The 1,117,821-nt window shown below is 42.3% G+C and overlaps 4 protein-coding genes and 1 pseudogene across 10 annotated transcripts; 3 read left to right on the top strand and 2 right to left on the bottom strand.

Moving 5' to 3' along the window:
* The first annotated feature begins 56,362 nt into the window (after nt 1-56,362).
* Nucleotides 56,363-58,154, top strand: LOC309550454 (annotated as a pseudogene). Its single transcript has 2 exons — nt 56,363-56,518; nt 57,648-58,154. The product of its transcript is annotated as an uncharacterized misc_RNA (transcript).
* A 358,503-nt stretch (nt 58,155-416,657) lies between these two features.
* DOCK10 (dedicator of cytokinesis 10) lies at nt 416,658-898,874 on the top strand. Of its 6 annotated transcripts, none has more exons than XM_082248984.1 (56): nt 416,658-416,805; nt 577,565-577,684; nt 634,341-634,430; nt 651,753-651,835; nt 653,808-653,880; nt 654,042-654,167; nt 654,347-654,481; nt 660,187-660,370; nt 661,650-661,738; nt 665,708-665,791; nt 668,603-668,749; nt 671,933-672,160; nt 673,159-673,281; nt 682,812-682,894; nt 684,450-684,572; nt 687,833-687,912; nt 689,396-689,583; nt 707,971-708,036; nt 709,736-709,828; nt 713,573-713,696; nt 713,895-714,016; nt 734,766-734,852; nt 734,935-735,027; nt 737,015-737,133; nt 742,625-742,694; nt 744,159-744,272; nt 744,921-744,992; nt 754,940-755,086; nt 758,859-758,942; nt 764,421-764,517; nt 764,635-764,679; nt 765,343-765,518; nt 765,687-765,803; nt 781,087-781,198; nt 784,874-784,992; nt 787,305-787,419; nt 787,503-787,569; nt 787,985-788,032; nt 792,104-792,196; nt 805,754-805,878; nt 808,030-808,142; nt 808,282-808,416; nt 811,143-811,325; nt 813,185-813,295; nt 817,411-817,626; nt 837,604-837,661; nt 841,276-841,374; nt 841,997-842,103; nt 847,877-847,999; nt 851,406-851,519; nt 869,108-869,254; nt 874,867-875,077; nt 878,460-878,650; nt 888,187-888,287; nt 894,985-895,123; nt 898,276-898,874. In XM_082248984.1, the coding sequence occupies exons 1-56, from the start codon at nt 416,704-416,706 to the stop codon at nt 898,390-898,392; spliced, it is 6,528 nt and encodes a 2,175-aa protein (XP_082105110.1). In that variant the 5' UTR covers nt 416,658-416,703; the 3' UTR covers nt 898,393-898,874. The 6 variants fall into 6 exon arrangements, with proteins under 6 accessions (XP_082105110.1, XP_082105112.1, XP_082105109.1 ...); XM_082248986.1 differs by lacking the exon at nt 416,658-416,805 and adding an exon at nt 490,295-490,575 and having other exon boundaries at nt 894,985-895,174; nt 898,276-898,395; XM_082248983.1 differs by lacking the exon at nt 416,658-416,805 and adding an exon at nt 490,298-490,575 and having other exon boundaries at nt 784,901-784,992.
* Nucleotides 898,875-933,000: 34,126 nt separating this feature from the next.
* Nucleotides 933,001-980,403, top strand: CCDC195 (coiled-coil domain containing 195). The gene is made up of 3 exons (XM_082248855.1): nt 933,001-933,349; nt 947,677-947,932; nt 979,988-980,403. The coding sequence occupies exons 1-3, from the start codon at nt 933,100-933,102 to the stop codon at nt 980,118-980,120; spliced, it is 639 nt and encodes a 212-aa protein (XP_082104981.1). The 5' UTR covers nt 933,001-933,099; the 3' UTR covers nt 980,121-980,403.
* LOC309550136 (BTB/POZ domain-containing protein 3) lies at nt 977,723-979,889 on the bottom strand (the record flags this gene model as incomplete). The annotated part of the gene is made up of 2 exons (XM_082250579.1): nt 977,723-978,601; nt 979,868-979,889. 2 exons carry the CDS (start codon nt 979,887-979,889, stop codon nt 977,736-977,738), a joined length of 888 nt encoding a protein of 295 aa, XP_082106705.1. The 3' UTR covers nt 977,723-977,735.
* A 16,138-nt stretch (nt 980,404-996,541) lies between the features above and the next one.
* On the bottom strand, nt 996,542-1,104,355 carry LOC309550966 (guanylate cyclase soluble subunit beta-2-like). The gene is made up of 16 exons (XM_082251380.1): nt 1,103,927-1,104,355; nt 1,098,049-1,098,122; nt 1,068,829-1,068,923; nt 1,061,379-1,061,539; nt 1,059,590-1,059,689; nt 1,059,102-1,059,274; nt 1,045,770-1,045,896; nt 1,044,600-1,044,703; nt 1,041,819-1,042,035; nt 1,038,242-1,038,562; nt 1,014,934-1,015,082; nt 1,014,657-1,014,803; nt 1,004,052-1,004,206; nt 1,001,352-1,001,569; nt 1,001,168-1,001,269; nt 996,542-997,093 (listed from the first exon to the last, which is right to left on the bottom strand). Exons 1-16 carry the CDS (start codon nt 1,103,927-1,103,929, stop codon nt 996,954-996,956), a joined length of 2,286 nt encoding a protein of 761 aa, XP_082107506.1. The 5' UTR covers nt 1,103,930-1,104,355; the 3' UTR covers nt 996,542-996,953.
* Nucleotides 1,104,356-1,117,821: the final 13,466 nt, after the last annotated feature.

The following is a 1,117,821-nucleotide window of genomic DNA, read 5'->3' as shown; positions in this document are numbered from 1 at the left end:
CTTCATATTACAAACCCCAAACTTTTTCTTTATTATACACTGAGCAATCTTTTCATACAAGACACCAGACAATCTCAACCTTTTTTTTTTTTTTTTTTTTTTTAGAACAAAAATCATTTTTAGGTTTCAGGAAACCAGGTTCTTTCACCCCTTCCTGACCAGGCTATCCTTTAGCACGGTTGCACTTTGAATGACAATTACTCATGCAGCACGGTACCCATATATGTTTTGGAGACAAATAGAGCTTTCTTTTAGTGTTATTTAATCACCACAGGGGTTTTTTTTTTTTTTTTGCTAAACAAAAAAAATTGGGAAAAAAAAACATTTTTCTTCATTTCTGTTATAGAATTTTGCAAATAAGTAATTTTTCTCCTTCACTGATGTGCGCTGATGAGGCAACAATGATGGGCACTGATAGGTTGCACTGATGGGTACTGATGAGACAGCACTGATGGGCACTGATAGGCTGCACTGATGGGTACTGGTAAGGTAGAACTGATGAGGTGGCACTAATATGTGCCACTAATGGGCACTGGTAGGAAACACTGGTGGGCACTGATAGGCAACAATGATGGGCACTAATAGGTGGCAGTAGGCAGCACTGGTGGACACTAACAGGTGGCGCTGATAGGCAGCACTAATAGGTGGCACTGATGGGCACTGATAGGCTGCACTGATGGGTACTGATGAGGCAGCACTGATGGGCACTGATAGGTACTGATAAGGCAGCACTGATGAAACAGCACTGATGAGGTGGCACTAATATGTGCCACTGATAGGCAGCACTGGTGGGCACTGATAGGCAACAATGATGGGCACTAATAGGTGGCAGTAGGCAGCACTGATGAACACTGACAGGTGGCGCTGACAGGCAGCACTAACAGGTGGCACTGATGGGCACTAATAGGCTGCACTGATGGGTACTGATAAGGCAGCACTGATGAGACAGCACTGATGAGCACTGATAGGCTGCACTGATGGGTACTGGTAAGGTAGCATTGATGAGGGGGCACTAATATGTGCCACTGATGGGCACTGATAGACATCACTGATGGGCACTGATAAGTGGCAATAGGGAGCACTGATGGGCACTGACAGGTGGCAATGATAGGCAGCACTAAAAGGTGCAACTGATGGGCACCGATAGGCAGCAATGATAAGCGGCACTTATAGGCATCACTGATAGGCACCGACAGGCAGCACTGATGGACACTGATTAAAAGCAATGATTGAAAGCACTGGGGGGCACTGGTTGGCAGTAGATTTTGGCACTTTTGGGGCTGAACTGATTATCACAATGTCCCCTGTGTGGATTTGCCAGTTATCAGCTCTCCTCTTCTCAAGCGCTGTCAGCATAAGAAGAGGAATACCAATAACCAGCAAATCCTGTTTACACTGTGATCAGCTGTAATTGGACACAGCTGATCACATGGTAAAGAGCCACTGTGATTGGCTCTTTACCCCGATCACAGGTCCCTGCCGAAGCACGTGAGAAACAGGGTCACGTCTATAGACGCCCTCCCAGCAATGTGCAACCGTCTTTTGGCTATAGCATGGTTGTGAAGAAGTTAAAAGAAAAGTATGTCTGAGCCTACCTTAAAGAAGAACTTTGTTAAAATGAATTAACACTTTGGTTAGTACTATGTAACATACAACAGAGTATTACGTAGAGGGGGGAGAAAGTGGGGGAGAGAGGGGGGTGAAAGAGAGCAAGAGAGAGAGAGAGAGACGGAGAGAGAGGGGAGATGAGAGATAGAAAGTGGGGGGATGAGAGAGAGGGGGGATGAGAGAGAAAGGGGATGAGAGAGAGGGGGTGAGAGATAGAGAGAGGGGGGATGAGAGAGAGGGGGGATGAGGGAGAGAGAGGTGGTGAGAGAGAAGGGGGGATGAGAGAGAGGGCTGAGAGAGGGGGTGCTGAGAGAGAGAGAGGGGGGGTTAGAGAGAGAGGGTGAGATATGGCTAAGAGATAGAGAGGGCTGAGAGAAAGACAGAGGGGATGGGAGAGAGAGGCCTGAGAGAGAGCAGAGAGAGAAAAAGGGCTGAGAGAGGGGGGGGGCTGAGAGAGAGGGGGGATGAGAGGGAGAGAGAAAGGGGGTGGGAGAAAGAGAGAGAGAGAGGTGATGAGAAAGGGAGGGGGGAGAGAGAGGGGATGAGAGAGAGGGAATGAGAGAGAGAGGGAACAAGAGAAAGAGAGAGAGGGGGGTGAGAGAGAGAGAGAGGGGTGAGCGAGAGAGAGTGGGGATAAGAGAGTGAGGGAGGGTGAGAGAGGGGGGGAGAGAGAGAGGGGAGTGAGATAGAGAGAGAGGGGATGAGATAGAGAGATAGGGGATGAGCTAGAGAGAGGTGGGATGAGAGAGAGGGGGGGGATAAAAGAGAGGTGGGGATGATAGATAGGGGGTGAGAGAGAGCGAGGGTGCGGGTGAGAGAGAGAGGATTATAGGGGGAGGGGATGAGAGAGAGAGGGGATGAGATAGAGAGAGAGAGAGGATGAGAGAGAGGGAGGGATGAGAGAGAGAGGGGTGAGTGGGGGGTGAGAGTGAATGAGAGAGAGAGGGTATGAGAGAGAGAGAAATGGGATGAGAGAGAGAGAGAGAGAGAGAGAGGTGGGTGAGAGAGAGAGGGGAGAAGGAAGAGAGAGGGGAAAGGGGATGAGAGAGAGGGGGAATGAGAGAGAGAGGGGATTAGAGAGAGGGGGTGAGAGAGAGAGAGAGAGAGGATGAGAGAGAGGAGGGGTGAGAGAGGGGAGAGAGAGATAGAGGAGGGATAAGAGAGAGAGAGAGAGAAAGGGGGGTGAGAGAGAGAGGGGGGATGAGATAGAGAGAGAGGGGATGAGATAGAGCGAGAGATGGGATTAGATAGAGAGAGAGGGGATGAGATAGAGTGAGAGATGGGATTAGATAGAGAGAGAGGTGAGATAGAGAGAGAGGGGGAATGAAAGAGAGAGGGGAGGGTGAGAGAGAGTGGGAATGAGAGAGAGAGAGGGGGTGAGAGAGAGAGGGGGGTGGGAGGGAGAGGGGATGAGAGAGAGGTGGTGAGAGAGAGAGAGGGGGGGTGAGAGAGAGAGGGGGATGATAGAGAGGGGGTGTGAGAGAGAGAGAGGTGAGTTAGAGAGAGGGGATGAGAGAGAGAGAGAGAGAGAGAAAGAAGGGGGATGTGAGAGAGAGAGAGGGGGAATGAGAGAGAGATGTGGGGATGAGAGAGAGGAGGGGATATGACAGAGAGAGAAGTGGGTGAGAGAGAGGGGGGTGAGAGAGAAAGGGAGGGAGAGGGGGATGAGAGAGAGATAGGATGAGAGAGAGATAGGATGAGAGAGAGAGGGGATGAGAGAGAGAGGGGGGGTGAGAGGGAGGGAGGTGGGGCTAAGTTAGAGAGAGGAAATGAGCAGAGATGTATAGTAACTAAGTAGAACTACTTCACTACTGTACTTAAGTACCGAAAGGCGGTATCTGTACTTTCCTAGAGTCACATTTTTTTCTTCACTTCTTTCTTTTTACTTCACTATATTTTTTCGATGATTTCAATACTTCTACACCAATATTTTTTTTTTGTGCTGCATAGTTACTCGTTACTATTATAAAAATTACCACTGCCAGAACAGTAGATGGCAGGTTTCATGAAGCTCAAAACGTGTATTATCAGCGCATACGAAAATAAATGCTACTGTATGCATAAATAAAAGCTGCATTTGAAATAATAAAAAACAATATGATGTTCAAACTTTCGACTTCTTTCTTTAATAACTACATAACACAGTACTTGTACTTTTACTTTCAGAACTTGAGTAGCAATTTTTTTTTCAAAACTACTGGTACTTTTACTTTCAGTACTTGAGTAGCAAAATTTAAAAAAAAACTACTTGCAATACTTAAGTACAAAAAATGTTGAATACTTTAGTACTTCTACTCAAGTCACTTTTTGATTGAGCACTTCCACTTCTACTCAAGTCACTTTTTGATCGAGCATTTGTACTTTTACTCAAGTATGGGTTTCGAGTACTTTATACAACTCTGGAAATGAGAGAGCGAGAGAAAGGGGGGTGAGAGAGGTGGGGATGAGAGAGGGGATGAGATAGAGAGAGAGATGGGATTAGAGAGAGAGGAGGGGAATGAGATAGAGAGAGAGGGGATGAGATAGAGAGAGAGAGGATGAGAGAGAGAGGGGATGAGAGAGAGAGGGGATGAGAGAGAGAGGGGGATGAGAGATAGAGGTGGGGATGAGAGAGAGGAGGGGAGATGAGAGAGATAATGGGATGAGAGAGATAGGGGGAGGAGAAAGAGGGGGGGCCGAGAGAAAGAGGGGGATGAGAGGAGGGAGAGAGAGTGAGGAGGGAGAGAGAAAGAAAGCGAGAGGGACTCGGAGGAGGGAAAGAAAGTGAGAGGGAGGACAGGAAGAAAGTGAGAGGGAGAAGGGAAAGAAAGTGAGAGGGAGGAGGGAAAGAAATGGGGAAGAGAGAGAGGATGGAGAGAGAGGGGAGAGAGAGAGAGAGAGAGAGAGAAGAAGAGAGTGAAAAGGAGGATGGGGAGAGAGAGGTTGGAGAGATAATGAGAAAGAGGGAGGGGAAAGAGAGGAAGAGAGAGAGGAGGGAGAGAGAGGGAGAGAGAGAGAGAGGGCAAAAGAGTGAGAGGGAGGGAGAAAGAGACAGGGAGACAGTGAGAGTGAGGAGAGGGAGAGTGAGGGGGAGGGAGAAACACAGACAGCACAAGGAGATGTCCACCACAGCACTGGATCACTACAGCCTGTCAGCCTTCCCCCTTTACAGATACACAATTACACGCCAGTTTTTATTCCAAATCATTCATGAGACAGATGCCTCAAGCTGGGATAGAATTTAAACATTCAAATTAGCTACACAGGATTGTCTAAGGGCATACATCCCAACTTTTGAACTTCAGAATGAGGACAACTAGAGTTGAAAAAGACATGCAGAGCATGTGGCTTAAGCCTAAACATGTTTAAAAAATTGGGGGATTCCGCGCTAATGGATGAAAGAAAGAATGGCTGCAGCCTACCTCAAAATATAGTGTGAAAGCTATATTCAGATATGTGATGGGTGGTGAGGTGGGTGGCGCTGCCAAATATAGTGTCTCAATCAGTAATGATGGTGAATCAGATACGGTATATCATTGAAAAAAACAATTTAAATATAAATAAATACAGTAAAACCAATGGCTAAAACAGTAAATATATGCACAATAATAAATAGTGAGTAGATGTAGTAAAAGTGACAGTGACCGTGTTAAATTGATATAAAATTTAAATAAATAGATATATATAAAAATGTATATATAAAAAAATTAATATATATGAATAAATACAGTAAATAAGGAACTAGGTGGGTTCCAAGTGGTAAAGTGTAGTGAAAAAATATTAATAAATAAATAAAATAATCAAGAATAGCGTGAGCAAACTATCTGGTTGCTAGGTGAAGCCAATTGATCAATTGGCAGAAAAAATACTGAATAAATAGTATAAAGTTACCTGAGAAAGAAAAAATCTCAGATGTGATAATACGATATAACAAGTGAATTAGTGGAGAAAAGTGAAAAAGCAAAAAAGGATACATAATATATACACATATAATTATATGTATAAATTGAATATAGGAAATCCAATAAAGCAGTCCATAACCAAATGTTATATATAGAAACGGATCCTAAGAAATGAAGGTGAAAATTCATAAGTGGTATGCAAGTGGTTGAGGCTTCAAGGGAAATTAGAAATGTGAATCCCGAGGTGGTCCAGGACGCAGGTGAGGAAACCAGTGCTCCCCTATCGATAATTCCCGCACTCACCAGAGGGAGGCACTCCCACAGCTGCTCCTGATGATGTCATTGATGATGAAATGCGTAGAGCGTGGTTACGTCAGTTCCACCTGAGTGAGACGCAGATCCGATCGCTGGAGCGCACAGCGTCCCGGTAGCTACCGCTATCGAGGGGTTTGCGGTCCCTATTACCTGTATACTCTGCCTATTGATTTTAGATGTGAGTACTTTGATTTACCGTATTTTCCAACGTATAAGACGACTTTTTATCCCAGGAAAATCTTCTCAAAAGTCGGGGGTCGTCTTATACGCCGGGTATCGTCTTATACGGCGGATGCTGGAGCCGAACTGGAGAATATGCGGTGGGGGAGTGAGAGCACTTCAGCTATGCTGCCACATGGACGGCCTAAGCTGACAGAGAACTCCCATCCAGGCTTCCCCGCCCCTACCTCCACCGCTGTCTAAGTTAAAAAGCCTGTGATTTGTTGTTGCTAGGGGCGGTCCTAGCAACCAATATGCCTGTTAAATGGAAAGTTGGACACTTCCTGCCTTATGATCGGACATGCTGCATCCTCTATCTGCTGTGTAAGGTAAGGGGGGGGGCTGTAAAGGGGACTGTGAAAGGGAGTAATGTGCAAGTAAGGGGGGGCAACTATAGAAGAGACTGGGATACAAGGAGGGGGACTGTGGAGGGGATTGGGATACAAGGAGGGGTACTGTGGAGGGGACTGGGATGCAAGGAGGGGGGTTGTGGAACATGGCAGCTCCCATGGGTTTATTGTTTTATCTTTCCTTTCAGCTTTAGAGTGAATTTGGAAAAGTTTAATCCACTTGCACTGTTTTATGCATACTCTATATTTTAACTGAAAAAGTTGGGGGGTCGTCTTATACGCCCAGTCGTCTTATACGCCGGAGAATACGGTATATTAATAAAATAGCAAAGCTTTTATGCAGTACTTCACTATATGGATTTCTTCTTCCTTACATTGTCTGGAACCTGTCTACACTATTGATGGATGCATTGCTTATATGAGGAGATACCATTTATATTACATTTATACATCTATGGGAAAATTGATTCGTGATTAACCCCTGAGGAGAGTGGAGAGTGGAGTGCGGGATTCGCCTTGGTCTACCCTAATACTTATACGCTGGTTACCCCTGTGGAGGTAATGTAGATAGCGAGGACCAATGCGCTACCAGGAGATAATATGACCTCAGAGAAGCTGGTTCAAGTGTGCATGGTATGAAACAACAGGTGTTAATGTGCAAATCCGCAAAAAAAGGAAGAAAAAGCAGCCAATTTTAATCAGTGTCCCCACTGTCAATAAATACTAAACAACCTAAAAAATCTGCGCTAATTCATAAAAAAACAATAAACTGCATCCGTACAGATGGACAAAAAATATAAAAAGTATAAAAATATACAATCTCCCAATAAATGCTGAATGGATTAAAATTGGTGAATAATACTGACTCAAACTGTGTAGTGATAGTGAAACAAAATTCAGCAATAGTTCTTAAAACGATAATCTACATCCGTGCAGATGGACAAATCTATATGTTGTGTTGTATAGTAAAAATAATGACTCCAAATGATGCTGAATGAGTTAAATAAGTGCAAGTGTTGATATATATAGTGATAATGAAACAAATGTCTCAATATGTGACGAAATGTTTCAATGATGTCAAAATAAATAAACAAGTGGATAATTATTGTGAATAAACAGTATAGGTGGAAAGAACACTTCTATTATTCCTACAAAAAAACAATCATATATCGACAAGGTGAAGAAAATGCTAAAAATCTATTTCAAATAAATCCAGATATATAAAGATCGTCCCAATATAAATATATATAAATTAAATGGATGCAAATGTGAAACAAATAAATATATTGCAAGATGTCCCAATCATGTGTAAAATAAATCGTGCTGAATTGTGAATATCCCAATCAATCCAAAATATGTTTCTATTATACGTAAAAATAACTGTGCAAAAAAAATATCCACTCTTATACACATAAAAATGCCGCAATAATCAATTTCAATAAAACCAAAATAAATATAATATCCCAGTGACATAAATATCCCAGTGACATTTGCTTCCATTTAATTTATATATATTTATATTGGGACACTCTTTATATATCTGGATTTATTTGAAATAGATTTTTAGCATTTTCTTCACCTTGTCGATATATGATTGTTTTTTTGTAGGAATAATAGAAGTGTTCTTTCCACCTATACTGTTTATTCACAATAATTATCCACTTGTTTATTTATTTTGACATCATTGAAACATTTCGTCACATATTGAGACATTTGTTTCATTATCACTATATATATCAACACTTGCACTTATTTAACTCATTCAGCATCATTTGGAGTCATTATTTTTACTATACAACACAACATATAGATTTGTCCATCTGCACGGATGTAGTTTATCGTTTTAAGAACTATTGCTGAATTTTGTTTCACTATCACTACACAGTTTGAGTCAGTATTATTCACCAATTTTAATCCATTCAGCATTTATTGGAAGATTGTATATTTTTATACTTTTTATATTTTTTGTCCATCTGTACGGATGCAGTTTATGGATTTTTTATGAATTAGCGCCCATTTTTTAGGTTTTTTACCCCTGTGGGGGTGCCTCCCTCTGGTGAGTGCGGGAATTATCGATAGGGGAGCACTGGTTTCCTCACCCGGCACCCGCGTCCTGGACCACCTCGGGATTCACATTCTCATCCACTTGCATACCACTTATGAACTTTTACCTTAATTTCTTAGGATCCGTTTCTATATATACTATTTGGTTATGGACTGCTTTATTGGATTTCCTATATCCAATTTATACATATAATTATATGTGTATATATTATATATCCTTTTTTGCTTTTTCACTTTTTTCCACTAATTCACTTGTTATATCGTATTATCACATCTGAGATTTTTTTTTTCTCAGGTCACTTTATACTATTTATTCAGTATTTTTTCTGCCAATTGATCAATTAGCTTCACCTAGCAACCAGCTAGTTTGCTCACGCTGTTCTTGATTATTTTATTTATTTATTAATATTTTTTCACTACACTTTACCACTTGGAACCCACCTAGTTCCTTATTTACTGTATTTATTCATATATATAATTTTTTATATATATAAATTTATATATATATATATATATATATATATATATATATATATATATATATATATATATATATATATTTATTTAAATTTTATATCAATTTAACACGGTCACTGTCACTTTTACTGCACCTACTCACTATTTATTATTGTGCATATATTTACTGTTTTAGCCATTGGTTTTACTGTATTTATTTATATTTAAATTGTTTTTTTTCAATGATATACCGTATCTGATTCACCATCATTACTGATTGAGACACTATATTTAGCAGCGCCACCCACTTCACTAGCCATCACTTAAGTCTAAACATAGTATAACCATTTGCCCTCTGGAAGATCTTACCCCCTTCATGACCGAGCCATTTTTTCCCATTCAGCACTGTGCTACTTTAGAGCAGTCATGACACAAATAGAGATTTGTTTTGGTGGTATTTAATCACCACTGTTTTTTTTTTTTTTTTTTTTTTTTTTTTTTTTTTTAGGAAATAAACAAGAAACTCTGAAAAAAAAATATTATTTCTGCTATAAAAAATAATCAGTTAAAAATTATTCATAAACTTCATAAATTTAGGCCAAAATGTATTCTGTTACATGCCCTTGGTAAAAAGAATGATGGATCATGGTGGTGGGGGGTGGGGGAGTAGAGTTGGTGGTGCTAAAGTGATAGATCATGGTGGTGGGGGGTGGATTGTGGGAGTAGAGCCAGTGGTGCTAGAGTGATGGATCATGGTGGTGGGGGGTGGGGTGTGGGAGTAGAGCCGGTGGTGCTAGAGTGATGGATTGTGGTGGTAGGGAGTGGGGTGGGGAAGTAGATCTGGTGGTGCTAGAGTGATGGATCATGGTGGTGGGGGGTGGGGTGGGGGAGTAGAGCTGGTGGTGGAAAAATGATGGATCATGGTGGTGGTGGGGTGGGGGAGTAGGGCCAGTGGTGGAAGAGTGATGGATCGTGGTGGTGGTGGGGTGGGGGAGTAGAGCCGTTGGTGGCAGAATGATGGATCATGGTGGTGGGGGGTGGGGTTGTAGAGCCAGTGGTGCTAGAGTGATGGATCATGGTGGTGAGGGGTGGGGGAATAGAGCTGGTGGTGCAAGAGTGATGAATCGGGATGGTGAGGGGTGGGGTGGGGGAGTAGAGCCGATGGTGCTAGAGTAATGGATTGTGGTGGTAGGGAGTGGGGTGGGGAAGTAGATCTGGTGGATGAAGCAGTCATGACACAAATAGAGATTTGTTTTGGTGGTATTTAATCACCACTGTTTTTTTTTTTTTTTTAGGAAATAAACTAGAAAATTCTGAAAACAAAAAAAATATTCTTTCTGCTATAAAACATAATCAGTTAAAAATTATTCATAAACTTCATAAATTTAGGCCAAAATGTATTCTGTTACATGCCCTTGGTAAAAAGAATGATGGATCATGGTGGTGGGGGGTGGGGGACTAGAGTTGGTGGTGCTAAAGTGATAGATCATGGTGGTGGGGGGTGGATTGTGGGAGTAGAGGCAGTGGTGCTAGAGTGATGGATCATGGTGGTAGGGGGTGGGGTGTGGGAGTAGACGCGGTGGTGCTAGAGTGATGGATCGTGGCGGTGGGGGGAGGGGGGAGTAGATCTGGTGGTGCTAGAGTGATGAATCGTGGTGGCGGGGGGTAAGGTGGGAGAGTAGAACCGGTGGTGCTAGAGTGATGGATCATGGTGGTTGGGGAGTAGAGCCGATGGCGCAAGAGGGATGTATTGTAGTGGTAGGGAGTGGGGTGGACTGGGGTCGGGAAGTAGATCCCGTGGTGCTAGAGTGATGGATCATGGTAATGGGGAGTGGGGGAGTAGAGCCGGTGGTGGAAAAGTGATAGATCGTGGCAGTGGGGGGTTTGGTGGGAGAGTAGAGCCTGTGGTGCTGGAGTGATGGATCGTGGTGGGGGTGGGGGGGAGTAGATTAGGTGGTGCTAGAGTGATGGATTGTGGTGGTAGGGAGTGGGGTGGGGAAGTAGATCTTGTGGTGCTAGAGTGATGGATCGTGGTGGTGGGGGGTGGGGTGGGGGAGTAGAGCCGGTGGTGGAAAAGTGATGGATCGTGGCAGTGGGGGGTTTGGTGGGAGAGTAGAGCCTGTGGTGCTGGAGTGATGGATCATGGTGGGGGGGGCGGGTGGGGGGGAGTCGATTAGGTGGTGCTAGAGTGATGGATTGTGGTGGTAGGGAGTGGGGTGGGGAAGTAGAAGTAGATGGGGGGGGGGTCAGGCCAGGGTGTGACACATCCTTAGCTCTGAGCCTCTGAGGGGTTCATGCTGGGACCTGTAGTCCTTCCCTTTTGGGGGGTCACATCTGCAGGTGTCATCTGCTGTGCTGTACCTTGTTTTATCCACGATCCTCTCCTCTCCTCTCTCACCTCTGCAGACGTGCTGTGTAATCCTGGCTCAGGGTAATACCTGGCGCCCTTTTCTAGGGGCATAAGATCACCCCTGCCCCCCAGCCGAGTCTGCCCCTGAAACACACAATTAGGGATGATCGAACGGTTCGGGACAACCATCGGTTCATTCCTATAACTGACACCAATGACCCTGCATTAAAGGCACTGTGTATTGCTCTGGCACTACATAAACAAAGACTTTTGAAGGACTCTGTTCTTGCTTAGTTGGATGTTTTGGATTATTTATGCAATTTATGCACTGTATTTATTTGCACTTTATGAAAGGAGGGTAACACCATCCCTGCGCTACTGAAATTGTAAGAAAAATAATCTGTTTTTTTTTTGTGATGAATTTTAATTTATGTATAGTTGTCACTGAGGCTTTATCAACTGTGCGATGTGAAAATCACCTGCAAGACGCACACTGCTATGCGACCCAAAGTTGTCGCTAAATAAAGCAGATGTGTGTGACGCAGAGTAGCAAGGCCATTTACAGTGGACTTAAAGCCTCAGTGACAAGTTAACGCCTGTTCTTGTTGTAAGCGTTAAGTCCACTGCAAAAGGCGTCACACACATCTGCTTTATTAGGAGCAAAAGAAAGGCGCGGTTAAGCAAAAAAGTCATTTTTGAAGGTTCGGCATGCTATAATTCTGGTTCTGGACATGCTACAGAGCTGAAACTTCACAGATACACTTTTAGACCCCCCAGACACCAAATCCAAAGAAATCTCATTTTTTTTTTCAATAATTTTTTCAAAAATTGGCTCTCTATCAAAAACGACAATTTTTAAGAACTTTTTTTGCCTGATTCATAGTCCCTGGGGCATGACCCAGAACCATAGGCACTTTTTAGGGGCATTTATTAGATTTTAGGGCTTCAAAATGGTGTTTTTTGATTCCCCAAGTTCAGGTCCCATTGATTTCAATGGGGTTCGGGAATCCGAACCGAACTTTCGGGAAATTCGGGTGTTCTGGTCGAACCAACGTTTTCAAAAGTTCGATCATCCCTACACACAATGTCCTGTACGTGGCCACATAGGCTAACACTGAACTGAGTTTCAAGGGATAAAAGTAAATATGCTGGATATATTCCAGTAAAAAAATACAAAATAAATATTCAGTCTAGGGTAGTGGGGAGTGTTAGATGTACTAGCAGATTTAAATACACTAACCAATTGAAGAGAAACTCCAGCACTTCAAACACACTTCAAAAGCAGAGACAGCAACAGTTTTGTTCCTTTTGGGATAAATGTTTTACATAAGGACCGCAGTCATTAGTAAATGGTTTGTCTCAACTCTCTAACTGCTATATCTGCAGGACAACTTACTGTCAGGATCACCAGGTAAAAAAAAAAAAAGGAAAGAAAGACTAAAAAAGAAAACGAATGCAGCCATCACATCTAAAACTTAGTAGACTACAATATAATACAATTGCTTTTGGGTCACAGCTGCAGCACAGAACTCTGAATTGACGTCGCACTCAGTGTGTTGTCAATTCAGAGCACAGTGCGCATGCGTCGGTGAGGTCACCAGCTGCTTCAAGTGTATATATCTCCTAAACACAATATATAATAAGGCTTACCTGTAGGTACAGTGAATGTTTCATTTACTGTACCTACAGGTAAGCCTTATTATAGTCTTAAATATAGATACAAGTTAAAAAGCAGAGCTTACTACCCCTTTAATAAGGAGGAACAAAAAAACTGGCAAACATTGGAGTTTTATTTTGTTATTACATGGTATTACAGGACTTTTGCAGTTTTAATCATGCATGCTATTTAAAAAAAAAAAAAAACAGAAATCAGTGAATATGTAGAAAGGAACCCACAGAAACCAAAGAAATCCTAATTTTCCCCAGTTTGGAGTAGGAAGAACAATGAAGATAAGTACTAACCGATTGTTCTGGTTTACCACTAACTCTCTACCTTATGAAATATGTCTAGATGTGTAAATTGTCCATGTTTATGGATTGTTTTGTGTCATATTATAAAGTTAGTTACAAAATTTGTTAAGTATGTCCCCCTGGAGGTTAAAATAAAAAAGCAGTTTTGGCTGCAATGCTCACCTTAAATAGATCTGTCACCCATAGTACCTCTCTTCGTGGTCCAAGGATGTCTCCAGTGTTCCAGGTTGAATGAAACCCACCACCACTGCCTGGAAAGACTTTGAGTACAGGATGCCATGGTTCCACCCACTGTGCATGGTGCCCTGCACTCACTGTGAATTGATGCAGAGGGTTGCCCTGATGTTCTCACCTCAGATGACAATGAAGACGACCCAGCATAGCATGTGACTGTCCAAAAGACTTAAAGCGGAGTTCCGGGCACAAAAACGATTTTTTTTTTGTGCCCCTCCGGTAGGTAGACCTCACCTGAAAAGGAATTGGATAGTTAGGTTTTTTTTTTTTTTTGTTTACTCACCTTGTAATTGAAGATCGAAGATACTCACCTCAGAGTACTTCCTCCCTCGGAGCCGCGGCTCACCCCGTCACTTCCTGTCTCGCTATGATTCCTGGGAGCTGAACGTCATAGCTCCCAGGAATCAATGCGACGGCCCCGGCCCCGCACATCATTTCCGGGTGACGCCGCATTCCCCTGCTAAACAGCTTCTGGGCATGCCCAGAAGCTGTGGAGGAATGCAGCGCCGCACCGGAAGTGACGAGAGGGGCCGGTGCGGCGCATTCTGGGACAAGAAGACGCGGAAGAAGACACAGAAGAGGACCGCGCCGGCTTCAGCTGCCCACAAGAGAGATGGAAACGCTGTGGAAGAAATTTTATAAGTAAGTATTTCTTCTAAAAGGTAAGTGCAAACCGGGACAGATCAGAGGCTAGCCATTGTGGAATGTGCTAGCCCTGACTGTCCCGGGGGTATGTTTAGTAAAAAATTACATCTGTGCCCGGAACTCCGCTTTAAAAAAATGTAAGAAGGAGTGGGGACACGGGGCCCCGAGTTAGGCTTTAACAAAAAGCCTATACCTAATACAGACTCAGTAATAAACATATAAAGTTATTAGCTGTGTCTGACTTTTATTTTCAATGGAACATATGGATCTGTAGTGCTTGTCCTGTGTTTGTGTGTGCTCAATTCAACATATTAGTGACTACACTTAACACACATTGTTCTAACAGTAGAGTTGATTTAGCAAAGGAGTAGAATGGTAACATAGTTACATGAAACTGTGGACAATTCATTTATGAAATCATTAACAAAAGAAAGTCCAGCATTGTTTTTAAAATGTTCCTGTTCATTATTTGCAATCATCCAGCCATGTGTAGGGAAAGTTAATATTTTTTAAAATCTGTACAGTATTGCAAATTTGAAGAGAACCCAGGTTCAATGGGCATAATTTAATGTGTTACTCCTTTATTAAACTGACTCCACTGAATCTTTCCCATCCACTTCCCTTGATTAAAGGAGCACTAAGGCTCGGCTCACACTGGGGCGGCTTCAAAGACGCCCGACTCAGAAGCCGCCCCGTAAAGTGCAACTTCAGCTAAGCTTGCAAATTACTTCTTTAATAGAAGTCAGTGCAAGCCGCTCTGAAGTCACCCCCAAGTAGAACCTTTTCCTAGTCATAGTAACTTGAGTCGCTCCAATTAGAACGGTTCCATTGCACTGAATGGAGAGCAACTTGTGACAAGTCACCCCAGTGTGAACCACGCTGAAGTATTAAAAAAGAGCATTATTCACTGACTCAAAACACTGTATAAGTATTTTCATTTATTTTTTTTCTTTGAAAATGTGTAAATATATCCTCAGCCCATCCCAGTTGCTGCAGCTGTTGTCTTTTAATATGTCCAGTTCTTTTTAACAGCCAGGAGTTGGGGGGATACTTCAGCTTCCCGCTAATTGCAAAAGTGAAAGAACACATTCTTGGCACCTTTTTGATATGCATGTTACAGTACATAGAAGAAACTGTTCACTGGATGGCATAGACTTTAGCTATGCATTCTGCCCATCAGTTGTTTGATTAAATTTTGACAGACTGTCACGCTCACCCCTATTGCAGGTGGTCAGACATTATAGCTGGCTTCTGTGTTTTTCACCTATAGCAGCCTGTTTTCCTATAAGGCAGGCCTACCAGTGTTCAGTTGCCCCCAAGACTTATACACATTGCAATAGGGCCAGGCTACTATGCTAGGGCATGCGCAAACTGAGCAAAGCAAACAGGTACTTGCAGTTGGCAGACAGGCAAGGTTCATAATAGTCAGAGTTAAAAACCGAAGTCAAAAGGCAGGCAGAGTTCAGAGAACAGTTTATATACCATTCTATGTCATCAACAAGGTACTCCAATCTAGAAAAACAGGGCAGACAAACAGATAGGTGGATCAGGTATTACACACACTATCACAAGCATGAAACTACAGGCTTGGCTGGCTTAAATCAGGTTTGGTTTTCACCCAGAGTCTGGCCACATCAATCACCTTGAAGGTGAACAGAGAGACAAGGAGAATGCCATAGCCAAAACCACAATGCTGGAACCAGCAGGCACGATGGAGCAGGAGCTCACATGTTCCTGACATTACCACACTCTGAGGAGGGGCTCCTGGACCCCTTGGAGCAAACTGGGAATCCGGTACAGGACCATTTGTGCAAATGTAACTGCAGCAGGGTGAGGCCAGGTTACAGAAACTGAGGGGAGGACTAAGGTGAGGAGAGGACTGAAAGTCCTGAAAATGAAAAAGCAGGAGGCTCAGTTGGTATGGACTGGACTGGACTGGAATAACTGATGCAGAGGCCAACTGGACCGCATCGGCAGGTGTAGAGACAGACTAGACTGTATTCACAGGTGTAGAGGCAGCAGGACTTGCAGACAAGTTAGCCTGGATGTGGGTCCAAGGGCATTTAGAGACAGGCATAGGTAGGGGTCAACCAGAGGGCTTGCTTTTGAGGACTTAGAGCGAGCACAGGTTTTGCAAGCTTTTATATAGGAACAGGAGTCCTTATAGAGAGGGCCCCCAAAGCCCATGAGAATCCAAAGAAAAAATATTAGCAATCCCAGGATGCCCAGCTGTCTTAGTGTCATGTGCTTCTATATGCACTTTAAGCCTTTTACCCAGAGGATAAATAGGTTGCACCAGGTTGCATGGGTTCCTCCTTCTGGAGAGGTTGAGAGGGCTCAGAAGGATCTGATGAAGGAGAAATAGGCAGTGTACTAAGAGGAAAAGAAACAAACCTCTGCACGCCTTTCCTGTAAACGCCTGTCTATATTGATGGCTAATTGCATGGCTTCATTCAATGACTTTGGTTCAGGGTAGTGTACTAAGGAAAGGAGTCTGTGGTGAAGTCTGATAAGCCTAACCTAAACTGCCTTCTTAAAGTTGGGTCATTCCAACCTAAGTCAGATGCCCAGCAGCGGAAATCAGAACCGTTCTGTTCAGTGGTGCATTTACCCTGACATAGGGACTTAAGGTTCGTTTCTGCTGAGTGGGCACAATCAGGAACATAATAGGGAAAATCCAGGATTTAAAAAATGCTTTGACTGAACATACAGTATGTTATATTCTGCTATTCACATAACATATATAAAAAGGGGCGATCACAGCAGTACTTCTTTTTTAGGCATGTATTATAGAATCCTTGTTCAGTTAAAGCAATACTAAACCAACAACAGTAAAATTAGTCTGTATATGCAGTAACCATGCTTGTTATACTCACTGTGGTACCTAAGGGATTTATCCTGCACATTGTGTAAAAAGGCTGCTTGATCCTGTCTTCTCTGATTCTTCACTTCTTCCACAGTCACCAAACCATCTCCTGATAAAACAGAGCCTTGGGGCAAGCTGAACATGCTCAGTTTGGTGAGTGTTGCTATAAAAAAATGTTTTGTCTTGGTAGAGTGCATGTGAACAGCACAGGGCCAATCAGCACTGTCCAGACAGAAGGTGAGGGGCTCTGCAGCCTCATAGGACAGTCAGAGAAAAATGAAAACTCCTACAAGACCAGTTATAGTAAATGCAGTACTTAGTAGGGTTGCACTTATACTTTAAAATACTATAGTCATTACAAATTAAGCTAACATGCAAACCTCTATTTTCCCAACAATCACTGATAAGGTAGTTCCTAAACCAAACACCCAGTTAGTGAGAAATACATTGTAGTCAGGGCATCCCAAAGCCTTCACATAATATAGCTTTCCTAGGAAGAACGCCTCTTGAATGTATCCATTTCCTCAGCACATGAAGCAACTTGCATTGTTGTTGATACTAAAATGATAGAATACCATGTAATCATGGTCATAAATGTCAAACAAGCATGCATGACATCTGAAGTACCAAAACTACTCAGCACTTTTCTGTTCCTTTTGTTTAAACAAATGATACAAAGAGATAATTCACTTTGAGACCCAAGTGGTGTAAAGAATTGAATCTGCTAATCCACCACACATTTCACATGATCATCTCCTTGCCATGATTTGAGAATGTGATCCAAGATTTAAAAATTTAAAATCATCATCTATATGGGATTTTTCAGGTTAATGATTAAAAAACAGGCAACTCTGTCCCGTCCTATCAAATGGAGAGCTTGTGCCATGGTGTCAGATCCCTTACCATAAGTATGAGTTATCCTACATAAAGTGGGAGACACTTTAAAGCACGTATTATACCATATGAGAAAACTGAAAGGTTACAAAGGGATATTGTTCTCTTGCCTTTGCATGAACAAAGGTAAATATGTGTATATGTATTTATATGCACAGATACTGTATATATATATATATACATATATATATATATATATATATATATATATATAATGTATGTGAAAATGTAAATCAAAGCTATTTGTACATTTTACTAAAAGCAAGCAGGCTGTTTACTTTGCAAGGGAACTTTCCCTTAGCTTAGTCAATGTGGTGAAGATTAACTTTGCAAAGGAAAATCAATCATGTGCAAGACAATAAAAAATAAAAAAATAAAAAAAGTATTTTTGCCTACATGGGATTAGATGTTGGACGTCAGCACAGCTTCACTTCACTCATTAAGCACTGGGGGAAAAATCTCTTGCAAAGTGAACAACCTATTTGTCTTTAGCAAATCAAACCTACTGTGTGTTTTTTTTTTTTTTTTTTTTACTTTTAAGTAGCTGATAAGCGCCCCTATATAGAAAGGTGCACCTGTATCTAAGTGTTTTCCTTTCTTTCATTAAATCGAAAGCACACAATAAACGAGGCTCTTTAGTTAATTGTAACTTAACTGTGGAACTATTTCTCAATAGAAACAGAGATGCTAATGTTGAACTGTTTTAGGAAGCCCCATAGAAGTGGCTGACTCTTTTCTTTCACACATCTCACAAAAGTCTAATAAATAGGTTAAACTCTTGCTTATGCCTGCTGTTTTAGCAAGTGCACAATCTTGGGAATCCTATTAAATATGTTGTCCCTAAACCCAATAAAATGCGTATGGTGTTTATGGTGTATTTTTACTGAGGGAAATATGGGGGCAGTCATTGCTGACCTTCTTCTAAGAAAACACATTTTGTGGCTGTGTCTAATGTTACTTTTTGATCACCTAATCTGGAACAAAGATGCTGATTAAAAAGTAACCATGATATCAGAATTCTAGATTTGCATACTTCTTCCAGATCACTGACTCAGAAAGTATTGAATCTGTTGCATCAGCATGACAAAAATAGCATTTTTATGTAGGAAGATTAGTAAGGCAGAGTTCAGTAACCAGGGCAACCAATCAGATCTTTGAATTCTGATTGACTGCTTCACTAAATAAGTCTAGTGGAGGACATAATGTTACTATGTAGCAGGACCATGGAACCACCTTTAAAAAATTATGCTAGTAGGGCATACTTAAGAGTCCAAATGGCATCGCCCTAAAGTTATTGTGTGAACCAGCCTGAAGCTTTATCAAACCCTGTTTTATTTTAATTATAATATTGCTTTCATTGGTAAATGTTGTGAACAATTCTGGCACCATACAAAGTGAAAATATATGCAGCTGTATGCAGCTGTGCATTATGAGGATTATCGCTTACCATTTTTCTACCACTGAATGGGCTATCATATCTGGAGACAAAACCCACGCAGATGGTTCTTTTTGTTGCAACAAAAGTTATAATAACTTGGCCTTTACTTGGTGTATTGAAAATACACAATTGTCCAAATTTCATTTATGGCGAGGAAAAGTGGAAGGGGAGGGGGGCTTTTAAGTAATGTTTCAAAGTCAGTAAAAAAAAAACAAAAGCAAAAAAAAAAATCATATAAATATTTTTCAGAATTAACTTTTTGTAAGCTATCTAAAGAACTATAAAGCCTTCTTTTAAAAAAGTTACATATGTGTCTCACATACATCATGGATCCAAAAAAGGAATTTACTTCTCATTTTAGGATAGTGGGTGAAGCATTCAAATCTTTACCTATTTGCACCTGTGGCCAACCGTACATCCATAACTGATCATGTTTAGCATGTGCTATTTAAAGGAACACCAAGGTTACCAAGATTTTCAAATTTTTTAAGCATTATGAATCAGGCGGGGAGGGGGGGGGGCCAAGGGCATATACATTCACGAGGGTGTACTTGACTGAGTTGATATCACAGATGACAATAATTTACCAGCCTTGATCATCCATTATTTCTTGATGAAGAGTGCATGAAACCGTGTCTCTAACAGCCACAAAAACTCCCCTAGCCGTTGGGTCCGCATTGGCTGTGAACACGTAAGGGAAGCTGCAGTGGGAGCACTGAAGGGGCTTCAGCTTGGAAAAATGCGTCTCTTGCACGCACAGGATGTCGCAACTATGCAAGACAGCCCCCTGCCACATTGACCTGCACTTGACGGGTGGTTCAAGCCCCTGACATTGATTGAGAGTATCTTCACTCCCATGTATAATTAGTGGGTTTAGTGCATGCAGCAGAATTATGCATAGTGTACTCACAGATTGTGGTTTGTGGTCTTCTGAAAGTTCCATGGATCAGGGCAGAGCGTGGAGATTCCCCGGCTGCAACATCAGGAAAGGCACGCAGTTCAGATGCTGCAGTATTACTGAGAGACCAGGAGATGAGGGCTGCGGTTTCAGGGAGAAAGAGAAACAAGGTGAACAACACAGAAGAAACAAAAGCAAGTAATACGTACACAGGGGTACGTGGGAGTCCATGTGCAGCAACATGCTGCTCAATCATACAACTGGGGGTAAGTGTGTGGCGAGCGGAGATGATCAGTCCCATCCTCAGGGGTTCCGCCAATGGGGCACTTTGGAGCAGTGCATGGACCCCATCATCCACAATTATTTATGAGCGCGGGAATTTTTATTCGTCACCCGGCACCACTCAGGTTCCAAGTGTGCAGGCGCTTGCTGGTTAGGATCCAAATCTTGAGGATCAGTGATAATATCCCAGGTTTTCAGGAGGGACAGACCCTTTTCTAGGGAGTCCACCAAATAGGTGGAACAATTGCGGGTAACAGTGAGTCTGGTAGGGAACCCCCATCTGTCCCTCGGGACATTGTCAGGCAGGTAGGACAGCATGGGAAGGCGATGAATCCTAACTATGGTCACATCCAAAGCCATAGCTTCAGGAATGAGAGATTGGAACAAGACCATAGCAAAGGTGTGGAGTTTCTCGACTCCGGGACCCCCCCCCCCTATTTTCAAATTGTTGCGTCTAGCCCTGTCCTCCATGTCTGCCATTTTGGCTTTTAATCTGTCCAGTTCATCCTGTCTGCTGTCATGCAAATCAGTCAACTCATTAATAGTGAAGGCAAAATCCCCCATTTTTGTTTCACTATGCTCCACTCTGCCTTAAGATCTTTGCCAAATCTATGCATACATGAGGCCAAGTCAGTTTGCAGGGAGCTTCTGAGGGACATGAGCATGTCCTTTAGTACTGTATCCAGCACTGGTTGGTTAGTAGTGGGGAAGTTGGTAATGGAGTCAGGGAGATCCCTGGTGTCCTCCCTGCAGGACTCTCCTCCATGCTGTCATATGTGTCCCCCATGCAGAATCTGGAGGTTTCTGGGCTCCCAGAGGTCAAAGTGGAGCTCTAAGTCCAGGGCATCCAGCCTGAATGGGGAGGGGAGGAGAATGGTCGGACCGCTGCTGGAGCTGACCGGTGCATTTGGCTGGAAACATGTGGCGGAGGAGAGAAGAAGGCCATTAGCTTCTGCAGTTTGCCAGCCTCCCTCAGCTTCTTGGACACGTTCCCCGGCATCTTCGGAGGTAAGTCGTCCATTTTTTGTGAAGATGGGGCCAGCTGATAGTTGGGATGGAGCCGGATTCTCCCCGTAGACGGCAGGGCAATGTCCTTACACGTCCAGCTCGGCTCGCTGCAGGCCACGCCCAGCATTATGAATTAGGATGTATTTTTAATTTGTAAGGTTTAATACTCAACTAATTATAACCCCTGCAATTGCTCTTGCTATCCCAGCAAGAGTACCTGTGCATTGAGATGGTTGTAAGCTCTTTATTGCTCCCTTTCTCATGTCACAGCTCTCTAATAGCAACACCTAGAGCTGGCAGCTGTGAGAACTCTGTTTAAAAATCAACTTCACATTTCTAAGTCAGATGTCTATAGCTGGGGAGTGAAGTCTGCCTGGTAACAGTTACATCATCTCTGATTTCCTGATTGGCTGGACCTTTGTTTTTCTATTGACAGTAAAGATGAATGAAAATTTATAATAATAGCAGCAAACATCACAGCCTCTACGCACAAGTACTGCTATATGAGATATCATAAAAAGTAAGACAAAGGCCACTTTAGGAAGAATTTTAGTATCCACTAAAATCACATTCGTCAGTGGGTAAAGCATAGCACAGAATACCATATGTAGGATATTTAGGGCCAGGTCAAATGGGCACAATAACTTCTTTTAATGCAAAAGTGTCTAAAGTAAATGTGTCTGAGTTGCTATAGCAGCAAGTGCAGGTTCTAGCTTTCATTTTTTTACATTTAAATGCAAGTTTTTGCCTTCTCTCCTTCCTTCCCTTTTCTTTCTTTCTTTCTTTCTTTCTTTCTTTCTTTCTTTCTTTCTTTCTTTCTTTCTTTCTTTCTTTCTTTCTTTCTTTCTTTCTTTCTTCCTTCCCCTATGGTGGGATACATGCTTCAATAAATTGATTTATTTTCTGATCAATCTCTTCTAATAGAATTTATTGTTCTACAGTGGATAGCCTTTTCGGTCAATTTGCCACCCGTGCGAAAGTGGATTTAGTTTGATAGTTAATGTACGATTGTAACTTATGATCGAAAATTATCAATAGTACCTCTGTTTCCATCTTGTAATTTAATAAACTGATTGCAATACAATTGTATTCATGAAAAAGGTATCACAGTGCCGCTGATCCATGTAAAATATTTCATAATATCCTGTCCTAGCCGATAATCGAAGCATGTGTAGCTACCAATAGGTTACTGTACTTCACCAATGGTCTTTGTTAAAGGAACCCACTAACGTAAAAAAGAGAGGGGTAGTTTATATCAACCTTCATTTTGTAACCTGCATTAAAAACATTTCAAATGTTATTGGCTGCATTTTCCATTACAACAGTTTTGGAAAACATCCCAATAATTTCAAAGGGGCCAAAATTATAACAATATATGGCACAAAGCCTAATGAAAATCAGTTCTTTCAGCATTCCATGGAGAAAAGCCGATCGACAAGCACATTATTTGTACTAAAATCTGAGTTGTTTTTGGTCATTAGCAGTAAAAATATAAATATTTGTGCAGCAATGTTGCCTTCAGTGTATTACGCTCTACTTCCTAAGACTCAAAATGTGTCCCTCATGCTGGCTGGTTCATGGCTTGGCAAAGACGGCCATCTGTTATAATGAGTTATTTAATCAAACACGTATAATTGACAGCAGGCCATTCCAAAGAGATTTTTTTTTTTTGTGTTCATCGAAGTCTGTTAAGCGTGACTGGCTAACTTGTGACATTGCATTACACTATGGTATGTCTTAATCTTTCATGGTATATTGACATCTTTAGCACTTTACTCATGTAAAGATTTGAAATAAATATGCTTGATTTCTTTGGAGGGTGTTTGTTCACATTTTTTTGGCAGTTTTATGCTGTGTCTGCGTTGGAAATATTCTAACACTCCAAGAACAGCTCCACTGTCTGCTGCCTGCAATGGAACTATAATTCATGAACACAACTGTTAGTCTATGAGCTAGATCACTGGCTAAAATTTCAAGTGTCAATTCATTTGGCAGGACTCTGTTCATGTAAATAGGCATACAGCTCTTTGAATTGTTTTCTTTAATTATGTGCAGTGTTGTTTAGGAGAAGTTCCTCTTATGTTACAAATTAATTAAAGTGTTACTAAACCCAGAACCCTGCATTCTCTATATCTGGTCTCCAACAGTACACAGAACACAGAAATGCAATTATTGTAGTAAATATAAACTGCTAAATACCTTTTCTCATCGGCTGTATATAGCAGTCTTGTGACTTCTATCAGTGTCTGGTTAAAGCTTGTAGGAGGAGTTTTCCTTCTCTTCTGACTGTCCTATGAGGCTGCAGGACCTCTAACCCTCTGTCTTAAAAGTGCTGATTGGCCCTGTGCTGCTCACATGCGCCCTCCCAAGAAAAAAAAAAGCTCTCCAGCAATACGCATCAAACTGAGCATGTGCAGAATGACTTCAAAGACTCTGTTTTATAAGGAGATGGATTGGGGAGAATTGAAGAAGGGAGGATCAGAGAAGACAGGATCAAACAGCCTTTTTACACAATGTGCAGGATTAACCCCTTAGGTTCTACAGTTAGTATAACAAGCATGCTTTACTGCATATGCACACTGATTTTACTGTTGTGGGTTTAGTAACACTTTAAGTACAACACAATAAACAGATAATAAAAAATAAATAACAAACTACTTAAAAAGTGTGCAAATCAATAACTTAGTAATAAGTCATATGCAATAATAATTCATAATAAAAGACTTAATACACAATATACATCAAAATTAGTGGTGAAGTTTCCATCACAGAACATATAATTAAAACATGTGCATGATAAAAGAGTAAGCCTAAAAAAAAAACATGTTTTCAAGTCCACTTCTGAAATCTTGAAAATAAGTGAAAATCTACATGCTAAAGTCCCAAACCACCTTGAAATCAAGTGCGCCAATTCCCTTACCAAATCGTATTGATCTCTAAAGTATAAGAGATCAACAGTGAGGAAACCATCTACTCAAGGGCCATAAAATGATATACTGCAGACTTTAGACTCTCCAGGGTACGCCACTGGTTATCCAAAGACCACTCCTCAGAATAGGGATAAATAGAGGAAAGAGCAAAGGACCAAAGAGTAGTATTGCTTAAAATAATATAAAAGCATCTCATAGACAAAAAACACCACATCAGCAGAACATCAGCAGGCATATAACATCATGATCCAATGGCTCCGCCCTATGCACGTTTTGTCTGTACAACAGACGTCTTTAAGGGATAGAAAAAGGGATTTTTTTTTTTAGATTTTCCTTGTGTCCAAAATATTTAAGTGCAGCATCACCCCTTTGCCCTAAGCACACTATTCTTTTTGGGTTTACCAACACAATAATTACATGATATCAACACTCTGCTATAACATGTTATGTTTTCCCTAAAGTATCTGTATATCCAATCACTACAATCTCATATAAGCTGTTCATGCAAGTTAACATAATTTCAAATTTCACTTTCAGTATTTTTAAATCAGCACTTTTATTTTAAGTTTTAGGTTTAGTTTTTTTTGGGTTTTTTTCACCAAAATGGATGCTACTTTGAAGAATGAGAAGTGTCCTTTGTGCTAGCAGGTGTTGAAATCTTCTGTCCTCTGCCCACAGAGGTAATCTTCTGGTTCTGTGAGGGTTAATAGGAGCTGTTGAACCTGTCTTAGGCCCTCCTTAAGAGTGCCAACTATGCCCACCCTTTCTGCTCTCCTCTATCATTCATAGAATCTGTACTAAAGCTTTCATCAATGAAAAGCGCTCTATGAATGTAGGATAAGTGGATGGATGAAAGGTCAACCTCCTCCATTCATAGGGTGCTTTTCATTATTCAACTATATAGTACAGCTTCTGTAAATGGGCGATAGAGCAGAAAAGGCAGGCATAGTTCGCACTCTTGTTGAGTGCCCATGATAGATCTTACTGCTCATATTAACCATTTGCCCACTGGCCACTTATACCCCCTTCCTAATCAGGCCATTTTCAGCTTTCAGCGCTCTCACACTTTAAATGACAATTACTCAATCATACAACACTGTACCCATATTAAATTTGTGTCCTTTTTTCACACAAATAGAGCTCTTTTTGGTGAGTGAGACTCCTCCACAGCCCCTGCATTTCCTCATGCATTGCTGCGGGCATGGTACAGGACATTCTCCTCTACCATGCCTGCAGCATTGCATCTCCTGTGCCATGCCTGTACCTACTGTGCCATGCCTATACCATCACATGTGCCATGCCTAAACCATCACCTGTGCCATGCCTATACCATCTCCTGTACCATGAACTGTGCCATGCCTATACCATCACCTGTGCCATGCCTATACCATCATCTGTGCCATGCCTGTACCATCACCTGTGGCATGCCTATATCATTGCCTGTGCCATGCCTGTGCCATCACCTGTGCCATGCCTGTACCATCTCCTGTACCATGACCTGTTCCATGCCTGTACCATCACCTGTGCCATGCCTATACCATCACCTGTGCCATGCCTGTGCCATGACCTGTGCCATCTCCTGTACCATGCCTGAACCATCTCCTATACCATGCCCACAGCCCTGCATCTCCTGTACCATGCCCACAGCCCCTGTTTTGTGTCTCGTGGTGGTCCAGTTTGGTCCAGTAGCTGCTGCATTTCCCAACCTAGGCTTATACTCGAGTCAATAAGTTTTCCAACTTATTTGTGGTAAAATTAGGGCCTCGGCTTATACTCGGGTCGGCTTATACTCGAGTATATATGGTATATTATTTGGTCTTTGTGAAGATAATAGAGTCAACAAGCTATGGTGCCAATCATTGACAAATTGATCACATCTGATGTATTGACGACCTGTTAAATTTCTTGAGACACTAACAAGCCAGACTGTACAAATTACCCCCAAATTACCCCTTTTTGGAAAGTACACAGTCAAAGGTATTTAGTAAGAGGCATGATGAGTCATTTTAAGTTGTAATTTTTTTTCCCACAATTCTTTGCGAAATTAAGACATTTTTTTCCCCACAAAATTGTCATATTAACAGGTTATTTTTCTCACATGGCATATGCATACTTGCAACTACACCCCAAAACACATTCTGCTACTCCTCCCGAGTATGGCGATACCACATGTGTGAGACTTTTTCACAGCCTAGTCACCTAGGCCTAATGAGACTTTTAAACATGTCATTTTTTTCCACATGTTTTCAGACAATGTGAAAATAAAAACGCATTTTTTACGCATTTTTTTTACTGGCGCTGATGAGGATCCACTGATAAGGTGGCACTGATGAGCACTCCCTGATGGGCACTGATGTGCACTATTGGGCTTTGATGAGCCCTAATAGGTTACTGTAGTAGCACTGTAGTGGCACTTATAAGCGCTGTAGTGGCACTGATGAGCACTGTAGTGGCACTAATGAGCACTCACTGATGGCACTGTAGGGCACTGATAGCACTTTAGGTCACTGATGAGCACTGATAAGCATGGCAATTGTGTGCACTGTAGGGCACTGATAAGCACTCACTGATAGGCACTGTAGGGCACTGATAAGCACTCACTGATGGGCACTGTAGGGCACCAATGGCACTGATGAGCACTGTAGTGGCACTGAATAGCACTGTTGTGGCACTGTATGGCACTGATGAGCAGTGTAGTGGCACTGATGAGCAGTGTAGTTGTACTGGTGAGCACTGTAGTGGCACCATAGGGCACTGATGAGCACTGTAGTGGCACCTTAGGGCACTGATGGGCACTGTAGTGATACTGATGGGCACTGTAGTGGCACTGAATAGCACTGTAGGGCACCAATGAGCACTGTAATGGTACTGATGGCACTGTAGGGCAATGATTATCACTGTAGTGGCACTGATGAGCACTGTATGGCACTGTAGGGGCACTGGTGGCACTGCAGGGTTATTGTAGGGACACTGTAGTGGCACTGATTGCATTGATGGCACTGTAGTGGCACTGATGACACTTTAAGAGCAATTATGGCACTGATGGGCACTGTAGTGGCACTGATGGCACTGTAGGAACACCAATGGCACTGTAGTGGCACTGTAGGAACACTGATGGCACTGTAGGAGCACTGATGGAATTGTGATGGCATTGTAGGAACACTGATGGAACTGTGATGACACTGTAGGAACACTGGGGGGGGGGGGGGAGCCGCACAGAATCATGGCAGCTCTCTGTGGTGTTTCTCTCTCCTCTCCTCCCACCAATACAGTGTGGGAGGAGAGGAGAGAAACCCTGCAGCAGTGTGAGCTGAACTGGCCATGATGCCAGTTTCTTGACAAGTGATTGCTCCATCATTGGATGGAGCGATCATGTGGTTAAGGGCTGCTGTGATTGACCCTTTACCCCAATCTGTGATGCGCTCGGTCCCGAGGACCCAGCCATCATGGACACTTCTGGCTACTGAGAAGCGGGAGCACAGGAGGACGTCATATGATGGCCTCCCAGAACTAGCCGGCTGCGCTGTAGTCGTCATTCGACTATAGCACGGTCTACAAGTGGTTAATCCACACAGCACTAGAAGATGACCTCTGTGGGACAGAGGATGGAAGATTTCAACTACAAGAGTACCCACCAGCATAAGGGACACTTCTCATTCAATGTAAGTACCATCCATTGTGCTGATTTTAAAATGAATGTATTTAAACTTTAAAATAATACCTGGTAATCTTGCCAGGGAGGTCCTGTTACAGGGTGCCGACAGTCTGTCCCTGTCTCCCAATGATGCTCCTTTGTTTCTACTCAGACTTTCAATAAAGACTTTAAATGAAATTGCTGTTTCAACACTTGTTATGCAGACATAATCCACTGTTGTCATCACCATCAATGAGCCCACCCTGGGATAAGTTATGCAGCCATTCCTAATGCATACGAATGTAAACATTATATGGCTACAAGGAAGCTGCAGGTAACCAGTAGCAATGAGATGCAACAAGGAATGAAAAAAGGTGAAAACTAGCATTTTATTAAAAAATTAGTTGCAATAGTTTATGATAAAATGGTACTTACAAAGTAAATGTCATTCAGTTTGGGTTTACATCTACTTTAGTGTAACTGATTTGTAAGATTTATAGTGTCCAGGACACATGCTTATAGCTTTAGCACCCATCAGAAAGGATTTCTTTTTTTGAGATACTTCGGTGTGCAGTTCTGCTATGTATTAGAAGTTCCCCTTACCTACCTGGATCAGAGTGTTTCCCAGGAAACTTCCATGCTGAGATGATACAGAAGGTCATCAGTTCAGGGAGGGATTTGCACAGTAAGATTTTACGTTGAAAAAAAAAAAAAAACGGTATGAAAGCAAGCAATTTACTTTTCAGTAGCTCTTTTTAAACATATATACTATATGGAATGGGTAGTGAGAGATTTTAAGAGCTTTTATAAGTGACAATGTCTTCACCCTTTCTGCTGCATTTTTGCTAAAAATTAAAAGAGAAGTGGGAGGGCTACATAACATAGAGCTTTGTGATATAATGAATTGTTACTGAAGAGGGTAAGTAGAGAAAGGCGCCAAGCAACCAATAGTGTAAAACCATTTAATGAGTAAACAAAAAACAAAATAATAGATTCAACTCACAGAGTTAACATTTAAGACTGTTGGTGCCAGGGTGGGCTATGTGAAGGATCTTAAACAAGATCGTGGGATGATACTTGCGGCTGAGTAAGGAGGCCTGACTAGCCTCAGAAACACGTTCCGAGTTTTGAGAGCTGTCATCCGGCTCCCTGCAGCTCATGGCCTCAGCATCATCTCGCCTGTCTCTACACGGCCATCGCTGCCGAAAGGACCAGCACACGATGGACCACCGTGGACCATCCCAGGACAGGATCCTTCACACAGCCCACCCTGGCACTGACAGTCTTAAATGTTACAATCAAAATATTACAGCACTTGCTCAAAAATTATGAATAACAACATAAGTGCCATATTATAGAATCAGTGAAAATACTACAAAGTCTTTCAAGATTGTCTTGTAAAATGCTCAAGTGCTCCAAACTCCAAAAAACAAAGTGCTGAAGTGCTTCATGTAAACATGCCGTGAGGTTTGCCACACTCCCCTCTTATATCCCCACTCACCAGAAATAATGAACCCACAGCTTTGCAGTCTGAGGGTCAACCAAGTTTGTATCTGGTGATATGGAATCCAGCTCGCTTAGCAATTAGATCGGGTCCCACCAACAGTCTTCAATGTTAACTCTGAGTTGAACCTGTTATTTTGTTTTTTTAAGTTTACTACTTTAAATGGTTTTACACTATTGTTCGTTTTGATTTACAAGTGAATTGTTACTGCCTGGGAACGTAGGTATTAGACATGTGCAATTCGTTTCATTACTAATCAAAATTTGGAGGAAATTTGTGGGTTTCGGAGATTCAGATGTATCCAAATGTCTGAATCACAGTAGTAACATATTTAAAATAATCTGAAATAAATTATAATGAAAACAACAAATTCATTTGGATCTATTTGTTTCATGCAAATGACATCATGCCATAGTTTGGGTCTTTTGTTAATATTTGAAGCATATAAAATAACGTAACAATATAACCAAAGATCCAAATTGATGTTGATCTATTCGATTTTTTTTCTAGTAAGATTAGCATTAATAATTTAATAAGATTCTTTTTGTATTGGGGTTGAGAGACCATTTGTTTATTTCGTATGTGTGTGGTCCAACAACCAGTCAGTTGGGAATGGGAAACCTAATTCAACTTAACAACATAACAAATACATATGTAATCATTTGGATTCATTTGTTTTATTCAGATGAGAGCAACACAGTAGTTTTTTTGTGATTTAAAGTCAATTTGTAATTGTCAGTCAGTTCCACAGTCTAATGCAATTCTTAGGCTTAAAACAAGTGGGGCCCAACTGTATTCATTCTGTTACGTCCAAAAAAAACCCCAAATAATTCTGAATATTTATATAGGAATGACTAATCTCCTGAAATTATGAACAGACACGTTAATACAGATATAGGCAATCTTCCAAAATACCAAAAGAATAACAGAACTTCCAAAAATATAAATCAATTTGGAACAATAAATATATACTCCTCCAAAATAACGAATCATTCTAAAACGAATTATTCTAACATAACAATTATGATGAAACAAAAAGACTTACATAATGAATGAAGCCAAAACAAAACAAATTTTTCTAACGTGCACATCTCCACATACGTGGAGGTATTTTTTTTCCCACCAGAAGCCTGCCATATTCAGCCATCTGAGAAACACTGGGGAAAAGTCTAGCATGTTGCTAGACTGGTAAAAGAAAGCAGTTCTCTAAACTACTGACCTAGGGTACTATGTGCCTATCTTGGTGTGGGCAACGGACTGCCTCATCTAAGCTGTCCTAGACTGTTCTGTCTATTCCTGCCTCCTATTGGCTTGTTTGTTAACAAAATACTGTGCACATAGGTAGGGCCGGGACAAGTGGTGGGCAGGTGGGCGCAGTGGCCCTGGGCATAGTGGTATTACGTGAGGTGGTAGGGCTCTGCATGGAGAGCTCCTACCTACAAGCTGACAGGAGTAGTGACAGCAGCTTCACTACTCCTGTCAGCTTAGTACTAAAGGGGACAACCAGATCTGGAGAGGAGGAGAGAGCAAGGAGGAGGTGCAGGTTGTGCTTCTCTCTCCCCTCTAGCTTCTCCTTTCTGCCACTGCAGCTCTCCTGGATCTTCACTGAGCACTGTTTGCTTACCCTCCCCCATCTCCTTCCAGCAAAAATTAGAGGACGGGTAAGCAAATTATGCACAGTGAGCAGTGCCAGTGGCTTCTCCAACAGCAGGCCTCGACACTGCGATCCTATAGCACTGCAGCAGCCGACATCTGTCCCTGCCTTCTGCCTGTCAAAACTGTTAAAGCGAGTAAAAAACATTCTCCTCTGAGTGATCTATGTGCATTTCAAGAATTTTAACAAACTTGCAGATTACTACCATTTGTTATTCTGAAGAAATCCCTGTTTTATTTTCTGTGTCCATGTAGGAAAGTGAGCCTAAGGCCCCTTTTACACATGCGGACCGTTTGTCCCTTTTTCATCCATCCGTTGATAGATGAAAAACGGACTTCTATGTATCTCTATGGAAAAATAAATGTCAATGGATGATCATCCATTCACATCCATTTACAGATCATGGCCCTATTTTTCTTCCATTAAAAAAAAAAAACGGATAGGACAAAAAAACATGTAAACGAATGAACGGTCTGTTTTTGCATGAATAAATGGCTCCGGGACTCTAGCGGTTAAGGACTCTAGGTAGGGGATGTAATAAAATGCATGAAAAACTGATGAAAAATGAAAAAACCTAACCTGTTTTTTTTCTTTAAAAAAAAAGTGACTGAACTGATGAAACGAACGGTCCGCACGTGTGAAGGGGGCCTAATAGGAGTGGTTTCATAATTATTTATCAGCTGCAGCACCTGCAGGGCACTAATGAGGACATTTTCTGGGCCTACATCCCTATAGACGTGATTTCCTATTGTGAGTATTGCACCAAAAATTGCATTTTTGTTGCAGCAGATGCCTGATATCTGACTTGTAGAAATAGAAAAACTCATATGGCTGAGGGAGTAATTGCCATCATCCCTTCTTTGAAATTTTCAATGTATGTCCTATTTTTATGAGATTTTTAACCACTTGCCGACCGCTGCAGGTACATATACTGCGGCGTTCAGCCCAGGCCAGGCAAAGTGACGTTCTGGTACGTCACTAGCCTGTCACCGGCTTGTGAGCCAATAGCGGGCGAGCACGCGCCCGCTGAGGCGCGCGGCCGCCCCGGCTCATTCCCTAAGAAGTCAGTGCGTGTGACCGGCGGACCCGATGTCCGCCGGTCACTCGCGATCATTCGCCGGGAAGGGAGAAAGGCAGGCGGCTAATGTAAACAAGCCGCCTGTCATTCTCCCCTGTGTAAAAATGGAGATCAGACGGTTCACCTATGTAGGACCGTTGATCTCTATTTTTACACTAGTAACCATGTCCCATCACAGTTAGAAACACGCCCCTAGGACACACTTAACCCCTCCCTTTCCAATACAGTTAACCCCTTCCCTGCCAGTGTCATTTTTACAGTAACAGTGCATATGTATAGCACTGATTACTGCAGTAATGTCACTGGTAACCCCAAAAGTGTCAAAAATGTCAGTCAAGGGTCCGATCTGTCTGCCACAATGTCGCAGTCCCACAAAAAAATCGCAGATAGCCGCCATTACTCGTTAAAAAAAACCACCAAAAATGACAAAAATCTTTCCCTTTGTTAGTAAACGCGATAACTTCTGCGCAAACCAAACAAAATACGCTTTTTGTGATTTTTTTTTACCAAACATATGTAGCATAAAACAAATTGGCCGAAAATGTTAAAAAATTTTAATTTTTACATTTTTTTGGGGAATTTCATATAAAAAAATTTGAAAAATATTGTTATTTTTGCAAAGATTACGCTCTTTTTTTGTTTATAGCGCATGATAAAAAAAAAAGCTCTGTTTGTGGAAAAAAAGGACGTCAAATTCGTTTAGGTACAGCGTCGCACGACCGCGCAATTGTCCGTTAAAGTCACGCAGTAAAAAATCACAAAAAAAACCCTGGTCAGGAAGGGGGTAAAATCTTCCGGGGCTTAAGTGGTTAAGGCAATTCAAACATCAATATATATTTAAAAAAATATATATTTTTTTTTTTTACTTAAAAGGTAGAAATATAAAAATAATTTTCCAAACTTCATGAGGTTTTTTGTATATACTATGACACGGGACACAATAACATCAATCATATGAAGCATCCAGATTGCATAAGAGTGGTATTCCCCAGCTACTGTACTTGCTGTTCAGTTCCATCATCAATTGAAAACAACTGGAGATGGTTCCCAATAGGTGGGGATATCCATGGATATCCCATGTCATTGTATATACAAAAAAACCTCATGAACTTTGGAAAATTGTTTTTATATTTCTACTTTTTAGTGAAAAAAATAAAAGATATTTTTTAAATATATATTGATGTTTGAATTGCCTTACAAACAAACAAAAATTGTAGATATCTAACTTGTATCTTAGTGTAGGCTTCTGGGAAAATCAGTAAGCCAATCACACAAGCAGGTAATTACGTTACTGGGGGGCGTTCTGTATACATTCTGTGTACAGAACATCTCCAGGTAGCCATATTGCATTGCATTTTCAGAAAATTACAGAGCTGCAGTTTGAAAAGGAAAGGTATGCGGCCCGGAACCCCAGGCAATGCTGCCCACTGCCCCCTGAAAATTTTTTTTTTTTTGCTGGGGAGGAAGGAAGTCAGATCGGGGGCACGCCCACAGCAGCTTTCATCTAACTGTAGGCAGAGGCTGCCTCGGAGGGGGGGGGGGGGTGTGAGCATGTGCAGTTTTTCTGACTCCTACCACCATGACCACTTCAAATCACTGAAGTGGTCATGGTGGTTAGAGTGTTCCTTAATATCTCTCAGAAGAAGTAAACCTCCATATACTGATTTCATTTCATTATCCTCTGGTTGTGTTAACCACTTCCCGCCCGCCCTATTACAAATTGACGGCGGGAATGTGGTTGTGTTATCCTGACCGGACGTCATATGACGGCGGCAGGATAACACCGCTCTGGGCACCCCCCGGGGGCGCGCAGAGCGGCGATCGGTGATGCGAGGTGTCAGTCTGACACCCTGCATCTCCGATCTCGGTAAAGAGCCTCTGACGGAGGCTCTTTACCATGTGATCAGCCGTGTCCAATCACGGCTGGTCACATAGTAAAACAGGAACAGCCGTTGATCGGCTTTCCTTAGTTCGTGCCTGACAGGCACGAGTAAAGGAGCGCCGATCGGCGGCTCCCCTGACAGGGGGGGGGGGGTCGGCACTGGTAATCAGATCATTGATTACCAGTGCAGACCCTCGGGGGGGGATGCCACTAGATCCACCAGGGATGCCCACTATGACCCCAGGGATGCCCACTATGACCCCAGGGATGCCCACTATGGCCACCAGGGATGGCAATCAGGGCTCAGGGAGCCCCCCATTGCCCTCCCCATCAGTGATGCCCACCAGTGTCCTCCCTATCAGTGCTGCCCACAAGTGCCCATCATTGCCATCCTTTAGTGTCGCCCACCAGTGCCCATTATTGCCCACCAGTGCCGCCTATCAGTGCCCATTAGTGCCCATCAGTGCTGCCCGTCAGTGCCGATCAGTGCCGCCCATCAGTGCCCACCAGTGCTGCCTGTCAGTGCCCATTAGTGCCCGTCAGTGCCACCTATCAGTGCCCGTCAGTGCCGCCTATCAGTGCCCATCAATGCCGCCTATCAGTGCCCAGCAGTGCCGCCTATCACTGCCCACCAATGCTGCATATCAGTGCTACCTATCAGTGCCACATATCAGTGCCTATCAGTGCCGCCTATCAGTGCCGCCTATCAGTGCCGCCTATCAGTGCCACCCCATCAGTGCCACCCCATCAGTGCCACCCCATCATTGCCTCCTCATCAGTGCCTGTCAGTGCAGTCTCATCAGTGCTCATCAGTGCAGGAAAAACTTATTTATTTACAAAATTGTATAACATAAACAAAAAAACTTTTTTTTTTTTTCAAACTTTTCTGTCTTTTTTTATTTGTTTAGCAAAAAGTAAAAATCGCACAGGTGATCAAATACCACCAAAAGAAAGCTCTATTTGTGGGGGGAAAATGATATAAATTTGGTGTAAGTACAGTGTTGCATGACCGCGCAATTGTCATTCAAAATGCAACAGCGCTAAAAGGGGAAAATTGGCCTGGGCGGGAAGGGAGGGAAGTGCCCTGTATTAAAGTGGTTAAATTAGTGCGGGCCCGAGAAAATTTCTCTACACTCAATGTGGCCCAGAGAAGCTAAAAGGTTGGACACCCATGGTATACACTGTATTATTTTTTCTTTATCTCCAATTTTTTTTCCCCCACGAGAGTGAAGTTACTCTTTGGGTCAACTTCCCCTAGGCTCCTCCTCAACTCTGACGTGCCACGTATTTGCCATGCTGCATCTGCCACATAATGCTTATACATTTGGGGAGGGACGCCATTGGCATCTTTACCCTGGGCGCTAGATGACCTTCCAACACTGTACATAGGTGTCTTTGTATACAAAGCATCCTGCATTATTCTTTTGACAAAGCATGGGGAGAGACATTTCACAGTATATCACAATATACAGTAGTAGATAAGTGGTGCTCAAACATTTTAACATTTCTCAAATGCCAATACCTGGAATGTATAACTTTTTAATTGTTTAAAACTTTCCTATGATAACACATTTCAATAGACTACATGAGGAATTGAGGACCCCACAATTTACTGCAGGACTAAGTGTGCAACTAATACTCTAGTTACCACTGCTGATCTCCTTCAGAAAATTCCACACTGTTATGCTTATCCTTTGGCTTTTAACCATTCTAGGTTGCTGACCCAGAAAAAGAATTCAGATCAAGTGATCTGACTTCACGTGCGGTACGCTTGCTTTAGATCAAAGGCTCAGAAAGAACTCAAACTGCAGTATCAGCCAGATAGCCAGGTAGCTATCTGTATTGCTCCTAATTCAACACATACTGTATTGCACTGAAAAACACCAGAACTAAAAGTTCCTGTGTGACCTCATCCCTGCAAGTCATATGTTTAGACACAAAGCTCCAGATTACAGCAATTCCCTTATCCAGAGATCCTAAGCTCCAGGTATTTCTGTGTAATCAATTCCTTGTAAATCAAAGACTGATATAACTCCTGACAAAGGTAATTTAGAAGAGACTGTGCTTGACTAAAGCACTTTAATTTTATTCAATATGCCTTGATGTCTCATCCCTTTAATTATTTACCAACAACAATATGCATACATAGTTCTCATGCTTAGATGTTATAGTAGTGTGTTAAATCACAATATATATTAATCATGCACCACAGTAATTCTGCATTTAAATATGTATTATTTTAACGGCCATAGCAGATAGACACTCATTAAGTGGACTTGCCGTGTTTCTTCGTTACACTTTAATCACACTTGAAAACAATCTTTCAATATAGCGACTATGCATTTACCAGATCAAATTACTAATTCGAGTTTTGGCATGATAGATACATTCAGGACCACTTTAAATAATAGGGGTTAGAGCCAAGATCACTCCACATCATTGTAAAACCAGATGTAATCCTTTGTAAAACCATTTGCACTCTCATAAAGTTATCTGTCATGCATAGATCTGGTCAAGCTTTAGGTCGTAATTCTTGTTTTTGGATTTTTCTTCTAAACAGAAAACATGCAACACTGATTTTACAGATATTTACCAGGGCTATGGTTTATAACTTCACCAGGAGAAGAATTTTAGAATAATCTGGAGCAGTTGTGCATGGCAACCAGACAGCTTCTATATAACTTAACAAGCTGAAGATAGAAACTGCTTGTATACCATGCACAGCTGCTCCAGATTTTGTCTGCTCTGGATTTAATAAAGTTCCGCTACTCCAATTTATCAAGGAGTATCGGGTGACTGATGGTAGGTGGCAGGGAAACAGAAGCAACCACAGACTTGGAGGAGGAGGGCTAGGATAAACACAGGTATAAGTGTCACTGGTGATAGGCCCATTAAAATCCCATAGTCATCTTTCTGCTGAATGAGACATCAGGCTTCCAAAATCAGCAATTTAATTGCTAAGAGTTGCCAATATAAATATACACTGATCAAAATTAAAAAACACAACACTTTTGTTTTTGCCCCCATTTTTCATGAGCTGAACTCAAAGATCTAAGACTTTTCCTATGTACACAAAAGACCAATTTCTCTCAAATATTGTTCACAAATCTGTCTAAATCTGTGTTAGTAAGCACTTCTCCTTTGCCGAGATAATTCATTCACCTCACAGGTGTGGCATATAAAGATGCTGAATAGACAGCATTATTATTGCACAGGTGTGCCTTAGGCTGGCCACAATAAAGGGCCACTCTAAAATGTGCAGTTTTATCACATAGCACAATGCCACAGATGTTGCAAGCTTTGAGGGAGTGTGCAATTGGCATGCATTCCATCCACCAGAGCTGTTGCCCGTGAATTGAATGATAATTTCTCTACCATAAGCAAAGGCGTTTAGGAGAATTTGCAGTACATCCAACCGGCCTCACAACCGCAGACCACGTGTAACCACACCAGCCCAGGACCTCCACATCCAGCATCTTCACCTCCAAGATCATCTGAGACCAGCCACCCGGACAGCTGCTGCAACAATCGGTTTGCATAACCAAAGAAATTCTGCACAAACTGTCAGAAACCGTCTCAGGGAAGCTCATCTGCATGCTTGTCGTCCTCATCGGGGTCCCGACCTGACTGCAGTTTGTCGTCGTAACAGACTTGAGTGGGAAAATGCTCACATTCGATGACGTCTGGCACTTTGGAGAGGTGTTCTCTTCACGGATAAATCCCGATTTTCACTGTAAAGGGCAGATGGCAGACAGCGTGTATGACGTTGTGTGGGTGAGCGGTTTGCTGATGTCAACACTGTGGATCAAGTGGCCCATGGTGGCACTAGGGTTATGGTATGGGCAGGCGTATGTTATGGACAAAGAACACAGGTGCATTTTATTGATTGCATTTCGAATGCACAGAGATACCGTTATGAGATCCTGAGGCCCATTTTTGTGCCATTCATCCACGATCATTACCTCATGTTGCAGCATGATAATGCATGGCCCCATGTTGCAAGGATCTGTACACAATTCCTGGAAGCTGAAAACATCCCAGTTCTTGCATGGCCAGCATACTCACCAGACATGTCACCCATTGAGCATGTTTGGGATGCTCTGGAGTGGCATAGACGACAGCGTGTTCCAGGTCCTGCCAATATCCAGCAACTTCACACAGCCATTGAAGAGAAGTAGACCAACATTCCACAGGCCAAAATCAACAACCTGATCAACAACTCTATTTGAAGGAGATATGTTGCACTGCGTTAGACAGTATATTTGTATAATGAACTTACAATGTTTTTTGTTCCCTTGTAGTGATGCTATGTACAAGGCATTTTAAGGCTCCTGAAGAAGCCACAGTTGTGGTGAAACATGTTGAGCGGATACCTTTGAACAATGACCCTATTCATTTATCATGTTGGTTTTAATAGCATGTGTCTTTTTAAACTTTTGATATATGAAATAAAAAGTTATTTTTAGATACAATGTCTAATTTTCTGTCTATGCGGACCTAAAAAGTCCCATTATGTGTTTTTCCCAAAAAATATTTACAATATCTGGGATGTGGTGCATTTAAACGTACTCTTGTATCTTCAGCAAATCTATTTTTACATTTGTTTCAGGTTACTGGTTTAGAAAGTCATGCAGTCAGATAAGCCAAACAACTAGCATTGAAGGAGGTAGCCTCTATCTTTCTTTCAGTACGGCTTTCCTTTCAAGCTAAAGAATAAAAACAGGTACTAGATGCTTCTAACTGAGGCTATGAAACTCATAACTATACAAATACACACAGTTCAAGGACACAGATCAAAGAAAACTGTTATGGTATTTAACAATTTTTGTTGTAGACGTAACAGCTGTTAGCACTCTTAAACATATTTCCTTGGATATAAGTTAATAAATAGAACAGGATGGATTAAAGTTAAACAAGATATGGTATTTACTGTATGTATTTTATTTATTTGACTAAGGAAATTTAGGACTGCAGCTCATATTCTAAAAGAAGGTTATCACTTCTTTTCAACCAAGGGTCTCTTTGCTTTGTAAAAAAACACATAGTAGGGATCCAACTTATCTTTTTAGTTATTGGCACATCAAAACTATACAAGCTCCATGAATAATTAAATTAAGTAAGTGTCTTTACTTTATTTAATCAGCTACATAACCTGTATAATTCATATGTGTCAGTCACTGGAAAGATGAGTTGGCAATCCTGCTAAGTGGCTGAGACATAAGCTGTTCTACATCCTCACAATACTGGCTACATTACCCTCTATTGCAGGGATCCTCAAACTAAGGCCCTCCAGCTGTTGCTGAACTACACATCCCATGAGGCATTGTAAAACTCTGACATTCACCAACATGACTAGGCATGATGGGAATTGTAGTTCCTGAACAACTGGAGGGCCATAGTTTGAAGACCCCTGCTCTATTGGATGGTCCCTATATGAATAAGCAGGGCTTTTTTTCAGCGGGAATGTGGGGGAATGCAGTTCAGGCACCTCCATTACCGAATGTACTGTATGTAATGGCAAGGGGTGCTGGAGGGTCTATGTCATGAACCTGGTAGAAGAGCCTGATATGCAGAGGAAGACCTCTCTTACACCTCTGACTCGGGGCCATTGATGGAGTAGACAGGTAGGGCAAGAGTGCAGAGTCACACGAGTGTCGTGGTCTTGCTAGCTGCTGAGCTTTTGGTAGAATGTTATGCCAGAGGACAGCAGATGCTCTGTGAACTGGAACAGGCCAGAACTAGGATGTAGTAAGCAGAAGAGCAGGACCCAGTGGCTAATGGACAGATGCTTGCAGCTGGGTAGTTCCGTGAGGACTGGAACACAGACAGGGTCAGACAAGGCAGGTCATACATGTGCAGTCAGATCAGGTACAGATGCGGAGATGGGAGACGAGTCAAATTACAAGCCGGGGTCAATGCAGGTGGAGAGCAGGAGTAGTCAGAACAAGCTGGGTCAAAAACTGGAACAGATGCAACAGAACAGGACAATCACGGAAACCCTGTAGACAAGAAAGCACTCATCCTCGGCACTGACGCAGTTAAAATAGCCTATTTGGTGCCATCATCTGTCACGGAATGCACTCTCACATCTATTTGCATTCCGGCGCACACTGGTACGCCTGCATGTACGTGGATGTGCCCATGCACCCATGCACCCATTTTAAGTGCAGCTCAAAAAACAGGAAGCTATCTGAGGGAGCCATCTTGCCTGATGGCAAGCCCTTCCAGACATTGCCCCCTCCCAATGGGCAGTCTTTGGCTGCCCAACTGGGCCAACATCTTTGGATGGAATCGATTGAATGCTTGCAAGCCCTTCCTGACAGTCTATTGATGCTGGCTGCTGGAATTCTGTTGTTGCTGGAGGGGATCTTTTTTGCATGGTAATCTATTGTTGCTGGGGAGATCTGTTGTTGCTGTTTGCTAAGGGGGGTGTACTTATGTTGCTGGGGGGTCAGTTGTTGCTGGAAGGGTTCTGCTGTTGAGGAAGGGATCTATTAAATCTTGCTGCTGGGAGATATGTTGTTGCTGCTCAAAGTCCATTGTTGCTGGGGGGAAATCTAATGTTACTGAGGGGGGGGGCGGGGTCTATTGCTATTGGCTGCAGGAGATCTATTTTTTGCTTTTCTTGTTATCATTAACAAATTCCATACAACTTACTTAGTACCACAAAATTATACTTGGCTCTCTATTCTCTAAAAGGGGTGGGATGAATCAGGAAATGGTGCTCTGAGGTGGGTAGGGGCGGAGACAAGAATTGACTAAGAAAGAGGGAGTTCCTGCACCTATTCTCTGAGAAAAAACCTTGTCAATAGGTCAAAGTCATACAGACTCTGGGTCTCACTTCTAAACAGTTTATATACAGCTATTTATTTAGAGGCCACTATTATAGGTGCTTATATAAATGGCATAGTGTATTTAACCACTTGCCGACTGCTCACATATACAGTACTGCGGCAAAGTGGCCCGTTAAGGTCTGGCGACGTAGACCCAGAGCCTCCACTCTCTCGGCGGCGCCCGCGCACCGCCGGAGGCTCGCTCCGGCTGTATTCAGACACAGCGGGAGTTGGGCCAGGGGAGGAGCGGTGGTGATCGTCGGGGATCGAGTGAGGAAATCAGCCCGCTTGTGTAAACAAAGCGGGCGGATCTCCTCTGTGGCAAACAGTGACAGATTACAGGATTCAGCATAGCTGAACCTCCGATCTGTGTCTGTGTCACACAATCCCCTCCCCCCACACATGTCAGTAAGCATGAGGCATACATTTAACCCCATGATCACCAACAGTGTTAGCCCCTTCCCTGCCAGTGTTATTATTGCAGTAACAGTGCATATTTATAGCACTGATTGCTGTATTAATGTCACTGGTACCCCCAAAAGTGTCAAAAATGTCAGTTAGGGGTGTGATCTGTCCGTCGCAATGTCGCAGTCCCACAAAAAAAATGGCAGATCGCCGCCATTACTAGTAAAAAAAAAATAAACAATAAAAATGACAAATCTTTCCCGTAGGTAGTAAATGCAATAACGTTTGCGCAAACCAATCAAAATATGCTTATTATGATTTTTTTTACCAAAAAATATGTAGCAGAAAACAAATTGGCCTAAAATGTTAAAAAATTTTGATTTATACATTTTTTATTTGGGAATGTTATACATCAGAATGTAAAAAATATAGTTTTTTTTTTTTTAATTGTTGCTCTTTTTTCAAAAATTTTAAATCGCACATGTGATCAAATACCATGAAAAGAAATCTCTATTTGTGGGGGAAAAAAAGGACATAAATTTAATTTGGGTACATCGTCGCGCAATTGTCCGTTAAACAACGCAGTGCCGAATCGCAAAATATAGCCTGGTCAGGAATGGGGTAAAATCTTCCGGTCTTTAAGCAGTTAAAAATATGCTCATTGAGAATTATTTTGTCAAAGACATGTAACTAAATACATTTTGGCTAAATATATGACAAAAATTGAATATATTGGATATTTTTAAACTGTCAAAGTAGAAAATGTCAATTATTTCACAAAATTTTTGCTATTTTTTTAATAAATTGCAAAAAATGAAAAGCGCAGAGGTGATCAAATACCACTAAAAGAACGCTCTGTTTGTGGGAAAGAAAGGACGTAAATTTCGTTTGGGTATGGCGTTGCATGACCGCGCAATTGTCAGTTAAAGTCTCACAGTGCCAAGTTGCAAAAAGTGGCCTAGACGTTGAGCAGGAAAATCCTCCGGGGCTAAAGTGGTTAAAATACACAGTACCCCATATCTGGGAACGTAGGTTATAACTCCTCTATTATGAAACTTTTCATGACAGTGCAACTGGAATGAACCCAGTGCAGGAATCTTTGTAAGTTATATTCAGGCAGGATAAAGCAAAGCCAAGGTTATTTACTGTCAGAATATGGTGCCGGAGGTTTGGGTTTGTGATCAAAGAAAAACGAAGGTTGGAGCATTTAGAACAAGTTTTTTGATTAGACAGTATTGAGATCAGTGTACCAGATCAGTGCAAAGATGGATACAATACAAACAGCTAGCAGCTAAGGAATTGTCGAACAGTTACCCTAGGTCAGTCATGAGTTACAAAAAATTGTGGACCTAGAAATCTTAGAATCAGTGGCATGGAAAGCATGCTTCCTGGGGCCAACTACATAAGCAGTGTTAATCACAAATTGGAAGAGATTTAAATAGGCTATGGGAGCAATTTTTTGGCTAAAGAAGAGACCCACTTCCCATTTCAGCCCTGGAAAACCAAGAGTTAAACATCTGAATTCCATGCAGGGTCATGACAATGAACCTTATCATGATAAGGTTAATATATAGCTACATTGTGAGAAACTCATTTTAATAATCTGTTTTTATACTAAAAATATAAAGATGCGTATGTGGATTCATAGCATGCAAAATATTTTGTCTGCAATGGTCATTTTTAAAGTCACAGTGCTAAAGGATGCTATATAATATCTATATGACTGTACATTTCACTCACCCAACCTAAGCACAATAGGCCTCACAATATTTTGGAAGAAGTTTCCTTCCTGCCAACACTGACCACAAACACAGTTTAATGGACATTTATTTCCTAGAGCAGAATTGCCATTTACTTTGGTAAGTAAATGATTCTTAGCTGGAACTACATTTGACAAAACTAAAACCTGCAGTATTAATTCTGTTTAACAACTTTGTTGCACCACCTTCTTGAGCTAATCACAATTAGCCTATTTTAAGAGACGTTTTCTGCAGGTGGGAAATGCAGCATAGCTGAATTTAAAAGTGTAGCTTTCCCATAAGAGACCGCACTCAGTGAAGAGGAAGGATTTCCATTATCATTTATTAGAGAGCTGTTTAATTCAAGTCTTTCAGAATGTTTTCCCACAAAGTGTTTCAGTGCATAAATATATACAGTATCTCACAAAAGTGAGTACACCCCTCACATTTTTGTAAATATTTTATTATATCTTTTCATGTGACAACACTAAAGAAATGACACTTTGCTACAATATAAAGTAGTGAGTGTACAGCTTGTATAACAGTGTAAATTTGCTGTCCCCTCAAAATAACTCAACACACAGCCAATAATGTCTAACCCGCTGGCAACAAAAGTGAGTACACCCCTAAGTGACAATGTCCAATTAGCCATTTTCCCTCTCTGGTGTCATGTGACTCGTTAGTGTTACAAGGTCTCGGGTGTGAATGGGGAGCAGGTGTGTTAAATGTGGTGTTATCACGCTCACTCTCTCATACTGGTCACTGAAAGTTCAACATGGCACCTCATGGAAAAGAACTCTCTAAGGATCTGAAAAAAGAATTGTTGCTCTACATAAAGATGGTGTCTAGGCTATACGAAGATTGCCAAGACCCTGAAATTGAGCTGCAGCATGGTGGCCAAGACCATACAGCGGTTTAACTACTTGCCTTCTGTGCACTTAAACACCCTTCCCATCCAGACCAATTTTTAGCTTTCAGTGCTCGCACGCTTTGAATGACAATTGCGCGGTCATGCTACACTGTACCCATATAAAATTTTTATCATTTTTTTCACACAAATAGAGCTTTCTTTTGGTGGCATTTAATCATCTCTGGGTTTTTTATTTTTTATAAAAAAATAAAGAAAAAAGACAGAAAATTTTGAAAAAAAAAAAGTTTTTCTTATTTTTTGCGAGTAAATTTTGAAAATAAATACATTTTTCTCCTTCGCTGATGTGCGCTGATGAGGCGGCACTGATGGGCACTGATAGGCTGCACTGATGGGCACTGATGAGGTGGTACTTATGGGCACTGATGAGGTGGCACTGATGAGGAGGTACTAATATGCCGCACTGATGAGCACTGATAGGCGGCACTGATGAGCACTGATAGGCGGCACTGCTGGGCACTGAGAGGTGGCACTGCTGGGCACTGAGAGGTGGCACTGACGGTCACTGAGAGGTGGCACTGACGGGCAGCACTGATGGGCACTGGCGGGCGGCACTGATGGGCACTGGCGGGCGGCACTGATGGGCACTGGCGGGTGGCACTGATGGGCACTGGCGGGTGGCACTGATGAGCACTGATGGGCGGCACTGATGAGCAGCACCATCAGTGCCCACACTCAGTGCCCATAGTGCTGCCAGTCAGTGCTCATCAGTGCCTAGATGAGCAGGCACTGATGGCACTGACTTGCAGCACTATGGGCACTGATTGTGTGCACTGATGGGGGGCACTGATGGTGGGCACTGTGGGCATTGAAGGTGTGTTTGGTGTACCTCTGGTAATCAGGGCACTGGTGATCGGTGCCCTGATTACTTTTTTCTGTGTCCCCGGCGCTGTGCAGCTCTCCCTCCTTCCTCACACGCAGGCTCTGTGTGAGGAAGGAGCGCCGGCGATGAGAGATGATCTCATATGTTTACATATGAGATCATCTCTCATTGGACGGCTTGATCACGTGGTGAATGGCCGCTGTGATTGGCCATTCACCACGATCTGTGATCGGCTGTGTCCAAGGGAGCACGCGGGGGGCGTGTCACTGGGAGGCCATTTAAAAACGGCCTCCCGAAAATTCGAGTCCGCGCTGCAGCCGTATATAGGCTGTAGCGCGGACGGCAGGAGGTTAACAGGACAGGTTCCGCTCAGAACAGGTCTCGCCATGGTCGACCAAAGAAGTTGCATGCACATGCAAATTTACACTGTTATACAAGCTGTACACTAACTACTTTACATTGTAGCAAAGTGTCATTTCTTCAGTGTTGTCATATGAAAAGATATAATAAAATGTTTACAAAAATGTGAGGGGTGTACTCACTTTTGTGAGATACTGTAAGTGCTACCTAAAGTGCCATCTCTTCACCACTACTCAGGACTGGTCATCCACCCCCACCAGAGCACCCTAATCTCTCTCTTTTTCCAGAAAACATTTATTGTGATCCCCAACTTAACATGTTTATCGTGTCTGGGGGTTGGTTTACAATCAAATTTCTCCTGCACGCAAATGGCATTGTGTTTCTTTTTCAAAACATTTGCTGAGCACATACAGATAAGAACAGTGTTAGAAATAATTACAATACATAAAAAATGATTTTAAAAAGTTGAAAGTTCTGCTAAATAACCAAAAATACCGGTATTCACCTTTTTGTCCTTGATAAACAGATAAAAACAGATGGAGTGTTTATTACAAAAATGTACCAAATACAAGTGTTTTATGTTCTTAAAAAAGAATTGTGAAAATGAGGCAAAATAGTAATTGGTGAGGTTAACCAATGCAGAACGATGCTGCTGAATTTTGTTTGGACATCTAGGATGCTTGATCTCTGGTCATAAAGAGGTTAGGGTTCATCCTAAAAAGACCTTTGGCTTGTGTATGCAGAAAGGCAAGTAGAATACTCATCTATATTAATAAAGTCCAGTCCCCGTATCCGTGGGATTGCGCTACTGCGCATGTGCCCCACGGAAAGCCATTGGGGACTTGGAGCACAGAGACTTCGCCCCGCCCTACTTTAGTCAGTTAGAGCAGGACTTCCCAAACTGTGGGTTGCAACCCACAGCCACATCTGTGTGGGTGGCCCCATAACAACTGCCTTTTCACCTTACGGTGATGAATTCTGTTATGAACAATAAAAGCCATTTAAGTGTTGTATTCAATGTACTTCATAATGCACATATATATTAAAGACTTTACATTTCATTCTGTACAATATATATATATATATATATATATATATATATATATATTAGAAAAGAATAAATACAGCATGGCACTTCAGCATATGATCAGCTCTGCAGTTCTGTGGATAATTTGCATAAACCACTCCCACCTACCAATCAGACAGTAGAAGTTATCTGCTCAGCAGCACACATAGGCTCTGTGTACACCATCGGGGTTACATAGCAGATAAGTAGAGAGAGAGAGTAGGAGGCGTCTCATTTTTCTGTGAAGCTGACATTTTTTTACTGTGTTTTATGATTGGACTGTATTGTTATACGGCGTATAGAAGTACAGGCTATAATGTACTCAGATTAAGTATTTGTTTTGATATATTTTTCATAAAAATAAAGTATATTAAAAAAAAAACTGTTTCTAGATGGGATATAAATCTGTATAAATATAAATCAGAATACACAAATGATCTATGCCTTAAAACAGGACTTCCCAAACTGTGGGTGGCGACCCACAGTTTGGGAAGTCCTGGTCTAAATATTAAAAAACAATTATATATATATATATATATTTTTATATGTAAATGGAAGAATTAAAAAAAAAAATAAATATATATATATATATTGTGAGGGATTACTCATTGGTAGGCGTATGGGTGACCCCTTTGGGGGTGCGTTTTCACAGAGAGATAGCCGAGCAGAGGTTGAAAACAAGACTGATTTATTCATGCAATTTACTTCACATAATTGCAAGCGTCAAAACAGCCAAAATAAAATAAAAGACAAAATAAATCCTTGCCTCTGTGGGCGGCTACCTTCTCACGCTGGAACCTACCTAAGAAGTCTTCCCAACCTACTGTTGGGCCGACACTGCTGATCCTACAGCAGACACTCAAATGTCCATTTGTTTGCTTTTCACACAGCACAAACATTGTCCATTGAACATGTCCCTTTGTTTTCTTTCACACAGCACATGTTCATTTATAACAGGATCCTTTACTCTTCAGATCCTTCACATTGAACACAGTTCATTTAACAGGTCCCTTTACTCTTCACACTCTTCACATGGAACACTTTGTCTTCTCACCTTTGAGACGTCTTCACTCGTGGTTACCCTCCTTAGCTTCACATCGCTGTAGGGGGTCTTCTCCCATGCTCACCAGCTTGTCGGGAGGCACACATCCGACTGTCCCCCTCTCCCAGCCCACACGGCGACAGGCGGCAACAGTCCTTCTCCCATGCCCACACGGCGTTGGGAGGCACACGTATGTCTGTCCTCCTCTTCCCAGCTCACACAGCGACAGGAGGCAGCACTCAATAGATTTTCTCTGGACAAATTATAGAGTCCTTGATCTCCTCATTCTGAACAGCTGAATGGTTTTCAACTTCCTGCTGGCTCTCTCTGCAGCCAACACCCTATAGTATCAGTGAACTTTCAAAGCAGGTGGGAATGTGTCTCCTCTCAGTGACTACATTCCCAGATTTACCTGACTTCCTGTCACATACCCCCCCCTCTTGTTTCAACCCTAGGGTTGGGACACATATTTCCAGGCACGCATGTGTCAGGCACTGCTGACTCACTGATAAGCCTCCTATTATCCTCAAGCTTCCGGATGAAACTGTTTTGTCATCTTCATTGACAGATTTCTCATAAATGCCACACAGTTTGTCTCTCATCTCATATACACATTCTTCAACTGCATTTTTGGCATCATTTTGCTCCTTCTCGTTTCTGTCATCTTCATTGACAGCTTTCTCATAAATGTCAGACAGCTTGTCCCTCATAACCGTCTGTCCAATCCACCATGGAGGACCGTGATCCATAGGCAACTCAATTGGGCTAGTCTTAATGTCTTCAACATTCTTAAGACGCCTCTCTCTGCAATCCATAAATGTTTTCCACAAAACTTTGAGAACCTTTGCTTCACTAAGCTTTGTTCCAAGTAGGGACTCTTGACAAATATCTCTGTGACTTGAGTTGCCTCTCCATACATCTGTACACAATCATTGACTTTTTGTTGTAAAAGGGAATGATCTTCCTTCTTGAGCTTTGCTTGCTCTAAGATGCTGTGCAGAGGATTTTCCAATTGAGACAACAGGCTGTCACACATTTCTTCAAAGTGACCCCTGTTCCTTTTCCCAGAGATATCAATATCATTCACCAAACATTTCATATTCATAGGCAGATCGGAAGCATTTGCACTCATCAACTTCTTAAACTTTTCGCCCTCCTGAGCGAGTCGCAGTAAAGGCCTACTATTTGATTTGATATTCAGTTTATATTTCTTGCCAAACTCTTCACAGAAGTAGTCAACCAGAACATCATCAACTTTCCTTACACCAACATAGGGGTTAAAGGCAACAACACAGTTGAACCCAGCGATCTGGGTGGTATCCATTATAGACCTCCTCTCTGCATCAGTGAAGAAGCATGGAACTGCAACACATTCTTTTACAGGTTTCTTCAATGCACTTTCTGCTGAACTATTTGACCGCTCAAGGTCACCTAGTTCTTTTTCTCTATCTGAATTCCACATGGAATGCATCTCAAGATCACGATCAAACTTCTGCCACCCGTCTTTCACCAGTTCCATTTTGGAAACACTCCCTGAAAGGCACTTATTCATTTGCTTCACGTTTTCACCAACAGCCTTAGTTTTCTCCACTAGGTTTTCAGCCTGAACTGAGAAATCACCACATTTCTTACTCAGCTCCTTTGTTTGCTGAAGTTCTAATGATACATTTTCCAATGCTTGAAGTTTTTGAAGGAACGGTTTATTCCAAAGGGGTGATTCAAGCCACATGTCGTCACATTTCTGAGGCTCACTCAGGACAGACCCCAAAACACTGATCCTTTTAAAAACTGCATCAGGCACACTATCCCCTCTTTGGGACAGATCCTCTGTTGCCTGGAATTCCTCTTCCAGTTCCTGCAACGGAATCTTCATCTCTTCTACTTGCTGTTCTAAGGCTCGCTTAGACTTTTCTAGCTCCTGAACGCTTTTCACAACATCATCCTTGGAGCTGACCAATTCTTCCATTTCTGTACGCAGCTGTTTAACACTTTCTAGTTCAGCCTTACACTCTAGAGCTTCCTCCAAAGAGCGAGCCAAGAACAGGGCTTTGCTCTCGTTATCACGCACCTCCGTTTCTGCACGTGCGCGTTCTTCTGCATATTTTGCAGACACAGTCTTCTCTTCACCAAGCATCTGAACAAACTTCTTTTTCACATCTTCAACACACTGTAATGAACCAACGCTTTCTTCCATGCGTTTTTTCATATCCGCTATCTGAGCTTGCAATGTTGCGACTTGCTCTGATAGGTTTTTCTTTGCTTCCGCCTCCTCTTTTAATTGTTCCAGGAAGCCATTTTTCTCATCTTCCATTTGTTTGAGCTTTGTGCTAAAACTCAGCCTTTGACACCTCTCTTCCTGTAAGAGTTCCTGCGTGTCTTGCAGCTGCGATTCCAAGATAGAAAAATCTTCCGCAATTTCTCTAGATTTTCTGTCTGCTTGAGAAAGCTGATTTGTAACATTGTCCAACTCAACCTGCAGTCGGTTTGCCTTCTCTGACAGCTTAGCACACAATCGGTCACCTTCTGACACCTTGACTTGCGATTCCAGAAGCTGTGCCTCTACTTTTTCCCTCTTATGTTCACAATCTCCTTTTCCCTGCATAAGAGCCTTCACCTCATTGGCTAGTTTCTGGGAATGAGACTGTAATTCTGCCACACAGGCTTCTTTCTCCTTTAACTGCTGCTGGAAACGTTGGGCTTCACCTTTCCAACTTTCACAGTCTGCACGTAATTCATCTACCACATTGCTCAAAGTGGTGAGCTCATACACAGTACTCAGTAATTTAGCCTCTCTTTCACTTTTCTCGTTGTCGCTGAGAGACAATGTCGCTTTCAGAGCAACATTCTGTTCCTGCGACTCCTGCAGGTCTATTTTTGTAACTTCCAAACACTGAAGACTTTTTTCCAGCTGATTACGCAACTCCAACATTTCACACATACTTTGCTTCTGCAAAGTCTGAATTTCAATTTCCTTTTCCATGAGGATGGTATCTTTCTCCTTTATAGTGTCTTGACATTTTTGCAACTCGACCAAAAGAAGAGCAGTGGATTCTTCCCACTGTAACACATGAGACTTGAGTAGTTCATTCATTTCCTGCAAGTTTCTATGCTCCATTTTAAGCAATTCCAAGGCTTGTTCCTTTTCTTCCATTTTCCGTTGCAAGGCATCCAACTCAGCCCTGCACACATACTCTGTTTCCTCCAAACCGATGGCCTCCATTGGCTGCTGGCGTCTCTGTTTCCAGCCTGCCATGCTCTCTTGATGAGCCTTTTGTTGAGCTGCAAAGCTCTGCTGAAAATCCGCATTTGCCTGCTGTTGAGCTGCATTTGCTTGCTGTTGAGCTGCATTTGATATAATCAGATGTTTCAACATCTCCTCCATTTTGAGTTTACTTTTCATCTGAGCACACTGCGTCTCCATAGCGGTTTCATCAGTGTTGCTAGGGACAACAACCTTCCTCTTTAGTAGACTCTCTTTAGGCATGGATGGGGCTGGTTCAGACGGCAACATCCCCTCCATCCATAGAATCCGGTCTCTCATTTCATCTATCTTTGCATTCTTCAGGCGTTTTGAACGCCCCATCTTCAATAACTCCACAAACAAATTTTTCACAGTCCAGCAAAAATTTTTCAGACCACTGTCTCTTTAACACATGTAGTTTTTCTCTCTCTCTTGCAAGATCTCTTTTCCTGCACACACAGTTTGTGCAGTCACTTGCACCAGACACAACAAAGTTCATCAAATAATTTTGAGACCGCTGTCTCTTTAAAACACTTTTTTTTTTTCTGTCAGGATCTTCTCTCCTGCACACATAGATTGTGCAATCTCATGCACCAGATAAAGTTCATCAAACATTTGCACTTCCTTGCAGGGATCTCTGCTTATGCCCACTGCATACCTCCACCATATGTGAGGGATTACTCATTGGTAGGCGTATGGGTGACCCCTTTGGGGGTGCGTTTTCACAGAGAGATAGCCGAGCAGAGGTTGAAAACAAGACTGATTTATTCATGCAATTTACTTCACATAATTGCAAGCGTCAAAACAGCCAAAATAAAATAAAAGACAAAATAAATCCTTGCCTCTGTGGGCGGCTACCTTCTCACGCTGGAACCTACCTAAGAAGTCTTCCCAACCTACTGTTGGGCCGACACTGCTGATCCTACAGCAGACACTCAAATGTCCATTTGTTTGCTTTTCACACAGCACAAACATTGTCCATTGAACATGTCCCTTTGTTTTCTTTCACACAGCACATGTTCATTTATAACAGGATCCTTTACTCTTCAGATCCTTCACATTGAACACAGTTCATTTAACAGGTCCCTTTACTCTTCACACTCTTCACATGGAACACTTTGTCTTCTCACCTTTGAGACGTCTTCACTCGTGGTTACCCTCCTTAGCTTCACATCGCTGTAGGGGGTCTTCTCCCATGCTCACCAGCTTGTCGGGAGGCACACATCCGACTGTCCCCCTCTCCCAGCCCACACGGCGACAGGCGGCAACAGTCCTTCTCCCATGCCCACACGGCGTTGGGAGGCACACGTATGTCTGTCCTCCTCTTCCCAGCTCACACAGCGACAGGAGGCAGCACTCAATAGATTTTCTCTGGACAAATTATAGAGTCCTTGATCTCCTCATTCTGAACAGCTGAATGGTTTTCAACTTCCTGCTGGCTCTCTCTGCAGCCAACACCCTATAGTATCAGTGAACTTTCAAAGCAGGTGGGAATGTGTCTCCTCTCAGTGACTACATTCCCAGATTTACCTGACTTCCTGTCACAATATATATATGTGTGTGTGTGTGTTTGTATATTATATATGAGAATATTGTCTGATTAGAGAACACAAACACAGCTCTTATCGGGGCACATTAAAGGGGACTCTGACCACATTATTAAAGGGGACTCTGACTGCAGAACATAGACACGCTATTAAAGGGACATTTATAAGCAAACTGACTTTAGTAGCAAAGTACACCTACAGAAAATCTGCGAGTGTGCTTGCGAAACCTTACAAAAAAAAATGGAAAGTAAAGACACGTTTTAAACGGGACATTTGCAAAATGAAAGACTGCAGACGTAAAACACGCCTGAATGAAATCTGCGACTGTAGGTGCATTACTGTAAAAAAAAAAAAAAAATCGCAGAACATAGACACGCTATTAAAGGGACATTTATAAGCAAACTGACTTTAGTAGCAAAGTACGCCTTACTGGAACAAGTCTGTTTTTACAAATGTTTGACCACATATGTTCTAGCGCCCGTTAATTTAACGGGCTTAAAGTCTAGTTAAATATAAATCTTTATTTCTCTTCTCTATTATTTTTAGAAGCTTTTCAAAAATTACAAACTGAATAAATTCTGTATAACCTTCTATATAAAAAAAAAAAACAAACACCATTGGAGCATTATGGCACTGTCCAAAACATGTATTTTGAAATGTACATAAATCATTAAAATAATATTTATTTTGGATTAATTCTCTCCAGACCAGTGATGGGAATAACGGTGTTACTAACGGCGTTACTTTTCTCAGTAATGAGTAATCAAATGAATTACTGTTTTCCCTGTTACAATGCTGTTACCATTACCGTATAAAATGTGGCGTTACTGACTCGTATAGGTTGTCTTTAGTAAAGAGCTCTCGTCTACCACTAGAGGGCAGTAGAAAACTATGTACCATCAATGCATATAAACGCATCTCTATGATCCCCCTCTGTCGAGAACAACATCCGCTGGTGACGTTATTTCCAGGTTCTCGGCCTTCCGCTGTTTGCTCCTCGGTCCTGGCATACAGCGCTTCTGGAGGCTGTTCTGGGTTCACCAAGAGCCACTAGACCAGGGGTGTCAAACTCAATTTCATGTCGGGCCGCATCAGCATTATGGCTGCCCTCAAAGGGCCGGTTATATCTGTAGGATTAGATGTCCAGAGCACCCCATGCCCCCTTACATGGGATGTCAAGAACCCCCCCCCCCCCACCATCAGAAGTCAAGAGTCACCCACACCCACTCTTCCTTACATCACAATGTACCTTGTTCTGCTGCAAGTAAGAAGATGCGGGTGGATCTGGGAAGAAGTGCAGGGTCTGGAGGAGAACCAGAGGGCTGGAGTCAGCTTCCAGATTGTGCTAAATGCTGTGACCAGGGGGGGCAGAGGCAAGGTGGTGTTGCGGCTACACAGAGAGGTGCAGGATCTGCAGGAGGAGTTCTGAACTCTCTGCTGCGGACTGCGAAGTAGTGGGGGGGGTGGCCAAAGATGAGCCTTTCTGCAGCTGCACAGAGGAGTGCAGGATCTGGCAAAGGAGTTCTGTCCTCTCAAGGTGGGGGCAGAGACAAGGGGGATGCCACAGCTGCATGAGAGGTGCGAGGGCCACATAAAATGGCCTGGGGGGCCGCATTCTGCCCGCGGGCCTTGTGTTTGACACCTGTGCACTAGACCCTCCCACAGCCATCAGGCCATATTGGCAAATAAGACTGCCGCCTGAATTGCGTAAATTTGGCCTCACAACATACAGCAGGTGCTTCATTCCACCATACCCTCCCTCCCCCAGCCATCAATGAGGCCATATTGGGAAATGAGACAGCCGCTGGATTGACTCAATTGGGCCTCACAACCTACAGCAGGTGCTTCATTCCACCATACCCTCCCTCCCACAGCCATCCATCAGGCCATATCATATTGGCAAATGAGAGAGCTGCGGGATTGCCTCTATTTTGGCCTCACAACCTACAGCAGGTTCTTCATTCCATCTCACGATCAGAGTGCATATCAAGGCTATGGCTATGTACCCATGTCATGGTGTGAACCAACTTTTTATGGTCTTAAAAAAAAACGCTCTTATGGAAGCTGTATCAACCCCAGCACCTGTACTGAACCATTATTATTACAAGTCCTTTGAGATAATTTTTGGTGCTACTGTTCAGTTCATACACACGCACAGACACAGTCTCACACATCGACGACCAGGAGTCAGAGCGATGGCAAATCCAACGAGTTCGAAGGTAGCTTTCGCAAACTGAAAGTATAAGCACTACTTTTCCCTCGTTGAGGTGAAAGGCAAGAATGTTTATGTAACGTACAACTTATGCACAGGGGGTAAAAGTCTCTCCACGTTGGTGGCAAGTAATTCAAATCTAATGAAGCACCTCACATCGTCACATGCCACCACAAAACTAGTGGCCAAGAACGCAGCTGATAACGTGAGCTCCACTATCAAAGGAGGAGATGGAGCCACAGCATCAAAGCAAATGTAACTTGATTTTTCACCACCGCAAACTCTTATAACTCAGACAGAATTTAACAAAATAATTTATAGATACATAATTAAGCAGATGCTGCTATTGTCGACAGTTGAGTCAGATTCTTTCCGGACAAGGACTGCGAAAATAGCCGCGAGACAGAGGGTAGGCCCGCCATGCAAAAATACTTTTTCAAAGTACGTAGATGCAGAGTATGCCAGAATGAATGCCAAACTCAAAAAGACCTTTGAACATGTAGAATATATTTCTACAACAGCCAATATTTGGACAGTACATAATAAAAGCTATCTTGGCGTAACCACGCATTGGATAAATCCAAACAGCAGGAAGCGAGGGAAAGCAGCACTAGCATGCAGAAGATTCAAGGGTCGCCAGACTCATTACATTATTGCAATTGAGCTTGACAACATTCACTCATCCCATAAAATGACATCAACTGTCACGGAAAATGACTCCAATTTCGTCAAGGCCTTTAAAAGATACCAGTCGAGGAGGAGGACACTGAGGATGATGAGGAGGAGGTGACTTTTTCCGACTTTAATGATGTAATGCAAAACAGTGGTGATGATGATGGTGGTGAAATTGTGATTATTTTGCCACCACATCAGAGGTGTGCTGCGCATACTTTAAACGCTCCAGATGACGTCATAGTGACGAAACACGTAGGGCGTGGCTTATTGCGTCAGTACGTCACTTCCAGTAGCGGTGGTTCAGACCGGTGGAACGCGGAAGTGGTACAGCCCAGCGGACCCTGCACGCTGAGAGTGAACTCCTACTATGTGAGTGGATATTACACCTGCTTTCATCTCACACATGCTATACTACGCAATGGAGGCTATTTTTTGTTGCAGCAAATGAGGGGAACTGAGCCAAACAAGACAAGGAGTGCGGTAAGCAATTACACCCAGTGGGGATCCACGGGTTGCTATTATCATACTGTATAAGTATCTTCCTGTACACTTGATACACTGGCTCACAACAAGCACCAAAACACTTTGTATTAACCACGTGGTGACACTATATGGTTTCATTGTATGCACTATATGCACTTTTATGATGGTATGATTTTAGTGCTAACATTGCATTGGTTTTAAGATGGATTGCTTTTAAAATGGGTTGGTTTTAAAACGCACGGCACATGTTTTAAACGCACAGCATATGTTTTAAAACGCATAGCACAGGTTTAAAACACAAGGTTTTAAAACACACAGTACACATTTTATCCTTTATGTTTAAAAACGCACAGCACACATTTTTCGGTGATAGCGCCTAGCACCAACAACTCTGCACTTTCCCATTACATACTGCCTCAGTGGCAGGTTGGCAGCAGCTCATCACCATTCCTAAAAACTACCACTATCAACATACTGAAAACTCCATAGCGCTGGCATTTACCCTCAACCCCCATACTTTAAACCTTGTTTCACCTAGTTTTGTACGGATGTTAACAAGTGGTTAATGTCAAAACCACAAACAAAAGCTATATACAAAAGCGCTAACACAAATGTACAGGCTTATGGAACATGGCTAGTCGTTCAACGGTAGCTGCAGACACCGGGGATGACATCATTTCAAAGAAGCTGCTGGTCCCTGGCAGTACAAGATGGAATACATTTTATGATGCCCTGGCTCAGATCTGTGAGATTCCTGGAGGTGAGCTGAACAACATCTCGTCCAAGTTTGGGATGACAGCCTTTTATAGAATGAGAACATCAGTTCATCAGGGAGTACTGTACTGTCATGAGGCCACTTACAGTAGCCTTAGACATTCTTCAGGGAGAAGACAACTGTTTCCATGGTACACTCCTACCCACACTGGAGACATTGGTTTTCAAGACCTTGGAACTGAAGAGTGGCCTGAAAATCCGAGTTGACCTTCCAGAGGCAGTTATCATGGTAAGGGCTTTAATTTATTTAAATATCTTTAACCAGTCACCCAAGAATTGCATTTGATTTATTTACCCCAAACTCCAAAGAAATGCTGGTAGGTTGGTTGGCTCCTGTCTAAATTGGCCCTAGCATGTGTATGAATCAATGTTAGAAAAGGCTTCCTTCGGGGACAACAGCCATGCAGACCAATTTGATGCATGGTGCGGCGTATGGTCTGAGCACTGACAGGCTGACCCCCCCACCCCTTCAACCTCTGCAGCAATGCTGGCAGCACTCATACGTCTATTTCCCAAAGACAACCTTTGGATATGATGCTGAGCACGTGCACTCAACTGCTTTGGTCAACCATGGCGAGGCCTGTTCTGAGTGGAACCTGTCCTGTTAAACTGCTGTATGGTCTTGGCCACCGTGCTGCAGCTCAGTTTTAGGGTCTTGGCAATCTTCTTATAGCCTAGGCCAGTGAGGGTCAACCTTGGCACCCCATATGTTTTGGAACTACATTTCCCTTGATGCTTAACTACACTGCAGAGTGCATGAGCATCATGGGAAATGTAGCTCCAAAACATCTGGGGTGCCAAGGTTCACCATCACTAGCCTAGGCCATCTTTATATAGAGCAGCAATTCTTTATTTCAGATCCTCAGAGCGTTCTTTGCCATGAGGTGCCATGTTGAACTTCCAGTGACCAGCATGAGAGAGTGAGAGTGATAATACCAAATTTAACACACCTGCTCCTCATTCACACTTGAGACCTTGTAACACTAATGAGTCACATGACACCGGGGAGGGAAAATGGCTAATTAGGCCCAATTTGGACATTTTCACTTAGGGGTGTACTCACTTTTGTTGCCAGCGGTGTAGACATTAATGGCTGTGTGTTGAGTTATTTTGAGGGGACAGCGAATTTACATTGTTATACAAGCTGTACACTCACTACTTTACATTGTAGCAAAGTGTCCTTTTCTTCAGTGTTGTCACATAAAAATATGTAATAAAATCTTCACAAAAATGTGAGGGATGTACTCACTTTTGTAAGATACTGTATATGCAAAGAGCTACATAAATTGACAGTGCTATATAAGTACCTGAAATAAAATAAATAAAATAATATGTTCTTTGCATTCTTATCTTTTCAGGCAATCAAAACAAGATTTGCAGAGGTGCTGGAAAGCGAGGATGTCTTGGCTGCTGTGACCCTTCCCAAGTTCAAACTACGTTGGCTTTGGACACAGATCAGGAAGGACAAGGCCAAGGCAAGTCTGCTGGCAGAGTGCCGGAAACTTGTCCTAGACCAAGACCAGGAAGCAAGTACCACTACCAGCACATCAACACGCCGCCTTAGCAGAGAACCAGCCAAAGAGGATGAGTTCTTTTGATTTGAGGAAGAGGATGCCACTTCTACTGGTGAAATTCAAGTCACAGATTATTTAAAATCAGGAGCACAAGAGATAGACTCTCTAAACGGATTTGCACTGATAAAGAAAATTTCACTCAGATATAATGCAGCCACTCTGTCCTGTGCCCCAGTAGAGAGACTCTTTAGTCTGGGGAAACTTGTTATCAATCCAAAGAGGAATAGGCTCTCTGACCACAAGTTTGAGAAGCTTCTGGTTTTGAGATACAACCACTGGTTCAATACTTAGGATGGATAGCTTGGATGGATGGGGAGAATGGAAGGATGCTATTGGTGGATGAATGAATGCATGGATGAGTGTTAGGAAGGAGTGTATTGATTGATTGATGAATGAATGAATGTTTAGGAGCTAAAGTTGGATTTATGTGGCAAATAATGACAATGATTTGAATAGAGGCAGAGGGGATTTCCACCCGGGTTTTTTTTTTATTTCTTCATTTTTTTCAGTAAGAAATAATAATAAAAATATACACTCTTTGGGCTCTTTCACACGGCCGCTCCGTGTGAAAGCTCCGCTGCGTGACTTTTTTTTTTGTGTCCGCATGTCATCCCATCCGTTTGCGGATGATATGCGGACATAATGTAAGTCTATGGACATTGCGGATGTCAGCGGAAGACACCGCTGACATCCGATTTTCCTTCCTTTGCGTTTTTTACACGGAGGAAAAATAGGGTTCTTTTCCGTTCCAAAAAAAACGGAACAGAACTGAAAGGAAGAAAATCGGATGTCAGCGGATGGTATTCCGCTGACATCCGCAATGCCATAGACTTACATTATGTCCGCAAATCATCCGCAAAAAAATAGGATGATTTGCGGACAAGCGCAGCGGCCGTGTGAAAGAGCCCTTTGTAGTGTAAATTAAAAATATGAAACTGATATATGTAAACAGGTAATAAATATTTTCATTACCTGTTTACATATATCAGTTTCATATTTTTAATTTTCACTACAAAGAGTGTATATATTCATTATTATTCTTTATTTTTGGTACATTGTTCAGTATTATTTTAAAATTCTTAAAGTAGGCTACAGTATGTCTACCAGTTGTGAAGTTGTGTGATGGTTTTATATTTTTATTTTGCACAACAAAGAGTGTATTTATATATTTTTTTTTATTTACTTATTTTTGGTACAGTTCTGAAGAAGCATAATTTATTGTTAGACTTGTTTGTTGGCCAGTTGTGGTCTGTGCAATAAATATTAAAAGTTCTAAACCATCTATTGTGTTTTATTGCTCCACTATAGTAATGATCATATTTAAAGAGGAAGTAAACACTCCTCTGCAACTTTTACCTATAGGTAAGCCTATGATAAGGTTTACCTATAGGTACTGTAAATATCTCCTAAACATGTACCGTTTAGGAGATATTTACCTTAAACATCACTGGCGCATGCACTCTGAAGGAACGGCCGCTGGTGCCGTTCCTTCAGAGCCCCGTGCCGTGACCGTCGGCTCCTCCCGGAAGACGGGCAACTGAACATGTCGCCCGTCATACAGGTAAGCGGGCGTCACGATGGGGGCTCGTTCTAAGGTAAGTATTTCATAATGAGCTAGTATGCTATGCATACTAGCTCATTATGTGTTTCTCTTTCAGGTTGGAAAAAAAAAATTAATGAGTTTACAACCTCTTTAAAATAATAAATGTGATAGGTGTCTCATTGTCCTGCAGCAACATTAAAAAAGTGTAGATTAGTGTACAATGTTTTATAATAATAATTGCTTCTATTTAGTATCCATTTAATTAATTTACCTTATTTAATATTGGGGGCATCCAATTTTTTTTTGACATATTTGATTTATTTTTTATTTTTTTTTTAAAGTAATGCAATAGTTATTTTCCCTGGTAATTAGTTACTTTTGTAATGATGTAACTCAGTTACTAACTCAGTTACTCTTTGTGAGAAGTATAACTAATTACTTTTTTTAAGTAACATGCCCAACACTGCTTCAGACCTCTAACACCTTATTAATATCCTGTTAGCTAGGCGTAAGGAAGCCCCACATTTGTCTCTTCCTGCATTGTCAGATCAGATGAAGAATGTTTTTCTATATTAATTAGTGCCCTCTGCAAACACTTTTCTTTTACATTTTACTAAGACTTTCTTTTTTACATATACTTTTTTAAAAAAATAGTACGTTTCTCAAACACTCCTGTACTACATTTCACATCATACTAACAAACAAGAAGGAAAAGGGTCACTATCCATCATGAAAAATACAACTTATTTAAAAACTAGTAATGTTTGATGGAAACAGCCAAAACAACAGTAATAGTTTACAAAAAAAAAAAGGAAGAGCCATCAAGGAGAAATAAAAGGAAAGAAAAACGCTGTGATAAAGACTACACAGGAACCTATTCTTACAATAAATGAGAAAGGGTGTATTATAAAACAATTCCTTGTATGCTGCTGTTTCTAAATTGAATCTATAGGCTCAGAATAGGAAAACAAAATGTATATATTTACTTTTTGCGTTTTTGCTCACCTTTCTTGCTCACCTACTCAATTACATAATCAACATTTTTACAATTTGTGAGCATTCCTTTAATTTGGATATTGAGATCCTTAAGGAAATGGCAATGATTCTTCTTTCTGAAGATGCTAGTTGACTGGCTGCCTTTAGCTCCAATACTTTCTGTGTAACTTGTAGGCAGGTGCAGTCCATATTCCCCAATGCAAGTGGCACTTGACCATAGTGGCAATGCAAATTGGGGAGGAAGTTGAGAGGCACAGTATTTGTTTCCTCTATGGCAGGGATCTCCAAACTATGGCCCTCCAGCTGTTGCGGAACTACACATCCCATGAGGCTTTGTAAATCTCTGACATTCACAGACATGACTAGGCATGATGGGAATTGTAGTTCCTGAACAACTGGAGGGACATAATTTGGAGACTCCTGCTCTATGGTTTCCTTGGTCCCAGGGAAGCAGCTATCCAACTGGATTCTGGTGCCCCATGTGACTTGGCACCCTTTATGCGAGTGTCTATCATAGGGACAGGTTCCCCATCTGTCAGTGACAGTGCTTAGAAGTATGGGAAGGTTCTGGAGAAGTAGAGTCAGCACATGGATTTTGTCTACCTCTTCCATGAAGCCTCCCCAGTGTGGACAGGCCAGGCTATATTCTGCTCGTTGTGGCAGGCGCTGTCGGCATCGCTAAGTCTCCTGACCCATATTTCCACTGCTGTACAGTTTGTGGGTGACTCAGGACGGGCATGCTCCGCTGAGCCTGTTTGTAGTTTTTGAACTTGTCTACGCTATATTGCTATTGCCAAATTTGGACTGTGTGTGCCCACTACCCAACACACCATGCTGCACCCAGCCCACAAACTGATTTGGAAAATGTGTGCAAATCAGAAATGTCAGATCTCTCTTTATATTTGGTTTAGGGACAGTGATTTGGAATAGCCTTCAATTCAGCATGACAGTCAGGCAACTAACATTTTTATAAGACAAGACAAGATGGTCGCCTCCAAGGTAGGAGGTCGGATGTAGATCTACCTAAGGTCATAAGAAATAATGTCTTTGGTCACCCTAAGTAATAGTCTTCTGCTGGGATCACCTCTTTTATGCAGGATATTATTTGTTTTACTGGTCCTTACCTGACTGAATGTGACAAATACACTCATGTGATATGACTGTATTTGTTACGATTATTGGAGAAACATTGTGGCCAAAACTATTCAAGGAAAAGCAACCTTTTTTCCAGAGCTGTCTATGGGCAGAGAACTACTGTGCCTAATGGTAAATCCAGCCCTGAGGATTATGCTGTTAATATTACCCAGGGACTCAAAGAACTGGCCTGAGTGAGGACTGTGCTGGATCCCAGAAAGGTTAATGTCCTTTTATTAAAAGTTAGCAGCTACAGTATTTGAATTTTTCTCTCTAGGGCAGGCATGTCCAACCTGCGGCCCGGGGGCTGCATGCGGCCCCGAACCACAGGCAATGCGGCCCACTGCCCCCTGACAATTGTTTTTTCTTTTTTGCTGGGGAGGAAGGAAGTCAAGTCGGGGGCACGGCCACAGAGGTTTCCAACTAACTTTAGGCAGAGGCTGCCTCGGAGGGGATCATCCACTAGTGTTAAATTAGTGCTGGGGGGGGGCACGGGGCAGCGCTGGAAGGGAGCAGCAGCGTTTTATTACTTATATACCTTAACTATAGTATATATTTTATATGCGGCCCGAGAAAAGTTCTCTACACTCAATGTGGCCCAGAGAAGCCAAAAGGTTGGACACCCATGCTCTAGGGTGAAGACCCTCTTTAATGAAAGCAGCTGACTAAATGAGTTGTGCAAAAAATGACTTTTTGAGGACAAATTAAATAACTATGATGTCCATCAATCTCTTTACTCAGTTTTAATACAATAGAAAAGAGGATTATGAGAAGGGATTAGACTTTGATAAATATCTTGTTTTTTAAGATATTTCACCCTATGAAGAAAGATTATTATTAAAGTGGAGGTGGATCCATGTGTGAAAAGTTTGCAAAGGCGTCTTCCTTACCTCTGCACTTACTGTAAGTACAAACTCAGTCCTCAGAGTAAAAGCTTGTTGTTGGACAGCTTTCCAGACAGTTGGGCATGGTACTGCATACATTCCAGCAGCTCTATAGACCACTATGTATGTATAACCCTGGTAAATCTTAGATGCTGCCTCACATTTGGCAGCTTTAGGCTTACATGTACTTACAGCTGTTAGAAATCTGAAGTGATGTCTCATTTCTGCACCCAATTAGCTCAAGAAAGCCCTGTTAAACATAGCTAGTGTACTGTTGTTTGCCAGCTATCCAAGCGCAAGCTTTTGACTTGAGTTATGCATTTCTGCTCTCAGTAATGCTGGCCAAACATGTATAGATTTTTGGACGAGAATGTTCTTAGAACATTCGTATGAAAATTCTTTGAACATTCCATAAATGGACAAAAGTCATTTGAAAATTGTCTTTTGCTTTTAACATTCATTTTAAAATGAATGTAATTTCTGAGCAATAACCACATACACTGCCCAAAAAATAGTTGACCGAGAACATTTTTTCTTCTTGCCCCTTTAAATTTTCCCATCACTGCAGTCGAAAACAGACATTAATTTGACCCCACTAATGATGCAGGATGCATACTTCGGATACATAAATGTCGGATGAATCTTAGATTGATATATATATATTTTTTGTAAAGAATTGCGCGAACTGATGGTGCTAAATAAATCCCATATAAAAATACTAATAGTCCACTTAAATATTTATTGAAAATATAAAATTATACAATTAGTACCTTAATGTGTCTTTACATCAGCTTCTGGTAATCCTCTGCAGCACTCAGACTGGGAAATGGAAGGATAGTGCTATTAGTTAATTATGTGTCTATTGCTCTGTATAGCATAGCGATGACAGTACGCTGCTGCTTCTTCATTGTCCTCTCAGTGGGCACTGGGCTACAGTAAGTGCTTAAAACGACCCTTCCATGGTGACCAAAAAAAAAAATCCAATATAACGTGCCCTTCAAATAAAGAGCTCTTATGCTCACATTTTCAGCCACCAATGTTGTGCTGCAGCCTTTGGCAGCCTGTATGGCATGCAACATTTTCGGGAGTGCCACCCCAGCTGTGCACCATGGTTCCATCCTCTGAACCTCTGAAGACAGTGCAGGACTTAGCAGTGATGTCAAGGTTAGAGGATTAAACCATGTGCATAGAGGGGTACACAGGCATCAAACATCTATATAAGTTTCAATTGCCAAAGAGACTGACGGAGGCTGCAGTGCTGGGATGGAGTATATGTATTATTATTATTATTATTATTATACAGAATTTATATAGCGCCAACAGTTTGCGCAGCGCTTTACAATGTGAGGGAAGACAATACGGTTACAATACAATTCAAAACAGGAGGAACTAGAGGGCCCTGCTCGTTAGAGCTTACAATCTAGAAGGGAGGGTCAAGTGAAACAAAAGGCAATAACCGTGGGGAATGGGCTGATGGAGAAAATGGAGGTATATTTGTTAGGTGTGGGTAGGATAGGCTTCTCTGAAAAGGAGGGTTTTCAGAGATCGCCTAAAAGCTAATAGAGTAGGAGATAATCGGACAGATAAGGGTAAGGAGTTCCATGGGATTGGAGAGGCTCTGGAAAAGTCCTGGAGGCGGGCATGGGAGGAGGTGACGAGGGAGCTAGAGAGCAGGAGGTTTTGAGAGGAATGAAGAGAGCGATTAGGTTGGTATTTTGAGACTAGGCTAGTGATGTAGCTAGGGGCTAAGCTGTGGATTGCTTTGTAAGATGTTGTAAGTATTTTGAATTTAATTCGTTGGGTGAGCGGAAGCCAGTGGAGGGCTTGACAGAGGAGCAGTAGACACTGAGCGATTGGTAAGGTGGATGAGTCTGGCGGCAGCATTCATGATGGATTCAAGGGGGCATAGCCTGTGTAGAGGTATGCCAACAAGAAGGGAATTGCAGTAGTCGAGGCGCGAGATGACCAGAGGGGGAACTAAGAGCTTTGTTGTGTCTTTGGTTAGAAAGGGGCGTATTTTGGAGATGTTGCGGAGGCTGAGGCGGCAAGATTTGGACAGCGATTGGATGTGGGGTTTGAAGGAGAGTTCAGAGTCCAGGACAACACCTAAGACCTTGGCATGCGGGGATGGGCTGATAGTAATGCCATCGATATTGACAGAGAAATCAGGGGAAGGGGCACGTGGTGGAGGAAAAATTATAAGCTCGGTTTTGGATGGATTGAGTTTGAGGAAGTGGTGAGACAGCCAGACCGATATATCTGATAGTAAATTAGTGATACGTGAGGAGAGGGAGAGAGCTGAGGGGTGGATAGATAGATTTGGGTATCGTCAGCGTAGAGATGGTATTGGAAGCCGTGGGAGGCTATCAACTGACCCAGAGAGGAGGGTTAGATTGAAAATAGGAGGGGTCCAAGAACAGAGCCTTGGGGGACCCAAACAGAGAAGGGAAGAGGAGAGGAGGAAGTAGAATTGTACATAACGCTAAAGGTGCGGTTGGATAAGTAGGAAGATAACCAGTGAAGAGTACAGTCACGGAGACCAAAGGCATGGAGTTTTTTGAGGAGGAGGGGATGGTCAACCGTATCAAAGGCAGCAGAAAGGTCCAGAAGTAGGAGTACAGAATAGTGTCCATTGGTTTTGGCCATTAGTAGATCGTTTGTCAATTTTAGGAGAGCAGTTTCAGTGGAGTGTTGAGGCCGAAATCCAGACTGAAGGGGATCAAGGAGGCTATTCTCGCCAAGGTGGTCGCACAGTCGGTTGAAGACTAGACGTTCGAGGAGTTTGGATGATAAGGGGAGCAAGGAAATAGGGCGTAGGTGGTTCAGATCAGTTGGGTCCAGTGAGGGCTTAAGTATGGGGCTGACTAGTGCATGTTTTAGAGAGTTTGGGAAGATGCCAGAAGAGAGGGAGAGATTGAAGATGTGGGTTAGAGAGGGTAGAATAGGGCCAGAAGGTGAACGTAGCATTTGCGAGGGAACAGGATACAGAGGGCAGGTTGTTAAGTGGACGTTAGCAAGTAGTTTAGCAACCTCATCTATAGTGGCGGGGTTGAATGAGGGAAGTAATGATCGCACCTGTGGGCATGAAGCATAAGGCATGGAAGGTATCTGAACAGCAATGATCTCCTTACGAATTGTATAAATCTTCTGTTTGAAGTGGTAGGCAATCTCCTGGGCAGTGACTGAGTCGGTGGGAGGGGGTAGTGGAGGACGGAGTAGAGAATTAAAGGTAGCGAAGAGTTGCCGGGGGCGTGATGAAAGGCTGTTAATGAGAGTGATAAATAGGTCTGTTTGGCAGTGTGGAGACTGGAATTGTATTTTTGGAGGGCAGATTTATATTGGTTGAAATCCTTCTGAGACCCAGTCTTACGCCATAGGCGCTCAAGAGCACGGCTATGCTTTTTCAGACTTCTAGTGTTATCTGTTTGCAAAGGTTGTATGACATGATGGACAGACTCCAAATTGGGGAATATAAATATCCACTAGGGATATACAATATAGGTATCCACGTCCCAAATAGATTAGAGAACAAGAAGGGAAATGGAGGGGCAGAGGGACTTTTATAGGGATACCGTCATCAAGACCAATAAATCAAAATATTGTATAAAAAAAGACAAATTTTATTAAAGACAAAAATATTCAATAAAAATTACTGTGTTGACAAACACAGATAATAAATGCACAAAACACAAAAACATAAAAAAAAAATAGTGAAGGGTCCCTTAGGGAGAAGCCGTGGTGACGTCACTTCCGGTCTACGGCCGAGACCGGAAGTATCGGAACGGACAGCATCGGCGGGACCCTTCACTATATTTCTGAATGCTTTCTTCACTCAACATTATTGTAGTGTACTTTTATTTGACTCATTAAACTTTATGGAATATACTACATTAAGAGAGTCCCCCATATCTTTCTCTGGTGAACGAGTATCCTAGGAACTCTGCACCTGTATTCACATACCGGAGGTCACTATAGAAGATAACTGCTTTAACCATTCAGTGTATCCATTTACTTGAGGAGTGCAGAGGGACCATCCTAGTCTCGCAGCGGATTGGAGATTGATCTAGAGGGTCTGCAGGTTGACCTATCATACCTGAAACGCTCTTTTGAGTGTTAATGGAGGTGAGCGGCCATTACACCTAATTGTGGATTCCAAGCTCACCAAAGTCTGCACTGGGTTGTCACCGGAAGTGTCCCGTGTCACTGCACTACATATGAACTTTCTATTTTTTGTCACTTTCTTTGCACTTTTTGCACCTATTTTTTGGGACTTTGTTACTTTGTTATTCATCTATTAGTGCTGTTCACAGCGTCTATTATATCCATCCAGCACTTTAAGATTAATTTATTGCCACTTTTTTGTATCTATATTGTTACTGGCACATGTTCTAAATCATCTCATATATTCACCGTGCAACTGAATGGTCGTAGTGGTTCACTTGTCATATGGCATTCACTCAGCTGCATTTTATCATTTACTTTATTTCCCTATATCTATCACCTTTTTTATCACTGAAAATAGGATTATCATCTTTTATTATTTATATGTTCTAAATCATCTCTTATATTCACCGTGCAACTGAATGGTCGTAGTGGTTCACTTTTCATACGGCATTCACTGAGCTGCATTTTATCATTTACTATATTTCCCTATATCTATCACCTTTTTTATCACTGAAAATAGGACCATTTTTTATTATTTATATTGATATTTATTTGGCACATTAGCACCTGATTGATCACTTTGGCACTTTACACATCATATTGTATTATTTTAGAAGATTTAAGAAGATATTTATATGTTTTACCCATGTATTAGTATTTATGGTTCACCGATTTTGGATATCTTGCGCTGATTCTCTCTTTCCTTTCAAACTATTTTTGTATGTGGTGACACTACAGAATTAGCCGCAGATTTCTGGTGCTCCATTATATCAATAGTTCTGTTCATCATTTCCGTTTCCTTTTTTCTATTGTTAGCGCATAGGTTCACCTTTATATATATTGAGATGGCGTAGGTTTCTGCGGGTAACTGTAAGTTAGCTGGAGGGAGAGGAGGTGGAGGAGAGGGAGAGAGTGAAACTAATAAGGTAGTGATCAGAGAGAGGGAAAGGATTGTTTGAAAGGTTGTGCGGAGTGCATAGGTGGGAGAAAACAAGGTCAAGAATATTGCCTTCAGAGTGAGTAGAAGCATGTATCCATTGCTTCAGGTCAAAGGAGGAGGTTAGACTGAGAAGTTTGGAAGTGGCAGGAGTGTTAGTATTAATAGGGATGTTGAAGTCGCCAAGAATGATTGTGGGGATTTCGGAAGAGAGAAAGTAGGGTAGCAAGGCAGAGAAGTCATCAAGAAAGGTCGATACTGGTCCAGGGGGGCAGTAGATCACAGCTATCCTTAGAGAAACAGGGGAGAAAAGACGAATGCAGTGTACCTCAAATGAGGAGAGGGACAGAGAGGGAGGTGGGTGAAGTACCTGAAAGGTGCTATGTAGGGCTAGAAGGATCCAGACACCCCCTCCCTTGCGTCCATTGGATCTAGGGGAGTGAGTCCATAGAAGACCACCTTGGGATAGGGCAGCTGAAGACGCAGTGTCGGATGTAGGAGTGCAGTTTGTAGGAGACAAGGGCCTCAGAAAAGGTGAGTGTAAGAAGTCATCTCCTGCAAGGCATATTTGTTTAATGTAAAAACACAAACCTTGATAAGCCGTGTTGGCAGAGGTGCCAAGATTACATACGTGTATTTATTTTAGTGGTGTCTCTGAAGTCAACATCAGTTCCTTGGTTAATACAGAAAGTTGCAGCACATTTAGTATAGTAAATTTAGTGCAAAAAAAAAATAAAGTAAAACAATGTAATTTATATTAATAATTCACTTTTTGAACTGTGCCCATTGGAGCGAATGCAGAACATTAGCAGTCTGTGGATATCAACTTTCCAAATATCAGTGGTGGAGAACCACAGATCAATAGATACAACTTATTTTAGGATTAGGGGCTACGCTCTGTCATAAATGGCCCAATCCAAAAAGGATAAAAATTAAGAATGTGCTAACTCTTAAAGCAATTGTAAAGTCTCTTTTTTTTATTTTTTAACAATAACATACCTGTTATACCTACCTGCTCACAGCAGCCCAGATCCTCCTCTTCTAGGGTCCCACTTTGGCTCTCCTGGCCCCTCCCTCCTGCTGAGTACCCCCACGGTAAAGAGCTTGTCCTGGGGGCACTCGAGCTGAGCCACAGCTCCATGTGTCCAGCCTTGGCTCCGCCCCTTTCTCTTCTCATTGGCTCACTGAGATTGATTGACACCAATGGTGCCCCGCTGCTGTCTCAGCCAATCAGGAGGGAAATTCTCATACTGCCAAGTCTCTCGTGCAACATCGCTGGATCGAGATTGGCTCAGGTTAGTATTAGTGGGGCTGAGGGGGGCTGCTGCACACAGAGGGTTTTTTATCTTAATGCATAGAATACTTTAGGATAAAATAACCTTCAGCTTTTACAACCACTTTAATCACTTACGGACCGCCCGCCGCAGTTTTACGTCGGTACTTAGACATTAAATACTGGGGTTATGGCAGCAGATAGCTGCCATAACCCCAGCATTTATTTAAACTGCGGGCGGGAGGTCCACCTGATCATAAGGGTGGTTTCCGCGGGGGATTTGCTGTGGGATCACCATTATGGTCGGCGGGAGAGGTGCCCCGCCGCTTTCCGGTAATTTTCCTGGCTTACTGGACCCGTCGGTAGCAGGGAAAACGATCCGGTCTGCTGTCCCCTCAGGCAGGAAGTGGAGTGGGGGCAAGATGGCCCTCACTCGACTCTATGGCCTCGCTTCCTAGCAACGGATCATGAAAAAAAATGACTTTTTTTTTAGTGTAGATTTGAGTTCTGAGGTCTTTTTGACCCCATATCTCACATTAAAGAGGTCCTGTTATGCTTATTTCTATTACAAGAGATGTTTACATTCCTTGTAATAGAAATAAAAGTGATCAAAAGATTTATTTTTTTAAAAAAAAAACAGTGGAAAAATAAAAAATAAAAGATAAAATAAATAGGGAAAAAAAAAATTAAAGCACCCCGTCCCTGTTAGCTCGCACGCAGAAGCGAACGCATACGCAATTCGTGCCCACATATGTAAATAGTGTTCAAACCACACATGCGAGGTATTGCCGTGATTGTTAGAGTGAGAGCAATAATTTGAGCCCTAGACCTCCTCTGTAAACCTGGTAACCTGTAGACATTTTTAAAGTGTCGCCTATGGGGATTTTTAAGTACCAATGTTTGTCACTATTCCACGAGCGTGCATAATTTTGAAGCATGACATGTTGGATATCTATTTACTTGGTGTAACATTATCTTTCACATTATAAAAAGAAATTGGGCTAACTTTACCTTTTTCTAATTTTTTAATTCAAAAAGTGTATTTTCTCAAAAATTTGCATTTGTAAGACCACTGCGCAAATACGGTGTGATAAAAAATATTGCAAAAATCTCCATTTTATTCTCTAGGGTCTCTGCTAAAAAAAAAATGTAATGTTTTGACGTTCCAAATAATTTTCTAGCAAAAAAAAAACTGATTTTAACTTTTAACTTTAAAGGCCCGGTCCAGAAGTGGTTAAGTGTAATAACCAATTTATTAGTTACAATAGATTATTGCACTTAGGGATTTGCACTTCTCCTTGCACTGTATATTGACAAATGAAACAACTAGTTCTTGTTCTTAAAGGAGTTGTAAAGTTTGAAGGTTTTTATCTTAATGCATTCTTTGCATTAAAAAAAACAACCTTCTGGGTGTATCAGCCCCCCCAGCACCTTCTAATACTTACCTGAGGTCCTTCTTTGTCCAGCGATGTCCACGAGTCCCTCGGCCATTGGGAACTCTGCCTCCCGTGGCTGTCAATCAAAGTCAGTTAGCCAATCAGGAGAGAGAGGGGGTAGGGCCGAATGGCAACTCTGTGTCTGAATGGACACATGGAGCTGCAGCTCAGCTCGTGTTCCCCCATAGCAAGCTGCTTGCTGTGAGGGCACTCGAAAGGAGGGAGGGGCCAGGAGCAGCAATGAGGGACCTAAGAAGAGGAGGATCCGGCCTGTCCTGTGCAAAACCAACTGCACAGAGGAGGTAAGTATAACATGTTTGATATTAAAAAAAAAAAAACAAAAAAAAAAAAAACGAGACTTTACAATCACTTTAAACCACAAACTTTAAAGTTGTTCCAAAGCCTAAAAATGTTTTACCTTAATGAAGTTTTTGCATTAAGGTAAAAAATGTTTAGTCATTAGCATCCCCCCTCACCCCCCCTTTTTACTTACTTGATCCCTCATTCGATCCAGCACTCTGCATGTCTGGAGCTCTTCTCTACCCTCACTTCTGGGTCTCACTGGCTTTGCTGGGGCACCAAGAGCCATTGGCTCCTAGTGCTGTCAATCAAAGCCAGTGACGCAGCAGCGGGGCTAGGGAGCAAGCACACACATGTGCCCCAATTGGAAGTGGCTTTCCATGGGGACACTGGATAGATACAAGGGGTCAGGAGCGCTGGCGGGGGACCTGAAAAGAGCAGGTAAGTATAGACATGTTTGGTAATTATTATTATTTTTTTTAATTTACGTTTACAATTGCTTTAAATTAAAAGTCAGGCTTTACAAAATGATGTTATAGCTTTTGGTATGTACTGAAAAAATACTTGTTTTGCTCTTTTGTAACAAATGGTTGATTGCTTAATAGGGATGATCGAACTTTTGAAAAGTTCGGTTTGACAAGAACACCTGAACTTCCAGAAAGTTCGGGTCCGGATTCGAGAACCCCATTGAAATCAATGGGACCCGAACTTCTGTAATCAAAAAACACCATTTTGAAGCCCTAAAACCCAATAAATGCCCCTAAAAAGTGCCTAGGGTTCTAGGTCATGCCCCAGGGACTATTAATCACACAAAAAAAGTTCTTAAAAATTGTCGTTTTTGATAGAGAGCCAATTATGGAAAAAATTATTGGGAAAAAAAATGAGATTTCTTTGGATTTAGTGTCTGGGGAGGGGGGGGGGGGGGTCTAAAAAGTGTACCTGTGAAGTTTCAGCTCTGTAGCATGTCCAGAACCAGAAAAAAAAGATAATTTTTCTTAGAATTTTTATTAGCGCAGGGATGGGGTTCTGCTCCTATTACACCTGTATGTGTGTATGTGTATATATACATATATGTGTGTGTGTATATATACCCCTATACAGAAGTTCAGATGTTATGCCTGCCTCCAAAGACGCCCAAAAAATGCCCAATAAACGCCTGCAACAACACAGGCATAACATCTGAACTTCTGTATAGGGGTATATATACACACACACACACACACATATATGTATATATACACATACACACATACAGGTGTGATAGGAGCGAAAATCCATCCCTGCAAATAATTTCATTAGCGCAGGGATGGGGTTCCGCTACTTTTACACCTATATGTGTGTATGTGTATATATACATATGTGTGTGTGTATATATATACCCCTACACAAAAGTTCAGATGTCATGCCTGCCTCCAAAGACGTCCACAAAAAAACCCAATAAACGCCTGCAACAAAAACGCCCAGGTGTGAAAGTAGCGGAGCCCCATCCCTGCTCTACTGCAATTCTAAGAAAAATGATCTTTTTCTTATGGCGGTCACCCTGACATGGATAAATTCGGTCATCCTGGCATACAAGGAGCGGAGCCCCATCCCTGCTCTACTGCAATTCTAAGACAAATTATCTTTTTTCTCTTCAGGTCACCCTGACATGGAAGAGTTTAGTCACCCTGGCATAGCAGTCAGAGTCAGTTCACCCTACACTACACTACGGTCACCCTGACACTTAACACTTTCCCTACAGAAAATAGATTATTGAATCTAACTATAGTGGTATATAGTACCCTAACTAAACTAGATATCCCTTTCCTCACACTAATAATTGCTAAATGACACTTTTGCAGCAGGAGTAACAGAACTGCTTCCACTCTCTTCCACAGCCCCTGTATTACAGTGCTAGAGATTTGGCGGGGCTATGTTATATACTGGGGGGCATATTCAATACTGATTGGCCTATGGACCCCCTAGTCACTCCAATCACATTCCTAGCATCCTCCTGCCCCCTCAATTGGCTTTTACTGATGTTTCTGGTCCAATCAAGGGCTTTTAAAGCCCAGTTCCTGTCCCATTGCATTTTTGGGCGGTTCTGGTTGCCGAATTCCAAACTTTTTCCGCAAAAAGTTTGGAATTCGGCGGAATTTCGAACAGTCAATGTTCGGGTCGAACTGATGGTCGACCCGAACCATTCGATCATCCCTATTGCTTAACCCACATATTACAAAGCTAGAAAAAACCTCATGGCCCCTGTATGAAGTAGCTCTAAAAGAACTGTCAGTTTTTTCCTCAGGAAAACCAGTTAGGTTTTCTTCTTTTGTTGCTATGACAGGTTAAAAAATAAAATGAAAGAAGAAAACACACGCTAGGCCTAGAAACTAGAGGGAGATACTCTCCTTTTGGGTTGTCTGTAATATTTTATCTAATAGACTCCAGGTGCCACTTCTTTAGATTAACTCTCTGACTCCTTAAATTAGATCTCTGATTATCATATTATGCATGTGACAGAGACAAAATCCATTACTGAGAACTGTTGAAAGGAAATATGTCTAGAGATATCTTCTGGGACTTCTAGCATATTCTGAACTAAAATCAGGAGCATGCACATCATTAAATAATGTACAGCCTCTGCCAGGCTATATTACCAGTCACCTAATCTATCAGTGGATTCCACATGTCTTCTGTCATACCTTGTACAAGAAAACAGACACTTTGTCACTTTTATCTAAGAGTTATAAAATATCTATATTTTATTTTACAGCTGTTATGCACAAGCACACTTTCTAAGCAGTATCATTCCTACATGACCTTGCATCAAATAACATCATTATTCAACAACATACATGTCCATTCTGTTAGTCAGTGATTGGTGTCTGCCACAATGGAATGGTATAGAATGGTATAGAATAATAACACAGTACAAGAATACAAGAATAATCAAGACTCCATAGAATGTGTTTGGAATAATGGTTGAGCTACATCGAAAAATGTACTCTTCAAAATGTTTTTACTAAGGCAACATAATGACAGTGCAAAGATACACCACAATTACTAGTAAGGAATAGATATGGCTAGAGCAAAAGTTTCTAAAAGCCCCATTGCAATAATCCGTTGGTTAAAAAAAAAAAAAAAAAACTGTATGTCTTGCCTCCATCAGTGCGCTCTTCCACTATGGCTTCTGCTATAAACCACAATGTATCTCTTAGTGAACTCCAACCTATAATTTTTTTGTTTTCAGGAGTGTATCCCTGGCAAACAAACATCCCTGGCATTGTCGCCAATTGTGTATTACTATATTCAACCGATATGTGGCAACCCAACTCATATAGTCAACACATATGTTGTACTGCGCAGGCACCAACTCTGACAACCACTGGTGCCTATGGTGCTTATGAATATAGAAACCTTTGTTGTTTTGCCAGGTTGCTTTCTCCGCATCCAACTCGCATGTCAGGAGAGTGGAGCCGTCCCAATGGAGCCGGTTCACACATCTCTGGGACACCTGCCGAGCGGTTTGCAGGAAATTCGTGTGTGTCTTCTGGCCCATTTCAGGTCCGAATTTATCCAAAAATTTGTGTACCAATTCGGACCTGAAATGGTGAACGGGACACACCTCCTGCTGTGAGATGTGAACCCAGCCTCAGTCTTTATCTTGCAGTGTAGGTTTACAATTGCACATTTGGAATATGTTCATATAGAGGAGCTGCACAAAGCTTCCAGGGCCAGACTAACTAGAGGTTTTTCCCAGGGAAAGGGAGAGGAGCAGACAGAGGCACCCTAAGTGTAAGGTATCTTCTTTTTTTTTCTTTTACTCAACTGGTAATACTGACAACATAAACGTTGCTGAAAGTATTAGACAGGCCATATTCAAATTCCAAGTTTCTTCAAAAATGTTGGTATTTGCATAGGATAAAGGATTACTGCAGCAGGTTGATGTGAGAACTCTGAAGATAAGATAAAGCACCAGAAAGAGGCTTATTTTATGTGCAAATGTCAGGTGTATGTAGAGGTTTTCCACTTTCAACAAAAAGTAAATCATGCATTCATAAGAAAAACAATGGCAACCACTCTAATGAGTTTAAAGCTATCTAAAAGAGGAAAAATGTATACTGTATATATACAGCACATATATCTCATACATAGCAACTATTCTTCAAATAGCTCAAATATCAAAGTCTTTTATAACAGCATGTTTCAACATTTGCCTACAAGCACTTTCAAAAGTATTAAGGTTACTTACTTAAACTTACTTGTGAAATATGTATTCTGCCCCCTTCTTTAGCTTCACTTATATTATCTAAGTCTGACCCTTTAGCTAGAGTATCAAAGGTCAAATATGATATGAGATCTGACAGTTACTAATATGTCCACTGCCTGACCTCACACAATAAGACCGAATTACTAAAGAAGTTGACAATATTCACAAAAAAAAATATTTATTATTTATTTAATTATTATAGTATTTGCACATGAATGGATTTCATATATTTGGATAAATACAATGAATATTCACACATGTTAACCACTTGCCTTCTGGGCACTTAAACCCCCTTCCCATCCAGACCAAATTTTAGCTTTCAGTGCTCTCACACTTTGAATGACAATTGCGCGGTCATGCTACACTGTACCCATATGAAATTTTTATTATTTTTTTCACACAAATAGAGCTTTCTTTTCGTGGTATTTAATCACCTCTGGGTTTTTTATTTTTTACAAAAAAAAAGAAAAAAGACAGAAAATTTTGAAAAAAAAAACGTTTTTCTTATTTTCTGCGAGTAAATTTTGAAAAGAAATACATTTTTCTCCTTCACTGATGTGCACTGATGAGGCGGCACTGATGGGCACTGATAGGCTGAACTGATGGGCACTGATGAGTTGGCACTTATGGGCACTGATGAGGTGGCACTGATGAGGAGGTACTAATATGCCGCACTGATGAGCACTGATAGGCAGCACTGATAGGCGGCACTGATAGGCGGCACTGCTGGGCACTGAGAGGTGGCACTGCTGGGCACTGAGAGGCGGCACTGCTGGGCACTGAGAGGCGGCACTGACGGGCGGCACTGATGGGCACTGACGGGCGGGACTGATGGGCACTGGCGGGTGGCACTGATTGACACTGACGGGTGGCACTGATGAGCACTGATGGGCAGCCCTGATGAGCACTGATGGGCAGCACCATCAGTGCCCACACTCAGTGCCCATAGTGCTGCCAGTCAGTGCTCATCAGTGCCTAGATGAGCAGGCACTGATGGGCACTGACTGGCAGCACTATGGGCACTGATTGTGGGCACTGATGGGGGGCACTGATGGCGGGCACTGTGGGCATTGATGGTGGGCAGTTAGTGTGTTTAGTGTACCTTTGTTGTAATCAGGGCACTGGTGATCAGTGCCCTGATTACATTTTTCTTTGTCCCCGACGGCTGATCGTCTCTCTCCTTCCTCACACTGCAGTCTCTGTGTGAGGAAGGAGCGCTGGCGATGAGAGATGATCTCATATGTTTACATATGAGATCATCTCTCATTGGACGGTCCGATCACATGGTGAATGGCCGCTGTGATTGGCCATTCACCACGATCTGTGATCGGCTGTGTCCAAGGGACGCGGCCGACACAGATTTCCCCCGATGCGCGCTCGCGGGAGCGCGCAGGGAGCCTGTGTCTGGGAGGCCGTTTAAAGACGGCCTCCCGAAAATGTGAGTCCGCGCTGCAGCCATACTTCGGCTACAGCGCGGATGTGAGGTGGTTAAGATTATTCGATTCTTTAGTAAATCAGCTTCACTATGTCCCAGTGTCTGAGTTCTATAGTTAAGAGGAATATGAACAATTACAGGATTATGTTGCATTGTATTGTTTATTAAAATGTCTTCGACTTTGGCCTTGCATGTCTTTATAATAATCAATAAATTATCAGTGCAACCAACTAGTGAAAAAAACCAAAGATGGTATAAACAATTGAAACAGCAAATTAATACTGGTGCAAATAAGTATACAAATATCAGTGCAATAATCCGCCTGCAAACACAAATTGTTTAACACCACACAAATAATATGCAAATACCTATAAAAGTGCTGCGCCAGAAATACTTAATCAATATATAAACAGGTGATATTGATGGTGTAATAAATATCAAAGGAGTCTAAAATAAAGTCCATAAGTGTCCAAATAAAGGTGAAAAGAAGAAACTACCAACAAGGTAGTAAAAAAAAAACAAAGGTGGTAAGAAAATCATAAAAATTTCTTCACAAACACTGCTGTGCATATATCCCACCACCGGCTAGATTGGTCTCTCACCTCAGCCACAGACCCATAAAGGGTCAAAGATCGCATATATCAGCTGTAGCAGCCTGGGGATTATCCTCTCCTAGCTCTCTCGGAAAGCCCACCATAGATCACTCAGGTGGGGATAGATGAACTCCAATCAAACTCAGAAATCCGTGTATATATATAAAAAAAGGGGACATATATAGTGCTCTCCGTCTGAATACCAATGTCTTTATTAGATATAGTAAAAGGTACTCACATTTAGCGGCACTCAGCAGTGCACGCAATGCAGACAGATACACATGCAGCTGGGACAAAGGGAAAGTACAACGTCAGGTACACAGGCTCCGCCCCCTATACGCATTACGTCAGAGCTAACCAAGACCCCTACTGAAGAAGTCGAAGGCTATATCTCCTTTAGGAGATATTTACATTTCATGCAGCCGATGACTTCATCGGCACATGTGCTCTGAAGAAACGGCCACCCATGCCATTTCTTCAGAGCCCTGTACCATGAACGGCAGCTCCCACGCGCGTGCGCGGGAGTGATGTCATCGCGCCTCCGGCCAATCAGATGGCTTAAGGATGCAAACCAGGAAGCAGGATGGCCAAACATGTCGGCCCTATCACCAGTGAGTGGGTGGCACTGCGGGGGCTTCGTTCTAAGGTAAGAATTTCATAACGAGCTGATATGTGATGCATACTAGCTCATTATGCCTTTGTCTTACAGGGTTTTTTTTTTTTTTTTCATTTTTTTTTTGTTGGGTTTACAACCTCTTTAAACTGAGCCAAAGACGCACTGCACCCCCATGCAATCCGCTCCGCAGCAGCCACGGAGATGTGAGAACCGGCTCCATTTAGAGCCGGTCACAATCTTCTGTCATGAGAGTTGGATGCGGAGTAACCCGCATCCAATTCGTATAAGTGTGAACCCAGCCTTACAGTTTACTTTCTTTAGAAAGCAGCCACAGCCTGAGTAACAAAGAGTGCCCCCTGCCAGCATGCTACTGCAAAGGGCCTTGCTCTCTGTGTGGAAGTAGCGGTCATTCTTTAGAGGTCTGACCCCTTTGCTGAGTCATAGCTAGAGCTCCTCAATCGGCATGGTGTGTACACTGCTGATCACAGAGCTATTGGTATGACTCAGCAGAGAGTGTGAGAGGCCATTGCTTTCATACACATAGAAATGGTCCTTCTAAGAATTTTGGCAAGGGATGGTTTTTCTCAATTCAGTTTAGGGGTGCTTTCCAAAGAAAACAAACTGTAAGACTTTTAACACTCTTTTTATGATGCACCTAGCATGTAGTGTATTTAGCTGATTTAAAATTAAAGGTAAATCTTCTTAAAAATGCTTTTAAAGTTATTTTAAATGCTGTGATTATAATAACAACAACAATAATTATAGTAATATACTACAATGATGTTGTTGGCAAGGGGGTACAACCTGACTCTGGATCCCATGAGCTTGCATACACACTGTCACAAGTTAGCCTGCATTTTCATGCCTGAGTATTCTTACCTCCTTGCTGCAGTGCTTTCCCTACCCTGATTCCTTTCACATGTGTGGTTTTGCTGTGCTCACCTATGGGCATCACCTGCTATTCTGTGGGCTTCCTTCCCTTCTATCACTTCCTGGCCCACCTTCCAGTGTTCTGGCCAATATAAGGCATGCTCAGTGTAACCAACATTGCCTGAGCAACTTCACAGTTCTCTGAGCTCCCGATCATTTTTTATTTTTGTACCCTGTGCCTGACTACCCATGTACTGACCCTGGCTTGGCTTACTGTCTGCTCTTGTTTGCTGCCCACCCTGACCTCAGTTGTCTACTGGATTTCCTGTTTTTTCATGCTGCTTGTACTCTGCACACATGAGTGGTTTATGCATCCTCTGCTGGGCATACCTGGGGGCAGCGATCTGGGTACAGCGTGTTGCAATTCCATTCCCACCATCAGGGACTCTGGTGAAGAAGCAGGCTGGGGCTTAGACTCCGAGCCCTGGGGAACCCCAAGTTGGTGATCTACAAGGGCTCACTACCACAGACACTTGACACACACACACACACAGTTAAAATATTCAGACATGTATTGTATGTTAGATGAAAAAGCTCTAGCTCTAGCTCTAACATGACAGTCTAAAACACTATACTAATTTATAGATTGTGATGTTCACTTTTTTCTCATGTCCTTAATTAACCTGTATCTAAAGAAAGGGCTTGTGACACGTTAACAGCATGCATGTTCGGCATTTTTAAAGAATTAGCATCTGATACAAGAAAATACAATCTGCAGCCTATCTATCCCTGTTCAATATATTATTTTAATGCATTTAGTGAATCTGAATATTTAAAAAATGTAAATGGATTTGCTTCTGCGGCCAGCTTTAAAATGAGATTTTCTGGCTGCTCTCCAAGTCTTTAATCATATTTCTAATGGAAATGTCATGGTGAAGCTTCAGTTGAGATGTAGACCACATGACCCCATGCTTAAAGCTATTTTTATAATGCATTCCCCTTTTTTGTTGAGAGCAGCAAATAAAATAAACATTATGATCATAATCGCTGCGTTAATACTGTAAAAACAAAGAGAAACATCAAGCATATTATGAATGAATCAGTCACTGTCTTCTTCTGGTGGAACCTGCAAAGGTGTAGCCTGTTCAAGGTGTCTCTTATCTCACAAATATACCACAGTGACTTCAAAGCAGGTGCAACCACTTCTGTGGAGGTGTGCTAGCTAAATAATACACACAATGGTTTTCATATAGGATTTTCATTTTTAGTAAATCATAATTGCCTATTTAAAAATAAAAAAAAGAATTTATAAAGCAGATAAAACAGTCATTTTATTTTAATGTTGGCCTATCACAACTGGTTATTTTCTATTTGAATTTAAAGTGGAACTGTCAGCAAAATAAACAAAATACATACAGTACTGTATCTGACACATTCTGTCACTAGCATTACCACAGCATTTTTATAGTTTAGTTTTATTAGTGGTTAATTCAGTCTTATTAGTGGTTGATTCAGTCAGTAGATCCATTATTTTTTTTTATTTGTTTTTTTATTTTTCTTTACAGGGTTTTAGTTCTGCACTGATATCACTTAACAGCATTGCTATTTTGTGATAGTCTAAGGTTGACCAGGCGTTATACATTTTTCTTGTACAATTTTCTTTTAAATTTACCAAAACCACATAATATGAGCTCAAACCTAGACACTTTCAATTTGTATACAATCAGGTAGGCTCTTGCACTACATAGTTGAAGGTAAATCTAAAGGAAATTGAGTAAGAAAATTGTATAATGCATTGCCAGCCTTAGATGGACATCATGTACGTTATAAGCTCAACTTCAGCTAACACTTTTTAAGCAATTGCAGCTACTTTTCTTTTTTTCCTTTATGTTGGAAAAAAGGTTTATCCATATGCAGTAGATAAAAGTTGACTGCTGTAAGTATCCTCTGCAACATTATATGGTTTGTTTGAACCCTGTAACTGTCACTTTTAATTGATAGCTTGAGCTTGAGCTCTCCTGGTCCTTCACCTCTCCAGTACATCTACACCTAAACATATTCTCATTTCAGAACCAGAACCAGTATTCAAGCCATACATTTAGATAGTCGATGATGTTTTTTTTCCAGTATCGAGAAACATATTTGGTTGTAATATACTCAGTTAATAAAGAAAGTTCAGTCGGCTGTTTCTTCTTTCTTAAAGAATTTCCTTTGTCAACATTAGTTGCAAATGTTGGTAATAAGAAACATATGGTTTTATTGTCTTCAATTAAACATTTTTTGTTTAATATCTAAAATGAGAATGCCCTGAGAGACATCACTAAACAATGGAAAAAGGACTGAAATTCATCCCTAAAGCATGGCAATCTTCATTCCTTACTGTCCTACCCTGCTATATCTTGTTCCATTTATGTGAACAAAGGAACTTTTCTTCATTGGATTCCGTGGTGGTGTGCGACCATTTTCTTCTTTAATGCTTCTCCTGGTGGTGAGCCGAGGTTCAGTACCCACCTTGAATCGTGGACTTTGACTAGCCTGAGCAGTGTTATCTCTCTTCAATCTTCATTCCTCAGTATAAAAGATTTAAACATTCATGTTTTGGAGATTCTGAGTTGGCACTTCTGAAGATAATCTTGCGTTGTGTTTTTTGTGTATTGAGGGAACAAGGGCCAACCAGTCCCTAAGAGGAAGGGAAGATTTGTTAGTAGAACCTATTGTATGTCAGCAGTCCCTCTACTAATAAGTGGCCCCTAGATATCAATCCCCCAGGGGAACGAGTAATGAGTATGGGGTATACTCCCCCCCCCCTAAAAAAAAGGCAATGTAAATAAACAGACACAAGCTTTTATTGCAAAATCCATTAAAAATGTACATAACATCCCCTAAGCAAAACAAACTGCTGGCTGATGATGTTGAACCGCTGCCACAATGACCTGCTGACTGATGATCTCACCTTGCAACCGCTGCAATATTACAGATCTCAGGCTGGCTGGGGTTTGTAAAGAAACTGGACAGGGATCTATCTTTGCAAATGTCATTGACCATTATGGTTATGACAATATCACCAGCTAGTTTCTTTAAAATTACCAGCTGGCTAGGAATCTGCCATCTTGTGGTGGTAGCACTTTTATAAGTCACTTTTAACTACTTCCATACAGGACAGTTACACCCCCTTCCTGCCCAGGCCAATTTTCAGCTTCCAGCGCTCTAACACTTTGAATGATAATTACTCAGTCATGCAACGCTGTACCCAATCAAATTTTTTATCATTTTTTTAACACAAATAGAGCTTTCTTTTGGTAGTGGTTTAATAACCACTGGGTTTTTTTATTTTTTGCGATATAAGTGAAAAAGGAGTGGATAATTTTGAAAAAAAAAAACATTTTGTTTTAGTTTCTATTATAAAATTTTGCAAATAAGTAATTTTTTTTCATAAATTTGGGCCAAAATGTATACTACTACATATCTTTGGTAAAAATAACCCAAATTAGTGGTTATTATTTAGTCTGTGTGAAAGTTATAGAGTCTACAAGCTATGGTGTCAATCATTGAAAAATGATCACATCTAATCACACCTGATGTATCGACGGCCTATCTCATTTCTTGAGGCCCTGAAATGTCAAGACAGTACAAAAAACCCAAATTACCCCTTTTTGGAAAGTAGACATTCCAGTGTATTTAGTAAGAGGCTTGATGAATTTTTTGAAGTTGTCATTTTTTCCCACAATTCTTGGGAAAATGAAAAAATTATATATATTTTTTTTTACACAAAATTCTCATAATAGCAAGTTATTTCTCACACACAGTATATGCATACTTGCAATTACACCCCAAAATACATTCTGCTACTCCTCTTGAGTATGGTGATACCACATGTGTGAGGCTTTTACACAGTCTGGCCACATACAGAGGCCCAACATTCAAGGAGCACGGTCAGGTGTTCTAGGAGCATAAATTACACATATAGTTTCCTAACGACCTATCACATTTATGAAGGCCCTGGAGCACCAGGACAATGTAATTACCCAGAAAATGACCCCATTTTGGAAAGCAAACACCCCAACATATGTTCTATGAGGCATAATGAGTCTTTTAAACATGTCATTTTTTTCCCACAAGTTTTTGGAAAATGTGGAAAGAAAATGAAAACATTTATTTTACACAAAGTTGTGGGTTCATAAGATATTTCTAACACATAGCATGTACATAGCAAAAATTACACCCTAAAATACATTCTGCTACTCCTCCTGAGTATGGCAATACCACATATGTGGGACTTTGTCACAGCATAGCCACATACAGAGGCGCAACATGCAAGGAGCAATGTCAGGTGTTCCAGGAGCATAGATTACACATATAATTTCCTAACGACCTATCACAACTTTGAAGGACCTGGAGCACCAGGACAAGGGAATAACCCACAAAATGACCCCATTTTGGAAAGCAAACACCCCAACGTATATTCTACAAAGCATAATAAGTCTTTTGAACATGTCATTTTTTTCCACAAGTTTTTGGAAAATTTGGAAAGAAAATGAAAGCGCATTTTTTTTTACACAAAGTTGTAAATTTATAAGATATTTCAAACACATAGCATGTACATAGCAAAAAATGACACCCCAAAATACATTCTGCTACTCCTCCTGAGTATGGCGATACCACATATGTGAGACTTTGTCACAGCATAGCCACATACAGAGGCCCAACATGCAAGGAGCACCGTCAGGTGTTCTAGGAGCATTAATTACACATATCATTTCATTACAACCAATCACACTTTTGAAGGCCCTGGAGCAGCAGGACAATGAAAACCCCCACAAAATGACCCCATTTTTTAAAGCAAACACCCCAACACATAATCTAGGAGGCATGGGCTGCAGATAGGTACTCAGGTACACTGATCAGCTTGAGAAAGGTACTTGGGTACGCTGATCGGCTTCAGAGAGGTACTTGGGTATTCTGATGGGCTAGAGACAGGTACTCGGGTAATCTGATGGGCTGCAGATAGATACCTCAGGCACTCTGGGTTGGACACAGGTACTTGGGTGCTCTGGGCTGGAGACAGGTACTTAGGTACCATGATGGGCTACAGAGAGGTACTCGGGCACTATAATGGGCTGCAGAGAGGTTTTTAGGGTACTCTGATGGGCTGGAGACAGGTACCCGGATACTTTGATGGGCAGGAGACAGGTACTCAGGTACTCTGTTGGGCTGCAGATAGGTACTCAGATACCCTGATGGGCTGGAGACAGGTACTCAGGTATTCTGATGGGCTGCAGATACTCTGAAGGGCTGGAGAGAGGTACTCGGGTACTCTTATGACAGGTACTCGGGTACTCTGATGGGCTGGTGACAGGTACTTGGGTTTTCTGATAACAGGTACTTGGGTACTCTGATGGGCAGGTGACAGGTACTTGGGTACGCTGATGACATGTTCTCGGGTACTCTGATGGGCTGCAGGGAGGTACTTGGGTATTCTGATGGGCTGTAGAGAGGTAATTGGGTTCTCTGATGGGCTGGAGACAGGTACTCGGGTACTCTGGGCTGGAGACAGGTACTTGGGTACTCTGATGGGATACAGAGAAGTACTCGGGTACTCTGATGGGCTGGTGACAGGTACTTGGTTACTCCAATGACAGGTTCTGATGACAGGTACTCGGGTACTCCGATGACAGGTACTCGGGTACTCCAATGACAGGTGCTCGGGTACTCCGATGACAGGTACTCGGGTACTCTGATGACAGGTACTCTAAGTACCCGAGTACCTGTCATCAGAGTACCCGAGTACATGTCATCAGAGTACCCGTCACCAGCCCATTAGAGTACCCAAGTACCTGTCATCAGAGTACCTGATGGACTGGTGACAGGTACTCGGGTACTCTGATGGGCTGGTGACAGGTACTTTGATGGGCTAGTGACAGGTACTTTGATGGGCTAGTGACAGTGTAGCATCACATTTTTCCTAGCATAGGCCCAGAAGAGTGCATTCAGCCACCCTCAGTACCAGGTCGCCCAGGAGGCACAAAAGGCAGATCCTGGGAGACAGGGCAACCGAGACCTGCATAACATCGTTGATCACCAAAAGCACCTGAGACCAGTTTGTGGAGAGTGCCGGGCAGGACCAGAAAATGTGGATAAAATCCCCCGGGTCCTGGCCACACCGCTAGCATCCTGGGGGATGGGAGGCATGGATTCTGTGGAGACGGTAGGGTGTGAGGTACGCTCTGTGAGCAATCTTGTACTATATGAGACAGTCCCTAAGAGATACCAGAATTGTGAACGGGAGCTTCCACACATTCACCCAGTCCTCCGGGTCCAAATCCGGGACATCCCAGGCCCACCGATTCTGGAGGCCAGAGAGTTCCAGAGAGGAGACCCGGAGGAGATGCACATAAAGAACAGAGACAGCCTTTTCTGAACAGTCGTAGTGCACGTCCCGCTCCAGATCCGGCTGCACCACCTGGGACCCCCCGGAGGGGAACTGGGTTCTGAAGGCATGGGAGAACTGCAGATAGCGAAATAAGTGGGACGAGGGGACATTGCTATTAGTAAGAAAGTGGGCAAATGAGGGGAAGGAGAGATCAACGGAAACATCAGAGATCTTTTTGATATTGTACCTGGTCCATTCCGCAGGATCTGGGAGATGAAACAAGTGTGACAGGGGATGGGATTAATCCATAGGGGAGCATTGGGGGAAACCGCGGTGCCTGGGTATTTTTCAAGCTGCAAACCGAGCTTCCACGCTCAAAGCGTTGTTTTCATGGAGATAGTTAGTGAGTACAGAGCCCTAGGACCCCTAAACCACCACCGCTGAGTTAGAGGTATCGGGAGCGAGCCACCAAACAGCCGTGACGTGCATAACAGGCAGAGGCCTCCTCCACAGCCCCCTCCAATGCAGACACAGTGGCAGATTGTTGAAGTTTGATCTCCTTGATGACTGACATATATTGCCCCCTCGTATAGGCCTTGAACACATCCCAGACTACGGGGGGGGGGAGAGGATGATCCAGTGTTAGAGTCCCAGTACGTGCGCATCACCGTAGGAATCTGAGCATTCAGACTGCTCCACCAACTGGGCACCCAGCCACCACAGGGAGCCACTACTAACACAGCCAGAGCTCAGGGTGACCAGTAGAGGGCTGTGGTCAGACAGACCACTAGGCAAATATATCACCGCCTCCACATCAGATAACTTAGCCGGGTTTGCAAAAGCATAGTCTATTCTAGAGGAAATCTTGTAGGAGGCTGAAAAACACGAATAAACCTTCTGCTCTGGGTACTTCCAGTGCCAGACCTCCATCACCCCTGCCGCTAGCGACCAATCAAGGAGGTCCACCGAGAAGTATTTGGGGGGGTGTAGGTCTGTCCAGATCAGGCAAGAGGATGGCGTTGAAGTCCCCCAGCAGAAGTAGCTTAGCAGGGCAATAAGGAGTAACCTTCTCCAGGATGGTGTACAGGACCTCTGATTGAAAGGGTGGGGGGACATAGATACCCACCACAATGTATTTCCTCTGCCACAGTGAGGACACCAAGATGACATATCTACCCATGGGGTCTGTGTGGACTGCATCCACCACGCAAGGGAATGACTTATTAAGTAAAACCGGCACCCCCTGGCATAACTAGAATAAGAAGCATGAAAGAGTCTCTGAACCCAGGGCCTTTTCAAAGAGTGCAACTTGCTGCCCACCAGGTGTGTCTCCTGCAGGATCAATATAGAGGGGTTATGAGACTTGATGTATTGGAAAAGGAGTGCCCTCTTGAATTTGGAGTTAAGGCCGAGGACATTCCAGGAAACAACCGAGAATGCCTGCGGGTTACGTGATGCCATAACGGTAGCACAGTGAAAGGGCAAAAGGGGAAGCGATGATACAGGACAGGGGCATCCAGTAAGCAGCAAAAAGGAAAATGCCTAGACATCAAGCAGTGAGCCACGTATGACTACATACAAAAAAAAAGAAACCAAAAACAGTCACACAGTGACCAAATAAGACAACCCAAGCACATTGTGTCTTCCCTGCTGGTTCCCAGCAACCCCCAAGAATGGAAGGGGGAAGCAAGGGAGCGGCCTATAAACAAAGCGCAAAAAAAAAGCTAGTAGCGGTGCCTGTGAGGCAGGTACCAGCTAGCAGAAGTGTCCAGCGGTCAGTCTCTGGTATCCCTGCAGGCTCAACCCCGCAGCGTGAGGGCGAGCGTGGAGCAGCGGAGAGGGGGAACAACAAAACAACAGGGGGGGGGGCAGCTGCAAGGTCCAATTCAGGGATATCCGGGGACAATATGGGCAAAAATAGAAAAGAGAAAAATGAAAAGAAAGCCGGGGTCCGGGGGGGGGGGGGAGAAGTGAGCGTCCAGGAGTTGAAGAAGGAGTCAGAAGTGTGGAATCCGGCACAGCTCCATAATGGTGGGATTCCTGAGGGGTGTGCTGGAAGAAGGTTCGGCAGTGGAGGAAAAACAGAGCAGGTAAGATAGGCATGAGTTCTTCAAAAAGGGGAATACGCAGGGGCCCAAGGTGTGAAGTTAAAGAAGAAGAGGGGCATGACAGTTAGAAATATACTTGCTTCAATCCGGTAAGTGAACAGGTGGTGGTAGAGAAAACCAGCAGGGAGGGACTTAACGGACATCAAGCCAGGAGGCTGCAGATTCAGGGGTGTCAAAGAATCTGGTGCGGTCCCCATCAATCATACGGAACCTGCTAGGGTACAGGAGGCTAAATTTGATGCCTTGATCCCTGAGCCATTTTCAGATATCGGTAAACTGGCGTCGCTTCTGCTGCACCTCCGGGAGTAACCTGGAAATAGCATAATCCTGGCATTCTCGAAGCGGAGGTCCTGCTTGGCGGGCACCACTGCCAAGATGCGGTCCCGATCCCTATAATTAAGCAGGCGGAGCAGGAACGGTCTTGGGGGAGCCCCCCGAATAGGGGGAGCCGGAGGGATCCTATGGGCTCTTTCCACCACAAAGGTAGAAGACATAGCAGGCAATTCCAACAGCGTGGTGAGGAAGGATTCTGCGAATTCAGCAGGCCTGTTGCCGTCCACCCGCCCACTCCGGCAGCCCCAGGATGCGGATGTTATTGTGCCGGAGGCGATTTTCGGTGTCAATGGCCTTGTCCTGGAGCGCCTTGACCTGCACCTGCAAGACGTGGAGGTCTCTGGAGTCAGCTCTGGCGGTGTCCTCCAGGTGGGAGATGCGGTCCTCCGCCTCCGACATACGAGAATGTAACTTGTCCAGGTCGTGCAGGATGAGGCTAATATCCGTGGCCAGGTAATCTATCTTGACCATGAGGGTGTCCCTGCAGGCCTGTATCACTGCCAGGATGTCCGATGGCGATGGATTCGACTGTCCGCTCGGGCCTGCATCCATTTGGGTGCTGGTAGACATAGCGGGAGGACAGGGCCTTGTGTCCAAGATGGCCGCCGGCAGACCCCGGGGACAGTGAGAGGTGCCTGAAGATTTAGAGGAGCACAGCTTCCCAGGAGACAGCAGAGGGACCCGCTGTGTACCGCTGGTCTTCTTGGAACCCAGGCTGGTAAAAGATGGGGTGCCGAGAGGGTAGGAGGAAGCCCAGATAACAGAAGGATAAAAGTAGGAATGGAGCACAAGCGCAGCACGTCTTCTCAGCTTCACATCCCGGCCACGCCCCCGCCCTTTTTGTTTTTAGAAAAAAAAAACATGCAAATCAGCCTTGAGAATCACTAGAAAAATAGCAAGGTTCAGCTCCCATAGATTATGATGGGGTTTGGTGCTATGTTTGGGATGTACAGACTTCCTGCTAGGTTTTGTCAAACCATCTGCAAAACAAACTTTGCCTGTTTGCTAATCCCTTCTTAGAATGTATATCTAGCTCTTATATTTTCTAGTTTTTTTTTCTTTATAGAATTTCATGTTTGTTTATACCCAACATGTTGTTTGGTGTTCTAGTTACTGTATATGTATTTATTTTCTTTTTCATAACTCATACTATTTATATAGTCTGTCTAATCTGTCTAATTCATATCTGTGAGTATGAAAAGTATTAATAGTTAAACTAGAGTTTAAGGTAACCATAATATTTTATGTATACTAGCAAAAAGTATGACAATTCAGGAAGGGTGAAAACTAGGGGTAATAGGGGCAGTATGTACAATAGAGGAGTGTAGAAGGTATGGCAGGGGCAGTATGTGCAGGATATGATTGTGTAGGGTACAGTGGCGGCCTGTGAATAGGGGCGCCAGGGCGCCGCCCCCTAAAAAAAATTAAAAATAAAAAAAATTACAAAAAGAACAATAAAGTTTAAAAAAAAAATCGCTTTTGCCGGCCTATGTGGTGGCTAGGGGGGGGGGGGGTTTACGACCCAGAAGAGGCGCCGATTGGCTGCCTTCTGGGGGCGTAACCTGGGCGCAGGTCATAGCGCTAGGACACCCCCACTTTCGTGATATCCTGGCTGTGATTGGTCCAGTCTCCAGCCTGGACCAATCATCATCCAGGACATCCCGCTGACGTTGCAATGGGGGCGGTGCAGGTGCGTGCATCAGTCACTCACTGTCACCTCCCGGTCACCTTCCCGCTGCCGCAGAGAGGAGTCTCGAGGAGAGGAGAAGCCGGCGCCGCTCACCTTCCCGCTGGTTCCCGCCGCCCGCCGCAGAGAAGAGGAGAGGCCGAGAGGGAGAAGCCGCTCACCTTCCCCCCGCAGCAGAAGAGGACGAAGTATCGAGGAGGGGGAGAAGCCGCCGCCGGGAGCCGAGCCGCCGCCAGGTAAGTGCATTGGATTGAAGGGAGCACGCACGATGGTCTCTGCATTGATTGGGGGACAATGCTGTGGCGCTCTGCAATCATCGGGGACAATGCTGTGGGCACTCTGCAATCATTGGGGACAATGCTGTGGTACTCTGCAATCATTGGGGACAATGCTGTGGCACTCTGCAATCATTGGGGACAATGCTATGGCACTCTGCAATCATTGGGGACAATGCTGTGGCACTCTGCAATCATTGGGGACAATGCTATGGCACTCTGCAATCATTGGGGACAATGCTATGGCACTCTGCAATCATTGGGGACAATGCTGTGGCACTCTGCAATCATTGGGGACAATGCTATGGCACTCTGCTATCATTGGGGACAATGCTATGGCACTCTGCAATCATTGGGGACAATGCTATGGCACTCTGCAATCATTGGGGACAATGCTGTGGCACTCTGCAATCATTGGGGGACAATGCTGTGGGCACTCTGCAATCATTGGGGACAATGCTGTGGCACTTTGCAATCATTGGGGAAAATGCTATGGCACTCTGCAATCATTGGGGGCAATGCTGTGGCACTCTGCAATCATTGGGGACAATGCTGTGGCACTCTGCAATGATTGGGGACAATGCTGTGGCGCTCTGCAATGATTGGGGACAATGCTGTGGCGCTCTGCAATGATTGGGCACAATGCTGTGGCGCTCTGCAGTGATTGGGGACAATGCTGTGGTGCTCTGCAGTGATTGGGGACAATGCTGTGGTGCTGCGGTGCTCTGCATTGAAAGGGGCTCGCACGCTGAACTCTGCATTGATGGGGGCACGGAACAGTGTTCATTGCATTGAAGGGGGCACAGCACAGTTGCATTGAAGGGGGCACGCATGCTGAACTCTGCATTGTGGGGGCACAGCACAGTGTTCATTGCATTGAAGGGGGCACAGCACAGTGTTTATTGCATTGAAGGGGGCACAGCACAGTGTTCATTGCATTGAAGGGGGCACAGCACAGTTGCATTGAAGGGGGCACGCACGCTGAACTCTGCATTGTGGGGGCACAGCACAGTGTTCATTGCATTGAAGGGGGCAAAGAACAGTGTTTATTGCATTGAAGGGGGCACAGCACAGTGTTTATTGCATTGAAGGGGTCACAGCACAGTGTTTATTGCATTGAAGGGGGCACAGCACATTGTTCATTGCATTGAAGGGGGCACAGCACAGTTGCATTGAAGGGGGCATGCACGCTGAACTCTGCATTGTGGGGGCACAGCACAGTGTTCATTGCACTGAAGGGGGCACACACGCTGAGCTCTGCATTAAAGGGGGCACGCACGCTGGTCACTACATTGAAGGGGGCATGTACGCTGGTCTCTGCATTGAAAGGGGGCATGTAAGCTGGTCTCTGCATTGAAAGGGGGCATGTACGCTGGTCACTGCATTGAAAGGGGGCATGTACGCTGGTCTCTGCATTGAAAGGGGGCATATACCATCTCCTGTACCATGACCTGTGACATGCCTATACCATATCTGTGCCATGCCTATACCATATCTGTGCCATCCCTATACCATCTCCTGTACCATCACCTGTGCCATGCCTGTACCATCACCTATGCCATGCCTATACCATCACCTGTGCCATGCCTGTACCATGACTTCAAATTCACGCAATTTCTTACTGCGTTTTTTGACGCGAAGCAATAACTATTACATTTTTCTTTTTGCGCCCCCCCCCCAAATATTTTGAGCACCAGCCGCCACTGGTAGGGTATGACAGGTTAGTATGTCCAAGAGAGGGGTATGGAACGTAAGATAAAGCCCATATATAGAAACATAGAAAAGTGATAGCAGAAAAAGAGCAGTCCATCTTGTCTGCCCCTTTTTGTTTGCTTTGTTTAATTTTGTTTTTCTTATTTTTTTTTTTGTTAACTTTATTGTCTGAGTATAGGTCTATGTTTGTCCCAAGCATGTTTGAAGCCATTTACTGTTGACTGTCTCACTACCTCAGCTGGTAGTTTATTCCGAGCATCAACTTCCCTTTCAGTAAAATAATACTTTCTAAGATTAGTTTTGAACTTCTCTCCACTTAGTTTAAGGTCATGTCTCCGTGTTCTTGAGTTTGGTTTCATATTGAAAAAACTTCCCTCCTGAACCCTATTCACCCCTTGATGTATATAAAGGTTTCATACAGACATCAAGTATGGGAGGACATGTTGGGATAGGATACATTTTTAAAGTTTTTATTTATTGTGATGAAAGGTTCTTTTTAAGGCCCCTTTCACACTTATGCGACACGATTTTACCACGATTTTGCAACGCGATTTTGACGCGACTTTGCCGCGATATTGACGCGATATTGAAAGCAATAGCTATGGCTATATACCTCAAAACGCATTAAAATCGCGCCAAAGTAGTGCAGGAACTACTTTGAAGTCGGTGCGACTTCAAAACGCACTGATATGAATGGGGCTCATTGAAAATAATGGAAAACGACTTGTCATGCGATTTTACAGTCCAAAATCGCGGGACAAGTCGCATTAGTGTGAAAGGGGCCTAAAGAGACATTGTAGGTTGTTTAGGCCCCTGATACTTCCTTCGTGAATAAATTACAGAGAGCCTTGAATTTATAATTAAGTGCCACTTGTTAATTCCCAGCTTTACCCGACCGAAAAAAAGAACCTAGAAGTGCTTAGCACTGATCATTTGGCTCTGTATGAGCAAAAGAGATTGGTGAATGGGAAGTCATTGATCTTCTCCTGCTTGGCATTCTGAAAGAGGCTTGCACTGCAAGGACTGCTCAGAAATTACATTGCACAGTCACTTTGTGTATGTAATATGCAAAGCAGAAATATTACTTTGAATGCAGGTCAGCTGTGTTTGATTTTGGTGCAATGACAGAGACAGAGAAGTTGTCTTGTGTAATTGCTGGGCAGTCTATAGGTGCATGGTGGCAGATTGTGTGAGGGAGAGTGTTTGGCTGAATTTGAGATAGTTATGGTGGCAGGGGAACAGTACGAGGAGGAGAAGAAGGAAGAGAAATTGATAATGGAAGCAGAATGCCCAAGTGGCAAAACAAAACTCAAACTTAGGCATTATCCTTAATGGGAAAGTGCAAGTATGTTATAAAAACAAAACTCTAACTTGGCTTTTATATCATTAAGGATAATCTGTAACAGGTTTATTGACCAGGAGTAATGATGAATAATATGCAAAGTGCTACAAAGCACAGCAACCAACCTGGGAATTTGCCATGTAGAATTATATTAATTCATAGTCAGAGTAAATTGTAGATCCAAAACAAACATCTTTGGACCTTAGTATGGACCCAAATGCATTGCTATACTACAAGTGTTATATTGTAAGGAAATCTTGAAACAAATGTAGTAGTTATATCGACCAAAACATTTCATATATCATTTACTAGAAAATAAAAGTGAGAATATGGATCCTACGTTATACAACGTTCAAATGTTAGCCCTAAATGCTCTGCTAAATTCTATGAGTCATACAGAGGGAACAGTGCTTAGTAAAATAAAGCTTGTTCACATAATAAAAGCTCCCATGAGTTTTTTTCTGGTTCTCAACCTGTGGCCTTTTATCACTTATCTGAGCCCCTGCAGACAGTAGTCTGTGGTGTTCTTCTTACTTAGGTGCTTACTGAAAAAAAAATCCTTAGACTGACTTCCAGTAGGTAAATGGTTTGGCTTTAATTTAATTTCACACTATCTTACTTTTTCTGTGCTGTCCCTCCTTTTCTCATTTGATGTTTTATTTCTTATGATCCTTTATTGGAATGGATGAATCTGCCCAGCTTTGATTCATGGGAGCTTTATCGAATTTTGCTTTAATTTTGCAAAACCTGAAATTAACAGAAAAACATACTGCAGTCTTTAGGGGGGGGGGGGGTGTTGATTCTAAATTATGGGGGCTCGATTCATCTAGGCCACACCCCAACAAGTGTTGCCCTGCCCCCAGGACTTAATCATGAAGGATGGAGCAAAACATGTTGAGGGCATTGCCTGGATGAATCACCCTGAAACTGCTTTTACCTGCTAACCACTCAGGCCAGTTGAGATGCGCGGCGGCTGGGCTATCTCTTCCTATTTCTGCAGTGTCCTTTGGGTCTGGACAAACCTTTCCCCAGCCAGCATCCTCACTAGTAAATGGCATCCAACTCATTGAAACCTGTCAGCCTGAGTGGGGGGCCCTAAGCATTTATCATGGGTCACACTTAGGAGTAAATAGATACAAATGTTATTCAGTGGCTAAATAGTATGTAAACAGCTTGATTAGACCATGATATAAGAGAGAGAGACAAGGATTGTTTTTCTTGAAATAAACATTATAGTGTATCATCTGAAGGACAATAGCCATACATATTTTTGAGTGTTTGACCACAAGAATAGGGCGCACATTTCAATGAACAGAGCAGTATTTTCCCTGCACCAAACACTAGAAATCTGGCAGCTGAGGTCCAGCTGCAGAAATATTGTGTTGCATCTTTACAGTGCTAAAGCACTAAAATTGGCCAAAGTCTTCAATGGTGCAATACAGGATTTACTCTGGGGTAAGATTAGATATTGGGCAGCTGAGGATCAGCTGTGGAAACATTGTCCGGCAAGTTTACAAAGCCAGAGCATTGGATCAGGCTGCAAGCTTTGTGGCACAATGCAGGATTTACTCTGCAGCTAACACTAGAGATTTGGCTGACAAATAAAAATATATAAAAAATCCATATGCAGCGCGAAAAATAAAAAGCAGTCCATAAATGTTAGTGAAAGGAAGAGAAGAGACTAACTTCAGTGTGAGATTGCAGCACACCACAGTGTAAAATTCTATTTCCTTACCAGAGGAACGAATAAAACAGGCATGTAACCAAGATCTGTGTGGCAGCACTAGCCTCAAACGCCAGGTGGATGTCTCCAAGCCGTAAGAACACCGAAGGGGAAACTTGCATCAATCACTTTTCAAATAGGACTCCAACCAAAGAAATCTGATATTCGGGTTCACTATGCTCACACTCATAGGGATGTTACCATCAATACAAAAATAAACTAGCACGTAGTGAAACCCGTAAGGGATGTTAAAACAATTTATTAGGATTGTACTTACATAAGCAGTTCAAAAACATGCATCCATTTTTTTAAAACCAGGAAATGCCGTGGCTAATAGAGTGTTTGTGTCTACAGGGACCTTCTCAAAAGATAGAGATTTGGCAGCTGAGGTCCAGCTGTGGAAACATTATGCAGCACCTTTACAGTGCCAAGTAACTTGTAATTCAAGACTGGTTCATTCTAATGAAAGTGAGCCTTTCTACACCACACTGGAGGACAGTCAGACTCTTCATAACTAGACCACCTGCTTCGCTAAAGACCACCTGCTTCACTGCGGCTGTACAGCACAACCACTCTGAGACAGAAAAGGCAGAAGTGCCCTGGCTCTAGATGATATGGAATGACCATCGCTATGTCCTGCAGAACCTACTTACCCCCTAGCCCCTACTATCTCCACATGCAAAACTTCTGCCTTTTACTTTAGGCCTGCCTGAATTTTTTAATAAAGTGGATTGACTAAATTTAATGAAAGCTATGACAATAGAGGGAATAAATATGTGGTGCTTTGGTGCACACTACTTTACTGCAACTGTGTGTGGTGACATGTTGTATACTGTGGATTTTGAAATAAAAAAGGCACAGCAACTACAGTTATTGCTGACACACACAAAAAAGTAATCCTGAAAAGGCAAATTGGGTCTCAGAGCTGTTAACAAGAGGGAGTACACAAGAATATTTAGCCAATCATACTGTAATCCACGGTATTTTATCACAATATAGCTCAGTATAGCACTATTAACTCCCTTATGCAGACAGTCAGCTCTCCTTACTCTACTCCAGCACACACTGACAAATGGCTGCTGGGAACCCACCCATCAAGCTAGAACATGACAAGCCCCCATTATTGGCCCTGCTAAGCTAGCTGACCTAAGTTCAAATGTTAAACAGTATATTATGGCTACAAAGAATTTGTTCATGTACAATAATTTGATGGTACCGTAAATTTCAAACACACTGGATTTGCCACAAACCCATGGTAGCACCAAACTGAAACTTCACCCATAATCTTTTAGAATTGGTCTTTTTAAGAGAAGTATCAAATGTGGAAACAGTAATTTTTTTAGAGTGTTGTAGGAACCACACACGAAGAAGCACTGATTTGTAAACAGGCTGTAATAGAAGTGATCTCTAGTATTCTCATAGAATGACTGTCTCCTCAACCATGTCTCTTGTCATTAAAAATTCTTATAGCATAAATAGATATCATAGGAAGTGGTGCGCTACTCAACTACTAATAAATAATCTCCAGTGATAACGTATTCATATAAAATATACAAGTTTCGACTTTTTGAATTGAATTACTGATATAAATTACTTTTTTGATGATATTCTAATTTTATGAGATGCACCTGTAATATCATCAATAATGTCCCCTATCATCCCTTCAAACATTTACAAACTTACAATAGTTTACATACTATTTAGGTAAGGCTAATTTAATTCACTTATTTTTTGATTGATCCAGGCAGCCTTGTTTAAGAGAGGATCGTTATTGCTTTTCAAGAAAAGTAGAATTATTAGGTCCCAGAGACAGAGCAATATGCATTTTCTTTTCCACCTACTGTATTTTATTGTGCACTGTTCTTTCATATAAGATTATATTTCCAGCTTTAAAGCCTCTATGGTGCAGTTTAGGTACAAAACCTTTCTTAACACATTTTCTTTCAAATAATTCTAGTTTGGGCACTTCCCGCCTGTAGGACGTCATATGACATTCTGGACTTTTAGTGGTTGTACCGGGATGATACCTGTATCTGCAGGCATCATCCCAGTATCAGAAATTTCAGCAGCCTATTCCCTAGAAATTATTTAAGTGGCTATTGAGCCACTTAATCAATTCTACAGGTGGCGGAAGGGGGTCTGGCACTGCCACTGCCACCTTTTTCAAGCTCTCCCGTTAGTTTGAAGAGCCCAGGAACCATCCGACTGGCAGCATCAGTTGCATTATAATGAGAGATAGGAAATGACTTTGTCCATCCCTCTCTGTGATGTCAGAAACCGAAAGCAACAATGATTTTGTCACTTTCAATTTTGGTTCTTTGTTGACCTGGCTGTTACCAGCCAATGAAGCAGCCGATCAGACCAATCTGTATCTGATTGGCTGCATTGGGGGTCAGAGGCGAGATTTGGGATCTAATAGACTCAGATCTTTCCATAAATAGGAACTGTCAGGGCCCATGCTTGGTTGTTCATCCCTTTGTGATAGCTATATTTAATAAAAATAAATAAAATAAATATGATTGTAAAAAAAGTTTTAAAAAGAATAAATATTAATAAAAAAAATAATTAAAGAGTTCCTATGCTCACTCATACATGCAAACCCATATGTAAGTCCCAAACGCATATGTAAACAGTGATCCCACCACACACGTAAGGTGTCCCCACAATTATCAGAGAGAGAGAGAGCAATAATTCTAGCTCCAGACCTCCTGCGTAACTCTAAAATGGTAACCTGTAAAGGATTTTAAAGCGTCACCTATAGAGATTTTTAGGTGCCGTAGTTTTGTGCCATTCTGCAGGCATATGCAATTTTAAAGCATGACATGTTAGGTATCTATTTACTTGGCATAACATCATCTTTTATTTTTTGCCCCCCAAAAATGGGTATTATATTGTGTTTGTGTGGAAAGAAATTTAGTCTTCAATGGTGCAATACAGGATTTACTCTGTGGTAAGATTAGATATTGGGCAGCTGAGGATCAGCTGTGGAAACATTGTCCGGCAAGTTTACAAAGCCAGAGCATTGGATCAGGCTGCAAGCTTTGTGGCACAATGCAGGATTTACTCTGCAGCAAACACTAGAGATGTGGCTGACAAATAAAAATATATAAAAAATCCATATGCAGCGCGAAAAATAAAAAGCAGTCCATAAATGTTAGTGAAAGGAAGAGAAGAGACCAACTTCAGTGTGAGATTGCAGCACACCACAGTGTAAAATTCTATTTCCTTACCAGAGGAACGAATAAAACAGGCATGTAACCAAGATCTGTGTGGCAGCACTAGCCTCAAACGCCAGGTGGATGTCTCCAAGCCGTAAGAACACCGAAGGGGAAACTTGCATCAATCACTTTTCAAATAGGACTCCAACCAAAGAAATCTGATATTCGGGTTCACTATGCTCACACTCATAGGGATGTTACCATCAATACAAAAATAAACTAGCACGTAGTGAAACCCGTAAGGAATGTTAAAACAATTTATTAGGATTGTACTTACATAAGCAGTTCAAAAACATGCATCCATTTTTTTAAAACCAGGAAATGCCGTGGCTAATAGAGTGCTTGTGTCTATAGGGACCTTCCCAAAAGATAGAGATTTGGCAGCTGAGGTCCAGCTGTGGAAACATTATGCAGCACCTTTACAGTGCCAAGTAACTTGTAATTCAAGACTGGTTCATTCTAATGAAAGTGAGCCTTTCTACACCACACTGGAGGACAGTCAGACTCTTCATAACTAGACCACCTGCTTCCCCCAGATACCACCTGCTTCACTGCGGCTGTACAGCACAACCACTCTGAGACAGAAAAGGCAGAAGTGCCCTGGCTCTAGATGATATGGAATGACCATCGCTATGTCCTGCAGAACCTACTTACCCCCTAGCCCCTACTATCTCCACATGCAAAACTTCTGCCTTTTACTTTAGGCCTGCCTGAATTTTTTAATAAAGTGGATTGACTAAATTCAATGAAAGCTATGACAATAGAGGGAATAAATATGTGGTGCTTTGGTGCACACTACTTTACTGCAACTGTGTGTGGTGACATGTTGCATACTGTGGAATTTGAAATAAAAAAGGCACAGCAACTACAGTTATTGCTGACACACACAAAAAAGTAATCCTGAAAAGGCAAATTGGGTCTCAGAGCTGTTAACAAGAGGGAGTACACAAGAATATTTAGCCAATCATACTGTAATCCACAGTATTTTATCACAATATAGCTCAGTATAGCACTATTAACTCCCTTATGCAGACAGTCAGCTCTCCTTACTCTACTCCAGCACACACTGACAAATGGCTGCTGGGAACCCACCCATCAAGCTAGAACATGACAAGCCCCCATTATTGGCCCTGCTAAGCTAGCTGACCTAAGTTCAAATGTTAAACAGTATATTATGGCTACAAAGAATTTGTTCATGTACAATAATTTGATGGTACCGTAAATTTCAAACACACTGGATTTGCCACAAACCCATGGTAGCACCAAACTGAAACTTCACCCATAATCTTTTAGAATTGTTCTTTTTAGGAGAAGTATCAAATGTGGAAACAGTAATTTTTTTAGAGTGTTGTAGGAACCACACATGAAGAAGCACTGATTTGTAAACAGGCTGTAATAGAAGTGATCTCTAGTATTCTCATAGAATGACTGTCTCCTCAACCATGTCTCTTGTCATTAAAAATTCTTATAGCATAAATAGATATCATAGGAAGTGGTGCGCTACTCAACTACTAATAAATAATCTCCAGTGATAACGTATTCATATAAAATATACAAGTTTCGACTTTTTGAATTGAATTACTGATATAAATTACTTTTTTGATGATATTCTAATTTTATGAGATGCACCTGTAATATCATCAATGCCAAAAGAACTTAATTTTTAAATTAAGCGTTTGTGAGGTACAGTATCAAATGCCAAAATCTAGAAATACTACATCCACAGGCCTTCCTCTATCCAATTTCCAGCTAAACTGCTCATAAAATATTAAAAGGTTGCTCTGGAAAGAACAGTCTTTCCAAAATCCATGTTGGTTACTACTAATCATACTATTTTCATTAGCAAATTCTTGGATAATGTCCCCTATCATCCCTTCAAACATTTACAAACTTACAATAGTTTACATACTATTTAGGTAAGGCTAATTTAATTCACTTATTTTTTGATTGATCCAGGCAGCCTTGTTTAAGAGAGGATCGTTATTGCTTTTCAAGAAAAGTAGAATTATTAGGTCCCAGAGACAGAGCAATATGCATTTTCTTTTCCACCTACTGTATTTTATTGTGCACTGTTCTTTCATATAAGATTATATTTCCAGCTTTAAAGCCTATATGGTGCAGTTTAGGTACAAAACCTTTCTTAACGCATTTTCTTTCAAATAATTCTAGTTTGGGCACTTCCCGCCTGTAGGACGTCATATGACATTCTGGACTTTTAGTGGTTGTACCGGGATGATACCTGTATCTGCAGGCATCATCCCAGTATCAGAAATTTCAGCAGCCTATTCCCTAGAAATTATTTAAGTGGCTATTGAGCCGCTTAATCAATTCTACAGGTGGCGGAAGTGGGTCTGGCACTGCCACTGCCACCTTTTTCAAGCTCTCCCGTTAGTTTGAAGAGCCCAGGAACCATCCGACTGGCAGCATCAGTTGCATTATAATAAGAGATAGGAAATGACATTGTCCATCCCTCTCTGTGATGTCAGAAACCGAAAGCAACAATGATTTTGTCACTTTCAATTTTGGTTCTTTGTTGACCTGGCTGTTACCAGCCAATGAAGCAGCCGATCAGACCAATCTGTATCTGATTGGCTGCATTGGGGGTCAGAGGCGAGATTTGGGATCTAATAGACTCAGATCTTTCCATAAATAGGAACTGTCAGGGCCCATGCTTGGTTGTTCATCCCTTTGTGATAGCTATATTTAATAAAAATAAATAAAATAAATATGATTGTAAAAAAAGTTTTAAAAAGAATAAATATTAATAAAAAAAATAATTAAAGAGTTCCTATGCTCACTCATACATGCAAACCCATATGTAAGTCCCAAACGCATATGTAAACAGTGATCCCACCACACAGGTAAGGTGTCCCCACAAACATCAGAGAGAGAGAGAGCAATAATTCTAGCTCCAGACCTCCTGCGTAACTCTAAAATGGTAACCTGTAAAGGATTTTAAAGCGTCACCTATAGAGATTTTTAGGTGCCGTAGTTTTGTGCCATTCTGCAGGCATATGCAATTTTAAAGCATGACATGTTAGGTATCTATTTACTTGGCATAACATCATCTTTTATTTTTTGCCCCCCAAAAATTGGTATTATATTGTGTTTGTGTGGAAAGAAATTTAGTATTTTTTCCAAAATGATTGTGCGTAAAAAATTGAAACAGCCACCATTTTATACTCTAGGTTCTCTGCTTTAAAAAAAAAATGTGTATTGAGTGTATTTACATCCAAATTGGAGGAAGGGTTTAGGAATTATAGCTCTTGAGAACAGCCATTCCCCCTTTTTTAAGGAATCAAAAGCTGTTTAATGGCCAGGTGTGGGCTACTCCTTCATTATTTCTTCATCAATTACGCAGGTAAAAATTCTGAAGTTGATTCTAAGTGTGGTATTTGCATTTGGAATATATTGCTGCGAGCCTACATCATGCATTGAAAGGAGCTGTCAATGCAAGTGAAACAGACCATTGTAAGGCTTTGAAAACAAAACAAATCCATCAGAGACATAGTAGCAACATTCGGAGTGGCCAAATTATTAGTTTGGTACATTCCGAGGAAAGAAGAATGCACTGGTGAGCTCAACAACATAAAAAGGCCTGAACTTCCACGGAAGACAACAGTGGTGTTCACAACATCCAGACAAGTGAAGGACACTCTGCAGAAGGTGGATGTATCATTGTCAATGTCTACAATTTAGGAGAAGACTTCACAAGAGCTAATAGAGAGGTTCACCACAAGGTGCAAACCATTGTTAAGCCTGAAGAATAGAAAAGCCAGATTACACTTTGCCAAAAAACATCTTAAAAAGCCAGACCAGTTGTGGAAAAGCATTCTTTGGATGGATGAAACTAAGAATAATCTGTATGAGAATGATGAAGACAAAAGTGTGGAGAAGGCTTGGAACAGCTTATGATCCAAAGCACATAACGTCATCTGTCAAACATTGTGGAGGGAGGGTGATGGCATGGGCATGCATGGCTTCCAGTGGCACTGGGTCATTGGTGTTTATGTATGATGGGACAGAAGACAGAAGCAGCCAGTTCAATTCTGCAGTGTTTAGAGATTATACTGTCAGCCCAGATTCAGCCAAATGCAGCAAAGTTAATTGGACGGCGCTTCACAGTACAGATGGACACACTGCAAAAGAAACCCAAGAGTTTTTGGAGGAAAATAAGTGCAATATTCTGCAATGGCTGAGTCTAGCACCTGATCTCAACCCAATTAAGCATCCATTTCACTTGCTGAAGTCAAAACTAAAGGCAAAAATACCCCAAACAAAGAACAACTGAGGACACCTGCAGTTAGAGCCTGGCAAGGAGGAAACCCAGCCTTTGGTAATGTCCATGGGTTCCAGACTTCAGTCAGTCATTGCCAGTAAAGGATTCTGAACAAAATATTAAAAATAAACATTTTATTTATGATGATATTAATGTGTCCAATTACATTTGAGCACCTAAAACTGGGGGACTGTGTATAAAAAGGGTTGCAGTTCCTAAAATTTGTACTTGATATTTATGTTCAACCCCTTGAATTAAAGCAGAAAGTCTGCACTTCAAATTCATTTGGATTGTTTTATTTTAACTTTATTCTGGTGGCATACAGAGTCTTTGTCCATATATATATGGACCTAACTGTATATAATCTTTGGGAGTTCTAAGTCATTTTCTTGCAAAATAATTGTTTTTTACAAGTATGAGCAAAATGTCAGAATCGGCCTAGGTGGGAATGGGAAGCATTCAAAAATGTGTTTCACCATCCCTTATTTCTACATTTGTTCACAATCTGTACTGTACATACAGTGCTTCCAACACTGTTGCATTTATGGTCCTATATGTAAACTCTTTGTATACAACATGGCTATGAGATTTCCACTTTAATGATGAATTCTATGTTTTTTGCTTTATAATAACAGAAAAAATTCTGAACAAGAAAAATGTGTTTCATTTAAGAACAATGAAGCATACACCTTGCACTACTAAGTGTGTTACAGGTTGTGTATTTTCTATAAAAATATGATATGTTATAAATATGTAATACAAATATATGATAAATATGTGAGTCAACAGGCCTTTATATGAACTAACTGGGAGAACACAACAGAAATATTCCGTTGTGTACATTGGAAGGTAAACTGGAGTTGTAGCTTTCATCTCATGTGACCCCCACAAAGGACTATTTGAGAGAAGATGAAATGTAACGTAAAATAAATGAATGGATGAAGGATTTAATGCATACACAAGTTCATGACATAATTTAATTTAAAATAGTATAATAGAATAAGTACCATAACATAACCAGGATATTTATGTTTTCCAGATCTGCCATGTCTGTACATCCTTTTCATAGCGTTTAAAACAAAATCAGTGATGGCAAAAAAAATATATTAATCCAGAAGCCAGCTGTCAGCTGCCTTTGGCCTTTGATCCCTGTCTTACAGAACATGGCATGATTTGATTTTAAAGCTGTTGCGCTTTTTCAGACTCTGGCTAAGCTTTGTAATAATTCATTGCAGATGTTTTGCCTCATTTAAGCCAGCCAGACAAATTATGTTATTGTGTTGCAATGATTCTGAACTGTGCTATTTTGGGACATCACTTTAAATAATTAATCTTTTGCCACACACTGAATACTGTAAATGGTATTTACTGCAGTTTAAAGAGATATTTCCTGAATTGCTTGCCATAGTTATAGCCTTTAGGTGTCTACTATTAAGCCATCAGATTCAAGATTAATGTCAAATAAAGGACAAATACACTTGGCTTAATCTTGGAGCTGTTTTTATGTTTATCAGGCTGTCGGAATAGTCCCACCATGCTGTTCGCTATACTATAAACATACATCAGCTACTGTTGATTGCATTTCCTCATAAATTTTTCATGAATGGAACATGCACATAGGAAAGCATACTGTAGAAGGTACATTTATTCTCTATGGCCACAGTTTTTTTTTTTTTTTTTTTGTCATAGAGTTACCAGCACCTTGTATAAAATATACATTACATACTGTGTATTGAATGTTTGCATGTAAAAAAAAACAAAACAAAACAAAAAAAAAAAACAGAAAAGCATTTCCAGCTGTAACAAATAAAAGCATAAAAGCAAATTATACTTTCAGTGATGGATTTGTCACCAGAACAAGAGATAATGGTAAATCCTTTAATAGGGACACCTGTTTTAGTGAGCACTGGCAAGGAGGGCCATTCCCCTCGCTTTGGGAGATTGCCTCCCACTTCCAGTTGCTATTTCAAAACAGGGAATGAAGGGAAATCTGCCCAATGGTACAAAGACAATAAAAAATAACCTGGCAAGGTATTTTGCAGTGCCACTTACCTCCTTGTTGTCCCTATAAAGGTTTTTAAACTTTCTCGACTCTGTCCAAAAAGGTTAAATTAAAGTTTTGGCTTTACGCACACTTTAAAATGCAAGCTCTCAGAGCACTTGGTTCCTTCACTGGACGCATTACCAGATGTAAATGCTACAGTTACATAGTTACATAGTTAGTGAGGTTGAAAAAAGACATCCGTCCATCCAGTTCAACCTATGATGTGTGTGTGTGTTTGCTGTTAACCGTACATTGTATACCCCTGTATGTTGTGGTCTTTAAAGCGGTTGTAAACCCTAGAATAAAAAAAAAAAAAACCTGCAAGACAAAGGCATAATGAGCTAGTATGCATCACATACTAGCCCATTATGTGTAACTTACCTTACAACGAAGCCCCGACACGGACCCCCGGACATCGCTGCGGGCGCTGCCATGATCCCTCGCCGTCTCTTCCGGGTTCGGCGGCTCCGGCGCGGTGATTGGCCGGAAGAGACGGCTCCGGCGCGATGATTGGCCGGAGCCGCGATTACGTCACTCCCGCGCATGCGCGCGGGAGTGATTTTCCGGCAAGCTCCCGGCAAATAAATTGAAGGTCTCCCCAGACCTTCAGAGCGCATGCGCCGCTCGCGCGAGCGGCTGCATGTACTGTAAATATCTCCTAAACCATGCCGGTTTAGGAGATATTATTTGTACCTACAGGTAAGCCTTATTATAGGCTTACCTGTAGGTAAAAGTGTCAAAAAGCACTATACTACCGCTTTAAGGTGCCCATCTAATAGTTTTTTGAAACTATCAATGCTCCCTGCTGATACGACTGCTTGTGGAAGAGAATTCCACATCCTTACCGCTCTTACAGTGAAGAACCCCTTACGTACCTTAAGGTTAAACCGCCTTTCCTCTAGTTTTAGTGAGTGGCCACGTGTCTTATTGTATTCCCTTTCTCATTACTATATAATCTGTGGTAATACATTCTTGTGTGCAGTTCCTATTTTGCTTTCCCGTTATGGATCACTTTTGAAAGGCATTTTGTAAACATTATCATGTAAAGTAGAGTTACATTTTTCCAACTCTCCTGGATTAGCTGGATTAGCCAGGATAGTCACACTTTATAGTTATCTGTCCCACCATGTCTGTGTCCCAGACTGTATGCCAGAAATCACAGCTTGAGGCACCTCCCAAGTGTTATCTCAGTTGCTTATCTTTTGGAGTTGAGCTGTAGGAGACCAATTAGTGTGTTGTGTGGGGTGTAGCTGGCCAATCAGTGTGTAGTGTGCAGCAGTGGAGATGTGTCAGAGCAGGTGTCAGGACTTGGTGTTTCCTGCTTTCCATAGCTTGTGTTGCCATGTGGGGGTCACTGTGTGATCGGTGATGAGTACCTAGCTTCCGCAAAATTGCTTAGGAGGACAGGTATGTAGACTGTCATTCCGTCATACTCTATATCCCTCCCAGTCATCTGGGAGGTGAGGCCATAGGGGGGAGAGGGAGAGTTGGACACAGAGTGTGGGGGGTTTACATAAGGGTCTTCAGGGGTATTATGTGGTTAGAGAAGGGGGTTTGGGAGTGCTATGTGTATTGTACTGGTGGAGGGAGGGAATTTTGTACTTTTCCACAAAGGAGCTGGAACTGTGCATTACACCCCCCAACCCCTGTAGTCTGTGCCTTACGTACTCTCGACCCCTACACCCTGCACCGTACGCACTTCTGCACTCTGTGTTATGTATCACTGACCCTTGTACTCTATGTGTTACACATCTATGACTCTTGCACTGTTGCATTACACACCCCTAACCCCTGTGCTGTGTGTTACACGCTCCTGACAATTGCAGTCTATGAGTTACATACACCTGACTCATGCATTTTGTACATGACATACCCCTGACTCCTGCATTCTGTGTGTTACACACCCCCGACACCAGCACTCTGTGTGTTACACACACCTGACCCATGAATTTTGTGCATTATTGTACTCTTGACCTGCACATTCTGTGCAATATGTACTATTGACCCATGTACCCTGTGCATTACGTACTCCTGATTGCTTTACTCTGTGCATTATGTTCTCCTAAACCTGGAACTCTATGCGTTAAGTTCTCATGACCACAGAATTCTGTGCATTACATACTCCTGAACTCTGCACTCTGCATTACACGCCCCTGACTCCTGCACTCAGAGTGTTACAGACCCCTGCACTTTTACACTAGATTTGTCATTTCATACTTCCCAGTGCTCATTGCTTCAACATTTGCTGGTTGCTAAGCAATCCCTGACAATTTTAATGAAATTCCATTTTAAGGTAGGCTCTGTAAAGTTTTAGCTCCCTGTCTATATTCTGTGTGCAAAAAAGCATATGTAATAGAAGTGTTTCTTTCTTTAACCCCTTAAGGAATGGAAGGTTTCACCCCCTTAATGACCAGGTCTTTTTTTGTGATACGGCACTGCGTTACTTTAACTGACAATTATGCGGTCGTGCAACGCTGTACCCAAATAAAATTTATGTCCTTTTTTCCCACAAATAAAGCTTTTTTTGGGTAGTATTTAATCACCTGGGCATTTTTTATTTTTTGCGCTATAAACAAAAAAAATTATTTTTTTTTACTTTCTGCTATCAAACATTCCCAACAAAAAAAAAAGTAAAAAAAATCGGAATTCATTAATTTAAGCCAATATGTATTCTGCTACATATTTTTGGTAAAAAAAATCCCAATAAGTGTATATTGATTGGCAAAAGCTATCACGTCTACAAACTATGGGATAGATTTATGACATTTTTATTTTTTTTTTATCTTTTTTTACTAGTAATGGCAGTGATCAGCAATTTTTAGCGGGACTGCGACATTGCGGCGGACAGATCGGACACCTAACTGACACTTTTGAGGGGACCAGTGACATTACTACAGTAATCAGTGCTAAAAATATGCACTGTTACTGTACTAATGACACCGGCAGGGAAGGGGTTAACACGAGGGGCGATAAAAGGGTTAAGTGTCTCCCTAGGGGGTGCTTTCTAACTGTCTGGGGATTTACTTACCAGATGAACACAGATACCTGTGTTCCTAAATAGGAGGAACACAGGATCCCTGTGTTGATGACTGACAGAACAGTGGTTGCCATGTTTACATCGGCAGACCGCCCTTCCATCTCCACGGGGAGCGATCGCGGGTGCCCGGTGGACATTGTGTCCCCTGGACCCACTGATTGGCTCCCTTTCTAGCCAATTGTGCATGCATGTGTCTCCAGTGGCGCACGCGTGCCCCCACTATCTGCTAAACTTAACGACGTACAGAGCCGACCTGCTGAAGTATAACTACGGTGGCTGATCGACAAGTGGTTAAAAATGATGTTGCTGAGGTTTATATGTGCCCGTGGAACTCTCATTTGTAGCACAGTGATTAAAGCATTTTATGGGGACAAGGGCTGTGACACTATACACTATATTGTCAAATAATATACTATATTGTCAAAAAAAACCGCTATAATACACTATATTGTCAAAAGTATTGGGATGCCTGCCTTTACACGCACATGAACTTTAATGGCATCCCAGTCTTAGTCTGTAGGGTTTAATATTGAGTTGGCCCACCCTTTCCAGCTATAACAGCTTCAACTCTTCTGGGAAGACTGTCCACAAGGTTTAGGGATGTGTATCTATGGGAATGTTTGACCAATCATTCAGAAGCGCATTTGTGAGGTCAGGCACTGATGTTGGACGAGAAGGCCTGGCTTGCAGTCTCTGCTCTATCTCATCCAAAAGTGTTCTATCAGGTTGACGTCAGGACTGGCCCAAATCATTTGGTGAAAGGGGGGATTATGGTGTTGTCAGGCGACAATAGTGGCAAAATTACATCGTGATTTGGCTGCCTTTGAAAGTAACAGGGATCGCAAGCGCGTCCCACATTTTGAAGCGATTCAGAATTGCATTGAGAATCACTGCGATTCTGCCTGTAATCTGGAACGCCATGGTGTGAACAGTGCCTCACTGTTAGATTTTCAGGAAAAGCTTTTAGAAAATACCCCCTTCTTCATAGGTCCAAGAAGGAGGTATAGATCATGATTTCGGTGCCATTGAAAGTAACAGGGATCGTAAGCGTGTCCTGTGTTTTGCGGCGATTCGGAATTGCATGGAGAATCGCTCCAATTCTGCCTGTAATCCAGAACGCCATGGTGTGAATGGTGCCCTACTTTTAGATCTTCAGGACAAGCTTTCTGAGTATACCCCCTTCTTCTAAGGTCCAAGAAGGAGGTATACTCCAAAAGCTTGTATTGAAATGTAACTGTTAGCCCCGGTTCACACTACTGCGTGTGCGGGGTTCGCATGTCATGTCGGAGCGCACTGCTCCGACATGACATGCGATCGGCTGTGCGGTGCAAGTTTAGCCATACAGTTTGTATGGCTAAATTCGCATCGCACCCGCAGCAAAGACGCACAGGAGGCATTTTTGCTGCCGCATCAGGATCGGATCGCACAGCGGTTCACACTTGTGCGATCCGATCCTGTGCGAACTGCACGATCGCACTGCGATATGCGATCAAACTGGGGGTGTCGTTAAGATTACATTGACACCCCCAGCGTATCGCATATGGCAGTGTGAACTGCCGGGGTTGCGTGTGCGATGCGGGAACAGGCTGCGAATTCGCAGCCTTCCCGCATCGCATATATGTGAACCGAGCCTTAGTCCCGGTTTACACTTGTGCGATGCGGGAAGGCTGCGAATTCGCAGCCTGTTCCCGCATCGCAAACGCACCCCTGGCAGTTCACACTGCCATATGCGATACGCAGGGGGTGTCAATTAAATGTTAACGACACCCCCAGTTTGATCGCATATCGCAGTGCGATCTGACAGTTCGCACAGGATCGGATCGCACAAGTGTGAACCGCTGTGCGATCCGATCCTGATGCGGCTGGAAAAAAGGGTCCTGTGCGTCTTTCGTGCGGGTGCAGTGCGAATTTCAGCCATACAAAGTGTATGGCTGAATTTGCATCCGCACATCCAATCGCATGTAATGAAGGAGCAGTGCGCTCCGAATTACATGCGATCGCCGCACTCGCAAGAGTGTGAACCGGCCCTTAGTGTGAATAAAAAAATGATCACAGACTGTACTCAACTGTTTTGTCCTTAATATGTTAAATCATTCTTTGCCGAAAATGGCTTGCATGACGCACAGCAAAGAAATATGTATCCAGAAATTTTTTGGAAATTTTGCCAACTATGCATTTAAAGAGGCACATGTGAGATGATTGAGGATGTACAAAGTAATAATGTCACTGTGCTTTCAATATTTGCATGCTGTCTGTGCACAAGAAGTCTGTTTTGTATAGGAATGTTTCTATTTGGTTGGCTTGGATAAAGAACTTTTAGCAACTGTTTACCAGAAACAAAGAGGTTGTCCACAGAAAGAAAGAGCCAAATCTAGGAATTGTCGTTACTTCAATGTCCTTGTGGAATAAGGGCTTGAAGTCCTTAGCACCATAGTAGATTTAGCTGTGGATTGTATGTAACCACAATTAGGACTGTTGTTTCTATTCCAGAAATGTGTCCCTTGGGTGTCCCAGTAGTTTGGTTAATAAAGCTATTGCTCAGTAAATGGAGCTGTCTATTTCTATCCTCAGGGGTTGAACAACTTTTCAGAGAGACCTCAGTGCTTAGGTTCTGTGGGAAAGCTACTCCAAAGATATTAGATGATCTAAAAATTCAGTCTTTTTTAGCCAGATTGGGTAAATGTTTTTGCGCAATGCGTGCAATTTCTCCAATGTACTGTCTGAGCTTAAACAACTTATTGCATACACTCACTGGGTGCTCAGTGGCTTACATTTTAGATGTGTATGAATGTTGGTCCATCATACAGGAATCTAATAAACTGGCAGTTTAGCCAAACAGACTTCTACATGGATGATTGACTCCTATAAGTCTACAAGCTCCATAGAATGGAGACTAAACTGTGCATGTGCAGACTATGGATGAAGAAGCTGGTGGAGGAATGTATACAATGCAGTAGCCCTTGGAATGTTATCAAGGTAAGTATAGCAATTTGGGGGTTTGCCGTTGTCTACATCCGCTTAGACGAGTGGGGGCATAGGGTAAGGAAAGTTTCCCTACTCTTTAACTGAGAAATTCCAAGTTTTAAAAACCTGAAAAATGTTCCCTTCTTTGATGATTCAAACAATTATATTACATGTAATGATATTATTTGATATGCCCTGTTTAGCTTGTGATGTACATAGCATACCCCAATCAATCTGGCCCATTGTTCCTTGCCTTCTTGAAATATACTAAAGCCTAGTACACACTAGTAATTTTTTTTTTCGTTCAATCCCGTGGGCTATCCGACGTTAGTACAGCTGTCTCTCCTGCTGTTCTAATGTGCTCTGACAGGGGGATCCCCCCCCCCCTCCAGAACACTTCGGTCAGCGCTCTTAACTTTTGGCTGAGAACACTGAGCAGGAGCTGATCAGCAGACCTTTTTCAGTCATGCCCCTTTGACAGAATGACAGCCAGTTTCTATTGATCCGGCCGATGCCGCCTGACATTCTGCCTGTGTGTACTAGGCTTAAAGTTGTGCAATATCCCAAACACCAAAACCATTTTTTAAACAGTTCATACAACTTTATTGGTTCTACTAAACACAACATCAACAACCAAACAATTACAAATGCAGCAAAAGATATTTACTGTAGCTCAGCTCATGCTAAAGTAGATGTAAACCCCATTCATGAAATTTGACCTGGGCAAATATAACTGTAGTGTTTACTTATCTCTCTCCAAAGCCCTAAGTCCCATGTCTTTCTGCTGCTCTGTTCCTCTGTTATAAGCGTGATAACGTCTGACAAGTTCTCCGACACAGGAGATAAAAGCAGCTTCCCAATGCTGCAGCAGTAAGAGAGGGGAATAGGCCAGTGATTGGCCACATCAGTGACCAAAATTATCCTCTTGCAGCAGAGGGAGATGCGATTACCTAACTACAGAGCTGGGAGTTAAGCTGCCCAGGGGCCAGTAGAGAGGAGGCCCACAGGATGAGGGAAGCAGATATGGCAGTAAGAGAAGTATTGAGTAGCTATGGGGAGGCACAAGCCAGGTGGAAAGTAGATATCCAGGCAGTCCCACAGTTGCCACTATAGAGATCCTCAGGACCAGGAGGGCAAGCAACAAAGTAGTTGGACACACACTGCCAGCTGGCGCAAAAGACAGCATGTCCTGCTCTTTACTTGCCCTTACCAGACCAGGACAGTATGAAATACTTCTCATGCTCCTTCATCCAGCCCACAAGGACCACCACTGAATAGTCAGTATCCATGTGGACAGATATCTGAGCAGCCTTTGACCACCCTCTTGCATGTTGAACAGTGTCTACACCTCTTTAGCAGCACTATTGCCTCTGGCTAAGGTTTCTTAAAGGGGACCTCTTCTTCATTTCACTGTCAAGAGTTTGGAACGCTTTGTGAAGAGACCTTTAAACTCTGATTACAAATACCTTCCTTAGAAGGATGAGCACTCTAGAATTGAGTTTAAAGAACCCCATAACCAGCAGATTCTGTGACAGGTTTACCCACTGGTCAGTGGTTACATAGTTACAGTTACATAGTTAGTCAGGTTGAAAAATACACAAGTCCATCCGGCTCAACCAATAAAAAATCAAAAAACAGTAAAAGACTAAGGCCGTTTAGGAGTAGTTGGGCGTTGTTTTTTTTTTCAGCAGCCCCTGAACACTCCTCTATGTTAGCTTATCTGTTCATGCATACTGAGTTTGTTATAGTTGTTTAGAGGCAGTTTCATTAGAGGCATTTTCTTGAAAGCAAAAAAATGCGTTTAGGATGGAAGTTTATAGGCATTGGAAACACCAAAAGCTTCTAACAGCTTGCAAGCATGTCTAGACGCGGTAGAAACGTTTATAAGCATTTTCTTTTATAGGCGTTTGCAATAGGAAAACATTGCTGACCATTTGCAATAGGGAGAGAGAGAGAGAGAGATCAGTAAAATCTGTTATCTGCAAAAACGCTTCCAAACTAAAACGCTCACGAACGCCGGTAAACATGGCATGTAAAAAACTGACGCTTTTTTAATTGTTTACTAGCTGTAAAGGTTCCAGCATTCTGAAGAATTTTTCAAACGTCCAGGGTACATGAGGCCTAAAAGTGTAGTTGAGCCCTATTCCTTTGACTCTATATTAAGGATATTTGTTGCACTCAAAGTCTTTTATTACTGCATTTAGTGTTATTCTCCACCATCTAATGCATTTGAGGCACATGTTGCCCAGAAAATGAACTTCATCCCTATCCTCGCCTGTGCACATTCGCATTTTGCTGCTGATAAAAATCTATTGCTTTTATTGCTGTCCAATGCTTCTCTGCAGGGCTTATTGCTATTCATTTTAATGAAACCCAAATATTGGTATTGCTGTGTTGGTGTATTGTCAGCTCCAGCTATAGGGCGAGTCATCACTGCAAATGGAAGGAAATTCCAGCATTTCCAAAAGCTCCTTCAGGGGTCAGTGCTGTACAAGCTACACCTTTTTCCCACTTTTTGGATAATAAGTTAAAGATCCTATAAAGGCCGAGGTTAAGTAATGTGTGAGTCAGGGATACACTGAGTGCATATAAGCAGACCTGTCTGTTCCTGAACTCACAGAAATCGGAATTAGACTGGACCTGTGAAACAGTAAGAAGAACTCAAGAGAGCTGATCTGTCAATGGAGCAAATCCGTATACAAATCCAGGGGTCAGTCAAATGGCTATGAGACATTCCTAGCCAGAAGGATAAAAATTCATTTGATGACCTTTGCTGCTGTACTGCCTATTTTTTTTTTTGGGGGGGGGAATGATGGATAACTGTTTACCATTCTTGTCTTGCGGCTTTGGCAATGTGTTTATATCAACGAAAGATAGTATTCGCATGGAGTTTGTATATGTTCTCTGTGTGTAAGGTCTTGCTGAAGCTGTGACTGGTGTGAATGGTTCTATGCACTCTGTAAAGCCCTGCACAGTATGTTGGCACAATATCAATATGGGAAATAAGCCAAATCAGGTTATGTTTTGAATGCTAAGAATGACAAGTAACTCTAAGTTTTTTTGTTAAGTTTCTGTGCTATGGTTTGACAGCAGAGTAAAATAAACTCACCATTTCAAGCAATTATTGTTACAGTGGCTCTCTGCTGACATCAAATAAATCAGCTAAAGGTTAAATGGCAGCAATGATGTAATCAGAATGGAGACTGTTTTTGTCTGCTGTCTAAAGGCAATTGAAATATTTAATATTACTATGACTGGGAACAAGGACATGTACAGTATAAAGATAAAGAGAGCATAATGCTCAGATTAAGGTTCTGTGAAATCCAAAACATCTCATCCAAAATATATAGTGACATGGGGCTTAAGGTTTTGAGGACAGAAAATAAAATTTGAAGGAGCAAATAAGCGTGGACCCTGACTTTGTTTCAATGTCATCTATAAATGAATACACTGCACACAGGAATCTATTCTTCTTAAAATATGGATTTTCAAGGAAATCGTCATGAGGAAAAAGCAAAGAAATCTGTGCATTTATTGGGGACTGAAGCTTGCAGACTATGATGTTATTATTCATTGCTGAACATAGTGGGGGGGGGGGGTTAATAAAATCAGAGCAGGCAGAATGTGGAGCAACTGGGCATCGCAAACCAATCAGCTTCTATCTTCAGCTTGTTCAGTTGAGCTTTGAAAATTAAAGACAGAACCTGATTGGTTGTCATGCATAGCTGTGCCAGTTTTGATCAATTTTCCTCAATGTATGTAACCCTAATCAGCCATATTCTTATTTAACAAAAGGCCAAAGGAACTACTATAGTGTGAGAAGATACAATCATTCTGAATTATGAATAATTATGTCTCCCTGACCAACCACTAGGAGTTTACTGCCAGTGACGCATGCTGGAGAAGGATGCAAATCTTTGGGGTGACATAGGAAAGCTCTGTTGCCTCTTAGACTGCTACCAAGAGAGGAGACTGTGAGTATGGGGTCAGTGTTTCCCAGGCATGCTGCCTCGGCAGGGCCTTTTCTAAAGGAGAGGCATGGATCAGAGGTCTAAGAATCTCTGGTTTCCAGGATTGGAGCACAAGGACTAAAGACTATACTGCTGAAGATTGTCCTGGAGTGCTAGGTAGAAGCTACTGCCAGAGTTCATTGCAAGGCATTCTTGAAACTCATTCAAGAGATAAGTGCGCAGCCTTAAAATTGCTATATAGTCTAAAGAGAATGTAAATTCTTGCTTAAAGGCAACTTTTCTCCATTGACTGTAGGTAGAGATTGGAGTCTGCAGTTTTGGTTGTTTTCAGGTACCCTGTGCCTCCTATGGTTTTCAATATCATTTTTGCGCTGGCGACACCCAAATCTATGACTCTACCCCTCAACTCACTCCATCAGTCTCCTCACGCATCACTAATTTACTGACTTACATATCAGTCTGGATGTCACACCACTTCCTCAAACTCAATCTATTCAAAACTGAACTCCTAATATTTCTTCCCCATGTGTCCCTCCCCCTGAATTCACCATCAAGATCAATGACACAACCATTAACCCATCCCCCCTGCCATGGTGCTAGGCGTAATCCTGAACTCTGGACTATCCTTTCCGCCCCACATCCAGTCACTGTCCAAATGTTGTGGAGGGTGCCCGAACCTCCACAACATTTTCAAAATATGACATTTTCTAACCAATGACAAAGCCTCTAATTCACTCTCTGGTCATCTGTTGCTTTGACCTTTACATAGGCTATCCCCCCCTCAGTCCGTCATGAATGCTATTCCGCCACCATACCAATGGTTAAGTGTCTGCTGACAATCTCTTCATTGGCTGCCATTCACCCAATTAATTAAATGCAAAATACTAGCAATAACATTCAAAACAATCCACAACTCGCCCCCCCCCCCCCCCCGCTACTTCACTAACCTCTCAAAGTACCAACCAAATCATTCTCTTTGTTCCCCACAAGACCTCCTGCTGTCTAGCTCTCTTGTCACCTCCTCCCATGCTCACCTCCAGCACTTTTCCGAGTTTCTCCCATCCTATGGATCTCCAATCTGTCCTGCTATCTCCTTCTCGCTCCACTTTTAAGCAATCCCTGAAAACCCTTCTCTTCAGAGAAGCCTATTGCACCTTCACCTAAATATGTGTAACACTACTCCTATTGAAGCTGCTGGTTATGGATTCCCCTGGGTTACCCATAGCAACAACTTGACAACGCAATGTATTCTAAGTGCTTGGCTCAGTCAGAAAACAGTCCAGGGGATTTGGTTTTTGTTGTTTTCTTTGAGAACTGGGATAGGAGAAGGGTGAGTGGGATACCCCAGCTGAATAAACTATGCACAATTTCTGGGACTTCTGGTTATAGCTAAATGCGGCAAGGCTGCTACTTCACTTTGCCACTATAGTGAAGTAGAAACTAAGTGAACTATGTTGTGAATCACTCTTCAGGGCCCTGCTTGGCATCCCCTTTTCCCTACTCTTCAGGGTTTTACACGGCACCCTCTTTACTCTGACACACTGTGTGAGCTGACCCTTTATCCTCTGACTTCACTGGAGTGGTCCCCCTTCCTGGGCAGACCCTTTGGCAAGTCCCTTGGTACTCATGGACACTGTTTTTCCTGGAAGACTCTGCCAGAAGCTCCACTGTCAGCTCAACAGGATCCTTTGTAGCTCAGCTCCACACCTGGTTCACTAGGCCGACTGCCTAAGACCACTTTTCTCTGACTGCAGGAGGAGAGACAGCCATCAGCCATAGATTCTGGGAGAGACTTGGCATCTAATGCGGCATTAAAAACATTTTGGAGATGCGGCAACATCCATTCCCCAGGGATACCATCATCCAACTTTATATTTGTACACATTGTTCACATTCATATAGCATAGATTATTTGAGTGCAATATACCAGTAAATAAAGAGTAACAGAAATAAATAGCAATAATAATACTACTGTCATTATTAATAAATGAGGGGAAGATAGATAGATAGATAGATAGATAGATAGATAGATAGATAGATAGATAGATAGATAGATAGATAGATAGATAGATAGATAGATAGATAGATAGATAGATAGATAGATAGATAGATAGATAGATAGATCGATCGATAGATCAGATACAGCTCTAAACCAGTGACACGGAGCCAGGTAAAGTAAGGTACACACTATAAGGGAACCGGAAGAAAAATGTAGTACGAGGAACAATTGTTCAATTTTTGTACATTGTAAATTCTCGTACTTGAACAGAACTAACAATTTTCGTTTAATGTGTACTGTTTTCGTACGAGAAAAATCAGATTCGAAAGACTGCACATGATCAGAAAAATGTTTTACAATATTTCCATCCTCGGTTTTCGACTTGTTGTGAAACATCAAGGAAACCTGGACAATCGTTTATCCGATTTTCTTATAGTGTGTACTCAGCTTAAGTGCTTAGGAATATGAGGGAGGATGGGTAGGACAGGTTGTGGAGGATTTTTTATCTTAATGCAGAAAATGCATTACCCCCTTTCCGCCCGCCCTATAGGCGATTGACGGCGGGAAGGTGGTTGCATTATCCTGACCGGACGTCATATGACGGTGGCAGGACTATGCGCTCTGCGAGCCCCCGGGGGGCGCGCAGAGCGGAGATTGGTGATACTGCGTGTCACTCCGACACACCGCATCTCTGATCTCGGTAAAGAGCCTTCCGACGTAGGCTCTTTACCATGTGACCAGCTGTGTCCAATCACAGCTGGCCACATAGTACACAGGAAGAGCCATTGATCGGCTTTCCTTAGTTCGTGCCTGACAGGCACGAGTAGAGGAGAGCCGATCTGCGCCTCTCCTGACGGGGGGGGGGTCTGCACTGGTAATCAGAGCATTGATTACCAGTGCAGACCCTTGGGGGGTGCCACTAGAACCACCAGGGATGCCCACCCATGACCCCAGGGATGCCCATCATGGACACCAGGGATGGCAATCAGGGCTCAGGGAGCCCGCCAGTATCCTCCCCATCAGTGCTGCCTGCCAGTGCCCTCCCCATCAGTGCTGCCACCAGTGCCCATCATTGCCATCTATCAGTGCCGCCCACCAGTGCCCATTATTGCCCACCAGTGCTGCCTATCAGTGCCCATTAGTGCCGTCCATAAGTGCTGATCAGTGCCACCTATCAGTGCCAATCAGTGTCACTTATCAGTGCCACTTATCAGTGCCCATCGGTGCTGCCTATCCATGTCCATCAGTGCCACCGATCAGTGCCCATCAATGCCACCTATCAATGCCCAGCAGTGCTGCCTATCAGTGCCCACCAAAGCTGCATATCAGTGCTACCTATCAGTGCCACATGTCAGTGCCCATCAGTGCTGTCTATCAGTGCTGCCTATCAGTACCGCATATTAGTGCCACCCCATCAGTGCTTCCTCATCAGTGCCTGTCAGTGCGGCCTCATCATTGCTCATCAGTGCAGGAAAAAACATATCTATTTACAAAATGACATAAATTTGGTTTAGGTACAGTGTTGCATGACCGCGCAATTGTCATTCAAAATGCAACAGCGCTAAAAGCTGAAAATTGGCCTGGACAGGAAGGGGGTGAAAGTGCCCGGTATTGAAGTTATTAAGGTAAAAAAACATTTAGACTTTAGTACTACATTTACACATAAATATAACTTCCCCCTAGAACAGGGTTTCTCAACCAGGGTTTGATGGAACCCTATGGTTCCCCCAGAGGTTGCTAGGGGTTCCTTGAGCAATAAGCAATTTCTGCACCTCAGATATGTTTCCACTGACATCACTGATCCTTTTTATCTTTCTCTAAGAGGGTAATTCTTCCCAATGACCACAAGTGTAAGGAGCATTCTTCCCACTGACCATCACACCAATGTATCATGAGTTGTAGATAAAGTCATTTTTAGCAGGGGTCCCCTGAGACCAGAAAGTTATTTCAAGGGTTCTTCTGTTTTGAAAAGGTTGAGAAAGGCTGTCCTAGAACTAGGCCTAAATGACAGCTTGCAAATTACCATTGATTCACAGTTTGGCTTTGCATAAGCATTGTTGATGTAGTACCTATACAAGCAACAATAGATGTTTGTCCTTAGGTCATTTGACAATCAAATAACTTTTGAACTACGTTTATAAAAACATAGGGTGGTATTAAAAACTATATATTTACATAGATCTAACAAACACATAACAAAATTCTCACTGCTTTAATCTTCAGTCATTATCATAAAATCAGCTCTATTAATTTAATGCAGAGGCTGCTTTATAATAACTATTGTAAAATGGCAGTTAGGGATATTATATTTTTTATAATGAAAAAGATTATTGAGCAGAAGTTGTCAGCAGAACCTAATCAGACTTCAGAGAAATGTTACAAGAATTTCCCCTGTGTAGACATTAAACCTGGACAGAGCTCTATTTGGAAAAGCCTTCATGTCATGCTATGTTTTCATGGTAAATTGAGTTAATAGGATAAATCAGTGGAGCATTCCAAGATTAAAACCACAGAGTAGCTGTATCCTTATGTTTGCCGGTCTAAGCAAGTGGCTACTTAATCTCCTGTCTGAGAAAATGTTAAAGTGACCCTGTAGAGAAAAAGAAAAATCAAACCAAGCCTGCCACCACGGACAGTCCTTTGTACTATACATAACTAGTTCCCTGCTGCCGTTTGGGATATTGGCCAATGCATCAACCTTACAGAAAGCACTGTGGCTCCCAGATCTAGTCTGGCCCTACTGGAATCACTTGGCACTATGCCCTTGTGGACCAGAGCGAGCTCCGACATCACTTCCTGTTCTCGAGCAGATAGACAGGATTTTTTTTTCTTAACCACTTAAAGACCAGGCCTATTTCTGAGATTTGTTGCTCACAAGTTAAAATCTTTTTTTTTTTTTTTGCTAGAAAATTACTTAGAGCCCCCAACATTATATAAACATATAATAAATGTATATATATATATATATATATATATATATATATATATATATATATGTGTGTGTGTGTGTATATATATATATATATATATATATATACAGTGCCTTGCGAAAGTATTCGGCCCCCTTGAACTTTGCAAGGAACACACCAGGCAGGTCCAAGATACTTTTGTGAAGAATAGTGCCAAGTAATTCCAGCCGGATTTGGATACAAAAACTTTCCAAAGCTTTAAACATCCCAAGGAGCACTGTGCAAGTGATAATATTGAAATGGAAGGAGTATCAGACCACTTTTTTTTGGGGTCTTTGGAGGCAGGCAAAACATCTGAACTTCTTTATAGGGGTATATATACACACACACTTATATGTATTTTACACATACACATATATAGGTGTGATAGGAGCGGAGACATGTTGGTGTTAATTATTTCATTAGCGCAAGTATAGTGTTCTGCTACTTTCACACCTATATATGTGTATGTGTATATATACATACATGTGTGTGTGTGTATATATACCCCTACACAGAAGTTCTGATGTTATGCCTGCCTCCAATAACCCCCAAAAAATGCCCAAAAAAACGCTTGCTACAAAACCGGCAAGGTGTGAAAATAGCGGAGCCATATCTCTGTTCTATATTAATTCTAATACAAACAACCTTTTTTTCTGGTTCTGGACATGCTACAGAGCTGAAACTTCACAGGCACACTTTTTAGACCCCCCCCCCCCCCCCCCCCAGACACTAAATCCAAAGAAATCTCATTTTTTTTTTCAATAATTTTTTCAATAATTGGCTCTCTATCAAAAATGACAATTTTTAAGAACTTTTTTTTGTGTGATTAATAGTCCCTGGGGCATGACCCAGAACCCTATGCACTTTTTAGGGGCATTTATTGGGTTTTAGGGCTTCAAAATGGTGTTTTTTGATTACCGAAGTTCAGGTCCCATTGATTTCAATGGGGTTCTGAAATCCGGGCCGAACTTTTTTGATTACCGAAGTTCGGGTGTTCTGGTTATCACATGAAAACTGACCGTCGACTCTAAAAAAAACGGTAGCGGAGTGATGACTCTAGCTCTAGCATCACCCCGGTACAACCACTTTCTCAAAATGACGTACAAGTATGGGATCTGCGGGAAGTGGTTAAAGTCAAAATTACATTTCTTTTTTGCTTTTAAGGGTAAATCAGAGATCTAAGGAAATCTGGGGTCTTTTTGACCCCAGATCTCTCAATAAAGAAGACCTGTCATGCTTATTTCTATTACTAGAGTTGGGCAAACGGTTCGGGTTGAGCAAAAGTTCAGCCTGTTCTCCCGTTCGGTGAGCACCCAAATTTGCAGGGCGTTCAGCTGGTATTTGCCCTGCAATACACTGCATGCTGCACAGTGCAATCTAAGCACTGATTGGGCAGATAAATAACATTTTTTTTTTTTTAAACGGCATGGGCCCTCCCAAATTCCATACCAGAGTCTTATCTGAGCATGCAGCCTGGCTTTTGTCTGCGGGCAAGGGGCTCATTGGAATTTGGAAGCCCCCTTTAACAAGGGGGCCCCTAGATCTCTCTCCCCATGTGAATGAATATGGGGTACATAGTACCCCTACCCATTCACCAAAAAGTGTAAAAATAAAAAAACTGGAGGCAGTTTTGCCAATTTCTTTAGTAAAAAATAATAACTGATGTAAATGCATCATCATCAACGACAACAACGCCAACGCCGAAAAAAAAAAAACAGTCCGCTGTCAACTAAGGCAAACTGCCAAATGCCTGGCTTGCCGTTTGACAGTTCTTAAAGCTAGGATCAGCAAGTGGTTTGAAGCAAATCCAAACAAAGTTTGGGGGAGGGGGGCTTCATGTAACAATAGGAATCTTGTGATACCTGCTATGGAGCATGTAAGGGTAGGGGCTAGGTGGGGTGCAGTTGGTCATCACAACCTCAGTTTTTCCCTCCTAGTTGGGCGCCAAGCAAGGGTCACATGAGAGGCCTACACCTGGGTAGGTTATTCTGGGCTATGCTGTACACTTTGTACAGGGTCACTTGCCTCATAAAGGGAGGTACTTTTACTGGAACAACCGACTGATCTCCAATAAACTCACTTGCCATTACTGTACATCACCATGGTCAGTTGTGCAATTAGGAGGGACACACAAAGACAATACCCTCTCCACCTGTCCAGCGTATCACTACTACCTTATACCCAGTAACTGTATGGGGTCCCGCTTTGCACCCAGCTTGCACTTCACCTAACTCTTTCTCTTCTGTACCCTGGTTGAAGGCCCTGGCTGTGCAAATTTGCTCCCATTGCTATGGGGGACGGATCGCTGTAGAAGGAGTGCCGACAACATCTCCCTCACTGCAGGAGGCTGTGTCACAATACAATAGCTCAGTGTGAAGAATTCCCCCATCCCCCTTGGGGGTATGGATGGGGAAATTGATTCTGTTTTTGTTTTTTGTTTAACCTGCTGATGGGGTCTTTAGTCTGTTTTTTTTTTTTTTTTCTCAACAGAAAAAGCTGTATATCAGATGTAGCAGTTAGAGGAATGGGACAAACCCTTTACCAATGACAGGGGTGCTTACAATGATCAGATTTTATTTATGTAAAACCTTTATTCCAAAAGGAAAAAAAAACTGTTTACTGTTTTAACTGATTATAAAGTGTGATCTGGAATTTGTCTTCAATTTGTTAGCAAGTTTTTACCGCTGCTTTTTTCTGGCAGCAGCACTGACATTTTTTAACCAGTTGCCGACTGCTCACAGTATATTTACTGCGGCAGTCAGCCCCGGCCAGGCAGAGTGACCTATGTCTACGTCACGCGCCTGTCAATTCTTTTTCGAGCCAATAGCGGGCGAGCGCGCGCCAGCCGAGGAGCGCGCCCGCCTCGGCTCATTCACAGAGGAGTGCGGGCGTGTGACCAGCGGACCCGATGTCCGCCGGTCACACTACGATCGCCGGTACAGCGGGAGAAAGACAGAGCGGCTTATGTAAACAAGCCGCCTGTCATTCTCCCCTGTGTAAAAATGAAGATCAGACGGTTCTACTATGTAGAACCGTTGATCTTTGTTTTTACACTAGGAGACCTGTCCCCCTACAGTTAGAATCATGCCCCTAGGACACACTTAACCCCTCCCTGTCCAATACAGTTAACCCCTTCCCTGCCAGTGTCATTTTTGCAGTAGCAGTGCATATATATAGCACTGATTACTGCAGTAATGTCACTGGTACCCCCAAAAGTGTCAAAAATGTCAGTCAAGGGTCCGATCTGTCCGCCGCAATGTCGCAGTACCGCCAAAAAAAATCACAGATCGCCGCCATTACTCGTTAAAAAAAAAAAACACCAAAAATGCCAAAAATCTTTCCCTTTGTTAGTAAACGCGATAACTTTTGCGCAAACCAATCAAAATACGCTTTTTGCGATTTTTTTTACCAAACATATGTAGCGTAAAACAATTTGGCCGAAAATGTTAAAAAATTTTGATTTTTACATTTTTTTGGGGGGGAATTTCATATAAAAAAAAGTGAAAAATATTGTTATTTTTGCAAAAATTACGCTCTTTTTTTTGTTTATAGCGCATGATCAAAAAATCGCACAGGTGATCAAATACCACCAAAAGAAAGCTCTGTTTGTGGGAAAAAAAGGAAGTGAAATTCGTTTAGGTACAGCATCGCACGACCGCGCAATTGTCCGTCAAATTCACGCAGTAAAAAATCGCAAAAAAAACCCTGGTCAGGAAGGGGGTAAAATCTTCTGAGGCTTAAGTGGTTAATTGTCCTGTGTGCATGAGACCTTAGTGTGGAAGAAGGAATCTGTTAATCTGTTAAGCTGACCATACACTATGCAATCTGATTGTATAATCTCTTTTAGTTTCACCAATATATGTCATATGAAGACAAATCTGAAAGTTTTTAATGAGTATCAAAGCAGGCAGGCCCTCATACTACATAATTGTTAGTAGATCTAAAAGAGGATTGCACAATTAGATTGTATATTGTGTGGTTCGCCGTAGATGGGTTGCCATATGGAGATGGTTAGGATGTATTGCGGAGGGCAGAGAGGATGGCGGGAGGATAGTGGTGGTACACCAAAATGCACCTTCTTCTGCATAGACAAAACTCCTTGCAACGACCCTTTCCATGTATGAGCATCTACTCCTTCCTGCCAGCATCTCATTGTTGATAATTGTTTATTTTTATCTTCTGAGGTTCGGAAGCCAGCAGATGATGGTATCCTGTATTTGCCTTCCTTCACCAGCCTCTGAGGGTATATTAGGACTAGGGTTGAGCGAACACCTAGATGTCCGTGTTCGACGGGTTCGGCCGAACTTTAAAAAAAAGTCCGGGTCCGTGTCCCGGACTTTTACCGAACTTTTCCCGGACACCGAACCCCATTGAAGTCAATGGGGACCCGAACTTTAAGGCACTAAAATGGCTCTAAAACACCAAAGGAAAGGGCTAGAGTGCTGCAAATGGCAGCAAAACGTAATTAAGAGCATGGCAAGTGCTCTGCAAACAAATGTGGATAGGGAAATAACTTAAAACAACAAAAAAAAACCAGAAAAATAAAACAATGTTCTTCTTCATCTCTGAAGGACGAGGCCCATATGGAGTAGGAGGGAGGTTGAGGTGGTGGTGGATGTGGCGGTGACATAGGCGTGCGCACAGGGTGTGCTGGGTGTGCCTGGGCACACCCTAATCACCTAGGGCACATAGCATTGCCAGTGAGGAGATGGGAAAGATCTCCCTGGGACCTGCTCTGCTCTATTTCTCCTTGCCTACAGGTACATGGCCCCGATACATTACTCTCCCTGCTGGCAAACACATGCATGTGTATTTCAACTTTGGGGTGCACACCTTAATGCAATAGGCTGCGCACACCTATGGGCGGTGTAGGTGGAAGCGGCGGTGGAGGAGGACCAGGGCCGGATTAACAGCATCATGGGCTTGGTGCTGAGGATTTTGAAGGGCCTTAAGGGCCGTGCCTTGCCATGCACCCAGAGGAGGAAGGGTGCAGCCATGCATGCCTAATTCAACATGGGATGCTGTCTCTGAAGCCCATAAACACATCCATGCATCGCCAACTGTCCCTCCTTGTCCGGCCTTCACGCTGTGTGGGGAGGTTCTGAGGGTGCTGCCTGGGGAAGCGAGCATAGAAGCTAGACTTCTGTGTTTATAAGTGACAGAAGAGCGGTAACAGTGAATATGGCCAACCCGGGGCCTATATAAAAGGTAGGGGCCTGGAGCTGCAGCTCCAATAGCCCCTACATTAATCTGGCCCTGAGGAGGAGGACGAGGTAGCCAACACTGCTTCTTTTCAAAAATTTTAAATGAGGGTACACCCCAAAAGAGTGAGAAAGAGCAAAAATGGAACAATGGGTGGGTAAGGTCGGTATCCATTGCTATTCTGCATAAGGTACGGAAAAGTCCCGTGGGATCCATGCCTGGTTCATTTTAATGAACGTGAGCTTGTCCACATTGTCTCTGGACAGGCGGCTGCGCTTGTCTGTTATAACGCCCCCAGCCGTGCTAAATACCCGTTCAGATAATACACTGGCTGCAGGGCACGCCAGCACCTCCAAGGCGTAAAGGGCAAGCTCAAGCCATGTGCCCAATTTGGAGACCCAGAAGTTGAAGGGGGCAGACCCGTCATTCACTACATGTAGGCGTGTGCACACATACTGCTCCACCATGTTGGTAAAATGCTGCCTCCTGCTAAGACGTTCCATCTGAGCTGCTGGTGCTGCTGTTTGTTGTGGCGTGCTGACAAAGCTTTTCCACATTTCGGCCATGCTAACCCTGCCTTCTGAGGTGCTGGCGGTGCCCTGGTTGCGTTGGCGACCTCCTCCTCCTCCTCCTCTGCCTTGTGCTTCCACTGTGGCCCCGCTGTCAGATGGGAATGCCAGCAGCATGGCGTCTACCAGAGTGCGCTTGTACTCGCGCATCTTGCGATCGCGCTCCAGTGAGTGAATTAAGGACGGTACGTTGTCCTTGTAACGGGGATCCAGCAGCGTGGCCACCCAGTAATCAGCACAAGTTAGAATGTGGGCAACTCGGCGGTCGTTGTGGAGACACTGCAGCATGTAATCGCTCATGTGTGCCAGGCTGCCCAGAGGCAACGAAAGGCTGTCCTCTGTGGGAGGTGTATCGTCCGTGTCCTCTGTATCCCCCCAGCCACGCACCAGTGATGGCCATGAGCTGGCCTGGGTGCCACCCTGCTGTGAACATGGTTCCATCTCCTCCTCCAGCTCCTCCTCCTCCTCATCCTCCTCATCCTCCAGAACTGTGCCCCTGCTGGACAATTGCGTCCCTGGCGTTTGCGTGTGCAGGAACCCACCCTCGGAGCCCCTTGCGAATGACTGCCCTGAAAGCCTTGGAAATGTTACCTCTTCATCCTCCTCCTCCTCCTCATCCTGTGCCACATCCTCTTCCATCATCGCCCGAATTGTTTTTTCAAGGAGGCATAGAAGTGGGATAGTTAAGCTGAGAACGGCGTCATTGCCACTGGCCATGTTGGTGGAGTACTCAAAACAGCGCAACAAGGCACACAGGTCTCGCATGGAGGCCCAGTTAAATTAAATAGCGGAATAGAAAATATGATCCAAAAAAAGTGTATGTATATCACACGTACACAACCACACTGGGCCCCAATTACTATTGTTTGTACCCCTAAAAGGCTAGATGAGGAGTAGGGGGAGTATGGAACAGGCAGCACCCTCAAACCTTCAGAAGTATGAGATGAACCCCAACAACTTGGAAAGGTGGATCTCTCTCACACGTACCGACACAGACTATCCCGCAATTCAATTGATCCTCAAAGGTTTTTATTGAATAGCGGAATAGGAAATATGATCAAAAAAAGTGTATGTATCTCGCACGTACACAACCACACTAGGCCCCAATTACTATTGTTTGTACCCCTAAAAGGCTAGATGAGGAGTAGGGGGGGTATGGAACAGGCAGCACCCTCAAACCTTCAGAAGTATGAGATGAACCCCAACAACTTGGAAAGGTGGATCTCTCTCACACGTACCGACACAGACTATCCCCCAATTTAACTGATCCCCAAAGGTTTTTGATTAAATAGCGGAATAGAAAATATGATCCAAAAAAAGTGTATGTATATCACACGTACACAACCACACTAGGCCCCAATTACTATTGTTTGTACCCCTAAAAGGCTAGATGAGGAGTAGGGGGGGTATGGAACAGGCAGCACCCTCAAACCTTCAGAAGTATGAGATGAACCCCAACAACTTGGAAAGGTGGATCTCTCTCACACGTACCGACACAGACTATCCCCCAATTTAACTGATCCCCAAAGGTTTTTGATTAAATAGCGGAATAGAAAATATGATCCCAAAAAAGTGTATGTATATCACACGTACACAACCACACTGGGCCCCAATTACTATTGTTTGTACCCCTAAAAGGCTAGATGAGGAGTAGGGGGAGTATGGAACAGGCAGCACCCTCAAACCTTCAGAAGTATGAGATGAACCCCAACAACTTGGAAAGGTGGATCTCTCTCACACGTACCAACACAGACTATCCCCCAATTTAACTGATCCCCAAAGGTTTTTGATTAAATAGCGGAATAGAAAATATGATCCAAAAAAAGTGTATGTATATCACACGTACACAACCACACTAGGCCCCAATTACTATTGTTTGTACCCCTAAAAGGCTAGATGAGGAGTAGGGGGAGTATGGAACAGGCAGCACCCTCAAACCTTCAGAAGTATGAGATGAACCCCAACAACTTGGAAAGGTGGATCTCTCTCACACGTACCGACACAGACTATCCCGCAATTCAATTGATCCTCAAAGGTTTTTATTGAATAGCGGAATAGGAAATATGATCAAAAAAAGTGTATGTATCTCGCACGTACACAACCACACTAGGCCCCAATTACTATTGTTTGTACCCCTAAAAGGCTAGATGAGGAGTAGGGGGGGTATGGAACAGGCAGCACCCTCAAACCTTCAGAAGTATGAGATGAACCCCAACAACTTGGAAAGGTGGATCTCTCTCACACGTACCGACACAGACTATCCCCCAATTTAACTGATCCCCAAAGGTTTTTGATTAAATAGCGGAATAGAAAATATGATCCCAAAAAAGTGTATGTATATCACACGTACACAACCACACTGGGCCCCAATTACTATTGTTTGTACCCCTAAAAGGCTGGATGAGGAGTAGGGGGAGTATGGAACAGGCAGCACCCTCAAACCTTCAGAAGTATGAGATGAACCCCAACAACTTGGAAAGGTGGATCTCTCTCACACGTACCGACACAGACTATCCCGCAATTCAATTGATCCTCAAAGGTTTTTATTGAATAGCGGAATAGGAAATATGATCAAAAAAAGTGTATGTATCTCGCACGTACACAACCACACTAGGCCCCAATTACTATTGTTTGTACCCCTAAAAGGCTAGATGAGGAGTAGGGGGGGTATGGAACAGGCAGCACCCTCAAACCTTCAGAAGTATGAGATGAACCCCAACAACTTGGAAAGGTGGATCTCTCTCACACGTACCGACACAGACTATCCCCCAATTTAACTGATCCCCAAAGGTTTTTGATTAAATAGCGGAATAGAAAATATGATCCAAAAAAAGTGTATGTATATCACACGTACACAACCACACTAGGCCCCAATTACTATTGTTTGTACCCCTAAAAGGCTAGATGAGGAGTAGGGGGGGTATGGAACAGGCAGCACCCTCAAACCTTCAGAAGTATGAGATGAACCCCAACAACTTGGAAAGGTGGATCTCTCTCACACGTACCAACACAGACTATCCCCCAATTTAACTGATCCCCAAAGGTTTTTGATTAAATAGCGGAATAGAAAATATGATCCCAAAAAAGTGTATGTATATCACACGTACACAACCACACTAGGCCCCAATTACTATTGTTTGTACCCCTAAAAGGCTAGGAGTAGGGGGAGTATGGAACAGGCAGCACCCTCAAACCTTCAGAAGTATGAGATGAACCCCAACAACTTGGAAAGGTGGATCTCTCTCACACGTACCAACACAGACTATCCCCCAATTTAACTGATCCCCAAAGGTTTTTGATTAAATAGCGGAATAGAAAATATGATCCCAAAAAAGTGTATGTATATCACACGTACACAACCACACTAGGCCCCAATTACTATTGTTTGTACCCCTAAAAGGCTAGGAGTAGGGGGAGTATGGAACAGGCAGCACCCTCAAACCTTCAGAAGTATGAGATGAACCCCAACAACTTGGAAAGGTGGATCTCTCTCACACGTACCAACACAGACTATCCCCCAATTTAACTGATCCCCAAAGGTTTTTGATTAAATAGCGGAATAGAAAATATGATCCCAAAAAAGTGTATGTATATCACACGTACACAACCACACTAGGCCCCAATTACTATTGTTTGTACCCCTAAAAGGCTAGGAGTAGGGGGAGTATGGAACAGGCAGCACCCTCAAACCTTCAGAAGTATGAGATGAACCCCAACAACTTGGAAAGGTGGATCTCTCTCACACGTACCAACACAGACTATCCCCCAATTTAACTGATCCCCAAAGGTTTTTGATTAAATAGCGGAATAGAAAATATGATCCCAAAAAAGTGTATGTATATCACACGTACACAACCCCACTAGGCCCCAATTACTATTGTTTGTACCCCTAAAAGGCTAGGAGTAGGGGGAGTATGGAACAGGCAGCACCCTCAAACCTTCAGAAGTATGAGATGAACCCCAACAACTTGGAAAGGTGGATCTCTCTCACACGTACCGACACAGACTATCCCGCAATTCAATTGATCCTCAAAGGTTTTTATTGAATAGCGGAATAGGAAATATGATCAAAAAAAGTGTATGTATCTCGCACGTACACAACCACACTAGGCCCCAATTACTATTGTTTGTACCCCTAAAAGGCTAGATGAGGAGTAGGGGGGGTATGGAACAGGCAGCACCCTCAAACCTTCAGAAGTATGAGATGAACCCCAACAACTTGGAAAGGTGGATCTCTCTCACACGTACCGACACAGACTATCCCCCAATTTAACTGATCCCCAAAGGTTTTTGATTAAATAGCGGAATAGAAAATATGATCCCAAAAAAGTGTATGTATATCACACGTACACAACCACACTAGGCCCCAATTACTATTGTTTGTACCCCTAAAAGGCTAGGAGTAGGGGGAGTATGGAACAGGCAGCACCCTCAAACCTTCAGAAGTATGAGATGAACCCCAACAACTTGGAAAGGTGGATCTCTCTCACACGTACCGACACAGACTATCCCGCAATTCAATTGATCCTCAAAGGTTTTTATTGAATAGCGGAATAGGAAATATGATCAAAAAAAGTGTATGTATCTCGCACGTACACAACCACACTAGGCCCCAATTACTATTGTTTGTACCCCTAAAAGGCTAGATGAGGAGTAGGGGGGGTATGGAACAGGCAGCACCCTCAAACCTTCAGAAGTATGAGATGAACCCCAACAACTTGGAAAGGTGGATCTCTCTCACACGTACCGACACAGACTATCCCCCAATTTAACTGATCCCCAAAGGTTTTTGATTAAATAGCGGAATAGAAAATATGATCCAAAAAAAGTGTATGTATATCACACGTACACAACCACACTAGGCCCCAATTACTATTGTTTGTACCCCTAAAAGGCTAGATGAGGAGTAGGGGGGGTATGGAACAGGCAGCACCCTCAAACCTTCAGAAGTATGAGATGAACCCCAACAACTTGGAAAGGTGGATCTCTCTCACACGTACCAACACAGACTATCCCCCAATTTAACTGATCCCCAAAGGTTTTTGATTAAATAGCGGAATAGAAAATATGATCCCAAAAAAGTGTATGTATATCACACGTACACAACCACACTAGGCCCCAATTACTATTGTTTGTACCCCTAAAAGGCTAGGAGTAGGGGGAGTATGGAACAGGCAGCACCCTCAAACCTTCAGAAGTATGAGATGAACCCCAACAACTTGGAAAGGTGGATCTCTCTCACACGTACCAACACAGACTATCCCCCAATTTAACTGATCCCCAAAGGTTTTTGATTAAATAGCGGAATAGAAAATATGATCCCAAAAAAGTGTATGTATATCACACGTACACAACCACACTAGGCCCCAATTACTATTGTTTGTACCCCTAAAAGGCTAGGAGTAGGGGGAGTATGGAACAGGCAGCACCCTCAAACCTTCAGAAGTATGAGATGAACCCCAACAACTTGGAAAGGTGGATCTCTCTCACACGTACCAACACAGACTATCCCCCAATTTAACTGATCCCCAAAGGTTTTTGATTAAATAGCGGAATAGAAAATATGATCCCAAAAAAGTGTATGTATATCACACGTACACAACCACACTAGGCCCCAATTACTATTGTTTGTACCCCTAAAAGGCTAGGAGTAGGGGGAGTATGGAACAGGCAGCACCCTCAAACCTTCAGAAGTATGAGATGAACCCCAACAACTTGGAAAGGTGGATCTCTCTCACACGTACCAACACAGACTATCCCCCAATTTAACTGATCCCCAAAGGTTTTTGATTAAATAGCGGAATAGAAAATATGATCCCAAAAAAGTGTATGTATATCACACGTACACAACCACACTAGGCCCCAATTACTATTGTTTGTACCCCTAAAAGGCTAGGAGTAGGGGGAGTATGGAACAGGCAGCACCCTCAAACCTTCAGAAGTATGAGATGAACCCCAACAACTTGGAAAGGTGGATCTCTCTCACACGTACCAACACAGACTATCCCCCAATTTAACTGATCCCCAAAGGTTTTTGATTAAATAGCGGAATAGAAAATATGATCCCAAAAAAGTGTATGTATATCACACGTACACAACCACACTAGGCCCCAATTACTATTGTTTGTACCCCTAAAAGGCTAGATGAGGAGTAGGGGGAGTATGGAACAGGCAGCACCCTCAAACCTTCAGAAGTATGAGATTGTGTTCACTGTACCCCACAAAGATTGAGTTCACTGCACCCCACAATGATTGTGTTCACTGCACCCCACAAAGATTGTGTTCACTGCACCTCACAAAGATTGTGTTCACTGTACCCCCCAAAGATTGTGTTCATTGCACCCCACAAAGATTCTGTTCACTGTACCCCACAAAGATTGTGTTCACTGCACCCCAAAAAGATTGTGTTCACTGCACCCCAAAAAGGATGTTGTTCACTGCACCCCAAAAAGGATGTTGTTCACTCCACCCCAAAAAGATTGTGTTCACTGCACCCCACAAAGATTGTGTTCACTGCACCCCAAAAAGATTGTGTTCACTGCACCCCAAAAATGATTTTGTTCACTGCACCCCAAAAAGGATTTTGTTCACTGCACCCCAAAAAGGATGTTGTTCACTCCACCCCAAAAAGATTGTGTTCACTGCACCCCAAAAAGATTGTGTTCACTGCACCCCACAAAGGATTTTGTTCACTGCACCCCAAAAAGATTGTGTTCACTGCACCCCAAAAAGGATGTTGTTCACTGCACCCCAAAAAGGATTTTGTTCACTGCACCCCAAAAAGATTGTGTTCACTGCACCCCACAAAGGATTTTGTTAACTGCACCCCACAAAGATTGTGTTCACTGCACACCAAAAAGGATTGTGTTCACTGCACCCCAAAAAGATTTTGTTCACTGCACCCCAAAAAGATTGTGTTCACTGCAGCCCAAAAAGATTGTGTTCACTGCAGCCCAAAAAGATTGTGTTCACTGCAGCCCAAAAAGATTGTGTTCACTGCAGCCCAAAAAGATTGTGTTCACTGCAGCTCACACACAGAAAAATGGATGTGGATCACTGACACCTGCCTATCTCCAATCCCACACCACACAGCAATATCGATTGTAGTTTGTAGAACACAGTTTCCCTAAAATTCAGCAGACTCTGTCCCTAACAGGATTGAGAAGAGATCGTAGATCAGGATTGAGTGCAGACCCCACCCCCCACACAGCAATATCGATTGTAGTTTGTAGAAGACACTGACCCTATAATTCAGCAGACTCTATCCCTAAAATGCCTACAACTCGCCCTGCCTAAACACTCCGACCTGTCCCTCAATTCTATCCGGACACAAATGGTTTTTTCCTGCCTATCTTTCCCTAATCAGCAGCCAGCACGTTGATGTGTGCTCTGTCCCTGAATCTAAGCAGCATAATGACGCCGCTGCGGCTGCCTCGAACTTATAAAGACTTGGTCACATGCTTCAGACGGCCAATCACAGCTACTGAGACATTTGCAGGCATGGCTGGGATGGCTTAAGGCACACCAGTTAAACGATTGTTGATTGGCTGTTGAAAGCCCGCCATGAAAAGAGCGCCAAAGCATGCAAAACCCGGAAATAAAACGACCGAACACGGATTTTTACCCGAACATACAGTAAAGTGTCCGTGTCCGTGTTCGGGTACAAAAAATCCAATTATTCGGTACGAACACGAATAATACAGTCCGTGTTCGCTCAACACTAATTAGGACTCATCCTACCATTAAGGATAGCTGGTACTTTGCATGGTTCCCAGCAACCTGGTTTTTGGGACCTGTGAATTCTGTGTCTGGATTTGAGTCCTTGTTCTTGGATTTTAGTTTTGGCTTCTATACTTATTTTTTTGCCTTTATTTCTGACTTGCACCATTTTCTTCCTGACGTCAGCCTTACATCCTTGGTTCTAGGTAATAATTTATTTACCGCCTACCTTACCTGAAAGCCACATGCCCCAGTTTTTGGATTTGCATATTGTGCGAATTCCTGACTATTTGGTGCTTTACATTGCTAGGCTGATACATCTTCAGGGGTCACTGTATTAGAAAGCAGAGAATGGTGGCATGGGGTTGTCACAGCAGAGACCTAACCTTAGTTGCTCCGGTAACAGGAGTACTGCAATCTTCTGGGACTTGACCAGCAATTGTTCCTTTGCACTTTTATTTTATATCCTAGCCTACAGCCTTATTATGTCATTTTTACTTCCTTACTTTAGTCCAGACGTATTGCAAACTATCAGTAGAGTGCACTATTGCTATTTTTCTACAGACATTTCTATATATCATTTTGTAAATTTACCCAAGATGACTGTAAATTTGCTTCACGGCCAAGTTTATTATGCTGTAATTATCTCTCACAGTGTGGTATCAGTACATCAACTAGCTGAACAGAAGTGGAGTTGTGTACTTGTTTATTCCCATCCATTAACTTTTGTGCCTTCCTATTGGGGAATTAAAATGTACTAATTGACATTGGCTAGGAAGTGGCTGAATTGCAGCTGTGATTGTTGTTCAAGGTAGCAATATGGTGTTCCATCTGAAATGTCTGTCAAATACAAGTATTTACTTGTTCAAACTTCTAAAATAATTATAGTTAAAAAAGCTATGAGCATATGTCTCTATCACTTTTCATGGAGATTTGTAGACATACAGTAAATTGAATGTTCACTTTCTGCTCTACGGCTATTGCTTATCTATGGTTAAATATAAAAAAAAGAAAAACAACCTAAAGAGACCTTGTGGTCAGACCATTCATTCCAGCAAAAATCTTTCCATAAGACTATAGGGTTGATTTACTAAAGGCAAATAGACTGTGCACTTTGCAAAGTGCAGTTGTACTCTGCAAGTGCAGTTGCAGCAGAGCTTAGTAAATGAGGTAAGGCTTCCCTTTGCAAAGAATAGTGATTGGCTCAGGCGTGTTCAGACCGAGCCTGCCAGGGAGCCGTCACTACACACCACCAATCATAGGCAGTGAGGCATTTCCCGGCCCGCAGCTGCACTTACACATGCTGCCTGTGATTGGCGGTGTGCAGGGACGGCTTCCTGGAGGGCACAATCAAAAAATGCCTATCCTCCTAGCTCCCGGGACACGCCGCCTCCTGCGTCATCACGCGGGAACGGCGTCACATCCCGTGCTGGTGGGAGACGCTCCGCCGGCTACGCTCCCGCCCTCTCTGATGACGCACATCCTGTGCGCGTCGGGTTTGGGCTGGGGGCGGGTGCGGCGAGCACTGCCCAGGGAGCCCACAGCTGTCAGGGGGCTGAGATGCAATCATAGTGATTGCGTTCACCCGACAGTTCCCCTATTTAGGCACCACTCCCAGCATGGATTACTTTGCACATCCATTGCTGGGAGAAGGTTTGCTGAGCGAGTATCTTGTTTAAGGTTAGTACATATTACCCTCAGGGTTTATTGCTCTCTAAAATTTTGGATATCACTTCATGATATTTGGGCAGTATATAAATCACTGTTCTTTTCTTTTCTCTAAACGTTCAACCATATGCCTAATAGAGGAATTGAACCTACCGACCGCTGGCCGTTTGATGTAGCGATCAGCGCTCGGTTAGGGCTTATATATATGGAGACAATCTCCCCTTTAAAACAAGTTATTTGCAATCTATTGATGCAACCCATTTAAAGGTATGTTTGGGAAAAAAACCCCCCCAGGTTATAATTAAATCTGGTAGGGGCCACATCCCTCTCTGTTTCATTCATTTGTTCTTCTGCATGCATTTGCATGACATGTTTACAGAACAAATTACTCTATTGATATATATCTATTTTCATTTACCCTTTGCAGCACAATGTGATTGGCCTCTGCCCATCTGATCAGGCTACAATTGGACTCCAGTTGTGACACTTGGCCCCCAGCCTGCACATTTTTCTTGGTCGCATGTCCATTGGCACTACCTTGGCCCTATACTTGCACCAAACCTTCCTCACACACAAAAAATTACTAGTTCCTGTGGGTGTTGTCAAAAAATCCGTGTTTTTACTCGTTGGCAAAACAATTCACTGGTGTTCATATTTCCACCAACCATGTAAATTTATTTTGCATCTCTCTTTTTTTTTGAATGGTCTCATTTGACATAATAAGTATATGTATGTACACAAAATATGTTATATCTATATTCCGCTGTTGTATTTCATGAACTGACAGTTGTCTGTTATGATACTTCTGCTTTTTCCAATACTTGCATAAATAACTATTTCCAGTACAGTCCCTGAAGAAGAGGTCTCCGCCTCGAAACGTCGGATCATACATGGAATAGTTGGTTGAGTGTATATGCACATCTTTTTATCTTCACCAGTTTTGCCCAAATTTTAATTGTACCCTCTACATTTTTGTATGTGTATTTTTCTATATTTTCATGTGTATTAATAAAATATATTATATTTAACAATTATACTTTTAACACAACTTTTTTGGAGTGACCTATAAAGTCCCACCCCTAGGGGAATTTCCAAATATGCTCCATTAATCGGGATGTGGCACTCATGTTTAGGAACATAGCGGGAACACACCTACAAATATCTATCAGAGTAAGGCCCCTTTCACACAAGGGAGTCCATCAGCGGACTCTGTTTTTCTTAGCGGGGGATCGATCCGCCGATCCACCGATCCCCCGCTGAGCAGGCGGGTGGCAGCTCTGTCTCTGCGCTGTGTGTGAAGACAGAGCTGTCAGGTCCCTGCTGTTCTCTATGGGGGAATCGGATGGGAACGAACCGCCTGTACGTTCTCATCCGATCCCATCCGATCCGATAAAAAAAATAGGGTTTCCATCTGTCCAGATTTGATGGACCGGATCGGATGGGATGTCAGCGGACATGTCTCCGCTGACATCCGATGCCCCATAGAGATGCATGGGGCATCCGTTCAGATCCGCCTGAAAAACTGACAGGCGTATCTGAACGGTCCGCATGTGTGAAATGGGCCTTACGGTATTGTCTTATTGATTGTATAAATACACCTACTAATTCTCTTTAGGCCCCTTTCACACATACGGATCGTTCATTTCATCAGTTTAGTCAGGTCAAAATGGATGAAGTATTCATCAGTTTTTCATCAATTTTTCATCCATTTTTCATCCATTTTTCATCTGTTTTTCATCCGTTTTTCTTCTGTGTTTCATCCGTTTTTTTTACATCCACTATCAATGCAAAAACTGATGAAAAATGGACCGTTTGTCAGTTTACATCTGTTTTTCGTCCAAACCCTTTTTTTAATGGAAGAAAAATAGGGCTTTCATCCATTCAAAAAAACGGATATTGACGGAAGCAGATGAAAACAGATGTAAAAGGATGATCATCCGTTTTCATCCGTTTTTCCATAGGAATGCACTGATGTCCCTTTTTCATCCATCAACGGATGGATGAAAAACGGACAAACGGTCCGTATGTGTGAAAGAAGCCTTATTTTGGGCTTTGTTTGGCCTAATATGATAAAAGATATAGTGCGCTCAACACAATCATAAATTGTAAACATGTAACATCTGGGTTGTCCCAAATATACAGTGGTCATCATACAGTGTAAAAACCATATGTCAAAGTTCTTTATGAAAAAAAAACTTATAATCTTTAACAGTTGCGAAAGAATATAAAGTCCTCCTATTGATCCAGATAATCTCAAATAGCCAAAGACCAAGCTTCCATCAATAGTGGATCTTCAATCTTAGCCTAATAAACTCTTTGAAATAACTCAAGGAGTGTCAGTGCTGGGTGAGTGAGGTGTCAGGTGTGCAGGGAAATCACAAACTAATTCAGTGGCTCCTTTGGAGGGAAGTGCTACTCTATGATCATTGAACTCCTTTAACTTGGGTCAATAATGGAATCTGAGAATGTAGATTTAGTGGCTGTTACGGAGACATGGTTTAATGAAAGAAATGACTGGGACATAACCATACCAGGGTACTCTTTATACAGAAGAGACAGAGTAGGCAAGAAAGGAGGAGGAGTGGCCCTGTATGTGAAAGATAGCATTAAATCTAACCTAATACAAGTTGGTGAGGCCAACATAGAGTCAGTTTGGGTTACGTTGCAGTTTGCTAATCATGCAGTAACTCGTGTAGGTGTGATATATAGACCACCTGGTCAAGTTAAAGAACTAGATGATCTACTAGTTGAAGAAATAGCTAAAATGACAATGAAAGGAGAAGTTATCATTATGGGAGATTTCAATCTTCCAGATATAAACTGGAAAACCAAAATAGCAAGTTCTACCAGGAGTACAGATATTCTAAATTCCCTACTGGGGTTGTCTCTGCAACAAGTGGTTGAGGAGCCAACCCGGAGGGAGGCCATTTTGGATCTGGTATTCACAAATGGGGATTCGGTATATGATGTCATTGTAGGCGAAACCTTGGGATCTAGTGATCACCAGTCAGTGTGGTTTAATATAAGAACTGTGAAAGAGTCACACCACACAAAAACAAAAGTTTTAGATTTTAGAAAAACAGACTTTTCAAAAATGAAATTAGTCATAAATGAGTCCTTATCAGACTGGAACGGATTACATGGAGTCCAGGAGAAATGGGACTACTTAAAAGGTGCATTATTGAAGGCAACAGAAAATTGCATTAGACTTGTCAGTAAAAGCAAAAAAAGGAAGAGACCACTGTGGTACTCAGCAGAAGTGGCCCAAATCATTAAAAATAAAAAGCTAGCATTTTGTAATTATAAAAAAACCCAGAGCAATGAAGATAAGGAAATCTACAAGATTAGGCAGAAAGAGGCCAAGCAAGTTATAAGAACTTCTAAAGCGCAGGCAGAAGAAAAACTAGCTCAGTCTATGAAAAAGGGGGATAAGACATTCTTCAGATATATAAATGAAAAAAGGAAATTAAAACAAGGAATAACTAAATTAAAAACAAAGGACGGAAGGTATGTAGAAGAAAATAAAGGGCTAGCTGACTGCCTTAATGAATACTTCTGTTCAGTTTTTACAGAAGAAAAAGAAGGAGAAGGACCTCCACTTGAAAGGATGACTAATGAATCATTTGATGCATGTGTCTTTACAGAGGAAGACATTCTAAGATTGCTGTCTAAAGTGAAGACAAATAAGTCACAGGGTCCTGATGGGATACACCCAAGATTATTAAAAGAGCTTAGTGGTGAGCTGGCAAAACCATTAACAGATCTATTTAACCAATCATTAGTAACAGGAGTCGTCCCGGAAGATTGGAAATTGGCAAATGTCGTGCCCATTCACAAGAAAGGTAGTAGGGAGGAATCGAGCAACTATAGACCAGTGAGTCTGACATCAATAGTAGGCAAATTAATGGAAACCCTATTAAAGGATAGGATTGTGGAACATCTTAAATCCCATGGATTGCAAGATGAAAAACAACATGGGTTTACTTCAGGGAGATCATGTCAAACAAATCTTATAGATTTTTTTGACTGGGTGACTAAAATAATAGACGGTGGAGGTGCAGTAGACATTGCATATCTAGATTTTAGTAAGGCTTTTGACACTGTCCCACATAGAAGACTTATCAATAAACTGCAGTCATTGAGCATGGACTCCCATATTGTTGAGTGGATTAGGCAGTGGCTGAGTGACAGACAACAGAGGGTTGTAGTCAATGGAGAACATTCAGAACAAGGTCATGTTACCAGTGGGGTACCTCAGGGATCTGTACTGGGACCAATTTTGTTTAATATCTTCATAAGTGATATTGCAAAAGGCCTCGATGGTAAGGTTTGTCTTTTTGCTGATGACACAAAGATATGTAACAGGGTTGATGTTCCTGGAGGGAAACGCCAAATGGAAAAGGATTTAGGAAAACTAGAAGAATGGTCAGAACTCTGGCAACTGAAATTTAATGTGGATAAGTGCAAGATAATGCACCTGGGGCGTAAAAACCCAAGGGCAGAATATAGAATATTTGACACAGTCCTGACCTCAGTATCTGAGGAAAGGGATTTAGGAGTAATTATTTCAGAAGACTTAAAGGTGGGAAGACAATGTAATAGAGCAGCACGAAATGCCAGCAGAATGCTTGGATGTATAGGGAGAGGTATAAGCAGTAGAAAGAGAGAAGTGCTTATGCCGCTGTACAGAACACTGGTGAGACCTCACTTGGAGTATTGTGCGCAGTACTGGAGGCCATATCTCCAGAAGGATATAGATACTCTAGAGAGAGTTCAGAGAAGAGCTACTAAACTAGTACATGGATTGCAGGAAAAAACTTACCAGGAAAGGATAAAGGACCTTAACATGTATAGCTTGGAAGAAAGAAGAGACAGAGGGGATATGATAGAAACATTTAAATACATAAAGGGAATCAACTCGGTAAAGGAGGAGAGCATATTTAAAAGAAGAAAAACTACCACAAGAGGACACAGTTTTAAATTAGAGGGGCAAAGGTTTAAAAGTAATATGAGGAAGTATTACTTTACTGAGAGAGTAGTGGATGCATGGAATAACCTTCCTGCAGAAGTGGTAGCTGCAAATACAGTGAAGGAGTTTAAGCATGCATGGGCTAGGCATAAGGCTATCCTTCATACAAGATAGGGCCAGGGACTATTCATAGGATTCAGATATATTGGGCAGACTAGATGGGCCAAATGGCTCTTATCTGCCGACACATTCTATGTTTCTATGTTTCTATGTTTAACCACAAAGATATTCAGTATTAGGTTATGTTTAGGCGATTCGATAAGCAAAACATGTCACCCATGCTCTTCTGACAAGTGTCAAGAACTTTCCTTGATTCTGTTTGTTGGATGATTTTATTGCATTAAAGATCTCGTAGTATTTGGTAGTGCGGTCATTCGTTTTTCATTGGAAGCGCTACACTATGATCATTGAACTCCTTTAACCACAAAGATATTCAGTATTAAGGTAGCAAAATTGGATTCTTACTTTGAAAAGACATTTGATTAAATAAATAGTCATTTATTTTTTCAAGTATAAGATAAAAGACAAACAATTCCTTGTGCAGGTTTAGCACAGCAAAGCACCCTCTGTTGGTTTTCTGATTTAAGCTTGGGATACAAAAGTCCAGACTTGCAGTGTAGAATATCCTGGGGCTTTCAGGACACTCTATAAATGTGCTTGCAGGCATCCAAATGAATCTGCTTTTGGTTTTAGATGTCAGTTTGTGTACAGCACTTTCATGTTTACAAATGATCCAACATTTTCTTTTACTCTCAGTAATCATGTTTCACACTTACCCCGCAGGCCGGTTTACACTGCTCTGCTGTGGTTTGGCTGCAGCGTGGGTGTATCTGCTATTTTTTGAGCATTTTACCAACAGTTTTAAGCCTCGTACACACGCAACGAATTTCCGCCGACCGGTCGTCCGTCTTTTGTCCAGAGTGGTGTCTGTTGGTTGGAATGTGCTCTAGACTGCACGCGAATTTTCCCACACAACAGAATTCTACTTCAGAAGTGATGTCATGTGTTGGATTGCTTTGTATGTGTTCTTTCATCTCTGAGCATGCCTAGTCTTGCTCATAAGATTTTTCCCCATCGAAATCTGTACTAATGAGACAAAAATCGGACGTGTTTTGACGGTCGACAAAAATGATATAGTCTGCACACCAGGATTTTTTCAGCCGAAAAGTCGGAGTCGGTTGTCGGAAGCATCATACTAACAAGCCGAAAATCGGCAGATCGGTCGTCGGACGAAAATTCCCGGCGGAATTACGACTCGTGTGTACGGGACTTTAGCTGCAGCTCCATAGACTTCAATTAGGTCATGCATTTTTTGCCATGTTTTCTGAAAGCGCACCAAAGATGCAGAATGCAAGGGTTTTGGTGTGCATTCAGAAAATGCAGCACAAATGCACAACCTAACAGAAGTCTTTGGGACCACAGCTAAAACTGCAGGTAACACATGCAAAATTCGTGGATACATCTGTGCTGCAGCCAAACTGCAGGGCAGCAGTGTGAACCAACCCTATCACTGTTTGAACCCTTAACATGTCCCCAAACATGCAATCTATGCATTAAAGTGGAACTCTAGTTAAAACTTTCACCCAACCCACACTGGTTAAACTTCATCCAGCTCTAAAACATGACCTAACGTCTAAAAGAACCCCATAATACCCAACCCCAACATTTAGGTATGTGTGTAGCACACCCCACGTAGGAGCCACTGGTGAAATGGGATCCCCCATCCTGCACAGCCAGAGTCAGAAAACAGTCAAGTACTTTGTTTTTTATTGAGGGGAAAAAACTTGGATGGGAAGTAAGGGTATTATGGGATGACTTCAGACAACTTCAGGGACAACTCTCCTATATACAGTCTATATACACTCCTTTCTCTTCCTGCAGCACTTCACTTGCTTACAAAGAACAGAATCAGCTGGGACACTTTTAATTAATCTGGCAAAGTAGTTAGCCAGATCAAAAAAAAGCCCTTTACAGGCAGGGACCCCGGGCCCCTTTGGTGGTGTAGCAAAGTCCAGTGTCTAGCTTAAAATCTTCTGGCTACTGATTCCAGCCCCACCTCTTCAAGTGCTGCCAGCCTGCCTGGCTGCAGCTGCTATTTTCACTGGCCTCCATGGCTACTTCAAACAGTCCTCCCAGACTGCACACTCACCAGCCCACCCAAGTGACTTCACCTGGAGAACTCCTGTACATGCTGACCCGCTCCTGCTGTCCTCTCCTTGCTCCGTGTCTCCAGGAAGGATATCCTCCATGTGTTGTAAAGGGTCCCTCCAGCACCTGAGCCCCAGGCCGGAGGTCACCCCCCCCCCCAGTCTAGGGGGCATTCTTAAAGACCACCGACAGCCTCCTCAGCATTCCTTCGCCATCTTACACCTAACTGCCCCTGCTGGAATGACTCATGAGTATTTAAGAGGTGCTCACCCCCTGCCATCCCACTCTGCTGGGGATTGGCTGGGGCTCTCATCAATACTCCAAGCAGCTCCTCCTAAACTCCACCCTCTACTTCTGGAAGCTTTGCCAGTGTTCCAGATAGTGGAGGGGGGGGGGGAGTGTTACCAGAGGGGCTGCTTGATGAGTTATCCAGCCTCCCTGAGTCACTCATCCCTGACCCAGGTTCAACCCAGGCTTGGCCAAGCCAACTTTACCTACACTAACGACTTTGTACACTTTCTAGCGCACTAGAGGGTGATATGTGTGTAAAGAGTGTTGAACTTCTGATAGATTTGTATTTCTGTCTTTGTCCCTGTAGGGATATTCGTTCTCTCTATTTGTCCTTGGGACCTTTCAAAGAAAAAAAGCTTGTGCAAAAAATTGTTTTTCTTTCAAATGCTCACATTGGGCCAACTTTGGGCACTTCCAGGACACACAGGTTACCCTACCCTGCCTCACCGCTGTCTTCAGGGAAATCTGGGTGCATGAAGTCCCATTATAATGCTTTTCTCACTATTGCAGAAGCACTGTCTGATGGAATTCCAACATCCAGCTCTCTCAAGTGGCGCAGTAACTTTACTAGCCCTCTTGGACGCATTGGAAGTCAGGCCAAAGTATACATTATTCTATTTATTTATTTATTTACAGTGGGTATAGAAAAGAATCACCCACTTCCCTTTAAAATAATCACATTTTGTTGCTCTGCAAACTTAAATGAAGACAGACACTGTTTTTGTTTTATCCAGCTGTATTTACTCAGTGCAACCTGTAACATCCAAGTGACAGATATAACACTAACATGTCAGAAAACAATACAAAAATTAAAAAACAGAATCACTGAATTGGAAAAAGGATCACCTCCTCCTAAAAATGGCTTGTAAACTCAACCTTCTGAATGGACAACAAAGTCTTTCGACTTTCAACTGTGATCAGCTGTGGTCATTTTGAGTAGCTCAGCATGAAAAGAGCTTTCCTGGAGTTGTTCAGTCCCTGGTAGTGCAACTGAAGCAAATAATCAACTATGGGTGGCAAGGCACTGTGAAAAGATATCCTGAATATAGTTGTGGACAAGCACAGGTAAGGAGATACCCACTGTACTTATTTTTTTTAAATAGTTTCAGAAATTGTAATAAATAAGTAGGCCTCATTCACAAAAAAAACAAGTGTTAGCTTGACTTTGCCAAAGTAGATTAAAAGAAATGAAAAAAAAAACGACACAGTGAGGAACTAATACAGTAAAAGGAAAAGGAAAAAAGAGAAAATAATCAATACCCTTTTAAACTTACTTTGTTTAAGCTTCTCTTTGAAAGAAAGACTCATTCTTCTAAATACATGCCTGCAGATAAAGCAGATAAAGATGGACGAACGGTTCGGCCCGAGCATGAGTTCAGGCCAAACAATTGCCTGTTTGGCGAACACCCGAATTTTCAGGGTGTTCGCTGAGTGTTCGCCCCGATGAACACCCTACATTACACTGAGCTCTGCACAGTTCATTCTGTGCCCTAATTGGGCAAAGCTTTGCCCAATCAGGGTGCAGAGTAAGCTGGTTGTTAAGGAGCAAGGCCGGGAAGCCAGCCACGGCATCCTTAATAACCGATGAGTCATCAGCTATCAATGGGTTTTCCTGCTGACAGCTGTAAAAAAAAAAGGTGATGGTAAAAAAAATAAAAATAAAGGAAAAATCAGCGTGGGGTCCCCCCAGTCCATATGGATTCGGACTCGTTAAAAAAAAACACCAAAAACGACAGAAATCTTTCCCTTAGTTAGTAAACGCAATAACTTTTGCGCAAACCAATCAAAATACGCTTATTGCGATTTTTGTTACCAAAAATATGTAGCAGAAAACAAATTGGCCTAAAATGATAAAAAAATTTGATTTTTACATTTTTTTTTGGGGGGGGGGGATTTCAGATAAAAAAATGTGAAAAATATTGTTATTTTTTCAAAATTGTCGCTCTTTTTTTGTTTATAGCACAAAAAGTAAAAATCGCACAGGTGATCAAATACCACCAAAATAAAGCTCTATTTGTGGGAAAAAAAGAACGTAAATTTTGTTTGGGTACGGTATTGCATGACCGCGCAATTGTCAGTTAAATTCGCACAGTGCCGAATCGCAAAAAGTGGCCCAGACGTAAGACAGCAAAATCCTCCGGTGGTAAAGTGGTTAAAATCCATACCAGACCCCAAAGGTCTGGTAAGGACTGGGGGAGGGGGGGGGGGCATGCCATTTTATTTCTTTACTTTTGTAATAGCTGGGTGCTGGCAATTGTAACTGCGAGTTATTGTAAATGGGATTTTACGTTTTTCTTTAGAAATGTCATTTTTGCTATAGGATGTTTTATGCATGCTACAGATGTGCCATTTTACAGGCACATTTAGGGAACCTCCCAAGCACTATATTTAAAGGAAGTTTTCATTTTTATTGTTGCACTTTAAGCATAAATAAAAACACTTCTCGTGAGAAAACTATCGCTTTTTTTTTTTATTATTGATATATGTCCCCTAGGGCAGTACCCAGACTCCCCGTACCCCTTTATGGCTAATTACTTGCACATAAGCAAAATGGGCACCTTTGATCTGTTTGGCTTCACTAGACTCCAATGGGGTTTGCCGTTCGAGTTAGAACATTTCCCCTGTTCCGGAGTTCTGCTGTGAACTGAACAGGGGGGTGTTCGGCCCATCAGTACCTGCAGACTTCTTCACCCGACTCACAGCATGCTTGTTCACTACGAGGTAGTGAACAAGCACGCTTGTGAGTCGTGTGAAACATGTCTACCATCACTTTTTCTGTACCTTGCATCCTTGTTCAATAAAGCCTTTCATCGTGAGCCATCGATTGGTGTGCGGCCATTTCTCTTGTATCCTGTTTGCGGTGGTGATCCGAGGTCCTGCACCCATGGCTGGCTGGGAAGTTCCAACTGCCTGAGCGGTGTACATCTCTTTCTCTCTGCCCTGCAGACTTCGTACCAGTCCTCTTTTTTTAGGTATACATCACTGTAGCTAGGGACAGAGGGATCAGACAGCTCTAGGTGATGCTCCACTGCATGCTTAAGTGTAGCCAAATTTAGTGTAGCCATTGTGCCCTGAAAACATACTGGAAATGGCTGTTTTGGCTTCTACATAATTTCCTCTATCATTTCCTAGTGATTTATTATATGCTATTTGGCTCCTCCAAAGTCTGTTCCTAGTGCTGTACAAAGGCATATCAAATGTTATACCCACTGTACTTATTTTTGCATTTACTTTTCAATGTCTTTTTAGGGAGCCATGACGGTACCAATCCAAGATCCGAGACAGATGACAGGCCTCGTAGTAGAACGTAGCATCTGGCAACGCCATGCCGCCACATAATTTGGGCATACGAAGAACCCGTAACGCCAAGCGCGGAGGGCCCCTGGTCCATAGGAACTCCCGGAACAGCGATTCACCTTCTTGAGAAAAGAAGACGGGATGGCTATGGGCAATGCCTGTAGTACGTAGAGAAGGCGAGGCATCACATTCATCTTGATAATATTGCAGCAGCCAAACCAGGAAAACCTCCCGCTCCGCCAGCCTTCCAGATCTCTCTTTATTTGGGCTAAAAGAGGAGGGAAGTTGTATTCTAAGATCCTACTCGGGCAATTCGGGAGAGAGATCCCCAGGTATCGAATATGGGACGAACCCCATTTGAAAGGGAAATCAGCTCTGAGGAGATTCGAGAGAGCGGACGGCAGCCCGACCGAAAGTGCTTCAGATTTCTGTTGGTTAATTTTATAGAACGACAGGGATTCATACACGCGAAACTCCCTCAGAAGATTGGGAAGTGAGGTAAGAGGCCTAGTGAGGAAGAAGAGGAGATCATCCGCATTTGCCGCCACTTTAGGGGATTCCGTTGTAGAAACTGACAGGCCAGCGATGTCAACATTAGCCCTCACTGAACGCAAGAAGGGTTCAAGGGTCAAAACAAAGATCAATGGGGAAAGTGGGCATCCCTGACGAGTCCCGTTAGTTATATCCAGGGGTTCCGAAAGAGAACCATTCACTCTGACCCGCGCCGAGGGCCTGGAGTAGATAGCCCGAATCCAGGATCAATGTCTTCTTAAAGCTTTTTGTATTGAATGGATGTTAAGTAGTGAGTACATCAGATCTTCCCCCATCATTTCCATTGAAGGTCAACTTTAGCCTTGTTTTCAAAACTCAAAGTAAAGTCCCCCAAATCCCTGCTCCTAAACTAAGTCCTAAAATTAAACTAACCCCTTGTTCTGTATATTCAATCTATCCTGAGCTGGTAACAGCCATACCAAATCGTATTACTTGTGCATCACAGTGCTGAAAGATACTGGCACCAAGCTGTCAGCACTGAGAACTAATGATCTGTACAAGTTGATGATAGATTTTGCAAAACTACAGTCTAGGTCGATTCAAATGACTTAGCTGGGCAAGACAAACCTCCTGAAAGAGTATGTGAACAAACGTATGGAGAAGCAGAAGCATGTAGTCTGATCTCCTGCAGTATTTCAGTGATTGCTAATGTTTGCCTGCTGAGTAAAAGCCTCAGTGTGAAAGGGTTATCATTTACAGGCAGGGAGTGTGAACTGCTTATTAAATGTGTGCTTACTTGCAGCATATGACTTTCTCCTTATGTTTCTGACAGCTTATAAACAATGAGAATAATTATAGAATTGAGCAGAAAAAATTATTTGAATAGTTTACGTAACACTATGCTACACACCATGCATATATAGACAGAAGCAAACTCTTCAATACACTGATATTATGCCTTGGTTGCGTCAGGCTAAGTAAATATAGTTCATCCTTACCCTGCTGCCCTATTCACTGGCCCCCCAGTGCCATCATGGTAAAAACAACCCCGGTCCTCATTTTGAATGCATTTGATCAGAGCAATGCTGATAGTTACGTAAGAACAAACATAAAAAAGGAAGATTTCTTGGGATTTACCAAGGTTGTAACTAAAATATTGTAATTGTTATGTTTTCTAATGAATGGACAAGCTAAATAGGTTTGGCTGGGCTTAGACACAGAGGAGCAGGTAAGTCAGACCAGGTGGCACATGGTAAGTCAGACAGGGCATTGAATCCGCAAATCCCAATCAGGAATAAAAAGCAATTTCCCTTACAGTATCCTCTAAAATCGAAAACCGCTGTAAAAATACAGGCAAGAACCAATTATTATGGGAACAGTCTGTCTTTTTTCACCTCAAGAAGATTATATCTTAAAACAGACAAGCAATAAAATTGTGCCACTGTGTGTTTCTATTTACCTCAAATCCTAGAAAGACGTCCTAGGTTTAGATCCTAGGTTTTATGTTTGCACCTCCGCCTGTTGTATAGCCTGGAGAGTGCATGGACAGTGTGTTGAATAGGACAGACTTGCTGAGTAGGCACCTGGAGATAGGGGATGTGTCAGCTGCAGTTTAGGTAATATTTTGAGAAAGAATTAGGGTGCAGGACAAGCTTTGACCAGGGCCACTCAGTCTGAAATCCCTAGTGTTCCAGCTGCTTCATAAGATGTAATGAGAAGTGCAGGGATCAGAATATCCTTCTGAGAAGAGGTGGGTCACGGAAATGCAAAAACATTTTCAAGGATGAGCAAATGTAATAGCTCAAGTCTAAATTTGCAGCAAATCCAGAAGATTCGCTTCCGTTGCTTCTGGTTGAATACACCAAAGAGAAGAAATAGTAAGCCAGCCCAAGTGCCCACAGAAGCCCCAGGCTCTCTAGTGGAATGGGAGAGACTGGGAATGGCAGTAGGTGGTGGTGGAAGGGGGACCCCTTCTGCTCCTTGTAAAAATGTTCGGCCTGCTGTATAGCCACTCAATCACTTTTACAAATACAGTAAGAGCATCGCTGCCACAAAAAAAGACAGCAGGATCATGGCTACAGCCTATGAAACCCAAGAATGTATGGGTATATCCTTTTCCTAGAAGTGGTAAAGTGGAATTAAACCAAAAAAAAAAAAACGTTGACAGGTAAGATTTTTATGACAGAAGAAACCCTACTGGTCCCCCTGCCTGCAGTGTTAATGTACACTAAGCAGATTTCCAGAAACTAGTGAGTATGTACACCCAATGAACTTCTCTTGTTTGCTCCCCAGGGTCTTGAAAACATAAAACATGAGTAAACATGCATGGAAGCATTCACTTTATGGGTTATGGTCAGGGCCGCTGATAGGGGGGGACCACTAGTCCTCCTGTAGGGGGCCCCAACAGCATGGGGAATTGGTGCGGTTGGGAGGGGGGGGCAATTACAGAAGGAAGCACTGTGCAGCTCTCTGCAGCAGCTGAAGCCAGTTTCTCCCCCTCCTGCCAGCTTTCAGCTGCTGCAGGGCGAGACACAGACACAGGGCATCGTTCCTGTAATTGCCTCTCGAACAGCAATCCCCCTCCCCATTCTGCCTGCTTCTGACCCCCCCCCCCTTCCCGTGCCTCCACAGCGCTGCTGGCTTCCCTGTCCTTTAAACATTTTTAACAATTGTAAAATAAAATAATTGTAAACATTTTTAACATTTAAAAAAAAAGTTATACTTTTTTTTTTTTTAATGTTAAAAACAATTAAAAAAGGGCTAATTCACACCAAATGGGTTCTCTTTTATGTTTTTGTCCGCTAATAATGATTTTCGTGTATTTTTTGTGAAAATATTGTCTTAATAAATTTAAGGGGGGGGGGGAACCTACCAGGTAGGCTGTATGGGGCCCTGTGATTTCTAATAGCAGCCATGATTATGGTAGAAAGGCGCTGAGGATGAGATGCATTGAACCACCTGTAATGAATCTCCGAGGTTTGAGTTATGTCAGTGGAATATGATGAACATGTGGAGGGATTACCTTGTGTGGTGTATGATGTGTACGTTTGAGAGTGCTCCTCTATGTGGCCATGTAGGAATCTGAGTGTTTGCAAGATGATGCGAGTATGGTAGCAAGTAGGATGTAGAGGTGTAATTTAGTGTTAAATGATGGTGCAGTGGAGGTGTCATGTGAAGGTAGCGTTGGACCACCTTCAAGATATAAAATATAGAGAAATTGAGCATTTGTAATTTGTCTCATGTCATACATCAATTAGTACAGAAAACCAGTGATGTTGTCCTCTTTTCCTTGTTCTTCCCATGGAGTTGTTCTCTCATCCCAACACAATCATTATTTCTGTGGATGCTTGTGTAGCACCCTACAGATAGGTGCTAGGTAAAACTATAGTGGGCCTTGTCTGCCTAACAGCAGGGCTGTGATTTATCTAGTCAGGGTGTCAGGGCTTCCAGATGTGCCTGCTGAGGGGAGAAGTATCCCCACTGGCTCCTGTGAGAGGCTTCTCATAGGGCAGTGTGGGAAGCAAAATCAGGGGACACGTCCCAGCTTGTAACTACCCTAGAAGGCAGATTATGCTGCAAGGGATTCTGGGAGTGAGTATAAGTTTGGGGGGAAGTGTGTGGCACGGTATCTTTGGTGGGAGCAGAGTCCCAGGAAGGAGAGTGCGGCTTTCTCTCCTCCTGTCTGAGGAAGGTGGATGTCTTAGGGTGTCGCCTGAGAATCCAGAGAGTGCTGAGTTGAGCTGAGGGGGATCCGGTGTGCCGAGAGCCTGCGGAGAGAGAGAGAGGGGTCCAGTCCCAGGAAAGCATACACAGGTCGTGAGTACTGCAGATTGCCCCTGGGGGTCTGCCTAGAGTCAGAGGGGACCACTCCGGAAGAGGTTCTGGGATCCAGTGTCAGCTAGCTGTAAAGGGGGTACCTAGGTTGAGGACCCTGAAGTTGTAAAGGGGGTACATAGTCAGTGGACTCTGAAGAGTTCAAGGAGTAAAGGGGGCACCTGCAGTCTGGGCCCTGAATTGTATCGCGTGTGCCAGTTACAGTGATAGATATTTAGAGTTCTACAAAATACTACCTCAAGCTGTGCCAGGCGGGGGAAAGTATTCAGAGACTTACACAGTGAAACAATGTCAGCAGTACTACAATTCTCAGTCTTGGATCTACTGGACTATATGTCGGGGATTCAACACTTCATCTATTATACAGAGTGTTCTCAGAGTCAGTGAGCGTTGGCTGGCGCCGGCTGGCGCGGGCTGGCACGGGCTGGCGTCAAGAGAGCGCCAGCGGGCATTTACAGGATCGAAGTCCCAATTGTAACTAGTTCAAGCCGAAAGGAGTATCCCACACATTCCCTTCTCACATCCCCTTAATTTATAATAAAAATCACAAACAAAGATGCCGGAGTTGTCACAGCTTCAGTTGTCACACCTGGGGACTCAGCTCACATGTGCTGGAGAGGATTCCGGTACTAATGGCAGACCCACATCAGGCCATAGGCCTAGAAATCTTGCTACACGTGCTATGGCTTTTTATATGGCTTTTTGTACTGGGATACTGGAATTTTCTAAGACTCTTTTTTTTCCCAGGATCGTACAACAGTGCTTGAGGTTTGGGCCCCTTTCATACACGGAGTCCGTCAGGCGGACTCTGTTTTTCTCAGCGGGATCGATCTGCCAATCCCCCACTGAGCAGGCCGATGACAGCTGTGTCTCTGCGCTGTGTGCGGAGACACAGCTGTCAGGTCCCCATTCTTCTCTATGGGGGAATCGGATGGGAACGGACCGTCTGATGAAATAGGTTTTCATCCGTCCAGATTTGACGGATCGGATGTCAGCGGACATGTCTCCGCTGACATCGCATGCCCCATAGAGATGCATGGGGCGTCCATTCAGATCCACCCAAAAAACTGACAGGCGGATCTGAACGGACTCCTTGTGTGAAAGGGGCCTTACTGTGGAAGTGATGTCTGAACAGAAGGAATTGTTCTGCCTCCATAGGAATATGTTCCTCTACATCTAGTTCAGTGGTTCTCAACTCCGGTCCTCGGGACCCACCAACAGGCCAGGTTTGCAAGATAACTAAATTACATCACAGGTGATCTCATTTGCTGCTCAGTGATTGCAGTATTCTAGTCTGCATCCCCCAAGGTAATACTTAAAATCTGGCCTGTTAGTGGGTCCCGAGGACCGGAATTGAGAACCACTGATCTAGTTCATTATTCCCATTGGAGGCATGCATACTATCTACACAACCTGCAAGGTTTCCCAATGTTCTAAAACATTATAAAACCCATATTTTCATTTAAATTCATTTTAATTAAATGTAATTTAAATAGAACTATTCTCCCCTTCCTTGTACTGCTGTTTTCCTCAAGCCTTTGGGAAAATTTCCTAAAACCAATAAAACTTTTGTGAAATAAAAAAAAAAGTATATATAGACAATCCTTTTTTTTTTATTAGTTTTGGATAAAATAGGGAATAGATAAAAACACTGTCAGGTTTTTTTGTTCTGTTTGTGAACAAAAAACAGTGAACATTGGGAAAATTTCCTTTTAGGTCAAGTCCCAAAGATGCAACAGGAAGTTAGAGGTATTTCCTAATGTGAGCAGATGCCCCCTCTTAGAGAGTTGTCCCCAAAACAGGTGTACCCATTGGAGGATTTCCTCTCATCTCTTGTTCTGAAGTCAACTTTAACATTTTGGATTTCCTCTCACTTTCTTTCTCAGTGTCAATGGTCAACATGACAAAGAGAGATGTAAATCTCCCCAAAGGGGACAAAGACATACTTAAAAACTAGACTTAGGAGCTAACTCTTTCTCACTAAGGAAAGTACATGCACTTTAATTAAATTAAACACAAAAAGGCTATCTGCCTTATTTCCATGACAGTCTTTAAAAACTGCAACTCATTAGTAGACATGCCTTCTCACTTTTCATGTACCAGATCCACTTGGCTGTTTAGCAATCACATTTAGATCTCTTTTAAATTGGTCTCGCAGGGATTTCCATCAGGTTTTCACATTGTTTACCAAACAAAATATATTTATATTAATATAAAATCTAGTAAAACAGAATGGGGAGGTTTTGAAATTTCTGTATCAATATCTCTTTTGGTATACCATATGGTTTAAAGTTATATAGTTATTATAGTTTAATTATAGTTATATCGTTTTTTAAAACATAGTGTTTTTTTTGTTTATAGATATACAGATAACTTTGTTTTTTAATAAATAGTTTCAGAAATTGTAATAAATGATTAGGCCTCATTCATACAAAAGCAAGCATTAGCTTGATTTTGCCAAAGTAGATAAAAAGAAAGAAAAAAAAAAAAAAACACAGGGAGGAACTAATACGGTATAGGGAAAAGGAAAAAAGAAGATAATCAATACCCTTTTTAACTTACTTACTTACTGTGCAACTTTAACTGACAATTGCGCGGTCGTGCGACGCCGTACCCAAACGAAATTTACGTCCTTTTTTTTCCCACAAACAGAGCTTTCTTTTGGTGGTATTTGATCACCTGTGCGATTTATACTTTTTGCGCTATAAACAAAAAAAGAGCGTTTATTTTGAAAAAATAACAATATTTTTAACATTTTTTTATATGAAATTCCCCCCCAAAAAAATGTAAAAATCAAAATTTTCTAACATTTTCGGCCAATTTGTTTTCTGCTACCTATGTTTGGTAAAAAAAATCGCAAAAAGCGTATTTTGATTGGTTTGCGCAAAAGTTATCGCGTTTACTAACAAAGGTAAAGATTTTTGTCATTTTTGGTGTTTTTTTTTAACGAGTAATGGCGGCGATCGGCGATTTTCTGCGGTACTGCGACATTGCGGCGGACAGATCGGACCCTTGACTGACATTTTTGACACTTTTGGGGGTACCAGTGACATTACTGCAGTAATCAGTGCTATACATATGCACTGTTACTGTAAAAATGACACTGGCAGGGAAGGGGTTAACTTTATTGGAGAGGGAGGGGTTAAGTGTGTCCTAGGGGCGTGTTTCTAACTGTGATGGGACATGTCTCCTATTGTAGCACGCGCTCGCCCGCTATTGGCTCAAAAGCCGGTGACAGGCTAGCGACGTAGATCTACGTCACTCTGCCTGGCCGGGGCTGACTGCCGCAGTAAATATACTGTGCGCAGTCGGCAAGCAGCTAAAGAGATGCAGGCCCAGCAGATTTCCTCATTAGTGCTCAGCAGCTGCACAGCTGACTGATAATTATGAAACCACTCCCATTAGACCCACTCAACACAGAGGAACAAACTGTGATTTCTGCAACAAATCTTGTAATAATCCTTGCAATGTACATAGATCACCCAGAGGGGAATGCTTTTTTCTTAACAAAAGTGGATTTACTCTTTAAGTGTAGCCACATTTAGTGTAGCCATTGTGCCCTGAAAACATGCTGGAAATTGTTGTTTTTGCTTCTACATTATTTCCTAGTGATTTATGGGCTATTTGGTTCCTCCAAAGTCAGTTCCTAGTGCTTTTTTAATGCATGTCAAATGCTATGGAAGTTCGTACACCATGTTCCCATTTACTTCAATGGAAGTGTTTGACAAGCATAGTGAGTTGTCATTTTCTGCCAAATGTTGCAAGCATAATGCAAAGCAATACAAACTCACGAATAATTTTAAATGCGTAATATATTGTTTGCTCTCAATGTAAAGTACAGGAATTGGCTTTGAAAGGCATTTGGAGAGTTTCAATAATATGAGCAAACACCTGTGCTTTAAGCCTGGGTGAACAAGGTCTAAGCCCCTGTTCACATTGGGCGTATATGACATGCAAATCGCATGCCAAATTGGAGCCTATTGCCCGCAACGGCACTGTCCGAATCGGTGTGACGCCGACTTTGCGGCACCGCACTGATTCCCAAAAGTAGTTTCTGTACTACTTTTAGTGCTTTTGGGGGCAATTTCATTAGACATCTGTGCAGGAATCCTCATAGATGTCTGTTAAATCGCCCCAGAACTTGCACTGACATGCGGCCTGCAGCTACAAGCATAGTCCCAACATATTTTTTCAGCCAGCGATTCCCTGTCATCTAAAAGGCATCCCAGAGGCTGATTGCTTTTACAGGCAGCCCTCTTCCACGGCCCACCAACACCTCTTCAGACTCTAAAAATTTGGGGGAGCATACCCATGTATTTCTAAAGCTGCTGCAGCTATGAACCAAAAGACATGTATATTAAAAAAGAATAGCGCGCAAATGCAAAAGAAATAACTACCAAATCTGAAGACAATCCATAAATAAAAATGGGGGTTTGGTCCCACCATATGGCCATATCGTGCTCAAGCCCACCACTGCGTCAAAGTACCCCATTATCAGTGGGTCCTACACTATCCATGAAAAAGAGATGAATCCAGCCTAACCCTTGGAGATAATACTCCTTGCTGGGAAGGATGTGCAAATGCACTACAGGGGACTCCTCCTATATCCACTTTATGGTGGACACTGATTGAGTACAGGTGTGTGTGGGGGGGTGGGGAGGGTTGCTCAACCTCGATAGTCTGGTCAGACCGAATACATAATAAACAGGCAAAAAATTTGGGGGAGCATACCCATGTATTTCTAAAGCTGCTGCAGCTATGAACCAAAAGACATGTATATTAAAAAAGAATAGCGCGCAAATGCAAAAGAAATTACTACCAAATCTGAAGACAATCCATAAATAAAAATGGGGGTTTGATCCCACCATATGGCCATATCGTGCTCAAGCCCACTACTGCGTCAAAGTACCCCATTATCAGTGGGTCCTACACTATCCATGAAAAAGAGATGAATCCAGCCCTTCTAACCCTTGGAGATAATACTCCTTGCTGGGAAGGATGTGCAAATGCACTACAGGGGACTCCTATATCCACTTTATGGTGGACACTGATTGAGTACAGGTGTGTGTGGGGGGGTGGGGAGGGTTGCTCAACCTCGATAGTCTGGTCAGACCGAATACATAATAAACAGGCAAAAAATTTGGGGGAGCATACCCATGTATTTCTAAAGCTGCTGCAGCTATGAACCAAAAGACATGTATATTAAAAAAGAATAGCTCGCAAATGCAAAAGAAATTACTACCAAATCTGAAGACAATCCATAAATAAAAATGGGGGTTTGGTCCCACCATATGGCCATATCGTGCTCAAGCCCACTACTGCGTCAAAGTACCCCATTATCAGTGGGTCCTACACTATCCATGAAAAAGAGATGAATCCAGCCCTTCTAACCCTTGGAGATAATACTCCTTGCTGGGAAGGATGTGCAAATGCACTACAGGGGACTCCTCCTATATCCACTTTATGGTGGACACTGATTGAGTACAGGTGTGTGTGGGGGGGTGGGGAGGGTTGCTCAACCTCGATAGTCTGGTCAGACCGAATACATAATAAACAGGCATTTGCGCGCTATTCTTTTTTAATATACATGTCTTTTGGTTCATAGCTGCAGCAGCTTTAGAAATACATGGGTATGCTCCCCCAAATTTTTTGCCTGTTTATTATGTATTCGGTCTGACCAGACTATCGAGGTTGAGCAACCCTCCCCACCCCCCCACACACACCTGTACTCAATCAGTGTCCACCATCAAGTGGATATAGGAGGAGTCCCCTGTAGTGCATTTGCACAGCTTTCCCAGCAAGGAGTATTATCTCCAAGGGTTAGAAAGACTGGATTCATCTCTTTTTCATGGATAGTGTAGGACCCACTGATAATGGGGTACTTTGACGCAGTAGTGGGCTTGAGCACGATATGGCCATATGGTGGGACCAAACCCCCATTTTTATTTATGGATTGTCTTCAGATTTGGTAGTTATTTCTTTTGCATTTGCGCGCTATTCTTTTTTAATATACCTCTTCAGACTCTCCCTGAAAATTATGATTTTTACATGTAAGAGAAGGGGAGGTGGGAAGTAGTTTAGTAGCTGACAACCTGTTCCCAAGCTTGGTGTAAAGTTGTACTTTTAGGGCAGTCAAGTTGATCCTGTTTATAAAACAGTGTTGGCGCTCCAGGTATTTTGGTAGGATGGGGCAAATTTAAAACCATATAAATGAATGACCATTAGTCCATAAACAAAGGTTCATTACTAAAGGATGAATAAACTCCAAGTGGGCTGATGGGTGGTATGCAGCAAGGCAAGCTCTTTGATAGAGTGAAGTCAACTCTGTAGATTAGGGTAAAAATGAAAGCAAGAAGAGCGCCTCTAAGTGCAGTAGTTTTAATGGACAAGAAGGTGAACAATAGCACACCCACATAGATAAAAGAAAAGGCTCATCGGATGGAGCAAAGCCCGATGGTAGACGTGGCGCGGTGTTGCCAGGATCCAAGATAATGAGGCCGAGATGACAGTGGGAGACAAGGAGGGTGTCGGCACTCTGTGTCTTCTGGGTAGGCTTTGTGTGGAAGCAGCTTGAGCTGCAGCGCCAAGGGTGCGTGACATCAACAGAGGGCGGAAGAGGGACACAACGCGTTTCAGAGCATGCGCGACGGCCCACGTGGGCATGCGCGCTTCTTTTTTCATTGATCCTGTTGATCCTGTTTGACAGACCTTGCTGTTTACTCCTGTGAGCTGGTTATCTAGTTCCACACTCAGTGTAGTGAAATCTGCATTGTTTTAGAGCAGAAAAGAGAGGCCTTATTTAGCCAAAATGTTTAACTTTGTAGTTACCAATCTTTTTCTATGATATGAGCCAAAACCAATACCTTGCTGTTTTATTTCCAAGAACTGACAATTTAGTTCTACAGCTAGGCTGATTAAACTGTATTGCCTGGGGAAAAACTATCTTTCTTGGGTAAAATACCTGGCCAGTTATAAGAACCATAACTTCTCAGCACTAAAGAAAAAGATTAGGTATTGGTTGTGCAATGCTTGTGCTTTTTGGGTTGGTGCTACTGAAAATTGTCGCCAAAAAAAAGGGATTGTTAGTCATGGACGCAGCCAAGTTAATACCGCTCATATTCAAAATGGTGATGATGAAGGTAGTGGCAGCAATAGCAGTAAGTAGACAGGCTCCTGCAGCACATGGCAGCTGTTCTCTATTAGGCTCATTAATATATGAAAGATGTCATCGATTTTGGAGTACGTGACTTCAGTCAATTTCAATTTCACAGTCATGATAATATGACATTGGGGTTGATTTAGTAAAGGCAAATAGGTTGTTTACTTTGCAAGGCTAGTTGCCCTTCCCATGGAGGGAAAAAGGGGGGAAAGTCAGTTTCAAGACCCCCCTTTTCCTCATGGGATTTCGGAGTCGGCAGTTTCAAGTTTCCCTAAAAGGTTTATGAGGTACCTGTTCCCTGATAGGCCAGTGGAGTCAGGTGTGTATGGGAATAATTCCAGAATCTGGGAAAGGTGACCCAGGATTGGTCTATTGGGTCACCTGACCCTTGTAAGATTCTGGAAATCCTGGAATTGCCTATGAAAAGGGGTTCTGGGCTTAGGTTTTTGCCAGTCAGAAGAAGGATTTTCCAAGTCAGCTCCCAGCCTTCCCATCCCTCATTGTGTCTTGTTATGTGGTGCGACCCCCCTTTCCATAAGAATGAGAATGGGGGGTAATTGATAAACTTTATTTAAAGTAAAGGATTTTAGGCTTGAGCCATAGTGGCTGGCCTGTGTTTGAAGTATTCTGTATTTTGAGGTGAAATGGATAAAGTATTCAGTAGTATGTTTAAATGGTTTAATTGTAATTTTGGTTAAATCCAATAAAAAAGCTGTAGCCATGATTTGTCCAAATAGGTAGTAGTGTGGTTTATGTATTATGCAAGTAGCCTGCCTCCTACAATACCCATGGAAATTATCCCAGGAGCTCAGTGAATGCATTGAAATTTCACTTTGCAAAAAGAACCCAATCATGTGCAAGGGAAATAAAAATAAAAAAAGACAGCATTTTTGCTTAAATATGATTGGATGATGGAAGGCAGCAGAGCTTCACCTCATTTACTAAGTTCTAGGAATAATTCCCTACAAAATGTAATTTCATTAGCAAAGTAAACTGTCTATTAGTCTTTAGTAAATCAACCCCATTGAGTCAAACCTATTGAGTCAGTACTCTGCTTAGATCTCCTTCTTAGGCCAAGCAGCCATGCTTTTGCAGCCTAGTGTATATTGTGCATTTTTTATAGTTAAAAACATCAACAACCTCAACATCAAAAGAGTAGAGGAGATAATCAAACTGAAGAGTAAAAATTCTTAATTTCCGAAGATGATGCACATGTTGTTATCAATGCACCATAGTCAGTATGCTTCCTGCCCTACATTACGTTCTATAAAGAGACAGGACTTCTCGAAGTGGGTATATATAGCATTTGAAGATTATACCCTTATGCTTTGTTCCAGTGACATCCAAAATATTTTTTTGTCCCAGTGATAGTGATCACAAATCAAACAAAATAATACTCTTCCTAGCAGAAACACAATAAAAACCTGATAGAGGATCTCACCCTTCACCACTCTATCCAAAGCTAAAAGAAAAACAAAGTGTGGGTCATAGCTAACACTTTAAGTTGCCCCAGACAAAACCACATCCTTTAAATCTGTTTGAGGTTTTTGCTTGAATTAGGGTATATCCAATGGAATCAGAATAAATACCATATGCATGATATTACTCTGCCTCCAGGCTGAAATAGTCTTAATATATTTTGGAAGATACTTTAAATATTTCATTGCTTAGATAGGAAGTGAAAATAAAATCAATATTTCAAAGCGCCTATTCGTATAAAGCGATAAAAATCTTTCTCGAGTCATGTGGAGTTTAAGACTGGTTTGAACTCAGCTGTATCTGTATATGGAAAAATGAATACTTCTTTAAATTTGTACATTTCAGATAAATATCATGAACATTACACCATGTTAGCACAGATTTATTCATGCTGCTAGACAAATTAATTTACCAGATCCCCCACATTTAAATTAATTCTCTTTTCCTCCCTGTGGTCATAGGATAAAGCATATTCCACATTAATGAAAGATAAATGTTAACAGTCAAGATACTACTGCAGTAGTCTGGTCAAGACCCAGACATACTAAACATTTTTTCTGTGAGGATGTATAAAGAAAAAGAACCATAAACAGACAGATGTCACACAGGTGGGCAGCAAAGGATCGGTCTCATGTTCATTTAGATCACCACATTGTTGGGTTATCATTTGTGCATGTGAAATAATTACCAGAGCACTATGGGTTATCTAAAAAGACAACATAAAGTAAAATACCCTAAATTCTGCAAAACTGGCTCTCACGAAAACTTAAGATGAAGCTGTTTAACAAAGAATAAATCACTGCTCTGAGGTGTTCACCTTTGAGGATACATTTGTAACTCTAACTGTTAAAGCGTAAATATGGGCAAAAATAAAAAAAAAACTGCCTATACTGTGCAGTCTGCCAGTAGCATTAACACAGTAGTATTAGCTTTCCTTAACCCCCCATCTCTTGCATGCAATTAAAGAGTTGGGTGGAAGCAATGCTCTGGAGGGGGGAGGGCAGGTGCAGGGTGTGAGTTAATGAGGTCAGCTAGTGAACTACTTCCTTCTAGCTGTTTAAGACCCCTTTCACACAGGCGGACCGTTCAGATCCGCCTGTCCGTTTTTTTGGCGGATCTGAACGGTCCCCCCATGCATCTCTATGGGGGATCGGATGTCAGCGGAGACATGTCTGCTGACATCCGATCCGATCCGTCAAATCTGGACGGATGAAAACCTATTTTCCATCCGTCCAGCGGATCGGATCGGATGAGAACGGACCGACAGTCCGTTCCCATCCGATTTCCCCCATAGAGATGCATGGGGAACTGACAGCTGTGTCTCCGCACACAGCGGGGAGACACAGCTGTCATCCTCCTGCTCAGCGGGGGATAGGCGGCTCGATCCCCCGCTGGGAAAAACGGAATCCGTCCTACAGACGGATAGTGTGAAAGGGACCTTAATCTCAAATACTGAATTTAAGGACATGTAATGGAGGAGTTTTCTACAGGAGACTGGAGGTGAGGCCTATCCTAGAAGATAGAGCTTTATCTTTTCTGCAACAGAGGTAAATTAATGGTATATTGTTACATAGGGAAGCTGAAATTTAGAAAAAAAAAAAAAGCGCACTTAGCTTTTACCTTTTTTAACTTCATTTAGCTGATTAAATTTGCACCCGTACAAAACTGAGAGACATGTTTACAAATGCCAGGAGCCTAGCTAACAAAATAAATTAATTGTAGCTGCTGATGCACAAGGAGGATTTCGACTTTGTGGGTATATCAGAAATAGGGTTTGACAGCTCACATGATTTGTCAGCTTCTATCCAGGGGTATTCATTGTATCGAAGGGACAGGGAGGGTAGAAGAAGAGAGGAGGTTTGCCTGCAAATGAAAATGATTTGATGACATTGCAAATAGGGAAAGGGGGAGGTGGAGTCCTTGTGGATGGAGCTTCAAGCGGTTAATTAATAGTGGGGATTTGCAACAGGCCTCCTTATCTGAAGGATGAGGAGGAGGTGGACCTCCTATCACAGTTTGAAATGGCAGCAAGGCAATGTCATCATAATGGGTAACTTCAGCTATCTGGATATTGGCTGGGTGGAGGGGACAGCTAACTCTTTAAAGGCCTGTCATTTCTTAAATATCTTACAGGACATCTTCATGTCCCAATGGGTGGATGCCCAAAATAGAGAGAATGCTTTTTTAGACCTACTAATTACAAATAACACAGATCTGATCGCAGATGTGGAGATACGGGACAACTTGGGAGCCAGCTACACCAGGATAATTACATTTAGCATAAATCATAGGAAAAGAAGGAACAAGGGTTGTATGAAAGCACTAAACTTCAAAAGAACCAATTTTTTAAACTGCGCTCAATACTACAAGATATTAAATGGTACCAAATCCTGGAAACATTGAACACTAAGGAAAAATGGGAGTGCTTTAGAAACATATTCAATAAAGGCATCATCCAGTGTATCCGAATGGGTAATAAATATAAAAGAGCAAAGGTTAAACCTGGGTGGCTAAACTTTAACGTCAAAAGACATAATAAAGAGAAAAAAATGGCCTTCAAGAAATATAAGGCCGAGGGGTCATTGTCAGCATTCCAACACTACAAGGAATGCAATAAGAAATGTAGGAATGCAATCAGGGCAGCTAAAATAGACCCCAAAAGGCACATAGCAGGGAAGAGTAAAAAAAAAAATAATCGCAGGACATTTTTTAAATATATCAACAGTAACAAAACAAAGTCAGAGCACATTAGCCCCATAAAGGATGATGATGGTTACAAATGACAAAGAGAAGGCAACTGTACTGAATGCTTTCTTCTCCTCAGTTTTTACACAGAAAAAGGATGGGCATAACAACCATGACTGTATTGTTAGTAACACATCACAGGATGTAACCTTGTGGCTAACAGAAGCTGGAGTTCAGAAAAGACTATAAAAGCTTAACACTAGGGTTGAGCGGACACCTAGATGTCCGTGTTCGACGGGTTCGGCCGAACTTTAAAAAAAAGTCCGGGTCCGTGTCCCGGACTTTTACCGAACTTTTCCCGGACACCGAACCCCATTGAAGTCAATGGGGACCCGAACTTTAAGGCACTAAAATGGCTCTAAAACACCAAAGGAAAGGGCTAGAGTGCTGCAAATGGCAGCAAAACGTAATTAAGAGCATGGCAAGTGCTCTGCAAACAAATGTGGATAGGGAAATAACTTAAAACAACAAAAAAAAAACAGAAAAATAAAACAATGTTCTTCTTCATCTCTGAAGGACGAGGCCCATATGGAGTAGGAGGGAGGTTGAGGTGGTGGTGGATGTGGCGGTGACATAGGCGTGCGCACAGGGTGTGCTGGGTGTGCCTGGGCACACCCTAATCACCTAGGGCACATAGCATTGCCAGTGAGGAGATGGGAAAGATCTCCCTGGGACCTGCTCTGCTCTATTTCTCCTTGCCTACAGGTACATGGCCCCGATACATTACTCTCCCTGCTGGCAAACACATGCATGTGTATTTCAACTTTGGGGTGCACACCTTAATGCAATAGGCTGCGCACACCTATGGGCGGTGTAGGTGGAAGCGGCGGTGGAGGAGGACCAGGGCCGGATTAACAGCATCATGGGCTTGGTGCTGAGGATTTTGAAGGGCCTTAAGGGCCGTGCCTTGCCATGCACCCAGAGGAGGAAGGGTGCAGCCATGCATGCCTAATTCAACATGGGATGCTGTCTCTGAAGCCCATAAACACATCCATGCATCGCCAACTGTCCCTCCTTGTCCGGCCTTCACGCTGTGTGGGGAGGTTCTGAGGGTGCTGCCTGGGGAAGCGAGCATAGAAGCCAGACTTCTGTGTTTACAAGTGACAGAAGAGCGGTAACAGTGAATATGGCCAACCCGGGGCCTATATAAAAGGTAGGGGCCTGGAGCTGCAGCTCCAATAGCCCCTACATTAATCTGGCCCTGAGGAGGAGGACGAGGTAGCCAACACTGCTTCTTTTCAAAAATTTTAAATGAGGGTACACCCCAAAAGAGTGAGAAAGAGCAAAAATGGAACAATGGGTGGGTAAGGTCGGTATCCATTGCTATTCTGCATAAGGTACGGAAAAGTCCCGTGGGATCCATGCCTGGTTCATTTTAATGAACGTGAGCTTGTCCACATTGTCTCTGGACAGGCGGCTGCGCTTGTCTGTTATAACGCCCCCAGCCGTGCTAAATACCCGTTCAGATAATACACTGGCTGCAGGGCACGCCAGCACCTCCAAGGCGTAAAGGGCAAGCTCAGGCCATGTGCCCAATTTGGAGACCCAGAAGTTGAAGGGGGCAGACCCGTCATTCACTACATGTAGGCGTGTGCACACATACTGCTCCACCATGTTGGTAAAATGCTGCCTCCTGCTAAGACGTTCCATCTGAGCTGCTGGTGCTGCTGTTTGTTGTGGCGTGCTGACAAAGCTTTTCCACATTTCGGCCATGCTAACCCTGCCTTCTGAGGTGCTGGCGGTGCCCTGGTTGCGTTGGCGACCTCCTCCTCCTCCTCCTCTGCCTTGTGCTTCCACTGTGGCCCCGCTGTCAGATGGGAATGCCAGCAGCATGGCGTCTACCAGCGTGCGCTTGTACTCGCGCATCTTGCGATCGCGCTCCAGTGAATGAACCCCAACAACTTGGAAAGGTGGATCTCTCTCACACGTACCAACACAGACTATCCCCCAATTTAACTGATCCCCAAAGGTTTTTGATTAAATAGCGGAATAGAAAATATGATCCAAAAAAAGTGTATGTATATCACACGTACACAACCACACTAGGCCCCAATTACTATTGTTTGTACCCCTAAAAGGCTAGATGAGGAGTAGGGGGGGTATGGAACAGGCAGCACCCTCAAATCTTCAGAAGTATGAGATGAACCCCAAAAACTTGGAAAGGTGGATCTCTCTCACACGTACCAACACAGACTATCCCCCAATTTAACTGATCCCCAAAGGTTTTTGATTAAATAGCGGAATAGAAAATATGATCCAAAAAAAGTGTATGTATATCACACGTACACAACCACACTAGGCCCCAATTACTATTGTTTGTACCCCTAAAAGGCTAGATGAGGAGTAGGGGGGGTATGGAACAGGCAGCACCCTCAAACCTTCAGAAGTATGAGATGAACCCCAACAACTTGGAAAGGTGGATCTCTCTCACACGTACCAACACAGACTATCCCCCAATTTAACTGATCCCCAAAGGTTTTTGATTAAATAGCGGAATAGAAAATATGATCCAAAAAAAGTGTATGTATATCACACGTACACAACCACACTAGGCCCCAATTACTATTGTTTGTACCCCTAAAAGGCTAGATGAGGAGTAGGGGGGGTATGGAACAGGCAGCACCCTCAAACCTTCAGAAGTATGAGATGAACCCCAACAACTTGGAAAGGTGGATCTCTCTCACACGTACCAACACAGACTATCCCCCAATTTAACTGATCCCCAAAGGTTTTTGATTAAATAGCGGAATAGAAAATATGATCCAAAAAAAGTGTATGTATATCACACGTACACAACCACACTAGGCCCCAATTACTATTGTTTGTACCCCTAAAAGGCTAGATGAGGAGTAGGGGGGGTATGGAACAGGCAGCACCCTCAAACCTTCAGAAGTATGAGATGAACCCCAAAAACTTGGAAAGGTGGATCTCTCTCACACGTACCAACACAGACTATCCCCCAATTTAACTGATCCCCAAAGGTTTTTGATTAAATAGCGGAATAGAAAATATGATCCAAAAAAAGTGTATGTATATCACACGTACACAACCACACTAGGCCCCAATTACTATTGTTTGTACCCCTAAAAGGCTAGGAGTAGGGGGAGTATGGAACAGGCAGCACCCTCAAACCTTCAGAAGTATAAGATGAACCCCAACAACTTGGAAAGGTGGATCTCTCTCACACGTACCAACACAGACTATCCCCCAATTTAACTGATCCCCAAAGGTTTTTGATTAAATAGCGGAATAGAAAATATGATCCAAAAAAAGTGTATGTATATCACACGTACACAACCACACTAGGCCCCAATTACTATTGTTTGTACCCCTAAAAGGCTAGATGAGGAGTAGGGGGAGTATGGAACAGGCAGCACCCTCAAACCTTCAGAAGTATGAGATGAACCCCAACAACTTGGAAAGGTGGATCTCTCTCACACGTACCAACACAGACTATCCCCCAATTTAACTGATCCCCAAAGGTTTTTGATTAAATAGCGGAATAGAAAATATGATCCAAAAAAAGTGTATGTATATCACACGTACACAACCACACTAGGCCCCAATTACTATTGTTTGTACCCCTAAAAGGCTAGATGAGGAGTAGGGGGGGTATGGAACAGGCAGCACCCTCAAACCTTCAGAAGTATGAGATGAACCCCAACAACTTGGAAAGGTGGATCTCTCTCACACGTACCAACACAGACTATCCCCCAATTTAACTGATCCCCAAAGGTTTTTGATTAAATAGCGGAATAGAAAATATGATCCAAAAAAAGTGTATGTATATCACACGTACACAACCACACTAGGCCCCAATTACTATTGTTTGTACCCCTAAAAGGCTAGATGAGGAGTAGGGGGGGTATGGAACAGGCAGCACCCTCAAACCTTCAGAAGTATGAGATGAACCCCAACAACTTGGAAAGGTGGATCTCTCTCACACGTACCAACACAGACTATCCCCCAATTTAACTGATCCCCAAAGGTTTTTGATTAAATAGCGGAATAGAAAATATGATCCAAAAAAAGTGTATGTATATCACACGTACACAACCACACTAGGCCCCAATTACTATTGTTTGTACCCCTAAAAGGCTAGATGAGGAGTAGGGGGGGTATGGAACAGGCAGCACCCTCAAATCTTCAGAAGTATGAGATGAACCCCAAAAACTTGGAAAGGTGGATCTCTCTCACACGTACCAACACAGACTATCCCCCAATTTAACTGATCCCCAAAGGTTTTTGATTAAATAGCGGAATAGAAAATATGATCCAAAAAAAGTGTATGTATATCACACGTACACAACCACACTAGGCCCCAATCACTATTGTTTGTACCCCTAAAAGGCTAGATGAGGAGTAGGGGGGGTATGGAACAGGCAGCACCCTCAAACCTTCAGAAGTATGAGATGAACCCCAACAACTTGGAAAGGTGGATCTCTCTCACACGTACCAACACAGACTATCCCCCAATTTAACTGATCCCCAAAGGTTTTTGATTAAATAGCGGAATAGAAAATATGATCCAAAAAAAGTGTATGTATATCACACGTACACAACCACACTAGGCCCCAATTACTATTGTTTGTACCCCTAAAAGGCTAGATGAGGAGTAGGGGGGGTATGGAACAGGCAGCACCCTCAAACCTTCAGAAGTATGAGATGAACCCCAACAACTTGGAAAGGTGGATCTCTCTCACACGTACCAACACAGACTATCCCCCAATTTAACTGATCCCCAAAGGTTTTTGATTAAATAGCGGAATAGAAAATATGATCCAAAAAAAGTGTATGTATATCACACGTACACAACCACACTGGGCCCCAATTACTATTGTTTGTACCCCTAAAAGGCTAGATGAGGAGTAGGGGGAGTATGGAACAGGCAGCACCCTCAAACCTTCAGAAGTATGAGATGAACCCCAACAACTTGGAAAGGTGGATCTCTCTCACACGTACCAACACAGACTATCCCCCAATTTAACTGATCCCCAAAGGTTTTTGATTAAATAGCGGAATAGAAAATATGATCCAAAAAAAGTGTATGTATATCACACGTACACAACCACACTGGGCCCCAATTACTATTGTTTGTACCCCTAAAAGGCTAGATGAGGAGTAGGGGGAGTATGGAACAGGCAGCACCCTCAAACCTTCAGAAGTATGAGATGAACCCCAAAAACTTGGAAAGGTGGATCTCTCTCACACGTACCAACACAGACTATCCCCCAATTTAACTGATCCCCAAAGGTTTTTGATTAAATAGCGGAATAGAAAATATGATCCAAAAAAAGTGTATGTATATCACACGTACACAACCACACTAGGCCCCAATTACTATTGTTTGTACCCCTAAAAGGCTAGATGAGGAGTAGGGGGGGTATGGAACAGGCAGCACCCTCAAACCTTCAGAAGTATGAGATGAACCCCAACAACTTGGAAAGGTGGATCTCTCTCACACGTACCAACACAGACTATCCCCCAATTTAACTGATCCCCAAAGGTTTTTGATTAAATAGCGGAATAGAAAATATGATCCAAAAAAAGTGTATGTATATCACACGTACACAACCACACTAGGCCCCAATTACTATTGTTTGTACCCCTAAAAGGCTAGGAGTAGGGGGAGTATGGAACAGGCAGCACCCTCAAACCTTCAGAAGTATGAGATGAACCCCAACAACTTGGAAAGGTGGATCTCTCTCACACGTACCAACACAGACTATCCCCCAATTTAACTGATCCCCAAAGGTTTTTGATTAAATAGCGGAATAGAAAATATGATCCAAAAAAAGTGTATGTATATCACACGTACACAACCACACTAGGCCCCAATTACTATTGTTTGTACCCCTAAAAGGCTAGATGAGGAGTAGGGGGAGTATGGAACAGGCAGCACCCTCAAATCTTCAGAAGTATGAGATTGTGTTCACTGTACCCCACAAAGATTGAGTTCACTGCACCCCACAATGATTGTGTTCACTGCACCCCACAAAGATTGTGTTCACTGCACCTCACAAAGATTGTGTTCACTGTACCCCCCAAAGATTGTGTTCACTGCACCCCACAAAGATTCTGTTCACTGTACCCCACAAAGATTGTGTTCACTGCACCCTAAAAGGATGTTGTTCACTGCACCCCACAAAGATTGTGTTCACTGCACCCTAAAAGGATGTTGTTCACTGCACCCCAAAAAGATTGTGTTCACTGTACCCCCCCAAAGATTGTGTTCACTGCACCCCACAAAGATTGTGTTCACTGCACCCCAAAAAGATTGTGTTCACTGTACCCCCCAAAGATTGTGTTCACTGCACCCCAAAAAGATTGTGTTCACTGTACCCCCCAAAGATTGTGTTCACTGCACCCCACAAAGATTCTGTTCACTGTACCCCACAAAGATTGTGTTCACTGCACCCCAAAAAGATTGTGTTCACTGTACCCCCCCAAAGATTGTGTTCACTGCACCCCACAAAGATTCTGTTCACTGCACCCCACAAAGGATTTTGTTCACTGCACCCCAAAAAGATTGTGTTCACTGCACCCCAAAAAGGATTTTGATCACTGCACCCCAAAAAGGATGTTGTTCACTGCACCCCAAAAATGATTTTGTTCACTCCACCCCAAAAAGATTGTGTTCACTGCACCCCACAAAGATTGTGTTCACTGCACCCCAAAAAGATTGTGTTCACTGTACCCCCCAAAGATTGTGTTCACTGCACCCCACAAAGATTCTGTTCACTGTACCCCACAAAGATTGTGTTCACTGCACCCCAAAAAGATTGTGTTCACTGCACCCCAAAAAGGATGTTGTTCACTGCACCCCAAAAAGGATGTTGTTCACTCCACCCCAAAAAGATTGTGTTCACTGCACCCCACAAAGATTGTGTTCACTGCACCCCAAAAAGATTGTGTTCACTGCACCCCAAAAATGATTTTGTTCACTGCACCCCAAAAAGGATTTTGTTCACTGCACCCCAAAAAGGATGTTGTTCACTCCACCCCAAAAAGATTGTGTTCACTGCGACCCCAAAAAGATTGTGTTCACTGCACCCCACAAAGGATTTTGTTCACTGCACCCCAAAAAGATTGTGTTCACTGCACCCCAAAAAGGATGTTGTTCACTGCACCCCAAAAAGGATTTTGTTCACTGCACCCCAAAAAGATTGTGTTCACTGCACCCCACAAAGGATTTTGTTCACTGCACCCCACAAAGATTGTGTTCACTGCACACCAAAAAGGATTGTGTTCACTGCACCCCAAAAAGATTTTGTTCACTGCACCCCAAAAAGATTGTGTTCACTGCAGCCCAAAAAGATTGTGTTCACTGCAGCCCAAAAAGATTGTGTTCACTGCAGCCCAAAAAGATTGTGTTCACTGCAGCCCAAAAAGATTGTGTTCACTGCAGCTCACACACAGAAAAATGGATGTGGATCACTGACACCTGCCTATCTCCAATCCCACACCACACAGCAATATCGATTGTAGTTTGTAGAACACAGTTTCCCTAAAATTCAGCAGACTCTGTCCCTAACAGGATTGAGAAGAGATCGTAGATCAGGATTGAGTGCAGATTCACCCCACCCCCCACACAGCAATATCGATTGTAGTTTGTAGAAGACACTGACCCTATAATTCAGCAGACTCTATCCCTAAAATGCCTACAACTCGCCCTGCCTAAACACTCCGACCTGTCCCTCAATTCTATCCGGACACAAATGGTTTTTTCCTGCCTATCTTTCCCTAATCAGCAGCCAGCACATTGATGTGTGCTCTGTCCCTTAGCTAAGCAGCAGAATGACGCTGCTGCGGCGGCTGCCTCGAACTTATAAAGACTTGGTCACATGCTTCAGACGGCCAATCACAGCTACTAAGACATTTGCAGGCATGGCTGGGATGGCTTAAGGCACACCAGTTAAACGATTGTTGATTGGCTGTTGAAAGCCCGCCATGAAAAGAGCGCCAAAGCATGCAAAACCCGGAAATAAAACGACCGAACACGGATTTTTACCCGAACATACAGTAAAGTGTCCGTGTCCGTGTTCGGGTAAAAAAAATCCAATTATTCGGTACGAACACGAATAATACAGTCCGTGTTCGCTCAACACTACTTAACACAAATAAATCACCAGGACTGGATGGCTTACACCCAAGAGTCCTCAAAGAACTCAGGTTATAGCTAGACCGCTATTCCTAATTTTCATGGACAGCATATTGAAGGAACAGTACCAGCTGAACGGCAAAGGGCCAACCTGGTACCAATATTCAAAAAAGGGCCGAAATATATACCTGGGAACTAGAGTCTAACATCAATGGTATGTAAATATAAGAAGGGATGATAAGGGACAATATCCAAGAATTTGCTCATGAATTTAGCAGGATACAGCATGGGTTTATGAAGGGTCATTTTTGCCAAACCATGTGGTGTATCTGGATTTTGCAAAAGCATTTGATACAGTCCCCCATAGATGCTTAATTCACAAACTGTGGTCTGTAGGCATGGACCATAGGCTTATGGATAGGAAACTGTTTAAAGAGGCGTGTCCAAAGGGTGGGGATAAATAATGAATACTCTGATTGGTCTGGAGTGGTAAGCGGGGTACCCCAAGGCTCTGTCTTGGGACCAATTCTGTTTAATTTTTTCATAAACGATTTAGAGGTTGGTATAACTAGCTCAATATCAGTGTTTGCTGATGACACAAAAATAAGCAGGGCAATTACTTCATAACAGGATGTAGAAACCTCACAGGAGGACCTGAATAAAATAATGGGGTGGGCAACTACATGGCAAATGAGCTTTAATGTTGAAAAATGTAAAATAATGCACTTGGGGGCTAAATAAGTGAATGCTAGGTACTCACTAGAGGGAGAACATTTGAGGGAATCCAGGATAGAAAAAGATCTTGGGGTCCTAGTAGATGACAGACTCAGCAATGACATGCAATACCAAGCTGCAGCAAGCAAAGCTAGCAAAATATTAGCATGCATAAAAAAGGGAATTTACTCCAGAGCTAAAACAATAATCCTGCCAATTTTTAAAACTCTGGTTTGGCCACATCTGGAGTATTCTGTCCAGTTCTGGTCACCAATCTTCAGGAGGGAGGTGCGGGAACTTGAGAGTCCAGAGAAGGTAAACAAAGTTGATAAGGGGGATGGAGGAAAAACCACAAGTTACGAGGAAAAACCACAAGCACTAAACGTATTCTCTCTGGAGTAGAGACGCTTGAGAGGAGTTATGATATCAATATAAAAATACCTCAATGGCAATTATGGCATAGGGAATAAACTATTTAGTCTCAGGGAGTGTAAAAAGACACAGGGCCACTCAATGAAACTGGAGGAGAAGCTGTTTAACCTTAAACTATGTTTTTCACAGGTTGAACTGGATGGACTGGTGTCTTTATTCAACCATTATTATATATATATATATATATATTTATACCAACTATGTAAAAATGAATTCAATCAGCAGCATTGTCACTCTTTAGGAACAGTAGTCGTAGATGTAAACTTGAAGACAAGTGCAGACTATTTTCTCCACTGCGGCGGCAATGCAGATGGAGGAGGAAGCCCAAAGAAGCTATAATTCTCTATGATTTCCTCGGTCACTCGGGTAGTGATCCTGTTGAATGCACATGCCCCACGTCACCCTGTTGGCCATCTAGAGGCTATTTAAGGCTGGGTTCACACATATGCAAATTGGATGTGGTGTGACGAGACCAACCTTGCCACATTGCATTGGAGGAGCCTGGTTGCCCGCCTGCTGCCTTTGGATTATGGACCGGCAGCTAAGGGGTTAATTTTACGGTGCAGAAGGATTTATTTCTCCCTTTCTGCACAGACGTTCGGTAGACTCTATCTACCGAACAAACAGCCCCTGGTTCTAATTCGTATGGATTTGGTGAATGCAGGGTGACCAGGAGGGTGGTGAACACTCACACTATGGTTTGGACTACTACAAATGGGACAGTCATATTCAAGAATAATGTCTCCCTTGTAATATGAAGATTTGTGTTTCCATTTGCCATGAGCTCTCTGAACAGGAAGTCAACTCCTAATATGGTCATCCCAGGAAGTTCTGAGGAGACAGACTGTCTAAGGTGGCTCCCCATTCACCTTTTGTCAGGTGTGCTAATGACCTGACCTGTTGTCTGCTAAGGGAGGTATTGACACTCAGAGTAATGTGTATTGAGGGTTTGTTAGGGAACCATTGTTCTGTGTCTGACTATAGTTTACATTGATTGCCCCCTGGGGCTTCTGTCTCCTTGCATTGGTCAAAGCTATCTGACCAATCACTGTTGACTCATTTTCAAGCCCTCATTTGCATGGGCTGCAGAGGACCTTATTGGGAACTGCAAGTACTTTACAATTGACCAATGGGAAAGCGGTTGTTGGGGGAAGGATGTTCCAATTTCTGTATAAAAGTGTGCTGTGTTCTTCCAATAAATGTTGTTCCTGTTTTACCCTCAACTCGGAGCTCTGTCTCGTTCTTGGGGGGATTCACTGTATGCTGTTGGAGACTGATTGCTAGGAGTGTAAGCTGATGTATGCTTTTCCTGTTCGTCTGCTAGCAGCTATTCGTGAGGTTCCAGGTTGGAGTGCTATTTTGTATCCAGTTCGGGAGTTTGATGTTCTGCAGTAGCTGTGCCTGTCTCTCAGAAAGGGGCATATCGCCTAAACAGATTTTAACCCCTTGTCTGCTGAAACGGTCCGTTACATGTGGGTTTCCCAGCATCCAATTCGCATGACAGGAGAGTGTGACTGGCTCTCAATGGAGCCGGGTTCACACACCTCTGGGGCAGCCACGGTCTGCACTGGAAAAGGGTCCTGTGCATCTTCTGGTCTGTTTCAGGTCCAAATTCACACTGCTGTAAGCTAGTGTGAACTCAGGCTAAGACTCTTGTCCCTGCGTTTTCTGTGCTTTATGCGAGTAGACAGGTTAGGGACACGTTCCCCGTATTATAGGGACAGTGGTAGCAGTAGGAAAAAGTTCTGGAGGAGTAAGGAGAGAGCAGGGCCTACCTCTACCTCTTCAGGAAGCTTCCCAGTTTGTGTGTGGACCAGTTAGGCTGCACTTCACTGCTCAAGGCAGATGCTGTCAGGCATCCCTGTCTCTAACTGCTGTCATCCTCTCCCTGCATGGAAATGGCTCTGGATAGGTGAGCTCTCTACTGGGCTTGTTGTGCAGTTGATTTACTGTTCAATACATTTTTCTTTGCAAATTGGGACACTGTGTTTGCTGACACCATACCCCGTTGTACCTATCCAACACACTTAGTTTTAAATTGACTTAAAAACAGGGACAAAAAAAAAAAAAAAAAGCTAAGCTACTACAGTTAACATTTTTATTTTCTATTTAGCATGTTTTTTTTTTTTTCTATTGGAAAAAAATTTAAACCATATGAATAAAATCAGACTTGTAAATAGCCCCAGCATAATTATTTGGTCTGTCCCAACTCCTTTTACTGCCACTTTTGCTGCATATGCTCCTGAATAATCCTGCTTTTTTTAGTGCCTTTTTGTAGCATGTTTTAGCACATTCTATGCGTGTTTTTTTATGTTTTTCATTGTTTCTTCATATGTTTTTATTTGCCATGCACTGCAGTGCACCAGCAGACACAGAAGAAATCACACTAGTGTGAACAGGGCCTTAACCAGTTCTGGACCGGAAGGATTTGCCCCCTTAATGACCAGGCCATTTTTTGTGATTTGGCACTGCGTTACTTTAATGAAAAATTGCGCAGTCGTGCGACGCTGTACCAAAATAAAATTGATGTCATTTTTTTTCCCACAAATAAAGCTTTTTTTTGGTGGTATTTGTTCACCTGTACAATTTTTATTTTTTTCGTGACAGTCCCGCAAAAAATCGCAGATTGCCGCTATTACTAGTAAAAAAAAAAAAAAACCAATAAAAATGACATAAATCTTTCCCATAGTTAGTAGACGTGATCGTTTTTGCGCAAACCAATAAAAATACGCTTATTGCAATTTTTTTTTTTTTTTACCAAAAATATGTAGCAGAAAACAAATTGGCATAAAATGTCAAAAAATTTAGATTTTTACATTTTCTTTTTTTGAGAATGTCATATAGCAGAATGTAAAAAATATTGTTTTGGTTTTTTTTTTCAAATTTGTCGCTCTTTTTTTGTTTATAGCGCAAAATATAAAAATTGCACAAGTGATCAAATACCACCAATAGAAAGCTCTATTTGTGGGAAAAAAGGACATCAATTTTATTTGGGTACAGCGTCACACGTCAACGCAATTATTTGTTAAAATAACGCAGTGCCGAGTCGCAAAATAGGGCCTGGTCAGGAAGGTGGCAAATCTTTCCTGTCATAAAGTGGTTAATGATTTGTCAAGGAATAAGCAGTTGCAATGTGTGTCTTTTACATTTGCCTGGAGTTAAGCTTTAAGGTTGTTCATAGTTTTATTTTCCAAAATGCATTTTCTAAAATTTCCTGTCCTCTCATCAGTCTCTTTTGCTCTCCTTATATTGCCTGTGCAGGCTATATCCTTTTATTTGAATAGGAAAATCAGCCCATACCTTGGTGCACAGCTGGCAAGCAGGCTTTTTTTCTTGCAGAACTTAGAGACAACAAGAACAATTGTTTATTCAATTGCTTCTTTTCTTCAGTTTTTAACAAGCGAAGACCTTGAACAGTCACAGTAAACCCACATTGCCCCTATTTCTTACGAAGCTCGAAGAAAAAAAATAAATTGTATCTAAATAACAAGCCAGCTACCATACATGAGTCTACTTGACCTGATCCTTCTTCCCATTGATTCTAAAAGATGTACTATTTTGTGTATTATCTGTAGGACTAAAACATTTAAAAAAAAGCCCTCTTTTTCCAGTTAATATTAACCAGTTCTGGACCGGAGGGATTTGCCCCCTTAATGACCAGGCCATTTTTTGCGATTTGGTACTGCGTTACTTTAACGGAAAATTGTGCAGGCGTGCAATGCTGAACTGATAAAAAATTGATGTTCTTTTTTTCTCACAATAGAGATTTCTTTTGGTGGTATTTGATCACCTGTGCGATTTTTATTTTTTGCGCTATAAACAAAAAAAGAGCTACAATTCTGAAAAAAAAAAAAAAAAAATTTCACATTCTGCTATATAACATTCCCCCCCCCCCCCAAAAAAAAAAAAATTAAATATCAAATCTTTTCATCCTTTTAGGCCAATAGGAGTATTTGATTGGTTTGCGCAAAGGTTATCGCGTCTACAAACTAGGGGAAAAATGTATGTCATTTTTATGTATTCATTTATTTTTTACTAGTAATGGCGGCGATCTGCGATTTTTAGCAGGACTGCAACATTGCGGCGGACAGATCAGACCCCTAACTTACTTTTTTTACACTTTTGGGGGGACCAGTGACATTACTACAGTAATCAGTGCTAAAATATGCACTGTTACTGTAATAATGACATTGGCAGGGAAGGGGTTAACCTGGTGATCAAGGTGTTAAATGCAAGCCTAGGGGTGTGTTTACTAACTGTGGGGGATTGGGCTTTTGAAATGACCATAGAGACCTGTGATCCTATTTAGAAGGATCACAGGCGCTCTGTGATCATTTCAGAGAGAGGAACGGTCAGCTATGTTTACAATAGCTGACCGTCCTTCTCTCTCAGCGAGGAGCGATCGCGGGTGGTGATTGCCGCTGGCCTCGTGCATCGGGACCCCTGCAGCTGAGTGGGGGCAGGAGCGCAGCACCAGACGCGTGACCAACGTACCCCTACATCGGTTTGCACAGGAGGGGGCTGCCTGCCTCAGTATAACTGCGGTGGGCAGTATGTAACTGGTTAATAAAGGTTGATTAACCCCTTCCTGCCCACTATCTGTATATAAATAGTTACGTAGCTGCCGACAGTGCAGATGGTGGCTCTCAGTCTGGCAGGTCTCCACTGGCGGGAACCAATCAGCATGGTAATCACTATGTCAAAATATATTTTCAGATAAATAATTTAAAAAACAATATTTAAAACAAATAAACAATTTTTTGCATTTTTATGCATTTGTAGGTCTATATTAACAAAAGAAACAGCACATGTTTTTTTTTTTTTAAACAGTGTTCCAGATAAAAAATGTTTTTGTCACGTATAATGACTATGGTGGCTAACAGAGGCCGGAGTCCAGAAAAGACTATAAAAGTTTAACACAAATAAATCTTAGGACTGGATGGCTTACACATGAGAGTCTTCAAAGAACTTAAACAGGTTACAGCCAGACCACTATTCCTAATATTTGTGGATAGCATATTGACAGGAATGGTTCTGGGCGATTGGAGAAAAGCCCATTTGGTACCAACTATAAAAAAGGGCAGAGACATATACCTGGAAACTTCAGGCCTTTTAGTCTAACATCAATGTATGTATGCCCATTGAAGGGGATGATAAGGAACTAAATTCAATAATTTTCTGATGAAAACAGTATCATTAGTAGTAATCAGCATGGGTTTATGAAGGGTTCTTCCTGCCAAACCAATCTGTTAACATTCTACGAGGAAGTGAGCTGCCATCTAGATAGGGGAAGGCCTCTGGATGTGGTGTATGTGGATTTTGCAAAAGCATTCGATGCAGTTCCCCATAAACGCTTAATCTACAAACTGTCTGAGGTCTGTTCTTGGATAAAAAACTTGTTACAGGGGCATGTCCAAAGGGTGGTGATAAATAACGTGTACTCAGACTGGTCTGGAGTGGTAAGTGGGGTACCCCAAGTCTCTGTCTTGTGATCAATTCTGTTGAATTTATTCATAAGTGATTTAGAATAAGCAGGATATAGAAATTTTACAGGAAGACCTGAATAAAATAATGGGGTGGGCAACTACATGGAAAATGAGATTTAATGTTGATAAATGTAAAGTGATGTACTTGAGGGCTAAAAACATAAATGCAAACTACTCACTAGGGGGGGATCCTCTGGGGGATCAAGGATGCAGAAAGATCTGGGGGCCTTAGTAGAAGACAGACTGAGCAATAGCATGCAATGTCAAGCTGCAGCTAGCAAAGCCGGCAGAAAAATAGCATGCATAAAAAAAAAGGAATTTACTCCAGAGATAAAACGATAATCCTGCCACTTTATAAAAATCTGGTTCGGCCACATGTTTAGCATTCCGCCCAGTTTTGGTCTCCAGCCCTCAGAAAAGATGTGCTGGAGCTGGAGAGAGTCCAGAAAAGAGAAACAAAATGAATAAGGGGACTGGAGGACTTAAATTACAATAGACTACAAGCACTAATTTTAGAAGATTTTAATAGAAATTAAAAGACGCTTGAGAGGAGATATCATAGCGATATACAAATACCCGATCCCAGCGTAGGAAAAAAACTATTCAGTCTCAGGTAGTGTAAGAGGATAAGAGTGTAAGAGGATAATGGGCCACACAATGAGATTGGGAGAGAAGCCGTTTAACCTTAAGCTGCGTTGGGGGTTTTTCACTGTCAGGGTGATAAAGATGTGGAATTCTCTTCCACAATTGGTGGTGTCAGCGGGGAGTATTGATATCTTTAAAAGACTCTTGAACTTGCATCTCAGTGAACACAACATACAGGGAAATGGGAAATGATTATCTACACTGACACACATACACCTACACAGGTTGAACTAGATGGACTATTGTCTTTATTACTAACCTTACCTACTATGTAATTATATGCAACTATGTAACAATGTCCTTAATAATAGATAAAAAAAATTAATAACATTATTATTGTCCAATTAACGGACACGTGCCCCTGCTATTAAATTTGGCTTGCAATTTGGCATACATTACCTCTAGAAATTAAAAGGTTAAAGTGTTAAGCTGGATACACACTATACAACATTTGTTGTTAGATTTCCTTTTGATTTACCTTTAACTATGTAGTGCAAGGGCCTGCCTGATTGCATACAAATTGAAGTGTTTAGATTTGACCTCATATTATATGGTTTTGGTAAGAAAGGAAAAAATCTAAAGACAATTGTATAGTGTGTATAGCCCTTTACTAAACCCACAACAGTAAAATCTGTCTGTAGATGCAGAATAGCATGCTTGTTATACTCACTGTGTAACTTAAGTGATTAATCCTCTGCATTGTGTAAAAAGGCTGTGTGATCTTGTATGCACAGATCCTCTCCCTCCTGCAATGTCACTTTGGACAAGTCCAGATAAGACACAGTAAGTGTAGATCAGCTGCACATGCTCAAAGAACACTTCCTGGTTTAAGCTAAGCTATTCAGGTCACATGGTATTAAAGTCACACATTTGTGTGTTTATACAGATCCTAAATGACAGCCCAATCCCTCCCTCCTCCTCCATGTCCAGTAACTGAAAAGGAACACACAGTGGGTGGGATGTCACATCTTAATTGATGGATGATTTGTTTTTCTTGGGAGGGTACATGTGATCAGCACAAGGCCAATCAGCACTGTCTAGACCTGTTCAGACAGAGAATTAAGGGTCTTGAAGCCTGATAGGACAATCGTGGGAGAAATGAAAACTTCTCCTAAACACTATCAACGCTCACTGATAAAAGTCACAAGCTTGCACTAATTGCTATATACCGCTGATGAGAATAGGTATTTATCAGTTTATATTTACTAAAATAATTGCATTTCCATGTTCTGTGTACTGTAGGAGACCAGATATAGTGAATGCAGGATCTGGGTTTAGTAACACTTTAATAAAAAGAGTTTCTTCTTCATTAGCCCCAAGCTGCAATTTGCAAACAGAGCTAAATTGGTGATCACAGAGACTCATCCCTTATTGGAGGGCCGGCCTGAAATTTCAGTCAGATGAAGCCAGTGCCAAGACAGACAGATGATGCTGTGTTGTCTTTTTAAATAACCCACGCTCTGAAAATCCTCTGTCATGCATTAAATTACTATTTATAAAATCAAGATTGCATATGTATTGCAAATTAAAACACAACTATAGCATAGCATGGATTTTTGGCGGTGTTGCTGGCAGCCATTAACATTCAGCAACCTGTCTGGCACTATCACCTACAGTCATTAAGAAAGGGTGCATTGCCATGGGTGGCACTGTGTCAATCCACAATCAAGAAAATAGCCAGTATTCCTTCAACACTTTTTATTAATAACAGAGGTTTTAGTTACATAAATTGAACATCCAACTATCGATGCTACTTACTCATGTGACATTCATACACAGTGTAGATATGGTTTAGTGACTTGCCGGTAAATTTGCTGGAAATGTGCACCTTGCTTTAACTAATTTTCAAATGGACTGTGCAACAGCTAGTCAGTAGACTTATTGCAGCAGGTGAACATTCTCATATTCATAAATGTTTATGTGTGCCTGTGTGTGCTCTGGGTGCATGTATGTTCCTGTGATCCACAAATCTCTCATCTTACCGATCACAGCGATCATTAGTACAAGAAGAGTAGTACTACTGTTTACATCATACACAACAGAAGAAAAGGAGAATAGAAAATTTTATGAATGAATCCCTTCATAAATCCTCCAGGCCGCATCTAAGAAGAGGTTTAAAAGGCCACCTACCAGCAATGCTGTGGAATTCTTTTGGAGATATTAAAAGTGCCAGCAACCAGCAATGATGGGGGAGGGGTTTAAAATTCCATTAGTCCCCACTGATTGTGGGGTTGTTTTCTTAATGTTGGGGGGGTAAAATTCCTCCAAATGCCAATGTTGGGGGACTTTTATGGTGGGGGGGGGGGTAACAGTGGGAGTAAACCCCATGGTTGATATTTAACTATAGGCAGGGATTTTTTTTCAGCAGGAACACTCCAGCACTGTATATAATGGCAAGAGGGCAAGGGGGGAAGCAGTTTTGGCACCTCCAGCACTGTATGTAATGGCAAGGGGTGCTGGAGTGTGCTGGAGGGTCTGTTGATTCTAGCTGCTGGGGGATCTATTGTTCCCGGAGGAGGGGTCTATTTTTGCATGATGGAGGTCTATTGTTGCTTTTGGGGGTGGGAAGGGTTAGTTGTTGCTGGAAGGAATCTACTATTAAGAGAGGGGTCTGTTCTTGCTGGCTGTTGGGGGACCTATTGTTCCTCAAGAGCATCTATTTTGGTGTGGCAGTCTATTATTGCTGGGACGATCTATTGTTGGTGGGGAAACTATTGTTGTTAGTTGGGTTTAAGTTGCTGGGGGGGGTCAGTAGTTGCTGGAAGGGATCTACTGTTAAGGAAGGGGTGTATTGTTGCTGGCTACTGGAGAATCTATTGATGCTGGGCTGTTGATTGAAATATAATGTTGCTGCCGTGGTCTATTGTTGTTGGGGTCCATTGTAGCTTGGGGTCTCTTGTTGCTAGGGGAATAATTTTTTGCTGGGAAGGATTTATTGCTGCTGGCTGCAAGGGATCTACTTTAGAGCTTTTCTTGTTAATATTAACAAATTCCATAGAAATTACTTATCACCACAAAAGGTTACTTGGTTCTCTATTCTCTAAAAGGGGCGGTACTGGGAGGTGGGTAGGGGGTGGAACCAAGGGTTGTTGCCCAGAGGTGGATAGGGGGCGAAGATAAGAAGTGACTCAGAAGGGGGGGAGAAAAAAAGCCCTGCCTATAGGTAAGCCTAAAAAAGGCTTACCTATGGGTACTGTAAAAATCTTCTAAACATGCACTGTTTAGGAGATATTTACTTGTAAATGGGCCTGTGATGTCATGGGTGCATGCGCTCTGAAGAAACAGCATACCCGTGGCGTTCCTTCAGAGTCCTGGGCTGTGAGTATCGGCTCCCGCGCACATGTGCAGGAGTGATGTAATCCCAGAGCAGCCAGCCAGATGGCTAGAAGACATGAACCCGGAAGGGAGACCGGGTGAAGATGGAAGCTGTGTCAGCAATGACAGCGTGTCGCTGGAGGGCTTTGATTTAAGTTATATGCATATTAGCACATTATAATGTCAGGTGGCACTCGCTGATCATTTAGTACACTGACAGAATGACAGTCTGTCTATGTAAACATAGCAGATTGTCATTCTGTCTGTACAGAAGGCATGGATCCTGTGTTTCTGTAAAGCAGAAACACTGGTCAATGTTTTCCACTAGTAAATGCACCTCCCCACTACAATGAAACATTAGCTAGGCACACAGCTAACCCTTTGAGCGCCTCCCCAGATGTTAACCCCTTCCCTGCCAGTGTCATTGATACAGTGACAGTGTATATTTTTAGCACTAACCACTGTAATAATGTCATTGGGCCCCAGAAAGTGTCAAAAGTGTCAGTTAGGTGTCCAATTTGTCCTCCAGAATACCGCAGCCCCGCTATAAGTCACTGATCGCCGTGATTACTAGTAAAAATAATAAATAAATAAAAAATCATATAAAATATCCCATAGTTTGTAGACAATTCCACATCCTTACTGCTCTGACTATAAAGAACCCTTTACGCAGTTTAAGGTTAAACCGATTCTCTTCTAATTTTAGGGAATGGCCACGTGTCTTTTTAAATTCCCTTTCGCTGAAAAGCTTGTTCCCTATGCTAGGGTCACTAGTACGATATTTGTACATTGATATAATATCCCCTCTCAAGCGTCTCCTATCCAGAGAGAATAAGTTCAATGCTTGTAGTCTTTCCTCATAACTGAAGTCCTCCATTCCCTTTATTAGCTTTGTTATCCTTCTCTGGACTCTCTCCACTTCCAGCACATCCTTCTTGAGGACCGGTGCCCGGAACTGAATGGCATACTCGAGATGCGGCCAGACCAGAGTCTTGTAGAGTGGAGAATTATGGTTTTACCTCAATATTTTGTGTGGCCACCATTATTTTCCAGCACTGCCTTAACCCTCTTGGGCATGGAGTTCACCAGAGCTTCACAGGTTGCCAATGGAGCCCTCTTCCACTCCTCCATGACGACATTCAAGAGCTGGTGGATGTTAGAAACCTTGCACTCCTCCACCTTCCGTGTGAGGATGCCCCACAGATGCTCAGTAGGGTTTAGGTCTGAAGACATGCTTGGTCAGTCCATCACTTTTACCCTCAGCTTCTTTAGCAAAGCAGTGGTGGTGTGTTTGCGGTTGTTATCATGTTGGAATACTGCCCTGCAGCCCAGTCTCCGGAGGGAGGGGATCATGCTCTGCTTCAGTATGTCACAGTACATGTTGGCATTCACGGTTCCCTCAATGAACTGTAGCTTCCTTCTGTGACGACAGCCATGCAGACCAATTTGATGCAGTGTGTGGCGTATGGTCTGAGCACTGACAGGCTGACTCCCCACCCCTTCAATCTCTGCAGCAATGCTGGCAGCACTCATACGACTATTTCCCAAAGACAACCTCTGGATATGACACTGAGCACATGCACTCAACACCTTTGGTCGACCATGGCTTGCTGAAATACTTTGCTACAATGTAAAGTTGTGAGTGTACAACTTGTATAACAGTATAAATTTGCACATGCACTCAACTTCTTTGGCTGACCATGGAGAGGCCTGTTCTGATTAAACCTGTCCTGTTAAACCGCTGTATGGTCTTGGCCACCATGCTGCATCTCAGTTTCAGGGTCTTGGCAATCTTCTTATAGGCTAGGCCATCTTTATGTAGAGCAACAATTCTTTTTTCAGATCCTCAGACAGTTGTTTGCCATAAGGTGCCATGTTGAACTTCCAGTGACCAGTATGAGAGATTGAGAGCGATAAAACCAAATCTAACACACCTGCTCCCCGTTCACACCTGAGACCTTGTAACACTAACAAGTCACATGGCATTGTGGAGGGAAAATGACTAATTGGGCAAAAGTTGGACATTTTAACTTAGGGGTGTACATAATTTTGTTGCCAGCAGTTTAGATATTAATGGCTGTGTGTTGAGTTATTTTGAGGGTACAGCAAATATACACTGTTATACAAGCTGTACACTCACTACTTTCAATTGCAGCAAAGTGTCATTTCTTCAGTGTTGTCACATGAAAAGATATAATAAAATATTTACAAAAATGTGAGGGGTGCACTCACTTTTGTGAGATACTGTATATTGGTGCCACGTTGGCTTTTATCCAATCAGCTGGTACCATTCCCAGTAGATTGTCCATAAAAATTAGGAACAAAGATCTGGCTATCACCTGGCTGAGTTCCTTACACCCTCGGGTGTAAGCCAGCTGGTCCCGGTGACTTATTTATGTTATGTTTTTCGAGTCTAGTTCTGAGTCTATCTTCTGTTAACCATAAGGGTGCTTCCTGTGTGTTATTAACATTAACATTACAGTCTAGGTTACTGTATCCCCCCCCCCCATTTCCTTTATGAAAACTGAGGAGAAGAATTTATTCACAACCTCTGCCTTCTCTCTGTCCTTTTTTTATCTGGATTCTCTTCATCATCCTTTGGGGGGGCCAATATGTTCTGGCCTCACTTTCTTACTATTTATATACTTAAAGAATTTCTTGGGTTTTTTTTTTTTTTTTTTTTTTACTCTCACTATGTGCTTTTCGTGTTCTATCTTAGTCACCTTGATTGCGCTCTTACATTTATTTTTGCATTATTTGTAATGCTAGAATGCTGCCAATGACCCATCAGCCTTGTATTTCTTGAAGGCCTTTACTTTTGTTTTTATATGCATTTTTAGTTTGGAGTTTAGCCACCCAGGGTTTATTTTAGCTCTTTTAAACCTAATCCCTGTCGGAATGCTCTGGCAAATGCCTTTATTTAGTATGTTCTTAAAGCACTCAGTGTACTTTGTTCCTAGGATTCTATCCCATTTAATATTATCTAGCATAGAGCGCAGTTTATGGAAGTTGGCTCTTTTGAAGTTCAATATCTTTGTATTACCCTTATGTTTCCTATTTCTGTGATTTATACTGAAACTAATTGACCTATGGTCACTATTTCCTAAGTTGCCCCTTATTTCTACATCCGCAATCAGGTCTGTATTATTCGTAATCAGTAGGTCCAGTAACGCATTGTTTCTCGTTTGTGCATTCACTGTCTGACCCATGAAATTGTCCTGCAAAACATTTAGGAAATGGAGAGCCTTAGAAGAATGCACTGTTCCTTCTGCCCAGTCTATATCTGGATAATTAAAATCCCCCATTATAATGACATTTGCTGTATCATGGGCGCTCTATGGTGTGCATTAGGCGGGTGGAACCCTCTGGCCACATTGAGAGACCAGGAGGGGAATATCCCCCTGTCTACCTGTCGTTGAGCTCCTGTGATTAGGATTATGTTCTATGCATTAAGACTGATTACTGCTAATCGGTGTTGTAAACCCCAACTCTGCTCATAATGATATTCTTTTTTTTTGTAATGTAAAACAACCCTATGTTCTCTAAAACTAATAAAAATTATTGGACATTATAATGACACTTCCCATCCTTGCCGTCATTCCAAGCTGTGATAGGAGGTCCGCCTCCCCCTCCCCCCTCTGATTGGGTGGCCCATAGCATACGCTCAATATTACTTTCCACTTAGTATCTTCCCTTTGAAGCTCTTCCCATAGGCATTACACCTCCTCCCTAGCTCCATTAGTGATATCGTCCCTCATATTTACTTGCACATCGTTCTTGAAATACAGGCATTTTTAACCCCTTTTTAACCCTCCCTATCTCTGCAATAAAGGCAATAACCCTGAATGGTTGCCAGCCAATCATAAGAGCTGTCAAATCAAGTCTCTGAAATTCCCAGAAAATCAAAATCATCCTCATACATTAGCAGCTCCAGTTCTCCCATCTTGTTAGCCAGACTTTTAGCATTAATATACAAACCTCATAATTTTGTCTGGTCCCATACTATACCCTTATTAGATATAATGAGGCTGCGTTTTGGATTTGTCATCTTATCTTCCTTGTTTTCGATCTCTGGTCATCCTACCTCTAATGCCCCCAATATGGCCTGCTGAACCTTGCTCCCCACAGCTCTACTTCTGGACCCTGCCCCTCATCAACTAGTTTAAGAGCCCATTCACATTAGCGCAACTTGTCAGGCTAGTCTGAATGGGCTCTAAAAAGCCCCTCTAACTTTTAGGCCCTCTTCTTTCCCAGTAGGGCTGCATCCTCCGCATTTAGGTGCAGTCCATCCCTTCTAAAGAGTCGGTAACCGACTGAAAAGTCCGCCCAGTTCTCCAGGAACCAGAACTGCTCCTTTCTACACCAGCTCCTACATCACTTGTTAATTTCCCTAATCTCCTGCTGCCTCTCTGGTGTGGCTCAAGGTACAGGTAGTATTTCCAAGAATGCTACCTTGGAGGTCCTACTCCTCAATTTAGCTCCTAAGTCCTTTTTGAGCAAACCATTCTATATACGCTTATTGTGATTTTTTTTACCAAAAATATGTAGCAGAATACATATTGGACTAAATTGGTGAAGACATTTGATTGTTTACATTTTTTTATTGGATGTGTTTTAGAGCAGAATGTAAACAATATTGTTTTTATTTTCAAAATTGTTGGTCATTCTTTGTTTACAGTGCAAAAACTGCAGTGTTAGCCCCCGTTCACACTGGGGCGACCTGTGAGGCGATCTGGTCGCCTCACAGGTCGCCGCAGGTTGTCTCCCATAGGGAAGCTGCGGACCCGTTCTGATAGGAGCGACACAAGTCGCTCCGACTCAGAAAAAGGGTCCGGAGCTTCTTTGGGGCGACCAGGAGGCGACCGCCATAGACTTCAATTGTCAGGGATACCACATGCAGGCATCCAGCAAGGGTGATCAGATCAGTTGGCTGCACCAAGGAATCAGGACCCAGATGGATAAAGATGTAAATAAGTTTATTAAGCAAAATGACACACTCCAATACCAACACCAGTGACCATAAACAAGTAAACAAAATATAAATGATAACAGTACAAAACCCCAATAGAACCTAACAAACTATATACAAAGGGATGGAGCAAACAATAGCAGGACAGGACAGGGACAGGAGACAAGGAAAGCAGGGAGCCAGGTACAGGAAGCAGGATGCAGGGATCAGGATACAGGTTTCAGGATGCAGGTTTCAGGATACAGGTTTCAGGATACAGGTTCAGACAGGGACACGGCTAGCAGAGAAAATACTGAAGCACTGAGCCTCAGTGAAGGGCGGGCTTATATTCCCTCAGCAGTCCTCCTCAGGTGCAGCTTAATTAAAAGAACAGTCCAGCTGCTGGGAGACACCCGCTGGTGGGCCCTGGAACTGCGCCCCTCAGTTCCAGGAACAACAGTGCCACCAGCAGGTGACCCTTGTAATGACACAGATCCTGACAGTTCCCCCCCTTTAAGGAGCGGCCTCCGGACGCTCCATTGTGCTTCTACCCCAAAAGTCCAAAAAGGTCTCCCCTCCATGTCTGCGGGTCTTCTAGCACTCTCTAGGCCAAAGTCCTTTAACTTGCCGGAAGGCGTGCCACCAGAGTCCAGCAATTGATCATGCGCCCCACCACCAGGGTCTGGAAGCCGTCTTGGCACCCCACAGGTCAAGTTCCTGAAGAGGCGTAACATTAGGGATACACCTGCCCTCATTGCAACACATGTCCCAACACTGGGACTGAAGGCAAGCTGGACATCAAGCAGGGGAGCGCCAGCGGCATGCAGGATATCCGGCAGTGGCACACCAGGCTGGGCAACAGACAGTGGCACATCAAACAGGGCGGCAGACCGTGGCTCAGCAGGCACTGGATCAGCAAACACTGGGTCAGCAGGCACCGGAACAGCAAGCACTGGGTCAGCGGGCACTGGAACGGCAAGCACTGGGTCAGCAGGCAAAGGATCAGCAGGCACAGGATCAGCAGACACATGATCAGCAGGCACAGGATCAGCAGGCACAGTAGTGGTCACCAGAACAGCGGGCACGGGATCAGCTGGCACTGGATCAGCGGGCTGAGTAAGAGACACCGGATCAGCAGGCACCAGAACAGCAGGCACTGGGTCAGCGGGCACTGGAACAGCAAGCACTGGGTCAGCAGACTGGGTAGTGGTCACCAGAACAGCGGGCACCAGAACAGCGGGCACTGGATCAGCAGGCTCAGTAGGAGGCACCGGATCAGCGGGCACTGGACCAGCAGGCATTAGAACAGCAGGCACTGGATCAGCAGGCTCAGTAGGAGGCACTGGATCAGTGGGCACTGGATCAGCAGGCTCAGTAGAAGGCACCAGATCAGCGGGCAATGTAACAGCAGGCACTGGATCAGCAGGCTCAGTAGGAGGCACCGGATCAGTGGGCACTGGAACAACAGGCATCAGAACAGCGGGCACTGGATCAGCAGGCTCAGTAGAAGGCACCGGATCAAAGGGCACTGGATCAGCAGGCTCAGTAGGAGGCACTGGATCAGAGGGCACCGGAATAGAAGGCACTGGATCAGCGGGCTCAGTAGGAGGCACCAGATCAGCGGGCACTGGAACAGCAGGCATCAGAACAGTGGGCACTGGATCAGCAGGCTCAGTAGGAGGCACCGGATCAGTGGGCACTGGATCAGAGGGCACTGGAACAACAGGCATCAGAACAGCGAAGACTGGATCAGCAGGCTCAAGTAGGAGGCACCGGATCAGTGGGCACTGGATCAACAGGCTCATTAAGAGGCAACAGATCAGCGGGCACTGGATCAGCAGGCATCAGAACAGCAGGCACTGGATCAGCAGGCTCAGTCGGAGGCACCAGACAAGCGGGCACTGTAACAGCAGGCATCAGAACAGTGGGCACTGGATCAGCAGGCTCAGTAGGAGGCACCGGATCAGTGGGCACTGGAACAACAGGCGTCAGAACAGCGGGCACTGGATCAGCGGGCTCAGTAGGAGGCAACGGATCAGTGGGCACTGGATCAACAGGCTCAGTAAGAGGCACCAGATCAGCGGGCACTGGATCAGCAGGCATCAGAACAGCAGGCACTGGATCAACAGGCTCAGTAAGAGGCACCAGATCAGCGGGCACTGGATCAGAAGGCATCAGAACAGCAGGCACTGGATCAGCAGGCTCAGTAGGAGGCACCAGATCAGCGGGCACTGTAACAGCAGGCATCAGAACAGTGGGCACTGGATCAGCAGGCTCAGTAGGAGGCACCAGATCAGTGGGCACTGGATCAGCGGGCACTGGAACAACAGGCATCAGAACAGCGGGCACTGGATCAGCAGGCTCAGTAGAAGGCAACGGATCAGTGGGCACTGGATCAGCAGGCTCAGTAGGAGGCACCGGATCAGCGGGCACCGGAACAGCAGGTACTGGATCAGCGGGCTCAGTAGGAGGCACCAGATCAGCGGGCACTGGAACAGCAGGCATCAGAACAGTGGGCACTGGATCAGCAGGCTCAGTAGGAGGCACCAGATCAGTGGGCACTGGATCAGCAGGCACTGGAACAACAGGCATCAGAACAGCGGGCACTGGATCAGCAGGCTCAGTAGGAGGCACCGGATCAGTGGGCACTGGATCAACAGGCTCAGTAGGAGGCACCAGATCAGCGGGCACTGGATCAGCAGGCTGGGTAACAGGTATAATTGTATGTGTTGGGAAAAATCTCCTTTTTTTTTTAGGTTTAGATACAGAAATCTTGCTAGTGGTTGCAGGGCTATGAATAGATTGTGAAGTAGATGGAAGAGAAATGGCAGTATTGGGAGATGGTGGAAAAGGAGAGACAGTTATAGAGGAGAATTTCTGAGAGGTTGCTAGAGGCAACAGAGTAGTAGAGGAAGTTTTCACAGAGTTAAATGCAGGAAAAGTGCAACTCGTTAAGCCAGGATATGAACAAGCAGTGGAAAGCAAACCATACCTAACTGCAGCTGTGGTTGCTACGGGTAACGGAGAGGATAAACTTTGAGAAAACTGGTGTCCAGAGGCAGAAGTGGATTGGTGTGAGTTAGCTGATGCTAAATTGGAAAGATCTGACCAGGTTTGCAATAAGGCCTGAACAAAACTCAATTTACAACCCCCTTGTCTGATTAGAGAATATACAGCATTCATGCAATCCAACAGGGCCTCTGGAGAATACACTGAATAATGTTCAATAAAATAGGGTTTATCATCTTCCAAGAGCCACACAAGAGATACCACCTGAGAGACACTAAAAGGAGGAGAATAATCATCACCACCCTTAGGGGTATTAGATAAAGCCAACTCTGCACAGAGCTGAATAAGTGGCTGAATCTCTTTGAACAAAACTCTGCCTTTGTCAACAAACGAGTGGGCCAGACGGATGCATTCCAACAACTGCTCGCTAGTGTAAGTTTTCAAAATTTGGCGACAATATTCCCTGTCTTCTGTTACAAGCAAAGAAAAATAAAAGACCTCCTCTGACTGCATCTTGCAACAACCAGAAAATTCCTAATTCCCAGGTGCAACCGATCTGATCGTTAGTGGCTTCAGTATTCTGTCAGGGATACCACATGCAGGCATCCAGCAAGGGTGATCAGATCAGTTGGCTGCACCAAGGAACCCAGATAGATAAAGATGTAAATAAGTTTATTAAGCAAAATGACACACTCCAATACCAACACCAGTGACCATAAACAAGTAAACAAAATATAAATGATAACAGTACAAAACCCCAATAGAACCTAACAAACTATATACAAAGGGATGGAGCAAACAATAGCAGGACAGGACAGGGACAGGAGACAAGGAAAGCAGGGAGCCAGGTACAGGAAGCAGGATGCAGGGATCAGGATACAGGTTTCAGGATGCAGGTTTCAGGATACAGGTTTCAGGATACAGGTTCAGACAGGGACACGGCTAGCAGAGAAAATACTGAAGCACTGAGCCTCAGTGAAGGGCGGGCTTATATTCCCTCAGCAGTCCTCCTCAGGTGCAGCTTAATTAAAAGAACAGTCCAGCTGCTGGGAGACACCCGCTGGTGGGCCCTGGAACTGCGCCCCTCAGTTCCAGGAACAACAGTGCCACCAGCAGGTGACCCATGTAATGACACAGATCCTGACATCAATGTTACGAAGTCCGTGGCGGCCGCTCCGAGGTAGCGGCGCGCTGCTCGCACCGCGACCTCGGAGGTCGCGGTGCGAAGTAGCGTCGCCCCAGTGTGAATGGGGGCTTATTCAAATATCACTACAAGAAAGCTCTATTTGTGGGAAAAAATTACATCAATTTTATTTAGGTACAGTGTCACGCAACTGGGCAATTGTCAATTAAAATAATGCAGTTTGTATCGCAAAATTACCTTATCATGAAAGGGTGTAAATCTTCCTGAGGTCAAGTTATTTTTTTTGGGGGGGGGTGACTAAAGTGTTTTGGGTTCATCCAAGACATCTAGCCTTCGCACATAATGTTCATCCTCTAGGATGGTCAGCTGGTTGTGACTCCTTGCAGCCTAGCCGATCCGAGCAGAAATTGGAGTGGGTACATGTCAAAACTAGGCACTCGCTCCCCACGAAAAAAAAATAAATTCAAATGTGGCAGAGAGAGGGTGAGGAGAAGGAAGAGCTGAACTTTCCCATTTGGGCAAAGTTACGCATTAGGTGTGTGATTTTTGAAGGCTAAGTGCACATTAACGTGGTATTAAATCAAAAAACTAAAATGTATTAAATTGCAGCTTACCAATTTTTAGATATTGTGGCTGCATTCGTTTTCTTTTTTCATTTTTTTCCTATACTTTCACCTGGTGATCCTGCCAAGTAGTAGGGTACTTGTTACCTTCCTTTAACATACCAAGCTGTCCAGACTTAGCAGCAATTAGAGGACTGAGACAAACAATTTAACACCGACAGTAGTGCTTATAATGTTTAGCTTTTATTCATTTATGTACAAGTTATAAAACTTTGATCTCAAAAGGAAAAAACTGTTGCTGTAACTGCGTATAAAGTGTTAGCTGGAGATTAGCTTCAATTTGTTAGCCATTTCTATCTGAATTGGAAGCTAAACACCAGCACTTTATACTCAGTTACAGCAACAGTTTATCTAACACTACCCTCTCCCCAGACTGACAATGTTGCTGCCCAAAGGTGTCTGCTTTACTACTTTATCCAGAATGCAGACATCCTAACACAGGAAATATGTTACTGGCCAGATCACCAGGTGATATAAAGAATAAAAACGCCTAAAAAAAGAAAAACTATGCAGACACCACATATAAGGATTGGTAAGCTACAATATGTTGCAGCCCAGAGGGGCCACTGGAAATAACCTAGGTCTCCCTTACTTGTCCAGAGGCTGCCAGGCCCAGGTACCAGTTCCCTAAGCACACCGACAAACATGGGCTAAGTCCTCAGGGGTGTCTTTATTTGAGTTTTTTTGCAGTAATTGAACAGGAGAGGGACGAGTTTGCAGAATACTCCAAAAACTCCACCAGTTACAACAGGAAAGACTCTTAAGCAAACATCCATTACCAGCATGCTTAAATATTGCTGGAGGTACAGGGAACACCAGTCTATCTGAGACTCTGTAAGAGCAGTCACAGATCTTGTAGCAACCTCTGGCATCTAACCCCCAAAGTACAGGCACTCCTGGTGTCCTGGGCAAAAGGGACCTATACACAATGTCTAAGGACAACTATCTCCAACCAGCTTCTATTCGACACTCTTCAGTGAAAAAGAAATACTTCTCCAGCCAAGCTCTCTCAGCGAAGTGCATTCTGAGGCCTGACAGCACCATCTCTTTAGTGTCACAGTCTGCCTCCCCGGGGCAACAGCCCGAGATGAACACCCTTCTAAACAAGCTCCCCAAACCTTTATCTTCCCCCCCAGCCATCTTCTGGATGCCCTATCCCAGGGATTGGCCGAGGTCAGATAAATATTCATAACTCAGTGGATGACCCTCCTGCTCTATTTTTGGAGACTTCTTCCAGAGGCAGACAGAAGAAATCAATCACCAAGCTTAGGGAAACCTGGCCAGGCCAAGAAAATAAAAATTGGCGCCCCACAAAAACTGGATTTATCCTCTCTGGAGTGCAACATACAGTGGGTACGGAAAGTATTCAGACCCCCTTAAATTTTTCACTCTTTGTTATATTGCAGCCATTTGCTAAAATCATTTTAGTTCATTCTTCTTCCTCATGAATGTACACTTAGCACCCCATACTGACAGAAAAACACAGAATTGTTGACATTGTTGCAGATTTATTAAAAAAGAAAAACTGAAATATCACATGGTCCTAAGTATTCAGACCCTTTGCTCAGTATTTAGTAGAAGCCCCCTTTTGATCTAATACAGCCAGGAGTCTTTTTGGGAAAGATGCAACAAGTCTTTCACACCTGGATTTGGGGATCCTCTGCCATTCCTCCTTGCAGATCCTCTCCAGTTCTGTCAGGTTGGATGGTAAACGTTGGTGGACAGCCATTTTTAGGTCTCTCCAGAGATGCTCAATTGGGTTTAAGTCAGGGCTCTGGCTGGGCCATTCAAGAACAGTCACGGAGTTGTTGTGAAGCCACTCCTTCGTTATTTTAGCTGTGTGCTTAGGGTCATTGTCTTGTTGGAAGGTAAACCTTCGGCCCAGTCTGAGGTCCAGAGCACTCTGGAGAAGTTTTTTGTCCAGGATATCCCTGTACTTGGCCGCATTCATCTTTCCCTCTATTGCAACCAGTCGTCCTGTCCCTGCAGCTGAAAAACACCCCCACAGCATGATGCTGCCACCACCATGCTTCACTGTTGGGACTGTATTGGACAGGTGATGAGCAGTGCCTGGTTTTCTCCACACATACCGCTTAGAATTAAGGCCAAAAAGTTCTATTTTGGTCTCATCGGACCAGAGAATCTTATTTCTCACCATCTTGGAGTCCTTCAGGTGTTTTTTTAGCAAACTCCATGCGGGCTTTCATGTGTCTTACACTGAGGAGAGGCTTCCGTCTGGCCACTCTGCCATAAAGCCCCGACTGGTGGAGGGCTGCAGTGATGGTTGATTTTCTACAACTTTCTCCCATCTCCTGACTGCATCTCTGAAGCTTAGCCACAGTGATCTTTGGGTTTACCTCTCTCACCAAGGCTCTTCTCCCCCGATAGCTCAGTTTGGCCGGACGGCCAGCTCTAGGAAGGGTTCTGGTCGTCCCAAACGTCTTCCATTTGAGGATTATGGAGGCCACTGTGCTCTTAGGAACCTTAAGTGCAGCAGAAATCTTTTTGTAACCATGGCCAGATCTGTGCCTTGCCACAATTCTGTCTCTGAGCTCTTCAGGCAGTTCCTTTGACCTCATGATTCTCATTTGCTCTGACATGCATTGTGATCTGGAAGGTCTTATATAGACAGGTGTGTGGCTTTCCTAATCAAGTCCAATCAGTATAATCAAACACAGCTGGACTCAAATGAAGGTGTAGAACCATCTCAAGGATGATCAGAAGAAATGGAAAGCACCTGAGTTAAATATATGAGTGTCACAGCAAAGGGTCTGAATACTTAGGACCATGTGATATTTCAGTTTTTCTTTTTTAATAAATCTGCAACAATGTCAACAATTCTGTGTTTTTCCGTCAATATGGGGAGCTGTGTGTAAATTCATGAGGAAGAAGAATGAACTTAAATGATTTTAGCAAATGGCTGCAATATAACAAAGAGTGAAAAATTTAAGGGGGTCTGAATACTTTCCGTACCCACTGTATCTATCCTAAAAAAATATATATAAAATTAATTTGAGTGCAGTGTTGTATGACCAATTAATTGTCTGAAAAACTATCACAGCACTGAAAACTAAAAAATGGCCCGAAAAGGAGGAGATGTGAAGTGGTTAAAAAGCTAGTTATTGATTTTGCTGAGACACACTAGAAGTCTTCATCTGCCTTTGTACTGTGCTGGTCTTCTGGTGTGTCTCTGCACCTTTAAGGAGGGATCTTTTACCTTTAGGCTTACCAGTCTTCAACTTATTTATTGCCATGTATGTCACAAGCTCTGTTAGATCCGACTTACAGTCTATTCACATGTAGCCAATCGTCTGCTACCACTTCTCCTTTGCCTAATATCTCTTGATCAAGTAGGATTTATACCCGGTAGAGAAGGAAGAGACAACAGCATAAAGGCCCTAAATCTCCACCACTGGCTCAACCACAATTCAAAACAAGGCTTCTTCCTCTCCCTCGTTTGACAGGTTGGCCTGGAACTATATACTGTAGATGCAGTTCTCTCATCCATTGGCCTGCCAACCCTAATGCAGTCATACATACTGTAAGAGCTCTATATTCTTCTCCTATGGCGAGAGTTCGAGTAAACGGCCATCTGTCAGACGCCATTCACCTCCATAATGGTACAAAACAGGGTTGTCCCTTTTCCCCATTACTCTTTGTCCTCACCCTTGAACCTCTATTAAACAAAATACGCATGAACCGCGATATTAGAGATATAACTATTAAGAACCAGACATACAAACTTGCGGCATTTGAGGATGACCTCCTACTTTTTCTAACTGACTCACATATTTCTCTACCAAACTTAAAAGACCTAAAATATTTCTAGATGTTCTCCAATTTAAAAAATGACCCACTCCAAATCTAATGCCTTTAACATAACGTTACCTCCTGCCACAGTTTCACAATGTCAAAAAACATTCCTTTTACCTGGGCAAAGGAATCAATAACTTATCTTGGAATAAAAATCCCAACGTCTTTATCGAACCTCTTCCAACTCAACTTTGCTCCAGTTTTAAAAGAAACAAAGACAGATCTAAAACACTGGAACTCTTAATATCTTGTGGTTTGGTAGAGCCTCTCTACTCAAAATGACTATCCTCCCTCGCTTTCTCTACCTGTTACAAGCCATTCCCATATGAATACCAACCTTTTTTTTTTCCTCCTTTTGTCAAGCATGTTCCTCTTTCATTTGGAGAGGCAAGCCTCCCAGAATTAAATTTGATCACCTTACCCTTCCGAAAAAGTAAAGGCGGAATTGCCCTAGCCGACCTTCGCCACTACTACTGGGCAACCCATCTTGCCAGAATAGTAGACTAGAACATACACCACAAGGTTAAGGACTGGGTTCCTTACCATGGTTACATTTACGGCATATTTATTCCAAAACTAAACTCCACCCATTGATTGGCCCTACATTGGAAGTCTTCTGCATCTCAACTAGAGTTACAAACCCAACTCCTTGGCTAGGACCTCTAGCCCTACTACGTTCTAACCCAGATTTCCCTCCTGGCACAAATGATAATTTTCTATATAGAGATCTGGCCTCACAGAGATGTATTGGCAGCCCACTTACTTTACAGAAGCTCTCTCTTCACACTAGATGCTCTTAATACCAAGTTAGCCCCCACTCTTTATCCAATTCTGGATACTCAAATTAAACATTTCTGGACCAGACCAGAGACTGTCCATCTTTGGAAGAGACCTCTTTCAACTCTTGAAGCTTTGTGTATCAAAATAACTCCCCAAAGACACATTATCTCTGTAGTTTATTTTTCTCTTTTTGAAGACTACTGCCCAGTACCTCATGTGTAGCGTGGGAACATGATCTAAACACAAAATTCACTGATCTAGAATGGGAATCTATTAGTTTCCACATACACAAGTGCAGATTTAAAATTCTCATGAGATGTTACAGAACTCCTGCTCTACGTAACAAATTCTTTAACTTGATCCTCAATAGATGTTGGCAATGTGACGCTGTTGAAGGATCAATGCTTTACACTTGGTGGTCGTGCCCTAAAATTCAAACGTTTTGGAAATTAGTCCATGACACCATACTTTCTGTCACCTCAATATTCTTATCTTTCCCTTAGTCTCTAGTGTGAAATTAAAAAATATAGAGGCCTCCCACACACGCAATTTAAACACTTAACCCCAATAATGCTTTATTTTGCCTATTACTGCTCTTGCGGAGAGAGAGTGAGTCTAGTACCCGTTCACCCCTTCTCCCTTTCCTGTACCCCCCCCCCCTAAATTCCCCCGCCCTCCTTTTCTCTTTTTTTTTTTACTCTCTACCTACTCTTCCTTCTACCCTTTTAATTATTGTTCTTCTTTTCATAAAATCTCCCTAAAAAAGTGTCACAGATCATAACTCTGTATTGGCACTAATTTACTAATTATATACTATGATCATTTTGGATTATAGAACAACTAATGATGCTGTTACCGACATGAATAAAACTGTTCTTTTGTTCACTTTTTCTTTTCTACTTCTCTAATAATTCATATGTCCCAAAGGACTATTGGTTACTTCATGTTGCATAAATGTCAAAATGCGAAATATGTTATTTGTATGTTTCATTGAATTCAATAATAAAATGTATGAAACAAGAGTCTATTCACATGATGAAATTCCATTAGCAAATTCCAGTGGGAAGAATCTGCTGATTCTTGCATCTGGAATGATAGGTGTGTTGCTATTCATGGCTGTTCACAGTTCCCTACAGCCAGCGCTCACCTGCAGTAATTGTGGTTGGACACTACCAGACTGCATCCAACCAGGATCATCTGTCCCTAACCACACTGATTACCTATGTATAGTTGAGGTCGCTGTCAGCCTGTCATTGCATTGTATGATATGGGCTAAATGGCCGCAGCCCTTCACAAACACCTGTCGTTCCAGATGCAGGAATCCACAGATTCTTGCCGCTGTAATTCACGGACTGTGCTATTTGCCCAAGTGAACGGACCATTAGGGACAACAGTATACAGACACAGTCTTCTATATACATGTGCAGATTTATACAACTAACACCTCCATTTCCAAGCAAAGTGTTAAAGGACTGCTGGCTAGTTCTTTGATTTTACCAATACAAATCTGAAAGGGTGAGCTGTTGGATTTGCTAAATGCAAATAGACTAATGCATATTAGTTGTGCATTCTATAATTTCATAGCAGAATTTGTTCATTTCCATAGAAGCGAAAGACAGTACAAATGTTGTTGTAACTCCCCAACAGATGCAAAGTGCTTGCAGCCCAGTTAAGGCTGCATTAATAATGCACATTTTAGTGGATTCTGGAATTAATGTACACAGCTTATTGCAGTATGTATATTCTGCCTAGTAACAGTCCAGAATGTAGGAATGAAAGAGGACAAAAAGGGAAAGTGCAAAGGAGATCAGTGAAGCGATGAGCCTGTAAGCAGAGCCGCCTGCCCTCCCCATGTGGCTGTTACTAGCTATAGTGCCTCTAGTAGGAAGATATCACTTACTGTAATAACACATGAAAGTGGTCTGTGTTATTAATGTGTCATTTCATTGTAAAATATTTTCTAGTCTAGGCCAGCTTCCAAAAATTTCATTACACTTCATTTTAATTGCAACTGATTTTTTTTTTTCTGTGATACATAAATTCTTTAAGAAGAAGACTCAAGATCACAATCCACAAGCTATGTAGATAAAGCAAAGGCTTTTTATTGCCTTTTTAATTGCACATTTCCAACCTGCAGTTGTTACTAGGGGCCCCCACTGTTGAAACAGGCAGTGTTCTCATCCTAATACAAACGTATACTTTTTCAGTATTGAGCAAAAAACATACTGTTTCAGTATTGAGCAAAAAACATAATAGGTAATTACATTAGGCTCAGTTTACAAAGCTTTAATGCAAGAATAAGAATTTTTATTTTAGCTACATGACTGGAATTTTGAAATCTCATTGGACTCTGCTGACAATAATACTAAATTTTAAAAAATAAGTCTTCTTGTCCTGGTGTGTTAGCTCTGTGAATTTTTATATGTGAATATTTTGTATTTTTTCTTCCTATGCAGTGGGCCTGTGCCTGCATTGCATGGGTTAACTGCTAATTTTGTCTAGGGGTGAACACAGATCCTATACCCACCCAATCCTTTGATTTTTGGAAATGGATCCAGTGGTGGGCTGTCCCTGAAGTCTTCAAGTCCAGAGCCAGCCTATGGGCGTGATGACGTCAGGAATATTCCACCACACAACATCGCTATATCGCAGGGGGGCAGGAGCCGCAGGGACTGGTCTTGCGTTGGAAGGATTGGAGGATTAGGTGAGTTTATCTCGACTCTCCAATTTCCTAGAAAATAACAAGCAGTTAACCCAGGTAAGGTGGGCACAGCCCCACTGCATGCGGAAAAAAAAATACTGGAGTTCAGCTTTAAGTGTTTATATGGGAAAAAAAAATGCAATGTAGTGGATGTGATGGATTTGTTTTGTGATTTAACCTGCCTGCATGATTACAGTACACTAAGAAAATAGCAAATGGAGATTCTTTCACCCCTCCGATAATGACCCTAATTATTAGATGTATGAACAGAATTTACCATTTACTACTATATCGTAGGGAGACATATTGATTTGGAAAATACAAATGGCAGTGTTGGTAAGATTTTACCTACTCTGCTTACTGTCAGACCATTGGTGTAACTAGAAATTAATGGGATCCATAGCAAAACTTCTAATGGGCCCCTTAACAGCAAGTGTTCTTGGTGCAAAACCCAGTGGTCAAAGTTCTTGGTTTTTAAACCAAGGAGGAAGGCAAAAAGGCAATAAGCAGTAGCTGCTCCCGAGTTAGAGGTTAGTAGAAGAGAAGAAAAAATGCTTTGTTTCAGTGTTTAAAGGGAATTAAACAATACCTTGGTGTTAGTGGTCAGTAGGAGGAAAACATTTAGAAAGAGGTAAGTTCCGCGCTAAGGTAAAGGAGAAGAAAAAGGCTGCAGCCTCCCTCAAATATAACCAGAGGTTATATCAGTAAATATGCAAAGAAGGGGGGGGGGGAATGGTGCTGCCTAGGGAGATTAGGAAGTCAGCAAGATGCTACAAAAATACAGCATATACAGTATATAATACAGGAGGAAAAAAATGCCCTGCTGTCAGTGGTCGATTAAAGAAAAAAATTCCCTGGCATCACTGGTCTGTAGAAGGAGAAAAACACTCTGATGCCAGTAGTCAGTAAGAGGAAAAATGCCTTGATGTCAGTGGTCAGTAAGAGAAAAAAAAATACTTTTCAGTGGTCTGTTTAGTAGCGTGAATAAAAAAGTCCATTTAGTCATCAGTAGGACGAAAAAAGCCTTGGCATTAGCATTAGTGAGCGGTAGGAGGAAAAAATGCTAAAACACTAGTATAGATGGAAGGAAAGTTATTAGGGATTTTGCAGAGGGCTTGGGGATTCTGTGAGTAGCTAGGGAGCATTGTGAGGGTCTTAGAAAAAAAAAAAGGGGCCACTGCAGGGGGCTGGGACTCTGCAGCAGACTAGGGGCATGGGGGGGGGGTTGTGCTACTTTGTAAGTAGGCTTAAGGGCCACTATGGGGGATTGAGGGTCTGCAGAAAGCTCTTGGAGCCTAGGGGGCTGTGGGGACCTAGGAGCTCTGCAGAGAGGCATGGTAAGAGATATACTGCTGTGGCTAGCAAGGGGTATTGTAAGGAGAAAGGGGTCTAGGAAGCACTGTGAAGGGCTAGGGGGAGAAAGTAGGGGAAACAGAACTTGCAGGGGACAGTGTGAGCAGATCCCCTTGACAGGTCATATGACTGGGAGTGGAAGTTTGGGACTTCATTCCTCGGTGGGTGCCCGTGCCTGCATTAATGTGTGGTCTGTAGCTGCTCTGTATTAGGGGAGGCATTTATCTACAATACCCCCCTCCCCCCCGAATGCCTGAAGAAACAGTGCCTGGGCACTGGAATGCCCAGTATTCCAACATCAACTAATGCGGCAGTGCAGGGTGTCCTTAAACCTAGGACACATAGCATTACACGTAGCATTTTTTAGCATATCACTTCCCGTATAAGGGGCCCCAACTAGTCTGAGTACCATAGCTACTGTGTGGGCTGCTATGGCGGTAGTTCCATAGACTATGGTGGTGGACCTTGTAAATAAATAAATGTTCCTTCTCCCAGCAGCAACAGTAATGCATATCCTTATCTAATATGTATGTGGAATGGGTATCAAATCCTTAAAGTGGAACTAAACCCATTAATTTAACAGTTACTCAAAATAGTTACATTAAAGGCATGCAGTGATTGAGTACTATCACAAATTGCTTGTGCGCGCAACCAAACTGTCAAGTTATCAAATGGCTGGTAGAAATGCAACAGTGGCCTTAGATATGTGTTTTGGATCATTTTCATGTTGAAAGTTGAAAAAAGTGCACAACGACCAAGGGCACAGAGTGATGGTAGCATCTACTTTTTCAAAATAGAGCAGTACATCCCATCTCATGAATTCATGATCCCATCAATAAAATGCAGCTTCCCGACACCAGCAGAACTCATGCAGCCCCACAGAAGGACACTGCCACCACCATGTTTCATTGCAGGTACCATTCATTTTTCTTTGTACTCCTCACCTTTGCGATGCCATACAGTTTTGAAGCAATCAGTTTCAAAAACATTTATCTTGGTCCCATCACTCCAGAGTACAGAGTCCCAGTGGTCTTTTTCTTTTTCAGCATGGGCCCTGGCAATTTCTAGGCAGGCTTCTTTTGTGCATGGGCTTTCCTTTGTGGACGACACCAATGCATGCCATTCCTCTGCAGTGTACGTTGTATTGTGTCATGGGAAACAACCACCCCAGTTTGGCTTTCTAATTCTTTAGCTAACTGCAGTGAACTTGCATGGCGATTTTCTTCAACCCCTCTCATCAGAAGATGCTCCTGTTGAGGTGTTAACTCCTGTGGAAGGACTGGCTGTCTGTGAGATGGTTGCAGTTCCATCTTAGTTAAATTTTTATATCACTTTTGCCACAGTATTCTGACTGATAAGTAAAGCTTTGCTGTCTTCTTATAGCCTTCACCTTTCTTGTGTAAAGAAATTATTTTCTTTCTTGGGCCTTTTGCCATTGCTGACACCATGAAATGGGAATCGTTTTTCTTTGTTAAGTAAGGCTAACCATACATTGTTTTCTTATTCGATTTCCTTTAGATTTACTATCAACTATGTAGTGCAAGGGCCTGCCTGATTGCATACAGAGTGAAAGTGTTTATGCTTGACCTCATATTATATGGTTTTGATAAATCTAAAGGAAAATTGTACGAAAAAAATTGTATAATGTATTGCCAGCCTAATGCCTTTTTATAATCAACTGTCTGCTGGACACCTGTTTAATGAATCATTAGACTCACCTGTAGTTGAATTCTTGTTACTTAGGATTTTTTTTTTGTCTAAAATTGAGCTTTTCTCCTAAGACTTTAATTGGGGTGTATTCATTTTTGCAACATGGTCTTGAATAAATTTGTTAGGAAAAATACTTTTTTGTGTGTGCAAATTAACAAATTTTGCTTGCAGTCAATGACCTGCTTTGTGGGAGTATTTTGTAGTATAGTGTCAAAAAGAAAAAGGTAATTCTGAAAGGAAAGTAAAGGTTTTCCGACAAATCTGTTGAGATATACTAATTTATGCTGAACACTATATATATATATATATATATATATATATATATATATATATATATATATATAAAATGTCACATTTGACTTTGTAAGAATATTTAATAATAATATCTCGTGCTCGTACTTCATTATGTCAGAATATTTATACTGCTCTGAATATATAGTCTACAGTAAGGAATATATATAAAATATTTATTCTCAAGACATGTATTCACAATAAATCATCAATCAAGAAGTGACACAAAAAGATAACTCTACATAACATACTAACTTCAAACAATCAATGCAATGTGATGTTTAGCTCAATAATGAAAGTGAAACTGAAACAAAGTGAAAGCAAAACGAAAGCAAGATTACCATTTCTCCAGGTATAGCATAAACCATAGGTAAGTGTTCTATATAAACAGATCACAATTTTCTGGGAATCGCATAGCCGAAAGTCATTCCACTGCAGATGGAATGAGAATAAGTCATGCAAAACGGAAGACTTAAATTGCAATAATGCACTAAATCTGAAATTAATAAAAATGTATAAAAACAAAAATCAGCTTTTTAGAGAAAAATCTACCATGGTTCATACGGCTGGGATTGTAATCTTATTACCCTTAAATATGCAATATATAACATATAAGGAAGGAAATAAACAATATTGAATAAAATCAAATAACACAGCAAAGTTATATTTACCACACTTAAGATGGCTGCTAGCTTCAAATGGTCGTTACCAGAGTCCTAAGATGGATGCCAGTGAGGGAGAAGTTTCGTTTGGCGTCCCTCAAATTTTCAGATGAATGATGGAGCAAGATGGAGTATGTCTAGATGAGTATATCGAGGGATGTAGTAGTGTGTGTGATGTATGTGTATTGTATGTTGGGCAAATGTAATGTGTCCTATCTCTCATCTGGGTTGTTCTTTTATATGGTATGAACAAAGGGCTATAAAAATTATAATAAGTTAAACCCAGAGGGATGAAACATTATCCCCATTGGTTGGGATATTCTATACCTTAACTGGTGAGGTCAGAGTCACACCTCTTCTGATAATTAACCCAATACTTGTATAATAAAATTAAAGGATGATTTCTCTATGTTCAAGACTAACTATAAAACACAACATAAAACTTTGTCCATACTCCCAGTGCATACATAAATGTCCATCTAATCTCCATCATTCACCCTGGCAAGTAATGCCATTTTAATAATTATATTTTTAATACAATATATATACTTATATTGGAAATATCTAAATTATCCCAAGACTGCATTTGGTATTATCTCCACAGGAGGCAGTATTGTACCGTTCATTAAATTTTGCATTTAATATACGTCACAACATACAATGGCCAACTATTAAAGATGACCTTTTTGACCTATGGCCAGTGAAAAGCCATTCATTATTTGAATTCTGCCATTACTGTCAGACATTTTGTCTGGCCTGTAGAATTTACGATACCTTGAACACTTAGACACAAACTTCTCTGAAATGAGGTAATTAGTGACGAGATACATATGTTCTTACACTTAATAGAAAGAATTCTAATTAAGATTACTACTGTAAGAGTATAAACCCAAAATGTGATATAACATTCCTAAATATATATGTATATGCCTTACATAATATAATGACATAATTATTGCTAATATCTTCTCACACATAATAATGAATCTTTAAAAACGTATATATAGTTCATTTTAAATGTCTGCTAGAGTATACTGGGGTATTGTCCATTGTTAAATAATTACAGACAGACTGGGATTACCATTATGTCTTATCTGAAGAGGTGTCTATGTAAATCTTATTTACGATCTTAAAAGAAATACAAAGACCTCTGTTGAAACTCTATTCTCTCTTGTAAGCTTGTAAGAGACATTTTGCAAATGAACATATATGAACTTTCATTCACCTTGAACAAAATGGACGCTGCACAGTTCAGAATCTTATATGCATAAGATGAAATATACATGGCTTTTTAAATCCATTTTTTTTAAATCACCAATAATCCCGACAAATTACTGATGTGATACTTAATTTCAATATATATAACATATAAATAGCCTTTATATATCTATACCATACATCACCCCCTCATATTTTTGTAAATATTTTATTATACCTTTTCATGTGACAACACTGAAGATATGACACTTTGCTACTGTCAGGATCTGTGTCATTACGTGGGTCACCTGCTGGTGGCACTGTTGTTCCTGGAACTGAGGGGCGCAGTTCCAGGGCCCACCAGCGGGTGTCTCCCAGCAGCTGGACTGTTCTTTTAATTAAGCTGCACCTGAGGAGGACTGCTGAGGGAATATAAGCCCGCCCTTCACTGAGGCTCAGTGCTTCAGTATTTTCTCTGCTAGCCGTGTCCCTGTCTGAAACCTGTATCCTGAAACCTGTATCCTGAAACCTGTATCCTGTATCCTGAAACCTGTATCCTGAAACCTGTATCCTGATCCTGAGTCCTGTTCCCTGCATCCTGCTTCCTTTACCTGGCTCCCTGCTTTCCTTGTCTCCTGTTCCTGTCCTGTCCTGCAATTGTTTGCTCCATCCCTTTGTATATAGTTTGTTAGGTTCTATTGTGGTTTTGTACTGTTATCATTTATATTTTGTTTACTTGTTTATGGTCACTGGTGTTGGTATTGGAGTGTGTCATTTTGCTTAATAAACTTATTTACATCTTTATCCATCTGGGTCCTGATTCCTTGGTGCAGCCAACTGATCTGATCACCCTTGCTGGATGCCTGCATGTGGTATCCCTGACAGAATACTGAAGCCACTAACGATCAGATCGGTTGCACCTGGGAATTAGGAATTTTCTGGTTGTTGCAAGATGCAGTCAGAGGAGGTCTTTTATTTTTCTTTGCTTGTAACAGAAGACAGGGAATATTGTCGCCAAATTTTGAAAACTTACACTAGCGAGCAGTTGTTGGAATGCATCCGTCTGGCCCACTCGTTTGTTGACAAAGGCAGAGTTTTGTTCAAAGAGATTCAGCCACTTATTCAGCTCTGTGCAGAGTTGGCTTTATCTAATACCCCTAAGGGTGGTGATGATTATTCTCCTCCTTTTAGTGTCTCTCAGGTGGTATCTCTTGTGTGGCTCTTGGAAGATGATAAACCCTATTTTATTGAACATTATTCAGTGTATTCTCCAGAGGCCCTGTTGGATTGCATGAATGCTGTATATTCTCTAATCAGACAAGGGGGTTGTAAATTGAGTTTTGTTCAGGCCTTACTGCAAACCTGGTCAGATCTTTCCAATTTAGCATCAGCTAACTCACACCAATCCACTTCTGCCTCTGGACACCAGTTTTCTCAAAGTTTCTCCTCTCCGTTACCCGTAGCAACCACAGCTGCAGTTAGGTATGGTTTGCTTTCCACTGCTTGTTCATATCCTGGCTTAACGAGTTGCACTTTTCCTGCATTTAACTCTGTGAAAACTTCCTCTACTACTCTGTTGCCCCTAGCAACCTCTCAGAAATTCTCCTCTGTAACTGTCTCTCCTTTTCCACCATCTCCCAATACTGCCATTTCGCTTCCATCTACTTCACAATCTATTCATAGCCCTGCAACCACTAGCAAGATTTCTGTATCTAAACCTAAAAAGAAAAGGAGATTTTTCCCAACACATACAATTATACCTGTTACCCAGCCTGCTGATCCAGTGCCCGCTGATCTGGTGCCTCCTACTGAGCCTGTTGATCCAGTGCCCACTGATCCGGTGCCTCCTACTGAGCCTGCTGATTTAGTGCCCGCTGTTCTGATGCCTGTTGTTCCAGTGCCTGCTGATCCAGTGCCCACTGATCCGGTGCCTCCTACTGAGCCTGCTGATCCAATGCCCACTGTTCTGATGCCTGCTGTTCCAGTGCCCGCTGATCTGGTGCCTCCTACTGAGCCCGCTGATCCAGTACCTGCTGTTCCAGTGCCCGCTGATCCGGTGCCTCCTACTGAGCCTGCTGATCCAGTGCCCACTGATCCGTTGCCTTCTACTGAGCCTGTTGATCCAGTGCCCGCTGTTCTGATGCCTGTTGTTCCAGTGCCCGCTGATCCAGTGCCCACTGATCCGGTGCCTCCTACTGAGCCTGCTGATCCAGTGCCCACTGTTCTGATGCCTGCTGTTACAGTGCCCGCTGATCTGGTGCCTCCTACTGAGCCTGCTGGTCAAGTGCCTGCTGTTCTGATGCCTGCTGATCCAGTGCCCGCTGATCTGGTGCCTCTAACTGAGCCTGTTGATCCAGTGCCCACTGATCCGGTGCCTCCTACTGAGCCTGCTGATCCAGTGCCCGCTGTTCTGATGCCTGTTGTTCCAGTGCCTGCTGATCCAGTGCCCACTGATCTGGTGCCTCCTACTGAGCCTGCTGATCCAGTGCCCACTGTTCTGATGCCTGCTGTTCCAGTGCCCGCTGATCTGGTGCCTTCTACTGAGCCCGCTGATCCAGTGCCTGCTGTTCCGGTGCCCGCTGATCCAGTGCCTCCTACTGAGCCTGCTGACCCAGTGCCCACTGATCCGGTACCTTCTACTGAGCCTGCTGATCCAGTGCCCGCTGTTCTGATGCCTGTTGTTCCAGTGCCCACTGATCCGGTGCCTCCTACTGAGCCTGCTGATCCAGTGCCCACTGTTCTGATGCCTGCTGTTACAGTGCCCGCTTGTCTGGTGCCTCCGACTGAGCCTGCTGATCCAGTGCCCGCTGATCTGGTGCCTCTTAATGAGCCTGTTGATCCAGTGCCCACTGATACGGTGCCTCCTACTGAGCCTGCTGATCCAGTGCTCGCTGTTCTGATGCCTGTTGTTCCAGTGCCCGCTGATCCAGTGCCCACTGATCCGGTGCCTCCTACTGAGCCTGCTGATCCAGTGCCCACTGTTCTGATGCCTGCTGTTCCAGTGCCCGCTGATCTGGTGCCTCCTACTGAGCCCGCTGATCCAGTGCCTTCTATTCCGGTGCCCGCTGATCCAGTGCCTCCTACTGAGCCTGCTGATCCAGTGCCCTTTGATCCGGTGCCTTCTACTGAGCCTGCTGATCCAGTGCCCGCTGTTCTGATGCCTGTTGTTCCAGTGCCCACTGATCCGGTGCCTCCTACTGAGCCTGCTGATCCAGTGCCTGCTGTTACATTGCCCGCTGATCTGGTGCCTTCTACGGAGCCTGCTGATCCAGTGCCCACTGATCCGGTGCCTCCTACTGAGCCTGCTGATCCAGTGCCTGCTGTTCTGATGCCTGCTGGTCCAGTGCCCGCTGATCCGGTGCCTCCTACTGAGCCTGCTGATCCAGTGCCCGCTGTTCTGGTGCCCGCTTTTCTGGTGACCACTACCCAGTCTGCTGACCCAGTGCTTGCTGTTCCAGTGCCCGCTGACCCAGTGCCTGCTGTTCCGGTGCCTGCTGATCCGGTGTCTCTTACTCAGCCCGCTGATCTGGTGCCAGCTGATCCCGTGCCCGCTGTTCTGGTGACCACTACTGTGCCTGCTGATCCTGTGCCTGCTGATCCTGTGCCTGCTGATCTTGTGCCTGCTGATCCTTTGCCTGTTGACCCAGTGCTTGCTGTTCCAGTGCCCGCTGACCCAGTGCTTGCTGTTCCGGTGCCTGCTGACCCAGTGTTTGCTGATCCAGTGCCTGCTGAGCCACGGTCTGCCGCCCTGTTTGATGTGCCACTGTCTGTTGCCCAGCCTGGTTTGCCACTGCCGGATATCCTGCATGCAGCTGGCGCTCCCCTGCTTGATGTCCAGCTTGCCTTCAGTCCCAGTGTTGGGACATGTGTTGCAATGAGGGCAGGTGTATCCCTAATGTTACGCCTCTTCAGGAACTTGACCTGTGGGGTGCCAAGACGGCTTCCAGACCCTGGTGGTGGGGCGCATGATCAATTGCTGGACTCTGGTGGCACGCCTTCCGGCAAGTTAAAGGACTTTGGCCTAGAGAGTGCTAGAAGACACGCAGACATGGAGGGGAGACCTTTTTGGACTTTCGGGGTAGAAGCACAATGGAGCGTCCGGAGGCCGCTCCTTAAAGGGGGGGAACTGTCAGGATCTGTGTCATTACGTGGGTCACCTGCTGGTGGCACTGTTGTTCCTGGAACTGAGGGGCGCAGTTCCAGGGCCCACCAGCGGGTGTCTCCCAGCAGCTGGACTGTTCTTTTAATTAAGCTGCACCTGAGGAGGACTGCTGAGGGAATATAAGCCCGCCCTTCACTGAGGCTCAGTGCTTCAGTATTTTCTCTGCTAGCCGTGTCCCTGTCTGAAACCTGTATCCTGAAACCTGTATCCTGAAACCTGTATCCTGTATCCTGAAACCTGTATCCTGAAACCTGTATCCTGATCCTGAGTCCTGTTCCCTGCATCCTGCTTCCTTTACCTGGCTCCCTGCTTTCCTTGTCTCCTGTTCCTGTCCTGTCCTGCAATTGTTTGCTCCATCCCTTTGTATATAGTTTGTTAGGTTCTATTGTGGTTTTGTACTGTTATCATTTATATTTTGTTTACTTGTTTATGGTCACTGGTGTTGGTATTGGAGTGTGTCATTTTGCTTAATAAACTTATTTACATCTTTATCCATCTGGGTCCTGATTCCTTGGTGCAGCCAACTGATCTGATCACCCTTGCTGGATGCCTGCATGTGGTATCCCTGACAGCTACAATGTAAAGTAGGGAGTGTACAGCTTGTATAACAGTGTAAATTTCTGTCCCCTCAAAATAACTCAACACACAGCCATTAATGTTTAAACCGCTGGCAACAAAAGTGAGTACACCACTAAGTGAATTGGGCCCAAAGTGTCAATGTTTTTTGTGGCCACCATAATTTTCCAGCACTGCTTTAACCCTCATGAGCATGGAGCTCACCAGAGCTTCACAGATTGCCACTGGAGTCCTCTTCCACTCCTCCATGATGACATCAGGGAGCTGGTGGATGTTAGAGACCTTGTGCTCCTTCACCTTCCGTTTGAGGACACCCCACAGATGCTCAATAGGGTTTCGGTCTGGAAACATGCTTGGCCAGTCCATCACCTTTACCCTCAGCTTCTTTAGCAAGGCAGTGGTTGTCTTGGAGGTGTGTTTGGGGTCATCTTCATGTTGGAATACTGCTCTGTGGCCCAGTCTCCGAAGGGAGGGGATCATGCTCTGCTTCAGTATGTCACAGTGCATGTTGGCATTTATGGTTCCCTCAATAAACTGTAGCTCGCCAGTGCCGGCAGCACTCATGCAGCCCCAGACCATGACACTCCCATCACCATGCTTTAATGTAGGCAAGACTCCATGTTGCTGCCACATACGCTTGACACCATCTGAACCAAATAGGTTTATCATAGTCTCATCAGACCACAGGACATGGTTCCAGTAATCCATGTCTTTAGTCTGCTTGTCTTCAGAAAACTGTTTGCAGGCATTCTTGTGCATCATCTTTAGAAAAGGCTTCCTTCTGGGATGACAGTCATACAGACCAATTTGATGCAGTGTGTGGTGTATGGTCTGCGCACTGACAGGCTGACCCCCCCCCCCCACACCCCTTTAGCCTCTGCAGCAATGATGGCAGCACTTATATGTCTATTTCCCAAAGACAACCTCTGAATATGTCGCTGAGCACATGTACTCAACCCCTTTGGTCGACCATGGCGAGGCCTGTTCTGAGTGGAACCTGTCTGTTCAACCACTGTATGGTCTTGGCCACCGTGCTGCAGTTCATTTTCAGGGCTTTGGCAATCTTCCTATAGCCTAGGCCATCTTTATGTAGAGCAACAATTCTTTTTCTCAGATCCTTAGAGAGTTCTTTGCCATGTGGTGCAATGTTGAACTTCCAGTGACCAGTATGATAGAGTGAGAGTGATAACACCAAATTTAACACACCTGCTCCTCATTTGCACCTCAGACCTTGTAACACTAACGAGTCACATGACACCGGGGAGGGAAAATGACTAAATGGGCCCAATTTGGACATTTTCATTTAGGGGTGTACTCACTTTTGTTACCAGTGGTTTAGACAATAATGGCTGTGTGTTGACTTATTTTGAGGGGACAGCAAATTTACACTGTTATACAAGCTGTACACTCACTACTTTACCTTGTAGCAAAGTGTAATTTCTTCAGTGTTGTCACATGAAAAGATATAATAAAATATTTACAAAAATGTGAGGGGTGTACTCACTTTTGTTAGATACTGTATATATATATATAATAATGGTTATTTATATGTTATATATATTGAAATGAAATATCACATCAGTAAGTGAAATGTGACATTTTAGGGAATTTTTTTTGCTCATAAAAGTTCCATTACTTCCTTTCGTAAGCTCATTATACAATCAAGGAGAATGAAATGAGCAAAATGCAATTTAGTAGCTTTTTGTTTACGCTTAATTATAATAATAGCACTCATTTCTAGGAGTGAAGTGGAATAGAACATTTAAAATTACAAAATATGAGAAGTAAATTATGAGTACTTCAATGAATTATGTACCTAACAAGTTACCACTATTCCAAAAAGGTTTTTTTGTTATATTTAGGAGCCAGTGGAAGTACAGTTTTGTCTCAGACAATTTTATTTGGAAGATTTGTATTTGTTTGTTAATTTTGCAATGTGCATTGCCTATGATCTCATGATCCCATTGCCTATCATCGCATCTCAAACAATGAAACAATTGTTCTTATGGACATAGACAGTAGCAAAATAGCCCACAATGGTGTACAGAGAATTGCATACAATGCACAAATAAAAATTATTATTTTTTTACTGTGTTTTCAGAAATTGCTTATGACTAATTACAGTTACAAGGTGATTTCTTAAATTATGGATACATATGATCACACAGGTTATGGGATTGATTTACTGAACAAATGATGTAAATAATGATGTCATGAATAGAAGGGAGCTTATTGCTCCTCATTTATTTAGTTATCTAAAATAAATCCTGTTCTGGTCATCCTGGTGCTCTTAACCTCCCTGGCGGTCTGATTAAGCCAGTATTTGTGAATGTCAAAGCGTTTTGCATGTAAATATGTTGTTTTATATTGTAGGCCTGTAATTCTTAGGAATAAAACAGTAAATGTGAATACAAATTATTAATAAATTATTTAATAAATTAAATAAATAAATTATTAATAAAAAATATTAATAAAAATAAAAGGAATAAAACAGTAAAAGTGCAGGCAGGGCACTGGCAAAGTGAAAACTGAGGTGAAATGGTTTGATACAGTAATGTAATCCTAACAGATTACAATGTATCATGCCATGTTTTGTGTACTTTTTTTTTCATTTTCCGCCTGCTTCTGCTCCCGGTCACGGCGCTCACAGGGAAGGAAACCCAGAAGATGGATGCCACCGTTCTATCAGAATACCGCTACCTATCAGACTCTGCAACTGGAAGTGACTTTCGGAAAGAAAACTTACTGCGCATGCGCCATGCGTTCCAACGTGGCTGCTATGAATTCCAATAGCTTTCCTAATGTGATAGAAAACAAAGCAGCTTCGGACATCTTCTTACACCCACGCAAGTCTTGAATTTTAGATTTATTTTACCATTAAACTGACCTTATAGACTGAATAACAAACAGTATTACATTTCTACTATTATTGTAATATAGTAAATTTAACGTTTAACATGCGGGTAGAAGGTGGCAATGTCCATCTTGGTACACCCCGCACTGCTCAGCCACAAACTGATTATATAGTGAAATAGACTATTTTACTTGGTTGTGGTGAAATAGTCTATTTCAGTATAAAAGGTGAGTTTATTGCAAAAAAAAAAGTCTGAAATTTAAGAGTTGCTTGGTTGTAAGAACATATCTGCTGCTGCTTCATGTTCTGTTACATTAGGAAAGCTATTGGAACGCACAGTGTCCATGTTGGAACACATGGCGCATGCGCAGTAAGTTTTCTCGGCCGTCACCTCTGGTTGCAGAATCTGATAGGTAACGGTATTTTGACAGAACGCCGGCATCGGCCGGAGGACATCAGGGGATCGTAGGGACAAGGTAAGTTTTACTACAGGGTAATCCTGAGTGTGGCTCGGGGTTACAGATATATTTACTGAAAATTAACCCCAAACCACACTCGGGATTACCGCCAGGGAGGTTAAGATCAATAGTGCAGCAACATGGGTCACAGAGGCCATGACTTTGGGGTCACAGCTCTGACCCTCAATGAATATATTCATCCTTTGTCTATTGCCTATGTTTATTTTTGGTGAATATATCACTTAAAGTGGCTTTCCTGCTCACATCTTTCTATAGTGAGCATGGCAAGTGTAAGGTAGGTTTTATAAATAGAAAGCAGACATTACTTCAGATTTTGCATTGATGCTTAAAACGAGTTTAGTTATGGCCTGTGTAAGGGATTAGCTCCGTAGCGGGGTGTGCAGGACCCCCTGAATAGGTCACAACACAGTGAAGTAGGCATGGACAGACAGCAGGATCTTTGTGAAAACAACAGTTGTTTCTGTGGTTTATTTACACGTCTGTGGTTATAAAGTGCAGGTTTTAAAACAGATAAAATAAAACACAACAGAAAATAAACCCTTGCCACTTTGGATGTCTAACTACAAAAACACAGGAACCTGATTACTTGTCCTGCCACAGCCTACTGCTGCCCAGACACTTGACGGTCACACAGAAATAGAACAAGACTTTTAGTCACACAGACTTTGTTCCACCCCTCAGAGGTATTGCTGCTCCCCAGTCTGCCATACACAGAGATCTGGTCTCAGGGTGGAGCCCCTTCCCCAAGCATCCTAGGAGTTTTAAAGAGCCCTGAGTGCTTTATCTGTTACACCTGAGCTTGTTATCCCTCATTGAGCCCAAACAGACTCACTACACAGCACGAACACAAAAGCAATCAGAGTACAGCATGAACCTGGGACAAATATATCTCCCATCCAAAGCACAACCAATAGTTTTCCTGGCTTCCTGTTATGCCTGATAAGGTGTAGCATTAGGCCCCTTTCACACATACGGTCCATTCAGTTCTTAAGTTCAGTCACGTCAAAATGTATCAGTTTTTCATCCGTTTTTCATCCATTTTTCATCCGTTTTTCATCAGTTGTTATCCGTTTTCACCCGTTTTTTGTCAGATGTTATCAGTTTTTCATCCGTTTTTCGTCAGTTGTTATCTGTTTTTCATCCGTTGTCATCCGTTTTTCATCCGTTGTCATCCGTTTTTTCATCCGTTTTTCATCGGTTGTAATCCATTTTTCGTCCAATCCGTTTTTTTGACGGATGAAATATAGGGCATTCATCCGTTCAAAAAAACGGACATTGACGGAAGCGGATGAAAATGGATGTTAACTGATGATCATCCGTTGTCATCCGTTTTTACATAGAGATACATTGATGTCGGTTTTTCATCCGTCAACGGATGGATGAAAAACGGACAAACGGACAGCATGTGTGAAAGGGGCCTAAACTGCAAGTCACATCTAAAATCTCATCACTGATGATACAATGGTAGTTTATATTAGGGGGCCATCTGGGCGGATGCCTGAGGTTCAGAACGCTCACATTCCCGATCAGTAAATCAAAGTTAGGGCCTTGGAACATATCCCAATGAACTTGAGAACACGTTTTTTATTGCATTTCCATATCACAGGTTATATTTTTAATTTGAAAATTATGTTTTTTTTTTTTAAGCGGATTAGTAGATACTAAAGTAAAAGTATAATTGCAGACAATTTGTTTTAGATTTTGAATAGAGTAGGGAATAATTAACATGTCTGTCATGTGTTAGTTGTGTGTGTGAGCCAAAAATACAAGACATTGGGGAACAATTAGCGCAATGACAGGAAAGCAGAAAACACAGTTTGATACAGTTTACCATTGGGGTAGAGCATCTCTAAGCTTGACCAAAAGACTGTCTATTTCATAAATTCAACCACAATAACTAGATCTGAAAGAAGGAGATTAGTCCACAGTATTCGTTGGTGTTCGTCTGCATTATTAATCTATCTGAAATAATAGGTAAGGAACCCTTGTTTAATCACTCTAGATCTCAGTTATCTTAGAATTCCAGTAAAGTATGTGAACTGGATTTTATGGAATTTCAGTTGAATGCTTTGAAGGTTTTCAAACAAGTCTTATTAACGGAAATCAATTCTGGCTACTTGAGCCTGAGTATTTTCTATGGAGATGTTGTCTGTTTTATTTCAGCCTCCCTGCATTTTCCAGTAACTGGAGCATAAATTTCACCTTTATAGAGTCAAGGGAATAATTTCAATTTACCTTTAGTCTGTTGGGTAATAGCACTAGAACATTTCTATAAATGCAGAAAAAAACAATATTTCAGAATATAATTGTCATGTCATAACTGCATAATAAAAAATTCTTTGCTGTTTCATTAAAATTGCAGTGATAATAAATACATTGTAAATTGGCTACTGGAGAAGGTACAGCACTTGCAATACGGTAATAAAATAAGATCTGTTCGATGGCTTAATAGCAGGCAGGAGGTTCATTTATTTATTTTTTCGTCATTAAAGAATTTTTATTAAAATTTCCTTTGCAGGAATTTCCTTTGCAGGAGTTTATTTAAATATGATTTTTTGTTTTTATTTACTAGTTATCATCCTCATTTTTTTAAAGTAAAATAATTTTTTTTTTTTTTATAATACGAGTTCATTCAATAAACAGTACAAGGATTAAAGCTTCCCACCTAGCGATTTGGTATCGTGGGCAAAATTCTGCACAAATCTATCTGCAATTTCATATTGAGCTAAAACCTTAGCAAAATGCACGACGTACTTAGGTGCCATTTATTTTTAACAAATGCGCATAGGGTAGTTCTCTGAATTAAATGGGCTGCCCTATGCACAGCACGCAGAAAAGCGTGTAAATGGCCCCCAAAAAATCGCAAGCAGGAACACACATCCCTGCTACATGAAATGTAAATGGGACCTAAGTGAAAACCAGTTTTTGACTAGTTACTATGGGTATGGCACTTAATGTTGATTTTCTAAATAAGCTCCACTTGTGTTATATGTACTTTGATAGACTATGCTTATTCTGCAGAGAACTCAATCACTATATTTAAAAATATCTGTTCTTCCAAAATGTATTTTTAAATTATATTTTATACAGAAGATACGAAAGGGGTGGTGTAAGATGTTATTAAAAACTAGCAAATAAGATAATGTCACATTTTATATGTAATTAGCTATGCGTAACAATCACAAAACTAAAATCTTGAGAAGGGAGGGGGAGAGAGAGAGAAAACTTCTAGAAAAGATTAAGCCCGCAAAACATGGGTCGAATTCCCGAAATAACTCGAATTTTGCACCATTAGTGAGCCACAGCAATGGGTGATTTGCGTGCAGCCATCAAATTTGAATGATCGGGCATGTTGTGGGGGCACCCAAGCCGAGCTACAGCTCGGCGTATCCATTCAGACATAGAGCTGTCATTAGGCCCCACCCCCTCTCCTGATTGGCCATCTAAGCTTGGTTGACAGCAGTGGGAGCCAATCAGGAGAGAGAGTCCTGGGTGGCTGAGACACTCGTGGACATCGCTGGATAGAGATGGGGCTCAGGTAAATTTTAACGGGTCTGAGGGGGGCTGCTGCACACAGAAGGCTTTAACCTTTATGCATAGAATGCATTAAAATAATAGAACTTCTGACTTTGCAAACCCTTTAGGTAGACCCGTGTAAATGAGGTACGATAGCACACACCTTTTTTGGAAGACCCAGCTAATGTCCTTGCATCCCTCCAGCTGTTAGCCTGGATTACCTAAGTTGCTCCGGACTTCAAGAAAGACTTACCTTCAATACATGTTCATTTTAACACTATGCCATTTTACTGAACCCATAGGTACTGAACCCCAGATATTTATAGAACTTTCAAAGCTGGCACCAATGATTCCTTAGTAAGCTGCATAATTAAATTCTGAAATCCCTCTTGTGGTTTTTGTGTTTACAAAGTCCGCAAACATTAAAAATCTGTATTCATTTATTGAACAAGATAAACTTGATATTATTACGGTAAGTTCAGTAGCATCAGAACATTTAGTTCCCTTCGTGTTTCTAAACCTTACTTTCCTGAGGTTCAAACACACAAATTTTGCAAATTGGAAATGTATGGTGATGTGAAAAAATTTGACAAAAATTATTGCTTTCAATTTGCCTGGAATTTCTGATTAATAAAATTGAAAGCTTCGATATATAAAGCTGCCTAAATGAATGAATTCATTTTTAACATATGAGTCATTGGGAGGAACTGCAGCATGGTGCAGAGGGATCAGGTATTCAATGCACATGAAGCGTGTAAAAATAAGTAGAAATCACTGCCAAATATTATCGTTACATGTATAAACCACACAGTAGCGTCACTAGGCGGGTGCGATGAGTGCGGTCCGCACCGGGTGACACCCGCCAGAGGGGTGACACCACCTAAGCCTGAACCTCCTCCCAACCTTTCTGAAATGCCCGCGGCGTGTGCGGGTTGTCTACACGCCGCGGGCAACACTTTGTATGTTGGCCGGTGTACTGCTGATATCCCCGGGATTTCTCTCCAGCTGCCAGTGCCTGCCCTGCAGTCTTCTCTTGTCACTGTCTGTGTGTACGGACTCACGGAGTACACTGAAGCCGCCCCTCCTCTTCTTGCTGTGAAGTTTACTTCCTATACACAGAGGAGGAGGGGGTAGGAGGCACAGCACGCTGCAGATATGGCATTCTCCATCAGGATAAGAGACTCTGGACGAGATAAATTGCAGGTAACCCTTGCTCTGCTGGCACATTATCACTGGAAGGGATCATCCATGTTCTTTTTAACTTCAAGAAAATTGAACTTCAACAGTATTTTACGTTTTAGGAGAGTGCTGCTGTAATATGTCTCCAGTCTCTTGTATACTACAGAAGCATGCTCCCAGTCTCCAACACCCCTGTATAATGTCCGCAGTCTCTCACCGTCTCCTGTACTATGTCCGCAGTCTCTCACCGTCTCCTGTATAATGTCCGCAGTCTCTGACCGTCTCCTGTATAATGTCCGCAGTCTCTGACCATCTCCTGTATAATGTCCGCAGTCTCTCCATGTTTCCTGTATCATGTCCGCAGTCTCTGACCGTCTCCTGTATAATGTCTGCAGTCTCTCACCGTCTCCTGTATAATGTCCGCAGTCTCTGACCGTCTCCTGTATCATGTCCGCAGTCTCTGACTGTCTCCTGTATAATGTCCGCAGTCTCTGACCGTCTCCTGTATAATGTCCGCAGTCTCTGACCGTCTCCTGTATAATGTCCGCAGTCTCTGACCGTCTCCTGTATAATGTCCGGCATCTCTGACAGTCTTTTGTATGATGTCCGCAGTCTCTGACATTCTCTTGTATCATGTCCGCAGTCTCTGACAGTCTCTTGTATTATTTCCACAGTCTCTGACCATCTCCGGTATCATGTCTGCAGTCTCTCACCATCTCCTGTATCATGTCTGTAGTGTCTGACCATCTCCTGTATCATGTCTGTAGTCTCTGACCATCTCCTGTATAATGTCTATAGTCTCTGACCATCTCCTGTATCATGTCTGCAGTCTCTGACCATCTCTTCTATTATTTCCACAGTCTCTGACCATCTCCTGTATCATGTCTGTAGTCTCTGACCATCTCTTGTATCATGTCTGCAGTCTCTGACCAACTCTTGTATCATGGCTGTAGTCTCTGACCATCTCTTGTATCATGTCTGCAGTCTCTGACCATCTCTTGTATCATGTCTGCAGTCTCTGACCATCTCTTGTATCATGTCTGCAGTCTCTGACCATCTCTTGTATGTGGGAGGAATTTTGCCCTTTCCTTACCCCTACACTGAGTTACACACCCCTGTCTCCTGCACTCTTTTTGTTTTGTACTCATTTTTTTTTTTATACATTACACACTCCTGGGCCCTGCGTTCTGTGCATTAGGTACTCCTGGGCCATGCTCTCTGTGTGTATCATGTACTCCTAAACCTGGCACTGGCTACAGCCCTCTGTGCATTACATTCATCTAAATCTTGAACCCATTGCATTACACACCCTGGACCCCTGCAGCCTGCACTATGTATCCTAAACCCTTCACTGGCTGCAGCACTCCCCAACTGCTCCTAGGGACTGAGCCATTAGGAAGTGCCTAACCTGCTATCCTGTAGGCCTTATTGACCCTTCGCAACCTGCTACAAAAAACTCCAACGCTGAGCTGCTGCCCGGCCCGAATATAGGGGTGGGGGGGGTGACACCATGTTTTACCGCACCAGGTGACACCAACCCTAGTGACGCCACTGAAACCACATACATATATAACCAAAATAAGTTGTGCAAAAAAAGTGTCACCATAAAAATAATCAAACAATAACTCAATGATAGCTGCACTCACGATATGTCCACAAAAACATTACCCAAAACGAATCAATCTAAAAGGCGTTTCACTATCCATATGAAGTGCATATGTTCATAATAGAACATTCAATCAAGTGAAGAATCAATGAAAAACAATGCTTATAAACATTCATATAGAATCCAATAAAGTTCTTCAGAAGAAAATAATTGCTCTTGTGCAGAAAGTTAATTGATACACATATGTATTAGCAAAATTCCATTCTCCAGCGTGAGTAAAACATTTCTTCACACCCAGAAAGTGCACACCCCACTCACAAGCCACTTACCAGCTACTATGACTCCAAGATAGGAGTCAGGCTGCACCTTATCCCAATAACCCCATGGAATGGATGGATATCTAGAGCCGAGATTCCAAGGTGGATTGTCACATACTGAGAGGGTCATCAATAGACTCAGTGAGCGGGAAAGACAAGGAAGAACCCATAGTGTAGTAATTCTAAGTTAAAAGCTTTTTAATGAAGATTAAAGCTACTTACAAACATGCAGAGATAAGACAACATCTAATACAGTCAATCACATGCAGGCACCCCAAGTAGGTGCAATAAGGTCACCGCTGTAGCTCCTGATGAACATTATCAAGGGATGCAGGATTTAGATTGATAAACCACATACGGTTACCTGAATACAGCATATAGAGACTCCATTGATGGCTGCCTTCAATGGGCAAGCATTGTATGTAGACTGCTATTGTTTTTTTTTATTTTTCAACTGCTAATTTGCTAATAAAATATGTTTAGATTAAAGTTATGTGATTTGTGGCAAGTATAAAAGACTCCTTGCATTATTGTATTTGGCATAGGAAGGGGCTTGTTGGCCCCTCACTGAGTGTTAATTAAATCTTGTGCTGATCGACACTTCTACTTTCATTAAAATCCTTCAAGAATTAGTTTAATCAGTGGTCACCTTCACCATCTGCATCATGTAATAACATAAATCCACATATATGGACGCAAGTTCATTTTATACAAACATAAGGTATTATTTCTTCTACTAGTCAGTTGCATTGATACTTTGTATGTGCACATCAAATATTATTTTTTTTTGTTTTTATTGTATTTTTAAAGGATTATTTTACAGTAATTACTTTGGATGGAGCTGTCAAATATATATTATACCATTCACTGCTTCCCTTTGACAATTGTGCTAATACATCTAACAGATGGAATACATCAAGTCACTGTTATTTTAGTAAAATCATTGCTATGATCAACCATGAACAGTTTTTCATTGTGCATTAGTGTGATAAGCATGAAATGTCTTGTTGATTAGTCAAACAAAGGCAAGCAGCAACTGTTAATCTCAGCAAAACAATATGCTGTTTAATGTAAATGTGGATGCTATAACAATATTGTCACAACACAATATGACGGGGTTACAAACAAAATGACAGGTAATAACATTACATCTTAAAAAGTCTACAGAGTCCCATTTGTGAATGACAGCATCAGTAGCATTGCAGACATTAGCTTTGGTATAGACTTACCCAAGTGTGATTTACTAAGTGCAATATATAGAGAGGCCTGAACAAAAAGATAATGCTGAATGTCAACCATTCTATGGTATATAAAAGATTATTGGCCTTTGTATAATGAAAGATCATTTGGATATTTTAAAGTGAATGCCAATTTATAGACAGTAATGGGAGAAAAATAAGAATTAGGGCAAATGACTTGTTCTCATTTGTAATTGTTGACATTAAATGAGCAGAACATTATTGAGAGGTTTGATAGTTGCAAAAAGTATAAAAAAAGAAACCAAGGTGCTAAAGTGTCTCAACCACTGATGAGTGAAATTGTCCCAACAGGTCCTGCTGCTATGAGATCCTACATGAGGATAGGAGCAAGCAATAAAAGACAGGTAAACACAACACGAGGACATTGTGGGTGATGTCAGAAATAATGTCAAAGGGTTTATGGGGGCGTGGCCTGACTGAGATGGAGTGAGGACGCACTCGCCTGGAGCTCCGCTTCCCCGAGCTTGGTACGTGTCTGTCACGGAACCATGAACCAGACGTACAACAACAGATAAGTGAAAATAAGAAAGCTTTATTGAAAAACAAGCTGTAAAGCAAAAGTCCAAACGGATGGCGAAACTGATGCAGAGTCTTTTGCGAAGCCAGGGGTCAGGAACCAGCAGGGTAGTCAGACGAAGCCAGGATCAGGAACCAGCAGGGTAGTCAGACGAAGCCAGGATCAGGAACCAGCAGGGTAGTCAGACGAAGCCAGGAACAGGAACCAGAAGCAGCAGCAGTCTTAGAAGCATGTGAACACAGGAGGACCAAGCAGGGAACTGAAGCCACAGACCTCCTATATATATGAGCTAGGCATCCAGCTCCTCCCAGTGGGAAGGAGGAGCCGCAGGGTGGGAGGCTACAAGAAACCCAGAAACCAAGATGGCCGCCAGCACATGTCAAATGAAGGAGAACAGCAGAAGGAAAGACCATGACAGTACCTCCCCCTCAAGGGCCCCTCCTCCGCGGAGTAAAGAACGGTTTCTGAGGGAAGCGTGCGTGGAAGGCTCGGAGCAAGGCAGGAGCATGGACATCTGCGGAGGGAACCCAGGAACGCTCCTCTGGACCATAACCACGCCAATGAACCAAAAACTGCACCCGACCACGGACCAGGCGTGAGTCCAGGATATTGCTCACCTCATACTCCTCACGATTGCCCACTCGGACCGGACGAGGCCGAGGAACCGAGGAAGTGAAACGATTACACACCAGTGGCTTCAACAGGGAGACATGAAACACGTTGGAGATCCGCATGCCAGGAGGAAGCGCAAGGGCATAGGCTACCGGGTTTACCCTGCGAAGCACTCGGAAGGGACCAACAAAGCGAGGCGCTAGCTTGGGAGTGGGCACTCGAAGGTTGAGGTTGCGGGTGGACAACCATACACGGTCTCCGGCCTGATAGGAAGGAGCAGGCACTCGTCTGCGATCAGCCTGGAGTCTCTGGCGCTGCGCAGAGACCTCAAGGGACCTCTGGATCTGTACCCAAGAAGCACGTAGGACGGAAAGGTGATCCTCCACAGCCGGAATATCCTGGGGAGAGAATACCTCCGGTAACACGGCAGGTTGGAACCCATAGTTGGCCATGAAGGGAGACGTCCCAGAGGAAGAGTTCACCGCCGTGTTCCTGGCAAACTCAGCCCAAGGCAGGAGGTCAACCCAATTGTCTTGGTGATCGGAGACATAGCAACGAAGGAATTGCTCCAAGGCCTGATTGGATTGTTCTGCGGCCCCATTGGACTGAGGGTGGTAGGCCGAGGAGAAGGAGAGATGAATCCCCAACTGGGAGCAAAAGGCGCGCCAGAACCTGGACACAAACTGACTCCCCCGATCCGACACAATCTCCTTGGGCAAACCGTGCAACCGGAAGACCTCCCTGGCAAAAATCGTGGCCAACTCCCGTGCAGAGGGTAACTTCTTGAGAGGAACACAGTGGCACATTTTGGAAAACCGATCCACAATCATGAGAATGACCGTATGGCCTCGGGATGCAGGGAGGTCCACAATGAAATCCATCCCCAGGTGTGACCATGGGCGCTCCCCGGTGGCTAAGGGTTGCAGAAGGCCCAACGGAAGGTGCCGAGGAGACTTACTCTGGGCGCAAACGGAGCATGCCGCTACATATGCGGCGATGTCGGAACGTAGGGAAGGCCACCAGAACAGACGTGAAACAGCCCAGGACAGCTGACTCTTTCCAGGATGCCCCGCGGTCTTGGAGTTATGGTAGGTTCGCAACAACCGAGTGCGCAACTCCTCAGGCACAAAACATCTGCCGTTGGGTCTCCCAGAGGGAGCACCAGATTGAGCCGCCAAAATCTGCTCACCCAGGGGAGAGGTCAGGCTGGTGCGAATGGCGGCCAGGATCTGATTCGGAGGTATGACCGAAGTCGGAATCGACTCCTCCCTGGACAGGTCGGAGTACTGCCGTGATAAGGCATCCGCCCTGATGTTCTTGGAACCGGGTAGGTAGGAGACCACGTAATTAAAACGTGACAAGAACAGAGCCCATCTGGCCTGACGTGGTGTCAATCTCTTGGCCTCAGAGAGGTAGGTCAGATTCTTGTGGTCCGTCAGGATGAGGACCGGAACCACCGAACCCTCGAGCAAGTGCCTCCATTCTTTAAGAGCCTGCACGATGGCCAATAACTCCCTGTCACCAATCTGGTAGTTGCACTCCGCGGAAGACAGTTTCCGGGAGTAAAACCCACAAGGAAGCAGAGGACCCTCTGGTGTTCTACGCTGAGACAGAAGGGCGCCTACTCCCGTCTCAGACGCGTCCACCTCGAGGACAAAGGGCAACCCAGGGTTGGGATGCGACAGAATCGGAGCTGACACAAAGGCGGACTTTAGAGCCTCAAAAGCTCGGATGGCCTCGGGCGGCCAGACCTGGGAATTACTGCCCTTCCTGGTCAGATCCGTGAGAGGCTTGGCTAGCATGGAAAAGTCCCTGATGAACTTCCGATAATAATTGGCGAAGCCCAAAAAGCGCTGCAGGGAGCGAAGACCACTGGGCTGGGGCCACTGTAAGACAGCCGAAACCTTCTCAGGATCCATGGAGAACCCCTCAGCGGAAATGATGTAACCTAAGAAGGTTACCTGGGATCGGTGAAATTCGCATTTCTCAAGCTTACCGAACAGCTTGTTCTCTCGTAACCGTTGCAACACTCGTTTGACATCCAGAATGTGGGTCTCCATGGACTCAGAATATACCAAGATGTCATCCAAATAGACCACCACACACTGCTGCAACAGGTCACGAAAAACATTGTTGATGAATTCCTGAAAGACTGCGGGCGCATTGCACCGCCCAAAGGGCATAACCAAGGATTCATAATGACCGGTCCTGGTGTTAAACGCGGTCTTCCACTCATCGCCCACCTTGATCCTTACGAGGTTATATGCCGCCCTCAGGTCGAGTTTGGTAAAGACCGTGGCCCCTTTAAGGCGATCGAACAGCTCGGAAATCAAGGGTATCGGGTAAGCGTTCTTGATCGTGATGCGATTGAGACCCCTGTAATCGATGCAAGGCCTCAACTCACCGCCCTTCTTTTTCACAAAGAAAAATCCAGCCCCTGCCGGGGACGAGGATTTGCGAATGTGTCCGCGTGAAAGCGCCTCCCTCACGTACTCCTCCATGGCCTCATTCTCCGCTACCGACAGTGGATAGACTTTGCCACGAGGAGGAACGGCACCAGATTGTAACTCGATGGCACAATCGTATGGGCGGTGCGGAGGTAGGGCAACCGCGCGCACCTTATCGAATACATCCCGGTACTCCTCGTATTCAGGGGGCAACAGAGAGTCCGAGGAAGTACACAGCAACTTGACAGGCCCATGGATGCAACTAGCCCCACACTGCGGTGACCACGAGAGGATCTCGGCCGATCTCCAATCGAAAATCGGATTATGCTTCTGGAGCCAGGGGTACCCCAAGACCACCGAGTAGTGTGGAGACGAAATAACCTGGAAGCAGACCAACTCTCTGTGGACGGCACCAATGGCTAACCCCACTGGAAGGGTCTCATGAGTCACGTGTGGCGGCAGAAGGGGTCTGCCGTCTATCGCCTCAAGAGCCAGAGGAGAACCTCGAGCCTGCAGAGGAATGGAATTGGCGGCAGCGAACACACTATCAATGAACAAACCACCAGCACCAGAGTCCACCAACGCCTGGGTCGTCACCGAGCCCCCGACCCAGGAGAGGACAACAGTGATCAGTGGTTTGTCAACACGGGAAACCGGGGACGAGGAGACTCCACCCAAGATCTGCCCCCGACAGGATCTCAGGTGCGAGCGTTTCCCGGACGGTTCGGACATGCCAACCGAAAATGCCCACCGAGACCACAGTACATGCATCGGCCCTCGCGTCTCCGGAGTACCCTCTCCCCCTCGGACAGGCGAGCAAACCCCAGCTGCATGGGTTCACCCCCAGACAAGTCATCCCCAGGAGGCGTGGGAGGAGAGGGAGGCACGGGTGGGACAACAAAGGTAGGCGCCAATCTGTTAGGAGGCCTCCGCAGACTCTCCTTAAAGGAAGGTCTCTCCCTGAGTCTGGTGTCAATCAAAATCAGGAAAGAAATAAGAGACTCGAGCTCCACTGGTAGGTCCTTAGCTGCAACCTCATCCTTCAAGGCATCCGAGAGACCATGAGAGAAAGCAGCGACCAGAGCCTCATTATTCCAGCCCACCTCTGCTGCCAGGGTACGAAACTCAATGGCGTATTCAGCTACGGATCGTGAACCCTGTCTGATGGACATAAGGAGCTTCGCAGCAGAGGCAGCACGAGCCGGCACATCGAATACCTTCCGAAGAGAAGCAACAAAACCGGAAAACTCGGCAACCACCGGATTGTTGTTCTCCCATAAAGGGCTGGCCCAGGCCAAGGCCTTGTCCGAGAGCAGCGAGATTAAGAAGCCCACCTTTGATCTCTCAGTAGGAAAGGCATGTGGCAGCAACTCGAAATAAATGCCCACCTGGTTAAGGAAACCTCGGCACTGAGTTGGCTCTCCCCCAAAGCGCTGTGGAAGGGGGGCAGAACCGGACATACCCCGAAACACCGCAGGCGCAACAACAGGTGTCGGGGTAGACTCTGGCGCAACAACCGGAGCGGCAGTAGGAGCGGGCCCAGGAGCGACAACCGACCCATCGGCAACGGGAGCGAAATGAGCCGTGCGTTCAAGCAGGGTTTGCAACGCCACGGCGAACTGACCCAACAGGTGATCCTGCTGATCAAGTCTGGCAACCAGCGAGGGTAGTGAGGATGGCCCTGTACCATCAGAACTCATGGCCTGTGGTACCGTGCGTTCAAGCAGGGTTTGCAACGCCACGGCGAACCGACCCAACAGGTGATCCTGCTGATCAAGTCTGGCAACCAGCGTGGGTAGCGAGGATGGCCCTGTACCGTCAGAATTCATGGCTTGGTCCTAATGTCACGGAACCATGAACCAGACGTACAACAACAGATAAGTGAAAATAAGAAAGCTTTATTGAAAAACAAGCTGTAAAGCAAAAGTCCAAACGGATGGCGAAACTGATGCAGAGTCTTTTGCGAAGCCAGGGGTCAGGAACCAGCAGGGTAGTCAGACGAAGCCAGGATCAGGAACCAGCAGGGTAGTCAGACGAAGCCAGGATCAGGAACCAGCAGGGTAGTCAGACTAAGCCAGGAACAGGAACCAGAAGCAGCAGCAGTCTTAGAAGCATGTGAACACAAAAGGACCAAGCAGGGAACTGAAGCCACAGACCTCCTATATATATGAGCTAGGCATCCAGCTCCTCCCAGTGGGAAGGAGGAGCCGCAGGGTGGGAGGCTACAAGAAACCCAGAAACCAAGATGGCCGCCAGCACATGTCAAACGAAGGAGAACAGCAGAAGGTAAGACCATGACAGTGTCCTGCGGCTAGCGTCTCTCCACTACTTACCCTCGCATGATGCCTGGGATGCGGCAACCGTCCTCACAACCCTCCGGGGGGGCAGCTGCTCACTTGGCAGACCTCCGCAGCCTCTTCTGGGCAGGTCCCGGTGATCACCCTGCCCCGGACAAGATGGTGGCGGGTCGCGGTGCATCCCGCACCTCGGGGCTCTTGGAGTGTACTTCTACAGCCGGGATTCCTTTGCTGCAAGTACAGGGAGGTAACTTAGACACTTCTCAGCGCTCAACCACAGACCTACCCCATCCTCTTGATCCAGGGGATCAGGAGGGAGACTGGGATTGGAAAGCCCATATTAGGGCCATCCCAACTAAACAGGAGATTATTAATCTATTACAACTACGGTTGAACATTCAGTGACACAGGCATTGGAGGGGCTGTGGGTGGATGTTGAGGCTCAGGGATACAGGGTGGTTGCTTTGGAATCTGAACAGGATTATTTGATTCAGACCCTGACAGTACTGAAAGAGACCTCCATGCAGCAGGAAGTGGCCCTGAATTCTCTCCTGGATCAACTGGATGACTATGAAAACCGGGACAGACGCCAAAATATTAGGCCCAAGGCCACTAAGACCCCAGATCTCAGGGCAACTGTGCAAGGCATATTTCGCCAGGTACTGGGTGACGGAGCCCCAGACCAAATAGAAATTGACCGAGTCCATAGGGCCTTATTTCCTCAACCTCAAGAAGGGGAATGACCCAGGGATGTGGTGTGTAAGCTGCATAAATACACTTTAAAAGAAGCCATCGTGGAAGCTGCCAGATTTTTACCTACTATTGACTTTGATGGAGCACAGCTCTCTTTATTTCCAGATCTTTCTCGTAGAACACTTATGCAGCGACGCTCTTTGCACCCCTTATTGGAGGCCCTTCGTTCATCACAAGTGGTTTATAGATGGGATTTTCCTTTCCGCCTTACAGCAACTAGGAAGGGCAAGATGGCTTTCATACGGAATAAAGATGATCTGCAACGCTTTTGTGAAATTTTGGCTATGCCTTTGATTGATTTTCCTGATTGGTGAATGCAGAGTGTCATTCCCATTCCCCAGAGGCATGAGAGGTGGCGGCAGGTTCCTGCTAAGTCGGGAAAACATAAAAAGAACTCACGTCAGGGGGCCCCCTGACCTGCTCAGGATTGATATCTACATTAATACTTGTTGAAATGTCTACACTGTTTTCATGATTATAGCTGTTTATTTGAGCATAACCCCCCCCCCCCCTATAGAGAGGTTTGGGTGGAGGGTTGAGGGTGGGGGTGTTGTTTTTTTTTCTTTTGTATCCTAGTGGCCAGGAGAGGGTCTAGAGACAGCTGCTGGACCTGGATCCTCCCCGTGGTCACCGCAGGACACGTTTTTACAGCTTATGTCATTCGCCTTTTTTAAGGCGTGTTGCTTAGTATTATGCTCGGGGTAGCACTGCTCCTCACTCCGTCCATTCAGACGCTGCCCCTCTGTAGGTGGCCCCGGTGCCTGGTTTTCCCCGGGGCTTGTTTTTGGGTAGCCCTTTTCTTTTTGGCTACGGGAAACATTACCTCAGGCATGTTACCTTTTAGTGGAGGCGTTTTTTGCCTCTCTTTTGTTTTTTGTTTTTTTTACTTTTTGTGTTTTGTTCTTTCTATTTTTTTTTACGTCCTGAGGCTTTACGATGGAGTGGTGGTGGGTGGAGTAATGTACCTTAGAAATTAATGATTATCAAGGATGGGATGGACTACCTCTTAATATTAATGAAGTTATTGTTAACTACTTATGGCCACCTCTTTACGAGTGACCTTGAAAAATGTGCGAGGATTATGTTCCCCTAACAAACGGGGGAGGATGTGGCAGAAATTGCGTCACTCACATTTTGATGTTATTTTCTTACAGGAGACGCATTTCAGTGCCTCCTTCACCCCCCACCTGCCTACTCAAATGTTTTCTCAGTGGTTTCATAGTGTATCCCCGATTACTAAAGGAAGGTGAGTGTCCATTGCCCTACATAAATGTTGCTCTTTTGCTTTGATGATCGTCCTGCAAGATACGGAGGGACGTTTTTTGTTTCTTAAGGGTGTCATTAATCGCCAATTGTATACCTTTGGCAATCTCTATGCACCCAATACTGGTACAGCTTCCTTCCTGTCCTCCACCTTGCGATAATTGGTGGGGTTTAGGGAGGGTATGGTAGTGCTGGGGGGGGGGACTTCTATGTGGTCTTGGACCAGGATTTGGATTCCTCCTCGGGTAACTCACCTCTATCTTTTAGAGCCCGTAAACATCTTAAGAAATTGCTTAAGTCTCTGCACTTGGTTGATTGTTGGCGGCTTTTAAACCCGAGTATCAGGGACTATAGCTTTTACTCGAATGTGCACGACATGTATTCCAGGCTGGATCTTATTTTAGTGGATTCATTTTATTTGGACTCGGTTGAGTCTTCCTCCATTGGGTCAATCACTCTTTCTGATCACGCTCCAGTCTCTCTCACTTTTAGGCCCCCCGGGGCTCATAGTGTACCACGGATTTGGCGACTAAATGAGAACCTTCTGGATGATCCCTCGGTTTTGGCGAGGATCACTATGGAGATTCGTGCCTATTTTGAGCTGAATTCATCCCCAGAAGTTGCACCATCTGCTATCTAGGCGGGACATAAGGCGGTGATCAGGGGGATTTTGATTTCTCAGGGAGCGAGGCTAAAAAAGCTGAGATAAAAGGAGGTTTCGGATCTACTGGAGAGGATCCATACCCTGGAATTGAAACATAAATGTGATTTAGCCCCGGGCTGATGCGTTGGAGCTCGGGTCTCTACGGGAGACACTGATGCAATGCCTGGACCGTAGAGCTCAGGGCAGACTCCGCTTTTGGGCTCATAGATATTACGAATATGGTAATAAATGTGGTAGACTCTTGGTGCGTATGTTGCAGAAGCGAACAGGGGCCCGCCACGTGCATGCTCCGGATACTACAGGGGGGGGTGAGTGGTTAGCTCCCCTCAAATAGTGAAGATTTTCAGTTCTTCTGTGAAAAACGATATCATCTCTCTAATTTGGGGGGGGGGGGGGGATAGATTGGCTAAGATTCTGGCTTAAATACAGGAATCTGGCCTTCCAAAGTTGCCGGCCGAGGTATTGGCTGACCTGGAGGTTCCGATCGCTGTTGATGAGGTAGAGAGGGTGGTGTCTTCTTTGCCTCTTGGGAAAAGCCCTGGACTGGATGGTTTTACAAACCAATATTATAAAATGTTGTTTACTGTCCTTGGCCCCCAATTATGTATGAACTTCAATACGATTACAAGAGATACCCCTCTGCCTCCAGAAGCTTTGTTGGCCCACATAGTTGTATTACCTAAGCATGGCAAGGATCTTCTCCATTGCGCCAACTACCGGTCTATCTCGCTCCTCAACGTGGAAGCCAAGATCATGGCCAAAATCCTGGCGTTGCGCCTCCAGGAACATATAGCCGCTATGATCCATCCGGACCAGGCCAGCTTTATGCCCAATCGATAGGCCCGAGATAACACCATTCGGGTCTTGCATGTTTTGCATTGGATACAGCGTGGTCCATTCTTGGGGCCCCGAGCCTCATCCTGTTGTTGGATGCTGAAAAGGCCTTCAACAGAGTTGACTGGCTCTATCTGTCGGAGGTCCTCGGGGCTCTGGGCTTGGGGGATCAGATGTTTGGCAGGATCTTGGCCTTCTATGCGAGTCCAGGAGTCAGGGTCAGGGTGAACGACCTCCTTTCGGACACCTTTGGTATTTTTAATGGTACAAGACAGGGCAGTCCCCTGTCCCCCTTGCTCTTTGCCCCGACCATGGAGCCGTTTTTGAGGAAGATTAGAGATACTCCCCATGTTGCCGGAATTAACCTGGAAAAGGTGGAACACAAAGTCTCGGCTTATGCCGATGATCTTTTATTTTATATAGCTCATCCCCAACTCTCTATCTGATTCGTGAACTGCGTTTATTAGGAGAAGTTTCTAATTTCTAATATTCTTCTATATCGGGGGGTTCACATCTCCTCAGATATGAAAGCTCATTAGATCATAACTATGGTGAATTGTTGACTCATATTATTTCGGATTTAGACTCATGGATGTCACACTCCCTGACCTGGTTCAGACGTATTAATGTTATCAAAATGACTATGTGTATGGGTGTGAATCTCACGCTGTCCTAAGAGGTGTAGGTGGAAATACCCATAATGCTGCGTGTACTATTTACTGTAAGCAACACAGTTGAAAGACAGAAAGAAATGGGGGGAAGTACCGCACTTCAAGGGAAATCTATATGATGTGTAATGATATTGAAATTGTATATGATAAATACTTGTGAAATTAAACTATTTAGCAATAAATAATAAATATGCACAGTGATATATATTAAATAATAACTTATATAATATCTTCTAAATAAATATATAAAAAAATCATTCCATGTACCAATAAATATTGAAGTGCTCAAATAAATACATATAGTGTTATACAGTATATCAAAAATAAATCAATAAATATATAAAATATATAAGGTGTGAAGATAAACTGTTCTTCAAATATATATAAGGTGCTTATGGTGATATTGTGTTCATATCAATTACATAAAAAATACATAAAAAATGAATAAATTTGCCAATAAAGTGTTCAGTGCAAATATAAACGGGTATATCTTTTTGTGTATTACACAACATGAAATAAAGTGCCCAGATCTATTAAAAGGTGCTCAAGTGTCCCAAAAAAAAACCAGATGAAACGTATAACGCTGATCTTCCTCTTCCTGGTGTCTCAATACAATTTCTTCCACCTTTACACCATGTGATATATGGGGTGCTCTTTGGTGCTCCTCACCTATGGGTGTGCTAAATGCTCACCTCAAGCTCTCAGGTAATGTGCCTCTAGATCTATATAAGATCTGATCTCTCCTCCTCTCCTTCTTTAAGTTGTGTATGGTGGGGGGATGGTGGTGTGCTTCGCCTTATCTGGATCAAGTTGGGGGCCCTCAGGTACTCCCTCGGATCTCAAAATAAGGGGCCAATATAGTGTAGTATTTTCAATCCAACAAATTTATTCAAAAAAATGTAACAACTCACATTAAAAGACTGTCGTTCTTAGCCGTTTGTAATCAGCCGCGGGACTTACTTCCGCATTCCGTACGTCACTTCCGGTGTTATGCCCTACGCCGTATCTCCTGACACTGGTTCCTGGACATTGAGAGATGATTTTTAGGAGATATTCCTCTGATTGGCCGATGGGCATTATTCATATGTTGCTATTATTGACTAATAGGCGCATAATCATGATTCTGGGTAGTTCTCCACTGGTACAATGGATTTGTCCGGTTGATTTTTTTCCCTTCCCTCCCTTCTCTAACCCTTCCCCCCCCCTTTTTTCCCATTCACGGGTGTATGTTACGATAGCACGAGGGAAATTTTTGGGAGATTTCTCCCCTTAATGATTAACAATAATTAACTATTAATTATTATCACAGGGTGTGTGTGGGGGGTTTGGGGTTGTTTTTTTTTTTCTTTTTGGAAGATTTCTCCCCTTAATGATTGACAATAATAATTACTAATTATTATCACAGGGTGTGTGTGTGTGTGGGGGGGGGGGGGTTGTAAGGTTCACAGAATTGGAACAAGAAGTTTTTGCGTTAAAACTGTGTGTTGGTGATTTCAGTGGTAGTCCCTTTTCCCTTTCCCAATTTTTCCGTCTCCCCCTTTTTTTTTTTTTTTCGAGTTAATTAATGTTTTATAGAGCCGGAAATGCCATATATGTATGCACAAATGTAAATTTCTACTTGTTGTTTTTTTTTTTCTTTGTTTTCCTTGTTCTATGTTTATATTTATTTCAGAAAATTAATACAAATATATAATAAAAAAGAGAAATAATGTCAAGGTTTGTACAGAAAAAAAAATATAGCCTACATTGTCCATTATGGGATTGATTCAGAGCCACACAGAACCCAATGAGAGTTGTGCGATGGTGGTGGCAGCACTATAATAAAAGTCAATGACTAATCTTGCTCTAAAGTCCAAGTAAGTGCTTTATTCAATAAAAAATAAAAATAAGTCCACAAAAAGGATTATAACACTTCAAACTAACACTTCGAACTATAATCACTATTAAAGCAGAACTATGCTGTATCTGAAGAGCACAAACCAATTCATTTTTATTTTCAAAGCACACTCACCCATCCATCCCTATCTCCATGCTGAGAAATCACTTTGAAAAACACCCCCTAGCTTTTCTGGCCTTGGCCATCTTTAGTAAGGGACGATGATTTATTTAGCATTTACTTCTTGGAATCTATCTGCCATTAGCTTAGACACACAGGCTGGAGGGTGTGCTTAGCTGGAAAAACCCCATCTCCCCTGCCGAAGACTCCTGGGATGTCTGACAGCATTTGCCTAGGCAAGGAAACCGAGGTAACTGAAGAAATGTAAAAAAAAAAAAAAAAAAAAAATTTAAATCAAGTAAACATAATACACATTCCTATATATTTGCTAATGCTAGCAGCATAATGATTAAAAATAGTCAAATATTTGAGAGTGAAGTTCTGCTTTAAGGTGCTTACTGTGGTATCTGCAATGTGCAGTGAGGAACCAGCATAATCTGTACTCTGTTAGAATAAGCAGGGAGGGCACAGCTGACGGGTATACAAAAAAAATCCACAACTGCAAAGAAGGATGGATGTAAGAGCATGCAAGCTGATAAAGACTGTCACTCTGGAGTGGAAGTATGTCACTGCTAGACAGGAAGTCTTCAAGCAGCCATGTTTCCGGAGTCCTCAGCACCATCAAGTACCAACAGACATGCACAGTCTCCATTATGACATATTTCAAGTCACTGCCTCTTCCTAAAATCCTCAAAGATCAATGTGTGGCTCTGGATCGATTCCATAGTGGACAATTGAGGCTATATGTTTTTTCTTTACAGACTTTGCCATTATTAAAGACATCACCTGCAAAGTCATTGTACTGAGTGTATGTGTCTTTTATTGTTGCAAAAAGCTTACAGCAAACCTATACTTTGCACCAAATAGGCAAAGTAGCAGATGTGCTAAAAACCTATCTGCAGAATTCAAATTCATAGAGACTGAAACTTGAAAAAAATCTTTGGGCATTCCGGTGGTAAATTGGGCAGCACCGAAACACATGGAAGATAATCATAGTCACCTTATGCAATGCTGAATTTGAGATTTAATATAAACAGTCTTTATGTATCACTATGACTTGATAAATAAATATCTGATCTTATTTGAAGACACGCTGGTGCAGAAATTGATCTTTTTTCTAAGGAGTTGACAATCTCTTTATTTTATACAACCATATCCTACTACCTCTATAAGCCCTCTAATGTGCCAGTCATCAGGCAATGAAAATGTTGAACTTGTGGGAAAGAAAATCTGGCCATCTTAGTCTCACAGCTGCATTCTTCCTTCATCATCTTAAGAACTGATTTATTAGTTTGACAGCTCAAGTCCTGCTATGCATTAATTTATGAATGATAGCTACACCATTTTCAAATGGAATGCACTGGCAGATGTGACATCACCGGGAGGAAGCGAGAGATGCATGTGTGTCGGATTGCATCAGACTACGCACTTAGAGCCTCCAGGTCCTTCTTCAGGCCTTTCCGGCTCTCACTTTCTCTTGACGATGTCACTTCTGCTGGTGCATTCCACACTGGCTGGAGTGGACTTCTTTGATCTGCAGGACATCCATGCAAATCTCCATCTCCTAGCTGTCCAGACCACCAAGTGGAGCCTGCAGGATGGAGGCGAGGAGCCGACCCTTACTACATGATGAGCAATTTTTCTGCTGATACTCTGTGAGTGTTTTTCATCTAGTGTGAATCATTTCTTAACTTTTAATACTGCGTTTAGGTGGCGCCTCCCCCCCTACTGTACTTTTATCTCAACAGAGCTGGTCACACTCTGAGGATGGATGCCACCATTACTCCAACCCATATCTATTATCCATGCGGAACTTTATGCACTTTATAGACCTTAAAACATTCTATGGACTGGGCCTTGTGCCCCATATATTTGAAAATTGCTTAAAGACTCTACTTATCAGCTGGGTACACACCCTCTGTGTGCCAGAATTCCCTGATCTCTTAAACAACATTTAAGCCCCTTATTAACCCTTGGTAAATCATAAATATTTTTCTCAACGCTATTCCTCAGTACTTTTTTTTATAGTTTGTCTTTTAATCATTTGTATGCAAACTGTTACATTAGCATTTATATGTGCTTGTATTGCCAAATTTAAAAAATGCTTTGTACCAGAAACATGATTCTAGGTACAAATCACAGTATAAAATTTGCACTTAATCGTTTTTTTTTTAACCCTAAAACGTCTGTTCAGCATTTCCGTTACTTCTTCATTCCCTTCCTTTAGCTTTTTTTTATACAGTTTTAAATTTTAGTTAGATTTTGTTGTGCCAAAATAAATAGCTTGGGGGGTGCACTTTGGTATCTTTGGCTTGGGTGCCTGAACACCTTGGGGTTGGTTTTCCAAAACTGGATAGTGCAACATCTGATGCAACTCTGCATAGAAACCAGTCAGTTTCCATGTTTTTAAGTCAAACCTAGTTGAAAAAGCTAAATTTAGAAGCTGATTGGCTACCATGCCCAGCTGCACCATATTTAGCATTATCCAGTTTTAGTAAATCAACCCCCTTGCCTTGGCACTGCTCCAGCACTTTCTCAAGTTTTCAAATTACTCCGGGAGACAAATCATTTTGTAAAATTGTTTGCAATGACCTGTGGTCTGTGGGAATGTCTCTGAAAGCCAACTAGGACCAAGGTAAGAACTTTCTATCTACGCTGCCATAAAAAGGCTGCTGCTTGACATAAGCTTCTCTTTTCATCTTGTGATTAGAACCCCCCTTAAGTGACTTGATTGACAACTGAGACTAGTTTCAGCAAGAAGACATTGTCTTTTTTCTGGCAATGATCCACACAAGTTGGAGTAATTAGCATGATCCATCATAACAAACTATTACGCACTGCACAAACTGTTAGCGCTATGCAAATCTGTATAATAATAATCAAGCATTGGTAGACATATCAGTCAACACCTACATCACAAATCATCCCTCCTTCTTCATGATTTTTTTTTTTTTTTTTTTTTACTATATACAGTGAGTTCAATAACACAGAGATGTATAATCCTTGTATAAAAAAAAAAAAAAAAAAACGCTGCACATGACCCTACCTTGAGTTTAAATAGGAACATTACCCATTAGTTAAATGCAATATTTAACAAGAAATAAAGATAAAAGAAAATAAACTGTCGTGATGACATAAATGGGTAGATATCTTTGAAATTAATTTAGTGGCTGCAGGTCTCTTGAGGCCAATGATTTTCAAAATGCTAAGTGTGAGCAAGGAGACTGAAGTCTATTGAATCATTACGTTTATCTTCCCAAGACATAATGATTTATATTTCTCTGACAAGCTCAACTTTGCATCTTCTCCCCTCCCATATGCTACATATGCTGATGACATTCTGTTCTATGTTTCTAATTCGAGAATACCACTACCAATAAAATATAATAAAAGATATGGAGAATTTTCACATTTAAAGATCAACCCTGTGAAATCTGATATTCTAAACATAAATATGAATAAGAAAGAAGAGATCTTCACAAAAATAATTCCCATTCTCTTGGGGGGGGGGGGGGGGGGTAGATCCAAAATACCTTGGAATAAATTTAACACCATCTACAAAGAACCTTTACCAGGCAAAATATATCCTATTTTTGAACAAAGTTAAAATGGAAATCAAAAAGGTAACAACTAGACCACTTTCTTGGATAGGACGAATAAACATGGTAAAAATGGCAATAGTGCCGAATATTCTTTATAAATTTCAGATGTTACCAATACACTTACCGCAGACTTATTTTAAAACACGAAATACATTGATAACAAAGTATATTTGGCATAACAAAAAAATCAAGAATTAAACTCTCAGTACTAAGTAGAGGGATATGACATGGGGATTTGGCTGCACCGCATATAAAAAGGTACTTTGATGCAGACAAAAATAGGTAGTAAAAAATGGGTAAAAATAGAAAACACATTGAATAATACACAGTTAAGTAATAGTATTTGGGTACCACAACAATATAGAGTATTAGATGTAGACACCCACAAATGGACTAAGAATATGTTTAGGGTATGGGATTCAATTTATAAACTAAAAAAAAAATGGGAATGATATGTTTATATCAGGAATTAAAACACAAGAAAGAATTAATGATATTAAATAATTGGCGGTATTTTCAGTTAAGATACTTTGTGTCAACATTACCTCAACCCATTGGATTAGATAAATACTTTTCTCCAATTAAACGCCTGGCCTGTGTAATTCCCAGACAAATTTGAAACATAATGTTTCACAAACCTATAAAATACTCACAGAGGTTACAGAGCCGAGAACACTGCCATTTATCAATAAATGGCAAAGAGAGTTGGGATCATGTTTAGAGGAGCAACAAATAAAGAAAGTTCTGAGTGTGGTTCATACCACAGCAGTAGATATCAATAAATATAGATTAACTATAAATGTCTAGCTAGGTGGTATATAATGCCGGTTAAAGCACAAAAATATCAGCCAAAGAAATCTTCAATATGTTGGAGAGGTTGTAATTTGGAGGGTACTATGGCGCATGTATGGTGGGAGTGCCCAAAGATGTGGAATTACTGGCAGAATGTAAGGCAATATATAAAGGAAATTACGGACATAGACATAGTCGATGATCTGTGGATTTTTCTATTCCATAATACAAAAAGTAAAAACAATATAAGAATACAGTGATGCCTTATCTAAAAAATACCGCAAAAGGGGTAATACCAAAAAAGTGCCTAGACCCTCAATGTCCTACAATGAAAGAATAGTTTAAAAGAATAGAATATATTCATAAACAGAATATCTAAGAAGCAGTAGAGAAGACCAGACAGAAACGTTTTTCACTGTATGGGAAAGATGTGGAGAATTTAAGAGAATGAGGAAATATGCTGAGATATCTAGCAAACAGGATACGAGGGAAGAAGGGAGGGGAGAAGAGGAGAAGTAGAGAAAAGAGAGAAAGGAATTAAATAATAGGGCACAATTTGGAAAAACAGGGGGTGGGGGGGAGGAGGAGGGTGTAATTAAGAGGGTTATATGTAAAAGTGTAGTTAAAAGCTATATGTAATATTTATTAACCTTTATGTATATGGAAAATCAAATAAAGGAAAAGTAAATAAAAAAAAAAAAACCTTGCATCTTCTAAATGAAATACAATTATTTCAAACCTGCCGTGTATTGCCCCTGTATCATGCCTTTATTTTAGCAAGAGACATATTAAAGATATACTAAAGTCAAAATTAAAATTCCAACTGCATTTAGTAAGCATGGGCTAAGATGTGGTGCACCATTTAATTTTGTAATTTTGTTGGTGATCTGATGACCTGAAAATCTCAATTTGGAAAATGTATTTCCAGAATCATCCACAATAGTAATTATGTTGCCTCTCATTAGAAGGAGACTGATTTTGTATCAAATTGTTGGTCCTAAACCTCCAATCTGACTCAAGCCTGCCTTAATAAGTTCAGTATAATTGGTTATGTAACAAACAGAGATAGAGAGAGTGGGGAAGCTGCAATTCAAAAACATAGGCCTCATTCACATGGAATGTACATACCCGTTAGCCCATGGAGGGCTGTGTTTACTAGCATAGAGATACACAGGTGCTCTGTGAATCCTCATACAGGCAGGCCCAATTGCTGGCAAGTGGGATGCAGCAGCTACACGGACAAGCTGCTGCTACCAATGTGGCATCCATGCGGGAGCGGATACATAACTCCGAACGCATCCACTCAACCTGTGAGGAGTTTCATTACATCTGGTTGGAGCAGATTAAATAGAACTCAGCTTAAGGAAAAAGGAGTGGTTTTCCTGTTTTAATCATAACTTAATTCAACTTTTTCTAATATTCCTACTCTCGTCTCCTTCTTGCATAATTACGTTACAGCATTTCCTCCAACGAAATACCTTTTTTACAAAAAAAAAATATTTACAGTGCTTTGCTCTCCCTCTTTCCCATCTCTTGCCTAGGCAAGGTTGACATACTGATGTGCCTCCTGTGATACCCACATCCAATATGCAATATTTTGCAATATTGTGAGCCTAAATAGATGACAGCTGCAGGCAGGAGAATCAGGAAATAGGGGTTGATCTCTGCATATAAACCAATCAGCATCTAGGTTATTTTTTGTCAAAGCTTAATTGAACAAGGTAAAGTTAGAAGCTGCCAAAACAGGTAACAGACCCTGATTTAAGAATTATAATAAGAAAGGAGCACCACGTCCCAAGTATTGCATAGAGAAAGGGAAATTTGGGGAGGGCGTTTGTTGGGGACTTTCTTAATAGGGTGCCATAATAAAACAATATAGGTTTGGAAACATATAATATAAAAAATATATAATTTTTATTAGAGAACACACAATTAAAAATATCCACTGTATTTCATCAGAGGAATCAGTGTCACAACAAATAATTTTGAAACTAATCTTTGTTGTGACACTGATTCCTCTGATGAAATACAGTGGATATTTTTAATTGTGTGTTCTCTAATAAAAATTATATATTTTTTATATTATATGTTTTCAAACCTATATTGTTTTATTATGGCACCCTATTAAGAAAGTCCCCAACAAACGCCCTCCCCAAATTTCCCTTTCTCTATGCAAAGTTAGAAGCTGGTTGGCTCCCATGCACAGCTGCACCATATGTTGCATTCTTCAGTTTTAGTAAATCAACCCCATAGTATAAAAAAAATGAATGAATCTACGCTTAGACTAAAAAATTGTTTATGACAGTGCAAAACTGCTAGCACAGGTTAATAGATAATAACCAATACAATGTATGCCAAAAAGCAAAAGTGTAGCACTAAACAATCAAAGAAAAAATATAAATACGAGTGATCAAACAAAGTCAATAGAAACAACATGCACAATTAACAGTACAAACGTAAATCCAAAAATAAGTGAACAAAAGTCCAAATAAGTGCTAAAGAAATAGGAAAAATGGTGATATCCCCAGAATAATGCCAGAAGATACAGCGGGATGAGTAGACCAGAAGATCCCCAGATCATCCAGTGGAGATAGTAATGAAGGTGGCAGCTTACCATGGGATGTTGGCTTTCAAATGAATGAAAAGCCAAAAAACGCCTCAGGGTATATAACCCAAACACATCCACATGGAAAATGGCAGCCTTGGTCACCCTTGGTTCCTGGCTTCCACAGTCCTCAGATGTGGTGACTGCATTAGTTCTCTTTTTTCAGGTTTCGCTTCTTTATTTTCACATGGTGATACTGCCAGTAACAAACTTCTCGTCCTTTCCACTTTTCCTGAGACTGTGACAAGTATGCTTATATTACTGTATCATTCTTTATATCCAGTAAGCAGGAAACCAGTCAGTGTAGAATGGTCACCAAGCTCCGGGTTTCCGGGATGAAGACATCCACAGCCGCCATATTCCTTCCTCTAGCCTGAACAAAGAGAACAAATGCAGGGAAATATGTCTCAGAGCTTAGTGAATGTGGTGAAATTTCCCTTCGCAAAAAATAAATACGTGCAGGGAAAAAAAAACATTTTTACTTACACGATTTGATAATCAGCAAAGCTTCACCTCATTCACTAAGCTCTGGGGCAAATCCCCTTGCCAGATGCAACTTCCCTTTCAAAGCGAACAGCCTATTTGCCTATCAACCACCAATAAGTGATGAAAGTAAAAACATTTGAAAATGTATACACCTTTTTAGGTTTTCTTTCAGGTCAGCCCCTGGCTAGAACCCACAACTATTTTAAATGTAGTTGGGTGCTCTGCCGGCTGTGTGCCCACTCTCCTTCATTCACCCCCCCCCCATCTACTGCACAGAGGACAGAGCAGGGTGTGTGGTTGAGAACGCCCGCTCGCCCCCTCTTTGATCATGTGTTAGTAAAGCAGCCATGTGTGCTGTAGGCTGCATGCTTTCTCTGTCTCCCCTTCTGCTTGATGTGCTGCTGTGTCATCCTCCTGCCTGCTCCTACTTCTCTCCCTTCTCCTTCCTCCTAGCAGTGGCAACAACCAATGAGTGGTTAGAAAACTGAGGACACAGGGGCTGCAATAGAGACTTCTCCTTACTAGCAGCCCATTAGCCATCCACTGCACACTCTTAAAGAGACAGCTTCATGTGCACCTTACAAATAGGGCCCCAACCATAGCCAGCTAATATTGACAATTAGACGCCAAGTACTTTATAGCCAGCAGGGTACCCCTTTGCTAGGAATGTATATACCCTCCCACCATTGAGGCTGTATGCATAGTGTGCACGCGAGAAGTTTTATTTTTCTGGTTAGTTACTGCTAATATATTTAACCCCGGATTACATTAGTTAAAATTTGGTTTAGCATTACTACAGTTCAGTTGGTTGCTATCCTATGGGTCAGACATTCATTGTCTATGTGGGTTCACACTATCTAGTACAGCATCTTTAGACCTGTTCAATTACCTGTTTATGGGTTCATGCATTGTCTGGCTGCCTTGCCATAATATATCTGTTAAATCTACCATCAAGTTGCCTGTGGCCTATTTTCTGTGTATTTTTTCTGTTTATATTATAGAGTGGTAGTAAACTAACCCTTAAGTTACACAGGTGTGAGCAGTCTCCAACATACAACCAGGTGTGGCTCCTTAAAAAGTCATGGCAGAACAGAGAACTCATCATCACAGCGGCTCTTGTGGGGTAAGCGCTACATGAATAAAAAAAGTTTTCATTTTATTTGGTTAACAGATTGAGCATAGCTCAAATCAAGCAACTGACTGAGGTCCCCAATTTAGAAATGAGGGAAATCACTTTTTTGTAAATGATAATTAAAAGGAATTACATTTTTCTGTATGAAAAACTAAGGTAGATGCCCTCTTAGAAGATCATTTTGGCTCTAATACACGAGTGCAGGAAGAAGAGAGGGGATTTAAATAGACAACCAAGGCTGCAGCAGTCAGATCTTGGTAATCATACAATATATGTGCAGTGGCATGTAGGGATCAGTTAGCTCTGCAGTAGCTCTGAGTTCATAGTTTGAGAGCCCACTCCCATACCTCCCAGCTTTTTGGGATGGCAACGAGGAACACCTTTTAGCAAAAGTATGTAGGCATAGGGCACATAATGAGTAGTTAAACCCACAAGTTGTTTTTTTTTACCACTACTATTCCTTTTATAGGCCTTTGAAGTTTACAAATGCAGCAATTTAGAAATTGGATGAAAGGCTTAGCACTGGGAAACACGTTTTGAAAGATAAATAGTGCATTTTATATACAGCTATATAGATCAGACCAAAATGAAGGATAAACGAGTGACAGAGGGACTTTGTTCCTTGAAATCAGGGACAGTTTGGTGCTAAGCACGCCTGTAAAGGTGGAATTGAGCAGTAATGACTAGGCCTCACTCCTAACCTAACCACATCCTAGTATTCCAGTGAGGCTTTATGAGTTATGTAAATGTCCTACACCTATAGCAAAGGCTTTGTTCAACTTTAGTCAGAACTGCATAATTTGTTTCTACAGACCCCGTTGCAAAGGGGATAGAAGCCAAAGACATTGTGCCCCTCCTAGAGATGACAACACGTTAACTCTCATTTATAAAACTGCCTCACTCTACCTCTAACTGTTGGACAGTAGAAACACTTACTTATGCAAAAAAAGGATAATATAATGCCAAAAGCAACAGTTTTGATCCTGTGAGGACGAGTTCAAGTGAGTTGCCTATGCTGCATCTAAATGTGTAAAAGTACAATTTTTTTTTGTAAAAGGCCCTCTAATTTTGAAACTGTTCTACAGCTCTCTATATATAGCAATAGAAAGTCTCAGCCAGCCTTTTTTTTTCCTACAGAATTCTTTGTGGTTGAGGATTTGTGTCACCCAGTTAATACAGCCTGAAGCAGAAACAAGTTCTAAATTATGTAAAGCAGAGAAGATGTTTGTGAAAGCTGATTATAGTCAGACTATTAACTACATAATGTAAAAGTAAAGGGTGTGCTAACATAAAGACAGTAAATAACAATGTGCTGAGAAACAACAGATCAATAAACCTAGATACAAGACCGATAACCTGATAGGGCTTTGGAAGGTATTTATTTGAGTTTCTGAAGAAGTGCACATATTTGAGCGGTGAAAATGTGTTTCTACAGATGTCCAATGGTTATTTTTTTTCCAGGTCATGGTAGCTAGAACTAGTTAGAAACATTCATCTAGACTTGTTAGCAATGTTGAAGATATTTTGCTGCTTGTTCAAGTGTTTGGCATGTGAGATACACCTTTATGAAGCCACTCTCTGCCTGCAACTCCCATACCACTCTCCTCCCATTCAGCCCTGATTGGCTGACAGGGCTGCGGCATCCTTCTTGCTTGGTAGCAGCCCAATGCTGCCTGTCCCTCCCATACAGCCCTGACTGGCCAGCAGCTCTGAGGCATTCTATTTGTACATCACAAGCCCCAGGCTTGTGATAGAGATTGCTACCTGGCTCCTGTACCCATGCCTTGCCTTGTTGTTCCTCTAATCCTAATCTTGCTGTTTTTGGATTCTCTTGTTGATGACCCTTTGCCTGGATAACAGAATACCCTCTGAATGCCACCTGCCCTAACCCTCACTTGGATAACTTATAGGCTATTGATTGCTGCCCTCTCTAACCCTTGCTTGGATGATGGACTCTGCATCTGCCCACTGCTACCCAGTCCTGACCACTGGACTCTAGCTCTGATCACTCCTGTATATGATATTTTCATTAATATTTTTCTGCATCGGGAGGCAATCTGACACCATATGTGAACTCTCCTCCTCTTTGCTGGTAAGCAACCTTGTCTTACGAATATAGCACTACAAGTCTTGGGGCATTCAGGTACTAGATGGCATACTAGCCTTAAAGTGATACTAAAAGTATTTCATCACTAATTCTCCTCTTCTTAGGTCCTCCGCTGGAGCTTCTGGCCCCTCCCTGCTGCTGAATGTCCCCAGAGCAAGTCAGAGAGAGAAAAAAATACCCTGCATAGGCACAAAAAAAAAAAGGGCTATTGCGTTGACAAAAAAAGAGGCATCGGGATACAATTGTAAGAAATTACTGTTCTGGTTTCCAGTCCTCAGAAAAGATGTATTGGAGCTGGAGAGAGTCCAGAGAAGGGCAACTAAACTAATTAGGGGATTGGGGGACCTTAATTATGAATAGTGTCTGCAATCGCTTGATTTATTCTCCCTGGAGAAGAGACGCCTGAGAAGGGACATGATAGCAATTTACAAATACCTCAATGGTGATCTCAGCATAGAAAAAAAAACAATTCAGTCGCAAAGATTGCATGAGGACACAAGGCCATACAATATGATTAGAGGAGAAGCATTTTAACCTCAGGCAACGCAGGGGGTTCTTTACTGTTAGGGCTACAAGATTGTGGAATTCTCTACCACAAAAGGTAGTTACTGCGGGAAGTATGGCTACTTTCAAAAGACTCTTGGACGTACATCTGAAGGATCAGAACATTAAGAGGTATGAGATATGATTGATTACAGCCACACACACCTACACAGGTTGAACTGGATGGGCTATTGTCTTTATTCAACCTCAACTACTATGTTCCACAATGGAAATGTTTCTCAATGAAAGCAAAGTTACTATAACCATCCCGGACAAAAAAAAAAAAAAATACTAGAACCACATCTATGCATGAAATCATGCTGACATTAAACAAAAAAACAGGACACTATACAACACAAAACAATATGGGCTATATGGGCTATGTTGACAGACACCTTACAGGTGTAGGCAAGATTGGGTAGATCATCAATATTATATGCTTTAAATCTGAGCTTCTTATGACCCCAGAGCAAGTCACTTGCTATGGAGGCACTCATGTGTTCTCACTCCTGAACCCTGATCTGTGTGTCCATGAGACACAAAAAGCATGGCTCAGCCCTGCCCCTGCTCCCTCCCTACTGTCTGTAATTGACAGCAGCAGTAGCCAATGGCTCGCACTGCTGTGTCTGACCCAATGAGGAGGAAGAGAGTCAGGAGAGCCCCTGCTCTCGTGCACATCACTGGATCAAGATCAGGCTCAGGTAAGTATAAGGGGGGGCTGGGGGGGAGCTAAACACAGAATGATTTTTACCTTCAAGCATAAAATGCATGAAGTTTAAAAAACCTGCCTTTAGAACTATTTTAAGGGAAAGGCGGCTGCTATAGTTTAAACTGCAATATGGTCATGTTATTTTTAAAGAATATGATATGAAACAGTGAACCTTGCACCATGCAGCTTTCCCAGCTTTTATAGGTGCCAGGACAATACCCCAGCAACTTAGCCACCCAGGTAGCTTGGGCACCCTAAACCAATTGCCACGGAAGGTGTCAATGCAGATGATGATTGTCCAAGAACATGATGGAAGGCATAAAAAGGTTTGCAAAACCACCCTCTTCTAATTACATAATCCACTCTTATGGTTTCACAAACTTTCACACCTCCCATCTTTTTCTTGGCCAATAAACAATAGTCTTGGCACATTCCACGTTATTGCATTAGGGGACTGAGCTACCCATGTGTCTCTGACAGTCAGAGCTGAAGAAGAAGCTTGGACAAGCAGAAAAATGTCCAGGCTCAATGGGACTAACTACTACAAGCTTGATGTTTCTACAGATTCTCAGTGTTCTGCACTAATTTCCTCAAAATGACTCTGGAGTCCATAGGCGTGCGCAGGGGGTGTGCCAGGTGTGCCTGGGCACACCCTAATCACTACGTGCAGTGTTGATTCCCCCTCTTGACCAGGATTTCCCCCCCCTGTTGTGCCTCCCCCCACAGCTCTGCTGGCTTCCCTTCTCTCCTCTCCTCCCAGCTGCTGCGAGTGATGTTTCAGAATGGAGAACAGGGGAAGGGGCTAGTAAATATGTAATTTACGGGCCCCTTCCTTTTTTAAATGAACACAGTGAACACACTCACTCACTGTGTCCATTCATAACTGAATCATAGTAAGCTGTGCTTACTATGCTTCAGTTTGTGAATGAACAGGAAGCCACTCAACACTGAGCACTTCCCATTTATTTGCTGCCCAGTGCAGCTAAAGCTGCAGAGAAAGATATGTGTTTGAGCTTTTGGGTGCACACCCTAATGCAATGGACTGCGCACACCTATGCTGGAGTCTATGCTACGTCAGATGTCACTGGCATGTGTGAAGACAAATCCTTCTGGTGTGAGGCCTAATGAGGGGGTCTGATTAGTGCCCACAAGGGTGGGTTAACTTACACATTAATTATGCAAATACAAAAACTTTGTTGGACAGCATACAGTTATCCCATGTCATCAAAAATTACAAATTTGTCATGCAATGCCAGCTTCTGCTGCAATCTAAGGATACAAGACTACTATACAAATAAACTGCTCTTCAGAATAGCCAACCTAGCAGCAAAGTTTACCTGTTGTGCCTAATGGGGTTGCCAGTGGTTGAATCTCTTCTCTTCAAAGTAGATTTAACCTGGAATCCCATGTGTGGGTATATCTAATAAGCACAATCCAAAACATTTGCTACAGTTTTAACTACTGTATATTGTTTCCGTCAGAAATATTCAGGAACTTTGCTGTGCTCAGAGGCTTATCAAACTATTGAATATTATATTGTATCATATCATAGCCTCAACATCTGTTTTAACATTTTATTAGTGGTTCTTCGCTGCTTACACATGGATTTAAAAAGACCCAGGACTATCTTTAATTATTATTTATTTGACTAGGACTTTCATCATCCTTCAGGATCACTTCTGTGTACTCTTACTGTTCTTTTATTTCTTTACATGAATTTGTTGCAGAACTGATTTTCTTTCACCACTGGGAGACTTCTGATAAAACCTCCATAATACACCCAGATTTACAATTCAACTTTCAAGATAATGATACTGGGGAGCGTCTGAGCACCAGCTGCGTCTATTGATCCTTACTTATCCTTATTGATCTTCGCTTGGTTCTTCCTCAGATGCCATTATTTTATCTTTTTTTTTGTACAATTAATGATCGTTCTTACTTAGTAGTTTTGTTGCTGTCTTCTGACCTTAGTCTTTTTACATAATTCGCAGTGAAATATTTAATACATTGTAACTGTGCATCTAAAGCATTAATGCTGAAGGAAACTGGCTAATGATAAGCATCCTATTAGTATGGATACCTACAGCTGAACATTACATACAGCTGAATCTGGAAGGATTTTTTTCCAAATCCCTAAGCCCTTGTTCACACCGGAGTGACTTGTCATGAGATTTGACAGGTCAAATCTCATGACAAGTCGCACCCTATTGTCGGCAATGGCACTGTTCAAATAGAAGTGACGCCGACTTTATGGTGCCGCATCGATTAAAAAAAATTGTTCCTGTACTAATTTTGGCAATTTCAGATGTGATTCGCATAAACATTTTCCAAGATGTCTTCCAATTCACACCTGAAGTCTCACTGACATGCGGCTTTGAAATCGTGCAATTTCAGATGAAGTCGCACTATTACAAAGCCAAATTCAATGCAAATGAGGACTATGGCCTGAAAATTAAGGAGTGACCCCCACCAAACTTTTTTGTTTATTAAGATCAGATAGTCCTCATTCACACTGGTACTCCTGTATTTAGCTTTTCTAAATGTAAAATAAGCCATCTGGGAAGTGCAAACCATTGTTATGCCTCTGAGATCCCTTTTTCCTTTGTTTAGATGTTCCTGTTTAAAGTGGTTGTAAACCTCAGACATGAGAAATGAAGCACATCCCTCTATAGCAGGGGTAGGCAAACTTTAAGGGGTGCAGATCTACCTGAACAACATGAAAATGATTAACGATCACTAGGGTTTGGCGCCCATTTTTTAAAGAATTTAACTACCAAGGCCTAACTAAATAGTAAGGAAAAAATGAAAACAATATAAAAAAACAAATGTAAAAATATAAACTAAGCCTACATTAACAGTGGACAGTGTCAGTCAGTAGAGTAGTGGTCAATGTCAGTAGAGCAGTAGACAGTACCAGTAGAGCAATGAATGGTGTCAGTAGGGCAGTGGATGGTATCAGTAGGGCAGTGGACGGTGCCAGGAGGGCAGTAGACAGTGTCAGTAAAGCAGTGGCTATGTCAGTAGGGCAGAAGTTTGGGTCAATAGGACAGTGAACGGTGTCAGTCAGTAGAGCAGTGGACGATGTCAGTCAGGCAGTATTTCCTTCTCTCTGTATACTGTATCTCCTTCTCCCTATATACTATATTTCCCTTTCTCTATATACTGTATCTCCCTCTCTATATACTGTATCTCCCTCTCTCTATATAATGTATCCTCTTCTCTCTATATACTGTAGCTCCCTCTCTCTTTGTACTGTATTTGCTCTCTCTCTCTCTCTCTCTCTATATATATATATATATATATATATATATATATATATATATATATATACTATATCTCCCTCTCTCTATATTCTGTATCTCCCTCTATATATACTGTATCCCTCTCTCTATATACTGCATTTCCCTCTCTCTATACTGTATTGCCTTCTCTCTATATGCTGTATCCCTCTCTCTATATACTGTATTTCCCTCTCTATATACTGTATCTCCCTCTCTCCATATAAACAAAAGGAGGTGTGGAGGTTGGATATGATGAAAGGAGTGATGAGTTAGTCTACCCTCATCCCTTAGCTAAATGGTGAACATATGCAAGGAAAAGGACCCCCTGGACAAGACTATAACGGGTACTGACTCATATGTATATCAAAAAATATGTATTTTTATTTTAACAAACAATATATACAAAAATTGGCAAATGGGCATGATAATACACAGTTGCACAATTAAAATGCTTTAAAAATGATGACTCTCTACAGTTCAGATAAGCTGTGACTAGGCCAACATGAAGGAACCTGAGGTATGGTACTGGATACCCTACGCGTTTCAAAGTAAATCTTCCTCAGGGGTCTTTTGACCGTGGTTCCAATTTTTATTATTTAAATATTCTATAAATAGATAGAGAGAAATATTAGTTTACAGTATATTATATATTGTCATTGCCGTTTGTTTTCAGGAAATGTCATTTTAACTGTTTCCATACACATACCATGTGTTGTGTCACAATTCTGAAAAGGTCGCCTTAGTTTAAAAATCGGTTGTTTGACACCACCAGGAGTAACATGCCAAGGGTTGTTCCAGAAGATCTCTCCATATACTGTATCTACCTCTCTCTCTATATACTGTATTTCCCTCTCTACATACTGTATCTCTCTCTCTCTCTCTATATATATATATATATATATATATATATATATACTGTCTCCCTCTCTCTATATACTGTATGTCCCTCTCTCTATATACTGTATCCCCCTCTATATATACTGTCTCCCTCTCTATATATACTGTATCTCCCTCTCTCTATATACTGTATCTCCCTCTATATATACTGTATCTCCCTCTCTTTATATACTGTATGACCCACCCTCTATATACTGTATCTCCCTCTTTCTATTTGATGTATTTCCTTTCTCTTTATATACTGTATCTCTCCTTCTCTAAATACTATCTCCCTCTCTTTATATACTGTACCTCTCTCTCTGTGTGCTGTATTTTCTGTCTCTCTATATACTGTATGTCTCTCTGTATATATACTGTATCTATCTCTCTATATACTGTATATCTCTCTATATACTGTATCTCTCTGTCTTTATATACTGTATTTCCCTATATATACTGTATCTCCCTCTCTCTATACACTGTATTTCCCTCTCTATGTGTAGTAGACCTCTCTCGGGACTCCCTGGGGCTCTCTCTGTACCTTTATTGTATTATTACCCATTATATAGGTGGATCCACACATGCACTTTTTTTGGGCATTCCCACGTGTCATGTTTAGGACAGACCATCAATTAGTAGTGCAGGAGCGATTTTTATAATCACACCACACCAAGCTGCATGGTACCATGGCAGGTGTGTTTGCCTGATGCATGCTAGTTTTGTTACGACTTAATAGCATGCATGCTTCTGCAGAAGGCAGTGCGTCTTAGTGTGGTGTGAGAAACATGTTCCCGCACCGCAGTTGGTATACACAAGCCCTTATGGTTGATAAACATAAACAACAGGTATCTTGTGGTTTCTTTTTTTAGCCCCTTCCCGTCACCACCCCCAGCTCTTTAAAATAATCTAAATGCCAGGAGGTGGTCATTATGATCATGTGACCCCTGTGATCACATGATCATAAGCTGCTGATTGCAAGTATGCATTCAGAGCTTCCTATGACATTTTGGTTACTGTGCTGGGAGTGGGATCCGTGCATAATATATAGACGCATTCCACTTCTGTATATGATAGCTTTCCGCTGTCATTGGTTCCTAAGGAATACACAGGTGCTTGCACCTGTGGAGTCCCTAGGAACCACTGATCATGGGGAATCCCTGCTCCTTTTAAGAAAAGGGGTGGTGATTGCAGTGACATCACTGACCGAACATGGCCACTGGCCACTGCATGAAGAGGATTTATGTGCAGTTATGAAAGCATATTGGATCTCACCTTTCAGCAATTCAGAACAGTCAAAGCAATAAAAAAAATGACTATGAAATGCTTGCTTGTATTTATAAATTCCAATGCAGGAATTAAAGTATTTAAATTCTAGAATCATGTTTTTATTAACCTTTAAGCTGGCTATAGACAGATTTCTATCTGTCAATGGGCAGGCTGGTTGTACTGAAGTTGACTAATCTATCAACTTCAGTACAACCAGCCTGTCGGGTTTTTTTCACCCGATCACTGCCAGCGGCTATAGCTGCCAGCAGTGATCATTATTTGCTGCTGGTGGGGAAGGCTCCCCACCAGCAGAACACAATAGTGCTGTGAGAGGGATTCCCCCATTAATGCTGCAATTTTCTTCCCTTCAACTTCTGTTTGAAGGAAAGAAATTTGCATAATGTATGGCCTGCCTTAGACACAGAAGGTTTATGAAACAATTGAATCCATCTACATCGTAATATAATACTATACCTTCACTGAGTATTTAATTAAAGGAAATCAGACCCTAAGAAATGCAATATTTTTAACTGATAATTCTGAAACATTGATGCTCCACATTTTATATCCCAGTACTCAGAGGCCAACCTGTAATCTCCAAAACAACTTCTCTTCTATATAAAACCTTATATAATGACTTTCTATGAGTACATGAAGGAAACTGTTATCTTTTTCAATGGATTATTTTACAACAAAATTAGTTATTTAAATTTTTCTACAGACTAAGAGTAAATTTATAGGAAATCAAGAAAAATAGATCCTTAATACACTGAGGGCTTTGTTCAAAGGTTGTTTGCACTCATGGTATTACTAATACCAGGAATAACTAATACCTCCCATCTGTTTCCTTTTCATAGTATAGAGTTTATTTTCATTCCTGTCTCTTGTCTACCCCTACCTATTAAATTCTAACTCCTATTTCCTAGCGTTACATAAAGATAAGCTTTTGTCATCTGCTGAGTTAGGTTGGTTATATACCATGTTATCAGACAGGATGACCAGACGTTATAGTTAAGAAGTGTGATGTACAGTATATCATGCTCTGCTTGAGATTTATGCTTTTCTGAAGACTTAATTTAAAATGCTCATAGCTACACACAGATCTGAGCACATCTGCAATATTATATATTTCTTCTCACCAAACCCCATATTTCATCTTCCTAAGCCCCCAGTTTGCTCTACCTTCTGCCTGCTATAAAAATGACTGCATAGAGGGTGGCCACATGCCCCATGCAGCAGCAACACATACATAAATGAAGTATCTGATGACAACTCAACACTGCTCCTGGAACATCTTCTTACTAAGCTCTGCTTCTTTATTTCTGGCTGGTACATATGATTGACTGCTAAGGTCTCATGCACACATTGCTGGAGAAGGCTGAGCTGGGCTGTGAGTGTCTATGGAAACACACAGCCAACCCAAGTGAGACTCTGCATAAGTGCCCCCATAGCAAGTGGCTTGCTATGACAGCACTCACAGAAGTGCTGATCGGATGATGGATGGATCTGGTTTTCCAGCATGCCCGTTCGACAGAAACCAGTCGTGAGGCCAGCTTCTGTAGAATAGACAGCTGTACACATGGGCCGATCGATTCCTGCCAGCTTAAGCCTTTTACAGTAAAATAGTTTGCATTGAGTGGCTACTAAAGGAACTTTCTGATTATCTTGCAACATTGATCCTTTTCATATGTTGGCCATAATGAGGGCTACAATAAATACTTAAAGTGATACTAAAGTCTTTTTTTCTTTAGTTAAAATTAAAAAACATGCTCTGTACAGTGGTTTTGGCACAGAGCAGCCCGGATCCTCCTCTTCACGGGTCCCTCACCGGCACTCCTGGCCCCCCTCCTGTTGAGGGCCCCCACAGGAAGCAGCTTGCTCTGAGTACACCTCAGCCAAGCTGCAACTCCCTGTGTCCATTCAGCCCGACCCCACCCCCTTTCTCTCCTCATTGGCTGACTGACTTTGATTGACAGCAGCGGGAGCCAATGGGGTCCTGGGCATTCGAGACACTCCTACAACATCGCTGGATGGGACTCAGGTAAGTATTAGGGGGGCTGAGGGGGGCTGCTACACACATAAGACTTTTTATATTAATGCATAGAATGCATTAATATAAAAAAACCTTCTGCCTTTACAATCACTTTAAGGGTCCCCGTCTAGGCTTTCAAGGTCTGATGAGCTGGATGCTGTTGACTAATGAGGGTGCAGGCTGAGAAAAGGTCTGTCCAGACCTAAAACAAACTGCAGAAATAGTAAGAGATAGACCGGCCACCACACACCTTGTCTAGCCATTTTGGTTAGCTGTTAATAGCAGCCTCAGCTTAATTATTCTGGGCTACGCCCCTAAAATGTTTGCCCATGATTAAGCCTCGTGGCGGGGCGAAACATGTTGAGGATGCCGCCTGGGTGAATCGAGCTGAGGTGGCTTTTACCTGCTAACCACTTGAGCCAGGTGATGTATGAGGCGGCTGGGCTATCTTTTCTAAACTTAGGGCTATTTCATTATTGCAGTGCTTTAATGAATGTGTTTTAACACATGCTCAAGAATAAACCAGTGTTTTGTAAAGCAGTAGAAATATTAATTTTTCTCTTGAATGTATGCCCTTTTTAATGCATAACAGTACTTTGCTAGCAGGCCAGTCTGATCTGGTCCAGTCTGGGACCTTGTATATGGGAGACCCTATATCATGATCATTTGAATGGGAAAATCTACATCCAATGTTAAAATTAAAAAGCCTATACCTACCATTTTCATTTTGCCACTGTCTCTGTGGGCATATTCTGCTGAATGTTCCATCCCCCCCCCCCCTATTTGGACTTTACAGATTTTTTTAGAATCTATCTTTAAAAATATCACCTCTCTCTTTTAGAAGCTAAATTATAGAACGCGTAGAGATGTGACTTTATATGCAACACAATCATTTTTACACTGTATAGTATGGATCTAAAGGAAATATCTTGAGATATAGTCATATAAATACTTACCAATATAAGTGTCAGAGAAGTCAGGTTCTTAGTGTAGATGGAGTTCCATGGCGCACGCATATGCGCATGCGCAGACCAGAAACTGGCCAGGCAGATGTTCATACTCATGGGTTACAAGTGAAGAAGCTGGCACCAAAGTTCATAGGACCATTTCCGGTAAGAAGAAAAATTAATGATGTTTCTTATTAGTTAACCTTACCAGAGTCCTTTAGAATCCACCCAGTGTTCCATGTATCCTTACTGAAACCTGCAGTGCCAGATCCATTCCCTGATCATAGATCGGGACCTCCCGCACCTGTAATTATTGATGGGGATGAGGAATTTGAGATTGAGGCTATCTTAGACTGCAGGAGGAGAAGGGGTCAGATACAGTATCTAATCAAATGGAAAGGGTATGGTCCAGAGGAGAATTCCTGGGAACCTGTAAATAATGTGCATACCACAGACTTGGTTTGTAGATAGAAAAAAGATAACACTATACAAGTGTATCTCCCCGCGCCTCGGAAAAGGTTTTGTTTAAATATAAGATAAAAATATAAAAATGTGTGTAATTAGTGAGATATAAATATAAAAATATATATTGTGTGGCAGCAGCTGTAGATTTAAAATGGATGATAGAAAAATAGCCTAGGCTATATACAGCGCTTGCCACAGAAAAACAATTAACTTAATGTATGTGAACAATGTTGAAAACTTATCTTTACAGTATAAGTGAAAATACAAATCAATTTAAACACATGAAAATTAATAAAAAGTTCCAAGGAATTGATATATAGATAAATAAGTCTTTTCCAGTGGTGATCAATATATGTGAATAAAATAAATGTAAAATTCGATAAATAAAGTCTTTTCAAGTGGTGATCAGGTGCAAAGTGATTCGTGCTCAATAAATAAAAGTTTGTGACTTTTGTGACGTGGATTTCTCTTTTCCCGTGGCTTGTGGTAGAAATAAATGACTTACCAGAATTGTTGGGTCCTATGTGCTGTATAGCACTAGGACCTACAGCGCTTGGAGGCCGTTCAGGCCGGATTGGGGATCCCCTTTGTGGATGATCCTGGTGGGATACAGGTTAGGTTCCTCCTTACCCAATCTCGATCCTTAGGATATGGGGTTAAAAGAAAGGCTCCAGATAGTGTATTATTGTTTTAAAAGTTTATTCATCAAATATTCATAAAAATCAGAGCGAATAAAGACTCAAACTCCAAGTTTGCAGGCAAAGAAAGCGCTTACAAACACCTCCTAGCAGAGTGGCGAGCGGAGTGTTCTGGCTTGCGTTCCACGTGGTGCGTAGCGTGCTGACGTGCGTTCCACAACCTTGACGCGTTTCGTCACTTCCTGTGATGTTTTCAAAAGGTAGGTACCTTAATAGTTTTTCTGCGGCAAGCGCTGTATATAGCCTAGGCTATTTTTCTATCAGACTTGATTTGTGCCTTCTTCCGCAGCTACCCACAGAAGAAGAACAAGATGGGCATTCAGGGGTTGCCCATAGGGAGGGGGCAATGTCAGGGAAGTCAGGTCCTTAGTGTAGATGGAGTTCAACAGCACGCTCATATGCGCTTGCGCAGACCAGTAACTGGCCAGGCAGATTTTTCTACTCGTGAGTTAGGGAGCGTGCACGGGCGTGCGCGCATGCGCACTAGCACATCAATGCATGCACCCGTCACTGATGCTCGCACCAGATGGGCTATTTAAACGGACCTTCTGTATGGACTTGTTGCTGTTTCGTCTGCAGCTTCTGTGTGTTATTCCTGATTCTGTGTGTCCTCTGATCTTGATTCAGCGTATCCCTAACCTGTGATTGTCTGCTTCATACCCTGACCCTGGCTTGTCTACTGGATTCCACTTCTGCCTCCTGATTTGGCTTTACTGTTCTCCTGGTACCGACTTGGCTTGTGACATGACCATCCTGATGTCTGCCGTCTATGTCTAATCTGCCCGACTATTACCAACCAGGCTTGTCTGACCCGGCATCCTGCTCATTCAGCCTGCTACAACTGTCAGTCCAACAAATCCTGCTTCCAGCTGCATTCTACAGTCTGCCAAGGTCCGTAGCAGCTCTTCCACTACCAGCCTGCTTGCTGCCACATCTACCTGCTGACTGCTGCCACGCAGACTACTGGATTGATTACAGCCTCAGGCACTCCTACCTCACCATGCTCCTGTGGCTCACTATCAGTGGCCCTCGAGCTGGAGCTGTACAAGAGGCCCTCCTCCACACGTCAGGCTCACCAACCAGGTACGTGACAATAGGGCAAAATGTATGAGGTGTTTTGTATAACACAATGTTCTAATTTGTCTTGTGTTTATCCCGAGTTCTTTTTTTAATTCTCAATTTTAATTTATGTAGTATGTGAAGCACTATGTGTAAATAAACTTTCGTATTTAAACAGTGTTTTTGTATATGGTGGATTCCCTGAGAGTGAAGCATCAGTCCAAAGTCCCATTTTCTTCTTTTTTTTTCTCTGTTTTGATATACTTTTTCAGTGATGTAGTGTATAAGTTATGCATCACACGCATTTATATTATTTTGCTAGCTTTTGTTAGCTGCCGCCTAGCACTGCATGCTATTTCTAAGTCTTTGATCTATTAGGAACTCCAGATCCTTTTCCATCACTGATTCTCTCTGGGGAGTCCATCCTAATGTGTATAATGCAAATGTATTTTTGGCACTCAAGTTCATAACTTTACATTTCTTAATTTTGAACATCATCTGCCATGAAGCTGCCTAACCCCCTTTTTTTGTCAAGGTCTTCCTGTAATCATGCTACCTCCTGTGCCTGTTCTGATTATTCTGACATTGTGAAGTAGTTTAGACGCTTCCCATTAGGTTTCCAGTTATTGACAAGAAGAGTTTCCTAACCTAACTGGCCAGAATCTAGCTGCCATCTAGCCCCATTGCACATTAGGTGTTTTTCTGACTATATGCCCCCAGTGACTATTTTTAATTAGCCATATCTTGCCTGGAATAATATAAATTCCAATACTGGGCTAAGCAATAAAATACTGTTGAAATATGTATTTACACACACGCATACATGTGTATGACGGGGTGAATTAGTATTCTTCCTTCTCAGGCTTCAGATACAGTTAAAGTAGTTGTAAAGCTCAGACATTAAATATAAACAAAGCACATCCTTCTATACTGTGTTTATATAGTGAATATAGTGAAGCGCTGCCTCTCTGAAGTGTATGTGTGAATTAACTGATCCCCGGAAGAAGTTACAACGCACGTGACGTAACGCATAGGGCAGAGACGGAGCAACCCGGAAGTGAACCGGAAGTGACGTTCACACTCATACGAGCAGAACGCTCGAGATACTTTTTTATGTCTACCTAAATACATTTTTGAAATTACTACACCATGAAAGTTTAATTTCTATCCCAATCTATGAGAGACATTGTGGATGGAGATATATAACGATCATACTGTATAGCGATAGGAGCTGTATCATATTGGCCATCTATTCCAAGGACTGCTCAAGGAATTTAATACATCCAACAAGCTGGTTACATGAAAAAATGAGGTGAGAGGCTACTGAGTACTATTTTTGGTGGCATTTTAAAGAAGACGACCATCACTCGCCACTGGTCATTATTGGTGAAGGGATTCACCTAATACATCTTTATTGGACATTATATACATTGTTTTATACACTTTTTTGCACTGCTGTATTTGGACTTTTCACTTGTATTTTTGTTAGATATTCACATTTTTTGATATGTTGGTCATATTATGACTAGTTTAAGCACTGTGATATGCGGATTCCTCATTCCACATACTTAATTTGTTTCACTTATTTATTATATGTGGCAATTTATTTGAATATATTACATAGTATACAGTCACTTATCTAAATTTCAGTTTGTGTTAATTCACACATACACTTCTGAGAGGCAGCGCTTCACTATATTCACTATATAAATACTGTACTTGCTAAGGATTAGCGGTTAAGTGATAGCAGCTACCTTATCTACACACACCTTTTTTATTTTATTTTGTGATAGTGCGAGAGGTAACTTTTTTCTACTTCTATACTGTGTACTTGCCAAAGCATTGAGTGTGATTTCTCTCTGCTGCCTTGTTCCTCTGCTATCTGCATAAGTCACTGCTGACAGCTTTTTCCAATTCCATGAGCTAATTGGTGAGGGAGGGAGGAGAGCTCCAGCACACAGCCTGTGATTAACAGCCATAGTTGTGCATGTTACCCATGTACTGTGAGGAGGGTGTGTGCCCCTTCCCTACAATCAGGGCTTAGAGCCCGCCCCTGATTTTTAGAGATGCTGTTTAAAATGTGTGCTTTGGAAGGCTGTAGAGAAGAGAGAGCTGCAGATAAACAGGTACAACTTATGTAGGAGAATGTGTTCCATCTCTGTGTTTCACCTGATGCACCCGCTACTCACCTAACTGGGTATACGTAAGGGTTTTCAAACACTTTAGGTGAGTGTAAGTGCCTGGCACTGGAACTTGCATAAACTCTGCAGGAGATGCTGATAACTACAGCATCTGAGGTCTGAATGGGGAGAACAAACGTGGGTTAATAACATTAAACCACCAAAGCTATACAGACTTCCTTTAACTCTGATCCTGCCACACTTAGTCCAAACAGTGCCCTGGCTGCTATCTGGCTAGCCTCACCCTAGAAATGGCCATGTGTGTAAATACGTTCTTCAGACAAAAAAAGTGGTTAACAATCTTGTCTTACAGCATTAGGGTTCAAATTAGTATCCCAGGTTGCTATCTGCATGAAATATGCTCTGTCTCAGTATCTGCTTGGAGTTTGTATGCTATTTCTCTGTATCTGCTTGGAGCTCTAATGTTCTCCTTCTGTATCTACTTGGAACTCCTATGTTCTCTTTCTTTTTTAGCTTGGGTTACCTCTCGTCAAAATCTTAATATACTTATTACTTAAGGACCTGTTCACACCATATGCATGGGCTGTGCTGCAATTTGCCTTAAGTCCTATAGGTTCAGTTCACACCACTCTGCACTGCAGTGGTGAACACTTAAAAAAGTAGGACACTGGAAAAAAGTAAACAGTGTGATGCGTCATTTACAGCGCATCAGCCCCACTCCCTTCTCAGAGCGCACCATCCACCGTGGTGTGACAGAATAAATAGATTTTGGTCAAAAGAGAAAGAAATAGAGACTGGGTAAGAGACAATTAGAAAAACTGAAAACAGAATAATCTATGATGACACAGAGTACCATAGAGGAAATCTCATCATATCTTAAATCACAAGGACCATGAAATCTTTGAGACGTACTGTACTCTACACGGTTAAAACTACCCTATTTTTTCTATAACAAGCTATGTTTTTTCAGTGTAGAAACCAATTGCATTTTTCTTTTACACAAATACTCCCAAGTTTGCTAAGCCTCTTTCCAGCATCAAGCAGATTCTTCCTTCAGCCACAGGGCTTTTCAGTCTCTCTGGCATTCATTTAGAAATTTAGGTCACTATACAAATTAGACATGCTGAAATCCTCACGATCCTTAAGTATTTAAACTTGCTCATACTTATATCAATTCTGCACTTAGGTAATTTCAGCTAGTAGAGAATTCCAGTGGTAAATTGTCTCCTTAAGAGGCAATTGAATGGCAGCTGCACCATTGATTTAGAGATTTGTGGTAAGTCACGGATGTTAACAATATATATGTATATATATTACTGTGCAAAAGTTTTAGGCAAAAATGCTGTCAATTAAAAATGATTTCAGAAAGAGAAGTGCTCATAGTTTATTTTTATCAATTAACAAATTGGAAAGTAAATGCACAGAGGAGAAATCCATTTTAAATCAATATTTGGTGTAGCAGCCCTTTGCCTCCAAAACAGCATCAGTTCTTCTAGGTACACTTGCACACAGTTTAAAAGGGAATCGGCAGGCAGGTTATTCCAAACATCTTGGAGGACTAACCACAGATCTTGGATGTAGGCTGCCTCAAATCCTTCTATCTCTTCATGTAATCCCAGACAGGCTTGATGATACTGAGATCAAAGCTCTCTGGGTGTAAAACTATAATTTCCAGGACTCCTTGTTGTTCTTGATATTGGTCTTGATATTGGTTGTATATTTGGGGTCGTTGTCCTGCTGCAGAATACTTTTCCAATTGCAAGCCTCCCTGATGGTATGGCATGATGAATAAGTATCCAGGATGGATAATGCCTGTATTTCTCAGCACTGAGTACTAGGGATCGACAGATTATCGGCAAGGGCGATATATCGAGGGCCAATATGCACTTTCCCCGATATATCGGAATCGGCCCCAGAATTTACCAATATTTTTGTGACGTCATTCTGCCTTCTTAGGCTGTCTCCCTCACCTTGGACAGCCTTGTCTGGAGTCAGGACTAGTCTTGCAGGAGTGCATCACAGCCATACACCCACCCACAGGCCCTGTACCAGCGAGCCAGCCACAGCACTATACCAGCGAGCCAGCCAGCCACCCATAGGCCCTGTACCAGCCAGCCACCCACAGGCCCTGTACCAGCCAGCCACATGCACTGTACGAACCAGCCACCCACAGGCACTGTACCAGCCAGCCACCCACATCCCCTGTGCCAGCCAGCCACTCACCACAGGGTGCCAGGCAGCCAGCCACCCATGACAGGGGGCCAGCCTGCCAGCCACCCACCATAGGATGCCAGACAGCCAGCCACCCAACACCACAGGGTGCCAGCCAGCCAGCCACCCACCACAGGGTGCCAGAAAGCCAGCCACCCATCACAGGGTGCCAGACAGCCAGCTACCCACCACAGGGTGCCAGCCAGCCACCCACCACCACAGGGTGCCAGCCAGCCAGCCACCCACCACAGGGTGCCAGCAAGCCAGCCACCCACCACAGGGTGCCAGCCAGCCACCCACCACAGGGTGCCAGACAGCCAGCCAGCCACCCACCACAGGGTGCCAGACAGCCAGCCACCCACAGGCCCTGTACCAGCCAGTCAGCCACCTACAGGCCCAATACCAGCCAGCCACAGGTACTGAACCAGTCAGCTGCCCACAGGCCCTGTACCAGTCAGCCACCCACCACAGGGTGCCAGGCAGCCAGCCACCCATGACAGGGGGCCAGCCTGCCAGCCACCCACCATAGGATGCCAGACAGCCAGCCACCCAACACCACAGGGTGCCAGCCAGCCACCCACCACAGGGTGCCAGAAAGCCAGCCACCCATCACAGGGTGCCAGACAGCCAGCTACCCACCACAGGGTGCCAGCCAGCCACCCACCACCACAGGGTGCCAGCCAGCCAGCCACCCACTTCAGGGTGTCAGCAAGCCAGCCACCCACCACAGGGTACAAGCCAGCCAGCCACCCACCACAGAGTGCCAGCAAGCCACCCACCACAGGGTGCCAGCTAGCCAGCCACCCACCACAGGGTGCACGCAAGCCAGCCATTAAGCATTAAACACAAATAAATATGTTCAGTACCAGATTTGTGTAAAAAATTGTCTTTATTTTTCAAAACTTTAAATGTACAAAATATCGGCCCATATTGGCCGATACCTATATGCGATGACCAAAATATTGGTATCGGCAACAAAAAAACGATATCAGTCGATCCCTACTGTGGACACCTATGATCCAGACTAAATCTCCAACTCCATTTGCAGAAATGCAGCCCCAAATTTGCAAGGAACCTCCACCATGCTTCATTGTTGCCTATAGACACTCATTATTGCACCTCTCTCCAGTCCTTTGGCCAACAAACTGCCTCCTGCTACAACCAAATATTTCAAATTTTGAGTCATCAGTCCAGAGCACCTGCTGCCATTTTTCTGCACCCCAGTTCCTAGGTTTTTATGTATAGCTGAGTCGCTTAGCCTTGTTTCCAAGTCAGAGCTATGGGTTTTTTTTAACGTAATTTTAAAGACCTCTGGCCAGCTCTTCTCCAGACAGTAGACAGGTGTACCTGGGTCCCACTGGTTTCTGGCAGTTCTGTATGGGTGGCACTGCTAGATGTCTTCCGATGTTAAAAGGAAGTAAGAATGACATGACTTTCTTAATTGCCCATATATACTGTACATTAGTTGCCAAAATATACATCATATACCTAGACATTTGAATTTACATGTTTTATATACATATTTATATTTTTACTTTTTACGCACTCTACAGACTAGCAGATGTGTCTCTCTATTTAGCAGATAAACTGTGGTGGTAATTTTGAGATAATCTGAAATCCATTGTTGGAAAGCTGCTGGGAGCAAATGAACCTATAGTGACAGAACGGTAGTCTGTTTGCAATGCTACATGCTAAATATTGGACACAAAAGGTAGCATATTAATGTCTCGGAGGTGGCTGCACATTTATATTTGAGTTAAAGGGGAGCTCCACCCAAAAGGGGAAGCTCTGCATATTTTCCTCCTCCCCCAGCCAACCCCCCCCCCCCCCTGCTGCCACATTTGGTACCTTTTGGGGGGAACGGGTACTTGGTTTTGACAGGTACCTACCCCCACTTCCACCTGATCTTGCCACGGCGAGGTCAGCAAGATGTTTGCCACCCCCCCCCCCCTTCCCCACTGCTGTGCCATTCACAAAGCACAGCGCGCTTCGCGCGTGCGCAGTAGGGAACCGGTTGTAAAGCCGCAAAGCTTCACTGCTGGTTTCCCTTAGTGGAGATGGCGACAACAGCACCCGACACCCGATTGAAAAATCGAATGGGGTGAAGACACTGCTGGATTTATGGATAGGTAAGTTTTCTAATATTAAAAGTCAGCAGCTACAGTATTTGTAGCTGCTGACTTTTCATTTTTTCTGGAGCCTGGAGCTCTACTTTAAAGCAGATCCATGGAAAACCTAACTACTCTTCAAAATGCTCCTACACCTCCCCAACACCCATTCTGGCTAACCTGTGTAAGAATGATGAATATATTTACCTATCTTTAGACCGCTCTGATCCAATCACGTGATCTCCTCTGTGTCAGCCAGCAGGGGCTGCAGGGGAGAGGAAGGGGCGCTCGACTACAGCTAGTAATGCCTGGGAATGGTGACATCATCCATTATTGGCACTCCCTCCTCTCCCCTGAAGTGGCCACTAGTTGAGGAAAGACACCGGGAAGACAGATCACATGGCTGAACCGGAGTGGCCTGAAAATAGCTTTGTATACAGATCTTTCTTACATAGGTTAGTCAGAAAATATGTTAGGATGTAACATTTTTTAGTAGTTAGGTTTTGCCTAAAATTCTACTTTAAGCTTTAAAAATATATTTCTGCAATAAAAAATAGAGACTTTAGACTATCTGCTTAGAATTTCAAGAGAAAATATAATAGTTTTGGTTTCATTTTTTTGAAGTTCCAAAATGTTTAAACTTAAGTTAATTTAGTTTATATATACCGTATATATTACAATATGTATGCACTCTTATTTAAGATTTAAAAATAAACATTAAACCACTTCCCATAGCAGCTGTGCACTGCATCACGTATATATGCATGATCCAACACTTTCGGGTAGGGTGCGCGTCACTACACACAACGGAAGCCCATAGGCAGGTGCCAGGTACTCGATGTCTGCCTGCACCCACCAATCGTCGGGCAGAGAGACAGAACTGCAATCTGCCTATGTAAACAAAGCAGATCACTGTTCTGATGGGGGGGATAGATTCTGTGTTCCTAAGGGTCCCTTAGTAAAGCACCACACACAGTACACATTAGGCACACATTTAACCCTTTGATCGCCCTAGATCTTTAACCCCTTCCCAGCCAATGTCATTAGTAAAGTGACATTTTTAGCACTGGTCACTGTATTAGTGTCACTGGTTCCCACAAAGTGTGTCAGATTGTCTGCGGCAATATCACAGTCCCGCTATAAGTCGCTGATCACCGTCATTACTAGTATGCAAAAAAAAATTAAAATTCCAATATATATATATATATATATCATAGTTTGTAAATACTTTAACTTTTGCACAAATATATGCTTATTGGATTTTTTTTTTACCAAAAATATGTAGCAGAATCCATATTGGGGTAATAATATGAAGAAATTAGATTGTTAAACAAAAAAAAAAAATGTATTGGCTGTTTTGCAGCAGAAAGTAAAATATAAAAATATTGGTTTTTTTTAGCAAAATTGCCAGTCTTTTTTTGTTTATAGCGCAAAAAAATAAAAACCGCAGAGGTGATCAAATACCACTTAAATAAAACTCTATTTGTGGGGAAAAAAATTAAAATGTTTTTTTATTCGGTACTGTGTTCACGACCGCGCAATTGTCAAGTAAAATATTGTGCCGTATAGCAAATAAATGGCCTGGTCATGAAAGGGGGTAAGAGGGTTAAATATGTCCCTAGGGGGTGCTTTCTAACTGTGTGGGGGATGGGCTTGCTGCATTAACACAGAGACCTGTGTTCCTAAATAAGAGGAACACAGGATCCCTGTGTTCCTAACTGACAGAACAGCGGTCTGCTGTGTTTACACCGGCAGACCGCCGTTCTGTTTCCACGGGGAGCGATCGCGGGTGCCACCAAATGTCACCAAAAGAAAGCTCTATTTGTGGGAAAAAAAGGGCATCAATTTTATTTGGATACAGCGTCGCACGATCATGCAATTTTCAGTTAAAGTAATGCAGTGTCGTATCTCAAAAAATGGCCTGGTCAATAAGGGGGAAAACCTTCCGGTCCAGAAGTGGTTAAAGTCCTTGTAAAATAATTTTATCTGCTCTGTAAATGGATTGTATAATGTCCAGTGTGTGTCTTTATGTAACATTGTAGAAAATACATGCGTTCCGCCGGAGCTCTTCTTTCCTGCTCCGAGCACTGCCGATGGAGATCCCTGCTGATGTCAGCCCAGCTCTGGGCACTGCAGAGGGAGAGGCCATTGATGTCAGCCAGCAATAAAAGGAGAGCTCCACCGGGTCACATAAGCACCCAGCAGCACTGTAAATAAGGTATTTTCTACAATCATGTTACATACAGACACACACTGGGCATTATATAATCATTTTACAGTGTGGATTACATGATTTTACAAGGATTTTAACTAGGGCTTATTTTCAGGGTAGGGCTTATATTGTAGCCATCCTAGAAAACAAAGATGTTGCAGAGTGCGATCACTGGGTGCAGCGGAGTCCATTCAGATCAGACATTGTGGAGTAAACAGGAACTGGCTTCTTTATTGGAACATAACACAGAAAGCAAAGGATATCACCTTCTCATTATGAGGAAAAACACAGACAGGAAGAAGTAACCAACAAGTACAGTACAGTGTACAGGAAAATGACAACACATCATAGAAATGCATAGCATATCACTGAGCATTAGCGAGAACTAGCGTCCTATTTGTGAACTGCAGTTAATCTGTAAAAGGCTAAGCTTTAAAGTTGTTGTATCTCCAACACCCTACTTCTCAACAGCTAAGGCTTAGTCTATTAAACCCATCTTCTTCGTAAGCCTTGAGTGCCTTTCAGCAGTCAGAGGCTTTGTAAGGATATCTGCTGTCATATCCTCGGTTGGGCAATAAAGTAACTCAAGAAGACCTTGCTCTTGAAGATCCCTAAGAAAGTGGAACTTCACATCAATGTGCTTGGTTCTTGAATTAACTCCTTCCATGCGTGCAAGTGCGAGACATCCTTGATTGTCCTCATAGATTTCTGTTGGTCCCAACTGTGGTTGACCCAAATCTGTTAATAGCTGTCTCAGCCATATAACTTCTTGACTTGCCTGCGCTGCAGCAACGTATTCTGCTTCAGTAGAGGACAGTGAAACAGATAGTTGCTTTTTACTAGTCCAACTGATGCCACCTCCTGACAGAAAAAATAAGTATCCACTGGTAGATTTCCTGTCGCTGGTGTCTCCTGCCCAATCAGCATCCACATATCCTGTTAAGGTGCTTTCATCGCTTGCTGGTAACTTTAACTTGTAGTGCGAAGTCCCTTTAAGATAGCGAATGACTCGCTTTACAGCATTCCAGTCCTTTTGACTTGGCATCAAAACCTTTCTGCATAGGATTCCAACAGTTGCTGCAATGTCCGGCCTTGTAGCAGTGGTAAGATACAGCAATTTCCCTATTGCCTTCCTGTATTGAGTATTAGTAGGTAATGGGTTATCTTGGCAATTCATCTCCTTTAGGTAGTTGGTTTCCATAGGAGACTTTACTGGTTTGGCGTCTTCCATTCCAAATGTTTCAATTATTTCTTGTATTTTGTGTCTTTGGTTCAGAAGAAAGCTGCCATCTTCCTCTCTCTCGATCTGAATGCCGAGGTAATTCTTTATGTTGCCAAGATCTTTGGTGTTGAAGTTCTGATTTAATTTTTCTAGGATTTCTGCTTCATCCTCTTCTTGCTCAAAACAAATCAGGATATCATCCACATAAATAAGCATATAGACCCATCTGTTTGCCAATTTCTTTGTGTATAAGCAGGGGTCTGCTTTACTCCTCAGAAAGTTTTGATGTGTAAGCACTTCATTTATTTTTATATTCCACACTCTGGCTGCTTGCTTTAGACCATATATACTCCTGCGAAGTTTGCAAACTAGGTCTGGCCTTTGTTCATCTTTGAACCCCGGCGGCTGTTCCATGTAAATCTCTTCTGTTAGCTCACCATGTAGAAACGCGGTTTTCACATCAAAATGTTTCACTTGCATTTTCCTTGTGACGGCTATTGTCAGTAAAGTCCTTATTGTAGTGTGCTTGACAACTGGTGCAAATGTCTCGTCATAGTCCTCTCCGTATTTTTGAGAATAGCCCTTGGCTACAAGCCTTGCTTTTATCCATTTACAGCCTATGGCTTTCCTTCCGGGTGGTAGTTCTGTAAGTGTCCATGTTTTAGTGTCATGCATGGATTTTATCTCTTCATCAGCAGCCTTTATCCATTTACTTGCTTCTTGTTCTGAAAGCTGAGATATTTCTTCCCAGGTTGCAGGTTCGTTGATACTGGCAGTACTTGCTTTGTATGAGAGACGTACAGGCGGTTTACCTTTGTTTTCTCTTGTTGAACGTCTCAGTTTTGTGTCTGAGCCTTCTTGTGTCTGCTCTTCAGCACTGGTAGAGTCTGCACTCACTTCAACTGTTTGTTCAGAAGTTACAGAGATGGGCTGGTCAATGTCAGTTTTCCCTTCTATTCTTGCTTCTACTGTTGTCATTACATTGTCTCTTAAATCTTCAACAAAAGTTATGCTGTTGCTAAGGGTAACCTTGTCTGTTTTGGGATCAAGGATTCTGTAACCTTTGACATTGTCACTGTCACTGTATCCAACAAAGATACCTTCAAATGCTCTGTTTTGGAGTTTGGTGCGTTTTTCTTCAAGTATGTAGATAAATACTTTGCATCCAAATACTCTTAGGTGTTTTACATTTGGCTTCTCATTGTGCCAAAGTTCATATAGAGTTTTCTCTATTGTTCTGGAAAGAAGTCTGTTCTGCAAATATGTAGCTGTCATAGCTGCTTCATCCCAGTATTTTTGTGGTAGTCCAGAGTCTGTCAGCATACATCTGATCATTTCAGTCAGAGTTCTGTTCTTTCTTTCAGCTACTCCATTTTGTTCTGGTGTATATGGGACTGTCTTTTGATGTTCTATTCCATTCTGTTTTAAGTACTCTTGTGTCTTATATCCTGTGAATTCACCTCCATTATCGCTCCGAAGTATGAGAGGCTTCCTCTGAAACTTGTTACTGGTCTTTATTATATAGTCTTGTAATTTGTCAAAAACTTCACTCTTGTGTTGCATTAGGTAGGTGACTGTGTATCTTGAATAGTCGTCTATGAAAGTCACTATGTACCTTTTGCCTCCAGGTGTAGGTGGGTTTAGGGGACCACATACGTCACTGTGAACTAAGTCAAGTGGTCTTGAAGCTCTCTTCTGGCTGACTTTGGGAAGTGTTGCTCTTGTAGCTTTGGATTTAATGCAACATTCACACTTAACAGTAACTGGACAAGGGGATATTGTTAGATCCCTTGTCAGATTCCTCCTCTGTAGTTCCTGTATGCATTCTGGGTGTCTGTGACCTAGACGTCTGTGCCATATATGTATACAGTCATTGTGCTTGTGTGTACATAGTCTCACCTTTTCCTTCACTGTGTCGAGGTGATATAGATGATTATCCAGCTTGGCACTTGCTACTGTCTGGTTGCCGTTTAGGATTGAACACTTGTCACCTTGGAATGTTACAGTGAGTCCTCTGGCTGTCAGACGCTTCACAGATAAGAGTCCTCCTTCTAGATTAGGAACATAAAGCACATCTTTCACTGGTATGGCTAGATTGTGTCCCGCATCATCAGGACATACAAGGGTTCCATGCCCATATCCTTCTGCATGTATTTTGCTTCCATCTGCAAGATAAATAGTTTCTTTGTTGTTCAGATCAAGTTCTGTGAAAAAACTTCTATTACTCGTCATGTGACTGGTTGCCCCCGAATCGATGCACCAGCCTTGACATTTATTGTTGCCTGTCACTTTAAATGTGGCATTCCAGTTTCCTTCCCATGGATCATTGATTATGGCTTTGACCTTTTCTTTAGCATAAGATGGACGCTGTCTTCTTTGCTCTGCTTTCCATACGGTACAGTCTTTCTTTATGTGTCCCTGTTTGTGACATCTGAAACACACTCTGGTCTCTTTCCTGTGTAACCTTGCGTCTGTAGCTTTAAGAGCGGTTCTGGTGTCGGTTTCTGTGGAGTCATGCACTAATTCCTTTCTTCTCTGATACTCATCTATCAGCCTGGTTTTTACAAATGCTAGCGTCAGATCTGTCTCAGGTCGTGTGTCTCTAGTGCATTGATCAGTGCAGTATATGTATCGGGCAAACTGCATAACAACATGGTTGCAGCGTGGCTGTCTTTTATATTCTCCCCAATTGATCTGAGTTGTGCAATCACTTCCAGCATTGCGTTTATGTGCTCCTGCATGTCCTGTTCTCTGCTAAGTCTCATTCTGTAAAGTTTCCGCAGTAGAAACAGCTTGCTGTTTAAACTGGATCTTTCATGCAGTCTATTTAGAATGTCCCACATGCCTTTCGCTGTGTCCTCATGGCGTATATGTATGAGCTGATCATCCTCCACTAGTAAGCTTATGGTGGCCCGTGCCTGTCTGTTTTTCTTGTCCCAGTCCTGATTATTGTCCTGTGGCCTCTCTGTGGTGGTAACCTCCCACAAGTCATCTCTAGATAATAGCATTTCCACTTTAAACTTCCATAGCTGATAATTGTCATTGTTCAGCTTGGCCACTGAGAGTTTAAGTTCTGAGTTTCCGGCCATTTTTCCCTCCTTTATATATGAACAGTCTTACTTGTCTAAAGGAGATGTCACTGGAAAGCTTCCTTATGTCGATCTCCGCATCAGTCACACTGTCTCCCGTTCAAGGCTTTGTTCTGCCTGGGCTGCACCTGGTCATTAGACTTTATCCGGATCCTGGGCCCATAACCTGTTGCAGAGTGCGATCACTGGGTGCAGCGAAGTCCATTGAGATCAGACATTGTGGAGTAAACAGGAACTGGCTTCTTTATTGGAACATAACACAGAAAGCAAAGGATATCACCTTCTTATTATGAGGAAAAACACAGACAGGAAGAAGTAACCAACAAGTACAGTACAGTGTACAGGAAAATGACAACACATCACAGAAATGCATAGCATATCACTGAGCATTAGCGACATCTAGCGTCCTATTTGTGAACTGCAGTTAATCTGTAATAGGCTAAGCTTTAAAGTTGTTGTATCTCCAACAAAAGATAGGTCTTATTTTCAGGGGGAAACATGGTATAAGTGTCTCCAATGCTGGGCTTTGTAGTTCTTCCCCATAGTTTCTTGGTTGCAGGTAAGGTATACTCATGTATGGTAATAAATGGCAGGGAAAAAAAAGGAATATAGCCTTATACTGTTTATTTAAAAATATATATATAAAATGTGGTATTCCACTCACATGGTATAAAATAATACAAGCATGAAAAACGGAACCGGAAGTGCCTCCTGTTATGGGGGTCCACAGCAGCTGGTGAGTGGGGGACCACACAGGAGGGGAGCATGGACTGTACTGTTTATGTTTACAGCACTTGGCACTTTAGGCACCATGGAAGTATAACTAAGAAGATCACTATTATTGATGGACAATTGTTGCATTATAATTATGTTTATTAATGTGTTTATGAAAAGATGACACACATTGTTATTACCACAAGGATTGATTAGTGGGCAGCGCTCTTTGCACATACACACATGAACATGTATTTTTATCAATGTGTACAAAGCTTGCTCAGTTATCATTAGAAGCTCACTGATTTTGCATTGATTAAAGAACCAGTGGAACCAAAGTGTTAAAAACTGCAAGAACTCTTAGTCCAATTGCTGACCTGTACATATTTTACTGCCGTAAAATATTGGGGCACTTATCACTGACATCAGTTTGTGCAGGGTGTGTGAGAGGTGATGGGGTTGATTTAAAGAATTTTCACTTAGTGAATGTGAAAGTAAAAATTCACTTTGCAAAATGTACCCAATCATGTGCAAGGAAAATAAGAAAATAGATTTATATTTGGTTAATTAAAAACAGCAAAACTTCACCTTATTCACTAAGCTGAGTAAATTTCTCTTTGCAAAGTGAGTTTTCAGTGTTTGAGGGGAAGTTTTTGATTTAAATTATTCAATTGTGCTAGCAAAAAATCTATTTTTAAAAAATATTTTCCATGCACAGGATTGGTAATCGTTTGTAAAGGGGATTTTTACTTTGTTTCAACTCAGTCGCTAATATAAGTGAAAATTCACTTTGAAATTGAACTGCGACTCAAGGTTAAAGTGTTACTGTCACTCCCCAAGACAGTACCAAGTGGACTCCTTCTGTTTCCTGCAGCTGTAATAATCTCCAATCTCTGTCCTGGTAAAATACTGCTAATAAATGTTGTGGCTCCGGGCTGGGCAGTACTGGCAACCAATAATGGTCTAGCTCTGCTTCAGCCAGTAAAATTCAGCCCTGGGTGCGATCAATGCAAATGATATACTCCATTTGCTAATAAAAATGTAAAAGTGAAGCGTTGAAACACATGCAAAACAGCCAATATGAATATATTAAAAGTCATACATGAATAATACATAACAGTTATATACAAGGTTATTAAATTCCTATAAATACAGGCGTCTTGCTTGAAAAAGCCAACATCAAAGAAAGTTTCACTAGCATCAACTCTTGCAAATCATTTAGGAAACAAGGTAAGGCAGAGGATATTGTGGCCCCAGAAAGATGCTTTACCTGATAATATGCCATTTTACCTACCTTCAATGAATCTAGCTGATTATTACTATAAATGCAGTCCTAAGTCACTGAAAGAAAATATGGAATGTATAAATATACATAAAGATAGGAAGCAAAGATAGACTTAATTAGTTACCTTATTTATTCATTTTATGTTAAGTGACGTAATGTTTTACGCCCCGATGGGATTCTATTAGGCCTTTATATTTTTGCATGCAGAATCACATCAAAAGCTTTATGTTTTCATTAACTCTTCAGGTCTTTGACAATCAGTGCACTGGCTGCCTTTTTTTTTTTACAGAGTAACATATAAAATATTAATTCTTCTTCATAAGAGCAGATTCTTCTCTCTTTGTTGGATATTTTTTTTTTTTTTTTAATATTATTATTATTTTTTTTATATCATTTGAAAAATGCAACAAAGATGCAAAGGAACACCCCACACTCGAAGGTAAGTAGAAACAGATGGTTAGGAAATCTTACTTTGGGAGGCCTGATTATTGGACTCCTCTAAAGCTGAGATGGAGGAACTTATCCACCAGGCCAGAGATACCCCTTCTAAATTCTACAAAACTTGGGCATGCTGGCTAAACTTCATAGACTGTATGGGGGAGAAGGATGGTCAACTTATCTACCCCTAATTAGGCCCTTCTCATATTATCTACCCCTCACTCCCCCACCCCCTTCCTTTGTCGGCCCCCCTAAGCCTAGTCCCCCCTTCCTTGCTTGGATAGACAGTCATAACCTCCCTATCCTCCCCTCTGACCGCCATCTCTTCTAGATACTATATCCATCATTTACCACTGGGATATTAACTAGTAGTCAATCAAAGAAAATAGAAACAGAGGAACTACTGTGTCCAGCATATAACACTAACCATAAGCATACAGATGCACACCCGTGTATTGTTGTAGTAATCTTGATAAAAGGAAAGCTTGCCACCTCGGGAGGACACACACTATGGATCATACAGGAATCCTTGAGAGACATTATTCCTCTCATTAATTCAAGATACTTTCCTTTTATCAAGATTACTACAAGGATATTGATTACCTCTACTCCTATATAATGCCCCCCCAGGGACCACCCGGGATCCTCGTGGGAACTAGTGGGGGATACCCACACGTTTGACAGTGTGACATCACATATACCTACCTTGTAGAATATAACCCGTTTACCATCCATCTGCGGATTCCTCTTCTCCTCCTCCCTTGGCTTTGGCAATTTATTTTTATACCAGTTGCAGCACTTCCTTGTTTGGATGCGCGACAACTTTTTAGATGTGGCTACATACGTCCCTATGAGCAACAAGAGTGTTTGAGATGAATTCCTACTGACCTGTGAGAAAGGCAAAGCCCAAAACGCGTCAACTCACTATATGGAACTCTCACGCTTCTCATCTTCTCTCATGAGTGATTTAATGTTACAGCCACATGTATTTAATTTGTAATTGTTCTTGTTTTTATTCTTTTCTACTATGTTATTGTTATTATATTGAATAAATTTATACTTGTTAATTATTTGAGTTAATACTTTTGATGGGGCATTGCCTTTAAAGTCCCCCTCCTAAGGAGAACCCATTTTTTATTTACATGTTCTTAGGGATGTCAGCAACACCCATCTAGACCCCTCAATCCGAACACCTAAATATAAATAAATATCTTTGTCACTGAAGTGATAGGGCAGTCACACCAGGAGGTAGCAGCCCACAACTCCAAGTAGAGTCAAAGACTTATCTGCGGAACCACCCAATCCAAACTAAGAACAACACACCAATTCCAGCATGATTCTTAGTTCAATAAACTACTTTAAACATTATCATTGCATACAGTGTATACTGTTATCACACTCCTATCTGTTTTTGGTAGATTCCCTTACATCAGCATCTCCACCATAAACCCAGCTGTGATATACAATATGAGATGTGCATGTTTCAACATGCAGCCTATGAAGCCAATTTGTTACACGTGATGAAAGTCCAAAACACCAAATTGTGAAATGTTAAATTGACAAGTATTGAATCACATCTATTTTTAGTATCCTGTAATTCTATTTATTTAAATTGCTGAGATACCTCCTTCTGAAACATTAAAGTGATGACCAATTTTGGATTCAGTAATATCCTTTACCATCAAATACAAATATCAAATATAAGAAATATTAGCTATAAAACACATCAACTGCTGCCCTAGTTTATTTATCATATTGTTCTATGAAACTTTTCCATAGTCTTAGCTATTATTCCTTTTTATTATATTTTGATTTAACAGTATTTAGAAGCTGGAGTTCTACCATCTGTCATGAAGTGTATACAGCCCCAAGAGATGCATTATACACTTGTCATGGAATAGGTCATCTATTAATCCCCTCCTGGGAATCCCTTTGACTTTAGTGGCTATTTTAGGAACATCATGATGATAAAATGCCTCTTAGATCATGAAAGTTGCCTCCAGCACATTCTATATGTACTGTACACTCAGCTTGGATCAGTCCAAATACATGTAAAAATAATTGGTCAGGATAACTTGTAGACTGGAGTGGCAGAACATGATGGGCTATGCATTACAATGAATCGAATACTGTAGTTATAAAACCCAATATCCCTTGCTTATTTAGAATACCATAATATTCTCGCAACAGGGGCCAGATACTAGATTCTTTATTATATAGATAATAAACCGGCTGTAAAAAATAATTTTTATTTTCCTTTAAAACATAATTGGTCTAAAATATGGGTAGAATGGACATTTAGGAAAGTTCTAGTACCATAATTACACAATACCAGCGGGGCTGGTTTTATACTGTCTACTCTCTCTCAGCTGGACCAGCAACCTTGTGCCACCTACTTTAGTCATAGTACAGATTAAGTCTCAAGATGTACACGGGTGCGCAGCCAGGCACAGATATGCGGTCTCCTGTTTTTCTGTGCATAACCCTGCGCAGATGCATATGCACATGCACAAACGCACACACACACTGGCGCAGGCCCGTCACTAATGTTGGCGCCAAAACTGCAAAAGTTTTTTTAGACAGTGCTGTCTGATCTACAGCTACAGAAGTTCCTGTGTTGACTTCTGTTATTGACCTGGCTTGCCCTGACCTTGCTTGAACGCTACCTGCCCTTACCTTGGCCTGTCTCTGGATTTATTCTGTATTCTATTCATCTAACCGTTTCTACGTTGTTGACTTCTACTTGTATCCTGACCATCCTCTGCCTGCCGTTTATGTCTGAATCTGTCTGTTTGTTGCTGACCTGGCTTGCATCCAGTTATCCACCCATCCTGCTCTGCATGCCACCTGGTTCCTGCTGGGTGCTGCCAATTCTTCCACAGCTGCTACCTACCAGCTGACTGTCAAGCACCTGCTGTCTGCCCCATCCGGCATCTGCTGTCTCTGCTGCCATCTGCTGTACCAGCGATCTGATCATTCTCTGGAGACACACCTGCTACCCACTGCCACGGCTGACAGACACCTTACAGGTGCTCATGCCTCGCTCTCGTGGTCACTGTCGCAACATCAGTGGTCTCAGAGCCGGGGCTGTACGGGAGGCCTCCCTCTACAAGTCAGGCTCTGCTACAAGGTACTTGGCAATTACATACACCAACAAATAAAACAAACACAGAATACAGAATGAAAACATATATATTAAGACTTGACTTACTATGACTCACAAAAACAGGGTATCCTTAGTCTCTTATCTGTATAGTGCCCCATATTGAGAGCATCTATATAGTGCTGTGCCTGTCTGTGGGTGTGCCAAATGTTTGGCACATTTTTTAAAACGAACAAATAAATAATTGTATATTATTTATTGTAGAGTGGATACCTCCTTACTATTTCTCCTGAAGAAATTAATTATCCATGAAACGCTTCAAGGTGTTTTGAGCCCAACATAGGTCTTGTTATATTTGTAACTATACTGTAAGGATTTTAATATTACTATTGTCTTCTCTACAGTATAGATGCAAACATGTCTGATTTGGAGGTGTTCTGTTTCACTTTTTGTAGTATCATTTTGAAAGTATAGTGCACTATTTTATGTGATGTTTCACAAAAATAAGATTATTTTGATCAGGAAATTCTAGATTTTATTATCTTAAAAAGGGCCCTCGGTAGAAGTCATGATGACGAAACGCATCAGAACGTGAGCACGGGGTCTCCTTGGATACCCTAGACGCCAAGCCGAACTTCCGGAACTCGCCGCCTACAGCCGTGTGGAGCAGAAAGGAAGCGGTGAGAGAGGCTCAGCGATCTAGATTAATTCATTTGTAATTACAGCCTGTGTTTTGTTCTCTAATGTAAGCAATGTAATGTATATTGAATCTAATGTAATGTATATTGAAGGGGATTGGGCTATTTGTGTATGTGGTTTTATTAATAAATACCAAAACATTATTACACTATTGGTCCCCCCGCTTTTCTTTTCTCTAACCAATGGATACACCTATGAGCATTATCAGAGAGCTGATGGAGGTGATTATTGAACCCATGTGAGAGGTATCAATCTTGAGAGGTGCACATGTGGATTTGTGCAGAAGAGAGGCATTGGAGAGGAGAGGAGTGAATCTGTGTTTACAAGGTGCTGTTTCTCTTTATTATCTGGTGAGAGCCCATTTCCTACGGGGGGAGCACACGCGGTGTGGTGGAGAATTGGAAATTGCTTTTCAAACACCGGGACATTATGAACTATCTTGAAAGCCACTTTAAATGAGGATAATAACAACAACATTATACTGAGAGACTTTATGCACATTTTTAATGCTAGTGTATGAACATATTTGTGGGTGATACATTATATGCATAGTACACTTGCGTTAATTTGTTTCACAGGCCCCACCGGGGGAGGAGTCCCAAGTGCTTAGCGACGCAATAGCGCTGCTGAGTGTCATTGATACCAGTGTGCATTGGACACTGGGGTGTTAATTACACTTTGTTTTATGTCTGTGTTTTTACAGTAGCTGCTGTTTATTTTAAATATACTGTTTTAAAGTTGTGCTATTAATATTGTTTTAATGCTGGGTGAATGTTTGCTAGTTCGCCAACAGGCAACTACTTTTTCTACATTAAACATCGTATTGATTAGTCCTTCTTTGGTTAAATATTTATGATGGATGTGGTATACAATACATAAGAGGCTGTTAACTAAGAATCCCCATGATGCTGCATTTATCTCATTAGAACTAGTTCCTTATGGGTCTATATGGATATTATGGCACCTGTTGACTTGACAAAATCCACAGGCAGTTTAATTCTTCAGTAAGAGACAGCATCTGAATCCAAGGTAAATTTACTGTATGTTTTTCCAATCCTTTGTAAGGTAAAAAAGGGCAATGACTCTGCACTGGTAAAACAAAATCATCTGTATAGCAGGGAAAATCAGAAAGTGTCTAACTAGAGACTGGCCTAAGAATATAACGAAGATGGGGTGTATGGTGTGGGGTGGGGGGTGGGTTGGCAAAGGAACATACCAAGCACACATAAACATAAATATGAGACCCTTTGCTGTAGCAGCACACACTCTATGCTAAAACATTATTCAGTATTAAAATGTTTCTTGCAGCCACTTGTAGCTGTGTGCTCTGCCACCTGTGTGCAGCTTTCTTTAACGCCCCCTCCCTCGCCAAGAACAGTAACAGCGCTAGGACTGCGCTGGTTATGTTACTCTCACCCTCCACTTCCCTGCTACACGTGGACCACCTTACAGAGTGACCCCAACAATAGATGGCTAATGTTCACAATTAGGCGCCAGGTACTTGTAGTGACTTCCAGGGGTACCCCTTTGTCAGGAACACATACACCTACCCAGTATTGGGGCTGTATGCGTAGTGTGCACACAAGGACCTTTATTTTTTTGGGTTAGTTGATGCCAATACTTTTAACACTGTTGCACCAGTTGTAATTTGGTTTAACATCACTACAGTTCAGTTGATTGCCATCTTGTGGATCAGAGCACACTTTATCTAGTACAGCAGCTTTAAACCTGTTCCTTGGCCTGTTTATTGAGTCACACATTGTTTAACTGCATTGGCATAATACATTCTTTCAGGCTACCATTCATTTGCTTTTGGCCTATTTTCTGTGCATTATTACTCACTAGCACACTAACTTTTAAAGTGGAAGTAAACCCTCCTATCGTTTTCAGCCAAGGAAGCGTCTATCTTGACCTCTGTTTAATTTTCAACTGCCATGATTCTGAACATGTGATCTGTTATGACACCAGCCATTGGATGGTTTGACAGTTTGGTTGAGAGCACAACCAATGTGACAGTTCCTTCAAGCATGCAGATAGGGATTTCTGACCCTATTATTTTATTTCCTGCTCCGCATATTTGTTCTGGATCAGTTATTAAGAAAGTATTGACGTAAAAACGTTAGCCTACCAGGCAACTAGCCATTTCCGAGAGTCAGCAATTCCAGCCCTTGTATTTCTCTTAGGAAAAAAATGCTATAAAGAAGAACTGTAGTGACAGTGATCTTTAAAAATACATCCTCATTAGTGTAGCACTCACATAAAATCAGTTGACTTTAGTCCCACTACCAATTATTTCATTGTGCGGCTCTATCCGGCGTGGCACTGCAAAGCCTTTGCATACCTCACAATTTTTGGAGATGGGAACAAGGGACACCTTTAAGCAAAAGGATGTAAGCATAAGACACACCCCTGCCATGCCCTTAAAGTGGTTGTAAACTCTCCCCTATAACTTTTGTACATATACATAATCATTAAGAGCACTGCTAGTCGCTGTATGTAGATGTCTGCTTACTTGCTCCATTGCCTTGTAATCTGTCTCGTTCTTTGTAGTGACATCACCTGCGCATGCACATTTCTCCCCAATTCACGGCAAGCTCTTTCTATTAAGAAGTGTGCAGTGTCTTTCAAATCTACAGACTACAGTCTCATTCAAACTTTCCTCATACACCCCATGTCCATGCATGAGATTGCAGAACAGACTAGCTGAAAGGGCGGAAGCACATTGCACTAAAGACTCGGAGGACAGTAGTTAAGATGGCCCTGGCTTATCACTGGAAGCACACATTTTAAAACATCTGGATTAAGTAAGGAACATGTGATTGGTGCTGAAATATAATACAGAATGTATTAGAATACCTTTACATACTGCCTTGTTTAAAAAGCAGCATTGCAGGGGGAGAGTTTACTTCCTCTTTAAAGGAGACTTATATCAATGCATTTCCATACCTCCCAGTTCTTTTGAGATAGGAACAAGGGACACCTATAAGAAAAAGTATGTAGGCATAGGGCACACCCCCTGCCACTCCTCTTAAAGAAGAGTAATACCAAAAAAAATGATTAGGTAAACCCACAAGTGCTTTTTTTTACCTCTACTATTCCTTTATACTGGCTTTTGAAAATTAACCACATCCCGCCCGCCCTATAGCAAATTGACGGCGGTGATGCAAGGTGTCAGTCTGACTCCCTGCATCTCCGATCTTGGTAAAGAGCCTACTGACGTAGGCTCTTTACCATGTGACCAGCCGTGTCCAATCACGACTGGACACATAGTAAACAGGAAGAGCCATTGATCGGCTTTCCTTAGTTCGTGCCTGACAGGCACGAGTAAAGGAGCGCCGATCGGCACTGGTAATCAGATCATTGATTACCAGTGCAGACCCTCGGGGGGGTGCCACTAGAACCACCAGGGATGCCCACCCATGACCCCAGGGATGCCCACCTATGACCCCAGGGAAGCCCACTATGGCCATCAGGGATGGCAATCAGGGCTCAGGGAGCCCCCCATTGCCCTCCCCTTCAGTGATGCCTGCCAGTGCCCTCCCTATCAGTGCTGCCCACCAGTGCCCATCATTGCCATCTATCAGTGTCGCCCACCAGTGCCCATTATTGCTCACCAGTGCCGCCTATCAGTGCCCATTAGTGCCCATCAGTGCCGCTCGTCAGTGCTGATCAGTGCCGCCTATCAGTGCCCATCAGTGCCCACCAGTGCCGCCTATCAGTGCCCATTAGCGCCCATCAGTGCCACATATCAGTGCCCATCAGTGCCACCTATCAGTGCCCATCAGTGCCGCCTATCAGTGCCCAGCAGTGCCACCTATCAGTGCCCACCAATGCTGCATATCAGTGCTACCTATCGGTGCCACATATTAGTGCCGCCTATCAGTGCCGCCTATCAGTGCCGCCTATCAGTGCCCCCCCATCAGTGCCACCCCATCAGTGCCTCCTCATCAGTGCCTGTCAGTGCAGTCTCATCAGTGCAGGAAAAAATTTATTTATTTACAAAATTGTATAACATAAACAAAAAAAATTTTTTTTTTCAAACGTTTCTGTATTTTTTTACTTTGTTTAGCAAAAAGGAAAAAACCCAGAGGTGATCAAATACCACCAAAAGAAAGCTCTATTTGTGGGGGGAAAATGACATAAATTTGGTGTAGGTACAGTGTTGCATGACCGCGCAATTGTCATTCAAAATGCAACAGCGCTAAAAGGGGAAAATTGGCCTGGGCAGGAAGGGGGTGAAAGTGCCCGGCATTGAAGTGGTTAAAAATGCAGCCATTTAGAAATTAGATGAAAGGTTTAGAATTGTGAAACACTTTTTGAAAGATAAATAGTGCATTTATATACAGCTGTAAAGATTAGACCAAAATGAGGGACAAATGAGAAGGACAGAGGGACAGTCCCACAAAATTAGGGACAGTTGGGAGCTAGGCATTTGTTGGAAGAACATCATGGCCTGGCCCTGTGTCTAGTTCCTTTGTCTGCTGCTCAGCCCATTCTTTCCTATGGTTGGTCTGTACTCATAGCAGCTTGCAGGCTTCTACGGAAGTGCAGAAAACCTATTGGAATTATTGTAGTGCACTAGGCACAGGACCTGGTCAGGATGTTTTATCTTGCAAAGGCTGTAAAGCTCAGGGCATGGCCACACAGTGAAAAACTCAAGAACAGAGTTGAAGGTTTGCAGTCTACACCAAGGGGGCTATCTGAAGGACAGCTTTATTTAGGAATTATATTAACTGGCATTGTTTCCCTGCTTTTGATATGCATTTGGAATGCATGTCAAATGCAGGTCAGCAATATCCCATTGACTTTAAAGGAGCATTACACATGGCAGCTGAGAGGCTGTGTTTGACCTACTTTGCATTGTTCTGCATTTCTTTGGCTGCAGCATCTTTTATTGAGGTGCATTTCAATTACAGGCAAAGCAGGTCAAACACACAGCCTTTTTTTTTGTCAAACACTGAGTTCCATTCAGACACACGATGTATGCATTTGAATGGAAAATGCAGCAATGAACAAGAATAGTCCTTCAACATAAGCCCTGTGGAGTGAAGATGTCCTTTCAGGTAAACTTTTTGTCTTTAACACAGCTGCAGTATGTGCCAAGTATAATTACTATCACAATGATGACACTTTGAATGGATGCCTACAACTGCTCCTTAGCAGCAAATTTTGAATGATGCCTGCAAAAAGAACTGTCTATTACTACATTCATTATTACTATCAAAATATGCAGTGTTTGCATTGCCCGCCGTATCCAAAATCCCAATTTAAAGATTAATAATAAAAAATAAACACTTGATATAGAATAGAAAAATGTACAGAAAGCAGGTCTGACATTTGCAAGAGTTGACATTTTTATTATATTTTGATTCCTTTGTCTGCATAAGTCAGCTTTAATGTGCTCTTCCAAAATGAGATCCTAACTAATGCTAAATGTGTAAAGCTCTTAATGCCTTCCTCCATCAGAAAAAATCTGACAGCTAGAAATAATCAAGAACTTCAAACAACATCTATATGAGTCATACACAGATTTTATTAGCTGCCCTCTATACTTTGATTCTTGACTTGAATCATATTGCTACTTGTATATTCTCATTTCCATACTACTTGCTTTGTCTGTGTCTTTTCATTCATGCTGAGTTGATACCACATATTTTCTACTCTGTTTTAGTAGTTAATTATTCATAAAAGACACGTACTGTAGTTCAAATGATTGGAATGTGACAGACTGCATTTGCATTTTTACCTAAATAGAATTTCCAAACTTACTATGATATTGGTGTTATATGGAATTTGCATTGTTTTGGAAAAGGGACATCAAATTTAGCTTACAACAACCAAGATGTTTTACACGTTTTAATAGAATGAGAAAGTAGACTACTGCTTGAATTTTTAAGTTTAAGTGTAGGAATCAAAAAATAAAAAATAAATACATACTCACCTCTATGGCTGCAACGTTGCTGTAATGCTGCAACTGCCCCAGCTCCAAGCCTGAGAACTGAGCAATCACATGACCTCTGATCGCTCAGTTCTCAAGTCTGCTCAGAGCAAAGAGCAGTAACTGTCAATCATTGGCTCTCTGCTCAGACCCCCCAGAGCTCACTGGGCACCAGGTCATCAAGGGGGCAGGAGTGGCTGGCTCTACCCTAAGAGGCTGAGCCAGCTGCCAATCAGGCATCTGGGTGCATCTTGACATTAGTGTCAAGATCCCTCCAGAGCCTGGAGCAGCTCTAGTACATCAAGAATCATATCACTGTTGCATTTGGCAGGCAGTGAAAAGAAACTCTAAATTCCTTAGCCTTCACCACCACTAGTACCATCACCACCACCTGTAGCTGCTCTGTTAACTAGCCACCACTATAATGTAATGTTCTTTAGCTTCAATGCACCAGAAGCAATATTAATTTTCCTAAGGCACCAGCCCTCCATCCAGAATTTCTTTTTTAAAATGTCATAATAACTAGTTTTGAAGACTTACTGACCTGTAGTCTAAAGTTAACCTGGCGGAACAAACATGGAGTTCAGAAATGGCAAATCACAGGTACAGAAATATTTATATAATCTTGATTAATGTTGTACATATCTATAAAATGTTCTGTTTGTTTTCATTGTTTGTAATACTGTTTTTACTCAGAATACACAGTGCTTATAGTTTTATTAATTATAGCAATAGAACAATGTTGTGTACAATCATCAGTTCATGGCATCATGATGTTGAATGGTTCTATGCTGCCAAACCAGTACAAAAGAGACAGCTTACTGTAAATGATGCACTTAATTTATTGTTCTGCTTCAGTGAAAAAAGTCTGTTTGGCCCAAGGCTACATTTTACTGTCAACTAGCTGTTCATTGTCTGCAGTCTCCCTCAGTTTATTGGTACAATAAAACTTAGTGCATGCCTTTTAAGCATTGCTCATAGGAGTGTAAGACAGATCATATATTGCCAATAGCAGTAGCTAAAACAGCATTATCCATCGATCTTTAAGTGTGTTATTTATAAAAACCTTTTTATTATACAAGCTACATTCACAAAGTTTTAATACGGAATAAGGATGTTCTTTCATTCATGTGCCTGGTGACTTCATTTTACAAATCTTATTGGACTGAAGATAAGGGTCCATTTACACTAATCAGATCTGTTGTGGTGTGTTAAACACAAGTGCATTAGCACACATGGGGGTTCATTTACTAGAACAGGGGAGTACAAAATCTGGTGCAGCCCTGAATAGAAACCAAATCAGCTTCCAGGTTTTTTGTCAAAGCTTAAAGTGATATAAATGTTATACTTACCTGCTCTGTGTAGTGGTTTTGCACAGAGCAGCCCTCGCCGTCACTCCTGGCCCCTCCCTTCTGCCGAGTGCCCCCACAGCAACCAGCTTGCTATGGGGGCACCTGAGCTGAGCCCCTGCTCTGTGTTTCCATTTAGACACAGAGCCGCTGTTCGGCTCTGCCCCCTCTCCTTATTGGCTCACTGACTTTGATTGACTGTCTCAGCCCATGAGGAGAGAGCGCCCCAGCCAGCCGAGACTCTCATGCAACATTGTTGGATTGAGATGAGGCTCAGGTAAGTAATAAGGGGGCTGGGGGGTTACAGCACACAGAAGGTGCTTTATCTTAATGCATAGAATGCATGCTGATTTTAGAACCACTTTAAATAAACAAGCCGAATAAGAAGCTGATTGGCTATCATGCCCAGCTGTACCAGATTTTGTACTCTCCAGTTTTAGTAAATCAACCCCGTTGTGTTGTACTGTGTTGCATGTTATCATGCATTCCAATGGGCTGCCTAAGTCACCACAACAGACCGAAAATCATGCAGAATTTTTGTCAGGGAAGTGCAATGCCGAGCACGGTAGGAATCTTTGGTTTGCCGTTCAGAATGAATGTAGCCTGCATTATCATGCACTGCCTCCTAGAATGTTATCTTTGGTGAATATTCTGTAGAGAAATATGCAAAATCATGTGTGAATATCTTTATGTGGATGTAGAAAAGCTTAAAGAGGAAGTAAACCCATTGATTTAACTGTCTCAGAAAACAGTTACCTTCCCAGCATGCCGGGATTGCTAACTGTTACATTTGCTTGTGCTGTCAACCAAACTGTCAAACCATTCAATGGCTGGTATCATAGCTGATCACATGTGCAGCATCATGGCAATTGAAGATTAATCACCTCTCACCCGGCCACTGTACATACTGTATACGGCCGGGTGGGAGTCTTGTCCTTCTGATCGGACGTTCCCGAACGTCCTGCAGAAGGAGCGAGATCGCGCATGCGCAGCAGCACAATCTCATTGTGCCTGTGTCCCTTGCAAACAAGTTTTGGCAGGAGGGCCCTGTGATTGGCCCTCCTGATCACATGAAGGCTGTGTCCAATCACAGCCATCATGTAATGTAAATACAGGCGTTGTAACGGCTTTGAACTCTTCTTCTCCTCACACAGATCCTGTCAGTGAGGAGAAGAAGACGATCTGTGCTGCAGCCAGGGGATGAGTGAGTTTTTCTAATTACTCACTGATCACAGGGGGGTCTGTGCTGGTAATCAGAACATTGATTACCAGTACAGCCCTGGGGGGGGGGGGGTGCCACTAGAGCCACCAGGGATGCCCACCCATGACCACCAGGGATGCCCACCATGGCCACCGGGGATGGCAATCAGGGCTCAGAGAGCCTGCCAGTGGTGCCCTCCCTATCAGTGCTGCCCCCCATTGCCATCTATCAGTGCTGTCCACCAGTGCCCATTATTGCCATCTATCAGTGCTGCCCACCAGTGCCCATTATTGCCCACCAGTGCTGCCTATCAGTGCCCATCAGTGCGATCAGTGATGCCTATCAGTGCTGATGATCAGTGCCCATCAGTGCCACCTATCAGTGCCCATCAGTTCTGCCTATCAGTGCCCATCAGCGCTGCCTATCAGTGCCCATCAATGCTGCATATCAGTGCTACCTATAAGTTCCACATATCAGTGCCCATCAGTGCTGCATATCAGTGCTACCTATCAGTGCCCATCAGTGCTGCATATCAGTGCCACCCCATCAGTGCCTCCTCATCATTGCCTGTCAGTGTGGCCTCATCAGTGCAGGAAAAAACGTATCTATTTACAAAATTTTATAACATAAACAAAAAAACTTTTTTTTTTTTAAACTTTTCAGTCTTTTTTTATTCGTGCACCAAAAAAGAAAAAAACTTGCGCTGATCAAATACCACCAAAAGAAAGCTCTATTTGTGGGGAAAAAATGACATAAATGTGGTTTAGGTACAGTGTTGCATGACCGCACAGTTGTCATTCAAAATGCAACAGCGCTAAAAGCTGAAAATTGGTCTGGGAAGGAAGGAGGTTTAAGTGCCCAGTATTGAGGTGGTTAAACAGAGGCCAAGATGGCAGCTTCCTTGGCTGAAAATGACAGGAGGGTTTACTTCCACTTTAAATCAAGGTGGCTAACTTTAACTTTCTAGAGAACTAAAAACTCTCTGCCAGTTATGATGCAGGCACTTGATAACTGATCAGTTGCTTCACATTGCATAGATTTTCTCCAAAGCTTGCATATTTTTTTTTAAGTCATTGTGTGGTATTTCTTTATTTACTGTACTTTAGGACTAAACAATGTTAATTTTCTTTTTATTTGAGTCAGTGGAGGCAAACCATTCCTCATCCATCTCTAGTTCATAGGGCTCTGTATAGTACAGCACAGCCTTTCCCAACCTTTTTATTCTAGCCACCTCCCATCCGCGCTGTAGCCGAAGTACGGCTGCAGCGCGGACTCACATTTTCGGGAGGCCGTCTTTAAACGGCCTCCCAGAAACAGTCTCCCCGCGCGCTCCCGCGTGCACGCATCGGGGAAAATCTGTGCCGGCCGTGTCCCTTGGACACAGCCAATCACAGATCGTGGTGAATGGCCAATCACAGCGGCCATTCACCACGTGATCGGACCGTCCAATGAGAGATGATCTCATATGTAAACATTTGAGATCATCTCTCATCGCCAGCTCTCCTTCCTCACACGGAGACTGCAGTGTGAGGAAGGAGAGAGCCGATCAGCCGTCGGGGACAAAGAAAAATGTAATCAGGGCACTGATCACCAGTGCCCTGATTACAACAAAGGTACACTAAACACACTAACTGCCCACCATCAATGCCCACAGTGCCCACAATCAGTGCCCATAGTGCTGCCAGTCAGTGCCCATCAGTGCCTGCTCATCTAGGCACTGATGAGCACTGACTGGCAGCACTATGGGCACTGAGTGTGGGCACTGATGGTGCTGCCCATCAGTGCCGCCTGCCAGTGCCCATCAGTGCCGCCTGCCAGTGCCCAGCAATGCCGCCTATAAGTGCGGCACATTAGTACCTCCTCATCAGTGCTACCTCATCAGTGCCCATCAGTGCAGCCTATCAGTGCCCATCAGTGCCGCCTCATCAGCGCACATCAGTGAAGGAGAAAAATGTATTTATTTTCAAAATTTACTCGCAGAAAATAAGAAAAACTTTTTTTTTTTTCAAAATTTTCTGTCTTTTTTTCTTTTTTTTTGTAAAAAATAAAAAACCCAGAGGTGATTAAATACCACCAAAAGAAAGCTCTATTTGTGTAAAAAAAATGATAAAAATTTCATATGGGTACAGTGTAGCATGACCGTGCAATTGTCATTCAAAGTGTGAGAGCACTGAAAGCTAAAAATTGTTCTGGATGGGAAGGGGGTTTAAGTGCACAGAAGGCAAGTGGTTAAAGTAACCTATATAAATAAATTCCAGGTCTTGAAAAAACCCTGCTAAAACCAATTCATTTGGGTTCAACATGAAGATGCCCTTTCATTTGATGGTCAGTGGGAAGAAATGTTACAACTGACACTGACCCCAGAACTATGTAGGCACCATCAATTAGGAGGTCAGTCAGCTGCAGATGAAAGAACCCCTACCAACTTCAGCAACTTGAGTATGGCTGATATAGAGAGTCAACTACAAAAGGGTATTCCAAAAGTAAGCAGCTACCAATGCAATATCACAATAGAAAGCTCAGCAGTGTTGTCAAAATAAAACTCATGGTGATGTGAGAAAACATGGAAATTATTGTTTAAAGTGGTATTGAAACTTCATGTTTTTAAAATAACAAACATCTTTTACTTACCTGCTCTGTGCTGTGGTTTTGCACAGAGCAGCTCCGATCCTCTTTTTGGGTCCCCTTCTTGCGCTCCTGGCTCCTCCCCAGGGCAGTGCCCCCAGAAAAAGCCCAATAGACACATAGAGCTGCGGCTCCCCCCCCCCCCGCCTCATTGGCTCACTGGCTGTGATTGACAGCAGTGGGAGCCAACGGGCTCCCGCTGCGCTCTCAGCCAATTCGAAGGGAGAGTCCCGAGACAGCTGTGGCTATCATGAACGTTGCTGGATCGGAGGGAGCTTAAGTAAGGCTTGGGGGGGGGGGGGGCTGCGCACACAAGGTTCAGCCTTTAGAAGGTTCAGTCTTTGGAACCACTTTAAATAAAATGGACCAAAAGCCATGATAGTTAAAATTCTTAAAGAGGTTGTAAACCAAAAAAAATTTTTTTTTTCTTTCCATCCTGAAAGAGAAAGACATAATGAGCTAGTATGCATCGCATACTAGCTCATTATCAAATACTTACCTTAGAACGAGCCCCCGCCGTACCGCTCGCTTACCTCTATGACGGGCGACATGTCCAATCGCCCGTCTTCTGGGATCGCGACATCCGGCCATCTGATTGGCGGGAGCCGACGGTGATGGCACGGGGCTCTGAAGGAATGGCACGAGCAGCCATTCCTTCAGAGCGCATGCGCCAGTGACGTCACTGGCTGCATGTAAGGTAAATATCTCCTAAACGGTACATGTTTAGGAGATATTTACAGTATCTATAGGTAAGCCTTATCATAGGCTTACCTATAGATACAAGTGTCAGAAGAGGGTTTACTTCCTCTTTAAGTAAATTTGTATTTTTTGGTAAAACAGTCTAGTTATACATGCCAAAATATAATAAATGTTTCTGATAAAATCTAAAAAAAAAAAAAAAGCCATGAAACAGTTAAAAAAGAAAAGCAATGTTTTGATAAATAATAATTATCATTTTTAATTCTTTATAATAATTATAATTATTATAAAGAGAATTGAGTGTGTTTCTCCATATTTGAACGCTGGCTGTCATTTTTCAATGACGTGAGCCTAAGTAGAACCCTTTGGCTCAAAACACATTTATGCCCAGATGTACAGGAGAATTTAGCAAGCATCAGCAGGGCAAGCTAAGCACCAGTTCTAGCACTAGTGCGTGCCGTTTAGATGCTTAGGAACTCCCCAATTTTGTTTTTATGGCTGTTTTTTAAAACCGTACAAAAGCAAAAGACTACATAAACAATTAAGACAGCCTGAACATCAAGCGACAGTGAACAAACAACAAACAAAGCCTCAGCCCAAGGCACACAGTAAAGCTCAGAGGTTAGTATATTTATATAGAAACCATACAACCTTCACATCTTTTTCAAGCTCTAGGTGTCATAAAAGTGCTCTATGATCTTGACACCCAATATTAGAGACCTTATACTGGGCCACCGTACCAAAGAGCCGGCACCAGAACTAGTACATGTTCACCGCGTCAGGGCAATGTATAAATGTCTTATATATAGCCCCAGAGTATCAGTGTCCAGCCAAATCAATATATAGAATGGAGGCTGTTAAGGGCCATTGAAATACTCCCAATTTTATCAGACACTGTAGAGGTACTCTTCGTCCATCCACCCCACACCTTCTTGAATTTATTGGGTATTCCCCTGCTGGCATAAGTGGCTTTATAAAAGGGAAGTGCTTTATTTACAAGTGCTTTCCATGCCTGAATGGTGAGGGGTGTAGGCTTTTTCCAGGAGAGAACTATCATCTTTCTAGCACAGTAAAAAAACAAAGTCAGTAGTGTACGTATTAGTCTTTTTGGAACTAGAGCATCAACTAATCCCAAGAGACACACTTCAATACTGGGCCTTACACAGAGTAGTAACCTCCTCTATGCATCCAGTGACTTCCGACCAGAACTTCTGTATGGCCACACATTCCCAAAATAGAAGTACTGGTCACTGGAGGGAAAGGCTTTAACCGCTTGCCGACAGCCGCACAACTATTTACTGTGGTGGTCAGCCCCGTACAGGCAAAGGACTAGGTCGCTAGCCTGTGAGCCTCTAGGGGGCGAGCTCGCGCCGCCGGAGGTACGCTCCCGCCCCCGCTCGTTCCCTAAGAAGTCCGCGCGTGTGACCGGCGGAACCGACGTCCGACGGCCACTTGCGATCTCCCCGTGGAGAGAGAGAAAGGCAGACGGCTGATGTAAACAAAGCCGCCTGTTATTCTCTCTGGTGTAAGAACAGAGATCATACGATCCTGCTATGTAGGATCGTATGTCTCTGTGCTTACATCACTAGCCACACCCCTTTACAGTTAGAAGCAACGCCCCTAGGGACACACTTAACCCCTGCATCACCAATAAAGTTAACCCCTTCCCTGCCAGTGTCATTTTTACAGTAACAGTGCATATGTACATATGTATAGCACTGATTACTGTAGTAATGTCACTGGTAACCCCAAAAGTGTCAAAAATGTCAGTCAAGGGTCCGATCTGTCCGCCGCAATGTCACAGTCCTGCAATAAAAATCGCAGATCGCCGCCATTACTCGTTAAAAAAAAAACCACCAAAAATGACAGAAATCTTTCCCTAAGTTAGTAAACGCAATAACTTTTGCGCAAACCAATCAAAATGCGCTTATTGCAATTTTTTTTTACCAAACATATGTAGCAGAAAACAAATTGGCCTAAAATGTTAAAAAATTTTGATTTTTACGTTTTTTTGGGGGAATTTCATATAAAAAATGTGAAAAATATTGTTATTTTTTCAAAATTGTCGCTCTTTTTTTGTTTATAGCGCAAAAAGTAAAAAATTGCACAGGTGATCAAATACCACCAAAAAAAAGCTCTGTTTGTGGGAAAAAAAGGACGTCAATTTCATTTGGGTACAGCGTCGCAAGACCGCGCAATTGTCCGTCAAAGTCATGCAGTGCCGAATCGCAAAATAGGGCCTGGTCAGGAAGGGGGTAAAATCTTCCGGGGCTTAAGTGGTTAATATACCGTCCCGCTGTAAGTGTCCCTGAATTTATTACACTATAGTTGGCACCTGGCTACTTCTTGAAGGTAGTACTAACATAGCCTGGAGGTATGTTTTGGGTCATTATCCTGCTGTAAAATAAGACCCCCTACCACGATTGTCCCAATACCTAAAAGAACGGCAGTAACATGCATAAATGATTATCATCCAATTGTCTGAACCCAATCATCATGAAGTATTTTGAGAGACTTGTATTATTACATATTAAGGTAAGCATTCCTGTTGATCTGGGTATAATTTTGCCTGTCATGCATACATCCAGAGACAATGCAGTTTCTATTGCTTTGCATACAGCTTTGACACATCTTGAGCACCCTAACACATATGTTAGGATGTCATTCGTTGATTTTAGTTTAGCGTTTAACATAGTAGTTCCTGTCAATTAGTAAAAAATGTAAATGCTTTGGGTGTATACCACTGCTGTGCTCATGGATTATGGATTTCCTAAGAAAACAGTGAGAATTGGAGATCAGGCATCTAATACTATAGGGTTGATTTACTAAAAGGAAAAAGACTGTGTACATGGCAAAGTTTCTCCAGAGCTTAGTAAATGAGCAGAAGCTCCACTAACTTCCATCATCCAATCATGTTCAAGCAAAACAATGTTTTCTTTTTTTTTAATTTTCCTTGTACATGATTGGGTACTCTTTGCAAAGTGAAGCCTTACCTCATTTACTAAGCTCTGGAGCCACCTCACTTGTAGAGTGCACAGTCTATTTGCCCTTAGTAAATCAAACCCTATATATCTGAATACAGGGGTGTGGGGAGGTGCAGCGTGGTGCCACAGCAGTGAACACACAGGGTCCAGTTGCAGAAACAGAAATGTATTGATGGTAAAGTCTACAAAGCATAACTACCTGGGGGGGAGACAACCCTACCGGGTGAACTTACCCCTTAAGCGAAGAGTTAAACAGTAGATCTCGGGTGCACCGACAGCATCTGTCTCGAGGGATGGAATGTGGCCTGTCTATTCTGAACCCAAACGGGGATGCTTCTAGTAAGGATGGCGTGTCCCTGCTCTTTCCCTACTCATCTGGTACCTCTCTCTGATGCTACTACTGTCCCTGACAGACAGGTGACCTGTATCCACACTACCCACATGTAAAATACTCTCCAAACCTAGGAATAAGGGTCTTAAAAAGACTCTGCCTGACTCAAGATGGCCTCCAGAGCCACATGGGGTGGCAGCATCCAATCAGTGACCGCTGTTCTCACTAAATACACAGGATTTATTTTATTTTCTTGTACCTCAACTTTCATCTTAGATGACATAGATCGTTCCTTTGACAGAGTGCAATGAGTGATCAGATAACAGCCTATGTGGATAGAACTATAGTATTAAAACAGGAGAAGTGTGTTCTGGGTTCAGTAAAGCTCACCATACACTATACAATCTGATTGTAGAAACTCCTTTAAATCTACCATCAGCTATGTAGTGCAAGGGCCTGCCTGATTGGATACAGAGTTATTGGCTGGATAGATTGTACTATGAATGATACAAGAGCTAGGTTAAACACTCACCTGCTTTCATGTGTCTCTCCCTGGATGAGTGAGACATTGTTTTCTTGTTAACACTGAACACGGCTTTGAAATTGTGCAGCTTCACCTGAACTTGCACAATTTCAAAGCTGCATTTCAGTATAAATTCAGGGGCGACTTGAAAGTCATCTGTGTAGGTTCATACACAGATGTCTATTGAAGTCGCCCTCTAAGTCACCAAAAGTAGTGCAGGAACTACTTTTGGAAATTGGTGCAGTGCCGCAAAGTCCGCGTCCAACCGATTGTCCAAAATCCGCGTCCAACTCTAATTGCTGGCAATAGGCTTCGATTTGACATGCGATTTGACCTGTCAAAATGCATGTCAAACTTCGCTCGCTGACAATTCTGCAACATTTTTAACAGCGAGGAAGAGACATCTCTCTGCCAAGGGAGCAGGGAGTGTTTTTTCTGTAGAAACAGGTAAATTGGTGGGTTTAGTTCTGCTTTAAGTCCTGGTTCACACCTGTGCAGGTGGCAGTTTGCATATTCCAGGTGCATTTTTTAATACACATTTTTGATCCATTGAAGTCTATGGAACCAGAAAAAGTCCCTGGCCCTTTCCATAAAATGCATAGATGTGAATGTGACCCATAGAAAACCATGTTAAATGGACTGTAGTGTGTTTCTGCAATACTAAAAATGCACAAAAAAATGCATCAGTGTGACCCAGGCCTAAAACTGAACTCCAGCTAACACTTTTTAGGCTTCATTCACACGGCTGTAAAAATGTTATGGTGTTGATTTGTAATAACACTTCTAGACTTTTATATTTGCTGTATTGATTCTTAATACATCCTAGAACATACATTTAAAGTCCCTTAGTGCCAGTTCACATATATGCTATGCGGGAACCCTGCCAATCCACTGTGGGTTCCCGCATCGCACTCGACTCACAGGCAGTTCACACTGCCATATGCGAATTGCTGGGAGTGTCAATACAAAGTTAATGACACCCCCAGATCAGTTCGCATATTGCAGTGCGAACTGTCAATTTGGACATGAATCGGATCGCATAGGTGTGAACACTCATGCAATCCGATTCCATAAAAAGGGTCCTGTGTGACTTTGGTTCGAATGCAAAGTGAATTCAGCCATACAATCTGTATGGCTGAATTCGCATTGCACAGACATCGCATGTGATTTGCATAGCAGTGCGCTGTGAATCACATGCGATGTCTGACATTGCATATGTGTGAACCGGCACTTAAAGTCCCTTATACTTCTATGGTTTCTGGTATTCCTAATCATCAGTAAAACACGTGTGTATAGATGCATTTAAATACATAAAGACGCGTACGTGTATGTAAATAGTTTTTTTTATATATTTTATTCTTCCCCTTTGTTTAGACATAATTTACATGCTTACAAACCCATATACATGCCTTTATTCCCATAAGCACATACAGCGCATGTTCTTAGATGCAGATTTCTGGATTTTGTGTTACGGATCTGAAAGCAGCTCATGTTTACTCACCTCTGTGAATGGCTCTGTTTGAAACAATGCAGCTGCATTCAGATCCGAAATGTAAAAAAATGCTTGTATATGCATATGTATTGTAACGAGGCCTTATGCAGTTACAGCAACAGTTTTTTTTTTTCTTTCCCTTTTGGGATAATGATTTTATATAAATAAATAAATTAATGCTGATCATTGTAAGCACTTCTGTCAGTGTTAAATGGTTTGCCTCAACCCTTTAACTGCCACTTTTGCTTGACAGCTTGGTCTATTAACCACATAACGACCGCCCACTGCAGATATCTGCTGCCATAACCCCGGTATTTAACGTCAAATTGCCAATGTAAAACTGTGGCAGGCGGTCCGGAAGTGATTAAAAGTCAACAGCTACACTTTTTGTAGCTGCTGACTTTTAACCACTTGCCGACTGCCGTCAGTAGATTTACTGCGGCAGTCAGCCCCTCACAGGCAAAGTGACGTATATTTACGTCACTAGCCTGTGAGGCTCTGGGGAGCGAGTGTGCGCCGGCGGCGGCGCGCTCCCGCGCGGTCACGGTCACTCGGCGATCGGCGGGGGAGAGGGAGAAAGGCAGGCAGCTTGTGTAAACAAGCTGCCTGTCATTCTCCCCTGTGTAGAAACACTGATCATACGGTTCTACTATGTAGGACCGTTGATCAGTGTAACTACAGCTCAAGCCACAGCCAATCACAGTTAGAATCACGCCCCTAGGGACACACACAGCCCCTCCCTCTCAAATAAAGTTAACCCCTTCACTGCCAGTGTATTTTTACAGTAACAGTGCATATATATAGCACTGATTACTGTAGAAATGTCACTGGTAACCCCAAAAGTGTCAAAAATGTCAGTCAATGGTCCGATCTGTCCGCCCCAATGTCGCAGTACCGCAAAAAAAATCGCAGATCGCCGCCATTACGCGTTAAAAAAAAACAACAAAAATGACAAATCGCTTTTTGCGATTTTTTTACCAAACATATGTAGCATAAAACAAATTGGCCAAAAATGTTAAAAAATGTTGATTTTTACTTTTTTTTGGGGGGGAATTTCATATAAAATGAAAAATATTGTTATTTTTGCAAAATTGACGCTCTTTTTTTGTTTATAGCGCGTGATCAAAAAATCGCACAGGTGATCAAATACCACCAAAAGAAAGCTCTGTTTGTGGGGAAAAAAAGGACATCAAATTCGTTTAGGTACAGCGTTGCACGACGCGCAATTGTCCGTTAAAGTCACGCAGTGCCGAATCGCAAAATACCCCCTGGTCTTTTAGCAGCCAAATCCTCCGGGGCTTAAGTGGTTAATAAACACAAAAACGTCTGGAACTCAGCTTTAATTGAACAAGGTGAAGGTAGAAGCGGATAGGCTACCATGCACAACTGCACCAGATTCGGAGTGCTCCCGTTTAAGGAGATCTACCCTATTGAGTCACATCTCTAAACAAAGAATCTGTAAAACATAACAATATTACAGTACATGGTAACTAATCCTGTAGTGTATGCAAACATGATATTATCTGAGGTTCGTTTCAAACCATATGCATTGGGTTGTGTGGAGCTCAGCCTTGAAAAAAAATAGGAAAAGCAATACTTTTTTTTGTCAATACAGCAGGTACAACACAGCACACAGCAACCCACTATAGTAAATAAAGGTCAATTCATTTTTTTTTTTTTTGTGACATTTTAATAAAGTTGAAAAAAAAAGTAGAGTGAACAAGGCTATGCATCATTTAGGACTGCTCCCTTCATAGTACACACCGGCACTTATGGTATAATGCAATCGCTGGTGTGATAGAACCCTAAAGGCCTGCCAGTTTGCAGTCTTCTCATACTGATGGAAGTTTAACATTTGACACCGTTCCCCACCAACGCTTACTGTACAAACGTAGGTACGTAGGTATGGACCATAGGGTGAGTACCTGGATTAAAAGCTGGCTGCAGGGGCGAGTCCAGAGAGTGGTGATAAATGGGGAGTACTTGGAATGGTCTGGTGTGGAAAGTGGGGTCCCCCAAGGATCTGTCCTGGGACCAATCCTATTTTATTTATTCATAAACAACCTAGAGGTTGGGATAAACAGCTCAAACCCCTGTATTTGCGGATGATACTAAATTAAGCAGGGCAATAACTTCTACACAGGATGTGGAAATCTTACAAGATGACCTGAACAAAATAATGGGGTGGGCATCTACATGGCAAATGAGGTTTAATGTTGAAAAATGTAAGGTAATGCACTTGGGTGCCAGAAATACAAAGCAAGTTACTCAATAGAGAGAGAGCCTTTGGAGAATCTAGGATGGAAAAGGACCTGGGGGTCCTAGTAGATGAAAAGCTCATCAATGGCCTGAAATGCCAAGCTGCTGCAAGCAAAGCCAACAGAATATTGGCATGTATAAAAAAGGGGATTCACTCAGATAAAATGATAATTCTCACACTCTACAAGACTCTGGTCCGGCCGCATCTGGAGTATGCCATCCAGTTCTGGGCACCGGTCCTCAGGAAGGATGTGATGGAACTGGAGAGAGTCCAGAGAAGGGCAACAAAGCTAATAAAGGGACTGGAAGATCTCAGCTATGAGGAAAGACTACAAGCACTGAACCTATTCTCTCTGGAGAAGAGACGCTTGAGAGGGTATATGATATCAATGTACAAATACTGAACTGGTGACCCTAGCATAGGGAACAAACTATTCAGTGAAAGGGAATATAAAAGGACTTGCGGCCATTCGCTAAAATTAGAAGAGAAGCGGTTTACCCTTAAACTACATAAAGGGTTCTTCACCATCAGAGCGGTAAGGATGTGGATACCACAAGCAGTCGTATCAGCAGGGAGCATCGATAGTTTCAAAAAACGATTAGATGGGCACCTTAGAGACCACAACATACAGGGGTATACAATGTACTATTGACATGAACACACACACTCTCTTCAGGGTGAACTGCATGGACTGATGTCTTTTTTTAACTATGTAAAATGTAACATTTATACAATTTTTGCTGGTAAAACTCTGAATACAGGTTTAGTTTCTCTAATATTTTATTTTGCGGGCAATAAATAACAGGTTGTATAGGTACAGGGACCAGTTGTAAGCTTTAATGACCTCACACAGAAGAAATGACCCGAGTACTGGATGCCTGGCCCAGCTCTGGTTGCTATGGGGATGACATCATATACAATTTTTCAGAGAAACACAGTGTGAAAGCCTTTGATTTTGCTGAAAAATGTGTAAGAAGATTATCATTTTGAGAATTTTAAGCAGTGTTGCTGTATTAAATATACTTTTGTGAATATGTGGTAAAAAATTAGTAATCAAATTGTTCAAGAGCAACTTTTTAAATATGTGAATTTCTAGTAATATTTTTTTTTCAAGTATGATCAAGACAAAATAGAAAGTCAAAGTGTATATTACTCTAAATAAGTTTGGGGTGGAGGAACTTGACTGGCCTGCACAGAGTCCTGACCTCAACCCGATAGAATACCTTTGGGATGAATCAGAGTGCAGAAAGAGAGCCAGGCCTTCTCCTCCAACATCAGTGTCTGACCTCATAAACAGGCTTCTGAAAGAATGGTAAAACATTCCCATAGACACACTCCTAAACCTTGTGGCCAGCCTTCCCAGAAGAGTTGAGGCTGTTATAGCTGCAAAGGGTGGGCCATCTCAATATTGAACCCTACGGACTAAGACTGGGATTCCATTAAAGTTCATGTGCGTGTAAAGGCAGGCATCCCAATACTTTTGGTAATATAGTGTATGCGGGGCAAGGTGGCTCTGCTGCGCAGGATCACATACCTAGTGCCTGCTCCTGTACTCCCGGAGCTAAGGTGCGTGCGCGCACTGCTGGCAGCCCGCTCCCGCTGTGATTATACACAGTGGGAGTTGATCGGCGGGTACACCAACACCCGCTGATGCTTCAGTACAGAGGCAGAATGGCGATCTGCCTATGTAAATAAGTCAGATCACTGTTCTGTCAGGACAGGAGGTATGTATCATGTGTCTCTGCAAAGCTGGGGCACCAATCTATGCCTTCCCCTAGTACAAGCATCTCCCCTACAGTAGTAAAACACTAGCTAGGCACACAGTTAACACTAAAATGTAACAGAGACTTTAGTTGACTAAAATGTAGGAGATGTTAGCCGACTAAAATATACTGGAGATTTTAGTCAACTAAAATATGACTAAAACTAAAACAATTCAGATGACTAAAATACGACTAAAACTAAAGTGGCATTTTAGTCAAAAGACTATGACTAATACTAAATCGAAATTTGATGTAAAAATTAACACTGATTAATCCTTGGGGGTTATCTCACACACTGGCAATGTTTTTGCAAAATATATTTAAATAAGGGGCATCACGTGCAAAGAGCTGTTTGATTTTCATGCTTTCAGACAGGGAATTCTATAAAAGGGGTCAGCTCCTGGCCTATGCCTGTCATGCAGGCCAAATACCCCGCAATCTAGAAAAAAACAAAAAAACCTAGCTTGTAGATGTTATAACTTTTGCGCATACCAATCAATATATTATTGGGATTTTTTTTTTTTTTTACCAAAAATATGTAGCAAAATACATATTGGCCTAAACTGGTGAAGAAATTCGATTTTTTTTAAGTTTTTTTTTTAGCAGAAAGTAAAAAATATAGTTTATTATTTTTTTTTTTTTTTAAATTGTCGGTCTTTTTTGTTTATAGCGCAAAAAATAAAAAAAAATGCAGAGGTGAACAAATACCACCAAAAGAAAGCTCTATTTGTGAGTAAAAAAGAACATTTTTTTTGGTACAGCGTTGCACAACCGCGCAATTGTCAGTTAAAATAGCGCAGTGCCATTTCACAAGAAAATGGCCTGGATATGAAGGGGGGGGGTAAATCTTCCCGAGGAGGATACCTGACTATAAATCTTCTGGAGCCCCAGATAGCAGTAAAAACCTACAGGGATTATAATCTTTCCCCATTATATTCAAATTTCTACACTTTATAGTGCATGTCTCCCAGGGATCAGGAGGTTATTATTTTTTCTACATAAGCTGCTCAGATGGTGTGCAGCAGTTGGTTGATTAAGCTGAGATGCATCCTTTTAGCCTAGGTTCTATGATATCATGTTTAATAACCAGGAGGCATCAGGTGTTAATACTTCTCCTGTCTTCATTATCCTCTATTACCTAAATCTTTTTCAACCTTGTAATAGCAAATTAGTTTTCTTGTCTTCTGTCACAGTTGAAGCATACATTTTTCAATCTGGTCATTAGGGGAGAAGAGACTAAAGGCCTGTACACATGATACGAAAATCAGAAGTAAAATTTCGTCCGACGAACGATCTGCCGATTTTCGGATTGTTAGTATAGTGCTTTCGACAGCCGATTACGAATGTTCAGATGACAAAATCTGGATGTGCAGGCTATAAAATTTTTATCGTACATCAACACAAAGTCCAATTTTTGTTTAATCAATACAGTTTTCGTCCGAAATAAATCGTAAGAGCAAGGCTAGGCATGCTCAGAAATGAAAGAACACATACAAAACAATTCAACACATTACATCGCTTCTGGAGTTGAATTCTGTCGTACGGGAATTTTCGTATGAAAGTAACCTCTTCACTTTCCATATGAGACTAGCATGCAACAAAATCGGACGCAAGATTGTTCGATAATCTGATTGTGTGTACAGGCTGGCCATACATGTTCAGTTCTCTTGTACAATTTTCTTTTAGATTTACCAAAAAACATATATTATGAGGTCAAACCTAAACAACTTTTAATTGTATCCAACTAGGCAGGCCCTGGTACTACATAGTTTAAGGTAAATCCCAAGGAAAATTGTACAAGAAAATTGAACATTTATGGTCAGCCTAATGGTGGCCATACCCGCTTCAATTTTATTTTCTGATAGATGTGCAATTCGATCAAAACAATCAAACTGGCAACTAATTGAATAGGTGTCGTTATGTCTCCAATCTTTTTAGATTCAATTTAGATCAGATTCAGTCAAGCTGAGTCAAACAGCTGGGGCATGCAATTACTGATTTTGCATTGGTTGGCAGCATTTAATGCTTTTATTCATTCAAGAAAGAGAAAAACAAAAACAAAGAGAAACTGACATTTCACATCAAAATAATTACATCACTACATAGTCATCAACAATCAGTCATGTCTCTCTCAGAAACAAAAAACAAAAGATAGGCATATAAACGCTCAAAAACAGTATATCTATATAAGCAGGATACTAAGATATTGTTCTTCATTATGCAATCTGACATACCAAACATTCAAAAATAATAAAACAAATTATACAATTCCTGCATTGATAATATTGTTCATTATGCCTTCCTTTTTCTCTCTTCTTTTCTTTTTTCCCTCCTCTTCCCTCCCCCTCCTCCCCTCCCCTTTATAACAAAAAAAAAAAGAAAGCAAAAAAAAAACAAGAAAGCAAAGAGAGAGAAAAAAAAAAAGAGGAGACACCCGGACCCCATTTAATGTGGAAGGGGGTTATAGATATGTAAATTGCTATTCTCCCATTTACCAGCCTATAGATTTCAGACTTGAGCCTTACCCTGACTAAGCATGTTTCGTCCTCTCTCTGAGAGGATGAAGGATTTCCAAAGGCCCCAAGTCTTCTCATACATTCCTTTTTTATGTAGTCTTGTGAATCATAAATCTTCCATTTTGTTAGTATCTTCAATTTTACATATACAGTCCCTAATAGTAGGTGGTAACTGAGGTTTCCATCTCAGTGGAATGCACAATTTAGCTGCATTTAATATATGATATACAACTGACGTTTTATATCCTCTGAGAGGGGTATCCGAAATGCATGCAATAGAAACAAAGCTGGGTCTATTGGGATCTCAAGGTCCGTAAATTCATGTGCCAGTTCTCGGACAGCCTCCCAAAATTCTCTTAGGGCTCTTTCACACAGGCGGTCCGATCAGATCCGCCTGTCAGTTTTTTAGGCGGATCTGATCGGATCCTCCATGCAGCTCTATGGGGCAGCGGGTATCAGCGGAGACACCTCCGCTGACACCCGCTGCCATCCGCATCCGATCCTGTGCTGAAATCTGGACGGATGGAAACCCTATTTTTCCATCGGCTCAGTAATCGGAGCGGATCGGATCTGATGAGAGCGGGCAGGCGGTCCGCTCTCATCCGATCCCCCATAGAGGGCAGCGGGTGCTGAGACACCTCCCTCTCCGCTCTGCAAGCGGAGACGGAGCTGTCATCCGCCGGCTCAGCGGGGATCGCGGATCGATCCCCGCTGAGCAACACGGATCCGCCTACGGAGGCGGACCGTGTGAAAGAGCCCTTCGTTTGGGGAAAGACCAAAAAATATGTAGGAGTGTTCCCTTCTGTACTCTTCTCCACATCTCCAGCAGCTATCTGAGACATGTGAATAGTATTTATGGAGAAGAGAAGGGACACGGTACCATCTTACCAAAATTTTATAATTGGTTTCTTGGGTTGTGGTACAGACAGGAATTTTCAATGCAAGATTATACATAGCCTGCATTTAATGCTTTTATTATGAATATGATTGTATTTCAGTCGATCAGATTATGAGACTGCATAGAGAAAACAGGGGTAAGAAATATTACTTGTGATTATATCTTCCAATTATTGATTGGAGCCCAATTACCCTTCTGTGGCATATTGATTGAATAGCTTGTACACTATAGATCAGTTATTCCTATTGGGAGAGATCAATGGGAAAAGAAACTGATCATTTATTAAAGCTTATGGACACATAAGGAAATGTTTACTCCTGCCTGCAGCAAATTGTTGACATCTCAGGCGACAAAGTTACAGGACCTAAAGCAATATTAAAAACAAACATTTATTATATTGCAGCTTACTAATTCCTAAACATAAAGGCTGCACGCGTTTTCTTTTTAAAAGGTTGAAATCTAAGTAAATTTAAACATTTATACTAGTTGCATTTAAACATTTAGAAAGGTTTATAAAAGTAGCACCCTCCTAGCTATGTGCTATGATTAGGTAGATTTAGTTCTCTCTCACAGTGTTCAGTGAAACTGTGTATTTGTTGTTGAGTAAATTTATCTTGTGTCACTGTAATCAGTGTGGCTGTAATTGTTGTGTTAGGTAAATTTAGTTGTGCTCACTGTAATCAGTGCAGCTGCATGTGATTAGTTAGGTCTGCTCAGTGTTTCAGCTGATGCTGGTTTGCCTGCTTCCTCTTCTTTCCAGAGAACAGTAGAATCCTAGAAACATAGGTGTGGGGCAGTGCAAATAGCAGCATAAATATTTATATAGCCCTGGTCAATCCCAGGGAGGGTGGCCCTGAAGGCTGCTGGGAATCCTGTAAATACTCAGAGACACAAAGCTACAGGGTCTTTGCCTGCAGAGGGGAAGTCCAACCTGAATGGCTTGCTGCCTTCCAGAGCAGTGCTGTCATGTGCTTGCTGTTCGTAAGTCCTCAGGTGGGTGACCTGGGGGCCTGGATGCTGAAGCATCAGAGAGCTGACTGATCTAGTCTGGTATCACAGGAGTAAGGTGTCACATGGAAGTTTGAAGGAGGCAACCAACTTTCCCCAGACATTTTGTGAGTACATACTGCTGAGAAATCTTAGAGACTTTTGAGCTGCTGCCACCCGTCTTGTGCTTGAGTGTCAGCTGTGTGTTTGACCAAAGAATACGCTAACTGATGTTCTGAAGAGCTTAGGCTATCTAATTCCTTCTAAAGAGACTCTTATTGCGCTAAAGGAAGAAGCTTGTGTGCTTTAACTGCTTCTTATACAGAAGAGCTCAGCCTATCTAGTTCTAGAAGAAGGGACTCTGCTCTTGTTGCTCGAAGGAAGAATCTTTTACCCTTTTAACTGCTTCTATTAGAAAGCCAAGTCCACAATTTGCGTGTGCAAGTACTTCTGGTTCAGCTTTACAAAAATGAGTTCATATTCTTGAACCTGTACATAGTTCTGTTTTTGGAGTATCCCACTCAATTCCCTCAACCCTATCCAAGTCTAAAAAATAAAAACAGCAAAAAGAAACCCCCTAGACTTGTTTTTGAGGAAAAGTGTGACTGTGCACGTGCATGTGACTGTGAACGTGTGCCTGGCTGTGGGGCAATCTACTGGAAAATTAACCTAGGCAATTTCCAGTGGCTTTTTTAGGGGTAGCACTACTTAAAAAATACAAAACTGCATGTGTTTGTGTTTTTAATTTTTGCCTGAAGTTCTGCTTTGATAACTAACACAGATAAGCTATATTATAAAGCTTTAAAGTATAACTAAAGGCCTAACTTTTTCTTTACTTTTGGATAAAGTAGAAAGGGATTAGAACACTTTTTAGGTTTTATTGCTACCTGTGCCCCCAATAAGGACATTCGCCCTCTCTATTTGTCCTGTTTATGGTTATCACTGAAAGTGAAAGTACAAGTAAATCCCAAATTTTGGGTTGTCCCCAGAAAAGTAATAGAGGGCATATCTTTTAATGGGGGAACTAGTTCTGATGGCCTGGGGGACCCCAAATTTCCCAAGGATTTCCTCTCACTTCCTGTTTCGGCTATGGGACAGAAAGTTAAGGTAAAACTCCCCAATGCGGCACGGATGGCAAAAAAAACCCAACAGGGTTTATAACCCTTCCTTACTCTATCCAAAATGGAAAAAAAAAGTTTTGCCTATAGTTCTACTTTAGGTGAAGCCATTTAAAAAAAAAAATAAACATGATATACTTACCTGCTCTGTGCAGAGGTATTGCAAAGAGCGATATAGATTCTTCTCTTCTCAGGTCCCCCGCCAGTGCTCCTGGCTTTTCCTCTCCTCTGTGTGCCACCATAGGAAGCAGCTTCCTATTGTACCATACCTGTGGGCTCAAATCTGAGCTGCACTGCCTGCGTTCATAGACACAGGCAGTGCAGCTCTTCCCCACCATCTGCTTCCTTGTCACAGGATATGACTGACAGCAGCGGGAGTCAGTGGCTCCTGCTGCTTCAGCAAAGACTGTGACTGCAGGGGGAACTGCTACAGAAGGGCACAGTGCTGGTTCGAGTAAGGGTTCAGACAGTGGCGCATCATCCACGTGTGCAGGGTGTTCACTAAACATGGGCCCAGAGGGGGGGGAGGGGCCCACTGTGCTCTGACCCACAATGCACCCATGGAAGGTCCATCCCTGGTTGGATGATCAGTGTGGTGTGGGGGCAGTTACAGGCATCGATCTCCCTGTATAGGTTTCAATGAAGCAGCTGACAGCCATGGGAGGGAGAGAAGGAGAATCGGAGAGGGAGAAGCTTCTCCTCTTTTCCCTCTCACAGCTGTCAGCTGCTTCATTGAAAGCTATACATGGAGATCAGTGTCTGTAACTACCCCCACCATCGCAAAGATCACCCCCACTGTCCCCCTGTGTCTTCCTCTGGCCCCATGTGTCCTCCTCCCTCCCCCCTGTGTCCTCCTATGTCCTCCTCCAGCCCCCCTGTGTCCTTCTCTGGCCTCCCCTGTGTCCTCCCCTGTGTCATTCTGCACTATGTAAGTTATCTCAGACTCTATTTCCCCACACCCCCTTTAAGACACATCCAATATTTAGCACAATTTTAACCACACCTATTTCTCATAACATGCGCCACATTTAGTTCTTTATCGGGGCCTAGGGCCCACATTTGATCTTGCACACCGGTCCACTTATTTCATGATAAGCCCCTGGGCTCATGTAAATATGAGGGAGGCGAGGGGCCGATACTGTAACCTAATCATTTTTTACCCTAATGCAGGGAATGCATTCAGGTAAAAATATTTAGGCTTTAGAACCACTTTAACCTCCTAGGCGTTAATCCCGAGCGTGACTCGGGGTTGATTTTTCATATCAGGAGCGGTAACCCCGAGTCACGCTCGGGGTGGATTGCAGAGAGCGCAGCGGTGTTCTCTTACCTTATCCTGGCGATCCAGCGATGATCTCTCATTGCTGAGATCGCCAGCCGAGAGTCCCGCCGCTCCTCCGTCCTCCGTTGGTGTGATCACTTCCTAGTTCCGTTCCCTGCAGCAGCAATGCTGCATGTGAGCGGAACTAGGGAGGGAAATTCAAAAAAAAAAAAAAAAAACGTTGCACAAAACACAAAACACATTTTATATTATATATATATATATATATATATATATATATGCATATATATATATATGCATATATATATATATATATATATATATATATATATATATATGCATATATGCATATATATATATATATATATATATATATATATATATGCGCATATATATATATATATATATATATATATATATATATACCGGTATATATATATATATATATATATATATATATATATGCATATATATATATGTATATATATATATATATATATATATATATGCACACACACACATATATATATATAAAATTATATTATTGATTCAATTATAATTCATGCGTTATATATTATATATATATATATATATATATATATATATATATATATATATATATATATATATATATATATATATATATATATATACACACATATATCTATATATAATATATAATGCATGAATTATAATCTAATCAATAATATAATTTTATTATATATATATTATATATTAAATAATAAAATAATATTATTGATTCGATTATAATTCACGTGTTTGTGTTTCAAATTTATCACATCTGTGGGATGTCTACTAGACTCTTGTTTTGGTCAGGTTTAAGTCAGTAATTACTAAGAATTGTAGGCCTATAATACATAACGCCAAATTTCCATGAAAACAATTGTACCGCTTTTGGTATGTAATTCCTGACAGAATCATACCGCCAGGGAGGTTAACCTCTTCTGGACTGCCCCACACACATATACTGCAGCAGAGTGGACCTCCTGCACAAAATCATGTACCTGGGTCTGGGGGGCGCATGTCCAATCACAGCAGGATCCAATCAGTGGGTCTGGCAGACTCGATGTTCGCCAGCACCCCGTGATCATTCTCAGGAGAGGCAGAACAGCAGTCTGCCTATGTAAACAAGGCAGATCACTGTTCTGTGAAAGGGGAAGATGGAGATCTTGTGTTTCTTTGATCGCCCCGATGTTAACCCCTTCCCAGCCAGTGTCATTAGTACAGTGACAGTGCATATTTTATTAGCACTGATCATTGTATTAGTTTCACTGATCCCCAAAAAGTGTCAAAAGTGTCAATTAGTGTCTGATTTGTCCGTTGCAATGTCGCAGTCTTGCTTAAAATCGCTGATTGCCACCATTACTAGTAAAACAAAAAAAATTCCATAAAAATATCCCAAAATTTGTAGACACTATAACTTTTGTGCAAACCAATCAGTATACGCTTACTGGGATTTTTTTTTTTTTTTTTTTTACCAAAAACAAAAAATGGCCTGGTCATGAAGGGGGTGAACCTTCTGGGGCTGAAGTGGTTAACCAATTTGTTATTGTTTATGGCAGCTTTTCTCACTTTTTGTAACATGGAGAACCCCTTGAAATAACTTTTCAGGCTCAGGGAACCCCTGCTAAAAATGACAATTACTACAACCCACTATACAGTAGTGTGATGGTCATTGGGAAGCACATTGCTTACATTTGCGGTTATTGGGAAGAATCTCCCCTTGCAGAAAGCTAAAATAAACATTGATGGCAGTGGGAACTTATCTGAGAGGAAGAAACTGTTGCTCAAGGGTACACCTATACACCTCTGGATGAACCCCAACGTTCCATGGAAACCTGCTTGAGAAAGGCTGATCTATACCACTATTTTTCAATAATTCTTTGTTAAATACACCCATTGACTGAGCAACTCAGGTGGTAAGATTTTGCTGTACTTATGATACTGCAGACCACTTAGATGTACAATTTAACTTAAGGAATGCACACATTTTTTTTAAAGGGCTTTCATTTTTCCAAGCACTTGCTTTTCAAGTATCTCTTTATTATTATATTAAACTTGAAGGGTGTATATTTACAGGTCCGGACATTTCAGCAAAAGTAGAGAGTCTAATGAACTACAGAGCTGGAATCCATTATATGACTGATGTATCAGTATGATGCTACTTAACGTACTGTATGAATTTCAAGCAAGAATGAAGATGTGACTCCCTTCTCTGTATGAAATGAGAAAATGTCTTTGTATTTCTGTAAGTCCAAATGCTAGGGTTCTTTGCTGCCAAAACAGGCCGGTTACCCATTTGTTCACAGTTTATTATAGTGCTTGCTATTCAGTATCCCAATACGTATAATTATCTTCTAGCTTCTTCACACATATTAATGCATTATGCATAGGCAAGTGCTTATTCATGCACTCTGCTAAAATGGTCAGTTAAAGACCAATTAACCTCATGATAGTTCCTATTACCTCAGTGACACCAAGACAGATATATGATAGCAATAATTTTACACTACTTTTTGTATGTTGGGTATAGTATAAGACATGATTTACACAGAGTTATATTAATAATCTGAATCAATTGTACTTCGTACAGTAGATTTTAGCACAAGACAGGAAGCTTTTAGCACCCAAAAAGGTAATTACAAGTCTGCAAAGGCTGTCAGTCTTAGAGATTAGGCTAGAGGCTAAGGTTGGGGGGGAGGGGGGGGGGGGTAGGACTTAGTAGGATAGGTTACATTTAAGGGTTATTTCAAGAGTACCGTTAAAGGGTTAATTAAGAGTACAGGGAGTGCAGAATTATTAGGCAAATGAGTATTTTTGAGGATTAATTTTATTATTGAACAACAACCATGTTCTCAATGAACCCAAAAAACTCATTAATATCAAAGCTGACTATTTTTGGAAGTAGTTTTTAGTTTGTTTTTAGTTTTAGCTATTTTAGGGGGATATCTGTGTGTGCAGGTGACTATTACTGTGCATAATTATTAGGCAACTTAACAAAAATCAAATATACAGTATACCCATTTCAATTATTTTTTTTCTACCAGTGAAACCAATATAACATCTCAACATTCACAAATATACATTTCTGACATTCAAAAACAAAACAAAAACAAATCAGTGACCAATATAGCCACCTTTCTTTGCAAGGACACTCAAAAGTCTGCCATCCATGGATTCTGTCAGTGTTTTGATCTGTTCACCATCAACATTGCGTGCAGCAGCAACCACAGCCTCCCAGACACTGTTCAGAGAAGTGTACTGTTTTCCCTCCTTGTAAATCTCACATTTGATGATGGACCACAGGTTCTCAATGGGGTTCAGATCAGGTGAACAAGGAGGCCATGTCATTAGCTTCTTTTATACCCTTTCTTGCCAGCCACGCTGTGGAGTACTTGGACGCGTGTGATGGAGCATTGTCCTGCATGAAAATCATGTTTTTCTTGAAGGATGCAGACTTCTTCCTGTACCACTGCTTGAAGAAGGTGTCTTCCAGAAACTGGCAGTAGGACTGGGAGTTGAGCTCGACTCCATCCTCAAACCGAAAAGGCCCCAGAAGCTCATCTTTGATGATACCAGCCCAACCCAGTACTCCACCTCCACCTTGCTGGCGTCTGAGTAGGACTGGAGCTCTCTTCCCTTTACCAATCCAGCCACGGGCCCATCCATCTGGCCCATCAAGACTCACTCTCATTTCATCAGTCCATAAAACCTTTGAAAAATCAGTCTTGAGGTAAATTCTTGGCCCAGTCTTGACGTTTCAGCTTGTGTGTCTTGTTCAGTGGTGGTCGTCTTTCAGCCTTTCTTACCTTGGCCATGTCTCTGAGTATTGCACACCTTGTGCTTTTGGGCACTCCAGTGATGTTGCAGCTCTGAAATATGGCCAAACTGGTGGCAAGTGGCATCTTGGCAGCTGCACGCTTGACTTTTCTCAGTTCATGGGCTGTTATTTTGCGCCTTGGTTTTTCCACACGCTTCTTGCGACCCTGTTGACTATTTTGAATGAAATGCTTGATTGTTCGATGATCACGCTTCAGAAGCTTTGCAATTTTAAGAGTGCTGAATCCCTCTGCAAGATATCTCACTATTTTTTACTTTTCTGAGCCTGTCAAGTGCTTCTTTTGACCCATTTTGCCCAAGGAAAGGAAGTTGCCTAATAATTATGCACACCTGATATAGGGTGTTGATGTCATTAGACCACACCCCTTCTCATTACAGAGATGCACATCACCTAATATGCTTAATTGGTAGTAGGCTTTCGAGCCTATACAGCTTGGAGTAAGACAACATGCATAAAGAGGATGATGTGGTCAAAATACTAATTTGCCTAATAATTCTGCACTCCCTGTATATGTTAATGCATAGGTTAAAGGTTAGGGTGAGTTCAAGTGTTAGTATGAGGTTAGTGATTAAGCATTGGGTTTATGTTAAAGAGACACTGTCACCATGTTACATATTAAATGGACAGTAAAGGTAGTTAATATACCAAAGGAGCACTAAATGTATATGGCTATTTGGATTACACATTGCTGTTGCTTTCAGTTTTATGCTCTTCATCATGTTCTGCAGAGTCACTGGGTGTGTTGCTATAGCTATTTACTAATTTATTCATAGCATAAATATATGGAATGAAGCATTTTTGCTTACCATGCATTGTTTTTATTAGCTAAGATTCCCCTATTTAAATGTTAATGAACTTGTTGGACTGGTTCATGAATCTCAGGACAGGAAGTGATGTAGGCTGGAATTAGGGAGAGGGAAAAGGACTAGAAAAACAGCCATGTGTTAGAGACCGAGGCATGTGGTTGTTTTGCAGGACTCCAAGAACCAAGGGGCAGTCTGGAGAGATTCTGAAAAAAAGGAAGAAGATGACATTACAAGGAAAAATCAAGTTCAGTAACTGTTTAGTGTATACCTATCACATACATTGTCCATGATCATTTGCTAGGAAGAATAGACAGTTTGTGCATGTGTATATGGTATGCATGTAAATAGGATTTAGAAAAAGGAAGGGATTTTGTGTATGCCAGTGAAAACCACAATCCAATGTATATAAAAATTACAAAGGGTTATTCTGTCATGCAGTAAAACAACACGTTTGTTTAAAACACCATTTTTGTAAAGGTATACAGAGAAAGGGAAAAATCCTTCAAGAATTTTAGAGCTTGTTACTTTCATACATAAATGAATAAATTCACAGGTGGTCAAACACAGGTGGTTTATTCCTTTATGTCTGAAAGTAACAAGCTCTGAACTACTAGAAGGATTTTTCCCTCTCTCTGTATACCTTTACAAAAATAGTGTTTTAGACCTGGTTCACACCTATGCATTTCTTTGTGCGTTTTCAGTTTTGCAGAAACACACTACACTCCATTTACCATGGTTTTTATATGGGTCAGGTTCACATCTGTGCATTTTATGGAAAGGGCCAGGGACCAGCAAGTTGTGTTTTTGGTTCTATAGACTTCAATGGATTAAAAACATGCATTTAAAAATGCAAAATGTGCCTGAAATATGCATCGACTGCAACCTGCATAGGTGTGAACCAGGCCTTAAACAAATGTGTTGCTTTTACAGTGCCTTGAAAAAGTATTCATACCCCTTGAAATGTTCCACATTTTTTCATGTTACAGCCAAAAAGTTAAATGTATTTTTTTTTTTTTGGAGGATTTTATGTGATAGACCAACATAAAGTGGCACATAATTGTTTAGTGAAAAGAAAATGATAAATGTTTTTCAGAATTGTTTACAAATAAATATGTGAAAAGTGTGGCGTGCATTTGTATTCAGCCCCCCTGAGTCAATACTTTATAGAACCATCTTTTGCAATTACAACTGCAAGCGTTTTTGGGTATGTCCCTACCAGCTTTGCACATATAGGCAGTGACATTTTTGTCCATTCTTCCTTGTAAAATAGCTCAAGCTCTGTCAGACTGGATGGAGAGCATCTTTGAACAGCATGTTTTAAGTCTTGCCACAGATTATCAATTGGTTTTAGGTCTGAATTTTGACTGGGCCATTCTAAAACATGAATATGCTTTGATCTGAACCATTCCATTGTAGCTCTGGCTTTATTTTTGGTGTTGTTGTCTTGCTAAAAGGTGAACCTCTGCCCCTGTCTCAAGATTTTTGCAGACTCTAACAGGTTTTCTTCTAAGATTGCCTTGTATTGGGCTCCATCAATCTTCTCATTAACTCTGACCAGCTCTGACCTTGCTGAAGAAAAGCATCCCCACAACATGATGCTGAAACCACCTTGTTTCACGGTGGGTGTGGTGTGTTCAGGATGATGTGCAGTGTTAGTCTTTCACCACACAAAGCATTTTGCTTTTAGCCCAAAAAAGTTAAATTTTGGTCTCATCTGACTACAGCACCTTCTTCCATGTTGTTGCTCTGTCCCCGACATGGCTTCTCACAAACTGCAAACGGGACTTCTTATGGCTTTCTTTCAACAATGGCTTTCTTTTTGCCACTCTTCCATAAAGGCCAGATTTGTGTAGTTTAAGATTGTAGGTGTATCAGAATAAGGGGGCTGAATAAAAATACACACTACACTTTTCACATATTTATTTGTAAAAAGTTTTGAAAAACATTTATGCTTTTTCCTTCTACTTCCCAATTATGTTCCACTTTGTGTTGGTCTATCATATAAAATCCCAATAACATACATTTACGTTGTTGGTTGTAACATGACAAAATGTGGAAAATTTCAAGGGGTGTGAATACTTTTTCCAGGCACTGTACTGCATGACAGAATACAATTTTGTAAAGTTTAAATACATTAGAGCGTGGTTCTCACTGACATACACAAAGTCCCTTCCTTTTTCTATATATTTGAGATGATGCCGATGTGAACCAAATTAACATAAGAATGCATGGCATATCGCCACTTACTTATATTGTATGCATATTGTGTAATACTTTGTAAGTTTTGTATTGTTTACTAAAACTGTATGTAGTTTGTGGGTACAGCATTTTTGTTTGGCAAAGCACATTAATACACTACAGAGGTTTTTTGATGCTTCCTTGCTTTTACTGCAACCCTAAACACAAAGCAAAACACCAGGGTCCACATGTTATGGTCCTTTTATGAAAAAAGGGTGACAGTGTGGAGCCTTCAGTGGCCCACAAAGTGTTTACTGCATATTGCAGCAGACGGAGCTCCATGATTGAAGGAGAAATCAGACATGCAACTTTGGCAGGCCATGTGACCGTGCTCTCCTTCCAGGTTTATTTCCCTCCTGTTCATTTTTATTGCACTCTGGGATTCCCCTCTGCTTATTCAGACCCATGGCTCAGTAAAGTGCACACTAAAAACATATTGTGGTGAATGAAAGTTGTCGCCCTATTTTTGGAAAAAAAAAAAAAAAAGAAAGTGGTCGCCCTAGGATGGGAGTTTTTTATTGGCAGGATCAACCAGATGTAATAAAAATAAAGAAAAAATAAAATGATTGTAGTCATCACATCAAAGAACTGCTAAGTTGCAATATATGATATTTTTGTTCTTGGGTTTAAATACTCCTTAACCCTTTTGCTGCCAATGATATAAGGCTTAAAGTGGAACTAAAGTTTCATTTTCACAGATTGCAAGCAGACAGGCTTTATTGCAGAAGAGGCATGCAATGTTTCTTTTGCAATAAAATAGACCTACCTTCTTTTTAGCAATGTACTCTGGCATGAAAACAGAGCTGCACATCTGCAGCTCATATTACATCACTGACATGATCCTTGTGTGCTGGGATCACCAACTCCCACACTGTGACGTCATCCCGTGCTGTATAATGAAGGCAGCCAAAGAACAGCAGGACAAAAGATGCTGATAAAGGCAAGGACCATTGAAGGAAAGGTAAGCTTAACTCTGCTTTAAGTAGCAGCAGCACCAACTTGTAAACAAATGTTAACAAGCTGATGGCTGCTATAGAAGCCTGTAATTTGTTTACATTTTCTCAGTGGACTGTTGGCTTTGTGGAAGTGATCCACTTCCACATGTGCTGTAACATGCATCCGGGCTCACCTGTCCCTCTTAGGTACCCAGGACCATCGTAGTGGGTGTCAGGATGGATAGCAGTGGAAGACCAGCAATCATCTGTTTGCTGATCAGTCCTAAGAAGAATGACGCTGGAAGCTATCAGAACTAATCACTTCTGTGTTCAGCACTGTCATTCCCTGGTCTCTATGGGTTAGTTTCAATTAACTTCAGCAAAGTGCAGGAGTGATATACTGTAATATACCCCGATGTCTCCTTAAAGAGAATCTGTCACCTACACCACAAACTGGTCCATGGATGAAGGAAAGAAAATCGCACTGTTTATGGCGGGGCAGTGGAAAAAAGAATCCTTTGTACATTGGTTTTCAATGGGAGGAATAATGTCCTATACATTGGTTGTCAGTGGGAGTAAAAAAAGTTATTTTAATTAAGGTTCAGAAGGGGAAAGAATGACTTTTCCATTAATGGTTAGTGAAAAGAATAGTGCATCCTTCCCATGACCACCAAGACAAATTCTTCCTTCCACTGAGCAGCAATATAACTTTGTCATCCCACTAACCACTGATAGAAGGAGCATTATTCCTCCCACTGATCACTAATGTAAGGAGCAAATCATACAATAGAGGTCAGATACAGAATATGCCTTGCAAAGGGTTAAACCGCTAAAAAAAAAACAAAAAAAAAAAACATTGGTGTCATGGGAGGAATGGATACTTAACTGCGAGAACAGCAGTCTCTTCCATTCAGTGTACCAACACTGTGGGCTCTACAGAGTGATTGAAGCACCAGACCTTGCTTTGTGCATTGGTGTCCAGTCATTTTGGAGCAGGAAGGGCCATCCCTAAACTGTTCCTACAAGTTTGAAAGCATGCAATAGTCCAAAATGTATTGGTATGCTGACACCTTAAGCATTCCCTTCACTGGAACTAAGGGGCCAAGCCCAACCCCTGAAAAACAGCCCCACACCATATTCCCCCCTCCACCAAATGATTTGGACCAGTGCACAAAGCAAGGTCCATAAAGACATTGATGAGCGAGTTTGGAGTGGAGGAACTTGACTGGCTTGCACTGAGCCCTACCTCAACCCGATAGAACATCTTTGGGATGAATTAGAGTGGAGACTGCGAGCCAGGCCTTCTTGTCCACATCAGTGGAAGAATGGTCAAACATTCACATAGACACACTCCTAAACCTTGTGGACAGCCTTCCCAGAAGAGTTGAAGCCGCTATAGCTGCAAAGGGTAGGCCAACTCAATACTGAACCCTTCGGACTAAGACTTAGATGCCATTAAACTTTGTGTGCATGTAAAGGCAGGTGTCACAATACTTTTGGTAATATAGTGTATGTGACTAGTGCATTAAGGTAAGGTATGCTAGGATTTGAACCAGAAAATTTTGCATATATGCAGTCAGTCAAGCTAGAATTATATTTTCTAAAGACTTGGAAAATAAATAGAAATCATGCCCCCATTCTTTCCACATTTAAAACTAATGCACAGGTTTTCTGACACATACAGTGATGTCATGTGATGTATGTACAATGATCTTCTGAAAAGTATAACCTATTTCTTCTAGTATTAGTCAGAACATAACAGAATAATATTACTGACTTTTTTGGTAAAGATAAAGTAGATATTAGCAAGTGTGACTGATTACCATAGCATGCACAAACATGCAGATTGTATTTCAATATTAACCATGATACACAAGCATCACTCACAAATAGATATCTCTAATATCAATATATTTGTTTTTATGGCCACATAGCGTTCTATAATTAAAATTCTGCTCTTCCTGTACAGATGTCCTATCTGTTTCATCAATGTACACAATCTATTTACATAAATGTCTAAAGGTCAATTCATAATGGTTATTGCTATATTTTAGTTGTATATTAGGGATATTCATCCATTTGAATATTATTAGTTGTCGGCTGTTTTGTTGCATGCAACTTATAATGTTGCTGTTCATGGATGCAGTATCAAGGCATTTTGAAGACCTAAAACCTAATTTCTTGGGAAGCTGCATCCACACTTCGGATTTTATCCTGCCCTTATCTCCCTATGGTGCCAATGCATCTACCAATTATTATAACTAAGAAAGGTTAGATGTTCTTTGATGATAATTTGGCCATGTAGCATGTCCCTCTATCAATATCCAGAATATATCTGCTTGGATACTAAATAACAGGGAGTGATAGATAATGCGATACTATTGGCACATCTATGAGGTTTTTATACAATCACTTTTATTGCACTCTATAACTGTATGATACATATGTTTGATGCAGGTGCCCAAGGTTCATATTTCTAAATTGGCCATTATTGTGAAGGGTCATGTCTGTTACTAATTAGTCATTATGCGACCATTATAAAGAAATTGGAAGAAATGGAGTTTGAGGAGGGGGGCTCTAATCTGCTACACATAGAATTCACGAGGGACCTCTTTAGAACAATTCATAGTGACTAGTATAATAAAACAGAAAATATCAGATTCCCTATCCTTTGGCTGGATTTTGTAAAAAAGAAAGGCATTGTGACTATTTTGGTGGGGGAAAGTAGGGTCAAACTGTCAATCTGTAACACAGATTTGATTCTCTTTTAAAATAATATCCTATTAAAGAGGATTATCAATTGTGAGACACAGAGCAGACCTTATGTTTTACCCTACTGAGCAAATATGGGAATTCAACTAGTAGTATGAGTAAACTTGTAAAAATTGCTGCAAGAGACCGTTTAGCTGCTCACTTTCCTTGATTGGTAGCAGACTCCCGAATCAGGGAGGGGGCCTCAGAGGGCCGTCAGGTTTTCTGGTGGATTTCAGTGGCATGCCACTTTAAAAACCAGGGGATTATGGGGTAATGATCCCCTCCTCTATCACGTGAGGGTCCTAATAAGAAAGTAGCATGTTTCTTTTATAGGTGCAGTCCAAATAGGAAAGTATAGTACTTTCTTATACCTTTACATAAATGCCCCTATCTAACTTATATTCATACTATATTGTTTTATATTGGCTTAAAATAATTCCGTTTTAGTAAATCCTCAGTTTAACATTTACCATCAAAAAGTTTAAATATTAAATTTGAAGGGTTAGACAGTATTGTTCAGGAAAAATAATTTGGTCTGTTAATGATAATGATAAAAGAGATTAGTGTGTTCCTCTCCATTTAACACAGTTTTGTCCCTGGGCAAATGTGACATCTAAAGTTAGGACAAACTCAGGACTGCTGTTCTATTTTACTAATCCTTGATTGCCACAGGGAATGCAGAATAATTGAATGCACTGCTGCCCCTTGCAACAAACTCTGGAAATAGTTTATAATGTTGATACACATGTACATATGATTATCTAAATGCAAATATTATTTTCTATGTATTGACTACAGTGGTGTACTTGCTTCCTAAGCTGAATATTGTATGTTGCTGTATCTGCTTGCTGTGCTTCATACTGTATATATCTAAATGCACAGAAGAATACAGGTAAACATTCCACAGTCAATTCAAATGTTTAAATGACCTAAAAACAACAGTGCCTCAGTGAAATTTGTGGGAATATCCCTCACAGAAGCCTGCTTAGTGTGTAGACATCATAAAAACATCAATGTCTAGGCGCCACAAAACTCTAACTTGTAGGGTACAATGGTCCATTCAATATTTATGCTGCTGCTGAAACCAACTGAGTCTGTAGTTGAAAACAAAATAACAAAATTAAGGATTGTGCACCAAGTTTAGGGTTGTATTATTATGAGCAAACTGGATAAGGATAATATAGTTGTTATTATGCTCTAATGCAGGGATCCTCAAACTTCAGACCTCCAGCTGTTGTGGAACTACACATCCCATGAGGCATTGTAAAACTCCGACATTCACAGACATAGCTAGGCATGATGGGAATTGTAGTTCCTGAACAACTGGAGGGCCGTAGTTTGAAGACCCCTGCTCTAATGTCTGTCCTAGATATGTGCACAAAGGCAAGCCCTATATGACCAGTGTCATTAACCACTCACTGGCTGGATAAACAACAATATGATATAAAAAATGTGTCATAACACTAAAATTGATAAAGGGTCCCAGGGAATCTACCTCAATCAGAAGCAATGCCTCCAAGATAGGTAATAAATGGCAAAAACATAAATCCACTCACATGAGGAAGAAAAAGAGACTCCCCAAAACTATACACCAGATGGTGCTGAGATGTTATGTTGGGCTACTGTACGCTATTATTTGTGGCCAATCAGGAAGGGAAGCCGGCACTGAGCTGTTAGGAAGGGGTGGAAGGTGTGGCAACTGCATGTCTAGCTCCGAATGCTGGCAGCGACAGTGCGCTCTCCCAAAAGCTGGAAGGTACATTACTGCCACAAATCAGGACAGCTTCCAGGTGTTGGGGATTGTCCATTCACCTCCAGGACAATGAGTTTTGAGGCCTACACCTCTTTGCCAAGCCCTGAAGTGGGGATGAAGAAAGGAAAAACATTTATAGGACAAGGTACTGCCAGGGGCGGAATGAGTGAGAGAGATAATGAAACTGCCCACAACACAACACCAGGGAACACTGTGTTGGGTAGAACCCCCTTCTAGAAGCCCACGGTGCTTCCCAATTCTTTTATGTAGGGTGCTTCTGGTACATCCCACATACAGCAATGTGCAGGAACATAGACAGAAAATTTGCTAAAACAACTGATAAATTGTCTAATCGGATAGGTTTGCCCCGCAGAGACATTTAATGGGGTTTTTCCATGTGGAATGATTTGACAAGTGAGGCAGTTGTACTTTTTACATTTAAAGATGCCTATTCTTTTGTCAAAAAAAGAGCGGATATCAGTTTTTTTGTTTTGACCTATAAATATGCTAGTGGGAACAATATTCTTTATCTATTTTTTTAATTTTTCACTTGTTATTATTATTTATATTTTGTTGTAATTATTGATCATAATATATGTTTTTTTTTTTTTTTGTTAAATTATGATTGTATCAGGTAAAACCTCAATCGATTAATATATATAAGATATACATATATATTTATTTTTAAATAAAACATTATCATAACAACAGCAACTTTTCTCGGTAACACATACTGGCTGTCTCCCAGGGACAGCAGTCTCAGGAGAACACACTTCTAAACAAGTCTTCCAAACATTTATTCTTCTCCCATAGCCACCTTCTGGGCTCCCCCTCTCAGGGATTGGCTGAAGTCAGATACATATTCATAACTTCAATGGTTGACCCTCCGACTCCAGATGGGAGCAACCAAGCACCAAGCTTAAGGAAACCTGACTAGACCTACAAAATAGACTGTTGCTCCACTGAACACAGCAGAGCCAAAACTAAATTTAGCCTAACCAGGGCAGGGCACTACATACTGTATATTTCCCCTCACTGTAGAAATGTGGATACCCCATCACTTTATTTCCTGTGATAATAACAACCAGGATAAATAGAAAAGGGGAATCTCCCCAGTGTAAACACAACAATAAAAAACTAGACAGGTGTTCTCACCCTTACACAATTTACCCAAAACTTAAATAAAATGCATTGTCAGTATATACAGTATATATATATATATATAAATGACAGATGGCATCCCAGTCTTGGTCCGTGGGGTTCAGTGTTAAGTTGGCCCACCCTTTGTAGCTGTGGCGGCTTCGACTATTCTGGGAGGGCTGTCCACGGGGTTTGGGAGTGTGTCTGTGGAAGTGTTTGACCATTCTTCCAGAAGCGCATTTGTGAGGTCAGACATAAAGACAAATGAGAGTCAAACTGTATAGGAATAACAATTTTTGGCCCTAGCTGAAAACAAAACAGTTAATATGTTGTCAGAGTGGGTAGATGGGATGAGCATTATGGCTGCCCGTCTGATCATAGGAGCTAGAGTAAGTTAAGTACAGGATTACAAGGGATGCAAGGAAGATCAGAACAAAATAAGAATGCAAACATGTAATGAAAACATTATTAGTGCCGTGTGCACAATGAGTGCAGTGTGCAATACATACAAAATATAATACAATAATATACAGGATGTACAAATTTCATTTACAATATATATATATATATATATATATATATATATATATATTTATATATATACTATCATATCATCATAGTATCATATATATAGTATCATATCATATCATTAGTATTATATATATACATATATAGTATCTCCCAAAAGTGAGTCACCCCTCACATTTTTGTAAATATTTTATTATATCTTTTCATGTGACAACACTGAAGAAATTACACTTTGCTACAATGTAAAGTAGTGAGTAGAAAAGGGTTATATACCAGCGCTATGGAGTTTCAGTACGTAGTTAGGCTAAATTAGTGGTGTGAGCTGCCTCCAACCTACCTCTGAGGTAGTAGATTAGAAAAACTTGCAAGAAATGTTGGGACCGGCGCTACCACTTTAAAATTGTGTTTATGCAGATGTGTGCTTCACACGTTATAAAAAGTGCATATAGTGCAACCAATAAATAGAAAGTGCTACGTGCTGTTAAAACATCAATAAATAATTTTAACCTGGGCTGTGCTCAGTGTGCCATATTAGAAATGTCATATATTAAACATATATACAAAGTGCCAAGTGCTAGTAATGCCAAGTACCACGTGTTGTGATCCGTGCTAAAAACAACAATATATGGCGTCGGTGGATGACCCACCAAAGACACCGCTGCTTACCGCACTCTTTAAGCCGATGCCTCGACACTTCTTGGTCACTGAAACAAAGGATAAGCCTCCATTGCGTAGCATATGTTGTGTATAGCGAAATAACTTAGCATCCACTCACAGTTTAGGGAGTTCACTGTCAGCTTGAAAGGTGTTCGCCGGGCCGCTTCCGCATTCCACCGGCTCAGACCACCGTTCCCGGAAGTACACAAACCACGCCCTACGCGTTTCGTCATACGACGTCATCTGGAGCGTGCCATCTGTCGCTACTCCCGGTCTTTTTATAGGCTGGGATGGCACCATCTTGGTGTACCTAATTCGAGACCGGACACGGCGGCCATCTTGGTACACCCCTCCCGTAGCCTAAATAATGTTTATTCATCATGTGAACTCCCTTCATGCTGTGTTTGCCGTACATATAAAACAATACTCTTTATTAAAACACTGGGTACGACTAAACATTAGCAAGTTAAAATGAAATTTAAAATTAATTTGTGCAAACAGTGATGTGTCTGGTTTAATCGGGGTGAACCGATAACCAGTAGTGCCGTGATTGTAAGAAATAGTAGATATTGGTTAAAATAGTTTTATTATGGTGACAAGGTGATCAAGTGATATGTATTGACTATACCTAATATATAAAATCGTGGGCCCATGTGTCTATGCAATTTGTGCTAGACTATGAAAAAAGTGCCCATACATGTAACAATTAGTCGGTGAGATAAAAATCGTGATGAAGCAAAAGGTATGTTTAAAATAAAATAGGAAAAAAAGTTTTTGGTAAGTCCATATGCTGTAATTAAAGTCCAGAATCCTCTTGATTTGTATATTTGAGCAGAGTCTCATATTTTATGGGCAAAAAATATTAAAATAAAAAATAAAAAATAAAAATGTATATTCATTATAAATTCCAGAAATTCCAGAAAAAAACAGGAGGACGTTAAATAAATGAACCATTGTAGTAGGACACTTAGAGATAGATGTTCTCATGAGACGAGGAAGTATACTTAAAAAGAAAAAAGGAGAAAAAATTGGGATAAAAAGTTCCAGACAGGATTTTTTCAAAAACTGGATTTTTGAAAACGAGGAGTTACGATTCAAGAGTTTTCATAAAAGGAGAACTAGTAAAAGGGCTTGGTTTGTATCAGAGGAGGATGTTTGAAATGGGTAATGCATTACTTAGATGCATATAAAACCAGGGATTAAAATTATTAAATTTTCTTAAAACCCCTTAAAACCCTTCTTAAACCTTCATAAAAGATTATGTATGAGGACCATTGGGAGGCTACATCAAAAACCCCCCTTGGTTGAGAGTTCAAATTTAAATAAAAATAAAAATTAAAAATTAAACAGTAAAAATTGAAAATTCCAAGGTTAAAAAAGAGGTGGTTTAAAAATCGGTAATGGAACAATTCAGATCAAAAACAGGAGGTTAGAAATCGGTAATGAAACAGTTCAGATCAATGTCGATGTTCAAGCCTTTGGGTTGGAGGGTCTGCATTTGGTATATCCACTTTGTTTCGTTCCTTGACACATCTATTTTCTTATTGCTTCCTCTCCAGTTATTCTTAATTTTATCAATGGCATAAAAAAACATTACCGTGGGGTCTTGGGAATGATGGAACTTGAAGTGTCGTGACAAACTGTGTTTGTCAAACCCCTTACGGATGTTCTTTACATGCTCCCTAATGCGGACAAATAGGGGTCTAGTGGTGCGGCCTACATACTGTAATTTACAGGGGCACTCCACCACATAGGTTACATGAGTACTCGTGCATGTAATGGTTTCCTTGATCTTATATATTTTTCCTGTGCTCTGTGCCATAAAGGACGTTTTTTTTCTTTTCTTTTCTTTGGACGTTTTGCAAGGCAGGCATTTTCCGCATCTGAAGAAACCCTTTAAGCTGGTTGGAAGATTTATTTTCTTAGGGGGGGTCAATGACGTTGTGCACCATCCGATTCCTCAGGTTTGGTGCTTTCCTGTATATGAAAGTGGGTTTTGGGGGGAGGATATCTTTAAGTGTTGTATCAGCTTGCAGGATTGGCTAGTGTTTTCTTACATTTTTTTCTAAGGCCTTATGCTGAGTGTTGTATCCTGTTAAAAACGCAAACTCAGTATTCTTATTCCCACTTGTTCTGTTTGGCACATCCTTTATCAGGTCTTCCCTATTCATTTGCTCCACTTTTTTCTTGATGTTAATCATCAAGAAACTGATTTTTAAACCTCCTCTTTTTTAACCTTGGAATTTTCAATTTTTACTGTTTAAATTTTAATTTTAATTTTTATTTAAATTTGAACTCTCAACCAAGGGGGGTTTTTGATGTAGCCTCCCAATGGTCCTCATACATAATCTTTTATGAAGGTTTAAGAAGGGTTTTAAGGGCTTTTAAGAAAATTTAATAATTTTAATCCCTGGTTTTATATGCATCTAAGTAATGCATTACCCATTTCAAACATCCTCCTCTGATACAAACCAAGCCCTTTTACTAGTTCTCCTTTTATGAAAACTCTTGAATCGTAACTCCTCGTTTTCAAAAATCCAGTTTTTGAAAAAATCCTGTCTGGAACTTTTTATCCCAATTTTTTCTCCTTTTTTCTTTTTAAGTATACTTCCTCGTCTCATGAGAACATCTATCTCTAAGTGTCCTACTACAATGGTTCATTTATTTAACGTCCTCCTGTTTTTTTCTGGAATTTCTGGAATTTATAATGAATATACATTTTTATTTTTTATTTTTTATTTTAATATTTTTTGCCCATAAAATATGAGACTCTGCTCAAATATACAAATCAAGAGGATTCTGGACTTTAATTACAGCATATGGACTTACCAAAAACTTTTTTTCCTATTTTATTTTATAACAATACATACCTTTTGCTTCATCACGATTTTTATCTCACCGACTAATTGTTACATGTATGGGCACTTTTTTCATAGTCTAGCACAAATTCCATAGACACATGGGCCCACGATTTTATATATTAAGTATAGTCAATACATATCACTTGATCACCTTGTCACCATAATAAAACTATTTTAACCAATATCTACTATTTCTTACAATCACGGCACTACTGGTTATCGGTTCACCCCGATTAAACCAGACACATCACTGTTTGCACAAATTAATTTTAAATTTCATTTTAACTTGCTAATGTTTAGTCGTACCCAGTGTTTTAATAAAGAGTATTGTTTTATATGTATGGCAAGCACAGCATGAAGGGAGTTCACATGATGAATAAACATTATTTAGGCTACGGGAGGGGTGTACCAAGATGGCCGCCGTGTCCGGTCTCGAATTAGGTACACCAAGATGGCGCCATCCCAGCCCATAAAAAGACCGGGAGTAGCGACAGATGGCACGCTCCAGATGACGTCGTATGACGAAACGCGTAGGGCGTGGTTTGTGTACGTCAATACGTCACTTCCGGGAACGGTGGTCTGAGCCGGTGGAACGCGGAAGCGGCCCGGCGAACACCTTTCAAGCTGACAGTGAACTCCCTAAACTGTGAGTGGATGCTAAGTTATTTCGCTATACACAACATATGCTACGCAAAAGTAGTGAGTGTACAGCTTGTATAACAGTGTAAATTTGCTGTCCCCTCAAAATAACTCAGCACACTGACATTAATGTCTAAACCTCTGTCAACAAAAGTGAGTACACCCCTAAGTGAGAATGTCCAAACTGGACCAAGATAGCCATTTTCCCGTAGTTGCTTTAGTTTACATAGAAACATAGAATGTGTCGGCAGATAAGAACCATTTGGCCCATCTAGTCTGCCCAATATATCTGAATCCTATGAATAGTCCCTGGCCCTAATTTATATGAAGGATAGCCTTATGCCTATCCCATGCATGCTTAAACTCCTTCACTGTATTTGCAGCTACCACTTCTGCAGGAAGGTTATTCCATGCATCCACTACTCTCTCAGTAAAGTAATACTTCCTCATATTACTTTTAAACCTTTGCCCCTCTAATTTAAAACTGTGTCCTCTTGTGGTAGTTTTTCTTCTTTTAAATATGCTCTCCTCCTTTACCGAGTTGATTCCCTTTATGTATTTAAAAGTTTCTATCATATCCCCTCTGTCTCTTCTTTCTTCCAAGCTATACATGTTAAGGTCCTTTAACCTTTCCTGGTAAGTTTTTTCCTGCAATCCATGTACTAGTTTAGTAGCTCTTCTCTGAACTCTCTCTAGAGTATCTATATCCTTCTGGAGATATGGCCTCCAGTACTGCGCACAATACTCCAAGTGAGGTCTCACCAGTGTTCTGTACAGCGGCATAAGCACTTCTCTCTTTCTACTGCTTATACCTCTCCCTATACATCCAAGCATTCTGCTGGCATTTCGTGCTGCTCTATTACATTGTCTTCCCACCTTTAAGTCTTCTGAAATAATTACTCCTAAATCCCTTTCCTCAGTTTAGTAGTGAAAGCCTGAGGTAGCCAGCGTCCTGAACACAGATTGTAAATAGATGGTTGATAAGCCATGTCCTTAACAATCGATGAGGCATCAGCTGTCAGTGGGGTTCCCCGCTGCCAGCTGAATGTAAAAAAAATAATAATTGCCGGCAATGAAAAATTAAGAAAAAAAAACCGGTGTGGGGTCCACCCTCAATCTATACTAGTCCCTTTTGGTCTGATATGGATTTTGATGGGAACGTTGAATGTTTTTATAAATGGCCCCCCAAAATGCATACCAGTCCTTTATCAAAGCATGCAGCCTGGCAGGTCAGGAAAGAGGGGGGGGGACAAGCGAGTGCCCCCCCCCCTGAACCATACCAGGTCATATGCCCTCAACATGAGGGGATGCTTTGGGGCAGGGGGGCTCTGCCCCCCAAAGCACCTTGTTCTCATGTTGATGGGGACAAGAGCCTCTTCCCTACAACCCTGGCCGGTGGTTGTGGGAGTCTGCGGGCAGGAGGTTTATTAGAATCTGGAAGCCCCATTGATCCTGGCCCTCCCATGTGAATAAGTATGGGGTACAAAGTACCCCTACTTATTCATCAAAAAACGTGTCGTGTAAAAAAAAGACAGTAGGCTGTTTTTGACAAGTGCTTTATTTAAAAAACAAAAATTAAAAAGATTAGGGCTGCAACTAACGATTATTTTTATAATCGATTAGTTGGCTGATTATTGTTTAGATTAATCGACTAATCGGATAAAAACCTCAACAAAAAAAAGGTTGGTGTATAATTAAGTTAATATTCTTGAATATCTATATGCAGTGGTAAATATAAATATCCAGCTACTGTATATAGTTGGATAATCAATCCACTCTGAGACAGATATATGTATTATTGGAGGTTTAAACTAAGGATTGACCGATTATTGGCAAGGCCGATATTGACTTTTGCCGATATATCTGTATATATCTGTATATCGGCCGGAAATGGCCGATATTGCCGATATTCCAAATATTGCTCATGGAAGGGTAAAATGATGTCAAATAGCATAATTCTGTTAACAAATGCTATTGAACATGCCACTCATATATGTACAAATTAAAGATATAAGCAATTCCACATTAGCAGATCTGCTGGCAGATCGGTATCTTTCACCCACTTGCCCTAAGTGATACCCGGGCGATACCGCTGTGTTCGGCATCCACTCAATACTGCTCTGTCTCTCACCCGCTCCATCACCCACCCACCCGATACCGATCCGCTTCTCACCCACTTGCCGTAAGTGACACCTGGGTGATACCGCTCCGTCCGGCATACGATGACGATCTCGGAGGTCACGTGGTCACGAGGCATTGCTCCTCACACATTCACATTGGTGAAATTCTCTGCCATCTACTGACATGTACGGACGGTGTACTAAGCTGTATGTGCGTTGCACTGTATTTTCTGATATGTAAACAAATAATGCATTCTGTATGCAGGACAACTAATCAGCTGACCGATTAATCAATTATGAAAATAGTTGACAACTATTTTCATAATCGATTAGTTGTCGATTAATCGATTAGTTGTTTCAGCCCTCAAAAAAATATCTCCCCCGTGTAGATCCATTGTAAATCATGATGTCGACCATCACGCCCGACCCGGAAAAACAAAATTCCACTCCCGACAAAGGCTTCTGCTGCCTGACAGTTCTTAAATACCTAGGGGGCAGTACCACCCAGTGATGTCATCGGGTGGCCCCGCATGTTTATTGACATGCATGTGTAATATGATCTTTATGGATGTCATCTCTGAGTTACAGCTACTGCAGATCTGTGACTGTAAATAAATATATATAGGTCATAAAATGCCAAGAAAATAAATATCCTGCACGTAAACACAATTCAGCTTTAGCAGGGTGCATGCATATAATTATATTCCCTAAAGGATTATAAAATGATACATAATTTTTTACATCACCCAATCCTACTCAATTATTAATAGCTCTGCAGATATGCGGTATTTATACAGTTAATGACTTTGAAGTAGTAATCAGCAGTCCAGTGAATAGTTCCTTCATTAAAATCCATGACTATAAAGTTAACCATTTAGTATCCAACATAGTCCTGCAAATCTCAGTTTAATCTATCAGTACATTGCAGCGATTTTGATGGCAGAAAAAGAATCTGAGAACCTGTAGTTTTAGTGAGTTTCATTAAAGTTTCCACAACTTCAGTTGTACTGCATCCATCCACCAGAGCAATCCTAAAATGTGAAAACCTGCACCCTAGTTCACACAACTAACCAATGGTTACCTTCAATGGTGTCTGCAGTTTGATCAGTAAATGCAGGGACAAAAGCAGCTGAAAGTATGTGCATATCTTGTCTTTACCTGTAAAACATAAAGGGTAATGCCACTTTTGTTGAAAAAAAAAACATTCCCCTGAGTGATCTATGTACATTACAAAGATTTTAACAAACTTCCTACCTTTTGCTATTCTGAAGAAATCACTGTGTGTTTGTCTGCGTCCATGTGGTAAGTGAATCTCATGGGAGTGGTTTCCTAATTATAAATCAGCTGCTGCACCTGCAGGGCTCTAATGAGAAAAACTGCAGGGTCTACATCCCTTTAGACATGACTTCCTATTGGGAGTATCTTACCAAAAATTAAATTTTTGTTGCAGGGGATGTCTGATTTCTGATTTGTATATTAGTGTAGACTTCTGGGAAAATTGGTGAGCCAGTCACACAAGCACGAAATTATGTTTCTGGGGTGTGGTCAGTACACATTCTGTGTATAGAAAAACTCCAGGTAGCCATATTGTATTGCATTTTACAGGAAATTACAGTGCTGCAGATTGAAAAGGAAAGGTTATTTTTAATAACGTTCAATTGCAATATGACTTGTGTCCTAATTGTATATGCTATATTTTTTTTTTCTTTGCTATTTTTTTCCCTTGAAAGTAGAGTTACCCTTTAAGTTTGTCTTCTTCACCTCTCCCACTTCCCAAGCCTTTCCTACTGGTCTTTTATTGTATTAGGTGCCCATATTGACCAATATGTAAGTGAAGAAGAGGGTGGGGCTTGGCTTGACATTAAAAGGTAAAGTCAAGATTATCATTTAACACCAACTGCATAAAGATAATTTTGACATGTAGATTTAATTGAAGATAAGCTCTTTTTATCATTTTTCATCATCCACTTAGTTTAAAATGGCTACGGCCTGGCTATAGACATTCAAGTAGTTAGATATTATTAACAAGTAGTAACTGTGCTTTAAAACACCTTAAACGGGAAGTATGGAAAAATCTCTACAATTAAAACGAAAAAAAAAAACTTATAGGAACTTTAACCCTTTCTCACCCCCCTCGAAAACAAAAATGAAAAGTTTGGGCTTTGGATATAATTTTAAAAAGGTTTAAACATTTAAGAGGAGTACAATAGATTGTGTGCCAGTTACAGTGTGGTACATCTCCCTCCAGTTGGGTTGGCATTCTTTCTGTATAGCTGCAATCAATGATGAAGAAGAGCAAAGCAATTGAGACTTATGCACAGTGGGACTATAAATACCCTTGCAATCACATCCAGCCTTTGTTACAACAGACAACACAAAAACCAGCAATAGTGTTCAACTAAAGAAACAATCATGATACGTTTGAATGGTATTCTAAGGTGTTTGATTCCTCTAAATAACCATTTCTGAAAATAAAGTATTTGTACATCCAGTATCAGAGGCATTGGATAACAATTATTTCCTGAAGATGGTCTTTCTATAGACTAGGAAATTGGAACAATCATTTCTTTTTATTGTGATCTATCAATATAATCAAACACATTTCTCTCTTCTGAATTTTGCATTCACTTCTTATATTAAAACATCAAGGATTCCTTGAAACAAAACAAGTCAATCACCCTGAATTTTACCAGGGTGTATTTCCTTTTTTTTATTCTTTTATTATTTTCGGTACTAAAACATACAAATTTTAAACATTAGAATAATGTTTTGTTTCTTTTTCTATAACATTAAAATGAAACAATGCCTATGGATAGTTCACATTTACCACATGCTGCCAGAGGTGGAGCACTTTGCAAACTCTCTCCTCTGTGGTGTCTGTTCATTTCAGGCACTGCTGGGCTAATGTTGGCCATATACGGAGCAATGTGTGATCAATCAAGGTAAAGGTAATAGTATACAAGCGGTCCATTACAAATTAAAATTTTGGCATTGATATTGTTTCACGCTGTTTAATCATCTCAAAATGTACAAAAAAATATGATCTGTTAGTCATAAATAAAATGATCTATTAAAATGACTGTATGATCTATATTACAAATGTTTCTCTATTACACATGCAGATATTTCTCCAGTTGATCAAACTAAATAGATCAAATGGTAAGCCTTTGGGCTGCAAATATTATTCAGGTAAATTAGTTTAGTCACATTAAAGGATCAATTGATTGATCAGAAGATACAGTACATGTGTGGCCATCATAAAACAGATCAAAATGAGTCAGGTGAGGGACTGCTAGCAACTGCTGAAATATTGGTGTGAGTGCAAACCAAAAGGGCAGTGCTGGGTTTTCATATTAGCACAGCAAGCTTTTCACTTTAATAAAAATGTACATTTTAATAAATGTTTCTTTGTAGAACAAATGTTACATAACAAATTTTGTTTTTTTTTATACACAAATAAACTTTATATACATATACATAAATCAAAAATAATAATATTAACCAAAAACTATGTGTTTCCTCTTAAAACATATGCCCACCCCCCCCCCCCCAAAAAAAAAATCCTTAAATTTCAAACCATCTATACAGTGCCTTGCGAAAGTATTCGGCCCCCTTGAACTTTGCGACCTTTTGCCACATTTCAGACTTCAAACATAAAGATATAAAACTGTAATTTTTTGTGAATAATCAACAACAAGTGGGACACAATCATGAAGTGGAACAAAATTTATTGGATATTTCAAACTTTGTTAACAAATAAAAAACTGAAAAATTGGGCGTGCAAAATTATTCAGCCCCTTTACTTTCAGTGCAGCAAACTCTCTCCAGAAGTTCAGTGAGGATCTCTGAATGATCCAATGTTGACCTAAATGACTAATGATGATAAATAGAATCCACCTGTGTGTAATCAAGTCTCCGTATAAATGCACCTGCACTGTGATAGTCTCAGAGGTCCATTTAAAGCGCAGAGAGCATCATGAAGAACAAAGAACACACCAGGCAGGTCCGAGATACTGTTGTGGAGAAGTTTAAAGCCAGATTTGGATACAAAAAGATTTCCCAAGCTTTAAACATCCCAAGGAGCACTGTGCAAGCGATAATATTAAAATGGAAGGAGTATCAGACCACTACAAATCAACGAAGACCTGGCCGTCTGTCACGGAACCATGAACCAGACGTACAACAACAGATAAGTGAAAATAAGAAAGCTTTATTGAAAAACAAGCTGTAAAGCAAAAGTCCAAACGGATGGCGAAACTGATGCAGAGTCTTTTGCGAAGCCAGGGGTCAGGAACCAGCAGGGTAGTCAGACGAAGCCAGGAACAGGAACCAGCAGGGTAGTCAGACGAAGCCAGGATCAGGAACCAGCAGGGTAGTCAGACGAAGCCAGGGACAGGAGCCAGAAGCAGCAGCAGTCTTAGAAGCATGTGAACACAGGAGGACCAAGCAGGGAACTGAAGCCACAGACCTCCTATATATATGAGCTAGGCATCCAGCTCCTCCCAGTGGAAAGGAGGAGCCGCAGGGTGGGAGGCTACAAGAAACCCAGAAACCAAGATGGCCGCCAGCACATGTCAAACGAAGGAAAACAGCAAGAAGGTAAGACCATGACAGTACCTCCCCCTCAAGGGCCCCCCCTTACGCGGAGTAAAGAACGGTTTCTGAGGGAAGCGTGCGTGGAAGGCTCGGAGCAAGGCAGGAGCATGGACATCTGCGGAGGGAACCCAGGAACGCTCCTCTGGACCATAACCACGCCAATGAACCAAAAACTGCACCCGACCGCGGGCCAGGCGTGAGTCCAAGATATTGCTCACCTCATACTCCTCACGATTGCCCACTCGGACCGGACGAGGCCGAGGAACCGAGGAAGTGAAACGATTACACACCAGTGGCTTCAACAGGGAGACATGAAACAGGTTGGAGATCCGCATGCCAGGAGGAAGCGCAAGGGCATAGGCTACCGGGTTTACCCTGCGAAGCACTCGGAAGGGACCAACAAAGCGAGGCGCCAGCTTGGGAGTGGGCACTCGAAGGTTGAGGTTGCGGGTGGACAACCATACACGGTCTCCGGCCTGGTAGGAAGGAGCAGGCGCTCGTCTGCGATCAGCCTGGAGTCTCTGGCGCTGCGCAGAGACCTCAAGGGACCTCTGGATCTGTACCCAAGAAGCACGTAGGACGGAAAGGTGATCCTCCACAGCCGGAATATCCTGGGGAGAGAATACCTCCGGTAACACGGCAGGTTGGAACCCATAGTTGGCCATGAAGGGAGACGTCCCAGAGGAAGAGTTCACCGCCATGTTCCTGGCAAACTCAGCCCAAGGCAGGAGGTCAACCCAATTGTCTTGGTGATCGGAGACATAGCAACGAAGGAATTGCTCCAAGGCCTGATTGGATCGTTCTGCGGCCCCATTGGACTGAGGGTGGTAGGCCGAGGAGAAGGAGAGATGAATCCCCAACTGGGAGCAAAAGGCGCGCCAGAACCTGGACACAAACTGACTCCCCCGATCCGACACAATCTCCTTGGGCAAACCGTGCAACCGGAAGACCTCCCTGGCAAAAATCGTGGCCAACTCCTGTGCAGAGGGTAACTTCTTGAGAGGAACACAGTGGCACATTTTGGAAAACCGATCCACAATCATGAGAATGACCGTATGGCCTCGGGATGCAGGGAGGTCCACAATGAAATCCATCCCCAGGTGTGACCATGGGCGCTCCCCGGTGGCTAAGGGTTGCAGAAGGCCCAACGGAAGGTGCCGAGGAGACTTACTCTGGGCACAAACGGAGCATGCCGCTACATATGCGGCGATGTCGGAACGTAGGGAAGGCCACCAGAACAGACGTGAAACAGCCCAGGACAGCTGATTCTTTCCAGGATGCCCCGCGGTCTTGGAGTTATGGTAGGTTCGCAACAACCGAGTGCGCAACTCCTCAGGCACAAAACATCTGCCGTTGGGTCTCCCAGAGGGAGCACCAGATTGAGCCGCCAAAATCTGCTCACCCAGGGGAGAGGTCAGGCTGGTGCGAATGGCGGCCAGGATCTGATTCGGAGGTATGACCGAAGTCGGAATCGACTCCTCCCTGGACAGGTCGGAGTACTGCCGTGATAAGGCATCCGCCCTGATGTTCTTGGAACCGGGTAGGTAGGAGACCACGTAATTAAAACGTGACAAGAACAGAGCCCATCTGGCCTGACGTGGTGTCAATCTCTTGGCCTCAGAGAGGTAGGTCAGATTCTTGTGGTCCGTCAGGATGAGGACCGGAACCACCGAACCCTCGAGCAAGTGCCTCCATTCTTTAAGAGCCTGCACGATGGCCAATAACTCCCTGTCACCAATCTGGTAGTTGCACTCCGCGGAAGACAGTTTCCGGGAGTAAAACCCACAAGGAAGCAGAGGACCCTCTGGTGTTCTACGCTGAGACAGAAGGGCGCCTACTCCCGTCTCAGACGCATCCACCTCGAGGACAAAGGGCAACCCAGGGTTGGGATGCGACAGAATCGGAGCTGACACACGGACTTTAGAGCCTCAAAAGCTCGGATGGCCTCGGGCGGCCAGACCTGGGAATTACTGCCCTTCCTGGTCAGATCCGTGAGAGGCTTGGCTAGCATGGAAAAGTCCCTGATGAACTTCCGATAATAATTGGCGAAGCCCAAAAAGCGCTGCAGGGAGCGAAGACCACTGGGCTGGGGCCACTGTAAGACAGCCGAAACCTTCTCAGGATCCATGGAGAACCCCTCAGCGGAAATGATGTAACCTAAGAAGGTTACCTGGGATCGGTGAAATTCGCATTTCTCAAGCTTGTTCTCTCGTAACCGTTGCAACACACGTTTGACATCCAGAATGTGGGTCTCCATGGACTCAGAATATACCAAGATGTCATCCAAATAGACCACCACACACTGCTGCAACAGGTCACGGAAAACATCGTTGATGAATTCCTGAAAGACTGCGGGCGCATTGCACAGCCCAAAGGGCATAACCAAGGATTCATAATGACCGGTCCTGGTGTTAAACGCGGTCTTCCACTCATCGCCCGCCTTGATCCTTACGAGGTTATATGCCGCCCTCAGGTCGAGTTTGGTAAAGACCGTGGCCCCTTTAAGGCGATCGAACAGCTCGGAAATCAAGGGTATCGGGTAAGCGTTCTTGATCGTGATGCGATTGAGACCCCTGTAATCGATGCAAGGCCTCAACTCACCGCCCTTCTTTTTCACAAAGAAAAATCCAGCCCCTGCCGGGGACGAGGATTTGCGAATGTGTCCGCGTGAAAGCGCCTCCCTCACGTACTCCTCCATGGCCTCATTCTCCGCTACCGACAGTGGATAGACCTTGCCACGAGGAGGAACGGCACCAGATTGTAACTCGATGGCACAATCGTATGGGCGGTGCGGAGGTAGGGCAACCGCGCGCACCTTATCGAATACATCCCGGTACTCCTCGTATTCAGGGGGCAACAGAGAGTCCGAGGAAGTACACAGCAACTTGACAGGCCCATGGATGCAACTAGCCCCACACTGCGGTGACCACGAGAGGATCTCGGCCGATCTCCAATCGAAAATCGGATTATGCTTCTGGAGCCAGGGGTACCCCAAGACCACCGAGTAGTGTGGAGACGAAATAACCTGGAAGCAGACCGACTCTCTGTGAACGGCACCAATGGCTAACCCCACTGGAAGGGTCTCGTGAGTCACGTGTGGCGGCAGAAGGGGTCTGCCGTCTATCGCCTCAAGAGCCAGAGGAGAACCTCGAGCCTGCAGAGGAATGGAATTGGCGGCAGCGAACACACTATCAATGAACAAACCACCAGCACCAGAGTCCACCAACGCCTGGGTCGTCACCGAGCCCCCGACCCAGGAGAGGACAACAGTGATCAGTGGTTTGTCAACACGGGAAACCGGGGACGAGGAAACTCCACCCAAGATCTGCCCCCGACAGGATCTCAGGTGCGAGCGTTTCCCGGACGGTTCGGACATGCCAACCGAAAATGCCCACCGAGACCACAGTACATGCATCGGCCCTCGCGTCTCCGGAGTACCCTCTCCCCCTCGGACAGGCGAGCAAACCCCAGCTGCATGGGTTCACCCCCAGACAAGTCATCCCCAGGAGGCGTGGGAGGAGAGGGAGGCACGGGTGGGACAACAAAGGTAGGAGCCAATCTGTTAGGAGGCCTCCGCAGACTCTCCTTAAAGGAAGGTCTCTCCCTGAGTCTGGTGTCAATCAAAATCAGGAAAGAAATAAGAGACTCGAGCTCCACTGGTAGGTCCTTAGCTGCAACCTCATCCTTCAAGGCATCCGAGAGACCATGAGAGAAAGCAGCGACCAGAGCCTCATTATTCCAGCCCACCTCTACTGCCAGGGTACGAAACTCAATGGCGTATTCAGCTACGGATCGTGAACCCTGTCTGATGGACATAAGGAGCTTCGCAGCAGAGGCAGCACGAGCCGGCACATCGAATACCCTCCGAAGAGAAGCAACAAAACCGGAAAACTCGGCAACCACCGGATTGTTGTTCTCCCATAAAGGGCTGGCCCAGGCCAAGGCCTTGTCCGAGAGCAACGAGATTAAGAAGCCCACCTTTGATCTCTCAGTAGGAAAGGCATGTGGCAGCAACTCGAAATAAATGCCCACCTGGTTAAGGAAACCTCGGCACTGAGTTGGCTCTCCCCCAAAGCGCTGTGGAAGGGGGGCAGAACCGGACATACCCCGAAACACCGCAGGCGCAACAACAGGTGTCGGGGTAGACTCTGGCGCAACAACCGGAGCGGCAGTAGGAGCGGGCCCAGGAGCGACAACCGACCCATCGGCAACGGGAGCGAAATGAGCCGTGCGTTCAAGCAGGGTTTGCAACGCCACGGCGAACTGGCCCAACAGGTGATCCTGCTGATCAAGTCTGGCAACCAGCGAGGGTAGTGAGGATGGCCCTGTACCGTCAGAATTCATGGCCTGTGGTACCGTGCGTTCAAGCAGGGTTTGCAACGCCACGGCGAACCGACCCAACAGGTGATCCTGCTGATCAAGTCTGGCAACCAGCGTGGGTAGCGAGGATGGCCCTGTACCGTCAGAATTCATGGCTTGGTCCTAATGTCACGGAACCATGAACCAGACGTACAACAACAGATAAGTGAAAATAAGAAAGCTTTATTGAAAAACAAGCTGTAAAGCAAAAGTCCAAACGGATGGCGAAACTGATGCAGAGTCTTTTGCGAAGCCAGGGGTCAGGAACCAGCAGGGTAGTCAGACGAAGCCAGGAACAGGAACCAGCAGGGTAGTCAGACGAAGCCAGGATCAGGAACCAGCAGGGTAGTCAGACGAAGCCAGGGACAGGAGCCAGAAGCAGCAGCAGTCTTAGAAGCATGTGAACACAGGAGGACCAAGCAGGGAACTGAAGCCACAGACCTCCTATATATATGAGCTAGGCATCCAGCTCCTCCCAGTGGAAAGGAGGAGCCGCAGGGTGGGAGGCTACAAGAAACCCAGAAACCAAGATGGCCGCCAGCACATGTCAAACGAAGGAAAACAGCAAGAAGGTAAGACCATGACACCGTCCCTCTAAACTTTCAGCTCATACAAGGAGAAAACTGATCAGAGATGCAGCCAAGAGGCCCGTGATCACTCTGGATGAACTGCAGAGATCTACAGCTGAGGTGGGAGACTCTGTCCATAGGACAACAATCAGTCATATACTGCACAAATCTGGCCTTTATGGAAGAGTGGCAAGAAGAAAGACATTTCTTAAAGATATCCATAAAAAGTGTCATTTAAAGTGTGCCACAAGCCACCTGGGAGACACACCAAACATGTGGAAGAAGGTGCTCTGGTCAGATGAAACCAAAATCAAACTTTTTGGCAACAATGCAAAACGTTATGTTTGGCGTAAAAGCAACACAGCTCATCACCCTGAACACACCATCCCCACTGTCAAACATGGTGGTTGCAGCATTATGGTTTGGGCCTGCTTTTCTTCAGCAGGGACAGGGAAGATGGTTAAAATGGATGGGAAGATGGATGGAGCCAAATACAGGACCATTCTGGAAGAAAACCTAATGAAGTCTGCAAAAGACCTGAGACTGGGACAGAGATTTGTCTTCCAACAAGTCAATGATCCAAAACATAAAGAAAAATCTACAATGGAATGGTTCACAAATAAACATATCCAGGTGTTAGAATGGCTAAGTCAAAGTCCAGACCTGAATCCAATCGAGAATCTGTGGAAAGAACTGAAAACTGCTGTTCACAAACGCTCTCCATCCAACCTCACCAAGCTCGAGCTGTTTTGCAAGGAGGAATTGGCAAAAAATTTCAGTCTCTCGATGTGCAAAACTGATAGAGACATACCCCAAGCGACTTACAGCTGTAATCGCAGCAAAAGGTGGCGCTACAAAGTATTAACTTAAGGGGGCTGAATAATTTTGCACGCCCAATTTTTCAGTTTTTTATTTGTTAAAAAACGTTGAAATATGCAATAAATTCCGTTCCACTTCATGATTGTGTCCCACTTGTTGTTGATTCTTCACAAAAAAATACAGTTTTATATCTTTATGTTTGAAGCCTGAAATGTGGCAAAAGGTCACAAAGTTCAAGGGGGCCGAATACTTTCGCAAGGCACTATAGCACACTTTACCAAAACCCATCAGCCTCCACACACACACACACACACACACACACACACACACACACACACTTTAGGGAGTTTTGGGGGTCCCTAAAGCTTCCAACCCTTAATATTTGACATATCAAACTCATGATACCAGTTCATAAAGACCCTAAAACTACCAAAATCCCCTGGTCCAGACAGACTTTCTTCTTATTGCTAACAGAAATGTTCTGATCTTTTAAACCCTCATCTAGTACTTTATTTTAACCACTTAATAGAATTATTGGGAATATCAGAATCAGGATGAAAATAAAGCCTTTATTAGTGTTATACCTAAATCCAACAAAGGCACAAAAGTAGTCACTAATCATAGACCAATATCCCTGATAAACTGCAATCTAAAATTCCTCACCAAAATCTTTGCTCTGCAGTTCAATTCCTTTTTGGAGCATACACAGCAACAAATCAGGCATTATTTGTTTTTGTCAGACAAATACATAGCAATAGCTTTAATGTCAGCTGTACATTTTCAGTGGGAATCCCAGTCCCTCAGAGAAGTCATGCTTTTGTCACTAGATCGAATGTGAATCCTGTGAATACATTTAAGGGGTTTGGTCCCCTCTTTCTTCATATGTTGAGGGCTTTATATGATACCCCCTTGGCACAAATATACAGTGGCTTGCGAAAGTATTTGGCCCCCTTGAACTTTGCGACCTTTGCCACATTTCAGGCTTCAAACATAAAGATATAAAACTGTATTTTTTTGTGAAGAATCAACAACAAGTGGGACACAATCATGAAGTGGAACGGAATTTATTGCATATTTCAAACTTTTTTAACAAATAAAAAACTGAAAAATTGGGCGTGCAAAATTATTCAGCCCCCTTAAGTTAATACTTTGTAGCGCCACCTTTTGCTGCGATTACAGCTGTAAGTCGCTTGGGGTATGTCTCTATCAGTTTTGCACATCGAGAGACTGAAATTTTTGCCCATTCCTTCTTGCAAAACAGGTCGAGCTCGGTGAGCTTGGATGGAGAGCGTTTGTGAACAGTAGTTTTCAGTTCTTTCCACAAATTCTCAATTGGATTCAGGTCTGGACTTTGACTTGGCCATTCTAACACTTGGATATGTTTATTTGTGAACCATTCCATTGTAGATTTTGCTTTATGTTTTGGATCATTGACTTGTTGGAAGACAAATCTCCGTCCCAGTCTCAGGTCTTTTGCAGACTCCATTAGGTTTTCTTCCAGAATGGTCCTGTATTTGGCTCCATCCATCTTCCCATCAATTTTAACCATCTTCCCTGTCCCTGCTGAAGAAAAGAAGGCCCAAACCATGATGCTGCCACCACCATGTTTGACAGTGGGGATGGTGTGTTCAGGGTGATGAGCTGTGTTGCTTTTACGCCAAACATAACGTTTTGCATTGTTGCCAAAAAGTTTGATTTTGGTTTCATCTGACCAGAGCACCTTCTTCCACATGTTTGGTGTGTCTCCCAGGTGGCTTGTGGCAAACTTTAAACAACACTTTTTATGGATATCTTTAAGAAATGGCTTTCTTCTTGCCACTCTTCCATAAATGCCAGATTTGTGCAGTATACGACTGATTGTTGTCCTATGGACAGAGTCTCCCACCTCAGCTGTAGATCTCTGCAGTTCATCCAGAGTGATCATGGGCCTCTTGGCTGCATCTCTGATCAGTCTTCTCCTTGTATGAGCTGAAAGTTTAGAAGGACGGCCAGGTCTTCGTAGATTTGCAGTGGTCTGATACTCCTTCCATTTCAATATTATCTCTTGCACAGTGCTCCTTGGGATGTTTAAAGCTTGGGAAATCTTTTTGTATCCAAATCCGGCTTTAAACTTCTCCACAATAGTATCTCGGACCTGCCTGGTGTGTTCCTTGTTCTTCATGATGCTCTCTGCGCTTTAAACTGACCTCTGAGACTATCACAGTGCAGGTACATTTATACGGAGACTTGATTACACACAGGTGGATTCTATATATCATCATTAGTCATTTATGTCAACATTGGATCATTCAGAGATCCTCACTGAACTTCTGGAGAGAGTTTGCTGCACTGAAAGTAAAGGGGCTGAATAATTTTGCACGCCCAATTTTTCCGTTTTTTATTTGTTAACAAAGTTTGAAATATCCAATAAATTTCGTTCCACTTCATGATTGTGTCCCACTTGTTGTTGATTATTCAAAAAAAAATTACAGTTTTATATCTTTATGTTTGAAGCCTGAAATGTGGCAAAAAGTCGCAAAGTTCAAGGGGGCCGAATACTTTCGCAAGGCACTTTATTTTAGAGGATACAAATCCTCATCTATTACCATTCAAAGGGGCAAGGGCTGGCTCAAGACATTGTGCTGCCTGGGTCCAAGAATGAAATGCTGCCCCACCCCCCCCATAAAAAAAGTATCACGCCCACCAAAAGGCCCCTACATCCATTATTTTATATTATGATAAGGAAAACTAAGATTAAATCTATCAGGAAGTCAGATTTACATGCAACAGCACCTTGTCTATATGCAAAATTATATGACATACCACCATGTTACCGCTCCCCCATCCTGGCACCCTAGGGCATGCATGGGTGCAGTGTGTGTCAGCACAGCCCTCAGGGCCCATGTGCAGTGAACAAGTTGCACCCGTGGATGTCACTAGTCACTGGGATAGGGCAATATAGGAGCTGACTAGGGCAGTATAGGGGAAGGCTAGGGTAGTATAGGGGCAGGCTAGGGTAGTATAGGGGCAGGCTTTGGTTGTATATGGACAGGCTAGGGTAGTATATAGACACACTAGGGTAATAAATGGATAGGCTAGGGCAGTATAGGGGCAGGCTATGGTAGTATATAGACAGGCAAGGGTAGTATATAGACAGGCTATGGTTGTATATGGACAGGCTAGGGTGTTATAGGGACAGGCTAGGGTAGTATATAGACACCCTAGCATAATAAATGGACAGGCTATGGCAATATAGGGGCAGGCTAGGGTAGTATATGGACAGGCAAGGGTAGTATATGGACAGGCTAGGGTAGTATATACACAGGTTATGACAGTATAGGGGTGGGCTAGGGTAGTATAGGGGCACACTAGGGTAGTATAATGGCAAGCTAGGGCTGTATAGTGATTTTTGAGCATGACAGGTTATGTAACATTTGGTCATCCAGCAGATCAGCAGCCACTACTAGAAAAAATGATGGACACCCTTTGTATCCTGCCACACAGAACTAACTTATTTTTACCTCCCTGTTGCTCTCTTCCAGTGTTCCCACAGTTTTCAGTGGCTAGCCTCATGCATGCACCAGAGCAGAGGAAGGTGGCCTGGCACAAGGCTAGCCGCACCCCCTCGTCCAGTTCCACCCAATAAAAATGCAAGCTGCGCCCGAACATCGGCTGCTGGCGAAGCCGGTGGGCAAGGGCTTTCATTGCTCTCTATCTCCTGGGGATACCCTGCCCCCAGCAGCACACACACCTGAGCTCTTCATGTGTGCTTGGGTGTTTAGCAGCCGGTGTTAGACTGTGTGTATACTATGAGTATACGTGTTGAGGGCAGCAAGGCGGCCTTTTTATAGGGCAGTGGAGCATTCCAGGGGCAGTTGTCACCCTGATCCAGGCCTCGGCCCAGTCTGCCCCTGGATGACCTACTAAACTGCTGGAAAAAATCTTGGTCGTCAATTTGCCGCCCTCTTAAAGTGCCACCTGTTTTCAATAGACTCAGCGGAACCCATGGTAAGGACAGCCCTAAAAGGCGCACTCGACAAGGCTGCCCATTATTCCCTTTCATTTTTGCTATAGCCTTGGAGCCCCTTGCAATCCCTATACATACTAAGCCAAACATAAAAGGGATTGTATGTGGCCAACAAAAACATAAATGTGCCTTTTTTACATATGATGTTCTTATGTACATTTCATCTCCACGATACCCAATCTTTTGCAACTACTACATAGCTGCTCAAAATTATCATGCTTGACACTAAAGCCTAGTACACACGGGTCGAATGTCAGGTAACATCAGACACATTAATAAAAAATGGTCGACATTCGGTCCGTATGTATGGCAGTCGGTCCAACAGAAGCCGGGCGTTTGGCCAACTTCTGTCGGACGAGCATACTGGAAAACCAGCAGCCGACCTGCTCCCGATCAGAGCTCTCAGCCAATGGCCAAGAGCACTGACCGGAGTGTTCTGGCAGGGGGGCCATCTCCCTGTCAGAACACAAAAGCTCAGCAGGGGAGATCACTGTACTAACATCAGATTGTTGGTACAGTGGCTCTGATCAGAGCAGTCAGCTTTTTTTTTGTTCAACCCAGCAGTGTGTACTAGGCTTAAATCAAAACAATACCGTAGCTTTAAACGTTAGCCCATCGCAAACCATTGTTGATCTGTTATGCAGCAATTTTAAATTCCAAAGGGCAACTAAATATATTCCTTACTAGGGGATTCATTTGACTCCATCTGTGAAGACTTTATACTCTAAAAAAAAAACTACCCAACTATCTCATTCATTCTGTTATATTACCCAAATTGCTTTATGTCTTTAGAACACTTCCCATAGAAATTTCTGGGAAGCAAGTTATAAAAGCTACAATATAAAATTATTAAATTTTTCTGTGCCCATAGAAAACTCTGGAGGTTAACGCTACCCAAAGCTTTATGGAATCCTTGGACTCCCTAATCTTCTAACATACCATCAATCTGCTCAGATATTGTAAAAGGACCACCCCGTAGGTTTTTATAGAAGCTTTATCGTGCCCTCTTGAATCTATTGAAGCTTTAACGTGGATCCCCAGTAAGTTGTACCCTTATATCGTATGTCCTACATTATCATACTCTCTTGCCAATTGGGACAGACAGAGAGCTAGGGGAAAACTTTCTTCTCCCCGCACTCCTTTAGCTCCCATCCTAAATAATCTAAAATTTACACATGGTTTACTTTCCGAGTCAGTTTTATTGGTAGACAAGTAAAGGCTTCTTTCAAATAGGGGACATTTTGAATGGAAATTATCTATTTACTTTGGATCACTATCATAACAAGTTACAAATTACAACTACCCCCAACAGAACTGTTCCGCTATCATCAAATAAAGTCTTATCTTCACACCAAACTCAAATGTTCAGCCTGTCCTTTATCATTGACAATGTCAGAGATATCCTAAAAATCGAGAGACTCAGATTCAGCTAAAGGTCATATTTCAATTCTGTATATCTCCAATTGGATTCAAACCATAAACTACCGTATACGCAACATTATATATATCAGACTGGTAGGACATATCTAACGATTCATCTAAAGTGTCCATCAATACAACTCTTATATTATCCAATTACAAAACATTGCTTTGATGGTAGCTGGTGCCTACTAGGGTTGACAAAATGCATTCAACAGCATCTTCTGACTGCTTCAGCCATTATGGGCACCATGTCCCACATATGGTGGCAGTGTCCCCACGTAACTAGGTTCTGAATTAGAATTTTCAATTTCATTTAGTCGGTTACGGGGGCACATGTTTCCAGATCTCCAAAAATTGCTTTTTTCCAGAAAATGGATACTGTAATCCCTAAAAAAGCCAAAAGACTAATCTATTATATTATATTGGCTGCAAGAATCAAAATTGCAAGATGTTGGATCAAGTCAATGGTGCTATTCAATTACATTAAACAAAAATTAGTTTGAGTATGGTTATTGGCAAACTCACATGCTCCCTTCAAATTAATCAAACTAAATTCAACAAGACAGAGGATCTTTAGATTTTATATTTGTCGGTGGATTAGAGAGGCATCAGGAAATCAATCATAAAGTCTGATTAAGAAATAACCCAAACCTCATCTCAAATGGTAAGCTTTACAGCTCCACTGTATTATAATTAGGGACAAATTGCAGCACCAATGGATGCTCTCGTTTCTAATATTCCCCTGAGCCACCCCAACCCATGAGTATCTAGTGCTGGGGTCACTTCCAGCAGCTTTTGCATCATGTTCCCGTGTATGCCTACCCAGACTTTTAGCAGCCATGTACTAAGAACATTTCTTTATGGTGTAGATTACAAGCCAATGGACCATTTTGTCATGGTAGCCTTTTTTTTTTTTATTGCCTGATAAATGAGAACTCTTTGCTCAATTTTATAGTGAATCAATTTAATTTGGGTACAATAAAGGACTCAGTAAAGGGCTATAAATGATCCTCAGCTGATTGAAACCTGATCTGCTACATGTCTGATCTGTCTAGATGCTTTTGGATGTTGCTCCGTGCATAATCTTTTCTATGTGACAGACATGTCGATGTCGCCATAGTTTCACTTGGAGGATAAAATTCTATTTTTAGAAACTAGGCAGCTGCCATTTTATCTATAATCCAAGAGGAAAACACTGACATACTGCACATTAAATAATCATTACTGTCCTACAAGTGTGCTACAAACTGCATTTTAAAGAAGAACTCCAGTGAAAAAAAGAATTTCTATTTTGTCCTTTTTATGCAGTAAATTATTTAGGAAATTCAAAATTACATTCACACAGTGCTACGTGCAGTAGAGTGTAATCCATCTTTGTATGAAATCTGTATTATCTTGTGCATTACCAACTCAGAAGTGCACATACAGGTTTCAGTAATAAGAATGGAAAAGGAAGGCAAGGATTGTTGACATGAACAGCAATTGGCAGTATGTCTGGATGTTTCATATGTGATATAGTGGAGCCAAATAACTTCTCGAGAGCTTGCATTTAAGCACTAAGTACTCTTTGCCAAAGCTTGTGTTTTAAGTCCAGTTGGGTGGTAACAGTGAACAGTGTAGGCAGGTGCCTACAAAGGGGTAATGTGTTTGCTGTGTATGCACTTGTTTTACCCTCACTGTGCTCATTTCCACATTTTAGTTGAGCCAGTGCGGGACCACATGTTACAATGTTGTATGTTTCCTGCGTCCTGGGGGTGACCCAAGAGCTAGAGGTAACCAGGCTTTAAAGGTTATAGTTTGTATCACCATTTTCAGCTGGGTTACTGCCCCTTACATGACTGGAAACAGTCGTTGGCATGGTGCCTGGTAAGGTGACAGGTTCTCCGGTAGCATGTCCAGTGTTACGGTTACTTTTCTAACTGTCCCTAGCTGTTACATAGCGGAATAGTGTTACAGAGAGCTATGGCCTGATCACTAGGTATGAAGGAACAAGAGTTAAGTGAGCATGTATGAGGTACATGGTATGTGCTCGGCGGGACCCTATTCTATTAACGGGAGCGAGGTAGCAGAGGTAGGCTGACTGGTGGAGTGGGCATAGGCTCTCCTAATGTAACACAAGCACCTTTTCAAGAGTGTAGAACATGGGACACTATCCTTTGAAGAACTCTGTATAACACTACACACAAATTGCTCATCTGTAAGTTCGAGGACCACCTTAATGTTTACATTTCACATGACCGTGGCCCTTGTCTGGTCCCTACACTGATGACCATGCCTTCAGGAAAGGTATAATCCCGGTTTTATAGAAACAAACCCTTCTTGCCACCTGCCATAGCCCAGAAGAACCCATCCTGGGGTAGGCCACCTGTGTGACCCACACTTGGTGCCCAAGGAGTGTAAAAATGCTTTATGTAACTTCTGCACCTTCATATACCCATTGGCTTTAGGAGTTATACATTTAACACTGTAGAAAAGGTGTTCATACAGGACAGAAAGTAACAGCATGTGCATGACGTTATTGCAGAGACCACACAAAGAATTCATGGTAGGTTTATTAAAAGTGATAACACTGTCCTGACTGAAGCAGGTATTCAAACTCATGAAACTAATGGGTAAGTGCAAACAAAACTCTTTATTTCTGTCATAGTATTTAATTGAGTCTGTCTGGCTTGTTAAGCATTACATACAAATCCTAGTAAATGATAGTTGCTGTGTATGTATAGTATGTATGGAGTGGACTGTATATCCTCCAAGACAGTCTAATACACAGCGTATCAATTGCTCATTGAAGTTTGTAATAAGCCCAGGCATATTAAACTGCTGATTTTAGGCTGAGCTCTTTCTGCACTGAAAACACATTTAGAACTGATGTGTACTCATTTTCAGCAACATTAATTTTCTATTAAATAGACCAAGTGTTGTCTCAACCATTTCACTGTGCAAGTCCCAAAAGATAATAGTTATTCTGCTTTATCGCTTGTGCATGTCCCTCTGTTCAAATGATAATTTAACCCAATACTGAATGGTGACGTCTTTGGTAGGAATAGAGATGGTCTAACGAAGAATGGGACCCTGGCCAATGTAGCAGCTATGTGCCTAACCCCCTGCACCAATCCCCTTCAAGTGATATTAATAAGGATTGCAGCAGACACAGACATGCCAACCCATTGGCATTGTCTGTACTGACATTGCTCATCCTATTAAAAAGCAACTGCCTCATCTTCTGTGAAGTGACAAGCAGGTTTACAGCTTTGCCCAATTATGCTATCCCTCTGATTTACTGCATTAACATGAAGGTTGCAGCTGGGTATCCCTGAACATCCATCTGGTCCCAAGCTCCTGTCTAGCTTGCCTTTCAATAGGGTCCCCAGAATTCTCCCCCCTTACATCAGGGTCCAGAGGGTTCCTTCCTTTACATCAGGATTCCCTACAGTCCCCCCACCCTATATATTAGAGTCTCCAGACCCCATTACACTAGAGTCCCCAGCGCTATTCCTTAAATCAGGGTTCTCAGGGCCACCCCTATACATCAGGGTCCACAGAGAGACCTGCACTACATGAAAGATATAAAATTTGTATAGTGTATAATATGATAATAAAATGTGTAGCAGGAATCCCGGCCGTTTTGATGCATATGGGTCCCCTTGGGTCACCGGTGCAACAAAAGTACCTTTGTGCATGTTTCTCCAAGTGTGAGCACTGAGACAATGACCAGTCCAGTATCTTTGGGTTTTTTATATTTATTGAGAACTTGGATGGGAGAAGGGAATGAGTGGCATACTCCTTTGGCTCAACTATGCACAATTTGCTAGGAACAACTGAAAATGCCGTTTGGCGCTGACTTAACGCTGGCTAAATGCCGGTCAACGCCAGTTGGCGCTGGTTAACGCTGGCTTGCCGCCTGTTAACTCCAAACTGACTTTGGACTGCTTTCTCACATAAAGAAGTCCTCTTGAGCTCCCTTAAGCACTCCTTGCTGAGGTATCTACTTGTACTACTGCTGCGCTGCTAAACACTTCAGGGCCCACACTGGCACCCTCTTTCTCTCACTTATCTTCAGGGCTTAGTCACTGGCACCCACTTTCTCTAAGCCTTTTCCACAGGTTAGCTGGCTCCCGGATCCCTCTGACCTTCTGGAGTGGTCCCCTCTCCTAGGCAGACCCCTGGGTGATTTTGAGTACTCACAATACTGTTCTTCCTGGAAACCTCTGCCCAGCAGCTCCACTCGGTCCACAGCACACTGGAACCCTCTCTGCAGCTCATCTCAACCTTCGTCCTCTAGGCCGACTGCCCAGGACACCCTCACTTGCACTGACAGGAGGAGAGACAGCTGTCACCCTCCTCCTGGGACTCTGCTTCCCACCAAAGAAGCCCTGTCACATGCTCCCCTCAGACTTATAGCCAATCCCAGTGTGCATTGCTGCAAACTCCGCCAAATGAGATAGCCATAAGCCCTGGTGTGCTATTGGCTAGGTTTCCTCCACTGTCCAATAAGAGCCCTCATCAGAAACAGTGGAGAGACTCCCCCGGCTCAACAGGTCACACCTGGAAGCATGTGACAGCCTAACTAAATGATCAGGCCCCCCTGATATGCAGACAGGGCCACCCATATGCTCTTTCCTAGCCCCTACCTAGGAGGGTGCTACAAATGTATTATCCAGACCTTCTTTTTGGTCTGTTATATTATTTATTTATTTATTACAGGTACTTATACAGTGCCATAAATTTACACAGTAATTTACATATATATTGCACATTCATATCAATTCCTGCCCTCAAGGATCTTACTGTTTAGTGTATCTAACTCAAAAAATGTAGCACTACTCCCTTGGGAGCTTCTGGTTCCCCTGGGTTACCATTAGCAACAGCATGGCAGTTCAACATTTTCCCAAGTGTTTTAGCTCAGTCAGGAAACAGTCCAGTAGCTTTGGTTTTTGTGTTTTTATTGAGAACTTGGGTAGGAGAAGGGAATGAGTGGGATACTCCAACTTATATAACTATACACAATCTGCTGGGACGACTGAATATTACTGAATGGGGCAAGGCCGCTGCTTCACCTTTTCAGTAGCTGTGAAGAAGTAGTTAATGAACTATTGAGATAAACTTGACTGTACTGTAGAACACTCTTCAGGGCCCTTCCTGGCACCCCCTTGTCCCTATTCTTCAGGGTTATCTATATGGCACCACCTTTACTGTAATACTCTCTGTGTGAGCTAGCTCCTTGATCCCCTGACTTCACTGGAGTGGTCCCCCTTCCTGGGCAGACCCTTAGGCAAATCTCCTGGTACTCACGGACACTGTTTTTCCTGAGAGACTCTGCCAGCAGCTCCACCGTCAGCACCCTGGATCCTCTGCAGCTCAGCTCCACACCCGGTTCACTAGGCCGACTGAGAAGACCACTTTCCTCTCGCTCTGCAGGAGGAGAGACAGCCGTCCACCTCTTCCTGGGACTCTGCTTCCCACAAAAGACGCCCTGTCACATGTCCCCTCAGTATTTATGATCAATCCCAGGATGCATTGCAGGAATGCCCTCCCACTGGGACTGTCATAAAACCTGATGTGTCACTGGCTGAGTTTCCTCCACTATCCAACAAGCTCACTCATTGGATGCAGTGGGGACACTCCCTCAGACCCAGTGAATCACACCTGGAAACATGTGACAGGCAAACTAATAGATCAGGCTCCCCTGAAAAGCAGCAGGAGAAATAGATGCTTATTCCTAGCACCTACCTAGGAGGGTGCTAGTGCTACACATACATACACATACTAGGACCGATTTAGACAGGAGCCAATTAACCTATTAGCATGCCTATGGCGTATGGGAGGAAACCTGAGTATTTATTTATTTATTACAGATAGAAAAATTGTTATTACAGATACTTATTTGGTGCCGTCAATTTGCGCAATGTTTTGCTTATATATTGTACATTTACATCGATCCCTGCCCTCAAAGAGCTTACAATCTGAGGTCCCTAACTCGCATTCATACATACTAGGGCCAAATTAGGCAGAAACCAATTAACCTACCAGCATGTCTTTAAAGTGTGGGAGGAAACCCACAAAAACACAGGGAGAACATGCAAAGTCCAAGCAGGTAGTGCCATAGCCAAAGGAAACTCATGCAGGCACAGGGAGAACATGCAAACTCCAGGCAGGTAGTGCCATACCCAGAGGAAACACATGTAGGCACAGGGAGAACATGCAAACTCCAGGCAGGTAGTGCCCTACCCAGAGGAAACTCATGCAGGTACAGGGAGAACATGAAAACTCCAGGCTGGTGGTGCCATAGCCAGAGGAAACCTATGCAGGCACAGAGATAACATGCAAACTCCAGGCAGGTAGTGCCATACCCAGAGGAAACACATGTAGGCACAGGGAGAACATACAAACTCCAGGCTGGTGGTGCTGTGGTTGGAATTTGAACTGACGACCCTAGTGCTGCTAGGCAGAAGTGCTACCCACTTAGCCACTGTGCTAAAATATTACAAATCCTGTAAATAAACATTATATTAACCACTTTACCACCAGAGGATTTTCCTGCTTTACGTCCAGGCCCCTTTTTGCGATTCGGCACTGTGCGACTTTAACTGACAATTGCGCGGTCATGCAACGCCGTACCCAAACGAAATTTATGTCCTTTTTCCCACAAACAGAGCTTTCTTTTGGTGGTATTTGATCACCTCTGCGCTTTTCATTTTTTGCGATATTAATTTAAAAAAAGCGACAATTTCGAAAAAATAACAATATTTTTCTACTTTGACAGTTAAAAAATATCCAATATATTCAATTTTTGTCATATGTTTGGGCCAAAATGTATTTAGCTACATGTCTTTGACAAGAAAATTCTCAATGAGCGTATTTTTAACCGCTTTAAGACCAGAAGATTTTACCCCATTCCTGACCAGGCCATATTTTGCAATTTGGCACTGCGTTAATTTAACCGACAATTGCACAATCGTGCAATGCTGTACCCAAATTAAATGTGTGTCCCTTTTTTCCCCACAAATAGAGCTTTCTTTTGGTGGTATTTGATCACCTGTGCGATTTTTACTTTTTGTGCTATAAACAAAAAAAGAGCGACAATTTTGAAATAATAACAATATTTTTCACATTTTGTTATATGAAATTCCCTAAAAAAATGTAAAAATCAAAATTTTTTAACATTTTAGGCCAATTTGTTTTCTGCTACATATTTTTGGTAAGAAAAAATCACAATAAGCGTATTTTGATTTTTTTGCGCAAAAGTTATCGCAGCTACTAACTCCGGGAAATTTTTGTCATTTTTATTGTTTTTTTTTTTAACTAGTAATGGCGGCGATCTGGCGGCGATCTGCGATTTTTTTTGCGGGACTGCGGCATTGGGGCGGACAGATGGGGCGGACCCTTGACTGACATTTTTGACACTTTTGGGGGTACCAGTGACATTTCTACAGTAATCAGTGCTATAAATATTCACTGTTACTGTAAAAATGACACTGGCAGGGAAGGGGTTAACTTTTATTGGTGATCAAGGGGTTAATGTATGCCTGGTGCTTACTGACGTGTGTGGGGGGAGGGGACTGTGTGACACAGGCACAGATCGCAGGTTTAGCTAAGCTGAACCCTGCAATCTGACCCTGCCTGTCACTTAGGAGATCCGCCCGCTTTGTTTACACAAGCGGGCGGATCTCCTCACTTGATTCCCGACGATCGGGGAAGAGCGCGGTGATCACCGCCGCTCCTCCCCTGGCCCAACTCCCGCGTGTGCCGCCCATAAGGGGAGGAGTCCAGCGACGTAGGTCTACGTCGCTGGACGATAACGAACCACTTTGCCACAGTACGCTCAATGTGAGCGGTCGGCAAGTGGTTAAAAAAGAAAATAAAGACTGTCCCTTTATTGAGAACCAGCTTGCATTAAAAAAAAAAACAACACAGAATTACTGTGTAGAGAACCAAGCATACCCAGTGATTGTAACCAGGTTTATTTTATTAACAATGAATTGAACATTTGTAAGTTTTCAGCATCCCAAAATGCAGAGATTTGTGTTTTCCTGCACATGATTGGGTTCTTGTAGTGGTTTGCTTCTCCAAGACTAAAATGAATGCTTTAGTATGAATCCCTGAGTGTCTGGCCAGCTCTGGCAATCATTCTGTGATTGCAGATAAGTTGTGTTGTTGAACCCAGCCAAGAGTTAAGTGTTTGCTAATTCTAAGCACAAGATTGTCCTATGAGTCCCTCTAGGGGTGAAACTGTGCTATTAACATCAGAACAGCGAAGGCTTGCAGGTGTTTAATCATTTTTTAAACCATATTACAATTTGAAAAGAATTCTAAAACACAGATATTTTTAATATGGGGTTCAGTTATTTCTTTATTATTTTTTTTAAATTGTTTTAGGTATATTATCTATCTGTTGGACTAGAATTGTCCTAAGATTCTTCTTGGGCACAGATGTACATAGCTTCTGTTTAGTATTTCACCCCCACTACCTTTCATCAAAAGGAAACTAAGGCCATTAAAAACTAAAAAGCCTTGAATTGAATGATTACAAATAACATAATGCAGGAAGTTGCACCTTGAGATAGTTCCTAGACTGCAGAATAACTGGTTGCCATGTGGTTTATCACATACACTGCCATTGCAAAGAATACTGAAACCTTTCCCCCAAACAGTTTATCCTGTAACCAGCCTTCATTACACCAGATCAGGCCAACATGCAATTTCTGTTAGATGCTAGATGCTACTTTTTCTGCTCTTGTCCATTACAAGTTACGTTTTTTTTTATTTTGGGGTACTGGGTGTAAAAACTGCACCTTTGACCAGACACCACTGTTTTAAGTAAATTAATGGACACACAGATCAGCTTTCATGCCAGAATTCTATATTCTCTAGGCCTCTTGGTAATGTTTAGGTTGTTTCACTGAACTAAATTACCATCATACAAGGGTCCATGCTGCATCTTTTAACCACTTCTGGACCGGAAGATTTCCCCCCTTATGCCCCGTACACACGTGCAGATTATCTGAAGACTTTTGTCTGCAGACTTACCTTTTCTATGTAGTGCAAGGGCCTGCCGGATTGCATACAAATTGAAAGTGTTTAGGTTTGACCTCATATTATATGGTTTTGGTAAGTCTGCAGACAAAAGTCTTCAGATAATCTGCACGTGTGTACGGGGCATTAATGACCAGGCCATTTTTTGCAATTCGGCACTGCGTTGATGTAACAAAAGATTGTTATGTGACGTTGTACCCAAATAAAATTGATGTCATTTTTTTCCCACAAATAGAGCTTTCTTTTGGTGGTATATGATCACCTCTGCGATTTTTATTTTTTGCGCTATAAACAAAAAAAACAATATTTTTTCACTTTCTGCTATACAACATTCCCAATAAAAAAACATTTAAAATCAAAAATTTTCATCATTTTAGGGCAATTTGTATTCTACTACATATTTTTGGTAACAAAAATCCCAATAAGTGTATATTGCTTTGTTTGCGCAAAAGTTATTGTGTCTGCAAACTAGAGGAAATATTTATGTAATTTTTATTTATTTATATATTTACTAGTAATGGCAGCAATCAGCGATTTTTAGCGGGACTGCGACATTGCGGCGGACAGATCGGACACCTAACTGGCATTTTTTACACTTTTTGGGGAGACCAGTGACATTACTACAGTAATCAGTATTAAAAATATGCACTGTCACTGTACTAATGACACTGGCAGGGAAGGGGTTAACACTAGGGGAAATCAAAGGGTTAAATGTGTCCCTAGGGGATGCTTTCTGTGTGGGGGATATACTTATGGACTGAACACAGGGACCTGTGATCCTAAATAGGAGAAACACAGGAGCCCTGTGTTCACTGCTGCCAGAACAGCAGTCTGCCGTGTCTACAACAGCAGACTGACATTCTGTCTCCACGGGCAGTGATCGTGGGTGCCTGGCGGACATCACGGCCGTCGGCCCTGCAGATCAGCTTCCTCTCTGGCCTGCACCCGCACAATTACTTCTGTGCAGCAAGGTACGGGTACATTGTTTCGCGGGAACCTGCCGACCTGCCGCCGTATATCTGCGGCAGCTGGTCAGCAAATGGTTAATGTGAAGATGTTTGAAGGTTTGGATTTATTTATTGTTGGTTCAAGTTACCTTTTCTGAGAATTTATGCCATTTGGATGACATGTCCAAATTACACACCCAAGGCTGAATGTACATAGCCTGCTATGAGTAATAGATTGCATTGTCCATCTACCTTGTCACAGGCAGGCCTTTGCACTCATACCTGGCCATCTTCTCCCGAGAATGCCCCCCAAAACAAACAAGCATCCTTACAGTTCCATAGTTGTATCTGTAGTTCTGTAGTGCTGCTACAGTCATTATATTTTCTGCACACTTGTGCAATTCTACCATATACTGTAACAATATTGTTTATAATATTTACAGCTAACATAGATTTAAAATAAAAAAAAAAAGTTTTGCCTAAAAATAATGTAGTAGAATAGGATCAGAGAGAAGTGAAGCCCCTGCACCCTAAACAACATAGTGAGAGCTACAAAAGGTGGACTACAAAATGTAAGTGAGCCTCATTGATCAAGAGAGTACACAAAGCTTGTAGAAACACAGGAAGGGTGTAACCAAAGTGTTCACTACATAAAAATGACTTCTCTTCAATAGTGTGATAAATAGATATCATATTAAAGGTACAATATGTCATACACACCATATACTGTTCACCCTTTAGAAGGCAATGCCGTATAACCTGAAATATTCTTTGCACACCATTTACAAAAACACTCAGGATTCACCACACAGTCTTGCAGCTTTGTGGTGAAGTGCAATGCAGTAGTAATCCATTCAATTAAATAGTGATTTGCATTAGTCGAAAGAGAAAGATAAATGTCACGGAAATATCTGTACTTATTTTTACTAGTTTAGTTTTTATGTGGTGGGGATGTTTGTGATGGGTGGTGAGCAGCTGGCAAAGCGCAATATGGGATTCAATAAAGCATTTACAACTATTTTCTGGTGGTAATTTCCGTTGGAACAGCCTGCACAGTTTAGCTAACATTACCCTCATGGGTGCCACATTCAGGTAGTTCTTACTGCTACTTTAAGAACCTGTTGTAATGGTAGAAAAATTCTAAGGACGGGTTCATGCATAGTGCAGTGACAAGAGTTTTACTGCACTGTAAGTTGCCTGTCACCACAAGGACACACAAAAAACACTGTTATCTATGTGTCCCATTCAGACTGCAATGCAGCCAGGAGATATGCTGCAATAAAACGCAGACATGTTGCATTTAACCACTTTACCACTAGAGCATTTTGCTGTCTTACGTCTGGGCCACTTTTTGCGATTCGGCGCTGTGCAAATTTAACTGACAATTGCGCGGTCGTGCGACGCCATACCCAAACAAAATTTACGTCCTTTTTTTCCCACAAACAGAGCTTTCTTTTGGTGGTATTTGATCACCTGTGTGATTTTTACTTTTTGTGCTATAAACAAAAAAAGAGCAAAAATTTTGAAAAAACAACAATATTTTTCACATTTTTTTTATATGAAATTCCCCCCAAAAAAATGTAAAAATCTAAATTTTTTTAAATTTTTGGCCAATTCGTTTTCTGCTACCTATGTTTGGTAAAAAAATTCACAATAAGCGTATTTTGATTGGTTTGCGCAAAAGTTATTGCGTTTACTAACAAAGGGAAAGATTTCTGTCATTTTTGGTGTTTTTTTTTAATGCGAAATGGCGGCGATCTGCGATTTTTTTTGCGGGACTGCGACATTGCGGCGCACAGATCAGACCCTTGACTGACATTTTTGACACTTTTGGGGGTACCAGTGACATTACTGCAGTAATCAGTGCTATATATATGCACTATTACTGTAAAAATGACACTGGCAGGGAAGGGGTTAATTTTATTGGAGAGAGAGGGGTTAATGTATGACTGGTGCTTACTGACGTGTGTGGGGGGAGGTGACTGAGTGACACAAGGACAGATCCAGGGTTCAGCTATGCTGAACCCTGCAATCTGACCCTGCCTGTCACTTGGGAGATCCGCCCGCTTGTGTTTACACAAGCAGGCGGATCTCCACGCTAGATCCCCGACGATCGGGGAAGAGCGGCGGCGATCGGCGCTGCTCCTCCCCTGGCCCGACTCCCGCTGTGATTGAATACAGCGATTGTGATTGTGATTGAATACAGCGGGAGCGAGCCTCCAACTGGAGGAGGAATAATTATGACACCTACAGCAAACAGGACCAATATGAATCACAATATGGTGGTGGTTATCGGTTCCAATCCTTAGTGGGAAGGGAAATATATCCTTATGATAAGGATAGGATCATAACTCAATATCCTGCTCCAACTCCTGTGAGGGGTTGTTGTACTGATTCTAGGCACAGTGGGGTTTATCAATCGTCCTCTGGAAAAAAATTTAATCAAATTTTCACAGGCCACCTCAGATTGTCCAAAGGGGCTACAATCCAAGTGGTGCACTAGAGGGGGGAGGAGAAGGAAGTCAAAAAAGAAGGAAAATGTGAATCATAGGGGAATCTTCAACCTTAGTGGGGTGACTAACTCAGGACGAACATGATGTTCTCAATAAGGGTTTCAAATTTGCGCCATCTAAAAGGCTTAACAAGTTTGAAACTTTCACTGATGTCCAAAAATACATTAGGAAATTCATGTCAAAAGGTACATATTGTCTAACCCTGTAAAAAATCAAGCTTCAGTTGATACAAATGTGAGACATTCTGGGCTATCCAATTCTTCATTATTTAACCCCCCGTAGGGCTTTATCTCTGTCCATTCCAGGATTTAAGGATCTTAAAGATCCTAAAGACCTTGAACTTAAAGATCTTGATTCACCTAAATATCCCATCGGGAGAAAATTCATGACATTGAAATAGGAGTTAGGCAAATATGTGAATGGAAGGATTTAATTGTCCGACCTGTGGACAAAGGAGGAGGCATAGTGAGGAAGCATACAATAAAGAGATGGCTAATATTTTATCGGATGATAACACTTATGTCCTTCCGGCCAATAACCCCATGCATAAATATGAAAAGGCACTTCAAGATTTGGTAAACAAAGGAAACAAGGAGTGTATATTAAATATATAAGATAAACCTTTTTTGGTTCCATCTTCTCTGCGAGTGCCAGTCATGTACTATCTACTGAAGGTACATAAGAACCCCAATATTCCTTCCCCCTATCATTAGTGGCATTCACTCGGTTACCTCGAGAATTGGAAAGTACACGCAGTAGATTAGTATTTGCAGCCTTTAGTATTTAAAACCCCTTTTTATTCAAGGGATTCTACTTCTACTTAGAACAATTGAGTGGAAAGATGGGTACATTTTGGCAACAGCTGATTCACATCTTCGTATAATGTCATCTCACATAGGCATGGATTGGAAGCGGTGAGACACTTTCTGGAAAGGGATAGTGATCTAGTTGTGACCCAAACTCAGTTCATTCTGGACTTACTCAGTTTTGCCATGAATCATAATTATTTCTGGTTAGGGAGCACTTATTACCTCCAAGATTGTGGCGTGGCAATGGGAGCCAAATTTGCACCGAGTATGGCCAATTTAATATGGCCAAGTGGGAGGAAAATATAATCCATGATAGCCAGGGCACCATATTGTTTTTTTGGGGTAAGTTCATTGAGGACATCCTCCTCCTATGAAATGGTAGTAGTGATACTGTACTAGAATTTATCTCCCACCTCAATAATAATGAGAGGGGTATCATATTACAGTTTAACGGAGGCTAGCACCCAGGGGGTGCACTTTCTGGATTTGGACATTAGGGTAACCAATGGCTCTCTTTCAACCATTAATTATTTCAGGGAGACTGATAGAAATCCATAAATAGAAAACATCAGTTGTCACCACTCATCATGGTTAAGAGGGGTTCCTAAAAGCCAATTTTTGAGGCATTGATGGAACTGTACCATGGTGGATGATTACTACTTACAGGCACAAGTCTTGAAACAGAGATTTCTGGAAGCAGCATTGGAGGACACTATTGTGAAAGTGGCGGGTAAGGATAGGGAACTGTTGCTATCCAGTAATTGGAATAGGCCCACTGAAACTGATCTCTTTAATTGTTCTTTAATTACCTCATACTCGGAACAACTTTGGGCAATAAAGCTTATTAGTAAATTTTAAAGAATGATGCCATACTGGGCCCTTGTTTACCTCAATGTCCCATGGTGGTATATAGAGGAGTATCATCCTTAAGAAATGTTATTGCCCCCACAGACATAGATTCCTTCATAAGAATTCAGTTGTTTCACGACTTGAAAGGTTTTTTCCCTTGTAAGAAGTGTGCTGTTTGCCAAATGAATTCTTTCAGGGGGAAAAAACTTACTAGCTTTCAGCCCTATGAAACACAAAATATTAATTAATTTATCACGTGCATGGTTAAGAATGGGGTGTATTTGATACAATGTTCTTGTGGGTATTATTATGTAGGGCGCATAGTGAGGATGTTGCAGAACAGACACAAGGAGCACATCGCCAATATTAGGTCTGGTTTTCTCATCACAGTGTACCTAAACAATTTACCAGGTGCCACAGTAGGAAACCTGCGGGCACACTTTTTATGGCCATTGATAAATATTCCCCCCACTGGAGGGATTTACTTCTTCTAATGAGTTTTTGTAAAAAGAAAAACATTTTTTTCTTCATTCATTTTTGGTACAATTTCGAATTCTTTGTTTTTCTCCATATATTGTTACTACTATATGAAATATTGGGGTTTATCTTTATCTATATCTTTTTATAAACTTTTGGTTTATCGAATCAGGCGATTTATATATATGAATTTTTCTATATATATATATATGTATTTTCTATATATGTTATAGACATTTTTCAATTTTATGGTGTTTAAATCATTATTAACATTATTGTAATCTTCTAATTATTCACAAGCTGTCTCTGTTGAGCATTTTGTATGGGTTACTTACTAATTTTTTACTCATAGGTTAACTATTTCTGGACCGGAAGGATTCGTCCCCCTTAATGACCAGGAAATTTTTTTGCGATTTGGCACGGCGTTATTTTAACTGATAATTGCGCAGTCGTGCGACGCTGTACCTAAATAAAATTGATGTCCTTTTTCCCCACAAATAGAGCTTTCTTTTGGTGGTATTTGATCACCTCTGCAATTTTTTATTTTTTGCACTATAAACAGAAAAAGAGCGACAATTCTGAAAAAAAAAAAAAAGATGTTTTTCACTTCCTGCTATATAACTTTCCCCCCCAAAAAAAGGTAAAATCTCTTTTTTTTAATAATTTTAGGCCAATATGTATTCTGCTACATAAGTTTACTTACCCTCTAAGCTGTTCTCTGGCTGGGTCCACTTCCACCACTGACGGGCTAACCACACCCCCTGCCCGAGTCCCGCCCAATCAGAATAACAACTAACCTAGCAGCAGCAGGCTCCGTCTCAGCAGGGAAGGATGCAGAGGGAGTGCTGGCCTGGATCACCTGGGGGGGGGGTGGTGGAGGGTGAAAGGAATCAGGTGGAGGTGGCGGCTTGTATATTTCTCATGGCAGCCTTGGTCTCCAGGCTCCTGAAGTGATATTATATGACCAGTGTCTAGGCATTGGTCCATCCACTGTGGGATCCCTGAACAGCATTTAATGCAAAACGAGCATTTCATGGCTTCATTCACACTTTTGAATTTAAGCCCCAGTTCACACTTGTGCGAGTGCCGGGTTCGCATGTAATGTCGGAGCGCACTGCTCCTTCATTACATGCGATCGGCTGTGCGGTGCGAGTTTAGCCATACACTTTGTATGGCTAAATTCGCACCGCAGCCGCAGCAAACACGCACAGGGACCCTTTTTGGAAGCCGCATCAGGATCGGATCGCACAGCGGTTCACACTTGTGCGATCCGATCCTGTGCGAACTGCACGATCGCACTGCGATATGCGATCAAACTGGGGGTGTCGTTAAGATTACATTGACACCCCCAGCGTATCGCATATGGCAGTGTGAACTGCCGGGGGTGCGTGTGCGATGCGGGAACCGGCTGCGGATTCGCAGCCTTCCCGCACTCGCATAAGTGTGAACCGGGGCTAAAGGCTAAGTTCACCTTTCCAATAAATTTCTCATGCACTCAAACATTTCCAGTAGATTAAAAATCACTGCGCAGCTTCTAAACAAGGAGTTTGTTTCAAATGTTATAACTATAGGTCATGAGCGTGTAGCATAGGCTTTACATGAATCGACTTCTGCAGAGATTATTTGATCCACCTGCATAATTCAGTCCAGGGCTATCCAAAATAATTTCTGGAAACTTAGGACATCATGCCTATCTACATTTTTTGCCCTTGCACTCAGGACTCCAGGGCTATCCAAAATAATTTTCCCCTAACTTAGTATCCTTCTTTTACTCCTGGTCCCTTGCGGGAGTTCGAACACGAAGACCAAAAAGTGACTGTGACGGTATTCACCGTCACTGGTAGTGAAAGACAGATACTTAATAGTTTGAATCGCTTCAGGTGGGACAGTAATATTTGTCAGCTTTTTGATTCTGAACATGTTCATCACATTGGATTCTGTTCCATGTCCTTCAATGTCAGAGACTGGCTTTCCCTATTGTTTGTGTATTGAGATAATGCATATTCCATGTACTTCAATGTAGGGGCGGACAGACTGTCATTGTCTGTTTTGAGATGGAATGTGTATTGTGTTAAGTCTGGCTTTCCCATTGTTAAATGTTAATGACCTCACATTGTTCTGTCTAGATGGCTAGATAATTAGTTCAGGTTAACTCTGTTTCTGTACACAATTTCATCTGCATATGATAATGTAATCAGGCAGAGGGGAGGGATTGGGTACACTGTATGGGAGTGACTGAGTGTAAACCTCTGTTTTTATTGGATTGTGCATTTCATATCCTGTTCCCACAAGGTCCACCTGGGCGGTAACCTTGTGGGGGAAAACTGTATAAAAGAGCAGCTGTACCATTAAACCTTGAGTTCTACTTCACCCTCAATGTAGAGTCATGTCTCTTATTGGGGGAATCTGCTACAAGGGATTGCTATGCTCTTCATACTCCCTTGAATAATCACTAAGCTCTTGTAAGAGCTTGTTCCTGTTCCTGCTTCACTCTCTGGGGAAAGAGAGGTTCACCCACTGGAACCTGGAGCCTTGTCGTAGGTTCAGGGTGGGTAGGAGATGGCACGATCCCAACCAAGCTGTGGCGGCTCGTGGGGTCTGCCGTGGTTATGGTGTCTGGTGGAGTGCTTGGGTCCTCGGGAAGCACAACGGAGGTACCCAGTTGGGGTGCCAGTTGATCCATTACAGTGGCCTCCTGACCAGTCTAGCTGGAGGTCTCCAGGTTCGAAATCAGTGATAAAATACATACATACTTAGGGCCATCACAGGCGGCACTAAAATAGCATCTCGTGTTCTCACCCTACCAATAGGAGAATAGAGTCAAATTAGTCTACACCATCTAGAAGCCCACTCCATAACTATCAACTCTGCTCTCTTCCTTGGGGAGGCTAAATGTTCTCAATAATAGGAATGTCCAGACCAGAAGAATGGTTAAACATTTGGTGCAAAACAAGCAAAGTGGTCCTATTCTTTAACATTACAAACAATGTTGCAGAACATCCTTCTCCCACAGTGTTAACAAATTAGAATTCTTCACCTTACAAATTATAGTTATCAGGGCGACAGTCTTAGTACCCACATTGGGAGTTACACAAAAAGTCCAGCATTTCTGACAAGTGTCCTGTATCCCATTCCCAATAGGTCTAATTGAGTAGCTTACATAGTGGCACAGATAGTCTTCACCCCAAAAGAAAAAATGGGACCTTTGTTTCTCAGGAGACCTAATCCATTCCCCACCCAACTAAACCCCTCTTACTAGGGCCCTAAATACTACCCTGGAAAATAATATGATGGGCATAGCAATTCCATAGCAATTTTCTGAGGGAGCCTTCCATAAAATGGACCTAAACCCCATTAATTACCATCTCTTCAAAGCCTACCAGAGAGACTCCTAGTGTGAGCAACAATGTCCAAATGTCAAGTAGCATTTTATTGAATTTGGCTGGCCAAACATTATACAATTTTCTAGTACAATTTTCCTTTATATTTACCTAAACCATATAGGACCTAAACACTTTCAATTGCTATACAATCAGGCAGGCCCTTGTGCTACATAGGTAAGGTAAATCTAAAGGAAAATGAACAAGAAAATGGTATAATGTATGTTATACTACATAGTTGTTGGTAGATGTAAAGGTGATTGTACAATCAGATTGCATAGTATTTGATTATCCTAAAGCTGGCCATACATGGATTGAAATTCATCTAATTCAGCAGGGACCAGACCTATTTTGATCCATGTATGGGCACTATGGTTGAACAGATGTCAATCCACGATTCGACTTGGTTTGTCTTACCGACCATTTCGAGGGAGAACCCTGATGAAAAATATATGCGCAAAAATGGCAAAAAATAATAAATAACGTTATTTATTATTTTTCCACATATATTTATTTATTTCTCCTGCAATAATAATACTATCATTATTGGGCTACTGCCATTGTTACTATTCGCAGTCGTATATGACAGTACTGTGAAGTGACGAGCGCCGTCTATTGCATGAACTTGCATAAAGGGGCACACACAGCCCGATTTGTTTACACTTATCCCTGACCTTTGCTCCTAGTGGGGTGGGACGGAGGGGGTGGGCGGTGCTGACTGGCTATATAACATCCTGAGAATGTATAGTGGGTCAGTGGTGATTATGGCTCTGAGGAAGAGGGCTCTCCCTTGAAACGCGTAAGAAACCAGGTCTTTGTGGACGCCATCACGCCATCCAGCAGTAGAGAAGTGTTCTGGAGGCGAGTGGTTCCCATTTCCTACATGCATGTACACATCCTATGTTTGTGAGAATAATTTACGCTACCCATTTCTATTTTAATAAACTTTTTAGTGGTAATGCACAAGGTCGGTGTGCCCTTCTCTTCTTGTTGTTGTCTTACAGTGTTTTTGGATACCCTTGGTCCTGAGGGGGCAGCAAGACCACCTTACCTGTGCTAAAAAGATCATTCAGACCATTCACCTTCCCGGACACCACTTGAGCGCAGGAGAGATACCGTTTATAGGACAGGAAGTTAAGGGAAACCTCCCCAAGGGCACACAAGTGGCAAAAAAAAAGAAAAAACTGATGGGGAGTTATTACCCTCCCGTAAGTCTCGTACACATGATGAGAATATCGAACGATCGTCTGTTTTTTTGGGGGGGTTTTTGCATGCTAGTCTCCTATCGAAAATAGAGAGGTTATTCAAGTTACGACAGAATACAGCTTCGGAAGTGATAAGTGTAAATGGGGGAATGACCAGTGCTATGGAGTGATGAAGGCAAATATACAGGTGTTAAAGCTGCCACCAACCAGCCCCTAAGAAATTAGGTGTCAACAATGTATAGGAGAAGATAAAAAGGTTGGAATCGGCGCTACCTGGTATTATAGATATGCCAAAAAGCTACAAGCTTGCTGTAATGCATATAGATAGCGAATCAAATGTGTAATAAATTAGTGCAGTATAAAGTGCAAAGTGCAAAGTGCAAACACTGGCAGAGACGATATTTGGGCTGAGTTATTTAAGCCCTGAGAAATGCTTAAAGTGCTGTGAAAATTCTAAAACTGATAAAATAAAGTGCAACATATAATTTATTGTGAGATACAAAATTGTGCACTAAAAACTTAATAATCTGAGTGGTAATACAATAAAATAAATAAAATAAAACCGTGCCACTAAGTGTGATGATAAAAGGGGGGGGAGAGAAAGCCCCCTCTATACAAAGAAATTGTGCTGGACTGATGTCCGTGATAGGTGAAATATACTGGAGGTGAGTATAGAGGGACACAGGTGCCTGTACCTGTAGTGTCCACTAGATGTAGCACTCACCCTTTTTTATCCACCTTAGAATAACAATGAATGGTATAAAAGTGGATAGGATTCCAAGTTAGGGGTGGATGGGGTCCAAACTGTGAGTGTTGAGCCGGGGTCCAGAGAATCCTCACGGATAGGCAGATCCCATCTAGGTGCTGTAACAGGACGTCAAGTAAATGTGACAGGAAGTCAGATAAATCTGTGAGTGTTGTCACAGATCGGAGATACAATTCACCAATTACTATAGGGTGTCGGCTGCAGAAGCCAGAAGAAATGTCTAAAGACGTTGAACAGACTTCAGCTGTTCAGAATGAGGAAATGAAGGCCTCTATAATTTGTCCAAAGGAAGTCTCAGGATTGCTGCCTCCGGAAGCTGTCTCCTGAAGCCGTGTGGGCTGGGAGAAGGAGGACAGTCAGACGTGTGCCTCCCGACAAGCTGTGTGAGCATGGGAGAAGACCCCCTGAAGTGATGTGCGCTAAGGAGGGTAACCAGTTGTGAAGACTTCTCAAAGGTGAGAAAACAAACTATTTCTATGTGGAAGAAATAAAGGATTGTTTGCCATGTGAAGGGACAAGCAAACAGACATTCTCATTGTGAAGAGTAAAGGGACCTGTTAAATGAACATGTGCTGTGTGAAGAGATAAAACATGGACTGTTGAGTATCCGCTGTAGGATAAGAAAGTCTGCCCAACAGTAGGTTGGGGACAGACTCTTAGGTAGGTTCCAGTGTGAGAAGGTAGCCGCCCACAGAGGCAAGGATTTATTTTGTCTTTTATTTTATTTTGCTGGTTTTGACGCTTGCAGTCTGGTGAAGAAAAAATGCATTAATAAACCAAACTGTTGTTTGCAAGCCCTTCTCGGCTATCTTCTTGTGAAAACGCACCCCCCCCCCCAAGGGGTCATCCACGCCTACCACCGAGCTAATCCCTCACAGTGCTCAAACACAGAAAGATCCCCATAGTGTAGTATATACTGTCAAAACATATAGCCAAGTAGTATTCACTCACGATTCAGGCTGATTGTTTCAGTGGGTAAATTGCAGCGCCAAGGTGCTTCCGCGTTCCTGTGGCTGGCAGACTGCAGACCGGAGTGACGTTAGACGTAGAGTACCACCCTACGTACGTTTCGTCATTGGACGTCTACTGGAGCGGTCCGATTTTAATAAACATTTTAGTGGTAATGCACAAGGTCGGTGCGCCCTTCTCTTCTTGTTGTTGTCTTACAGTGTTTTTGGATACCCTTGGTCCTGAGGGGGCAGCAAGACCACCTTACCTGTGCTAAAAAGATCATTCAGACCATTCACCTTCCCGCACACCACTTGAGCGCAGGAGAGATACTGTTTATGGGACAGGAAGTAAAGGGAAACCTCCCCAAGGGCACACAAGTGGCAAAAAAAAAAAAAGAAAAACTGATGGGGAGTTATTACCCTCCCATAAGCCTCGTTCACATGAATTAGAATATCGAACGATCGTCTGGTTTTTTGGGGGTTTTTTTCATGCTAGTCTCCTATCGAAAATAGAGAGGTTATTCAACTTACGACAGAATACAGCTTCGGAAGTGATGTAATGTGTTGTATTGTAATGTATTCTTTCGTTTCCGAGCATGCATAGTTTTGCTCTTCCGATTTTTTTCAGACAAAAATTGTACTGATTAAATGAAAGTCGTACAATCTGGTATCGTACGAGAAAACTTTTTGTGTTTGTCCCTTTGGATAATTTCAGATGAACGGTCGTAAACAGCTCTGTAAAGCTGTGTGCTAACGATCCGATTAGTTTACGATCCCTTTGAAAGCGGTATTTTTTTCGTCAGATTTTCTGATCATGTGTACTAGGCTTTACTCTATGCAAATGAAAAAAAAAAAAAAGTTTTGCCTTTATCTACACTATAAAGTGGTTGTAAACCACATATATAGCACATATATCTGTAGTGTTTACTTATCTATCTCCAAAGCTCTAAGTGTGGTTTCTCTCTGGTGCTTTGTTCCTCTGATATTACTTCTGAGAAGTTTTCCCAACACATGAGATAAAATTTGTGTCAGGAGGGAGGGGTAGGGAGAGCTCAGCAGACAGCTTGTCTATCCAGAACACAGTTATTCTGCTGTGTGGAGGGGGGGTGTGCCTTTCCTCCAATCAGCTCTTACACACTGTAACTGTAGCCTCTCCGCCCCCTCTTCTGTGCTCCTGACAGATGAAGAAAGATTTCACACTTTTCTTCCCTTTTGAAGGGTTGTAAACAAGAGAATACTGAAGATGAACAAGTAAAACCTATTCATCTCTGTGTTTCATCTGAGGCTGGGTATATGTGAGGGTTTACAACCACTTTAAGGGATATCAGAAATGCTTTATGCAGTCTTTCAAAGTGTATAAGTTCCTTCTTCTAGAGTGGACTAGCATGGTTCAACAGCAGCCTTACGGCACACCGGTGTGTCGCCAGAGGTCCTGAGGTGTGCTGCGGAATCATGGCAGAGCAAAGGGCTGTCAGATGAGCCCGATCTCCAGATCCCCCTACTGTACATTGGCACGGCGTGGAAGCTCCGTCAGCTTCAAAAGTGAAAGTACAGGGAGGGGTGAGTGTGCTGTGCTCTCTGCTTCCCCCTACAGTGCAGTACCCGGCTGAATGAGAAAAAGATACTGTGCTAGAATGTTTTAAAAGGGCTTTATACGTTTGTGTGTGTGTGCATGGGTTTTCATATGTGTGTGTGTGTTTCTGTACATGTGTGTATATGTGTGTGTGTGTGTGTGTATGTGTGTGCACATGTGTCTGCATTTGTGTACATGTGTGTCTGTATATGTGTGTGTGTACATGTGTCTGCCCCCCCCCCCCCAATCCTGTACTATTAGAAATGCTTTTCTTAGGGCTTGTTTGGATAGCAGCAAGGACTGCTGCTCCTCTGAAAAGCAATCCATGCTCCGATTGCTTTTCAGAGGCATTTGGCAGGTGGTAGAGAGGCAATATGTTGCCTCCTTGCCACCTGTTTTATGCAATGCACACAATTGCGGGGAAGTTGCAGTGCAGCCCCATTCACCCTGGGTATAGCTCTAGCTGCAGCCACAGCATGTGTACACACCCAGCTGCTGCCTCTGCAGCTAAAGAGGGAGAAGTTGGGGGTGGTAAAAACAGCTCAACCATGTGGTTTTACCACTCCTCCAACCTGACATGTGCACAAGCCCTTAGTTCACATCTGCATGACTGCGTGGTGCTTGTAGGGCAGCTAATTCATTTCAATGGGCTTTCCTACCCGCAGAAATGCAGGGAAAGAAGTCCCTGACCCTTTTTTTTAAATTACGCCACACCAAAAGCACCCCATGTTTTCCAATGTGTGGGGTACAATTAAGAATTATTGGCACCCCTAAAGAGCAGAGCATTTGTCTGTGTGTCAGGAACGAGTGCGATTTTTCGCATGTTCCGCGACATACAGTAACGTGAACCGAACCTTGGAGAGGGGTGCCTCAAGACCAAAAATACTTTTTTAAGGGCACCTGGACTGGGAGAAGGTTGAGAAACACTGTTCTACAGTATATGACTATGTTGCCTTTTTTAATACAACCTGTAAAAGATTATACAAAAAACAGTGGGGTAATACCATACTCAAAGCCTTTTAAATAATCCAACATATTATAAGCATTGCATGGCATTAGAGTTGTTAAAGCTAGGACTGTATGAAGTTTTCTTGCCTGGAAATACACTTTACCATAAAACCACGACCATTGTACATATTCATTGCTTCAGCTACCACAGGAAGTCAGCAGGAAGTGCTTAAATCACCTACTAAAATACTTAGAACTCATGAGAAATAGTATGCTGTAATTCCGCAGACAGTGCTGTAATCTTCAGATCATTAAATATGGTTGTCTGCATAATCTTTGCACGTGCAAACTAAAAGTTAGAAGTCCAGTGAAATCCAAACTATACTTAAAGCGGAGTTCCGGCCACGAACATTTTTTTTTTTCAATAAAAATACCCTCAGGACAGTCAGGGCTAATACATTCCACAATGGATAGCCTCTGTACTGTCCCGGGTCGCACTTACCTTTTAGAAGAAATACTTACCTTGAAAATTTCTCCTCCAGCGCTGCCATCTCGGATGTGGGCAGCTGAAGCCAGAGCGTCCTCTTCTGCGTCCTCTTCCGTGTCCTCTTTTCCCAGAATGCCCTGCACCGGCCATGCTCGTCACGTCAGTTCCGGTGCGGGCGCGTCATCCCTCCACAGATTCTGGGCATGCCCAGAAGCTGTTTAGCAGGGAATGATGCGCCCTCACCGGAACTGACGAGCGGGGCCGGTGCAGGCGCATTGATTCCTGGGAGCAATGATGTTCAGCTCCCAGGAATCAATGCAAAGAGGAAGTGACGGCGTGGGCCGCGCCCGCAGAGGGAGGAAGTGGAAGAAAGGTGAGTATATTTTTCTTCAATAACAAGGTAAGTAAACAAAAAAAAAAAAAATCTTAACTATCCATTTATTTTACAGGTGACCAAAAGCAAGCGGATGGCCCAAAATCCCTTCACCGGAGCGATCGTAGTGTGACCGGCGGACATCGGGTCCGCCGGTCACACTGTCATGGTCTTACCTTCTTGCTGTTCTCCTTCGTTTGACATGTGCTGGCGGCCATCTTGGTTTCTGGGTTTCTTGTAGCCTCCCACCCTGCGGCTCCTCCTTCCCACTGGGAGGAGCTGGATGCCTAGCTCATATATATAGGAGGTCTGTGGCTTCAGTTCCCTGCTTGGTCCTCCTGTGTTCACATGCTTCTAAGACTGCTGCTGCTTCTGGTTCCTGATCCTGGCTTCGTCTGACTACCCTGCTGGTTCCTGATCCTGGCTTCGTCTGACTACCCTGCTGGTTCCTGACCCCTGGCTTCGCAAAAGACTCTGCATCAGTTTCGCCATCCGTTTGGACTTTTGCTTTACAGCTTGTTTTTCAATAAAGCTTTCTTATTTTCACGTATCTGTTGTTGTACGTCTGGTTCATGGTTCCGTGACATTAGGACCAAGCCATGAATTCTGACGGTACAGGGCCATCCTCGCTACCCACGCTGGTTGCCAGACTTGATCAGCAGGATCACCTGTTGGGTCGGTTCGCCGTGGCGTTGCAAACCCTGCTTGAACGCACGGTACCACAGGCCATTAATTCTGACGGTACAGGGCCATCCTCACTACCCTCGCTGGTTGCCAGACTTGATCAGCAGGATCACCTGTTGGGTCAGTTCGCCGTGGCGTTGCAAACCCTGCTTGAACGCACGGCTCATTTCGCTCCCGTTGCCGATGGGTCGGTTGTCGCTCCTGGGCCCGCTCCTACTGCCGCTCCGGTTGTTGCGCCAGAGTCTACCCCGACACCTGTTGTTGCGCCTGCGGTGTTTCGGGGTATGTCCGGTTCTGCCCCCCTTCCACAGCGCTTTGGGGGAGAGCCAACTCAGTGCCGAGGTTTCCTTAACCAGGTGGGCATTTATTTCGAGTTGCTGCCACATGCCTTTCCTACTGAGAGATCAAAGGTGGGCTTCTTAATCTCGCTGCTCTCGGACAAGGCCTTGGCCTGGGCCAGCCCTTTATGGGAGAACAACAATCCGGTGGTTGCCGAGTTTTCCGGTTTTGTTGCTTCTCTTCGGAGGGTATTCGATGTGCCGGCTCGTGCTGCCTCTGCTGTGAAGCTCCTTATGTCCATCAGACAGGGTTCACGATCCGTAGCTGAATACGCCATTGAGTTTCGTACCCTGGCAGCAGAGGTGGGCTGGAATAATGAGGCTCTGGTCGCTGCTTTCTCTCATGGTCTCTCGGATGCCTTGAAGGATGAGGTTGCAGCTAAGGACCTACCAGTGGAGCTCCAGTCTCTTATTTCTTTCCTGATTTTGATTGACACCAGACTCAGGGAGAGACCTTCCTTTAAGGAGAGTCTGCGGAGGCCTCCTAACAGATTGGCGCCTACCTTTGTTGTCCCACCCGTGCCTCCCTCTCCTCCCACGCCTCCTGGGGATGACTTGTCTGGGGGTGAACCCATGCAGCTGGGGTTTGCTCGCCTGTCCGAGGGGGAGAGGGTACTCCGGAGACGCAAGGGCCGATGCATGTACTGTGGTCTCGGTGGGCATTTTCGGTTGGCATGTCCGAACCGTCCGGGAAACGCTCGCACCTGAGATCCTGTCGGGGGCAGATCTTGGGTGGAGTCTCCTCGTCCCCGGTTTCCCGTGTTGACAAACCACTGATCACTGTTGTCCTCTCCTGGGTCGGGGGCTCGGTGACGACCCAGGCGTTGGTGGACTCTGGTGCTGGTGGTTTGTTCATTGATAGTGTGTTCGCTGCCGCCAATTCCATTCCTCTGCAGGCTCGAGGTTCTCCTCTGGCTCTTGAGGCGATAGACGGCAGACCCCTTCTGCCACCACACGTGACTCATGAGACCCTTCCAGTGGGGTTAGCCATTGGTGCCGTCCACAGAGAGTCGGTCTGCTTCCAGGTTATTTCGTCTCCACACTACTCGGTGGTCTTGGGGTACCCCTGGCTCCAGAAGCATAATCCGATTTTCGATTGGAGATCGGCCGAGATCCTCTCGTGGTCACCGCAGTGTGGGGCTAGTTGCATCCATGGGCCTGTCAAGTTGCTGTGTACTTCCTCTGACTCTCTGTTGCCCCCTGAATACGAGGAGTACCGGGATGTATTCGATAAGGTGCGCGCGGTTGCCCTACCTCCGCACCGCCCATACGATTGTGCCATCGAGTTACAATCTGGTGCCGTTCCTCCTCGTGGCAAAGTCTATCCACTGTCGGTAGCGGAGAATGAGGCCATGGAGGAGTACGTGAGGGAGGCGCTTTCACGCGAACACATTCGCAAATCCTCGTCCCCGGCAGGGGCTGGATTTTTCTTTATGAAAAAGAAGGGCGGTGAGTTGAGGCCTTGCATCGATTACAGGGGTCTCAATCGCATCACGATCAAGAACGCTTACCCGATACCCTTGATTTCCGAGCTGTTCGATCGCCTTAAAGGGGCCACGGTCTTTACCAAACTCGACCTGAGGGCGGCATATAACCTCGTAAGGATCAAGGCGGGCGATGAGTGGAAGACCGCGTTTAACACCAGGACCGGTCATTATGAATCCTTGGTTATGCCCTTTGGGCTGTGCAATGCGCCCGCAGTCTTTCAGGAATTCATCAACGATGTTTTCCGTGACCTGTTGCAGCAGTGTGTGGTGGTCTATTTGGATGACATCTTGGTATATTCTGAGTCCATGGAGACCCACATTCTGGATGTCAAACGAGTGTTGCAATGGTTACGAGAGAACAAGCTGTTCGGTAAGCTTGAGAAATGCGAATTTCACCGATCCCAGGTAACCTTCTTAGGTTACATAATTTCCGCTGAGGGGTTCTCCATGGATCCTGAGAAGGTTTCGGCTGTCTTACAGTGGCCCCAGCCCAGTGGTCTTCGCTCCCTGCAGCGCTTTTTGGGCTTCGCCAATTATTATCGGAAGTTCATCAGGGACTTTTCCATGCTAGCCAAGCCTCTCACGGATCTGACCAGGAAGGGCAGTAATTCCCAGGTCTGGCCGCCCGAGGCCATCTGAGCTTTTGAGGCTGTCAGAGAAACAGCCATGCTGCAACTGGCGACTCTGCCAGTACTTCCAATGGCCGCAATGGACTCAGGCCATAGACTCATTGTCAGTGAAATGGCTGTGCTGCAAACTGGCAACTTTCCAGTACTTCCCATGGCCGCAATGGACTCAGGCCATAGACTAATTCACTGGCCTATAAAAGGGCTCTGCTCAGCCCATCAGATTGCTGGATTGTCTTCAGCTCTTCCTGTTTCCTGTGCATTGCTACTTCCTGGATTCCAGTTTGACCCGGCTTGTTCCTGACCTGTCTGCTCTCTCTCCTGGCTTTGACCCTCGGCTTCGTCTGACCATCCCTGCTCCAGTTTGGCTCTCCTGTTATCTGATCTCGGCTTGGCTCACGGACTTGCTTCCTGTCTACCTGCCCTCCAGTACCTGATCTTGGCTTCCCCACGGACTTGTCTGCTTCTGGCTTTCCTAACATACCTTTGGCTTGCACCTGTTGCAGCTTCCTGTGTTTGACCCCCGGCCGGTCTTACACCTACTGCCTGGTTGTTCCTGGTTCCTCCTTGGACTGTCCGGTGTATTCCTGCCCAGCACTCTGCTAGAGACCGCCTGTTCACCATCAGGACCCTGCTGGCAACCAGTGCTTCTGTGGGCGCTACACCCTCTGTCTCAACCCCAGGGGTGTGTCGCACTCAGCCGCAAGGGGAGCCCTCTCTGCATCTCGGCCTCGGATCAGGTACGTGACAGTACAATCCAGCCATGTCAGAGGCCGACAGAGGTGCTTCCCCAATTGAGGCTTTGTGCCAGCAAGTCACCGCCCTCACTCAGGCAGTGCAAAGACTCCAGGAGGGTTATTTCCAGTTGGAAGGTCGCCTGCAACACCTGGCCGTTTCGCCTCCTACAGACTCCAATAAATCGCCTGCCAGCACCTCTTCACCCCCGTTACAACAAGGACACGCTAGCTCCGCCCATTCCATGCTAGTCCCGCCTCCTGAACCACGAGTACCCACGCCTGAGCGATTTTCTGGATATCGAAAGAAGTTCAGGGCCTTTAAGAACGCCTGCTTGCTATACTTGGCCTTGCAACCCCGGACCTTTTCTCTGGACTCTGTGAAAGTGGGGTTCATCATCTCTTTGCTGTCTGAAGGACCCCAAACCTGGGCTCATAACTTAATGGAACAGAAGAGCCCTGTTCTGGACTCTGTGGACACATTCTTTGAGGCTATGGCTCAGCTTTACGACGACCCCCAGCGCACGGCCACCGCAGAGGTCGCCCTACACTCCCTGCTACAGGGCAAGCGCCCAGTGGAGGACTACACGGTTGAATTCCGTAAATGGTCCGCTGACACTGATTGGAATGAGGCTGCCCTCAAGTATCAGTTTCGCCAAGGACTTTCTGAGACATTAAAAGATGAGCTGGCTCGAGGGGAGACCCCCGCTACCCTTGAGGGTCTCATACAACTCGCCATTCAACTTGATAGACGTCTGCGGGAGCGACGCTCGGAGCGTCTCCAAACATTCCGGCCCACCTGCATGCTTCCCAAGATCTCTTCTGCTCCACCTGCACCTCCTGTCTCTTCCCCCATGGGAGCATCTGAAGGGGAACCTATGCAGCTGGGCCTGGTCCGTTCCTCCCTGACTCCTGATGAGAGACTACGTCGTCGGCAGGCCAACCTATGCCTCTACTGCGGCGGGGCTGGACATTTTCTTCGGAACTGCCCCGTGAGACCCAGTAAGCCTTACTCTCAGCCCCCATTTAACTGCCGAGTTTCTGAGCTTTCGCTCTCTCACCTTATTCTCCCGGTCTCCTTACAGGTGGCGGAAGGGGAGGTCCAACTTCGAGCCATCGTTGACTCTGGGGCCTGCAGCTGTTTTCTGGACATTTCTTTGGCCAAGAGACTCCATATTCCTCTTATCCCTAAGACACAAAGGCTCGAGGTCCATCTCGCCGATGGGTCCCTACCCAGTTCCGGACCAGTTATCCTAGAGACTGGACCCATCCTCACCACAGCAGACTCCGGTCATCAGGAGTTCATCCGTTTTGATGCCCTTTGTTCCCCCATGTTTCCCGTCATACTGGGACTTCCTTGGCTGCAAGCCCATAACCCCCAAATCGATTGGGCCAAGAAGGAACTCAACTTTTCTTCTGCCTACTGTCAGCAGCATTGCTTCCCTCAAAGACCTAGTGGGCCTGCTAGTTGCTTGTCTGTTCAACCAACACCTGAGCCACTCCTGGATATCCCACCTGCTTACCAGGACTTCAGGGACGTCTTTAACAAGAAAAAAGCCGAGGTCCTTCCTCCCCATCGGCCTTACGATTGCCCTATAGAAATGCTTCCCGGAGCCGAGATCCCGTTTGGAAGGATATTCCCCCTTTCTGAAAAGGAACTGGAGGCCCTACGGGTCTATATTGATGAAAATTTGAAAAAGGGGTTTATTCGCCCATCTTCTTCTCCTGCAGGTGCTGGTATATTCTTTGTGGAAAAGAAAGATGGCACCTTGAGACCCTGTGTGGACTATAGAGAGCTGAATAAGGTCACTATCAAAAACCGGTATCCGCTCCCCCTTGTCCCCGAACTCTTCCAGAGGTTCCGGACCGCCCAGCTCTTTACCAAGTTAGACCTGCGGGGAGCTTATAACCTTGTCCGGATACGGGAGGGAGATGAGTGGAAGACCGCATTCAGAACTCGTTTTGGACATTATGAATACCTTGTCATGCCCTTCGGCCTGTGTAATGCCCCAGCCACATTCCAGCACCTGGTAAATGATATCTTTCGGGAGTTTCTTGACCACTTCGTCATCGTATACCTTGACGATATCCTCATTTTTTCTGCCTCACTGGAACTCCATCGGGTTTACGTTAAAAAAGTCCTTTCTACCTTGAGAAAACACGGACTCTATGCCAAGGCAGAGAAGTGTGACTTTGAAAAGGGGTCCATTCAGTTTTTGGGACTCATTATTTCCACAGATGGGATCGCTATGGACCCACAAAAAGTGAAAGCGATCCTAGATTGGCCTGCTCCTTGTGACAAGAAAGGTGTTCAGAGATTCGTGGGCTTTTCTAATTTTTACAGGCGTTTTGTGAAAAATTTTTCTTCCATCATCTCCCCCATCACCCAGTTAACCCGCCATCAGTCCCGCTTTCTGTGGTCTCAGGAGGCCCAAGTGGCATTTGACAAACTTAAACAGCTGTTTATTTCTGCACCTGTCCTACAACACCCTGATCCGGCTCTGCCCTATGTGTTGGAGGTCGATGCCTCGGAAGTGGCCACCGGGGCAATCCTGTCGCAACGTCAAGGGCCCAAATCTCTCCTACATCCTGTGGCCTTCTTTTCTAGGAAAATGTCACCTCCGGAGAAGAATTATGACGTTGGCGACCGAGAACTGTTGGCCATTAAATTTGCACTAGAAGAGTGGAGATATCTATTGGAAGGAGCCACTCATCCTATTATGATCTTCACGGACCACAAGAACTTGGAGTACCTCAGGACTGCCAAACGGTTGAGACCCAGACAAGCCAGATGGGCGCTGTTTTTCTCCAGGTTTAACTTCCATATTTCTTATCGACCTGGCTCCAAGAATGGGAAAGCAGATGCTCTCTCCCGGATGTTTCCAGATACCCCAGAAACAGCAGAACCTGATACCATCCTTTCTGCCCATAATTTTCTCCTTATCCAGCCTGACCTGATGACGGCAATCCGACAGGCCTCAGCCCTTTGCTTGGATCCTGAAGTACCCTCCCTGAAAAAACAGGAAGGGTTGCTGTGGCATCAGGATAAAATATTTGTCCCTGCCCAAGTAAGACCTCAAGTTCTTAAAATATTTCATGACAGTAAACTTGCTGGGCATTTTGGGGTGCGGAAGACCTCGGAGCTTATCCAACGCTCTTTTTGGTGGCCCAACCTTGGGCAGGATTGCAAGGATTACATCGGCTCTTGTACCATCTGCCAACGTAACAAGGGGTCAAGTACCAAGACTTGGGGTTTGCTAAGACCACTTCCCATTCCTGAGCAACCCTGGAAAAACATATCTATGGACTTTATTGTTGAACTACCCCCTTCAGAAGGATTTTCCACCATCTTGGTGGTAGTGGATCGCCTTTCCAAAATGGCCCATTTTCTACCCATGGTTGGCACACCTTCAGCCCTGGACACAGCCAACATATTCATAAGGGAGATAGTCAGGCTACATGGCCTTCCAGATAACATTGTCTCAGATAGAGGAGTGCAATTTACCTCCAGGTTCTGGAGGGATCTCTGTAAATCCCTGTCCATTGAAGTTTCTCTTTCTTCTGCATACCATCCTCAGAGCAATGGGCAAACAGAGAGGACTAATCAAACTCTAGAACAATACTTACGATGCTTTTGCACCTGTTCCCAAGACGACTGGGTCTCGCTCCTCCCCTGTGCGGAATTTGCTTACAACAATTCTCTTCATGCATCCACCAACCAGTCCCCTTTCTGGGCAAATTATGGATTTCATCCCTCCTTTCTGCCTAACACCCTTCCGGAAGCATCAGTTCCTGCTGTCCAAGATCGGATCAGCTTCATTCAAACCAACTATCAAACCCTACAGGAAGCCATGCGTAAAGCCCAGGAGGACTATAAACGGTTTCATGACTGTAAAAGAAAGAAGGGTCCGAATCTCAAGATTGGAGACAAAGTCTGGCTGTCAGCCTTAAACCTTAAACTCTCATGCCCATCCAAGAAGCTCGGGCCAAGGTTCATTGGTCCGTTTGAAGTCAAGAGGGTGATCAATCCTGTGGCTTTTGAGCTGGCACTTCCCGACTCCTTTAAGGTACACCCAGTTTTTCACATCTCCTTGCTCAAACCAGTTGTCCCCAGTCCATTTCCTGGGAGAGACGAGCTACCTCCACCTCCTGTCTCAATCGAAGGGGAGACAGAATTTGAAGTTGAGTCCATACTGGATTGCCGAAAGAAAGGGAGACAAACTCAGTATCTTATTAAATGGAAAGGTTACCCCCCTGAAGACAATTCCTGGGAACCCGCTAGTAACCTTCATGCCCCCAGGCTGGTACAGGAATTCCACAGGAGATTCCCGGGAAGCGTGGCCCGGTTGGGCATCCGGAGGCTGCCCCTTGGGGGGGGGCACTGTCAGAGAAACAGCCATGCTGCAACTGGCGACTCTGCCAGTACTTCCAATGGCCGCAATGGACTCAGGCCATAGACTCATTGTCAGTGAAATGGCTGTGCTGCAAACTGGCAACTTTCCAGTACTTCCCATGGCCGCAATGGACTCAGGCCATAGACTAATTCACTGGCCTATAAAAGGGCTCTGCTCAGCCCATCAGATTGCTGGATTGTCTTCAGCTCTTCCTGTTTCCTGTGCATTGCTACTTCCTGGATTCCAGTTTGACCCGGCTTGTTCCTGACCTGTCTGCTCTCTCTCCTGGCTTTGACCCTCGGCTTCGTCTGACCATCCCTGCTCCAGTTTGGCTCTCCTGTTATCTGATCTCGGCTTGGCTCACGGACTTGCTTCCTGTCTACCTGCCCTCCAGTACCTGATCTTGGCTTCCCCACGGACTTGTCTGCTTCTGGCTTTCCTAACATACCTTTGGCTTGCACCTGTTGCAGCTTCCTGTGTTTGACCCCCGGCCGGTCTTACACCTACTGCCTGGTTGTTCCTGGTTCCTCCTTGGACTGTCCGGTGTATTCCTGCCCAGCACTCTGCTAGAGACCGCCTGTTCACCATCAGGACCCTGCTGGCAACCAGTGCTTCTGTGGGCGCTACACCCTCTGTCTCAACCCCAGGGGTGTGTCGCACTCAGCCGCAAGGGGAGCCCTCTCTGCATCTCGGCCTCGGATCAGGTACGTGACAGAGGCTCTAAAGTCCGCCTTTGTGTCAGCTCCGATTCTGTCGCATCCCAACCCTGGGTTGCCCTTTGTCCTCGAGGTGGACGCGTCTGAGACGGGAGTAGGCGCCCTTCTGTCTCAGCGTAGAACACCAGAGGGTCCTCTGCTTCCTTGTGGGTTTTACTCCCGGAAACTGTCTTCCGCGGAGTGCAACTAACAGATTGGTGACAGGGAGTTATTGGCCATCGTGCAGGCTCTTAAAGAATGGAGGCACTTGCTCGAGGGTTCGGTGGTTCCGGTCCTCATCCTGACGGACCACAAGAATCTGACCTACCTCTCTGAGGCCAAGAGATTGACACCACGTCAGGCCAGATGGGCTCTGTTCTTGTCACGTTTTAATTACGTGGTCTCCTACCTACCCGGTTCCAAGAACATCAGGGCGGATGCCTTATCACGGCAGTACTCCGACCTGTCCAGGGAGGAGTCGATTCCGACTTCGGTCATACCTCCGAATCAGATCCTGGCCGCCATTCGCACCAGCCTGACCTCTCCCCTGGGTGAGCAGATTTTGGCGGCTCAATCTGGTGCTCCCTCTGGGAGACCCAACGGCAGATGTTTTGTGCCTGAGGAGTTGCGCACTCGGTTGTTGCGAACCTACCACAACTCCAAGACCGCGGGGCATCCTGGAAAGAATCAGCTGTCCTGGGCTGTTTCACGTCTGTTCTGGTGGCCTTCCCTACGTTCCGACATCGCCGCATATGTAGCGGCATGCTCTGTTTGTGCCCAGAGTAAGTCTCCTCGGCACCTTCCGTTGGGCCTTCTGCAACCCTTAGCCACCGGGGAGCGCCCATGGTCACACCTGGGGATGGATTTCATTGTGGACCTCCCTGCATCCCGAGGCCATACGGTCATTCTCATGATTGTGGATCGGTTTTCCAAAATGTGCCACTGTGTTCCTCTCAAGAAGTTACCCTCTGCACAGGAGTTGGCCACGATTTTTGCCAGGGAGGTCTTCCGGTTGCACGGTTTGCCCAAGGAGATTGTGTCGGATCGGGGGAGTCAGTTTGTGTCCAGGTTCTGGTGCGCCTTTTGCTCCCAGTTGGGGATTCATCTCTCCTTCTCCTCGGCCTACCACCCTCAGTCCAATGGGGCCGCAGAACAATCCAATCAGGCCTTGGAGCAATTCCTTCGTTGCTATGTCTCCGATCACCAAGACAATTGGGTTGACCTCCTGCCTTGGGCTGAGTTTGCCAGGAACACAGCGGTGAACTCTTCCTCTGGGACGTCTCCCTTCATGGCCAACTATGGGTTCCAACCTGCCGTGTTACCGGAGGTATTCTCTCCCCAGGATATTCCGGCTGTGGAGGATCACCTTTCCGTCCTACGTGCTTCTTGGGTACAGATCCAGAGGTCCCTTGAGGTCTCTGCGCAGCGCCAGAGACTCCAGGCTGATCGCAGACGAGCGCCTGCTCCTTCCTACCAGGCCGGAGACCGTGTATGGTTGTCCACCCGCAACCTCAACCTTCGAGTGCCCACTCCCAAGCTGGCGCCTCGCTTTGTTGGTCCCTTCCGAGTGCTTCGCAGGGTAAATCCGGTAGCCTATGCCCTTGCGCTTCCTCCTGGCATGCGGATCTCCAATGTGTTTCATGTCTCCCTGTTGAAGCCACTGGTGTGTAATCGTTTCACTTCCTCGGTTCCTCGGCCTCGTCCGGTCCGAGTGGGCAATCGTGAGGAGTATGAGGTGAGCAATATCCTGGACTCACGCCTGGTCCGCGGTCGGGTGCAGTTTTTGGTTCATTGGCGTGGTTATGGTCCAGAGGAGCGTTCCTGGGTTCCCTCCGCAGATGTCCATGCTCCTGCCTTGCTCTGAGCCTTCCACGCACGCTTCCCTCAGAAACCGTTCTTTACTCCGCGGAGGAGGGGCCCTTGAGGGGGAGGTACTGTCATGGTCTTACCTTCTTGCTGTTCTCCTTCGTTTGACATGTGCTGGCGGCCATCTTGGATTCTGGGTTTCTTGTAGCCTCCCACCCTGCGGCTCCTCCTTCCCACTGGGAGGAGCTGGATGCCTAGCTCATATATATAGGAGGTCTGTGGCTTCAGTTCCCTGCTTGGTCCTCCTGTGTTCACATGCTTCTAAGACTGCTGCTGCTTCTGGTTCCTGATCCTGGCTTCGTCTGACTACCCTGCTGGTTCCTGATCCTGGCTTCGTCTGACTACCCTGCTGGTTCCTGACCCCTGGCTTCGCAAAAGACTCTGCATCAGTTTCGCCATCCATTTGGACTTTTGCTTTACAGCTTGTTTTTCAATAAAGCTTTCTTATTTTCACTTATCTGTTGTTGTACGTCTGGTTCATGGTTCCATGACACACACGCACTGACTTGTCAGTGAACGAGCCACGGCGGGCGCGCGCCCGCCCGCAATTGGCTCTCAAGTCAGTGACAGGCGAGTGACGTACCCATACGTCACTCTGCCTGGCCGGGGCTGACCGCCGCAGTATATAGTCGTGCGGCGTTCGGCAACCGGTTAAAGCGGAGTTCCGGGCCACAAAATCGACGTCGTGGGAAAAATAGGACGTCAAATTCGTTTAGGTACAGCATCGCACGACCGCGCAATTGTCCGTTAAAGTCACGCAGTAAAAAATCGCAAAAAAAACCCTGGTCTTTTAGCAGCCAAATCCTCTGGGGCTTAAGTGGTTAAAGAAGTTGTAAAAGTCAGAAGGTTTTTTATCCTAATGCATTCTTTGCATTAAGATAAAAAAAACCTTCCGTGTGCAGCAGCCCCCCTAATACTTACCTGAGCCCATCGCTCTCCAGCGATATCCACGAGTGTCTCGGCCGTCCGAGACACTCTCTCCTGATTGGCTGAGACACAGCAGTGAAGCCATTGGCTGCTGCTGCTGTCAATCAAAGTCAGTCAGCCAATCAGGAGAGAGAGGGGGAGGGGTCCGGGCCACAGCTCCCTGTCTGAATGTACACTGGAAGCTGTGACTCGGCGCAGGTGCCCCCATAGCAAGCTGCTTGCTGTTGGGGCACTCAAAAAGAGGGAGGGGCATTAAGATATAAAACCTTCTGACTTTACTATTACTTTAACCACTTAAGGGCCGCATGCTGCAGTTATACTGCGGCAGGAAGCCCCTCCTGCGCAAACCGACATAGGTATACTCGGCAGCGGGGACTCCGCTGCACGGGGCAGGCGGCTCTGATTGCCACCTGACACCCGCAATTGTTTTCCCGCTGACAGAGAAGGACGGGCAGCTGTTGTAAAAAATGTCAGTTAGGGGTCCGATCTGTCCACTGCAATGTCGCAGTCCCGCTAAAAATCGCAGATCGTTGCCATTACTAGTAAAAAAAAAAAAAAAACAATAAAAATGACATAAATCTTTCCCGTAGTTTGTAGACATGATAACTTTTGCGCAAACCAATCAAAATACACTTATTGCGATTTTTTTTTTACCAAAAATATGTAGCAGAAAAAAAATTGGCCTAAAATGTTAAAAAATTTTGATTTATACATTTTTTTTGGGAATGTTATATAGCAGAATGTGAAAAATATTGTTTTTAAATTTTTTGGGGAATGTTATATAGCAGAATGTGAAAAATATTGTTATTTTTTTTTGGGAATGTTATATAGCAGAAGGTGAAAAATATTGTTTTTTTTTTCTGCATTTTTTGGTTTATAGCACAAAAAATAAAAACCGCAGAAGTGACCAAATACCACAAAACGAAAGCTCTATTTTTGGGGAAAAAAGCACATCAATTTTATTTAGATACAGCATCGCACGACCGCGCAATTGTTAGTTAAAATAATGCAGTGCCGAATGGCAAAAAAATTTCCTGGTCATTAAGGGGCAAATCCTTCCGGGCCAAAAGTGGTTAAAAAATTCATTACAATTACCTAAACCAATTCAATTTTAGTCAACTAAAATGTAACAGAGATTTTAGTCGACTAAAATGTAGGAGATGTCAGTCGACTAAAATATACTGGAGATTTTAGTAGACTAAAATACAACTGAACTAAAACAACTGAAGCTAAAAATAAACAATTCAGATTATTCAAATACGACTAAAACTAAAGTGGCATTTTAGTCAAAAGACTATGACTAAAATGAAATCGAAATTTGACATAAATATTACCACTGAATAATCCTTGGGGGTTATCCCACACACTGGCAATTTTTTTGCAAAAGATATTCAAATAAGGGGCATCACTTGTAAACATCAGGCTCTGTACAGATGATCTTGCTCGTCTCTTCTTGCCTTTCAGAGAGCTGTATGATTTTCAGGCTTTCAGACAGGGAATTCTATAAAAGGGGTCAGCTCCTGGCCTATGCCGGTCATGCAGGCCAAATACCCCGCAATCTGGCTGGCTTGCTTTTTTCTGCTTTGAAAAACCTGCCAGTAGAATGGAATTAGTGATATATCTGAAGACGTCTACATGTACAATGGAAAAGAACAGAATTTGCCAGATATACACACCCTTGACAAACACAACTTCCAAAGAGTTTATAGCTTCAAATATTTAGGCTCCATTGTTAACAAGGAAAAGTAAGACCTCTTGCACATGGTACTGATTTTTGAGCATCTGCTTTTTTGAACATAATTTCAGGTGTTTTTGATGGGCATTTTGCATGTATTCGTGCGCAAAAGCGTTATTATGCAAAAGCATATTTGCGTGCAAGTGGTGCAAAATACTGATCAGGAAAGCAGATTTTTTCCATTTTCTTTTTACTAAAGACAAGGCAGCGATTGTTTATGTACCTGTGTGTACAGGCACATTGTAAACAATAGACTGCATTTCAGTGACGTATGGGTACGTCACTAGCCTGTGAGCCAATAGCGGGCGAGCGTGCGCCGTCGGAGGCGAGCGCGCGCCGTCGAAGGCGCGCTCCCGCTGGTTCCCTAACAAGTCCGCGCATGTGACCGGCGGACCCGATGTCCGCCGGTCACTCGCGATCGTCCGCCGTGAAGGGAGAAAGGCAGGCGGCTAATGTAAACAAAGTCGCCTGTCATTCTTCCCTGTGTAACAGCAGAGATCTAACGGTCCTGCTATGTAGGACCATTGATCTCTGCTGTTACATGTAAAGCCACATCCCTGCACAGTTAGAAACACGCCCCTAGGGACACACTTAACCCCTCCTTCCCCAATAAAGTTAAACCCTTCCCTGCCAGTGTCATTTTTACAGTAACAGTGCATATGTATAGCACTGATTACTGTAGTAATGTGACTGGTACCCCCAAAAGTGTCAAAAATGTCAGTCAAGGGTCCGATCTGTCTGCCGCAATGTCACAGTCCCGCAAAAAAAAATAGCAGATAGCCGCCATTACTCGTTTAAAAAAAAAACAAAAATGACAGAAATCTTTCCCTTAGTTAGTAAAAGCAATAACTTTTGCGCAAACCAATCAAATATCGCTTATTGTGATTTTTTTTTACCAAACATATGTAGCAGAAAACAAATTGGCCAAAAATATTAAAAAGTTTGATTTTTACATTTTGTTTGGGGAATTTCATATAAAAAATGTGAAAAATATTGTTATTTTTGCAAAATTGTCTCTCTTTTTTCATTTATAGCGCATGATTAAAAAATCGCACAGGTGATAAAATACCACCAAAAGAAAGCTCTGTTTGTGGGAAAAAAAGGACATTCCAAACCCCCAAACATAATCTAAGCCTTTAAGAACTGTGGCTACGCTATGGACATTCAAATACTAGGGCTCTTTCATAAGTTTCCGTACTTTTTTTTTTACTCTTCAATATTAAAAAGTGCAGAAACTTTTTGAAGACCCCTTGTATTTATATATTCCTACAGTCTCATTCACTCAGCAAAAAGTGCCCCCCTGCGGATTCATGTGGCAAGTATATTGTAGCTGGAATCCCAGGTACTTTGGACAGCGGCAGCAGTTCAGAGTGTACAATTGAATGACAGAGCCATGGCTTTCCACTGATTTAAAGTGGTAGTAAACTCCCATGGTTGATATTTACCTATAAGTAAGCCTATAATAAGGCTTACATATAGGTACAGTAAATTTCTCCTAAATGTGCACCGTTTAGGACAGTGGTTCTCAACTTCTGTCCTCAGGACCCACTAACTGGCCAGGTTTGCAAGACAACTAAAATACATCACAGGTGATATAATTTGTTGCTCAGTGATTGCAGTATTCTAGTCTGCATCTCCCCAAGGTAATACTTAAAATCTGGCCTGTTAGTGGGCCCCGAGGACCGGAGTTGAGAACCACTGGTTTAGGAGATATTTACTTGTGAATGGACCAGTGACGTCACCGGCGCATGCGCTCTGAAGGAACGGCCACCCGAGCCGCTCCTTCAGAGTCCTGTGCCGTGAATTGCGGCTCCCGGGCACAGAGCGGGAGTGATGTCATCATGGCGCAGCCAATCAGATGGACGGAGGACGCAAACCCGGAAGGAAGACAGGTGAAGATGGAAGCCCTGTCAGCATTGACAGTGCATCGCTGGAGGGCTTTGTTTTGAGTTTCACATAACGTGCTAGTATGCAATGCAACAAAAAAAAAAAAACATGGCAGTTTTCTACAGCTTTAATCTACTTGACACATGTATCAACACACCCAGCAGTTACTTGTGGTTAGGGACACAGATGAATGGGATCTAGACGCGCACAACTACAACTGTCCCTAATTGCTAGTACCCACTGGATGTGTAGATACCTGCAGATACATGCTTACAGTGGAGGAAAGTGGCAGTTTCCGTCTGTCAGCCATTCGGTTGTACAAGCTGAGCAGCTCCAGTTGATCAAAAAAAGCCCAGGTTCCCCGTCACAATTAACTGCAGTATATTTTCAGCAAGAACCCACAGGAGGGCACTTTTTACCTGTGTGAATGAGGCTTAAAAGGCAGTACATCAGCTATAAAGCAAGCAGTCACTCACTTATTAATGTAACAGCAATTGTTTTGGTGTTATTTATCCTCAAAGTTTACAGCATAAACACTTCCTTTCATTTTCAATGCTTCAGCTCATTTTGCTCCAGTAGTCTAAACTCAAATTTAACCACTTAAGCCCCAGAAGATTTTACCCCCTTCCTGACCAGGGGGTTTTTTTGCGATTTTTTACTGCGTGACTTTAACGGACAATTGCGCGGTCGTGCGACGCTGTACCTAAACGAATTTCACGTCCTTTTTTTTCCCACAAACAGAGCTTTCTTTTGGTGGTATTTGATCACCTGTGTGATTTTTTGATCATGCGCTAAAAACAAAAAAAGAGCGTAATTTTTGCAAAAATAACAATATTTTTCCCTTTTTTTTATATGAAATTCCCCCAAAAAAAAATGTAAAAATCAAATTTTTTTACATTTTCGGCCAATTTGTTTTACGCTACCTATGTTTGGTAAAAACAAAATCGCAAAAAAGTGAATTTTGATTGGTTTGCGCAAAAGTTATCGCGTTTACTAACAAAAGGGAAAGATTTTTGTCATTTTTGGTGTTTTTTTTTTAACGAGTAATGGCGGCGATCTGCGATTTTTTTGCGGTACTGCGACATTGCGGCGGACAGATCGGACCCTTGACTGACATTTTTGACACTTTTGGGGGTACCAGTGACATTACTGCAGTAATCAGTGCTATATATATGCACTGTTACTGCAAAAATGACACTGGCAGGGAAGGGGTTAACAGTATTGGACAGGGAGGGGTTAAGTGTGTCCTAGGGGCGTGCTTCTCACTGTAGTGGGACATTGCTATTGGTGTAAAAACAAAGATCAACGGTTCTACATAGTAGAACCGTCTGATCTTCATTTTTACACAGGGAGAACTGACAGGCGGCTTGTTTACATAAGCCGCTCTGTCTTTTTCCCGCTGTACCGGCGATCGTAGTGTGACCGGCGGACATCGGGTCCGCCAGTCACACTCCCGCACTCCTCCGTGAACGAGCCGAGGCGGGCGCGCGCCCGCTATTGGCTCTAGAAGGAGTGACAGGCGAGCGACGTAGACCTACGTCACTCTGCCTGGCCGGGGCTGACTGCCACAGTAAATATACTGTGCGCAGTCGGCAACCGGTTAAACACTTAACAAATTCATAAGAAAAGGGGAAAGAGCAGAGTGCCATATCCCAACTTGAACAACTTCTATTGTGAACTTTGAGGATTATTTGCTCCAATGTCCCTGCAGTTACAGAGTTGAGAGAGGACTTGTCTTAAAGTAATTGCAAAAGATTTTTTTTTTTTAAATAAAACAAGCATAGTATACTTTCCCTCTTTGTGCAATGCTTCTGGGTCCCCTGCCGGAACTCCTGGCTCCTGCCCACTATCAAGCCGCTTTCTAAGGGTGCACTTGTGCAAGCTCGATCCCAAGCCACACTGTGTGTGTCTGATGACACATACAGTGTGGCTTGGCCTCGCCCCCCTCTCCCTCGTCACTGCATTTGATTGACAGCAGCAGGAGCCAATGGATCCTGCTGTTCTCATACCTAGCTTGAGATCAGGCTTAGGTAAGTATTTAGGTAGAGCTGGAGGGGTAGCTGCACCTAAGGAGATAAGGCTGCATATACAGTGCCTTGCGAAAGTATTTTGCCCCCTTGAACTTTGCGACCTTTTGCCACATTTCAGGCTTCAAACATAAAGATATAAAACTGTAATTTTTTGTGAAGAATCAACAAGAAGTGGGACACAATCATGAAGTGGAACGAAATTTATTGGATATTTCAAACTTTTTTAACAAATAAAAAACTGAAAAATTGGGCGTGCAAAATTATTCAGCCCCTTTACTTTCAGTGCAGCAAACTCTCTCCAGAAGTTCAGTGAGGATCTCTGAATGATCCAATGTTGACCTAAATGACTAATGATGATAAATAGTGTTGAGCGAACACGGACTGTATTATTCGTGTTCGTACCGAATAATTGGATTTTTTGTACCCACGGACACGGACACTTTACTGTATGTTCGGGTAAAAATCCGTGTTCGGTCGTTTTATTTCCGGGTTTTGCATGCTTTGGCGCTCTTTTCATGGCGGGCTTTCAACAGCCAATCAACAATCGTTTAACTGGTGTGCCTTAAGCCATCCCAGCCATGCCTGCAAATGTCTCAGTAGCTGTGATTGGCCGTCTGAAGCATGTGACCAAGTCTTTATAAGTTCCAGGCAGCCGCAGCGTCTTCATTCTGCTGCTTAGATCAGGGACAGAGCACACATCAACGTGCTGGCTGCTGATTAGGGAAAGACAGGCAGGAAAAAACCATTTGTGTCCGGATAGAATTGAGGGACAGGTCGGAGTGTTTAGGCAGGGCGAGTTGTAGGCATTTTAGGGATAGAGTCTGCTGAATTATAGGGTCAGTGTCTTCTACAAACTACAATCGATATTGCTGTGTGGGGGGTGGGGTCTGCACTCAATCCTGATCTACGATCTCTTCTCAATCCTGTTAGGGAGAGGCTGCTGCTGAATTTTAGGGTCAGAGTGTTCTACAAACTACAATCGATATTGCTGTGTGGGGTCTGCACTTAGTCCCGATCTACGATCTCTTCTCAATCCTGTTAGGGAGAGGCTGCTGCTGAATTTTAGGGAAACTGTGTTCTACAAACTACAATCGATATTGCTGTGTGGTGTGGGATAGGAGATAGGCAGGTGTCAGTGATCCACATCCATTTTTCTGTGTGTGAGCTGCAGTGAACACAATCTTTTTGGGCTGCAGTGAACACAATCTTTTTGGGGTGCAGTGAACAACGTCCTTTTTGGGGTGCAGTGAACAAAATCTTTTTGGGGTGCAGTGAACAAAATCTTTTTGGGGTGCAGTGAACAACATCCTTTTTGGGGTGCAGTGAACACAATCTTTTTGGGGTGCAGTGAACAAAATCCTTTGTGGGGTGCAGTGAACACAATCTTTGTGGGGTGCAGTGAACACAATCTTTTTGGGGTGCAGTGAACAACATCCTTTTTGGGGTGCAGTGAACACAATCTTTGTGGGGTGCAGTGAACACAATCTTTTTGGGATGCAGTGAACAAAATCCTTTTTGGGGTGCAGTGAACACAATCTTTTTGGGGTGCAGTGAACAAAATCCTTTGTGGGGTGCAGTGAACACAATCTTTGTGGGGTGCAGTGAACACAATCTTTTTGGGGTGGAGTGAACAAAATCCTTTTTGGGGTGCAGTGAACAACATCCTTTTTGGGGTGCAGTGAACAAAATCCTTTTTGGGGTGCAGTGAACACAATCTTTTTGGGGTGCAGTGAACAAAATCCTTTGTGGGGTGCAGTGAACACAATCTTTGTGGGGTGCAGTGAACACAATCTTTTTGGGGTGCAGTGAACAAAATCCTTTTTGGGGTGCAGTGAACAACACCCTTTTTGGGGTGCAGTGAACAAAATCCTTTTTGGGGTGCAGTGAACACAATCTTTTTGGGGTGCAGTGAACAAAATCCTTTGTGGGGTGCAGTGAACACAATCTTTGTGGGGTACAGTGAACAGAATCTTTGTGGGGTGCAGTGAACACAATCTTTGGGGGGGTACAGTGAACACAATCTTTTTGGGGTGCAGTGAACAAAATCCTTTGTGGGGTGCAGTGAACACAATCTTTGGGGGGTACAGTGAACACAATCTTTTTGGGGTGCAGTGAACAAAATCCTTTGTGGGGTGCAGTGAACACAATCTTTGTGGGGTGCAGTGAACACAATCTTTTTGGGGTGCAGTGAACAAAATCCTTTTTGGGGTGCAGTGAACAACATCCTTTTTGGGGTGCAGTGAACACAATCTTTTTGGGGTGCAGTGAACAAAATCCTTTGTGGGGTGCAGTGAACACAATCTTTGTGGGGTACAGTGAACAGAATCTTTGTGGGGTGCAGTGAACACAATCTTTGGGGGGTACAGTGAACACAATCTTTTTGGGGTGCAGTGAACAAAATCCTTTGTGGGGTGCAGTGAACACAATCTTTGGGGGGTACAGTGAACACAATCTTTTTGGGGTGCAGTGAACAAAATCCTTTGTGGGGTGCAGTGAACACAATCTTTGTGGGGTGCAGTGAACACAATCTTTTTGGGGTGCAGTGAACAAAATCCTTTTTGGGGTGCAGTGAACAACATCCTTTTTGGGGTGCAGTGAACACAATCTTTTTGGGGTGCAGTGAACAAAATCCTTTGTGGGGTGCAGTGAACACAATCTTTGTGGGGTACAGGGAACAGAATCTTTGTGGGGTGCAGTGAACACAATCTTTGGGGGGTACAGTGAACACAATCTTTTTGGGGTGCAGTGAACAAAATCCTTTTAGGGTGCAGTGAACACAATCTTTGTGGGGTGCAGTGAACAAAATCCTTTTTGAGGTGCAGTGAACACAATCTTTGTGGGGTGCAGTGAACACAATCTTTGTGGGGTACAGTGAACACAATCTCATACTTCTGAAGATTTGAGGGTGCTGCCTGTTCCATACTCCTCCTCCTACTGCTCAACCATCCTTTTAGGGGTACAAACAATAGTAATTGGGGCCTAGTGTGGTGGTGTACGTGTGAGATACATACACTTTCTTTTTGATCATATTTTCTATTCCGCTATTCAATTAAAACCTTTGGGGATCAATTAAATTGCGTGATAGTCTGTGTCGGTACGTGTGAGATCCACCTTTCCAAGTTTTTGGGGTTCATCTCATACTTCTGAAGATTTGAGGGTGCTGCCTGTTCCATACTCCTCCTCCTACTGCTCAACCATCCTTTTAGGGGTACAAACAATAGTAATTGGGGCCTAGTGTGGTGGTGTACGTGTGAGATACATACACTTTCTTTTTAATCATATTTTCTATTCCGCTATTCAATTAAATCCTTTGGGGATCAATTAAATTGCGTGATAGTCTGTGTCGGTACGTGTGAGATCCACCTTTCCAAGTTTTTGGGGTTCATCTCATACTTCTGAAGATTTGAGGGTGCTGCCTGTTCCATACTCCTCCTCCTACACCTCAACCATCCTTTTAGGGGTACAAACAATAGTAATTGGGGCCTAGTGTGGTGGTGTACGTGTGAGATACATACACTTTCTTTTTGATCATATTTTCTATTCCGCTATTCAATTAAAACCTTTGGGGATCAATTAAATTGCGTGATAGTCTGTGTCGGTACGTGTGAGATCCACCTTTCCAAGTTTTTGGGGTTCATCTCATACTTCTGAAGATTTGAGGATGATGCCTGTTCCATACTCCTCCTCCTACTCCTCAACCATCCTTTTAGGGGTACAAACAATAGTAATTGGGGCCTAGTGTGGTGGTGTACGTGTGAGATACATACACTTTCTTTTTGATCATATTTTCTATTCCGCTATTCAATTAAAACCTTTGGGGATCAATTAAATTGCGTGATAGTCTGTGTCGGTACGTGTGAGATCCACCTTTCCAAGTTTTTGGGGTTCATCTCATACTTCTGAAGATTTGAGGGTGCTGCCTGTTCCATACTCCTCCTCCTACTCCTCAACCATCCTTTTAGGGGTACAAACAATAGTAATTGGGGCCTAGTGTGGTGGTGTACGTGTGAGATACATACACTTTCTTTTTGATCATATTTTCTATTCCGCTATTCAATTAAACCCTTTGGGGATCAATTAAATTGCGTGATAGTCTGTGTCGGTACGTGTGAGATCCACCTTTCCAAGTTTTTGGGGTTCATCTCATACTTCTGAAGATTTGAGGGTGCTGCCTGTTCCATACTCCTCCTCCTACTCCTCAACCATCCTTTTAGGGGTACAAACAATAGTAATTGGGGCCTAGTGTGGTGGTGTACGTGTGAGATACATACACTTTCTTTTTGATCATATTTTCTATTCCGCTATTCAATTAAAACCTTTGGGGATCAATTAAATTGCGTGATAGTCTGTGTCGGTACGTGTGAGATCCACCTTTCCAAGTTTTTGGGGTTCATCTCATACTTCTGAAGATTTGAGGGTGCTGCCTGTTCCATACTCCTCCTCCTACTGCTCAACCATCCTTTTAGGGGTACAAACAATAGTAATTGGGGCCTAGTGTGGTGGTGTACATGTGAGATACATACACTTTCTTTTTGATCATATTTTCTATTCCGCTATTCAATTAAATCCTTTGGGGATCAATTAAATTGCGTGATAGTCTGTGTCGGTACGTGTGAGATCCACCTTTCCAAGTTTTTGGGGTTCATCTCATACTTCTGAAGATTTGAGGGTGCTGCCTGTTCCATACTCCTCCTCCTACTGCTCAACCATCCTTTTAGGGGTACAAACAATAGTAATTGGGGCCTAGTGTGGTGGTGTACGTGTGAGATACATACACTTTCTTTTTGATCATATTTTCTATTCCGCTATTCAATTAAAACCTTTGGGGATCAATTAAATTGCGTGATAGTCTGTGTCGGTACGTGTGAGATCCACCTTTCCAAGTTTTTGGGGTTCATCTCATACTTCTGAAGATTTGAGGGTGCTGCCTGTTCCATACTCCTCCTCCTACTGCTCAACCATCCTTTTAGGGGTACAAACAATAGTAATTGGGGCCTAGTGTGGTGGTGTACATGTGAGATACATACACTTTCTTTTTGATCATATTTTCTATTCCGCTATTCAATTAAATCCTTTGGGGATCAATTAAATTGCGTGATAGTCTGTGTCGGTACGTGTGAGATCCACCTTTCCAAGTTTTTGGGGTTCATCTCATACTTCTGAAGATTTGAGGGTGCTGCCTGTTCCATACTCCTCCTCCTACTGCTCAACCATCCTTTTAGGGGTACAAACAATAGTAATTGGGGCCTAGTGTGGTGGTGTACGTGCGAGATACATACACTTTTTTTGATCATATTTCCTATTCCGCTATTCAATAAAAACCTTTGAGGATCAATTGAATTGCGGGATAGTCTGTGTCGGTACGTGTGAGATCCACCTTTCCAAGTTTTTGAGGTTCATCTCATACTTCTGAAGATTTGAGGGTGCTGCCTGTTCCATACTCCTCCTCCTACTGCTCAACCATCCTTTTAGGGGTACAAACAATAGTAATTGGGGCCTAGTGTGGTGGTGTACGTGTGAGATACATACACTTTCTTTTTGATCATATTTTCTATTCCGCTATTCAATTAAAACCTTTGGGGATCAATTAAATTGCGTGATAGTCTGTGTCGGTACGTGTGAGATCCACCTTTCCAAGTTTTTGGGGTTCATCTCATACTTCTGAAGATTTGAGGGTGCTGCCTGTTCCATACTCCTCCTCCTACTCCTAAACCATCCTTTTAGGGGTACAAACAATAGTAATTGGGGCCTAGTGTGGTGGTGTACGTGTGAGATACATACACTTTCTTTTTGATCATATTTTCTATTCCGCTATTCAATTAAAACCTTTGGGGATCAATTAAATTGCGTGATAGTCTGTGTCGGTACGTGTGAGATCCACCTTTCCAAGTTTTTGGGGTTCATCTCATACTTCTGAAGATTTGAGGGTGCTGCCTGTTCCATACTCCTCCTCCTACTGCTCAACCATCCTTTTAGGGGTACAAACAATAGTAATTGGGGCCTAGTGTGGTGGTGTACATGTGAGATACATACACTTTCTTTTTGATCATATTTTCTATTCCGCTATTCAATTAAATCCTTTGGGGATCAATTAAATTGCGTGATAGTCTGTGTCGGTACGTGTGAGATCCACCTTTCCAAGTTTTTGGGGTTCATCTCATACTTCTGAAGATTTGAGGGTGCTGCCTGTTCCATACTCCTCCTCCTACTGCTCAACCATCCTTTTAGGGGTACAAACAATAGTAATTGGGGCCTAGTGTGGTGGTGTACGTGTGAGATACATACACTTTCTTTTTGATCATATTTTCTATTCCGCTATTCAATTAAAACCTTTGGGGATCAATTAAATTGCGTGATAGTCTGTGTCGGTACGTGTGAGATCCACCTTTCCAAGTTTTTGGGGTTCATCTCATACTTCTGAAGATTTGAGGGTGCTGCCTGTTCCATACTCCTCCTCCTACTGCTCAACCATCCTTTTAGGGGTACAAACAATAGTAATTGGGGCCTAGTGTGGTGGTGTACATGTGAGATACATACACTTTCTTTTTGATCATATTTTCTATTCCGCTATTCAATTAAATCCTTTGGGGATCAATTAAATTGCGTGATAGTCTGTGTCGGTACGTGTGAGATCCACCTTTCCAAGTTTTTGGGGTTCATCTCATACTTCTGAAGATTTGAGGGTGCTGCCTGTTCCATACTCCTCCTCCTACTGCTCAACCATCCTTTTAGGGGTACAAACAATAGTAATTGGGGCCTAGTGTGGTGGTGTACGTGCGAGATACATACACTTTTTTTGATCATATTTCCTATTCCGCTATTCAATAAAAACCTTTGAGGATCAATTGAATTGCGGGATAGTCTGTGTCGGTACGTGTGAGATCCACCTTTCCAAGTTTTTGAGGTTCATCTCATACTTCTGAAGATTTGAGGGTGCTGCCTGTTCCATACTCCTCCTCCTACTGCTCAACCATCCTTTTAGGGGTACAAACAATAGTAATTGGGGCCTAGTGTGGTGGTGTACGTGTGAGATACATACACTTTCTTTTTGATCATATTTTCTATTCCGCTATTCAATTAAAACCTTTGGGGATCAATTAAATTGCGTGATAGTCTGTGTCGGTACGTGTGAGATCCACCTTTCCAAGTTTTTGGGGTTCATCTCATACTTCTGAAGATTTGAGGGTGCTGCCTGTTCCATACTCCTCCTCCTACTCCTAAACCATCCTTTTAGGGGTACAAACAATAGTAATTGGGGCCTAGTGTGGTGGTGTACGTGTGAGATACATACACTTTCTTTTTGATCATATTTTCTATTCCGCTATTCAATTAAAACCTTTGGGGATCAATTAAATTGCGTGATAGTCTGTGTCGGTACGTGTGAGATCCACCTTTCCAAGTTTTTGGGGTTCATCTCATACTTCTGAAGATTTGAGGGTGCTGCCTGTTCCATACTCCTCCTCCTACTGCTCAACCATCCTTTTAGGGGTACAAACAATAGTAATTGGGGCCTAGTGTGGTGGTGTACATGTGAGATACATACACTTTCTTTTTGATCATATTTTCTATTCCGCTATTCAATTAAATCCTTTGGGGATCAATTAAATTGCGTGATAGTCTGTGTCGGTACGTGTGAGATCCACCTTTCCAAGTTTTTGGGGTTCATCTCATACTTCTGAAGATTTGAGGGTGCTGCCTGTTCCATACTCCTCCTCCTACTGCTCAACCATCCTTTTAGGGGTACAAACAATAGTAATTGGGGCCTAGTGTGGTGGTGTACGTGTGAGATACATACACTTTCTTTTTGATCATATTTTCTATTCCGCTATTCAATTAAAACCTTTGGGGATCAATTAAATTGCGTGATAGTCTGTGTCGGTACGTGTGAGATCCACCTTTCCAAGATTTTGGGGTTCATCTCATACTTCTGAAGATTTGAGGGTGCTGCCTGTTCCATACTCCTCCTCCTACTGCTCAACCATCCTTTTAGGGGTACAAACAATAGTAATTGGGGCCTAGTGTGGTGGTGTACATGTGAGATACATACACTTTCTTTTTGATCATATTTTCTATTCCGCTATTCAATTAAATCCTTTGGGGATCAATTAAATTGCGTGATAGTCTGTGTCGGTACGTGTGAGATCCACCTTTCCAAGTTTTTGGGGTTCATCTCATACTTCTGAAGATTTGAGGGTGCTGCCTGTTCCATACTCCTCCTCCTACTGCTCAACCATCCTTTTAGGGGTACAAACAATAGTAATTGGGGCCTAGTGTGGTGGTGTACGTGCGAGATACATACACTTTTTTTGATCATATTTCCTATTCCGCTATTCAATAAAAACCTTTGAGGATCAATTGAATTGCGGGATAGTCTGTGTCGGTACGTGTGCGATCCACCTTTCCAAGTTTTTGAGGTTCATCTCATACTTCTGAAGATTTGAGGGTGCTGCCTGTTCCATACTCCTCCTCCTACTGCTCAACCATCCTTTTAGGGGTACAAACAATAGTAATTGGGGCCTAGTGTGGTGGTGTACGTGTGAGATACATACACTTTCTTTTTGATCATATTTTCTATTCCGCTATTCAATTAAAACCTTTGGGGATCAATTAAATTGCGTGATAGTCTGTGTCGGTACGTGTGAGATCCACCTTTCCAAGTTTTTGGGGTTCATCTCATACTTCTGAAGATTTGAGGGTGCTGCCTGTTCCATACTCCTCCTCCTACTCCTAAACCATCCTTTTAGGGGTACAAACAATAGTAATTGGGGCCTAGTGTGGTGGTGTACGTGTGAGATACATACACTTTCTTTTTGATCATATTTTCTATTCCGCTATTCAATTAAAACCTTTGGGGATCAATTAAATTGCGTGATAGTCTGTGTCGGTACGTGTGAGATCCACCTTTCCAAGTTTTTGGGGTTCATCTCATACTTCTGAAGATTTGAGGGTGCTGCCTGTTCCATACTCCTCCTCCTACTCCTCAACCATCCTTTTAGGGGTACAAACAATAGTAATTGGGGCCTAGTGTGGTGGTGTACGTGTGAGATACATACACTTTCTTTTTGATCATATTTTCTATTCCGCTATTCAATTAAAACCTTTGGGGATCAATTAAATTGCGTGATAGTCTGTGTCGGTACGTGTGAGATCCACCTTTCCAAGTTTTTGGGGTTCATCTCATACTTCTGAAGATTTGAGGATGATGCCTGTTCCATACTCCTCCTCCTACTCCTCAACCATCCTTTTAGGGGTACAAACAATAGTAATTGGGGCCTAGTGTGGTGGTGTACGTGTGAGATACATACACTTTCTTTTTGATCATATTTTCTATTCCGCTATTCAATTAAAACCTTTGGGGATCAATTAAATTGCGTGATAGTCTGTGTCGGTACGTGTGAGATCCACCTTTCCAAGTTTTTGGGGTTCATCTCATACTTCTGAAGATTTGAGGGTGCTGCCTGTTCCATACTCCTCCTCCTACTCCTAAACCATCCTTTTAGGGGTACAAACAATAGTAATTGGGGCCTAGTGTGGTGGTGTACGTGTGAGATACATACACTTTCTTTTTGATCATATTTTCTATTCCGCTATTCAATTAAAACCTTTGGGGATCAATTAAATTGCGTGATAGTCTGTGTCGGTACGTGTGAGATCCACCTTTCCAAGTTTTTGGGGTTCATCTCATACGTCTGAAGATTTGAGGGTGCTGCCTGTTCCATACTCCTCCTCCTACTCCTCAACCATCCTTTTAGGGGTACAAACAATAGTAATTGGGGCCTAATGTGGTGGTGTACGTGTGAGATACATACACTTTCTTTTTGATCATATTTTCTATTCCGCTATTCAATTAAACCCTTTGGGGATCAATTAAATTGCGTGATAGTCTGTGTCGGTACGTGTGAGATCCACCTTTCCAAGTTTTTGGGGTTCATCTCATACTTCTGAAGATTTGAGGGTGCTGCCTGTTCCATACTCCTCCTCCTACTCCTCAACCATCCTTTTAGGGGTACAAACAATAGTAATTGGGGCCTAGTGTGGTGGTGTACGTGTGAGATACATACACTTTCTTTTTGATCATATTTTCTATTCCGCTATTCAATTAAAACCTTTGGGGATCAATTAAATTGCGTGATAGTCTGTGTCGGTACGTGTGAGATCCACCTTTCCAAGTTTTTGGGGTTCATCTCATGCTTCTGAAGATTTGAGGGTGCTGCCTGTTCCATACTCCTCCTCCTACTGCTCAACCATCCTTTTAGGGGTACAAACAATAGTAATTGGGGCCTAGTGTGGTGGTGTACGTGTGAGAAACATACACTTTCTTTTTGATCATATTTTCTATTCCGCTATTCAATTAAAACCTTTGGGGATCAATTAAATTGCGTGATAGTCTGTGTCGGTACGTGTGAGATCCACCTTTCCAAGTTTTTGGGGTTCATCTCATACTTCTGAAGATTTGAGGGTGCTGCCTGTTCCATACTCCTCCTCCTACTCCTAAACCATCCTTTTAGGGGTACAAACAATAGTAATTGGGGCCTAGTGTGGTGGTGTACGTGTGAGATACATACACTTTCTTTTTGATCATATTTTCTATTCCGCTATTCAATTAAAACCTTTGGGGATCAATTAAATTGCGTGATAGTCTGTGTCGGTACGTGTGAGATCCACCTTTCCAAGTTTTTGGGGTTCATCTCATACTTCTGAAGATTTGAGGGTGCTGCCTGTTCCATACTCCTCCTCCTACTCCTCAACCATCCTTTTAGGGGTACAAACAATAGTAATTGGGGCCTAGTGTGGTGGTGTACGTGTGAGATACATACACATTCTTTTTGATCATATTTTCTATTCCGCTATTCAATTAAAACCTTTGGGGATCAATTAAATTGCGTGATAGTCTGTGTCGGTACGTGTGAGATCCACCTTTCCAAGTTTTTGGGGTTCATCTCATACTTCTGAAGATTTGAGGATGATGCCTGTTCCATACTCCTCCTCCTACTCCTCAACCATCCTTTTAGGGGTACAAACAATAGTAATTGGGGCCTAGTGTGGTGGTGTACGTGTGAGATACATACACTTTCTTTTTGATCATATTTTCTATTCCGCTATTCAATTAAAACCTTTGGGGATCAATTAAATTGCGTGATAGTCTGTGTCGGTACGTGTGAGATCCACCTTTCCAAGTTTTTGGGGTTCATCTCATACTTCTGAAGATTTGAGGGTGCTGCCTGTTCCATACTCCTCCTCCTACTCCTAAACCATCCTTTTAGGGGTACAAACAATAGTAATTGGGGCCTAGTGTGGTGGTGTACGTGTGAGATACATACACTTTCTTTTTGATCATATTTTCTATTCCGCTATTCAATTAAAACCTTTGGGGATCAATTAAATTGCGTGATAGTCTGTGTCGGTACGTGTGAGATCCACCTTTCCAAGTTTTTGGGGTTCATCTCATACGTCTGAAGATTTGAGGGTGCTGCCTGTTCCATACTCCTCCTCCTACTCCTCAACCATCCTTTTAGGGGTACAAACAATAGTAATTGGGGCCTAGTGTGGTGGTGTACGTGTGAGATACATACACTTTCTTTTTGATCATATTTTCTATTCCGCTATTCAATTAAACCCTTTGGGGATCAATTAAATTGCGTGATAGTCTGTGTCGGTACGTGTGAGATCCACCTTTCCAAGTTTTTGGGGTTCATCTCATACTTCTGAAGATTTGAGGGTGCTGCCTGTTCCATACTCCTCCTCCTACTCCTCAACCATCCTTTTAGGGGTACAAACAATAGTAATTGGGGCCTAGTGTGGTGGTGTACGTGTGAGATACATACACTTTCTTTTTGATCATATTTTCTATTCCGCTATTCAATTAAAACCTTTGGGGATCAATTAAATTGCGTGATAGTCTGTGTCGGTACGTGTGAGATCCACCTTTCCAAGTTTTTGGGGTTCATCTCATGCTTCTGAAGATTTGAGGGTGCTGCCTGTTCCATACTCCTCCTCCTACTGCTCAACCATCCTTTTAGGGGTACAAACAATAGTAATTGGGGCCTAGTGTGGTGGTGTACGTGTGAGAAACATACACTTTCTTTTTGATCATATTTTCTATTCCGCTATTCAATTAAAACCTTTGGGGATCAATTAAATTGCGTGATAGTCTGTGTCGGTACGTGTGAGATCCACCTTTCCAAGTTTTTGGGGTTCATCTCATACTTCTGAAGATTTGAGGGTGCTGCCTGTTCCATACTCCTCCTCCTACTGCTCAACCATCCTTTTAGGGGTACAAACAATAGTAATTGGGGCCTAGTGTGGTGGTGTACATGTGAGATACATACACTTTCTTTTTGATCATATTTTCTATTCCGCTATTCAATTAAAACCTTTGGGGATCAATTAAATTGCGTGATAGTCTGTGTCGGTACGTGTGAGATCCACCTTTCCAAGTTTTTGGGGTTCATCTCATGCTTCTGAAGATTTGAGGGTGCTGCCTGTTCCATACTCCTCCTCCTACTGCTCAACCATCCTTTTAGGGGTACAAACAATAGTAATTGGGGCCTAGTGTGGTGGTGTACGTGTGAGAAACATACACTTTCTTTTTGATCATATTTTCTATTCCGCTATTCAATTAAAACCTTTGGGGATCAATTAAATTGCGTGATAGTCTGTGTCGGTACGTGTGAGATCCACCTTTCCAAGTTTTTGGGGTTCATCTCATACTTCTGAAGATTTGAGGGTGCTGCCTGTTCCATACTCCTCCTCCTACTGCTCAACCATCCTTTTAGGGGTACAAACAATAGTAATTGGGGCCTAGTGTGGTGGTGTACATGTGAGATACATACACTTTCTTTTTGATCATATTTTCTATTCCGCTATTCAATTAAATCCTTTGGGGATCAATTAAATTGCGTGATAGTCTGTGTCGGTACGTGTGAGATCCACCTTTCCAAGTTTTTGGGGTTCATCTCATACTTCTGAAGATTTGAGGGTGCTGCCTGTTCCATACTCCTCCTCCTACTGCTCAACCATCCTTTTAGGGGTACAAACAATAGTAATTGGGGCCTAGTGTGGTGGTGTACGTGTGAGATACATACACTTTCTTTTTGATCATATTTTCTATTCCGCTATTCAATTAAAACCTTTGGGGATCAATTAAATTGCGTGATAGTCTGTGTCGGTACGTGTGAGATCCACCTTTCCAAGTTTTTGGGGTTCATCTCATACTTCTGAAGATTTGAGGGTGCTGCCTGTTCCATACTCCTCCTCCTACTGCTCAACCATCCTTTTAGGGGTACAAACAATAGTAATTGGGGCCTAGTGTGGTGGTGTACATGTGAGATACATACACTTTCTTTTTGATCATATTTTCTATTCCGCTATTCAATTAAATCCTTTGGGGATCAATTAAATTGCGTGATAGTCTGTGTCGGTACGTGTGAGATCCACCTTTCCAAGTTTTTGGGGTTCATCTCATACTTCTGAAGATTTGAGGGTGCTGCCTGTTCCATACTCCTCCTCCTACTGCTCAACCATCCTTTTAGGGGTACAAACAATAGTAATTGGGGCCTAGTGTGGTGGTGTACGTGCGAGATACATACACTTTTTTTGATCATATTTCCTATTCCGCTATTCAATAAAAACCTTTGAGGATCAATTGAATTGCGGGATAGTCTGTGTCGGTACGTGTGAGATCCACCTTTCCAAGTTTTTGAGGTTCATCTCATACTTCTGAAGATTTGAGGGTGCTGTCTGTTCCATACTCCTCCTACTCCTCATCCATCCTTTTAGGGGTAGAAACAATAGTAATTGGGGCCTAGTGTGGTTTTGTACGTGCGAGATACATACACTTTTTTGGATCATATTTCCTATTCCGCTATTCAATAAAAACCTTTCTAGGGCAAGATCTTAAATTACAGAAATATGAGGAGACCGTCAAATAAGGGCCGTGGCCTGGGTCGTGGTGCTGCTGGTAGAGCTCCTGTTGCAAGGAGAGGACGTGGTCGATCTGTGCCAGCTACACGCACAAGTGAAACACCTTCCTCAAGTGTGAGTAGGCGACAGAACCTGCATCAGTATTTGGTAGGGCATCATACGCCCCTAGAAGTGATGAGGCCAGAACAAGTGGAGACGATAGTAGATTGGTTTGCTGCTGACAGTGCCTCCAGTTCCTTCACATTGTCTCCCACCCAGTCTACTGCAGAAAGGTCACAGTTGGCACCTGCAGCCGATGTCCAACCGTCTTTCACCTCACCCCCTTGCAAATTAGGCAAGCAGTCTGAGCCCCAAGCCATACAGCAGTCTCTTCTTCTTTTTGATGACTCTGTCAGCAGGGTTTCCCAGGGCCATCCACCTAGCCCTGCCCCAGAAGTGGAAGAGATTGAGTGCAGCGATGCCCAACCACTTATTTCTCAAGATGAGTACATGCAAGGATCATCGCAGCACGTCTCCGATGATGACGAAACGCAGGTGCCAACTGCTGCGGCGTTCAGCATTGTGGAGACCGACAAGGAGGGCAGGGGTGAAGACTGGGTGGAAGATGATGTGGAGGACGATGAGGTCCTCGACCCCACATGGAATGAACGTCATGCAGGTGACCTGAGTAGTTTGGAGGAAGAGGCGGTGGTCGCACAGAGCCACCAGCACAGCAGAAGAGGGAGCAGGGTGCAGAAGCGGAGCGGCCGTGCCCTAGACACTACGCCCGCTACTGCCCAACGCAGCAAGGGAACGAGCGCACCAAAGTCAGCTCAAAGGAGTTCTCTAGCGTGTAAGTTCTTTAGAAAATGTGCTGATGACAGGACACGAGTGGTTTGCACCCTGTGCAATCAGAGCTTGAAGCGAGGCATAAACCTTCTCAACCTGAGCACAACCTGCATGATCAGGCATCTAAGTGCAAAGCACGAGCTGCAGTGGAGTACACACCTTCAAAACCAAGAAACGTCTCTGGCTCATCCTGCTTCCTCTTCTGCTGCAGTCTCGGCCGCTCCAGCCACATCTGTAGTGATACCGGCACCTGCCACCCCACAAACAGACGATCTGTCAGCAACACCACCACCTGGGTCACCAACAACCATCTCCACAATGTCCCGTGGAAGCGTTCAGCTTTCCATCTCCCAAACACTTGAGAGGAAGAGGAAGTACCCCCCTACCCACCCGCGATCCCTGGCCCTGAATGCCAGCATTTCAAAATTATTGGCCTTTGAAATGCTGTCATTCCGTCTGGTGGAGACGCACAGTTTTAAAAACCTTATGTCGGTGGCTGTCCCACAGTACGTCGTGCCCAGCCGCCACTACTTTTCCAGGCAAGCCATCCCTTCCCTGCACAACCAAGTGGGGGAAAAAATCAGGTGTGCACTGCGCAACGCCATCTGTGCCAAGGTCCACCTAACTACCGATACGTGGACCAGTAAGCACGGTCAGGGGCGTTATATCTCCCTGATAACGGCACACTGGGTAAATGCAGTGGCGGATGGGCCTGAGGCGGATAGCAATTTGGCGCATGTCCTTCCACCACCGAGGATTGCAGGGCGCTTCAGTTTGCCTCCTGTTCCTAACTCCTCCTACTCCGCTTCCTCATCCTCTACCGCCTCCTCATCCGGACAGCGTAACACCTTCACCACCAACTTCAGCACGGCCAGGGGTAAACGACAGCAGGCAGTTTTACAACTTGCCTGTTTGGGGGACAAACCACACACCGCGCAGGAGTTGTGGAGGAGCATGGAACAGCAGACAAATGAGTGGTTGCTGCCAGCGAGCCTCAAGCCCGGCCTGGTGGTGTGCGATAACGGGCGAAATCTCATAGCAGCTCTGGGCCTAGCCGGTTTGACGCACATCCCTTGCCTGGCGCATGTGCTGAATTTGGTGGTGCAGAGGTTCCTTAAAAACTACCCCGATATGTCAGAGCTGCTGCAGAAAGTGCGGGCCGTTTGTGCGCACTTTCGGCGTTCTCACCCTGCTGCTGCTCGCCTGGCAGTGCTGCAGCGTAACTTCGGCCTTCCCGCTCACCGCCTCATATGTGACGTGCCCACAAGGTGGAACTCCACCTTGCACATGCTGGAAAGCGAGCAGCAGCAGGCCATAGTGGAGTTTCAGCTGCAGCACGCACGTGTGAGTCGCTCTGCGGAACAGCACCACTTCACCACCAATAACTGGGCCTCCATGCGAGACCTGTGTGCCTTGTTGCGCTGTTTTGAGTACTCCACCAACATGGCCAGTGGCAATGACGCCGTTCTCAGCTTAACTATCCCACTTCTATGCCTCCTTGAAAAAACAATTCGGGCGATGATGGAAGAGGATGTGGCACAGGATGAGGAGGAGGAGAAGGATGAAGAGGTAACATTTCCAAGGCTTTCAGGGCAGTCATTCGCAAGGGGCTCCGAGGGTGGGTTCCTGCACACACAAACGCCAGGGACACAATTGTCCAGCAGGGGCACAGTTCTGGAGGATGAGGAGGATGAGGAGGAGGAGGAGCTGGAGGAGGAGATGGAACCATGTTCACAGCAGGGTGGCACCCAGGCCAGCTCATGGCCATCACTGGTGCGTGGCTGGGGGGATACAGAGGACACGGACGATACACCTCCCACAGAGGACAGCCTTTCGTTGCCTCTGGGCAGCCTGGCACACATGAGCGATTACATGCTGCAGTGTCTCCACAACGACCGCCGAGTTGCCCACATTCTAACTTGTGCTGATTACTGGGTGGCCACGCTGCTGGATCCCCGTTACAAGGACAACGTACCGTCCTTAATTCACTCACTGGAGCACGATCGCAAGATGCGCGAGTACAAGCGCACGCTGGTAGACGCCATGCTGCTGGCATTCCCATCTGACAGCGGGGCTGCAGTGGAAGCACAAGGCAGAGGAGGAGGAGGAGGAGGAGGAGGTCGCCAACGCAACCAGGGCACCGCCAGCACCTCAGAAGGCAGGGTTAGCATGGCCGAAATGTGGAAAAGCTTTGTCAGCACGCCACAACAAACAGCAGCACCAGCAGCTCAGATGGAACGTCTTAGCAGGAGGCAGCATTTTACCAACATGGTGGAGCAGTATGTGTGCACACGCCTACATGTAGTGAATGAGGGGTCTGCCCCCTTCAACTTCTGGGTCTCCAAATTGGGCACATGGCCTGAGCTTGCCCTTTACGCCTTGGAGGTGCTGGCGTGCCCTGCAGCCAGTGTATTATCTGAACGGGTATTTAGCACGGCTGGGGGCGTTATAACAGACAAGCGCAGCCGCCTGTCCAGAGACAATGTGGACAAGCTCACGTTCATTAAAATGAACCAGGCATGGATCCCACGGGACTTTTCCGTACCTTGTGCAGAATAGCAATGGATACCGACCTTACCCACCCATTGTTCCATTTTTGCTCTTTCTCACTCTTTTGGGGTGTACCCTCATTTAAAATTTGTGAAAAGAAGCAGTGTTGGCTACCTCGTCCTCCTCCTCAGGGCCAGATTAACGTAGGGGCTATTGGAGCTGCAGCTCCAGGCCCCTACCTTTTATATAGGCCCCGGGTTGGCCATATTCACTGTTACCGCTCTTCTGTCACTTGTAAACACAGAAGTCTGGCTTCTATGCTCGCTTCCCCAGGCAGCACCCTCAGAACCTCCCCACACAGCGCGAAGGCCGGACAAGGAGGGACAGTTGCCGATGCATGGATGTGTTTATGGGCTTCAGAGACGGCATCCCATGTTGAATTAGGCATGCATGGCTGCACCCTTCCTCCTCTGGGTGCATGGCAAGGCACGGCCCTTAAGGCCCTTCAAAATCCTCAGCACCAAGCCCATGATGCTCTTAATCCGGCCCTGGTCCTCCTCCACCGCCGCTTCCACCTACACCGCCCATAGGTGTGCGCAGCCTATTGCATTAAGGTGTGCACCCCAAAGTTGAAATACACATGCATGTGTTTGCCAGCAGGGAGAGTAATGTATCGGGGCCATGTACCTGTAGGCAAAGAGAAATAGAGCAGAGCAGGTCCGAGGGAGATCTTTCCCATCTCCTCACTGGCAATGCTATGTGCCCTAGGTGATTAGGGTGTGCCGAGGCACACCCGGCACACCCTGTGCGCATGCCTATGTCACCGCCACATCCACCACCACCTCAACCTCCCTCCTACTCCATATGGGCCTCGTCCTTCAGAGATGAAGAAGAACATTGTTTTATTTTTCTGTTTTTTTTTGTTGTTTTAAGTTATTTCCCTATCCACATTTGTTTGCAGAGCACTTGCCATGCTCTTAATTACGTTTTGCTGCCATTTGCAGCACTCTAGCCCTTTCCTTTGGTGTTTTAGAGCCATTTTAGTGCCTTAAAGTTCGGGTCCCCATTGACTTCAATGGGGTTCGGTGTCAGGGAAAAGTTCGGTAAAAGTCCGGGACACGGACCCGGACTTTTTTTTTAAGTTCGGCCGAACCCGTCGAACACGGACATCTAGGTGTCCGCTCAACCCTAATGATAAATAGAATCCACCAGTGTGTAATCAAGTCCCCGTATAAATGCACCTGCACTGTGATAGTCTCAGAGGTCCATTTAAAGCGCAGAGAGCATCATGAAGAACAAGGAACACACCAGGCAGGTCCGAGATACTGTTGTGGAGAAGTTTAAAGCCGGATTTGGATACAAAAATATTTCCCAAGCTTTAAACATCCCAAGGAGCACTGTGCAAGCCATAATATTGAAATGGAAGGAGTATCAGACCACTGCAAATCTACGAAGACCTGGCCGTCCCTCTAAACTTTCAGCTCATACAAGGAGAAGACTGATCAGAGATGCAGCCAAGAGGCCCATGATCACTCTGGATGAACTGCAGAGATCTACAGCTGAGGTGGGAGACTCTGTCCATAGGACAACAATCAGTCATATACTGCACAAATCTGGCCTTTATGGAAGAGTGGCAAGAAGAAAGCCATTTCTTAAAGATATCCATAAAAAATGTTGTTTAAAGTTTGCCACAAGCCACCTGGGAGACACACCAAACATGTGGAAGAAGGTGCTCTGGTCAGATGAAACCAAAATCGAACTTTTTGGCAACAATGCAAAACGTTATGTTTGGCGTAAAAGCAACACAGCTCATCACCCTGAACACACCATCCCCACTGTCAAACATGGTGGTGGCAGCATCATGGTTTGGGCCTGCTTTTCTTCAGCAGGGACAGGGAAGATGGTTAAAATTGATGGGAAGATGGATGGAGCCAATTACAGGACCATTCTGGAAGAAAACCTGATGGAGTCTGCAAAAGACCTGAGACTGGGACGGAGATTTGTCTTCCAACAAGACAATGATCCAAAACATACAGCAAAATCTACAATGGAATGGTTCACAAATAAACATATCCAGGTGTTAGAATGCAAAGTCAAAGTCCAGACCTGAATCCAATCGAGAATCTGTGGAAAGAACTGAAAACTGCTGTTCACAAACGCTCTCCATCCAACCTCACTGAGCTCGAGCTGTTTTGCAAGGAGGAATGGGCAAAAGTTTCAGTCTCTCCATGTGCAAAACTGATAGAGACATACCCCAAGCGACTTACAGCTGTAATCGCAGCAAAAGGTGGCGCTGCAAAGTATTAACTTAAGGGGGCTGAATCATTTTGCACGCCCAATTTTTCAGTTTTTTATTTCTTAAAAATGTTTATAATATCCAATAAATTTCATTCCACTTCATGATTGTGTCCCACTTGTTGTTGATTCTTCACAAAAAAATTACAGTTTTATATCTTTACTAGACATTAAGCCCGTTAAATTAACGGGCGCTAGAACATATGTGGTCAAAGATTTGTAAAAACAGACTTGTTCCAGTTAAGCGAGAGCCTCTGTTAGCTCTGTGTCCCTGTTGCCCTAACAACGTCGGGGACATGTGCAGAGCTGACTGAGCGGCTCTCGCTTATCTCGTTCTTTTTTTCTAACAATGCGAGAGCCGCATGATGTAGCCAGCTCTGCGCATAGCGTCCCTGTTGCCCTAGCGTCAGTCAAATGTCCTAGTGTGCATGCAGCGGCGCATGCGCACCAACGGGTCGGGCAGCGGGATCTCTTATAACAAATATCCATCCAATCTCCATGGCACACACTGCGCTGACCCGACACTGCACCGACCCGACAATCCGATCCCCATGCCACACACTGCGCCGACCCGACAATGAGACAGTGGGCGTGCGCGTGTGGGTAGAAAATAGGATTGTCCGATCGGCGCAGTGTGTGCCATGGATATGGGATGTATGTTTGTTATAAGAGATGGCGCTGCCCAATCCGTTGGTGCGCATGCACCCGCTCATGCGCAGTAGGACTTGTGCCTCAGCCCTTACGATGTTATCAAAATTCCCTACCTATTCTGCGCATGCGCAGTAAGACGTGTGATGCAACTACAGCTGACGAACCTGCACCGGAAATGACGTAGGTAGGGAAATCTGATGGGGTAAGGTTTTCTGACAGAACACCGGCCGCCAATGTTCCCTCTAATCTTTTACTGTGCTGAGCAAGTAAAAAATGTTCTGAGCGCAAACCTTTAGACTGAGCAATTGGGGGCGGGGGGGACGTCAATGCAGAGTGACCAGCGTGCCCCCAATCAATTGCAGAGTGCCCACAGCATTGCCCCCAATCAATTTCAGAGTGCCCACAGCATTGCCCCCAATCAATTGCAGAGGGCCCACAGCATTGCCCCCAATCAATTGCAGAGTGCCCACAGCATTGCCCCCAATCAATTGCAGAGTGCCACAGCATTGCCCCCAATCAATTGCAGAGTGCCCACAGCATTGCCCCTAATCAATGCAGAGTGCTCACAGCATTTCCCCCAATCAATGCAGAGTGCAACAGCATTGCCCCCAATCAATTGAAGAGTGCCACAGCATTGCCCCCAATCAATTGCAGAGTGCCACAGCATTGCCCCCAATCAATTTCAGAGTGCCACAGCAATGCCCCCAATAAATTGCAGAGTGCCCATAGCAATGCCCACAATGAATTGCAGAGTGCCACAGCAATGCCCCCAATCAATTGCAGAGTGCCCACAGCATTGCCCCCAATCAATGCAGACTGCAACACCATTGCCCCCAATCAATTGCAGAGTGCCACAGCAATGCCCTCAATCAATTGCAGAGTGCCCACAGCATTGCCCCCAATCAATGCAGAGTGCAACAGCATTGCCCCCAATCAATGCAGAGTGCAACAGCATTGCCCCCAATCAATTGCAGAGTGCCACAGCAATGCCCCCAATCAATTGCAGAGTGCCCACAGCATTGCCCCCAATCAATGCAGAGTGCCACAGCAATGCCCCCAATCAATTGCAGAGTGCCAACAGCATTGCCCCCAATCAATTGCAGAGTGCCCACAGCATTGCCCCCAATCAATTGCAGAGTGCCCACAGCATTGCCCCCAATCAATGCAGAGTGCCCACAGCATTTCCCCCAATTAATGCAGAGTGCCCACAGCATTGCCCCTAATCAATGCAGAGTGCAACAGCATCGCCCCAAATCAATTGCAGAGTGCCCACAGCAATGCCGCCAATCAATGCAGAGTGCCCACAGCAATGCCCCCAATCAATTGCAGAGTGCCCACAGCATTGCCCCCAATCAATTGCAGAGTGCCACAGCATTGCCCCCAATCAATTGCAGAGTGCCCACAGCATTGCCCCCAATCAATGCAGTATGCAACAGCATTGCCCCCAATCAATGCAGAGTGCAACAGCATTGCCCCCAATCAATTGCAGAGTGCCACAGCAATGCCCCCAATCAATTGCAGAGTGCAACAGCATTGCCCCCAATCAATTGCAGAGTGCCCACAGCATTGCCCCCAATCAATGCAGAGTGCAACAGCAATGCCCCCAATCAATTGCAGAGTGCCCACTGCATTGCCCCCAATCAATTGCAGAGTGCCCACAGCATTGCCCCCAATCAATGCAGAGTACCCACAGCATTGCCCCCAATCAATGCAGAGTGCAACAGCATTGCCCCCAATCAATTGCAGAGTGCCCACAGCAATGCCCCCAATCAATTGCAGAGTGCCACAGCAATGCCCCCAATCAATTGCAGAGTGCCCACAGCATTGCCCCCAATCAATGCAGAGTGCAACAGCAATGCCCCCAATCAATTGCAGAGTGCCCACAGCATTGCCCCCAATCAATGCAGAGTGCCACAGCAATGTCCCCAATCAATTGCAGAGTGCCCACAGCATTGCCCCCAATCAATGCAGAGTGCAACAGCATTGCCCCAAATCAATTGCAGAGTGCCACAGAGTGCAATCATTTTTAGGGTTATCACAGTGAATTTAAATATCCCATATGATAGCAATCTGTAGTGACAGGTACTCTTTTTTTAAAAAAAATTGGGGTCTTTTAGACTCTAGATCTCTCCTCTGACCTTAACGCATCTGACCACACCAAAATTCCAAAATTGGTGTGATAAAATACTTTCCCAATTTCCCAATGGCCCTGTTTATTTCTGACGAAACAGAAGTCATGAAATGCTCGTAGCTTCCGGTATCTTAGGCCATAGAGATGATTGGAGCCATTCTCATCTCCAATCAGCTCTGTGGTTAGATAATTGAACCACCGGCTGCACTCTTGGGTTAACCGGTGGGACAAGAGAGCGGAAGGCGGCGGTAGGGGGGGGAGTCCCCTCCCACTGCATGTAAAAGCAGTCTAGCGGCCAATTATCCGCTAGGATTGCTTTTACATGTAAGCCGACCGCTGGCTGTAAAAAACAATACCAAGGTGATGCCCAAATCTGCAGGCATCATCCAGGTATAACCACTCAAAGTCCAGCAACGTACCAGTACATTGCTGGTCCTTGTTTGACATATAGTGTAGGTTTTTTTTTTTTTCATGCAGCATGTGGGCTGAACAAAAAAAAGAGAACCTATCAGAAATCAGCACAGGAATAATGTGTAGTATTACTCATCATTAACCGCCCAAACAACCACCCACTGAATTTAATGATGGGTATACATGACAATATTCCACGTATACGTTAAGGTATTTTAACTGCAGTGGTGAAATCAGCCTACCACAGCTGCTGCCATCAGAGGTATCCATATATGCTGAGCGCAAATGCTGTTTGTGTCAGAATATATAAAATCAGTGTGGCAGCCGACGGGTACCTGCAAGAGAAACAGGTTAACGAAAGAATGAAAAACAAACAAAGTACAGTAAAAATAAAACCAAAGAATCCGCGCTTAGGATAAAAACTAAAGACCAAAATTGGCTGCAGCCCACTTCAAAAAATACAGTCCTAAAAAGGATGTATTAAATGTATATGTAAAAGAAAGGAAGTGTTTGGCGCTGCCAAATATAGGGTTGTGGACAGATAAATAGGGTGGGTTGTCTAATGGTGATTAGTCAATCTCTCTTATGGTGTGTGAAGTTGACCTTTAAAACCAAGTAATAGTGCAACTCAAAAGATCTAAGAAATCTTATTTGTGGCGTATATATATATATATATATGTGTGTGTGTCTACATATATAGCAGAACTACAATATGTCTCTATATATATGCTTCTGTGTGGAAAAGTGCAAAGTGCCAAAAAATTTGTGATATACTATACAAATTAAATATACAGTATATGAATGGATTCATAGAAAAAAATACCAAAGTGCAAAAGTGCTGTGTGCGACGGGTGTGTGTACCCAAGATAAATATTTGATAAATAAGTGAACTAAATAAAATATGTCCGTAATTGTATATAACTCCAATGCCCACTGCAAAGTAATATGGCATATAAGATAAATCAATAAAAATTACTTAATATGACAAATGGTGTCCAATGCAATAGTAAATGTGTGGTAATAAATGAACTGTCAAAGATTTAAATTCACATGTGGGTCAGTAATAAAATATAGTGCCAATACAACCTTCAGGCTACATTCACACCTGAGCGTAGCGTTTTTCGCGCGTTTTTTACCGCGATTTTACAGCGATTTTTACCGCGATTTTACCGCGATTTTTACCGCGATTTACAGGCGTTTTTTGTGCAGGCGTTTTTTGATTGAATAGATACCAATGGAAAACGCCTGTAATCTGCCCAAAAAGAAGCTGATGTACTTTTTTGAGCGTTGGGCGTTTTGTAAACAGCGTCAAAACGCTCAGATGTGAACAGGGGCAATTGAAATGAATAGGATTTGTCTTGTTGGGCGTTTTGAGAGCTGATCCTAGAGCAGAAAAACTCCCCAAAAAACGCCTAGATGTGAACGGAGCCTTAGTGCAATAAAACGTATACAAATAAATATATAAATAAATATATGAAACTTGCATGTAAATAAATATATAAATAAATATATGCAGATCCACAGTTCAATGAAAAGTGTAAACACAAGTATGTGAAGAAAGTCCAAAATTCTTATAATAGTGCAAAGTCCGTAAAGATATATATTTAGAGGTGCTCTTTTTTGTAGTGACCCAGGGTGCCGTGAGTGGGCGAAAGATAAGGTGCTCCCCCTCTCCTTAGGTCCCACGCTTACCAGAATCAAGTACCCCTACAGGGGTGGACCACGGATCGATATTGGGGATCGCTCCCATACACCGGCAATCTGGTCTCTGCTCGCTTCTGGTTTCCCCTAGTTCACTCGATCACGCTCCAGCTCAATAAACAGTGGCTTACAGCATCGGTATCAGGTGGAAGTAGCCAGAACAATCCAAAGGCATATATAAAAGAAAAATTGCTTCCAATAGTGAAGGATCGTTTTAAAATCCTTTATTAGGCACATAAAGACAAGTACTCACATAAAAAGCTTGATACTAGCGTATCCGTATGGTATAGGAGCCGCAACTTCCTCTCTTGTGGTGCTCGCTTGGAAACAGCGTGCGCTCCAACCGCCGGATGTGCGTCCCAAGCCTTCGGATCGATAGACGGAAGTGATGTGATTACGCTCTCGACGCGTTTCGTCACACTGACGTCATCTGGAGTAGCTTTTGGATTTTTTTTTTTTTTTTGTAAACACTTTTTTTTCTGTGAACTGCGATTTTCCAGCTTGGGTCTCTCAAAATGTCGATAGCCATCGAACATCTTTCGAGACCCTGTGTTTGTGTGCACTACACTATGTCGTGCTGTACCCTACATTAATACTCTACTAGTGTATGGTAGCGCTCAAAACATTCCCAGATGCAGAGACCAGGTTGGTCTGGACATCTGGGACAATAATAGCGGGTGTCACGCCTAAATCCGCGCCTGATACAGACACGACATCTTCTTTGGGGGTGTCTTTGGGTAGGGGTACGCGGGAGGACATGTGGAAAATGTCTCTCATGCAGCCGGCTCACTGCATCTGGAAGGGAAAGTTGGGCAGGCATACCTCCTGGGTACAGGTAGGCACTGATGATCGCTTCCTGGAATTCTTGGAGGGATCCAGTCCGTCCTGACACCCTGTATAGGACAAAGGCGTTCAGCATAGCCAATTGGAATAAATAAACAGACACTTTTTTGTACCAGCGTCTGGCTTTACGGGCAACTAAATACGGCGCCAAAAGCTGGTCGTTAAGGTTCACCCCTCCCATATTAAGGTTGTAGTCGTGGACACAGGGGTTTCTCCATAACGCCAGTTGCCGTAGGAATTTGGATCATCATGTCTGCGTGAAGGGAGGACAGAACGAAAACATCCCGTGTATCCCTCTACTTCACTGCAAGCAATTTGTCCGTTTTTAAGCAGGCTCTCTCCCCCCGACTAAGACAGGAATTTACAAGCCATTGGGGGAAGCCCCGGCGATTTGGTCGCACGGTGCCACATGCGCCAATTTGTAATTCAAGAAGGTGACTAAATAGTGGCACGCTTGTGTAGAAGTTGTCCACGTACAAATGGTACCCCTTTCCGGATAAGGGTGACACCAAGTCCCAAACTATCTTGCCGCTGCTCCCTATGTAGTCTGGGCAGTTGGGGGGCTCCACAGTGCTATCTTTTCCCTCATAGACCCGGAAACTAACTGTATAGCCTGTGGCCCTGTCACAGAGCTTGTACAGCTTGACCCCGTACTTGGTACGCTTGCTGGGGAGGTACTGTTTCATAGCAAGGCGGCCAGTAAACTTAATCAGGGACTCGTCAATGCAGACAACTTGTTCGGACGTAAACAAGGCTGCAAACCACTGATTGAAGTGGTCTATGAGGGGCTGAATTTTGTGGAGCCGATCATATTCAGGGTCTCCCCGAGGATGACAGATTTCATTGTTGCTGAAATGCATAAATCGCAGAATTTGCTTGTATCCCGCCCTGGACATGGAGGCAGAGTACATGAGCATATGGTGAAGTGGGCTAGTGGACCAATATAGCCGCAATTCACTCTGTTTGGTTATGCCCATATTGAGGGAAAGGCCCAGAAAGATTTTAAAATCGGGAACCGTTATAGGTTTCCAGCCGAATGGTCTGGCAAGGGGTGAATTTGGGTTGGCGGGGATAAATTGTTGTGCATATAAATTTGATTGATCCACAATAGATCTGAAAAGATCTTCCGTGAAGAACAGCTCAAAAAGGTTCAGGGGCATAAAACCACGTGGATTCCAGGTTGGGCAGTGAATGGGGGAAGTACTGGTGCTGTAGAATCAGTGGGTTGCCAATTGGGATATGCCAGCGCATCAGGGAGGGCACTATGGGCTCTACGGGCCTGTCTTTGAATACGCGGTGGCTGCGGGCCACTACTCGTGCTAGCCACCGCACCAGCTTCAACTGCACTTATGGGACTTGCCACGTCACCAAGTGTTACTGCAGTGCTGGTTGTACTAGGTCCAGGGTGTACTAGGCCGCTGGTGCTTGCCAGGCCACCAGAAGGATGAGCGGCACTAGTACCGACACTCTGCTCCATACGAGCACCCTGCGATTCCTGCATCTCAACAACTCCAGAATGGGGTCGGGTACGCCTGGGTCTAACAGGGATCCATCTGTCATCGGAGCTATCTGTCAGGGAGCTGCTGCTGTCATCGGGTTTGTATACTGACCCTGATTCTGCCAGTGAGGCTTCCCCATCGCTCTCATCTGACATGGTCAGTATACTGTAAGCCTCTGCACTACTGTACCAACGTTTGGACATTTTGGTAACTAAATTTACCGGTACAGTAGTGTGACTCAAAGGACTATTTCAAGTGCTACCAAAAAAAACTACTAATGCTAGCAGGGATCAGGCCTGACTCTGCTAACACAGCGGTTTTGTGTGTTGTGTTTTTTTGTAAGTGACAGTAATCTATTGATTACTACACTTACCTGGGTGGGGGTGGGGTGGGGTGGGCTGGGCAGAGGGGTTAAACGCAGGTGCTGGCAGGAATCAGTGCTGATAATGCAAACACCGTGTTTTGGGAACCCTAAACTATGGGGACGCTAGTATAGTTCTGATCAGATCAGATATTGATCTGTTCAAACTCTATACTAGTAATGGAAGTGTGTGTGTGTGTGTGTGCGGTAATCAAGGGGTTATTTCTAACTATGCGCCGGGGATCTGCGCTATCTTAGACTCACGCTAACACTAGCTAATGTCACCTGTGTCACTAATAATAGTGATCAGAAAAAAAACGGTACACTATAAAAGTGACACTGTGACAGGGCAATGAAGGGGCTAACTGGGGGTGATCAGGGGGGGGATAAGGGGGTTAAATCTTTATTGGGGGGTGGCGGGGACCCTAAACCTCCTTGGGACAGAAACGAACTCGCTAGCTCTAACTCACAATCACACTAATACAAAATACAGTAAAACAGTATATTACATGTGTATTAGTGTGCAATGTGACAGGGGGGAAGGGGTTAACTGGATGTGATCAGGGGGGGATCAGGGGGTTATATCTTTATTGGGAGGGGGTGGCGGGTATCCTAGGGATAAAAGGAACGACCGCAAGTGCTAAAGTTGGTCACAAGTCACACTTATACGGGTATATAGAAAATGCTATATACTATATACAGTGTGTGTTGTGACAGGGGGTGTAGGGGTGATCAGGGGGGGGATCAGGGGGTTAAATCTTAATTGGGGGGTGGCGGGGACCCTAAACCTCCTTGGGACAGAAACTAAGTCGCTAGCGCTAACTCAAGTCACAATCGCACTAATACAAAATACAGAAAAACAGTATATTACGTTTGCATTAGTGTGCAATGTGACAGGGGGGAGGGGTTAACTGGGGGTGATCGGGGGGGGGATCAGGGGGGGTGATGGGGTTAAATATCTATTGGGGGGTGGCGGGTATTTTAAGTGTAAAAGGGAGGGCCACAAGCGCTACACCTGGTCACAAATCACACTTATACGGGTATATAGGAAAATGCTACATACTGTATACAGTGTGTGTTGTGACAGGGGTGTAGGGGTTAACTGGGGGGGCGATCGGGGGTTAAGTGTGCCTATCTAAGTGTATGTGGGTGTGCTTGGTGCAGTACTTACAGTTAGATGTGCTCCCTCCTCTCGATGAATCCAAAAAGGATCATGGGAGGGGAGAGCACGTCTTTTCTGAGCCTGTGTTTACATTACACAGGCTCAGCATAGAATCTGATTGGGCAGGACTGATCAACAGGTCCAGACCAAAAATGATTTTTGGCCTGGACCTGATGACTGATCGGTTCTGAACCCAATCAGGTCATCAGCGGCGGCGGGGGCACGTGGGAGCGCGCCCCAGAGCGGCAGGGGCGCGTGGGAGCACGCCCCAGAGCAGCGGGAGCTAGCGACGTAGTACTACGTCACTTTGCCTGCACGGGACTTGACCGCCGCAGTAAATAGTCGTGCAGCGGTCGGCAAGTGGTTAAAAGGCTCTCTCCATGTATATATTGTATAGCAGATGTGTGCATATCAGAGGTGTAACTAGTACCTTCAGGGTCCCGGTGCAAGAAACCATGAAGGGCCCCCCGGACCCCTGGCGGGACCCCTTCCCTTCAAGCCTGGGGCTCTTCCCACTGATCCTGGGGCCCTTTACTCTCGTTGTGGGGCCCTTTATTACAGTCCCGCAGCTGGACCCTTTTATAAGTTCTGCAGTGGGCCCCCTTCCTGCCATCTTGGGGCCTCCCCACGGTGGTGGAATGCCAGGGCCCGGTCGCAAGTGTGACCTTTGCGATCCGGGAAGTTCACCCACTGGTGTCAGTAGTTTTTATTTTTTGGTATTGTAATTGTATTCTTTTTTATCATTTTATTTTATTTTTTTACAATGTCACTGACTATGACTCTGTCCATTCAGAAAAGGAAGGAGCTGGTAAATTACATATTTACCGACCCCTTCCTTGTTCTCTATTGTGACACATCCCCTGCAGTAGCCGGCAGAAGAGGGAATGGAGGAAGTCGGAAGGACAGTGAGGGGGGGGGAGGGGATCAGGGGAGCAGACAGGGGCCCAGAGACAGCAGAACACACGTGAACTGGATAGGATGAGTGGTGGGGGCAGCATAGAGATGAACCAATGTCCTCCATTTTCCTCCTGCATGCTGCCCCCGCCGCCCCCCCTATCCAGGTGTACGGGGAAGCCGCACAGGCCCCCTGGAGCATGGGGCCCGGTTGTAATTGCAACCCCTGTAGTTACACCCCTGGTACATATATTTTTTTTACATAATTTTTTTTTACATTTGTTCTTTTTCCCTTCTCCCCCTTTCCAAGTTAGAGGGATACTCCTAGATTTTTGGTAGGATTTTTGTAGGGAACATGGCTCATTTGGTGGGGGAGTGGATGTAGCAACCTCCTAGGTAGGTGCTAGGTAAAATATATGTATGGCTATGTTCTGCTTATCAGGAGAGCCTGATCTGTTAGTTTAGCCTGTCACATGTTTCCAAGTGTGATTCACTGGGTCTGAGGGAGTGTCCCCACTCTAGTCAATGAGGGAACTCATTGGACAGTGGAGGAAACCTAGCCAGTGACACACTTTGTTTTATGTCAGTTCCAGTGAGAGGGCATTCCTGCAATGCATCCTGGGATTGCACATAAATAGGAGGGGAGCAAGTGCCAGGGTGTCTTTGGGCGGGAAGCCAGGTCCCAGGAGGAGGGTGATGGCTGTCTCTCCTCCTGTTACTGAGGAAGGTGGTCCAGGCAGTTGGCCTAGGGACCAGGGGTTAAGCTGTGCTGCAGAAGGATCCAGTGTTCTGACCAAGTGGAGCTGCTGGGTAGAATACTTCTGGAAAAACAGTATGGTGAGTACTCAGGCATCTGCCCAGGGATCTGCCTAAGAGAGGGGACCACTCCAGAGAGCTCAAGGGGATCAAGGAGCCAGCATACCTGGATTGTTACAGTAAAGGGGGTGCCAAGTTGTAAAGATCTGAAGATTAGGGGTTAAAGGGGGCGCCAGGAAGGGCCCTGAAGTTGCTCAGCAGTGCAGTCTATTATTAAAGTCAGCTACCTCAGGATAGGAGTACCTTGGGAAGCTAATAGGACTCTTTCACAGTCAAAGGTGAAATGCAGTAAGCGGCCTAGCCGTGACTAGCTCAATCAGCGTTAACCAGCGTCAGTCAGCACTTTCTGTACAGTCCCTGCCTTTTTGTGCATAGTTCAGTTATTGGAGTATCCCACTCATCCCTTCTCCTATCCAGGTTACAAATAAAAGCACAAAAACCAAAGAAACTGGACTGGTCCTTGTCTAAGGTAAAAACACTTGGAAAATGTCAGAATGGTCTACTGTTGCTAATGGTAACCCAGCAGCTCCCATGGGAGTAGGGCTACACAGGGAATGCTTTCAAACTGTGCGAGATGGACTGACTGTAGGAAGAGAGAGATCGGTGTTATGGGCCATACACACTAAAAGATTTTCTGAAGACTTTTTCCTTTAGACTTACCAAAACCATATAATATGAGGTCAAACCTAAACACTCAATTTGTATGCAATCTGGCAGGCCCTTGCACTACATAGAAAAGGTAAATCTGAAGGATTAACTCTTCAGAAAATCTTATAGTGTGTATGGCCCTTTACTGATTAGTAGGAACACAAGATCTCTATCTTCCTATCTGACAGAACGGCGGTCCGCCTTGTTTACATAGGCAGACTGCCTTTCTGTCATTCTCCTGAACAATCGCGGGTGGCGGGTGGCCATCTCCGCCACCCGATCCGCTGATTGGCTCCCGCTGTGTCCAATCACAGCGGGAGCGCTGCTCCAGCGGCGCGCACACTCCCCCTTGAGCCCTTCTACCAAATCACATACAGGTATGTGATTATGCACTGAAGGGCCGCCCTGCCGCAGTAAATGTATGTGGTTAACTAGTACACACTCATATGGGTCTGCTCCTGCCCTGGGATGTGTGTATCCATAGACACATACAGACTGATCACCTCGGCTGTGCCCCAACTCCCTCCTCAAAGGATTTGACTGGCAGCAGCAGGAGTCTATGGCTCTCAAGAGTCTTTGGTGAGAGCTGGAAGAGAGAGCAGCAGTGCTGCAACTGGAGCAATGCTTGAGTGTAAGAGGTGTTCAGGGATGGATGGGACATTTTGAGTTCAGAACTACTTTAAAGCGGTATTAAACCCAAAATCGCATTGGAATTGCATCACAATAGTACAGGACCCGTTTCCAACATTGTCATTCTAAGTTGCATTGATGTGAAAAGGTACCGAAAACAATGTGATTTCCACTGCCATGTGATTCTGTGGGACTCAAGTCACATCTGAGCAAAGTTAGTGGGGTTTATTGGTAGAGTGCAGGCCCAGATCAAACCAGCAGCCCTTTCGGGGTCAGTGCTACACGTGGGGGCTCATCCGGGATCCTGTCACTCTACAAGCAAGCCCGCCCCCCTTCAGGCTACCTTGGACCCCGTCAAAGTAGTCCAGTGGTGCGAAGCAGAGGGGACACGCTCAGAAGCAAGCGTGGCCATTGAATTTCCAGGGAGCGACTGGGGAAAGAAACAAATTAAAGAGGTGGTACAAACATTGTCCCCGGACAGAAAGGCTTACGTGGTTGCAGTGAAACCGGATCCTGGGACCGACTGCACCTATGCACTGATAGAGTGGGGATAGGATGTCCCTGAAAATTTCCACGGTGCCAATGTAAAATTGTCTGAAAAGACAGAGTTTCACTTGACACATCCCAGCAAGCATGAAGGACACTCTCCCAGTCAGAAGCAGTTAGAAACTTTAGACAGGAAAGCAGGGGCTGCTGCTAAATCACTGGCAGAACGACAGCTGGCTGATCTAAAACGACAGTACCGTGACATACAGGAGAAGTTTCAAGAAACCTCCAGTATTATAGATGAACGTATTAATGGATTACGTGTCGGTTTGGAGGACCAGAGAGGTAGCCAGATAACACCCAACCCTGAGAAGGTGCTGAAGAAACGCACCCAGGGCCGCTTGCAGGAAGTAACCATCCGGAAGGATTTCCACATTGATGGCCAGATAGGAGAGAAGGGGCAGAAGGACAAACTGTCCTACACCAGCCTCGTACACCAAATAGAATTGGGGCTACAGAAAGGATATCTGGAATCGGAAATTCCGGAGATCTGTGACTACGGGATTGAGGAGTGACTATATCAAGCTACAATTGAAGCAGTATTTGGAAGATCCCTCAACTCCGGATGAGGTCCTCAATGAGAAAGTGAATGAAGCAGATAAGATGGAGATTGAGAGAGACCAAAAACAGAGGAAACTTCAAGCTTCTAGCACCACAAGTGCTAAAATACAGCAGATAGGTGTCCCCTCAGACACTCAGGAACTGAATGTACTGGCAGCAAGCGTTGAACAGGGATCATGGCTTTCACCTGTTCACAACCTACCCGTAAGTCAGACTGGACTGGAGAAGCTGTTCCAGACCCAGAAAGAAATACTGGAGATGATGACCATGCTGATGACTCGTCTGGTGAAACCCCAGACAGAAGAAGTCCCGCCACTCAAGGCTCCGGAGAATCCTACCATTAACCGCCCTATGAAACAAACACAGAGAATCTGCTTCAAATGTGGAGTGGTAGGACATCTCAGGCAAATGTGCCCAAGCCCAGTAACTGAGACAAAATCCAAACAGCCGGGGGGAAACTTCAGAGGGCCCCAGTGAAGGAGTCAACTGGGCGCCCGGTTGTAATAGCTAACTCCACACCAACTCATATGCCCCTGGCTGCTGGGGTCACCAACAAACCAGGACGCAAAAGTGAGAGACCCCCAAAACCAAAGGCGAAGGTACAAGCCACCAAGCAGGCTAAAGGTACTGCAATCAGTGGATTTCCCCCCAAGCTAGTGGGACCCTCCCCAATTGTCCCCATCCAAGTAGAAGAGATTTATACGAAAGCCCTGCTGGACACTGGAGCCCGAGTAACCTTGCTCTACAGGGATTTCTTTGACAGACATCTCAAGCACCTGCCGTTACAGAAATTGGAGGAACTAGAGATATGGGGATTAGGCACTCAGAACTTCCCATATGATGGTTACCTGCCGGTCAGACTCACTTTCGACCCAAGTACAGCAGGAGAGGCTGAGACTTTTGACACCTTGGCCATAGTGTGCCCTCGTCCCCCAGGGGCTGACAAAAATGCCCTCATCATTGGGACGAACACTGACTTAGTGAGGATGCTACTTGCACCACTTGTGCTGCAGAAGGGGACCCTCCCCACTAAAATACATCCAATGTTGGCCCAGACATACCGAGACCTTAGACAAGAGGAAGAGGCTCCTGAAGAGGGAGTGGGAAAAATCTGGCTCCTGAATAGGGAAAAGAGGTTAGTCCAGCTGGGTGAAGTAATCTGCCTGAGAGCCTCTGTCAAGTTAAGCTGGAAAAACCCAGGTCCTTTCATTGTCCTTGAAAATACAAGCCAGGAAGAAAAAAAAGGGTTAGAGCTTATCTCTGAAGTGTTGCCCACCAGAGTATTGAAGAGGACTCACGGCAAAGTTCCAGTCAGTGTCCGCAACGCGGCAGCTGTGCCAGTGAGGGTGCCAGCCAGACTACTGTTAGGACAGGTCAGCCCAGCAACTCCAGTCGCAGCATGACGGAAGGACCAGCAGCAGAAATCCCTGTAGAAGAATTCTGCCCAAAAATACGTCTCTTACCCCTGTATGGAGAGAAAGAGCTAAAGCTCAACTTCTGAAATGGAGGGCAGCCTTCTCAAAAAGTGAATTTGATGTGAGGTTGGCAAAGGGTACCCACCGAATTCGACTGGAGGAAGACAAGCCGTTTCGTGAAAGGGTCAGGCGAGTCCCATTGGGAGATCTGGAAGATTTGAGAGAGCAACTGGCCGAACTCAAGAGGACGGGCATTATCCGGGAGTCCAGGAGTCCTTATGCCTCCCCTATAGTGGTGGTCAGGACGAAGAACGGGTCCCTACGCCTATGTATCGATTACAGGACCCTGAACCGGAGGACCATTCCTGACCAGTACACCACACCTCGGATAGAGGATGCTCTGCAGAGCCTAGCAGGAGTGAAATGGTTCAGTAAGCTGGACTTAAAGAGTGGGTATTATCAGATCCCCATGTGCCCGAAGACAAAGAGAAGACCGCTTTTATCACCCCGGTGGGATTCTTTGAATTCAACCGGATACCGCAAGGCCTGTCTGGGGCCCCAGCAACTTTCCAGAGGTTGATGGAAAAGACAGTGGGTGACATGAACCTTCTTGAAGTACTAGTTTACCTGGATGACGTCATAGTGTTTGGAAGAATGTTGGAAGAGCACGAGGAACGCCTGGAGAAGGTCCTGAAGAGACTTCATGATGAAGGTCTGAAGCTCTCTATGGAAAAATGCCAGTTCTACCAGCCCTCAGTGAATTACCTGGGACACATTGTGTCTGAAGAGGGAGTGGCAACCGATCCCAAAAAGTTAGAAGCTGTCACTTCTTGGCCCAGGCCCACCAACGTGACTGAACTCAGGTCATTCTTAGGCTTCTGCTCGTACTACAGAAGGTTTGTGGAAGGGTTCGCTAAAATAGCCCACCCACTTACTGAGCTCCTAAAGAAACAGGAAGAAGTTAGTGTAAGCCCAGAGCAGTCAAGGAAGCCAAAAGAAGGGTCCAGAAGGAAGAAAGAGTCCATCCAGGACCAGTGGACTCCAGAATGCGAGGAAGCTTTCAGACAATTGAAGTGGAGCCTTACCACTGCCCCGGTATTGGCCTATGCAGACCCTGCCAAACCATACGAGTTGCATGTGGATGCCAGCCATGAAGGACTGGGAGGAGTGCTCTATCAAGAGCATGAAGGGCATCTGCGGCCGATCGCTTATGTGAGCAGAAATTTGACTCCTGCCGAAAGAAACTATCCAACTCACAAGCTTGAATTTCTGGCTCTGAAGTGGGCAGTGGTAGACAAGTTGAAGGACTACCTTTACGGTGCTGAATTTGTGGTTAAAACGGACAACAACCCCCTCACATATCTGCTCACCACTGCAAAGCTGGACGCCACCGGTCACAGGTGGTTAGCTGCTCACTCGGCATTTACCTTCAGCCTGAACTACAGACCAGGGGTTGGTAACCGAGATGCGGATGCTCTGTCAAGAAGGCCTCATGACCCCCAAAATCCCTCAGAAGACTGGACTAAACTTACTCCAGAAGGAGTAAGGGCCCTTTGGGAAGGGACCAGTCAATACAGGAAGAGTGGGGCCAGAGCTGAAGAAGTAGGAGTATCCTCAGCGGGAGTACCCAAGTGCTATTGCAACGTCTCCCAGGTTGTACAGAAGGGTCTCCCCAAGCTATCCAGAAAGGATCTCAGGAGAGATCAATAGGAAGATCCACTGTGTGGGCTGGTGCTGAAGGCATTGGAACATCAACAGTCTGATGTGCTGCAGAAGAGCCCCAAGAAGGAAGCCCGGCTGTTACTGAAAGAATGGGATCGGTTGCAGTTGCACCGAGGGGTGGTCTACCGAAGGGGCCCCTCTGATGGTCCAGAAGCGAAGTGGCAGCTGCTCCTGCCGGGAAAACACAGAGAGAGGGTACAGATTGCTTTACGATCACCATGGTCATTTGGGAGCCGAGAGGACTCTCCAACTAGTAAGGGACAGGTTCTACTGGCCTCACATGAGGAAAGAAGTGGAGAGTTACTGTCATTCCTGCCTCAGGTGCATACAACGAAAGACATTGCCCCAGAGGGCTGCCCCAATGGGCCATTTGGAGAGCCAGGGACCAATGGACCTGGTCTGCATAGACTTTCTTTGTTTGGAATCCGATCTGAGTGGGCAGGGGGACATCTTGGTGGTAACAGATCACTTTACCAGTTATGCCCAAGCATTTCCTACTAGAGACCAGCAAGCAACCACAGTAGCAAAGACTCTCATGGAGAAATTCTTTGTCCATTATGGCTTACCTAAATGGATACATTCGGACCAAGGAAGGGAGTTTGAGAGCAAATTGATAAAGAGACTGATGGATCTACTAGGCATACAAAAGTCCAGGACTACTCCTTATCACCCACAAGGGGACCCTCAACCGGAAAGGTTCAACAGGACTCTCCTGAATATGTTGGGGACGTTGACTGCAGAACAGAAACCCCATAGGAGTAGACACATTACTGCACTGGTTCATGCCTACAACAGTACCAAATGTGACGCAACTGGGTATTCCCCTTACAGATTAATGTTCGGCCGTGAAGCCCGATTACCAGTGGACCTGGTTTTGGTTCCTCCTTGGATCACACATCAGAGACCTCCCATAGAGGGTATGTGTACAGGCTGCGGAGGAGCCTGAAGATAGCTTACGAGCAGGCTCGAGCCACCACGAACTCCAGAAAGAACAGGAACAAGAGGAACTTCGACCTGAAAGTAAGAATTCAGGATCTTCAACCAGGTGACCGGGTTCTGCTAAAAAATCTAGGCATTCCGGGCAAGCATAAGTTGACGGATCGTTGGAGATCACAGCCCTACGTTGTGTGTAGGAAGCTACCAGGGCTCCCAGTGTATGAAATCAAGCCAGAAGGAAACACTGGGCCAGTAAAAACCTGGCATCGGAATCACCTTTTACCTCTCACAGAGGCAGTCAGGATAAACACAGAGGGGGAATCCCCATCCACTGATGTGTGGAGGCCAATAACCAGGTCTCAGCTTGCACCCTCTACAGATGAAGATGAGGAAGTGGACATGAGTTGGCTGTGGCCTCCGGAAGCTTCAGAAACAGATGCTGATATCTCTTCAGATGTAGAGGAGGATAATAACAGAACTCTCAGGGCAGAGGCCCCAGAATTTGTGCTGGCAACTCATCCTGCAAAAGAGCCCAGTACTCTTATTTACTCTCCATCTTTAGTCACTGAGAGGAGGGATGATGACATTTGTCAAAAAGGAATGGACACTCCGAAAGTGCAAAGAGCAAAGAGAGACATTCGCCCACCACGCAGGCTGACTTATGATACATTGGGTGAATGCTCTGAAGCATCTCAGTTTGTCAGCAAAAGAAACCTTGAACTGCCTGGTCCTTCTACTTTTGATTCAGTAGGGGACCGACCCACCTCACCCCTTGGCACATCTGTACCAGACACGGTAGTTTCAGCTGTGAGTGCACAGGATATCTTCCCATCATATGACAACTGGTGGGAAGCTCCTCTGTCTGTATTGTATGACCGTATAGAGGCTAAAATACTAGAGCTAGCAATTTGAACCTCTTTGGAGGACCAAAGAGATAAAGTAGGGGGAGTGTGTAGCGCTGATATCCTTTCTATATTGATGTGTGTCTGTATACTTTAATGGAACGTCAATGGACATTGCTATGTTTGAGTAGTTGGAGCCATCTAGTGACCAATATTGGTAATGCAGCTATGTTTTTTTTCTGAAAGAGACAGGAAGGGATTGTTGGCTTGGTGACCTACCCATGAACACCTTCTTGTGCAGGGCATGCTGGGTAGGGGATAATAGGGGCCGGAGCAGTCATTTTAGTTCTCTTGGTATCGTGTGGCCTGCCTGAGAGGACCTGTGGGGAGACGGTGGCCAGATTGCAGAGACCCAGAGACACTCATCCAAGCATCGGAGGACGGGATCCACCCAGTGGGGCTGAACAGAGCGATTGGTCCAGCTGATGGAGAAGCAAGTTTCAGTCACCGGACAAAAGTCACCACACAGAGCCTCTATCCAGTGGGTGAGCAGATCACGGCCCACAGTTTGTTAAATCTCACATGCAGTTAGACTCACATACAGGCCTCACTGGAAATTATAGTTCCACGAAGGAGCAGAGCAACTGATACTGAGAAGGCTTGAGGCCTATCTACCAAGAAATGTTTAAATAGTTGTTGCAGCTACACCAGAAGCATTTTCACTTCAATTTAATTCACCAAAACTGTGGATTACAAATCACAAGGAGCCACTTTAGCTAGCGAAGAAAAGAAGATCCAGGACTAAGTACTCCAAAAAGTGAGATCTCACACATAGCTTATAAAGTAGGGGGAGCTCCCAGGTATAGACATATATATATGTATACTGTTTCTTTCTAATTTTTTATATTGAAATCCATTGTTCTGTTGTATTATCCTGGAGTGACAATACAGGTGTTTTGTACTATGTTACATTGAATTGTTTTGCATTGCATCACAGCTGTGCCAAGGGGTTTGAGCAAAGTTAGTGGGGTTTATTGGTAGAGTGCAGGCCCAGATCAAACCAGCAGCCCTTTCGGGGGTCAGTGCTACACATACATAAATAAAAGCTGATCATTGTAAACACCCCTGGCAGTGGTAAATGGTTTGTCTCAACCCCTCTAACTGCTACATTTGCAGGACAGCTTTTTTCTGTAGTAAAACAACAGCCCTACTGGTAGTATCATCACGTGAAAATAAAGAAAAGAAAGCCTAGAAAACAAAACAATGTAGTCATCACATTTAGACTCGATTCACACTAGAGCGACTTGTCAGGCGACTTGTCAGGCTGACAAGTCGCGCTCCCTCGCGGTCCATTGACTGCTACAGGACCCGTTCTAATAGGAGCGATACAAGTCGCTCTGACTTAGAAAAAGGGTCCTGTACTACTTTGGGGCGACCTTCGGAGCAACTTGCATAGACTTCCATTATGTGAAGTCCGTGCAAGTCGCGCCGAAGTTGCGGTGCACGGGACTGCACAAGTCGCCCCCGAAGTATTACAGAGTCGTGCCGCCCCAGTGTGAACCAACTCTTAAGAATTGGTAAGCTGTGATATAATAAACATTTGCTTTTGGGTTTCATCATACTGCTTTAACCACTTCCTGCCTGTGCTATAGCCAAAAGACAGCCACAGCACAGGCTTACTTCGCAGGGAGGGCAGACAATGACGTCCTCCTGTAATCGCGCTGCCCGCACATCCCCTTCTCCCTGAGTCCTTTGGACAGATCGGGGTAAAGGGCAAATCACAGCAGCCATTTACCACGTGATCAGTTGTGTCCAATCACAGGTGATCACAAAGTGAACGCAAGCTGATTATCGGCTTTCCTTTCCTCACACTGACAGCGTGAGAAGAGAAGAGCACTGATAACTGATACCCAGATAATCAGGGCACTGAATATCAGTGCAGTTCCAACAGTGCCCACCCGTGCTGCCAATCAGTGCCCATCACAGTGTTGCCAATCAGTGCCCATCAGTGCTGCTAATCAGTGCCCATCAGTGTCACCTATCAGTGCTGCCTATAAGTGCTCATCAGTGCCACGTATTAGTGCCCATCAATGCCACCTATCAGTGCAGCCTCATCAGTGTCCACCAGTGCTGCCTCATCAATGCCCATCAGTACCACCTATCAGTGCCTTCCGATCAGTGCAGCCCATCAGTGCCCATCAGCGAAGGAGAAAAATTACCTCTTTGCAAAATTTTATAACAAACTACGAAAAGTTTTTTTTTTCAAAATGTTAAATATTTTTTCGTTTGTTTAACATGAAATAAAAAAATAAAAAAAACACAGTGGTGAATAAAAACCACCAAAGGAAAGCTCTATTTGTGAGTGCTGAAAGCTGAAAATTGACCTGCTGGTGAGGCAGGAAGGGGGTAAACGTACCCAGTAGGCAAGTGGGGTTTTATAGAAGAGGAGGTGTAGTGACCTTCAGAGCTTACAATCTGAAGGGTGACAGTTTATCATGTTTTCCATACAGTAAGTAAAAATAAACAATGAGGAGAAGTCAGCTGTGTTGGGAAGTTTCCAAGGCTGGGAAAGTTGTGTGTAGTCAGAGGAAGCCCCGGGGATTTCTCCTTCTTCACTGACTCCAGCAACTTTCTCTTCTTACACTGGATGAACTTTGTAACTAAGAGGAAGAATGACAGTTCCGCTTCCTTCACTATACAGCGCCGAGTATACAGGGCTCTGGAGGAGCTGCACCTGTCATCGCTCTCCTTTATTAAATGTCCCCTACAACCTCTACCACTGCACCCCATATCTGTCCTGTCCCCCACCTCTCTCCTGTCCCCCAGCAGCACCCATCCATTGCTCAGTCCTATCTGTCTTTCCTCGCTCCCTCCGTCCCGCCCCCTGCTCTGTGTCGGTGGTGCCTTCCCCCAGCACGCTGTCAGTTGTCCCGGTTTCACGCCCCCCCCCCCCCCCCCCCGGTGATCTGTGATGGAACCTGCCCGGAGGTTCACCAAGAGCCTCCTGAAGCCCGGGGTGGCCGCGGAGATGAGACAGAGCGCGTCCAAGGCGGTGCGACCCGATCAGCGCAGGGTGAGTGCTGGGGGCAGATACGGGGGGTTGGTGGTGGGCACTGGGCAGAGGCGTAACTAGAACTTTCAGGGCCCAGGTGCAAAAAATCATGAAGGGTCCCCCCCCAAACAAAGGCATGCTTTTTACACTTTTTTTTCACATTCTGCTATACAACATCCCCCCCCCCCCCCCAAAAAAAAATGAAAAGTCAATTTTTTTCATCATTTTAGCCCAATTTCTATTCTGCTACATAAAAAAAAAAAAATCGCAATAAGCGTATTTTAATTGGTTTGCGCAAAAGTTATCGCATCTACAAACTAGGGGAAAGATTTATGTCATTTTTTTTTTTTTTTTTACTAGTAATGGCGGCGATCTGTGATTTTTAGCAGGACTGCGACATTGGACAGATCGGACCCCTAACTGACATTTTTGACACTTTTTGGGGGACCAGTGAACTTACTACAGTAATCAGTGCTTAAAATATGCACTGTCACTGTACTGACATTGGCAGGGAAAGGGTTAACCTAGGGGTGATCAAGGGGTTAAATGTGAGCCTAGGGTAGTGTTTCTATCTGTGGGGGGAGTGGTTTTTGAAATGATCATAGAGACCTGTGATTCTATATAGAAGGATCACAGGCGCTCTGTGATCATTCCAGGGAGAAGAACGGTCAGCTGTGTTTACAACAGCAGACCGTCCTCTCTCAGCGGGGAACGATCACGGGTGATCAGCGGCTGCCGGCCCTGTGCATTGGCATCCCCGCTCGCCCCCTAGCACCAGGCGAGTGACTGACGTAGTATTATGTCGGTTTGCTACAGTAGACAGAAGTGGGGTTACTGATGAAGGGTGAGGGGGGAGTACTAATAAGGGCTAAAGTAGACAGAAGTGGGGGTACTGATGAGAGCTATGACAGAAGGTTGGGGGTAGATATTGATGAGGGACATGGCAGACAGAATTGGGATACTGATGAGGACTGTGAAAGAAGACTGGGGTATGATGGTACTATGGTAGACAGAACGGGGGGTACTGTTAAAGGGTTGGGGAAGTACTGATTGAAGGTATGGTAGACAGAAGTGGGGGTACTGATGAAGAGTGAGTACTGATGAGGGCTATGGTAGACAGAAGTGGAGGTACTGATAAAGATTAGGGGAGTACTGATGAGGGCTATGGTAGACAGAAGTGGAGGTACTGATAAAGATTAGGGGAGTACTGATGAGGGCTATGGTAGACAGAAGTGGAGGTACAGATAAAGATTAGGGGAGTACTGATGAGGGCTATGGTAGACAGAAGTGGAGGTACAGATAAAGATTAGGGGAGTACTGATGAGGGCTATGGTAGACAGAAGTGGAGGTACAGATAAAGATTAGGGGAGTACTGATGAGGGCTATGGTAGACAGAAGTGGAGGTACTGATAAAGATTAGGGGAGTACTGATGAGGGCTATGGTAGACAGAAGTGGAGGTACAGATAAAGATTAGGGGAGTACTGATGAGGGCTATGGTAGACAGAAGTGGAGGTACTGATAAAGATTAGGGGAGTACTGATGAGGGCTATGGTAGACAGAAGTGGAGGTACAGATAAAGATTAGGGGAGTACTGATGAGGGCTATGGTAGACAGAAGTGGAGGTACTGATAAAGATTAGGGGAGTACTGATGAGGGCTATGGTAGACAGAAGTGGAGGTACTGATAAAGATTAGGGGAGTACTGATGAGGGCTATGGTAGACAGAGGTGGGGTTACTGATGAAGGGTGAGGGGGGAGTACTAATGAGGGCTATGCTAGACAGAAGTGGGGGTACTGATGAGAGCTGTGACAGAAGGTTGGGGGTAGATATTGATGAGGACCATGGCAGACAGAATTGGGATACTGATGAGGGCTGTGAAAGAAGACTGGGGTATGATGGTACTATGGTAGACAGAATGGGGGGTAATGTTGAAGGTTGAGGGGGGAGTACCGATGAAGGCTATGGTAGAGAGAGGTGGGGCTACTGATGAAGGGTGAGGGGGACTGATGAGGGTTAGGGGGGTGAGTACTGATGGGGACTATAGTAGACAGAAGAGGGGGTACCGATGAAGGTTAGGGGGGTGAGTACTGATGGGGACTATAGTAGACAGAAGAGGGGGTACCGATGAAGGTTAGGGGGGTGAGTACTGATGGGGACTATAGTAGACAGAAGAGGGGGTACCGATGAAGGTTAGGGGGGTGAGTACTGATGGGGACTATAGTAGACAGAAGAGGGGGTACCGATGAAGGTTAGGGGGTGAGTACTGATGGGGACTATAGTAGACAGAAGAGGGGGTACTGATGAAGGTTAGGGGGGTGAGTACTGATGGGGACTATAGTAGACAGAAGAGGGGGTACTGATGAAGGTTAGGGGGGTGAGTACTGATGGGGACTATAGTAGACAGAAGAGGGGGTACTGATGAAGGTTAGGGGGGTGAGTACTGATGGGGACTATAGTAGACAGAAGAGGGGGTACTGATGAAGGTTAGGGGGGTGAGTACTGATGGGGACTATAGTAGACAGAAGAGGGGGTACTGATGAAGGTTAGGGGGGTGAGTACTGATGGGGACTATAGTAGACAGAAGATGGGGTACTGATGAAGGTTAGGGGGGTGAGTACTGATGGGGACTATAGTAGACAGAAGAGGGGGTACTGATGAAGGTTAGGGGGGTGAGTACTGATGGGGACTATAGTAGACAGAAGAGGGGGTACTGATGAAGGTTAGGGGGGTGAGTACTGATGGGGACTATAGTAGACAGAAGAGGGGGTACCGATGAAGGTTAGGGGGGTGAGTACTGATGGGGACTATAGTAGACAGAAGAGGGGGTACTGATGAAGGTTAGGGGGATGAGTACTGATGGGGACTATAGTAGACAGAAGATGGGGTACTGATGAAGGTTAGGGGGGTGAGTACTGATGGGGACTATAGTAGACAGAAGAGGGGGTACTGATGAAGGTTAGGGGGGTGAGTACTGATGGGGACTATAGTAGACAGAAGAGGGGGTACTGATGAAGGTTAGGGGGGTGAGTACTGATGGGGACTATAGTAGACAGAAGAGGGGGTACCGATGAAGGTTAGGGGGGTGAGTACTGATGGGGACTATAGTAGACAGAAGAGGGGGTACTGATGAAGGTTAGGGGGGTGAGTACTGATGGGGACTATAGTAGACAGAAGAGGGGGTACTGATGAGGGCTATGACAGAAGGTTGTGACCAGGGGAGGGGACGGGCCTTAGCGGGTGTACATACATCACCAGCTAGCTCTGATTACCAGGTACAGTCATCGATTTGTACCTGGAAATGTTTGTCCTAGGAAGTTTGCCTTGTTTTATATAATGACCAGTTGTTGATTTAGGATGGCGTTCTTGTTCTAAAAACAACTGATCGTCTAGTACCAATCTCTAGTTTGTTTTATGTTAACTGTTACTTATCAGCAGCATTTGAGAAATAAAAAGTGTTTTGTATTTTGGATAGGATGTCTGTGAAACCAGGACTCTACGACTGTATTGTGCTCAGTTTCCATGGCTTTGAAATGCTTGGCAACTATTATAGTGTCAGTATAGTCTGCCAGAGCTTGGAGGACGGCACTAAAATTCACGTTCTGTTACAATCTTTGTGTATATTATGGTGAAATAAATATGCAGATGGTCCATGAAATGTATGTTGCAATATATATTTCCAGGAAGAAGCACTTCCACATTCATTGCAAAATTGATGTTCTATATGATATGCTATATACCTCGCTTTGGTGTTAACAGGAAACAGTGTGTTCTTATCAGCCTGGAGCATGCGGTGCTGTGCCAGTTTCTGCCTTGTGATTGGCTGCTATGTTTATTCCTCCACCAGAACACTGGTATTAAAGTTTAACTGAAGGCAAAGCTTTTTTTAGTTTTGGATAGAGTGGAGATGGATTAAAATATTTGTCAGGTTTTTTTTATTGTTATCTGTGTTCTTGCTACACCCTGGTCACACCGATCGCGACATTGAAATCCCACTACTTCAATTTCGAAGTAGCATTTCAAAGTCACACCTGAACTTGCAAAAAGTAGTGCAGAAACTACTTTCAAATTCGGTGTGACTCTGATGGAGTAGTACCAATTTGACCGCTTCCATTGCGGACAATATGGTGCAACTTGTCATGCGATTTGAAACTGTCAAATTGTATGAAAAATTGCACCGGTGTCACCTGGGGCTTAGAGAGATTCACCATTAGAGAGATTCACTATTTGTTATGTTTACCATTTTTACCAAGAGTGGGAGTGAAAGAAAATCCCAAATTTTGGGTTGTCACCATGGCAGGGATAGAGAGGAAATCTTCCAATGGGCACACTAGTTCTAGTGACCCTGGTGACAACCAGGGATTCCCTTTACTTTCAAGTAATTTCCTCTCACTTCCTGTTTTGGTTATGAAACACACAGATAGGGAAAAAACTGAAAGGGATTACAACCCTTCCTTAACCACTTCAGTTTCAGAAGGTTTTACCCCCTTAACGACCAGGCCATTTTTTGCGATACGGCACTGTGTTGCTTTAACTGACAATTGTGCGGTCGTGTGATGTTGTACCCAAATAAAATTGATGCCTCCAAAAACCCGTGCACAAAATCATGTACATGTACGTGATTTTGCGCGGCCGGGTCTCTGCGGCAGGCGGTCCGGAAGTGGTTAAGCTATCCATAGACAGATCAAATCTCAGCTAGTCCAGCAGGGACCAGCCTAATTTCGATGCGTGTGTGGCCATCCTGGTTCCACAGAAATCAATCGTTAGATTGACGTCTGTCAAATGGACAAATTGAAAAACGTTTGTTGATCAGCCGCTGCAGCCACTATTAGTATAGTCCGACAGAGGTCCTGCCGTCAGAATACAATGTACCGGCTGGGGGATTCTTCCATCCACCTTGCTTGCGTGAATGGAGGAATCTGTTCAATTTTTTTTTGTTCAGACTGCTGAATGGGATATTGTGGCTCCTATAGATAGGTCAATAGGGTCTACAGCAGCCATTCTCAAGCAGAGTTCCTACAGAGGTTGTTGGGGTTCCTTGAGCTGTGGCTAATTGACCTCCCATTTGATGGTGTCTGCATAGTCCCAGGGCCAACACCACTCAGCAGAGCAGCTGCATGACACCAATAATCTCTTCAGCTGTCTGTAAGGGTGGCATTGTGACCACCACTGAAAGGAGTCATTTTTTCCCAGTGATAAACGAGAAATTGATTTTAGCAGGGGTTCCCTGAGACCTTTGGTATAAAGGTTGGGGTAAGGCTTGTCTACAGTGACCCTTCAGCATACTGTACTTTTTATCCCCTTGCACGCTAAGCATTTGCCTCCACTCCTGGCGTTCCTGGGTGTCACAAGTGCAGCCTGTCAAAGTCTATGGTGTTATGTGTTTTACTTATTAGGGGTTTCACTAGGTACACAACTCACAGTTCACACAAGGCTCCTATCCTGCTAGTCCTAATACCAGCATTGATATTGTGTGATAAGATTATAGGGTGTACAAGGGGAGCCTACAAAAAGACATTGCAGTCAAAATAAGATACACAGAAAAAGACAACGTTAGTTATAGGCCTGATTACAATGCTTTGGGGTCATATTATCAGCAGGCAGCTTGTTCATTTTGTGTTTGGTTCTGACTGAAAATACTTCAGAAAATTGCAGTATAGTACTGCATAGGTATACCAGTGAAAATACACTGTTTCAGCCATGAGACCTATTTTCTCTTTGCAAAATTCACACGAACACTAAATACAGGTATATTAATGTAGCGTCTCTGGTACTTAAAGAGGTGTTAAACTGGCTTTCCCACAGGAAATTGTGGTATAGGGGGGTTATGTGCAGTTTGCATTCAACCTTCAGAGTAATATAGGCAAGATGAATGTTTAGGTATGCACTGAGCTGTTGCACTCTATGCATGGGACTGTAGACAGAACCCATCAGAAGAAAAAACATATATCTAAATATATATATAAGAAACATAAATAAAAGAGACCAGACTTAGAATATGGATTGAAAATTGGCCACGCCCCTTTATTGATATAACCATTAAAATTTGTATATATATATTATACACAAACCTATATATATTTTATAACATATATAATATTAATAAACTATCTTTATATTAACTCAGCATTGATTGCTCAAGTTAATTAACATAAATACAATATCCACAACCACAATAAATATCATCAACTCAGTTATAACCACTCAAGTTGACATCAAAGTATCAAGTACAAAGACATCCAAAAAAGGACCGTGACATAGGGTAAACATAGGGGTGGGGAGGGCGGGACAACTTTCCTCTTCTGTCCCCGCCGTTAGATTAACTGCTGATGCAGTTATTACTTAGATAAGATCATAACCACACATAACCGTTATTACAGTTGCTTTAAAATGGACCAATCAAATTCGAATATGCAAATGAGCATAAATACCAACTTATTATGTATTGATTGGTCTGTCACAATCCCATAGGTGTTGGTGGAGCAATGAATGCCCCCCCAAACCTTCAGTCTATCAGTACCACTATATTTTAATGCTCCATGGTTCTAAACATTCTTTCAGATACAAGTGTCTTGCCCTTCATGTGTGCACAAGCTGTAATATTCAGTAGAAGGTAGGGTTAAATGATATTGAAGGTTTGTTTTTTAAATTTTCAAATAGCAAACATGTCATACTTACCTGCTCTGTGCAGTGGTTTTGCACAGAGCAGCCCCGATCCTCCTTTTCTCGGATCCCCCGCCTGAGCTCCAGGCCCCTCCCTCTTGCCTAGTGCCCCCAACGCAAGCAGCTTGCAATGGGGGCACCTGATCAGGCTCCTGAGCTCCTGCTTCATTTGTCCATTCACACACAGATTGATGCTTGGCCCCGCCCCTGCTCTGTCCTCACTGGCTGTTATTGACAGTAGTGGGCTAATGTTGCTGTTTCAGTCAATGAGGAGGGAGAGAATCAGGAGAGTTGAGGCTCTCGCGCACATACCTGGATTGAAAGGGGGACTCAAGTAAGTTTTACGGGGGAAGGGGCTGAAGGCGCTGCTGCAAAGAGAAGAATTTTTACCTTCATGCATTGAATGCATGTAGGTAAAAAACCTTGAGCCTATACAACCACTTGTGCGATCTGCTCCCCCAACCCCTTGAAAGCATACCTGAAGTCACATGAATATACAAAATTGCCTTTATTGTAGAATTGTCTGAAGATCATTTCTCTTTCCATATTATAGAGCACCTTTGACTGTGCCCATTCATGACAAAGTATTATGGTCTCTTTAAAGCGCATCTCCAACCCACTTATACTTTCTGTACCTTCATAGTCTTTCACTACTGCTTCTTCCTCCAGCTTCACCACCAAAATATTGTTTAAGCTCCATGTCTGATAGTGTTGTAACCTACACAGGGACAAAAATGTTAATCCCCCTCCATCATGTGACAGGGTTCAGGCCTAGTAAATGGCTGCTAGGCCTGAACCCTAAATCACGGGAGGAGATGACTTCCCCCCTCTTGAAAATACTGGTTATTTTACAGCGGGTGTGTCAGGAGAGCTCTGTAAAGTTGAGTATAAATAGGTCAGGGGTGGGATTTAAAGAGACCCCTGTCTATTTAACCACCTGTGGGGTTTGGTGTGGAAATTTCCACCTATCCTCTAGGTCATGGCTTTCCAAACTATGGCCTTTCAGTTGTTCAGGAACTACAATTCCCATCATGCCTCGTTATATCTGTGAATGTCAGAGTTTTACAATGCCTCATGGGGACGTGTAGTTCCACAACAGCTGGAGGGATATAGTTTGAAAATCCCAGCTCTAGGTCAACAGCCTGGTGTCTCGACTTGTTTGTCTCATTGGCCAGTGAGGCCACCAATCCCAGTGGTATGTCCATAGTGATGCAGAGGAGGCTGAAGAGACTGGACAAGGTCATCAACCAAGATCACTCATCCCAATTTACATTTCATTCAGAGTGCCCTGAGATTAGGGGCAACCAGAGTACTGAACAGAAAAAATGACGAGAGAAGCACATCTCTGGAAACATCTGCTATTCTATTGCAGAGGCATTTTAGCATCTTCAACATCGGTAATATTAGCACGTAAACGGTAAAAAGGGTACTGAAGCAAAGCTGGACACAACAGCTGGAGGGATGTAGTTTGAAAATCCCAGCTCTAGGTCAACAGCCTGGTGTCTCGACTTGTTTGTCTCATTGGCCAGTGAGGCCACCAATCCCAGTGGTATGTCCATAGTGATGCAGAGGAGGCTGATGAGACGGGACAAAAGTCGGCAACCAAGATCACTCATCCCAATTTGTATTTCAGAGTGCCCTGAGATTAGGGGCAATCAGAGTAGTAAATGGAAAAAATAATAGCACGTAAACAGTGAAAAGGGTACTGAAGCAAAGCCTGGTGTCCTGACTTGTTTGTCTCATTGGCCAGTGAGGCCACCAATCCCAGTGGTATGTCCATAGTGATGCAGAGGAGGCTGATGAGACGGGACAAAAGTCGGCAACCAAGATCACTCATCCCAATTTGCATTTCAGAGTGCCCTGAGATTAGGGGCAATCAGAGTACTAAATGGAAAAAATAATAGCACGTAAACAGTGAAAAGGGTACTGAAGCAAAGCCACCATGTTTCCTGTGTCTCTTTGCAGGGGAAAGGGTGGGTTGCACTGCGTATGCACTCTGTATGCAATGTTGTTGAACTTTAGTGTTTACCGTGTGTTTTTTTCAAGGCAGTGAAGCTGAAAGCCTTGAGTGTCACCATGTTAAAACCAGACATCTCCTTTCATTGAAGTCAGGGCAGTGAGATGTCCAAGGCTTTCAAACTTCTTGCTTGTCTGGAGGGAGCATAGAGAATACTGCCTGTTTTAGAGTATACAGTGCAGTAGTCACTATGTGCACCTTATTTTTATAACTGACAGGTCCTCTTTAAGTTTAGTGCATGGTCAAACATAACCCTTCATCAGCACTTGCAGTATCTGATTTAGACTCTTCAAAACTAAGTACAATTAATATCCTTGGGAGTTTTATCAGTATTTGAAGGGCAAGTTCCCATGTCACCATAACCATTCCCTTGTGCATAATTTACCAGGACACAGATCTACTGCATGTGTGAAAGAAATAATAGAAGAATTTCAGAAATGTTCCCAGCAAGGTTAAAGTAATGTGTACATAAAACGACTTTATCTGAGAAGTCATAAGTAAATGTAATAGACATGTAACAAATACATATACGTTTCCAATGCACAGAAAATCTGCTTTATAAGGCTACATACACTTATTTCCTACATACATTTACAAGGTGGCGCATTTTAGATGTGTGTGCCATATCTTTTTCATGCCTTGTTTTTTATGCTAAAGATGTGTTTTGTTAGAAACTGTACACAATATGCAGAAATCAGCATTTGTTTTATTACACACTTAAACACACACATGTGAAGGTAAGCTAAAAATAAAATATTGATTGTTAAAGGATATAAAAAAACAAACATTCATACTCGCCTATATGGATGCAGCAATGGTCTGATGCTGCATCTGTCCCTCACCGACTTAAAACCTGAGACCTGAGCAATCACATGACCATCGATCATTCAGTTTTCAGTGTTCACTGTGCAGTGAGCAGTGACTGTCAGTCACCGCTCTCTGCTCTCCCCCTCCTGCACTTGCTGGAGTGCCGGGCTGTGGAGGGGGCAGGAGCAGCTGGCTCAGCTTCTCAGTGGCGCACTGAGAAGCTGAGCCAGCTGCCAACCCAAATTCCAAAAAAGTTTGGATGCTGTATAGAATCGAAATAAAAACGAAATACAGGGATTTGCAAATCTTATGAACCCACGTTTTATTCACAATAGAAAATAGAAAACATATCAAATGTTTAAACTGAGGACATGCACCATTTTAAGAATAAAAATAAGGAATAGTGCCCCATTGTTGGTATCAGTGGAAGGGATAGTACCCCATTACTGGCTTCCGTGAGAGGAATAGTGTTCCATTGTTGGTGTCAGTGGGAGAAAACATGCCCCATTGTTGGTGTCATTCGGAGGGATAGTCCCCAATTGTTGATATCAGTGGGAGGAATAGTGTTCCATTGTTGTTGTCAGTGGGAGAAAAGGTGCCCCATTGTTGGTGTCATTCGGAGGGATAGTCCCCAATTGTTGATATCAGTGGGAGGAATAGTGTTCCATTGTTGGTGTCAGTGGGAGAAAACATGCCCCATTGTTGGTGTCATTCGGAGGGACAGTCCCCAATTGTTGATATCTGTGGGAGGAATAGTGTTCTATTGTTGGTGTCAGTGGGAGAAAAGGTGCCCCATTGTTGGTGTCATTCGGAGGGATAGTCCCCAATTGTTGATATCAGTGGGAGGAATAGTGTTCCATTGTTGGGGTCAGTGGGAGAAAAGGTGCCCCATTGTTGGTGTCATTTGGAGGGATAGTCCCCAATTGTTGATATCAGTGGGAGGAATAGTGCCCCATTATTAGTGTCAGTGACAGGCATGGTGCCCCCTCATTAGTGTCAGTGGGAAGTATGGTGCCCAGCCATTGGTGTCTGTGGGAAGTATAGTGCTTGATCATTGGTGTCAGTAGGAGGAATAGTGCAGCAAGGGCCAGGTAAAGTCACTCAAAGGGCCCCTGGACTTCAGTTTGAAGACCACTGCAATATATTTATAAACATGCACCCTTGGCCAATCCAACCACGCGTGTTTATAAAAACTTTCCAACCGAAAGATCTTTATGTGGTCAGCTAACACCCTGCATGTCTGATCGCAGTTTGAAGTCTGGGCAGATTTAGCATAGATTGAAAACTATCAAAGTTCACTATAAAAAGCAAGAAAGCCTTGGGTGAGAGCAGTTGTTTATAAAGTGATTAATCATTTAATCAGCTCTCTCTTACTTAGCTGTAATCGGTTTTCATGCACTCACATTATCACTTGTATCTAGCTGTGGTTTCATGTCAGGAGAGGGAACTGCAAGCTCTTTGCTGTGTAGGGAGATGCTATCTGTGTTTTGGCTTTCCTAGCTGCTAGTCTCCGGCAGATTTGTGATAAATAACAGAGTTAAAAGCCATGCCATGGTTTGGACGTTTATAGCTTCCACAAAGAATATAGCATTAGGAAATGCTATAAAGATGGCAAATCCATCATTTTGGGAATAGACATAACCATTAATCTCAACCTTTATGTTATACTAATGACTAGGGTGTTCTTGTGTGTCCCTTAGGCTTCAGAACTAGCACAGCAGTTAGATCTTGCTATGGCATTGAAGTGCCTTACCTTCATCTTATTACATGATGTTTGTTTCCCTTTGTTTGCCTGTAATCATTGCTGGCAATAGCTTTTTAATTTGAGATGCTGTGAATGTGTTATCATGGGAATTCTGTGCACACAGTGCTACACTTGTCTCTGCTTTCATCTCTAAATAAAGATGACAGACCTGCAGGGTGGACACCAGTAACAAATAATTCTGGCTTATTTTGGAGATCAGCTGATCTGCATACTTGTAGGCCTCCAAGCCTAAAGCATGGTATACACTATGAGAAAATCGGGTGAACGATCATCCAGTTTTCCTCGATGTTTCACATCAAGTCGGAACCGAGGAAAGGAAAAAATGTACATACATTCTCCTATGATGAAGGCTGTTTTCGCTGTTAATGTTTCGGACCATGTCTTTCGTATCTGATTTTTTTTTTCTCGTACAAAAACCCTCCAAGATCCACACTTCTCTTTAAGGATCTTAGTCAGAACTGATCTACATATGTGTTTTAGGTCAGTGACTCAAAGTATTAAAATAGTTGAATCATCAAGACATTTAAATACCTAGCATTTTCAGAGGGAAATTCATATCTAGGCAGGTGTCCCTCACCCAGCCCTATCACCTCCCATCATTCACAAAATCCAAAAAAACACCCTTCCTCTCTACAGTTCAGAAGATGTTCAGATGAATCAGGATCCAATGCATCAAATAACTGCTGCTTTAATTCGGTTATGGGGCTTCTAGATTATTGTGTAGAACTACTCCCTTGGGAGCTGCTGGTGACAGGGTCCTCTGGGTTACCCATTTCAACCATACTATTGTTCAACGACTTCAAAGTGCCTGGCTCAGTCAAGAAACAGTCTATGAGTTTGGGTTTTTGTGATTTTATTGAGAACTTGGATAGGAGAAGGGAATGAGTGGGATACTCCAACTTGAATGAACTATGCACAATTTGCTGGGATGTCTAGAAGTAACTGAGTGCGGCAAGGCTGCTGCTTCACCTTGTCACTAGCGATGAAGTAGTAATTAATGAACCGCTTTAGATAAACTGTACTGTACTGCAAAAAACTCTTCAGGGCCCTTCCTGGCACCCCCTTTGTTACTATTCTTCAGTGCTTTCTACACGGCACCCCCTTTACTGTAATACTCTCCCTGTGAGCTAGCTCCTTGATCCCCTGACTTCACTGGAGTGGTCCCCCTTCCTGGGCCAGACCCTTTGGCAGGTCCCTCAGCACTCACAGACACTGTTTTTCCCAAGAGACTCTGCCAGCAGCTCCACCGTCAGTTACAGGATCCTCTGCAGTTCAGCTCCACACCTGGTTCACTAGGCCGACCGTCTAAGACCACCTTATTCACACTCTGCAGGAGGAGAGACAGCCGTCCACCTCCTCCTGGGACTCTGCTTCCCACCAAAGATGCCCTGTGACATGCCCCCTCTGCTTTTATGAGCAATCCCAGGATGCATTGCAAGAATGCCCTCCCACTGGGACACCCATATAAAAGCTAATGTGTCACAGGCTGGGTTTCCTCTGCTGTCCAACAAGCTCCCTCATTGAATACAGTGGGGACAATCCCTCAGATCCAGTGAATCACACCTGCAAACATGTGACAGGCAACCTAATAAATCAGGCTCCCCTGATAAGCAGAAGGAGCATAGATGCATTTACCTAGCACCTACCTAACTAGGAGGGTGCTACAATTGTTTTTAAGAACAGTTTTAGAAAACAAGTGAATGCAATCAGTGGGCTACTAATGTTATCCAGTAAATACATCAGTTATGCAAAAATCTGAAAATTAATTCAGTTTGCCCTAATATGAGCCGTCTGCAATTCACCACAGACAGCTATTCACAGAACATCCAACAAGGTCAGTTGGAGAATGTTGGACTGTGGTTCCTAAAAATGTTTTTTTCAAATTGGTGGAAAAAGGCAGCAAGATTTCATTGTAAGAATCCATAATCTCCAGATTACTATGAAAACACTATGAAGACCACCGGGGTGGTGTAAGACAGTGGTGAGATTATGATCCCTGTATGCACTTCAAAGTTTCATTTATTTGTTTTTGACTAGAGATGGGCTCGGGCAAGTTTGAGTTTGCATGTGCCCGATGCCACCAGGAAGCCAACACTGCACTCCGCTAATCACAGTCAGTGAGACATTTCCCAATCAGCAGCTGCACAGATTGGGAAATGTCTCACTGCCTATGATTAGTGGAGTGCAATGTCGGCTTCCTGGTGGGATCAGGCACATGCAAACTCAATCATGCCCGATCCCATCTCTAGTTGTGACTATAGTGTACCTTTGGTTGGTTTGCAGTACAGACATTTGCCATTGTCTATTTTTTAAAGAAATGGTGCTATTTCATAGACTTCTACCTTAGTCAGCACACCAGTTTGGGACACCTCTATAACATGCAGTAGATTTCTGTGGTCCCTCATGCACCTAGTGCATACAATTGGGAATTTAGCATGACTGCATCAAAATACTTGATGGGGTATTTATCCAGGAGTGGGTCTTTATTATTATTAATATTATTTTTTATTATACATGATTTATGTAGCACCAAAAGTTTGTGAAGTGCTTTACAAGATAAAGGTGACAGTGCAGTTACAATACAATTAAAAAAAGGGGTGGTTAGCACTGCAGCGCCCAGTACGTGAGAGCTTTATCACCTACATTATTCTGATAGGCAACTAAGGGTTAGTAAAGTAAGTAAAATAAATGAGTGACCAGACCAACCAAGGTTCTCTAGGAAACACTACAGCAGTGCCAAATTCCTTTTGCCTTTTATCTAGTTCTCCATTGGAGCCATTTCTGGGAAGGGCTGGGCAGCCAGAAGAAGGGGCCGGGGGGAGCACAGTGGATGGTGCATTTGATGATGGATCGTTGGAAATTTCAGGGATAATAAATGGCAAAGGATAGTGGAATTCAAGCTGAATGTATAGGGGTTGATTTACTAAAACTGAAGAGTACAAAATCTAGTGCATCTCTGAATGGTAGCCAATCAGCTTCTAACTTTAGAAGCTTTGACCAAACAAAAACTGGAAGCTGATTGGTTTCTATGCACCAGATTTTGCACTCTCCAGTTTTAGTAAACCAACCCCAATGTGTATTGGCCAACAATAATAACCAATGGTATAACCTCATAAAAATAAAAGATTGGACACTCACTGACATTGATGTGGATGACTTCTGATAATGCTTATGGTAACTGTTTGACCAGTTACATTGGGATAAAACCCAATGGGGGTGATAATGTGGTCAAAGGTGAAATAAAAAAAAAAAATTAGTATTCAAAATTAAATTGATAACAAACTTAGTAGGCACTGCCGTGAATATATACAATTGAAGTAAAGCTCTATTGGGCTGACTGACCCCCAAATCCTACATTAGTTTGCTTACCACTTCCACTTAAAGCGGGGTTCCTACAAATACATTTCTGGCATATCAATAAAATATACCAACAGTGTGCTCCACTTGAGTTACTTTGCCCAGACTGAGATGACGTCTTCCTAATTTTGTTAAAGTTGCACGGTTAGAGGCTTCATCTGAGACTGATCTGTGTCAGACATATATGAACAAGACCAACAATGACAGAGGCACCAGGAATTATATAATATAATGTCATCCCTGAGCTGGCTTTTCAGTTCAAAACATACACGCTGACCCAGGAAAATGCCAAAGAAAAAATGGCTACAATCTTCTGGTAAGGTAAGAAGATAAAGGCATTGTCAGGGGGAGTACTGTGATCACTTTAATAAGTATTAAATACCTGTAAGTTCCAGGCCAATATAGCAATACGGATTAATGTAGTTATGTATTCATTATAAAATAATTACATGTATTTTAAAAGCAATTAGTTTAAGTGCCTGAATTTCACTTCATTTCAGCCTCTTGTAATCCTATACAGAAGTACTGGGAGAGGTAGGGGCAGCACTGTGGACCAGTCAGGTGAGCTACATGATATTATTCTGATTAGGAAAATGCTGACAGGAGGAAATAGCAAAAAGAGATACTGATGCTCCTTCATTGTCCATATAGAGACTGGGAGAAAGGAGATGACCAGGCTCTTTTGCTTAAGGCCCCTTTCACACTGATGCAGTGTGGTTTGCCCGCCCTACAGATGCAGTGCAGTGTACCCATGGGTTTGGTGTCCCGTATTATGTCCCCTATTATTTCCTGCATTTTTTAAACATTTTCTGAAAGTGCACCAAAAGTCCTGCCTGCAGGAGTTTTGATACAGTCTCAGAACGAGCAACAAAACCACAGGACATAATAGAACTCAATGGAAAAGGGCAGCTAACCTGCACCGAACCCATGGGTACACTGCACTGCACCTGTCATGTGGAAAAACCACACCACATCCGTATGAAAGGGGCCTAGGGTTGCCATCTCATCCCTTTGGACCAGGACACACATGAATTACATGTTCACAGGTTCTGTGGCTGATTAAGGTGGTAATTAAACTCACTTAGTGAATATGTGCATTATATTAGCCTCAGAACCTGTGTAATTAATATGTGTCCTGGTTTAAAGGGATGCGGTGGCAACCCTAAAGGGGCCTAACTATCGTAAAAAAAAAATGGGTTGTCAACCTGACTTAGCTTTCTGACCAGGTTGTCTGAAGCTGGTCTTACAAGCTAGGCTTCCCCGCTTGACAAATGTTCATTATTAAGACTCTGTCACATATACCGTATATACTCGAGTATAAGCCGACCCAAATATAGGCCGAGGCACCTGATTTTACCACAAAAAAGTGGGAAAAATTATTGACTCGAGTATAAGCCTAGGGTGGAAAATGCAGCAGCTACTGGACCCAACTGGACCACCACGAGACACAAAACGGGCTGCAGGCATGGTACAAGAGATGCAGGGCTGTGGGCATGGTACAGGAGATGGTACAGGCATGGTACAGGAGATGGCACAGGCATGGCACAGGAGATGGCACAGGCATGGCACAGGAGATGGTACAGGCATGTCACAGGAGATGATACAGGCATGGCACAGGTGATGGTACAGGTATGGCACAGGAGATGGTACAGGCTTGGCACAAGAGATGGTACAGGCATGACACAGGAGATGGCACGGGCATGGCACAGGAGATGATACAGGCATGGCACAGGTGATGGTACAGGAGATGGTACAGGCATGGCACAAGAGATGGTACAGGCATGGCACAGGATATGGCATGGGCATGGCACAGGTGATGGTACAGGCATGACATAGGTGATGGTACAGGAGATGGTACAGGCATGGCACAGGTGATGGTACAGGCATGGCACATGTGATGGTACAGGCATGGCACAAGAGATGATACAGGCATGGCACAGGCGATGGTACAGGCATGGCACAGGTGATGGTATAGGCATGGTACAGGTGATGTTACAGGCTTAGTACAGGAGATGCAGTGCTGCGGGCATGGTACAGGAGAATGTCTCACTTAACTGTCGGTGCAGCGCCTTACATTTCAAAATGGCGCCGACCGGCGCCAACATGTCACCGCACATGCGCCACCAATGCTCGGGAAAGCCTGTACACGTTTGGCTATTCCAGGGCAGACGGCACATGCGCGGTGATGTGTTGGCGCCGGGCTGTGCCATTTTTAAAAGGTAAGTGAGACCGTGACTTGAGTATAAGCCGAGCGGGGCTTTTTCAGCATAAAAAAACATGCTGAAAAAGTCGGCTTATACTCGAGTATATACGGTATGCAAATTGGATGTGTTTTGAACAGTGGTGGCCCGTTTATACGGGGCTCAGGGGCACCACCCCCCCCAAATCCATGTGCCCGGCCCCTAATCTACATGCAGGGTGCCTGGCGCATGGATTCCAATTTTTTTTTTTTTTTTTTAGAAGCACATGATTGGAGGCGGAGGCTCTAATTGGCTTCAAGAAGAGTGGGCTCAGGGTGCAGAGCCCTGCGCCCAAAGCCCACCCTGTTGTGTGACATTAGCAAATTAATATTTGCTAATGTCTTCCTGTTTCTCCTCGCGGCCAATCAGGAAGCGGGTCCTGAGTCCCGATTGGCAGGGAGTCCTAAGACCCTATTGGCCGCGAGTTCTAACTCTTGATTGGAGTAGAATCGACTGCCAGGACTCCAGAGGAGACACAGGGTGAGAAGCAGCCACCTGCAAAAGGTAAGTGCAGGGGCTGATGGGGTCTGACGGGCGATCAATCAATTAATCGATCAAGCGGGGGGTGGATTATGTGGTTGGCTGCCTGAAGAAAATTGCACACCAGCTGCCACTGGTTTTGAACCTCATCTGATCTGTATAACATGTGAACTAGACCGGCTTTTAATGAAGCCAGTTCACATATATGCGGGCCAGTTGCAGTGTTTTTTAGTCTGGCTTAGGTGCGATTTAACTGTCAAATTTACAACTGAATCGCACCTAACTAGAAAAGGCAGAGGTTGGGACTTTAAATGGAGCACTAAAAATAGTGCCCCCATCCCTGGTTACATGAAAAAAAGAAGGGTTTGGGACTGGGGTTTGAGTGAGGTGGAGACCAGAACGCTGGAAAACATGGGTAATCGCACCTAAGCTGCTAAATAAAAACCGCACTGGACTCTCCACAGAAACTGGCCTGCAAATATGTGAACCCAGCCTTGGCCCCTGTTCACATCGGCATGATTTGACATGTCAAATCGCATGCCATATCGCAGCCTATTGCCAGCAACAGAACTACTAGCCCAATTGGTGCAACGCCGACTATGCGGCGCCACCCCGATTTCCAAAAGTGGTTCCTGCACTACTTTTGGCGACTTCGGGGGTGATTTCAATATACATCTGTGCATCAACCTGCACTGATGTCTTTCAAATCGTCCCCCAACTCGCACTGAAATGTGGGATTGAAATTGTGCGAGCTCAGCTGAACTTGCACGATTTCAACCCTGTGTTCAGTGTGAACGTACCCTTAATCGACTTTTGTTGAAGGGACATGTTGGACATTTGTCTATAAGATTAGCAGCTGATCAGTGTTTTCTGATAGCGATGGGTGTTGTCGTCAGAAAACAATTCCTTCATCCACCTTGTTTGATAAAAGCTAACTGTTTATGGCCAGCTTAAAGCGGAGTTCCGGCCTCAAAAACAACTTTGGGCCATCCGCTTGCTTTAAATCCCCTAAAAAACAATTGGATACTCCCGATTTTTTTTGCTTTACTTACCTTGCTTTTGAAGAAAATATACTTACCTTCCTTCTACTTCCTCTCTCTGCGGCTGCGGCCCGCCGTCAGTTCCTGCTTCCATTTACTCCTGGGAAATGAACGTCATCGCTCCCAAGAGTCAGGGCGCCGGCACCGGCCCTGCTCGTCAGTTCCAGTGCAGGCGCATCATTTCCTGCTAAACAGCTTTTGGGCATATCGGGACTGTGGACCTCGCGCTTATGGGATGTGTGGTATTATCCAATTAAGTGTTTATAAATTAGCTGCCTGCTGCAATAAAAGTGCTAGTGCTTTGAATGAGTGAAGGTCAGTGATTGCAGCGCTGCTATTTTAAATATATAAATAAGTGTTCATAAAACAATTGTCCTGAACTTAGAAAATGGTAATTAAACCATTCATGTAAACCATCAGTAAAGTGCTATTCGGTGCAATTGTTGTGCAAAATACAAAATATTAAATAAAAAATATAAAGTGCAGATATTACAATGTAAAACTCCAAAAATGTAAACTGAGTGTAAACAGTCCATAAAACAGTTCTTTGCGGTAACAGAAGCAGGATGCTTGATCTTGCAACTTCGGGGTCTCCCCCTTAGGGTATCTACTTACCACTATGTGGTGTTTTTAAAGCAGATTATAGTGGAGTGAGCTGTTGTTTCTTGCAAAGCTGTTTGGACTATGTTGGAAGCGATCCTTCTTCTTTAAGCGGTATTCTCAGGTGTCCTCATGAAATAAAGAATTGCTGGACATAGTGAGGACCGTTTAAACTGTGAATTTATTAAGTTAAAATACAATGGAATACTCACAAACATACAACATGATAAAGCCTGTAAGTGCCTATGTTAGGTGCGGTGGTGTATCGCTCCTCAGCGTTCTCCTTTCCGACCTGAAGTCACGTGGCTGCCTCTCGGCCAATGGCTATACGCGTTTCGCTGTGAACACAGCGTCATCTGTAGCTGGCTAATTCGAGGTGCCATCTGTATTATATAGCCGCGCTGAGCTATCCTTTCGGTGTATTGAATATTGGATTCTACTTGTTACATTTAATAGTGTCTAGGTTTGCTGGTATTATGACTCCAATGCAATGTATCTTATGTTAGTCTATTCAGATTGTGTATTGTATTTTTGCTGGAATACCTTTTTAAATTACTACATACAACCTCTCTTACGATAACAATACCAGGTGTGTGCTAAATAAATAAGTGAATAATTCTAATTGTTGAGTCGGCCCCTAGTGGACTTCCTGGGTAACTGCTACCACAGATTATGTTGTAGCCATACATACGCCAATTTGTATCCAATTATTAACCAATAAAGTGCTGCAATCTTTTTATAAATAAATAAATAACAAGTTGGAACGACTAGGTAATTAGATATAAGTTAATATCAATTAAAAAATAAAAAATAAAATAAATTATCTGGATATAAAAAAATTTAAAAGTCATTTATAAAACAATTAATATCTATTTCTACGTTTAAACCCTTCGGTGCCATACTTCCTAATTTGTGTATCCACCATGTTTCGTTCTGTGAGATAGCTCTTGTCATATGTGTGCCCCTCCAATGTTTGACAATAGTATCTATTCCACAGAATTTCAACTTGCTTGGATCTTTGTTGTGGCAGATACGGAAATGGTTGGACAAACTGTGCTTTTGGAATCCATTTTTTATGTTTTTGATGTGTTCTCTTAATCTGATGCGAAGTTCTCTTGTTGTGCGTCCCACGTACTGGAGACCGCATTCACATTCTAATAAGTACGTAACATGTGTGGTTCTACAAGTAATAAATTTATCAATTTTAAATTGTTGCCCAGTGACTGTGGATTGGAATTGTGTTTCCTTTCTTCGCTTATTGTTTGTCCTGCATGTGCGACATATAACGCAGTCGCCACATCTATAATAACCTTTTTGGTCTAAAAATGTATTTGGTTTTTTAGGAGGGTCTGGTATATTTCTTGCCAGTTTGTCCTTCAAAATAGGAGGTCTCCTATAAATAAAATGTGGTTTTTTTAGGTAAAATCTTGCTGAAGGTTGGATCTCTCAATAAAATAGGCCAGTGTGTTTTAAAAATGTTTTCCAACTGTTTGTATTGTTTGTTAAACTCTGTGCAAAAAGCCATTTGGTAAGATTTGTGCGTTTTTGGTTTTGGTTTTAAGAGTTCCTTTCTATCAGTTTTTACAACATAATCTGTGGTAGCAGTTACCCAGGAAGTCCACTAGGGGCCGACTCAACAATTAGAATTATTCACTTATTTATTTAGCACACACCTGGTATTGTTATCGTAAGAGAGGTTGTATGTAGTAATTTAGAAAGGTATTCCAGCAAAAATACAATACACAATCTGAATAGACTAACATAAGATACATTGCATTGGAGTCATAATACCAGCAAACCTAGACACTATTAAATGTAACAAGTAGAATCCAATATTCAATACACCGGAAGGATAGCTCAGCGCGGCTATATAATACAGATGGCACCTCGAATTAGCCAGCTACAGATGACGCTGTGTTCACAGCGAAACGCGTATAGCCATTGGCCGAGAGGCAGCCACGTGACTTCAGGTCGGAAAGGAGAACGCTGAGGAGCGATACACCACCGCACCTAACATAGGCACTTACAGGCTTTATCATGTTGTATGTTTGTGAGTATTCCATTGTATTTTAACTTAATAAATTCACAGTTTAAACGGTCCTCACTATGTCCAGCAATTCTTTATTTCATGAGGACACCTGAGAATACCGCTTAAAGAAGAAGGATCGCTTCCAACATAGTCCAAACAGCTTTGCAAGAAACAACAGCTCACTCCACTATAATCTGCTTTAAAAACACCACGTAGTGGTAAGTAGATACCCTAAGGGGGAGACCCCGAAGTTGCAAGATCAAGCATCCTGCTTCTGTTACCGCAAAGAACTGTTTTATGGACTGTTTACACTCAGTTTACATTTTTGGAGTTTTACATTGTAATATCTGCACTTTATATTTTTTATTTAATATTTTGTATTTTGCACAACAATTGCACCGAATAGCTTTTGGGCATGCCCAGAAGCTGTGCAGGGATGACGTGCCTGCATCAGAACTGACGAGCGGGGCCGGTGCAGGGCATTCTAGGACCGAAGAGGACACCGAAGAAGACGCCCTGGCTTCAGCTACCCACACCTGAGATGGCAGCGCTGGACAAGACATTTTCAAGGTAAGTATTTCTTCTAAAAGGTAAGTGCGACCTGGGACAGTTCAGAGGCTATCATTGCTAAAATGCACTAGCCCTGACTATCCCGGGGGTATTTTTATCTAAAAAATGTTTCTGAGGCCGGAACTCTGCTTTAAATTCCTGGAGTGTGTGAACAGAATTCAAATCATGTATAACAGCTCTTTTAGATGTATCTCAACTGTGCGTTTAGCTGTTTGCCTGGAGCTCCACTTTAAGTAGAGCTGTTCTTAGTTGTACTGTCTACTAATAAATCCCTTTACGATTACATTTAGGGCCCCTTTCACGCTTATGCGATCTAAAAGTTGCATGATTTTACTGTGATTTTGCCGCAATTTTTTTTTTTGCCACAATTTTGCAGCTATTTTGACTGGACTTGATGCAATACCTATGTCTATGGACCTCAAAACGCATTAAAATGGGCCCAAAGTACTGCAGGGATTACTTTGAAGTTGTTGCAACTTGAAGTCACACAGATATGAACGGTACTCATTGGAAATCATGGGGTATGACTTGCCATGCGACTTGGCAGTTCCAAGTCACAGGACAAGTCGCACTAGTGTGAAAGGGGCCTAAGAAATGTGTACAATATACCGTCTTTATGATTTTTTGGTCAGCTTTACCAATCAGAAGTGTTTTACTACCATCCGTGCTAAATTTCTTTTCATGGCTCTCATAAAGAAGATAGAATGTCTCTTTTAGAGCCTGTCACCTGGCAGCAGTACCTTATAACCTTGTGACAGATGAGATATCATTCCTAATATGTGAATATGAGGGTTGACAAAACAGCCCAGCCATTTGTATCATTATACTACCCATCACAAACACTAGAAGTAAAGAGCTAGGGGTATGTTTATAGATATACAGTGTAGACAGAATTCTATTAAATGCAGTTTTATATGATTCATATGCTGAATATATATATATAAAAATATGCACAGCAACATGTTAGAGGAGCAGAGCCTAGATTAGACTTTCTGTGTAACTGCACTTTGCATATTGTGAAACAAGGTCATTAAATGCCCACTGGCCTTAGGATATAAGTGACGTGTGAACCCGTTTGCTTGACCATAGGACATAAACAAAATAGGCCGAGAGAGACATAACAGCACAGAGCGGCTATGCATTCAACTCTGCAGAAGGAATTCATATACAATGTTCTATTTTTATTTATGCCCTCAGTGTGTGTGTGGTGTCAGGAAATGGTGTATTTCTATGTACGTTTATATATATATATAATACACACACATACAAATACACATCAAAACAATACACTTAACATTTGTTACAAATTGTTGTTTTTTTTGCCACTAAAACATTATTTTTGTCTCTGTAAAGCAGGGGTGTCCAACCCAATTTCATCAGCATTATGGTTTCCCTCCAAGGCCTGGTTGTATATGTAAGACTAGATGTCCACAGTACCCCTCTCCCCTCTTACATCAGAAAACAAAAGTCCCCCCACCGTTTGCGGGTGATATACGGACATAATGCATGTCAATGGGATTGCGGATGTCAGCGGATGACCATCCTTTCAGTTCTATTCCGTTTTTTGGAACGGAACAGAACTGTATTTTTTCTTCCATTTAAAAAACGGAACGGACGCAAAATCGGATGTCAGCGGTGTCATCCGCTGACACCCGCAATCCCATAGACATACATTATGTCCGTTTATCATCCGCAAACGGATGGGATGATATGCGGACATACGGACCGGATGACACAAGTGTCATCCGTGTCCGTGAAAAAAAAAATAAAAAGTGCTGCAGCGGAGGAAAAAAACTGAGCGGCCATGTGAAAGAGGCCCTACATCACAGTGCCCCCCTTTTACCCTGTGCTGCTGCCTGAAAGAAGCTGGGGATGGAGCTGGGAAGCAAAAAGTGCAGGGTCTGGAGGAGGACCAGAGGAGGGCTGGCGTTTGCTGAACGCGGAGACCAGAGGGGGCAGAGACGAGGGGGTGCTGCGGCTGCACAGAGAGGCACAGAATCTGTATGAGGATTTCTGTCCTCCTCTCTGTTGCCAACTGCTGAGACAAGGTGGGCACAGAGATGAGGGGAGGGCCACTTGTATTGGCTATCATTGCCAACCTTTGTTGTTTGGCTGTCATGCTAAGACAATGGCTTCAGTACTTCCAGAAGCATTGAACTGGAAGAATTATACAGTTCTGACTTCATTCTGATCTTCTAATCCAAGCAGCTTGTTATGGGGGCACCCGAGCCGAGCCACAGCTCCGTGTGTCCAATCAGACATGAAGCCAAGGCCCCCCCCCCCTCCTGATTGGCTAATTAACTTTGATTGACAGCAGCAGGAGCCAATGGCGTTGCTGCTGCGTCTCAGCCAACCAGGATGGAGAGTCCCGGATGGCCAAAGCAATCCTGACACATGGAGGAAGATCGGGCTCAGGTAAGTATCAGGGGGGCCGAGGGGGGCACACAGAAGGTGCCATAATCTTCCAGTGTGTTGAGGGTTAACAGAGCTCAGGGACTTGACATATGCGCTCATTAAGAGTGCCTCTATGTGTGTCCTCTTTCTGCCCACCTCCTCCATTCATATTTGTCCTGGATTAACCGCTTCCAGACCACCCGCCGCAGTTTGACTGTGGCAGGCAGCCCCTGCTGCGCGAACCGACGTAGGTCTACGTCGGTCGGGCGCCTGCAGCTAGGGGGCGCGCTCCCACCCTCATTTGTCAGTGAGGACTCTGATGCATGGGGCAGGTGGCTCTGATTGCTGCCTGCCACCCGCGATTGCTCCCCGCTGAGAGAGAACGCTCAGCTGTTGTAAACACAACTGACCATTCTTCTCTCTGGAATGATCACAGAGTGCCTGTGATCCTTCTATGTAGGATCACAGGTCTCTGTGATCATTTCAAAAGCCCCACCCCCATACAGTTAGAATCACTACCCTAGGCTCACATTTAATCCCTTGATCACCCACAGTGTTAACTCCTTCCCTGCCAGTGGCATTATTACAGTAATAGTGCATATTTTTAGCACAGAAAAAAAAAATCAATAAAAATGACATAAATCATTCCCGTAGTTAGTAAACGCGATAATGTTTGCGCAAACCAATCAAAATACGCCTATTGCGATTTTTTTTTTTTATTTCTCTTTACCAAAATATGTAGCAGAAAACAAATTGGCCTAGAATGTTAAAAAAAATTTATTTTTTTATTTTATTTTTGGGAATGTAATATAGCAGAAAGTGAAAATTATTGTTTTTTTTTTTTTTTCAGAATTGTTGCTATTTTTTTGTTTATAGCGCAAAGAATAAAAATCGCACAGGTGATCAAATACCACAAAAAGAAAGCTCTATTTGTGGGAAAAAAAGGACATAAATTTTATTTGGGTACAGTGTTGCATGACCGCGCAATAGTCCTAAAAAAAATAACGCATTGCCGAATCACAAAAAATGGCCTGGTCATTAAGAGGGCAAATCCTTCCGGTCCAGAAGTGGTTAAAGAGAGGAGGTGGCAACCCTAGTTGCCTAGGCAATCTGATGGGAAGTTATCCTCTCCACCTCCCTACCTGCAGTCTTCTGGGACAAGTCACAGGTCCATTCAGAAGGTGCGACTCGTGCATGCACATTGGGCACCCGGCTGTGAAGCCACAAGCTGTCACAACTGGGTGCCCACAGTTTAGATGTCTGCGCCTGGGGAGAAGAGGGAGAGCACAGCTTGGGTGAGCACATAGCTGGATCGTGGGACAGGTAAGTGTGTGTTTATTAAAAGTCAGCAGCTACAGTTTTTGAAGCTGCTGACTTTTAATAAACACAAAAATGACTGGATCTCCTCTTTAGAGGTATTTTTTGAATGTAAGTGTAGCACCCTACAAGGTAGGTGCTTGGTAAAAGTAAAGTGGGTATTGGCTGCCTAACAGCAGGGCCATGATTTCAGCTGGGCTGTTATGTCTCCCAGGTGTTGCTATTGAGATTGGGGAGTCTCCCCACTGGCTCCATGAGAGGGTTCTCATTGGGCAGTGGAGGAAACCCAATCAGTGGCACATTCAGGCTTGTATCTACCCCAGAAAGGCAGATTCTGCCGCACAGGATTCTGGGAGTGGGTATAAGTTTGAGGGGAGCGCATGACGCAGCGTCTTTGGCGGGAAGCAGAGTCCCAGGAGGGAGAGTACGGCTGTCTCTCCTCCTGTCAGAAGGATCAGTTGTCCCAGGCGGCTTGCCTGAGGGGACAGAGAGCTGAGCTGCAGAGAAGATCCGGTGTGCCGAGGACCAGCGGAGTAGTGGGGATCCAGTTTCAGGAAAGCATTCCCAGTTCGTGAGTACTGTAACTGCCCCTGGGGGTCTGCCTAGCTGAGAGGGGACCACTCCAGTGAAGGTCCAAGGGATCCAGGAGCTAGCTAGAGGTAAAGGGGGTGCTTAGTGAGAGGACCCTGAAGTGTCAGGGGTGGTGCCTAGTGAGAGGACCCTGAAGTGTCAGAGGGGGTGCCTAGTGAGAGGACCCTGAAGTGTCAGAGGGGGTGCCAAGTGAGAGGACCCTGAAGTATAAAGGGGCGCCAGCGGTTGAGCCCTGAAGAGTTAATGTGTACAGTGTGCAGTGTGCAGTGTACAGTGTTGAGAGTTGCAGCAGCACAAGCAGTTACAAGGAGATACCTCAGTCAGTGAAGGGCTGGAGGGAGCTGTTTAAAGGACTTTTGAGCTAAACAGAGTGTCAAGAGTCAAGTCTCACTACAGTCCAGGATCTTTTGAGTTAACCAGAGTGTTACAAGTCAAGTTCTAGTGCATTTCAGCAAGACAGCATTTTTCAAGCGCCAGTAAGTGTTGGTCGGCATTCAGCTGGCATCAGGACAGGGCTAACAGGCATTTTTCTGCAAAGTGTCCCAGTTATAACTAGTTGAGCCAGAGGAGTATCCCACTCATTCCCTTCTCCCATCCTCAATATCAAATAAACAAAACAAAACAAAGATGCCGGAATGGTCATTGTCTCAATTCTCACACTTGGGTATTCAGCTTAAATGGGCTGAAGGTGTCACCGGTAACAATGGCAGACCCACATCAGGCCCAATGCCTGGAAAACCTGCTACATAAGTAAAGTAAAGCTTGCCATAGATGGATAGAATATTGAACGAAAATTCTTTTAAAAAGTTTTAGGAAAATTGGTATGAAAATTCTTAGAGAATTTTAATGTTGTTCAAAGGTTTTTGCTTGCTTTTATGATTTTGGAAATAAGGGATAAGTTCACCTTTTTTAACATGTTACATGTTACACTTGTATTTAGGGTATAACATTTTACTTTGAAGCAGTCAACCTCTACCTCCCCCACCCACCCCTCCGTAACAGCAGGTGAGGGATCCTCTCCCTGCACCCCCTGTCACATTTTAAATCTGTGGGCAGAGTTCTGTGAATAAAAGTGCTACAAGTCCCATCTTCCACTGTGGCAGACAGCTTGTAGTTCTCAATGAACTGTGAGGGTGCTGGTGAGCATCCTCGTAGTTCCAGTGCCATTCAGTAACTGCCTGCTCATACGGTATGGCAAGACCGCTTTACTGAATGTCTGCAGGAGCCTGGCATTGCTTAATCGTGAGGTTTAACCACCTTCCAACCGCTAATGTCCCCTTAGGACATCTAGTCCTAATGTCCTAGGACATCTAGTGGCAGAAAAAAGTGCAAGAAAAGTGTCTGGTTTGGAGGTGATTTTAGCATCAAATCTCCTGTTCCAAGGTTAAACACCACAGTGCTTGTACTGTCTAACCTGCCCCTCTCTAAGCTGTAAAAAACCTGATTGATCCTGCCTGGTTCTGCCCTCCCCCTGTAAACTGACCACGGTTTATCATGACTGTTGAGCCCTGACACCGTAGTCAGTTTACGTGCTTCGATCATCCTCAGCTCTCCTCTCTCCACATCACCTCTCCCTCCCTGCCTGTCAGCTCCGTGTGTCTGTGCGAGCCATCTCTGCCCCCCCCCCCCCCCCCCCGCTGTAATTAGTACTGAAGTAAACTTTGAAAAATGTCACTGCCAGCCCCTCTGTTTTATCTAGCCATAATACACTGTATAAGTGTTTATTTAACCACTTCCCGACTGCCGCACGACTATATACGGCGGCAGTCAGCCCCTCACAGGCAAAGTGACGTATGGGTACGTCACTAGCCTGTGAGGCTCTAGGAAGCGAGCGCCACTGGAGACGCGCTCACTGACCCCCCCGCGCGTGTGATAGGGCGGACCCGATGTACGCCGCTCACTCGCGATCATCGGTTACACAGGGAGAAAGGCAGGCGGCTAATGTAAACAAAGCCGCCTGTCTTTCTCCCCTGTGTAACAGCAGAGATCATACAGTCCTGCTATGTAGGACCGTAGATCTCTGCTGTTACATGAAAAGCCACATCCAATCACAGTAAGAATCACGCCCCTAGGGACACACTTAACCCCTCCTTCTCAAATAAAGTTAACCCCTTCCCTGCCAGTGTCATTTTTACAGTAACAGTGCATATGTATAGCACTGATTACTGTAGTAATGTCACTGGTACCCCCAAAAGTGTCAAAAATGTCAGTCAAGGGTTCGATCTGTCCGCCGCAATGTCGCAGTCCCGCAAAAAAAATCGCAGATCGCCGCCATTACTCGTTAAAAAAAAAACAACAAAAATGACAAAAATCTTTCCCTTAGTTAGTAAACGCAATAACTTTTGCGCAAACCTATCAAAATACGCTTATTGCGATTTTTTTTTTACCAAACATATGTAGCACAAAACAAATTGGCCTAAAATGTTAAAAAATTTTGATTTTTACATTTTTTTTGGGGGAATTTCATATAAAAAATTTGAAAAATATTGTTATTTTTGCAAAATTGTCGCTCTTTTTTTGTTTATAGTGCAAAAAGTAAAAATCGCACGAGTGATCAAATACCACCAAAAGAAAGCTCTGTTTGTGAGAAAAAAAGGACATCAATTTTATTTGGGTACAGCGTCGCACGACCGTTAAGGTCACGCAGTGCCGAATCGCAAAATAGGCCCTGGTCAGAAAGGGGGTAAAATCTTCCGGGGCTTAAGTGGTTAAAACGAAGCCTCAAAATACCCTTTTCAGAGATCCTCAGGCCAGTTATGTGACTCCTTGCTCTCCTACTCTGATCCACGAGCTACAGCGGGAGGGGCTGAGCAGCCAGCATAGCAGTCATGTGACCACCCAGCTGACCTCAAAGATAGATCTCGGGCCCTCTTACTATAGCCCTGGAGTAGGAGAACCGCTGGGAGTCATGTGACCGGTCTGAAGATCTCTGAAAAAAAGGTATTTTAGAGGCCTAGCTTTAAAAAAAAAAATCACTTTTACAGTGTGTTATTGCTAGATAGCGGGGGAGGGGCTGGCAGTAAAATACAATTTCAAGGTTGATTTACTACATCTAGTGCAGCTCATCATAGAAACCAATCAGCTTCCATTTTTTTTGTCAAAGCCTAATTAAACAATCTAAAGTTAGAAGCTGATTGGCAACTACAGTGTATGCACAGATGCAAGAGATTTTGCACTCTCCAGTTTTAATAAATCAACCCCAATGTGTCTATGCAAACAGTTTAGGCACAGTTTAGGATCAGCAGAGTTTCAGGGTAGTCAAAGCTCCTTTTCTTGATGTAGAAAAATCACATGTTGATGGGGACAAGGGCCTCTTCTCCACAACCTTAGGCTGTGGTTGTGGGGCTCTGCAGGCGGGGTGCTTATCGGAATCTGGAAGCTCCCTTTAACAAGGGGCCCCCAGATCTTGACCCCCCCTATGTAAGTGAGTATGGAGTATATATTACCCCTACCCGTTCACCAAAAAAGTGAATAAAGACAGTACAGACAGAGTTTTTGAAAAGAAAAAAAAAAATGTCCCCACATGTAGATCCATTATCAATCACGACGTTCGCTTCCACCGCCGGACCCAGAAAAAAAAAAACTCCACTTGTGACAAATGCTCCCGCAGTCTGCTTGCTACACCCTGTGACACTTCTTAAAAAGCTAAGGGGCAGGGCCAGTCGGCGATGTCCCCTGGAGGCACTGCCCCCCCCAGTGATGTAGTCGACCTGGCATTCTGGGCCGCTGACGTGCCACCAGGTGTTGTCGCTGGGTGGCCCGGCCCCTTAGCTATTTAAGAAATGTCACATGGCGGAGCAGGCAGACTGCAAAAGCGTTTTCTTTTTTCGGGTGCGGCCTGCTTCGTGATTGATGATGGATCTACATCAGGGGACATTGTTTTTTTCATTTTTAATAAAGTAATTGTCAAAAACTCTTATACAGTACTATCTTTATTCACCTTTACACTTTTTGGTGTGCTGTGTACCCCATACTCTTTCACATGGGGGCAGGATCAGGGGTCCCTCTTGTTAAAGGGGGCTATCAGATTCCAATAATACCCCCGCCTACAGACCCCCAAAACCACAGCCCAGGGTTGTGGGGCAGAGACCCTTGTCCCCATCAACATGGCATCAAGGTGCTGTGGGGCAGGAGAGGATAAGGGTCTGGTATGGGGGGGAACCCATGTTGTTTTTTCCCCAATTTTTATATTTTTGCCATCAAATTTTTTTCTTATATTCAGCTGTCAGCGGCAGCCCTGCTGACAGCCGATGACTCAACAGTTGTAAGGGACGCGGCGGTCAGCTTCTGGGCCTGCTCCTTAGCAACCAGCTTTACATAGTGTGTTAAAGAGAAAAAAAAACGCGAAATGCATGAAAACTGCATGCAAAAACGTGGGTATAAAAATGCACCGCAAAACACCCTGGAAAAATGCATCAAGCGCAGCTGTATAGATGTGAGCCTAGATTGAAGGCTGATTTTCTCCTGTCAGGAAAAACATTGTTTACGATAAAACCGTGTGCATGAAGCCTTAAGCTGAACTATTGCATGTTGTTTTCAAACTGTGAATTAAAGTAAGAAAGACAAAATGGAAGGATATATATAAATATATATGTACAGTATATGTATATATATATACACACAGTATATATATGCATTAAGGTAAAACCACCCCACTACTTCCCTCCTCTCCCTGTTTAAACACTTACCTGAGCCTGTCAGGGATCCAGTGCCGTGCCCCGCTGCAGTCTTCTCTCCCCTCTCTTCCTCTTCTCACAAGGACTTGGGCAGCATTGCTGCAGCCAATCAAATGCTATGAGGAGGGACCAGAAGGTGGGCCAAGCTGCACTGCCTGTGTCTATGGACAAACACCACTGCACAGAGCAGATAAGTGTAACAGATATTATTTTAGTAATAAAAAAAAAATTCTAGATTTCCCTTTTAGTTTAATTAATCTTGTGTATATTATTTACAAGTCCCCAAGGTATAATTGCAAAGGAGGAAAGACGCTGATAATAAATATGGTTTTGTTTTGTCTGTGAAAGCTGTTTGGCACATGGCATCTGTAACGTGGAAATTTGAGTGAAACGTAAATCCGCCAGTATTTAGTCAGCAGTTTGTAGTATGCGGCTGTTCTGTACCCCAGATGCTCTGTTTGAACACAGATTTAAAGCATTAACTTTAATACGATCGAATCATTTCCTATTTGTCTTTATATATAACCCTGAACTGGAAGGGACTTTTCAGAGGGGACCTATTTTGTATTGATTCAGTAGATGCTAAAATCATGAAAACATCCGGTATGAAAGCAGAGTAGAAAGTAATCAGACCCAGGAAGATGTGACATTCATCTCAGTGTGTATGTGCAGCCTGCTATTAGGCCTCATTCACACAGACGCAAGGGGCCATACAGCGTACAAAGGAGCGCTTATGTGCGCAGATGTCGCAGGTGTTTGAGGTGCCTGCATACAGCTGTGGGCAGCAGCCTGTGCATATCAATACTAGGGATAGACCGATATGGTTTTTTCAGGGCCGATACTGATACCAATATTTTCGTCACAACGTATCGGTATCGGCCGATATGGGCCGATATTTTGTACATTTAAAGTTTTGAAACATAAAGACAAGAGAATTTTTGACACAAATCTGGTACTGAACATGTTAATTTTTGTTTAATGCTTAATGGCTGGCTGGCTAGCACCCTGTGGTGGGTGGCTGGCTATCTGTCACCCTGTGGTGGGTGGCTGGTGATCTGGCACCCTGTGGTTGGTGGCTGACTTGCTTGCATCCTGTGGTGGATGGCTGGCTGGCTGACACCCTGTGGTGGGTCGCTGGCTGGCACCCTTTGGTGGGTGGGTGGCTTGCTGGCTGGCACCCTGTGGTAGGTGGGTAGGTGGCACAGGGGCTGTGGGTGACTGGCTGGTACAGGGCCTGTGGGCGGCCGGCTCTTACAGTGCCTCTGCCTTGGCTGGTACAGGGCCTGTGGGTGGCTGGCTGTCTGGCACCCTGTCTGTGGGTGGCTGTCTGTCTGGCACCCTGTGGTGGGTGGGTGGCTGGCTGGCTGGCTGGCACCCTGTGGTGGGTGGCTGGATGGCTGGCACCCTGTGATGGGTGGCTGGCTGCTACAGGTCCTGTGGGTGGCTGGCTGGCCAGTACAGTGCCTGTGGCTGGCAGGTACAGGGCTTGTGGGTGGCTGGCTGGCTGGTACAGGGCCTGTGGGTGGCTGGCTGGCCAGTACAGTGCCTGTGGCTGGCAGGTACAGGGCTTGTGGGTGGCTGGCTGGCTGATACAGGGCCTGTGGGTGGCTGGCTGGCTCGCTGAGTACAGTGCCTGTGGGTGGCTGGCTGGTACAGGGCCTGTGGCTGGCAGGTATAGGGCCTGTGGGTGGCTGGCTGGCTCGCTGAGTACAGTGTCTGTGGGTGGCTGGCCGGTATAGGGCCTGTGGCTGGCAGGTACAAGGCCTGTGGGTGGCTGGCTGGCTCGCTGAGTACAGTGTCTGTGGGTGGCTGGCCGATATAGGGCCTGTGGCTGGCAGGTACAGGGCCTGTGGGTGGCTGGCTGGTACAGGGCCTGTGGGTGTCTGGCTGGCTCGCTGAGTACAGTGCCCGTGGGTGGCTGGCTGACACCGGGCTGCTGTGGGTGGGTGTATGGCTGTGATACACTCCCCCAAGACTAGTCCCGACTGCAGACGAGGCTGTCCAAGGCAAGAGAGGTGGCTTAAGAAGGCAGAATGATGTCACAAAAATATCAGCAATATCGGCCAGTTCCGGGGCCGATACCAATATATCGGGGAAAGTGCATATCGGCCGCCGATAATCTGTCTATCCCTATTCAATACCATGCTTTAAGACACCACAGCTGTACGCATGGACCCGCACATCCGAGTTGATTACATGTGTACAGAGACGGATGGATGTGTTTTTGCGTCCAGAGATGCTCATGTGTTTCTGTATGGAGGTAAACTCGGATGTGTGTATATTTGCAGCGTCTATCAGTCTGTCTTTGATTTGTACAGGCTGCTGTATGCAAACACTTGTAATTCCCTGACATTATTTTTCGCCACATTTGTTGTTTCATTCACACGAGTAGCTGATTGTTGCCAGTCTTTGTCATGCTTGGATTCTCCTTACAGATTATATCACATGGGTTTTTGGAGGGAGTTTCCAGCTGCCATTAAACAGCTGTTTGTGTGTCTTGTAGTTTCCTCCTTTCCCTCTGTGCTCTCTTATATAAGAGTGTAACTTGAACTCTGTTATTTTTAGCATGTGTTTTACTAAAATCAGGCAGCTGAGATGTAATTTTCCTTTTAATATGGAACAAGCCACACTTCCACATTGCTCTTGCAAGTGGGGTATAGGTGGACCGTGTTCCCAGGGGTGAGAGGGCTGTGGACAACATGGGATCCTATTAGGAGGCATGAAATTGTAGGAAATTTACTAGAAAGTGCACTCCAATCAAATTTATGGGAGAAGAAACAGCAGTACACTAGTCTTCTAAGTGAATGGCTGTGCTGGGGGGAAGGGGGGTGTCAGGGTTTAGGAAAAGTCCTATTATTGCAGGAGAGCAGACTGAGTTCCCAGCAGAGCTATAACACTGACCACTGTGTGCTCTCATGCTTAGTGTAGTCAGTTTTTAATAGCTAAGCAGAACTGGCAGGAACACCAGGGATTTCACATAAAGGAAACAATACAAAGAGAGCAGGATACTTTATCATACAAGTACATGGTACAGCAGGCACAAATCAGGAATATGAAATGTTGGGTTTACATATTCATTAACTACCTCCCACCCAAGCCAATTCTGGCACTTGTCTCCTACGTGTAAAAAATCAGCATTTTGTTTGCTAGAAAATGACTCAGAACTCCCAAACATTATATATTTTAGCAGAGACCCTAGGGAATAAAATGGCGATCATTGCAATTTTTTTATGTCATGGTATTTGCGCAGCAATTTTTTAAATGCCATTTTTGGGAAAAAAACACTTTCATGATTTAAAAAAAAAAACAAAACCCAACATTTATACCAATTTTTTTGTATAACGTGAAAGATAATGTTATGCAGAGTAAATAGATACCTAACTTGTCATGCTTTAAAAATGCGCACACTCATGAAATGGCGCCAAACTTCGGTACTTAAAAATCTTCATAGGCGACGTTTTAAAAAAATGTACAGGTTATCAGTTTAGAGTTACAGAGGCGGTCCAGTGCTAGAAATATCGTTCTCGCTCTAATGATCAAAGCGAGACCACCTCACATGTGGTTTGAATGCTGTTTACATATGTGGGTGCGACCTATGTGTACGCTCGCTTCTGCTTGCATACATGAGGGGACAGGGGCACTTCAATTTCTTTTTTTGTATTGTTTATTTTATTTAAAGGCCACTTCAATTTATTTTTTTGTATTGTTTATTTTATTTAAAAATTAGTATTTTTACACTTTTATTTTTTTATTTTTTGATCACTTTTATTTCTATTACCAGAAATTAAAACATCCCTTGTAAAAGGAATAGGGCATGACATGTCCTCTTTTTGGAGAGATCTATAAGTCTATAAGTCCCCAGATCTCTCCTCTATGCTGGAAAGCCTGAGATCGAAAAATAAAATCGATCTCAGGCTACCCTGCAAAAAAACCCCAAAAAACGGCAGTGTTTACATCTGCCGGCGCCGGAAGGGACATCATGATGCCCCTTCCAGCCTCTGAGGGTCATAGAGATGGCCAGCCAGTTCTATGGTAAAATGCCGGTGCCCGCGGATTCATTCTTTGGCTCCCCAATTGCACAGGTGAAACCGAAGAAGCACCGGAGGGCGGCGGGAGGGGGGGAACCCCCCTCCTCCCACCGCCTGTAAAAGCAACCAAGCAGCTAAACAGCTGCTATGCTGGCTTTTACATTTCTGGGAATCGCTTGCTGAAAAAAAAAGATATCTGGATGATGCCTGTAGCTGCAGACATCGTCCAGGACGTCATATGATGTCAAACCGGAGAAAGTGGTTTACTGAATTTCAATATTTTTAAATCTTTAGCATTTATTAAGATAATACCTTGTAATTTTGCCATGAAGGTCTTCCTGTTATTGGATGACCTCTCCCTCTCTCCCAACTGTGCACCCGCATTGTCACCGTGTGAAACAAACATCCAATGGCATGGTCTACGGTTATCGCCATCAGGGCATGGACATTTAGGTAGCACTGGAGAGAATGCATATAGACAGGAAGATCAGCAGCACTTGGATGCAACAAAAAATGAAACAAGGTGAAAACAAATATTTCTCTTACGTCCTCCGACAGTCACCGCCTCCTCTAAGTCATCACAATGGGGTATTGTCCACCTGTCCGTAGGACCAGCTAGGCATATAGACTTAGTCAGAAGACAAAAAGCATTAGCATATACACACCCATGGGGGCTGTCCCATCTGGCCAATACCCCCCCTGCATCACCACTCCCAACTCAGTTTTAATCTGCCTAGCATCAGGACTAGTTAGGCTCTCCTTGTGATGGGGCTTTAGTCTCAGCCTTCCTGATCTTTTATTTGATTTTCTTTGAAAATGTCAGTTTTTTTCTCTCACTTTACTAGCTGTTTATTTTGTCAGCTTTAGTGTTAGTTTAGTCTTCGGATGAAGATGGATCATGCGGTGCTGGGATTCGGACTGGCCGCCCTGGTTCTCCAGGGCACTGAGGGTCAGATGGACCCCCAGCCCGCCATCGAGCGTTCAGCTATGGTTCTCCCTGGCACTAAGAACGACCCATCCCTGTTCGATGCAGGGATGCAGCCGTGAGGTGGCTACCTCACAGGACTCGTCTGCGGTGCTGCAGCGTCATGTCCCTGGCTCACGGCACTCCCTGTCAGATGAGGACAGAGGTTTATCCATGCATAGAGGCTTCCCCACGCCATCGGGTACAGGTAAGTACTTTTCTGTGTGGGGCCTCTGTCTGGGGTGGCAGTCTGTGTTGCTGTGTGTCCCCATGTCTGTGCCTTGTGTGACTCCCTGTGCGATCCCAGCGGGGTTCGTTTTTTGTACAGATATGTCTGATTGCTGGGAGTCCCTGTCCCTGTGTCACCTTAGGTGCATGTTTGGGGGTACAGCAGTGTGTCTGGTGCGGCGACCGCTGCGGGCGAAAATTTGCGCGGTCCACCATGTTTTTTGCTATGCACACTGTGTGGCCCCTCTGGGGCGAGTATACCGCTCGTTTTTGGCGCCATCCGTCGCCATTTTAGGGGCGGGAGAACGATCGGTTCGGCCGCATGTCGGCGGCCATTTTAGTGAAGCCTCCTATGCTTCCCTATGGGGCAGCCATTTTCCCTGAGGTCTGGCTTATAGCCAGCCCCTCCCAACAGCATTTCCTTTTTTCTCTGCGACAGCACCGGCACAGGTAGCAATGATCTGCGGGCTCTGCAGTGTATCACTCTCAGTCTTCTTCTGCATACTGCTTCTGGCTCAGTTTTTCTTTCTCCTTTGGGGGTCTTCATTGCTGTGACAGTAGCGGTGGGCTGCGCACTCCGCAGCGCTATTTAAGGGGACAGTACATTGATTTTTTGCACTGTAATTTTTTACTGTATTGAGCCATGGATTCTCAGGAAAACAAGTTTCCTCCAGCTTTAGTGGGGGGCCCCAGTTCTCCTGTGGCCCGGCTGCGACCTGATCTGGCTGCTGTAGTTGCGACTTTAGTGGCAAATGTGGAAATGCTGATGTCTGAACGGGCTGCGAGAAAACGGCCCAGGCTGTCTCTCTCTTCTGATTCAGATGGGGATATGGCTGATGCTGCTGCTGCTGCTGCTGCGAGCGTGCCCTTTTCAGGGTCCCGCTCATCCCTGGACCCCCCAGGGTCTGAGGGGGAGGCTGAAATTGAGGGTGTTGACACATCCTCCCCAGGGTCCCCTGATGAACGGGCGACCATGGATGAGTTAATTGTTTTCTGTAAAAAAAACTTTGCATTTAGAGGGTGAGGCATTGTGTCCTCTTTTGGGACGCGCGGAACCCGCAAGTCTGCGCAGGTTTTTCCCTGCCCAGCTGCTTTTCATTACACTGTTAATGAAATGTGGCGCACGTTAGAACGTCCGTTTCGTGGTGCCTAGTCCGTTCAAATTGCTTTATCCTTTTGCGCCGGCTACGGACTCGCGTTGGTGTGTGCCTCCACAGGTAGATCACACTGTGGCCGTGCTGAACAAGGCTACCTTAGTTCCTATTGAGGATACTCCGGTTTTCCGGGATCTCACGGACCGGCGGTTGGGGTCTCTAGCCCGCCATTCCTATACGGTGGTGGGTTCGTTGCTCAAACCCGTTTTCGCGTCCGTTATGGTGGCTCAGGCGGTAGCTGATTGGATCAAGGTGCGTCGTAGCTACCTGGTGTCTGATGACGTGCCGCATGCCCGACTGGAAATGGTGGATCAGGTCCACCAAGGAGTCATGTGTCTGTGTGATGCAGCCTTAAATGAGGCCCCCTTGGTGTCTCGCCTCTCGAGTGTCGCGGTGCTTAACCGGCGACTGATATGGCTGAAGAGCTGGTCGGCCGACCAGTTCTCACGGTGAACTGTTGCCGATTTTCCCTATGTTGGCTCTCGTCTTCTTGGCGAGGCGTTGGATACCCTGGTAAAAGGCGCCACGGGGGGCAAGAGCACTATACTGCCCCAGAACCCGAAGAACAAGTCCTTCCGAGGCAAGCGGGGTTCTGCGCCTAGGTCTAATCAGGGGTCCTTTCGTGCCTTTCGGAACCAATCCATGGGCAAGCCTTTCAAGGCCCAGGGCAACCAGAGGAAGCCCTGGGCGGGTAAGCAGAAAGCCGGCAATGCCGGCTCGGCGGGACACTCCGCCTCTGCCTGAATGGGCGCCCTCACCCGTTTCTGGGGTGGGGGGACGTTTGCGCGGTTTCCTCCAAACCTTGGCTGCTCCGGATATCGGACAGGTGGGTCCAGGAAATCGTTCGATCAGGATGCAAGATTGAATTCCTTTCAAGACCGGCAGACATATTCTTTCCCTCCAATCTCCATCTGCTTCCGGGGCGTCTGCAGGATTTGCATCGGGCGGTGCAGGACCTGCTTGCTCAGGGAGTGGTTGTCCTGGTGCCTCATCGGGACAGGTTTCGGGGTTGTTATTCGAATCTGTTCATTGTGCCCAGGAAAGTGGGCAAAGTGCGTCCTATTCTGGACCTGAAAGCACTGAACCGCTTCGTGCGAGTTCGAAGGTTTCGAATGGAGTCTCTCCGTTCGGTTGTGGCCTCCTTGAGGCCGGGAGAATTCCTGGCTTTGATAGATCTGAAGGATGCGTACCTGCGCGTCCCCATTTTCGAGGGTCATCAGCGGTACCTTTGGTTTGCTATTGCAAAGGACCACTACCAGTTTGTGGCGTTACCTTTCGGTCTCGCTTCGGCACAAAGGGTGTTTACCAAGGTGTTGGTACCGGTCCTGGGCCTGCTACGGGCCCAGGGCATTGCGGTCCTGGGGTACCTGGACGATCTGCTTCTGAGATCGAGAGCCAGCCAGGACCTTGTGCGCGATCTGTCCATCACGGTACAGACGCTCCAGGAGTTCGGATGGACCATCAACGTTCAGGAATCAGCGTTGTCTCCATCGCTTCGCCTTCCCTATCTGGGAATGGTTCTGGACTTTGCTCAGGCAAAGGTATTCTTGCCGGAGGACAGCTCCGGACTTTGCGGAACGTACTCAGGTCCCTCGGGGACAATCCGTTCTCGTCACTCAGGACCTGCGTGCGGGGCCTGGGGTTGATGGTGTCGACCTTCGAGGCGATTCCCTTTGCCCAGTTCCACACGCGGGCTCTCCAGACGGATATCCTGGCCAGGTGGGACAGACTTCCTCAGTCCTTGGATCTGGATGTCTCCTTGAGTCGCCGGACCAGATTGACTCTTCTGTGGTGGATCCAGTCCCCGTCGGTGGCGGAAGGCAAGTCCTTCCACCCTGTGGTGTGGACAGTGGTTACCTGTCGGGCTGGGGTGGAGTCCTGGGCATCCTATCTGCCCAGGGCACTTGGTCGGAGGAGGTATCCTCCCTCCCGATAAATGTACTGGAACTAAGAGCGATACATTCCGGGTGTGAAATATTGGCAGGCCGACTATCTGAGCCGCCAGACCCTGGACCAGGGGGAATGGTCCCTTCACCCGGAGGTCTTTCAGATGCTGTGTGCGAATTGGGGATCCCCAGATGTGGATCTGTTCGCGTCCCGGCTACACCGAAAGGTGGAAAGCTTCGTGGCAAGACCGCGCGATCCGTTGGTGGACGCCTCGGATGCGTTGGTGGCCCCTTGGCATCAGTATCGTCTGCTGTGCGCCTTTCCTCCGATTCAGTTGCTATCCCGGTTCCTTCGCAGATTGGCCTCGGAACCGCACATGGTGATTCTGGTGGCACCAGACTGGCCTCGCCGGTCCTGGTACGCCGACGTTGTTCGCCTGGCAGTGGCACCTTTGTGGCGCCTGCCTCTGCGGGAAGGTCTCCTGTCTCAAGGTCCGATCTTCCATCCTGCTTTACAGTCGCTGGCTTTAACGGCCTGGCTGTTGAGACCCAGGTCTTGAAGGCCAAGGGTCTATCCTCTGAGGTTATTCCTACCTTGATCAAGGCTGGGAAATCTTCCTCTGGTAAGATCTATTACCGTACCTGGAAGGCCTACTTCACCTGGTGTGAGTCCTCCAGGGGGTTTTCCCCTCGTTCTTACTTGGGGTCGAGAATCTTGGCTTTCCTCCAGTCTGGAGTGGATCAGCGCCTGGCGCTGACCACAATAAAGGGCCAGGTGTCAGCACTGGCGGTCCTTTTCCAACGCCCTGTGGCGTCTCGTTCCTTGGTGCGCACATTCATTCAAGGTGTGCAACATTTGGCTCCTCCCAGGAAGGAGCCTTTACCTCCATGGGACCTGAACTTGGTCCTGTCCGCGTTGCAGCAGGCTCCCTTTGAATATATCAGGGAGATGTCGTTGCCTCTGCTGTCGAAGAAAGTTGCTTTTCTTGTGGCGATCACTTCGGCTCGCAGAGTGTCGGAGCTGGCGGCGTTGTCTTGCCGCTCCCCTTACTTGATAATTCACAGGGATAAGGTGGTTTTGCGACCACCCCCATCCTTCCTTCTCAAGGTGATCTCGGATTATCACCTTAACCACTTTAGAACCGCTCACAGTAATACTACTGCGGCAGAGTGGCTCGTTATCGTCTGACGACGTAGTATTAACGTCGTCAGACACTCCCCCTTCTGGGCGGCGCTTGCGCGCCGCCGGAGGCTCGCTCCCGCTGTTTTAATTCACAGCGGGAGTCGGGCCAGGGGAGGAGCAGCGGCGATCGCCGCTGCTCTTACCCGATCGTCGGGGATCGAGTCTGGAGATCCGCCCGCTGTGTGTAAACACAGCGGGCGGATCTCCATAGTGACAGGGAGTGACAGATCGGACTGTTCAGCATAGCTGGACATCCGATCTGTCCATGACTCACACAGTCACCTCCCCCCCTACACGTCAGTAAGCACCAGGCATACATTAACCCCTCCCTCTCCAATAAAATTAACCCCTTCCCTGCCAGTGTCATTTTTACAGTAACAGTGCATATATATAGCACTGATTACTGCAGTAATGTCACTGGTACCCCCAAAAGTGTCAAAAATGTCAGTCAAGGGTCCGATCTGTCCGCCGCAATGTCGCAGTCCCGCTAAAAAAATCGCAGATCGCCGCCATTACGCGTTAAAAAAAAAAACACCAAAAATGACAGAAATCTTTCCCTTTGTTAGTAAACGCAATAACTTTTGCGCAAACCAATCAAAATACACTTATTGCGATTTTTTTTACCAAACATATGTAGCATAAAACAAATTGGCCAAAAATTTTTAAAAAAATTGGTTTTTACATCTTTTTTGGGGGGAATTTCATATAAAAAAATGTTAAAAATATTGTTATTTTTTCAAAATAAACGCTCTTTTTTTGTTTATAGCGCAAAAAGTAAATATCGCACAGGTGATCAAATACCACCAAAAGAAAGCTCTGTTTGTGGGAAAAAAAGGACGTAAATTTCGTTTGGGTACGGTGTCGCACGACCGCGCAATTGTCAGTTGAAGTCGCACAGCGCCGAATCGCAAAAAGTGGCCTGGACGGAAGACAGCAAAATCCTCCGGTGGTAAAGTGGTTAATGAGGACATTGTCCTGCCTTCGCTTTGTTCGAAGACAATACATCCAAAGGAGATTGCCTTGCATTCCTTGGATGTTGTCAGGGCGATCAGGGTTTACCTGTCGTCTACGGAGTCTTTTCGGAAGACGGATTCCCTCTTTGTCCTTCCTGAGGGACCTCGGAAGGGCATGGCTGCGTCCGCAGCGACTATTGCCAAGTGGATCAGACAGACCATTGAACAGGCTTACGCCTTGACGGAACGGGTCCCGCCCTTCCCTGTTAGGGCGCCCTCTACCAGGTTTTTGAGTACTTCCTGGACCTATTGGCATCGGGCCTCGGTGGCCCAGGTGTGCAAGGCGGCGACTTGGTCGTCGGTGCACACGTTTTTCCAAGTTCTACAAAGTAGACGTTCTGGCATCAGCTGATGCTTCTTTTGGCCGCAAAGTTCTCAGTGTGGCTGTGCCATGATGGACCCTTGAGTTTTTTTCTCTGGGTCCCTGGCTGTTGGCATTTGCTTTCCTGAGCTGTTGCTCCTGTTGAGCTTGTTTTTTTTTCCTCTGTTGCCCAGTTGGTTCTTACGGTGCATGTAAGATTCCTTTCTCTGATGTGGGTACTGCGTTGCCTTTTCTACGGTTGCGTCTCCCACCCCTCATGTCTATACTGCTTTGGGACATCCCCATTGTGATGACTTAGAGGAGGCGGCGACTGTCGGAGGACGTAAGAGAAAACTGAATTTTTGTAAAATTCCTTTCTCTGAGTCCTCTGACAGTCGCCGCCCCCGCCCCTCTTTTGTGGGGTTCTTATTACCTACTGCTATGCTACCAAACTGAGTTGGGAGTGGTGATGCAGGGGGGGTATTGGCCAGATGGGACAGCCCCCGTGGGTGTGTATATGCTAATGCTTTTTGTCTTTTGACTAAGTCTATATGCCTAGCTGGTCCTACGGACAGGTGGACAATACCCCATTGTGATGACTTAGAGGAGGCGGCGACTGTCGGAGGACTCAGAGAAAGGAATTTTACGGTAAGATTTTACAAAAATTCAGTTTTTATTCAAAAAAAAATGGCAGTTGTTAACAATACAAAGTACTTTAGGGTATTACAAAATATTACCAGTTGCAGAGACTCCTTGTTGTAAAGGAAATGCATAAAGACTCTCTCAGCAAGAATTGTGTGCGCTCAGTAACCCTGTATTTAAGTAAATATAAAAAAAACTGAACTGCAGTTTATAAATACTTTAAACAGAATCAGCATGTTAATATGCAGTAAATACTGTTATATCATATGGCCCAAATAACCAGCAGAGGGTGGTATAGTCGCAGTACTCTGGAGATTGTATTCAAAACCATTTAGGTAAATAGTAATAGGAGATGTAAATTAGGCTCTTATGTTTGCCTTTTTAAAGTTGTTTAGGCAGAATGCTGCATAACCAACAATGCTATCTCTCATCTAGAAATATAACTATAAATGTATGTGTGTGTGTGTGTATATATATATATATATATATATATATATATATATATATATATATATATATATATATATATTTATATAGATATGCAGGCTTGTGGCAAGCAAAATCACCTACGCAAAATACCTAAGCAAAATACCCTGACAGCATCTGCATCTGATTGGATATACTGGTGCAACTCATAAAATTATAATATCATCAAAAAGTAATTTATTTCATCTGCTGGTGTTGGTCCACTGTGTTTCATCAAGTCCAAAGTCAGCGTAGTCCTCTACCAGGAAATTCTACAGCACTTCATTCTTTCCTCTATTGAGCAGCTTTATGGAGACGCTGATTTCAATTTTCAGCAAGACTTGGCACCTGCCTACACTGCCAAAAGTATCATTATCTGGTTTAACCACTTCTGGACTGGAAGGATTTACCCCCTTAATGACAGGGCCGTTTTTTGCGATACGGCACTGCCTTATTTTAACTGACAATTGCGTGGTCATGCGACGCTGTACCCAAACAAAATTTATGTCCCTTTTTTTCCCACAAATAGAGCTTTATTTTGGTGGTCTTTGATCACCTGTGCAATATTTATTTTTTGCGCTATAAACAAAAAAGCAGCGACAATTCTGGAAAAAAAAAATATATATGTTTTTTTTACTTTCTGCTATATAACATTCCCAATAAAAAAAATTAAAAATCTACTTTTTTCTTCATTTTTGGCCAATTTGTATTCTGCTATATATTTGTGGTAAAAAAAAATCCAAATAAGTGTATATTGATTGGTTTGCGCAAACGTTATCGCATCTACAAACTAGGGGAAAAATGTATGTAATTTTTATTTATTTTTGTATTTTTTACTAGTAAGGGCGGCGATCTGAAATTTTTAGCAGGACCGCGACATTGCAGCGGACAGATCGGACACCTAACTGACACTTTTGGGGGGACCAATGACATTACTACAGTAATCAGTGCTAAAAATATGCACTGTTACTGTACTAATGACACTGGCAGGGAAGGGGTTTAAACCAGGGACAATCAAAGGGTTAAATGTGTCCCTAGGGGGAGCTTTCTAACTGTGGGAGGGATGGGCTTGCTGAATGAACACAGAGACCTGTGTTCCTAAATAAGAGGAACACAGGATTCCTGTGTTCATTACTGACAGAACAGCGGTCTGCTGTGTTTACAACTGCGCACGCCCCCTCTAGTGGTCCTGTGAAATGACGTACAGTTACGTCGTTTCAACAGGACAGAGCTGACTTGCCGCAGTATATGTACTGCTGGCGGTCGGCAAGTGGTTCATGATCATGGTATCACTGTGCTTGATTGGCCAGCAAATTCACCTGACTCCATAGAGAATCTGTGGGGTATTGTCAAGAGGAAGATGAGAGACATCAGACCCAACAATGCAGATGAGCTGAAGGCCACTATCAAAGCAACCTGGGCTTCCATAACACCTCAGCAGTACCACAGGCTGATCGCCTCCATGCCACACTACAATGATGCAGTAATTCATGCAAAAGGAGCCCCAAACAAGTATTGAGTGCATACTATACTGTACATGGACATACTTTTTAGTAATTCAACATTTCTGTTCTTTTTTATTGGTCTTATATAATATTCTAATTTTCTGAGATACTGAATTTTGGGTTTTAATAGCTGTAAGCCATAATCATTAAAATTAAAAGAAAGAAATGCCTGAAATATATCACTCCGTGTGTAACGCATCTATATAAAATATACGAGTTTCACTTTTTTAATTGAATTACTGAAATTAATACATTTTTTGATGATATTCTAATTTTATGAGATGCACCTGCACAGTAAAGGTTTTTCGACAAACACATTTTTACCCAGCTCCTGCCATTGTCAGGCAGCAGGGGGCCAATAGGGTCACCCACTAAGTGAATTTTGTCCAGTTTATTGGAAACCAGAGAAAATGTGAACAGCGTATGGCCAGCTTTACAGTCATAAAATTGAATAAAAGGCATTATACTGTATGTGCCTTTGCTATAGATCCTGCTTGACTAAGGAATAATTAAATAAATATATCCCAATGATCTTAATTTTTCCTCACCCACTGCTAGGTCTTACTTATCATATTTTGTTATCTGAATCCCCATTTGGGAGTTTCCTATTCACATACTGTCTCTATGCCCACTGTCAAGGAAAACTTCCACAATGCACAGAAAAAAAATTAACACCCAACTCATGTAGTTTTCAGTGCTGCTTGTGTCCCCATTGTAGACATTTACCTTCACTATCTGCCTTGGTGACCACCATTATCGAAACAGGAAGTGAGGGAAATCTTTCTCAGTGGTCACCAAGACAGCAGCATACATTTGACAAGTGTTCTAACCTTTTGCAGATTTATCCAAAACACACAAAAAAATATTTTAGCAGGTGTTCCATCACTAACAATCAAATATAGTGAGTGGAAGCACCAGTGAGAGCTTCACAACAAATTCATAACAACAGAAGCATTGACATCTTAACTCATCATTGCATTATGTAAGCACAAAGGATTCAAAAATTGACCGAAACCTGATTTCAGAGTCTATGTTGTGATCTTTGAGGATTAGCTACTCCAGAGTGCTTGCAGCTACAGAGGTCACAGATGGCATGTGTTAAAGCTCATCCACTGCTGATCAAGAATATATAGATGATTTAATGTCTATATGTGGGGTAGGGACTACTCGCCCTCTGCACGTGGGGGGTACTTCTTCTCATGTATTTGCTCACCAATGCCCTGGACCAGGCGGTGCCACGGTCATGTGGACTCACTCAACAAACACTCTGTTCCATATTGCTGCACATCTTGCCTTCCACAATGTAATATTTAGAAGGGGACACCGCTGAGCCTGTGTCCCACTTCACTAGTCCAGCAATCCTCTGCCACCTCACTCTCAGTGACAGAATGTGGTCTCGCCGTACACTAAGCGCAGACCTCATGAGTGCAGTTTAAAAACTTCTTACTCTCCTGTTCCTGCAGCTAGGTCCATGGGGTCTCTGTACTGCAGGTTCAGTCCCGAAAGCTATGGGGCACCAAGCATAGGGAGGGAGCCAGATCACTGACCCCCTCGCTACCAGAGGACCCATCAACCATACCTGATACCAGTCCCCACTGTCTGGCTGCTATTGCATTGCCACAAGTTTATGGTTACCCATAGCGACTACACTCTTTGCGCCAACTCCTCTGCTGATAACCTTTTGTGATGGCCTTCCATTCCTTCCTCTTCACCCTGTATGTGCTTACAGGCCCTGTGCATTTAGATACCTCTTGTACCCCTATGCACCCCTTTTATAATTACTTGAGACCAGGCATGAAACAGTTGTTCAGACTTCACTGAACATCTTGGTTGTCTAGTCCAGCAGCATAGCAAACATTCTGCAATGTCTCTTCCTAACATTCTAACAGTAGGCTGCCCAGGGCATACCTTCCCAAGATAAGAGTTCCTAAATTCTGTAATCCAGGAGACTCCATGTTCTAGGTGTACTCCCTTAAGGACTTTGCAGATTGCTGTCATTACCTGGTTCAACTGCTGGTGGCACTGTGCTTCCCCGGGCAGAAATTTGCAGTTCCGGTGTCCACCAGCAGGTGTCTCCCAGCAGCCAAAACACTGAAACGAGGTGTGTTAGTGGAGACAGGCTTAAGTACCCACCCACTAGCTGGGGCCAGGTGGGGTTGATTGCTGGAACCTGTTGACTGCTGAGAGACATCTGCTGGTGGACACCAGAACTGCAGATTTCCGCCCAGAGAAGTGCAATGCCATCAGCAGGTGAACAGGTCCTGCTATGGGTTACATCTCTCCTCCATCTCTGGTCCCACTTCCAATCCAGGCCAAAAAGGAAGCGCTCGAGCAGGGCCTTCCCCCTATTTATTTACAAAGAGTGGAGGGCAGAGCCCAGAAATGCCTGGGGAAATGCTAAACACTTGTAAGGACCTGCTTACATGAAGCCAAGCCACAGGTTCATTTTGAACCACCGTTTAAAGTGTGTCTAACCTAAGAATAAAAATGTAAATATAGTGCGGCTTACCAGCCATTTGTTTCCCCTTTTTAAGCCTTATACATTTATTTTCATCTAGTAATCTTGCTAATAACAGCATTGTCTACCTAAGAAGTTTTTTTATAACTACAAAACATATCATCCTCTACTCATTTCCATATGGGGGGGGGGGGGGGGGTTCACACAGAGGTAAGCTGAAAAGGAAGCTAAGACTGCTTGAGATAATTCTGCAGAGAGCACGGGGCACAGGACCTCGTTGGGTTTCTGACAGGATCAACTTGTGTTTTATGCACCTATCAAACAGATGTAACAAAACTTTTCCAATGGTACATTTAGCGTGCCAAAGTTGAGTAAATTGCAGAAGATAAATGTTATGTTATGTATACTTCAAAGCAACAATTTTCACTAGTCTGGCTTCTCCCACCCAATCTCAGCAAATTGAACTAATTTTTTTTTTTTTTTCGGGGGGGGGGGTTACTTTTTTCAGCTAAGTACAGCCAGTGCTTTTGCCTTTCTGGCCTAGGCCAGAATCACGTTCCCCCAAAGCCTCCTGAGATACTCATGACTTCTGGAGTCTTCAAAGCTGCGTATAATACATAATACCACAGTTTTTGCTGGATGACAGCGGGACAGTGCTGGATTCACTGGGTAGGTGTGTATATTATTTTATCTCACCCCAGCACCTAGGTAAGAAAGGTTAATATTAAAATTAACCCTGGGGGAGCAAAGTTGCTAAGTATGTCCAAACTCTACTAGCAAGATGATAAATACTCCTGTCCAAAATACAGATTTAATAGTCTAGTTTCCTTGCTTGGTTATTGGGTCACATTGATCTTTATAGCTTTTCAGAATTGCTAAATAAGGTGTAAAATTCTGACTTGCTTATTTTCTTTTTTTCCCTTTTGGTTTGCTGATGGTAAAATATGTTTAGATGTTAGAGTAATCAATTGGTAATAGATTTGTAGTTTGGCTCCTGTTCTAAAACATAATATAGCCTTGTGTAGGTGCCAGTAGGTTTAACAATTTTTCTTGTTTGTAGGTGTTTAAAGAATTAAGAGCTGTGCAGGGACCGTGATTCCACATTGCCCCCCCCCCCCCCACATTATACGGGTCACAAAGACTGTACAAATCAATGGGTTTTAACCAAGAACACAGTTTCCTCGATATTCTTACCAGTGATTTAGGAGGGACATTTAGAAACTGCATGGATAACTAAAAGTATGAAATATTTATGCAGCTCCATCATAACCCCAATTTGTTCTTGGCATCTTCCTCTTAACCACTTGTGGGTTTTGGCTGCTTTGTAGCTGGTAAAGGACCACGGACACATAGACCGTTTCTAATTTTTCCTATTCTTTATGTGTGTTTGCTATTGAAGAAATGAAGTAAATGTAGCCACTATGAGAGCTAACAGTTGAAGAAAAGTTAAAGCGAGTTTGCAATTTTGGAAGTGCTTTCACGTAAGCAAAAGTTGGATTGCAACGTATGGTTAGTTTAACATATTTATTTTCAGTATAGTCTGTAAACTTGTCTGCACAAGACCACATAAAGCAGTAATTTGTTATGGATGCTGAAAACATTTTAGTTTTTTCATTAACAGATGGTCAGAATTTCTTTTCACTTTAGCTAGGTTGCCACCACTTTCCTCAACATTGTAAGTATGTATATGTACATCTGTAACATAAATGACATATTTGTTACCAATATCTGCTGCGAATACTCAGACATGAATTGGATTATGAATGACAGGTGCACTTTTAAATAGGGAACTTAGTATAAGTTGGAATAAACAAGTGCTTTTAGTTCACTGTAGAACTGCAGCCACATTTTTATTGGATTTTTATTACTGTCTATGACTCTGTTGGGGATTATATCTCGGTTCTTGTTCCATGGACATCTAGAACATTGTTGTGGGCTGAACTTCCTGTTTCCCCTCTCCTTCGAATACTCCACTGGAGAGGTCTCTAGTGGATTCATCACAGAAAAGTAAAAAAATAGAATGCTTTGAGCAAAATGAATTACAGTTCAATGTGGGCTACAAGAATGACCTAGGATAATGAACACACAAAAATATCGCAGACTTCTAAACTGTGATCCTAGTTTATGATTATAAAAGACTGAACATGGACCCATGCTTAAAGTGTATCTACAGTATCAGGGCTGGCCCTACCATGGGTCCCAGTGGGTCCATTGGACCCAGGCAGCACTTGGAGAGGGGCAGCAAATTGACCCCCAAGATTTTTTTCCAGTAGTTTTGTGTGTCATCAGTTTGCGGCGCGTTACGGGTGACATTTCCCCATCTCATACTGCCGCCTGTAGTGCAAACTGATGAGCATGAGAGGGTGGAGCGTCTCCTCTGGGGAACGTCCCTCAAGTGATTGTGGTGTGCGCAATGACGTCAGACATCAGCGCACTCCATCTCACACAGGACAGGCTGGATCTTCTAGGGCAGTGGGCGCGGCACACACAGGAGTGACAGGAGGACTGAGGACAGACAGCGGGTGTTTGGTGGACCGGTCCGGTAGTGAGTTATGGAAGAAGATAGCAGTATATATAATTATTTCAAAATTTTAAATTTATATAAAATAATGGATGTGGGGGCCTTTTGGTGGGCGTGATATTTTTTTTGGGGGGGGGGGGGCAGCATTTCATTCTTGGACCCAGGCAGCACAATGTCTTGGGCCAGCCCTGTACAGTATGGTCAAAATGTAGAATTTTAGAATATTCAGTGATCTCCAGCCTACTCCTATTTATCTGAATAATCTTGAATTTTGTAAGCATAGTTAGTGAAGATTCACACACACATTTACTTCCTTGAATTAGGTGACTGTATTCACTATGCCTGGTGAGTAGGAACTGCGGTGTCCTACATTTCACGGTGTCTGTGCCCTGACCTACAGAGGTGCTGGGAGGAGGAGGTTCAGGAGGCAGAGTCAGTACAGGAATCACAGCTTGCAGGTAGCAAACCAGGGCATACACTCCTATATTATGAATAATAAAATATTAACATATTCTTAGCAAGTAGTAGAAGAGCTCAAGGTGATATTAAATGCACAATACTTAATTGAATCATCCCTTCTCTTTATGTACGTGTCTGTTGTTTGTATGTGCTTAGAATTACAGGGAGGTGAAGCCTCCTTCAAACAACATGTTATATTCCATCCTCATTGTGTAGAGCTGTTTATCGGGCATAGAGGAGGTGGGAGGAAGTGGTTTGCCAATTATCCAGAGTGTATACACCCACATGTGTGACTCTAAAGTCATGTGGGCTGCACAGATTAGTTAAGGAGGAAGTGAACAGCTTAGAAGAGAACTGAAACTGGAGCATGCTCAGTAGGTGTGCCAACAACTGGTTTACACAATCTTAGGCTGCAGCGTGGACACAGACAAGGAGTTAGAGACAGTTAAAGCGGAGTTCCGGGCACAAAATCGACCTAATCGATTTTGTGGCCATCCGCTTGCTCTTCTTCACCTGAAAAGGAATTGGATAGTTAGGATTATTTTTATTTTTTTTACTTACCTTGTAATTGTAGAAAGAAATACTCACCTATTTTCAACTTCCTCCCTCTGTGGCCGCGGCCCGCGCCGTCACTTTCGGTTTGCAATGATTCCTGGGAGCTGAACGTCATCGCTCCCAGGAATCAATGCGACGGCACCGGCCCCGCTCGTCACTTCTGGTGCGACGCCGCATTCCCTGCTAAACAGCTTCTGGGCATGCCCAGAAGCTGTGTAGGAATTGCTGCACCGGAAGTGACGAGAGGGGCCGGTGCAGGCACATTCTGGGAGAAGAAGACACGGAAGAGGATGCAGAAGAGGATCGCGCTGGCTTCAGCTGCCCACAGCAGAGATGGCAACGCTGTAGAAGAAATTTTATAAGTGAGTATTTCTTCTTGCAGGTAAGTGCGAACCGGGACAGATCAGAGGCTAGCCATTGTGGAATGTACTAGCCCTGACTGTCCCGGGGGTATGTCCATTGAAAAAATGTTTTTGTGCCCGGAACTCCGCTTTAACAGCAGGATCAGCCAGGTTTTTTGCAGAATACAGAAAACAAATCCCATTGTGACTGAATAAGTATGAACAGCATGTAATACAGCATGTTCTGACAGTTTTTAATGATGTGGGTTTAATTGCACTTTAAGGGCCTGTTCACACCAGTGGGCACAGGTTACAGTGTGTATAATTCCACTCGCCTGCTTGCATTTTGCGAGTGGAATGATGAGGATGGCGAGTAAGGGCTGTGCTGTATGGGGAATGTATTAGTGCCTACTGCCGCTGACGCCATTCACAGTGCAGCCTGCATTCTTTCGTACAGCTCCTCTCCACCTCCTGCACCTGGGACCTCCCCCTCTCTGCCTCCTGAATGTCCCCGCCCCTCACAGGCTCGCAGCGCGAGCATCAGTGGCAGCCGGTGCGTTGGCTTCAGAAAAGGATGGACTCAGAGCAGTACGCCCTGAGCCCACCCATTGTGTGACAATAGCGAATGAATATTCGCTATTGTCACACGGATCCTCCTCCTGATCCTCCTCCTGGTTAATCAGGAAGCGGGTCCGAGACCCAAGGAGGAGGAGGAGGGAGACGCTGAGAATTGAGGAGAAGCAGCCGCTGCATCAGGTAAGTGCACTGGTCTCTCTGCACGCTGTGGTCACTCTGCATTGAAAGGGGGCACGCTGTGGTCACTCGGCATTTAAGGGGGCACACTGTGGTCACTCTGCATTAAAAGGGGGCATGCTGTGGTCACTCTGCATTGAAAAGGGGCACTCTGTGGTCACTCTGCATTAAAAGGGGGCATGCTGTGGTCACTCTGCATTGAAAGGGGGCACGCTGTGGTCACTCTGCATTGAAAGGGGGCACGCTGTGGTCAATCTGCATTGAAAGGGGGCGCGCTGTGGTCACTCTGCATTGAAAGGGGGCACGCTGTGGTCACTCTGCATTGAAAGGTGGCACACTTATGAGATATTTTACGAGGGCGTGTTTAGGGGCGGAGCAGGGTGGGGTTTGGGGTTTGGCAACAAGTGGCGAGTAACTCTTAAGGCCTGGCTAGTAGCTCATGACTTGAAATTTTGAGCCCTGCCAAGGCCATGTTTACCTGCACGGAGACGCACAGGTGTTCCATGCATGCCTCAGTCGTGTGATCCGAGGGTAAGTTGTCCCTTAAATTCGTAATGGCTTAAGCGTTTCGACGCTTAGCCTCTTCCTCAGAGCCTAGCATCCCTGGGCAGGCTGTCCCACTGATGTCAGTCGGTACGCATGGATGCAGCCGCTGCTCCCAATTTGGAGCCTAAAAATGCAGGCATGATGGATTTGTATGCAGTAAACACTAATGTACTTCTATTGTGTGAACAGAGCACAAATGTTTGCTCAGTGTTTGTGCACTGAGCCTACATTAATCAATGAATATCAATGCAGCTCAACACATCTGGTGTGAACTGAGCTACCACTGACCTTTCTAATTGCTTGCACTTGGAAGAAACTCATTTTCAAAGCTCTTCATAGATCACAACACTAAAAACTCAAGTCAGGTAACAGTCAGCTTCTAGAAGTTTAAAAACACCTGCTGTGTTTAGATTAGAAGGCAGGCATGCTGTCAAGATTCTACGCCAATAAAAAGCAATAGGAGAGGAGCTGAGATTTCAGTGCCTCTGTTGTTAAAGGATTTGTAAAGGCAGGTTTTTTATCTTAATGCATTCTATGCATTAAGATAAAAAGCCTTCTGTGTGCAGCAGCCGCCCCAGCACCCCCTAATTTATACCTAAACCCCATCTCTATCCAGCGATGTCCACGAGTCCCTTGGCTGTCCGGGACTCTCCCTCCTGATTGGCTGAGACACAGCAGCAACGCCATTGTCTCCTAGTGCTGTCAATCAAAGTCAATTTGCCAATCAGGAGAGAGAGGGTGCGGGCCAAACGGCAGCTCTGTGTCTGAATGAACATGGAGCTGCAGCTCAGCTCGGGTGACCCCATAGCAAGCTGCTTGCTGTGGGGGCACTCGACAGGAGGAAGGAGCTAGAAGCAGCGAAGAGGGACCAGAGAAGAGGAGGATCCAGGCTGCTCTGTGAAAAACCAACTGAACAGAGGAGGTAAGTATGACATGTTTGTTATTTATAAAGAAAAAACAGACTTTACAATCACTTTAACTTTGAAGATGAATTTCTCCACAATGCCAAAGTTCACCTTCTCTAGCAGAATTGCATTTTTAGACTGAAATGAAAGCTATATTATTGTCTAAGCCATACCTATTTAGTTATTGCTCACTTGCCCCCTCCATGGTCTTGAATCTGCACCCTCCGTGTTATGAATTTCAAAAGATGCATCATTTCAAAAGATGCATCATGGGCTTCCTGTAGCATCACATGATAACCCTGAGATACAGAAAAACCTGTATTGAAACTAAATATCCTATATTTACAACCAACCAACAATGAGTGGGGCAATAAATATACCACTGATGACCACTATACACAAAAGAATCCAATCTGCATAAAATAAAATAAAATATCAATTTTATTCATATATGGATTACAAAGCATATATAAAAACGCTGTTACAAACACTTTTATCACAATCTTGATCTGTGTCCCTGGAACAGGTCTACGCGTTTCGCAGGTTCACCACCTCTTCAAGACCAACAAGAACTTTTTACACACACAGGAATACATAAGCGATCATAAAACAGAACAGAAGAACCTGTATGGAAACTACAGATCCTATATTGCCTCCCCCAATTAACCACCACCTGCTTTTTTGGAAGGAACACACTGCTAATGCTGATACTTGTAATCAAGTTCGTTTAGAGGGAGGGAAGGATCCAGATTTGGTGGATGAGAAAGATGAGCAGGAGCAGTGGGACTTTCAGACTTTTGAATGACATACTATATGTGTCCCAATGGTGTCAGCACACCCATGAGGCAAAAATCTAATGGTCAAGCTCCCTGCATTTTTCACAGGATGTCTGAGTAGGTACCAAAGAGAAGTTTCTGTATGCAAGGAGACTGATGGTCTTTGTAGCCTGGTCCAGAACCTATTTATTGATTGCATTACCATCCCTGGGAGATAGATACATTATTTCTATAATGGGACATGGTGAAGCTGTTCATGACCAAAAAGGGGAACTAAACCAACTAAGTGCTTTTTACACATTATTCAGAATAAGTGTGCAGAATATGGGCACAGGTTTGCTTCAAAGCAATTGTAAAATAGCACATTGTAAAACAACCCATTCAGTTTAAAATAGAAATGAAAGGCAAAGCATTTGTGTATAGATATAAAAACACATTTTAAATCCTTTTTTGCCTTTTTTATAAGTGATCACATTCCCTCTGTTCTCAGCTGCATTAGAGCTGGGGTATGAGAAGCAGCAGTACACTGATCTGCCTATTGAAAAGCTGTGAAAAGGGGGGGGGATGTCAGGACAAGTCTGATCATTGGAGGAGAGCAGGCTGAGTTCCCAGCAGAGCTAGAGAACTAACCACGCTGTGTTCTGCTTAGTGTGGTCAGTTTTTTTAATAGGAAAACAGAGGGACTGGCAGGAACACCGAACTCCAGGGATTTCACATAAAGGTAGCAGTACAAAGAGAGCAGGATACTTCTTCATACAAGTACATAGTACAGCAGTACTATAAAATGTTGGGTTTACATACACTTTAAGTTTGACTGTGTATCAGGGATTCACCTAGTTTAATGTGACAAAAAAAAATATTATACCTTTATCATAAAATTACCAATTTGAAGTAGCAGAGCACACCAATGCATGTGAACGTGCCTAAATATACTCCATTTTTGTAGTCGCAGAGGAGCCTATCCGGAGTTTGATAGACATACGCCTCCCATTTCCATATATTATTATTGAATTTGAGCACACCGGCCTTTCTCGATCTTTTTAATTAAAGGAACCCTTGATATATCTTTCAGGTCTTCCCTGGAGGAACCCTGGTTGAGAACAGCTGCAGTAAACACTGTTTGTAAGATTAGGTTGCCTGCATCTACCTCAGCTTTACAGCGTAACCCACTTTTGTTGAGAAAAAACATTCCCCTCTGGGTGACCTATATACATTTCAAGAATTATATCTAATGGGAGTGGTTTCATAATTATCAGTCAGCTGTGCAGCTACAGAGCACTATTGAGGAAATCAGCTGGGCCTGCATCCCTTTAGACGTGTTTCTATATTATCTCATCAAAAATTACATTTTTGTTGCAGGGGATGTCGGAAATCTCACTTGTGTCTTAGGCAGACTTCTGGGAAAATTGGTGAGCCAATCACAGAAGCAGGAAATGATGTTTCTGGGGGGGGGGTTCTCTACATATTCTGTGTACAGAATAACTGCAGATAGAAAAGGAAAGGTAATTTTTAATAACATTGAATTACAATATAACTTGTGTCGCAATTGTATGTGCTATGCTATATCATTTTTTTCTTTATTTCCTATTTTTTTCCCCCATGAAAGTGGATTTACCCTTTGGCCAATTTTTTACCAGGTTTTTTTTTTTTTTAACTTTTTTTACACACTGGTTAAACGTATTTCGGGGACAGTAAAGAACTCCCTCTTCTCAGAGCTACAACAAGTAAATGTGACTAATTCAGTCTAGAAAATCATATATATCATACACATGTGTACTTATACGCGTATGTACATAATATATAGACACTTACCTGTCCAGGGAGCCCGCAATGTCAGCACCCCAGCTGAATTTTCAGATTGGCTGCCAGGTGCTGCCGCCGCCATTCACTCTAAGGGAAACCGGAAATGAAGCCTTTCAGCTTCACAGCTGGTTCCCTACTGAGCATGCGCAAAGCACGCTGCGCATTCTCATTGGCCCGGCAGTGGGGGAAGGAGAAAGGGGACGAAACTTCGGAGGGATGGCGCTGCTGCGCCCCTCCCCCCTGAAAGGTGCCAAATGTGGCACCGGAGGGGGAGGAGGAAGCAGATGAGCGGAAGTTCCCCTTTTGGATGAAACTCCACTTTCAGCTTTTAGAACCACTTTAAATTCATAATTATTGCACAGATGAACAGTACCAATCCTGTTTTAACCCTTTGAATACTAGGACATTTATAAACATACCTTAGTACGGTCTTTTTCAACCAGGGTACAGCCCAGGCACCCTGGTGGGCCTTGAGGTTTCCTCAGGGGTGCCTCAGCAAAATTTAAATTTAAAATTTTAAAATTAAATTTAAATTTAAAATTTCTCAAAAAGTGTATGCAAGGCAGCAGGTGGATTAAGCTTGCCTTTTAGTTACACAAAGCCACAGGTTTTCATTGTGCACCATAACGACCCTTTAGCTGCCGCACTGCTAACGACGAATGACATCATCAGTTGATAAGGAGGATGTCAGTTGCCTGCGTAGCATGCTTGTTTGACCCTCCCCTGCTTCTCTCCATAAGTTTTGGGGTCACATTAGCTGAGCAATGGAGAAAAACTGAGGAAAAAGAGAAACCTTGGAATACTAGTCAGTACCAACTTGTACCTCTAAGTGTGTGTATGTTGCTGCATTATGTAAAACTATTAGAATAGTTGTTAAATTTTAGGATGGGATGCCTCAAGACTGTCCATAATTTTAAAGAGTGCCTCGAGACTGTCCATAATTTGGGGGTGTGCCTCAACTGAAAAAAGGTTGAGAAACACTGCCTTAGCAGACAAGGGGTTAGGTTTGAATGTAATAAATAAATATGAGGACGGGAGTAGCCAATTTGCATTGAGTGGACTTTTGGCTTCAATGCAGCGGCATTTGGATTCACTAAACAGTAGTCAGCAGAATGAAAAACCTAGAAAAAGAAAGTCAAAGAGATGAAAAAGGAAAAATGAAGTAAACATTATGTTTTGCTTTCTCAGCACCCACTGGCAATGGTGAATACTGGATGCAGTGTTTACCACCGCTAACTTCAAATAAAATGCTCCCCCCTTTATTAATGTCAAAGACATGCCGGGCAGCCAAACTGAATGTAGAAATTAATTTTCAAATCTGTGGTCACTATTCAGTAACCACATTTTGTGTGTGGCCCTGGCATGATACCTGTACAAATGAAACGATCTGTGAGGCAGAAATTATAATAGCAGACGTTCTGTGACTCTCTTGGCACACGGGACACTTCAGATGCGAGCACTAAGTAAACAAACATACAACGGATCTTTCATTTCTCTATTCCCGAGCAGATCAGAATAGCACGCTGGCTTTCTTCTGAACTATTATGGTTTTCAGTTTTTAATGACGAAACTTGTCTAGTCAAAGAAATGATTGTATTGTTACTGTCCAAGTTTCCTTTGTGGTAAGAGTTATCATGGATCTTTTAAACTGTATGTCCTGGACCAGGATGAGTTTCTGCAATGCGGAGGTACTGGGTGGGGAAATTAGCTTACTTTGGTTTGAGAGCATTATACTATTCATTACAATAACAGTTCTGCCATAAAATTATATGTGCGTTTTATAAATGCTATTTACCTGTAAAAGACTCCCACTTAAGTGACACTATATTGCATTCGGCTTCCCTTTTCTTCTGGCAACTAGATAATGGTAATGTATTTCTTCTGGCAGCTAGATAATGGCAATGTACTTCCTCTGGCAGCTAGATAATGTAGGTAGGAGAGTCCGGGGTAGATATGTTAGGCCAGCATAGACAGCAATTAGACACTCCCAGAGGTTTACAGGAACATTTTAAATTAAAGTTGAGTTCCGGCCTCGGGGTCAAATTTAGATAGAAATACCCCCGGGACAGTCAGGGCTAGTACATTCCACAATGGATAGCCTCTGAACTGTCCCGGGTCGCACTTACCTGTAAGAAGAAAAACGTACCTTGAAAAGTTATTTTTCAGCGCTGCCATCTCAGGTGTGGGCAGCTGAAGCCAGCACGTCCTCTTCTGCGGCCTCTTCTGTGACGTTGGATTCCCACAATGCACTGCACCGGCCCTGCTCGTCACTTCCGGTGCAGGCGCGGCATCCCTGCACAGCTTCAGCATGCCCAGAAGCTGTTTAGCAGGGAATGCCGCGCCTGAACCTGAAGTGACGAGCGGGGCCAGTGCAGGCGCATTGACTCCTGGGAGCGATGACGTTCAGTTCCCAGGAGTCATCGCAAACCGGAAGAGATGGCGCGGGCCACAGCCGCAGAGGGAAGAAGTGGAATGAAGGTGAATATATTTTTTTCAATATCAAGGTATGTGACCAAAAAAAAAAAATTGGGAGCATCCATTTCTTTTTCAGGTGGCCCTCAGCAAGCGGATGGCCCAAATCATTTTTTCGATTTTGGGTCCGGAACTCCGCTTTAAAAAAAAATATGATTTGAAAAAAAAAAATATTTTCTGGCTTTTATTTTTGGATACAAAAACAGCTGCTAGAAAGCATTTTAAGTACTTAATTTTGTGCTTTTACCTACAGTTTTTAAAGTTGGTGATGGGGTCTCTTTAAAAGTCTTTTTTTTTTTTTTTGGCAACAGTCTCTAAAACTGCCAGTACACATTACAGATTGGTAGATAATACAAGAACAATCCATGTACCCTAAGGTCAACATGGCTAATGAGCTCTACTCCTTGAGTGTCACAATCTTTACATTTGCCATTTATAATCCATCAAAAACTGTTTTTGGTTTCAGGTAGATGCTGGACTTCTCAATCTCTCAGGGACTCTGATTGGGAGATCTCTTTGTTTGACTTCCCAGGTCTGCACACCTTGCCCTTAAAAAGAAAGTTCTGCTCTTAATGTAGGGTTTCAGGTTTGTTTTATAATTTAGAACAGTGTTTCTCAATCTTTTTTCACAAGTGTATCCATTGGAATCTGATTTCCATAAATGGTACCTTTTGCCTTTAAAGTGATTGTAAAGGCTTGTGTACTACAATACAGGGCACCTTCTCCCCGTTTTCCTGCCCAGGCCAATTTTCAGCTTTCAGCGCTGTCGAACTTTGAATGACAATTGCGTAGTTATGCAGCGCTGTACCCAAATATAATTTTTATCATTTTTGTTAGACAGATTGGGCTTTCTTTCGTGGTATTTAATCACCAATGAGTAGCTATTCTCCATCACTGATGTGTGCGGATGAGCCTGCACTTATAGGCACTGATAGGCTGCACTGATGACACTGAAGGGCACTGATGAGAAGGCAATAATATGCAGCACTGATGGGCACTGATAGGTGGCACTAATATGCAGCACTGATGAGCACTGATAGGCGGCACTGATGGGCACTGATAAGCGGCATTGATTGGCGTCACTAATGGGCACTGATTAGCATCACTGATGGGTACTGATTGTCTGCCCTGCTGGGCACTGACTGGCATCACTCCTGGGCACTGACTGGCACCACTGCGAGCACCGTTGGGGCTGCACTGATAATAAGTGCCCTGATTATCTCTGCAAGTTGTTGTGGGCAAGCTTCAAGAAGGTATGTAAATGTTCATATACAGTAGACATCCATGTTTACTGTTTTATATAACAAAGGATTTGTCATTGCGCTCAGTATACTTTTACTATTGCCAGTCCATTGTTCTTGATCTTTATGGATAGTCTACAGACGGGAATGGTGCCAGCTGATTGGAAAAAAGCCAACATGGTACCAATATTTAAAAAAGGGCTGAGATATATCCCAGGGAACTATAGGCCGGTTAGCCTAACATCAATAGTCTATTGATGTTAGGCTAATGTATATTGTATGTTTGTCATTTTATACATTTCTTTTCTGTCTGTGTCATAAACATGTCTTTCTGAATTTTTCAATAAAAATAAAAATATACAATTTTAATACCGGTGCCAATAAAGTCCAAATTCTTTCTCTTCCATTTTCTCTATTCTACGATTCAGGATGTGGCACCCTTAACTATCCCCCCCCCCTTCTTTGCGCCTAGGCACCCTGCGACCTAGGAGCGCATATTTAAATTATTCGATTAACATCAATAGTCTGCAAAATTTTGGAGGGATGCTAAGGGACTATGTACAAGAATTTATAGTAATGAAAATGGTATTATTAGTAGTAATCATCATGGATTCATGAAAAATCGTTCTTGCCAGACCAATCTATTAACCTTCTATGAAGAAGTAAGCTGCCACCTAGATAAAGGAAAGCCTGTGGATGTGGTGTATCTGGACTTTGCAAAGGCATTTGACACAGTTTCCCACAAACGCTTACTGTTCAAAGTAAACTAAGGTACGTGGATATGGACCATAGGTGGGTACATGGATTGAGAACTGGCTCCAGGGGAGAGTCCAGAGGGTGGTGATAAATGTGGAGTATTTGGATTGGGCGGGTGTGGAAAGTGGGGTCCCCCAAGGATCTGTCCTGGGACCAATCCTGTTTAATTTATTCATAAACGACCTAGAGGATGGCATAACCAGCACAATCTCGGTATTTGCGGATGATACAAAACTAAGCACGCCAATATCTTCTATGCAGGATGTGGAAACCTTACAAGCAGACCTGAACATAATAATGGGGTGGGCAACTACATGGCAGATGAGGTTTAATGTTGAAAAATGTAAGGTAATGCACTTGGGTGTCAGAAATACGAGTGCAAGTTACTCGCTAGGGGGAGAACCTCTGGGTGAACCTAAGATGGAAAAGGACCTTGGGGTCCTAGTGGACAACAGGCTTGGCAGTGGCATGCAATGCCAAGCCGCTGCAAGCAAAGCGAACAGAATACTGGCATGTATAAAAAAGAAATAAAGAGATTATTCTCCCAATTTACAAGACTCTGGTCCGGCCACATCTTCAATATGCCATCCAGTTCTGGGCACCGGTCCTCAGGAAGGATGTGCTGGAACTGAAGAGAGTCCAGAGAAGGGCAACAAAGACAATTAGGGGAATGGAGGACATCAGCTATGTCTGGAAAATATCTGTATAATACCCCTTAATGCTGCGTGTACCCGTTCTGTGGACCATACAGTTTACAATCAAGTGATAAAGGGGGAGGTACCGCGCTTCAGGGAAACGGTATAGGGATATAGATCATAATTAAAAAACTCCAAATTAATAATGAACTTAATATAATGGTGCTCAAATAGATATAAATCTATAAATCTATATAAATCTCAAAATAAGGTGCTTACATAGTGCAGCATTGCCATAATAAAACCATTTATTTAAATAAGATATAGTACACTCACAAACAGACGAAGATTCTTAAGCCTTTGTTTGAGTACAGCTATCCGCGGACCTTACTTCCGCATTCAGACGTCACTTCCGGTGCTCTGCTCTGCTCTGCACCAGAAGTGACGTCTGAATGCGGAAGTAAGGTAAGGTCTGCGGATAGATGTACTCAAACAAAGACTTAAGAATCTTCGTCTGTTTGTGAGTGTACTATATCTTATTTAAATAAATGGCTTTATTATGGCAATACTGCACTATGTAAGCACCTTATTTTGAGATTTGTGGGAAGTCCGGTGGGCATTCACCCCGATCCAGATATAAGAGGCTATCATCACCCCCTGATTGTGGAACGAGTAAGGAGAGGAGTTGAATAGGATATCCACATAACTAAGAGGTGCATTTCCATACATGCTGAGGTGAGCGGCTGGCACACCCTTAGGGGATATAAGGATTAAGAAGCACCCCTTATTATCAGTCGGTGAATGGTGGCGGTTTAACACCTGAAAAAAGGAGAAATATTGCTTTTGTGGTTTATGTTTGGGACACTTTAAGCACTTTATAAATCCTAGAAGCACCTTATGCTAAGTTTATTTAAGAAAAATATTCACCTGTGTATATATTGAGCACTAGACACTTTATTTGTCACCTGTATGAGTCTTTTTGAAGATATTAGAAATATTAGTTTGGAATCAGTTTTTTCCCTTCATTATATTAGCACTGTTGCACTTTATATTTTTATATTGAATATGTCTCACTAATTATTTTAAATAATTTTGGAGTCACATATACTAGTGTGAAATTTAAAAAGATACTATATAATTATCTGAGCACCATCACAGAGAATTTTCTATTGATTTGGAAGTTTTAATCAGTATTTATATCTATTTGAGCACCATTATATTAAGTTCATTATTAATTTGGAGTTTTTTAATTATTATCTATATCCCTATACCGTTTCTCTGAAGCACGGTACCTCCCCCTTTATCACTTGTGTATTTATACCTGCTTGTTGCAATTCAGCTGTGCCTTACATGTGATAGCTCAAAAACAAATTAGTAGTCTGTAGTGGTCCTACAACTATATTGATTTGCCTATAGGCCCAGAAGCACATATATGACCGCTAACAGAATAAATGCATGTGTCCAACGGCTTTGTCTGGTCATGCTAATCTCCTAATACTGCACACATTCTTCTTTTGTGATGTATACATAAATATATATCACCTTTGTAATGTGTGTATAGTAAGGATGGCTTAAAACTCAGCATTATGTTTTTTTGCTGCATGTGCCCAAATGGATAGATTTCCATTCACTTCCTTTCCTAAATATGTTACATGAAGCAGCAGTAATGTTGTACAAAGTTAGGGAAATTCTCCTCTTAGTTGTAACTGGAACATGTCCCCCCTTTGGAAGATTTCCCCACTCCCCTTACTCTGAAAGGGTGAATGTCCATGCACTCTCTAATATTTTGAAGGTCTTGTCCTATCAAGGCGACATCCTCTGACAGGGTGCCCAAGTGTGTTTTTAGCTTTTTGACCAAAGCAGTATATTTGTTAACAGCTTTCAGGATTTCCCAGAGAGTGGGTTGTTCTTGCTCTGAGGGGTTCTCATTTAGCGTGTCCTGGGACTGATCCCCCTGTTCAGCAAAGATGACATCTGCCCCTCGTAGCCGACCCTCCTCTTCCTCATCTATCATGTCTGCTCCTAGCTCCTCAGGGCTTTTAGGCTGAGCAAAGGGAAGCTGCAGCTTTTGGGCATAATATAGCATATCTCTGGTAATGTACTTACCTTGAGTCTTGGCACTTCTGGATTTAGAACCTCTTGCTTCTTTATCTTTGGGTTTCTCTCCCCTCATGGGGTCCCCTGTGGCAGAGCAGTGGTGCCAGGTTGGGGGTCTGAGACTGGGAGTCGGCAGGCAGATTGGGGAATACAGCAGGCTACAGAGAACACATAGGTTGTTCCGGGCATTGCAAAGCAGGTGGTGCAGGCCAGGGAGAGGATCAAAGGCAGGATCAGCCACGGTAGCGACGAGAAGTATGTCTTCTCACATGCTTCGCTTGGCCCTGTCCCCTCAAGGGTGAATTCCCCACCAGGGTCACATGTGACAGTTATGAGACAGTTGTCACCCCATAACAGGAAGTGCTTGAATAAGGGCCTTCAAGGCAAAATTATAAGGTATTGTTTAATGTAAATTGCAGATTTACAAATATTTAACAATTCAAGTTATATTAGTTAAAGCTTACATGGATTTTTTATTGATTGGATTTAATTTGACTTTAAGCTTTATAAGGGTTATTTAGGACCCAAAACCACACCTAAAATAAAAATATAACAATTTAAACTGATGTGGCTTAACTGCAGTGGTCTAATTTGTGCCATGAGAAACTGGTGAACTGATGTATGCTTTCATGACTTCTAAGGAAATATAAGTGCATTGAAGCATGTTTTATATGGTGCCTGGAGTTATTACATTTTTAAAAAGAAATAGTACTATGATGTCAATATACAGTATATGTCCTGTGCAGCTGATGTTACCCCTAGTGACATTAGATTTCTAAAAAGGTAGTCATTTAGTAATTTCACTCTTATCCTGAATATATGCAATTCATTATTGTTCTCTCTGCAAATTTCCTCAGATTCATCCCAGTCTGCCACCAGAAGTACAAAGTGTTAAGACAGTTGCGTTTAGACTCTTAAAACCTTAGTGTACAAATCCATTCTTAAATAAAGAGCTAACAATGTAATAAAATGCTGTAATTAGTTAACACAATTGACTGTATCCCCCTGCAGAACAAAGAAATCACATGAAGGAATTTTTTGTTAAGCCAATTTTAAGGTATTTTTAGCGATGTGCTATTATCTTCTGATACTTCATTAGGTCAGACCCAGCATGTAATTTCTGCTTCTCCAATGGCTTGCTAGCCAGAAATCTGTATTTTCTCCGTTAACCGCTAAGCATCTTCAGCTCCTTTGTGCATGGTTCACTTCTAATAATAAAAGTAAATGGGCCCCCAAGCTTTCTTTTGTAGGTCAGTCTTGCTTATCTCTGGCCATACATGTCAGAAGTAGATTTCTTGAGTCACATAAGCTGGCTGTACAGTGTGGGAGCACAACAATTATACTGATGTAAAGGATTAAACAGAATAAAACAGCTGCAGCTGACATCAGCCGAACTATCGCAGCTGCTTGTATTGACTATATATATCATACCTTTTTTTCTTTTTTTTTTATCTGTGAGGTATTCGATTTTACATCCTTTTATATATTAAAGATTGCAAATGTGATTGGGGCTTGCTTTTGAAGAACCAAAAACTTAACTTGAAAACTAGGTGGATATGAAGAATAGAATTACAGGGGGTGCGCTAAACTAAGATGTTATCAGGGTTTCCCCTGCAGGACTGGGGTGTAATGTAAGAATTTATTTCTATTATAAACTCCCTAGACCAAATGATTAGTACATCATCTATATGTGGGGGTTGGATCTGTCACCATTTATCTCGCCAGCCCAACGTTGGCATTTAAAACCATTTTTTAAAAGTGTAGCAATTTCCTGCTTCCTTCTCTAAATTCAGTTATCTTAATTGTGTCACACAGAACACAGGCAAAGTATTAACAGACCGTGGGTTGTAAGCTCACACCTTCAGATGATTGGACACTGAGAAAGCTTTCAAGGACACGCCCCCTGGGCACCTCCACTATAACCCTACCCCACTCTGTGAATCCTTAGTTTTGTGCTAGTTGGCCTAAGGTATTGGACCTCTTCTCCTTCATGGAGAAATCACTCTTAACACTAATCGGTTCATGTTCTTCAATCAATTCCTCACTGCCTTCTAATACCACAAATAGAAAGTGTGCATCTGCATGGGTGTGACCTTGGTAATCCTTGGGAGCTGTACCCACACTATGGGGACAGCCTGTAATGTTTCTTAGGGCACCGGATCCTGCATGGACGCTCACCTTGAAACTTAGTGCAATGCGTATAGTCAGCTGCCTCGTGCCATACAACTGCATGGTCCATTCCTATGGAACCCAGCCCCTGAAGACCCGTTTGGGGGTATGCCCACAGAGAAAGGCAAAGCCTTTCATATACAGTCTAATATTGGGGACTGGTAAGACATTGACGCCCTTTATACTTCTGACCATGATTGTTAAAACCATGGTGATATTTGAATTGCATTCACTATGGTGTAAACTTTTCAAATTTGACAGTAAATCTCAACCACTCAGAGCTTAGTCTAAGGTGGACCTGGTGTAACATATCACCACAAGTCTTACACTTATTACTGCCGCTTCTGCTTGGAGCCTCTTGCAATTGCACTCTGAAGTTGGATCTTTTTGACCCTTGTTGTTATAGGGCCGGTTAGCACAGTTCTGTTTGCCTAGCTGTTCCCCACCATTCCCATTCATTGCTTGAGTACATCCCAGGGTCTGTGAATACTTTATCTGTGTCTTGTACCGAACATTTAGGAAAAAAGGAATTTTAACTTATCTGAAAATTCTATATCTTGGAATACAATGCAGTACACAAGACACCACCCCTTCCATTCCTTGGGTACTTTGCACTGCTTGATACAAAACTCAGGATTCATAAAGTGGTGTAGGGTTATAGTGGAGGCACCTAGTGGGCATCTTCTTGAAAGCTTGCCAGTAACCAATCTCATGAAGGTATGAGCCTATCACCTGGCGTCTATGAATACTTTTCCTGTGTCTTGCAATGTACTCCAGGAAATGGAATTTACCGGTAAGTCAAACCTTTTCTTCTCTTACATTTCCTGCCAAAACTTCTAAAAGCTACTAAAATGCCAGTAGAAGCTTGCACAAAAATGCTATTTAGAAAATTTTTCATCCAGCATTTTTTTTCTAGCTTTTTTGGAGCTTATGAAAATGCTAGTGTGCATGGAGCCTCAGACTTTAGATGGGCCAGACCGTGGCCAATGGGAGTAGAAAATGTTCTGGCGTCAGTAACAACGTCTCACCATTGGTGTCAGTGGAAGGAATTGTGCCCTGTCGTTTATGTCGGTAAGAGGAATAGTGTCCTGTTGTTGGTGTCAGTGAGAGGAAAGCCCCATCATTGGTGTCAGTGGAAGGTATAGTGTTGCATTGGTAATGTCAGTGGGCGGAATAGTGCCCCAAAAGCTGGATAAGGACAAGCAAAGGGCTGCAGTTTGGAGACCACTGCTCATATAGCTTAGAAGAATTGTAGAAATAGCAGAACTGTACATCTAATGGGATGTCGAAGATCTTGTTCTTCAGCATTTCAAAAAAAGCATCAGATTTTTTCCCAGAAATTAGTTAAAATAGAGAGATGTTTTTTTTTCCTTCTCACTGCTTATTTTCCATTTCAACTCTCTCTGGATAATGTAGGGAGTAACCCTGCCAGAAAAGCTATGTGTTTCTTTTTATTTTCCCTAGAATAATATGGTCTTTGCAAGACTTTGTTCACAGTTTAAATTTGTTTACAAATGGTGGATTTAAATGCAGTAATCATATACAGTAAGTCTCCATTCACATATTGGCGTCTCAGATCGCGGACAGAATCGCATCGATTCTGCCCGCAATCTCGAATCAATGCAAATTGCGAGACGCACGCACAATTCCTGTGACTTGCAATGGCACCCCAAACACGGCGCGATTTTTCCACGATTGTCGCCCAACGAATCGTTGTAAAATTGTGCAAACAGAATCGCGGGATGCCTGTCGTCCAAAAAAGTACAAGAACTTATTTTGGGTGACAGGTGTCCAGTGATTTTGTTTGTGCTATTTTACCGTGAGTTGTCGGGCGACAATCGTGGCAAAATTGCGCCGCGTTTGGGGTGCCATTGCAAGTCACGGGAATCACATGGTCGTCCTGCGATGTGCAATGATTTGGAATTACGGATAGAATCTAGGTGATTCTGTCCGCGATTGGAGATGCCAATATGTGAACGAAGCCTAATAAAAAAAGATGACCACCGGTTAAGGTTACGATTTTACACAGGTATGCTGGATTACTTGGCAAAAAGTAAATAGAAACAGTAAGGCCTGGGATTGCATACCGTACACATCCGATCCATGCTGACATGCTGCCTGTGAGTCATAACATGCGGCTGATCCTTTTATCTTCATTTGTTTCTTTTTTTTATATTTTTGTGGCCTCTATTAGGTCTAGGCATGTGACCTGTTATGTTCATTGTTGACTTTTAGACTGTCATTACCATGGGAAAACTGATTATTTGCTTCCTTTGTAGTCTAAATATATATAGTATTGCAACTGAATTTGGTTTGTTAACCAACCACTTCCCGCAAATTGAAGTACCTGTATGTTGGCTCGGAGAAGTGGTTGTACCGGGATGCTGCAGGCATCATCCTGGCACCAATCTTTGGAGCCAGCAGTCGGCTTTCAGAAGATAACAGCTGATGTGGCTTGGGAGCTGCTTGGTCGTTATCCCAGCGAGTGGGAAGGGACGTCCCCCCCCTCCTGCCACCTTCAGCAGCTCTGCCCGGGTCTCCCATTCCACCGGGGGACTTGAGCAACCAGCCGACACGTCTGCCGGCTGGTTGGAGTCACGAACAAAGCCGTATTAAGCTTTGATTGGGTCTCCGATGTAGTAACCCAGAGGAGGCGTCATAAAGCCACTTACGGTTTACTCGGCGGCTAATGGCACCGAATTTAAAAAAACTGTCAGTATTCAAAAATGCAGATTTCGGCATTTTGAATATTTTGAAGTGCAGTGGAGGATTCTCTGTCTTTTAGACCCCCGATCACTCCATAAAGAGTAAAAGAGAAAGAGTTGGTGTTCAGCACCAACAGAACCCGCGCAAGTGGAAAACAAGTAGTAATAGTGAATAAATGAATGAATATTATTAATAATAAATAATGTGAGGAAACAACTTCCTAATTGGGAGCCGCAGCAAACCGTATAAAACGTGCAAATGAGTAAACTTATATAATGCTATATAAAAAGCCGCTCTCGACCAAAATATAAATGATATAAATTATAAAGTGCAAATGCAAAATAAATTAGAACCAAAGTGCAAAATGCAGTGAATATAATATACAAACATGTGATCAAGGAACAAATTGGTGACAGTCCAATGTATACTGACAATTCAATATACAGTATATAGTCCAATAATATAGGGGATTAGTAGAGTCTCCAGTAATAACAGATGCAGCTCTTCTTATTAGTGAGCTCCAGCCCCTCCACCAAACACAAGATCACCCGGTGTGCACAAAAATGCTTACCAGATTAAACAGACCTCTTATTATAGGGGGTCAGTTTGAGTAGAGATTCACAAGTGGTAAAAGATAGGGTACTTTGCCAGTAACGACCAGTATGTTCAGTTTCCAATATACAGCTCCGAAACACCTTCAAGCATCCACCTATATAAGTATCCTTAATCACAGGGAATAGATCTCTTGAATGCCGTGATGTGGAAAGACAATAAGGACTCTCATGGGGAAGTACGTATAGGAAGTTGTTTAATAAATAAATCAGATACACTTACATAAAGGGTGCTTCAATCTGGCATAAGAAATGTAAAACCGCGGACTCCGGGTAAGAACGCTGCTTCCGTGTTCCACCTGCGTTCCACCAGGAGCCGGAAGTGGCGTGGTAGCGTGATTGCGATCCAACGTCCCTGGAAAAAATACTGGTTCTAACTTCTAAACAACATGTGTCAGAAATAGGCTTGGTCCCTAAGTGGTTAAAGAGTAAAATGTGCATAATGTTAATATGCATAGTATTATTTACTGATTTAGTATTTGTCTTAAATAGTTCCTGTCACCAACCTAAACAGATGCAGGTAAAAACAGACAAAAAAAGTATTTTAAATGATTATCTGTAGTATATTTCTTTTCCCTAAATATAGTTGTAATTACATGCAGTATGCATTTAATATTGCTGAAAAATTTGACCCCTTCAGGAGAATCTGTTCCCTAGCTCAGCCCCCTCCCTTTTTGCACCTCATAGGCTTCTCCTCTTCTTGCAGTGTCCAATTACTGTCTTTGCTGGCCCAGCAGCTCTAATCACCTCTCTACAAAACCTTTTATGTAGCAGCTGGGAGGGGGATAAGGCTGGGTTCACACATATGCGGCCGCGGTTTAAGTGCGGCAGTCTGGTGTAGTTCTGTTCACTGGTTCAGGTGCGATTTGAGTGCAAATTTTTACCTGAAATCGTACCTGAACCAGACCCAGAATCACACAGGACCCTTTTTAAAACCACACCACAGCCGCCCCGCACATGTGTGAACCGGCTCCCTTGAAAGCTGGTCCAATTCACATGTTATGCAAATATGATGCGGTTAAAAAAAATCCATCCAATTTGCATATATGTTAACCTGAGCCTGAAAGCGAATGCTTTAGAGTATAACTTGAGTGACAGCTCTGAGTCTGCTGGGGCTGTTGGCATCATTTCTAAGATGAAGGCCCCCAGCAGCAGTCTTAATACAGAGACACTTAATAAACCTTATCGGCCACTAGTGCATAGTGGTTTCTGAGCAATTGATGGACTCTTGAAAGCTGAGATGTGATTACCCATTTACAAATTTTGTTTTAGTAGCATTCCTATTCTTGTGACAGATGGTCTGGCAAGGGCAGGTCTGTAGGCCAGTCTTACACACTGTCAGTGTTCAAAACTGGTTGATCCTGTTCACAGGCACAGGCTGAAGACTGGTACACGATGCTGAATTTGCATGTAAACTCTAGAGTTCTAAATGATGGCATTCATCATATTTCACAAGACTCAAGCTAGGCAGCTCTAAAAAAAAATGCCAGGCCATACAATCAGCATGCATGCCTAATTGGGTTAATATTGGCCAACTGTGTTAACATAAATGCATATGAACACGTTAATGCATATTAATAATAATGAAAAAATATCTGGAACTTACACTGAGAAGCGAGAATTTTAGGCATCTTAGCAGCCATTACTTGTGGTTACTGGAATAGTTATTAAGCACATCTGCTTGTTGTTTCACTGGATACTGTTACATGTGGACAATTTATTAGACAATATCAGTTTCTCATTTGGATGGACAGGCAGCGTCATTGTGTTTCAGGTCTTCTAGGACAAGATAATTACCACACCGAAGGTTGCTTGAAGGACAGAAATGATGTAATAATAACAATAATACAATATTTTGTTAGTCGTACACATTGGTATAATGGAAAATACATCCATATTGAATTTAATGGCTCTTAACAAAGCCAGACAACTTTTTGGGACAGAACCTCAATCACATTGCACTTTAGTGGCCATAATATAAATATTACTAAGACCAGTTAGATTTTGATGTACAATATTAAATACATTTATCTTAGTGGTGACTGTTATAAGTAACAGTGTAAAATGTTTATTCCATATCCAAAGCCCATCTTTGGGCAAGTTTATTTGCCTAAACCCTACCCAATGCCTCTAGAGTACCCTTTCTCAAACAGGGTTCCTCACGGGATTGTTAGGGTTCCTTGAGCATTGAGCAACCTCTGCCTCTCAGATCAGAAACAACTGACACCAATGTTCTTTTTAGCGAACTATAAGGGAGGCCACAAATGTAAGGGCATACTTCCTAGTGATTATCACACTAATGTACTGTAAGCTGTAGTTAAAGTAATTATTAGCAAGGTTGGAAAGAAATGTTAGAAAGGTTGAGAAAGCAGCTCTACAGAATCACTCTTTCATTTTCTATTAATTGCATTCCCCTGTATTGATGTAATCACGCAACTTCAAGTGCTTCATTTTTAAGCATTACAGTGAGAAGGAGTCTGCAGGGAGCCGTATGTTACATAGCAACCTGCAGAACGTTTGTTTAAAGTGCATAAAACTAAAATGTTGGTGCTACACAAAATATTCCCACAACAAATGTTGAATTACATACATAATATTACATAATGATGGCTTTATTTATTAAGTCCAAACAGAAATTCAATATGATTAAGGCCCTGAGCGTATTTCATCTCATAAAACGCTCATCTCTGAATACTCAAAACGCCCAACAAGCCAAATCCCATTCATTTCAATGGCCCCTGTTCACAAATGAGCATTTTGTCACCTGAAGCAAAAGGCCTAAAGCTCAAAAAAGTACATGAGCTTCTTTTTTGGCAGATTCCAAGTGTTTTGTTAGCTGTCAATGCCTGCCTCCAAACACCTGCAAAAACCGCCTGAAAAAAGCCAGAAAAAACGCCTAAAATTGATACGCTCAGGTGTGAATGGAGCCTAAGAATAACAAAACAGTATTGTCTCTTTTCATGTGCTGTTAACAACAATTCATCTGTCTAAAGGTCCCTTGTTGAAAAATTGCTCACTTTCCAGTAGGGGTTGACCCCTAAGTTATAAGGAGGTGTAATAGCACTTTAAAAGTGTGGTGTCCTCAACTTAGTCTTCTCTGTCACTTTGTGGGACCCCAGCCACCCAGAAATGTTTAAACGCCACTTGTCTCCATCCAATCAAGCAAGAGTAACCCAAAGAAAAAAACTCATAGTGTAGTAAAACAAAACTCATCAAAATGTGTACCTAAAATAATACACTCACATCTAGACAGTGTCTGCATGCAAACCAAAGTGCCAAAAAGTGCTCAGTCATGACAAGTCCTCTTCATGCTGAACCCTCAGTGAAAAAGTGATCAATCACCAGAGATATTATACCTTTAACCAAAGGTCCCAATAAGCTTTTTTAGATCGCTTCTCTCCTCCAACTCTGCCCTGTTCTATGTGGTTCCATTAAGAAGTGTGCCAATCACCATCCCATTGGCCCAGACGTGACGGTACAGGACACCGGAAGTGATGACCGTGGACTCCGTCTCAACGCGTTTCGCCAATCGGCATCATCAGGATTATCAGCATAAGGGTCAACTAACACACACATTACAATGCACTACAACACATGTCCAGGTTCCCAAAAAAAAAAAATAAATAAATTAATGGCTGTTCTCATTCCTGCGTGGCAGTGCAGCACATTTTAAAAAAATACATGTCTATTTTTTCTGCCTGTAGTGCGTTAGAAGTCAATGGTAGGGCATCAAAAACACATTATATGTGTTTTGATGCGTTTTGACACAGTAACAGCAGGTATTAACAAACCTTGGCCAATGGTCAATAATTTCATGCACTCCAAATTCTAAATTCAAAAACACTTGCACATCAACACCTATTGTCAAAGCATGATAACGCACCTGGTAACGCTGCAAAAAATGCACCTCTACGAACATAGATCTAGCTATAGAGCACTCTAATCTTATTAACTTAAATGTATTTTAACTGGACACCTTTATAATCAAGGACACTTCAATACACCTGTTTCCTATGTTCTATTGAGCAATTTAGCACTTTCTTTGTCACATTTTATTCAGAGATATGAACATTTGTGTATGAATAACGGACACTTTATTGCATTCATACTTTGTTTTGTCTCACGTTGGACACTTTATTGTGATGCATTAATCCTTGTTCAAAGCGCTGCAATCTTTCTCCTTTTACAGATCTAGTTTGGCCTTTAAGGCTTGTACACGCTATAAGAAAATCGGGCAAACATTTTCGTCCAAAGAATTTTCGTACGATTTTCGTATAGTGTGTACAGAACTTTCTACAGCCGATTCTGAATTTTCATACGAAAATTCTGGAAGGGACAAACTCCAACATTTTTTTCGTATGGGTAAAAAATGAACGATTTTCGTTTAATGTGTACCATTTTCGTACGATTTTTGTACTAGAAAAATCAGAAAAGAAAGACTGCACACGATCAGAAACAATAGACAACAAAAAAAAGCCTTTGTCGTCTGAGAATTTTCGTATGAATTTTTGTCGGCCGATTTTCTTATAGTGTGTACTAGTGATCGACCGATACCGTTTTTTTACTGCTTATAGCGATACCGATATTTTGGTCATAGGATAACGGTATGGGCCGATATTTTAGGACATTTACATTTTTTTTTTTCACAGTTACTGTTGTGGAGGGATCTGGGGGTCTAAAATACCCCAAACCCCTCCTCTGCAACGCCAATTTTGGCTGTTCTGAATGCTCGCATTTTTTTCGAATTTGCCGTCGAGTACCCGGAAATGATGTCATGACATCACTTCCGGCTTTTTTACATGGAGACCCGATCAGAACCGAATGCGGCTTTAATCGGGTCTTCTCTTCGGCGGCTGTGCAGTTAGGATGCCCAGGGACGGGAGACCCGAACGAGCCACAGAAGGCGGCGGGAGGGGGGACGTCCCCTCCCGCTCCTTGTAATGACAGCCAAGCGGCTTCTCAGCTGCATCGGTTGTCAGTATAAGACAGCCGACCATCGGCTATGGACGCCAGTACTGGGGTGATGCCTCTAGCTGCAGGCATCACTCCGGTAGACAAGCACTTTCCCGAAATATCGGCAATATTGGTAACCCCAGGGGCCGATTCCGATATATCGGGGAAAGTGCATATCGGCCCCCGATATATAACAAGTTCCGATAATCGGTTGATCCCTGGTGTGTACCCCACTTTAGTTCTGGACACAGCTACACATTGCACACAGTGTAATTCAGTTGCCCCTCCCACATCCATAGTGCTCCCATAATAAATCATTGTACACCTGTTTTCGCAGTTAGTAATAATATGTGTATTTGACTCACAAAATGTATAATGAGAAGCAGTGCAGAATCCAAGTTAGCTTTCTTTTGATTGTAATTCTTTTTGACTTGAACTTTCCTTGAAGATGTAAAAGACATGAATGTACAGTAATGTATAATGACACTTGTACAATACCTTTTTCATAGGACAAAATAATAGGAAAAAAATTGTATTATGCTTCAAAAGTGCCAAATTAGCATACAGAATACATATTTGCTGTGAATTGTTACAGTTTGGAAGATGTGACTTTTTATTCTTTTATTCATTAGTTTGGACATATGACTGTAATGGAAGCAGTATGAAAATGCAGTGGAAATGAGAAAACAGGAAACGTTGGTCTCCTCTCCATTCCAGAATGATTTGGAGATGTTTCATGCCCTAATGTCTGTGCAAGTGTTCAGTTACAGTAGATGAAGTCTTTTCCTCTAGCTGCATCCAAGCTCTTTAGTTGTGATCAGATGATCAGGGCAGCAGGAACTGATTGGAGAGCTGTCTGGCTACAGCTGCAGTGTAGGCTGCTTTCAGGGACAAGGAGCCACTGTTGTACAAACATAGCATCAACATAGAAGTTATTTTGTGGGCTTCAGGATGCAGATATGGGCTGTGCTGCCAGCATTGTTCTGCTCCAAGCCTTTCGGTCTGTGGTACAGAGGAGCTGTCCCCATATTTGCACCAGACGACAGGAGGATCTGTCACATGAGATTGTGCTACAGGATGATGTGGATGAATTAAGCAGACCGAGAACTCTGATCATAATGGTAGAGTATGCCTTAGCAAACTGTGACAGCAGCCACAGGATTATTTTGGATGGACACAGCTGTGTCATTTATTCATATTAGCAATGCACATAGACGTAATCTGATTTAGCTTTCCTGCATTTTCTTTTTTTTTTTTTTTTTAATAACCATTATTTTTTTTTATGAACTGTATATAGTGCTGATATATTTCCATTATGTAACATCTGTATAGATCAGTGTGCAGATGCATGTCCTGAGTTTCCAATGCTATTTGCAGGATCTTGTTTAGAGATTTATCTGTAAGGATGGATGCTGTGTAGTTCTGGCTTGACGAGAATGACAGCAGTAATGTGACGGAGAATCTATATATTGACTTTCTGTCTTTTAACTCCGATTTCGGTTATCTGATACTTGATGCACTTACCTCTATGGGTACGTCAGATCTTTTACGTCAGCTGTTTGTTTTCAGTCTATTTAGATACTATGATATTTGTATGATTTATTATACTATGATGTTGGTTATTTGTTTTTGCACTCTTCTGCTCAAATGGAACATTGTAAAGTTTAGAAGTAATAAGTTGTCCTTTATAACATTATAAGGACTTTGTTGTAAACCAACATAGAAACCAATGCAAATGTTTGTTTTACTGTAAAATGGAGCTGAATGGTGAATATTCATGAGCATAGCTGCTTCCAGCATTTCTTAGTTCTGAAAAATAAAATCTCATTAGTAAGAATATCTTGTTTTATTATTATTATTATTATTATTATTTTTTTTTTTCATATCATCATTATAGTTATATTAGTAAGAATAGTCATTTTCCTAATAATTACAATCTTCATACTTTGTAGTAAAGCAAATGTCAGAGCTGCTACTGTACCTGGAATAAAGTACAGTGCCATCTTCTCAGACAGATTGTATGTTGTTATTGGCCTGCAGGCTACAGTTTACCAGCCGGCCGCTCAGACACTGCCTTACCTGCACTCCAGAGTCCCAGGACCGCAATATGCTGCCTTAGGTCTACAGAACCTATTCCAAACCCAATACTTTGAATCAATAGACCTTTACAGAAGGCAAAAAGTAAAAAAACAATCAGGATTTATCTTCTTAATGACCTGTTGGCAGAAAACTCCCATCGGTTGTTCAATTTTTAATGTACTCTGCACTTCACCACATAGTTGTTTTTTCAGAAACAAATTTAAAATCTGCATCAAGCCGAAAACTTTTACATTTTTAATATTTTATTATTATTATTATTATTATTATTATTATTATTTATACACACCTACACAGGTTGAACTGGGTGGACTATTGTCTTTATTCAACCTCAACTACTATGTAACTATGTAACTACTATGTAACTATGTAATTATTATTATTATTGCTATTTTATTTTTTACATTTTGGATAGCTTGGGGAAGGATGAGAACCCCTGTCATGTTTTTACTGAAACCTAGGGCCATTATTATTATACAGGTTTTTTTAGCGCTAACAGTGTGAGCAGTGCTTAACAATATAAAGTGGAACAGTAAAATTACAAAACAGTTCCAAACAGAAGGAATAGGATGGCCCTACATGTGGAGCTTACAATCTAAAGGGAGGAGATTTCTCCTGGCTTTGGCCTCTTAGGCCTTGTTCACACATGAGAGTTTTTCAGCTCTTAAACCCTCATCTCTGAAGTCTCAAAATGCCCAACAAGCAAAATCCCATTCAATTCAATGGCCCCTATTCACATCTGAGAGTTTTGTCGCCTGAAGCAAAACGCCTGAAGCTCAAAAAAAGTACACAAGCTTCTTTTTTGGCAGATTACAAGCGTTTTTGTTAGATATAAATGCCTTCCTCCAAACACCTGCAAAAAAACGCCTGAAAAATGCCTGAAAAACAACCGAAAAAAACGCCTGAAAAGCACCCAAAAACGCCTGAAAACGATACGCTCTGGTGCGAATGGAGCCTTACACATGGGTGTTTGAGCCTGTGCAATGTGTAATCTGGTATATTTCCCCCACCCAGGAAGCCCTGTTATTTCCTACAGCCGCCCATGGGCATAATTGGCTGTGGCCAGCTATACTTAATATACGCCAGTGCTATTCAAAGAATAGAACATTTTCAGATTTTTGCATATGCCATTGCGCCATGGTTCTGTTTATGCAAGCACTGCTATCTTTTTAAAGAGGAAGTAAACCCTCTTCTGACACTTTTATCTATAGGTAAGCCTATGATAAGGCTTACCTATAGGTACTGTAAATATCTCCTAAACATGCACCGTTTAGGAGATATTCACCTTACATGCAGCCAGTGACGTCACTGGCGCATGCGCTCTGAAGGAACGGCCGCTGGTGCTGTTCCTTCAGAGTCCCGTGCCGTGACCATCGGCTCCCACGCGCGGGATTGACGTCACCGCGGCTCCAGCCAATCAGATGGCCGGATGCCGCGATCCTGGAAGACAGGCGACTTGGCATGTCGCCCATCATATCGGTAATGGGGGCGGCACGGCGGGGGCTCGTTCTAAGGTAAGTATTTCATAATGAGCTAGTATGCGTACGATGCATACTAGCTCATTATGGGTTTCTCTTTCAGGTTGCGAAAAAAAAAAAAAAAAAAATCTTTGGGTTTACAACCTCTTTAATGGAGCCCTGAAAACCCAACCTGGGGTATAATCTTTCCTATATATCTAAAACCAGAAAAAAAGTTTTGCTTGGGCATACACCTTAAACAAGAAGTAGGGCCAAAGCTCTTTTGGCCATACTTCTCCTGTAGGTAGTCCTGTATTTTTAGCTGACATCAGGTTAAAGTGCTCTGTCGGCTGAAGTCACTCAGCCAATCCAGACTCTGGACAGATCCTAACTTTAACGTCTTTCTTATTCAAACCCCATACTTTTTTAATTGCTGGTAAATATTAAATATTTAAAGAATTAAAACATATTAAGGTTAAGTTGGCTAATATTTGCTGATACATAGTTCAGTTATTAAAGTTAGGTGTATCTGAAGCCAAAACATAGGGTTTTTTTTAGGTTTGGAGTAGGTAAGGATTAGAATATCTATTGAATTGCTTTCTTTGTCCATGCTGGGGGATTCACCCTCTCTGTCCTGATACTCCTTGTCTCCGGGACTGAAAGTGATGGAAATTCAAAATTCTGAGTTGTCATTAGGACATGAAAATGAGGACTTTTGTTACAATGAGGGTTTACTCTGACTCCCTCTCGTCTCTACAGGACAGGAAATGACCCCAATGGCAAAAAGCAAACCCATTCAAAATAAGGGTTTAACTTTTTTTAAAAAAATCTTAATTGATACAAATCAGGCTTTGATAACATTTACAGTATTTACAGGTAGCTGTTCCTGTACCTGAATGTTAGTGAGGAGTTGTGCTTTATGTTTACATGTTCTTTAAAATGGTACTGAAGTCCTAAATGTTTTTCCCCTAATGCATTCTCTGCATTAAGTTAAAAAAATGCCCCACTACCTGTCTTACCATCCTTAAAAACTTACCTAGCTTCATGACACAGCTTCAGAGCTGTCTTCAGCTCCAGCACCGCTCTCCTCACTTCCTGCTTTCAGTGCCGGTTTACATTTGTGCGATGCGGGAGCGCTGCAAATATACAGCGTGTTCCCGCATTGCATCCGCACCCCTGGCAGTTCACACTGCCATATGCGATACGCTGGGGGTGTCAATTAAAAGTTAACGACACCCCCAGATAAGATCGCATATCGCAGTGCGATCTGTAAGTTCGCACAGAATCGGATCACACTAGTGGGAACCAAAAAAAGGGTCCTGTGCGTCATTTAGTGCGATTGCGGTACGAATTCAGCCATACAAACTGTATGGCTGAATTTGCACCGCACAGAGATCGCATTTGCAGTGCGCTCCGAATTACATGCGATCCCTGTCATCGGAGTAATGTGAACCGGCACTCAAAGGGGAAAAAGAAGACAGTGAAGCCATAGGCTCCTGCTGCCATCAGTCAAACTTCTGTGAATGGAAACGGGGGCATGGCTTACTGGTGATGTGTGTGTTTATAGACACACACAGCCTGTCTCAGGAGCCCGAATGCACAGGTGCCTCCTTAGCACCTGGCTTGATGCAGGAGGCACCTGGAAGAGGGACACACTGGAAGCACCGGTAGGGGACTGTCAGAAGTGGAGGAAAGCGACCTTGCTGTGCACAGAACAGGTAAGTATAACATAGTAATTTCCCTTTGGGATTACTAAAGTATTCTAAATATGAATCTTTTTTATTAAAAAAAGTTAGCTTATAGTATTACTTTAATGTATAGAAGAGTGTGGTATATTGTATATAAGTAGGCCTGTCCTCTGAAAGGACATTAGAGTTGGCCTATTAAAATACAAGCCATGTCTTTTCAATAATTGTGAACACTGCCCTCTGTAATTCTTTGGAAGGAAAAGTGCACAGAATCATGTGACATGAGGCAGCCAATCTACACTGAAGCACCTGTAATCAATTCCTAATTGCAATGTCCAATCTTTGTCCAATGATTCTAAAGACAGAAGGTTTTTGTTATCTTAATGCATCCATCTCAAACCAGCAATGTCCACGATTGCCTCGGCCATCCGGGACTCTTCCTTCTGGTTTACTGAGACACAGAAATTGCACCACTGGCTCCCCTGCTATCATCCGAAGTCAGTTAGCCAATCGGGAGAGAGAGAGGGGCAGGGCCAAACCACGGCTCTGTGTCTGAATGGACACACAGAGCTGCGGCTCGGGTGCCCCCATAGCAAGCTGCCTGCTGTGGGGGCACTTGATATACGGGAGGGGCTAAGAGCACTGGCGAGGGACCCGATAAGGGGAGGATCTGGGCTGCACTGTGCAAAACTACAACATAGAGCAGGTAAGTATTTCTATGTTTGTTATTTTTAAAGAAAAAAAAAGAGACTTTAGTATCACTTTAATTATAAAATCCTCTGCTTCTGAGCACTTTCTACACATCTCCGCCATGCCGCCTCCCTCTCATTCTCCAGTGTCAAGGCTGCATGAGTTATGAGAGAACGTGGCATGGAATAGTTTGTCTGTATTTTCAAAAGCTGAGATTTTGGACCATTCAGAAAATAAGGATAGTGACAAATTCATGTTTTTGAAGTAATATTCCAGTATAACCCTTACTAATCTTAAAAATACGCTCTCCCCTCTCATAACTCCTAGGCATGCTATCCTGTGTAAGAAAGATGCATATACTTACCTATTATCATGCCGGTGCAGTCCGTTCATGTGATCTCCCTTGTATCAGCCAGTGGCTAGCTGCAGGAGAGAGTGGTCAACAACTGCTGGTTGCGAATGATGTCACCCATAAGCTTCAACGGGCCATTTGTTGTTGGTGCTCCCTTCCAGTGGCGGCGGTGCTCCATGGGCCGGGGGGGGGGGGGCGGTTAGACGGACCACACCACCCCCGGAACACACAAGCTCACACACAATACCACCGCCCCCCCCATCGCCGGCTCACTCACCCTGGACTGACGTGGAGTGCAGGCGGCGGCTTTCACTGCATCTCCTCCCTCCTCCTCCTCCTCCTTGGCCAATAGCATGGCCTCTCCTTTTGGACCCTCTTGATTGGATGGGAGGAGAATCAGTGTGATAATAGCGAATATTCATTCGCTATTGCCACACAACTGGGTGGGCTCAGGGCGCAGTGCTCTGGGCCCGAGCCCACCTTTTTTTGAAGTCTATTAGAACCATTGGAATCCATGCGTCCGGCGCCCTGCATGTAGATAAGGGGGCCGGGAGCATGGACGGGAGGGCGGCGCCCCTGCGCCCCCAATGGACGGGCTGCCACTGCTCCCTTCTATCCCCTGAAGCAGCTGCTGGCTGAGAACAGAGGAAGCAATCACATGTCTGAAATAGATCGGCCTGAAAAAAGGTAAGTATATGCATCTTTCTTACAATGGTTAGCAAGCAGAGGCGTTAGAAGGGTAAGGGAGTATTTTTTAAAATGAGTTAGGGTTATCCCAGAATTCTACTTTAGCTTTTAGGGCATATCAGGCCAGGGTGCTATGTGAATGCACGGAGGAAAATATTACATCTTTATGTGTCAGATTTTTTTTTAAACCACTTCAGGCCATTTTTTGCGATCCGGCACTGCGTTACTTTAACTAACAATTGCGCGGTCGTGCGACACTGTACCCAATTACAATTGATGTCCTTTCTTTCCCCACAAATAGCGCTTTTGTAGTATTTGATCACCTCTGCGGTTTTTAGATTTTGTGCTATAAACAAAAAAAGAGCAACAATTTTGAAAAAAAAAAAAACACAATAAGGGTCCTTTCACACGGGCGCTCCGTATGTCAGTTTTTCATCCCATTTTTTTGCGGATGAAAAACAGACAAATGCATGTCAATGGGAATGCGGATGTTAGCAGATGACCATCCGCTGACATCCGATTTGCGTCCTTTCCTAGCAATCCCATTGACATAACTTATCTCTGTTTATCATCTGCATACGGACTGGATGACACAAGTGTCACCCGTGTCCGTAAAAAAAAAAAAAAAAGTGCCGGAGCGGATCAAAAAACGGTCCGCCCCATGTGAAAGGACCCTTATTTTTACTTTCTGCTATAAAACATTCCCAATACAAAAACTAAAAAAAAATCACATTTTTTTATCAGTTTAGGCCAATTTGTATTCTGCTACATATTTTTGGTAAAAAAAAAAAACCTCAAAAAGCGTATTTTAATTGGTTTGTGCTAAAGTTATAGCATTTACAAACTACGGCATAGATTTTTTGATATTTTTTTTTTTGTTTTTATTAGTAATGGCGGTGATCAGCGATTTTTTGCGGGACTGACATTTTTGACACTTTTTGGGGACCAGTGACATTAATACAGTAATCAGTGCTAAATAATATGCACTGTTACTGTATAAATGACACTGGCAGGGAAGGGGGTAATACTGGGGGTGATAAAAGGGGTTAAATGTATGCCTAAAAATGCTTACTGACTGTGGGGGAAAGGGCTCTGTGACAGGCACATAGTGATCGGTGTTTAAGCTTAGCTGATACTCCTGATCTCTCCCTGCCTGTGTGACAGAAGAGCTGCCTGGTTTGTTTACATAAGCAGGCGGGTCTTCTGTCAGTTTCTGTGATGATCGCGGGAGGCCGGCGTGGCGATCATGCCCACTCCTCCCGCGGTCTGGCTCCCGCTGTGTCCAATCACGTGCACATAATCAAGTAGATCTACATGATTATGTGCAGCCGAGCCGCCCTGGCGCAGTAAATCTGCATGGGGCGGTCGGCAAGTGGTTAGAGAGAGTCACCATTGACAATTTCAGGGAAAAAATGGCATAAATTTCCCTGTGTCTAAAAATGTAGATATAAAAATTAGTGTTACTAAACCCACAAAGGTAAAATCAGTCTGTATATGCAGTAAGCATGCTTGTTATACTCACTGTGGAACCTAAGGGGTAATCCTCCACATTGTGTAAAAAAAGGCTGTTTGATCCTGTCTTCTGTGATCTTCCCCTTCTTTTACTGTCTGCAAACCATCTGCTGACAGAACAGAGCCCTAGGAGGCACTCTGCACATGCTTATTTTGATGTGTATTGATAGAGAATTTTTTTTTCTTGAGAGGGTGCATGTTATCAGCACAGAGCCAATCTGCACTGTCCAAACAGAGGGTCAGGGGTCCTGCAGCACCATAGGACAGTCAGAGGCAAATGAAAACTCCTCCTACAAGCTTTAACCAGGCAATGATAGAAGTCACAAGACTGCTTTATAACGCTGATGAGAAAAGGTATATAGCAGTTTATATTTACTAAAATAATTGCATTTCCATGTTCTGTGTACTGTGGGAGACCAGATATAGTGAATGCAGGGTCCTGGGTTTAGTAAAACTTTAACAGGATAACGTCAGTAACCTTGCACATGTGTGTTAATGCTTTAAACGTTTTTTTTTTTTCTTTTCACGTGTATGTCGTAAATTTTATATGTGCATGGTGGCAGCCATATTTGTCAACTACACATGCATGGTCTCCATGGTGTTTTGTAGTTCTGCACAACAGCCATACCTTTCTGTTCTATTTATCTCCCTCAATGAAGATCTATCAGTCAGGTATCACAGACCAAAAGTAATGTTCTCACTGGGTGGCAAGAAATGTTTGTCTCAGCAGTGGTGTTGTTCACAGATAGATGATTGCAATAAAATGCAAATAGCCACTAGAGGGAGAAGCTATGAATCTACTTTATGTATTTTACAGTGACAGCAATATGGTACAGAACAATGTAAAAATGTGCGTTTTTGAAAAACTGTTTTGAAAATAGATCATGGTACTGTATGTGCGCACTTAAAAAAAGAAAACAGCATAGTTGCAATTGAACATATGGAGTTGATTTACTAAAGACATCCTTGCTATATTGAACTAATGAACTTGTGGTTAGTTTAAACATTTGAACTGTGACTAATTTTTTCATTCTACGTTAGCAAGATTCAGAGGAGATACCCCGAATGACTGACTGCCATAAAATAGCCTATGTTATATGCATTAAGTTATTTCTAAACACGAAATGAGGAAACTATAAAATCCCTACCATTAATCAGAGCTTAAAAAAAAAAAAAAAATTTGCAAACTGATAATAATTTTGTATCATTTTCCTGGACCCGTACATGTACATTTTCCATAAATCTGGGAATTTTTAGTACATAAATTATTCAGGTTAATGTGATCATTTTATCAATAATTTAGTCATTATTTATGATAGTAGTGGTAGGCCTTAAAGTCTCAAGAGATGTTCTTCCTTCCATGTTTAACCCTGACAGTTTGAACTGTTCTTAAATATATTTGAGTAAACATTTTTGGATTTTTATTTATTACATTAATACATGCAATGCCCCATGCATTTCCAACAGATTATATGTACTGTATATACAGTATGTTAGGGAGTTTTAAAGGGGTGTTGTTAGGGAGTCTTTAAAGGGATGTCGGTAATTTCCCATAGGGGGCTTCTTGTGCAGCCTTTTCTCTCTGTTATTGGCAGATTTCCTCAGTCGAAAGAGAGGAAGCCTAGTAGGTATGGTTCCATTTAGCAGTAACCCTAGAAGTTCTCTAGAGAGACAACCTACCATAACTATGAGAAGGCCGTAAAGTTTCCATGTAGTTTATGTTTGGGGTCCCCCATCCCTGGGAATTTTCAAGTGTTTCCCTTTATGGTGTTGAGAGAAAAAGGTAAAGTTCTTGGTCTTCCATTTAGCGTCAGCATCCTAAAGAGAAAGGGTACCTGTTGTGCCAAATCTAATGATGTTATACTGTTATCTGAATTCTAAAAAAACCAGTATTTGAGACATTGGGAAGGAAAGCTTTTCTTTAATGGGAATTGTTTCAACCATGAGGCCTGGAAGTTAGATGGGTGGTTAATTGCTATCAACAGTTGGAGAGGCACTAGTGTAGTGTGGCTAAAATGGTGTTCTAGATACAGTATGTCCTGTCTATGGTGAATTGGGGAGGTACTAGTAGAGTGCTGCTAAAGTGGTGTCCTAGAGATGACCGTCCCCCTGAGCAACTGAAGAGGCACCGATGAAGGGGTGATGGACCCAAAGCTTAGTGAGGTCCTGTCCATTAATGGGGAGGAAAGCATTTTGAGTGAATAAGCTGAGGGATGTGTGTGTCCCTGGAGCATGTGGTAGCTATCTTCTGCTGCTGCGTTGGGGGTGTTATTCAAAAGAGTATTATGATAGTTACGATGTCAGATCCCACCCTGTGCAGATATTTTACTGCTGTGGGACAACCGTCTGCACTCACACTGCAGATTGAGAGAAATGGTTGTTGGGGTAGATTCATTTAGCAAATAACCCTTTACACACACACACAACACAACACACACAATAGCTGCCACCATGTGTTTTAATGGAAACCTGCAGGGTTCACAGCATCTGTTGTTGCAAGTCTGACCTTTAACCACTTAAGCCCCGGAAGATTTTACCCCCTTCCTGACCAGGGAATATTTTGCGATTCGGCACTGCGTGACTTTAACGGACAATTGCGCGGTCGTGCGACGCTGTACCTAAACGAATTTGACGTCCTTTTTTTCCCACAAACAGGGCTTTCTTTTGGTGGTATTTGATCACCTGTGCAATTTTTTGATCATGCGCTATAAACAAAAAAAGAGCGTCAATTTTGCAAAAATAACAATATTTTTCAAATTTTTTTATATGAAATTCCCCAAAAAAAAAAAGTAAAAATCTAAATTTTTTAACATTTTCGGCCAATTAGTTTTTTGCTACCTATGTTTGGTAAAAAAAAATCGCAAAAAGCGTATTTTGATTGGTTTGCGCAAAAGTTATTGCGTTTACTAACAAAGGGAAAGATTTTTGTCATTTTTGTTGGGTTTTTTTTAACGCGTAATGACGGCGATCTGCGATTTTTTTTTTTGCGGTACTGCGACATTGCGGCGGACAGATCGGACCCTTGACTGACATGTTTGACACTTTTGGGGTTACCAGTGACATTTCTACAGTAATCAGTGCTATATATATGCACTGTTACTGTAAAAATACACTGGCAGTGAAGGGGCTAACTTTATTTGAGAGGGAGGGGCTGTGTGTGTCCCTAGGGGCGTGATTCTAACTGTGATTGGCTGTCTGTTGAGCTGTAGTTACACTGATCAACGGTCCTACATAGTAGAACCATATGATCGGTGTCTCTACACAGGGGAGAATGACAGGCAGCTTGTTTACACAAGCTGCCTGACTTTCTCCCTCTCCCCCGCCGATCGCAGAGTGAGCGGCGGACATCGGGTCCGCCGGTCACACGCGCGGGGGGTCCGTGACCGCGCGGAAGCGTGCCGCCGGCGGCGCGCGCTCGCTCCCCAGAGCCTCACAGGCTAGTGACGTATATTTACGTCACTTTGCCTGTGAGGGGCTGACCGCCACAGTAAATCTACTTGCGGCGGTCGGCAAGTGGTTAAAGAAAACATCTGTCATTGATTGCCACGCCCAGACAGGAATGTAACAGGATTTATAATATGGTAGCTCCTTACAAAGGCAACAATATTTAATTTCTAGTTAGAGAATTCAGAGATTCAGCATAAGGCCCCTTTCACACATACGGTCCGTTTGTCCGTTTTTCATCCATCCGTTGACTGATGAAAAACGGACATCAATGCATCTCTATGTAAAAACTGATGACAACGGATGATCATCCATTAATATACGTTTTCATCCGCTTCCGTCAATGTCCGTTTTTTGGAACGGATGAATGCCCTATTTTTCATCCGTCAAAAAAATGGATCGGATGAAAAACGGATGTAAATGGACAAACAGTCCGTTTTTCATCCGTTTTTGCATTGGTAGTGGATGTAAAAAAAAACAAAAAACAGATGAAAAATGGATAAAAAATGGATGAAAAAGGATGAAAAACGTATGAAAAACAGATGAAAAATGGATGAAAAATGGATGAAAAACGGATGAAAAACTGATACATTTTGACGTGACTGAACTGATGAACTGAACGTATATGTGAAAGGGGCCTATGAATTTAAAAAGATTGTTTAAATGTTAGGAAAAGAAAAAATGCAAGAAATATTTACAGAAAATATTTTACAAAACAGATAGAAGCAACAATAAAGTAAAAGGGCTGAGGGGCTGAGCCAGGAGCCGGTCCAGGCATCTGGGTGGATCCCGACCATATGGTTGGGATTTTTTTAGAACCTGGACCAGCTGAGTGACTTTAGCCCACTTTCAGCTGAAAACGGGACACAGGAGTGCAGAACTAACTGCAATCTTGTGACATACAGGAGATGTATAGCCAAAATAGCTTTGGCTATACTTCTTTCAATTTTAGGTCAAGAATCAGACCTACAGATGTGTATTGCCCAACTGCATTTTTAAACAGTTTAGAACAGGGTCATTTACAACAGAGTCCTTATTAGGAGTCTTTTGAAGACCTTGCCAGCTGAGGTTTATGACATTTCTGGATATTTTCTTAGCTGACCTGTGTTTTGCCAATTGTGTCTTAGGCTGGTTTAAGCATGACCGCTGAAGCACAGACATATTTAAATTTGACCATTTTTCTTAAAAACTTGCATATTTTGGAGAAAAGTGGGGGGGCAGAGTGTTCAGTACAACTTCACAATTCTCTCTAGTTTGGGCTTCATCAGACCTCACTATCATCACATGTATTGATAAAGATCTTAGCACAATGATGACTAAATAAGCTATCTGCTTTCTTGTGAAATAGCCACCCCAGATGTATATAGATTACTTCCAGAGCTCACTGGCATTCCTAACAAACTCAGAAACTTAAAGTGTCACTAAACCCATATCATAAAAAAACTATCAATAAATGTTGTATTACATGCTGTTCATACTCACTTAGTAACTATAAAATTAGTTTTCTGCATTCTGCAACAAACCTGGTTGATCCTGCGGCTCTCTTTTTGTGCCATCTGCTAGGAATTTTGCAGCTGTGATGGCAACTCTGCACATGCTTAGTTTTCAGTGAGTTTCTATGCTGAGCATTTCCTTCCTATCACATCTGAGCAGCCTATGACTATAGAGTCATGCATGTGGGCGTACACACAGTGGAAAATGACAGTCCACTCCCTCCTCCTCCTCCTCCATGCACACTAACTGGCTAAACACAATGTGGGCGGGATATTACATGTAAATTAATGGAGGCTTCGTCTTCCTCTTAGTTTGACATAGTTTGGCATGTTGAGGAACAGCCTGTCATCTGCATTCCTCCCTGCTCTAATGATTAGAGTAAAGCTGACACCAAAAAAAAAAAATATGGTGATACCCCACCCCCTCTCTTTTGATTGACAGGTGGTGTGCGAAATTAGCCCTATTATTGTCTAAGCAGTACAGTGGTCAGTGTGAATTATAACTGTAATGATTTTGCAACAATGCTCCCCATAGTATTATGCAGAAAGTGGGCTATAAGCACAAGACAGCAGATTTGACTCAGCTAATGCCTACATATTCCCCTGCAACTCAGAATGCCAATTAGCTGTGCTGTGCATGTGTGCATGCGCGCCAAACCTGTATGAGCGCTAATAATGCACTGGTGATATTTGTTTGTGAAGGGCTTGTGTAGCCGATGGGGGGGGGACTGTGACATCATGGCTTTGCCTCTCAAGCTACAGTTATATGACACACCCATGAACTGGCCATTTTAAAAAAACTAATAATGTATTTTTAAAAGAGAATACACTGCAATTTAACTTGTATTATGTATTATATGGTGGAAAGAAGTATTATTTTGTGGAACATAGGTTTACAACCACTTTGTTATGCAAATAACAATCAATTCTCCATCCCGCTTGCTTACCCTATTGGCTAGTGAACTTATTTATGCATTTTGTCCCTAATATGGTGGAGTAAAGAGGTAAAGTACAGTGCAACTATGTCAGTTGCTTTTTTTTTTTTATGAGGATTTCACAGAGATCTGAAAATTATCTGGAAAACCTACAGGTTTGTTTTATTCTCATCAGGTATGACAAACTTCTAAATATAAAATTATGGGGCTTAAAATTTTTATTTAAAGGATGTGCAGCATTACATATAATGAAGTGGATCTTCAACCTCTTTAATAAGCATGGCCCATGTTAATGCTAATGCTTCATGATTGGATATTGCCTTTTTTTTTATATTCCTGCCACATCCAGTCAGTCCGCCATGGCAATATACACCCTAAAGGATTCTGGGATATCAGTTCTCATCAGTCCCAGGAGCCAATGGGCATTCTGTTAAAGAGGTTGTAAACCCACATATTTTTTTTTCTTCACCCTGAAAGAGAAACACATAATGAGCTAGTATGCATCGCATACTAGCTCATCATGAAATACTTACCTTAGAACGAGCCCCCGCCGTGCCGCTCGCTTACCTCTATGACGGGCGACATGTCCAGTCGCCCCTCTTCCGGGATCGCGGCATCCGGCCATCTGATTGGCCAGAGCCGCGGTGACGTCACTCCCGCGCACGCGCGTGGCAGCCGACGGTCACGGCACGGGACTCTGAAGGAACGGCACGAGCGGCCGTTCCTTCAGAGCGCATGCGCCAGTGACGTCACTGGCTGCATCTAAGGTAAATATCTCCTAAACGGTACATGTTTAGGAGATATTTACAGTACCTATAGGTAAGCCACATCATAGGCTCACCTATAGGTATAACTTGCAGAGGAGGGTTTACTTCCTCTTTAACAACAATGTGCACTGTGCAGTGTAATTACTGGAACTCGATCTGGGGGTGCATACTGGGTAGCCAGCTGTACAAATTCACAGGAGTGTGTGGGAGCCAATTTCGGGTGGCTACCGATGTAATGGCGTCTGCCAGCATTTCTTCACAAGACTACAGATTTGACAAGTAATTAATAAATTTACATGTAAGACAATAGCCGATCTATATAAAGCGCTGCAAAAAAATCCCAGTTATGTTTTTATTCTAATTTGGGCTCAGAGACTGTAGCTCCTCTTTAACCAAATATGTTCTTTATCTCCTGACCCGTTGTATAAACATATAAGCTAATATTTTATTGGCTGGTATCAATTCCAATAGCGTATAATGGAACTTTCAATTGTCTTCCCCGGCTCTGCTAATCAGTGCTTTGTACACGCTGAATACAGACAGAGCAAGCATAATTCACAGTGCCAGAACACTACATTATAATGTACATGGAATATAGGAGGAGAGAACAGCAGATGGAATGTATTATTAACATGATATCACCATACTTATAGTGTCACTCCTGTTACTAATTACTGTAGCAGTTTGTATCAGGTTTTTTTTTTTCCTGTGTCTGTGGAATATTTGAACGTGTGAATTGTACTAGTTGACACGTACAGTACCTTAGTCTGCTGTTTCATAAGTTACAACTGTTTCTATTATTCCAAGATGCTGTTTCAATCGCTGAAAGCAGAGCTATGTAATACTAGATAAAATGGAACACTGATTCCCATTGTTCCACTGTTCAGCAAATAGAAACCACAACATAATATAATTCATGACTGTTTGCAGTCATTGTAAGTGCATTTTTTGTAACTGCTAACAAAGAACAATTTGTTGTATGTATGATTAAAATAAGATTAATTAAGAAATAAACCTGACATGTGAAAATATACTACTTTATCTAAGAAAAATAAAAACTAACATTTACAAAAAATACATTATATACATATATATATATATATATATATATATATATATATATATATATATATATATATATACACATATACATATATATATATATATATATATATATATATATATGGGGTTGCCACCTCATCCCTTTAAACCAGAACACATATTAAATTAATTGTGCAGGTTCTGAGGCTAATATAATTCACATAAAGTGCACATAAGGCACTAAGTGAGTTTAATTACCACCTTAATCAGCCACAGAACATATGTAATTAATGTGTGTCCTGGTTTAAAGGGATGAGGTGGCAACCCTAGTCACACTGCTTAAACCATACTGCCACATTTATGGAGAGGGTTTAGTCTCCTTTCTCTTTTTATCTCTCCAACAATAGACTTGGTAATCTACATTCTTTTCAGGACACTCATCAGCATCCCCTTTCTTGACACTCATCCACTGACTCACCTAGCTGCGTGGGGTGGCCCTCCTCAGGTCAGGCCCATTGACACAGGTCTGTACTCACTATACTGCAGAATAAGATCCTCCAGTGTTTCCCCTCTCGGTTAGCTCCACAGGACCTCGGTTCACATGGTACCTATACAGAGGAGGAGGCAGAGACACCCCCCCCCCCCTCCGGGACTCTGCTATTCAGATGAAAGAACCCGAGCACATGTGCTCCTGGCTTTTATTCAGTATCCCAGCATGCACCAATGCACTTTCCTCCAAATCACCAGTGCTGTATTAGACGCCTGTGCACTCATTTGTCAGGTTTCCTCCAACTGTTCTAAATGCTTCCCTATTGAACCAGTGTAAAACAATCTGCAGACAAACTGAGTTGCACCTGAGCACATTGAGCAGACCTCAGTAGCAGATTCTGCTCTCTTGTAGGCAGAGAACAATATAGATGTATCTGCAATCCCTCTGATAAGCAGACAATTCAAAACTATACTCTCTCTCTCTCTCTAGCACCTACCTAGGAGGGTGCTACATCAGTCTTCTGGTCTGTGGCATGTTGCATGTATCAGGGGCTAAAGAGTAATGAGATCATGTTTGAATGCCCAGCATAGTGTGAGTTGGCCCTCATTAATAGGTCTGTTTGTTTTGTTGATGAAGTGACTTCAGTTTTTTTTGTCTTGTTTTCTTTATTTTTATCCTACACTACACCCCCAGACTCTTAGGATATCCCCATCCGTTATCCCAGGAGGCTGCAGGGAGAAGAGATACACAGAGGCTGTGGTTAAAGCTGACGTGCATCATTGACTGGACCCCCAAGCTTTAGTTGGTCACAATCACCAAGGGCCAAGGAGGGCCAAGATGGCAGCCTGCAAATTGGGCTTTAACACCTGAATAGATCACAGCAAGACAACACTGGATCTGTTGGGCAGGTGATTATGTGAAACAAAGACAAGTCATCAGGTCAGGGAGGGGTAAAAAGGAAATATGCAGGTGAAAATTAGACTCCGTGTCTGCCTGTTCTAATGGAACACCCCCTAGCATGCACACAAGCACAGTACTGCAATTCCATAGTCAATTGGACAGCTACAAAAATAAAAGTACATAGCCAATGAGCATGGCTCTGTACCACGGGATCGCTCTGAACAGTCACAGCATCACTCAATGTTAGCAGCTGCCTTTTACTTTCTTCTCACACACCGATCGATGTGTGGGAGGAAAGAAAGCTTCCTTTTTACAGCCAGTGACAGTGTAAACTAGAGCCAATGTCATCCAGTACCAAAACAGAGTCATCTACCCCTCTACTGTCATTCACCACTTTACAGTATATGTCCGCTTCATTTTGTCTTTCATCTGACCTGTATATTAACTACTCAACTACCTTATCCTGCACATCTGCACATTAACCCCTTTATCTCCATCCTACCACTATATGTGACCTGTACATTAAGCCTTTCACTTCCTGCTCCCTGTGTGTGACCTATACATGTATTATATCTAGTGTACTATTATTACCAAACTCCATGTTTTATCCCTTCTATACCAGCATGTTTCTTCATTTCTAAAAAAAATTGGCAAAAAATAGGTTTGCCTTGTGGTAAAAATGGGTAGTTTGGGGATTTTTGTTACTGTCCTGGTATGTTTTTTTTTCTGTATTGAATATCTGAAAATATAGGGAAACCAAATTTTTTCTTTACATTTATTGGTCTTTTTCCCTGTATATAGTAAACAATAAAAAATTCCAATGGGTATTAAATACTATCAAAAGAAAGCTATATCTATCTAAAGATTTGTTGCATGATAGTCAAACTATCACAGAGTTGAAAATTGAAAAATGGCCTGGACAGATGGGGGGGGGGGGGGCACATGCCAATCCTTAAGTACTTAAAGTGGTTGTCATCTATGCATGAAGGCAAAATGCAGCAGCAGCGACCCCAGCCTACCCTACAACTTAACTGAGTCCTATCTCGTTCCAGCTATATGAATGAGAATGAGAGCAGGGTTGCTCTTTCAAAAACCATTTCAAAGAGCAGGTAAGTATAGCATGTTTGTTATTAAAAAAAAAAAAGTGAACCTTTAATGTCACTTTAAAGTGATATTAAAGATGAAGTTTTTATTTTTCCAGAATAACAAACATATCATACTTACCTGCTCTGTGCAGTGGTTTTGCACAGAGCAGCCCTGATCCTCCTCTTCTTGGGTCCTCAGCTGGCACTCCTGGCTCCTCCCCCCATTGAGTACCCCCCCAAGCAAGCTGCTTGCTGGGAGAGGGAGACATGCGGGCTTGATCCCAAGCCTCACTGTGTGCATCTGTTGACACATATAGTGTGACTCGGCCCCTGCTCCCTCATTACTGTATTTGATTGACAGCAGCGGAGCCCAATGAGGAGGGAAAAAAAGAGCAACAGCTAAGGGTCCTTTCACATGGGTGGGTCTGTATGTCTGTTTTTCATTCCATTTTTTTGCGTCCTTTCCTATCAGTTCCGTTTTTTGGAACGGAACAGAACCCTATTTTTCTTCCGTTTAAAAAAACGGAACAGACGCAAAAACGGATGTCAGCGGTGTCATCTGCTGACATCCGCAATCCCATTGACATACATTATCTCCATTTATCATCCGCAAACGGATGGGATGATAAACGGACATACGGACCGGGTGACACAAGTGTCATCCGTGTCCATTAAAGAAAAAAGTGCCGGAGCGGATGAAAAAGCGGTCCGCACCGTGTGAAAGGACCCTAACAGCACCTAAAAGTTTTTTGCCTTAATGCAGAGAATGCCGAATGTCAGCTGTCCCTCCTCTACACTAAAGCCAGCACTGGAAGGCGGTGATGGAATTAGATTGGAGTGGCTTCAGAATAGGTAAGTATTAGGGTTGCACCGATAACGATACTAAGCTTTTCTGCGGGTGTCGGTTCTCATGGAAATGAATTGATACCCGAAACCGATACCTTCTGGCTGGGTTTTTTCAGCTATCAGCGGGATTTCCCCGCTAACAGCTGAATTGTAAAGAAAAGAATGTCGGCAATTATAGGTTGTTAAGGAGCGGGGCCGCCGCATCCCTAACAACCATGTCAGCTCTCCGCGGGATTCCCCTCCTCGCTTCCTCCTCTTCCTCCCCTTTCACCAGCTGTAACCAGGCCTGCATGGTTTTACCATCCCTCAACCTCACATGTGAACTTGGTCCACATCTGTGTGCACGGCACATGTAAGACAGTCCATTCATTTTAATGGGTTGCCATACCTGCAGAAACATAGGGAAAACAGTCCCTGGCCCCTCTTTAAAAATTAAGCCACACCAAAAACGCACCGTGGGGGCTACTTTCAGGAATTAATGACATCCCTGCCCATTTGCAGCGTTTATGCCTGCATGTAAGGAATGCGTGTGATTTTGCCTTTATTCCCTGACGTGCAGTAATGTGAACCAAGCTGTGGACTGGGGTGCCTCAAAATTGAAAATACTTTTCAAGGGCTCCCTGACTGGAAAAAGGTTGAGAAACATTGGTATAAAGTACTGTGAGGGATGCACTGAAAATGTCTCTAATCACTATAGCGCACATTTTGTGTGAAATTACAACCGTTGCAGAATCATTGTAGTATTTTCACAACACAATAATGCTTTGAGATTATTTAACCGCTTTAAAACCGGAAGATTTTACCCCATTCCTGACCAGGCCATATTTTGCGATTCGGCACTGCGTTAGTTTAACGGACAATTGCGCATATCGTGCGATGCTGTACCCAAATAAAATTGATGTACTTTTTTTCCCCACAAATAGAGCTTTCTTTTGGTGGTATTTGATCACCTGTGCGATTTTTACTTTTTGCGCTATAAACAAAAAAAGAGCGACAATTTTGAAAAAATAACAATATTTTTCACATTTTTTATATGAAATTCCCCCCAAAAAAATGTAAAAATCTAAATGTTTTAACATTTTAGGCCAATTTATTTTCTGCTACATAGGTTTGGTAAAAAAAAATTGCAATAAGCGTATTTTGATTGGTTTGCGCAAAAGTTATCGCAGCTACTAATTACGGAAAAGTTTTATGTCATTTATGTCATTTTTATCGTTTTTTTTTTTTTTAATGAGTAATGGCGGCGATCTGCAATTTTTTTTGCGGAACTGCGACATTGCGGCGGACAGATCGGACCCTTGACTGACATTTTTGACACTTTTGGGGGGGGGCAGTGACATTACTACAGTAATCAGTGCTATAAATATGCACTGTTATTGTAATAATGACACTGGCAGGGAAGGGGTTAACTTTATTGGTGATCAAGGGGTTAAATGTATGCCTGGTGCTTACTGACGTGTGTGGGGGGAGGGGACTGTGTGACACAGGCACAGATCGCAGGTTCAGCTATGCTGAACCCTGCAACCTGTCACTGTCTGTCACATAGGAGATCCGCCCGCTTTGTTTACACAAGCGAGCGGATTTCCTCATTCGATCCCCGACGATCGGGGAAGAGCGGTGGTGATCACCGCTTCTCCTCCCCTGGCCCGACTCCCGCTGTGTCTGAATACAGCGGAAGCGAGCTTCCGGCGGCGCGCGCGCGCCGCTCACAAGGGGAGGGGTCTACGTCGCTGAAAGGAATCGAGCCACTTTGCCGCAGTACGCTCCATGTGAGCGGTCGGCAAGTGGTTAAAGTGACTCTTGGACAACTTTACTTACCATGACCCCACATATCGCTGTCCATACTATACATCCATGTATTTTTATAAAAGATTAGTAAATGACTCAGAATGACTTGATGTACAGTATTAGCCAAAGTTAATGATGGCTTTGCACGACAGTGACCTTATAATTGTTGTTAAATGACTTTTCTTTTCCTTATTAATATACTGTATACTAATATATTGAATTATCTACAGTATGTCTCCCAGGCACAGGTTAATGTGAGGCACATTTATGAAGAAAAGAAAAACACAGTATTTGAACTTTACATTGCTACACTGAACAGAATTATAAACGCACCACTTTTGTTTTCGCTCCCATTTTTCATGAGCTGAACTCAAAGATCTAAGACTTTTTCTATGTACACAAAAGGCCTATTTCTCCCAAATATTGTTCACAAATCTGTTTAAGGCTAGCCATACATTATACAATTTTCTGTACAATTTTCTTTAGATTTACCTTCAACTATGTAGTACAAATGCCTGCCTAATTGGATACAATTGGAAGTGTTGTTTAGTTTTGACCTCATATTATGTGGTTTTTGGTAAATCTAACTGAAAATTGTACAAGAAAATTGAACATGTATGGCCATCCTTAGGCCCCTTTGACACTTTGAGTCCGTCGGCGGACTCCGTTTTTCTCAGTGGGGGATCGATCCCGCCAGTGTCATTAGTACAGTGACAGTGCATATTTTTAGGACTGATCACTGTATTAGTGTCACTGAATCCCACAAAGTGTCAATTATTGTCCGACTGTCTGCTGCAATATCACAGTCCCCCTATAAGTCACTGATCGCCGCCATTACTAGTATAAAAAAAGTAAATAAAAATTCCATAGTTTGTAGACGCTTTAACATTTGCATAAACCATCAATATAAGCTTATTGGGACCTTTGTTTTACCAAAAACATGTAGCAGAATACATATTTGCCTTCATTTATGAAGGAATTAGATTCTTTTATTTTTTATCGGGTATGTTTTATAGCAGAAAGTAAAAAATATTGTTTTTTTCAAAATTGTTGGTCTTTATTTGTCCATAGCGCAAAAAATAAAAAAAACACAGTTGTAAATTGTTGGTCTTTATTTGTCCATAGCGCAAAAAATAAAAAAAACACAGTTGTAAACAAATACCATCAAAAGAAAGCTCTATTAGTGGGGAAAAAAATACATAAGTGCAATGTCGCATGACCGCGCAATTGTCAGTTAAAGTAAAGCAGTGCCGTATCGCAAAAAATGGCCTGGTCATGAAGGGGGTAAATCTTCCAGAGGTCAAGTGTTTAATTGAGACACATTATAGAGGGATATGCTTTGTTTATATTTCATGTCTGAAGTGTACAACCACTTTTCACTGGCTATACACTAGTAGAATTGAATTCAAAATTTTTTGTTTCAAGAATGGTAATTCTATTTTCTAATTGTTGGTGGGGACAAATCGACATTTAATTCTTTTTGATTACAAAAGATTTTTATTGTATCGTATAAAAAAAAATACAGGAAAAAAAAAACACATACAGATATTACATATATTGATTATTAGTCTTGTACAAATATTGCTTAGATGATAAAGAACAGATAATAATTATGGACATCGTCCCTTTTGGGATTTAGTACAATCGAGTATCTTCGTAACAAGGTGGCCATTTTTATAAACCGAAACAGTAAGAAGAAAAAACAAGAAATTAGAAATAAACAAAAAGAAAAAAAGGAAGGACAAAAAATTCAAGGGTACCAAGTGTATCTGTTTGATATTGCAGGCATGTTGTATCCAAAGTGTTTATATACCCACTAAACCAGGGGTAATGAATTAAAATTCAAGGAGGTCCGGTCGCTAAAATTTTCTTTGGGCCGGGGTCCGAATCTGAAGTCTGTGCTATGACTCAGAAAGATGGGCAAAACAAAACCTGTCCATCAGCGTTGCTCTTAACATAAAATATGCCCATTTGAGTGCCCCTTAACATAAAATGTGTCCATCAGCGTGACCCTTAACATAAAATAAGGGGCACGCTTGATGGGCACATTTTATGTTAGGGGGCACTTTGATGGGCACATTTTATGTTAGGGGGCACTCTGATGGGCACATTTTGTTAGGGGGCACGCTGATGGGCAAAACAAAACGTGTCAATCAGCGTTGCTCTTAACATAAAATATGCCCATTAGAGTGCCCCTTAACATAAAATGTGCCCATCAGAGTGACCCCTAACATAAAATGTGTAAAATGTGCCCATCAGAGTGCCCCCTAACACAAAATGTGCCCATCAGCGTGACCCTTAGCATAAAAAGTGCCCATCAGCGTGCCCCCTAACATGAAATGTGCCCATCAGAGTGCCCCCTAACATAAAATGTTCCCATCAGAGTTCCCCCTAACATAAAATGTGCCCATCAGAGTGACCCCCTTAGCATAAAATTTGCCCATCAGCGTAATAAAATAAGGGGAACACTGATGTATGTTAGGAGGCACTCTGATGGGTACATTTTATGTTAGGGGTCATTCTGATGGGCACATTTTATGTTAAGGGGCACGTTGATGGGCAAAACAAAAACGTGTCCATCAGCGTTGCTCTTAACATTAAATATGCCCATTAGAGTGCCCCTTAACATAAAATATGCCCATTAGAGTTCCCCTTAACATAAAATTTGCCCATCAGCATGACCCTTAACAACATAAAATAAGGCACAAGCTGATGGGCACATTTTATGTTAGGGGGCACTCTAATGGGCATATTTTATTTTATGGGGCACTCTAATGGGCCCAAATGTGCCCATCTGTGTGCCCCTTAACAAAATATGCCCATCAGTCTGCATTTTATAAAAATAAACAACCCCCTAAAAAAATGTGCCCCACATACCTTTGGGAGCAGAAAATGTCAGAGCCAGGAGCCGCGAACATCAGGGGGTGGGGCGGGGCGTGCATGTGATGTCACGCCCCAGCTCGCAGCTAGGCTGAGTGTGAGTCAGGCAGTGCGTCTAGCGCCCAGGGTGAAGACGCCAAACTGCGCCCCCCAAGATGTAGGTGCATAATGCGTAGTGCCAGGAAAGGGTCACCCATCAAAGATGGCAAACTGCGCCCTCAATTCCCACCCCCCCCCCCCATGTGTACAGTTCACACCTCAGTCTCAGAGTGGCACCCACTGGGAATGAAGGCGGCTGCTATGTCTTTCCCTCTCCGGTCATGCGATATGTCTTTAACCCACTGTCGCCTGAAAATGGGTCACAGGAGTGCGTGACTAAATGCACTCCTGTGAACCCCAGGAGAAGTATAGCTGAAATAGCTTTGGCTAACCTTCTCCTTTAAAGAGGAGCAATGGGGGGGGGGGGGGTAAAAATGATGCTCAGCTGCATGTTTTACTGCCCCCAACCACACGTGTAAACGAGCCCTAATAGTTGGCTACAGGAAACATGGTGCTTAGTGGAAAACAGCAGTACATAATGACACTGTACCTGTACTGCTCTGTGTTTTCTGGGTTTAGGCAAGGCATCTTCAGTCAGCTTCTGTCCCCTCTGGCCAGCCCATCCACCACCTGTAAGGATTCAGCATTTTTAGATATGCACGAGTCTAGCCCCGGCATTTTCTGCATCTTCTGTCTGCTTTTGTCCCCGCCTCCCGGCCCGCCCACCTCCTATCAGACCTGAAGAACAAAGGCTAGAAAAGTGTCACAGGTGCTGGGTGGGCGGGCCAGCTAGTGAGTGGGCGGGTCAGCCAGCGGGGATAGAAGCCGAGGGAAATGCCTGGACAAGACACGGGCAATTCAATACTAAAGCCTTACAGGAGGTGGGCAGGCCGGGAGGCGGGTACAGACGCTGACAGAAGATGTGGAAAATTCCGGGGCTAGACTCGTATGGGCGCGCCGGCCGGCGGAGACACAGGTGGAATGATTTAATCCTGTCACAGTGTCACTGGGATAAAAGAAGAGTTGACGCTCCCAACCCGCCCCCCCCTCAACACGGGCGATAGGCAGGGAGATGAAGAATGCAGCAGGGGGCGGGGCGTACACACGGAATGTCACTGGTTGCTGGGACACCCGCGGTCCCAGCAAACCAATGACTATTTACAGTGGTGGCCTGACGGGTCCAGGCGGAAGCATCGTGCGGGCCGCTCCTGGACCGCGGGCCGCCATTTAATGACGGCTGCACTAAACCATAAGCAGACCAGGATTTCCATTTTCTGTTTTATACTGGCATAGTATCCATAATAGTATGGCGCGCCCTTTCCATAAGTTGAATGGCATTTATACGTCTCAGAACCTGGTCCCATGGGACCTTCGGGGTGCGCTAGTGAAGTGCAATTACCCAGTGAACTGCGTTAAATAAAGGAAAAGGAATTGGCAGCACTCCAGGTTGAGACAAAATCCAGATTTATTGACTGGACATCCAAATATGACATTCGTGACAAGGTAGACGCGTTTCACACACTGACTGTGCGCTTAATCATTACAAAGAAAAATGGATATATCCATTTTTCTTTGTAATGATTAAGCACACAGTCAGTGTGTGAAACGCGTCTACCTTGTCACGATTGTCATATTTGGATGTCCAGTCAATAAATCTGGATTTTGACTCAACCTGGAGTGCTGCCAATTCCTTTTCCTTTATCAAGTTTTCACGGAGGCGAGCCCGGGCATGCACCAGTGTGAGTCATCAGGCAATCACACCACCTTGAGCAGTGAGTTCTTGTCTTTTCAATTGCGTTAAATAAAATATGGGCTAATTTTTATGTTGGAGGGGGGACCTCAGGTAATTAAGCAAAAAAATGGATACATTTGGTAAGTCAGGGTCAACTGCGTTGCTGTGATAAGAGCGACTTTGGCAGGTACCCTCTGCCAAAAAAGTCTAATTGCCCTACAACTCCAGAAAGTGTGTAGGAGTGAGCCTCTGTCTGGGCAACCGCTGAAGCAAGTTTCTGGGACTGAGGGGAAAAACTTGTGAAGCTTAGATGGTGTGTACTACCACCCAGTATGGAGCTTAACAACCGTTTTCATAACTGCAATACACTTTTTGCATCTGTGCATATTGGAAAGCATATCAAGCTGATCCTCAGGGTAAATCTCTTGGCCCGTCTCCTCTACCCAGATGAGCATTGCCGATGACCTGGCAGGGAGATCCCTCTCATTGAGGAATCTATACATAATTGAGATTGTAACCTTATCCCTGGAGGAGGATATGCAGATACGTTCAAAGGTGGAATGTGGTCACCTCCAGGGAGAAGTGGGTGGAGGGAAAATGTCTGATTTGCAAATATTTAAATAACTCTAATCTAGGCAGAGCATAGCTCTGCTGGAGGGAGGAGAAAGAGCAAAATAGGGGCTCACTTCTCAGAAATTCCAAGGTGACGATTTTGCTCTCAGTCCATTTGAAGAAATCTCGGGGGGAATGAAAAGCTAGAGTGAACTTAGGGTCTCCTAGGATGGAGACAAGTCTAGGCTTGAGTGATAACCATCTGATTTTTGATTTTATAAAGGGACCATAAGTGGAGCGTGGTTAGGTCTTTTGGGCGGACTGAGTTCAACCATAAAAGGCCCAGAAGGTAGTATGGGTAACTAAGGGGGTGTGTTCAAAGCAAAGCCACGGAATGTGGGCCGGCTGGGCGTGCCACTGTTCCAGTTGAACCAGTCTGGCTGAAAGATAGTATATCCATAGATTAGGTGAACCCAGCCCGTCCAGGGCCCGAGGTCTTTACACCAACAGTTTGTCCAAACAAGGTTTCTTATCAGACCATATGAACCTATTCACCTCTCTTTGTATCATCTTTATTGTCTGGGGAGAGATGCACAAGGGGAGGGCTCGGAATTATAGACATCTTCACAGCCTGAACTCTGCCCAAAAAAGAGATGTGGTACAGGGTCCAATTGCCATTGATGCGGGAGAACACCTGTGGTAGTTGGAATAGTACATCTTGCTAAGAGAAGGAGCCAGTTAATGCCCAAGTACAAGAGTGTTTCACACTCCAGGCAAAACCAAATTTAGCTTGAATCCCCGAAATCAAAGACTGGGGGAAATTGATCGGAAGAGCAGTGCGCTTAAATAGAGATTAACCCGAGGCCCGATAAGTCTCGAAAGATGTGTATGGTAGAGACCAAATTAGGTAAAGAGACCACTGGGTCTGTTAAAAATAAAAGGACATCATCAGCATACATTCTAAACTCGAACTCTTGGTTTCCTTTCACATAACCCCTAATGTTAGGGTCCAAACAGATAGAGGGAGACAGAGGTTCAATAGCCAATGCAAATAGGAGAGGGGAGAGGGGACAATCCTGCCTCGTTCCACGACCAAGAGTGAATTATTCAGAGTTACAACCTGGAAGTTTATTTAGTGTGCATGGTTGATGATACAGAGCCCTGAAGCCATGCACAACCACTCCCTAAAATCCAAATTTTTTTAAGGATAGTTTCCAAGTAGGGCCATAGGACGCTATCAAAAGCCTTATGGATGTCGAGGCTCAGCAATAGTACTTTACGGGAAAGGCAGTCGGCATCTTGTATAATGTTAGAGGCTAATCAAATATTTTTAGTGATCTGTCTGGTTGGAATAAATCCAGTTTGATCTGGGGAGATTAGTGTGCTGATGATGGAGGAATCGACATTTAATTGTGACAGTAGTAATGAGAAAATTCGAAGCTGTAGCATGGACATTTTTTCTCCAACAAATAAATTTCTAGCAGTGTATGTGTGAGGTCAGGCACTGATATTGGACAAGAAGGCCTAGCTCGCACTCTCCACTCTAATTCATCCCAAAAGTGTTCTATTGGGTTGAGGTTATTACTCTGTGCAGGCCAGTCAAGTTCTTCCACCCCAAACTCACTCATCCATGTTTTTATGGACCTTGCTTTGTGCACTGGTGTGCAGTCATGTTGGAACAGGAAGGGGCCATCCCCAAACTGTTCCCACAATGTTGGGAGCAAGAAATTGTCCAGAATGTCTTGGTATGCTCATGCCTTAAGAGTTCCCTTCATTGGAACTAAGGGGCTAAGCCCAACCCCTGAAAACAACCCCACATCATAATCAAAATCAAATAATGATTTGGACCGGTGCACAAAGCCAGGTCCATAAAGACATGGATGAGCGAGTGTGGGGGGAAGGAACTTGACTGGCATGCACAGAGTCCTGACCTCAACAGAATAGAACATTTTCCCAGAAGAGTTGAATAGCTATTATAGCTGCAAAGGGTGGTCCAACTCAATATTGAATCCTACAGACTTAGAGTGGGATGCCATTAAAGTTCATGTGCGTGTAAAGACAGGTGTCCGAATACTTATGGTAATATAGCGTATGTCAAGGTATCACATGTATTGAGAATTTTCATACACATGTTCGTACACAGGTTTGTTTTGTTTTGTTTTTTAATCTACTAGTAGATGGCCATCTTTAGAACTTCAGTTTTTGATCTATTCATTGTTGTAGCCCATTAGACCTCCCCTGTCCCATATGTCAGTTTGATGATCTCAGAACCCCTGATGTGTTATTCCTGAAAACACCCACTGCAGGCTTTTTGTTGTCTATGATGTACAAGACACCTTCTACAAAACAAACTAAGGTGTATCTTATGTCTAATCAAACACAAACCAGCTTTGAATGAGTTGACTGTGATTGGTGATGCATCAGACAGAAAAGATGTTCAATAGCACAGAAGTACACTTCCACGGACCCTGTCAGGTGCACTTTGTATTTTGGTTTCTGTGGATTACAGAGAATGTGCTCTGAGTTAAGCACAGTTGCAGTGTTTGCTGGAGAGCATTAGGAGCTCACTGTTTGCTATTGCTTTTTAAGAATAGAAGGGGAATAAAGGATAGCTGTCAGGCTTCACAGACGTAGGTGCCCTGTTGGCACTAACAGTGAACATGTGCAGCTTGTTGTTCTAACATCTGTGCTGCAGAGTGCAACAGCTGAAAATATGCAAATCCGTGTAAAATGTAAAATAATATGCACGTGCAGTGAGGCTCTGTTATACTGAAAGCTCTTTGTCTTGTGTTACAAGCCAGTTTTGTTTTCAATAAGCACTTGCATTGCTTATATCAGGAATATCACAATGCATGATATGCTTAGTGCCTGAAGACTGGTGAACAGCGCTGTGCGATCAAACCTCATTAGCTTCAATGCTGAATTTTATCTATGTACCTGACATCAATTAGTTAACAGGAAACATTGAAATGTGCTCGGTTTCCTGTGCAGCTAGGCTTGTCAGGCTTACATTGACCGAGACTAGCAACATAATGTGAATGTAGCTCGTAAATCAAAATCGAGATTTTAGTATTTATCAAAAAGTTAGGTACTGATCACCGACAATGCAAAATTAATTTTATTTCCTGCATTGAAATACAACTAATTACAGACAAAGGAAACTACAATGCAAAGCATGATCGATAGTACATGCAGCCAAAATGTTTTTTGCGTGTTTTGGTGCTTAAAGCCTAAGTGTAGTTAAAAAAAGAAAAGAAAGAAAACCCAAAAATCAGCACAAATGAAATGACTTGCTATTATTGCACTGTCCCTTGTGCTGCTGGCTCCTAGTTTTATTGAAAGTTTCCTCCATCAATCTTCTACCCCCCATTAGTGTTCAGGGTGGCAAGGGTTAAAAGAACGGAGGCTCTCATTTGCACGCTTTTTCCATCTGGCTCTTCCATTCTGCAGCTTCTATGCTGTTACTACAGCTTCTATGAATGAAACACAATCTATGAATGGAGGGGCAGTGACTGAAAGGTCCACCCCTTGCTTTCATAAATTATATTTCATTCAAAGAAGCTTGTTTGTATTGTTCCATATGTATATGACTAATGCTGTAGTGCAGGGATCCCCAACCCCTGGGCCATGGTGGACCGGTGCCAGTCTGTGGCCTGTTCGTAGCCAGGCCATGCGGTAGGGGGTTGGCGGTAGGTAGAGCAAGCTGGCACAATCTGCACTGGTGCCCTCTGACCACCAAAGGACACCCCGCTCTCCTCCTAGCACCACTACTTCTTTCCCTCACTATGGTCACAGAGAAAAAAAAAAGGAGGAAGGAGAGTCAGGCCAGGGGCAGGATCTCAGACCAGTGGTGAGACCCAGGGTGCTAGACAATTATATTATAATAGCTCTCTGAAGGCACCTCTTCTCCCCTAGTTCTTCAATGCACAGTAAAAACACCTTCTTAAAATTATTGGGAAAAGCAGGAGAAGAAAAAATGTTGGACTTTATTGGCACTATTAATTAAAATTGTATACTTTATTAAACAATGGTTAAAAGTCAAAACAAAAAAAGAGAAAAAGGGAAGAGAGACCTTAATAATAGAAGCATGTTGCCTCAATAAACATACATCACATAGTCACACATATAGTACATGTTAACACTACATATGAGTTGTTGAAAACAATAGCGACATAATACATCACATGTTAATAGGCCTCAAAGACGATTACAAAGAGGTTGTTCAATCGCACCTGAGTTCCACCTATGTGAGCGTTGGTAGACAGACGTTGCATGTAGCCAGATTGCCCTACATGTTTCGCTTACATAGCAAGCTTCCTCTGGAGCTACTGGTACAAGAAGTGTCTGGATGAAAACCAGGTAATGAGGGGATACAATATGAGTGAGATAGACCTTGGAAGGTATAGCAAATAACGAGGGGGTCCTCTCCTTCTGGAGTGTGCTGCCGGGAAACGCCCAAATTGTTCAGAGGTAAATGGTTATATCTTTAGGAGAACAAACACTTGTCTCCGTATAACTAAAGTTGTAGTACCAGTCAGGGGTGCAACATATGGAGGCTTAAAGGGTATGAAGGTCCAACAATAGAGGACGCATGTAACAGAACAGGTACTTATATACTGCTGTAGCAGGGATTGATAGTAGGGGAGAAATCACTCCACGAAAGGGAACGTGTACCCCCCCAGGTGGCGGCATTCCCCATTCTTCTCCTCCATTTCCTCATACTCATTGGGATGTGGCACTTTCTTATTCTTACTGCGCTCAAACTTACTGCGGCTTGGTAGCGCAACAACTAATTCACTCTTCTTAAAATTATTGTGTGCGGTTTTAATTACCCTCTGTAAGGCATTTCTGTCATGGACCATGCACATCCCTTCCACAGTGAGATGTGATTAAGTCAGCACACTCTCAATGGCAGCCTTTTAGAAGATGAGGAGGACCCGCTCAGAAAAGTCTGCCCTCCACAGCTTCAAGATGGGATATGTACTCTGTCCATGACAGGCCCTTTTTGGGTATATGTGCTGTAAATGTTTAAAAAAGATATAGAAAATGTCTGATGAGCTAAGCAAAGTATCTGCTCCTCTGCCAGTTGGTAGTGCCATGCTAGAAAAAGGGACACCTAACTAAAAGAACAAGCTTGACCTTAAAAATAGAGGTATCATTGTCAAGTCTTCTTTTCTACGTTTCTGTGTGTTGTCTATACAGGAACAAGTTGAGTCCAGTAAAATTAGTGTTGTAAAACTGCCAAGAGTACTTTCCCCTAAGTTAGCTAAGTCAGGAACAGATATACAATAGAGGTCACTAATGCAGCAACCAAAATAATGAATACTTGTTCAGCAGAAAAGTCAAGAAATTTTTAGCATAGCAAGTACAACACTTCCTTAAAAAACTGAACAATTACATTCTTTCTTAAAAGCATTGTTTAACAATATTCAGCATTGTCTTTGCAGCTCTTTAGCGACCATATACAGCCATTTACCCATAATAATTGTTTGATACTACAGCTACTTGCAGTAAAAACTAAACCAAATTACAGCATAGTGTATTAAAAACTAGCTGAAGAATCTAAAGCTTTAAGAAATAACTTTAGCAGGATGATTTGATCTTGTCTACGAATATGCAGGGGCAATGCTAGGCCCTGGTATCCAAAGCACAAACCCCATGTCCGTCTATAGAGTTCCCCAGGTCTCCTTTGAGATATGGACAGGACACATTTTATGCATTATGCCATTTGAGAACATTGTATAATGTATCTACTTTTGAATCCATCTATTATTTATTGTGTCATCATAATTCGACATTACAGTTTTATTCAATAAAAAGTTTTATAGTTTTAGATTTGATCCAAGCTGGTAATAATGGTATCCTACCAACCCTTCAAGATTTTAATGTCTGGAGGTGCCCCTGGTCTATTAGGACCCTAGAGTTGCCCCTACCAAGATTCTTCTATTTGTTGCTTGGTGTTTCCTACTCTAGGTACTAGAGATTATTTTCTATCTTGTAATTCTTAGCATTGAGGCACACTTTTCATATTTTCTGTTATACTTACATTGGGTAACAATATCATAGACTGTCTGTTGTCTAGGGTACACAGCATAGTGAGACAGAATAGATGATGTGGGTGCAACTGGCATTAGTAATGAATTCAAACATAAAAATAGAAGGATTCTTGAGTTGTAGAGCCCATTCACACAGGGGCGACATGACTTGCCGGGGCGACCTTGGCGTGACATGCACGGACTTCATATCATTGAAGTCAATGCAAGTCGCCCCAAAGTAGTACAGGACCCTTTTTCTAAGTCGGAGCGACTTGTGTCGCTCCTATTAGAACGGGTCCTGTGCTAATCAATGGCAGGCGACCCACCGCGACTTGTCAGGCGACCAAGTCGCCTGACAAGTCGCGCTAGTGTGAATGGGGACGCAGGGTGAAAGTAAAGGTCTAGTTTCACTCTACAACTGTTTTTTAAACTTGCAGAGACCTCACATGATTGGTGTAACAAGAATAAATGTTACCAATGTCTGAGTCAGATCTTCGATAACCAGTTTTGCACAAAAATAAAACACGGTTTCATTGGTTTCATTGTTTCTCCTACCTGGCTCCCTACTTTTTACAGACATTTTACAGGATGGTGCATGCCAGGATATATAGTAGATTTTTATGGGAGCGCTTTACTCCAAAAAAGCCAGAAACTTGTTAAATATGAAAGGCACATATTCTAGATAGCATTATCAGATCACTGGGTATTTCTTCTTGTTAGCTAGAGATGTACTTTAGATATTAAAGGAGAAGCGTGGGAATTAAAGAAAACAAACATACATGCTCAGTTCTATAGCTGCAGCATTGCTGTGATGCTGCAGCTGTCCCTTGCCGGCTCTAAACCCGGGAACTGAGCGATCACATGACTGCTGAATGCTGAATTCTCAGCCTGCTCTAAGCAGAGAGTGGTAACTGCCAGTCACCTGTCTCTGCTCTGCTTCTCCAGGGCCCAGTGGAACTCTGGGCTGGGGAGGAGGTGGTATCAGGTATCAAGTGCTGGAGGCCAATGGAGAGAGGGCTTCCTATGCAGCTAAGCTCCAGACTCTCCTGGAGGTGAAACAGGAGGAGTCAGGCCCAAAGTCGCAAAGGTCGACTGCAGAGTTACTTGCAGAAAAGACCTTCAGGAACACCGCTGTTGTGCTGCGGGGCTACTGCAGGCAGGTGGCACCTATGCGATGTAGCAGGTAACTAGGATCGCTGAGACAGAGGGTAGACAATTCAAGCCAAGGTTCGGTGCCAGGTGGGTAGCAGAGGAGACAAGGTCAAGTGGAAGCTGAAGTCAGGACGGGTAGCAGGCAGAGGAGATCCGTTAAACAAGCCGAGGTCAAAGTCAGGGAGCGATCCGGAGACAGATCTGGAACAAGCCAAGTCGGTAACCAGGTGTCACAGGATACAGGAAACAGAAGAACGTTGGTAGCAGCTGAAGATCAAGCACTTTAGACAAGGACTGGCTCCCTTATAAAGGCCCAGGTGAAGTACTGGCAGAGATGCTGGGTCCTAGAGTCCTGCTATTGGTGCCCTGACAGGTGGGAGTGGCTGGCAGGCTTCCGGTCAAGAATCTGAGTGGATTCCAACATTATTGTCGGGATACTTCCAGATCCTGAAGCCGCTCTTTGACGACAGCTGACAGAGGGCTTTAGCCCGCTGTTAGCTGATTCTGGGTCACAGGAGAGCAAAAGTGCACTACTGTGACCCAGAAGAGGGAAGTATATTAAAAAAAGCTTTGGCCATACTTTTCTTTAAAATAACATTACAATTAAAAATAAAGTTTAAAGCTTGACTTGAAGAGTTCATTCTGCTGAAACGATAGACTGGACTCATCATTTATTCATATGGTATAGTTTATATGCTGTAACAGTATTTGTTAGAAAAGGACAAGGCATTGAGCAAAGATTTCTAGTGTATTTTTTTTGGGAGCTTGTTTTGAGAATACCCCAGGATTTATTGTAAAAATTATCCTAATGTGTCTTTCACAGTTTTACTGACAAAAACAGTTTGTGCCCAGAGCATCACATCTGTCCTTAATCGCATGTAACTGCTTCCCAGTCATTGATATGTACAGGCTTCTGGCGTAAGCTGATTGTACACACTCTATGCATATCACTGCAGAGAAATGCTGACTTTCTGCAGTGCTTGCCTTAAATCGGCCATGTAAGTGGGCCCTAATGTAGAGATTTGTAAGTTAGCCTGTAGTGGGAGCTCTCAATGGTTCATCTACTTTCAACAACTGTTGAGATATGGTATCAGCTACTCAGGGAGCACATTGATTTCAATTAATGAGGTGAAGAGCAAGTAAATTACAACTGCATAGCACTACAGATCAGGCAGCAGAGCCTGTACATATAACAAAACCCTTATGTATAAATACAATTGATATATTTAAACACGTTTAAACAGTTTTTTCATGTTGATAGCATTATTTATATTGATCTAAAAATCATTGAAATTATAATACATTTGTTATACAAGCTTGGACACAGGATCCTTGTTGAAAACAGAAATCTTTGTTTTTTTTATTCAGTAATATATTGATAATTCTGAGTAGCTACCCAATTCATGGACTGAAATTAAAATGGTGGCAGGCGAATAGATGACTCCTCTTCCCCATACAGCTTTGGCTAACCTTGCCACCTACTGAACTGAGCATTTAGTGCAACTGCCAACAGGTAAAGTGCCAGGAAATGAGCTCACTCATTGGCTGGCAAGAGGAAGGTGTAAACACATATTTTAAAGACCCTTCCAACACAAAAACACATAGATATATATGAAATAGAATTTTTATATCATGGAGCAAAATGTTATAATACAAAATACAGTTTTTCGTAATGTGTGGTCCCATATGGCTGTTTAGGTTACCAAGCTGTAGAAGACAGAATAGAAAAAACATTCAAAGTCCTCATCAGCAGTCAATGCATGTTACACAACATGCATGCAGTAATGGAAGGTTATTTCTACATTCAAATAGCTGCATACCATCATATGAATGAGAATGTTTTTCTTTTACAGTTTGAGTAACAGTTCTCATATTCGTTCATTAGGTGGGACATGTTTGTTCCCTCATGAAACTAAATACTGATTGGTGGGTATGATCAGTGCTTCTTCCTTTCGGTATGAGTCTAAGAGACACTTCCTCTTCACGGCTGGGCTGTGTATTTTAGGCTTTGTGCACCGCTGATAGATGCAACACTTCACATGCAATCCTTCAATGGAGACAGTGTTTCTCAATACAATGAGTTTCAAAGGGAAAGTCTTCAGGAGAAGTAATTGTCCGGAAGCATGGAAGAAAAGGAAGACCATGAGAAGAGTTAATCAAGGGGGGCTTCCCAGAGCGAGCTATGTAGGTGACTACGTTTACTTTTCTTTACTTAGTTTTGAAATAAAGTGGTTTCCCAAAGTTTTTTTATGTTTTAGATTGAGTAGGGAATGTTTAAAATGCTCTTCACTAGGGCAGTGATGGGAAATCCAAAATGTCACAGTTGTCACCAGAGCAGTATGATTAGGGAACTCTTTGTACGGGGACACTTGTTTTGATGACAGCTGTCTTAGCGGGGATTTATCCTCACTTTGTTGAGGTTTCCTCCCACTTTCTGCTGTAGCTCTGTGACAGGAAGTAGGGGAAAACAAAACACAGATAGAAAAATATAAGCGGCATGGGGTTCTAACCCTTCCTTACTCTACAACTTTAAAGGGTTGGATAGATATACACTGAAATAACAACATATTGGAAGTTGGCTAGACAATGTAGACTCAACAGTAAAGGCTCATAACCTAATATATATGTTTGGTATCATAAATTTGCAGATGTCTACACTTGGGGGATATTCATAAAACAGTGAATGTGATATTAATCAAATATTCAGTGAAGGTGAATTCATGTAAATTAAAACACATGTACCAGGACGATTTAACTGCAGTATGATTTGTGAATTCCACATTTACTGCTTTATGCATATATCCCTAAGTGTTAAAATGATGTTATCATTCTCATATATTAGAAGGCAGTAAAGACCATTTTCTTTCTCCTATGCAGTGTGTTCTTGTATACACATGTTTTATGAGCTTTGAAGATTAAGTAGATTTAGGAAAACTAGTTGTTTCGAGACAAGTAAAGATATGATTTATGATTCCACCAAATCAATTCCTGATATGTTCCATTTTTTTCAACAAGTAAATTAAACATTATAGCCAGATGGCAGAAACCTGGGTTACAAAGGAGGAGACTATCAGGCTAATGGCTGTAGGAGCCTAGCAGTCATTATAATTTAATAGTGGAAGAGCCATCATAGTATAGGGCAGAGATGGCGAACCTTGGCACCCCAGATTTTTTGGAACTACTGTACATTTCACATGATGCTCAACTACACTGCAGAGTGCATGAGCATTATGGGAAATATAGTTCCAAAACATCTGGGGTGCCAAGGTTCGCCATCACTGGTAAAGGGATTAGTTAGTAGAAGGTTTTGTGTTATTATTTTAGTGTGTTGTACTTGTTCCAAATAGCAAGGTAACAATTCACATTTTGCTATAGCGCTACTGACCATAGCATAATATAAGAGAAACATTGAATTGTCTTGTCAGTCTGTTGCTAACAAGTGAGTTTATCATCTTGGTATACCTTCTATACCATATTTTCTATACCGTAATGCACAGAACATTGCACATTGTTACTCCTGTAGCAAGGCAGGTATCGGCTTTTATTACTCTGTCTCCAAAGACTGTTATGAACCCATGACCACCTAGGTTGACCAAGTTCCAATAAAATCCCATGTATGGGGTTCTGCAGTTCTATTTTGTACTTCTGAATTTGTATACTGTTTGTAGATTGTTCTGCTTCGATGTCTGTGCAAAGTGGCAGACATATAGTGTGCTAATGTGTAAAAGGTCTGTGGTTATCAGCCAGTTCCGTTTCAGCTGGAGTCTTCGTCTGGGTCTATGACTTACTTCTAAAGAAGGAAGTTTGGATGTTGGGGCAAATTACCAAGGAGTGCAGCAGCAGAAGGCTAAAAGCAATTGCGTGATAAACAATATACAGTATATGGCAATGAATACAATTGTGTGAAGGATTGTATAGTAACAGCTGCACATAGTTTGGATGTACTATGCAGGGAAAGCAAGCGTGACAAAGAAGTGTGTGTGAATCCTGTTAGTTCCCTCTTTTTTCATGACTATGGAAAAATAGTTTTTTTCAGACATGTAGATTTATTTTTAAATAGTGAAATTCAAAAAAAAATCATTTTACTTTGTCAACAGTACAAGCTTACACAAATTGGGGCAATTTATAAATGCTAAGAAGAACTCTCCTAATTTTGGATAAATATATGGGAAAGTTAAGCCTCGTACACACGCAACGATTATCGGCCGACCGATCGTCCTACTTTTGTCCAAGTTGTGTTTTGTTGGTTGGAATGTGCCTAGACTGCACACTAATTTTCTCGGCCAACAAAATTCTACTTCAGAAGTGATGTCATGTGTTGGTTTGTTTTCTTTGTGTTTTTTCTTCACTGAGCATGCCCAGTCTTGCTCATCAGATTTTTCCCTGTCGAAAACTGTACTGACTGCACGAAAATTGGCCGTTGTGTTGACGGCCAACAAAAATTTTATAGTCTGCACACCAGATTTTTTTCCGCCGAAAAGTCGGAGTTGGTTGTCGGAAGCATCATACTAACAAGCCGAAAATTGGCAGATCGGACGTTGGCCGAAAATTCCCTGCCAATTTTCGACGCGTGTGTACGGGGCTTTAGATCATCTGTTCAGTTTGTATTGCTCTCTACATCCCTGCAAGTTCTTTTCTGACTAATTACACTAAAAAGAAGGGAGGGGAGGGTCTCTTAGAGAGGTAAATCAGCTGCTTTATATGGATTTTATCAGTGTATGTGACTGAATTTGCCTAAAGCTGAACTTGGAGCTACAAGTAAATTTGATCAATACATTCCAATGGATATGCACTAAAAAAAAAAAGCTGGTTGTTACTGTTTTGTCGAAAAATACCATATTAAGCAGTGACCTCATAGCTCCTTTTAAGAAAATGCATATACGACCCGGCACCAAGAAAAAGCATTAATAGAGCAGATTTGTCACATTTGCTCAATGAATGGTGCTGCTTGGAAAAACTACAATTCCCATTATGCAATCGGAATTCTAGTTGTGAATGGTTATAATGTGAGCAGGTTTGGGGTGGTATTATACCAATGTAAAGAGGGGGGCAGGGGGGGGATCCTTCATCTAATCCACCTTGCTTGTTTTGATGGAGGAACCTGTAATATATTTGTTTTTTTGTTCAGCCAACTTGCATCGTCTATGGCCAGCTTAAGATTCCACTTTTCTGCACTGCAGCAAAGAAATATAGCCTGGTCCATGACTCACAGCTAGTGTCATGACTAGTGCTAGAGTTATATTTCCACTGTAAGTCATTTTTTATTTATGGAGTTCTGCAGTGCGGTGCTTGTCAGTCTCATAAACAAAAAAGTGAACCAGGAAATCACAGTACATAAAAAAGTGCACAAGGGTGCAACATAGTCCAAAGAGAAAGGGCCTTAATCCCTTAACCCCCCTGGGGTCCAAGGCGCTCAAAAACTCAAATCCTTAGGAACCAACTGAAGCTGGTCTTCCAAGCTCTAGATAAGGGCTTTCTGGAAGAAAGACCCCAGTTGAGGAAAGGAAAAAGACCCGTCAAGGCAGGCCCAATAAACCTTTCACCCTCTGTGTGAAGTAAAAAGACGAAAAAAACAAACATGTGCATTGCAAGGGCAATAACATACTGCATAATAAAAATAGCAACTGCCAAAAGGCCTGCCCAAGAAGCACTGTGCAGGAAAAGAAATAAGTGATTATACAAAGTGCCATTGAAAGTCAATGGGGTATCAATCCCAGTGTATTTCTGGAACCCCTGGGATGTCACCTATAGGGGACACATCATCAGGAGTCCCTTGCTTCCCAAACTCCTGACTGTACAAGGTCTGAACTAACTTAGGTGGAAAAGAACTTTCCCCAAGCACCCACCTATTACATCAGGAACTTACTGTCACCCCCTTTTTTTAAAGGACAACAGCACATTGTTCCTGATTGAAAGGACAGATACTACACATGATTTTACCCAAAAGGTTGAGTCATAAGCCAGGCTTAATTTAGCACCTGAGTGATAAAAGAGCAGGTCCTTATTACTGCTTCCTGTTTTGCTAATTGTTATATTAAATATGAATCTGACATAATGAATTCCAGCCTGTATAAAAAAAAAAAAAAACAATTAAAAGTCAGTAGCTACAAACACTGTAGCTGCTGACTTTTAATATAAGGACACTTACCTGTCCTGGTATCCTGCAATGTTGGAACCCCTAGCCGATCCGTCCATCGGCTTCGGGTGCAAGCTCTGGCATCCTTACTAAGGGAAACAGGAAGTGAAGCCTTGAGGCTTCACAGCCTGTTTCCTACTGTGCATGCACGAGTTGCGCTGCACTTTCTTAATGGTCCTTTTCTGGGACCTGTGTGTGTGTCTCCCAGAAGGCAGTGTGGGGAAGGAGGAGGGGCCGTAAATGGCGTAGGTTGCTGCAGCGGCCTTACACAGAGGTTTGGAGCAGGTACTCCATCCCGGAGGTTTTGTGCTCCCTCCCCCCCAAAAGGTGCCAAATGTGGTAATGGAGGGGGAAAGAAGCAGATAAATGGAGTTTCCACTTTTGGGTGGTACTCTGCTATACTGTGTATAATAAAATGCCAAACTGAGAAGCCTGAATTATGTGACCTTACCTAATATAGCGCGGGCTTGCGTTGATAATGTCCAGGATGCAGTAACCTAAAAGCAAGCAATACATTTTTATGTCAGATGACTCCATTTATGTGTTCTGATTGGTTGTCACTTCCTCATTACCATTTGACTGCCTAGTTCGGGGGTCAGCAACCAGTAGATCTCGGACAGGTGACTGGCAGATTGTAGTCTGGGCTTGCCGACCATTCCAGAACATCAAACAGACTGCAATTTAGAGGGACTGTTTGTATAGTGGAGCTGTAGTAGTATAAATAATAAATAATAATAATAATAAATAAAATAAATAGGAAAAAAAAATTAAAGGGCCCTGTCCCCGTTAGCTCGCGCTCAGAAGTGAACGCATACGGAAGTCCCGCCCACATATGTAAACTGTGTTCAAACCACACATGTGAGGTAACGCCGCGATTGGTAGAGTGAGAGTAATAATTTTAGTCCTAGACCTCCTCTATAGCTCTAAGCTGGTAACCTGTAGAAATTTTTAAAGCGTCGCCTATTGGTTTTTTTAAGTACCAAAGTTTGTCGCCATTCCGCGAGCGTTCGCAATTTTGAAGCATGACATGTTGGATATCTATTTACTCGGCGTAACATTATCTTTCACATTGGAAAAAAATTGGGCTAACTTTATTGTTTTTTTATTTTTTAATTTAAAAAAGTGAGTTTTTTCAGAAAAATTGCGTTTGGAAGACTGCTGCGCAAATACGGTGTGATAAAAAATATTGCAACAATCTCCATTTTATTCTCTAGGGTCTCTGCTAAAAAAATGTATAATGTTTGGGGGTTCTAAGTAGTTTTCTAGCAAAAAAAAAAATGATTTTAGCTTGTAAACACCAAGTGTCAAAAATAGGCCCGGCCTTTAGGCCACCTTCACACTAGTGGACCGTTCAGATCCGCCTGTCAGTTTTTTTGGCGGATCTGAACGGTCACCTCATGCATCTCTATGGGGCATCGGATGTCAGCTGAGACATGTCCGCTGACATCTGATCCAATCCAATCTGTCAAATCTGGACGGATGGAAACCCTATTTTCCATCCTTCCAGTGGATCGGATGGGATCGGATGAGAACGGACAGGCGGTCCTTCCCATCCAATTGCCCTATAGAGATGCATGGGGACCTGACAGCTGTGTCTCGGCACACAGCACAGAGAACAGCTGTCATCCTGCTCAGCGGTGGATCGGCGGATCGATCCCCCGCTGAGAAAAACGAAGTCCGTCCGACAGACTCCGTGTGTGAAAGAGCCCTAAAGGGGTTAAAGCAGGCAGCATTGTGTTGCTTTCTCACCACCTGCTTGAACCCCTTGGACCCCGCAGAAGCATTTAGTTGCAGGGCACTTGTAGAGTGGCCCCAATTACTTGAATGGGTCGAGATTGGCAGGTAGTATCACCCACCAAAAGCAACAGGGGGCTTAATTCCTGCTGCGGCACATGTACACCTTTGGCTGCTGCCTCAGCAGCTAAAGGGGATTGGGGGGTGAAAAAGTACAACTCAATTACTAAAGGTGCCGCTGCTGAATGCAACTAAGGGATCAGTCACAAGTGCAGCAGACGCTGCTGCTCCCCTGAAAAGCGATTTGAGTGTCTTAGAAAGGTAGTGAGGAGGCGATAAGTTGCGTCCTCACTACCTGATTTAAACCTATGATTGCCGTGCAATGCCCACAATTGGGACACGGTAGTACGGCAGTTAGATGTTTAAATCAGGTGTGAGGAGCTGACACTGTGCCCGATGATCTTTTACTTTTCCCATGTTGTTCAGGTAGATCTCCATCTCTTTAAGGTTGCCTACCCCTGGCCTAGTTGAATAAGCATATTTTGCTACATTTCAGTGTAAGCACTCACATCCATGAGTTAATGTCGGTTCACACTAAGGCGATCCGACTTGGGGGGCGACCTGTGAAGTCGCGTGCACCGTGACTTCGGCGTGACTTGCACGGACTTCACATAATGGAAGTCAATGCAAGTCGCTCCGATGTCGCCCCGAAGTAGTACAGGAACTATTTTCTAAGTCGGAGCGACTTGAGTCGCTCCTATTAGAACGGTTCCCGTAGCACAGAATGGACCGCGACTTGTCAGGCTGACCAGTCGCCTGACAAGTCGCGGTAGTGTGAACCGGGCTTAGTAGTGTTCATTTCTTACAATGAACAAAGCAGGGATTGGTTACCAAAAATAATACATACCACAGTATTCTTTGTACTAAAATGCATCTTTGTCCAAATCAAAAGAAAAAAAGGGAAACATTATTTCAGTGTTTTTCCAATTAGCAGCTTGGGACAACACCCTTCTTTAAAAGAAACCTCTTATAAAAAATGTGCTGACCCTCCATGTAAAAGTGCTATAAACTGCTTGGCTGAGGTTGGGATCTTCTGGCTTTACTACTCTCTGAGCCTGAACAAGTATACAGAATGGGAGTTCCATTTTATGTGCAGCTTGCTTTTTCGAACTCTGTCTGAAAATGTATTTAAAACAAGGAAAGCCAGAAAACATTTTCAGGTCAGACCTGCAGCCTTTGATTACAGTTTTTGATTACTTTGATTACTGCACTTTGATTACAAGCTTTCACAAAGATGCCATGACATTGCATCTTAGTTGTGTGTCACTAGTTTACATTACAAAGGTTTTTCTTCTAGAAAATGAAATATGGTTAAATCTGAACTCCCAGACAGATATGACAGTGCAAATTAATGCAGCTTGGTAAGCATTAATACATCATTAAATGTATATGTTTAAATGCAAACAGTGTAAGTACCTGCATTTGCATTGGTATCGTTTTTTTTTTTTTGGTCTACTGTACAGCTGAGCTCAGAGAGGTAGAAGAACAGCACAAAAAGCCAATCATGTGTGCTGCAATGCAAGAAGTGTTCTAAAGTAGGAGAGAGCAGAGTGACAGAGGAATTAGCTTGTTGGCATGCTGCTTCTTCTTTCGCTGTACAGTCACGGGGTGGGATGGGGAGGAGACTGGTAAGTGAAATTGCAGAAAAGAAAGACCAGGTCCCCTCTCTTGCCAGACAGGACAGTGCTGTGTTGCAGAGCTGTATAAATCTTAGGAGTGGTTGGAGAGGGTTACAAATCCTTTGGCAGGTTACACAGCTCTCAGATGTGTGTTTCATCTTTGTATTTAGCCCTTTGCCTGGAGTTCAGCTGTAAATTCTCTGGGTCTTATTTTCTATACGTTATGGAAATAGTTTGTGGACATCTGACCATCACGTTTACCATATAACCTTTTAGAATGAGAACACCCTTCCCAATTGTTAGGTTCTGGTGTTTCCAATTAAAGTGATACTAAACACAAATTGTTTAATTTACATCATCCTTCTATTCCTGTATGTGGATGATGGCACTGTAATTATTTAAATGAAAAAGAAAATCTAAGTACCTTTTTCCTAATCCATATACAGCTGTCACATGACCCAGCTCTATCCCAGCCTGTCTGCAGGGAAACATAAGCAGGAGGAGCCTCTAGTCCTCTGCTGCTGGTCAAATGTTCAAAATAAAAATAAAAAAACCTTTGGAATACAGAAAGAAAATAAATAATTGATATCAATAAACTGTTTTAAATCATCATACAAATATAGGTTTGAAATCAAACCCTTTTTTTTTGTTTTAAACAATAACATGGTGTGGGCTAGTCACAGGCTGTCATGCCCCTCCAGCCTGTGTCTTAGGCTGGATTCACACTGGTGCGAATTGAAAGTGGGTTTCCCCATTTCCAATTCATATGTCAGGGGACTTAGACTGGCTCTCAATGGAGCCGGTTCACACAGCTCCGGGACTGCTGTGGAACGGTTTGCAGAAGGGTCCTGTGCGTCTTCTGGTCCATTTCAGGACCAAATTCAGCCAAAAATTCAGACCAAATTCAGGCCTGAAACGGTAAACAGGGAAGCACCAGACCCCCTGCTGCGAGTCGCTCTGCACACTGTGTTAACCCAGCCTTAGAATAACCGGGAGGAGAAGCCTCCCATCAATCAAAATGTAATATCCCATCCCTATTGTGTTAAGCTGGTTAGTAGGCATGAAGGAGGGAGTGAGTGAGCTTTAATTTACCATTATGTATATGCCCACATGTGTGCAGTGGTGTATTTAGGTTTTGTGCTGCCCTAGGCCTGACTAAACATCTGCACCCCCAAATTTAAATATGACCCACCCCTTCCTGTAAAGGCCACACCCTTTCCTGTTTATGACCCACCCTGTCATCTGTAAACCACAGACCATAACCACAGTCTGTCAGTGCCCATCAGCATAGCTTCATCAGTTCCCATTAGTTCAGCCTCATCAGTGCAGCCTTATCAGTGCCGCCTCTTTACTGCCCATCAGTGCAGCATATCAGTGTGGCCTAATCAGTAGTCACCAGTGCAGCCCCATCAGTGGTCATCAGTGCAGCCTTATCAGTGCCGCCGCTTTACTGCCCATCAGTGCAGCATATCAGTGTTGCCTAATCAGTGGTCACCAGTGCAGCCCCATCAGTGGCCATCAGTGCAGCCTTATCAGGGCCCATTAGTACAGCCTTATGTCATGTGATTAGTAAGATTACTCTTTTAGGATATTTGGACTTGTGTTTGCTGCCACTGATTGTAGTTATAGGATTATTTCACTTATTTGTATAATAAATAGGAAGTCCATAGTCATTATACAAATAATGAAATATTTTCTTTATTTGCTGCCCCCCTGCAAAGTGCCACCCTAGGCCTGGGCCTTGTTGGCCTAGGCCAGGATACGGCACTGCATGTGTGACCCTCTAGTCACATGGGTTGCTAAGAAACTCACTGAAAACTGAGCATGTGCAGAGCTGCCAACACTGCTCTGCAAAATCCCCAACTGCATTGGGGTTGTGATCAAAAGGGGATATAGAGAACAGCAGAATCAATCAGGATTTTTGCAGTAATACAGCCTTTATAGATTGTTTTTTATGATGTGGGTTTAGTGATATTTTAAGGGTACTGGTAATGCTACAGCATACAAAGACATTTTGGCCAGCCCTGCCCCTGTGTACAAAGCCAGGTCCATAATGAACAGGTTTGACAAGTTTAGTTGAGGAACTTGAGTGGCTTGTGCAGAGCCCTGACCTCAAACCTAAAACAGCTTTGGGATCATTTGAAATGCTGATTGCGAGCCAGAACTTCTCATTCAACATCAGTATTTCAATATCACAAACACTCTTTTGGAATAATGAGTGCAAATTTCCACAGACACACTTCAAGATCTAATGAGATGCCTATTCAGAAGAGTGAAGGTTGTTAAAAGTAGAGGAGAGGAGTAGGGGAATCCATGGTATTGCCCGTAGTTCTCAACTAGCTGATAGAGATGTGATGGTCACAGGTGACCATATAGTGGAATCTAGGGGAAGATGTCCGCGTTGATCTTGGCATAAGTTCATCCTTCTTTTTTTTTTTTCACAATCCTTTTACTTTTAACCTGCTCTTCAATATCTGTTATATACTATGTACTCTAAGCAGCAAAGACAATTTTCTTTTCTGCAATTATGAAAAAAAAAAATCCACCTGTTTTTGTTGTAGTCCAGTGCCCGATGATCTCTGCCACCTCTCTCAATGTGTTGTCAGGAGACAAGTGTCCAAGAGTTTGGAGAAATGTTGCTATTTTTTTAATACTGTTTGCTACAATATTTCATTTTTATATTTCAGTTCCAAAATACTATATGCAGCATGAGTTCTATATAATGGTAACTACGTAGCTACTTTCAGGCAGATGTGTTAAAACTAGCTTGTGGTTTTATACACACTGATTAAATGTTAGTAGTCCCATTTTAAAGTAGAGATAGGTTAGAGCAGGGATCCTCAAACTACGGCCCTCCAGCTGTTGCAGAACTACAAATCCCATGAGGCATTGTAAAACTCTGACATTCACGGACATGACTAGGCATGATGGGAATTGTAGTTCCTGAACAACTGGAGGTCCATAGTTTGAAGACCCCTGGGTTAGAGCCTCCTTTCTATTGCCAACAGTGCTATTGATGGGAAGATTTTCCCTTTTTCCAGCCAGACAGGAAGTGATGTGAAATCTCCTAAACCAGGACACCAGTAAACCAGTAAAAACAAACCCACATATTTCGTATAGTGAGGATGGGTTAAAACGCATGACCTATTTTTTTGATGTCTGTACCATCTTGTCCCAGTGATACCTATACCCCTCTCAATTTTGGAAGGGCTTTAAAGGGACAAGATCTGATGAAAAAATACCCTCAAAGTCGTAACAGAAGAGGGGAAAAAATGATCTAAATACTTCTCCAGATTTTCCAAGGCTAAATGCACATTTTACATGGAGTTGAACTTTACAGGATAAGTCCACCTTTAAGGAATAAAAAATAAATGCAAATATTTTTGCAGTATTATCCTACAGGAGCTTGCAAAGAATCACACCCACAATCATTCAGGAAAGTTGGGCTCCTGCACATTTCCCACCAGCTTTCTGCCTATAACTCTGTAAGGGCTTTCAGTTAGAAATGTGAAGGAAAAGTGAATGGACTACAAGTACACTGATCAGCACACTCATAGTCCACAGAGTACTTCAAGCCATCTGCCTTAGTGGAAGATGGGATTTGTAGTTTATTCATTCACAGAATCTTGTGAATGACTGACATGGCTGTAAAAGCACCGCACAGCAGCGCCAATTTTAAATGTGACATTGGCTGTCGGGGAGAAGAACCCCTGCTTGCTGTTATGGGGTGGGGGTGGGGCTGGGGAGTGGGGCGCTGGAACACGTTACACCCTAAATATGGGTGAAGCATGTAACATATTCTAAAGGTGAAATTAGCCTTTAACTACCTCAATACTGGGCACTTAAACCCCCTTCCTTCCCAGACCAATTTTCAGCTTTTAGCGCTGTTGCATTTTGAATGACAATTGCGCGGTCATGCAACACTGTACCTACATCAAATTTATGTAATTTATTCCCCACAAATAGAGCTTTCTTTTGGTGGTATTTGATCACCGCCAGGTTTTTTCTTTTTTGGTGCACAAATAAAAAAAGACCGAAAAGTTTGAAAAAAAAAAAAAGTTTTTTTGTTTAGGTTATAAAATTTTGTAAATAGATAAGTTTTTTCCTGCACTGATGAGCACTGATGACGCCGCACTGACAGGCACTGATGAGGAGACACTGATGGGGTGGCACTGATGGGGTGGCACTGATGGGGTGGCACTGATATGCAGCACTGATGGGCACTGATAGGTAGCACTGATATGCAGCACTGATGGGCACTGATATGTGGCACTGATAGCACTGATATGCAGCATTGGTGGGCACTGATAGGCAGCGCTGATGGGCACTGATAGGCAGCACTGATGGGCACTGGTGGGCGGCACTGATAGATGGCAATAACGGGCACTGGTGGGCAGCATTGATAGATGGCATTGGTGGGCAGCACTGATAGGGGGGCACCACTGGCAGGCTCTCTGAGCCGTGTTTGCCATCCCTGGTGGTCATGGTGGGCATCCCTGGTGGTCATGGGTGGGGGGTGGGCATCCCCTCCCCCCAGGGTTGCACTGGTAATCAATCATCTGATTACCAGCACAGACCCCCCCTGTGATCAGTGAGTAATTAGAAATACTCACTGATCACCCCAGCTGCAGAATCGATCCTCTGATCTTCTCCTCACAGGATCTGTCAGGAGGAGAAGAGATCGAAGCCGTTACACAGCCTGTATTGACATTACATGACGGCTGTGATTGGTCACAGCCGTCATGTGATCAGGAGGGCCAATCACAGGGCCCTCCTGCCGAGTCTTGTTGCTCTGTGTCCTAGGGACACAGGCACATCGAGATCGCGCCGCTGCGCGTGCCCACGGTGGCGCGATCTCTCTCCTTCTGAAGGACGTTCCGGAACGTCCATTCAGAAGGACGAGACTCCCACCCGGCCGTATATGTACTATGGCCCGGGTGGGAGGTGGTTAAAGAAGGACTCTGGGGTCCTGCTAAGTATACATTTTAGATCCCTCTCCCCAGGCTTGATTTAATAACTGGAAAAGTGAAATATATAATGGCTTACTGTCAGGGCTTTTCTCAAAGAATAGGTGCAGGAACTCCCCCCTTCAGTCACTTCTTGTCTTTGCCCCTACCCACCCCCGAGCACCATCCCTTGTTTCCACACCCTACCCATCTCCCAGTGCCACCCCTTTTAGAGAATACAGAACCAAATATCATTTTGTAGTGATAAGTAATTTGTATAGAATTTGTTAATAACAATAAGAAAAACAGTAACGTCGACCCCCCCCCCAGCAACAATAGATTCTCTCAGCAACAATGGACCCCAACACAATGGACCCCAACAACAATAGACCTAGCAGCAACAGCAGATTTCCCATCAGCCAGCCCAACATTAATAGACTCTCCAGCAGCCAGCAACAATAGACCCTTCCAGGAAAAACTGACCCCCCCCCCCCCAGCAAAATATGCCGAGCCAGCAACAATAGTTTCCCACCCAGCAACAATTGACCCCCTCAGCAACAATAGACTACCACGTACAAATAGATGCCCTTCAGCAACAATAGATCCCCAACAGCCAGAAACAATAGATTCCCTTCAACTGTAGATCTCTTCCAGCAACAATTGACCCCCAGCAACATAAACGTTCCCCCCCCCCCCAGCAACAATAGAACCCCCACCAGCAGCAATAATAGACCTTTTGCAGCAACAATAGTCTGCCATGCACAAATAAATCACCAGGGACAATAGATAGATCTGTTCCTCAGAAATAAATGCTGTTTCCATGTACAGGGAGGAGGACTTTCACTCTTGCTGCATGTCACAGCCTTGATGGTAAATGGTATTACATTTCCAATGATGCAAAGGGAAATGCAGAAAGTGAAGGGGATGCGTGTGGACAGAGGTGTGCTAAGGTGCTCAATCTTGAAAACATGTAGACACCCACAATTTCAATTGAATAGTCTGTGGTTCAGACTCCTAGGCCCACCTATTGCAGAAAGCGATGATGTGATTACATTATCGCTTGCTGAAAGAGAACTAGAGCATGGATGTTACAAGTCTGGTGGCTGGGGCAATAGAGGGGATCGGTCGTACAAAATGGAAATTAAAGGGAATGAAGCATGTAATTTAAATAATGCACCTTCACATTCTCTCACAATACAGACTGAGGAGAGAAATGGAGTACATTTCTGCTTAAGGTAGGAAAGCAGCAACATCAGAAAAAAAAAGTTTAGCCTTAAGTGAGCATATATAAGGAATATAAAAATACATGTATAGTGCACTTACAGTATCTCACAAAAGTGAGTACACCCCTCAGATTTTTGTAAATATTTTATTATAACTTTTCATGTTACAACACTGAAGAAATGACACTTTGCTACAATGTAAAGTAGTGAGTGTACAGCTTGTATAACAGTGTAAATTTGCTGTCCCCTAAAATAACTCAACACACAGCCTTTAATGTCTAAACCGCTGGCAACAAAAGTGAGTACACCCCTAAGTGAAAATGTCCAAATTAGGCCCAATTAGCAATTTTCCCTCCCTGGTGTCATGTGACTCATTAGTGTTACAAGGTCTCAGGTGTGAATGGGGAGCAGGTGTGTTAAATTTGGTGTTATCGCTCTCACTCTCTCGTACTGGTCATTGAAATTTCAACATGGCAAAGAACTCTCTGAAGGATCTGAAAAAAAGAATTGTTGCTCTACATAAAGATGGCCTAGGCTATAAGAAGATTGCCAAGACCCTCAAACTGAGCTGCAGAATGGTGGCCAAGACCATACAACTGTTTAATAGGACATGTTTCATTCAGTACAGGCCTTGCCATGGTCGACCAAAGAAGTTGAGTGCTCATGCTCAGCATCATATCCAGAGGTTGTCCTTGGGAAATAGACGTATGAGTGCTTCCAGCATTGCTGCAGAGGTTGAAGGGGTGGGGGGTCAGCCTGTCAGTGCTCAGACCATATGCCGCACACTGCATCAAATTGGTCTGCATGGCTGTCGTCCCAGAAGGAAGCCTCTTCTAAAGATGATGCACAAGAAAGCCCGCAAACAGTTTGCTGAAGACAAGCAGACTAAGGACAAGGATTACTGGAACCATGTCCTGTGGTCTGTTTTGACCAAGATAAACTTATTTGGTTCAGATGGTGTCAAGCGTGTGTGGTGGCAACAAGGTGAGGAGTACAAAGACAAGAGTGTGTTTCCTACAGCCAAGCATGGTGGTAGGAGTGTCATGGTCTGGGGCTGCATGAGTGCTGCCGGCACTGGGGAGCTACAGTTTATTGAAGGAACCATGAATGCCAACATATACTGTGACATACTGAAGCAGAGCATGATCCCCTCCCTTCAGAGACTGGGCCACAGGGCAGTATTCCAACATAACCACCCCAAACACCTCCAAGATGACCACTGCCTTGCTAAAGAAGCTGAGGGTAAAGGTGATGGACTAGCCAAGCATGTCTCCAGACCTAAACCCTATTGAGCTTCTGTGGGGCATCCTCAAACGGAAGGTAAAGGAGCGCAAAATCTCTTAACATCCACCAGCTCTGTGATGTCGTCATGGAGGAGTGGAAGAGGACTCCAGTGGCAACCTGTGAAGATCTGGTGAACTCCATGCCCAAGAGGGTTAAGGCAGTGCTGCAAAATAATGGTGGCCACACAAAATATTGACAAGAAATGGAACAAGTGGCGCAAGCTGTTAGCACTACATAAAAACGATAGTCCATATAATAGCACATCAAGGCTATGATAAAGTCTTAAGGTGATATGAGGAAATAGTCTGAATGCTCAGGGCCAGCCTGTTGGGGAGCAGAAGCGATCTCCAAACATGCAACAAACAAAAGAGAAAACAGGCGCCTCTGAGTTAAGACTGCGATTTAATATGGCAAACAAGTAATAAAAACTTACATCAAAGTAAGTATAAGCAGACAAGATGGGTCCTTCCGGTGTCCATGTGGAGGCTGGGGCTTGGAGTCATCACTGTGGGTCTGTAATCATCTCCTCTCTTCCTCTTCCTGTCCAGCAGGAAGTGGAGGGTGTCACAGCAGTGAGATGGAGGCTTGGACAGCAGGGTGAAACCGCAGTGAGATGGAGGCTTGGGCCGCACAGTGGCTGTGATGCTTGTCCACAGGATCTTCCGGGGTAATGACTGACGCGTTTCCGAGCATGCGCACTGTGGTGGGAAACCAGCGCGCGCTCCTTTTTCAAAGTCAAATCTTGACTTTGAAAAAGGAGCGCGCGCTGGTTTCCCACCACAGTGCGCATGCTCGGAAACGCGTCAGTCATTACCCCGGAAGATCCTGTGGACAAGCATCACAGCCACTGTGCGGCCCAAGCCTCCATCTCACTGCGGTTTCACCCTGCTGTCCAAGCCTCCATCTCACTGCTGTGACACCCTCCACTTCCTGCTGGACAGGAAGAGGAAGAGAGGAGATGATTACAGACCCACAGTGATGACTCCAAGCCCCAGCCTCCACATGGACACCGGAAGGACCCATCTTGTCTGCTTATACTTACTTTGATGTAAGTTTTTATTACTTGTTTGACACAAAATATTGACACTTTGGGCCCAATTTGGACATTCTCACTTAGAGGTGTACTCACTTTTGTTTGTGGCCCACTTTTGCCAGTGGTTTAGACATTAATGGCAGTGGGTTGAGTTATTTTGAGGGGACAGCACTACACTGTTATACAAGCTGTACACTCACTACTTTACATTGTTGCAAAATGTAATTTCTTCAGTGTTGCTAAATGAAAAGATATAATAAAATATTTACAAAAATGTGAGGGGTGTACTCACTTTTGTGAGATACTGTACATCTTCGCTGAGGCAAAAACAAAGTTCTGCAGACTATTTACAATAATTACACTGACACTTCCTCTTACCAAGTATCTGTTTCAAATAACAAGATAATTCAGAACAGCAGCTCAGCCCTGTGTTGCTAATTTCATTAATTTAATGTTTTAAATGTCTAAATCTCAATCCTTCTTCTGTTTATCACCTAAACTATTCACACCAACAATCTTGGGAGAAAGTTGCCTGATCTTATGTAACCCCGGTGCATAAAATCATATAATGATAAAATTGAATTTCACAATAAAAATATGGGGGAACACGGTGCCATATCTCATTATAATTTAATTTGCAAGTTGAGTTCCTATGGCTTACACATGGCTTTTTGGGGGCTATTTATATTGCCTGATACAAAGTAGAACATTACTTCTTCAGATTTTCACTATTTTTAGCTGTTGTGTATAAAAATGTGATGGGATAAAGGGAAAAGGGTTTAAAAAAAACATATCTATCCATCTCTATTTTTAGCCTATATAAATGGGATTCTTAGGCAATGGTCAATCATTTTAAAAGAAAAAATGCAACAAACATCACTCAAGTTTATCAGTGAATAGGAATTGCTTTCCCTATGCCACCCAGCATAGAGAAGATCAGATCATGTAGCATTTTCAGAAGCAGATCATTTCTACAATGCTGACAAGTGGAACACTGAACTAAGCAGGAGAAACATTAATTTGCAAAACTGGATATAAACATCATATGTAAAAATATAAAAGCCATCAGTGACTTCATCAAACAATTTTATACTGCATGCAGCTTTTTTTTTACGGTTGGGTTGAAACTCCCCTCTATGTCCCATCTATGTACCGTAATCAAGGAAACTAGTGATACTCACATTTTTCACAGTGTTAGATACACACAATAGGCTTTGCTTATACATAAGACATTCATACTGCATTTACAGGTACAATTCTTATAGTGCATCTACATGGTAAGATTTTCATCTAAGCAAATAGTTGAGCCAACTAGTTTCATTTGTAATGCCCCATACACACGTGCAGATTATGTGCAGACTTTTGTCTGCAGACTTACCAAAACCATATAATATGAGGTCAAACCTAAACACTTTCAATTTGTATGCCATCCGGCAGGCCCTTGCACTACATAGAAAAGGTAAGTCTGCAGACAAAAGTCTGCAGATAATCTGCACGTGTGTACGGGGCATAAGCCCCTAAAATTTCATCCAGACCTTAAGTTGATCCATATATGGGCATAGAGGTTGTACAGAAGTTTATTTACGGATTGTCCTCACTTGATCAATGCTGCAGGCTATAGCCCTCAGTGCTAACTAGAATATTTTGACAGTGGAGAAGGCTTCCATCTATCAGAATACAATAGCTCAGTGGGGATAATTCCACCTTCCACATTGTGTGTCAGTGGTGAGATTGAGTCAGGTTTTTTTCTTCAACCTGCTGGTTGAGTGAAAAAAATGAACTAGGGCTTCCTTAAAGGGTAACTCCACTTTCGTGGAGAAATAAATAAGCAAATATAGAAAAAAACAATATAGCATTTACAATTGTGACACAAATCATATTGTAATTAAATGTTATTAAAAATTACCTTTCCATTTCAATCCGCAGCTGTTGTAATTTTCTGAAAATGCAATGCAATATGGCTACCTGGAGGTGTTCTGTTCTGACCACACCCCAGAAACATCTTTTCCTGCTTGTGTGATTGGCTCACCAATTTTCCCAGAAGTCTGCCTAAGGCCGGCCATACATGTTAAATTTTCTTGTACAATTTTCTGTTAGATTTACCACAAACCACATAATATGAGGTCAAAGCTAAACAACACATTCACTTGTATCCAATTAGGCAGGTCTTTGTACTACATAGTTGAAGGTAAATTTCAAGAAAATTGTACAGAAAATTGTAAGAAAATTGGAACATGTATGGCCAGCCTAAGATACAAGTCAGATTTCTGGCATCCCCTGCAACAAAAATTGCATTTTTGGTGAGATACTTCCAATAGGAACACGTCTAAAGGGATGCAGGCCCAGCAACTTTCCTCATTAGTGCCCTGCAGCTGCCACAGCTGACAGATAATTATGAAACCACTCCCATTAGACCAACTCAGCACAGAGGAGCAAACAATGATTTCTTCAGAATAATAAAAAGGTAGAAATCTGCAACAAAGTTTGTTAAAATCCTTGCAATGTACAGAGATCACCCAGAGGGGAATGTTTTTTTCTCAACAAAAGTGGAGTTATGCTTTAAAAGGTTTCACTGCAATATGTGTAATTTTGTTTTTCCAAATGAAAATCACTTTATAATTATTATATCCTGTTCTTTTGTTTTTTTCTCATCATTAATAACGAAAAAAGAGAAATCTTCAGCAAAGACACAGAATGCCAGAAATCACTTTTTTTGATAGAATAGGGGGAAGGCTGGAACCCCCTTAGGGCTCCTTCACATGGTCTGCCTCCGTTGGCGGATCCGTGCTGCTCAGCAGGGGATCCATACACAGATCCCCGCTGAGCAGGAAGGTGACATCTCCCTCTCCGCTCTGTGTGCAGAGAGGGAGGTGTCAGAGCCCCATGCATCTCTATGGAGAAATCGGATGAGTGCGGACCGCCTGTCCACTCTCATCCGATCCCCTGGACTCATGGAAAATAGGGTTTCCATCCATCCAGATTTCACGGACAGGATCGGATGCGGATGGCATCGGGTGTCAGTGGACATGTCTCCACTGACTTCGGTTGCCCCCATAGGGATGCATGGAGCATCCAATCAGATCTGCCTAAAAAACTGACATGCGGATCTGATCGGAGCGCTCGTGTGAAAGGACCCAAAGCGTTTCTGTTGGAAATTTGGCCTCAGTTCCCATCAGGGTAAAACTCTAGATACTATTGAGCATGAAAATCTCCAGATGTCTGCAGTTACAGTAATACTCAATTCAGCCTGTTTGGCCCCAAACCATGTCACAATCAAAATAAAGGAGATTACATTTTTCCCCATTGATGTGAGCATTAACTGCAGATCATGGCCTATATCTGCATGATTTTATCCATTGCCCTGGAAAAAGCAGTTGTAAAGGAGTTACTAATAAATTGTTTTGTGAGACTCTGCAGCTTCTTTTGTTTTTTTATAAGAATATTAAAAAAAAGTAATACACACTGAAGTCCTTGCAGTTTTTTCTAAACAGGGCTGAACACATAGGGGTTGATTTACAAAAACTGATCTGGTGCAGCTGTGCATGGTAGCCAATCAGCTTCTAACGTCAGCTTGTTTAATTAAGCTTTGACAAAAAAACCTGGAAGCTGATTGGTTTCTGTGCAGAGCCACACCGTATTTTGCACTCTCCAGTCTTAGTAAATCAACCCCAGTTATTAAAAGCACAATCTGAATGTATGCAGGAAAGACCATCAAATATACCAGGATTCCAGAAGGATGGGCGTAAGCCTGAGACTATAACATACAGTTACAAGGGAAGCAGATTAAAACTTGTTTCCAGAACTTGTCATAGTAGTAGTAGCAGTAGCACTGTAGCCTGAGAACCTATTAGGCTGGAAAACAATGTGAGTAATAGTTACTCACGTGATCATGCCTAGGTATTAAATTAGTGAAAAATAAACTTTTTCAAATAATTCTAATGAAAAGATATCATAAAAGGTTGAGCAGCTAGTCTAAAACAACAGTGGGTTGTGAAACATGTGAAAAATTGGGGGACAGCGCTCAATAGTGTGAATCAAATTCAATCACTTCTATTAAATTATTTCAATAAATAAATGAATGAAATAAATAAATATAAACACAAATCACAAACCACAACTAAATGGACCAAAAAAAGGGGGTTCCCCTTAAAGTGCTTAAATTTTAAAGTGATTGTGAATATAGTACTTTAACCACTTTACCACTAGAGCATTTTGCTGTCTTACGTCTGGGCCACTTTTTGCGATTCGGTGCTGTGCGACTTTAACTGACAATTGCGCGGTCGTGCGACGCCGTACCCAAACGAAATTTACGTCCATTTTTTCCCACAAACAGAGCTTACTTTTGGTGGTATTTGATCACCTATGCGATTTTTACTTTTTGCGCTATAAACAAAAAAAGAGCATTTATTTTGAGAAAATAACAATATTTTTCACATTTTTTTATATGAAATTCCCCCCAAAAAAGATGTAAAAAACAATTTTTTTTTAAATTTTTGGCCAATTTGTTTTCTGCTACCGATGTTTGGTAAAAAAAAATCACAATAAGCGTATTTTGATTGGTTTGCGCAAAAGTTATTGCGTTTACTAACAAAGGGAAAGATTTATGTCATTTTTGGTGTTTTTTTTTTTTTAACGAGTAATGGCGGCGATCTGCGATTTTTTTTGAGGGACTGCGACATTGCGGTGGACAGATCGGACCCTTGACTGACATTTTTGACACTTTTGGGGGTACCAGTGATATTACTGCAGTAATCAGTGATATAAATATGCACTGTTACTGTAAAAATGACACTGGCAGGGAAGGGGTTAACTTTATTGGAGAGGGAGGGGTTAATGTATGCCTGGTGCTTACTGACGTTTGGGGGGGGAGGTGACTGTGTGAGACAGGGACAGATCGGATATCCAGCTATGCTGAACACTCCGATCTGTCACTCCCTGTCACTGAGGAGATAAACACAAGCGGGCGGATCTCCACACTAGATCCCTGACGATCGGGGCAGAGCAGCGGCGATCGCCGCTGCTCCTCCCCTGGCCCGACTCCCGCTGTGAATGAAAACAGCGGGAGCGCGCCTCCGGCGGCGCGCGAGCGCCGCCTACAGGGGAGGAGTCTGGCGACGTAGGTCTATGTCGTCAGACGGGAACGAGCCACTTTGCCGCAGTACTATTACAGTGCTTAGTGGTAAAGTGGTTAAATCATATTAGATATACACAGAGTTGTATAAAGTACTCAAAACCCATACTTGAGTAAAAGTACAAGTGCTCGATCAAAAAGTGACTTGAGTAGAAGTACTAAAGTATTCAACATTTTTTGTACTTAAGTATTGCAAGTAGTTTTTTTAAAAATTTTGCTACTCAAGTACTGAAAGTAAAAGTACCAGTAGTTTTGAAAAAAAAATTGCTACTCAAGTACTGAAAGTAAAAGTACAAGTACTGTGTTATGTAGTTATTCAAGAAAGAAGTCAAAAGTTTGAACATCATATTGTTTTTTATTATTTCAAATGCAGCTTTTATTTATACATACAGTAGCATTTATTTTCGTATGCACTGATAATACACATGTTTTGAGCTTCATGAAACCTGCCATCTACTGTTCTGGCAGTGGTAATTTTTATAATTGTAACGAGTAACTATGCAGCACAAAAAAAAATATTGGAGTAGAAGTATTGAAATCATTGAAAAAATGTAGTGAAGTAAAAGTGGAAGTAGGAGAAAAAAATTCTACTCCAGGAAAGTACAGATACCACCTTTCGGTACTTAAGTACAGTAGTGAAGTAGTTCTACTTAGTTACTATATATCTCTGGATATACAGTCCTTGTATCTCCAAGGTGCAAGTGCAAAAACGTGCAACAAATAAAACTGAGTGATTGTTCTTAAAGTGCTTCATGTGCAGCAAAATAGCATTTCTCCATGTGAATGGGGGAATCCGTCAACATGTGCTCAGCCCACTTACCAAACGACCCCTTGGGGTCTAGCGTAGGTAATTGGTGTCTTTAATGCCCGGTATCTTTAAATCCCTGCTGAAGATATATCCGGGATCTCCTACTGCTGATTTGGAAGAGGGCTGGATCAGGATTCCGGTATTTATCCCACTCAGGCGTAGGGCGGTTTTGTTTCCAGTAGGTGACTCTGGCTATAAATACACACAGATGTGGCGCAATCCAAGGTAAAAATCACACAGCCTCCCCAATTAATCCATATACTATAAGGGCTTATTAGAACCTATTAGGCCTAAGGTTTATTAAAAGGTCTTAGCTACATCAATCTTCTGGCCTTCAAAAAGTATGGGAAGAAGCATCACCCTCCAAGGTAATGGAAAACAAAGAAAAATGGAAAATAAATAGGCAATAGGAAAAGAGAGAAAGTGTGATTCCCAGTCAATGACCTGCTCCAACTACTCCCTGAGTATTGGACTTAAAGCTGAGTTCCGGGCACAAAATCGGTATTTTTTTTTTGTGCCCCTCCGCTAGCTACACATAACCTGAAAAGGAATTGGATAGTTATTTTTTTTTTTTTGTACACTCACCTTGTAATCGAAGATCGTAAATACTCACCTCAGGGTACTTCCTCCTCCAGCGCCGCGGCTCACCCCGTCACTTCCTGCCTCGCGATGATTCCTGGGAGCTGAACGTCATCGCTCCCAGGAATCAATGCGACGGCACCGGCCCCGCACGTCACTTCCGGGCGACGCCGCATTCCCCTGCTAAACAGCTTCTGGGCATGCCCAGAAGCTGTTTAGGAATGCGGCGCCGCACCGGAAGTGACAAGAGGGGCCGGTGCGGCGCATTCTGGGACAAGAAGACGCGGAAGAAGACACCGAAGAGGACCGCGCCGGCTTCAGCTGCCCACAAGAGAGATGGAAACGCTGTGGAAGAAATTTTATAAGTAAGTATTTCTTCTTGCAGGTAAGTGCGAACCGGGACAGATCAGAGGCTAGCCATTGTGGAATGTGCTAGCCCTGACTGTCCCGGGGGTATGTTCATCAAAAAATGAGATCTGTGCCCGGAACTCCGCTTTAAGTGGTAGTATATCGAATATCTATAGGTTCCATCATCTCTCAAACCTCTCCCCTTTGTCATGTAGGATGGGTACCATTTTTTTTTGTTTAGCATAAGTAAAGAAATTTTACTTTTTGTTATTGTTTTCTATCTATTTTTTTATATTTCTAAAATACAATAGTGAAAAGAACTATTGACATTATACAATGAGATGTCAAGATATGCTAACACATGCGTATCTTTCTACTAGGACATCTCTGAATTCAGCCAGACTCATGATACACCTCAGAATACATTGAATTGTACATAATACACAATACTTATATTATATATCCATCCTGCTTTGTTGAGTTCACACCACATGACAGCTTCATGGAGCCTTATGATGTAATTGGTATCATATTGGCTGAATTCTGTACATTTAACATAAACAAAGAAGCTCTTGTAAGAAATCTAGTTTTCTAATATCCAACAGTGCAAGCCATCTATATTGAAATATTACTTTAAATGTAACTAATGTTATTTAGCAGTACAATATTAAAGGTCACACAGTTCACAAAATGTATAATGCCTATCTTGATTACTAACAATTTAATGTATGAATATTGCTAAATATAATATTATGTAATGGGGGTGTTATATATAGCTTGTCTACACCACTAATAAGCATAATAATTATAATAGTGCAACAAATATCCCACACGTTTAATTTATAGTGAATACCACCAAAAGAAAGCTCTATTTGTGGGGAAAAAAGGACATACATTTTGTTTGGATACAGAGTCGCACGACCGCGCAATTTTCCGTTAAAATAACGCAGTGCGGAATAGCAAAATAGGGCCTGGTCAGGAAGGGGGTCAAATCTTCTGGGGCTGAAGTGGTTAAAGCGGTAGTAAACTCCAAAAAGGGGGCAAGGGGCATGCCATAATGTACTAGGTTGTACTCTTTAAATGGAGCTCTGTGTGCCCTGAATGCACAGCACACTGAGCCAGCGCAGTGGTGTAATTGGCAGGAGCTGATGTGATTCGCTCCTAAACCGTGCACATTTAGGAGATATTCACTGTATCAAACAAGTAAGCCTTATTATAAGCTTACCTGTAGGTACAAGTTAAAAAAGGGAGTTAGCTACTGCTTTATGCAAGAATAAAAGCAAGGATTTAGAAGATTAGGAAACTGCATACTCAGTAAGTGATTAAATCAGCTACAGAAAGTGCTTAAAAAATGAGGGATTAATATCACTTTTTAAAATTCACAACAGAGGCACAAAAATTCCATTTCTTTTTTCCAGTATAACAGATCTTGGCAGCCTGCCAGGGTTTTAATGTAAACATTTAGTGGGTGTTTCTAAGCTGAAACTGAAACTTCAGAGTCTTTGTTATGATCTTTGAGGATATTGAAAGCTAGTAACTTTCACATTGCAAGCAGCCAACGATATCGGGGATGGGTTAAGCTCTTTTACTTCTTAAAGTGTTACTAAACCCACAACAGTAAAATCAGTCTGTATATGCAGTAAAGCTTGCTTGTTATACTTTGTGTGGAATCTTTGTATAAAAAGGCTGTTTGATCCTGTCTTATCTGATCCTCCCCTTCTTTCATGTCCCCAAATCATTTTTTGATAATACATAGCTTGAGGACAAGCTGCTCAGTTTGATGTATATTGCTAGAGTTTTTTATTTTTCTTGGGAGAGTGCATGTGATCAGTTTGACGGTGTTCACCGTCACTGGGAGTGAAAGACAGATAATTAATGGTTTGAATTGCTTCAGATGGGACCGTAATATTTGTTTGCAATATCTCTCAGGAAATGTAGGAAGATGAATGGTTTGACTTTTCAGATTGCTAGATAGCGAGATGGGGTTTGTTATTGGTAAGTGCCTGTATTCCTTTGTTCTATTGTTTCTGTCTGCCTTAAGATAAACTTATTATGGGATGTATATGTGTATGTGGATTGGCTGCTAAGGGGGATTGTCCCACAGTGTATATCTCTTTGTGCATGTGTTTGAATAAACAGTCTGTTTTTGTCTCGACTCATGTTTGGGGGAACCTGCTACAAGGGATTGCTATGCTCTTTATACTCCTTGGATAACCACTAAGCTCTTGTAAGAGCTTGTTCCTGCTTCACTCTCTGGGGAAAGAGAGGTTCACCCACTGGAACCGGGAGCCTTGTCGTAGGTCCAGGGTGGGTAGTTGGTGGCGAGACCCCAACCAAGCTACGGCGGTTCGTGGGGTCTGAGGTGGTTATGGTGTCTGGTGGAGTGCTTGGAGCCCTCGGGAAGAACTAGGAGCATCCGTCAATGGGGGTACCCAGTCGGGGTGCCAGTTGATCTGTTACAATCAGTATAGGGCCAAATAGCACAGAGGGTCAGGGGTCCTGCATCCTTATAGGACAGTCACAGGAGAATGAAAAATCCTCCTGCAAGCTTTAACTAGACACTGATAGAAGTCATAAGACGGCTGATGAGAATAGGTATTTAGCAGTTTATGTTTACTAAAATATTTGCATTTCCATGTTCTGTGTACTATGGGAGACCAGATATAGTGAATGCAGGGTCCTGGGTTTAGTAACACTTAGATAAGAATATATCTCTGGATAGGAGATAAGCAAATTATAACACACACTAGGGGGCCACTTGGGTGTGCACACATTGCAACTGCGATGATTTGCAATCCTGCATGCCAGTTCTAATGCTGCATGCAGAGTCAGACAGATAATAATACCTATCAAACTCTTCCATGTAAGTGAGTAGGGTAGGGTGACCAGACGTCCCTGGTTTCCGGGGACAGTCCCCGGACTGAAGACACTGTCCCCGGACCAAGTCTGTCCACAGTTTTGTTCCCAGATAAGATTGCCATCTTTCCTGTATTGCCCCAGACAGTCCAGGCTTAGACACTTGTCCCCGGGTCTCTGTCCACCTTTGACCTGGACACAACATGCTTCCAGTCCTATCCTTCCATCCAGTGAATATGTTCTGGGGATGGAGCTAGTGCCGGACCAAGTTCCGGCACTGTGCTCCACTTAATGAGATTCCTGTTGGCTGTGCCTCGCTGCCACTCCCGCCTGGTGCTTCTCTCACCCCCCGCTGCCACTGCCACCACCTCGATTATCTTCTTTGCAGTCATTGGTGCTGTCCTAGCAACCAATGACATGCTTTTTCTGCCATTCACACTGCATAGTGGGAGGTAAATAGCCCTAGAGCAGTGATGGCAAACCTAGGTACCCCAGATGTTTTGGAACTACATTTCCCATGATGCTCAACTTCACTACAGAGCGCATTAGCATAATGGGAAATGTAGTTCCAAAACATCTGGGGTGCCAAGGTTTGCCACCACTGCCCTAGAGTGCCTCCACCTCCCAGCTCCACCCCCCAGCTCCACCCCCAGCTCCGCTCTCACACTTCCCTTCTTGGCTGCAGTAGCTCATGGATCCCCATGGTAAGGCAATCTGAATAGATGTATTAAAGAGGGCAGGGGGAACTGATATAAGGGGGGAGGGGTCTCTCTGATCTCAGGAGGTCTCTTAAGAAAGAGGGGGCACTGATACAAGGGGACTGTGAGCTAATGGGGCTCTCTAAGTGGGGGTACTGACTGCTGATCTAATAGTTGACGATCAATCATTGGATCAGCAACACACCCCTTAGAGACCCCCATTAGCTCACAGTCCCATTATATCAGTGCCACACCTTCCTTATCAGTAATGCCCATCATTGCCATCTATCGGTGCTCATCATCACAGCCTATCAGTGCCCATCATTGCCGCATATCTGTGCTGCCTATCGGTCCCCATCATTGCCGCATATCAGTGCTGTCTATCAGTGCCCATCATTGCTGCATATCAGAGCCGCCTATCAGTGCTCATCATTGCCATCTATCAGTGGCAATAATTACCACATATCAGTGCTGCCTGTCAGTGCCCATCATTGCCGCCTATCAGTGCCTATCATTGCCACCTATCAGTACCCATCATTTGCACCTATCAGTGCCCATCTTTGCTGAATTTTGTAATTTCTTTTCCATTTTACAAGGATACAACATGTCTTTTAAATTTTGCTTATGACATGAGTGTCTAAACACTATGCGGTATATTTATCAAAGCAAAACTGAAGCAGATCTGAGGCAAAGTGCTGAGTTTGGAGCAATTAGCAGAAACATTACATTGGTTTTCAAAACAATAGCTCTAAATTTAGCACTTTGTCTCCACATTGCTCCCGTTTTAGTTTGATAAATTCGGCCAATTGTGGATATGTTTTAATAGAACTTCTGGTGCAAAATACTTTCCCCCAGAACTGCTCTTTATGCATCTGACCCATTGTGTATAACCACACTGATCCACTCTAAGTTCTATATGTATTAATCCTATGATCTAATCACAAATAGATCTTCAGCTTTTAGCTTTAACTTGTCTCATAAAAACGGCATGTGCTTGGAATATTAAAGGAACATTCCAGGCACCAAAACAACTTAATCTAAATAAAGTTGTTATGGTGCCAGGATGTCCCCGGCACTGGCTCACCATTCTCGAATAGCTTAACCCCAAATTCTGTGTTCCAGCACCAGTCTCCCAGCATCCTGACTCTTCCAGTTTAGAAATCTCTCTAAAGTAGAAACCTCTTGCAGGGCCAGCCAGCGGTGCCTTTGATTGGCCGGGAGTGGTTAGCTGATGCTCTAAGCCAGGGATCCTCAAACAAACTACGGCCCTCCAGCTGTTGCTGAACTACAAATCCCATGAGGCATTGTAAAATTCTGACATTCACAGACATGACTAGGCATGATGGGAATTGTGGTTCCGGAACAACTGGAGGGCCATAGTTTGAAGACCCCTGCTCTAAGCCATTTAGTAATCCCCATACATAATACTGGCTTGAAAAAGAAGCATACCTTTTTCAAGCCAGTTTTATGAATGGAAGTCACTGGTTGGCTGAGAGTGTCAGCTGCCTGCTTTCAGCCAATCAGAGGCACCGCTGGGAAATCGACACTGGAACATAGACTTTGGGGTTCCACTGTTTGAGGGTCCTCCTGACACCATAAAAATTTCATTTCGATGAAGTCGTTACGGTGCCTAACTTTTCCCTTATTATTTGTATTCTTATAACAGTTAGATATTCATATTTGATTATTTATGTTCGAAGGTATCCTACATGTTGTTACCATACAATATTTTACTGTTCTGAATTGTTCATTTATATTGTTATCGTTGAACCAAAATTCTTTGGTAAGAAGAAAATACAAAATATGCACTGAAAAGTTTTTTTCTCTAGCTTATCTTCTTAACATTTGGTAATCATATCCCAAAAAATTCTAAAAAGTATCTTCTTTTTATCTCATGAACGAAATGTGAGAAATAACATTCATATCATACAATCATTCAATATACACATACCACATGCACTGCATATATCATTTGAGGAAAAATATGCTTATAAAATAGTTTACCATTTGCCAAAAAAATAAATAAAAATATGTCCCCAAGTTTCATTTTAAAAATATGGTCACCTTAGAGTAGGGCAACGCCGCAACAGCAAACCGAACACTTGGTTTGCAGTTCTGGTGCATTCCTACAATGAAAAAATGTAATAACAAATAACAAAAATAATAAAAATTAAATAACAAAACAAAAAAAAGTAGGCATTAGAAGGCGGCAATATTGCTTCTGAATGCCTGCAAATCTCTGTTCACCGTCTTCTGACCGCTTCCAGGGGGGCAGTAAATGCTACCACTAGTGTGAAAGGAACCTTAAGAAGAATGCCAAGTAACATTCTTAATTAATTTGATTACATATGATAGATCACAGAAATTGCAGTCTAATGCATACCAGTGAGCTGTTATATGCTGCCCCAATTTTTCAACTCAGCAGCTTGCCAATGTACTGTACTTTCCAACTCATGTTAGTCCTTTCATTTAAACTGGTAGAGTCAACATGCAATTGTCATACAGACAGACAGATGTTGTGAAACAACATTTCACATATCTGTCTACAGCCTATCCTCTTCTGGCTGTAGACAGATATGTCAAATGTTGTCACAGACAGTGAAATGTATTAAATAATATTAATCACCGTCTATTAACGTATGTCTTAAGAACTCCACATGAGAATTACCAGTACTTCCTCCTACTGCAACCATTGCCAAGCTAAACACTGGATTCTTGAGATTTCCCTTTACTTACTGTTCTGTAGACACAATAGAAAGCAAGAGGAAAGCCCTTCAAAGTGAGGTTCATGTTAGACAGTTGTCACCGAGATAACGTTTCCATTGGAAGATTTTATTCTATTCCTGTTCTAGCGAAAACCCAGAATTATAGATTAACCATAACTTTCAATCCCATTGGCAATGATTAGCAGATCAAATAAAGAAAGTGAAGCTCCCTACCAAGGACACAAAAAACTCCCAGGATTCTAACCACTTACCACTAATTACTCCATTGATCATTAGTAAATAGATACATTTTAAGCCCTTTGTAACACCACATAGTCTTAAAGCAGGCCTTCCATGAAAGATGAAAGCACTTAAAACCCCCTAACTGTCCAAATACAAATAATTGTAAAAAGCTCTACAGAAACAATGTTTTACCGGGAACAAAGAAAAAACCTTCTTCCTCAGCTTCTGACATTTCCAGGAGGAGCAGGTGACGTCACCTTAGCTTATTTCAAAAGCTGGGTGCTCAAAATTTCACGTAAATATGCTCCAGCCTATGGATTGACCGATATATCGAGGGCGATATGCACTTTCCCCGATATATCGGAATCGGCGACAAATAAAACACGATTATCTTAATGAAAATAAAAGGATACGGTCAAACAGTGAATTAAAGAAATCAGATCCTACTTTCTGCAATATTGCTGCAGTTCCCCATAATGTGAGAGGATTAGGGAACCTCATTTAAAGTGACACTGACTTTATTCCTCGTTTCCCCCATTCCGTTCCTCTGCTCTGGTGTTGTGGGTGGGGTGTGGATGTCCTTGTGGTGAATGTTGTACCGCTGCTTTGTATGTTTTGATGTTGATGTTGTGGCCGCCGAAGACCCGATCAAAGCTGCATTTGGCTCTGATTGGGTCTCCATGTAAAAAACCCGCAAGAGATGTCATGACATCACTTCCGGGTACTAGCGCCAGATTCAAAAAATGACAGTTTTGCTGTTTTGAATGCTTTTAAGGGCAGAGGAGGGGTTTGGGGTCTTTTAGACCCCCAGATCCCTTCACAAGAGTACCTATCAAGTGATAAAAAATGTAAATGTATGAAGATATCGGCCCATGTCGGCCGATACCGATATGCAATGGCCAAAATATCGGTATCGGCAACGAAAAACCGATATCGGTCGATCCTTACTCCAGGCTGCTATTGAAGGAGTACATTCCCATAGAATTTTGAGCACCCAACTGTCACAGGAGGTGTGGTGACCTCAATAGCTGGAAGCCAGGATGTTTTTTCTGGTAAGATTTTTTTTTTTGTATTTTTTTTTTCCATTTGTATTTAAGGGTGAGACACTTAAACCCTTTTATGGCAGTGGCAGTGGGGGTTCTACACACACTCCTGGAAGTTTCAGCGTAGTGTGTGTAAGTCTGACAAGCTGACTTCTAGATAATAGATGGAAAGCTGATCTGTCAGTTCCCTTTCACAAACCCCAGTAACAGCTGCCTCTTTCCTGCATGCACATCTTCCATGGGGAAGAATGCTCACTGGTCCCCCTCTACCAGGTGGCACCAGCCATGCCCACCCTGGGTGCACTGATGGGTGTAAGCAGTGTTGCCAACCTACCAGTTTGAAATTTACTGACAGAACACCATACATTTACTAGCATGGCCAAGTTTTTACTGGCATATTCAAAAGTTAAAAAATTACAGTTTTAAGTGCAAATTTCAGTATTTAGCCTACAAACAAGTACAATATGCAATTAGAAATGGGATTTAGGGTAGATATTAACCTTTTGCCGACTGCCGCACGACTATTTACGTCGGCAGTCAGCCCCTCACAGACAAAGCGACGTAGGGCTACGTCGCTAGCCTGTAAGGGTTTTGGGAGCGAGCGCGCGCCGCCGGATGCGCGCTCCCGCTCGGTCATGGACCCCCCCACGCGTGTGCCAGGCAGACCCGATGTCCGCCGGGCACTCGCGATCGTCCGTGACACCGGGAGAAAGGCAGGTGGCTAATGTAAACAAAGCCGCCTGTCAGTCTCCCCTGTGTAAGAATGGTGATCAAACGGTTCTACTATGTAGGACCGTTGATCACTGTTCTTACACATCAAGCCACAGCCAATCACAGTTAGAAACACACCCCTAAGACACACTTAACCCCTCCCTCTCCAATACAGTTAACTCCTTCACTACCAGTGTCATTTTTACAGTAACAGTGCATATGTATAGCACTGATTACTGTAGTAATGTCACTGGTAACCCCAAAAGTTTCAAAAATGTCAGTCAAGGGTCCGATCTGTCCGCCCCAATGTCGCAGTCCCGCAAAAAAAAATCGCACATCGCCGCCATTACGCGTAAAAAAAAACAAATCTTTCCCTTTGTTAGTAAACGCAATAACTTTTGCGCAAACCAATCAAAATTTAGCTTTTTTTTTTACCAAACATATGGTGTGATTTTTACTTTTTTTGGGGGAATTTCATATAAAAAAATGTGAAAAATATTGTTACTTTTGAAAAATTGATGCTCTTTTTTTGTTTATAGCGCATGATCAAAAAATCGCACAGGTGATCAAGTACCACCAAAAGAAAGCTCTGTTTGTGGGAAAAAAAGGACGCCAAATTCGTTTAGGTACAGCGTCGCACGACCGCGCAATTGTCTGTTAAAGTCACGCAGTGCCGAATCGCAAAATAGGCCCTGGTCAGGAAGGGGGTAAAATCTTCCGGGGCTTAAGTGGTTAAAGTGATTGTATAAAAATAACAAACATGTGGATTTGCACAGAGCAGCCTGGATCCTCCTCTTCTTGGGTTCCTCTTCTGTAATCCTGGCCCCTCCCCTCTGTTGAGTTCCCCCACATCAAGCAGCTTGCCGTGGGGGCACCCGAGCTGAGTCCCAGCTCCTTGTGTCCATTCAGACACGGAGCCCCGCCCCCTCTCTCCTGATTGGCTAGCTGACTTTGATTGACAGCAGTAGCAGCCAATAGAGCCTCTGCTGTGTCTCAGCCAATAAGGAGAGCTGAGACACTCGTTGACATCGCTGGACAGAGAATGCATTAAGATAAAAAAAAATCTTCTGACTTTACAACCCCTTTAAGGATAAAAATTATTTATCTATTTTTAAAAATTATAATAACTATTAATTAATTTTCAATATAGTAAGTAAGTAGATCAGAGACAGGAATCAGGAGGGCAAGAAATTTGAATGGACAGGCACACACATGAAATTGACTCATACAGTGACAGTCTCTCTCTGCCAGTGTTAATTTTGACAGCAAATTTCAATTTAGTTTTAGTCTTAGTCTTAGGACTAAAATGGCATTTTAGTTTTAGTCCCATTTTAGTCTTCTGCAAGTGTTTTAGTTTTAGTCGTATTTAGTCGACTAAAACTCCAGTATATTTTAGTCGACTAAAACGCCCTACATTTTAGTCGACTAAAACTCATTTTAGTCATCTATAATCAAATGGGTGTAGTTCAATTGTAATTTGTAATGCATTATTTAAGCATTTCTCTACAATTTCCAAACTCATTATATACTACTGCTGGTCCTGGAGTGAAAAATCTAATATGTTATTATTTATGCTTTGAGCATGCGCCAGTGTTAATTTTTGGCAGCAAATTTCGATTTAGTTTTAGTTATAGTCTTTTGACTAAAATGCCATTTTAGTTTTAGTCGTATTTTAGTCTTAAGACTAAAATGCCATTTTAGTTTTAGTCGTATTTTAGTCCTCTGAATTGTGTTAGTCGACGAAAACGTTTTAGTCGGTTTTAGTCGACGAAATTAACACTGCTCTCTGCGCGCCAGGTGGTCCCTTCAGTTCATGACCATGACATCACACGACACACTCATTTACTGCATCCGCCAGACCTGCTCCCCGCTGGCACCGCCCGAACACACTGAAGTAGGCACTTGGATGGTCTCAGCCAGCTCCGGAGCAGAACTATGCATGCAGAGTTCCAGGCCAAGCGTCACAGCCATATTTTTAACTGGCAACCTTTTCCTGTCACTGGCATTTACTGTCAGGAGAAAAGCGCCCCGTTTTTACTGGCTGCCAGTAAAAATACTGACTGTTGGCAACACTGTGTGAGCAGCCAGGGACCCGCATGTCGGATGCTGTCTGGTAGAGGGGAGGGAGACCAGTGAATGTCTGTTCGCTGACCTCCCCTTCCTGTTACTGACCCAGAAGTGATATGTAAAGCATCCTCTAGAGGTCCTCATGTCATTTTCCTCAGCAAGCATGGCAGGGAAAGAAACGAATGTAGTGCGATCTGCACTGCATTAATTTTATTGGAGCACAGGGGAGATATTAAGGGTCTTTAGGACCCCTGATGTTTCATTATAGAGAGATCACAAAAAATATATCACATACGGGACAGTTGGGACATATGAGATATTTGTCCCCTATGTGATAAAAACAAAAAGTAAGAAAAAAAAAAAAAGTATAAAAAATGAAGTTACACTGCCCACCCCCACATACATGTGTGTACAATTGTAAATGCATGCATTGGGGGGTGCCTTTGCATGGGAATGCCGATTGATATATACATGTTACATATCACCACGTATGCTGGAGTGATAGCAATAATTCTATACCTGTGGGGGTTTTTAAAGTGTCACCTATGGAAAATTTTGAGTACTGAAGTTTGTCGCCGTTTCTGTGGCACACACAATTTTAAGGCTTGGCATGTCAGATAAACTGTTTACTCGGCATAACCTCATCTTATACATTTGACCAAAATTTGGTTAATATATTGCATTTATGTGCCCTAGAGTTTCTACTGAAGTACTGAACTTTTTTTACTTAAATGTTGTGTTTTATTAACTGTTGCACTAATATTGTGTGACACAAAAATTGGAACAATCAATATTTTCTTCTCTAAGGTGTCTGCTTTCAGAAAATATAGAATGTTGTGCATTTTATGTAATCTTCAGGCCTAAAATGATCTTTTAAACATGTGTGCAAAAAAGGGTTCGACAGCGAAAGGTTAAGAGAAAATTGCGGGATTTTTAAAGACATACAATCATACTCTCCGTATACTCAGGTCATCCAAATACGGTCGGTTCGGCAGTTACCCCCCGACTTTCGGCCCGTGTGTACAGCTTCTTGTCCGACAGAAGCCAATCTCATGAATAATTTACTAAATCAGAATGTTTCTCACTTATCTGAACACCCATTCATGTGCAGAGGAAAATCTTTGGATTCAAATGGCCAGCTGGGATAGTAATACAATAAGCTGTAAACTCCCCAGCATACAAGTTTTGTGCAGCATGTAGAAACACATACATAAATTGAGGTGCCAGCCACAAACCGCCATTGCTGACCATAGGGAATTTTAGCTGATACAACTGTCTCAGTGGTTTCTGAAGTAATTGTCTTGCAAGGCTGTCTCCTAGTTACTTACACTTCACAATATCAGATCTGTAAACTTTGTTCCCATTTAGTAATATTTCTCTAACAACTTCCTAAAGTGTTCTGTAAATGGGAACCTACAATGATGATGTGTTACATGCAATAGGACAGTTGTATGACTTTCAGTAGGAACTCAGGGGAACGTAGTTCTGGCACCTCCAGCACTGAATGTATTATACGGCAAGGAGTACAGGAGGCTCTATTGATGCTGGCGGCCGGGGGATCTATAGTTGCTGGAGGGGATCTATTTTTGCTGGGGGGTGGGGAGTGGGGTCATTAATGGCTGGGAGCGATCTATAAAATTTAGTGGTGATCCTGTGAGCTACTATGGTGTGAAGGTTAATAAGTACTGCAACTTGCACTAATCAGTCTCCATTCGGTCAGTGTGAATAACTCAGACATTAATTTAAAGTGTTGCACAGAAAATGGTGCATCTAATTTAAAACAAACAATAATGTATGCTTAAAAAATCATTCAATAAAATGTTAAAAGACATGCATAATCTCCCATAACAAAGGCAAAAATAAGTAATAAACTAATGAATGTGACATACAATAAACAATAAATGACAGATAATATATAAGTAATTTGTTAAAAAAATGGTGAGAGCTGATAAGTGATCCCAATCACCAGTGCTATTAAACAATCCATTGATGGAGAAAGAGTAAAAGCTTGTCAGACGTGCCACCTCCACTCTTGTGACCCCCCCCCCCCCTAATGGGTAGGTTCTCTCCTCAATGAGTGTGACCTCACAATTAAGCTTGGTCTAATACAGCTTTTTAGCCCCCATGGGGCAAGCCCTTCAAAGGTCATGGCTCCCAAAAGAAGCCGTGGACAGGTAAGCAGAAGTCCGGCTAGTCCGGGTCCGCTGCCCATAACAATGCGGCCTGAAGGGGCGCCCTCACCCAGTTCTGGGGTGGGGGGATGTTTGCTCGGTTTTCTTCAACCCTGGCTGGCCCGCGTTCGGGACCGGTAGGTTCAGGAGATCGTTCGGTCCGGGTACAAGATCGAGTTCCTGTCTCGGCCGGCGAACAGGTTTTTTCCCTCAAATCTTCAACTGTCTCCGGAGCGTTTGCGGGATCTGCACCTGGCGGTGCGAGACCTGCGGGCTCAGGGAGTGGTGGTTCCGGTACCTCATCAGGACAGATTTCGGGGGTTTTACTCAAATCTGTTCACTGTGCCCAGGAAGGAGGGCAAGGTGCGTCCAATTCTGGACTTGAAAGCTCTGAACCGCTTTGTGCGGGTTCGCAAGTTCCACATGGAATCCCTGCGCTCGGTGGTGGCTGCTCTAGTTCCGGGAGAATTCATGGCATCCATCGACTTGAAGGATGCGTACCTTCACATCCCCATTTTCGAGGGTCACCAGAGGTACCTTCGTTTCGCCATTGCGGAGGATCATTACCAATTCGTGGCGTTACCCTTCGGTCTCGCTTCGGCTCCGCGGGTGTTCACCAAGGTGCTTGCACCGGTTCTGGCCTTATTGAGAGCCCAGGGTATCTCAATCCTGGGGTATCTGGACGACATTCTGGTTCGGTCTGCAACCAGTCAGGGTCTGGTGAGTGACCTGTCCGTCACGATGCAGACTCTGCAGGAGTTTGGTTGGACGATAAACGTCCCAAAATCTACGCTGTGCCCGTCGGTTCGTCTTCCCTACCTGGGAATGATCCTGTACTCTGTTCAGGCGAAGGTCTTCCTACCGGAAGACAAGCTCAGGACACTTCAGGACGAAGTCAGGTCCCTTCGGGACGTTACGTGCTCATCCCTCCGGACGGGCATGAGGTGTCTGGGATTGATGGTCTCGGCCTTCGAGGCGATTCCCTTTGCCCAGTTCCACACGAGGGGTCTCCAGGCGGAGATCCTGTCCAGGTGGGACGGGCGACCACAATCTCTGGATCTTCAGATCTCGTTGAGTACTCGCACCAGAAGGGATCTTCTGTGGTGGCTGCAGTCCCCGGCGGTGTCGGGGGGCAAGTCTTTTCGTCCGCTTTCGTGGACGGTGATCACCACGGATGCCAGCCTGTCGGGCTGGGGTGGTGTTCTGGGCGTTCTGTCCGCCCAGGGAACTTGGTCGGAGGGGGAGTCCTCTCTTCCGATCAACATTCTGGAATTGCGGGCGATAAATCTCTGCCTTCGACGTTGGACGGACAAGCTTCAGGGCCGTCCGGTTCGGGTGCAGACGGACAATGCCACGCCGGTGGCCTACATCAACCACCAAGGGGGCACCAGGAGTGCCCGAGCGGCTCGGGAAGTAGCCGACATTCTGTCTTGGGCCGAAACGCATGTCCCGGCAATCACGGCGGTTCACATTCCGGGGGTGGAGAACTGGCAAGCGGATTATCTGAGTCGCCAGACTCTGGACCAGGGGGAATGGTCGCTCCACCCGGATGTCTTCCAGATGTTGTGCGCGAAATGGGGTCTCCCAGATGTGGACCTGTTCGCGTCTCGTCTGAACAACAAGGTGGGAAGGTTCGTGGCAAGGACGCACGATCCTCGGGCAGACGCGTCAGACGCGTTAGTGGCTCCGTGGCATCAGTTATGACTGATGTATGCATTCCCACCAATTCAGTTGCTATCCCGGTTCCTTCGCAGGTTGTCCTCGGAACCGCTCACGGTGATTCTGGTGGCGCCAGACTGGCCCCGCCGGTCTTGGTACGCAGACCTCGTGAATCTGGCGGTCGACGCTCCATGGCGTCTGCCTCTTCGAGAAGATCTTCTGTCTCAAGGACCGATATTCCATCCTGCTTTACAGTCGCTGGCTTTGACGGCCTGGCTGTTGAAACCGAGGTCCTGAAGGATAGGGGTCTCTCCCCGGAGGTCATTCATACTTTGATCAACGCTAGAAAGGTTTCTTCGGGGAAGATTTACTACCGTACTTGGAAGGCCTATTTCGCCTGGTGTGAGTCTAGGGGGTTTTCCCCCCGCTCATACTCGGTGTCTAGGGTGTTGTCTTTCCTTCAAACGGGTGTGGACCAGCGTTTGGTGTTGGCCACGATTAAGGGTCAGATTTCTGCGCTGGCCGTTCTTTTTCAATGCCCTGTGGCGTCTAATTCTTTGGTTAGCACCTTTGTTCAAGGGGTGCGACACCTGGTCCCTCCTCGGAGGGAGCCTTTGCCTCCATGGGACTTGAACCTTGTTCTGTCCGTGTTACAACATGCTCCCTTTGAAAAGATCAGGGAGATCTCGTTGCTTCTGTTATCTAAGAAGGTCGCTTTTTTAGTGGCGATCACTTCGGCTCGCAGAGTGTCGGAGCTGGCAGCTTTGTCCTGCAGGTCTCCGTATCTGGTGCTTCACTTGGATAAGGTGGTCTTGCGACCTAATCCTTCTTTTCTTCCGAAAAGGATCTCGGAATTTCACCTCAATGAGGATATTGTCTTGCCTTCACTTTGCGCGAAGCCTAAGCATCCGAAGGAGGTGGCCTTACATTCCTTGGATGTTGTTCGGGCGATCAGGGTTTACCTGTCAGCGACTAAATCTTTTCGCAAGACAGATTCTCTCTTTGTCCTTCCTGAGGGACCTCGGAAGGGCTTGGCGGCGTCGGCTTCTACCATCGCCAAATAGATCAGGCAGACTATTGAGCAGGCATATGCTTTGAAGGGAAAAGTTCCCCCTATGCCTGTGAAGGCGCACTCTGCCAGATCTCTGAGTACGTCTTGGGCCTGTCATCATCGGGCTTCTGTGGCCCAGGTGTGTAAGGCGGCGACTTGGTCGTCCGTTCACACCTTCTCAAAGTTCTACAAGGTGGATGTTCAGGCATCGGCAGATGCTTCCTTTGGCCGCAAGGTTCTTAGTGCGGCAGTACCTTAGGTTCCCTTGTTTTTTTGGGCCCTTGGCTGTTTGGGATGTTTTTATCCCTAGGTTATTTGTTCTTCCTGGGTTGTTGCTCCTGTTGAGCAAAGTTTTTTTCATGCTGCCCAGCTGGTTTCCTTCCTTTGGTAAGGTTCCTTTCTCTGCTGTGGGTCCTGCGTTGCCTTAGGCGCGGCTGCGTTTCCCACCCCTCATGTATACACTGCTTTGGGACGTCCTCATAGTGACAAATATGGTGAGGCGGCGACTGTCGGAGGACGTAAGAGAAAACTGAATTTTTGTAAAATCTTACCTGTAAAATTCCTTTCTCTGAGTCCTCCGACAGTCGCAGCCCCCGCCCCTCTTTTGGGGTTTGTTTATGTACTCTACTGCTATTCTACTGAAACTGAGGTATGGATACAGGAAGCAGGAGGGTATTGACTGAGGGGACCACCCCCTGGGGGTGGGATATGTTAAAAGCTTTAATATTGACATATTCTGTTGCCTAGCTACTCATACGGAGCAAAGGTCAATTACCCCATAGTGACGATTATGGTGAGGCGGCGACTGTTGGAGGACTCAGAGAAAGGAATTTTACAGGTAAGATTTTACAAAAATTCCGTTATTTTATCACTGCTGTGTCCCTGTGACAACATTTTTATGTTGGACAAGGTAAATGCCCCCCAAATGGGTCATAGCTATGAAAATCCAATAGAAGTTCCAGTCCTTTCCTGACAGTGGTGCAATGCTTCAACATTTATTCTAATGGAATTCTGTTTCTTTTGGAGTCAAAGGAAAATGTGTGATCATAAATGGGCATGTTTTAATAAAACCTGCTTTTGATTAGCAGCTACATTTTCTAGGATGTGTTGGGCCTTATGTACAAAAGCACATATCAGCTCATAACAGCACAACACATGGCTGTTTTCTGACAGCCATGTGTTGTGTATAGGTGCCAAAATAAGTGATTGGCTGTATGCAGTCTTCCATTAGTATTGGCTTCTGCGCCATTTTTACCCGCACATGCGCATACGGTGCTTCTCCATGATTGTAAAAGTGGTGCATTTGGAGAGAAGCACTGTAAGCACTTGAGATCAGCGATTACCCAAGCATGGCCGCACACATCCATTGACTTGTATTGGCAGCTGTATGAGGCAGAGGTGGCACCCCAGATTTTACGTGCCAGTCTAACTAATCCGAAATCATCTTTCATTTTTGGTGGCTATTGTAAAATGAGGAAAGATGGAATAAAGATGTTGTGAATTGCTGTGCATCTGTACAATTTGCAGTGATTATTAAATAAGAGCCAAACTTTTATTTGGTTATATAATCAGAATTCACCATACACAACATCACCCCCAGCTACATCACCAACTTAATCTGAAGATATTGCCCAAATCGTCCTCTCCGTTCCTCCAGGACTTCTCCAGAGCCTCTCCCATCTTCTGGAACTCCCTGCCCCAGTATGTCCGGTCAGCTCCTACCTTGTCTGCCTTTAGACGATCCTTGAAAACACACTTATTCAGGGAAGCCCACCCACCTCCACTTAAGATCTGTACTTGAGTCCCCTTCATAAGATCTCCCCCTCAGCCACTACCTTTTGTACCACCTCCCCTCCCCCTCCTTTTAGATTGTAAGCTCCATGAGCAGGTCCCTCCTATTCCTTTTGTATTGAACTGTATTGTAAATTGTGCTGTCCCTCTTTTTATTGTAAAGTGCTGCATAAACTGTTGGCGCTATATAAATCCTGTATAATAATTAATAATAATAATTCAGGCCTCATGCACACTGGATGTTTTTAATGCTGTTCAGAGGGGCGTCTGGCTTTTTTTTCTGCCCCGGCATGTTAGGCTATGGGTCCATACACAGATAGATGTTTAGAGGCAGAAAAAAAAAAAAAAACACTCCCAGTGGGTCCAGCAGCACTATTGTTTTGGGAGAAAAACTATTTACACACCTAAATGCATATAAGGCCTTAAAGTGGTTGTAAAGGCTGAAGTCTTTTTACTTTCATGCATTCTATAAATGAAGGTAAAAAAATCTTCTGTGTGCAGCTCCCCCTACAGCCCTCCTAATAATCACGTGAGCCCCCTCTCAATCCAGTAATGTGCATGGGAGCCTTGGCTGTCCAGGGTCTCTCTCTCCTCCTTTGAGACACAGCAGCGGGAGCCATTGGCTTCCACTGCTGTCAATCACAGCCAGTGAGCCAAAAAGGAGAGAGTGGGGGTGGGGCTGAGCCATGGCTCTATGTGTCTTATGGATGCATAGAGTGGGGCTCAGGAGTGAGCACGCACTAGTGCCCTCATGGCAAGTGGCTACTGGTGAAGGGGGAGGGGCCAGGAGCGGCAGCGGGGGACCCCAGAAAAAGAGGATCAGGGTTGCTCTGTGCAAAACCATTGCACAGAGCAGGTAAGTATGACATGTTTGTTTTAAAAAAAAAATCTTTAACCTCTTGCCGACTGCCCGTTGCAGTTTTAGTGCGGCAGGCTGGCTTGGCTGTGCGAAATGAGGTAGGGGTACGTCGGTCACGTGAGTGGTGCTGGGGGGGCGAGCCTGCCCCCACTAGGCAGCGGGTATGCCGATCCACAGGACCGGCGGCAGCGAGTGACCGGCTGGCACTCTCAGCAAAGTGATACTTCCTCATATTACTTTTAAACCTTTGCCCCTCTAATTTAAAACTGTGTCCTCTTGTGGTAGTTTTTCTTCTTTTAAATATGCTCTCCTCCTTTACCGAGTTGATTCCCTTTATGTATTTAAAAGTTTCTATCATATCCCCTCTGTCTCTTCTTTCTTCCAAGCTATACATTTAACCCTTTGATCACCCCTAGGTTAACCCCTTCCCTGTCAAGTTCATTATTACAGTAACAGTGCATATTTTTAGCACTGATTACTGTAGTTATGTCACTGGTCCCCCCAAAAGTGTCAAAAATGTCAGTAAGGGGTCCGATCTGTCCGCCGCAATGTCGCAGTCCGGCTAAAAATCGCAGATCGCTGCCATTACTAAAGAAAAAAATAAAAATTACATAAATCTTTCCCCTAGTTTGTAGACACAATACCTTTTGCACAAACCAATCAAAATAAGCCTATTGCGATTTCTTTTCTTTTTTTTTTACCAAAAATATGTAGCAGAATACAAATTGGCCTAAAAGGATGAAAAATGTAGATTTTTAAATATATATATATTTTTTTAGGGAATGTTATATAGCAGAATGCGAAAAATATTGTTTTTTTTCCCCAGAATTGTCACTATTTTTTTGGTTTACAGCACAAAAAATAAAAATCACACAGGTGATCAAATACCACCAAAAGAAAGCTGTATTTGTGGGAAAAAAAGGACATCAATTTAATTTCGGTACAGCATCGCACGACCGGGCAATTTTCCGTTAAATTAACGCAGTGCCGGATTGCAAAAAATGGTCATTAAGGGGGGAAATCCTTCCGGTCCAGAACTGGTTAATATCACTTTGAATTTTTAAGATGAGAGCATATATATATATATATATATATATATATATATATATATATATATTCCATCTGCGAAATCTGTTGGATGGTGTTTGTAATCAGTGGTGCACAGTATAAGGACATCGATGTATGACTGTTCTTAGCTTTGCTCTGTGTGGAATGTACTTGGATAATGACATAATTTTGCTCTCTGTATATACAGTATGCTAGTAAGATATTGTTTCAAAACATTGAATGGTAGCTAAGTTGTATTATCCATTTTCATCCAAGTCACCTACGCATATGGCAGGAGCATGTGGCGTGCGTTCAGATGCTTAACAACACTGTCATTTGGGAAATAATTTAAAAGCTGTGATAGGCTATATTCAATTCAATGCTCCATAAAGCCATGCAATGGAGAGGTGCCAAATTATTTTCAAATGTTCTTCCCCATATGTGCAGTCCACTTGTTCCAAATAAAAAAGTTTCTGACTTTCCTTGTCTTCTCCACTGTTCTTTTCCTTTATTTAACCCTCACAGCCATGCCTTTTTTTTATCTCTATTGTTACCTCTAGTGTCTCTGTCACCTTAACCCCTTCCCACTCAGCTCCTTAACCACTTTACCACCGGAGGATTTTGCTGTCTTCCGTCCAGGCCACTTTTTGCGATTCGGCGCTGTGCGACTTCAACTGACAATTGCGCGGTCGTGCGACGCCGTACCCAAACGAAATTTACGTTCTTTTTTTCCCACAAACAGAGCTTTCTTTTGGTGGTATTTGATCACCTGTGCGATTTTTACTTTTTGCGCTATAAACAAAAAAAGAGAGTTTATTTTGAAAAAATAGCAATATTTTTAACATTTTTTTATATGAAATTCCCCCCAAAAAAGATGTAAAAACCAATTTTTTTAAAATTTTTTGGCCAATTTGTTTTCTGCTACCTATGTTTGGTAAAAAAAATCGCAATAAGCGTATTTTGATTGGTTTGCGCAAAAGTTATTGCGTTTACTAACAAAGGGAAAGATTTCTGTCATTTTTGGTGTTTTTTTTTTTAACGCGTAATGGCGGCGATCTGCGATTTTTTTTGCGGGACTGCGACATTGCGGCGGACAGATCGGACCCTTGACTGACATTTTTGACACTTTTGGGGGTACCAGTGACATTACTGCAGTAATCAGTGCTATATATATGCACTGTTACTGTAAAAATGACACTGGCAGGGAAGGGGTTAATTTTATTGGAGAGGGAGGGGTTAATGTATGCCTGGTGCTTACTGACGTGTAGGGGGGGAGGTGACTGAGTGAGTCATGGACAGATCGGATGTCCAGCTATGCTGAACAGTCCGATCTGTCACTCCCTGTCACTATGGAGATCCGCCCGCTGTGTTTACACACAGCGGGCGGATCTCCAGACTCGATCCCCGACGATCGGGTAAGAGCAGCGGCGATCGCCGCTGCTCCTCCCCTGGCCCGACTCCCGCTGTGAATGAAAACAGCGGGAGCGAGCCTCCGGCGGCGCGCAAGCGCCGCCCAGAAGGGGGAGTGTCTGACGACGTAGTACTACGTCGTCAGACGATAACGAGCCACTCTGCCGCAGTAATATTACTGTGAGCAGTGGTAAAGTGGTTAAATAGGCCTTTACTTCGGGGAGACAGGAAGGACTGCCCAATCATGTAACCACTGCCCCGATCATGTTATTGGCTGTCACAGTGGACACATGGTTATGAGCTGGTCCCACTGGCTCCTGATCATTACTAGAGACTGGGATCTGTTCATGATAGCTAGGTCACTGTGCTGGGAAGGAGAGCACAGAAACCTTGGCTGCCCATGGACACATATGTGAGGCGTGTAGGCATGCACATATGTGTAACATGGGCAGGGAGAAATTAAGATATATTTAAAGCCCAAACATATTTTTAAGTTTTGTATAGAGTAGGCAATTGTTTTGTAATTTATGTCCTGTTGTGGAGATTTCCCATCAATTCCTGTTCTGTACACAGGAAAGAGAAATTATTTCTCTAAGGCTGGGTTCACACTGTTGCGAATTGGATGCGGAGCGGCTTGCATGACGGGGTGAGGTGACATCCAATTTGCATGACGGGAGACCGTGCCCAGCTCTCAATAGAGCCGGTTCACACAGCTCTGGGTTGGCTGCAGGGCGGCTTGCAGAAAAGTCCTGTGAGTCTTCTGGTCTGTTTTCAGGTCCAAATTCAGTCGGAAATTTGGATCTAATTTGGACCTGAAATGGTGCACAGGAACTTACCAGACCCCCTGCTGCGAGCCGCTCTGAATTCAGTGTGAACCCAGCCTTAGACTAACCATACACTTGGTATATATATATATATATATATATATATATATATATATATATATATATATATAATATATATATTTATATACATAAACATGGCAGAGGGACATACTTACCGTCTTGGGGGGTCTGATCGAGGAAGAGGAGGTCAATAATCTTCCTTTCTCCCCGTCAGTTCTCCAGGTATTCTGTCTTCTCTCCCTGATTCAATACCTCTGAGCTGGAGAATCTGGGAGGGGGAATTTTGCCTGTGAGGTGCTGAGATCGCACCTTCATAAACTGGCCGTTTCTGTCAATGACAGGTTCCCTGTCTGTGGAGTTGATCAGTGTCGAACTTGTTCTCCCCCGATCATCTCTTTTTTTCTTAAACCGATAATGATCTGAGATGAACTGCGACCATCAGGATTGCTGCTCATCTCAGTTTTATAAATAGACACCTTAATGAGAGTGATCACCAGGATAAACAGAGAGGATAAATGTCTCAATCAGGGTCACAGGTAGCAATAAAAATCTGACAGGGCTGCTATCCTTCAAATAATCATTGATTAGTTTATAAGCCTAGTATATGGTTCTTGTTTCAGAGTCCCAGGAGTTGATTAACTAACTAAAGGCAAGTAGGCTGTTCACGTTGAAAGGGAAGTTGCACTTTTGCACGAGTATTTTTTCTCCAAAGCGTAATGAATGTTGTGAAATTTCACGTTTCAAAGACTACCAAAGTGCAAGGAACGTAAAAACAGCATTTTTGCTTGCACACAATTCGATGTTGAAAAGTCAGCAGAGCTTCACTGCATTCACCAAGCTCTGGGCCATATTCCCTTGAAAAGTGGAACTTCCATTGAAAAGTGAACCGTCTATTTATCTTTAGTAAATCAATCCCTTAGAGTAGTACATGTAAGGCAGCAATCTGAAATGTAAACCATCCACTGAGAATTTATCATTCACAGATTAAATGTCAGTAGACTAAAGTCTGAATGGTTGCTATAGGTTAGTGCACTTTGCCTGTCATTATTGCACGATTAGCCATTAAGTCACTTTTTTTAATACATTCTACAAAATAGTCGACTGTAAGGTTGACATTGCTTCTAGTTTTCTAGCTCCAGCTCTGGAGTGGCTCCAGAGACTGAGCTCAAGGCAGCTTGGACCCCCAGCTTTGGCTCCAGAGGCACTCTAGGAAATACATAAGAAATTAGGAAAAAACACCTTGGTGGGTGCTTATGTGACCAATAATGTCTTGTTTGGATCCTCTCTATTATTGATCACCTTTAAAAAAAGAGTGTAGTACAGTATGTTTAAGGGGTCGCCATAGACCAATTAAATTTGCCATGAGCTGTCTTTTGTAAAGGATTTGTTAATATTTTTTTTTTTTTTTGATAAATATGTAAAACATTAAAAAGATTTACAGGATACAAACTATTTAAAACCAATTGGGCTTAGCTAGGATCAATAGTTCCCAACACACAACTGACTTACCATTTAGCAAGCAAAGTAAAAGCAAAATACTATTTTTATGTTGTCTCCCGAGTAGTAGCTTACATAAAGCAATAGTCTGTATAGAGATGTTAATTAAATACTGTTAATTTTAAAATTAATTTCTCATTTTCTGTACTAGTGTTATTTTATTTTCATATGTAGAAGAATATTTTTAGACACCAAAGAAATACCTGTTCATTCTTTCCTGTTAACTCTGAAATATTCTTAGCGGCTCCAGAATAAGATTTGCATGCTTTCGTTTGTCAGTATTGTAATTTTGATGTTTTAATGATGGATTCTTTAGGGTATTATAAAACATATAAATGAATGAAGACAATAATATTCTACTGCAAATGATTCCAGAACTAGATCTGGCACTAATAGTATATTTAATTTAATGCAGGACTCTTGGGAACCCAAGCCTCACAGTTGCTCATTGAATGCAGCAAAATGGTTCCTGCCTGTGTTTAATAGTGCCCATGTGTATTTGCATTCTTATAAAACAGATTTTTGTTTTCAGTGCAGTGGTGCACATCCTCTGTTCCCTTTTTTTTAGTTTAGATTGTAGACTGAAAGATACAGATTTTTTTTTTTTTTTGTGACCTTGGTCAAGGTTTGATCATTCGTTTCACTTTTACAGCCATCTCTTAATTTAAACCCTTATTATAATAACATTATAATAACATTATTGTATTATAAGCTGATATTATAAACCTTAGAAAAGTGTTGCACTATCCATTTAAACCAATGTGCTCAGAAAACACCTATGTCAATAAAAATGTATCATTAAAAATACACACAGTATACCATAATATAGTGGCAAACAATGTGCAAAAAAGTGACCACTGCAATAGTACAAATTGCTCATTCAAAATCATTAAACAGTAATAAAAAATAGAAAAAATCAATATGACTCAAGAAGCCCAGACCATTGTGTGCAATCTGTCAGATGACACTCTCCTCTACCAACATAGATAGTACGCCCCTTACCAGAATGGTATGACCCTTTGCCACAGGCGGTCAAACATGTTTGCTATAATACAGACCATATAATGGATGTTAATAAGCAGCACAGCCCTCCTCATTAGCCTCAATAATTATTCCACAATAGTTGAAAGAGGGGCCATAGTGAAGAAAAGAAGGAGACTTCACATAGTGTAATTCAGTAAAAGCGCATCCAGATTTATGGTGTACAAACTGCATTCACAAACAGAACCAGTGATCAGTATGTATAAAAAAACTAGCACCGCTTGGCGTGCTTGATGATGTCAGATCCTATGCTCCCACTGATGCGTTTCGTCAGAATTGACATCGTCATAAGCCTGGAAGATAATATAGAAATTTTTTTAAGCGCTCTTGAATGTTATCTGATATATTATGTTTAGCTTAATACTGGTGTGCCCCCTGTGTTTGACCAAACCATTCATTTTAATTATATTTATAATGTGCCAAAATGTCATGCAGCCCTGTGTATTAAATAGCATAAAGGTGTAAGACAAAACAACTACATGACACTAAAAAAGCAGAGGACACTGCCCTTACAAGCGTATAATCTTAGAGATAGAGAAACATTAGATGCACTGGGTAAAGTAAGTGACAGTGGTTGGAAGTTTTTATAATTTGGGTGGGTTTATGTTCAGTTTTGAATCAGTGGGTTTTAAGGAAGCCTTTAACATGTTTACATTTGGAGGTTGGTCTAACAGGACAAGGTAGAGAAAACCAGATAATGAGGGTTGCTCCGAGGAATTGTTGTAGCTGTGCATAATAGGTGTTTTTGAGTAAAGAGAAGATTAAAATGTTAGTGGAGAACCAGAATGGAGGATGGAGGAGAGAAGATGAATAACTACAGGTTTGTCAAGAGCTATTATTTAGAAAATTGCTTAAAGGGGTGCTAAACATTGAGTACACAGATCAAGAAAGGTATATGAGAAAATTAGACATTATTGAAGAAGACCTCACAAAATTGATGAAAATGAATGCCCCACGCGTTTAGTGTTTGAAATAACGGAGGATGACTAGCATGGTCAAGCTTAAAGGAGATGCTGCAGATAAGACTTAAAGCGGAAGTACAGCCTAATATCTTAAATTCTTCCCTGCAATCATTAATGTGGGCAGAGTTCAGCCTTATGTGTCAAAATGAAAAAATCCCAGTTTTTCTCCCTTTTTTTGCAGTATTCAGTGCTGTCACATGACTTTAATTCCTCTTCCTGCTGAGTCCAAGAGCAGCAAGTGGGTGTGGTTACTGAAAGCTAGTGACATCACTTCCAGGGGTACTGTTCCTGTGTAGCCAGTGGGCGTATACAGGATGGGAGGAGCTGATCATAGGTTCCAGCCCAGTGTTCTCTCATCAGTAAGGATGCATTGTAGCTCCTAATTAATGAGAAAATTAAGAGATAAAAAAAGATTCATCCATACAGGACATGCTGTGCTGGACTTTGAATGAAGAGTACCATAGGGGAATGAAGCTCAAAGGAGGGGGGGAACTGTCAGTGTAGCTGGAAGTGCTACAACCACACTAAGTCTACGTTTCCACTAGTGTGACTTGTTATGAGACTTTGGACACACAAAACAATAATAAAATATGTCCTGGTGCACCCCGTGATGCACCTTCATCCCTAAATAATATGGAAAGTTGCAAAGGTTTGCCCTTGGGACTTTAAATGAGGTGTGACACGCCAAATGATGCAATATAAAATGCAAGTTTATTGGAACATACAATGTCAGCAACTAAACACAGACAAGTACCATATTAGATATATATATAAGATAGACCGACAACCTTTTTAGGAAGTGAAAGACAGCTTATAAAATTCAGATAAAGGGAGATAGTGTTGTCGGTGAAGAACAGGAAGAAGCTGATTGTCTAGTTTAGATAATACTTTCTAAGCTACACAAGCAGCTACCCAGAACATGATTAATATCAAAGATAAAGATATTCAACATACTATTATTAGGGTACAATTTAATTTTTTACTGGAATTTCCCTTTAAGCCCCGTATACAGTACGAATATCAGCCGGTTCAACAGATACCGGCCGACATTTGGCATCTGATCAGTGCTGGCAGCCAACAAGTGCAAGTGCTAACCGGTGTGTTCTGGTCATAGTACAGTTAGTACACTGAGCTCCTCCTGTCCTCTTCTGGTTTTTTTCATTCAGACCGCTGGGTTGAAAAAAAAAACAAAAAAACAGGCATTAGGGAAACGTCACTTTTTCATTTGACTCTGAGAATAATGGTCACTTTTGTGAATAGGTTTGCTGTTGTTGAATAAAGAGAGCAAAATCCACACCGAAGGGAGGCTAGAAGTGAGTTGAATGTGAGGTAGAAGGTTAGTTAGATGTAGTTGTTCAAGCATCGTAGACCCATGTAAAGAGGAACAATGGATGGATCTATAGTCGCCCCCCCTCTTCTATCTTCTCTCTTATTTTTTTCCTCTTCCTCAAGTTCCTCCAGTTCTCTTTCTTTTTTGACCATCACCAAACTACAGAAACCACAGATTTCCCTCCAAATACTATAATTTTAGTACTTTTAGAGCTCATCCCTTTCCAATTTCATAATCAGTGACTCACCAGCGAATCACAGTTGACCACATTGTTTGTAATACATATATTTAATCTTTGACTTCCCAAACCTCTTCATCAATATATACTTTTTTTTTCTTTTAATCAATATATACTTTGAAATATTTTTTTCATTCCATTTCTTTTCAATAAAAATATTAAACAAGAAAAATGGAAGGATAACTTCAGAGAAAAACATGATCCCTCAGCATAAGAAGTGTGATTGCATGATTGAAGGCTGAGGGCAAGATGCTTGTGGGGAGGGACAGGTTGAACGGTTCAGCTAACTCAAACAGCAGAGCACTAGGCCTAGAATAGGTCAGATCTGATTAAAGCAAAGCTCCAGCCCTTCCACCAAAAAATTAAAAGTCAGCAGCTACAAATACTGTAGCTGGTGACTTTTAATATTGGGACACTTACCTATCCAGATATCCCAGAATGCCCGCACCCCAGCCAATTTTTCAATCGGTACTCGGGGGCTGCCACTGCCATTTCTTGTAAGGGAAACTGGCAATGAAGCCTTGCGGCTTCACAGCCAGTTCCCTTATGTGCATGCTCATTGTGAATGGCCCCATGGCAGGGGAAGGAGGATGCCTCTAAACTTCCCAGTGACTTTGCCACAGCAAAGTCACCCGGAGGTGGGAGCAGGTACCTGTCGAAAATAGGTACCTGCTCCCCCCCAAAGGTGCGAGATGTGGAAGGAAGCAAACACACAGAGCTTCCCTTTTTGGGTGGAGCTCTGCTTGTAGTCATGAATGTATTTGAGAAGAGATGAAAATAGGAAATTGATGAATTAATCTACAATTACATCTTCTGAAAGATAAGAGCAGAGTTTAAAGTAAATAGGTGGGCTGAGAGCTGAGCAAAAGATCGATGGTGTGGACTGTGTAGTGGTAATGTAGGGTATTAAGATGTCTGGCTTAGTATAATACATTTTAAAAAATAGTTTTATGATGTGTTGAGCAGTTAAAGCAGTTGTGGTAGCAGAGGTTAAAGGAAATTAAATGTAGAACAGAGTCTGTGGGGGTTAAAGTTTTGGGATGATGACCATGGAAAAAATGTTGGTTTGCTATGTTCATAACAAAGCTAAAGTAATGGAGTGCAGATTTGCGTTAAAGAAAATCACTGTTTAAGCCTGATTGTGACTACTTGCATTTGGCCACTCATGCATGACACAGACGCAGTCATTTGGCAAGGGCAGTGATTTGTAGCACAGGTGTTTGTGTGGTATTGTACTGGGAGCTAGAGAGTTCTTAAGAGGTGAAGAGGATACAGGGGATGAAAGCGAGGTAAACAAGATTGTGGTTTATATGTTGCTGAGATCTCTGTCTAAAACAATTCTGTTTCAGACGAAGCAAAGGAGGGCATGTAGCAAAGTTAAAAAGTTATACAGTTGTGATCTGACATTGGTAGTGCTCGATTACAGAGATGAATAAGGGTGAAAAGTCTGAAGAAGACAAGATCAAGGCTGTGTTTAGCAACTTCTACAGAGCTTTGTATGTTTTGAGACAGACCAAAAGAAATAGTAATAGCGGGACATTCTGTGGTTTGATTTTTAAATCTGTGTTATGCAATTAACTTGGAAATACAGCCTAATACCTTAAATTCTCCCCTGCAATCATTAATGTGAGCATAATTCAGCATTATGTGTCAAAATGAAACAAATCCCAGTTTTTCTACTTTTATTTTCAAGTTTTCAGCGCTCTTTCATGACCTGCTGAGTCCAAGAAGAGCAGCAAGTGGGTGTGGTTACTGAAAGCTAGTGACATCAGTTCCAGGAAGGGGCAATGTGCTGTGACTTGGGCTGTGACTTGGGCTGTGAACAGACAAAGTCGCATGACAAGTTGCGCTAGTGGAAACGTAGCCTAAAACTCATTACTCACATGTAATGAGCAATAGAAATCGATCTGTATCCTTCTAAACTTTCAAAAATGTACCCTATTTCTTGCATATATTGCGCTGGTTGAACCCTCCTCTCTCTCTCAAGAGAAGCTGCTAGCCTAAACAAGGCTATGATGACAGAAGGAGATCTCATGTTCTGTGAAGGATAGGAGGGATGGGGGCAGCACTGTGCAGGTTTAGGCATGTCTTTCTATGACAGACTGACAACCTTTTCAGGAAGTGAAAGACAGCTTAGCAAATTCAGATAAAGGGAGATAGCGTTGTCATTGAAGAACAGAAAGAAGCTGTTTTATCTAGTTTACATAAGACTTTCCAAGCTACACAAGCAGCTAGCCAGAAAATGAATAATATCAAAGATAAAGATATTTAACATACTATTAATAGAAAATGTTTATCTTTGACTGGAGTTTCCCTTTAAGCCCTAGTAAAAATATGTCTGAGTTTAGCCACAGCTCTATTTTCTAAATCCTGGAAAAATGCCTTTTACTATGTTTTGACAACCTGCCAGAACATTAATACTTTCGAAGCAATATACGTATGGGATGGATTGCAAATTTAATTGCAAAAATGTAACCAAGACAGTATCAGTGTTGCAGATTAAGCAATATTGGTGTTGTATAAACATTGTGGCAGTCTAAGTTTATGAGGAAGTATCTGTTAAAAAAAAAACACCTTGAGCTGTCATTACGCTAAAGCTACAAATGTCAGATTTTTTATTACTAGAACTGGCAAAACAGCAAATAAAAACCTATATAGGCTACAATACCTATGATATTAAAATGAACAGCTTTTTTCAAAAAATATCTTAACAAAACACGTGCCTAACTGTCAGCACCATAATATAAAAAATAAAAATATACAGGGGGCCATTTATTTATTTATTTGTTTTTAAAATGATAGTGCTGTTGGTTAGGCAAGATATTTTTGTTTAATTTTCGTTATATATTATAGGTAGTTTTCTGCATATTTTCAAGTTTAAATTATTATTTTTTCTGTCTTTTTCTTGATTTACAACGTAGAAGGTCAACATCCGATCGCATGGTTGTTAATGCTGTTTGTGTCACCTTGTTCTTCTGAGCACTACCCCTGGTGCAGGAAGTCAGGGGAAAACACCCATAAAGGCAATCAACAACCTCAAACAGCAATAGAACTTTGACAGCGATTCTAACCCTCCCCACTATAATAAAACATTTTGAGTTCCATTTTTATTTTGGGCAGTTGTAACACAGCTTCTCTTTCCCTGTGTACACAGCAGGTAAGTTGCACTTGTGACTCGAGGAAATCTCTATGCCCCTCATTATATTATTCTTCACAAGCTAGGACTAAAAACTGAAACTCATCTACATTAGATTATATGTTTTTTTTTTCTAATATAATTTGCATCTTACCTAATTTTGCATATTTTTTATTTTTTTGTTCAGCATGAAAAGCCTAAACTGTTAGAGCCATTGGATTACGAATCTGCTATAACAGAACTGGAAAATACATATTCCAATGACCCACTGAAAGATCTGGTATTATTTCCTGAAGATGACTTTTCAGTAAGTGCACTTATTTTACATATCATTGATGATTTTATTGGTTTGTTGGCAATGCAGATAAAAAAGATTGTGTCTTTATGCTTGGTAATAAAGTTTGTAAAGCTATGTATAATTTGTTAACAGTACAAATCTTTGAGGGTGATTTCAGGGCTCATTGTATATCATTTAGCCCAAAACATATACATTGGCTTCAAATGTCCAGTAATGGGGTTGATTAACTAAATCCAAATTGGCTTTTTATTTAGCAAAGTGTTTTTGAACTTTGAATGGGACATTTTTCATAAACATAGTGATTTTTCAACATATTTAGTAAGCTAAGTGAAAATTCCCTTGCACGGTGAATTTCACATTGAAAAGTAAACATGCTGTACTCTATTAGTAAATTAAATTGATGCCAATGTGCAGGATATGTTTTTTAATTGACTGTACTTTCTTGGGTCTTTGAAGTGGCTAATAAAAAAAAGAAAACCACTCTTTAGATAAAAAAAATATAATTTGTATATGAAGCTTTGGTGATGACATCAATAAATTCACTGTAATTAGAGACTGTAGTGATATTCAGAGGTATTCAATCTCAATTGCATTTTCATTCCTTCAGTACAGGTCATGAGTTTCTTGGTTCCATCTCTTGGTCGCAAATTCTATTGTAACATCTCCTTTCCTAGCTACTTGTCACTGTTCAGCTGATACGTAGTATGAAATTCCTTGGTTATATAAAATTACACACAAAGGTGGTTAAAACTTTGACAAATGCTGGTGTGGAAGAGCTGTATAAGTCCTAGACATGTTGTGCTAGTAATAGGTACATACAGTATATAGGAAATGCTGACAGATTAAAGTGGTTCTGAATGAAGGCTGAAGGGTTTTCACCCTAATGTGTTCTCTGCTTTAAGATAAAAACATTCTGAGTGCAGCTCCCCCCCCCCCCCCTACCCACCCTTATACCTGAGCTCCATCTCAGCTCTCTCCATCCTCATAGGCTCAGAGACAGCAGCAGGAGCTGTCAATCACAACCAGTAAACAGTAAGCTAGGGGCAGAGAGTGGCTCGGGAGAGAGCCTGCATGAGTGCCAGCAAGCCATCTGCTATAGTGGGCACTCAGCAGGGGGGAGGAACAAGGAACGCTGGCAGAGGACGGGAGAATAGGAGGATCAGTTATTAATATACCCTATTGCCAGTAAAGGCGCTAGGCTATCAGCGCTCAACCACTCATGGGAAATGTGAATGATGCAGTTAAAATAAAGAATAAAGACAATTAAAATACAGGTCAGGATGCGTTTCCAGGGACCTTCCATTTCCTGGACAGCTGAGGAAGGTCCCTCAAAATGCGTCCTGTGACCCTGGACACCAGGTGGACATTACCATCCATCAGCCATTAACACTGGGAACGAGGAAGCCGCAGCACTACACATGCTTACTGGGCTATCAGAGCCGTTTCCCCATTAACAGCCAGAGGCACAGAGACCTGGACTTTGTGCCTGTAGCACCATCATCTATCCATCCAGCTGCACCCTTTTGGGACTGTGCCTCCATCACAGGCTTACACTCTCCCGTGGACTCCCATATATACATGTGTGTTTTTTTACTTTGTGAGTATTCATTCTTAACTTTTCTTTGTAAATAAACCTTCTTGGAACTTACTACACCAGAGTGGTCATGCTGTCTCCCTTTCTTCTCCTCTCTAGTTTTTGAATAGGAGGATCAGGAATGCTCTGTACACAGAGCAGGTTAATATGACATGTTTATTACTTTAAAAAATAACAAAATATGGGTTTACAGTCACTTTACATTTTGAATATGTCATATCTAGCAGATTTTTCCATCACCAAAGCTGGCTAAACCTACTGTAAGTAAAGCTGGGCATAAACTAGTAGATTTCCAATGGAAAATTTTTCTTCTAAAAACTTTTGTTTCATTTTGTAATTCTTAGTGGGATGAAATTTTTGGTCACAGTGACAAGAAAATTTGATGGAACATAATGGAAACATTTTCACAAAAGATTGTTTTTCTAACAGTGTATGCTAAAAGAAAATTCAATTTTGAATGACATTTGTCAAGTTGTTGAATGCACTGAGAATTGTTGTCTAAAATTTCGCTTACGGTCATCTGACACCTATAAGGAATGTCATAGATTGCATTCTTTATTCTGCTTTAGTCTACCTTTATTCTACCATGTATGCACATGACTACAGTCTTTTTAAAGCAGAAAGGTACACAGAAAAGTCTTATTGCATGGAAACGAGCACACATTTTGAGAATATCTATCTTTTTATAATAGTTCCAACCCAAAGGCGAAATTCTGGATGCATACAAAGATTATATCTGTTTGCCTATAGTCCTAACTAGGTCATGTGTTGTAAACATGGAAGCCTCTTATTTTCATATTTTTATTTATTCATATCTTCATTATGTTCTTATTTTACTAGTGCACATTTGAATATAGAAAGTATAAATGTATAGTACATGAAAGTGTTGCTTAAGACTTCAGCAACCAATCACGTTTCAGATATACATATATATATACAGTATCTCAGAAAAGTGAGTACATCCCTCACATTTTTGTAAATATTTTAATATATCTTTATATGTAACAACACTGAAGAAATTACACTTTGCTACAATGTAAAGTAGTGAGTGTACAGCTTGTATAACAGTGTATATTTACTGTCCCCTCAAAATAACTAAACACACAGCCATTAATATCTAAACCTCTGTCAACACAAGTGAGTACACCCCTAAGTGAAAATTACCAAATTGGGCCCAATTAGCCTTTTCCCCTCCCTGGTGTCACGTGACTCATTAGTGTTTCAAAGTTTCAGGTGTGAATGGGGAGCAGGTGTGTTAAATGTGGTGTTATCACTCTCACTTTCTCATACTGGTCACTGGAAGTTCAACATGGCACCTCATGGCAAAGAACTCTCTAAAGGATCTGAAAAAAAAGAATTGCTTCTCTACATAAAGATGGCCTAGGCTATAAAAAGATTGCCAAGACCCTAGAACTGAGCTACAGCATGATGGCCAAGACCATACAGCGGTTTAACAGGACAGGTTCCACTCAGAACAGGCCTCGCCATGGTCGACCTAAGATGTTGAGTGCATGTGCTCAGCGTCATATCCAGAGGTTGTCTTTGGGAAATAGATGTATGAGTGCTGCCAGCATTGCTGCAGAGGTTGAAGGGGGGGGGGTCAGCCTGTCAGTGCTCAGACCATACTCTGCACACTGCATCAATTTGGTCTGCATGGCTGTCGTCCCAGAAGGAAGCCTCTTCTAAAGATGATGCACAAGAAAGCCTGCAAACAGTTTGCTGAAGACAAGCAGACTAAGGACATGGATTACTGAAACCATGTCCTGTGGTCTGATGAGACCAAGATGAACGTATTTGATTCAGATGGTGTCAAGCATTTGTGGCGGCAACCAGGTGAGGAATACAAAGACAAGTGTGTCTTGCCTACAATCAAGCATGGTGGTGGGAGTGTCATGGTCTTGGGTTGCATGAGTGCTGCTGGCACTGGGGAGCTACAGTTCATTGAGGGAACCGTGAATGCCAACATGTACTGTGACATACTTAAGCAGAGCATGATCCCTTTCCTTCGGAGACTGGGCTGCAGGGCAGTAGTCCAACATAATAACGACCCCAAACACACCTCCAAGACAACCACCGCCTTGCTGAAGAAGCTGAGGGTAAAGGTGATGGACTGGCCAAGCATGTCTCCAGACCTAAACCCTATTGAGCATCTGTGGGGCATCCTCAAACAGAAGGTGGAGGAGCGCAAAGTCTCTAACATCCACCAGCTCCGTGATGTCATCATGGAGGAGTGGAAGAGGACTCCAGTGGCAATATGTGAAGCTCTGGTGAACTCCATACCCAAGAGGGTTAAGGCAATGCTGGAAAATAAGGGTGGCTACACAAATTATTGACACTTTGGGCCAAATTTGGACATTTTGATGTAGGGTTGTACTCACTTTTGTTACCAGCGGCTTAGACATTATTGGCTGTGTGTTGAGTTATTTTGAGGGGACAACAAATTTACAAGCTGTACACTCACTACTTTACATTGTAGCAAAGTGTCATTTCTTCAGTGTTGTCACATGAAGTCACATGAAAAGATATAATAAAATATTCACAAAAGGGTGAGGGGTGTACTCACTTTTGTGAGATACTGTATATATATATATTTCTTTTTTTTTTGCCAACTTACTGTAAATATGAAACAAGGAAAATGCCAGATATGTGTTCATCAGTATTCTTATTTCCTCAAAATGTAAGATTTGGCAAACCTGAATCATTTTAAACATCAAAAATGACATTGCACATGTACAATGCGCAAGCAGTCATGTTTGTCAAGTAGAAGCTGAAAAAGCAGCCTGCAATTGAGGTGTTTGTTTGTTTTGCTACTTTGTAATTGCTATATTAATCACAGCCGTCACAAATAGTTATAGACACATTGCTCTAAAGAGATGGAGCTCGAAAGTGACTGCTTGAAGACAGCTAAGATTAGTTCAATGCTTTGTGTTTAATTTGTTAACTAAAGCAGTGTAAATAAAATAATGTTCTGTTTAAAATAGAATATATTTTGTAATTATTTGATTTTTTGCAGTTTGCTTTGGACCATTCTAATCATTTCTAGAAAATAAAAATTATGACTTACAAAAGATGTCACAGGGTATAGAGAAAGGTAGTAATTATGTGCTAAAAGACTTTAAGGGTAAAAATGTTGGCTAGTGCCATTGGATGTAAATGCCTTCTTTCCATTATGGAACATATGCATAGTGGTAAAAGTATTATTCAACAGCCCTAATCCTAAATGAACTGCTAAGTGCTTCACCATATTTGTTAACTTTTCAAAATGAGCGTGCTGGCCAGGATACTATATAAATACATTGTACAGCTGCTGTATGTATAGTAAAGGTACACTCTAGTCAAAATTAAAATGGTTCTAAAGGCAATAGGTTGTCACGTTAATGCATTCTCTGCATTATGGTAAAATACTTCTGCATGCAGCTCTCTCCTTCCTCCTGCCCCCTTACTACCTGAGCCCGATCTTGATCCAGTGATGTGCATAAGAGCTGAGGCTCTCTCCGCTCTCTCCCTCCTCATTGGCTCAGACACAGCTGCAGGACCCATTGGCTTTTGCTGTTGTCAATCACAGCCAGTGAAGAGGGAGCAGGGGGCAGAGTCGAGCGAGTGCACACCAGTGCCCCCATAGCAAGCGGTTTACTATGGCGGCACTCGGGGAGTGGGGAGGAGCCAGGAACACAAGTGGGGGTCCAAATATACTGAAATCTTAGGTGGTGATAACAAAGACCACACAAGACCACTCACCTTCCCACATACCACTTGAGCACAGGAGAAATACTGTTTTTGAACACCAGTGGGGGACCTGAGAAGAGACGGATCATGGCTGCTCTGTGCAAAACCATTACACAGAGCAGGTAAGTATGACATTTTTGATATTTTTATTTTAAAAATGGAGCATTTACAATCACTTTAAGCATTTGAATGGCATAGAGATGATATCACCTATTTGCCTAGGTATTTATTTTTAATCCAATAGTGCCCCAAGAAATCACTTTTCTATGAACTGCCTTGTTGTTGGTTATCTTGTGTTCAGGGTGCGACAATTCCTGGGCTCTGAGGGTCAGATAAACCCAGGCCTGAATAAAATGTAAACACATTGAGTGCATCGCTGCAATTATGTAAGCTATTATCCTGTCTGAGCTGACAATACAGTGTTTCTGCTGCACTGAAATCACAAGCAGTGCTGTGTTGTCACCCCTGTCCAATTTTCCTCTGCTGGACTACAGAACATCCTTATGTTACAGAGATGATCAGAAAGGGAAAGGGGAAGAGTTCTGAAGTCCAGCACCAGAAAACTGGGCAGGGCTGACAGCAGTGATTGGGAATTCTGGGCAGCAGAGGAGAACCCAGGCAGGGAGGCAACATTGTTAGATTAGTACTGGAAAGATTTCTGAAAGAATCAACTGTTTTTTCCCTGTACTTGCAGCATTTATAAAGTGATATAGCATGGGGAAATATGGATGTGTTAGACGGCTTATATATATTGTAAGGGATTAGCTCAGTGGTAGGCGTGGATGACCCCTTGGGGGGTGCGTTTTCACAAGAAGATATCCGAGAAGTGGTTGCAAACAACAGTTTGGTTTATTAAAGCAATTTTCTTCACCAGACTGCGAGCGTCAAAACCAGCAAAATAAAATAAAAGACAAAATAAATCCTTGCCTCTGTGGGCGGCTACCTTCTCACACTGGAACCTACCTAAGAGTCTGTCCCCAACCTACTGTTGGGCAGACTTTCTTATCCTACAGCGGATACTCAACAGTCCATGTTTTATCTTCCCACAACAAATGTCCATTGAACACGTCCCTTTACTCTTCACAATGAGAATGTCCCTTTGCTTGTCTCTTCACATGGCAAACATTCCTTTATTTCTTCCACATAGAAATAGTTTGTTTTCTCACCTTGAGAAGTCTTCACAACTGGTTACCCTCCTTAGCGCACATCACTTCAGGGGGTCTTCTCCCATGCCCACACAGCTTGTCGGGAGGCACACATCTGACTGACCTCCTCTCCCAGCCCACACGGCTTCAGGAGACAGTTTCCGGAGGCAGCCATCCTTTAGACTTCCATTGGACAAATTATAGAGGCCTTCATTTCCTCATTCTGAACAGCTGAAGTCTGTTCAACGTCTTTAGACATTTCTGCTGGCTTCTGCAGCCGACACCCTATAGTAACTGGTGAATTGTATCTCCCATCTGTGACAACACTCACAGATTTACCTGACTTCCTGTCACATTTACTTGACGTCCTGTTACAATATATGTATATATATTTCTTTTTTGCCAACATTTTGTGTAAAGGGTTTAACCACTTCAGCTCTGGATGATTTTACCCTCTTCACAACTAGGCCATGTGTTGCTATTCGGCACTGTGCTACTTTAACTAGAAATGCAGCGCTGTCCTCGAATGAAATTTATGACATTTTTTTTTTCACACAGATATAGCTTTCTTGGTGGTATTTGATCCCCACTGGGTTTTTATTTTTTGCAATATAAACAAAAAAAAGATCAAAAATGTTGAAAGAAAATATTTTTTACTTTCTGCTGTAAAAATCCAAATAAAAAAAAAATATATTTATATATTTCTTCATAAATGTAGGCAAAAATGTATTCTGCTACATGTCTTTGGTAGAAAAAAACTCCCAATAAGTGTAAATTGATTGGTTTGCGTGAAAGGTATAGCATCTACAAACGATGGGATATATACTTGTAGCACCCTACAGGTAGGTGCTAGGTAAAATATAGTGTGCTTTGTCTGCCTACAAGAGCAGAGCCATGATTTCTTTTGGTCAGGTAGGTTGTCATGGCTCCAACTTGTGTCTTCTGAGAGGGGAGTCTCCCCACTAGCCCTGTGAGAGGCTTTTCATTGGGCAGATGAGGAAACCCAATCAGAGACACATTTAGGCTTGTAACTACCCCAGAAGGCAGATTCTGCCACAGAGGATTCTGGGAGTGGGTATAAGTCTGAGGGGAGTGCATGACTTATTGTCTTTGGTGGGAAGCAGAGTCTCAGAAGGGGGACTACGGCTTTCTCTCCTCCTGTTGGAGGAAGTGGATGTCTCTGGGTGCTGCCGGAGAATCCAGAGGGTGCTGAGTTGAGCTGAAGGGGATCCGGTGTGCCAAGAACCAGCGGAGAGAGAGAGGGGTCCAGTCCCAGGATAGCCTACAAAGGTCGTGAGTACTGAAGATTGCCCCTGGGGTCTGCCTAGGTTCAGAGGGGCCCACTCCACAGGAGGTTCTGGGGATCAAAGTGTCAGCTAACTGTAAAGTGGGGGGCCTGGTCAAAGGGCCCTGAAGTGTTAAAGGGGGCGCCTGCAGTTTGGGCCCTGAAGTGTCAGTATACAGTGTGGTGTGTACCAGTTGAGATTTGCAGCAGTACAGGAATTCACAAAGAGCTACCTCAAGCCAGCGCAGGGCCAGAGGGAGCCAGTCAGTGACTTTTGAGTAAAGCAGTGTCAGAAGTTCAATATTCTACAGTCCTGGATCTTCTGGACTAAGGTCGAAGTTCCAGCACAGTTTTCAGTGTTACATTACTTTCAAGCGTCAGGAAGCGTTAGCTAGCGTCGGCTGGCATCAAGACAACACTAGCAAGCACATTTTTTGCTAAAGAGTCCCAAAAGTGTACCTAGTTGAGCCAGGGGAGTATCCCACTCATTCCCTTCTCCCATCCCCTAAATACAATAAAACAACCAAACAAAGATGCCGGAATTGTCATTGTCTCAGTGCTCACACCTGGGGTCGCAGCTCACATGGGCTGAAGAGGTAACTGGTAACAATGGCAAACCCACCTTAGGCTCAATGCCTGGAAAACCTGCTACATACTGGAAGTTTTATTTTTTATACTAGTAATGGCAGCAATCAGCGACTTATAGTGGGACTGCAATAGTACAGCGGGCAGCCTGACACCAACTGATGCAGGGGGGGGAACTGACATCACCAGTGATACTAATACAGTGCTCTAATGATACTGGCTGGGAAGGAGTTAACATTTAGGGTCAATCAAACTGTGTATTGTTTTCGCTGAGCACTGTGCTGTTTTTTACTCTCTTCTTTAGCAGGGAGGGAAAAAAAACGTGCATCGCCACCATCTGTAGAGAGTTCTGTGTTGTTTACCAACACAGAGCTCTATTCTGTCATTTTTTCAGGCCGCTTGGCGAGTTTCGGCCATATATCATTGATCAGGACACGCTGATTGCCTTGCTCTGGGGCGAATGACAGCTCAGACGGGGCGACAGGCACCCAGGACTGCTGGATCACGTACATGTATGTGATCCAGCACAGCAGGGCCGCTCTGCCACAGTAAATCTGCAGTAGGTGGTCCGCAAGTGGTTACATTATACTAGAAAGGGAAGGTGTGTGCACCTACAGACTGAAAAAAAAAATGTGCATTTACCGATGTGTACATGTAACAGCTGCATATAGAGTTGATATTTATAAAACTTAGGCATAGAATATATGGCTCTGTGTTAGCTGACATTTTTTGGCAAAAAGTAGCATTCCATCATTTTTATTCTGTGGCATTACTGGAAGACAGCTGTTAGAGATCTCCTCCTTATTAGAAGTCTATGCAAGCTTCCAGCATAGGACAGGTGAAGGCTTGCAAAAATACCAGATAACCTGCTCTGTCCCTGTTTTCACCTAGAACTACTGTATGCGTCAGTGTTAGGCCTGATCTGTCCCCATATCAGTACTTACTGTTCATCCTATACAGATGGCTGAAATAAGCTTTAAACATTGTGCTGGCCAGAAAAAAAGGGCCGGCACAGAATTGATGCAGTGGCTGATGGCAAAGGAAGAATTACATTTTTGAAAAGGCACTTATCATGTAAACGAGCTCTCAGCTTGTGTTTAAATTGCATTAAAATGTATATTTTAGATAAGGTATGTATTTATCTGACGAGTTTGTACATTTTCATATACTTGTGCAGAAACAATATTCTGCTAGTAAGAAAGGTATAAAAGGATGGCATCATGACCCGTAGCAAAAACAAAAAACAACCAATGCAGAGAAAGACCCAAACTAGTCCACAGCGGAACGCACTGCGGCAAACTCACATTCCGTGTACGTTTTCGCAATGTGCTAGCGATCTGCAGCAGGTGTCAGTGTTAACCTAACGACACCCCAAGCTCAGATCACAAATGTGGTGCTTTTGCCTGCACTGGAACGCATGGTACTGGTATATTTTTAAAGTAGCGCATGCACTACTTTTGGGTCGGTCTAGCGTGATTTCAGCCCAATCACACAGCACCCCGATCGCAATGCATTCCTGCGTGATTCATTGTGTGATCCAGCCCGAAGTCCCACTTCACACGTATGCAACGTGGAATTTGCAGCAATTTCTGTGCGTTTCCTGCACCACATCAAAATCGCACCCCGTTCATATGAACCCGCTGCAGGTGTGTATATTACGTTAACGACACCCCCAAAACTGGTTCTCAAAATGGAGTGTGATTTGCAGAATCGGATTACATAGGTGTGAACACCCATGCAATTCAATTCTGGTGTGGCAGAAAAAAGGCTCCTGCACGACTTTGGTGCGGATGTGGTACGATGTGAACCATACAAAATGATTGGCTTAAATCGCACTTCTGCAGAATTGCCATTCCTGTCCGAATCACATGCAGTTCCCACAAGTGTGAACCGGGCCTTAAAGATCCTCCACCAACAGCAGTATAGGCAGATACACCCCAAATGTGCCACCTAGCAGGACCTCAGTTAGCTCACAGTCATGTAGTGTTGTCTTCAACTTCTTACAGTTTCTGGATAAGATCCCAAGTTATTAAGTAATGAGGCGTCCTGTACATTTTGTAACTGTGTGATATTATTATACACACTAGGCACAGTCCATTATTTTTGATACTGCAGTTTGTTTAACCACTTGCCTACAGGGCACTTTCACCCCCTTTCTGCCCAGGCCAATTTTCAGCTTTCAGCGCTCTCACGCTTTGAATGACAATTGTGCGGTCATGCTACACTGCACCCATATGACATTTTTATGATTTTTTTTCACACAAATAGAGCTTTCTTTTGGTGGTATTTAATCACCTCTGGGTTTTTTATTTCTTACAAAAAAAAAGAAAAAAAAGACAGAAAATTTTGGAAAAAAAAAGTTTTTCTTATTTTCTGTGAGTAAATTTTGAAAATAAATAAAATTCTCTCCTTCACTGATGTGCGCTGATGAGGCGGCACTGATGGGCACTGATAGGCTGCACTGATGGGCACTGATGAGGTGGCACTTATGGGCACTGATGAGGTGGCACTGATGAGGAGGTACTAATATGCCGCACTGATGAGCACTGATAGGTGGCACTGATAGGCGGCACTGATGAGCACTGATAGGCGACACTGATGAGCACTGATAGGTGGCACTGCTGGGCACTGAGAGGTGGCACTGCTGGGCACTGAGAGGCGGCACTGATGGGCACTGAGAGGCGGCACTGATGGACACTGATGGGTGGCACTGATGAGCACTGATGGGTGGCAATGATGAGCACTGATGGGCAGCACTGATGAGCACTGATGGGCAGCACCATCAGTGCCCACACTCCGTGCCCATAGTGCTGCTAGTCAGTGCCCATCAGTGCCTAGATGAGCAGGCACTGATGGGCACTGACTGGCAGCACTATGGGCACTGATTGTGGGCCCTGATGGGGGACACTGATGGTGGGCACTGTGGGCACTGATGGTGGGCAGTTATGGCATTTTATTTCCCTTGTGTAATCAGGGCACTGGTGATCAGTGCCCTGATTACATTTCTCTGTGTCCCCTAACCGCTGATCGGCTCTCCTCTTCCTCACAAGCAGTCTCTGTGTGAGGAAGGAGAGCTGGCAATGAGAGATGATCTCATATGTTTACATATGAGATCATCTCTTTTTGGACGTTCCGATCACGTGGCAAATGGCCGCTGTGATTGGCCATTCACCACGATCTGCGATTGGCTGTGTCCAAGGGACACGGCCGACACAGATTTTCCCAGATTCACGCTCGCGGGAGCGCGCGGGGAGCCTGTCTCTGGGAGGCCGTTTAAAGACTGCCTCCCGGAAATTAGAGCCCGCGCTGTAGCCGTCTTTCGGCTATAGCGCAGGCGGGAAGTGGTTAAAAATGTAGTCTCTCTTTGAGCTACAGTACATTGAATCCCTGTGGACTGATTTACGGGCCAATTTATAATGGGGAATGCTCAAGTGGGCTCACTTTATTTGGGCACACTTGCATGGGCCTGCGGTTGCCTTCTCCCCCTCCTTCCCTCTTTGTCATATGTCTATTTCACCTATTATGGTCTGTTTGATTCCACATGCTTGTAACATTAATAAATGGTGCACTGTTTCTTTAAGAATTTCACACACTTAGCTGTACAGGTACAGTCGGACAATCAAAAGGAATAGAACCTGCCAGATGGTGTGGGGTACACTATATAAGAGACCCTACACAGGTATGTCTTCCTTTTGGGATCACGACAGCAAGAGAGTTAACCACCCTTATTTGTGGTTTTTGTCAAATTCGGTGGGGCAGGGGGGTACTGCTTTATGTTTAAATTTGTTGTTTGCTTGAGTTTTTTTTATAACTAAGTATTGAGATATTATTACTTTAAATTATTCTTTATTGATAAAATTTGTGATATGATATTTTTTTAGGTTTCAAACCAAAATAAAGTGCTGCGGCCATTCATTGCCAAATCTAATGACTGGTGTATGTATTTTTAATATGGCTGTCTTTGGGGAATTAGTGTTTATGATATTGGGGGTATCGTGCCAGCATGTTCCATGCTATTAGTCAGTCCACGCCATTGCTAGCATTTTTTGGCCTATTCATAAAATGAAGGCAGCAATGTGGAGCCAATGGTGTGTCAAGAAGTTCTCTCTGCTTAACACAGCAGAATAAACCCAGTCATTGGAGAGGTCGGTCAAACTACTTTTACTGTAAAAATATACTGCTGCTTCATAGAGCTCTTCTCTACTATTACCAAACCTCAGACATGAAAAGTGAACAAAGCACATCCTAATATAGCGTTTACTAGTCTAAGCCCAGGTTTATACCAGTGCGGCTTTGAAATTGCACTACTTCAACGCAATTTCAAAGCCGCAGATCTGTGCGATTTGGACCTCAGATTTTATTGCATTTTGCGACTTTGTTTAACAGAATTTAATACAAGTCGCAATTAACCTGTAAAAAGTTGCTGAGACTAGAGTTGCAATGATTTGAACGGTTCCATGCCGCCAATGGGGTGCGACTTGTCATGCAATATTGAACTGTCAAATTGCATGACAAATCGCAATGGTGTGAACCAGGGCTAAATCCAAAATCACTGAGTGTGGTTGATCTCTGATCCCCCAGCCCCCCCTCCATCACAAAGCAGGTGACCCATAGCTTTAAGTGAGCCAATAATTTTTGTTAAATCAAAATAACAAACATACTTACCTGTTCTGTGCAATGACCTCTTCTCTGGCCTCCGGCTGGTGCTCCTGGCTTCTCCCCCCGCTGAATGTCCCCATAGAAAGCCGCTTTCCGTGGGGGGGGGGGCACACATGCAGGCTTGCTCCGGAGCTGCCCTGTCTGCATCTATTGATAGACAGCAGAACTTGTCCCAGGATTTAATTGGCAGGTGCAGGTCCAAAGGGTCGTGACGCTATCAATCTGCCCAGTAAGGAGGGACAGAGCCGGGAGAGCTGCTGCACTCATGCACATTGCTGGATCGAGATTGGGCTTAGGTAAGTATAAGGGCTTACCTTATACTTTCCTCTCACAGACACCAATGATGGGGCACTATTTCTCCCACTGACACCAATTATGGGGCACTATTCTTCCCACTAATACCAGTGATGGGGCAGTATTCCTCCCACTGACACCAATGATAGGGCACTATTCCTCCCACTGACACCAATGATGGGGCACTATTCCTCCCACTGACACCAATTATGGGGCACTATTCTTCCCACTAATACCAGTGATGGGGCACTATTCCTCCCACTGACACCAATGTTGGGGCACTATTCCTCCCACTGACACCAATTATGGGGCACTATTCTTCCCACTAATACCAATGATGGGGCATTATTCCTCCCACTGACACCAATGATGGGGCACTATTCTTCCCACTAATACCAATGATGGGCACTATTCCTCCCACTGATACCAAATGTGGAAATGATTAGTCCCACTGATGCCAGGAACATTTCCACTACCTCTGGCCACTGCCTGGCCCCCCCTAAAATCTGAAGGACAAAAACTGACCCTTTCCTTAGAAAGTTTGGAGACCTCTGATCTACAGGGTAATGGGCTTCATGTACAGGTACAACTTATGTAGGAGGATTTGTTTCATCTCTTTGTATCTCCTGTGGCCATTCATTTTCCTGGTATATAAAATTGTTTAAAACCACTGAAGTGCACAGAAGTGCACATAGATAGGAAAATATTTAAGTATTCAGAAAATAATGTACCCATACAATTTCAGGTAAATAAAACAAGCTTAAAGGAGAAGTAAAGCCAAAGCTTGTGTGACCCGTGACTCCTGTGACCCGTTTTCAGAAGGGACCGGGATGAAATCCGCTCTCTGCTGACGTCACGTTGAGGCAGGCGCTGAGAGCTTGAGCCGGCCACACCCTTCCCCCGAAACACAGCCCAGTGATCCAGTGAGAAAGGAGGGGCACAGAAGAGAACTCTGACTGACAGTCATCAGCTCTCTGCTTGGGGAGTTGTCAGAACCGAGCAATCCACCTAGGTAGATGTAAATAAAAAAAAAAAGACGTACGTCTCTTTTAAAGGAGATCTTTAGCCACAGCGTGCACTTTCATTTTATAACATTAGCATTGTTATAATAGCACAAACAGTTATATTTGATAATCCAATAAAAGCTTACTGGAAAAGTCTCCATTCATGGTGTGAGTCCTACCTGTCTGCTGGCCATCTCTTTCCACATCTCCCTGTATTCACTGCATGCTTTGCAGCTTCTCTTCTGCTGTGAGGATCTGTGCAAATTGAGTTTACAAACCTCAAGGTTTTTCAGAGTAATAAGAGCAGGCTAGAAATATTTGAAATACATTGTGGAAATTAATATATGGTTTTACATTTTGACCATAGATATGCTTTATTACATGTTCTGGGGGGTACGATTCACTGTGGAGCCTACTTAATTTGTGCAGTAGGAGAATATACAGTTAAGGAGAAACACAGAAACACCGTTGTGTCTATAACTCTCATCCAAACAGGGTGTTTACAAGCTGAGCAACTCTTCAACATAAAAGTGCAAGGTGTGGCAAAATACCACATGCATCTAACTAGCACGTCTGTCTCTCTTTACTAAACCACATGCATACCAAAAAAAGTTTTTAGCTGTGGATTTTAAAGAAATACCAAAATAAGTTCTAAAATGTTTTTCTAGTCTCTTTCCTGTGAGTGACATTCATGGAGTATGAAACCAGGGGTAGGTTCTGCTCAGCTAATCCCTAGAAAGCAGATCACACGCCTAAGGTGGAAACTGTGGGCTGGACCTGTGAGCGGTCAGTGTGAAATAAGTTGAGTTCCGGTAATGTGAAAGCTACCTAAAATATCTGCATATCATCCATTGCATGCAGTCTATGTCTTGTGGTTGTGCCATGGGCCCTGCTTGGTCTTCCTCCAGACCAAAAGAAGGAACTCTTAGCACTTCGTGTATAGCTATGAATGGCTCAGTAGTACTCCAAAAATATCTGCCATTAACTTCCATGTCACAGTTAGGCCTGTTAAACTACTGCATTAAGAATTGTGTTGATTAGTTAGCCAAAACAACCCTTGTGTGTGCTTAAAGTCAACATTGCTCTGCCATATTAAAATTGTGTGGAATTTAGAAGGCAATCTGCCTCAGTTAAGATAACTGGTGCTAAGTAATGCCCCTTGGTAAAAACTGAAAGGCCTAGTGTTGCAGATTAGCTCTATCGCTAATCTGCTACTTTTAGTTTCACAAACATGAAAGGATGTTACCTGCTGTTCCACAGACATGCTAGGTTGTTCTGTTGCCTGTAGTTGCACAGATATGTAGTATTTTTCTGCCTGGCTGTTGCACTGATCTGGGGGTTTTAGGTATCTCCCAATCCCACCTGCTGACTGATATAGCAGCCTCTTGGCTAGTCTCTGCCAGAACTTCCAATGGCACTCACATACTCCTTGCCAATACTTCCTATTGTACTTCCAAAATCTCAACCAAGACTTCCAGAAAATAATCTAGGGGTGTTTAAGCTCCTGCCTTTGAAATAGTGTTGTATCTTTTCACCAACTACCCCTTACAAAGAGCTATAATACCTATTTGCTAGATTACTTAATTGTTGATGACCTGGACTGATCTGACTGCTATCTTGTTTGTGGTCTGACTAAACTCCTTTCTGTACCTGACCACTCTCTTGATTGCCTCCAACTCTACCTGGACCTGTCTATTCTCTTGCCGATCTCCTGGTGTACAGTCTCCACACTGTAGCTTTCTTGTCCTCGCTCACCTCTTTGTGTGGTGATTCTGGGGGGTGCGACTTGGTACCAGTCGACAGGCCATTAAAAGCACTGGAGAAGACCAGTTGGTGCTTGGACTCTGCGCCTTAGATGAGCCTGCATCACTCGCCAGGGGTTGTTGCCATAATATCTAGAAATTAATCTACCTATTAATAAAAACAGGACCTAAGGCCTGAGTGGGCAGAGGACGTGAGAGAGTGGAGAAGAGGTGAGCAGAAGGACAGCTGCAGAGGAAGGTCCTGCTAAAAAGCTTGAGTAACCCCCCCCCCCCACCCCACCCAAAGAGGTTGTACCTGGAAATTTTTTGTTTGTGTTGGTTCCCCCCTCCTTCTTTTTAACCCTTTTAATAGAAAATCACATGATGCAAGGGTCTGATCAGTGCCACATGTTAACTTGCTACAATGAAAAAAAAAAAAAAGATTGGTCACCACCATAAAGCAAAGTATAATGTATACAGTGATGGGTATAAAGTATTTGATCCCCTCCTGATTTTGTACGCTTGCCCAATGACAAAGAAATGATCAGTTTATAATTTTAATGGTAGGTTTATTTTAACAGTGAGAGACAGAATAACAACAAAAATATCCAGAAAAATGCATTTAAAAAAAGTTATAAATTGATTTGCATTTTAATGAGTGAAATAACTATTTGACCTTTTCACAAAATATGACTTAGTACTTAGTGGCAAAACCCTTGCTGGTTTCTTGTAGTTGACCACCAGGTTTGCACAAATTTCAGCAGGAATTTTGTCTCACTCCTCTTTGCAGATCCTCTCCAAGTCTTTGAGGTTTCGAGGCTGACATTTGGTAACTCAAACGTTCAGCATATTTTTCATGGGATTAAGGTCTGGAGACTGGCTAGGCCAATCCAGGGCCTTAGTGTGCTTCTTCTTGAGCCACTCCTTTGTTGCCTTAACCATGTGTTTTGGGTCATTGTCATGCTAGAATACCCATCCATGACCCATTTTCAGGGAAGGAGGTACAAGATTTGACGGTACATGGCCCTGTTCATCATCACTTTAATGTGGTTAAGTTGTCCTGTCCCCTTAGCAGAAAAACACCCCCAAAGCATAATGTTTGCACCTCAATATTTGACGTTGGGGATAGTGTTCTTGGAGTCATAGGCAGCATTCCTTCTTCTCCAAACACGGTGAGTTAAGTTGATGCCAAAAAGCTAGATTTTGGTCTCATCTGATCACAACACCTTCACCGAGTTCTCCTCTGAATCATTCAGATTTTCATTAGCAAACTTCAGACGGGCCGGTACATGTGCTTTCTTGAGCAGGGGGACCTTGCGGGCTCTGCAGGATTTCAGTCCTTCAAGGCATAGTGCGTTACCAATTGTTTTCTTGGTGACTTTGGTCCCAGCTGTCTTAAGATCATTGACAAGATTCTACCATATAGTTCATGGCTGATTCCTCACCGTTCTCATGATCATTGAAACTCCACAAGCTTAGATCTTGCATGGAGCCCCAGATCAAGGGAGATTGACAGTTATTTTGTGTATATTCCATTTGCGAATAATCCCACCAACTTTTGTCACCCTCTCACCAAGCTGCTTGGCGATGGTCTTGTAGCCCATTCCAGCCTTGTGTAGGTCTACAGTCTTGTCCCTGACATCCTTGGACAGCTCTTTGGTCTTGGCCCCGGTGGAGAGAATGAATTCTGATTGATTGATTGATTGCTTCTGTGGACAGGTGTCTTTTATACAGGTAACAAGCTGAGATAAGCAGCACTCCCTTTAACCTCCCTGGCGGTATGATTATGTCAGGAATTCTGTACCAAAAGCGGTACAATTTTTTTCATGGAAATTTGGCGTTATGTATTATAGGCCTACATTTCTTAGTAATTACTGACTTAAACCTGACCAAAACAAGACTCTAGTAGACATCCCAGATGTGATAAATTTGAAACACAAACGCATGAATTATAATCTAATCAATAATATAATTGTATTATATAATATATAATATATAATATATATATATATATATATATATGTGTGTGTGTGTGTATATATATACATATATATATATATATATACATACATATATATATATATATATATATATATATATATATATATATATATATATACATACATATATATATATATAATATAAATGTTATGTGTTTCTGTTTTGTGCAATGTTTGAATTTCCCTCCCTAGTTCTGCTCCCATGCAGCATTGCTGCTGCAGGGAACAGAACAAGGAAGTCCTCATACCGACAGACGAGCGGCGGGGATCTCGGCTGGCGGTCACAGCAATGAGAGATCATCGCTGGATCGCCAGGAAAAGGTAAGACACGCCGCTGCTCGCTCTGCACATTCACCCCGAGCGTGACTCGGGGATACCGATAACAGCAGGAAAATTCTACCCCGAGTCACACTCGGGGTTACCGCTAGGCAGGTTAAGAGAGTGCTCCCAATCTAAGCTTGTTACCTGTATAGAAGACACCTGGGAGCTAGAAATCTTGCTGATTGATAGGGGATGAAATACTTATTTCACTCATTAAAATGCAAATCAATTTATAACTTTTTTGAAATGCATTTTTCTAAATTTTTTGTTAAAATAAACCTACCATTAAAATTATAGACTGATCATTTATTTGTCAGTGAGCAAACCTACAAAATCAGCAGGGGATCAAATACTTTTTTTCCTCACTGTATATAGATTACTTACTTACATACAGCTATTAGCCTCTTACTGGGGTGACTGAAATGGGGAAGGTGTACGTTTTATTTTTATAAAATGTAAGAGAATCAAAGATTACTTTGGATGTCCCAATTAGGATTATTTAGCTAACAAAATATACAGTAAGTACCATTAGGGTCACTTTCTCCAACCATATATATTTTGTACCACCACTTAAAGGTGAATTAGCTAGCTAAATCACAAATAAGGTGGCCAAGACTTTATCAGTGGTGGAGCCTTTACTACCTTTCCCTAGAATAATTTGCTCCAGCCTTTAAGCTCAACTCCACAGAGTCAGCTGACTGTACAACTAAATACATATATGTGAACTGTGGCTCTTCTACTTTATTGATTCGTATACCTGTGCACAGCTAGGATGGTACCACCACTATCTCTGTTAAAGTTAAAGTGGTTGTAAACCCCCCCTTGTGTGTTTGTACCTATAGGTAAGCCTATAATAAGGCTTACCTATAAGTACTGTAAATATCTCCTAAACTTGCGCAGTTTATGAGATCTTTACTGTATACTGCGCCAATGATGTCATCGGCGCATATGCTCTGAAGGATTAGCCGCCCGTGCTGTTCCTTCAGAGCCCTGTGCCATGACTAGCCGCTTCCATGCGCATGTTTTGGACTAACGTCACACGGCTCTGGCCTGTAGCACAGTTGGAACCCGTGGTCCCGGAAGGAAAACGGGTGAAGATGGATGCGGCCTCAAGTGGGGACTACGAGAATTTCGTTTGGAGTTAAGTGTCACATAATGTGCTAATATGCGATGTATACTAGCACATTATGCCTTACTTTTCAGGCTTTATTTTCCGGTAACAAAAAAGAAAAAGAAATACTTTATTTCCTCTTTAAGGGAAAACAGTTAAGGAATACAGTTTTATTTCAATGCCCAAAGACTGAAGATTGTGTAATGATGGAGCAGCTCTCTGCTTCTGGCTGCATGTTCCCTGTCAGCACTAGAGATGGGTTGAACACTCCCCTGTTCGGTTCACACCAGAATTCCCGAACAGGGAAAACTCAATTAAACTCTATAGTCCCCATTTTGAAGGCTTATAAATAAATTATTGGCCATACAAAATGTTTTGGGGCCTGGGCACTGCCCTGGGGGACATGCATTAATGCAAACTTTTTTTTAAAAAACAATCGTTTTAAAGGAGCAGTGATTTTATTGATGCTTAAAGTGAAACAATCAAAATGAAAAACTCCTTTAAATATAGTGCCTGGGGGGTCCCCTTACTCTGCCTGTAAAGTGGCGCATCTGTACCATGTATAAAACCTGCTAAAAAACTGACATTTCCAAAGAAAAAAAATGACATTTAGATAGACTTCATGGCTGCAAGCCATTGCCAGGAATTAAAAGAAAATAATTAAAAAATGTCACGGGGCTCTGCCCCCCACATCCCAAAGCACCTTGTCCCCAGGTTGATGGGGACAAGGGCCTCTTTCCAAAAATCATGGATGGTGGTTGCGGATGTCTGCGGGCAGGGGGCTTATCAGAATCGGGAAGCCCCCTTTAACAAGGGGGCCCCCCAGATCCCACCCCTCCCCTTGTGAATGAGTACAGGGTATTGTATTTTTTTATTCTTTATAAATGTCAGTTTTGCTGCAGCAGGTTCTATGAAAATGCACCACTTTACAGGCAGACTAAGGGGACCCCACAGGCACTATATTTAAATTAATTTTTATTGTTTTGCTTTATGCATGGCAGTTAGCCTTCATCGCTGGGGATTGTTTCTTTTTTTCTTTTTTTTTGGGCCAGGCTGTGGCGGCAGCATCATGATTAACAATGGATCTGCATTGGGGGACGTTGTTTTTTGTTTTTTTTAATAAAGGAATTGTCAAAAATGTGTGTTTTTATTTCATTTTGACACTTTTGGGGAATGGGTAGGGGTACTATGTACCTCATACTCATTCACATAGAGGGGGTCTGGATCTGGGGACTCCTTGTTAAAGGGGGCTTTCAAATTCCGATAAGCCCCCTGCCCCCAGACCCCCACAACCACAGCCCAGGGTTGTTAGGAAGAGGCCCTTGTCCCCATCAACATGGGGACAAGGTGCTTTGAGGTGGGGGGGGGGGCAGAGCATGTGATATCAAGTATACATCCTTTCTGCCACATACAAACTTTACCTATTTCATTTGAAGAAGGCTGCATTGATATTTGTGGAAGTTGTCTTAAGATGCTTAGCTTTTGAAAAGAAACAGGATCTAAGAATGGTCTGTACATCATTTATTATGAATGCTCACTAAAAGGTACCATCAACTACAATTTACTTTCTTTCTTTAGTAAAACATGCACTGAGTACTCACTAGAAACATCTATAGTATTAGCAACAAACTATAAAAACTCCAGAGAGCTGTGCTAGAGTTATGAGTCTCTTACAGAAGTTTCACTTTGATGTTAGCAGTCTATATGATTTAGAATGAGGAAGTGAGTAGATGAATCACTGTTAAGGCGTCATTTATCTACAGGTTTGCTTGTTAGCTCTATGTTCTAGTTTTGGGACTTGCAATAATATAATTTATAATTTATGTGCATACAGCACTGAGAGCATTAGAGACTTTTGGATAAGTGCAGATTTAAGTAGGGCTCCAGTTTACATGTAATACAGTAATCAGGGAAACCATCAGTGCACCAAGAAAAAAAAAAAAACACTGATATCACAGCAATTAACTTATTTTGAAGATCCCCTATCCTCCCATGTAAAAATGCTAATTGAAAGATTTCAGTAATAAAATATCAATAAAAAAGGGGGGGGGGGGTTAGGTTGGCACTTCTCTGGTGTGTGTTCAATCCAATATTAAACCAAAGTCAGGAATAAATGCAATAACAGTAGATACTAAAAAAATATTCATCAATGGTAAGAAAGTAAAAAAAATACTATAAGTGTCAGCGTGACTTGTATCAAGTGATAAACAGATAATTGCAGCTGCTATATCAAAATGTGCATATCACTGTGCATACCAAAGTAAAAAACAAAATTATTCGATACAGCGCTACTAGCACATCATCATGTGCAAATATGCAATAAAGTTCCAAAATAATCAATAATGTGCTTAGTAAACTGCAAAAGTGCTAATCAATAAAGTGCTAAAGTCTTGGGTATGTGAACCAACTACCAATTTAAAATAATACTACAATGGTAACATGTGTGTATAGATACATCAAAAAAAATGTGCAAACTACGCAATGAATAAACTGTGCAAAAATCGATAATATCAATCAATAATAGAGTGCAATGACATTCAGTAGAAGAGTCCAAAGTTTGGAATAGCAGTTTCTTCAATATCCACAAAGTGCTCAATCAAACAGAGTATCCAGTGCTCGTGATCCCACCACCGTAAATAGATGGCCACTCACCTCATAATTTGACCCGTCTTTCACCACTGGGTCACACACGATTGATTAAGGGAAAGACAGGATCACTCCACCAAATCTTGCGATACTCATAGGGCACTACAAGGGTTAATCATAACGCTGGCTTCCTGTTCCTTGCACTCGGACAGCACCATATATAAAAAGGAGAAGGAGATCTAGTGCTCTCTGTATAAATCGTGTTTATTATGCTATTTGTTTTAATAAACACAATTTATACAGAGAGCACTAGATCTCCTTCTCCTTTTTATATATGGTGCTGTCCAGCAACATAGGAAGTCAGTAGGAAAGCTGGGGAGTCCAGGGATACATCCTTACTGCAATAAAGGCTACATACCCCTGCAGGGGTAAGGATCTGTGGTGAGTGCATTACCATAGGGGATAAGCACCTGCACGAGCCTTGATGCACTGTCACCATAAGTTTGGATATATTTCACAGCACAGGATCACGGGGAAGGCTCCCCATTGATTTTGAACACTCATATAAGGATTAAAGAAAGACAAGCACTTTTTCAGCTATTTGGAAATAGCTGCAATTTACACAGCATTACCATTGTATGGACTTTAGACTGTTAAAACACTATCACGAACCAGCACTATTTATTTGATTGGTGTCACCTCAAGTGTATTGTATTGGTTTTATTTATTAATTTTCATCTATATAAGCACCTTTAATTATGCCCTTGGGATAATTGATCGTAGAGGTATTCCATTTAATAGCACATTGGCACTTTACAAAATCACCTATTTATTTATTTCACATTTGCATCTCGCATATTTATTTGTGCACGCCATTCCCTCTAGTGGCTAAGAAAGGGCATCACTTTTTCAGCACAAGTGTATTTTTTATCCAGCACCATGGCACTTTATTACCATTGATGAATATTTATTTATTAGTATTTATTGTTATTGCATTTATTCCTGACTTTGGTTTAATATTGGATTGAACACACACCAGAAAAGCGCCAACCTCACACCCACCCCCCTTTTTTTATTCATTTCAATATTTACATTTGGAAATATAGAGGTGACAGCACACTCCAACACATTGGTTACCACACATACCTACACAATTTCCAGAGCGCGGAATAGTGCCAGAATTTTTCTTAATAAAATATCAATGCTTACCTTTCATCTGGCTACAAGCGGGCTCGCCTAGGTGAGGGAACCTAATACCTGTGTAACGGGGTTTTGAGGGCGCCCCCTAGTGTCTTTGGGGTCCCTGAACCTAGTTAACTCACTATGCCTGACAGGCGGATCCTGAGCCTCCGCTATATGGGAGCTGGGGTACATGTCTGCGGCAGTGCCTCCACCCAGTGGGGCATCCGGGGTAGGGATGTGGGGCCCCACTGGGAACATACTTGGTGCAATGAGACTGACACAGCCTAACTGGAACTGACTTTATATAGTAAGTAGCAAATGAACCAACATGCATGGGAAAATACAATAGAGTAACACAGATAACAATGCAATGTGGATTTTCCTCACCCACCCACTAGCACACCTGCGTCCCACCCCCTTATCTTCACCCTAGTGGCCGTTGGTGCACATAGGAGAGTTGGGGCCCTTATAAGTTCTGCTCCGCAGAGTCACTGAAGCAGCCTGAGCCTGTGCAATGTCCACTCTGGACCTCAGAGTCTTTACTGTGAGTGAGGAGACAGGTGCCCTGTGGTGATACAAGGGAGAGGCTTGGCTTACCCTCACAACGCAATTAACCAGGTCAGTCCGCTGCAGTCTCCTCTCACTGGATTCACCAGACGTCTGGACTCAGTGCTTGTCTTTGCCAGGGTCCCTCTCTCAGCTGGTGTGGTCTTGGGTGAAGCAAGTTCTCTCAACAGGATTCTATCTCTGTGCTGCAGTCTCTCCCAGCTAGTAGCATGTCCTTTCTCTGGCTGAGCAATGAGGTAACCTCTAGAAGTCTTCCAGGACCTGCGATGATGTCACAACCATGTGACTGAAAAGGCAGCAAGTCCTGTGATCAATGCTCAATGTTTTATTAACAGCATACTGAGTCCATCTGCCATCTACTGGGCATTTCAGATAATACAGCCTGTGTAACTCCACAGGGCTACACCTGGATTATGGATTTCTCCTGCTACCGGTCTCTGATAGCACTGGGCCTTCTTGTGGGATGCTGGCAAAGGGGAGGATTCCACATCCAGCAGGAATGTGCTCCTGCACAGTGCTGGAGCATTTTTGTGTAGATGTTGTATCCTCCTCTTTCCCAGGATCCCGCAGTGAGGTCTATCGACATCTGCTTCAGGAAGCGGGAAGGGCCTGGAAATAAGTCTTTACTACATATTTTTTCTAATGTTATATGTTTTTAAAGCTTTCATTTAGAATTTGTATTCATTAAAAAAAATGTATTTTGAAATATGACTAGTATAAAAATCTGGGCTTGTCCTGGAAACTTCTTCATGTATTCCTCTTTACAGCAGCAGGGAGATGAAGATGAGTCAGCTCCCTAAGCTCCTTGAGCAAGTCAGAGATCCATGGTTTCTGTTAGTGAACCATTTGATCATGCAGATAGGAGGAAATAGTGATGACCTCATCAGTGTGCTACTTTGCATTCATTGCCCAATCAGCAGGTTGGGAACAAATCTGTATTGCATAACTGTATTAAAGTAAAGTCACAGACCTGGATATGCTGTCAGGATTAGTTTAGATGTGTGGTTGGGGGGCGGCCAACCACCCCCTTTTAAGCTCCAATAGGCAGCGGGTGGGGGGGTGTATACATGCCATAGTGGCGATGCTTTGGGAAAGCACATTGCACACGGTCGTGGCACGTTTTTGTCAGCAAAAACGGGTTTAAAACAGGCAGTGAGGAGGTGTCATATAGCTTCTTGACCGCATGTCAGTAGCCTCTGAAGCGTGATCCAAATGCGGATCCAGCTTTAGAGGAAAGGGAGATTTAGACACATGTCTGAAGCTGAACATAATAACAAATCTGGAAACTACAACAGTTCCTCTATAGGTATTTCAGCTGTGTATTTAACTGTTTGCCCAGATTTCTGTTTTTTATTTGGTGTTTATTGGCCATGTTTAAAGGCTTACCAGAATCAGCTGGTAGTATTTAGCTATGTTAGTACTGGAAAGGACACTGTGCATTTGAAAATGTTTTATCCTACCTATGTTAGTCTGGGCTAGAGACCAATAATTGTAGTGATAAAGATCAACTGCTAATAAAAAACATATTTTTATTTAAAAGACATGTTTTACACCAAATATGTAATAATGTTATTAATAAAACTGTTGCAGGACTTTGGAGCATTAGAGGGCAGGCAGAACTGGCGCAGAACTTGTAGTAGAGCCCTATGTAGGGTGAGTGCCTAAATAGATTAACCAATATGTATGCCCTGAGAGATAACCCACACAGAAAATGTCAAAGAAGCCCAGTTTAACATTTAAAAAAAAAAAGAAAAAAAAAGTAAAACCACCCTTCCATAAAATGTCTCAAAAGGCAAAACTTTTTTTTTTTTTTTTAATTTTAAATAGAGTAAGGGAGGGTTATGACCCCTGTCAGTTTCACTCCACCCCATAGCCAAAACAGGAAGTGAGAGGAAATCCTTTCATATAGTTACATAGTTAGTCAGGTTGAAAAAAGACACAAGTCCATTGGGTTCAACCAAAAAAAAAAACAGTATTGAAAACCCAACCATACAATCCCATATACACAATCCTATACCCGCAGTTGATCCAGAGGAAGGTGAAAAAATCCTGCAAAGCATGATCCAATATGCTACAGCAGGGGAAAAAAATTCCTTCCTGATCCCCCGAGAGGCAATCTGATATTCCCTGGATCAACTTTACCTAAAAAAACTTTTAGTACCCATTTATATTATATACACCTAGGAAAGAATCCAGACCTTTTTTAAAGCAATCTAATGAGCTAGCCAGAACCACCTCTGGAGTGAGTCTATTCCACATTTTCACAGCTCTTCCGTATTTGGAGATGAAATCTGTTTTCCTCTAGACGTAGAGTGCCCCCTTGTCCTCTGTGTTGACCTTAAAGTGAACAACTCAACACCAAGTTCACTATATGGACCCCTTATGTATTTATACATGTTGATCATATCCCCCCTTAATCTCCTCTTCTCAAGAGAGAATAAATTAAGTTCCTCTAATCTTTTCTCATAGCTGAGCTCCTCCATGCCTCTTATCAGTTTGGTTGCCATTCTCTGCACTTTCTCCAGTTCCCCAATATCCTTTTTAAGAACTGGTGCCCAAAACTGAACTGCATATTCCAGATGAGGTCTTACTAATGATTTATACAGGGGCAAAATTATATCTTTCTCTCTGGAGTCCATGCCTCTGTTAATACAAGAAAGGACTTTGCTTGCTTTGGAAACCGCAGCTTGGCATTGCATGCTATTATTGAGCTTATGATCTGCGAGAACACCCAGATTCTTCTCCGCTATGGATTCCCCCAGTTTTACTCCACCTAGTATGTATGATGCATGCAAAGCCCCAAAGTGCATAACTTTACATTTATCAACATTAAACCTCATTTGCCACATAGTTGCCAAATAAAAGAATGCATTGAGATCAGCTTGTAAGTTGGAGACATCCTGTTAGAAGTTATTCCACTGCAAAGCTTGGTGTCATCTGCAAAGACTGAAATGGTACTTTTAATCCCAGACCCTATATCATTTATAAAGATATTAAAAAGTAAGGGTCCCAACACTGAACATTGGGGTACACCACTGATAACCTTAGACCATTCAGAGTAAGAATCATTAACCACTACTTTCTGAATTCTATCTTTTAGCCAATTTTCTATCCAATTACAAACCGATCTTTCAAAGCCAGTAGACTTTACCTTACACATTAGTCGTGTGTGGGGAACTGTGCCAAACGCTTTTGCAAAATCCAAGTATACTGCGTCCACAGCCACCCCTCTGTCCAAGGTTTTACTTACCTCCTCATAAAAAGAAATCAGGTTTGTTTGACAACTTCTGTCTTTCATGAATCCATGCTGTCTGTTGCTTAAAATATTTTTTTCCAGCAAGAACTCATCTATGTGGTCTTTTATTAAACCTCCAGTATCTTCCCAACTATAGAAGTTAAACTAACAGGTCTATAGTCACTTGGCAAAGACTTTGATCCCTTTTTAAATATAGGTACCATATTGGCCCTACGCCAATCCAGTGGTACTATTCCAGTCCTTTACGAGTCCCTAAAAATTAGAAACAAAGGCTTTGAAATGTCATCGCTCAATTCTTTTAGGATGCGTGGGTGGATGCCATCTGGTCCAGGCGCTTTATCCACCCTTATTCTGTCTAAATAGTTCTGGACCATATCACTTTTGAGCCATTGTGGATCATTTGGGGCTGTGTCAATACCATCTTCATTATGGTCGTGACTCTGAGCTCCCCCATGCCCCTTTGTATATATAGAGCTGAAGAAAGTATTTAATACATTTGCCTTCTCTTTGTCCCCAGTCACCCACTCCTGATTATATTGTAAAGGACCTATATGCTCAGATCTAACCTTTTTACTGTTAATATATTTGAAGAATTTTTTGGGGGTTTGTCCTACTTATCTTTTGCAATCTGTCGTTCATTTTGAATTTATGCGTCCTTGATTTCCTTTTTACATATTCTGTTATATTCTTTGTAACAATTAAACAATGATAATGTTCCTTCATTTTTATATTTTTTAAAAGCTCTTTTCTTTTTATCTATAGCTTTTTTAACTTTTGCCGTGAGCCACATAGGTTTTATTTTTAGCCTTTTAAACGTATTACCCATGGGAATATACTTTACAGTGAGTTTGCATAAAGTCTTTTTGAAAATTTCCCATTTCTGTTCTGTGCTCATCGATGCCAATATTCTGTCCCATTCTAAATCCTGGAGAGCAGCACTCATCCTTGGAAAATTTGCTCTCTTAAAGTTAAGTGTTTTTGTATTTCCTGTATGTGTTTTTTGCTTACAGCTAACATTAAAATAAATCATATTATGGTCATTGCTACCCAGATGTTCTTTTATATGAACATTATTAATAAGCTTTGCATGGTTTGAGATTACAAGGTCCAACAGACCATCATTTCTAGTGGGGGCGTCAATAAACTGTGCCATAAAATTGTCTTGTAATAGGTTTATACATTTTTGCCCTTTAAATTTTCCAGCAGTGCCATTACTCCAGTCAATGTCTGGGTAGTTTAAATCCCCCATTATTAACACTGTCCCAGCCCTTGCAGCCCTTTCTATCTGTGTCTCCACCTCCCCATTAATACTGGGAGGTCTATAACAAACTCCAATGATAATCCTTGTATTACGCACACCCATGTACATTTCCACCCATACTGCTTCAGACTCAGCACACTCTCCATCAACTAGGTCCTCTTTCACACTCACTTTCAAAGTGAGGGAATCCTGTTGTGTCACCAGGGTCACTAAAACTAGTGCCCCCATCACAAGATTTACCTTCTATTAGTGTTCTGATATCAACCCAAAATTTGGGATTTTCTTTTACTTTCGCTTTCAATGATAATGCTAAACTGAACAAATAAAGAGGGGGAGAATCCCTAATGGGGACACAGACACCGACAAAAGCTGATGTTCGAAATCTCTCCACTCTATCCAAAACAAAAAGAAATTGCCTTTAGGCCCCATTTACACCTGAGCATAGCAGGAACACGTGTTCCTGCTTAATTTGTATGCACATTTTTATGTGTTAATGCCTGTCACGCTTAGGGCAGCCCATTCATTAGAATGAGCTGCCGTATGCTTGGCAAATGCCCCGAAGTAGCTACAGAACCTTTTCAGTCACGGAGCACCATTCGCTTTTACAGTGTGCATTTTGGCATGTTTGTATCTATGTTATGTGGCAAAAACCCGTGTCTGCTACCCACGCTTGGGGTATTATTAACTATTAATGGCACCGCAAGTATGACCTGTGAATGCATCGTGCTTGCACATTTTTGTGTGTTTTGTTGCATGGTTAGCAAATGCCCAGGTGTGAATGCAGCCTAAGTTACGCTTTAAGGTATTATTGCTTTTAAAATCAGCCTATCGCCTGCTCCTCCTGCACACCTGGTCAAAATAAGGAGTGATTATTAAATAGACTTTAAAAAATCCAATTAGTGCATCCAATCAGTGTCTGATCAGAGGTGTTTTTTTCCCTGATTATCTGCTACTTTGTGCTTTGGATTGATTTTGGTTGCAAGTCAGGCTACCCATTGTTTCTGTTTTTGTCTACCCATACCTTCTGTCTGTTTTTCGTCATGTTTGCCTACTGCCTGCACTTGACTCGAGCCCTTTGACTCTGAATGTGCCTTATATTTTAACATGTCTTGAGCTCTTCTGACTCTGAATGTGCCTTATATTTTAACATGTCTGGTTGGCTGAAGTTGGTTGTCATCTTTCGTGATACAAATGGGCCACTACACTCTGAAAAGAAAATCTAGGAAGCAGCAGTTATATCAAAGCTGTCCACTTAACTGAATTCCACTGTAATTTGTGTGAAAACACTTAAGGTGTCTTCTGCAGATGACTCTTTACTTAAAAAATAAATAATAATAAAAAAACCTGAATAATACTTACAGTGCTGATAACAACAGAGTTGTATAAAGTACTCGAAACCCGTACTTAAATAAAAGTGCAAGTGCTCGATCAAAAAGTGACTTGAGTAGAAGTGGAAGTGCTCAATCAAAAAGTGACTTGAGTAGAAGTACTAAAGTATTCAACATTTTTTATACTTAAGTATTGCAAGTAGTTTTTTTTAAAAAATTTAACTACTCAAGCACTGAAAGTAAAAGTACCAGTAGTTTTGAAAAAAAAATTGCTACTCAAGTACTGAAAGTAAAAGTACAAGTACTGTGTTATGTAGTTATTAAAGAAAGAAGTCAAAAGTTTGAACATCATATTGTTTTTTATTATTTCAAATGCAGCTTTTATTTATACATACAGTAGCATTTATTTTCGTATGCGCTGATAATACACATGTTTTGAGCTTCATGAAACCTGCCATCTACTGTTCTGGCAGTGGTAATTTTTATAATAGTAACGAGTAACTATGCAGCACAAAAAAAAAATATCACAGTAGAAGTATTGAAATCATCGAAAAAATCGTAGTGAAGTAAAAGTGGAAGTAGGAAAAAAAAATTCTACTCTAGGAAAGTACAGATACCGCCTTTCGGTACTTAAGTACAGTAGTGAAGTAGTTCTACTTAGTTACTATACATCTCTGGATTAACAATGACTGCAATCAGAGCAACAGAGACACGTTAGTTCTATAGTGGCAATTGTGTGGAACCTTAGAACCTATATCTGATACACCCAGAAGTGTCAGATATGGAAGATTTGATTGTAGCTCTGCAAGAGAGCAAAGGTTGGAGTCAAAATTGTCAGACTGGTAGGTTATCAGTAACCCCCTTTTTACAGGCTTTTTTTCCTGTCATTTCCTCTTTTCAGACAGAGTTGCTATGAGACTAGATGGTTCTGTGCATATATATATATATATAGAAGGTATATGATCCTAAAGCACCAACAGGCATCTTTAAAACTCAATGCATTTTGCAAGTTACTGCTCGCTTCTTCAGGAGTGGATGCCTATACAATGTGTTTATAAGATAAAATATCAGTTTAAGAATATACACCACAATGGTAAATATCGTCTAACAAATAACAGGGGGCTCTGATACAGGGACCCCATACTTACAAATCAGCTAAGTCAAAGCACCAAAAGCTGATTTCCCAGAAGGTGGAGGTGAAGCACGTCTGGCTTGGTAGCTGAAGGGGGTGGAAATGGCAGAGACCCACCAGGGAACAAATAGAGGGTGAGCATAATATGGGTGATAGGAGTGTGTCCCTCTGTGTTCCTCAATGTCCATCATCATAAGTAATGGCTGTAATAAAAATGTATATATGTCTAAGTAGTCTAATAAAAATGCAGAGATGACATATTGGGAGTAGGTATGTATGAATCTAAGTAATGTATAACCTAGTCTAGCAATGACCTAAACATGAAAATAGTGGGAAGTGCAGCCAAGAGGTGCAAGATGTAAAAAATGTCTATGAAAACAATACTAACAGTAAAAAGCTGAAGGAAGGATTGATATGGGTGCAAGAGAAAAAAATTGGAAAGAAATTTAAACAGACAAAACGTGTATACTCAAATATAGGTAAGTATAGAGGTATAAACATAAATACCCAAAATAATAGGATGTGCAGGTGCTCCCAATCGAAATATGTCCTCTGTGTGGGTAGAGAGTCTAGGGAGAAAAGAATCCCCCATGTGCTGACCCTCCTATTTGTACCCCTAGGCAGACATGACCAGTTCCACCCCTAATGCCATGTACAGGTGGCTAATGAGAGGCATGTGAACACAGAAAAGTGCTTGCTGCCTAGTGGGGGGGGGGGGGTGCGCGGGCGCGCACACCACCCAGCCGCCTGGTAATGACGTGCTGCGCACAAACGTAATGGCACCATGATGAAGCAGACATCATACGATGGACATGAAAGCATGGCGCCGATGTAAAGGTGGCCCCGCCCGTCTGACAGAAAGGAGGGGACAGTGAGGGAGGCGAACCTCCCCTGTATACATAACAGCTCCCGGGACATAGCAAGAATCTGAACCACCAGCAGGGAACATTGCAATGGAAGCAGGGTAGGTGTAACGCTCCTGCGTTTCTTATATGGTGTGGATTTTCAGCTGCAGAAATAGATCCACGTCAGTAGTCATGTAAGAGATATGCTGAGATACCATTCCCAACCTCAATGACTCATCATGTGTGGAAGGTCTTATTTCAGCCAGTAAATACACACAGTTAGCAAGCTGGTTCCTAGAATGACTTTATGTATGTGGTAACACAATGATGAAGGTTGAGGGATAGGTTGAGTGGAGGTGATAGGTGATAGACACTTGAAGGTGAGACAGTAGCAGATGGATGCAGGAAGGTTTAGCAATGTTGTATGATAGCAGATGATAGAATAGCAGGTGGACATACAAAAGAGATCAACCCAGTGCAGAAAAGTAGCAGTAGTCTCAAGAGCTAGCAATCTAGTTTATGCAGATGTAATAAACAGTCTTTACTATGCAGAGCTAGATAGTGTAAGCTTAGTATAAGTTTATAGAGAATTCCCCTGCGGGGTACTTAGCACTATTAGCGATACAGCCGAAGGGTGGTTCAGGAGAGGCGGATGATCCAGTAGCGGGATAAAGGGATCAGCGCAGCGAGGTTCCATCAGCGAAGTAAGCTTGCAAGCATGGAAGCTTCAAGCAAGGTTAGCATCCAAGTAAGGGTGTTTGAACGAACACATGTGAGTGAGAACCGACGCCTTAAATAGCCATCTAGTCCGGCGCTGAGTGATGACAGCTCCAGTCTTAAAGGTGTATGCGCACCTTTCCAAAAGTAAATGGTAGGGCGCATATACTTGTGGAAAGTGTAATTTAGGGTACCAAAGGTACCGGAACATTACAATACCCCCCCCCTTAAGGCCTGCTCCTGAAGGCCTCTGGAGCTGGTTTGTCTGGGTATCTCGCATGAAAATTGCGGATTAATCTAGGGGCATGTATGTCAGAGGTGTTTAGCCAGGTGTCGTCTTGGGGCCCATAGTTCTTCCATCTAACCAAGTACTGAAGTCTTCTTCTGTAGATACGAGAATCCAGAATCTCTTTTATCTCGTATTCTTCTCCACCTTCAACTTGTACAGGAGGGGGAGGTGGAATATTAGGCCTTATTCCTTGGTCCGGAACATGGGGTTTTAATAGCGACACATGGAAAATGGGATGGATTTTTAGGTCCATGGGCAATGTAAGCTGCACTGCAGCTTTTCCAATAAGTTTCTTGATTGGGAAAGGTCCCAAGAACAGAGGTCCAAGCTTTTTGCTAGGGATCTTCAGTCTCAAGTTTTTTGTTGAGAGCCAAACGAGGTCCCCGATAGTATACTGTGGAGAAGGTCTTCTACGAAGATCATAGTACTTCTTTTGTTGACTGTGAGCGTGTGCAATGGTAGTATTTAGTAAACCCAGAGAATCCTTTATTTGGGAAAGATAGTCTGAGGCTACTGGGTTATTTGAAGGAAGGATGCGTGGAGGGAGAATAGAGGGATGGAACCCATAGTTCAAGTAGAACGGACTCTGCTTGGTTGTACTGTGAGTTGCGTTGTTGTAGGCAAATTCTGCCAGGGGGAGAAGATCCAACCAATCATCCTGTTGGTAAGAAGTGTAACAACGTAAATACTGCTCGATGCATTGGTTGACTCTTTCAGTCTGTCCGCTGGTCTGCGGATGGTAAGGAGAAGTGAGCTTCCGCTCAATCCGTAGTATGTGACATAGTTCTTGCCAGAATTTAGAAATAAATTGGGATCCACAGTCAGACAAAAGAGTTTTTGGGATACCATGTAATCTGAAGACATGTTTCATCAGGAGTTCTGCCGTTTGTTTGGACGAAGGTAGTCTGCGAATAGCAATGAAATGTGCCATCTTTGTCAGATGGTCCACTGACACCAAGATGGTATTAAATCCTTTGGAAGGAGGCAATTCTACGATGAAGTCCAATGACAGAACCTCCCATGGAGTTTGGGGTATTGGTAGACTGCATAGTAGACCGGATGGTCTCGTAGTGTCAATTTTGGACCTGGCACAGACATTGCATGAAGAGACGAATTTTTGTATAGATGTTTTCATGTCAGGCCACCAGAATTGCCGAGAAATCAAATTGAAAGTCTTTGTCATACCCATATGTCCTGCCATAGGCACATCATGCGATAATTCCAAGATCTTGGTGCGTAGGGTAGGTGGTATGTAAAGTTTGTCGTTGTAGTAGAGGAAGCCTTCTGCATCGGTATTTAGTTGTGGTGGGGGTGAATCCAACCTTATACCATGCAGAACCTCTTCCTTCAAGGAACGGACAACTCCAATAATGCGTTTGTGAGGTATTATAGGAACGGGAGGAATTTCAAAGTAGTTTTCTTCAGTTAGTCGTGATAGTGCATCCGCCTTTTTGTTCTTATCTGCAGGTGTGTAGGTCACTAGGAAGTTAAACCTTAGAAAGAATACTGACCATCGTACCTGTCGATGCGAGAGAGTTTTGCTAGTCTGAAGATATTGGAGGTTTTTATGGTCCGTGTATATAATTATTTGTAATTGGGTGCCTTCGAGTAAATGTCGCCAATTCTCCAGAGCCAATTTTATAGCAAGCTGTTCCTTCTCACCCACGGGGTAATTTATCTCGGGACTGCTCAGGGATTTAGAAAAAAAGGCAACTGGATGAAGTGGTGAAGTGGGGGTAGGTCGTTGGGAGAGTATTGCTCCTACTGCCAGGTTTGACGCATCTACCTCCAGAATGTATTGGAGGGATGGGTCTGGATGGCGTAATATGGGAGCGGAAGTAAACCTTGTCTTTAACAAGTGGAAAGCCTTATTTGCTTCTTCTGACCATTTAAATGGTATTTTTATGCTAGTGAGCTGTGTGAGGGGTCTCACAATAGCAGAAAAGTTTTTTATGAACTTCCTGTAGAAATTTGAAAATCCCAGGAATCGCTGTAGCGCCTTGCGTGTAGTTGGTGTAGGCCAATCCTGAATGCAGGATATTTTACTCATGTCCATCTCGATTCCTGTTTTGGATATGATGTAGCCTAGAAAGAGTACCTCATCTTTATGGAACAAGCATTTCTTCAGCTTCACATAAAGATTATGTGCAAGCAATCTCGATAATACAAGTCTTACATGTCTTATGTGTTCAGACAGGGTCCGTGAATATATAAGTATATCGTCCAGATATACCACAACACAGACATCTAGTAAGTCTTTAAAAATATCGTTTATAAATCGTTGGAAAACTGCAGGGGCATTGCATAGGCCGAATGGCATCACAAGATATTCGAACAATCCGTATCTAGTTCTGAACGAAGTCTTCCACTCGTGTCCATCACGGATTCGAATGAGATTGTATGCTCCTTTCAGGTCTAATTTTGAAAAATAGGTAGCTCCACGCACCTGCTCAATGAGCTCAGGGATAAGCGGTAGAGGATAGCGATCTTTTATTGTGATAGCATTCAATTTCCTGTAGTCGATGATAGGTCTGAGACTTGAATCTTTATTGCGAACAAAAAAGAGTCCTGCTGCTGTGGAAGAAGTGGAAGGTCTCTTAAAACCTTTTTCCAAGTTCTCATCCAAATAGGTTTTGAGATGGGCAAGTTCATCCTGTGAAAGAGGATAAACATGACCGAACGGCAATTTACTATTTGGGAGTAGATCAATGCTGCAATCATAGTCTCGATGAGGAGGTAATGCTTGAGCATTTTTCTCAAGAAAAACCTCATAAAGATCCTGATAACATAGTGGTGCAATCTCATCTGTCACCACAGACAGAATCTTCCCGTAAAACGGGAGGTTACACGTTTCCTCGCAATAAGAAGAAGGGAAGGTCAAGGACCGTTTCTTCCAATCTATGGTTGGTTGGTGTGTGTGCAACCAGGGAAGTCCCAACACAATGGGAAAGTGGGGTGATGGTATTAAATCGAAGGTAGAAGTCTCCCTATGAGACTCGTTAATAGTGACTAGAAGTGCTTGTGTCTGATCGGTGATCGGACCAGAGGATAACGGAACACCGGTAATAAGACTTACTGAGACAGGTTTGAGTTTAGAAATAATAGGAATTTTATTTAAAGCAGCAAAACATATATCCATATAATTTCCACAAGATCCTGTGTCAATCATGGCCTTAGTAGTAATCCTGTTCTGGTCCCACTGTAATGTCAAAAAAACAGAAATGTAGGGGTTAGTGAATGAAGTTGTCAATCCTCCTAGAGAGACATGTGAACACTCACCCTTCTTTTTGTTGACTAGGGGACAGACGTTTATCTTGTGATCCGGGGATGCACAGTACAAGCAGAGATTTTCATTTCGTCTTTTGGCTTTTTCCATAGTTGATAGCGGTGGGCGTATGGTTCCTACCTCCATAGGAACGGCCAGACTCCGAGAGGAAATGGATAATGGCATTCCCATCTTTTCAGCCTTTCTTTCTCGTAGTCTTCTATCTATGGTAATACTGAGTTGTATTAATGCATCCAGGGTTTTTGGCAGATCCGCTCGGGCGAGCTCGTCCTTAACGGCTTCTGATAGGCCAAGCCTAAATTGGGTTTTCAGAGATGCATCATTCCATTCTGAATCAAGGGTCCATCTCTTGAACTCTGCGACAAAGTCTTCCACAGGCCTCCTTCCTTGTTTCAAGGATCTTAACTGAAGATCAGCAGTACTCTGTCTATTGGGGTCATCATATAGGCTAGTGAGCTCTGCCAGGAACAAGGCATAGGAGTTGAGAAGCTGGTCGTTTTTCTCAAAAAGAGAATCTGCCCAGGCTCGAGGATCGCTTGATAGGTAAGAAATAATAGTACAAACCTTAATGTGATCAGTAAGGTAGGTACGAGGTTTTAGCAAAAAAAGTAACTCACATGCGTTTTTAAATTCGCAAAATTTTTTGCGATCGCCTGTAAATACCAAAGGGGGATTTATCTTGGGTTCAGGGGACTGAGCAGAGGTAAGTTGTGTCAGTCTAATTACCTGCTGCGACAGAGCCTGATTGTCTTCTTTTAATTCAGCAAGTGCGTGTATTAACGCAGATACTTGCTGTTTTAATTGTGTCACCTGAGTGGCTATTTCTGCTGAATCCATTTTTTGGGTTCGTTCAATCTGTAACGCTCCTGCGTTTCTTATATGGTGTGGATTTTCAGCTGCAGAAATAGATCCACGTCAGTAGTCATGTAAGAGATATGCTGAGATACCATTCCCAACCTCAATGACTCATCATGTGTGGAAGGTCTTATTTCAGCCAGTAAATACACACAGTTAGCAAGCTGGTTCCTAGAATGACTTTATGTATGTGGTAACACAATGATGAAGGTTGAGGGATAGGTTGAGTGGAGGTGATAGGTGATAGACACTTGAAGGTGAGACAGTAGCAGATGGATGCAGGAAGGTTTAGCAATGTTGTATGATAGCAGATGATAGAATAGCAGGTGGACATACAAAAGAGATCAACCCAGTGCAGAAAAGTAGCAGTAGTCTCAAGAGCTAGCAATCTAGTTTATGCAGATGTAATAAACAGTCTTTACTATGCAGAGCTAGATAGTGTAAGCTTAGTATAAGTTTATAGAGAATTCCCCTGCGGGGTACTTAGCACTATTAGCGATACAGCCGAAGGGTGGTTCAGGAGAGGCGGATGATCCAGTAGCGGGATAAAGGGATCAGCGCAGCGAGGTTCCGTCAGCGAAGTAAGCTTGCAAGCATGGAAGCTTCAAGCAAGGTTAGCATCCAAGTAAGGGTGTTTGAACGAACACATGTGAGTGAGAACCGACGCCTTAAATAGCCATCTAGTCCGGCGCTGAGTGATGACAGCTCCAGTCTTAAAGGTGTATGCGCACCTTTCCAAAAGTAAATGGTAGGGCGCATATACTTGTGGAAAGTGTAATTTAGGGTACCAAAGGTATCGGAACATTACAGTAGGGCATAGACCTATAGTAATTTGATAAAGCATAAATGTCTAAATTGTCAGCTAGAATAATAGTAGGGCCAGGGATAGCAGCAGACCAGGTTGGGCATATAGGTGTCCTCCACCTGTGTTCAATACAAAAATTAAAAAAGTGGTCTGGTGCGACCAGTGATACACACCTCCATCCCCATAGAAACATGCAACAAAACTAGATTTCACCCTAAGACTTTAAATGAGGTGAACACATGAGGCCAATAGATGTACATGAGATAAACATGGTTTCTAAATGTATTAAAAGTGAATAACAATCATCATACAAAAAATGCATGGACATAAATGCCAAACCAATTGGATAAATACATTGCACAGTTGGATACAGGATAATACACAGGCATCTTTAAAACTCAACGCGTTTCGCGAGCTACTGCTCGCTTCTTCAGAAGTGGATGCCTATACAATATCTTTTCTCCCAGGGCTCCCCACCCACACGGAGGACACATTTCTATTGGAAGCACCTATACAAATTTGTTTACGTATATATGTTTATACCTCTATACCTACCTATATTGTATACACTTTTTATAGTATAGTGTATAATGTATGTGAAAAAAGGTATAGTGTGCTCAACACAATCATAAATATTAAACATATGACGTCTGGGATGACCCAAATATTATGGAGATCTTCATACAGTGTGAAAAACCATATGTGAATACATTTGAATTTTACATTGTATGGCCCTAGGCATGAAGAGAATATAGACAACGTATTCAGCAGGAACAGCATGGCTGCCACCGAAGTCTACTGTTTTCTCCCTGTGCCGAACATTTTTATACAGTGTTTTGCAAGCGTTTTAGAGCTTTGATATTTTTCTATTAGCCAGTGGAAAAAGCTATAAACCAATACATTATTTGTTGCTATGTTTCTGCATTCAGCTGCTTCAAAACTGTACCGATCTGCCCAAATCAAGCTACAAAAGTAGCTACAAAACTTTTTTGAGCTTCGGGCATTTTGCAGTAAAGATGTGAACCACCACCATAGAGAATAACTGATTTTTTCCTCCCTCAGCATTTTGGAGCTGCAAGCTCCAAAATGCTCAGGTGTGAATGGGACCTTAGTGCTTTCCTGTGGACACCATCTGACAACCTCACATTGCCTAATCTTCATCTCTGCCTGCAGCTGCAGTGCTCTCCCACTATAACCACATCCATACATGCTTATGCTCTCCCCCAACTCATCACTTCCCCATCAGATGCTATTTCCCCTCACTCCTTAACTCCTTTAGATGCTGCTCACTCCTCACTCTTCAGTGCTCCATCAGGTATTGCTGTCCACCTCCTGCTCAAGCTATTTCCCATCCCCATCAGATGCTGCTGCCTCACTCCAACATCAGATGCTGCTATCCATGTACTCCTTAGCCCCCCCCCCCCCCATTGAATACTGCAATCCCTCACTCCCCCATCAAATGCTGCTTCCCTCCAACAGACATGGCTGCCTCTCCAGTCCTTAACCCTCCATTCAACACTACGGTCCCCCCAATTCTAACACCAACATCCAATGCTAGAGTCAACAGGATACAGATTATTTGTTGTATGTTTTCATAATGGATTTTTTATATTTCATCTTTGGGGTAACCAGCCTGCACTGTTAAACCAGCTATAACACACACCACTGGTGCTAGATGCACTTAAATATGACATGCAACAATGAGGTGCAAGTTAGCCATATGCATTGTGCACTGATTCCATGGTTACAAAGGAAATTGCTTACTAATGGGTAGGAGGGGGCTTGGATGGCTATACACATCCATTTGCAAATCCAGACTAAATCCCAGCTAATATTTTGCTGCATTTCATTGAGTTTGAAATGGTCACAACTTTCATTGAGTTATAACCACTGTCTGTGATTTTTGACTCTTTGTCAATGCATACACAACAAGAAAAACAAGAAGAACGATCCTCATTGAAGGGATCTCCCATCAGTTTCTTTCACTGGGACAGAAAGCATCTCCGTGGTGACACATAAAAAAAATAAACATTTTAACCATTCCCTAGTTTATACAAGACCAAAAAAAGTTTTGGATTTAGATATAGGGTTTTAGGGATAGGATATGTCACTTTATTTTAGTTCTTTCGATTAAGCTTTTATGTGCCTGAAGCATCAGTGCTAAACATATCTTGTAATTCTCTTGTGTTTTGATAGCTAGCTTGTCCATATTATCCAAAGCTGAACAATTAGTGTCGGTTCACACTGATCCGACCCGACTTCGGGCGACTAATGCCGTCTCCCATGCACCGCGACTTCGGCGCGGCTGGCAACTACTTCACATAATGGAAGTCAATGCAAGTCGCTCCGACTTTGCAAAAAAAAGGTGCAGGAACCTTGAGTCGCTCCTATTAGAACGGTTCCATTGCACAGCATGGACCGCTACTGGTCAGTCGACCAAGTGGCCTGACAAGTCGGAAAAGTGTGAACCGGCAGTCAATCATTGTTACAAATCATAACAATGATTAATTGTGTTTGCTAGTACTTTGGTAAGGTTGGAAGCTAGTGCTGATCTTCAGCATATCAGTTAGTAAGGTATTTCATGCAGTTTGTGCTTTCTACACATCCCCAAATAAATTATAAAACAAGGAGTGTAGAAAGTGAGAGTTCATACATAGTAAGATTTGTGTACGGGCCAGTAGTTGTCTGGACATCTGGACATGACCTGATTGATTTAATGTAGCACACTTCCATTATCTTTGGAATTTATTGATCATCAAATTTAGGATTAGAGTTTAACATATATGCTATTTGACTTTTTTAAAGAACCTCTGAATGAGTCACAAGTCTGTTGTACCTTGGTGTCCTGTGTTTGCAGACGTGTTCCTACCAAAAGGAGCCACATCTCCTTTTCCTTTCCTGTGATATACTTAGACTTAGTAAGTATGACTGTTTCCGGAGGAGTGATATTACCCAAGGTAGAAAAACAAAGGAAGTCCTAGATATAGTTTGTGGTCTGAATGAAGATGTCTACTGTATATACAAACTTGCTGATGACTCACTGAATTTTTCTGGCATTTTGTATCTTGTAACTTTGGTGATGAATATATAGGGGAATTTTATTTTATCACATGCAAAATGCAACTTTAAACAAAATGTATTATTGAGACCACCACTGTGAGTAATATGTAATACAACTAATATCCAGAGGAAATTTGAAGTGATGTTTATTATTTGAGACAGGCTAGGCTCCTGCTTGATATAATCAAGACCGCACTGATAGTTTAATGGGTTTAAACTCATTATTTTTAAGTGTCTGTTCTTGTTCCTTTAATATTTAAAATTGATCCTTGTAATTTACATTGGGAATCCTTGGAGCCAGAACAATTTGACCTTAGCATGACAAATAATAAAAGGCTTAGATAGCAAACTGAGAAATAAACAAACTTTACCTTTGTTTAAGAGCACCAAACGGACAAAAATGATTAGCCAGTTGTCAGTTTACTGTAAGTAGATTTGTGATTTGTGAGCATTCATTAGTTGTTGATGCCTATTTCATTTTCTCTTAGCCAAGGCCATACAAGTCCTGAAATTATCCAACTGGGGTGGCTGCTCTATTTTTTAAATTAAAAGTGGAATTCCAGGCTAGATCTAACTAAGCTTAAAATGGTTTCCAAGCCCCTTCTAACTACCCTGTAGAAGGAAGATGCTTATATTTACCAATTCTCAGGGCGCTCCAGTCTGGTCACGTGATCTCCCCAGCAGCTGGCTTCAGTAGAGCGCCCTGACAACAGCTGGAATGCCTGGCCGGTGACATCCCTCATTGGCTTACTATGGTAGATACATTGTCAGCTATCCCTCCGCTCCCCTCATGCCACTCATGCGCTCCAGTCCAGTCATGTGATCAGCTCCCAGCAGCTGGCATAAGTGGAGAGGAGGGATAGCTGACAATGTATCTACCATAGTAAGTCTATGAGGGATGTCACCGGCCAGGTATTCCAGCCGTTGTCAGCACGCTGTCCTGAAGCCAGCTGCTGGGGAGATCACGTGACCAGACTGGAGAGCACTGAGAATAGATACGCATAAGCATTTCCTTCTGCAGGGTAGTTAGAATAGGAGTTTGGAGGGGGACCGGGAGCCGTTTTAAGGTTAGTTAGATCTAGCATAGAATTCCACTTTAATAGTGGAATCTGCATTTAGTGGTTAATACTGAACTGTAGCATAGGTCATTCATTAAAACATGTGTTTCGTGTCCACCAAGTTTAGTTAGGATATTGCTGGTTTCAAGCTTATTGCACCTATGTATTACTTTAAGCTGAGCTCCAAACGTGGACAAAATACATATACGTAAGTGGTTTTACCTATATTTCTTTCCACCCAGTCCTGAGAATTGCACAGCTTTGCCAAACAGCATGGCCCTTTCTGGCAGGAGAGGGGAATTGATTGTTCCCTGCTGCAGTTACACTTTCACTTACAGGTCCCCTCCCCACCCCACCCCCAGCCTCTAACTGTACAGCAAAGGTGAAGAAACAAGCTGATGAGCTCATCTCTTTGGCACTCTGTTCTATGCTCTTAATACATACCTCCCAACATTTGAGATGGGAATGAGGGACACCAATTATAAAAAGTATGTAGGCATAGGATACACACACCTGCCACACCCCCTTTAAAAGGAAAATTAAAAAAAAAAAGATTATTGAAACCCACAAGTGCTTTTTTATTACCACTTCTATTCCTTTATACTAGCTTTTGAAATTTACTAATTTGCAGCAATTAAAAAAATCGGATAAAAGGTTTAGCACTGAAAAACACACTAGGGATCAGCAAGGTGTCTGCACACAGACACTGGTGTCCATGAGCGGTCCTTGCTGGGTCCGTTGCGTCGCCACTGACTTTTTTCACTCGAGTCTCACTGTCTCTGAGACTCACGACCAATCCCGACCCGATGCGATGGCTCTGGCCTCTCTCGGCTCGGCGGCTCCCGAGTCCCACCTCAGCTCTATCTGGCTGGCGCCACCCACAAGTGGAGTGGTGCTGGAGAGAGACACCTGCCTATGCAACTGCGTGGCTGCGGAGTGATCTCTCTGGGCCTGGCTGGGGGAGGGACTGTGAGTCTCTAGGGTCTAGACTACTAGACTGTCTCTGTGCACTGTGCAGCGCGGTCCCCCAGCACCTGAGAACTGGATGGAGGAAGGAATATATTCTTCTTGCAGCAGGGGGGACTGGACTGGGGACTGGAGAGAGAGGCTGGAGGACTTGAGACAGTCTAAGGTAGGAGAAGTAAGAACTGTCTTGAAGTCAAGTCACTCACTAAGGGGATCGGCACTATTCTATGGGGGAGGGACCTGCCCTGCTCTAAGGAAATCTATATACTGATAGTGGGACCCTGGCAAACTCTAAGGGGGATCTATAATGGGAGGGGAAACCTGGTCTGCTCTAAGGGGGATCTATAATAGGAGGGGGACCCTGGCCTGCTCTAAGGGGATCTATATGGGAGGGGGACCCTGCTTGGCCTGGCCTGCACTAAGGGGGATCTATATGGGGACCGTCACCCTGGCCTGCTCTAAGGAGAATCTATGAGGGACCTGCCTGCCCTTGCCTGCGCTAAAGGGGGATCTATGGGGGACAGTGGACCTGCCGGCCCCTGCCTGCTCTAAAGGGGGATGTATTAATATGGGGGACCCTAACCCTGGCCTGGCCTGCTCTAAAGGAGATCTATGGGGGACCTGCCTCTGCTAAAGGGGGATCTATGGGGGACGTATCTGCCCTTGCATGCTATAAAAGGGGGTCTATATGGGGGGCCCTCATCCTAGCCTGCTCTTAAAGGGATGTATGGAGATGGGGGACCTGCCGGCGCTAAAGGGGGATCTATGGGGGAACTGCCTGCCCTTGCCTGCTCTAAAGGGGAATCTATATGGGGAACAATCACCCTGGCCTGGCCTGCTCTAAAGGGGATCAATGGGGGACCTGCCTGCGCTAAAGGGGGATCTATGGGGGACCTGCCTGCTCTTGCCTGCTCTAAAGGGGGATCTATATGGGGAACCCTCCCCCTGGCTTGGCCTGCTCTAAATAGGGATCTATGGGGGACCTGCCTGCGCTAAAGGGGGATCTATGGGGGACCTGCCATGGCCAAAAAATATATAGTAAGAATTTTAAAAATCTTTAAAACCATTTATAACAGTATACCACAAGCAGTCTTTATATAAATGTTATTTTAAACCTATTTGTACTTTTAGAACTAGGCCAGAGAGTAGACAGTTTTTTTTTTTTTGATGGTTTTCATTCGAAATGTACCTTGGTGTCCTTCACAAAGGTCTGTACTTTGGAAAATGTCCCCCACAGCCTTGGTCCGTGCCTACCCCCGAAAACACCTTTTGAAAGATTAAAAGTGCATTTCATATACAACTATATAGATCAGACCAGGGACAAATGAGGATGAAAGAGGAACATCTGGACTTTGTTCCAAATAAGGGACAGTCCCTCGAAATTAGGGACAGTTGGGAGCTATGTTAATAGCATGTTCCTTGCACTGCAGCACAACTGACTGGCTCCTATTGCTGCCTCTCCCTCCCCCCAGTGGGACCTCTGCTGTGAAGTAGACTGAAAAAAGGCTGACTAAGCCAAATTCAGCTATTTACAGTGCTTGCATATAAAACAAAATATTCTCATGATCAGGGCTGCTGTTAGAAATGATGGGGCCCCGTACAACCTACCTGACGGGGCCCCCTTCAACTCCACCCTCGACCCACCCCTGGCCCCACCTTAAAACAAAATGCAGGTTTGTCACCATTTACATATACGCGCGGGACTAACGTTTGCGTTCGCAATTGCGCATGAGCACAGGGGAACGGGAGCTTTAACAAAAAGTTTTACATTTTATTTTATTTAACTCTCTTTTTTTTTTTTTACACTGTATCTTTACATTTCTTTTTTATCTCTTTTATTGCTATCAGAAGGGATGAACAACATCCCTTGTGATAGCATGGGCCATGACAGGTTATGGAGAGGTCTGGGCTCTGTTAGACCCCAAATCTTTCCTCTGGCCTCCAAAGCATCCAATCAAACCAGGAGCGGTTTGATCAGATGCTTGTTCAAGCCGGTAATGGCTTGGTTACATGAAACAGAAACCAGAAATAATAAAATCCTCATTGCTTCCGTTTTCTGACGTCACACAGTGGGAGGAACATCAGTTCCTCTCACTGTGTCCCAGCAAGCGAATGCTGCTGGTCGCCTTATTAACAGGTTCCCCCATCGCTTAGGAGAACCCGGTAAAGGCGTTGGCGGGAGGGACCCCCTTCCGTCACCTGTACATCGCTGAGCAGGAAGCAGTTAAAGGGGATTGTTGGGGGGGGAGTAAAAACGCAGAGCTCAGCAAGTTTAAAGTAGCATCCCATTGTGTTTTATAATCTTCAGCATGAAAATCACACATGCAGCACATGCCCTCTCAGTGTGTCACTTGGCTGCTGGGGGTGCTGACTTTATTATAGCTGTACTGTGTTACAGTCTGTAACACTCAGTACAGCCATAAGTTAACAAAGTCAGCACTTAACAGTCATGTGACACACTGACAGGACATGTGCTGACTGGGCAGCCTGTGTGATTTTCATGTTGAAGATCATAGGACACAGTGAGGACTCCATACTTTATTGTGCACTCACTGTGTCCAATGCAGCCACGTTGTTCTCCTGCTCCTCGGTCGCCTGCTGAGCCGCTTGTCATCTCACTCACAGTCTCACACTAGTTTCAGCACCTGAGGCTGAGAACGGGAGGCGCGAGCTGAGCAGAGCAAAGTAATATCCCTCCGCCAGGGAACACAGTGGGCAGTGGCGCCGGCTCACCGGAACTATATGGCAGCAAATCAGCACTGGGCTACGGCGCTTTGTACGCATGCGCCCGAAAATAAGAAAAAAGTCCTTCTACTGCATTAACCTCTTGAGCCCCTCTATTGGCTTAATGGGGCCCAGGAAAATGTATTTATACCCCCCACATGCCATCCCAGTAAAAGTGTTTGCAAAATCCTTTTTTTTTTTATCATGGAGAAAATAACTGGACTGCTGCCCGGGCCCCCTTGTGTAGCTAATAGGGCCGGGCCCGGTACAACAGGGCCGGTTGTACTGCCCTATCAGCGGCCCTGCTCATGATGCATTAATGATTGTTTCCTTTATAAATGCTTGGAAACGTTAGGCCTCTTTCACACGGCCGTTCCGTTTTTTTTGTCCACTGTGGCACTTTTTTTTTTTCCTGCACACAGCGGTCACACTGTAGCTGTAAAACTGCTATAGGGCGGTCGGCAACACCTTAAAGTAATTCTAAAGGCATAACTTTAGTTTTGGATAGGAAATGGTTAAAACCACGTGTATAGTTTCACATTTCCCTTTTTACATCACACAAAAAAGTATTTTCCAACAAAGCTTTGTGTGGCCCTTTTCTGTTGGAGAAAAGGAGCATACCTTTCACTGTGAATGTACCATAAAAAGATAACTACAGGTAAACAGCTAAATGCACACATGAAATTCATACATGGGAGCTGTTTACCTGAATTGGATTTCTGTCCATCCAGTTTTGAGATTTACGTAGCTCTGCAACCCCACAAAAAGTTTTCTATCAGATTTTTCTCTGCTGCAGATCAGTAACACTTAGGGTCCTTTCACACGAGCTTTCCTCCCGGCGAACTCCGTTTTGCTCAGTGGGGATCGATCCCCGCTGAGCAGGCTGATGACAGGTCTGTCTCCGCTTACTTTGCAGAGACAGACTTGTCAGATCCCTGCTCTCCTCTATGGAAGATCGGATGAAAACGGACTGCCTGTCCGTTTTCATCCAATCCTATCCGATCCACCAGACGGAGGGAAAATAGGGTTTCCACCCGTCTGAAATGCACAGACAGGATCGGATCAGATAGCAAAGGTTGTCAGTGGACATGTCACCGCTGACATTCCGCTGCTCCATAGGGGTTAATGGAGCATCCAATCAGGTCTGCCTGAAAAACTGACAGGCAGACCTGATCGGAAAACCCCTGTAAAAGGGGCCTTACAAGTCTTGTCCCTCCCCAAACTTGTGACTAAGCTGTTAAAGGAGAGGCAGGAGATTATCTGATGAAGATCTCACCTTCCTGTCACTGTGCTTCCTCTTCCCATCAGCATGTTTCTTGCACTGAAGCATATCTGGTTTATGCCTTGTGCTGCTTCTCTCTCTCCTAGTCTAGAATCTGCTGTGCAATGGAAAGAAGTTTACATCGGATCCTAATGGTGTCATTTCAGTAGGGGCACATGCCTAATACTCTGCATTTTGTACCTTATGAAATCCTTATGGAATATGTGTTTATTTCCAAAGCAATGCTTATACGTATCTTTCCTTAATGTGTATTGCACATTTTGTATAAATAAACAGTTTTACTTACTTCATCTTGAAGATCTTGAGAATGTAATTGGCTGCAGATTACATTTAACTTGCTAATATGTGCCTTTTTTGTACCTAAACTGTTTTTTGTATGTGAATATTCATAAGAGGTGACACATAAGAGAATAAAATCTTTGGGGATTCCCATAACAAAGCACACCTGCAGAAACTGGAATTCGCACCAACACAGTCAGCTTTCAGATGGGACCTAGCTTGATTATTTCGAGGGTGATGTTAAATGGGTGCATTGAGTGCTAGGATTTGGAAGTTTGCTTTTTACAGTTTAGTCATTGTTACTGTTGGGATCTGACATGCATCTTTCTAAGAGTGTAGTATGCAGTCTAAATAGGCTAGTTTCACGTTTGTTTTAATAGCTTAGACTCATCCACTTGCTACACCAAATGCAATCTTAGAGTATTGCCTGCAGTTTCAATGTTAATGGGGAATCACCTTTGCTTTAGAGAAACCACTAGCAAGTACTAATTCATCAACTTACAAATGGCTTACCAGTCATTACCAGTGTCACTCACAACCTACACATTAAAGACAATTATGTCCTTTTGTGTGACAGTCATGTACCACTGCTCTTTGCATACATCAGTGGCCAAGGTTGTAGTTAGAGATGGAAACGAGGGTTTAGCTGTTGACTTTTAAAAAGTCACTTTGCATATCAGCAAAAGCACTGTTCAATCTGCATAGGATACAAATTTCAGAAAATAAAGGATCAACTGTTTTACTTTCAATTAAGTAAATCCATTATAGAAGGTCTACAGACCTGGCATTGTACATTTTGCAATTCATAGTTTTTAGTTCTATAATCCACTGTGCAGTGTTTTAGATCTCAGCTCACATGTGGAGCTTATCAACCTTTTTTTTTTAAAAGGTGTTTATTTAAGTTTTTGCAAAACAGTAACAAAGAAACACAAGGGCAGACATTGCCCATAAAAAAATTGTAAGGCAAGCATGTAAAGTACACCATGGTATCAGAAGACATCTTAACCTAACAATGAAGGGGGGGGATAGAGAGGGGACATAGCGGCCCAAATCTAGGGGGGGAAGGGGGAAAAAGAGAATGCATACCACAGAAGACCAGGAGAACCAAGCAACTGCAAGGCTACGCACCCAACCGGTCACCACAGTAGAAACACCCTCTAGGTTAAACATAGGTGGGGGGGGGGGGGAGAAAAAGACACACCAACAAGATTAACAACACCAACAAGGAACTTAAACACACAACAAAAGACTACACCATACACACCAACACATCCTCATGCACACATCTTCCCCTACCTCCAGGTACCCACCCCCCAAAAGGGGGGGGGGGTATATAACATACATCTTATTCAGTAAAAATAAACCGCATAACATCCGGGGCCACTCAGATTCAGTCAACGGATAAGCTGGAGGGCAGAGGGGCATCTGCCCAATACGAGTCTTCCACATCAAGCCAAGGTTGCCAGACATTAGTGAACTTTTTAGGACACCCTCTACTCTTATAAATTAGCTTATAAAACGGTACATCACTGCGCACCAAAGCATAGAACTCCTGCATGGTAGGCGGTTCAGCTCTCTTCCAATGTAATAAAATAAGTTTCCTGGCATAGAACAATAGGATGCGGAGCAGGATCCTAGGGCGTACACGGTGTATAATGTCATTCAACACACCCAGCAGGCCTACCTCAGGAGTAAGAGGGACCGATAGATGTAGCTTATCAGTAAAAAAGGCAAAATAGATGTCCAGTAACCGCTAACATGGGGACAGGACCAGAACATGTGAAGCAAGTCCGCTGCGAGACAGCCACACCTAGGGCAAGCGGCTCCCGGGGCTACCCCCATACGGACCAACTTCTGAGGTGTATAATGCAGATGATGGATGAATTTAAACTGTATTAACCTATGGTTTGAGCTAATAGCTTATCAACCTTTAGTGTTCACGATAATGGGGTCTATCCATAAACATATTACTGAAAGTCTGTTCCAGTTTGATTACTGATTTTTTACTTTTGACTTTCTAGGCTGCTTTTATGGCCAATATCTCATTAGACTTTGACTGCCTTTTTCACTTGGTAAAAGCTCACAGCTTTTGGGGAATCTTTAAAATGATCAGAAACACACAAAGCAGAAGTATCATGGCCACCTTTTCATCGGGTTAAACTCATCTACAGTGGGTGTGGATTGTTTCTTAGGGCTGAGGCCAAACGGGTATGTGCTAAGAATCCGGCAAATCTCTTACCATGTGCCAGTTTGTTACTTGGTGCAATGTAATAAGCATTACCAGTTGAGTGTGATAATGTATTGGCCTGATGAGATTAAGACTGCATTTACATCTGAGCGAGAGCTTTTACAGGCAATTTTGGAGCATTTTTTTTCCTGTGTTTTTTTGCATTTTTTTAGGCATATACAGGCAGAAACAGGCTTAAACATTTTTCTTCTAGTCGATGGAAGGCTAGTTTAGCTCCATTACATAAAGCGTGGTTAATAATATAACTTAGATTGCAAAATCTTCAGCTTTACTCAAATTAGTTCATGCAAAAATGAATACACCCCACAACAAAAACAACTACATCCAGTGTTTTGTATGACCTCCATAATTTGTAAGGACAGCACCAAGTCTTCTAGGTATGGAATGAACAAGTTGGCAACATTGCAACATCTATCTTTTTCCATTCTTCAAGAACGACCTCTTTTAGAGCCTGGATGCTGGATGGAGAGCAATGCTCAAATTGTCTCTTCAAAATTCCCCATAGGTGTTCGATTGAGTTCAGATCAGGAGACATACATGGCCACTATATCACTTTCACTCTGTTTTTCTTCAGAAATGCAACAGTGGCCTTAGATGTGGGTTTTGGATCATTGTCATGTTGGAAAAATGCACGACGAACAAGGGCACAGAGTGATGGCTGCATCTTCTCTTTCAATATAGAGCAGTACATCTGTGAATTCATACCATCAATGAAATGCAGCTCCCCGACACTAACAGCACTAATGCAGCCCCACAGAAGGACACTACCACCATGTTAAATGTATACTCATTTTACTTCTCACCTCACAGAGTCTCAGTAATCTTCTTCACTTTCAGCATGGGCCCTGGTGGGCTTTTTTGTGCATGGACTTTAGGAGAGGCTTTCTTCGTGAATGACACCCACGCATGCCATTCCTCTGCAGTGTACATTGTGTTGTGGCACGGGAAACAGTCACCCCAGTTTGGCTTTCTACTTCTTTAGGTAATTGCAGTGAACTTGCATGACAATTTTCTTCAACCCTTCTCATCAGAGGACGCTACGGTCAAGGTGTTAACTTCTGTGGACTGCCTGGACATCTCTGTGAGATGGTTGCAGTTCCATCTTTGTTCAATTTTTGTATCACTTTTGCTACAGTCTTCTGACTGATAAGTAAAGCTTTGCTGACCTTCTTGTAGCCTTCACCATTCTTATGTAAAGACATTTTTTTCTTTCTCAGGCCTTGTGACATTTCTCTTCCATGTGGTACCATTGCGGACAGCATGAAATGGGAAGGGGTTTTCTTTGTTAAGTAATGCCCTTTTATAATCCCCTGTCTGCTGGGCACCCGTTTAATGAATAATTAGACTCACCTGTTGTTGAATTCTTGTTAATTAGGATCTTGTCTAAAATTTAGCTTTGCTCCTAATACTTTCATTGGGGTATATTTATTTTTGCAACATGGCCTTGAAAATGTTGATTCTGAAAGGAAAGTAAAGGTTTTCTGACAAATCTGTTGGAATGTACTCATTTATGCTGAGCACTGTGTGTGTGTGTGCATGTGTGTATATATTGTGACAGGAAGTCAGGTAAATCTGTGGGTGTTGTCACAGACGGGAGATACATTTCTGCCTTGTTTAGATAACTCAATAATTACTATCGGGTGTCGGCTGCAGAGGTAGCCAGAAAGGTTTAAGGACGTTGGAAAGCTTCAGCTATTCAGAATGAGACAATTAAGGCCTCTATAAGTTATCCAGAGGATGACTACTGATTGCTGCATCCTGAGGCTGTGTACGTTAAGGAGAGCAGTGAGCTGAGAGACTTCTGAAGGTGAGGGGGTCTTGACTTTTTCTGTGTGAAAAAGAAAACAAATAGACTATTGTTTTTTCTGCTGTATGACCAGCAGTGTCTGCCCAGCAGGAGGTTGGAACAAACACCATAGGTAGGTTCCTGTGTTTCTGAAGGTAGACGCCCCAAGTGGCCAGGGTTTATTTTATGTTTGTTTGATTTATGCTGTTTGGATGCTTGCACTTCTTAGCAGCAAATTGGAAGAATAAATCATAGACCGTTGTTTTCAACCACTCCTCGGCTGTCTCTCTGTGTCACCCACACCCGCTACCGAGCTAAACCCTTACAATATATATATATATTCTTTCTGGTAAGACTTCTGTTTCTAAAGGTAGACTGCAGCGTTTTGTAATTTATACAGACAATGAATAATTGTGAATTTAATCAGCTCAATGTAAATACTCTTATAAGCTGAAAAATGTTTCTTTGGAAAGATTGTAGAATTACATGTACATAAAAGCAAGTATATTTACTATCTGCATATGCAAGCTATGCTTCCTCATAGCTTCTTTTTTGTTGTAATATTATATATTATATTATGTTATTATATATGAAGTCTGACTGTCCCTGAGCAGAAATTCTGTTTCAGCATTTGTTAATCAGAATGGCTTACCCGCTGCCTGAAATGCAGATCATTTCTAGAGCGAGAATGTACAATGCTATTTATCGGTTAGTCAAAACTGTGTTTTCAACAAGACAATTCTTTGAATCTATAATATATATAATCTCTGAAATTCTTTGTTTATATTTTAGCATATATCCCAGTTCTTATTTGTTTTGTCCTATTGCTACCTTCTAGAGATACTCATAGCTTGCATGATATATATATATATATATACAGTACAGACCAAAAGTTTGGACCCACCTTCCCATTCAAAGAGTTTTCTTTATTTTCATGACTATGAAAATTGTAGTGTCACACTTCAAGAGGTAGTCACCTGAAATGGTTTTCACTTCACAGGTGTGCCCTGTCAGGTTTAATAAGTGTGATTTCTTGCCTTATAAATGGGGTTGGGACCATCAGTTGTGTTGTGCAGAAGTCAGCTGGATACACAGCTGATAGTCCTACTGAAGAGACTGTTAGAATCAGGGCTGTCTTTAACACAGGGCAAAAGGGGCAGCTTCCCCGGGTCTAGTCATTGTTGTGGGGCCCAAAGCAGCTACCCCTTGAGCCCCCAAATAGTTAAGTGGATTCAAGAGGGCCCAAGAAATTTTTTGCCCAGGGTCCAATCAAGAATAAAGACAGCCCTGGTTAGAATTTGTATTATAACAAGAAAAAAACAGCTAAGTACAGTAAAACGAGTGGCAGAAGAGACTTGTTTGGGCTAAAGAACACAAGGAATGGACATTAGACCAGTGGACATCCGTGCTTTGGTCTGATGAGTCCAAATTTGAGATCTTTTGTCCAACCACCGTGTCTTTGTGTGACGCAGAAAAGGTGAACGAATGGACTCTACATGCCTGGTTCCCACCGTGAAGCATGGAGGAGGAGGTGTGATGGTGTGGGGGTGCTTTGCTGGTGACACTGTTGGGGATTTATTCAAAATTTAAGGCATACTGAACCAGCATGGCTACCACAGCATCTTGCAGCGGCATGCTATTCCATCCGGTTTGCATTTAGTTGGACCATCATTTATTTTTCAACAGGACAATGACCCCAAACACACCTCCAGGCTGTGTAAGGGCTATTTGACCAAGAAGGAGAGTGATGGGGTGCTGCGCCAGATGACCTGGCCTCCACAGTCACCAGACCTGAACTCAATCGAGATGGTTTGGGTGAGCTGGACCGCAGAGAGAAGGCAAAAGGGCCAACAAGTGCTAAGCATCTCTGGGAACTCCTTCAAGACTGTTGGAAAACCATTTCAGGTGACTACCTCTTGAAGCTCATCAAGAGAATGCCAAGAGTGTGCAAAGCAGTAATCAAAGCAAAAGGTGGCTACTTTGAAGAACCTAGAATATGACATATTTTCAGTTGTTTCACACTTTTTTGTTATGTATATAATTCCACATGTGTTAATTCATAGTTTTGATGCCTTCAGTGCGAATCTACAATTTTCATAGTCATGAAAATAAAGAAAACTCTTTGAATGAGAAGGTGGGTCCAAACCTTTGGTCTGTACTATATATTGTGGCAGAGCATTGCCCTGCCAGGGTCTAGAAGGAGGTTGTGACCTAGAATCCAGGGACCAGGTCTTGGGAACATCCAGGACACTGATTGTATAGGTGTGTCTGGGCCTTTTTAGTAGACCAGGGTTTTGGGCTCTACCCTACCGAGGAGCCCTGGTATGCACGAGAGATGTGTGCATGTCTGCAGGGTGCAGTCTGACAGAGCAGACGAAGGGCCCAAACCTGTGGGCTGGAGCGGCAAGGAAGCTGTAGATGAGAGTGTCAGTAGGGGTATCGAGTGTGTACCAAACAGGGACACTGTTACATGGTCAAGAGGACTGAGGTCAAAGCCTGAGCCGCAGTGCTGACCAGAGAGCCAGGAGGCTTGGTAGTATTCGTTTGCTATTGCTTTATGACTGTGTAAAGTTGAAAGCCCTGGATGGACTATGTTTAATCTTTTCCTTTAATAAAAGTGGGCCAACAAGCCCTTGAACGGCACAACTGGCGTGGACTCAGCTCACTGGTAGGCTCTACACTAAGCTAAATAACCCTAAAATATTACAGTATATATATATATATATATATATATATATATATATTATTTTTTTGTCAGAAAAATATTTATTGAGTTTTCCAACAAAAAAGTACGCACATACATATATAGACTTAACATTAAAAAAGGTAGATAGTTCAGCAATTACATGTTGCAGCGTACAGCATCAGTGACATTATACATAATTGTTCATATAGAATTACAAAAGAAACATACTAAAGCATAGTCATATAAACTGTGTGTGACCCAAAAAATTTAAGAAGAATTACAATGCTGGGTAGAGTCCAAAAAGAGGGGGAGACTAATACAAAATGGGTATATAGAAACATGTAGAAGGGGGAGGGGGGACGAGAGACAAGGAAATAGGAAATTACACACAAAGAAATATAAAAAGGAGAAGATTGCCCGCGGGACTTTAGATGAGGTGGACCCAATAGTCATAAAACTTAAGTTGAAATGTATCTGGTTTATTGTATAGAACCAATATACAAAAGTAAAACAACATGAATGTTTGACATACACAAAACAGAACATGGTCATACAAATATATTAAAATATCTTGTAACAGTAACAATATGCACATCAATACAAATGTCTTGAAACTCGACGCACGTTTCGTGGGTCACATTGCCCACTCATCAGGAGTGTAAGTGTGCAGGCAAGTCTGAAAATAAATTATTATTATTGTATTATAGACATGCAGGATTGATGGCTATTGGAGTATGAATACTCAAAAATAACACATATAAACCTGTGCACCTATACGGTGGAGGCCAAATGGTCCAACAGGGAGCTGAGGGTGCAGGATCCAGAGGCATTGTGTCAATTCAAGGAGAGCAGTGAGAATGTGTTGTAAGTATATCAATCAAGTACCTGGCCAGTCTCTAAATGAAAAAGTGTAAATGATTGATATACATACAACACATTCTGACTGCTCTCCTTGAATTGACACAATGCCTCTGGATCCTGCACCCTCAGCTCCCTGTTGGACTATTTGGCCGCCGCCGTATGGATGCACTGGTTTTAAGCACAATGACGCGGCTATGTTTGTGAGTATGCTGTCTCCCCACATGGGTTATTTTTGAGCATTCATACTCCAATAGCCATCAACCCTGCATGTTTATAATACAACAACAATCATTTATTTTCACACTTGCCTGCACACTTACACTCCTGACGAGTGGGCAATGTGACCCACGAAACGTGCGTCGAGTTTCAAGACATTTGTATTGATGTGCATATTGTTACTGTTACAAGATATTTTAATATATTTGTATGACCATGTTCTGTTTTGTGTATGTCAAACATTCATGTTGTTTTACTTTTGTATATTGGTTCTATACAATAAACCAGATACATTTCAACTTGAGTTTTATGACTATTGGGTCCACCTCATCTAAAGTCCCACGGGCAATCTTCTCCTTTTTATATGTATTCAATTGGGATGGAGGTGTCCTCAAATATGAAATGACAGTTTAGGTCCATTTAATTTTTTTAATTTAAATAAAATATAAAATTTCCACCCCAAAAAAAAATAGACAGTAATGAATGTCAGTGCAGCTTTCCCTAAACAGTTGGTATAAGAATCTAAATCATGAACCATATTTAAACTTAGTTAGGCCCTGGGTGTCAATACAGTTTGCCCACATTTCATAGGACAGTTCTGACTACCAAAGGTTTATACAAGGGAAAATCCCATTGATCATTGTTTTCCAATTACTAACTGTAGGTGGAGAGGGTGATTTCCACACGGGAGAATTTCACACCTTGCATTAAAGGTAGAGTAGAAAATAAACAGCTTTTCAAGCAGGAGACCTTGATGTAATCCTTATTACGAAATAAAAAAAATTAAGCTGATTAATGGAAAGGGACAACTCTCCCGCCTCATTGATAACAGCAACCACCTCTATCCAGTAGTTGTGGAATCAGTGACAGGTCAACAGCACATGAATAGGAGTACCTATTTCTGCAGCACATCTATGACACATATCTGTGGTTTGGGGTAGATAAGGGACGGTCTTTGTGGAGTGTAGTATACCCTATGTAAGAGTTTAAGCTGGATGAGTGTGTCTCTGGCCAAAATTGTATCAGGCATAAAAGTGTTGTAAAAATGTTGAATTATCCTTAGTCAAAGACAGAATATTTCTCTTCCACCTTTGACAAAGATAGGTCAATCTACAGTAGTTGCAATAACATATTCATCATAGCGTGTACTGTTCAGAGAGGAGAGTGGTTTATTAAGCCCATCAGTTATTTGAAAGCTTTCTAGGGTCAGAATTTAATAGTATTTAATAGTTTTAATAGTAATTAAGTTTTAATTTAATAGTATCTGAGCTGGAAATTGTGAACCTACCACTTGTCTTAGCTGTGAAAACAGAAAAAACATAGAATTGGGTAAAAGAAAAGTGTCCTTACATGTAGCAAAATCCAATGTTGCATGATGTGTTGTAAAGATTTAATTCTATATTAGGCCCAAAGTTGAGGTTCATTTGTTTTTACAAATGAGGAAGGTTGGAATGCTCCCAAAGAGTTGTGTACGGAGAAAAATAATTTTCAACTTTATAACCTGTGCTAGCCAGACCATGAGAGTGGTTTTCATGGGGTGGTAATGGCACGGTTACAATGAGGGCCTCAAAAGGGTAAATTGCTTAGATGAGTGAAGCTTCCAGTATTACTGTTAATTTGGTTCGGGGGCTAGGCAAATCACCAGTATATTATGACCAACACTTTATCCCAGTAGTATATTAGAAAGGTAGAGCAAAGCCACCAAGAGTAAGGGGTATTTGTAAAGCAGACTTAGCTAGCCTAGAAGTTTTTCCTGCCCAGATGAAGGAGGTGAGAGTGATTTCGATTTTGGTTTAAGAACAGGGGTTATGCATGTTATATTTAGGTATAGCATTAAAATACTTGTTGCCCATGCTATAAAATATTATAGAAATATATATTATAAAATATATAGCATTATCTAAAATGTGCCTTCTCTTTTCAGGTTGAGACTATCCCACTGGGAACCCAAACAGTATATTCTACAGTACCTGAAGATGCTGAACAAAAAGCAAAACACTTACTGGTAAAAGAGGTAAATATTATAGACTAAGGAGAACTAAATCTCAGTACATAGCGGTTAAAGTAAAAGGAGGAGTTACAGAAAGTCTGTGGCATGGTTTTCTGACTGGGGTAAAGCAAAGTATATTAACACTTGGTAATGTATGTTGGTGAAACTTGTTTGAATAGTTTGTTGGGCTGCTGTACTCGTCTATCAAATGACCTCCTCATTCACTTTTTGCCAAGCATTAAATTCCATTGATATGTTTTCTTAAACAGTAAACAGTCCTTAGATTTTTTATCAAAGAACTATAATGGAGTATCCAGTGGGCACATATTTTAAAGTGGTTGTAAACCCTTACCTATACCCAGTGAAGTGACTGGCCTCAGGTGATACACAGAGGTGAAACATATCTTCCTACATAAGTTGCCCTTGTTTATTTGCAGCCTTCTCCCCTGTACATTTATGTAAGTATTTTTCACAGACTCATAAAGCATGGGGCAAGGAGCTGCAGTTATACACTGTGCAAGAGCTCTTAGAGCTGTTTGGATGGGAGGGACAAATCCCCCCCCCCCCCCTCACACAACACACAGGAGCTGGATGTAAATTACAGGCTGTGTGCTGCAGCTTCCTCCCCTGTCACCTTTTTACATCTTTGTGTCCGGGAAAACTTGTCAGAAGGGACTCATGCTGATAACAGAGGAACTAGACAGAGAGACATGACACTTAGTGCTTTGGAGAGAGGCTATTAAACGCTATAGAAAAATGTGCTTTGTTAAGATTTAATGTCTGAAATGACTTTAATGTCACTAATTTAGTGGTCTTGTCATGTTAATTTTTATCTCGCTGACCTTATGTGCATCTCAGCACAACTTTTATTATAGGAAAATGGTTTGTTGACAATTACTTGTCTCTGAATGCACTGTATTACCATTCATTTCAACACAATAACCTATACAGTAGTTTATAAAAACTGAACACTTTTACTCTCTTAGTTTCCATACTATTTTGAAGTCTAGCTACATAGATTATATGTCCCATTTTTACCTGATAAGATAATTGTGGTTGGGTATAGGTAAATCTTGTTTAGTGTACTCTTGGGGTCATGGGGTATACATATGAACTGGCTCTATGTCTCTGATTTGTATATTGGCAAAAAATATATATAGCCATATTATGATTGTTTGCCATTGTGACATCATAATCTGAAGTTGAGACATTCCATGAGTAAATTCAATAAAGCTCGGGTGGCTTCTATATGATCATTGTGGGCCCCTGCATGTTAAGTGCAGATTTGTATGGTATAGTAGCTGGAACACAGATGCTCTGCAGCAGCCAGTCCTGATAATAGTTTGGCTCTATTGGGTGGCCATAGGATAAGGTTGGAACAGATATGAGTCTTTTAAAATACTGAAGCACCATCTTCTGTTGAGGGATAAGATGTTGCAGGGTAATGAAGTCCAGCAATGGCTAACCAATGGGCAGTACTGGGCAATGATCTGTCAAGTTATAACACTTTTTGTCAGTTGTATCCAATAGGTGAACTTAGGGTTCTAGTATAAATCCAAAGTGTGAGTGATCTGTAAAGTGCAATAGATCCCAAGTTAAAGATGAATGAGGTATAAACTCCACAGACGATGTGTATCAGTTGGTGATGTGGGAAAGGTTTCCTCTGTATGTAAACAATAGATGTCCCAGCTGATGTGAATGAGAGATGTCATGCCAGATATGAGCAAGAAAGCCACACAAGATGTAAGTAAGATATGTCCCTGAAGCAGTGTTGCCAGCTGTCAGTATTTTTACTGGCAACCAGTAAAAAAATGGGCACTTCTCTTCTGCGAGTAAATGCCAGTGACAGGAAAAGGTTGCCATTAAAAAATGTGTTTGTGATGCTCCAGGGCTGGCAGAGACCATTAAAGTGCTTGGTACAGTGTGTTCAGGCAGCGCCGGTGGGGGGCAGGTCTGGCGGAGGCAGTGCCCGAGCGTGTTGTTGTGTGATGTCATGGTGCAAGGGAGCCGAGCAGGGCAACCGGAGCCTCTTGTGCAGGTTTGTGGGACGGGAACAAGGCAAGCCAGGAGTGAGACTGTCAGTACTGTTTGGAATGGAGTGAACTAAAGGGACCACCTGCTGTGGAGAGAGACTGTCACTGTGACTCAGGAGGGGATGTGTTGTGTTTGTGAGGTGTCATCATCATCTGTGCTCATTGTGAGAGACACTGTCATGTGTGTGCCTACCCTTTCTAATTCCTTGCCCTCCTGAGTCCTGTCCCTGAGCTACTTAACCACTATATTGAAAATAAAATAAGAAATATTATTTTTTTGCCTTAACCATTTTGGATCCCTGCCACTTCGATCCTACATGTAAAAATCTATTTTATTATTCTTTTTTTGCTAGAAAATTACTTAAAAACCCCAAACATTATATATATATATATATATATATATATATATATATATATATATATATATATATTAACATAGACCCTAGAGAATAAAATGGCGATTGTTGCAATCTTTTATGTCACACGGTATTTGTGCAGCAGTTTTTCAAATGCAGTTTTTTTTTGAGAAAATACACTTTAATTAATCTAAAAAAAAAAAAAAACACATTAGCTACCCTAATTTTTATGTATAATGGGAAAGATGATGTTACGCTGAGTAAATAGATACATGTCACACTTTAAAATTGCGTCTGCCCGTGGAATGGTGGCAAACTACGTTGCTTAATATTCTCCATAGGCATCGCTTTAAACGCCTTTACAGGTTACCAGTTTAGTATTACACAGGAGTTTTGGTGTTAAATATATTGCTCTCTCTTGGTGTTAAATATATTGCGGTGATATCTCACATTTACATATGCATGCGGGATTAACTTATGTGTTCACATTTGCGCGTAAGCGTGGGGGATGGGGGAGCTTTAAATTTTTTATTTTTATTATCATTACTTTTTTATTCAAAATTATTATTTTTTTTTTTTTGGAGGGATTAAGTTTATTACTATCACAAGGGATGAACAACATCACTTGTGACAGAAATGGCTGTGAAAGGTCCCCCTTATGGAGAGTAGTCCAAAGGCAGACAATGATGGGACTTTAATTATATCTCAGGTGACCATCAAATATAAAAAATCCAGAGAGTATAAAATATAACAAATTTTATTAATAGTTAGTTAAAAAACTTCATAAAAACTTGTGATACAATGATTTATTACACTGTCCTCTTTATGGTGAGATCTGGGGTAGAGCCCAGAAGAGGCAGCGGCAGCGGGAGGGGGGTGGGGCCCCCTCCGCCACCGATCGATGTAGCCAATTTAGCCACTCAAATCACTTCTTCTACAAAGGGAATTGCGGTTTGAAAATGTTCATACTGGGATGATGCCTGTAGGTGCAGGCATCATCCCGGTGGAACTACTGCAACCCGAGGACATCCATGGGCAGCAAATAGTTATTATCTACCTTAAATCACATTGATGATGGCATATTGTTCTTGTTTGTGGACTAAATACTGAAATTTGCACTTTAAACTGTAATTTTGTAACTGTTGGAAATGCCAGTAAAAACTTGACTGTGCCAGTAAATTTTGAGTCTTGTCTGTAAATTCGAATCTGGTAGGTTGGCAACACTGTCCAGAAGTGATCTAGAGATGCCACAGTAGCTGTGACCGGTAGAGTGAGAGCAGCTGTGGCCAGGAAAGCTAGGCAATTGTGCAAAATAAGTTACATCGAATAAGAGCCCCAAATAAGTCAAAGGAAGCGTTAATTGTTTTTATTTGCATATCTAATAGACTCTGAAAATAAAGGTGGAGCTACAAGTCAAACTCAGTAAAAAGTGGCAACTGGGACACTTCTGGAAAATCTAGTGCCAAGTAGATGTTTTTTAACAAGTGGGCCATTTTTCTGAAAGTAGCTTCTAAGCACCTGGTGGGTAGATGCTGAAGAGAGTGTCCTAGAACGTTGGATGTATAGTGGAGAAAGGGAGAAGTGCTGGACTTCTTTATGTCTTGTGGTTTGTGATGAAAAGCTTATGTAGCTTGCTAGATGGCTCTTTTAGTCTTAAGACTTTAAGGTGGTCCTTGTTGAATCTGGAAAGAAATCAAAAGTTGAATGTGCCACTCCGTTGCTATAATTCTTGAATAGGCTTTATTTGTGTTCAACAAGATGTATGAATGTGTTTCAGGGACTTCAAGGATTAATCTTCATCAGAGCTGGCATAGTAGAAGATTAAAGTCTGACTGGGCTGGGGAATCATCGTAAGGCAAAGACACAGAAGCAACATTTATAAGGACTGTCTGCTGCCAAGTGTTGCTTTTGAAGTAAAAGGCACACTGGTGTCTTTGATTAAAGTACATAAATATTTAGAACAAGTAAAATGTCATGTTTTCATAATGTTGTGTGCCACACAGTGTAGATAGTAGGACGGAAAGTGTCTTTCTTTCTAAGGTCAACACAATAAGGTGGATTTACTAAAGGCAAATAGACTGTGCACTTTGTAAGTCTCATTTACCCCAAAGCTTAGTGTTGTGAAGCTCTGCTGAATTCCATCCAATTATGTGCAAGCAAAAATGCTGTTTTTTTTTTTTTCCTTTCACCTGATTGGGTATTCTTTACAAAGTGGTGATCACTAAGCTCTGGGGAAAATGGTTGCAGTTGTACTTGCAAAGCACACAGGCTATATGCCTTTAGTAAATCAACCTCAATGTTTTCAATTTCAGTGGGTGCGTTGTGCGTGAACCTATTATTTCTTAAGCCCGCAAGCACATTGACTGAGGCTTTGAAATGGTGCGACTTCATATGAAATCGCAGAATTTGAAAGCCACATGTCAGTATAACTTCGGGTGTGACTTGGAAGACATCTTCATGCACAGATGTCTATGCAAGTCACACCCAAAATCATGAAAAGTAGCGCAGGAATCACCTTTGTTAAATCAATGCAGCACCGCAAAGTCAGCAACGCACAAATTTTAAGCGATTGCCAGCAATAGGCTGCAACTTATCATGCGAATTGACCTGTCAAATTGCATGAAAAGTCGCTTCAATGTGATCAGTGGCTTAATATAATCCCTAATGATCAGACTAAATGTGGATAAACTTTAGATTTGCTAGGATGGCAGCACTCAGGGGAATGTTTCTGTTTGTGGTATAAAGCAGTCCTAAGAAAACATGTTTTAAAAATGCTGTAGGAAGTCATAAATAATGAGTAACTATTTATTTTCAGCATTTTTTAATCTTGACTTAAGGAAATAGGTTTATTTTTCTAAACTCCTGTTGTTCTATTCTACTGTTAGGGTTGTTTCCTTTGGCTGTGCTCCGGCTCTGTTCAATCCTTGATGCTACAGCTATAATGACTCTTACTTGGACAGTACTTTGCCATCCCTGGCCCAAATTTAACTTCAAGGCACACAGACTCCTAGCCTATCTCTGCATTGAATAAATCAACCAATCCGTATCTCTAAAATACAAAATAGCATCCATTAAAAATTTGAAGTGGTAGTAAACCGCAGCATTTAAAAAAAAAAAAAAAAAAAAAGACAATTGCATATTGTGCTAGTATGCATCTCGTACTAGCACATTATGAAATGCTTACCTCAGAACGAAGCCCTCCAGAGGGCTGACATCTTTCCCCAGTCTTTGTTTCGGGTTTGCGGGCTCCGGTACTGTGAGTGGCTGGAGCCACGATGATGTCACTCCCGCATATGCACCCAGGAGCCCTCGTTTACAGCACAGAGCTCTGAAGGTCCAACATGAAATGTCAGACCTTCGGAGCGCATGAGCTGGTGATGTCACCAGCTGCATCCAGAGATATTGATTTTACCAACAGGTACGCCTTATTTTAGGCTTACCTGTAGGTAAAAATCACAAAGTGGGCTGTACTACCGCTTTAACAATCAAATGTAATGTTTTCTATAAGTTCTTCTATTTACTTCCACAAACATACCTAAGATTAAATGAATTAGAAATGAAGTCCTTTAGAGAACTCCCATTTACTGTCTTTTTAAAAACTGTTATGCAGAATTGTATGTCTTTGAGTAAAGTTTGGGTTCATTACTGTCCTAAGTTTAAGTGATTGTAAAGTGTTCAGACCTTGGGACTCAGCTGATCACAGAGCAGGGTAAAGGGTCCATCACAGCAGGTCCTGTACCACGTGATCAGCTGTCAGCCAATGACAGATGATCATGGAAGTAAACAGAAGCCGGTTGGCTGTCAGCGTAAAGAAAAGAAGAAAGACATTAACCGGCTTCTGTTAGAGGGACATTGGTCCCCTTACTGCCCCCCAGTGCTGCTAATCAGCACCCTTCAGTGCTGCTAATCAGTGCCCACCAGTGCCATCTATCAGTGCCCAACAGTACTGCTAATCAGTGCCCACCAGTGCCACCTATCAGTGTCCATCAGTGTTGACAATCAGTGCCCATCAGTGTCACTTCTCAGTGCTGTCCATCAGTGCCCACCTGTGCTGCCCATCAGTGCCACATACCAATGCCCATCAGTGCCATCTATCAGTGCCACCCATCAGTGCCCATCAGTGCCACCCATCATTGCAGTCTTATCAGTGCCACCTCATCAGTGCCCATCAGTGAAGGAGAAAAACTACTTGTTCGCAAAACTTTATAACAAAATATGAAAATGTTTTTTTTTTTCAAAATTTTCGGTCTTTTTTTTGTTTGCTTAGGAAAAAAAATAAAAACCCAGTGGTGATTAAATACCACCAAAAGAAAGCTCTATTTGTGTGAAAAAATTGATAAAAATGTAATTTGGGTACACTGTTGCACAATCACACAATTGTCATTCAAAGTGTGAGATCACTGAAAGCTGAAAATTGGCCTGGGCAGGAAGGGGGTATAAGTGCCCAGTAAGCAAGTGGTTAATATAAGTACACTTTCCTATCCAGGGATCCAGCGCCGTCCTCACCTGAGCTGATTTTTCAATCAACTTTGGGTCCAGGCGCGGGCATCCTAACTAACGGCTGTGAAGCCGCTCTGCACTTTGTGATTAGTCCTGCAGTCTTCTGGGACCTGTGATGTTTCCCAGATGGCTGCAAGAGAAGGAAGGGGGGGGCAAACTGTTGCTCAGTTCCTCTGGTTTTGACAGGCCTTCTCCCCAACTCAAGAAAAGTGGCAATTGTTAAAGAGGAGGGGGGAAGATGCAAACAAGTGGAACTTCCCCTTTTGGGTGAAGTTCCGCTTTAAGGAATAAGAGCTGCATTCATTTGTGTGTTATACCTGCTTGAAAAATATCCCATATAGAAAGTATACAGAGCATACAGCAACAGTGCTATAAGTCCTGGCAGCCTTTTCTATTTCTTTTTAGTGATCTAGCCATAATAAAGTAAAATCAGGTTCTATGGGTTATGGAACACGGGTTCACACATATGCAATGTCAGACATTTGCACCACACTGCTATGCAAATCACATGTGATGTCTGTGCAATGCAAATTCAGCCGTATAGATTGTATGGCTGAATTTGCATCTCATGCGGACCAAAGTCGCACAGGACCCTTTTTTAGGTCTGCACCAGAATCAGATCGCATGGGTGTTCACACCCATGCGATCCGATTCCTGTCCGAACTGACAATCTGCACTGCGATATGCAAATTATTCTGGGGGTGTCGTTAACTGTGCGGGAACCCGCAGTGGATTTGCAGGGTTCCCGCATCGCACCAATGTGAACTGGCACTCAATGTCATCATGGCTCACATAGCTCTCATTGCTGTACTGAATATTCTGTAAATAGAACAGGAATAAATAGGTAAGACTAGACTAAGCAAAAAAGAGCTGCGGCTTGTTATTGTGGGCAAGCCATATAAATGTGTTTACATCAACAACATGAATATTGGCACACAGTTATATTGGATAGAAGCAATCTGCCTGAAATGTCCTCAATTTCGTTTAGCAGCAGATCACAAAATCAATAGTATTAAATTAAGCTGCATATTCAAGGCAGACAAAGATCTGATTCACCTGTTCTTGTGGAATGATGCTTTTTAAACCATTATCTAGTGTTGTTTGGCCATAACAATATTCGTGTTGTTACTTGGAATTGCATTAAAAATTATCTTGTTCTCTGTGCTGATGCTGTCAGCAGTGCTATGATTAGATTAGTGTTTCTGACATGGGACGAGCGATATGGTCTGTAATAAACTTAAAAAGAAAAACTTGCTATATGTGGAAACACACTGTCAGTATGTAATGTAGAAAAACGACCAAAATGCTCCCTTTCCCTCTGTTACTGATCATCAGAAGTCTATCCTTACAGAACCTGCATCATTCTGTAGGTGGGGTGCAGCACAATTTGGCTGCAACTATACGCACACTCCAAGTGTGATGAAAGAACTTGTACTGAAATGATTCAAAAATAATTCACAATAAGCCCATTGGGAGAACAACCTGGCTGGGAACACTCGCAGATCCAACAGCGTGTAGAGAGCTGGTTTTAGCAGAACTGACAGTGCCTCTTAGGAGGGGCAGAAAGCAGCCTGGCTGCCTCGTACCCAAGCAGGGAAATGTCAAGAGAAGTTGTGAGCCCTATGCTTTCTCTCTTTGTCAGGAACCTTTCTCTGTTGCTAGTTCTGTCCCTACCAGATGGGGTACCTGTCCTCACTCTATCCCCTTACAAAATGTGTGCCAAGCCTTGTGAGCCAGGACCTTTAACAGGCTCTGCCTGACCCAAGATGGCTGCAGAGTCACATAGAGTGGCGGCATCCAATTGAATAGCTTTCCCAGTGACCCAGGAAACCAAAGAGCAGTGGTTCTCAACTCCTGTCCTCAGGATTCACTAACAGGCCAGGTTTGCAAGATAACTGAAATACATCACAGGTGATATAATTTGCTGCTCAGTGATTGCAGTATTCTAGTCTGCATCTCCCCAAGGTAATACCTAAAATCTGGCCTTTTAGTGGGTCCTGAGGACCGGAATTGAGAACCACTGCCATAGAGGAACTAAGTTCCTCTTGACTTCCTCTCCACTGCAATGCCGCTAGGGACGAGGGCAACCTACAGGGGAGGAAATAGACTGCGCCTTCCTAAAAGTCAACTACTTAAAGAGGTTATAAACTCCCCATTTACACTTCAGCTCATTCTAATCTGTCTAAAGAAAGCAATAGATTGGTGCTTGTAAAAGATTACTTACTTGTATAATCTTCCTGTAATTCTTCCTGTAAAAGTTGATGACGTCATCGGCGCATGCCCAGTTTGTCATTCAATTCACGGCACGATATGTGTGCTATTTCATTAACATAACAATGCCTGCTCTAAAAAAACGGCACAGCTATGAAGCTTCCTGCTTCCTTATCTCACAGGGAGAGTGAACAAGAGAGGTCACACATGGGGAGGGAGAGTAAAACACGGCAGCATTACACAGAGAGTCTGCATTACACTGAGAGATTTCAGCCAAAGAATGCAGTCAGGGCGGAAATGACATCTGCAGGGGGAGCAGAAAGGAGGAGATGACATGGCGCAGCGGAGAGCAGGAAGAAGGAAAAAATGTAACTTAAAAAAAAAGGTATTTTAAGAAGGTTCTGATTTAAATATTTTATGTGTAATGTATTAATATTGTATGTCCTTTAACCACTTGCCGACCGCCGCACGACTATCTACGTCGGCGGTCAGCCCCTCACAGGCAAACTGACGTAGGGCTACGTCGCTTGCTTGTGAGGGTCTAGGGAGCGAGCGCGCGCCCCCGGAGGCGCGCTCCCGCTCCCGCGTGGTCACGGACCCCCCCGTGCGTGTGACCGGCGGACCCGATGTCCGCCGGCCACTCTGCGATCGGCGGGGGGGAGAGGGAGAAAGTCAGGCAGCTTGTGTAAACAAGCTGCCTGTCATTCTCCTCGGTGTAAAAACACTGATCACACGGATCTACTATGTAGATCCGTTGATCAGTGTCCTTACAGCTCAAGCCACAGCCAATCACAGTAGAAAGCACGCCCCTAGGGACACACACAGCCCCTCCCTCTCAAATAAAGTTAACCCCTTCACTACCAGTGTATTTTTACAGTAACAGTGCATATGTATAGCACTGATTACTGCAGTAATGTCACTGGTAACCCCAAAAGTGTCAAAAATCTCAGTCAAGGGTCCGATCTGTCCGCCGCAATGTCGCAGTACCGCAAAAAAAAACGCAGATCGCCGCCATTACGCGTTAAAAAAAAAAACAACAAAAATGACAAAAATCTTTCCCTTTGTTAGTAAACGCGATAACTTTTACGCAAACCAATCAAAATACGCTTTTTGCGATTTTTTTTACCAAACATAGGTAGCATAAAACAAATTGGCCGAAAATGTTAAAAAATTTTGATTTTTACATTTTTTTGGGGGGAATTTCATATAAAAAAAAGTGAAAAATATTGTTATTTTTGCAAAATGTACGCTCTTTTTTTGTTTATAGCGCATGATCAAAAAATCGCACAGGTGATCAAATACCACCAAAAGAAAGCTCTGTTTGTGGGAAAAAAAGGACGCCAAATTCGTTTAGGTACAGCGTTGCACGACCGCGCAATTGTCCGTTAAAGTCACGCAGTGCCGAATCGCAAAATACCCCCTGGTCAGGAAGGGGGTAAAATCTTCCGGGGCTTAAGTGGTTAAATACATTCTAAAATATTGATTTTTATAGCTGAGTTTACTTCCTCTTTAACAGAAATGCCAAGCAGCTCTAAGATCCTTAGTAAAAATCAGATCCTTAGTTTTTTATGTACCCATTGTATTTGTTTATCCAGAAGTGGGAGCGGGTACCTGGTTTTGGCAGGTATCTTCTCCCCTCTGAAAGGTGCCAAATGTGGCAGAGGAGGGGGGAGGAAGCAAACAAGCGGAGCTTCCACTTATGGGTGGAGCTCCGCTTTAAGTTTAATTTAGCTAAATAAGATCCAGGTTCAATAAGATAAAGGTGTTCATAGTCTTATGGTGAGTTTTCTTTATTGGAATGGAACTTTAGTCAGAAAGTTAAATCCTGCTAGATCACTTCAGGCTGGCTCCTTTTGCAAATGTAAATCATTTTGATAAAAATAAGTGTATATACTTTTTGATATCCAGTAATACATGGTCTCACCCTGCTCTGCACATGCTCAGTTGTATTTTTAGGCACTAGTGAGTTTGTAGAAGACGATCTTTCAACCTCACAAACTATGTAACTATAAAACTATTAGATGGGCACCTTAAAGACCACAACATACAGGGGTATACAATGTACGGTTAACAGCAAACACACACACACATCATAGGTTGAACTGGATGGACTGATGTCTTTTTTCAACCTCACAAACTATGTAACTATCTGCTGACAGCTTTAAATCTGAAATAAACCCTTCTATCCTTTATAGCCAAGGAAGCCGCTTCTGTTTGATCTGCAACTGCCATGGTGCTTCACATGGGATCAGTTATGACACCAGCTATTTGATTGTTTGACAGTTTGGTGGAGGACACAAGCATATGTGACAGTTAGCAATCCCAGCATTCCAGGAATGTAGCTATTTCTTAAAACTGTTAAATCAATGGGTTTAGTCCTGCTCAATGATTTACTGCTGTTCAGGGACTCTGGGCTTCAGCAAAATGGCAGCCTCCAGCAAGAAGAAACGGGAGCAATGCTGAAGGCAATTTACAACACACACACAAATTTTGGTAGCATAATTATTAATGAGAATTGTATGAGAATTGTATGTTCCTTGCTAAAGTACATTATATTTTTTCCAGTTGTTATGGGTAACGTTCCGCTTTAAGTATTCACAGCCATAATAGAAACTCCTGTCCCCTGCCAGCATGCTGCAGAGAAGAACTCTTGCTCCCTGTGTGGACACAGTGGTAGCCTTGCTGGGATCCAACTCACCCCCTGCGAAATAACACTATAACTTTGCAATCAGCTAAGCTCTAGCTCTGACTCAGCAGGGAACGTTTTGGACTTGTGCAGTGAGAATGCTGCTTCCTCACAGAGAGCGAGGGTTTTTATTTCTGCAGCATGCTGGCATTTGATAAACTGAAAGACTTAGCACACATTCTGGGGAATTCATAAAGAGAGTCTACAACCCTCTTTAGAAACTCCATCGTGTCTCCATATAACAAATGTTGGTGTGGATGGCGGATTTATGAACCTGTTTGAAACCGGTACATGAATTTTGGGCATGCAACATTTGCAGAGGCACCCTGAAGCTGGACTGTCCATCCAGACACTCTGCCCTCAGCTAAGCTCCCTTTCTTCAGCTGCAGTTGTCACAGAAACATTGCAGTGGCCAGGGAGTTTTGTAGTTGTGTGGACAGAGCCTGATGAGGATTTAGAGCAGGCATGTCCAACCTGCGGCCCGGGGGGCGCATGTGGCCCGAAACCGCAGGCAATGCGGCCCACTGCCCCCTGACAATTTATTTATTTTTTTGCTGGGGAGGAAGGAAAACGAGTCGGGGGCACGGCCACAGAGGCAGCCTCGGAGGGGATCATCCACTAGTTGTGTTAAATTAGTGCGGGGGGATCGCGGCAGCACGGGAAGGGTGCAGCAGTTTTCTATTACTTACAGTATATACCTTAACTATAGTTTATATTTTATATGCGGCCCAAGAAAATTTCTCCACACTCAATGTGGCCCAGAGAAGCCAAAAGGTTGGACACCCATGATTTAGAGTCATTAGTTCTCTATGAGGTTTATATCACTTTTTTCAGTCTTTGCAAGAGGTAAAATAAAACTACCACTATTTGGCAATGTTAGAAGAAGGAGCAAAAGGAGCTGCAAGTCTTGACACCTTAGAGGCGCTATGGTAGGAGAAACTTCAGCCAGCAGGAAGACTTATAGGAGGGTAGAGGAAATAAAGAGAGCAAAAATATAGGAAGGAATAAAATAGAATGGGGGGGGGGGAATGTAAGGGGGGTGGGGTAATGCAGATGTGGGGAAAGTCTGGCCAGGAGAGTACGAGTTCTGCAAGAGATCTATAAAGTTAGCAATTAGAAGTCCACTCTAGGTACTGTAAATTATGATAGCCCTTTCAAGGAGACCAAACTATGTTGAAGGCTTTTTGGGGTTTTGTGTACAGCAGCTGTTGTCTTCTCCTGTATCATTGTGCACAATATACATTGAAAACTAAATTCATCTTTTCCAGAAAAGAGCCTATGCAGTTGAGGGGCCACAGTGAACGTTAAAAAGTGGTGCAGCTTTGTAAAACTTTGATTAATGTTATTGTCATACATGTAAGCTATTTGTACCCCCCAGAAGTCTGGCTGAAAAACCTCCAGTTAGCAATCCCTATGTCCTGCTTCATTGCTAGAATGTGAAAAGCATTGAACATCGGGGTGAAAACCATTGGTTTTCATGTCATAGCAACAAGGTAGTATGTGCGGATTGCTAACTGGAAGTTTGCTTGCAGGGGGAATGAAATGGTCTACAGGTATGACAATAAAGGTATTGAAGATTTTGCAAAGCAGCACAGTTTAATACCTGCCGGGGGTCCATGACTGTATAGACCAGGGATCCTCAAACTATGGCCCTCCAGCTGTTGCGGAACTACACATCCCATGAGGCATTGTAAGACATTCACAGACATGACTAGGCATTATGGGAATTGTAGTTCCTGAGCAACTGGAGGGCCATAGTTTGAAGACCCCTGGTATAGACTATTTTCTAGGAAAGGTTAAAGCAACTTTTTACTTACGCAAATTAAACTGTCAGTTGCCTCCAGGCTTTTGTGATTATTTGTGTATAGCAAATTAGACACAGGCCTATTTAGAAGAGCTTCCCTGGGTTTTTTTTTTTTGGAAGGAGGAATGTTCAACACTAACCTTATGAGAATGTAAACCTGTATCCAGTACTTCTGAATTTTGGGGATTCCAGTCAGATGTGAAAAAGGGAACCTGATGTAGGACATTCTCTGAAGCTGTTCTGTGAGGTACCGGGTGCTAATTTAGCAATGCACACTTGGATAATTTACCATCAGAAAAGTGTATGATGATAATTTTGTTAGGATGTTTTCTGAACATTTGGCAGCAGTTATCCATATTTTATTCCAATCCAGGAGATCAAGGGTTTTGCCTAAATCAGATTCCAGTGTAACCATATAGGGAAGCCTATTAGGCCTGTGAGTGTAGTTATCTGAAGGCATGGACCCTCAAACAGCATGAGGAGCAGGGGGTATTCATGAGATCCTTTACAGGTGGAGACTTGTGTAATGTTTGAAAGGGAGATGTGCCATTTTTCCCACAGAGATTGTATGTATTTAATGCCATCAATTGTCAACAAATTGTAGAAACCTCTGGTCAAATTCACCAGCAAAAAGCCAGTCGGCTAGATTTACTCAAGGCAAATAGACTGTGCGCTCTGCATTTGCTCCAGAACTTAGTGAATGAGGTAAAGCTTCACTTTACAAAGAATCTCCCAACTCATGCAAGGATATTTTTTTAAAAAACACAGTTTAGCTTGCACATGATTGGATGATGGATATCAGCAGAGCTTCCCCTCATTTACTAAGCTCTGGAGGAACTGCACTTGTAAAGTGCACAGTGTATTTTCCTTAAGGAAATCAACCCCAGTGTCTGATATGCATCCCAAAAGCTTGATCAATGACGTGACAGAGCCCATGCTATGTTGGAACTATTTTGCAGTGAGGCAACAGAGTTTATCTACTATTTTGGGCAGGGAAAGGAAAGTCATTGAGTGACCATGCAATATTTGTTGGTTTGCGCATCGGCCACTAAAGCAAGGGTATTTTGAGTCTCTTTAAATTGCATTGTCTGGCTCTCAGTGCACAATTTATCTTAGCTTTGTATTAATAGCAATGTCTTAAAAAATGAACACAGCAGTGGTCAAATTATGTTTATCTGTCAAAAAACCTACATAGAGATGTTTATTAAGTAGTGAGCATATCACAGGTATACCAAAGCTGCTAATTTTATCTCATAGTATAGATTTTTGTTTATTTATTTATTTATTTATTTGTAATAATAATGTAATACAAACTAACACTTAACATACTTTCCATTTGAATAATGTATGGCTTTCAAACTATGAACTTGGACAAAGCACCATCCTTCAGTTTCCAAGAGATCAGGAAATGTGTTGAGGCATCAGTCCATAAAACATTTTAAATGATGGACATACATTTAGTCTGTACTCTGTAATGTCTGCTTGATTATTGGAGAAATACAGTACAGAAAGTATCTTCAACTTTATAAATATATGATAGTCATTTTTATTTTCCCTTTACTAAGAAGCCTGGTCCATTCTTGGGTTAAATTAGGAGAAGTGTCAAAGGTCCCAAATGCTTTGTATATTAGGAAGAATTTGTTTAGAAAAGAATAAGTCCCAGTCAGTTACTAAAAGCATAGTACGTACATTATATTGACAAGTGTATATATTTCTTTATATCCAGCTTTGGATAAAGCAGACTCACCAAGTTCTTTTTAAATTTGAATTGGGAAAGGGGGGGGGGGGTTAATTTACCGTGATGTAAACTTTATTTACTAAAATAATTTTCTCAGCAGTTAAAAAGTCATATGTACATGGGTATAGTTTTTCTTCTTTTAAAATTATCACTGAATTTGGCTATGGGTATTGATGCATGTTTCGATCTTTGTGCAAGCTAAGAATTTACTAAAAACCAGAAACAAGTGAGATTGCAAGCTGGTGAGCATATAAAAATGCAAAAATGTCATGTTTGAAAACGCATTTCAAAACTATTTTGAATACACCGTGAGGTTGACTTACTAAAGGCAAATATACTATGCACTGCAAGTGCAGTTGCTCCACAGCTTAGTAAATTAGATAAAGCTTCACTTTGCAAAGAATACCCAATCACATGCAAGGATAATAAAAAAAACTGTATTTTTGCTTGCACATGATTGGATGATGGAAATCAGCAGAGCTTCCCCTCCTTTACTAAGATCTAGAGCAAATGCACTTGCAGTGCTCCATATGATTGCCATTAGTAAATCAACCCCTATATTTAGAGAATAAGTGATGTCAGAATATTAGCAGTATTCTCAATGACATTATATTCAGTTTCTCCAAATTTTCATAACACTAGAAAGGGAAAAATCTTGAGATCTTAAGATTTAGAGACAATTACTTTTTCCTTGCACGTTGTCTTCTCAGCCTTCTCTGCTGAGCCGTAACATCCTTCTCTCCTGGATGCATGTTTCATCGATTCAGTTTGTTACATATCTTTTGAACCTAGCACATCACCTTTCTTCACTTAGTTGTAGTTTAAAGTTACCAGATATTCAATATGAAATCCAGGAACCACACACTGACCACACACAAAATCGATTCCCCCATTTGTAGCCACAAAATCACCAAAAACCAGTATGGCTGCCTAATGTGTAGGAAAGCCAGCTGGAGAGATGATTGCAGTTCATGTACTACTGACTCCAGCAGTGCCATCCTTTTTACGGATGCCATCTCTAACATGGCTGCCTTGTAGTGCAAGATAGTGGGGGCAAGATAGTGCCATTGCTAGGATTGTAAAAGCCCAGGGTACACTTAGGCACATTGAGGAAAGAAATGGTACCGGCAGTGAATTGTTGGTGTGACAAAGTTGTGCTAACAGTGGGAGGGGCTTAAAGGGGTATGGTTAAATAGAACATGGGCCTACTCTGCTCTGGGCCCGAGTAGTGTTTAGCACATATAGTGCAGGGGTCAAGAGTGCATAACCAACTTGACTGTTGAATAAACACACACGTAACACTTTGGCTACACATAATAATTTCCGAGTACAGAATATTTGCTAGCAACCTAATCTGACCTCTAAAAGAGCCAATGTTTCACCCAGCAGCCATAAGATCAAATGACAAACATTATATACTATACATAGTAGATACATATTCGCCAGCACACCAAGGATCTTGCAAAACCAGTCCAAAAAACTTTATTCCAGATAAGATCACATCAGAAAAATATCGTGCAACATTTCGGAGCCGCACAGGACCCCTTCGTGACATGCCTGACGCAGGGGTCCTGTGCGGCTCCGAATCGTTGCACTATATTTTTCTGATGTGATCCTATCTGGGATAAAGTTTTTTGAACTGCTTTTGCAAGATCCTTGGTGTGCTGGCGAATACGTATCTACTTGTAACTGATCCAGTTGCCAACTGGTGATCGCTTCAGCACCCAGTACACACAAGCCTACAAACCAGGAAGGTGTGCGATAGGAATATGAACTATATAATATATACTATACATACACGCCTTTTTCCTTGGAGTACACACCAAGCACACAATGCACCAAGAACCTACCATAACAAATAGTATACAATATAAGTGCAGTGATGATCATTGCATTGTATCCATCGAGAACACCAGTTTTGTGCATATTACTAGACACTCCACAGAAAACTAACATTTTTTTAATAGTTTTGGTATCATGACTGTACATAAACCAATTACAATATGTTTTTTTTTTAGGCCTGCAGATATTATAATTCTCACTGGCACGTTGTGAATTACAAATATGAACAATACTCAGGAGACATTCGACAGCTGCATCTGTAAGACTGTACTATATGCCTAAATTAATAATATGTTTATATTCAGCTTCTTCTAAAAATATGTGAGTTTTGGTTAAAGACTAGCTTCACCTGAAATTGATATTTGAGTTTGCATAGTTATAAATATATATATATTTTGCACTCACCAAAAAAATCTAAATTTCATATGTGATGGTGCTGCAACTCATAAAAGTCTAAATACTCAACTTTAAAACATTTGTAAAACAAATAAGTGTGCAACCTAAAAAAGTTATATACTAGTGCTAAATATTCAACAAATAATTGAGTCCATATATAAAAACCATCATAAGACAGATCCCAGTGAAGAAAAGTCTATTTAAAGTGCTCTTATGTAAGTGAAGAGTGATTCACAACGACATCAGTGCTTCATTCCCAGACAACTGCAAGCCTCTTACCAGAGAGACTGGATCCCAAATTATAGGGAACTAACTCGCATGTGTCAATGTAAGCCAGCTGGAGTTTTCCACTCCTAAAGCTTCCGTGAGAAACATTCCTTCCTGGTAAGGTGTCAGCTTCACTCAAGTGGGTTGTTTTTCTCAAATATCCCGGCTCCATGGATCATCCTGTCACAGATATTAAATGGAGGGAGACAACAGGAAGTGAGAGGAAATCTCCCCCTAAGAAGAAAAATGTACTAACGTAGGAGTAATCATGGGAAAAAGGTGTCTCCACTGAAGCTTTATCACCAATCCTTGTTTCCACGAAAATCCAAATTTTTCAAAATCCAGTTGTCAGGGACAGAAAGTGAGGTGAAATCTTCTGAACAGGGGCAAAGACAGATACAATTTTAGCTTAAGAACAAACCTAAGGAACCTGTCTTAACCCAGGGACCGCCTGTTGGATATATATTTTTTTCCGAACTGAACATTGATCAGTTGAGTTTGCATGGTTGCTGGAAAGTTGAATCTTATGCAGACTTTTTTAATCTCTGTTGTGACATCTGCTCCAAAATATCCAGTTCCATTATATAGGAAGGTTTTAGTCTGCCCCGCTTGATTCTCTATAACATGTAATATATATAAAACTGGTTTTATAACGGATTCTCAGTGCTATTGAAATTGTGCAGCTGTGCAAAAACATGTCATTGGTTTTCATATTAGCTCACCTTTCTCCAGATAATACACTTTAGTCTCTTCACTCCCCTGCCATCCTTTTTTCCTGTTAAAGCCTTGTGTGAACTTCATGTCAGTTTGTGTCATTAGAACTTAACAGGGCTAGCGACCTTTACCTTATTTCCCCATGACTTTGGCTGACTGTCTGCTCAGGGCTTTACATCATGGGGGGAAGGAGAATAGTAGGGCACTTGCTCCCCCAAATCTGAAATTACACGGTATTTCTCCAAGCTCCAGAAGAAGAGAAGAGAAGGTATTAATGGAAAGAGCTACCAGGGGAACCTTTGCTTTATTTTTTACATCCACCATTGTTTTCAACCAACATGTATACTGAACAGTTACAGTGCTTCAAAGCTCTAATGGTCTCTCCAAAGTAAACTCCATGATTTTTGCAAATGATGCTCAAGTTTGTGTCATTGCTTTCTTGTATTGGACTATGTAGAGGCCTGTTACCAAAGGCAGTAATAGTAATATTTAGTCTACCCTGAAAACAGGCCTTATTTAATATTGCATATGTTAAAGTGCAATAATAAGAAATACAAAAAAAGTCTGTAAATGGACAAAAACTCTTAGATGATAAATATACTACTCTAGATTTCACGGTATGGTTTTGCTGAATTTAAAATAGTGGTATAACAGCGGCAACATTTTACCACTTTACCTTATAAATTGGAATAGAGAAGAAATAACTGAGGAACTAATGATAAATTGGAGAACTAGCAATAGCAAATCAATGATATACTTGTTGGAGGGCAACATTTTTGTAGATTAGAACTAAATGTAATTAAAACTGCTTCAATAATACTGGAAATATATATTTTTTCTGTTTGCTTGCACAGAAATGACCCAAAGAATGAAAAGTTTGCCTCTCATTCATTTGAAATCGACCATGAAGAAGCCGACAAGGATGAAGTAAGCCACGTGGATTTCCTTTACGCATAACTGAAAACACAGAATCATATTTTAAATGCTTGTTTGAACAATGAGCTTACTTCACTGGCCTCTGACAGACCAGTGTAGTGCAAGCATGCATTGTTTTACAGTTCCATGAAAAATGTTGTTATTTCATTCAGGATACAACGTCCCTCTCGTCTTCTAAAGGAGGTGGTGGCGGAGGAGGAGGATCAGGAGTTTTCAAATCGGGCTGGCTGTATAAAGGGAATTTTAATAGCACTGTGAACAATAGCATTACTGTACGAGTAAGTAGACAACATTACTCTGTCTTTGTAGAAGTAGAGCTCAGTTTGAAGGCAGTTGTATATCATCTGGATTACTCTACACGCCTGTGTGATCATGTGATTATTCTGAGTTTGTAAGTCTGTATGAGACATCTTGTTACTAAGCCAACAGTAATCATTCATTTCTCTCATTCTTTCAGTCCTTCAAAAAACGTTTCTTTCAGCTAACTCAGCTGTCAGATAACTCTTATATTATGAATTTTTATAAAGATGAAAAAATATCTAAGGAACCAAAAGGATGTATATTTTTAGACTCTTGCACAGGGGTTATTCAGGTATGCATACTTATTTATTTAGTTATCATTATTATTCATTTTATATACTGTAAATATATATATATATATATATATATATATATACTTTTTGTGGCCACATATTGTCCAAGAAACTTCCTATTTTATTATGAGATATGTATTCCTATACAGCCTTGTATGCTCGTATGCATGGGTACTGTGTTATCCATCAGTAAGTCTGACCAATTACTAACCAGTAATTTCTTTAAAGCTCAACTCCAGAAATAGTAAAAGTCCTCTATTGCATTGAGCCGCCCTCGCACTGCAAGGGTTAAATGATTATCTATGTCTAGGGAATAGGAAAATCAGTGTTATTTACCTGATTCTGTGCTCCCCCAAAATACAGTACCCCTTTATGCTCCAGCAGTGGACTGTCCCCCCCAAAGTCCTCATGTTCAGTGCAGGTCTGTGGGCCCTGCATTATTCTTGATGATGTCAGGGGCATCTGGACGCCAGAGCATAGGGAAGAAGACTGGACTTAGAGAGCTGAGGAGCCTGCAGGAGTAGAATATTGGGTAAGTAAACTGTTTATCCTGGTCCCCTAGATGTAAACAAACAAGCATTAAACAAGCATGGAAGGCAGCTCCCATGCAAGGGAAGATTTTAGCTTTATAGAAAAATAAGCCGCGCTGCGTGATGTGGGTAAACAAAAAATTAATGTCCAAACAAAAATCAATGTCCCAAATATCAACTTGATTGACGCTGAAAACATAGATCACACTCCACGGTCTCTGTAGGAAATGTGCTTACCAGATAGCCACTAAAAATCTGCAAGATTCATATGCTGAGATGTAGTCACAGATCTGGGAGATGGGAGTTGTCAGAGTCCTCAGCGAATAATGTGAATAATATGCAAAAGAGAGAAAACTTGCATAGTGTAATACCGTAAATTATATAAAATTTCCACCACCAATAAGGAATCCCTATCAATCGTGCAGCAGCTCACCAAATGAATAATGAGTAAAACGTGAATAACGTGAAGAATCAGTTTATGCCAGGTCTCTCTATTACACTTCTGGACTGGCTGACTCTAGTTCCAGATAATGACTGTAGGTAAGTACAAGTCCCAGGTAATGTCTGCAGTGACAGGGCGGATATACTCAGCTGTAGACAAGCAGGATGCAGACAGATACGGCTCCTGATCTCACAGGTGAGAATGTTGCTGTCAGGTGACCACTCCCTAATTCCCACCCAGCATCTGATGTTTGGTGACTGTGGCTATCTGGTAAGCACATTTCCTACAGAGACCGTGGAGTGTGATCTATGTTTTCAGCGTCAATCAAGTTGATATTTGGGACATTGATTTTTGTTTGGACATTAATTTTTTGTTTACCCACATCACGCAGCGCGGCTTATTTTTCTATACATTATTTGAGGGTGTGGTCGCACTTGAAGTCGCTGCTTTTTATACAATATTCACTTTAGCGCGGTTATTTTTCTCTTTTTATTTTTCTCTTTTTAAGATTTTAGCTTTGCCTAGAAAGTTAAGTGACTGGTGTTTCAGACAAATTTGTTTTTAAGCACTGCAGTGATTAAGAGCTGATTTATCTAAAACACATCAGCATATTCAGCCTGATATTGCATTATGAAAGATGACTTTTTAATAGGATCTTTGCCAGTGTGCTTGTAAGGGTAGGGTGTGTCCTGCAATGGACAGATGACATCTCCTCCAAATGTTCCCCATTAACTTGTAGGGTGCCAAGTGTGGGTCACACAGGAGGCCTAGTCCAGGTCGGGTTTTTCTGGGCTACGCCAGGCACAAGGAGGGTCAGTTGTCCTAACACTGGGATTACATCTTGCCCGAAGGCATTCTCATCTGTACGGGGACCAGAGCTGAGGTCATGTGAAAGTCAAACAGTAGGGCAGTCCTCCAATGCATAGAAAGATGAGCCACTTGTGTGTAGTGTCATGTGGTGTTCTTTCAAGGATAGTATCCCGTATCCTACACACTTGAACAGGTGCTTGTTTTGAATTAGGAGGGACACACAGAGCCATGCCCACTCCAACAGTCAGCATAACTCTGTTACCTTACCCCCGGTAGCAGAAGGGGGTCTTACTGAGCAAACAGCGGGGACCCCATACCTGCTCTTTTAACTTTTGCTTCTCCGTACCCAGTGATCAGGCCATAACTCTCCATAATGCTCCCAGAGACCAACAGAGACTGACAGCTAGATGGGAGCCGAAACACCGGACCCCCTCACAATCGGAGAACCTGTCACCTTACCAGGTACCACGCCAACAACTGGTTGCAGTTAACCTCTTGTTGCTGTGATGTTACTGGAACTTTTTGTGTGCTATGGTAGACTCAGACCCTTGTATGTATGCTCCAGGACCCCATGTGCTCCCATTGAGTAAATTCAGGCCAGACTTTTTTTTTTGTAGCTAAATCCCAGCCATTTCCAGTCTTATTGTATGATTTTTTTTTCCTGGGTTGTGTCAGGAACTGAAATTTAGAACAGTTTCTGAGACCAAAAATGTTGGTGCCTAATACACAATAAACATACATTAAGGTCCAAGCACAGTATCCTAGCATTCAGTCGTCTCATTACTTTAATGCTAGACCATGGACACCTATGTTTAACAAGAATTTGTTAGGAATAATCAATTTGTAAACATCGAAATACTGTTATAATAGTGCAGCCGTACCTCTAAGGAATAGCTGTGTGTGCTATTATTTAGCTGTGGACTGTACCTGTCATTGCAGTAATACAGTAACAACCCGATGTTAGGCTGTGAAGGTACCTATGGAGTCTGACCTCTCTTTAGATAATTAAAAATGCTTTTTAGTTATATTAAACTGATTTTAGGTTTAAAGTGTTCCTATTGCTCAGTTCCAAGTCTATGTGGGACACTGACAAGTGTCATCCTCACATTCTGGGGATCCTATATGCCGCTCGTTTGTTTTTACTATCTCCTAGTTTAGTATGAATTACAGCTTTACATACTTTTCCATATTTACATATAACTTGTTGTAAAAAAATAGTAAATTATCTTTAAAGAAAATCCATTGATAAAATACATTCAAGCTGTGGTTCCTCATGCTCTCCACCATGTCAGTTCTGTGTCCTAGTGATATAGGAGTCAATGGTAGGAACCACAATGTATGACATATCAACACCCCTGGAAGTGTCAGATTTAGAAGAGTTTTTACCCTAAAAACTCTTCTAAATCTGACACTTCCAGGGGTGTTGATATGTCATACATTGTGGTTCCTACCATTGACTCCTATATCACTAGGACACAGAACTGACATGGTGGAGAGCATGAGGAACCACAGCTTGAATGTATTTTATCAATGGATTTTCTTTAAAGATAATTTACTATTTTTTTACAACAAGTTATATGTAAATATGGAAAAGTATGTAAAGCTGTAATTCATACTAAACTAGGCCCCTTATCTAAAGCAAAACATTGATTTGTTGTATGGGTAGCAGGAGAGGTATTATGTAACTTTTATGCCATATTCTAACCACTTTAAAATGAACACATAAAGCATTTTTAGAGAATGTTTATTCAAAGTTTTTATTGTAGTGTTAGGCTTGAAGCCAGCTTTACATGGTTTAAAATTCAGCTTGTTCAGTAGGGATCGGCAACATTTCAATCCATGTATGGGCACCCTGGTTGTACAGAAGTTAATCTTTGATTGACTTCTGTACAAACACCTTGTCAGGTTTTTTCCAAATGATCACTGCTCGCCGGGTATAGCCAGCAACACTGATCATTATGTTCTCACGGCAGGGAAGGCTCCCTGGTGTGAGAACACAATAGCACAGCAGGAGGTGTTCCCTAATCTACCTCGAATGTGTGGATAAGGGAAGCAGCATTTTTTTTTTTTGTTTTTTTGTTCAACCCGCTGATTGAAGGAAAAAAACGTATAATGTATGGCCTGCCTAACTAAATTACTTTTACATTTTGTCAAGCTTTCTCTTCCCGTTAGCCACCAGAGAGATAGCTATCAGTGGCTTAGTGCAGTAACTAGTTTTCAAACATCTAACAAATAATGAGAAAATATATCAGTTTGCGTAAGGTGAGCAGTGTTTCACTGAGTAAACCAGCTCATAGCCTCTCATTGTGAGAGCAAGCAGTGATTTGCAGTTATTGGGGTTGATTTACTAAAACTGGAGAGTGCAAAATTTGGTGCAGCTCTGCAGAGAAACCAATCAGCTTCCGGGTTTTTTTTTCTCAAAGCTTAAATAAACAGGCTGAAGTTAGGAGCTGATTGGTAACCATGCACAGCTGCACCAGATTGTGCACTCTCCAGTTTTAGGCCCTGTTCACACCTGGGTGTTTACGGTCATGGGCAGAATCCGCACAATTCTGCCCGCAGTCCTAAAACACTGTGCAAAACTGACAAATCGCACCACGTGGTTCTGCCACAATTACAGCGCGATTTATCGCTTGACAATCACGGCAGAACTGCACCCGTGCTTAGGTGCCATTGAAAATGAATGGCACCCGAACAAGCGTACTGCTATTTGTCAGTTTTGCAGAGCAATTTGGGATCGTGGGCAGAATGGCAGCGATTCTTACCGCGATCACAAATGCCCCAGCCTTATTAAATCAACCCCACTATGTACCACTTCAAGTTGAACCTGCATATATACTGTATGTCATTGGAAGGTATCCCTTCTGCTTGGTAAATATATACTTGCAAACTATACACAGAAACAAGATCTTACTGCATTGACACTGATTGATAAGATTTTTTTTTCAAGCTGACTATTTTATAAAAAAAAAAAGAATCGTCATGAAAAGCTATTACCTTTAAATACCTTTCATATTGTAAATTGTTAGTAAAACTGGCTTCACATTATACAATTTTTTTAATTCAATTTCCTTTAGATTTATCTTCAACTATGTAGTGCAAGGGCCTGCCTGATTGAATAAAAATGGAAAGTGTTTAGATTTGACCTCGTATTGTATGGTTTGGTAAATCTAAAGGACTGGAAGCAATTGTTTTGAGAGTAAAATCAATTGTTGTGGCTCATTTATTAAAAAAATAATAGTGCTTTGCAGATGCCATTTTATCTAAGATAGAGTAGCTAGAGTACTGCAATTGTGGTTGAATATTTAAAAAGTGTAGCATGGTAATTAGGGTGGACCCAGTGAGTTGGCTATATGCAGCTATCCTGGGATATACCCCATAATTAATATTAAATAAATAATTAACCTTTTTTTTTTTTTAGGTAGTGGGGGGTTTGATTTTTTTTTTTTTTAGAGTGTTCACTGGGTGGAGATTTAGGGGAATGGGTACCTTTGATCCTTGTTGGGTAGCACCCGAGAGATCTCCAGTGGTAGGGTCCACTGGATTCTCCTTCCTACATTAGTAAAGATTACTTAAACATTTTTTTTTCTTTCTCCCTGGGGTACTGAAAGATTTATGGAATTATATGTAGATCAAGGGGAATCTAAATGTTTGATAGTATGCATAATCTAGGAGTACTATGTTTATATGTGATTTTGTTTTATATGTGATTTTGAATGGTATGTAATGTTTTGATTTTGTTTTCTAAAGTAAAATGAATAAAAAGACTTTGAAACATAAAGTGGAAACCCTTAAGACCCATGTTCTTATATGTGATATAACATTAATGGCTGGTTCCTTTTGTCATTTATGATAGTCTTCCAGTGTCTTTCTTTATATCTAATTTGGGAATGGGATATTTTCCTCTTTCTCTTTGTATCAGAATAAACAGCTTAGGAAGCATGCCTTTGAGCTGAAAATGAATGATCTGACATACTTTGTGCTGGCAGCTGAAAGCGAGCAGGATATGGATGACTGGATTTCTACTCTCAACAAAATCTTACAAATAAATCCAGAAGGAACTATTCCAGAAAGGAAAAGCACAGATTTATCTGATCAAAAACTGGGTACAAGCAATATTTTTTACACAACCTAATTATTTCCAATGATGAGAATCTACAATGTGCAGTTCATTTGGCAAGATCTCTTTATTTTAGAGTAATTGAATTCTTTGGGTAATGTCTATAAGATGAGAATTCTGTAAAACACCTCCCCCAGTAGTAACATAGATGTGTTCATACTGCAGAATGAAACAGCAGAGGGGTAGATGGGAACTGATGCCAAAACAATTTGTTCAGATTAGTTTTTTGAACTAGAGTATTATTTGATGAAGATGTCTTCTTTGTTATAAAGGAACATTTTGATAGGGGTAAAGATCAGTGTACAAAGTGCAGTGACCCATAGAAGTCAACTCGCAGTCCCCTCTGCTCCCAAATCTGATATTCATCGCTGCTTACACATACACATCACGCTCATATTAGCCAGTATTGTTTAGATTCTTCCAATATTTGGGTTGTTTTAGCATTATTCTAACATCATCATAAAGAATCCAGAACAGTGGTTTACATTGGGTGTAATAGGGGACCCAATAGGCAGTGGAGTATTTTTGCATGGAAATATATCTGGGCACCCAGTTATGGTGACATGCTGGTGCTGGCATTGGCCAATCCTGAACTGAATGGATTTACACAAAGAAGATCATGAAACTATTGCATATACTGTTGATATACATACTGGAGTTGATATACTAAAGGAAATAGACTGTTCACTTTGCAAGTGCAGTTGCTCTCATTTTTCCAAGATTGTATTGAATGTGTTAAAGCTCTGCTGAATCGTCATCTAATCATGTGCAGGCAAAAATGTTGTTTTTTTTTTTCCTTGCAGCTGATTGGGTCTTCTTTACAAAATTAAGCTTTACCGCATTCACTAAGCTCTGGGGAAAATTAATGCAACTGCACTTGCAAAATATACAGTCTATTCGCCTTTAGTAAATCAACCCAATTGTCTCTTTCTTTTTAGAGGTTTGAGTCAACCTTCTAGATGCAAACTTTACGGAAGGTGCTACTTCTTCCATACAGAGGTTCTTCTATCAAATCTAAATGAGAGGATGGTTGTGGTATTAGTGTACTTTTAAAAAATGGTTGAAACAAGAAAGTGAACAAGTAGAATGGTAGGATGGAGACTTAAGCTTAAATCATGCATAGTAGACTGTAGGCCTCAAAGTTTGGCTCTGCCAGTAAAAAGCCTTTAGTGTAAATGAATAGGAAAATGTAAGCATTTGCTTGTTTGTTCATATTAGATTTGCTTGTAAGCCATAATTTAATTCATACATTAAATTTTTCCCAGAGGAACCAGCAGAACCATTTGTGAATTATGAAAATCAAAATGAGGAAACTGACAGTGCAGACAATTCTCTCAACCCTGACCTTGCAAAGGTAAGATAAAATGAACACTTCAATAACATTACATGAGTACAATAGGTAGCTGTACACCTTCAAGTGGACTTTGAACTACAGGTAAGGTCCACTTACGTAATTAATGAGGGCCCCCTCCCCTATGCCAAAAACAAAAGCCTAGGTTTAATAAAAGTTAGTTAATATATTAACCTTAGTCCCAGCTTTTATATTGCAAGGAGGGGCATCCTCATTCTTCTGACAAGATCCCGCAGAATGCTGTGTAGCCCAAGCTAGCAAGATTACATTTACCTCACTTCTGGCTTCTGTTCTTCAGGGAGTGACATCACCATCCTGGAGACGAGGTATATCTGAGTTGCCTCAGTCTAGTGAGGTGATGCACAGTACATGAGCATCTTTTTGTGAGATTTCATTGAGGGCTATTCAGAATTCCTTGAGATCTGTCCAAAATTATGGTAATATGATCCTCACCTAGGTACTTTATATTGAAGCTGGGGGTAAGGTAAGTATATAAACTTACCTTTTTTGCTTTATCCACAAGTTTTTTTTATTATTTTAGTGCAGCATTTAGGAGAGGGATCTTGGTAAAAAAGTGAACCTTGTATATTTAGTGCAAGGTCTGCTTTAATAATCCTGGATGTAATTACAAACGGGATGTCAGTAAAAATTTGCAAACCAGAAATTTGCATTTGATATTATCAGATTAAATAATAACTCTAAAATTGGTATTCTGAAATATCTAAGTAAATAGCCAAATGTAAGAAAAAATGTAAGCACTAATTATAGATGAGTCTGTTATTACCTGTGGCAGTAACGGTAGCAGGGTTCACCATTTCATAGGGAAGACATTATCCATGAGACATACAAGAAAACTCACCTTGCCATTTGATTTGCAATAAAAGCATACATTCTCTTGATTCCCTAAAAGTGCTTTAGCTCCAAAACTGGACAGACTAGCTACTAAACTCTAAAGCAATTTATTCCTTTATTTGGACTGTTCTCAAATTTTTTTTTCAGGGACCATGGCTTATGCTACTGTTTCCTTATTCAAAGTTAGTGTTAAATGCTTCTAGACTGTAACCAACCTCAGCATTTGTTTACAGTAGATCTTCCCTAAGCTCACTGGGCTAAATGCTTCTGCCTGCTACTGTGAAGGTGGTTCCAGTAATCCATGTGGATAGGACAATCACTGAGATCTAAATATCTATTTGACCCAGCCAGTCCCTGAAATTCTTGTTCAGAGGGATGGTTTGATGGTTTGGGTGATGATAAATATTTGGATCAGATTTCAAGAGTGTCCTCTACCTCTTGGGCTGGTGTCTGGAAAGGATGTCTGTTTAGAGTGTCTCTCCACACGGGCCTTGCCATAGGCTGGGGCATGTGTTATAGGTCCAAGAACCTCTGCTATCTAATGTTTTTGCTGAAGAGTGATGCAGAGAAGTTGGGTAGAAGCTATAACTACTCATTGTTTGAAAGATCTAATGCCCATCAATCAAGGTGTCTTTGACTGCTATCAGAGGATCAAGAAAGACTGACTGCTCTTATAGGGTCACAAATTTGTCTGTCTGCTCTCACAGGACCAGTAATTACCTAAAGGTTGCTCTTAAAGGGACCTATTACTATTACTTCTACTTTAGAATACCTGTACTCATTTTGTGCTATTTTCGGGTCTCCTGCACCCATTTATCCTCTCTCTTAGACTTGAGTTCAGCCGTAAAAAGTAAACATAGTAAAGTTACTGGCACCCAAATTATTTTTCTTCCCACCATACACCTGACCCTAACAACCTGATACAACCTGACCCTAAGATGGAAATGTTAGCCTGCCACACTGCTTATGAGGTTGTTCTTCATCACCCCAGGAGGAGTGCTACATTTGTAAATCTGCTTAGTCATATGTTTAGTGCATTTTCAGCAGATATTTTATATTTTTAACTCTTTATGCCTAATGTTAAACTAGATTTAACTTGGGTGGAGGATGGTGGAGATCTTATAGTTTTTTAGAACATTGTCTATAAGAACACTGGGGTTCCTGTATTGTGGCTTGAAAATACCATGTGATTCTATCATTCTACTCATGTGGTTGTCTTGAGTTTTCATGGTCAGCTGTGTTCTTAGAGTTCCTAGACAAAAGATATATATTTTCCTGTCAGAGGGACAAAAGATCCATTGTAGGATGTTGATATTGACTGATATAAACTTCAGCACTGATTGCATCTTGGATTTTACATTTAGTGTCTTAGGTGTGATCAACAGTCCATATTCCCATTGGACACGTTCCCAGAAATAGCTCTTTAGGCTACTGGGTGCTGTATCGCCTGCCAGCTGGATACTGGAACTTATGCAATATGTAGATATTCACCAGCACACCAAGGTCATTCATTTCGTCCAAACGTTTTTTTTTTTTTTTTCAAGAAAGATCACATCACAAAACAGTGTAGTGCAACATTTCAGAGCCACACAGGACCCATTCGTCAGACATGTGATGACATGGTTGAGAAAAGGGTCCTGCGGGGCTCCGAAACGTTGCACTACACTGTTTTGTAATGTGATCTTTCTTGAATAAAAAAACATTTGGACAAAATGAGGTGTGATCAATACTAAGGAACATGTCAGTATGCACTAACACTTGTGTCCGCTAGAAAGAGCTTATATTCCTCTGAAGTTTGCATGTTTTGGACTTTAGTTTTAATGTTTATAATGCATGTTCATAAAGCATTCATTATAAGGATTAACAGGGCTATTAGAAGTCTTTTGGGCCACATAGTTACTGCAGTTATTTTTTGGCTATGCAGGCTTTATGAAAGAATTGTGAATACTTTCTTTGTAAATGTACAAGGATATTGCACATTAATCTGTTCCAATTCACAGTTGTGAAACTTGGCTACCTGGTCTAACCTAATGCTCAGAACCATCATCAGTTTACCCTTATGTGGGTTGCCTTTGCAGACATTCTGTGCAATGTGACCTTCTTCCTTTAGATCAACTTGTATGTTGTGTGAAGTTTTGTTTTCCTAAATGATCAGGCACATACAGAGATTGAAAAAAGATGTACTTTGGTAGTAATCCTGGTGAGATATAGAATTATGTATCTAAAACCTCGAGGTACTGGGAACAAAAAGAATATCAACTAGTAAGCTGAAAACCTGTAAAATGTAGGCTGTCATTGCCAACCTCTCATTTTGAAAATGCTAGTTGCCTTGTTATCTGTTACGTTGTCCAGTACTTTCTGAATTTCTGATACAGGACACATATGCGGATGATAAGTTCTAACTTAAAGTATAACTAAAGGCAATTTTTTATTTTTTTTTACGTTGGATGGAGTGGAAATGGATTTGAACACCTGTCAGTTTTTATTGCTGTCTTTGCCCACTTTAGGGATATCCACCCTCTCTATTTGTCCTGTCTACAATCCCAAATTTTGGGTTGTCCCCAGAAAAGTAATAGAGGGGAAATGTTCCATTTGGGACACTAGTTCTTGTAACCTGGGGGTCCCCAAAGAATTCCCTTAATTTTCGGGGATTTCCTCCTACTTTCTGTTTGGCTATGGGACAAGAAATGAAGGGAAAACTCCCCAATGGGACACAGATAGCGATGAAAAACCTGACGGTTATAACCCTCCCTTGTTCTATCCAAAATGAAAATGTTTTGCCTATAGTTCTAAGTTAATACATTGTATATTTGTTCTAGGATGGTGACTTAGGGCTGACACTGGTTCAGGCTCAACAATGGAAGCTTACATACTTTGAATAGTCCAGGTTTCCTAAAGATCTAGTAGGCTGTGTTCTGTATTTGTAGGCTGTGTTCTGTATTTGTGTTTCAGTGTTGCGTTCTTAAATTTTATCTGGGGTTTTTCTTTAATACCTTGCTGATTAAGAAAATAATTTTTAAAACACATATATGAAAAAAAAAAAACATTTTGATGAAGGAGCTCAAATGTTGAAGTAAGCTATTTGAAACAGATTTCTTTAGTATGACTGTCTTTGCTCAGTACCTTACAGAGAGTGAAGAAAGCATAAAATCCTCTAGAAGTTCGGAACGAAACAACCTTTTCTCTTTAGACCCGGACTTATGTGTAAGTAATTCTATCTGGAGTCAACTCATATACACATTTCTATGTTTAATTCAATATATATTTTTTCAGATATCATTATAAGTTATTGAATATGTTTTTTAACCACTTCGGCTCTCATACCTGTTTATCTCTTATGGACCAGAGCAATTTTCAAATTTCTGCTATAAGCTTATTTTGTATTTTGTAATTTTGTCATTACTTAACATAATAACGTAATACATAAATTGTTTTTTAAGGTCAAACAAGGCTTTTGTTTTGTGAATATTGTCCTGCAATAGTATTTTTTTTCCCAATGTTTAGACAATTAAATCTAATAAAACTAAACAAAGGGCATTTTTTCTTTTTTGAACAGTGTTAGTTTAAACATAAATGGTGTAATTTGTCCTGTTTAAAACAGCACTAAAATTATGCCTTTGGCACAAAGCATTGAAAAGGTATTTAAAATTAAGTAAAGTGGGTTTTTTTCAGTTTTGTGCTTTTTTTCAGTGTGATTCATGTAAATATTGGTAAAAGGTGTAAAAGATAATAATGGACAAAGCAAACAAAACAGAAAAAAGTTACCTATTAGTAAAAAAAATAGAAAAAAAAAAATCACCGGGAAATATACAATTGAATGGAGAAGAAGAATACAGAGTTAATTAGTGCTAAATAGAGTAAACTAAGGGGTAAAAAATGGTTTAACAGAGGAACATTTAATTGGAAAACATTTTTACTTGTCAAGGTTGCTTTAATTCTCCTAATTTGCAGATCGAAGTTCATCCCTATGATCTGTAAATGAATAAACAGAAGGTTACAATGTTTCAATGTAACTTTCTGTATTCCCGTCTGAGCAATGTTGTTGATAATTGCCAGATTGCTTGTTTTTTTTTTTTTTACAGCTCCTGCTGCCGACCTTCTCTATGTACTCTGCAATGCAGCTTTGAATAATCACAGCTGAATTGTTGGGTACTGGGACAGGGAAGATCCCAGCAGCAGAGCAGAGCAGAAGGACTGGACATACTAGATACACCATGTGTACAATGATGACGTGTTTTCGGACGTGTCTAGTACGCCCAGAGTCTGAGACTGGTTATACAGAATCAGTCGAAAAATGGGCATTTGAAGCCCAGCTCCAGCACAATGAGCTTACAAAGGGTTAAAGCTGTTAAACACTCCTTTGTGTCAAAACCCCACTTCCTGTCATGTACACCTTTCTCTAGAGACATGCAAAAATCCAGAATATTGCTGCACTCCTTGGTAACTTTATTGAAGTATTAAAATCACATCACAGGTATGACAGGAAGATAAAAGGTAACGCGTTTTGCACTAAAGTCAGTGCTTACTCAAACCTCATATACACATACATTGCATGAAATATATATGTATGATACAATTAAGCATGGTATGGCAATTAAGCAATTGAACAATTAACCAATAAATCAATTAAAGATTCACTCCCACTACACTACTGAGAGTCTATGCTCCTTGCCTTCCCATACTAACATGTCATATAACATATAAATAAAAAAAAATCACAAACAAAACAAGCCACAGAAATCTCCTCCAACCCATCACCCACCAACACAGATCCAGCAGCAACTGCTGGATGACCAAGCAGGAGAACACAGGTAAGGAGATAGTGAGCCAACTACAGCAAGACACCCTCACAAACTAAGTGCACATAATGCCACAATATGTGGGATACACATAATGTTGTCTCCTCCTCTGGCAGGCTGTGTGGCTAACAAGCCATTCACAGCACACCAGATAGACAATGATGACCTATAACCACTTAATGCAACAGTTTGGAAAACTACAAAATATGTTAGCTGAATTAGAGTGTCCAAAATTCCAAAAACGGACAAAAGAATCAATAAGGACAAAAGATGAATAAAAGATCAAAAAAAGATCAAAATATTCCAACAAAAAACGGACAAACCCCATATACAAAAGGTACAGTTGGACAAAAGAAATGATGCAGTTGGACAAAAAACACACCACACTCTACATCCCACAAAGATGCTTGTTTAAATTCTGGGATTAGTATAGTATCCACTGTACATCAAGCTGCTTGGGAGCCTTTGACTGTGGGTTTTGTTAAAGGCCTAAAGTAAAGGGAGACAGAAACGCAATTGCAGCGCAAGAGTCTCTGAGACCTGCACCTCGTATCTGGGTGGCCCAGAAGTAAAGCGGGAGATGTACTAATCCCATAACGAACAGCCTGACCAATGATAGATGTGTGTGCTGTTATTCAATTATTTTCTTTCCCCAGTACAAATTTCAGTCAAGAGTCATGTTGCATTAAGACCCTATGGAGGCCTGTCTCCTGCCCATCTCCTATTCAACCTATGTTATATGACAGTTTTTGAGTGCAGCGTCTGTTATCAGAACTCAGGTTAGGCAGAGGAGATAAGGTGGTTTACAATCTGACACTTCTGCTCTGCCAGGGAGAAGAGTATTTATTTAAAAGTAAAGAAATCCATAAGCAGTAAGCCTACAATTTAAAACTAGAAATTCAGATAATTACAAATGCCCATTAGTGTCTGCTTTTCACAATGCTGTTTATTTTGTTAACCTACTTTGAAATATTCAACAATGGGTGTTATATAAAATATACTAAAAAAACAGTCATATGCTATATTCTACTGCAGTCAAACAGATGTACTGATTGCTTTAGGTTAGTTGTTCAGATTGCCCTTTTAATTTATTATTAAATAAAGTCAAATGATTTCTGAGTTTGTCAGCGTTTCAATGCATCAATTTTGGCCGAATGTTAATGTAAATGTAACAAGCCATTGTCATTCCAGATAATCTGTGGGTTAATATTTTTAGGTAACAAAGCTCCAGAACTCAGCAAGTGATTCTGTGATCAAACCGTTGGAGGAAAAGACTGTTAAGAGGATTATGGTATCTTGTAAATCTCTTGCTCTGAATCTTCAGGCTTGCCTCAGGGAAAATGACACCGAACCAGTTACCAATGTATGTTGTCCATGAACTCTCCTATATTAAAACCAAATAGTAGCTTAGACTGAATTATTTAACTCTATGTTAATATTCTTCATATAATATATAATATAACATATATATATATATATATATATATATATATATATATATATATATATATATATATATATATAAATAATATATATAATATTCTTCATATATATATATATATATATATATATATATATATATATATATATATATATATATAATAATATATATAATATTCTTCGTATATATATATAAATAATATATATAATATTCTTCATAGAATACAGTAAATTGTCAGGTTTTGTTATTTCCTGATATGTTGTCTACATATGTAATAGGGTCTAAGGTCCCATTTAAACCATAATGTGCAGTTTAGCATGCGTGTTGTTGACATGAATTTTTTTTTTTATAATCTTTATTTATTTATTTTTGTTGACATGCATTTTTGACGCATCAATGCCTGTTGCATTGCATGGGCCCATTATTTTGTTTTTTAAAAACATACCTGACACAGCACACCGCAACACATGTATTCACTTTTATGCATTATGATGCATTAAAGGGTCAAGAGCGTTGTTTATTGTGTTGACACACAGTGAGGACCAATAAAAATTAACTGGTCCCCCCCCCAGATGCATGTACAACACAGGTTACGAACACATGTCACACTGCTGAACAGACACTCGGTACAATGAGATTGGGCCCTTATTCTGCATCATAGATGAATAATCTTGATGGGAACTTGATCCCATTTTTTTGTTGTTGGAGGTCTACAGGCACTTTGGTGTGCTTTTATCTTATATATATATATATATATATATATATATATATATATATATATATATATAATATATTTTGGAGATGTTAAAATGATGATTATATATTTTGGATCCAAAAAAATTACATAGCACACTTAAGTTTCATGATGAGGTTAAAATGCACCTTTTTATTCGTGTGTCATGTAACAATAATTACATTTATTTTTACATATAATTTGCATAAGTATCTGAAATTGATGTGTCCTATAATCCTCTACACAGCAACACTTAAGGAAGCAGTGGGGCCAGCATTTTACCAGTCAGGGCATTGTTCTTTTGAACAGGGATAAACTTTTTATGTCTTTTTTTCAGCCATGCACAGTTTGAATTGCCCAGATTTGAGATAAAGTTTACTATGTTATAAATGTCTGTAGAGCCTTAGCTTCCAACAGTGAATGCAAACCACTGGTTATCCAGATAGTTACAGTTTGGATATCGGTGGTGTGTGTGCTAATCCTTATTTTTTAGGTTGCACATTGTTTTCCTTATACAGTGCCTTGAAAAAGTATTCATACCCCTTGGAATTTTCCACATTTTGTCATGTTACAACCAAAAACGTAAATTGGGATTTTATGTGATAGACGAACACAAAGTGGCAGATAATTTTGAAGTAGAAGAGAATTGATAAATGGTTTTTAAAATAATCTTACAAATAAATATCTGAAAAGTGTGGCATGCATTTGTTTTCAGCCCCCTTTACTCTGATACCCCCAACTAAAATCTAGTGGAACCAACTGTCTTCAGAAGCCACCTAATTAATAATCAGGGTCCTCCGTATAAATACAGCTCTTCTGTGAAGCCCCCAGAGGTTGTTTAGCGAATCTTAGCATCATGAAGGCCAAGGAACATACCAGACAGGACAGGGATAAAGTTGTGGAGAAGTTTAAAGCAGGGTTAGGTTATAAAAAATATCCCAAGCTTTAAACATCGCACTGTTCAATCCATCATCCGAAAATTTAAAGAGTATGACACAACTGAAAACCCACCAAGACATGGCCGTCCACCTAAATTGACAGGCCTGGGCAAGGAGAGCATTAATCAGAGAAGTAGCCAAGAGGCCCAGGCCTGGAGGAGCTGCAGCGATCTACAGCTCAGGTGGGAGAATCTGTCCACAGGACATCTATTAGTCCTGCACTCCACAAATGTGGCTTTTATGGAAGAGTGGCAAGAAGAAAGCCAAAGGAATTCTGTTTGCAGTTTGCAGGAAGCCATGTGGGGGATATAGCAAACATGTGGAAGAAGGTGCCCTGGTCAGATGAGACCAAAATTAAACTTTGTGGCTTAAAAGAAAAACGTTATGTGTGACGGAAAACTAACAATGCGCATCACCCTGAACACACCATCCCTACCATAAAATGTGGCAGCATTATGTTGTGGGGATGCTTTTCTTCCGCAGGGGCAGGAAGCTGGTCAGAGTTGATGGGAAGATGAATGGAGCCAAATACAGAGCAATCTTAGAAGAAAATCTGTCAGAGTCTACAAAGGTCTTGAGACTGGGGCAGATGTTAACCTTTCAGCAGGAGAACGACCCTAAGCATAGAGCCAGAGCTCTTTGTGGACAATGGAATGGTTTAGATCAAAGCATATTAATGTGTTAGAACGACCCAGTCAATGTCCAGACCTAAATCCAATTGAGAATCTGTGTCAACAATTCCATATTCCTGTTCACAGACGCTCTTTATCCAATCTGACAGAGCTTGAGCTATTTTGCAAAGAAGAATGGGCAAAAATATCACTCTCTAAATGTGCAAATCTGGCAGATACGTACCCCAAAAGACTTGCAGCTGTAATTGCAGTGAAAGGTGATTCTACAAAGTATTGACTTGGGGGCTGAATACAAAAAATGTTGAAAACCATTTAACATTTTCTTTTCACTTCACAATTTTTATGCCACTTTGTGTTGGTCTATCAATAAAATCTCAATAAAATATATTCACGTTTTTGGATGTAACCTGACAAAATATGGAAAATTTCAAGGGGTATGAATACTTTTTCGAGGCACTGTATTTCATACATAGCATACTGCTTTCTGATTGGTGGGCCACAAACAAACCTTTTTTTTTTTTTTCACAGAATTTAAGCACAAGCAGTTGACCTGAAAATGTATTTAAAGAAAATGTTTGTTTTTTTTGTCTACATATTTGTACATTATCCTGTCCTATACCTATACCTTGTGCTAAACCATAACTTCCTAATGTATTACTATCATGTGCTGTCTTAACCTCTTTGGGTTTTACTAAGACCTGCCTCAGATTCTAACTATTTCATAATGTGTAAATTGTTTGTGAAAATATGTTTTGATATTTAGAAACCTGATCATTTCTTTGCTTCTTTTATGTTTTTACAGATTGAGCCATTTTTTGTAAACCTGGCTCTTTTTGACATTAAAGATGGGAGAAAGATATCAGCAGATTTCCATGTAGACCTGAACCATGACATTGTGAGACAAATGATTTGCCCATCTACAGGAGTTATAGGGAATGGTACCATGTCACCATCCACTGGCCGGTCAAAAGAACTGGAGGAGCCTCAGATCCGTGGCTTTCCTGAGAAGTGGATGCAGTACCCTAGACAGGTAGACTTGTATTATGATGTGCATATAAAAAATCACAATATCCAAAAGCATCCTTAACCTCCCTGGCGGTATGATTCTGTCAGGAATTCTGTACCAAAAGCGGTACAATTCTTTTCATGGAAATTTGGCGTTATGTATTATAGGCCTACAATTCTTAGTAATTACTGACTTAAACCTGACCAAAACAAGACTCTAGTAGACATCCCAGATGTGATAAATTTGAAACACAAACGCATGAATTATAATCGAATCAATAATATAATTTTATTATATAATATATAATAAAACTATATTATTGATTAGATTATAATTCATGCGTTATATATTATATATATATATATATATATGTGTGTGTGTGTGTGTGTGTATATATATATATATATATATAATATATAATATATATAACGCATGAATTATAATCGAATCAATAATATAATTTTATATATATATGTGTGTATATAGGTATATATATATATATATATATATATACACATATATACATATATACATATATATATATACATATATATATACATATATATATATATATATATATATATATATATATATATATATATATATATATATATATATATATATATATGCATATATATAAAATGTGTTATGTGTTTTGTGCAACGATTTTTTTTTTTTTTGAATTTCCCTCCCTAGTTCCGCACCCATGCAGCATTGCTGCTGCAGGGAACGGAACTAGGAAGTCCTCCTACCGACAGACGAGCGGCGGGGATCTCGGCTGGCGGTCACAGCAATGAGAGCTCATCGCTGGATCGCCAGGATAAGGTAAGACACTCCGCTGCGCTGTCTGCACATTCACCCCGATCGTGACTCGGGGATACCGATAGTAGCAGGAAATTCCTACCCCGAGTCACGCTCGGGGATACCGCTAGCCTGGTTAATATCTTAATATCTTATCCTATAGTTTTTCCAATGTAGACCACATGTTAAAACCAACTTTATGTGTTTCTTTTCTCTTTCAGGCAATTTTTTCAGTATCCAATCCACATGTTGATGTGGTCTTAGTTGCCAGAATAGAAAAAGTTCTTATGGGAAACATTGCTAGCAGTGCTGAACCATACATAAAGAACTCTGATTCCAGTAAAGTATGTTTTGTGTTTTTTGTCTTGCAATATCATGCTATATATTTTCTCTTCACATACGTTGTTATTATGGTACAGTTGGATTTGATGGTCTTCTGTCATTTATGCTACAGTACAGTGAATGGTTATGTGAGGACAATAGCATAACTGAAATGAGTAGAAAATATGATGTTGTCTTTGGACCGAGTCCAGTTTGTAGAACAAGTATCTATGACTCTCGGGGGTAATTCCTTTCAGAAATAATTTATAACAGGGAGCTGCCTATGAGGAAGAATGCATTAGCGGGTCATGTAGTAAAGCCATTTGAGTCCTTTCCATCAGCCAAAAGTCCTAGGGCTATATTTGACCCTGTAAGAATTTTTTTATCATCTTATCATCATAGTGTTGAAATAAATAAGTCAAAGTCATGTTTTGGATTTGATACATTACATTGCAAATACAGTCAAGCTGCATTTTAAAGCTGAACACCCAGCTATGAAAGGAAATTTTGGGGAGTACATGTGGAGGTACTTCTGGTTTTATTTAGTACATCCACTACAAAAAAAAAATAATTGTAAGCCAGCGTTGTGACTCTCTATAACAAATGTGGCGGAATATGAGGAGCCTGGTGGAGCATTTTCTCTTTCTCTTATAATATGAACTGCTTGGGGACCTCTCAAAGCGAAAGCCTATGGTGTGATGAAGTTAACATCTTTTTTTGAGCTGTATTTGCTGATCATTCACATAAGAGGCAATAGAAGTTGGTGGGTGAGACTGAGAACTGCTGTGAGGATGAACACTTTTACATGTGGTGTATTGGAGGAGTGGAGTCAAGGAACTTTGAGATTGCATTTTAAGTTGGAATGTAAACACATTCATCTACACTGGACAAAGGTGCTATTTGAATTTGGGACATTTTGATTGGACAATCATTTTGATATTTTTTGATGTATTCATATGTTTTCATTTCACTTACACACAAGAAGTGAGTTGTTATGGAGAGTCACAGTGCTGCCTCACATTTATTTTTTTTTCTTATGTGGATGTGTTATACGAGTCCTAGATTTGGAACAGGTTGCAGCAGTGAATTTTATAATAGAGATAGCATAATTTTATTATATATATATATATATATAAAAAAAACTCTAAGGTAATACAGACATACACCGGGGTTACACATATCACTATAAATTTGTTGAATTGGGAACACTATTAATCCAGTTCATTTTGTATTCAATCCTATTTTATTAAGGTTTTCGAAAAATATAAAAGAGAAGCTTAAGTTTATAATAAACAAAGAAGTTCCATTATAAAAAGCAATTACAGTGCATCCCAGAAGATTTTTTTTTTTCTTTTTTTTTACAGTATTTTGGTAAATTATATTCTTGGTAATTACTAGATATATATTGTATCTCGAATGTATGTAAAGTGCATCCGGAAAGTATTCACAGCGCTTCACTTTTTCCACATTTTGTTATGTTACAGCCCTATTCCAAAATGAATTGAACTCATTATTTTCCTCAAAAATTCTACAAACAATACCCCATAATGACAACATGAAAGAAGTTTGTTTGAAATCTTAGCAAATGTATTAAAAAAATGAATAAATCACATGCACATAAGTATTTACTGCCTTTGCCATGACACTCAAAATTGAGCTCAGGTGTATCCTGTTTCCACTGATCATCCTTGAGATGTTTCTACAACTTGATTGTAGTCCACCTGTGGTAAATTCGGTTGATTAGACATGATTTGGAAAGGCACACACCTGTCTATACCTGTCTATTTAAGGTCCCACAGTTAACAGTGCCTATCAGAACCAAGCCACAAAGTCCAAGAAATTGCCTGTAGACCTCTGAGACCCGATTGTATCAAGGTGCACATCTGGGGAAGGCACATCTGGGGAAGGGTACAGAAAAAATTCCGCAGCATTGAAGGTCCCAATGAGCACAGTGGCCTCCATCATCTATAAATGGAAGAAGTTTGGAACCATCAAGACTCTTCCTAGAGAGGGCTGCCTGGCCAAACTGAGCAATTGGGGAGAGTGAGTTTAGTCAGGGAGGTGACCAAGAACCCAATGGTCACTCTGACAGAGCTATAGCATTTCTCTGTAGAGAGAAGAGAACCTTCTAGAAGAACAACCATTTCTTCAGCACTCCACCAATCATGCCTGTATGGTAGAGTGGCCAGGTGGAAGCCACTCCTCAGTAAAAGGCACATGACAAACCGCCTGGAGTTTGCTAAAAGGCACCTGAAGGACTCTCAGACCATGAGAAACAAAATTCTCTGGTGTGAGGAAACAAAGATTGAACTCTTTGGCCTGAATGGCAAGTGTCATGTCTGGAGGAAACCAGGCGCCAATACCATCCCTACAGTGACACATGATGGTGGCAGCATCATGCTGTGGGGATGTTTTTCAGAGGCAGAACTGGGAGACTAGTCGGGATCAAGGGAAAGATGAATGCAGCGATGTACATCCTTCATGAAAACCTGCTCCAGAGCACTCTGGACCTCAGACTGGGGCGAAGGTTCATCTTCCAACAGGACAATGACCCCAAGCACACAGCCAAGATAACAAAGGAGTGGCTACGGGACAACTCTGTGAATGTCCTTGAGTGGCCCAGCCAGAGCCCACACTTGAACCTGATGAACCCTGGAGTGATCTGAAAAAAAATGGCTGTGCACCGACGCTCCCCATCCAACCTGATTGAGCTTAAGAGGTCCTGCAAATAAAAATGGGAGAAACTTCCCAAAAAAAGGTGTGCCAAGCTTGTGGCATCACACTCAAAAAGACTTGAGGCTGTAATTGGTGCCAAAGGTGCTTCAACAAAGTATTGAGCAAAGGCTGTGAATACTTATGTTCATGTGTTTTTTTTCCTTTTTTAATATTTAATAGATTTGTAAAGATTTCAAACAACCTTATTTCATGCTGTCATTATGGGGTATTGTTTGTAGAGGATTGAGGAAAGCAATACAATTAATCCATTTTGGAATGAGGCTGTAACATAACAAAATGTGGAAAAATTGAAGCGCTGTAAATACTTTCCGGGTGCACTACACATACATTCAAGATACAATGTATATCTAGTAATTACCAAGAAAAAAAATTACCGAAATACTGTACAAAAAAAAAAAAATAATTTTTACCTCAATACGTAGTAAGATCAGAAAACCTATTTAAAAAATGGAAAGTGATATAATCCACAATAGCATTGGGGAACACATCTATGTGTGTATTATTCATATTGTATTTATTTACCAAAACTTAAAATGTAAAAGGAGAGAAAAAAAAGGGTGAAAGGGGGGTGAAAATGGGGAAAGGTAGCTTGAGGAAAAGGGTAAAGGTCTAGGGATGGAATTAGAGAGTAACAAGGACATGAAAAATAGCAGAGACACTCCATCAAGAACAGTGACAGGGTCCACTTTGGCCAAGGTCAGAAATTCAGATGAACTTCGGAACTTTGACCAAGCAGTCCAAGTGTAAAAAAAAACGTCCTCTTTTTCCATTTCCTGTGCCAGCAGCCATTCCAAATCTCTAAAGGAGTCTAATTTGATTGCCCATTCCCCGAGAGAAGGTACAGAGGTTATTTTCCAGTAACGGGGAATAACCACTCTGGCTACAGTAAGAAAGTGTCTAAGCGTGTCTTTTTTCTTCATCTTAAGGGGTCCGGGGATCATGGATAGGAAGGCCATCGCAGGTGATGCATGGGATAGAAGTGTCCAAAAGTTTTCAAAGTAGATCAAAACCCAGTTCATTTTGTGCAGGCCACTTAACCGGTTGCCGACCGCCGCACGACTATATACTGCGGCGGTCAGCCCCGGCCAGGCAGAGTGACGTATCGGTACGTCACTCGCCTGTCACTGACTTGCGAGCCTATCGCGGGCGGGCGCGCGCCCGCCGAGGCGCGCGCCCGCCGTGGCTCGTTCACAGGCAAGTCAGTGCGTGTGACCGGCGGACTCGATGTCCGCCAGTCACACTGCGATCGCTCCTGTGAAGGGAGAAAGACAGAGCAGCTTGTGTAAACAAGCTGCCTGTCAGTTCTCCCTGTGTAAAAGTAAAGATCTGACCGTTCTACTATGTAGAACGGTTGATCTTTGCTTTTACACCAATAGGAATGTCCCTACACAGTAGAAAGCACGCCCCTAGGACACACTTAACCCCTCCCTGTCCAATAAAGTTAACCCCTTCCCTGCCAGTGTCATTTTTGCAGTAACAGTGCATATGTATAGCACTGATTACTGCAGTAATGTCACTGGTAACCCCAAAAGTGTCAAAAATGTCAGTCAAGGGTCCGATCTGTCCGCCGCAATGTCGCAGTACCGAAAAAAAAATCGCAGATCGCCGCCATTACGCGTTAACCGCTTGCCGACTGCGCACAGTATATTTACTGCGGCAGTCGGCCCCGGCCAGGCAGAGTGACGTAGGTCTACGTCGCTCGCCTGTCACTCCTTCCAGAGCCAATAGCGGGCGGGCGCGCGCCCGCCGAGGCGCGCGCCCGCCTCGGCTCGTTCACGGAGGAGTGCGGGAGTGTGACTGGCGGACCCGATGTCCGCCGGTCACACTACGATCGCCGCTACAGCGGGAGAAAGACAGAGCGGCTTGTGTAAACAAGCCACCTGTCAGTTCTCCCTGTGTAAAAGTGAAGATCAAACAGTTCTACTATGTAGAACTGTTGATCTTTGTTTTTACACTAGTAGACCTGTCCCTACACAGTTAGAATCACGCCCCTAGGACACACTTAACCCCTCCCTGTCCAATACTGTTAACCCCTTCCCTGCCAGTGTCATTTTTGCCGTAACAGTGCATATGTATAGCACTGATTACTGCAGTAATGTCACTGGTACCCCCAAAAGTGTCAAAAATGTCAGTCAAGGGTCCGATCTGTCCGCCGCAATGTCGCAGTACCGCAAAAAAAATCGCAGATCGCCGCCATTACTCGTTAAAAAAAAAAACACCAAAAATGACAAAAATCTTTCCCTTTGTTAGTAAACGCGATAACTTTTGCGCAAACCAATCAAAATACGCTTTTTGCGATTTTTTTTACCAAACATAGGTAGCGTAAAACAAATTGGCCGAAAATTTTAAAAAATTTTGATTTTTACATTTTTTTTGGGGGGAATTTCATATAAAAAAAAGTGAAAAATATTGTTGTTTTTGCAAAAATTACGCTCTTTTTTTGTTTATAGCGCGTGATCAAAAAATCGCACAGGTGATCAAATACCACCAAAAGAAAGCTCTGTTTGTGGGAAAAAAAGGACGTGAAATTCGTTTAGGTACAGCGTCGCACGACCGCGCGATTGTCCGTTAAAGTCACGCAGTAAAAAATCGCAAAATAACCCCTGGTCTTTTAGCAGGAAAATCCTCCGGTGGTAAAGTGGTTAAAAAAAAAAACACCAAAAATGACAAAAATCTTTCTCTTTGTTAGTAAACGCGATAACTTTTGCGCAAACCAATCAAAATACGCTTTTTGCGATTTTTTTTTACCAAACATAGGTAGCATAAAACAAATTGGCCGAAAAATGTTAAAAAATTTTGATTTTTACTTTTTTTTTTGGGGAATTTCATATAAAAAAATGTGAAAAATATTGTTATTTTTGCAAAATTTACGCTCTTTTTTTGTTTATAGCGCGTGATCAAAAAATCGCACAGGTGATCAAATACCACCAAAAGAAAGCTCTGTTTGTGGGAAAAAAAGGACGTCAAATTAGTTTAGGTACAGCGTCGCACGACCGCGCAATTATCCGTTAAAGTCACGCAGTAAAAAATCACAAAAAAACCCCTGGTCCTTTAGCAGCCAAATCCTCCGGGGCTTAAGTGGTTAAAATCATCCATCACTTCTACCTATACCTTACTAATTAAACTACGAAAATATGAATCCATGTGCCTATGGTATTCTGTCTGTACTGGTCTAATTCTTTACTCACAGACATAGGTTTACATCACTTCAGTCAGTCATGAACGCACCTGTTGGATATATCCATCTACTATCCACTTCACTGATGTCACTAGCTTATGTGCATGCACACTGGCTTCTTATTACTTCAAGGGCTAAAATCAAACCTATAAGGCCCTCTGCAATGCTGCAGCCACTATCTCTAATGCTCTGTCCTAAATCCAAATGGTATTCTAGGATCTGCAAACATCAAATTACCTATTCATTTCTATCAACCTAAACTTAATTATGAAACATACGTACCACTCTGACAGACTGTATTGTACCATTAAATGTTCAGTTTGTTCCCCTAAAACACATCTCTTCAATGAAAACTGGCGTATTCCGAAGTCATCTTCTAACTTAGCCACTTCACATTCTATTCTATTGCTGTTGCATCCACTCCTTTATTCCCTTTTTTATTGATCAAATCTCCTGATAAATGTATCCTACTGTTTACTCAAGTGATGACCTCTGTGTATCATTTACTTATTCCACAGTACCCATTAATATTTGCTCCCTAGGCTCCTCTAAGCACTTTAATTCTTGGCTCTGATTTATGCATGGCAAGTCCATTTTTAGCTCCTGAGTACATTTTAATTTGCTGTATTTTGGATTATTTATGACCAGACCTTTCCCCGATGTAAGATTTAATATATGTTTTTATATAATTCCCTATTAGGTTGTACACTTTTGTGCAAGGCTCCTATATGTCTCATCTCCTCTCTTGCGGTCAATGTTTGTTATGATGTCATTGTTTTTATGCAAACAAGTTACTGTTGCAATTATTTAATCACCTCAACAAAGCGAAAAGTGAGGCACATGGGTAATCAGACAGAGCAGGAACATGCATGATTAAAACATGGTCTTTGTAACCTAATAGTCTATTCGACCTCTGCCACTGTCTAATTATTCTTTTTTTCTATTTTGTTGCCCACAAGTCCAAACACAGTTTTTAGCATATTCTTAAACTCGCCTGTCTTCATTTCAAGGAGATTCCTTACCATTTTGTTAGTAGTATAAGGACATTTAACTTGCAGTAGCTATGCATTGTTGGCACTGGGTCCCCAATGAATGGCTGTTGAGGTATTTATTGACATAAACTGGAACTAGAGCACCATGGGAATGCTTTCTTAGGTCACACAGCCTGCACCAGCTATGCTTTGTGGGCAGAACAGTCTTAGCCACTCTCCTGATCATGACTGTGGCAGTGGTTTACGTTTCCTGAAACTGGAGCACCATGGGATCCCACCATTATGGCAGATAGCTAAGTATATGCGTGCTTTAATACCCCTATGCATGCTCTCTGAACATTTAAAGGTTACCAAAATGTTGCATTTACCTGATTCTTGAGTTTAAACTCATTTTAATTCAGAGTTAAAATGTGCAAAACTGTATGCAAGCATACTAACTCCCTGACATAATATGAAGTAAAAAAAAAAAAAAAAAATTTGGAATTTTCATTACATTACATACTGTACACCTACAGTGACCAGCAATAATATACACTGCTAAAAAAATATTAAAGGAATACTTTTTAATCAGAGTACAGTATCAAATCAATTAAACTCCTGGGATATTTTTCTGGCACCACCATATTTGCCCACTTTTCTTTGCAAAAACACTCCAATCTGACAGAGTAGGCAAATATTGCCAAGTCAAGATGTGCCGCGCTGATAGACTCATACAACAAAAACCGAGTCCTGTAATAAAATCAAAAGGCGCTTCAACAAAGTATTAGTTTAAGGGTGTGCACACTTATGCAACTATATTACTTTCATTTTTTATTTTTACTTTCCCCCCTAAAATATTTCAGTTTGTTTTTCAATTGAGTTGTACAGTTTATAGGTCACATTAAAGGTGGAAACATTTCTGAAATGATTTATCGTTGTCTCATTTTTTTACATCACAGAAACCTGACATTTTACCAGGGGTGTGTATTTATTTCCACTGTATATACACTGATCAAAAAAATGAAAGGAACGCTTTGAAAATACATCAGATCTCAATGGGGGAAAATATCATGCTGGATAGCTATACTGATATGGACTGGGTAATGTGTTAGAAACAAAAGGATGCCACATCGTTTAATGGAAATGAAAACTATCAACCTACAGAGGACTAAATTCAAATACACCCTGAAAATCAAAGTGAAAAATTATGCAGCAGTCTAGTCCATTTTGCTGAAATTTCATTGCAGCAACTCAAAATGGTACTCGGTAGTTTTATGGCCCCCACCTGCTTGTATGCATGCCTGACAACGTCCGGTCATGCTCCTTTTGAGACGATGGATGGTGTCCTGGGGTATTTCCTCCCAGATCTGGACCAGGGCATCAATGAGCTCCTGAACAGGTGCAACCTGGTGGTGTCAGATTGACCAAAACATAATATCCCAGAGGTGTTCTATTGGATTTAGGTCAGGCGGGCGTGGGGGCCATTTAATGGTATCAATTCCTTTATGCTACAGGAACTGGATGCATACTCTCACCACATGAGGCCCGCATTGTCATGCACCAGGAGGAACCCAAGACCCTTTTCACCAGCGTAGGGTCTGGCAATGTGTCCAAAGATTTCATCCTAATACCTAATGGCAGTCAGGGTGCCATTGTCTAGCCTGTAGAGGTCTGTATGTCCGTCCATGGATATGGCTTCCCAGACCATTCCTGACCCACCACCAATGTTACAGGCAGCATAACGTTCTCCTCGGCTTCTTCAGACCCTTTCACATCTGTCACATGTGCTCAGAGTAAACCTGCTCTCATCTGTGAAAAGCACAGGGCACCAGTGGCGGACCTGCCAGTTCTGGTGTTCAATGGCAAATGCCAATCAAGCTCCACAGTGCTGTGCAGTGGGCATAGGGCCCACTAGAGGATGTTGGGCCCTCAGGCCACCCTCATGAAGTCTGTTTCTGATTGTTTGGTCAAAGACATTTACACCAATGGCCTTCTGGAGGTCATTATGTAGGGCTCTGGCAGTGCTCATCCTGTTCCTCTTTGCACAAAGGAGTAGATACTGGTCCTGTGGATGGGTTAAGGACCTTCTTTGTCCCTTTTTGTCTTTTAGAATAATTGCCTGTCTCCTGGAATCTCCCCTATGCTCTTGAGACTGTGGTGGGGGACACAGCAAACTTTCTGGCAATGCCACGTATTGATGTGCCATCCTGGAGGAGTTGGACTGCCTGTGCAACCTCTATAGGGTCCAGGTATTGCCTCATGCTACCAGTAGGGACACTGACCCTAGCCAAAGGCAAAAATAGTGAAAAACAATCATAAAAGATGAGTAGGAAAAAAGTTTTAGTGGCCTCCACCTGTAAATCCATTCTCTTTTGGAGGCTGTCTCATTGTTGCCCATCTAGTGCCCCTGTTGTTAATTTCATTAACACCAAAGCATTTGAAACTGATTAACAACCCCCTCTGCTACCTAACTAACCAGATCAATATCCCAGGAGTTTTATTGACTTGATGCTATACTCTGATTAAAAAGTGTTCATTTAATTTTTTTGAGCAGTGTATATATTTTTTTCTTTTTACATTTAGTGGTTTTAATCTTTCTTCCTTTTAACACTTTAAAAAGCATAAAATAGAGATGGGAGTCATACATTTACTGTAACTTTTGTATCAGTCTGCACAGAAGTTATTGAAGACAACAAAGCAACATTGTAGTCGGCTGGGAAAGTATCGGATGCCTTTTGCATGGGCTGTAAGGTAAATCAGTATTGTTTCGTTTTTTTCCCGTATATTTTAAACACTATCTTTTCAATCTTATGCCTTTTGCGTATATCTAACAGCACAATGTTGCTTGAAATGATATTAAAACTAGCGTGCCAAAAAGTTTTACTAGTGGGAAGGGCTACATCTTAAAGTGGACTTCCACCCATTTTTAATAAATTGGATTACATAGATGGAAAGTTTTTTTTTTTTTTTTTGCAAGTAAATACTGTACCTTATTTTCTGCTTTATTTATCCTCTTCTCACTTCCGGGTCTGGTCGGCGATTACGTCATTCAGCGATTTGCAGTGTGTGCTGGGATGGCATGAAATCTCGCTTTTTTACACAGGAGATGAGCTGCACTGCGTGCTCTGCCCCGCCTCCGCCCCACCTCCTCTCAGTGAGCTATATGTATGTAGTGTATTGAGGCTGTGCTCTGCCCCGCCTCCGCCCGCCTCCTCTCAGTGAGCTCAGTGAGGATATAATACTTTTAGTCCTCGCTCACTGAGAGGAGGCGGGGAGGAGCACTGCCTCAATACACTACATACATACAGCTCACTGAGAGGAGGCGGGGCGGAGCACGGCCTCAATACACTACATACATACAGCTCACTGAGAGGAGGCGGGGCGGAGCACGGCCTCAATACACTACATACATACAGCTCACTGAGAGGAGGCATGGCAGAGGTGGGGCAGAACACTCAGTACAGCTCATCTCCTGTGTAATAATGCGAGATTTCATGTCCTGAGATACATCCCAGCACACACTGCGAATCGCCGAATGACGTAATCGCCGACCGGACCCGGAAGTGAGAAGAGGATAAATAAAGCAGAAAATCAGGTATTTACTAGCAAAAAAAAACTTTCCATTGGTAAAAGTCGTTTTAAAGGGGATTACATAAATCTAAAGTGACTAAAATGGGTGGAACTCCAGTTTAAGTCTGGTTTTTATTGCTGTCTGTGACCTGTTTGGAGGAATTCACCTTACTTGATGTCCCAGAGATACATCAGAAAATTAGGGGAAATGTTTCCCGGGGAAATTCAACCTTTAGTAGTTACTGAAGATTTCCCTGTTTCTTAAGAAAACAGGGAACATGTTTCGTTCCCTTCACCCTCTGGACCAGGATAGAGAGTTAGAGTGAATCTCCAAGCAGGGTCAGACAGCACTAAATCATTGAAAGAGGTTCTAACACTCACCACCCTGTCTACAACTAAAACATATGTAAAAGCTATACTTAAAAACTGAGATTTTACTTGAGTGTATTCTTTTTAGGAGTATTATCTACCAGCGTCTTATGCTTCTTGGCATCACTATATACTCACTAGATTATTATGTACAGGGCATGTCCACCAATAACAGATGTTCAAATTGTGAATGGTTGCATCCCATCACTGCCCCCTCAATTAAGCCATAAGAACAGCATTTCATTTTTGATACTGTATTTCCTATTTATACTAGGAACTGAAATTTGATCTGGAGAATAAAATGTAGATATTCATTTTACATTCAAAGTATCAGATCACTTTTTAAAATGTTCTTTCCTTGTTCTAGATCAGTATTTAAGGACAACTCTGGGAACATAGATCGAGAAGCCAGGTTTTCCCCTCTTTTCAGACAAGACAGCAGCAGGATTTCAACAGAGGATCTGGTTAAACTGGTGGCAGATTACAAAAGGTTGGATTAAGAAATGTTTCTGTGAAATACATAAACTAGTAACTACTCAGCATTATTTCCCTGAAAGAAAGACTAGGTGCTAGCTAACGCAGTTTGCACTGTAACACAGATAATAGCTATCTTTTCTACATAAGAATAAAAACATTGACAAACTACTAAAAGTCCTTCTAGCAATTACTTTTTTAATAGTTCTAGAATGCTATCATGCAATCCGCTAATTATAGCTCAAGTATTTCAAACTATCTTGCCACATTTTATGGCTCCCAATAGCGTTACCTGCTTGTAGACCAGGAATCTTACTTAGACATCTGCCGTTTACCTTCAGTTTTCTTACTATGCTGGAAGTTCTGAACAAACCGAAACCACAAATGAGTTTTCTTTATTTAATGAAAAGACACAAGGCCCATTTGCCAACAAATTGTGATGTTTTAGACTGATTGTGTTCCCCATTTATAGATTCTTTTAAAAAAGTCATACAAGGAAAAGTCGTTCTCCCTGAACTAGTGCAAGGTTCTATTTTCACCATACCCAGACAGGGAAAGGATCTTCATACAGCTTCCAGTTATACATATGCAATGGTATCATTATTAAACATGTTGCCAAATAAATATTTTTGTCAAAGATGGCACCGTCGTTGTGTTATTGTCATTGTCAGAATGCCTGAGCCATACCTCTTAACTATCCTGGATTTGCCCGGACCGCCCTGGGGTTTCAAGAAAATTGCGGTATCTCGCAAATCCGGGCTAAATCCCGCAGCAGATCCAGTGCCACTTGACTCCACCTGTCAGTGTGAGCCGTGCTGCAACTGAGACTCACTCAAAACCGAGCCAAAACAGCTCCCCCCCCCCACCTGCTCACCTGCCCGCCAGGTCGCTCGCTCACTCACGTTAGAGAATGGAAGAGGAGGTTAACCTAGGTCTGCTTCACCTCCTTCCCATGTCCCTCTGTACCCTCCCACAAACCCCCACGTGCAGCCAATCCTGGGGCTGTAAAGGGGTTGTGTGGGTGGGAATTTTGAAGCAGTGCACACAATGTCACTGCCTGAGACTCTGGAGGGCAGCCAGCCTTCAGTGAGTGAACTCTCCCCTCTCTCTCTCTTCCTTCCATGTACCATAGTGATCTTTCCTGCCGTCCATGTGCTTTGGTGATCCTCCCTTCCCGCCTTCCATGTGCCTTAGTGATCCTTCCTGCCTTCCATGGGCCATAGTAATCTTTCGTGCCTTCCATATGCCAAAGTGATCCTTCCTGCCTTCCATGTACCAAAGTGATCCTTCCTGCCTTCCATGTGCCATAATGATCCTTGATTCCATTTGCCATAGTGATCCTTCCTGCCTTCCATGTGCCATAGTGATTCTTCCTGCTTTCCATGTAGCAGAGTGATCCTTTCTGTCTTCCATGTGCCATAGTGATTCTTCCTGCCATCAATGTGCCATAGTGATCCTTCCTGCCTTCCATGTGCCATAGTGATCCTTCCTGCCTTCCATGTGCCATAGTGATCCGTCCTGCCTTCCATGTACCAAAGTGATCCTTCCTGCCTTCCATGTGCCATAATGATCCTTGATTCCATTTGCCATAGTGATCCTTCCTGCCTTCCATGTGCCATAGTGATTCTTCCTGCTTTCCATGTAGCAGAGTGATCCTTTCTGTCTTCCATGTGCCATAGTGATTCTTCCTGCCATCAATGTGCCATAGTGATCCTTCCTGCCTTCCATGTGCCATAGTGATCCTTCCTGCCTTCCATGTGCCATAGTGATCCGTCCTGCCTTCCATGTGCCATAGTGATCCTTCCTGCCTTCTCTGTGCCAAAGTGATCCTTCCTGCCTTCCATGTACCATAGTTATCCTTTCTGCCTTCCATACACCATAGTGATCCTTCCTGCCTTCCTTGTGACAAAGTGGTCCTTCCTGCCTCCCATGTACCAAAGTGATCCTTGCTGCCTTTATTTGCCATAGTGATCCTTCTTGCCTTCCATGTACCATAGTGATCCTTCTTGCCTTCCATGTACCATAGTGATCCTTCTTGCCTTCCATGTGTCATAGTGATCCTCCCTGCCTTCCACGTGCCATAGTGACCCATTCTTCTTGCCTTCCATGTGCCATTCCGATTCATCCTTCCTGCTTTCCATGTGCAATAGTGATGCTTCTTGCCTTGCATGTGCCATAGTGATCCTTTCTACCTTCCATGTGCCATAGTGATCCTTCCTGCCTTACTATGTGCTATAGTGATCCTTTCATAAGCCATAGTGTTCCTTCTTTCCTGCCTTCCTTGTACCATAGTGATCCCTCCTTCCTTTCTTCTATATACTATCGTTATCCTCCCTTCCATATAACCGTTATCCTTCACTCTCTCCAACCTCTCTCCCTAAGGGATTGTTTACACTAGAGACTCCAGCTTGTGGCACAGCAGTTGAACTATATTTTATAGGTACATGGAAGCCCACGTTTTGTTTAACCATGAACCTCAAGCCCCTCCCACTATAATGTTTGGAGACAACCGCTTTTTGCTATGCACACCGCAGGTCTCTATCTCCCTGAAATGTCCCTCATTCTCAAGTTCAAAAGTTTGGAGGCATGCCTGAGCTGGGAATGTGAACTATAAAACATGCATGCTTAAAGGGTAAGTTCGTTCACCTTTTGGAGCATGTTACATATTACACATATTTAGTTTGTAACATATAACATACTCCATCACATGTTCTCCTTACTGATCGCTGGTGCGATGCTTTGCAGGCTCCTTGGGGAAAAAAGTAATAAATGCACATTTTTTTCTGCAAAAATATGAGCATTTATTATTTTTCCCCAAAAGGTGAATTTAGCCTTTCAAATAAAGTGTACTGTTCTGTATAATGTAGCTTTGATTAAATAATTTGTAAAAAAAAGTATTTGGGGTGTTAGTTCTAGACACCTTAATTTAAAAACCCTCAGAAAACCTGTTCATAATCATTTCCAACTACTCTTCTCTAAAGTCTACAGTGTTCATACAAACCATAAAGCACCTCCTGTGTTGTCATTTCTATTTTACAGCAACAATATTGACATGCCATATAGATGACTAGAAACTTCACTACTTTTTAGTAGTATTTATTAGGGTGTTACTGTATGTCACTATTATATAATATACTGTATAATGCATATAGGGAATGATAAAATGTGTGCCTGCGTGATCCATATTAAACTTTTTACTATGGAGGTATGCTTGTTATAAATGATGGAACTATACATACATTTGCAGTACACAGTGTTTATTTTGTTTATGTCTAGGGCGGAAAAGATAAGCAAAATACCAATTATTCCAGGAAACATTGAAATATCAATAGACAATATGCTGAAGGAACATTCAAGTAAGATATTTTATTTTTTCACAGGTAACGATTATAAAGATAAAAATAAATTACCTTTAACCCAGGCAAAAGTGGTGTTTTCTTTCCTTTTAATATCCACCTACATATTTTGAATAAAGTGTGCAGGTGATATGTGGGATATGTTTTTTTAAAAGGATGTTTATCTGCCTTGGGTAATGTGATTCATTTTAGGAACTTACATTGAATATTAATATCTTCAGTATTCTGCTTGTATATAATCTTGTCAATACGTGCTAATGCTTTATTCATAATTAGACATGTACATTTTGACAGCCATTGTTTTTTGTTGTATATGAAGGTTCTAAATAGTGCTACACTATGATTGTATTTTAATACTCTTTCTTGCAGTGCAAGTCTTTGGAGTTGATTTATTAAAACTGGAGAGTGATGTGGTGCAGGAAAACGCATATGATTTGAGCAGAAATCGCACCACATTCCTGTTCAAACCACATGCATTTCTTTGCAGTGTGATTTGAGCCTGTTCATTTTGTATGGTTCAAATCAGACCACACCTGCACGAAAAAGGTGCTTTTTTTTGCCACACTGAAATCGGATCACATGATTGTTCACACGCATGCAATTTGATTCAGCCAGTCGCACTGAGTTTTGTGAACCATTTTTGGGGTGTCACTTAAAACTGACACCGGCAGCGGTTCGCATGACCAGAGTGCGGAGGAGGAAGCGCACAGGAATCGCTGTGAATCCTACACTGCATTAGTGTGAACCGGGACTTAAGCTTTGACAAAAAAAAAAACCTGGAAGCCAATTGGTTTCTATGTACGGATGCACCAGATATTGCACTCTCCAGTTAATCAACCCCTATGAGTTGGAGGACACAGTAAAAAGCACTGCCTATATGGGGGATCTCTTATCTAAACATAAATTCTCTAGGTTTAAACATGCAATTATTTGAAAAAAAAAAAAAAAAACGATGCAGCTCTATTATCAACAAATACTTGTCATCAGACCTCAGCCTTTATGGGGCTTATGCATAAAAATCATGCCATCGGGAATTGCCCATAGCAATGAACCAAACATCTGCTTAAATTTCAACTTTGCACTGTAGAAATGAGAATTTAAATGTGATTGGTTTTAGTTGGCAACAATACATTTTCTTTATCATCTTTGTTTTATATAAACCATGCAGTATACATTGCTTGATTCTAAATGTACAATACAGTATGTGTATAGAATGTGCATTTCATTTATTTCTGAAGACTAAGCTTTATATTTGAAACCGTCTGTAAAAAGATGGGCCTGAGAATTCAATCATTTGCAGACTTTCATTCTCCAACTGGTATTTCTAGTACAGTTCGGAATCTGTTTCATTACTCTAGGCGAAGGTGGTTTTTATTTCAAACCAATGATCAATGAAGTCTTGTGTAACAGTGTTGGCAGTTGATCTGTGAGATGTTATAAAGCTGGCATATTCCCCACTCTGATTTGCATCACTGTTTTCCAGATTGTCTTACCTCATCTTTAGTTCCAATTAAGCCATTTAGTGAACCAGAGAAATGTCTACCCACTGTGGAAGTTGAAGAGTTTGTACAGTCATCAACCAGATACTGTCAGCCATACAGATCTTACAAGAACCAAATATACATATACCCCAAACACCTCAAGTATGACAGCCAGAAATGCTTCAACAAGGTACGATGCCATAGATGGATTCATCTAGACGGGGGGTCTCCAAACTTTTTAAACAAAGGGTCACTTTATTGTTCTTCAGACTTTAGGTCGGTCAAACTGTGGCCAGCAGAAATGGGAGGACTGATGCCCCATCATTGGTAACATTGGGAGGAATGGTGCCCCATCATTGATAACATTGGGAGGAATAGTGCTCCATCATTGGTAACATTGGGAGGAATAGTGCCCCATCATTGATAACATTGGGAGGAATAGTGCCCCATCATTGGTAACATTGGGAGGAATGGTTCCCCACCATTGGTAACATTGGGAGGAATAGTGCCCCATCATTGGTAAAATTGGGAGGAATGGTGTCCCACCATTGGTAACATTGGGAGGAATAGTGCCCCATCATTGGTAACATTGGGAGGAATGGTGCCCCATCATTTATAACATTGGGAGGAATAGTGCTCCCTCACTGGTAACATTGGGAGGAATGGTGCCCCACCATTGATAACATTGGGAGGAATAGTGCCCCATCATTGGTAACATTGGGAGAAATGGTTCCCCACCATTGGTAACATTGGGAAGAATAGTTCCCCATCATTGATAACATTGGTAGGAATGGTGTCCCACCATTGGTAACATTGGGAGGAATAGTGCCCCATCATTGGTAACATTGGGAGGAATGGTGCCCCATCATTGGTAACATTGGGAGGAATAGAGCCCCAAGGGCCAGATAAAGGCAAGCAAATGGCCGCATCCGACCCCCAGGCCACAATTTTGAGACCACTGATCTAGACCATAATACATTATAGTGATTCTTAAACCTATTATTAAATAGTGAAAGTCTGCTATAAAGTAAACCTGTCATGAACTGGGCAATAAATACTGAAGTCATACTCTAATATATGTTTTTAATGCAATGCTTCCTCCTGTTTCTCTATTGGTACTTTAATGGAAGAACTGTCCCACTGACTAATTCATATGTGTGAAATGCCCAGATTTTGTTAAAATTCCATTAAATTGAATCTCTCACTAAAAAAGGTAAAAAAGACAGCCTTTAAAAGTACAATCTTTATAAATGCCGGTCCCACCTCCGATGAATAAAGAATATTCGCTCACTTGCAGAGGTGCACCCACAAGTAGAAACTTCAGCAGAATTCCCATTGTGTTGAATCCCTGCATCTCTCTGTTGCGTTACTAGTGTCCCTGCGGCTATTAGGGAAGAAGGTTATGTAGTTGCCACCATGTGCTACTATAACAGGCAGCAGGGGGACTCAGATATCTGACACACTCAGCAATGTCAGATGCTGAAGATTCTACTGGCAGTTAGAGCTCTTGAAGAGAAAAATTATCCCTTTTTCTACTAATAGAGAAATTGGAAATAATATTTATTGTACTTTTCAAGCCTGACTTTTAATAGTTATAATATTGCTTTAGGCTAGATTCACACTGGTGCGATACGTATCCTACTTTCATTGTGATTATGTAGTGCTACTTGGGTGCAGCTTTGATAAGGTTTATTCTATAGGGCCAATATTTAACTGGAATCGCACTAAAGTAGTACAAAAAACTTTTTCAAAATCGCTCCATGCTGAGTCGCATTGATGTAAATGGACACCATTGAAAATGTGATTTTCATTGTCATGTGATTCTGAGCAAATTAATGGCACTTTTCCACTGCAAGTACCAGCTCGGCTCTACTCGGCCCTGCTTGGCCCGGTTTGCTTTTCCACTGCTGGTACCGCCTGGTACGGTGTTGGAACGGTTCGGTACGGTATGGTTTGATTTTCCACTAAAGTAGTACTAAAGTTAAGTGGGTGGGCTAACAACGGGGTGGGTGGGATTCTCTGACCAATCAGTGGCTAGTAGTGACTGCATGCAAAGGATTGTGGGATATGGTACCGGTATGGTACCTCTTGGAACCACAATCGAGGTGGTACTGTTTTTGAGAGCCGTACCGTTCGGTTCCATGCAGTGGAAAAGCGCCGCCGTACCGTACCGAACCGTTCCTACACTATACCATGCAGTACCAGCAGTGGAAAAGCACAAAAGCGAGCCGAACCGTTCGGTTCCATTCAGTGGAAAAGCGCCATAAGTCACATCTGAAATCGCACCAGTGTGAACCAGGCCTTACGTCTTTAAAATTCAATGTAGCCAGATGTCAGTTTTTCTTCGATTTTCATTGTTTCTAATGGGCTTATGGTACAATGTATGTGCTTGCTTTTTCACAATTATGTTCCTTGATATGTAGTTAAAGCAGAATTAAACCCAAAACAAAAATGTATTATAGTTTACCAATCTTTAGCTGTGATGGCTGCATTAGTTTTCTTTTTTTAGGCTCTCTGTTTTCACCAGTTGATCTGGCCAGTAACACACCTACTGTATTGGAGTGCCTACACTCTAGATGAAGGAGCACAGGGGCACCTTTGGACAGCAGAATTCTCAGTGTGGGGAGGGAAGCATTAGATGTACTAGCAGATTTAGATACACTAACAAATTGAATCCAAACTCCAGCTCACACTGCAGCTGCACAAGCAGTTACAGCAACAGTTCTTTTTTTTTTTTTTTAATTTGGGATAAAGCGGGGGGTCAGCAACCAGTAGATGACAAACTATCAGTAGATTGCGGACAGGTGACTGGTAGCTCGCAGTCTGGGCTTGCCAACTCGCCATTCCAGAGCATCAAACAGACTGCAAGGGACTACTTGTAAAGTTGGATTTGTAGTATGGAGCAAGAACCACGTAAGCCAATGCCTCGTCTGTAGCGCTGGCTTCTGTCCCATGCGGAGTGATACCAACTGCACTTCACCTCTTATCCCGGCAAGCAGTCTCCAGAGTGGTGCCAGCAGCAGGAAAGAAGAGATCTTCAGGTCAGTGTGAAGCAATACACTGGGCATATTATTGAATACAGTAAAAAAAAGGGGGAGAAAGGAACAACCCCTGCATAAGGGAACAGGACTTTCTAGGATATGGAGTGGTCACTTGAGATGAGCACATACACAATGTAACGTATATAAATAAAATAAATGGTATTTTACAAACATGGTTTTAAAATCTTCAATTAAATATGAAATCTTGTATACAGAACAGCAGCGTAGCGGCTTAATGTATTTATAGTACATGTATTGACAGCTTCATTATTGACAATTGAAGTTCCAACGCGTTTTGCAGAACACTTTCTCTACTTCTTCAGGGAACTTTAGTATATATCTAAGTTGTCATAAAGCAACTTCACCACAGTATAGCCATTAAACCATCCAGATGCATATGGTAAAACCTGGGCCATAGAATGACCATATGGCCACTGGTCAAATATCCGGGGTTGCGCTTTCAGAAATTGCACCACACCTGCAGGATATTTTAGAAGTCTATGCCATAATGCAGCTTACCCAGAAAAGTTGCAGATGCTCTGCTCTGCACCCGCGGTGTGGGTAAACTGCAGCACATCAGTGTGAAAGCAGCTTTATAGGGACTCAGAGCAGTAAGGGTTAATTTACATTTTCAGTTTGGGGAGTGGTAAAACCCCATAGTTAAGACATGTTTTATCACCTCTGCCCCAACCGCACCCCCTTTAGCTGCAGTGGCCAGGGGTGTACACAAGTCAGCCACAGCAGGAATTATACGCCATGTCATGGTTGGTGGGTGTAGCACCTGCCAAGCATGACGCATTCAAGTTAATGAGGCCACTTTGCAAGTGCTTTGCAACCTTGTGCAGTGCAGCAAACAAGGAGTTAAAGCAGGCAGCGTTGCATTGCTTTCTCACCACCTGCTTTAACCACTTAAGCCCCGGAAGATTTTACCCCCTTCCTGACTAGGGCCTATTTTGTGATTCGACACTGCGTGACTTTAACGGACAATTGCGCAGTCGTGCGATGCTGTACCTAAACTAATTTGGCGTCCTTTTTTCCCCACAAACAGAGCTTTCTTTTGGTGGTATTTGATCACCTGTGCGATTTTTTGATCATGCGCTATAAACAAAAAAAGAGCGTAAATTTTGCAAAAATAACAATATTTTTCACATTTTTTTATATGAAATTCCCCCAAAAAAATGTAAAAATCAAAATTTTTTAACATTTTAGGCCAATTTTTTTTTTTACCTAGGGGCGTGCTTCTAACTGTGATTGGCTGTGGCTTGATGTGTAAGAACAGTGATCAACGGTCCTACATAGTAGAACCGTTAGATCATTATTCTTACACATTCTTACACTACCCGCCTGCCTTTCTCCCGTTGTCACGGACGATCGCGAGTGCCCGGCGGACATCGGGTCCGCCGGGCACACGCGCGGGGGGTCCATGACCGCGCGGCCCCCGGTGGCGCGCGCTCGCTCCCAAAACCCTCACAGGCTAGCGACGTAGCCCTACGTTACTCTGCCTGTGAGGGGCTGACTGCCAACGTAAATAGTCGTGCGGCAGTCGGCAAGTGGTTAAAGCCTTGGACCCCACAGAAGCATGCAGTTGCAGGCAGTGGCGTATCATCCATGGGTGCAGGGTGTTCACTGCACACAGGCCCCAATGAGGCCCACTGTGACCCACACTGAACCCATGGATGATCCATTTCTGATTGACAGTGGGGCAGGAGGGACAGTTGCAAGCACCGATCTCCCTATATGGCTTTTCAGCTGACGGTCATTTCTCCTTCCCTTCCCGCGGCTGTCAGCTGAAAAGCCATACAGGGAGATCGGTGCTTGCAACTGTCCCTCCCGCCGCACCGATCATCCCTAACTGTCCCCCGTGTCCTCCTAGACCCCTGATATCTTACCAAAGCCCACCAACAGGGCTGTTAAAAAAAAATGCAATAAATATTGAAAAATTAAATTGTAAAAAAATTCTAAAAAGTAAAATTGTTGTAAAAAAAAATATAAAATAAAAAAACTACTGACACCATCCCCCCCCCCCCCCCAAAAAAAAAACAGCGTTGTGAAAAAAAAATTGAATTGTTAAAAATTGCTAAATTGTTAAAAAAACGAATAAAACTACTGACACCATCCACTGCTCCCACTGCTCTATTAACCACTTAAGCCCCGGAAGATTTTACCCCCATTCCGACCAGGGGGTATTTTACGACTCGGCACTGCGTGACTTTAACTGACAATTGTGCGGTCATGCAATGTGGTACCCAAACGAAATTTATGTCCTTTTTTTCCCACAAACAGAGCTTTCTTTTGGTGGTATTTGATCACCTCTGCGCTTTTTATTTTTTGCGATATTAATAAAAAAAGAGCGAAAATTTTGCAAAAAAATGACATTTTCAACTTTGTCTTTTAAAAAATATCCAATATACTCAATTTATGTATTTTTTTTGGCCAAAATATATTTAGCTACATGTCTCAAAAAATTCAATGAGCGTATTTTTATTGGTTTGCGCAAAAGTTATAGCGTCTACAAACTATGGTGTAAATACAGAAATTTACGCAGCTTTAATTTTTGACTGCCTATCTCATTTCATGAAGTGCTAAAATGGCAGGGCAGTACAAAACCCCCCCAAACTACCACTTTTTGGAAAGTAGACATCCTAAGGAATGTTCTGAGAGGCATGTTGAGCTCATTGAATATTTCATTTTTTTGTCACAGGTGTTTGAAAAATGACTAAAAATTTTTTTTTTTTTTTTTTTTTTACACAAAGTTGTCATTGAAATGATATATTGCTCACACATGCCATGGGTATATGTGTAATTACACCCCAAAATATATTCTGCTGCTTCTCCTGAGTACAGGGATACCACATATGTGGGACTTTTTGGGAGCCTAGCTGTGTACGGGACCACAAAAACAAATCCCCACCATCAGAATTTCAAAGGGCGTACATTTTTCATTGCATTTTCTCACTACCTCTAACGGTTTAGGAGGCCCTGAAATGTCAAGATACCACAAAACCCCCCCAAATGACCCCATTTTGGAAAGTAGACACCCCAAGCTGTTTGCTAAGAGGCATGGTGAGTCCATGGAATATTTTATATTTTACCACAAGTTTTGGGAATATTACTATTTTTTTTTTTTATTTTTTTTTTTTACACAACGTTGTCACTAAAAGATAAAATTCTCACACATGACATGGGTATATGTGGAATTACACCCCAAAATACATTCTGCCACTTCTCCTGAGTATGGGGATGCCCCATGTGTGAGACTTTTTGGGAGCCTAGCTGTGTACAGGACCGCGAAAACCAATCAACACTCCCAGGTTTTCTAATGGCGTAAATTGTGCATGTCACCTCTGCACTACCTGTCACAGTTTCGGAGGCCCTAAAATTCCAAGATAGCACAACCCCCCCCCCCAAATGACCCCATTTTGGAAAGTAGACACCCCAAGCTATTTGCTGAGAGGCATGGTGAGTCCATGGAATATTTTATATTCTGCCACAAGTTCCGGGAAATACATATATATATATATATATTTTTTTTTTTTCACAAAGTTGTCAGTAAATGAAATATTGCTCACACATGCCATGGGTATATGTGAAATGACACCCCAAAATACATTCTGCTGCTTCTCCTGAGTACAGGGATACCCCATGTGTGAGACTTTTTTGCAGTCTAGCCGAGTACAGGTCCCCGAAAACCAGTCCCCGCTTTCAGGCTTTCCAAGGGCGTAAATTGTTGATGTCACTCCTGACTACCTATCACAGTTTCGGAGGCCCTAAAATTCCAAGATAGCACAAAACCCCCCCAAATGACCCCATTTTGGAAAATAGACACCCCAAGCTATTTGCTGAGAGGCATGGTGAGTCCATGGAATATTTTATATTTTGCCACAAGTTCCGGGAAATATATATATATATATATATTTTTTTTTTTTCACAAAGTTGTCAGTAAATGAAATATTGCTCACACATGCCATGGGTATATGTGAAATGACACCCCAAAATACATTCTGCTGCTTCTCCTGAGTACAGGGACACCCCATGTGTGAGACTTTTTTGCAGTCTAGCCGAGTACAGGTCCCCGAAAACCAGTCCCCACTTTCAGGCTTTCCAAGGGCGTAAATTGTTGATTTCACTCCTGACTACCTATCACAGTTTCGGAGGCCCTAAAATTCCAAGATAGCACAAAACCCCCCCAAATGACCCCATTTTGGAAAGTAGACACCCCAAGCTATTTGCTGAGAGGCATGGTGAGTCCATGGAATATTTTATATTTTGCCACAAGTTCCGGGAAATATATATATATATATATATATTTTTTTTTTTTACACAAAGTTGTCAGTAAATGATATATTGCTCACACATGCCATGGGTATATGTGAACTGACACCCCAAAATACATTCTGCTGCTTCTCCTGAGTATAGGGATACCCCATGTGTGAGACTTTTTTGCAGTCTAGCCGAGTACAGGACCCCGAAAACCAATCATCGCCTTCAGGCTTTCCAAGGGCGTAAATTGTTGATTTCACTCCTGACTACCTATCACAGTTTTGGAGGCCATGAAATGCCAAGACAGCACAACCCCCCCCCCAAATGACCCCTTTTCGGAAAGTAGACACCCTGAGCTATTTGCAGAGAGGCATGTTGAGTGTTTTGCAGATCTCACTTTTTGTCACAAAGTTTTGGAAATTGAAAAAAGAGGAGAAAAAATGCATTTTCCTGTTTTTTCTTCATTTTCCAAAAAAAATTAGAGCTGCAAAATACTCACCATGCCTCTCAGCAAATAGATTGGAGTGTCTCCTTTGCAAAATGGGGTCATTTGGGGGGGGTTTGTGCAATCTTGGCTTTTTATGGACTTCAAAAGTGTGATAGGTAGTAAGGAGTGAGATCAACAATTTACGCCCTTAGAAAGCCTAAAGGTGCGCATTGGTTTTCCGGGTCCTGTACGCGGCTAGACTGGCAAAAAGTCTCACACATGGGGTATCATTGTACTCAGGAGAAGCAGCAGAATGTATTTTGGGGTGTCATTTCACATATACCCATGGCCTGTGTGAGCAATATATCATTTACTGACAACTTTGTGTAAAAAAATAAAAAAAAATAAAAAAATTTTTTTTCCTCGAAACTTGTGGCAAAATATAAACTATTCCATGGACTCACCATACTTCTCAGCCAGTAGCTTGGAGTGTCTACTTTGCAAAATGGGGTCATTTGGGGGGGTTTTGTGCCATCTTGAAATTTCAGGGCCTCTGAAACTGTGACAGGTAGTCAGGGGTAAAATCGGCAATTTACGCCATTAGAAAACCTGAAGATGTGGATTGGTTTTCGGGGGCGCGTACACAGCTAGGCTCCCAAAAAGTCTCACACATGTGGTATCCCTGTACTCAGGAGAAGCAAAAGAATGTATTTTGGGGTGTCATTTCACATATTCCCATGGCATGCATGAGCAATATATCATTTAGTGACAACTTTCTGTAAAAAAACAACAAAAAAAAAAAATAATAATTTTACCGAAACTTGTGGCAAAATATAAAATACTCCATGGACTCACCATGCCTCTCAGAAAAAAGCTTTGGGTGTCTACTTTTCAAAAAGGGGTCATTAGGGGGGTGTTTGAACAGTTCCGGCATTTTATACTCAATCTTATCCACACATCACCCACTCTTCTAACCACTTGAAAACCAAGCCTTTTCTGTGCCTTTTTGTTTACATGAAAAAAATATTTTTTTTTTACTAGAAAATTACTTTGAACCCCCAAACATTATATATTTTTTTAAAGCAGAGGCCCTATAGAATAAAATGGTGGATGTTGCAAATTTTTTTGTCACACGGTATTTGCGCACAGATTTTCCAAACGCAATTTTTGCAAAAAAAATACATTTTTTTTTAATTTATTGCACAAATACACTATATAATTCCAATTTTTTGGGTAAAATTTAAAAGATGATCTTATGCCGAGTTCATAGACACCTAACATGACATGCTTTAAAAATTGCGCATGCCTGCGCAGCGACAAAAACGTATGTACATTTTTGAAAACCTTTAAAAGTCTCTACAGGTTACCACTTTAGACTTACAGAGGAGGTCTACTGCAAGAATTACTGCACTCGATCTTGCGATCGCGGCGATACCTCACATGCACGCTGCAATTGTGGTTTACATATGACACTAGACCACCGCTTGCGTGCGCCATTGCGCGCAAGCACCGGGGGTAAGGGGGGGGGCTCAATTTTTTTTTTTTTTTTCTTTTTTCTTTTGCTTTTTTATGTTATTTTGACACCTTTCCTTTAATTTTTTTTTTTTAAATCATTTTTATTGTTATCATAGTGAATTTAAATATCCCCTATGATAGCAATCTGTGGTGACAGGTACTCTTTTTAAAAAAAATTGGGGTCTTTTAGACTCTAGATCTCTCCTCTGACCTTAACGCATCTGACCACACCAAAATTGGTGTGATAAAATACTTTCCCAATTTCCCAATGGCCCTGTTTATTTCTGGCGAAACAGAAGTCATAAAATGTTCGTAGCCTCCGGCATCTTAGGCCATAGAGATGATTGGAGCCATTCTCATCTCCAATTAGCTCTATGGTTAGATAATTGAACCACCGGCTGCACTCTCGGGTTAACCGGTGGGACAGGAGAGCCAGAGAAAAACCATGGAAGGCTGCGGAAGGCGGCGGTGGGGGGGGGGGAGGCCCCTCCCACTGCATGTAAAAGCAGTCTAGCGGCCAATTACCTGCTAGAATTGCTTTTACATGTAAGCCGACCGCTGGCTGTAAAAAACGATACCAAGATGATGCCTAAATCTGCAGGCATCATCCTGGTATAACCACTCAAAGTCCAGCAACGTACCAGTACATTGCTGGTCCTTGTTTGGCATATAGGTTTTTTTTTTTTTCATGCAGCCTGTGGGCTGAACGGAAAAAAAGAGAACCTATCAGAAATCAGCACAGGAATAATGCGTAGTATTACTCATCATTAACCGCCCAAACAACCACCCACTGAATTTAATGATGGGTATACACGACACTATCCACGTATACCAAAATAGGATTTTAACTGCAGTGCTGAAATCAGAAAATCACCACAGCTGCTATCAGCAAAGGTATCCATATATGCTGAGCGCAAACGCTGTTTGTGTCAGAATATATAAAATCAATGCGTGGTAGCCGACGAGGGACCTGCAAGAGAAACAGGTCACAAAAGAATGAAAAAACAAACAAAGGACATTGAAAAAAAGTATAGTAGGAAGGAGTAGAAGGACATATAAAATGACTGACAACAACAGTTTTTGGATCTTCATCATTAACCGCCCAAACAACCACCCACTGAATTTAATGATAGGTATACACGGCGCTATCCACGTATACCAAAATAGGATTTTAACTGCAGTGCTGAAATCAGAAAATCACCACAGCTGCTATCAGCAAAGGTATCCATATATGCTGAGCGCAAACGCTGTTTGTGTCAGAATATATAAAATCAATGCGTGGTAGCCGACGAGGGACCTGCAAGAGAAACAGGTCACAAAAGAATGAAAAAACAAACAAAGGATATTGAAAAAAAGTATAGTAGGAAGGAGTAGAAGGACATATAAAATGACTGACAACAACAGTTTTTGGATCTTCATCATTAACCGCCCAAACAACCACCAACTGAATTTAATGATGGGTATACACGGCGCTATCCACGTATACCAAAATAGGATTTTAACTGCAGTGCTGAAATCAGAAAATCACCACAGCTGCTATCAGCAAAGGTATCCATATATGCTGAGCGCAAACACTGTTTGTGTCAGAATATATAAAATCAATGCGTGGTAGCCGACAAGTACCTGCAAGAGAAACAGGTCACAAAAGAATGAAAAAACAAACAAAGGACATTGAAAAAAGTATAGTAGGAAGGAGTAGAAGGACATATAAAATTACTGACACCACAACAGTTTTTGGATCCTTATATTTTTCTTTCTAACTGTTCCTTTACTTCTTGATTTGGGAGGGACTGCGATCATCTGCGAACTTCTCTTCCAGCTTGGGTCTCTCAAAATGTCGATGGACATCCAACATCCTTCGAGACCCTGTGTTTATGTGCCCTACACTGTGTCGTGCTGTACCCTACGCTAATAATCCACTAGTGTATGGTAGCGCTCGAAACATTCCCCGATGCAGAGACCAGGTTGGTCAGGACATTTGGGACAATAATAACGGGTGTCACGCCTAAATCCGCGCTTGCTACAGACACGACATCTTCTTTGGGGCCATCTTTGGGTAGGGGTACTCGGGAGGACATGTGAAAAATGCCTCTCATGCAGCCGGCTCACTGCATCTGGAAGGGGAAGTTGGGCAGGCATGCCTCCTGGGTACAGGTAGGCAAGGATGATCTCTTCCTGGAATTCCCGGAAAGATCCAGTTCGTCCTGACGCCCTGTATAGGACAAAGGCGTTCAGCATAGCCAATTGGTATAGGTAAACAGACACTTTTTTGTACCAGCGTCTGGCTTTACGGGCAACTAAATACGGCGCCAAAAGCTGGTCGTTAAGGTCCACCCCTCCCATATTAAGGTTATATTCGTGGACACAGAGGGGTTTCTCCATAACGCCAGTTGCCGTAGGAATTTGGATCGTCGTGTCTGGGTGAAGGGAGGACAGAACATAAACATCCCGTGTATCCTTCCCCTTCACCGCAAGTAATTTGTCCGTTTTCAAGCAGGCTCTCGCCCCCCGACTAAGACGGGAATCTACAAGCCGTTGGGGGAAGCCCCGGCGATTAGGTCGCACGGTGCCACATGCGCCAATTTGTAAATCGAGAAGGTGACTAAATAGTGGCACGCTTGTATAAAAGTTGTCCACGTACAAATGGTACCCCTTTCCGGATAAGGGTGACACCAAGTCCCAAACGATCTTACCGCTGCTCCCTATGTAGTCTGGGCAGTTGGGGGGCTCCACACAGCTATCTTTTCCCTCATAGACCCGGAAACTAACTGTATAGCCTGTGGCCCTGTCACACAATTTATACAGTTTGACCCCGTACTTGGCACGCTTGCTGGGGAGGTACTGTTTCATAGCAAGGCGGCCAGTAAATTTAATCAGGGACTCGTCAACGCAGACAACTTGTTCGGGGGTAAACAAGGCTGCAAACCGCTGATTGAAGTGGTCTATGAGGGGCCGAATTTTGTGGAGCCGATCGTATGCAGGGTCTCCCCGAGGACGACAGAGTTCATTGTCGCTGAAATGCATAAATCGCAGAATTTGCTCGTATCTCGTCCTGGACATAGAGGCAGAGTACATGCGCATATGGTGAACTGGGCTAGTGGACCAATATAGCCGCAATTCACTCTGTTTAGTTATGCCCATGTGGAGGGAAAGGCCCAGAAAGATCTTAAATTCGGAAACCGTTATAGGTTTCCAGCCGAATTGTCTGGCAAGGTGTGAATTTGGGTTGGCGGCGATGAACTGTTGTGCATATAAATTTGATTGATCCACAATAGATCTGTAAAGATCTTCCGTGAAGAACAGCTCAAAAAAGTTCAGGGGCGTAAAACCAGCTGTCTCCACATGGATTCCAGGTTGGGCGGTGAATGGGGGAAGTACTGGCGCTGTAGTATCAGTGGGTTGCCAATTAGGAAATGCCAGCGCATCAGGGAGGGCACTATGGGCTCTACGGGCCTGTCTTCGAATACGCGGTGGCTGCGGGCCACTACTTGTGCTAGCCACCGCACCAGCTTCAACTGCACTTAGGGGACTCGCCACGTCACCAGGTCTTACTGCAGTGCTGGTTGTACTAGGTCCAGGTTGTACTAGGCCGCTGGCGCTTGCCAGGTCGCCAGAAGGATGAGCGGCACTAGTACCCACACTCTGCTCCATACGAGCACCCTGCGATTCCTGCATCACAACAACTTCAGAATGGGGTCGGGTACGCCTGGGTCTAACAGGGACCCATCTGTCGTCGGAGCTATCTGTCAGGGAGCCGCTGCCGTCATCAGGTTCATATACTGACACTAATTCGGTCATTGTAGCTTCCCCTTCGCTATCAGATGACTCGGTCAGCATATAACTGATAAGCTCTTCATCCCTGTACGAACGTTTGGTCATTTTGGTAACTAAATTTACTCGTACAGTGATGCGACTCACAGGTAATAAAAGCACCTGGTTGTCGAAGATTATTTCAAGCGCTACAAAAAAAAACTGCTAATGCTAGCAGGGATCAGGCCTGACTCTGCTAACACAGCGGTTTTGTGTCTTGTGTTTTTTTGCAAGTGACAGTAATCTATTGATTACTACACTTGCCTGGGTGAAAGGGTTAAACGCAGGTGCTGGCCGGAATCAGTACTGATCGTGCAAACACCGCGTTTTGGGAACCCTAAACTATGGGGGCGCTAGTATAGTTCTGATCAGATCAGATATTGATCTGTTCAAACACTATACTAGAAATGGAAGTGTAGGTGCGTGCGTGCGTGTGTGGCAATCAAGGGGTTATTTCTAAACTATGCGCTGGGGATCTGGGGGGGGTGGCGGGGACCCTAAACCTCCTTTGGGAAAGAAACTAGCTAGCTAGCGCAACCTCAAGTCACAATGACACCAATACAAAATACAGTAAAAACAGTATATTATGTGTGTATTAGTGCTAATGTGACAGAGGGTGTAGGGGTTAACGGGATGTGATCAGGGGGGGATCAGGGGTTTAAATCTTTATTGGAAGGGACTGGCGGGTATCCTAAGGATAAAAGGAACGGTGGCAAGCGCTAAACCTGGTCACAAGTCACACTTATACGGGTATATAGAAAATGCTATATACTGTATACAGTGTGCATTGTGGCAGGGGGTGTAGGGGTGATCAGGAGGGGATCAGGGGATTAAATCTTTATTGGGCGGGTGGCGGGGACCCTAAACCTCCTTGGGACACAAACTTAGTCGCCTGCGCTAATTCTGATCACAATGACACTAATACAAATATACAAAAACACAGTATATTACGTTTGTATTAGTGCTGATGTGACAGAGGGTGTAGGGGTTAACTAGCGGTGATCAGGGGGGGATCAGGTGGGATCAGGGGCTTAAATCTTTATTAGGGGGGGTGGCGGGTAATTCAAGTGGAAAAAGGGGGGTCGCAAGCGCTAGACCTGACCACAAATCACACTTATACGGGTATATAGCAAAATGCTATATACTGTATACGGTTTGTGTTATGGCAGGGGGTGTAGGGGTAATCAGGGGGGGGTCAGGGGCTTAAATCTTTATTGGGCGGGTGGCGGGGACCCTAAACCTTCTTGGGACAGAAACTTAGTCGCCTGCGCTAATTCTGATCACAATGACACTAATACAAAAATACAATAACACCGTATATTGCGTTTGTATTAGTGCTGATGTGACAGAGGGTGTAGGGGTTAACGGCGGTGATCAGGGGGGGGTCAGGGGAGATCAGTGGGTTAAATCTTTATTAGGGGGGGGTGGGGGGTAATTTGAGTGGAAAAGGGGGGGTCGCAAGTGCTACACCTGTTCACAAATCACACTTATACAGGTATATAGGTATATGCTATATGCTGTATATAGTGTGTGTTGTGTCAGGTGCTGTAGGGGTTAATTGGGGGGGCGATCGGGGGTGAAATGTGCCTATCTAACTGTGTGTGGGTGTGCTTGGTGCAGTACTCACAGTAAGATGTGCTCTCCTCTCACGCTGGATCCAAAAAGACCGTTGTGGGGGGAGGGCACATCTCCTCTAAGCCTGTGTTTACATTTCACAGGCTTAGAGGATGACCTGATTGGGCAGGACCGATCAACAGGTCCAGACCAAAAATGATTGGCCTGGACCTGATGACTGATCGGTTCTGAACCCAATCGAGTCATCATCGGCGGCGGGGACGCGCGGGAGCGCGCACAGGGCCGGCAAATTGTGCTGACGTAGGCCTACGTCAGTTTGCCTGGCCGGGGCTGAGTGCCGACGTAGATCGTCGTGCGCCGGTCGTAAAGTGGTTAACACTGTCCACTGCTCCATAACCCCACACCCCCTTCCCCAGAAGCACCGTGAACAACATATTACATTTTTTTTTTTTTTTAAATTGTAAAAATAAAAGATAATAAAATAATAAACAAAAAACTGCTGACACTGTCCATATTCTCTTTTGATGCTGTCCACTCCCCAATCATTGTGAAAAAAAAAATACAAAAATAAATTGTAAAAAAACAATTATAAAATTAAACTGTAAAAAATAATAAAAATAAAAAAATTCTGACACTGTCCATTGCTCTACTGACATTGTCCACTGCCCTACTGACACCATCCACTTGCCCCGAAAAAGCTTTAAATAAAAAAAAAAAAATATATATATATATATATATAAAATTGTAAAAAAAATTATTAAAAAAATAAAAATAAAAAGCTACTGACACCGTCAACTGCCGTACTGACACCATCCTGTACATACTACCCACTGCTACACACCCTGCACTCTTCTCCTGCACATACTGCCCACCTCCATGAACTCCACACACCTCTCCTGCATATAATACCTACCTCCATACACTCCTACACTCCACACTCCTCTCCTGCACATACTACCTACCGCCATACACTCCACACTCCTCTCCTGCATATAATACCCACCACCATACATTCCGCACTCTTCTCCTGCACATACTGCCCACCTCCATGAACTCCACACTCCTCTCCTGCATATAATACCCACCTCCATACACTCCTACACTCCACACTTCTCTCCTGCACATACTACCCACCCCCATACACTCCACACTCCTCTCCTGCACATAATTCCCACCACCATACATTCCGCACTCTTCTCCTGCACATACTGTCCACCTCCATGAACTCCACACTCCTCTCCTGCATATAATACCCACCTCCATACACTCCGCACTCTTCTCTTGCACATACTGCCCACCTCCATGAACTCCACACTCCTCTCCTGCATATAATACCCACCTCCATACACTCCTACACTCCACACTTCTCTCCTGCACATACTACCCAACCCCATACACTCCACACTCCTCTCCTGCACATAATTCCCACCACCATACATTCCGCACTCTTCTCCTGCACATACTGCCCACCTCCATGAACTCCACACTCCTCTCCTGCACATAATACCCACCACCATACATTCCGCACTCTTCTCCTGCACATACTGCCCACCTCCATGAACTCCACACTCCTCTCCTGCATATAATACCCACCTCCATACACTCCTACACTCCATACTCCTCTCCTGCACATACTACCCACCACCATACACTCCTCTCCTGCACATACTACCCACCCCCATACACTCCACACTCCTCTCCTGCACATAATTCCCACCACCATACATTCCGCACTCTTCTCCTGCACATACTGCCCACCTCCATGAACTCCACACTCCTCTCCTGCATATAATACCCACCTCCATACACTCCGCACTCTTCTCCTGCACATACTGCCCACCTCCATGAACTCCACACTCCTCTCCTGCATATAATACCCACCTCCATACACTCCTACACTCCACACTTCTCTCCTGCACATACTACCCAACCCCATACACTCCACACTCCTCTCCTGCACATAATTCCCACCACCATACATTCCGCACTCTTCTCCTGCACATACTGCCCACCTCCATGAACTCCACACTCCTCTCCTGCACATAATACCCACCACCATACATTCCGCACTCTTCTCCTGCACATACTGCCCACCTCCATGAACTCCACACTCCTCTCCTGCATATAATACCCACCTCCATACACTCCTACACTCCATATTCCTCTCCTGCACATACTACCCACCACCATACACTCCTCTCCTGCACATAATACCCACCACCATACACTCCGCACTCTGCTCCTGCACATACTGCCCACCTCCATGAACTTCACACCCCTCTCCTGCATATAATACCCAACTCCATACACTCCACACTCCTCTCCTGCATATAATACCCACCTCAATACACTCCCCACTCCTGTCCTGCACACACTACCCACCGCCATACACTCCACAGTCCTCTCCTGCACATACTACCCACCGTACATTCCCTATTTAATATTACCACATTCTGCACTATGTAAGTCATCTCAGACTCTATTAAACCACACCCCCTTTAAGCCATTTAAGCAGGCAGTAGCACCTACCAAGAGCAACAGGGGGCTTAATTCCTGCTGTGGCATGTGTACATCTTTGGCTGCTGCTTCAGCAGCTAAAGGGGATTGGGGCAGTAAAACCATGACTCAACCACAGGGTTTTACCCCCCCCCCCCATTTTACGTGTGAACGCGCACTAAGGTGCCGCTGCCAAATGCAATTAAGGGCTCATTCACAAGTGCAGCAGGCACTGCTGCTCCCCTAAAAAGCGATTCAAATGTGTTTGACAGGTGGTGGGGAGGCAATATGTTGCCTCCTCTCCACCTGATTTAAAATCATGATTGCCGTGCAATGGATGCGATTGCGACACGGTAGTACAGCAATTAGAGGTTTAAATCACATGTGAGGAGGCGACACTGTGCCCGGGGATCTTTGACTTCTCCCATGCTGTTCAGGTGGATCTCCACCTTTTTAATGTTGCCTACCCCTGGTGATAAAGGTTTTACATAAATAAATTAAAGGTGGTCATTCAAAGCACCCCTGCCAGTGGTAAATGGCTTGATCGAGTACTCTAAACTGCTACAGTTGCAGAAGAGCTTGTCCTTTTGAAAAACAACAGACATACTGGCAGGATTACCAGGTAAAAATAAAGGAAAGAAAGCCTTAAAAGAAAACAAATGCAGCCATCACATCTAAGAGTTGGTGAGGGGCAATATAATTAATGTTTGTTTTTGGGTTTAATACCACTTTAATATAGTCAAAAGTATTTGTTTAAAATGGTTGTCTCCTATCAGCAAAGTCCAATTTAATTCTTTATTACCCAGGGTTATCAGTGTAAATGGTAATTACCCAGAAATACATGTTTCCTAGGAAATACTTTTTTTGGCATTTGTATATCCAAAAGAAAATGACCTGAAAGCATGCCTCTTTGGACTTCATCCTTCAGTGAAGTCACTGCTGTGGCACCTTACATGGCTGTTTAGAACAGTCTATTCTGTGCTGATGGTGCCCAACAGACTGAAAAAGATCTGTGCACAGGTGGCTACTCATAGCTAGCCAAAGTTTTCATGATGCTTTAAAGGCTCATTAAATGGTTCACTTACTCAGAAATACCGCTCTATTTGGAACAGTTGGCATTCACATTTTAAAAAAATGTATGCTTACACATTGGCTGTCCCTAGATATGCTGTGATTAAACTCAGGCAGTTCTTTCTATGTCGTTTATTATTAATGAAACATCTGACCATTTATGACCATGACCAGCCTTACATCCAACAATAAGGAAATATAATGTCCCTGAATGTCCTATGAATTACACTCTTGCTCTCTGATCACATTTTGAAATCATTGTTCTCTGTGAAATCCAAAACTGAGTCAAGGATTTGGATTGGTTTCGGTTATTGCAGGGATCTGTTTCCTTTACATCTATTGCAAATTAAAGCATTCATAATTTACCTTGCTCTTCTTGCAGGCAAGGAACATAATGGTGTGTATTGAGTTTAAGAGCTCTGATGAAGAAGAAAGCCAACCCTTAAAGGTGACCTATTGAAAAAAATGTTCTGTTTTAGTTTCCTGTTAACCAAAATATATTGTATGATAAAAGTCACATTTTTTTAGTATGTGTGGGTAAACTTAAAGCGGAAGTAAACCCATTGATTTAACAGTTTTAAAAAACAGTTATGTACCTGTCACATTGATTGTGCTCTAAACCAAATTGTCAAACCATCCAATGGCTCATGTCATAACTGATCACATGTGCAGCATTATGGCAGTTGAAGATTAGTTGACGATGGCAGCTTCCTTGGCTGAAAACGATAGGAGGGTTTACTTCCATTTTAAAGTGTTACTAAATCCACAGCTCAGTTTGGTGTGTATTGCTAGAGAGTTTGTTTTTGTTTTTGGGGAGGGTGCATGTGATGAGCACAGGGTCAATCAGCACTGTCCAGACAGAGGGTCGGGAGTCCTGCAGCCTCATAGAACAATCAAAGTAGAATGAAAACTCCTACCACAAGCTTTAGGCTGGGTTCGCACTAGTGCCAGGAGACTGTGACCGGCTCTCAATGGAGCCGGTTCACACAGCTCCAGGACGGCTGCAGAGCGGTTTGAAGAGTCCTGTGTGCCTTCTGGTCTGTTTCAGGTCCGAATCCAGCCAAAAATTCAGGCCTAATTCCGCACTTAGGTCTTAGAAGCTTCAGCATGCAGCAAAGCAGCTTACATTACATTCTGATACGAAATATAAAAAAAATAAATTGAGAAGTGTGGTGCTATAAAACAAATGGACAATAATCCATATAAATGTAACAAAAAGTACACACTTAGTGCAAAGTAGACAAATGAAGACAATTTAGTATTTGTTACACACACAATGTGTGAAAACACTATATCCCAAGGAGTAAATAAAGTGATAGTGTACAAATAAAGTGCAAACGTGAAATCCATTCAAATTTAGATTTCCATGCAAATACTTTGCAAAGCAGTGCTGATAGAAATCTTGCAATCACTCTTCCTGCGGGTGCCAGTGAAAACCAATATTGCTGACAGACCATGTGCTGCACACCCCACGCTGTGCACAAAAGGTTTACCAGAAAGTGGTCGTAAAGGCTGCAATGGTTAAAACCTCTCCCAGGATAAAGCACAACTCAAAACTCCTCCAACTTCCTCACATCCACAGGTCGCAGAACAGTAGGCTTTATTATGCGAAGAGCATCTTGGCTCCACACATCAGAAAGATTGGTTGGCTGGTCGGCATGCGTATTGACATACATCCTGGCTCCATCTGACTGGTTTCATCATACATGGCGCCATGTTTGATTCTGGCTACAATACAACATTGTAGCAAATTGTTTTTCTCCAGATATTTAACATTAAGCAAAAAAAGGAAATCCCATGAGCCAACATAAAAATTTGCTTAAATTTATAGTTTTTTGGAGCTCTGCAAATGTTTATGGAAGTACATGTTTCTTCTTAAAGTGTCTACAGGCTTTTCCGGAATTCTGCATGAAATGGGCCTGTATGTCTCTAAGTAAAAAATATCTCCTGAGCATAAAGATCTTGTCTAGGTTGAACATAGTATAATATTTGCTTTATGGAAAATAAAGACACATGCTGCCTCATAGACACATGTCACTGTCCATAACAAGATTATGCAAGCTCATTTGTTTGTTAAGTTTGTGAATGTTTAGTGAATGGGTCACATTTATGACATTACTTATTTTGCTGTGTTTTTCTTTCTACAGTGTATTTATGGGAAGCCTGGTGGCCCATTGTTTACGACAGCGGCCTATACCACCATTCTTCACCACTCTCAGAACCCAGACTTTTATGATGAGGTCAGTCTGTATCACATATTTAGTAGCTTTTGTTTATACAGGATTGTTAAGCATTTTTTTTAAATGCTATAGAACTATGCATAGATCAGACCACCTGACACATCCACCTATCTTAGTCTGCAGTAAACATCCAGAAAAAATGTGACCAATGATGTTAAACCAGAATACATAGACTGATGCTTATGGTGCCTCATGCTCATGGTGCCTCATGTATGCAGATAAACCGCCATTGGACACCCTAAATCACAAGCCTGATAGATGGAGTTGTAGCATCAGGTCACAACATGGTTTATTTATGAGAATTCGGAGAAAAGGAAAGTGGCGGTGTTGGCCTGAGGAATAACTGCAACATTTTGACAGGCTTCTCTCCTTGGCTTGGAAAGTTGTATTTAGGGATAGTCAGTAAGCTGCATTTGAAAAGCACCATGTTGACAAGTGAGCGCTTGTTAAGAATAGAACTGACTTAGAAGGTCTGCTTTGCAGTTTTTCAAACCAATTGCTGAACAGCACTGTGTTGCATTGCATATACATAGCAGCTAAATCCTCAGATACCCCTTGATTTCCTGATCATCAACCCTACATTTTTTTTAAGTCCTGAGGAAGGAAACAATTTAGGCCCCCGGTGTGGTGCCTCATTGTTCAGATCAGAGTTTTGCTTTGTAGAAAAAGACCACCTTGCAGAAACTGAGATGCATTTTGGAGACAGAGAGAGAAAGAGACTGCTTTGAATTGAAAAACACAGCCTTAGAGATACACCGTGAAGAGACACTGACCTTAAGAAAGGGGTTGGCTTGCTTTTTGATATGCAGGGCTAGACAGAGGTAGCTTTCTATTGCTCTCCCAGTGAGCTACAAACCCATTTGTGTGACCTCAAAAAGTCACCTCAGGGGACTGGATCTCTACATTCAGTCCACAATAAGAAAAGAACATCATGCTTTACTGTGTAGCTCTTCAAGCCAGTAATATTCACTTCAACATTAGTGGCATTCCACATAATTAGTCAAAGGGATCATCTGTGAAATGTTTTTTTTTATAAATTAGCTGACATTTTCCTTTCATTGTCTTATGGAAGCCGATGGTTTAATGGGATTTAAAGAATTATGGTTTAAAAGTACAGATTTATTCATGTATTTGCAAGAAAACCACTACAAGCCATAAAAGGGTTTGTGGTGAAGCAGAAAAGGGGAATCAGGTAGTTATTTATAACTCTATGCCGTCTTTTTAATCTGGCATTTACTGATGCCTTTCTGTATGTAGTCAGAAACTGAAACTAATGAGCCAGTCACAAAGACTAAACCACTGTTTGATAGCCCTGCTGCCAACAAGTGTTACAATGTCCACAGAGGGACCAGGAGAACAAGTGGGTCCATTAGGGGGAAGTATTTAGGATAGGGAAGGGTCTTAAATTGACTGGGGAGACCAGGCCCCAATTTGGTGCTGCTCACATCAGATCAGGGTGATGATACAGTTGATGTAAGAACTGGTCAAACTAGAACAAATGAGGAAGTTAATGGTGAAATGTTGCAGGCAACAGGGAAAATGAGTACCTATGCATGCATTACATACTGTATGTTTTCTGATGGAAACAGTGGGAAATCGTGGGAACGCAGTTCCGTCACCTCCAACACTGAGTGTTTAACAAGGAGTGGTGGGTGTGGTGGGTGTGCTAGAGAGTATATTAATCCTGGGTGCTGGGGGATCTATTGCTGCTGGTGTCCCTGCAACAGTCATACATGCATGCAGGCATCAATTAAATATAAAATACAACATACATTACCATTATTACGTATTGTATATACATAGAGTTTATGTTTAATATATAGCTAGTAGTTTAGAGAGGTCAGACAAATGAGAGATGCTCATTACACATTTGCTATGGATAAATGTATGTCTTTGCTTTTTGCTCTACAGTACTAAATAACTTTCATTTCTAATTTTACTGTCCACTCATCTGTTTTTGTGTCTAAAAAAAAAAAAAAACGGAGATTTTACCAGCTCTGCTATAAAATGGTTTAATAACCACACAGTCTTTTTTCATAAATCAGCTGCCATGTTAGGAGATTCCCGCCAAGACCCCTCCATAGCACTGGCCAAGCTTTCTTGGCAGTTTTTTCATATATAAAAGATTAGGCCAATTTTCAGAAAAGCATTTTCCAGTGTCTGCAATGGAAAGAGAGGTACATTTTTACATACCACGGAAATCTGTACATATTTAAGGCTGATTTTCTGCAATTGTTAAAAATCATTGCACATTGCAGGATTTTATTATCCATGTACTTTTACAGTTTTACTTTTATTTTGCTTCTGTTTTTTAATAATAATAAGCCATTCAGACACTAAAAACAAACTTATAATTAATGTGTATGCACTTAACATGGTAATTTCTTATACAAAAAAGAACCTGTCATAGCTATTAAGGCTGCCCTTAAATGAAATAACAAGGGCCCTTCTGTCCACTCCACTGGCCTAAAATTAAATCTTTAAAGAAAGTCCATGAAATATCTATCTGCCTAAGAGAAAGGCTGCCTATGCAACTGACAAACAAGAGACAAACAGGCACCGCTTGCGTAGTTAAACCTTTAATGATCAAAGTATTAAAATAAACATGTAACTGAACATTGTGAGATCTGATAGATTCTGTAAAAAGTTTAACACATAAATATTTCAGTGGTTCTTTCTGTTGAATGCAAGGCTGTGGATAGGCAGACGTGCAGGCGGAGTTATTTCAACTTATGTCCACATTATAATGACTAGTGCTGGCGCTTAAAGCAGTCAGTCCCATCTGTAAATCCATGTAAATGTGGTCAGTTCTAAGTATTGGAAGAAGACTCTTTCTTGCTGAAAAATCTGGGAGCTCCGAAATACAGGCACTCTAACCAGTGATGGCGAACCTTGGCACCCCAGATGTTTTGGAACTACATTTCCCATGATGCTCATGAATTATGCAGTGTAGTTGAGCATCATGGGATATGTAGTTCCAAAACATCTGGGGTGCCAAGGTTCGCCATCACTGCACAAATACCAACTGTAACAAGAAAGTCACTGCGTTTGCCAACCCATTGCACACTATTGGCTAGCAAGTCACTAATCGCTACTGATTTTTTTAATGCATTCTATTTACAATCTTTTCTATAAAGTGAAATTTTTACGTCTAAGTAGGTTTTAGTGTTCTACTTATAATTTATTTACAAGCATAATAAATATAACCTCCTTTTTGCATAAGCAAAAGTTAAGGAAATCTGATCTAGATATATATAGTAATACAAGCACATGCTTTGCAGGTATAATTTTGTTTCTGGTCTGTGCAATTACGAAGGCTCTTCAAAAAGTTTCTGCACTTTTATATTTTTGTTGGAAACGTGAGGGCAGGAGGAGTGGTAATTGGTCTTGTCTGAGAGAATCATGTGACTAGTCTGTCTGGCAAGGCGTCTGACCTTGCAGTTTAGTATAAGAGTTGTCAAGCTGTGATGAAGATAGCTACGAAACGTATAAAAAAAGTGCGGAAAACGTTTTAAAGAACCCTCTTATAATGCTACCTTTGTACAGTTACATCAGAGTATATCATTTGTACAGATTACATTTTCTTAGAACTGTGAAATGTGTATGTAGTGCTTCTATGACCTATACATAGCCCAGAGACCCTAGTTCCAAAATATATTTTCTTTGTATTGATCTTATGCATACAAGATATCTAGGTGTCCGGTCTAAAGTGTCTAAGGAGAGGTGTAATATTTTACATTTCAGGTGAAAATTGAGCTCCCCACCCAACTCCATGAGAAACATCACATTCTGTTTTCATTTCATCACGTCACCTGTGACATAAATGCAAAAGCTAATGCCAAAAAGAAAGAGGCTCTGGAAACTCCAGGTATCTTTAGAAGGATTACATTTAACTTCTGCACATTGTAACCATTTCCTACTGCTATGTGTTTCATATAGAAGTGGATACTTTGATTCACAAAGGGTTTACCATTGTCGTTCCATTGACCCTCATAAGTGAGCGTGGCCATTAAGTGGGCCGTGTATAACCTGCACAGTAATGTTTTCTGGTCTTCTTTTGCTACAGTTGGGTTTGCCTGGCTTCCTTTGTTTAAGAATGAACAAATCACTTCACAAGATCATCTCATTCCTGTTTCTGCCTGTTTACCTGCAAGATACTTGAGTATAGAGGATACTGCCATGGGAAAGGTACAAAACAGCCAAATAATCTTATTATTATTTGAAATTAAAGTACTGCATATTTTATAGTGTACTGATTTGAGTTTAAACTTCAATTTTATACCTAAGTAACATCAAACAGAATGTTTTACAGTTATTATGCCTTCTTCAACAAATATACTAGTATATCTCAAATACAGAACTGGTATTTAGATGCCATCTGTATATCATAGAGAGCAGGTCATTTTTGCAATTTGGAAAGGAAATTACAGACCAAGCAATTTATAAAGTATATTGTTTTCTGTTGACAATATGTGTACAGAGCTGTCCATAAATTGCAATGAGATAAGTAAAAAATAAAGCATCATGGTTACAGTGATCCACTAAACAGAAAGCACACCTTTTATATAAAGTGAGAACATCTGACTGCCTTCAACTGCATATTGCATGTTATCAAAAGTAATAGACAACTGTGACGGAATCCGGACACCACCGACTGAGTATCTCCGCCAGTAACCTGCTTCCTAAGCTCTGGAACATGGGATCCGTGATTCTGGCCATAGTTACCCCAAGAACTCGACAGTACAAGTTTTGGAGTCATCCAGAATCAAAACTGTTTAATCAAACACAAAGCACATGGAGATGAACACTTCTGGGACAACCCCTCCCCCTTAGTCAATCCACTCAACATACCCATCCCATAATAACAATATAACAATGGAATGCAGGTATTCAACAACAACAAACCCCCACCCCCACTAGCAAGAGTCTGATTAGTGCAGAGCTGGCCTGACTGGGGTTTTTGGTCACCCTGTGCCCCTTAAAGACACAGGGTGATTTACACATAAGAGGGACTGGGGATGCTGGACAAGGAGTCTCCCAACCTCCCTAAAGCAATTGGGGTTCCACAAGCCCCCCAACCAAAGTGACTCACGTCACATATCTCCCCTTTCGGCAGGAGACTAACATAGGAGACCCCAAAAGGGTTGACTTTGAAGTTAGTCCGTAGTTCCAGTCCCCCAATGTCTGCACCCACACAGTACCCCAAACATTTGTCCGGAACAGATCGTTACTCACCCAGCCAACCTCTGCTTCTCTTGTAGAACACAACCCCTGCTGGGGAGCAGTGTGGACTGGTCCTTCTCTCTGGAGTCCATTTAGCCGCTGGAGAGAAGACAGGGTGGCTGGGATCACTCCATCATGCTGTTGGGGATCTGGGCCGACTACCCAGCATCCCTGTGGTATCCAGGTGGAGACAGTAGTCTCATATACTTTTTCTGTATAAAAATCCCCCAGTGCATGTACAACAAGGATGACATCCTCCTGTCCCAATGCCAGACCTTTTTCTGGGGTTGTGTAAGTGGGAACCAAAGTCTCATCCACTACCACAGGGAATCCATCTTCTCTTTGTTGGGGGCAGAGGCCAGCAGCACTCTGCCCTGTTGCCAGCTCTTCTGCTGGATTTCTGTCAGTGAATACCGCAGTCCCATCCACTGATATCAGCTCAAGCTGCAGTTGTGAGGTGCTGATTGCATTCTCACCCTGGAGCTCCTGCAAAGGTGATTGTTGTGGGCAGAGGCCAGTAGCATTCTGCCCAGCTTCCAGCTGTTCCACTGGGAAGTAAAGTGAAACATCAGTGACCTTGCACAAATCCTCCAGGGCCACCGATTGTTGTATGCAAGGGTCCACAGCACCATGCTCTGAAGTCAGCTCTTCTGCAGGAGGCTCATTTGGTTGTTCCTCCTCAATAGAAAAGTCTATTAAATCCCCGGTCTCTGGTGGTGTCTGGGGATCGAGCTTCACCATCTCCTGTCTGTGGAATCCAGAAGATGTTAGTGGTGCTGGGCAGAGGCTAGCAGAGTTCTGCCCTGTTGTCAGCACTTCAGCTTTGGGAACAGCAATCTCCGGAGTTTCCACTGCCGACTCATAGGCATGCTGCTGAACGTGTCCTAGCAGTTTCCTGTATGCTCTTTCCAGATGCTGTTCTTTCCTTAGCAAGTGTTCTAGATCAGGTTCAAGCTCTGAGACCCCTGTGAGATGGAGCATAGCCTCTCTGTATTCTCGCAGGTCCTCAAGGGTAGGTTCCCCTTCGTCACCAAACACAAACACATCTGTAAGGCTCTCCCACAGCAATCCAGGGCCACCAAAGTCATATCCCTCCGGAGAGCATTCTGAAGTCTCTCCTAAATATTTCTGCTCTGCGTGCCATTGCAGAGCCCGATACTGATTGTCCAGCTCTATCTCCTGCTGCACCAGCCTGTCCAACTCGGATACCCATTGCTCCTGGGGCCGCTCTCCCAGGAATGCCATCCGCAACTTCCGTTGAACACTGGCCCATTCCCCTGGGGTTGGAAAGCACTTGCCCTGGTATATACCAGCAAGCTGGAGGGCGCCACTCCAGAGCCCCACCCGAATCTGCTGCCTGAGCTCCAGGTATTGATCCGCAGATACTGTCCTGGGGTATACTGAAAGGGCGATCCGCAGCACCCCCTCAAACTCTGATGCCAGGTCCATATCTCCGTTGGGTTGACCAAAGTCTGCTATCCCGATCTTGGATCCTGGTGGAGGTTTAGATGTCCCAGACTGCAGGAAGCATCCCACCGCTTGCCACCAATGTGACGGAATCCGGACACCACCGACTGGGTATCTCCGACAGTAACCTGCTTCCTAAGCTCTGGAACATGGAATCCGTGATTCTGGCTATAGTTACCCCAAGAACTCGACAGTACAAGTTTTGGAGTCATCCAGAATCAAAACTGTTTAATCAAACACAAAGCACATGGAGATGAACACTTCTGGGACAACCCCTCCCCCTTAGTTAATCCACTCAACATACCCATCCCATAATAACAATATAACAATGAAATGCAGGTATTCAACAACAACAAACCCCCACCCCCACTAGCAAGAGTCTGATTAGTGCAGAGCTGGCCTGACTGGGGTTTTTGGTCACCCTGTGCCCCTTATAGACACAGGGTGATTTACACATAAGAGGGACTGGGGATGCTGGACAAGGAGTCTCCCAACCTCCCTAAAGCAATTGGGGTTCCACAAGCTCCCCAACCAAAGTGACTCACGTCACAACAACTACCAGTGATTTAAAGTCTTAGTAGTCAGGATTGTAAAGTTAATAGCGTAAATCTTGAGCACCTCAGTAATGTTTCCAGCTTTCCTAACAACCCCTCGACCTTGGGCTCTGAAAGGAGAAGAAAGTGGTGGAACAGTTGAAGCTGCAAAAATTGCACACAGTGGGAGGGGCTTAAGCATGAGCTTACATACACATGGCAGGGGTTGGAAGAAGTAGGAAGAAGTAATGCACAGATTGCAGGGGTTAGGTATATGTGATTTACATAGTGCAGGGGTTTGGAGTATGAAACACACAGGTGTAATGTACATAGTACAGGAATTAGGAGTATGTAATGTACAGAGTTCAGAGGTCAAGAATGTGTAGGGGTCATAGTTTAGGAGCCAGGAGTATGTAAAGTAGTATGAGGGTGTTAGAAGTATGTAATGGGGTCAGAAGTGTATACAGTCCCGCGTACAGCACACCCATGCTGTGAATAATGATAAGTGAATGTGGAGGGTGAATAATCTCTTCTCTACCTTGGATAACTTTACTTTAATTGTAAAGAGTCATGGCACTGAGGATTACTGAGCAACAGGATTACTCTGCGTGCACCAAAGGAAAATTAAAGAGTCACCTCTCTTCCCCTGGGCCCCCTGCTAGATTGGGTTTAATACAGGAGAACCTGTTCTACCCACCTATTAGTGGCCCTGTATATGTAGCACTGCCCCTTTAGGGGACTGCTGGTGACTGACACTTTTGGATTCCCCTGGGTTACCCGTAGCAACTGCATGCAGAATTCTTAGCACTTTACGTTCTTAGCTCAGTCAATGATCAGTCTAGGGGTAGATGTTTTTGTTGTTTTTATTTTATATTGGGATGGGAGAAGGGATGAGTGGGATACTCCAATCTTAAACTATTCACAAATTCTGAGGATTTCTAACTTGAGGATGCGGCAAGGCCGCTACTTTATCCTGCCACTTGAAAGAAGCTGAAGTAAATGCTCCTGTTTGTATTTCTCCTCAGGGTACTCCCCCAGTACCCCCTTTCTCTATACCAGCTGACACCCGTCCACTAACTACACTCTCCGGAGTGGTCCCCTTCCTGGGCAGACCCCTGGGTAAGATCCTCTGTACTCACCATACTGCTTTCCAGATTCTCGCAGTGCCCAAACTCCTCAGTCAGCTCTCCTGGACCTCTGGGTTCAGCTCCACACTGTAGGTTCACTAGGCCGACAGCCTGTCACCATCACCAACTGCTGCAGAAGAGGAGGCAGCCGCCACCCTCCTCTAGGACTCTGCTTCCTGCCAAAGACCTCTACCTCATGTGCGCCTGGCTTTTTATACCTTTCCCCACAATGCACCAAGATAAACTTACCGATCCTGCTCTCTGTTAAGCAGAGTGCAACACTCAGTTTGCTTTTGTATTGTATCATCACAAATGCTATTGGCGACAGGACTCTAACTACAGGAGTGCAACTCACCTGTGTAAGTCCATGTATATACTATACAGTGCCTTAAAAAACTATTCATACCCCTTGACATTTTCCACATTTTGTCATATTACAACCAAAAATGTAAATGTATTTTATTAGGATTTTATGTGAAAGACCAACACAAAGTGGCACATAAATGTGAAGTGGAAGTAAAATGATCAATGGTTTTCAATATTTTTTACAAATATCTGAAAAGTGTGGCGTGCATTTGTATTCAGCCCCCCTGAGTCAATACTTTGTAGAACCACCTTTTGCTGCAATTACAGCTGCAAGTCTTTTTGCACATCTAGAGAGGGACATTTTTGTCCATTCTTCTTTGCAAAATTGCTCAAGCTCTGTCAGATTGGATAGAGAGCATCTGTGAACAGCAATTTTCAAGTCTTGCCACAGATTCTCAATTGGATTTAGGCCTGGACTTTGACTGGGCCATTCTAACTCATGAATATGCTTTAATCTAAACGATTCCATTGTAGCTCTGGTTGAATGTTTTGGGTCGTTGTCCTACTGGAAGGTGAACCTCCGTCCCAGTCTCAAGTCTTTTGCAGACTCTAACAGGTTTTCTTCTAAGATTGTCCCTTATTTGACTCCATCCATCTTTTTCTATCAACTCTGACCAGCTTCCCTGTCCCTGCTGAAGAAAAGCATCCCCACAACATGATGCTGCCACCACCACGTTTCACGGTGGGGATGTTGTGTTTAGGGTGATGTGCAGTGTTAGTTTTCTGACACATATAGCATTTTGCTTTTAGGCCAAAAAGATCAATTTTGGTCTCATCTGACCAGAGTACCTTCTTCTTGTACATGTTTGCTGTGTCCCCCACATGGCTTCTCGCAAACTGCAAACAGGACCTCCTAATGGCTTTCTTTCAATAATGGCTTTCTTCTTGTCACTCTTCCATAAAGGCCAGATTTGTGGAGGGCATGACTAATAGTTGTCCTGTGGACATATTCTCCCACCTGATATGTGGATCTCTGCAGCTCCTCCAGAGTTACCATGGGCCTTTTGGTTGCTTCTTTGATTGATGCTTTTTTTGCTATATTTTGCTATATTTTTTTTATAACCTAACCCTGCTTTAACCCTTTTGCTGCCAGTCCCTGTGCTTCACTTTTAAACTTAGCTGGCCAGGCCTATTTTGCAATTTTTTCCTCTGTTTTTTATTTTTCCCTACAGCTTTCAGAGTTTGTTAAAGACCCCCCAAACCATATATTTTCTGAAAGCCCATGACCAGTAGAATACAAATAAGGTGCTACTGATTTTTAGGGCACAATATTATTTGGGCAAATGTTTATCAAAACAACACTTTTGCTAAAAATACACAAAAATCATTATTAGCAGATAAAAACACAGCACATTTTACAAAATTCCTGCTAAATATAAAAGCTAACCTGTACTGAGTTAATAAATAAGCACTTTTTGTAAATTTTAGATTTATTGGGAAATGTTGAAAATCGAACATACGCAAAAATAGAAATATACAAACTTCTCAAAAAATCTAGAGATTTTCAGTTTCTTTACAGCTTTCAGAGTTTATTTAAAACCCCCCAAACCATATATTTTCTGAAAGCACATGAACTGTAGAATAAAAAAAAGGTTTCCACTGATTTTAACGCTATGTGATATTTGCGGAAATGTTTATCAAATCTATATATTTGCTAAAAGTTCTCTAAATTCATTTTTGGCAGATATAAACAGCAAATTTCCAAAAATTCATGCTAAATTCCTACTAAATAAAAAAGCCTAACCTGTATTGAATAATTAAAAACAAATATTTTTAAATTTTAAATTACGCCTTGTTGCAAAATGGTTAAAATTGAATGTATGCAAAAATGTAAAGAACCACATTTCTCTAAAAATCTAAAGTTTTCATTGTTCATTTACAATTTTCAGAGTTTGGTAAAGACCCCGCAAACCATATATTTTCTAAAAGCATAGGACCAGTAGAATAAAAGTAAGGTTCTACTGATTTTTAAGGCCCCACAATATTTGCGCATATGTTTACTAAATCAATATTTTCGCTAAAATACACTAAAATCGTTTATAGCAGATTTTAAATTACGCCTTGTTGCAAAATGGTTAAAATTGAACGTATGCAAAAATGTAAAGAACCACATTTCTCTAAAAATCTGAAGTTTTCATTGTTCATTTACAATTTTCAGAGTTTGGTAAAGACCCCCCAAACCATATATTTTCTAAAAGCATAGGACCAGTAGAATAAAAGGAAGGTGCTACTGATTTTTAAGGCCCCACAATATTTGCGCATATGTTTACTAAATCAATATTTTCGCTAAAATACACTAAAATCGTTTATAGCAGATATAAACACAGCAAATTTTATAAAATTCCTGCTAAAATCCTACAAAATATTAAAGCGTAACCTGTATTTAGTTAATAAATAACACATATTTGTAAACTTTTAATTGCACTTTTTTGAGAAATAGTGAAAATCGGATGTATGGAAAAATCTGGAGGTTTTCCTTTTTTACTTAAAGCTTTCAGAGTTTATAAAAGACCCCTCCCCCTCAAACCATATTATTTCTGCAAGCACATGGCCAGTAGAATAAAAAGAAGGTGGAACAGATTTTTAAGGCACTGCGATATTTATGCAGATGTTTATTAAACCATAATTTTCACTAAAAATACAGTAAAATCATTATTAGTGGATTCAAACATGGCAAAATGTACAAAATTCCTACTAAATATAAAAGTAAAACTGTATTGAGGTAATAAATAACAAATATTAAGGTGCGCATCGCACCTGAATCGCTGGCAGTTCACACTGCCCTCTGCAAACTGCTGCGGGTGTCAATACAAAGGTAATGACACCCCCAGATCGGTTTGCAGATTGCAGTACGAACTGTGATTTCGGATAGGAATCAAATTGCATGGGTGTGAACACCCATGCGATCCGATTCTGTTCCAGACAAAAAAAAGGGTCCTGCATGAGTTTGGTCAGAATATGATGCAAATTCAGCCATACAGGTTGTAAGAGCAATGTGGTGCGAATCACATGCGATGTCTGGCATCGCACCAGTGTGAACCGGCCCTCAAACCAGACATTTTCTAAAAGCACATGACCTGTAGAATAAAAAAAGTGCTACTGATTTTTTGGACCCAGCAATAAATGCGCAAATGTTCATTATCGCTATTTTCACTAAAAATACACTAAAATCATTAATGGTGCACATAAACACAACATAACTTGCAAAATTCCTGCTAAATTACTACTTAAGCATCCTTCAGATGTGGCATACTAAAGTGTACGCCCATGGAGGGCCATATTTACCCGCACAGGGATGCACATGTGCATCCCTGTACAGGCAGTCCCATTTATGTCAATTGGGATGCAACAGCTGCACAGGCATAGTTGCTGTTCCAAATCTGACACATGTGTGGGTGTGGGTGCACGACCCCGAACGCAGACAGTGTGAGCTCAGGGACATGCATGCGGACCTACATGGATGTCAAATTGGGAGCGACGGCTCTGTTTGTGCAGTTGCTACATCCCAAATGACATCAATTGGACTGCCTGAACAGGGATGCACGGAACATCTGTGCATCCCTGTAAAGGTACGCTGTGTATGCCCGGTGTGAACAAGGCCTTAGGCCCCTTTCACACAAGAAGACCGATCGGGACTGCCTGTTCGTTTTTCAAGCGGGCCCATGTGTCCGTTTACACTGGCCTGCATCCGATCGGTCCACTAAAAACAGATGGATGGGGATCCCATTCCCCATCCATCTACCGGATCGGATGGAAATGGACAGATGGACCATTTCCATCCGACCACGCCATAGAGAACAATGGGCTGTGTCCGTGAAGTGGACCCATCATCCGCTTGACAGAGTCCGCTCCATGTTTTTTTTTTTACAATTTTATATATATATATATATATATATATATATATATATATTTTTTTTTTTTTGGGGGGGGGGGTCTTTGGTGAAATATCGGAGGTCTAAGCAGACCCCCATATCTCTTTTCTCTGCAGCACTTTACATGAGTGAATAAGGAGTCTATATAGAGACTCCTTATCCATTCATAAACTGTCAGTCTGAGACATAAAAAAATCTCGGTTTACTATGCGATCAGCTGATCATCCAAGCTGTCAGTGGACATAGGAGCCATCATTAGCGATGGCTGCCTCGGTCCACTGCACTTCAGGGAGGGGGCTAGTAAACACATATTTACCAAGCCCCCCCAAGCCTGAGCTTCACCAGCACTCCCCCCCGCCCGCTCAGCATGACAGCATCACATTATCGGTCAGCAGCGGCAGGAGGGATGCCATCTTGGGGATGCATGGATAGGGGTGCAGGGGCCAGTATGAGGGGGATTGGCCTGCCGGGGGAGACATTCTGTGATCCCCCCCCCCCAAGCCCCAGCAGCACCTGGGAGGGATGCCTAAAGGTAGCTGCAGGGGATCAGTATTGTGGGAGGGGGGTCAGATTGGGTGTGGGGGGGAAATTAGTGCTGGGGAGCAGGAAGGGGGTGAAGGGGATAGGAAAGCAGGATAAGGGGGAGTAGTTTCAGGTGACAGGGAGTGGCGGGAGGTGGAGAGGTTGGGGACAGGGGAATAGCGGCATGGGGGGGGCGGTCACATTTTAGGTTAATAACTCTGATCAGTGGATTGTAATCCACTGATCCGAGTTATAGAATTGTTCAGCAGAGTCTATAGGATATAGGACTCGACTTTAACTTCAGCCAAACATTTTTCTTAGTTTTTTGGTAGGAAGGGGGGACTTCCCATCATGTTCCCAGAGACACAATGACAAAAAGTTAGGGGAATGGACATCAGCAGAGCAGGAAGTCACAGATAATAGGAAAAGAAAATTGACAGATGTTCTAACAGATCCTTACGCTACAAAAAAAAACTGTCTATTTGTCCTTATCGGAGAGATGTCCCACTTCCAGGGCATGTCATGCTACATCAATAGGTTAATGACAATAAAAAAAAAACCCTTCACCAACCTCTCTAAAGCAAATAAAAAAATAATTGCGTACACAAATGTCTAACATCTGTAGTCTGCAAGATTTTGGAGGGGATGTTAAGGGACCACAAACAAGACGTTAGTAATGAAAACGGTATTATTAGTAGTAATCAGCATGGATTTATGAGAAATCGTTCTTGCCAAACCAATCTATTAACCTTTTACGATGAAGTGAGCTGCCACCTAGATAAAGGAAAGCCTGTGGATGTGGTGTATCTGGACTTTGCACCGTTCCCCACAAACGCTTACTGTACAAACTAAGGAAGGTAGGTATGGACCATAAGGTGAGTACCTGGATAGAGAACTGGCTCCAGGGGAGAGTCCAGAGGGTGATGATTAATGGGGAGTACTCGGATTGGGCGGGTGTGGAAAGTGGGGTCCCCCAGGTCTCGGTCCTGGGACCAATCCTGTTTAATTTATTCATAAATGATCTAGAGGAGGGGATACCTAGTACAATCTCAGTATTTGCAGATGACACTAAACTTATCTTCTATGCAGGATGTAGAAACCTTACAAACGGACCTGAACAAAATAACGGGGTGGGCAACTACATGGCAGATGAGGTTTAATGTTGATAAATGTAAAGTAATGCACTTGGGGGCCAAAAACCAGAAAGCAAGCTACTCACTAGGCGGGGGACCTCTGGGAGAGTCTAGGATGGAAAAGGACTTGGGGGTACTGGTAGACAACAGGCTTGGTAGTGGCATGCAATGCCAAGCCACTGCAAGTAAAGCCAACAGAATACTGGGATGTATAAAAAAGGGGATTCACTCCAGAAATAAAGAGATTATTCTTCCACTCTACAAGACTCTGGTCCGGCCACATCTGGAGTATGCTGTCCAGTTCTGGGCACCGGTCCTCAGGAAGGATGTGCTGGAACTGGAAAGAGTCCAGAGAAGGGCAACAAAAATAATTAGGGGAATGGAGGACATCAGCTATGAGGAGAGGCTACAGGCACTGAACCAGTTCTCTCTGGAGAAGAGAAGATTGAGGGGGGATATGATATCAATGTACAAATACTGTACTGGCGACCCTAGCATAAGGAACAAACTATTCAGAGTAAGGGAATACAATAAGACACGTGGCCACTCACTAAAACTAGAGGAAGGGCGGTTTAACCTTAAAATGCGTAAGGGGTTCTTCACTGTGAGAGCGGTAAGGATGTGGAATTCTCTTCCACAAGCAGTCGTATCAGCAGGGAGCATTGATAGTTTCAAAAAACTATTAGACACCTTAGAGACCACAACATTACAGGGGGAAAACAATGTACGGTTAAAAGCAAACACACACACACATCATAGGTTGAACTGGATGGACTGATGTCTTTTTTCAACCTCACTAACTATGTAACTATGTCTTGATTATAACAGATAACCTTATGCAAGACTTTCGGAAAATTCTGTAATAACGATGTCTATAGGAACTTTTTGTGCTTTGACTGCAGGTGGCATGGGACACTGTTGTTTTTTTATTATTTATTTATGAACAGTCCCGAAACATGCTAACAACAGGAACTTTTACCTGCCAGTGCAGTTATTTGCCTTCGAATACCTATTCCACTATTTGAATGGTCTCTATCTGATGTACTTTAGATGACAATAATTATAAGACACTGGTGCACACGACTATTTGATTGTACTTGGCATTCACAAAGGAAACAGTGGGTGGAAATTCTATAATAAATGATCTCAGCTCCTATATCAAATTTCTTAGAGAAAACACATAATAAACAGGCATAACCAAAGTCACCAAGGTTCACAGGTCACTAAATAGAAACATAAAAGGTTGCTGTACATTAGGCAGTATTTTTTGAAAAGTATATATTTAATATGAACACATTTATGCCAGTGGTCTTAATATCTATTATGGTTTTGCAGCTTATTAACAGGATAATGTATTATATAATTTGGTCAGGAGCATATTTTGGACATAAAGCACTAACATATGCACTAATTTATGATTTGGCTGCTGTTATAGATGATTTTGGCTGGCAGGAGCCACAGGTGGCTTAATACTGTATTAGGATGTTCCCTTCAACAAACTGAGAATAACACCCCATTAGTCAAGTACATTTTCCTATTGCTAAGTATGTGATTTTAAGAAATGTAGTGACAAGCTAGAGTTGTTTTGATAGTATTTCTTCATAGCTCCCAACTTTCCCTCATTTTTGTAATTGAGTCTCTCTGTCCCCCTTTCCTTCTCAGTTGTCACTCTTTTTGGTATGATGTATGGACCTCTGTGAAAATGTACTATTTACCTACAAAAGGTCTTACACTACACTCAATTTTTCCTCCAACAACTAAGTCAGCTATGTCCAAACTGCGGCCCTCCAGCTGTTCAGGAACTAAAATTCCCATCATGCCTAGTTATGTCTGTGAATGTCAGAGATTTACAATGCATCATGGGAATTGTAGTTCCTGAACAGCTGGAGGGCCATAGTTTGGACACCCCTGAACTAAGTGGTTGCATTGTTGCAAGTATAAAGGAAATGTTCCTAATCTATATAATTTGTGCTAAAAGACAGCCTTCTTTCTCATCTCAGAAATTTGGAAGGTATGTGTTTTATTGAAGCTCTTTTTTAGGAGAGCGATTGTTGAAGAATGTATTGAAATTTAAAGGGTCCAGCTATAATTGTAGCTTGAAGGCTGCTTGTATGGTCAGGTTTTGGGACCAGGAACTGTTTTTGGGATCTGTCCTTATGAATAGTGCATGCAGACTATTTAAAGGTACATAATTGTATATTGGTCATCATTGGGCCCTAATAATGCTATGAAGTATCTCTATTAAATATTGAAGTAAAGCTGTGAATGGTACTGGGGCACAGACCTCTGACCTGGCTGGCTGTGTGGTCCCAAGTTCCATTCCCTGACAGGCACATGGCAGCCAGGCGCATAGTAGTTCACAGTCACTCAAGTCAGAAAAAAGGCTGTGCATGTCTTTTTGCAGTTTATTTTCTGGTTTAATTTTGATGAGGTGAGGGTGAGCTTTGCGATACTAGCAATATTGCAACAGAGGACACTAAAGCTGATCTGCTCCTTCAGAAACCCCCTCAACAGGAGTATAGCCCTAAGTTAAACTCCTAAAGGTGGCAAGAAAAGTTTCTAGGATTCTTAAGGCTAGTAATCACTGTGTCCTGGGTACTGTAATGCCTCCTGTAGCACCAGCCAATCTCCGTACTTGGTGCCTGCAGCCTGGATCCCCCTGTAGAGCTTCCCACGCTACTTCAGGATAGTCTGGACAGAGGTCTCCGAGCTGGGACCCCAAAGGTATTTCTGCAATGTTGTTTTTTGGCAACCCAGGGGTACCATAGTCATCAGGCTGCGTTTTACTCCCCCAGGAACAAGAGACTGCTGTTCTAGGCCCCAGGATATCTATACCCCTATCAGCCCCCTGCTAGTCATTGACTCTTATCACCAAGGATTGGCTGAAAGTGCATGAATATGCAGGCCAGAGTCAGACTCCCCCATCCCACTATATGCTAGAACTCAGTGGGATGCAGGGGGAAGTAGTTGAACCTGTACCAACAGAACCCAGAAGAGGCAAAAGCAAATGATCACTGCTCCCCTGCTAAAGGAAAGCCAAAAACCCACTTTATCTAAAACACCAGCAGCCTACCTAGGAGGGCACTATTCAGATTACTTTTTAACTTAACCAAAGTAAAAACGTATTCTTAATTTACCGTTGGTCTGAATTTTACATAATCCACTTTAAAAGCTTTAGTAGGCTCTACTTAGTGCCTTTTGGTCTACCTGCTGTAAACATCGACCTTTATTTTTCTTTGACTGCGATTCAGAAAAGAAGAATACCAGCAGGTGAATGGCTTTAGTAGGAATTTTGAATTGGTGACTATACCACACTTTTTTTTTAGCCAAGATGCAATATTTTTGTCAAGCTGTGCTCCTTTTATAATCATATTAGTTAAGCCGACACCAGTTATAGCAAGTACATAACAATCTAAAGGAACATTAATTATTTAAAATGTTTTTTTCTTTTTCAATTTCCCCCATCATATCTATGCCCTGGACATCTACTCCTGCTGTCCTTTCAAGAGATCAGCTCAGACTCTGGCTATTAACCCTGAGCCTCTTTTACTTACATGGCCCTTTTCGCAATACCCAGACCTTGATTTATATCAATTCTATGATCCACATTTCCTACATAAATAATTCTTAAATATTCTTTTGTACTTGTTAATTTTTCCTCTTTATTCTAAGCTCTGTTGTGAAATTTACAAGAAACTTTTAATTTGTTTTCTTAGAAGTCTTGTACTGTCTGGACTCTGACCAATGATAACCTCATTCATTGCTAACAGATGTGGGGTTTCTTCATAAACAAGTCACTGTTTCTATTATAAACACACCAGGACTCAGACACAGCTCTCATTGATGGACTTGAGTACTCATTTAAAAGAACAGTATTATATAAACCAAATGATAGCAAATGTAATGCTTACATAATGCAGAGGTCATGTTTCCAGCCACACCTATTGTAATAAAGAAAAAATGTTTGCCATCATTTACTATTAAGGTATTCCAGTTAAATTGTGTATTTAATTATGAAATAGAAGACAATGAAGCTGATTTACTAAAGGAGTTGAGAGCTATAACTCAATAAATTGTGACTGTGTTCACACTGAACATCCCATCATGTACAGATAAATACAGTGGGGAAAAATGATTTGATCCCTGCAGATTGTGTAGGTTTGGCCACTTACAAAGAAATGAAGGGCCTATAATTGTTATTATAGGTGCATTTTAAATGATAGAAACAGAATATCAACCAAAACCCAGAACAAAACACATATGTTATAAATTGAGTTATGTTAGTAAAATAAGTATTTGATCACCTACCAACCAACAATAATTCTGGCTCCCACAGACCACCTACAGTATGTGCTCGTGTGGTACACACATTTGTCTTGTCAATTTAAGAAGGTGCTCCTAACGACAACTCCATATGTGTATAAAAGACACCTGTCCACAGAATCTTTTTCTTCCATTCAAACCTCACCATCATGGGCAAGACCAAATAGCTGTCAAAGGAGGTCAGGGACAAGATTGTAGACCTGCACAAGGCTGGAATGGGCTACAAGACCTTGCTTGGTGAGGTTGGTGAGAAGGAGACAACTGTTGGAGCAATTATTCGCAAATAGAAGAAATACAAAATAACCATTAATCGCCCTCGGTCTGGAACTTCATGCAAGATTTTGCCTCATGGGGTAAGGATGATCATGAGAAAAGTGAGGGATCAGCCCAGAAATACACAGGAGGAGCTTGTGAATGATCTCAAGGCAGTTGAGATTAGTCATTAAACAAAGCATTGGTAACATTATACTCTGCCATGGATTGATATTCTGTAGCGCCCAAAAGGGCCCCCACCTTTAAGAAGGTACAGGCCTGTCTGAAGTATGCCAATTAATATTGAATTGATTCAGAGAAGGATTGGATGTGCTGTGGTCAGATGAGACCAACGTTGAGCTCATTGGCATTGACTCAACTCGTCGTGTTGGGAGGAAGAAAAAAAAAAAAACACCATCCCTACAGTCAAACACATAGGTGGAAACATTATAAAAATTGCAGGTAATATGGTATAGCAGAGGGGCCTACCCAAGATGCTAAAACAGCCTTATATCAAGACAGCACCAACTGGGAGTCAAAACAGGAAGGTACATAGAAAAATGAGCAGTGGTCTCTAGATATATATAATCTCAACAAATATATACAAATATATCAAAATAAACAAATTATTTTATTAGTACAAAAACATTACTTAAAAACAGGACGTAACATCAATAGGGCACCAAAAAATGTGTAAAATCAAATGTAAGAGGAGCAGTCAGATGAGGTGTGGAGCTTGCCTACATGTTCGTGGAATAGACCGATTCTTTAGGGCTTCAGTCTCCATATCTGACTGGACATACCTAGTATGCGTAAACAAAACAAGAATAGTAAATATACAATTATCATTACATACATATCCTCATATAGACAACCACTTACCCTATCCCATGACATAGATGGGAAAACAGAGGGAAAAAAAAGGAAAAAAAGCCTTGACTACAAATTATACCTTTTGGGTACATCAGATGCATTCAGGCTAAGGGGGGACCGTTAACGACAAACTGACCTGCTAACGTCTACTCATTGATATGGGAACAAGTGCATAGTCCCACCAGGTACCATAAATATTCTATATAGAAAGAAAACAAGACAAATCAAAAAAAAAATGTAATCAAAACTACAAAATCAACAATTAAGGCCAGTGATCATAAGATACTCTAAGTAAATATCAGACTGCAACTTACCTTTATGTATTGAACTGCCAAGATAATGGCCGAGTAGTGACCACTCCAAAGATTACAGAAGGCCAGTGAGAACCAATACTAGTCTAGATCCAAACTGTATAAAGCAGATAAAAAAAAAGAAATTCACTAACCACATAGAGCAACCTCCAGTTTTTAGTAATAGCTGAGGGCCAATATGATCCTTATCAAAGAGTATATGGATCAAAGAAGTGATAGTAGCCCCACATATGAGTGTCCAACACTCCACCAAATCAGAGGGAGGGTTCAGCAGACGTCCAGCTGCGTGCCTTGGTCTCACGAGGACCCGCTACTCCAGCAAAAAATTCACCACGTGCCTGGCCTCTATATAGTGGAAGGAGGCTGGCTGGTGGGAAGCTGGGCGGGTTCTCTCTCTATTGGCATCAAACAAACAATAGGAAAATGGCCGGAAGATCGCGCTGACCGCATCCTCGTAACCATCACCATGGTGGCCAGGGTGCATCCTCTCTTCCGCTGGTGGGCGGAAGTGCATTCTACAGCGGCCCCAAAAACCAGAAATCGGTCGCAAGGTAGAACACAGCTTTTGGTCCCACAGGACCACTGTCACTGTGTCAGCTAAGCCCAAGACTTCAAACAAAAGCAGCAACATCGCTCAGCCATCTGAACACTCAGTCCTGGGGTACCCAGCGGGGCCTTTATCCCATTCAGAGATCTTACTCTGCATACAAATGTACACCCTGTCTGGGAACCCGTTAAAGGTACTTGCCCCATCTTTACCTTAATAATCAAAAAAAGTGCGGGTGGAAGGGAAAGAAAGAGACCCCCACAGGGCACATCAGATATTATAACACCTTTGCCTCTAGACACCTAGTGTGAAAGCACCCAAGGGACAAAAAAAAAAAAAAAAAGAAAAAAAAGGTCTCAGAGAACCAAATATTTTTTTTCCCCACTGTACATAAACAAAAACCTGCTTTTCAAATGATTGGACAATTTAAGTGATTGCTCACTCAAATTACTAAGAATATGTCCAGGCATCAGCATGTTATACATAGTTACATTGTATGCTGTTACATATAACAACATACATACATACATACATGTTGTATATAGTTAGATTGCATGTATATGACATACCTGGCCGATGCCGTTGGAATCTGAAAATCTCCACTTGCTTCCAAGTCCCTCTCTGAACAACTGCTCTCCTGCATTCTGGACACAGGAGATTAGCCCCTCAGCACAGGCACCATTCAGAGAATGCTTTGCATTTCCTGAATGCATGCAAAGCATTCTCAAAGTTGACAAGCTGGAAAGGTGGTGATGTCATGCTCTCCATCTCATTCAATCTGAGAACACTTTGCATTCATTCAGAAAGTGCAAAGCATTCTCTAAATGGTGCCCATGCTGAGCGGCTGACTTCTTATATTCACAAGATTGCAGAGAAGCCACTCAGCACAAGACCTGGAAGCAAGTGGAGATCACCAGTTGTGTCCCATTCTGTGATCTCCTGTAGCATTAGCCAGGTAAGTTATATACATAGTTACATCGGGCCAAGCTGAAATTATTCTTTCTGTGAAGACTTCCACTCCTTTAGTAAAGCCTCTGTATGTATTCTTAGTACTCTCCTTTAATTTTTACTGATCTATTCCTGCAAGCTGCCTTTGGACCTCACTTAATACAATAAAAAGTCATCACATTTACTTGCAGCTTTCTAAAACCTATCCATTCCCCTTCCTGATGTCACCAGCACCTGCACACACTCTGTAATAGCAATGAGTACAGACTTTCTGAGGCTGGACTGTTGATATGAGAGCACTTTAGGGTCAAGTGCTCATTGACTACATACTGTGTATAGTAGTCCCCTAATTAAAAAAAATATTTGCTGCACCATCTAATTATAATCTTCATCTGCATTTACAGTTTTGTTTTTGTCCCCATGTAAAGTCCCACAAATAACTGTTAAGCCTGCCAGGGTCATCCACCTAATGCAGTTTTATGTAATGATGTGCACAGCCCTTGAATTCAGAGCAGAGCTGACACTCCCATGTAGGCTGTGCTCGTTTGCATTACAGCGGGATAAATAAATGTAGCAGGGAACTTGGCTCTCAGCATTGTCACTCCTATTCACAAGTCTGTAACTTTTCAATCATGACCTGGCCACACCTAAGTCCTGCCCACTGATTTCTGGATTGACAGCACTGCGTCTGTTGTGGAAACCCTTCCACTGTGAACTGGGGAAGGAAGGATTGTGAGACACAAGTTCATCACATAGTTATTCGATTTGGTACTTGTTTTGTCTGACATACAGCTTTGAGTTGTACTTGTATTTATGTGCTGTGCATGCTAATCTATAATGTGGAGGCAGGGTCACTTTCATACAGAAAGAAAAAAGAGCAGCGCCATCTAAGTGCAGCAATAGTGATACATTTTATTCCAAGGATAAATCATAAAACTCACAAGAAGGCAAAGATGTCAGTGCATGTAGTAGTATTACTGGGTTCATTCATTCCAAATGAGGAAGGGCTGCAGGTAAAGGAAGAGGTTGCTGCTGGTTCCAGCTTTGTTTGTGGCTCCCAAAACTTCCAGGGACTCGGGTACACTCTGACAGAGCTGCTGATCTCACATCCGGGTTGAGGTTGGAGTGGGCAGTGTGCGCGTTCGGTACATGCGTGTTCCTTTGTCAGGGTCACTTTCATAGAATTAGATTATATCCGTCACCTGCATAACGAAAAACACATGAAGTGAATTAAGGTTGTAACAAGAGTTGCAAAATTACTCTTCCCTGTCATACAACGTATATTGCAGATACAAACTTAAACAAAAAATGTTTTTTATTTATGCGTATAAGCAAAACATATAAGTAAGAGAGGATAAAATTAAAAGTGCTTTTCTCTGCAAATTAAAGTTAATAAAATTGTTATATATGAATCTGTGTTCTTCATTTTGAAAGCAGACATCGATATAATTTGGCACAGTAAGCATCCTCTTTGTAGCAGAGAGCGGATACCCCTTTCCACAAGATACTACTTTGTTTACTCCACTCTGTAGCCTGTGTTTTACTCATTCAAAAAATCTGGCTTTAGTACTGAGCCCGGGTGCCCCCTGGAGTGTTCTGTGCTTAATTAATTAATGGAATCATGATTCCAGGAAAGGCCGGTCACTTGAATTTGACAGGGCATGTTACCAGGCTCTCTTCCTCCTCCCAGCTTTTTCATTGATATAATTGAGGATTCGCTTGCTTTGGGACTTTATACTGTGCTTTGTAAATGTCCCATTTTTTTTTTTAAAGCAGCTATATGACCATACTAAAGCTGTAACACTGATTTATATTTGGGTCCCCAAAAGAATAATTCTTGAAAATTGGAAAAAACAAACTGTAAAATTGGATTTTCTGCCAATAGTAACAAAAATTTAAGGTTCACCATTCATCCTAACATTACTTTTCACAAATCAGCCCCTTTGTCTTATGTTACATTTATACAACTGTCCTTTCAGGCCTACATCTGATCCCTGTCAAAATCACTCCACCTCAATCTCTGCAACATCTCCAAAATATTCCCCTTTTGATACCACAAAGCTTCTAATGCCCTCCTGAGTTATCTCTCGCCTTGACTACTACAACTCCCTCCTCATTGGCTTACCTTTACATAGGCTATTCCCCCTTCAGTCCATTATGAATGCTGCTGCTATACTCATCCACCTTACCAACCATTCAGTGTCCAGTACTCCTCTCGACCAATCCCTCCATTGGCTTCTGCTCACCCAATGAATAAAATTCAAAGTACTAACAACAACTTACAAAGCCATCTGCCCTCAGCTATATCACTAACCTAGTCTCAAAATATCAACCAAATCGATGTATTCGGTCCTCTCAAAATCTCCTGCTCTCTAGCTCCCTTGTCACCTCCTCCCATGCTCGCGTTCAGGACTTCTCCACAGCTTCTCCCATCCTTTGGAACTCCCTACCCCAATCTGTCCGACTGTCTACTAATCTATCCATCTTTAAATGGTCCCTGAAAACCCTTCTCTTCAAAGAAGCCTATTCTGCTTCTAACTAAAACACTGTGTTTTTACTTTCTCCATCATCTCATCCCCTACAGTTTTTACCCTTTATATCTCTTGACCCTCCCTCTTAGATTGTAAGCTCTAACGAGCAGGGCCCTCTGATTCCTCTTGTACCAAATTGTATTGTAAGTGTTATTTCTGCCTTCATTTTGTAAAGCGCTGTGCAAGATGTTGGCGCTATATACATCCCATATAATATTATTAATAATATGGTTAGAACATCCATCCAAAACCAATTTTTTGGGTGCATGCTGAAAAGTGAATTGTATTTTCAAAGATGCCAATGGAAAGCTTACATATATTGGGGTTCATGTATTTTTTTTATGAATTTCATTAACATGCTTCCACTAGACTGCTTTGAGTATATTGGTTTCCTATTGACTGCTATGGATCAAAGCACTTAATTGATTAAAGCATGTATACTAAATATTATAATTGGTTTAATACAGTTTTGAGATTGTATGTTCCAAATAAGCCTGCTGACTGTATATGCAGGCCATAAAATTTAATAAATGTCAGAGTAGAGCTGTCTTGTATTTCACTGAACAACCCACAGCCACTTTTTGTTCCGTAGTCTTGAACTCTGAAGCAGATGGTTGCTGAACATGATGGGCGTACTAATGTATGTTACACATTTTTGTTAATGAAAATGTGTGTGTGTGTGTCTAGATATATACTGTATAAATACGGTATATATATATATATATATATATATATATACAGTAACTCACACAACACAAGTATTTTACACAACATACCTAAAAAGAATTAAACATATTTTTTGTTACTATATTCTATACTGTAAATGTCCTGTCTTTTGCATAGTACCCTAGTGAGCACACCAACAGAGCTTCCTAACATCACAAATATGTCTTTGTATTTCTGTGGCAGCAAATTGGGAGTGACTTGAAATGGGTAGATGGAGGAAAACAACTTTTTAAAGTATCTACATTTGTTGTATCAACAGTATATACTCAGGTAAGTATTATTAACTGAAAAACATACTGTGTCTTCTGAAAGTCCCTGGCATTTAGATGGTGCATTGTTTTTGGTCTTTCAGGATCCATATCTGAATACCTTTTTCCAGCAATGCCAAAAACGGGAAGCTGAACTGTCAAAGCCTCCGTCTCCACATTTTCTGACTTCTTGTAGGGTAAAGATATATTTCTAAATTACCAAGCCTTCTTTTTGTTAATAAATAATGGATGATATAATACTTACCATCACCTCAAACAACATTGTTTTGAGTGGGCATTAAACTGCATCTTGTTTCCCCATTTGCAAGTCATTATAATTAGGCACTATAAACTCCATGGGTATGGGTACTGTTCAGCAACAAGGTGTTTGTCATAGCAAAGACTTCATACAACCAAAGAAGTGTTGAATTAACATGTATGTATATTTTTGCAAGAAGGTAAATGTCAGAAAGAGCAGTAGATCCAAAGGTAGCTAATGTTAGGCATTTCAATATCCCACTCAATGCATCAGCACTGTTACAGCACGGGCACATCAACCTTGATCTAGTTGTGATTGAAACAGATGGTTAAAAAACGGACAGGGGTTCTAACCCTTTTATACTTCACCTAAAAAAAAAGGTTTGGCTTTACATACATTTTGATGTCATTGAAATAAATATAGTTTTTGTTACTGTGTTTCATGAAGCATTTCACAGGAAATCTATGGTCACAGCATACGCTTTCACTTTGTAATAACACTGCAAACAATAGTTACAATATGACAATCTAATATAAGCTTACTTGAAAAATCTCCTTTCATGTTTTGAGTGCTGCCTGGCACAATTTTCTGGATTCCCTGCATGATTTGCAGCTTTCTATCCGCTGTTCACTTTCAATTTCTAAGGACTATATATCCCATGGTACCTTGCTGCCTGTAAGCAGTGATTCCTGTGCTGAGTCTGCCTCCTGAAACTCCTTCTCTCAGTACCTTTGCAGTTCAGAAGGCGGGCTCTGTGAATTCTGTTACACAGCAGTGCCTTCTTACATGGCACAGTGAATACACATCACAGAATTCAAGGAAGTAAATGTAGGGATCTTCACAAAGTAAGTTTACATATTTCAAGATTTTTCAGAGTGAAAGGAGTAGGCTAGAAATAATTGGAACATGTAATGGAAATAAATATATGATTTTACATTTTGACTATAGACACACTTTAAAATCTCAAGTCTCTGAACTTTTTAGCAATGTGCCACTTCAAACAGTTTATATCCTTAGGCTTCATGTACACTAGCAGTTCCTAAACTTGAGTTGAGCAGCGTTTGGAGTTTTTTTGCAAAAGCTCTCAAACTCAACTCCATAAAAGCTAATGTATTAATGTACACATAGGCTTTTGGCAGAGTTTTGGAGCTGCTGCGGTTAGGTGAGGTTACACCCCACCCCCCCCCCCCCCCCACCCCCACCCCCCTCCGGAACGTGTAAGAATCACATTCAAAATAGGAACATTTTGACCGCTGGCCACGGGAAAATGCAAAACGTGGTAAATGATGGCGGCACAGTGGTGTAGTTGTTAGCACTTTCACCTAGCAGCAAGAGGGTCGCTGGTTCGAATCCCAACCATGACACTACCTGCCTTGAGTTTGCATGTTCTCCCTGTGCCTGCGTGGGTTTCCTCCGGGTACTCCGGTTTCCTTCCACACTCCAAAGACATGCTGCTAGGTTAATTGGATCCTGTATAAAAAAAAAATAAAAAATTGGCCCTACTGTGTATGTATGTGAGTTAGAGACCTTAGATTGTAAGCTCCTTGAGGGTAGGGACTGATGTGAATGAACAATGTATATGTAAAGCGCTGCGTAAATTGACAGCGCTATATAAGTACCTGAAATAAATAAATAAATAAATGACAGCCAACTGTACATGAGGCTTTATTCAGATCATAAGGTATTTTAAGAATAAAAATTGAAGATTATTTTAGGAAATGGAACAGTGTTACAATTAAAGATTGCCTATGGAAATCTGAGATTTTGCTAAGTTTGCAGTATACAAAGATGTAGTTATATAGGTATTTGAACAATCAAGTAAGCTTTGCCTTGCCATTCAGTCAAATAAGGTACTCAATCTAAATAGAAGAAAGTTAAATTTACATGTAGTCAAAGTTTACAGGATATCTGTGTTCTCTTCCTAGAACCTACTGAATATCGAGAAGATCCAAATGATCATAAGCTTTCTCCCAGTTTTGTTCAATCAACTTTTTAATGTGCTGACAAAAAACAATGATGACAATGTTATCACTATAACTACAAGGTAAGATTGTTTCATTATTGGAGTGTATAAATGGTTTGAGATTGTAATTATTAGAGTTCTAATTCCAGTCTAGAAAAGCATTGCCTGTCTTATCAACTAACATTTTTGCTCTGTATATGACAGCTAAAAAGAGGTTATGGTATGTCACCGTCATTTCTAATAAAGTTTAGAGGTATAGAAATTAAGTAGTAAAAATGTGAAGGCATAACAGACCATGGTAGGCCTTTAACACCGTACACTCGTAGAATAGGTAAGGCCACAATGTTAAAAGGACCAAGAACAGTGTTTACGTTCCCTAACCTTTTTTCACAACATTATGTTTACTGCCATGTTACAGGTACACTTTAACTAAGGCAAGTACATGCTAATCTTGTTAAATGATAGTTGAATTCCTTTGTCTACAAAAGTTGAAATCTCAGTGTAGCGAAAACTTCTGGCTGGTATAGAGACCTTTATGTGCACTAACTTAGAGTGGTTTTGCATGCTACATTAACAAATTTAACCGTTTTCATAAGGTCTATGTTGGCTTTTACATCATATTGCTATTATAAAAAGCTATAGCATATGTCAATCCAAAAAGCTAAAATGAGAAAGATATTTTCTTATTCTAATCCTATCAGTCCTGCTAAGATGCTATACACATGGATCTCTCACAAAGGATGATTTGCACGTCTGTATTGTTGTACCAGCAGTCTCCATATTTTTTTCTTGACTGGTCCAGCATACAGGTAGAACACGTGTAATGAAGAGACCATTTCTTTCATTGAGGGAATTTGCTAAAGTACAATAGAGATTATTCAACATGCAAGATCTTGCCATGCAACCCCCCTACCATTCTACACTCTCTGTAATTTATAATTTTGGATAGGTTGAATGTTTAGCTTAACCTGCCCATCACACCATGACTCCTGGGTCAGTTACCTTCATTAACATGAAATTGATTTACCCGATGTGATGAAAATTGATTTCATCTTCAGAAAACCTACCTGGACACAATGTCATCATCCTGTCTTACAAGAATTAGCTGTAATTATACTTTTTTCCTATAGTTGACAGCTCACTGTAATATGTCATTACAGTGAAAATAAAATAATTCCAACTAAACAGGAATGGTTGGAAAATAGCATTGTATCTGGGTAGAAACATTCTTCATTCCTGCCTCTGACTTCTGATGGTAACGTCTATTTTTACACAGAGTTTTCATAGCTGCTAGCTAAGGATTGATAGATAGCTATGATATGAGAGATGCAAAAATATATAGCTCAAAGCCTCTCAATCACCTCTTTGCACAAGTACTCTTACATGGGATATCAGAAGGATTAGCAGAGATACATGTAAACACATCTGATACAGAAATAGAAAAAAAACACTGCTCAAATGATTCTGTAGGAGTTTACCCCATTGCCCTAAATAATGTCTCCATGATGTAATGAAGTAGACAGACAAAAATGCAAACTTTTTGATGGTATCTGATCCATTTTCTGTACCTACTCTACATAAAAACAGTTGTCCTGCTTTTCCATCAAAACTTGGTTCTGTTATTGTAAATATGTTGGCACATACGACATCTGCTCATGGGTAATATTCAGGGTGCTTGAGCTTCACATTCTATTATCCATTTGCCCTATCCTTATACTGCAATCTCCAAACTGTCAGCTTTAACTGGTACCCCTCCAAACACCTTCTGACCAGCTATGGGACCCCCAAGAGAGCTTCTGAGCCAGTTGGCAAATCAGGGAAAAGGACTAAGATGGCCATGTAGATGATTCAGCAACTCATGGAACACATTAATGCTTCACCTGACTCTTCTCCACCTCTGACTGGTAACATTGTTAAGATCCTTGATAACATCTCAAACTTCCAAGCAGGTCTTAATATGAAAATAGACAAGGTGAAGCTCGAAGTCTCTTTACTATGACAAGACCCGGTGCCAACATTATATTTCAAATGCCAAAACAAAATTTGCAAAAGAATTACACATACCCTTTACAGTGGTATATCCCCCAGGCTTAGGATCATGGACTGTGGTAAGACCATTTTCTTCCAACCCTCCAAATGAGGCCAACGAGGCCTGACTAGAGTTGTGCCAATTTCTGCCTGTCCCCAGAGACAATGGGAAACCACTAACTAGTTTGTGATTACCATTTACATGATTTACTGTCCCAATGATTAAATCTGGTAACTGTATACCAAGATGGCAACTAGTGCTATGCAGAAGATTCACCACCTCTGATGGAACATATTGATTCTTCACCTGACTCTTCTCTACCTCTGACATGTGATATTGTTAAGATCCTTGATAACATATCAAACTTCCCAGCCATCTTACTGTGAAAATAGACAACGTGAAGCTTGAAGTCTCCTTACTATGACAAGACCTTCAGAACCTGAGTAAAGGAGGTCATGTCCTGTGCCAGTGACCTAAAGGACTCCCTCAGACTGAGGGCACAAAAAACACTTGCCAGGCTCTGTGACAAATGGATGTACTGCTAAAGAAAAATGAATTCCCCATTAAAACCAGTTACGCTGTTCCAATATCCGCCTATTAGGTCTTCTATAAAAGGTAGAGGGCACAATTTCCAAGAGCCTTAGTGCTTGTGGCACCCCATCGCACGTTCATTATTAAGTTGTTGAACTTCGGGGACCATGACGCAGCCTGGGAGAAAAGCCCACTTACCTTGAAACTTCAAAGTTCGATGATTTCCAATTCTTCGGACTACTCCATGGAAACCCAGTGCCAACATTATCTTTTCAAATGCCAAAACAAAATTTGCAAAAGAATTACACATACCCTTTGCAGTGGTATATCCTCCCAGGCTTAGAATCCACGGACTGTGGTAAGACCGTTTTCTTCCAAACCTCCAAAAGAGGCCAATGTGTCAATTTGTGTCTGTCCCCAGAGACACTAATGGGACACCACTGCCTGGTTTCTGATTACCATTTACATGATTTACTGTCCCACTGATCATATCTGGTAACTATATACACTTTTTTTAGCCCTAAGTACACTAATGCCAACTGCTGAGCCCTGGTGCAGATCTCATAGGTTTCTGCTCTCTTCTTCATTCTTGAATTGTGGCTTTACTCAAGCTTGCTACCAGGACTACAGTATGTCTGTGAAAACTACCTTCCAGATACACTTTCCTGATACTTTTTATGAGCCTATAGCACATGAACATATACACTATGCTTTTGCCTGAGTAGCACTTTGACCTGCTGTTGTAGCGGACCCTACAGACTTTCCCCACTACAAGTAGCTCTTTATGGATATGCTACATCTCACTGATTCACTCTTTTACTTTACATATTTTGCAACAACTATCATTTCTATATCACAAGCAGTGGAATGCAGGGGCATTTGCTTTTACAGTTGACTATTCCTTATTTGATTTTTTTTCCATGTTCCTTGTTTCCATGCTTTACACTGAAAGGCTTTGGTTTTTATGTTTACTTGTTTTTTTGCATTGTTTATAATGCCTTTATCCTGTACAATATATATATATATACCGACAAGGGGGAATTATTTTTCTGTTATAAGTTGAATGTGAGGGGCTTAAATTGCAAACTTAAAGTGTAATTTCACTTTTGCAACCAAATTAGGATAACACCTACTTTTTATTTGTTACATATTCACATTTAAATAGCATAACATTTAAAAAATATTTAAAAATGTTTGCTACTTGCTTAAAAATCCCATAAATATCTTACTTAATTTCCATCTATGTCCCATTAGGAGGGGGCTGGGAGTTGTGTTTGCCATAATTAACCTTGTCTGTACTGTGCTGGCAGATCTCCATTATCATTTGTAAACTAGATTTGCAGGATTGTCTGTCCTAAAAAAAAAAAAAATAAAGAGTTTAAGGATTTGGTGGTACATTGTATTTTATTTTTTTTTTTATAAATTCTTTAATTTTCAGGAAAACACACAGGGTAAAAAAATACAGTTAGATCAAGGCACATCATGTAATCATATATCTGGAATTCATAGACATTTGTGGGCCTGCAGGTAGATTGGGGATTGGGTTAGAATGGCGGGGGCAGGTGTGGGGAAGGGCCTGAGTGTGTCAATACATTCAAGCATCGGGGGGTGTATGTATGTATACGATGATTGTTTGGAAAGGTAGGTGTAAAGGATAGTCGAGTTCATATTCAGGAGAAGATTTGTATTCAATCCAGTATGACTAGGTGTGTCTGATCTGTTCATTACAATCCTTCAATGAGGAAGTGAGGTCGTCCATGGTCATGATTTTTTGAGAAAACCACTGCAGTAAAGGAAATTTCACATTTTCAAATATAAGGTGAAGACCAATCTGAATCTTGGATAAGAAAAATAGCTTAAGAATCAGAGAGGGGTGCTCTGATTGTACCAATATTACCAATTTACAAAAATCTGAACAATTGGCACGTAAATGATATTGGAGGTGAGAAGGAGGTCAATTTCTGCCAGAACCCCTGTGACAAATATGTAGGCAAGCCCATTGGCCAGACTGAATTAGATAAGTAGCATTGAATTGTTAGATGTACTGTTAGCCAGTGGTGGTAGGCAGTGTCAGTCAGACCCCGTTAGAAAGACCAGAGTGATGGGAGAGCCTTGTGAGAGTTCCAAGGAAAATTAAGCCACACCTGACATGGTAGACCCAGTAGTCAGGTGTCTGTAATTCTTCTGATGCCACTTTTTACCACCTATTTTGGAACTGCCTTGTAGTGAATGCATTTTGGCTTCAAATCTATAAAATATATATGACCACATGGGCTGTCATGTGCCCCTTGACCCCCAAATGCTATCTATAATAGTTAATACCGAGTAACAAATCACTGAACACTACATGATCATTGCTATCTCTGAGTTGTTATTAGGAAAACTATAGCAATATGTTGGTTTTTGACCTCTCCTCCAATAGAGGGCAAATTTATTTTTCTCAAAGCTACTCTATCCTTTAGAAAACTGGTGTACTGCCATAGAGGATGCCCTACCAACTTACTGTAGATAGAGTTTGGTCCTTCTGGTTACAGGTTAAAATTTAAATCCATACTGTTTATGCCTCATATCTGTCTACACTCCCCACTCTTCTTTACAGCCCACTGATTAGCAAGACTTTGCCCACCTCCTATGGTTATTGATGGCTATACTTCTCCACTTATATATACTATACCTGGGTATCTTGGTTTGCTACAAACAATACTCTGACACTGTACTTTTTTATTCTGACAGTTTTTTGCTGTTTATTTATTTTTTTTACATGACCAGCCAATTAAAGTTACACAGTCCTGTATACTTTTACTACAACAACCATTTCACTCTACATTCAACTCATTTTGTTATTATAAGTGCTGCATATATGTGTACCTCTTTTATCCTGCATTTTATGTTTGCTGCAATGTGCAACTCATCAATAAACCTGCTTTGATAAAAAAAAAATATGGAGCACACAATATCCAATTTTGATTTGATACCCTAAATTATCAACAATACAACTATATCTTTCTCTAGAGTCCTTACAGACATCGTAGCAAAATGCCAGGAGGAACAGCTGGAACACTATGTCCAGTCTTACATAAAGGTAGGCACTTTGGATCATGTTTCTAAGCATTGAAGAAAAAAAATTGGAATGCTGTTGTTGTGGGTTCGAACCTATCTGCTCCAGTGCTTACCTGTATAAAAATAATGCATGCTGTGATTAGACAGCCTGTTTTTTTAATGAGTTTCTACTGCACCAGGGGAGACACAGAAATATAGCGGCATCTTTTTTTTTTTCTAATGCAATACATCACAACACACGGTGTTGGTTTACTGTGTGTTTGGGTGTGCTGCATTAAAATGATTGTCACCTGCAACACACCAACACGTACAATGCAGTAGTGTGAAAAGAGCCTAAAACATTAAAGTGATTCTAAAGCCTAAACATTTTTTACCTTAATGCCATACTTGCAGTAAGGTAAAAAATGTTTATGCATCAGCATCTCCCCCCCCCTTTTACTTACCTGAGCCCTCATTTGATCCAGTGCTGTGCACATCTGCAGCTCTTCTTTCCCATCTCTTCTGGGTCTCACTGGCTTTACTAGGGCACCAGGAGCTGCTGTCAATCAAAGCCAGTCATAAGGGGGCGGTGGCCGATTCCTGCTATCTGTGTCAATGGACGCAGAAGAGGGGCTCAGGAGTGAGCATGCACAAGTGCCACCATTGAAAGCAGCTTTCAAATGGGGGCACTGGGCAGAGAGGAGAGGGCAGAATTGCCAGCACGGGACCTGAGAATAGGTAGGTATAGACATATTTGTTATTTTTTTTTTTTACCTTTACAATCTCTTTAAGGTGGCAATAAGCAGAAACGTTGTACAGTTAAATTATAAAAAGAATGGAGAATGTGCACTTTGTTTTCTTTTATTTTTTTTGTACACCCTGCTCCTCGTTTGCAATTCTCACTTAGGTGAGAATGATGACTCCACTTCCTTGAAGTCTCCTAGGATGTGTACATCACATATCCCAGAATGCTTCAATTTCTGTTCACAGCAGTGGGAGGAGAGTGGCCTAGCACACATTATCAGGGGGCGGCTGCCTAACCATAGGAAGCAGCCAGCACCTGATGAGATTGGGTACAAAGATGATGATGCGGAACAAGATGTGTGGCAGCGGTGCAGCAGATTACAGCTGAACAATGCCTGATCCAATTGGTAGGTGAGTATTTGAATTGAGGACACATCTGAATAACAGGTAAGGGGGGAGGGGACCGCAGGGAAGGGAGTTCCTCTTTAAGCAGGACTGACAACATTTTTAGGAATTTCAGTGCAGCAGAGGCAGTGTCGTCAGCTCACTACAGGATATCAGAAGCACACTAGATTTCTGGCAGGACCAATGGCTATTTTCTATACTTGCATCATTAAAAAAAAAAAAAAAAAAACAAGGGGCATGATGTACTGAATATGTTTTTTTTTTTTTTTTGCAGAGACATAAACTTAAAATATTTCATACACTGTATTACATATATTGTAAATATACAGTAAACATCCATAATTTTTTTCTTGTTTAGTATGTGTTCAAAACTCAGTCATATGGAGATCGGACCGTTCATGAGGAACTTTCCAAAGGAATTACAAGCCTTTTAAAATGCAATGATCTAAATACAATTAAGCATGTGCTGAAGGTAAGCGTTTTGATTTGCAGCAGTTTCTGCAAAGCTTGTGTGTTCATGTCAGGGAATACATTGTGATGATCAGAATTAGAAGCAATTAAAGCAAAGTGAAAAAAAATGAAAAATGTCCAATTAGAAAGATAAACTGGAAACGTTTGCCTTTCACTTTGCAGGATAGTGTCTGGAGGTTTTTTAATATTTACATTTTGATTCCAGATTTAAAAAAAAAAAAATTAAGGGTTGCAGCCTCCTCCCTGTGAGCCTGGGATCAATGAGTGCTAATCTTGTTATAAAAACAGGCAGCGTTTATTTGCATTACCAGTTAATGCAGTGAAGATGTGCCATATCTTAAGGAGGCCAGGGGCTTTTAAAGTGTCCTAAAAAGACCTTTACCATCTTTATGGATTAAAGATTATATTCAACACTTTCTACTTATGAATGTGAATTTTATCCATTACAGTCAAGAAGTTGAAGCCCCTTTTAAAAATGCATTAAAATAATTTACAGTTCAGCTTTAGCAGTTGGGATGTTAATCCTGCCATATTTATTGTCAACATGTGTTGGTATACAGCAGTCTATATGCAATTTGCTGGAAGCGTATTTTCTGAAATAAAGAATGATTGTGCCAGGAATAACAGCTGCTTTGTATTCCTCTGACAGCATTCCCAGTTTTTCTTTGACATAATTATCAAATCCATGGCACAGCACCTCCATGAGAAAGACATGATGCAGGTAAATATACGGGGTGGAAATGTGTTTTTTTCTTCACAACCTACATTTTTGGTACAGATTTGCTGATCATTTTCTTTTCTGCCTTGCTTTCCTTTGGTTATACCTTTTCACAATCTTGCACTTTTCTGCATTTGTTGGACTCTGCAACACTTGTTTTTCCAGAATGTACTGCATAGAGAGTAATAGAGAATAAAATGGCCTAGAAAGTATAGAGAATAAAAAGGCCTAACCTAATTTGAACTGCCACTCTTTTATAATGCAGCACACAAAAGTTTCAGAAGACAGGCAGTATACACCAGGAAATCTGAAGATTACCTCTTTAATATGTATCTTACATGACACTGGAATCAGAGAGAATATAGAAAACAAATTAAAATGATAAACACCCAAGGTAATTTAAGAATGAGGTGCAGTGGTGTAGTGGTTAGCACTTTCACCTAGCAGCAAAAGGGTCACTGGTTCGAATCCCAACCACAACACTAACTGCCTGGAGTTTGCATGTTCTCCCTGTGCCTGTGTGGGTTTCCTCCGGGTACTCCGGTTTCCTCTCACACTCCAAAGACATGCTGGTAGGTTAATTGGATCCTGTATAAAATTGGCCCTACTGTGTATGTATAAATGTGAGTTAGGGACCTTAGATTGTACGCTCCTTGAGGGCAGGGACTGATGTGAATGTGCAATGTATATGTAAAAGCGCTGCGTAAATTGTCAGCGCTATATAAGTACCTGAAATAAATAAATAAAATATCTAAATAAAGCATTTGAAGACATGGAAGCCCCTATTTGTCATCTTCTGGGATGTAAACTAAAATTCTGGGCCTAAATTTAGCCAGACTTATTTTAGGTAAGCATATTTATCTGTGGTAATGTCAACTAGTGGCAATGATATGTGAGTTGAAGACAGGTTTCTTTTGAATAGAGGGGGAATAAAAATACTTATAGAATCCCAACTTTCTTTTATTCTGTGATTTGAAGTCATTTCTCTGTTCTTATATATAGTTTTGGATAGAAAAGGGAAGGTTTGTTTGGAAAAAAAAAAAGAAAAGGGAAGGTTTGAAACCTCTGTCGGGTTTTCTTTTCAGTGCATAAACTTCTGTCAGACAGGGAAAACCCACAGTTTTTCCTGTCTTTTTTTTTTTTTTTTTATCAAATAGGTTTTTATTAAAAATTGTAGGTTTACAAAAAAAACATAGAAACCTAAGAAAAAAAGTAAAATGAAAATAAGATACACTGAGTAAACTGTAGCCATACATTCTCGCCGCAATCTAGCCAAGAGCAGCGTCCACAACCAGTATAATGTCAGACAGTAAATGCAGTTACTTCAGAAATGGGAATATGACATAATATTTTTGCCACCCCCACACTGTAAAGCGCTGCGCAAACTGTTGGTGCTATATAAATCCTGTATAATAATAATAATAATAATATTCTGTTAATCCTGGGAATTTCCATAGCACTACTCACATCCCATTTCTCACAAAAGCATAGAGTAAGGCGAGGCTTTATTATGTAAAACATAGCAAGTTTACCGATGAAAAAATTGCCACAATCTAAACCAAGTAAAAATAAGAGTGTGTCACAACCAGAGCTTGCCTTTAATTCAGTGCACATCTGCTATAGAAATACCAGTAAGGTACATACACCAAAGAACTTGGTAGGTATAGAGATACAGCTACAGAATGAGGGGTAAAGTGGTTTGTTTTTAGCAGCTATGTCCAAACTATGGTCCTCCAGCTGTTCAGGAACTACAATTCCCATCATGCCTAGTTATGTCTGTAAATGTCAGATATTTACCATGCCTCATGGGAATTGTAGTTCCTAAACAGCTGGAGGGCCATAATTTGGACACCCCTGGTTTTTAGGATTAGCATTGAAAAAATAGTACGGACACTAGGCCTAATGGAGCTAGGCTAGGGGGTCTGCAGCCATGGATTACATAGTTTATCAAATTTCTGGGGGATACCCCTTTGTTGTAAGATGTGACACTCTTTAAGAAGGGTCAAATTAACATGTGTACATCAATCCTCAAGTGTAGGGGGAAGAGGAGATAACCACTTGGATACGATACATTTATGTGCCAGGAATAACAATCTAGTAACACAGGGCTTCTAACTTGCGGTGTAAAAGCTCCTTAATCTAAAACCTAACGCACTTGTTAGTGGTTCCTTATGTAAATTCACCCGGAACGTTTTCTTTATAGTATAAATTATTAGATGCCAGTAGCGGAACAGCTTGGGGCATCTCCAGAGCATATGTAAAAGATCGTTTCTCCTATCTAGCACCTGCCCAGACCTCAGTCTGCCCAACTGTTAAACACCCAGAAGGCAGAAAAATGGTCCAATCTGATGGATTCTTGGAAAACAGCAAGCTTGTTTATTGAAGTTTCAAGCTACACAACAATCATTACATTTTTTTATCCTATGTATTTTCTGTGTTCTTATTTAGAAAATCTAATCTCACTGCTTGCCAAAGAAAAACAAAGCCAACGGGAGAGAAAGTGAGATAGATTCAAAATGTTGCTGTTGCCACCAGAACCAGAGTAGAGGGAATAACTTAAAACTTCTACTTGTTCCGGTGACAGCTGTCAGTGGTGGGATTTCTCCCTATTTATGGTAATATTCCATGTAATTCCTATTGTATCTCTGGGGAAAGGAATTTGCTGGGAAATCTTCCAGATGCGAACAAAGACATGACAGAGATTCAAACTGTTCCTTGCTTTCTTCACAACTAAAGTTTCATGTTTTTGTCTATTATTTTCCAAGCCACTTTTGGAGAATAAAAGAAAGTATCAGGTGTATTCTCTGTTATGGGAGATACACAGGGATTGCTTTACTAAAGGCAAATGGACTGTGCACTTTGCAAAGTGCAGTTGCACTCTGTAAGTGCAGTTGCTTCTGAGCTTAGTAAATGAGGTAAAGCTTCACTTTGTAAAGAATACCCAATCACATGCAAGGAAAATAAAAACAGCCACTTTTTTGCTTGCACATGATTGGATAATGAAAGTCAGCAGAGCTTCTGCTCATTTACTAAACTCTGGGGCAACTGCTCTTGCAGAGTGCAACTGCACTTTGCAAAATGCACAGTCTATTTGCCTTTGGTAATTCAAACCTATAATGTGCTACTTCATAGAGTTAGATAAATAGGCTACTTTGAAAAGAAGCATAGCACTATGGGGGCCAATGCATGTGTTTTCGTGCATTGAGGCACATTTCATTAAGCAGCATTTTTGAATAGGTTGGTAACACAAACTCAACAAATTAGAATATTTTTTAAAGTTCACAACACCACAATGCTCAAAGCATTAGCATGTTTTGTGTGTTGGTACATGGCTGCCCCTTGAATATTTGTGTCAAGGTGCAATTGACAATGAATAGCAATGTGCTTCAGCACAAATACTGTATGTATTGGATTGCTAATGTGAAAAGGAAGAACTTTACTGGCTGCAATTAAATTATATACAATACATTATAATATAGCAGGCCATTGTTGGCAATTTTAGAGCAAGAATTGGTGCTAGATGCCTACAGCTATATGAATACATTTTAAATTTCTATTGAATATTGAACAGTTAGGAAAGTAACAGATGTACAGCAGACTAAGGACAGTTGTCACTGAGGTTTGAAAAAAAGACTGCATCGTTATATGATATTCCTCATCACATACCGGAAGGACAGGGTAGGAAAAAGAGGGGGAGGGGTATGCCTGGATCTATTGATCACTAATGACCCAGACCTAATCTCGGAGGTAGGAGTCCAGGACAACCTGGGCTCTAGCGATCACAGGATGATCACATTTAGCGTAAATAACAATATAGCAAGGCAAGTGGGGAACATAAGAACCCTTAACTTCAGAAGGGCAAACTTTCCAAAATTGTACTTGTTGATGGAAAGGGTAAACTGGGACCGAACCCTGGGATCCCTGACCACAGAGGAAAAATGGGAATGCTTTAGGAACATATTAAGCAAAGGCATCTTGCAGTGCATTCCTATGGGAAATAAATTTAGAAGGGACAAAGCCAAACCTGGCTGGCTAAACCGGAGCGTTAAAAAACTTATTAGGGGAAAAAAATTGGCCTTCAGGAAATATAAATCAGAGGGCACAGTATTGGCTTTCGACCAATACAAGGAGGCAAATAGGAAGTGTAAACACAAAATCAAGATGGCTGAAATAGACTTTGAGAGACAAATAGCGGAGGATAGCAAAAAAAAACCCAAAGAAATTCTTTAAGTATATCAACAGCAAAAAAACTAGGGCAGAGCATATTGCACACATAATTAACAATGATGGGAGGATGGTTACAGAGGACACTGAAAAAGCAACCGTACTGAATGCTTTTTTCTCATTTGTCTTTACACAGGAATCGGAGGGGTACACTGACCATGACTGTATAGTTAGTAGTAATACACAGGACTTGCCACTATGGAAGGGGAAATCAGGGAAAGGCTGGATAAACTCAACACAAACAAATCACCAGGCCCGGATGGCGTACATCCGAGAGTACTCAAGGAACTCAGTAAGGTTATATCCAGACCACTGTTCCTGATCTTTGCGGACAGTATTAGGACAGGAGATGTACCAGGGGAGTGGAGGAAAGCTAACGTGATTCCGATATTCAAAAAGGGTCAGAGGCATATACCGGGAAATTATAGGCCTGTCAGTCTGACATCAGTAGTATGTAAACTTCTGGAGGGGATGATAAGGGACTATATCGTAGAGTTTGCTAAGGACAACAGCATCATCAGTAGTAACCAGCACGGGTTTACAAATGGGCGTTCTTGTCAAACCAATCTCTTAACATTCTACGAGGAGGTGAGCTGTGAGCTAGATAGGGGCAGACCAGTGGATGTGGTGTACCTAGATTTTGCTAAGGCGTTTGATACAGTTCCCCATAAGCGCTTAATTTATAAAATAAGGTCTGCAGGTATCGACAGCAGGGTTTGCTCTTGGATACGGAACTGGCTAAAAGGGCGTGTCCAAAGGGTGGTAATAAACAGCGCGTACTCAGACTGGTCTGAGGTAGTAAGCGGGGTCCCCCAAGGCTCAGTCCTAGGACCAACCTTGTTCAATTTATTCATAAACAGCATTGAGGACGGGATCAGTAGTTCAATATCAGTTTTTGCAGATGACACAAAATTAGGCAGGACAATAACAGCACAGCATGAAGCAGATATCCTACAGAATGACCTGGACAAAATAACGGAGTGGGCAAAGACATGGCAAATGAGGATTAACGTGGAGAAATGTAAGGTTTTACACTTGGGGACTAGAAACATAAAAGCACAATACACGTTAGGAGGGGAACCCTTGGGAGAATCAAAAATGGAGAAGGATCTGGGAGTCTTGGTTGATGATAGATTAGGCAACAGCATGCAATGTCAAGCGGCAGCTGCCAAGGCTAGCAGAATATTAGCATGCATAAAGAAAGGGATGTATTCCAGAGATAAGACTATAATCCTTCCACTTTATAAAACTCTGGTCCGACCTCATCTGGAGTATTCGGTCCAGTTCTGGTCACCAGTCCTCAGAAGGGATGTGTTGGAGCTGGAGAGAGTCCAGAGAAGGGCAACTAAACTAATTAGGGGATTGGAGGACCTTGATTATGAGGAGCGTCTGCAATCGCTTGATTTATTCTCCCTGGAGAAGAGACGCCTGAGGGGGGACATGATAGCAATTTTTAAATATCTAAATGGGGATCTAGGCTTAGAAAAAAAGCTGTTCAGTCGAAGGGATTGCATGAGAACTCGGGGGCATACAATGCGATTAGAGGAGAAGCGTTTTAACCTCAGGCAACGTGGGGGGTTCTTTACTGTTAGGGCTACAAGATTGTGGAATTCTCTACCACATGAGGTGGTTTCTGCGGGTAGTATGGTGGCTTTCAAAAGACTCTTAGACGTACATCTCAAGGATCAGAACATTCAGGGGTATGCAAGATGATTACAGCCACACACATCTACACAGGTTGAACTGGATGGACTTTTGTCTTTATTCAACCTCACCAACTATATGTAACAATACAAGTTATAATGAACATTTAGTTTGGTCCTAGTTATTAAAGCAACTGCTCAGCATAAATATACCCTAAAGTATATGTAACACTAAAAATTTATTGTTTTTAATCTATTACCATTGGAAACATTTTGAACTGCCAGTTGAAAATGTCAACCATTTGTAAACTCTTAATGTCTTCCAGTTTGCATGTTAGTTTAGGTATGTTATATATAATAGTGCATGCCAAACAGCGTGTGTTCTCCATCATGGTCATTATTACTTTGCCTAATTTTAAGCCAAGCACGATTGCCTTTCCCCTTCTGTACTGAGTTCTCCATGAACAGCTGTAAAGCAGCTGGGTGCCAATTCATAGCACTTGGTTTACTTACAGAGATGGGGAACTTTAGAGAGATGACAGTCACTTGGTGCCTGTCTGTTCCAAATGTTGGCCTTTGATTGTTTTTCCAATAAACCCCTCATAGCCACATGACCTCTCAGAGGCGAGTAGGCCAGGTGGTACAGACAAGTGAACAGGCTTAGGCTAGACCAGACTTTGTTCTTTTCAGATAATATCTCCTGTTGCACCATCATTTATGGGCATAGTTATAAAGATTCAAAACAACCATGCATACTGGCACTGCTAGATGTGTTGCACATTCACATAAAATAAGAATAATTATCAACTATTCATTGGTAAATCTTTGTTGCATTTCTTTTACAATGCTCAACATTAAAGGTTTTTTTTTTTAATGAAAAATGTTTGAATTAAAAGAAAACATGCACCACTGGCTGAAAAGTTTTGGGGATCTGGGCTGTGGAATGACTGAAAGCATCCGGGGTGAATGCTGTATATGTTACAAAAATCACTATATTTTGTATTATATTTCTAGGGCCTTTGATTTTATCTGGTTATTTCCCAGACAGCACAGAGGCTACCAGCCACCCAAGCAAAAGTCCATTCAAGTGAACTCCAATGAACAGTCTAGAAGTTGTCTTTTCTTTTTTTTTGTATAATGGGGGTTGGGTACATGGGGTACCCCAAAAATCTTTAGCAATTGGCTGTAAGAGGACTTCTTAACTGTGAATATTGGACAGTCTAGGGAACATGTGTCAAACACAAGGCCCGTGGGCCGAATCCGGCCCTCCATGCCATTTTTTATGTGGCTCTCGCACCCAGGAGAAGGGGTGGAAGAGGAAAGTGAACAGCCTGTGAAAGAGAGCTGATTCCTGCACACTTTGCATAGCACATCTGTAAACCCTGCACTCAGTATGTAGCGCACTCCTCAATACTGTAATTTGTACATGGCACACTCCTGAACTCTGTACGTAGTGCACCTTTGAGCTCTGCACTCTGTACGTAGCACGCCCCTGGACTCTGCACTCAGTAGTGCATCTCTGAGCTCAGTTCATACCGCACTCCTGGTTTTTATAGCTCCTTTAAAAAGCGCCACGAAACGGGGAGGGCCGAGCCCTGCTGTGCTCGGGATCAAGCCCGCATGACTGTCCTCATAGCAAGCAGCTTGGAGAAGACAGGAGCGTTAGAGAGGGTCCCAAAAAGAGGAGGATTGGGATTGCTCTGTGCAAAACCATTGCACAGATTAGCTAAGCATGACATGTTTGTTATTTAAAAAAAATACCTTTAGAATCACTTTAAGGTTAAGGCTTCATATAATTTTGTCCTTTAAAATAATGCTTGGTTTAGTAAGATTAGAGTTAATGGGTTAACACAGTGGCGTACCTATCATATTTGGTGCCTAATGTTTTTACATCCCCCATGGAAAAAATTATAAAAATTGTATAAACCGGTGTGCATATTATGGGTGTGGACAAGTTGCGCTAGCAGTAGGATAGGCTTAAAGAGGCATAGTTAAATAAAATCTGAGCCTACTCCCACTGTACTCAACACACATATGCCGCAGTCCTTTTACCCACAAAATATGCTTTAATGATGGAGCCACGAATCAAGCAATTTTCTTTCCTTCAACCCATGGCCCCATCATCCCTCCTGCAGTGCTATTGTGTTCTGCTGGCAAGGAGCGGGGGAGCTTTCCCCACCAGTAGAAAACAATGATCACTGTTGGGTGCTATAGCGGCCGAATTTAGATCTGTCTATGCCCAGCTTAGCAGACATATACAAACCTCAGCACACTTATTATAATAAAATTAAACTGTTCCATCACCTATAATTTTATGTACACAGCTTAACTTACAGAAGAACTTCAAGAGTATTGTACTTAGAGTGCAGTGGTCAGGAATATGAAATTTAAATCACATTGAGGTGAATTTATGAAAACTGGATCAGAAAGAATCTGGAGCAGCTGTACATGGCTTCTATCTTCAACTTGTTCAGTTAGGCCCCTTTCACACGGGCTTTCCGATCTGATCCGCCTGCCAGTTTTTCAGGCAGACCGGATTGGATGCTCCATGCAGCCCTATGGAGGGGCGGATGTCAGCGGAGACATCATCTGATCTCCCATAGAGGAAAGCAGGGGTCTGACAATTCCATCTCTGCACACAGAGACGGAGACGGAGCTGTCATCTGCCTGTTCAGCGAGGATCAGCGGATCGATCCCCACTGAGCAAAACGGACTCCGTCAGGCGCGCTGCCCGTGTGAAAGGAGCCATAAGCTTTGAAAATAAACAATATAAAATAAATGTATATACAGATGCTTCAGATTATGTCTGTCCTAGTTTTGATAAATTCCCTTCAATGTCTATAGTGTTGTGGTTAGGAATGCATAAGGCACAGGCCACATTACAAAATACAACCAAACTTACCCCCTCTTCCCAGTACAAATCACAGCCACCCCCCCCCCCCCATAGTACAGATCTCCCATAACATCACTAAATCCCCCTTGAGTACAGACCCCCCTAGCAAAAACCCCTTAGCACAGACCTACCCCACCACCACAGATCCCTCTGTACAGATTGACTGCACCAACACAGACAACTAGTGTAAGTACAAACTCCCCTCCCCAACAGGCCTAACCAACTGCACCTTGGTACAGATTGAAGTTTGTGAACTCTTTAGGGCTGAACCCTGTGAAATCTATAGGAGGCAAATCTGCTTTTTGTGGGTCGTTTTCAAGGCTAACTGCAACAGGGAACATGTATCAATGTAAAAACTTTTTTTTTTTTAATACCATACAGTGAGGAGAAATACTTTACTTGAGGCTAAGAGGGCAATATTGAAAACCCAAGCACAAACACAAACATGCTTGGAAAAACTTTAAAGCTGTATATGGTATTAAGGAACAACGCCATTTCCATGGGCAGCAGTATTTTATAGTGAAGAGGCTGGCATGTAACAAAGCTCCAATTATTTGCCTTTATAAACCATCTGACCAGAGTTTAAAGGTCCATGGAGTGGATAATAAGTACAGTGAATTTTGGTGGGCAAATTGCCGCATTATTCCACAAACTCTGACAGTTCACCCTGAACCCAGCATTTTGCCAAACCTGAATCTCATCCTAATGCAGTGCTTACTGCACTGTGACCAACACATTTTCTAGCATCAAGCATGCTTACTGTGCTGACATTTTCAATACAAAAACATTTTGGGTGGATTCTAAATGGTCACAAGTAGTTTACTATAAAATTTCATACATTTAAAAATTTACATTTCTTTGTGACAGTTATGTAAAACAGTAATTGTCCTTTGTATTTAACCTTTCTCCATGCTATAAAAGAGCATTTTTTGTATTACCCCATGGATTCACTGTAACATGGTCCCTATAGAAATTAAAAATGTTCAAGTTTCCTTTTTCTAAGCAGAAAAAAAAAACATCTGTCACTATTTTGAAAGCTTTCGTTTTTTTAGCTTGTCCTTTTCATTCTGACATGTAATTGGTTTTAGAGTCATTTCAGACACCAGTGCTGGCATTTTGTGTTTGTGTGTTGGTATGTTCATTGACTGAGCAACAATTTAATGCTGATTGAAACTTTCTACTTATTTTAGGTTCATCGCACTAAAAGGTTCCCCACAACCTTCCATGCTGAGCTGGAAGCACTTGTAATGAGCTTTTCAGACCATATAATTTGGAAATACAAGGATGCTCTGGAGGAGACAAAGAAGGCCAACCTGAGCATTGCCTGTTTTCTGAAGGTGACTATGTGAAGTGTTCTGCATTTATGTACATTTTTAAGCATCCCCAAAGCTGTTTTTTTTTTTTTTTTTTGTCACAATTGAGACATACAGTATGATGATTTGTGGAGTTTATATGAAAAGATTCATAAAGAAAACTCTTTCCCAAATTTCCAATACTGTTGTGTTACAGTGCTCCATTCACAAAGCGGTATCTTACCACATTCAAGTATGCGGTAAGATACCGCACAGCCTTTTTCAAAACATTTTTTGACATTCACTAAAAAATGCTACTAAAATACCGCATGAGTTATTTTAGTAAGTCATGCAGTATTTTAGTAGTGAACACATGCGGTAATTTACCGCCTGGCGGTAGACGGAACATTGATTAGCATTTAAAAATAAGCCTTAAAAAGATGTTTTCCAAATGTCTATGAAACACTACTCAGTGCCAGCCAATGTGAAGGAGATCATTAAAACAAAAATATCTCCCCAGCCTGGGAAGCCCCATCTACATTCCGTAATTGGGCGACAGCTGGCCTTCTCAGAGCAAATTCCATGATCACATTCAACTCCTTTAAGCCTTTTCCAACGCTTTGTGAATCTTATAACATACCGAACTCGGAAATCTTTCGCTATCTACAAATTAAGCACTTTCTGGCCAAATGTATCCACACTGACCCTTCCTTGCCCAACATGACTTCTTTTGAACACACTTGCCTCCATGACCCACATGCCCGGGGTCTCATATCCTCGTTATACACCAGACTCACTGATTCCCCCGACCGTACTCCTCCCGCATATACCACTAAGTGGGAACAGGATCTAGGGTCCGCCATAGATGTTGAAGATTGGTCCAAAATCTGGCAATCAACGAAGAGGGCCTCACAAAATATAGTAGCCTCGGAAACAAACTACAAGGTGCTGATGCGATGGTATTTAGTACCCGCACGCATTGCAAAATTTTCACCCTACTACTCTGCTACATGCTTTCGGGGTTGCCTGGAGGCAGGCACACACTTGTACATTTGGTGATCTTGTCCATTGGAGCAAATGTTTTGGCAGGCCGTCTTCCATATTCTCTCCACTCTGATGGACGTTCCAATCTCGCCCGACCCCCTACTGGCTCTCTTGAATGTAAAAACGGATAATGTGTCCAAATTCCGCCACAAACTGTTCCTACAGGTCACAACAGCGGCTAAACAAACCATTGCGAAAGCGTGGAAATCCCCACACCTTCCTTTGACTGAAGTGAAACACTGAATCAAGAAACGCTATGATTCACGCCAAAATCGATGCTGTTCTGACAGATAGAGTCGAGAAATATGATAGAATCTGGCAACCTTGGGTTGACAATTTTCTTCCCCCCAATTTTGATAGCTCCCTATTGCTGCCCTAAACCATACCTGGGGACCCAATACCTCCACTCCTTATGTACTGGCCCCCCCGGAGATCCTTCCCCTTCCTCTTCCCCCTCTTTCTACCCCTCTTCCCTTTTATCCTTGTCCCCTCTAGTTACCCCCTTCTCCCTGTTCCCCCCCCCGCCCTACTTCCTTCTGCATACATATGTTGTAGCACCTACAACGTCTGAGTTTGGTTCTACCGTGTCATTTTAACTACAGTTTACTGGTTACCTGTTCGACTTATTCCCCGACTTATTCTGGCTGACTGTAGCTCATGTTTCTCCTGTTTGATAACCGTGATGTTCCTCTCACCCCCCTGCCTCTTCCCACACGGTACCCTAGACTTGGGTACTGTTCCCTTTTAGAATAACAATTGGTTGGTTTCGCCTCCCCACCTAGGCACAGTGTGCTCCCTATATGGGGTGCCGATGGGTTGGCGATGCCAATCACTACTCTCTCGTGACCACCCATTTTGCTGCCCCTTGTCTACTAACCCTCACGATTTGCTGTAGTTACAGTTATTGGTCATGCTCTGTTACCGAGCTTTGTTTACACTACTTCACATTATTCTGTATGTCAAACGTTGTTACTCACTTGCATTATTCAATAAAATACTTGAAACAGAAAACAAAAATATCTATACATTAGTCATATGTTAAGCATCAAAATATCAATAGCTGAGACTATAACTGATACAATATATTCCGAAAAATGAGCTTTATAAATAATAAAATACTATTTCATTCATGTGTTAACTCCACAAGTTATTACAAACACTCTGTGAGTGTGTACAAAACCATGTCTGGTAAACAATGTCCTCGCGGTGCATTTTGTTCCATGCACCAATCACTGGATTGTCACCACGTGAGTCCCACTCCCTGAGTTTACACTCACCAAAGATACTTATTAAAGACACCTTTGTTTTATAGTGCTGTCCAATTTATCTCAAAGGGATGGTGCCTGACACAAGAATTGGAAAAAGTAGACAGCAGAGGGCGGCAGTGGTCACCGGCAGATTAGTTACTCCTGGAGTGATCCCAGTGTAAACGGCACCATCCCTTTTAGATAAATTGGACAGCACTATAAACAAAGGCATGATAAATAAGTATCTCTGGTGAGTGTAAACTCTTAAGTGAGTGGGAATCACTTGGTGACAATCTGGTAATTAACGCATGGAACAACATAAAACAGCACAAGGACACAAGAATATTGTTTACCAGAGACTGTTTTGTACACACTCAGAGGATGTTTGCAATAACTTATGTGGTTAACACATAAATGCCGGTCAATTATAGAGGAAATTGATGGAGCGACGCTATTGGTGTTTTATTGTTTACAACGCTAATTTTTTGGATTAAAAAATAGGTGTCGTTAAGGAGCAGCCAGAAATCCGGTTCTGTGAATGGAGCCCAGTATATCTAGAGATAAAACATTTTTTCATTTTGGATTGAGTAGGATAATGGTTAGGACCCTGGTTAGGGTCTTTTTTTGCCTACTGCCTTTGCCTATCTATTGTTGAGATTTGTGGGCAGTTTTTAAAAAATTACTTATTTGTATATTGAAAATTAGGTCACTGTAACAAGAAGTTATGGTGGAACTCAAAGTGCCAAGGCACCACCCTGACCTGCCTCCTGCTTTAATACTTTGATAAAGCCCAGGATGGGTGTGGTTGCATAAACTCTAGTTGGTGTCGTGTATGGAGGTCATATGACAGGGAAGAGATCTACTTGGCAAAGCACATTGAGGGGATGAGAGCAATAAGAACTCAAGAAGCCAAAATCTGGAGCAACCATGCATGGCAACCAGTCAGCTTCTTCCTTTATTTTCAATGCTTACCCACACGCGCTGAAGATAGTAGCAGATTGGTTGCTGTGCACAGCTGCTCCAGATTCTGGTAGCTCTCGTTTTGGTAAATACCCCCCTTAGTATGTAAGACGGGGGAAGCTTCTATGAGTTGAAGGAGAGGTAATAGTTTGACTGGATGGAGACTCATGATGACACCAGATTTGGCAGACTCACTGCCATTGCTGATGTGTCAAGAATTCTGTTTGCAGAGCAATGTAAAAAGTAAGGCACATTTATTGGGGGTACAGGGGAAAAAAATCCTGACCCCCACCTAAATATCTTGTTATAATGTAATTCAAAAGCAAATTTGAAGTTTACCCCTACAGCCCCATTCTCACTTCTGAATGGACTGATTTTATTGCAACCTGTGTTAAAACTTCAAAAAACTGATATTTTCTGGATGACAAATTATCTGAATTTCTCATCACATAAGTGCTGAAATTAAAGATATTGTTCTCCACCACAAAAAGTATGACAGCTTTGTATGGATGTTCTGCAAATGAGTTATAAATATATCTGATATAAAAATAACCTTTGTCTTCCAGCGCTGTTTTACATTTATGGATCGTGGCTTTGTATTCAAGATGGTCAGTAGTTGTATTAGTATGTTCAGCCCTGGGGATGGCAAGGTAGGAATAACTCTATATACTGTAACTTTTTGTAAAGTATATATACCATCAGTTATGGTCTGCCACATTCTAAATTTCTCATCTGTCAGAATAAGTGTGAACAATCACACAGTTTCACGGTGTTTAAAATATACCTTTAAGCTTTGTTCAATAGTTTATTGCTGTGATAGATAGATAGATAGATAGATAGATAGATAGATAGATAGATAGATAGATAGATAGATAGATAGATAGATAGATAGATAGATAGATAGATAGATGGATAGATGGATAGATGGATAGATGGATAGATGGATAGATAGATAGATAGATAGATAGATAGATAGATAGATAGATAGATAGATAGATAGATAGATAGATAGATAGATAGATAGATAGATTAGTAAATCACACACTTGCTGACCGCCTAACTAGGAAAATGTTTCATTACTTTAACGTTTAATACCGGGGTTATGGCTGCAGCTAGATGCCATTACCCAAGTATTATTTTTCCCTCAAGCTCCAGTCTTTGAAAAAATTGGTCTGAGTGACTCATTCTCTGCAGAATCACTTTTAGAAATGGTGGGAGGTAGTTCCTGGGCTCACCTGGGCAATCAGTGGCTGGGCACAGAGACGAGCGAAGGAAAGATGGCCTCCACTCATTTCTCCTGCCTAGGAGGACCGGAGCAAAGTCATAACAGCAATTCTGGTTCTAGGCCCATGTAAACAAGGCCATTTTTTTAAACCCAAAGATAAAAAATTTTTTTCGCTCTTTTGCTTTTAAGGGTAGAGGAGAGATTTGGTGTAACATCATCTTTCACATTATAAAAAAAAATTGGGCTAAGTTTACTGTTTATTTATTTTTTTAATTCTTTGAAGTGTTTGAAAGACTGCTGCACAAATACAGTGTGACATAAAATATTGAAACGACTGCCATTTTTTTCTCTAGCGTCTCTGCTAAAAACATATATATATATATATATATATATATATATATATATATATATATATACTGTATATATATATATATATATATTGTAACATGGGGAACCATTAGCTCAGTGGCAGATGCGTTTCTCTAGTGATTCACTGTAGTCAGGTACTAGATTTTAAGGGCCTGGTAGCCCATTTTTATTAAAAGGCAACAATAAACAGTTCGTAAATAGGTTTTCCCACACAGGGGTTCTTCTCCAGTAAGTACAAAACTGAAAATACCAGCCCACCTGGCTCTCTCTCTCTCTCTCTCTCTCGTGCAGTTTTTTCTTAGCAGTACCTCTGCACTTTATGCTGGTCCCCAGACCATGGACTCTCTGAAGCTGACAGCTTCACTGTGGCCTTGGTCCTCAGGCTGTCTGTCTCTTCAGACACACACACACGTGCTCTGGCTGCCACCTGCAGCCACTGACTCCCAGAGAGTATTGGAGTCCTCCTGACTCCCTATTAACAGACCTTCTGTCTGTTGGATGAAGCAGTCCCTAACTGGGAGCCCTGATGTCTTCCTAAACCTTCATTATAAGGGCTGTGTGCACCTGAACCTGGTCATCCACAAAACATGGACACAGAGTTGGAGATTCCTTCCCTCCCAAGACACTATGGAATCTCCAAACTACAGAGCCCCATCCAGGAATACCAAAACCTGGAGAAAGCTGCAAAGGCAGTTTTCTCCACTGCACATCTACGCTCTGTAGTCCTGCACAGAGCCAATGTGCACACTCTGTGTCCTTTAAACAACCAATTTCACTGTGACAGAGTCTTGACCTGTCACAATATATATATATATATATATATATATATATATATATATATATATATAATGTTTGGGGATTCTAAGTCATTTTCTAGCAAAAGTACTGATTTTAACCTCCCTGGCGGTATTCCCGAGCGTGACTCGGGGTGGATTTTTTAGGTTAGGATTGGTATCCCCGAGTCACGCTCGGGGTAGATGTGCGGAGCGTGCAGCGCTTTCCCTTACCTTCTCCTGGCGATCCAGCGATGATCTCTCATTGCTGTGACCGCCAGCCGAGATCCCCGCCGCTCGTCCGTCGGTGTGATGACTTCCTAGTTCCGTTCCCTGCAGCAGCAATGCTGCATGGGAGCGGAACTAGGGAGGGAAATTCAAACGTTGCACAAAACACAAACACATAACACATTTATATATATATATATATATATATACACATATATATATATATATATATATATATATATATATATATACAGAGAGTGCAGAATTATTAGGCAAATGAGTATTTTGACCACATCATCCTCTTTATGCATGTTGTCTTACTCCAAGCTGTATAGGCTCGAAAGCCTACTACCAATTAAGCATATTAGGTGATGTGCATCTCTGTAATGAGAAGGGGTGTGGTCTAATGACATCAACACCCTATATCAGGTGTGCATAATTATTAGGAAACTTCCTTTACTTGGGCAAAATGGGTCAAAAGAAGGACTTGACAGGCTCAGAAAAGTCAAAAATAGTGAGATATCCTGCAGAGGGATGCAGCACTCTTAAAATTGCAAAGCTTCTGAAGCGTGATCATCGAACAATCAAGCATTTCATTGAAAATAGTCAACAGGGTCGCAAGAAGCGTGTGGAAAAACCAAGGCGCAAAATAACAGCCCATGAACTGAGAAAAGTCAAGCGTGCAGCTGCCAAGATGCCACTTGCCACCAGTTTGGCCATATTTCAGAGCTGCAACATCACTGGAGTGCCCAAAAGCACAAGGTGTGCAATACTCAGAGACATGGCCAAGGTAAGAAAGGCTGAAAGACGACCACCACTGAACAAAACACACAAGCTGAAACGTCAAGACTGGGCCAAGAAATATCTCAAAACTGATTTTTCAAAGGTTTTATGGACTGATGAAATGAGAGTGAGTCTTGATGGGCCAGATGGATGGGCCCGTGGCTGGATTGGTAAAGGGCAGAGAGCTCCAGTCCGACTCAGACGCCAGCAAGGTGGAGGTGGAGTACTGGTTTGGGCTGGTATCATCAAAGATGAGCTTGTGGGGCCTTTTCGGGTTGAGGATGGAGTCAAGCTCAACTCCCAGTCCTACTGCCAGTTTCTGGAAGACACCTTCTTCAAGCATTGGTACAGGAAGAAGTCTGCATCCTTCAAGAAAAACATGATTTTCATGCAGGACAATGCTCCATCACACGCGTCCAAGTACTCCACAGCGTGGCTGGCAAGAAAGGGTATAAAAGAAGAAAAGCTAATGACATGGCCTCCTTGTTCACCTGATCTGAACCCCATTGAGAACCTGTGGTCCATCATCAAATGTGAGATTTACAAGGAGGGAAAACAGTACACCTCTCTGAACAGTGTCTGGGAGGCTGTGGTTGCTGCTGCACGCAATCTTGATGGTGAACAGATCAAAACACTGACAGAATCCATGGATGGCAGGCTTTTGAGTGTCCTTTGAGTGTCCTTGCAAAGAAAGGTGGCTATATTGGTCACTGATTTGTTTTTGTTTTGTTTTTGAATGTCAGAAATGTATATTTGTGAATGTTGAGATGTTATATTGGTTTCGCTGGTAAAAATAAATAATTGAAATGGGTATACTGTATATTTGATTTTTGTTAAGTTGCCTAATAATTATGCACAGTAATAGTCACCTGCACACACAGATATCCCCCTAAAATAGCTAAAACTAAAAACAAACTAAAAACTACTTCCAAAAATAGTCAGCTTTGATATTAATGAGTTTTTTGGGTTCATTGAGAACATGGTTGTTGTTCAATAATAAAATTAATCCTAAAAAAAATACTAATTTGCCTAATAATTCTGCACTCCCTGTATATATATATATATATATATATATATATACATATATATACATATATATATATATATATATATATATATATACACACATATATATATATATATATATATATATATATAATTACTAGTAATTACTAAGAATTGTAGGCCTATAATACATAACGCCGAATTTCCATGAAAAAAATTGTACCGCTTTTGGTATATAATTCCTGACATAATCATACCGCCAGGGAGGTTAACCTATAAGCAACAAATCTCAGAAATAGGGCTGGTCTTCAAGTGGGTAAAGCAAGTGGGTAAAGCAAGTATCGTTGTACTCAGTGTAACATCATCTTTTAGATTGTACAAAAAAAATGGGGTAAATGTTGTGTTTTTTTTTAAATTAATCAAAGTGTATTTTTTTGAAATTGCATTTTAAAAACCGCTGTGCAAAAAACAATGTGGCAAAAAATTGCAATGACTACCATTTTATTCTCTAGGGCCTCTGCTAAAAATATATATATGTATAATGTTTGAAGGTTCTAAATAATTTTCTAGCAAAAAATAATGATTTTTCTTTGAGCAAAGAATGTCAGAAAAAGGTCTGGTCAGCAAGTGGTTAAATAAATGCATACACTTTTAGAGCCGGTTCACACTGAGGCGACACGACTCCTTACTACTTCGGGGGCGACTTGTGCAGTCCCGTGCACCACGACTTCGGAGCGACTTGCAGGGACTTCACGTAATGGAAGTCTATGCAAGTCGCTCCGAGGTCGCCCCGAAGTAGTACAGGACCCTTTTTCTAAGTCGGAGCGACTTGTGTCGCTCCTATTAGAACGGGTCCTGTAGCGGTCAATGGACCGCGAGGGAGCGCGACTTGTCAGCCTGACAAGTCGCCTGACAAGTCGCTCTAGTGTGAATGGGGTCTAAAAGTAGAACTATTGGCAAAACATTTAATTTAGCCAAACAGGAAGTGAGAGGAAATCCCTGCAAATTAAGGGATATCAACAAACCCCCCCCCCCCCCCCCCAGGTCACCAGAACTAGTGTCCCCATTGGAAGATTTCCCCTCCATTACTTTTCTGGGGACAACCCAAATTTGTGATTTTTTTTTTTACTTTCACCTACAATAATTGTAAACAGGACAAATAGAGAGGGTGAATTTCCTTAACAGGGGCAGAGTCAGCAATACAAATCTACAGTGGTCCCTCCCTACTCTATTCAAATATGTATAAAAAAAAAAAAAGTTTTGTCTTTAGTTATGCTTTAAGTCACTATTATTTCATATGCTATTCCAAATGCTACTACTGGCATTAGGGCTATCAGTAAAAAGAGATTTAACCAGAGTTTTTAAAGCCCAAGGAGTACTTTTTCTTTTCTAAAAAATGAATCAGGGAAAATCAAGCTCCTTTCACTTTTGTCTGATGCAGCACCTCAGAGATCAGTCATTATATAGTGTCTCATCCTTAGTATTAGAGACGTCAAGAAAAATAACCATACAAGGATCTCCAGGTTAAAAAATGTTACTTGTGCCTGGTTTTAGGTAGGACTTGTAGCTTGAATTAACTGTTTCATGTTGCCACACCAATCAGACTAAGGTTTACACTGGAAAGTTACAGTGATGGAACAAAAGCAGGACAAATAGTAAATAAGGTGAATAGAAATACACCAGACATGTAAAATCAGGTATTAAGCCATCATTATCCAGTGTGATCCAGTGTTATTGCATTGCAGATTTTGTATCAGTACAAGTTTGAATTTCTCCAGGAGGCTTGCAACCATGAGCACTTTGTTCCTCTCTGTTTACCTCTGAGATCATCAGACATCCCAGGTAACGTAGCCAACATATACAGATAAAAAGCACACCATTACAACTGTGTGTGTTAAATGATACATTGTTTTTAAATTAATACTGATTATATTGTTTCCTTTTTTCATTCAAATGAAGATCCACTTACACCTTCTGACTCTACTAAAGTTTACCATGCTTTAGGTAAGTACCTGTTGTATGAAAACTTTGTACCATTCCTCCTGCAGATTTATTTTAAAAGCCAACAGATGTTTACTTTTATGTCGATTGCCTGGGATTTTCAGTGTGGTCATATGATGGCAGTATATGCAGATATGTTCCTGCTTTCCTCTGCACACATTTTAAAGTTAAAGTGAACCTTCACGTCCACAAGTTCCTTGGCCTCCTGGGACTCTCTCTTTTGATTGGCTGAGATACAGCCACAACGCAATTGGCTTCCGTGGCTGTCAATCAAAGTCAGTGAGCCGATCAGGAGAGAGAGAGGGGAGAGGCTGAATGGCAGCTCCATGTCTGAATGGACACAGGGAACTGTGACTTGGCTCGGGTGCCCCCATAGCAATCTTCTTTCTGTGGGGGCACTTGATAGGAGGGAGGGGCCAGGAGCAGGAACGAGGGACCTGAGAAGAGGAGGATTCAGGCCACTCTGTGCAAAACCAACTGCACAGAGGAGTTACGTTTAACATGTTTATTATTTAAAAAAAAAAAGAGAGACTTTACAATCACTTTAAGCTTAGTGCCAGGTATTAATATTCATGTAAAAGCAGTCAGCATAAAGTGCCTTGCTCCTCTTATTATCCTCATAGATATAAACAACTAAACAAGTATTCTTTGTACTTTTTGATGAAGACATGCCAGAGTACACCTTGACTGATGACTTCTGCCGGAAGCACTTCCTGATTGGCATACTTCTCAGAGAGGTTGGTCTGGCATTACAGGAAGACCAGGATATCCGCCACCTCGCCCTTACAGCACTAAAGAACATTATGGCTAAACACTCCTTTGACAATAGATACTCTGATAAGGTAATTCTTTCTTGATATTGTCTGTAGATATGTGATCCTTCCTTGTCACAGGCCATTATAATGACATATGCATACACCGTTATTCTGTTATATCATTCATTGTAAGAATGTAAAACAACATATTATTAAATAGAACACATTCAGTTATACGCATTTTTATTTTTTTAGGAAAAGCAGGCCCAAATAGCAGTTTTATTCTTGCCCCTCTATGGCATTCTCTTGGATAATATGCCTCGAATATTTATGAAAGATTTTTTCCCATTTACAGTGAATACATCTAACCAGGTAAGTTGAGAAAATAATTATACCAGATGATATGGAATTTGGATGCTTTCAAATGGGGCTATTACCATCATAAACAGATTGATTATATGTAAATATTACATTTTAGCACACTCTACTCCAGAGTTTCTCAACCAGGGTTTAGTGGAACCCTAGGGTTCCTCCTGAGGTTACTAGGGGTTCCTTGAGAAATGGGCAATTTCTGCCTCTCAGATAAGTTCCCAATGACACCATTGTTCCTTTTAGCTATTTGTCTGGGGGGAATTCTTCCCAATGATGACAAGAGTAAGGAGCATTCTTCCCACTGACTGTCACACTAATGTGTCATGAGTTGTAGAATTGTAATTTTTAGTAGGGGTTCCCCGAGACCAGAAATTTATTTCAAGGGTTCCTCTGTGTTGAAAAGGTTGAGAAAGGCTCCTCTACTCATTAAGGGTTTCCTCTCACTTATGCAACCAGAGCCTTAAACACAGTCAGATATTTATTTAAGGGACTGTGTGACCTTTTTGTATTCATTGGGTCATGAATGTAGAGCATAAATGTGTCCTGTCTTAATTATAAAGTGGTCTCCATTCTTAAACATATGATTGAGAACAAATCACATAATTCCCTTTAACATAAAAATAACACACAACACGGGCATGTGGTGCCTGTGTATTTCAAGGAGTTTTATACTTTTTATTCATTTAAATTCTTAAAAAAATTAAAAGAGAAAATAACTTAGTCATGTAGGTTTTCATGCTATCACACATTGTAAACTCACTCCCAGAAATAATGTTTTTCTTGCATGTTTGAGTGTTGGCCGTATAGTAGCATTTTGACCTATATTGACTTTAATAGCTTCAAAACATCTAGAGGTGTAATTCTTTATATCTCCATACAGTTTAAAAAGTGGATTGAAACCTAAAGGGTATATAAACAGCAACACTTTCTTGGTTTTGGACAGACTGGTCAGGGTTTGTAATGTTGCCTGTGGCCCCTGTTGGATACAGAGAGGAAAAAATAACCAGAGTTTTAACCTGTCTCTATTCTTATCCAAAAACTAAAACTTTACATATACTTTTAACTAGTTTAGTTAGCCTTTTTAATTATAGCATGAGTTGCTATAATAAACGTTTTAAGAATCTAGTTAGACAGATGCGTGATGAGAGAGCGCATCTCCCCTGCATTGAAAGTCAGTAGTTATACCCACAGTGAGACCCAGTTTAGAGTGATTTAACATCAGGCATCCATTTTTGTTTGAGATACTTTAAAGTTTAGGTTAATTTTTGAGAACTACTGATACGTTATAGAAGGGTTTGGGGGTCTCTAGATGTCTTTTGTAAAGCCTGCTGGGGTCTAGTTGCAGAATATGTGTTTCGAGGCTGCAGTGGCTATGCGCTGGGATGCTATCCTCAGCAGGGTGAATGTAAATGAATGCTCTATTGAAATCAGTACCCACAATGCATCTATATCTTTTATGACTTAGAGTTCAGGTATATTTTAATAACATGTATATATTAAAAAGTTGTAACTGTGGAAAACTGTAGTAAAGTCGGTAGTATTTATAAATGTAATAGAATTGGAATTTCTACTTAAAGGAGATAAATGGCCAAAGCTCTTTTAGCCCTACTTCTCCTGTGGAGCACTACCAGTTCAGACTCTAGAGGGATCCTTACTTTAATGTCGGGATCTTCCCAGATCCCTGACCAGCAGCTGGCATGGTGCAGCCTGAGCCAGTTGCTCCCACCCCGTTCCACAGCCCCTTGCTCAGTGAGCGCTCACTGAAGTCCAAGAACTGAATGATCAGCAGTCTTTGATTGCTCAATTCTCTTAAGCAGCTTGGGTGGAAATTCAAATTAATAGCAGTGCACTGTCCTCATGGGCTTTGCTGCTTAACTGCAGACAGGAAACTTTATTCAAGGGAAAGATATAGAGCATACCATAGATGCAGCTACAAACTTATAAACACTGTCGTCTACTGGCTGAAAAATATATCTCTACTAAATTCTGATGTACAGTAGTTGTTGCACGAAATACAATTCTGTGTTCCAACTATCCAACTCAAAAACTATTCCTTATATTAGTCCCATTTTGGATCTCAGTTCTATAAACCTGGTTTTTGTAAGTGGTTTTGTCAAAGCATCTGATCCACTTTTGTTTCTCATGAGTTGGAAGTCTTTGCATCTCATCCCATTAATCTGGCTCTGGTTTTAATGCTATGCGAGCAACATAGGACAGACGCTTGGCTGGGATGCCTTTATTGTTTCTGGTGGATTTCCTGATTAAAGCCTCTTGTGGCCTGGTTTCTTCTTTTACAGCATTTGGATTGCTTACATTTGTGTTCATTTCTATTTCTGTGGAACTTTGTTGCTTATCTTCATGTGACACTGATGTGGAATTTCCCTCAGGTTGAAGTGTTTGTGTTAGTTCATGAAATTTTGAACACACTGAGGTTTAATCGACAATTATACTTCTACTGATGGTTACCTTGTTTGTGTCTTGGTGTACAATTCTGTATGCCTTTTGAGATTTGCTGTACCCCAGGTGTACACCTTCCTTTGTGCACGCATCCCATATTTTAAGCTTTTCTTTTAGGATGTGTGGATACGCTTTGCTTCCAAATTTTTTTAGATGGTTCAAATTCAGGGCCTTTCTGTTCCACAGTTCATACAGAGTTTGCTCAGGTTATTTTCCTGGTAGTCAATTTTGGAGATAGCATGCTGTCATAATTGCCTCTCCCAAGTATGTGGTTGGCATATCTGCATCAAACAGCATGGTTTTTCCACTCTCACATAGAGTACAGTTCATTCTTTCTACAATTCTGTTTTGTTTTGTGTTGCATGGTATAGTAGTTTGAAATATTATGCCATGCATTCTGAGAATCGCCTGTGTGTTATCACCTGTATATTCAGTTCCATTGTCTGTGTGCAATATGCTTGGCATTTTTCCAAATTTGATGCTTACTTGAGCCAAATACTGTTCAAGTTTCTCTGGTACTACATTTTGTTGTGTAACAGATATAGTGCAGTATACCTGGGTTAATCATCTGTAAAAGTGATAAAATATCTCTTCTTTCCTATGGTAAATTTTTCCATTTGACTGCAAAAATCTGAATGAACTAAGTGCAGAGGTTTCTTAGCTCTGCTGTTACTCTTCTTTGGAAAGGCTTTTTTTCTCAGGTGTTCAACCATTTCCAAGCTGTGCCTTATGTAATCCTGCATATCCTGGCCTTGTATCAGCTTCATTTGGTATAGCTTTCTAATCAAATACACTTTATTACAGAGATGAGCTCTATCATGCACCTATTGTAATCCTTCCCATATTTCTTTAGCAGTTTCAGACTTACATATATGTATGATTTGATCCTCTTCTATGCTAAGAGAGATTGTGCTCTGAGCTTTTTGGTTTTTCTCTGTCGACTTATCTGAAGAGTGTTCTGGTCTGACTTTGTTTATACATTTCCATGTACCTTCTCCTATTAGCAGCATTTTCATCTTAAATTTCCAAGACTGGTTGTTCTGGTTTGTAAGATTTGCAAATGAAAGCTTTTTTGCAAATGTGTCACTGGCCATTTTCTTTTATTCTGTTGCAGTCTTCTTTCTGTTGCTGTATCTTGAACTTATTTGCTGTAGCTAGCTATGACTGGGCTAAGAATGGATTCTCAGATTTTCTCTTGGTGGGTATCTGGGTCCATAACATGTTAGAATTTCTGCATATGGCCTTACAGAACAGACAGTGCACAGCCCACATAGGCTTTGCTGCTTAACTGCAGACAGGAAACAGGAAACTTTATTCAGAGAAAAGACATAGAGAATACCATAGATAAAGCTACAAACTTGTAAACACTGCCATCGACTGGTTGAAGAATATATCTCTACTAAATACTGATGTACAGTAGTTGTTGCACAAAATACATTTCTGTATTCAAACGGGGTGATGTGCAGCATCACACCGATGCTGAACCCACCTAGGTGAGAATGTATGTTTGTTATTTTGAAATCATATATTTCTCTTTTAAATAAGGAAGAACAAAAAAAGAGAAATACCCTTTTTTGTATATGAGTGTACAAAAAGAAACCAATAAAAAAAAAGAACTCAATAATATGTTATGTGCCTGCCTTTTGCCTTTTGTTTTTAAATGCATTGTTTGCAATAATAAATATACCACCCCACATTTCAATATGAAACAGCTTTACAACTTGGAATACAACATAGTGAAAAATGCTGCTGATCATTATAAAAATTTGTCACGGACATCATTCTCCTAAATATATAATACATGTAGAATACATCTATTTTTAATTGAGTATGGTGCCTGTTTTCTCTGAGGACTTTAAATAATCCAACATGTAATGTATAGAAATCTGCTTTAACACACTCTACAACCAAGAGAGTGCGGACACCATGTATTTTTTATTGCATTGCTAAACTTTTAGATTAGACTCCTGGCTCGTCCCTTATGTTTAATACATATAGAAATTGCAGTGTTAATAATCAATGTCTTGGAACTAGGTAAGCAGTATAGAGGAGCTTTTGGGCAGATGAGTTTATATTTTACCTTCTGTCACGGCTGGGTGCACAAGACTGTGACTTTTACTCACGTACCAACCTGGCATTTTAAAGTATTTTAATTAAAAAACTCCATTTACTACATTTTATTTTTGATTATTGCCATTGGCCCAAAATCTTGCATTTTAGGGATTGAAGCTATTTCATTTTCAGGTGCAGCAAAGGCACCGGGTTTTATTTAGAAAGTAGTTGGTGGTACCCTCTAAGGATTTCTTCACTTTTACCAGTACACTACTAAGAATGACCTGTTTGCCTTTGAACTTAGCTGGCTTAGAAGGTCAGATAATGGGGGCTTTGTTATGGCCAGTCCCCTTTTACAATAAAAAGCAGGACATAAAGCAGCCATAGGGATTGATTTACTAAAACTAAAAAGTGCAAAATCTGGTGCAGCTTTGCGTAGAAACCAATAATCTTCCAGGTTTTTCTTTTGGTCAAAGCTTAATTGAATAAGCTGAATTTAGAAGATGATTGGCTACCATGCACACCTGCAACAGATAGTGTCAGTATATTGTAAACTGTTGTAGGGAAAGGATAAAAAGAGCTAATTTTATTTTCTGGTTACCTTAAGGTCAGATGTCGCATTCCTGTCCTGTCCATAGCAACCCCGGCCCCAATAGGCTTTTGTTTCAGGGGGTAGTATTTGAAGGTTTTTATTTATTTTGTTTTCATAAAGAGTTAGCTGGTGGCAGTAATGCAGCAGTTGTTTTTTACTCTTATTGTCTAGGACATTTTGTCCAGTTCTCCCTGATTAAAAATGTCCTGTGCTGCCCAGTTTTACACTAATGCAACATCTGCAATCTTAGGCTGGCCATACATTATACAATTTTCTTTTATACTTTTCCTTTAGATTTACCAAAACCATATAATATGAGGTCAAACCTAAACACTTTCAATTCATATGCAATCAGGCAGGCCCTTTCACTACATAGCTGAAGGTAAATCTAATGGAAATTGAATAAGAAAATTGTATAATGTATGGCCAGCCTTATTATCCTTGTGGTAAAACATCACCCTGTATTCTTTTTCTCCAGTAAAGTTTTGGCCAATTCTTCTGCTTTAAAATTGACCTGCTGCCAATTTTACAGTAATATATTTCTGTTTTCTTAATTCTTAATGAGAGTTTGATAGAAATTGCTCAGCGACAGGACAGTTTTGCACCAGAGAGAACAGAGACAGCCTCACAGAACTACTTGCCAATTTTTAGCATTAGGTACAAAGAGAAAAAATATGAAGTTAAATATATGGGTGGAGCTAAGAAGAGGTTTTCTGCTGGAGTTTCGTAAAATTATATTAAAGGTTACATTTTCTTGTCTTAAAAAACACACAGAGCAGTCTCTTACATCCTCTTTGGCAGTCCCCAGCCAGCCCTGTTCAATCCTCCTTCCTCCAAATCCCCCCCTTAGCAAGCCAGGTGCTAAGGGGGCACCTGTATGTGAATGCTTCCGATGCAGACTGTGTGCATTTATAGACACACACAGCTTCAGTAAGCCACACCTCTGCTGCTTCTTCACAGGAGTTTTACTGCCAACTTATGCTCCCACTGCCCTCAGTTTCTCCTGTGAGAGCAGGTAGTTAAGAGAGCAGTGCTGCAGTGGGGAACTTTTTGACTTTAGAACCATTTTAAAGCCAAATGCAACCCCTCAAAGCGTACAGAAATGCTGACAGGCAAAAAGAAGAGTTTACAAAAGATAAGACCAATAGGGTCTCTTCTGTTATATAAATACTGCCTGACAGCATTTTTTAGCTTTATTAGGTGCAATTCAGCTTTAAAATGGACCTAGTGACAACTTCATTTTCAGATTCCATCTCTGTGTGAATTCTCTAGCTTGTGGAACTGTCACGTACGTGGTGGAGGAGCCTGATGCTATCAGGAAGGCCTCTCTTACACTTCTGTCTTGTATTGCCTGGTAAAATGTCAGGAGGCATAGGGGCACAGAGTGGCACCAGTGCCTGATCATTCTTTTCACTGCTGATGCCAGTAGATTGTCTGTGCATCCACAGGATAAAACCCGAACAGCAGATAGGAGAACAGCAGTAACAGTTGATGGCAGGTTGGTGCTTGACAGGAACTGGCTGGGCAGCAGGCAGTGGGTCAGAAGGCACTGGCTGTCAGCAGGTAGTCGAACAGAAGGCGTTTAGCTGGCAGCAGATAGATTATTGGCAGGCACTGGGCAGGCAGCATGTAGTTGGGCAGCAGGTAGATGATCAACAGGCACTGACCAGGCAGGAGGTAGTTGATCAGCAAGTACTGGCTGGGTAGCTGGTAGATGATCAACAGATTCATGCAAGCTGGGGGTCAGTAACTGGCAGTCAAATCAGGTATAAGCGTATGACAGATTATTAGTCAGGGTTCGGGTCGTCGTTGATACAGTAAGGCAAATCAGCAATAAAGAGTAGGCAGAGACATATTCCAAGGACAAACTGGGGCTGACAGGCGGAATTTATGAGTAGTCATAGGCAGACTGGGTCAATAGCAGGACATCAGACACAGGAACAGATTGCAGGTCGCACAAAGGAATGCTGTAGACCAAGCAACATTGATCCTGTGCTGCAACTCTGTTTGAATAGTCCCTCTGGTGCCAGCATTGGTGACAGGTGTGCATGCAAAAGTGAACCTCTGCGTGTACATGTTTAGTTAAGTACCAGCTAGCACCTGCGCATACATATGCGCACTGATGCACTATTTTGTGCGTGGACATGCTTTTCCTGATAGGAATAAAAATCTAAACCCAACCGGACTGAGAGTGATTATTACTAGGGAAGGTAACTGCGGGGTTAAGCTTTCTACACCTACCCAGGGTAGTCACTACGACATATATTACTATAAACATGTACTCTTTGCAGCAACCACTGTTGCAGTTCTGACCTTTAAAGAAAATGTCTGTATCACTCGCTGCCATGCTGAGACAGGAATGTAAAAGAGCTGCTAAAGGAGGCACAATTCTTTAATTTCTAGTTAGAGCATTTGAAGATTTAGCTTAACACATTTTCAAATTAGTTTTAAAAGAAAATTAGTGCTGGAAATAATAAATACATAAAAAAAACAGATGAATGCAATACAAAAAAGTGTTTTAAAGTGAAAAATACTTTAGTGAAATCCAGTATTTTAATGCAAACTCATTAGGCCTCATAGATGACTATTAGCATTACTAGTTTCAATGGTAAGACAAGAGTTCAGAACTGCTGGGGTAGCTATCTCTTCTTGTCCCCTCACTAGGTGTTGCAGAATGGCCCCTTTCAATCAAAAAGTCTAAGTGATGTAGCAGTGGTTTATTATGCTTCTCCATACAAATCCTTATTGGCAACTATCTTAAACGTATCTATATTTCCATCTGACAAGACTTCACAATCTTGCAACCAGCATATTGTTTAGCAGAATTAAATTAAAATGTATCCTATATATATATATATATATATATATATATATATATATATATATATATACAGTATATATATATATATATATATATATATATATATATATATTCCTCTTAGGAGGTCAAATGTATTTTATTAGCCTCTGGACTTTTTAATGTCAATATTTCTTTATTGATGCAAATAAAGTAGAACAATAACAGAAATTGGAAACAGGTAACAAGCTACACCAATTGGTATCCATAGTGAAGATAACATCAAAGTAGTTTGCAAAATGCAATGTCAGCATGTTCAAATAAGAGAAAAAAAAAAGCTTTACCTGGTATAAGTCATGAATAGGCAAGGTACACTTGTCAAAGATAGAGGAGAAAAAGGGGGGAGAGGGAGGGGAGGGGCATTGGAGGGAAGGGGAGAAAGGGGAGGAACAGACCAGTCACCAAGGTGTAAGCACACCTATATAATGATGCTTCATTGACCAGTTTATATGAAACTTTAAAACCTTAAACAATAGTTTTTAACCTTTGACTGTACATCTAGGATTAGGTAGCCAGATGTTCCACTTATCTCTGGATGACGTGGCAGTGAGGTTCATGTAAGCTAACATTTTTTCTATCTCACATTTGCGGTTAAGGCTAAGAATGGCGTCACCAGGGGAAGGTGGATTTGGAGTGTTCCACAGTCTCAGGACAGTGAGTTTTGCCACTAGTAGAAGTTGTGTAACCACTACTACTATGTGGTATAGTGTACCAGGTTCTCTGCAGTTCCTCCAGCAGAGGCCTGTTTGAGAGGGGATGAACCTGGAGAGGTTGAATGGGGTAAGGCACCAGGAATTTACTCCCTTCTGGAAAAGTTCCCAGTGGTTCACAGACCTGGATAAGGTATATGTGATAAAGAAGGCTTTTTTCCAGCAGGTATCTGGGAAGGTCTTGCCCAATGTTTCTTCCCACTTGCTAACAGTAGTGGTCTTTGAGAAGGAGTCCTGGGCATTATATATATTATAAAATAAGGAGATTCCTCTTAAGGGGGTTGCAGGTTCTGGGAAGAATGTATATATCGAGGCTGGTATTTCTAAGTATAGAGGTAGAGGGTGTTTATGAGGGAAGGATTGGATTTGTAGGTAATGTGACAGGAAGTCAGGTAAATCTGTGGGTGTTGTCACAGACGGGAGATACATTTCTGCCTTGTTTAGACAATTCACCAATTACTATCAGTTGTCGGCTGCGGAGGTAGCCAGAAAGGTTTAAGGACGTTGGAAATCTTCAGCTATTCAGAATGAGGCAATTAAGGCCTCTATAAGTTATCCAGAGGATGACTACTGATTGCTGCATCCTGAGGCTTTTTGCGTGAGCAGTGAGCTGAGAAAGACTTCTGAAGGTGAGGTGGTGTTGACTTTTTCTGTGTGAAAAGAAAAACAAATAGACTATTGGTTTACTGCTGTATCATCAGAAGTGTCTGCCCAGCAGTAGGTTGTGACAGACTCCATAGGTAGGTTGCTGTGTTGTGAAGGTAGACGCCCCAAGTGGCCCTTTAGGTGAAGATGAGAGGGGGGAGTTCTAACCACATCTTAATAGAGGCTTGCACTGTAGGGATAAAAGAGGTAGGAGGTGGGGCCCCTAGTTTAATAGCAAAGACAGATGACTTATGGTCTCTATGCGGGACACTGGTGGATTCCATAAGTGCCAATGTTTTATGTTTGGAAATGACCCACCAGTATTTAAGTTGATCTAAAAGACAGACTTTATAATATAATAATAATATAATAATAAGTCATAATATTGGGGACACCCATGCTGCCATTCTTTCTGTGTCTCATCATAATATTGAGGGAGCATCTAGGGGGTTTGAGGTTCCATACATACTGAGTGAAGAGCTTTTGGACAGAAGAATGAAGTTACGTGGTAGGGGGATTATCAATGTGTGAAATAGGTAAAGAAGTTTAGGGAGACGTAGCTTTTTTAAGGTCACTATTTTCCCTGCCGTTGAAAGTTTGTTGGTTCTCAAATGGGATAGTTGCTGGGACAGTGAGTCCAAGAAAGGTTTAAAATTATATTTATAAAGCTGTAATGTGTGTGGGGTCAGTTGGATTCCTAGAAATGTCAGAAAATGTGGGGACCAACAATGTTTTCGTTAGGAAAGATTGCATAGAGGCTGGGACGTTATTACCTAGAATTTGGGGCTGTGTGGCATTTAACTTATAGTAGGACACGGCACTAAATTCATCTAGCAATTTCTGAGTCTCGAGAGCATAAGCATGACATTGTCTGCAAAGAGACTTATTTTGTGCTCGATACTGGCTATAGTGAAGAGTAATATTAGGGTGGGATCTGATACTTTCTGCTAGCGGTTCCATGAGAAGTGTAAAGATAATAAGCGATAGGGGGCAGCCTTGCCTAGTGGTATTTGTTATTTTTATTGGTTTGTAGGTAATCCTTGAGGTAAGTAGAGTGGCTAATGGAGTAGAATAAAGGGATAGGATAGCAGTCTGTATCCATCCTCCAATCATAAACTTGTTAAATACTGTCCTGAGATATCCCCAGTGAACTCAATCAACCGCCTTCTCTGCATCCAAGAAGATTAACCCCTTAGGGCCGACGGAATGCAAATATGCGGTTGAAAGTTTTGGCACATAAGCATCTTTCTAAACAGATGGTTTTTTACTAATCATCGGTTTGGGTTTTGCACATCATATGTTGTAATTGCACTACAAGTGGCACTGTATTTGCACTATGGTTTATGGTTTACACATTTTTCACTGTGTGATGAACAGCAGCAACAGGAATTTATAAGTTTAAAAGCACAGATACATGTAGCGTGGGTTTTTATATAGAAGAAATTTCCGCTGTTTCGTGTTTAGACCATAAAGGTAACTAGTGTGAAAACCGCTTGGCTTAGTTCTCAAATAAGGATAATGTACCTTCTTTGGGGATCCTGAATTATGTAAATGTGGTGAAATACGAAAGAGTCTCTTACTGCAATAAAGACCCCGCATTCTTTTTTGGTACCGTTGGCCAAGTATAGATGAGGAAAGTGTTGAGGATTCAAACGCGGACATTTGTGAGCAGCAAAATGTGTTTCTTGAGCAAAAATTATATCTGTTTTGAGGGAGTGGGCTTCCTTTAAGAGTTCTGCAAGCTTAAAGGGGCTGCTAAAGGCTTTTAGCGTTCATGAACATAACCCGCAGAGGCATATCAAAGATTGATTATTTGCTTGGGCGTTGATGTATAGGAATATGTTGTAATGAGGAAGGCTAGGGAAAGAGTACCTGTTAGATGAGAGTTTCGACATCCGAAGAGTGGAACTGTGTTCAGCAGTGATATGCAGGTAGAGCACATTTGTCGGTCTGAGCATCCTTCAGATCAGATGGCAGTGCAGATGATATGATCCGTAAGTTAGGTCCATTCATGGTGAGCGCAGCATCTTGGTTAGTGACTGGGTGGGTAGAAGAAACTCGAAAAAAAGTTAGGTAAGAAAAAAACAAAAACAACATACTGTATATAAGAAACTCCTGACAAAGCAGGGGGTAAAGCAGATTGACAGTGCTACGCACTGAACAGGGAAAAAAAGACAACAAACCGGACGGTTGGGCTCCTAGCCTCATGCCAATACGAAACGTGTGGTGGTAGGGAGAGGCCTACGTAAGAGTAAGGGGAGCAGGTCAGGTCTATTCCATTTGCAGTCATTCTAGGGAGGATAAAGCAGGAGGCTGCACATCTAGGTGGAGCAGCTGCCACTGCTTGAAGAGTTGGATGCCTTTTTCCACACTGTATACTGGATCTGTTTTTCCGTTCCAAGTGATGAACAGACTTGTTGGGAAACCCCACCGATAGATGATTCTGTTGTTGCATAGAATTTTTGTGAGTGGGGTGAGCTTCTTTCTGTCCATTGCCACCTGCTATGATATATCTGTGTATAGGGAAACCCCATTGAATTTGTCTGGTACCACCGGACTTTGTTTGGCTGCCACCATACCACGTTCTTTCACATGGTAGTAGTGAATGTGTGCCAGGGTATTCCTGGGAGCAGTGTCGGGTAGAAATTTGGGTTTGGTTATGCGGTGGGCCCTGTTGACGCATAATTCAATGTCACTCAGAGACGGTATGAGGGCCTTCATGAGGCGCTCGATAAAGTTGGTTAGCTCATTTGAAGGTATGATTCAGGTATTCCTCTGAATTTAATGTTGTTCCACCTCAAGCGGTCTTCTAGATCCACTATTTTATTTTGAAGGCACTAAAGGTCAGATTCCTGGTCAGCATAGGCATCAAAAAGGTCTTGTGTGCGGAGTAGAGGTCCGCCATTTTAGACTCTAAGTGCTGGATTTTATCAGCATGCGTTTGAACAGTATCATTCAAGAGGTGAAAATGTCTGAGAAATCATGTAATCGAGTTCTCCTCAGGGAGAGAAGCATGTTTTTCAGGGTGTTTTCTGAATTGGCCTGATCTGTGGCTGGGAACATTTATATCAGTGGCTCTGACTGCTTGGCCTGAATGGAGGCCTGGGAGAGGACATGCTGCAACCCAGGGGAGAGCTCATCCTCCTCCCTGCGCTGCCTGGTTTTGACTGGGCTACGAGTGGTGGGGGTAGAAGGAGGGGGGAGAAGTCCCCCAGTTCCTCAGGCTGGTTGCTGGTGTGTCTCCCTGCAGCTTGGTGAACAGGCTGAGTGCAGCCACTCTACCAGAGCTGGGGTCAGCGCCATGTTGCCTACCTCACGATGCAGCTGCCAGGTAGAAGTCCTTGAGGTGCTGGGGCGGCTTATTCACTTTCCTCCTCTTGGACATCTCACCTTCTATTTTGGCAATGGGACAGAAGGTGAAGGTAAATCTCTCCAATGGGACACAGTTAAAAAACTGGCCGGGGTTATAACCCTTCCTTACTCCATCCAAAATGAAAAAAAAAGGTTTTGCTTATAGTTCTACTTTAGAGCAAATAGACTGTGCACTTTACATGTTCCTCTAGAGCTTAGTAAATGAGAAAAAGCTTAACTTTACAAAGAATGCCCAATCACAACTCTTCCTGTTCCTAATCCCACTCATGAAGACACCATCAAGATAATTCAGTAATTTATAGCAGGAGGGAGTGAGATATGCATTTTAAACTCCTGATAGGCTTCTTTGAGGCTAGAAGAATAGAGTATGCTTAGGCACTGTCACACACATGGATATGTTCTGCTGTATATAAAAAGTTATATATATATATATATATATATATATATATACAGTGGGTACGGAAAGTATTCAGACCCCCTTAAATTTTTCACTCTTTGTTATATTGCAGTCATTTGCTAAAATCATTTAGGTTCATTCTTCTTCCTCATGAATGTACACATAGCACCCCATACTGACAGAAAAACACAGAATTGTTGACATTGTTGAAGATTTATTAAAAAAGAAAAACTGAAATATCACATGGTCCTAAGTATTCAGACCCTTTGCTGTGACACTCATATATTTAACTCAGGTGCTTTCCATTTCTTCTGATCATCCTTGAGATGGTTCTACACCTTCATTTGAGTCCAGCTGTGTTTGATTATACTGATTGGACTTGATTAGGAAAGCCACACACCTGTCTATATAAGACCTTCCAGATCACAATGCATGTCAGAGCAAATGAGAATCATGAGGTCAAAGGAACTGCCTGAAGAGCTCAGAGACAGAATTGTGGCAAGGCACAGATCTGGCCAAGGTTACAAAAAGATTTCTGCTGCACTTAAGGTTCCTAAGAGCACAGTGGCCTCCATAATCCTCAAATGGAAGACGTTTGGGACGACCAGAACCCTTCCTAGAGCTGGCCGTCCGGCCAAACTGAGCTATGGGGGGAGAAGAACCTTGGTGAGAGAGGTAAAGAAGAACCCAAAGATCACTGTGGCTGAGCTCCAGAGATGCAGTCAGGAGATGGGAGAAAGTTGTAGAAAGTCAACCATCACTGCAGCCCTCCACCAGTCGGGGCTTTATGGCAGAGTGGCCCGACGGAAGCCTCTCCTCAGTGTAAGACACATGAAAGCCCGCATGGAGTTTGCTAAAAAAACACCTGAAGGACTCCAAGATGGTGAGAAATAAGATTCTCTGGTCTGATGAGACCAAAATAGAACTTTTTGGCCTTAATTTTAAGCGGTATGTGTGGAGAAAACCAGGCACTGCTCATCACCTGTCCAATACAGTCCCAACAGTGAAGCATGGTGGTGGCAGCATCATGCTGTGGGGGTGTTTTTCAGCTGCAGGGACAGGACGACTGGTTGCAATCGAGGGAAAGATGAATGCGGCCAAGTACAGGGATATCCTGGACAAAAACCTTCTCCAGAGTGCTCTGGACCTCAGACTGGGCCGAAGGTTTACCTTCCAACAAGACAATGACCCTAAGCACACAGCTAAAATAACGAAGGAGTGGCTTCACAACAACTCCGTGACTGTTCTTAAATGGCCCAGCCAGAGCCCTGACTTAAACCCAATTGAGCATCTCTGGAGAGACCTAAAAATGGCTGTCCACCAACGTTTACCATCCAACCTGACAGAACTGGAGAGGATCTGCAAGGAGGAATGGCAGAGGATCCCCAAATCCAGGTGTGAAAGACATCTTTCCCAAAAAGACTCCTGGCTGTATTAGATCAAAAGGGGGCTTCTACTAAATACTGAGCAAAGGGTCTGAATACTTAGGACCATGTGATATTTCAGTTTTTCTTTTTTAATAAATCTGCAACAATGTCAACAATTCTGTGTTTTTCTGTCAGTATGGGGTGCTATGTGTACATTCATGAGGAAGAAGAATGAACTTAAATGATTTTAGCAAATGGCTGCAATATAACAAAGAGTGAAAAATTTAAGGGGGTCTGAATACTTTCCGTACCCACTGTATATATATATATATATATATTCTGGTTTTTTTTTTGTTTTTTTTTACTAATCTCCTTGGCAAAGGGTATAGACTCCTATTAATGATTCAATTTGGTTTAAAGCCCAACTCCAGGAAAAATAAAAATCCTCCCCTGCAAAGGTTATATGCTCCTATAGGTCTAGGGGACAGAACCTATGCTGCAGCAGTGGACTGTTCCTCAGCATCCTCACATCCAGTGCAGGACTACGGACTGCATCTTGATGATGTCAGTGGGCGACTGCCTGCTGGGGCATAGAGGAGAAGAGACTGGAGGGAATAGTCTTACATTGTGTAGAAGCCTTCGGGTGTGGAGGACTGGGTAAATAAAACTACTTTTCTTGTTCCCCTGGACCTAAATGAACAAGGGAGGATTTGCACTTTTCACTGGAGTTTAGCTTAAAATATCAATTAGCCTGTGACTCCCAGATTTTTATCCAAAATTAATGAGAGCTTTTAAGGTGCTGAATAAATGATGTGTGTTCTTTCCTATAAACAGGGCTCACGAGATGACCTAAGTACTGCAACCGCCTCACAAAGTCAATCTGCCATTAAACATGCCACTTCTGCAGATACCTCATTTTCTAAAGATGTATTAAATTCCATAGCAGGTAATGTAAGAGCTTTGGTGACTAAAAAAACTTCCTGAAAAGTATGCAGTTAATGCTTCTGAGAATTATTTATGGCAAAGTCAACTTATTTCATTCAGGGGAGACATACACCTTTCTACAACCTAACTAGCAAAATAAATTACATATCATATTAAGTATTGGGATACTGCAATACAAATCTTTTCCTTACACAGCTGAACGAAAGTGATGAAACCTTGGTGCTTGTAGTAATAGCAGAGTTCTGAGTCCCAGATGTAAAGTGAATGTTCATAACATTCAAAGGTATTGGTTCCACTGTACAAATCTTAGCTAGACTTTTCTTAAAGTGTGTTTTGTAAAGGGGTCTTAAATTTGAATAGTCTAAGTTCTGTTACAGTAAATTAATTGGCTCTAGGAACCACAGTGCTTATATGAGAAACTTAATAAATTAAGGTGTTATACTCAGTCTTGGTGGCAAGAGAAGCTTTCCAAAACATGGTTCAAAGCCATAAGAATAATTCTTAGTAGGATAATCCCTATAAATCAACAAATGTGAAATATGACTGTAGCCTCTACATGTGTGAATGCTTTAATAAGGTGCTGCACGCTAAACAGATGTGTCCTTAGGAATCTTTTGTAACAATGTTTGTAGTCTTTACTTGGAGTGATGACTATGGCAACTAATATAAATAATAACTAATATTCAGATACTGCCACACACTGTATTCAACCCCAATGTAAGGTAAATGAAAAGCTGGCCAGTTTTTCATTCACTGTACTTTGGAGTTGAATACAGCGAGCGGCGGTATCTGCATGCTATATTATATTTTGGAGAGAGATGTGCTCTATTTTTGCTAGCACCTGAACAGAGTGGAAGACTGACACTGCAGGCTTGGAGCAGTGCCAATCTGTTATGGTGTTAATGGCAAAAAGTAGTCATCCTAGCTGTGTCAGGGATGAGAGAAATATGTATGCCGACATTATGAACCATAGTAGTAATCAGTTAGAGGGTTCAAGTCCTGCTCCACTCCATCAAGAAAAGAGAATACATATTTTGGTTGGTTATGCAGGAAAAACAAAAATAGTGATCATTTATTTAAAGTAGTTCTTTAGTAAATGCTTGGGCTCAACAACCAACAACAAATGTTATAAATAATAGAATGAGTCGGCGCAAGTTAGGAAAATCTCAAAGGGAGCTTCAACTTAGGCTCCCTAATATCTCTAATATGCTATGATGGAAAACACCATGTATCTAATCCGTAAAATTGTGGTCACATATATGAGGAGAGAAACAACTTTATCTCATATTAAAATCTGAATCTAAAAATCCGAATCTTAAAAATAATCCAAGACCTAAAACGAATAAAATGTCTGTCTTCCAATAGGTCTAAGGTAACACCATGTATAACACCATATATAGAAATCCGTATAATTGTGGTCATATATATGAGGAAAAAATAAATTTCATGTTACAATCCGAATCTGAAATCCAAATCTTAAAACTAATCAGAGACCTGAGACAAATAAATGTCTATCTTTCAATAGGTCTAAAATAGCAATTAGAATATAAATATAAAAAGCCACCTTCTGATTCTCAAATATAAAACAGATCAAATAAAAGATTAGGGATAAATGCCAGACAACAGCAGCACACTGTTATAGTCGCATCATCGCACAATCGTTGTGAAGTTATTAAAAAATAAATATTTCCAATTTTATAATATTCCTAAAAGCCACAAATATAGGGAGATATATCCGATATTGAAGAGAAAAGTAGTGAATCCGAATCCGTAAAAAAATCCGAATCACATAAGTAAATAAATCCAGTGTCTGTCTTCCAATAAATCTGAATACCGGTTTACAAATAAATAGAAATGGGATCTTACAGGTATATGTCAATTCACAGCAGTAAAACACTAAGAAACTGCTTTAAGATAATCTAATCCCATAATAATCTTAAATAAAAATGTAGTGATGAAAACTCTCCTAAGTGAATAAAGATAGTGCTCATAAATCAATACATCAAAAATACATCATAGTAGAGCAATCCAAAAAGTGATCGATGAATATCAAAAAAAAAAAAATATATATATATATATATATATATATATATATATATCTCAAAAATGCATAAATAGATATATAAATGGTGAATTAATAATTATAATAACAGATAAAAATCAATATAAATATAAATATGCCGAAATAATTCAGTCCATGTGCAGTAAAAAAATTTATCAGTGCAATCAAAAAATAGTAAAGTGATGAAAGTGCCGTGATACAAAAGTTCATCAGTGCATATAAAGTGACAGGCAGTGCATCTCTAGAGAAATCTTGTGACAATCCAATGGTGCAATCCGCGGTGAGCCGTATAGATATGGAAGCAGTGGCCGCTCACCTCACTGCACCTTTAGGGTGCTTTTAGCTGATATCCAGCCTCTGATAATGGGCTTCTCCAGTGGCTTCGATCTATATAGCTGACAATCCTGAATTGGCTCCAATAGTACCAGTATAATCCAGAAAAGAAGATAATAATATCCAATAGTGAAGTATGTTGATCACACGCTTTTATTAATAACAATCAGGGAAACAGGAACAGGCTACCTCCGTGCTACTTAAGTTGGAGACAGTCACCCTTAGCCCATCCCTTGATAAAGTCACGTGATCTGTGACGCAGACCTATAGACCTATTGAAAGATAGACATTTATTTGTCTCAGGTCTCTGATTAGTTTTAAGATTTGGATTTCAGATTCGGATTGTAACATGAAATTTTTTTTTTCCTCATATATATGACCACAATTATACGGATTTCTATATATGGTGTTATACATGGTGTTACCTTAGACCTATTGGAAGACAGACATTTTATTCGTTTTAGGTCTTGGATTATTTTTAAGATTTTGATTTTTAGATTCGGATTTTAATATGAGATAAAGTTGTTTCTCTCCTCATATATGTGACCACAATTTTACGGATTAGATACATGGTGTTTTCCATCATAGCATATTAGAGATATTAGGGAGCCTAAGTTGAAGCTCCCTTTGAGATTTTCCTAACTTGCGCCGACTCATTCTATTATTTATATCTATACTGGTATGGAGTGAACATACTAGAGTTTGCTGCATGTGGGGTAGGATTGGATCCTAATCTCATATAGTTTGATCATCCACAATCGACTTTTATAAGAGATTTATTTGCTACAGCTGATTAAAATCAGAATTATCACTCGATACCGTATACGGAAGTGACAGCGCGCATATCACCCCTTACTTCAACAACAAATGTTGACATACCTTAGATCAGTGATGGCGAACCTTGGCACCCCAGATGTTTTGGAACTACATTTCCCATGATGCTCATGCACTCTGCAGTGTACTTGAGCATCATGGGAAATGTAGTTTCAAAACATCTGGAGTGCCAAGGTTCGCCATCACTGCCTTAGGTAAACACAAATCATTTCTAATGCAAAGTTAAAATTGTCAGGCAGTGTGTTTTCATCTGCTGTTATTTGGAGTGTGTGCATTGACCTGTATCTGGTGATTTATTTATTCCATATGCAAATCAAATGTATCACTGTGCCATATTGTTCACATGTATATGTCTGTTGATTTTCTCATCTGTACTCCTGTGACTTTCTCATTTGTGCAGTTTATGTGTCTGTGCTGTCCTCTCATCTCATCACTTTGCTCCTGCAGCCTTCTCATCCATTGCCATCACTGCAGGGAACAATGCAGACTCCCGGGCATCATTGGCCAGTTTGGAATCTATCCCAAGTACCAATGAGAAAAGTGAGAAGACTGAGAACTGTGAAAAGGTATGGATGAAGGCTCAGAGTTCAGAGTGCACTGTCCTATGTATACAAGTCTGTAATACTTTTCCTATTTTACACATACCCTTTATATGCCACAGAGCCATAAAACACAATGCTTTAGAAATGTGCTTTCCATGTTCCCTTGTGTTTAGAGGGATTGTAAAGGCAGAAGTTTTTTTTTTTTAACTTAATGCATTTTATGCATTAAGATAAAACAAACCTTCTGTGTCCTGCAGCCCCCCTTAGCCCCCCCCCCCCTAATACTAACCTGAGCCAATCTTTATCCAGGAATGTTGCAGGAGTGTCTCAGCTGCCCCTGACTCCACTCCCCACTGGCTAAGACAGCAGCGCTGTTCGATTGGCTCCCGCTGCTGCCAATCAAAATCAGTAGGCCATTAAGGAGAGAGAGGGGGCAGGACTGGGTTGTGGCTCTATGTCTGAATGGACACAGGAAGCTGTGACTCAGCTCAGGAGGGAGGGGCCAGGAGCACAGAAGAGGGACCCAAGAAGATGAGGATCCTGGCCACTCTGTGTAAAACAAACTGCACAGAGCAGGTAAGTATAACATGTTTGTTATTTAAAAAAAAAAAAAGACTTTACAATCACTATAAGGGTCCATGCACACTGGCTTAAAAATCCCTGCTTCAACAGGAGTTTTGTGTTTTGCCTGTAGAAGCAGCTCAATGTTATCCTATGTGTCCAAACACATTAGGATGATTAGAGGTATATTTTAAGCTCAGCGTTTAGAGGCAGAAAAAAAAACACTTCTAGTTTGCATTTTTGATTGGAGTTTTCTGGCAGAAAAAATGGTAAACACTTCTAAACGTGCCTAAACATGTGCACAAAAATGCTCTGTATGTGCGTTTTTTTATGCCAAAGGAAATAGCTTTTTTTTTTTTTAAACCCAATGTGCATGGAGCCTTAACTAATTTTAACAGCTACTAATATTTCATGGAAAAAATAAACATCTTTGGGAATCAGGGAGGACTTTTTTCATGCTAGAGCAAACTGAATCACACTTTATAAGGGTTTTTACCTTTCATCTGGACCAATTTCGTGTTTAAAACAAAATCCCACCTGGACCTACATCCCGATGCCAGCATGTATGTATCCTGTATGCAAACTATTACAATAGAGATTTATTTAATGCAGCAATTGGGCTCAAACTAAAATGGCAAGTGATTTAAGGTCATTAAACAAAGCTGTGTTTTGATGCCTTTTGCAGCATATTATACTGTAGTCAAAATGGCGTAGGAGCCTAATAATCTGGCGCTGAACCATAACCTTGCAAAATGACAAAAAGCAGTAGAAAATAGAACAATTTGTAAACTTAGTACAGCAATAGATGGCACTTCTCATTATTATGCGTATGCCTCTAAAACAATATGTGAGACTTCAGGCAAAGTGCTAGTACCCAGACACATGCTTTTATTTTCACTTGGCATATGCCATTTAAAATATGGTTTATGGTTATTGGCATTTCAACTTAAACTCTGACTTTTAGAAGAAACCTATGCACTAAGAAATATAAAGGCCAATCCCTCCACGGGCTTCCGGTTGCCCAGTGAATAAAATTCAAAATACTAACAAAAACAAAGTAATTCACAACTCTGCCCCGAGCGATATCACCAATCTTGTCTGCAAATATCAACCAAACTGTCCTCTCCGCTTCTCCCAAAACCTCCTGCTCTTTAGCTCTCTTTTCTCCTCTTCCTATGCTCGTCTCCAAGGCTTTTCCAGTGCCTCTCTCATCCTCTGGAACTTTCTACCTCAATTTGTTCAGCTACCTCCTACACTGGCCACCTTTAGGCAATCCCTGAAAACTAAGTTATTCAGCTAAGCCTATCAGTCCTCCAACTACATAACAACTGACCTTTTAACTCTTCCATCAGCTTATCCCCCACAATTATCACCTTTTGTACCCCTTGATCCATCATATTTAGATTGTAAGCTCTTTTGAGCAGGGTCCTCTTAACCCTGTTGTATTTTATTGTATTGTAACTGTACTGTCTCCTGTATAATAATATTACGACTGAACAATCAGATTGTAACATGTGGTAAGTCTTACATGTGGTAATCTTGCTGGCACCATTTAGAGCTGGCAGAGTTCCAGCCCAGGGTGGCAGATAGCCATTTTAACGTGTGTTAATCAGACTGTAACAGACCATGCTAATTGCTTTGCTGAGGAAATTACATAGTATTATTATTATATTCATAAATTCATGTTCCCTGCTTTTTTTCCTATTCTGTGAAAAAACTGATGCCAGAATTAAAACAAATATTGGTAAAGTGAAGTCTGTTTCTTATTTGCACAGATTGCAAGACCATTGTCTCTAATAGGATCATCACTTCGATTTGACAAGCTTGACCACTCTGAAACCAAATGTCTGTTGATATGTTTTCTACATATTATGAAAATGATATCAGAAGGTAATCAACAAAGTCTGTTGTTAGCAGCTCACTGTGGAATGCTATGTGTTCTGGTTGAGTAAAGCTATACTCTCTGTTTTCAGATACATTGATCTCATACTGGCAGCGGGCTCCCAACACTGAGATCTATGACTTTTTTAGTATTCTGGAGTAAGTATAATTGGAGTAAATCCTATTCTTTTAACAAAATGTTTCATGAAATAACATACAAAAGAACATAGGCCACACTCACATAGTTGATGCATGAGCATATAATACTACATGGTAGAATTTGCTGTCCAATGGCATTGTTTATAAATATGAAGATTTGTTTGACATGTTACCATAGATTTACATTTCCACCAACTGGATGCTTTTATTTTTTTTAAAGGATAATTTTATATAAAATTTGATTTTGGTATCTCTCTGATCATAATTATTATTAGTTTTCCTTCTGCTCATAAGAAGCTTAACCTGTATTGTCTGTCAAGATAAACACACAATTCTGCACAATTTCTGGTAGTGATATTCAAAGTGGGGATACCACTGGGTAAAATAAATTTTATTTTATTTTTATTTTTTTCAGAGTATGCCTCCAAAACTTCAAATACCTAGGAAAAAGAAATATAGTAAGGTAGGAATTCAAGTATCTAGCACCAACCAGCACAATGCGTAGTCCAATGTCACCAATCAGCACAATGTTTAATCCAATGTCACCAACCAGCACAATGTTTAGTCCAATGTCACCAACCTGCACAACAGGTAGACACAATGTTTCAGATGTGTAGAGTTCTACTTTTGTCCTGTCCATATGTGTGAACTGAACTAGTTAATACATTTTATTATAGCTTCAGTATGTGTGAATATAATTGTTGGGATTCTTTACAGCAAAAATACTGTGTGTATTATTGACAATAGAGTGCACCACTGTAATGCATAATTATCAGCTGGGTGGGTGTTAACTGTACATTACATTGACCCATCCGCAATTAGGTTGACCCATTACCATGACTATTCAGCCCAGCACTGTATGTAGACTGGTATCACAGCCTAACAGAGTGAGGATATGGATAAAATGGCTAATGCTTGTTATTATGTATGGTGAAGCACCGATTTAATGGTGTTGATTCCTTTAACCACTTAAGCCCCGGAAGATTTTACCCCCTTCCTGACCAGGGGGTATTTTGCGATTCGGCACTGCGTGACTTTAACGGACAATTGCGCGGTCCTGCGACGCTGTACCTAAACGAATTTGACGTCCTTTTTTTCCCACAAACAGAGCTTTCTTTTGGTGGTATTTGATCACCTGTGCGATTTTTTGATCACGCGCTATAAACAAAAAAAGAGCGTAAATTTTGCAAAAATAACAATATTTTTCACATTTTTTTATATGAAATTCCCCCCCAAAAAAAAGTAAAAATCAAAATGTTTTAAAATTTTCGGCCAATTTGTTTTATGCTACATATGTTTGGTAAAAAAAATCGCAAAAAGCGTATTTTGATTGGTTTGCGCAAAAGTTATCGCGTTTACTAACAAAGGGAAAGATTTTTGTCATTTTTGTTGTTTTTTTTTTAAACGCGTAATGGCGGCGATCTGCGATTTTTTTTGCGGTACTGCGACATTGGGGCGGACAGATCGGACCCTTGACTGACATTTGTGACACTTTTGGGGTTACCAGTGACATTTCTACAGTAATCAGTGCTATACATATGCACAGTTACTGTAAAAATACACTGGTTGTGAAGGGGTTAACTTTATTTGGAAGGGAGGGGCTGTGTGTATCCCTAGGGGCGTGCTTTCTACTGTGATTGGCTGTGGCTTGAGCTGTAAGGACACTGATCAACGGATCTACATACTAGATCCGTTTTATCAGTGTCTTTACAGCAAGGAGAATGACAGGTGGCTTGTTTACACAAGCTGCCTGACATTCTCCCTCTCCCCCGCCGATCGCCGAGTGACCGGCGGACATCGGGATCCGCTGGTCACACGCGCGGGGGGGTCCGTGACCACGCGGGAGCGCGCCTCCGGGGGCGCGCGCTCGCTCCCTAGACCCTCACAAGCTAGTGACGTAGCCCTACGTCACTTTGCCTGTGAGGGGCTGACTGCCGACGTAGATCGGCGTTAGGCAGTCGGCAAGTGGTTAAAGAGTAGTGAATGTTCACTTTGCTAAAGTAATATTCCGTGGGCTTAGTAAAATTTGGTGACTTTGGTTGACTTGCAATGTGAAAGCTAAATAACAAAACAGAATTTTGTCTTTCACATGATTGGATGATTGAAGTGAACATTTATCTTATTTACTAAGCTCAGTAAACATTTACTTTGCAAAGTGAACAATCTCTACCCCTGATAGTAAATCAGATGCACTGTAGAGATTATTATCCACTGTATAACATATTTTATACATGTACATAAAAAACTGCTAGTGATTATTAAAAATTGTTAATTAATTGTTATTTGGCTTAGATGCACACTAGTGCTGTTGTATAATCATGCATGTTTCATTGCATTTTTGTAACACATTTTTTACATATGTATTTTCAGGCTTAATACATTTTTCTAGGAGAGGATTTGTTGTTAAGCAGAAAACCCTGCCAAAAACACACTAAAAATGTGGCAAAAACACATTTTACATGTGTTTTTCATGCACTCCCATTGAAGTCTACGGGGCCAAAAACATACTATACACTATCACACTGCACCATGTTGCATTGATATGAACCAGCACCATAGAGAATAATGTGATTTCTGTTGTCGTTTATTGCAGTGCAATGGTAGATGCAGGGAAAATCACACTAGTATAAACAGGGCCTAACTGTTTGGGCTCACCCTTTGTAATACTTTAGGAGGGTTTCCTGCTGTTTTGCCTTGATTGGTCATAAAAAAATACTATGGTTGTATTTGTTGAATGCACTCAGTATCACATTTATCTTTGGTTTCAAGCTGAGGTATAACACAGCACCAATGCGAGGAAGGGATGTCTCTGGGTAAATACTTCCTGGTGTATTTTGCAAATAATCGTTCTTCATAAATTTAGGCCAAAATGTATTCTGCTGCATTTTTTTGGTGAAAATAACCCACATCAGTATATATTATTTATTCTGTAGGAAAGTTATAAAGTCCACAAAACTATGGTATAGTTATCTGAAAATGTATCAATCCTGATTTACTGACGGTCTATATCATTTCTTGAAGCCCAAAAATGTCAGGACAGTACAGGGCCGGACTGAGATTAAAAAAACCAGCCCTGGAAATAATTTCATACCAGCCCTATATCATTATTATACCAGCCCAACAGCATAACCTCATTATTTTCTTGTTCATAAAAGGGAAAACCATGCATTTTATAGCACATTTGAAGAATGTATTATATATAGATAAGATAGATATGAAAGCACATAGGGCTTTATATATATATATTAGAGCAAACTCCTCTCCAGTCTCCCCTTCAGAGACTGCAGACATGATAAAAGACAGGAGATGGTCAGAGGTTGTGAACATGGTACAAGAGATGTCAGAGGCTGCGAACATGGTGCAGGTGGTGGCCAGTGGCTGCCGACATGGTGCAGGGGTGGTCAGAGGCTGCTGACATGGTGTAGGGGGTGATCTGGTCAGAGGCAGCAGGCATAGTGCAGGTGGTGGTCTGGACAGAGGCTGCAGACATGGTGCAGGTGGTAGTCAGCAGCTGCGGACATGGTGCAGGTGGTGGTCAGCGACTGCTGACATGGTGCAGGTGCTGGTCTGGTCAGCCGCTGCGGACATGGTGCAGGGGTTGGTCTGGTCAGCTGCTGCGGACATGGTGCAGGGGGTGGTCTGGTCAGCGGCTGTGGACATGGTACAGGTGATGGTCAGAGGCTGTGGACATGGTGCAGGGGGTGGTCAGAGGCTGCGGACATGGTGCAGATGGTGGTCAGAGGCTGCGGACATAGTGCAGGTGGTGGTCAACGACTTCTGACATAGTGCAGGTGGTGGTCAGTGACTGCGGACATGGTGCAGGTGGTGGTCAGCGACTGCAGACATGATGCAGGGGATGGTCTGGTCAGCCGCTGTGCACATGGTGCAGGGGGTGGTCTGGTCAGCGGCTGCGGATATGGTGAGGGGGTGGTCTGGTCAGCGGCTGTGGACATGGTGCAGGTGGTGGCCAGAGGCTGTAACAGTAGTGGTGACAGAAGAATCATTGGAGAGGAATCAGCAGGCTCCACCTGCTATAAAATGCCTGTAGAAAACTACAAGAGGAGGCAGAGACAAGACCAATCACCCTGCACAGGGACAGAGAGCAGCAATGACTGGTCTTAATTTCAGAAATCTCCTGCACAGAGGCACAGTTTCACGCAGGATTACTGCACATATCTGGAAGAAATGCACAAAGGACACCAACATTTAGGTAGGAATACACATGCCTCTTGTATATTTGCTTATCCCAGAGTTCAGCTTTACCAACTCTCCTTTTTCCCAACCATCCCAGTCACATGTAATAATTATACCAGCACTTCCTATGTTAAATTCATCTAATATTTAGGGTAGTCTTTGTTCAATCAGTGGATCAGTAGTTCTTTACAGTTTTTTTTCCATTCAAACTTTTCAGGTCCCAAATATTTCCAAGCCATGAATTTTGTTTTGATTCCATTTTGTTGGCAATAATCCATGTATGTTTGTAACAGAGGACAGAGCATGATATAGTCTTTTAAATCTATGTGTATCCATGCAGGAAAATTACTGCTGCTGCTAAACTTGCCCAAACATCTCTGAACAATGGGACACTGAAGGGATCCTCATCCCAGACTGGTATCCTACCACAGTGGTATGTATTTCATTTTCATAGTTATTAGCATTTTGTCCGTTATACAATATGTAAAGGTACACTCCAGTAGTACTTGAATGTTGCATTTAGTATGGTTCACTACAACCCAAATTTTCTAGAGGAACTTATATTCTGCATCTGGTAGAATTCTTTGATAAATTTCTTTAGGTGCTAGTGGAATTTTTTCATTTTTAAAACCTTGAATTTGATTGTGCATTAATATGAGCCAGCTCTTTCCTTTTTTGAGTCTGCAAGCAGCCCCTCCCCCCAAGCATATTGCAGCATGAGCTGTAATTTGGATAGAGGAAGGCCTGTGGATTTAGTGTATCTGAATAGACAGAAGTTCAATACAGTACCCCACAAATGATTGCAAAGCTACATAATTGGTAAGGTTTAATAAAGACACCAGACCATCCAATTCAACATGCGTGGGTGTGTGTATGTATTATGTCTCTAGCACGTCCCATATTCCTGTATATTGTGTTCAAAAAGATGCCCATCTAAATTAGTGGCATTTTTTGCTGAAACCGCCAATTGTGGTAGGGAGTCCCATATTCTTACTGCTCTAACAGTAAAAAAAAAAAAGGTTTAAGGTTGAACAGCTTCTCCTCCAACTGCATTATGTGGTCACATGTCTTCTTGGGTGATGTGAGACTGAATAGTTTCCTTCAAATGCTGGAATCACCATTAAATATTTGTATATCGCTATCATATCCCCTCTTCAGCATCTCTTTTCCAGGTAAATTTAGTTTAATGTTTATAATCATTCCTCATAATTGAGATCCTCCAGCCCTCCTTTTAGTTGTGTTGATCTTCTCTGAACTCACTCCGGCTCAGTCACATCTCTTCTGAGGACTGGAGACCAGAACTGAACAGCATTCTCATAGCTTTATATATGGTTGGGTGTGAGAACACATGTCGGTAATTAGTGGCAACACATTACGTTTTTTGTACACTTTAATTTTTGATCATTTGACTTTTGTTTATATTTTTATTTTTTAATTAATTGGGTCTAGCATGGTGATTTTTGGTAAAGTAAATACCCTTTTTAATGCATGTAAATATTCTACTAGCCTTGCTTACTTCTGCTTGACATTGCATGCTAGCGTGTAGATTGTATTCATATTTTTAGCCCCCAAGTACATTACTTTACATTTCCCTACATCGAACCTCATTTGCCATGTGTTTGCCCACCCCTTCATTTTATCAAGGTTTTTCTGTAGAGTTACTATGTCCTGTTGTGAAGTTATTATCTTGCTTATCTTTGTATCATCAGAAAACTCTGAGACTGAACTATTTATCTTACCCTGTATATCAATTATGAACAAGTTAAACAGGATTAGTACCAGGACAGAGCCCTGGAGTACCCCACTTATAACTGCAGACCATTCAGAAGATATGCTATTTATCATCACCCTCTGGACACGCCCCTGTAACCAGTTTTCTTCCCAGGTACATACACTATCATCAACGCAAACAGACCTCAATTTGTAAATTAAGTGTTTATGGAATACCATGTCAAATGCTTTGGAGAAGTCTAGATATAGTACATCCACAGGCCTTCATTAATTCAGATTACAGCTCACTTCCTCATAGAATGTTAAGAGGTTGTCTGGCAAGAACGATCTTTTATAAATCCATGCTGGTTACTACTAATGATACTATTCTTATCTGAAAATTCCTGGTTCCTTATCATCTCCTTCAATAGTTTACAAACTATTGATGTTAGGCTACTGGCCTGTAGTTTCCAGGTATGTATCTCGGCCCCTTCTTAAATATTGGTACCACGTTAGCTTTACGCCAATCCGCTGGAACCAATCCAGTCAGTGAGCTTTCCTTACTGACAATTTATAAGTTATAGTCTTTTAGCATTTATAACATGGTACCTTGCAGGAGTTTATTCAGAGGTTAGTGATTAATGGCATATTTTCTAAATGATCTGGAGTTGTGAGTGGGGTGCCCCAGGGCTCTTTTCTGGGACCAATTCTATTTAACCTGTTCATAACTGGTATAGAGGTTTGAATAAATAGTTAAATCTTAGTGTTTGCTGATGATACAAAACTTAGCAGGACAAAAACTTCACCACAGGATATAGAAACTGCACAAAAAGACCTTGGAAAGATGGAGAGGTGGGTAGCTATATGGCAGATGAGTTTAAATGTAGAAAAATATAAGTAATGTATTTAGGAGGTAAAAATATGTTAAAAATATACATGCAAGCTACGCACTAGAGGGAGAACCTCTGGGGGAATGAAAATTAGCTTGCAAAAAAGGGTATTTACTGAAGAGATAAAACAATAATTTTACAGTTCCTGGTCACTGGTGCTCTGGAAGGATGTGCTGGAATTGGAGAAAGTCCAGAGATGGGCAAGAAAGCTAATAGTGGGGCTGGAGGACCTCGAATGTGAGGAATGGCTACAGACATTAAACCTATTCCCCCTGGATGAAAATCAGTGCAGTGCAGTACAATTATCATAAATTATACCTTATAATAAATTCCATAATTCAGTAATAAGCAACTCAGTATGGTAAACCACAAAATATATTTTCACAAATGTCCCAAAAGTCTATAAAATATTGTGAAAATATATATTTTTGTTTACCACACTGAGTTGCTTATTGTTGAATTATGAAATTTATTATAAGGTATAATTTATGATAATGTATTGCATTTCACGGAATATAAGTATTTTTTATTGTTTTTGCAGTATATTTAGTCGTGGGAACAAAAGAGGTGTGGGCAGCAATACTGACACTAGTCTAATATTACACTGGGGGGTATTTAAACATAATGAAGTTAGAAGCTGATTGGCTATCATGCACAACTACACCAGATTCTGAGTGATCCAGTTTTAATAAATCTCCCCCCAAGTGTTTTATTCTGACACACTGACACTGATATTGTTTTTTTTTTTTTTGTTTTTTGTTTTTTTATTCTTATTTTTCAACATTGTTACACTTATAAAACATTGTTTCTGTGCATTTGTTGGTAGGTGTTTAAGGGCTCTTGCCTTCAGTGATTGCGCTGTTTTCTCCTGTTTTTTCTCTGATTAAGGAGGAAATATGATCTCGATATACATATGTTTAAATGTAGACTCTAGGATTAGGAAGAAATGTTTTATTCATATCAATTGCGGCCACACAATGAAGTTGGATGAGAAACAGTTCAATCTCTAACTGCGTATGAGACCCTTTATTTTTAGAGTGGTAAGGATGTGGAACTGGATGGCCCAATGTCTTTATTCAAACTTTCTATGTTACTATGGAATAAACAGTGTACAGAACGTCTTAGTGTTTTCACAATTCCGAGAAAGCAACACTGATTTTTTTTGGTGGTTTTTGAAAATCAGGTGGAGATAGAGATTGAAACTTAAATAATGTATTTAATGGTAAATTATAAAATGGCTGATATGGAAGTTATATTTTTATATCTTTATACAACCCCAACTCCAAAAAAGTTGGGACGCTGTGTAAAATCTACATACAAATAGAATGCAATGGTTTGCAAATATCATAAACCTATATTTTATTTACATTTGAAAAAAAAAAAACATCTCAAATGTTTAAACTGAGAATGTACCATTTTAAGAAGAAAATAAGGTAATTTTTACATTTATGGCAGCAACATGTCTCAAAACAGTTGGGAGAGGCCCATGTTTACCATGTGTAGCATCCCCTCTTGTTTTAACAACACTTTTTAAACATCTGGGAACTCAAGAGACCAGTTGCTGGAGTTTTGGGAGAGAGATTTTCTTCCATTCTTGCCTGATATAGGATTCCAACTGCTCAACAGCCCTGGGTCTTTTTTGTCATATTTTTGTTTTCAAGGAGCACCAAATTTTTTCAGTTGGTAAAAGGTCTGGACTGCAGACAAGCCAGTTAAGCATCCAGACTCTTCTACTTTAAAGGCATGCTGTTGACATAGGTGCAATGCCTACCCTGAAAAATAAGTCATCTGGATTGGAGCATGTGCTGATCTAAAACCTGGATATATCTTTCAGCATTGATGATGCCTTTCCAGATGTGCAAGCTGCCCATCCATACACACTATGGCAACCCCATACCATCAGAGATGCAGGCTTTTGAACTGACCCTGATAACATGCTGAAAGGTCAAATGTTTATTTGTTTGACCACAGAACAGTTTTACAATTTTGCAATAGACCATTTTTAATGAGCTTTTGTCCAGAGAAGACGACAGTGTTTCTGGATCATGTTCAGGTATGACTTCTTTTTTACATGATAGACTTTTACCTTGCATTTTTAAATGGCATGACAAACTGCGTTCACATTTAGGGATTCCTAAGCCCGAGCAGTAATAATGCCTGTTTTTAGCCTGTCTGAGGGTCAGAAAATCACGGGAACCCAGCATTGCATTTTGGCCTGTCCCTTGTGCACAGAGATTTCTCCAGATTCTCTGAATATTTTGATGATATTATATACTATAGATGATGATATATTTAAAGTCTTTGCAATTTTATGTTGAAGAACATTCTAAAATTGTTAGAAAACTTTGAGATGCAGCTTTATGCGGATTGATGAACCTCTGCCCATTTTTACTTTTGAGGCACTCTGACTCTCTAGGATGCTCTTTATATACCTGTTCATGTTACTGACCTGTTGCCAATTACCCTACTTAGATGCAAAATGTTCTTCCAGCTCTTCCTTGTTAGTAAATAAAATCATAAATGGTGGCTGCGTCTATCCATGTGCAATCCAATTAATGTTTTTAAACCAAAACCTTACTTTCAAACCACAAAATTGTTATCAATATTCAGTGACAAACTTTCTCGTGTACAATAAAATAAAATAAAATAAACAGTCCCAGATGACTATAATTCATTTAGCAGTGCTTTTCTTCTTTGAAATATTTTTCCCTTTAAATGTGCATCTCATATGCTGCAGTTTTTCCACCTTCACCCTTGTGGATTTCAGTAAATACAGTTGTGCAGTGACTCCCACCACCTTTCACCACTACGCTCACCTCCAGTTTAGACCTGTTTCCATGTCTAAAATCACCTTCTCCTGCTGGGGTTTATTCTAAGCTCCTCAGCTGTTCGATCTCCTTCCACTCTCCTCTCTCCTCACCTAGCTGGCTTTGTTTTGACTTCCTTTCCTCCACATCTTCTCAGTATAAAAGATACTCTTCCATTGTGTAGTATATAAAGTTTTCACATGTATCTCATATTATCCACTTACATTAAAACTTTAGAAAGCGTGCTTTAAAAAATAATCCGACGGGGCAGCAGCTCCCGTATGCTCTCATATGTTCCACAAACACAGTCCTCTGTCACCCGACTCCTCCCATGTGTATCATCACGATCAAGTGACTTCCTCAGGGATTAGGACAGTCACGTAATCATGATGATATGGGTGGTAGGAGTCTGAGGAACCTGAAATTACCCCAGCAGGAAAAGGCGATTTTAGACCTAGAAACAGGTCTAAACTGGAGGTGAGCACAGAGGTGAAAGGCGGTGGGAGTCACTGCACAATTGTATTAACTGAAATCCACATGGGTGAAGGTGAAAAAATTGCGGGATATAAGAAACACATTTAAATGGAAAACTATTTGAAAGAAGAAAAGCTCTACTAAGTGACTTATAATCATTTGAGACTGTCACATTTGTTTTATTTTATTTTATTGTACACGAGAAAGTTTGTCACCTAACCACTTCTGGACTGGAAGGTTTTACCCCGTTAATGACCAGGCCATTTTTTGCGATTCGGCACTACATTATCTTAACGGAAAAGTGCGTGGTCGTGCGACGCTGTACCCAAATACAATTGATGTCCTTTTTTTCCCACAAATAGAGCTTTCTTTTGATGGTATTTGATCACCTCTGCGGTTTTTAGATTTTGCGCTATAAACAAAAAAGTGCAACAATTTTGAAAGAAACGCCATATTTTTTACTTTCTGCTATAAAACATTGTATTCTGCTACATATTTTTGGTAAAAAAAATCCCAAGAAGCGTATTTTAATTGGTTTGCACAAAGGTAATAGCGTTTACGAACTACGGGATAGATTTTTGAACTTTTTATTTATTTATTTTTTTATTAGTAATGGCAGCGATCTGCGAATTTTAGCAGGACTGCGACATTGCGGTGGACAGATCGGACCCCTAACTGACATTTCTGACACTTTTTGGGGACCAGTGACATTACTACAGTAATCAGTGCTAAATAATATGCACTGTTACTGTACAAAGGACACTGGCAGGGAAGGGGTTAATACTGGGGATGATCAAAGGGGTTAAATGTATGCCTGTATGCTTACTGACTGTGTGTGTGTGTGTGGGGGGGGGGTTCTCTGACAGGCACAGACAGTTTGCAGTTTCAGCTTTGCTGAAACTGCTGATCTGTTCCTGCCTGTCTGAGAGAAGATCCGCCTGCTTTGTTTACATAAGCAGGCGGGTCTTCTCTCGGTTTCCCGGACGATCACGGGAGAGCAGCGGCAATCGCGGCACAGCGGGAGCGTGGCTCCGGCGGGGCGCTCGCCGCCAAAACCACATGCACTCCAGTCCTGTAGTACTACATGACTGGACGCAGCTGAGCCTCCCTGCCGCAGTAAAAAGGCAGCGGGCAGTCGGCAAGTAGTTAAAAAGGATCATAGCAGTTGTGGTTTGAAAGTAAGGCTCAAAGTGGTTGCAGCCATCAGTCACAAGTTAGAAGTGAGGGACACATTAGAGGGAGCGTGGGAAAATAAACACCTGTTTTACTATTGTTCCTTGTTAGTACCACTTACGTTGCCAGCTTTTTGTTGCCCTTTCTCAACTTTTTTAAACGTGTTGCTGCATTCATTTTCAAAATTACCTTTTTTTCCCCCTAAAATGGTGCATTTTCACAGTTTAAACATTTCATATGTTTTCTATTTTTTATTGTGAATAAAATATAGGTTTATGAGATTTGCAAATTATTGCATTCTGTTTTTAGGTAGATTTTACACAGTGTCCCAACTTTTTTGGAATTGGGTTTGTGTTTTAATGAGAATGGAACCCTGCACCACACCACCCAAAACAAATACATTTGTTATTATCTGGTTTGATGGTTAGCAGCACACAGTTGCAATATGACTGTTTCACAGTGCATGTAACGTAAAATGTATACAAATTCTTTAACGCGTGTCTGTGAGAAATACAACATATAACGGAACTTGTCTGTTCCCACAACGTTGTCTGTGAACACCTGCTTTTAAGATCCTGTTCCCACATTATAAAACATGCTCTTGGCAGCAAGACAAAGAATATTTTACGCAGTGACATTTTAGTGTGCTGTATCCAAGGAAAGCAAAAATGTATTTACACAGCTGTAATATCTGCATTGTTGCACTTTTTTTTTTCAAATGCTATAATGGGCACAGTAGCTGTGACCATTAGATACCACCATTGGTCTCATCTCTTCATGCTCCATGTCCATGTCCCTATGATCCATGTTCACTTTTCTATATAAACATCCTAATGAGTCATATAGACAGCTATGTTTTCCAGTTACATTAAGTTTCCACATATACTTTGCCTACAATATGTTTTTTTTTCAAAGAAAACGACCTGCCAGCTTTACCAGTACATAAAAAGTACATGGTTGACACATTCAGTAGTGTCACCTTTTTAAATAAGAAGTATATTACTCATTCCCTGGAGTGTTCATTTAATTAGTTAGTTAAAGAGACAGCAAAGCTGGGAATAAACTGTTGCAGTACAAAGGGAAAAGTATAAAAATATCTCAATGCCTAGATCCTAAATACATCAACAAGGGGAAACTCAAGTACTAGTCATCAGAGCTGTGTTTAGAAATGACACTGCACCCAGCACATGCGGGGTTGATTTAAGGCTCTTTCACACGGTCCGCCTCCGTAGGCGGATCCGTGCTGCTCAGCGGGCAACGATCCGCTGATCCCCGCTGAGCCGGCGGATGACAGCTCCGTCTCCACTTGCAGTGCGGAGAGGGCGGTGTCAAAGCTCCCGCTGCTCTCTATGGGGGATCGGATGAGAGCGGACCGCATGTCCGCTCTCATCCGATCCGATCCCTAAACAAATGGAAAAATAGGGTTTCCATCTGTCCGGATTTCACGGACAGGATCGGATACGGATGGCAGCGGGTGTAAGCAGAGGTGTCTTCGCTGACATCTGCTGCCCCATAGAGCTGCATGGAGGATCCGATCAGATCCGCCTAAAAAACTGACAGGCGGATCTGATCGGATCGCCCGTGTGAAAGAGCCCTTACTAAAACCGGAGAGTGCAAATTCTGGGGCAGCTGTGCATGGTAGCCAATCAGTTTCTAACTTCAGCTTGTTCAACTAAGCTTTGGCAATAAAATATATGGAAGCTGATTGGTTTCTATGCAGAGCACCAGATTTTGCACTTTACAGTTTTGGTAAATCAACCCCATGGATAGTGATAGCCTTGTGTACAGCCTCTCGTCTTCTGTCCACCAACAATGTTATATGATTATTAGAACACAAACCCAAACCAGAATGTGATTTTCGAGGCAGAATACTGTTTAAATTATATGCAGAGTTAATATTGAAATATACAAAACAATGATGTTTTGCTGCTGGATTTCCCCAAAGTGTTGACCCGCCAAGGTAAAAATAAGAGATTAAACACCTATTGTTGGTGCTTGGGTTGTACATGACATTTCTTGGTATATTTGACCTGTCAGTACTGTTTTAAAGGATAACTAAACCCAACAACAGAAATGCAATTTAATGCAAATACAGCCCTTAGATGTGGTTACTGCATTTGTTTTCTTTTTCTGTTTTCAAGCTACCCTGTTGATCTTGCCAGAAATGTTGCTTGTCACTTCCTGTGAGCTGCACCAAAGAATATCTTCTTTCCTAATTATCTCCTGTAAACTATTCGTTGCCTTGCCCCCCATGTTATGGAGATGGGGAGATATGGACATGTTTGTAGTCCATATCAGGGGAGAAGCCCAGGGTGACAAAAATGTCTCCCTCCATAGATATAATAGAGGAGTGGTTTAGCCACCCAGAGATATGAAGTATGTTATTTGCCAGATTACCAGGAAAAAATAAAGCAAAGAAGCTTGGAAAATTAAAATAAATGCAGCCACCACACCAAGGACTAGTATGTTTAAATATATTACATTTTTAGTTTGGGGTTTACATACACTTTAATGGCAGAAAGGCTTTTTTTATACAAATGGGTCATTAACATAATTGTGGAGATATTATGCAGTATTTCACGTAAAAAAACCTTCATAAGTTAAAGTTACACTCAGGCAGATATAAAAAATATAATTAAATCTACTTATACAGTATTGTCAAGGAAAAATAATTACAGTAAACCCCCCTCCATTGCGGGGGTTACGTTCCGGACCCAGCCGCGAAAAGTGAAATTCCGCGAAATAGAAAAACCCTATTAAAATGCATTGTAGGCATGATTTTTTTTACTGTCACTGTACGTGTAAAAGCATTTTAAGGTCTTTAAACACACTTTTAAAACAATAGAAACTCATTTAAACACATAAAAGATACTAAGAGACATAGCAAGAGCTATGGAAAACACAAAAATATTTCATTTTTAATGATTTATATAGTAAAATAACATTACAAAAAAAAACGTGAATTACCGGGACCGCAAAAACTGAACCGCGATGGAGCGGGGGATTACTGTACATGTATTTTTACATGAAACATTTATAAATACCTGAATCGTTCTAACCCTATGCATAGTAGCACCCACACTGTAAGCAAATCAGAGCTTTGTTGCTTTGAATGAAGCTGTTGGTCAAAAGTTTGAGCATGCCTAAAGAGACCGTTACTTTACCCATGCAGAGCAGAGCGATAGTGTCTTTGTAAAGGTTATTACCCGAACCTCATATACTCACCTGTGCTCTTCCTCAGCTCCTTACTCTTTAGTAGCCTTTGCTGAAATTGGCTGTGTTGGCGAAACAGGGAGATGTTACCCCACATCCTGGGTTATTTGATAGTTCTCGGTTCTAGCGATAGACTGCTAGGCTTGGTCACCATCACAGGGGAGCTGGTTACATCTTCCTCTATACCTGCTTCGAGTGTTGGGTAATCTCACCTATTGCTGAGAAGAAAGGCAATGCAAGAAAGCACAGGTAAGGTAAGCATAAGAAAGCGGAGGATGTTTTTTACGGAGACAATGTCACTTTGCCTGCATGGGCAAGGTGACAGTGTTACTCTACCAAAACAGTTAGCAAAATAATGCTCTTATTGTCAAGTCACAGGGGGGGAGCAGTTTGGTGACCAACCTAAATGATGAAAACCCAACGGAACTTTCAATTAAAATCAGCTAAATGCATATATATATATATATATATAAACAAAAGGTATACAAAGTATTACAGATCTTTTTATTTACAAAGTACCCACAGCTTGAAAAAAAACCTGTGCCTCATGAGCATGCTGCAGATAAAGACCCTCACTCTCTATATGAAAGAAATTATCTCTCTAAAGAGGTCCATGATCCCCCCATGCTGAGTCAGGGCGGCAAGCTGGAGCTTTGCTGACAGGTCTGCAATCAGCCAAGTTCATGCTTCCTGCTGAAAAGCACTAGCTGTGACTCAGCAGACAATGAAGGATACGGTTATCTGAAACTATATTTCCTCTTTGAAATATATGTGAACCCTCACCGTGTGAAACAACCCATTCAGTTTAAAATATAAATGAAAGACAAAACATTTGTGTATAAAAGGAAAGAAAACAATTATAAACACTTGTTCCCACTTTTTTATAAGTGAGATCACATACCCTCTTTTCACAGCTGCATAAGGACTTCAGGTAGAAGAAACAGCAGCACACTGATCTTCCAAGTGAATGGCTGGTCAGGGGGGAGCATCAGCAGAAGTCTGATCATTGCCAGAGAGTGGGCTGAGTTCCAGCACAGCCAGAAAACTGACAATGCTGTGCTCAAATGCCTTGTGTGGTCAGTTTTTTATAGGAAAGCAGAAGGACTGGCAGGAACACCAGATATTTCACAGAAAGGAAGGAATATTAAGAGAACAGGATACTTTTTCATATGCAGGGGCGTACCATGGGGTTGGCCAGAACAGCGCCCGCCAGGGGCGCAGGCCGATGGGGGGGCGCAAAATCACTGGCAGTTTAGTGTAGCAGACGCAGTGACTTACCGCTCCTCCGTTCAGCCTGCGCCCCTGGCGGCCGGCGCCCCCCGCTCCAATCCCGGAAGCCGCCCGAAGCTCTCTGTGTGTCAAGGGCCAGGCAGCAGATGACAGTTTGTGTCGGAGCTCGGTGCTCCGCCCACATGACCTCATCAGTCGGCTCCTAGGCAGCTCCAGGCTGGTGGATGAAAGCAGTTTCACTCTCTCTCTGCAGTGACGGAAGACCTGTCACCCCCTCCCCCCCTTGTCACCCCCCCCTCCTCTCTCCCTGCCACCCCCTCTACCCCTGTCAACCCCCTTCTCTCTCCCTGTCACCCCCCTGTCACCCCCCCCCCCTCTCTCCCTGTCACCCCCTCTCCCCCTGTCACCCCCTCTCTCCCTGTCACCCCCCTCTCTCCCTGTCATTCCCCCCTCTCTCCCTGTCATCCCCCTCTCTCCCTGTCATCCCCCTCTCTCCCTGTCACACCCCTCTCTGTCCCTGTCACACCCCTCTCTCTCCCTGTCACACCCCTCTCTCTCCCTGTCACCCCCTCTCTCTCCCTGTCACCCCCTCTCTCCCTTTCACCCCCTCTCTCCCTGTCTCCCCCCTCTCCCCCTGTCACACCCCCTCTCTCCCTGTCACCCCCTCTCTCCCTGTCACCCCCTCTCTCCATGTCACCCTTCCTGTCACCCCCCCTCTCTCCCTGTCACCCTCCCTGTCACCTCCTCTCTCCCTGTCACACCCCTCTCTCCCTGTCACACCCTCTCTTCCTGTCACCCCCTCTCTCCCTGTCACCCTCCCTGTCACCCCCCTCTCTCCCTGTCACCCCCCTCTCCATGTCACCCCCCTCTCTCCATGTCACCCCCCTTTCTCCCTGTCACCCCCTTTCTCCCTGTCACCCCCTCTCTCCCTGTCACCCCCCTCTCTCCCTGTCACCCTCCCTGTCACCCCCTCTCTCCCTGTCACCCCCCTCTCTCCATGTCACCCCCCTTTATCCCTGTCACCCCCTCTCTCCCTGTCACCCCCTCTCTCCCTGTCACCCTCCCTGTCACCCCCTCTCTTCCTGTCACCCCCTCTCTCTCCCTGTCACCCCCTCTCTCCCTGTCACACCCCTCTCTCTCCCTGTCACCCCCCCTCTCTCACCCTGTCACCCCCTCTCTCCCTGTCACCCCTCTCTCTTCCTGTCACCCCCCTCTCTTCCTAGCACCCTCCCTGTCACCCCCTCTCTCCCTGTCACCCCCCTCTCCCTGTCACCCCCTCTCTCCCTATCACCCCCCTTTCTCCCTGTCACCCCCTCTCTCCCTGTCACCCCCCTCTCCCTTTCACCCCCTCTCTCCCTGTCACCCCATCTCTCCCTGTCACCCCTTCTCCCTTTCACCCCCTCTCTCCCTGTCACCCCCTCTCTCCCTGTCACCCCCTCTCTCCCTGTCATCCTCCCTGTCACCCCCCCTCTCTCCCTGTCACCCCCCCTCTCCCTGTCACCTCCTCTCTCCCTGTCACCCTCCCTGTCACCCCCTCTCTCCATGTCACCCTCCTCTCTCCCTGTCACCCTCCCTGTCTCATCCCTCTCTCCCTGTCACCCCCTCTTTCCCTGTCACCTCCCTGTCACCCCCTTTTTCTCCCTGTCACCCCCTCTCTCCCTGCCAACCCCTCTCTCCCTGTCACCCCCCTCTCACTCCCTGTCCCCCCTCTCTCTCCCTGTCACCCCCTCTCCCTCCCTGTCACCCCTTCTTTCTCTCTCTCTCTCTGTCACCCCCTTCTCTCTCTCTCTTTGTCACCCCCTCTCTCTCTCTCTCTCTCTCTGTCACCCCCTTCTCTCTCTCTCTCTCTGTCACCCCCTTCTTTCTCTCTCTCTCTCTGTCACCCCCTTCCTTTTCTCTCTCTCTCTCTCTCTGTCACCCCCTTCCTTCTCTGTCTCTTAGTCACCCCCTTCTTTCTCTCACCCCCTTCCTTCTCTCTCTCTCTGTCACCCCCTCTCTCTCTCTGTCACCCCATTCTCTCTCTCTGTCACCCCCTCTCTCTGACAAACCCCCCTGTCTCTCTCTGTCAAACCCTCTCTCTCTCGGGGGGGGGGGGGGGGTGGCGCTGATACAGCTTTTCGCCAAGGGCGCTGGAGACCCTAGGTACGCCTCTGTTCATATAAAATGTTGGATTTACATATTCTTTAACTTGAAAAATGCAGAGCATTAAATGGTCTTTCTTTTAGGTGTGTCTAAAATTTTGGATAGAGTAGTGAGAGTAATAATCATTTTATTTATTGTTGTCTGTGTCCCTGCTAGGGGTGATTTTCCCCTGTATTTGTCCTGCTGACTGGTGACCTGGTCACAGGGCCTGAAAGTGTGGGAAAATCACTGGAACATGAATAGAGGGAAAACCTTCTAATTGGGAAACCTGTTGCAGTGACAGTTGTCTAAGAGGGGATGTCTCTTACTTTGTAACAATTTCCTTGTGTACACTATACTTTTTTTCTGCAGGATGCAGTCTGCAAGCGATGGTCATAAGCACCCTAGATCTCAGACCCTGCCAATAATACGAGCCAAAAATGCACTTTCCAATCCCAAGCTACTACAGATAATAGAGCTTACCCAGTCAATAACAAGTAAGTAAATAAACAATATACACTGTATATCTAAGCACCATATTTTTTACACTAAAGGCTTTTAATGAACCTCTGTCCCTAATGTACATTTTTATTAAGGTATTGTTTGCCTATGCACATTCTGCCTGTGACCTCCACCATGGTAGTGGATTGGCAGAGGTACTAATACATACACATCTTTGTTCCACAGGCTCAGGGCTGGTGCTACCTATAGGCAAGGTGGGCACCGGCCTAGAGCGCACATCACTCGGTGCAGGGGCGGACTGGCAGGGCTTTGTGCTAGGCATCCCATTTCTACTGTGTTCTGCTGAGCTGCGAGCGCAGCCACACACATTGCCATATATGACAGGCAGCATGGTGTTTAGCCCGGCACCTCACTCTCTTGACACACTGTAAAGCCTGTGTCCCCTGGCCTGCCCTGCTCCCCACAGGCTCCCTGCACAGGCAGCAGGAGTACTGCACAGCCACTTTGGACCTCCACCTCCCCTTGTACATCTAAGCAGTGGGGCTCTGTATGATTCCTGGCCACTTCTCAGCTTCTGCATAGCTGCCAAGGAGTGCCAGTGCTGAATGGGGGGGGAGTTTATAGGAGTGCAGGATTTGGATGGGAGAGGGGGGGAGGGGGTGATTGAAGGCATAGGTGCATAGTTGTGCTGGATGAAGGGGGGTGGGGGGTGATTGAAGGCATAACCTGTCTGTATACTACCCTAGCCTGTCCGTAGACTACCCTAGCCTGCCTGTATACTACCCTAGCCTTTCTGTATACTACCCTAGCCAGTCTGTATACTACTCTAGCCTGCCTGTATACTACACTAGCTTGTCTGTATACTACCCTAGCCTGTCCGTATACTACTCTAACCTGTCTGTATAGTACCCTAGCCTGTCTGTATACTAATCTAGCCTGTCTGTATACTACCCTAGCCTGCTTATATACTACCCTAGCCTGTCCATATACCTGCGGACCATGGCTGGCGTGAGAAAGCGAGGCGATGCTGCCACTATTTGTCTTCAGGCTGGGTCCAGAGGCGCAGGTGTTGGCCTGTGGACCACGGCTAAAGAAATAGGCGGAGAGGAGTCCGCAAAAATCTCCACCATCGCCCCTTCCACCATATACATGGGCAGGGCAAAGGGAGTGAAGTCAGGGGGGGAGCCAAGGGGGCGGCAAAATTAAGTTTCGCCTAGGGTGTCAAAAATCCTTGCACCAGCCCTGCACAGGCTTGGCAACATCTTATCACATACACACATGTGGGCTCGTGTGCTATAAATGTCAGCACAGCATGTTAGTCCCACTCTGGTTTTCACTGCAGGCTGAAATCAATTATCCAAAATCTTTCATGACTTTTTTCAATTGCTTTCATTCTTAAAGTGATACTAAACACACTTTTTTAATGTACATTATCCCTTCTCTTTCTGTATATGGATGATGGCACTGTAATTATTTTAATTAAAAAAACGAAGTACCTTTTTCCCAATCGATATACAGCTGTCACATGACTCAGCTCTTTCCCAGTTTGTCTACAGGAAAACATAAGCTGGAGGAACCTATTGTCCTCTGCTGCTGGTCACATGTTCAGAAAACAAAAAAACAACATTTTGGACACAGCATAAAAATAAATAATTAACCTGTATTATATTTAGGCAACAACATGGTGTGGGTGGATTTCTGTCAGTCACAGGATGTGTCATACCCCCCAGCCTGTGTCTTTGAATAAAAGGGAGGTGAAGCCTCCATCAAACAAGATGTAATATTCCACCCCCATTTTGGTCAGTGGGCATGAAGGAGGAGAAGAGGGAGTGATCTGTAATTTACCAGAGTGTATACACTCATATGTGTGACTCTATAGTCACATGAGCTTCCTAGATGTGATGGGGAGAAAATGCTTAGCATAGAAACTCACTGAAAACTGAGCATGTGGACTAGCTGCCAACACTGTTCTGCAAAATCCCCAGCTGCACTGGGGACAAGCTCAAAAGAGGGAGACAGAGAACAACTGGATCAACTAGGTTTTTTGAAGAATACAGAAAACAAATCCCATAGTGACTTAGTGAGTATGAAGAGCATGTAATACACTATTCATTAATAGATTTCATTAATGTGGGTTTAATGACACTTTAAATCCCTACTCAGCATTATCAATTTGTCACTTACAGGTAATTCTAATGAAACTGACATTGTGCACCACATTGACTTAGATGCCAATACTGCCACAGAAGTCTGTCTTACTGTCCTTGACCTGTTGTGCCTCTTCAACCAGTGCCACCAGGTAAACCAACTCCTCTCGCACAGATTACCACCAGTGTGATAAACGTTACATTGACAAGTATACCTATAAAACACACTGTATATCCTTTATTTGGTGCTAAATGTATTTTATTGCATTGTGTTTTCTTTTTCATTTCCAGAAGTTATTACTTACTGACAGCCAAAGTGTTTTGATGAAGAAAGTCTTTGACACCCACCTTCTATTCTTACAAATCAACCAGTCAGTGACTGCTCTCCGCCATGTGTTTGCTGCTTTGCGGACGTTTGTGTGCAAGGTACCCTTAACAACTGCTTACTTGAAGTGGAATTCCTGGTAAACGGTTCATTCACAACTGAAGTACTGTATGAATGTGTTAACTGGCTTACCTGCTGAAAAGATATATAATTTTGTTCAGTCAGTCTTTTAATCAACCCTTCAAACAACATAGCCAACCTATTACCTCACTCTTTTTTTTTAAATCAAGAGAAAAAAAGGTTTATTGAGAAATCGCACATAGAAACAAGTATTGCAACAAGTAGATTGGATCAAAAGCACATCTACAAATAAAGGCACAAAATCGAGGACAGATCTCAGCAACATAGCCAGTATACAGCATGAATCAAAGAACAGCCTGAACCAAAAACATAACGCAAGGCAACAGTCCCATAACCCAGATCAAAATAATTCCCCCCAAACTAACCTCCAATGGTCTACCCCACCCCCAGCGATTAAAGTAACAGTTGGTCTAGGATCAGATCCGTGGGAGCCATCCCCGGAGAGCTCAACCAAACTCCCCAGACTTTCCGGAATTTTGCCGGGGCCCCCCTATGTAAGTAAATGTATTTCTCCATGCGAAGAGTGGTGCCCAGTTGCTCCAGCCAGAGTCTATATGTAGGAGGTTCCCTATCAATCCAGCGCCTCAAAATAAGTAGTCGGGCTTGAAACAGAGCTCGCGCCGCTGCCTCCCGTAAGTAGCGGTCATCTATAATGTGATCCAGTATACCCAAGAGGCAGTGCTTGGGATCCAAAGGAATCGCCAAGCCCAGAACTCTGTTTATAGTGGAGGTCACTGAGGTCCAATACCGGTGTAATTTCGGGCATCTCCATAGTAAGTGTATAAGGTCCCCCACATCCCTCTCACATCTATTGCACATATTGTCCGGGCGGAGACCCATAGCATGTAATTTCGCCGGGGTATGATGTACTCGTAGTAAGATATATAATTGGGATACCTGATGGGAAACATTGAGTGAACATATTCTCACTGACTCTAAGGCCTCCTCCCATTGCTCAGCGGGTACCTCTCCCACATCTCCGCTCCATTGGTATTACCTCACTCTTTACTACTGCAGTAAAGCAAAGCAGCATGGTCTTTGGCCCACCTCCATCTGCCTGATTGAAGAAGAGTCTCTGCAGTTATGAAGGAGTCTGCCAGCAAGCTATGAACTGTTATGTTCAGTTCCCACTAGCCTGACTCAGAAGTCGGGCAACTTTCAGTGCAGAGTCTGACTTTGATACGACTTCGATGTGACTTTTTTATACTCTGTGGCATTGAAGTCGTACCAAGTTACACTAAAGTAGTGCAGGAACCTTTTCTAAAGTCGGACAGACTTGTGTAGTATCAGTTAAGATGGCTCTCATAGGCAAACACTGAATTTCACATGTCATCTGACTTGGGTCACACAAGTATCCTATGTCGCGTCTGTGTCAATCGAGCCTTAAAGACTGTTAGAGTCCTTCTATGCAGCGGGTTACAAAAGCTAATGTGAAGACAGATTTAGAATTTTTATATGGGGCAAGATCGTACCTGAGCTAGTTTATATACAATGAGAAAAATTCTGTACGCATAGAGAGCATAATGATTTGATACAAAGAGCAAGATGGTAACACCAATGGAGTTGGGGAACTTAAAAAGTAGGTAGGTTGAGTGTTGAAGAGGAGGTTAAGTGTGAAGGGCTCATTATAGGGGTTAGATTTGGTGTTGTGTTTAGGTAGAGGAGGATTAGGTATTAGGAGTGTGCTTTAGCATAGGACATACTTTCTACTTTACGCACTGGTTCCCACAGTTGGAGTCTTGTGCCAAAAATGAGCAGTTCCTGGTTACAAGCGCTTAGAACAAATATATCAATTTGAGCTTTCTCCATCAGAATCCAGAGATCACAGGCCCATATAAGTAATCTTTTGGGGGATCAAGTAATATCACTGTTTAGCAAAATAGGTTAGGGCTATAGAGAGAAAAACAGAGCTGTGATCTGAAGACGAGCACTCCACTGCAATGTCACAGAGTAATGTAACAAAGCCAGCAGATAGCTGAGCATTGTCCACTAATTGATTATTGAGTAAACAGTTTTACATTGTACACAGTGGGATGATTCTTACACAAGTCATTTGTAATTTCACATCATTAAACAGTCTGTCCACTTCAATCTTCAGCCAGCTATGATTTTTTAAATTGCTAACGAATTTCAAAAGCTACTTCTCTTTATGTAATATCTTATTACTTGCTTGTGTGACTGGCATTTTTCCCTTTCCTGAAGTCTACACACAGGTGTCTGTCAAATTGTAGGCATCCCCTGTAATAAAAGTTTAATTTTTGCCAAGATATTTTCAATACAGCTTTAGGAATGCAGTGCTGACATACATTCTAACACTGTACAGCTAACAGCCCATTCAGACTGGCGTGACACGACTTTCGGCGCGACTTGCACGGACTTCATATAATTGACTTCATATAATTGAAGTCAATGCAAGTCGCCTCCAGGTCGCCCCAAAGTAGTACAGGACCCTTTTTCTAAGTCGGAGCGACTTGTGTCGCTCCTATTAGAACGGGTCCTGTACTACTCAATGGCGAGCGACTGACCGCGACTTGTCGCGCTAGTGTGAATGGACTCTAAAGGCATGCAGTAGGTGCTGTTGATGGTAATAATAATGAAGATAGACCCTTCACCAAATATCAGTTTCTTCGAAAGTTTGTTAAAATTGGCTGGCATTTCAGTTTACATAATACTGCTTTCCTTCCAGTTCCCCAATGCATTCTTCCAGGGACAAGCTGACCTTTGTGGCCCTTTCTGCTATGAAGTTCTCAAATGCTGCAACCATCGCTCACGCTCTACTCAGAATGAGGCTTCGGCTCTTCTCTATTTCTTCATGAGGAAGAACTTTGAGTACAATAAACAGAAGTCAATCGTCAGATCACATCTTCAGGTACAGTGGACATATTCCAAATTCCAAAGTTTGTATGTTGTACATTGTTTTATGCTTCTGCTAAAATGTGTGTCACAGAAAGCTGAGGTTGAGAACTGAATATCGGTTTCTTGGCATCATTATGGAACAGATTTAAGTATTATTGTGTTGGCATACACCTGCTTACACTTCATAGCAGAGCCACGTATAGTAATGATACTGATATGCTTTCACATAATTACGTTTCATTCCTCCTTTAAGGTCAGTGAATTATTTTTAGGAATCTGTAATACTCTGCCATCTGTGAATTCTTAAAGTAGAACTATATGCAAAACTTTTTTTTTTAATTTTGGATAGAGTAAGGGAGGGTTATAACCAATGTTACATTTTTTTGCCATCTTTTACCCATTGGGGAGATTTCTTTTACTTCATGTCCCATAGTCAAAACAGGAAGTGAGAGGAAATCCCTTTAAATTAAGGGAATGCATTGGGGACCCCAGGTCCCCAGAACTAGTGTCCCCATTGGAAGATTTACCCTCTACTACTTTTCAGCTGACAATCGAAAATTTGTGATTTTCTTTTACTTTCACTTTCAATGATAATGGTAGAGGTAGACAGATAGAGAGGGTGAATCTCCCCAATGGGGGCACGGGCAGCAATAAAAACCTAAAGCCATTCTAAACTATTTCCACTCTATCCAAAACTAACTGGAAGTGTTGGATGCTGAAGATTCCAGTGGATGATACAGCTCTGCAAGAAAGCATTGGAATGATTTTTAAAGATTGATTTTTTTCTAGGGACTTATGGGTTGATTTACTAAAACTGGAGAGTGCAAAATCTGCTGCAGCTCTGCATAGAAGCCAATCGGCTTCCAGTTTTTTTTTTTTTTTTGTCAAAGCTTAACTGAACAAGCTGAAGTTAGAAGCTGATTGGTTACCATGCACCGCTGCATCAGGTGTTTGCAATCTCCAGTTTTAGTAAATCAACCCCATTGTCTTTTACAGATGAAGAGAAGTGGTCAACTCTAACTTGATGAATATATTCTATTTTTTTTGTAGTTGGTGGCTAGAGGCTTGGTGATTTTATAACCAGTAACAGCCAAATACAGTAATAATGCAGTAATATTTTGCCACTCATGTTCAGAAGGGACTTACAGAAGCTTAGTGGATAATGAATCTCACTACTACATAATGAAAATGGTTGCAGTACCTAGTTCTTATACTATATAGTAGGGATGAGCGAACAGTTCGGCCCGAGCATGAGTTTGGGCTGAACATTTGCCTGTTTGGCCATTCTCCAAACACATGAATTTTCAGGGTGTTTGTCATGCGATAATTGGGCCTTCCCTTTCCTGACCTGCCAGGCTGCGTGGCCGGATAAGGGTCTGGTATAGATTTTGAGGGGGAACCCACACCGTTTTTTTTTTTAATAGCCGGGAGCCTGAAATTGTCATTTCGCTGGTCATTTTAAATGGGATTTTACCCCCTTTTTTTTCTTTAGAAATGTCATTTTTACTGTAGCAAGATATACACATGCTACAGGTGCGCCACTTTACAGGAACATTAAGGGGACCCCCAGGCACTATATTTAAAGGAATTTTTCATTTTTATTGTTGCACTTTAAGCATCATTAAAATCACTGCTCCTGAAAAAACTATAGTTTTTACAATCTAGTTTGCAAATATATTATACTACTTTGCTTTAGTTGTGCTCTCAGTGGCAAAGAAAGGGAGTTTGTTTTGAAATTGCATTTGCATCAAATGCAAGTAGGCTTAATAGAGTTAAAGCTGAAACTTTACTTCTCATAAAGCCTAGTACTAATCAGCAGTTGTTTTCTATTGTGAAATTCATCTACAATCTACATCTTGCTTGTGTTAACAGCTCATTAAAGCAGTAAGTCAACTGATTGCTGATGCAGGCATTGGGGGCTCTCGATTTCAACACTCTCTGGCAATTATCAATAACTTTGCTAATGGAGACAAACAGATGAAGGTAATGATTAAAATACTGAAAAACAATTGTGAAATATATACTAATTTAAAATCACACATGTTGATTTGTAATACTAAAATATATTATATGCAGTAAATGTTTCTCTATACCAGGTTTATGGTGTAAAAGATAGCTTTTTTTTGCAGAGGACAAGAACTCCAAGAATACTAAATTAAACCTGGATCTGTTCTGAGGCCAGTGCCATTACTTTGTCTTTAGAGTGTAAATGTGAATTAATAGGCTGGCCATTCAGATATAATATCTACTTATAGCAGCTGTTACATCTCAATGGATGGACTTAGTCTGCTGTTTAAATTTAAGTGGACTTAGAAGGTGAAACGTTAAAGTGGAACTAAATCCTCCTATCATTTACAGCCAAGGAAGCTGCCATCTTAGCCTCTGATCTGCAGTTGTCATGGTGCTGCACAGGTGATCAGTTATGACACCAGCCATTTGATGGTTTCACAGTTTGGTTGAGAGCACAAGTAACTATAACAGTTATTATTTACATGCCTCCTGAATGTAACTGTTTGGGGAATCAGTTATATCATTGGATTTAGTTCCACTTTAGGCTTTACACACAGATTTTGGATATAAATTACTCTTAGCAAGAACTTGCAGGGACTGAGCTTTGAATAATTTGTGTATCAAATGATTTAAAGTGGTTGTAAACTCTTACATATACCCAGTGAAGTGACTGGCCTCAGGTAAGACACAGAGATGAAACAAATCATCCTAAATACACTACCGTTCAAAAGGTTGGGGTCACTTAGAAATGTCCTTATTTTTTAAAGAAAAGAACTGTTTTTTTCAACGAAGATTACCTTAAATTAATCAGAAATACAGTCTAGACAGTGTTATTGTGGTAAATGATAATTCTAGCTGGAAAAGGCTGAATTTTAGTGGAATATCTACATAGGTGTCCAGAGGCCCATTTCCAGCAACCATCATTTCTGTGTTCTAATGGTACATTGTGTTAGCTAATCATGTTAAAAGGTAATTGATGATTACCAAACCCTTGTGCAATTATGTTAGCACAGCTGAAAACTGTTGTGCTGATTAGAGAAGCTATAAAACTGGCCTTCCTTTGAGCTAGTTGAGTATCTAGAGCGTCAGCATTTATGGGTTCGATTATACTCTCAAAATGGCCAGAAAAAAGAAAACTTTCTTCTGAAACTCGACAGCCTATTCTTCTGAGAAATGAAGGCTATTCCTTGAAAATTTCCTACAAAGGTGTGTACTACTCCCTTCAGAGGACAGCACAAACAGGCTCTAACCAGAATAGAAAGAGAAGTGGGAGGCCCGGTGCACAACTAAGCAAGTACATTAGAGTCTCTAGTTTAAGACATAGACACCTCACAGTTCCTCAACTTGCAGCTTCATTAAATGGTACCTGCAAAACGCCAGTCTTAACGTCCACAGTGAAGAGGCAACTCCAGGATGCTGGCCTTCTAGGCAGAATGGCAAAGAAAAAGCCATATCTGAGACTGGCCATTAAAAGGAAAAGATTAAGATGGGCAAAAGAACACAGACAGTGGACAGAGGAAGATTGGAAAAAAGTGCTATGGAAAGACGAATCTAAGTTTGAGATGTTTGGATCACACAGAAGAACATTTGTAAGATACAGAACAAGTGAACAGATGCTGGAGTTGTGCCTGAAACCATCTGTCAAGCATGGTGGAGGTAATGTGATGGTCTGGGGCTGCTTTGGTGCTGGTAGGAGATTGGGAGTGGGAGATTTGTACAAGGTATAAGGGATTTTGAATAAGTAAGGCTATCAATCCATTTTGCAACGCCATGTCATACCCTGTGAACAGTGCTTGGTTGGAGCCAATTTCCTCCTACAACAGGACAAAGACCCAAAGGACACCTCCAAACTATGCAAAAACTATTTAGGGAAGAAGTAGTCAGCTGGTATTCTGTCTGTAATGGAGTGGCCAGCGCAGTCACCAGATCTCTACCCTATTGAGCTGTTGTGGGAGCAGCTTGACCGTATGGTACATAAGAATTGCCCATCAAGCCAATCTAACTTGTGGGAGGGGCTACAGGAAGCGCAGGGTGAAATTTCTTCAGATTACCTCAACAAATTGACAGCTAGAATGCCAAAGGTCTGCAAGGCTGTAATTGCTGCAAATGTAGAATTCTTTGATGAAAGCAAAGCTTGAAGGACAAAATTATCATTTGAAATAAAAATCATTATTTCTAACCTCGTCACTGGCTTGACTATATATTCTATTAATTTTGCAACTCGTTTGATGAATAAAAGTAGGAGTTTTCATGGAAAACATGAAATTGTCTTGGTGACCCCAAACTTTTGTACGGTAGTGAAGTTGCTTCTGCTTTTCTGCTGTCTTCTCTTCTCTACATCCATTCAAAGTCCAGAATTTAAAAGCTTGTCTGAGCTGACAGAAAACAGGGGTGGGGAGCTGAAATCACACTCTGCAGAGCTCAGTGAGGAGAGCTCTGAGAGCTGATTGGAGGGAAGGGACATGTTCCCCTTCACACAGCACACAGGAACAGAGCTGAGGTTGTCAATCAGCTGGAGCTTCCTGCCCTGTCACCTTTTTTCTCTTGGTGTCAGGAAAACTTGTCAGAAGTGACTTATGCGGAATGAAGAAGCAGACAGAAATGACACTTAGTGCTCCTAAGTAGGACTTGTTTACAACCACTTTAACCCATAAATAAAATTGTCATGTTGTCTTTGTGAAGTTTTTCCAGAAAGGTTCTCTGCAAACAAGGTGGTTTTCGCTTTTGCCGTGGTGGCACTGTATAAAGCTTTGTTCTTTTCTGTGTTTGCATAGCTTTCTTTTAGGTCCTCCAATTTCCTGCTATATTTCAAAGCATACCAGTAACTTAAAGCGGTGTTAAACCCAAAACCCAAAAATGTAATATATTGCAATTTTACAATCATTAGATATTTATTTTTTAGGTTTTTTTCCTCTCTTTTTCACCTGGTGATCTGGCCAGTAACACACCTCCTGTATTAGATGCCTCCACTCTGGGCGAATGGGAGCAGGGGGCACAGCAGACAGCAGCATTGGTAATCTGGGGGAGGGTAGTGTTTATATTTAAATACACTAACAAACTGAAGCCAAACTCCAGCTCACACTTAGTTACAGCAAACAGTTCTTTCCCTTTTGCGATAAAGGTTTTACATGAATAAATAAAAGCTAATCATTGTAAGCCCTGACCCCCCGGTCAGTGGTAAATGGTTTGTCTCATCCAGAACTGTTGGCATTAACCACTCCCAGCGGTAGACTTGTGGACTCGACTCGGTTAGGCTCTGGACTCTGCAGGCCATGAGGCCACTCTGATAAAACTCAATACAAAGGAAGCATATAGTTTGTTCAGAATGACCTGGTCTTTCTGAATGAACTATATGCTGTCTTTGTATTGAGTTTTATCAGAGTGGCCTCCAAGCCTGCAGAGTCCAGAACCCAACCGGGTCGAGTCCACAAGTCTACCACTGGGAGTGGTTAACGCCAACAGTAGTAAACCGATACATCTGGAAGAGAGATTGTTCTTTTGAAAAAACAACAGACTCCAAGGTTGGATCACCATATGAAAATAGAAGAAAGAAAGAAAAAGAAATGCAGCCATTATATCTAGAAATTGGTAAGCTGCAATATAATAAATGTTTGCTTTTAGATTTAATACTGCTTTAATTGTCTACCAAAACTGTGCCTAGCAAGGTAATGTCTGTGTGCCAGCAGACAATAGTGATAGCCTAATTGCCTGTTGAGTCTATCAGCAACTATTTAATCTGGTTCTTTTGACAATATCCTTTGCAAGTAAAATATATTGTCAGATATACACCCCTTTATAGACAATATACACTGATCTTTCTCTGGCCAAGTATATGTTTTTGGAGCAGTGTAAGTACATGTTTCAATGGAGAGAATTTGGTAATTGTTCAATTTCCATATTTTGTGTTTCCAGAATTGTACAGGATGCAATGTCTTAATACATGATTTGCATAGAGAAAAACGCTGCATCAGAAATTTTTGTTTAAAACCCAGACAGCAATCACTGAAGAAAATATAAAACTCATTTATAGGCTATCATACATGAAAACAGTTTTAAATAAATAGATATCTATGTTTTATTTTCCCAAGAATACCCTGTTTCCGGCAGAGGTAAAAGATCTAACCAAAAGAATCAGAACAGTTTTGATGGCAACCGCCCAGATGAAAGAACATGAGAAAGACCCGGAGATGCTGGTGGACCTTCAGTACAGCTTAGCAAACTCTTATGCCAGCACACCAGAGCTACGTAGGACCTGGCTGGAGAGCATGGCCAAAATTCATGCTAGAAATGGAGATTTATCGGAGGTAAAAACCATCTGCTTTTTGTCTTTTTTTTTTTTTGCTTTATTTATTTCTGCATTAGTTACACAGAATCTCTGGGCTACAGGATACATCCCCCATCTGTCTCGCATAACACTGTGGCTTGTGATATGTAACTGTGTATATTCACCATCTGCACCAACTATATACATTTCATATTTGGAGCAAGTTTACTGCCTGGAAAAGAGTTACAATCCAGATGGCAATTTACAATCTCCTAACAGAGTTAAAACATATTGTAATTGTTCTGTTATAGGAAAACAGACATCTTCCAAGTATTAACTGATCTATATTCTTTAGAAAGTTTAGAACTATTACCTTTTACAAGGCATTTTTTTACTAAAAGAGAGGCTTAGTTATATTATGACTCCAAAAAAGGTAAAAAAAAGAGAGGTCCCTCAAAAAAAGAAGACTATTAGGAATTACCTGTCCTACTAACTAGATCTTTGCTTTCTTGAAGAGCTCCGCAGTGCAAATAATCTTCCGCATCTGACACATTTCCAGTTGTGTTAAATGCCTATGTTCTTTCCAAAGCATAGTTTGAAACCAATCAACATGCAGCCCAAGCAAAGACGATTATTGACAATTCAAACTGAGCACATGATAAACACTGGTTAAGCACATGCTACCATCTGAGAAAAACGTATGTCAAAATGATAAGTACTTACTACGTAAGGGGTTCTTCACTGTCAGAGCAGTAAGGATGTGGAGTTCTCTTCCACAGGCAGTGGTGTCAGCAGGGAGCGTCGATAGTTTCAAAAGACTATAAGATGGGCACCTTAAAGACCACAACATACAGGGGTATACAATGTACGGTTAGCAGCAAACACACACACACACATCATAGGTTGAACTGGATGGACTGATGTCTTTTTTCAACCTCACAAACTATGTAACTATAAGATCCAAAGATATGAGGGTTCATTTACTAATGGCACATAGGCTGCTCCAGAACTTAGTGTTGGTGGGGAGCCACGGCATGCAGATCTTTGGTCATTGAACGTTCATTACTGTGATGTGTGTCGCTATAGATCACATTTTTTGACCCTCTTTGGAGGGATCTTTTCGACCAATGGGCGTCATTCACCTATGGTCCCTTGTTTGGTGTATATCTAAGCCAAGCCTTTCGGCATCTAGTCACATGAAAGCACAAATTCAGTTTTTTTTTTTTTATTATTATTATCCTTGCAAATGATTGGATATTTTTTACAAAGTGAAATTTCACCGCATTCACAAACTACTGGGGCAAATTCCTTTGCAAAGTGTAAATTCCCTTCCAAAGTAAATATCCTATATTCCAACCACATGGTTAGCTGAATTTCTAAGAATATCTTGACTTTTCCTGTATAGGTTGAGTTTTGTTCCACCCCTGACACCTCTTCATGTGACATGTGGTCCCTTTGACCAGCATGTATGCTTGGGAAGTGCAGCAGCATGTGGCCCCCAGAATAAAAAAAAAGGCAAAATTTGCATATAAATTCAGCTGCCTATTTCTCAGTGTTTTTTGCTAAATCTGATATCCACTTGTGCATTTTTTATCACATTGGTAACCAGCTTCCCGTTTACCCTAGTGAACAAATAACTGTAGGTTATCTATTGCTGGATCAGTTACATGGCTCAGTTGGTGACCTAAATTGAATAAAGCAACATTTTGTACATTTGTCCAAGGGGATAAGCATGTAAATATGCGTCTCTCCTTTCTTCCTGCTTGCCAAGGCGACTACAATTCCCTGGCATTGTACAGCATCTGCTTTTTCCTTTTGAATGCGTGGTTTACCACATGGCAGATTGTATGTGTTTGTTGACTGGGAATCAAAAAAATATCTTGAAAATAATACAACCAAGAAATGATACCAATCAGATCTGAAACACTAATGTGAGAATAAGCCATTGTCTAGACACCAAGCAGGCAGTGCCGAGTGTCTCTGAGTTCAAGACTCAAAGCAGATGGTTCCAGTTAGGCAGTGCACGGTGCATTAATGTCCAGGACTGTGCTTCCAACGTAAATGTTTCCCTTTTACGGTACAGAACTGGAATATATGACTCTAGAAATGCAAACTGACTCGCTGCCATATTTCCAACTATGAGCTTTCAACATTGCTTTCAGTTTCCTGTGTTATAACCCAGTTTTTAGAGACTGTCCTGTGACGCTGTTAAAATGTTATGTGCCTGAGAATTTTTTGAAGCAGCATCAGTATGTGTCAGTTAGTTTGACAATACATTTATGAATAATTTTACAGTTTGACACTGGGTCTGAGAATTGGGAACATACACATGTAGCACCCTACAGGTAGGTGCTAGGTAAATGCATAGTGGGCCTTGTTTGCCTAACAGCAAGGCCATGATTTATTTTTGGTCAGGGTGTCATGGCTCTCAGGTGTGTCTGCTGAGAGGGGACTCTCCACACTGGCAATGTGAGAAGTTTCTCATAGGGCAGTGGAGGAAACCCAATAAGGGACACATTCGGGCTTGTAACTACCCCAGAAGGCAGATTCTGCTGCAGAGGATTCTGGGAGTGGGTATAAGTTTGAGGGGAGTGCATGACTCAGTGTTTTTGTCAGGAAGCAGAGTCCCAGGAGGGAGAGTATGGCTGTCTCTTCTCCTGTCAGAGGAAGTGGATGTCTCTGGGTGCTGCCTGAGAATCCAGAGAGTTGAGCTGAAGGGGATCTGGTGTGCCAAGAACCAGCGGAGAGAGTCAGAGGGCTCCAGTCCCAGGAAAGCCTACAAAGGTCGTGAGTAATGTGGATTGTTCCTGGGGGTCTGCCTAGTGTCAGAGGGGACCGCTCCGGAGAAAGTTCTGGGATGCAAGAGTCAGCTAGTTGTAAAGGGGGTGCCTGGTCAGAGGACCCTGAAGTAGTAGAGGGGGTACCTAGGTTGAGGACCCTGAAGTATAGAGGGGGTACCTGCAGTTTGGGCCCTGAAGAGTCATTGTAGAGTGTGGAGTGTACCAGTTGAGAGTTACAGCAGCACAGCAATTTCCAAAGAGCTACCTCAAGCCAGAGCAGGGCTGGAGGGAGTTATTCAGTGACTTTTGAGCAAAGCAGTGTTAGGAGTCAAGTGTTCTACAGTCCTGGATCTTCTGGATTAAGGTTTAGGTTCCAGTACAGTTTTCAGTGTTACAGTATATTCAAGCACAGGAAGCATTGGCCAGCATCGGCTGGCGTCAAGACAGCGCTGACAGGCATTTTTTTCTCTAGAAGAGTCCCGAAATTGTACCTAGTTGAGCCAGAGGAGCATCCCACTCATTCCCTTCTCCCATCCCCAAAACATAATAAAACACACAAACCAAAGATGCCAGAATTGTCATTGTCTCAGTTCTCACACCTGGAGTTACAGCTTAAATATGCTGGGAGTGTTACCGGTAACAATGGCAGACCCACCTCATTAAAAGGCATATTGCAGTCATGAAGGGGTTAATCTTAGAAAACCTGCAACCCCTTTTGTCAAAGAAGCATACTTTTAGGAGCCCCTGTGTCATGCCATGATAAAAAAATAGAGTTGTTTGAATTTTTTATTCCGTCTGAACCAGAAAAAAAAAAAAAAAAGTTGGAGAGATTTTGTGGGGACAATGTTTTACTAGACACAACTTGATGGGAAATCTTCAACAGGGAAACAGACTACAATAAAAAGCTGGTAGAGGTGCTAGCATCCCCCTACTTAAATTGAAAACAAATGTATTTCTGTATTAATAAAGTATGAAGGATGCGCTAGCCTGTCTAATAGATTGCAGAACCTAGGACTCCCTGAACACTGGGAGATAAGTAAATGTAATAAAGAAAACTAGTGCGCTATCTAAAACAAATATGTGACACAATAAATTGTGACAAAATAAATTCACAAAGTGAAAACTAATAAAAACAAATAACAAATGTGTAGACAACCCTGTTTACATCACAATGCTAAACCTCATGTGAAAAACTAAATGTAAATTGATAAAAAAAAAAAAAAAAACATGCACAAATGCTAGTTATGTAGGCAACTGTGATAAAAAGAAAGCTTTCACAATATATGTTCCATAGAAGAACAGTGGTTATTAACAATTCAGTCTCTCTGATGAATATCAGCTTGAAAGGGTGCCGGCGGTGATCTCTCCCAAGTGCTGCATGCAACCCCAGAAACAAACAATCCCTTAGCCTTTGGATATGCTCCACAGCAGGGGCCCGTTGGATAGCACCTATCCCAGTGAGCAGGGAGTCCCGGTGAAGTCCGGCAATTAACCAACCATTTAGGAATGCTTAACCGCGGGGGGTAGATGGACAACGCCCCCCCCCCCCCCGACAATCTGGAAATCCTGGCTTATCACTGAGGATCCTACAAGAAGATCCTACGGTTAAAAGATTTATAACAGGGGGGCGTGGCCTGGCGCAGCATGTGAGAGGACGTGTGTGAGAGGAGCTCCGCCGGACCGATATCCTTTACCGCTAATCCTGCAGCCCTTCGGGCACGATAATCCTTCCTTCACCTCCCGCACACCCGCGGCACTGCCCTCCGCATGTCTCCGCCGAAGAAAGGCTCTGAAGCTGCGGCAAAACTGGCTGCATTCCGGAGGATGGAGAAGGAGGCCCCGATCCAAGATGGCGCCGGCCCGTCGCTTGTGGTGGAGGAGCCTGAGAGCCCTGCTACATCCAGGGTTTTGGAAGCGATTGCCACTTGCCAGACCATGCTGACAACTAAAATCGAGGAGGTGAAGGTAGATATATCTTTGATGCGTCAGGATATGCAGAAGCTAAGGGACAGAGTTGGTGAGGCTGAACACAGAATTAGCGAGGTGGAGGACTCCCTCCCCCATTGCGAAGCTCCTCAGACAGGCTGCAGCAACAAGTACACCTTATCCTCCAAAAACAAGATGATATGGAGAATAGGCTGCGCCGCTGTAACCTGCGGTTCATTGGCCTCCCGGAGGGCTCTGAAGGTGCAGACCCCTCATCCTATTTGCTCACTCAGACATATGGCAGAGAATCCTTTTCACCCACTTTTGTTGTGGAACGTGCACATCGCCTCTCAGGGCGTCCCCCCCCTCAGGGTGCACCCCCCCGCACGTTCATCGCTAAATTCCTGAACTATCGGGACAGAGATGCCATATTACGCCTGGCCAGAGTTAAGGGGAACATTCCATTTGGAAATCACAAAATAGCGATTTTCCCAGACTTCTCTGCTGAGGTCCAGAGGCGCCGCAAGGGCTTTTTGGAGGTCAAACGCAGGCTGCGTATCAAGAATATCAAATACTCTATGTTGTATCCGGCCCGTCTTAGAGTGGAGGGTGAGGACCGAGCCCACTTCTTTGAGGATCCGGAAGCCGCCATCTCCTGGTTAGAAGGACTGGAAGCTAGAGCCTGACCACCTTGCCCTGACAACTTCATGTTACTTTCTCCCTGATTGCCTGTACCTTGAGCTGCTACAGGGGTGGAGGGGGGTTCTGTAGATCCTGCGGAACTCAAGACTTTACATCCCCCTTCCCCCCCCCCCTCCCCCCTCATTTCCCTGCAATACTGCTCCTGTGTCCTGTCCTGTGACCGGCGGAGCGCCCTAGCTCCACAGATGGAACTGATTCTTCTGTTCTCTTCCTATGGATTTCCACCTGCCCATAGGCTTTGCTACCCAGCGATACACCTGTTGGTTTTCGCCCCCTACACCCGCTAAGGCGTGTGTTTGTGCCCAACTCCCCTGTTGCCCCTTGCGACTCCTGCTGGACCTGGGCCCCCGGGCCCCCTTGCTTGTCCTAATTGTATTTTGCTGTATTTTTGCTGACTATCCTGGGGGTCCCTGGCCTCCTGATCTTGCTCTTTACCAGTCGCAAGTGGGCCTGTTCTGGTTGAGGCACTTGTTTGGGAACATGCCCGCACAAGTTGGGGTTGGTGCAGGGCAGGGAGGGGGGATCGGGGTATCACCATTGTTTACGGTTTATATTTGGTACGATCTCTATACTGTTTCTGTTCTATGCACATTGACCTCAAGTAATAACTATCTGCTCTTTTGCTGCCGTTTGTTACTGCTAGTGTATGACTGTGGACTTGTTAGTTCTGTGGCCTTATTGCCTGAGATCCTGGGAGCCTCCGCTCCACGCTCTGTATTACCCCTGCCATGGCCGCATTGAAATTGTTGACGTGGAATGTCAGGGGTATGCGCGATAAGATTAAACGGACGGCTGTCTTTAATGTTTTACGCCGTGTACGGGCTGATATTATAGTTCTGGTGGAGACACATTTGGAGGGCCGCGTACAACAGTCTCTCAAGCGGCCCTGGGTTGGCTGGGTGCAGCACTCTGCTTATAGCTCGCACTCCAGGGGTGTGGCGCTTCTGGTGGCCAAATCGGTACATTTCCAGCTCCTAGGATCTCAGGTCGACCCAATGGGTTGATATGTCTTTCTCAAAACGTCAGTCTATGGGGAATTGATGCTGCTGATGGCTTTCTATGTGCCCCCCCCTTACTCTACTGCGATTATTATGGAGGGACTGGCGTTTATGGCACAGTGCCCGGGGGCCCCGGTGATCTGGCTGGGTGACTTTAACAATGTGATGGACTCGGGTCTGGATAGATCCGGTGGCGCCTCCCGGGCGCCGCCGGGGTCGTCCCCGACCAGGTTCTCCCGATTGTTGGAGAGCTTTGGTTTGGCCGACTCTTGGCGCAGCAAATACCCCGCTCAGCGCGCGTACTCCTGTTTTTCGGCTGCACACCATTCTATGTCACGCATTGATCTGATATTGCTGTCTCGAACCCTGCTCCCCAGGTTACTGGCAGCAGGCTTCGCCCCACGGACTCTGTCTGATCACTGCCCTTATTGGATACTGTTGTCCTTGCCCTGCAATAGACCTCCCCCGGCCTGGCGCCTGAATCCCGCCTGGCTCCCCTTGGTGTCTGATGGGAACGACATTGAGGGGACCTGGACACAATTCTTCTCTGATAATGAGGGCACTGCCTCCCCGGCTGCGGTGTGGGAGGCATTTAAACTGTTCGCCAGATCCACTATGATTTCCAAGATCAAAGCTGTTAAAGCGCGGGCTGCTGAGGAGATCTCCAGGGCAACGACAAATCTAATTGAAGCTGAACAGGCCTTCATGGCGGACCCGACTCCGGCACATGAATCCCAGTACAAATTGACCTCTAAAGTCCTTTCCCAACTTGACTATGAGAAGGCGAAATCTAAGATGTTTTTTCAGAAGCAGAATCTGTTTGCACATGGAGAGCGGGCGGGGAAACTCCTCGCATATTTAGTCCATTGTGAGGATAGGCCCCCGGTGGTTATTACTTTAAAGGATGACCTGGGTAATGAGATCACTGATCCTGCTGCGGTGACACAGTGTTTCCGATCATTTTTTAGTACACTTTACACCTCTAGGGCCCCCGCTGACTGCACTGACATGCATGACTTTCTGGACTCTATTGACTTTCCCACTTTGACACCCGACCAGTTGGCGACCCTCGAGGCACCCATCTCTGTGGAGGAGATTGCAGCAGCCGTGTCCAAGTTTCCTAGATCTAAGGCCCCCGGCCTAGACGGCCTCCCGATTGAATTTTTCTCCCAATATTCGGAACTCCTTTCTCCTAAATTATTGGCTCTGTTTCAGTCTCTATTCAAAGCTGCAACCCTACCCCCTTCTATGCGGGAGGCGCTAATTGTGCTCATCCCCAAGCCGGGCAAGGACGTACACGCCCCTGAGTCTTACCGTCCCATCTCTTTGCTCCCAGTAGACACTAAAATCCTTGCAAAAATTTTATCCCTCCGTCTTAACAAGGTGATCCTTTCACTCATACACTCGGACCAGGCCGGGTTCATGCCTGGGAGGAACACCTCATTTAACCTTCGCCGGTTATTCATGAATCTCCAGGCACGGCACGACGGAATGGGTGGCAGGGTGGTGGTCTCATTGGACACGGCTAAAGCATTTGACTCGGTAGAGTGGCCATTTCTATGGACCTGTCTGGACCGATACGGCTTTGGACCTAATTTTATTAAGTGGGTCAAACTTCTATATAGTGCCCCGGTAGCTAGGGTCCTGGCAAATGGCTGGCAGTCGACCGCCTTCCCTTTATCCCGTGGCACTCGACAGGGGTGCCCCCTCTCCCCCCTGCTGTATGCCCTGGCCGCGGAACCCCTGGCGATGGCCATTAGAGCACATCCCGGGATTCGTGGCCTATGTAAGGGACCGCTGGAGGAGAAGATCAGCATGTATGCGGATGACACTTTGTTGTATTTGGAGGACTCTCGAGAATCCCTACTCACGGCCCTTTCTTTAATTGAACGGTATGGACGATTCTCCGGTTTTCAGATAAACTGGGATAAGTCACAAATTCTCCCGCTTGACGAGAGCCCGCAGGCGATCGCCCCCGCAAACCCGGCCTTACAATGTGTATCCCGCATTAAATACTTAGGGATTCAAGTGACAGCTAACTCAGCAGATTATGTCCCGGATAACGTTCAACCCTTGTTCCCTCTGCTTAAGGCTAAAATTCAAGTATGGTCCAAATTACCTCTGGGAGTGATGGGTAGAGTCAATTTAATTAAAATGATTCTCCTTCCCAAAATACTCTATGTTGTCTGGCACTCTCCTACTTACCTGCCACTCAAGCTGTTTAAGCAGATGGAATCACTCCTCAAGACCTTTGTTTGGGGTGCTAACCGGCACAAGATCTCCTGGCGCAAACTTAAGAATCCTACAAATCTAGGGGGATTGGCCCTGCCGGATTTTAATTTGTACTATCTGGCAGCTCAGTTGTCCCAGTTCTTTCACATAGATAAAACGGATAGGGAACGCTTCTTGACCCTGCTCTGCCCTGGGTGGGCCCATCCCCTCGGGGACCCCCTCCTAGTTATCCTTAGGGGCGTCAGGGGCTCGCCGGAGCCCCTGTGCCCCAGATCTCTTCTATACCACTACTGTCGGATCTGGGAGGTGGTAGCGTCCAGGCTTCGGTGCCCTCCATTCCACACATTCACCCCTCTGTGGCATAATAGTACATTGCGTGAGTTCCTTTCTATCCCTGATCTGTCGGTATGGAGCGGGAGGGGTATTCTTCTCCTTAGCCATATCTCCACGAACACTGGTCTACGGTCTTACGAGACCTTGCAGGACCAGTTTGCGCTCCAGGGCCCTATGCACTACAGATATTTACAGCTCTCCCATGCCTATAGATCTCAATTCCCTGACGGCCCTCCTGAGATAGAATCGGTTACCACCCTCGAGATTGTTAAAAGTACAGAACCCAGTCACCTCATTTCCATGTTCTACTCTGAACTTCACACACCTTCCTCGACCACTTTGGCTTTTGCACTTAAGACCCGCTGGGAGCGCAGTGTGGGGGCCATGGAGGATGAGGAATGGGAGGATGCCCTGGAGACGTGCCGCAGAGTGTCGCCAAAACTGTCAGATCGCCTAACCCAGACCTTTATAATACACCAGGCTTATCTCACCCCACTTAGACTGTCCAAATATCACCCTGACTTGGTCCCTTCTTGTCCTATGTGCGGAGACCCTGATGCTTCCTTCTTTCATCTATTGTGGAGCTGTCCCCAATTACAGACTCTATGGCAACAAGTAGTCACATTTCTGCATGACAAGATGGGGTCTCCTCTACAACTCTCTCCTAAGGAGTGTCTCCTGGGGGTCTATCCGGATGGAGAGATGCCCAAATCCACTGTCATATTTCTTCAGGAAACTTTGTTTATAGCACGTAAATTGATAGCCAGGAGGTGGATGAGACCTACTCCTCCTACTCTAGGATTGTGGATTAAGGAAATTAATAGTGTCATCCCATTTCATAAACTTTTATATAAACATAGGGGGTGTCCTCAGAAGTTCAACAAGATTTGGGACAAATGGGTGCAGTGCCCTGATACGGCTCAGTAGTGCAGTGGGTAACTATTTTATACTGACCGCCCCTGTTAAACCAATATTTTCTGTTCGAGTGTTGGGCCGACGAAGAGTCACTGACTACTGCCTTATTTTTACTATGTCTGTTCTGATTCTCAGTGTTAATCACTTTGTATATTTGTACTTTTGTACCCCAATGTGTTATGAATCTGATTGCAGTTTCAATGCACGGTTTATTTTTGTATTGTACCAAAAGTTTCAATAAACCTCACTGTTTTAAAAAAAAAAAAAAAAAGATTTATAACAGACAATCCCCCCATAACATACAGAAAGGCAGGCTCAATTAAATCTGAGCTGATACATAGCGAATTCAGGGAAGGATCACGAAAGGATCCCTGTAAAGTCAAGGGCACCTATCCCTGTGGCTCATGTGACCAATGTAAGGTCATTAAAAAATGTCTAAATACCACTTTACCGAATGGGGAGGAGTTCCAACCGAAACATTACGCAAATTGTCGTACTAAAGGGATAGTGTACTTAATGAGGTGCGAATGTAAATCATTCTATGTAGGGAAAACAAAGCAGGAATTTGGCAAAAGGATTAACAAACACGTCAATAACATGGAGATGTGTAATTTCTACCAGCCGCTCGGAAGACATGTAGCATATAAACATGGATACCATATGCCAGAGATATCCTTCATGGCACTCGAGAGAATACACATCCCGAGGCGAGGGGGAGACTGGAACAAAACCCTGCTCCAGCTAGAAATGAGGTGGATTAAACGCCTAAAGGCCACCACACCGCCAGGACTGAACGAGAAAACTGATTGAGAAAAAAAAGACAATAAAGAAGGGATAAAAATAAACATCAGAAATCCATAAAATCTCCATATGTCCCTGATAGATTCCGAGAAATCCTGGGACTCATACCTGGGTAGGACACTCAGTCAAAACTGACAGGATAAGTAACTAGGCTGATACAATTAAGATCGTATCAAACAAAAAAATTTGAAGAATCGGATCAAAAAATCATTAGGAGAGGACCATTTTAAATCCATCAGAGCAGTATCCGCTATTTTTTTCTCTCTGAAATATCCCTTTATTTCTTTTATTTCACTGCTGTTAGGACTAATGAAAAATATACAAAATGATGTAATTACTGCAATGAGCATGCATTACTCAGTTTATTACTTGTATTCCCCACATATTTGAAAATGTATTGCCTGTAAAAACATGTAAATTCCAGGTTAGTATGCACCAGAAGTGAACACCCGCCATTGAAAGCCCCTGCACGTCCAGAGGGCAGCAGGGGCTATCGATTATGAGCGATGCTTCACAACAGCATCCCCGGACTCCCTAGGAAGTACGGGTTTCATAACTCATTCGTGTCGGCGGCCGCCCCGAAGCCCTGAAGCAGATTGCCTAGTTGCGCGCGCGCCCGACTGGCGCACGCGCACTAGAAGCGTTTACAGCTGACGGGCATCAGGAACTGGGACGTGCAGCGCCTAGTGCGCATGCGCGTCTCAGATAAAAGGCCGGGGAACCGATGTCCTGCTCACTTCCCCCAAGGCTAGGAAGGAGCAAGGACGTTTGGAGCAGCAGACTGCAGCAGGAGAATCCACAGCCCCAGCCCAACAGTGAGTTTGAGCATCAGCAAACCATCGATCAGCACTGGATGGTCTGAAACACAGGTACATCCACATATATACATAGTTATATATGTGGTTGTACAATGGTGAACAGAAAACAACTAAACCAATTTTGTACTACTCTAATACCCCTACAGGGAAGGCACCTGAGGGGGAATAGAAGCACCACACTTTAAGCATAATTGGAATTGGGGACCACCCATATCACCACCAAGGTAATGGAAAAATAAGATATATACATAAGCACATATGCATATGGCAATATTGATAGAGGGGTCATGATTTAATCTGTCACATTGGTCAGCAGGTCCATATAACAGAGGGAGGTATACCAACCTCAAGAAATACAGAAAGGTTATACACTAAGCCCCCGGTGAGTAACACACAGATTCAATAAGAATCTGAAAGTAAACACCCTGCAAAATTAATGGAAAACTGTTTATATATTCTAATATACAAAATTTCTAAAAAACGCATATTAGAACAAATTGGATGTACGCCTGACAAAATCAGGATCAATCCCAGATAACAATCAACCGTACCCATTATCAAACTGTAAGTCAAATAGTTACACACCATAAACACAGACATAGACTATTAGAACTATCAACACTCTAACTAAACAACATATCTTGCAGGAAGTGGCTTTGGTTCTCGCTGTTGGCTAATGATGCATACAATTAACCATACATGGAACAACAAAAAACACAACATGTACGTATAGTTATTTCTACCACATTGATTAACATCAGTGGTTATTGTAATTGTGAAACTAATTAATTTGTAAAAATATTACAGAATTGGTGACCACCCTTGAAAAAGGCTCAAGAGGAAGCCGAAACGCGTAGGGGCAAACGCAGGAGAAATCTCTACTGAGATTATCCGAAATTGTCACCGATTTTCACATATGTCACATTATTTTTCTGACTTTGGACACTCTCTCACTTGGGTCTATCACCCAAATATTCACAAAACGTACTTACCTGTATTATATCCAAAATATTAAATATTCTTTGTTTTATCTAATGATATCCTGGAAAATATTTATACTTGCCTAAAAAGTCCCACCCAACTTGGCCTGAGGTACCAACCCCCATACACAGGCTTATCACTGAGCTGCTATTTCACTATCCAATCAGAGGCTGGGGTCAGTCCTTGACAAAGCTGTATTGCCCTGAGGCTTCTCTCCAGACATCCCAACCTGCAAAAACTGTATTGCAGTGGTGCACTGGTGAAAAAGGTTGTCCCCGTGACAGTGGATGAGGGGAAATGTCTCTAACACCCCCAGGCAGCAGTTTAATCTGTAATAAAAGTAAACATAAATAAACAATATCATGGCGCTCTACTAGTATAGGTGGGTGGTAAAGTAGATATATGCAAAGGGGGGAGGGATACTGTGGGTTCCAATCTGTAGTGGAGATGGCAACATTCAGTGGCTGCCAGCTAGAGCAAGGAGGGGCTCTGGAGAACAGAAAGCAGGAGAGAGCGGCGCCAGCTTAGTGTAGCATAAGATTTAATATATAAATAAATCACATAGTAACTCACTTAAAGGTAAGGTTAAAGCGGTGTAGTGAGAAGTAGTAGTTCATCTGATTCCTTCTTGGTCGGTGCAGCGCAGGGTGGAAGCGGAGTGCAAGCGTTCCTGTGGGGAGGCTGGTTGTGGGCAGTCGTAGCCCGCAGGTTGGCGGCGGTGGAGGACTCGCGGTCGTGTTCCGACTTCCTGCTTCCGGCCCGATGACGTCATATCCGATATGAAGAGGACAGGAGGTGCGCGCGTTCGAAGCATCCGTGCTCCTTCATCAGGCTGTTTAATCTGTCAGGGTTTTAACCCTTCCCTGTCCTATGTAGAACTAGAAAAAAAAATTGATTAGATATGCTTTTACTACTACGGCTACAGCGCGGACTCGAATTTCCAGGAGGCCGTCTTTAAACGGCCTCCCAGAAACAGGCTCCCCGCGCGCTCCCCCGAGCGCGCATCGGAGAAAATCTGTGTTGGCCGTGTCCCTTGGACACAGCCAATCACAGATCGTGGTAAATGGCCAATCACAGCGGCCATTTACCACGTGATCGGGCCGTGCAATGAGAGATGATCTCTTATGTAAACATATGAGATCATCTCTCATCGCCAGCTCTCTTCCTCACACGGAGACTGCAGTGTGAGGAAGAGGAGAGCCCGAACAGCGGTAAGAGAACACACAGGAATGTAATCAGGGCACTGATCACCAGTGCCCTGATTACAGAAGAGGGGAAAAAATGCCACAACTGCCCACAGTGCCCCCATCAGTGCCCCCCATCAGTGCCCACAGTCAGTGCCCATAGTGCTGCCAGTCAGTGCCCATCAGTGCCTGCTCATCTAGGCACTGACTAGCAGCACTATGTGCACTGTGTGGGCACTGATGGTGCTGCCCATCAGTGCTGATCAGTGCCACCCGTCAGTATCCATCAGTGCTGCCTCTCAGTGCCCATCAGTGCCGTCTCTCAGTGCCCATCAGTGCCGCCTCTCAGTGCCCATCACTGCTGCCCGTCAGTTCCGCCTCTCAGTGCCCAGCAGTGCCACCTCTCAGTGCCCAGCAGTGCCACCTATCAGTGCTCATCAGTGCCGCCTATCAGTGCACATCAGTGCCGCCTATCAGTGCTCATCAGTGCGGCATATTAGTACCTCCTCATCAGTGCCACCTCATCAGTGCCCATAAGTGCCACCTCATCAGTGCCCATAAGTGCCACCTCATCAGTGCCCATCAGTGCAGCCTATCAGTGCCCATCAGTGCCGCCTCATCAGCGCACATCAGTGAAGGAGAAAAATGTATTTATTTTCAAAATTTAAGCCCCGTACACACGTACCGAATGTCGGCCGAACGATCGGCCGTCTTTTGTCTGGTGCTGTCCTGTCGGCTGAAAAGTGCTAAAGACTGCACACGAATTTTGTCGGCCAACAACAGCCGACTGCAGAAGTGATGTCATGTGATGGTTAACTTTCCGTGTGTTTTTTCTTTTCTGAGCATGCCCAGTCTTGCTAATCTGCTGTTTGTCGGACGAATTCTGTACTGACTGGCGAACAATCGGCCGTTCTGGTGACGGCCAACAAAAATTTTAAAGTCTGCACGCCAGATTCTGTTCGGCCGAAAATTCGCTGTCGGTTGTTGGAAGCATCATACTAACAAGCCGACAATCGGCCGATCGTTCGGCGGCCGAATATTTACGGCCGACAATCGCTACGTGTGTACGGGGCTTTACTCAGAGAAAATAAGAAAAACTTTTTTTTTTCAAAATTTTCTGTCTTTTTTCTTTTTTTTTGTAAGAAATAAAAAAGCCAGAGGTGATTAAATACCGCCAAAAGAAAGCTCTATTTGTGAGAAAAAAAATTATAAAAATTTCATATGGGTACAGTGTAGCATGACCGCGCAATTTTCATTCAAATCGTGGCAGCGCTGAAAGCTGAAAATTGGCCTGGATAGGAAGGGGGTATAAGTGCGCAGTAGGCAAGTGGTTAAATATGGTGATAAGTAGGCTCCCATACACCTACCTGCACATATGTGTTTTTTTTTTTTATTTTGTTGTTATTATACATATAAACCAAAGCACTAAAATCTCACATAAGTTCCATCATTTTAATGTCATTTATAAAGTAAACTTCAATCTTTTAAATCTGGATCTTTCATTAAAATAATGCCCAGGGATCGTGCCATGAATGTCCATGAATGTCTAGAATGACATTCTCTGTGTCTATTTCCCTACTGTGCTCCTGCATTGTCACCCTGTCTCACATGGGTCTCCGGTGTGGAATATACAGTGGGTACGGAAAGTATTCAGACCCCCTTAAATTTTTCACTCTTTGTTATATTGCAGCCATTTGCTAAAATCATTTAGGTTCATTCTTCTTCCTCATGAATGTACACATAGCACCCCATACTGACAGAAAAACACAGAATTGTTGACATTGTTGCAGATTTATTAAAAAAGAAAAACTGAAATATCACATGGTCCTAAGTATTCAGACCCTTTGCTGTGACACTCATATATTTAACTCAGGTGCTTTCCATTTCTTCTGATCATCCTTGAGATGGTTCTACACCTTCATTTGAGTCCAGCTGTGTTTGATTATACTGATTGGACTTGATTAGGAAAGCCACACACCTGTCTATATAAGACCTTCCAGATCGCAATGCATGTCAGAGCAAATGAGAATCATGAGGTCAAAGGAACTGCCTGAAGAGCTCAGAGACAGAATTGTGGCAAGGCACAGATCTGGCCAAGGTTACAAAAAGATTTCTGCTGCACTTAAGGTTCCTAAGAGCACAGTGGCCTCCATAATCCTCAAATGGAAGATGTTTGGGACGACCAGGACCCTTCCTAGAGCTGGCTGTCCAGCCAAACTGAGCTATCGGGGGAGAAGAGCCTTGGTGAGAGAGGTAAAGACGAACCCAAAGATCACTGAGGCTGAGCTCCAGAGATGCAGTCAGGAGATGGGAGAAAGTTGTAGAAAGTCAACCATCACTGCAGCCCTCCACCAGTCGGGGCTTTATGGCAGAGTGGCCCGACGGAAGCCTCTCCTCAGTGTAAGACACATGAAAGCCCGCATGGAGTTTGCTAAAAAACACCTGAAGGACTCCAAGATGGTGAGAAATAAGATTCTCTGGTCTGATGAGACCAAAATAGAACTTTTTGGCCTTAATTCTAAGCGGTGTGTGTGGAGAAAACCAGGCACTGCTCATCACCTGTCCAATACAGTCCCAACAGTGAAGCATGGTGGTGGCAGCATCATGCTTTGGGGGTGTTTTTCAGCTGCAGGGACAGGACGACTGGTTGCAATCGAGGGAAAGATGAATGCGGCCAAGTACAGGGATATCCTGGACAAAAACCTTCTCCAGAGTGCTCTGGACCTCAGACTGGGCCGAAGGTTTACCTTCCAACAAGACAATGACCCTAAGCACACAGCTAAAATAACGAAGGAGTGGCTTCACAACAACTCCGTGACTGTTCTTGAATGTCCCAGCCAGAGCCCTGACTTAAACCCAATTGAGCATCTCTGGAGAGACCTAAAAATGTCTGTCCACCAACGTTTACCATCCAACCTGACAGAACTGGAGAGGATCTGCAAGGAGGAATGGCAGAGGATCCACAAATCCAGGTGTGAAAGACTTGTTGCATCTTTCCCAAAAAGACTCCTGGCTGTATTAGATCAAAAGGGGGCTTCTACTAAATACTGAGCATAGGGTCTGAATACTTAGGACCATGTGATATTTCAGTTTTCTTTTTTAATCTGCAACAATGTCAACAATTCTGTGTTTTTCTGTCAGTATGGGGTGCTATGTGTACATTCATGAGGAAGAAGAATGAACCTAAATGATTTTAGCAAATGGCTGCAATATAACAAAGAGTGAAAAATTTAAGGGGGTCTGAATACTTTCCGTACCCACTGTAGGTGGCGTATTAAATACATATTAACCGCTTCTGGACAACCCCACGCATAAATACTACAGCAGGGTGGCCCTTCAGCACGAAATCACGTACCTGTATGTCTGTTTTTTCTTTGGGTTTGAGGTGAGTACACGTGCGCCGTTGGTGACCCACTCCCGCTGTGATTGGACACCCCTGAGATCGTTAACGAAATATGTAAACAAGGCAGATCGCCGTTCTGTTAGAGGGGAAAATGGAGATATTGTGTTTCTGCTAAGCAGGAACGCAAATCTCTGTCTTCCCCCAATCAAAGCATCCCACACAGTTAGCAAGCACTCCCAGAGAATACATTTAACCCTTTGATCGCTCCTGATGTTAACCCCTTCCCTGCCAGTGTCATTAGTCCAGTGGCAGTGCATTTTTTTAGCACTGATCACAGTATTAGTGTCACTTGTCCCTAAAATGTGTTACCAAGTGTTAGATTTGTCCACCGCAATGTTGCAGCCCCATTAAAAATCAATGATCGCCGCCATTACTAGTAAAAAAAAAAAAAAGAATTCCATAAATATATCCCATAGTTTGTAGATGCGATAACTTGTGGGCAAACCAATCAATATACACTTATTGGAATTGTTTTTACCAAAAACATGTAGCAGAATACATACTGGCCCAAATTGATGAAGACATTTGATTTTTTACATTTTTTTATTGGGTATGTTTTATAGCAGAAAGTAAAAATAATACTATTATTTATTTATTTTTTTCAAAATTGTAGGACTTTTTTTGTTATAGCACAAAAAATAGGAATCACAGAGGTGATCAAATACCACCAAAAGAAAGCTCTATTTGTGGGAAATTAGGGACATCCATTTTATTTGGGTATAGTGTCGCACAACCATACAATTGTCATTTAAAGTAACGCAGTGCCGAATCACAAAAAATGGCCTGGTCGTGAAGGGGGTAAATCTTCTCTTTGAAATACTATGCAGCCATGCTTGAGCGCATGCATATAGACAGGAAGTGGCTGCAGGAGAACTGAAAAGGCAAAATAGGATGAAAAAAACATGAACACAAGTATTTTATGAAAAAAAATGCTAATTCTTTAAGATACTCAGTTCTTTAGCATACTACAGGGGAAATTTACTAAAACTGGATCACTCAGAATTTGGTGCAGCTGTGCATGGTAACCAGTCAGCTCCTAACTTCAGCTTGTTCAGTTAGGCCTCCTTCACACTTGTGCGACTTGTTCTGTGACTTGGGACTGCAAAGTCACATGACAAGTCGTACTCCATGATTTCCAATGAGTACCGTTCATATCTGTGTGACTTCAAGTTGGAGCGATTTCAAAGTAGTCGCTGCACTATTTTGGTCCGACTTTGATGCGTTTTGAGGTCCATAGCCCAAGATTACACAAGCATTGCTTCAAGTCCAGTCAAAATCACGGCAAAAAATTGCGAAAGATCACATGACTTTTAGGTCGCACAAGTGTGAAAGGGGAATTAAAGTTATTGTAAAGTCTTGTTTTTTTAAAAAAAAACAAACAAACATGTTATACTTACCTCCTCTGTGCAGTTGGTTTTGCACCCCTCTTCTCGGGTCCCTCTTCACTGCTCCTAGTCCCTTCCTCCTGTCGAGTGCCCCCACAGCAAGCAGCTTGCTATAGGGGTAACATATATAAAATAGTGTTGCGCAAAATAAAAATCCTTTTAGATAAGAATGTATATGTGATGTAATTAGACTTATAAAAATATTATATAATCCTTAAATAAATAATTAGGCAGATATATATAAGTGTTCAAGCGATAAAATAAATCCCTAAATATCCTCGCCAGTGTTAAATCATAGTGCATATAAATGACAATCAGTGGTGAAAAAATTCATATGTGAATGATTTAGTATTATAAAACACAATATTTTCTCAATAAAACTGTGTAAATCCTCATAAAAGTGCATAGTTAGAGGGGCCTAGCCTGGTGTCGTCACGCGTAGGGGTGGGGCAAGGACGGACGGAGCGATTCACTGTTCGTGAGACTGTCGGGCTGTACAAGCATAGGAGTAGGTATTCGGCCGCGGCGTCTCCCACTTTACCACCACGGATTTGTTGGATGAGTGGATATAACTACTATATATGCCGTTTGAAAAGGTGCATGGATGCACTGAAAAATGTGAGTTTAATTGATCCTTCTTGTATTAAATAAATACTTAAAGAGGTATAAGCACTATTGGAGGCTTCTTTTTTTCATATACTACGCTGATACTTGCTGCTGGAGTGTCACGCTTGGGATGGATCACTTCTAAGAGCGATTCCCTGTATATGTGAGCGGGGCTGCTACACACAGAAGGCTTTTTATCTTAATGCAAACAATGCATTAAGATCAAAACGCTCTGCCTTTACAACTCCTTTAAGCTTTGACAATAAGCCTTCGTTCACATTGGAGCAATTTGTCAAATCGCAGCCTATTGCCGGCAATGGCACCGTCCCAATCGGTGCAATGCAAACTTTACAGCGCCGCACCGATTTCCATTCTACTTTTGGCAAGTTCAGTTGCGACTTCAATAGACTTCTGTGCATTAAGCTGCACAGATGTCTTTCAAGTCACATCTGAAGTCGCACTGAAATGCGGCTTGGAAATTGTGCGAGTTCAGATGAAGTCGCGCGATTTTAAAGCCATACTCAATGTGAACGAGGACTAAATCCTGGAAGCTAATTGGCTTCTATTCACAGCTGCACTAGATTTTGCATGCTCCAGTTTTGGCAAAATTCCCCTCTAAATGTTATTCAGTTGGGATTTCCATGTACAGTATATGATGTAACTGCAAATACATATTGAAATACAAAGACAACTGTCTATTGCTTACACTATATATATACTAATGGTTTAACAGGGTCATTATGCTGCCCTATGAACTATTATTTTATACCATCTCCTTTTTCGTGATAATGTAATGTCTGTCAATTACTAATACTTTATTTTTTGATGTATAATATTCAACGTATAAAAAGTGTTTTTATTTTTAATACTATTATTTTTCAATGGTTTAACAAATATTAGAGAGATTAGTGCAAACAAAAGGCTATAAGTATATCATTTTTATGTCTTTTCAGGCAGCCATGTGTTATGTTCACATTGCCGCACTGATAGCCGAATACTTGAAACGAAAAGGTAAGAACTATCTGGATGAGAATATCCAGTTGTATTAATGCTACTTCTCTTTTTATTTTACTCAAATTCATGAGTGGAAATTACAATAGTGTCACAACTTAGAGCGGTAAAAGATTCTGCAATCAGCGGCTGCAGCCGATCAGCTGTAACGCAATCAAATTATTATTGATAAAGAACTATATTACTTGTTCCTGCCCCATCATTCTGTTGTATTATCCAAGCAACCAGGGAGAATCAAGGTATCAGAGCTACTGACAGAGCTAGGATCACTTTTTAAAATTTTTTAGACTTAGCACTGAATTAGCTTATTGATTTGTAGTTTCTTATTAATGATAAAATGGACACAATTACTCAGTCATATTTACCAGTCCAGGTACCATGTATACCATATTGCCACTAACCTTTAACCTTCAAACCTTTTATTATTCAAACTACTTCTCAACTCTTAATGCATCTGGGCCAGCTATTCAGCTCTAACGTTGTGCCCCTTGTATAACTCCTGAACTCTCTAAAATATGTTACTTTTCAGCTCTCACACCTTCCTGTCCCATCCCTAAGGAGTTCACCGAACACCCGAATTTGCAGGGTGTTTGTCAGGTGTTCACCCCGACCAACACCTTGCAATGTTGTGCCCTGATTGGACAAAGCTTTGCCCAATCAGGGCGCAGTGTAAGCTGGTTGTTAAGGAGTGGGGCCTGGAAGCCGGCTGCGGCGTCCTTAACAAGTGCTTGTTAAAAAAAAAAAAAAAGAAAAATCCTATAGTGCCTGGGGGGGGGTCCCCTTAATGTGCCTGTAAAGTTGCGCATCTGTAGCATGATTAGATCGTGCTACAGCAATAATGAAATTTCTAAAGAAAAAAATATGAGTCAAATTGCTGGCTCCCAGCTATTAAAAATGTAAAAAAAAAAATGGCGTGAGGTCCCCCCAAAATCCACACCAGACCCTTATCCTGGCATGCAGCCTGGCAGGTCAGGAAAGGGGAGGGGAGGGGACGAGCGAGCGACCCCCCCTCCTGAACCATACCAGGTCACATGCCCCACATGCCCTCAACATGGGGGGGTGCTCTGGGGCAGGGGTGCCATAATGACGGGGACAAGGGCCTTTTCCTGACAACCCTGGGCTGTGGTTGTCAGGGTCTGCGGGTGGGGGAGTTTATCAGAATCTGGAAGTCCCCTTTAACAAGGGGTCCCCAGATTCCCCCCCCCCTTATGTGAATGGGTATCGGGTACATCGCACCCCTACCCATTGAACAAAAAAGTGTACAAAAAAATGAACACACACACAGTTTTTGACAAGTCCTTTATTCAAACAAAAAAAATGAGTGTCCCCCAATTTAAATCCATCATCAATCACGCCATCCCGCCGACCCAACAAAGGAAAAAAAAAAAAAAGCTTTGCTCTCGTTTAATGCTTTCCGCGGTCTGCCTATTTGCGGGTTGACAGTTCTTAAAAAGGGAATAGGCGGGGCCACACGGAGATGTCCCTGGATGGTCCTGCCCTTCATGACATCATGAACTGGTGCATGCTGGGTCGGTGACATTACGAGGGGCGGGGCCACCAGGTGACATCACCGGTGTGGCCCTGCCCATTCCCTGTATAAGAACAGTCAAACCGTGAATAGGCAGACTGCGGGAAGCGTTCAACTTTTTTTTTTATTCTTTCTCGGTACGGCGGGCGAAACGATTGACGATGGATGTACATTGGGGGACACTATTACTTTATTTTTATTTTTGAATAAAGGACTCATCAAAAACTGTCTCGTGTTTATTTTTTATGCAAACACTTTTTTGGTGAATGGGTAAAGTAAGATGTACCCGATACCCATTCACATGGGGGGAGCTGGATCTGGAGGACCCTTTTTTGAAGGGGGCTTCCAGGTTCTGATAAGCCCCCCATCCGCAGAACCAGACAACCACAGCCCAGGGTTGTCGGGAAGAGGCCCTTGTCCCTATCAACACAGGGACAAGATGCTCTGGGGCGGAGCCCACTCTGCCTCAGAGCAGCCCCCCCCCCCATGTTGAGGGCATGGGGCCTGGTGTGGTTCAGTAGGGGGGCGCTCTCTCATTTCCTCCCCTTTCCTGACCTGCCAGGCTGCGAGCCTAGATAAGGGTCTGGCATGGATTTTGGGGGGGGACCCCACGCCGATTTTTTTTTAATTTTGGCATGGGGTTCCCCTTAAAACCCATACCAGACCCAAAGGGTCTTTTTCTTTAATTTTTTAATAGCTGGGAAGCCGGCAATTGTAACTGTGAGTCATTTTAAATGGGATTTGACTCATGTTTTTTTTTTTTTCTTTAGAAATGTCATTTTTGCTGTAGCAAGATCTTTACATGATACAGGTGCACCACTTTACAGCCACCTTAAAGGGACCACCCAGGCACAATATTTAAAGGATTTTTTTATTTTTATTGTTGCACCCAGACCCCCATACCAATTTTAAGGCCAATTACTTGCATATAAGCCTTCAAAATGGGAACTTTTGATTTTTCCTGTTCGGCTCTCCTAGACTAGAATGGGGTTTAGAACATTTCCTGTTCGGGAGTTCTGCTGCGAACCAGACAGGGGGGTGTTCAGCCCATCCCTACCCATCACAATGTTCCTTAATGCACTTCCACCTAAATTATTACAGCAACTGTACCTCAAAACCACATTCAATGTATTTTAAAAATGATGCATATCATGTAAAAAAAAGACTTGCCATTGCCATAGAAATCTATCAACTGTGGTTCACATTGCTAACACAATTGTCAGACCATTTTCTTCTTTATGATAATTATTTGTACATGTATTTATATGAACACAGTAACCCAAATGCATGCCCCCGTTATAGTTTGATACGATTTAAACCAAGATAATAATGTAAGTGACCAACTCTTGAAACCTACAAATATTATTATTAGAAGCAATAAATAAGGGATCAGTCAACACATGGCCACATATTGCAGTTCTGCACTGTAGTTTAGGGTATCTTTTGTTGACCTAGAATTTTCAATCATGTGCAGGGGAATTTAAAAAATGTACACTTTCTCCTGCACACAATTTGATGTTTAAAGCAGAGCTCCACCCAAAAGGAGTTTTTTTAAGGCTTCCTCCCCAGGTACAGGTACCCGCTTCCACTTCATCTCGGATCTCCTAGGTGATCTGAGTGTAAATTCTCCTCTTCCCCTGCCTCTCTACAGTCATCTGGGGCACGTCACAGGTCCCTAAAGATGGCAGGACCATTCACGATGCGCTACACAGCGCGTGCATGGGCAGTGAGCGCCAGGCTGTGAAGCCACAAGCTGTCACAGCCGGGTGCCCACAGTTGAGATGCAGGGGACAGAAGACCGAGGGAATGGTAAGCACGTCGCTGGATCCTGGGACAGGTAAGTGTCTGTTTATTAAAAGTCAGCAGCTACAGTTTTGTAGCTGCTGACTTTTAATAAACACCAAAATGACTCGGGCTCTTATTTAAGGAACACAAATTCAATAGAGTGACTTAAACATTACTATTTGACATACCTTAATGTATATTTTTATTACAAACAAATGTACAGTTTTTACTGTAGCCCATTCCATGCATGCACTAACAATGTTGTATGATAACATCACTCAATCATTATGAACTACCATAGGTTACTGGAAAAATGAAACCAATCAGACAACGAGCATGCTGCTGGAAGAGGAAAATTCTTCTGATTCTAATCAATTACTAATCTCCATCGGTGCAAAGAGTGAGTTCACTAACCCTGCATGTGACCTGTTCATCCTTTCATTAACTCTCCATTTTTTAACTTGTGGCTCCAAGGTGAAGGAGACTTGTCCCCAGATTAATAATTCTGTTTTTTGGGAGAAGGTAATTAAGACATCCATTGATAAGTATACTAGACAGCCTTGGACAGCTTGTTCCATGTCGGTTACTCAGAAAGCCAGACAGCTAAAGCTTTCAGAAAAAGAGGTCATGAATGGAACCCTTCACACAGGTTTACTCTGTCACATACATTTGTAGTTGTGGGAATACAAAAAAATTAGGAGGCTGTGTCACTATACTTGATAATAGGTCAGGTTCAGTAAAGTCTGTTTTCCTAAACTATGGCACTCCATCTTCAGTGGGCTGTTTGGTTATAGACGGAGTCCACAGATTTTTTTCAGCTTGCCTCACGGACGTAGATCATTTACAGCCAACAGGAAAGGAGATCTCAGTGGGCAGGAGAATAACTTCATTTTAGAAATATATCTTAACCTATAAATCAAAGTATTTTAGGGTTAACTGTCTTTGTATGTTTATTATATACTTTCATGTTAAAAAATGTTTGGAAATAACAGTTTCATTTTTTTTCAACATTTCATTTACAGGTTTGTTTTCCATGGGATGGCCAGCCTTTCAGAGTATCACCCCAAATATTAGGGAAGAAGGTGCAATGAAAGAAGACTCAGGGATGCAGGATACCCCATATAATGAGGTAAAAGAAATCTGTTGCCATCTACATGCTGTAATTATAAATTATACCTACCACATATATATATATATATATATATATATATATATATATATATATATATATATATATATACAGTATCTCACAAAAGTGAGTACACCCCTCACATTTTTGTAAATATTTTATTATATCTTTTCATGTGACAACACTGAAGAAATTACACTTTGCTACAATGTAAAGTAGTGAGTGTACAGCTTGTATAACCGTGTAAATTTGCTGTCCCCTCAAAATAACTCAACACAGCCATTAATGTCTAAACCGCTGGCAACAAAAGTGATTACACCTCTAAGTGAAAATGTCCAAATTGGGTCCATTTAGCCATTTTCCCTCCCCGGTGTAATGTGACTCATTAGTGTTACAAGGTCTCAGGTGTGAATGAGGAGAAGATATATTAAATTTGGTTGTATAGCTCTCACTCTCTCTACTGGTCACTGGAAGTTCAAGATGGCACCTCATGGCAAAGAACTCTCTGAGGATCTGAAAAAAAGAATTGCTGCTCTACATAAAGATGGCATAGGAAACTGTGTGAAGGTGCCTACTTTTTAAATAGGTGAACACTGTGAATGACCTGCTGCCCCTTTAAATGTGTGTTACATAAAAAATGAAAAAGTAAGCGCTGGTACTAGTGTTACAACAATCAAACAATATTGTGATAATGCAACAGTGCACGTTCTAAATAAAGTGCTATAATAGTACCTGAGTGAGATGCACTTATAATGAAAATGGTGATATTAAAAATTGAAACACAAAATACAGTGCTCTAACGGTCCCTCTACAGGGATAAATGCAGCAAAATATATATCAAACCCTAAGGCATATGTGAATATATAATATATACTGCTATAATATAAATAAGTGCAAAATGGTGATTTCAAGTGAAAAGTTCATGCAATATCTCCAACACCGTGTATTCAAATGAGAATAATCCACCTCGTGAGCTGTGACAAATATTATGCTCACCGGAAGTAGGCAGGTCCCAAGGACCTAAAACGCTCAATACACAATCCAGGCCCCTGTGTATAAACGCTCTCCTCCTCCTCTCTCCTCTGAAAAAGCGTCCCCTGGACCACTCACTCAGTATAAAAATATGAATAGGAAACAAGAAGCCAAAATAGTGTAATCCTGTTTATTTAATAAAAGTGGAACAATAAAGGTGTTTGCTTACATAAAAAGCGCCCTCCTCGCACAGGAAAGGATCGCCAAAGTTGAAATGTTGTAGCCCAAGCAACGAGATGTGTTCCTCACTTCTAACAACCTCATAGCGTGGCAGCGGCAGGCGTGCGTTCCACCGCTTTAGGGGAAGTGACGTCAGTGGTTTCAGGATATCCGGGCGATGTTTAGACCACTGATCAGGTCAGTAACATGATTAGGTATAAAAAGAGCATCATAGAGAGTCAGAGTGCCCGAGAAGTAGAGATGGGCAGAGGTTCATCAATCTGTGAAAATCTGCATCTGAAAATTGTCAAACAATTTCAGAATAATGTTCCTCAACATAAAATTACAAGGACTTTAAATATATCATCACCTACAGTATATAATATCATCAGAAGATTTTGTGAATCTGGAGAAATCACTGTGCTCAAAAGACAGTGCCGAAACACAATACTGGATGCTCGAGATCTTCTGGCCCTCAGATGGGCCTGCATCTTTGATGATATGGGAGTGCATTTATGCATATGGAATGGGCAGCTTGCATATCTGGAAAGGCACCATCAATGCTGAAAGATATGTCCAGCTTTTAGAGCAGCATATGCTCTCATACAGAAAATTTATTTTTCTGGGAATGCCTTGCATATTTCAGTAGGACAATGCTAAACCGCAAACTTCATCTATGAGAACAGTATGGCTTCATAGTAAAAGAGTCTGGGTGCTTAATTGGCCTGCTTGCAGTATAGACCTTTAACCAACTGAAAATATTTGGCGCATCTTGAAACAAAAAATACGACAAAGAAGACACATGACTGTTGAGCAGAATCCTATATCAGTCACAAATTGGACAACATTTCTCACCAAAAACTCTAGCAACTGGTCGCAGTTCCCAAACATGTACAGAATGTTTTAAAAGAAGATGGGATGCTACACTGTGATAAACATGGCCTGTCCCAACATTTTTAAAACGTGTTGCTGCCATCAATTTCAAAATTACTTTTTTTTTTCTTAAAATTATCAATTTTCCCAGTTTAAAATTTGATATGTGTTTGGTGTGACTAAAATATGGGTTTGTTGTAAGGGGGATGGGTGCGCTGATAGTGTGTTGAAGCTGCTCCCGGTATTCAGTGCTTTTGAATATAGATAAATGTATATGTGGTGTGGGGTGCGCTAAACAACAAATAACAAATAAATAATAAATATATAACATATATGTATGTGTGAACCAAATCAACAAAAGTAAATATATATAACATATATCAATCTGTGAAGCCAATTAATAATGCAAATCAATTGGTGCATAAACATAAAAGTTCATAAATGTCCATAAATATTGTGCAGGTGAGTAGAATTGTATTCTATCCAAATAATACGTGTATCCACCACCGAGTGAAATTCATCCTTACCAAACGGAAATAAATAAGGTGCAACTATATTATCTTGTGCTGAAAAAATATCCAATCTCCTTGTGAACAAACACCACGTGTAAATTACCAAGAATTAGCCTCTTACCAGATGGTAATAGGTATGCACTTGTTCAGTGAAACCACCGCCTTGCTTCCTCTTTAAAATCCTGAAGTGGGATGTAGAACCGCTCTACCTTTCTTTCTCCACTAGATGGCAACGAGTACCAGCAAGAAACACAGCCTCATCCTTCTTTACAAACTCACAAAACCACCGTGTATTAAAGGAAAAAAAAGGACTAATAGTGTATTACCCTTGAGATTTATTCATAAAAAAGTTGATAATGCACTTACAATTAGATGTCTTGTATTCAGCATAAACATAGGCATACAAATTCCTGCAAAGGCTTGCGGCCGGCTGCAGCACGGACCGCAAGTTGTGTGTGACGTGTGTGCCTCCTAATCTCCTAAAAATATGGGTTTATGGGATTTGGAAATTTGCAGTTTTTATGTAAATTTTACACAGCATCCCAACTTTTTTGGGAATTAAGGTTGTATTTAAGTATAACCCAGCGAAAAAGATATGTTGGAATTGAAAAAAAGAAAAGTAGGGAGAAGCTCTCCTTTATTATCCCCTTGCCGCCTACTGTACACATATATATGACCTCACTTAAGTGAGTCTTCTTCTGTGAGGCTGTATATATGCGTACCTGTGTTTGTGTTAGGAGCAAGCTGCACCGTATACTCCCGCAAAGAAACCGGGTTTTCACTAAGAGCCCTGGGTTTAGTACTAATGATCGGGAACCGAGAGTCTAGGTTTCTGATTACCTGATAGCTGTGATAGCCTCTGATTGGCTATCACAATGATTAGTCACTTCGAATCCCGCCCCTGTGTTTTTTTCCTCCTTGCCTGGAGAGAAAAATGTAAACAAGTTTGTATGTAAAAAATAGAAAAATTTACAAACTAAGAAATAAAGAAAAAAACGCTAGATCAAGGTTTGACCTAGGTCAGTGTCAGGGTAAGTGTTAGTGTCAAGTTAAGGGTCAAAGAAAAAAAAAAAAGGAAAATGCACACTATTGTTTCTGGGCCCTACCATGGGTACAAACAAGCATACGGGTATGTGGTATTGCTGCGAGCATCAGGAGAATTTATTTTGGGTTGTTCTTTAGTGGCTAGTTAGGGTAATAGCAAGAATTATACAGCTAAATTGAAAAAAAAAAGAATATTTTTACTATTTTTGGACAGTTTTCCTTTGATAATAATAAAAAAAAAATAAATAAATCAGGAGATATGTGTTATCATTTGCCACCAAACAAAAGCCCAATTTGTCCTGAAGAAAAAAGGTATAATCCACCTGGATAGACAAAGTAGATGTGATGATATATACAGTTTTACTAACACATGTCAAAGTTGCAAAATTGGGTTCAGGCATTAGGATTTGTTTTACCCTCTGTTATGAAGGGGTTAATATGAGTCATTAGCTGAAGTATAAGGGAGCAGTGCAATCCATGCATCTTTCATGATCACTGTTACTGTCCCATTGTACCAGGCATTATGGGGTTTGGGAAAAAGTTCCATAACCAGGCTGAGAAATGTTGTATTTGTAGGCAACGGGATGAGAGTAACCCACTAACAGTTGATAATGTTTTTTAGATTACAGCACAGGTTTACAAAGTTCTGACATAACATTTTGAAGGACTGAATAAGTGTCCCTGACTTAATGTAATGAAATTATAGTAATAAATGGCTCACAACTGTAAATTTTAATTACTACTTTTCAATACTTTTTTTTTATTGTAAACATTTTTTTACATAGAGTGGCACACTAATTCTGACTTACAGCAGGCTGACACTTGATGTAGGAAAGCTGGAGATGAGGAGTACTAATTAACAGACTGTACATTAAAAATGTGTTTTGTGCCTGGTTTAATTCATCTTTCCATGGCTACGAGAACCCAGAACTGTTAGGGAAAGTGAAATAGGTTTATCCTATGGTGCCATAGCTGACACTGGGAACCAGAAATATAGCTGATATGCTTCCTGTCCATTTGCTCCATGTCCACTCACCTCCTAAACCACACAAATCTTGATTACCTTATTAATATTAAAACTGTCAGCTATTACTGTTGTATACTGTATTTAATAGCATTTTCAAGCTAAATGCCTCCTTATTTGTAGGTCCTCCTGGAATACTGTATGTAGCACCCTCCTAGTCAGGTGCTAGATAGGTAGCATAGTTTTGATTCTGGCTGCTTATCAGCAGAATTGCAGCTTAAAGTTATGTGCTTCCTGCTTATCAGAGAGCAGGATATACAGTTAGGCCTGTTGCATGTGTCCAGGTGTGATTCATTTGGTCTGAGGGAGTGTCCCCATTGTGTCCAATAGAGGAACATGTTGGACAGTGGAGGAAACCCTGCCAGTGACACACAGGCTTTTATGACTATCCCAGTGGGTTGGCACAAAAGTGGTGCATTCTGGGATACGTTATAAAAGCCACGGGCACATGTGACAGGGTGTGTTTGGGCGGGAGCCAGGTCCCAGGAGGAGGGTGACGGCTGTCTCTCCTCCTGTTGCTGAGGAAGGTGGTCACAGGCGATCGGCCTAGTGGATCAGAAGTGTGGTGCTGAGCCAAGAGGTCCTGTGGATACTAACAGTGGAGCAAGTGGCAGAGAGACCTGAGGGAAAACAGTGTCCGTGAGTACCAGGGAGCTTGCCAAGGGTCTGTCCAGGATGGGGACCACTCCAGGAGGGTGTCAGTGGACAGAAGGTCAGCACACACAGTCAGTGAGAAAGGGGGTGCCAAGTTAGACCCTGAAGAGTAATTCAAGTGCGAGTCCATATTCTTTATCTTCACTTCAGAGGCAAGGTGAAGCAGCGGCCTTGTCGCATTCAGCAGTCAGTTGTCCTCAGAAATTGTGCATAGTTCAAGTTGAAGTATCCCACTCATTCCCTTCTCCCATCCAAGTTCTAAAATAAAATACAAAAAAACCACATCCCCTGGACTGTTCATTGTCTGAGCCAAGAACTGTTAATGCCGTGTATCTGCTATCAGTTCCTAATGGTAACCCAGGGGACACAAGAACGTGTAATTCTCAGCAGCTCCCTAGGGGGCAGTGCTACATGTATATTAGTGGTTCATAATGTATCCCATAGTAAAAATCTGCATCTTTTTATGTCATTTCAGAGTACTCTGGTAGAGCAGCTTGACCTGTGCGTGGACTTTCTCTGGAAATCTGAACGATATGAGTTGATTGCTGATGTTAGCAAGCCAGTCATTGCTGTGTTTGAAAAGCAAAGAGACTTCAAGGTAGCTTTTATTTCCTTTACATGATTTCATGACATGCAGTCAGTGAATTCAAAAGCAGAGTACAATTTAATGCTGCATAGAAAATTTTAACTAGTAGCTGTGATAGTTTTTTAGAATTATTGATATCTCAGACAACACTGTTCTGCATTCTATCATAAGGTCTACAAACTTTGAGGTGAAGTCCAAAACCCTGATCTTTTGGCTATGCAAACATTTGGTCACACCCGACAGTTCCTGAATCTTTGCTGAACACCAGTATCATGTAGGGAGGAAAGAAATATTTATATGCCATATACACAGGCATAACCTGATTTTGCAAGACCCATTTATAATATTGAAGCTGTAGTTATTTGGGGGGAACTAAAACTGCAAATTTTAAAGACTATGTAAAGTTTAAGTGATTTTAAAGGTTATATTTAAAAAGAGAAAAAAAACAAACATGTTATACTTATCTGCTCTGTGCAATAGTTATGCACAGAGCAGCCCTGATCCTCTTTTTTTTTTTTTGAGTCATTGCCCCTCCCCCCTCCTAGATGCCTTCACAAGCAAGCCTCTTGCTGTGGGGGCACTCGAGCAGGCTCACTCCTGAATGGACATTGTTTATTTACACACAAAGCGTGGCTCAGCTCTTACCCTGCTTTCTCCTCATTGGCCCACTGGCTGTGGTTGACCGCAGCAGGAGCCAATGGCTGTGTGAGCCAAAGAGAAAAGAGAGAGAGACCCGGGAGAGCCACTGCTCTCATGCATATCACTGGATCGAAATTGGGCTCAGGTAATTATAAGTGGGGGCTGGGGGGTCAAACTACCCCCAGAAGGCTTTTTACCCTAATGCATGCATGCAATAAGGTAAAAAAAACCTTCTGCTTTTAGAACCATTTTAACATGATATAGTTTTCGTTTAAGATATGGTAAGATAGGGTTAAACCACAGGCTATTTCTTTATTTATTTATTTTTTGCTGCCTTTGCGTTCTTAATGGGGAAAGTTTCCGCTGCTTCCTGTCCTAGAGATGCAAGAGAAAATGAGAGGAAATCATTCCAAAGTGAATAGAATTCCTGTCTTAGAGAGTTGTCACATGAGCAGGTGTCCCCATGGAGGATGCTGTATCAGTTCCTGCAATATTCACCAGGCTGGAGCTCTTTTCAGCAGGGACACTTTTAATGATATAATAATTTATTAAAAATGTAAATAATAAGTGACTCAGCACTGCAATCTCCTCTGGTTATTCTAATCAATCAAACATATTCATTAATTCATAAAATGTCCATAATGAATAAATCATATAAATTAGGAAAAGTTCATAAAATCGAAATCCATTCAATAGTCCACGTGATAAAGAACGTGCAATTATAGTGTCCAAATGTTATATGTCTTTACAATTTTCATAATGTTACCAACCACCATGTGATTTGCCCTCCCTCCACTGCACAAGGGTAACAACTCCAATATGCCAGATCGTCGGAATCCTGCACTACCTCTACCAGATCACATATGCTTTGCCATATATACAGAGATAAATGCTCAGAAATAAATATTTATAATAAACCAAGTACCATTTATTAGCAGCTAATAAAATAACACACATTATCATGTGCACAAAACTGCACAAAAATCTCTAAAAAGCGATGTGTATGGATACCTTCCGCCCAAATCTCCGTGTACTCTTTGTGTCACTGACTCCACCCCCTACATGTTACACCATCCAGTGTGGCTTTGACCAGGGTAATACAGAGAGTACATAAACAGAGAACTCAGCACAAGAGACATAACTGACAGTCAGGTAAATGTGTCCCTTGTGTTGATTCTTCTGCTTTCAGGAGAAATCTTGTTCCAACCCAAACCCCCACCACTGCTACCACTGTATTAACAGCTAAAGGGCTATCAGGAGCTCTCATTAAGAGACCTTGGCATTGCTGACTTTTCCTGCCAGATCCACCATTTATAGAAGCCATAGTACAGCTTCTTTGAATGACACAAGATCTCTGAACGATTGTCAGTTTTTCCCCGATTGTTAGGCTGAGACCCAGAGCTATTAGAGAAGGCATGGTCTCAATGCTGGGTGATCAATCTTGTTTTGTTCACATTGACTCTTTACAAATGTGTGCACATAACAAACATTATAATAATATATGTGTAAAGGGGACTGGCTCAACTAGTAGTGGCAGCAATAAACCATGCTAGACACAGGCACACCAAAGGCAGTAAGCAAACAAATTTCAGTGCAGCAGGGCTTTGTAGAACAAGTACATAACATAAAACAACCAAAACATTTGCTTGTCTGAGCTACTAACTAAATTTATGTCCGCTTCTGTCCAATCCCTAATGGGTTCCCTAAAACAAACAGGCATTACATGTAACTTTTTAGTGTTTAGCAGTCAGCCTTTCTACCCAGAGAGAGCCCTGGATATCAGTCAGTCCAACCATATAAAGAGCTGTGGACAGCTGAGACTTAAGCCCTGTACACACGAGAAGAAATTCGGCCGGGAAATTTCGTCCGACGACCGATCTGACGATTTTCAGCTTGTTAGTATGGTGCTTCCTACAACTGACTTCGACTTTACGGCCGAAAAAATCCTGGTGTGCAGGCATTAAAATTTTTGTCCTCCGTCAAAACACGTCCGATTTTCGTCTCATTAGTACAGATTTCGATGGGGAAAAATCTTATGAGCAAGACTAGGCATGCTCAGAGATGAAAGAACACATAGAAAGCAATCCAACACATGACATCACTTCTGAAGTAGAATTCTGTTGTACGGGAAAATTTGTGTGCAGTCTAGAGCACATTCCAACCAACAGACACACACTCTGTACAAAAGACCGACGACCGGCCGGCGGAAATTCGTTGAGTGTGTACGAGGCTTAAAAATGAGGTCTAGCTACGAGGTAAGATGCTGACCTATGGATGGAGGCTTTATAATACCAAAGCTCTACAAAACCTCTGGGCTTTAAGACACAGAACGTATTAAAAAACATTGTTTTCTCTATAATAGACACAAACCCTGGAGCCCCCTCACCATGTGTATGTGAGAAACCTAGGTGATGCATATACATTGCCCATATTACTGACAGCTAGTGCCTCATACATGGTATTATCAAAACTAACATAAAGATGGTAAGGGGAGTCTACTTCTATGATTGAATCTTTTGTTTACCGTTGAAATCTAAAACTGCTTCATGTTGGTCTACAGCTTTTCATCATTTTTGCATATGATTAAACAACGAATGCTTGTCATTTTTAAGTCTGCTGATGTTTTTGATTAATTTACTTTAAATATTTTGCTTGATCAGCACAATATCATTTTTGGGGGAAATTCTCACAGTCTCCTGTAAATGTCATGCGGCTTTTATAAAGCAGAAATGTGGAACACATACTAAATAATTCATACTTTCTGCTAACCTGATTTCAGAGACTGTCGGAGCTCTATTACCGCATTCACCGATCCTATCTAAAAATTGCAGAGGTGGTAAATGCAGAGAAAAGGCTGTTCGGGCGTTATTATCGAGTCGCTTTCTATGGCCAGGTAAATTAAAAGTTGGGCAATTACTGCATAGCACTACACCGTGTTTCAATAATTGTAGCCTGTGTGTTGGTTCAAGGCATCCTTTTTACATGTTTTTACCAAGGAGGAGGTATCAGAGAAACCCTGCTAAAAATATAGCTACAACTCAAGGTGCATAAACATGCTAAGTAGTAGATATAATATGAAAATAAATAAAAGAATGTAGAATGTGTCCTACTTAGCTTATCTGACACCCATACATGATCATTTTTGCTTTATTTTCTGTAAAACTCATGAAATGTATAATATTAGTGGGAAGAATAAAACACAGACAGTGAATATTGTAATGCCATTTTATGGTCAGTAGGGAGTTGCTTTCCTATGTTGGTGGTCATTGTAGTGCTCCGTTACATTAGTGGCCATTGTCCAATGCCCCTCTACACTGGTGGTTAGTGGAAAGGATCCCCATTACAGTACATTGATTTAAACAATGCCCCTTACATTGAGAGTTAATGTGTGTCATGTCATGTATGTTTTTGTGTAAATTTCAGTTTGGTCATTGAGCTAGTGTGCCATGGGACAAATCCTTTGCCAGCTATACAAACAGAATGGTTATAGATTATGGACCACAGCCCAGATTTGTTCATTTTACTTTCATGAATATATACTGACAGCTACATTGTTTCCTTACAAAATTCATGGCAAAATCATGTGACTAGCGGCCCATACATCTTTTACAATAATATATGAATTTTTTATTTCTCATTATACATAAAACATCAGTTGATTTTGTTGGAGGATCAGATGAATATGTATGTACAGTTATTCTGTGAAGAACATTTAGATCAAATTAAACAACTGTATGTTTAACACAGGAGATATATAATAACAAGTATATCAACTCTCCAAAACAAGTTTAAAAAATATTTTTTAACATATAAAATGGGGCATTTTATAGGAATTTTAAAACAAACTGAATGCTTCATGTATGGCTTTGACACTCCTCTCCCAATCTTAAAATTAACCTATGAAATTTCTACACAGGAAACAGATTTTCTCTTTACTGTAGAACCAACACATTCATAATGCTTTGTAAAATGCAGCAAACTATCCTCACATTATATGAGGACCCTTGTAGGGTCGGGAGTTAACAATAATACAGACAAGTAAATACAAATCTTAATTTTTTTTTTTAAATTAAAAGAGGAGTTAAACTCTGTAAACTGTACTGAAATAAAAAAAAAAATAAAAAAGGCAAAGGGCAAAGGACTAGTCTTCTGTTGTGCTTATGGTCTGATCTCCCTGCAGCTGATCATTTGCCGTTACTGACCCACCATGCCTTGTTCTGCACTTTATCTCTGTGTGAAGGGGGGCCATCTTGGTAGGGGCACAGAGCTTTGCTTCTTGTTGGAGCCTTCAGCAAGGAGAACAATGAGCAACACAGTGGTGATGCCATTAAATCTCATCTAAATCTTGTGAGAATAGCAACCACAGGCAGTGGTGTCATATATTTAACACTGCAGATTTACAGCTGTAAGGATTTTTTTTTTAGATTGTGGGTACAGTGGGGACAGATTAGAACCCCAGTTTTTATTGATGCCTGTGTCCCACTGGGGAGATTCAACCTTCCTATTTGTCCTGTTGGCTGCTGTCACAAAAATCAAAAGTTATGGGAAATCCAAATTGTTTCAGTTGTCCTCAGAACAGCAATAGAGGGGAAATCTCCTAATTAGGACACTTGTCTAAGAGGGGAAGCCTCTATTTGTGTAGAGTTTTACTCTCCTTGACAAGAAGTAAAGGCAACAACAAAAAATAAACTGACAGAAGTTTTAACCCGTCTTTACTCTCTCCAAAACTGAGAATGTTTTGGGTATACATTCACTTTAACAGTTCTAGTTATTCTCTATAACATCTTCTCTATGCCTTCACCTTGCAAGTTCAATTTCACTTTAAAAAGTAGGGAAGGAAGACAGTTTTCTTCCCATGATGAACGTTTTTGTGTATTTTGAAAGTGTTATGTTTATTTATTACCTTTATCTTATGTATCTCCATATTGTTTCCGGTTTACATGAGCAAAGCCAGTACAGCAACCTGTAGAACAGCTAGTTATCACAGACTTTTCTGTGCAGAGCTCTCCATACAGAACACTTTTGCAAGTAATACCATCTGCTACACAACCCACAACAGCTTACTGGAGAAGGATATGGCACTCCTATATTATGATAGATGGTGCTTAATTGGTGCAGGAGGTTGGTACAGGGCTTAAGATCATTTTTTTAAATTCCCAAACATATTCATAAATATATTTTTTTTAAGCTTTTCCTACCAACCTCATTTGTAGAATATTCTTTTATTTGAGGCTATAGGAGCACTCTAAAGCCCCCCCCCCCCCTTCAGTTCCAGTAAACCAATGCTGTAATAACCATTGTATGTAAGAACTGCACTATAAAACTGCTGAATTTGGCACACGGGGTGAAGTAAAGCAGGATAAAAACCAAATCCAAGTGTTCTGGAACTGGTGAAGGAAGGTAAATATAGGCAATTTCCCAAGAAACTTAGTAAAAGGTGAAAATAAAACAGATTTTCTGCTCTAGCTCATCTGTAGAAAGGAAATATCTGGCTTGTTGAGAACAAATGAAATGTGGCATATTTAATCCCCAAAAGGGAGAGCAGAGCTGTTTTCATACATTACTGCTCCCAGGTATCAGCATTTAAGACTGTCAGTGGCCAAGTTTTAGTCAATCATGGACTTAGGCTGGCTGTCAGAGAAGCGAGTGGATTTTTGGCCAGCTAGACGTTCCTGAATTCTGAACCAGGGATGGCAGAAACTGTTATGACTTTTACAATCCCTCTAATATACCGATTCAATCTTAATGCATGCATTTGCTCTTTTTTTCCGTCTGATCCTATTGAAGGCTGTGGTAAGTGGCTTATTTCTGCTTGTCTCTTTTTTTACTACTCAGTCATTGGCAGCTGTTCTTCCATGATGTCTTGCATCTAATTTATAAATATGAGCTAAAATGTTCATTTGTCTCTTTGAGAGTGTTGTGTTCATTCGTGTCTGTTCACATAACAGCTTAACAGCTTTTAGGGTGAAGCATCACTGTTGACTCAATGCTGTGTAATTATATAGAAAGCAACAGAATATGTATTGGCTTGAGTAGGATTTAGTGCCTTCGAAGTTTCATTGTAAATTAATTAGTTAACAGACTTCATTTCTTAAAATACAACAGTGACAATATTTGCATCAGAACAAGTCAGTAGCTTAGCCAAGTGTCAAGATTTCTAAAATGTAGAGGGTCACCGCCTGACTGTCTTGTGAGCCACTTACTTAGCTGTCTTCAGCAAAGTCATTCAAAAGAGCCAGCACAATGGTGGCAGAGCTTTATTTTATCAGGTCATAAAGTGTATTTATATACTGTATTAACATTTTCTAATGCATTTATGATACACAAATGAAAATCTACTTATAATAGGCTTTGAATATTTAGCAAATGAAAAGTTTGATTAGAATGAGATACATGAACAAAAATCAATGTATATTTACCAAAGTGTAAAAAATATCATATGCAGTTAAACCTATTAAAGATAATGAATTCATTAGCCGATCTAGTGATGCAGATTGTATTTTTTAAATCAAAGAGCTTTACCAAGCACAAAACAGTGACACGAAAACATCTTGTACCATATCCAAGCCACTTCTTCAGTTCTGATGGGTGGTAGGAAAAAACCCAGCTATCCATATCCACATAGGTAGCACAATGTACATCATTGCATTTAATAGAAGTGATGTTCATTTGGAAATAGTATTCCAACTTAAATTCGTTAAACAGTTCTTGTGTAATCATTGGAATATAATTATGTATACTAAAATGTAATGAGCCAAGGGCAAAAACATTAGTAATAATAAATTATTGGTTAATAAAAACTCTTCATTCTGAAATAAAGGCCCAGTAAATACCCAGTTCTTTTTTACCAAGACCAAGACCATTTAGTATTACTGTGCTAAACAATTAATGTATCAGATGAATTAAACTAGATCAGCTATATTATGTCAGAATAATCAGGAATGCTCTGGTGTAGTTTAAAATGAGCTTTATATACCATACCACCTTATTAACCTCCCTGGCGGTATGATTATGTCTGGAAGTTTATACCAAAAGCGGTACAATTATTTTCATGGAAATTTGGCGTTATGTATTATAGGCCTACAATTCTTAGTAATTACTGACTTAAACCTGACCAAAACAAGACTCTAGTAGACATCCCAGATGTGATAAATTTTGAAACACAAAATCATGAATTATAATCTCATAAATAATGTAATTTTATTCAATAATGTAGTAAATAAGGAAATTTGTCAAAGAAAGAAAATTCAATACACATGCTGCGTGTGATAAATTTTGAAACAAGGAACTACACAAAGTCCAACGTCACAGTCAGGACATAGGAACCTAGTTTCCTTTCGGACTTTCTTTCCATTTCTATCGCGTTTCGAGCAGCAAACAACACACATCCTGGTCGGTGCTGCCTTTTTTTTGTAGTTGGCGGGATATAGTCTGCAAAGTGACGGCAGGTCAGACGCTCTGGGTTGACCACGTCAACAGCGCGACGTCCAGGTCTATTTTCAACTCCTGATGGTGTCTGGTACTTTACAAAAATCTGCTCAGCCACCTTCCAGACAAACTCGGAATGAGCAACAGGCTTGTCACTGTTGGCTTTGTGCAGGATGTAAGCGTTCCATAGACATTGTTCCAGAAGGTGTCTGAATATTTTTTTATAGTATTTTTTTTGCTGTTTTCGCATAGCGGGATAGAAGGTCATGGCCTGATCGGCTCTGTCGACACCTCCCATTGTTTTGTTATAGTCAATCACGACCTGTGGTTTCAGCACATCTGTCCCACATTTTGTGTGGACCGTGGCAGTGGAGGTATTGTGCACAGTGCTCCCTTCTTGTCTCGCCATCTCATTGCCATCATCTTACCCTTCTGCCAGGCAACCATTTCTCCGGTTTTTAGTTTTTTTTGGGCAAAAAAAGATGGCATGTCTCGTCGGTTAGGCCTAACGGTACCATATGCGTCGGTTCTATTTTGTAGCAAAACATCATATAGTTCCAGGGACGTATAGAAGTTGTCCGTGGTCACACAATATCCCTGGTTCAGCAATGGCTCCAGAAGTGTAAGGACGGATGATGTGGCCATCCCATAGCCGCTGCACCTGGGGTTGAATTTAGTGCCTTTGCCGGTGTAAATTACCGAATTCCATATGTACCCCGTGGATGACTCGCAGAGCATATATGATTTGATGCCAAACCGCGCTCTTTTGGATGCGATGTACTGAATCCAGCTTAGGCGACCCTTGTAGGCCATCAAACTCTCATCCACGTTGACGTCCCTTTCTGGCACGTAGGTCCGCTGGAAATTGGCCACAATAATTTGCCATACCTCCCAGATTTTTTTCAGTTTGGGCACAGGATGCGTGGCCTCATCAAACTCCTCATTGTTCGTGAAGTGGAAATACTTCATAATCAGGGAGAAGCGATACTCAGACATCACGGTGCCAAAGAACGGAGTGGCTAGTAACCTGTTGGTGGTCCAGTACCATTTTTGGAACGGTTTCCCCACCAACCCCTGAAGAAAGAGGAGTCCCAGAAACAGCCACATGTCCTCTTTCGTCACCGGTTCCCACTTTCTGCTTCGGGGAAAGCCTGGCATGCAGCGTAGCGGATTGCTGCTCTTGGTAGCGATTCGTCTCCGTGACAATTTTTTCAATTACCTCCTCAGTGAGGAATAATTGCAGGTAGGCCAGAGGATTGTCACGCTCGACATCTACCTTCATCCCAGGTGATCCGGTGAACGGGAATCTTGGGGGCGCTACCTGGTCCGCATCGCAATCAATAGCGCACCAAGTGCGCACATCTCTCAGGTCAGGTGCAGGGTCATCGCCGTTGTCACTTGCCAGATCCGTGTCAGTGTCAGACGACAAATCACCGCATGACTCGCTATCGCTCACTTCCGTGAGCACCTCCGGGTCGCTTTCGCTGCCGCTGTCACTCAGCTGGTCCAAAAGCGCTTTAGACTGGCGCTTTTTTGATGCCATAATATATTTTTTTTTTTGGGCACAAATCACAACTATAATGTAAGACGGGGCACTGTACTGTCAGATGTGTGGTAATCTGTGGTGATACAGTGTAATCCTCTCAGATTACAGTGTATCACCTCTTTTATTTAGTTTCACTTTTCAAATTTCCCGCCCAGTTCCGCTCCCGTGCGCCGCCTCTGCTCGCAGGGAACGGAACCAGGAAGTCAGACGCCGGTCATAGAAACATAGAAACATAGAAACATAGAATGTGTCGGCAGATAAGAACCATTTGGCCCATCTAGTCTGCCCAATATATCTGAATCCTTATGAATAGTCCCTGGCCCTATCTTATATGAAGGATAGCCTTATGCCTATCCCATGCATGCTTAAACTCCTTCACTGTATTTGCAGCTACCACTTCTGCAGGAAGGTTATTCCATGCATCCACTACTCTCTCAGTAAAGTAATACTTCCTCATATTACTTTTAAACCTTTGCCCCTCTAATTTAAAACGGTGTCCTCTTGTGGTAGTTTTTCTTCTTTTGAATATGCTCTCCTCCTTTACCGAGTTGATTCCCTTTATGTATTTAAAAGTTTCTATCATATCCCCTCTGTCTCTTCTTTCTTCCAAGCTATACATGTTAAGGTCCTTTAACCTTTCCTGGTAAGTTTTTTCCTGCAATCCATGTACTAGTTTAGTAGCTCTTCTCTGAACTCTCTCTAGAGTATCTATATCCTTCTGGAGATATGGCCTCCAGTACTGCGCACAATACTCCAAGTGAGGTCTCACCAGTGTTCTGTACAGCGGCATAAGCACTTCTCTCTTTCTACTGCTTATACCTCTCCCTATACATCCAAGCATTCTGCTGGCATTTCGTGCTGCTCTATTACATTGTCTTCCCACCTTTAAGTCTTCTGAAATAATTACTCCTAAATCCCTTTCCTCAGATACTGAGGTCAGGACTGTGTCAAATATTCTATATTCTGCCCTTGGGTTTTTTCGCCCCAGGTGCATTATCTTGCACTTATCCACATTAAATTTCAGTTGCCAGAGTTCTGACCATTCTTCTAGTTTTCCTAAATCCTTTTCCATTTGGCGTTTCCCTCCAGGAACATCAACCCTGTTACATATCTTTGTGTCATCAGCAAAAAGACAAACCTTACCATAGAGGCCTTTTGTAATATCACTTATGAAGATATTAAACAAAATTGGTCCCAGTACAGATCCCTGAGGTACCCCACTGGTAACCTGAGCTTGTTCTGAATGTTCTCCATTGACTACAACCCTCTGTTGTCTGTCACTCAGCCACTGCCTAATCCACTCCACAATAAGGGAGTCCATGCTCAATGACTGCAGTTTATTGATAAGTCTTCTATGTGGGACAGTGTCAAAAGCCTTACTAAAATCTAGATATGCAATGTCTACTGCACCTCCACCGTCTATTATTTTAGTCACCCAGTCAAAAAAATCTATAAGATTTGTTTGACATGATCTCCCTGAAGTAAACCCATGTTGTTTTTCATCTTGCAATCCATGGGATTTAAGATGTTCCACAATCCTATCCTTTAATAGGGTTTCCATTAATTTGCATACTATTGATGTCAGACTCACTGGTCTATAGTTGCTCGATTCCTCCCTACTACCCGGCGATCGGAGCGAAGGACATCGCTGGATCGCCGGGACAAGGTAAGTGCATTACTCGGGGAGCTAATGGGGCTCCGCTGGCACTCTGCAATACTACCCCGAGCGTGACTCAGGGTTACCGCTCCTGATAGAAAAAATTAACCCCGAGTCACGCTCGGGATCACCGCCAGGGAGGTTAAACTTATGGAATCAGTTTACTTCAGAAGGCATCATGGGGACATCCATTTTTTATAGAACTACCGTATGAAATGTGTAAAGTGTGAAAAGTGCGCTGAGAAAAATAAGGTGATATGTGAAGCTGCGACCTTAGATCCAAAAAAAGGAATATTGAAATTAAGTAAAAAAAAGCAGGTGCGCTAAACAAATGTACAAAAGTTCTACTAAAATCGAACAAATGACAAAGGGTAAATCAAAAACCAATAGGTGTGTGTAATGCTGCATAAAGGGTATATCTCCTCAATAGGATGCTATAACCACAGTGCAGAAACACAGCAAAGTGAGTGACAATATAGTCAGGTAACTAATATCCCGGATGCATGTGAGCCAAAAACATGTCAAACTATAAATAAGTCCAACTGTGCAAAAAGTGCAAAGTCCAAAAAAAGTGTCTGTGATCAAAACCAAACACAATAGGTGATGTTCCAAGTGATGGTCCCAAGACAACTGGATGTGCTAGATATCCCACCACCAATTATGGACTGGGTTCTTACCAGAGTTAAAAATTAAAGGGCGTATATGTGACCAGATCCACATTGAAAAATCACATGCTGGGGGGAGGGAAAAGAAAGTATTTTGCACATTCTGCAAATGGCAGCAAAATGTAGTTAAGAGCATGGCAAGTTCTCTTAAAAAAAAATTCCCCTTTAAATTTGTAATTTTTAAATAGCAGATTAGAACAGCAATCTGTAGTAAAATATAGCTGAACGCTGCACACAACAGACTGATAAAAATATTTTTTTTTCTCCCTCCTCCTCCTCAGTGGGCTCAAGTGAGGGCAAAAAGATTGTTCACTGCACCACCCCCCACACAGCAAAATCGATGTAGATCGCTAACGGACAATTGTTCTGTCCTGTGTCTCCTAATCTCTCCCTGCCTACTCTCTCCAGCCTGTCCCTAAAATGCTCAAATATCTTTCCCTGCCTACACTCCGACCTGTCCCTGCATTCTTTTCAGGCACAATGTTTTTTTTCCCTGTCTGTCCCTAATCAGCAGCAGCCAGCACCGTTGTGTGTGCTCTCTCCCTACACTACAGCAGACTGACGCACTCTGTCTCAAGCTTATAAAGACCTGGGTCACATGCTTCCATTAGTAGGCATGGCTGTGATGGCTTCTATGGCACACCAGTTAAACACTTGTTGATTGGCTGTTGAAAGCCCGCCATTAAAACCGCGCCATTACATACAGGAAATAAAATTAGCGAACACGGATTTTAAACCCGAACATACAGTAAAGTTTTCGGGTCCGTGTCCGGGTAACAAAAATCCAATTATCCGGTACGGACCCGAATAATACAGTCCGTGTTCGCTCAACACTACCTATGAAGCCTTCCTGATACCAAGAATGGGATTATGTAACTAGAATAGGGTGATTTCACAATTTCACATCTCCCATCCTGTTCTTGGACAATAACATCAGCTCTTCCATAGTAATTGGATAAAGGTGTCTTTGCTACCTGTGTAGATATAATTCTGGGGTCTATTCCTGACAATCATTACAACTGAAAAAGTGGCTTGGATAAACTATCATATGTCTTCAACATTGAAGAACAAGTCCAGTTGAATCTGACTAAAATATTTCCATAAAGTAATCTCTGGCCGTGAATATTCTATTCCCACATTGATTGGTGACCTGATTGTATAGTGCTACCCCAAGGAATAATAATTAGGTCCTCCAGCTTCCCACAGTGCTAGTGACCTGAAGACCAGCGAAAAACCAGCCCCGGTTAGGAAAACTGTGGATTTCTCAACATGTAGGTTTCTTTTTAATTAAAGTCAGCAGCTACAGTATTTGTAGTTGCTGAATTTTAATTTTTTTCAGGGTGAAAATCCTCCTTTAACATTATTTTTTTTCCTCCAAAAGTGAACACACAATGCTTTGCCACAAGATGGCTCTATTGCCCAATCTAGAAGCCTGCTTTTACCTCTATAGATTGTTTATGTTACAGCTGTTTAAAGCATTTCTAATGCACACATTCAGTAAAGCGATTGGTGTGTTATCATGGATATTGAATGATATAGCAGCACTTGTCCTGGCTTTATAATGATTTCTGAGCATAAAGTGCATTGGTAATACTCTCACAAAACATTTTCTTTTTCTAGTGCATTGTTTATTAGCATCTGGCTGTTTATTTGTTAATCATTTTTAGGAATGCAAAACCGAATGTGGCACATTTTCACTACTATTCATCAGTGGAAATGTACAATAAAGGCCATACACTAGAAGTGTAGCTAATATGGAGTATACATGAATATGTAGATAGCTGCTGGCCACAATATAAAAGTCAGAATAGATAAAACTCTGTCAGTTGCTAAAATCATGATGGGCAAAACATTAGTCATAAAATGTGAATTATATTTTAATTATTCATTCTAATGTTTGGCAAATATTTATACATTCAATTGGCATAAGGATGTTATGCCAAATGGGTTCTTGAAGTATCTTTTGGCTGAACCCAAAATGTATTTAGATTGTTGCGATAAAAAATAACATAGTCAAAGCTGGTATGTCTGCTCAAGATAAATAAACAGACTTCTAGAAACCTCCATTTGAGAGTAAGCGTATAGCCACTTGTAAATCTAGTCTCAGAAAAGACAGCACTTCAAAGGGACATCCAGATGTTAATGGAGAAATATGGTTAAAGCTTTTCAGCCATACTTCTGCTGTGGATCACAGTTCCTTCTGTGTTCCTTTGACCCATTTTCACCCAATAGTGTGAAAATGGCAGTCCAAGCTCAGGAAAGATCCCCACCATATGGTCAGGATCAGGGCTCGATTCCTGCAGGAATGCATAGGAACAGCGTTCCTGTACTTTTTCCACAGCAGGAACACCATTCCCATTAGCAGCCACATCCTGCAGGACTGGCAGGGGCGGATTGGGCCGAGGGACAGACAATTTTTGCAAAAGCCTGGTTGCATAAGGCCCGCGCTGCAGGCAGGCTTTGCATTCTAGTTGCTCCTAAACTCTGAGCCCACAAAGGTTTCATCCCAGCCCACCCACATAGTAAGCTGGCTGGGAGTCAGCTACCTAATTGCTAAGTCTAGAGTCTAGACTCTGCCTCCATCCCTCTTTCTCTCTCCCTACATTTCTCTATCCCTCCATCCCTCTTCCTCTCTCTCTTTCTTTCTTTCTCTCTCCCTCCCTCCCTCTTTCTTTCTTTCTTTCTTTCTTTCTTTCTTTCTTTCTTTCTTTCTTTCTTTCTTTCTTTCTTTCTTTCTTTCTTTCTTTTTTCTTTCTTTCTTTCTTTCTTTCTTTCTTTCTTTCTTTCTCCATCCCTTCTTTATCTCCCTCTCGCCATCCATCCCTTTTTTTCTCTTTCTCTCTCCCTTCATCCCTCTTTCTTTCTCTCTCTTTCCATCCCTGTTATTTTCTCTTTCTCTCCCTCCCTTAATCCCTCTTTCTTTCTTTCTTTCTTTCTTTCTTTCTTTCTTTCTTTCTTTCTTTCTTTCTTTCTTTCTTTCTTTCTTTCTTTCTTTCTTTCTTTCTTTCTTTATCCCTTCTTTATCTCCCTCTCGCCATCCATCCCTTTTTTCTCTTTCTCTCTCCCTTCATCCCTCTTTCTTTCTCTCTCTTTCCATCCCTGTTATTTTCTCTTTCTCTCCCTCCCTTAATCCCTCTTTCTTTCTTTCTTTCTTTCTTTCTTTCTTTCTTTCTTTCTTTCTTTCTTTCTTTCTTTCTTTCTTTCTTTCTTTCTTTCTTTCTTTCTTTCTTTTTTTTCTCCCTCCATCCCTCTTTCTTTCTTCTTCTTTCTCGATCCTTCTGTCTCCCTATTTCTTTCTTTCCATCCCACTTTCTTTCTTCTTCTTTCTCGGTCCTTCTGTCTCCCTCTTTCTTTCTTTCTTTCTTTCTTTCTTTCTTTCTTTCTTTCTTTCTTTCTTTCTTCTTTCTTTCTTTCTTTCTTTCTTTCTTTCTTTCTTTCTTTCTTTCTTTCTTTCTTTCTTTCTTTCTTTCTTTCTTTCTTTCTTTCTTTCTTTCTTTCTTTCTTTCTTTCTTTCTTTCTCTTTCCCCATCCCTCTTTTTTTCTCTCTTCATCCTTCTTTCTTTCTCTCCCCATCCATCCCTCTCTCTCCCTTCATCCATCTTTCTTTCTCTCTGTTTACATCCCTGTTATTTTCTCTTTCTCTCCTTCCCTTCATCCCTCTTTCCTTCCTTCTTTCTTCAGCGGGAGTCGGGCCAGGGGAGCTCTTCCCTGATCGTCAGGGATTGAGTGAGGACATCCGCCGGCTTGTGTAAACAAAGCGGGCGGATCCCCTATGTGACAGACAGTGACAGATTACAGGATTCAGCTTAGCTGAACCTGCGATCTGTGTCTGTGTCACACAATCCCCTCCCCCCACACACATCAGTAAGCATGAGGGATACATTTAACCCCTTGATCACCAACAGTGTTAACCCCTTCCCTGCCAGTCACTGGTACCCCCAAAAGTGTCAAAAATGTCAGTCAGGGGGTCCGTTCTGACCGCTGCAATGTCGAAGTCCCGCAAAAAAAATCGCAGATCGCCGCCATTACTAGTAAAAAAAAATAAACAATAAAAATGACAAATCTTTCCCGTAGTTAGTAAACGCAATAACTTTTGCGCAAACCAATCAAAATATGCTTATTGTGATTTTTTTTACCAAAAATATGTAGCAGAAAACAAATTGGCCTAAAATGTTAAAAAATTTTGATTTATAAAAAATTTTTGGGGAATGTTATATATCAGAATGTAAAAAATATTGTTTTTTTTTTTTAAATTGTCGCTCTTTTTTTCAAAAATTAAAAATCGCACAGGTGATCAAATACCACCAAAAGAAATAAATTTTGGCCTAAATATATGGCAAAAATTGAATATATTGGATATTTTTAACTGTAAAAGTAGAAAATGTCCATTTTTTCGCAAAATTTTCGCTCTTTTTTTATTAATATTGCAAAAAATAAAAAGAGCAGAGGTGATCAAATACCACCAAAATAAATCTCTGTTTGTAGGAAAAAAAGGACGTAAATTTCGTTTGGTTACAGGGTTGCATGACCGCGCAATTGTTAGTTAAAGTCGCTGCAGTGCCAAGTTGCAAAATGTGGCCTGGACGTTAAGCAGGAAAATCCTCCAGTGGTAAAGTGGTTAAAAAAGGAGTATGTATTTTTATATATATATATATATATATATATATATATACAGTATCTCACAAAAGTGAGTACAAAAGTGATGTAATATTTTATTACATCTTTTCATGAGACAACGCTGAATAAATGACACTTTGCTACAATGTAAAGTAGTGAGTGTACAGGTTTTATAACAGTGTAAATTTGCTGTCCCCTCAAAATAACTCAACACACAGCCATTAATGTCTAAACCGGTGGCAACAAAAGTAAGTACACCCCTAGGTGATTTTCATTTTGTCCAAATTGGGCCCAATTAGCCATTTTCCCTCCCCGGTGTCATGGGACTCGTTAGTGTTACAAGGTCTCAGGTGTGAATGAGGAGCAGGTGTGTTAAATTTGGTGTTATCACTCTCTCATACTGGTCGCTGGAAGTTCAACATGGCACCTCATGGCAAAGAACTCTCTGAGGATCTGAAAAAATGAATTGTTGCTCTACATAAAGATGGCCTAGGCTATAAGTAGATTGCCAAGATCCTGAAACTAAGCTGCAGCACGGTGGCCAAGACCATACAGCAGTTTAACAGGACAGACTGCACTCAGAACAGGCCTCGTTGTGGTCGACCAAAGAAGTTGAGTGCACGTGCTCAGGGTCATATCCAGAGGTTGTTTTTGGGAAATAGATGTATGAGTGCTACCAGCATTGCTGCAGAGGTTGAAGGGTTGTGGGGACAGTCTGTCAGTGGTCAGATCATACGCTGCACACTGCATCAAATTGCAGCAGTAAACAGCAAACAGTTTACTGAAGACAAGCAGACTAAGGACATGGATTACTAGAACCATGTCCTATGGTTTGATGAGACCAAGATAAACTTATTCGATATTTCAGATGGTGTCAAGTGTGTGGGGCAGCAACCAGGTGAGGAGTACAAAGACAAGTGTGTTGAGTTATTTTGATGGGACAGCAAATTTACACTGTTAACAAGCTGTACACTCACTACTTTACTTTGTAGCAATGTGTCATTTCTTTAGTGTTGTCACATGAAAAGATACAATAAAATATTTACAAAAATGTGAGGGGTGTACTCACTTTTGTGAGATACTTTATATATATATATATATATATATATATATATATACATATATATATATATATATATATATATATATATATACACTCTCACACACTTTTTTATTTTTGAGGTGGGGGAAATATTGGGTGAGTTCCCACACTTTTTTTTCCCAGGACTTGACCCCTGGTCAGGCTCCACCCAGGTGCCCAGGCTTTTAGCGATCCACTGAGAGCCTGAGCCAGCCCCTCCCGCCCCTCCACAGCCCAGCACTCCAGTGAGTGCTGAAGGGGAGAGCAGAGAGCCGGAGACTGACGGTCCCAGCTCTCTGCTCAGAGCAGAGGGGGAGAATTCAGCAATCAGCGGGTTTGAACGCTCATTTCTCACTGCAGAGCTGGGGGAGGACAGATGCAGCATTGGATCAATGCTGCAACCACTAGGTGAGTATAAATGTATGTTTTCTTTTTTAATCCCAGACTTCTCTTTTTAACTTTACTAAAGTTCAGTTTCAGAATATAACCACCAATTTTCAAGTGTACAGCAGCCCTCTTTCTCAAGGTGGCAAGCAAACATGCTTTCTGATTGTCACTTTGAGGGAGTCCAGAACAACATACTTAAAGAGGCATTGGGAATTTTCAGACTTGCATGTATAGTCAGATGAAGGAAAGATGAGGCCAGGCAAGGCTTTTTTTCAATGGATACCCAACAGTAACTCAAACCATACAAATACAGATAGGCACACCAGACCAAAAGCAGATGAAAGAGTTATAGATAATTTGAGTTTTGGTGGTAAAAAAAAGTCATAAACAAGCCAACATATTTCAGGAGCAACATCACTTCTCCTTCATCAGGGCTCTACATGGATAATACTTGGATGGATTGTGAAAACAGTGACTTTACAGATCTAAATTAGAACCAATATTAAACTCTCCACATGGAGTTCATACCTCACGTGGAGGGTTCAATACTGGTTATAATTAAGATATATGAAGTCACTGTTTTCCCAATCCATCCAAGTATTATCCTGTGTTGAGCCCTAATGAAGGGGAAGTGATGTTTCCCCTGAAATATGTTGGCTGTATTTATGACTTTCTGTACCAGGAAAATGTTATTTATCTCCAACTCTTTCATCTGCATTTGGTCTGGTGTGCCTCTGAGTCCATCCAAGTGTTATCTTGTGTTGAGCCCTGATAAATAGGGAGAGGTGTTGCCCCCGAAATGCGTAGGCTGTTTTTAGAAACAATTTTTTTACCGAAAAATACATTATCATGGACTCTTTCATCTAGTTTTGGTCTGGCACTCCCTTCTGTATACCTTGAGAAAGAGGACTGCTGCAATCTTTAAACATTGGTGGTTGTATTCTGAAATGGGAATGCATAAAGCTTAACATCTGGATTTCTCCTTAAAGTGTTTTCTTTCTGTAAGCTTGGGCTCCATACCTGCTGTATAGAAAAATATTTGCATTTCCACAGTGTAAGTGTTATGTTCACTATTGCCCCAATGCAAAGAGAATGTTAGTGTACATAATCACTAGCAATAAATGTTTCATATTTGCTACTTTTTGCTCTGTTAAACATTTCATTTAAAGTAGAAAATATCAGCTCACAAGATTTCTGGCAGGATCACCAGTTATTTGTGTGTGCACTCATCAAACAGTTAAACCAAACCACTTTCAGTGGTATATTTAACAGTCCTAAATTACTGTTTCTCAAAGAGTGGTAATTCTGCTCCTCCATAGATGCAATGGAGTAAGTGGGTGTTGTCATTGTAGCACAGGTATTGTTTTACCTGCAGGATCACCAGGTGAAAATAATGGAAAAAGCCTGAAAAATGAATGTAGCCATTGTATATAAGGACTGGTAATCTGCAATATATGACATTATTCTTTAGATACACTTTAATAATTTCTCTTTCCTGCCAACAAGCTGCCAGGGAACGCATTGGATGTGCATTAAAAATATTAGGGCTCTTTCACATAGATGTAGAAAGTTGTACACAGTGAAAAGAGTGTATCTTTGCACCCTGGAATGGTATCTGGATGCAAGCTGTCTGCATCCAGGGGCACATATCCATAGCTGTACACAACTAAATGCTCAGATGTGCAGTTACCAGTATACAGCAATCGCTTGTCATTGATTGCTAAAGACAACTGTAAGCAAACACCTGTAAATCCCGGGCAGAGAAGTACACTCGTTTTTCATGGTGTATGGCTTTCTGCACGCATGTAAATGAGTGCTTGAGAAGTACTGCTTTTATCATACACACATGCATTCAAAAATTGTGAATTTACTTTTATTGTAAAAGAAAAAAAGGACTGAAAAAGGCGTGCATTTACACACATGAATTTTAATGGCATCCCAGTCTTAGTCCTTAGGGTTTAATATTGAGTTGTCCCACCCTTTGCAGCTATAACAGCTTCAACTCTTCTGGGAAGGCTGTCCACAAGGCTTATGAGTGTGTTCTCGTCCAACATCAGTGCCTGACCTCACAAATGCGCTTCTGGAAGAATGATCAAACATTCCCATAGACACACTCCTAAACCTTGTGGACAGCCTTCCCAAAAGAGTTGAAGCTGTTATAGCTGCAAAGGGTGGGCCAACTCAGTATTGAACCCTACGGACTAAGACTGGGATGCCATTAAAGTTCATGTGCGTGTTAAGGCAGGTGTCTTATATATATCATATTACCTTTGGTAATATAATATATAACATCATATCAGTAAAATTATTATGGAATCTGCTGAAAAGCCATCTTTTTTGATTGGAGCAGGACTGGAGTTGATTTTTAAAGGGTTCCCTCAGTAAAAATAAGTAATTTGTTTTTGGGGTGCTTCTCATTACTTTTATTACCTATTGGCTTTTTTTTTTCTTTTTTTTTAATATACAAATTCATAGATTGTAGCAAGTATAAAGTGCGTATCTTACAATAGACAAACACCTCCCACTGGCTTTTTATATCTCTTTGGGATTTTACTAAACAGTTTGAGAAGAATAGGCATTTTAAATATTCTTCCATGTCTATGTGATTATGTTTGATTCTATATCTGTCTCTATTATTCCTAGTAATTTAGGAACTGGAAAAATCTTATACTTTGTAGAAGCATAGTTTGGTTTGCCAAAAGTGTCTGTATTCATATCTAATCACTAGCTTGTTGCTCGTGTTGGATGGAATATACCTCGGGGAACAAAAGTGGTGACTGTACTCTATTCAAAGTGCTCAGAAAATGTTCAAGAAAATGTGATCCTAATTTAATGTAAAAGTTCTTGGTAGCCAATTATTACTGTTATTAGAGAATCTCAGTGATACAGCTTCTCCCTGTATTCAGCTTTAACATAAATTTTCATCATCCATTAATAATTCTATTTCTAATGCATCAAAGGCTTTGCTTGCACATGTGTACTTGCTGTAGGGTGTGTGATAAACTCATTGAAGTGACTAACAGTTCATGGTGTGGCTTTGGGGAATGAATCCCTGAGTATTTCTTAGTATACTTCTACATAACGATCCTCTCTTTTGTAGGGTTTCTTTGAAGAGGAAGAAGGAAAAGAGTACATTTATAAAGAACCCAAATTAACAGGGTTGTCGGAGATATCGCAAAGGTTGCTCAAGCTCTATACTGATAAGTTTGGAGCTGACAACGTAAAGATCATTCAGGACTCCAACAAGGTTTGTGTGTTCCTTGCCTCGTCTCCTTGACTCCTGTCTCAATTTGCTATTGTATTAAAGAGAAAGATTCATAGATCAGCCACTAGAGCCAGAACTAACTGAATAAGTGCAATTGCTGTGTCTCTCACCTAAAGTAGAGGTAAACCTTCATCTTTGTTTGCAGCAATCTATTCAGGACCCTTTGACTTTAATCAGTTTATGTCCCCAGTGGCTTACATTTAGATGCTGTAAAATCCACCTGCCCTGTGTCTCCCAGCACCTTATCTCCAAACTTCAAGGGAGCATGCCCTGGACACTTCAAAGTATTGTCACATGATCACCTGACCTGTACAGTAAAGAAGTATTGTTTCAGGAGCCATTCTCAATCAAATCAAGAGAAGGTGGAGCTAGGAAGTGGCTTGCAGTTTGGGGCTTCAGAAATACCTGTATATCGGATCCTTAGGCTGTATTCCCACATAGAAGCTTGCTTGTAACGGTGGCAATGGTGGGAATCCATCAGGGATGTGCAGTGAGGTCAGTGCCTAGTGAGGCACTGGCTAGTATCAGAGCAAGATACAACCCCCACATTGGGGAAGATTATATACTACAAAAAATTATGTGTATATCCCTCGCGCCTATGGGTGTCCCAACAAGTCGGTTTTAGAATAAAAAGTGCAGCTTCTACAGGGAATGGAATGTGGTCAAAGTAAGACCCCAAAAGATTTGCGGCCAACTATAGCGCTTGCTTGGAATAAAACGAATGGTGGGCTTCAAATAAAGTGCTGGGTGCTATCAAATAATCAATAACAATAAGCCATTAATTTCTAAAATTTAAGGTAAATATCACAAAAGTAAAATGGACGACGGATAAGCAGTAAAATTATTAATGGTGAGGAAGGTGCTAAAAGTGAGTGCAAAAACAATCAAATAATTATGTCAAATCAATAATATCAAAGTACATAAAATATACAATAAATTACATCAATAGGTGCCTCAATTGCAAATGTGCAGATAAAAAAATCCATATAAAAGTTCATAAGTGACTCAGGTACATGAAAAACTGAATTTCGCCAGCCAAACCTTGCATCAGAGGTGAAGACGTCATATGCACTGAGGAAACGCGCGTCAGGTGGAACACACGCTGCTTACGTCACGGGTGCCTGAGTGGAACGCAAGCCGTCATTCACCGCTCTCCACTCACGGGCACCATTTTGGCTGGCGAAATTCCGTTTTTTATGTACTGTATACCTACTTACCCTATTAAAGACTATTTTTAATGGTATTACACTATCTAGAGCTTTATTTACCCTGCATACCCTGACCAGATCCTTCGGATCAAGGCTATCCAGGAAGGGGATTCCGGATCATTGCGGTACTACAAAGCCCAGCAGTGTCCTCTCTGGCCCTGGTGGCCATAAAGCGATTATAGGTCTTAATACCGTATGGTATATAGGACCCACAACATCTGGTGAGTGTATTCTCCTATTATCCCCCACGTTGACACCATAAGTACCAGCATTTGGATCATTGGAGGATTTAACACAGAGCCCCTGCACTTTTCCTTTTATTGGCACTCAATATTTACTTGCATTCTCACCTGAGTCACTTATGAACTTTTATATGGATTTTTTTATCTGCACATTTGCACTTGAGGCACCTATTGATGTAATTTATTGTATATTTTATGTACTTTGATATTATTGATTTGACATAAATATTTGATTGTTTTTGCACTCACTTTTAACACCTTCCTCAACATTAATAATTTTACTGCTTATCCGTCGTCCATTTTACTTTTGTCATATTTACCTTAAATTGTAGAAATTAATGGTTTATTGTTATTGATTATTTGATAACACCCAGCACTTTATTTGAATCCCACCATTAGTTTTATTAGTTTTATTCCAAGCAAGCGCTATAGTTGACCGCAAATCTTTTGGGGTCTTACTTTTACCACAACCCCCACATTATTTATTGAATAAGCCCCCACATCACCATTTAGTGAATAACCCCCCACATCACCATTTAGTAAATAAACCCCCACAGCGTAGCCCGAGCGCTGTGAGATGAAAAATGCCATCTCCATCTTCAGCCAATTGGCTTACGTTTCAAAACCCACATGTCAGGACGCAGGCAGTCAATCAGATTCCCCTAGACAAATAAGCGTCTGGTGGAAGAAATCTATTGGACAGCCAATTTTTATTTTTTATTTCTGCATTCTGTAACAGCCCTGTAAATGCTGAGATTTCACTGGTCAAGTACAGGGATGTTACGGAATGCAGAAATAAAATATAAATTAAACTGTGCTCTATATTAGCTACCAACAGTCCTGATTTTATTAAAACAAGTCCTTATGTTGGTTAAATTAGTAAACTGTGAGAACTAATATAAGTGCCATATATAATCTATAAAATAAAATAATAGATACTGAACCATTCTCCGATTATATAGATTATATACAGCACCTTCATTAGTTCTCAAACTTTTAACCAGCACTTGTTTCAACTAGGACTTTTATTCAACCAGGACTTATTTTAGGCATATGTTATTTAGGCGGTGTCCAAAAAACACGTGTAAGTTATCGCCGTGAATGTTAGAGTGAGAGCAATAATTCTAGCACTAGACCTCCTCTCTAACTCTAAACATGTAACCTGTAAAAAATGTTAAAGCTTCGCCTATGGACATTTATAGGTCTTGAAGTTTGGCGCTATTCCACAAGTGTGCGCAATTTTAAAGAGTGACATGTTAGGTATCTATGTACTCAGCGTATCATCATCTTTCACAATATACAAAAAAAGCGGGCTAACTTTAGTGTTTTTTTTTTTCTTAATGAAACCGTTAATTTTTTTAAAAAATGTGTTTGAAAAATTGCTGTGCAAATACTGTCTGACATAAAAAGTTGCAACGACCACCATTTTATTCCCTGGGATGTCTGCTAAAAAATATATATATATATATGATGTTTGAGGGTTCTCATTTTTTTTCTAGCAAACAAAAAGATGATTTTTACATGTGGGAAAGAAGTGTCGGAATTGGCCTGGGTGGCAAGTGGTTAATTACCATAAGTAAATAATATACAAATAATTATAATATATTGTTTTTAAGGTAATTTACTATATTTAAAAAACTGTACTTAAGCAGATGGCTTAATGGACAAATTACTGAAGTTTGAAGTTATAATTTCAAATCAGTTATTTCACAGTAAATAGAAAAAATATTAAATTATTATGTTATTACATATAGCATTATTTTGCTTGATTAAAAAAGTACCTTTTCAGCAACAGCAGATTCTCCCTCTTAACTGTGTGAGAAAAACATGGGATTATGGGTAAACCTTATACCCATAAACACATGTTTTTTTCTTGTAGTTAAAGCGGTGTTCCAGCCTCCCCTCCCCCCCTCCAAAAATGAAAAGTCACATACTGTAGCTGCTGACTTTTAATATTAGGACACTTACCTGTCCTGGAGTCCAGCGATGTCCGCAACGCAGCCGATGTTTCCATCCGCCATTGCCGGTGAGGAAACCCAGCAGTGAAGCCTTGTGGCTTCACCGGCGGGTCCCTAATGCGCATGCGCAAAGCGCACTGCATATTCGGATTGGCTCGGCGGCGGGGGAAGGAAGAGGGCCAAACTTCCAAAGGAACAGCGACGCGGCGCCATCTCCCGGAAGTGGGGAAGGGTACCTGTCAAAAACAGGTACCCGTTCCCCCCTCCCCCCTGAAAGGTGCCAAATGTGGCATCGGAGGGGGGGAGGAAGGAAGCAAATGAGTGGAAGTTCCACTTCTGGGTGGAACTCCGCTTTAAGAGGGCTGGGCTGGACACATGCCCCCTTCAATGACACTGCAGTGAGAGGAGAGCCTCCAGTGCAGATTTTTTTTTGGACAGCTTGGACCAATGGTGCTTTACCATTGGTTCAAGGCTCCAGGCTGTCCATTGAGCTCAGTGCCTCTGACAAGAAATCAGAGGCACTGTAAGCTCATCCTCTGTCTACTGCAAATAGCTTCTGACGTATCTCCGGAACCATAGGTGCAAATTTTGACCAGTAGAGTGGTAGGACTTCAGGTACCTTCCCTCAAATTTGGGGTCTCTGTTACCCCAGGTCACCCAGCTACGACCCTTGAAGCTCAATCATTTTTTTTTTTTTATGTTCATGGCAGGTTAGGCTCTGCCTCCCCTGACTGCACGTCCCTGGAATCCATTAAACCCTGCAAGGCAGCATAACCATCTGAAATACTGAGTGATAAACTTTAAATAAAATCAACTCAGCAAACAATGTACGTGCTGATGTCTACTGCAATATACTATGTGGTTTTTACATGGAAGGTTCAATAACACTTGAACAACTGCTGAGAAAAGGTATCAACCACAGAGGAAGTGCGTTGTTTTCAATGAATTGGGCTGACTTATTAGGGCTAGAATTGAGAATGTGCACCCAAAAAAAAACAAGAATATTTCTTTTTCACATATTCGGGTAATTAAAGTGAATATTCACTATTTTTCAGTGAACTTTCTCAGCTCCTTTAGTAAATCAACCCAATGGACTTGAAACAAGAGTAGTATAACTATTGTGTAGCACTGCAAAGCAGGAAGTAAAGCCTGAATATTGAAATGAGAAAATTTGGCTGCCCGTAACAGAGGAACAAGATTTTTACTATGGTTGCACCAATACTGATACTGGTATCAGTATCGGTGCCGATCCTGAGTATTTTTTACTAAATGCTTTTTGGAAATGCTCTGAAACCCAAAACTGATTCCTTTGAGGTGTGATTTAAGCCCATACAAAATGGATGGGCTCAAACTGCTCTGCAAGAATCGCATGCAATTTGAACAGAAATGTGGTGTGATTCCTGTCCAAATCACATGCTGTTTCCTGCACTGCTCCTGTGTGAACCCAGGCTTTTCATAAGGATTTCAGCCTGGGCTTACAAAGGAGCGGTGCGGGAAATTGCTCCGCTTTCCTGTTCAAATCGCATTCAATTCTGTGCAGTGCGATTTGAGCCTATTCATTTTTTTATGGGCTCAAATCGCACTGCAAAGATATCAGTATTTGGTATCGGCGAGTACTTGACCAGAAGTATCCATACTCATACTCGCTATTAAAAAAAATGGTATTGGTGAAACCCTAGTTTTTACCATTTACTTTGATAATAGTAAACTAATATTGATAAAATGATTTACATATGGATAAATTGTCTACTCCTTTGTCATTCAGTCCACTTCATTTGAGCCTACGGTGTCTTGAATCCACCCATAGGGGTACATCCTGGCTACCTGCACTCACTGCACATTGTTGCTTGTATTTATGCTGATGCATTACATCAGCAAAATTTTTTTGCATCATTGGGACTACGGGTAAGGCAAAAAGAACATGGTCCCATGCATCATGTGACCAGCTTGAAGACATATGGAAATAAGGGAATCATACAAAAAGTTATCAAAAAATACATATGTGGGCAGATGACTGTGGGATGGAGGAAGTGGGTCTGGAATTGAGGTTTCACCACTTATTGATAAATAAGGTTCAACCAGCTTTATTTAATAATAAAGTTAGAAAAACTGTAGAATTGTATTTATTAGCAAGAGCATAGCTTTAGGTAATTGTTGGAACTGATTATACTTAATTTTTCCTTTAGGTTAATCCCAAAGATCTAGATCCTAAATTTGCTTACTTTCAAGTCACATATGTCACACCTTACTTTGATGAGAAAGAGCTGGAAGACAGGAAGACAGATTTTGAGAGGCATCATAATATCAGTCGGTTTGTGTTTGAGACTCCATTCACGCTATCAGGGAAGAAACATGGCGGAGTGGAGGAGCAATGCAAGAGGCGCACAGTACTTACCAGTAAGTAATAAGTAACATTTGCCTTTTTTCACAGAATCTAAATGTAAAGTCAAAGTCCTCCCAAACCCTCATCTATTTTGCAATTATTTTTCCTAAATCTGTATGACTAGTTTTCTTGCCACAAGTAACTTGACATGTTACACTCACAAGCTAAAATAAATAAAAAGAATCAGTCCAGCAAAATGAATACTTTGGCTTTAATTAGATGTTGGCAAGTTGGATCAACAAGGGGATTCCTATATACAGTGCATCCGAAAAGTATTCACAGCGCTTCACTTTTTCCACATTTTGTTATGTCACAGCCTTATTCCAAAATAGATTAAATTCCTTATTTTCCTCAAAATTCTACAAACAATACCCCATAATGACAATGTGAAAGAAGTTTGTTTGAAATGTATGCACATATTAATTAAAAATAAAAAAGCAAACAATCCCATGTACATAAGTATTCACAGCCTTTGCCATGACACTCAAAATTGAGCTGAGGTGCAACCTGTTTCCGCTGATCATCTTTGAGATATTTCTATAACTTGATTGGAGTCCACCTGTGGTAAATTTAGTTGATTGGACATGATTTGGAAATGCACACACCTGTCTATATAAGGTCCCACAGTTAACAGTGCATGTCAGAGCACAAACCAAGCCATGAAGTCCAAGGAATTATCTCTAGACCTTTGAGACAGATCTGGGGAAGGGTACAGAAAAAATTCTGCAGCATTAAAGGTCGCAATAAGCACAGTGGCCTCTATCATCCATAAATAGATGAAGTCTGGAACCACCAGGACTCTTCCTAGAACTGAGAGTTTGGGGGGGGGGTCTTAGTCAGGGAGGTGACCAAGAACCCCATTGTCACTCTGACAGAGCTCCAGCGTTTCTCTATGGAGAGAGGAGAACCTTCCAGAAGAACAAGCATCTCTGTAGCACTCCACCAATCAGGCCTGATGGAAGCCACTCCTCAGTAAAAGGCACAGTAAAAGGCATATGACAGTCCTGGAGTTTGCCAAAAGGCACCTGAAGGACTCTGAGGCCATGAGAAACAAAATTCTCTGGTCTGATGAAACAAAGATTGAACTCTTTGGCCTGAATGGGAAGCGTCATGTCTGGAGGAAATCAGGCACTGCTCATCACCTGGCCAATACCATCCCTAAAGTGAAGTATGGTGGTGGCAGCATCATGCTGTGGGGATGTTTTTCAGGGGCAGGAATTGGGAGACTAGTCGGGATCAAGGGAAAGATGAATGCAGCAATGTACAAAGACAACCTTGATAAAATCCTGCCCCAGAGCACTCTGGACCTCAGAAGGGGGCGAAGGTTCATCTTCCAACAGGAGAAGGACCCCAAGCACGCAGCCAAGAAAACAAAGGAGTGGCTATGGGACAACTCTGTGAATGTCCTTGAGCGGCCCAGCCAGAGCCCAGACTTGAACCTGATTAAACATCTCTGGAGAGATCTGAAAATGGCTGTATACCAATGCTTCCCATCCAACCTGATGGAGCTTTAGCATTCTTGCAAAGAAGAATGGGAGAAACTGCCCAAAAATAGGTGTGCCAAACTTGTAGCATCATACTCAAATAGACTTGAGGCTGTAATTGGTGCCAAAGGAGCTTCAACAACCTTTTGAGCAAAGGCTGTGATACCAATGTACATGGGATTTCTTTTGCAAAGATTTCAAACAAACTTCTTTTACGTTGTCATTATGGGGTATTGTTTGCAGAATTTTGAGAAAAATAATGAATTTAATTAATTTTGGAATAAGGCTGTAACATAACAAAATGTGGTAAAAGTAAAGAGCTGTGAATACTTTCCAGATGCACTGTATCTTAGGGACTCCCACAGTGGGATTTCTACTCGTTTGTTCCCAGTTTCCCCCACCCACCAAAAGGGGGGTTTATTTTTCCTGTTAGCGGTGATAAACTCCATGGGGGCACAGCCAAGATTTTCTTTTGGAGAGACCTTCTTATTGAACTTATTGGGGTTGATTTGCTAAAGGTAAATAGGCTGCTCAGTTTTCAAGGGATTTTTTCTATAGCTTAGTGAATTGGTGACTTCCATCATCCAATCATATGGAAGCAAATATACTGTTTGTTTTTTTCCTTCAATGGGATTGAGTATTCTTTGCAGAGTGCAATTTCACAACATTCAGTAAGCTTAAGGAAAATTCCCTTGCAAATTTAAATTTCTATTGTAAAGTAAACAGCCTATTTATGTTTAGTAAATTAGCCCTTTTGAGAACATAGCAGTCATTCAGATTTCCTCTTTGACTTATTTTTAGTTGAAAGATTAAAGCTGCACGTCAGCTATTTTTGCTCACCAAAAAATGCTGTGCAGCCCTCCTCAACACAGCAAGTGGACACATAGAAAACAATTGTTTTCTGTGCAGATCAGTGCAGCACAACTGAACTGGTGTGAACAAGCCTAAAGCCTGGAACACACTATGGGGTTTCATTCAACCTAGCGGGTTGAATGCAAAAAAACTGTCAGCTCTGGGCGGAGCCGCTGTACTAACGATCTGACCTTAATACAGCGAACTCCCCCACTGAGTTTGTGTGTTTTGACAGGAGGATGGCCTACCTGCCAGAACATTCTGATCAGTGCTCTCAGCCATTGGCTGAGAGTGCTGATCGAGAGCCAGTTGGCTGTTGGTTTTCCAGCATGCTCGTCCGTCAGAAGCCGGCCAAATTGCTGGCTTCTGTCCGACTGGCTGGCATACACACAGCTGAATGTCGGTCGGTTGTTATTAACATGGCTAATATCGCCCGCCATTCTGACCATACAGTATGCACGAGGCTTTAGGGTGTTAGTATAACCACTACAATATAATATTTCCTAAAGGAATCACTGTATTCTCAGGTCCCTTACCATTGCGTGGGCTGCAGACGAAAATGTGTACATGCGAATGTCTGTTTCAGGAAGCTGAGAGCCACTCAGTGTTATTACGCCGGTAGCTCCTGACAACACCATTTTCTGAAAATATCCTTCACAAAATTATCTTAAGCCAAAACATTTAGTAAACTTTAAATCAAATAGGGGATTTGGTAAAACCTCTGTCAATTTTTTTGTGCTGTCTGTGTCCTTTTGGCGATAAATCACTTTACTTTCTGTTGTGTAGAGACAACAGAATAAAGAATATCCCCTCTTAGACAGTTGTCACTGGAACAAGTTTCTGCATTTGAAGATTTTTCCTCTATTCTTATTCAGGTAACCCAGATAGCAGTAAGGCCTAACAGAGGTTATATTCCTTTCTACTCTGGCCCAAAAAAAAAAAAACAAATTTTGGCACTTTGACAGTAATAGATAGGACAGAGAATACAATATGCTGTCATTACAAGCATCCTTATTTTTAAGCTATCCTCATCCCACTGCTTTCTCTTATTTCCACGCAGCCAGTCACTCGTTTCCATATGTGAAAAAGCGTATTCAAGTTGTAAGCCAAACAAGCACAGAACTTAATCCTATTGAAGTGGCTATAGATGAAATGTCTAAAAAAGTTCAGGAGTTGCAGCAGCTGTGCACTATGGATGATGTGGATATGATAAGACTGCAGCTGAAGCTTCAAGGGAGCGTCAGTGTCAAGGTGAGTTCAGCAGAGTTCTGTTCACTAGGGAAATGGTGATTATAGGGACAGTCTGAGTATCAAGTAAAGCTTTGCGCTGCAACTACTTGGCAGGTCACTTTGGCTCAGGAAAAGATATTGCTGACCTCCAAATCCCTATTCATGCATATAAATGTGGCTACCTCTGTGCCATCTAATCCCATAGCACATACAGCCTAAACAGAAGATTGCACATTGCATAAACTATGCCTGCAGAAGGGTTTAAAGGAACCAAACATAACATTGTGTATGTGCTATTGTTGTTAACTATCCATTTATCATCATTATTATTGTTATTATTATTATTATTATTATTTTAATACAGGATTTGTACAGTTTGCCTAGCACTTAAATAAAGGGAGATAGTTCAGTTACAATAATTATGTCAAAACTTTATTTACCTCTGCATTTCCCTGTCTAACATAAAAGTGTTAAACTAAGCTTCTGTGCTTAGTGATGCTCAATGAGTGATGATAATGAATGACTGTTGTAAGTGTATAGCCCAGTTCTCCTATTGTTCTCAAACCTAAAATAATACTAACTATATAAAACATCTAAACCATCAAACAGCAATTGAAATTATACAACAATTTCCTGACTAGAAATGATCTATTACTAGATTTATTAATTACAAATTATATGGATCTGATCTCTGAAAATCCGGATCAGATGTGGAAATACGGGACAACTTGGGAACTAGTAACCACAGGAATATTACATTCAGCAAAAATCATAGGAAAGGCAAGCACAAGGGTATTACACGGACACTAAATTTCAAAGGAGACAATTTTTTCTAAACTAAGCTCAATGCTGCCGGATATTAAGTGGGACCAAGTCCTTGAAAAATTGAACATGGAGGAAAATGGGAGTGCTTTAGGAACATATTAAATAAAAGTATTACCAAGTGCATTCCGAGGGGTAATAAATATAGAAGAATAAAGGTAAAACCTGGGTGGCTGAACCAAAACATAAAATGTCATATTAAGGACAAAAAAATGGCCTTTAAAAAGTATAAAGCGGAGGTGTCTATCACGTATCTGATAGCAGAGCCGGATATGATGAGGAAGGCCTCTCTTACAGGGCCCCTGTTAGTGTAGACAGGAGGCACAGGAGTACAGAGTGGCACGAGTGCCTGTAAGTCTTGCTAGCAGCAGGGCAGCTGGGCAGGAGAAGTCGTCAGATGGATTCAGCAAGCAGGCAAGTAGGCAGGCAGCTGGTGGTGGTGACATCAGGCAGAGTAGCAAGGTTCAGGCAGGCTGGGTCATGCACAGATTAGATGGATCAGGTACAAGGCACAGACAGGAAAGTAGTCAGGAGACAAGCTGGGTCTGGAACTGATCAGTGGAACAGGAGCCAAAGGAGCAGACAAAAACAGAGGTCAGGGGACAAGCCGAGGTTGATACAGGTGGAGTTAAGAGAATGGTCAAGACAAGCTGGGTCAGCAATTGGAAGCAGGATACAGGATCACAGTTACATAGGAAGCTGAAAACAAAGCAGCACTGATTCTGAGCACTGGCTGAGTTTAAATAGTCTGTTTGGGACCAGCATCTGTCACAAGTGCGCACAAGCACCGGCATGCACGAATATGTGCGACGGTTTGTGTGTGCGCGCGAGTTTGCGCATATTTATTAGCCAGTGGCCAATTCTTACGAGCACGAAAGGGAATATGTTTTAGCTTGTGCCCAGAAGTTTGTCCAGGGGAGTTATCTTGTTTGCTGGCATGCTTATCCTGACAGGGTAATTGTCAGCATTCCAACACTACAAGGAATGCAATCAGAAGTGTAAGAACGCAATCAGGGCAACTAAAAAAGACTGTAAAAGACACATAGTGGAGGAGAGTAAAAATAAATCCTAATGTTTTAAATATATTAACATTAAAAAGGCATGGTTGGAACATATAGGCCCCATGAAGGACGAGGAAGGAAGATGGTTACAGATGACAAGGACAAGGCAGCTGTATTAAATGCTTTTTTCTCCTCAGTCTTCACACAGGAAAAGGGTATAATAACCACGACTGTATGGTTAGTAACATGTCACAGGATCTACCTTTGTGGCTAACAGAGGTGGAAAAGATTGGAGAAGCTCAACATAAATAAATCACCAGGACAAGATGCCTTACACTCAAGAGTCCTTAAGGAACTCAGTCAGGTTATGTCCAAATCGCTATACCTAATCTTTATGAACAGCATACTGACAGGATTGGTACCAACTGATTGGTGAAAAGCTCTTGTGGTACCAATATTCCAAAAAGGGCAGAGATATATTCCTGGAAACTTTCGGCTTGTCAGTATAACATCGGTAGTGTTTAAACTAATCGAGGGGATGATAAAGGACCATATCCAAGAATGAAAACAGTATAATTAGCAGTAATCAGCATAGGTTTATGAAAGGTTGCTTTTGCAAACCAACATATTAACTTCTATGAGGAAGTGAGCTGCCATGTGGACAAAGGTAGGCCGGTAGATGTATTTGGATTTTGCAAAAGCATTTGATACAGTGCCCCACAAATGCTTAATCTACAAACTGAGGTCGGCGGGTAGGTAGGTAAACCATTGGGTTTGTTCTTGGATAGAAAACTGGCTGCGGGGGCAAGTCCAGAGGGTGAGGATAAATAAAGTGTACTCAGAATGGTTTAGAGTGGTTAGTGGGGTACCCTAAGGCTCTGTCCTGGGACCAATTCTGTTTAACTTATTTATAAATGATATAAAGGATGGGATAAATAGCTTGATCTCAGCGTTTGCTGATGACACAAAAATATGTAGAGCAATATCATCACAGCAGGATATAGAAACTTTACAAGAGGACCTGAATGAATAGTGGGCTACTAGATGGCAAATTAAGTTTAACATTGGTAAATGTAAGGTAATGCACTTGGGTGGTAAAAATATAAATGCAAGTTTCTCATTGGGAGGAGAACACCTAGGGGATTCCAGGATGGAGTAGGATCTAGCGGTCCTAGGGAAAGACAGACTGAGCAACAGCATGCAGTGTCAAGCTGCAGCTAACAAAGCCGGCATAATATAAGTGTGCATTAAAAGGAAATTTATTCCAGGGATAAAATGATAATCCTGCCACTTTATAAAACTCTGTTTCGGCCACATCTGGAGTATTCTGTCCAGTTCTGGTCACCAATCCTCACAAAGGATGTGCTGAAGCTGAAGAGAGTCTAGAGAAGGGCAACCAAATTAATATGGGGAGTTGAGGACTTCAATTATAAGGAACGACTACAAGTGCTAAATTTATTCTCACTGGAGAAGAGACACTTGAGAGGAGATATGGTAGCAATATACAAATATCTCACGGTGATCCCAGCATAAGTATAAAACTTTTCAGTCTCAGAGAGTGTAAGAGGACACGGGGCCACACAATGAGACTGGAGGAGAAGCAGTGGTAGGGTGTTTTTCACTGTCAGGGCGGTAAGGATGTGGAACTCTCTTTCACAATTGGTGGTGTCGGCAGGAAGTATGGATAGTTTTAAAAGACTCTTGGACGTGCATCGTAGAGAAAACAATATACATGGATATGGAAAATGAGTTTCTTCACACACACCAACACAGGTTGAACTGGATGGACTGTTGTCTTTATCAAACCTTACTAACTATGTAACTATGTAATTAAAATAACAATCAGGATGAGCAAAAATCAAATATACTGTAAGTGGAAATGAAACTTAATAAAAAAAAGAGTCCACTCTGAAACAATTCCTCATCTTCCAAGACTATGTCCTTGGAAATAATGTGCTTGGTGCAACCCGTGGAGAAACAACAGAAGAACCAATCTGAAAACCATGGGGATAGAGTAGGAAAACCTTTACAAAAAAATACATAGCAAAGTGTTTAGGATAAAGGGGTATCATAAATGCCTATAGAAAAATGAATGTACAAACACAAAACAGATTAATGTTACCCTTTAAAAAAAGGGAAAACTATGAAGTTCCCATGTATAAAGGATGTCTCCCAGTGAATGTGGAGAAACAAATGTAGCACACTCCCTAAGGAGCTGCAAGTAAGCTGAGAACCCCCACCCTGCACAGCCAGGCACAGACAATTTTCACAGGCACACTTGGGTCAGAGAACAGTTTGTGGTTTTGTTTTTTGTTATTTATTGAGGGTAATAACTTGGATAGGGATGGGAGATTATGGGATGCCCATTGACTTCAACAACAACTTTAGGGACAACTTCCTATATACAGTCTCTATATACACTTCCTATTCTTCCTCCAGCACATACTTGCTTGCAGAAACTAGCTGGATCACTGTGTTAAGATCTGACAATCACTCAATCAGATCAAAAGCGCTAGCCCATTACAGGAAGGAACCCGAGGCCCCTTAGTTGTGTAGCAGAATGTCAGTGTCCAGCTTGCATCACTCCTGTGGCTACTGATCCCAGCAACACCTCTTCAGACATTGCTAAACCACCTGGCTGCAGCTGCCCCTTTCACCAGCCCTCCAGGCTCTCCCTCCAGACTGACACTAACCAGCCCGCCTGGCTGACTCTAAGGAGATTTCCCTCCCAGATGTGCTGACCTGCTCCCGCTGTCTTCTCTCCTTGCTCCCATGCATCCAGGAAGGGCTTAATGTGTGTGTTTTAGCAGAATCCTTTCTGCACCCAAGCCCTGACCTGAAGTCACCTTCCAGACTAAGGGGCACCCTCAAGGGCCACCAACAGCCTCCTCAGCACTCCATCTCCATCTTCCACCCGACTGCCCCTCCCTGGCTGGCTTATGCCTATTCATGAGGTGAATCTGCCTCCTGCCAGCCCATTGCTGGGGATTGGCTGAGGCCCTAATAAATATACCAAGTAGCTCCTCCTAACCTCCACCTACTATGTCTACAACATTCTCCAGTGTCCCAGAAGACAGGGGTAGGCACCAGAGAGGCTGCATGGATGAAGTCATCCAGCCCTGAGTCACTAAACCCTGACCCAGATTCAAAGCTTAGGCTTAGCCATGAGCTGAACTCTAATTTCCCTACACTGGCAGCTATACTAACAACCTAGCACACTAGAGGGTGCTACACAAGGAGAAACACATTTTCTCATGACGAAAAACTGGGATAAACCACCAAGGAATGGGTTATACAGTCTAGAAATTAGGACCAGACAACCCTCATACAGAAGCCCTCCATTTAGCCCCCCCCCCCCCCCCATCTAGAAGACTGTTGTAATTGGCAAGTTGGGGACAATCAGTAGAACCCATAGAGGATGTGGGGGAGAAAAGAAAAAAATCTGAGTTTAGTTATGAATATTCTAGTGCAAAATAATACTGTGATCAATGTGCTTTTGGCGGAGTTGCTATCAATTATACATCAGTTGTCGATGTATAATTTAAATTGTTGTTTGATGGTTTAGACGCTTTATAAACTTATTATATATTACATTTGAAAACACTAGGAGCATTGGACTATATACTTACAGATTTCAGTTACAATACAGTTCAATACAAGAGGGTTCTGAGGGCCCTGCTCATGAGAGCTTACGATCTAAAAGGGAAAAGCAAGTGATACCAGGGGTAATAACTGTGTAGTCTGAGCCAAAAAGAAAAAGTAAAGTTTATTAGGTGGTGGTGGAATAGGCTTCCCTGAAGAGATAGGTTTTCAGGGATCTCCTATGGGTGCATTCATACCTGTTAATGCACCCGACTCTGATTTTCAGCGATTAGCTGAGGTAGGCAGCCCCATTGAAAGCAATGGGAGGATAATGTCTCCTACAGCTAATTATGGCCATGCACATTTATTCGCTTGCATGTTATCACTAGATTACATGCAAGTGGCCACAAGCCTCTCATTAATGTAATAAGAAGGTACTAATGCACTGCTATGTCAGATATCAACATAAAACAATATGTGCAAGAAATAAAATAGGGCTGCCTCCCACAGCTAATCTCAGGGAGCTCCCACTGGGATAATCAGAGTCAGGTGCATTTGAAGGTGTAAATGCCCCCTATAGGTGGACAGAGTAGAAGATAGCTTAACAGATTGGAGTAGGGAGTTCTAGAAAATGGGCAAGGCTCTGAAAAAGTCCTGGAGGCTAGCAGGGGAGGGGGCATGTGGGAGGCTAGGGAGCAGGAGGTATTGGGAGGAGCAAAGAGGATGCTTTGGTTAATATTATAAGACAAGGTTTTCTAAGTTATAGTTTATCATTTTAATTGTATTCGCTGGGTGGGTGGAAGTTAGTGGAGGGATTGGCAAAGAAGAAAGGCAGACATTGATCACTTGGAAAGCAGATGAGTCTTACAGCAGCATCCATGATGGACTGAAGGAGAATGGCCTGTCTAGTGGTAGCCCAATGAAGAGGCAGTTGAAGTAGTCAAGGCGAAAGATAACAAGTGAGTAAATTATTAGCTTGATGGTTTCGTTAGTTAAGAAGGATTGTATTTTGGAAATGTTACAGAGGTGAAGGCAGCAAGATCTGGAGAGTGAATGGCTGAAAAGAGAGGCCAGAGTTCAGGATTAAAAATGATTGAAATCCAAATTGGGAGGGGTCACAGGAAGGGGGGGGGGGGGTATTATGAGCTTAGTGTTTGAAAGATTGAGATTTAGAAAATGGTTTGACATCATAAGTAAATTAAATGTCAGTTAGTAAATTAGAAATGAGCAAGGAGATGAAAGGGGTGAGCTTAGGGATAGATTTGGTTGTTTGTCAGCATAGAGATGTTATTTGAAGCCATGTGAGGTTATCAACTTACCAAGGTAATGGGATGGAAAAAATGTCTATGTTGCTTATTTGGAGTTTATTTACAGTACATTTAGTGAACACTTTTTTTAAAATACCCTTTGTGGATTAAAGTGGAGCTCCAGCCCCCCCCCCCCTTCCCCAACAAAAAAATGAAAAGTCAGCAGCTACAAATACTGTGGGAGAGGAAGCAAACAAGCAGAGCTTCCCCTTTTGGGTGGGGTTCCACTTTAAGTACAGTTAAAAAAATAAATAATAAAAACCATGTAAATATAGTTCCTGCCATAGTGCAGTTATATGCAGTATTCCATAGCAATAAGGTTTAGTAGTTAAATGGCCTGAAAACTATTACATTTAAATGGTTGCTTATATTTTCTGTACTTTGCATTTGTTTTTTATTCCTTGGTCCGTTGTATGATGCGTTGTCTTATGGGTTTAGAGCGCACATCCAGAAAATGTATACATTACGGCCAAATGTGCATATGTTTGCTGTTTTGGGATACTTCTAGAGCCAATAAAGAATTCCAGTGTCTGAAGTGCATCTTTTCACATATGAATATTGCTCAGCCTGAGAAGAAGGGTGGAAAGTATTGACTGCACATGTACAACTTCACTTTGTCAGGCAGGTCACGCAAGGAACTAGCAGGCAGATAACACCTGCCTGTCATTCTTGGGGTGACAACTGCATTGTTATGGCAAGCTTTAACCACTTTACCACCGGAGGATTTTGCTGTCTTACGTCTGGGCCACTTTTTGCGATTCGGCACTGTGCAACTTTAACTGACAATTGCGCGGTCATGCAACGCCATACCCAAATGAAATTTAGGCCCTTTTTTCCCACAAACAGAGCTTTCTTTTGGTGGTATTTGATCACCTGTGCGACTTTTACTTTTTGCGCTATAAACAAAAAAAGAGCGACAATTTTGAAAAAATAACAATATTTTTCAAATTTTTTTATATGAAATTCCCCCCCAAAAAAATGTAAAAATCAAAATTTTTTATCATTTTAGGCCAATTTGTTTTCTGCTACATATTTTTGGTAAAAAAAATCGCAATAAGCGTATTTTGATTGGTTTGCACAAAAGTTATTGCGTTTACTAACTAAGGGAAAGATTTTTTTTAACGAGTAGTGGCGGCGATCTGCGATTTTTTTTTTTTACGGGACTGCGACATTGCGGCGGACAGATCGAACCCTTCACTGACATTTTTGACACTTTTGGGGTTACCAGTGACATTACTACAGTAATCAGTGCTATAAATATGCACTGTTACTGTAAAAATTACACTGGCAGGGAAGGGGTTAATTTTATTGGAGAGGGAGGGGTTAATGGATGCCTGGTGCTTACTAACGTGTGTGGGGGGAGGTGACTGAGTGACACAAGGACAGATCGCAGGTTCAGCTATGTTGAACCCTGCAATCTGACCCTGCCTGTCACTTAGGAGATCCGCCCGCTTTGTTTACACAAGCAGGCGGATCTCCACACTCGATTCCCTGACGATGGGGGAAGAGCAGCGGCGGTCACCGCCGCTCCTCCCCTGGCCCGACTCCCGCTGTGACTTAATACAGCGGGAGAAGGGGGAATGTCTGCCGACGTAGGTCTACGTCGTCAAACCTACAACAGCCACTTTGCCGCAGTAGAGCTCTAGTGAGCAGACGGCAAGTGGTTACATATCACTTGCAGGAAAAATACTTAATTAATGAAAATAGTAACTGTAAGGCTGGCCCTACATTATACATATTTCTTGTTCAATTTCCTTTAGATTTACCTTCAACTATGTAGTGCAAGGACCTGCTTGATTGCATACTTAATGAAAGTGTTTAGGTTTGACCTCATATTATATGGTAAATCTAAAGGAAAATTGTATAATGTATGGCCAGCCTTAGAGAGAGTTCAATATCAATTTACTTTCAGCACCTACCTAACTTCATTTTCATATGTTTAAAGAGCCCAGCAACATCCTGATACTTTCCAAGATTTAAGCAATAACAAAAGGGGAGGCACATTGTACACAAAAGCCTAATGTATAAAGCAAATCAGTAACTAAAAAATTAGGATCTCATCAGTCAATGAGTGCTTGCCCAGTTTTTAGTGGCATTTTTGCTAAAACAATATACTAGCCCGTGTCACCATTCCAATTCTGTTGCTGGTAAAAACTTGCCAGTGACAGGATTTCTAGGGAAGGCAAAAAACTCGTAATGTGTAATGTGCCTCTCACCAACTTCTTGTGTTGTACTATGTTTCACCCAGTATGAAGCCTTCTGTGATACACAGTCTGTACAAGAACCCTAATGGCAGGGTCACCGGGTATTATTTGAATGTAAGCTGCAGATTTGCAAACAATGACATCTGAAAATACATATAAAGTTAAAGATTTCATATATTTATTATAAAAATAATTGGACTTTATCTACTTAAAAGTCACAAATGCAGTTCTAAAGTGGGAAGCAGAAATATTCATTTATGCGAATGCTGTCATTGACATTCACAAGGTATCGCTGTGTGAAGTATTTGAAAAAGTTTGGTGTTTTTCCTAGACAGTGAATTCCGGCTATCATTAAGCACCACCTAACTATAGTATGCTGAAATGTGTTTTTTGCTTATTTCCCTCTGGATGTAAGATAAACACATTAACCGAACATCATAAACTTGGCTACTATTCTAAAATAGAGTAGGGCTTGTAGATGTATTAAAAAGATTATATTCAAACAGATGACATTTCTTTTCTTACTGGATGAAATTAAAAGTGATAAGTAACAGAAATGTGTAAAAATCTGTTTTGCAATTCAGAGGAGTGACTTTTCTTCTATAATAACATATGATGAGATATGGTTCACTTTATTTCAGGTAAACGCTGGACCGATGGCATACGCTCGAGCTTTTCTAACAGAAACAAATGCCAACAATTACCCGGAAAGTCAAGTGAAGCATCTTAAAGAAATTTTCAGGTGACTTGCATTATAAGTACAAGACTTCTGGGAGCATGTGTGATGTATGACATTCCGTCTCTTTATTGTAAATGCCTGAGAGAACTGTCAATTCCAGCCAGTCATATCATCCCTTTTATGTCTGGTGAAGGGGGTAAATGAAAAGAAAAAAACTGGCTGGTTGTTAGCTTTTTCAAAGACCCAAGAAGAAAAAGCAGCACCTAATTGTTGTTCGTTTTACCATATCTGTCTCAGTGGGCCCCAGCCCCTGCTCCATAGGAGTCATAGGGGTTGATTTACTAAAACTGCAGAGTACAAAATCTGGTGCAGCTCTGCATAGAAGCCAATCAGTTTCCAGGTTTTTTGTCAAACTATAATTGAACTAGCTGAAGTTAGAAGCTTATTGGCTACCATGCATAGTTGCACCAGATTTTGCACTCTCCAGTGTTAGTAAATCAACCCCATGGATTCCATGCACTGTACTGACGATGGCCAAATAGCCTAAAGCAGCTGTATACAGTTTGCACTATACATCAGTGGTTCTGGAAATGCAAGTAGCCAATGGTGCATAAAGCAAGAATTTCAGTGGTTCTACCTACTGCCCTGAAATAAAGAATCATTTTGTTATTTGAGAGATAGGTATTGGAATGTGACATGTGAATACCTTCTGTTTTACAAAGTTTGTACAAAATGTGACAAAAAACAGGGATAAATAATATAAAAATGTATACAAACAACTGAGGAAATACAGACAATTATTGAATCAGAACAACAATATATACTATAAATGCCTATACAAAAATACAAAAAATGAGGAGTGGAAACAAAAGATAAAATAAGCTAAATTTAAAAAATGTTATAAAAAACATTTGTCTCTACATATTTAGCTACATTGCTTACTGTAATATAGTACAGCAATGTGCAGGCTTCTGGTTTTTAAAATATATGTAAACCCTCACCTTTTAAAAGAACTGATTCCATTTAAAAACATTTGTGTATAGATATTTAAAAAGCATTGTAAACACTTTTTTCAGTGATCACATACCTTCTGCTCTCAGAGGATATAGGAGCTGGGGAGGAAAAGCAGCAGCACACTGTTCTTCCCAATGAAAAGCTGTGCAGAAAGGGGGGGGGGTCATTGGAGGAGAGCAGGCTGAGCATGGTCAGTTTTTAATAGGAAAGCAGAGGGACTGGTTGGAACACCAGGGAATTCACACAAGCAAAGCAATACAGAGAGAACAGGATACTTTTTAATACAAGTACATGGTACAGCGGGTACATACCAGGAAAATAAAATGTTGAGTTTCCCTAATCTCTTAATGTCAAGTAGATTTTTTGTCAAAAGATTTTTCAGGTACATAGTAGCATAGGTCAGTGTTTTGACTATATGTTCTCTACCACTTATAAAACAAAACATACAAGAAGCAAAAAAACAAAAGAAAAAACATATACAGTGTAAAAAATAATGTAGGTCAGCGAGTAGAGTATATGTTTTGTACCAAATATAAGAAAACAATATAGGAAGCAAGGTGCAAATTTAAAAAAAAAACATATTGAAAACATTTCAGTGTGGCTAAAGATGGATACACACTATACAACTTTTGTTGATCGATTTCCTTTAGATTTACCTTTAACTATATAGTGCAAGGGCCTGCCTGTTTGCATAAAAATTGAAAGTGTTTTGGTTTGACCTCATATTATATGGTTTTGGTAAATCTAAAGGAAAAAAATCTAAAGAAAATTGTATAGTGTGTATCCATCATTAGGGGGGCCATAGTTGGATCAAAATATGGCCAGTTCAGTGGCTGAATTTCAATCCATGTATGGGCAGGCTGGTTGTACAGACAACACGCCTGTTGAGTTTTTGCCAAATGATCAGTGTCACCAGCTATAGCAAAAGAAAAATGGTCTGGTGCCATCTGTAGACCACCTCCATCCCGAAATCAACAAAGAAAGAGAAAATTGGCCCATGGGACTTTGAATGAGGTGGGTACATGTGGCTGGAAATAACAAAAAAAGGAATAATTGGAAAAAGTAATCTTTATTACAAACAATTGCAGAAAAAGTCAGTATCATTGTGCGCCTAAAGCGCTTGTAATAACAAACTTGGTTGGAAATCTTAGAATACATGTATACATATAAATAACATACATATTGATATGCATGGGGGTACTATACATCTTGGTCTCAAAGATAAAAACATAGTAATATAATATTCACATGACATATAAATGTAATGCATCTTGGACTGACGCGTTTCGCGAGTTAAATGCTCGCTTCTTCAATACAGAATGCATTGAAAACATATCTAAAGAAACAAAAATAATTGTTGGAATGTAACTTAAAAGATATTGTTTGGAAAAAATTCTGTAAGTCCTAGGGAACTCATTAGAGTGCCCAATACTCACACACCAGTAGAGCTGGAGTCAGAGAATGGACCCCCGTGCGGTGGCGGTGGTGTAGGTCTGACCCGGGAGCTGAAGCTATAGTGTATTCTGACAGCGGGGAAGGCTCCCTGCCTTTAGAACACACTAGCACAGTAGTAGTGATTCCCCCATCCACCTTGAATATGTAGATTGGGGAATTGGGTCATTTTGTTTTTCTTTCAGCCCGCTAATTGAACAAACAAAAAAAAGATTAATATATGGCGAGCTTTATAGGCTACAGGCTTTAGGAAGGCAATTGAAAGCCATAGTACAACTAGATGAATAGAAGCTAAGACTAAACAGGGGAAGGGGAAGAGTTACAAATGAGATCAAAGTGGAAAACCTGAGAAGGGGGGGGGGTGGTTGATCAAGGACAAAAAGGACTGTCTACCCTGAAACAGAGTAAAGGTGGTCTGGGAGTTCCGAAAATGCTTGAGGAGAAAAATTGGCATGAGAGATGCAACCAATTTATTGTGATATTAAGGTGCAGAACTTATTCAAGTCACCATAAGCCTTTTGGTGGAGTTGGAGTTGGGGCAATTGGATTTGCATTGAAAATATATAGGAAACGATGGAGGATATCCATTTTTAGAATATTAACACTGCTAAGTCAGCATCCTTCACCACAGATATGCATACATTTCCCTTGAAAATGGTGCCATATCTTAGGTGAAGGATGCTGACTTAGCTGAATGTTTTTGTTCTGGGGTAGCAGATTCAGTATATGTAGACACTACATGCAACCATAATATAGGGACACTGACAAGACCCTTTAAAATTGGGACTTGATAGTAACTTTGCATTGTTGATGGTTTTTACTCTTGCTTCTTTTTTTGAGTCCATGTGTTTGTAAGAGGTCCTGGTAATAAAGATCACCAGGTGGTTTGATGAGGATATCCAAATTCTTTGTATATAATAAAAGGGTGGATCCCGAGGAAGCAAGCTGTTGGCAAAATGTGTCAGTCATACATGCCAAAGATTACAAGATTGATTACATACATGGATGCATTGTTTTTAATCATGTCTAGTGTCTAGATTGTAGCTTGCAATGATTATGTAACAAAATATTGCTCTTTTACGAGTCCCATTTACCTGTTTCTGCTTTTTTCGTCAGTAAAGGGTGTTGTCCTGTATTTTGGATGTCCTAGGCCAGAGTTCACAAATCAGATAAAGTAAACTCCATATAAACAACTAAAAATAGATTTCAAACATATATATGGCAAGAGGTGTGCCTACAAACAGAACTGTAAAATATTGCATGTAATTTTCTGATTCACTCAGCCTTGTTATAGAAAGAATGAGCAAATATTGCTCATTTATTCTATGGAGAAAAGAATATGAGATTACCAGTGTGCAGTCACCACTAAAATATGTTGGTAGGAACAAGCTAGATCCAGGGCATCAAACAGCATACTCAAGGACCTCAAATAATTCTCAGTCACATATCTGCCCATCTGTGGCCATCTGTAGTCCTGTATATTTCTGAGATATTAGTATTAGTAGTGACACTAGTAACATATTAAAATAAATATGTACAGTATATAGTGTTCCTGATGGAGTCACTGCTGAATCAAAGAGGAATTCCAGCTTAGAACATTGTAGTTATGTATATAACATACCTGGCCGATGCCGATGGAAGCTGAAAATCATGAAGTAGACACTGCTACTCTAGGGATCTTCACTTACTTTCAGGGCCTGTGCTAAGCAGCCGCCCAGGAGCATTCTGAACACAGAAGGTCTGCCTGCTTAGCTCAGGCACCGTTCAGAGAATAGGTTGCACTTGCTGCAGGGCCGGGACAAGGGGTGGGCAGCAGGGCTGGTTGCCCTGGGCGCAATATTTTATTGCAGGGATGGGGGGGCACCTTGACCCTAACCCTAAAGGAAGGGGGGCGCAGTTTGGCATCCTTGCCCTGGGCACTGGATGACCTTGTCCCGGCACTGACTTGCTGAATATATGCAAATGCGAATTATTTGTATTTCGAAAAAAACAAAGAATTCTCTGAGTGATGCCAGTACCAATCGCCCATGTTCACAATGCAGCATGGTATCTGCTCGATGCAGGACCAAGAAATAAGTGGAGATCACTGAAGTAATGGTGTCTATAGTGATTTCCAGCTTCCAGGGCCATCAGCCAGGTATGGTATTTGCATATTTACAGTGATCCAAACTGGACCAATGTAACTATAGTTACATAGTTAGTCAGTTTGAAAAAAGATACAAGTCCATCTGGCTCAACCAATAAAAAAAAAAAAAAAAAAAAACAGTCAAGAAAACCCAACCATACAATCCCATATACACAATCCTATAGCCGTAGTAGATCAAGAGGAAGGCAAAAAAAAAAACCCCCAGCAAAGCATGATCCAATTTGTTACAGCAGAGGTAAAAAAATTCCTCCCAAAAGGCAATCAGATATACCCTGGATCAACTCTACCTATAAATATTAGTGCCGATTTATATTATGTCCACCTAGGAAAGAATCCAGGACTTTTTTAAAGCAATCTAGTGAGCTGGCCAAAATCACCTCTGGAGGAAGTCTATTCCACATTTTCACAGCTCTTACGGTGAAGAAACCTTTCCGTATTTGGAGACAAAATCTGTTTTCCTCTAGATGTAAAGAGTGCCCACTTATCCTCTGCGTTGACCTTAAAGTGAATAAATGAACACCAAGTTCACTGTATGGACCCCTTATGTATTTATACATGTTGATTATATCCCCCCTTAATCTCCTCTTCTAAAGAGAGAATAAATTCTTTTCTTACTTATTCTTAAATGTATAAGTATCCTTACCTGGAATTCCTCTTTAAATTACAAAGCTGCATTAAAATAATTTTATTTTTAATTGCTCCATTTCCATTCATTTGTACAAAAGCTGCTAACTTTTAACCACTTGCCGACCGCCGCACGACTATTTACTGCGGTGGTCAGCCCCTCACAGGCAAAGCGGTGTAGTTCTACGTCGCTAGCCTGTGAGGCTCTAGGGAGCGAGCGCGTACCGCCGGAGGCGCGTTCCCGCGCGGTCACGGACACCCCTGCGCATGTGCCCGGCGGACCCGATGTCCGCCGGGCACTTGCGATCATCTGTTACACCGGAAGAAAGGCAGGCGGCTGATGTAAACAAAGCCGCCTGTCATTCTTCCTTGTGTAAGATTGGAGATCAGACGGTTCTACTATGTAGGACCGTTGATCTCTGCTCTTACACTAGCAGCCATGTCCAATCACAGTTAGAATCACGCCCCTAGGACACACTTAACCCCTCCCTCTCCAATACAGTTAACTCCTTCACTGCCAGTGTCATTTTTACAGTAACAGTGCATATGTATAGCACTGATTACTGCAGTAATGTCACTGGTAACCCCAAAAGTGTCAAAAATGTCAGTCAAGGGTCCGATCTGTCCGCCGCAATGTCGCAGTACCGCAAAAAAAATGCACATCGCTGCCATTACTCGTTAAAAAAACAACAACAAAAATGACAAAAATCTTTCCCTTTGTTAGTAAAGATTAGTTTTATAGGGTGGCTACATTCATTCTCCATGGTCCCACTATATGTAGCAACCCTCTCTTGCTCGACTGAGAGATGAACTATGGACTATGGGATTTGTAGTGTGTATAGAGCAGTGTACATGGCTGCAAATAACATGCACTGCTCACTCCAAACAAACAATAGTGAAAAAAAAAACAAATAATTTCATGAAAAATGAATTAGAGGGCTATTAAAGTCATTGTAGAGGCTCAAGGCTTTTTACCTTCATGCATTCTATTCATGAAGGTAAAAAACCTTCTGTGTGCAACAGCTCCCCCTAAAATCTGAGCTCCATCTCAATCCAGCGATCTGCACAAGAACCTCGGCTCTCCTGGGTCTCTCCCTCCTCATTGGCTGAGACAGCTGGGGTAGCCATTGTCTCCCGCTACTGTCAATCACAGCCAGTAAGCCAATGAGGAGAGAGCTGGGGGGGCATAGCTATGCTCTATGTGTGAATGGACACACACAGAGCAGCAAGCCTGCTAGGGTGCCCCCATAGCAAGCTGCTTGCTATGGGGGCACTTGGCAGGAGGAAGGGGCCAGGAGCACCAGCAGGGGACACAAGAAGAGGATTGAACCTGCTCTTGAAGTATTGGATGTGTATGGAAAAAGAATATCATTTAGTGTCACTTTAACCAAGCTGACTGCAGAAATCTGTAATCTCCTTGGTCACTGTTAGCTACTAAACTTGGCATTCACATTTTTTACAACACTTGGATTTTTGGCATAGTGATACTATAACCTGTACTCATTGGGCTGTATCTTTCCGCAGACAATTCGCAGACACCTGTGGTCTGGCTCTAGAAGTGAATGAAAGGCTGATAAAGGAGGATCAGCTAGAGTATCAAGAGGAGATGAAAGCCCATTACAAGGACATTCTGGCTGAACTCTCTGAAGTCATGAATGAGCCGGTGAGATGACGAATGTAACCCTGATTTGTACAGTCATAAAGCACTGACTAGGTGTGTGGCATCATAGAAGGAGGAGGATACAGAAAGTGCCTTCAGTTTTAATGTTTTTAGTTTTTAGGTGTTTTGGTGGGAACTGTGGGAAGTGTATATTACAGTTTCTTAGTGATCGTAACATAAATATGAATTGGGGGCGTACCTATCATTGTTCTAGTTACCACTGTATATCCATTGTGTGCCATGGGAATGCAGGTCACACTTATTCCCTCTCCTGAATACTAACTTAAATTATAAGTATATAAATAAAACACAGACACAATTGATGGCAAAAATTTTGGCCACGGCACATTTATTGGCATCAATAAATTATCAATGAATACCAAAATCATATTGATAATAATTCATTAATAACTAAACTTTAAACTTTTGTTTCCATAATATTTTATTAAGACTATTCAGAGAAAAACAAAAAACAGGTAGACAAAAGTTACATGGGCCCAAAGGCCTAAAGGTATACATGAGTTCTGTAACTGACAATGAATGAACGCTTTAACCAAAAGTAAGAAAAGTCTATAGCGAAACTGTGAAGAGTTACGTATACTAAACAATTGCAAAGATTATAACATGAGCATAAGTTTTATGTCTCAGAGGTAGAAGGGAAATGTCTGTATGGCAAACACTTTTTTTTGTTTTGGATAGGGTAAGAAATGGTTAAAACCCTTTCTGTTTATTTCCTGCTTTCTGTGTACCATTGGGGAAATTTTCCTTTTGCTTCCGGTCCCAGAGACCCAATCAGAAGTTAGAGGAAATCTCCTAAAATGATGGGAATTCTCCTCTAAGAGAGGTGTCCACAGAACAGACATCCCCATTAGAAGATTTCCCTTTCTTCTAGGGGCAACTCGAAAATGCTGGCTTTTCCTTCACTTTCTTTCTTGGTGACAATGATCAGCCGTACAAATAAAGGGGTGACTGTCCCCAGAAAAAATTATTACAAACCTGAAACAGGGCCTAACCCTCCCCCAATCTATCAGATACACTAAGATCTTTAAGCTTTTTTCTGTTATACAGTGCAAACAGCTATAAGAGCTAGTGCAGAAGCCCAGAGCATCCCGTGGTGACTTCAGTTGAGTTTATTTTAAATTGATTTCTGTTGTTACGGGGGAGTTCTCCTTTAAATCATCCTCCCGGGTATCTAGTTTTGACAGGCACGCGCTTCCATTCTCCTCCCCTCCCCAAAGCCATAGCTGGTAGCTCATAGCTAGGATGCCGGCACAGGGAAACTGAATGCTGGTGGCTGTGTACAGCATGAGAAAATGTGTTTCGTTTTGTTTTTTACATAACAATTTGTTATTTAAATAATTTGTTTAGTTAAATTTGTCTAAATCATTTTCTGAATTCCTTTTCTTTATTCAATTTTGAATCGATTCAAATTTTCTAAGTTCAGTTGAATTGAACTCAATTCAATCAAATTCAGAAATTTTGAATTGATTCTATTTGAAATTCTATTTGAATTGAATTTGAATACCATTAAAAATCGAATTTATTCTATTTGACATTCAAATTTTGGAAGATGGTTATATTCTTTATATTCAATTCTATTCTATTTTTTTCTATTATTTTCTATTCCATTCTTTTATTTTCAATTCGGTTCTTTTATTTTCTATTATATTCTATTATTTTCTATTTTATTGGAACTTAGGAAGATGGTTATATTGTTGTATTCGTTCTATTCTATTCTATTCTATTTGAATTCAAATTTATTATATTCAAATTTTGGGAATTGGTTAAATTATTTATATTCTATTGTTTTTCTATTCTATTCTTTTATTTTCTATTTTACTCTTTTATATTGTAGTCTATTTTTTTATATTCAAATTCAAATTTATTCTATTCGAAATTGGAATTTTGGAAGAATGTTATATTCATTCTATGCTATTCTAATCTATTCTGTTGGGGGTTTTTTTCTATTCTATTTTTTTTTCTACTCTGTTCTATTCTTTTCTTTTCTTTTCTATTCTATTATGTTCACATTTGAATTTATTCTGTTTGATATTTGAATTTCAGAAGATGGTTATATTCTTTCTGATTTATTCTATTCTTTTTTATTTATTCTATTATATTCCTTTATTTTATTCTTTTATTTTGTATTCTGTTCTGTTTTACTCTATTAAATTATTTTATATTCTATTCCTTTATTTTCTATTCTATGTTATTCTATTTGGAAATTCAAATTCCATTAATTACAAAACTATTTGAATTTGATTCAAATATCGTCCAAAATCTTTCTTCCTTATTTCAAATTCCATCAAATTTGTTACTATTGTCATTGGGAAATTTGGAAACATCCAAAGTCCCAAATAATGAAACTGGTGAAGAACTTGCCCGAGTGAGTACGACGCTGGATCCCTGAACAGGTAAGTGTCCTTTTATTAAAAGTCAGCAGTTACAGGACTCATCCACATATCATACATCATCATCTCTTTTCCCCTTTAACCATGATCACAGAGACGCTTTATCATTGTATGTCTGTTTATGTTTATGCTTTGTTTGTACAAATACTGTCATCCCAGCACTGTTTTAATTCATTCTCTCTCTTCTCTCAGCTGTCATGTGACCCTTGCCTGTTCCGCTTCTCTACCTCTTTGTCTAACATTTCACTGAGTACATTAGGGAATATCGGTATGTCCTCTACTTGTCTTCCTGTGCATGTTGATCCTTGTTCACCTGTCTGTATCCATCCTATGTATTGACAGATTTCATGTGATGGAAGGTGTGATACTTTTTCTCTCTAACTAGACTTAAGTGTTCAGCTTTTGAGATCGAACCTAATGGGAACTTCCCTAAAAGTAAAAATATGTTTATTTACACCTGTATAAGTAATGTTTCTTTTGCCTTAGGATAAAAAAAAAATAACAACTTCTATATCAAGCTTTCCCCTCGTGGCCAGCTGTAAGTTTTCTAAAGACAGCTAGTGACCTGAGGCTCTCAGTTGGCCACTGCAACCCCACAGCTGCCAGTAGGGTGTCTTTGAAGGGTGAAATTGTCAAGTGAACCGCAGCAAAATGCTACTATATGTGTTTTCGTTATTTGAAGGTCGCTGCCCATCACTTGCTGTCAGACTGAGATTGCTTTTTTCTTTTTTCTGTCTTTTAAAGATCACTTATCGAGAGGACCCAGCAAAGCATTTTGCAGTTGAGAAACAATGTATTCTTCGATCAATCAGTAGAACAAACACGGGACTGCCAAGTACATCGTCAAAAGCTGACTCCTGATTGGAAGCCTCTCCTATATGAACTTTCTTGATACCACAGATTGACCTGAATATGAACCTCTGGAGAACTTGCCTCTTTGGGACATAGATTGTAATTTTTAATTTATTGGGTCACGTCAAGTGCTCAGAGAAGTACTAGTGATATAAACGTGTTGCCTACCCAGTGAATAAAACAGTGTTATAAAACATGCTTCCCCCTTTGTCCAAGGGGTGGAGGTTGGGGCTAAGCCACAGCAAATGCAGTGCAATGATACAGCTGTCGTTCTTCAAGCTAATTCTAATTTTATTTTATCTCTTCCTTATATTTTAAGAGTCTTAATTCTATGTTTTATAATAATTAATTAAGCATATTTACATGGAAATTTGTAAATAGGAGATGTGTAAAATTTGTCATTTTTATAGAAATGAACCCATTACCCCAAAGTTACTAAGAGTCTATATAGATAATTAGATAAAGATTTATTAAAGTATTTGTGAATGTCAGTTGTATTTATGTGTTTCATCTGTATGGTACTAAATTATTATAGTGTGCGCTCAATGAACAATGGCAGCCAGTGTTGTGAGTGAAGCGACTGTTATGTATGGTCACCATGTTTCCTGGATAGTGGTAAGTTAGAAAGTACATGGAATGTGCCTTTATGCTGAGTTTTTATTATGTATACTCAAATGAAGAATGCAGCATCCAAGAGGCCCTGGGACTTTGATGTGAGTTCATAGAAAGTAGTGGGAGAGGGAAAAAAAAAAAAAAAACATTCGCAGAGCTTACTGGCTCAGGTTAGACTGCTCAAAATAGTAGTAGCCCCCAGTGAGTACCCAACAGGTTGCCAGAGAAATGTGTACCAAGGAGGAGAAGAGCCAGTTCAAATTAAGTTATTGGTCTGCAATGCAAAAAAAACTCCAACGTGTTTCAGGGGCCAGAAAGCATTCTCCTTCATCAGGCTTCAGTTAAAATAGAAATCTTGAATGGACGCAAAATAGGGCTTTCCTGTGTGGATCTATGCAGGGAAGATAATTGCTGGACTAAGAGAGCTGCTGGCCAGCAGCATCTGGGTAAGCAATCAATATAAGGATTAGTTAATTCTAATTTTTTTCTTTTTTTTTTTTTTTTTTTTGTGAAGCCCTGGTGAAGGAGGAATGTTTTCTGGCCCCTGAAATGCATTTGGGTTTTTTTTGTAGTGGAAGCCAGTAAATTAATTTGGACTCTTTTATCATTTTAACCTGCACTCTTTCTACTGGTGTATTTTTTTTCCTATTGTTGCTGCTTCAGTAGAAACTGCAGCTAATTATCACAATTCTGTCATAGTCCATGCAAACATTACTCCTTACATAGATATAAAAATAATATTAAAACAACATGTTTTGTTTCCTATTTTTGCTGCTTCAGTAGAAACTAGAGCTTATTATCACAATTATGTCATAGTCCATGCAAACATTACTCCTTACATACATATAAAAAAAATATGAAAAGAACATTTTTAAAGTTCATTCAACACCTCTAAGGTATTTTTATTAACTTGTCATTATTGCACAACTAACCTTCCAAATACTGTGCAGTATAAAGTCATATGTACATTGTATTGTGTTTGGACACAGTTCAGTGACGTATGTGCCCATGAGAACTACAGATGGTAATACAAGAGCCTAGGAACAATTATCCTGCATTTTTCACAAAGTGATTCATGGTCCTTTTGCAAATACCTGTAATTACAGTCATTTTAAGTTTGAATTAAATAAACAAAAAAAATAAAAAATGAAAGAGGCAGGCCGGCATATTTAGAAAAAAAGGTTTTTGCTGCTATACGTACCTTCTTCTTTGATGCTTTAACCCCCCCCCCCCCCTATTGCCCAGGGCTAAGATTGCCAGTTTTTGAAAAATAAATTCTGGGGCACCCTACTTACTGACCATGCCCCATCTGAGGCCATGTCAACAAAATCATGCCACTGTTTGTAGCCACACCCACTAAACCACTAAGGTAAGAAAAAATGCGTTGGGCAAGGTAAGTAGAGAAATAATGCAGCACTCCAGGGAATTATTGGTGTGGCCAAACAGTGGGAGGGGCCTAAATGGGTATGGCTGAATAAAAGCTCAGCCTACTCAGCTATGAGACAAGAGTGTGTCACATCCAGAGTACAGCTGTCAGGAGTGTTTCAGGCACAGAGTGTATAGGTCAGTAGCAAGTAACACATGGAGAGTAGAGGTCAGGAGTAAGTAATACAAACATTGCAGGTGTCAGGGGTAAGGAGAGGTGAGGTTTAGGAGTAAAAAACACAGAGAACGGAGGTCAGAAATATGTAACACACAGAGAACAGAGATCAGGGATAAATAACACACTGAGAGCAGAGGTATGGAGTAAGTAATGTATGGAGAGCAGAGATCTGGAGAAAAGAACAATAAAAAAAATCAGTTGCAACTTGCTCTTCAGGGTTTCTATGTAACTTATGGTTGCAGTTGTGCAGCATGTTACAAGCCACTGTAGAAGATCTGATAGCACCTTGTGGCCAGCAGAGAGGTTGTGCAGGGAATGAAGCCTGTGCTGGATCCTTGAGAAAGCAGAGCCTAAGCATATCCCTGGCTGTCATGCAGTGTAGTGCAAACTTTACATTGTGCACCTTGGCCATCCCAAAATCGAGCTGTTGGACTTTGTAGCCAGAAACCAGAAATAAATAAATAAATAAATGTCCCACTGCATGAGTTTTGCCGTGCATGTGTATTGGGTATAGGAGCAACATGCACCGGGGTGAAACTTTGTCTACTTAACAGTGCCCTGGAGAGCTGAATAGACCCGCTGCTAGTGGACAGCAAGAAAGTTCTGGTGGCTTATCCAAGGGATATGTGTGCTGCATTGAATCTTCTCTACAGTCCTAATAGTACAAAGCGCTGGTCTTGGGCTCACACAATGGTGCAGGGAACAACAATGACATCCTCAGCTGCCACCAAAGAAAACCCCCCACCACCACTGCAAAAGAAGAAATAAGTTCCTGGATGTCATGTGACAAGGGAGATGCTGTAGTTTGCAGGGTCCCTTAAAGCCCTCTTCAAAATGAATGGGTGCCCTAGCTTCTAAGAGTGTGGGGTTGTCTTTTACAGTTTTCCTCTCTCTGGGTCCCAGACACCCCAGTCCTGGGGGTTCAATTAGTGGTTTCAAAGGGGTACAAATAAGAGTTCAAAATACCACCCTCCTCACTGCTTTCTTCTTTCAAATCAACGGAAAACTGGCCATGGACAATTCGATTTGCAGAATGCACTGAACCACCTTTTTGTCCCAGGTAGTTGTTGAGCCAGTGCCACCATAAGACAGGTTCAAAAGATTATACTCACACCTGTTTAACCTCTTCCCAACTGTGCTAAAGCTAATTGACAGCCACAGCGTGGTCAACATTTCTGGGAGGGCGTCAATTGACATCCCCCTGGGGCACATGTGATCGCTGTGTCTTTTGGACACCTTACTGCAGAGAATCAATACAATAGAAACGACAACCTGCAATTTTTAGCAACAATAATCTATAGGCTCATAACATGGGTGCTGAGAGGGAGGAGAGAAGGTTTGTAAATTGTAAAATTCACAGACATGACTAGGCATGATGGGAATTGTAGTTCCTGAACAGCTGGAGGGCCGTAGTTTGATGACCCCGGTTCTAGAATGTCCCCCAGCCGCTCTGGCACACCTTTAACATGGGCGCTGAGAAGGAGGAGCAAGCTCAAGTAAAGCAATAATCTTTTAGGATGTTCCATTAGTGATCAATAAGGACAAACCAGCTAAGTGTGCCAGCTCAAAGCAGGCATCGTGTTATATTAGAAAGTAAAATTGGTGTCTGCATGCAGTGTCTGTACTGTGCTAAGAAGGATGTTGGATTTGCACCCGCTCAACAATCCCCTGTGCGCTGTCATCTGTTGGCGGGGAAGAGGGGGATCGCCGCAAGCTCGCTACATATTATATGCCCAAAATGGGGGATTCTGGGTGGTAACATTCTAGCCTTCAGATTTAACAACAAACTGCCTCTGTTTATTGCCAGAACCAGGGATACTCTAGCTCTAGTCTTTGATGCAGTACTATTCCCCTGGTCTCAGTTCAGGCAACCCTGCCTTTCCCTCGAGTTTGAGTTCTGCCTTGCCTGCTCAGGAGAATAAACAAGAGAAGAAAATGTTGATTCTAAGGGCACCAAACTGGCCCAGAAGAACCTGGTATACACCCATGTATAGACTTCTAGAAGACAAGATCTGGCCTCTTCCCAACAGGCCAGATCTGCTATTCAAGGCCCTCTACACCATGCTGTTTTTCAGTATCTTGCTTTAATGGTATGGCTGTTGAAACCCAGATCTTCAAGAACAGAGTGATTTCTGAGTCTATAATTCCTACAGAGAAGCGCCTTCCAAGAAGATCTATTTATCTTATATGGAAATCATATTTTTGCCTGGAGTCATCACGATCACTTCAATCCCAGAGATTATTCTGTGCCTCATGTTCTGGCCTTTCCACAAACAGTTCTTGACCAGAACTTGACCCTAAGCACTCTAAAAGGCTAAATCTTGGCCCTATCCATTCCATTATCCCCCTTATAAGAACCTTTCTTCAAAGGGTATCTCATATTAAGCCCTACATGTAGCACCCCATGCTTCCCTGGGATCTCAACTTGGTTCTCTCTACCCTACAGAGACCACCCTTGCAACATATCTTCCTCTGTAGCCCAGTCGTGTAAGGCTGCCATTTGGTCTTCTGTTCATACTTTTTCAAAATTTTACCTGGAGGATTTCCTATCTTCTGTGGATGCAGCTTTTGGCGGCAAGACTGTCATAGCGGCACTCTGAAATTGGGTCTTCTTACCCTAGTTGTTTGGGCCTGTTGGCACAGTTATGTTTACCTAATTATTGCCTACCCTTCTTATGCATTGCATGTGGATGTCCCATTATAACTGAATACTCTGCCTGTGTCCTGTACTGTATGATAAGAAGAATGTTGACTTACCCTCCCTTGCAATCCCTGGTTTACATTGCGTGCTACAAAACCGAGGACTCACGGAGCGCAGGTAGGGTTAGAGGGGTATAGAGGAGGCACCCAAGGGGTGTTTCCTCTCAAGCTTTGCCAGTGTTCAGTCACCTCAAGGCGCGCACCTGTATCAAATGATGCATGAATACTCTGTCTCTGTCCTTACTGTACTCCGGGATATTGGGTTTACAGGTAAGTCATAATCCCTCTTTTTTTTTCTTGTTAACAAAACACATGTCAGGGTGCTTACTCTTAGGCAGGACATTGGTTTACTGTATAACTTGTTGCATTGGTTACAGCATAACTCTAAACAGGCCTCATTTTTCACTTCGATGTCTTAGTTTAGGGTCTAAAAAAAAAGGAGGGCAGGTTGTCAAAAGTCAGCAAAAATTGGCTAATATTGCCAGGCTGGGTTTGTACATTTTAATGTTTTGCCATTGAAAGTTTTTTTATTTTGAAGTTTGTTTTTACTGTAAAGTGTTTCAATGTAAAATATACAGCTTCATCTTACGCTGAAATAAAATGTTTCTTGAATTTAAAGCAAACAGCTTTAAAGATGCAAAGCGTCGTTGGTTTACGGAAGAGAGGTCATTCTGTATGGATATAGCTCATCTCATTTTCAACAATGTGTTTGATACTGTTCCACCCAGACAACTCATAAATAAGTTACACAAGTTAGTACTTTATCCTTGGATGCCTCACTGGGTACATACAGTATTATCTTCTGTAGTCTAAATAGTCATTCTAGGGAGATGCTGATAGGAAAATATTCCAAACGTTAATGTCCACTGGCTTTAGTTTATATCATTATGTAACATCATTATGTAACATACCATTTTGTGTTGCAAATAATCAGTCATTGATTAATAGATAACAACCCATTGATGCCAATCTTAAATAACATTTCATAGATCTGACTTATGAAGATAAAAAGTATGGCTGATGTGCGATATAAACTTTAAACTTTAGGTTTGCCCTGTCCTCGTTATGTTGAATTTTTGCATTTAGAGATACTCATTTTATCTTTCTTCATTCAGGTTTTCATTAGTGGTTTTGCAATGTTTTCTGTGATCTCAGATATTTTAGTAAGTACAAAATACAGTTTATTTACGTTTATCTTAGCTTAGACACTGAAATCTTGTGAATGATTTGCTTAAATGTCAGCTGAGTGTAATCAGAAAGGAGGAAAGATGATGAGGAGTAGAAATTAACTTAAGGGGTTGTGTTGTGTGGACCTGTACATTCCTCAACTGCCTTTGCTGTACTGTCAGCTGTAGGTCTAATGTCTGACAGATTGCATCTCTCTTCTTTTCTGCCCCATGTCTCCACCTTATTCTGCCCCACTCCCACCTGGGGGTTGCTTTCAATGTTACCTGTTATATGACTTGATCTATGGATGTTGTGCCCGACAAGGTCAAGTAAAGGGAAAGGGGCAAGTCATCAGTATTTCCCTAGTCTCCCTTTGGCAGATCTTTTCCACATTACTTACTTAGCATGCTATGGTATGCACTGTGTCTCTGTAGGGAGGTGGTCATTTTGACAGAGGAGCAGGGCTTTGCTTCGTCATATCAAAGCTGCTTTTCTGAGAACTATTTGCCTGATGACTGTTGGGTAATGACCAGAAGTGGCAGGAGTAGCGGAGGGAGCACAGATTCATAAAATGATTGCAGCAGAAGCAGAAAAAGCCTTGCCCTGCAGGTCCTCAGATACAGCTTTCTTTCCAGCTAGTGCAACAGAGTGCAGAACAGCAGCAACATCAGAAATGTTTACTTAGAAACCAGTGAAACTAGATGTCAGAGGCAGCAGTGTCTTAGGGGAACTTACACTGCAGATATACAATTATGAAATTCAAGGTACAGGAAGCGCAATGCTATATTTCATGATGATAAAAAAAAATGTGTTGCACTGTGAATATACTCAAACAAACATATTTATATAATCAAAACCATGTAGTGCTCATACACTGATGAGAATAAAGTGTTATATGAAAGTGCAAAAAATAAAATTCATCTATATATAAATGTGCAATATTAGATTATATTCTTCAATAAAGTGCCAAGTAAGGTATACAGATTGGATATTTTCAATCAAAATATCAATTATTCTGTGCAAAGCATAAAAAACCTTAAATAATGAGAATTCAAAATGACAGCTCTTCAAATGTGGCATAAAATTGGTAAATGATATAGACAGAGGGACCCAATTACAAATACTACTGGTTCCCATGTGCTTACTTACAGTCCAAAAGTGCTCCAAGTGATCCCTTGCCCATGCTGCACTCTATACACCCCCCACTATGGGTATGCAGGTAACCCTCCCTTCACAGGACCCGCATGTTAGATGTGTTGCCAAAAAGATTACCTGGTTATGTGACTGGTTAATTGTCATCATTCATTCATTAACCAGGCATCGGAATAAAAAAGGAACACAATCGCTCATTGCGCAATTTCACAGCTTAAAAAATGTATTTTAAGATGAGTGATTGTGTTCCTTTTTTATGCCCATGCCTGGTTATTGAATGATGACAACTAACCGGCCACATTATGGGGTAATCTTTTTGATGACACATCTAACATAAGGGTCCTGTGAAGGGAGTGTTACCTGTATACCCATAGTGGGGGGTGTTGCCCACAAATTCGTGGCTAGACCTCATTAGGGGTCTCCTCATCATTATTATATATGGTGGAGCACGGACAAGGCATCACTTGGAGCACTTTTGGACTGTAATTAAGAACATGTGGAGTACCTGTGTCACCACCAGTATTTGGAATTGGTGTTCCTCTGTCTATATAATTTACCAATTTTATGCCACATTTGAAAATTTGTCATTTTGAATGAACATTATTTGAGTTTTTTATACTTTGCACAGAATAATTGGGACTTTAGTTCAAAATATCCAATCAGTATACCTTACTTGGCACTTTATTGAATAATACAATGTATTAAATGCACATGATTACAGCTTTACATGTATTTAGATTAATTTCTTTTTTGCACTCATAGCACCTAATTCTCATCAGTGTCTACATGATTTTGATTATTTGAATATATGTTTGTTTTAACATATTCACAGCGCAACACATTTTTTTGATTGTTATATTTTAGTATTGGGATGTGCAATGCAGTGCGTGCAGCTGTTAATCATTAATCACTGATTTTAGATCACAACACTTAGCGCAGATTATTTTCTTTGATCATATTTTATGATGAATCCATGACAGAAGGTACATTTTTTTAGAAGTACTGCTTGGGCACAATTAACATTTTCAGGTTTTCCGTATAAGATAGTAATTCTTCTCATTTGAGTCTGCAATTAGTCATGAGTTTTTTGCTGGGAAAAAAATGTAGCCTTATCTTAGATTTTTGAAACTGTTTTTAATAAGCTCCTTTACTCTGGCTTTGCTGTAAACTTGATTCTGTCTGGTCTCTAGTTAGCTTTGTCAAAGTATTGTTGGGTTCCTATATTGTTTATAGCTCTCTATTTTGTTCCTTGTAGCATAAGCCACTTGTTCTACTCTGGATGTGTGGTATAGTTTACTTTCTGTTTTGTTCCCACTTTAGTTACTTTTTAGCTTGTGGCTTCTCCAATAATGAGCTATGCTCTTCCTCAGCATTCTTCCTTGCCTTGTATTGCTTTATCCTGGGAACATCTTGGCTGAATTTCCAGTTTTCACTCCCTCTCTGTCAGCTGTCACCAGAGAGGCAATTCTGAAGTACACAGCCTGGAAACATTCAGCAGTCAAACTAAACTCACCGTCAGTTACACTGGCACAGATTAGGCCCTCCTTGTGTCTCAGAACAATTATTCCACCATATTATGGATGTATGTCTTAGAGCTGCCATGCACTGTACTGTACCACTTTAGTTTTGTCTCCCTGGTGTTTAAATGCTTTTCAGACTTGGATACATCTGCTGGCTCTTGAACCTCAGCTTTTCTTTAATACTTTACAACACTATGTTATACTAAACCATACTATACTATACTATTCCACAGTGTGCTTTGACTCAGCACATAGAGTGTCCAGCGACCTCTGTTCCTGATGGGCCCTGCTGCTTCTTTTTGACACTGTTAATTCTAGATCTCATATTTGAAGAGAAACTCAAGGCATCAAGTAAAATCTGTGCTAATGACAGAAAGTTCTCTTATGTTAAAGTGATAGTAAAGTCCCAATGTTGATATTTACCTATTGGTAAGACTATAATAGGGCTATCTTTTAGGTACAGTAAATATCTTCTAAACTGATATTTATTTTATTTAAACACCAAAATAAGGCTACTAATCAAATAGTCAATGCTATTAATGCCCAATACACCACCTACCACTTAGGGTAGTGTCACTCTAACCAATATATATACAGTAAAGAAACGACTTATCCTCTATTAAGAGAAAATTAGGAAAAAAAGATGGCCACATGCGTGACACAGAGTACAGTGGTTGAGTTAACACATATCATTTATTGATAATCATAGTAAAAATCATATAAAGCTTCTTTTATGTATTGGATTTATTAATCCAATACAAGAGGTAGCTTAATATGATTTTTACTATGCCATCCTTTCAAAACCCTAGGCCGTGGCCGTGACTCCTGCGCACATTTGCAGCAGTGACGTTATCACAGCTCGGCCATTCATACGCCCAAAGTCCAGGAACCTGGAAGGAAGACCGGGTGAGGATGGTGGACATAGAGGCATGGAATTGGGCAGTGAAGCAAGGAAAACTTAGCATCCCTGGGAACAACTAAATGGAACAAAGTTGAAGAAGCCCAAAGATTCTGGACCTGAAGGTGAAAAGTTTTCAGGCAGGATCACATCTGTCAGTGTAATTGGAATTCGCTATGGCAATCTGGACTGGGACCCAGTACCACCAGAAGAGAACTTTGTTGGTTGATTCCAAAAGTGGTTGTATTGAAAGAACCTTTAGCAACCTTTGACCAGACTTTATTCCAAACCTCTAGATTGATAGAGGTTGCCTAGTCACGTGTCCAATTTGTTTTGTATAATAGTTATTCTAGAGGGCCTCAATTGGCATAGAGCAGGGGTGGGGAACCTTTTTTCTGCCCTTGGGCCATTTGGGTATTTTTAAAATCATTCGGGGGCCGTACAAAATTATCAACTTAAAAATGTGCCTGGTATATTTGGTCAAACATTTAATTAACTCACCCCTAATGTGATGGCTGAAACTGCTTCTCTTTGGTGAGGTGTGTGATGTTAGCTGGTATTGATGATGTTGCTACTGGCAACTGGTTTTCCAGGTTTCCCCCCTTAATGCAGAGTGATTAGTGCCCCCATCAATGCAGAGTAATTAGTGCCCCCATCAATGCAGAGTGATTAGTGCCCCAATCAATGCAGAGTGAATAGTGCCCCCCTTAATGCAGAGTTATTAGTGCCCCCTATCAATGCAGAGTGATTAGTGCCCCCATCAATGCAGAGTGATTATTGCCCCCATCAATGCAGAGTGATTAATGCCCCCATCAATGCAGAGTGATTAGTGCCCCCTATCAATGCAGAGTGATTAGTGCCCCCATCAATGCAGAGTGATTAGCGCCCCCCATCAATGCAGAGTGATTAGCGACCCAATCAATGCAGAGTGATTAGTGCCCCCCATCAATGCAGAGTTATTAGTGCCCCAATCAATGCAGAATGATTAGTGCCCTCCATCAATGCAGAGTGATTAGCGCCCCCATCAATGCAGAGCGAGTAGCGCCCTCCATCAATGCAATGCAATGCAATGGGGCACTAATCACTCTGCATTGATGGGGGGCACTAATCACTCTGCATTGATGGAGGGCGCTAATCACTCTGCATTGATGGAGGGCGCTAATCACTCTGCATTGATGGAGGGCGCTAATCACCCTGCATTGATGGGGGGCGCTAATCACTCTGCATTGATGGGGGGCACTAATAACTCACGCGTCGGGTAAGCAGAGGAACCCGCTCTGTGTGTAATCAGGAGGCGCTCCCCCTTCCCCTCCGGAGGCAGCCCAATGGCAGGGCAGGATCAGATGGCTTTGGGGGCCCCACCCCTGGCATAGAGGATAGAGATTATCCTGGGTGATCCTGGGGTGTGTAGGCAGATATGCTTACTGGCCTCTATTTTTAGGGGCTCAAATTTAGGACTGTTAAATTGATGTCAACATCTATAAGGTTTTAGCTGCCAGGGCAGATAAATGGCAGGTTGGATTTTTGAACCATTAAGCAGATATGCTGTGTCTTTTGTGTTAATTGAAAGTCAAACTCCAAGCAAATAGTTAGAAACACAATTAAAATACATGTATGGGATCTATTGTTTCTGCCAAAGGATTTGTATTTCTGTCCATATGCTGCTGAAAATTGCACAATCCTGTCAGGCAGCACAACCAAGTTGGTGATCTGACTTTTCTTTACTCCAGTTAAGAAATACAGCTAGGTCATATTCCTGTTCTCAGTCTGTGATTGGACAATAAAGAAGCATGCGTTTATTCTACCTCGTGCCAGCATGTTCCTTGTCAGCACTTGTGCAGGTAGTCCCGCACTCTCCCAGTTCTAAAAAAGACTGTTACATTTTAACATAAGGTACTTACATTAATTGTATATAAAATAGGTTTAATTATTTTTTATGACTACATAGCTACATTAGCTGGTGTTTTTATAACTGCCTGGAGATCAGTTTTAAATGCAAAATGCCATGCTTGGTTGAAGTGTAGCTTTAAAGAATCTAAAAACAAGTTGGTTATTCAGGCTGTGGAAAAATTTCTCCTTCATATTATTTACTTTGTTTACAAATGCGAATAGCAATAAACTGTAGCATGCTGTGCCTGCTTTATTCTGTCTTCCTGTAGATGAGGTCACAGTGCTTTAAAGTTGAAGATCAGGGTAATTTGTGTTTAATGGAGAGGAAAGCACTGTGTTATCATTGTGCATATTAACGTATAACTCTCCGGGCTGGAAACAGGGGCAGCATGCATATAAATGTTTTCAATACAGTAAATCGTGGATGAAATGCTAGTTACTCCTAAAGATTCATAATCGCCTGTTAGATATATGAATGTTTAATAGTTAGAAACAACAACTTTTCTTTACATTGCTTTTCCACCAGAGTTCTGATTTTTTTCCTTCTGAAATTGTCTTTAAGGACAAGTTATAAACTGTATTTCTACTTTTGCAGGAAATTTGAGAAGATCTCACTACAGTATATTTTTGTTATATATACCCATTTACATGTCTAACCTAAAAAAAAAAAAATTGTTACCTTTTAGATGTTTTTTAGGAGAAGATGTCCTGGTTGACAGCAAGAATTTCTACACTTAAGGCCCTTACACACGTAGCGATTGTCGGCCGTAAATATTCGGCCGCCGAACGATCGGCCAATTGTCGGCTTGTTAGTATGATGCTTCTGACAACCGACAGCGAATTTTCGGCCGAACAGAATCTGGCGTGCAGACTTTAAAATTTTTGTTGGCCGTCACCAGAACGGCCGATTGTTCGCTAGTCAGTACAGAATTCGGCCGACAAACAGCAGATTAGCAAGACTGGGCATGCTCAGAAAAGAAAAAACACACGGAAAGTAAACCATCACATGACATCACTTCTGCAGTCGGCTGTTGTTGGCCGACAAAATTCGTGTGCAGTCTTTAGCACTTTTCAGCCAACAGGACAGCACCGGACAAAAGACGGCCGATCGTTCGGCCGACAATAGCTACGTGTGTACGGGGCTTAACCCAGCACGATGTGTCCTGAAAGCTGAGCTGTGGACTTGCGGCTAGATCAAGTTTTCATTAACATACATTAATAACCCAGCTCCTAAACCTTCCTTCCTTCCCTTCCCTCAAACTTCCAGAATAGGACATCCTAAAAAAAGGTAGGCTGCAATTTAAAATTTTTAAAGTGGAGTTCCGGCCTCGGGGGTCAAATTTAGCTAAAAATACCCTCGGGACAGGCAGGGCTAGTACATTCCATAATGAATAGCCTCTGAACTGTCCCGGGTCGCACTTACCTGTAAGAAAAAATACTTACCTTGAAAATTTCTTCTCCAGCGCTGCCATCTCAGATGTGGGCAGCTGAAGCCGCAGCGTCCCTCTTCGTGTCCTCTTCCGTGACGTCGGAGTCCCACAATGCACTGCATTGGCCCTGCTCGTTACTTCCAGTGCAGGCGCGGCATCCTTGAACAGCTTCTGGGAATGCCCAGAAGCTGTTTAGCAGTGAATGCCATGCCTGCATCGGAAGTGACGAGCTGGGCCAGTGCAGGCGCATTGATTCCTGGGAGCGATGACGTTCAGCTCCCAGGAATCATTGCAAACCGGAAGTGACGGCACGGGCCGCGGCCACAGAGGGGGGAAGTGGAAGGAAGGTGAGTATATTTTCTTCTATAATAAGGTAAGTGACCACAAAAAAAAATCGCCAGTATCCATTTCTTTTTCAGTTTGCCCTCAGCAAGCGGATGGCCCAAAATCGATTTTGAGGCCGAAACTCCGCTTTAAGTTATGCTGTAAATGGGTACATGTGACGTCACTGTCTTCTCTGCAGGTGGGCCCCCAGTCCCTCCACCTTTTTCATTTAGGAAATTATTATTATTTTTGTGCTTGGACCACTACCTTTTCATCATAGATTTTTACTCTTCCTATTTGGCTGCACTTAAGAGTCTGAGCCGTTATTCTTAATATCTTCAAAGTTCCCCCCTTTCAGGGATTTAGATTTGACATTCTTTCCACCACCTACTTGCTCACTCTTGGTTCTCACCTATCATGGACAGTGGTGATGGATGAGTGACATGTAAAGGACTTATTGATGCTAATCCTACTCAGTATGTCCCTTATATTTAGATTCAAGCAGAAATAAGTTTTTTACTAAGTGGTTAGTTTTCTTGACATTGTCCCAGTGCTCGCCCCAAACACACAAATTCATTCAAGACCATGTTGCAAAAATGAATACACCCCAATGAAAGTCTTAGGAGTCATGCTAAATTTAAGACAACAAAATTCTAATTAATGAGAATTCGACTACAGGTGAGTCTAATTATTCATTAAACAGGTGTCCAGCAGATAGTTGATTATAAAAGAGTGTTACTTAACAAAGAAAAACCCTTCCCATTTCATGCTGTCAGCAATGGCACCACATTGAAGAGAAATGTCAAAAGGTCTGAAAAAGAAAATAATTTCTTTACACAAGGCTACAAGAAGATCAGCAAAGCTTTATTTATCAGTCAGAATACTGTAGCAAAAGTGATACAAAAATTTAACAAAGATGGAACTGCAACCATTTCACAGAGACATCCAGGCCACCCACAGAAGTTAATACCTCAAAAGGAGTGTCTTCTGATGAGAAGGGTTGAAGAAAATCACCAAGCAAGTTTATTGTAGTTAGCTAAAGAAGTGGAAAGCCAAATGATTGTTTCCTGTGACACAATATGATGTACACTCCAGAGGAATTACATGCATGCGTGTCCATCTAGAATTTTCCAGGGCCCATGCTGAAAAAGAAGAAGACTACTGGGACTCTGTACTTTGGAGTGATGAGACCAAGATAAATGTTTTTGGAACTGATGGCCTCAAAACTGTATGGTGTTGAAAAGGTGAGGAGTACAAAGAAAAATGCATGGTGCTTACAGTGAAACATGGTAGTGGTAATATCCTTCTGTGGGACTGCATGAGTGCTGCTGGTGTCAGGGAGCTGCATTTCATTGATCGTATCATGAATTTACAGATGTACTGCTCTATATTGAAAGAGAAGATGCTACCGCCACTCCGTGCCCTTGGTAGTCATGCACTTTTCCAACATGACAATGATCGAAAACTCACATTTAAGGCCACTGTTGCAGAAGAACAGGGTGAAAATGATTGTGCTGCCAAGTATATCTCCTGATCTGAACCCAATCAAACACCTATGGGGAATTCTGAAAAGATAAGTTAAGCATCGCTCTTCATCCAGCATCCAATCAATAAAAAAGGTCATTCTTGAAGAATGGAAAAAGATAGATGTTGCAGTTTCTTGCCAACCTGTTCATTCCATGCCTAGAAGACATGGTGCTGTCCACGGATGGATCCAGGGGGGGCCGTGCCGAGAAAATAGTGAGCCTCCCAGGGGGTAAGCGGGCGAGGAGGCCAGTGGCATGCCAGTGAGCCAGCGGGCAGCCAGGTGAGGGGTTGGCAGGCCAGTGAATGGATGGGTGGGTGATTAAGCAGAGGGATGACATTATCTCTCACCGCGCCACACCCTGCATCACAGCAGTTCAGCTTCTGACAGAACATCGCCCTCACTGTGCAGCCGTGGGCAGCAGAGAGATTACATTATCTGTAACTGCCCACCTTCACTCTGGGATACAGCCACTGACAAGTAACAATGTGCATTTTGTGGCAAGTGAAAATCCACATCTGGTGGCAGGTGATGTGGCAAGTGACAATCCGCACCTATGTGGCAGGTGACGTGGCAAATGACAATCCGCTCTATTGGGCAAGTGACGTGGCAAGTAACAAGCTTCATCTGGTGGCAGGTGACATGGCAAGTGACAAGCTGAATCTGGTGGCAGATGACATGGCAAGTGACAAGCTGTATCTGGTAGCAGGCGACGATGGCAAGTGACAAGCTGCATCTGGTGGCAGGTGACATGGCAAGTGACACGCTGTATCTGGTGGGAAGTGACGTGGCAAGTGACAAGCGGCATCTGGTGGCAGACGATGGTGGTAAGTGACAAGCTGCATCTGGTGGCAGGTGACATGGTAAATGACAAGCTGCAGTGACAGATGATGGTGGCAAGTGACACACTCAGGGCTCCCACTGATTCTGCATTATGGTGATTTGAACTATTTCATTTTATATTACAATGTAATAATGGAAATAATGCACTTAAATCATCCTGACACCATATCAACCTTAGTGCCGTGATGATCGAAACGCCAACACCAGCCATTGCCCAGAAAAATTGCCTGTGAAAAACCGCATTCCCCTCTCCCTAGGCCTTGGCATAATTTTCTTCTACGCAGCCAGTCCCCGGTGCCAAAACGGTTGGGAACCGCTGCTGTAGCGCATCAGGAGATCTGCAGGGAGATCACAAAGATCTCCTGTGAAGTTGATAAAAGTTTTAAGACCACCACCACTGTCACGGCTGGCCTTCACACTTTCATCACTGTGGTTGGCAGGTCTCACTGTTTTTCCCTCCCCCCCTGTGCTGAGAGGAAGTGACATCATTTTAATAGGTCACTTCCTTCAAGCTGCATAGGAGGGAAGAATAGTGACACTGATATGATTCCATTTCCAGTGATAAGTTCTGTAAGCAGTACCTCTCCCAAGATTAGACTCTGGATAACTTTTTGGAAAAAAAAAAAAGACTCTGGATCCGCCCCTGATGCTTTCCTTACAAATCATAGAGGTCATAAAAAATACTAAATGTAGTACTTTTTGCTGTGGGGTGTGTTCATTTTTGCATCAACTAATTTGAGTAAAACTGAAGATTTTGTAATCTAAGTTATATTATTAACCTTACTTGCATGTAATGAGCTAAACAAGTGTTCTATAGTTTTGTCAAAAATGTGTAAATTGTTCTTGTGTTCATTGAGATATTAATTAAAATCTTACTTTTCAAAAGGAGTGTACTCTTTTAGAGCCGGTTCACACTGGGGCGACTTGTCAGGCGACCTGGTCGCCTGACAGGACGCCGTGGGTCGCCTGCCATAGATTAGCACAGGACCCATTCTAATAGGAGCGACACAAGTCGCTCCGACTTAGAAAAAGGGTCCTGAGCTTTTTTGGGGCGACCTGGAGCGACCTGCTTTGACTTCAATGATATGAAGTCCGTGCAGGTCTCTCCGAGGTCGTGGTGCGCGCTGTGCACCACGACTATACAGGTCGCCCCGGCAAGTCGGGTCGCTTGTATGTGAATCGGCTCTTATGCTGAGCACTGTGTGTTGATTACTATAATGACAACATTGTGAAACATTATTATAGCAACTGGGAGTGCAACTTAACTCTCGGAATAAGGTACTTAGATATTAAATAGAAATGTAAATATGCTTTTTTAATGCAGTATGTGTATGTTTTATTAACAGTTGTAAAAAAAAAGGTGAATTTTTAACACTGCTTGTTTTTGGATACCTTTAAAGTCCATTCTTTGTTGTTTTGTTGCTATATAACATGCATATAAGTGAACACAAGCATCCAATCATATGCAGGGAAATAAAAAAAAACACTTTCATTTGCTCAGGATTGGATGGTTGGCAGTTACATTTACTGTAACTTTCTTGCCTCCAGCCCCCCATCCCCGCCAGTCTTATACTCACCAAAGTTACAATTACCCTTAAAGTTTAGGTATGATTTTTCTTGCATGGTTACATTGGTCTATCTTGTAAGTATCCATATCAAATAGCTGATCAATTCCTGTGGAAGTCACCACTATTACAGTGATAGCTGCAGTGTTCTGGGTCCAGTGCTGAGTGGTTGCCTTTCTGCATCGTAACTACTTGTGGATGGGCTTGGTAGGGACAGCTGTCATTAGAGGAACACCTTTTTTCAGTGAATACAAGGCATTCTCTCAGGGGCATAACTGCAGGGGTTGCAATTGCAACCGGGCCCCATGCTCCAGGGGGCCTGTGCCGCTCCGCTGTACACCTGGATAGGAGGGGCGCCGGGGACAGTATGTAGAGAAATCACTGTCCTCCTTTTTCCTCCTGTAGCTGCAGGAGGAAAATGGAGGAGATTGGTTCCTCTGTATTCTGCCCCCACCACTCCTCCTATCCAGTTCACTTGTGTTCTGCTGTCTCTGGGCCCCTTTGTGCTCCCTTGGTTCCCCCCCCCCCCCCACTGTGCTTCCAGCTTCCTCCCTCCCCTCTCCTGCCGGCTGCTGCAGGGGATGTGTCACAATAGAAAACCAGGAAGGGGTTGGTAAATATGTAATTTACCAGCTCCTTCCTTTTCTGAATGGACAGAGTCATAGTCAGTTACATTGTAAAAAATAAATAAATAATAAAATGATAAAAAATAATACAATTACAATACCAAAAAATAAAAACTACTGGCACCAGTGGGTGAACTTCCAGGATTGCAAAAGTCACACTTGCGACTGGGCCCTGGCATTCCACCACCGTGGGGAGGCCCCAAGGTGGCAGGAAGGGAGCCCACTGCAGAACTTGTCAAAGGGTCCTGCTGTCGGACTGTATTAAAGGGCCCCGCAATGAGAGTAAGGGGCCCCAGGATCAGCACATTTCTTGAAATCTCACTATCATTGGCCAAATATCATAGTAAACATTAATATTCTAATTCAATTTAATTTTTTACTTCCAGACATATTCATCTCTATACTCCTGATGAGTGGGCACATAGATCCACGAAACGCGTCGAGTTTATAACATAGATGTACTCATTGCTAGAATATGCAGACGCTGCAATGTCATTATTATGTGCACATTGTTATGCTACAATTGTGTCATTGGTTCACATGCTCTGTATGTTTTGCAATTATGCCTCTGGCTATGTATATGTGTATATATATATATATATATATTTATTATATGCCTGTATTTCTTAATAAATTTATTTTTTGACTTTTTTTAAATCATTGTGTTAACCTCATCTAAAGTCCCATGGGGCATCCTCCTTTTGTTTCTTGCATGAATTAGGGATGGAGGTGTACACATTTGCAAGAGTGAGACCATATTTTTATTCTTTAAAAGGATCAGCGGGAAGAGCCCCAGGCTTGAAGGGAAGGGCCCCGGCCAGGGGTCCAGGGGGCCCTTCCTGGTTTCTTGCACTGGAGCCCTGAAGGTTCTAGTTACGCCTCTGCATTCTCTGATTGGAAAAGGTGAAGATCCTGACATCACCGGCCTACCTCTTTATCTCTATAATGTAACTATGCATAACAAAAAAAAAAAATAATACCTAACCTTCAGTTTTAAGTGAACATAAGCTCACATCACTGCGCTGAACATAAGCTCAAATTACTCACTCATTAATCTTTAAGGCCCAGGGATTTGTCACAAATGTAGACAGTTAGCCCTAAGCATATGATGAAAAAGTGCATAAGCAGAATTTGCCTTTAGTAAAAACTGCATGACAATAATTTAATTAGATCCAGAGTTTTAAGCAACTGAAGCTCTAAGTTGCTAACTTTGACGTGAAAAAAGTGCATAAACTGCGCTAACCAATCAAGTGTGTGAGCTGCTAGCACAAACAACTGACACATTGGTTGATGTAAATAAAATGAAAATAAAGTGCAGCGCTATAGTATAAGGAACTACAACAGTTTTCAATCATGAAAAAAATAACAATAAGGTGAATAGACGTTCAGGTCTGTAAATGTGATAAAAAAGTTCATAATAAAGTTCCAAAAGGTAAGTGCAAGTTGGATATTCCAAACAAGAAGGTGAATCGTGATAATGAAGTCCCGTCATCAACACAAAATAAAATGCGCTCACCAGACGTTTTTGACCCTAAATAGCATAAGGTCAAAAAAGCTTTTAGGGTGATGTAGGATTCCTTAAACGATCTGCAACCAAGCATGTCTCCCAGGTAGATATCCAGCAGGGTAGATGGAAAAGGATCACTCACAGAAATCCAGACCCATGTGGAGGTAAACCAAAGGAAACAGACATACCCGGTGTAAAACCGGTATTAAGGGAAGAAACACTCACAAACATTCCAATGGTAAAGGCAGAGGTATATGCAAGTCTGGCTATACAGGCACGATCCTGATGCATTTCGTCCCACAGGACATTCTCAAAGGATATGACCAGCCTTTGATGTAGTGGTGGGCTTGAGCATGATATGGCCATATGGTGGGACCAAAAAAAAAAAAATGTTTTACTCATTTTGATTGCCTTGTTATATTTGATAGTCATTTCTTTTGAATGTGTGCGCTGTTCTCTGTAGTTATATATGTATATTGGTTTTTATAGCAGCACCACCTTTAGAAATGCATGTTCACTTTTGTGCCCCCCAAGTCTTTGTTTGTTTGAAGCAAGTTGCTAGTCACATTCAGCTGGACTTGCCTGTAATGTTGCAAAATGTTACCCTACTGCCTCAGTTCTAATGAGTGTCAGAAAGATACACCAGCATCTAGAGCCACATGGGTAACTCAGTCACCTTAATCCAATCACGATGATCTCATGAATGTGTCAAGACACACTATGATTGATGGAAAGTTTGAAAGTTTGTGAAAGCACCCAATATTCAATTTGGACATACAGTAGATGGCCTCTATCATGCATTTTGCAAAACAGTTGTCCTCTCTAAAATGTGCAAATCATTGTACTTGTAAGAATAGCCTTGTTCCTTAACGTCCACGTTTAAATCAACTAAATACATTCAAGGTACAAAAAACAAAAGTATGCAAATTTTGCAGTTAATTGTCTTTAGTAAGACTAAACAGAAATGTTTGTTCACTGCCAGCATGCTACAGAGAATGACACTTGCTATGATCTGTGGATAGGGGGTAGCTATAGCAGGGGATGTAGAGGTGAGCAGTAGTCAGGGGTAGCAGAGGTGAGTTGTGGAAGAGGGAAAGTGAGCTGCAGTCAGATGGTGTAGTTGTGAGCTGCCGACTAGGGGGGGGGGGGGGTGTTGGTTTGTGACTTGCAGACGAGGAGAGAAGAGGTTGGCTTTAGATGGGGGGTGCAGAGGTAAATTGCAGATGGGGGGTGCGAAGGTGTTGTGGATGGGGAGGAGGAGCAGAGGTGAGCTGCGGACGCTTGTGGATGGGGATGCAGAGGTGAACTGTGCATGGAAGTTGTTATAGAGGTGAGCTTCGAACCGGAGTTCAGAGGTGAGATTTGGACAAGGGTGCAGAGGTGAGCTGGGTAAAGAGGTGAGCTTTGGACAGGAGTGTAGAGGTGAACTTTAGGTCGGGGTGTAGAGGTTGGTTTTGGATGGAGGAAGAGGCGAGTTGTGGACAGTGAGGTGCAGAGCTGAGCTGTGGACTGGAGGGGGAGAGGAAAGCTGGGAATGGGAGGTGTAGAGGAGAGCTGTGGTGAGGGGGTACAGAGGAGAATGATGGGTGTTTTAGGGGGAACATTTTTTTCAGTGGGCAAAATTTTTACTTGTTGGGGATGGACAGCACATTATACAAAGTTCAGTGGTCAAGAGTATGTAATGCACTTCTGAACACTGCGCTCTGTGCATAGAGCACTCCTGAACCCTGCACTTTGTGCATAGAGCACTCCTGAACCTTGCACTCTGTTTGTATTGCACTCACAAACTCTGCACTATGTGTATAATGCACTCCTGAATCCTGTTACTCATCCCTTAATCTTGCCACTGAGTGTTACACACTCTTGATGTTATTAACCACTTCAGGACAGCTCCACGTACATTTATGCACATTATACCCTTTGATCACCCCTAATGTTAACCCCTTCCCTGCCAGTGTAATTTATACAGTGACAGTGCATTTTCAGCACAGATCACTGTATTAGTGTCACTGGTCCCCCAAAAATTGTCACTTAGTGTCAGATTTGTCCACCGCAATGTCGCAGTCCTGCAAAAAAATGCTAATTGCCGCCATTACTAATAAAAATTATAAAAAAATAAAAAGTCCACAAACCTATCCCATAGTTTGTAGACGCTATAACTGTTGCGCAAACCAATCAATATACGCTTTTTGAGATTTTTTTTACCAAAAATATGTAGCAAAATACAAATTGGCCTAAACTGATGAAGAAATTTGATTTTCTTCATTTTTTATTGGATGTGTTTTATAGCAGAAAGTAAAAAATGTTTTTTGATTTTTTTTTTTCAAAATTTTCAGTGTGTTTTCGTTTATAGTGCAAAAAATAAAAAAAGCAGAGGTGATCAAATACGACCATATTTGTGGGGGAAAAAAGTACATCAATTTTATTTGGGTACAGAGTCACATGACCGTGCAATTGTCAGGTAAAACAATGCAGCGCCGTATCGCAAAAAATGGCCTGGTCATTAAGAGGGTAAAACCTTCTGGGGCTGAAGTGGTTAGCGATGCCTCTTTAAGACCCCCTCCCCCACTGCTAGTGGAATTTGGCCACATCCACCCTATATAAGGTATTAACTCAAATGCAAAAGATAACCAATATTGGGATGTTGCTTGCAAAAATATCCAAATACAAAATACCAAGTGTCATATAGAAAAATGTTGCACTACCCCATAAACACTCAGTATATATTGGTGCTTAACACAATGTGATATAAAAAAAATAGAAAAAATTATCCAGTGATACAAATAACAAAGAAATATTCATGCCAGTCCAATCCAGCAATTTCCAAATCACCACCAAAACTACATTTTGAGCCTCTTACCGGACTGATATGACCCCTAATCATCTAGGATCATAAAGGCATGTATAACATATGTGTCAACACTTGGTCACTTGTTTGGTGATCCCCAAAGGGACTTACGGGAACCTTAATACATGTATGCCAGCATGAAAATTAAAGGATGAAAAAAAAATGTTCCACATAGTGTAATACAGTAAGAGCAGTGTTGGTTTATTTATGATCAAAATGCTACTCACAGATATAGAGGATTCAAATCTGCACAGTCTGGGTTGCTCACTCCAGTAGGCATGGTGACGTTGGCGTGCTAAGCTCCGCCCAACATGTTTCACCATAGATGATATCTTCAGGGGATAGGGCATCACACGCACACCCTATGACATGGTGCGCACAATGTGCCACATGGCTACTCTCCTCCGTGGATGAGGGGCATGGGGGGAGTGTTCCTACACCTATTTGCTGACATTTTGTTGTGGCTCTGGCCATACTAATATCAATAGGGTTGTCGCTTACCTGACTGGAGGCTGAGGTGACGAGAGGGCTCCCCTTGCGGCTGAGTGAAGAGTACCCCTTGATTGTGGTGACAGAGGTTGCTATGCCCAAACATGCACAGGTTGCCTGCAGGTGAAGCTGCCTGATGAAACCAGATGAAAGGACACCCACGGGTAGCGAAGGTGGTCACAGCCAATGGTTCTCTGAAAGTGCTGACGGATCTTGACAGAGGAGTAAGCAGGAGCAAGGTTAGAAGCCAGGCCGGGGGTCAAACACAGCAAATCAGTCAGGAGCAGAGGCAAGTAGTGTAGTCGAGATCAAGCCAATGTCAAACACAGGATATCAATCTGGAATAGACAGGAGCAGGTACGAGAAAGAAGCCGGGTTCAGAGCCAGGAGAGAAGCCAGAGCAGGCCAGGAGTAAGCCGGGTCGGTAACTGGTAATCAAACAGATGCACAAGGCACATGAAAACAGGATACAAAGCTGAAGATAATCCATCAATTTATGATAGCCACTGGTGTTCTTATATAGGCCAGTGAAAACTGGTAATTAGCAAACTTTGTGTACGCTAATGCGTCATTGCATGCCTTTCGCTAATGCACATGCGCAAGTTAGCCCAACCATATTGGGCATTGGCATATTTGCCAGTACTTCTTGGACTTTTTCCCTGACAGGGGTGCTAGAATATTTTTATTGTTATCAGAGCTTTGCACATAGACATTGGAAATTGGCAGAGTATATTTACTCACAGCAGTCAGTATTCTTGTTTTTCTCAATCAGAAAATATACATAACCAGTCACTAGAGTCTGGCAGTTTGGAGTGTACTTAGTTATGACAGAGAGAAGCATTCTACGCTAACACCAAAGCTAACATTATACCTTTGCTGACAATGGAAGCTTGAATTTCATATTTATAAGCTTTAAAATTTGGCTTTTTTAGTCTGACCTGATAGGACAGCTATATACAGTAAATGAAGCCTGCATTTAGGGCACACATTACATATTCGCCTTAGGCGTTGCCTTTTTTTGAGATGGCACTGACAGTTTGTGTGGCGCCTGTCATAGAAAATGTGCGATTTTCTTTTCAAGCCATTGTCCGGAATTTTCTTGTAGTGAAGGCACACCATGAACGGAATCTTAATTTACTGAGCAAACAAAACTACAGGACCATGACATTGTTTTTATACTGGCTAACAACATATTTCTAGAACACAATATATAGGAAAACAATATTGATTAATATGAAATATTACAGGCCTTGTTACAGAAAATAAAAGTAATAAGTCTGTTGGTTTATTTTGTGGTGTACGGTATTACTAGTATGTACTTGTATTTCTCAGATAAAACCTGTCTGGGCTTAAAAGGTTGTGTTTACAATGTGATTTTCATTCACTTCCTGCCCTTGTCACCGAGCCTCACAAAAAAAGGAAGAAGGGAAATCTCAATGGGGTCACACACAACAAGAAACTAAAAATGAAGGTCCTAAATGCATTAAAAAAAACATTTTGTTGAATTTTTAAGATTTCACAGCACTAAAAAGAGATTACTTTCTATTAGACTCTTATGCATGAAATATCCCATAATAAATGCATATATAAACTTTGCAACTATAATAACCTAAGGATATGATCCTTCAACATTCCTTTTCAATTTAGAAATCATGTTGGGAGTAGTAGTGCAAGGGCTGTGAAAACTGTGAACCGATAATTTCATCCTAAAGGAAATGTTATCTTTTAGATTTTATTTATTATTATTATTATTATTTTTATTATATAATATACACTATATTGTCAAAAGTATTGGGACACCTGCCTTTACACGCACATGAACTTTAATGGTATCCCAGTCTTAGTCCGTAGGGTTGAACATTGAGTTTGCCCACCCTTTACAGCTATAACAGCTTTAACTCTTCTGGGAAAACTGCCCACAAAGTTTAGGAGTGTGTCTATGGGAATGTTTGACCATTTTCCCAGAAGCGCATTTGTGAGGTTAGGCACTGATGTTGGAGAGAAGGCCTGGCTCACAGTCTTCACTCATATTCATCCCACAGGTGTTCTATGGAGCTGAGGTCAGGACTCTGTGCAGGCCAGTCAAGTTCCTCCACCCCAAACTTGCTCATCCATGTCATTATTATGGACCTTGCTTTGTGCACCCTTATTTTGAGGGACTATCCCTGATTTGGAACACAGTCCCTCTGTCCCTATTTCCTCCTTATGTGTTCCTCATTTTGGTCTGATCTGCATAGTTGTATGTACCACCCTACAAGGTAGGTGCTAGATAAAGTGTAGTAGGACTTGTCTGCTTATCAGCAGGGCCATGGTTTTCAGCTGGTCTGTCATGGTTCCCAGATGTGGTTTTTGAGACTGGGGAGTCTCCCCACTGTGCTCAATGAGGGCTCTCTCATTGGGCAGTGGAGTAAAGCCTGCCAATGTCTCACCCAGGCTTGTATCTACCCCAGAAAGGCAGATTCTGCCGCACAGCATTCTGGGAGTGTGTATAAATTTGAGGGGAGCACATGACGCAGCATCTTTGGTGGGAAGCAGAGTCCCAGGAGGGAGAGCACGGCTGTCTCTCCTCCTGTCGAGAGGAATCGGGTGTCCTGGGCGGCTTGCCTGAGGGGACAGAGGGCTGAGCTGAGCTGCAGAGAGGATCCAGTGTTTAGAGGAGCAGCGGAGCTGAGAGGGGTCGAGTTTCAGGAAAGCATTCCCAGTCGTGAGTACTGCAAACTGCCCCTGGGGGTCTGCCTAGTGAGAGGGGACCACTCTGGAGAAGGTCAGAGAGATCCGGGAGCTAGCTAGCCAGTGCAGGAGCAAAAGGAAAGAGCGTGCCCGTGTTGACCCTGAAGAGTAAAAGGGGGTTCCAGAGTGGACCCTACAGAGTAGAGAGGGTGCCAGCGGTTGGGCCCTGAAGTGTTAAGTGTACAGCATGCAGTGTACAGTACAGTAAAGTGGGTGCCAGCGGTTGGGCCCTGAAGTGTTAAGTGTACAGCGTGCGTGCAGTGTGCAATGTTGAGAGTTGCAGCAAAAGCATTTTACAAAGGCTACCTCAGGAAGCACTGGAGGGAGCATTTCTAGACTTTTGAGCAAACCAGAGTGTCAGAAGTCAGTTTTCAGTACAGTGCTTGACTTTTGAGCTAACCAGAAGTGTCAGAAGTTACACTCAAGTTCACAGACAGCAAGTCAGATTCACAAAGGCCAACAGGCGTTGACCGGCATTCAGCAAACGTCAAGGCAGCGTCAGTAGGCATTTTTCATCAAGAGTCCCAATTTGTACCTAGTTGAGCCAGAGGAGTATCCCACTCATTCCCTTCTCCCACCCTCATACAAAATAAATAAAACAAAACAAAGATGCCGGACTGTTCATTGTCTCAGATCTCACACTTGGATATTCAGCTTAAATGGGCTGCTGGCGTTTCCGGTAACTGTGGGACCCACATCCGGCCCAATGCCTGGAAATTCTGCTACATGTTTAAAATATGCACTTTTTATTTCTCAAAAATTGTTTCCCAGTGTTAAACTTTTCATTAAGTTTCTAAATTGTGGAATTTGTAAATTTTAAAAGTCAGTATAAAGGAATAGTAGTGGTAAACAAAAAAATAAGCACTTGTGGGTTTAACTAATACCAGGTATACTGGTTTTCCAGTTCCTTCAGTGGCAGTTTTAATTAAAATTGATGTGGAGGCTCTTTACTGTTAAATTCCACAAGAAAAAGGCCTTCAGGTCATAAGGATTTTTTTTTTTCAGTTAGTGTAGTCAGCATTCAAGGGACCTCTTTAAACATGTATTACAGGTTCTTTCCTTCATTTTGCATCATAACGTTTTTACATTTGATGATTCCCATCAAGGCAAATCAAGAAGGCAGCAAATGATATAACAAAGCCATACAGCACTTTCAGACAGATTTGTGCTTCAAAAATGAGAGCAATCCACCTAGAGAACAACCACTAAGAATTATAACTACTTATAATATTCAACATGTGGCAGTAAGGAAATATATTAAGAGGTATTTTCATTTGCTAACCTCTGATCCCAAGAAGTCTAAAATCAGTCCCTCTGAACTAGTGATCGACCGATATCGGTTTTTCATTGCCGATACCAATACCGATATTTTGGCCATTGCATATCGGTATCGGCCAATACCGATATTTTCATACATTTAAAAGTTTTTTTTTTATCACTTGACAGGTACTCTTGTGGAGGGATCTGGGGGTCTAAATGACCCCAAACCCCTCCTCTGCACTTAAAAGCATTCAAAACGCCAAGTTTGGCTGTTTTGAATGCAGTCATTTTTTTTAATTTGGCACCGAGTACCCGCGGATCTCCTGTCATGACATCACTTCCGGGTTTTTACATGGAGACCCGATCAGAGCCAAATGCGGCTTTGGTCGGGTCTTCAGTGGCCATGCAGGTTGGGATGGGAGACCCGGGCGAGCAGCGGAAGGCGGTGGGAGGGGGGGACGTCCCCTCCCGCTCCTTGTCATTACAAGACAGCCGACCGTCGGCTATGGACGCCGGTACCAGGGTGATGCCTCTAGCTGCAGGCATCACTTCGGTACAAGCACTTTCCTGAAAATTGTTAATTTTGGCCCTCGATTTATCGGCTTTGCTGATAATCGGTCGATCACTACTCTGAACCACAAATCACGTATCAACGGGCTTCTTCATTGAAGGAAAGACTAGTTTCAAGCACATTCAGATTTTCTAGGCTTCCAGAATTCAGACAACCTAGGGGTACTTTCCCCTGTGGGAAGTGTAATCTTTGTCAGTACATTTGTTCTGACAAGAACCCCACTTTACTGATTGGTTGGACCTTTGTTCATACAAATTTTGATAATTGTTTAACCAAACGGGTAAAAGGTCATATATATTATGACCTGCCCTTGTGGGGCATTCAATTTTTGGTAAAACTATAAGGGAACTATAGAGGAGGATAAAGGCACGGTCCATAAAGACATAGATAAGGGAAATTGGAGTTTAGGAGCTTGACTGGCCTGCACAGAGTCCTGACCTTAACCCAATAAAACACCTTTGAGATTAATTAGAGCCGAGACTTGGAGCCTGACCTCACAAATGTGCTACTGGAAGATTGGTCAAGCATTCCCATAGACAAGCTCCTACACTTTGTGAACAGCCTTCCCAGAAGAGTTGATGCTGTTATAGCTGGAAAGGGTGGGTCAACTCAATATTGAACCCTACGGACTAAAACTGGGATGTCATTAAAGTTCATGTGCGTGTAAAGGGAGGTGTCCCAATAATTTTGACAATATACTGTATATATATGTATATATATATATATATATATATATATATATATATATATATATTGTGAGGGATTAGCTCGGTGGTAGGCGTGGATGACCCCTTTGGGGGTGCGTTTTCACAGAGAGATAGCCGAGCAGTGGTTGCAAACAACACTTTGTTTTATTCATGCAATTTACTTCACACAATTGCAAGCCTCAAAACAGCCAAAATAAAATAAAACAAAATAAATCCTTGCCACTGTGGGCGGCTAACTTCTCACACACTGGAACCTATCTAATGAAGTCTGTCCCCAACCTACTGTTGGGCAGACTTTGCTGATCCTACAGCAGACCATCAATAGTCCAATTATAATCTCTTCACACAGCAAACAGTTCATTTAACATGTCCCTTTTCCTCTTCATATGGAACATGTCCCTTTGTCTCTTCACACTCTTCACATTGAACACAGTTCATTTGCTTGTCTCTCCACATAGCAAGCAGTGCATTTATTTCTTTCCACATAGAAATAGTTTCTCTTCTCACCTTGAGACGATCCAAGACCTCACTTCGAGTAGTCTTCACACTTGTTTACCCTCCTTAGCGCACATCACTTCAGGGGGTCTTCTCCCATGCTCACCAGCTTGTCGGGAGGCACTCATCTGTCTGTCCTCCTCTCCCAGCCCACACGGCGACAGGAGGCAGCAATCAATAGGACTTCCTTTGGACAAATTATAGAGGCCTTCATTTCCTCATTCTGAACAGCTGAAGTCTGTTCAACTTCCTTCTGGCTAGCTCTGTAGCCAACACCCTATAGTAATTAGTGAACTTTCTAAATCAGGTGGAAATGTATCTCCTGCCTGTGACTACATTCCCAGATTTACCTGACTTCCTGTCACAATATATATATATATACAGTATCTCACAAAAGTGAGTACACCCCTCACGTTTTTGTAAATATTTTATTACATCTTTTCATGTTTTTTCATGTGACAACACTGAAGACATGACACTTTGCTACAATGTAAAGTAGTGAGTGTACAGCTTGTATAACAGTGTAAATTTGCTGTCCCCTCAAAATAACTCAGCACACAGCCATTAATGTCTAAAACGCTGGCAACAAAAGTGAGTACACCCCTAAGTGACAATGTCCAAATTGGGCCCAAAGTGTAAATATTTTGTGTGGCCACCATTATTTTCCAGCACTGCCTTAACCCTTTTGGGCATGGAGTTCACCAGAGCTTCACAGGCTGCCACTGGAGTCCTCTTCCACTCCTCCATGATGACATCACTGAGCTGGTGGATGTTAGAGACCTTTGCGCTCCTCCACCTTCCATTTGAGGATGCCCCACAAATGCTTAATAGGGTTTAGGTCTGGAGACATGCTTGGCCAGTCCATCACCTTTACCCTCAGCTTCTTTAGCAAGGCAGTAGTCGTCTTGGAGGTGTTTTTGGGGTCGTTATCATGCTGTAATACTGCCCTGCGGCCCAGTCTCCGAAGGGAGGGGATCATGCTCTTCTTCAGTATGTCACAGTACATGTTGGCATTCATGGTTCCCTCAATGAACTGTAGCTCCCCAGTGTCGGTAGCACTTATGCAGCCCCAGACCATGACACTCCCACCACCATGCTTGACTGTAGGCAAGACACACTTGTCATTGTACTCCTCACCTGGTTGCCGCCACACACGTTTGACACCATCTGAACCAAAAAAGTTTATCTTGGTCTCATGGGACCACAGGACATGGTTAGTCCTTAGTTTGCTTGTCTTCAGCAAACTGTTTGTGGGCTTTCTTGTACATATTCTTTAGAAGAGGCTTCCTTCTGGGACGACAGCCATGCAGACCAATTTGATGCAGTGTGCGGCATATGGTCTGTGCACTGACAGGCTGGCCCCCCCCACCCCTTCATCCTCTGCAGCAATGCTGGCAGCACTCATATGACTATTTCTCAAAGACAACCTCTGGATATGACGCTGAGCACGCACACTCAACTCCTTTGGTCGACAAGGCGAGGGCTGTTCTGAGTGGAGCCTGTCCTGTTAAACCACTGTATGGTCTTGGCCACCGAGCTGCAGCTCAGTTGCAGGGTCTTGGCAATCTTCTTATAGCCTATGCCTTTTTTATGTAGGGCAACAATTCTCTTTTTCAGATCCTCAGAGAGTTCTTTGCCATGAAGTGCCATGTTGAACTTCCACTGACCAGTATGAGAGAGTGAGAGCAATACCACACCTGCTCCCCATTCACACCTGAGACCTTGTGACACTAACTTGTCACATGACACCGGGGAGGGAAAATGGCTAATTGGACCCAACTTGGACATTTTCACCTAGGGGTGTACTCACTTTTGTTGCCAGTGGTTTAGATATTAAAGGCCATGTGTTGAGTTATTTTGAGGGGACATAAAATTTACACTGTTATACAAACTGTACTCTCACTACTTTAGATTGTAGCAAAGTGTCATTTCTTCAGTGTTGTCACATGAAAAGATATAATAAAATATTTACTTTTGTGAGATACTGTCTATCTATCTATCTATCTATCTATCTATCTATCTATCTATCTATCTATCTATCTATCTATCTATCTATCTATCTATCTATCTATCTATCTATCTATCTATCTATCTATCTATCTATCTATCTATCTATCTATCTATCTATCTATCTATCTATCTATCTATCTATCTATCTATATATATATATATTCCAGATCCACATTAATCTTTCATGTTTGGAGTGTTTCCAAAAAACAAATCCACTGAACCTCCTGTTTTTGAGATGTTTTCCTGTATATGGAATAATATGATTATTGATCATATGTTTCAGTTGTAGAATATAATGTGATTTTTTCAGCAAAGTGTCTTGCTTCGGGGAATTCCGTGGATCGATCCGTAACAAAATATTTATGATGAGCTATATGATTCTTTGCTTTTTCGGTTGTTGCCTAACATAGCATAAGCCACAAGGGTGTTTTAAGATATGAACAATGTAGGAGCTCTCTAAAGTGTAATAAGTGTTAATGGTAATTTCATTTTATGGGGATGACATAAACCCTTGCCCTTAAACAGGTTTGAGCAATAAATACAAATATAAAAGTCAGGCAAAAGACCCCATATTTAGAGTTTCAAAGGAAGGAGGGAAGATACGCTAATTTTAACCACTTCATGATCAGACCTTACAACTCATGATAAATAGTGTGTCCACATTTAAAGAAATATATGGGGGGGGGGGGGTGGATTCAATTTCGTAATAGCTTCTATTCAGAATTGCCCAATAGTTTTTATTAGTGCCATAAATCAAAGCAGAATGGACGTAGAATGCTAGGCAGTGGAAGTACAGTTTGAGAATCTAGCGTTTGATATTGTCTTTTTGTGCGTGTGAGTACTTCATTTTTTACATTTTCAATTGGGTAACATTGGCTTTAGCCATATGTGTAGTACACAAGACTACATCTGTCCCAGTTTTCAAACATGCGCAAATTGGTTAAAGGGTACAAATTTGATTGGACCTGGAAGATGAAAGCTGCTATAGTTTAGCAGTTGGTTTTAGTCAGTAGGTTTAATGTACAAGTTTATCAATATACAGCGCATCTTCTTTAGGGGTCATTCATGTATCCAAAATGCGAATAAATCTATACTACAGGTCATAATGAATTGTGGACCAACGACCACTTGGTTTAAGTACCATCAATATACAAGTATGAATAGAGACAGTTTCCCTTAAACAACAAATTAACTTAGATTTTTTCAACCTTGTGCATTGTTTAAATCTTAAAATGCCCTTGTGGCTTATTAACAAACTCAAAAAAGCTATTGATTATATAGGTCATTATTGGGGGCATACCTAGAACTCACAGGGACTAACTCTTTATAGGGCCTCCTTGCCATAAACCTGGCTAGGTAGGACCATTTCAGGCTACAAACTCTTCTGGCTTGCCACAGAAGGCCTTGTAAGCCAGGCTACCTATCCAGGAACTGCTGCACTACCAGATTGAGGACATGTGCCAGGCAAAGCACATATGTCGACTTTCCCTGCCAATAGGCAGGCAGCAGTTTTGTGCCATTGTCACATTACGCCATTCCTGGAACAATTTGCCATGGTGTTGCCTCAGTGTTGCTCCTCGTCCTAGGCATACCATCTGCAGCACTGCGTGGCATAAGCAATTTCCTTAGCCAATGTAATGCCTCTTGAAGGCTTTAGAGGGACTGGTGGATCAAAGGAAGACTCAGTGGAATGGCGAATTGAGGAGGAGTAGAAGGAGGTAGAGGGGGCAGCTCTGGCACTGTCCTGCATCCTTCCTAGCTGCAGAATCACCCAGTGGGCCAGGAATAATATAGAGCTTACCTGCCCATATTTGCTTAATCACATGTCTGTGGTCATGCAGACCTTGCTGCTGACCATGTGGTCAAGTTAGGTGGAAACATTGCCTTCTACATGATGGTGAAGGACAGAGATGGTCTTATCGATGAAGACATGGTGGCTAAGAACCTGTTTCTGTGGTACAGAACAGGCAGAAAAATTCCCCAAAGGGGCCAGAATCCACTAACTGGTAAGGTAGAAGTTGTACAGTCAGAAACTAAACATGGGAGTGGCTGGGGTGTATATATATATATATGTATATATATATATATATTTTTTTTTTTTTTTTGCTCTAGCAGCTGGGGCAGTGAGACTTTCTTGATCAATGCCACAGCTGGTGCGGTGGGGTTGGCCATATCAGAGCAAGTTTGCAGCCTACAGTCGCCCTTTTCTGCATGGCTCCATACAGACTCTGTTCCCCTCTGGAGGAGCCAGAGGGTAGACCTCTGATATTCCTTGATATACCATAATCCCTATTGCTGGAAAATATTGAGATATTGAGAGAGAATTGTGTATAGTGGGGGTAGACGTGGAAAGGGAAGAGTTGGAAGGAGGAAGAGGAGTGCAGTCCTTTTGACTAGAATTCTGGTGTTGCTTCCAACAAATGGTGTAGTGAGAAGTCAGAAGTATTTTAAAGAATTTATTAGGCCAAGCATACCCTAAAAAAAGAAAGGATTAGCAAGTATACTTATATAAACAATCAATAAGACATAAATGTTATTCTGAGGGATAAGGTTAAGCACCTGCAGTATTCTAGCAGTAATTACCAAAACTGAACGGAATTTACCTAGCAGCACATAATAAAGACAGTCCTAACTTGCTATAATAGTCTCCATTTTGCTACTGTGGCCATTGATTGTTGAACAAAAAAAAACAAAAAATGTTGGGGCCCTTGGAGAAAGCACAACAGTTCCCAGAAGACAAAAGATTAACTTGTATGATGTTAGTCTCTTACCAGACCCAGAGTCGATCCTGTTGAGACAGCCCCTCTTTTCCATCCTTACAAGTGGTTGAAGTGCTCTCTAGTACAGTCTTTGTAATCCACTGCATTGCTCAAATAAAAAGGAGTTAAGGCAACCCCACAGGGGCAGAATTATTTCATGGTACCAGGCAACAAGAAAAGACAGTCTTCTCTTGATGGTCAAGGGTATGCTGATGGTTAGTCACTTGCCGCTTCCAGCAAGTGAAATATTGTTCCCCAGTGCAGACTTTCAAGATCCAGGTCCCCTCAGATGTAACACGCACAGTATAATTACAGTAGCAGCCTCTCTCTTCTCCTGGGCAGCATAGCATCAGATAGCACCAGCAAACTCTGGACACAAGCACACGCCACTATTTCCCCTTCACTGCAACCTTACGGTGCTTCCTCCCCTTTCTTTTCTAAAACCACCACACTACACTTCTTGCTGCGTTGCGTTAGTCAATCACCATCCTCCAGACCCAGCCAAGATGGCTGCCTCCTGCACTGAAGACACTCCATAGATGAGCAATGCAAAGTGGCCTTTAGATGACTGCTGCACTTCTGCATTAATGAATATTCAGTTTAACCATATCCACACTGCAGAAGGATAATACAGCAGCAACAAAGGAAAAAAAATCCATAGCAACTATCAGCTACAGTCCAGGTTACATATCCAGTCATGAACAGTTGTTGGTAAATGTATAGGAGATCCAAATCAGATTGTGGGGTGTATAACCAGCTTTAAACATTAAATTGGTAGGCGTCCTTAACAATCTGCAATCCCCATTGCAAGGAATTCCAGCCTAAAGGGAAAAATATGATTGGGCGCTGGCTGTTTTGATCCTACAAACAACCATGCAATGATTGCAAGCAAAACAGATATGAAATAGTGACCAGATGGTTATGATGCAGCTATAAGTGTTAATAGGAGTAGTAATTTTTTTATCATTTTGTGAAATTTGTCTTTTAACATAAACATTCAGTTTTCAGTATAGTCAATGCAGAAATCTTACCATGAATCACAACATGCCAGTGTTCTGTATGCTGAGGTAGTTCCATTGTAACCCAATCTTTAAATACAAAGCCTGCTTGCTTCTGCTGACTGCTTTTTATTGTAAAGGTGGTAAGTTCATAAAGCCGTATAGCTATTTAAGGATTAATCAGTCATGGAGGCATTAAAAGGAGCTCCTCTGTCAGTTATAGACATAGTAAAGTTTCACGGAAAGCAAAAACCATGCAGGTTTGAATAATTAAAGGCCTCTTGTCTAAACGCTTAATCCAAGCTCACATCCTGCTGAAAGATGACCTAGAGCTGAGCGTAGGGCCGCCTGCTATTGTTCTAGTGATCATTAGTAAATAATGCCACAAGCAGTTGATTTGGTGACTCTTGCGGTATCTGCTAAGTCACTGCACCTTCCTGAGGGATCAGCAAACAGGAGAGAAAGGACAAAGTGGAGGAATTCCTTCATGGAGGGAGACACGCAACTGATGCATGTGATCAGAGAAATGCGTTCAGAAATCAACAAGCTAGAGAAAGAAAACAAGGAGCTGCGGGGAGAATTGAGCCTAACTGGACACAGGACAGTTAATGCAAAGGAGAGAGAGGTGAGACCCGGAATCATATGTGAGTTACAGCAACGTGAGGAGGTCACATGCAAAGGAGTCCTGCGCAGGAATGTCTCTGTCGGAACCAATGACATAATGCAAGAACAAACAGGTATTATACCTTGTGTCTATATTAACTAGAGACAATACTTTGCTATGGGAAAATATGAATAAGGGCACATCATGACACAAAAGAGCCGCAAAGTTTGCCATTGACCGCGTTATATTTATTATACTAAGTATAATATTTAAAACCACAATGTGCTAAATAAAGAAGAAATCTTTTTACCTTATATGCACAGTGTCAGGGCATACCCAAACACACAAAATCTCAGGGTAAACACACACACAATATCATGGCAAACACACCAATGCTTATATACGTCAGGCCTGAAACACACACACATGCGCAGTGTCTAGGAATACACTCATACTTACAGTGGGGAAAATAATTATGCAGATTGTGTAAGTTTGCCAACTTTCAAAGAAATAAACGGTTTATAATTCTTATCATAGCTTTATTTTACCACTTGCCGACCGCCAGCAGTACATATACTGCGGCAGGTCGGCTCTGTCCCGCGAACTGTACGTCGTTTTGCGGGACTGCTAGTGGGGTCGCCTGAGTTCCAATTAGCTACAGGGGGAGCCAATCAGTGGGTTCAGCGGCTGCAATGTCTGCCAGGCACCCATGATCGCTCCCCGTTGAGACAGAACGGCAGTCTGCCGTTGTAAACACGGCAGACCACTGTTCTGTCAGTAATTAACACAGGGATCCTGTGTTCCTCTTATTTAGGAACACAGGTCTCTGTGTTCATTTAGCAAGCCCATCCCTCACACAGTTAAAAAGCACCCCCTAGGGACACATTTAACCCTTTGATCACCCCTGGTGTTAACCCCTTCCCTGCCAGTGTCATTACAGTAACAGTGCATGTGTTTTGCACTGATTACTGTAGTACTGTCACTGGTCCACCCAAAAGTGTCAAAAATATCAGTTAGGTGTCTGATCTGTCCTCCCCAATGTCGCAGTCCTGCTAAAAATTGCTAAACGCCGCCATTACTAGTAAAAAAATTAATAAATAAAAATGACATAAATCTTTTACCTAGTTTGTAGACACGATAACTTTTGCGCAAGCCAATTAATATACACTTATTGGGATTTTTTTTACCAAAAATATGTAGCAGAATACATATTGGCCTAAAATGATGAAAAAAATTAGATTTTTTATTTTTTTTTATTGGGAATGTTTTTTAACAGAAAGTAAAAAATTTTGTTTTTTCTTTTCAGAATTGTCACTCTTTTTTTGTTTATAGCGCAAAAAATAAAAATCATAGAGGTGATCAATGACCACTAAAAGAAAGCTCTATTTGTGAGAAAAAAAGGACATCAATTTTATTTGGGTACAGGGTCGCACGACCACACAAATGTCAGTTAAATGAATGCAGTGTCATATCGCAAAAAATGGCCTGGTCATTAATGGGATAAAATCTTCCGGTCAAGAAGTGGTTAAATGATGGAGGCAGAATATCAACAAAAATCCTGAAAAAACACATAAAACAAATGCTATAAATTAAATTACAGTTTAGTGAGTAAAATAAGTATTTGATCCACAAGCAAAACATGACTTAGTACTTGGTGGAGAAATCCTTGTTGGCAAGCAGAGAGGTAAGACATTTGTAGTTGGTGATGGTGACCAGGTTTGCACACATCTCAAGAGGGATTTTGATCCACTCTTTACAGATCTTCTCTAAATCCTTAAGGTTTCTTGACTTGAAATTTCAGTTCCTTCTATAAATTTTTCTATACAATTAAGGTCTGGAGACTGACTAGGCCACTCCATGACCTTAATGTTCTTCTTCTTGAGCCACTTCTTTGTTGCCTTGGTAGCATGTTTTGGGTCATTGTCAATTGTTGGAAGACCCATCCAGGACCCCTGGTTGTTCTGGCTGAGGGAAGAAGGTTCTTATCAAAGATTTTACAATACGTAGCCCTGTCCATTGGCACCTCATTGCGGCAAAGTCCTCCTGTACCTTTATGAGAGAAATAGCCCCAAAGCATCATGTTTCCACCTATGTGCTTGACTGTAGGGATGGTGTTCTTAGGGTCATAGTCAGTATTTTTCTTCCTCCAAAAGGTGAGTCGAGGTAATGCCAAAGAGCTTAATTTTAGTCTCATCTGACCACAGCACTTTCTCCCAGTCCTTCTCTGAATCACTGAGATGTTCATTGGCATGACTGTACATGTGCCTTCTTGAGAAGGGGGACTCATCGTATTTGGAGGAAGAAAAATGCTGACTATGACCCTAAGAACACCATCCCTACAGTCAAGCAGGGAGGTGGAAACATTATGCTTTGGAGATGTTTCTCTGCTAAAGGTACAGGCTGACTTTGCGACATTGACGGGCTAATGGACGGGACCATTTATTGTAATATCTTGGATAAGAACCTTCTTCCCTCAGCCAAAACCCTGAAGATGGGTCATGGATGGGTGTTTCTGCATGACAATGACCCAAAACATACCGCCAAGGCAACAAAGGAGTGGCTCAAGAAGAAGCACATTAGGTCATGGAGTGGCCTAGCCTGTCTCCAGACCTTAATCCTATAAAAAATTTATAGAAGTAGTTGAAACTTTGAGTTGCCAAGTGACAGTCAAGAAACCTTAAGGATTTAGAGAAGATCTGTAAAACAAAACAGACCAGAATCCCTCCTGAGATGTGTGCAAGCCTGCTCACTAAATACAAGAAACGTCTTACGTCTGTGCTTGCCAATAAGAATTTCTCCACCAAGTGCTAAGTCATGTTTTTCTTGGGGATCAAATATTTATTTTACTCACTGAACCGCAACTCAGTTTATACCATTTGTATAATGTGTGTTTTCTGGAGTTTTGGTTGATATTCTGTCTCTATCATTTAGAATACACCCTTTTAAAAAATTTAGGCCCTTCATTTCTTTGTAAGTTGGCAAACTTACAGAATCTGCAGGGGATCAAATAATTATTTTCCCCACTGTACACAGTTTCAGGGCAGACACATCAAGAGAGAAAAGGGATGGGTAGAGAGGCAGCAGGCCGCCAATAGTGTAACAAGTTTTATTAGTAAAAAAAAAGTTAAAATACAAAATGTATCAGTTAGGCTGACGAAGGAGGTGTTCTGATTGGTAACAGCACCCTGGACGGTTGACAGCTTCCTGATAGCTCCTTGACAGATTGAGTCTCCCGTGATGGCTTGCTTGCTTGGAATCCTGCCCTGACTTCACTGTGCTCCGGTCAGTGGCCCTAGTGTAGACTGGATTAGGAACTGATGACTTTTACATGGAGCTTGCTTCAATGCCTAACACCAGCAATTTCTGTGTGCATAGGCTTTGTATTTAATTATTTTTTTATTTTTCTAATAAAACTTGCTACACTATTGGCGGCTTGGCGCTTCTCTCCCCATCCCTTTTCTCTCTTGCAGTATTTAGGTTTCCAGCCCGCTCAGGAGGCAGCCTCTCCCCAGCCTGCTGTTTTAGCAATAGACTCAATAACTAGTATTGATACCTCCATGATTGTATACATTTAATATAGACATACACACATATATATATTTGCATTTATAACTATAACTATAACCAATATATATTTGCATATATAACTCTAATAATGATGGTTTCTTCACTTGTATATGCATACATTTTTTGGTTCACATGCTAGTGATTTAACTCCTTCACGCCACCCGTACACAAATTTGCAGCCCCACTGGACTGGGCTTTTTTCTGTGGGGACGCATATTTGTATATCTCCCTTTGTATTGGGAGCTCGTCACACAGTGCACTCCCAGCACAGAGACGGGGGTCTGCCTGAGAGCCCTGGGCCCCATTCGAACTATCGGGACCCAGAACGTCTCATTCTGGGTCACCTGATCGCTGGGATAGCCACTGTGAAGCCCGCCCCCATGTTTTCTGTCTCTGTTAATGGATGAGAGAGAAACATTGTATCATTCTCTGTCCTTGCAGAGATAGAAAAAAGTGTGTGTAGAAGAAAAAAAGAAATAATAATATTAATTTAAAAAATTAAATACATTTTTTTTTTTCAAATACGTAGATCAAGGTTTGATCTAGGTCAGTGCCAGGGTTAGTGTTTGGGTCAAGGTCAGGGTCAAAGGTCAAGGTCAAATGTCAGGGTCAGTATTTTTTTTGGACAGGATTTTTTTTTTTTTTTTTAATTAGTATCAGTGTCAGTGTGTTTTAGATAGGATATAAAAAAAAATTCACACTATTGTTTCTGGGCTGTACTACGGGTACAAACAACAACTAACATACACTAAAGTGGTATCGCTGCGATCGTCAGAGGCAAGAGAATTTATTTTGGGTTGTTCTTTGGTGGAAGGTAGTGACAGTAGCAAGAAATATACTGTTACATTTTTTTTTTTAAAAATGTTTTTTTTTTTACTATTTTGGGCCAGTTTTCTTTTGAAAATAAAAAATAAAAAGCAAGAGATATCCATTACCATTTACTACTAAACGAAAGCCCAATTTTTCCAGAAAAATACAAGGTATAAGCCACCTGGATGCACAACGTATTTGTGATGATATGTACGGTTTTATTAGGCATTAAAATTGGTTTTACCCTTAGGCATGAAGGTATTACATTCAATATTAATCCCCCATACACAATTCAGTTAAGATTGTATAGGATCTTTCCCCTAGATCTAGCAAGCGCAGCACAGAGTGTTGGTGTCTTCCTAGCGCAGATACATACATACATACAGTACACAGTGTCAGGGCAGACACACACATACAGTATATCATAAAAGTGAGTACACCCCTTACATTTTTGTAAATATTTTATTATATCTTTTCATGTGACAACAGTGAAGAAATGACTTTTTGCTACAATGTAAAGTAGTGAGTGTACAGCTTGTATAACAGTGTAAATTTACTGTCCCCTCAAAATAACTCAACACACAGCCATTAATGTCTAAACCCCTGGCAACAAAAGTGAGTACACCGCTAAGTGAAAATGTCCAAATTGGGCCCAAAGTGTCAATATTTTGTGTAGTCACCACTATTTTCCAGCACTGCCTTAACCCTCTTGGGCATGGAGTTCACCAGAGCTTTAAAGGGTTTCCACTGGAGTCCTCTTCCACCTGACATCACAAAGCTGGCTGATGTTAGAGCATTTGTGCTCCTCCCCCTTCAGTTTGAGGATGCCCCACAGATGCTCAATATTGTTTAGTTCTAGAGACATGCTTGGCCAGTCCACCACCTTTACCCTCAGCTTCTTTAGCAAGGCAGTGGTCATCTTGGAGGTGTGGTTGGGGTGGTTATCATGTTGGAATACTGCCCTACGGCCCAGTTTCCGAAGGGAGAGGATCACGCTCTGCTTCAGTATGTCACAGTACATGTTGGCATTCATGGTTCCCTTAATGAACTGTAGTGCCCCAGTGCCAGCAGCACTCATGCAGCCCTAGAACATGACACTCCCACCACCATGCTTGACTGTAGGCAAGATACTGTACACTTTTCTTTGTACTCCTCACCTGGTTGCCGCCACACACCCTTAACACCATCTGAACCAAATAAGTTTATCTTGGTCTCATCAGACCACAGGACATGGTTCCAGTAATCCATATCCTTAGTCTGCTTGTCTTCAGGGCTTACTTGTGCATCATCATTGGAATGAGCTTCCTTCTGGGACGACAGCCATGCAGACCAATTTGATGCAGTGTGCGGCGTATGGTCTGAGCACTGACAGGCTGACCCCCCCCCCCACCCCTTCAACCTCTGCTGGCAGCACTCATACGTCTATTTCCCAAAGACAACCTCTGGATATGACGCTGAGCACGTGCATTCAACTTCTTTGGTCGACCATGACGAGGCCTGTTCTGAGTGAAACCTGTCCTGTTAAACCACTGTATGGTCAAAGTGCTGCAGCTCAGTTTCAGGGTCTTGGCAATCTTCTTATAGCCTAGTGCAGTGCAACAGTTATTTTTTTCAGATCTTCAGAGAGTTCTTTGCCATGAGTTGCCATGTTGAACTACCAGTGACCAGTATGAGAGAGTGATAGCAATAACACACCTGTTCCCCATTCACACTAAAAGGTCACATGACATCAGGGAGGGAAAATGGCTAATTGGGCCCAACTTGGACATTTTCACTTAGGGGTGTACTCACTTTTGTTGCCAGTGGTTTAGACATTAATGGCTGTGTATTGAGTTATTTTGAGGGGGCAGCAAATTTACACTGTTTTACACGGTTTATTCAGTGGGTATAGAAAATAATAATCCCCCCCCTCTTCAAAATAATTAAATTTTGTTGCTTTGCAGCCTGAAATGAAGACAGACACAGATTTTGTTTTATCCAGCTGTATTTCCTCAGTGCAACTTATAACATTCAAGTGAAAGGTATAACACCGACATGTCAGCATTTTCTTTAAATTCTAAAACAAAATCACAGAGTTGGAAAAAGGCTCACCCCCTCCTAAAAATGACTCAAATCAAGTGTAGCTAATCACCTTCTCAATGGCGCACAAAGCCATTTGACTTTTAACTGTGTCATCTTGATTTGCTCAGCATTAAAATAAGCTTCCTGGTGGTGCAATTGAAGCAAACAATTAACTATGGGTGGCAAGGCACTACCAAAAGATCTCTGGGATAAAGTTGTGGACAGGCACAAGTCAGGAGATGGATATAAAAACAATTCAAATGCTCTATCAATGTCTAGAAGCACAGTAAAGTCTATTATTAGGAAGTAAAAGGTATTTGGTACAACACAGACCCTACCTGGATCAGGACATCGCTCCAAACTGGATGAAAGAGCCAGAAAGAAATTGATCAGAAAGGCTACGGAGAGGCCTACAGCAACTCCGAAGCAGTTGCAGGAATTTATGTCAAAGAGTGGTAATTGTGTGCATGTGACAACAATATCACAAATTCTCCACAATGTAACTTGTATGGAAGGGTTGCAAGAAAAAATGCACTCCTCAAAATAGGCCACATGCAGTCACAACTCAGCTTTGCCAAAACACACATTGAAGATTCCGAGGCCACATGCAAAAAAGTGTTATGGTCAGATGAGACTAAAATGTAGTTATTTGGCCTCAACACCAAACAATATGTCTTGTGGAAATCCAATACAGCTCACCATCCAAATAACACCTCTCTTACAATAAAGCATGGGGTGGTAATCTTCTGTTGTATGGGTGTTTCTCTACAGCAGGGACTGGAGCACCTGTCAGGATGGAAGGAAAAAAGAATGGGGCAAAATACTGTCAAATTCTTGAGGAACATCTGCTGCCCTCTGCCAGAAAGTTGTCAATGGGAAGAAGATTTACCTTCCAACATGACAATGACCAAAAGCACACAGAAAACATTATTACACAGTGTTTGAAGGAGAAAAAGGTTAATGTCCACAAACGGTCACTATCAAATTTAACTGAACTTAAGCAGTTCTGCAAAGAAAAGTTGGCAAATATTGCAAAATCTAGATGTGAAAAGTTAGTAAAGACATATCCCAACAGATTAAAGGCTGTAATTGGAGCAAAAGGTGGCTCAACAAAATACTGACACAAGGGGTGATCCTTTTTCTAACTCCTTTTTCTAACTTCTTCTAACTCTAAAACTTTTTTTTATTTTTTTCTGACATGTTGCCGTCTTTCACTTGGATTTTTTACGTTACACTGAGTAAATACAACGGAATAAAACAAAAACTAAGACTGTCTTCATTTCAGGCTGTAAAGCAACAAAATATGATCATTTTAAAGGGGGTGATTTTGTTCTATACCCACTGTATATATATCAAATCTGCTACAGCTAATACTTGGTGTATGGATGTTTAGAACAAATAGGAATGGTCATATATTTTTTTGTTGCTGTAAATACTATTTTGGGCAAAGTAGACAAAATTTGCAAGGTTTTAAGTATGGAGCTTGTGCAGTATGTAACTCAATAAAAATCTTAATAGATTTACCCTTGTGCTTATGTACAGATAGTATCATCTTTCTCAGTGTATACAGTTCCACTCTGCCATAGCTGATACCTGGTGTACAGTATGGATGTTTTGAACCAAGAGAACTGGTCATACATGTATGTTAATAGTATATTTCAGATGGGTCGATATTGAGCCGATGCAAATTTTTTCTCTTTCTCTCACTCTCTCTCTCTCTCTCTCTCTCTCGTCCTGTACAAGAATGGTCAAGATGTACAGTTATGCACTTAATGCTATATGTTTGTGACTGCTCCTGCAGGGATTTTGAGACTCTGCACCTAACTATCCGGCATCAAAGAATCTATTTGCCCGTATATGATTCCCTTGGTATATATGATCATACACATGTGGTGAGCCTTGGACACGTTAAAGTGTAACTAAAGGCAAAACTATTTTTTACATTTTTGATAGAGTAAGGGACTGTTATTAGGGATGATCGAACTTTTGAAAAGTTAGGTTCGGCCAGGAGGCAGGCAAAACATCTGAACTTCTGTATAGGGGTATATATATATACACACACACTGATATGTATATTACACTTACACATATATAGGTGTGTTGGGAGCCTAGCCATATTAGTGCAAATTATTTCATTAGCAAAAGTATAGTGTTCTGCTCCTTTAACACCTATATATGTGCAGGTGTATATATACAGACATGGGTGTGTATATATACCCCTATAGACATGTTCAGATGTCATGCCTGACTCCAAACATGTCCTCAAAAAAGCACTAGCAACCCCTGCAGCAAAAAGAATGCTGATGGGAGCGGAGCCATATCCCTGCTCTGAAAGTGACACAAGAGAAACAATCTTTTCTCTATAGCGGTCACCCTGATATGGAAGGGTTTTGTCACCCTGCCATAGCAGTCAGAGTCAGTTAAACCTACACTACACTACGGTCCCCTTACACTTAACACTTTCCCTACAGACACTGAATAAATTAAAGCTAACTATAGTGGAAAATAGCACCCTAACTACACTAGATATCCCTTTCCTCACACTAAAAATTGCTAAATGACACTTTGTAACACATTGTAACAGAAGTAACAGAACAGCATTCCACTCTCTTTCATAAATTTTAGCATTTATTATGCTAGGAATTTGGCGGGGGCTATCTTACATACTGGAGGGCGTATTCACTAATGATTGGACTATGGACCCCCTAGTCACTCCAATCACATTCCTAGCATTCTCCTGCCCCCTCAATTGGCTTTTACTGATGGTTCTGGTCCAATCACGGGCTTTTAAAGCCCATTTCCTTAACCATTGCATTTTGGTCGGTTCTGGTTGCCGAATTCCAAACTTTTTGGGCAAAAAGTTCTAAATTCGGCTGAACCTCGAACAGCCAATGTTCGGGTCGAACCGATGGTCGACCCGAACCATTCGATCATCCCTAACTGTTATAACCCCTGTTACATTTTTTTGCCATCTGTGTCCCATAGGAAAGATTCCCTTCACTTCCTGTCCAATAGCCAAACAGGAAGTGAGAAGAAATCCTTTCAAAGTGAAGGAATCCTGGGATTTCACCCAGGTCACCAGAGTCCCTATTGGAAGATTTTCCCTCGACTACTGCTCTGGTGTCAACCAAAAATTTGGGATTTTCTTTTAATTTCACTTTCGATGATAGTAGTAAACAAGACAAATAGAGAAGGTGAATCTATCTAATGGGGGCACAGACAGCAATAAAAACTGACAGGTGTTCTAATCCCTCTCCACGCTGTCCAAAGAAATAAGGTCACTCTTTATACACTGGTCCAAAAAATGAAAGGAACACTTGGAAAACACATCAGATCTCAATGGGGAAAAATATCATGCTGGATATCTATACTGATATGGTCTGTGTAATGTGTTAGGAATAAAAGGATGCCACATTGTTTGATGGAAATGAATACAGAGTTCAAAGACACCACGAAAATCAAAGTGAAAAAATAATGCAGTAGGCTAGTTCATTTTTTTGAAATTTTATTGCAGCAACTGAAAATGGTACTCAGCAGTTTGTATGGCCCCCCACATGCTTGTATGCATGCCTGACAACGTCAGGGCATGCTCCTAATGAGACGACAGATGGTGTCCTGGCGTGTTTCCTCCCAAATCTGGACCAGGGCATCACTGAGCTCCTGAACAGACTGAGGTGCAACCTGGCAGCCTCAGATGGATCGAAACATATTGTCCCAGAGGTGTTCTATTGACATTGGGTCAGGCAAGCGTGGGGAAAAATTAACCCCCCTTCATGAACAGGCCATTTTCCTGCGATACCGCACTGCATTATTTTAACTAACAATTGCACGGTCATGCAATACTGTACCCAAAAATAATGTCCTTTTTTTTCAAAAATAGGGCTTTCTTTTGGTGGTATTTGATCACCTCTGCGTTTTTTGGTTTTCGCAAAAGTTATAGTGTCTACAAACTATGGGATATTTTTATTTTATCTTTTTACTAGTAATGGGGGTGATCAGCGACTTATAGTGGGCCTGCGATATTGTGGCAGACATTCTGACACTAACTGACACTTTTAACACTTTTTAGGAACCAGTGACACTATTATGGTGATCAGTGCTAAAAATATGCACTGTTACTGTCACTGTACTAATGACACTGGCTGGGAAGGGGTTAACATCAGGGGCAATCAAAGGGTTAACTTATTCCCTAACCAGTGTTTTACTATACTGTGCAAGGCACTTTTACTAGGGGAAGAGATGGAATTTATTCCCTGCTTTGTTGGGACACACATTCCATCCCTTCCCTCCTGTCAGAATGGAAATCTGCCTTGTTTACATAGACAAATTGCAGTTCTATCTCTCTGCCTAACGATTTGCGGGTGCTGGAGGACATCGGCTATGTGTAATCACAGTGGAAGTGAGCCGGCGGGGACGTCCATGCATGCCCCCTACCCAGAAATGTTGCACACAGATGCACTGTAGCAATAAATCTGCTGTAGGGCGGACCTAAAGTGGTTAACACCCATACAGAGGAGGGTGAGCTATATTATATGTCGTTGGTTGTGTTTTTTTTAAAGCCTAGTTTAGTTTTCATTAAAGTGTTACTAAACCCAGAACCTGCATTCACAATATCTGGTCTCCCACAGTACACAGAACATGGAAATGCAATTATTTTAGTAAATTTAAACTGCTAAATACCTTATTTCATCAGCACTATATAGCAGCCTTGTGACTTGTATCAGTTCCTAGTGAAGCTTGTAGGAGGAGTTTTCATTCTCCTCTGATCCTCTGTCTGAACAGTGCTGATTGGCTCTGTGCTGATCACATGCACTCTCTCAAGAAAAAAGAAAAACTCTCTAGCAATACACATCAAACTGAGCATGTGCAGAGTGACTCCAAAGGCTCTGTTCTATCAGTAGATGGGTTGGAGTCAGTTAAAGAAGATTAAGATCAGAGAGACAGGATTACACAGCTTTTATAAACAATGCAGAGGATTAAACCTTTAGCTTCCACAGTGAGTATAACAAGCATGCTTTACTGCATATACAGTATACATCTATTTCCTTGTTTTGGGTTTAGTAACACTATAATGAAATGCAGTCTATAAATGTAAGACAGGTGTATGAGTGAAGGGTTTGCCTCCTCCATTCATAGATGGCTTTTCATTCAAGGACATCTTCTGGGAACGGAGGACGGGGGCAGAAAGTGCGGGCATAGTCGGTGCTCTTGATGAGTGCATATGACAGATTCCTCCGTTCTATTAACCCCTGCTGCACCAGCAGGGGAGGGGTCATTAGATGATAGAAGCACCAGACAGCAGCAGAAGGGACACAACCGCATAGTTTGTAAGTAATGCTCCTTGTGTTAAAGATCTTTAATACCTAGCCAATCAGCAGACTTTGGAGGCCTGCTGGTGCATGCAGAGGGGGTGATTAAATATCTGAGGGTATTTCAAGCCCAACTGCAGGCAAAAATGAAATTTGAATAGTGCATTGTGTATCAGTAAACTTGTTCCTTGATTCCAAACCATCCTGTAGAGTAATGAACCAAAGTCACAGCTTCCTACAAGCCATGCTAATTTCCTACCCTAGGGACCAGGCATTTTTCCCCGCTCACTCTCAAAGGTCTACTGCCTTTAGAGCCTATCAGAGAGGACCCAGCTGCTGTACGTGTCGTCTCCACCAATATGAGATTTCCACATAATACAGGCAGTGATGCGCCAATAAAATATGTTTTATATTATGCAATGTGTTGTTATTAAGTAATTATTTTTAAATTCCAAGAAAATGTACCAGAGTTCTCCTTTTCACCATTATAATACTGTAATAATTATTTTTTTCAAATAAAAATTCTCTGAATCATACCTGCTATCTGGCTTAGCAATAGAAATGCTCCTTTAGGCACTGGAGCCATGAATTAAAGACAGCTTAAAGTTAAATATTTATTAAGCTCATTAAATTTCTCATTCATTTGTATTCATGACTTCGATTCCCCAACAGACAATTCCTATTGGCATTATAACATTTTTATTTGACACATTTAATTGACCCACATCATGAAGCAGTCATGTATAATCCTCCCAGGCCATAGCACCTGACCTGACGGCTATGGGAATGTGCAGAGGCAATGCTTCCATGAACAGCAGCTCTCGTGTGGCATACTGATAAAGCATAGCCTGCTTCCACTCCATTTGAACTCCACATATATATGAAGCTATTCCCAGGTGACAGAGTGTTTAATGTATTAAAAATGATTTATCTGCATTGGGAATAGATTTCATTATGTGTATGTAGGGTCAATCTGGATAAAAGATCTGCTATATTTTAAACATAAAATCCAACTGTAGTTTACTTTGGGTGTGCAAAAGTGGTAAACTGGGGATATTTTATGGAATAGCTGCTTATAAAAGAAGAATGAGTGTAATAAAAAAGCAGGATTTTATGTTTAAAGGAAATCTGGAAAGTCAGCGTTTTCCATTTGACGCAATGTACGCATTTCTTCATCCCAATAAATAGGCACTTGGTTTACATTATAAATGTTTATTTTTTCTGTTTATATCAAACTATACTGCAAACCTCAGCACTTGCACATTTACATAGTGTGGGAAAAAAGTAATGTGTAAACATTCAGAGTTATGCAGAAGGCCTAAAAGTCTAGGAAACAGTGCAGGTCAGTGGCAGTGACCCAGAAAAACAAAATGCTGAGGCACAGCATTGTAATCCCAAGGGTGAGCTTTGAAAAATTAGGACCAAATTACAGTGGACCTGGCAGTCTATAGCAACTAAGCCCTATATGGTAGTTACCTCTCCCCCCCAGCTCCCACCCAACTAAAAACAGGGGGGTAAAATACCTACTGTAGACTCCATCTCTAAGTCTATTCCACAGGTGTCAAACACAAGCATTTCATGTGGCCCTCACACCTAGTGCTTTTTTCAGCTGGAACGTGCTGGACCTCCGTTCCGCCACCTCCAGCTCTTGCAGATCCCTGCCTACCCTGCATGCACTTGCAGCAGGGCACAGCAGTGCCGACCAATGATCTCCCTTCAAATAAGAGAGAGACCTGGAGCCACCTACACTGCCGGGAGGTTCTAGAGCCAGGCAGATGAGATGTAAGGAAGCTTTTTGGGTGGGGGGCACTCTGTATTCCACACATTCCTGAATTTTGCACACTACATACTTCTTATCTCTGCACTCTGTACATAGCGCACCCAGAAACCCTGCACTCTGTATGCCATACACTCCTCAACCCTGCAGTCTGTACATAGTGCACCCTGAACTCTGCAATCTGTATGTAGCACATTTGTGAACTCTACACTCTGTACACTGCATACTTCGAAGTATCTAAGTAGATGCATAGTCTTACAGATACAACCAGCCCTTTGAGGACAACCCTAATGCTGATGCGGCCCACAATGAAATTGAGTTTGACACGCCTGGTCTATTCACTTAGGATGACATCACTCAATGGAACAATATTGTGAAAAGGCGCTCCTACAAATATTTTTTCTGGTAATAGTTTTTTTAGGCCCTGCTTTATTTGTAAGGTCCCCCTGCCTAATGGCACTCAGATCCACACTCCAGTCACCAGCACTGACCATCATTGTCCAAAATAGAAAAATGGCTTTTTTAAATATCCAGGAACATACTGTATAAGGAATAAAAATCCTGGTTGACACATTTCAGCCATACCCAACCTTTGTCATAACCACATTATAGCACAAAACAGAGCCTTCTTTAATATCTACTCCCAGTACATACAGTACAGAACAGAGGGACTGAAGATGACAAAAATGAAGCACAAACAAAGGAAGGATTGGCTCAATCAGAGAGAATAAAGGGCGTTTTTGGTTTATTTTATGAAGTTGTGCATCCTGTAGTAACTGGAATCATTACTTGTTTAGACTGGAGCTTTAAGCTGTTCTTTAATGTTAATAGAGATTGTATAGCAAGCACAGAGACATTTTTAATAATTAAAGAACAAAATACATGGTGACATGAAGCATCAAATGAATCCTTATAATTAACAATTTTCTATTTTAGGTGCTAAAATGACTGTCCGTCGATATTCTATGTCATCTCTACTCTCTGGTGTTGGCTACTACAAACACAATGCACACATTAAAAGACATTCCAGCAGTGGAACGCTGAAGATTAATGGACCTATACAAGACACTGAGTCTGACAATGGAAATCAGCAAGCCATAAACAAAGAAACTGCAGAGGAAATGCCACCAGAACTTCTAGTGAATAACATCCCTAAGACAAGATCATATCAGGAATATATGCATAAGTGCAGGTAAATAACAGCAATCTGCTGTGTTATTTATGTAATAAACAAAAGTTGGTGTACAGTATATACATGCTAATGTAGAGAAATATTAAAGATGTGAGATGTAAATTGATTGTCATGTATATGGATATTAGGACTGTGATGGTAACTAGGAAACAGCAGATTAGTTTGTTTTCACAAGGCCAAAGGTGATAGGTGTGTTTGTGACTCCTCTTATGTCACTGCGCATGCTGGGTTGATGTAAGTGTGCATGGTAATAAAGCAAGCCTTAAATGATCCCATCACGAAGCTGTCATCTGTACTTTGCCAATCATAAGCAGCCAAGACATGCCCCGCCCTGCAGCCGCACTTATACAGAGGGCTTGTATACACAGTTGGTTATGACTGGCCAAGAACCGATCATAGTTTCCTGGTGGGATCACTCAGACCTTGTGTCAGGATCAGTGTCATTATTGTTGTTCCTGGAATCGAAGGGCGTAATTCTGATGGCCACGAGCAGGTGTCTCCCAGCAGCTAGACTGTACACTTAATTAGGCTGCACCTGATGTGGACTGCTGGGGGAATAAAAGCCCACCCTTCACTGAGGTACAGGGCTTCAGTATTGTTCCAGGAAGCCATGTCCCCTGTCTGAGCCTGATCTGTTCCTGATCCTTGTACCCTGATCCTGAGACCAGTACCCTGCTTCCTGCTCCCAGTTCCCCTTGACTCCTGTCCTTGTCCTGTCTTGCTTATGTTTGCTCGCTCCATTTTGTATATAGTAAGTTAGGTTAATATTTGGGTTTTGCACATTTATTTTCACTTACTTTGCTTATGGTTTACTGGTGTTGGTATTGGAGTGTATTATTTGGCTTTATAAACCTATTTCAACCTTGGTTAAACTGGGTCCTAATGATCAGATCGGCTGCATCTGGGAACTAGGAATTTTCTGGTCTCAGCATCTGCTAATTTCTGCAAGATGCAGTCAGAGGAGGTTTTTTATTTTGCACTGCTTGTAACAGAAGACAGGAAATATTGCCGCCAAATTTTGAAATCACGCACTAGCGAGCAATTGCTGGAATGCATCTCTTGTTGACTCACTCTCTTGTTGACCAAGGCAGGGTTTTGTTTGGAGATTTTCAGCCACTCATTCAGATCTGTGCAGAGTTTGCTTTGTCTAGTATCCTTAAGGGTGGTGATGATTATCCCCCCCTCCCCTTTTAGTGTGTCTCAGATGGAATCGCTTGTGTGACTGGCTATTGGAAGATGATAAACCCTATTTCCTTGAGCATTATTCAGTATATTCACCAGAGGCTCTGCTGGATTGTATGAATGCAGTACATTCTCTTGTCAGACAAGGGAATTGAAAATTGAGTTTTGTTCAGCCCTTACTCCAAACCTGGTCAGATATTTCCTATTCACATCAGCTAAGATACACCAATCCACTTCTGCCTCTAGACACCAGTTTTCTCAAAGAACCCCCCTCTCCGTTACCTGTAGCAACGACAGCTGCATTTCAGTATACTTTGCTTCCAACTGCATGTCAGTATCCTGTCTCCACTAGCTGCACTTTTCCTGCATTTAATTCCAGAGAAAACCCCCTCTACTACTCTGTTGCCCCTAACAACCCCTCAGAAATCCACCTCTGTAACTGTTTCTTCCTTTCCACTATCTCTCAGTACTGCCATTACGACTCCATCTACCTTACAATCTATTCATAGCCCTGAAATCACTCACAAGATTCCAGTGTCTAAAGCTAAAAAGAAAAGGAGATTCTTCCCAATGCATACAATTATGCCTCTGCCTACTGCCCAGCCTGATGTGTCTCTGCCTGATGTGCCTCTCCCTGCTGCCAAGCCTCTGCCTGCTGGCCAGCCTTTTGTGCCTCTGCCTGCTGCCCAGCCTTATGTGCCTCCGCCTGCTGCCCAGCCTGATGTGCCTCTGCCCGCTGTCCAGCAATCTGCTGACGCTTCACTGCCTGATGCCCGGCTTGCTGCTGGTTCTTCCCTGCCTGATGCCTAGCTTGCCTTCAGTCCCAGCATTGGGACATGTGCTACATCAAGGACATGTACATTTCCGATCCTACGCCTCTTTAAGAATCCAACCTGTGGGGTACCAAGACAGCTCTGGTGCCTGCTGCCCAGCCTGACTTTTCTCTACCTAATGGTTCCTGCCTGATGCCCAGTTTTTCGCTCACGCTTCCCTGCCTGATGCCCAGTTTGTGCAGAACATTGAAAGAACATTGAAGAATCTAATCTCTTCTAACTTTTCAGAGCTTTATAAGGCTTTATAAAGCATGACATGCTAAAGAGAGGGAATGCTTGCATTCTAAAGCTTTGGTGGAAATCACTGCATGTGTGGATTGCAATTAGAACAGACTCTGCAAGGCTTCTTTCACACGGTCCGCCTCCGTAGGCGGATCCGTGCTGCTCAGCGGGGGATCGATACACAGATCCCCACTGAGCAGGCAGGTGAAAACTCCCTCTCCGCTCTGTGTGCGGAGAGGGAGGTGTCAGAGCCCCATGCATCTCTATGGGGGAATCGGATGAGAGCTGACCGCCTGTCCGCGCTCATCCGATCCCATCCAATCTGATTCCCTGGACGGATGGAAAATAGGGTTTCCATCCACCTGGATTTCACGGACAGGATTGGATGCGGATGGCAGCGGGTGTCAGCGGACATGTCTCCGCTGACATCCGCTGCCCCATAGGGATGCATGGGGGATCCGATCAGACCCGCCTAAAAAACTGACAGGCGGATCTGATCAGATCGCTCGTGTGAAAGGACCCTAAAACAAAATAAAATCAATTTCATATGAATTGTTACAGTTTTACTCAATATAAAATTATATTATATGTTAACTTTTTATGCCAACAGTGCAAGTTCTTATTTAATAATGGCTGTAAGGTATACATATGCCTACATTTTTACACATATAGTGAATACCAAGTACAGGTGAGGACTGGAAACTTTTGCTCAAGAACGCAAACATAGAAACCTGTTTCCTATGGGTTAAACACCTGAATTGATATTCTGGCCAATTTAAATGAATAAACTCTGAAACGGGTTTAAAATATATGGCTTTATGTACGCTTCATATGCTATTATTCTCCTGCCAAGAGAAAAGCTGTTGAGAAGAGGCCAGTGGGCATGATGCCGTATTCCTATCATAACTAAGTTGTCAGGCTGTCTCACAGGGGTTAACCCGTCACCTGCCTGAGCTCAAGACTAAAACTGCTATCTAAGAGTCTTAGACTGGCCATACACTATACCATTTTCTTGTTCAACTTTCCTTTAGATTTACCAAAACCATGTAATATAGGGTCAAACCTAAACACTTTCAATTTGTATGCAATCAGGCAGGCTCTTGCACTACATAGTTAAAGGTAAATCTAAAGGAAATTGAATAAGAAAATTGTATAGTGTATGGCCAGCCTTATATGTGATCCTGACAGCACCTTTATGGGAACTAACCAGGAAGGAGATAGGAAAGTATTCTGCACCGACAGGAGGAGAATACAAGAAATTAATAAAAATGTAAGCATTATAAAGGGGAAGGGTTTTTATTGCTGTATATTTCTCTGTATTATTAACTTTCCTTCTGAGTATACTTGTTCCTACAGATTTTATGACTTTAGTGCTTGCAGAGTCAGTGGCCTGAAACAAGTATGCAGATCTGGTGTTTTTATCATTGGCTATTGCATATCAAGGAGAACCAGACAACATGCATTTCTAAAAGAATGCCAGAAACAGCAGCCAACATATTTCTCTCTGTACAAGGAAAAAAAAAGACTCGTCCTTGTTTACATTTTAACCACTTCTGGATCGGAAGGTTTTACCCCCTTAACGACCAGGCCATTTTTTGCAATTTGGCACTGCGTGACTTTAACTGGTAATTGTGTGGTCATGCAATGCTGTAGCTAGAGCTTTCTTTCAGTGGTATTGGATTGGTTTTTATTTTTTTGCAATATAAACAAAAAAACTAACTAAAATTTTGAGAAAAATGAAATTTTCTACTTTTTCTTCTAAAAAATATCCAATCAACTAAATTGTTGTCATACATTTAGGCCAAAATGTATTTAGCTACATGTCTTTGATAAAAGAAACTCAATAAGCGTATGTTTATTGGTTTGCGCAAAAGTTATAGTGTCTACAAACTATGATGTACAGTGCAGGGCTGTACAAACCCCCCCCCCCAAACCAAATTACCCCTTTTTGGAAAGTAGACACTCCAAGGTATTTTCTGAGAGGCATATTGAGCCCATTGAATATTTGATTTTTTTGTCACAGGTGTTGGAAAAATGACAAAAAAAAACTTTACACAAAGTTATCCTTTAAATTATATATTGCTCACGCATGCCAATTGTATATGTGAATCTACACCCCAAAATACATTCTGCTGCTTCTCCTGAGTATGGGGATACCCCATGTGTGAGACTTTTTGGCAGTCTAGCCGCGTACAATCTCCGCCTTCAGGCTTTCTAAGGGCATAAATTGTTGATTTCACTCCTCACTACCTATCACAGTTTCGAAGGCCATTAAATGCCAAGATAACACGAACCCCCCCCCCCCCCCCCCCAAATGACCCCTTTCCAGAAAGTAGACTTTTTTTTGGGAAAATTACAATTTGTTTTTTTACACAAAGTTTCGGAAGCCATGAAATGCCAAGATAGCGCAAAACCTCCCCAAATGACAGATTTTCAGAAAGTAGACACCCCAAGCTATTTGATGAGAGGCATGTTGAGTCTATGGAATATTTTATATTTTGCCACGTTTTGGGAAAACTACAGTTTTTTTTTTTTTTTTACACAAAGTTGTCACCTAAATTATATATTGCTCACACTTGCCATGGGTATATGTGAAATGACACCCCAAAATACATTCCGATGCTTCTCCTGAGTACAGGGATACCACATGTGTGAGACTTTTCCGAAAAGGGGTCATTTTGTGCTATCTTAGCATTTCATGGCCTCTGAAACTGTGATAGGTAGTGAGGAGTGAAATCAACAATTTACGCCCTTAGAAGGCAGTGATTGGTTTTCGGGGTCCTGTATGTGGCTATACTGCCAACAAGTCTCACGTATGTGGTATCCCCATACTCAGGAGAAGCAGCAAAATGTATTTTGGAGTGTTATTTCACATCTAGCCATGGCATGTTTGAGCAATATATCATTTAAGTGACAACTTTGTGTAAAAAAAAAAAAACATGTTTGTAATATTCCCGAAACTTGTGGTAAAATATAATATTTCTCCATAAACTCAACATGCCTGTCAGCAAATAGCTTGGAGTGTCTACTTTCCAAAATTAGGTTATTTGGGGGGTATTGTGCTATCTTGACATTTCAGGGCCTCCGAAACTGTGATAGGTAGTGAGGAAGTAAAATAAGCAATTTACGGCCTTAGAAAACCTGAAGATGGTGATTGGTTTTTGGGTTCCCGTACACAGATAGGCTCCCAAAAAGTCTCACACATGTGGTATCCCTGTACTCAGGAGAAGCAGCAGAATATATTTTGGGGTGTCATTCCACATATATCTATGGCATGTGTGAGCAATATATCATTTAGTGACAACTTTGTGTAAAAAAAAGAGAAATTATTCTCCCAAAACTTGTGGCAAAATATAAAATATTCCATGGACAATATGCCTCTCAGCAAATAGCTTAGGGTGTCTACTTTCGAAAAATGGGTCCTTTGGGGGGGGGGGGGGTGTTTGAACTGTTCCTGCTTTTTTTGCCCAATATTAGAAGCTTATGCCACACATCAACCACTCTTCTAACCACTTGAAGACCAAGCCTTTTTCTGACACTTTTTGTTTACATGAAAACGTTATTTTTTTTTACTAGAAAATTACTTTGAACCCCCAAACATTATTATTTTATTTTTTTTTATAAAGCAGAGGCCCCACAGAAGAAATTGCCCAATTGTTTGGTAAAATATAAAAGATGATCTTATGCCGAGTACATAGATACCAAACATCACATGCTTTAAAATTGCACACGCCTGTGCAGCGGCAACAAACTATGTACATTTTTAAAAGCCTTTACGGGTTACCACTTTTGTTTTTCAGAGGAGATGTACTGCAATAATTATTGCCCTAGATCTCACGCTTGCGGCGATACCTCACATGTATGCTGCAATTACTGTTTACATATGACACCAGACCGAAGCTTGCGTGGCCTTTGCGTGCAAAAATGGGGAGATAAGGGTGCTTCCAGTTTTATTTTTATTTTTTATTATTACTTATTTTGCTTTTTTATGTAAGTTTGATACCTTAGCTTTCGTTTCTTTTTTTTTAACATTTTTATTGTTATCACAGGGAAATTATATATCCCCTATGATAGCAATAAGTAGTAACAGGCACACTTTTTTTTTTTAAAAATGGGGTCTTTTAGACTCTAGATCTCTCCCCCACCCTTAAAGCATCTGACAACACCAAGATTGGTGTGATAAGATGCTTTCCCAATTTCCCTATGGCGCTGTTTATATATGGCAACATCGAAGTCACTAAATGCTCGTAGCTTCTGGTATCTTTGGCCATAGAGCTGATTCGAGGCATTCTCTCCAATCAGCTCTTTGGTCAGCTGATGGAACCAATGACTGCAGTCCCGGGACAGGAGAGCCTGAGAAAACTGTGGAAGGCGGTGGGGGGAGGGGGGTAGTCCTCTCCCACTGCTTGTAAAAGCAGTCTAGCAGCTAATTATCTGCTAGGATTTATTTTACATGAAAGCTGATTGCTGGCTGTAAAAACCAATATCACAAAGTGTGTGTTATGCCCACCATTAGACCTCCCAGCATCCACCCACTTAAAATGATGGGCATACATGCAATGTTCTTTTTTTTTATTCAACACATAGCAGAATCCTCCATTCGTATCGATCAATGTGGAGAGATATAGGAAAGATCTGCCTTCTGTGTCCACCCCATCCTCTCTGCTTTGCCATATATGCTCTTTTTTTAACTGTGGTGGTGAAATCACCTCCTACAGCGCTGCAATCATTGATTTACATATATACTGAGAGCAAACGCTGCTGCTGTCAGAATAAACAAATCAGTGCTGCAGCTGATGGGCGTACCTGCAAAGCAAACAATGGTTAACAATGAAAAACACAGCAACAATAAAACATTACATTATTATAGCATACAGTACAGTAGAATGGTGGTATCTGCAAAGAAAACTATGGTTAACAATAAAAAACAGTAACAATAAAAGATTACAGTATAACAATATATTATAAAGTACAGTAAGAGTAGAAGGGGTAGAAAAATAGAGTAAGAAAAGAAAATAAACTCAATAAAATGACAACTATTTTTGGCTTTTTTTTTTTTTTTTTAATTTTTACAACTTTTTTTACACTTTTTTTGTAATTGTAAAAAAACTGTTCAAGGCTAGGGTCTCTCAAAATGCAAAAGCCATCTGACAGCTTTCGAGACCCTGTGTGAAAGTGTGCCCTAGACTGTGCCGTGCTGTACCCTATATTAATACTCTACTAGATTGTAGTACTGATGGAAACAGTCCCTGATGCAGAGACCAGGTTGGCCTTAAAAAGAGCGGGTGTCACGCCTTATCCGCATTTTATACAGACACAACATCTTCTTTGGGGTGCTATTTAAGTAGAGGTACCAGGGAAGACATACGGAAAATGTCTCTAATGCAGTCGGCTCACTTCTTCTGGATTGTGACTTTGGGCCACAGCACCTTCCGGTTACAGAAGGGCTGTGATGATCTCTTCCTGAAATTTTAGGAAGGATCCACTTCTTCTTGATGCTTTGTATAGCATATAAGCGTTCAGCAGAGCCAATTGGAATAAGTATACAAATACTTTTTTGTACCAGTGTCTGGCCTAACGGGGAAGTAAGTACGGCACCATCATCTGGTCGTTGAAGTCCACCCCTCCCATGTTAAGGTTGTATTCGTGGACACAGAGGGGCTTCTCAACAACACCAGTCGCTGTTGCAATTTGGACTGTCTGCGTGAATGGAGGACAGAACGAAAACATTCCGTGTGTCCCTCCACTTCACTGCAAGCAATTTATTACACTTCAAGCAGGCTCTCTCCCCCGTCTAAGTCTGGAATCTACAAGCCATTGGAGGAAGCCCTGGCGATTAGGTCGCACGGTGCCACAATTCCAAAATCAATAAGGTTACTAAAAACTGTCACGCTTGTGTAATAATTGTCCACCTATACATGGTACCCCTTTCTGAATAAGGGTGACACCAAGTCCCAAACAATCTTGCCACTTCTCCCCATGTAGTCTGGGCAGTTAGGGGGCTCCACATTGCTATGTTTTCCCTCGTAAATCCGGAGTTTATACATCTTGACCCCATATCTGGCATGCTTGCTGGGGAGAAACTGTTTGAAAACAAGGCAGCCACAAAATGTAATCAGGGACTCATCAACGCAGACAGCTTGTTGTTGGAGAGTATACAAGGCTGCAAACTTCTAGTTGAAGTGATTTACGAGGGGCCAAATTTTGGGGAGCCGGTCATATCCAGGGTCGCCCCGAAGACAAAAGAGTTCATTGTCACTGAAGTGCATGAACCAAAAGATTTGCTTGTATCTAGTCCTGGCCATGGCAGCAGAGAACACAGGCATATGATGAATTGGGTTAGTAGACCAATATGACCGCAACTCACTCTTTTTAGTAATGCCCATGAGGAGGGATAGGCTCAGAAATGTTTTAAATTCGGAAACCGTGATACGCCAAATTCTCTGGCAAGGGTCAAATTTCGATTTGCTGCGATTAATTGATTGGCATATAAATTGCTTTGGTCCACAATAGATCTGTACAGTTCTTCCATGAAAAACAGCTCATAAAAACCAAGGGGAGTAAAATCGGCTATTTCAAACCAGAATTCCGGGTTGGTCAGTGAAAGGGGAAAGTACAGGTGCTGCAGAAGTGGTGGGCTCCCAATTAGGATTTGCAAGCACATAAGGAAGGACACTATGGGCTCTACAGGCCTGTCTTTGAATTATTGGTGGCTGTGAGACACTACTTGTGCTAGCCACCGCACCAGCTTGAACTGCACTTTTGGGACTCGCCACGTCACGAAGTGTTACTGCAGTGCTGGTTTGGCTATGACCAGGATGTACTAGGCTTCTGGTGCTTGCCAGTTCACCAGAAGATTGAGCGGCACTAGTACCAACACTCTGCTGCATACGAAAACCCTGCAGTTGTTGCACCTCAGCAACAGAAGAACAGGGTCGGGTACGCCTGACCTTAGCAGGGACCACTACTCTGTCATCAGAGCTATCTGTCAGGGTCCCGCTGCTCTCTACAGGTTCGAATACTGAGCCTGATTTTGACCGTGAGGCTTCCCCATCGCTTTCATCTGTCATGCTCAGCATCATGTAGGCCTCTTCACTAGTGTACCTCTGTTTGGACATTTTGGCCAATACATTTATAGGTACCTAGTATGACTCACAGATAAAAAAGCACCTGGTTATTAAGGACTGTTTGAACCGCTACCAAAAAATGTACCTGCTAGTGCTAGCAGAGATCAGGCCAGACTCTTCTAACGCTACAGTTTAGTGTGCTGTGTATTGGAAGCAACAGTAATCTGCTGATTCCACACTTCTTGGGGGTGGAGGGGCTAAACGCAGGTGCTGGCAGGTGTCTGGGCTGATCCTGCGTACTGCGTATTGGGAACACTATACTAAACTATTGGGGACGCAAGTATAGATCTGATCAGATCAAAGATATTGATACATTCAGACACTGTACTAGTAATGGAGGAGTTTAGGGTGTGTGTGTTTGGCACTGGCAATCAAAGGATTAAAATGTATTACTAATTATGCAGAGGGCAATTTGACACTATCCTGTATTGGTGCTAACTAACCTTAACGCTAACTGATGTCACCTGTGACACTAATACAGTGATCAGAAAAAAAGATCTGTACACTATAATAGTGACACTTTGACAGGGCAATGAAGGGGTTAACTGGGGTGTTTAGGGGGTCAAATCTTTATTAGGGGATATATGGCGGGTACCCTAAACCTATCTGGGACTCCCTCTAACTACCACTAACTGTCTCTCACACTAACTGAAGTCACAAATGACACTAATACAGTACATTGTGACAGGGAGTGAAAGGGGTAACTGGGGGTGATCAGGGGTCTTAAATCTTTATTAGGGGATGTAGGGCGGGTACACTAAACCTATCTGTGACTACCTCTAATTGCCTCTCACACTTACTGAACTCACAAGTGACACTAATACAGTGATCAGTAAATTATCTGTATACTGTATATAGTGTACACTGTGACAGAGAGTGAAAGGGTTAACTGGGGGTGATCAGGGAGTTAAATGTGTGCCTATGTGTACTGGTGTCAGTGTAGTGCTTGTGTACTCACGGTAGATGTTCTCTCTTCTCACGATGGAACTGAAAAGGGTTCCAGGAGAGAAGATTGCATCATTTCCTGTGCTTGTGTTTACATTACACAGGCACAGGATGTTCTGCAATTGGTCAGAACCGATCACCAGGTCCAGGTCCAGGACAAAAATCATTAGCCTGGACCTGATGACTGATCAGTTCTGAACTGAATCAGAACACTGCGGGGACGGCAGGCACGCACGGGGCTAGACCGATCAACGTACAGTTACATCGGTTCACGCAGCAGAGCCACCTTGCCGCAGTAAATCTGCGGTGGACGGTCGGCAACAGGTTAAGCTGCCCTGACAAAATCTAAAAAATACCATAAAAGGCGGTCATAAAAGTAGAGGATTTAGGAGACCCAGTGATCCTATTCTGAAACGTAGAAAATAAAATTGCAGAATATCAGCAAAAACACCAACATTCTCTAGTGCTAAATGGTGCAGGGAATGAAGTGGAACTGAGCGGCTGTTAAATTGATTATTTGTGCCACCTGTAGCTCCAAGCCCCCAGTGAGAAACTACAAGCAGCTTGGAAGGTCTTTTATCTCCTCTTTTAAAATGCTGTTTATTTAAATACATTTCTGGTGATATCAAGCGAAAAAAATTGTCAGTTGAAATACAAATGTATGAATTGCAAGCAGTTTCAGGCCAAAAGCAAAAAAAACTAAAAAAATGTACTTGTTTAACTAAATTACTTTATGGTGCTTCTGTGGTGCTTGCATATTACAATAGTAAGTCATTAGCAAATGCTTCATGTACTATAAGTGCCAATAAGGGCTCAGCTGCATATGGAAATTTTAATCACTGAATAATATTAGATTAACCCTTTGTTGACTGTTTTCTCATTCGTGTAGAAATCAATGTGCTGCATATGAAACATTCACAGAACAAGGTTAATTGAATGCTGTAAAGCAATTGAAATTATGTTTAGATAAGCCCATCTTGGGGACATTGGTAATGTTGCTGTTCAATTTGCATCAACCTTTTTAATCAGTTCAAAACAAGAATGAGGCATTAGAACGTGCGAAGTGTGCCTTTCAGAACCTGCAAGGAATAGGATGGATTTACGGGAACAGCCTTGACTACTTTTTTTTAAACCTGCAGGTAAGTATGAGTGAAATTGAAAGACTTTGACATTTAAGTGAAAATCAGATTTTGGCAAAATTTTAAAATTTTGGCCAAATTGTTTTAGAGTCAATATAGAGACAAAATGAAGGTACACGTTGTTGTTTATAATACTAGACGATTGATAAAAACAACAGGACCCTGATGACCATAAGTCTCACTGGTCTAATCAGGGTTCCAGAGCACTGACTCACTCGATACTAGGTGGAGTTCTCCTAAATTAGAATAATGCCACTTGTCAAAAAGAGGAAGGGGGAAAAAGGAAACCCCAAAAGACCCCAAAGAAGCCCTTACCTCAGCCGAAGGACAGGGGACACTTTGCGGGTTTCTTCTAAAACAAACTGTATTCAAACTGATTCAAAATGCATGAAAAAGGCCTAAACATTAGGTGATTACATAATGGTCCTAAATATGACAACGTTGTTAGAATTTAAAAACACATGCTAATATATTCACACATAATAGTCACGGTAAGGCAGTCAACAAATTAACAATGTGACAAATTCTAGGAGTATTAGGGTCAGACAGGGTCCTGGGAAACCCCTTGGGCACATGCTGGGTGTCAGAGGTGTACTTGCATGGGGACCTCCAAGATCTCTATTCACCCTTGGTAAATTGCCTATAGTCACACATAAATATCTGCGAGTGAGATGGATGGCTAAGAGAGTTCCTAGATGAAGACAAAGAATTATGCCTATGGAGGGGTTTCCCAGCTGTGATTTACCGCTATGGAGCCAACTTATGGACTGCTTAGGGGATCACTTTAGGCAGATGACGTGTATAGTTAACCAGGAAGACAGATATGTTTGGTTATAGGGCAGCAAAGTGGTAAATGGCCACAAAGGGCATATTTGCTTGCATTGTATATCCAAAACAGCAGGGGGAGATGAACATTCAGTAATGGCCAGGCCCTCGTTCCCATCTGTTCTGGTCTTAGCAGCTGTTTTCACCCATTTCAGTGGTAAAGTCACATAGTCCTTACATGTTCATGATAATAAAACCAAGTACCAGCATAATATACATTGCTTACTGGCTCCTTAGATCCCCAATGGGGAGACTCACAGTTTCAGAGGCTGTAAGGATGTGTTCAGCTGCTGCATTGGGATAATTCACTGCTGCTGCTTGGTGCTAGATCTCCTGTTTCCCAGACAGTTTTAGGAAGTGGCTGCTCACTGTGGAGGAATGCAATTCAACCAGTAATGGGCTGTCCGGTCATTCACTTCCAGTTTCCAGTTTCACTTCCAGTATATGGTGGTGTAGTGAAGCTATAATATGGTAAAAAGCCCTAGCATGATCAGGATGGCAGGAATGCGTAGGCGCTAACACCGACGCATTTCCCCCACTTGCCCCATGGGTTTCTTCAGGGTGAAGTGATCACCTTATCCCTGTCCTTTATAAATGCTCAAGGATGACCCCAATAAAGGAATTTTTACAGGTTGTCATTATTTTTCTGTGCAATTAAAAGCTTACAGTTACTTATCACCCAAGAGAATTAACAGCAAGGTTACACATCCATATAAACACATAGGAAATTACATTTAAACACGTATAGGAATGACTTCTCAAATAGTTACTTGATACATTAAAGGTAAATGAAAGAGTGTGGGGTAAAGTAAAATGCGATGATATGGACAGAGTGGTTACAATACAGACTAAAGTCTCTGGGGAATATTTTCTTGTGTATTTAGTGCCCCTGTTGCCTGCAGAGATTTAACGGGCAAATTAACGCAAGGAAGGGGGGGGGGGCTTGCATAATATCTAGCCCATAAGGAATACCTGCAGAATTAATTCTGTATTCAACCTGTTGGACGCAAGAGTCCCCAGGCAAAATATCCACTCTTTTTCTTTCTGGAGCAGGACCGTGTTGAAGTCCCCTCTTCTGTTGGATAATTTCAGGGAGTAGAACCCCTTTACTTTTAGTCCCTTTGGTTGTCATTCATGGTGTTTGGTGAAATTTTCCGCAATTGGGGTCTCATCGCCTAAAGATCGAATGCTGGATAGATGTTCCTCAATACGGACCTTGAGTGGACGTTTAGTTTTGCCAACATATATCTTGTGACAGGGACATTCCACCATGTTTATACACGGGTAGTGCTGCAGTTAATGAACTCTTTTATTCGATAGGTGTTCTGTTGGTTTGCATCAGTAAATGTATCAGATCTGTCCACAAATCTACAGACATGGCATCTGCCACAGGGGCACATTCCTGTAAGCCAGTTATGTGGGCAGGATTTTATGTATTCAGATTTCACTAATTCGTCTGACAGGTTCCTGGCCCTTTTTGCTACCATAAATGGTTTAGGACCCACAATTTGAGTCAACTGGGGGGAGCAGGTTAATATATGCCAATATTTGGCAAGTATACAGTAGCTTGAACTTAATCCCATTGGGAATCAAAAGGCGTGATGATTCTCACTGGGTCTGGAGGGACTTACTTTTTTTCTTGGCTTTTTTTAGGAGTTAATAGTTCCTCCAGTTTTTTCTGGGATGCATGTTTTTTTTTTTTTTTTTTATATTTTAGAAATCTATGTGGATACCTTCTTTCTCTGAATCTCCCATAAAGTTGTTTAGCCTCAGTCCAATAGTCGGAATCTAGGGTGCAGTTGCGTCGGATTCTTAATAATTGCCCCGTTGCTATACCTCATATCAAGGATCTGGGATGATGACTTCTGGCTTCCAATAAAGTATTGGCACAGTCTCTTTCCGATATGTTTTAGTCATCAACTGTCCCTGATCAATTCTTAATAGGAGGTCCAAGAAAAAAGGACTATCTAAAGACTATTTCTTTCAATAATGCATCTAGGTAGATTCATATGCGTTCCAATGGACCCTTTATTGCAGAGATGATCGGTCTCCCTGGTGGATTTTCCAAAGATTTGTGAACTTTTGGAATTATGTAGATCGTTGGAACAATAAATTCTTTTACCTTCAGGTATTCATATTATTTTTTGGAGAGTAGGCCAGCTTCATATGCAAAGGACACCTTAGAGTTTAAGTCTTCTACTGGGGGGGGGTGGTCGGTAGTTAATTTCTTATAGGTAGATATGTCACCCAGTTGTCTCCTAACCTCCTTTAATAGTATTCAGTTGAAAGTAGTACGACATTTCCCCCCTTGTCATTTTTTTTGATGTAAAGGTTAGGTGCCTCTTTCAGTTCCCCTTTTGCCTATCGCTCTTCTGGGTCAAGGTTATCATTTTCACCTCCCTTCTGCCAGTTTATATTAGTTAGATCATCCATCTACAGGAAGTGTGATTAGATCAGATTGTAGTCATCCAATGGAGCAACCAAATCATCCACTGCTTCACTCAAAGGGTCTGTTCAACTTGAGACAAACTTGTCCATTTTTTGGTCAACTTGGAGGCCAAGGTCTATATATGGAATTTCTCACTAGTGCACAGGTTCTGGTATAACACTAGATGCAGGATTCATTCACCCGGATCAAAGCACTTCTGGCTAAGAAAGCCTGCCTGCCAATTGTTTACTCTTGGAATGTAAACAGCAGACAAGGCTGGAACATGAAGATCTGACGAAGACAGAATCCTTTCTACTAATTTTGCCCAAAGAAAACATTTGGTTCCTCCCTGGTACCTGATGTACACCACTGCTGTGACATTGTCTGACTGGATCCTGATTGGATAAACCTCCAGTTGGGATATCCAGGACAGAATCCTTCCTGGTTCCTCTGTAATGGTTGATGTACACCACTGCAGTGACGTTCCCTAAATAGATCCCGATTAAATTACCCTCAAGTCGGGATTTCCATCATTGGAGGAATAACCTAACTCAAAGCTCCATAATGATGATCAAGGGATGGGATTCTTCCAGCATCTGAGTCCCCTTCGCCGATAAGTGGCCCACCCATTGTGACAAACTTCCAAGAGGTGGTAAAGAAAAATTTCTTATCTACAAGATGTTTGACAATCTGGTCCTTTGTGACAGCTGAATCAGTTTGTCCAGAAACTGAACCAATTTATCCAATGATGATGAAATGTTGAGCTGTAAGGGTCTGGAGTAGAACTTGGCAAATGAAATTGCCTCAAAGAATCCTACCATCAGCCCCAGGGCTTGCATGCAAAAGAAAAAAGACTTAGTTGACTTGTGGACTTAAAACATAGGTTTTGCGCAGCCCCATCGCATTAGCATATGCATCCCAGAGCTCAAACACATGTGCATGCGTGTGTACACACAGTATATGCACATACATACTGCCTCCCATGTCCTAGAATGCTGGGAATTGTAGTGCCCCAACAGCTCACAGATACCCGAGGTGGTCATGATGATGAAGATGAGGAGACTGCCTGTGTGTTAGTGAGCAGTTAATGAGTAGGTAGGTTTAGCATAGACAAAAAACGCATGTTCTTCTTACTGTATTTACCCAATTCATCACTCATCAATCAGGTCTTGTCATTATAACCATATGTCAAGTAAAAGAAAAAGAAAACACTATGACAAGAGATAAGGGTATATAATGGCTATTTCAATTTAAAAAAAAGTTGGAGGTTGGGTTATCATTTACTATTTATTAAATGTAACAAAATGTTCATTAATTTCCACAAAATTACCTCCTAATTTAAAAAAGAGGAGGGAATAAAAAGCCCCTTTAGCCTCTAGGAAACATGAAAAAGACCACATTGATATAACATACCATACATACAGTATTTCACAAAAGTGAGTACACCCCTCATATTTTTGTAAATATTTTATTATATTTTTCATGTGACAACACTGAAGGAATTACACTTTGCTATAATGTAAAGTAGTGTGTGTGCAGCTTGTATAACAGTGTAAATTTGCTGTCCCCTCAACAAAAACTCAACACACAGTCATTAATGTCTAAACCGCTGGCAACCAAAGTGAGTACACACCTAAAGGAAAATGTCCAAGTTGGGCCCAACTAGCCATTTTCTCTCTCCAGTGTCATGTGACTCCTTAGTGTTACAAGGTGAATGGGGAGCAGGTGTGTTAAATTTGGTGCTATTGCTCTCACTCTCTCATACTGGTCCCTGGAAGTTCAATATGGCACCTCATGGCAAAGAACTCTGAGGATCTGAAAAAAATAATCGTTGCTCTACATAAAGACGGCCTAGGCTATAAGAAGATTGCCAAGACCCTGAAACTGAGCTGCAGCACAGTGACCAAGACCAGATAGCAGTCTAACAGGACAGGTTCCACTCAGAACAGGCCTCGCTATGGTTGACCAAAGAAGTTTAGTGCACGTGTTGATATTATATCCAGAGGTTGTCTTTAAAAAAATAGATGTATGAGTGTTGCCAGCATTGCTGCTGAGGTTGAAGGGGTAGGGGGTCAACCTGTCTGTGCTCAGATTATACGGCGCACACTGCTTTAAATTGGTCTGCATTGCTGTCGTCCTTGAAAGAAGCCTCTTCTAAAGATGATGCGCAAGAAAGCCCTCAAACTGTTTGCTCAAGAAGGGCATACTAAGGACATGGATTTTTGGAACCATGTCCTGTGGTTTGATGAGACCAAGATAAACTTATTTGGTTCAGATGGTGTCAAGCGTATGTGGCTGCAACCAGGCAAGGAGTACAAAGACAAGTGTGTCTTGCCTACAGTCAAGCATGGTGGTAGGAGTGTCATGGTCTGGGGCTGCATGAGTGCTGCCGGCACTGGGGAGCTACAGTTCATTGAGGGAACCATGAATGCCAACATCTACTGTGACATACTTAGGCAGAGCATGATCCCATCCATTCAGGAACTGGGCCGCAGGGCAGTTTTCCAACATGATAACGACCCCAAACACACCTCCAAGATGACCACTGCCTTGCTAAAGGAGCTGAGGGTAAAGGTGATGGACTAGCCAAGCATGTCTCCAGACCTAAACCTTATTTAGCATCCTTAGGGCATCCTCAAATGGAGGGTGGAGGAGTGCAAGGTCTCTAACATCCACCAGCTCCGAGATGTCGTCATGGAGGAGTGGAAGAGGACTCCTGTGGCAACCTGTGAAGCTCTGGTGAACTCCATGCCCAAGAGGGTTAAGGCAGTGCTGGAAAATTATGGTGGCCACACAGTATATTGACACTTTTGGCACAATTTGGACATTTTGACTTAGGGGTGTACTCACTTTTGTTGCCAGCGTTTTAGACATTAATGGCTGTGTTGAGTTATTTTGAGGGGACAGCAAATTTACACTGTTATACAAGCTGTACACTCACTACTTTACATTGTAGCAAAGTGTCATTTCTTCAGTGTTGCCACATGAAAAGATATAATAAAATATTTACAAAAATGAGAGGGGTGTACCCACTTTTGTGAGATACTGTACGTTGCAAACAAGCAAGACACAAAAAATTAACATAAATCACAGAAAATCGCCTGGACGCCAAGTATCTCTACATACAGTGTCATACCTCGGCAATCCGCCGATTTATAAATTTACCAATCATAATTTGAAAGGTAATTGCCCTGTATGAAGGCCGTCTTGGGTGCTGGAGCTGGGTTTTGGATTGGAAATATGAGCTAATGCCCTAACACTCAAATCCTTCAGTATTAGTTGAATAGCTCCAATATTCTGTTGGTAACATGCGTGGAGTCCAATGGCTGTAGTGTAGCTGCCAAGCAGAGGATTAAACTACAAAATCAGATTAATAGGGTCTTTACTGAGGGTTGCAGATTTGTCAAAGGCAGTGGGTTAGCACCTCTGTGGCATGGTAATGAAGCTAGATACTGGCAAGGCTGCTGTTTTGACATCCCACTGATTATGCTGGCCAATTTATCCTGGCATTGTGAGTTTATATGCAAAGAGCTGCTCACATAGAGATTGTCCATATACTGTACTGCCTGTTAGCTAATTAAGGGTATTCCCCACTGAATATTATATCATAAACCTTCGTACCGATCTTATAACCATTCAGCATATAGCCTACGGTAACCAATAAGACACTGCAGCAAATACTATATGAGATCTCAGACATTGTCCTTCTTCCAGGAAAAGCAGGCAGTGCACTTGCCTTCAGGCAAAAAAAAAAAAACACATTTTCTAAAACACGGCCAATTCTGGCATCACTGGGGGGGGCAGAGGGGACCATGGCAACCCAACATTATACTGTGCCCCTCCGCCAGGATCCCAGTGCCACCTCCAGCTCTGGGATGGTGGGTGAATCAGTAAGCCCAAATTGCGGGTTCCTGACTTGCCATCCACCAGAATCAGTGTGAAGAATGGAGCTGGCACTAGAGAAAGCAGAGCCGTTGCTTCCTGTATATTCCTGTCACATGTGGAGTGATACCAAATGCACTCCGTCTGTGACAGGTGCGATACAGAAAGCATTGGCTCTGCTCTCTACTGCAGCCGCATGCTTCCTCTAGCACCGGCTCCTGTCACACTGATGCTTGGGAATGGTGGGTCAGGAACCAGTCAGCAGATAGTACCAGCCAGCAGTACCCACCAGCAGTACCCGCCAGCCGTACCAGCCAAATGTATCAGCCAGCAGTACCAGCCAGCAGTACCCACCAGCAGTATCAGCCAGCAGTACCCGCCAGCAGTATCCACCAGCAGTACCAGCCAGCAGTATCCACGAGCAGTACCCACCAGCAGTAACAGCCAGTAGTACCCACCAGCTGTACCAGCCAGAAGTACCAGCAATCAGTACCCACCAGCAGCACCCACGAGCAGTACCAGCCAGCAGTACCAGCTGCAGCCACCAGCCATATCCACCTTGGGGACAGCAGCAGCCAGCAAAACCTGCAGGAATCCTGAGGAAGAAATGAAGATTGAGGTAAGTTGAGGTGCAGGTAAACCGCAGTGCATCCGTATGAAAGCAGCCTTAGGCCCCTTTCAGTCTGATCAGGTCCGCCTGTTTTTCACTTTTGAATTGTGCCCGTTAAAACCTGCCTATCTCCAATCCGACCCACTTAAAAAAACAGAAGGGGGTCTGTCCCCTTCTGTTTGGGCTGATTGGAAAGGAGGGCCCAAAGAGTAGAGTGGGCTGTGTTCGTATCTGCTCTGCATATGCTGAGTGGACACGGTCCTGTCATCTGCACGCTCCACTCATTGTTGCCATGCGAATAGTTACCAAGTCGCTAGAGTTGCCCTCGTTCCTCAAAAGGTTGGACACCCCTGCTGTAGGGGCATGGAGAGGTGTTCTGTAGCATCCTCCCCCCTTAGTTTTGCCATGGTGTGTGGCGGAGATAAGGAGTCCCGGGTGGAGAGGTGCGCTGTACTGTAGCGCATTAGGAGACCCACTGGGAAATAATAAAGATGTCCCATGAAGTTGATAAAAGTGTTAACACTGCCGCCACTGTCGCAGCTGGCCTTAACACTTTCATCACTGTGGTTGGTAGGTCTCACTATTCTTCCCTATCTTCTCTGAGCATTGCATCAATACTCGGCTTTAATACTGCGTAAACTGGCACCAATACTAGGCTTTATTACTGCGTAAACTGGCACCAATACTAGGCTTTATTACTGTGTACACTGGCACCAATACCAGGCTTTATTACTGCGTAAACTGGCACCAATACTAGGCTTTATTACTGCATAAACTGGCACCAATACTAGGGGTATTACTGCATAAACTGGCACCAATACTAGGGGTTATTACTGCATAAACTGGCACCATTACTAAGCTTTTTTACTGCATAAACTGGCACCAATTCTAGGGGCTATTACTGCGTAAACTAGCACCAATTCTAGGGGTTATTACTGCGTAAACTGGCACCAATACTAGGGGCTTTTACTGCATAAACTGGCACCAATTCTAGGGGTTATTACTGCGTAAACTGGCACCAATACTAGGGGCTTTTACTGCAATAAACTGGCACCAATACTAGGGATATTACTGCATAAACTGACACCAATACTAGGGGTTATTACTGCATAAACTGGCACCATTACTAAGCTTTATTACTGCATAAACTGGCACCAATTCTAGGGGCTATTACTGCCTAAACTGGCCTCAATACTAGGGGCTATTACTGCATAAACTGGCACCAATTCTAGGGGTTATTACTGCGTAAACTGGCACCAATACTAGGGGCTTTTACTGCATAAACTGGCACCAATACTAGGGGTATTACTGCATAAACTGACACCAATACTAGGGGTTATTACTGCGTAAACTGGCACCATTACTAAGCTTTATTACTGCATAAACTGGCACCAATACTAGGGGCTATTACTGCCTAAACTGGCCTCAATACTAGGGGCTATTACGGCGTAAACTGGCACCAATTCTAGGGGTTATTACTGCATAAACTGGCACTAATACTAGGGGCTTTTACTGCATAAACTGGCACCAATACTAGGGGCTATTACTGCGTAAACTGGCACCAATACTAGGCTTTATTACTGTGTAAACTGGCATCAAAACTAGGCTTTATTACTGCGTAAACTGGCACCGATACCAGGCTTTATTACTGCATAAACTGGGACCAATACTAGGCTTTATTACTGTGTAAACTGGCACCAATACTAGGGGTTATTGCTGCGTAAACTGGCACCAATGCTAGGTGTTATTACTACGTAAACCTGCACCAATACTAAGCTTTATTACTGCGTAAACTGGCACCAATATTAGGCTTTATTACTGAGTAAACTGGCAGCAATATTAGAGGCTATTACTGCATTAACTGGCACCAATGCTAGGGGTTATTACTGCGTAAACTGGCACCAAAACTAGGGGCTATTACTGTATAAACTAGCATCAATACTAGAGGCTATTACTGCATAAACTGGCACCAATACTAGGGGTTATTACTGCGTAAACTGGCACCAATACTAGGGGTTATTACTGCATATGAAAAACAAGAAGATCCTGTGCTAAGTAAAAATAATATAAACAGAAATTGATATGGTGAAGCAGCTGAAACACTTGATCTATATAAATCAAAACTTATGGAAAACAAATAGTGCAGCGCTATCATGAAAATTGAAACATATGTATAAACATATATATAGTGAGTATCAAAAATGACCCAATAATTGGTGCAACTCCAAATCAACAAAGTGACCAAAAAGTGCAGACATAATCAATATTCAATGTGCATATAAAGTGAAAAAAGTCCAAAGGCATATATGCAAGATCCAAAGTGAGTGGTGAAAAGGGAGATGTTGAATTCCCAAGAGGAAAAATAACTGGAAAAACACCCGTGACAAATCTGCTGTAATGGCTGCTTACCAGAAGAATCGGCCCCCAAGTTAATGGTCAGGCCACATACGCTGGGATTTATATCTGAAACACTCCTCTTAGTATGATCCTTAAGTGGGGCAATCAATCTCTCCCAGGTCAGGTTAAGCACGGTCCGAGTACATGTAAGCCACATATATGGGAAAGGAGACAAGAAGACCTATACTGTAAACCAGTAAAGATAAACAGTTTGATTTAATAAAGGTTGCACTTACATCCAGTAGGTAAAGAAATTGCATCGATACAGCATGTAGAATCCGCGGCGTCCCGCGGATTCTACATACGTAAACTGGCACCAATACTAGGCGCTATTAATGCGTAATCTGGCACCAATACTAGGGGTTATTACTGTCTAAACTGTCACCAATACTAGGGGCTATTACTGCGTAAACTGGCACCAATACTAGGGGTTATTACTGTGCAAACTGACACCAATGCTAGCCTTTATTACTGCGTGAACTGGCACCAATACTAGGCTTTATTACTGTGTAAACTGGAACCAATACTAGCTTATTACTGCATAAACGGGCACCAGTACTAGGGATTATTAATCCGTAAACTGGCACCAATACTAGGCTTTATTACTGTATAAACTGGCACCAATACTAGGGGTTGATACTGCGTAAACTGGCACCAATACTAGGGGCTATTACTGCGTAAACTGGCACCAATACTAGGCTTTATTACTGTGTATACATACAAACAAATCCTGGCGCTGAGGAACAGATGATCAGAGGTCCCAAAGTAAAATAGGGTGGACGGATTTTAGCCAAAAAACCAATGAGTCATGTCAGGGTTGCAGCCGACCCATGCCCAGATCCTGACTGAGAAACAAATGATACAACAAATAGATGAGTGTACTGGCGCTCCCAAGACTGATGACAATAGGCACTTTGAAATCACTAATCTTGAATGGTCACAGTGATCAATGTCAGATTTATTTAAAATCACTTAAAAACAATGAAAATGATGGAAGCCACTGTAGATAGCAGGGAGCCTCCAGCAGTGAGGCAATACCTTGAGGATGGACCCAGGGATCGGGTGGAGAGGCCTGTCCAGGTGTGAATGCCGTGAGGATGGGAGCCCCTAGGGGCAGGAAGAGAAGGAGGAGGAGGGGGGAGGGACTCAACCCCCGTAGCTCGATCCGGCCACGAGGATGTTCAGCAGCACCGCGGCGTCTTCTCCTTACTACGAGCGGCTGAGGCGGCGCTGAAGGATGACGTCACAAGCCGCCGACAGCCGACTCACAAGGATCCATGCAGCGCACCGTGCCAAGCCTCGTTCCCGTAGAACCCGATGTGGGAGGTAGCCTCACTAGACCGGGCGCAACACACAGCAGTGTGAGCTGCCTAACAGTGGGGGGATTGGCAGCCACGAAGAAGAGGGGATGACATGTTTTGGGCAATGCCCTTCATCAGATCTGAATGTCATCCCCTCTTCTTCGTGGCTGCCAATCCCCCCACTGTTAGGCAGCTCACACTGCTGTGACACATTCTATCGAGCATCCAATGTGCTAACAGCCTGTGTGTCCGTATTACTGGATACTGCTGAGCGCGCTCCATTACCTTATACAAAGAGCTGAGAACTGTGCTTTTTAGCACAACGGGATTAATTGCGCTTGGCGTATATCATAATTCAAAAGTGCACTTATTAGCGCAACTGAATTACTGTACTTGCGCATCAAGCGTACACTAAGATCCAAGACATGTGCCATTGCCACAAAAAAAAAGTCCAGTTACAATATGTCTGACAACACCTTGACACCCCTCACAGCTTCTGGCACACAGTGATCTGGAGAGAGGAGACCAAAATTGAGCTTTATGTTCACAACCATAAGTGCTATGTTTGGAGAGGAGTCATCAAGATCTATAGTGATTAGAATATCATGGTGGTGGCTCACTGATGTTTTTGGGGAGAGGATCTTGTGGAAATTGATGGCAAGAGTTATGCCTATCAGAAACTACTGGAAGACAATTTGCATTCTTCTGCATGAAAGCTGAGCATGGGGGGCCTCTTGGACTTCACAGTACCACAATGAACCTAAACACAAGGCCAAGTTGGCCCTCTAGTGGTTACAGCAGAAAAAGGTGAAGTCACCCTGGGGAGATCTCAAACGTGGGGTTCATGCAAGAAGACCAAAGACTTTGCATGATCTGGAGGCATTTTGCCAAGACGAATGGGCAGCTATCACACCTGCACGAACTGGGGCCTCATAGACAACTATTACAAAAGACTGCACCGTGTCATTGACACTAAAGGGGGCAATACACAGTATTAAGAATTAAGGGCATGCAGACTTTTGGGGTCGTTTCATTTGTTTACTTGTTGCCATGTTTTGTTTATGATTGTGCCATTCTGGTATGGTTGTCATTCTCCTATGGTTGAATATGCATCCCATAAGAAATAAAACAAATTTGTTTTGCCTGCTCGCTCATGTTACATACTGTATATTACCAATTCTCCAAGGATATGCAAACTTTTGAGCACAATTGTGTATATATATATATACACACAGTATCCCTCACATTTTTGTAAATATTTTACTATATCTTTTCATGTGACAAAACTGAAGAAATTACACTTTGCTACAATGTAATGTAGTAAATGTACAGCTTGTAGAACAGTGTAAATTTTCTGTCCCCTCAAAATAACTTTAACACAGCCATTAATGTCTGAACCGCTGGCAACAAAAGTGAGTACACCCCTAAGTGAAAATGTCCAAATTGGGCCCAAAGTGTTAATATTTTGTGTGGCCACCCTATTTTCCAGCACTGCCTTAACCCTCTTGGCCACGGAGTTCACCAAAGCTTCACAGGTTGCCACTGGAGTCCTCTTCCACTCCTCCATGACGATATCACGGAGCTGGTGGATGTTAGAGACTTTGTGCTACTCCACCTTCCATTTTAGGATGCCCTACAGATGCTCAATAGAGTTTAGGTCTGGAGACATGCTTGGCCAGTCCATTATCTTTACCCCTAGCTTCTTTAGCAAGGCAGTGGTCGTCTTAAAGGTGTGTTTGGCATAGAAGAAATAAAGGAAGAATCTAATGCTCTCGACCCCTACCGATGAAGTCAATGCTAGAAGCTTTGATGTAACGTGTATGGGGACGGAGCCTGTCTGTCATACGTCACATCCTCTCCAGTGTATTGTACAGAACTGTGATATAGCCTGCACTGGTTAAGTGCCGTCTTTGTAAGTGCTTTATCTTTGATTAAATAATTTCAGTGATATATCAGAGAGCATTGGATTCTTCCTTTATTTCTTCTATGCCTGGGGTTTTACCACTAGTAAAGTGAAGTCTGATCCTGGAAATACTTGTCACTCCCCAATTCAAGATCTGTCCTCCCATCCGTTAACCCTTGAAGGGTATTGCTGTATCTGATCCATTGGTGACTCTAGGATCAGAGAGGAAGGTGAGAGGCTTTAATATTTGGTGGTGGCGGATCAAGGAGCACGTTCATTTGTTTATTCTCACTGAAGTGTGGGACAGCTGATATATTTGGACACTTGGACTTGATTGGTGCACTAAGATTAATTTATATTGCTTTATTTATCACAATGATTTTTGTGGACAACTATTTATTTTTGCACTAAGATTTTAAATTGTATATTTTATTTTGTATACTACCTTCATTTCTCACAATGATTTATGCGGTTAATGCTTATAGCACTTTGAATTATTGTATTTTGAATCATTTATCTGGTGCAGCACATTTGATTGTATTATTATGCTATATGTTCTTGGCCACCGTGCTGCAGCTCAGTTTCCATATAGCCTAGGCCATCTTTATGTAGAGCAGCAATTCTTTTTTTCAGATTCTTAGAGAGTTTTTTGCCATGAGGTGCCATGTTGAACTTCCAGTGACCAGTGTGAGAGAGTGAGAGCGATAACACCAGATTTAACACACCTGCTCCCCATTTACACCTGAGACCTTGTGTGACAGAACCCACTGTCACTGTGTGTTTTGGAGGGGACTGTGCGCAAGCCTCCTACCGACAGACTATGGGCCAGAAGCTACTGGAGTTTGGCGCTGCAGCCTTTTGACTTTACCATCCACTACTGCCCTGGGAAGCAAAATGGCAACGCTGATGGGTTGTCCCAGCAAATGGAACTCAGCCCCTAACCTAAATCCGGACATCCCCAAGTTGACCTGAAAAGGGTCAAGCCGGGTCTGCCGGAGTGTTCCACAAGGGGGGAGCACTGTGACGGATCACCCTGTCCCTGGATTGTAAACCCCTTCGTTTCATTTTCCTACGAGTTTGGGACATTGGCCTTTTATTGCATTTTATTTTCACATGTCACATATAATGTAGAATCAGGCTATGCACATGTTTTAACTGGATTTATTCTTTTTAAAGACACAGCTACGGTTTTGTTTAGTTTGTTTTTGGAGTAGGCGCCAAACACTGGTCTATTACTCTATTGATTGCAATCCCTGTAACAGCAGAGCTCAGAATGATTGGCCTTTTATTGCATTTTATTTTCTCTTCATTCATCCTCAGAACAAAGGAAGATGGCAGGACTCATGGCATTGTGTTAATGTAATGTAATGTTACAGCCCATCCCCCCCCCCTCCTGTTCCTGTGTCTAAGGGTGTGTATTCATGACACAGACACTTGTCTGAGCTGGAGACATCTCTCCGCAGGGGGTGTGTATTAAGACTGCTTGTTTCAAATGTACAAATGTTCAGTTCTCATTGGTTGGTCTATGTTCCCTTCCCCCCCTTCTGTGGAAAGGCTAAGGGGAGTTTCCCTAACTGTATGTAAAACTGTGTCTTGGAATGTAATAAACAGTTTAAGCTCTGCATGGTTAACCCTCAACACCTGTGTGGATTGTCTCGTGATTGAGGGGTTACGGGCTGGGTATGGCTTCTCCGCAGGCTGTGGGTGCGTTTGGAGGACAGGAGACACAGTTTTGGCGGATGTGCCCACCTGGGGTACAAAGATCCGTTACATTGGTGGCAGTGGTGGGATGTCTCCTGCAGTCCAGGACATCCAAACCACCACCAGGATTCAAGATCTGGGCAGCTGCCGAGGAGTGATACGGGGACCAGCCAGCATGAGAGCGGAGTTCGAGAGGAGGCTGCAAGGCATGCGGAAGCACCATCGGGGACCAGCGACAGAGCACACCAGGCTCGGCTGGGAGGATGTGATCCGCCGGCAACTCTGGCATGAGGCGCTAAGCCACGAGCGGCACCATCAGGGGAAGATCCTTCCCTCCTCCACAGAGATGTACCGGAAGCAGTACCGTGCGCGAGAGGTGTTCCTGAGGGAACGACCGCGAGATGAAGGGAAGACGGAGCTCGGAAGATTGGTCCAGGAGGAAATGAGGCTGGATGCCAGCTACAGAGCCCTCCGGTGGTTTGCGGCTCAACTGTGGCCAGGTACAGCAGATGGCAGCCCGACAGAAGGCGTTGGCTATGGCGGCGTGGGGCTGCTCCATCAAAAAATGTACGGAGACCCAGACTTTGGGAGCGATGAGGAGTGGCGGCTGGAACACATTCTGGATTTCCGAGATGAGGTGCTGTACCTCCCCGACGAGGCATGTGACCTGGAGGAATTGGAGTTCCTGGTTGAGCAGGAATGGGAGCTCGAGATTGCCTACAAGCGGCTGTTTGACGGTGATCAGCAGCCTGGCATGGCTCCCGTTGCCTGGGACTGTCCGAGAGAAATAGCAGACAGTCACAAAGATGAGAAGCAAATGGGGCCAGGGGTGACCCTGCATTTTCCCGTACTAACTGCAATGGAAGAAGCAGCGATGATACAGAGGGCCCTGCGAGCGCTAGAATGCCGGAACGCACCGGAGGTCCCCCAGGCAGCGAGACAAGCTAATAGCATGAAGGTCTTAGAAGGGGGAGTTGAGACAGGCGCTGGAAGGCTGGGAAATGGTGATCAGCAGCATGTCCAGAGTATCTCATCTGGTGCCCCAGCAGAAGCGCTGGCTACAGGGCAGAGTGCCCCTGGCATCTGCCCAGCATCAGAAAAAGAGTTGGATCCGGAGGGTCTGAGAGAGGATCTGCGTGAGCTGTTTTCCCAACAGCAGATATCCCCACCGGGAGTAGAGGAAGCAATTCTCCCTCCCCAACAATTGGACACTACCCCAATGTTCATCCCCCCAGCAGAAGCGCTGGCTACGGGGCAGAGTGCCGCTGGCCTCTGCCCACCCTCAGAGTCAGATCCAGGGAGTCCGAGGGATGACCTTAGTGAGCCATTTCCCCAGCACTTGGACACTACCCCAGTGGTTATCCCCCCAGCAGAAGCGCTGGCTACGGGGCAGAGTGCCGCTGGCCTCTGCCCACCCTCAGAGGTAGATCCAGGGAGTCCGAGGGGTGACCTCAGTGAGCCGTTTCCCCAGCACTTGGACACTACCCCAATGTTTATCCCCCCAGCAGAAGCGCTGGCTACGGGGCAGAGTGCCGCTGGCCTCTGCCCACCCTCAGAGGTAGATCCAGGGAATCCGAGGGATGACCTCAGTGAGCCGTTTCCCCAGCACTTGGACACTACCCCAGTGTTTAGCCCCCCGGCAGAAGCGCTGGCTACAGGAGAGAGCACTGATGGTCTCTGCCCAGCATCAGAACCAGAGATGAAGAATCCGGGAGACAGTCTCTGCAAGATACCTTCTCAACGGCTGGTAACTACACCAGGAGAAAAGCAAGTATCTTTTTCTCCCCAAATTCATAGCCCTGCCAGCCTACATTCCCTACCAGCGGAAGCGCTGGCATCAGGGCAGAGGATTATTCAGCTCCCCCCAATATCTGCAACCCAGCCCCGGATCAGAGGAGTGCAGACAGCTGTTCCCACTCTGCAGCGGCTGTTTTTATTCATGGGAGACCCTATGTGCAATTTTGCTCCCCAGCGCCAGAGTCGTACTTTTACTTTTCCTGGTTGCCTGGGGTGGAAGTTTGTGACTAACGCAGGTCCAGACCAGTTGAGGGTCAGGAACCTGGTTAGTCTGTTTTTAAAAGGGGAGAAATGTGACAGAACCCACTGTCACTGTGTGTTTTGGAGGGGACTGTGCGCAAGCCTCCTACCGACAGACTATGGGCCAGAAGCTACTGGAGTTTGGCGCTGCAGCCTTTTGACTTTACCATCCACTACTGCCCTGGGAAGCAAAATGGCAACGCTGATGGGTTGTCCCAGCAGATGGAACTCAGCCCCTAACCTAAATCCGGACATCCCCAAGTTGACCTGAAAAGGGTCAAGCCGGGTCTGCCGGAGTGTTCCACAAGGGGGGAGCACTGTGACGGATCACCCTGTCCCTGGATTGTAAACCCCTTCGTTTCATTTGATGTTCCCAAGCAATGTCTTACTTGCATACAAACATACTGATCTATGATTGATGCATTGGTATAGAGCTATTTTACAACACTGATTGAATTATTGGCTGAGTGATTGGTATATTTGAGTTTTCTCTCCCCCCCCCCCCTTTTTGTTTTGTAGTGCTAATTTCATAATTTGTTATTTTTATCTCAATAAAAGTTGTTTTTTGAATGTGAAATCTCAGAACAGGCTGGTCAGACAAGTTGTTTGGCAGTTAAAACAGCTCCCCCTAGATGCGTTTGTATGTGTGGTTAGCTAATTACCTTGAGTTCAGCTTTATTATCCCTCTATCCTCCCCCATGGAAGTCCCAAACTTCATCATCTGACTTTCTGGTTTACATGCTGTGCTTAAACACACCCCCACCAAACAACTTAATACCACTCCACTGTGGGACACGGCAGCCAAGCCTAGGAAGTTCACACTGATACCTACTGGTGTCTCCTCCTATTTGAATAGCCTATGTTTACTTATGTGACAGGTGCACTTTAAAGTGAAATCTGGGTGGTTGCTGTGAATTACTGATATTTACAAATCATCATTAGATATATAGTGGAATTTTATAGGATTCAAGATAAAAAGATACATCCGATATAAACTCTAATTACTTACAGGCTTAATTTATGATGTATTTAGCAAAATATCTTTTCTTTTGTATTAAGCAGGATTTACGTTAATGACATTTTTTTTTTTTTTTAGAAACTATATTAGAAAGTGCCATCATTTACAGTCTTTCTATACAGCAGTAATCTATGCCAAACTAGTAAACTAGATGCAAACAGCATTCTCACCAATATATATGTAAATTACATTCTGTACATTCTTGTACTCTGACAACTGCACTATCTTCTTCAGACCCTACAAAAGTATGTGGTCAGGCATAGAATATAAGTTCGGGTATCTGTCCTCCTTGCACCCCAGTGCCGTTTGTGCTGTCTGAGGAACACTGAAACTGCACAGTTACTTTTCCACACTGCACTTCAGTCATTCCTTCCTGTCCAAAATAACTCAATTCATTGCCATCCAAGACCACACTGGCAGTGTAGAAAGTATCTGGTTCAATCTGCACTGGATATTCAAACCAAACAGGGAATGTATTGCTGGATCCATCTGAAAAATATTTACTTAGGTTCTGCCCCAAGATCACCCCTTGGCGCTTAAGTTCAATCTTGGCGCTGTACTCTGCTGAGCCGCAGCTGGAGCCATAAAGGCCGAATCCCGCAATGAATACTCTTTTATCAACGGCAAACTGGATGCTGTCGCATCGGCCTCGGTACCGCCACTGATTGCTGCGATAGGCACAGGACTGGAAGCGATGGCATCGCTGAGGGACGAGCCCCTTCCTGGGATTGCTTACGAACTCTAGATCCGGTTTCTTAGCAGCTGTATACCAAAGAAAGTTATCATTAGTCTCATTTAAAGTCAACACTCCAGACTGGGCAGCGCCATTGGCAAAGTCATCCAGGGCCATGGTTGGGATACGAATCAAGTAAAGAGCTTTGCCCAAAACCTTCCTCTTGTTCTCTATGGTGGGAGGTAGATCTTGGCGCTGACATTCTACTTCTGCCCAACAGAGCGCCGCCTCAAAGACAAAAATTTCTTTGGCATTTAAAGTCTCTCTTTTAAGGATACTTTCAAGTGTCTGGAAGTCGATGTCACAAAAGCCTTCACTTTTCAAAGCCAGTTCTGCTTGTGCATCAATCACTTCCCAGCACCTCTGGGTCAGATCATCATCCAGTTCTGAGATTTACACAACTTTGCGACAACAGCCCCCTCTGAAAGAAGACCTAATTTTTCTATAATGCAGGTAACTGAAAACTTCAGGACCTGTCCCTCCCCCAGCCTAAGAACGCACATTGGTTTGCCACTCCTTCTACATACAATATCAGCATGTTCCTTGTTAGCACATGAGCACTGCAGCACAACTGATTGACTCTTTTGTGCTGCTTCACCCACTTTCATTCTGAGCTCTGCTGTTACAGGGATTGCAATCAATAGAGTAATAGACCAGTGTTTGGCGCCTACTCCAAAAACAAACTAAACAAAACCGTAGCTGTGTCTTTAAAAAGAATAAATCCAGTTAAAACATGTGCATAGCCTGATTCTACATTATATGTGACATGTGAAAATAAAATGCAATAAAAGGCCAATGTCCCAAACTCGTAGGAAAATGAAACGAAGGGGTTTACAATCCAGGGACAGGGTGATCCGTCACAGTGCTCCCCCCTTGTGGAACACTCCGGCAGACCCGGCTTGACCCTTTTCAGGTCAACTTGGGGATGTCCGGATTTAGGTTAGGGGCTGAGTTCCATTTGCTGGGACAACCCATCAGCGTTGCCATTTTGCTTCCCAGGGCAGTAGTGGATGGTAAAGTCAAAAGGCTGCAGCGCCAAACTCCAGTAGCTTCTGGCCCATAGTCTGTCGGTAGGAGGCTTGCGCACAGTCCCCTCCAAAACACACAGTGACAGTGGGTTCTGTCACACCTTGTAACACTAACGAGTCACATGCCACCGGGGAGGGAAAATGGCTAATTGGGCCAAATGTGGACATTTGCACTTAGGGGGGTACTCACTTTTGTGTTGAGTTATTTTGAGGGGACAGCAAATTTACAGTGTTATACAAGCTTTACACTCACTAAATATTTACAAAAATGTGAGGGGTGTACTCACTTTTGTGAGATACTGTATATATATATATATATATATATATATATATATAGAGAGAGAGAGAGAGAGAGAGAGAGAGAGAGAGAGAGAGAGAGAGAGAGAGAGAGACATATTTATATGTATCTACTTTTCATTTATATAATTTAAAAAATAAATGCCTCATAAATCTTTAGTAGGAAAGAGAAGAGGAGGTGCAAGATCACCAACAGGGAACCCCAACAGAGAAGGTTTGGGGCTGCTCTGTGCAATAACATTGCACAGAGAAGGTAAGTTTAACACGTTTGTTATTTTAATTTTAAAAAATGTGCCTTTAGAATTGCTTCAAGGAGATGTTATGTACTTTTTATTTGTGTTTTTATCATGCTTAGAATTACTGTATCCTTCAGTTCATCAATAATTCCTTCTGTAAATGCTTGATATTACTGTTATTTTAAATGTAACATGTTTTTCTTTATTTTAGGGGCAGAGTAAAGGTTGTCACATTCTTGTTACCAATGGATATGCGGGCATACGCTGAAAATCAAAAGACTTTCCAGAATCCAGAAAATCAAAGAGCAAATCATTTGAGCACGATAATTGAAAAGGATCCATGACCTGGTGAATTTTTTAAGACCATCTGACTCATTCTGATGAGCGGACATTAAAATGATAGCTGGCTCTAGGGTTACATTTTGTACACAGTACTCTGGCAGGCTGCCTTCTCACATGGACAAAACGATTGCTGTGGGTCACTGGTCCATTGTTATTCGAAACTCAAGGCCACTGAAAATTGTATTATGTTGTGAACCTACATACAGCTTTTCTTGAATCTAACTTTTCTTCTGTTTCACCAGCTAGCTAATTAAATATACCAGTTGAGCGTACATGGCAAAAGTAGGTCAGGCCTTATAAATATACAGTACATTTCTACATGAAGGAGACGTTTTGAAAATATAATATATGTCAGTTGAACAATGATTAAATATGCTTATCCTAAATTCATATTGAAAGTTATTCACCTGCCACCAATATTGTCACGTTTTCTTTTAAAGTGCCATTGATGACTTACTTGCTTAGATGCTACTTTTCTGGCTGTCATGGTGAATTTATGACTCTTCAATGCTTAATAAAGTTCCTAACCCAGAAAAAAAACTGGCTATACAGCCTTCTTAATGAACTGGCCGAAATGTGCTTATTGGGTGCCTAACTGCCTTGTCTGCCTCTCCCACCCGGAATCCTTCAATTGAAAAAATCAAAGGAGTCAGGGATATAATTGGAGGCCAACAGTGACTGCATCCAATCATATGCATCTGCTGTTCAAATATTCTGACAGATGCTGCTGGCAACTGTCAGAATACAATAGGCCAGAAAAGGGGATTTGTCCATCTTATATTATCTTTTGTTCAGCCTACATGTATGGCCAACCTAAGTATGTAGATAAGGAAATGTGTAGAAAACATCAATAGTTGTTCAGGATCAGTGATTCAAAGTATTGAAGCCAGATGGTCACTATGACCGCAAGACAAAGAGCATTTTCGAAAGAAGAGCTCAACAGTGGTACTGAATCTAACCAAAAGTGGTATATAGAGCCAGTATATCCAAGAAGTGGGTACCAAGAGGGTTCTGCACATGCCTTTATTTTAAGTTCATCTAAGCTCCCTGAGAACCTGCAACCCCAGGTGCACAATATGCAAATATAAAGTTCCAGCTCAGAAGCCTTTGTTCTGGCATGCCATACCTACAATTGGAATTGGCACTTCTCTATTGGTCAGAGAAGCACAACACAATGCATTGGGGATATAGAGAGGGATGTACAAGAGCTCTGATATATTTTTTTGTTATTAACAAGCCCGATTCCAAAAAAGTTGGGACACTGTACTCATTGTGAATAAAAACAGAATGCAATGATGTGGAAGTTTCAAATTTCAATATTTTATTCAGAATACAACATAGATGACATATCAAATGTTTAAACTGAGAAAATGTATCATTTTAATGGACAAATTTGATTGATTTTAAATTTCATGGCATCAACACATCTCAAAAAAGTTGGGATGTGTAGCATCCCCTCTTCTTTTTATAACAGTCTGCAAATGTCTGGGGACTGAGGAGACAAGTTGCTCAAGTTTAGGAATAGGAAAGTTGTCCCATTCTTGTCTAATACGGGCTTCTAGTTGCTCAACTGTCTTAGGTCTTCTTTGTCACATCTTCCTCTTTATGATGCACCAAATGTTTCTATGGGTGAAAGATCTGGACTGCAGGCTGGCCATTTCAGTACCCGGATCCTTCTTCTACGCAGCCATGATGTTGTAATTGATGCAGTATGTGGTCTGGCATTGTCATGTTGGAAAATGCAAGGTCTTCCCTGAAAGAGATGACGTCTGGATGGGAGCATATGTTATTCTAAAACTTGAATATACATTTCAGCATTGATGGTGCCTTTCCAGATGTGTAAGCTGCCCATGCCACATGCACTCATGCAACCCCATACCATCAGAGATGCAGGCTTCTGAACTGAGCGCTGATAACAACTTGGGTTGTCCTTGTCCTGCTTAGTCCGGATGACATGGCGTCCCAGTTTTCCAAAAAGAACATCAAATTTTGATTTGTCTGACCACAGAACAGTTTTCCACTTTGCCACATTCCATTTTAAATGAGCCTTGGCCCAGACATCTGGATCATGTTTAGATATGGCTACTTTTTTGGCATATAGAGTTTTAGCCGGCAAATGGCATGGTGGATTGTGTTCACCGACAATGTTTTCTGGAAGTATTCCTGAGCCCATGTTGTGATTTCCATTACAGTAGCATTCCTGTATGTGATGCAGTGCCGTCTATGGGCCCGAAGATCATGGGCATCCAGTATGGTTTTCCAGCCTTGACCCTTATGCACAGAGATTGTTCCAGATTCTTTGAACCTTTGGATGATATTATGCACTGTAGATGATGATAACTTCAAACTTTTTGCAATTTTTCTCTGAGAAACTCCTTTCTGATATTACTCCACTATTTTTCGCAACAGCATTGGGGGAATTGGTGATCCTCTGCCCATCTTGACTTCTGAGAGACACTGCCACTCTGAGAGGCTCTTTTTATACCCAATCATGTTGCCAATTGACCTAATAAGTTGCAAATTGGTCCTCCAGCTGTTCCTTAAATGTACATTTAACTTTTCTGGCCTCTTATTGCTACCTGTCCCAACTTTTTTGGAATGTGTAGCTCTCATGAAATCCAAAATGAGCCAATATTTGGCATGACATTTCAAAATGTCTCACTTTCAACATATGATATGTTATCTATATTATATTGTGAATAAAATATAAGTTTATGAGATTTGTAAATTAGTCCATTACTTACTCACAATTTGTACAGTGTCCCAACTTTTTTAGAATTGGGTTGTAGGTCAAAAATAATAAAAAAAGCTTCATAGCCTACCATGTTACCAAGATTAGGATGCGGGAGGGTTTCTTTTACCTCTTGTGGGTATTCCTAGAATCAGTTTAATGATAGAAAAAATACAGGACAGCAGCAGAGAGAACAGTGCGGTGATGACCTACACACACAAATATGCTCTGCCAACCCATCATATGTTCTTCTGGCCAGACTTATTTCAAGGCAGATTTCAATTTCCATTAATTGTCAATTTTCAGACATTCATTTCACACACAAAAAAAAGATTATTATAAATTACTCTCAAATATTTGATGTGCTGCCTTAGCCAGCAATAACCACGGAGCTGTGGAATAAACAGTTTCTCTAATTTTGTCATTAAATGTCATTAGATCATGGAAACTGGTATTGTTTTCATGTCATTTTCTTATAATGAGGCGATAAAATGTGCAATCTTGGATATGAAAAAAAGATTTCTTCTTCACGGTCAATAACTTAACCTCCTGTAAGTATTGAACTGGATCTCATTGCTCTGTAAAAAAATGTGACCTGTTTGACCCAAAAGCACCAAAATAGCTTTAAACAGGTATTAACCCCCCCCCCCCCCCAAATAAATAAATAAATAAATATTGCAGCTTACTTATTTGTGGTGGCTGTATTAGTTTTCCTATTTTACACTTTTTTTTCTTTATTTTCACTTGGTGATCTGTAACCAGTAATATTCTTACCATCTTTGCGTGTTTCTACTCTGGATGGTGAAGTAATGGAGATACGTTTGGACAGCTTGTCAATCTGGGGAGAGGGTAGTGTTAGATCCACTAGCAAACTCCAGCTTACGCTTTTTAAGCAGTTACAGCAATCAGGGTTTTTTTTTCGTTTTAGGATAAAGAATTCACATAAATTAATAAAAGTTGTTCATTGTAAGCACCTCTGTCAGTGTCAGGGATCTTTTAGACAGGTGGACTGGAGGGGCAATAAAACAGTCACTGTTTTAATGCCCTTCAGCCACCTACCCGAATTGGAATAATACATAAAGACAAGGCTGTACACATGCTGTGGCCATGACATTTTTAACTCAGGCTGAAGAGTTTGACAAGTGGCAAAGCCTGACAAAGACATCCACTGAGTTCAATGGGGCCCACGGCAGCCACAACCTAAATGCTCAGCTTACAATTACAGCTTGGTCCTGCAATGTAATTGCTATTCAGCGATTTTAAAATATAAAAAAAAACAAGCATTCAGAAAGTCTGAAAAAAAGCCTTAAATTATTTGTCTCAACCCTTCAACTGGCACTTTTGCTGGACAGCTTGGTCAGTTAAAGGAAGATAAAAAATAAACGACTTATTGGAGAGATTCGCACCAGGGGGGTCCAGTACGTCTCTGTTCACCGTTTCAGGTCCGAATTCGTTCTGAATTTTGTGAAACAGGGCTGTGTGAACTGACTCCATTGAGAGCTGGTCACAGTCTCCTGACATGCAAATTGGATGCGGGAACACCTACATCCAATTCACACCAGTGTGAACCCAGCCTAAGAATTGGTAAGCTGCAATATATACATTTTTGGTTTTGGAATTAATACCAGTTTTACCAATTTAACAACATTTGAACTTTGTTGCTTTATGCAAGTTTCAACTTTCTGCAGAGAGTTGAAACTAATTTCCCCATGTAAGAGCACTATTGACTTCCATAAAAGAAGGGTGGAAGAGGGCAGAAACATGATGCAAGTCATCTCTAAGGTGTAGGACGTACCTATAACTGCTATATGTATTAGCACACTACTACAATGCCTTGAAAAAGTATTAATTTTTGAAAACCATTTATCATTTTCCTTCCACTTCACAATTATGTGCCACTTTGTGCTGGTCTGTCACATAAAAATCCCATAAATCCCAATAAAATCCCAATAAAATGCATTAATGTTTTTGGTTGTAACATGAAAAGATGTGGAAAATTTCAAGGGGTATGAATAATTTTTTAAGGCACTGTAAGTCTTAATCTTTAATTCCCAACAGTAGTTGTCCATTGGCAAGGGGGCCAAGAACAGAACGTTTACAAGATTTCCTGACTAGAATTGTCAGCTTAATTACCCTAACTTCTTCATCTCTATTAAAACATGAGAACTTTCAGGGAAAAACAAAACAGTTTTCCATACAAACTACAAAAGGAGTACACGAGTCACCGTCAAACTGTAGCAAACTACTAAAACAGTGAGCACTAATGGTGCATTTTTCTTTTTGAACAAGTTCGTGTGGCAGATTAGGTTTTGACTTTAACACCTTTCATAAATAGCAAATCATCTAAAACAAAGTTCAAATGTTGTTAAATTGGTATAAAATGGTTTCAAAAAACATTTCCATTAAAATAAAAATTGCGTAAATGTGTGACGGGATTTGTTCTGAATCATCAGGGTTCTGACCAAACTAGGAGAGTGATAGATTTTATCACAGCCATTCATTCCAACTGGGATGCTAAGGGACTTCAAAGGGGCATTTTGCTATCCTTAGATGTCCATAAAACCTTTGACACACTGTCTTGGGACTATCTGTTCCATGTTTTATCCCGTTTAAGCTTTGGACAGCGATTCCTGTCGATACTACAAATAATATATAGCTCACCGACCGCATTGTTCATGCTAAATGGTTATTCCTCAAACCCCCTCAAAATTCATAGAGGAACTCATAAGGGATGTCCTCTATCCCTACTGTTGTTTGTCCTGGCTCTGGAACCGCTTGCTATCAAAATTCAAAACTGCATTGATGTTAAGGGGAGTTGATGTTAAGGGGAGTGCGGAGATAGGGAACACAAATGCGCCCATTTTGCAGATGACATCATGTTTTTCATTTCTTCTCCCATTACCTCTCCACCCAACCTATATACCATACATCAACTATTCTCATTGATCTCTGGTCTCAAAATCAACCATGATAAGTTCCAGGCGCTAAACATATCATTACCGGAAAACACAGTCACGACCCTCAAGAAGTCCTATAAATTCCATTGGCAACCTGAGGCTATTCTATATCTAGGGATAAATATCAAGCCCTCCCTGCACACCCTCTACTCCAGAAATGATCCCGTGCTTTAGAAGCGCCTTGCAGTGGATATGGCTAGAGGGCAATATCAACCCCCATCGTGGTTTGGCAGAATACACTCTACCGAAGATGAATGTCTTTCCGAGGATACTATACTTGTTCCGTACCCTTCTGGTGACACTGGTTTGATCTAATTTGGTAGCTTTCCAACAGAAAGTACTTTCCTTTTTCTGGGGAGACAAGAGGCCTAGCGAGAACAAAAGTAGACTATTCACCCATAAACAAAAGGGAGGTCTGGGGTATCCATATCTCCTAAATAGTTTTATGCTGCCCAACTGATTTAGTTGATTCAATTCCATTCCCATCAGCCCCACCCACTATGGATGGAAGCGGAGTCCTATTCATGCAAATTGGGACCAATTTCCCACGTAATGTGGCTACCGGCAAAGGAATGACCACCAATTCTATGCTCCTCCCTTTCATTTTCCTTAGGAATATTGGACAGACTCTCTAAAGCACACAAATTTAAACCTCCCCATAGCCCCTTGGCTCCTTTGCTACAAAGTAGAGAGTTCACCTCAGGCTTCTCCCCCGGAATTTTGACTGGTGGACAAAAAAAGGGCCTATTACGCATAGCTGACTTTTTTGATCATAACAGTGTTAATTTTGGCAGCAAATTTCAATTTAGTTTTAGTCTTAGTCTTAGGACTAAAATGGCATTTTAGTTTTAGTCCCATTTTAGTCTTCTGCAAGTGTTTTAGTTTTAGTCGTATTTAGTCAACTAAAACTCCAGTACATTTTAGTGGACTAAAACGTCCTACATTTTAGTCGACTAAAACTCATTTTAGTCATCTATAATCGAATGGTCGTAGTTCAATTGTAATTTGTAATGCATTATTTAAGCATTTCTCTACAATTTCCAAACTCATTATATACTACTGCTGGTCCTGGAGTGAAAAATCGAATATGTTATTATTTATGGTGGTATTAAGCTTTCAGCATGCACCAGTGTTAATTTTGGCAGAAAATTTCAATTCAGTTTTAGTTATAGTCTTTTGACTAAAATGCCATTTTAGTTTTAGTCGTATTTTAGTCTTAAGACTAAAATGCCATTTTAGTTTTAGTCGTATTTTAGTCATCTGAATTGTTTTAGTTTTAGTCGTATTTTAGTAGACTAAAATTGTGTTAATTTAGTCGACGAAAACGTTTTAGTCGGTTTTTGTCGACGAAATTAACACTGGATCATAAAGGCATTTGAAGTAAACAGGCCTTACAGGAGAAGTATCAGCTGCAAATATCAGAACATTTTCAGTATGCTCAGATAGTAAATTTTCTGAGCACATTGTCTCGTAAATCTGATATTGTTACTATGTTGTCTATGGAGTATCTATGCCACAAATATGACAAGATTCAAGGTCACATCTCAGCGATTTATGGCATTTTAGCTCACACTTCTACTAAGCTGAGGTATGTGGTGAAATGGGAGCAAGATTTTAACGACACCCTTGAACTTGATGAATGGCATTCGTTAGCTCAAGCAGCCTCGAGACCCCTTAGTAACACATGCATTATCAAGGCAAAATATAAAGTGCTCTTGTGATGGTACAAGTCCCAGGTTCTTCATCGCCACGCTTCTGAGGGTGTGGTCAGGAGGAGACTATGTTCCACATTTGGTGGCAGTGCCCTTAAGTGAGGCGTTTCTGGATTAGAGTATATAACTTTAACTTTTACCTTACACAAGTTAACCTGATCAAATGCCCAAAACATGCTTTACTGGGTGGAGTGGTGAAGGAGGCCCCGAGATACCAGTGAAAACTCATCAATTATTTATTTGTGTCTGCTAAAATTTTCATTGTCAGGTCCTGGAGGTTGGTGGCCATATCATTTGATCAGTTCAAACACAAACTATCCTGGATAATGATAAATGAGCGTTAATCTGCAATTTTAAAAGACAAAGTGAAGGTGTTTGAGTGGGTGTGGGACCCATGGATCAAATACTTGGCTGCTGATCCCAGGACACTACCCGATTAAATTATTTATTGGTCTGTAAAGATTGGAGTGCAAGGTCCTCCTACCCTTCCCCCCCCCCCCATTTTTTTCTTTTCTTTCTCTCTCTCTTTCTTCCACCTTTTTCTGAACTTTCTAGCCTCGCTTCTCTATTGGTAACTACAATTTTTCCTTTTGACAACCCTGGGAATAGGCTTGTTCTAGGGGCTCAAATGCTGTGTTTGTCTCCCCCCACCCGTAAAGGGGGCCAGCAGCCGTTGAGCATGTGAGGAGTGTAATGCAGGTTTTAACTAGTGAACACATCTCTTACTACAATAACACTAGGTATAAGAGACATGCTTTGGCGTAGCAAATTGATGGTTGCTTGCTTTCGGCCAGGAGTGGACCGAGATGTGTTACATCAAAAATGGAAATGTACCCTTGTTACAAGTGAAACTAGGAGTATTGAGAATATGATTCCCCTATGCCTAATCTGAATTTTGGTACACTCTTCTTACTTTTAGAATTAACAGTACCTGGATAACCTTCCCTGTGGTTTATGTTTGCTTCATCACTTGTGTTTTCCTCATGCATATATTCTGTCTAAGGGAGGATCCACTTAATTGTGAAATAATATTTTTTCTGCCTTTGGATTACTATTGGCAATGTGTCTATTGTATACCTTATGTCAAAATCTCAAATAAAAAGATTGAAGCATATAGAACAAAAAGCAGACAGATTTGGACTCCCAAAATCTTGAACGCCCTAATATGTTTTGATGTTGGTTTTCAAAAATGATGGATGAGCTCAGTAACTAATAGTGAGGTCGAGAAATGAGAGGTAGCCATTGACTTTCTTTCCCAAAGTCAGCATCTGTATAACAAAGCCCTGAAGTTTTGGGGTCCCAGGGTATACGAGAAGAGATTGAAAGGTATGTTGGGGTCTCTGAGTTTGCCTGCATTTTATTCCCATTGCAAGATGGCACTATTTATCCAGTACAAAGGTTTACTTTTATATTTCATAGCTGTAACAGCAGATTTCTTTATTTTCCACACCAGAATAATGCCATAAAAACAATACCCATGTTTCTCTTTTCAGGCTCAAATCATAATACTTTAAGGTGAAAATGCTGCAGTGGTTATGAAGGAAATGAATGCGGATTCACTGCACTGTACAGGAGGCGACAGGTTTTTCTTGTCTGTTATAATAATTGGTACCATGCTGTGGATATTATTTTGGTCTACTTCACTGTTCTGTGAGCATTGCTGTGATTTTCTTGGGTAAAATGTGCCAGAAAATAGGAAGTAATAGGAAATAAAGAAGACTTAATATGCAAGAGTGTTGTGAACACAATGAAAAGTGCCATGGAAAAAACATTGCATATTTATCAGCCATTTGTTGCAGTGATCTTTCCTTCCTAGAACTATGCCCAAACCCCCACTTCCCCTACCCACTCAATTGACAGTATGGGTATGACCTGACTACTAACATTTGTAAAAGCAAGAACAGAAAGGAATAGCTCTTGCAAATGAATGAGGCTGGGACAGGAAGAGCAGAATCCCAGTCAAATGCTTGCTCCTTGTAAAGAGTTGTAAAAATCCCCATTCATTAGATAATGCAGACTGCCTTGAAAAACATTGTTCTTCATACAGAAAAGAAGCCCCTGCATACAATGCACTTTATAACTCCTGTGTAGATTTCCCTAATAATAATTAGAGATTTAGGCTGTCCATAGAACATAACAGATTCTTTCATCCACACAAATGAAGTGAATAGAAGAAACAGGGACTCTCCTATTGGCTGAAGCCACTGAGCAAGAAAAACTTTCTGACAAGTCCATTCGTCAGACGTCAAAAGTTACATCGGCTTCTTCTGAGCAGGATTGGCCATATATGGACCCAAATTTTTCCGGTCCCTGCCAAACTGGCCAAATCTTCAATGTTTTCTTGGCCAATTCCTGTGTCCATTCTTGTGGGGAGCACTGAGGGTGTGGTGATGGCTATATAGTGATACGCCCAAGGAACACCGGTGTGATCTATCTTTGCCTAAGAGTTCTTTATCTGAGAGCAATATAACCACCGCATGCTTATTTATGGACACTCTTTTCTTCAGTATTTTATGGACTATTTATTAGGACATATGATATTTTGAATATAAGCGCTGCCGAATGTGATTAATGCTGCTATAGATCTGTGCAGGAGAGATTGCATTTTTTTCTTAATTCCTGTGTTTGGTTTATTTAAATGCAGGAGAAATGATCTATGAAGTGTAAACAAGCTATATACTCCCCAGATCAATTTCTTCTGCGTTTAAATGTACTTGGGTTTGCATGATCATTTGTGCATTTACATGTATTTAGATGCGTTTAATTTCTCTAATCTGCCCCTAGACACACTGAGTTCTATTTTCTGTAAACACAGCTAAACTGAAGAGACCTAAATGCAAATTAACACACATGCGAATTATACCCTTCATCGTCAGTTCATGCATTATATGGATTTAGAAGTGTCCTATAAATGGATATAAACACATACTGTATATGTCATTGCCAGTGTAAATGAGTCTTAGTGGTGTAGCTACTGACACTAGTAGGCTCATTTTAACTCCCAATACCAATCAAATTTGGAGGCCATACTATGATTTCAATTCCCCTAGACATAATAACAGTATGTATTCTCCCATCATGCCACCTCCATCCCTAAGTTGGCTACAAGGAATGAAGGCAGTAGAGACCAACATCTGTAGGGGCAGGTGACAGAGTAACTGGGTGGTAGTTGTAGGTACAACTACTGTACCTACGGGATATTAAATCATAATATGGCCTCCAAATTTAATTGGTATTTAAAAAGAACACAGACCAGGGTTAAAAATTCTAAAATAATGTTGTCATAAACATTAATTAATTGGAAGATATAAAGCAAATTTACTTAGAGGTGCCCAAACAGCAATCAATACTGCAATCTTATCAGCAAAGCTCTGGCACTTGGATATCTACAACTGGGAGCTGCTTTAATATTTATTTGCACTGCAGATTTCGTATAAGGTTTTATTTTATTGCTACCTAACTCCCTCTCATATTCCTAAGTATATGTCCAATTACCCTTTTGTTTTAGTTCTGTGGACAGGAGGGAACGATTCTTCAGAATCAGTGGTCATGTCCTAAAGCTTGGAGATTATTGATTAGAATGTATTCTTTAATGCACACAGTCTTGACTTCTAATCTATGTAAAGACCCTGTCGAGACCCTCTTAAATAATCCAATCCAAGATATCTAGTGCAATGTGGCAAAAATGTCTGGCTTTATATTCTGTGCCACAACACAAACCATAGCTCAGTCATGGAAGCATTATGTAATACATTTCAAAGAAGTTAAAACACAGCTAAAAAAAAAAAAAGAAAAGAATAATCAATTTAACATTAACAGCTTTTTCACTGGACAAGCATGAAAAATGTCTAAAAATCTGATCCCCCATGGATTGCCTATTTGCAACCTAACCCAGGAGCCCGAATTATGCCACCATGATTAAGAGATTAGCCAATCCCTAGGTAGGGAAAATTCTCTTTATCTCCCTTGTTGTGTCCCTTTCACTCCCTTTTCTCTAGCCCATTTCTATCCTTCTTCTACACTTACTACCTGTCTTTTTTCCCTTTAAGTAGTGTAGTTACAGTCACTGAAACTAGTCTTATTATTGGATATATAAAGCAGTTTCAGGTTCTAGATTAGCATACAGTATGTCACAGCTCCCATGATTAGGATAATACCAGATTCCCTATTTAGTTATGCCTTTTTCCTTTTTGTGCCATTTTGAAAATGGTTGTATGTAATTGTATTATCTTGTAATTGCTCTGTTGACCTTGTATTGATATTGCACTGTTAAATTGAGTGTCTATATGTGCCGTACTTATCTATATTACTTTTTTGTATCTGTCAAAACCCTAACAAAAATTATTGAATAGGAAAGAGAGCAATCAAGCTTTAACACTACCAGTAAGTGATGGACCTGTGCCCTTCAGGACCACCCAATAATTGGCATATTAAGGTGATTGAAAGCTGCTGCATGTATGCTTACACTTCTCTAAGTCCCTGCATATTATATGTGACATCTGTTTTTTTCCTGACAAAGTTTCTTTAGATACATTTTTTTTTAACTTCAGCTGTGGTGTTCCAGTTTCTAAAGTAGAACCTTCAACTTGTAAGTTTGACTTCAACTTTGAATCATATAAGTTTGACTTCAACTTTGAATCATAAAAAGCAAAATGGAGTGCACAAAAATGTTCTTTTACTATGATATACCTCATACTCATCTATGCAAATCAACGCAGCTCAATAGACATGGTGTAATAAAGGCTAAGTGGTAAGATGTTTTGACCAAGAGCTTGAATCAAATCTTGAAGTCAGACCAGTGGATGTACAATACAAAATATCCTTCATCTTTTTAAATAATTAACTGGGGTTTTTTTTCCTGCTTTCATACAAACACATATACCTATGAAAACATTTTTTTTTTTCATTTTCAACATATAGCTTGATTTAAACACAATACATGGACAATAATCTTTATGAAAAAACTGCCTTTAATAAAAGGATGACATATACATATCTTATCCACATACTGTATACATAATACACACATATACCATTAGCTAAAAATGTTCCATAAGAAAATATATTTACACTTTAAAATGCTGCACAGAGCTTAGGAATGACACAATAGACTATCAAATAAAACATTACTTTTTCACACAGCATGGAGGACTAGTCTGCAACATCTCACAATAAACATGACTGGATTTGAGCAGAATGTTTTATAGCTTTAATTAGTTTGAAATTAAACATGTTAATCCTCTCCAAAATGGTGTAAATGCATCCTGGGAGCTCATTTTCTTCTGTCAGTGAGATGAGATGATGTGTACTACTTTGGCACTATGCACAAACACAGACAGCTCCCCCACCCCCCACCTTCCCCAGTCTGAACCTCTTGAAATTAAATAAATGAATGTCTGATTTTATTTGGAACTTTTAAGTACCGGTATTTTTCGTAATTTGGATATTTCATGATGAATATTTTTGGCTATTATGAGCTAGTCTGTCCAACTGTAAATTAAAAAATGCATGCATCATGCATACTGGGGGGGTAGAACTGGTGAATCAATGGTGAAGAATGATCTGGGTGTTCTGGTAGATCATAGGCTTAATAATGGCACGCAATGGCAAGCTGCTGCTTCTAATGAAAGCAAAATCTTTTCTTGTATTAAAAGAGGCATGGACTGAGAGAGAGATATCATTTTAACCCCGCTACAAATCATTAGTAAGACCACTATCTGGAACGTGCAGTTCATTTTGGCACCAGTTCATAAATAGGATAATGGGGAACTGGAGAAAGTGCAGAGAAGGCCAACCAAACTGATAAGAGGCATGGAGGAGCTCAGCTATGGGGAAAGATTAGCTGAACTGAGTTTATTCTCTCTTGGCAAGAGGAGATTAAATGGGGATATGATCAACATAAATATAGATATATGTTCCATAGATTGTTTTAGAAAGGCCTAGATTATTTCCTAAATGCCCATACTATAACTGAATAATATTTTACTAATATTTATACCAATATTTGTGGGTAAAGTTGATTCAGGGAATATCCAATTGCCTCTTGGGGGATCAGGAAATCAGTTTTCCCCTGCTGGAGTAAACTGGATCATGCTTTATTCGGGTTTTTATTGCCTTTAACTGAATCGACTGTGGGTATAAGATAGTGTATATGGAGGTTTTCTATTTGTGTGTGTTTTTCTTTCTCTGTTGGCTGAGCTGGGTGGACTTGTGTTTTTTTTTCAACCAGATTACCTATGTAACTCTGTAAATCTGGAAACCATGCAGTTGTGCAGACATGGTAGCTTATATTATATAAGCACATATTGTAGGTCTTTGTATGAACAAGGGGACCTGTTTCCTTCGGTAACCAGACACTTTTTCAGGCTAACCAGTTAAAATCTGATTGGTTGATATGAGCACCCCTCTATTTTCATAAACCTTACATGACGTGTATACATTAATGCATACATCTTTAACCATTTTGGATAGAGTCAGGTAAGTTTGTTTTTTTTCTGTGTCCTATTTGGGAGATTTCTTCTTAATACCCTTCCTATAGATTCAACAGGAAATGAGAGGATATCTTTTCAATATGAGGGAAATCCCCTGTTAGACAGCTGTTATAGGAACAATTGTCCTCACTGGAAAATCGACTTTCTGTTCCTGTTCTGGTGGCAACACACCCTTTTAGATTTACCCTCATTTTCATTCCCGGTGACACTGGTGATCCGGACAGGAAGAGCGAATGAATCTCCCTGGTGGGAAAAAAAAAACAGCAATGCAAACCTGACTGATTTTCTAATGCCTTACCACTCTAACCAAATCTAAAACAAAAAAGGTTTTGCCTTGAGTGATATTTTAATTCCAGGACCCTGGAATAAGTCTCTTTTTAACTCTTTAAACTGTAAGAATATTAGAAGATTCCAGAGAAATAAAACCACATAACTGTATATTAGCTATGTAAAGCAAAACCCCGGTATGAGATGATTCAGATAGGAGCCGCTAACCCCCTAACCCAATTTGCAAGAGCGTCCCTTACTCTATTCTTGAAATCCCATCTCCCTCAAAGCCTATCCTGCCTACACTTAACTGAGCTTTTATTTTCTCAATCAGCTCATCCCCCAAAGTAATTACATTTTGTATCACTTGATCCTCCCTTTTAGATTGTAAGCTCTAAAGAGCAGGACCCTCTGATTCCTTTTGTACTGGTGGGACGGGAGACCCGGGCGAAGGTGGCGGGAGGGGGGACGTCCCCTGCTGCTCCTCGTAATGAGAGCCGAACGGCTTCTCAGCCGCATCGGCTGTCATTACAAGACAGCCGACTGTCGGCTATGGACGCCGGTACCAGGGTGATGTCTCTAGCTGCAGGCATCACTCCGGTACAAGCACTTTCTGAAATATCGGTAATATCCGATATATCGGCCCTTGATATATCGGCATTGCTGATAATCGGTTGATCCCCAGTACATAGCCCAAAAGTCAAGAAATTGCAGCTTCCATTGAAGACTTTTAAGAATTTTGTTCTGGGATGGATCATCTTTAAAAGAATTGCATAATCTGGCATGCTTTGTTAAGTAGAACTCTTGGTGTTTCTAAATCTCTTGGAGTGGCTTCTTCAGACAATAACACATCTTCCACACCTTACTGTAATATTAAGGTAGGAATTATTTAGAATTCCAACAAAGACTTGCCCCTGTAGCTTATAGCTATAGATTGGCTGTGCTTTCCATGAATACTTTTATTATTATACAGTATATTTCAGTCAGCAGCTTCCACCTGCTGAGTAGATATTTGAAGGTTAAATCTTGGAGTTTGCCATGTATTATTCATTAGGCTTGCACATAATCTAAATAGGAATAGTGAAAAGCCATTTCAGTACTGTCAGTCTGTCAGTGCCCAGCAGACCTGTAATTTGTAATCTCCTCTACCAGCTGTTATCTCACGTTAGCCCAGCTCGCAGCAGCAATTGTGGACAAGCACACAGCAGCACTCTCTCCCTCACTACTGAAACAATGTTCTTTAAATAGCATGGGAACCTACAGTACTGTTTAACTGATGGCTGATTGCACTGTGATTGTCAAAAAAAAAGTACATTTAAGTCTCACAGAAAGATCATGTCAAACGGTTCACAATAAATTCATTTAAATGTAATCATTACGTAATATTGATCTGACTCACCAAAATCTTTAATAGATTATCCTGATCTTTTCTGGGAACACACCAATAAAGAATTCATGAATCCTTCACATGTCTTCCCTGTTACTCAGATAAGGACCCCTTTATAATTGATCACAGTTATTTTTCCATTATTGGAATGTGCATTGTAAAATTTCTCAAAAAGTTTACACTTTAGCCATTAAAGTTTTTTCCTATTTTATAAATATCAACATGCAATCGATTTTTATTGGCCTTTGGTTAAAGCTGAACTTCAGGCAGACATAAAAACGTGAATGCATAGCTGTGTTTAAAATGAATATATTTTTCTAATTGCAAATAGTGTACCTGAATTTGACCTGGCACCAGCATATTGTAGTTCCTATACAGCAGAGCTCAGACTGGAGGAGGACGAATCAGCACAAAGAGTTTTGTGCTGCAGCAAAAGGAGCATGCTGAAAGTAGGAGAGAGCAGGGTGACAGAGAGATGATCTCATCAATCTGCTGCTTCTTTTTTGACTGTTCAGTCACATGGTGCAGGTGGGGAGACCTGTCAGTGTTACTGAACTGCAGAATAGAAAAATTGAGTTTCCTCTCCTGTGCTGTATGGAAGAGCTGTGTAAATCACAGGACTGAATGGACTGAAATACTAATCCTTTGGCAGGTAAAACTGGTCATTATATGTACTTCTGTGTATTAAAGCGGAATTAAACCTACAAAAAGTTAAAAAAAAAGTTGACAGGTCTGATTTTTGTGAAAGGATGTCTCTTTTGTCATAAACCCTTCCCCCCTGCCTGTCAGCATTTATGTACACTAAACCATGCATGCACAGCTCACCGTACATTTACTGCACCACTCTGTGCTGTAATTATGTGACTGTGACTGTGACTGTATGTATGTGTGAGAGTAATGTGATCGCATCCCGACCAATCAAGTGGCTGAAGAGTTCAAACCTGGAAGTACAACTAGTAGAAGATGGAAGCACCCATGAAACCTGAGAGCACTGACACTGCAGACTGGAGGAGATTGCTTGGCATGTAAGTCTGCCATAATGTGCTAATATGTTGTGCCTACTAGTAAATTACAGCATAAAGCTCCTGAGGGCCCATTTTTTCTGTTTTTTTTTTTGCAGAGGTTTAATTCAGCTTTAGATTGTTTTCCTGAAGTTCACCTTTAAATATTTTACTGCAGTTTACCTAAAATAATAACCTTGAGCAAAATATGGGAATATGAGACTGTGGACATGGTATGTAACATACAAAATACATTCTGTGTTAGTTAACACGGTACATATAAATAATATTACAGAATCACACAAAAGTGGGATCTGATATGATCAGTCTGGGATTCCTGTTTTTCTCTTGATACTTTATTGACTTGACTGTCTTCTACTCGGTGGAGATTGCAGAGACTCCCATTACTGCTTTCATTATACACTCTGCCTGTCAAAAACACATCGTTCTGTCACTCTGATGTAATGCAAGTCATCATAACATAAAAACTGCTGAAGATAGCTCAAAATATTATACCCCGATATAAGCTTAACGTGGCCATGCATGAATATTGCTCAAATGCCATGATACTATTGCAAAGAGATCTGGTGACTTCTGTGTTACAAGTGCCTCTTTGATCCAGATGCTGTTGCTTGGTGGCCATAAACCCAAGCTTTTGTGTGAGACAGATGTGCACACAGAAATACACACTCATATCCCCAAGTATGTATCACACACTGTATATTCAGAATATCATTAGCATATCCGATACTGCATTATTCTTTATCAGTAAACAATGGACCTGAACATAGAGCCGGTTCACACTGGGGCGACCTGTCAGGTGACCTGGTCGCCTGACAGGTCACCTTTGTTCGCCTGACAGGTCGCCGTAGGTCGCCTGCCATAGAGAAGCTGTGGACCCGTTCTAATAGCAAAAGGGGTCCGGAAAAAGAAAACTTAGAGAAGACCCTTAGAAAAAGGGTCCGGAGCTTCTTTGGGGCGACCCGGAGCGACCTGCATTGACTTCAATTATATGAAGTCCGTGCCGGCCGCTCCGAGGTCGCGGTGCGAGCTGCGCACCGCAACTTCACAGGTCGCCCGGCAAAGTCGGCTCACCCCAGTGTGAACGGGGTCTTAGCATGGTAGAAAATTTTAAGAGGATCAACTAGGTTGTGTATTTCTTGACAACAAAAAATAACAACAGAATCATTTAAAGCAGCCTCTCTACATGGAGGAACCCAAGAAATACCTTAGGGAACACCTGCTAATAATTATTATATCAAAAGTTTACAGTACATTAGTTTCATTGTCATTTAGAAGAAAGCTCCTCACATATATGATTATTGGGAAAATTCCCTCACCCTCTTACAGATAGCGAAAGACATTGTTCATAGTGGTTATTCATCTGAGAGGCAAAAAAAGTTGCTCACTGCTCTAGAAACCCCTAGCAACCTCTGGAAACCTGGTTGAGAAAGGCGGATCTAAACTAAAAGATAAAGTAAAAAGATAGAAGTGTTTGCACATCTTTGTCTTTGCTGATCAACTTTCGTCTATGATTATCTATCTCCTTATTACTTCTTGGCCATTATGCAGGAATCATTTTATTATAATAAAGTTTCAAGATTTGCATGTGAGGATCCTCCTAGGCCCACCTCAAGGCACTAATCAGATGGTGATGATATAGCTACATGCACCTTAAGAGATCAAGTTGTGGTTGTACCTCTTGCATCTGTAATTTTACCTCACACAAGGAGCTTACAATTAAGGCCTCGCTCCCACTTGAACGATTTTCTGTTTGACACTGTAGCTCTAAAATGCTTAACAAGCCAAATTCCAATAATTTCAAGGGTTCCTGTTCACATCTGAGCATTCTGTCGTCTGAAGCAAAAAAAAGTACATGAGCTTCTTTTTCGCAGATTACAAACGTCTTTGGTCCGATAGACTTCAATAGAAACGCCTGACTTGAGTGTTTTACAAGTGTTTTTTCGCTCGTTTTCTGCTCAAATTGCGGCTCTCCGTCCCTAATTTCCTCTCCTTCTCCTCCCCCTAGTGCTTTCTATTGGTTAAACAAAGCTTTCTAAAAATGTAAAACGCTTGTAATACGCTTATAAAATGCTTTAAAAACAATTGTAAAAAGCTGCAAAAACACTTAAAAAATCGTCTGAAAAAAACCCGTAAATTGCTACACTCAGGTGTGAATGGAAGGTCCCTACCTCATATGCATACATACATATACAAGAGCTAATGTAGACAGGAGCCAAATTACCCTCCAGCAGGTGTAAGAGTAAGCCAGAGCACACGGTAGGTATGATCGAATGGTTCGGGTCGACCATCGGTTCGACCCGAACATTGACTGTTCGAAATTCGGCCGAATTCCGAACCTTTTGCGGAAAAGGTTCGGAATTCGGCAACCAGAACCGACCAAAATGCAATGGGACAGGAACTGGGCTTTAAAAGCCCGTGATTGGACCAGAAACATCAGTAAAAGCCAATTGAGGGGGCAGGAGGATGCCAGGAATGTGATTGGAGTGACTAGGGGGTCCAGAGGCCAATCAGTAGTGAATATGCCCCCCAGTATATAGCCCTGCCAAATCTCTAGCACTGTAACACAGGGTCTGTGGAAGAGAGTGGAAGCAGTTCTGTTACTCCTGCTGCAAAAGTGTGATTTAGCAATTATTAGTGTGAGGAAAGGGATATCTAGTGTAGTTAGGGTACTATATACCACTATAGTTAGATTCAATAATCTAGTTTCTGTAGGGAAAGTGTTAAGTGTCTCTGAATGCTATGCCAGGGTGACAGAACTCATCCATGTCAGGGTGACACACCTATATGTGTGTATGTGTATATATACATATATGTGTGTGTGTGTGTATATATACCCCTACACAGAAATTCAGATGTTATGCCTGCCTCCAAAGACGCCCAAAAAATGCCCAATAAACGCCTGCAACAAAAACGCCCAGGTGTGTTGTTGCAGGCGTTTATTGGGCATTTTTTGGGCGTCTTTGGAGGCAGGCATAACATCTGAACTTCTGTGTAGGGGTATATATATACACACACACATTTATGTATATATACACATACACACATATAGGTGTGATAGGAGCGGAGCCACATCCCTGCGCTAAGAAAAATTATCTTTTTTTCTGGTTCTGGACATGCTACAGAGCTGAAACTTCACAGGTACACTTTTTAGACCCCCCAGACACTAAATCCAAAGAAATATTTTTTTTTTTTCAATAATTTTTTCAATAATTGGCTCTCTATCAAAAACGACAATTTTTAACAACTTTTTTTGTGTGATTAATAGTCCCTGGGGCATGACCCAGAACCCTAGGCACTTTTAGGGGCATTTCTTGGGTTTTAGGGCTTCAAAATGGTGTTTTTTAATTACCGAAGTTCAGGTCCCATTGATTTCAATGGGGTTCTGGAATCCGGATCCGAACTTTCGGGAAGTTCGGGTGTTCTGGTCGAACCAAACTTTTCAAAAGTTCGATCATCCCTAGTACCCGGAGGAAACCCAAGAAAGCATAGAGAGAACATGCAAACTTTATGCAGTTAGTGTCTGGGTTGGTAGGTTGGTATTCTAACTAGGAACCCAAGTGTCCCCTCTAGGGATCAGCTAAGGTTCAAGCCAAACTCAGTGTGGGGTGGGGAATTCCACATCTGCAGCTGATTGGGCCAGCACCCTGCTATCATGTGACTGTTTTTCAGTTTCAGGCCAAACTAAGTTGGCCTGTAACCATTGCTCATATCAGTGGCGTACCAAGGGGGGCCGGGGGGGGGGGAAGAGGTCCGTCCTGGGTGCCACACATTGGAGGGGTGTCAGCCTGGGTATGTGGAGTGTGGAATGATCCAGAGAGATTGCAGCAGGGCCGTCTTAATGAGCGGTCGCCCCTGCACTTTCCCAGCTTTGTAATTATTATATGTGGCTGGCGAAGTCCATCGGGTCAGCAGGGGGCCCAGCAGTGCAGGGGAGGGTGGCTGCCTGTCTCACCTAACATCCAATCAGGTCAGGCTGACCCTTGGGGATCTTCAATATCTCCCCAGGCAGCCGTAGTTGGTGGGCAGGGCGGGGGGGGGGTGTGGCTGCCTCCTTCACTCCTCCCAAAGACTCATTCACTGGCAAATCCCGCAGCTGAATGAGGAGAAAAGGAGAGAACACAAGGACCCCGGTGTCTGCATCTCCAGCCATGCTGTAAGTGACTGAGCACACTTGTCACTACATACAACCCTAACCGACCAATATAATACCTTATACTACCCTAACTTTCCACTATATTTCCCTATACTGCCCTAACCTGCCACCATAATACCCTATACAGCCCTAGCCTGTCACTATAATACCCTATACTGCCCTAACCTGGCATGTTCCTACCCTAACGGGAGGGGGGGTGCCAGATATAGGATCAGCCCTGGGTGCCAAATGCTTTAGGTACGCCGCTGGAACATATTTGCTATCCACTATACCGCTGTGCTGCTTTGGTTCGAAGTTCATTTCAATTCATATTGAAACAAAAATACCTGTAAGATCTTTGTGCACTTCCTTATTACTGAAAACTGGACTGTCATCATAGTTCATTGGTATTGGAGGACATAAGTTCTGGATGAATTCATCCTGTGTAGCTGCAGAGGAAAAGAAAACTGTATTACTGCATCTGAGATATTTAGCATTAGAGCTATAAATTACTGCCTTAAACAATTTTACCTTGAGGACAAGCCATTTGTAAGCTCCCCTTGTTGAGCTCATCATGCACAGACTGGAAGGATTCCGTGCCTAAATCAGTCTCCTTCACAGGTCTACCTAAAATTTCATTTTCCTCTGTTGAACTGTTTCTCATCAGGAAATATGTGCACATTTTCCCTTTGCCTTTTACTTCGATTTCTCCCCGTGCTATTATTTCAAACGCTTTATCTCTAAGACATCTAAATTGAGAGAGACACAAAAGACAAGAAACGATTATTTATAGAAGTCTCTAGGGCAGCATTAACTCATCCATAGAAATAAAACAAAAAAACAATTGTCAGATTTTTTTCCCCCTTATGAGACATTGCTCTTATGTTTTCACTTCAACACCTGGAGAAATTCAGAAGCTCTGAAGAGGTAAACATATAAATATCTGTCATGGTCATGAAAGCTTTTTATAGTTGTTTACATACCACTTCTAACCTCATGGGCCAAGATCTGCTCTTCACTTGCCATGCTCTCCTCTTCACCTGCTCTGCTATTCTGGTGCAGATGTATTGTGGAGGAGACGAAATAGCAGAGCACATTGATAAAGAGGAGAACATGGCGTCCTCTGAGCAAGAGTAAGCTGTTCCTTGCAGCCTTTGACATTTAAGAGGAAGTTTAAGTCACAAACAAGAGGAAGCCTGGTGGATTACTTGCAATAGGGATCTAATAGAGACGTTAATACTACATATTTCTGGTGAGTGCATAATTGGTGGAGCATTAGCATCACTGGAACTTTTTTTGCACACGGTGGAACATATTGTTTTCCAAAGAATACCACACTTTATATGTATTTGTAATATCTAATTCTGCATAGTACATACGCATGACAAAACGCGTTGGGCGGTTCCTTACGTGACATCACCACATACAGCGGCCGCAAGCTGAAAGGACAGTGTTGCCGAGGTTTTTTGCCAAGCGGAAACTTTTAACACAGAAACACATGCTTTTTTTTTTTTTTTTTTTTTTTTAGAAACGCATTCTTTTATCTTCAGACATGTGAGTGCAAATGCGTTATGTTTTTTAAAAAATTTCTACCATTATATACTACACTATGAGTCTTTATGTTATATATGCCCTCTTATACTGAGAGTGGAGTCACGAAGCCGAAAGTGTCTAACGCTGTTCCAACTAGTGTGGATTTGTTTGCAGTTTACCCCTCAAAAGTTTTTTGGCTTTTCATTCATTTGAAAGCCAAGAACATTTCATAAGCAGCCATCTTTATTTTTCACTTCCACTGAACATTTGGGGAGCCTTTACCTGCTTGTCTATCTTTCTTGGAGTCATTTCGGGATACATTATTTGTTTTTTTTTGCACATTTGTGGACTTTTCATCTATGGTTTGCCATGTGGACTGTTTGTATCACTATCTGTTTTTACTTACTTTGCATTTTTTGTTTGATTATGATAAGCGCTGCACTTTTGTTGAAGCAATATGTATATATGCTAATGCTAGATTATAACATAAGTATTTCAAACTTTTTTTGCTGACTAATTCCTTATACTATATATTGTATTGCTAACATTGGAAAGTCTTTTACAGAGTCTCTAACACCCCTACCTACTTTTGTACTATTATCATTGCCTTCTTATGGTATCAGCACAATATCCCCCCGGACAATATCCCCCGGACATTATCCCCCGGGCAATATCCCCCGGGACAATATCCCCCCGGAAAACATCCCCCTGGAAATAATCCCCCCCCCCCCCCGGGAAAACATCCCCCCGGATAATATCCCCCCGGAACAACATCCCCCCCCCCGGCAATATCCCCTGGGACAATATCCCCGCGGAAAACATCCCCCTGGACATAGGGTTAGGGTTAGAGGGGGGATATTGTCTAGGGGGATATTGTCCAGGGAGGATATTGTCTGGGGGGATGTTGTCCAGGGAGGATATTGTCCGGGGGGGGATGTTGTCCAGGGGGGATATTGTCCGGGGGGATGTTGTCCAGGGGGGATATTGTCCGGGGGGATATTGTGCGGGGGATTTTGTCCGGGGGGATATTGTCCTAGAATCCCTTCTTATATTAGAGGGTGTGCAGATCATCTAATACTATTATCAATTCTTGAGGTCTGAAAGTTTCACTTAGGGACCTAAAGTGTACAGTCCCTCCTCAGAATGCTTAGGGAATGAAAGAAAAGCGTGTTCTTGTTGCTGTTATGTCAAAGCCCCCGAGCAGATGACACTGCGGAACAAGTGAATTAGAACACATTCTACATCTACTGAATTTAGATGGGTTTAAATTTCCACCAGCTCTGGTTGAGTTTATACTGTATTTGCTTGATATTATCTTCAGTAGAGCTGCGGTCCATAATTCAGTATTTTTGTAGATAGCGTTGATTTACTAATAGCAAATAGGCTGTTCACTCTGCAAGGGAAGTTGCAGAATTTTCCCTAGAGCTTAATGAACGTGATGAAATTTCACCTTGCAGAGAATACCAAATTATGTCCAAGGACAATTAAAACAAATAGTTCTTGAACCTGTATGGATGATGGGGGTCAGCAAAGCTTCTGTTGATTCACTGAGCTCTGGAGAAAATTCCCATGCTAAGCGAACAGTCTATTTGCCTTTAGTAAATCAACCCATATGTGTTCTACACTATCCCATCAAAATGATCATCCTCTGTTCATTTATACCTGCAGTATCGCCACTAGTATTAGTAAACTATTTACCTGTAGGCTTCTGGGCTGAGGTGAATTTTATTTGGAACACCATGACTCTCCATCCGTGAAGCTGTGTTTACTGTATCCCCAAATAAGCAATATCGGGGCATCTTTTCACCAACCACTCCAGCCAGCACTGGACCAGTGTGTAGACCAACTCTTATCTGCAGGCAAAATTGCATATATTATATTCATAAATAGTTTTTAGAATGGATGCAGAACAGTGTAGACATTTAATTCAGTATTGGAAATTATTGGTGTTATATTGATTACTTTTTAGGGAATGTCTTCCAATATTTATCTGGCTTAAAGGTTAGGACTGCAAAAGCCCACTTCAAAGCATATATACTGTATAGCCAAAACTTTTTTTATTTTTTATTTTTAGTTTGGATATCATAGGCAAGGATTAGGTTTTCCTGGTGTTGGAGGCTCCATTGGAGAGATTCTTTCACTTCCTATCTGGTAAAAAGATTATCCCCAGGACAGAAAGGGGTGAAGTATTTCAAAGAAAACAGCAGGACAGCATGCAAAAACATGATGGACCCGAAGTGTCATAGTTAAACTGTGACATCATAGGCTTACAAGGCCATAGCCCAGGCCATTTCTACAGTGATTGACAGCAGGTGACGTTATTAAGTACTAGACTAGGAACACCTATGCAGATTAGGATGAGGAACAGAGGTGCCGATTGTCACAAGCAGTCCCCCCCCCCCCCCCCACCCTTCATAGCTTGTGGATGCTGTGCTCAATAGAGGTTAAGGTGACCACGCTATAATATAAAGAAAAAAAAAGTATTTAGAACGTTTTTTATTTTAATGAAATGGATGACATAAAATATATTTCTTTAATGCATTAAACTAGTTTCTAGGCAAGGGGTCACAAGTGGTGTATTAAAAAAAAAAATGCGTAGCTGTTTGTTCATGAAACTGCATGTAAATTTTTTATTCAATATTTTTTTTTTTATTTCAAGCAACATATTGTACAAAAAACATGACTCAATGGACAACGATAAAAGTCATGAGGTGCGTGTCACTAGGACAATGTAAAATATGCACTATATTACCAAACGTTTTGGGACGCCTGCCTTTACACGCCCATGAACTTTAATGGCATCCCAGTCTTTGTCCGTAGGGTTCAATATTGAATTAGCCCACCCTTTACAGCTATAACAGCTTCAACACTTTTGGTAATATAGTATATATCAGGACAATATAAACAGCAAAAGTGGATATAAAATAACATTAGTCCGAATGCGTGATCAGACAGTAGAGCAAGAAGTTACTGTTGTTTTAACTCGTCAGGCCGTTGAGAGGAGTAATAAGAATAAGTACTGTATAGCTTACATGGGTCTGATCAACCTTCCATCAAAGTTCAAGCAAAGACTCTTAAAACTTTGCGGGGGGAGGTGAGAGACCCACGGATGTCACACTTTTACATATTTAGAAAGATTATCTTGTAGTGTAGATTCTATTTTAACATGTAGAATGGCTGGTATCACATGGTTTTTAGTCTCAACTATGCCACTAGAGGGTTTTTTTCCAAGCTCAAGTGATCGTCTGTTTAGTGGTCATAGTTACCTAAACTGTTGTGAGTGTCAGAACAGGAAGTAAGAGGGAGCACCTAACCTATCGTGAGGTGGTGATGTGAGACTCTTCGAATTGCTTCTGTAACCAGGGTCTGGATTACACCCATGTTCAGTGGTGAATATTTACATTTGGCTGTTACAGTGCATCCAGAAAGTATTCATAGCACTTACAGGCGTATTCCAAAAATGATTAAATGTATTATTTTCCTCAAAATATACAAACAATACCCCATAATGACAACGTGAAAGAAGTTTGTTTGAAATCTTTGCAAGTTTATTAAAAATAAAAAAACAAAAAAAATCACATGTACATACTAAGTATTCACAGCCTTTGCCATGACACTCAAAATTGAGCTCAGGTGCATCCTGTTTCCACTGATTATCCTTGAGATGTTTCTACAACTTGATTGGAGTCCACCTGTGGGAAATTCAGTTGACTGGACATGATTTGGAAAGGCACACACCTGTCTATAGAAGGTCCCACAGTTAACAATGCATGTCAGAGCACAAATCAAGTCATGAATTCCAAGGAATTGTCTGTAGACCTCCGAAACAGAATTGTATCGAGGCACAGATCTGGGAAAGGGTACAGAAAAATGTCTGCAGCATTGAAGGTCCCAATGAGCAACGTGGCCTCCATCATCCGTAAATGGAAGAAGTTTGGAACCACCAGGACTCTTCCTAGAGCAGACCGCCCTGCCAAACTGAGCTATCAGGGGAGAAGGGCCTTAGTCAGGGAAGTAACCAAGAACCCGATGGTCACTCTGACAGAGCTCCAGCATTTAACAGAGAGAGGAGAACCTTTGAGAAGAACCACCATCTCTGCAGCACTCCACCAATCAGGCCTGTATGGTAGAGGGCCAGACTGAAGCCACTCCTCAGTAAAAGGCACATAACAGCACACCTGGAGTTTGCCAAAAGGCACCTGAAGGACTCTCAGACCACGAGAAACAAAATTCTCTGGTTTGATGAAACAAAGATTGAACTCTTTGGCCTGAATGGCAAGCTTAATGTCTGGAGGAAACCAAGCACTGCTGATCAGCTGGCCAATACCACCCCTACAGTGAAGCATGGGGGGGGGGCATCATGCTGTGGGGATGTTCTTCAGCGGCAGGAACTAGGAGACTAGTCAGGATTGGGGGAAAGATGAATGCACTAATGTACAGAGACATCCTTGATGAAAAGCTGGTCCAGATCGCTCTGGACCTCAGACTGGGGCAACAGTTCATCTTCCAATAGGACAACGCCCCTAAGCACACAGCCAAGGTAACAAAGGAGTGGCAACTGAACAACTGAATTTCCTTGAGTGGCGCAGCCAGAACCCAGACTTGAACCCGATTGAACCAGGTGAAAGTTTTGTGGGCAGATGAGACCAAAATTGAGCTCTTTGGCATCAACTCAACTCATCATGTTTGGAGGAGGAGGAGTAAGGCTGCCTATAACCCCCAGAGCACCATCCCCACGGTCAAACATGGAGGTGGGAACATAATGCTTTGGGGGTGTTTTTCTGCTAAGGGGACAGGACAACTTCACTGCATCAAAGGGACGATGGACGGGGCAATGCACCATCAAATCTTGGATGGAAACTTCCTTCCCTCGGCCAGGGCATTGAAAATGGGTCATGGATGGGTATTCCAGCATGACAATGACCCAAAAACACGGCCAAGGCAACAAAGGAGTGGCTCAAGAAGAAGCATATTAAGGTCCTGGAGTGGCCTAGCCAGTCTCCAGACCCTAATCCCATAGAAAATATGTGGAGGCAGCTGAAGGTTCGAGTTACCAAATGTCAGCCTCAAAACCTTAATGACTTGGACAGGATCTGCAAAGAGGAGTGGGACAAAATCCCTCCTGAGATGTGTACAAACCTTATGGCCAACTACAAGAAATGTCAGACCAACAAGGGTTTTGCCACCAAGTCATGTTTTGCAAAGGTGTCAAATACTTATTTCACTCATTAAAATGCAAATCCATTTATAACTTTTTTGAAATGCGCTTTTCTGGATGTTTTTGTTGTTATTCTGTCTCTCACTGTTAAAATACACCTACCATTACAATTATACACTGATCATTTCTTTGTCAGTGGGCAAACATACTAAATCAGCAGGGGATCAAATGCTTTTTTCTCTCACTGTAACAATTGTCACCAATATACAGTGTTGGCAATAGCTCAAGGATAAACCTTCACAGAGTAATGTAGATTACAGAGGCCCTTTTAATAACCAATGGATAAGTAATGGAAACAAAATACTTATAAAGATTAGTGGTGTCAACCTCTTCAGGAAGTACTAGTATAAATAGTATTACACAAATTAAAAGTATCCAAAAAAGTACTTACATGATGCCCACAGGTACAACTAACTGCAACAAGGGCCACCCAGGCATTATACAAAGGGGCAAGAAGGAGCAAGAGGAAGATCCACATCCACAAAAGCAGATCACTGATTCAGTAGCTACTTTAAACATTAAACATGGTAACGATACCGATGCACAGAAGCACAGAACCGCTGCCGCTGCTATGTTGAGATGAGGCAAAGTGGTCAGGACTATAAACGGGGAGTTGAGCTATTGCCAATGCTGTACATTGGTGACCATCATTATATGCTACAGTGCCCACCAAAAGAGGTGGGGTGTCTTAGCCTAATTGTGTTCCTTTTACCTTTTAGAATAAAGCTTTTTTTCCCCTGGAAATTTGTGTACCCCCATGCCTACCTTTGGGGGATATTTTGGGAGCTTGTTTTGCATTTTCATTGTATATTATTATGATGTTATTCAATATATTGTTACTGCTTACATTACTCTAATTTTCCTTCCATGTCTCCTGAAGAAGTGGGAGTTTCCACGAAACATGTCACTGTCAATATTCCCCCATCTAGAAATCCCCAACACAAAATTTTGCTTTGTAGGCTAGGTTCACAATTGTGTAGGTGGTTCCTGCTGCAGGTCCATACCTGCTCCCACAGCCACAACCACCCGAATAGAAAAATGCAGGAGATGTGTGGGGGTAGCATTATTCCTAACGGCACTGCCTCACACTAGAAAACACTTGGTTTCTGTGCAGGCTGCATTTTCAAAAATAGAGCAGGGACCTTTTCCTTGCGTTTTCAGGAGGCACAGCAGTCCATTTAAATAAATGGGCTGCCATGCCTGCGCAAAACGTGTAAACCTAGCCTTAGTCAGCATGTGGTTGACCAGCTCCCTGTTATCATATATACATATCTGTATGTTGTAATTATTTGGTGTGGGATACCCTTCGGGAATTATTATGTGGGAGGAATTTTGAACGTTCCTGTGGCAGCAGATTGTTCATTGGTTTATTTGTACTTATATTTTTATAAGGTTATGATTTTTCGTAAAAAACTTGTGCCTTTTAACTGTTTTGTGTCATGCCAAGGCACCTTTAACCACTTGCGGACCAGCCGCCATAGTTTTACTCCGGCAGGTCGGCTCTATTGCTCAAAACGACGTACCTGTACGTCACTTCGTGTAATAGGTGTTGGGGGCGCTGGACAGAGCACACGCCCCGATTGGGCAGAGGGGGAGCCAATCAGCGGGTCCGGTGGACGCGATCGCTCTCCATGGAGACAGAACAGCGTTCTGCCTATGTAAAAAAGGCAGACCGCTGTTCTGTCAGACATGAAAACAGTGATCCTGTGTTCCTCCAATTTAGGTACACAGGTTTCTGTGTTCATCCAGTGAGTCGATCCCCCATACAGTTAGAAAGCACGCCCTAGGAGCACACTTAACCCTTTGATCGCCCCTGGTGTTAACCCCTTCCCCGCCAGTGTCATTAGTACAGTAACAGTGCATATTTTTAGCACTGATTACTGTAACAATGTCACTGGTCCCCTCAAAAGTGTCAAAAGTGTCAGTTAGGTGTCCGATCTGTCCTCCGCAATGTCGCAGTCCCGCTTAAAATCGCTTATCGCTGCCATTACTAGTAAAAAATAAATAAATAAATAAAAATGACATAAATCTATCCCCTAGTTTGTACACGCGATAACGTTTGTGCAAACCAATCACTATACACTTATTGAGAATTTTTTTTACTAAAAATACAGAATACATATTGGCCTAAATTGATGAAAAATTTAGATTTTTTTATTTTTTTTTATCAGGAATGTTTTATAGCAGAAAGTAAAAAATATTGTTTTTTTTTTTTTTTTCAGAATTGTCGCTCTATTTTTTTGTTTATAGTGCAAAAAATAAAAACCGCAGAGGTGATCAAATACCAACAAAAGAAAGCTCTATATTGTGGGGAAAAAAGGACATCGATTTTATTTGGGTACAGTGTCGCAAAATCATGCAATTGTCAGTAACACAGTGCCGTATCGCAAAAAATGGCCTGGTAAGGGTGTAAACCTTCTTGTCCATAATTGGTTAAAGTCCATTTCTAAGACAATTACTACTATTATAGGAAATAAGTATACTGCTCAGCGCCATCTAGTGACCATTAAGCAATGTTTTCCACATACACACATGCAAATTGAAGAAAATATCACCTGAGAACATTCAGTTTTGCCCCATTCACACAGAAGAAATGTACATACAGTTTCAGTTTTTTATAAATACATCTCTTAAACAGAAAACAAAACCTTAAAACAAAAACAACTTTTATGCAAATGAAATATTATAATAAAATATAATATTTAAACGATGATAGGTTTCATATCAGTAATGTAAACAGCAAATGCACTGCTTCTCTATGGTGTAGGTAATATTATGAAATGATACATAGCATATTAGGAATGATGCATCTAAATATCTGCTGGAAATGGAAAGAATTACAGTATTTGCCGAATGAGTCTTTCTCTGGTTTCCAGAATCCTCTGGATTCCAATCAATCAGTGTGTTCCAGGCTGCCATTCAGTAAATATTAACAAAGGCACAAGTCGTCCTGACCTTGCTCAAGCTGTGCATGAGTGATTTTTATAAACCACAATCCAAATGGCATACAGTATGTGAGTGTGACCAACATATAATGCTGCCAAATGACACCTGTTTATCTGAGTATTCACAAAAGTATTTTTAAAGATGATCTGTCTTACAGATCTCTATAGAAGTGTGCTTAGACATACATCAATTTACTGATTAGTTAACCACTTAAGCCCCGGAAGATTTTACCCCTTTCCTGACCAGGGTTTTTTTTGCGATTTTTTACTGCGTGACTTTAACGGACAATTGCGCGGTCGTGCGATGCTGTACCTAAACGAATTTGATGTCATTTTTTTCCCACAAACAGAGCTTTCTTTTGGTGGTATTTGATCACCTGTTTGATTTTTTGATCATGCGCTATAAACAAAAAAAAATAGCGTAAATTTTGCAAAAATAACAATATTTTTTCACATTTTTTTATATGAAATTCCCCCCAAAAAATGTAAAAATCACAATTTTTTAACATTTTCGGCCAATTTGTTTTATGCTACATATGTTTGGTAAAAAAAAATAGCAAAAAGCGTATTTTGATTGGTTTGCGCAAAAGTTATCGCGTTTACTAACTAAGGGAAAGATTTCTGTCATTTTTGGTGTTTTTTTTTCTAACGAGTAATGGCGGCGATCTGCGATTTTTTTTGCGGGTCTGCGACATTGTGGCAGACAGATCGGACCCTTGACCGACATTTTTGACACTTTTGGGGTTACCAGTGACATTGCTGCAGTAATCAGTGCTATACATATGCACTGTTACTGCAAAAATGACACTGGCAGGGAAGGTGTTAACTGTATTGGAGAGGGAGGGGTTAAGTGTGTCCTAGGGGCGTGTTTCTAACTGTGATTGGACATGGCTACTAGTGTAAAAACAGAGATCAACGGTCCTACATAGTAGAACCGTCTGATCTCCATTTTTACACAGGGGAGAATGACAGGCGGCTTGTTTACATTAGTACATCGGGTCCGCCGGTCACACGCACTGACTTCTTAGGGAACGAGCCGGGGCGGGCGCGCGCCTCAGCGGGCACGCGCCTGCCCGCTATTGGCTCACAAGCCAGTTACAGGCTAGTGACATACCGGTACGTCACTTTGCCTGGCCGGGGCTGACCGCCGCAGTATATGTGCTTTTTTCAGAATTGACGCTCTATTGGCAAGAGGTTAACCACTTACCGCATACTAACGTAGGTCTACGTCGGTAAACTTTGCGGTAGTGTACCGGGATGATGCCTCTAGCTAGAGGCATCATCCCGGTACCGTGGTTTAGAGCCGACGGTTGGCTTTCCGTCGGTACCGACCGATGCGGCTCGGGAGCCGCTCGATCGGTACCCGGGGGGGCGGGAGGGGACGTCCCCCCCCCCTCCCGCCGCCTTCCGTGGCTTTGCCCGGGGCTCCCGTTCCACCGGGAGCCCCGAGCACCCAGCCGGCACGTCCGCCGGCTGGATGGAGTCCCGATGAATGCCGGAAACGGCATCGATCGGGTCTCCGATGACGTAACCCGGAGGCGGCGTCCATGACGTCACTTCCGGGTTACTGTGCTGCAAAAGGCGGCAAATTTGAAAAACGGCTGTATGCAAAAATGCCGTTTTCGGCGTTTTGCATACAGGGAAGTGTAGTGGAGGGGTCTAGGGTCTTTTAGACCCTCGATCCCTCCATAAAGTGTACCTGTCACTACATATTGGTGTCACAAGGGATGTTTACATTGCTTGTGACAGCAATAAAAGTGATCAGATTTTTTTTTTTTTTAAACTTTAATAAAGTTAAAAAAATAAATAAAATAAATGGGAAAAAAAAAATAAAAAATTTAGCCGCCCCCGTCACCGTTAGCTCGCGCACAAAAAAAAACGTATACGGAAGTCGAGCCGCAAATGAAATCGCTGTTCAAACCACACATGTGAGGTATCGCCGCGATCGCCAGAGCGTGAGCAATAATTTAAAAAAAAGAGCTACACTCTAACTCAAAACTGGTAACCGTTAAATAAATTTAAAGCGTCGCAGATTGAGATCTCTATTGACCGTAGTTTGTCGCGATCCCACGGGGGGGCGCAATTTTAAACCGTAACATGTTGGGTATCTATTTACTCGGCGTGACATGTTCTTTCACAATATACAAAAAAAATGGGCCAACTTTACTGTTTAGTATTTTTTAAAATTAGTGAAATGTGATTTTTCAAAAATTTTCCAAAAAAATGGCGCTTTAAAGACCGCTGCGCAAATACCGCGTGATAAAAAATATTACAATGACCGACATTTTATTCTCCAGAGTCTTTGCTAAAAAAATATATATAATGTTTGGGGGTTCTAAGTAGTTTTCTAGGAAAAAATACTGATTTAAACTTGTAAACAAAAAGTGTCCGAAATAGGGCTGGGGCTTAAGTGGTTAAAGAGTAACTCCACTTTGTGGGGGAAAAAATTAGCAAATAAAAAAAATAATATAGCGTATACAATTGCAATACAAGTCATATCGTAATTGAATGTTATTAAAAATGATCTTTCCTTTTCAATCTGCAGTACTGTAATTTTCTCTAAAATGCAATGCAATATGTTTACACAGAGGGTGTACAGAACGTCCCCCAGAAATGTAATTTCCTTCTTGTGTGATTGGCTTACTGATTTTTCCAGAAGTCTGCATTAAGATACAAATCCGAGTTTTAGCACCCCCTTCAATAAAAATGTCATCATTGGTGAGATACTCCAAAAGGATAATCACGTCTAAAGGTATGCAGACCTTGCCAATCTCAGGGGTAGCAGCTGACTGATAATTAAAAAGCCACTCCCATACCAATTTGCTCAGGACATGGACACAGACAAACAAACAGCTATATCTGCAGAACAGCAAAAGGTAGGAATCTGCAACGAAGTTTGTTAAAATCCTTGCAATGTACATGACCCAGAGGGGAATGTTTTTTTTTTCTTAACAAAAGTGGAGTTATTTTTTAAAGTAACATATTGCTGTTAGTATCCAAATAAAAGTTATTATGTAATACAAAACCCACTTTTCAATAATTCACTGCAGCTACCGTGTTTAAAGGGCTGACTCATGGTCCACTCATGGGGTGCTGTGCACTCTGTTAAATGACAAGCAGCAATTGCTAGTTATAAGAAAACTGCAAAGAGGCTGCAGGTGATAAGAAGCACTGAGATGTAGCACTACTTTAAAAAAAAGCATGGAAACAAGTATTTTATTTATTTCCATGGCAACTGGTTCAGATACAAAATGATGTTAAAAACTGTCATTCAATTTAAAGTGGTAGTAAACCTATTTGGTCATTTTCAGGCAATGCTATGTGCCTTATTAAAAAAAATGCCGTTCTGTACCTTATTTCCTATTGCCGCTTGGGGCTCACGTGACTGCCCGCCATTCCCTCTCTCGATCTGACAGCTACAGCAGGAGGGGTTGAGAATCCTCTGCTGACATCAGTTGAGAGTAGGGGAGGAGAGGAGGAGAGCAGCGGTCACGTGAGCGCCGAGTGGCCCGCTGAAATATACTATAGAACGGCATTTTTTAAAATAAAGCGCAATATTAATATGCAGGGCACAGAGCATTATGGAAGGCAGTAGATTGCCCGAAAATTACAGTTATTTTAGCAGCAGGAGGGGGGTGGGTACTGGCACAAGCTCACAGGCAGGGAGGGGGGGGAGGGGGACAGAGGAGAGCTGCAGATGGCGGAGGCACCCAAACTGACCATGGTGTTGGGGTTTAGCAGCCATGATAAACCGTGATCAATTTACAGGGAGGAGTGCAGAACCAGGCAGGATCAGCCAGGTAATTTAGATCATAGAAAGGGACAAATTACACAGCACAAGCACTGGGCTGATATTCATACTTTAAAGGAAACTGGTCCATTTATTTATTTATTTATTTATGTATTTATTTATTTTTTTTAACAAAAGTTTTTAGGTTTAAGTCAGGGAGACCCTTTAAATGCTGAATTCATTGTCAAATAAACTTCACTTTGCCAAAGGCCATACTTAAGGGATAGAAAATATTAATTGCAATGAAGACTTGCTGTACATTGGAAAAAAAACAGATTTAGTATTACATTGAAAGCACTGGCCATCCTAATAATTTTATATCTGAATAACAAATGAATCCTTTGCCATACCTGAATAGGATTTTGTGTGACTGGATTCTTTACTTCTCTCGCCATAAGGATCATTCCTAGAGCAAAATTTGCTACTCTTTCTGCATGAGTAGAAACAGGCACGGGCACACCACCCACTACCATGTAAGCATCTCCGATAGTTTCAACCTATGAAATAATATTTGTTGTTGTGATTTAAAAATAGCTGTATGGTCAAAAAGAGTGATATATTGTGGAAACAAGACATTCAACTATTCCTTTGTACTTTAATGTATGTACAATAATGAGAGTTAATTACCTTATATACATCATGAACGGTTGTCAGTCTGTCAAAACGGAGATACATGGAATTCAACATGGTCACAATCTGGATGGGTTCACATTGAGCACAAATGTTGGTAAATGTCACCACATCACTAAATAATATTGTGCAATCCTTGAATTCACCTGCAACATAGTAGAGCAAAATAGAAATCTGTCAATGGTCTTAATCTTCTTACCAGTAAAATATGTAAAAATCTGAGTAACTGAAATAAGTAAGCTGGTAAACTGAAATTTATACACGCAAGTCATAACAGTGACTCATCGCCATCTTCCCCTCCATAATTTCAATGTTCAAAGACTGCAATTCAGGCTATCAATCAGAGACAGACCGTCTGAAAGCTAACTGTGGGGTTCTGTCCAGCTACCTGTGATGACACTTTATTGCCCAAACCAAGATTATGTTTTCTCAATTTGGGTCACTGTAAATCCTGGGCCACTCTACAATGTAAATATTAATCCAACTTCTGGGGTAATGCTTTGGCTCTGCCCCTTGCATTTCTTAAGCCTTTCTGTTGCCCACCTATAAAATAACATGTTATTTGTTTTTTTCTGTTATTTATAGTATTAATATTATTAATATTTTTAAAGTTAAAGTATATGTGAATCCTTACCTTGTAAAACAACATATTCGGTTTAAAACAGAAATGAAAGGCAATACATTTGTGTTCATGTACCTATCTACAAAACATGTTATAAATACCTGTTTTAACAATTTTTTAATAAGTGAACAAATTAACTCTGTGCGTATGGTAAGGTGGGGTTGGAGAAACAGCAGTACACTCATCTGCACAATAAATGAGGGGATGGGTGTCAGCACAAGTCAAGTCTGATGGTTTGATGATAGGAGGACAGGCAGGCTGACAACTAACCACGCTGGGATGGCTGTGCTCATAGGTGCCTAAGATGATCAATTTGAAAGAGGAATGCAGAGGGACTGGCAGAACCATGAAGTATTTCACACAAAGTAAACATTACAAAGAGAACAGGATAGTTTTTAATACAAGTACATAGTACAACAGACACCCCATCTGGAATGTGAAATGTTGGGGTAACATATTCTTTATCATGTGTACTCAAAGGATATAGTAAATTGCTTAGACAAAAACTTGATCCTGATGATGTCCATTACAGTTATGGATACATAAATCTGATCTTTGATTTGAAATAAAAAGACCTAGTATTTGGCTTTGCACAGATCAATTTACATCAAATTTCTGGCGAACCACTTAAAAGTGTACAACGCTCCTTGTTGTGGCCTTTTTTCCACACTGCCTTTAATAACTTATCACCTTGATGCTACTTTCCTTGGGTGTCTCATATACTTTTGTTACGTATTTTTAGACTTCATATTCTTTGATATGCTACTGCTTTTCACCTGTATTTTGCCCTTTTAGCAATTGTAGCAAATCCTACAATAAAATGATTACTAGGGACCACCTGGCATATGCCAGGCGGACCACAAGAGACATATGGATCACAGAAACAGTGCCCTAGATAACATTTCTTATAGTAGCATACAATATAATATCAGGTCAAATACACATTTATATTGTGAAACATTCCTGTGGTTCATGTATTGTTTCCATAACCCCAGTTACCATTTACAAGAATAATTTCAGTTGCCGAAGGTAATTGAAATGCTGAACTGTTTCAGCACGCTGAAATCCAGCAGAGCAATTCAAATCAATTTTATCATTCACAATCTCTTGTTGGTAATCTTTACAAAGACAGTAAAAGAATACTATTATCTCTAACATATCCAGCCATTACTCAAAATATTATGTGACAGTGAGTGTCGGTATAACGCCTGACAGGAAAGATGTTCAGAAAATACATACAGTAATCACCCGATGCTAAGCTCTGTTTTGAAAATGCTAGTTGTTTGGCTGTTATCTACCTTCTGAGTCACTAATCTAGAACTACATTTGGAATCTAGAAGTACATTTGGAATCTAGAAGTACATTTGGAATCTAGAAGTACATTTGGAATTTTGACTTCACAAGTCAAGTTGCATGCTTGTTGTGGGTTAGTAACACAGAAAGATCAGCTATGGCAGCCTCTATATTCCAAAGTAGGTTTTCTTATCACAAACAGCATTGGAATAAGATGATGTAGAAGGGGTCTCAGTCAAGGTATTGCCATACACAATGGGGGAGATTTACTAAAACTTGTGCACTCAGAATCTGGTGCAGCTGTACATGGTAGCCAATCAGCTTCTAACTTCAGCTTCTTCATTTAAGCTTTGACAATAAAACCTGGAAGCTGATTGGTTTCTATGCAGAGCTGCACCAGATTTTGCACCATGTAGTATTAATAAATAACCCTCAATGTTCCTGGAGGATAGCCTCTGCTGGAGGGGTGGTGGTATATTGTATGATTGCAGCTGCACTTGTAAGCAGGTTGGAAATATGTGTGCAATTAGTTGTCCAGCAGCCGACCCAGGCTGGGGAAAGGGTTAAACATTTTCAGTTAAGTTCCCAGGCTTTTGGTTCTGGCTGGCCCACCTGTGCTATAAAAAGAGGAACAGCCAAAATCCATGGACTTCAGAGAACAGAAATTTGCGTACAGGTGTATTGCGGACTCTCGCAGAATGGATTGCTGTCTGGGATCCCTGGCGCTGAAGAAACCAGGGATCCCAGACAGCAATCTAGTCATTGACAAAACCATCATGGACTTTTGCTTCACAGAGGTATGCCTGAGTCACTACACTATTTTAGGATTAGAGACAGGACATTGTTCATTTTGTACTGTCATGTTGCATTTTTACAGTACAGGTTTATTAACCGTTATAAGCCTGGTCTGAACTTATTCAAAGAGGGTTCTGGTGTTTTCAAAAGAACCTGGGTCTGTAAAGCACATATGGGATATCAAGCAACACTGCTACAAAAGGGTTAACTCGGCAAAGACAGCAAGTGCAGTTGCTATGGGTAACCAAGTGACGGAAAAAGCTACAAGAAACCAGTCGTTAAGTGTGGTACCTGGTAAGGTGACAGGTCCTTCAGTAGCGAGTGGTCGGTATCCAGTGGCAACTGGATCCAAACCCATGTTAGGTGGGGTACATACTAGTAGAAAATCTGCCGAAAATTCCCGTTTGAGGTAAAATCGTACGATTTTCGGCTAGTGTGTACACAACTTTCAGCAGCCGATGCCGACATTTTCAACGATAAAAAACGGAGGGACAAACACCAAAATTTTTATCGTCCGTCCCCAGATGACCAATTTTCGTTTAATGTGTATGCACTACGTCCGTGAAAAATCGGATACGAAAGACCGCGCATGATCTGAAGGTTCTGACAACCCGGAAGTCTAGGAACAAATGTGCCAAGAAAAAAAAATTGGATGAGAAATTTCGTGAACATTTTTGCACTGTCAACTAAAAACGGTAATGAACGCTGAGCAAGAGAGAGAAAAATCAGAGGATATTTCATCCGATTTTCGTCAAGTGTGTACCGGCCTTTACAGAGATCGATGGCCTGGTCAAGAGGTACGGGAAGGAAAGAGTTAGGTGAGAGCAAACATGAGGTCCACGCTTTGTGCTCCCCGGGACCCCATTTTGATACTGAGAGTGAGGTAACAGTGGTACACTGGACTGGTGGAGTAGGCGCAGGCTCAGCACATCCCTCCTAAAGCAACATACAAGTTTCAGTGTGTGGTGACATGGAAGAACTCGATTTTCACAGGAACTTGGCACCTGCCAATGCACTGGCTCAAGATACCCTCAAAATACATATGGAACTTCACACAAGCTGGTAGCCAAAGACTTTCTAGGGCATATAGTAAATAACACCAAAAGGAAAAATGTTGTCTTTATATAAAATCAATAAATTTATTCAGTGTGCATTAAAAACATCTAAAGCATCACATTCGGTAACATAGAGCAGGGTTCACAAATCCTGTTTCATTTCAATATCTACATTTTAGCTGTTGGAGTTACATTATTTATATGAGCCTTTGGACTCAATCAGGGATTAAAGGAACTGTCTATAATCTTTGCATGAACATATTTCCTTTTCATTCATAATTAAAGGATGACTCCACTTTGTAAAAAAAAAAAATAATAATAATAATAATATAGCATATACAGTTGCTACGCTAATCATATTGCAATTTATTGTTTTTTAAGAATGTTATTTCATTTTCAATATAAAGCACTGTAATTTCCAGTAAAATTCAATGCAATATGCAAATGTGGAGGCATTCTGTACAGCACTGGTGTACAGACTGCCCCCAGGAAATGTAATTTTCTACTTAAGTGATTAGCTCACTGATTTTACCAGAAGTCCGAAATAAGTAATATTTTAGGCTTCCCCTACATTAGGAATTTCAGTTTTGGTGCCAAATAAAGCTTTTCCAGGCACATCATGGCAGAATACACTGGGTTGTGGCTTCGACTTTCAACCTGATAGAACTGGATATCTATAAATTTGAGGAGGATCTAGCACACAGCATTCTCTTTTTTGTCCTTCACCGGACTGAAGTATTCCCTTACCGTTCAACTGTTTAAGCAAGGTTCAGCTTTTGCTGGGTGTAGTCCCTTTTGTGAATAAAAAAGCAGGTGCGCTAAACTCATATGTGTTAATCAATCAAGTTATGGTGAAACCATTAATGTGGTATCAAAATTAAATAGTAGTCCCTTCTGTGCAGCCTCTAAATGAGTTATATGAAGGGAGTCCCATTCTGGGGCATAAAGGAAGTCCCATATTTGGGGGGCATGGTAATGGTTAACCTTTGAACAAGCTTAGAAGTGTGTATTCGTTTTTAGCATGCCTTGTACATTTACATTTCTTATGTGTCTCATGGTGTTGTAGGTTCCCAGAGTCTTTTCTCCTTTCCAAGATGGTGCTGGCTGCCAGAAGCCACTACGCCACGTGTGCGGCTGGCACATGTGCTGAAGTGGCTTCCGGCAAATGGCAGAAGCAAAACAGGTAGGAATTTGCAACAAAGTTTATTAAAAAGCCTGCAATGCACATTGATCCCCTAGAGGAGATTGTTTTTTTCTCTTCAAAACTGGAGTTACATTTTAAGTCAAATCAAGAATCAAATCTATAGACAGATTGGAAAATGGTGGCCTCATCCTACTGAGATTACAGAGTATTGTATAACTCAGCAATATTGTTCATGACAACGCAAGAAAACAATCAATCAAAAAGGATGTGTAAAAATATACTTTAAAACAGAACACATGATAGTGAAAACAAGTCCTGCAGAAAGAGCTGACGTGAAATGAGCTCAGTGATTGACAGGAAAGGGGCACTATTTACCAATCTTAGTGACACTTCTGGGAAAAACACACAGACTAAAGTGTAATCCAGTAGAAATCTGACAATGTTTGATGTTACGTTTGCTTAACTCCTTATACTTCTCAGAAGATCTTTTATCTCTAAATTCTTCTATTGCTAGCACAAACTACATTTTAAATAATTTCACTCAATGCTATAAATTCCTTTCCCCTGCAGCAGAATCAGTTGTTTGCAAACATTTTACATTTAAAACTCTACTTATAAATTAAAATATTCATATTTGCCTAAATTACACATTTCCATATTAATAGACTGCTCTGAAACAGTCTAATTAATATTTCATTAATTAATGACTTCTGGCAACAATGTGTCTCTTTATGAGCACATGTCTTTTAACTAAAGTTAAAGTATTGTAATGCGATCAGTCAACCGTGAAATATATTTTTGCTACAGTATAAATTGTATCGATTTCAGTTATTTACCTAATTCACAATCACATCAGGTTTTCATTGCATGTGAATTAGAACTCATTAGAAGCCCTGTATCTCATTATACCCTTGTATTTGCAATAGACACATGTCACTTCTATGAAAAAAAACCTGGGAGAAGTATAACTTTTTCTATTTATATCTGCGGTGGGACTGATTTACTAAAAGAGTGGAGACTGTTCATTTGTGAATGTTCCTATTGCAAAATGTATGTTCACTTTACAATATACATGTTAGTATAGGGAGGAAAGGTGGGCTCCCTCTAGACAAACCAGCCCTTAATATATCAATATTTATATGTGCTCCTACAATGGAAGCTCTGGAAATTTAGAGTTAGGTCCGCAATATATACAGTATTCGCAAATGTGTGCAGACAAACCCTCTGTTTTTTACGTAAACTGTTAGACAGGGCCAATGTGGTTGTTTTGCGGGCTGGCTGGTAAGTCTGCTGGGAAATCTTTTGTTTGTTAGTAAAGGAAGTGACCCTGTTTTCACTTTGAATACCTAGTCTTTTGCAGAGGAGATAAAAAAAACAGGATTCAGTTAGTATTAAAAGTGAGCAAACACTCACCTTATTTACTCATGTACACTAACTTGCCCTGAACACCGGAAAAACGTTACAGTACCGCATTTACACTAGTTTTTAACCACAATTAGTGGTCTTTGGCCAAACGTTCCTCTCCTCCACATTCAGGAGAGGGAGGTTTAACCTCCCCTGAACGCAGCTGCTCCTAAACTATGCTAAAAGCCTATAAGGGAGATTTACCAAAACAGGAGCACTCTCAATCTGGGGCAGCTGTGCATGGTAGCCAATCAATTTCTAACTTCAGCTTGTTCAGTTAATCTTTGGAGATAAAACCTGGAAGCTGATTGGTTTCTAGGCATAGTTGCACCAGATTTTGCGCTCTCCAGTTTTGGAAAATCAACCCCTATGTGTACATGGACATATAGGCTTTTATTGAGTTGAGTTTAGGGGCTTTGGCAAAAAAAACGTTAAAAGCTGCTAAACTCACGTTTAGTAGAAGCCAGTGTACATGAAGCCTGAACGGTGACTTTGTTAAATGAATATACTATACATTTTGAACCTACAGTTTAGTAAGGTAATGATCTAGACTAGAGTTGAGCGGACACCTGGATGTCCGTGTTCGGCGGGTTCGGCCGAACTTGAAAAAAAAGTCCGGGTCCGTGTCCCGGACTTTTTCCGAACTTTACCCGGACACCGAACCCCATTGGAGTCAATGGGGACCCAAACTTTCAGGCACTGAAATGGCTCTAAAACACCAAAGGAAAGGGCTAGAGTACTGCAAATGGCAGCAAAACGTAGTTAAGAGCATGGCAAGTGCTCTGCAAACAAATGTGGATAGGGAAATAACTTAAAACAAAAAAAAAACAGAAAAATAAAACAATGTTCTTCATCTGTGAAGGACGAGGCCCATATGGAGTAGGAGGGAGGTTGAGGTGGTGGTGGATGTGGCGGTGTCATAGGCGTGCGCACAGGGTGTGCCAGGTGTGCCTGGGCACACCCTAATCACCTAGGGCACATTAGCATTATCGCTCTGTTTGCCAGTGAGGAGATGGGAAAGATCTCCCTCTGACCTGCTCTGCCATAAGAGAAGTGCCACACACTTCTATTTCACTTTGCCAGCAGGGAGAGTAATGTATCGGGGCCATGTACATGTAGGCAAACACATGAATGTAATTTAAACTTTGGGGTGCACACCCTAATGCAATAGGCTGCGCACACCTATGGGCGGTGTAGGTGGAAGCGGCGGTGGAGGAGGACGAGGTAGCCAACACTGCTTTTTTTCAGTCATTTTAAATGAGGGTACACCCCAAAAGAGTGAGAAAGAGCAAAAATAGAACAATGGCTGGGTAAGGTCGGTATCCATCTCTATTCTGCACAAGGTACGGAAAAGTCCCGTGGGATCCATGCCTGGTTCATTTTAATGAACGTGAGCTTGTCCACATTGTCTCTGGACAGGCGGCTGCGCTTGTCTGTGATAACGCCAGCAGCCGTGCTAAATACCCATTCAGATAATACACTGGCTGCAGGGCACGCCAGCACCTCCAAGGCGTAAAGGGCAAGCTCAGGCCATGTGCCCAATTTGGAGACCCAGAAGTTGAAGGGGGCAGACCCATCATTCACTACATGAAGGCGTGTGCACACATACTGCTCCACCATGTTGGTGAAATGCTGCCTCCTGCTAAGACGTTCCATATGAGCTGCTGGTGCTGCTGTTTGTTGTGGCGTGCTGACAAAGCTTTTCCCCATTTCGGCCATGCTAACCCTGCCTTCTGAGGTGCTGGCGGTGCCCTGGTTGCGTTGGCGACCTCTTCCTCCTCCTCCTCCTCCTCCTCCTCTGCTTTGTGCTTCCACTGTGGCCCCGCTGTCAGGTGGGAATGCCAGCAGCATCGCGTCTACCAGCGTGCGCTTGTACTCGCGCATCTTGCGATCGCGCTCCAGTGAGTGAATTAAGGACGGTACGTTGTCCTTGTAACTGGGATCCAGCAGCGTGGCCACCCAGTAATCAGCACAAGTTAGAATGTGGGCAACTCGTCGGTCGTTGTGGAGACACTGCAGCATGTAATCGCTCATGTGTGCCAGGCTGCCCAGAGGCAACGAAAGGCTGTCCTCTGTGGGAGGTGTATCTTCTGTGTCCTCTGTATCCCCCCAGCCACGCACCAGTGATGATCATGAGCTGGCCTGGGTGCCACCCTGCTGTGAACATGGTTCCATCTCCTCCTCCATCTCCTCCTCCTCATCCTCCTCATCCTCCAGAACTGTGCCCCTGCTGGACAATTGTGTCCCTGGTGTTTGTGTGTGCAGGAACCCACCCTCGGAGCCCCTTGCGAATGACTGCCCTGAAAGCCTTGGAAATGTTACCTCTTCATCCTCCTCCTCCTCATCCTGTGCCACATCCTCTTCCATCATCACCCGAATTGTTTTTTGAAGGAGGCATAGAAGTGGGATAGTTAAGCTGACAACGGCGTCATCGGCACTGGCCATGTTGGTGGAGTACTCAAAACAGCGCAACAAGGCACACAGGTCTCGCATGGAGGCCCAGTTATTGGTGGTGAAGTGGTGCTGTTCCGCAGAGCGACTCACGCGTGCGTGCTGCAGCTGAAACTCCACTATGGCCTGCTGCTGCTCGCTCAGTCTTTCCAGCATGTGCAAGGTGGAGTTCCAACTTGTGGGCACGTCACATATGAGGCGGTGAGCGGGAAGGTCGAAGTTACGCTGCAGCGCTTACAGACGAGCAGCAGCAGGGTGAGAACGCTGAAAGTGCGCACAGACGGCCTGCACTTTCTGCAGCAGTTCTGACATATCGGGGTAATTTTTAAGGAACCTCTGCACCACCAAATTCAGCACATGCGCCAGGCAAGGGATGTGCGTCAAACCGGCTAGGCCCAGAGCTGCTATGAGATTTCGCCCGTTATCGCACACCACCAGGCCGGGCTTGAGGCTCGCTGGCAGCAACCACTCATTTGTCTGGTGTTCCATGCTCCTCCACAACTCCTGCGCGGTGTGTGGTTTTTCCCCCAAACAGGCAAGTTTTAAAACTGCCTGCTGTCGTTTACCCCTGGCCGTGCTGAAGTTGGTGGTGAAGGTGTTACGCTGACCGGATGAGGAGGCGGTAGAGGATGAGGAAGCGGAGTAGGAGGAGTTAGGAACAGGAGGCAAACTGAAGCGCCCTGCAATCCTCGATGGTGGAAGGACATGCGCCAAATTGCTATCCGCCTCAGGCCCATCCGCCACTGCATTTACCCAGTGTGCCGTTAGGGAGATATAACGCCCCTGACCGTGCTTCCTGGTCCACGTATTGGTAGTTAGGTGGACCTTGCCACAGATGGCGTTGCGCAGTGCACACCTGATTTTTTCCCCCACTTTGTTGTGCAGGGATGGCTTGCCTGGAAAAGTAGTGGCGGCTGGGCACGACGTACTGTGGGACAGCCACTGACATAAGGTTTTTAAAACTGTGCGTCTCCACCAGACGGAATGACAGCATTTCAAAGGCCAAGAATTTTGAAATGCTGGCATTCAGGGCCAGGGATCGCGGGTGGGTAGGGGGGTACTTCCTCTTCCTCTCAAGTGTTTGGGAGATGGAAAGCTGAACGCTTCCACGGGACATTGTGGAGATGGTTGGTGACCCAGGTGGTGGTGTTGCTGACAAATCGTCTGTTTGCGGGGTGGCAGGTGCCGGTATCACTACAGATGTGGATGGAGAGGCCGAGACTGCAGCAGAAGAGGAAGCAGGATGAGCCAGAGACGTTTCTTGGTTTTGAAGGTGTCTACTCCACTGCAGCTCGTGCTTTGCACTTAGATGCCTGGTCATGCAGGTTGTGCTCAGGTTGAGAAGGTTTATTCCTCGCTTCAGGCTCTGATTGCACAGGGTGCAAACCACTCGTGTCCTGTGATCAGCACATTTTCTGAAGAACTTCCACGCTAGAGAACTCCTTTGAGCTGGCTTTGCTTCGCTCGTTCCCTTGCTGCGTTGGGCAGTAGCAGGCATAGTGTCTAGGGCACGGCCGTTCCGCACCCTGCTCCCTCTTCTGCTGTGCTGGTGGGTCTGTGCGAACACCGCCTCTTCCTCCAAACTACTCAGGTCACCTGCATGACCTTCATTCCATGTGGGGTCGAGGACCTCATCGTCCTCCACATCATCTTCCACCCAGTCTTCACCCCTGCCCTCCTTGTCGGTCTCCACAATTCTGAATGCCGCAGCAGTTGGCACCTGCGTTTCGTCATCATCGGAGACGTGCTGCGATGGTCCTTGCATGTACTCATCTTGAGAAATAAGTGGTTGGGCATCGCTGCACTCAATCTCTTCCACTTCTGGGGCAGGGCTAGGTGGATGGCCCTGGGAAACCCTGCTGACAGAGTCCTCAAAAAGAAGAAGAGACTGTTGTATGATTTGGGGCTCAGACTGCTTGCCTGATTTGCAAGAGGTGAAAGACGGTTGGACATTGGCTGCAGGTGCCAACTCTGACCTTTCTGCAGTAGACTGGGTGGGAGACAATGTGAAGGAACTGGAGGCACTGTCAGCAGCAAACCAATCTACTATCGCCTCTACTTGTTCTGGCCTCATCACTTCTAGAGGCGTATGATGCCCTACCAAATACTGCTGCAGGTTCTGTCGCCTACTCACACTTGAGGAAGGTGTTTCACTTGTGCGTGTAGCTGGCACAGATCGACCACGTCCTCTCCTTGCAACAGGAGCTCTACCAGCAGCACCACGACCCAGACCACGGCCCCTATTTGACGGTCTCCTCATATTTCTGTAATTTATGATCTTGCCCTGGAAAGGTGTTTATTGAATAGCGGAACAAAACAACAACAGTATCGCACGGGTGTATCTCACAGTCAAATATGCAAACTATGCCGCAATTTAATTTTTTTTACCCCAAAAGGGTGTATATTGAATAGCGGAATAGGAAAAAGGATAAAAAACGGTGTATCTCACACGTACAAACACAGACTAGGCCCTGATTAAAATTTTTTGTACCCTAAAGGGAGGATGAGGAAGAGGAGTAGGAGGAGTTCGGAACAGGAGGCAAACTGAAGCGCCCTGCAATTCTTGGCGGTGGAAGGAGATGCGCCAAACAAATTTAAAAGGTGTATCTCACACGTACCGATACAGACTATGCCGCAATTTAATTTTTTACACTCCAAAAGGGTGTATATTGAATAGCGGAATAGGAAAAATTTTATAATACGGTGTATCTCACACGTACAAACACAGACTAGGCCCCGATTACAATTTTTTGTACCCTAAAGGCAGGATGAGGAAGAGGAGTAGGAGGAGTTGGGAACAGGAGGCAAACTGAAGCGCCCTGCAATCCTCGGCGGTGGAAGGAGATGCGCCAAACAAATTTAAAAAGGTGTATCTCACATGTACCGATACAGACTATGCCGTAATTTAATTTTTTACACTCAAACAGGGTGTATATTGAATAGCGGAATAGGAAAAAGTTTACAAAACGGTGTATCTCACACGTACAAACACAAACTAGGCCCCGATTACTATTTTTTGTACCCTAAAGGCAGGATGAGGAAGAGGAGTAGGAGGAGTTGGGAACAGGAGGCAAACTGAAGCGCCCTGCAATCCTCGGCAGTGGAAGGAGATGCGCCAAACAAATTTAAAAAGGTGTATCTCACATGTACCGATACAGACTATGCCGTAATTTAATTTTTTACACTCAAACAGGGTGTATATTGAATAGCGGAATAGGAAAAATTTTACAAAACGGTGGTGTATCTCACACGTACAAACCCAGACTAGGCCCTGATTACTATTTTTTGTACCCCCAAAGGCAGGATGAGGAGTAGGAGGAGTTCGGAACAGGCAGGAGGCACACTGAAGCACCCTGCAATCCTCGGCGGTATGAGAAGCGCCCCAAAAATTGGAAAGGGGTATCTCACACGTACCGACACAGACTATCCCGCAATTTAATTGTTTTTACCCCAAAGGTGTAGATAGAATAGCGGAATAGAAAATATGATATCAAAAGGTGTATGTACCTCACACGTACCGGCACAGACTATCCCGCAATTTAATTGTTTTTACTCCAAAGGTGTAGATCAGGGATCCTCAAACTATGGCCCTCCAGCTGTTGCGGAACTACACATCCCATGAGGCATTGTAAAACTCTGACATTCAAAGACATGACAAGGCATGATGGGAATTGCAGTTCCTGAACAACTGGAGGGCCATAATTTGGAGACCCCTGGTGTAGATTGAATAGCGGAATAGAAAATATGATATCAAAAGGTGTAAGTATCTCACACGTACCGACACAGACTATCCCGCAATTTAATTGTTTTTTACCCCAAAGGTGTAGATTAAATAGCGGAATAGAAAATATTATCAAAAGGTGTATGTATCTCACACGTACAGAACCAGACTAGGCCCCGATTACTATTTTTTGTACCCCCAAAGGCAGGATGAGGAGTAGGAGGAGTTCGGAACAGGCAGGAGGCACACTGAAGCACCCTCAAATCCTCGGCAGTATGAGATGCGCCCCAAAAATTGGAAAGGTGTATCTCACACGTACCGACACAGACTATCCCGCAATTTAATTGTTTTTACCCAAAGGTGTAGATTGAATAGCGGAATAGAAAATATGATATCAAAAGGTGTATGTATCTCACACGTACCGACACAGACTATCCCGCAATTTAATCGTTTTTACTCCAAAGGTGTAGATTGAATAGTGGAATAGAAAATATGATATCAAAAGGTGTATGTATCTCACACGTACCGACACAGACTATCCCGCAATTTAATTGTTTTTACTCCAAAGGTGTAGATTAAATAGCGGAATAGAAAATATTATCAAAAGGTGTATGTATCTCACACGTACAGACCCAGACTAGGCCCAGATTACTATTTTTTGTACCCCCAAAGGCAGGATGAGGAGTAGGAGGAGTTCGGAACAGGCAGGAGGCACACTGAAGCACCCTCAAATCCTCGGCAGTATGAGATGCGCCCCAAAAATTGGAAAGGTGTATCTCACACGTACCGACACAGGCTATCCCGCAATTTAATTGTTTTTATCCAAAGGTGTCGATTAAATAGCGGAATAGAAAATATTATCGAAAAAAAGGTGTATGTATCTAACACATACAGAACCAGACTAGGCCCCGATTACTATTTTTTGTACCCCCAAAGGCAGGATGAGGAGTAGGAGGAGTTCGGAACAGGCAGGAGGCACACTGAAGCACCCTCAAATCCTCGGCAGTATGAAATGCGCCCTAAAAATTGGAAAGGTGTATCTCACACGTACCGACACAGACTATCCCGCAATTTAATTGTTTTTACCCAAAGGTGTAGATTAAATAGCGGAATAGAAAATATTATCGAATAAAAGGTGTATGTATCTAACACATACAGAACCAGACTAGGCCCCGATTACTATTTTTTGTACCCCCAAAGGCAGGATGAGGAGTAGGAGGAGTTCGGAACAGGCAGGAGGCACACTGAAGCACCCTCAAATCCTCGGCAGTATGAGATGCGCCCCAAAAATTGGAAAGGTGTATCTCACACGTACCGACACAGACTATCCCGCAATTTAATTGTTTTTACCCAAAGGTGTAGATTGAATAGCGGAATAGAAAATATGATATCAAAAGGTGTATGTATCTCACACATACTGACACAGACTATCCCGCAATTTAATTGTTTTTACTCCAAAGGTGTAGATTGAATAGCGGAATAGAAAATATGATATCAAAAGGTGTATGTATCTCACACATACCGACACAGACTATCCCGCAATTTAATTGTTTTTACTCCAAATGTGTAGATTAAATAGCGGAATAGAAAATATTATCAAAAGGTGTATGTATCTCACACGTACAGACCCAGACTAGGCCCCGATTACTATTTTTTGTACCCCCAAAGGCAGGATGAGGAGTAGGAGGAGTTCGGAACAGGCAGGAGGCACACTGAAGCACCCTCAAATCCTCGGGAGTATGAGATGCGCCCCAAAAATTGGAAAGGTGTATCTCACACGTACCGATACAGACTATACCGCAATTTAATTGTTTTTACCCAAAGGTGTAGATTGAATAGCGGAATAGAAAATATGATATAAAATTGGTGATTTATCAATAGCACATGTGAACAGCAGTGTCTTATATCAGTCAGCTCTGCTGCAGGCTATGGAGGGGAAAAAAAAAGAAAATTCCCCTTTTAAGTTTGTAATTTTTAACTAGATTAGTACAGACTATGCCACAATTTAATTGTTTTAACCCAAGGGTGTATATTGAATAGTGGAATAGAAAAAAGTGTATAACTTTTGAAATCACCCAATAATAGCACATGTGTGAACACAGCAGTGTATTATCACAGTCAGCACAGCAGCACTGAAGGAAAAACGCTGCACACAACTGACTGATAAAAAAGACTTTTTTCTCCGTCCTCCTCAGTGGGCAAAAAGATTGTGTTCACACCACCCCACACACAGCAAAATCGATGTGGACCACTGACACCTGCCTATCTCCAGACTCTCCCTAAAAGAATCGATAAGATCGGTCACTGCCGGCACTGCAAACCCCCCCCCCCCCACACTGCAAAATCGATTGTAGAACACTGACCCTAAATATCTCCAGCCTCTCCCTAAAAGGATTGATAAGATCGGTCACTGCCGGCACTGCAAACCCCCCCCACACAGCAAAATCGATTGTAGAACACTGACCCTAAATATCTCCAGCCTCGCCGTAAAATGCCTATATCTCACCCTGCCTGCAGCACTCCGACCTGTCCCTCAATTCTTTTCGGACACAATATGATTTTTTGCCTGTCTGTCCCTAATCAGCAGCCAGCACGTATGATGTGTGCTCTGTCCCTGTACTACAGCATAATGACGCAGCGGCGCTCGGTCTCGAACTTATAAAGACTTGGTCACATGCTTCAGATGGCCAATCACAGCTACTAATACATTTGTAGGCATGGATGGGATGGCTTAAGGCACACCAGTTAAACGCTTGTTGATTGGCTGTTGAAAGCCCGACATTAAAAGCGCACCAATACATACAAACCCGGAAATAAAATGACCGAACATGGATTTTTACCCGAACATACAGTAAAGTTTTCGGGTCCGTGTTCGGGTAACAAAAATCCAATTATTCGGTACGAACACGAATAATACACTCCGTGTTCGCTCAACACTAATCTAGACTCCTTTAGTAAATCAGCTCCAGTATTTTATAACACTAAATGGCACTTTACACCTATTGCATTAATATGCAGCCACTCCTTTCTTGATACAAAAGGAACACTCCATACTCAGCTCCTGCATGAGCACAAAGGAGCTCTCCTTTACTTTTCCTCCAGCATGGGCGTAAGTGGGTAACATAATTGTAGAAACCTCTTCTGATTGTCATATTTGAGCTCTGGCATACTGAAGAAGTGGTCATAGGCACAAAAGGGCAGATTTATCAAGTATCCTGTGCCAAACATTGATGCCAATTATTGTTAATCTCAGGCAGAACTGGCAGTGTCTGAATACCAACAGGCTGAGCCTTGACAACCATAATCGTATGCAGAGCCAGTCCTGGATCATTCACAGAGCACTAAGAATACAGCATAATTTCTCAGTAGTGTGGTTGTGCTTTATGCCATATTTTCAATATAATACTGGCACACATTGATAAAATGGTTCAAAGATGTTTTATCTTGACATACAAAAATGCTAGTTATGGATTTTATAAGAAAATGACGTGTAAAATGTAACCTAGAAATTAAATATAAAAGTATTTATATGTTAGGTATTTTAATGTTGGGTAATTTAAAATATGTTGTTGCCATTTATGTTGTTTTGTTAGTTAGCCCCCCCCCCCTCCCTTTTATTGCTTCATTTGAGCAGCATTTCTGCCATCTTCTGATGCCTTTTTCAAAGGGTTGCACAGAAATCCATCTAATTTTGTTTCCATTTCACGGTCTTTTGCCTATGTCAAAATGGGATAAGCGTAACTGTGACTTGTTATTTTAGCAGTATTTATTCATTATGCATTTTTGGGGAGTACTAAAATATGTTTAACTCAAATAAATCCTTTATGATGCACATCAAAATGTTTCACCTGAAATAATGTTTAGTGAACTGAATAAGTTGCTTGGATAATCTGAGAAATGTGTTCAACATTACAGAACAAGTCCAGTTGAATGTGACTAATGCTAGGTACACACGGGGAGTTTTTCTTCATTCAACCCAGCGGGCTGAACAAAAAAAGACTGACAGGTCGCCATACTAACCAAGCGATGTTAGTGTGGCGATCTCCCCGCTGAGGTATTGTGTTCTAAAAGGGGGATTTCCCCCCATTCCCAACCCCCCACCCCCAGAACACACTGATCAGCCCTTGGCTGCAAGCACTGATCGAATATCGGCCAGTTTCTGTTGAACCTGTTGATACCAGACAATATTCGGCCCGTGTTTACTAGCCTTTACTACTACAAACTTGTAAATAGATACTGGAGCACTGCTAATCTTTACATTACAAGGAATGTGATTGAGTTTTTTACATTTATCTTAAGGCTACATTTACATTTGAGCGTAATAACGTCACATTTTAGCGGGCATGTTTTAGCGCACTTTTGGAGCAACAGCCTATTGACTTTAATGGGCTGCCTGTCAAGTGAAAAATGTGCCAAAGAAACTCTAGTGCCAAATTCTGGCACTGAGCCAGGCAGGCTTGGCAACTTGTTTGCACATTTTTCGTGCTTTGAAAACGTGCAACAAAATGAGTGACTGTCACCTGTGTTTAGGGTGCTATATATATAAAAAAAAAAAAAAAATAGCACCGCCAGTGAGTGGTGCATTTTAGCGTGTTTTTTACACATTGATGAAAACCCAGGCAGTAACACACATTTCTGCCTGCATTTACAAAAGGCCTTTCTTGTTTACAAAAAGGCCAAGCCTATCACTGGCTGGTCAAATATGCAACATAACTACTCCACAAATTACTTCTTGGATATCCTAGATTCATATGAAGCCAAATATTAGAAATCGCACACATAATTACTAGAACCAGCTTGCAGGCATAATAGAAACAGTAGCAATTACAGAAACATGTTCATGCAAGAAATAAAGATGGTACATCTAACTGTGAATCCTTCAAGATCTCATTTATACCACTAACCAATAAATGAGATGCGACATCTCTAATAAAATATAATTTGTATGTGTAGGTAAACAATCCCGGAAATATAAACAATCAAATAGGAATTATCCAACTCTGTTAGCTTGCGAATAAATTATATGAATAAATACTGTATAATTAATAACTGAAGCCTGCAGACTTAAAGTGGTTGTAAAGTTAGAAGGTTTTTTTTACCTTAAGGCCTCATGCACACGGGGCGTTAGAAAAAACGTGCTGCAAAGCTAGTTCTGACGCCGGAAAAAGCAGCTGTAAAAACGTGCTTTCAGTAGCTTTTTCCATTTGCGTTATTGCACGTTTTGCCACGTCGCTTTTAGCAGCGTTTCTTCTGCCATTTTGGGGTGGAGTTCCTGCTCAAGATTCTCACAGCGCAAGTCGCACCGCAAGTCGGATCATCCTGACTTGTGGTGCGCCTTCCATTCAAATCAATAGGCTCCCATAGGGAACCATTGATTTTGAATGGAAGAAAAAACGTATAACGTGGCTTAACGTTAAGCAACGTTATAGCATCGTTACTCAGCCTTTAGCAGCGTCAGACGTTTTTACAGCTGTAACGCTGGTCCTCAGAACGTGCAGGCCGTGGGTTCTTCTTGCAGCTTAAAAACGCCTAGGCCACTTACAGCTCAGAAACGTTTGTGTGTGCATGAGGCCATAGAATAACATGGAGGGCGTTTTTAAGCTGCAAAAAAAAAAAATGCCTGACGCTGCTTACAGCGGCTGTAAAAACGCCCCGTGTGCATGGGGCCTAAATTGATTGTAAAGTCTTGTTTAAAAAAAATATATGTGAAATGGGTGTAACCGATGCAATTGGATACAGAATGCAGTGACACTAGCAGTGCTAATATATCATAAACATGAATAACATAACATTTATAAATGAATAATAAAATTGAGTGATAGAAAAATATATATGGTGATCACAGAATAAGTGCAGCATGCAATAAGAGGGAATGAGATGAACGAAAGTCCAATTCACAACAACTGAATTTTCATGCACATTGAAGTCCAATAAAAGTGCAAAAGTCCTTAGACTATATAGTGGAAATGTGGGATTCCTCCATACACCATCAAAAAGTGCCACCCCCGTCAGAATGGACACTCACCAAAAGGCTGATCAGTATGCGCCTGTATGAACAGAGTGGATATTCCACCAAAACGAAAGGGCACAGCTGCAACTTGTCTCCGATGGATCTGTGTCTCCAAATGAAACTCACTCACACCAGCAACACCATAGAAGTAAAGCACAAGAGCGGGGACTCATAGCGTAATTCCGTACAATTTATTAAAGATCACACAATAAAATTCCCCTGTTCCCATCAGAATGCTACTCACAATGTTGTACATAACATCAGGCATTGATAAAAAATATTCATTGCCGTTAGTCCTATGCTGTTCTCTGATATGCAACCGTTCGGTACCTCAGCAGGCCGGACACTACAGCGTGGCGTCGGGCGTAACCAAGGTGACCGCGTACTCAAGCTCTTACGTGTTTCGTCATCAAGGACTTTTACAGAGGGCGTGAGTACGCGGCACGATCACAATATCTTATACCTCCCAGGGCTCGGGCGCAGCAGTTCCCACTCTGCAATCCAGAGGACACGGAACAGCAAGCACTTCCGCCCTCACTCCTAAGAGGACCATACTATTATAACTTCCGCCCAAAGTGTGTCACCTCTTCTTTGGACCCGTTAACCATTCACTGCACATAGCGTACAGGTATATATGGCAACAATGGCTACCAAATCATCAGAGAATCATAGACACATGCAGAATAGTTATATTCATCAAAATAGCAAAAATCAATGAAACTTAATTTAAGCTGTACAACATCAAATACCTCTAAAGTCTCGCAACCTTAGGATATCTGTAATAATAATTGCAAACTAATGTATATATATATCCCATAAAATATAAAACAAATACATCAATCCCACAAATGTACTTATATACATATAAAATGTATCATATACATAAAACAACATTTGATAAAATAAAGTTAAAATGCAGGAATGAATGCTGGATGGCTATATCATGATACATATAAAAGATGTATAGTATCCAGAGAAAATAAAAATAAAAATAAAATATATGATAATATAATTTGAATAAAAATTGTAATTACCCCCTCCCAGACCAATAATGGCCTGTAGGGTATTGCATGTCCCTCTATGGAAACATAAAGTGAATAAAATGCAAAACATTATCAAAGACACTAATGTAATACGAAAGCAAATGAAGGTAAATATTAATAGTTGCTGATGAAGCAATTTATGTCCAAGTCTATATTTAACCCTTTGGGGTGTAAAGAATCTGTAAGGTATATCCAGTAAGTCTCTTGTTTGGAGAGCTCTCTCACTCTGTTGGAGCCTCTCCAAACTGGATCAACCCTCTCAATGCCCCAGAACTTGAGAAGGGAAGGATCTCTGTTATGATGTTGACAAAAATGTAAGGATACATTATGATCCTTAAATCCCTTACGGATATTGGCAATGTGCTCTGATACCCAGACAGCTAGTGTTCTTTTAGTCCTGTCAATATAAATTAGGCCACAGGGACATTGTAGGCCGTACACAATATGTGTAGTATTGCAGGATATGAAATCCTTTATATCAAAAGCCAGACCATTCGTAGAAGATGCAAATGATCTAAAGTTTCAAAGGTGGGCCCTCTCCTAAAAATAAAAGAGGGAGCAGGAGGTAAAACTTTTCCCAAAGTCTTATCCATGCACAAAACCGACCAATGTTTTTTAATTACTGCTTCTACCTCTTTATATTATTTATTTATTTATACCTCCTGCTCCCTCTTTTATTTATAGGAGAGGGCCCACCTTTGGTGACCAAGTAGTTCAAAAAATTCTAGACCCACCTATAAGACCAAGGATGTTCTGGGACGGCACAACTGGAGTTTTTGCCTGCCGCAAGTGCAGGTCTTGTAGGCAAGTACGGACCCATCTGAGGAACTCCAGTACCCATCTTCAGCCTCAACAGTGCCCATCATTGCAGCCTGATCTGTACCCATATGCAGCCTCATCATTGCCCATCACTGCAGCCTGATCTGTGCCCATATGCAGACTCACCATACCATCATTTTAGCCTTTTATGTGCCCAAATATAGCCTTGTCATTGCCCATCATTGCAGCCTGATCTGTGCCCATATGCAGCCTGATCTGTGCCCATATGCAGCCTTGCCGTTGCTCATCATTGCAGCCTAATCTGTTCCCATATGCAGCCTGATCTTTGCCCATATGCAGCCTGATCCGTACCCATATGCAGCCTCGCCACTGCCCTTTATTGCAGCCTGATCTGTGCCCATATGCAGTCTCACCATTGCCCATTATTGCAGCCTGTTCTGTTCCGAATTACACAGAGGGATATTCTTTTTACTTAGCGTTTGCAGTCAAATACAGTCCCGCCTACTTGGCCGGCTCTTTTGATAGACAGAACACTGGTCCAATGCCGGGACATGTGACGTCTATCCTAAGAGCCGGTTCAGGATGCGGGACTGTGTGTTACTGTGAGCGCCGAGTAAACAGGAGATCCCGGCTCTGTGTAATGCGGCGGGGCTCACTCCCCCCCTTCCCCTCTGAGGCAGCCAGGTACAATTTCGGCATATAACACACCAATAAATATGGTACTTACATCCTCTGTGCAGTTGGTTTTGCATAGGGCAACCCGGTTCCTACTCTTTTCGGGTCCCTCTTTGCTGCTCCTGGCCCCTCCCTCCTGATGGGGGTACCCAAGCAAAGCTGCAGCTCCATGTGTCCATTCAGACATGGAGCCATGGTTTGGCCACCGCCCCTCTCTCTCCTGATTGGCTAACTGACTTTGATTGACAGCCGTGGGAGCCAATGGTGCCGCAGCTGCGTTACAGTCATTCAGGAGGGAGAGTCCCGGATGACTGAGGAACTTGTGGGCATCGCTGGACAGAGATGGACCTCAGGCAAGTATTAGAGGGTGCTGGGGCGGCTGCTACACACAGAAGGCTCTTTATCCTAATGCATAGAATGCATTAAGATAAAAAACCTTCTGTGTGCAGCAGCCCCCCCCCATAGTAACTTGAGCCCCATCTCAATCCAGCAATGTTGCAGCAGTGTCTTGGCTGCCAGGAACTCCCCTCCTCATTGTCTGCGGCTCGGCTCGGGTGCCCCCATAGCGAACTGCTTACTGTAGGGGCACTCAACAGGAGGGAGGGGCCAGGAGAGCTAAAGAGGGACCCGAGAAGAGGAGGATCTGGGCTGTTCTGTGCAAAACCACTGCACAGAGCAGGTAAGTATAACATGTTTGTTATTTAAAAAAAAAAAAAAAAAAAAACAAGACTTTACAATCACTTTATGCTCCTTTCACATATTGGCATCCCAGATTAGGGGCAGATCCTGAATCATTGCAAATTGCGGGAAACTCGTGCAATTCCCATTACTTGCAATGGCACCCCAAACACGGCGCAATTTTGCCGTGATTGTCAACCAATGAATCTCGATAAAAACACGCAAACACAGTTGCGGGATGCCTGTTGCCCAAAAACAGTATAAGAACTTCTTTTGGGCAACAGGCATCCTGCGATTCTGTTTGCGCAATTATACTGTAATGCGTCGAGCAACAATCGCGGGAAAAATGCGCCACATTTAGGGTGCCATTGCAAGTTACGGGAATTGCATGGGCGCCCCGCGATTTGCAATGATTTGGGATCGTGGGCAAAATCGTGGTGATTCTGCCCAAGATCCGGGACGCCAATATGTCAACTGAGCCTTAAAGATGACCTGAACTGGGGAAATTGTGCCCAAAAATGACTGACTTACTACGGATGTTTTCTACACTGTGGGTATATTGGTGGAGGCTGGGATTTGCTTCCTTAAGTCAAAGATGGCCCTTTTGATGATTGGTGGTGTGATGGCTGATGGAGGAATAATAAGGCAGCAGCAGGAGAGGTGGAGGAAGCACAGATCCACAGATTGAATGAATCAGAAGAAGGAAGATCCTTGTCTGTAGGTACTCTTGTACAGTTTTCTCTCCAGGACAGTGAACAGAAAAGTGATGATATGACCAAACCCCATCCAAATCTTGTGAAACAGTCAGAGGCAGCAGTGCCTTATATGACATTACACTGCAGGTATACAGGTTACAGGTTCAAGGCACGGGAAGCGATCTGTTATTTTTACTTAGAAATTTAATACAAACATATTTTTTTAGGGTACTACTTATCCACAATAATATCTTTAGATGCTTCCTATAACAAGACACTTATGGAATTCAGGTCCACGTTTGGTATACTATATAGTTGTCTTTTCAAATAAATATATGTTAATTTATGGTTTTATTAATTGTATTACTTTACACATTTTGAACTTCTACAGCTTACATTTCACATGAAAAATTTGTGCAACATAAATATAGCCTGTAAAAAATATGTCATTTAAATTATAATATTACTAGGGGGGTTTCAGTTTTACTGATAGACCCCCTTTAAATGTGGTTATATTGCTTGTTGATTACAGTATTTTATATACATAAATTCAGAATACAGTAAACCCCCGTTATATCGAGGTTCAGTTTTCGCAGTCCCGGTATTTTTTTCTGTAAGACCTATTAATATTATTATATTAATTAGTTTAGTATTAATTAAATATTTTTGTGTTTTCCATTGCTCTTACTTTCTCTCTTTCAATATCTTTTATGTGTTTAAATGTGTTTCTATTGTTTTAAAAGTGTGTTTAAAGTACTTAAAATGCTTTTAAAAGTACCATAAAAGTTATAAAAAACATGCCTAGGGTGTATTTAAAAAAGGTATTTCTATTTTGCGGATTTTCACTCATCGCGGGTCTGGAACGTAACCCCGGCGATAGAGGGGGGTTTACTGTATTATTTTATAGGCCCTTAATTATACTATGGAAGGTGTACCTACCAGCCTCCACTCTCTTGCCCTCCTTTAGCTGGTTGGCCACATGTTTTGGAAGCATGGCATAGAGAAGGGCTTCAGTCTTCTTCTTTTCTTCCTCTAGGTGTTTGGACAATATCCTCAGTTCTTCCTTTTTCCTCTCAAGCTGGTTAGATAACTCCATCTCAGCCAGTCTTTGCTGATTTAGCAAAATGAGGTCCCGTGTGACATCATGTGGTGCTATGTCTGAGATGTGCATCTGTCTCTCTTCTAATTCATGCAAGTTACGTAATAGAGGAGAGCACAAATACAACATGCATTCCAGAGACTCCATCCATATCATCTGACCTGAAGATAAAGGTAAACTTCATTATTTTCAGCAAATATTAGGCGATAAAAATTGTTTAGAGGGGTTATAACATCTCAAACTTAACATCAAGCTATTTGCACAAATAATTTCCGTAGATAAAAAATAATAATTTTATATACAGTTAGTAAAGCAAAAAACCTTTACTAGCAACAGAGAAGTATCCCAAAGCTTTTTTTTTTTAATACAATAAAATGTCTTTTGTATATTTCTATTGGATATGAACTATGGCATGTGTCTTTTTCAAGTATAGTCTTACTTGATTTTTTTTTTTTGGAGTGGAGTAGAGTCTTACAATGTTACATAGTTAGTCTGGCTATAAAAAGACACAAGTTCATCTAGTTCAACCAATAAAACATAACCAGGGTTGTATTTTGAGGGTGGTCTGGCATTCATCCGGCCATCCTCTATGCATTGATCTTGTATCAATAACAGAAGCTGTAGTATGGCTTCTATGAATGGGGCAGCTGGGTGGAATGGACAGGCAAAGTCTGGCGCTCTTGATGAAAGCCTGTAACAGCCCCTTAGTTGTATTAACCCCCCAACACACCAGAAGATTGTGGTGGCAGGGGTGAAGAGGCATGGACAGAGGATTTATACTAACAGAGGAGGAATCAGCACAAGGGATACCTCCTGCTAAATGTAAGTTATGTCCCTTTTTTAGATTTTTATTGTATCTACAGTTTAACACATCTGCCTTTTCCCTGTCATTTGAGACCAGCTTAATCATCTGTTCTTTCAGAACCTTTTTACTATTGACATATTTGAAAACAAATTAGGGATTTTTTTTCTTGCTGTAGCAATGTATATCTTATATTCTATTTTAGTTACCCCGATTGCTCCCTTTTATTTCTTGCTGAATTCCTTGTAAATCTCAAATACCAGGGTGTCCCTTTTAAAAGCCAGTTTTTTTCTCATGTATTTGCTTTTTATACACTAAAAAGTAGGGGGTGCGTGCACGCCACCGGCAACCCGGCCCTGCTGTTATTTTACACAGTAGATGCAGATCGTCGAATGCCAGTGGTAATCTATTGGCAGGCACCCGACAATCGCCCAGAACACACAAAGGACAGGGCTCTGCCTATGTAAACATGGCAAAGCTCTGTCCTGTCAGTGTGGAAGCAATGGATTTACTTTCCCTGCAAAGCAGGGAATTAAATCCATTACTTTTCCCCTAGTAAAAGCCACACACTGTGTACACCAAATTAGTGATCGACTGATATCGGTTTTTCGTTGCCGATACCGATATTTTGGCCAATGCATATCGGTATCGGCTGATATGGGCCGATATTTTTGTACATTTAAAAAACATTTTTTTTTTTTTTTGACAGGTACTTTTGTGGAGGGATCTGGGGGTCTGAACCCCTCCTCTGCACTTAAAAGCTGGCGTTTTGAATACTGTCATTTATTTTAATCTGGTGCCAGTTTTTGCATGGAGACCCAATCAGAGCCGAATGCGGCTTTAAACGGGTCTTCGGCGGCAGTGCAGGCTGGTTGCCTGGGTCTCCCGGTGGGACAGGAGACCCGGGCGAGCCACGGAAGGCCGCGGGAGGGGCGTGATGTCCCCTCCCGCTTCTTGTAATGACAGCCAAGCGGCTTCTCAGCCGCATCCGTTGTCATTACAAGACAGCCGACCGTCAGCTATGGACGCCAGTACCAGGGTGATGCATCTAGCTGCAGACATCACTCAGGTACATGCGCTTTCCCGAAATATCGGCAATATCGGTAACCTCCGGGGCCAATTCCGATATATCGGGAAAAATGCATAGCGGCCCTCGATATATCGGCTTTGCCGATAATCGGTCAATCCCTACGCCAAATCACTGGCTAGGCACACATTTAACGCTTTGATCACCCTAGATGTTCAATCCCTTCCCAGACAGTGTCATTAGTACAGTAACAGTGCATATTTTTAGCACTGATCACTGTATTAGTGTCACCGGTTCCCAAAAGTGTCAGAATGTCTGCCGCAATACTGCAATCCCACTATAAGTCGCTGATCGCCACCATTACTAGTATAAAAAATAAATATATAAAAATAAATAAAAATATCACATAGTTTTTAAACGCTATACCTTTTGTGCAAACCAATCAATATACGCTTATTGGGTTTTTTTTTTTTTTACCGAAAATATGTAGCAGAATACATATTGACCCAAATTTTTGAAAAAAAATTATTTTTTTCAAATTTTTTATTAGATATGTTTTATAGCAGAAAGTGAAAAATATATATATTTTTTTTCTTCAGAATTCTCAGTTGTTTGTTTATAGCGCAAAAAATCTTCCGGAGGTCAATTGGTTAATTTATGCTTGTTACCTAAAAGAAAGCATTGACTAATGTACTTGTTTAATTCATGTTTAAATTGCTCCCACTTGCCTTGTGTATGCTTTGTTGCAAATATTTGGTCCTATTGAGTGTCTTGCAGTAAGGATCACAGCTTACTGAAGTTAGCGTTTTTGAAATTTAGAGTTTTTGTCATACCAGCATGCTTCTCTTTCCTCTAACTTTTGGCAACTGGGATTACACAATGGTACTAAGTCTTTTTGACACAGACACCCCAAGACTCAATGTACTATGTGCAAGGATCCCAGCTTAAGGTTTCCCATTGTTTTGTAGCTCCAAAAATGTTTTTCACGTTATACCCTATCACTTAAATATAACTGTTGATGATCTGGAGACCCCCCAAAGGAGGATCCCATTTGAGGTCCTGATAAAAAGGTTCCCTCAGTAAAAAAAAGAAATGAAAAGACCAATCAAAATCATCTGAGCTTACTACAGTAAACCTAAACCTGGCCTCATAGTAAACAGCTAAATATCCAGTTAGGATACAACAACACAACAGGTTTGTATGTTTGTTAAGCCACTTATGTGATTCATTCACCTCTGCCACACACCACAGTCAGGGAAGGGTGACAGCACTTTCTCTGTACAGTGGTGTCACCTTTCCACCTGCAGCCTGTGGAATAAACAGTGAAGCGTCAGCAAGACATGGATAAACTATGCATGTAACCACTGCATCATACATGAATGCATAGAAAAGTGTGGAAATTAAGATCCAACATTTTCATACATCTACCCCATTAAAAAGAATTCAGATATTGTAGCAGTGGTAGAATGAAACCTTTTGTAAGGTCACCTTTTAGACTAAATCTTGATCATTTTTAGGGAGACGTGTATATGTGTGCTGGCATCAACTCATTATCAGCTATCTATTCTGCATATAAGAAAATAAATACCTCTCAATTCCAGCATTGGACGCTGTTTCCACGACTCTGGCATCATCTCTCTCTTTGTTCTTAACACAAATTGACTGTTAATGAACTTTCTAACATTAGTAATGGTCAGCGTGACCTCAGGGTGTACTGTGCTGAAATAGTCATCTACTCGAATGTCCATAGTCTGGAGACCGGGAACAATCCTCTGTATGCTCACCCCAGCCTGCTTCACTCTCAGCTAAAAAAAGGAAACAATTCAGTGTTATTAAAGTGACTAGGATGCATGAAATACCTCCTGACCCCCTCACATGCCACATTTGGCGAGTCATTTTTTTTTTGGGGGGGAGCGGGTACCTAGATTTGACAGGTACCCGCTCCCACTTCCGCTCGGGCCACCTAGGCAGCTTGAGCAGAAGTTCTACTCTCCTCCTCCCTCCATGCAATCTTCTGGGACATGTCTCAGGTCACAGAAGATTGCCCATCCACCCAGGATGTGCAGCGCGACTCGCGCATGAGCAGTGCGCACCCAGCTGTGAAGCCACAAGCTGTCACAGTTGGGTGCCCACACTAGAGATGCCGGCGCCACAGGGAGAAGAGGGAGAGAACCGAGGCTCCTGCCAGCAGCATCACTGGACCGTGAGACAGGTGAGTGTGTGTTTATAAAAAAGTCAGCAGCTACACTTTTTTAGCTGCTGACTTTTAAAAAACACAACAACAGGTGGAACTTCGTTTTCAGTTAGGACCTGTAGCTTACTAGGACTGGCTAGAATGAATTCTGTCCTGAAGATTAACACCTCTGTCAGGTGGGGTGACCATATACCAGTTATAAAACACTTAAAGTATATCTAAAGGGAAAACCTAGTAGAAAGTTACAACATCTATTAGATTTTTTTTTTTTTTATTTCTGCCTGTGCCACTGCATTTCGGGTTGTCCCCAGAAAAGTAATAGAGAGAAAATCTACCAATGGGGACACTAGGTCTGGTGACCGTGGAGTCCCAAGAAATTCCCTTTATTTGCAGGGATTTCCTCTTACTACCTGTTTGGCTATGGGACAGAAAGTGAAAGTGTCAGGTTTTAATTGTTGTTTGCATCTCTACTAGAAGCATTCGCTCTGTCTGTCTTTCCTGATGACCATTGCTCCTGGGAAAGAAAGTAATAGAGAATCCAGAGTTAAACAGTTGTCACTTAAAAAGCAGGTGAAGAGCAAATCTTCCAATGGGCAATGTTCATGTGACAACTTTCTAGGTGGGGATTTTCTCTCACTTTGTAGATATTTTCTAACTTCCTATTGTGACTCCAATCTTCAAGGCAATCTTCAAACTGAAAACTGAGCAAAAAAAACAAAACCTTACAGCACAGGTGTCAAACTGGGGACCCTCCAGCTGTTGCGGAACTACAAGTCCCATGAGGCATTACAAGGCTGACAGTTACAAGCTTGACTCCCACAGGCAGAGGCAAGATGGGACTAGTAGTTCTGCAACAGCTGGAGGGCCCCCAGTTTGACACCCCTGCCTTACAGGGTTTGTGACCATTCTCCATAGACAGTTCGAATCTTGGCCAATTCAGCAAGTACGGGCGGAGATTCGAACCATGTATGGGCAGGCGGAATGTACCCTGGTTGATCAATCAATCAATCAACTTGGGTACAACCAGCCTGTCCGATTTTACATGAGATTATTGCTAGCCGTTATTATAGCTGTGTTCTCCCGTTGGGGATGGCTCCCCCCTGCCCAGAGAACCCAATGGCTCCATGGGAGGGATTCCCCCATCAACACTGATTGTGTTGATGGGAAAATCAAGCGATTCTTTTTCCTAAAACCAGTGGTTGGAGGAAAGAAAATTGCTCCATCTATGGACGGCTTTACTCTAGCTTAAACTAAGAAAAAATATTTTTCATAATAGCTACTACGTATGGTGTCCCAATCTTATTATATATACATAAACTAAATTAACACAGTCCTAAACACAGTCTTAAAAATTATGGTAGATCCTAACATGCAGGGCTGCTGTTAGAAATTGCGGGGCCCCGTACAGACTACCCGGCAGGGCCCCCCCAAGAAAATATTAAAGATATATTTAGCTAAAATTACAACAAAATCACTATTATCAGACACAAATATAACATAACTCGCATAATTCCTGCTAAATCTAAAAAAAAAACTATGTTGAATAAAAAGAAGATGAGATGAGAAAAATATGCAGGCTGGGCAAGTTGGAGCTCAGTGATCAGAGAGACAGAGAGAGAGAAACAAAGTTACAATTTACAAATAAACTCCTGAGCAGAGATAAGTGCTGGGAGGGGGGCCCACACAAGGGAGGGGATTAGTGAGGGACGTCTCTTTCTCAACAGATAAAAGCTGATAGCAGGGAGAGAGACAGATCAGATTCAGGTGCTAGAGGAAGATTTCTGTATTTGTTGTCCATCACTAATCCCCCTCTCTGTGTGGGCCCCCCTGTGTGCTCGAGCCCCCTACAAGAGGGCTGGTGCCCCCCCCCCCCCCTATCAGCGGCCCTGCTAACATGCCTTTGGTTTGCACCGCGGCACACAAAGATGATAAATGCATTTTAGTTCTCTGGGTAACTGTCAGTATATAAGGAAGGAATTCCAGTAGCACAGAAAAAATGTATTCACTGAACATTCTGTCTAACCCAAGACAAAGAATCAAGAAACATAATGCTACTGTACCTATATACCACCTAAAACTGAAACTGAGATTATAACTAAAACAATAATCTAAAATGTATTTACCTAAACATAAAATAAAAAAATAAAGAATTGTGTAAGATAAAGGGTCACTTACCTCTTCATCAAAAACTATATGAAAGGGAAGTACATTACAAAATGTTTTAATATCAACCCAGAGACTCTTTGGATACACTGGAATAAACCCCCTCAGCATTTTACCTATAGAAAAAAATAGATTCATTTTGTTAAAGCAGAACTTCTCTTTCCTAATTAACATTCACTATTTTTAATCCTTATGCTGCTAGCATTAGTAAATAGATAGGAATGTATATCATATAATTGTTTTCAAACGTTTTTTATTTTACATGTCATCAGTTACTTCCTGGATTCCATGCCTAGGCAAATGATGTCATACATGCCAGGAGACTTCAGGAAGGAAAGGAGGGTTTTTTAAGCACACTTTCCTGCCTGCATTCCTAAACTAAGGGCAGATGGATTCCAGGAAGTAAATGCTACATTAATCATTTGCCCTTACTAAAGATGGTCACGGCCAGAAATGCTAGTTGTGTTTTTAAAAGTGATTTCTCAGCAAAATAAAGCACGAAAACATAGATGGATGAGTGAGTTTACTTTGAATATTGTAAATAAATTAAACAGTGTCTTTGGTTTTTGGTGCTGAGATGCAGTGTAGTTATTATTTGTGCAGAGGTTTGCATCCAAAACTTCCCAGGCTAATTCAATAGTAGACTACTGTAATACAGAATTTACTTCCAGTGAGGACACAGGTAGAGTATGGTTCCAAGTCAGCCAATAGGCCAAGCTATACACAGATATAATTACATAGTTACATAGTAGGTAAGGTTGAATAAAGACAATAGTCCATCCAGTTCAACCTGTGTAGGTGTATGTGTGTCAATGCCAATAATCATTTCCCATATCCCTGTATATTTTGTTCGCTAAGATGCACGTCCAAGAGTCTTTAAAGAAGATACATTATTAAAACAAAAAACGATATTGTTAATCTAGAGATACACAGTAAAGGCTGTCCTTTTTGGGTGACAATAACATAAATACAAAGTATTATTTCACTAGAATCATTTGGCTTTTAATTTTTTTTTTTAAGTTTTAGCAAGCCAATTAACAAAATGGCTGACACTAAACAATAATAATAAGCTAATGCAAACCACCCTAGTTTTCAAATCTCAAATTATGTGTGTTTATCCTAAAGAAACTTGATATAGAAAAAAAATATAATAATGTAGTGCAAAACATACTAAGGCAATACCTCTTCCAAACTGGACAATTCCTCGTATGGTTCCCCAGTGATTCTTCTTTTTAACAGGACACACAGACACTTGGTTCGCTCTGTCTCTAAGTTTGTTAAATGCATTTTCAATGTTTTGTGGATTGACCTGAAAAATTGGAATTAATAAATTATTAGTTATCCAGGGATGCTTGCTGAATATTCTAATGTCAGTTTTTGTTCATGCAGCACAGAGGTCACTGCTAAAGTAATGTGGAATGCTTCTAGGTCTCTGTACATGGTCTCACCATCTTTAGAAGTGTAATCTACATTGCGCGGGACTTGTAGGCAAATTAACAACTTGTGATAATATATTAAATATATACAGTATATTACTATGTATATTATATATATATATATATATATATATATATATATATATATACACAGTGCCTTGCGAAAGTATTCGGCCCCCTTGAACTTTGCAACCTTTTGCCGCATTTCAGGCTTCAAACATAAAGATATAAAACTGTAATTTTTTGTGAAGAATCAACAACAAGTGGGACACAATCTTGAAGTGGAACAAAATTAATTGGATATTTCAAACTTTGTTAACAAATAAAAAACTGAAAAATTGGGAGTGCAAAATTATTCAGCCCCTTTACTTTCAGTGCAGCAAACTCTCTCCAGAAGTTCAGTGAGGATCTCTGAATGGTCCAATGTTGACCTAAATGACTAATGATGATAAATAGAATCCACCTGTGTGTAATCAAGTCTCTGTATAAATGCACCTGCACTGTGATAGTCTCAGAGGTCCGTTTAAAGCGCAGAGAGCATCATGAAGAACAAGGAATACACCAGGCAGGTCCGAGATACTGTTGTGGAGAAGTTTAAAGCTAGATTTGGATACAAAAAGATTTCCCAAGCTTTAAACATCCCAAGAAGCACTGTGCAAGCGATAATATTGAAATGGAAGGAGTATCAGACCACTGCAACAATCAGTCATATATTGCACAAATCTGGCCTTTATGGAAGAGTGGCAAGAAGAAAGCCATTTCTTAAAGATATCCATAAAAAGTGTCGTTTAAAGTTTGCCACAAGCCACCTGGGAGACACACCAAACATGTGGAAGAAGGTGCTCTGGTCAGATGAAACCAAAATCGAACTTTTTGGCAACAATGCAAAACGTTATGTTTGGCGTAAAAGCAACACAGCTCATCACCCTGAACACACCATCCCCACTGTCAAACATGGTGGTGGCAGCATCATGGTTTGGGCCTGCTTTTCTTCAGCAGGGACAGTGAAGATGGTTCAAATTGATGGGAAGATGGATGGAGCCAAATACAGGACCATTCTGGAAGAAAACCTGATGAGTCTGCAAAAGACCTGAGACTGGGACGGAGATTTGTCTTCCAACAAGACAATGATCCAAAACATAAAGCAAAATCTACAATGGAATGGTTTACAAATAAACATATCCAGGTGTTAGAATGGCCAAGTCAAAGTCCAGACCTGAATCCAATCGAGAATCTGTGGAAAGAACTGAAAACTGCTGTTCACAAACGCTCCCTATCCAACCTCACTGAGCTTGAGCTGTTTTGCAAGGAGGAATGGGCAAAAATTTCAGTCTCTCGATGTGCAAAACTGATAGAGACATACCCCAAGCGACTTACAGCTGTAATCGCAGCAAAAGGTGGCACTACAAAGTATTAACTTAAGGGGGCTGAATAATTTTTCAGTTTTTTATTTGTTAACAAAGTTTGAAATATCCAATAAATTTCGTTCCACTTCATGATTGTGTCCCACTTGTTGCTGATTCTTCACAAAAAAGTGACAGTTTTATATCTTTATGTTTGAAGCCTGCAATGTGGCAAAAGGTCGCAAAGTTCAAGGGGGCCGAATACTTTCGCAAGGAACTGTATGTGTATATATATATATATACATATATATATATATATATATATAATATATTTATATAAAAGAATAAATAATAATTCAAATAAAATTGTTCACATGAACATTTAGTACAGGATCAGGACCCCTGCCAGGCTTTAAAGGAGAAGTTTAGCCAAAGCTTGTTTGGCTGTACTTCTCCTGTGGATCACAGGAGTATAGTTCGTTCTGCACCCCTGTGAGGTTGGGACCCGTTTTTAGCTGAAGCTGGCTATCGCCTGCCATCATAGAGCTGGTGCCGCTGAGAGCCTGAGCCAGCTCCTCCCTCCACAGCCCAGTGCTCTAGTAAGCGGGGGATGGAGGGGGGGGGGAGCAGAGAGTTGCTGACTGACAGTCAGTAGCTCTCTGCTCAGGGAGCTGTGAGAGCCGAGCAATCTGTGGTGTTAGGTTGCTCGGTCCTCAGTGTTAGAGCTGGCGGGGAACAGATGCAGCATCGGACCGATCCTGCATCCGCCTAGGTAAGTATGTTTAAAAATATATATATATATATATATATTCCCATACTCCTCATTTAACTGCTTCAAACAGTCCAATGCATCCAGCACCATAACCTAATAGCCCAAAAACAGGGTACTTAGCCAGCAGTGATACTGTATTATAGCTTATTTAGAAAAACATCCAGAACATTAGCAAAAACATTCCAGATTTGTTGATGTTCCATTATAAAGTATATAAATGTAAAGTGCAATAAAAAGTGCAAAAACCTGCAAAAAATTATAATGTCCATTGATGATTTGGGGCCTCACCAGACCCCTTTATCATGACTGCCCCCTTAATAAAGTGGCCCAGCGAGGCTCCAAAACATCTGGTAGACATGTTTATTTCTGCAATTTTCTTTACTTTTGACAACAGTTTTACTAGGCTTGGAAATAGGCTGAAAACAGCAACATGGCTGGAAGTAGGCTGAAAAAAATAACAAAGTTGTATATATATATATATATATATATATATACAGTAGGCTGAAAAAAATAACAAAGTTGTGTGTATATATATATATGTATATATATATATATATATATATATATTAGGGATGCACCGAATATTCGGCGGCCGAACATTATTCGGCCGAAAATAGAGAAAATAGCACTTTCGGCATTCGGCCGAATAAGTCAAAAGGCCGAATAATTTTGAGCCGAACAATGTCAGCTTCCGCCCTGACCGCTCACCTTCCTCATTGCGGCTCGCGGCTCCCTTCTCACACGCCGCCGGTGTCCTGTCCGGCCGCGAGTAGGGGGTGTGACGTCACGCGCGCGTCCTGCTCCTGACTGCGGCTCCTTCACACTAGGTCCACGCCCCGCCCCCCTGTTCGCGGCTTTTGGCTCTGGCTGCAGTTCAGGTATGTGATGTGGAGCTGAGCACATTTGGGGGAGAATACGGTAGCTGGCAGCTGCACAAGCATTAGTGTGCAGACTGCCATATGTTGTTGCCACTTGCCATGCTCATTACATTAGAGTGCCCTATAAAGTGCCCCTTAAAAAGAAAAAAAATGTGCCCAACAGAGTGCTCCCTTGACATAAAATGTGGCCATCAGCGTGCCCCTTATTTTATGCTAAGGGACATGCTGATGAGCATATTTTATGTTAAGGGGCACTCTGATGAGCATATTTTATGTTAAGGGGCACTCTGATGGGCATATTTTATTTTAAGGGGCACGCTAATGGGCATATTTTATGTTAAGAGCAACGCTGATTTAAATGTTTTGTTTTGCCCATCAGCGTGCCCCCTAACATAAAATGTGCCCATTAGTGTGCCCCCTAAAAATTGGCAAAATAAATGGAAAAAATGCGAAACACCGCGTTCGGTATTCGGCCTTCACCTTCGGCCAAGCATTTCATTATTATTCGGCTTCGGCTTCGGCCAAGAATTTCATTTCGGTGCATCCCTAATATATATATATATATATATATATATATATACAGTAGGCTGAAAAAGTAACAAAGTTGGGAGTAGACACACAGAAAAAAAAAAAAAAAAAAACATCCTGTCTGTTTAAATACCTGTTACTGGGACAGTAGTTGAGAAGGGAATTTTCAAAACTCCCCACTCAATTAATCAATTAAAAAAAAAGTGGGTCGACAAATCGGATGAAGCATCGCCTTACATATGAACAGAACATCCAGAAGGGTTTAAGAGGAACACCTCTAAACATATATGAAAAACAGTGTAGGACAACATTAGCATACCATATGATGATATAATAATACCAAAAATGTAAAACCCCAAGTCATAACCAGCTTAAGGAGCAGATAGTACAAATTAGACATTAATTAGACAAATTAGTTACCGTATATACTCGAGTATAAGCCGACTTTTTCAGCACATTTTTTATGCTGAAAAAGCACCCCCTCGGCTTATACTCGAGTGAGAAAAAAATTTAAATGGGGAAATGCCAGGAACGATCAGAAATGACTGGGGATGACTTTTAATCTCACCCCCGACCCCCCCGCCCCGCATCCGCCGCCGTTAATACGGTAATATGCCAATAACATAGCAGCTTGACTCCTCTGTAGCAGCGGAGGAGACCGTCAGCGGAGAGTCAGTGGCCCGCACGTCACACTGTGGGAGGAGCCAGTGCTGGCAGCCGCGCTGCTGAAGAAGTGAGCTGCCCGGGCTGGGAGGCACTGAGGGAACACCTGCACTTCAGCACATCAGCAGCATCCGGCACCCCAAGGTTCTTATATTATATTTAATAGTTTAATTTATATATATTTATTTATTTAATATTTATGGTTGACCTGGGTTGAGAGGGGGGTTGGAGGTGTAGGCCTAATGTGAGTTGAAGGGAGGGGGGGAGTGGAGGTGAGGTGAAGGCCTAATGTGGATTGAGGGGAGGGGGGTGTTGGAGGTGTAATGTATGTGCTGTAATGTACCACTGACTGACCACAACTCAAGGTTTCCTTTTTTTAATATTACATTTAATATTATATTTACAGTCATTTATTTTATAGATTTTTATTTTATTTACGATAATATTTCTCTTTATGGTTGACCTGGGTTAAGGGGGGGAGGCCAAATGTACTGTGTAATGTGCTGCGTAATGTGCTGTAATGTACTGTATAATGTACTGTAATGTAATGTGCTGTAATGCATAGGTGCGTCTCTGGTGCAGTGCTGCATTTCCCACCCTAGGCTTATACTCGAGTCAATCATTTTTCCCATTTTTTTGTGGTAAAATTAGGGACCTCGGCTTATATTCGGGTCGACTTATACTCGAGTATATACGGTATTTACATGAGGTATTTTTCTTACATTTTATAAAATGAAGTTGCTAGTCTAAACAGAATCTGTAGGAGTCTGTAAAAAGTGAAGGGAACCCTCACTGGCAATGGGGGACATCATCATCTCAGAATGATATGCTGAGTGTATTGCTAAATATATTTAGGTATCCATAATTAATCAATTGCCAGCCCATATTCTGTATTATCATCATATATAAAATACCTCTGCTATGATGTGGGTCTTATATTAATGTGGTCAATTTCTACTATATCTCAGAAAATCTTTCTCTTTTTTTATAAAAAATACATATTTGAACTTTACTCAGCCTTCTTGCACTGAGAAGATTCTTTAATTATAAGAGGGTGGATATGGTAAAGACAAATGGTAAACACCAGACTGGAAAGAACATATCTGCCCACAAAAAACATAAGGAATGGGGGCTTATAACTCAGTCCTGCTTTGGGTTTAGACATTTGGATAATAGCAGGTGACTGAGAATGGGCAAAGTTAGTGTATTTATAGGCCAGGGTGAGTTTCAGAGTTCCAGTCTGCCCAGCCCTAATACTCAAGAAAATTTGTGGATACTTTCAATTTCACTCTAAATATTATCATTAGGAAAGCACTGGTGGCAGTCTGTACAAATATGTACATAGTGGACAAAGTTTTTGGTAATAGGGACATGAGGCACATCTAATGCAATAGTCAGACTCTGTATTACCGTTGTTGATCATCCTCATTAGCAAGGACCTTTATGCACTAATGATAGCCTTAGGAGGAAACCCATGTTGGCAAAGAACAGGACCTAGGATGAGGCTTTTTATATGCTATACAATTTGTAGTTACTGTGCGTCTGCTCTGTCCTACACTACTTTGCAGCTCATGTATACTGTTTGTGGACTAGCTAGACAGTAAGAAGGTTTGGGTAAAGTGGTTGGGAGCAAGAATCTGGAGCTACACCTTCAGATCTGTAAATCATAGGTGAGAACAGCACTTATATAGGCAGTTGCAGTCTATTTTCTCCAATGCAGGTGTCGCTCAACCGCAGCAGCGGTGCAGAGGGAGAAGAAGTCAAGGGGAAGGTGGTTCCTCTATGGTTTCCTGGGTCACTGGGGCAGCAATCCGGTTGGATGCTGTTATGGAAATGTTATCCTATCCTCACATTGATTAGTGATTCCAAATTAATCACTACTGCAGTAGGGAACAGACACAAAGATACACTCTTTCCAAATAACTGTGTTGTTTATGCGGTGCAATTGAAGTTTTTTATACATGTAGGTATCACAATAATATTACAATTGTACTTTCATGGTAACAAGGGGCGTAACATAGGCAGGCTAAATTCTAATCAGGACTAGAAAGAATGCAAACATGTACTGAAAACATTATTAATGCCGTGTGCACAATGGGTGCGGTGTGCAATAGGCAAACATGCAAATTAGAATACTATTATATACAGAAATTTCAATTTCCTCAACAATCTCCCCTCTTTTGATCAATATTTTACATTTTCATCACTGATCACACCTACTATCACCTTCAACCTGAAACCTCCTTACATTTAGGCAGAGCTAGTCTCAGCCTACGAGGCAAATCCACTGGGGAGAATCTAATAGTTGAGAGCAGCTTTATTATTACATTCATTCTATTTTATACAGATGATAAAAAAGGGGGTGGTATGAGATGTTATTAAAAACTAGCGAATGGAAGATTTCATATATCATCAATTATGCCTAACAGTTGCAAAACCTTGAGAAGGGAGGGGGAGAGAGAAAGTTGTGTCTGTGTGTTAGGTGAAGGTTACAAAGCACATTTTAACATTGTAAGCAAAATGGAGTCTCTTGTGCTTAAATGAACAATACAGTGAAGGTCCATGTCAGATGCTGACATTACATGTGACTCTTGCAGACATCTTAGGTCAGGCAGAGACTATTTAAGACCCTGACTCCTGAGTTTGGTGCGCATTTAGCATGTGGGTAGTGTAGGGACAGGTCAACCATCTGTCAGGGACAGAAATAGCAGCAGGGAAAAGTTCTAGTCAAGTAGGGAAAGCTTAGGGATCTGCCACTTTTCCTGGAAACCTCCCCACTTGGGCACCGACCAGACTAGCTGAACTGCGCCTCTCAAGACAGACACTGTCAGTTCAGCTAAAACTTGCTCTGCTACAATTAGCAGTTCATCTGTGAGTGTTCCTAGTCGGACTTGTTGTGAACTGTTATACTTTGACTACAGGACTAGTTCTTTATATTCCATCTGGACTGCTGCCGCACCATGCTGCACCCTCCCACACTTATGCACTTGTGTGGTTTTAGGCTCAATTCACACTAATGCATTTTTCATGCTTTTTGCAGAAGTGCATTTCTTTTATTTAACGTGGATTCCTTTGGAACACGTTCACATCAATGCATTTTTATGCCTCAGCGTTTTTGGAAAGGGTCAGGGACTTTTTTTCCCCGCAAAATGCAGCGTTTTGCATGTAATAGACTTCAATTGACCTGCATTCAAATGCAAGTATTGTGTTTTTACTACGATTTTACCACGATTTGCATTTTTAAATCTGCCCAACAACAAATTTTCCAAAAAAACCCCATAAAAAATGCAAAACCCAAATTGTGGTAAAATTGCGGAAAAAAAAACAAGGAAAGCACAGCAAAAAGCACTACAGAAATGCTCAAAAGCAACATGCATAGGTGTGAATTGAATCTTAGGCCTGGATCACCCCTATGTATTTTTTAATGCATTTTCAGTTTTGCAGAAACACACTACAGTCCATTTAACATGGTTTCTTATGGGTCACGTTCACATCTGTGCATTTTATGGAAAGGACCAGGGACCAGCAGGTTGTGTTTTTGGTTCCATAGGCTTCAATGGATCAAAAACATGTATTGAAAAACAAAAAATTCACCTGGAATATGCATCAACTGCAACCTGCATAGGTGTAAACATGGCTTTTTTGTCAGAAATCTTAATGGACAGACTTCTCTTGATTTACAGGTGTAGATTTTACCCATTAGGCCTGGTTCACACCCATGCAGGTTGTAGTTGATGCATATTCTGTGTGCATTTTGCATTTTTCAATACATGTTTTTGATCAATTGAAGTCTATGGAACCAAAAAACCAGAAAAAAGTTCCTGGCCCTTTCCATAAAATGCACAGATGTGAACGTGACCCTTAGGAAACCATGTTAAACGGACTGTAGTGTGTTTCTGCAAAACTGAAAACGCACTAAAAAAAATGCATAGGTATGAACCAGGCCTAACAGTGCATCTGGAGTACGCAAACATTGTTTTGTTATAACCTTGAACTTAATTCCTCTGAGCAGTAAGAATGCAGCTCGTTATTTTGTGTATGTTGTGGATGTGACTTTTGCAGGATCCAGATCGATTGCTGAAGCTCTGTAATGACCTTGACTTTTATGTTAAGGGTATTTACCAATATTAGCTTTGGCATATTAGCTGTAGGAAGTAGTAATTGCAACTGTTTCTAGCATGATGGTAGTTATAAAGCTTTATTTTATGTTTTGAAGGGATGGCTGTCCTCTTTACACTGCACCTTTCTAGAAGAAGCTGCCACAAAATGTTCTTTTTTTTAATTATTACAACGATGTTGCCTCATATCTCCATTCTTCTTCAAATCCAATCATCATATACTGAAAAAAACATCAGTGGTAACTGAGATATGTGTAGTAGCCCACTGAAGCCTGCCAACATTGAATGTTCCTTTGTTCATAGCCAGCCAATGCTGCATTCTCTTCCAAATCTTTTTTTTTTTTTTTTTTTTTACAGCTAGAATGTTAATCACTCTATACTGCATTGACTTCTTATATATGAGGTGTAATCTTTATAGAACTAAATATAATACTGTTTTCTTTTTCCATTTATAGGCTCTATTTAAGGTCATTTGTTCAGGTAATGGATTTTTATTACCTATGCGGTCTAATGAAATCTATTATGTAACTGATTGCTTTTATTGTCATGAAGTAAACAATACAATTACACGGAATCTTGTTTTTGATGGGTGAGCAGCACAAATAGAAAATGAAGGGACCCAGGTGCGATAGGTTCTCCACATTGTTCAATTGTATGTTGTGATTTGAAGCATGTTAAAATGTTCATAGCACAACTGTTCCAAGCATCTGCTTCCTGTGGTCCTTCCCTACATTACAATAAAAAAATACTAACAGATGTACAGTTTTTCTACTGCTACAGATCTATTCTGCCTCAAAATATAATTTACTGTAACTGGCTTCAGAGGAGCAATGGGACATTAAGAATTACAAGCTGCAACTGTAGGGGAGTGACGGGATAGAATAGGTTGCACAAGAGTTTTCCCCATGGTAACACCCCTGGGCCTGAAAGTCACCATTGTAGAGGTAATAGAGATAGAGATCCTTTCAATTGCCAGTCCACCCCTAGGTAGAGGGTTACCCTTTATTCACACCTATGCATTCTTTAGTGCATTTTGCAGAAATGAACTACAGTCCATTTAATATGGTTTCCTATACATCTAGTTCACATCTGTGCATTTTGAGCCAGTCCATTTTTTGGAAAAGGTCAGGATCTTTTTCCCGCAGCAGATTGCATTTTGTGTGTAATCGACTTCAATAGACCTGCACCAAAAAACCCAAGTGTTTGGCTAATAGGAAAGTATGACAGTATAGATTAGGTTGCACAAGAGTTTTCCCTGTTGTAACACCCCTGGGCCTGAAAGTCACCATTGTGGAGGTAATGTCCTGGGTGCTAGTGTAGAGATCCTTTCTATTGCCAGTCCACCCCTAGGTAGAGGGTTACCCTTGATTCACACCTATGCATTCTTTAGTGCATTTTGCAGAAATGAACTACAGTCAATTTAATATGGTTTCCTATAGATCTAGTTCACATCTGTGCATTTTGAGCCAGTCCATTTTTTAGAAAAGGTCAAGGTCTTTTTCCCGCAGCAGATTGCATTTTGTGTGTAATAGACTTCAATAGACCAGCACCAAAAACTCAAGTGTTTGGCTAATAGGAAAGTATGACAGTTCTGTTCATGGAGTGTGACTTTGATGCGACTTTACACTTTCTGGCACTCAAGTAGCATCAACGTCGCATCAAAGTAGTGCGGGAACCATTATGTGGCTAAAGTTGCATGTTAAGTTTAGGGGTTAAATGCTAGGGTTAAGGGTTAGGGTTAAGGGCTAGAGTAAGTGTTAAGGGCTAGGGTAGAGGTAGCCGTAATAGTTTGGGTTAGAACGCTAACTCTAACATTCACCTCTTACCCTAAAGCCTCGTATACACGCAACGATTATCGGGCCGACCGATCGGCCATCTTTTGTCCAGTGTAGTTGTGTTGGTTGAAATGTGCTCTAGACTGCACACAAATTTTTTCGGCCAACAACAACCAACTTCAGAAGTGGTGTCATGTGCTGGTTTACTTTCCGTGTGTTTTTTCTTCTCTGAGCATGCCCAGTCTTGCTCATCTGATTTTTGTCTGCCGAAATCTGTACTGACTGACGGAAAATTGGCCGTTCTGTTGACGGCCAACAAAAATTTTAAAGCATGCACACCAGATTTTGTTTGGCTGAAAAGTCGCAGTCGGTTGTCGGAAGCATCATACTAACAAGCCGACAATCGGCCAATCGGACGTTGGCCGAAAATTCACGGCCAACAATCGTTGCGTGTGTACGAGGCATAACCCTAATGATTACCACTAACCCTAATGATTACTGCTAACCCTAACTCCAACCCTTGCATTTACCCTAACCCTTAACCCTATCCCATGCCCTTAACAATAACCCTAGCACTTAACCTATAACCTCAACCCTAACTTGTGACTTTGGACACATTAGGGTTCCTGCACTACTTTGATGTAACTTTGTTGCGACTTTGGTGCTACTTGAGTGCTAGAGAGTGTAAAGTTTTATCAAAGTTGCACTCCATGAACACAACTATTATACTTTCCTACTCATCCAAAGCGTTTTTGACCATTTAACTCCTAATTGTCCACGTTCTGGGGTAAGAGGCTGGAAATTCTTACTTGGTATTAAGTGATTACACATTGGTGACAGGCACTAGAGATACCTTATATGTGAAATACATAAAACAAGCTTTGTTGACCATTGTTTTGTAAGTTCGGTCCACATTATAGGGTAAGAGGCTATAACTTCACTTCATGTTGGCCCCAAATTTTACATTAATTTGCACTGGATGGTAATCTGCACATCATTGAAGATCTACTTCATGTTATTTTTTTCTCTTTTACACGTTTCTGCATTTTATGAAATGGGACTCTCTTTATAATATTTATTCAGGACTTTATGAATTGTCACATATTTTCCAGAGGATATTTTGTCACATTCCTGACTACATGTTGAGTTCCTCACACGGAGTGGAATTGGATGATCTCATCACTGCACTAGAGCATTTGGCTCTTTTAAGAGAAGTGTGATTCCAGGCAGAGGAGATTGTGGTTTCAGTTGCTTGCAGTAGAGATTCAAATCACTAGGTTTATAAAACGCATATATCTCTACTTTGGAGTTCTTCTTTTGATGAGTGTGCACTTCATTTATTTTGATGATGGAATCCACATTAGAAGATTTTTTTACATGATGGTGAGATTTTTGGTTATATTTTGATGTGTCAAGATTAATCAAATATCATACACTGGACTATTTTTAGTTGAACTGTTTTATATTTTATTGGGCACTGGTTGTTCGCACACAGTGTATTTGAATATTTATTTAGAGTCAACTCATTGGCACTGCAATTTAGTTTTTATATTGTTTTAATTACTGAATGGAGCAGAGCACTCCTGTGTAAAAGAACCTTAAAAGTGAAGCCAGAACTTCAAACCTGACTTCTGTCTGATCATTTAGGCCTTTATTTATTCCTGTGTATTGTTTGAACTGTGTTTGTACTCTTTATTTGATTTCCAACAGACATATTGTGTGGCATTGAGGCAAAATCATTTAAATTTAGTCTCATCTGACCACCTTAAATGCATGTGATGATTCTGAGGCCACATAGAAAAAGGTGTTCCGGTCAGTTGAGACTAAAATTGCATTTTTTGGCATCAACACCAAATGATATGTCTAGCAGAAATCCAATACAGCCCACCATCCAAATAACACCATTCCTATACAAAAGCCTGGAGGTGGTAATATTCTGTTATGAGGTTGTTTTTCTGCAGCAGGGACTGGAGCACTTGTCAGGATAGAAGGAAAAATGAATAGGGCAAAATACCATCAAATTCTTGACGAAAATCTGCTGCCATAAAGTTGTCATTGGGAAGAAGGTTTACCTTCCAACATAACAAGGACCCAAAGCTCACAGAAAAAATTACCACACAGTGGTTGAAGGAGAAAAAGCTGAATTTCCTTGCATGGCTTAGTCAGAGCCCAGAATTAAACCTCATTGAAAATCTGTGGAATGACTTGATAACTGCAGTCCACAAGTGGTCACCATAAAATTTAACTGAACTCGAGCAGTTCTGCAAATAAGAGTGGGCAAATATTGCAAAGTCTAGATGTGCAAAGTTAGTAGAGACATATCCCAACGGATTCAAGGCTGTAATTAAAGCAAAAGGTGGTTCATTAAAATAATGACATATGGGGGTGATCATTTTTCCAATTCAGTGATTCTGTTAAAGCAAAAGGTGGTTCAATAAAATACTGACATATGGGGGTGATCCTTTCTCCAACTCAGTGATTCTGTTTTTTAATTTTTTTTTTTCTGACAAGTTGGTGTTATATCTTTCACTTGAATGTTATAAGTTGCACTATTAAATACAAACTGTGTCTATCTTCATTTCAGGCTGGGTTGATTCTTTTCTATACCCACTGTACATGTTTGGAATCAGGATTATGTTTTCTTCCACCTGATCTGGCCATCAGCATTCTGATTCAGCTGATTTTGCTTTCATCGTCCATCTAAGGACTTACACTGCTTTAGCATCTGACCTACCTGTTGTCAACTGTTTCCCGTCGTGCCACAGAGAGTCTACCAAACTTCATAACATGAGGTTTTCTATTTAGCTAATGGCTATATTTACTATTAATAATAGATTGCCTAAATTGTCACAAAAAGTTATTTTACAGCAGCTGTACTACTTTTTCAAGTGTACATTTACATATTGGAAAGCCCCAATTAATACCTTTTATCCCAACTCTACCCTTGCCCACAGAATACACTAGAAGCACAAAAGAATATTGAAACTTAAAACTGACAAACCTGTTTCTTCTGCTGGGAACTTTGCCTACATTTTGGTGGAACAGTTGACCGCTGAGTGACAAGGAAAACAATGTGTTCTTTTTTCCCAGTTCTCTCTTCTTCATCTGATTGACTAATTATTTCCATAGAAATTTCAGTTTTAAAAAAATCCATTGCTACAGCACCCATGATACCTAGGAGAGATAAAAGTAGGAAATTATTGTTATGCTATCAAAGTCACATCACTCCTTGTAGTCCCTTAAGGGCAGGTGTTTGCACTCTACATCATGTGGATTTTAGCTCTTGATTTAAGCCAACAAATATTTCAACAATGCCAATACAATTGTAGGATATGTGTTAGAAGATTACCGTGTCGTAGATGTATCTCAGGAATACAAATTGTATATCCAGATATTCATAATCTGTAACTAGGGGGTGGACTCCAAAAATATTGTATGATTATGTCACAAAAGGGCACACAGTAAAAGAATTTAGTCTGAATACCATACCTGGAACAATATGGCATAGGCCTCTTCTGTCTGAATAATAGTGTAAATGCATTGATCCATCATCATTCATCTCTACCCTGAAGGAAGGAGCGTTCATGGCCTGCAGGGAAACACACATAAAATAAGTCATATATAATACACAATACAACTTTTAGGAATGCCATAATAATTATTATTATTACTATACTGGAGTTATATTGTGTTAATTGTCTGTGCAGCACTTTACAATAATAAAGGGAGACAAAACATAACAAGGCAAAAGGATTAGGATGGCCCTGCTCATGAGAGCTTACATTCCCAAGGGGAGGGGAAAGTGATACAAAAAGGTAATAACTGTAAGGGGATGGGTTGAGGGAGAAAGTAAAAGTTCAGTTGTTAGATTTAGGCTGGATAGGCTTTCCTAAAGAGAGGAGTTTTCATGGAGCACCTTAGGGCAGGCACAGTAGGAGATAGCCAGAAAGAATCAGCTATGACATAATGACATTACATAAAATTAGGGATAGAGCCCAATTAGGGATATTTAAATCAGGAGAATAACTCGTTTGTTAGATTTTGATTCTCCTGAATATTTTCAGGATGATTTGTTTGATCTCAGAGAATCATGCAATATACAACGTAGAAACCAAGGCAATCTTGAAGTTTAAAAAAAAAAAGAAACCAAGACAATCATGATTTATGAATTGCATGGTTCTATGCAAATAGGACAAATCTTCGTTAATATGTTTAATCGGATGAGAAAACATCTGCAATTTTTAGATTCACCTGACTTTCACTTCTAAGTTCAAGAGGATGAAAACACATTTGCAAATTGTGGATTCATCTGTGTTTCATTTCTATTTTCAAGACAACGAGAAAATATTTGCAAATTGTAGATTCACCTGACTTTCATTTCTACGTTCAAGACAACGAGAAAATATATGCATTTTGGAGATTCACCCGACTTTCATTTCTAAGTTCAAGAGCATGAAAAACATTTGCAGTTTGTAGATTAACCTGTTTTTCATTTATAAGTTGAAGAGGATGAAAAAACATTTGCAGTTTGTAGATTCACCTGACTTTCATAAGTTGAAGAGGGTGAAAAAACATTTGCAGTTTGTAGATTCACCTGACTTTTATAAGTGGAAAAGGATGAAAAAACATTTTCGATTTGTAGAGTTGCCTGACTTCCAATGGAGTTTTCTCATCATCAATTACCAGCAGGTATATATTTTACAACCATCACAAATTAAATGACATCAACCCATATGTGTCTTAGAAGGAAGAGCAATCAACGTGTGATGACAGGAACATGACAAAAAAGAATGCCAGGTAGCAGTCACCTTTAAGAGATGATGCTGGATTGGGGATGGGGGTCAAGTATAGGGATGAGGTAGTAGAGGGACAGATCATTACAGTACCGAAGATGCTGTTCATGCAAGTAATTACTGGAGGACTCTCTCATCAGCATACTTTCAATTTAATAAATAAAAAGCCTTGAAAGCAAAAAATTCTTACAAAATTAAAATACACATACTGTGCAACCGATATTATTTATATCCACAAATACACACAGTATATTTGTCTGATTGTATCCTGAGAAAAAAACAAAAAAAACTATGAAAACAAGGCTATCCAATTTACAGTATATATATATATATATATATATATATATATATATATATATATATATATATATATATATATATATATACACTATATATATATGAAAGTGTCTATGAAATTGTGACTTTGACCTTGCACTTCATGCATTGCTATCCTTGGCTTATATCAGTCGTTGATAATATCTCACCTGGTAGGAGAGTGATAGATAGCTGTGTAAGGCGTCCAGGTTAGCAATAAATTCATACAGATTTCCACCCAGAGTTCTCAGCATGTGATCATATCCTGACCTTTTGCAGAACTCAAAGAAATACTCTCCAAACTGTTGCAGTACAGACTCTGGAGAAACATCTAGGGAACAATAGTAAATTGTGTGTCAGCATGCAGTACTGATGATACAGATTTAACAAGAGCTTAAGAGTTGTTCATAGTACAGTAAACTATGTACAGGTAAATATTTAACGCTGATAATTCCATGAAGTATATTAAGGCTGAACATTCCTATTTGATTTTTTTTATGCATTACCGTAAATACGGTCAGTCCATGCATTCACTACTCCCAACCTACCTAAAGTACTATAATTGTTTAACAAGTGCACAATAAGATGCATGTCATGGTACACTGAGAATCATTGTGGTATTAGTGGGCACTGAAATATTCCCATATAATCAGCTGGTTCTAAGCTATTATTAGTATATAACCAAGAGGCCCTCTAAACAGACAGTCGACCTTATCATACTGCACACAGCCATTTTTATTTCAGTAAGGCAGTTACAAAATTCTTACTGTTCTTCCATATGCATCCAAGGCTGGACTGACATAAACAAGCAGCCAAGGCATATCAGCGCAGATGGCTGGCTCATTGTTCAGTGCTACAGCTTGACAAATTTGGCAAACAGTCTTTACACTTAGAGGGTTCAACCTAAGCAAAAAACAAGAAAAACACGATGCAGTGTAGATCACAATGCGTACGTGACATGACTTGATTCAACAAGTCTTTCTGAGCGCACCCAATGGTCGTAGCCTATGATAAAATGATTGGAAATCCATACCAGCCAATAATAATAAATGCCCAACCTAAGTCTCATGGTTTTTTCTCTCTTTGTACCATTGATGGTACAATCCGGAACTGATCTGTGCTTGAAAGTGCTGTAGAATACATTTTCCTCCCAATGAAATGTTGTTTCCTGCTTCTCTGCAGTACTCTGTACTGACATTGCTGAGTAACAGCTACACCAGAGGAATATCTATGGAAAAAAGTGCCTATAGCAAGGGCAGAAGTTGCACCCCTCTCTAAACATCTCACAACAATATTTTAGATAACTTTACCATAATATAAAATCAAAAATGCAAGACAAACTTGTTAATCTTTTAATTTACAATATATCCATAACATAGAGTGGTTGATTCACAAACCTAGCGCACTGTATGTGCAGTCTAATCCAACTCTGCACTGTGTGACAGTGCAGTCATGCAGACTCCGGACGGTTGTCTGAGCAATGCTCACACTTCACTGTTGGGAGTGTCACATCTTTGTTTTTCCCTGTCTCTGCAGTCCCCATGAATTGGTGAACTTTCACATCAGAAGTCCACTTCACATGAGGAGCCCTTTCTTAACAGAGTCCCCTCCTTTATATTAGAAGCCCGCTTGGCATCAGTGTCCCCCATGCCAACTCACAACATTGTACTCAGAGCCCCTTCCACAATAATGACCCCATAGCCCCCTACACCAGAATTCTTAGAGCTTCCCTTAAATCAGAAAAAAGATATGTCTGTGTTCAAACCCAAATAGTTTACACATACAGTATATATAATCCTTAAGAGGTGCTAAAGGGGTATGACCACATGAATACCAACAAATCTGAATGATCTCTCTAACAACTGCTTTATACCTTAATGTTGGGTACTTACAGTGCCTTAAAAAAGTATTTATACTCCTTAAAATATTCCACATTTTATCATGTTACAACCAAAAACGTAAATATATTTTATTGGGATTTTAAGTGATAGACCAGCATAAAGTGGTACATAATTGTGAAGTGGAAGGAAAAGGATAAAAGGTTTTCAAAATTGTTTATAAAAAAATATCTGAAAAGTGTGCCGTGCATTTGTATTTAGCCGCCTTTACTCTGATTTCCCTAACTAAAATCTTGTGGAACCAATTGCCTTCAGAAGTTACATAATTAGTAAATAGAGTTCACCTGTGTGTAATTTAACCACTTTAGGACCGGAGGATTTTTCTGCTTTACGTCCAGGCCACTTTTTGCAACTTGGCACTGTGCGAATTTAACTGACAATTGCGCGGTCATGCAACACCGTACCCAAACAAAATGTACGTCCTTTTTTTCCCACAAACAGAGCTTTCTTTTGGTGGTATGTGATCACCTCTGCGTTTTTCATTTTTTGCGATATTAATAAAAAAGAGCGACAATTTTGAAAAAATAACAATATTTTTCTACTTTGACAGTTAAAAAAATATCCAATATATTCAATTTCTGTGATATATTTAGGCCAAAATGTATTTAGCTACATGTCTTTGACAACAAAAATTCTCAATGAGCGTATTTTTAACAGCTTTAAGACCGGAAGATTTTACCCCATTCCTGACCAGGCCATATTTTGCGATTCGGCACTGCGTTACTTCTTTTTCATTCCACTTCACAATTATGCGCCACTTTGTATTGGTCTATCACATAAAATCCCAATAAAATACATTTACGTTTTTGGTTGTAACATGACAATATGTGGACAATTTCAAGGGTATGAATAGAGTTTCAAGACACTGTATGGTCAAAAAATCACCTGGTTAACCTCCCTGGCGGTATGATTCTCTCCGATTTTAGGTGCTGAAAGCGGTACCATTATTTTGCATGTAATTCTTAAGAATGAGCAGCCCATGCCAACTATTTACATATGATTTTTTTTTTACTGTGCGTTCTTCTTTATAACATCTCGGGTATGATAAAGTTTGAAACACAAAACATAAATTATAATATAATAAATGACTATAAATAAGTTAAAGTATGTATGTATGTATATACATACAGTATATATATATATATATATATATATATATACACGTATATATATATATATATATATATATATATATATATATATATATATATATATATAAGTGTACGTATATATATATATATATATATATATATATATATATATATATATATATATATAGATGTGTATATATACAGTATATATATATATATATATAAAGTACGGTAAAACTGCAGGAAAGGGCACTGGGGGGCAATCTAATGTGAATTTATTTTATTTTGCAATCTATCAGTGTATTTGGTGTGTTTTACTTTTGAATTTGCCGCCAGTTTCACCCCCCTGCGAGCGTCACGTCGCAGGAGACGGAAGCAGGGGCACAGAGAGCATCGGGAGGAAGATCTGCCGCCGCACACCACCCGCATACATCCCTGAATCCCGGTGACAAGGTAAGTAACCCCTCTACCAGGATCCAGCAATGCTTCTGGCGGTACCCCGAGTGTGGCTCAGGGTTACCGCTTTTGGCACTGGAATGTAACCCTGAGCCACACTCGGGAATACCGCTAGGAAGGTTAAGAAGGAACCAGTCGACATTCGGTCATTGTGTACAGCTGTCTGTCCAACAGAATCCAACAACCAAACATAAAAACAGCCAATGGCTGTGAGCACTGATCAGTGTGTTCTGCAAGGGGGGTGGTGGGGAGCAGTCCCCCTGACAAAATAAAAAGGCACAGCGGGGGAGATCTTTGCATCAATATCACCTCTGTTGGTACAGAGATCTGTCAGTTTTTTTCATTCAGCCCGCTGGGTTGACAAAACAAAACAAAAATAAAAACTGGCAGTGTGTACCAGGCTTTACACATTTCTAGCAAAGTTTGTATAAAAAGAGTGATTTTTGGTTCTCATACATTCCAATACAAGTTTAAGCTGACCAACTGAATCAACGTAATCCCGCCCTGGCCAGACCCTACTCTACTCTGTAAAATGTAAATTATTTACTTACCTATAGCCTTTATTAGAGTCCTCAGAGCTCTCTCACACCAGAGTCGTTTTACATCACTGTACTCAGAGCCTCTTCACACCAATGTTCTCAGAGCTCCCTCACTACAGAGTCCTTTCAAACCCCCCTTAGAGCCTCCTTTACATCAGAGTCCTCAGAGCTCCCCCAAACTGAAGTCCTCAGAGATTCCCCCATCAGTGTCCTCACAGCCCCCACACACCAGAGTCCTCAGAGCCCCTTCACATCAGTGTTTTAGAGCCTCCCATCCACATCAGTGTCCTCAGAGCTTTCTCACACCAGAGTCCTTGAAGCTCTCCCAAACCAAAGTCTCAGAACCCTCCTCACATCAGTGTCTCCAAAGCCCCCTGACATCAATCCCCCATCAGTGTCCTTGGAGATCCTCAAATCAGTGTCCTCAGAGCCTTCCAACACACCAGAATTCTCAGAGCTATTCCACCCCCCCCCCCACATCAAAGTTCTAGAACCCCCTCACATCAGTGTCCTACCTTTTAATCAGTACAGCAGAGGGCAGAAGGAGGGGCAGGTCTGGACGGATGTGATATTCCATCCTCCCATCCTGGATCAGTGTCATATGTTTCTAGCAGATGCAGATGGGCCAAGTGCCTGTGCTATAGACACATATGACATGATGAGATTCCATTAAATATAGGACTCTGGTGGGGTGCAACATGGTGCGGAGTCAATAATTTACACATGCAGGTGCAATAAACTTGTATTGAAAAAATTTAGAAACAGTTCACAATAAACCCAGCGGGAAACAGTTCACAATAAACCCAGCCAGAGACAGCCACAGTTCAGTAGCATGACAGAAGTAAATTCCAGCCGAAATGACAGTATCTGTTTAGATGGGACTGAATACGGCCTGGCTGCCTTATCCCCAATTGGGAGAATGTCAAGAAGAGATGAGTCCCTGCTCTTACTCTCCTCGTCAGAAACGTTTCCCTAGCACTATTACTGTTCCTCACAGACCGGAGTACCTGTCCCTATTCTGCACACTCGCCAAAGTGCACCAAAACCCGAGAGCCAGGGTCATAAAAACTGTCTGCCTGACCCAATATGGTGGGGCGGCAGCATCCATTAGAACAGCTTCCCCAGTGATCAAGGAAATCATAGAGGAACCTTGTTCCTCCCGACTTCCTCTCCAGCAACAGGGCAGCTGCAGAATAGCACCACCTACAGTAGAGAAAGTAGACTGCACCTGCCTACAAACAAAATAAGGATGCTTTCATCTGCTAATTTGATAGATGTGTTTTGCAGGTGCTTGCAGAATTTTTGGGGGTTCTGCAGCACACCCAACCAGGCCTGCTACTGAGAATTGATTACAGATGATTGCAGTGGTTCCAACTGTTGTTTATCGAATTCTGCATTCTTAAAGCGGAGTTCCAGCCATTTACTCACCTGTCCAACGGTCCAGCGATGCGGCCGCCGGAAGCCTCGATCCTCTCCCTCGGCGCCGGCATCACTGCTGTGGGCACCCGGCTGTTACAGTTTGCGGCTTCACAGCCGGGTACCCACTGCGCATGCGCGAGTCGCGCTGCGCGCCGTGATTGGCCGGCAATCTTCTGGGACCTCTGACGTGTCCCAGAAGATTGCAGGGAGGGAGGGGGAGAGGAGAACTTCCGCTCAGGGCGCCGCGGCGCTCCGAGCGGAAGTGGGAGCGGGTACCTGTCAAAACTAGGTTCCCGCTCCCCCCCCCCAAAAAATGACATGCCGAATGTGGCATGTCGGGGGGTCAGGACTCCCTAAAGCGGAAGTTCCACTTTTGGGTGGAACTCCGCTTTAACTAGACACACTCCACAAGTACTGTAATGGAAAATTGGAGGTAACACTAAGAAAAGGCAAGAGGTTGCTGGTACAATGTATATGAGAGCGCATAAAGTATCTATTCCTCTGATTTGAGATGGGCATTAAAGGAACACCAGCCTATCCTGCAAATGCCTGTTAAGCCAATTTATTTAACATTTCCTTGTGTTTATAAATCTAGGGAATGTATAGGTTCAGATTAACAAACTGCCATTTGCTCGGTGATGGTCATTGACAGTTTGAGTTCACCTTTTCCAGATATAGCCCATGCAGTTAAGAGGCCTCAGTAGATTTTAAAAAACGGTGCAGCTTTGTAAAACGTTGATTTATTTTATTGTTATAAAATACAGCCAATCACAGATCGTGGTGAATGGCCAATCACAGCGGCCATTTGCCACGTGATCGGAACGTCCAATGAGAGATGATCTCAAATGTAAACATATGAGATCATCTCTCATTGCCAGCTCTCCTTCCTCACACAGAGACTGCGTGTGAGGAAGAGGAGAGCCGATCAGACACAGAGAAATGTAATCAGGGCACTGATCACCAGTGCCCTGATTACACAAGAGGTAAATAAAATGCCATAAGTGCCCACAGTGCCCGCCATCAGTGCCCTCCATCAGTGCCCACAATGCTGCCAGTCAGTGCCTATCAGTGCCTGCTCATCTAGGCACTGATGGGCACTGACTAGCAGCACTATGGGCACTGAGTGTGGGCACTGATGGTGCTGCCCATCAGTGCTCATCAGTGCCGCCCAACAGTGCTCATCAGTGCCACCCGTCAGTGTCCATCAGTACCACCCATCAGTGTCCATCAGTGCCGCCTCTCAGTGCCCATCAGTGCCGCCCGTCAGTGCCGCCTTTCAGTGCCCATCAGTGCCGCCCGCCAGTGCAGCCTCTCAGTGCCCATCAGTGCCACCTCTCAGTGCCCAGCAGTGCCACCTCTCAGTGCTCATCAGTGCCGCCTATCAGTGCTCATCAGTGCTGCCTATCAGTGCCACCTATCAGTGCTCATCAGTGCGGCATATTAGTACCTCCTCATCAGTGCCACCTCATCAGTGCCCATAAGTGCCGCCTCATCAGTGCCCATAAGTGCCACCTCATCAGTGCCCATCAGTGCAGCCTATCAGTGCCCATCAGTGCCGCCTCATCACCGCACATCAGTGAAGGAGAAAAATTTATTTATTTTCAAAAGAAAATACGAATTTTTTTTTTTTTTTTTTTTTAATTTTCTGTCTTTTTTCTTTTATTTTTGTAAGAAATAAAAAACCCAGAGGTGATTAAATACCACCAAAAGAAAGCTCTATTTGTGTGAAAAAAATGATAAAAATGTCATATGGGTACAGTGTAGCATGACCGCGCAATTGTCATTCAAAGCGTGAGAGCACTGAAAGCTGAAAATTGGCCTGGGCAGGAAGGGGGTGAAAGTGCCCTGTAGGCAAGTGGTTAATGTACTACTAGTATTTTACTTAGTTTAGACATTAAAATAGTTCAATGCCATATGTCTCTTTAGTTACATTGCTAACACATTTACATTTCCTTCCATTCTTCCAGATAAATTAGAAAAAAAAATGAATACAGCAGTGTTTTGGCACCCTCATGTTCCCTGATTAAGTGTATATTTATTCCTACTGTGTATATACATGATTGAAATATTGTCAAAGCAGATAATCATATGCTTCCCTGAGGTACATATTAATCAAGGCATCCCTTTCATCCAATGTCATTCAGTCAGGCTGTTTAACTATTACCTCCATTTAATAGAAAATAGCGTGAATAAATTGTGTTTTGGATATACACTTACCCAGTATCTGGCAGGCTTTTTCCACCAACTGCAATGTTATGTCGTCCTTGTAAACCTCGTACGTCATGAAGGTGTCCTGAACTCCAGTTTTTATTCTGTGTAAGGGACATACATAAATCCTGTCAGTAAACAGCCTTAGTATCAGCTCATAATGTGAACCTCCAGCCGTGCTACAGCTATATTGCACAGTCTGCTGATAATTAAACCGATTTTTCATATGTACAGATACATTGCTGTCTTCATTTCCTGAGCAGCCAGAGGAAATCAGCTGGCTACCAAATAAGCTTGGTAAATTCCACTTCATCCTTCTGTCACACTCCTGTGGTACATATTAACTCACAATTAGTGTTGAGCGAACACGGACTGTATTATTCGTGTTCGTACCGAATAATTGGATTTTTTGTACCCGAACACGGACACGGACACTTTACTGTATGTTCGGGTAAAAATCCGTGTTCGGTCGTTTTATTTCCGGGTTTTGCATGCTTTGGCGCTCTTTTCATGGCGGGCTTTCAACAGCCAATCAACAATCGTTTAACTGGTGTGCCTTAAGCCATCCCAGCCATGCCTGCAAATGTCTCAGTAGCTGTGATTGGCCGTCTGAAGCATGTGACCAAGTCTTTATAAGTTCGAGGCAGCCGCAGCGGCGTCATTATGCTGCTTAGATTCAGGGACAGAGAGCACACATCAACGTGCTGGCTGCTGATTAGGGAAAGATAGGCAGGAAAAAACCATTTGTGTCCGGATAGAATTGAGGGACAGGTCGGAGTGTTTAGGCAGGGCGAGTTGTAGGCATTTTAGGGATAGAGTCTGCTGAATTATATAGGGTCAGTGTCTTCTACAAACTACAATCGATATTGCTGTGTGGGGGGTGGGGTGAATCTGCACTCAATCCTGATCTACGATCTCTTCTCAATCCTGTTAGGGACAGAGTCTGCTGAATTTTAGGGAAACTGTGTTCTACAAACTACAATCGATATTGCTGTGTGGGGGGTGTGGTGAATCTGCACTCAATCCTGATCTACGATCTCTTCTCAATCCTGTTAGGGACAGAGTCTGCTGAATTTTAGGGAAACTGTGTTCTACAAACTACAATCGATATTGCTGTGTGGGGGGTGGGGTGAATCTGCACTCAATCCTGATCTACGATCTCTTCTCAATCCTGTTAGGGACAGAGTCTGCTGAATTTTAGGGAAACTGTGTTCTACAAACTACAATCGATATTGCTGTGTGGTGTGGGATTGGAGATAGGCAGGTGTCAGTGATCCACATCCATTTTTCTGTGTGTGAGCTGCAGTGAACACAATCTTTTTGGGCTGCAGTGAACACAATCTTTTTGGGCTGCAGTGAACACAATCTTTTTGGGCTGCAGTGAACACAATCTTTTTGGGCTGCAGTGAACACAATCTTTTTGGGGTGCAGTGAACAAAATCTTTTTGGGGTGCAGTGAACACAATCCTTTTTGGTGTGCAGTGAACACAATCTTTGTGGGGTGCAGTGAACAAAATCCTTTGTGGGGTGCAGTGAACACAATCTTTTTGGGGTGCAGTGAACAAAATCCTTTTTGGGGTGCAGTGAACAACATCCTTTTTGGGGTGCAGTGAACACAATCTTTTTGGGCTGCAGTGAACACAATCTTTTTGGGCTGCAGTGAACACAATCTTTTTGGGGTGCAGTGAACAAAATCTTTTTGGGGTGCAGTGAACACAATCCTTTTTGGTGTGCAGTGAACACAATCTTTGTGGGGTGCAGTGAACAAAATCCTTTGTGGGGTGCAGTGAACACAATCTTTTTGGGGTGCAGTGAACAAAATCCTTTTTGGGGTGCAGTGAACAACATCCTTTTTGGGGTGCAGTGAACACAATCTTTTTGGGGTGCAGTGAACAAAATCCTTTGTGGGGTGCAGTGAACACAATCTTTTTGGGGTGCAGTGAACACAATCTTTTTGGGGTGGAGTGAACAACATCCTTTTTGGGGTGCAGTGAACAAAATCCTTTTTGGGGTGCAGTGAACAAAATCATTTTTGGGGTGCAGTGAACACAATCTTTTTGGGGTGCAGTGAACACAATCTTTGTGGGGTGCAGTGAACACAATCTTTTTGGGGTGGAGTGAACAACATCCTTTTTGGGGTGCAGTGAACAACATCCTTTTTGGGGTGCAGTGAACACAATCTTTTTGGGGTGCAGTGAACACAATCTTTGTGGGGTACAGTGAACAGAATCTTTGTGGGGTGCAGTGAACACAATCTTTGGGGGGTACAGTGAACACAATCTTTGTGAGGTGCAGTGAACACAATCTTTGTGGGGTGCAGTGAACACAATCATTGTGGGGTGCAGTGAACTCAATCTTTGTGGGGTACAGTGAACACAATCTCATACTGAAGGTTTGAGGGTGCTGCCTGTTCCATACTCCCCCTACTCCTCATCTAGCCTTTTAGGGGTACAAACAATAGTAATTGGGGCCTAGTGTGGTTGTGTACGTGTGATATACATACACTTTTTTGGGATCATATTTTCTATTCCGCTATTTAATCAAAAACCTCTGGGGATCAGTTAAATTGGGGGATAGTCTGTGTTGGTACGTGTGAGAGAGATCCACCTTTCCAAGTTGTTGGGGTTCATCTCATACTTCTGAAGGTTTGAGGGTGCTGCCTGTTCCATACTCCCCCCTACTCCTAGCCTTTTAGGGGTACAAACAATAGTAATTGGGGCCTAGTGTGGTTGTGTACGTGTGATATACATACACTTTTTTGGGATCATATTTTCTATTCCGCTATTTAATCAAAAACCTCTGGGGATCAGTTAAATTGGGGGATAGTCTGTGTTGGTACGTGTGAGAGAGATCCACCTTTCCAAGTTGTTGGGGTTCATCTCATACTTCTGAAGGTTTGAGGGTGCTGCCTGTTCCATACTCCCCCTACTCCTCATCTAGCCTTTTAGGGGTACAAACAATAGTAATTGGGGCCTAGTGTGGTTGTGTACGTGTGATATACATACACTTTTTTGGGATCATATTTTCTATTCCGCTATTTAATCAAAAACCTCTGGGGATCAGTTAAATTGGGGGATAGTCTGTGTTGGTACGTGTGAGAGAGATCCACCTTTCCAAGTTGTTGGGGTTCATCTCATACTTCTGAAGGTTTGAGGGTGCTGCCTGTTCCATACTCCCCCCTACTCCTAGCCTTTTAGGGGTACAAACAATAGTAATTGGGGCCTAGTGTGGTTGTGTACGTGTGATATACATACACTTTTTTGGGATCATATTTTCTATTCCGCTATTTAATCAAAAACCTCTGGGGATCAGTTAAATTGGGGGATAGTCTGTGTTGGTACGTGTGAGAGAGATCCACCTTTCCAAGTTGTTGGGGTTCATCTCATACTTCTGAAGGTTTGAGGGTGCTGCCTGTTCCATACTCCCCCTACTCCTAGCCTTTTAGGGGTACAAACAATAGTAATTGGGGCCTAGTGTGGTTGTGTACGTGTGATATACATACACTTTTTTGGGATCATATTTTCTATTCCGCTATTTAATCAAAAACCTCTGGGGATCAGTTAAATTGGGGGATAGTCTGTGTTGGTACGTGTGAGAGAGATCCACCTTTCCAAGTTGTTGGGGTTCATCTCATACTTCTGAAGGTTTGAGGGTGCTGCCTGTTCCATACTCCCCCTACTCCTAGCCTTTTAGGGGTACAAACAATAGTAATTGGGGCCTAGTGTGGTTGTGTACGTGTGATATACATACACTTTTTTGGGATCATATTTTCTATTCCGCTATTTAATCAAAAACCTTTGGGGATCAGTTAAATTGGGGGATAGTCTGTGTTGGTACGTGTGAGAGAGATCCACCTTTCCAAGTTGTTGGGGTTCATCTCATACTTCTGAAGGTTTGAGGGTGCTGCCTGTTCCATACTCCCCCTACTCCTAGCCTTTTAGGGGTACAAACAATAGTAATTGGGGCCTAGTGTGGTTGTGTACGTGTGATATACATACACTTTTTTGGGATCATATTTTCTATTCCGCTATTTAATCAAAAACCTCTGGGGATCAGTTAAATTGGGGGATAGTCTGTGTTGGTACGTGTGAGAGAGATCCACCTTTCCAAGTTGTTGGGGTTCATCTCATACTTCTGAAGGTTTGAGGGTGCTGCCTGTTCCATACTCCCCCCTACTCCTAGCCTTTTAGGGGTACAAACAATAGTAATTGGGGCCTAGTGTGGTTGTGTACGTGTGATATACATACACTTTTTTGGGATCATATTTTCTATTCCGCTATTTAATCAAAAACCTCTGGGGATCAGTTAAATTGGGGGATAGTCTGTGTTGGTACGTGTGAGAGAGATCCACCTTTCCAAGTTGTTGGGGTTCATCTCATACTTCTGAAGGTTTGAGGGTGCTGCCTGTTCCATACTCCCCCCTACTCCTAGCCTTTTAGGGGTACAAACAATAGTAATTGGGGCCTAGTGTGGTTGTGTACGTGTGATATACATACACTTTTTTGGGATCATATTTTCTATTCCGCTATTTAATCAAAAACCTCTGGGGATCAGTTAAATTGGGGGATAGTCTGTGTTGGTACGTGTGAGAGAGATCCACCTTTCCAAGTTGTTGGGGTTCATCTCATACTTCTGAAGGTTTGAGGGTGCTGCCTGTTCCATACTCCCCCTACTCCTAGCCTTTTAGGGGTACAAACAATAGTAATTGGGGCCTAGTGTGGTTGTGTACGTGTGATATACATACACTTTTTTGGGATCATATTTTCTATTCCGCTATTTAATCAAAAACCTCTGGGGATCAGTTAAATTGGGGGATAGTCTGTGTTGGTACGTGTGAGAGAGATCCACCTTTCCAAGTTGTTGGGGTTCATCTCATACTTCTGAAGGTTTGAGGGTGCTGCCTGTTCCATACTCCCCCTACTCCTAGCCTTTTAGGGGTACAAACAATAGTAATTGGGGCCTAGTGTGGTTGTGTACGTGTGCTATACATACACTTTTTTGGGATCATATTTTCTATTCCGCTATTTAATCAAAAACCTCTGGGGATCAGTTAAATTGGGGGATAGTCTGTGTTGGTACGTGTGAGAGAGATCCACCTTTCCAAGTTGTTGGGGTTCATCTCATACTTCTGAAGGTTTGAGGGTGCTGCCTGTTCCATACTCCCCCTACTCCTAGCCTTTTAGGGGTACAAACAATAGTAATTGGGGCCTAGTGTGGTTGTGTACGTGTGATATACATACACTTTTTTGGGATCATATTTTCTATTCCGCTATTTAATCAAAAACCTCTGGGGATCAGTTAAATTGGGGGATAGTCTGTGTTGGTACGTGTGAGAGAGATCCACCTTTCCAAGTTGTTGGGGTTCATCTCATACTTCTGAAGGTTTGAGGGTGCTGCCTGTTCCATACTCCCCCCTACTCCTAGCCTTTTAGGGGTACAAACAATAGTAATTGGGGCCTAGTGTGGTTGTGTACGTGTGATATACATACACTTTTTTGGGATCATATTTTCTATTCCGCTATTTAATCAAAAACCTCTGGGGATCAGTTAAATTGGGGGATAGTCTGTGTTGGTACGTGTGAGAGAGATCCACCTTTCCAAGTTGTTGGGGTTCATCTCATACTTCTGAAGGTTTGAGGGTGCTGCCTGTTCCATACTCCCCCTACTCCTAGCCTTTTAGGGGTACAAACAATAGTAATTGGGGCCTAGTGTGGTTGTGTACGTGTGATATACATACACTTTTTTGGGATCATATTTTCTATTCCGCTATTTAATCAAAAACCTTTGGGGATCAGTTAAATTGGGGGATAGTCTGTGTTGGTACGTGTGAGAGAGATCCACCTTTCCAAGTTGTTGGGGTTCATCTCATACTTCTGAAGGTTTGAGGGTGCTGCCTGTTCCATACCCCCCCTACTCCTCATCTAGCCTTTTAGGGGTACAAACAATAGTAATTGGGGCCTAGTGTGGTTGTGTACGTGCGAGATACATACACTTTTTTTGATCATATTTCCTATTCCGCTATTCAATAAAAACCTTTGAGGATCAATTGAATTGCGGGATAGTCTGTGTCGGTACGTGTGAGAGAGATCCACCTTTCCAAGTTGTTGGGGTTCATCTCATACTTCTGAAGGTTTGAGGGTGCTGCCTGTTCCATACCCCCCCTACTCCTCATCTAGCCTTTTAGGGGTACAAACAATAGTAATTGGGGCCTAGTGTGGTTGTGTACGTGCGAGATACATACACTTTTTTTGATCATATTTCCTATTCCGCTATTCAATAAAAACCTTTGGGGATCAATTAAATTGCGGGATAGTCTGTGTCGGTACGTGTGAGATCCACCTTTCCAAGTTTTTGGGGTTCATCTCATACTTCTGAAGCTTTGAGGGTGCTGCCTGTTCCATACTCCTCCTCCTCCTCATCCATCCTTTTAGGTGTACAAACAATAGTAATTGGGGCCTAGTGTGCTTCTGTACGTGTGAGATACATACACATTTTTTGATCATATTTCCTATTCCGCTATTCAATAAAAACCTTTGGGGATCAATTAAATTGCGGAATAGTCTGTGTCGGTACGTGTGAGATCCACCTTTCCAAGTTTTTGGGGTTCATCTCATACTTCTGAAGCTTTGAGGGTGCTGCCTGTTCCATACTCCTCCTCCTCCTCATCCATCCTTTTAGGTGTACAAACAATAGTAATTGGGGCCTAGTGTGCTTCTGTACGTGTGAGATACATACACATTTTTTGATCATATTTCCTATTCCGCTATTCAATAAAAACCTTTGGGGATCAATTAAATTGCGGAATAGTCTGTGTCGGTACGTGTGAGATCCACCTTTCCAAGTTTTTGGGGTTCATCTCATACTTCTGAAGCTTTGAGGGTGCTGCCTGTTCCATACTCCTCCTCCTCCTCATCCATCCTTTTAGGTGTACAAACAATAGTAATTGGGGCCTAGTGTGTTTCTGTACGTGCGAGATACATACACTTTTTTTGATCATATTTCCTATTCCGCTATTCAATAAAAACCTTTGGGGATCAATTAAATTGCGGGATAGTCTGTGTCGGTACGTGTGAGATCCACCTTTCCAAGTTTTTGGGGTTCATCTCATACTTCTGAAGCTTTGAGGGTGCTGCCTGTTCCATACTCCTCCTCCTCCTCATCCATCCTTTTAGGTGTACAAACAATAGTAATTGGGGCCTAGTGTGCTTCTGTACGTGTGAGATACATACACATTTTTTGATCATATTTCCTATTCCGCTATTCAATAAAAACCTTTGGGGATCAATTAAATTGCGGGATAGTCTGTGTCGGTACGTGTGAGATCCACCTTTCCAAGTTTTTGGGGTTCATCTCATACTTCTGAAGCTTTGAGGGTGCTGCCTGTTCCATACTCCTCCTCCTCCTCATCCATCCTTTTAGGTGTACAAACAATAGTAATTGGGGCCTAGTGTGCTTCTGTACGTGTGAGATACATACACATTTTTTGATCATATTTCCTATTCCGCTATTCAATAAAAACCTTTGGGGATCAATTAAATTGCGGGATAGTCTGTGTCGGTACGTGTGAGATCCACCTTTCCAAGTTTTTGGGGTTCATCTCATACTTCTGAAGCTTTGAGGGTGCTGCCTGTTCCATACTCCTCCTCCTCCTCATCCATCCTTTTAGGTGTACAAACAATAGTAATTGGGGCCTAGTGTGCTTCTGTACGTGTGAGATACATACACATTTTTTGATCATATTTCCTATTCCGCTATTCAATAAAAACCTTTGAGGATCAATTGAATTGCGGGATAGTCTGTGTCGGTACGTGTGAGAGAGATCCACCTTTCCAAGTTGTTGGGGTTCATCTCATACTTCTGAAGGTTTGAGGGTGCTGCCTGTTCCATACTCCCCCTACTCCTCATCTAGCCTTTTAGGGGTACAAACAATAGTAATTGGGGCCTAGTGTGGTTGTGTACGTGTGATATACATACACTTTTTTTGGATCATATTTTCTATTCCGCTATTCAATAAAAACCTTTCTAGGGCAAGATCTTAAATTACAGAAATATGAGGAGACCGTCAAATAAGGGCCGTGGCCTGGGTCGTGGTGCTGCTGGTAGAGCTCCTGTTGCAAGGAGAGGACATGGTCGATCTGTGCCAGCTACACGCACAAGTGAAACACCTTCCTCAAGTGTGAGTAGGCGACAGAACCTGCATCAGTATTTGGTAGGGCATCAAACGCCCCTAGAAGTGATGAGGCCAGAACAAGTTGAGGCGATAGTAGATTGGTTTGCTGCTGACAGTGCCTCCAGTTCCTTCACATTGTCTCCCACCCAGTCTACTGCAGAAAGGTCAGAGTTGGCACCTGCAGCCAATGTCCAACCGTCTTTCACCTCACCCCCTTGCAAATCAGGCCAGCAGTCTGAGCCCCAAGCCATACAGCAGTCTCTTATTCTTTTTGAGGACTCTGTCAGCAGGGTTTCCCAGGGCCATCCACCTAGCCCTGCCCCAGAAGTGGAAGAAATTGAGTGCAGCGATGCCCAACCACTTATTCCTCAAGATGAGTACATGCAAGGATCATCGCAGCACGTCTCCGATGATGACGAAACGCAGGTGCCAACTGCTGCGGCGTTCAGCATTGTGGAGACCGACAAGGAGGGCAGGGGTGAAGACTGGGTGGAAGATGATGTGGAGGACGATGAGGTCCTCGACCCCACATGGAATGAACGTCATGCAGGTGAACTGAGTAGTTTGGAGGAAGAGGCGGTGGTCGCACAGAGCCACCAGCACAGCAGAAGAGGGAGCAGGGTGCAGAAGCGGAGCGGCCGTGCCCTAGACACTACGCCCGCTACTGCCCAACGCAGCAAGGGAACGAGCGCACCAAAGTCAGCTCAAAGGAGTTCTCTAGCGTGGAAGTTCTTTAGAAAATGTGCTGATGACAGGACACGAGTGGTTTGCACCCTGTGCAATCAGAGCTTGAAGCGAGGCATGAACCTTCTCAACCTGAGCACAACCTGCATGATCAGGCATCTAAGTGCAAAGCACGAGCTGCAGTGGAGTACACACCTTCAAAACCAAGAAACGTCTCTGGCTCATCCTGCTTCCTCTTCTGCTGCAGTCTCGGCCGCTCCAGCCACATCTGTAGTGATACCGGCACCTGCCACCCCGCAAACAGACGATCTGTCAGCAACACCACCACCTGGGTCACCAACAACCATCTCCACAATGTCCCGTGGAAGCGTTCAGCTTTCCATCTCCCAAACACTTGAGAGGAAGAGGAAGTACCCCCCTACCCACCCGCGATCCCTGGCCCTGAATGCCAGCATTTCAAAATTATTGGCCTTTGAAATGCTGTCATTCCGTCTGGTGGAGACGCACAGTTTTAAAAACCTTATGTCGGTGGCTGTCCCACAGTACGTCGTGCCCAGCCGCCACTACTTTTCCAGGCAAGCCATCCCTTCCCTGCACAACCAAGTGGGGGAAAAAATCAGGTGTGCACTGCGCAACGCCATCTGTGCCAAGGTCCACCTAACTACGGATACGTGGACCAGTAAGCACGGTCAGGGGCGTTATATCTCCCTAACGGCACACTGGGTAAATGCAGTGGCGGATGGGCCTGAGGCGGATAGCAATTTGGCGCATGTCCTTCCACCACCGAGGATTGCAGGGCGCTTCAGTTTGCCTCCTGTTCCTAACTCCTCCTACTCCGCTTCCTCATCCTCTACCGCCTCCTCATCCGGACAGCGTAACACCTTCACCACCAACTTCAGCACGGCCAGGGGTAAACGACAGCAGGCAGTTTTACAACTTGCCTGTTTGGGGGACAAACCACACACCGCGCAGGAGTTGTGGAGGAGCATGGAACAGCAGACAAATGAGTGGTTGCTGCCAGCGAGCCTCAAGCCCGGCCTGGTGGTGTGCGATAACGGGCGAAATCTCATAGCAGCTCTGGGCCTAGCCGGTTTGACGCACATCCCTTGCCTGGCGCATGTGCTGAATTTGGTGGTGCAGAGGTTCCTTAAAAACTACCCCGATATGTCAGAGCTGCTGCAGAAAGTGCGGGCCGTTTGTGCGCACTTTCGGCGTTCTCACCCTGCTGCTGCTCGCCTGGCAGCGCTGCAGCGTAACTTCGGCCTTCCCGCTCACCGCCTCATATGTGACGTGCCCACAAGGTGGAACTCCACCTTGCACATGCTGGAAAGACTGTGCGAGCAGCAGCAGGCCATAGTGGAGTTTCAGCTGCAGCACGCACGCGTGAGTCGCTCTGCGGAACAGCACCACTTCACCACCAATAACTGGGCCTCCATGCGAGACCTGTGTGCCTTGTTGCGCTGTTTTGAGTACTCCACCAACATGGCCAGTGGCAATGACGCCGTTCTCAGCTTAACTATCCCACTTCTATGCCTCCTTGAAAAAACAATTCGGGCGATGATGGAAGAGGATGTGGCACAGGATGAGGAGGAGGAGGAGGATGAAGAGGTAACATTTCCAAGGCTTTCAGGGCAGTCATTCGCAAGGGGCTCCGAGGGTGGGTTCCTGCACACGCAAACGCCAGGGACGCAATTGTCCAGCAGGGGCACAGTTCTGGAGGATGAGGAGGATGAGGAGGAGGAGGAGCTGGAGGAGGAGATGGAACCATGTTCACAGCAGGGTGGCACCCAGGCCAGCTCATGGCCATCACTGGTGCGTGGCTGGGGGGATACAGAGGACACGGACCATACACCTCCCACAGAGGACAGCCTTTCGTTGCCTCTGGGCAGCCTGGCACACATGAGCGATTACATGCTGCAGTGTCTCCACAACGACCGCCGAGTTGCCCACATTCTAACTTGTGCTGATTACTGGGTGGCCACGCTGCTGGATCCCCGTTACAAGGACAACGTACCGTCCTTAATTCACTCACTGGAGCGCGATCGCAAGATGCGCGAGTACAAGCGCACGCTGGTAGACGCCATGCTGCTGGCATTCCCATCTGACAGCGGGGCCACAGTGGAAGCACAAGGCAGAGGAGGAGGAGGAGGAGGTCGCCAACGCAACCAGGGCACCGCCAGCACCTCAGAAGGCAGGGTTAGCATGGCCGAAATGTGGAAAAGCTTTGTCAGCACGCCACAACAAACAGCAGCACCAGCAGCTCAGATGGAACGTCTTAGCAGGAGGCAGCATTTTACCAACATGGTGGAGCAGTATGTGTGCACACGCCTACATGTAGTGAATGACGGGTCTGCCCCCTTCAACTTCTGGGTCTCCAAATTGGGCACATGGCCTGAGCTTGCCCTTTACGCCTTGGAGGTGCTGGCGTGCCCTGCAGCCAGTGTATTATCTGAACGGGTATTTAGCACGGCTGGGGGCGTTATAACAGACAAGCGCAGCCGCCTGTCCAGAGACAATGTGGACAAGCTCACGTTCATTAAAATGAACCAGGCATGGATCCCACGGGACTTTTCCGTACCTTATGCAGAATAGCAATGGATACCGACCTTACCCACCCATTGTTCCATTTTTGCTCTTTCTCACTCTTTTGGGGTGTACCCTCATTTAAAATTTGTGAAAAGAAGCAGTGTTGGCTACCTCGTCCTCCTCCTCAGGGCCAGATTAATGTAGGGTCTATTGGAGCTGCAGCTCCAGGCCCCTACCTTTTATATAGGCCCCGGGTTGGCCATATTCACTGTTACCGCTCTTCTGTCACTTGTAAACACAGAAGTCTGGCTTCTATGCTCGCTTCCCCAGGCAGCACCCTCAGAACCTCCCCACACAGCGTGAAGGCCGGACAAGGAGGGACAGTTGGCGATGCATGGATGTGTTTATGGGCTTCAGAGACAGCATCCCATGTTGAATTAGGCATGCATGGCTGCACCCTTCCTCCTCTGGGTGCATGGCAAGGCACGGCCCTAAGGCCCTTCAAAATCCTCAGCACCAAGCCCATGATGCTGTTAATCCGGCCCTGGTCCTCCTCCACCGCCGCTTCCACCTACACCGCCCATAGGTGTGCGCAGCCTATTGCATTAAGGTGTGCACCCCAAAGTTGAAATACACATGCATGTGTTTGCCAGCAGGGAGAGTAATGTATCGGGGCCATGTACCTGTAGGCAAGGAGAAATAGAGCAGAGCAGGTCCCAGGGAGATCTTTCCCATCTCCTCACTGGCAATGCTATGTGCCCTAGGTGATTAGGGTGTGCCCAGGCACACCCAGCACACCCTGTGCGCACGCCTATGTCACCGCCACATCCACCACCACCTCAACCTCCCTCCTACTCCATATGGGCCTCGTCCTTCAGAGATGAAGAAGAACATTGTTTTATTTTTCTGTTTTTTTTTGTTGTTTTAAGTTATTTCCCTATCCACATTTGTTTGCAGAGCACTTGCCATGCTCTTAATTACGTTTTGCTGCCATTTGCAGCACTCTAGCCCTTTCCTTTGGTGTTTTAGAGCCATTTTAGTGCCTTAAAGTTCGGGTCCCCATTGACTTCAATGGGGTTCGGTGTCCGGGAAAAGTTCGGTAAAAGTCCGGGACACGGACCCGGACTTTTTTTTAAAGTTCGGCCGAACCCGTCGAACACGGACATCTAGGTGTCCGCTCAACCCTACTCACAATGTAATATGTGAGTCGTGTCTTCCTTGTATGTCACCTAATTGCATACATTGCCTTGCATACGTTGTTTTTTGAAGTGCTTAAGTCAAAAAACTGGAGAAATAGGTAAATACACACTGCATATACACTCACCGGCCACTTTATTAGGTACATCTGTTCAATTGCATGGTAACACAAATTGCTAATCAGCCAATTACATAGCAGCAACTCAATGCATTTAGGCCTCTAGACATGGTGAAGGCGACTTGCTGATGTTAAAAGAAAGCATCAGAATGGGGAAGAAAGGGGATTTAAGTGACTTTGAATGTGGCGTGGTTGTTTGTGCCAGACAGGCTGGTCTGAAAATTTCAAAAACTGCTAATCTACCGGGATTTTCACGCACAGCCATTTTTAGGGTTTACAGAGAATGGTCCCGAAAAGAGAAAATATCCAGGGTGCGGCAGTTGTGTGTACAAAAATGCCTTGTTGATGTCAAAGGAAAATGGGCAGACTGGTTTGAGATCATAGAAAGGCAACAGTAACTTAAATACCCACTCATTACATCCAAGGTATGCAGAATACCATCTCTAAACACACAACACATCGAACCTTGAAGCAGATGGGCTATAGGAGCAGAAGACCACACCGGGTGCAAGTCTTGTCAGTTAAGAACAGGAAACTAAAGCCTCGTACACACGAGTCGAAATTCGGTCTGGAATTTTCGTCCGACGACCGATCTGCCGATTTTCGGCTTGTTGGTATGGTGCTCTCGACAACCGACTCCGACTTTTCGGTCAAAAAAATCCTGGTGTGCAGGCTATAAAATTTTTGTCCTCCGTCACAACACATCCGATTTTCGTGCAGTCAGTACAGATTTCGATGGGGAACAATCTTATGAGCAAGACTAGGCATGCTCAGAGATGAAAGAACACAAAGAAAGCAATCCAACACATGACATCACTTCTGAAATAGAATTCTGTCGTGTGGGAAAATTTGTGTGCAGTCTAGAGCACATTCCAACCAACAGACACCACTCTGGACAAAAGACGAACGACCGGCCGGCGGAAATTTGTTGCGCGTGTACGAGGCTTTAGGCTACAATTCGCACAGGCTGTCCAAAACTGGACAATAGAAGATTGGAAAAATGTTGCATGGTCTAATGAGTCTCGATTTCAGCTGCAACATTCAGATGGTAGGGTCAGAATTCAGCATTAATGACATGAAAGCATTGATCCATCCTGCCTTGTATCAACAATTCAGGCTGGTGGTGGTATAATGGTGGGGGGGGGAATATTTTCTTTGGCACATTTCCTTAGTACCAATTGAGCATTGCTTTAATGCCAAGGCCTACCTGAGTATTGCTGCTGACAATGTCCATCCCTCTATGACTACAGTGTACCTATCTTCTGGTGGCTACTTCCAACAGGATAATCCACCATGTCACAAAGCTCAAACCATCTCACCATTGGTTTCTTGAAAATGACAATGAGTTCACTGTACTACAATGGCCTCCACAGTCAGCAGCCAAAAAAGGAGGGGGGAGAGGGGGATAGGCCCCAAAGTTGTCCTGATCTTGGAAGGAGGGAAGGGAACAGACTGCGGTATACTTAAAAATCAATCTTAATTAAAAAATATATAACATAGTGGCATAAACAATAAGTAATTGGCATAGTGATTCCTAAAAAAATGACAAAATGTCTGATTAAAAGTACATGCCCAGGATCATGATCATGTTAGTAAATCCACATATCATAGTCATAACAAGCCGGAAAATTAACAGTATGGCTATAAAGGGTAAACAAGGGGCCAAAGGGAGTCCTGGGAAACCCCTAGGGTACCAGCGTTACAGCCTGTACCTGACTGGGGACCTCCAGACTCTCTATTTCCCCTTTATACACAAATGATATGGTCATACAGTTACACTTGTCAGGGGATAGACAGAAGCAAAGGCCATTGCCAGACCTCAATCCAATAGAGCACCTTTGGGATGTGGTGGAATGGGAAATTCGCACATTGGCTGTGCTACCGACAAATCTGCAGCAACTGCGTGATGCTATCATGTCAACATGAACCAAAATCTCTGAGGAATGTTTCCAACACCTTGTTGAATCAATGCCACAAAGAATTAAGGCAGTTCTGAAGGCAAAAGGGAGTCCAACCTGGTACTAGCAAGGTGCACCTAATAATGTGGCCAGTAAGCGCATGTGAAAAGGGTCTATGAAGGCTCTCATTTATCCTGGTCATGGAATGGCTAGTAATAGTTAGTCACTTATGTGGTTTTAGAACAAGTTCAGTTGAATGTGACTACTACTAATGGTATATGTGAACTGTTTCCTTGGTGTGTTTTATACATCTTGGCCTCAAAGCACATCCAAGCACTGGCACCTGTGATTTTGCTCAAGTGATGTAGTGCTTTCCATTGAGTCGATGATGGTCAGGAACTATGTTTTCAAGGCTTGATGGTCCACTTTTATTAAAAACAAAAAGTGCAACATAAACAGTTCCCCTCACATGGGTTTCCACCATCAGTTCAAACATGCAAAAGGAAAAATCCTTAAGCCTTCTGGCTTGCTTTCGCAGCTTAGGCATTAAGTTTAGGCCTCTGGTATTGTCCCTCAGACCACCTCACAGCACCCCTGGGAGTTTGTACAATACCTGTACATTTTGCAGCTTTCTCAGCTCTCCGAACTCCAGAACCCAATCAAGGAATTACAAAACCCGGACAATCAATATTCCAGGGCCCTGCACTCTGTATTTGTGTGAACTCTGTGTAATTTTTTGCCTATTCTTACACACTGTAGGGCTTCCCACTACCACACACTCTATTGTCCTGAAGCAGCCTCACAGCTTCATGTGTCACCTCTAAACCTGGCCATACATTATACAATTTTCTTATTCAATTTCCTTTAGATTTACCTTCAACTATGTAGTTCAGTGGCCTGCCTGATTGCATACAAATTGAAATTGTTTAGGTTTAACTCCATATTATATGGTTTTGGTAAATCTAAAAGAAAATAGTACAAGAGAATTGTATAATGTATGGCCAGCCTAAGCCAGCATTCACTACTGAGCAGTGTGTAATTGCAGTGTATCCCGGGTGATTTTGAAGCATTTTTTTCAGACGTATTACAGGTATTTTACAAGTATTTCACAAGCATTTTTTTTCACATGTATCAAGCTTTTGTAATTTGTTTCCTGGGCTGGGCAAGGTGAGGAGAGTGGGCCGTATGTAGTGGTACTGCAGTCAGTGAGCGGTACGTAGCAGCAGAGCAGTCATTGTGCAGTATGTAGCGACAGGGCAGTCAGTGAGCAGTATATAGTGACAGGGCAGTCAGTGAGCAGTATATAGTGACAGGGCAGTCAGTGAGCAGTATATAGTGACAGGGCAGTCAGTGAGCGGTAAATAGTGGCAGGGCAGTCAGTGAGCAGTATATAGTGACAGGGCAGTCAGTGAGCAGTATATAGTGACAGGGCAGTCAGTGAGCGGTATATAGTGGCAGGGCAGTCAGTGAGCAATATGTAGCACCAGGACAGTCAGTGAGCAGTACATAGTGACAGGATAGGGCAGTATATAGCCACAGGGCAGTCAGTGAGCAGTATGTAGCAGAAAGGCAGATTGTGAGCAGTATGTAGTGGCAAGGCAGTCAGTGAGTAGTATGCAGCCACAGAGTAGTCAGTGAGCAGTACATAGCGACAGGATAGGGCAATATGTAGCCACAGGGCAGTTAGTGAGCAGTATGTAGCAGCAAGGCAGTCTGTGAGCGGTATGTAGTGGCAGGGCAGTCAGTGAGTGGTTTGTAGCGCCAGTAGCACCAGAGCAGTAAGTGAGCAGTACATAGTGACAGGATAGGGCAGTATGTAGTGGCAGGGCAGTCAGTGAGTAGTACATAGTGACATGGTAGGGCAGTCTGTAGCATCAGGGCACTCAGTGAGTGGTATGTGGCAGCAGGGCAGTCAGTGAGTATTACATAGTGACACGGTAGGGCAGTCTGTAGCATCAGGGCACTCAGTGAGGGGTATGTGGCAGCAGGGCAGTCAGTGAGTAGTACATAGTGACACGGTAGGGCAGTCTGTAGCATCAGGGCACTCAGTGAGTGGTATGTGGCAGCAGGGCAGTCATTGAGTATTACATAGTGACATGGTAGGGCAGTCTGTAGCATCAGGGCACTCAGTGAGGGGTATGTGGCAGCAGGGCAGTCAGTGAGTAGTACATAGTGACACGGTAGGGCAGTCTGTAGCATCAGGGCACTCAGTGAGTGGTTGTTACGCTGAGCGCTCCAGGCTCCCTGCTGGCCTCGGAGCGCTCACAGCGTATGCCCCCAGGCAGCACTCCAGCGTCTCGGTGTGTGCGTCCCCGCTCTCTAGGGCGCACGCGTGCCGGGACTCTTAGATTCAAAGGGCCAGTGCACCAGTGATTGGTGCCTGGCCCAAAGTGGTTATTAAGGGTTAAGGTTTGTGAGAGGCTGTGCTGACTTAATTAGGCTTCACCTGTGCACTGCCCATAAATACCTTCTCCTCCCACAGCTTCCTGCCGGATCTTTGTGCCTTGTGCCTCTGAGAAAGCGTTCCCTACTGTGTTAGTTTGCCTTGCCTGTTGCCGAACCCGTTGCTACTGACTACTCGCCTTTGAACCTTTGCTGCCTGCCCTGACCTCTGCTACGTCCGACTACGCTCTTGCCTACTCCCTGTGTACCACGCCATATCAGCTGCCAGAGAGGTTGAGTTGTTACTAGGGGACACGACCTGGTAGTTACCGCCGCAACAAATCCATCCCGCCTTGCGGCGGGCTCTGGTGAAGACCAGTAACTGCTTAGAACCGGTCCTCTAGTACAACCCGTGCCATCGCCTCTCTGGTCCAGAGGATCCACTACCAGTCCTGCCGGTTCGTGACAGTAAGATCCGGCCATTGAAACCCGCTGATGTTCCCCTGCCAAGCCTAGCGGACCTCACCACCATTGTGGCCCAGCAGGGTCAACAGCTGGCCCAGTTGACCGCTATGTTGCAGCAGCTCCTGCCTTCTCAGCAACAGCCAGCTCCTCCGTCTGCACCTGCTGCATCACCTCCACCTGCAGTTGCCACCGTTTCCAGAATCCATTTGTCCCTACCAGACAAATATGACGGAGATCCAAAGCAGTGCCGTGGGTTCCTGTCGCAGTGCTCTCTCCACCTTGAGCTACTGTCCGACCAGTTTCCTTCTGAGCGAGCCAAGGTAGCCTTTATTCTCAGTTTACTGTCCGGGAAGGCCCTGGCAGGGGCGTAACTACAAAGGTTGCAGGGGTTGCAATTGCAACCGGGCCCCATGCTCCAGGGGGCCTGTGTGGCTCCCCTGTACACCTTGATAGGAGGGGCGGCGGGAGTAGCATGTAGAGAAATCACTGTAGCTTCAGGAGGAAACTGGAGGAGATTGGTTCCTCTGTATGCTGCCCCCGCCACTCCTCCTATCCAGTTCACTTGTGTTCTGATGTCTCTTGGCCCCTGTGTGCTCTCCTGGTCCCCCCCCCCCCCACTGTGCTCCCTCCCCTCTCCTGCCAACTGCTGCAGGGGATTTGTCACAATAGAGAACCAGGAAGGTAATTTTGTAATTTACCAGCTCCTTCCTTTTCGAAATGGACAGAGTCATAGTCAGTGAGATTGTAAAAAAATAAAATAAAATGATAAAAAATAATACAATTAAAATACCAAAAAATAAAAACTACTGACACCAGTGAACTTCCAGGATTGCAAAGGTCACACTTGCGACCGGGCCCTGGCATTCCACCACTGTGGATGGCAGGAAGGGGGCCCACTGCAGAACTTGTGAAAGGGTCCCGCTGCAGGACTGTAATAAAGGGCCCCAAAACAAGAGCAAAGGGCCCCAGGATCAGTGGGAAGAGCCCCAGGCTTGGAGGGAAGGGCCCCGGCCAGGGGTCCGGGGGGCCCTTCATGGCTTCTTGCACCGGGGCCCTGAAGGTTCTAGTTACGCCTCTGGGCCCTGGCCTGGGCTACACCACTATGGGACCGCGCAGATCCTGCCACCGCTTCTGTCCAGAGCTTCTGCCTAGAGTTCCGGAATGTTTTTGAGGAGCCTGCCCGGGTTACCTCCGCAGAGACTGCCTTACTAAACTTGACCCAAGGAGGTTCTTCCGTGGGTGACTATGCCATTCAGTTCCGCACCCTGGCCTCTGAGCTGAACTGGAACAATGAAGCCCTTTGCGCCACCTTCAAGAAGGGACTTAGCAGCGAGATAAAGGACGTCCTGGCTGCACGTGAGCTTCCTTTCACTCTTAGTGACCTCATCTTGCTGGCCACTAGGATAGACAAGTGTTTTGCCGAAAGACAAGAGGAACTCCTCCTTGAAAAGGAAAAAGCTCATCCTAGACGCTACCCTCGTCTGGCTCCCGTTTTTGCTCCGTCCACCTCAACCCGCTACTGGGCCTCCCGCCGTGGAGGCCATGCAGGTGGATCGGTCACGCCTGACTCCGCAAGAACGAAGCCGCCGCAGAGACGAGAACCTGTGTCTGTACTGTGCCAGTACCGAGCACTTCCTTAGAAATTGTCCTCTCCGTCCCCCGCGTTCGGGAAACGCTCGCACCTAGTAAACGTGGGAGAGGCGTTGCTAGGTGTGGATTCTTCCTCTCCACGTCTCATCATACCAGTGCAGTTGATCATCTCTTCCAAGTCCTCTTTCTCCGCAACCGCCTTCTTGGATTCCGGTTCAGCTGCCAACTTCATTCACGCCTCCTTGGTTGACAAGTACCGTATTCCAGTAATCCGTCTACCCAAGGCGTTTTTCATCTCTACTGTTAACGGTGAAAGACTCTCTGCCACCATGCAGTTCCGTACCCAGCCTCTGCAGATGGACATCGGAATATTTCATACCAAGACTTTAGAGTTCTTTGTCCTTCCCTCCTGTTCCTCCGAACTCCTCCTGGGTCTGCCGTGGCTTCAACGTCATAGTCCTGTCCTGAATTGGTCCACCGGTGAGATCCTGCGTTGGGGTTCCTCCTGTTCTGACCGCTGTCTCAAGCCTGCTCTGGTCAAACAGGACCCGCAAGTTTCTCCGCCTCCTGGGCTGCCCAAGCCATACCATTCCTTTGCGGATGTCTTCTGCAAGAAACAAGCTGAGGTTCTTCCTCCTCACCGACCCTACGATTGCCCGATCTACCTGATACCCGGTTCTACTCCACCTCGGGGCAGAATTTATCCTCTCTCACCTCCTGAGACTCTTGCCATGTCCGACTATATACGTGAGAACCTACAGAGAGGATTCATAAGAAAATCTTCTTCTCCTGCTGGGGCCGGTTTTTTCTTCGTGACAAAAAAAGACGGCTCCCTCCGCCCCTGCCTTGACTACAGAGGTCTTAATAAAATTACCATCAAGAACTGTTGCCCTCTGCCTCCAATCTCTGAGCTATTTGATCGTCTCCGAGGGGCAAAGATCTTCACTAAATTGGACCTTCGAGGGGCCTATAATCTGATCCGTATCCATGAGGGAGACGAATGGAAGACCGCCTTTAACACATTTTGAGTATTTGGTGATGCCCTTCGGCCTCTGCAACGCACCTGCTGTCTTCCAGGAATTCGTCAATGATATTTTCAGGGACTTACTATACACCTGCGTGGTCATATACCTGGATGACATCCTCATCTTCTCCTCCAATTTGGACCAACACCGGGCCCATGTGCGACAGGTTCTTACTCTTCTTCGGAGGAATCGCCTGTACGCTAAACTTGAAAAATTTATTATTGAACGGACCTCCCTGCCTTTCCTGGGATACATTATCTCAGCCCAAGGACTTCAAATAGACCCAGCCAAGCTCTCGGCGGTTCTGGATTGGCCACGCCCCTCTGGTCTCCGAGCCATACAAAGATTTCTGGGCTTTGCGAACTACTACAGGCAATTCATCCATCACTATTCCACTCTGGTAGCTCCTATTGTGACTCTCACAAGAAAAGGAGCTAACCCCAAATCCTGGCCTTCCCAAGCCGAGGAAGTCTTCCAGTCCCTGAAATCCACCTTTGCCTCTGCACCCGTTCTCTCTAGACCAGATTCCACCAAGCCTTTCTCTCTTGAAGTGGATGCCTCCTCGGTGGGAGCCGGAACTGTCCTCACCCAGAAGTCTTCCAGGGGCAAGACTTCAACTTGTGGCTTCTTTTCGAAAACATTCTCTCCCGCAGAGAGAAATTACTCCATTGGGGACAGGGAACTGCTGGCTATTAAATTGGCACTGGAGGAATGGAGACATTTACTCGAGGGCACCACAGATCCTGTGTACATCTTCACGGACCACAAGAACCTGGCTTATCTCCAGTCTGCTCAGAGATTAAATCCCCGTCAGGCCCATTGGTCTCTGTTCTTCGCCCGCTTTAATTTTGAGATCCATTTCCGTCCGGCTTGTAAGAACATAAGGGCAGATGCTCTGTCTCGCTCCTCTGATGTGGTGGGCGACGAGTTAACACCTCAATATATTATCCCTCCAGAACGCCTTATTACAGTCGCTCCCGTGGACCTGCGCCTTCTTCCTCCTGGCAAATCCTACGTACCTCCACATCAGCGGTTGCGAATTCTCAAGTGGGGCCACGCCTCCCCTTTTGCCGGTCATCCAGGGGTGCTAAAATCTCTCCAAATAATCTCCCAAAGGTACTGGTGGCCTTCTCTGGAGAAAGATGTCTCGGACTTCGTCCAGGCCTGTATGATTTGCGCCCGGGATAAATCAACTTGCCAGAAACCAGCGGGCCTCCTCTTGCCTCTACCTGTTCCTGAAGTTCCCTGGTCTCACATCGCTATGGACTTTATTACAGATCTTCCCTCCTCCCATGGCAAGTCCGTTATTTGGGTCGTGGTGGATCGCTTCTCCAAGATTGGGCCCTCGTTTCTTGGGACCCTATAAAATCAAGAGTCGTATCAATCAAGTTTCTTATCAGCTCCATCTTCCTCCCTCCCTCCGAATCCATAACTCCTTCCATGTCTCCCTTCTTAAACCTGCTGTCTTTAACCGTTTTTCTCCAAAGCTTGTTTCTCCCACCCCTGTCGCCGGTACCTCCGATATATTCTCTGTCAAGGAGATCTTGGCGACCAAGATCTCCCGGGGGAAAAGATTTTTTTTGGTCGACTGGGAGGGCTGCGGTCCTGAGGAGAGGTCATGGGAGCCGGAGGAGAACATCCTGGACCGCAGCCTCATCCTCAAGTTCTTCGGTACCAAAAAGAGAGGGAGACCAAAGGGGGGGGGTACTGTTACGCTGAACGCTCCGGGCTCCCTGCTGGCCTCGGAGCGCTCACAGCGTATGAACCCAGGCAGCACTCCAGCGTCTCGGCGTGTGCGTCCCCGCTCTCTAGGGCACGCGCGCGTCGGGACTCTTAGATTCAAAGGGCCAGTGCACCAATGATTGGTGCCTGGCCCAAAGTGGTTATTAAGGGTTAAGGTTTGTGAGAGGCTGTGCTGACTTAATTAGGCTTCACCTGTGCACTGCCCATAAATACCTTCTCCTCCCACAGCTTCCTGCCGGATCTTTGTGCCTTGTGCCTCTGAGAAAGCGTTCCCTACTGTGTTAGTTTGTCTTGCCTGTTGCCGAACCCGTTGCTACCGACCACTCACCTTTGAACCTTTGCCGCCTGCCCTGACCTCTGCTACGTCCGACTACGCTCTTGCCTACTCCCTGTGTACCACGCCATATCAGCTGCCAGAGAGGTCGAGTTGTTACTAGGGGACACGACCTGGTAGTTACCGCCGCAGCAAATCCATCCCGCCTTGCGGCGGACTCTGGTGAAGACCAGTAACTGCTTAGAACCGGTCCTCTAGTACAACCCACGCCATCGCCTCTCTGGTCCAGAGGATCCACTACCAGTCCTGCCGGTTCATGACAGTGGTTTGTGGCAGCAGGACAGTCAGTGAGCAATATTTGTAAAAACAGAAAATTAGTGCTGCGCTATGGTGAAATTAAAATATTAACTCAAAAGTGCTGCTGTGCAAAAATCAAAAAGATTTTAAACGTGTTAATAAAGGAACAGCGCAAAATTGGTTGTGAATATCAATATGGTGACAAACCACTAAAGTGCCTTGAATAAATAAATAGGTGTATAAAAGTGTATAAATATTAAATATATAAAACGGCAATATTGGACCACTTGCATTAATGACAATCACTTTCACCCTGTGCAGTGATTAAATAAAGTTCATAATTTTTTACTTCCATTGCTGCAGCAAGTGCTTAGTGTGACTGAGAAGTGAATGTTAGTGGTTTGTCACCATATTGATATTCACAACCAATTTTGCAGTGAGCAATATTTAGTGGCAGGGCAATCAATGTGCAATATTTAGTGGCAGGGCAGTTAGTGAGCGGTATGTAGCAGCAGGGCACTCAGTGAGCAGTATATAGTAGCAGGGCAGTCAGCGAGTAGTATGTAGCGCCAGAGCAGTCAGTAAGTACTATGTAGTGGCGTGGCAGTCAGTAAGCGGTATGTAGCGGCAGGGCAATCAGTGAGCGGTATGTAGTGGCAGAGCAGTCAGTGAGCAATATGTAGCAACAGGGCAGTCATGAACGGTATGTAGTGGCAGAGCAGTCAGTAAGCAGTATGTAGCAGCGGGGCAGTCAATGAGCGGTATATAGCGGGCAGGGCAGTCAGTGAGTGGTATATAGTGGCTGGGCAGTTAATGTGTGGTATGTAGCAGCAGAGCAGTCAGTGAGCCGTATGTAGCAGCAGGGTAGTTAGTAAGTGGTATGTAGCAGAAGGGCAGTCAGTGAGCAGTATGCAGCAGCAGAGCAGTCAGTGAGTAGTACACAGTGACAACATAGGGCAGTATGTAGCGGCAGAGCAGTCAGTGAGTGGTATGTAGCAGCAGGGCAGTCAGTGAGCAGTATGCAGCAGCAGAGCAGTCAGTGAGTAGTACACAGTGACAACATAGGGCAGTATATAGCGGCAGAGCAGTCAGTGAGCGTTATGTAGCAGAAGGGCAGTCAGTGAGCAGTATGCAGCAGCAGAGCAGTCAGTGAGTAGTACACAGTGACAGCATAGGGCAGTATGTAGCAGCAGGGCAGTCAGTGAGCAGTATGCAGCAGCAGAGCAGCCAGTGAGTAGTACACAGTGACAACATAGGGCAGTATGTAGCGGCAGAGCAGTCAGTGAGCGGTATGTAGCAGCAGGGCAGTCAGTGAGCAGTATGCAGCAGCAGAGCAGTCAGTGAGTAGTACACAGTGACAGCATAGGGCAGTATGTAGCGGCAGGGCAGTCAGTGAGCAGTATGCAGCAGCAGAGCAGTCAGTGAGTAGTACACAGTGACAACATAGGGCAGTATGTAGCGGCAGAGCAGTCAGTGAGCGGTATATAGCAGCAGGGCAGTCAGTGAGCAGTATGCAGCAGCAGAGCAGTCAGTGAGTAGTACACAGTGACAGCATAGGGCAGTATGTAGTGGCAGGGCAGTCAGTGAGTGGTATGTAGCAGCAGGGCAGTCTGCATGCCATGTTGCATTCACCTAGGTGTTTATAAATGTTTGTCTTGTCCTATGTCCATACATCTCTTTTAAAGCCCCCAAAATTATATATTTTCTGAAATCAAACAGAATAACGTGTAGAATACAATGGTGATAGTTCTAAGTTTTTTTTTTATGTCAAGCAATATTGGCATAACAGTTTATCAAGCACTAAATGTCATTAAAAATACACTAAAGGTAATTTGAGGGCACACAAATAAAGACAAATAAAAACAATATATTATCCATTTTTTGTCAAATATAAAATATTAGCTTGCACAGAGTAAACAGATACCCAACATGTCAAGCTTTACATTTGTGCACTCCCATAAAATGCCATCAAACTTAGATATATTTTCCATTGTTGAGTTTTTAAAAGCACATACAGGTATTAAGCTAACCATGAATAATAGGCTAGAATTATTTCTCTCACTTCTGTGTGCATGGTAATATGTAATGTGTGGATCGAAAGTGACAAAGGGCATCCCTGATGGTTGCTTTTATGTTCCTATGTGTCCGGATGTGGGGACGGGACGAGTTAAAACATTTTGGGGGGGCTTTTAAGTGCTTGGGTTTAACTTTATTTTTTTACTTTCACTAAAACTTTACTTATATCACATAGGGGACAAAAATCCCTTATGTGATATAATTTCTTTGTGATCTCACCTGCCTTCCATTGAAGCTAATGGAGCCCAGATCCACTCCAGGGATCACAGAAAATGATTGGGTGGCTGTGTAGTGAGCTTGTGGAGTGTACACAGTTACACACACTCCCAGCAGCTGCAGTAAAGACTTAAAGAAGTACAGCCAAAACTTGTTTGACTGTTCTTCTCCCATGGATCACAGGAGTGCAGTTCGTTCTGCACCCCTGTGACCTGTTTTCAGCAGACAGCAGGCTTAAGCCCGCTGACGGCTGACATCACAGAGGCGGTCCAAGCTCGGGCAAGATCGTAACAATGAAGTTGGGATCTGCCCACAAGCCTGGACCAGCACCCGGCTCAGCCACTTAGCAAGCCACTGACTGCATGAGCTGGCTGCTCCCGCCCCCTCCACAGCCCAGCGCTCCAGTGACTGACATTCACCAGCTCTCTGCTCAGGAAGCCCTGGTATTTGGGCGGTGGTATTTGTTCGCTAGGTTCTCAGCGATAGAGCCGTAGGGGGACAGATGCAGCATCGGACTGATGCCGCATCCACCTAGGTAAATATGATTCAGAAAAAAAAAACAACCACATACTTCTCTTTTGAGATGGTGGCAGTAAAAGAGTAAACCAATAAAAAAAACATTCAACCAGCACAGGCTATAGCCTATTAACATTTATTTGTGTCCCATTCACATAGAATGAACATGCATGCACCTTCACTGACCAAATTGCTATGCAAACTTTTTATAAATACACAACATAACTTACAGAGTTAATTTACAGGGTGTGCCACTCTATAAGCTCTACACCCACAAACATTCACAGCTGATAAAGGTTACAGAGGAGATAAGTAAGAGCAAAGCTCACATGCTTGTATTAGGGCACTCTAAGGGGAAAACCTACACAAACTAGAGAACAGTATTACAATTTCCACACATTTACTTATATAACTGTTATATGTTACATTAATGATGTTTCTAAATAATATTGAAATAAAGCCTGTTTTATTGCATGTCTAATTTAGGAATGTGCTTAATTGGTTACAAAATGCTGGCATGGAATCTTCTGTCTGCTGCTGCTATACACACTCTGCTTGGACAATAAAACACACATAATTTGTACAAATGCTCAATATTCATCCATTAATGAGCTATATTTCCACATCAATGCAATCATTTCACAGCTCACTGATCATGAGTCATTTATTTGCTGCAAAACTTCCATATGTTTGTTCATAGATATGTACACAAGAAATATTCATTATCCTGCTTAATATATCCTATAATAGGGTTCTCTCTACTCCTGGACACATAGTTTAAAACATTTTAAGATGTTATGACTACAAATAGACCAAAAAGAAGAAAAAAATTAAAAGCTTTTAAATCAGTGAATATTTTTAATCAAGGTAATCACAACAAAAGCAAGGATTGTATTTGCATTCCAAAAAATGTCTTTAGTAAAATACAAAAGTATTTATGTATTAGTTCAAACCGTGGGTTTATTGGAGACACATTGGGGCTGATTTACTAAAACTGGTACACTCAGAATCTGATGCAGCTGTGCATGGTAGCCAATCAGCTTCTAACTTCATCTCATTCAATGAAGCTTTGGCAGTGAAACCTGGTAGTTATGATTCAGCACTGATATGTGTGAAACGCGTCAGCTGTCTTTGTTCCTGTACCTCTGCAATGCTGTAAGGATTTTACCTATCCCAAAAACGTGAGTTGCAACCGTCCAGACATTTTCTGTTTTCACAAAAAACCTGGAAGCTGATTGGTTTCTATGCAGAGCTGCATCAGATTTTGCACCCTCCAGTTTTAGCAAGTAAACCCCATTATGGCAAGTCACTCCTCGTAATGACCTACAGGTAACTAGATGTCCACAATGTGCCAAATATACACCATTGGTATATTTATGGTACAATATTCCAAAACTGATCTGGTCCAGTGTTTATGGTACAATATACCAATGTACGATTTTCCACAGGTCCTTGTGATCAACTTTACTAAAACATCTACAGCATAGTATACCTTATTCACCCATGATTAGAGGAAGCGTATCTGATATATAATAAACAAAGGTACTAGGAGGAATTGTTCTATTTGAACAATGAAAAGTTCAGCTACAGTGAAAATATAATATACAGTATATGCACATTTTTTTGGATATTTTATGAGAACTGTTTTTGCATAAAAGACATTTTCAAGAATTCTTCACTTTTTTTTCTTGTTAGCATTTTGTAGTCATAACAATTCTTTATTTTTTACTTTTTGTCTGGGAATAGCAGGATCATCATTATAAGAAATCTCTAGCTGTGTAAGTCATTTTTAAGTATAGTTTATCTATGTAGAGCTTGTGTCCTATAGCTGATAGCACTGCACTAGATAAATATGCTGACACAGACCATAGGGCTAATTTGAAACATAGCAGATTGTTCATAGATATGGTTTCCAGAATACCAATGACCACTGTTGGTATGCATTTGATAAAATTGCCATGATGAAAATGGGAACATTTTGCCCATATGGTTTGTGCCCTATTCACACTAATGCAAGGCCTGGTGCGTAAAGGGCCCAGACCTTTGTCATGTGGTTTAAAGTGGAACTTTACCAATAACAGCTTGATAAAAAATAGTGTTCTTTATCAAGGAACATACACTCCACATTATTAATTATTGTAAAATCCACAAGTCTGACCACCAGGTTTGCAACAGCATCTGCTAGTTTTTAGTTCACTCCCTATTATATTATATTGTTAGTTGGCGTAAGTGGGTTTATGGTATTTATACATTAATAATTATGTTACCGAAATTAGTTTATGCTGTAAATTACCTCCAACATTGGTTCTGTTTCTTTTTGTTGGAGTCTGCCATTTTGCTGAAACCAAGAGCCCCTGAACAGCAGTAAATCATAAAGCGGAACCAAACACATTGATTTAAAAGTTTCAAAAACAGTTACATTCCTGGAATGCTGGGATTGCTGTCACATTTGCTTGTGTCCTCCACCAAACTGTCAAACCATCAAATGGCTGGTGTCATAACTGAACACATGAGCAGCACCATAGTACTTGCAGATCAAACAAAGCAGCTTCCTTGGCTGTAAAGGATAGGAGGGTTTAATTCTTTTTTCTTTAAGGCTGTCAGCAGATTGGCCTCTACAAAGTTGGCAGTGCCTAAAAATGCCTAAAAATGGAGAGCAGCTGAGCATGCGCAGGGCAGGGTGAGACAGTGTGTTACTGGATTTTAAACAGTATAGGCTCTTATTTTTTAATGTTTTACATAGCTATACCTGCAAAAGGGGCCAGCCTGAAGTGATCTAGCAGGACTTAATTTTCTGACTAAAGTTCCACTCTAATGTATATATGCTTTGCAAATACTCTAAACCCCATGAGAGTACAAAGGTGTGAAGGCATTTGTGGTGTTCGTTGTGTGGTCATCGGGGTGGAATGCATTCTTGCAAGGTCACCTTCAAGTAGATTTTACATAAACGACTCTGTTTACTATAGCTTTTCAGTACAGCAATGTTAATATTAAAGTGTGGGCAGTACCATTAAATCTAATAGCTAGATAGAATTAGAATTATAACTGAATTCCAGGATAACCCTAACCTCTTAACAAAAAAACTGTCCCCTCCCCACATCTAACACCTATGCTTACTAACCCGTGTAAGAAAGATCTTCCCTGTGTCAGCCAGCTCAGACTGCAGGGGAGTGAGAGCACTCTGACAGCACCTGGTAAATGCCTGACATCACCAAAAGGCTTCAATTGCCCATCCGTTGTTGGTGCTCCCCTCTCCCCTGCAGCAGCGCTGGCTGACACAGCGGAGTCAGATCACATGACCTGACCCAAGCAGCCTGAAAATAGGTAAGTACATACATCTTTATTTCACAGGTTCGTAAGAAAAGGTGTTAGGAAAGGGGAGGAGGGAGGGGACAGTTTTAACATTAGTTAGGGTTATTCTGGAATTCCACCTTCATTTTCCTTTATATAGACTGTGACAGTCAGTTAGGTCAGATTCAACTAATAGACTTGCATTGGGAAAGAAGAGCAATGAGCTGAACCTCACGTTTTATGTCTCTGGAGTATATACTACATACGTTCCTCAGAAGAATCCAGAGAGGCAGGTTACAGAGTAGCTTGGTCTGTAGTAGATTATCCATAAAAATATATAGATAATGTACTCCAGAGGGAAAAGAGGATGCTCAAGTTACTGCAATGCTGTGACAGGGACCAGGACAGAAATGATGGGAAATTGCCCTAATGGAGACACAGACAGGAATAAAAACTTGACATATTTGTCAACCTTTCCCCAACCCATATAAAACTAAAAAATGTATAACCTGGAGATCCCCATCAATGTCATTATTAGTTTATAAGCTAGTTATTACAGGCTTATTTAATAAAGCAATGCAATGAGCAGCGACTGTAGGATTGTGCATCTAGTAAATATCATATACCAACCAATCAAATGTCAGTTTGCTGAAGTCAGATCAGTGAAAATGAGATGCTGTTTGCTATGGGTTACTTTTTGCATTTAGCCAGTTATGGTCATGTAACGTGCAGTGCACTGTACAATGTTCACACACAATCACCTTAATAATTCCCACGTTTCTTCACCATATTTCTCAATTACCAATGACTTCAAGCAGGTGTTAATGAATCCATACTGGAAAAAAATACATAGAACATTTAGATTGGCAAAATTAGACATGGATGTACCTACATCATGAAATCTGTTGTATAATAATTCACATAATTTACCCGCAGCTTTTCTTGAAACATTCTAGAGGTAGGATGAAATTTGGGGTATAAGCTGGGTACACACTGATCTTTCACCAACTGTAATCTTAATTGTGCAAACATAAAAAAAACTGGCGCAACAGGACTCAAAAAATGAACCTCAATAGCCTCCTAAGAATATTATTATGGAAAGGTGAACGGACCTGGATGTTGTGTGGCAAAGTCCAAAAAGTCCATAAGAAACACCGGTCTGTGCACTCCAGAAGGCTGCTGACTCTCAAGTTGAGAAGAAAACTTGCAAGGTACTGGAAAAGAAGAAAAGCGCCACTCTAAGTGCAATAGACTCAGTACTTTATTAGACATCTACCATAATGGGTACTCACAGGATAGAACGAATAAAAACATGGTGAATATGTACAAAAGATCGATTGTTCCGGTACCATGTTTTTATTCGTTCTATCCTGTGAGTACCCATTATGGTAGATGTCTAATAAAGTACTGAGTCTATTGCACTTAGAGTGGCGCTGTTCTTCTTTTCCAGCCCCAATCTTAATTGTGTACAACTCTATTGACTGCACTGAAACCAAGCGCCTTCACTTCTTTGAACATAGATACAAATGTGCACCAGTGAGCACTTTCATTCTCTAGTACATACAGCGGAACAAGTAGAGAAAAATCTCAGCCACTGCACACAATACAAGCCTAGCTGTAAGAGGTGATAGCAGCCTCAGCCTATCTCCATACTACAAAAATTGGTCACCTCCCCACCTATAACTGGTCTTGATAGTAAGGAGCACTGGAAGGGCAAACACAGATCAAAAAAGCAAGGGGATTTCCAATCACTACTTACCAACAAGCCAGCGACCAACCGAATTACCCTGTCTAACGGTATGCGTTAAAAACAGGGGTTTAGTTGCACACATTTGCAAACACATGCGTAAGCTGCAGGCCACGGCAAGGCACCCCAATATCTGCAGACCCTAACTCTACCTTTAAAGAGTCTCCACAATGAGAGCACATGTATTCTAATGGATAGATGGAGGACAGATGACTGAAGGGATCCCATCCCTCCTTAAAGGTGCAGGGTCACACTGAACACCCAGCACATTGCACAATGGCAGCAAAGGTGTCAGTGCATTGTCTGACCAATATAAACAATAATACAAAAAGTGGTCACCTCCCCACCTATAACTGGTCTTGATAAGTCCTCCATCTATCCATTAGAATACATGTACTCTCACTGTGGAGACTCTATTAAGGTAGAGTTAGGGTCTGCAGATATCGGGGTGCCTTGACGTGGCCTGCAGCTTACGCATGTGTTTGCAAATGTGTGCAACTAAACCCCTGTTTTTAACGCATACTGTTAGACAGATCAATTTGGTTGGTCGCTGGCTGGTCGCTAAGTAGTGACTGGAAATCTCCTTGCTTTTTTGATCAGCCTATCTCCATCTAGGCTATGCTCCCCCTCTACATGTTTCGCCCCACCCACCCAGGCTAGCCATGGAGGCAGGGGAGGACTGGCAAGGGGGGCAGGGGGGCAATTGCCCCCCGGGCCACTCTGAAAAGTGGAAAAAACTGGTAAAAAGGCCTCACTCAGGCCTGGATTAATGTAGGGGCCAGACACTGTATACAGCTGCAAGTCCAAAACCAGGTAGGCATGGATGGTAAGCTGATTCGATGGTTCAATGGGCCACTTGACTGGACTTGCCCCCCAGGCCTAAGGCTGCCAGCCCTCCCCTGCATGGAGGTAAGGCTTACCTCCATGACTAAGCCCCATGGGTTGAGTGAAACATGTTGGGGGGCATGGCCTGGATGTAGTTAGATTGAGGCTGCTCTTACCTATTACACTCTGGGCTTGTACAGTATACAGTGGCTGAGATTTTTTGCTACTTGTTCTGCGGATTAAATGGAGTCAAGATGGACTCCTAGCATGACCTGCACCCTCAGTCAAACACATCGAATGGGAGACTTAGATGCTGGAGCAGAGATCCTAAAGTTAGTTTAGGTTCCTATGTACATGCAATCACATGCTGCATGTACAACAGAACACCAAGGCCTGCTCCTTGAAGGTTTCAACTCTTTTTTAGGCAGTCACTGAGAGGCCTCTTTGTCCATGACCTAGTACAGTTCAGTGTCAGTGGATGTGATATCTCTTTCAGCAACTTGTTGCTGACTCCTGTTCAACCCTCCGCTTTCTAAGAGCTCATGCACACAGGCATATGTGTATTTTTGCACTGAGTGCAGGTTCTAGCTGGCAGACCTAGAAGAAGATCCTGTGTAAAATGCACACCTAAAGTGATTATGTTTAAGTGTGTTTAGATGTGCACAACGTGTAAGCTTAAAATTATACAGTGGCTTTTAATAAAGTCTGATATAGTTCAGCCGGACTATTCACAGAAGGATTTGGTTACGTAGAGAGACAATCATAGACTTGGATGAAACCTGTTGGGAAATTTGCCCATTATATTCTTTGATGACGTATTGTGGAGCTCAGGGTTGTGTCTGTTCATCTCTGCTAATGAACATCAGATAGAAAATTCTAACCCACTCAATAACTGCTCACACTGCAGATAGTTATTCTCAGCCATGCCCCAAATACAGGAAACAGAAGAACTACCACACCAAAAGGTCTGAGAGCCCAAAATGATGTTTTTTTAATTGATCAGTAGAAAGCCAGCACGTTTTCGTACATTATTTTTATTAAACAACGGTGCTGCTTTAGTTTGTACAGCCCTACACTGCACAGAATACCAGCAGCAGAAATGTGTTCCATGCTTGTTCCATACATATACAGAAACTATTGCTACTTTTCAATCAAGTCTAGTGACATGTGGATATATATAACACAAGCCCTGGTGAAGGGGAAGTGTGTGAGTTCCCAAAGTGCGTTGGTTGTTTTCTACTAATCATTTAAAAAAACATTGTTTTGAAGCCCCTTCTTTTTGGGGTTTTTGTCCTGGTATGTGCAAGCAGCCTAACCAAAGCAAGGTAGCTCGATCAATAATATGATCTTTCAAAACACCAGATACCAATAATAGGAGATTTAGTGCCTCCATTTGTATTTTGACCCAAACATAATCATCTTTTATTTGTTGTCTGTACTGATTCCTGGAGTATCCATAGTTCCCGAAGGGAAATATTAAAATATTGTTTCAGCCTTTTCCCGTTAGGGGTGTGCGGGTGGGCCTCACCTTGGTGGAGATTGAATGTTTGCTTTTACATTGGTATTGGTTGGGTATACTGAGCTATGTTCTAACATGGTAGCCCACTCAGTTCTTGCAATAGGGGACAAATGTCTTTTGAATGTTACCGATTGTTCAGATTTCTTGTTTGTTATTACACTGTTGATCTCAAATGAATTACTCTGTTTTGTAATCTTGTTTTCTCAATAAACATTTATTGAAATAAAAAAAAAAAATTGTTTCAGGCCACGAAAACTGTGAATGTGTGCTTTTAAAGTTGATGTTTCCCAAGCCTGTACATGCACAGAGGTGCAATGCGCATATACTGTAAGTGAGGAATGCATTGTGTGTGTGTTTGCTCCACTAAAATACCTTCCAACCACTTGAATAAAAGTTTCAAGCAGTGTATTCTTGTACAGAGGTATAGTGTCATATATTTTATAATCCTGAAAGAATTTTACTCTATGTTGCATAGATGTAAAAATTTGAGGTCACTTAACAATAATGCTAATGTCTTCTGCATTTCCATTAGACAAAAGCTTTCAAGGAAAATATATTGTGGTGAGAATCTACACCTCATAGATGTTTTCTGGTCATTTCCTTGTTCAGGTTTATCATTCAAATGTGCTTTAACCGGTTGCCAACCGCCGCAAGTACATATACTGCGGCGGTCAGCCCCGGCCAGGCAAAGTGACGTACCGGTACGTCACTAGCCTGTCACTTCCTTGTGAGCCAATAGCGGGTGAGCGTGCGCCCGGGGAGGCGCGGGCCACCCCGGCTCGTTCCCTGGGAAGTCCGTGCATGTGACCGGCGGACCCGATGTCCGCCGGTCACTCGTGATCGTCCGCCGTGAAGGGAGAAAGGCAGGCGGCTGATGTATACAAGCCGCCTGTCATTCTCCCCTGTGTAGGAATGGTGATCATACGGTTCTACTATGTAGGACCGTTGATCACTGTTCCTACACCAGTAGCCATGTCCAATCACAGTAAGAATCACGCCCCTAGGGACACACTTAACCCCTCCTTCCCCAATAAAGTTAACCCCTTCCCTGCCAGTGTAATTTTGCAGTAACAGTGCATATGTATAGCACTGATTACTGCAGTAATGTCACTGGTAACCCCAAAAGTGTCAAAAATGTCAGTCAAGGGTCCGATCTGTCCGCCGCAATGTCACAGTACCGCAAAAAAAATCGCAGATTGCCGCCATTACGCGTTAAAAAAACACCAAAAATGACAGAAATCTTTCCCTTAGTTAGTAAACGCAATAACTTTTGCGCAAACCAATCAAATACGCTTTTTGCGATTTTTTTTTACCAAACATATGTAGCAGAAAACAAATTGGCCAAAAATGTTAAAAAATTTTGATTTTTACATTTTTTTGGGGGAATTTCATATAAAAAATGTGAAAAATATTGTTATTTTTGCAAAATTTACGTTCTTTTTTTGTTTATAGCGCGAAAAGTAAAAATCGCACAGGTGATGAAATACCACCAAAAGAAAGCTCTGTTTGTGGGAAAAAAAGGACGTCAAATTCGTTTAGGTACAGCGTCGCACGACCGCGCAATTGTCCGTTAAAATCACGCAGTGCCGAATTGCAAAAAACTCCCTGGTTGGAATGGGGGTAAAATCTTCCGGGGCTTAAGTGATACTATCAATTTTACTTTAATTCAACAGGAAATAAATTATCAGCAGCTATGTCTTTGAAAAAAATTCTGCATATGGACCTACACATAAAAGAATGATGCTACATATGATTTCTAAGAATATAGCATAGCCTGCTATATTCTTAGTAGCCTTAGTATAGCCTGCACCGCCTAATTATCCTGCTTGGTTAAAGCCTTCCTGACCACAATACACCTTTTTAGGTCCTTACTTACCCATGCCCCTTGTTGAGAGAAAGTAAATTAGCACTGTAGCAAAGCAGTAGGAATGTGCACAATCCTGCTTCCCTGACTCTGCTATCATATGGATAATTTAGTCAAAGGGTTATTGTCAAGTTCACTAACACATTCCAATAGTGCTGAATTTGGTCTTGACATCTAAGCTTGAGTACTACCAAAACTGTCTTTTTTTTTTTTTTTTTAGTCATGAGTAAACAATGGTAGGCTGGATCAGCTCTCTTGGCTGCTCTAACACCTACATCTGCCCATAGCAGCTCATAAGAATGCGATATCCCATCCCTCCTTGCCTTTCTGCAGTCTGCTTAATATAAAATAAAATGTAGCTTTATCAGAGAAAATGAGCCCCCCTCAGTAAAGGATGGGGCAAGTAGATGGAATGGAAATGCTGATGCCAAGATGCCATCATCAAAGTCAAAAGGAGCTGATCCCACTTATCACCATCCATCCAAAGCCAAGATATCATTGCTGAGTATTCTGACCCTAATATTAACTCATTAAAAGAGCTACAATGTAAAATGTGTCACCATGCTTCCCTAATAAATCTGATACAGCTACGTGCCTATGCTGTGTACATTATGCCTGTTGATATATCAGAAACACATTGACATTCCTTTGAACAAAAAGACACAAATATTGCTATCAACTTACCATTTTGGAAGTCTTATTTCTTTTGCTATTGCCCAGTTTTAATCCTGAAAATTCCAAATGACTGATCCCTCCAGTTAAACAAATCTTTGGAGTCTTCTTGCCATAAAGTTATCATCAGATACACAGAATAACATCTCCATTGAAAGTATACAGGAGACACTCCGACACATTAGCAAGGCTGATGGTGGTGCTGGTTGTCATAATCCGGGTGAGAATAGCTTCTGCCAAGCATGCAACGATGTGGATTCCTCTGATATGAAGCAAAAGGAAGAGTATTGTCAAAGGCAATTGTTTGTCTTCTAGATGAAACTTCCACAATCAGGTAACATCCCAGAGGTCATATGGTAATGAGATCCACTAGGTTATAGAGAGTTGGGGCTCCTGATGGTAGAGATAGAATTTGGTGTTGACCTTCCAATCGATTAGCATTGGTGGTAGGCAATGCAGTGAGTGAGTGGCACTGGCAGTGCTTGTCCTGATTGCCGGGGCTGCTGTCCATGGCTCATGGTGCTGACTCCATCCTGAGCCGTTGTGCATGTGTCTGCAGACACCTCCTGATATCACCCCCTTCACGGTTCTGCTCCTCATTCAATTCCAAGCCATTTATGCAAGTCACAGTCTGCTGGAGAGCTTTGACACACGGATAATAATGTATTCTCCCAGTCTCCTTTCATTGGCAATTGTAATCGCAGGCACTAATAATCATTTATTTCTAGGAGCGCCGGCAGCCAGGGCGCAGTAGTAATTGTGATACAGCCGTGCAGGCTTGTATAGATATGCCAAGTGATTACTAGTTATCAGATGGAATACAACGTGCTAAGAAAAAAAAAAAAAACATAATCCGTGCTCCTGCTGTTTCTAACAATCTCCTACACCATGCATGACATTGAGGGACTGAGACACATTTAGGTTATGTGCGACACTTCAGCATGGTCCTGCCAGGATTTTCCAATTTTAGAGGAATAGATGTCACCCACTGAGCCCATTTTATGACCAGTAACTCTGTATCTGTCTCAAATTTCCTTCTAGCAAGTTTAATTAGAATTTATCATTTTCTAGCAAAGAACTCAATTTAGTAAGGGCAAAATTATTGCCAAATAACTGATATGCCAGCTAGAGCAATCTGTCTTCATAATGGCTTGTCCAGGCAGCAATGGCATGTTGACATTCATTTAGGTAAAGGATCTACAGAATTCACCATAATACAGGTTCATCTATGTGACCTTTCTAGCTCAGCATGTTTGTCATAGCTGTGCTTGTATATGATCAGGAAAAAAGCACACCTCCCATGGTGCAATATGAGCTTTTCCTGCTCTGATCCTGCATGAGATGTGTCTTCTGTCTGCTTGATGTAAAGGAGATGTATTTGTCGTTTGTAAAGGCTCAGATTCTGGATTTGCATTGGAGCAGTTGCTCAGAGGCAGTGTTAGTTGGTAGAGGTGATAATGAATAGGTGCTAGTCATAGGTGTGCACAATCTTTTGCATTAGGGTGTGCACCCCAAAGCTCAAATATATTTGCGTGTGTGCGCATATGTATATACCAGGGGCGTAACTACAGGGGTTGCAGGGGTAGCGATTGCAACCGGGCCCTATGCTCCAAGGGGGCCCGTGCGGCTCCCCTGTACACCTGGATAGGAGTGGCGGCGCCGGCCGGGGCAGCATTTAGAGAAATCACTGTCCATCTTTTTCCTCCTGTAGCTGCGGGAGCTCCTTCCTTTTCTGAATGGACAGAGTCATAGTCAGTGACATTGTAAAAAATAAAATAAAATGATGAAAAAATAATACAATTAAAATACCAAAAATAAAAACTACTGACACCAGTGGCTGAACTTCCAGGATCGCCAAGGTCACACTTGCGACCGGGCCCTGGCAATCCACCACCGTAGGGAGGCCCCAAGATGGCAGGAAGGGGGCCCACTGCAGAACCTGTGAAAGGGACCCGCTGCGGGACTGTAATAAAGGGCCCCGCAATGAGAGTAAAGGGCCCTAGGATCAGTGGGAAGAGCCCCAGGCTTGAAGGAAAGGGCCCCGTCCAGGGGTCCGGGGGGCCCTTCATGGTTTCTTGCACCGGGGCCCTGAAGGTTCTAGTTACGCCTCTGGTATATACAATATACTGACGGTGCCAGCAGAGCAATGGGTGGTGTCAGTAGGGCAGAGCAGTTGCCCAGAGGCAGTGTTAGTTGGTAATGGTGTTTTCTAATATAAATAGGTGCTAGTCATAGCTGTGCACAGTTTTTCGCATTAGGGTGTGCACCCCAAAGCTCAAATATATATGCGTGTGTGTGTGGATGTGTATATGCAATATACTGACGTGTCAGCTGAGCAATGGATGGTGTCAGTAGGGCAGAGCAGTGCTGGGACAAGATCATCCAGTGCCCAGGGCAAAGATGCCAAATGGCGCCCCCTTCCCCCATTCATGATATGCAACTTTAGAGGGTCCTACACTCAGTAAACCATTGCGCTCAAGGCAACTGCCTCTCCCGCCCACCCCATGTCCCTGCCCTGGGGAAGAGCAGTTGCCCGCAGGCAGTGTTACTTGGTAATGGTGTTTTTTTATATTTATAGAATAGGTGCTAGTCATAGGTGTGCACAGTCTATTGCATTAGGGTGTGCATCCCAAAGCTCAAATATACTTGCGTGTGTCTGCATGTGTATATACAGTATACTGACGGTGTCAGCAGAGCAATGGACCTTGTCAGAAGGGCAGAGCAGTTGCCCAGAGGTGTGTTAGTTGGTAAAGGTGTTTTCTGATATGAATAGGTGCTAGTCATAGGTGTGCACAGTCTATTGCATTAGGGTGTGCACCCCTAAGCTCAAACATATTTGCATGTATATATACAGTATACTGACTGTATCAGCAGAACAATGAATGGTGTCAGTAGGGCAGAGATTGGTGTCAGTAGGGCAGTTGACAGTGTCAGTAGTTTTTATTTTTATTATTTTTAAAAAAATGTTTTAGAGGTCTAAACAGGGGGAATCTGCACCACACAGGGTGATTAGGGTTTGCCCAGGCACACCTGGCATACCCTGTGCACACGCCTATGGTGCTAGTCTACTTGTTTAAAGAGCAATTTGGCTTTCTATAGCAGAATGTGCAATTTGAGGTGGATAGGTTGTGGGGGGATTTGGGGGAGCTACCTTCTGCTTCCCTTGTGGCATTGGAGAATTGGTTTTAGATTTGTATTGGTGAAACAAAGAAGATGGATTTAAATGACAGAACTGAGACTGATATGCTCAGCAGAATGGATTATAGGGAACATGGAGGTCAGTGGAATTTACACATTCAACTCACTTCCCATTGTTCTGTTTATTCTTTGTAATTATAAAAAGCTAAATTTAAATTAAGCAAATAATTATATGTATTAACCTCTTGACCACCAGAATGTTTTTCCCCCTTCATGCTGCGGCGGTCAGCCCCTCCGGGGCAAAGTGACGTAGGGGTACGTCACTCGCCCACGAGCCTCTAGGGGGCGAGCGCGCACCGCCGGAGGCACGCTCCCACCCCCGCTCGTTCCCTGACATCCCCGCGCGTGTGATCGGCGTCTCCGATGTCCGCCGATCACTCGCGATCTCCCGCAGGATGATGTAAACACAGCCGTCTGTCATTCTCCCTTAGATCATGACAGAGGCTATACGATCCTGCTATGTAGGATCGTATGTCTTTGTTATGATCTAACAAGCCACGCCCCTTGACAGATAGAATCACGCCCCTAGGGACACACTTAACCCCTTGATCACTAATAAAGTTAACCCCTTCCCTGCCAGTGTCATTTTTATAGTAACAGTGCATATTGATAGCACTGGTTACTGTAGTAATGTCACTGGAACCTCTAAAAGTGTAAAAAATGTCAGTCAAGGGTCCAATCTGTCCGCCGCAATGTCGCAGTCCCGCAAAAAAATCGCAGATCGCCGCCATTACTAGTTAAAAAAAAAAAAAAATTACATAAATCTTTCCCTTAGTTAGTAAACGCAATAACTTTTGCACAAACCAATCAAAATACGCTTATTGCGATTTGTTTTACCAAAATATGTAGCAGAAAACAAATTGGCCTAAAATGTTAAAAAATTTAGATTTTTGCTTTTTTGGGGGGGGAATTTCATATAAAAAAAATTTGAAAAATATTGTTATTTTTTCAAAATTTTTTGTTTATAGCGCAAAAAATAAAAATTGCACAGGTGATCAAATACCACCAAAAGAAAGCTCTATTTGTGGGAAAAAAAGGACGTCAATTTCATTTGGGTACAGCGTCGCACAACCGCGCAATTGTCCGTTAAAGTCACGCAGTGCCGAATCGCAAAATAGGCCCTGGTCTTTTAGCAGGAAAATCCTCCGGGGCTTAAGTGGTTAAACTGGCATTTTCTCAATCATGCAACACTGTACACAAATTAAAATTCATATCATTTTTTCCACACAAATAGAGCTTTCTTTTGCATGGTATTTAACCACTAAGGCTTCCGTTCACATGTTAGCGTATGGATCACGGGCAGAACCGCAGCGGTTCCGAACGCGATCCGGAGATTATTACAAATCGCGGGACGCCTGTGCGTTGCCCGTTGATTTGCAATAGACCCCCAAACGCTGAGCGTTAACATCACGCAAAAAAAATCGCGGGACGCAATATGATTCAAAGAAGCTCTTGTACTTTTTTGGTCGTAATGCGTCCCGCGATTTTTTTTGCGCGATGTTACTGCGATTCGGCAGGCGGAAATCGTGGCAACATCGCTCAGCGTTTGGGGGTCTATTGCAAATCAACGGGCAACGCACAGGCGTCCCGCGATTTGCAATAATCTCCGGATCGCGGGCGGAACCGTGGCGGTTCTGTCCGTGATCCATACGCTAACATGTGAACAGAGCCTTAAGCCCCAGGCCTATTTTTGACACTTTTTGTTTACAAGTTAAAATCAGTATTTTTTGCAAGAAAATTACTTAGAACCCCCAAACATTAAATATATTTTTTTAGCAAAGACTCTGGAGAATAAAATGGCTGTCATTGCAATATTGTTTGTCACGCGGTATTTGCGAAAAATCACATTCCACTGCATTTTAAAAAAAAATAAACAGTAAAGTTAGCCCATTTTTTTTGTATATTGTGAAAGATGATGTCACGCCGAGTAAATAGATACCCAACATGTTACGGTTTAGAATTGCGCCCCCCCCCCCGTGGGATGGCAACAAACTACGGTCAATAGAAATGTCCATAGGCGACGCTTTAAAATTTTTTAACGGTTACCAGTTTAGAGTTAGAGTGTAGCTCTTTTTTTTTTCTTTTTTTAATTATTGCTCACGCTCTGGCGATCGCGGCAATACCTCACATGTGTGGTTTGAACAGTGATTTAATTTGCGGCTTGACTTCCGTATACGTTTTCTTTCATGCGCGAGCTAACGGCGACGGGGGCGGCTAAATTGTATTTATTTTTTCCTATTTATTTTATTTATTTTTTTAATTTTAACACAGGTTTTTAAAAAAAAAAAATCTGATCACTTTTATTGCTGTCACAAGCAATGTAAACATCCCTTGTGACAGCAATATGCAGTGACAGGTACTCTTTATGGAGGGATCGAGGGTCTAAAAGACCCTAGACCCCTCCACTACACTTCCATGTATTCAAAACACGGAAAACGGCATTTTTTAATACACTCACTTTTTGAATCTGCCGTCTTTAGCAGCCGAGTAACCCGGATGTGACGTTATGGACGCCGCCTCCGGTTTACGTCATTGGAGACCCGATCGAAGCCGCATCCGGCTTATATCGGGACTCCATCCAGCCAGCGGATGCCGATGGGACGGGAGACCCTCTTTTTATCATGAACAAGATACTGATCTGTACAGACACTATACTAGTAATGGTGGTGATCAGCGACTTATTGTGTGATTGTGATAGTGCAGCGGAAAATCCAGTGCTAACTGACACCAACTGGCTGGGACACTAGCTGACTAACTGACACAGACATCACTGACACTAATACAATGATCAGTGATAATACTGTACACTGAAACAGTACTGATGGCACTGGCTGGGGACAGGAGTGATCAAGGAGTTAACTGTATGCCTAAAAAGTGTATGCAAGTGTATGTGTGCTGCTTTTGCTTACAGATCTGGATGGGTTTCTCCCCTTGCTTTCAGTTCTTAACAGCAGGTAGGAATCCATCCAGAGTCTGTGTTTACAAATACAGAGATATGTGCTGAGATTGGCTACAGTCAATCAGCAGGTATACAGCCAAAAGGATTGGCTGGAACTTGCTGACAAACTTGTGCTCTGGCAAAATACAGCACAGGTCAGCCTGGGGTGCACAACTGTGTGCCTGAAAGCCTAAAAGGAAGCGGCAATGTATAGGTACGACTCGCCTAGCCTACAGCTGCCGCCCACTCGCAGTAAATGTACTGTGGGCAGGCGCCAAGTGGTAAAATCTTTAGAGTAGAATATGGTAAAGTGGAGTTCTAATGCTCCTTTTTTAGGTTACAATGTGCCACAGGTAAACTGATTGTGTAAAATCAATGCATTTAATCTACAATGCAATCCAACAACAGATTGTTGCCTAAAACTATTTTTTACCTACGAAGGCAGGAAAGAAACTCCCAGTCTCATCTGTCTTAGTCTTCTTTTAAGGGAAAACAATAGCAACTGTCTAAAAATATTGCCTTACAGCCTTGTAGTCAATGAGGGCAGCATCATAAAACTCTGGGCAAAGTGATGCACTGGGGCTCCTAACAGAGTGGTGGCGACCTGCAGCGCAAGTAACACACCATGGCATAAAGTGGGTCTGCCTAAATTATGCTAAATATTGGGCTTGGCTTTTGTATTCTGATTAGAAACAACAAATAAACACAACCAGGGAATCATACCAAATAAAATGTACCCCCTGGTCACACTGTCTCACCCTCTGTACACACCGCTCCCCTGTATACACTGCCCCCTTTTTCCCCTGTACACACCGCTCCCCTGTATACACTGCCCCCTTTTTCCCCTGCACACACCGCTCCCCTGTATACACTGCCCCCTTTTTCCCCTGTACACACCGCTCCCCTGTATACACTGCCCCCTTTTTCCCCTGCACACACCGCTCCCCTGTATACACTGCCCCCTTTTTCCCCTGTACACATTGCCCCCCTGTATACACTGCCCCCTTTTTCCCCTGTACACACCGCTCCCTTGTATACACTGCCCCCTTTTTCCCCTGTACACACCACCCCCCTGTATACACTGCCCCCTTTTTCCCCTGTACACATTGCCCCCCTGTATACACTGCCCCCTTTTTCCCCTGTACACACCGCTCCCTTGTATACACTGCCCCCTTTTTCCCCTGTACACACCACCCCCCTGTATACACTGCCCCCTTTTTCCCCTGTACACATTGCCCCCCCTGTACACACTGCCCCCATTTTCCCCTGTAAACAACATCCCCTGTGTACACTGCCCCCATTTTCCCCTGTACAAACTGCCCCTCTTTTCCCCTGTACACACCACCCCCCTGTATACACTGCCCCCTTTTCCCCTGTACACACCACTCCCACTCCTTTTTTTACACAATCCCCCTCCCTGTACACACTTTCCCCTGTCATAAATGCCTATTCCAGCCTGTCAGCGGTCTGTTTTGATGTAGGTCTGTAGGTTAATGTTAGGCCTTGTTCACTAGGGCATACTTAGGTGTACACCCGTGCAAGGGCCAGGCATGAGGATGCCCAGGTGTTCAGAGCCTCTTCATACAGGCAGTCCCCTTTATGTCAGTTGGAATACAGTTGCTGCATTGAAACAACTGCTGCTCCCAATCTGACATCCGCTTGGGTATGGGTCCCCGAATCCACACTGTCTGTGATTGGGGACCCTCGCCCACATGGATGTCAAATTGGGAGCAGTGGCTCTGTCAATGGAGACCACTGCATCCCAATTGATATGAATGGAACTGTCTGCACGATAATGGATGCAACACCTATGATTCCCATGCCTGTGTGGGAAAACATGGCCCTCACACGGGTGTACGCTTTAGTATGGCCATGTGAACAAGGCCTAAAAGTTACATACAGACATACATACATAAAGCACACACACACATGCATATAAATATACGTATGCACACGCATTCATATAGTACATATGTATGCACGTGCATACACACACACACACACACTCATACATAAACTCATACGCATACATACTCACTCACACACATACTTACTCACATACACACATACACTGACTCACATACTGTATATACATGCATACAGAGCCTTTTGAAAAACCACAGCTTAGGAAATGTGGGATGGTCCCTTCAGATCTCTGGTCGCGACTAGAGATAGGTTGATTCAGTTTAAGCTGTTGCATAGAATCTATTTGACCCCGCAGCGTCTACACGGTATGTTCCCTGTAGTCTCGGCCTCCTGCTGGAGGTGCCCCTGTGACTCTGCGGGATTCTCCCATATTTTCTGGGTGTGTCCCGCGGTTGGGGGTTTCTGGCGCGGGGTGACAGGCTTTATGTCTGACCTTTTTAATGGCGAGGTCCCCCTGACGGTGAAGGTTTGTCTTTTGGGACTGGTGGACATTATACAGGCTCCCAGAGCAGTGCGCACCCTGGTGGGAATCCTCCTATTCTACGCTCGGAAAGCGATAGTCCTGAAATGGAGGTCGGCACTTCCTCCTACGGTGGGTTTCTGGAAGGGGCTGGTTAATGCTGTGGTACCTCTTTATAAAGATGCTTATATGTCCACAGGTTGTCCTCATAAATTTGAAAAAGTGTGGCAATTGTGGGTGAATTCGTCACTAACAACTGATGTCCAGGACTGATTATTTACTCCTCCATATGGATTAGTGATTTGAGTGGGGTGGGGATGATCCTTCGGTTCTAGTGGGTGGGCTTGATGTGCATGCTTACTGGTTCTTAATGGTGGGGGGAGACAGATATTCTGTTGATGTCTCTATTTGTATTGTTTCTTATGCTTGTTGGTCTGGAAGGTGCACTTTAGGATGGTGTCAGCCCTGTTTCCAGGTTGGGGCTGTCCCTGTTTTGTAGTTTATAGAGGTGTTTTTGTTTTGAGCCGGGGTATGCCCCTATTGGCTTTGTTATGTTTTTTTGCAATAAAAAGAATAAAAAAAAAAACACAACTTACTTTACCTGGCTGACCAGCATTTGGAACCTGCACTATCCAGTAAGGCTGGCCATACACTATACAATTTTCTTATTCAATTTCCTTTAGATTTACCTTAAACTATGTAGTGCAAGGGCCTGCCTGATTACATACAAATTGAAAGTGTTTAGGTTTGACCCTATATCACATGATTTTGGCAAATCTAAAGCAAAGGTGAACAAGAAAATTGTATAGTGTATGGCCAGCCTAAGAGTACATAGTATGGCATGGAAGGGTGGTGGGGCCAATCTGGACTCAGGAAGCAGTTTTCCCTAAGCCCAGCTCTGCCCATTACTGCCTGCTCCAGCTTTGCAGTTCAGTGTTTAAAGACAAATATCTTTCAAGGCTTTACTAAAATACTGCCAAAAAAGAAAGTGCCTTCATCAGCCTGGCCACACGTTTCAAGACTAGGCAGCACTGCTGTGCTTCTCCTCCCCCTGCTGATAGGAGTAGAGAGTGATGCTGTTGACATATCTCTTGTCAGCCTGTAGTGGCAGAGCCTAATGCAAGATTGTCATGGAGTCCCCATGGGCAGTGCCTAGGGTAGGGTGACCAGACGTCCCCGGTTTCCGGGGGCAGTCCCCGGACTGAGTCTGTCCTCGGTTTTGTCCTCAGATTCAGAAAACAGCCTGGTGGCTCGAATGCTGATGCCCCCTGCTGAACAATCTCACTACCGCTCCTGCTGCTGTTCGGTGAAGGAGAGGCAGAGCCAAAAATTGACTGTGTGGGAGGAGTGAGACTGGGAGGTGAGCAGATGGGCGGGGATCTTTTTGTTTCCCACAGGTGAGGGCAGTGGAGGAGCAGTGGTCAGAGCTGATGCAGCTGCATGGACAGATATAGAGTTTACCTGTTGTGGGAGAAGGGCTAAGAGGTAGCTGCAGAGATAATCTGTGAGAGAAGGGTGCAGAGGTGAGCTATGGATGTTGGGGCAGAAGTGTTCTCTGTGAATCACAAACCTCTGAATCCTGCACTCTTTGCCTAACACCCTCCTGTATATTATGTAGTCCTGTGCCCAGTGCTCTGTGTATTATGCAATCCTGTACTCAGTGCTCTCTGTATTATGCAGTCCTGAACCCAGCGCTCTCTGTATTATGCAGTCCTGAACCCAGCGCTCTGTGTATTATGTAGTCCTCGCTCTGTGTAATATGCACTCCTGAGCTCAGTGCTCTGTGTATTATGTAGTCCTAAACCCAGCGCTCTGTTTATTATGCAGTCCTGTGTCCAGCGCTCTGTATACTATGCAGTCTTGTACCCAGCGCTCTGTGTATTATGTAGTCCTGTACCCAGCGCTCTGTGTCTTATGCAGTTCTGTGCCCAGCGCTCTCTGTATTATGCAGTCCTGTGCCCAGCACTCTGTGTATTATGCAGTCCTGTACCCAGCGCTCTGTGTCTTATGCAGTCCTGTGCCCAGCACTCTGTGTATTATGTAGTCCTGTACCCAGAGCTCTGTGTATTATATAGTCCTCTTCCCAGCGCTCTGTGTATTATGTAGTACTGTGCCCAGTGCTCTGTGTATTATGCAGTCCTGTGCCTTTTGCCAATAAAAAAAAAATGTCCCCGGATTTCATTTTAAACTCTGGTCACCTTAGTCCAGGGGAGCCCATGCATTAAAGTATAACTAAAGGCAGAACTTTGTTTTTAGTTTTGGATGGAGTACAGAAAGATTAGAACACCTGTCAGTTTTTATTGCTGTCTTTGTCCCCTCTATATCTGTCTTCTTTACCATTATCTTTGAAAGTAAAAGAAAAACCCAAATTTTGGGTTGCCCCAGAAAAGTAACAGAGGGAAAATCTCCCAATGGGAACACTAGTTCTGGTAATCTGGGGGTGCCCAAAGAATTCCTTTAATTTGCAGAGATTTCCCCTCACTTCCTGTTTTGGCTATGGATCAGGAAGTGAAGGGAAATCTCTGCAATGGGACACAGGTGGAGAAAAAAGGTTATAGCCCTCCCTTGCTCTATCCAAAATGAAAAAAAAAAGTTTTGCCTATAGTTCTACCTTAGGACAGCCCTGAGTGAGGGGAGTCTAGGGAATAGACAAAGAAAATGACTGGGCAACAAATGTCTTATGTGTGGCCAGCTTTAGGAATCTGCTAGTTGCTTTTAAGGGGAAGAACAGAGAACACAGTATTATCCTAAAATCATACTGTATGTTTTTTGTAATTAATATAATATATATATATATATATATATATATATATACATTCAGGAAAGGATAAAGGATTACCAGAGGGGTATGTGTAAGCTAAAGAGACAACGCACCAAGCTGCTTAGGCATAATTTTGTCCGAAAGAAACCTTAGGTTGTTCAAAAAACAGATGAGTAACTGAAATGTGGAAACATGCTTGTTTTACCAAAGAAACAAACTAAAAACCTTTAAAAGCAAACATGACCCTACATCTCCACCTGCTGGCTTAAAATAAGAAAGCAACATGTCAATATGCAATATTCTATATTCAGGGCCGCTGATAGGGGGGGGACCACCAGCCCTCTTGTAGGGAGCCTGAGCACACAGGGGGGCCCACACAGAGAGGGGGATTAGTGATGGACAACAAATAGAGAAATCTTCCTCCAGCACCTGAATCTGATCTGTCCCTCTCCCTGTTATCAGCTTTTATCTGTTGAGAAAGAGACAGTTGTCCCTCACTAATCCCCCTCCCTTGTGTGGGCCCCCCTCCCAACACTTATCTCTGCTCAGGAGTTTATTTGTAAATTGTAACTTTGTTTCTCTCTCTCTGTCTCTCTAATCACTGAGCTCCAACTGCCCAGCCTTTATATTTTTCTCATCTCATCTTCTTTTTTAACCACTTTACCACCGGAGGATTTTGCTGTCTTACGTCCAGGCCACTTTTTGCGATTCGGCGCTGTGCGATTTTAACTGACAATTCCACAAACAGAGCTTTCTTTTGGTGGTAATTGATCACCTGTGCGATTTTTACTTTTTGCGCTATAAACAAAAAAAGAGCATTTATTTTGAAAAAATAACAATATTTTTAACATTTTTTTATATGAAATTCCTCCCAAAAAATATGTAAAAATAAATTTTCTTTTAAATTTTTGGCCAATTTGTTTTCTGCTACCTATGTTTGGTAAAAAAAATCACAATAAGCGTATTTTGATTGGTTTGCGCAAAAGTTATTGCGTTTACTAACTAAGGGAAAGATTTCTGTCATTTTTGGCGTTTTTTTTTTTTAACGCGTAATGGCGACGATCTGCGATTTTTTTTGCGGGACTGCGACATTGCGGCGGACAGATCGGACCCTTGACTGACATTTTTGACACTTTTGGGGGTACCAGTGACATTACTGCAATAATCAGTGCTATATATATGCACTGTTACTGTAAAAATGACATTGGCAGGGAAGGGGTTAATTTTATTGGAGAGGGAGGGGTTAATGTATGCCTGGTGCTTACTGACATGTGGGGGGGGGGGTGACTGAGTGAGTGAGGGACAGATCGGATGTTCAGCTATGCTGAACACTCCGATCTGTCACTCCCTGTCACTGAGTAGATCCGCCCGCTCTGTTTACACAGGAGGGCGGATCTCCAAACTAGATTCCCCGACGATCGGGGAAGAGCGGCGGCGATCGCCGCCGCTCCTCCCCTGGCCCGACTCCCGCCTACAGGGGGAGGAGTCCAGCGACGTAGGTCTACGTCGCTGGACGATAACGAGCCACTGTGCCGCAGTAGAGGCACAGTGAGCGGTTGGCAAGTGGTTATTTAAGGGCTCTTTCACATGGTCCGCATTCCGTTGCGGACCGTGCTCTGCTCAGCGGGGATCGATCCGCCGATCCCCGCTGAGCCGGCGGATGACAGCTCTGTCTACGCACTGTGTACGGAGAGGGAGGTGTCAGAGCCCCGCTGCTCTCTATGGGGAATCGGATGAGAGCGGACCGCCTGTCCGCTCTCATCCGATCCCATCCGATCCGATCCCCAGGACGGATGGAAAATAGGGTTTCCATCTGTCCGGATTTCACGGACAGGATCGGATGCGGATGGCAGCGGGTGTCAGCGGACATGTCACCGCTGACATCCGCTGCTCCATAGGGCTGAATGGGCATCCGATCAGATCCGCCTAAAAAACTGACAGGCAGATCTGATCGGAACGCCCGTGTGAAAGAGCCCTATCATAGTTTTTTTTTTTAGATTTAGCAGGAATTATGCGAGTTATGTTATATACGTGTCTGATAATAGTGATTTTGTTGTAATTTTAGCTAAATATATCTTTAATATTTTCTTGGGGGGGCCCTGCCAGGTAGTCTGCACAGGGCCCCGCGATTTCTAACAGCAGCCCTGTCTATATTTACCTGATTAAAATAGAAATTATATTTTAAAGTTGTATACAAAACCACAATACATTGGCTTTAACCGCCTGCCTTTTTCCCTCTCCACGGGGAGATCACGCAGAGATGTTAGGGAGCGAGCGGGGGTGGGAGCGCACCTCCGGCGGCGCGCGCTCGCCCCCTAGAGCCTCACAGGCGAGCGACGTAGTCCTACGTCACTTTGTCTGTGAGCGGCTGACCGCCGCAGTAGATAGTCGTGCGGCGGTCGGCATGTGGTTAAAGTAAACCTGCACTAATGAACTATGGAGGAAACCACTGCTGACTCTTTCTGAAGGTATTAGTTGCTTGGTTTTGTGGTGGATTACCACCACATATTGTAGTGGTTTTACTAGTTTCTGAAGATTGACCAGATTTGTCTTCAGTTGTTGGACGCTTGTTCTGGGCTTAAAGATTTGAAACCAGAAAAATCCAGTTAACAATTATTTTTTAG

Source organism: Pelophylax lessonae (genome assembly GCF_965119305.1).
Source record: "Pelophylax lessonae genome assembly, chromosome: 3".
NCBI classification, from domain to species: Eukaryota; Metazoa; Chordata; class Amphibia; order Anura; family Ranidae; genus Pelophylax; species Pelophylax lessonae.
This window is presented reverse-complemented; position numbering and strand designations above follow the sequence as displayed.

Excerpts from the sequence above, each read along its gene's own strand:
- DOCK10 (XM_082248981.1), top strand. The coding sequence starts at position 490,414 with ATGGGCTGTGCTGCCAGCATTGTTCTGCTCCAAGCCTTTCGGTCTGTG. Across the intron at positions 634,431-651,752 it reads AACACTTACTGGTAAAAGAG|GCCTGCAGATATTATAATTC; the intron begins GTAAATATTATA and ends TTTTTTTTTTAG. Across the intron at positions 848,000-851,405 it reads AAAAGCAAAGAGACTTCAAG|AGACTGTCGGAGCTCTATTA; the intron begins GTAGCTTTTATT and ends ACCTGATTTCAG.
- CCDC195 (XM_082248855.1), top strand. The coding sequence starts at position 933,100 with ATGGAGGGAGACACGCAACTGATGCATGTGATCAGAGAAATGCGTTCA. Across the intron at positions 933,350-947,676 it reads CATAATGCAAGAACAAACAG|GTGCTAAAATGACTGTCCGT; the intron begins GTATTATACCTT and ends TTTCTATTTTAG. Across the intron at positions 947,933-979,987 it reads GAATATATGCATAAGTGCAG|GGGCAGAGTAAAGGTTGTCA; the intron begins GTAAATAACAGC and ends TCTTTATTTTAG.
- LOC309550966 (XM_082251380.1), bottom strand. Across the intron at positions 1,015,083-1,038,241 it reads GGGCAAGAGAGTGGAGGCTG|GTGAATTCAAGGATTGCACA; the intron begins GTAGGTACACCT and ends ACTATGTTGCAG. Across the intron at positions 1,014,804-1,014,933 it reads CCGTTCATGATGTATATAAG|GTTGAAACTATCGGAGATGC; the intron begins GTAATTAACTCT and ends ATTATTTCATAG.